The sequence below is a fragment of the Lepisma saccharinum genome, chromosome 1 (genome assembly GCF_977018435.1).
Source record: "Lepisma saccharinum chromosome 1, izLepSacc3.1, whole genome shotgun sequence".
NCBI classification, from domain to species: Eukaryota; Metazoa; Arthropoda; class Insecta; order Zygentoma; family Lepismatidae; genus Lepisma; species Lepisma saccharinum.
In genome coordinates, this window is record NC_139229.1 from 24,621,311 (window position 1) to 25,746,604 (window position 1,125,294).

General features: G+C 39.2%; 3 protein-coding genes across 5 annotated transcripts; 2 read left to right on the plus strand and 1 right to left on the minus strand.

Moving 5' to 3' along the window:
• Positions 1-6,573: 6,573 nt before the first annotated feature.
• Positions 6,574-938,234, plus strand: LOC145993845 (isotocin receptor-like). 3 transcript variants are annotated; one of them, XM_083129715.1, is made up of 6 exons: positions 6,574-6,682; positions 391,039-391,088; positions 756,280-756,342; positions 801,275-801,362; positions 835,710-836,968; positions 934,258-938,234. In XM_083129715.1, exons 5-6 carry the CDS (start codon positions 835,759-835,761, stop codon positions 934,674-934,676), a joined length of 1,629 nt encoding a protein of 542 aa, XP_082985841.1. In that variant the 5' UTR covers positions 6,574-6,682; positions 391,039-391,088; positions 756,280-756,342; positions 801,275-801,362; positions 835,710-835,758; the 3' UTR covers positions 934,677-938,234. The 3 variants fall into 3 exon arrangements, with proteins under 3 accessions (XP_082985841.1, XP_082985833.1, XP_082985825.1); XM_083129707.1 differs by lacking the exons at positions 6,574-6,682; positions 391,039-391,088 and adding exons at positions 500,849-501,036; positions 656,716-656,806; XM_083129699.1 differs by lacking the exons at positions 6,574-6,682; positions 391,039-391,088 and adding an exon at positions 500,849-501,036.
• Positions 21,047-21,409, plus strand: LOC145999896 (uncharacterized). Its single transcript, XM_083137208.1, has one exon. The coding sequence runs from the start codon at positions 21,047-21,049 to the stop codon at positions 21,407-21,409; it is 363 nt and encodes a 120-aa protein (XP_082993334.1).
• An 86,837-nt stretch (positions 938,235-1,025,071) lies between the features above and the next one.
• Positions 1,025,072-1,102,403, minus strand: Culd (CUB and LDLa domain). Its single transcript, XM_083137430.1, has 16 exons — positions 1,102,216-1,102,403; positions 1,099,977-1,100,268; positions 1,097,640-1,097,812; positions 1,094,360-1,094,556; positions 1,085,824-1,085,977; positions 1,083,899-1,083,931; positions 1,071,803-1,071,964; positions 1,069,741-1,069,947; positions 1,067,707-1,067,826; positions 1,055,538-1,055,660; positions 1,039,785-1,039,895; positions 1,039,184-1,039,198; positions 1,037,284-1,037,449; positions 1,033,088-1,033,626; positions 1,026,334-1,027,388; positions 1,025,072-1,025,272 (listed from the first exon to the last, which is right to left on the minus strand). The coding sequence occupies exons 2-15, from the start codon at positions 1,100,264-1,100,266 to the stop codon at positions 1,026,619-1,026,621; spliced, it is 3,060 nt and encodes a 1,019-aa protein (XP_082993556.1). The 5' UTR covers positions 1,100,267-1,100,268; positions 1,102,216-1,102,403; the 3' UTR covers positions 1,025,072-1,025,272; positions 1,026,334-1,026,618.
• Between the last annotated feature and the right edge of the window lie 22,891 nt (positions 1,102,404-1,125,294).

Below are 1,125,294 nucleotides of genomic sequence, written 5' to 3' on the forward strand. Positions count from 1 at the left end.
GTTTCTTTGTCATATTGAGCTGTTTCTTATGCTCAGCTTATGACGCACATACTTCTTTGTTTTCCGTTTAGCCTCTAAGTCCGGTACCACCACCGCTTGATTTAATTTATCCTTCGGTAGGCACGCATCTAGAAATATGTCGGGGGAGGGTGTCTGAGCCAAGTGTTTCAGAAAAAATGATAATAATAACATTAACGACAACAATTAAGCAAATGTTTAAATTAATGCATTAATATAATTCATAGGTCTATTCACTTGAATATGTAAATTAATCAATTCTATTATTGTTATTGCATGACATGTTACAAAGATGGTAGAAGAATAGTAATATAACAGGACAAATATTAGCTAATATCTAGCTTACGTGTAGTTAAGATCGTCAAAATCTGCATAAAAACAGCTGTCCTGGCAAGAAAATTAATGTCAAAAAAGGTGATGAATTGAATATTTGCTGAATAACAAAAAAATATGTTACATCCAGTTGAAAAATAATGTTCCTGATTATTATTTTATGCTCATTATTATAAGTAGTAGCGTACATAAAACTTCATCGATACTGTCAATCTAAGCAGTATGGTCCCAATAGAATCCTTGTTTTCTAGTAAGTTCGGCAGGAATAAGTAACCCTCGATTATGCTAAAGAAATATATTTTTGTTTAGCTAGAGCAAGGCCCCAGGAGGATGCAAGAAGCCTTTCCTGCAAAAGTGTATGTTTTACGAAGCGGAGAAACGTGACAAAACCACCACGTATGGAAGGCAAACCTGCATTAATTTTATATCGCACGTTTACAGAGCCGTGCCTCCTGAAGTTATAAAAATCCCAACTTCAATGATTCTTTTAGACATGCTATAGTTGAAAAAAAATATGTTTAGATGGACCCAAAGTGCATCATTATCAGATTATGCATATAACGTGTTATTGGAATCACCATATTTGTGTAGATTGGGTGCCTCCCCGATGGCGTAGTAATAACGTCGAGGTATTGAAATGAAGGGTCCTCGCGTCGATATTCAATGGAGGCACAAAGTGGATCGGATCGCACTTTAAACTGTAGGTCGGTTCGCGATTTAGCCTGTTTGCGAATGAAGTGGACTTAAAAAAAAAACAATATTAGAATAAACTAATTCACCCGCAGGTAAGTCAAATTTCACATATCCTTCTTCATCCTCGTTCATAGACTTCCTGCAATACTCTTGTGTTGCATCCCACCAGGTGCGAAAAATGTGAAGTTATTATTTCCCCGTACTGCGTTTCTTTTCATAACAGTAAGGCTAAATTCTCGTATGTGCAAAATACGTTTCTATCTTTAAACAACCACCCTTTCCCATGTATGTGTAAAACAACCCCACTCTGTCTCAGAAAACCTCTTCCTAAGATCAAATGAAGGAAACAACTCTCAAGTCTCAACAATTATAAATTTTTGCTTAAATTTCCTATCATTTATACAAACAGTAGCACATATCACGTCCTTTGGTGCAACACTGGCAACAGCTAATGTTACTTAATGTCCTAATAAATTTACTTCCAACCAGTGACGTTTTTTTGGTTTTGAGTTGGTGTTTTAAGTCCACTTTATGCACAGTAAGGCTAATCGGGACTGGGCCTACGGTTTTAAAGTGGGATCCGAACCACTGTGCCATGTGCCTCCACCGGGTATCGAACCCGGGACCCCTTGACTACAAGGCGACGACGCTACCACTGCGCCATCGGGGAGGCCCCAACCAGTGACGGCGCCAGGGAATTTGACTGAGGGGCGGGGAAGGCTGGCAACAAAATATTGTAAGGGGGCAGTCACATTAAAACGCCCGAAAACACTACACATGTATATACCTATATAATAATACTTATAGTAAATAATAATTATTATAATTATAATTATTACTATATTCATGTATGGTGTTTTGTGTTTCTCTTTTATTTAGAGTGGAGACGTTTACTGCCTAAATTTACTTCTTGATTACGAGTTTATCTCGACATGATTCGTTTTAATAAATACATTAATTCTTTTTTATTGGTAAGTTGCGTTGTCTCTAGTGGCCTATTTCAGTATTGGAAGACATTCATAATATTATAATTCATCGTCTTTCTTGAGATGAAACTACTGATATAAATATTTAAGTTATAAGATAATAATATAAATGATGAAAATAATTCTTCTAAGAGTTTAATTTTCTTGCAAAATAAACGTGACGTTGGAAGAAATGAATCTTCTTAAGTATTAGAAACAATGTGAGGCACTTAGTGAAGTGCAATTCTCCTGTAGGAGAATTCTGCTCTAGATGCTTTGCAGAACACATTGCGCACCTTTGGTACGTTCAGGACTTGACATTTCTTCTCAATGGCAAGAACAGCCAAATGAGGCAGTTTGCATCCAGCATCCTGTTTCGAGCAAGCCTTTTCAAAGATTTTAAGGACAACCATCTTCGTAACGCTGAAGAGTTTTGGGCAAAATTTGTGTTTCACCTTTCAGGGAAATGTCATCACAGGATAAAAAATCAGACAAAGGTTACAGTTATCTCAGAATTCAAGAAATGTTCTGACCCTGGCAATACTTACTCTTACTCTACCACTCCATCGTATGTTTATGCTACACAATTACAGGCACGTATGGAGTTCGTGGGAAGAAGTTCTTCGATTTTGATATGTACGAGAAACAGCGAACCTGCATCTAATGATTGAAGAGTGGCAAATCCTAATAAGCGTTCTTTTACCTGCCCGCGATATGTTTTGAATCGAATTTTAAGTGTAATTTGCATTTTAAGGTTCACGTTCAATACATTTCCAAATAATATCCCCTCATTAACTTCAAGAGTATCGAAGAAATTCCCTTTCTTACGGTTTCCTCAGACTCATCATCTCGATATTCAAGTTCCTGAATAGTAAGAAACCGCGATAAATCCACAACAACTGACATGTAGTGTCGGTTTTTCTCCGATCACCTTTGGTCCTGGGTTCGATACCCAGTGGAGGCATTTTAAACTATAAGTCCAGTCCCGATTAGCCTTACTGTGCATAAAGTGGACTTCAAACGCCAAATCAACCAACCAACCAAATCTTGAATCAACTTTGAATGTCTTTTAATACTTAGCGTTGTCACTAACGACCACGATTAGAATAATTTGCCCGTACTACAGATGATGTCTTGTGTGATATTCGTGATGTTTTAAAATCATCCACATTCAACACTTTTTCCCAGTTCTTAAGACTGGCTAAAACTTAGGTAAATCTCGGCTATTACAGGACATAAATGAATGAGAAATCACCTATGCCCAGGTCGGCGCTCGAATCTTGGACTAAGCAAATTAATATTTGTTAATCAAGTTGGTATTATAAGCAGGAAAGTGATATCATGCAGAATACACCACTTTGAAAAGGTGAAAATCGTCATACTCTTATAAATGAACTCTCTTATTATTCGATATTCAATTAACTTCAGTTGGGTGGCCCGGGTGGGGGGGCGAAGTGTCTGACATGGGGTGTCCCCCTGCCCCCTCTGGCGTCGTCACTGCTTCCAACCCTCTAATAACTTCGCTGCTAATAGCCTCACCTTCGAAATGGAAGCTTGTGTGTCGGCGAATAATACAAAGGACTTGTGTTCACTGTCCCTCTTTCATTCAAAGTTTGCCGTTTTCCTTTTCAGCTTTTCCTGCAAAACTTCCTGTCAGCAAGCAAACAAAATTACAGATTCTTTATTGCCCCTCCCTTGCATCAACTTTCATTCCTACTTTAGGCCTGGATTTATGGCACGTACCCGCTACTGCAGGTCAACCTCGCCCTATGTTTGGTGTTTGCCACCTGAAGCAACGGTGTCCATTGTTCAAAGCGAAACCTTTGTCAGTGGGGAACGGCGAAAAATAGTCTCGGAATACACCCTGGTTGTAAACAAGCTCCCGCCACCCTGACATTTCTGTCAGCTTCCCTCTGAAGTTCGATAAAACTACTTTGTGAAATGTGTTTAATAACGAGTGAAAATGTAGACAGTAGCATGTATTTTTCTCATAAACTTGAAGGCTAAATTTACAGAATAAAAAGAACAGCTACAACATTCCTTCATCTGATTTACAGAAAGGCTAATTGGGACTGGACCCACAGTTTAAAATGGGGTTCAAATCACAATGTGCCTTCACCGGGTATCGAACCCGGGACCCCTTGATTACAAGGCGACGATGATACCACTGTACCCGGGGAGTCCCCTCATAGAACAAAGTTTCCTTCTACGACGATTATACAGAACTTAGTGCAATTCCTTCATTTGCAATCTATTCTATATCAACCTCCGTATTTCGTTATTACAATCCAAGGAATAGTATTCTCCTTAAATAAGAAATAAAAAAAAAACATTGAAAATAATCTTCAAACGGACGTAAAAAAATCGAATCCAACCACCTGCAGAACGCCTGAGGGAAACAACAAGAATTTTCTCAACAAAAACATATCCGAATTTTCCATAACATTCTAATAATTTCGTAACCCGTGCAAATAATCATGTGGTAAAACCTTGTCGTGGTTCCCTGTAAACACTAAAATCACCAAATCATTTCTTTCCATATTTCCCGTATTTTCTCCTCCTCTTTAGCTCTCAGCTGTTCGGAGTGGGATAATGCTAGATTATTTGTCCCTAATTATCTCCTTCTCTTAGTCTTGCTTATATCTTGGACTCCTTAATAACTTTCCCAACAACTCCTTATCAATTTGTACTGCCATGTTTCCTACAATGCTTTTCCTATTTCCTAATAACATTCACTTCTGTACACCCTTTGATGTAAAAATTAAATAATAATAATAATAATAATAAACCCTATCCGTCGGTCCATTTATCTGAGACTATTTTTACAAGATAAACCTCGGACGCAGACATTCCACGATCTTTTGGCCCCTCCTTCCACCTTCTCTACCTGCCCTTTTACTTGATGTTATTCAGAATTGTATTAGTATCTGGAGTACTAGCGTAACACAAAGTTATTAACCTGGAATATTTTTTTTTAAAAAAAAATGGGGAGTAACGCTGTGTTTCGAAAGAGTATAGGAAATAAGTTTAGGTATTCATTCATGCCTCTCTCTAGAATAGTCTTCTTATTTTGACTTAATACACGCTTATCAACGTTTCTAATTGAAATATTTTATTCCAAGCAAACAAGTATTTGCAACTGATTAAAAATTTTGCTTTTATTTTTTCGAGACATTCGAGACGAGACGAGACTTTTCAACACCCGTCCCGTCCCGTCTCGTGTCTCGTCTCGAAAACGAGACGAGAAAGACATTCCGTCTCGTCCCGTCTCGAATTTCAAAAGGCTTGTCCCGTCTCGTGTCTCGTCTCGTTTTCGAGACGAGACACGAGACGAGACGGGACATGTCCCGTCCCGTGAGCAACACTACGAATATCCAAGGGATATCCATCCAATGGATATCTTTTGGACATTTGTGTGCTGTATAGGGACTAGACTACCGCGGCCAAAATAGTAATTTGTTATTATATTTTTTTGTTCTGATGATTGTAATTTTTAGTTATGCACTTACTTTCCAAGATGAGTTCAACATTGAAGTAGATAAGGTTTGAGAGGATTCGTCCAATACAAAGCGGAACATTTGTTTATTTGTGACCCACAACTTTCTATCGATTTCTTGCCGTGAAATGTTACTCGCGAGGTGAACCGCGGAGAATAAAGAAAATATGAAGAGAAGAAAGTGTGATTGGATAGCATGTCGACCGGAAATAAAATATATAGCAGTGGCGGCAATTGGATTCCAAAACGAGGGGGGGGGGGGGCAAGGTATAGCTGAAGACTTGAACGCATTGCCAGTTCGGCATCTTTGACACAACCCCAAAGGAAGTCGACCGGATCCGTATCTGGTTTCGAGCCACCACCTGTTCTTCGGCAAAGCGCTGTTGTCACTTTTGGCTGCAGTGTTTACACATCCATTCATCGTTATACTCACAAGATACTGTATAAAAAAATAGCACAACACAATAACACAACCTTGCAAAGATAAAGAACCGCAACCTCGCGTTCAGAAATCTCTAAAGAAACTGAATTGGCAACATCTCATTTACTCCACGTGGAGTTGACAAGAGCTGTCATTCCTTGGACGAACGCTGTCATTCAGGGGACGATTTATTGTACTCCACGTGGACCTGACATGTGGTTGTTAGGGGGAAAACTGATCTTTGGGAACTTTCTTTGATGTAAAGTGGTCATCCAAAGAGGACGACCACAATACCAAAACTGGGGGGGGGATACATTTTACTTTCCCTTGGTAGATAATACGGGGGCGAAATCGCCACCACTGACTGATTTGGATATAATTTTATTTTTAATTTCTCAAAATATCGTCATTTTAAGTGAATTTCTCCCTCCCAGAGACAAATTATGCTACATTTTCCCATTATGCCAATACAGGATGCTAGGTGCCAACGAAGCTCAAATTATGTTAGGTTTAGCATCAGTATGCTAGGGTTGGCATCACTGGCGAGGAGGTATCCCGAAGTATGACGTAACGTCCGAGCGCATGCGCCCAAAGCAGCGGCGCCAAACTCTGGTCTGTTTTCATTCAACCAGTTGCTTCGCGGGACTGGTGTCGACCGGGTCTAAATGTAGTGCGTGCTAATTGTGTGCGTGTGTACGTGTGTTCTGTAAACAAAAAAATACACTGGAACTTCTTCGCCGGCTTTTGCAAACTAAGGTAAGCCGCACGGAAAGCAATGAAATGCGTAATAAATGAACGTCCCCCAATTGGTTGTGTTTCGTGGCCAATATTCTTGTCATCCCGTTCACCCTGTTTGATCTGTTTGATGAAACGAACTAAAGGTGAATGCGCCTTGAATGGAAATTTGTGAAATAAGATTCCGTTGGTGTGTTGACGAGAAATATTGCAATTTTATCGTCAATTGTAGCAAAGACACAGCGCGTGGCTTAGATACAACGTAAATGCCTTTTTCAGTTTCTTAGCAATGAACTTTACTTGCCTTTCCGATCGCGCAATCAAGTGGTTCCGGGTTCGATACACCGGCGCAAGCACATTCTGGTTCCGATCCCCCTTTAAGCTGTAGGTCGGAATGGTAACGGTTCTGATTGTTTTTATGATTTCTCCAGCACAAAGGCTGGAATCGTAGAATTTTGGAAATCGTTGTCACACGAAATTTGAACCTTCCTTGCAGTAATGAGCACTGTTTGGACTCGAAAAAAAGTTATTTATGTTGAAAAAAAAAAAAACTTGAAAATTACCTTACGCACTTCCGTCGACAAGGGACAGTAAATATCGTAGAAGCGTGGGAATGTATGTAGAAGTAAATCGGAACCTAAATAGAATGCATTTAGGGACTTTATTTTAATGCTAAGGAAATCAAACCCAACCTGCCTAACCTAACCACGAAAGCATATATTAAACAAAACCTTCAGTAATCGTTAAAACTCCGCAGTATTTATTAACAGACGTACACCGAAATCGAACCATGTAAAAATTGCATTCGTAGCATGATGAAATTGTAATAAAACAAAAGGAACTTGGGCCGTCAAAATGACATAGCTAGGGGGCCTTGTATTCAAGGTATCCGAGCTCCATTGCCCGCTAAAGGCTCATAGTTGTTATGATCAAATTTTAAACTGTAGGTCGAGTCCCGAATAGACTGTGCATAAAGTGGACTTAGACCCAAATATAGACTAGCTAGGCTGATGTGTTTGGGGGTGGCAAATTTTCATATATATATAAATAACTTAATATGACTTAATAAATTATATTTTGGTTTCTATAGTATATTAATAGCCACCTTCGTGGCGGGATGGTTAGCATTGTACGATATGACGTCAGGGTGTTCTTTGTGAGTGTCCCTTCATCATAGCACTCATCTTCATGGTCGCGAATAGCCAAAAGCGGCAGAGAAGCGACGCTGAGTAACGAAAATTGGGGCCGTTTACCCACTGTACACCCTCGAGAATTACATCGAATTCTTTTTTAATCGACAGATTTCAATGCTTTACGTAATGTAAAAGTAGTTCCAGCGTTAGGAAAGCACAAATGTAGATATTTGATCCCAAAGTATGGCCCACGTAAGTTAAAACCTACAATTTCGGAGTACTTTCGCAGTTTTTTGTTAGTAACAACTGTTTGTATGTACACTAAAATAGCGAAGGAACACGCCGAAAATAACAATCAGTACCAAACCTAACAATCCTAACCTAACTACGTAAAATTATAGCTACTGTTGTGGAAAGTCGTTTTGGGTGCTATATTCACTTGCTTGAAGCCTTCGGGCTGTTCTACTACATGGTAAAGTAACACATTAAGGTAACAGACTTACTTTACTTCACAATAATACTTTTCCGAGAGCTAAAATAAACTGAAAACGTTCATAAACAACAAAATCTTTATAAACCACTTTCTCTAGGGGATACAGAGGGTCAGGGGTACCCGAAAATTAAATTATACATATAAATGATATTCATTTCATAATATGTCACACACACACAACATTTCTGAGTCATATTAAGTTTCATTAATATGCAATTGTAGTTTTTAATGCATATGATATTTATATTTAACTTAGTCTATATCCCGAAAAAGTCCAGTAACAAAAGGGGCCTCCATGATGGCGTAGTGTACAACCGATTTGAGGGGCTTAACGGTCTGTTCCGGGATTCGGCCAGGGAAGTTAGGGGAATTTATAAGCCTAGAGCTCGACGTTACTGCACCTGGTCTTGCTTACCCGTTGCACTTACGAATGATCAGATACTTAATTTCGTATGAGGCCGGTGGCAACCCACCATCGTGAGGAAATTGGGGAGCTCCGAATGAGTGAGCGGTAACCCGGTCGAGAAGACCTACAACGGCTGGGGGTTCGTCGGGCTGACCACCCTTCACCCCAATACTGGTCTAAGATCTCCACGCTATAACAGGTGACGGAGGAACAGTGTGGGAGGGTGACCAGCAGTCGGTAGGTAAGCCAAGGCTCTCAAGGGCTGTCGCTCTGTGGGGGGGTTATATATGAGGGAAACAAATTATAGATTTTCAACATATTTAATTAATGAACAACTAAACCTAGCATACTTTCATAAAAAGGATACACTTGTCACATATGTAAACCACATGCCACACATGCTTCTACAACTCCATGGTACCTAACTGTCCGGGGTTCGAACTGTATCGCACACATTCTACCGTATAAGTTACTGGCGCACTCTCGTGCTCTTAAAGCATGCTGTGTCCAGCAAAAAATCTTGACGCGAACTGTTTATTTAGAGCCTCTTTGCACACTGTCCTGTCTTCAAACTATTTTCCAAAACTGCAGGTTTTGGTGGATCACGTGTCCCCCTGGCCCAATGAAATTGTCCGGCGTTGTTTTGACCAAACCGCGGGAACAGCATCCCCATGTCATTCCCTGGATCCTCCAGTTTCTGCCACATGTTAGCTAAATTAGTTCAGTGGCGATGGACAGAGTCCAGTCGAATGGGCTCATATGTTACTGCTCGCATTCCTTCGTCCTTTTCCCTTCTGGGGAGGGAAGAAACATAGTTCCTATCTTTCCGATGAAAAGTATTTTCGACGTGAAGCAATATAGAATTGCTATAATTGATAACGTCACCTTGTAATCAAGAGCCCCGAGTTCGATACACATAGTAGTTCGGAGCACACTGTATAGTAAACTGTAGGTCAAGTCCCGATCTGTGCATAACGTGGACCCAAAATTTTATTTTCTTAGTTTCTTGTAGAATATTTATATGTGCCAAAATTTGTAGATCAAAAATATACCCTCAAAATACCAGATTTTGTTGTATGTAGATATGAGCCGATAGAGTAGAAGTAACAAATTGTATCGTATAAGGACCACAGAAAATAATTGTATTTGTTTACAATTTGTATTCTGAGTCACTATCGTATGCAAGATGGTTTTTTTTTCCGAAGGGGCTAAGATTATAAAGATGCGTGATAGGTTGGATAAGAGGGATACAAAATTAACTGTTTTCGTAATTCCAATTTTTAACCTTCGTAAAACAACAGAAATGGTTATCGGCGGTCGTTTTAAAGTGTTTTTACAGTTTCCACAGTCATTTGAAAATTTTCATGCAATGGTGCTTTTCCATTTTCTTTGCTTTTCATGAACATCTTGTTGCGGCTATAATTAAATTCAAACAAGGAAAATGACTCATGTGTGCCAGTTTCTAAACAATATTGTTAAATATACTCTTACTATTGATTGATTTGGTTTATTTTACTGCCACTTTGGTTAATCGCGAAGATGAGGATAAGTGGTGATACAGTAAAACCTCGTTAAGCCGGACTTCGCTTAATCCGGACAGGCAAAAGGCCCCAAAAAAGCAGAATGCAAGGTTTTAAATGTGGCTAGAATTCAACAAGAGAACTTCCCAAAGAAAAGGCAGTCAACCACTGATGAAATTCTGTTTCCCGCAGACTTTGTACTGTACTGTATTTTGTATTTAGGCCTAATCTCTTTAAATACACCATAACAAACGTGTTTTTTTGCTATTATTGGAGTTTTAATGCACTTTGTACTGTTCTTTTAGGTTATTTCAGTTAATCCCGAATTTCGTTAAACCGGTCAATTTATCCCCACCATTAATCCGGATTTACTAGGTTTTACTGTATAGTGAAATTGGTGAAGGGACAGTCACAAAGAACACCCATTCCCAGACGCGGTACCATGGCGTTGTATCGCGCTGTGCTAACCACTCCGCAACGGAGATCGGCATAGCTAAAATATTATTTGGTAGTTTGTAAAACAAACGAGGAACTGAAAATGATTTGTACCTCAGATTAGTTTACGAAATATCAACGAATCCAATGTGAAAGAAACTATGATCTAGTGGTAGCCATCGAGACTCCGCGGACAGTGTCCTGTCGGATTTAAGATTTCAAGGGAAAGGACCCGAGAAATTCTTCCCTTTGTCGCTTGTTAAAGCTTTCTCGCCCGATAGACCCTAGCGACACGCCTGGCGAATCACCGCAGTTGGTGTGGTTTCGATTGATTTACTTTATTTTACTTCCCTTTTTGTGCCACTTTTGACTAATTTGCGAAGATGGGAATGAGCGATGATATGATGAAATTGATGAATGGACACTCACAAACACCCATGCCCAGGCCAGGATTCGAACCCGGTGGTGTGGTGTCGAGACGAGACCTTTAGTGTTTTAAACATTTTTGATAAAGTCATACTGCAAAAGTCGATTCCTGTGAGGGCAATTTAACAAGAGCCACATTGAAATCATACGTCTTGTGTTTACTCAATTTATATGGTGCATAATATCATTACTGTAGAAAAAGCAGTCTTCCCGATGGCGTGGCTGTAACATCGTCGCCTTGTAATCAAGGTGTCCCTGGTTTGATATCCGGTGGTTCGGATATCATTTTCACTGTAGGTCCAGTCCCGATTAGCCTATCTGTGCATAATGGGACTCTCCGATGGCGTAGTGCTATCATCGTCGCCTTGTAATGAAGGGGGCCCGTGTTCGATACCCGGTGGAGGCACATGGCACAGTGGTTGATCCCACTTTAAACTGTAGGTCCAGTCCCTATTAGCCTTTCTGTGCATAAAGTGGACTTAAAACAACAATTCAATCAACAAACTGCAGATTCAGTCCAGATTAACTTTACCGTACATAAAGTGGAATTAAATCCCCAACTCAATCAACCTATCTGTGCATAAAGTGTGTCTTGGACCTCCCTGGTTAATACACTAAAAGCCACGAAAAATCTCATGTCTGCGTCACTACAAAACAAGGCTTCCAAATTTCGGTGGTATAATCGTTGAGACTCCCTCGTAGCCAGATTCTCAGCGCTCTCTACTTCGGAGCGCATGAGGACCCATCCACGTTCGTTCATGCTTGTTCCGTGAATTCGCAAAATATCCACTCCTTCACAAATGCTTCAGGATGTATGCATCATTGTTCTCCTCACGTTTGGGCCTGAGCCAGAAGAATTCATGCATGTGAGTTCCCATGCCAGCACTCTGAGCCAGGTTAATTCGAGTGAATTAACACACAACTAACCGCGACCTTCCTCTACAGCTCAGGCGTACAATTTGAGATCACCAGAGCAGATAATCTCTAAAGACTCACTTGGAAATTGATCCTTTGTGATTGACTACCGCGCATGATGAAAAATTGGTACTTCAAGAAACACTCAGTTGGTAAATCCTTTGTAATTGACTAACCCGTAGGATGAAAAATTGTTACTCCAGGAAACACTAAAAATGATCCTTTGTAATTGACTGTCGCGTACGATAAAAAAATGTTACTCCAGGAAACACTAGCTTGGAAACTAACTAACTAAATCTCTAGCCTTCTTAAACGCGAAGGTTTATGGCTGCAGCAACACAGGCCTTCCATCTGTCCCTATCCTGAGCAAGATCTATATACTCTCTTCCATCCTTACCGATTTCCTTTAGGTCCATCTCAACCTTTCTCACAGCTAAATTATCATGTAATATTTTATATATGCTGGTGGAACTAATGCCTATGGTTGCCTAAATCTCACAGTATGTCACATGACGATCTTGCAGTATTAGGTTTTGCACAACATCAATGTTTTCTTGAACAACAACTGATTTTGGACGACCTTCGCGAATCTCGTCGGTGAGCGAATGGCGGCCACGATTAAATTCGTTATACCAGCGTTTCACAGTGGCAAAGGATGTGGCTTCATCGCCAAATGTGGAAGTAAGTTGATCGATGCACTCTTGTCTTGATAATCCACGTCGAAAATCGTAAAAAATCATCGCACGAAAATGTTCACGAGTTAATTCCATTTTATTGTTGTCGCGCAATCTCCAAGGCAACATAAACAACACAAATGAAGCTATTGACAAAACATTTGAAGTACGTTATGGTCAATAATGCCAGACGATTCCGTGCAAACGTCAAATCGTGCCTAACTTCAATCAGTGTTACCAAGGCTCAAAATATAAATAGTGGCCCTCGTAAGGTCCGATGCTGTGGTAGTGACGTCGTCGCTGTGTGATCAAGGATCCCGGATTCGATACCAGGGGGAGGCAAATTGGATCCAACTTTAAACTGTATATTCAGCCCCGATTAGGCTTTCCGTGCATAAAGAAGACTTAAAAAGGAAACCCAAACAATAAAATTGGACGGCGCTGACAGTGACATTCTAGATACAAGAATAACTAACTAACTAACTAACTCTCTAGCCTTCTTAAACCCGAAGGTTCATGGCTGCAGCAACACAGGCCTTCCATCTTTCCCTATCTTGAGCAAGATCTATATACTTTTTTCATCCCTACCGATTTTCCTTAGGTCCATCTCAACGTTGTCCCTCCATCTTCGTCTTGGCCTTCCTACAGGTCTCTTACCATCAGGTTTCCCAACAAGAATCCTGTAAACTCCTCTTTCCTCTCCCATTCGTGCCACATGGCCTGCCCACCTAAGTCTTCTTGATTTAATCATTCTAATAATATCTGGACATGAATATAAATTATGTAGTTCTAAATTATGTAGCCTTCTCCACTCACCTGTCTCCTCATCCCATTTAGGTCCAAAGATTTTCCTAAGGATCTTATTTTCAAATACTCTCAATTTATGTTCCTCTTTCAATGTAAGGGACCAAGTTTCACATCCATATAATACTACAGGCAAAATTACTGTTTTGTATATTTTAACTTTTAGTTTCTTAGATATTAAACGAGAAGACAAAAGTTTATGAAGAGAGAAGTAACATGCATTTCCTGAATTAAGCCTACTTTTTATTTCCTCTTTAATATGATTTTCATTTGTTAATATTACTCCTAAGTATTTGAATTTGGAAACTAGTTCAAACGAGTTGTTATCAATAATTAGATTTTGATTATTACCTAACACTTGGTTTCCGGCTGTAAGCATATATTTAGTTTTCTCTTTGTTAACTTCCAAACCTATCTCTTTAGCAGTTTTGCAAAATATTTTAGCATTATTCTTAATTGTATTCATATCATCCCACAGTAAGTCTACATCATCTGCATATGCTAACAACTGGGTCTCACCATTTAATTTTAGTCCTTCTTTAGTTTCTTTTACCTTCCTAACAGCATATTCTAAGGCAAAATTAAAGAGCAATGGAGATAATGCATCTCCTTGTTTTAACCCGTCATGAATTGTAAATTTGTCAGACATATTAATACCCACACGAATTCTACTTTCTGTTTCACTGGTGCATATTTTTATCATACTAACAAGCTTCTTAGGTATTCCAAACTCTACTAATATATTATATAATTTATCTCTTTTGATAATCATATGCTTGTTTGAAATCAATGAATAGCTGATGGACATTTTTATTATATTCCCACTTTTTTTCAAGTGTCTGTCTGATGTGAAAAATTTGAACTGTAGTTGATCTGTTACGTTTAAATCCACATTGATAATCACCTATAATTTCATTAGCATATGGGGTTAGTCTTGTTAAAATAATGTTAGATAATATTTTGTATGTTGTTGAGAGTAGAGAAATTCCACGGTAATTATTGCAGTTCATTTTATCACCTTTTTTAAACACAGGAACAGTTATATATTCTTTCCACTGTTGAGGGATTTCTTCTTTATTCCATATTAAACAAATTTATGAATTTATGAATTTGACATATTAATGAATTCCCACCATATTTAATTAACTCAGCTGGTATTAAATCAATGCCAGGTGCTTTGTTATTCTTTAGCCTTTTAATAGCATCTTTAACTTCAGTCAAGTTAGATTCTGGAACTAAAGGTTCTGCTGTGTGGACTTCATTTACTTCTGATGTATCTCCTACATGGACATTTAAAAGGTCATTAAAGTAGTTCTTCCATCTATTTAGAATATCGCTTGGGTCAGCTAGAAAATCACCGTCTTTATCTTTTATCAAGTTTACTTTAGGTTGCCACCCCTTTCTAAACTCATTTACACCTTTATATAAATCTCTGATATTTTTATTTTTGCTGTTTGTTTCAAGATACAAGAATTATTTTCAAATTAAAAAATAAATTAATGTTTAATTTTTACTTTCCTCACAAGACAAGCGTTGTCATGTATTTAGTTTACGTCACTTTTACGATACTTGTGGCAAACTGCAACCATATACGTGAACTTTATGATGCGATATTCAGTCTAGGGTTCTAACCCGAAACCTTCGGTGGCGAGATATCGAGCAGACCACTCAATACGTTCTGCCACCGAGGCGGCAGGAGCGTTTTCGTATCGTCTTTATAGATTACCCAGATTCTCTTGCAGGAAATGTAGATCCTTGACTAAGGAGTTCAGTTTCTCGGAAGTGCTTTTCAAAGACAGTTAAAAGTAGAACAAGCGGTATGATGTATGGACGTGTATAAAACTACGTGTCTCTTCAAAACAGTAAAAATAGTTACTTTTGGTACACAGGGCAAGTACCTGGTTGGCGCCATTAATTTATTTCGACCTATCAGTGACTATTCGACACTGACATACTTCCAAGTTCCAATTCGATAAAACGTAATATGTATTGGTGGGTCCTGCAAACATTTAGAAACAAGACGTCATATCTCTATAAACACGGCCTATCCAACATGCATTATTTCTGATTGCTGACATTCCTGCAGATAGGGTACTCTACTAATGTATGAGTGTTCAGGAGTTTCGCTGCCCAGGGCTACCAACATTGCGTGCTTCGTTCTTTATGTCTGTTGGTAACATAATTCTGTGCCGAGTAGAACTTAGTCGTTGACTCACGATTTTATTTTAGTTTTATTTAGCATAGCTTCTCTGCCACTTTTGGCTAATCGCGACACTCACAAAGTACACCCATGTCCAGGCAGGGTTTCGAACCCGGGACCCTGGCATCGTAGCAAGCATTCCGCCACGAAGATCGTCTCGACTCACAAAAGAGAGATTATATTATAATTACTCAAGTTCCAAGAGTAGTAATTTGACAAAAACGAGAAAGAAAAAATATACAATAGACACACATTAGAAAGTACAAAAGAGTTGATTAAATATACGGATCATGTACGTATATCTTACTGTGTACTTTACGCTACTGACGTAAGCTTTTCTATAAGACTTTGCTAAAAATATTCATCTCACTTCTCAGAATCATGCCAAATTCTAAATTGTAAAACAGACGATAGAATTAATTCTTATTTATTGTTATCAACATATCAGGTGGTCAGAATTAAAGTTACCGAAGCTCAGAGCCATCTGTAGTCAGTTTGAGGCATCGTAGAACTCTTGAAATTTGGTTAAGTGATTTGTCTAATTTATTAATTAGAGAGACATTTGTTAGTGGCTGGAAGTTACGAGAAAATAATCTCTCGTTTATTGCAAGGTAAAGGCAAATCCATAACCAATTGGAGCAGTTTACGTCATTATTAAAACCCATCATGGAAGTACAGCGCCACATTTCAACCTGGTGGCGGAAAATTGAACTATTATATTTATCGCCATCCTCTTACCCATGGTCTGCATAGTGGATTCACCAAATTTCAGAGTTCTACGATGCCTCAAACAGGCTACAGAGGGCTCTGAGTTGGGTAACTTTAATTCTGGCCACCCTAACTAACTAACTAACTAACTAACTCTCTAGCCTTCTTAAACCCGAAGGTTCATAGCTGCAGCAACACAGGCCTTCCATCTGTCCCTATCTTGAGCAAGATCAATATACTCTTTTCCATCCCTTCCGATTTCCCTTAGGTCCATCTCGACGTTGTCCCTCCATCTTCGTCTTGGCCTTCCTACTGGTCTCTTACCATCATGTTTCCCAACAAGAATCCTGTAAACTCCTCTTTCCTCTCCCATTCGTGCCACATGGCCTGCCCACCTAAGTCTTCTTGATTTAATTATTCTAATAATGTCTGGACATGAATACAAATTATGTAGTTCTAAATTATGTAACCTTCTCCACTCACCTGTCTCCTCATCCCTTTTAGGTCCAAATATTTTCCTAAGGATCCTATTTTCAAATACTCTCAATTTATGTTCCTCTTTCAATGTAAGGGACCAAGTTTCACATCCATATAATACTACAGGCAAAATTACTGTTTTGTATATTTTAACTTTTAGTTTCTTAGATATTAAACGAGAAGACAAAAGTTTATGAAGAGAGAAGTAACATGTATTTCCTGAATTAAGCCTACTTTTTATTTCCTCTTTAATAGAATTTTCATTTGTTAATATTACTCCTAAGTATTTGAATTTCGAAACTGTTTCAAACGATTTGTTATCAATAATTAGATTTTGATTATTACCTAACACTGGTCACCCTATATTTGTTATATTTTCATTGTTTCGTAAGCCTAGATTCTTAAAAGTAGTCCACAAGGAATATCACACTAACATTTTCCTTAAAGATCTAAAGCAGTGTTTCTCAACCGAAGGTCTCTGAAAGCAATTATACCGGTCTGCGATAGGTTCTCTTGAAGTTTGCGACATGCAGCCCGAGCTGTGAACCACCTGGAAAGTTCCCACTGTGATAACAGAAATGCTTTCGTGACAGTTTGGTGAGCGATCAAATGATCTAATCGGGGGGCGAGTTCCGTCCTGCCTCCAAAATTGGAGGTCGACGATTGGACCTTTCTCGAGTTCGAAACGGAAGGGTAAAGAGACTTGCAGCCCGAGCTGGCATACGCATAGAAAGATTGCCTTTCGTTCGGGTTTTCACTGCTATCGCAACAGTGGCGGTGGGCGCTATCTAACCAGTGGGCGTCTCGCCTCCAAATTTGGAGGTTGATGAACGGGCACCGCGGTCAAGTTAGTTTGCGCTGCAATTTTCACTAGCAAATATATTGAAGTGTAAATATTCTGATTAATCAGAATTTTACGGTGTTCGAAATTGATGTCAATGAAAACCGACACTTAAAAAATTAATTTCATGGTATTAGCCAGAGGAAACTAAAAGATTCCATTAGAACCAGTCGTTGACAACTAATTTAAATCAAATTTTATATTTGTCAACAAACCTAGACATAACCGAACTCTCTATGATTATACCATAATTTATATTTTAACATTAAATTTCAAGGATACATATATTAATTAACGCATAAAGTATTTATGGCCGCGGTGGCTCAGTCGGTAACGCGTCTGACTACCATGCTGAAGGTCCCGGGTTCGATCCCCGGCCGGTTCAAATCCGGGAACTTTTCTAACGGTGGAAGCGGACCCGGCGCCCACCCAGCGTCGAATAACATGGGTACCTGGGGGGTAAAGGCGGTCAGGGGCGTGATGCTGATCACATCACCCCCACTCAGACCGGATCAAGAAAGTGTGGGGCGTTACCCCCACACCCCCTATACGCCTTCATGGCGTGGTGCTATGCACAGGGGAACACTTTACCTTTTTTTTTTATAAAGTATTTAAAAAATAATAGAGCTATTTACGAATAAACGTATTGGGATCGGGTCATTGACTTTTAAAAATATGAATTTACCGGGCCGCGGGCTTACCATTCATCTAAACAGATTCCATGATTTAGAGCAGCTGTTCTCAAACGTTTTTCTGATAGTACCCTTTAATCGTAAGGAAACATCTAATGTACCCCCACCATAGATTTTCTCCGAATAATGGGTTTTGGGGAATTTTTTTTGGCTGCTTGATTTTTGGGGCGTTTTTTATATGTTGGATGCGTGTATCTGCAATAGAGGATAATGGCGTTCGGGCTGTCTGTGGAAAGATGGTAAACATATAAATATTATAATTATATGTTTATTATTTTATTGGGTCTTCAAACGGTTACAATCTTTATGATTAGTTACAAACATAAAAGTGTGAGACACATGTATGTTAAGAAGTACATGACTTTAATTTTCACATATTTTCCCAGAGTTATTGAAAAATAAGTGAAGGACAAAATTAAGTTTTTCAAGCACAATTTCGAAATTTTTATTGCAAATCTTCAGTTTCTTGATGCTTGGTTGTGCACTTGAAGCTTTCAAGCATTCGGCTCCAAATTTATTCTATTATAAATTTCGAACGAGTATTTTGTTTCAAAACATGTGAAACAAAGATAAGAGTGTCGGTGACAAAATCAACCTTATTTTCCTGTTGAGGCTCCTTAAGTGGGTTTTCGATTTTATAAATTGAGTTACAAGTAGGTAACCCTAGCTGTGTTCGGGATTGCAATGTGTAACGTTAAACGGGTTGCCCGAGCTATGTTCGGGCAGGAAAGTTTATTCCAACTTCAGATCGGGTCACGCGAATTGTTCTCGGGAATTGTTTTGTACACTGTGCAGTTCTTTTTGAGAGAGAGAGAGAGAGAGAGAGAGAGAGAGAGAGAGAGAGAGAGAGAGAGAGAGAGAGAGAGAGAGAGAGATTGTGTGTAACTCAAACCTAAATGGGAATTGAAACAAAGGGTGGAAACATTGGAATGGCCCACTATGAGAGAAGATAAACTGGAAGAAATATGGAGTTTATATAAAGAGGCAATCTTAGGAGCAGCGGCCGAAATCTGCGGAAAGTCCAGCGGAAAGCAACAACAGAGAAGAACAGCATGGTGGACGGAAGAGATAAAAGAAATGGTAAAGGAAAAGAAGCAACGGTGGAAAAAATACCTACTCACAAAACATTTAAGTGACTATGAAGCTTATAAACATCAAAGATTAGTAGTGAAGAATATAGTGAAAGATGCAAAACAACAGTCATGGGAAAAATTTGGAGAAGCAATGGAAGGAAACCTACAAAATAACCAAAAGCTGTTCTACAAAGTATTAAAATCGATGCGAACAGAGAAGCAATGTCCTCTTAAGTTCATAAAAGACAAAAGTGGTAACCTCCTCCGAAGTGAAAATGACATTATGGAGCGGTGGAAAGAATATTTCCAAGAACTGCTTGGAGGAAATGTGGAAATTGGAGAAAAGGAGAAAGAACAGACTGAGGAAGAAAAACAGCAACACCAAGAGGAGGGAGAAACTGAAGAAGAAATAACTATGGAGGAGCTAAAAAGAGCACTAAAGAAAATGAAACTAGGCAAAGCGGCAGGACATGACCAGATAGCACCTGAGATGCTTAAATTCATGGGCAAAAGTGGTCAAGACATACTACTCAAGATTATTAATCTAATTTGGAAAGCAAAGAAGATACCAGCTGAATGGGAGTGTAGTGTCATTGTGCCAATATTTAAAAAGGGAGATAATAGAGACTGCAAAAACCATCGTGGGATATCACTATTGAGTGTGCCGGGGAAAGTATATGCGAGGATACTAGAAGATAGAATAAGGAAAGTAGTAGAGCCACAGCTAGACGAGGCACAGTGCGGATTCCGACCAGGAAGAAGCACACAAGACCTCATATTTACCATCAGACAGATCAGTGAAAAACTGATGAGATATGGAAAAGAGGCACATATGGCTTTCATAGATCTAGAGAAAGCCTTCGACACCATTCCGAGGGATGAAATATGGAAAATACTAAAACAAAGAAAGGTTAGCAATCAATTAATTACAGCAACGCAGAGTCTGTATAAGAAATGTAGAAACTATGTCCGCACCTGCAATGCAGAGTCTCAAGAATTTGAGACTATAGTAGGACTTAAACAAGGATGTATCCTTAGCCCACTCCTCTTTATCACCTTAATGGACGATGTTATTAAATCATGCAATGGGAAGGTACAGAAATTCAAGCTGGGGTATAGGTTTTTAAAACCAATATATATAAACCATTGTGCCTTCGCCGATGACATATTAATATTGGGAGATTCCGAAAGTAATTTACAAAAGAACGTGAGAATCTAGGAAGAAGAGTTAAAAAAGAGGGGTATGAAGATAAATGATAAAAAGACTCAGACCATGATGATGGCACGACAGCCAAATATACATCAGATTGCTTTGAATAATGGAACGACATTAGAACAGACTACAGATTTTCAATACCTCGGGGTTATAGTGCAGCAAGATGGTAGAATAGATGGTGAAATTATAGCTCGATCCCAAGCCTCAGGGAGACTCTTTAATGCGCTAAAGAGAAATTTCCTAAATAATCCATCAGTGACCAAAAATACGAAAATCCGTGTGTATAAAGTGATATATTTACCTACATTACTTTATGGTAGTGAAACCTGGACATTGACAAATAAACATAGGAGTAAAATACAGGCTTCAGAAATGAGATTTCTCCGCAAAATAGAAGGGAAAACAAGAAGAGACAAAATTAGGAATCAGACCATTAGAGCTAGCCTGGGCGTATCACCAGTGCTTGAGAGAATCGAACAGAACCAGTTACGATGGTTTGGACACATGCAAAGAATGGACGACTCCAGAATAGCTAAACAAGCCTTGAATGCAAAGATGCAAGGAGCAAGACCACGCGGGAAACCCAGAAGAACATGGGAAGAACATGGGAAGGCAGCTGTAGAGGCTAGAGGAGGAGAGTGGAGGAGAGCAAAGGAGCTGGCCCGAGACAGAATCCGATGGAAGACCCTCTGGGAAACCTCAACACCGCAAGGTAGAAGAGGATCGACTAAGTAAGTAAGTAAGTGTAACTTAAACCTAAATGGGAATTGAAACTACTGTACACTTAATTTAAAGTAAACTTTCTCACAACATTGTCAAGGAGAGAGAGTAAGAGAGAGAGATAGATTGAGATAGAGGGTTAGGGTGTGTGTGTAACTTAGACCTAAAAGGTAATTGAAACTACTGTACACTTAATTTAAAGTAAACTGTCCAACTACATTGTGAAGGGGAGAGAGAGAGAGAGAGAGAGAGAGAGAGAGAGAGAGAGAGAGAGAGAGAGAGTTAGAGTGTGTGTGTAACTTAAACCTAAAAGGGAATTGAAACTACTGTACACTTAATTTAAAGTAAACTGTCCAACTACATTGTGAAGGGGAGAGAGAGAGAGAGAGAGAGAGAGAGAGAGAGAGAGAGATATTGAGAGAGAGGGTTAGGGTGTGTGTGTAACTTAGACCTAAAAGGTAATTGAAACTACTGTACACTTAATTTAAAGTAAACTGTCCAACTACATTGTGAAGGAGAGAGAGAGAAAGAGAGAGAGAGAGAGAGATAGAGAGAAAGATAGAGAGAGAGAGAGAGAGAGAGAGAGAGAGTGTGTGTGTATGTGTGTGTGTAACTTAAACCTAAATGGGAATTGAAACTACTGCACACAGAATTTAAAGTAAACTTTCTCACAACATTGTCAAGGAGAGAGAGTGAGAGAGAGAGAGAGAGAGAGAGAGAGATTGAGAGAAAGTGTGTGTGTGTGTGTGTGTGTAACTTAGACCTAAAAGGGAATTGAAACTACTGCACACATAATTTAAAGTAAACTGTCCAACTACATTGTGATTGAGAGAGAGAATGATAGAGAGAGAGAGAGAGAGAGAGAGAGAGAGAGAGAGAGAGAGAGAATGAGAGAGTGAGAGAGAGAGTGAGAGTGTGTGTGTAACTTAAAAATAAAAGGGAATTGAAACTACTGCACACATAATTTAAAGTAAATCGTATGTTGAATCTTAGACTCCAGTTCAGCGAGCCCCCAGTCCTCCCCTGTTACAGAGGGCACATGACTCTAGACAACATTATAACATTACACGTCTTGTAAATGAGAGAAAGGTGATTGAACACACAAACATTCAAGCAAACTGTACAAAACGAAATGTATCTAAGTATGTACTACTGTATATCCATTTAAAGAAAATAATTCCCCGCTACGGGAACATTGACTGGATCTGAAATGCAGAAAAAGCCGCCAAATTCAGATGCCCGAGCATAACTCGCAATGTCTACTCTACACACCTGCAACAAAAATGTCGCGTGGGTATTTTCGACATTTCTCTTCCGAGCTGATCGCGTACCCCCCCTTCAAGTCGTTCATGTATACCCCTGGTGGTACGCGTACCACAGTTTGAGAACAACTGATTTAGAGTGTAGAATATCAGTATTCCTATTGTTTCCGAATTAAGAGGTATTTTGTGAGGAGGCGTTCCCGAGTTGGTCGAAAACTGAACGATGTTCTTTTTTTTTTGGTTGTGTACATCGCATAGAGAAACAACTGCTTTGTCTTCTACCTGCTTGAATACCTTGACGCAATCTGCATTGGATCCGTCCGTGCCAGAACTGGTTTAGCCTCATCAGGAACGTTGTTATCAGTGTACGTACAGGGTCAACGAAGTTAGTAGTAAGGTGGATTTTATACAGCGTATATTGATTCACGAGTAGATTGAATTGTATCTTCTGAAATATGCTGTATATAGAAACAAACTGCCGGAGTACTTGTTGAGGCCAGTGTACAAAGTAACAGGCCTCCTACTAATGTTATTGAATTTCCATTGTCGCGTTACGTGGATATACGTAAGATGTGTTCCCAACAGCCCAACAATCCTATTCGTCTAGAAAAGCTGGGAACAATTTTAAGGCACCTGTAAAAATTTGCTACACTGGAGACTCGGGTTGAGTGATCGGAGGTTAGATTTTTTTTTGCCGTGTCCCTGTATAAAGAGCCTCCCCGATGGCGTAGTGGTAACGTCGTCGCCTTGTTATTAAGGGGTCCAGGGTTCGATACCCGATGGAGGCACATAGCACAGTGGTTCGGATCTCACTTTAAACTGTAGGTCTTAATTGGACTTGAAGCAACAATTCAATCAAACCTTGTATGAAGAGGCTCTGGGCTCTACTGAGCCTCAAATAAATGTGTACCGTGGGGTTAAAGGCAGTCGTGGTCTGGTGCTGATCTCACACATCACCTGCAAAAAATAAATAAAAATGCCGAGATCGAGAATGTGCGAAGCCCTATCTCTACATCCCCTATATGTGCCTTCATTATATGTTGCAAATTGCACAGGGAACTTTACCTTATCTGTAATAATTAAGACAAAAATCTACTAGATACGAAGGACTGGAGAAGGTTGAAAGCAAAGTTTCTACTCAAAACCACATTTCATAACAAATTCTTTGAAGGAAACAATCACGACAGAAGCGTTAGTTTTTATTGCGCAAGGAATGTTTCTTCTAATCCTTCATAACAACGTTATTAATAGATCTTAAATAGAGATCTATTACCATCTAAATGATTACAGTTAGCATAACTTATTGAACCAACATTGTGAATTTGGCAGGTTGAATGCTTAAGAAGATTGAAGAGGCACCTGGTGGCCATTACCGAAACTCTCCCGTCTACTACCAAGGTTGTGAAATTATTTAACCCCGTTTCATCCCAGTTTGCATTCGGGTTCCACTTTCATTATTTCCTTCCCCCGTCTTTATTTACCACGTTGTCCTCCGCGTGGTGTAAAACTTTTATTACCTTTTCACCGCCCGTTCCTCGCAGTTATTGTCGTTCCTTCTCTCCGTACAATGGGGTAAATGAACAGGGCACCAGTGTGGGTTCCAAGAGAGAGACGCTAGATGGCAGGCTATTTTCCTGATCTTTTCGTGAGCCCAGTTTCTTCCTTTTGCATCCTTTTTTCTTCTTTTTATTTCATTTTTATTGCTTCCTTTTTGTTCTTTCCATTTCTTCCATCCCTTTTTTATTCTTTGGTTCTTATTGTACTGTTTTCTTTGTTTCATTCCTTCATCTCGCTTTCATTTATTTATTGTGTCTGGATGTAGTACGGAGCATCCCAAGATGGGAAAGGGAAAGGTTTATAGTAGAGGTACAGCGCTGCGGTCCGCGCATTTTTGTTTTCCAATAATAAAAATAATAATAATAAAAATAAGAGATAAAATAAATAAGAGATTCTCACAATCACAGCACCGTAAGTTTCCAACAGCCAATCAGAAAGCAAGAAAAGAAACCGTATTCACATGTTGACTGGAAAAGAAAAATTCGCCAGCGGTGCCGCGAAGTCTTCCAATGTATTCAATCAATAATATGATTGTTCCAAATATGTGCTTATTTAGTACTTTTTACACATAAAAATGTTTCTGAGTTTGAAATATGTGTTTCTTTTTTAACTTTAGGCAAGCAACTTAACCACACTAACTGAGCGTTGCAAGTGTTAGATAGGCCCACATTCTGACCTGGGCGCGGCGGAAAAATCTAAAGGCGCCGTGAAAGAAAAAAATTGGGAACATCTGGGTTAGTTCATTGTACTCTCCAGCCTAATTATTGCCTATTTTTGGGGAAGCAGGAAAAGGTATATTAAACTCTTGCCTTGACTCATTCTCACCCAACAGGTCGGTATGTGCCGGGGCTTGACTCGAGGTAATACCGCCCGACCCTGTGGCCGAGTGGTTAGCACATCGCGCTGCGACGCCAAGGGTCCCGGGTTCGAATCCCGGTCGGGCTTGGTTGTTTGTGAATGTCCATTCATCAATTTCATCATTTCATCACTCATCCCCATCTTCGCAAATTAGCCAAGAGGCACAAAACGCGAAGTAAAATAAACTAAATCAATCAATCAATCAATCGAGGTAATACCTTCCTGGAGATGAGGCCTACTCGAAAATAGAAAAGGTTTATTAAACAAAGACACCAAAAATAATCTCTTCTACGGAGTACACCCACATTGCTGCAGTCTATGGCGTCTGGACTCACAGCTAGTATAATGTGGGACTTGTGTTGCGTCCTGTCCATGTGTGTTTCATCTTTGCGATTAGTCAAAAGTGACAGAAAAGGGAAGTAAAATGAAAAACAAATCAATCTTTCTTGTGTCCCATTTCTCAACTGCCTAGAGTTTCTACCACATTATTAACCAATTCCGTTTATAAGGAGGAAAAATAATAATAATAAGAAGAATGATGATTCTCCTGCAGTTTTAGTTCATTCCTTACTTTTCTCCTATCTCTCCATTCTTCTTTTCTTATTTTCTTTAATTAATTTTAGCCAATCATTCTTATTTATTTCCTTCGTTTTTTCTTTGTATTGAAATATATATCTTTCTCTCTCTTCCATTTTCGGTTTCTCTACCTTTCTTTTTTAAAAATTATTCCTACTATTCTTCCTTTCTCCTTTATTCTTTGTCTATTCCTCTATTCCAATCCATCTTTTTTTCATTCATTTGTTTTCTTTAATTTTTTCCTGTTTATTTCATTTGCCTATGCATTGCTATCACTGTCTTTGTTTCTTTTCTTTTATTCAATTTTCCTTTCATTCAATTCTTTTATTTTTATTGTGTTTTTGCATATTCTATATTGATCTGTTTCATTCATTCATTGCCCTTGTAACCGAGGGGTGCTGGGTTGGATACCCAGGGGAGGCACATAGTGGTTCGAATCCAACTTTAAATTGCATGTTCAGTCCAGATGAGCCTTCCTGTGCATAAACTGGACTTGAAAACAAATTCAAAACTCATCCGATCCTTGTTTTTGTGTTTTCTTCTAATTTACAACTCATTTCTTCTTTCTTTTTTACTTACTATGTTCTTGTTTAATACTCGAAAGTGTCTCACATTTCTCATGGCAATGACAAAAAACTGGTAGTTTGATAGGTTGCATGTATTCTTCTTCACGGTTTCCGGCATTCGAATATTGTAAGGTTGTAAAAGGATGGTTGGAAAGAACGAACTTTTGGTGTACATATGAAGCCCTCACTTTATTCAACCACTTTAGACCACTGATGCAAATTGATGTAATTTATCTTCCTCTCGGCGTACAGAGAGAGAGGTTGCACAGGCATTCTAATGTCCTAGGATTTATCGCACCAGGATCAGGAAACAGACATTCTCATCCCGGATTTCCACCACGTGCGGGACAAGTAACAAGTGTCACTGGTTCACCTTTTTTGCTGGACAGATCTTCCAGGGCTTCAAGATATAGTTTCGGATTTTACAAATATATACGAGGTGTGTCAAGGAGTTCCGGAACAGTAGAATGTAAAAGGAAATAATGAAAAATAGTTGTGCTGGTCATTTGATTAATTGATTGATTCATTTGCTTTATTTTGCTTCCCTTTTTGTGCTACTTTTGGCTAATTTGCGAAGATAGGAATGAGTGATGATATGATGAAATTGATGAATGGATACTCACATACATCCATGCCCAGATCGGGATTCGAACCCGGGACCCCTGGCGTAGTAACGCGAAGTTCGAACCACTCCTCCACGGCGGTCGGCAATCAAGACTTTGATAATAATAATTTGATTATTATTTATACTATTCAACTCTACTATTTCTACTATTCAGCGCTTATAATTTGGCGCTAAATTTATAAGTGTTGCTTTCATTGATTGAATTGTTGTTTTAAGTCCACTTTATGCACAGAAAGGCTAATCGAGACTGGACCTACAGTTTAAAGTGGGATCCGAACCACTAATGTGCCTCCAACGGGTATCGAACCCGGCACCCCTTGTGACATGACTACACTTAATTAGGGACATAAAGTGACTTTTGCGCCACCTTGTATCTATTACTACGGACAAGCTGTGGGGGCATGTATATCGATGGTTTTCAACCTCTTATACTCAATTCTGCTTACATTTCTGTACATGCCGAGATCCTATCGTAGTGCTCGCCTTGTAATCTAGGGTCCTTAAGTTCGTGTAATCTAGGTTCGACGGTGGTTCGGATCCTACGTTAAACTGTAGGTCCAGTCCCGATTAGCCTATCTGTGTGTATACTCACTGACATTTAATGGGATTCTTAGCATCAAAAATACAGGGTGTTTGAGCTAGAGGTATACAAAAATATACACATATAACTTATTTTAGCATCTGTAAAGCTTATTAAGTTTCTTGTCCCGTTCTTGTTCAAAGTAACTCAGAAAGTTTTTATGTACGCTGGTACACCTCAATGTGGGCACAATTTGTGTCTCGACAGATATCCAAATAATAATGAAGCTCGTGCCAAGTGTTGACCAGCATGTGAGGCGTTATTAGCGCAACGATACGCTGCCTCAAATCACCCAAATCGTGAACTTGAATGAAGCGCAATGATGAAGAGTGTAATGGTGCCAAATCTGGAGATCTCGGTGGCCCGTCGTGTTGAGAGCCGTTCTCATGCTGTTTATGCGCATGCGTGACTCAACAGCGCGATTGATCGTCCTCTTCGCAACATCTTAATTGTCCGCCCTGAAAAAATTCAAAGTCCTGAATTAGTTAATTTGGCAACATAGCACCTCAGAGCCAACATATACTAGCCAACTTTGCAACAATTCTTCTCTCTAAAAAAGAAATGCTCTTTTGATTTTTTCGAACTCTTTCACATTCTACGAAGTTTAAAACCCTAAACCAGTAATACAATACCTAAGTAAACAAAAATCGCAAGTAGAAATACGAATGTAGAAAAAAAATGGATTTCCCATTTTAAAATTGAAAATAGGAAAATGTATGTGCAGTTTGAAACACTGAACAGGTTCTCCTCCACCTGGAGAGAATTGTCGTCGCATCTGAATGCATAGAAGCAAATTTCTCACGATTTGAAGCGAAATTTCAGTAAAGATACCTTGCACAATACCGGGCGATTCTGTGATTGTTTCCACTGAGATCAGCATGTTTTAAGAAGTTTTACGTTAGTAATCCCATGGAGCAGTTGGTTAGGCTGTCACCCTATTATACTTTTTCGTCAAGAACGAAACATCGCAGGTTCGAATCCCACCCTCTTCTGTTTCTTCTGTAGCGATAATGTATATAAGAATATAATGAATAACTAAGTATTTATGCAATCCTCGAGGAATGCTTCTGCCCAACTAGCTTGATTATTCTTTGGCGCAGTACTCATCACAAGTTCAGCGATGCTCAATGATTGGCAGGATTTTAGGCAACATATTTTATTTCATTCAGATGTCATAAGTTATGTTAACACACATTAAATAATTTATATGTCGTAAATATCTGTTGTAATCAAAGGGTCCCTGGTTCCCGGCGAAGGTACATTGTAAAGTGGTTCGGGTTCCAGTTCAAACTGTAGGTCCTGTCCAGATTATCCTATCTGTGCATAAAGTGGACTTTAAAAACAATACAAATGCATATACAAGCAGTATGTATGCTCTTTTTTATTCGCGACTAATGCACTAATGCGGAACAAAAATGTAAGTCGGATTTTCCATGATGCAACCACAAATTTTATGCTATTCAACGTTTGAAACTTTCCACCTCAGAATTTACTTCGCGTGTTTCTGCGCATTCCATGTTGCATCTCGCTTACTACGATTCTATATGCCTTTCAAAAATACTGGATGTAAATTGCATAAATATCAATCAACGGAAATTTTCCAGAAATGTAGACAGGCATTCTCGTCCAAGTTCATTTCCTGAAAAAGTTTCTGTAAAGAAGGCGTTTTGAACCCATGACCTTCCATTCCGCAAGCGAACACGATCCATCTACGCCACCCTTCTCATGTTACTTTAAGCACTCCGTTCGAGGGATGAAGATAAACACATTTCTGTAGTAGTTTAATGTGAAGTGAAAAGTCTTATGCTCGAGTCTTTAGGATAGCTGGGGACAGCTTGTAGGATTAAACATTATAGCCATTGAAGAATTTGGAGGGATGGCGGCGGCTTACGTAAATTTTCCGTGCTAATATATATAATTATACAGGGTGTCCATAAAGTCTCACCCACCATGGGTATTGTGAAACAGCTGTAAATAAGACGAAATGGCGAAACACGTATTCCATGATGTTCAGGAGGAAACGTTTTGAGGCCAACCATTCCCTACACGTGCTCCTCATAAGGGGGTAGGCTGGGATCGACTCAATTTCTTCAAATAGGAAGGGGGTTCGAAGAATATGTCGTTTGAAAGGTCTTATCATAACAACAATAATGCAGCAAATCCGGAATCTCTACGTAGCTCCAATTGATAATAGTGAAATCAAATGTGGAACATGACCAGCATTGGACAGGACTCCAACTCCTACAGTAGTAATCCGAGAACACAGAGCTGGAAAAATGTTCCTACACTGTAGCATGATTCGGAGATATCCTAGCAGTGTCTACAAATTACGTACACCCCCCCCCAAAAAAAAAGAAATGGCAAGCGTCCGTACACAAAACCGCATAACATCGCGCCCCCTGATATTGCTACCAGGAGGACATGGACCGACATGCACAATCGCAACTCAAGGCAAATTGTGAAGGAGGCACGTAGTTACATGTACAATCTCAAGTGAAGACAAATGGGGGGGGGGGGGGTTACAAGATGTTACAACACGTACACCACTAAAAGTTAAATTGAGCTTACCTACTATTTACAGAAGATGTTCGAAATGAGCCCCATTGACTTCTTGACAGTAGAACAGACGAGTAAGAAATGCACGTCGCACTTTGCTGAACGTGTCTGCTGAAATGTCTCTACATGCTGCTACTGTTCTTTGTTGCAGATCAGCAAGACTACTAGGTTCTGTTTTGTACACAACAGATTTAAGGTGTCCCCAAAGGAAAAAATCGTTCGGAGACAAATCAGGCGATCTCGCAGGCCATTCGATGGTACCACGACGGCCTATCCACCTATTGGGATAATGTTCGTTGAAGTACTCACGTACGTCCCGGTTGTAGTGTGCAAGACATCCATCTTGCTGAAAAACGATATTGTCCGCATCAAATTCAGGCGCACCGTTGACATCGACTGAGTTTTCTACAAGGTCCGTTACCAAGGGATCCACTGTGTCACGTAGAATTTGCAGGTACAGATTACCGTTTAAATTGTCATTAAGAAATAAGGGTCCAATTGTGTGGTTTCCTAAAATACCTATCCAGACATTAACCTTCTCAGGTCTTTGCGTATGGCCTTCCCTCACAACATGGGGATTAACATCTGCCCATACTCGAACATTGTGTTTATTAACACAGCCATTTAGGAAAAAAAGAACTTTCGTCACTGAAACAGATGTTGTGTAAGAAGTTCTCGTAGTTAGCAATCCTGTCGCACATAATTTCGCAAAACTCAATTCGTCTATCAAAATCATCATCTCCTAGTTCTTGCTTTATCTGCATTTTGTAACGATGAAATTTGTGTAATTTTAACACCTTACTGATAGAACTCCGTGGAATGTTACTTGCTTTTTCTATTTGTCTGAGAGACGTTTCAGGGTTTACAGTCACGCGTCCTATAACTTCCAACACTGAGCCGTCCTGGAAGTCGTCTGTCATTGACGCTTTGCTTTCACGGAATTTTTTCACAAGGTCTGAAATATACTCATGGTCAATACTAGGGCGTTTGGGATATAATTCGTTAAATCGTCTAGCAGTGGCACGGTAGTTTCTGCAACATTCACCGAAAATAAAGATAATTTCCACTTTGTCTGCGCCAGAACGCGCCCTTCCGGCACCATTCATTTTTCTCGTCGTTGCAAACACTTTAACCACCAATACACACACACGCACAAACAGCACCACAGTAACGGAAGATACAGGAAACACGTTAGTAGAACACAGTGTGTACGACACTACAGGCCCGTAGCTAGAATTGCTCTCCAGGAGGGGCTCACGGGTTATCGGGGGGGCTTTGTAAATCAAGTCCGTTTTCAAAAGTTTAACAGTGTTAAATGAAGGTAAATTATTTGTGTGTGTGTGTGTGGGGGGGTGTCATTATATTAATATAAAATTTAGAAATATCACACAAATAGTATATTTTTCTATAGGCATCTTCTAAAACATCTCTTGAAGTGTTAATTAATTACATACTACACACTACTTTTGATGATACAGATATTTATATAATACAAAAAAAATGCACAATATTCAATCATAGTGCCTACCGTACATTCCACCCCCAGCTGAAGGATAAAACTTCCCTCCTTTCCCAAATCTTAGGAACTGTTAACCTTTGATGCAGATATGGAAGGAATGTGGATGATGACGTCAAAGTCACAGATTTCTGTCTAAACGGGAGACCGCAACAAGGGCAGCAAAGGTATGGATAAAGAAGCTCCTCTGTGAAATAACATTCTATAGCCAAATCTTCTAAATACTTGCCGCTACTTCGACTTCAGCTCATAAACAAGATAAAGTTTATGTTCTGTGAATTTATCCTTCACCAAGCTGTGAGCAAAATAATATCTGCTGTCTACATTTTCACTCTTCACTGCAAACAAATTATACAAAATAGTTTTACCTAATGTCACGGGGTAGCTCAGCTTGGCTACTGCCGTGCTATGCAAGAACTTTCTAAACTCTATACAACCTACTAAATACAGGTTGTCTACAAATGATTGAAGCAGTTTCACAATGTTACTGTACGTGTATTATTGAACATATTGTGAAGTAACTTTACAGTTTTGTAGAGAAACTCAACAAGTTTTGTGACATAAGTGTTCCATATGGCCCCTCTTCGTGATTCTGCAGACATAAACTTTATAATCAAGTTTTTCTCAAACGCGATGAAGCATTAGATCACTCGGTAATGGAGGCACAAACACTAGATCCTTCACATAACCCCACACACAAAAAAGTCAACATGAGGCAATGGCAGCAGTTGTGGATCATCATTTCCACAACGACCGCCCATCGGTTTGAAAATCTGGTGGTTAAGATTTTGTGGACATCGCTATGGAACTGGGGCGGAGCACCATCCAACTGTGGCATGAGCCAATTTCCTAACATGGCAAGATACCCGTATTCTGTAATGGTTGTTCGCTGAAGAAGAAGGGGCCGTAAACTCTAAATTTTGAGATTAAACAAAAAGCATTTAGTTCCGGAAAGTCACGAATATGCTCAACAGCGACACGGCGAACAGAAAATTCCCATAACTTGTAATGTGTATCGAAACTTGTTGAGTTTGTCTACAAAACTGCAAAGTTACTTCATGATACGTTCAATAATACATGTACAGTAACATCAAGAAACCGCTATTAATCATTTGCAGACAACCTGTACTTTCCGCTACTTTGACTTCAGTTCATAAACAAGATGAAGGAATGTGATAGCTGATCTTCGTTCTGTGAATTTGTTCTTTCATCAAGTTATGACCACATAATATCCGCTGTCTACATTTTCACTTGTCACTACAAACAAATTATACAATAGTTTTACCTAATGACCAGGTGCTAACAACAATGCAAGGGGGGGCTGACAACGATGCCAGGGGTGGCTGAGCCCCCCCTGGCCCCTGCCTGGCTACGGGCCTGCGACACTACAACGTCCAGTATTTCGAAGTCACTTCGAACTTTTGCGGTCTGTTTGCTTACGAGAACACAAGCAGAATGGTCCTGTTGAATCTTCATCGCGGTAGTAACACTGGTTACTTGGTCTGGTTCGATACTCCGTCTGCATTCTCCTTCAAAGAAGTGAATGGGGCTCATTTCGAACATGTTCTGTAAATAGTAGGCAAGCTCAATTTGACTTTTAGTGGTGTACGTGTTGTAACATCTTGTAACCCCCCCATTTGCCTTCAGTTGACATTGTACATGTAACTACGTGCCTCCTTCACAATTTGCCTTGAGTTGCGAGTGTGCATGTCGGTCCTTGTCCTCCTGGTAGCACTTTCGGGGGGGGGGGGGGTGATGATATGCGGTTTTGTGTACGGACGCTTGCCATCTCTTTGGGGGGGGGGTTGTACGTAATTTGTAGACACTGCTAGGATATCTCCGAATCATGCTACAGTGTAGGAACATTTTTCCAGCTCCCTCTGTGTTCTCGGATTACTACTGTAGGAGTTGGAGTCCTGTCCAATGCTGGTCATATTCCAATTTGATTTCACGCCATTGTCAATTGGAGCTGCGTAGAGAACCCGGATTTACTGTATTAATGTTGTTATGATAAGACCTTTCAAACTACTTTTTCTTCGATCCCCCCTGATATTTAAAAAAAATAAAAATGAGTCGACCCCAGCCTACCCCTTTGGGGGGGCCCGGGTAGGGAATGGTTGGCCTCAAAACGTTTCCCCATGAACATCATGAAATACGTGTTTTGCCATTTCTTCCTATTTACAGCCATTCTCACATTACCCAGGGTGGGGTGAGACCCTGTATATAATAATATAATAATAATATATTGCCATATTCCCACTTTATAATACTGGAAAATCAGATTCATATTCGAAAATGACTTTGAGACCAATGACGTTTTCCACCACGAAAGTAGGGTTTCCATCGTTTGAAGTTCGTTAACATGCACTTACAAGATTTTACATTGTTTTATGTTCACTCGTATTTTATATTTCAGAAGTTGAATATCCCCTTTCCTCACTCTCGCTCTCTTTCTACAGTCTTTGGGAAGGTTGAAGTTTCTTGGCAACCGGGTGCTGGTTCAACTGCTTCTTTTTCGCTTTCAAAATTCTACTTTCAACAAACAAGAAAATGCTTTGTAACTAGACGATTGTTTGTTCAAAACACGGCATTTACACACCATTTACAAAATGTGGCAAAACACCAATTGAAATGTTCACCATTCTTCCCTTTCAGCGTTTATCGATTTTTGGTTGAATGCGCTTAGACTTAAACATTGTAATAACATCACGTGTGCATTGGATTCTTCAAACTGGCAGCTAATGCGATCTACTTGGAGAAGAGGTAGTGTGCTTGTTTCTGACGGGGGTGGTCGTGGGTTTCGATTCTCCACCGAGGCAGGATTTTTTGCAGGAGTAAAATATTGGGCATAAAGTTTATCCACCTTGTTGGCAAATTAACGTTGGTCACTGTATTTCACGAGGTGCAAGAAAGATGTTCAGCATTTCCGGAAGCTATTTCCATTGTAGGAAGAATTCATGTGCCACGTGGAATGCGCAGAATCAAGTTACGTAGAGCTAATGTGGTGGTTGTTTTGAATGTTGCGAAATTAATGGAAAGCTTTTTAGATCTAATACTTTCTGTTGAAATAAGACAAGTATTTTGCATACAAAGCAGTGGCGAATTAACAATCATTCTCAGGTTTTGTATCTTTTTTGTCACTCACTATAAATAGTTGTTAGTAGTTTTTTTTATCGCATCGGCTCCGTCACAATAGACATTTACTTACGTTATTTGACGGTTTGCTATTACTTTTCGACGCATCGGAAGATAGAAGTGAGGGATTATGAAGGAACGGACAGAACATAACAAATCTTAGCAATATGAACTCATTAAACTCTCCCCTTCGTTACAGTGTTGCACTGCATTACTGCTTAATATAATTGTGTGTGTGTGTGAGTTAGTATATAGAAATAATACATATTTTAGGTGTCAGTGAAGAGCATAAACAATTCATATCTTAAATAACATTACATGCAGCATCCTGAATACATGTATGTGATATGCGAATTAGTCATAAAGTGTGTGTCAACACAACGTATGAAGAATGGCTAAGAAAGAAAAAAGTTTTAACCTGAAATCCTGGCAATCAACAGCTTCTAAGGCAAAAAATGCGCAGAAGGAACGTCCCTCAACTTGCTCATCGGATAGGCTACATTTTTGAAACATTCTAATACCAACGTTATCTGTTCAGCTCAAAAAAAGGAAGAGAGGAGAGGGTAGGATTTGAACCCGCGACCTTTATTTCTTGACGAAAAATAACGATAGCAGCGTATAACCAACAGCCCTATATTAACTTACTGGCATTATGCCTTTAAAAACACGTCGACGTTTATGAGAACATCCATCTTCCTGTGTTCCAAGCACATTTTCTCGACAAGTCGCGAAAAATATTTTTTGAGAACTGTTCGATATTATGCAGGGTATTGTAAATAAAATGTCGCATAAATTCCTCATAAATTTGCTTCTTTCTGCTCAAACTTGATGGCGATTTCCTCCAGGAGGAGATAAACTATTCTGTGTTTCAATCTTCTCTGATTTCAAGTCCAGCAAGCAGAACCGTAAAAAATCCTTTACTATTTCTGTCTTATTGTGTATTTTAATAACGGTTTATAGTTTCTATGTTCATGGAATGTATGAAATTGAAAACATTTCACCTTAGCCTTTTTTGTCTAGTTGAGGGATCAACTCAAAGTTGGCTACTCTCAGCTGGGTCTGAAGTGCAATGTTGCTAAGTTTAAGAATTCGGAACTTGGAATTATTTCGGGGCGGTCACATAAGATGTTGCGAAGAGTACAAGTGGGCTACTGAAATCTGGAAACGATGGTATATAAACTGAGCTTCACTACGAGACAATATAAGGACCGCATTATAAGCAGTTATTTTTGTATACCTCAAAGTTGGACACCCTGTATACCTGACTGTACAATGAAATCTGGTCCGCGACAAGTTTCTTATAAATATTTAGCTTCCATGTTCTCAACTCCAGTTTTTATTGAGTTTTCTCTGTTGGAGAAAGTTTATCATAATCCTTTTATAGTTCATTAAAAGTTCAAAAGTTTCTTGCGATAGTAAGTCGAGAGGAAATGTTTAGCTTCCAATGCAATTAACAATGCTTTGTTGTTTCATTAAGTTAACTAGTTATTTAATCTTTGTCTTATTGTGTTAGTTAAGCCAGAGTTATAATAGTAAATCTGATTATATTCATGAATATCCAAGATTTAAACCGAATACAAAGCTGAGACTTTTGATTCATAGCGATTATCACACTATCTTAATAAAAGTTGTACAAAATTAAGGAAGATGTAGATGTGTTGCTTTTGCTTGACTTCCCAACAGATGGCAGGATCAATATGCGAATTAAATCCTGCTGTTTTGTGTTAGAATGGAACATGATTACACGTTCTTTGTATACAAAAGTCGGGAATTAATCTTTAATTATTTTCTTAGTGAATATATAAAGGAAAAAGGGCTCGTGAGATTCTGCTTGAGATCTTTTTGATAAGATACTGTTACAATTTCTGAGAAATATTTTTACACATAGCTCCTACAGCATACATCCTCCAAATGAGGTTACATGATTACACGTTCTTTGTATACAAAAGTCGGGAATTAATCTTTAATTATTTTCTTAGAAAGGAAAAAGGGCTCGTGAGATTCTGCTTGAGATCTTTTTGATAAGATACTGTTACAATTTCTGAGAAATATTTTTACACATAGCTCCTACAGCATACATCCCTCCAAATGAGGTTACTTCATATATACCAAGGTGATCCAAAAAGGCCGCCCCTTTTCAATTGGTGAGCATAACTTTATTTAGGCGAATAATTGCAAGCTACAAGGACAGAAGTGTTGCACAGACATGGGAGTTTGATACAAGATATGTCAATCAGGTTGTGAATGTCACATCACATCACGTCTCACTTAAGTTTTGAATATAACATCGCTCAGGTGAGCACCACCGTTGTTGGAGCACTCATGAAGCCGAGCCACGAAGCTACGCCGCAATGTATTCTCCAGCATAGCAACCGGAATAGCAGCGATTTCACGGCGGATGTTCGCCTCCAGTTCCTGGATCGTTCCTGGGCGGGTTTCGTAGACCCGGGATTTCAGGTATCCCCACAAGAAAAAATCAGCTGCCGTTAGATCCGGCGAACGTGCCGGCCAAGCCACGTCGCCATATCGGGAGATGAGGTGGCCGGGAAAAAGGTCGCACAATTTGGCAATGGACACACGGGCTGTGTGTGCCGTTGCACCGTCCTGTTGGAACCATGTGATCAGATGAAGGCGTTGGAGTGCCGGCACGAGAAAGTCTTGGAGCATGGTCACATAACGCTCTGAATTGACAGTACACGTGGCACCAGTGGCATCGCGAAAGAAGTATGGTCCGATGATTCCTGATGTACTGATCCCACACCACACAGTTAACTTGGGACTGTGCAACTCACGCTGATGCAATCGCCGCGGGTTTTCTGCACCCCAGAAACGGCAATTCTGTTGGTTGACCGACCCCGATAGCAAAAAGTGTGCCTCGTCAGACATCAGAAGGTTGTCGACAATGCGTGCATCTTGTGCCCACATGTCGAGAAACGTGTCACAAAACTGAACACGTGCCACTTTGTCGGCTGCGGTCATTGCTTGCACTACTTGCACCTTATACGCTCGTGTATGTAAATCCAAGTGTAAAATGCGATGTAAACTGCCATACGTCATATGCAATGCTTGCGATCTGCGGCGCACTGATCTTCGTGGACTTCTTTGGATGTCATCCCGCACACGGTTGATGTGTTCCTGTGTCCTTACAGCTCGGGGTCGTCCAGGAGACGACCTGTGTCGTACTGAACCCTCCTCGTGCCATTTCGCTACCCAGCGCCGTATGGTGTGTTTGTCCGGTGCGTCTCTACGCTGGCCTAGTCAGCGGAAAGCTCGTTGGGCTGCAACAATGGACTTGCTTTTTATAAACAGCTCTACCGCGCGAACACGGTCTTGCACATTCCACTTCTCCATCGCAACTGATTCTCCCACTATTCGTGAATACGCTTCACTGCCGCCAGCGCGCGCCGGCCAGTGTTGGCTTTGCAGTAGCCAATTGAAAAGGGGCGGCATTTTTGGATCACCTTGTATATATACTCTCAGAAATCTGTTATTCTTATTTGCCTCTTATTTCCTTATTCTCAACGAACGGTTCGCCAGGTGCTCGGGCTGCCTGATATTGGTGTATTGCAGGGAACTGAGTCCTGCTCGAGAAGAAAAAGTTCAAGTTATCTTCCGAGAAATATTTCATTATGCACAGAAATGCTAATCGGGACTGGACCTACAGTTTAAAGTGTGATCCGAACCCGGGAAACTTTCGAGCAGGCAAACCAAATCAAGTGTTTGCTCAAGCAGTGACTCTAAAGGGCCCGACCAATGAACACGTGCGAGGGAGTGGGATTGCGTGGAGGGGGAAAGTGACTGCAGCTATCAGCCTCTGTAGCAGCATGTTCTGCTTCGTTCCGCCCACGCACTTTCTCCCCTTCTCTACCGTTATGCGCGGCCTTCATCCTCGGGACAGAGAATATGTAGCCCCTTCTGGTTCGCTGCACTTTTTGACTCTCTCTGTACTCGCGGCGCGCGTAGTTGGTTATAGTGGAACCGCAAGGAAAGAAACCTGCGCAGAACCTCATCACAGTGGTGGGTGAGGAAAAGGACGGGGGGAAGGAACCTTCAGTGCGGCTCACGTCAGTGTTGCCAGACCTATTGATTTTTCGGGAGAATTCCTTAATAAACCTTATGGAACCTCCAACGGCCTGCTCAAAAACACGTTTCCTGCTCATCTTACTTGAACATGGAGGGGAGAGATAGACTGGAACTCCACTCAGCCATGAAAAGTGCTGTTTGAACTGTGAAATTATGCCAAACGATACTCAATTGTGCTAGGACATTATTATTTTTTATTACTATTACTACATTACTATTTTTAGATGGTTGTATTTTATCCCACCCGAAAATCTATTTCTATTTTAGTTATTTTACTTCGCTTTTGTGCCTCTACGGGTAAGTACGACAATATGGATGAATGCAAAACTGATGAAATGGATGAAGTGACCTGGCAACACTGCCCTGAGCACGGATAACTGAAGGGAAGATGCGCCAACGCTTTTGACCGAAGGTTTTTTTTCCTTGTGGTCGAGGTACGGACGGTGCAACAGCGACTCGTGTACTTCGTTGATTTGGTGTCAGGTAGTGTTTTTGGTGTCTGCACGCTTTGCACTACGTTCTGAATTTGAATTTAAAATTTTTGGGTGCATCAGCACTTGCACTTGCACCCGTCTCATTATACAGGGTCCAGCCCATTACCATAACAAATAGCATAACTGTAACGTCGCATAACTAAAATATTAAAATATTCTGACTTGGGTTAAAAGCTGAGGCTGTAAAGGGACACTCAGCACACACAAGGACAAAACACAGGATAACACGCAAAATTATACTGGACATAGGGCCAATCGCCAGAGCCTCGTTCGTCTGCAAAATGCAGTCCAGGGTACACTACGTTCTGGAACGGTGTAGTGTGTGGTATATGAACGTTTAAAGCAGCAGATAGGCATTCGTTGAATCTTCTGAACTTGAACACCGCTTATAGTCTACTTGGTTGAACGTCATTTCCTTGTACACCCAACGGCGAAAGAAACAGTAGGCGAATTGTCCACCACCATTTTAATTCGGTCTGTATTACACAATGTGATGACAATGAATTGAAATAATGACGTCAATAAGCAGAGAATAATGTCTGCTTCGAACGAACATAGTGTCATTCCTTAAAAAAAAACACAGAGGATGTAGAATGAAAAAGTAATTAAAATAGCGGTGGACAATTTGCTTAGCATTATCTTTGCCGTTGACTGTACCAGCTGACACTGGGATACACCTGCATTACACCTAGTGCAAAAAAGTGCAGCGAAGTAGACGGGGCTTGTGTGCCTACCGGGTATCGAACCCAAGACCTCTTGTTTACAAGGCAATGACTTTACCACTACGCTGTCGGGAAGGCACTGGTTCAAATATACGTGAACATCAAGTAAGAGTAATTATCCTTCATTGTTCCTTGTACTTTAGTTCAAATGTTACACGAGTGGCCTTTGAGACGAGATGATAGCATCTTGGCCAAAGATGTCATCCTTATGGCTAAAACAACCCCGGTGCCCCCATTATGCAGATGAAATGACTGCACTTGAAAACAAAGGCACGCTTGTGTTGTTGATGTTGTCTTGATGCAAATCTCTTTGAACTTCGACGACTTGCTTCATGTAGGTCAGGCATCAGCAAATGGATGCGGGCAAGGCATGCTGCGATGCTGAATGCTATAGTGATTTACATGATGTCAAGGGCCACACTGAGTGCACCTGCAAAACTCTTGGCTTCATGACAACATGAAAGTATGATACTTGGGAAGTTGCAAGGCTAAACGTCAGGCATCTACCCATGGGCGTATATATAGTTCAACTTTTGGTCTGATTAGAGTTGCTAAGTTCATCATTGTTTCTAAGTAGTTTCTATGCTTTGGATTAAATTTCATTCAAGTTCTCAGAACTCCGTTTTTTTTAATATGTCTATTAAGTTATTTTTATGTTAAGAGTACTGAACAGTCTAACTTTGGAGGTGCCCAACATAATCTTGCACTGCATGAAAACAATTTGATTAGAATAAGTGGAGATGATCAAACTCACCACAGATTACACAGTGAAGAAATTGAAGAGGTTGCTGAAATATTTCTCTACATTTCTACAAGTCACGCAACTTAGTATTTACACTTTTCTATTCATCTTTTGTCAAACAACTTGAGAATGTTACGGTGTATCCCTGGTTTTCTTGCACTCCGTTTTTTAAAAACCAAATTTCTTTAAGAATACTCGAGGGGGAAAACATAACTGATTTGACAGTCTCAGTGAAGTTTCTTGTCGCAGAAATTCCTAACCTATCAGAAAATTGCATACATTTGGTCTTCAGTCCCATCTGGTGTGTGGAATTTCGTAATTTCTTCCCATACTTCTCGAATTTAGGAGAAAAAAATAAGTCCGAAGAAATGTTTTATAAACAAGCGGATAGAATAGGTAATCTGGTAATTTTGTTGAACCCTAAGGGGGTTTGGACCCGTTGAACCCCCCCTTAAATACTCCCAAGTATCTACCCCTCTGTGAACTGGTCCCACCCCTCCCTCTAGCCCCCTCAGATTACATGGGAAATTTCTAGTTGTGTAAGTGGAACCACAAGCAAAGAAAACTGCGCAGACCCGCGACTCCTGTGCACCGTACCCCGCGTGGAGGGGAGGGGGAGAGTGGAGCATGCTTCCTAATGGTCCGAGTTGAACGGATGAAGGGGGAAGTGCGAGGAGACTTTTCGTCGAAGGTTTATTTCCTTTGTGGTCACTCAATACTGAATCGTACGTATAATAATAATATTATTAATAATAATAATATTAATAATAATAATAATGTAATTATAACGGAACCACGATTTTACATTTTCCCACATGGTACAGTGGGATCCATAAGTATTACCGTGCAAAAATTGTCCATCACCATGTTCGTGCACTTTATTTGGCCTAATCTAAACTCAAAACAAGCTGTTGACAACTTCTGCACCAGCATACATAAAAATCCATCGCTTAAGAACACACAGGATGTAAGAGAAAAATTAATGAAAATAGTCATGGACAATTTGCACGGTAATACTCATGGATCACACTATACGTACATACAAGTTTCATGGTCCCTTAAAGCAACATGCAATCAAATTTTCCTAGTTTTTAAAATTTTTGTCCATTTCAATTTTTCTTTTATGTTCGATACCCGGTGGAGGCACATAGTGGTTCGGATCCAACTTTAAACTGTAGATCCAGTCCCGATTAGCCTTTCTGTGCATAAAGTGGACTTAAAACACCAACTCAAACAAACTCATTTTTTTTTACCTGATCCCATGAAAAACTTAAATTCCAGGATCTACTATACTATGGCTTTAAACTATTCATTATTATTATTTCTATTGTCAATTTATTATTATTATTATTATTATTATTATTATTATATTCTTTGGGAGAGACTATTTCTCAAACCACTGAAGGAGTGATTAGTCCAGCCAAAGTTTTCTGTATTTTTATATTTCTTAAGTTATATTCTAGCTTGTTATTATTTTTTACACGCCTCGTTCAAGAATAATCTTATACTAATGATATGATGAAATTTTAACCATAAAGATTGTGTTGTGTGACATATCCAATATAAATATAGTTTATTGCATTTTGAGCATTCTTGGAACTAGTTGTACTTTGGATTAAGTTGAATATGAAAATATGAAGTTTGCAGCTGATTCCTTCATTTATCACTAGTTTCCTCTATATTTACTTTGGCTAATTTTAGGATACTAATTAGGTGGTGAAACAAATATGATTTATGATTTTTCACGTAAATGTATGGCCAATATTTAGACACACGTTGCTTGCGTCTGCTGACAAAATTTCGACCTGCCAGTGTTGCCAGCTAAGATGATATGCCCCTAAAATGGCACTATTCACTTAACTCATTTAATCGCCAGTCATAAATTCATGAAATGCTGCAAATGACCAATATTGGTCGCAAATGACAGAATGACATTGCATCAGTCATCAGACGTCTAATTATGACCCTTCGATAGTTTCTTGTATATTTTCCTCACCGAAAAGTGGCATTCTGGAAAAATGTTAAAGCTTCCTTCCGCCAGTCTATATTTTTTTGTATGCAGTAAACTGATAATGTTAGGCATTGGAAAATATCCCTGCTTCATAATGCAGAAAACCTGGTGTAAATATCTTTTCCGGTTTTCATGATATAAAATTACAAAGTTTGGGTTGCGCAACTTTTGAAACACACTGCAGTAGTAGTATTCGTAAATTTTCCTAGGTACTCTCAAATCTGTATAAGCATAATGTAATCCTTACTTCTGCGAAATAAATCAACTTCTCATTAATAAAAAGTATTTTACTCATTTAATTTTGGGACTTGGTCTTTCGGGGGCAGGACCACTTATACCCCCCATTAAATACGTCTTTGAAACGTATGTATTTTAAATATTTTTCCCTGCGTGAATTTTGGTGCGGAAATGGAGAAACTTTCTGTGGGCAAGTACCCACCCATCCGCCCTCCATTGGCGCCGCACTGTAGGTGGTTTGGAGAAATAAAGAAAGATAATGATGATGAAGACGGAATGTGTTGTTGTGGGAGGGAAGGCTTTTCCCAGCAGGTAGGATTGTAGTAAATTGTCTTTCCAAATTGTCTGCGTGAAATTCATGAACCCGTAAAATATATTAACTCCAGAACCACGTGACACCCTGTAGTATTAAAGTGAAGGAACCAAACCGCCAAGCTGCTTAGAATTTACGATGAGGAGGGAACTAAGGCACTCAGTACCTCAAATTCTACACTTATAGGGTTTTCAAGGAGCCCCAGTTCTTGCGAGAACACTTGCGCACAAATCCATGCATTTTTAAAAAGTATACAGAATTTTATTCAACGGAGTAAAGATGCGTGTTGAACGTGGCAACACTGTACGTGCTGTCACTGTGCGAGCGGTGGTCATATTCAACTTTACTCCGTTGAATAAAATTCTGTATAAAATCGGTTTAGCAACGTACAGAGCATTCCCTGACATTCGCTACGAGACTCGGCGGCAAGCTGCCCGGCATCAGCGCTTGTCTTTCCCGGTGAACGGGTCAGCGACAGTCGCTAGAGTCGGCTATTAAAATTAAAGTTTTCATATGGTGTACTAACCTTGACTACAGAAGGTGTTGAAAATGATGTCCCTCTGCTGCAACACATTCCTGGCATCTCCGAAGGAAATTGGCATTTACACGTGCAAGTTCGTCTACTGTAATTCTCCCGATTTTTCGTAAAATACTCTCCTTTAACTCACGGATGGTGTGCGGATTGTCTTTGTATACGTTTTTCTTTCCAGTTTTATTCAGAACTGACCCTGTTACTCTAAACTTTTTTACGAGGTTTAATATAAGCGATTGTCGAGGACCCGTTCAGCGGGAAAGACAAGCACTGATGCCGGGCCGCTTACCGCCGAGTCTCGTAGCGAATGTCAGGGAATGCTCTGTATATTAGCAATGATAATGGGTTTTTAAAACAGCTGCAAAGAGGTTCGAAACAGGGTTGTTAAAGGTTCAGGAACCTAAAAATTCTAATGGGTTCTATTGGGTTCAGCTGCAGGACCGGAACCTTTTTTCTCACACAATTTAAATTCGGTCCAAGTTGCGTATTGTTTCATTGAAAAAAGGTTCCTGGACCGTATTTAAATTGATCTGGAAAAAAGGGTCTTGGACCGAATTAAAATACCTTGCAGATAAAAACGTTCTTTACGGTCCAGAACCTATTTACGCTTGATGATTTTCTCTCCTGGACCGGAATTGGATTTATTTAAAATTCTTGGACCTTAAACAACCCTGCATCAAAACAAGACAAGATCGTATTTGTACGATTACCCAATACTAAGAAAAGATTGTTTCATAAAATTGATAAGAACCCTTTTTCAGGCCGATTTGAAAATCTGAAAATTAAGAATTGTGAATAAAACCTTTCTGTCTACACTGTGTTTAAATTTCATCACGATCGGACCTCAAGTTTTTTATTTATAGAATTTCAGAGAGACTGGTCATTTAAAAAAATGCCACGATGATAGAAAATCAAAGGCATACTCGGAAGAAACTTAGTTACCATAGCTAAACGCAGAATTGAAAAAAGCAAACTAAATTTTGATATAACTCGCTTTTATGTAGGTAATTTTTAATTGGAGTGCAAACTTGAGTACCCACAAGTTTTAATCCGATAGTAGCCTCCATGCCATAATGGATAGTATAGCTTAGCGAGCTTATGAAGCCATAGATGCTATGCTCGAATCCTGGACAAGTAGAGACTATGACTTTTTGGTGCTATTTTTTCCAAAAATGGTGTTATTTTAGCACCCGTTCCTGCCAAATATTCTCTAAAATAACACCTTCATTGTGCTTTTAAACTAGTATTATGATTTGTAAGCTGTCACAGAAACTATTTTTGAGAATGTTGTTTTTCAATATTTCTCGCGCAATAATTGCCGACGTAACGGCTTCCGTGTGACGGCAGGTGCGCGCTCTATCCCCGCCAGGACCTCACCACTTTTCTCGGTGATGCGGTAGAAGGTAAAAATCGTGGTAAACATCCATCTACACATGATTTCATATAGCTGTAGGAATTTTCCCATGGGTAACATGTATCATAGTTTTTTGGGGATTACATTTTGGAAAACTTCCGCGTTATTCTCGCGAAATATGGTGCATTTAATTTTTTAAGCCTAAAAGGCAAGAATGTTTGATTTTCGCGATATTTTTTTTTTTGCAGATAAGGTGTTGAAATTCGCGAGAAATGCCACAATTCGCATTTTATTCCAAATTCCACCTCACTTGGTTTTTCACTGAACAGGTTGCCTGGACACAATTTCAAATGCAGCACCAAGGCTATTCATACTGATTTAAAAAAATATTCTGTATTACTCGTGGAGACATTTTAAAATGTAATTCTCGAAGACAACCTCTTTTCGCCAATATGTATCCGTGAAGTTTATTACAGGTAATCTGAGCTGGTTGCAGTCTTTGACCTGCTGTTCGAATGCTCCAGGTATTGCACCAATAAGATTTTTGCGTGCAGGTTGTTGTTATGGAGAACAGCGAGTGCCCAGAAAGAAATTCGGGACTGAATTTAATCTAATCTTGAATTTAATCTCCACGGAGACATGCTATGAACAAAATAGGAGATTATAGCATGAAATTTCAGAGAGATCAAAGATTAGCACAGTGTGCTAAAAATATATTTTTTCTTATGTAGCATAGAAAGAAGTAATTTGAAGAATGTCACCAAGGACGTCAGCAGATTTTTCTAGGGGGGGAGGGGCAAGCAAACACACTGTTAGATGTTATTATAAAATACTATACCGTTATATGTTTAACTGTCTGTCTGTTAATTTACATTTATATAATATACTTAGCTGCGTTCTAGTGACGGTATACACTATAAAATCTTTCGCAATTGCCATTTTAACTTTCGTTTTAAGAGTTGTTCAAGAACAAAAATGATAACCGTTTTTTTGTTTTTAAGGGACACGTTGCATTCACCACTTGGGTTTTCCCGAGTTCTTACTGCTTTCATTTGAAAATTTTGATTATCTCAGAATTTCGGGAGGAGCTGCAGATCCATCAGCTCCCCCTGCGTACGCCAGTAGTTGCGTACATAATAAATATATTAAAAATTGAATCATTAAAATTACATTAATTAGAGTAATTATGGAATGACCAGTAATACTTAAAAAACGGTCATGTCATTTCTTTTGTGGCCGTTAGATGGCAGAGTCTCCATGTACAAAAAGAGCTCCGCTGAGGAAAAGAGCTTTTCAATATAACCACGCAATGAAAAAAATAGATATTTGGAAACTATAACTAACTTTTGTCTGGCAAAAAAATAGACCTAAAAGTTAAAACTCAACGTGTGTGTACTGAATCTCACGATGATTCTAACAATATGCTTCCTCTCATACATGAGTATAAATTGTCAACTCCACGCAAGGCATTTGTCCACCTTCAAGTCAATATTATCAATTTCCACTGTTTTAGACAATTCAGGTTTTGTACAAAACTAAAGTAGCCATTTCTTATGGTTTTCAAGTTGTTGAATAAAAAGATGGTATCAAATTTTGTTGTCTCTTGTCTCATGCCATACAAATTACTGGAATTAAATGTACAGTCACCAGCAATAAAAATGGGACACCTAGATCCTGAAATAATCGTTTTCCTGCAAGGCGTTATGTGTGTTGCCTATCTCTACGCCGGTTGTAGGAAATGCCATTGAAAATTTGCTATTAAAATTGTCTTAAGAGTTACACAACCCACATTACGCCTTGCAGGTAAGCTAGTATTTCAGGATCTAGGTTTCCTATTCTTATTGCCGGTGACTGTACAGCACGATCTATCTTATGCATAATACGAATTTTCCCTTTAATTTGTTACTGAGGTAATTTCATGAGAACTCTGTCTGTTAGGCATTTGCAGCTTGGGAGCTAATCACAACTCTCGAAGCATCCAATCAGCAAGCGAGCGGCTGACGTCATCTCAATCAGGCAACCAATCGCTAACCGTCTTCCTGACTTCATGTACTGTCGGTAAGCTCGCTAGCTAGGCCCGCGCAGTCAACTCGAGATGTTTCTAAAATAAGATGACTGACTCTACGTAGGTTTAACAGAGTATCACAGACGGTATGCTTCTCACCCACCCTTCTTGGGCAAGCCCTGCTAAATGCTTTCGTTGTTAGGTTAGGCATTTTCGATTTAGGGATCTTAGCATTAATACACTGCAATTTTGTAACGTCACAAGTCAAATGGTGGGACTTGATCAAGAAGGTGGTCCAGAAGGGTGCTGTAAGTGAGACCAGGTGTAACAAGGCCCACGTTAATCCTAGTCGATATGAACTAGATATAACTTATCGCACATCTTATCCAACACAAGCTCCGTCTTTCTGACGTTAGGGTCAAACGCATTCGTTGTTAGGTTAGGCACGTTACTCCCCCACCGACCTTTTCCCGCGATGAGCTAGAGAAAGAGAGGCCTGTGCGTTGGATGGTCGTAGGCAGAGGAGACAACTTCATTACACTTATGGAAGTATTATTTTACTTGCTATTTTTTTTAAATACCGAACTTCTGACGGCGTAGGTAAACATGAACGGAAAGAGAACAGGCTGAAGATTTCATTTGCGGTTGGAAATGTCGAATTGTTCATTCGATTAGACTTCCCTTAAAGTTGAAATTGCTTCTCCATAAGGAATATTTTGGATCTTGTAAATACTTATTCGTCACATTTTTCCACAGCTGGCTCAATAATCAACTTGAAAAACCGCTTCCACTTTCAACATGGGGAGAAATTGACCCTGTTTTTGGACTCTGCCGTTTTTTTTTTTAGTAGCAGTTATTGAAATAAATGCCTACCTGTCCCTCGTAGCTTCAAGATCTCTTGGGATAAACACACTGAAAATTTTGTGACGTCAGAAGTCGAAGGGGGGCGGAGCTCAATAGAGTGTGCTAAAAGTGAGACCCATACGAAAAAAAGGCTTATTTCAGTTCTCGTAAATCGTAGCATTTGTTCTTCCACGCCTTAATTCCTGCTACGAGGGAAAGGTTCGGATGAGAACACGAAAGAAACGGTCACGTGATGAAGCAGCCACTGCTCGCGGGATCACGATTGTGCATGAGTTGAGACTATTTCGAGCGAGGTTAAGTCATGGACTGTATCCAATGGCTGCTGAGATATGCGTTCAGTTTGTAGCATGCTAAAGAAAATGTTGCCTTTTCGATAATTCCTGACAGGACCGCATGCACGTAATCTCTTAATCGATTAGAAAGAGGGCGGGAGGCAGTGAGTGGGTGGGATAATGGATAGAGAAAGAAATATGGAAAGTAACAGAGAAGGAGGGAAGTTGGAATAGAAAGAGGTGTGGAATGAACAAAGAAGAAGTGAAAGAGGGGTCAAGTGGAATGACTTTATGTAGCTGAGACGAAACGTTTAAGTGCATCATCAAAAAAGATGCATTCTGGTGCATCAAAACACATCAGCTGATGCATTAAAGTGGATCTCGACTGAAAGGAATCCTCACTTGAATCAAATGATGCACTTCGGTGTTTATTTCACGAGATATAAAAATGCACCAAAATGCATCAAATGTGAATCTGATTCATTGAAGAAGCTACAAAACACACTTTAGTGCATCAATCGATGCATTCTGGTACATCAATCGATATGATGCATTTAGTTCTCTGAGTGTAAGTTGAGAAGAACACCGGCAAACTCGTGAACTAAACTGGTAATATCTTTACTTTCCGAATGACCCTTTTAGATAGATTGATAGAGAATGAGAGATAAAGAAAGTTGAGTTGAGTTGAGTTGATGCACAGCAAGGCTAATCGGGACTAGACCTACCCTACAGTTTAAAGTGGGATCCGAAGCACTATGTGCCTCCAACGGGAATCGAACCCAGGACCCCTTGATTACAAGCCAAAGACGCTACCACTGCGCCATCGGGAAGACCCGAAAGTAAAAATAAAGAAAGACAAAGCTTAAGAGGAAGAGAGAGAGAGAGAAAGCAAGAGAAAGAGGGAAGGAGGAAAAGGAGAAAGAAAGACTGGTTGATTGATTTGGTTTATTTTACTTCCTTTTTCCGCCACTTTTGGCTAATCGCGACGATGAGGCTGAGTGAAGATATGATGAAATTGATTAAGGGATAATCACAAAGAACACGCATGCCGAGGCCGGAATTCGAACCCGGGACCCGTGGCGGAAAGACAAAGGGAAAATGAAGATGGAGTGGGAGGGAACGGGAGAAGGGGATCTACAGATAAAAAGGAAGAAGACAAAGAAAGGAAAACCACGGTATAGTGAATTTCGTGATGGCCCCTTTTTTTTAGTACCCAGTGCTAGTACATTTTATCGTGGGTAGTGATTGCTGCTGCAACTGCTTTAAGCATTGCCATTGGCTAGTAGCTTTTTGGGGTGGTAGTAATCTGTGGTGGTTAGGTTAGACTTGCTGGGTTTGATTCTCTTATAAGAAGAAGAAGACGAAAAATGGTTGTGACAGTAATCGACCTTGAAGGAAAACTGGAAGGAATGGTGCAAAGGTGAATTTCAAAATGCAGGCAGCTTTTATCAGAGGATGGCAAATTTCAATAGAAATAGGCCTTGTTTACAAAAGTTCAAGGTACAAGGAATGTGACAGTATTACTAAATCGTATTAGGTCAGGACATACAACTGCTAAAAGTCATTTACAAAAGATCCGGATTGTACAAATCCCAAACTGTACATGTGGCAACAAGGAAGATATACACCATATCATATTTGAGTGTAATAGATACACACAAGAAAGAGAGACATTCTATAAAACTCTTATAAACTGTGAAATTCCTTTTCCTTAGTGTTTGAAATCTTTGATTTCTGAACCTAACCTTACAGTTGGATATACAGGTATTGGACATTGAAACTGAAACACCTGCGCAAATAGCCTGAGATGTTTGCGGGACTCACCAGAGCCATCTGGTAGTTGAAATCGTACTTATTTACAATGAGTCACGTTTGCAGGTCCTTGGTAGTCACTCCAGTAGAAGAGGTTCGTCAGTGAACGTCAAATCGTGTGTGTAGAGCGGTATAATGGGGGACATATCCGACTTCAAAAGAGGGCAGATCGTAGGGGCACGTCTAGCAGGTGCATCTGTGTCCAAAACTGCAACACTTTGTGACGTCTCACGAGCTACAGTAACCAGGGTGATGTGTGCATATGAACAGGAAGGACGAACCACATCCAGGAGGAGCAACTGCAGGGGACAACGGAAGTTGTCGGAAAGGGACGTCAGGACATTGGCAAGGATTGTTGCATGAAAACGGAAAACCACCGCATCGGCAATCACCGCAGAAGTGAATACACACCTCACAGAACCTGTGTGCATGAAAACAGTCCGTAGATACCAGCATAAGGCCAACATTCATGGAAGGGTAGCTATCCCGAAGCCTTTCATCAGTAGCACAAATGCCGTAAAGCGGGTTCAGTGGTGCCAGACACATAAAAACTGGACGTTGGATGACCTAAAACGTGTCATATTCCCGGATGAGTCCAGCTACACCGTGTTCCCAACAACAGGGAGAGTGTTCGTCCGGAGAAGTCCCTCTGAAGCATACAACCCAGACTGTTTGGTACCCACAGTCAAACATGGAGGCGGATCCGTGATGGTGTGGGGTGCAATATCGTGGCAGACTTTGGGCCCACTAATTGTTCTCGAGGGTCGTGTCACTGCCAAGGACTATAGGACCATTCTGGAGGACCATTTACACCGTATGGTTAAAACACTCTTCCCGGACGGTGGTGATGTGTTTCAGGATGATAACTTCCCTATTCACACTGCTAAACTTATCACAGAGTGGTTCGATGAGCATGAGAGTGAGGTTGAACATCTACCATGGCCCGCCCAATCGCCGGATCTCAACATTATTGAGCCTCTATGGGGTTTGTTAGAGGATCGAGTGCGGAAACGTTTCCCTCCACAACGTACTCGTGCTGAACTTGTCACTGTGCTTCAGGAGGAATAGCTCCAAATCCCTCTGCACACGATGCAGGACCTCTATCGATCCTTCCCACGTCGTGTTGCTGCTGTACTGGCCGCCAAAGGCACCCCAACACCTTATTAAATAAAATTATGGCTTTCTACCAGGTGTTTCAGTTTCATTGTCCAATACCTGTATATTGGTATCTTTCTTTTAGAAAATTTTGGCTTAACTATTTAGAAGGAAAAATTTACCGATAGTGTCTTTTAATAATAATGTACTAAAAATGTAAGTTTATGTACAGTACATATATAGATATGGGAAAAACTGCTTAGTGGTAATCCCAAGTAAAATGTAAATAAATAAATAAATAAATCGACACCTCTAACTTGTCAGTTTTTCTTAGGAAAGCTGAACCAAAGTGGGTGGGGGGTTTATTTACCCACTACCACGTGGGTACGCCGCTGAATAAAGTGTAGCAAAATTCCAGCATGTTGGTCTAAATTTCACATTGTTGTTAGCTCCCATAAAAAAGTCGCAAGGTTGTGTCGAAGAGCTCATAAATTTGCGTACAGCAAATGTACTCTTGGAGGATGTGCCGTGAGTTGCCTTCAGAGCACGTGGTGATGGAGATGATATGCATGGAATGAAACAGAGGATAGGATACGTTGTTTTATGTTCACGTGTCAAGGACGATGTCCCTGACTAATTTATTGCCACACAAGGTGGAGTGATGGAGAATGGCTGTGTGGAAGGATAGTGCTCATACAATACATGCAAGCAGTAGCACCAACTTTTGCAAAACATTGTGTGGGCTGAGATTTGTTTTATAGTTTTATGGAATAGTATGAGTAGTGGTGTTTATACTATAGTTAGAGCGAGAAAGTATGAGGTGTTTTGACTGAATAGAAATACTTAAAACTAAGGCAAAATGTCTATAAAATTTCATTGCTACTGTGTATAACCTATGATTTTTGTAAAAAAAAGCTTCCGAGAAAGTATGACCCTCTCAAATTGATGTGACAAAACCTGAATTTACTAAAATATCTGTTTATAAATTTGTTAAAAATATGGCTTTTCTCGATATTGTTTTAACTATAGTTAAAACTAGGCCAAGATGCTTATAAGAGTTTTTTGATTATAGTGTGTTATTTTGTCTAATCCAAGATTTTTGTAAAAAAGCCCTCGGGAATTTCCCGTAAAAAGTATAATTCCTCGGGAATTTCCCGTAAAAAGTATAACTCCTCGGGAATTTCCCGTAAAAAGTATAACTCCTCCGAAATTTCCCGTAAAAACAAAATTCTCGGGAATTTCCCGTTTTTTTTTCTCAGACCGAGTTTAGCTACATCTATAAAAAGCTGGATCTAACTATAATAGTTAATATTGTGAGAATAGTTGAAGAGTACAGACGTGTTGTTCCAGTGCTCCTCATATTATAGTTCTGTTTGGTTTGATATAGTGATTTTCTTATTATTTTTATTAAACATATTTCTAGTATATTGAACAAGAATCTTATATTTTGTATAAAAAAGTCTGATATTTGTTACATCTAGTTGTAATTAGTTTATATTTAGAGTTTTGGCTTCCAGCTGTTGGAATCTGTTTCTGTGTGCTTTATAAGATCAATACATAGCACACGCTATTGGGTCACTGCCACTGACGTGCATGTTTGCGCAGGCAATTGAGGAAGGTTAGTGTTTCAGTAGGCCACTGCTTTTCTGTCGATCAATACTTATTCTACCTTCGTGCATGTAAGCTATATTGGCATTACAATTTATCATAGTTTTTTAAATATAAAATTTTGATTTGAAACCCAAGAAATCTGATATAATAAACCGAGGATAAAAAATAATAATATTAACATATTAAATATATACAATAATTATATAAAATACACTGCCGAACCCAATTCATATTATATATTAAATATAGAGATTTAATTTAAACCCCAAGAAATCTTATAACTAATAATAAAAATGCCAAATCAAAAATATTGTAAACAATGCAATAAGAATATTTCTAGCCCTAATTGGGCTAAGCATCAAAGAAATTGTAATCCCGATAAATACAGAACTCCCACAAAAATTTGCCCTAAATGTCATAGAAAATATAGTCTGGAATATTTTACATATAAACATAAAAATACTTGTTCTGCACAGTTTTCTACTTTATCACAACCATCTACATCTTCATCTGGTCTAAAAAGAAAACTTGAAACCCCTATTAATTATAAACCAGCAAAGCAGGCATGCTATGCACCTATTCATAGTAGTTTTAATAGTCAACTAAGTGATTACCGTTTTATATCAGACCCAAAATGTGATATTAAGAATTTTTTGAACAATATAAATCCTGCTGTGCAGGATATTCTAAATAAACAAAATAACTCTTATAAATTATCTTTCAAATTATTTGTACAATATAAGAAACCAAATGGAACAAAATTTACACACCCCCACATAACAGAAACTGTAGTTATATATTCAAATAGAAATTTAGACAAAATAATAGGCAGTTTGATAGAGCAATTGATTATTAAACACTCTGAATTTGCGGCAAAAGAATCAGGATGGAGTTTATGTGGAAGTCCACACAAGTTATATATTAATATTTCTAAATTTAACCCACTACAAGGTTCGACATATGTGCCATTACCTGCTAATATTAAAAACAAAAGAGCCGTGATTAACATAGAAAATAATGATGACAAATGCTTCTTGTGGTGTATTTTAGCTGCTTTGTATCCAGTTTTAAGGGATCCACAAAGAATAACTTATTATAAAAAATATGAACACGATTTTGATGACGCAATGGAGGGCTTAGAATATCCAATGTCTGTTCAAAATATTGATAAATTTGAAAAAAAGGCCAGAGATATCAATGGTAAAAAATTATCTATTAATGTATTTATTTGTTCTACTGGTGCTGGGAATTGCTTGATAGAACCTCTCAGAATTAGTACAGTTGATGATGAATCTGCTATTCCGAATGATTTGCTTTTAATTGAAGGGGATGGCACATACCATTACACTTTGATACATAATCTTGAAACTTTAGTAAGAAAACAAATAAATATATCTAATACAATATTTAAGTTGTGCCGAAGATGTTTAACTGTATTTGATGGTCAAAAAATAGTAAATGGGGTTCGTAAAAATAATGTAGAAATTGCTAAAAACAAGTTAGTTGAACATTTAAAATATTGTGGCAACCATAAACCTGTTCATATGGTGATGCCTAGTCCAAATGAAAATGCAAAATTCAAAAAGTTTGAGGCCTTGTTGGAACACCCAGCATATATAGTCTGTGATTTTGAATCAAACCTCAAACCTCTTGCATTCTGTAGCCCAGATCCTGATGATTCTTCAATTACACCATACCAGTTACATGAACCTTCTAGTTTTTATTATGTTGTTATACAGGATGGTGTGGTTAGTAAAGAATATTTATACATGGGACCAAATGCTATCAAAGAATTTGCACATAGAATAGAAAATGAGTGCCATGACATAGCATCTAATATTTTATTAAAATCAAGACCTATGTTGCCTTTAACAGAAGAACAAATTGAAAATTTCATTAATGCAGAAAAATGCCCGGTATGTGATTTTAAATTTTCAAATACAAATATCAAGGTGAAACACCATTCCCATACAAGTGGTAAATTTTTAATGGCACTGTGTAATAATTGTAATATTAAGATCCAGAGACCAAAATTTGTCCCCATATTTTGCCATGGAGCATCCAATTATGATTTCCATCATTTGATCAGGTACGAGGGGTTTGACAAGCAGAATTTAAATATTTTAGCAGAAAATGATGAGAAATATATATCTATTAGCAAGATAATTAAAGTTAATAGTGTTTCCATTCACTTAAGATTTCTTGATTCATATAGAATTCTGTCGGCTAGCTTGGCTACTCTGGCCAGTCAATTATCAGATGATCAATTTAAAATTACTTGTGACATGTTTCCAAATCAGGACCTGAAATTAATTAGGCGAAAAGGTGTATACCCATATGATTATGTTACTGATTTTTCTAAATTTGATGAGTGTTCTCTGCCACCACAAAAAGCATTTTATAGTAAACTTAGGGCATCCGAAATTACTGATGAAGATTATCACCATGCCAAGTTGATGTGGACCAACTTAAAATGCCAGACATTTGGTGATTATCATAAAGCATATTTAAAACTTGATGTCACTCTTTTAGCCGATATACTTCAGGCATTTAGAAAATCTTCCATGAAAAATTATAAACTAGATCCAATTTATTTTTATAGTGCCCCAGGTCTAGCATGGTCTGCAATGTTTTTTAAAACTAAAATGGAATTAAATTTAATCCAAGATCAAGATATGTATCTATTTATGGAACAGTGTATAAGAGGAGGGATGGTGCAATGCTCTCAGAGATATGCCAGGGCTAATAACAAATATATTTCTAATTATGATCCAGAATTGCCATCAAATTATATACTTTATGTGGATGCCAATAATTTGTATGGTCACGCTATGATGGATAAATTGCCATATGCAGGACTTGAGTGGGTTGAAAATTTTAGTATTGGGGATCTTCAGGATTTTGATGACAGTCACTATGGTCTATTCTTAGAAGTTGATCTGATAATTCCTGAAAATTTACACAATAAGTTTTCTGATCTGCCCCCAATTCCTGAGGTTAAGTGTTCACCTAATTCTAAACAAAAGAAATTGATGATGACTTTGGAATCAAAACAGGATTATGTAATATATTACAAAAACCTTCAGTTTTTGATGCGTCATGGTGTTAAAGTAATTAAGGTTGGGAAAGTTTTGAGGTTCAGGCACTCAAGATGGTTAAAACCATATATTGATACGAACACCGAGCTTCGAGCATCTGCAGTAAGCCAATTTGATAAAACTTTGTTTAAATTAATGGTCAATTCAGTATATGGCAAAACTATAGAAAATGTTAGAAAGCATAGTGATGTTAAATTAGTTACCGACCCCAGCCGGAGCAAAAAATTAGTAGCAAAGCCGAATTTTAATTATAGAAGAATTTATGATGAGAATATGGCACTTTTTAATATGAAGAAAACAAAAATTAAGTTTGATAAACCTATTTATGTAGGGGCAGTGATATTAGAATTGGCAAAATTACATATGTTAAAACTTTATTATGATGTGTTGAAACCTTTTTATGGTGATCGTATAAAATTAATGTATATGGATACAGATAGTTTTATTCTTGATATTCAAACAGAAGATGTTTATAAAGATATATCACATCCTGAATTAATTAAATATTTTGATACCAGTGAACATTCAAAAATTCACCCCCACAACAAAAAGGTGCCTGGCAAGTTAAAAGATGAGACACTTGGCGATGTTATTGTAGGATTTGCTGGGTTAAGGGCCAAGATGTATAGTTTTAAAACATGTAGTGGTGGTGTTACTAAAAAAGCCAAGGGCGTTGGTAGAGTAATTGTAGATAAAGAGCTTGAATTTAAAGATTATGAAGATTGTCTTAAATCAGATAGGTTAATTAGAACATCCGAATGTAGAATCCAGAGTGTGGATCATTTGTTGACCACAAATATTGTAAGAAAAGTGGCTTTGGACCCACATGACGATAAGAGATGTATTTTATCATGTGGTATACATACTCTACCGTGGGGACATTGTGACTTGAGAAGTGGTAATCAATGCCCAATTACAGAGCATGATTTGAAATAAATAAAACATGCCAATGAATTTATTTGGATTTAAAAAAAAAACTATTATGGACCTGCCGACACCAACACCCTCTCCTGATATAATATCTAAACTAACTGGTTTGCTAATTAGTCATCTCAATAGCATACTTACAGATGTTGATGATAAAACAGGTAAAACATTATACATATTTAACAATAATTTAAACCATTACCAATTACCTATAGGTGGTCAATTACAATTTATTACAACTCCCGAGGGTGATGTCAAAATTTCAGTAGGGAGAAATATTTATAGAATTAAGCACTCAAACATGATTTCTGGTACTGTATATACCGTCTCTGCCGGTGATTGTTTATATATTGAGGTCCCGGGATATTATGACAAACTTATACCTTTTTTATAGAATTAAGAATTAGATATTCAATAATAAATAACCCCTAAAATAAAATAAAAATAAAAATGCCTAATGGTATATTTGGCCATACAAGACATGAAGATCACAGTGATGAGATTCTGATGCTTGATGTCAGAGTGAAAAAATTAAGAAGTGATTTACAAGTTTTACAAAGCACACTCAATGCCAGTCTTCAACTAGAAATTACAAATTTACAATCACAATGCATGGACCCTCTTCTTAAAATTGATTCAGAACTTAAATTATTGCTTCAAAAATATACTGATTTGGCAACATTGGATAATTTTCAAAATTTAGAGAAGGCTGTAGCGACTCTTCAAACCAAATTAAAAACTCAGAATACCAACTCTGAACAATTAAAAAAGCAACTAGAAGAGCAAATTGGTAGTGTCCAGGCACAACTCCAAACAATTGTCAAAAGCATAAAATCACAAGAAGATTTTGATCTAGTAATTTCCACTCTAAAAGAACAAATTCAATCACTACAGATACCTAATCTGGACCCCTTCAACAATGCCATAGCCGAGGTTAAAGAAAAAATTGAGACACTTGAAAATTTTATGAACAACTTACCATCTTCTGATGCTCTAAGTGCTATAACTCGCAGTGTTGCCAACATCAAGCTGCAACTTGAAACATATGAAGATTTTGGAAAAATTCAGAGTACCATAACCCACCTTGAAGGTACCATAGCAGCAGTACAAAATGATCTGACAAATGTACAAGAAACTCTAGAATCTCGCTTGCCTGGTATTGTAGACACCCTTGTCAGTGTCCAGCAACAGATTACCAAACTTGAAAACCTCAACACCGAATCTGAGCTATCTCATTTTCATCACTTGATCGATGATATCCAAACAAAACTTGAAATTTTACAACAATCGACACCTACTCAGGCAGATATAACCCTGCTACAAGATGCTATGCGTAATGTGGCTGACGCTAGTGAATTAAATAGTGTGAAATTGTCACTTGAATCTTTGCAGAATACTGTATCTAATTTACCTACATCTCAGGAACTTAAAAATATTAAAAGATCAATAAATCGCATACTAAAATCAGAAGATATCAAGAATATCCAGGCAGAGATCAAACAACTTACTCATACAGTGGCCACTCTTCCAACTAATCAACATATTAATGAACTGCATGCCCTGTTTGAGGATATCAGAAGACAAGTCCATGATCTTACTGCCCAAAATTCTAAATTGGCAATTGATGAAAATTTACAGCAAATTGTAGCAAACATCAAGCAACAACTAGGGACCATGGAATCCAACCAAACAAATACTCTGTCTGTTTTTGCCACCCAGCTTCAAGAAATTGTGCAACAATACAAAAAACTTGCTGTAGACATAAGAATAAAACCAGACCACGATGAAATTGTTAGGACTATCAACGAGCATCTTGAATCTGTAACAAGTAGATTGCTTACAGCAGAAAGAGAAATAACTAGCCTAATCGAGAATCCTAAGCATACAGTAATTCTTGAATTAAACAGTATCCCTAATAATGAATATGATTCACCATTTACACCAGGTGGGAAACTGTATAAACTATCCCCTGCACAATTTTATTACCAGTTTTTTGTTGGAGGCACACTTAGACCAATCAAAATTAAATATTTACTACAACCACAGGCACATCACTACCCTACTTTATCAATAACTAATGCTGAGAACAAACCAAAAATCACTAAAATAGAGTTAGAAGATTTTACAGATACCAATACATTAGAAACATCTTATGTCGAAGATGATGGATCTCTGGAATTTAAAATACAAATAGGAGACAAATTATATTTAGAAAATCCTGTGGTATCTGCTGCTGAACACCCTATAGTTGCAATATTCTTATTTACATACCATGTCTAGACAAATTATTGTTGATGAATTACACAAACCAGCTAGACGTAACTATAAGCGACTGCCAGTGGTTACAAAAGGCATAGATGATTTATGGCAGTGTGACTTGGTGGAAATAGCAAGTGGACAGTTGAAAAACTTAGACAAGGTCAACAAAGGATACAAGTATATACTTACTGTCATAGATACATTTTCAAAATTTGCCTGGGCATTGCCGCTAAAATCTAAAACTGGAAAATGTGTTACAGAAGCCTTCAGGTCAATTATTAATAAGAGTGGAAGATCACCCCGCTATCTACAAACAGATAATGGCAAAGAATTCTATAATTTAGTGTTCCAACAATTTATTAAAAGCCAGTCAATAAAACATTACTCGAGTTACAGTGATCTCAAAGCATCTATTGTAGAAAGATTCAACAGAACTTTAAAAAATCATATGTATAAACAATTTACCCTTCAAGGTAATTATAAATGGCTTAGTATCCTACCAGAACTTCTAGATAGATATAATAATTCAGTTCACACTACAATCAACATGAAACCCTCTGAGGTAACTTCATCTGATGAGCAAAAATTGATCAGCACTGTTTATTATCCTAGATACCAGCCAACAACAAGAAAAGCCAAATACAAGGTGGGTGATCAAGTAAGAATTAGCAAATATAAGTACTTATTTAAAAGAGGTTTTACAAGAAATTGGAGTACCGAATTATTTACAGTGGTTCAAGTTAAACCTGGGGCTCGTAATACATATATAATAAAAGATCATCGAGGAGAAATTCTCAAAGGCAGGTTTTATGAAGAAGAACTTAACAAAACTAGACAGCCGGACACATATCTTATAGAGAAAGTCATTCGCAAAAAAGGCAATAAAATACTGGTCAAATGGCTAGGACTTCCAGAACGCAGTTGGATCGAGGCAGACAAAGTGATAATATAAACACCTGGGATGTTATAAAAAGACTACCAGATCCTGAATAGCAGACTAAGAAAAATGGCAATCTGTTACCTGATAATATTAGATGTCTTATTGTTGGGCCATCGGCCTGTGGTAAAACTACACTAATGATTGATAATTTTTTATTGGCACCCAACTGGTTAGACTGGAAAAACAGGCACTTGTATGTCTTTTCTAAGAGTTTAGAACAATTAAAATACCAGCAGTTGATGAAGATATATGATGGACTGGATATAGCCACTTTTGAATCAGATGTTAAACCACTTCATGAATGTCTCGATAACTCTGTTGTTGTATTTGATGATATTATATTAGAAAACCAAAACAAGGTTAGAAATTTTTTTACACAGGGCCGACACAAAAACATAGATTGCTTCTACCTGGCACAAACTTTTTCTAAAATACCAAAACAATTGATAAGAGACAACAGCAATTTTATATGTGTATTTCATCAAGACCATACCAACCTCAAACACATACATGATGAATATGTAGGTGGCGACTTGAGCTACAATAATTTTTCTAAGTTTTGCAGTAGGTGTTGGAACCAGGACAACTATGGATTTGTCACAATTGATATGACAAGGAAACCTAATAATGGTAAATATAGAAATAAAATAAACAATTTTCTAGACATTGAAACATATAAAAATAACCATGAAACGACCAATTATTGATGATCTTAAATTAAGAGACTATCTTGTAAAAAGATTTAAAGGATGGAAAGTAGAGAACCGAGGTATCTATGAACAACACAAGCGCACAGAACAACCGATTATTGATGCTATTAGTGAATTAGGTAAAAATATTAAAACTGTTACAGAACAAAATCAAAATTTAATCACAGAACTTGTACCTGTAGCTGCTAGGAACATATTAGATTATCCAATCACCCCACTTTCTAGTATTCATACTCCTAGTCCTATTGCTCCTCGAAGAATTGAAGCTACTCAAGATCCTATTGAATTGGGTCTTCTTGCTCAAAAATATTTAACTACACCTAAAGACAACAAAGATGAGGTTTTTGGTTTATATGCCGACACAGAACTTGATGGTAGCATCATACATAGAATTGGCAATTTTAGAGTAACATTTATGGGAGATGATTTGATAGTATATTCAGAATCTCGTCTTGGAGAAAAAGGTGCTTTTGTTAAGTACCCCGGCACACCTGGATTGTGGGAACTGATGACTAGGAAAAGGCCTGGCAACTATACAGATCAAGATTATGAATATTACAAAGAAATATTAATAAAATCAGATGCACTATACCAGAACAATGATCCCACACAAAAAAGAGTCAAATCTAGCAGTGGAGCAAAATACAACAACTTAATCAAGCCCATATGGTCACAGATCAAGACAGGTAGTGGGATCCAACAGTACAACACATTGCCTAAAGAATTTGTCTGGGTTGACGATGTCAGGAAACTTGTAGATAGGTTGCTGGTGATAGCTGGGGAAGAAAATGCCGGCAACCACAATTTTTACAATGAAAAGGTTGGAATTATGGACATGATAAGCACCAAATTGTCTAATTTTATAGTTAATGACACTAAGGGCATTGGATATCTAATAAAAATTATTAATACTCTACCACCTAAATTTTGGAATATCTCCGAGGGTCGGGGGCTAGTTAATGACATCATAAACAAGTTGCCATTTGAACTACACATACCAGGCTATCTATATTGTGGTCCCGGTACCAAATTAGACCATCGACTAAACAAAGGTGACCCTGGTGTTAATCCCCTAGATGCTGCTTGTAGAGACCATGACATAGCATACAACACACATACCGATCTTGACAAGCGACATGTGGCAGACAAAAAATTAGAAGAGGCTGCATTTGGTAGATTTGTAAGCAAAAATGCTTCTTTGGGTGAGAGAATAGCAGCATTGGGGACTACCATAGCTATGAACACTAAACAAAAACTGGGGTGGGGGTTGTAATATATTAAATAAATTAGATACAATTTAATTGAGGTAGTTAATCCCAAAATATGTATATAATAAACCCAAAAAATGAAGGCCAAAGGTGTTATGTATCAGATACCTTATGCAGGTCTTAAAAATCTTGAAACTATTGATAGTCTTCTAACCAAAAAACAGCGCAAAAAGAAAAGTTCTTGTCTTGCCAAGGGACATGGTATGAAATTATTACTTAGTACCCCACAATTAAAAAAATTACAACAATCTAGAAAAAAATCACATATAGGTGGATTCATATTTAGTATCCCAGCTATTTTAGCAGCATTGGGGGCCGTTGGGAGCTTGGCTGGGGGATCGGCTGCCATAGCAAAAACAGTAATAGATGCCAAGAAAAATAAGGCAGAATTAGATGAACAAAAGCGCCATAATCTGGCCATAGAAAAACAAGGCAAAGGTGTTAAAAAAGTTATGAATAAGTTAAAAAAAAACAAGAGCCGCTTACCAACCAAGATATTGAAACTTTAATCAAACCACTGGGCATCAAAAATTTTAGAGGAGTATACATGTCCGATTCTTTACCAGAACAACCACTCAAAAAAGAGTGTGGCATAGTTAATTTGGATAAGTATAAAAATCAGGGCACTCATTGGATTTGTTATCTTAAATATTTAAAAGATGAGGCATTTGTGTTTGATTCATTTGGAGGTGTTCCACCTGAGAATTTAGTAAAATATCTAAAATCAACTAATCTTTATTATAATAATACCCGTATTCAAAATTTCAAAGATATTAATTGTGGACATCTGTGTTTATCTGTTCTTAAATATCTATCTCAAATAAATAAACCATCAATTGAAAATTTTCAAAAAGCCTTGTGGTATCTAAAACATCATGGGGGTATTCCATCTCACCAGCCAAAATTCAATATTGAAACGGAATAACATGAATTAACTGCCTAGTTATAACAACTATTCAAAAAATTGCTCCATCAACATTGCTTAGCTATGTAATTGACAATTTAAACATCAAACTACATGATGATATAGTTTATCCCAAAACAATAGCTCTCAGAGCATTCTATGGCATGTACTTGATACCTAATATTACACACCACAACAACAAAATTGCAGTTGGTGACCAAAAAATTGTCATCACTCCAGGGCAGTATAATTTGTCTACTTTAAATGCTCAGTTACCCAGAGGTATATTGTTAACTCAAAATTCTGTCACTCACAGAGTAGAAATTGTCTCTGCTACAGAAAAAGTAGATCTGGGTACTATAGGAGAACTATTGGGATTCGAGAACAACACAAAACTTGAACCAGCCATCAAACACACTGCTATTAATATACCTAAATTCTTAGCCATAGAAACTCTAAATATTCACTGTAATGTGGCCGAGGGTATGATCACCAAATCAAATGGTATTGGCGCTCACAAACAAACTGGCATTATTGCAACATTTAAACCTAACTCTGAATTTATGGAACCGATCATCTATACTCCATCACCAACATTATATTTTCCTGTGTGCCATAATAGAATAGATTATATTGAGTTGATGGTCACTAATGAAAAAGAAGAATTAGTTGACTTTGCTGGAGCCACAACAACTGCCATCATAGAAATTAATATTTAAATAAAAATACATACAAAAAATAAATAAATAAATAAATAAAATGGAAAATATTGAGAGTTATGAGTTACAATCATTCCCTCCAAACCGGAGGACCTTTGCAAATTTAAATCAAGCCAACACAGAGATTGAGGTTGACCTTGACGTAGGAGATGGGTTTATACACCCCCACAGAGCAGACCTATACATTAAATTTGATGTTGTCAAGCTCGATGGTACAGATTATCCAGCTAACACAAATATAAGACTGGTAGACAATTTTGTGCCACATCTGTTCTCTGAAATTGAGATCAGAAAACATGGTGTTGTTATAAACAGAGTAGACTACCCTGGTATTACATCTACTGCTTTGGCCACACTAAAATTATCTAAAACCGAGGCCTCATACTACAAAATAGGTGGATTTGAAGCTGGTGATAAAATATTATCCAAGAGCCACACAGTGCTATTTCCTATGCGCCTATTGCCAGGATTCTTCTCAGATTACAAAGAAATTATGTGGAAGGGTGGTTTAAGAATTACATTTAAAAGAGCCGCCAATGATAATAATGCTTTGATGGGGTATAGTACATTAAATTCTACTGGGGCAGCTCTGCCTAATACCCTACCTGATGAAGGCAAATGCCTTATTCAGGCTATGGAGTTAAGAATTCCAGTTGTTGAATATGAAGCTAGTTATGCTCTTAAATACAAAGCAGATATACTAAAAAATCCACAGATACCTTTACAATTTTATACATATCAATGTGTGCAGAAGCCTGCCACTGGTAGCTATTATGAATTTGATGCTACAAACTCATTCTCCAGTATAGAATATGACATGCCAGATTTTGTGGTGGTACTGTTTCAGACTGGAAGACACAATAATCAAGAAAAAAATTCAAGTAAATTTGATAACTGCAACATCAAAAACATATATCTTAAAAATGGCAGACATGAGGTATTTCCTAGAGAAAATTATAATTTAGACATGTCCAAGGATGATTTCCTTAAATTATATGAGGCATTTACATCATTCAAAAGGGTTACAATTGGGAATACTGACATGTATTACTCACCAGATGAATTTAAAACACAGAGACCCATGTTTGTCATCAACACCTCAAAAAGAAAACAAGTTGTGGTTAATGACAGGACAAACATTAAAATTATCTGTGAATTCCATGATACACTTCCTGATGACACCATATGTAGTGTTATTCTTATAGGTGAAAAATCATATGTTTATGATGTAAGAAATGAGAGAGTCACAGAGCAATTCTAGAAGACTTCTGCACAATATTGTGTTAGTATTAGATAAACAAATTAAGTCTGGTCTTAAATTAAAATATTTAGAATGTTACAAGTCAACATATTAATTCTCTGAACTTACACCGGAAGTGGACCAGAAGTAGACCGAAAGTGGATTGGAAGTGGACCAGAAGTGGACCAGAAGTGGACCGGAAGTAAATATATGTAGGTAGATATGTGCGGATGGGTATAGGTGGGTGTGTGTGATTGTGTGTGGGTAGGTGTGTATGGATGTATAGGTGAAACTCTTATAAGCATCTTGGCCTAGTTTTAAGTATAGTTAAAACAATATCGAGAAAAGCCATATTTTTAACAAATTTATAAACAGATATTTTAGTAAATTCAGGTTTTGTCACATCAATTTGAGAGGGTCATACTTTCTCGGAAGCTTTTTTTTACAAAAATCATAGGTTATACACAGTAGCAATGAAATTTTATAGACATTTTGCCTTAGTTTTAAGTATTTCTATTCAGTCAAAATACCTCATACTTTCTCGCTCTAACTATAGTATAAACACCACTACTAGTATGTCAAAAGAAGGCGGAGGGTTTGCCCTAAAATGACTATATTTGTTCCTTGGCCAGAAAATATAGGCTTTTAAGTTTAGAAACTGTTTCTGAGAGGAATAATGAATCTTATAGTCGTTTTGCTTTTGCCTGTTTTAGTCATAAGTGTCTATTTTCGAAATAATAATTTTAGCACCAATTTTGTTGCATTTTTCTGTACTTTTTCCTGATCACAAATTTTTAGTGTGTCTCGTTTGTCATCCTGGTTTCATTGATTGGTTGAGTTGATGTTTTAAGTCCACTTTATGCACAGTAAGCCTCATCAGGACTTAACCTACAGTTTAAAGTGGGATCCGAACCACAATGTGATTCCACAAGGGCGCCCGCAGGGGCGGGGGAGGGGGGGCAGGAGGGGCACTTGCCCCCCTGAGATTTGTGGAAAGAGTTAATGTAATTCGAATGGTGATATTGTAGCGATATTTTATTACAAAAATATTATATTCTGTGGCTTACAGGACGTAAGTTACAGCAACTATTATTATTATTATTATTTTTATCATCATTCTCACATGCCTAAACAAGGCCAGAGGTTTAGTAGCTGATCTTGTTGAAAACTACAATTTGAATTTATGATGATGTATAAGATTGCAGGATACACTGTTTCATTTTATAATTATGTATTCAATTTTTTAATTTTGTATAACCAATTTTGACATAGTGATGATATACCTGGTTGTTTAATTGTGATAATCACTTAAATAAATATTATTATTATTATTATTAGAACAATACACAGTTAATTGCATTCTAGAGCTTATGTATGTTATTCGTGTAACTTTGTACTTTTGTATTTGACTTAGTGCTGTATTAGGTTTCATACTGTGCTCAACACTTAAAATAAACGATGATTATTATCATTATTGTTATTATTATTATTTTACAGTATCCTTCTGCACGTAAAAACATGGAGCAGAGGTACAGAAGGACAATAGATGAAGTTGTCTCTGACAGTGATTTCTGTGCATTGAGAAAAAGTACAAAAAAGAAAAAGAGCTGTTCATGAAGAAAGTGATAGGCTAAATGTTTATTGAATGAAAGAAAGGCGAATCCACTTTCTATCTAAATAGTAAGACACGAATCTGAACTTGTATACAACGCCAAAGTATTTTCAATTCAATTTGAGTTGGTTTGGTTTGAGTTGGTGTTTTAAGTCCACTTTATGCACAGTAAGGCTAATCGGGACTGGACCTACAGTTTAAAGTGGGATCCGAACCACTTGTGCCTCCACCGGGTATCCAACCCGGGACCCCTTGATTACAAGGCAATGACGCTACCTACCACTGCGCCATGGGGGAGACCCTCAATTCAATTTGAATTTAATGGTTTGTAAAGTAGTAATAGTAGTAACTAATAATAATAATAATAAATAATAATAATAATTAACGTTTCTATGACTATGTTTCCGAAAGAGAAAATCCTGCGCGCGTCGAAGCCGGGACCCCTTGATTACAATGCGACGGCGGTACCACTACACCATCGGGAAAGCCCCGATCGTCACCCTGTCTATTAGCCCTTATTCTCCCTTACTTTCATAACAACGACGTGACCACGGATAGTGTAGATAATATAGGACACTGAAAAGTATCATGTTGGAGATGTAACAATTTTTTTTGAAATATTTTGATAACACTCAGTCAATAATTAAGTTGTGACAATTCTTTAGGTGTATAATAAAGAAACATTTTGTTTCCTTAATCGCAGAGACTTGATTTCCTATGTCTATTTTGAGGTGTCCCGACAAAACGTATCAATTGGGTTTTCGCGACGAAACGTACCACTCAGATAAACAGCTACCTGTGAAGAATCCACTAATAACTTCAAAATATTTACTCCGCGACAAAACGTACCAGTTCAAGGAAAACGTTTGAACTTGCCCTTGACATGTCAGACATTACAACACGGTGCGCTATCCAGCACCCAGCTGGGTTTTTCGTTTTACCTCATTAGTCATTACGACTTTGATCTCTTAGGTGGAATATTCAGTTGGGAGCATGAACATAGAAATAGAGCTAAGTGTCACTAATATAGCATTCATGCGAATTTCCTGGCTGGTTGTTTTCATATTAGTTTAGTTTAGAGTTTGAAACGCTTTACTAATTTTTTCATGGATGGTAATTATAAGTGCTGTAATAAACAATTTTCTCAGATTTACAGCATCCATGCAGATTTTGGAAGCACGGCTGAAGAAACAAATATCAACCCCGTAGTTTTTGCTCTGTTGCCCAATAAGGATAGAGAGACCTATATTCGCTTGTTTCGATTCATCATTCAGGCTGTTCCGGAGTGGAAACCAGAAAGAGTGAACGTGGATTTTGAATTGGCAGCCATACGTTAGGTACGTTTTGTCGCATCGCAAATATTTTTAGACTCATTAGAAGTCCCCTTCGCAGGTAGCCGCTCAGTGGTAGGGACGTTTTTGTCGCTGGTACGTTTTGTCGCGTATTCCTATTTTGGAATATCCAGACAGCACACGCTCGTCACGAACTAGCAGATATGAATTTTTTGAATAAAATCATAAATGGTAAAATTAAAACCGAATTCCTAGTCAGTGAATTTCATCTACGACTCCCCACACAACAAACCCGCAACGTTAAGCTCTTTCACAATCCAACCACAAGGCTCTTCCTTTTACAACAGTCTCTTTTTACAGGCTTCCTCGCTCATATAATAACCTCCCTCAAAATATCTATATTTTCTTGTCAGAACGGAGTTTCAGACAGGGTCTCCCCGATGGCGCAGCGGTAGTGTCGTCACCTTGTAATCAAGGGGTCCCGGGTTCGATACCCGGTGGAGGCACATTGTGGTTCGGATCCCACTTTAAACTGTGGTTCCAGTCCGATTAGCCTTACTGTGCATAAAGTGTACTTTAAACATAAATTTAAACAAACTCAAGCAGTTTCTTTCTCCTGTGCCATCTTGTATTGTCTTGTTTTGTTTTCTTGTTGCTACAGTTTGGGTATAAAATGGTATTTGAGTACTGTATGTGAAATGTTAAGTAAATAAATAAAATAAGGGTGGGCTCGAGCCCCACAGGCCCATATAAGTTGGCGCCACTGCATGCAAGAGAGGTTCGAGTAGCGTCCCCAGTGCCCCTAGATAACTAACAAGGCACAGAGCCGGAGGTGCCAAGACAGAAGTTATCAAGTACGGCACACATCCTTTAAAATAGTGATAACTGTATAATTACTACGAATACAAAACACATACCGGTTCCAAACCTTTGCAGTGTTTTCTTTGTGGTCAAAGAGTTGTGTAATATCCATTGGAAATAACGTGAGCAGGTAAAGGAGTCCATGCATACGAGGTATTATCAAAAAGTTCCCGGACTCGTTCACAAGACGTATCGCAATGAAGTGTTCCTATTGGAAGTCGGGTCAACCTCGAAGTATCGTCTGCAGCCACACGCTTGCTCTAACGACCCTGCTACCCCTAGAAGAAACCTGGAATAGTCAGTCTCCTGTGTGCTCAGGCTGCGAATTTGTCGCATTAGCTTTGAAATGTGGGCCTCCGTGGCGGAGTGTTTAGCACAGCGCGCTACGACGCCAGGGGTCCCGGGTTCGAATTCAGGCCTGGTAAAGGTAAAAGGCAAAGTTCCCCGTGCATATACCACTGCGCCATGAAGGCACATTTAGGGGATGTGGGTGTAGGGCCACACATATTCTCGATCTCGGCCATTTTAAAGGTGATGTGATCAGCACCAGGCCTCCTTTACCCCACACGTTTCCCTCCCCCCCCCAAGTACCCATTGATTTGAGGCTGGGTGAACCCCATAGCCGCTTTTTGCGGGACATGGGCGGAATAATTCCCGCGTGGACATGGATATTTTTTTGTGAGTGTCCCTTCATCATTTTCAGCATATCATCTCTCATCTACATCGTAGCGATTAGCCAGAAGTGGCAGAAAAGCGAGGTTAAATAACAAAAATCTAATATTTGATTGCTGAGAAAGGTTCACCGCGGAGCGTCATCTTAAGAGTAGGGAGCAGCCAAGAATATGCAGGTGCGAGATCAGGCAAGTAAGGCGACTGTGGCCACAGTGGGAAGTTTTTCTCTCCCACAATCACGGGATATTACTTGATGTGGCAGTCTCTTTCTCACGACTCGCGAAAGATTTCCACGAACACAACAGCACCATTCTTGGTACTTTTTGGTACTACACCGTAAGTACTTTTGCCACTTTAATGATAGTTTCATCGTGACAGGTCTCTACCTCCTGAAGCTCTGTGGGCAAGGGTCTTGGAGCATTACTATCAGCTTAGTTTATACCTTAGGAACTAACCTTTCTAAACATCCAACTCATTCTGAGACTAAGCCTTTAAAAACACGAGGCTTTAAATCGATACACCGTAGCAGACCTTGATAATACAGGGTGTTCCATTTACAACGCAACCCGGAGTTGAACCGGAAATGGTACGCATATAATCGTTATACCGTTATACCAAATTCAAGTCTTGTTCATGCATATATTTTTAAAATGGGGAACAATGATTGGATTTCATTAGTGTCCACGCAGTGTTGCCAGATTTAACGGGAACTGTAAATGAAATTCTTTACAAAGCATGTAAAATGGAACATAACACATATGTACGGACATGCCGTCGGTAATTTTCAGTTTGGTTAGGTGGATTAGATCGGCATCTATGGCGATGTGTTCATTTCTACCGATAGCCAATCGGATGAGGCGTCTTTAAGGGGGAACTAGGAAAATCGTTGTTTTTAGAAATTAAGCCTGTGCATTGGCAACACTGCTGGTGTTTCAGTGCCACAAAAGGTGTGTTTCGAAACTGTATAGATCATGCAATTACTGAAAACAATAAAAAAAGAAACTTGGAAATTTTCATGAAAATAGTGTTACTTACATGCACCTGTAGATTTGCCTTTCAAGTTAAGGTGTTTCTAGCTTCTACGTCAGAGCACTCTCTTGTCGTTTTTTTGCCTAGCGGTCTGCAACCTATTACACGCCACTCGTTTGCTCGTGACGTGGACTCTTATCTCGTGATCTATAGAGCTAGAGGAATCTCTTTTGTCTCTCCTGGATGTAAATTGCAAGAACATCGATGAAGAGCGTTCTGCTCCTTTGTGACTTTAATTGATAACACTGCACCGCTTTGCCTGATTGTTTCCTCAACTTTGTCACTTTGGAAGTGAAGGCGGATTCGTACCTCCCACGTCTTTCAAAACAGCCACTCTCACATCTGAAGCGAGCTGTGGTTTCTGGTTTTAGAACTGCGAGATGAGGTTTACATGAAGTGCACAAAGTTAACACTGTTTGGGAAGATTTTTCTTGAATCTGAAGAAATTGATGAAGTGACATTAGCACTCTATCTCATCTCCATTTAAGGAATGTCAAAACCCAAATGTCAATCCCAGCCTCCCCGATGGCGTAGTGGTAACGTCGTCGCCTTGTAATTAAGGGCTCCCGGGTTCGATACCCGGTGGAGGCACAAGTGGTTCGGATCCCACTTTAAACTGTAGGTCCAGTCCCGATTAGCCTTGACTCAAATGTCAACCTCCCTTCCACATGAAGAGCACACGGAAAGAACGGGTTAAGTCCATTTTATCAATATTTCAGGAGAGCATGGTTTAACTTCAAAACGCTATAACTTCTACATTTATGTATCTAAAAAGTTGAAAGTTGTACACCATATGGAATGCTTATTTATATACAAACGTTACAAGGAAAATTGAAAATATTATAGAATTTAATCTTCAATACATCTATCTGTCTGTCTGTCTGTCCTCTAATTTTCTCTATATAACTGTTATGAATGTCGTTGCAAATCCGGAAATAGTGAGCTAATGCCTGAACGTAGCAGGCATTTTACTACTTATTGGTCAGAAAAGCTTACATTATTTGATTCTTATTTCTTTTTATTGTTATTTTTATTGTGTTATTGTTATGTCATGAAATGTACAATATACAGGTTGAAATAAAGAGTGTTACAAAACTTGCAAAAATTAATTTTTCATGTAAAGATACAATGGCATGTATGAAAACTGCAAAATTTATTGATGAAATGGAATATTTGTGTAGTATTCCTGGGCCTCTGAGTCACAGAACACTTTTAGATCTTGCAGATCATTATACTTTTCCTTAGAGATAGGTGGTAGTCCCTCATAACAGGATGATGGAAACAGAAACTCTCCTTCGGCGAGCTTTGATTCCTCTTCCTGGCGCTTAACAGGACCAGTTCCCACTGATGATGTTCATTCCTCGTTGTAAGTTTCTCGGTGACTGATGTATCGTGGATGATGGCGTTCCACCTTCATCTCCTTGATAACACGAGATGGAAATGGACATTTTGGTTTGTACATTGATTGCAAGTAATTTGTCCAATCTCGTATCAAAGGCGCATCAACTTACACCACTTCAAAAGGAGTATGTTTAGCTCTGGCATCTTCTATAATTTTCATCCAATCCCTGGGAACTTCGGCTCTGAACTTGCTTCTGATAAGACCCATGTATTTGTCACTTTCCAGATAGGAATGTCCCCTAACAGGGAATGTCACGTGAATAGAATCAAAACGCATCAATTGGTGAACAAGCTAGTGAATATATCTGAAGAGCGTGTAATTCTTATTCTGACCCCCACACGAATCACATAAAACTTATAAGTGCTTCTCTTCAGGATCAAGTAGTGTGGTCACATAGTGATGAAGAAAAGCTACTTCGTTAGACCCTTTTTTACCTACCTAGGTATTTTCTCTGGGTAAGCATAAAATACTGCAGCATTATCTGACAGTCTATGTATATTAAATAAAAACAGAAAGTTGCCGTTTGTAGTAAACAATATTGGTGCTGATGTTAGGACTTGGATAGATGTAGTTGAAAATCCATTTATATTGCTTCCGTGTTTCTGTACTTTCTGCTTCTCTGTCTGGCCTGTCTCTTTCGCACGTAAAATGAATCAGGCTTGCATCGGTGGACCTCGTTTTCTATGCTTTCCTTCCGTAAACGATAACACAAGTCCTGTATATGCATACATGTACAGGACTTTGCCCGTTCTTTCCGTGTTGTGAACGGACTTTGCCAATTCTCTCATTTCATACTATATTTTCCTGCGGCAATAGCTCTGTCACTTGCCTCATTTTTATAAATTGAATTTATGCACCTGCAAGAGTGTCTAAGGAACTATAGAACTGCATCAATAACTCATTTTCGGTAAAAATGGACTTAACCCGTTCGTTCCGTGTAATCTTCACATAGTATACAATGGACTGCATTTTGCAGCTTAGCGAGGCTCTGACATTTGAACTCAGCCAGGAAAATCCTCTGAGGACCTCGACTTACGTCAACCCTTCATGATTGTGATTGTCCCATCATCCATCGGAAGTCGAAGTGGTCTAGTCGGTAGTGTGTCTAACTGTCACCCGGGTTCAATTCTCGGGATGGGTCATCTAAGGTCGGAATTTTTCCAACCTTGCTCCTGTATAAGCGGGTGTGGGACTCACCCAGTCTCAAATAAATGAGTACCTAGTGAATAAAGACGACCGTAGCATAGTGCTGATCACGTCACCTCCATAAATGACCGAGATCGAAGAATGTGTAAAGACCTACCCCCCACCCTATGCCCCATGACTGTGCAAAGTGCGCGGGTAACTTTACCTTACCTTCACCCATCTCATCCCCATTTATCCTCATCTTCGCGATTAGCCAGAAATAGCAGAAAAGGGAAGTAAATAAAGTAAATCAATCAATCAGTCAATCGTCTCCATTTATGAACGTTCATATCCATTCGGAAGGGGGGTGGGAGGGCGATCGGCGAGCGGCTAGCGACAGCTATAGCAACTTGGAGATATATTGTCGCTAACATCACTAAACCTAACCTGCCTAAGCTATTCACACGTCTTTATATCTGCCATTAAATGCGTACGGGAGTAGGTTAGGCAGATTAGGTTAGGTGCTGTCAGCATGTATCTCCAAGTTCCTGTAGCTGTCGCTAGTCGCTCGTAGGAAGAAGTAATTTAATTAACAATTTGTATTTTTTTCCTCCTTCAGTTTTCATCTTTTGCTGCACGTTCATGGAAATGCATAGGCTATACCAAGAACTAATATTGCGTGATAAAAGTTGCAGCGAGCTTCAACGGAAATTAATTTGAATGTAATTCTCTCGGAAGCAAAATATGCACGCGACAGACAAAGACAGATGGCGCTGTAGGCAACGTTCTCACTTCGTGTTCCCTTTAGGTACATTGTGGTCATGTAGCACGCGCTTCATGAGAAAATTTAATTGGAATTAATAGAAGTCTGCATTTTTTTATCTGTGCTGAACTTAATGCACGCAGAGAAATAAAGAGATAAGTATAGAACGTAGGAGAAACTAGAAAAAAAGAGTAGCTAAGAGCTTCACTTGCGACAGTAGTGACAAACTGACTCGCCATGACTTACGACAAGACGAAATACGAATGCAGAGACGACAGACTGGAACTTCGAGACAGCAACCGCCAAAACACAGGATGCAGGTCCTTTGCCATTACATTGGCTTTTGGTTACCCAGCTAGTATTTTTGCCGCAAATAAACACGATTGGTTTAGAAATAACTCTAAGCTGACCAAAAAAGCACCGAGCATCTTCCAGGAAATAAACTCAAGATGGGCGACAACATTACAACAAACCACTCGTATAAATATATTTCCCAATCAGGTCGAACATTTTTGGTGTAAATTGTGGCTGAGATGCCTACTACTTATCGTAAGCCAACAACCCAGATTGGTATCTTGAGTGGGGAGGGGAGTTTTCCGTTTAGCATGAAATGTTAATGGACATTGTTCATTGTCTATTTTAACCAAGAAGTATTGATTTAAACATTTCTTGTTCGAATGACGTAACAATGTGAATATCAAAATACATTGTTATGTAATATAAACGTTTAAATCTTTAGCAGCCATACCACAGGCCATACAGACAAATAACAAGATCCCAAAAGAGGTAAAGTTTGTCTCGTGTTCACATCAGAAAATTCTGACTTCTCTTCTTTAAGAACAGATGGCAGCATTTGATGATAATACTAAAACTTAATCTATTTACAAGAAATTCAAATTAGCGTAAGTATATATTAGTCTAGTTTCTGCAATGTTTTCCGAAATTGATTATAATTGTATTTTTTTTGTACATTACACGTTCTGATTTGAATTGTAACTGTTCTGTGTTTATTCGTTTCAGGTATTTACTCTAACTTAATCTAGAAGATGCATTGAGCATAAGCTTTGGGTAAGTTTAAACTTCATCCAGGCTAGTTGATGCTTTGTTGAGTTTTTTTTTAAAAAATGAAACATATACCAAAAAATTCAAAAATGGGCAAGTGGAAATGTAGATAAAAAGGGAAAGAATGAGAGAGGTAAAGACAAAGAGAGACTGACAGAGGGAAGTACAACCCAACTACACTCAGAGAACTAAATGCATCATATCGATTGATGCACCAGAATGCATCGATTGATGCGCTAAATTGTGTTTTGTAGCTTCTTCAAAGAATCAAATTCACATTTGATGCATTTTGGTGCATTTTTGTATCTCGTGTAAGAAACACCAAAGTGCATCATTTGATTCAATTGAGGATTTTTTCAATTGAGATACACTTTAATGCATCAGTTGATGCATTGAGCATAAGCTTTGGGTAAGTTTAAACTTCATCCAGACTAGTTGATGGTTTGTTGAGTTTTTTTAAAAAACATATACCAAAAAATTCAAAAATCAGTGTAATCTAGATGACTCTTTTTATCCTAATATTTAAAAATGAATACATCACTGAAATTGCAAGGAATCATGAAGTAATGAAGAGGTGTGAAATTTAGCATTAACTTGGAGACTTGTACACAAGAGCCGTACTTTATTCACAGTAAGTTGGAAACAGTTATTTCAGGCACAAACATTTTTTAGCACAGAGAAACTAAATTCAGTGGCGTAACAGCTCTTTGAGATCCAGTACCTACCAAGCAGTTGCCCCTATGACGAAATTTTGGAGGTCGCATCAGGAATCGAACTAAAGCCAGCTCCCGTCTAAGGCTAAAACTCGAACCATTTGACCACACCGGAATATTGTCAAAGTAAACATTAGAGAACATCATCTAAATTGAAATTGATGCCAGATTACCCTTTCTAGCAGGACCCAGGGAGGAATAGGACCGCACGTTTACTATAAATTCATAGGTTATTATTATAATTATCATAACTTTACAATTATCTACTGAATTCAATTCTCATTATAGTCACTACGGGTCTCTTTTTCTATTTCGGCTTCTGTTAAACCTGCTCCAAGCAGTGTCATTTGCTGGAATGAGGCAATGTCGGTGCATCAAGGAGTGTCATTTGCTGATATGAGGCAATGCTGGTGCTTCAATCCGAGTCATTTGCTGATATGAGGGAATGCCGCTGCTCCAAGCAGTGCTATTTGCTGGAATGAGGCTATGTCCGTGCATCAATCTGAGGCATTTGCTGAAATGATGGAATGCGTGTACTTCAAGCAGTTTCATTTGCTGAAATGAGGCAATGTCGGTGCATCAAGCAGTGTCATTTGCTGATATGAGGCAATGTCGGTGAATCAAGGAGTGTCATTTGCTGAAATGAGGCAATGCCTGTGCTTCAAGCAGTGCCATTTTCTGAAATGAGGCAATGTCGGTAAATCAAGCAGTTTCATTTGCTGAAATGAGGCAATGCCTGTGCTTCAAGCAGTGTCATTTGCTGATATGAGGCAATGTCGGTGCATGAAGCAGTGTCATTTGCTGAAATGAGGCAATGTCGGTGAATCAAGCAGTTTCATTTGCTGAAATGAGGCAATGCCTGTGCTTTAAGCAGTGGCATTTTCTGAAATGAGAGAATGCCGGAGTTTCAAACAGTGGCAGTTGCTGGAACGAAAAGATGTCCGTGCTTCAAGCAGTGCCATTTGCTGAAATGAGAGAATGCAAGCACATCTTCTGTACTCCTTAGCAACCTCGTGGCTTTTGTTCTTCACTCCTGTGCTGATATTAATTTTGAATCCTTCTGAACTCTGGAGACTTTCACAGAACTTTGCTTTTTAACAAGACGAGTCGCCTCATTATTTCTAAAGAGTGACCGAATCACGAGATTACCCGGGCATCATTGTCCTCTTGAAGTGAAAGTGGGAGGCGAGCAAGAAGACGTTCCACAACCTAATTAACTCGATGGGGTTGGATATTATGCTTAATTGCACCGTCGGTGCGGGATAAGAACTATCCCCGAAAACTCTCAAAAACGAGATCTTCCGGCACAAAAGCCTTGCAGAAGCCTTGCACCTTGTAGCAGTTTTTTCTCGGCCGTGCATGCTGCTTGATAACGCAGCACTTTTTGGTTACCCTTTTGACAGAAAATAACCACGTTGTTCACAAACTTGGCTGTGGGGCTGAAGTTACTATCTAAAGTTTCAAAGCGTTATGAACAAGAGAAAGGCTATTTTCGTAAAAGCACGCTGTTAATAGAGAAAATTATAAGCAGCTACCACGAAGAACTTCGAAGAATTTCTTGCGCCCAGATATAATTCCTCAAAATGCAACTATTTCGTATCTCAGTCACTGAAGAACATTGCTTCTCCTGCATAAAACAGATCAATATTGATTTCTGAAATTGATTAACAGTTTAGCACTTGATTGATTCAGGAACTTACACTTTAGTACACACATTTTTCGATGTCATTTTCTTAGTGAAATTCTGTTGTTCTTGCTTCTTTAGCAATTTTCTATGACTCTCTTCTTCCAACTTCTCGTGTTCTCGTAAATTCTATTCAGAATCAACAAAAACTTTGCTTTCCCGATTGGGAAGAGAGAGAATGGTTGAAAGAATGGAAGATAAAGGCACAAAAATATAAAAAGGGAATACAATACAATACATTAATATTTATCAATATAACGTTTGCTCAGTCGCTCCATTTGTGGATACAAACTTCCTGAATTCTATATTCCGTTGTATGAAGGTTACGTTTAGACGTTTTTAGGCAGCTAGAACCCACTAGCAATACTAAAAACTTGTTAATTAGTATGCAGATTGTTGATAGAATTAACAAAAACAAGTTTTACTAAATTGATTTCTGCATAATGACAGGGAAAACACTTGTCAAACGTGGTGATTTGTTTAAGTCATTAGTGCATTCTTGACACACGATATAAATAATTCAATAGAAAGGAAAAGTAGGAAATGCATGAGGTTGTACTGGGTTTTTACATGTCTCCCGTGGTGAGAGATATATTTTTCTTAGCCTGTTCCTTTGAGGCGAAGGATATTTCTACGGGAAGAAAAGTCTCACCTAACTTGTTTATATTTTACGGATCAACTTGTTCTCCTTACTTTTTTTGCCTGCTGTCCTTGACATTCCCAGGACTAAGCATGCGGTTTCACTTTTTTTTATCTTATTTTTCCCCCGTAAGTGCCAAACATCGCACCTTATGAATACGGAATAACGAACTGATCTATATATGCGCACTTAATGGCCCTTTCGTGTTGAACTGGATTCGCGCGTGCTGAATTTTGTTTATGGATGTATCAGAAAATGAAGGTTTACACAGGTGGTGCTTCTCTTTTGTTTGCAGGCAAATAACGCGTTACTTTTTAACACCGCACTAATGAGCATAAAAACTTTACTAATATGACAAATTGCCAGCAAGAGGTAGTTAACTACCAACCTGAATATTTCAATCTTAACTACGATTTTGATATTCTTGTTGTTTATTTTCTGCTGGGCATAAACAGCCATATGTTAAGCTGTAAGTCCAATAAAACTTTGTTGAGTTGTCTTGTTTTTTTTTAAATGCCTGCCAAGAAAAAGTAAACTGATGGTATTTCGCTAATCAATTATTGTTTAATTTATCATTATTATGATATTAAGACTATTTGTTTCATTGATCATTAAGTGTAATTAATCGATTGATTTGATTTATGAATCATTTCTTCCAACCATTGTCACTTTACCAGTCATAAAAATATTAATAATTTAATCACTCATTCCTATATCCTTCACTCCAAGTGTTCAAAAACAAAAATGAAAATTTTTTTCAGGCTTTCGTTTGGATCTGGTGGCCATTTTTAATTAATCTCAGATTAATAATTTCCATGCAATACCACAATACATTTTTTCATAATTTATCCTCTTCGGGGCACAAAATGGAAGCAAAACACCTTAACCATATGTTTTGTGCTTTTGAAATTATTAAACATATTAAGTACCTGGCTCAATACTCAATCATTTTTAAAGAGCGTTTAACTAATTATCAAACCAACAGATGGCTCTAACTCTTGCTAGTCAACTGAAAAGAGAATCGAACAACATGAAACCAAAAACACTTAAAAATTTGTTTCGATGAAAATGGGTATGAATAGAATATATTGTGTGTAATACGATGTCTCTAAAGTATCATTATAATGCAATTAAGCAGGACACTACATACATTGATCATGTGATCATCATGATACATCTTTCTAGGACCACTTAGTTGTGATTGTTATTATTATTAAATTTAACCAAAACCACAATATTCTGACCAAGGCAGAATTTATTTCATTTTAAAACATAAACTAAACGTTACGTTTCAACCAATAAATGAAAATTTTAATATGTATTTGGTACAGAGTCTGAAGAAGACCTTGCTAGAAGTTTGAAACGTAACGTTTAGTTTATGTTTTAAAACAAAATAAATTCTGACTTGGTCAGCATATTGAGATTTTGATTATCATTGAAACAAGGCTTAATGGTGGTGTTATTAAATTTTTACAATTAATTTTACTGATTTATGTGTATTAAATGATGCTGTGAGTACCCTTGTTGAACTCGAACAATATTTGAGCTTAGAAAGAACACTCTATATTGAGACCAATCTGAAGCTCTTTTTTTATTATTTTTTTATGTGCTTTGTTTTCGGCTTTGTTTACCTTTTCCGTTCTATTCATGCATCGGAAAACCAATTTCTCTCGAAATTGTGCGGAAACTCGAATCGATATTGGACCGCAATGCCCTTTTGTTGACAAACTCTCTTGATTTTCCCCCATGTGCACCACGTAGTATATGATTGATCTAAAGTTGCTCGGGCAGGTATTGAAAAGTCAACCTCTTCCAGAAAAAGGTTTTTTTTCCTCTTTTAAATGCACTCAGTGTAGCCAACCACATGTACATATCACTAAACGCAGGGATTTTTTTCAAACAATTTTTACAAGCTTGCAAGTTCTCTTTCCAACTCTTTCGTGCGATATTGTAGGATGGCTTTGTTTGGATAAGACGTTTGATTCCGAATAGAATAGAAAAGTATTTTTATTTACTACACAGCGAGATTCAGTCTTTCCCTGCTCTACCACCTAACTATCATACACACTGGTAGGAACAAATTGTGATGCAGCAAGGGTAAGAAAACTGCCTTAGCAGACTTCAAAAACACTTGCACTTGTATGCAGTGACAGTTACAAAAAAATATATTTTTTTTCGACGCCAGGGGTACCGGGTTCGAAACCCAGAATTCGAAAATACAAGTGCAGTTATCTCTGGATTATTAAAGCACCATATCTGACAAATGTGTGTAAGTATGTATGTATGTATGTATATCTACATGTATATATAGACCCATGTACACACACACACACACACACACACACACACACACACACACATATATATATATATATATATATATATTTATATCGTAAATTTTCAGTCTGTCTTGATTGATAAACTTACCGCACTGTCAACATTCTCAAAAAATAATTCTAGAAAGCTTTAGAATTAATAAAAAGTACAAAATTTACTAAAAAAACATGATTATTTCAATAACTTTCGTTTCAATAAAAATCATGCAGATGTATAACTTGGGTAATTCGAAATAGTGTACTTATGGGAAGGCGTGCAAGTTACACATTTTAAATCTAAGATGTTCTTTCGAACTGCACCCAGGTAGCATTGTGGAATAGTATAGACAAAAAAAAAAAGAATATTGTAAATATAATTATGTGTTTTGTGGACGTTGCTAGCAACATTAATTTTTCAGAGCACATGAGAAATTACTGAGCGTAGGACAGTTTGTTCTGTTGCACAGGCATTTTTACACTCGTCGATAGGGACATTCCCACAACATGGGTGGCAACATTGAGTACACTCGCATCCGGTACAATTCCGTTCATTATTTCCAATGCATTTGCTACCAACGTATCCGTCTGCTTCATCAAGCTAGAAATCTCGTACATGAAAAGATCTCGCTTGAATGAACTCGTCTGGTAGATTTGCTTCTCATTTGGTGTTGGAAAAAGTTCGAAAATATTGCAAAGGCTACACTGGTGCGTTTCTATTGAATACGCGTGCACCAATGCACTTGCACATTAAAAGTGGCAGCTGAGAAGGTAAGTTTTATATTGAAACAACTAGAGGAATAGTTATTAAAAGAGGGGGGCGTCCCCGATGGCGAAGTTGTAGCGTCGTCGCCTTGTAATCAACGGGTCCCGGGTTCGATACCCAGTGGAGTCACATAGTGGTTCGGATCCAACTATAAACTATAGGTACAGTCTCGATTAGCCTTTCTGTGCATAAATTGGACTTAAAACACCAACTCAATGAATCAAAAGTTATTAAAAAGAACCAGCTTTGGAGGGATCATAGTCACAACTGGGGCAATATGATGGTTTCACTTATCCATATTGGCAGGATGTCACAACACTCTTATTCCTATGGCGTAAGCAGCCTGTTCTTTACCCGGATACCATGCCATGTATTTCAACTTTAATTCCTTTTTTACAGACAAAATAAATATAATATATAGATTTTACATACATAAGAGTACCACAATATTAATTTTGCAACATCCAGTTGTGAAATGGCGTTAATGGATGATATTCAGCCAAGAACTTCTCCCACAATTCATTGCGCTGAAAACGTGCCAGTAAGCATTGGGCCTATGACATTTTTCCGAAGTGATTCAACGTATGATTATCATGATCATATGAGGAACGTGCAATATATAAAATATCGGAAATTCTCCTGTAAGAAGGCTTCTCGTTCGCTTTCCTTAACACGTGTTAATCTTTATGCCTAAATTCATCCTATTTGAATTGTTGTTTTAAGTCCAGTTTATGCACAGAAAGGCTAGTCGGTACTGGACCTACAGTGGAATCCGAACCACTGTGCCTCCACCGGGTATCGAACCCGGGACACCTTGATTACAAGGCGACGACCATCGGGGAGGGCCTCTTCATGCTGTTTCTTCCCAAAGTGCACTGCGTGATGACGTCAAGTTGAATATCATGCATTAGCTTTTCTTCATATCAACAAACCTATAAACAACATCATCAAAGAATTCTATTGGCTTACGGCTGTTTACGCACAACATACATTTTAAAAACCTATAGGCCTAAACAAGTGAAAATACATATAAAGATAAAAACATACAGGTTGGTAGTTAACCAACTTTTTGCTAAAATTGCGTCACAACACAAGACACATTAGCAAGGTATTTAAGCAAACTAACTAAGGTCAAAATTATCGTATTAATCAGGATTACAATACGTCTCCGGACACGTTTATTTTTAGATTATAAAAAAAAGACGTGCTGGGAGATTTTCTTTCCAAAGTAAAAATGGTCGGATTTTTCTAGAAATTCTTAACAAGAAATTTAAAACTTTAAAAATAAGCATAGCAAGTCATAATATGCTCACTAGATGTCAGGTTAGTTCAAATGCAAATATAATCGTCGATAAAATCGATACTCAAACACCGTCGATAGCGATTTATAGAACGTTATCAGAAATCTACGCAATCCATTTCTATTCGTGTAATCTTGGACTGGAACTCTCATCACATAATTTCAACCTGGTATCATGCAGCATCCACTTGATATAGTATGCTTCGATGTCTTTATAATAACAGTAGAAAATCGAGTGTCGAAATGTGAAGCTCTTTAAACTGCTCACCATTAGAGGCAGATTTAGATTTAGAAACTGCGAAGAACAGTGAAAATAGTACCGTCAAATGGGATAACTTCGTACAGATTTTGGCACATTCTAATGTGCCCTGCAAAATCCGTGGCGAGTGACAGCACGAAAATGATACGCGAGGAACACTTTGTCCTTTACAAATGTACTAAAGGAATACCAAAGAAATTCCAAAATATTAGGGGGGCAAATACGTCAGCATTACGTCAGAAAATGGGGTAACTTCGTCATCTCTGCATACGTTCCTAGCAGGTCAAAATTACTCCCATGAAGAGGTAAGAGCGTCACGCAAAATGGTATGAATCGCAGTCTTTAAGTCTTTCTCAACGTTCTTGAAGAAATCTTCGATACTGGATAGTGGAGCTCTTGCATGGGAAATATTTGTAGCAAGCCTGGATGTCAAATTATGACGCTTCACAAACGATTGCAGGAAGTCCACTCCAGGCATGTGGTTTCGAAATTTCTTCACTGTGACACCGTGCTTGTCTAGGTAGGTGGAGAGCAACATCGGCCTGGGTAAAAGGAATGTTCCATGTCGTCAGCTCTTTTAGCGTTTCTACGATTGCTCCTTCTTCTGTATCGTCTAGTGTGCGTGGGCAACCGACCGGCACCCTAGTGACGTTTGCGAACTTTGTCCTACAGCGTTGTTCGGATAACTCTTGTGATGCGCGAAGCTTCCGCGACAGTTTTTCTCTTTCTGATCAGTCGTAAAGCCTCCTGCGCCTGATTGGAGGTATAGTTCTGATGTTTCCGACCACCAACTACCTTCTTATATGTCCTTGGCATCGTGCACGAGAAAATGCTGCAAACAGCGCCAATGCACAATGCAATTGCACACAACACACTTCCTCCCGTGATGTCCGCTCCACAACTGCACGCGTGTGGCTTCACACTCCCTTTGTTTCACCAGCATGTGACTCCTACCGACATCTATCGGTCTCATGACGAAGTTACCCCGTTTGACGGTATCTGTAAAAATTGGTAACTTCTTCGTTCAGCCTGGATCAAGTGATAAGGTTCGTGCAGCTGAACGCACTTGACATTTCGAAGTCGTAATAAAGCATTAACAAACATGTTGATGTGAATACGTCACACACCCATACAGCGCACAATTATCCAGGAGACATCTAATGGATATCTTCTGAATATTCGTGCCGAAATTATGGATATCCCGGAATGTCCAGTAGACATCCATAGGACATCCACTGGATATTCATATATCTGTCCAGAGGGCATCCATAGGATATCCAAGAGGGATATGTTTTGGACATTCTGTGGATCATTTTTGGAGATTCTGGATGTTTTGAACTTCTGTGGATATTTTTTTTAAACATTGTTATGGACATTATGTGGATTATTTTTGGACATGGTTTGGACATTATATGGATCATTTTTGAGATTCTATCAGTAGCGTACGCAGGATTTCCTCAAGGGGGGTGTTATTTCGAAAACTTTCTACAAATTCACATTACCATTGATTTATTACATTTTAATTAATAATAATAAATTAATTATTAATTCTTATAATTAATTAATTAATTAGTTTAATTACTACTAATGCAGCTACTATTTATGAAAGAAATAGAACAAAATTACATTTCTTTTGTTTCTTTGTTACAAAATAATTGTCTAGTCAACGGTTATTTGTATATGATAAGTGAGACATTTTAAGTGTGAAGAAAATCCATAAAAACAAGCAAATATATTAAATTTATTGAAATAGTCGAAATATGAAACTCATGCAAGGAGCCGCACTGGTCTAGTCTGACAACTTCGTGGGATATCCGGGTTCGATTCCCGGAATTGGTTGGAATTTATCCAGCCTTGTCTCCGCACCCAGCCTCATAGCAATGGGTACCTGAGAGCAACCCTGGGGGATGAAGGCTGCCGGAGCATGGTGCTGATCACATCACCTGCAAAATAGTTCAAGATCGAGAATCTTTGGGACACACCACACCACTACGTGTGCCTTCATGGCACGGTGCTATATGCACGGTGAAATTTACATTAACTTTACATATGGAACTCGCCCAGGATGATGATGAAGCGCGAGAATACATGTTGCTAAATTCCACTGAGTCTATTTTTTTTTGTTGAAAAGTAAGTTTATAGACATTCCAACACATTTATCACTTCTAGGTGATTCACAAAGCACTTCTTCAACATTATTTAATGATGTGGATGTAGACTCAGCATCACTTGAGAGTTCACAAGGGTATGTGAAATCAGTACCGGGAAGAACGTTTGCAATAAGGTCGGCACACTGCGACGAAGCAAGGAATTTTCACAATTCTCGCGAGAGTCACTGCGCGACTTTTTGCAAAAAAAATTGCAAAATTGAATTTTGCGGCAGCTTAGATTGTGTTTGGAATGTTGTTTTTCTTCATGCTGCATGGGAATAATAATTCAAATTATTATTAGTATTATTATTACCGTCGCAGATCTTTGACTGTGATAAATTAGCCATTTTAAATTTTTTTCTACAGAATTTTCCATAATATTTCAAAAGCTCAAGGGGGGGTTAAACCCGGTAACCCCCCCTTGCGTACGCCACTGGATTCTATGGATGAGTTTTGCATTTTTTTGCTGAAAATAAGATGTATATTCTTTTTTGACCTCTCGAAATATCCTACTATCAATATTCAGTGAGGTCATTTTCTATATAAATACATTTTCTTTTGCTGCTTCTTAAATACAGAATTTGTAAATTAAAAGATTCTAACCACTCTTCATATTTGCATAACTTTTGAGTTTGCTAAGTAGCCGGACATGGTTTCTGAATTGACTCTGTTTCTGACATGTGGCTTTAATCTACTGAGTTCCACAATTATCAACCATATTTAAGTATTGGGCATATCACTGTAACATATAACAACCTCACAGTTTCCAATTTGTTAAGAAAAAATACAAAACATATGAAACCTAGTATTTTCAAGCTTTTAAAAAAAAACCTTCAAATTAAAGGGATGAATAAGTAATTATTCCTAGATCCTTATAACTAGAACACACTAGAACCTTATGAAGTTTCATAAAATAATTTGAAACGACAATGTGCATTTTTATCGTACATTTCATCATTCATGGCCAGATCAATTAGCAGTCCATTGTTTTCACATCACAGTACCACTCTCTGAGGATCTGAGTCACTTTTTATTTCCCTTAATACTTTTAGATCGTCAGCATATAAAATACAAATTGAGTTATTAATGCTTACATGATATCATTAATAAAAATTGCAAATAAAACTGGTAGAAGATGAGATCCTTTTGACACTTCACAAGTTGTTTTTGGCTTTGTCCAGTTTGAATTCTAAAAGTTCTATTCATTAGGAAACTCTTAGACCATTTAAAAAATGTAGATGATATTTCAACAATATCCAGATTATTTCAGGTATCATTATTAATAATGACATAGCTACATGACAATAGTTTATTTGTTGTTCATTTATGAACAAATTGACGAATGATTTAAAAAATAGCCACACATTTTCAGTAAACACAGTAAGAGGCTGCTAAATAATTTTTTTAAAGTTGTTGTTTTAAGTCCACTTTATGCACAGATAGGCTAATTGGGACTGGAACTACAGTTTAAAGTGTGCCTCCATCAGGTATCGTACCCAGGACCCCTTTATTACAAGGCGACGACGTTACCACTACGCCATCGGGGAGGGACAAGGCTGCTAAATCTACATCTAGTTCTCACAGACTTCAGGATTATCATGTAACCAAGCACGAATTCCTGATCTACGCTAGATATAAAGAACATTAACAATTCATAGACTTAAATTGACAAGCCAGTTATAATATATCATAATTATCCATCATCAGTTGAAAAAAGAACAACATCAGGTGCAATCGAGTTTTGTGCTACTTATGATAAGAGGCCATTAAGTCCTTAATATAGAGCGACAATTGGACCCAGGAGATTGACCTAAAGGGCCAACACGAATGTATCGTTCAGACAGTTCCATGTTCGTCAAAACGTGAAAACAATCCATACGAGAGCTCGAACTGTGAATTATTAATGACCTTTTACTGCAAGGGGATGTTTGTTCGAAGCGTAATTGCTTCGTTGTGTGGTATGGATGAAAGAGTTTGGAAAAGCTAGAATTTATTGTTGTTTAATGATTTGGTTTGTTTTACTTCGCTTTTCTGCCATTTTTGGATAATCGCGAAGATGAAGATGATTGATGATGTGATGAAATTAATGAAGGGACACTCAACAAAGAACACCCATCATGACCAATCCGGGGTTCGAATCTGACACATGGCGTCGTAGCCACCGGGGTCGGCTATATTATTGTTTCTTTACTGAGTTTTTCTTTGTTTCCTCATATCAAAGTTTGTACACCATAAACCATTGCATAAGAGGAAAATATCGAAGGACGCGCACGTCTAGTTCGCTGCACTAGACTAATCTCTCTGCACTTGCGCGCCCAGTTGGTTACACGTTGCAACACTGATTCGTCTACTTCGTTGATTTGGTGTCAAGTAGTGTATGTGGTGTCCGCACCTTTTACACTATGTTATGGAGAAGTGTAAAGCGGCCCAAATACTAACGTGCAAATACGCGACGTAAATCCGCTGCGTGTTTACGCAAGTACGTTACGCCAGATTTCCGAGGCTTAGGCCGTGTCCGGATTGGCAAGCGCTCCGTTCTCTCCCGGTCCTTTCGTCTGCCGTCGAAGTCGTCCGAATCTACATGTCCCCTTGCAGTATAGTTGTCACTTTTCCCGCCAGGTGTCGCCCCTAACGTCACCCACCGCGCTATAGGGCGCAGGCACACAGGATTCAAGCAGAAGGCAAACGCCAACCACACGTTTCAATGATTTCCATCTATTTACTACTAATATTAGAAATGTGACATGTGATTTCTTCATTTTCAATTTTTCTACATTCAGTTTTATCGATAAAATGTCCAAGAATCACTGAGTTTTACATCGTCTATTCAGTAAATGTTGTCTCCGCAAAGCGGAAGTTGCATTATGGCTGCAAGGCGCAGGGCCACAGCGAGTTCGAGCGTGCATCTGTCGCGCCGTTTGTCTCTCCCCTCCACTCCATGTCTGCCGCCAATTCGGACAACGGAGGTAGCATGAGTCCCCGGATGGAACGGTGCTCTAGGCGAAGAGACCGACTTTTCAGCGGTGGTACCTCACGGATTATCGTTGTTGATAATAGATGAGTCTTGGCGGAGGGAAGAGCAGGACAATTATCTTCGCTGGTTTCCTCCAGTTCCAACCTGCCCTTTCATCCCCAGTCGATTTTACGCACATGTATACACAGAAAACTTAAGACCTTCTAAACTTTTGGGCCGTAGGAAAATTACGGGGGTGCGTACGAAAACTACAGTGCGTGCCATCCACAGCTTTCCAAATACTGTCGTATTTCTACGTTGCGTGCAATATGTAATGACTACTACTAATGTTTTTACGTTAATGTATGTCCGTCTTAATGCGTGGTCTATGGTCACGTGGTGCGTGCTAACTGATCGAATTAACGTTTAAAGCAGCGGACAGGCATTGTTGAATCTTATGAACACCGCTTATTGTCTACTTGGTTGAACGTCATTTCCTTGCACCAGCCTGACACCGGGATACACCTGCACTACACCTAGTGTCAAAAGATGCAGCTTCCTTTTTTTAAAAAATATATATATATATATATTTATTTTTTATTTTCTTTTTGTCGGCACTTAACCGTACCAGCATCTTGTTTATTGCAAATACATTGGCTGGCGTCGCTAGTACTACATGTACCTTGTAATACAAAATATATATTTTACGTAGAATCAGTTACATACATAAACCTTCCGCAACTGTCGCGGTAGGTAAAATTGACATTGTTCCCATAGAAAGAGGACAACACAAGACGTCACAACATAAAACATAAATGTCACAGGACTGACTACCCCTTGATATTAAAATTCAATTAATATTAATTATCCTTATATTATGTTGAATGCGCTCCTGTGGGTCGGTTAATGCTTGGAGCCGTGCTAAGTCGTCAACCAATAGCTCTAATGCCCTGAAAGTATCAGGGTGCGATAGTTGTCTCAATAACCGTCTAATGCTCTGTAGAACTTCTGGTGTCTGTCCTGGTACGGCAGACGTCGGTATAATGGCAGGAGACGTAGCGCTCGCTGATGATCAAAGTTGTGTTGGCAGCTGGGCATGTGGTTGGCGCTGCAGCGCTGGAACCTTGGTCCCCTTTGACTGAGTTGGTGAGTTGATAGGGGCAGCAATCGTTGGTCGCTGCGTTACTGGTGCCTCAGGCTCCTTTGACCGAGGCGTAGAGTTAGATGGAGCAGAAGGCGAGGTCTGGTCTTCGGTCCTCTGCCGTCGAAAGTGTGATGGATGCTCGCTATGCTGTTTGGGGCGACTCATCGAAGCAATTCTCCTGTATAAGTGGCAACCCTTGTAATTTGCAGTGTGTGGGCTAGAAAAATTGGCGCAAGACGCTGGTTCGTGCGGGTAACGTCGAGGACATCTGTCGATTCGATGTTCGCCGGCACATTTCACGCAGCGGGGTTTCGCCTCGCAAAAAGTCTGCTCATGGCCAAACCACTGACACTTATGGAATTGCAATATATCTTGTGGTCGGAGTTTCTCAACCCTAATCGTGAAATCGAGTAGGGAGTCCAATTGGAATATTTCTGGGGCAGGACGATCTCTGAACCTACGATGTAGGTTTACAAAGGCGAGCGGGTATAGTCGACTTGTCTCTCCCAATTTCCAGTTAATGCCGAAATCTTCTTAGGCGAAGTGTATGATCTTGAACTAAGACGTCTAACTTCTGTTACAAAAAAGCCAAGTTGCTGAAGAGCTTTGAGATATACCCGTTGTAGTAGTCCGGAGGAATGTATCGAATTATCACCTTTAGTGACTGGTGAGCAGTGGATCCTGAGCCGAACTGTATATGCTGTTCAAAAAGGGCATCCAGTAGCGCTTGCCAAATGGTACTTCTTACGTCCTTAGTCGAACAAGAAACTTTCAAGCAGTTCCCTTAGTAAGAAAAAGTAAAACCTCGTCGAACCAGAAAACATATTTTCTCTGCAATAGCCCCGCCATTGGCGGTGTAGATCAAGATTGGGGCCGGTTTTTCCCAGCGTCGAAGAGAAACCGAAGCCTATTCAGCAAATGTAGAAGCTTTTGTCGAGCGTGTCGAGCCTTGTGACGACGACGTGGTCGTTTCGAACGATTCCCTGCGTCTTTTCTCCTTCGACATGATGTCCGCCGAAAGACAGCCGTTCCTTTCTGAACGTGGCGCAGGGAAGGAAAAGATGCAGCGAGCAAGACGGGGCTAAAATATCGGTGATTGGTAGTGCGGGGGAGAGGGGGGGAGGGGGCAAACCACAAATCTGCCAAGAGTGCCAAATTATCTAAGAGGAATATTCGAAAAGAGCTTTCAGACGTCGGCCAAAGGTCCAGTCGAGTATGTCCCGATATTACAATCTTGTCTCGACATGTGTCTAAGGCCGAAAGCATTTTCCTTAGCATATTTCTTAACATTCATACCATGACCAAAAAGCTACCGTGCAATGTGAAAAATCATATCGCATTTAAGATGCCATGGCATATTTCATGGCACTTCTCAAGGATAGGATCGGTCCTATTTCTGTAGCATTTTTCGTAGCACAACCAATCAGAAGCGACCACTAGGTCACAACCAATCAGAAGCGACCTCTAGGTAACAACCAATCAGAAGCGACCTCTAGGTCACGAGTGCTGTGGTAATGGCTGCCGCGTGAGATGTAAACAATGCATCACTTCACATTTTTAAAAGACGATAACTATTCAGCTGAGGGGAATAACGTTTCGTATTAAATGGTTTTAGGTAGAGAAGAATGGCGCCGATTAAATACACACGTTACAGCGTTTACTGCACACACATGAAAGAGTATTTTAGCTTTTTCAATTGTAAACACTGTTCACTCACCATAGATGGGGTAACTTGATGTGCCTTTCGTGCTGTATGTATTATTCATTGTAATCGCAAAAGCTAACCGAAATGTTCCGTGGAATGTTTCCATGTAAAGTACTATCTGCTGTAAGTTTTTTTGGAAGCTTTTACATAGTATTTATGCTAGCAAACGTGTTAATGGAAATGCTTTTGTCTAAAGCCGGCCTCAGGCAGTGGTACTCAACCTTTTTCAGTCCGGGACCCACCTTGAAGGACATTACACTTCATGGGACCCAGAAGCATGGGCGCTGGCAGAATTACTTGTAGGGGTGTCCACCCAGTTTATAATCATATTATTTGCTAACATAGAGTACTTTAAGAAGCCCTCTTTTACGCTTGCTTAAACAAATAACACATGCTTAATTCTAGAAAAGTAAATATGCAATTTAAAATACTAATTTATTCTAGTCTAACATGTAACACACATGCTGAAATTGAAAACATTTTTTTCTTTACTCACCGAACTAAGATGACTAATGAGCAATGGTAGAAAGCGGATGACAGAAATGTTGAGTTTAAACTACATGCAACACGGGTTGATTGGTTGGTTGGTTGATTTGGTGTTTTAAGTCCACTTTATGCACAGTAAGGCTAATCGGGACTGGACCTACAGTTTAAAGTGGGATCCGAACCACTTGTTCCTCCACCGGGTATCGAACTCCGAACCTCTTGATTACAAAGCGACGACGCTACCACTGCACCATCGGGGAGGCCCTGCAACACGGGTTGAATTTATATTGTTAAAACAATATACGATATCTTAGTACCAGCTCCCGTTGCGGAGTGGTTAGCACAACGCGCAACGACGTCAGGGGTCCCGGGTTCGAATCTCGACCCGGCCATCTGAGTGCCCATTCATCAATTTCATCATGTCATCACACATCAACATCTTCACACATTAGCCAAAATTGGCTCAAAGCGAAGTAAAATAAAGCAAATCAATCAATATATCTTAGTAATTAAATGAAATATATTTTTAAGGCACATTAAATATATTTTCGACCCCGATTTCGCAACCTACCAAACCCTCTCGGGATCGAGCCTCCTAGGTTGAGCTGTAAGGGCTTGGTCTAGTTCTCGTGTCATTTTCTGTTTAAACAGCAGTCCTAGTCTTGTATCTGTACTTTCCCTAAAATATTCCTTAAAACTCCATAAGGTCTTCACGAGACAGCTCAGTCAGTGGTTAACGTTACAGTGATTCAAGGTCTCGGCGAGATAAAACACAGAGGCACTTACTGAGGGTAATGCTTGTTTCGTTGTATAACAGTTTAAAAACGGGGCTCTTTTTTTAGTATAACGAGACTTGATAAATTTACTCTACAACGTTCCTTACCGAACAACTTGTTGAATGTAATTGCGCTTTCAGTTCCCTCTAGCGTGTTCACAATCAGCAGTTTAAAGCTCAAAACCAGATTTAAAGTTTCATAACGAGAAACATGGTAAAGAATAGGAATTGTACTATTCTTTTAAGTTAAGATTTATTAACTTCGAAAAAAAGTTGTAGAAATAATAGCAATTTTAAGATATTTACGCAAGGGCTGTCATCTATGTAAATTATTGGAAAGTTGAAATGTCACGTTTGGAACAGTGTGCCATGATGAACACGCTGTCAAGGACTAAAGTTCAGGAAGTTTGACGTGACGAATGGCTGTGATATCCTGGAAGACGATGGATGATAGATAACGAACAAACGTACCCATAAGGAAGTGCGTCAACTCATGCGCTTACGTAGGAAGCTGAAATTCTACATTTACATTTGACTCCTCCAAGGAAAAACATCCTTTCTTTAGATTTACATATCTGACTCTGAAGATCTGGATTGGAAAGCTTCATTAATTTTGAGTTCGATAATCATGAATTGAGGCTAGTATTGCGAATTCTGTGTTGGGTTTATTCGTATCGAGCTATTATCGAGAGTCCTGAATCTCTGATGCGTTCCTTAATCTGAGATACCTGTATGTTAATCCAGGAACATAAAATGATACATGATTTAGATTCTAGGTAGAGAAATGATTCTCAGATTCTACATTCGGCTGCAATGTCCTCATCAGGGAATTCCGTTTTCGAGGGTTTTGTTTTAGAAGGAGCGGGAGGATATTTTCAGATGAACACTTCGATAACCATAGCTGTATAAATTCATTTTCTTTCCATGTATTTATCTTTCTTCCTCTAATTTTCCTCTCTTTCTTTATTTCTCTCTCTCTCTCTCTCTCTCTCTCTCCATCCCCTTCTCCCCGTTTCTCTATCTCTTTCTTTCAACATTTTTTTATCTTTCTTTCTCCCTGTTCCTCCCCGATAGCGCAGTGGTAGAGTCGTCGCCTTGTAATCAAGGAGTCCCGGGTTCGATACCAGGTGGAGGCACACCCATAGAGAGCAATATTTTGAACAAATTTAATTATTTCAATTTTCAAGTATCTGTAACGGTGAGAGTATGGACATCGGTATCGATATATATATATATTATGTGTGGGTGATTCCACTGTCATTGAAACCATTTTACCATGAGGCTTATTCACATATTTCAAAAGTACGTGGCTATCTGCTTATGGGTCGGTTGCATTAGTTAGTGCACGCAAGCAGAACTCTTCATGGCCAGAGCCTACCCACCGACTGCCGGTCTCACTCTCACCAGAGGTTGAAGATCATCCAACCAGCAACTGAGTGACGTGTGGTCGGCACGACGAACCCCCCAGTCGTCGTTGTAGGGTTTTTATGACCGGGTTACGCTATTCATTCGTAGCTCCCCAATTTCCTCACAGTGGTGTGTGGCCACCGGTCCCATACGCAGGCCGAAATCTCAAGAGAAAAGTCGCTACGCTTACCCCAGGAGACTAGATGAGGTGTATAAATAAGATTTTCTGCGTTAAACCAAGCCAAATTTTCACAATACGCCACTCCGTTCTACTGCCGTTCCGTGACAATCCGTAGGCTTGATATAAGAAAGAAACTTAGTGAAAAAAGAGCATTTGTTACCTTTGGAAAGGCAGTGTAGAGGCGCCACTTGTTCAGGACCATTAATGGAAGGAAGTCTACGCTCCCACACACCTCTAGATGCCATGGGTAGACTCGTTACGAACTGCCCGCTGCTTCTTCTACCAGAACAAGGAATCGCCTTACAAAGCTCGCTCTGAAGCCCCCGCGCCGAATCACTTTATACACATGCGAGAGAAATGCCTCCCCACTGAACTTGTCCGAGGAGGATATAAAGCTCGCGATAAATCTGTCCTCCTGGTTTATTGAGTACGAGACGCTAGGTCATAAAAATACCCAGCTCCTTAACTGCTTCTAATGTACTGCTTGGAATCTCCTACTTGCGACGTTGAGAGAAATGTAGTGATACAACTGTGCTGTCGTCAGGAACAATCTTTCTTGTTTTGGAACACTTGGACCCTTTCTGCTGACGTAATTTTCTTCTTTTTGAAATCACCAATCGTGCTTGAGAGATTTGCATTTGATTTTTAAGTCCACTTTATGCACAAAGAGGCTAATCGGGATTGGACCCATAGTTTAAAGTTGGATCAGAATCACTTATGCCTGCACGGGGCATCGAACTCGGGACCCTTTGATTACGAGGCGACGACGTGATATCACAGGTCTGTCGTAAGTTCGATTTCTACCACTGGCAAAATTAATTTCACCTGAGGACGAGAAAAGAGTTGTTCTCTCGAGACGTAGTGTTATAGTTGGGTAGTTTGAAACACTAGCCAATGGATAATGTCGAATTTACATTGTATGCCAATAGAACCGGGCCTCCTCGATGGCGTAGTGATAGCGTCGTCGCCTTGTAATCAAGGACTCCTGGGTTCGACACCCGGTGGAGGCACATAGTGCTTCGGATTCCACTTTAAACTGTAGGTCCAGTCCCGATTAGCTTTACTGTGCATAAAGTGCACAAAATCAATTAATCAATTCTAATGTAGAACCTTTGTCAGTCACATTTAGAGAACTATATATATATATATATATATATATATATATATATATATATATATATATATATATATATATATATATATATATATATTGAGAATATTCCAGATAAAGAGATAAAGCACGGATGACCATTTTACACTGAAATTGTGAACATTGAAAAAAGCAAAAGAAAATAAAGAAATACAAAATAACACAAAAAAGAACACATATTAACAATGAATAAGTGAAAATGGTGTCACTAATGCGAGGAAAATACATCAATACTTGATGGGAGATCATTACATTGTCTGGGAAGTCTGTGGAAGAGAGATCTTTTCGGAATTTACTCTAGTGTTGTGTTTCGTGTTGTGAGCATCGGTACTCGAAAGTTGAATTCCTCAAGGAGTGTGTTGCAGCGGATTTTGCAATTTTGTTATAAATAACTGAAATCATTCTGCAAACGGCACTGACATGCAGTCTGTAAATTTAGATACGACAATAGATGCGGAAATGAAAAATTGCTCAATGAACGAACCCTGTAAGGAACAATAGCTAGGGAAAACTGGTAGACTGAATCGATTCTAGAGAGCTGGGTGGTACACGCCATGGACCAGACGGGAGAGCAGTATTCTATTATTGGGGAAATGAATGACTTGAAGCAAAAGGTGAGGGCTGAGATGTAACTAATTTCGGTGAAACGATACAGTAAACCTATATATTTTAAATGTTCTATGGCTCGATGGCTGAGCGTATTCCATACCACCGCCGAAGTTTCCCATTGTGTGATAGAAGCATTTCCAAATCCACATTACTATTTTATTACGCTGCAACGTGAGTTATACAGCAAACGAAGCACACAGCTTAATAAGTACATAGTACAAGTTCATGGTCAACTGGCAGTCGATAGTCACTACATGGACGACGAAAAGTTAACGTGTATTTCATTAACTGTTCACCGTTCGTTCAATAACATACGAGTGACGTGCGCAGTTGACTGCCCTGGAACAGCCAAACCGCGTTGCTTTTACTGTTCATTTGTCATTATTTTTAACTGCAACGACATGCAATCAATCAAGAGGCATGTTTTCTGCAGTGACGTTACATGTGACGTAATACTTGTCGATCCAATAAACGTGCCCACTAACGCAACTAAAATATTTGAAATGCAAGGCAATTCATTTTTATAAAGCCACCTGGTCACGAAAAGTTGAACACTTTTGACAACATTCTTGTCTCATTGTTTCTCATCCCATTGTTGAATTCGTTTTGAAAATGATTTTTAGCCTCTTCTAAATTTAATTTTGATTAAAACTGTCGCGATTCCTGAGATTTCTGGAAAGAGTTAATGTAATTCGGATGGTGAAATTGTAGACATTTTACAACAAAAAATATTGTTTTTTGTGACTTACCAAAAAATACTACTACTACTATTACTATTATTGAAGTAGGGTTACATTTAAGCTTTCAGTCTAATATCTAACTACAAAAAACTTTTTGTCCTACATGAATTAATATGTTAAGTATACCGTTATGTAAATGTGTATACATATACAGAATATGAAAATTATAAATGTATGGAATTTTTTAAAAACATATATAATATGTAGTAATAATAATAATAATAGCTGCAATAATAATAATAACATTAATAATAAAAGTTTCTATGACGCTACCCCCATGAGAAAAAATCCTGCCGGCGCCCTTGATTCCACCCCTTGAAAATTGGAACATACTGTGAGAGCATACGGGGGAAGGTGAACGTGGATAATAAAATGTATATATTAATAAATTAACATATTTTAATTAATATTTTTAATTATGACTTATTTATTTTAATTTAAACATTTATGTTATTATTATTATCATCATCATCATCATCATCATCATTGAGACACTTGGTTCGGACACCCTCCACCCTCGAAATATATTTCTAGATACGTGCCTGTACTTGTAATGCCTTGCTTCAGAGGAGAGCCGTCTCTTCTCCTTCACGTTGTTTCTAACCCCTGCGTGGGCTGCGCCAAAGTGGCTAAAATCACTTAGAGGGACTTTCCGGAATGTTAAATCAATTTCGAGTTGCCAAGAAAAGAGGCTTACAGAGGCTTAAATTTCCTGTTGTAGCTTGCCAAACATCCCCCCCCTTTACCCCCCTTAATCCCCCCCCCCCCCCACCCGGCCTTCAGTTGGGAGTGTTGGCATCTTGTTAACTTGCAAGCCTCTATCTGGCTGTTCTTCCGGCTGACTTCACAATCGGAGTTAATGATGTCGAAACGTCTATTGTGGTTGTTCCTTTCGGTTTGTACCGATATGACATGTTACATTCGCCATTGATTCTGATTGATTTTGAGGAAGAACTTTAATAGAACTGACCAAAGTGGATTAAACTGGAAAAGAATTCGGAGTGTACACATCAAAAGGATAAACACATTATCACATAAGAGCTTACCTCAAACGTTGATTGTTTAATTCAATACAGCTATTGAGGGTAAGGCGTACCTACCGACCAATCAACTGCCGGCCTCAATCCCGCAAGCCTCAGTAGAGGTGGGCGATATCCAACCAGATATTGGGGGACGTGTGGTCAGCACGACGAACCCCAAGTCGTCGTCGTAGGTTTCCGTAACCGAGGATTAATTGACGAGTAGTTTATTTTACTTCGCTTTTCTGCCACTTTTGGGCAATTGCGAAGATGAGAATGGGTGATATGATGACATTCACAGAGAACACCTAGTATGTCCAGTTCGGATTTTGAAACCGGGACTACTCCTAGCACTTTGTAGGAGGGGATAGTGTGTAGAATTCGAAATCTTAGAGTGTCAGGAAATTTTTAATATTTCCCGCAGCGAAAATTTCCCGATTCAATAGGGAAATGACCATTTTTTCCCCTCTCCAACGTCGGGATTGTAAAAATATCCCATCCTGATCTGAAACATTATGCATACTAAGATGTATATGATGTAAGCGACTGTCTTGTGTGGACACCAGTACTTTCAATTAAATATGTATAAATTTGGCCACATGCAACAGCGGACAGTAAACGGGTGTCATTCTGGAATAATCCCGTATTTCTTCTTGCGTAGTTGCACATCCAATAGATCTGGACACTTCTTCTCCTCTTCGTCACTAAGTACTTTTATGTTATACATTTCATACAAGCTACAAGTATGCGCTTGAATTACCCACCTACGGTAACATTTAGACCGAACCGGAAGTTGCTGTACTAATGTCTGATTGTGGCGTTCGATTTGCTTTTGTTTACTCGTGGATAGCCTCTATAAGCAACAAAAATAAACGAAACAAGTAGCAAGGAGCTAGTTGGTAGTAGCTCAGTCTAATTTACGCACTTTTTGACACTAGGTGTATTGCAGGTGTATCAAGGTGTCAGGCTTGTGCAAGGAAATGATGTTGAACCAAGTAGACGATAAGCTGCGTTCAAGTTCAGAAGATTCAGCAAATGCCTGTCTGCTGCTTTAAACGTTCATTTGATTAGTTAGCACGCACCACGTGCTATGTGTCTCTTAAGCTTACTGTATCGTTTCACCGAAATTAGTGACATCTCAGCCCTCACCTTGTACTTCAAACCATTCATTTCCCCAATAATAGAATTCTGCTCTCCCGTCTGGTCCATGGCATGTCCCACTCAGGTCTCCAGAATCGATTCTGTTCTTAACTTTTTCCTTGCTATAGTTCGTTACAGGGTTCCCTCATTATGCAATTTTCCAACGCCACATCTCCTGTCCTTTCTAGACCTACAGACTCCCTATCAGCGCCGTTTACTAAATGATTTTAGGGATGTTTACAAAATTGTCAATGGCGAAATCCGTTGCAACGCGCTCCGCCAGGAATTCCACTTTCGAGTGCCTATGCGCTCAACACGCAACACAAATCTATTTTACACAAAAAAGCCTAGACTGGAAATTCAAAAAAGATCGCTCCTCCACAGACTTCCTTTCGGACAACCATCAGAACATATGTTACTAAATAATATTTAATTGTGCTATCTTGACTTATTTATATTAATATTTTGTCTTGTTTTGTTATTTTTATTCTTGTTCTTTTTTGTTCTTTTCATTGTCACTGATTCCAGTGTAAAATGGCTACGTGCTATGTATATGAAATTTCTCAATAGATAAATACACCACACACCGCTCCAGAACGTAATGCAAACGGTGCAGACACCAAATACACTACTTGACACCAAATCAAGGAAGTAGATGAATCGGTGTTGCACCGTGTAACCAATTAGACGCACCAGTGCAGAAAGGTCAAAAAGTGCAGCGAACTAGAAGTTTCTTTTTTAAAAAAAAAACCGAACCGGAAGTTGCTGTGCTAAAGTTTCGTGCGTCAATAAGTGAAAAAATGATAACTCCAGTCGATTATGCCATTCAATTTGTTTTCATTACTCGTGGATAGCCTCTGTACGGAGATGAAACAAGTATACTCTGTCCTGACCATCTCTGGAGCAAGGCCGCGCATAGCAGCAGAGAAGGGTGGATATCGAGAGGGCGCAGCGAAGCGGTACATCCCCTCCACGCAATCCCATCATCTCACACGTGTTCATTGGTGGAGCCGTCTCGCGTCACTACTTGCGCAGAGAGTTGCTTTCGTTCGCTCGCTCCAGAGATAATGAGGGCAGAGTATAACAAGGAGCTAGTTGGTCGTAAGATCATACGCACCAAGCCGAAATGGCAGCTGTTGAACTTCGCAACTCGTCGACAACTCTCGGCCAAGAATAAGATTCAAGCAACTAATTAATCAGGGAGGAATTAGACCGAGACGGAAGGCCGACGTGAAAGATTTATAACATCTCAAATGAAGCGGATAGAAACATGAGCTCGACTGAATATGCGAGGAAGTAATCGACGCGAGACGGATCGGATGAGATGACATAAGACTCCTTTCTTAGCTGGCAGCTTTCAGCGACCGCACAAGCAGGGCCGAATTAAGGCGGGTGCTATTGATGCTGCAGCATTAGGCCCATTCCTGAAATAGGCCAGATGAAATCAGACGAGAATTTTCCGAAAGCTGAACAGTTTTCTTTTGCTATATTAACCTGAAAATAAATCTTAGAATGAAATTTGGAGCCCCAATTTCGGACGCCTAGACACAGCGTTACTTATTATACATTTACTATTATTCTTCGCGCTGTGACGTAACTATAACGTCGTTGTGTTTTTTGTTCACCGAAGATTTCAAGGCAATGCTATCAATTTTACGTTAAACAGTTTACTTAGTAAGTTATAACTTGACAAGTTTAAAAACAAGATGCTGCAATCCATTGTTTCCTCACCTCACATCACATTTCCCCACTCCATTGTCTGCGGCGACGTTCGTTCGCAGTGTTGCAACCTGGAGGGAGCGGAATTGTCTGAGAATTTTCAACGAAATTTGAATGTTAAAGGCATGAATTAGTATCCCGTCACCTACGCTACCTATTGATTACGCTAAATTCTAAATAGATTTTGATATTTTCGCTTTAAACCTTAAATGAATTAAGTTATATTAGGGATATTTCTTACCAGCATAAGAAATATATGAAATAAAACGATAGAAAAACGAAAAATATATAATCGATAGAACTGAGCTCTCCTTCTAAATGTTTTCCAGTTCTCCTTCTTCAGTTTCACTCTCCCACTCATCCGAGTCTGTGTCTACCGATGAATCTGTGTCCGTGTCAGAATCGGCTTCACCAAGTCTAATTATCAGTTCATCTACACGCTCGTCCATAAGTCCATCTCTTTCAAAGTAAGAATCATGCAGCCAAGAGTAAAGAGCATGAACATTTCAATGCTTCAGAAAAGAACACAGACAAGCGTGTTATCAGATTGCCTTCTCGTAGTGATTGTTGTACGATAAACAAACGAACCACCACCTCACTCGGTTAAAAAAAAACAAAAAAAACTGGCCACTGCTCGATGTCGCATTCAGAAAATGAAGTCATTCGCCCTGTAGTTTCTCTTCGTTATAAACCTTAACGCACGTGCGTAATACTACAGTTTACGATCGGCGCACCGCACGCATTTTCAAAGGCCGGATTAAATAAAATGAACCACTGATATAATAGGAGCCTGCATGCACCGTCACGCTAAACAGTGAAAATTGTTTGTCATATTTGTTTTAGCTTAATGTTTCTGAGTTGGCACCACTGGTACTCTCAAGGACAGACCAGTACGTAGGAGAGTGGTGGGGAGGATGACGTAATAGGAAGTGCTCCGCAGCGATCTGCGCATATCGGGACTTAACTTGTCAGGCTATAGCTGCGTTTCTTGCAATATCTTGGCGATTGTTGACGCTTTATGTATTATTGTTCGGTAAGTGCGACGTAGTAAAATTTTCACCTTGAAAGTTAGTTGTACAGAAAAAATCGACGATATTTAATTGTTTCAGCAACAGGCCCAATTTCGTCTTAATCCGGCCCTGCTTGCTACTCCTTAACCACAAGCAAGGTAATTTCTGAATTGAATTGCTGTTTCAAGTCCACCCTTATCCGTAGATTGGCTAATCGGCACTGAATGTGAGATTCGACGCACTGTGAAAAGTGCCTCCACCGTGTATCGAACCCGGGACCCCTGATTACAAGGCAACTTTAACATTATTTATTTGTTTCCATTTACAGCATATCGGCTTTGTATACATGGTGAAGTAAAGACTTTAATTAACCATCTGCTTATATCTGTTTAGAAATAAAGTATATAAGAAAGAAAAAATAATTAAAAAATACTACAACAAAAATTATACCGTTTATTAACGCAAACACAGGCACATGCTCTCCCTTCCACACACGTAAACAAAAAGGCAGGACAGATTATATTACACACACCCGTAGGGGTAATTCAATAAATAACTGCGAGATGGATCCAGGGTGAAAGAAATAACAGTGAAATTGATTCAGGATGAAAGAAATAACCATGGAATGGAATGATCGCGATAGGACAGAAGTTGTGTTTCCGTACCTATAGTGGAACCACGAGCAAAACAACCTGCGCAGACCCGCGACTCCTGTGCACCGTACCCCCGCGAGTAGGGGAGGGGGAGAGTGGACCATGCTTCCTTATGGCCCGAGGTGGAGGGAAGAAGGGAAAGCTGCGCGGGGACTTTTCGTCCCAAGGTTTTTTTCCTTGTGGTCGATCTATACTCTCGGAGAGTTTGTGCTGAGTTATGTTTGTAAATTTTCCCTATATTGGAAATTTAATACGGAATATTTTAGATGAGAATAATGATGCCAGAATGTATTAATAGCCAAAATATTGTTGAGTGTCATCCGATGTTCCGGGGGCAGGAGGTGCTCCTCCGTACCTCCGGCGTCACCATTGGTCGTCATGATTCGAAGAGCAGGGTTTGTTTTATGTTGCTTCAGGGACGTCGCTGTTCATTCGGTTCTCTCTGTTTTTGCCGTACACGCGTGTACGGCAAAAAAAAAAAGAAGTTTTCCAACCGAATTCAATGAAACGAAAGGGCTATTGTTCCTAATTGCCATATGGTTGTTCAGTTAATGCAGGTATGCAAATGCAGGAAGTATTTGCTTCAACTATTTAGTGACACCCCACATAGTAACACTTGTCGCTGGCAGAGTAGAATCAACAGTCTAATTGAGAAATGTCGAACTCAAACGCTTTGTTGCAATGTCTATTGAAACGATGTAATAGAGAGAGTGAATTGAGCGAGAAGCCATTTTCAATCGCGGTCGCAAACATATATAAGCAGAGCAATTCAGTTCTCTACATGACGCATAATAACACATAACAATACGTACATAACAATACGTACATAACAATACGTACATAACAATACGTAACATACGTACCCTAAGAATCCTGTGTGCGTATGTCGAAATTAGCAAAGGTGAGAGAGAGCTTAAAGGGATTTGCAAATACGAGATGATGTAGAGTAGAGAAAATCTTCAAGAAATGTCGGTAGCTCGTCTGACGGGAGACCCGGGTTCGATTCTCAGGGGTGAGGGGGAGTGGATAAAATGCAATGCAAAGGAGATACCTTTAACCTCACACGGGGGCAGATCAGGGGTGCCCACAAGGGGGATTATGGCGCAGGGTGCGCCATCGAAATTTTTTTGGGGGTTTTCTCTTCAAATAATATAAAATTCAACATTTATATCTTTTTCCAAAATATATGAAAAGATTTTACACCTTAAATGCACCATATTTAATCCATTAGATGAAGAGAAGAAAGTTTTTAAGGGTATTATCGAAGGTGGGGAGGAGAGATATACAAATTTTACATACTAGGCATTAATTGACATGTGGGTTCTGGGGGGGGGGAGGTACTGAATTAAATTTTGGGGGGGACAGTGTCAAAGGATTTCTGTAGTAGAGAGGAAGTTCGAACATTAAATTTTGGAGACTGTATTTAGCGAAATGGCATCCACACGTTTTCGACCCCGAACGTGCCAAAGGGGAAGCTGGAAAATACTAAATCTCGGGATCTTAAGAGGGAGGTGGAGTTTGGCGAAGGTCGCCGTGGAAAGCGCTTAAATTTAACATGGGCTTTTTTGCATTTTGTTGAATATAACGTTTTAGGACAAAAATTTGCCGGAAAACACGCAGTAGATGTGAACTTACTTTATGAAACTTTGAGTACATGACACATTTATGCAATTTCAGTTCGATAAATGTGCACAAATTCCATTATTTTTTTTCAATTTCCCATAAGGAAATACGTAAATAAGCACAGAGTGGTTATAGGATTTGTGGGTAGCACCAACGAAAATGGCCATTATGATGCATACTAACGTAATGCTCAATCCTTCTATGACTAAGCTAGGGAGGGCTTTTCTTTCAAAAGTCACTTGCACAGCCCAAAATGATTGTTTAAAAATGTCATGTATTATCGACGGCGAAAGATATGGCCGCATCAGCCGAATTTCATTCATCATAGTTCGCCACTTGGCCACTAGATGTCTCTGTTCGAAAATTGCCCCAGGGTGACGGGAGGGCTAGTTCGCGCGGGTGTTTTAATTCTCTGCACAGCTGGGTTCCGTTCCCTTGTTAGAAGGTCCCGTAGCTGTCACAGCTTGATTTATTGCCTCTTTCCCAGGCAAGAAACCAAGAAAGCAGGAAGGCCATGAGTTTGTGTATGTTTGAGTGTAGAGAAGCAGAGCATATTTACCGCGAATTGCAACCAGTGACACAGTAACTTTATCTCGACCCCTACCGCGAAGGACGTATTTAGGGGGTCCAGGTGTCCCAACCTCCCCCCGAAAGACTTACCAAGTACAAAAATTAAATAATGAAAATAATGAGATTATAAAATAACTTCAATTAAGTAATGAAAATAAGGTTGTTGTTTAATCGCAAATTGTTTATTTCCGCAAGAATATTGGAAAGCAATACGATTTTGAATGACAGTACCAAAGAAGATTTATGCAAGAATTATTACTACTTATAATAATATGCAAACAAAATATTACCAGGAATTTTACTTTCGTCAACTGGATCTAACATCATTTTTTCATACTCAATAAATATTATATTCTTTATCTATTTGACATTAATTTCCTTGCCACGGCAGTTTCTATTTATTTACAAATTTTGCCGACCTTAACTACACGTAAGCTAGATAATGAATGCGTGATGTTATACTGCACTGTTGTTATACCGCCTTCTTACCTATTCATGTAATAAAAATATATTAATTAATTTAATATAATTATACTTATTTTAATTTAACATTATTAATATTATTATTTTGAGACATTACGTTAGGACGCCCCTCCGAAATATATATCTAGATACGTGCCTCGTGTTCGATTTGAATAAAATGTAGAAAAGGCGGGGAGGGTGGTAGCGCTTCCTCTTTTTACATTTCGATAGTTTTACCTCACATGTAGTACTTTGTGCAGATAGGAAATACGTGTACACACACACACACACACACACACACACACACACACAATTGATGATTCGCAAAGGAACTTCGTTAAATTCCCATGCTTGTTCCGCTCACAAATCACATCCTCTCCAAATTACAATAGCCTACTATTGTTGTTGCTTACATATATGTGTGTGTGTGTGTGGTTCCTAGAACTTCACTACTTCCAATCATAAACTTGATGTGACTCTTACAAAATGTTTGTTTTTGGAGTGGAAAGATCATGAAAAGGTGTACTGTTTCTTTGCAAATCTTCAATTAATGTAAAATTTAGTATAAAAACATAATTTTGGCTGACTTTCTAACTTGAGATTTAAAGAAATTATTAATTTGAATTCTTCATTAACAATAACAAAAGCGACATAAAATGTAGAAGGACAAGATTCTTGGCTTGGTTGAGAATTACATTAGAGATGTACAGGTTAGGAAAGGGGAGGGAGAATTCCCTGTCTTCTTCCTCTTCAGCGCGAACCCTGCCTCCTACATTCTACATGTCCATTCAAAATGTCTTCTTAGTTTCGGATATATTTTGCCTCCCCTATAGCGTGATGGTAAAGATGAACCTCATAATGTCAAAAGGTCCCGAGTTTGGTACCTGGGGCTCCAGCTACGGGACGCGCGCAGGTTCGAGTCTCCTGGGAGAAGCGTAACAACTTTTCTCCTGTTATTTCGGCCAGTCAAACTCGCGGCTCGCGGGCCGCATGTAGGCCCCAGCATACGTTAATGCGGCCCGCCTTGGCTCCACTTAACACTTCATGCTTGAAATTATCTATACATTTGTAGTTATCCCGTTTTCTCTTTTCTCGTGATACAAGACCAGACTCATCCAAACTTCAACACATTGACGAATTTTCCCTACACAGGTATACATTCCATTATAGAGTAGGTGTTGTGTCAACTAAGCAAGGTGATTGACAGGTTACTTCTGAAGTACGAAAATATCTTGCCAGCTGGGGGAGGGCAGCGTGCATACTTTCTGTCGCCTATGAGTCTGTTTCTTGATTTTCAAGGATTTACCTGGAAGAAAAGCCAGTTTCTGTAAAAGTTTCAGAGAACCATATCGCTGCCCAAACTTCGTGGGAGTAAGAAAAGGACTATAGAAGAGGAATGTAGATTTTTCAAGTGAAATGCTTACTTTTGTTGTGAAGTGAATACTGAAAAGCGTAGAACTTTTGTACCCTGATAAAATAAATCCATTCAGAAGTATTTCTTTATCACGAAATAAATTTGCCATAATCTGTGGCGGAGTGGTTAGCACAACCCGTTGCGACACCAGAGGTTGCGGGTTCGAATCCTGGCCTGAGCATGGGTTTTCTTTGTATGTGTCCCTTCATCAATTTCATCATATCATTACTCATCCTTATCGTCGCCATTAGGCAAACGTGGCAGAAAAGCAACGCTAATAAAAACATCAGAAATACAGTTGAGGAGAGGATTTATGACTTAGTCAATGAACAGTTGAAAGCGAAATTTGTTCGTGTTGTTGCCTTTTCCCTCACAATATGCGAAATTACGCACGTCTGTGAGCTAACTCGGTTAGCTCCCTTCATTCGTGGATGCGATTCTTATCTCGATATGACAGTAAAACTACTTGAATGATTCCTCCCCGTGACACAAGGGCTGATATTTTGAAGGAAGTGGAGGTCATTTTGCAAAGTTACAGTCTTCCGTTATATTAAAACTTTTTAATAAAGTTATAATTTGTCCTTCCCAACTTCTCAGGAATACTAGGAATGACAGGAATATTTGTCCACAGTAAAAATACTACGTGATGAAGTTGGAAACAGGTTTCAAGACTTCAGAGGGTGCGAAGGGCAATAATCTTGTTCTGCTCTGCTCCCTTTTCTTTTGATGATGCGTGTGCAAGTCCTGACTTCGAATGGAACTTATTTAATTGCTGTGCAACTCGTATAGGTGGGCTATCCTTGATTTTTCTTATATCTCCCATAGCAGTATCCTCGAATAAGCTATTTTGCTGTAGAAATTTTATTAATTTTGGTTGCACTTGCCTTGGTGAAAAGTTGTTTTCCATAATGAAGATTAATGAAACAGCCGAATGATCAAGAATGACTGACAAAACATTTGTTGTCTGCATTAAGAGTTTCATGCTAACAAAAAACTTATTGCACACTTTTGAGAAGCTTGTTTAAAAAAACAGTGAAATCTGTGCGAAACGAAACTATAATTGCAAACAAACAGTTACAATTGTAACCAATTTATACTCGAAAGTAACATGTAAAATACTATAACCATGAAAAAATATGGAGGGAGGTCTATATAATTTACATATCGATGCTGCAATAATAATCACTGGAATCCCCCCTCCCTTCGGCCCCCTTGGGTCGAACCACTAAGTTCTGGATTTTAAGGTGTTGGGGTTCTAGATGTGTGGCCCGGATAGTTTTGACATTATCGTTATGCGGCCCTACTCACGAATTGAGTTTGACATTGCTGGTCTATAGGACCTGTTGAGGAGATATGTGTGTGTGTGTGTGTGTCATAGAACATCACTACTTCCAAACAAACTTGATGTGGCTCTTACAGAAACATCTGTTTTTGGAGTGGAACGATTACGAAAAGGTTTACACTGGCCTCCCCGATGGTGCAGTGGTAGTGTCGCCGCCTTGTAATCAAGGGGTTCAAGGTTCGATGCCCGGTGGAGGCACATAGTGGTTCGGATTCAACTTTAAACTGTAGGTCCAGTCCCTCTTAGCCTTACTGTGCATAAAGTGGACTTAAAACACTAAATCAATCAACCAACAAAAAGGTTTACTGTTTCTTTGCAAATCTTCAATTAATGTAAAATTTAGTATCAAAACATAATTTTTGCTGACTTTCTAACTTGACAAATTATTACTTCGAATTCTTCATAACACGTATAGTGCTGACCTTGAAGATCATACTATCATTAGTTGGACTGAAATTTCACTTGGGAAGCAATCAATTAACATTGGGAAAAATCACAATAGGAGAAAGCAACTAATGTGATGCAGGAACTGGTCATATGTTTCCACAGGGGATTCCCATCACCACTGAGAGTTTGTCCCCACCCTAGGCCGATTAGCCGGCCCCGTGGCGGAGTATTTATCTCATTTCGCTACGACGCCAGTGGTTCCGGGTTCGAATCCGGTCTGGGCATACATGTCCTTCGTGAGCGTCTCTTCATCGATTACATCATATCATCATTAGCCAAGAGTGGCAGAAAGGCGAAGTAAAATAAACAAAATCAATCAATATTGGCCGATTAAAGCTGCTGTGAACTCCAACGATGAGAACTGTGCAAAGGGACTTAATTCAGATCATAACAAAGAAAACTACTTCATCAAAGTGTATGTTCAATATTATACTATTGTTTCCTGTCATCTTTGTTACTACTGTACATTTTGTTACATTGTTTTGTCCGTCTTTCTCCTTTTTAGTTTTTCCATATGTTATTACGCATGTCCACGTTTCCCCTTTTTAAATTCCAGGTAGTTTCGCTCCTGCCCATCTCTAATAGGGACTCGATTCGTTAGTAGTTGAAATAATAATTGTTACTAATTCTTGCCTTATTATTATCATTATTATTATACATCGATTTTGTATAAAAGAACACCCCCTTAAAAAAAATACTTTCTTTCAACTGATATTCTCTACCTCCTTCTTTCCTTCTTTACTCTCAATTGATAATTCTAACCTCAACAAGAAAATTCAACATAATTATAGTAGCCACTGTAATCAACCAAATTTATTCAATCAAAACTTCAGCGATGAAGGTTCTGTCTCGGGAGCCTGCCACTCTTCTCGTTCCATGCAAGAGTCAGCCAGCAAGCAGTGAAATGCGAATTGCTTTGCCAGTGGAGAAATTTTAGCCTCCGAAACCAGAATGAAAAGAAACAGGTGGGTGTCCTTTTCCTGGAAACCTCTCTGCGGGAGTCACGCGGAGGGTAGGGGGTGGTGAAGGGAGGAAGGTTCTCTTCCTAGTCCTCTGATATGTCGCTAGGTGTCTCTGTATCGCATCGGGCCAGGAAACTACTTTCATGCCAACCTCCAGGCCACTCTTAAGAAATTATGGAGCGAATTTGCAATATAGAGAAAGTCTCCAATTTTGTTAATTTTCGGTATACTAACTAATTTTGATTCCTAATCACGAATCTGTTGAAAAAAACCGGGGGTCACGTCTGAAAATTTGAAAAAAAAAAAACGATTGATTTTTTTTATATATAGATAGGTGTATATGCGTAGTTTTACGAACAAAAATGTAATCTCCTGTCATTGTGTCCAACCACGCCGTTGTTTTACAACAAAATGATTTATGATGTTCAATTCTAGTACGATCCCTATTTTTTCGATGAATTTAGGGGTGAAATGAGTGCTAATGGAAGCTAACCTAACAGGCCTAACCTAACCTCGTGTGAATGGTTCGTGGGGCTACCCGTGGATGGTTTTTGGGACTAACGTAAAATGGTTTGTGAGGCTACCCGTGGATGGTTTGTGGGGCTACCCGTGGATGTTTTTTGGCGCTAACAAATAATTGTAAAAATTTCATTAAAGTGTACAATTTCCAGAAGTGACTCCCGGTTTTTTACAACAAATTCGTGATTAGGAGGCCAAAATTAGTTAGTATATAGAAAATTAACGAAATTGGAGACTTTCTCTATATTGTAAATTCTTACCGAAATTATTGACATCCCACTAAATTAATATTCTTGAAAGCCTGCAAAGAAATTAATGTAAAAAATTTTCTTGATCGCTTCGCTCGCAATTCTGTTTTCCTAGGATGTGTGTCTGGCGCTTTAATGAGGTGAATGTGAAGTTTTTATACTATAGCTACATTACAAGACAACCAATATTCTCGATTATGATGAACGATTTTAGGAGTGGTCTTGAGTGATGGCACCCCTGTTTAGGGAGGAGGGGCAGATCAAGTATAGTGTTCAGTAAAGCAAAGACAAAAGTTACTTTCGGTAGACACATTGTCGTAATTAAATTATTTGTGCGGATTACGATATGGCTTAAGGGCGCGAATGATATGCTTTGGGGGGGGGGGGGGCACATGACGATTTTGGGGGACGCATAACATGCTTTTGGGGGATGCGCCATTGGCCTTCGGGGGATGGGCACCCCCGTCCCAGATCATGCCATAAACCACATAAAGTATTTAATTGTAGTGGGACCACAAGGCAAAAGAACCTGCGCAGAACCGCGTATCCTGTGCATCGTACTCGCTCGTGGAGGGGAAGGGCAGGTGAAGCAGGTTTCCTTATGGCCAGACTTGAATAGATGGAGGGGAAGATGCGGGCAGACTTTTGGTCGAAGTGTCTTTTGTTTGTGGTCGCTCCATACGACATGTCTACTATTATCCTATTACAAGAAGTTACGTTTCTAGCATGCTAAACATCTTCACTTGATCTGCCCCGCCCCGATTTTTCCTTTTCTTAAGCTAACTCAGATGAAATATGGCACATCAATAAGCAAAACTCACTTGGACCCAGTTAGAATAAATTAATTACGAAGGCAATATATTTTGATTCTCCCCTACCTTAACGCGTAGTGTCAAGGTGTACTTTATTATTTACCTTTCTATTCTTGAGGCTTTCCAGGCAGCAAATTATGATGAGGTTTCATCGGAATATCAACAACGTGATTTCCGGAAAGGCTTCCGAGCTCATTTTAGCATTTTTTTTAAAACAATATATACAGGGTGTCCCAAAAGTCCGATCTCGTAGGGAATGTCGGAAGTCTTGAGTCATTTTTATCCTCGTCGCCAATTATAATAATCCTCAATTCGGCAAAACGTTAACAGAAAAAACAACATATATTTAACTTATAACTTCATGCTATAAAAACTACATGAAAGACATTCTTACTTTGCTGACTAACTGTTCTATCTGTAGGCTATGTACATGATGTACATTACTAAATACCGTCTTATCTTTTTGATAAAACAACCTCACATCTTGCTCTACCATTTCCATGGTTGATGATAAGGATACTGCTTTCACAAAATCAAGCTCTGGTTCAGCTAATAATTTATTTCGTGTTACTTCACTACGTATGCCAAAAACTAATTGGTCTCTCATCATTTCATTAAGAAATGTACCAAATGAACAATTAGCTGCTTGATGCTTCAAACTTATTACATATTCAGATACTGTTTGCCCTTCCTCCTGTCTCAATAAATGAATCTTACACCTTTCAGCTATAACATTTCTATTAGGCTTAAAATGAATTAGTAACAAAGTACATAATTCTACATATGTCTAGTGTAGCACTTTTGCTGGTGCTACTAAATCACGTAGTATATCGTACGCTTCCAACGTTAGAAAATTTCCCGGATTTGAACCGGTTGGGGATCGAACCCGGGACCTTTAGCATGGTAGTCAGACGCCTTACCGACTTTTTATTTTTTTAAATTTTTTATTTCCTTTATTTTCTTTTTACATTTTCAGAATACAAACACAAACTATTTAGGTGATATTTACATAGTATGCATAACAGTTAAAAAATTTGCATATGTAGTATGCATAGCATATGAAGAAATATGTTGATATTCTTGATGCATATATATTTCAAATTTCTCACGAAAATCCTGTTTCTTATAGGTAGTAATAAACCAAGCATAATTCCCTAATATCCATTGTACACTATTTAACTTTGTTTTCGAGTAATATGTAAAACTTGGACACAAAAGGTGATCAATCGTAATTTGCCTCTGGCTTGTTCTGCATATTATACTAATCATTTTCTTGATATATTCCCACGTTGATTTTGTAATTTTACACTCACTGATTAAGTGTTCTATACTTCCATCTACATTACACCATTTACACAGCGGATTTTGCGCTAATTGGAATCGATGAAGTTGAGTTCCAGTTATCAAGATTTGGTGAACAATACAGAAGGTCGTTCGGGATCTCTGAGGACAATGTTGGAAGGGTGATAAGTTCATGAAAACCCATGTCGCCACCAACGTTCATGCTCAATTGGAAACCCAGCATTCCGCGCTATAGCCCGACAACGTAATTTCCATTGCAACAGACTTTTCCGAAGAGTTATCATGTCCAACTTTTCCCACTCCTCCTGACAGGCTTTCCAGAGGCCATTGAGAGTGTGTGGACGTCTCTTTCCTAAGGCCCGTTTTAGGAGTCCAAATGCACAGAAGTCCATGGGTGACCCATCTGGCGCCTTCGCCGGAATGTCGCTGTAAGGAATTGCACGGATGCCAGTTTCCATCTCCATTCGCTGTAAGAACAGACGAGTCGAACGGGAGGTATGGCTGGATGCTTTATCTTGGTGCACCCAGACCTGGTTATTGGCCCAGTCATACAGTGCCAGGATATCTATGTTATAAATGGGTGTTAAAACCTCATCCTGATAGTACGTGAAGTTCACCTTCACATTATTAGCTACACGGCGAATTGCTAGCTTGCCATTATAGCAGTATCCAGCGATGATCATGAAACCCCGTGGAAAACTTTCCTGGCATTCTCGATATAATGTTTGATAATTGTTTTTGTCGCGAGGGCGGTAGTAAATCGCGCGGGGTTTGTGACAGTCACTAAGGTAGACATATGCTTCGTCTAATGTCACCACATTTTTCCATCTCTCCCCTGCAAGATAGGTCTCATAGAGCTTTCTAGTGTTCGTGCGACATTCCGCAACGTGACGAGGCAACAGCTTGTGAATCGCCGCTTATGCCGCATTTCTAGTTGCAGGTCCTTCTTGATTATGGTGTTCACTGTTGACACAGACATTCCCCACTTACGTGCGATACTCCTTTGGGGGGGCAGGGTTACTACCTGACACAAGGGCCTTCACTTTTCTCACTATGTCCGGTGTACGACTCATAGCTGCTCGTGGATTTGTCTGTTTCTTCCCCTGTAGAATTAGGCCCAGTCGGCCTTTGCCTTTTTTGTTCAATACCGCACCGATTGCGTTCTTCGATATCACAAACCACACTTCTTGCACATTCCTTTGATTGCCGAATAGCTATATTTATCATGGGAAAGGGCTGTTATGTAGCCCTCCCAGTATGGTTCAATTATCTTCGGCATGTTGTAGGTAAATGGCACAACACTCTGCACACGCGTTCTCGGTACTGACGTGACTCAGCATGCACCGTTTGGACGGACTGACGTTGATAACAGCACTGCCAGCGGCTTTCAAAATCGTCACCAGAGATCCCGAACAACCTTCTGTACAATACCATGCAGACCCTATCTTTTTTGAAAAGTGTGTTGCATGTACATTTATCCCAACTCTGTTCCAAAGAACACGAGTGGTTTTCAACATTATTTTACATTTATGGTGCGTAATCTTACGTTTAATTTTGTATATGTTTTTTACAGTGGGTATTTGAAGGTTGTCCGATAATAACAAATTATAGCATATTTCTGCAATAGAATCTACCAAGTATTGATACTGTTTGGGAATAGTGCTTATATCAATTGGATATTCTAACACAATTGTGTTCAAACATTGCTTTAGAATCGTACCTGTCAGATCATCAGAGTGATTTACCATCGCTGCAATGTTAGCCTGAATCATCAGTGCTTGACTTTTAGTTGCCACATGAACCAACTTTAATCCGCCACATTCAACAAGTAGACACATTGTTTCATGACTAACCCGAAGTCCAGACCACATAAACCAATTTACAGCACTCTTCAGTTTCGCAAGGTTTATTTTTCTTGGTGGAAGAACTTTCGCCAGAAACCAAACCTTGGAGAGCGCGACCATATTTACAAAAGCTGCACTTGATATTAAACTTATTAAGTTTATGTTTACATAAAACAGCTTTAATAGCTCCTATTACCAGATTATAATTTAATTCCTGCATCTGTTTAATTGACTTAGTAAATATTATTCCCAGTATTTTAAGTTTTGGAACAACTTGAAAATTTTCTTGAGATCTGTTTTGATTTGTAGAATTTAAATACATCATACGAGTTTTTTCATAATTTATCGTTAAACCTGAAATCAGTTTGTATTTCTCCATTTGTTGATATATAATTTTTGTGTCAGTCTGAGACTGAACTAAAATACTGACATCATCTGCATATGATAATACTTTAATATTTTGATTGCTAATTGTAATACCAGATATAGATATCCTTTAGATATCCTTTTCTAAAGATATTAACAAAGGCATGAGCGAGACACAAAAAATCAACATAGAGAGAGGATCTCCCTGTCGAACCCCTGCACACACTGGGAAGGGGTTCGTTAAGAATCCATTTATTTGAATTTTGGATTCTGCGTGTTTGTACAAACCTTGTAACGCATTTAGAAAATTACCACCTAGGCCAAGTTTACCAAAAACATTGAACATGTGTTCATGATTAACAGAGTCGAAAGCATTTTGGAAATCTACAGTTAAAATTGCGTGATTTACATTAGCAGAGCTGGAGTTTGAACTAGCAATTACTTCACGGAGTGTTTGCAACACGCCATATATATTTTTGTGTTCACCGTAACAATATTGCATCTTGCCAACTAATTATTCAGCATAAGGAGTCAGCCGTTGCATCATACACCGAGAAAATATTTTGTAATCTGCACACAGTAGAGTTATGGGACGATAATGAGACACTTTCTTTGGTTGCGCTATTTTAGGCGCTAATACTATAACACCAGTATTTGATGTTTTACCTGTGATGTGATTCCTAAAAACTGCATTTACCCTTTTGTTATTGTTTTCCCCAACAAATTCCAAAAAGTTTGAAAGAAAGCAGTGGGAAGTCCATCAATTCCAGGGGAGAAGACTGCTTTATGTACTTCTTCCATAGTGAAGATATTGTCTAAACTATCTCTATCAGTATCATGAAACACTGTTGGAATTGCCATAAGTTTTTTTGTTCGAATAAAAATTACTACAATAGTCATAAATTACTTTCTAAATGTCTGAAAGTTTTGTATACTCACGTCCATCGTCCATTTGAACTGTACCAATTTGTTGTCTCTTCGCGTTTTTTCTCTTTTGTATAACATGAGCGAGAGATACAGTTTCATGGCGATCTAAATGGGGGAGTCTGCTCCTAACTTTGACACTATTACGTTTCTGAGAATGAATACGTAATAATGTGGCTTGGATTTGCTTTATCTCTGTTTGCACTGGTTTACCATTCGTTGCGTCTTTAGTAAGCTCCCGCAACACATTGTAATAGAAGTTATATTTGAGATTCCAATCTTTGGATCGTTCTTGGCAAAATTGAATACATTTTTTTAATGCCAGGTTTTAAAAAAAAAATCCCACCAACCTATAATATCTGTCTTTTTCTCTAGATCAATTTCCCATTTTTTCCACTGTTCATGAAACGCATTTTTAAAATTTGGCTCTAGAAGAATAGAAGTATTTCATTTCCAATATCCGTACCCTTTCGGAACCTGAGGGATATCCAAATGTATCCCCATAATTACAGCTAAATGGTCAGAAAATCACGTGGGAGCGAGTTGTATTGATGTCACATTTTGACTTAATTGGGGAGTGACATAGAAATGATCTAAACGTGATGCACAGTTGTCTCGGAAATATGTATACCCTGATTTTCGATTATGCTTAGGAATCCAAACATTCACAAAATTAAAACCGTGAACTATTTTTTGTAAAGTATTAGACGTGGAAAAACCAGGCCGTTGATCCTGTGGATATAAAAAACAATTAAAGTCACCTGCACATATTATATGCTCTTTCCCCCTTGTAATTCTGCTGCTACATCAGTACAAAAAAACTCATTTCGCAATTGACGGTTTGTATTTCCAGACGGAGCATATATGTTGAATAACCAAATGTTTGCTAATTTTGTACCTATAATACGGCCAGATGGATGCTGAATAACGTGTGAAATCGGCAAGCCTTGTTTGACTACTAAAGCCGTTCCTTGTGATTGACACGTGGGGTTTAGATATGACATATACTGGGCTGGTAATTCAAGCTGAGTCGCACACACTTCCTGCAGAAGGGCAACATCCACTGAGGATCGTACTAGAAAATCCCCTAAAGCGCGTTGTTTCGTCGTGGAGCTTAACTTATTTATGTTCACAGTCGCTACTCTAACAGTTGTATTCATAACTATGTTTATCATGAGGGGGAAAAACAGATAGACTACTCTCGTTAACATGTTGTATGTTCACACTGAAAATCGTTTCATAGTCCACACTTTTCCACTTGCTACCCTAGGGGAGAACATCACTTTCTCAGTCACGAGATGGGTCGGGGGTCACCTCCATGTCACTTTGTTCTTCCATTACTGACCCTAATATTGCTGGGTTTTGGGCATCTAAGTTAGAGGTAGGAGTATTTCCAAAATTATTGTCACTTGAGGAATCACTGCTTACAACTGTTGATCTACTTACCATTTCACCCTTTTTCTTCTTTTTTGGCCTCGGTGTCATATGGTCGGATGAGGGGTTGCCTCCTCTCGTTGTTGATCTGGACCGGGATAGTCGTGTGTTGACTGATGGAAATTCACTCTCAGCCTGTCAAATTTGGGGAAACCTCCAAAGGTTGTTCAATAGGGGTTGGGGATGTAGATGGCGCATCTTCATTTTCTATTCCTTCCTTTGTCCCTGTAGAACACTGCAGATCTGCTTGCACAAGGTCATCTTTTTCATTTGACTCATTGGCGGTCTGGGGAGACTTTGTCGAAGGGGTTTCGTTGGTGTCACTATTCTCGCGGTTGCTCTGGTGTCCCTAGGGCGACGCTCATTACAGCTATTGGCGTAGTGCGATGGGGAATCGCAAATGGCGCACGTTTTTTCCTGTCCATTATAGGTAACCCAATAACGTGATCCACTTATCGTAATGTATGACGGGATGGCCTTTGTCAAGGTCACCTTCGCAAGTTTTCTACCCGTCCGGACTTGATATATATGCTGATCGGAATACTTCTCGTCTACCAGTGGTGAGATTATCGTCCCGAATTTTGCTAACACTGGTCGTATTTGGTCGTCACTTAATTCGATTGGCACAACATGTATTCTCACCGTCACATAATCGCGATCTGCCCAAGTCACTTCTATTTCGTAATCATCGTCAACATCAGTATATTTGTAGATACCACCAGACTTGAATAACAATTGCTCACACAGTACTTTCGATAACAGTTTTAAATATACGCACTTATGATACATGTCGATTTCAATACTTAGTACCTGCTCTGGAGTAACTTTTAAAGTCTCGCTGATCCATCGGTGAAGATCCAATGTAGTCTGTTTCCGTGTTACTGTTTGAAAGTTCAATTTCAACATATGCACGCGTTACAGAACCATTTTCTCACTGAATTTTCACCAAGACGAACGCTAGTCGCGTAAGGAAGGCTGACTCACGGAACTCACAGTGGGAGTAGTCACGCACACGTCTGCTCGCTACCGCGTCCCGAACGAGACTGTCTGAGCCACCGCAGACACGAGAATGAAAAGCTCTTTGAACATTGAGTAACATTGCTGGTGTGATAGCGCGGAATGCAGCACGAATGTTTTCTTTGAGATCATCTCTTGAACGTGGACGTGTGTTGTACACAACATATTTAAGGTGCCCCCATAGAAAATAAAATCTATGGGTGTAAGGTCTGGGGACCGTGGGAGCCATTCCACAGGTCCTCTGCTACCGATCCATCGTCCAGGAAGGTTCCCATTAATCCATTCTCGCACAATTTCGGCTTTCTCTTGCATAGTGTACCTTCCATCCCTGGCATCTGTTTCATCCACTTCCTTTACCTGCAAGAAATAACCATTACTTCAATTTTTCCAACTTTCCCTATGAGATCGGACTTTTGGGACACCCGGTATACCCGTTGAACTTTATATAATTTTAAGGAAAAATCCGTCCTATTTTTGATGGCGCAATCCGTTATCCAAGCCCTCATCTTAGTGATAAAATAAAACACTTTCTGAACGCTAATCCGTAAACCGATTGTGTCATTCGTTTTTAGGATGTTGCTACATTGAATAAGCCGCTGGTTGACATAGACGAGCAATTCTTCAGAAGCTTAGTTAGCGTCGAGAGAGAGATTTTTGCCAAGATTTATTGACCGAAAGCTGAGCCAAGCCGCATCTTTCTCCTCCCCACTTTAAATGCACTCCTTCTCGTTCTCAAGAAAGAACCTCTTTAGTACTGAAAGATCGAAAGAGGGTTAAGAAAGATTGGCCTTGTTTGCTAAAAAGTACAACGGAGAAGATTTAAGTGCAACTTTCAGTAAAATTTAACTTAGTCGTCTCTTTTGTCTCCAATTTGTTTTTTCAAGTTATTCTTCGAAACAAGACTGCCATCTACCGTCGATAATTTCTAAGCCTTTTCTTGTACTTATGTCTTCCTCTTTCATCTTGAAATTCATAAGAAAGCATAAAACGTTAAGTATGTGAAAAGAGTGCCACTTCACTGATGCTTGTGACTGGATAAAAATGGATATAAGAGAGCTGGATGAAAGTTAAACTTATTTAATAAATCTAATATGAAAAACAAACATAGGGTGGTTGTAAATTATTGAGCACATTTCAAGGATGAAGAAAAAAAGAAAAAAATTGGATGTACACATATCTAGTTTGTTGTCTTTAATTGACCATGTTGAACAGTTTTATTTACAACACGTGCGACCAGTCGATTTATGTGGGCTTCTCGTAAAAGCGTCTTGAACTCTATTCACACTGTCTTCGGTGGACACGACACTTCATGGATCATTAAATTGCTGATACCAACGTTTTATGGAGTCCTTACTGGGCTTGTACTCGAAAACGTTCTTGAACAGTTATTGCAGATTTGGTAGAATGAAACCAAATATAGCACATTGCTAAGTATTGTACGGTAGCTATCTTGGTAGTAAGGTTCCCTACCTTGCCACCATGGCGCCACGTATGTTCAGTCGATACAAACTCTTACTGTTGCTCTGTCATTTACAACAAAAGAAAGGTTGCTTCAATCATTACCTTCTCTATATGAAAGCCTAATGGCTTGCTCCGGTCACGTGACTAAGCCACAGATTAATAAGATCGCTTACTTCCTATCTCTCCTTTGTAATCTGTGCGTATACCAAACCGGACATGTGGAGCCACCCTACGGCTGTTTTGAAACGTAAAGCGTTGTCATAGCAACCTCTCCGCCAATCATATCTTAATCTTGGCAGTGACAGTTGAATGCGTCTCAGCGCAATGATCCGCTCAGCCCACCCTTCCATTCCTGCTTTTATTTTCTGCTAATAATTCGGTACATATCTCGTAAGGTCGAATTAATTATTTTATTTAAGTGCATAAAAATGTTCTACAAGGACAAATACCATTGTTCAGTTAATGCACGTTACGTTTGAATGATTTCTACATCTAAGTTACGAGATATACAGAATAAGTAGCCCAGAAGCACAACATACGAAAATAATTTCAAGTTCCTGAAATTCCAGCACGTAAATCATTCCGTTGTGCATGAAAAATGGTCCGTGTATTATCTGTGGTAATAAGTATTTTTATATCGTATTCTCCCTATTATGCGTTGCTTTTCTGACATTTTGGGCAAATCGCGATTTTATCTTGTGTAAACTCTACAGCGATTACTTTGTTCGTAGATCAATGCGTTTTACCCCTCCCTCGTCGTTGTTTATTTAGCGTCGCATTTTTCCACTTTTAGGCTAATCGCGACGATGCTATGAAAAATTGATGACACAAAGAAAGCTCTAACAGGGATTCGAACCCAGGACCCCTGCATTAACAGAACAATGGTATTTATCCTTGTAGAACATTTTTATGCACTTATATAAAATAAATACTACGACCTTACGAGAAATGTCCCGAATTATTAGCAGAAAATAAGAGCAGGAATGGAAGGGTGGGGTGAGCGGATCATTTCGCTACCCAAAGTGTTCTAAAGGGCGCTCGAGCCATGTTGCAACATTTCCCAAATTTTCTCTTTCTCTTCATAACAATTGCTGCACAGTTTAACGTGGGTGGCAATCTGCAGGATACAGCATACTTAATACCAGCAACTGTTTCTGGTGCCGTCACTGTAATTTTCTCCCTTGTGTAGGCCTACCATATTCAATCGCAAGATGTAGACACTTCTGATTTACCAACGTAGAAAATTCCATTCATCTGTCTATGGCCTCATAAACCGAAAGACAAATGCATCCACTTTCTCTGCAATTGATATCAGCGGAGTACCCTGAGAGGGGGGGGGGGGGGATTTGATGCTGAAAATGCCAGGGAAACAAAAGACAGGATTCGAAGGTTTTGTCTCAGGAAATAAGAATAAATCATAAAACGTATATTAAAAACTACTGATGGAACATTAACGCTATTCATCTAACGAAACCATTACAAATCGGCTGACGGCTTGTAGGTATGAAATATACTGGAATAAAAGATATATACATATAGTCAGTCAGTACTTGTTTTCCAAACTTAACCACCATCCTAAGAAAATTGGGGACCTACAAGTGAGTAGCGTAACCCAGTCTGGGAAATCTCCTATAACAGCTGAGGGTTCGATGTGCTGACCCTACGTCACCCCATTACTGGTTGAAGATCTCCACACCTCTAGGTAGGGTTGTGGGAGGCAGACTGGTAGTCAGTTGATAGGCCAAGGACCTTCCAGGGCTGTAGAGCAGTGGATCTCAACCTTTTTCAGTTGGGGACCCACCTTGAAGGATATTACACTTCATGGGACCCATAAGATGGGAACAAGCGGAATTACTTTGTAGGGGTGTGCACCTAGTCTATAATCATATATTTGCTCTTTTACAACAACACGGCCTGAATTTAAATTGTTAAAACAATATATCTAAGTAATTTAATGTAATAGGTTTTTAAGACCCAGTTAACAAAGTTTCGAACCCAACTTCCCGACCCACCAAATGTCCCCTCAGGACCCAGGAGTTGGTCGCACCCTATAGGTTGAGAAACTATTCTGTAGAACCATGGGTTAAGTTATGCTGTAGATGAAAGTAAATATTTTACACTACAGTTAATTTCTATCACAACTTACATTCAGTGTTCTGTAGATGAAATAGTATTTTGGACAATACGACATAGAAACTAGTTCAGTGCCATCTGCCATGAGAGAATAGAATAAAATAATAGTTATGAGTGACACAGCTCATTGGGGAAGTTATCAAACAGATTAATTTCTGGAATAAAATTGTAATTGTTTTAATTCTATCAGTCTATTTCTCTTTAAAAACTACTATGATGGTGATAATGAATAGTTATAGGAAAATAGAGTAAGAAAAGGTCACACCTTACACAAGTTAACCTAGAATGCCTATATAGCAACCACCCCATCTCGAAGTTGTACCTATATGGAGACCCATAGTGTTTCGGATCCCACTTTAAACGGTAGTTTCAACCAAATTAGCCTTTCTGTGCATAAAGTAGACCTAAAAGAACAGTTCAAACTCAAGTAAGGATATTAGATAAGAGAATTCTTCCTCACATACATTGAATGGCCCAATATGGTCATTATGCCTACAAGTCCCAAAATTTATTTCAAGCATCTTACTTCCAATTACACATATAAATTATATTGTTAGCATTAAACATATGGAATGTAAAGTAAAAGACTATAAGAAATCCTTAAAACGCTACATCAAATAATTTCCACTGTATTGAATATTATCATAATATTGTTAATGAAATTCCATTAGACAAACCATTGTGTCATACTGATAGGTTTCTTGGTCGGACACTCACTATGGTGACATGTTATACTTCACCAAGAATGAATTTACATGTTGAAATACTCCAGAAGAAGAGAACAGTTTCAGAGTAAGTACATTACTCTTAATGATTTAATACTCATACTGTGGAAATGTAAAACATTATATTATATTGCTAATAACAAATGTAAGGGAAAATAAACAAACACGTTGTTATTCAGGTATATATATATATTTATTGAATTACTAGTAATTAATATATTTTGCATAAGGCATGATAATCTCTTTGAGGTCCTACAGACTTTCACTGGAATAAAAGTTACTGAAATTATTAAAGCATCATTAACACACTCGACAAAATTTCCATAGTAGGTTCACATATATACAGTCTCAAATAGAAAAATATGTGCATTTTATTTCCTTTAATCAAACTTTTCAAATATTTTACAGGACTGTTTAGCTGAAAATCATATCTTTTTCATCCATCCTGCTTGGAATATTTAGTGAAACATTAAATACATTTGTTTCTAACATCCTCAAGCAATGTATCGTGTTGTTAGGTGCTATGTACTTTAAGCAAAATTTATCTCTAAAGCATATATTTTTTTAATGCAGAAAAGGGAAAATACAATTTCTTATGCATGAGCCACGTAACTGATGACAATGTTATTCCATAAGAAATGCAATATACTTACTTGGTTCTACATCTGGGTATGCATCATGCACTAACTTATTTCTATTAGAATTCATAAACATTTTCTCTGAAAAATTGTCTCCACAAACTCTGTAACTTTTGTATGTTTTGTGCCTCAAGTCCTTTCGCCATATTTTCTCCAACTATATCTCAGCTCTACGAGAAAAATAAGAGACGAAAAATTATTTTAGAAACATATAACTATGCAAGACAAAGCATTCTGCATTTTATGTCACTCAAAAAGATAAATTCCGAGATGCAAGAGTTGTTAGTGAGCTAAGGTCAAAGCGTGTCAACACAAAGAAAAGTTACTGAAAATGAATATGCATTAGATCACTATCTGTATCTGTTGAATAAAGTAGTGTCAAATGTACTATAAGGGTCCATTCTATGATAGCTCCTTCAACTAGTGCGGAAAATCTTATGAGCTTGTCACCATTCAATTGATTTATTTTTACTCAATTTTCACATTATTTCTCATCGTAACTACTTCTTATGGCACCATACAGTGTGTGGTAATGCAAATAAAAAAATATTATAGATATTGCACTAAACTTCCTAACATATGAAGCAAAGTTTTACCACATTATATTTTAGAAAGAGTCCCTGAAGCTTACTGCCTAACCTACAAATGGCTAACATTGCAATTTTTGTCATTAAATGGATCATGGAATCTACTCCCGGGAGTGCTTTCAAGAAAAATGTTATGACACAACATATTTCTGAAGAAGATACCAGGACAGGAAATATGTCAACAAATCAAAATCACCCATACCATCTAGTAGATCAAAGCCCATGACCAACAACAAGAGCTATTACAGCAATAATATTAACTACAGGTATAATTAGATGATTCCATCAACAAAATATATTATTATTATTAATAATAGGAGTAACATCCATAATTCTGTAGGGTTGGATTAAAGCACATAGATTAAAATGCGATTTGAAACACAAAATCTTCCTCCCGTGGCACCAGTGAGAAAGGATTTTTCTTTACAGTAACACATGTGTAAATGTTCGTAAAATATTTTGCATATATTGCACATGTAGGTTAGTTACACTCATTTCGTTTCCAAAACTAGTGATTACTTATGATTTGGTTCAATGTATGATTTCGTAGTTAGGTTAGGCAGGCCAGGTTTGGTTCTCCTAGCATTATAAATAAATTACCTAAATTCATTTTACTAAAGTTCCGATTTACTTCTACATTAATTCCCACTAGTCTACGATACTTACAGTCCCTTGTCAATGGAAAATACATTGTCCTTGGGAAGCGTGCAAGCTTGCGTAAGGTAATTTTTAAGTTGTTTTTTCAACATAAATATTTTTTAAAAAAAATCCAAAGAGTGCTAATTACTTTAAGAAAGGTTCAAATTTCGTGTGACAATGATTGCTAAAATTCTACGATAATTAGTCTTCCTGCTAAGAGAATTTTTAAAAAAATCATAGAACGATAGGAACCGTTACCTTAGGTTTCATTGCTTTAATATTTACACGCTTTTTTCATCTCCTGTACATGTTGACAAAGTTTTAATTGCTAGAAGAAGTAAACTTCATGCAGAAGCGAATAGGAGCGCGATAACTTGCAACTTTCTGCATTATAACATGCACAAATGAGCTTTTCCGAACTTCAAACAAACTTCAAGTCATTTCTACTATTCTCGTTGGCTTCCTATCCTCCTGTGTAACTTATAAATAACATTAAGTTACAAAATCGAACCTTTAATCTTTCAGACGTTTTTTTAACACATGTCCTTTTACTTAAATGAAGCAAAATACAGAATACGAAGACATGCTATGAATTATTCTCCGTGGAAACTAACTTTATGGAAATTATTTTTACATAAAGAGCGAACAGAATTCATAAATAACTAACCTTTCAGGATATGACAGAACACGAACACAGCTCTGAATTCCTCTTCTGACAGTTTTTACAATAAAAATCTGCACAATAAGCCATTGTTTTTATTTTTTGTTCTTCTACATCCTTATTAAAATAGTGTACGTCCATGACAGATCATATGGAACGATGTTACGTCATGTAGAACTAGTGACTTTAAAAATACGATTTTTCTTATACATGTTTAAGAAGGGAAAGGCATTTAATAAAATACAAAATCACGTACAAGTGATCATCATTGATTAATAGATACATAAACTAAATTTTTAATGAGAAAATTAGGATTTAGCATCGATGGTGGTGCCGACTGGTAGCTGGTTAATTCATGCACGAACAAATGAATTCCGAAATTAACGTTATTCGGATTTTTGCACCAGTGCGGGAGGCCTGACTAAGCGTCATCAACTGGAGCCGAGATAGCCGCCATGTTTGATTTGCTTCTTCGGAATCAATGTTGGATCTTTTTAGTGAATATGGAATTGTAATGCAAATTTAAGAACTGTAATCGAGTTTACATGACGTGTAAATATGCTTAAATGTGCGAGAGGTCTGGTGTATAAGTGTTGTGTGCTCAATTGCAGAGGCAATTATGATGAAAAAGGTAAGATTAACGTTCACATTTCTTCAAGATGATGTTGAAAATGAGAATTTTTTAGGGTAATTCCATGCGTTTCGGTCCATGCGAAAAGATACAAGTTAAGTAACAAAGGTTTTATACTCATAAATAAATAAGAGTTATAGTTCATGAAGTAAACATTGGATTTGTCCGGAATCTAATATACTCTTAAATGTGGTCATGTTTTATCTCTTGTCAACAATTTTCTTTACAAATAACAAATAATTTACCCTGAATTACAAACGTTGGTTAACTTTAAGATGCGTTGTTGTTTATGATTGCAAATTAATTTGTTTCAAGCTTTAGTCAACGTTTAAAATATTACGTTAGTGTCTACCAGCAGTTTGTTAGTGTAAATTTTATGCAAGTATTCGATAACATATTCATATGACTTCCACAAATTTTTAGTTTCAAAATATGCTTAATGAAAGAAAACTGGACAAAGTTGATAACAGGTGTACATTTACATTTTTATTTTACCCCGCTTTATGCTTCTTTAGGCTAATCGGAGGCTAATGGAAGCCATGTTGTGCATTCAAATACAAGGGTACGATGTGTAGCAAGAACTTCGATGAAAGAAATATTCGTGTGTAAAATTATCCAAGAACATACACAAATGTTTTCACACAGAAAGCATTTTGTTACCTAGCTATGTTAATATGAACTAAAAAATGTATTAAATGTTATTAAACTGTTTCATATGAATTGCTTTTTATTTTTTGTCTTTGTGAAGCTTCGATGTTCGTATCTGATTATTAAATGAGTGATAATGTGTATTGTTTCATAATTTATTAATACTCTTCACGATTTTATTAACAGAGTGTAAAAGCAGTGTAAGGAAATATTCCAAATGTTTATTTCTTAAGTGATCGCTAAAATCAAAATATTAATCTGCTTTTTTCTTTCAATGAATATGTTAGAAACTCTAGTTATTGTCACAGATCTTACTAACGACAATGAAAAGATTCAATTTGTGCATTATCTTTTGTTCAATAAAGTCAATACGGTCGAACTTACAATGTGACAAATGATTTAGGTTTATACCTTATACACAGAAATGTAACATTGCCCTTGTACCAATTTCTTTTGCTGCAAGGATATATAAATTAAGTTATTGTATTGAGATTGTATAGCTACACAGAATATCTGCATTATCTGGTTGATTAATTTTGGGGTAAAGCTAAAGCAATTTAATTGATTAGGTAACTTGGAAAGTTTGCGGTCAACCTAACATGCGGGGCTTTGATTTAATCAATTGATTTTTACATAGATAAGTTCATACAAAAGCGGTTACGAATTTAACTGTAGCTGACAAATATTCGAAATAATATTTTTTAAAGATATATACAATGTCTAAATTTTTCCGCCAGGAAGTTTCTAACGGTTTTCAACCCGTTTTTTGTGCTATGGTAGGATTTTTTATGGTGGCCGTATTGACTTCCTGAATGAAAATTTTCATGTAAATATTCAATATTCTACTTTTTTCTTCTAATTATATTCGTCGGGAGGGTAAACGTCAAAATTTAACTTCATAAAAGAAATAAATATACCTTAATTCTCTGATAAAAATACTACAAGAGGTATACAGCGTTAAGACGATCGCCTCCAGATGATGACGTCTTGACTGAGCTCTGTGGCCTGAACCTCAAGATGGTCTTGCTTCAATAGTGTGTTGCTTTTTAATCAAATGCTCTCAATAATTTATAACCATCCTATAGTATACTCTGTCCCAGAATTCTGTGGAGCAAGCGAACGAAAACAAGGATCGATCAATAGTCGTACACAGCGAAACTAGACAGGTAATATTTAAAGTGGTTGGATTTTTTACAACGAAGCTAGGGAAATCAGTAGAGCAACGCCGCGCATGACGGCAGAGAAGGGGAGAAAGCGAGTGGGCGGAGCAAAGCAGTGCGCGTTGCTGCACTATTCGCACATAAACTTGTTTTCGTTCGCTTGCTCCGGAGAATTCCGGTACAGAGTTATAGTTAGGTTTCATAAAAGAAAATGTAACTGGTACTGAAAGAGATTCTATATTCTTGCGCCCCCTCCTAAGTAAAAAGTTCAATTCGCACGTCGATCCCTTCAGATCCTTCACTTCATAAATATCTGTTGAGCATATGAACCAGTAGCGTATATTCCAGGCCAGCTAGGCTATATGCGAAGCCTGAAACGTATAGAGTAAAAAAAAGAAGAAAAATCAATTACAAAGTGTGAATAAATTCACTCATTTCAATAAGGAAAAAGGTGATTCTGAAGTTGGCAACCTGAATTCTTAGAAGTTGGCAACCAAACTCTTAGAAGTTTGCAAGCTGGTTGCCATTGGCAAGCAAAATGGGCGTTTCTGATCACTTATACCGAGGGTTTATGCAAGCCTATAGTCTTCTCTCTTCCTCTATAGCCTAGGACCACGTGTCATACTGAGCTAGTCCGGCTCTTGGACTCAGCATACGCCACTGATTTATTTATTTATTTATACATACTCCCCATAACAGAGCTATTGCTCCACTTACAACGGGGGCTTACAAGTAAATAAACTATGGTACATAATATCCATATACATAAACATATATTAACATATACATAAACATAAATATTAACATATACAAACACATAAACCAATTGCATATACACAAATAATTAAATGATATTAATGCCTATTTTCAGTTTGTGTTATATTATATTGTATTATAAAATTATATTTAGCATTGATAAAATAACTTGAAATATAGAATTACAATTTTTTAAACAAAATACTAATTAAGAATAAAATTGTTTAATGACAGATAAATATTTCTTGTAGGACATAGCAAAATCAATATTAACATTATTTTGTATTAGTACATTATGAGCTTTACATATTTGAACCATTACTGAATTCTGATGTACAATATTTTTAGAATTAACGAAAGAAAATGGCAAATAAGAACGAAGCGTTCTAGGTTTAATTGTGAATCCTATCAACTGAAGACAATCTTGAGCATCAATTAAGTTATTTATAAATTTATAAAGTAAAATATGTTTGGCTAGTTCTCTTCTTGATTGTAATGAAGAGAACCCAAATTCAGATAAAATAGTATTATAGGATATTCTTTCTAAATATGAAGATCTTTTAAATTTTTTGTAATATAAATATCTTACGAACTTATTCTGAACATTTTCAATTAAATCACGGTAGCATTGAAAATAAGGATCCCAGATGACACTAACATACTCTAACTTACTTCTTAATATCGAATTGTATACTGAAGCAATAGCTTGAATATTATTAATTTCTCTGGTAGTTCTAAATATAAAGCCTAAAATTCTAAATGCATCCGATACTAATGTTTGTACGTGCTCTCTGTAAGTAAGCCTTGAGTCGAGTAAAAGTCCCAAATCCTTTATAAGTTTAACTCTATTTAAAACTATTCCATTCATAGTATAGTTATGAGTATAAGATAAGTTATGTCTGCTAAACGTAATAGTTCTGCATTTACTTATATTAAAATCTAACTTATTGGTGACACTCCACTGAAAGCAGTTGTTTATATCTTTCTGTAATTGCGCTAAATCACTTATATTTGTAATGGATTTAAATATTTTTAGGTCATCAGCATAAAGCAGATAATTAGAATTTTTTATAACAGAGGATAAATCATTAATAAATATTATAAAAAGTAAGGGACCCAAGTTTGAGCCTTGCGGAACACCAGATGTAACACAATATAAAGGGGATGATTCAAAATTGTAGGTGACATAAAATTTCCTATTTTTTAAATACGATGCTATTAATTTTAACAGTGGAAACGAAAAACCGAAATTTGCTAACTTATATATTAATATATCATGATCTAACTTATCAAAAGCTTTAGCAAAATCTGTATAAATAGTATCAACAGAGTAACCATTGTTAAATGAGTCTGCCAAAAATTGGGTAAATGAGATAAGATTAGTTAAGGTTGATCTTTTGGATATAAAACCATGCTGATGGTGAGTTATATACGGTTTAACATGATAACAAATTCTATTATATAAAATGTGTTCAAAAATTTTTGCTGGTGTTGAAATTAAAGATATAGGCCTATAATTGATGATTTCATTGGCGTTACCAGATTTTGGTATAGGAGTTACTTTACTTATTTTCCACCTATCGGGGAAAATTTGGGTGGTTATAATCAAATTAAATATGGTGCATAGAGGAAACAATAAGCAATCAGTACATCCTTTAAATATGTAAACTGGTATACTATCTGGACCACTAGCTTTCTTCGATTTCAGTTTTCTAATAGAAGTTTCACATTCAGATTCAGTAATACTATCTAATACTAATGGTTGATTTACTATCATAGGTACTTCACTAGGAATTGAGTAAGTTGGAATAGAATCATTAAAAACGCTCTTAAAGAATTGCGCAAAACCATTAGCTATATCTTTGTTATTGTCAAGTAATACTCCATTATAGGTTAAACTACACTGATTATTAGTTGATTTCTTTTTACCCTTAATATAACTCCAAAAAGACCTAGGATTATTTTTTATGGATTCTTCAGAATTCTTTATGTAAATCTTGTAAGCTTTAGTTATCATAGATTTTGATTTTCTGCGTAATTCAACAAATTTCTTCTGGTTATATTCTGACAATTTACGTCTATGTCTATAATATTCTTTATATTTAAGTAATCTTATAATATCCAGTGTAAACCAAGGCGGGTAAGATTTTCTCTTATTACGCTTCCTTATGGGTACATTATTACGAATAATTTTATCTAAAATTTCATAAAAGTAGTCCAATGCTACGTTGGGATTCTTAAATAATGTTAAAGGATTCCAATCAGTTTGATTAAGATTTCTATATATATTGAAAAAATCGGCATTACGGTAATCATATGTATAAATAGAACGTGACTTAACATTATGAATAGTTTTGTCATAAAAGCGGTGGACTTGAAGTAATAAGGGAGGATGATGAGCATCAGGGCTTAGAAGAGGGAAGGAGTTATGATTAACCACGACATTGTTAGACAAGTTGGTCAGTACCAAATCCAACGTTTTTCCGTTGTTATTTTTTACATTATTTATGCTTTGTAATTCCAGTAAACTTAAAAATCTAAATAATGTTAAGGAAAGAGGACAACCATTTTCTAAGTCGTAATTAGAATCTACAATTTCTGGAATATTAAAATCTCCTACAATAATCAGACCACAAGAATGTATATTACATAGCTCTTCCATTCTGGCAAAAAACATATTGTAAATTTGTAATTTAGTATTAGGTGGGAAATAAACTGTAACCACTATAATGGAAGAAACACTAGTTATTATCTTAACACAAACAATCTGAATATTTTCTATAGTTATTTCAATGTTCTTGGTCCTCAAAGTACTCTTTACTGCAATTAATGCGCCACCACCTCTTCTATGTAACCGATCTTGCCTAAATACAGCATAGCGAGTATCAATAAATTCACAGTTGTTAATAACATTGGAAAGCCAAGTTTCTGTAAAAACAATTACATCATAGTTTTCATTTAGAATACTTAGATATACATCATTAAGCTTAGTATTAATACCTCTTACATTTTGATAGTATAAATTCAATTCATTATGTGATTCATTATAATCCGTGACTCAACTCACCATGATTACATAATATTTTGTATATCTGTTTCAGTTTTTATTACAAAAACTTGCCTGTCATTTGGGGTCTTTCTTAAACGAATAGAGCCAGAACTATCAATCCAAAGATAGGCATAGTTTTTTTCTCTTTGTAATTTCCTAGCTTGTCCGAAAATGGTTTTCCTATATGGAGTAAGGCTATGATTAATATATATTGGCTGATTATTCGTAAACCCCAGATGATTTGTATTTAAATTTCTTTTTACCTTGCGTTTTTCAATCATTTTATCCTTATCCACTCTTCTTACAAACTTTACAATTATACCCGGAGAATTATGATTGCTAGAATTCTTAAGCCTATGACATACATCTATCATTTCCTCTTTAATTTCCAAATCAAGGGCCCTACAGTAGTATAAAATATGATATTATAAACTCGATAAAGGAAGAGCCCCCCTCAAGCAGAATTGCTTACACTTAAACCTAGCTCAACATGCCCATATGAGCTTTTTGCTCAAGTGTAGCACCCCCCTCTAATCCAAGATTTTTGTAAAAAAGCCCTCATGGATTCCATGAGAAAGGAAGAGCCCCCTCGGATTGATGTGTCTATACTTACAAAAGGCACTTCTGTGAGATTGTTGTCCATAATTCTGTCAAAAATATGCCCCTCTTGATATTTTTTTCGGCCACACTTAAAACTAGGCCACGACACCCACACCCACCCACCCACACACACATACACCCACACACATACATACACCCACACACACATATTTACTTCCGGTCCACTTCCGGTTTACTTCCGGTCCACTTCCGGTCCACTTCCGGTCCACTTCCGGTCCACTTCCGGTCCACTTCCGGTCCACTTCCGGTCCACTTCCGGTTTGCCGCAGAGCTCCTCTAGAATTGCTCCGTGACTCTCTCATTTCTTACATCATAAACATATGATTTTTCTCCTATGAGAATAACACTACATATGGTGTCATCAGGTAAAGCCTCATGGAATTCACAGATAATTTTAATATTTGTCCTGTCATTCACCACAACCTGTTTTCTTTTTGAAGTGTTAATTACAAACATGGGTCTCTGTGCCTTGAATTCATCTGGTGTGTAGTACATGTCAGTATTGCCTGTAGTGACTCTCTTGAAAGCCGAAAAAGCTTCATATAATTTGAGGAAATCATTCTTGGACATGTCTAAATTGTAATTTTCTCTAGGAAATACCTCATTTCTGCCATTTTTAAGATATATGTTCTTGATGTTGCAGTTATCAAATTTACTTGAATTTTTTTCCTGATTATTGTGTCTCCCAGTCTGAAACAATACCACCACAAAATCAGGCATGTCATATTGAATACTGGAGAATGAATTTGTAGCATCAAACTCATAATATGTACCAGATGCGGGCTTCTGTACGCATTGATATGTATAAAATTGCAGAGGAATTTGTGGATTTTTTATTATATCAGCTTTGTATTTAAGACCATAACTGGCTTCATACTCAACAACAGGGATTCTTAGCTCCATAGTCTGAATAACGCATTTGCCTGCATCAGGTAGGGTATTAGGCAGAGCTTCCCCTGTAGGGTTTATTGCACTGTACCTCATCAAAGCATTGTTATCATTTGCAGCTCTTCTAAATGTGATTCTTAACCCACCCTTCCACATAATATCTTTGTAATCTGAGAAGAATCCTGGCAATAGGCGCATGGGGAACAGCACTGTGTGGTTCTTAGATAATATCTTATCACCAGCCTCGAATCCTCCTATTTTGTAGTAAGAAGCCTCGGTTTTGGATAATTTTAGTGTGGCCAAAGCTGTGGAGGTAATGCCCGGATAATCCACTCTGTTTATAACAACACCGTGCTTTCTGATCTCAATTTCAGAGAATAGATGAGGCACAAAATTGTCTACAAGTCTTATATTTGAATTTGCCGGATAATCTGTTCCATCGAGCTTTACAACATCAAATTTGATGTATAGATCTGCTCTGTGGGGGTGTATAAATCCATCCCCTACATCAAGATCAACCTCAATCTCTGTGTTGGGCTGATTTAAATTTGCAAATGTCCTCCTGTTTGGAGGGAATGATTGTAGCTCATAACTCTCAATATTTTCCATTGTATGTATTTTTATTTAAATGTTAATCTCTATGATTGCAGTTGTTGTGGCTCCAGCAAAATCAACTAATTCTTCTTTTTCATTAGTGACCATCAATTCAATGTAATCTATTCTATTATGACACACAGGAAAATATAATGTTGGTGATGGATTGTAGATGATTGGCTCCATAAATTCAGAATTAGGCTTGAATGTTGCAATGATGCCAGTTTGTTTGTGAGAGCCTATGCCATTTGATTTGGTGATCATACCCTCAGCCACATTACAGTGAATATTCAGAGTCTCTATGGCTAAGAATTTGGGTATATTCATAGCAGTGTGTTTGATGCCTGCTTCAAGTTTTGTGTTGTTCTCAAAGCCCAGCAGCTCTCCTATGGTACCCAGATTCACTGTTTCTGCGGCAGATACAATTTCAACTCTGTGAGTGACAGAATTTTGACTTAACACTACACCTCTGGGTAATTGAGCATTTAGAGTGGACAGATTATACTGTCCTGGAGTGATGACAATTTTTTCATCCCCTACTGCAATTGTGTTGTTGTGGTGTGTAATATTGGGGATCAGGTACATGCCATAAAATGCCCTGAGAGCTATTGTTTTGGGATATACAATGTCATCATGTAATTTGAGTTTCAATATTGAATTTTGGCTGGTGAGATGGAATACCCCCATGATGTTTCAGATACCACAAGGCTTTTTGAAAATCTTCAATTGATGGTTTATTTATTTGAGACATGTATCTAAGAACAGATAGACACAAATGTCCGCAATTAACATCTTTGAAATTTTGAACACGGGCATTATTGTAATAAAGATTAGCTGATTTTAGATATTTTATTAAATTTTCAGGTGGAACACCTCCAAATGAATCAAACACAAATGCCTCATCTTTTAAATATTTAAGATAACAGATCCAGTGAGTGCCCTGATTTTTGTACTCATCCAAATTAACAATGCCACACTCTTTGTTGAGTGGTTGCTCTGGCAAAGAATCAGACATGTACACACCTCTAAAATGTTTGATGCCCAATGGCTTGATTAAAGCTTCAATATCTTGGTTTGTAAGCGGCTCTTGTTTTTTTTAAACTTATTCATGGCTCTCTTAACACCCTTGCCTTTTTTCTCCATTGCCAGGTTATGGCGCTTCTGCTCATCTAATTCTGCCCTATTTTTCTTGGCATCTATTACTGTTTTTGCTATGGCGGCTGAACCCCCAGCCAAGCTCCCAACAGCCCCGAGAGCAGCTAAGATGGCAGGGATGGTAAATATAAATCCCCCCACATGTGATTTTTTTCTAGATTGCTGTAATTTTTTTAATTGGGGGGTGCTAAGCAACAATTTCATTCCATGCCCCTTTGCAATACAAGAATTTTTTTTCTTGCGCTGCTTTTTGGTCAAAAGACTGTCAATAGTTTTAAGAGATTTGAGACCTGCATAAGGTACTTGATACATAACACCCTTGGCCTTCATTGTAGGTTTATTATATACATATTCACAACCCCCACCCCAGTTTTTGTTTGGTGCTCATAGCTATGGTGGTTCCCAATGCTGCTATTTTTTCACTTAAAGAAGCATCTTTGCTTACAAATCTGCCAAATGCAGCCTCTTCTAATTTCTTGTCTGCAACATGTCTCTTGTCAAGATCAGAATGTGTGTTGTATGCAATGTCATGGTCTCTACAAGCAGCATCTAGAGGATTAACACCAGGATCACCTCTGTTTAATCTATGATCCAGTTTTGTGCCTGGACCACAATACTGATAGCCTGGAATATGCAGTTCAAATGGCAGCTTGTTTATAATGTCATTAACCAGCCCCCGACCCTCAGAAATATTCCAAAATTTAGGTGGTAGAGTGTTAATAATTTTTATGAGATATCCAATCCCCTTAGTGTCATTCACTATAAAATTAGACAATTTTGTGCTTATCATGTCCATAATTCCAACCTTTTCATTGTAAAAATTGTGGTTGCCAGCATTTTCCTCCCCAGCTATCACCAATAACCTATCTACAAGTTTCCTGACATCATCAACCCACACAAATTCTTTGGGCAGGGTGTTGTATTGTTTGATTCCACTGCCAGTCTTGATTTGTGACCATATGGGCTTGATTAAATTATTGTATTTTGCTCCACTGCTAGACTTGACTCTTTTTTGTGTGGGATCATTGTTCTGGTATAGAGCGTCTGATTTTATTAATATTTCTTTGTAATCCTCATAATCTTGATCTGTATAGCTGCCAGGCCTTTTCCTAGTCATGAGTTCCCACAATCCAGGCGTGCCGGTATACTTAACAAAAGCACCTTTTTCTCCAAGTCGAGATTCTGAATATACAATTATATCATCTCCCATAAATGTTACTCTGAAATTGCCAATTCTATGTATGATGCTGCCATCAAGCTCTGTGTCAGCATATAAGCCAAAAACCTCATCTTTATTGTCTTTAGGTGTGGTTAAATATTTTTGAGCAAGAAGACCCAATTCAATAGGATCCTGACTAGCCTCAATTCTTCGAGGAGGACTAGGTGTATGAATACTGGAAAGTGGGGTGAATGGATAATCTAATATGTTCCTTGCAGCTACAGGTACAAGCTCCGTGAGCAAATTTTGATTTTGCTCTGTAACAGTTTTGATATTCTTACCTAAATTATTAATAGCATCAATTACAGGCTGTTCTGTTTGTTTGTGTTTTTCATAAATTCCACGGTTCTCTGATTTCCATCCCTTAAATCTTTTTACAAGATAATCTCTTAATTTAAGATCATCAATGATTGGCCTTTTCATGTTTATTTATATACGTCTCAACGTCTAGAAAATGTTTCAACGTCTAGAAAATTGTTGATCTTATTTCTGTATTTGCCACTATTGGGTGTTCTTGTCATATCAATTGTGACAAACCCATAACTGTCCTGGCTCCAGCACTTGCTGCAAAACTTGGAAAAATCATTGTAGCTCAAGTCCCCACCTACATATTCATCATGTATGTGTTTGAGGTTGGTATGATCTTGATGAAACACACATATAAAATTGCTGTTGTCCCGGATCAGTTGCTTGGGTATTTTTGAAAAAGTCTGTGCCAGGTAGAAGCAATCAATGTTTTTGTGCCGGCCCTGTGTAAAGAAATTTCTAACCTTGTTTTGATTATCCAATATAACATCATCAAACACAACAACAGAATTATCGAGACATTCATGAAGTGGCTTAACATCTGGTTCAAAAGTGGCTATATCCAGTCCATCATATAGCTTCATCAGCTGCTGATATTTTAATTGTTCCAAGCTCTTAGAGAAGATATACAAGTGCCTGTTTTTCCAGTCTAACCAGTTGGGTGCCAATAAAAAATTATCAACTATTAGTGTAGTTTTACCACAAGCAGATGGCCCAACAATAAGACACCTAATATTATCAGGCAGCAAGTTGCCATTTCTCTTATTCTGTTGTTCAGGTTCTGGGAGCCTTTTTATAACATCCCAGGTGTTCATATTATTATTTTGTTTGCATCGATCCAGCTGTTTTCCGGATGACCCAGCCATTTGACAAGTAACTTTTTGCCTTTTTTGCGGATGATTTTTTCTATGAGATATGTGTCAGGCTGTTTAGTTTTGCTGAGCTCTTGTTCATAAAACCTGCCTTTGAGAATTTCTCCTCGGTGATCCTTTATTATATATGTGTTAAGGGTCCCGGGTTTAACTTGAACCACTGTAAATAATTCTGTGCTCCAGTTTCTTGTAAAGCCTCTCTTGAATAAGTGCTTATATTTACTTATTCTTACTTGATCCCCCACCTTGTATTTGGCTTTTCTTGTTGTTGGCCGATATTTAGGATAATAAACAGTTCTGATCAATTTTTGCTCATCAGATGAGGTTACTTCAGAGGGTTTCATGTTGATTGTGGAATGGACTGAGTTGTTATATTTATGTAGAAGTTCTGGAAGAATATTAATCCATTTATAATTACCTTGAAGTGTAAATTGTTTATACATAAGATTTTTTAAGGTTCTGTTGAATCTCTCTACAATTGAGGCTTTGAGATCACTGTAACTCGAATAATGTTTTATTGCATGGCTTTTAATAAATTGTTGAAACACTGAATTATAAAATTCTTTGCCATTATCTGTTTGCAAATAGCGCGGGGATCTTCCACTCTGATTGATCATTGTTCTAAAAGCCTCTGTAACACATGCCCCAGTCTTGGATTTGAGTGGCACAGCCCAGGCAAATTTTGAACATGTGTCTATTACAGTGAGTAGATACTTGTAGCCCTTGTTGATTTTGTCTAAGTTTTTCAATTGCCCACTTGCCATTTCAATCAAGTCGCTTTGCCATAAATCATCTATGCCCTTTGTGACTACTGGGAGTCTCTTAAAATTATGTCGGGCTTGTCTGTGTAATTCATCAACAATAATTTGTCTAGACATAATATGTAAACAAGAATATTGCAACTATGGGGTGTTCAGCAGCTGATACTGCAGGATTTTCTAAATATAATTTGTCCCCTATCTGTATTTTAAATTCCAGAGTGCCATCATCTTCTACATAGGCTGTTTCTAATGTATTGGGGTCTGTAAAATCCTGTAGCTCTACACTGGTGATTTTCACTTTGTTATCAGCATTTGTTATTGATAAGGTAGGGTAGTGGTGTGCCTGTGGCTGTAGCCAATATTTGATCTTGATTGGTCTCAATGTGCCCCCAACAAAAAACTGATAATAAAATTGTGCAGGGGACAGCATATATATTTTCCCACCTGGTGTAAATGGAGAATCATATTCTTTGTTGGGGATGCTGTACAATTCAAGAATTACTGAATGTTTTGGATTTTCAATTATGCCTGTTATTTCTTTTTCTGCTGTGAGCAATCTGCTTGTTACAGATTCAAGGTGCTCATTGATGGTTCTTACAATCTCATCGTGCCCAGGCTTGATTCTTATGTCCACAGCAAGTTTCTTGTATTGTTGCACAATATCTTGTAGCTGGGTGGCAAAAACAGACAGAGCATTTGCTTGATTGGATTCCATGGTCCCTAGCTGTTGCTTGATATTAGCTACAATTTGTTGCAAATTTTCAACAATTGCCAATTTTGAATTTTGAGCAGTAAGATCATGGACCTGCCTTCTGATATCCTCAAACAGGGCATGCAGTTCATTAATATGTTGATTGGTTGGAAGAGTGGCCACTGTCTGTGTGAGATGTTTGATCTCTGCCTGGATATTCTTGATATCTTCTGATTTCAATATCCTATTCACTGCTCTCTTAATATTTTTAAGTTCCTGTGATGTAGGAAGATTTGATACTGTATTTTGCAAAGATTCAAGTGCCAATTTCACAGTGTTTAATTCAGAAGCATGAGCCACATTTTGCATAGCATTTTGGAGCAGGGCTATATCTGCCTGAGAGGGTGTGGATTGTTGTAAAATTTCAAGCTTTGTTTGGATATCATCTATCAAGTGATGAAAATGAGACAGTTCAGATTCAGTGTTGAGGTTTTCAAGCTTTGTGATTTGTTGCTGGACACTGACAAGGGTATCTACAATCCCAGGCAATCTGGATTCTAGTACATTTGCCAAATCACTTTGCACTGCTGCTATTGTACCTTCAAGATGGGTTATGGAACTTTGAATTTTTCCAAAATCTTCATATGTTTCAAGTTGCAGCTTAATATTTGCTACACTGCGAGTTATTGCATTTAAAGCATCAGAAGATGGCAAGTTGTTCATAAAATTTTCAAGTGTCTCAATTTTTTCTTTAACCTCGGCTATGGCATTGTTCAGAGGGTCCAGATTAGGTATTTGGAGTGACTGAATCTGTTCTTTTAGAGTGGAAATCACTAGATCAAAATCTTCTTGTGATTTTATGCTTTTGACAATTGTTTGGAGCTGTGTCTGGACATTATTTATTTGCTCTTCTAATTGCTGTTTCAATTGCTCAGAGATGGTGGCCTGGGTCTTAAATTTGGCTTGAAGAGCTGCTACAGCCTCTTCCAAACTTTGAAAATTATCTAATGTGGCCAGGTCAGTATATTTCTGAAGCAGCAACTTGAGTTCAGAATCAATTTTAAGAAGAGGGTCCATGCATTGTGATTGCAAATTTGTAATTTCTAATTGAAGACTGGCATTGAGTGTAGTTTGTAAAGCTTGTAAATCACTTCTTAATTTCTTGACTCTGACATCAAGCATCAAAATCTCATCACTGTGATCTTCATGTCTTGTATGGCCAAAAATATCATTAGGCATTTTGTTTAGTAGTTATTTATTATTGAATATCTAATTCTTAATTCTATAAAAAAGGGTATAAGCTTATCATAAGATCCAGGGACCTCAATATATAAGCAGTCACCAGCAGAAATAGTATAAACAGTGCCAGAAACCATGTTTGAGTGCTTAATTCTATAAATATTTCTCCCTACTGAAATCTTGACATCACCCTCAGGGGTTGTAATAAATTGTAATTGCCCACCTACAGGTAATTGGTAATAATTTAAATTATTGTTAAATATGTACAATATTTTGCCTGTTTCATCGTCAATATCTGTAAGTATGCTATTCAGATGAATAATTAAGAAACCACTCAGTTTAGACAGCATATCAGAAGAGGGTTGTGGTGTCGGCAGGTCCATAATAGCCCGTTTTTTGAACCCAAATAAGTTCATAGGCATGTTTATTTATTTCAAATCATGCTCTGTAATTGGGCATTGATTGCCATTTTTCAAATCACAATGACCCCATGGTAAAGTATGTATGCCACATGATAAAATGCATCTCTTATCATCATGTGGGTCCAGAGCCACTTTTCTTACAACATTTGAAGTCAACAAGTGATCCACACTCTGGATTCTGGATTCTGATGTTTTGATTAAATTCTGGGATTTGAGGCAATTTTTATAATCCTCAAATTGGAGCTCTTTGTCAACAGTCACTCTGCCAATGCCCTTGGCCTTTTTGACAACAGCACTACATGTTTTAAAACTATACATCTTGGCACTTAACCCAGCAAATTCCACAATAACATCACCAAGTGTCTCGTCTTTTAACTTGCCAGGCACTTTTTTGTTGTGGTGGTGTTGAATCTTTTTATGTTCACTGGTATCAAAATATTCGAGCAATTCAGGCTGTGACATATCTTGATAAACATCTTCTGTTTGAATATCAAGAATAAAACTATCCGTATCCATGTACATCAGTTTTACATTATCGCCATAAAAAGGTTTCAACACATCATAATACAATGTTAACATATGTAATTTGGACAATTCCAATATTGCAGCCCCTACATAAATAGGTTTATCAAACTTAATCCTTGTTTTTTTCATGTTGAAAAGTGCCATATCTTCATCATAAATTCTTCTGTAATTGAAATTGGGCTTTGCAACCAATTTTTTGCTCAGGCTGGGGTCAGTAATTATTTTAACATCGGTATGTTTTCTGACATTTTCAATTGTTTTGCCATATACAGAATTTACCATCAATTTAAACAAGCCCTTATCAAATTCGCTCTTTGCAGATGTTCGAAGCTCCGTGTTTGTATTAATGTATGGCTTCAACCATTCTGAGTGCCTGAACCTTAAGACTTTGCCAAGTTTGGTCACTTGAACACCATGTTTCATCAGGAACTGGAGGTTTTTGTAATATATGACACAGCCCTGTTTTGACTCCAGTGTCATCATCAATTTCCTCTGTTTAGAGCCAGGTGAGCACTGAACCTCGGGAATTGGGGGCAGATCAGAAAATTTGTTATGTAAATAATCTGGAAATATCAGATCAACCTCTAAGAAGAGGCCACAGTCTCTGTCATCAAAACCCTGAAGATCCTCAATATTGAAATCTTCAACCCATTCAAGCCCTGCATATGGCAGTTTCTGCATCATGGCATGACCATAGAGGCTGTTGGCATCTACATATGCTATATAATTTGATGGCCGTGCTGGATCATAATCATGCATATATTTGTTATTTGCTCTGGCATATTTCTGAGAACATTGCACCATGCCTCCTCTTATACCTTGCTCCATAAACAGATACATATCTGGATCTTGGATCAAATCCAATGGCATTTTGGTGTTTAAAAACATTGCAGCCCACGCTAGGCCCGGGGCACTGTAAAAATACACTGGGTCCAGTCCATAATTTTGCATACAAGATTTTCTGAATGCCTGCAATATATCAGCTAAGAGGGTCACATCAAGTTTCAAATATGCCATGTGATAATCACGAAATGTCTGGCATTTTAAATTGTTCCACATCAATTGGGCATGGTGATAATCATCATCAGTGATTCCAGATCCTCTGATTTTGCTGTAAAACTCTTCTTGTGGTGGCAGAGAACACTCATCAAATTTAGAAAAATCTGTAACATAATCATATGGATATACACCTTTTCGCCTAATTAATTTCAGGTCCAGATTTGGAAACATGGCACATGTGATTTTGAATTCACCATCAGATAATTGAGAGGCCAGTGTAGCCAGGCTATCAGATAAAAATCTGTAAGAATCAAGAAATCTCATGTGAATAGGAGTTCCATTAACTTTAATTGTTTTGCTAATAGATATATATTTTTCATCATTTTCAGCTAAAATATTTAAATTCTGTTTCTCAAACCCCTCGTACCTGATGAGATGATGGAAATCATAATTGGATGCTCCATGGCAAAATATGGGGACAAATCTTGGTCTCTTGATCTTAATATTACAGCTATTACACAGGGCCTGTTTATATCGACCATCTGTATGAGAATGGTGTTTCACCTTGATATTTGTATCTGAAAATTCACAATCACATAGTGGGCATTTTTCTGCATTGTTGAAATCCTCAATCTGTTTCTCTGTTAAAGGCAACATGGGCTTTGATTTTAATAAGACATTAGATGCTATGTCACGGCACTCATTTTCTATTCTATGTGCAAATATTTTGATGGCATCTGGCCCCATGTATGAATATTTTTTGGTAACAACACCATCCTGTACAACCACATAACAAAAGCTGGAAGGTTCATGTAGCTGGTATGGTGTAATTGAAGAATCTTCAGGATCTGGATTGCAGGATGCAAGAGGTTTGAGGATCGATTCAAAATCACAGACAATATATGCTGGGTGTTCCAACAAGGCTTCAAACTTTTTGAATTCGGCATTTTCACTTGGCATTGGCATCACCATATGAACAGGTTTATGATTGCCACAGTATTTCAGATGCTCAATTAACTTGTTTTTGGCAATTTCTGTATTACATTCAGGAACTTTTTTTGTTGTTTTTTGACCATCAAATACACGTAAACATCTTCTGCACAACTTGAATATTCTATTAGATTTGTCTAGTTGTGTTCTCACTAAAGCTTCAAGATTATGTATCAGAGTGTAATGATATTTGCCATCCTCTTCAATTAAGAGCAAATCAATTGGAATAGCAAAATCATCATCAATTGTACTGATTCTGAGAGGTTCTATCGGGCAATTGCCAGTGGAGCAAATAAATACATTAATAGATAATTGTTTGCTATTGATATCCCGGGCTCTTTTTTCAAATTTATCAATATTCTGAAGAGACATTGGATATTCTAAACCCTCCATTGCATCGTCAAAATCATGTTCATGTTGTTTGTAATAACTTATTCTCTGAGGATTCCTTGAAACTGGATACAAAGCAGCTAAAATACACCACAAAAAGCATTTCTGGTCGGTATTTTCTATATTAACCACGGCTCTTCTGTTTTTAATATTGGCAGGTAATGGCAGATATGTAGATCCTTGTAATGGGCTGAATTCAGAAATATTAACATATAACCTGTGTGGAGAGCCACATAGGCTCCATCCAGACTCTTTTGCAGCAAATTCAGAGTGTTTAATGTTTAATTGTTCTATTAAACTGCTTATTATTGTGTCTGAATTTGCATTTGAATATACAGGTACAGTTTCTGTCATGTGGGGCTGTGTAAATTTTGTGCCATTTGACTTCTTATATTGTGTATACAATTTGAGGGACAGCTTATAAGAGCCATTTTGTGCATTTAGAATTGCCTGCAGATCAGGTTTTACACTGTTCAAGAAATTCTGAATGCCACATCTTGGCTCTGATACGAACCGATAATCCCTAAGTTGGGCATTAAAACTGCTATGGATGGGTTCATAGCGTGGCTGCTTTGCTGCTCTGGCATTAAGAGGTACTTCATGCTTTCTTTTCAGACCAGATGTGGATGGTTGTGGGGGCAATGTTGATGACTGTGCGGAACAAGTATCTTTATGTGTATATGTGAAATATTCCATGCTATATTTTCTATTGCATTTGGGGCAAATTTTTGTGGGAGTTCTGCGTTTGTCTGGGTTACAAATCTTTTGGTGTCTGGCCCAATTAGAGCTAAATATATTCTTATTGCATTGGTCACAATATTTTTGATTCGGCATTTTTGTTGTTGTTTATTATATACAATTTCTTGGGATTCAATTCAAAACTCTATACTGGATCAGTTGGGTTCAACACTGTGCTGTGTATACCTAGTGTGTATACCTAGTGCATGTGTGTGTGTATGGCTATGGAATTTCTGTTGTTGTTTATTATATACAATTTCTTGGGATTCAATTCAAAACTCTATACTGGATCAGTTGGGTTCAACACTGTGCTGTGTATACCTAGTGTGTATACCTAGTGCATGTGTGTGTGTATGGCTATGGAATTTCTGTTGTTGTTTATTATATACAATTTCTTGGGATTCAATTCAAAACTCTATACTGGATCAGTTGGGTTCAACACTGTGCTGTGTATACCTAGTGTGTATACCTAGTGCATGTGTGTGTGTATGGCTATGGAATTTCTGTTGTTGTTTATTATATACAATTTCTTGGGATTCAATTCAAAACTCTATACTGGATCAGTTGGGTTCAACACTGTGCTGTGTATACCTAGTGTGTATACCTAGTGCATGTGTGTGTGTATGGCTATGGAATTTCTGTTGTTGTTTATTATATACAATTTCTTGGGATTCAATTCAAAACTCTATACTGGATCAGTTGGGTTCAACACTGTGCTGTGTATACCTAGTGTGTATACCTAGTGCATGTGTGTGTATGTGTATGTGTATGTGTGTGGGTATGTGGGTGGGTATGTGGGTGGGTGTGGGTGTGTATGTGGGTGGGTGTGGTCAAGGTCAAGGTCAAGGTCAAGGTCAAGATCAAGATCAAGGTCAAGGTCAAGGTCGGGGTCAAGGTCAAGGTCAAGGTCAAGGTCAAGGTCAAGGTCAGGGTCAGGGTCAAGGTCAAGGTCGGGGTCAAGGTCAAGGTCAAGGTCAAGGTCAATATGTGTGTGTGTGTGTGTGTGTGTGTGTGTGTGTGTATGTGTGTGTGTGGGTGTATGTATGTGTGTGGGTGTATGTGTGTGTGGGTGGGTGGGTGTGGGTGTCGTGGCCTAGTTTTAAGTGTGGCCGAAAAAAATATCAAGAGGGGCATATTTTTGACAGAATTATGGACAACAATCTCACAGAAGTGCCTTTTGTAAGTATAGACACATCAATCCGAGGGGGCTCTTCCTTTCTCATGGAATCCATGAGGGCTTTTTTACAAAAATCTTGGATTAGAGGGGGGTGCTACACTTGAGCAAAAAGCTCATATGGGCATGTTGAGCTAGGTTTAAGTGTAAGCAATTCTGCTTGAGGGGGGCTCTTCCTTTATCGAGTTTATAATATCATATTTTATACTACTCCCTACCAACATCCATAACAGTTTGATAAACATTTTCGTTAGATTTTCCTGGAATACCAATAATTTCCAATGCATTCCTTCTGCTATATTGCTCCAATTCATCAAGTTGAACTTTAGTGTTTTTTAATTCTTGTTTCAACTCGGTATTCTCCTTTTTCAGTTCTTCGATGTGGGCGAGGCAGGCATTGATTTTGTCCGACTGGGATTTTATTAGATTAGAATTATCATCCATTTTTACATTTGAACATAGAAAAGGGGTTAATTGACACTACAGCTACTGTGTTCTCATTCAAGGCAAAGAGATCTCTGATCTCCGCCTGCAGATGGCACTAGTAGCACTAAATCGAGGTCTAGACTGTCACGTTTTTCTCTACCCACAAGAACAATCTCAGGGACTCCCTGACAAATGTCCCGTCGTATCACGGAGACAATTCCGGCGTCGTCCAACGCTGAAATTATTTGTTGCCGTGCTCCCAAAGTTGCTACGTCGCAAGAAAGCGAGATTCACAACTCTCAAAAGATTATGCTTCCTCCATTAGTGAACTAACCGTACGATAGATGGCGCGAATAGCGTCTCTAGTTGCAGAGTGTTCACTCTTATAAGAACGTTTAAAGTTCCTATTCTTTCTTTCAGGTAATGACTCGATATTCTAATTAAGATTTTTTTTTGACATCTTGAAAGGTAATAGTCCTCGGTTGTACAAGATTTATGCGAATGTAACTGCACTTCGCGATGTAAATTTTATACTTGAAATAATAGATAATATGGTAAAGATTAAGCTACTCACAAGCAGCCTTGCTGTAGGGTTATTAAGTAAGGATTAAGGTGAGGAGAGGATACCCACACACCCCCTTATGACTTCATGGCGTGGTGCTAAGCACAGGGGAGCACTTTACTTTAGAGGATACTATAATTTGTAAGAACAGTGGAAGCGACAATGGGGGCCATGGGAACAGTTGCCACGTTTTGACTCGCACTATGACCTCTTAATGCTAATGCTTGTCTACCAAAGAAATGAACTGTCCTTCCTCCCCCCCCAATTTTATCACCCAATGGCCGCCACTGTGTAAGAACATTACGCTTAAACTGTGTCATCAAATGTGCCGTGAAATTTTGATATGATTATTCAATTAATGCAAAATGTTTTATTATACCAGTGGGAGGGGTTTGAACAGAGGCGCCATTTTTTGGGGGGAAGGGGGGTAAATTTTTGGAGGGGCAAGATTGGCAAAAACAATACTTTTAAATATACATAAAACTGTGTTCTTCTTTTGGGAGAGTAGAAAGTGCTTTCCCCCCAAAGTTTGAACGAGTTAAACCTCTGCCAAAGTTAGACATACGCTTTTTGTTCTACACATCAAGAATATGTAACGTGGCTGCAAGCGACAGGCGAACGAAAAAGCTGATGAACTTGATGGATAATGACATGCCACGCTCCGTCATCGGCGAAAACAAGTCTTCCCCAGCGAGAGAGTTTGCGAGGGAGATGAAATGTTCCTGGGCTAGGCCGAGGCTTCTAATTTTAGAACCAGGAAGATTATTAATGAGAGGCTGAGGGATAAAATTGCTGCCTCGGCCACTTGTCCCTTAGTTTGAGCGCAACGTCACAGTTGCCGATCTTCATTTATTCCACAGCCTCATTTGTCTTTGCATTGTGACTGCCCATTGTATCAGCTCCGGTGGATAATTTATGGAGACGGTGCTCTTTAAAATCGAGACCAACCTCATATACGGTGTCGACGACTGTCGGCCTCGTTCGAGCCTTTGGTATGATATATGATAAATATACACAGTGCTTTTTTTCTATGACGAAAAGGTCCGGTACTCTTGAATTTGGTTTATTATTGTTAATGTGTTCGTCATAAGAGCTACTCAAAATATTGTGGTATGCTCATAAATTATTGTGAATCTATTTAGTTACCCGGTGGCTAATCGGGACTGGACCTACAGTTTAAAGTGGGATCCGAAACACTATGTGCCCTCACCAGGTATCGAACGCGGGACCCTTTGATTACAAGGCGGTGACCCCACCACTGCGCCATCTGGAAGGCCTGCACATAATGGTTCTGATCCCACTTTAAACTGTAGGCCCAGTCCCGATTAGCCTTACTGTGCATAAAGTGGACACACACATACACATTGCTCTCGTCAAAAGAAAATGTTGCAAGTTTCATTCTCACCTATAAAAAGGTGTCGGTACTGCGTACCGTTAGAATACAACTGTATTCAATTTCTTATATATTTTATACATTTAGTGTACTGAAATTTAGTTTTTTTTTTTTGTTATTAACTTCTAGAAATTTAGTTCAAGAAATAGCTTTAAAAGCTATGACAATGGAATTTGTCATAAGGTGTATGTTGTCTGACCTTTGACATAAACTCTAATGTCTGGGATTTTTGAAAACTGTGGAACCACTTATTTATAGAATTCAAGTAATTTATAGCTGATGGTAGTGGACAACATGCGCCCACTTTCGTGCCCAAGATTTTCGAAAGGAGGAATTACGTATACCAACTTTTTCTGTTTTAGGCATTTTTTTTTACCAATATTGGGTCAAAGGGAGGCTTTATGACCCCCACTAACCCGCCCCCTTTTTGGCACGCCACTGCTTGTGATATCTTTAAACTTGACTGCAAGGTCAGGACAGTAACGTTGCCAACGTCTTTCCTTCAGGGTTATTGCAAGAAGGATGGCTTCACATAACAGCATTGAATGACCATATGTGCTCAAAGAAACATTGTGAATGACTTGTGTCACGTGGTTGGGGTTGCGCAAGGCCGAGGAAGAAAGGGACAAGGAAGACTTTCAAAGCAGACCCTTATCTCCCGAACTATGGGGCATTGTCTTCATTGTTGCTGCGAGGGCGGTGTGCCAGAATGCCTAATGCGCGTTGGAGACCGTGATAGCCACGCTTTACGACAATTATCGTGTGAACGGAGCACCGTGTCATAGTCCACGAAGATATTAACAATCTAATGAGAATACCACACTGTGAACAATGGACAATGTCGAGTACTATTAAGTTAGCCTGATACATAGGGTGACCAGACACTTGCATTCAAAAAAGAGGACAGAGCATGGCGAGAAAGGAGACAGTCATAAAAAGAGGACACACCGAATAAAATGCCATTACTCATAATTTCATCAATATGCAAAACTCTTACCAACATTTTGCTCACAGATGCTTTTCAGATGATCTCTTTCAAGAACTTCATCTTACCTTTAAGCAAAGAAAGCAATCTCCTAATCTGTTCTTTTAACAAATTACAAAGAATGTCTATAATTTGAAGCACAGAATTTTACTCCTTTTCTAATTCTTGGATATTAGACAGAAATATCTCCACAAGTGAATGCAAATGTAACAAGTAAGATTCGCTTAACTTATTTCGAAAAGCCAAATTAAATTTTTAGGTAGTTTAGATTGGGTAGAGAAATATGATTTCAATGCCACGAACATTTCTAGCACTCTTTCAACAGCAGAGGAAAGTGACAACCACGTTACACTTTACCTCATATCCGTTTCTTACATCCTTTAAAACTGGATATTTTCTTGCAAGATCATTGTTGAATTTACACTTTCGCTACGTTATTTCATGAAAGTAAATATTACTTAATAATCAAAATTCTCACTACGCATTTCTGTATCGCGTATGTATAACTCGAAAAGGAACTGGCCGACCTCTGTGGTGGAGTGGTTAGCACACCGCGCCACAACACAAGAGGCCTCGGTTTCGAATCCCGGCCTGGGAATGGGTGTCCTTCATCAAAATCATCATATCATCGTTCATACTCATCTTTGCGATTAACCAAAAGTGGCAGAAAAGCGAAGTAAAATAAACCAAATGAATCAACCGAAAAGGAACTGCACAGACTACATGCGTTCCAGCAGTCTCAGCGCTTAATACTAATGACTGGGGTGCGGAAATTTGCCTTTTTTATTCCTTTGTAGTAAACCATAGGATTTCATGTTTAAACTTTAAAGTTCGTTTCATGGAGTTTCTATTCCTAAAACACATTTTTTATAGTGCCTATAAATTTCTATCTTGATGGTTAGTGACTATTTTGCTAAATCATGCCAAAAAATGGATATTCTGTAATTTTTGCATACTTCAGCTTTTTCTTACGTGCATTTGGCTTTCCCTATATTGAAAGATGTAAGGCTTTGTTGATGTTGTACTGATTGAAAAGTGGAATTCGCCAGATTTGATGGTCTGAATTGGAACATTGTTTTAAATATTTTTTTGTTACAATGGTGCAAATCGTTAGCACAAAGCTCTTTTTGTGAGAATTACTTTAACAGACGATTCCCCGCAAATGTGAACTTTTATATAAACTAAAGTTCTAATACAGTATAACTGTAAATTGTAAGAAGAAAATTAAAATAGGCAATAGATGTGAACTTATTTCAATGTCTTTTTTTAATTTTATGGTGCCTTTTAAGTGCCTATTTTCATCATTTTGGTGCCTATTTGACTGCCTATTTCAGAGGTTTTTTAGTGCCTTAAATACGCGCTATACTAGAGACTCAGTCGGGAAAGTGATCGTATTGAGCTCCCAGATGCTAGGTGAGCATTACTCAAATATTTAACGCGCCCCAAATGAAGCATTCTGTATGCAGCACATTTGCTATGGTCAAGGCTATATATACTCTTTCTAAAAAAGGAGGACATTTACCGATTTCTAGAAAATCCGCCCGGACGCCTGACACACACCTAAAAAGGAGGACATGTCCGGATAAAAGAGGACGTCTGGTCACCCTACTGATACAACCAGCCTGAAGACTTCGTGCACGTGAATGTAGCACCCGAAAGACAATCCAAGTAGAAGATTCAAACACATGGTTGTATTTATGCAGAAATAATGGGTGGAGTTCAAGTTCCTGCAACCCAAGCATTGAGGAATTTCAATTCTTGTAATTTAATTGTTACTAATTGTTATTAATAAACAATTTAAAATTATAACCATTTGCACCCTTCAAAGTACGCGAGGAAAAATTTCCATATCTAAATTTCTTACCATAAATCTTAAAAAAGGGGTGTAAAGAGTTCTTTGAGGAAGGTTAGATGTGCAAGGTTGTAAAATAACCTGCGCAGAACGTACAGAACGCACTATAAAAGGTAAGGATGGACTAAAAACTTCTACAGAAACAGTGTAAGAGGCCCGCTCTTGTAAAAAAACTAAAAACATTTGTTAAAACACTGTCATAGATGATAAACAGCTGGGAAGATTAAAAGATTATCTGAGGAAAGTAAAACATTACATGAGAATATGTCGAACACTTATAATAGCATTGGAATGCCCAGCTCTTGTAGCAAATGACCGTTTGTGAGACGTTACTTTAACTATACAAAATATAGTTTTCAAATTTAACATTGTTAGAGTTGGGATAAAAGTAACTTCCCAAAGCTTATCAACCAATGTAGTTATTTGACCAAATTTAATGTTGCTTGTTTGATTAGACAATTAGTGCAAAATGTTTACTGAATCGATGGAATGGGTATTAATCTTATCTACAGCCATTTTCAAACACCAGATGGCAGAAGCGGCGCTAGAAAATATGAAGTCAATGGACTAGTATGCTTGCATCATATTATAGTGTAGTTCCATCTCTCTTTCTCTTAAATTATATCTTATTCATAATCATATTCAGTCATTGTTCATCAGAGGATTGATGCGTCACATATGTTGAACATGTAATAAGTAACCTGTAGAAGAACAAAGTTAGAAGATAGAAATACAGTTTGCAGACCAATAACAGAAAATAGTTCACTCGGCGTGTAGAATAAACCCAAGAGAATTACTATTAATATTTTCCCAACCTCAAAATAATGAAAGTATAAAACACTTCGCGCCTCTGAATCTCCCACAGAATATCTACCGTTGGTCTGCTTCAGCCAAGCTGTCCCAACCAAGCGTCACACACAATGGCGGCGATTAGGGGACAGTTCTCCCCAATTTTTGCCCCCGCATTATGACTTTGCCTACCAAGAAAAAGTAAAATGTCCTTTCCCCCCTCCCCCAGTTTTGGCACCCTATCGCTGCTGGTCACACATGTAATAATAATAATAATAATAACAAAGTTTATAATTGATACAATAATATGTCCATTAATAATAATAATGTTATTAAAATGGGTCAATTAATAATAATAATAATTATTATTATTACATGTTTACATTCTTATCATTAATATTACAATCTTTATCTTGCTCATGTCTATTTACGTTGACCCAAGTGTGGCGTGGACATCCTGGTATCACTGTCTCTGTCGCATTAAACATCAAATTTTTCACTGTTTATTTTCCCATAACTTCCCTCTGTTTACCTTATCTTCTTGGTTGATCTAACCCCTTCTTCTTTCACTTCATGTTTTCTGGTGTTGCTAGTTTTACATAAGTGTTCAACCAAGGTCACCTTAATGACTTTTTTTCGTTTTAGACGAGCAAGAACAACATTTGTATCCCATTGTTGAGAAGATAGTTTTCGAATTTGCCGGGAGATGTAACTTTGATAACCTCGATAGCTGTTTTTGTGTGGTGTTATCTTGTCTTGCCCTTTCACCGATACCTTTGAAACTGCGGAGACGTTTTAGACCATGAGGAAAGATTTCATCTTTAGAAATCATAAGTCTACTGTGTGGATGATTGATTTACATGTTGTTTTCCCAAATTCAGGGAGAATTCTCTTGGGAGGGTGTGGACCGAACAGTTCCACAGACTAACAATGGCTTGTTGCAAGTGTTTTTAGTAGCTGTGGTGGATCAGGCGGTTGGGCTACACCGGAGACCTGGGTTCGATTCCCGGATTAAGTGGCCTCGGGTGGGGATTTTTCAGACCAAGCTCTGACGTTCCAGCAGGGAAAACGTCATACCATGCAGAGGTCATTCAGACTATCAACGGGTGCGTCGCAAAGTTTGGCAACGGTGGTGGCCGGTTCGTCGACGTGGTTGGTTTTGGCTGGCACATCCCCTGCTGTCGACCGCATCTGTGGCTAGAGGGCAAGAGAGATATAGCCTTCTCCCTACGTGAACTATGCACGCAACACTGGTCCCGCTACTCTTCCCACCAGACGCAATGTTGCCAAATAAAGGGAAATTTCCCTTTTTGGATGGAAATTTCCTTTGCTGGGATTTTCGGGTCGAAAATTTCAAGGAAATTTCAAGACACGAGGCTCAATATTAGTACACATATATTACGTTCCAGTTTCATATCCATAATCTTTGCTTCTTACATCTTATTTCCACTTCTTTGAACATAATCTTACTACTTCTTATTTCCACTTCCTTGAGTATAATCTTACTACTTCTTATTTCCACTTCTTTGACTATAATCTTACTACTTCTTATTTCCACTTCTTTGAGTATAATCTTACTACTTCTTATTTCCACTTCTTTGAGTATAATCTTACTACTTCTTATTTCCACTTCTTTCAGCATAATCTTACTACTTCTTATTTCCACTTCCTTGAGTATAATCTTACTACTTCTTATTTCCACTTCTTTGAGTATAATCTTACTACTTCTTATTTCCAATTCTTCGAGTATAATCTTACTACTTCTTACTTCCACTTCTTTGAGCATAATCTTACTACTTCTTATTTCCACTTCTTTGAGTATAATCTTACTACTTCTTACTTCCACTTCTTTGAGCATAATCTTACTACTTCTTATTTCCACTTCTTTGAGTATAATCTTACTACTTCTTATTTCCACTTCTTTGAGTATAATCTTACTACTTCTTATTTCCACTTCTTTCAGCATAATCTTACTACTTCTTATTTCCACTTCTTTGAGTATAATCTTACTACTTCTTATTTCCACTTCTTTGAGTATAATCTTACTACTTTTTACTTCCACTTCTTTGAGCATAATCTTACTACTTCTTATTTCCACTTCTTTGAGTATAATCTTACTACTTCTTATTTCCACTTCTTTCAGCATAATCTTACTACTTCTTATTTCCACTTCTTTCAGCATAATCTTACTACTTCTTATTTCCACTTCTTTGAGCATAATCTTACTACTTCTTACTTCCACTTCTTTGAGCATAATCTTACTACTTCTTATTTCCACTTCTTTGAGTATAATCTTACTACTTCTTACTTCCACTTCTTTGAGCATAATCTTACTACTTCTTATTTCCACTTCTTTGAGTATAATCTTACTACTTCTTATTTCCACTTCTTTGAGTATAATCTTACTACTTCTTATTTCCACTTCTTTCAGCATAATCTTACTACTTCTTATTTCCACTTCTTTGAGTATAATCTTACTACTTCTTATTTCCACTTCTTTGAGTATAATCTTACTACTTCTTATTTCCACTTCTTTGAGTATAATCTTACTACTTCTTACTTCCACTTCTTTGAGCATAATCTTACTACTTCTTATTTCCACTTCTTTGAGTATAATCTTACTACTTCTTATTTCCACTTCTTTGAGTATAATCTTACTACTTCTTATTTCCACTTCTTTCAGCATAATCTTACTACTTCTTATTTCCACTTCTTTGAGTATAATCTTACTACTTCTTACTTCCACTTCTTTGAGCATAATCTTACTACTTCTTATTTCCACTTCTTTGAGTATAATCTTACTACTTCTTACTTCCACTTCTTTCAGCATAATCTTACTACTTCTTATTTCCACTTCTTTGAGTATAATCTTACTACTTCTTATTTCCACTTTTTTGAGTATAATCTTACTACTTCTTATTTCCACTTCTTTCAGCATAATCTTACTACTTCTTATTTCCACTTCCTTGAGTATAATCTTACTACTTCTTATTTCCACTTCTTTGAGTATAATCTTACTACTTCTTATTTCCACTTCTTTGAGTATAATCTTACTACTTCTTACTTCCACTTCCTTGAGCATAATCTTACTACTTCTTATTTCCACTTCTTTGAGTATAATCTTACTACTTCTTACTTCCACTTCTTTGAGCATAATCTTACTACTTCTTATTTCCACTTCTTTGAGTATAATCTTACTACTTCTTATTTCCACTTCTTTGAGTATAATCTTTCTACTTCTTATTTCCACTTCTTTCAGCATAATCTTACTACTTCTTATTTCCACTTCTTTGAGTATAATCTTACTACTTCTTACTTCCACTTCTTTGAGCATAATCTTACTACTTCTTATTTCCACTTGTTTGAGTATAATCTTACTACTTCTTACTTCCACTTCTTTGAGCATAATCTTACTACTTCTTATTTCCACTTCTTTGAGTATAATCTTACTACTTCTTATTTCCACTTCTATGAGTATAATCTTACTACTTCTTATTTTCACTTCTTTCAGCATAATCTTACTACTTCTTATTTCCACTTCTTTGAGTATAATCTTACTACTTCTTATTTCCACTTCTTTGAGTATAATCTTACTACTTCTTACTTCCACTTCTTTGAGCATAATCTTACTACTTCTTATTTCCACTTCTTTGAGTATAATCTTACTACTTCTTACTTCCATTTCTTTGAGCATAATCTTACTACTTCTTATTTCCACTTCTTTGAGTATAATCTTACTACTTCTTATTTCCACTTCTTTGAGTATAATCTTACTACTTCTTATTTCCACTTCTTTCAGCATAATCTTACTACTTCTTATTTCCACTTCTTTGAGTATAATCTTACTACTTCTTATTTCCACTTCTTTGAGTATAATCTTACTACTTCTTACTTCCACTTCTTTGAGCATAATCTTACTACTTCTTATTTCCACTTCTTTGAGTATAATCTTACTACTTCTTATTTCCACTTCTTTGAGCATAATCTTACTACTTATTACTTCCACTTCTTTGAGCATAATCTTACTACTTCTTATTTCCACTTCTTTGAGCATAATCTTACTACTTCTTACTTCCACTTCTTTGAGTATAATCTTACTACTTCTTATTTCCACTTCTTTGAGTATAATACAAGGTTAGTAATCCAGAGGGCCGGATAGAAACAGGGGTTGGGGGGGGGGGGCGAACTTCCACAACAGATATTAAAGAAAGAGAGATACCGAAACAAACCGAATAGAAACGCCGAGAAAAAAGGGACATGGAGAGTTATTGAGACAATCCAAAGAGAGAGAAGAAGTATAGAAATAGTCACACACACCAGATAGAAACACCTGATAAGAGGGAGAGAGAAGAAAAGAGGAAGATATTTGAAGAATTAATTAATTTTACAGAAGTGTACAACTACAACTTGCATTTGTACCTGCATTTAAAATTTCAGTCTGATTTTATGCTGTCCATACTGGCTCAAAATTCTGTAGCCTAAATATCATGCAAAAATAAAGCAACTACTTTCTAAGCTTACCTGATTAGCAACATTTTTGGTAATCCACAACGAATTATATTTTTAAGTACCTGATACTTTATAATATCAGTTTTTCCTTGACAACCTCTACTAGTTACCCCTTAAGATATTTTTTGTCCTTTTTTTCTCTCTAGCGTTCCGCCCCTCCTTCCTCAGAATAGAAGGGAAACGTGAGACTCTGCGCGCTCTCAATATCTTCCTTCCTTCCTTCCTTTTGTTGTCGGATCTCTCTGTCTCTCTTTCATTCCATCTCTTCCTCCGAATTCCTTTCCGGAACATTCTTTAGCTTCTCTACCTTCTGTTACGTGTTCTTTGGTTACATGCTATCCCCTCTCTCTTCTAGACGTCTGCTCTGGTATTTTTGCAACGTAATTTCTGCTGGCATACTGAAATAGCTTTCTCCATCCCCAACTGGGCGAGTTAATTCGATTTTTAAATTCTTTTCTTGGTATTGTTCAGGCTCAATCCTTCTTTCTGTCATATCCTTTGCTCCTTGCTTCTACCTATTATCCTTGTCTGTGTCTCCCTCGTTTAGATTAGATTTATGCTCTTCTGTAGTAACCATGGGCTTTTGTGAGTAAATTTTGTCAGTGTAATATACGGAGTGTCCCAAAAAGTTTAAGGACTTTTATAGGAGCAGTTGTTCGTGACACACAGATGATGACGGTAAGATCATTTTCCTCCCAGGCGTGCCTGATTCTGTAGGTACTAAGGTCAAAAATCCTCTCAGCGTAAACCATGACTTTTAAGTACACCACTAAAATATAAAAGTCAACTGCTGTTAGATCTGGGTTTCGTGGTGGCCACTAAACACTTCCTCGACGACCTACCCAGTGTATTGGAACCCGGTGGTCAGGTACTGGAACAATACTAACAGTAACTGTCACCTGTGACGGTGACTCATTTGCCTAGAAAGAGAAGAGAAATGAAGGAACTCACTTTGATCCCACCTTTTGGAGCACCCTGTATAATACACTAGCATCTCTGTTACACATGCATATGTAAGTAGTTTTTTAGAGTAATAAACTAAGCTAAGAAATGTAATTCTTTCTATTTCATTATTGACAATGGTGTTTTGGGTACGAGTTGTCCCTTACAAAGAAAACTTACTTTTTGAAACGGAAGAAAAAACGATTTGGAGGGAAAGTTTGAATAGTTCATTGTTGTCTTGATCAATTACCCAGCGTGAATTTAAAAAAGAAACAATTGATTGTTTAATTTCCGTACAAATAATAGTATAAATATATTTGAAAGTGCATGCATGAATTTTCTTCTTTCTGCTGCAGTTGAATTTTTGAAATCTTGTGAATGATTTCTCGCTTATTTTTAACACTTGTGTACATCCACATCAAAAGTTGTAGCTACGGAAACGGCTACATAAGTAACAATTTGATGAATTACTCGATATTTGCACCCGTGTTAAGTAAAGACTAGCATCTCTGTTACACATGTAGTGGGAGAAGTGGTGAAAAATAGAGCTTCAAAATACCACATCCTATAAGTGGCATAACGAAGTCAGTAATCGTAGATCTTGGTACCAAATTATGAATCTACCTCGGGCAGTGGTTCTTTTTATTTTAAGAATGCGTACAGGCCATGTATTAGAAAATCAACATTTGGCTCGTTTAAAGATTATGCCATCAACCTCCTGTCAGCGCGGAGAAGCTATCTAAACACTCAACCATGTATTTTTTGAATGTCACTTAAGGCAACAGCACCGAGACTCTATTTATATAAAAACTTACAACACGCACAGGATCCATTTCCGATATCCTTATCTACATTAATATCTGAACCTCGTACTGCAGTTATTTGGATACTTTATAGTTTCGCTCAAAAACATAGATTTACAATCTAAACAGCCATGATGACCCTCACGATAATTTAAATCCAAAAGACCTCGCAAGGTCGTTATATCATAAGAACAGAATGGACACTCAGTAAGTCAATAGTGTTTCGAAGAAAGTGAAAGATATTCAACAACAGTTTGGAATATATACATAATAGTACCTGAACTCATCAACTTTGGCTAGAAATCGCAAAAATACGCGGTGCGAACCAATAAGAAGAAGAAGAAGAAGAAGACGACGACTTACTAGAGAAAATGAGAGCCAATTAGACGTAACGCTTTGATAAAATATAGTAAACAGTAGTCCCCACTTAAATTTTCAATTGTGTTCGTCACGTAAATCATCCAAAATTAATTCTTCTTGTAAACTTGTAATATCCTCCAAAACTATGCAGTAGCATGAAAATGAAGCGCTAAGGCAACTTCTATTGTGCAGAAATGAATACAAAATAATTGGTGCTGCCATCTTCCGCCAGAATTAGTATTTGACAAAATACCAGGGGTAGCACATAGTCTTGCAGGGCTGAAATTTTAAGCTGTATTCACATTTTTATTATTGATTTTACTATCACGACGATGAGGATGACACAAGGAACGGCCATGACCAACCCTGGACTGGACTCGAACACAGGAACTCCGATGGCGAGATCGAAAGTTCACCACTTAACTTTCTAGCCACCTCTATCCTTTGTGTGAAAAGAAAAACCTGACATTCAATTCTCGCATTATATACTAATAGTGTTTAATACGCAATGATTAATTAAAATGTGCAATCGTGTAAAATGTGCGTTAGATCTTTCAACCAAACACCAGATGGCAGTGCTTGCATAATTAATTATATTTTTATTTTCCTTGCAGGTAGGTGCCACACTAGATACGATAACTAACTAACTAACTCTCTAGCCTTCTTAAACCCGAAGGTTCATGGCTGCAGCAACACAGGCCTTCCATGTTTCCCTATTTTGAGCAAGTTCTATATACTCTTTTCCATCCCTACCGATTTCCCTTAGGTCCATCTCAACGTTGTCCCTCCATCTTCGTCTTGGCCTTCCTACAGGTCTCTTACCATCAGGTTTCCCAACAAGAATCCTGTAAACTCCTCGTTCCTCTCCCATTCGTGCCATATGGCCTGCCCACCTAAGTCTTCTTGATTTAATTATTCTAATAATATCTGGACATGAATACAAATTATGTAGTTCTAAATTATGTAACCTTCTCCACTCACCTGTCTCCTCTTCCCTTTTAGGTCCAAATATTTTCCTAAGGATCTTATTTTCAAATACTCTCAATTTATGTTCCTCTTTCAATGTAAGGGACCAAGTTTCACATCCATATAATACTACAGGCAAAATTACTGTTTTGTATATTTTAACTTTTAGTTTCTTAGATATTAAACGAGAAGACAAAAGTTTATGAAGAGAGAAGTAACATGCATTTCCTGAATTAAGCCTACTTTTTATTTCCTCTTTAATATAATTTTCATTTGTTAATATTACTCCTAAGTATTTGAATTTGGAAACTGGTTCAAACGAGTTGTTATCAATAATTAGATTTTGATTATTACCTAACACTTGGTTTCGGCCTGTAAGCATATATTTAGTTTTCTCCTTGTTAACTTCCAAACCTATCTCTTTAGCAGTTTTGAAAAATATTTTAGCATTATTCTTAATTGTATTCACATCATCCCCCAGTAAGTCTACATCATCTGCATATGCTAACAACTGAGTCACACCATTTAATTTTAGTCCTTCTTTAGTTTCTTTTACCTTCCTAACAGCATATTCTAAGGCAAAATTAAAGAGCAATGGAGATAATGCATCTCCTTGTTTTAACCCATCATGAATTGTAAATTTGTCAGACATATTAATACCCACACGAATTTTACTTTCTGTTTCACTGGTGCATACTTTTATCATACTAACAAGCTTCTTAGGTATTCCAAACTCAACTAATATATTATATAGTTTATCTCTTTTGACTGAATCATATGCTTTTTTGAAATCAATGAATAGCTGATGGACATTTTGATTATATTCCCACTTTTTTTCAAGTGTCTGTCTGATGTGAAAAATTTGATCTGTAGTTGATCTGTTACGTTTAAATCCACATTGATAATCACCTATAATTTCATTAGCATATGGGGTTAGTCTTGTTAAAAGAATGTTAGATAATATTTTATATGTTGTTGAGAGTAGAGAAATTCCACGGTAATTATTGCAGTTCATTTTATCACCTTTTTTAAACACAGGAACAATTATGGATTCTTTCCACTGTTGAGGGATTTCTTCTTTATTCCATATTAAACAGATTAATTTATGAATTTGATACATTAATGAATTTCCACCATATTTAATTAACTCAGCTGGTATTAAATCAATGCCAGGTGCTTTGTTATTCTTTAGCCTTTTAATAGAATCTTTAACTTCAGTCAAGTTGGGTTCTGGAACTAAAGGTTCTGCTGTGTGCACTTCATTCACTTCTGATTTATCTCCTACATGGACATTTAAAAGGTCATTAAAGTAGTTCTTCCATCTATTTAGAATATCACTTGGGTCAGCTAGAAAATCACCGTCTTTATCTTTTATCAAGTTTACTTTAGGTTGCCACCCCTTTCTAAATTCATTTACACCTTTATATAAATCTCTGATATTTTTATTTTTGCTGTTTGTTTCAATTTCGTTAATTTTGGTTTTCAAGTAATCTCTTTTTTTACTTCTAAACGTGCGGTTAACTTCTCGCTTTATTCTATTATAATTGTTTAGATTTGTATCATCAGAGTTATTTAACCACCTAAGTCTAGCCTGATTTCTTATTTCTATTAGATTATGACATTCATTATCAAACCATGGCTTACTTTTTCTCGGTTTATGGTATCCTATACTTTCTTTAGCTGCTGATTCTATTGCATTACGTATGTGCTCCCAATTCTTATTTACGTCTGTTTCATTTATATTTTCATCATCATTTAAATCCTGCAAAACATCAAATCTATTTGACAGTTTAATTTGGTAATCTTTCTTAATTCTTTCATCAGTAAACTTTCCTGTATCAAATTTTAGAACTTTTAGATTTTGTTGCTTATGATTTATCACTGAGAGTCTTTCTCTTAATTTAGCAATTACTAAATAATGGTCACTAGCACAGTCAGCACCTCTATGTGTACGAACGTCAATTATACTAGTATGCCTTCTCTTATCAATGAGAATATGATCTATCTGATTGTGAGTTTTACCATCTGGAGAAGACCAGGTATATTTATGGATATCTTTATGTTTAAAAGTGGTACTTTTCACAATTAAATTCTTTGAGGTTGCAAAAGTAATCAATCTTATACCATTATCATTACTTAATTCATGAAGACTTTCTTTACCAATCGTGGGTTTAAATGTCTCTTCTTTGCCAATTTGTGCATTACAGTCACCTAACAGAATTTTCATATCATACTGAGAAAATTTATCAAAGACCTGTTCTAACTCTGCATAAAAATCATCTTTAGTATTATCATCTTTATCTTCCGTTGGTGCATGTATGTTTATTAAAATAATTTTACACCACCTACCCTGTAAAACTGCATATGATATCCTATCATTAAAAAATTCTACTGTTTTAAGAGCCGATATAATTCTATTATTTATGAAAAAGCCTGTTCCAAAATTATGATTTTCAGTACCACCATAGAAAAAAGTATAATTTTTAGTTTTACAATTCCCTTCTCCTGGCCACCTAACTTCCTGGACAGCTACTACATCTAATTTATACTTAACTATCTCATTAACTGTACACTGAAATGCCCCAGGCCGGTAAAGGCTCAGAACATTCCAGGTGCCTAATTTAATATCCTTCTTCCTAACGTAGATCTTATCCTTAGTCCAGAGACCTCCCAAAGTAGTCCCCACCCGGAGATCCGAACGGGGGACTATTTTACCTCCGGAATATTTTACCTTGGGAACATCCATGGCCTTATATTGTTGTTTCTTGACATGTGTTTTTACAGTGCAGAGTTGTCAGCTCTACGCCTAACCCCCAATATGAATAGAGGAACTACTACACAAGACGAACACAAACACATTAGACAGCACAACTACTACACAAGACACACACAAACACATCACAACTATAACAAAATATAAACACAAACACACCACAACTACTACACAAGACAAACACAAACAAATTAGACAGCACAACTACTACGCAAGACAAAACCAACATATTAGACAGCACAACTACTACACATACATACTAGACAGCACAACTACAACACAAGACACATACATACACACCACCGATACTACACAAACACACTAGGCACTACAACTACTACACAAGACAAACCCAAAAACACTACACAGCACAACTACTGCACAAGACATACAAACACACAACAACCACTACACAAGAAAAAACACAAATGCACAACTACTACTACACAAGATTATATATATATATCTTGACTGGGGAGCATCAAGAAAGGTGTAGTATATTTCTGGATTTATATATGATTATGGATAAGAATGTCTTTGAACAAACCTGCACTTCTTCATCCTTAGTACTGGAGGAATCGTCTGATTCATCTTCATCATCACTGTAATATATTTCGTCTCCATCACCTTCCCCAGAAGTACCAGTCACATAATCTGATGGGTAATTGTATGAACTTGAAACACCTCGCGACAAAATTCTGCGTAAGCCAATTATAGTTACAAAAATTGTAATTTCTATTTAGGAACTGTAGGTACAAAATAGGAACAGTTTTCGGTTTTCCTTTCATTGCTCTTTATGGAAGATTAAAAAGAGAAAAAGAGAGAGAGAGAGAGAGAGAGAGAGAAAGTGCCTATTCCCCTTCCTGCCTCTCCCACATAATGATATAGCCAAGATTCAAGACATGAAAGCGCGGCTGTGATTACTATCTTCTATTTCATAAATGTTTTAAGAATCTTTTGTCATCAAATTACGGTTTTACTATCCATGAAAAATTCGTTACGTGTTAAAAGAACGATAATTCATGTTTGTTTTCTTCGCTCGCCTCGCGCCAGATGGTCAACTGCTTCACAACAAACACATTTCGTCCTTCCTCACTTGCAAGCGATTGTGTTTGTTTCCCCTCAGGTACCCCTACACTAGATACGATAATGAACACAATAGATGCATTTGAGAATTTGCAGTAAGTGGTTATTCACTAGTCACATTTTCGTTTAATCTATGCTCTTCTTGTTGGCTTGAGCTTCGATGCTCGTCATACATTTTTTGATATTGTGCACTGTGGTAAGTAAAAAATAGAATAATTTAAGCAGAGTCGTATCAATTAGGGAATGTTGGGATTAGTTCCGTAAAAGCTGCATTTTGATGAGTTGCTAGAGTATCAGTAGGAAGGAGTATAAAATTCCAAAAAGAATCCTCTCAGAATCTAGTCGACTCTTAGTTCCTGACCAGTATATCCGAAACCAGTGGCGGCGATCAGGAGGGGGGGAGCAGTTGTCCAATCGCCGCAACTGTCCGAAACTAATGGTCATAGGCAGAGTTTTTAAAAATGAACCTTATTAGAAGGGCTACGAAAAAGATTCTGTTTGATCTTTCGCTAATGTCGGTGGTTTTGCCATAATTGAAAAATAAATCTTAAAAAAAAAAAAATGAAAATTTTCTAGTACTTTTTAAAGTTTTTTTCCTTGTAAGTTTTGAATAAATTCGGTGGCTAAGCGCCGATTAATTGACTTTTGAAAAAAGCAAGACTTAGTACGATTAATTGTTATACCATAAAAGGTATCCTCAGTCTCGTAACCAACCTCTATCTGCCTACTGACGGCCGCCATCTTCAAAAATCCACCATATTGAATATTTTTCATTCCATATATCTCGGGAACGGTGGCACCTATTAACTTCTGGTTTTCACAGAAACGCTTCAAATAGCGTAAACTTTTATAATCAATAAAGCTATTTTTGAAAAACAAAAGATAGTAATTTTGTATGGAAATTCACTATTTATAACATTTTATGAGACTAAATGCGAGTTGAAAGTCTTAATAATTCTCTGAACCTTTCCAAGATTATGAAATGTTTGTTAGAAGACCTTGTTTAAATTTTAGACGAATTGAATTCTTAAAATACATATTTGAACATTTTTTTTAAAAAAAATTACAATTTACAAACAAGTGAATTGTTTAAAAAAACGGAGTAATTGAAATTTATACAATATTAAATTGTTTCATTATTTAAAAGAACAAAAACGTAATTGATGCAATTGATGATATGAAAATAGTGAAAATTCTTGACATGCCTATTCACGAACGGTGACGTCGTCGCCTTGAAATCAAGGGGTCCCGGGTTCAGTACCTGGTGGAAGCACATAGATGGTTCGGGTCTCACTTTAAACTGCAGGTCCAGTCTTAATTAGCGTATTTGTCCACAAAAGTGGACTTGAAATGAAAGCACAGAGAACTTCACCCATATTTCACCCACTCGCGATAGACGTCACCCAGACATCTTTTTTCTACATCTTCTGACCGAGAGGAATAACAAGGTAGGCGGAGAATTGATGATGACGTCACAAGGATGCATAATGCACAGAAGAATGATCTCGTTTTCCTCCTCGGCGTTTGTGCCGAATGGTTAAGAAAGATTAATACTATCCGCAGATGCTTGGTGAACTGCTAAGTGGAAGAAAAGACTTGCAGAGAAAGGAAACCAGCGATTTACGGCATCTGTAACTCTTCACTGACATCTTTCGTAGATTAATCCCTTAGCTCAAAGGGACTGGGAATAAGTTTCCGCACAAGGACACGAGTAACACCGGGAGAGGATATGCTTTCCCCGGAGTTTCTCCTACTTCCTCCAAGTTACAATTTCTCATCTGCCACCAAGTGTCTTTGGGCTTAACAATCAGATTCTTAGACCAGATCAAGGACTTTCAACAGTCTGAGCTTCTTTCAGTAGGTATGTTTTGTGACCATAGGCTGATCTAGAATTTATTCTTGGGAGGAACATAGACTATACTGCAAGCTTTTAAGACATAACGTTGGAAATATCAAGTGCATATATTTTTTTAGATATTAAAAAAGCCTCATGTGTGTTTCATATACATGTGTGTGTGTGTGCGTGTGGGTGATGATGTGTGTGTGTGCGTATATGAGAGGCACAGTTCGCTGCCAGCACTGGCACGCGGTGCATCGTCTCTACGTGCGGTCCGTGTCGAGCATTTACGTGCAAGCGAGTGAAATTCCGGTTAAGTCTACCTTCTGTGTTCTGAACCATGTCTGTACGGCGAGTGAATACTGTGAAATTGGTCTTCACGAATGTGCGACAAAAACCAACATCGATACAACTGCATCGGTGGATACAGCAGAATTTGTCACTAACAGAAGATCAAGTGCTTAGTATTGAAATCGATCAATATCGAAAGTGTGTGTTTATAAAGTTAATATCGCGAGTGTTAGGCGAGCAGATAATATTACGATCGGGAGGCACATTAGTTTACACTGATGACAATGGGGAGCATGAGGTAAAACTGGAATGGGCGGATCAAAATAGCGTAATTGTGAATGTACATGTAGTTCCTATGGAACTTCCAATGGACGTTCTACAACAGACACTGACAACATATGGTGATGTGAAATATGTTGATGATGAAAAGTACACGGATGAACATATATACCCAACGCGTACCGGTACAAAGCGAATTCGCATGACGCTTAAAAAACCAATTCCATCGTACATCACTATCAAAGGTGATCGATATTGGGTAACGTACTATGGTCAAAAGATTACGTGCAGGATATGTGAATCTACAGAACATCTCTCAAATTGTTGCGATAAGCGTAGAAAACCAGGAAGGAGGACAGCCTCCACATATGCGGAAGCCACCCACCGATCACCAATCAATATTGATGCAGCAGAACAACCACTGCCATACCAGCCTACAAGTTTTCAAGTACCCAAGACAACCCTGGACATAGAAATGAAAGAATCCCCAAAGAACCCAGATGTAAAAGAACCCGAAGGTGCCGCATAGATGCCACTGGATCCTCCGACGAACAAAGTTTCATCAGAGAGAGCAGCAAAGGAAACTTCCCATTTGTTAACAAAAGAAAGTCAAAATTCGACATGGGTAGCAGAAGTTGAACGCGAGGAACTTTCGAGTAACTACCAGGTCTCGCCTGAAGCCTCGATTAGTGATAAGATAGCCCCTCCCCTCCCCGCGAACAGCTGTGTATCGGAAGGTGAAAAGAGCCAGGCAGGTCATGAGCTTTCCCTGCCAGGCGCTTCCTCGCACACAACGACCTTGAAACTAGCAGAAGGAAACGTGAGTGGACAACATGACCAACCTAAAATTGCTCCCCCCCTTCCCTCGTCACAATCGCAAGAAATGGTATCAGGAGATGACTCACAAACCGAAGAGGAATCCACAGATGATAAGCAAGTTATGGACAAAGGTCAACGAAATAGAAAAAACGCACAAGTTCACGACTGAAAGCGGTAACAGAAGGTAAGAAAAAGAAATGTACCAGGATGTTTCTAAGCCAGCAGTCCGTCACACACAGCAGGAAGACCCAACAAAAGTGAAATGTTAAGTAGATGTGGGTTCAGATCGCCTTCCCCCCCCTCCATTAGGTAGTTAGTGTAAGGAGAATGTTTGTTTATGTTTTGAGATGAGAGTGATTTACGAGTGTAGTGCGCGACATAAATTTGTGTACTTTCCTAGTGTATACAGTGTAATGTTATATATTACATGTTAGAGAGTTACAAGATGAATATCGATATAATAACAGGTAGAAAAAATAGTGTAAATTGTGTCATGCACATGAACGATTATCATCATTCTGAAAACACTTCGGACTAATACTTACTTTAGTGTAATTGAGCACCAAAAATGCACATTTACGTGGTATTCTTATATACAGTTTCTTATAATATCTTATTGTGCATGAATTACAGCACTCGTCTTTGTACCCTTAACATCAATGGGATCCTGACACCAGTGAAATGCAAATTGCTTGCGGACTTTGTCCGAATCCACTCGATTGACATTTTATACTTGCAGGAAGTTTGTATTGTAGATTTTAACTTCCTGTATGGGTACGAGGCTATTGTAAACTTGGGGACAAGCGGGAGAGGGACGGCAATTATAATCAAAAGTGGTATAGGAATAAAAAATGTAAAGAAATTAGTCGATGGGAGGGGAATTAGTTTTCAAAGTCAACGTTATACTTTTGTTAATATCTACGCCCCCTCCGGACAGCAAAACAGATGGAAGAGAGAACAATTTTACCAGGCTGAGATCGTATACTTACTTCCAAATAATGATTCGTGTATCATCCTAGGTGGTGATTTTAATCAAGTGCTGCGATCATGTGATTGTATAGGAAAGTTTCAAAATAGTTTAGCTTTAACGACCTTAATCAGCGATTTACAGCTGAAGGACATCTGGACCGAAAAACGAAAGGATATAGTGTTTACCTATTTCAATAACAAAGCAGGTTCTAGACTGGACAGATTCTATACACTTGGTCATACTATAAAATATGTGACGACAATAGATGCTTTGCCGGTACCTTTTTCAGATCATATAGCAATCAGAATGAGTATTAATCTACAAGAATCTAAATTAGTTTGGGGTCCGTCCTATTGGAAAATGAACTCTGCCCTACTTCAACTGCCTAATGTTAATGATATGTTTGAAGAAAAATGGAAGTATTGGTGCCGGCAACAAAAACACTATACTGATTACAATACGTGGTGGGTAAAATACGTAAAACCTCGAATTAAATCCTATTTTCAATGGCTAGGGAAAGAGAGTGCACGTGACCGGAACTTAATGTTGAACTTCTATTACAAATGTTTACATGAGTTATGTATGCGACCTGATGTCACCGAACATTATCCACAGATACAAAAATATAAAGCACAAATCCTTACGTTGCAACGGCATCACTTGGAGGGTATAAAGATAAGAACTACTCATGCGTCATCCTTGCGAGATGAACGAACCTCTTTATTTCACTATGTTCACACACAAAAACAAAAGCGAGCTCTTTTGATAAACAATATTGTCGATTCCGGCGGAGATACACATAGAACTCAACAAGGTATATCACAGGCGTTTTACACGTATTATAATAATTTGTATACTGGTAAAGAAGTAGATCAATTGGCTGTACAACAATTGCTCACATCGGTAAATAATTTTTTGACGGACGAAGACAGAACTTTGTTAGACAGTGACGTCACTGTCGATGAGGTGTATGAAGCACTGCGTACTTGTAACGTTAAGCGCACTCCTGGCAACGATGGCATAGGCTACCAATTTTATATACGTTTTTTTGATGTTATGAAACATGAATTGGTCAAGATAATACAAGATGCATTTCGAAACGAATGCGTGCTTCAAAATGAAGGTATAATTGTACTGATTGCCAAAAAAACGCGTCCGAGTGCAGTGACTGACTTTAGGCCCATTACTTTGTTAAACTGTGATTATAAGATTATGGCCAAAGTTTTGGCTAATAGACTGAAACCTATATTATCTTCCTTACTCAGTTCACGGCAAACATGTGTCAGTAAAACTCAAAATATATTTTCTACGGTGGCGGGTATACGTGATATAATGTATTATTATGAAATGCAACAAACCGCAGCTTGTATACTATCCTTTGATTTCACAAAAGCTTTTGATCTTGTAATTCACCAATATTTGTTTGAAGTACTTCGAGCCTATCGCTTCAGTGAAGCCTTTATATCTGTTTTGCAAAGTTTCTATAGAAAGGCAACCTCCCGTCTTCTTATCAATGGATTCGTGACTCCTGCAATACACGTGACGAGATCCATTCGCCAGGGGTGCCCCTTGAGTATGCTTCTCTTCGCTTTGACCCGCTACTTCGATATATTCAGTGCCGAGCCCCACCCGCAGCGAGTGCTTTCCTTGAAACGCAAGTGTTTACATTCGCAGACGATTTATCAGCTTGTGTAACAACAACGACCCAGCTCCAAAATATACTGAATGCAATGTGTTTGTATTGTTCTGCCAGTGGAGCGGAAGTTAACATGACAAAATCAAAGGGTTTACCTGTTGGCAACTGGAAGCAAGACAATCCGGACATAGGGATAAAATATGTAAACGAACTCAAAATATTGGGCATTACTTTTCATACTAATGAATCCAGAATGCTGGATCTAAACTGGACGAAAATTGTAAGCGAAATCAGGTTACAGTGTTATCAAATGAGAGGAAGACAACTCAATTTAATTCAGCGTGTTTGGTTCCTACACACTTTTATTTTTAGTAAATTAAATTATGTCGCTCAAGTGTTGCCAATCACACAGCAATATCTCCGACAAATAAAGTCTGCTGTGGGATGGTTCATGTGGTACGGACATTTTTTTCGGGTACCATTCCCGATCATGTGCCAAACACAAATGACAGGTGGTCTAGAATTATGGAATATTGAAAATAAATGTAAGTCCCTATTTTTAGCTAGAAATTATAAATTGTACTTAATTGAACGGTCGATTACATCAATGTGGTTGCGTATATTTACCGATACGTTTCCACCGCAAAATCCACCCAACTTGTCTCGACTAACAAAGAGCCCTATGTATGTACGAAATTTTGTACAAGAATGGAGTTATGTGGAGTTTCCCATGGACTTGAAGGAAAATACTCTGTCAAAATATTTGTATGAACATTTTCAACGACAACTTATTTTGCAGCAGAGTCGAATAGAGAAAAAATTTCCTAATGTTATTTGGTCAAATGTATGGCAAAATCTCCACAAGCCTTTCCTTGACACGGACATACGAAGTTTGTGGTATACCCTGGTGCATGATCTAGTTCCAACAAATGTTCGACTAAATGAAATAAAAAGACTACCAACAAATGTAGACAATGCGGAGAGGTGGATACAAATGAACATCGCCTCACTACATGTAAAGGAATTTCAGAAATTTGGGCCTTTCTCCTTATGTGCCTTGCCAAAATATGTCGTATATCGCCACAATGCTTTCAAGCAAAAATTTGTATATTACCAGACTTCAAATATTTCCCTGTGAAGAAACAAAATGCCATTGTGTGGCTAATAGCACATACAGTATATTATATATATAGCAAAAAGTTTGAACCAAATATCACCCTATATACAATGTATCTTAAAAGATCTAGATGGAAACAATCAAATAAACAAAATGTCCGATTGTCACAATATTTTGGTAAATATCTGGATGTAATGTAATTGTATGTATACATGTAGGAGAAAAAATCCATAGATGTAAACAGAATAGTGAAATAAAACTTATATAAAAAAAAAGAGGCCGCGGTGGCTCAGTCGGTAACGCGTCTGACTACCATGCTAAAGGTCCCGGGTTCGATCCCCGGCAGGTTCAAATCCGGGAGCTTTTTTAACGTTAGAAGCGGCCCCGGAGCCCTCTCAGCGTCGAATGACATGGGTACCTGGGGGAAACCCTGGGGGGAAAAGGCGGGCAGAGGCGTGATGCTGATCACATCACCCCCACTCACGACCGCATCAAGAAAGTGTGGGGCCTTACCCCACACCCCCTATACGCCTTCATGGCGTGGTCCTAAGCACAGGGGAGCACTTTACCTTTATATCTATGATATATATCAGTAGTGTATACTGAGTTCAAAATTAGGGCTATCTCATCATATTATAGTATTCCAATGGACAAATATTTGCGGGGTAAGGCGTTTTTCCACCATCATTGGAAAATGACGTTCTTGGCCCTGGGGGGAATTTCCCCTTTCCTCTAATAGTTTCGCTCCAAAATTCCCCATTGCTGGGAAGATGCCACGCTGGCAACAATGAGTTCGCAACACTAACGGCATCACAGAAGGAAAACTGCCAAGCTCAACTCGCGCAGTCCCCTGCGGATTTGAAAGAAAGCGGACAATATTGCCAACTCCTAAGAAATTAGTGTAACAACTTGTAAGAAATAAGTGTGCCAACTCCTGAAAGGCCATCATCTTCTCTTTTGAGCCTGGGCTTCGCAGGTAGCCTAGATAGCATGGAATATACGCCTCTGATATATATATATATATATATATATATATATATATATATAACCAAGTTTGTGGTTAGATAAACTAACCGAGACTGGTCTTCAAAGTGGAATCTGAGTCACTGCACAATGTACCTCCGTCGTCCACCATTACACGAACCCAGGACCCTTTGATCATAATATTATAGCATTAATAGATTTGTTCGAAACGGAAGTAGTTCTATGTTATTTACATTGACAATGATTTACTAAAGAATATATGAGCTTTAGATTTCATTTCCTCAGGAGGATCTGTCTTAAATTTTTTACCTAGAATACTCTTTGTTCCATCAATCAACGGTATTGCCTTGTAATTAACAAATCCCCGTTTTGATTACCGTTTGTCGGTTTACTAGTGCGGGTTTAAGAATTTTGTGCTAAACGTTGTTTTTACCATGTGGAATTGGGTTGCCCAAACATTTATGTTGTGCGTTATAATTAATTCTATCAATACTTTTTATAATAGATAGACATCCTTTTTGTGTGAGCCACATGCCCCCTTGCTCCTCCCGCTAAATCCGCCAATGTATTGTCACGGTCCCGTTGATCCTCAATATGATTATATGCTTATTAAAATTGTTAATTATTGCCGGCTTTCGTGGCGGAGTGGTTATCACTGAGCGCTACGACGGAGTTATTGAAGAACCAATAGAATATATGGATTCTTGAACCTTCAACAACTCTACTTCTCATTAAGGACCTGATGATAAACAATTATCCACTTGTGAGCATGAAAGACGAATCCAGGTGCTGGCTGTCTGGAGAATCTAAGAAACAAGGTCGTACATGACGGTAGAAATTTAACTTTTTTATTTATCAATACAAAAGTTTCCACATGTTTGGCACTCAACCACTTTTTAAACTTTTAATGCACGAAGGTTATTACCTAGTTAACAAGGACGTATTTAGGGGGGTCCGGACCGCCCCCCGAAAGATTTATTAAGTACTAAAATTAAATAATGAAAATATTAGCATTTGTTGCACAATCGATAGTTATTAATTTCCTCTGAATTTTTTAGAAGGCAAGGATTATATTGGGATCATACAGCTTTGAATAACATTACAAAGAAGATTTATGTACACTACTACTCAAAACAATATGCATAAAATATTAATCAGAAACTTACTTTTCTCCAACTACATGTAAAATCATTTTTATTATTCGATAAATATTCAATTATTCATCTATTTGACATTAATTTAATTTGCCAGGGCACTTGTTTTTATGTAAATTATTCAGATCTTAGCTACAGGTAAGCTACGTAATGAATATGCGCTCTGATATCTCTATTCTTATACAGTCTTTTTACCTAATCATGTAATAATAATATAATATTAATTTATGTATTGTAATTAAAATAGTATTAATTTGATTTATAATTATTTTAATATAAACATTATTATTATTATTAATAGTATTATTATTCCTGAGACACTTGGTTCGGATCCCCCACCCAAACATACTTCTAAATACGTGCCTGATAGTCAACAACAGAGAAGTTTCCAAATATTTGTGCTATAGTCTTTTTAAAATGGAGGTAACTCTGGTGACTCCTGTGATTTTCTCCGGCTCTCTCTTTCCACAGAAAGATTTTTTGAAAAAAAAAACACTACACATGGTGACCAAGACATTTTATATTCCAGCAAAAGAAACATTTAACAACGTGACATTTCAACCCTCTATCAGCATCTTCATTATACTTGAAACAGAGTAAAATGAAAGTTCACATAGGAAGACATACATACATACATACATACATACATATATATATATATATATATATATATATATATATATATATATATACAGGGTGATTAGTAATTCGACCTATTCCTGGAATAGGTGGCCGCGGTGGCTCAGTCGGTAACGCGTCTGACTACCATGCTCAAGGTCAAGGTCCCGGGTTCGATCCCCGGCCGGTTCAAATCCGGGAACTTTTCTAACGTTGGAAGCGGCCCCGGCGCCCACCCAGCGTCGAATAACATGGGTACCTGGAGGAAACCCGGGGGGGGGGGGTAAAGGCGGTCAGAGACGTGATGCTGATCACATCACCCCCACTCATGACCGGATCAAGAAAGTGTGGGGCGTTACCCCCACACCCCCTATACGCCTTCATGGCGTGGTGTTAAGCACAGGGGAGCACTTTACCTTTTTACCTGGAAAGGAATACTAGAGCACATTCGCAACAAATTTGACCCTATGCACCGGGGATCGGAAATCAATGGGTTTCTAGTTATTGCAGTTTGTAGATTATCGTGAAATATTCAGACTTGCGACCAAAAAACTACTAATTGTGAAAAACTACTACACCCTGGGCACTTAACCGACATGTTGCTAACAGCTGACGAATGAGTGACTACTAGAAAGAAAATTCATGCCAAAAATTCCGATACCCACAGAAAGAAACAGTCATTGGAGCACACGTCATGAAGAAATTTGGAAATTATCGTTTAAATCGAAGAGGATTACTCAAAAAAATGGTAACACTCTTAGCGTAAAAATTACGGAAAAAAACTTCCTCGTTTCATAAGCTCTCCAAAAATATACAAATGTTGTCAACTGGCACACTCGAAACCCATTGATTTCCGACCACCGGTGCATAGGGTTAAATTTGTTGCGAATGTGCTCTAGTATTACCCCTTTCCAGGAATAGGTCGAATTACCAATCACCCTGTATATATATTATACCGGGTGGTGCAAAATTCCGTTTACAACGCGGAGGAGGTGAATCGCCAAGTGAAATGAAGACGGAAATGTAAATGGAATTTTGTCGAATGACGCATCGTGTCAGAGCTAGATGATGCCGAAATCGTGTGAAAATGGACTTCACACCTCCATATTCCGACAAATAGTACTCATAAAGAAGATGCGACACGGTATCCCCAAAAAAAACACACCTGGGCTAGCGAATGATGCACAAATCACGTGTCGAAAATGAACGCGGCAGGGATTCCTCACAAGAAGTGAGGGATTCCCGGGAATATGTCCGACATGGAACGCAGGTATCGAATGGGGGTACAAAGGGAAATGACGGAGGTCACAGCACATGAAGAACATTTCGCCAGGAAGTGTCAAGTATTCGGGACTTCCTTAGTGACAAAAAATATTATGATGCCAGAGTGGGACGGACGTACAATAGTTAGGTAGTCCCCCTCAAGTTGTATGTACAGGAAATAAACTTTTGCCCCAAATACCCTGCCTTGCAATTGTTTGTTATCGACTTATATATCACTATAGTACCTTGTTGAAATTAAATCAGGATGGTCTGAATCTCTGATAAATAACTGGAAGAAGAATCTGGAAGCATTTTCTCACTTCAACGCAGCGGCACAGCCAAGAATTTCTTTGGAGGAGGGGGAAGTTTCCAGGAGGCAAATATTTTGTTCGTGATCCTTTGTTTATTTTGCTTGAAATATTTTTAATGAGGTTACATATAATACACAGATATTATAAAATACTGTTGGGGGAATTGTAAAAAGATAGTAAACACTCATCTTTTGGACTTTGAGGTGGTTGCGCCTTCAGCCCCTAAGTCATCCCTGGCTGCGCCAGGCCAAGCTTCAAAGTAAGAGTAGCTCATGTTAGCCTTCCAATACTGATAGTGAGTAGGGCCTCCCCGATGACGCAGTGGTAGCGTTCTCGCCTTGTAATAAAGGGATCCCGGGTTCGATATCCAATGGAGGCACATAGTGATTCGGATTCCACTTTAAACTGTAGGTTCAATCCCGATTAGCCTTACTGTGCGTAAATTGGACTTAAAACACCAACTCAAATCAACAACTAATAGTGAGTAATATACTCAAGCAAACTTATCACTTCAGTTATGGGGGTTGAACCTGACATCTAGATTGTCGGTGGTACCTAACATTACAAGTTCAATTGCAATCTGCTATGAAGAAATAGCCACGGACTCCAGTCTTGAAAGATAGATAATAAAGCTGCGATGGGACTATATTCACTGAAAATTTCTCACTCAATGGAATGCAGCTTGGAATTACTGAGTCCTCCCCCATCCCCCCAAAAAGGATGGTTGCCACAGGTTAGTGGACCTCAATATCATTATTCATAATTTTAACGCTGCTATTTCTTTTCGATATACCATTGATCAGATATTTCATGAAACAAGAACCTTTTTATTAATAGATCATCAGTGCTCGAATTTGCATAAGCATCCTACACTACCTACTACATTATCTTCAAGTTCTTCCACACAAGGATCCCCAAACTCGAATAAGGTCATTCGCAGCTAGGAATTTTCACTGCGAACACTGTACGTAGATTCAAGAATCGTAACGCATTGGAAAAGAACTAGTTCGACAGAAATGTTCACAAAATTTCAATATGCAAGAAAAATGAACTTACAAAATCGCACAAAATAATGGTCACATTTAACTCATACGTTATATATCCTGCGTGGCAGAGGAGGAGATAATGGCCCTTAGGGCATAGGGATGATTGCCCCTGGGCTCCACCTTCTACTGAGTTTTTGAGCCCCTTTGAAGTAAAACGTAACAGGTGTAGACATTGTGGGAAATTCATTTCAGCTCATATTTCAATATGAAAAAGCTTGGGTCCCCCTTGAAAATATTTGCTGTGAAGTTACATTTTAAATATCACGTGCAAAACTAATATTAGCGGTAAAAGGTCACGAATTACTAAGTTTGATGTTTATTGTGTAATAATAAGGAATCAACTGGTTCAGCAACTGAATTTTTCTCCTGGATTCATAACTGTAGACAATTGACAGACGACACTACATTTACGACAATCTGCGTAGCTATAAAGGTATGAGATGAGGCTATTTGCGAGCAAGTAAGTTAATTCTGCATTTCGGAGGGGACTACATGGCAAGTTATCTGGGCCCCTCTGGCTAAGAAAATACGCCACTGCTTACTATCGCAGACGTTGTATGTTATGTTACTGGGAACCAGATTTGTTTCGTGAATCGATTTTTTTATAAGCTACATTATCTGTAGGGGAATTTCTGCGATTTAATAAAATTTCAGGAGCACATGGCGGGGGCCCTGCACCTCGGGGCCCCCCGCAATGCGGGGGTTGCGGTGGCGGCAGCTACGCCACTGGTTTAGACACAAGACTGTCTGAAAATTCCAGTCCTTAGCTGCGACATTCTTCTCTGTATGTGACGTCTCCTGCTAGATTTAGATTTAAAGTAGCAGAGCAGTTCCCATGTGATTTGCATCTACTTCAATGCTTATGATAATTTACATGTGACTTCCAAGAAGAAAATCAACGTGAAAAAAGTTACTGAATAATTATCAGTTAATTAAACGATTCGGAACATTGTTATTTTCATCACTCTCAGTGTGTCAGTTACTGAATAGTCAGAAAAACACGAGATAGCGTTGTCTCAAACTGTTAGATTGATGAAAACGAACACAATGGATTTAGACAAGAATACTTTTCTTTCTCTTTCATAAAAGTATATTTTCTTAATATGTATTGATGCCATTTATTTATTTTTCCTTTTGGCTCATTTTAGATCAATATACGTCTGTTTAAATGATTTTCACAGTTATCAAATTAGACCAACCAAAGAAAATCAGTATATCCACGTGTTTTCTGATTATACAATACAAATACATACGACTTTCAATGCTGGTTTGTTCTTGTCTCTCTTATTTCATAATGTAATACGTAGAAACGATTCTATACGAAAGTGTCATACTACCACTGATTACATATTGATTTCATGGTGAGTCGAATTTGTGTACACATAATTATGTAACCGCGGCAATAATGTTTGTTGTCTGGCTAATTGGTCTTTACCTATGAAGGGGAAAAACAAAAACACAATTAACTAGTTCTACGACGCACGGTTTTAGAAGCGATATCGGGCGGAGCCACGCAGAGGGCGTGCGTGGGCGACCAGCCAATGGCAGGAGTGCAACGTTCTACAGTTAGGAAACTGCGGCGCGCCAGTTAAACGCCGTGTTCTGTATTTTTCTTGCGCGCAAGAAGTTTTCATAAAACTCGCCACTTTAAGGTTCATCATAAGATGGGGCACGACATTTTGAACCTGACTGTCCAAGTCCCAGTAATTTCTGTCGCCTACAACCGGAGTTATCGTTTCGCGAAGAAACACGGGACACAACACGTCCCTACACACACACACAATGACCCTTTCGTTTTTCTTCCGTGTTCCGTCTGTTGTTTTTTCGTTGCCACCGTGTTGACCCCGATGAGTTGATGTCTTGGTAAAGCTATGGATGTCAAATTCGGCTTAATATGCACAATGACCTTTCATTGTCTTGTGTGTTCACAAACATTGGGAGTCTGGGTCAGTTTTGGGTTCAGCGTTTTCATAATAAGGGCGGTGTAAGATAATTTTACTCGTAGGGCATGAAGAACAGTTGTGAGAGGATTCAATACAGCCCTTTTTTATTGATTTATTTTACTTCGCTTTTTCTGCCACTTTTGGCTAATTTACGAAGACGGGGATGAATGATATGATGAAATTGATGAATGGACACTCACAAAATCCATTCCCAGGCCGGGATTCGAACACGGGACTCCTGGCGTGGTAGCGCGATGTGCTAACCACTCCGCTACGGGGGCCGGCACAAATTTGCTCTACTAGTAATGTAAGTTTAAATGGTGAATTTCGTATAACAACAAACGTGATAAGAAATTGATACGTTCGTGTTTACTGAATATCATGTTTGTATTACACGTTTTAATTAATAACTATTTAACAGTAATGCGAAGAAGTAAATATCTCACTGGAAAGGTGATATCTGCGTTACCAGATGCTCTAAAGTAAAAACTTCAAACTTACCAGAAATCTTCAGACATTCTTCTAACTGAAATTCATCCTTCTGTCCTTCAACGCGAAATTTGCGAGTGAATTCACGACCTCCTTTTTAGGACACTTGTTCTAGATTCAAAATTCGTACTAGATTTCTTATGTTTATTTTTTCATCCAGATTTTCTGGTAGAAAAACTTCGCACCAACAATTTCTCCACACTGTTCATCACGACAAATCAAGGAATATAGACAAATGCACAACTACAGCAGGTACCGGGCTCTGATTGGTGTATTGTTAGTTATATCTCCTCAATTAATCAGACCTACAAGTGGCTACTATTACAACACACCCAGTTCAGAATAAGCTTTTTAATTCGTCTTTACGTAGTGTGTAATCATGGGTAGCTAGTAGAATACTGCATGGGAACACTTTTGTTCGCTGCTACTCGAAAGAGCTTTCAACCCTCTAGCGTATACAATGGAATATCCTTTAATGTGGCAATAATAGCAGACACAAATATGAAAAATATCCGCCTTGCTAGTTTCAGCCCACAATCGTCTTATGTATCACTGTGTAGATTTGTAAGATATACTAAACTACATTTTAACATGGAGATGACGACTATGCTCTCTCAATTTCACTGTGTCTTTCACTTCACGATCCATAGTTCAGGGCCCACTACCACGTGTACTTCTGTGCTTCGAGTGTATACCGCTCTAAATTCCGTGCGCTATCTAGCGTCGTCCGTGCGAACTATTTGGCGCTCGACCGAAATCCTCTTCTTACCTAGTGTTTGACTACCAAGATACAAGTGGAAATATACAATTTTCTCACTAAAATTATAAATAAATTAAGCCTACTTTGTGCAGAACAAGGGCAATTGGAGAGTGGTCCTACAGTTTAAATCATTGAATGTGCTCTCAACGGATTCGGACCCGGAAGCATTTGGTTTAAGATTACAAATAGATGGTACCCCTCACATCCGCTACAATGTCGGCTGCTCATTTGCAATTTTTGCTTTACTCAAGCTAAATGCTCCTCTTCAATAATAGCCCGTTGTTGTCATCTAATGTGAAGGTGCATCATTAAAATGCCAAGGAAGACGAGGCTAATGAAATATCATGTTCCGTCTAACTTAATGTCAGTAATGAAGACAGAACTGGCTCCATAGTTAGGAACGATCCTTCATAATGCTTTACAATGTAACAAGCTGCTTGCTCTGTGTTTCATTGAAGACTCTTTTTACGAGCTCTTTAAGCCTTGTTACATGTGCCTCGTTACATATATTCTGTGCACGTAGAATTAAACTCCTTTTGTAGATATTGTTGAAAGAGACATTTTGCATGCATGCCTAGTTCATCAACTAACATGGAGGAACATCAAGCCTCGAAATGGAAGATAAAATGCTGCCAGTCTTACAAAGTAGTTAACTTAATCTTCAACTCAGAACCGAGTACCTGTCTTTAAACTTCCAGTAGATATTTTATATCTCTGCTGTATAAAAGAACAAATACATCCTCTTGGTTGGTCGAATAACAACTATCCAGGAATCTTGCGCGTAAGAATATAGTGCGTGTGATAAAGCCATATCACTCAACGTAGCTGCTATATTGAAGATATGGGACCTTATATTATGAGCTGTAGAGATACGACAAATGTATTCGTGGGCAAAATACCACCAGAAATAACACATAAGAAAGGGACTACTTATCAGAGGTCACGTGGTTTGGTTCCTTCTTGGGTGGCGAATAATGTAAATACAATGTATCCAGTGGCGTGCGGTGACATTTAAACTAGGGTACGCAACATGGGCCAGAACCCCCCCCCCCCCCCCTGGCCATCATGTTATTCAGAAAATAACTTTTTTCTACAATTTTATAATGGGAAATTTCTCATCCTTGTATCAATATCCAAATGTAACGAGGTAAAATATATGTATGATATTTTATATTTGCAAATATATTCTGATGTAGGTACGTAGAGCCCAACAATTCAACTTTGATTATTTCCTTCATGCAGTGCGATGAACATTGAACGGGAAGGAAATGGCACAATCATTTTCCGTCCTTTCAAATTTCATGTAATAAATTAGATAAATCTCAGTATCCTTTACTATTACACAACACCTTTCGCAGAGGAAACCAACGAATAAGACCAACAATAAAGTTTCACTGTTTTTCTACTCTGTCAATCACTCTGTAGAGATATTTTTTTCTTCTTGTCAAAAATCAAAATGCCTAATATACTGCTTACCATCCTTCACGACTCCTGCCTGAAACAAGTTTTCCAAATCAGGAACAGACCTTCCATTTCGGATTGTTTACACTTTTTTCGTAAATTCGGAAAATCCCTTCTCCAGTATGTCATCAATAACTCCCGGTCCCCCTATTTTATCACTTCACGGCACCGACAAACAATAGAGATCCTGTAATGTAAATAATATGAACGAAACACTCGCTGCAAATTTCACACAACAGAAGAAAGCAAAAGTCAACCTCGCACGGTACGTTGTGTCCGGTCCCGCTATGCCCGAAAACCACGCGTTCTTGTGGACGAATGAATCGGAGTTGCCAGTCGACAAAGTATTTTGTAGAAGGGAGATAATTAAGGACAAGTAGAAAACACGTCAGCATACATCCCAGAACACTTCAAAAGCTAAGCTACCGTACATCACTTTGCAATGTCTGGCGGGAGGGAGGGGGGGCTCATTCGAATCCCATTGTAAGCATTGTGTTTTATTATGTTTTTCTTTTATCATTCATTCATATCGTCGGGTCAACAATCAACACCCATGCTATGGAACTCAAAGGAAATGTTGATCCCGAAAGGAGATAAACAGATACTTTCATACTCTGAGAATTGTGCGAAACTTGCAAATTGTTCACATGTTTTCCCCTCGACACAGTGGCAGTCCATTCTGGTCTTCACCTCCCTATACGAAAAAAAAAACTTGCTAGCGTAACTTTAACCTCACATAAATATTTTATATGTGATAGTTTACGCTTATATTAAATATGATCTTCCACCACTACATATTCTTGCCCTCCTGTCTGATTCCTGCGTCACTTTTTATAATGTATTTTTATTGCAACCCAACAGTGATCTATCTACGCGTGGCTGCTAAATGCTGGTAAGCTAAGTATTTCAGAAAAAAATATGTTGACTACTGTCAACACTGCATACGCTGTAAAAATCTTGGGTATACCCCAAGTCCTGAATGTATCGCCAGTTCGGCATCTTTGACAGAACCCCAGAGGAAGCCGACCGGACCCGTATCTGGTTTCGAGCCACCACCTGTTTTTCGGCAAAGCGCTGTTGTCACTTTTACCTCCAGTGTTTAGACATCCATTCATTCACTGTGACGTTTTACTCCCAAGGTCTTTATATTGCATGAAAAAATAGCAAAACACAATAACACAACCTAGCAAAGATAGAGAACCGCAACCTCGCGTTTAGAAATCTCTAAAGAAACTGAATTAGCAACATCTCATTTAGTCCACGTGGACTTGATGAGAGCTGTCATTTCTTGGAGGGACGCTATTGGTGGGAAAGGTTTCAGGGGACGATTTATTGCAGTCCACGTGGATCTGACATGTTGTTCTTAGGGGGAAAACTGATCTTTCGGAACTTTCTTTGAAGTAAAGTGAGGTTTCTTTGGGGACCAGCACTATACCCTCGAAGCTTAGAACCGGGAAAGAAGTGGGAGAGAGGGAAGCGCGGGGAGACCCAAACACGTGGCCGGGCCTGATATGAGCCAATGGGGTTACCTTCCGAATTTGTAGGGTACCAAGCAGAAGAAACAGCGTCTTTCTGCGGAAATCGGCAGGGACGCGGATCGGGTGGTTGCCGAAGTCTCAATCGGGATTATTCGGGACGCCTTCAGGAAGGCAGCAGCGTGTTCGTGCGGAAATCGGAATTTCTTGCAGTGGAACTGCTTTCGGAGCGATAATTGTTGAATTTTCATGTTCGGGGAAGACGAAAAAATGTTTATTTTTTCTTACTGTGTTGTGGGTACGCAGTGCGTACCTTGCGTATCCTGAATGCACGCCGCTGAATGTATCGCTTCACAGATTTACATGCAATATACTGTTGAAGAGAGGAGAAAATAATGTTGTCACATACAAACAGGGGTGCCCATCCCCCCCCCAAGGCCTATGACGCACTCCCCCCCAAAAGGTAGAACATCCCCCTCTTTTAAGCCGAAATTTACTCAAATTGTTTTTGCCCGACAGCATTTGCGGGACAATATAATACAGATAAGGTAGCTGAACCAAAGGTGGCCCTAGTTAAGCTTCTACGGCAACTTACAAATCTCTAATGCCCGACCCTGTGGCCGAGTGGTTAGCACATCGCGCTGCGACGCCAAGGGTCCCGGGTTCGAATCCCGGTCGGGCTTGGTTGTTTGTGAATGTCCATTCATCAATTTCATAATTTCATCAATCATCCCCATCTTCGCAAATTAGCCAAGAGGCACAAAACGCGAAGTAAAATAAACTAAATCAAATCAAATCAAACAAATCTCTAATGAGAGATAAATGTTTGACATTAATATAAATAACACCTATGACTAATTACCAACGTGTATCAAATGAATATTTTGTAACATTGCTTGTGACTAAAATAAACAACAAAAAAACTTACATAAGTTCCCAATGTGGCCCTTGGGTCCCTTACAGTTGGCTTAGAAAATTATGCTTGTGCTCAAGAAAATTGTTGGTGTCAAACTTTTGATTGCTGACATACATTATATACTGGTCTGCCCAGTTCCTACGACGCGACGCCAGGGGTTCCACAATAACGTAAATAAAATGTCTGCTGGCAACCCGAGACAGTCAGTTTTCTGCATGGTGCACCCGAGGGAGTCTGGGTATATCAGTGTAGTGCCATTTGTTGGCTGTGTTAAATACTAATATGGTTTTAGTAATGGGAACACCTATCTTATATTTAAGCTATATATGTTTACTTTAGGTAGGTACTGTAGGCTCACTTCCATGTTTGCTAACATAAAACGTACAAAACTGCTCAGGTTCACTGCCATTGTTAGTGTACTCAACCTTATTCTTAACAGTTTGTTTGCTAGACTAAACTTGTATTAATGTGAACAGCACGCCCCCCTCTTCCAAACAGATTCTAAAGGCATAAGAGGTGATGTTTCATTTCGCTCACAGTTAGGTAGAAAAACTGTACATAATAACCATAACTAAAGATCAATAACAAGTCAATCAAAGAAACGAACGCCACCATTTTTGTACTAAGATATATAGAATTGTTATAAAATGTTATCCTTCCCAAAATTCCCATGACGCAGACGCGTCGTCATGAATCCCCTCTGTGGGCACCCCTGCGCATGCGCACTATTGAAAAGTGTAGCATATATGGCTCGTAGTAAGGCATGTACAACACAAATTATTTTATTGATTTGCTTTATTTTACTTCGTTGTTTGTGCCACTTTTGGCTAATTTGCGAAGATGGGGATGAGTGATGATATGATGAACTTGATGAATGGACACTCATAAACATCCATGTCCAGACTGGGATTCGAACCCGGGTCCCCTGGCGCCGTAGTGCGATGTGCTAACCACTCCTCCACGGGGGCCGACTACAGCACAAATTAATATATCAAGATAATTGCCACTATATGACAAACTAATGTGCAATTGTTTTATTGATATTTCGATAGAGGGCACTGTGACAGACTGAAACAAATTCTTCTCATAACGATTAGAAATTATTCCACGATACAAACTACTTAAACATGATTTGCAGCAATATTCAAGAACTAAAAACTGTGCGATGTTTCGATTTTTTTGCCAATTGCATTTACGTTACATTGACTTCTCTATGATCTTGCATTGAATGTACGTGCTACATGACGGATGGTACCATTCCCAGCCAACAGAATGATGTCAATCCGTTCTTCCTTCGTTAGTGGCATCTCTTTTTCATTGGTTCACCTGCCTGAAAAAGAAACATTAGTCACTGTTTTCACCATTTGTAGGGAGACTTATGACTCACCCTGTATATGACTTGCTTTGAACATCATGTATTAGTTATAATTTGAAAAAATATAACACTACAAAGTCAGTCGAAGCCCTAAAATTCAGACAAATGAACTATTCAAGTAAAGCAATTTTGTAACTAGATATTAAATATAATTAAGTTTGTGAACATTATTGACTAGGGCTTGAATAGTTATGCACTAAAAAAATATGCATTTAAATATGCTCTTTAAAAAACCCGTTTAATTTATAAATGCTGTATATTACAAACTATGAAAGGCAATGAATATACATTATTCTGAATGCTTATTCGCTTCTCAGATTTTTTTTTCAATTAATATGGTTCTGCGTTAAATGAAACACAATAGACTACAGATCAAGATCATGATTGCATTTGATAACAACATGTCTCAAATTTTCGAACATGAAACTCTTTCTGTTTTCAGCTAGAATAGTCTTATATTCAGAAAACACACGTTCCACTTCGCAAGATACAAGTGTATTGTATTTTAGGGCAACAAAGTCAGACACATCAAGTTCCAGATCATCCGCACGTTGTCCATTTGTATGCAGAATTTTGCAAACTTTCACCATTGTTGCATACTCACTGTTCTTTTTCAATGCTACATCCAATTTCTGAATATACACAGGATCTTCAACCTGGGCAATGGTCTCTTTGACGTCTTCTATAATTTTGAGGCCACATTTCATACAATTCAGGAAGAAGGAAAGAAGAAAGACAGAGAAAATATAAAGAAAAGAAGAGAAGCGAAGAGAAGAAAGTATATGCTTGGTGTTGGTTGTGGGTACAAAAATATGCACATCACCATATGTTCATACAAATATGCATTTTAGTTAAAAATCCTTAAATATGCATTTGCATATGCAATATGCAAAATGCATAATTATCTGAGCCCTATTAATGACATAGCTATACTCTTGTCACATGTGAACGTGGGTTTAATATGTATTCTGTATGGCGGAAGGAAACTAATGATCGTAGACTGAATCGGGTATTCAAAGGTGTATCTATAGACCTGCGTTCTACTTTGTTGTAGAGGCCCTAGGTCAGTGTTATCCTCTATGATGGGCAGAGCGTTGGCGTTGAAATACATTTGGCAGTAGCCAGGAATATCAGATTGTTGTTTGTTTTTTCTGGCTTTGAACCTTTGAGAGTCGAAAGTAAATTAACTAAGTCGAACGGAACTGTTAACTGGCCGCTTCCCAGACCAGTGCAGATGGGGCGGCCAATCCAATTAAGAGAAAAGTATGCCGTCATTAATTTTTAACGTCGTACTTGTGCGTGATTGGTTTGGCACCGGAATTTTGCAAACTGTCCGCCATGTTGGATTTAACGGACTGTTTAAGCCAGGCAAGGTCAACCTGCCGTATTTGTGCAAGATGCTCTTGTGGACTGCAGAGAGAGAGCAGCAATACTTTAGCGTTTTAGAAGGGCGGAACTGAGGCAGGAGGCTTCGTCGGTCGCGTTCGTGAGGTTGAAAACGTCTTGTCTGTTTCGTGAGTAACAGCGTAGTGTGGCAAAAGGAAAGGAAGGGGAAAATGGAGAAACATCCAAAAGTGTGCAAGAAACAGAGAAATTAGATTGATTGATTTCGTTTATTTTTCTTTTCTGCCACCTTTACGTTGTCCTTGTGTAGCGTTACTTTCTAATAAAGAACCACGAAACTTGGCATAACCGTGGCAAGAATAATTGTTACAAAGAAGTAGATAGCAATACACGTTTAAGCGAGTTGGTCAAGCTTGATATATTTGGATATTTTCTAATCACAAAATCTGCCTTAAGAATCTTTGATGTGAACGGTATGTCCCCAGAAGTACCACCTGGTTACACGACTGAAGCGAAGACTCTGTAAATTGCGTGAGACAGTTCGCAAAAATGTGGGGGAGGGGGCGTCGATGCATAATGAAAATTAATGATGAAAATACGAAAAAAGAAGAATGTTCATCTTTCGCCTGAGAGTTGGAATGTATACATGATGAAATCACTGCACATCGAAAGATTTATAATGAGAGTTTGGTAGGAATTGGCTATTTTCCAAGGACGAGGAAACAAACCTTGAAACTTATGGACGACGGGATCCGATTTTCTCCCAGTGCCTCTGGAGTCAGATGCTTTTAACCGCTTTAGTTTGAAACAATGGAGCAGTCAGCTGTTCCGGATGATTTCTAGATGCGGTGCCATCTACTGGCAAGCTACAAAGGAGTCAATGCAATGCAGCATGCTTTCGCTCTTATATTCAAGTGCCATTCCTAATTGTAGTTGTAGTTTGGTTACGAATTGCCCACAGCGCCATTCCGGAGCCTGTTCATGATTTCTAGAGTATTGTCTGCGATGGAGACCCGACTAGGACCTTGAGTTTATATTTTCATCTTGTTATCGTCTGCTGCGGTGGTCATTAATATTAATTTTATTTTTCTCTATTTCCATCTCTCTCTTTTTCATTCACGTTGCTATCTTCTTTCTGCCTTTTTTTACTTTTCTATCATTCTAACTCTCTCCCTTTCTTTCAACGTTCCTATTTTTCTCACTCTCTTTTTCCACGTTCCTATTTTTCTCTCTCTCTTTCCACGCTTCTATCTTTCTTACTCTTTTTCCACGTTTCTTTCTTGCTCTCTTTCCACGTTTCTATCTTTCTTACTATGTTTCTATCCATGTTTCTATTTTTGTCACCTCATCTTTCCACGTTCCTATTTTTGCCAATCTCTCTTTCCACATTTCCATTTTTGTCACTCTCTCTTTCCACGTTTCTATCTTTCTTACTCTGCTTCTTTCCACGTTTCTCTCATGCTCTCTTTCCAAGTTCCTATTTTTCTCACTCTCTCTTTCCATGTTCCTATTTTTGTCACTCTTTCTTTTCACGTTTCTATTTTTGTCTCTCTCTTTCCAAGTTTCTATCTTTCTTACTCTGCTTCTTTCCACGTTTCTTTCATGTTCTCTTTCCACGTTCCTATTTTTCTCACTCTCTCTTTCCATGTTCCTATTTTCGTCTCTCTCTCTTTCCACGTTCCTATTTTTGTCTCTCTCTTTCCACGTCTCTATCTTTCTTACTTTTTTCCACGTTTCTTTCTTGCTATATTTCCACATTCCTATCTTTCTTATTCTGTTTGTTTCCACGTTCCTATTTTTGTCACTCTCTCTTTCCACGTTACTATTTTCGTCACTCTCTCTTTCCACTTTCCTATTTTTGTCACTATCTCTTTCCACGTTTCTATCATTCTTACTCTGCTTCCTTCCACGTTTCTTTCATGATCTTTTTCCACGTTCCTATTTTTGTCACTCTCTCTTTCCACGTTCCTATTTTCGTCACTCTTTCTTTCCACGTTCCTATTTTTGTCACTCTCTCTTTCCACGTTTTTATCTTTCTTACTCTGTTTTATTTCCACGTTTCTTGCTCTTTTTCCACGTTCCTATTTTTCTCTCTTTCCACGTTCCTATTTTTGTCGCACTCTCTTTCCACGTTTCTATTTTTCTTACGCTTTCTATTGTTCCTTCTTTCTTTCTACGCTTCTATATTCCTTTCTCGCTGTCCTGCACCGTGGCCTTTCGATCTAAGGTGTCATGCTTTGGGCGCACAGGTTCGAATCTCCTGGCGGAAGCGTAACAACTTTTCTTCTGAGATTTCGGCCTATATATGGGACCGGTGACCACCCACCATCGTGAATAATTGGGGAGCTACAAATGAGTAGCGTAGAAACCTACAACGACGACTTGATGTTCGTCTTGCTGACCACACGTCACCCCGCATATGGGAGTGGGGCACGCAGTCGGTAGGTTGGCTGTGACCCTCACAGGTTGTTGCGCCACGGCATATACGTTCTTTTTTGCTTTTACATTCTTCTCACGTTTCTATTTTTCTTACACTTTCTATCGTTCGTTCTTTCTTTCTACACTTCTATATTCTTCTCTTTTTCTTTTCACATTTCTATCTTTCCTACTCTTTATCTCTCCATGTTTCTACCATCAGCTCATATCAATGGAGCGAAATTTAGAGCTATTAAGAGTTAAAGATGTCAAACACTGCTTCATCGTTTCAACAATTGGTCTGGCATGTTTTATAATTAAAACTACTTCGAGAGAGAATAGGAACATGTCCACTAATTTCCATATAAATTGAAGGGCTTGAAGCAATTTTTCTTTTCACGTTGCTATCTTTCTTTCTGCCTTTTTTTACTTTTCTATAATTCTAACTCTCTCCCTTTCTTTCAACGTTCCTATTTTTCTCACTCTCTTTTTCCACGTTCCTATTTTTCTCTCTCTCTTTCCACGCTTCTATCTTTCTTACTCTTTTTCCACGTTTCTTTCTTGCTCTCTTTCCACGTTTCTATCTTTCTTACTATGTTTCTTTCCACGTTCCTATTTTTGCCAATCTCTTTTTCCACGTTCCCATTTTCTTCACTCTCTCTTTCCACGTTCCTATTTTTGTCTCTCTCTTTCCACGTTTCTATCATTCATACTCTGCTTCTTTTCACGTTTCTTTCATGCTCTTTCCACGTTCCTATTTTTCTCACTTTCTCTTTCCATGTTCCTAATTTCTCACTCTCTCTTTCCACGTCTCTATCTTTCTCACTCTTTTTCCACGTTTCTTTCTTGCTCTCTTTCCACGTTTCTATCTTTCTTACTATGTTTCTTTCCATGTTCCTTTTTTTGTCAACCCCTTTTCCACGTTCCTATTTTTGCCAATCTCTCTTTCCACGTTCCCATTTTTGTCACTCTCTCTTTCCACGTTTCTATCTTTCTTACTCTGCTTCTTTCCACGTTTCTCTCATGCTCTCTTTCCAAGTTCCTATTTTTCTCACTCTCTCTTTCCATGTTCCTATTTTCGTCACTCTCTCTTTCCACGTTCCTATTTTTGTCTCTCTCTTTCCACGTTTCTATCATTCATACTCTGCTTCTTTTCACGTTTCTTTAATGCTCTTTCCACGTTCCTATTTTTCTCACTTTCTCTTTCCATGTTCCTATTTTCTCACTCTCTCTTTCCACGTCTCTATCTTTCTCACTCTCTTTCCACGTTTCTTTCTTGCTCTCTTTCCACGTTTCTATCTTTCTTATTATGTTTCTTTCCATGTTCCTATTTTTGTCACCCCCTCTTTCCACGTTCCCATTTTTGTCACTCTCTCTTTCCACGTTTCTATCTTTCTTACTCTGCTTCTTTCCACGTTTCTCTCATGCTCTCTTTCCAAGTTCCTATTTTTCTCACTCTCTCTTTCCATGTTCCTTCTTTCGTCACTCTCTCTTTCCACGTTCCTATTTTTGTCTCTCTATTTCCACGTTTCTATCATTCATACTCTGCTTCTTTTCACGTTTCTTTAATGCTCTTTCCACGTTCCTATTTTTCTCACTTTCTCTTTCCATGTTCCTATTTTCTCACTGTCTCTTTCCACGTCTCTATCTTTCTCACTCTCTTTCCACGTTTCTTTCTTGCTCTCTTTCCACGTTTCTATCTATCTTACTATGTCTCTTTCCATGTTCCTATTTTTGTCACCCCCTCTTTCCACGTTCCTATTTTTGCCAATCTCTCTTTCCACGTTCCCATTTTTGTCACTCTCTCTTTCCACGTTTCTATCTTTCTTACTCTGCTTCTTTCCACGTTTCTCTCATGCTCTCTTTCCAAGTTCCTATTTTTCTCACTCTCTCTTTCCATGTTCCTATTTTCGTCACTCTCTCTTTCCACGTTCCTATTTTTGTCTCTCTCTTTCCACGTTTCTATCATTCATACTCTGCTTCTTTTCACGTTTCTTTAATGCTCTTTCCACGTTCCTATTTTTCTCACTTTCTCTTTCCATGTTCCTATTTTCTCACTCTCTCTTTCCACGTCTCTATCTTTCTCACTCTTTTTCCACGTTTCTTTCTTGCTTTCTTTCCACGTTTGTATCTTTCTTACGATGTTTCTTTCCATGTTCCTATTTTTGTCACCCCCTCTTTCCACGTTCCTATTTTTGCCAATTTCTCTTTCCACGTTCCCATTTTTGTCACTCTCTCTTTCCACGTTTCTATCTTTGTTACTCAGCTTCTTTCCACGTTTCTCTCATGCTCTCTTTCCAAGATCCTATTTTGCTCACTCTCTCTTTCCATGTTCCTATTTTTTTCACTCTTTCTTTTCACGTTCCTATTTTTGTCTCTCTCTTTCCACGTTTCTATCTTTCTTACTCTGCTTCTTTCCACGTTTCTTTCTTGCTCTCTTTCCACGTTCCTATTTTTCTCACTCTCTCTTTCCATGTTCCTATTTTAGTCACTCTCTCTTTCCACGTTCCTATTTTTGTCTCTCTTTTTCCACGTCTCTATCTTTCTTACTCTTTTTCCACGTTTCTTTCTTGCTATATTTCCACGTTTCTATCTTTCTTATTCTGTTTGTTTCCACGTTCCTATTTTTGTCACCCCCTCTTTCCACGTTCCTATTTTTGCCAATCTCTCTTTCCACGTTCCCATTTTTGTCACTCTCCCTTTACACGTTTCTATCTTTCTTACTCTGCTCCTTTCCACGTTTCTCTCATGCTCTCTTTCCAAGTTCCTATTTTTCTCACTCTCTCTTTCCAAGTTCCTATTTTCGTCACTCTCTCTTTCCACGTTCCTATTTTTGTCTCTCTCTTTCCACGTTTCTATCATTCATACTCTGCTTCTTTTCACGTTTCATTAATGCTCTTTCCACGTTCCTATTTTTCTCACTTTCTCTTTCCATGTTCATATTTTCTCACTCTCTCTTTCCACGTCTCTATCTTTCTCACTCTCTTTCCACGTTTCTTTCTTGCTCTCTTTCCACGTTTCTATCTTTCTTACTATGTTTCTTTCCATGTTCCTATTTTTGTCACCCCCTCTTTCCACGTTCCTATTTTTGCCAATCTCTATTTCCACGTTCCCATTTTTGTCACTCTCTCTTTCCACGTTTCTATCTTTCTTACTCTGCTTCTTTCCACGTTTCTCTCATGCTCTATTTCCAAGTTCCTATTTTTCTCACTCTCTCTTTCCATGTTCCGATTTTCGTCACTCTCTCTTTCCACGTTCCTATTTTGTCTCTCTCTTTCCACGTTTCTATCATTCATACTCTGCTTCTTTTCACGTTTCATTAATGCTCTTTCCGCGTTCCTATTTTTCTCACTTTCTCTTTCCATGTTCCTATTTTCTCACTCTCTTTTTCCACGTCTCTATCTTTCTCACTCTTTTTCCACGTTTCTTTTTTGCTCTCTTTCCACGTTTCTATCTTTCTTACTATGTTTCTTTCCATGTTCCTATTTTTGTCACCCCCTCTTTCCGCGTTCCTATTTTTGCAAATCTCTCTTTCCACGTTCCCATTTTTGTCACTCTCTCTTTCCACGTTTCTATCTTTCTTACTCTGCTTCTTTCCACGTTTCTCTCATGCTCTCTTTCCAAGTTCCTATTTTTCTCACTCTCTCTTTCCATGTTCCTATTTTCGCCACTCTCTCTTTCCACGTTCCTATTTTTGTCTCTCTCTTTCCACGTTCCTATTTTTCTCACTTTCGCTTTCCATGTTCCTATTTTCTCACTCTCTCTTTCCACGTCTCTATCTTTCGCACTCTTTTTCCACGTTTCTTTCTTGCTCTCTTTCCACGTTTCTATCTTTCTTACTATGTTTATTTCCATGTTTCTATTTTTGTCACCCCATCTTTCGACGTTCCTATTTTTGCCAATCTCTCTTTCCACATTTCCATTTTTGTCACTCTCTCTTTCCACGTTTCTATCTTTCTTACTCTGCTTCTTTCCACGTTTCTCTCATGCTCTCTTTCCAAGTTCCTATTTTTCTCACTCTCTCTTTCCATGTTCCTATTTTTATCACTCTTTCTTTCCGCGTTTCTATTTTTGTCTCTCTCTCTTTCGACGTTCCTATTTTTGTCTCTCTCTCTTTCCACGTTCCTATTTTTGTCTCTCTCCTTCCACGTCCTTATCTTTCTTACTTCTTTCCACGTTTCTTTCTTGCCCAATTTCCAAGATCCTATTTTTCTCACTCTCTCTTTCCAAGTTCCTATTTTTTCACTCTTTCTTTCCACGTTTTTATCTTTCTTACTCTGTTTTATTTCCACGTTTCTTGCTATATTTCCACATTTCTATCTTTCTTATTCTGTTTGTTTCCACGTTCCTATTTTTGTCACTCTCTCTTTCCACGTTACTATTTTCGTCACTCTCTCTTTCCACTTTCCTATCTTTGTCACTATCTCTTTCCACGTTTCTATCATTCTTACTCTGCTTCTTTCCACGTTTCTTTCATGATCTTTTTCCACGTTTATATTTTTCTCACTCTCTCTTTCCACGTTCCTATTTTCGTCACTCTTTCTTTCCACGTTCCTATTTTTGTCACTCTCTCTTTCCACGTTTTTATCTTTCTTACTCCGTTTTATTTCCACGTTTCTTGCTCTTTTTCCACGTTCCTATTTTTCTATCTTTTCACCTTCCTATTTTTGTCGCACTCTCTTTCCACGTTTCTATTTTTCTTACGCTTTCTATTGTTCCTTCTTTCTTTCTACGCTTCTATATTCCTTTCGCGCTGTCCTGCACCGTGGCCTTTCGATCTAAGGCGTCATGCTTTGGGCGCACAGGTTCGAATCTCCTGGCGGAAGCGTAACAACTTTTCTTCTGAGATTTCGGCCTATATATGGGACCGGTGACCACCCACCATCGTGAGGAATTGGGGAGCTACAAATGAGTAGAGTAGAAACCTACAACGACGAATTGATGTTCGTCGTGCTGACCACACGTCCCCCCGCATGTGGGAGTGGGGCACGCAGTCGGTAGGTAGGCTGTGACCCTATCATTCTATCATTCATACTCTGCTTCTTTTCACGTTTCTTTCATGCTCTTTCCACGTTCCTATTTTTCTCACTTTCTCTTTCCATGTTCCTAGTTTCTCACTTTCTCTTTCCACGTCTCTATCTTTCTCACTCTTTTTCCACGTTTCTTTTTTGCTCTCTTTCCACGTTTCTATCTTTCTTACTATGTTTCTTTCCATGTTCCTTTTTTTGTCAACCCCTTTTCCACGTTCCTATTTTTGCCAATCTCTCTTTCCACGTTCCCATTTTTGTCACTCTCTCTTTCCACGTTTCTATCTTTCTTACTCTGCTTCTTTCCACGTTTCTCTCAAGCTCAATTTCCAAGATCCTATTTTTCTCACTCTCTCTTTCCATGTTCCTATTTTTTTTCACTCTTTCTTTTCACGTTTCTATTTTTGTCTCTCTCTTTCCACGTTTCTATCTATCTTACTCTGCTTCTTTCCACGTTTCTTTCATGCTCTCTTTCCACGTTCCTATTTTTCTCACCCTCTCTTTCCATGTTCCTATTTTCGTCACTCTCTCTTTCCACGTTCCAATTTTTGTCTCTCTTTTTCCGCGTCTCTATCTTTCTTACTCTTTTTCCACGTTTCTTTCTTGCTATATTTCCACGTTTCTATCTTTCTTATTCTGTTTGTTTCCACGTTCCTATTTTTGTCACTCTCTCTTTCCACGTTCCTACTTTCGTCACTCTCTCTTTCCACGTTCCTACTTTCGTCACTCTCTCTTTCCACGTTCCTATTTTTGTCACTCTCTCTTTCCACGTTTCTATCATTCTTATTCTGCTCCTTTCCACGTTTCTTTCATGCTCTTTTTCCACGTTCCTATTTTTCTCACTCTCTCTTTCTACGTTCCTATTTTCGTCACTCTTTCTTTCCACGTTCCTATTTTTGTCACTCTCTCTTTCCACGTTTTTATCTTTCTTACTCTGTTTTATTTCCACGTTTCTTGCTCTTTTTCCACGTTCCTATTTTTCTCTCTTTCCACCTTCCTATTTTTGTCGCACTCTCATTCCACGTTTCTATTTTCATACGCTTTCTATTGTTCCTTCTTTCTTTCTACGCTTCTATATTGCTTTCTCGCTGTCCTGCACCGTGGCCTTTCCATCTAAGGCGTCATGCTTTGGGCGCACAGGTTCGAATCTCCTGGCGGAAGCGTAACAACTTTTCTTCTGAGATTTCGGCCTATATATGGGACCGGTGACCACCCACCATCGTGAGGAATTGGGGAGCTACAAATGAGTAGAGTAGAAACCTACAACGACGAATTGATGTTCGTCGTGCTGACCACACGTCCCCCCGCATGTGGGAGTGGGGCACGCAGTCGGTAGGTAGGCTGTGACCCTATCATTCTATCATTCATACTCTGCTTCTTTTCACGTTTCTTTCATGCTCTTTCCACGTTCCTATTTTTCTCACTTTCTCTTTCCATGTTCCTAGTTTCTCACTTTCTCTTTCCACGTCTCTATCTTTCTCACTCTTTTTCCACGTTTCTTTTTTGCTCTCTTTCCACGTTTCTATCTTTCTTACTATGTTTCTTTCCATGTTCCTTTTTTTGTCAACCCCTTTTCCACGTTCCTATTTTTGCCAATCTCTCTTTCCACGTTCCCATTTTTGTCACTCTCTCTTTCCACGTTTCTATCTTTCTTACTCTGCTTCTTTCCACGTTTCTCTCAAGCTCAATTTCCAAGATCCTATTTTTCTCACTCTCTCTTTCCATGTTCCTATTTTTTTTCACTCTTTCTTTTCACGTTTCTATTTTTGTCTCTCTCTTTCCACGTTTCTATCTATCTTACTCTGCTTCTTTCCACGTTTCTTTCATGCTCTCTTTCCACGTTCCTATTTTTCTCACCCTCTCTTTCCATGTTCCTATTTTCGTCACTCTCTCTTTCCACGTTCCAATTTTTGTCTCTCTTTTTCCGCGTCTCTATCTTTCTTACTCTTTTTCCACGTTTCTTTCTTGCTATATTTCCACGTTTCTATCTTTCTTATTCTGTTTGTTTCCACGTTCCTATTTTTGTCACTCTCTCTTTCCACGTTCCTACTTTCGTCACTCTCTCTTTCCACGTTCCTACTTTCGTCACTCTCTCTTTCCACGTTCCTATTTTTGTCACTCTCTCTTTCCACGTTTCTATCATTCTTATTCTGCTCCTTTCCACGTTTCTTTCATGCTCTTTTTCCACGTTCCTATTTTTCTCACTCTCTCTTTCTACGTTCCTATTTTCGTCACTCTTTCTTTCCACGTTCCTATTTTTGTCACTCTCTCTTTCCACGTTTTTATCTTTCTTACTCTGTTTTATTTCCACGTTTCTTGCTCTTTTTCCACGTTCCTATTTTTCTCTCTTTCCACCTTCCTATTTTTGTCGCACTCTCATTCCACGTTTCTATTTTCATACGCTTTCTATTGTTCCTTCTTTCTTTCTACGCTTCTATATTGCTTTCTCGCTGTCCTGCACCGTGGCCTTTCCATCTAAGGCGTCATGCTTTGGGCGCACAGGTTCGAATCTCCTGGCGGAAGCGTAACAACTTTTCTTCTGAGATTTCGGCCTATATATGGGACCGGTGACCACCCACCATCGTGAGGAATTGGGGAGCTACAAATGAGTAGAGTAGAAACCTACAACGACGAATTGATGTTCGTCGTGCTGACCACACGTCCCCCCGCATGTGGGAGTGGGGCACGCAGTCGGTAGGTAGGCTGTGACCCTCACAGGTTGTTGCGCCACGGCCTATACGTTCTTTTTTGCTTTTACATTCTTTTCACTTTTCTATCTTTCCTGCTCTCTTTCTTCTCATGTTTCTATTTTTCTTACACTTTCTATCGTTCGTTCTTTCTTTCTACACTTCTATATTCTTCTCTTTTTCTTTTCACATTTCTATCTTTCCTACTATTGATCTCTCCATGTTTCTACCATCAGCTTATATCAATGGAGCGAAATTTAAAGCTATTAAGAGTTAAAGATGTCAAACACTGCTTCATCGTTTCAACAATTGGTCTGGCATGTTTTATAATTAAAACCACTTCGAGAGAGAATAGGAACATGTCCACTAATTTCCATATAAATTGAAGGGCTTGAAGCCTTTGAAGTTCAAAGCAGGAATTCAACTGCAAGTGATTAAGGCGTAAAATTAGTCTGCGGTTTCGGTTCCTTTGCAATTCACGAAGCGTGGTGGTTTGTGTGTGTGTGTGTGTGTGAGAGAGAGAGAGAGAGAGAGAGAGAGAGGGGAAAGGGGGGTATCAAATGAGATTAAGTAAAATTGAATTTCTGTGTAGTTTCGTCCTAGGAGAACCAAGTTTTCGCTGCAATCCTTATAAAGCTGCAGAGCTGCCACGGAATGGCTTAAGATTCCGGAAGTTTAAACCGATCCGTCCAGATTAAAGTTTGCAGGAAAGAGTTGAAACACTTCCCGCAAGATCCGGCCAAACTTTACTTTGTTTTTATTCTGGCAGTTTTACGCTGTCTGTAGTGTGTGCTTTTTTATTTTCATTTTTGTTAATCAATGTCACTTTTCTGCCACTTTTGGCTAATCGCGACGATGGCGATGCGTGTTGATTAGATGAAATTGATGAAGGGACACTCGCAAAGAGTGCCCAGGCTGGCACTTGGGTGGCGAGATCATAAGTCTGCCACCGAGAAGCTTTCAGTTACGGAGAGAAGCTTTAGGGAGTGCGCCTTGGTTCGATACCCACTTCCTCCCTTTTTCTATCTTAATGTCTTTATTCCTGTGTTGTTCTTTCAATTTCTTTCTCTTTATTCTCTCATTCCATCTGTTTGTCTCTCTCTCCGACACACCCACACACAAAACACACACACACACACACACACTTTCTTCTTTTTTCATTTTTAAACTTATTTTCTTCATTTTTCTTCCTGTGTCTCCCTTTTATCCTTTTATATTTTTCTCCCTCCTCTTTCTTGCTTCCTATTTTGTGTGTATCTCCTTCTTTTTCCTTTTTCGTGCTTCTTTCTTTCTTCCTTTTCTTGTTTCTATATTTCTTCCTTTCTCGTCTTTCGCTCTCTTTTTATATCTGGTTCTCTATCAGTTTCTATTTCTCTCCTTCCATCTGTTCGTCTGTCTCCACATACACACGCACATTTTCCCCATATTTTAATCTCCTTTTCCTCGTTTTTTCTATCTATCTCTATCTTCTTGTCTTTCTCCTCTCCTTTCTCTTAATCTATTTTTCTGTTTCTTTCTCGCTTTCTTTTCCTCTTTATTTTCCCACCTCTGTATCTTTCTCTCCTTTTTCGTCCTTTCTTCCCCCTCTCTTTCTCTTTATTTTCCCACTTTCTTCTTCCCCGTCTCTTTCTTTTTCTCTCAAGTGCTATCTGCCATTTCTTCTATCTGTTAGTCTCTATCGCTATATTTCTTTATACTATGCGCGTGTATGTGATTCCTAATTTTCTCATCTAGGATTTTTTTACTGTTTCTCTCCGGTGTACCCTTCCGTCTGTGCAGCGCATCTCTGTCTGTAGATGATTTGCCTGGACGTCTGAAGGTTAAACTGGAGTCATATCTTGTTTTCCCTTATTTGTTGAATAACTGAGGAAAATCATCAACGTTTCCGTGGCATTGCCCCCTCGGTTCCGAATACGAAACGGGGAGGGTTTTATGATCCATATCATGAATGGTATATCACGTGGACCTGGCAACCAGAGTTAAATTATTATGCAAGCTGCCTGTTATGTTGTCTATGAAAATTGATCTGGGTTTTCAGAATTGAAATATGATCTTTCGAATGCATTTGGACAGTTTATTATTCTGTTCTCTAGCTACTGGACATTGCTTGTTTCTAAAGGGCTTTCTTTCTTACCCTCTTTAATTTCACGTTTCTTTCTCTTTTTTTACGTTTCTACTTTCTTACTCTGTCTTTTCACGTTTCTATCTTTCTTACTTTCTTTATTCTCACATTTCTATCTTTGTTACTGTATTTTTTTTCACATCTCTATCTTTCCTATTCTGTATCTCTCCATGGTTATATATTTCTATCTTCTCTCATCAGCTCAGTCCAATTGAGCGAAGATGATAATTCTGCTTTCTTTGCAGTGGTGTACGTAGCTTGTCACGAGAACCCGACGATACAAGGATGGTATATTTACGAGATTTGAGCCTCCGAATGGCTTAGTGGTGATGTTCCTGTCCAACTGTGGTGCCAGCACACATTTTGCAAGTGATGTTTTATTTGCTGCGTTGCCCCACCCATTCTTACCTCCCTAGTTACTTTTATATAGCACAGTGGCTGACGTGAAGGTTACACAATATTGTTATCGGGGAATTCTTTGTTTTCGAGCATCGGTGGATTATAGAGATGGTTGATCCGCCAAATCTGCAGTGAAAATCTAAGAATTAATTTTCATCACTTTAAATTTAACGATAATACGAGCCCACCCCTTTGACACGTATATCCTAGGAGGCACTTGTTCCAGCATTCTTAAATCTAGTTCCTTGAAAGTCAGTTTATAGCCCCATTGAGCTCTTTTCTGCGCGTGAGGTTTGGCAACACTGCTTAGGAGAGGAAGTGTGCACTAGAATGACCGTAGGAGGTCATAGAAGTATTTTTTTTATTTGTTCTCTTGGGAGTATCAAACTCCTCATGGCGCAGAAAAGCACATGAACAGAGAGATGACACGTTTAAGATTCTCCTTGTCGAAACTCACCATTTGATTACCCGTAACTTGAAGTTGATTCTCCATTAGGAATGTAAAGGTATTCTGTTCATATTTAGGTATTCATTATATTTTTCAAACATCGTGTCTAGCTTAATAATCAACTTTATTGTTGCATCATGCAACATACTCTCTTGCCCAGCCGTTTTTTTAGTAGCAGTGCCCATTCCGACGATTTTGAAAAAAAAATTGTCACTCTTCGACTTAAGCAACCAAGAAAATGCAACAAAAAAGGAAGAGAACACAAGTTTATCGTCGATAGATCCTTTTCCAAGACGACCTTCGTAACGAACTCCGCGAATTCTTCCACATTCAATGCTTTCCTTGGAGCCATTCGTCATGGACCACGATTAAATCCCATTAGATCTTCCGAAGCCAAGAACTGGCGGTCTCCGATTTATCATTCCGTCAAGTGTTCTAAGGCTTTGATTTCATCATCCTGTTTCAACACGTTTGTTCGGTTGTAAGACGTTGCCACGAACATCATTTTGCTCGTTAGGTGTGACATGTAATGGAGAACTTCGAAATCAGAGATCTCCTCCCTGTCTTTCATCATCTTCCCCTTCTATCTTTTTCTCTCTCCCTTTCTTCCGAGAGAGAGAGAGAGAGAGAGAGAGAGAGAGAGAGAGAGAGAGAGAGAGAGAGAGAGATACTCTGTCTCTTTCTTCCTCTACTAATTTCTCTATTTTCCTTCTCTTTGTCTTCGTTTTTTGTCTCTCTGTCTGTCTACTCTATATCTCCCTTTCTCTCTTTCTTCCTCTTTTCTCTATTTCCCCTCTTTTATATTATTTTCTCTGTCCATTTTCTCTCTTTTTCTCCCTCTCTATTTCTCTATTCTCTCTCTCTTCTCTATCTCTTTCATATTCTCTTCTCCATCAATTTTCTCTTTTTCATTCTCTCTTTCTCTACTCTATCTCCCTCCTTTATGTCTTTCTTCTTCTTATCCTTCTTACCTCCATTTTCACTCTTTCTTCCTATTTACTCTATCCATCTTCTATTTTAAATTATCTTTTTCTTCCTCTTTCTACATCTCTACTCTCTCCTATATCTCTTTCTTCCTCTTTTCTCTATCCATCTTCTCTCTTTTTAACGAATAGGTTAATAGAGACTGGACCTTCAGTTTAAAGTAGGGCCCTATCCACTATGATATCGAGAAGGCTTTCATGAACAATTAACGTCTTTCAAAGAACATCTGTGGATAAAAGAGAGCCGGAAAACAGATGGAATACTCAGACCAAATGTTGGGGTGGTTGCAGCCTTGGTTGACAATCTGCAAGAACAACAAAACGAAATGAATGTTAGACATGTGGTTAGACTGTAAAAATATAGCTAACCATTAGAAAAATTTACCTAAAGGTTAGTAATGATGTTATATATAGGTGGACCTCATGATTCGGTTAGCCAGCCCCAGGCATACAAATACATAAACCAGGAATACAGTTCTTAGGCACTTCAAGTTTACCCAAGAGATGTGCGTTATCGTAATAATTTTGTGAATTCTAACCCTTGCCAATTTTTTTATTTCCATAATTTCCTGGAATCTTTTTCGGCCATTTTTTTAGAATTAGTATAAACAATCTTTTTGGATTTTTGAGTTTTGCCTCTCACTTCAACCATATACAGGGTAGGGTGTTCATAAAGTCCCGGTACCATTACAAATAAACTTAGCTACATGCAATAGAACAATGCTGTTGATTGCAAAATGAGCTACAATTCTCCACGTTTATATTCCATACACCTCAATGTGCGCCCCTCTAGTTGCTGTCAGAACATCAAGGCGGTAATCCACTTCTGTCCATACACGCTCCAACATATCACCAGTAACAGTTAGGATACTCTCCGTTTTTCTTCTTCGAAGAGTAGGAACATCTGGCACATACCCCCAGAAGAGGATGTGATATCAGGAGAGCCAGGGAATAGGTCTATCCGGCCTATCCACCTGCCAAGGAAATGCCTATCCAGAAGACCTCATACTACGTCCCAAATCTCTTGTAGTGTTGTCATTTTGGTCAAAAACACCTGCAACAAACCGTCATTTTGCAATCAACAGCATTGTTCTATTGCATGTAGTTTTCGAGCTATGTTTTAATGTAAATGTTACCGGGACTTTATGAACACCCTGTATTGTAACACCGTGTTAGTGCTCGGGAGTATTTCAAAGTGGTTGGCGAATAACCTGTGTGTTGAACTAAAAAAGAAATGTGGAATATAAGTTAGTTTGATGTTAATTAATTTTACTGTGTTTAAAGTTAATAGCGTTCATTGTGCTTAACATTGTGTATAAATGTGATGAGATTTCAAAAACAGGGAACATTAAAACGTAAATAGTGATCGAAGTACACTATTTGTGAACTGCATATCTGCGTCCATTGAGAATTAAATTGTTCTACTTCCAAATTGTAAACAAATCGAGATATTTTGGCTGCGATTTATTTACAATGAAACTGTTTCATCTCTGCTTTCGTTTGATCCCTACATTCAACAAATATTGATGTATTGAGATTGCGTTTTGTTCATCTATAAAATTTTCCATGAGAATGCAAATTCCAATAGCCAATGAAACCTAAAGGCAATTTCTATCAACCAACCACAAGAGCCATCTGAGTATGATATAAATATCTTGCATTCTAACACCAGTCACTTGTCGGAGCTGCTTGGGAGTAGTGGACGTCGGTTTAATTTTGAATAGTGTAATCCAATATATATAAAGCCCCAATCCCACCACTCACTCACTGACTCACTGACATAAATGTTCTCCATGAAGGAAGCCCCGGAGGCGAAAAACGCCCGATTACGACCACCTATGAAATCGTCCCAAAAGGCCGAGAAAATTAAAAAATCTCTCAATCGGCCCTTCCTTAAGGGTGAAAATGCCCTTTTCTCACGTCCTTAGCAACCGTTGCCACGGGCATTTTTTCCAGCACACATTGTTTCCTTCAATTCTTAATTGTCGAGATACATTATATTTCTCACAGATCTACAACACACAGATGAAACAACTCCTGGTTTTGAAAAGGTGCCTGAAACAAGGGTGACATCTACATAATAAGGAGTTTCAGCCCAGATACAATTACGTATATATTGCTAAACTCAATGCGAAATTATTATCTACATCGTGGTTGTTTTAACTAAATGTTTAGAGGTATAATAACAAACACTTATTCAGAGAGTTTGCCGTGCTTGTTATTCACCATGGAAACGGACGTTTTTAGGGAACTTAAAGAAAGTTTATTTTCACCCCAAAAACTGCTGTAAGTGAATTGTACTAGACATTTCGTATTTCAAAATACGAGCGTCAGAATTTATTACAGACGCAAGGTAGGAATTTGGGGGGAATGGCGGAAAACAGTTATTATCCAATTACGTTCAAAAATGTGGAAATGACAAAAGACGTAAATATTGCATTTTCAATTTAGTGTCGCTATTGAATTCGTTTATGCGAATTAATTATCTTGAAACGGTTATTACTTACTCAGTTTATTATTAAGAAAGTAGACAATACTCTTTTGAATATTGTACCTTATTAGAGCTCATACACACATAAAGTAACTTTCGAAACTTTTCAAATTAGCGAACTTATACACTTATTCCCCTTCATCCAATACAACATGCAGGCATTTTACCCCATCTATAATATGATTACGCCCACAACGTGGCCGAAGGTCACGCATGCGACCGTACAAGACGTGGCCAAAGGCCACGTCGAAAGCACGCGAGTCCAATCCAATATATATATAAAGCCCCAATCCCACCACTCACTCACTGACTCACTGACATAAATGTTCTCCATGAAGGAAGCCCCGGAGGCGAAAAACGCCCGATTACGACCCCCCATGAAATCGTCCCGAAAGGCCGAGAAAATTCAAAAATCTCTCAATCGGCCCTTCCTTAAGGGTGAAAATGCCCTTTTCTCACGTCCTTAGCAACCGTTGCCACGGGCATTTCTTTCGCACACATTGTTTCCTTCAATTCTTAATTGTCCAGCTACATTATATTTCTCACAGATAAGTAACACACAGATGAATCAACTCCTGGTTTCGAATAGGTGCCTGAAACAAGGGTGACATCTACATAATAAGGAGTTTCAGCCCAGATACAATTACGTTATACTCAATGCGTAAATATCTACATCGTGCTTGTTTTAACTAAATGTTTAGGGGGTATAATGACATTCAATTCCTTAGAGCTTGCCGTGCCTGTTGTTGTCCATGGAAACGGACGTTGCTCGGGAACTTAAAGAATGTTTATTTTCACCCCGAAAACTACTGTAAGGGAATTATGCTAGACTCCTCGAATTTCAAAATGCGAGCATCAGAATTTATTACAGAGGTAGGCATTTTAGGGGAATGACGGAAAACAGTTAATATCCAATTACGTTCAAAAATGTGAAAATGACAAAAGAAGTAAATATAACATTTTCAATTTAGTGTCGCAATTTAATTCGTAAATGCAAATTCGTAATTCGTAAATGCAAAACATCCAACTAATTATCTTGAAACGGTTATTACTTACTCAGTTGATTATGAAGAAAATAGACAATAATAGTTTGAATATTTGTACCTTATTAGAGCCCATACACACATAAAGTTACTTTCTAAACTTTTCAAAGTTATACATATGTTCCCCATCATCCAATACAACATGCAGAAATTTTCAAAGTCATTAAGATCATTCAGGAACCCCATCTATAACGTGATTGCATTCACAACGTGGCCGAAGGTCAAGCATGCGAGCGTACAAGACGTGGCCAAAGGCCACGTCGAAAGTACGCGAGTATATACAGGGTGTTTCTAAAGGTCGTTTACAACGCTTGGGAGGTGATTCCTCACACGAAAACAAGCAAAAAGTCTAAGTTCCATTTTTACGACTGAGGCTTCGTTTCCGAGATAGGAGCCTCGCAAAAGGTGACAAAGTAAACGTCACACCTGACTGGGACGAATACTGTAACAGATAGAGAGGCGGTTCCAAGGGAATCATAAAGGAATCGTATGTGCTCAGTCCGGAAGTCACTATGAAAAGTTCACTGCACGCATGCGCAATGGAGTCCTCAAAGGAATTGGGGATTTCCAGCAAGAACAATGCATGGAAAAGGTATGTAACGCAGCAAGAAGGACCGTGACAATGAGAAATGCGTTAAAGACAACACATCCCGACCTCAAACATCAAAACATGAGCACCAAACACAAAATCCGAAAAGTTGAGCACGGTTGCATACCCCAGTTACACGCGAGGAATGAACGAATCATGTCATGTGGCATACGAGAGACACATTACTCCACCAGGAGGAGGGAAAGAAAAACACAATATCAGATGATTGCGACAACGTGTATTTTTACACGCGACAACTACGTAATATCCCCCCCCACACACACACAACAAACAACAAATGCTACAATATCTTACGCACAGACAGTCCGTGTCACTGTACACGAACTGAAGATGTCACTTTCACCACACAAAGGGGGTGGGGAGCAATACCAAGAGTGTTCTCACTGGTATTTGCCGAGGGCAATAATCACAGACGGTTTTCAAAATGTCTGCCGTTTACTTCTACGCAGATATGACAGCGACGAATCAAGGATTGTCGAGTACGAGCAAACAAGCCAGGTGTATCTGCTACCGTCGCGGCGGCGACGTTGATGCGAGCAACGAGGTCCTCAGCTGATGTGACAGGTGTGTCGTATACGAGGGTTTTCATTTCTCCCCAGAAGAAAAAATCGAGAGGGTTGAGATCTGGCGACCTCGGTGGCCAAGGCACAGACTCATCCCTACCAATGAACCTATTGCGAAACACGTCATGCAGGAAATGTCGTACATTACAATCGAAATGAGCTGGTGCACCATCGTGTTGGTACCACATTTCTTGCCAAAGGTACGGTCTCCAACAGTTCAGGCAGAACCTCACTAAGAAATGCATGATACGTGCGACCATTCAGGCGAACAGGGAGAATGTATGGTCCAATTAAATGATCATGTACTATCCCGCACCACACATTCACTGAAAACCTGTGCTGGTGATGGGCCACAAAAAGTGCATGTGGGTTGTCAAAGTCCCATACATGACTGTTTCTACTATTGAAGACATCCATCCTGGTGAAAATGGCTTCATCTGTCCACAATACGTTTGCCCCGAAGTGAGGGTTTGTGTCCAGCTGATGCAACAACCATTGGCAAAACTCCATACGAGGGCGAAAGTCACGAGGTAACAGTTCTTGTACTTTCTGCAGCTTAAAAGGGTGCATTCCTTCCTCTGACAACACTCGCCAAACATACACATGAGACGTGTTTCGTGCCCGAGCGAGCACTCGCGTACTGGTGCCAGGATGTTCTGCGACCGCTGTTAACACATCTTCTGCAAACTGATGTGTACGTACACTTCGGGGTCTTCCAACTTCTTGCCGCGGTGGTAACACTGACCCTGTTTCACGCAGTCGACTGCCCACTACCTGAAAGAAGGTGTGAGACGGTAAACGTCTATGTGGAAAGCGTTCTCCATAAAGACGCCTTGCCTCACGGCTATTACCACGTGCCTCCCCATACATGAGATGCATGTCTGCTAGCTGCTGGGTCGTATACGCAGCCATCTGTGTAATAGGGAGCTGGAACTGCAAAGTATTGTTTTTGTTTAACACTGGCACACTGCACAAATTGGCCGTATCACCGTACGAACACCACAGACCAATTGTGAACCAACCCTTCGAGCTCCTCTCGCGGGAACAGCAGTCATGAAGGTCAAACGTAGACTACGAGAGCCAGACTTGCCTGTGCAGCGCTTCCAAAACTGGTCTCTTTTACGTCACAATGATCGCGTGCGAACACTTTTGGTATTGCTCCCACCCCCTTTGTGTGGTGAAAGTGACATCTTCAGTTGGTGTACAGTGACACACACTGTCTGTGCATAAGACATTGTAGCATTTGTTGTTTGTTGTGTGTGTTTGGGGGGGGATATTACGTAGTTGTCGCGTGTAAAAATACACGTTGTCGCAATCATCTGATATTGTGTTTTTCTTTCCCTCCTCCTGGTGGAGTAATGTGTCTCTCGTATGCCACATGACATGATTCGTTCATTCCTCGCGTGTAACTGGGGTATGCAACCGTGCTCAACTTTTCGGATTTTGTGTTCGGTGCTCATGTTTTGATGTTTGAGGTCGGGATGTGTTGTCTTTAACGCATTTCTCATTGTCACGGTCCTTCTTGCTGCGTTACATACCTTTTCCATGCATTGTTCTTGCTGGAAATCCCCAATTCCTTTGAGGACTCCATTGCGCATGCGTGCAGTGAACTTTTCATAGTGACTTCCGGACTGAGCACATACGATTCCTTTATGATTCCCTTGGAACCGCCTCTCTATCTGTTACAGTATTCGTCCCAGTCAGGTGTGACGTTTACTTTGTCACCTTTTGCGAGGCTCCTATCTCGGAAACGAAGCCTCAGTCGTAAAAATGGAACTTAGACTTTTTGCTTGTTTTCGTGTGAGGAATCACCTCCCAAGCGTTGTAAACGACCTTTGGAAACACCCTGTATATATATAGCCCCAATCCCACTGACTCACTGACATAAATGTTCTCCATGAAGGAAGCCCCGGAGGCGAAAAATGCCCGATTACGACCTCCCATGAAATCGTCCCAAAAGGCCGAGAAAATTCAAAAATCGCTCAATCGGCCCTTCCTTAAGGGTGAAAATGCCCTTTTCTCACGTCCTTAGCAACCGTTGCCACGGGCATTTTTTGCAGCACACATTGTTTCCTTCAATTCTTAATTGTCGAGATACATTATATTTCTCACAGATCTACAACACACAGATGAATGAAAAAGGTGCTTCAAACAAGGGTGACATCTACATAATACGGAGTTTCAGCCCAGATACAATTACGTATATATTGTTATACTCAATGCGTAAATATCTGCATCGTGCTTGTTTTAACTAAATGTTTAGGGGGTATAATGACATGCAATTCCTTAGAGCTTGCCGTGCCTGTTGTTGTCCATGGAAACGGACGTTGCTAGGGAACTTAAAGAAAGTTTATTTTCACTCCGAAAACTACTGTAAGGGAATTATGCTAGACTTTTCGAATTTCAAAAAAAGAGCGTCAGAATTTATTACAGATGCAAGGTAGGAATTTGAGGGGAATGACGGAAAACAGTTAATATCCAATTGCGTTCAAAAGTGTGAAAATGACAAAAAATGACAAAAGACGTAAGGCCTCCCCCATGGCGCAGTGGTAGCGTCATTGCCTTGTAATCAAGGGGTCCCGGGTTCGATACCCGGTGGAGGCACAAGTGGTTCGGATCCCACTTTAAACTGTAGGTCCAGTCCCGATTAGCCTTACTGAGCATAAAGTGGACTTAAAACACCAAATCAAAAATCAACAAAAGACGTAAATATTGCATTTTCAATTTAATCGCTATTCAATTCGTTAATGCAAAACATCCAACTACTTATCTTGAAACGGTTATTACTTACTCAGTTCATTATGAAGAAAATAGACAGTAAAAATTTCAATATTTGTAGCTACCTTATTAGAACCCAGTATAGGGCCGGTGGCAACCCACCATCGTGAGGAAATTGGGGAGCTCCGAGTGAGTGAGCGTAATCCGGTCGAGAAGACCTACAACGGCTGGGGATACGTCGGGCTGACCCCCCGACTATTCCAATCCTGGTTGAAGATCTCCACGCTTAGAGGTGACGAAGGAAAGCGTGGGAGGGAGATCGGCAGTCGGTAGGTATGCCTAGGCCCTTCATGGGCTGTTGCGCAACGGATTATTATTATTATTATTATTAGAGCCCATACACACATAAAGTTACTTTCTAAACTTTTCAATCCTATACAAATGTTTCCCATCATCCAATACAACATGCAGACATTTTCAAAGTCATTAAGATCATTGAGGAACCCCATCTATAACATTATTGTGCCCAGAACGTGGCCGGAGGTCACGCAGGCGAGCGTACAAGACGTGGCCACGTCGAAAGTACGCGAGTCAATGTATATGATTTATTGAATTTATTTATTTCACTTTGCTACCGAATGACATATTTATAATAAATTGTTTCATCTAAATTACATAAGAACTACCTAATCTAATTTCTAAAATGCAGTGTTATGTCTGTGGTACATATTCTGTATATGAATGTATATATTGGAAAATGGATGTAACACACGTACACCCCCATATATAAATATAAAATATAAATATATATATACATATATATTGATCATTTCTTTTATTCTACTTCGCGGTTTGTACCTCTTAGCTAATTTGCGAAGATGGGGATGAGTGATGAAATTATGATATTAATGAATGGACATTTACAAACAACCATCCCCGAGCGGGATTCGAACCCGGGACCCCTGGCGTCGCAGCGTGATGTGCTAACCACTCAGGCACGGGGTCAATATATTGATTACAGCATAAATGCCTAGCCAATTAACTACTTATTTTTAGAGAGCCTTCAATATATGAACCTTTGCAATGATACGAACTTTCAGCGAAATTGTGAAAAAGGACTAATACATACCTAGGTATATCATATGAAACTTTAAAGGTCTCTTTTGAAAAAATGAACAATTGGACATAGATCATTTATATTTTCAGTGGACGAAGTTTTACAATCTATTTTTTTTCTACACGTACAAGAGGTGGTATAAAGTAAGGTGGTGTTACTTCTCACCTCTAAAAACTAAGAAAAAATCCGAGAGACATAAAATACTAACAACCACTGGCATACTCAGGATTTTTTTTCGGGAGGGGCTGGAATTACAAAGGTGGAAATGTACATATCTTCTTTCTGGTGAGACGGCATACACAATAAGATATATCGTATATTTGCAACTTTCCATTCTCAAAAATGGCAATGGGGGGTCATTTCAAGAGAGATTTGCATTTACCACTCTGTTTTCGCCGAGGTTTTTACTGATTTTATTTGAAAATGTTGATTTTCTCAAAATTTTGGAGGATGCTGTAGTCCCATCAGCGCCCCTCTCCGCACGCCAGTGACAACAACTATAAAACTTTATGACACCGACCGATAGTTGAGTGTCAAGATGTGCTCTATTTCTAGGTACTTATAATCAGAGTTGGCAACTTTGAGTGAGCGTTTCGGGAAGTTCACAGTCCTCTTATGTGACGGAAACAGCCTATTTTTATATTGAGCCGATTCGCTTACGAACATATCTTTTTATACATATGTGTATATATCGAGTAATGCGGCACGGATAGATAGTTGAGGTAATATAGACTGTTGACCACTGACGAGCCAGTGAGCAGATTAGCAACAGTATTAGATTAACTGCTCTCACAACGCTATAAGCAGATGTGTATTATACAAGGATAGGGCGAGACGCCAAGATGAGGCCACTGAATGAATGAGGACGGTTTGCGAGCGAGGTTGCTCATTTGTTTCTGTTTTTCGCCCAGGCAGTTCCTTGGAATATCTTACGCCATATTTCAAGAATTTCTGGAACGGGGAGAAACAGGATCTTCTTTCAAACCACACGGACGGGATCCGAAACAGCAGAAGTAAAAATTAATGAAGCAATTAAGAGACTGGGCGTTTTCTTTTCGGTAGCTGAACGTCTTAACGAATATGTGTTTAGAATTCGCAAACAAGCGAGAAATCTGTTCCAAGCAGACGGGTTGCTATTAGTGGAGATAATTGTTTTTGCGAAGTGCCAGTCGTTCGCATATTTTTCTTCCGAAGGAGTAAATTGGATGCTAAATGTTTCCAAGATTGCTCTACGATCGTCTATTCCCAGTGCCCTTGCTGCATATATCAACGCTTGAGAAACATTTGTAAACTTTTCTCCTCTGGCTTGAAGAACACTGTACGACCCCCCCCCCCCTCCCCATGGCGATCTTAAATACCGGGTGGCCAGAATTAAAGTTACCCAACTCAGAGCCTTCTGTAGCCTGTTTGAGACATTGTAGAACTCTGAAATTTAGTGAATCCACTATGCAGACCATGGGGAAGAGGATGGCGATAAAAAGAAATAGTTCAATTTTCCGCCACGAGGTTGAAATGTGGCGCTCTACTTCCATGATGGGTTGTACAAATAATCACGTTAAGTGATTTAGCTAAGTTATTAATTAGAAAGACATTTGTTAGAGGCTGGAAGTTGCGACAAAATTATGTCTAGTTTATTGCAAGATTGCAAGGTAAAGGCAAATCCATAACTAATTGGAGCAGTTTACGTCATTATTACAACCCATCATGGAAGTACAGCGCCACATTTCAACCTGGTGGCGGAAAATTGAACTATTTTTTTATCGCCATCCTCTTCCCCATGGTCTGCATAGGGGATTCACCAAATTTCAGAGTTCTACGATGCATCAAACAGGCTACAGAGGGCTCTGAGTTGGGTAACTTTAATTCTGGCCACCCGGTATATATCTTTGGGAAATATACAGTGTGTACAAAAATAATTTACTCTTTTCAAAATAATTATTCTCAGCCCCTTTAAGTGGTATGAGCCACAAACGGAAGATAATCTTTCCAATTTTCATTGTATGTCACAAGTTTATTTTCATGCGGCCTGTGTGGTTATCAGTGTTGCATCAAGCCATTTTCCTCCGGGGGACATCAAACTTCAGAGGGGATGTCATAGGTGACAAATTATAATACCAATAAGACAATACTGATAATTTTAAACTATCCCTTACATCTGATATGTAATAAAATTAAGTATAATTAAGTCTAATTAACTATCATTTTAAGAATGAGATTATGAGAATCAATAAAATATTACTATATAACTACATTTCAGTAAAATTTTAATCTAATTATTGTTTGAGTTCCCCCGCAAAGTTCAGGAGTGGCATACGCGGTAACTGATAAATTGCTACTAGGCTTCCAATTGCAGTCACATCACCTCTTACGGGATGCAGGGTTTCCATCCTCCGTGAAGGCATTCAGAAGAGGCAATTTGCCACAAGGGGAATAAAAGCGTTTTTGGGTTTTCAAAATCTCCGCCATTGTACCAAAGTGAGATCTCAATGTTCAAAGCAATCCACAACGAGCTACTTGGATTTGCGAGAGGGAATGACTTCACAGCTAGAAACAGGAGGATTCCCATTGGAAGACCCATTACGGATAACGTTCACTTACTCGAGTAGAAAATGGATTATATTCCTTTGTCGCAACTACAAGTATAAAGGCCCATATCTGAAGATAGAATCCGCTGCAGCTGTTACTCGTGTCACGGAAAGATGGCAGCACCAACGCTCGGGATATTACCTCCCGTTTAGTTCTTACTTTCTCGTATGTTTTCCAGCCCCGATTATTGCCTCAAGAGCGTTCGTTTTTCTGGTACAAATTGCTCTGGTGGAACTTCTACTACATACAACAATATGAAGCAGAGATCTGATATGACACAATATCCAGAAAGGGCATTTATGTCTTTCGTTTATCAATATTGTGTTACAAAGAAAAAAACATATTTGGAGTGAAATGTCACGTTACGTTTAGTTTATGTTTTAAAATAAAATAAATTTCTGCCTTGGTCAGCATATTGAGCTTTCCATGAAACGTCATGTATTTTCATGCTTGTGTGTGCTTAAAGAGATCCTCGTAGCCTAATAATTTCTTCTCGCCTCTGTTGAAGGCCGTCCCAGGTTCGATTCCAACTCGAGTCCCAAGGTTTCGTGCTGACCAAACATTATGAGGACAATTGACGAGTTATCCGGTCTCGAAAGCCAGAAAACAGCGGCAATGGGACTCGATCATCACCTGGCGAAAAAGCCTCTTGGTAGGGGTTGCCCTCAAAGGGCAGTTACAGATTACATGTTTTAGATGTTTTTTGTACTTGAATGTAGGAATACACTTCTATTAAAAATATAGATATGCCCAATAACACATTTGAGTGTTATCTTGGATCTGTCGCAATGTATTGTATCGAAGAAGTATTGCTTCTCCTGCAAGTAACTGAGACCGAACCTGGGCATGATTGTTCATTGTTGGTGTCCCTTCTTCAATTTCATTTACTCGTCGTCGCGATTAATCAAAAGTGGCAGAAAATGGACGAGAAGGAACAGAAATACCAATACAAATAATAACCCGTGACGTAACAGCACGTTAGGGCCAAGGCCTACGTACAGACTTCGGCCTCACTCGCACCTGGAAAGGTGGGAGATCATCCAAGCAGTTACGGGGTGACACGTGGTCAGCACGACGAACCTCCAGTCGTTGTAAACTCCGTACCAGCTAACTGTAGACCAGGCGAACGAGAACAAATCTCTGCGCAAGTAGTGACGCGAGACGGCTCCACCAATTAACAGTGAGAGAAACGGGATTGTGTAATGGGCGACGGGATTTACCCGATTTCTCTGTCAGCGTTTCAAACTTTTGAAAAGGATAATACCGAACGCACATGGCAAACGGACCGTATTGTTGTCTCCAGGTCCGTACGATTGGTTTAAAAATTTCTTAGGGAAATATTAGGGATAAATTTGCACGAGCAAATTTTGACAAGGCGTGCATTTAGCGTACGGACTAAGGTCTGGACCGTACATCCGTACATACGGTCAGGACCGTAGGGTTGGCAACGCTGTGCTTTCACCACTCGATTTTCCTCTTCCTCCTCTGCTGATATGCGCGGCCGTGCTCTACAGTTAGCTGGGACAGGGTTTAGTTTTCCATGACTGGGTTACGCTACTCATTCTTAGCTCCCCCAATTTCCTCACGATGGTGGGTGGGCACCGGTTCCATACACTGGCCGATATCTCAGGACAAGAGTTGTTACGCTTCCCTCAGGAGACTCGAACCTTGCACTTGTCCCGTAGCCTGAGCTCAAACCTTGCGCCTTAGACCCAGTGGCGGCTGGTGGTCTGGCCCTATGGGTATGCACTTCAGCCTTGCGTCCAGAAGAAGTGTTATAAGTCACCCCTCTAAAATACTCGCACCAGTTTTTTCGTACATAATGATGCTAAATGTATTGGCAACCCAAGTTATGAGCACCTTTCACTGAAAATGAGGGTATGGGAGAGTTGTGTTTCATGAAAAATCTTATTATTTGTTTGAGTTTATTTTTTAGATCCATTTATGCACAGAAAAGCAGAGACGACCTTAGTTTAAGGTGGGATCCAAACCACTATGTGCGTCCACCGGGCGCGTGGCTATTTGTTTAAAAAAAGAGTTGGATTTTATTGTTTATTAATTGAAGTTACTGCTGAAGAACTTAATAAGCATATTGCAAAACCATGTCGGAATTTAAGCTATTACTAGGGTTAGGATTTTTATGACCTAAAAGTCACCAAAATATGCAAAATAAAATATGCTCTTATGACCTAGAATTGTACAAAATATGCACAATAATTTGAAAAATATGCCCTTATAACTAGACTGTTTCAAACATCAATATTTAACATATGGTGAGATATTTTCACATTCGTACTATTTTTAGTTCACTTTACGGTCCCTCAGTTGCAATCCACAATGAATACTTTCCGTAAATTTTCAAAGGAAAATGAAAAAGATTTTGCTGCAGTCCAAAAAAAAAAAAAAAAAAAAAACGAGTGAATCGGGGAGTAAGAACGAATCCACTTCGAAAATGACTGTATATTTCTTGAAAAAGCGAAAATATGCTGAATATGACCGAAAATCCATCAAAATATGCTCTATCACGCAGAAATGGCTAAATATGCCAAAATATGCCCTTAAGAAGCACCCTAATTTAATTACTTTCTTCATAATATGAATTTCTATATATTTAGGGAACACGTCACTCTTACCAAAATAAATATGCTAAGTCATGATAATCCTGTCCCTAGATATAACAGTCCGGCCAAAGGAGCCAAAACTACCTGGAAAGGACGATTCTAAACGCGAGAGGGGAAGCAGGGACAAGCACTTGCCAAATTACCCTGTGATATTTAGCTTGTTGTGTTCATTACCGCTTGCTGTGTTGTGTTTGCGAACTGTAAGAGCCATCACAAGAAACCGTTTCGGAGTGAAATTAAGTAAATTGGGACGTTTTGGCACCTGTAGCACATTTACAAAACACCCTATTTATACTAGAAAATGTCACAAACGATTCAGTTACTACATTTATATTTATAATACTATGTACAATAATACTATTATTAGTGAATACTATCCTGATTAGTGCTGTGTACATTTGTGCTAATTATAATATTTACTAAGGAGATTAATTTAATTGAATGATCTAAAATGAAGCTACTGGTTTACAAAAAAAAAAAAAAAACATCTGCTAATGTGACGTGATGAATACTTTCCTGGTATGTTCTGTTTGTTGATATTGTATATGGATGTCTTTAATTTCGTTCTGAATCCTTACATAATTCGTAAACAACTCTGTATGTATTTTGGGGGCGTTATTACTACGTTGAAACTTCATTGTTGTTTCCACAGCAGACGATCTTCAAGGATCCCGCTTCCTGCCTTGCCGTCACTCCTATTTAGCCACTGAACACGTCCGGTTGGCGCATGCGCACATCCGTCCATGGTCTCGGCTAAGCCAGTCAGACAGTACGGTTATTTTGATGCCATTATGTAGGTATTGAATAAACACATTCTCATACACCTACAATAAACATGTTCTTTAACAGTAACACTCGAAGTATTTTTGAAATAAAGCTATTTTTTTCGTCATCAAAACCGTAAAAATATATAACATGCCCATAATTTACATTGGAGCAAGGTGGAAAGTAGGAGCACCAGGGTGGGAAAGAAGGAGCAACACCTCGTCCGGATGAAAATTTTATCTCGAGCCGCTCCTGCAAGCAAGGTACCCGATCCAATGACCACATGCAGAAAATCAGTTGTATTCTATCTAGAAGTTGTTTATTTCAAATGACCAACTGACTAAAATAACAAAATCAAGCGAAATCAAGAGAATAATAAATATTAAAGAAAATAACAGTACTAACTCGGTCCACACTGCCCTGCTTTGTACTTCAGAATTTTTATTTCCCTTCCGCCGTATAAGTACTATTACTCAGTTGCTGCGCGCTCTGTAGCTAACTTCCCTCCAAGCATTCAACAACGTGAAATATTACGTATATGCTATCGCTGTGTACAGTTTTCCCTTTCGTTATGAAATCAAACACTTTGCACTGAAACAGGAACGAGCTTTGGACAGTGCAACAATTTTGCAACGCATGAACAGGCACACAATGAAAACAGCTGACTGATCAACGTCCCCGACTACAGCGCCACAAGGACAGTTTATTTTGCCCAAGCTGCATGAAGCAAAGGCAATGCAAGACATTGTTTATAAAACTCGCGTTTCGCTTTCGGTTGCCCCCCTTCCTCCCCTCCTATCTTGCCCCTTCCATGCTCGGAACAGGGTGGGCGAAGATACCATAGAAATGTCCCTTTAAAGAAAAAATCCCTCGATTTACGATTGTATGTGGGCTGCCTCTACTCCGCCACACGATCTCGAATGGAATGGGATTGCAGCACTAGCAGTGTGCGTAAAGCCTATAATACTGCAAACCACAGGCGCCAACCCCTTCTCTCTCCTTGCGTGCTGCAAACAGCGTCAAACGAGCACCCGGCGGCTTGTGTTCCGAGCGAACGTATCTCAGCGGCAGGCGCTGGTAAAGCGAAGCCGATGGGGCGTCGGAACTTTTGATGTTTTGAAGAAGATAGTGGCCGTGTCCGAAAGGTGCAAGACCGTACTTGAAGCGAGCACCCTCCGAGTATGGTCTTAGAGTGCAGTCTTCAAGTCGTCGACTGGAAGTGAAAGTCTTTAGAATTGAGTTCGACTGCAGCGCCAAGTACGATCAGTAGATAAAACTGAGTACTCGTTCTTTCCCCCGCGTTTTAAACTTTTTTTTCACCATAGAAATCACATAGCATTTCCAAATGTTCGTACACTTACATTTCCACACATTCGAAGAACTTTAACCAACAACTTGCTGGCCCATAACGCATATTTAACCTGTGTTGCTGGCTTTCTACCTCCGGGATTTTAAACAAATGAACAACGAGTGCGGAAATTACGTAACTTAGTCCGCAACCATCTCTGCTGCGAGCTGTGCACTAGTGTACTTCTGTACTTGGTGCTTTCGAACTGTACTAGGTGACGTCACTTCCGTCAAGACCATACTTCAAGTCCGTACTTTGTTCTATTCGGACAGAGCCACTGTTCAGTGAATAAGTATAATAAAAATTAATTGCATTATATATTTATTTGGGTGTGCACGTGCGAATAGGCAGAACCCGCTACTGCTACGGTGTGGGACGCCAATACAAGTACAGCAACGGAAATATATAATTAATTAGTTTCTGGGGAACTTCCTAGTGCTTCTGCTGTTAATTTCCTCCCAATTCATGAGTTCCAGTTCATCATGCCGTGAGCATCTTGGAGGCTGACGCATCCGCCTGTGGTCTCTGACGGCCAGCACTTTTTTTTATCGCCTCAGAAGATAGATTTCTAACCCATTGTCGTTCCTACCCGTGGACCACTTTCTTGAGCTTCTCCTTTCTTAATCACCTCCTTGCTGAATCGTGTAGTTATCTTCTTCCCCTTTCAATCGATGCATTTGTCAGTTTTCCGATCGACAAACCCTCGTACACTCACGGGTAATAAAAGTGGGATCCCTATATGCTGAAATACTTGCTTCGCTGCAAGGTGTTATGTATGTTGCCTAACTCTACGGCGGTGATAGAAGTTGCCAAAATTTGCTATTAAAATTCACTTCTCGCCGTATAACTAGGCAGCACACAGGGAAGAGAGTATTTCAGGATATAGGTGTTCCATTGTTATTGCTGGTGACTGTACACTTACAGAGGTACAGAGGTACAGAGGAGTCACCTGAAGGGGTTCACGGGAGCACACGAACCCATAACTAAAAATAGAATATGAGAACTACATTAAATATTGCAGTGAGAATTTAATTTTGGAGAGAAAATACGATACAATACAATAATAGATACAATAATACGTAATACAATACCGTACCGTACCCAAGGCGTTGGGTAAAAGTGACAAGTTTGCTGTTATCCTTAACCTAACAGGAAGCAGACAAGGAATGGTTAATAAGAAATTCCGCGAACGTTAGGGGGGTCAGTCGATGAGTGTTGATGGTGAAAGACGGGAGTCGATGAGTGTGGATGGTGAGGAAAACGTGGGAGCCGAGGGACAATAAGGGGAACCCCCGAATGTATCCTAATTCCCACACGCATACATTCGAGGGTATGCGCATGTCAATGTGCCTCTGTGAAAAACTGGGACGGCAGTTGCTCGTTTTACGGTTCCCCCGTTATTGTTACTCTCCATTACTTTATTTGAAATTTGCATTTTACATAAATCTGGAAATAAAAATTTGACAATTACAATAATATTTAATAACATAATATATAACATAAATATAATTTAGTATAATTACATTGATATCAGTACAGTACAATGTTAATACATCTACAGTGAGTGTAAAATGTGTTTGGACACTGCTATTGTATGTTAATAATGGATCCTCTTGGCGTTGTGGATGATGGTAGGTGAGCGGGATAAAAGTGTAATAGTTCTACCTCAAATTCTTTCTTTCTTGGCACAACAACGAAATAAAAATATCAAAACATAAACAATCCATGGACAATTATAACAAAAATGCCACAAATTATGGGCACAGAAAGTCTTTGGACACTTAGTAAAAAAACATTAAAAAGGACCTCCGTGAAACACGATCAATAAACCTGGACTGCCATACACGTACCACTGACCCATTCAACCTGTGGGCTCACAGCTGTCAGTTCGGAAATCTCAGTACCGGCAGTAGATCCGCCTCATTGAACACGATAGTGCAACATGGGTACCGGAAGGATAGTTCACCGTTTGTGAACGTCTGCAAGTTCAGTGCAGTGCACAACCAGTGCAAATCGTTAAGGGAAATATCACGCTTGTCCGGAATTCCTAAATCAACAGTGCACGTGATCATAGATCGCTTTGGCGAAAGAAAAACAGTAGAAAATAAGCCGAGGTGTGGACGACCAAGAGTGCTTTCGGTGCAAGACGAACGATTTATTTTGCGAACTATCAAAAAAGACCCCAAAACTAGTGCTCCAACGTTGGCTGCAAGCCTTCGAGACCGAGGTAAGCAAGTTTCCTCCAGTACAGTTCGTAATGTATGCTGACGAAATGCCCACCATGGACGCGTGGCAAGAAAGAAATTTTGGGTTAGTGCAATAAACAGAAAGAAGGGCCTCGAATTTGCCCTATACCACCGCAATTACCATGAAGACTTCTGGAACAGGGTCATTTTTTCGGACGAAAGAAAATTCAACTTATTTGGGTCGGATGGTAGGCATATGGTATGGCGGCAAAGAAATGCAGAGTTGGAGCCGCGAAACTTAATCCCAACTGTCAAACACGGTGGCGGTTCACTTAGTATGGGGTTTTATGAGTGCTGCCGGGGTCGGAAAGTTACATTTCATAGAGGGGACGATGGACCAGTACATGTACATTGATATATTGAAGGATAATTTGAGAGCTAGTGCGGCTCAAATGAACTTGGGTAATGATGACTTGTTTCAACAGAACAACGATCCTAAGCATACCGCCCTTAATAGAAAATTATGGCTGGTATATAATACCACAAAACAACTTCACACCCCCCTCAATCCCCAAAACTGAACCCCATAGAAAATGTATGGAGTGTATTAGAGAGACAGATAAGAAAAAGAAACATATCCAACAAATCCGACCTAAAATTAGTATCTCAGGAAGAATGGCACGCCATTTCACATCAGATTACTGCAGATCTGGTCAAATCTGTACCAGACAGGCTCCAGGCAGTGATTCGTGCCAAAGGAAATCCAACAAAATATTAAATGCTTGTGTTTTTTGCAGAAAATATGGACAAGAATGGCAAGTGTCCAAAGACTTTTTGTGTTCAAAGTATGTAATATTTTCGTTATTATTGTTTATAGATGGTTTCTTTTTTATATTTTGTATTTTCCTGTTGTATCAGATAAACAAGTATATGAGGTAGAATAATGTGGTTTTCATTCCACTCGCCTACCTGCACCCACAAGCCTGAGCGGATCCCCTGTTTATGTACCATCAATGGTGTCCAAACACTTTTTACACTCACTGTATACCTTTCATTTTTTACATGAATATGTTTAAAATACGATATAAGTATTGTGTGTATGTATGCATTGTTTAACGTATACCGGATTTCGGGATCCGAAATCTATAGTTTTGAGAGCTCACGCACCCTGCATGTTACAATTTTCTTGTTTAGATCAGCATGTGGTTTAAGACCATTTTTTTGAGTTATATTAATTCAGTTGGATGGGTGTGCTTCACCTCAGAGGCTAGGTGTTCCGCTGTCGGTCTCCAGCTCCCATATTTTGAAGATAGTTTGATGTGATTATGCGGGGTCAGTTCCCATTTGGAATTGTAAAATGTGTGTAGTATTGTGTGTGTGGAAGAAAGTTATCTGCTGCCTTGTATATCTGTTTGCTGAAATGAATACACTTCAGCAGAAAGCAACATAGTAGATATGAATTATTGATGCTGAGCTGAGGGACAGTTTTTGGGTCGCCACAACTACCGCGAAAGGGATTAAGCGCGAAAGTAAAATTTTCGCGGTTATTCCGTTCGCGTTTAATCCGTTTCGCGCTTAATATTTTCGCTCTTATTCCTTCGCTCTTATTGCGTTCGCGCTTAGTCCGTTTCGCTCTTATTCCACCGTCCCCAGTTTTTGGACAGTGAGGAGTGAGCGGAGTGAAATCTGACATTGAGGTCAGATGTATGAGAATTTCCATTATTGAAAGAACAATCTGTGGGAATAATCGTCATCCAAACGGGAGGCAAGATCCTTTTCCTAACAATGTCCATATCGATTCTAGTTCAAGTCAATTATTTTGCCATTCCTTTGAACGTGATCGATCTCCCGCACATCTCACTTTTAGGCCAAGCTAGTAATAACTCTCAGGAGATGACTGATGAATAGCTACGTCACCCAAGACACCACTTAGGGTCTCTGGTTCTATCCCGACGTAGTTTTAAAACTACGTTACGTGGTGGAGGCGCCGGGCACAAATTCAGGCACCTCTCGCAAGCCAAGCGAGAAAGTAGGCCAAGAAAATACGACACAATACAATAATACGTAATACAATACTTAAAAATGACTCACCATTTTCTGAACTTGCCGACTTCCATGTGGTTATCACAGAGCTATGACGCCAGTGGTCGAGGGTTCGAATCCCGGCCTGGGCCTTGACGTGAGTGTCCTTTCATCACATCATCACTCAACCTTATCTTCGCGATTAGCCAAAAGTGGCAGAAAAGCGAAACAAAATAAACCCAATCAATCAATTTAGTTCGGACGTCACAAGCAAATGTCTGAAAAACGTTCATTTTTGCAAACACGGGCCTCTTAGGCTCTAACAAATGAGCAGTTTCGTACAAACGATAATGCTAGTATGAACTCTAAGAGCCGCGGTGGTCTAATCGGTATGGCGGCTGACTGCCACGCTGGAGACCCGCGTTCGGTTCCCGGGGTGGGTGTGATCTAAGTTCGGAATTCTTCCGGCCTTGTCCGCGCATAATGCCCGACACCCACTGAGACGCGGGAATCGCGGCAACGGAACTCAACAGACCAGCGTCGGAGTCTCAGTGGGCTAGAGCACTTAAGATAACCTGCACACTTCTGGCACGGAAATTCCGGCTGTTGTTCCGCGCTTTTTCATGTAGGCTAATGGGCATTACAACATTTGATATTAATAGAAGCAGACAACAGAAGTTCTGTTCCCGGATATTTCCGTGTTTCGCCGCGTCTCAGTGGGCGTCAAGCTCAAAGCGGCCCTGGGACTCAGCCAGCCTCAAATCAATGGACACGTGGGCGCAACTCCGGGGGTAAAGATGGCCGGAGCGTGGTACTGATCACATCTCTTCTAAAATGGCGGAGATCGAGAATGTGTGGGGCCCTACCCTGACATCAAACAAATGTGCCTTCATGGCGTAGTGCCATATGGACGGGACACTTTACATTTTACCTTCATAATGAACTATTGTCTAAACTCTGTCCCAGCTAACTGTGGAGCAGGCAAACAAAAACAAGTCTCTGCGCAAGTAGTGACGCGAGACTGCTCCACCAACACGCAAGAGGAACGGAATTGCGTGGAGTGGGGGAAAGCGATTGCCTTCCCAGCAGCGTGTACTGCTTCGCTCTGGCCAATATATTTCCTTCGCTTCTATGACGCTGTACGCGGCCTTGTTCCACAGTTAGATGGGACAGGATATAGTGACCATAAAAAATAACCGGTTTGGGCTTTATTTGGACCTCCTGATCTGGACTAACTCGCTTCTTGAAGAGCAATGAGTGCCATGTAGGTGTTATACGAGTATGTTTATCCGTTCCTCGGAGTTTATGGCTGGTCATCAATCTTCTGGAACGATTGCTGCAAGAGTGTTTACACAGAGCCTGTCAGTTCGTGCGGTAGGGAAAACTCTTCGCCACACGTCTTCAAGCCTTTCTGCCAACGTTGGAATTGTCGAGTCACTCAAACGTTCATCTCATAGACGATAATGGACACGGACGACAATGTGACATATTAGTTTCCTCAAATAATAGTAAGGACCTCCACGATGGCGCAGTGGGAACTTCGTCGCCTTGAAATCAAGCAGTCCCTGGTTCGATACCGTGGAAGCACATAGTGGTTCGGATCCAACTTTAAGCTGTTGGTCCAGTCCCGGTTTGCCCATCTGTGCATAAAGTGAACTTAAAACAACAAATCAAATTAATTAACAGTGAATGCATTTGGTGAATATGTATAAGTTAGCACCTATACCGACAGCTGTTAGATCTTTCTTGTCAGAAGGTGGATGACACTATCCTTTCCTTGACCAGGTACACTGTCAGAAGTGTCACTAATATTGACAATATTTTACCCTTTAAAATTTAAATATACAGGGTGATTCAGTAAAAGCGTGCAAAAAGGAAGCAGGGAGTAGGTAATGTGTACCACTGAACAGTTGGCGATAAGGTCGGAGAAGCCAGCGAGATACAGAGCACTCGGGTGGTGGTATAACCGCGAAAGAGATTAAGCGCGAACGAAACAAGAGCGAAACGACTGAGCGCGAAACAGATTGAACACGAAAATTTTACTTTCGCGCTTAATCCCAGAATATCCGATATTTGAAATCCCGATAGAAAATTATCCGATATCTGGACAAATTTTATCCGGCTTTTGCCATCCATCCCTAATCTCAGGGTTCCACAGCAAGTTCCCTACCTGCAACTGTTCAATAGTGCATCAAATTCCGGTTTCCCTTTTGCACGCTCTTACTGAATCACCCTGTATATTGTGCAGTCAACTGCAATTGACAATCATTATCTATCTTTATGCATGATAAACTATCCAAATTTAAATTTAAAAAAAACTGTTTTTGTAAATTAACAGACATTATTTTCAGCACACTGCATGGAACAGAAGCTAATAAATGTACCCTTGATGCATTTCTCTATGTATTCTGATGCACTGAAAGTGCATTATTACCAGTTCATGGTTATTTGAGTCAACATATTTGTGTCAATTGACACAGTTCTCTGTGTTACGCTTTGTTCATATGGCATTGCGCGACGCCACAGACAAAAAATATTTTCGTCTCTTTTTTTATTGTTAGGAATGGTACAAAAACCAAAAAGCACTGGTTTTCCGCCACGCTTAATCCAATTAACACCCCAGCCACACCACACGGTTCTGGATCCGCCGGGTAATATAAGGACGTCGGTCACAACTTTTGTTGTGGTCGTATTGAGCGACTTTGACTCTCGCTAGAGGCACTTTTTTTTTGTGGGTATCCAGTCCAGACGTGGTGAGTGGTGGCACTGCACAAAGGGCAAGCGGAGAAAGGACCGCCTCCGACGGTTGATACCAATATCGGATTTATACAGCGTGAAATTACACTGAAATAGTGTGGTCGTCTCCACGTCCGGTGTTCGATCTCGTTCTCAAAGAGAACCTAGTGGTTATCGCTGGAGGATGTTGATTTGCGGGAACAATACAGTCTCTGGCAAAAGCCAATCAGTTAATTGACCGAAGGCCAGTGGTTTTAAGGAAGGGGTTGAAAAAAAGATGGGATTTAAGGTGCAAATGGGAATTCCTGGAGTCCATCATTGGAATTCAAGACGTTCTGCTGTCCCTTTTGCTTCCGTACACCTACAGACCAAGCGGTTGTAGTTTAGCCACAGGCAGTTTGGTTTCAGTATATATAGGGTGTACCAATTTGAACGTCATATTTTTAAAATGAGATAGAATGAAAACCACAAGTGATAATGACATATATATATATTTAAGAGCAAACATCGCAGTATGTTTTTAACAATATGTCGTTCAAATGTCTTCCTCTGCTTCGGTGGGTGGAATGGATTCTGAATGTCCAATTTTCCAGCACGTCTGCACACATATTGAGCGGTATAGCCTCAATGGTTCGTTCGATGTTCCGTTTCAGGTCACGAACTGTGCGTGGCTTAGTCTCATAGACCATACATTTGACATAATCCCATAGAAAATTATCCAGTGGGGGTTACGTCACATGATCTTGGTGGCCAGTTCACATCACCCTTTCTGGACATAACTCGTCCGTGGAACCTTTCCTGCAATAATTCCATTGTTTGGCGAGCTGTGTGTCAAGTTGCACCGTCCTGTTGGAAAAAATACATTGTTGATGTTAAGATTTGCCAGTTTAGGCCACAAAAACTGCACCACCATAATATTCCTGTATTGCTCCCCATTGACAGTCACGTGATTTCCATGTTGGTCCTAAAAAAAAATAAGGCCCGATCACGCCATTGACCCAAAAACCACACCGCACAGTCACTTTCTTAGGATGAAGGGCTACGTCCAGAATCACTTGCGGATTTTCATCTGCCCAAATCCTACAGTTTTGTTTGTTCTGTCGGTTGATTATGTTGACCATAAATTATTCTCAATGAACGAAATGTCTGTCAAACTGAACATGAATTTTCATAATAAATTCGAATAATTTCTATACGTTGTTGCATTGTGTATGTCTCCATGATAACTTGCCACAGACTACTGCACACAGATGTCACAGTTCCATCTAGTCATTCCAGACAGTGTTGGCAGAACATTCTTTCAAAGTTCTGAAGTTCAAATTGGTAGACCTTTTACTTTGCTCTTTTCTCTATTTCATAACTCTTTTTTCTTAACAGACACACACACACACACACACACACACACACACACACACACACACACACACACACACACACACACACAAACATAGCGTATTTATTACTGCCAGAATATATACAGTTTTTCTGATCGCCAATAAAAATGGGACACTCACATCCTGAGATACTGGCTTCTCTACAATGCGTTGTGTGTGTTGCCTACCTCCACGGCAATGAACGAACTTCAACAGCAAGTTCTGTTCTGCTGTAGTCATATAGTTAGGCAACACACAGCACAATGGCCCCGGTGGCTCAGTCGGTAACGCGTCTGACTACCATGCTAAAGGTCCCGGGTTCGATCCATGGCCGGTTTAAATCCGGGAACTTTTCTAACGTTGGAAGCGGCCCCGGCGCTCACCAAGAGTCGAATGACATGGGTACCTGGCAGGGGAACCCTGGGGGGCAAAGGCGGTCAGGGGTGTGATGCTGATCACATCAGCCCCACTCACGACCGGATCAAGAAAGTGAGGGCGTTACCCCCACACCCACTATACTCCTTTATGGCGTGGTGCTAAGCACAGGGGAGCACCTACCTTTTTTACCATACAACACATTGCAATGAAACCAATATTTCAGGATCTAGGTGACCCATTTTTATTGCCGGCGAGTGTACCTGTACCATTTTATAAGTGAGAATAAGACAAATAATATTTATTTTTTAGGAAATTCAACCCTTCAGGTAAAGGTGACCTGAGCGTGGTGCTAATCACATCACCTTCCCACAATATGGCAGAGAATATGAACGTGGTGGGTCGTGTCTTCACATCTTCCATACTGCCTATACCGACTTCCGGGGCGGAGTGGTTATCACAGCGCGCTACGACGCCCCGGGTTCGAATCCCGGCCTGCGTATGGATGTTCTTTGTGACTGTTCCTTCATCAATTTCGTCATATTATCACTCATTCTCGTTTTCGCGAGTAGCCAAAGTGGCATATAAACGTAGTAAAATAAAGTAAATCAAAACAATATTACCTGTGCATATTGGCGGCGATGGGGGGGGGGGCAGTTGCCCCTCCACTTTTGCCCTCGCACTATGGCCTCGTAATACTATGCCTCGTCTACCAAGAAAATGTAAACTGTCCTTGCCCCCTCCCCCCCTCAGTTTTCGCATCCTAACGCCGCTACTGCCTACACACACACACACACTGTGAAAACCTTTATTCTGCGGGATTAAATGGTAGAATATGTAAACAACCTGGTTTCTGTTGTTGCACTGTTTTCATTTAGTAAACTTATTTTTTAAAACTTTGTAATTCTGTTCGAACACTAACGGAACTTTATTTCTGTAATTAACAAAGAAAAAAGCAGGCTTTCTTCCTTTTTGTAACGAAATGAACGATGCCAGGGGTGACTGACTGTTTCGACCTCCTTCCCGAAGCTCATGGATGTAGCCCACCCAAGTTTTTGACACCCACAGAAGAAAGTCTGCTGACGCCGCAGAGGGGCGTGAACTCGAAACATTTGTCAGACAATCAACACATTCGGTCACTGAGACACTGATAAGATTATTAATAATTGCCGTGTGCACGAACGAAGATCAAATTTTAAACTCGGATCGGGAAAGGATCACTGGAAAATTCCATTGCACGAAGACGGTTCAACACTTGATCGCGATCTAGGAACATCAAAACGAGTTTATCTTCTGATCGGCCATTCGCCACCGTTTTGGTGTGTGATCCTGGTTCACGATACTGACGCTTCGACTGCAGGCAGTTGTTTTTTAATATAAAAAGAGCGGAAAGTGATATCGAGGACTTGCAAACGTTAGAGATGTTGGATGTGCAATGCTGATAATTCGAGAACTAGATAAACTAAAACCTGCCAAAATAATAATAATAATTTGTGGTTCTGTGGTGCAAAGTCGTAATGTTTATAAATACTGTACTTTCTATCCCAGAACACAAAACATATATAAATGTCATATATTACGTGCAAGGTAAATTAGAACACAGCAATGTTTACGATATTGCTAAATGGTGTTGGAAATATGAATGAAATACGGGCTGTTTACACGACACGACAATATAAATACATAAGAATTAAGAATTGAAAAATTCAAATACTTACCACAGTACAGTAATAATAGAGATAATAATAATATATATTTATTTGAGCGGGCGAGGTTCAGCATACGCTGTTCTCTCAAAATCGAATTCATTTCGTAAGTAGTGTTGCCCACGAGACGAGACTTTGGCCTGTCTCGTCTCGTGAAAATGCTGTGAAATGCTGTCTCGTCTCGAAAATATTAGTTTGTCAAAGGGAAACATGATCAATCTCGTCTCGTCTCGAATTTTTAAAAGCCTGTCCCGTCTCGTCCCGTGGGCAACACTATTCGTAAGGCATTAAAGTCCCGTAGAAGAAGGTTCCATGCTTTCTCCTTCTCCTTTTGTGTTTTGCCGTCAGTTATTTTTTAACCCTTAGTTCGCCGCCGTAACATATATGTTACAAAAAAAGTATGTCCCTTGTAGCCGCTGTAACACATATGTTACAAACAGCTTTAGATACAATTATCGAGGGCTTGCCACACTTATATTTGTATATTGAGGTTGAAACACTGACAGTTCGTTGGGGAACATGTTTTGCAATCGTGTTTCGAAAATTCCAAATCCCCCCACCTCCTCCTTTCTCGGAATATGTCACGTGTTTGGGCTCACCCAAACACGTGTTCGCTCTTCAGTTGACAGACACAATAAATGCTTGGTATTTACGATGCTGTTTTCCTCCAAGCTTCCAACGCTGTGATTTAGTACTGATAAGGCACACATTCTTCTTTGTGTTTAGACCTGGTGATCGAGCTGAAGTAGTGGCGGGGGTGGGGGGTAGGGCAAGGAGAGAGGGGATTGGATGAGGTTTGGCAGTGTCAGCTTTCTGTCGCCTCTATGTTAGAGATGCAATGAAGCTTGACGATAGCCAGAGGCCAAAAGCATGAGTCTAAAGCGTGCGTCTATCCAGAAGTATAGACAAAAGAAAGGATTGCAAAGGCTCCCTCCCTCCTCTGTTAGGACTAACAAAGGCCTCACCATAAACACTTCGTATCACATAACATCTCATCGATTACCCTAACGCACAAACGTTTTCCTTCCGGACATATTTCCACAAAGAGCCGAGTCAAAAGGGAGAAATAGATTCACAGTAGCTACACAAGATGCAAGTGCGAACGAAAAAAGCAAAAGTTCTGGTTTTCTCCCCAAAGTAGCTGGAGAAGAGGGGGCGAACTCCAAATTTTTATGATTTTTTCATTGAAATTCGGGGGATGCAGCCCCCGCCCGTAACCCCCCGCGGTTGGGGCATCCAAATTTTACATGGTTGCATGCACTGATGTTCTGCCTGCAAAACAAAAGTTATCCGAAGTAGATTGGTCCCATAGTGTCAGTTATAACAATTTTATGAATAATATGCAAATTGGCTAAAATTCGCTAGAGTTTTACGTTTTGCCTTATTATTCAAATTGTATTGCACCCACGAACATGAATCAAGTTTCATTCTGTTGCGGAAGGTCCATTCTTTCAAAAAAAAGCAAAAGTTCCGGTTTTCTCCCCAAAGTAGCTGGAGAAGAGGGGGCAAACTCCACATTTTTATTTTTTTTCATTGAAATTGGGGGGATGCAGTCCCCGCTCGTAACCCCCTCCCCTCCCCCCCCCCGCGGTTGGGGCATCCAAAGTTTACATGGTTGCATGCACTGATGTTCTGCCTGCAAAACAAAAGTTATCCGAAGTAGATTGGTCCCATAGTGCCAGAGTTATTACGATTTTTCTCCATTATGTATACGAATTCAAATTTCCCGCTCAAAGCCTCGGCGACACTGGGCTTACTTTCGTCAGACCGTGCGGCGTACTAAGGGTTAATATTATTTTTTTTACACTCCACTACATCCTTGTACATATTGACAAGGTTGATTAGTACATCTCTGAAATTCATAGAAGTTTGCTAACTAACTAACTCTCTAGCCTTCTTAAACCCGAAGGTTCATGGCTGCAGCAACACAGGCCTTCCATCTGTCCCTATCTTGAGCAAAATCTATATACTCTTTTCCATCCCTACCGATTTCCCTTAGGTCCATCTCGACGTTGTCCCTCCATCTTCGTCTTGGCCTTCCTACAGGTCTCTTACCATCAGGTTTACCAACAAGAATCCTGTAAACTCCTCTTTCCTCTCCCATTCGTGCCACATGGCCTGCCCACCTAAGTCGTCTTGATTTAATTATTCTAATAATATCTGGACATGAATACAAATTATGTAGTTCTAAATTATGTAACCTTCTCCACTCACCTGTCTCCTCATCTCTTTTAGGTCCAAATATTTTCCTAAGGATCCTATTTTCAAATACTCTCAATTTATGTTCCTCTTTCAATGTAAGGGACCAAGTTTCACACCCATATAATACTACAGGCAAAATTACTGTTTTGTATATTTTAACTTTTAGTTTCTTAGATATTAAACGAGAAGACAAAAGTTTATGAAGAGAGAAGTAACATGCATTTCCTGAATTAAGCCTACTTTTTATTTCCTCTTTAATATAATTTTCATTTGTTAATATTACTCCTACGTATTTGAATTTGGAAACTGGTTCAAACGAGTTGTTATCAATAATTAGATTTTGATTATTACCTAACACTTGGTTTCGGCCTGTAAGCATATATTTAGTTTTCTCTTTGTTAACTTCCAAACCTATCTCTTTAGCAGTTTTGAAAAATATTTTAGCATTATTCTTAATTGTATTCACATCATCCCCCAGTAAGTCTACATCATGTGCATATGCTAACAACTGAGTCACACCATTTAATTTTAGTCCTTCTTTAGTTTCTTTTACCTTCCTAACAGCATATTCTAAGGCAAAATTAAAGACTAATGGAGATAATGCATCTCCTTGTTTTAACCCATCATGAATTGTAAATTTGTCAGACATATTAATACCCACACGAATTTTACTTTCTGTTTCACTGGTGCATATTTTTATCATACTAACAAGCTTCTTAGGTATTCCAAACTCGACTAATATATTATATAATTTATCTCTTTTGACCGAATCATATGCTTTTTTGAAATCAATGAATAGCTGATGGACATTTTGATTATATTCCCATTTTTTTTTCAAGTGTCTGTCTGATGTGAAAAATTTGATCTGTAGTTGATCTGTTACGTTTAAATCCACATTGATAATCACCTATAATTTCATTAGCATATGGGGTTAGTCTTGTTAAATGAATGTTAGATAATATTTTATATGTTGTTGAGAGTAGAGAAATTCCACAGTAATTATTGCAGTTCATTTTATCACCTTTATTAAACGCAGTAACAATTATGGATTCTTTCCACTGTTGAGGGATTTCTTCTTTATTCCATATTAAACAAATTAACTTATGAATTTGACATATTAATGAATTTCCACCGTATTTAATTAACTCCACTTGTATTAAATCAATGCCAGGTGCTTTGTTATTCTTTAGCCTTTTAATAGCATATTTAACTTCAGTCAAGTTAAGTTCTGGAACTAAAGGTTCTGCTGTGTGTACTTCATTTACTTCTGATTTATCTCCTACATGGACATCTAAAAGGTCATTAAAGTAGTTCTTCCATCTATTTAGAATATCACTTGGGTCAGCTAGAAAATCACCGTCTTTATCTTTGATCAAGTTTACTTTAGGTTGCCACCCCTTTCTAAATTCATTTACACCTTTATATAAATCTCTGATATTTTTGTTTTTGCTGTTTGTTTCAATTTCGTTAATTTTGCTTTTCAAGTAATCTCTTTTTTTACTTCTAAACGTACGGTTAACTTCTTGCTTTATTCTATTATAATTGTTTAGATTTGTATCATCAGAGTTATTTAACCACCTAAGTCTAGCCTAATTTCTTATTTCTATTAGATTATGACATTCATTATCAAACCATGGCTTACTTTTTCTCGGTTTATGGTATCCTATACTTTCTTTAGCTGCTGATTCTATTGCATTACGTATGTGCTCCCAATTCTTATTTATGTCTGTTTCATTTATATTTTCATCATCATTTAAATCCTGCAAAACATCAAATCTATTTGACAGTTGAATTTGGTAATCTTTCTTAATTCTTTCATCAGCAAATTTTCCTGTATTAAATTTTATAACTTTTAGATTTTGTTGCTTATTATTTATGACTGCGAGTCTTTCTCTTAATTTAGCAATTACTAAATAATGGTCACTGGCACAGTCAGCACCTCTATGTGTACGAACGTCAATTATACTAGTATGCCTTCTCTTATCAATGAGAATATGATCTATCTGATTATGAGTTTTACCATCTGGAGAAGACCAGGTATATTTATGGATATCTTTATGTTTAAAAGTGGTACTTTTCACAATTAAATTCTTTGAGGTTGCAAAAGTAATCAATCTTATACCATTATCATTACTTAATTCATGAAGACTTTCTTTACCAATTGTGGGTTTAAATGTCTCTTCTTTGCCAATCTGTGCATTACAGTCACCTAACAGAATTTTCATATTATACTGAGAAAATTTATCAAAGACCTGTTCTAACTCTGTATAAAAATCATCTTTAGTATTATCATCTTCATCTTCCGTTGGTGCATGTATGTTTATTAAAATAATTTTACACCATCTACCCTGTAAAACTGCATATGATATCCTATCATTAATAAATTCTACTGTTTTAAGAACTGAGATAATTCTATTATTTATGAAAAAGCCTGTTCCAAAATTATGATTTTCAGTACCACCATAGAAAAAAGTATAATTTTTAGTTTTACAATTCCCTTCTCCTGGCCACCTAACTTCCTGGACAGCTACTACTTCTAATTTATACTTAACTATCTCTTTAACTGTACACTGAAATGCCCCAGGCCGGTAAAGGCTCAGAACATTCCAGGTACCTAATTTAATATCCTTATTCCTAACGTAGATCTTATCCTTAGTCCAGGGACCTCCCAAAGTAGTCCCCACCCGGAGATCCGAACGGGGGACTATTTTACCTCCGGAATATTTTACCTTGGGAACATCCATGGCCTTATATTGCTGATTCTTGACATGGTTTTTACAGTGCAGAGTTGTCAGCTCTACGCCTAACCCCCAATATGAATGGAGGAACTACTACAGAAGACAAACACAAACACATTAGACAGCACAACTACTACACAAGACACACACAAACACATCACAACTATAACACAATATAAACACAAAGACACCACAACTACTACACAAGACAAACACAAACAAATTAGACAGCACGACTACTACGCAAAACAAACATACTAGACAGCACAACTACTACACAAACATACTAGACAGCACAACTACAACACAAGACACATACATACACACCACCGATACTACACAAGACAAATAGAAACACATTAGACAGCATAACTACTACACAAGATAAACACAACCACACTAGACAGCACAGCTACTACACAAGACAAACCCACATACAAGCACATCACAACTACTACACAAGATAAACACAAACACACTAGACACCACAACTACTACACAAGACAAACCCAAACACACTACACAGCACAACTACTGCACAATACACCCAAACACATAACAACCAAACTGTATAATTTCAAATCAAATACTTGGGTTTGTGCATTGTAACATGTTACTATAAAAAACACTAGAAACTTGATTGAAACTTGAAACAGGTCTGCATTAAGTTCTCAAATAATACACCGTCTTCGCCTTGTAATCAAGGTGTCCCAGGTTCGATTCCCGGTAGAGGCACATGGCACAGTGGTTTGGATCCCACTTTAAACTGTAGGTCCAGTCCCAATTAGCCTTTCTGTGCATAGTGGACTTAAAACAACAATTCAATCAATCAATCAAATAATACACATGATACTTGTTGCTTTAGTGTGAAGACTCCCTTGCATGAAATTTTAAATACATGTTAATTTTTGTGTTTTACCCATCTCTCTCTCTCTCTCCATGCATTGCAGAACCTGGAGTTCTGCTTAAGATGTTCAAGCAAGTGCAACAAGGACCAAATTTGGCTGAGCAACTGATCATGGCTGTGACTGCAAAATGAACTGTTTAAAGCCATCCATTTCAGAACCACAGCAGTTGTGTGCAGTTAATTACAAGACATTTCTAGGTAGATATTCTACAGTAAAACGAGCAAAGCTGTATGTAATGGCTTGTTTGTAATTTATGTAAATAAATGTGTCTATACATAAAGTGCTTTAGCTTCATTCTGCATGAAAAAATACCAGTTGCGGCAAGGGGAGGGGGGGAGGTAGTTGCCCCACCACTTTTCGTCACTTTTGCCCCCATACTATGCTAAATCTTATTTACAAAGGGAAATATACTGTCTCCCTCCCCCCCCCGATTTTGGAAATAAGTTATTGGTTAATGGGTTACAAAGATGACAGTAGTATGAATTGTATCACATTTTAATTTACTCTAACAATTGACTTTGGTGCATGCAGCGTATGCAGTTCTGTATAACTGATGAAGTTTCTAATCAAATTAACAATTTGATGTGACTGAAATGAAATTATATGTGTGAAAATGGTGGGCATTCATTTTTCAGGAAGTGTCTCCTCCCCTTTTCCCCTTCTGGACATCCATGGTGTCGTTTAAACTCCGAAATTATGCTACATACTATCAAATTCTTCTGGGATTTTTATATTATAAATATTAATTTATAACAAAAACAAATATAAATTCGAATGGTTCAACCAACGGCATGGGTTCGACGTTATGTGAAAAGTTTGAGAAAATTCAACCACAACGAAAAGCGGCCTGTTGTTTTATTTATATCTCCAACTTACAAACGACTTTTTAAACTTGTGCGAGATTTAGCACATAGAAGTTTGCAGCCCGAACTATTTTCTTCTCCTACATGTTGATACCTTAACACATCACATTACTCTATGGGGTTCTTGATTGTCATTTGTTGTAGCCAACCAATCAGGTATAGTCTTACAAATTAATCTCGGATCAGTTGAACGGAATCTCCTGAATGTCGTTTTTCGTTGGTGCAATGCAAATCTTTAAACCAAGTTCATTTAGAGTGGATTAAAATTGATCTCGTTCATCTGAACTTCGAAATAATCGGCGTTGGTGCACGCGGCCATAAGTAATAATTCTCTACATTGAGATCAAAGCTTAATCGACAAACCCCTGGTATGAGATGAGGCATATTTTCCTATCGATGGACATCTGCGAGCAAATAAGTTAATTCTGCATTTCGGAGGGGGATCCGTATGACAAGTTACTGGGGCCCCTCTGGCTGAGATAATACGTCACTGCTTGTTATCGCAGACGTCGTATATGATGTTACTGGGAACCAGATTTCTGTTTCGTAAATCGATTCTTTTATAAGCGACACTATCTGTGGAGTTTCTGCGCTCGTATAAAAATTTCAAGAGCACATTGTTGGGCCCCTACACCTCTACCCCCCGCCGGGGGCGGCTGTTACGCCACTGGAGCCACTACGTGCCTGCACCGAGTATTGAATGCGGGATCCCTTGATTACAAGGCGACGACGTCACCACTACGCCATCGAAGAGGCCCTGAAAACACAAAGTGTGTAGCTTCTTGCACGAGAACAGTAACAACAGAATCCTGATTGCAAAGCGGAGAATTTAAATTTTAGGTATGTTACTACATAATCTATGTTAGTTGGCCATTTTACTGTAACGCAATGAATGTACCGACAGAAACAAAAACAAACATGCAGCTTCACAGTGCATAGGCTGGTGATCTCAAAGGACGATGTGTAAGCTTTCTTTCAACTAAGGGAAGGAAAACAGTTATTCTTCAGGGTTCCGGCACATCTGTCAATGTCCAGTGGGCACGACCATTCCATTCTCGCCCTCCCTGCCAGATCGTAAAAGCAGCGAGGTCGGGTTGCTAAAACTTAGTAATGATGGTAAGAATATGGAAGCGTTTGTGGCTGGGAAAATGGAGAAATTCTTGAAAGCGACGTCAGCGCCTCCCTCGTGTTCCCTTGGTACTGTTGTTAGAACGGAACTAACGACACCCTCGAAATTTGGATGCTATTCCCGAACCTACCATCCTGTTCCTTTGGTGCCAGAAGCATACACGGATCATTACGTGTCTCGGATTTTGTTTGACTCGTACACGACTGTTAGAAAAATAAAAGAGGTCTACGGTCTGCCCTTCCAATTAACACGCTGTAGAATGTAGTCCAATAGGAGGAGGGCGCGAGGAAGATTCCACGTCGCGCAGAAATACACTAATGCGATTTCCGTTGAACGTAACGCACAACTTGTGTGTGTTCTTGTGCTACGCAGCACCGTGGCTATTAATAGCTCAGCTTCTACGAGCCTAGAAACTCGAAGCATAGTAACAGTTTATAATCAGAACTTTATTCTTATTATTTGAGTTTCAGTGTTACTGATGGTAAAACAGCTGACTTCCTTGACGGAGTGGTTATCACAGCACGCTACGACCCCCAAGGGTCCTGTGTTCGAATCTCGGAATGAGTGTTCATTGTGAGTGTCCCTTCATATATTTAATCATCGTCGCGATTAGCCTAAAGTGGCAGTAAAGCGACATAATTTAATTCAATCAATCAAGCAATCAATTACGGAATAACATTATGGGGTGGAAGAAAAAAATGACTTCTAGCTTTCGCCGAGTTTTTTCGAAATCTGAGAAGTTGTTGCTGAGATATTAAACATTTCTTTATTCATTATCCTTGACATTATTGTTCAGCTTGCAATATTATAGTGCAAGAGGAATAACTGTGCCGACTCCCCGCCGAAACAGTAGACGGTAGTAGGGGATTGTGTCAGCGAAAACCAACCACGTCGGCGAACCGGCCACAGAGGTTGCCAAAGCTCTCAGCACGCTCTGCATGTTATGGTTTTTTTCTTCCTTTACTGACGCTGTGTGGCTCCAAATTGAATATGTGTGTGGCACGAGAGGTTCGTCTGTAGCTATTTGTTGTGGTAGTTAGCATGAGCATAACTTGGGGCCTAATTTTGAGGGGGCAGAATGAAACTTTGAGCCTAATTTTGAGGAGGCAGAATCAGATTGGGGCCTATTTTTGAGGGGACAGAATTAGACTTGGGGCCTAATTTTGAGGGGGTAGAATCAGATTTAGGGAAGTCCTTCTGTGATGAAGCAGGCGACACGAGCGTATCGGCAACAACGCCCACGTGATTCAGCACAGAACCCTATAGCTAATTGGACCTTGTTCATTGTCTGCTTTAACCTGTATTTTCAAAAGAACATATATATTTTTGCCGGTGTGTTCACCTGAAGACGAGAGAGAAGAGATGCAGTCTTGAAACGTAGTATTGTATTGGTAAAAGTGTTAGACAATGTGCAATTAACATTGCACCCTAATAAAGAACCATTGTTACTAACATTCAGTGAATTCATTGATTTTGGATTATTAAACTTTCCACCACTCGTTTCTCAGGAGGGGAAGTGCCCCCTTGTCCCCGCTGAAGACGCCCATGATGGCCACCGAAGTAGATTCGTTCTTTACATTTTTCACCTCCCCTTGGGCCCAGCCCGAAATAATTCTTATAGCAACGCCACTAACAGTTCCATCTGTTTCTAATAATAATCCACAGATGGCTCTTAAAAGATGTTATAAATAGGAAACAAATTTAAGTTAGGTTATATTTCTATCTCGTTATGCTAATTCATTCATAAAAACGGGGAAAAAAGAGAGAATAGAAAATGATCAAGAAATAAGTAGAAACAAAATCATATGTTAGTAATGTGCAAGAGATTCGATTTTTTCTCAATGGCAAAACATAAGTACTTTATTTCAAAGTCAAATCTTGAGGATTATTTATCCGGAGTTATTTCATCGCTGGTTGTGTCGTTTACGTTTAATGAAATACTACATATTATTTGCTATTGCAAGTTATATCATACCCATCGTAGTTTCTGGCTTGAAACCTTCTATTTAGCCTTCAACTCTGTTGCGTCACTGGAGGAAGTACGTTTAGTACGCATCACAGCAGGCGCTCTCAACAGCCAATCAGACGAGCACGTTCTTGAGATCTTCCCGCGCTCTTGTGCCATTGGAGGTCAAGAATAACGCTGGCCGTACTTTAGAAGAAGAAAAAAGAGAGCGAATGAAAGAAATCAACTCTTTGTGAGAAGGTTCGTCACTTCTGCTGCAAGGTATTCCATATCCTGTACAAAATGGTGGATGGGGACATGGGAAACAGACGCCAATTTATAATTTAGTTCTCTTCCGCTGGATTAACTCAAAACGAAATCAGATAAATGATGGAGGGGCCAGGTGGCAATTCAATTTAGGAGTGGAATGAAGTTACTATCGATCTGCGAAAGTGGGCGCCCCCCTTCCTCCTCTTTTGTTACGTCCCAGATCAGCAATTGGCTGTGATGCATACTTTCTTCACTTAGGGAACCAACACTTCCTCACGTTTCTTGTTCCATAAACACACATTCTCAAAAATATGTGTGACGCCAAGGGTCCCGGGTTCGAATCCCGGTCGGGCTTGGTTGTTTGTGAATGTCCATTCATCAATTTCATAATTTCATCACTCATCCCCATCTTCACAAATTAGCCAAGAGGCACAAAACGCGAAGTAAAGTAAATCAAATCAAATCAAAATCAAAAATATGTGTAAATGAAGTTGCAAGTACGTTGCATTACAATCTCGCAATGCATTTTGCATTTATTCCCGCTTCCTCCGTACGTTTTACGTAAATTTATGTGGGTTGAAAATGTACAGTTACAAGATTAACTCTCCTTGGTATATTCGTAATTGTGTGAGCAAAATTAGCATGTAGGAGCGGGTTACGCCTTGGGTCTATATATGTATGGTAAGCTTTGTTGTTCGTTGAATCAGGTACTGCTGCCTCGAGTAAGTGTATCATTTCATCATTACGCCCTTGCACTTTTGTATAACATTCTATTCAGTGGTGATGTGCCGTACACGGTACAAGGGCGCCCTCAGTGGGGCTTTGGTCCCCTCCTTCCCATAGATACCTCGATATATTACTCCTACAATTGGTACTACAAATAATATTGTTTCCTGCGATTTACAGGCTGTACGTTACAGCATTTAACTGCCATGTTCAACAAAATAACGAGAGAAGTTTTCACAAGAAACATTAGAATCATGTTCACAGCCTTAACTAGGGGTGTGCGGGACCGAAAATTTTTGGTCGTGACTGGATTGGGAAGAAAATATTAACAATCCTGATTGAAAAATCTGTTTCTGGACCAGTTCGGGAAATTTTCGCGACGGGAAATTTTCAAAATCTCTAATTGTACACACTATTTCTCCTTTAAGCAAGGACGTATTTAAAGGGGGGTGTCCAGGGGGTCCGTACCATCCCCGAATGACTGACTTACCAAGTACTACAATTAAATAATCAAAATATACTAATTTAGCATTTGTTAGATAATCGTCAAACTGGATTTCTTTCTTTATTATTTATTTTTAAAATACTTAAAGATATTTAAATCTGCAGACGTGTTGAAACATATGTGGAGAATGTACGTCTTCCTATCAAACACGACATAATCCTGTTGCAACGAACACATATTGTAAAGTTTGTCCGTACTTTTATTTTTCTAGTGCACAAAACAGCAAGCAGTTTGTAGATATATTTTGTAAAATAGGGTAAAACAAGGACAACATTTACCAAAAGTGTGCTGCCCTCTAACAAACACTATTTGAAATTAAAATTCTGACGATTTCATTTGTTTTTTTATTTAGCGTTGCTTTTCCGCCATTTTTGCATAATCGCGACGATGAGGATGAGTATGATATGATGACGTTGACGAAGGGACAGAACCTTTGGCGCTGTGCTAAGCACTCCCGCACGGAGGTCGTATAATATTCAATATTTGTATTGCCCTTGAAATAAAATTACATTGATGAAAAAAAACATTTTGTCCTACATTCACTTTCCAGGACCTTATATGTTAGTCAAGAATCAAAAGAAACAACAATGCGCTGAATTACACGTAATATCAAATATTTTTGTATTTTTACTACTGTTGTTATGGTTATATGTTGATGGTAATGTGTGCATAAGTTAAGATGATAAATATAAGATGAAAGATTGATTGATTGATTTTTTATACTTGGATTTTCTGCCACTTTTATTATTATTATTATTATTATTATTTATTATTTGAAGTATGGTTACACTTAAGCTTACAGTTTATTTTACACAGGTTTTGTTTGCCCTACATGGATTAATTGTTAAGCTATACAATTCTGCTAAATGTTTATAAATGTATAAAACATGGAAAAATATAAGTGTGCCTATATAATTGAAACACGCAAGGAATAACAACACACAAGAAATAGAAATTAAGTAAGTATATGTGAAGGAGGCAATGAGATAAATGAGGCAAATGAGGCACGGTGTCAGTATTCATAGATTAACATCTTAATTTGTTTAAATTTGGCCAAATTTATCTCCTTTTTCCAGGCTACAGGCAGTTGGTTCCACGCCTTACTTGCCAGCGATGATATGGATTTTGAACCGTATCTTGCCTTGTTACATTTTGGTACTCGGATACTATTGGTGTTATTAGATCGCAGATGGGAACAATGCATGTTACATATAATTACCTTGCCGCTTAGTAAGTTGTTGTGTGTGTAAATTGCCTAATGAATTTTGAGTAGGAACGCATATTTTCGTCTGGATTCAAGCGTGGGTAGTTGCAGTTCTTCTCTGCTCGTTCTTGAAGTTGTGTGTGCTGTATTTCGTATACTACGAATGGCCCAATTTTGTATTCTTTCTAATGTATTGGTGTTATTTCTGTTAATCGCATAAAATATAGAGGAACAATATTCAAGTAACGGCCTAATACATGCTTTATAGAATGCTAATTTGTGAGCAAGGTGTACATATTTGCAGACAAATTGATTCTAGGTGCTGCACATAATATATTCACGTGTTGTGAGAAGGATAAATTCTTATATAGGTAGATGCCGAGATATTTTAGACACTCACTTGGTTTTATATTCGAATTACCTATTTTAATATTGTCAACTAGCGTGATGTTATTGTTTTCCGAGGATAATATTAATACTTGCGTCTTAGACTCGTTCACTTTCAACATGATAGATTGATACCACTCAAGAACGTCGGGCATGCTTTTTTCAATATTTTTCTAATTTGTTAGAAGCGCAGTACAGGAGACAGTCGTCTGCGTATAAATACAATCCAAAGCCACCGAATTTATTGCTTGCGATATCATTTACAAACATGTTTTGGGCTCAGAATAGATCCCTGAGGTACACCGAGAGATACATTCAGACTGTTCGAAACCTAGTTGCTAACTTTTGTATCGATACTCCTATTCAGGCCCGTACCCAAGGAGGGAGATGCCCCTCCCCCCTAGAGCAATGAAAAATTCTAAATTTGAACTTATAAAAACCTACAAAAATTACGTTGATGGTTTTTCAAATTTTGCACGAATTTCGATTTTGTCCTTGCACAAATGAATAGGTTGTTTCCGGACAGAGGCAGGATCTAGAAGTCTGCAGTCTGCAATATTGGGCTATTTTAGTTCTATAACCATTGATGCAAGGCTATCAGACGTTCCGATTTAATCGGGAGAGTCCATTCCTTTTAATCCATGTCCCGACCTTTTCGCCTCGACTCGGACACTACTTGCTATTAGGGAAGAAAGACTCTTGCACCATTACAAACATTATACTGGTTATGTAGGACTTTCTGTAGAATACTGTGTACATTATTAAAATTGTCTAAACTTTTTATGAGTCAAAAATAGTTGTTTGACACTCGACAAATAGAAACCCCTTGATTGTTGAATGGTTTCTTCTATTACAGTGTCACTAATGTTTCACATAATTAGAATAGAGGGGAATTTGCTATACTCTTTACATTGTGGAAGGAAGGTTCCTCAATGACTGCAATGCAAAACCAACCATATAAGGGGCATTTAGCTCTCCATCCGCTCTATCGCCACCACTGAGCTTTTTCTGCAACTGATGTCCATTCTGCCACTCAATGGCTTAGGGTTAATTAATATTATGTAAATAGGAGAATCCGCTTCACAGCAGAATCGTTGCTAGATTTTTGAAGCAAAAAATTGCCTGAAGTACTTTTAACATATAGGTTGTCCAAAACACTCAATAAATTAAGTACATTATTATTTACGAAATATTGTCAATCGGAATTTGTTTTACTGCAACTATTCTTCTTTTCTACTTGTAATTGTCTTGAACATAAATACACGGTGGTGTGACCGTAAAACAGACAACTTTCACAGTGTGCAGAGGACATCAAGGCCAAAAATTTCGATTCTACGAGCCGTTGAAATTGGCATTTTCTATCCCACATATATGCATCCCCATTTAATAGCTTCTTGGTTGCCACTGGCATTTATTTTTACTGTCGAATAAGATTCTAAAAGCGAAAATACGCCATAGAAACAGTATTATGTCAGCAGACAAACTGCCAGGGTTAAGTCACTTAGCCGTTCCCTTCAGATAATTTATTTACAGGGTTCACACTGACTCCAAAATCCTGGACAACTGGAGGAGTCAGGAAAACAAGGCTAGGACTGAGGTCATTGGAAACAAATGATTTTTTAAAAAAGCTTTCAAAACCTGGAAAAGTCAGGTGAATTAAATTATTTTTGCTTGGCAGAATTTGTAACCGGAAACAGATTTCATTTTATCTTCCCAACAATCTTCCTTCTTGGGTAATATTGCTTATAAAAAGGTTCTTTAATTTTATTTTTAATTTATTTTCAAAAATGTTCAACAAACGTGATTCATTTGATTAATTTACAAAGTTGAAGTGTAACTCCTATTTTTTAGCATGTTAAATCATTACACAGTTATGTAAAATACCTGCAAAAGTCAGGGACTTTGCAAAATGTGTCGGAACCCAACAGTCTATCAACCCCACACACATATGTCGCTTTTCGTAGGCTATTTGAATTGTTTGCATTATGCACACATGTAGTCTTATTTCATAAAAAGCTTTCTATCCAGTTGCATGCAGTAGCAGAAAAATTGAATTTCTGATATAATTTCTGTATTAATAACTTTGGTTAAACACAGTCGAATGCTTTATTGATATCTAGTGAAATTATGCCGATGTATTGCTTTCCTTTACGATCTAATACAAGCCGCCAGTTATGTAACAGTTCATGCAGGAGTAATTTTGTTGAGTGGTTTTTCCTAAAAGTGAATTGTCTGTCAGTAAGTAGGTTGTTACAATGTAAATATTGTTCTAATTGTTTATCTATTACCTTGTCAAGAATCCGACTTAATGAGAATGTTATCGATATAGGCCGATAATTATTTAATTGCGTTGGGGACCCCCCCCCTTTAAATATAGGTGTGGCCCCAGCTGTTGGGAAAGATTCCGCTTTATATGGATGAATTAATTATATCGGTGAGAGGTTCGGTAATTCATGGGGCGAGCACATATAATATGCGATTACTTATTCCATCGAGATCTGGACCCTTTCTGATATTACGTTTTTGAAGGATTTTTAGTACGTGATCATGTGAGACGGGTGTAAAATTGAAGCTGGGTTCTCTAGATTGAATTTTGTTTTAAATTTGTTTGCTAGTTTAATTTTTCTTGAGCGTTAAATCGTTTGTGAATGTATTCGATATTGACTTTCCGACATTAGCAAAGTGGTAGGTTCAGGACATTCGACACCCTCGCATTTTCGGTAATTATTTCATTATTGTGTTCAATAGATTGCGAAGATAAAGATGAGTGATGATATGAAATTGGTGAATGAACACCCACAAAGAACACCCATGCCCAGGCCGGGATTCGAACACGGGACCTTCGGCGTCGTAGCCCGCTGTGCTAACCGCGCTACGGAAATCGCTGAAATCACTCTCCAGGAAAATATATATTTAAAATTATAGTAAACGAACGAGATTAATAGGAAAGAAGGAAACTTGGAAAAGGAAAAATAGATGCCAGCACTAATCAGAAGACTGTAAATAAATTGCTGGAGAAGGAATGTTGATTCATTTCGAAAGAATGCGTAACTAGAAGGTATAGAATGAATTAGAGGAGTGTATAAAAAATAGATGACAAAAGAGAAGGGAATGATAAAAAAATACATCAGAAGATAATATTCAACCTATTATAGTGTTCTGGAAATACATCAATGAATAACAGAGTAAGAAGTCGCTCTTCGCAGAAGCCAGGTAAGATTAGGTTACTAAGCCAGTGATGAGATCGTTCCAGTCGTTGCCCCTCCCCCTATTTCCGCCCCAAGTAACATCAAGTTCTTATAATGCCTGGTGAGAGCGTTCCAATCGTCGCCTCAAGTGAAGGAAGCAGCAACTAGGTAACCATGGAAAGAGGTCCTATTAATTGGAGAATTAACGTTCAAGAGAAAATCCCTTTGTGTAATGCCAAAGGTCAGAGGCAAACGTGCAGGATGAAGTATAAGAGAGATCATGAGAAGACGCCGCTAGGAGGGAGTTAAAGAAGTGATATCGCTGCCACGATGGCAGAGAGACCCACTTGGTAAGCTTGGGAAACGTTATGTACCCAAAGGGGTATGACTGCCGTCAAGGCATATAGAGGTGCCATTCTGTGCAGGTGATGTGATCAGCACCACTTATCGGCCGCTTATCCTCTGAGGTTGCACACTGGAACTCGTTCATTAGAGGCTGGGTGAACACCAGAACCACCACTACATTTTATATTTGCCGATTTCAGCTTAAAATGAACATTTGTGCTGTATCTGAAATTTTCCCCAATAAATAATTAAGCACACACCACATACAAAAACACACACACACGTATTGATTGATTGATTGATTGATTGATTTAGTTTATTTTACTTCGCGTTTTGTGCCTCTTGGCTAATTTGCGAAGATGGGGATGAGTGATGAAATGATGAAATTGATGAAAATGGACATTCACAAACAACCATACCCGACCGGGATTCGAACCCTGTACCCTTGGCGTCGCAGTGCGATGTGCTAACCACTCGCCCACAGGTCGGACACACACACATGTATGTATGTATGTATGGATGTATGTAGAGTCACTCACGGGAATATGCCCATCGGGGTTAAATGCCCACTCCCTCGTATCTCGCGCAACGTTAATGTTATGGCAACTCTCCGACTCTTGTTTGAAAGCGCCCTCCGTGGTGAGACGAGGCAGCAGGTTTGGAGCTTGTGAGAAAAATCTGAAGCCATTCAGGGTTAATTTCATGAGGTAAGAAGACAATTTTTGAGGTAATAATTTTTTAGACGTTGCTATATTAACAGTGTGCAATAATATTTCCATGAGAGAAAGAAACTGAATTATATTTGGTGTAAAGATCAAGAGTCAGGGAAACATATCTGCAGAGTGAAACTGCCGCATGGTGCTCAGAGTTGCCAAACCAGTGTTTCAATTTTCTGCTTGTACTGTAGCTGTGGGGTGATATGCCCACAGAAATTAAGCACAATATGCCCATGGGCATTATTATGATAGGAAAGGACCACAATGTGACTCGATCCAGTGTATTCGTTGTAGTATGTGGATGCATGAAATATGTAGCAAATTCACGTCCATGTGCCCAAAGTGCAATGCAATTTCTCACAAATGTAAACAGTAAAAGAGGCTATGGTAAATTCAAAATGTTGTTACAAACGCTATGCTTGTCTGTACAAATGATGTTCTGTTTACGAAACAAACGTTAATAATTTTCCAGTTAATGCTGTGTACTATTTTCCTTTAAATATGTCATGTCAAGTATTACAACAATTGTTTCTTGTATTGGGCATTTTACCCCTAATGGGTGGGCATTTTACCCTGAACACGGGGTGACATTCATCTGTTTATTTTTTATGATTCTTTTGCTATAAGACTTACAGTAATGAAACTTATAGGTAACAATAACAAGACATGTAGCTTTCATTTTACATCCTTTTCATTGCGACACTCCTTCATATCGCGAAGCTATAAACCGCCAAAAAAAAGTTGGGCATATTCCCCCGAGTGACTCTATGTACGAGGTTTGATCAGCATGTTTTGGCCCTGACCTAGAAGGCTTTGTCATAAGGCCATTTAACTACTCTTATTTTTAAACATAGTCCCCTGCAACTTCAATGCACTTTTCCAATCGGTGCTCTAGGACTTCAGTTCCGGCGCGGAGAAAATCTTCCGACTGCTCCTGAAATCATACGTTTACAGCATCCATCACTTCAGAATCGATGCTGAAACTCTTCCCACGCAGGTGTTTCTTGCGATTTGGAAACAGGTACTAGTCATTGGGGGCTACGTCAGGAGAATACGGTGAGTGGTCAACAAATTGTAATGGTTCTTTATGTATAGCGGTCACTGCAATTTGGGATGTGTGAACTGGCGCATTGTCATGCTGATAGAGGATACCCGGGGCAAGCTTTCCACGCCTCTTCGTTTTGATAGCATTTCGTACTTTTTCAATTAGGCTAACATAGTAAGTCCCTGTGACTGTGTGTGCCGTGTTCAAGGTATTCCACCAGCAGTATCTTCTTTGCATCCCAAAATACGGAAGCCATGACCTTGCCTTTAGACTGTCGAACCTTGAACTTCTTTGGTGCTGGGGATCCATGGCATTCCCACTGCATGCTTTGCATTTTTGACTCGCGATCAAAGTGGTGCACCCATGTTTCATCCATTGTTACGAAACTTTGAATAAACTGAAGAAATTATCAGTAAAGTCCATGATATTGTTATTGGTGACCGTCGCTTGACTATCCGATATTTAGCAGCCATCTGTTAAATATCGCATAATCACGCGACGGCCATCCATAACAATGCCATGGACTTTACTGATAATTTCTTCAGTCGCAACTGTCATTGGGGATCCACCAGTATGTTCATCTTCACGCGACTGCCTTGCACACTTGAATTCCCGACACCACCTTTTAACCATGTCATATGAGGGTACAGACTCACCTAGTGTCTTCCTTATATCATTCATTATAAATGTCTGTTGGTGAGAGATTTTAATTTCGGCAAATATTTGATGGCTGCACGAATCTCAGTTTTCCCCATCTTTTTTGGAATGCTTACAGCTCTCACACTTCAGTCACCGGTAAAACAAACAAACAAAAAGCATGAGATCAATGATACTTGGTAGGTGTTCATGACTTATGATAGGCCATGCAGAACACGAGATATTTTTTCCTCCATGAACTGAAATGTCCCAGGAGCAGAGCTTGCTGATGAACTGTCGTATGTATGTATTTATTGGAGACACAAAAATGCCAACCTTACTTCCAAGTAGCAAAACCCTGGAGTGGATTTTTCAGACTGTGCGGTTCGTGCTGTGTCGCCCCTATATGGTTGTGATTTCCATCTCATCACAATTCATCCTCATCGTCGCGATTAGCCAAAATTGGCAGAAAAGTGAAGTAAAATTAAATATATCAATTAATCAATATAATAGCCTATATGACACCTCAACGTCTCGTAAAAACTTGAATTACCTCCTTAAAGGTACTTTTCCAAACTTCATGCCCTCCCCGATGGCGCAGTGGTCGTCGTCGCCTTGTAATTAGGGGGTCCCGGTGGAGGCAGATGGTGGTTCGGATCCCGCTTTAAACTGTAGGTCCAGTCCCGATTAACCTCTCTGTGCATACAGTGGACTTAAAACTCCAACTCAAATAAAAAAATCCAAACTTTTTTCAGTTTGCTAAACCTACCTAATCAATGATCATATTATATTAGCATCCCATGAGCACATACGATTAACGCACTAAACACAGCTCCAACTTGTCCATACTTTTGTCATTTAAACGTCTACCTTCAATTTTATTATTTTCCCCTTTCCTGCGACATCTATTCATTTCACTGTGTTCATCTCCACAGATTTTATATCACGACTCCATACTCACGTAATTGTTGTAAATAATGGGTATCCCACAAGTAACGCAGGATTTTAATTGTGCGCCATTTTCCACCGCAGGGTTGGTAGCGTTCTGAGAGGTCACATGTTGTCGTAAAAACATTGCGGTTAGTCAATATGGAGCGCTACACGATGAAGCAGCGAGTGACGATCGTTAGAATTCGTTACAAGTACGGAAACTATGGGCAAATTACCTGACATTTTCGATAGGAGAAGCGCCCCAAATGAAACAACTGTGCGACCTCGCACCGTGAGATCTTTCTCTTCTGGGGATTCATTAAGTCCAAAGTTTATGCTGCGAAGATAACAACGTTTCCTGAATTGAAAGCAGAAATTCAATGAGCTATCGACGGAACTGAGCCACAGTTATGCGAAAAAGTGATTCAGAATATTGTGAAAAGAATTTGAGTGTCAAATGCGTCGTGGAGGACATTTTGTCAGATATTCTCTTCCACATTTAATGGGAATGTTCACTCTTTCATATAATGTAATAACTTTGCCAACTAATGAATATATGAAATGTCTTTTTTCCTTAAATTAAATCCTGTTACTTTTGGAACGCTCTTTACTTGTTAAGCCAGATTATTGCCGCATGTTATTTTCATTTCTTATGACAACAGCTCTCTTTGATTTGTACACCCAACGGCGAAAGAAACAGTAGACGAATTGTCCACCACCATTTTCATTCGGTCTGTATTACACAATGTGATGACAATGATGTGAAATAATAACGTCAATAAGCAGCGAACAATACCTGCTTGGAACCAATATAGTTTTATTCCTTGAAACAACACAGTGTAGAATAAAAAGGTAATTAAAATAGTGGTGGACAATTTGCCTACCATTATCTTTGCGTTGACTGTACATATATTTTCTTTCTTGTCGCGGAAAGCAAGCAGATTATAAGCCACCTTCCACAACCATAAGTCTTTTTCACAATTGCATTAACTTTGATGTTTCAGACTGGCAAAACTTTGAGAACTTTGCCTTTAATGCTTGTGTGGAGTTGAACTAAACTGGAAACAAAACGTTTAACCTACTCGCTGTGCATGTTTTTGTTTTATTATCAAGTCAATTAGATTGAAAGTTTACACTTCCCAGACTTAGCCATTTGCACAAAGTTGAGAATAGTGGGATATTATTTTGTCTCTGCAGCGTTACATTCAACTCTTTTTTTTCTTTTGTGTCGCATATATTTTTTTTAACTATCTACGTTAATCGGATGAAGGGGACTTCAGAAAGTAGATCCAGCAACAAACACAGTATATGGTACACTCAGGATTCGAACCCGAGGCCTCCGTCTACGTAATGCGCTGAAGCTCCCATACGAGACTTTTCCAACTCTTATAAAGCCTCCTCGGTGGTGCAGTGGTAGCGTCACCGTCTTGTAATCAAGGTGTCCTGCGTTCGATTCCCAGTGGTGTCAGATAGTGGTTCCAATCCCACTTTAAACTGTAGGATTAGCCTTACTGTGCATAAAGTGGACTTAAATCATCAACTCAATCAATCAAATTCAACCCTTATAAAAAGGTGTATCGGTTTAAAAGCTAGACAATGTGGTGGAACTCCTACGTTCTAATTCTTTATAGGTTATCGCCCACTGAGACTCCCAATACGCGCCACCCCGAACCTCCGAGTGGAAAATTCCATGTTCCTTTCCGAGGGTAGTTTGCCCATGTACCGCGCCGCCACGCGCGGAACCGCGGAACATTTTCCATGCTCGGCTACAGCTTGCCGGAGCTAAACGAAGAGACGCGGAATTACACGAGAGGGCATTTGGAGGCAAGGCCAACGGAAAGTTTCCTCCGTAGAAACCTGCAGACATCTGGCACGGAAATTCCACGCTTCGGATCAGCCCGTTTCGCTGTAGTGGCTAGACACCATTTGATTCCAGTAGAAGCAGACAACAGAAGTTAAGTTCCCGCGTTTCTCCGCGTCTCAGTGGACGTTAAGCTTTAAGCTTTATGGTGAATAGATTCGTCGCCTCCCCGATGGCACAGTGATACCCTGTGGAGGCACATAGTGGTTCGGATCCCACTTTAAACTGTAGGTCCAGTCCCGATTAGCCTTACTGTGCACAAGTGAACTTAAAACACCAACCAACCAACCAACGCACTCTACGTATTCAATCTATTTTTAGGTCATTGGTCACCATGAGCTGTCTTGTCAATCATTTGCCTTCCTAAATTAGTAATTTGTTCAACAGGCTGTATGAGCCACTCAAAATCGAACTGGTCAAATGCTGTCAAAAGGGAATATGCAAATTTCGCGATAAAAGTTAAATGAAGTGTAAAAATGTTTTTAACCCAAATTGACCCCAGAGGACAGGAACAGCAAGCTCTGGACTATTTGGACAGCAGATTTCCCATGAAACTACATCAAAATATCTGGGGCTCAGATTAGACGCCAGACTGGCATTGAAAAGCCACGTCACAGAACAACAGCACATAGGAAACCAGAGAATAGGAAGCCTCTACGCACTGTTTAGGAATCTCCAGCTGAAACTAGAACACTCTACAAGACAATGATTTGACCGGCCTTATTATATGCTATGCCCGCATGGCACCATGCAGCCAGGACAACAGTTCAGAAATTGGAAGTAATTCAAAACAAGGCGGCGAGGACATCAGTGGCCATGATCGCTATACATCCAATATCCAGATACAGGAGCACCTAGATTGGGCCTCCCCCATGGCGCAGTGGTAGCGTCATTGCCTTGTAATCAAGGGGTCCCGGGTTCGATACCCGGTGGAGGCACAAGTGGTTCGGATCCCACTTTAAACTGTAGGTCCAGTCCCGATTAGCCTTACTGTGCATAAAGTGGACTTAAAACACCAACTCAAACCAAACCAAGGAGCACCTAAAGTTAGATCCTATCGAAGAAGTCATCAGAAGAGAGACAAGCAAGTTCTGGGTAAGTCTCAGAAGGCACAGCAATACCGCAATGAACACAATAGAAACGGCGGTCATCTCACAGTGATCTCGCAAACCAATCAGAAGACGACAACTATCTCCAGCGACGGTTGCAGAGATCAAAGATAACAAGACAACAACAACGCCAATGAAGAGGGCAACACACAAATAGGAGTCAAGGTAATGTCACTCCATGATCAACCAGACAAGAAAAATCAGGCAGCCAGCCAAATCGAATATGCATAAACTGCAGGTTCTCCAGAGCAGAGCAGCGAGGATTATCAGCAGATATGGACCAAGCGCCAGATTCAGAAAGCCTTGAGGCTAGAACTCATCTCATCTCACGGATAGTCCCGACATTCTGGGACAGTCCTTCTAAGGACCACAAACCTTCGGCCCTTGTAAGGATCACGAAACCAGCTTCCGCTGGACTTCAGGCGACAGGCGCAGAAGTTATAGCAATCCAACCTCAAGAAAAACTATGGCCAGAGCGATGCAATACACGCTGCTCGTGTAACTACAGTCGCTTTCCTCCCCTCCACGCATTTCTGTATCTCTCACGTGTTCATTGGTGAAGCCGTCTCGCGTCACTACTGGCGCAGAGACTTGAATTCGTTCGTCTGCTCCACAGTTAGCTGAGACAGGGGATAGTTACATAGCCGCCATGTTGCAGTTTCATTATCCAAATCGATATATGACGAATTGCAAGCTCAACGCTTCACGATAAGGTGATATATGCAAATAGAGCTTTATGGAAAGTATCTTCAATAAAATCAGCTGCACGTGTGTTTGAAGTGATCTTGGCTTATGTGACGTCATTCGAAAAAAAAATAACTATATTAGTTTCAGTTTGTAGGAGAAAGATTTTGCACGTTCGTAATGTTGCATAATTATTATGTAAACGTTTATGACAAAAGTTATACTTCACAAATGATTTGAAATGCTTTTAAACTTTTATTATTTAACTAAATATGGTTGTTTAATAGAGCAAACCCTGTGAGCACAACCAGAGAGACAGAACTTAAATTCAATAAATTCAGTTCAAGACAAAGTTAATTTAGGTTGAGATGTATCGTTAATGAGGGTAATACAGGGTGGCCTAAAAAAGATAACCGAACACATAGGGCCACCCTGTATATTTTAGGTGAAATTGATCCATTGGTCTGGTCAATACTTTACATTTATAGTTCAATATTCAGTTGAACTTGTTCAACAAATGTATTGTTCCTTGTCCAGCTGTGTTCAATTTTCACAAACATGTTAACCTACTTTACCAACATCGTTGCGGCTTCCCTTATAATTTGGGGTATTTCTGTGCGCGTGTTGGGCATGGACAGGTGCTTGTGTGAGATTAACACAAGGGGGGTGATCAAAAAATAAAGTAACTGTGAGTATAGGGAAGGTGAAATATGTTGTATTTGATTTGAAATGTGGGACTTGTGAAATTTAGTTATTAAATTCTTTTGAATTAATGACAGATAGTGATTATCCGGGGGGTGATAATAAAGTTGTTTTTTTTACTGTTCATAATGGAAATGGAATATGTGCCCTTGGAAACTGCGTAGCTCGTGTTGCTAGACGGTGGTGATTTTTTTTTTTTTACAGATTTGGGGCAACCAAAAGGTTTGTGTCGACTTGTTTAGGACGTTTGTTGTTGATATATTTCTACATAAAAGTGAAACTTTCCCAAGTTATGAAAAACTGTTTTTGAGAGGTTTATGAACAAGCACTGGACAAATAGAATCAATAACTGAAAATGAAAATATTTTTTTGTTATTCTAGAACTAGAATATGAAGAGAGACAAATATAATGAGTATGCAATGACTTACCTAGGATTCGAAATTATGGCTGCTGGCTTCGAAGCAAGATACAGTAACCACTATGCCACTAAGGTAGACTATTTTCTGTAAATATGCAAAGATGGGTAAGATATTAATAACATCACGTTACTTTTCGATTTTAAGAACGAATGTTTTATATCTTTAGCTCATAGGCTAAAGATAAATATTTTGTGCGTTTGTAATTCACAAAAATCCACAACCTATAAATACAATGTGCAGAAATTGTTCGTATTTTCTAAACTGAAGCCATTATAAACATAATTATTCATGTAGAAAGATTGTACTCTTTTTTCTTAATCTAAGAAAGACTAATTGGCATGTTTTTGTTTTATTTTCAGGTAAGCTGTTGTAGTGGTTCTTTAGAAGTGTTTCATCAGTGGAGGTAACTAATTACATAATTCTTAATTAGTTTTGAAACTATAGATTTAAGTATTATATAATGAGTTTAAGGCATACTTGATGATTTCGACTCTCGTAAGAGTAGCATAAGAATGGCCAGAGTAGCAGCTTAGCCAGTTATTTCATAGAGGGTGTAGGATTACTTCTTATTTTCTTTCTGGTAGGTACTTATTATTTTAGTATTGCTCCTTTGTAAAGGGAAGTTGGTGGAATGGACAGTCCCTATAAGCATAAGGGTCTGCAGAGGGTAGAAACAAACCTCCGCCATCTTTGTCACGTGATCATTGACGTAGCCGGACCCCTACCGACTTTTTGCCAAATTACATTGCCTTACAGTGCAATTTTTATAGAAAGAAAAGTAGCCATTTAATTGATTTTTTTGTGCTGATTTTAAAAAAAATGGCGTTAAGTCTATGGTTGTCCTTCTTTTCAAGTAAAATCATGAAATGTGACGGACTCCAGTGCAAATGTTTCATTGTGTGAAGTACAGTGGTGGAAATATCGAAAAACGTAATTGTCCGAAATTAGTTTTAACTTCATAAACACATTTTCCATATATACCAGGCTGTCCCAGAAGTCCTGCACCATATATGGGCGAAAATGAAACACAGAATATCACAGACAGACTTTATTCAGCAAAGTACAGGCCTCCATGTTCAATTACCTTCACCCATCTCTGCTACAACAGTTCAATCTGATGGCGATACCAGGTGGCAGGTTTAGAATTGAAAAACTCACGACAGGCAGAATTTAACTCATCATATGAATTGAAGTGCCGACCACACAGGAAATGGGAGAGAGAGCGAAACAAACCGTAATCCGAAGGTGCAACAACCGGTCTATAGGCAGGATGAGGTAACAACTCAAACCCGTCAAGCTCAGCCAGGGTGTTGGTCACTCTTCGAGACCGGTGACTCGGATAATTGTCATTTTGCAGCAGTAACCTCGTCCTCCTCGTTAATGCCGGGTATTTCCCGTTCAGAATGGCATACACAGAAAAAACTGGTTTGTTTGGAATTACCAAAAAAGTTTGGTTGAGCTGTTTGGTTATGCTTTTTGTTTCCGATAACCAAATGTCGCTTGTAATTACTAAATAATTTTGTTTAAGAATACCCAAAAATTTGGTCAGACAAAATATGGTACTCGTAAACAAAATGATACATATGTAAGTAAAGAGAAACAAAACGTTTGGTTAAATTTATTATATGTGCGTGAGCGTGCTTCCGAATTTGAAATATCGATTGTCCAGTTTCGTGGAGTGTAGAATGAAAATCTTTTGTCGAAAATTGAAACTCATGTGTATATAGATAATTACTCGAAGCGAGTTTTTATGTTGCTGTGCAACCTAATATTCTGAGAAAAGCTCAGAATATACTTACTTGATACTGAGTTTCCTACACCGGCCGGTAGATGGTTCTATCAAAATATGTACAAGAAACATAAGTTTTTGTACAACAAATAATGGTACTTTTGATTGTAATCATAATGAAAAATTGTGCTTTAACATTCTTCGAAAGATATGTGAACATCAAAGCTACAAATTAAAGAAGAAAATGTACTGCAGTGAATAAAAGTGAATCTCCCATGAGCAACCATTTGATTCTGGACTATATAAGTAGAAGGTAAGTGTGCCGCAGAAAAACAAACACACTCCAAAGTCGGTTAGTTCACGCGAACTTTCTATTCTGAATGTGTATTTTGAGATCAGTTAGTTTCTACAAACTATCCACCCTACCTAAAATTAACCACATTACAACATAAATAAATAAATTATTTAACAAATCGTTTGGTAAATTTGACTAAATTATTTGGTTTTCCTAAACAAATGGGCTACATTTTGTTATATTTACCAAAATAATATTTGGTTTTGGTAACCAAAAAATTGATTACGACAAACAAATAGAACTTGACCAAATCTTTTGGTACTGATGAACAATTCTTTGGTTGATGCCTATTTAAACAAACGATTTGTTCACCACTACCATTTTTTTGGTTAATCCAAACAAACATTTTTCTCTGTGTACACTCGGCGTAATTGTTCAGAATACAGTTAACCTGTTACAGCATGACCTTCTGGAACAAACGCATAATGGACAATCCCGTCCATATTCCACCACACACTCGGCATGAGCTTTTTCCCAAATCTGTCCTGTTTCACATGGGCGATGGCCTCCTGTCTTCTTTTCACCCACTGTTTACGTGCATCAGGATTTTCAGAAACACCCACTTCTCGTCTCCTGTCAAAATCCTCCTCCAAAAACGAAGATCACGTGGGTTTTGGAGCCATGTCTGGCAAATTGCAACTCTGCGCTGGGCCTGCACCTCTGTCAGCTCTTGCGGACTTGTCGGGGCTGTTTATTGGTGTAATCCATGTCAAGCAAGCGACGGTTACTGTCGATTTGGATGCCCCAACCACTCTTGCTAACACACGTGTGCTGGATTGTGGTGTAGCATTCACAGCATCCTGCAGAGACTCGTCATTGTCTATAGGAGGTCGTCCCGTGCGAGGCTTGTCCATGAGGCGTAGATCACCTGAAGCGAATTTTATAAACCAACGGGAAGCTGTAGATCGATTCACCACTTCTTTGTTCTCCTCGCGACAAATTTTCTCTGCTGCCGCTTTTGCAGTTAGTAGTTTCTTCCATAAAAAACGTAACACTGCACGAAGTGCAATTTAGTCCTCACTCATCGTGCCCACTTTAACTTCACGGGAACACTAGTTACGCATGATGTGTGTGCCTTCACTTCATCCCACGAACCTGTCCTCTATGCCTGCCAACAGCCTTTCAGAGGTGGCACCAAATACCCTCGCAAACTTTACCTCTTGGAGCTCAGTGTGCTGATGGTGCAGGTCTTCTGGGACAGCCTGGTAGTAAGTCGCGAAATAATGCAAATTTTGTATATTTGCGATTTTTACTGCTTTTTGTCAAGTTCAATGACCCTTTTTCTGCACAAAAACAACACGAAAATCATGAATTGTCTGCTCTTTCGGTTATGGTTACTAGATGTCCCAGTTTTTAATAGATTAAAATTATCTGTCCTGAAAAATGCTTCCGGGGTGATTATTTTTATTTTTCGTTCAAATCATAAATATTTTTCATTCAGTCTTATTTCTATTCGAAATTTGGCAGAATTTCTTCATTGTTGGAAATTAAAACTACAATGACGTTGTAGCTGTCGATCGTATTTTCTTCCAACTCTGTAAGAAAGTGGTCGACGTTAAAGGTCTGCATGGGTGACTGAAATAAGTGCATCGTTAGAGATCGGTTAGTTCATCATCAGCCTAACTATTACCTATTTTTGGGGAGCAGGAAAAGGTTTATAGTATCCTTGCGTTGACTCATCTCCCCCAACAGGTCGCTAGGTGCCGGGGCTTGCCCCGAGTTCATAGCTTCCTGCAGATGAGGCCTGCTCGAAAAAGGCTTATAGGTTTGCATGGATCGACGGAATAAATGTCAAGCATAGATTCTTGGTGGTGATAGGGAAAAGATCGACATTTTTAAATTGCCTTTGTTAATAATGGTAACAATCAATATATTGTCTTGTCGTCCCAGTATGTCTTACCTTCATATGTGTAGAAGTGAACAAAGAAGGCAAAACTGAATCTCTGTCCCACCGATCTATGTAGTTAGCAAACGAAAGCAAGTCTCTTCGCAAGTAGTGACGCGAGACGGCTCCACCAATGAACACGCGAGAGGGAATGGGATTGTGTGGAAATGGGAAAGTGACTGCAGTTACCAACCTTGGCAATAGCGTGTACTACTTCGCTCTGCCCACTCGATCCCCCCCCCCCTTTCTCTGCCGCTACGCGCAACCGTGCTCCAGAGATACCAGGGACAGAGTATAGTTTGAAGAAAAAGCGTGTTAATTGCTACCACGTTAAGATGGTATACTTGCTATACTGTTCGGCCATGGCGTAGTACACGTCTTTACAGCCTTTCCTCTCAGGCAAAATTCACATCGAAGCTACACGTGTCGTTTGAGCATTTCACCAATCCAACGCAGGCTTGATTGATTTGTCTTGGATTATTTCACTTTGCTTTCCTACTTGCGGCATGGGAATTTTTTGGGGGGCACACAATTTTATACCAATTTCTATATATCTTCACACAAAAAATAGAGGGGGTCGTTTCTTTGATTAACTTTATATTGATTTTTAGTTATGGTTATTATATACAGTTTATCTACCTACCTTTGGGTGATCGCGGCAATGGTGTTTAAATGAACCACCACCTCTTGTGCACTTGCAATCGGTTTAAAATAGGGGTGGGGATGATGTTCGTATTTATACAAGGTTAGTGAAGCAGACAAACATTTCAGAATAAGGTTCAGAACACTAACAATGGCAGTGAGCCTGGGCATGTTTGTACGTTTTATGTTAGCAAACATGAAAGTGAGCCTAAGTACCCAAAAGTAAACATATATTGCTTAAATATGTCTGTATTATACCGGCTGTCCCAGAAGTCTTTCCCTGATTACAAACTTTATTCATATCCGGTATATGCAAGGTAGAGATGTGTAAGTGGTGCCAAAATGTTGGAAAACTAACCAAGCTTTTTTGTTGTAGGTTTGAGTAATGTGGCTGTAGTGTAGCAGTGTCAGTGCCCAGAAAACCGGAAATGTTCACAAATCAGGAAAAAGCTCAGCATGTCCTCTGTTATCACGAGACCCGGTCACCAATAACAGTGCAGAGGAACTTTCAAATGTACAGAATTCTTTCGTCTAGAATATCTGTCACCAATAAGTTGGTATTTAAAAAATGGAATTTATCTTCATTCCCAAATCCTGTCAAGTCCAAGAAACATTGTATGGAAAGATGCCACCCGATGTCAAGAGCATTAATTCCGGATTCCTTGGCACCGACACTGCTACACTACAGCCACATTACTGAAACCTGCAACAAATAAACTTGGTTAGTTTTCCAACATTTTGGCACCACTTTCACATCTCTACATTGCATACAGCGGATATGAATAAAGTTTGTAATCAGGGAAAGACTTCTGGGACACTCGGTATTATTCCGCAAATTTTGTCTGACCAAAATAATTTGAGTATATAATTCGGCATGGGGGGGGGGGGTTGATCTACGTTTTGTGAGGGAGTGGTCATAGGCCTTGGGGGTGAATGTATGGGCTCCCCTGTTCCTACCACTTTTGATTAATTGCGAAGATTAGGATGAGTGATGACATGACGAAATCGATGAAGGGACAGTCATAGATCCCCTGGTGTCTTTGTGAGCTGTGCTAACCACTTCGTCACGGAGGTTGGCATAACGCCCGACGCATCCGTTGATGTGAACAATCTGTCAGGATAGAGGAAGGGTGCGTGAGGTGAAGATTTTGTTTCCCCGTGCGTAGTTTGTCATCTGCCGGATTACCTAACTCCTCGAATGTAACAAATGCGTCTGGCACGGCCGAGCTCTTGTCCGGCATTGGCAGTCGTATGCCGGGGGAAGTCCCCGTCGGCGGTTGCCAAGGCGGGGTGGAGGGGTTCAAGCGACTTGATTGCAAGAGTTCCAAACGGTCATCAGCAATCAGTGCTCAGCTAGACAAGCCTTAACTGCTTTTGTCCCTTGTTCCCGCAGCCTGCAACCAATGCACGTGTATAGGTGGTTCAGCTCTGATTCGAAAGGTCAAGACATTTCTCTCTTAGCTGCTCAGTCAGAGCCAAATTTCGGCCTAAGCTCAGTAGACCCGGGGCAAAGGGAGCTCGATTTTGGGAAAGCAAAGTAGGCCGAACTTAACTGATCTAAAGTTTGCTCGTTCTTACTTTATTTTCGTTTCAAGTTTTTTCAAAATAATACCAGCTATTTGGACTAAACACAGACCTCCGTGGCGGAATGGTTAGCACATCACGCTACTACGCCAGGAATCCCGGGTTCGAATCTCTGCCAGGGCATGGGTGTTCTTTGTAAGTGTGTCCTTTCATCAATGTAATCCAATCATAACTCATCCTCATCGCTGCGATTAGCCAGAAGTGGCAGAAAAACGACGCTAAATAAAAAAAAAACCAATCGATTTGAACTAAACGTACGGTCACCGGCAATAAAAATTGGACACCTAGATTCTGAAATACTTGCATTCTTGCAAGGCGTTATGTGTGTTGCCTACATGTAAGGCGGTGGTAGAAAATTTGCTATTAAAATCCACTTATCGCCGAAGATTTAGGCAACACACACAACGCCTTGCAGGAAAGCAAATATTTCAGGATCGACGTGTCCCATTTATATTGCAGGTGACTACAAATGAAATGGCCTTGTAACTTTTCTTTAACCCTGTAATGTTTACTACCGAAATAGAAAATGCAATCCTGAGAATATTGAATAATCCCGGGATTTCGGGACTAGGGGACACTTAATTCTGCAATCTTGAAAACGGCAGTGCATAAATGATGTACAGACGGTCATAAAACATGTGAAGCAAAAAAATAGCAAATTCTTAACAGAAGCCACTCAATATGCAATAATATCCTTAACAAGTCATAACTGGCATGTAGTTATGGAAATACAGCAACTTAAACATTTACGTAAAATGCACACAGGACACAGAGATAATCTTGGTACTGTAATTTAAGTGCAACCGGGATTATGATTTTTGTAATCCCGGGATTGCAGAAAGAAAACGGAATTCTGGGGAGAAATTACTTGGCTGGCTGGCTGGTTGATATTTCTTGAGTTAACAGTTGCGGAAAAGTCGTTTTCCTGACTTTAATCTAATTTGGTGGTTTGGTAGTGGCTTGAGGCAGGTGATTATGGCTGTTGTAGGCTCCCCCATCTGTTGCTCGGAGACTGATCTGAGATGGTGGTTCTAAGTAGAACCAAAGTCCGAAACAAATGGGGGGCAAGGGGGGCAATCACTCCCCTAATCATGGACGTCCGCAGATTTTTTCCAAGCAAGGTATTTTTCCATGGGGTATTACCCCTATAATAGTGTTGCCCCCTCAAAAAAACACGACTTGAATTGAAATTATCGCATTAATGTACATTAATATGACTGAAATGAAATTATACGTGTGAAATATATACTTTTTAGGTTAACATTAGAGGTGTGGCCATCTTTGCTTTCTCTTCCAGACGTTCATTCCTCTATATTATTATACTTTCACTAGAAATTTAGTGTAGAGGAATCTTATCGCGGTTATTAAACGCTACTCTTAAAGAAAATAAAGTATTTTGAAGCCGATTAATGTTCAAAGCAACTATGGGTGAAGGCGATGGAGTGGCGCAACCACAGGGGGGAATTGAGGTAAAAAAAGTAAGATTAGTATAATCTAAGTGTAGCAGGACAAAAGGATACTTAACATGGAACTTGTTTTCACGTCTTTCTTGCATTATTTCTTCCAGAAGGCCAAGAGCACCTGCAGGGAGACACAGAGGGGAACTGCCCCCTCGATTTCACATTTTATACAAATAGAAATACATTTCGTAAAATTTTCTTGTCGCTTTGCTTGCAATATCTGCTATTCTTGCAGGCTTGTCACGTTCAGATCCGTAGTTAGGGGGCGGTGGGAATTGGCCATCGGCACCGAATGGTTTCTATTCTTGCAGGCTTGTCACGTTCAGATCCGTAGTTAGGGGGCGGTGGGAGTTGGCCATCGGCACCGAATGATCTTAATGAAAAGAAATGTAAAAGATAATGCGATGGAGCCCAATGATGTTTTACTTTGCCATATGAAATCAATATTGTTTTCACATTGCAGAAATTTGTATCTAAAAATGTTCTTGCTCGCTTCGGTCGCAATTTTATTCTTTTCTGTAATGCATTGTAAATACCAAAGAGAGAGAGGTTATACCTAATAAGTACTTAAGATTCTTGCTGCTAAACAGTTTTGTATTAGTGAACAAAATTGTTGGAGAAAAATGCCCATCAATGCAATGAAAGTAAAGCAGTGAAATAAAGCGAGATTTTTCTTTCCCGACTGAACTTTCATCAAGGATTTTGACCCCCCCCCCCCCTTCCTGGCAATCAGAGGGTCTGCACACGCCTATGCTTGAGAGTGATGGAATTTGTCATCATGCATTTCGTCCAACCGCTCTTCTCTCTTCTGAGCTGAGGTATAGTTTCGGACTGGGGACTGTAGAGTGTTTATTGTGATGGTGAGATAGATTTTTATGGTCTAGGCATGGCGTAGGTGTATATTCTGACTGGTTGGAAGGCTATGTTATGTACTACCGGGTTTACATGATTGGGAATCGCAGCCCAGAATCTTTGATATTGGAAATTGATTACTTGTGATAATAGGGTGAGTTCTAGGTCTTCGTGAAATTGGGTTATCCTGGTGCTTCGTTCATGTCTGGAGATCATCCTGCAGGTTCTATTTTGGTTACTTGTAAGCGGTGGATATAGCTACGTGCTGCGTGTGCACATGCTGGTGATCGCGGTGCCACTTGGCCGGCGTTTCGGTTCGGTCGTCTGTGCGAGTTTCATTGCTTATACCTTGCATGGCTGATGACTTTATTCTATCACGGGGTAATTTGTTGCGTATGGTCGTGAATTGAGGGCAGGTTTCTTGGATGTCGTTTCTTTGAACCGGTCCTTGTGGTCCTTAGAAGGGCCTTCCTGTTTTTGGTCCTTAGAAGGGCCAGGTTATGTTTGCTGTGACAATTTATTTTAATGTTCGTTGTCTGTAATGTTTGGTTGTCTGTCTGTTCAGAAGACTCCGTCTGCGATGATCGTGAAGATGGTTTCTATGGTGATTCGTAGTTTGTCTGTGCTGTCTTCTGTTTGTGGAGTTGGTCTTTGGCTTCTTTGACGTGTGATTTAAGTCTCTTGTCTTGACGTTTTCTCGTTAGCTACTGGATGGTCCCGTTTGTTTCTTCTTGATCTTTGCTCGAAGCTTGTGGTTTCTGGCTTTATTTTGGTGCTGTCTCTGGAAGCGTTTCTTGGGGTGTTTTGCTGGTTGCTGTTCCCGTTGTTCCTTCTTCTCTTCTATTTTGGGATTGGAGTTTTGTTTCGTCTGTTGGACCGACAGAAACATTCTGCAGCCTCTGTAGTTGGCTGGATGGTCTTCCCCACAGTTGCAGCATTTCACGGGGAGTTGCCGGTCCTGCTTCTGGCATTCTGATGTGAGGTGGCTTTCAGCACACTTCACACATCTTGGTAGGGCTCTACATTGACCCTGGGAGTGTCCGATCCTCTGGGATTTGTGGCATTGTAGTATTACTGGAGACTGATATGGTTCCACTTGGATTCTGTATCGGAGGAGGTACTGATACGTCCTCCGTTGTCTCACTTCTTTTTTAATGCCACTAGGAAGAGCGACATTTGTTTTCTGCCGTGTGTCTTAGGATTTATTTTCTTCATTTGATGAACTTCGAGTACGTTGTAATGTTGTGCAAGCTCAGTCTTAATATATTCAATTGGCGTTCAATTCTGTTGCGTAGCTAAGTGACTGCTCCTTTTAGTAAATGAGTAGCTTGTCGTAGGCCTGTCTGGAGTGTAACTGTAACTTCATGCCATCATGAAGTAGTCGTACTCTTGCTTCTTCACCGCCAATATTTTTCATCACTGATGAAGTGAGTTGATAGCTCTTGTCTGCGCTGCAGATGTAGACTTCTGAAGGCTTCTTTGTCTTGGTATCTCTGCCGCCGTCTTCGTTGTCGGAGAGGTATTTGAAGTATTGATTGGTTGGACGTTTTTGGTTGTTGACTGTGAGCATGGATTCGCTTTTTCTTTTATAGGTGTAAGCATGGGCGTCGCCAGAAAGTTTTGCAGGGGAGTCGGGCAAATGATGAAAGTTGAATAGTAGAAAAATAATAAATATTATTACCAGAGTTATAAATGTTATTATACAATAATAAATATTATAAACTAACAAATACATTTTATTTGAAATAATAATAATAATTATATAAATGGGGAGAGACCTTCCACCAAACTAGTGAATACCAGCACAAGTATTTATCATTATTTCTTTTGTATTGTATGTTAGTATCTGAGTGGATTTTGATATTAACCTTTGCACGTCTCGTTCAAGAAAAGGCTTTAAATGCTAGGGGATTTTTTTTATAAAATGTCTTGTGCGATCTCTCACCTACAACTGTAACTATTAGAATTTTGAAAACTGTGGAACCATTTGTTCTTTGGATGAAATGGTAGAATATAACCTTGTTTCTGTATTTTTCACTCAATGTTTTCGATCCAATGCATTTTTACTTTGATTATTATGTTTGAATACTAACTAAATTAACTTTATTTCTGTTCTTAACAATAAGAGTAACAAACTTTCGGCTTTCTTGTATCTTTAAATGAACAATGTAAATTTCCAGGGGGGTCCACCGACCCGTTCGACCCCCCTCCCGACGCCCATGGGTGTCAAGTTCGTCGTACATATCATCCTCGTTCGAGGTGTTGCAGGGACACACCCCTTTCCTGTAGCTATTCTCCAATGGAGTCTTGATATTGTAAATACATGGAAATACATTTTCGACAATTATATATATATCTCTTTTTTAATGTCTTATGATTAGAGAGTAGGATATTTTCGCTTTTCTGGAAGCTCGTATGAGTTGGAAACGTAAACAGAATTTCTAATATTAAATAAAGAAAATCTGTTTTGAATGAAAGTTTTGATCGGCGACATTTATATACATCCAGTCCTGTGCCTGCCACCTAATGCTAGTACCGACAGATACGCGACGCATGTCGTTTATCCCTTCGGCGTGAAATCTCACTTTGGCATAGTTTTAATTAAGGGAGCTTTCAAACCGAAGCTACAGGTGTTACTTAGGAAACAACCTTCAGATATAAACGGAACCTTTCTTTCATTGGGGCATGGCGTTCCTCGTATCATCTCTCCCGTCGAGAAAGTCACTTTAACTCGGCTTCGAATTGGACACAGCACTTTACAACCTACACTTTTAACCTTTCTCAATGGTCAATTTACACCCCTATTTAACCCTTTAAATAAGATAAAGTAACAAAAATATAAGTACAAATAGGGACTATCGGATCCTCGTCAGTGTCTCTGCAGAGCACTGGCGGATTTACAACCTTTTCTCGTGGGATATGTCTCTCCTTTCCTGCTGCTCCTTTCTGTTTATTGGAGAAAGTAAGAAATATACACCTAATGGGTCGATCCTAGAACGCGACAGAACTAGGTATTTATTTAATAGAATGTCTACTCATTTGGCACAGAAAAAAGGTCCCGTCTTTAAAGTATGGAGTCCAATAGTGTGACGTCACAGCAGACGACGCGCTGGGACTGAGTCTAAACAAATAAAAACGTGCTTTTCTTCCTATCAAATCAATGTTATTTTCGTTCGGAAGGGTTAGCTTTAATTATTGTGACAGCAGTTAAGAAACAAAATTGTGATGTGCATCGTACATCAATGTAAAGATGAGATTTCGGAGAATACGTCTATATATAACATATACCTTACAGATGAGAATGTAAAGAATAAATGGAGTTGGAAAATGAGTAAAGCGAATGTCAGAAAGGAATCCGATCCGGAATCACAGCCAATGGGCGCCGCCGGTTTCATCGCCTGAAGCTGCTGGTTTCCCATCTTTACCTTATCCTCTGTAAGGTGTGTGTGAAATATAGTCGTATTCTCCGAAATCTCATCTTTTCATTGATGTACGATACGCACCATTTTGTTCCATAACTGCTGTCACAATAATTAAAGCTACCGAATCGGAAGGAAAATAGCATTGAATTGGATAGGAAGTAAACGGTTTTCTCATTGTGTAGACTCAAATCCTGGTTTGTCGTCTGCTGTGACGTCACCACTAATGGAGTCCATTGACATAGGCGCCTACTCCATGGGGCTTGGGGGGGCTCGAGCCACCCCAATGTTAACGATGTGGGGGGCAGAGCCCCCCAAATAATTTTGCTTAAGATTATCTAATGTATTATTTTGCTTCTCTTGTAAAGTTTACTCTGAATTGTGCCGCATGAACTTAACTTGAAATACACATTTGAAATGTTCTAGACCATCAACTTTGGGGGCTGAGACCGCTAAACCATCTACTTTGGGGGGGGGGGGCTATGACCAGAGACAGCAAAACACATGACTTATTACTATATACTAACTATGTAATTATGAGTATTGCTAATTTTTTTACTAAAAAGAGTTTCAAAAGACGATGTGCATGAACTAGGCTAGTGGATGGGACGTTCGGGGCTTCGGGCTATAAATGGCTCTCACATGACATTCAGAACGAGATCATTGATATATTAGGGAAATCTGTTTTGCGCTCCGTGGTAGCAGATATTAAAAGTCGGGAATATTTTACTATTATGGTTTACGAAACTTGTGACATATCCATCCGTGGACAATTAATATTCTGCATTCGAACTGTAAATGAAAATTTTAATATTTTTGAGGAATTCATGGGCTTTAATGAGATTCCGAACACTGAGGCCAAAACTTAAAAAAGGGAGAGAGTGCGTCATTCATTAAGTTAATTTATTTCAGTGATGTGGGTTAGGATAACGTTGTTACGAAGCAAGCCATAAGTTCCATTATCTAACCATTGGTAAGACATGGATTTATTGTTGTGTTTACCCATCATCTATTTCATCATCATCGACGCGACTTACCCATCAGGTAGAAAATATATGTAAAATAACCGAAGAAGATGGGACGACACGCACAAAGGATTCGAACCCGCAACCTTTGACGTGCGTACAAGAGATTTATTGATTTGACCCACAACACCCCATTCTTTTTCACGAAGGCCTAATTGTGATTATTATTGGCTCTAAATTTACCGTTACACCCACCTTCTCCTCAAATATGGAGTTGCACTTTCCAAGATGGTGGTAATATCTGAATAAACCCATGTTAGTTTGCAAGAAAGCTGACAAGGGTGTATTACGTGGAAGTGAGTTATATTCTAAAGATGCGTTCTAACTATGCCACTTGGCAAGGCAGGGCGTAAAAGCAGAGCAAGTTGGTACGTGTCGTCGGCCTGTGTCGACAGGCCTGTTGCCAGGCCGAATCCAACCCTACTAATAGCAGTTTTCTTCAAAGGAAATCGTTCCGACGCTCGTACTAGGGGACGCAACGAGAGACCTGCACAAGACCCGGAAAAAACCCGTCTACAAGGAGGCGCGCCTACAATAATATGCAACACGCACGTCAAGCCCAGGTGTTCGAAATCGCGCAAGCGAGCTTCACGTCACAGTTGTGCACAGGCATCGATGCCTGCCAGGCTTTTCTATTACCCGGGTCTTAAGAAGACCCGTGAGACTCGATGTAGTTCTTGCAGGTAGACGGCGAGCACTACTGTCAGTGTTGCCAACGGCCATTATATTTCCCTACGCATGGAAATATTTGAATTTCTGCTAGACGCAGGTGCCTTGAGGTTGTATAACCATTGGCGTAGCAAGGGGTGAGCGAAGTGGGCGACCACCCTGGGCCTCGCGCATATAGGGGCCTCGCGTCCTATGAGGTTGATACGAAAAACGTAATAAATGGAAGTGAGAAAGATAGAAAAGGCTAATTTTTTTGGGCAATAAAATTAAAACATTTTTTTATCTGGCTTTATATTCTAGTTTAACGTTATAATTTGAACGAATACGTCAAATTAGAGGCGGGCAGGAGCTCTAAGCCTAAGGGGTCCCAAAAAAGTCAAAACAATTCTCATTTCTCATGTGAAACATTAACGCAAAAATTGCTTAGACAATTTTATCCAATTATTATTTTCTTGAATAGAAAGCGCTTTGTCTTGGCTTTTCTTCTGTCTCGTGACCTTGCATAGCCTACACGATTTTAATATGTTAATGATAAAGCACCTCAAACTGCCACGGAGCAAAGTATGGGGCATTTAAATGCTCCCGGTGTTTTAAACTGAAGAAGGGTATGGATAATATTTGTAGTTCTTCCTTCCTTCCTACAGATGCAGCTATTGCTCTCTGTAACGGGCACGAAGATGATTTATCTTCAGAATATCCTGATAAAGTTTTACGTTTCAGGAATGTGCTTAAATCTGAAATCAAGTGCTTTGGCAAAGTTTCTTCTCCTTGATAGCTCTACACTAGCTTCCAGTGTTCTCTGTATCCTGTACCGCCTTCTGTTTGTTTCCTACTCTTCAAGTAACAACCACGAAAGAAGAACTATCTTTCTGAAAATTGAAACTTAGGAAAAACTTCTGGAAGGTAGTGTCGAATGGTATGATTCAGCCCAAATTTACCGGACTCAGTAATCTCACTCTTGAACGAGAAAGGGCAAGATCTAATGTAAAAGTGTCATTCGCTGCCCAGAAGCCAGCTTTCTGTTAAGCAAGGTGGTTTGGTTTAAATCAAAATTTAAATTGGGGAATTCTATTTTTAAAGAAAATCACTTATTGAAATAACTTTAAATAAAATTACAGAATAATGTACACAAGAAATTTGTAGATATCAGAATTGACAAAATTACATCACAGACAAAAATCTGTTTGATTGATTGATTCATTTATTTGGTAAATGTATGCACAATAAGGCTAATCGGGACTGGACCTACAGTTTAAAGTGGGATCCGAACCACCATGTGCCTCCACCGGGTATCGAACCCGGCACCCCTTGATTACAAGGCGACGACACTACCACTGCGCTATTGGGGAGCACCCCCCCGCAAAAGTATAATGTAGAACAACCACCAGTAACACAAAGTCCAAAATATTTACGATGGCACTTTTTTTACAAAACTTGGTTAGTACTCCTTTACAGGTGTCAGCAGTGGCGGCAATTAGGGGCGGGCCGAGAGAGTGCAGTTGCCTTCCCCCCCCCGACTTTTTTAAACTTTTGCACCACGCTAACCTCATGTATGAAGGGAAATTAAACTGTCCTTGCCCCCCCACTTTTGCACCTTGGCCCCTTAGTTTTGGAACCCAATCGCCGCCACTGGGTGTGAGTGATACAAATGTTTTCTAGCAAGGAATAAATGTCTGCAATTTCAAATTGATAAAAGTGATGAACATTTTAAGTGCTCCTAGAACGGTTTAGAATCAAAAAATTGGCAACGGTGACTGCGTGAATCATGTATCTGGAGACGGTGCAAAACCGGAATGAGCGTTCGCTGAAGATAAGCGAGCTTCGTCTTGCAAGGCCTTCCAGTTACCCGTGGGCTTTCGTTGCTTGACGGGTCAAAACTGAGGTATATAGTTTTACTCGCCCGCCCGACCAGCCAGGCGGGCCTAGTAAGCGATTCTGACAGTGTTGCAAGGTTTTTTTTATACTTGATTAAAACACATTTTGGTACTTGATATTTGATTCTCTGGTTATTTGCGTGTTTTGTAACTTTATCTTTTCATACAATCCGTGTCATTTTGTTTATTGTGCACAGAAGTCTGTTCAGTAGCTGAAAATATATATTCAGTTAACAAAGAAACATATGCTCTTTTTTTTTTTTGTAAGTGTTTAAAACATTTATAAAATTGAATAGTATATGTATGAAACAGATTTGTCCCGCACTGGACACGCTGCACATAGCTGTTAATCAAGGGCGTACTTAGGGGGCGGTCCAGGGGGTCCAGATCCCCACCTCCCGAAAGACTTACTAAGTACAAAAATTAAATAATGAAAATGTACTTGTTGTTTAATCGAGGCTTATTTATTTCCGCCAAACGTATTGGAAGGCAAGGATTATATTGGGATCATACGACTTTGAATGATAGTACCAAATAATAGTGTTTTTCTATCCCATTGGACGCCTGACGGCGGCACTATGGAAACAGCTATCTTCGAAATGACTTCAAGTTCTCAGAATTACAGTTACAAATACAATCAAAATAAGCACGTACCTTGTCACAGGGGATGCTGGAAATGTCCTCGTGCATCAACACCTTTTCGGCATGTCTCCTAGGAAATTTCGCGTAGCTTTGGTAACAAGACACGCTAAAAGGGCTCTTAAATTTCTTAACAGCTCGCGGCGCAAGAGTGGCAACTGAAATACATGGCTTTGAGCATAACTTGTAGATTTCTTTCTTAACCCCCCTATGACTAAAACAGTCACAAAAGAACACTATACCTGTGAAATTTAAATACCACTCACTCAGGCACATAGTGGTTCGGATCCCACTTTAAACTGTAGGTCCAGTCCCGATTAGCCTTACTGTTCATAAAGTTGACTTAAAACATCAACTCAATCAGTCAATCAATGAATACCACTCAGAAATGTCCCGATACGGTTTTTAAACATAAACGCCTACATTATCTGGCCAAGGAACAAGAAAAGGCATTTTATGGAAATCGTTAGCCTATTATTGCATAAAATGTAAAACAAATCTCCGGGATCAGCCCAAAAATTTCCTAAAACCGTGCCAAAAACGAGTGGATGCACGAGGACAACATTTCCAACATCCCCTTATTTTGAATGTAACTATAATTCTGAGAACTTGAAGTCATTTCGAAGATAGCTGTTTCGATAGCGGAGATATCGCACGCTATTTGACGGGAGTTGGGGTCCGGGCGGCCGCCGAGCGTGCCACCGTCAGGCGCCCACAGGGCGAAAGAGCAAGATTTATTACCACTTATAATAACATACATAAAATATTACCAGGAACTTTACTTTCGTCAACTGGATCTAACATCCATTTTTTATGTTCAATTGTTTATCTATTTGACATTAATTTCTTTCTTTCTTTCAAGGCTTCTTTTTATACATTATAAATTTTTAAGCAAGACAATGAATACATGCCGTTTCACTATTCTTATGCCGTCCTTTTACGTATTCATGTAATAAAAATATAATATTAATTTGAATATTTGAATTAATACTATCTTAAATAATTTAATATAATTATTTAGTTTAAACCTTATTATTATTATTTTGAGACACTTGGTTCGGACACCCTCCCCGAAACATATTTCTAGATACGTGCCTCAAGTGTTAATGTCAGTATTTTGTTCCATTCATGATGAATGTATTTCGGAAAACAGTGTAGCTATAGCTCGACCACAAGGAAAAAAACCTTCCGTCCAAAGCGTTCGCGCAACTTCCCTGCCGTTATCGGTGTTCGGGGCAGTGTTGCCAGGTCAGATTTGAAAAATTCGGGAGATTGTTCCTTGGAAACCAGAAGTTCTGCTACAAAATCCGATGATCTAATAGAAGAGGATGAACGACGTTCTTGGGGGAAAAGGGCGGCATAGTTGTGCGCACTGGGGGGGGGGGGGGGCGGCAAGGCGGAGTGGCGCGCATTGTTTACGGTGTAAACGTCACAGATGCTTTTGTAACAATGGTGCTAAACCCAGCACCCTGTGTTTGGCGAAGATATACCGAAGATCTCCATTTCAGGAGTGGACATGTTTCAAACAAAAGAAAGTAAACCGCCCGAAGGAACCGACCAACATCTTTCATCTCTTCCGCATTTTCCGGTTAGAGGGTGCCTGGAAAGACCCTCAAATTTGCCCTTTCTCAGCATCGACACAAGGGGTTGGGATGCCTCTATTATCGCGAGGAATTTTTATGACAGGAAATGGTAGAAAGTTGTGTTCACAGATGAAGCCTTTCGTTGTCAACGATTTTCCACAATCTTTCAAGTCGAATGCTAACAATAACAAATCAATTTGCCTTCTGCTGGTGTTCGGTGTACAGCTATCGATAGAGGTGGGCACGCGTCCTGCACCGTAATGAAAAAATGCATTACGTATGTGAAATATATTTGGTGAATTAGACAGCATGTCTTCCTCAATAATTCAAGATAGCAACGCTTATGCTAGGGTGCCAACCATCCTCCCCATCTGCTAGAAATGCACACACACACCCACAAACACATACATGTATAACATAATTTGCCCACGCTACGAAGTCAGTGTTTCTACCTCGTAAGGCAAGGACGTTTCACTGTGTTTGTGTCACATCATCCATTTCATCAGTTTTTCATTCATCCATATTGTCGTACTTACCCGTAGAGGCACAAAAGCGACGTAAAATAACTAAAATAGAAATAGAGTTTAGGGTGGGATAAAATACAGCCATCTAAAAATAGTAATGTAGTAAAAGTAATAAAATAATGTCCTAGCACAATTGAGTAGCGTTTGACATAATTTCACAGTTCAAACAGCACTTTTCAGGGCTGAGTGGAGTTCCACTCTACCTCTCCCCTCCATGTTCAAGTAAGATTGAGCAGGAAATGTGTTTTTGAGCTGGCCGTTGGAGGTTCATAGCAATAGTTTATTATGGAATCCTACCGAGAAATCAATAGGTCTGGCAACACTGACTTTGGCCGCTCTGAAGGCTCCTTCCTCCTGTCTTTTTCCCCCACCCGCCAGCGCGATGGGGTCTGCGCAGGTTTCTTTCCTTGTGGTTCCACTATAACGCATGGATAGTGTGGATTATTTTATCATTCTCGAACAGCTTACATGTGTAAATAGGTATTTTAAGAAGTTAATTAAGTGTTTACTTTATACCTAGAGACAGTCATAGATGATTAACATATCCCTTATTGTTAAGAATAATAGTAACACTGCATTCTATGATGTGTATTTGTTTGGTGCTGCCAACTGGTGGCTGAGTGTAGAACTTATTAATTATGAGTTATTGGTGAGTAGTATGTGTGGTAAATCACGCAGTATTCTGTGTTAGCAATCTCGACTGCATGGACGTTGATTTTTCTAGTTCGTTTTTCTTTCTGTCTGTAATATTCTTGTACGCTAAACACTATATAGGCTAGTGCTTGAAATTGATACTTTGACTATTTCTTCAAATAACTTTAACACTTATTAATCATTATTCTTACAAAATAAGTCATTTTAACATTGTTTTAAACGCTTCATTAGTTTAAAACATGTTTTTTTGTGTATGTTTGATTGAAACATGTTTAAAATAAAAAAAACTGTTTCATTTATTTATTTTTAATAAACACAAATTTTGCCACCCGTGTTGCCATGCATTTTCACGGAGTATTCCACGTGAGCTGCCAACAAGCCGATGCGCGTCTCTACACCGCAGTGCTGTGGGGACGTCTATTGAGTTCAGTAAAGCAGAACGACTTTTGGGCGCCTTCACGCCAGGGAGAGTAGAAATGAGAAAGAGAGAGGGAAATATGAGAATGACAGAAATAGAGGAAGAAAGTGAAAAATAAGGAGAAGATAGGGTGGAAGAGAAAGGTGCCAAAAGGGGAAGAGGAAGATGGAAAGTGAAAAAGGTAGAAGAGAAAGTTTGAGAAGGAAAATAGAGAGAAGTTGGAGATAGATGGAATTAGAGAAAGGCATAAGGGTAAAAATTAGAAAGAGGGAGTGAATGGAAGCAGAGAAGCAGAGAAGTAGTACATATTAGAGAGAGGGAGATATTGAGGTGTGGATAACAATGGAAGGACAGGTACACAGGAAGTGTGAAAATGAGAGAGAGGGAGGGGGGCGAGGAAAATTAAAGGAATGAAACAGAAAGAGTAAAATTTAGAGAGAAGCAGAGAGAGAGATAGATAGAGAGAGAGAGAGAGAGAGAGAGAAAGAGATGGAAGGAGAGAGACACAGAGAGAGTAAAAAATTAGAGAGAGAGAGAGGGAATGAATGAATGAATGAATCAATATCACTTGAAGTGCTAATTGGCTGCTACTGAAATCATCCCTTACTACACACTGCATACTACGTTTGCTGATACAGATATTTATCATAGTGCCTACCGTACATTCCACTCCCCGGCCGAAACAACAAAACTCTCCTTCGTTCCCAAAACTTGGGAAGTGCTAACCTTTGACACAGATGTGGAGGGAATTTGCATAATGACATCAAAGTCACAGATTTCTGTATAAATGGGAGGTCGCAACATAGGCAACGAAGGTACAGATAAAGAAGCTCTCCTGTGAAGAAACTTTCTGAAGTCTAGAGAAGAGAATCTCCTAAATACTTGCAGCTACTTAACACTTCTTATAAATAAGATGAACGAAAGTAATAGCTGCTGTTAATGCTCCCTGAATTTATCCTTCACCAAGATTGTAAGCAAAATAATATATTCTGTCTACATTTTCACTTTTCACTGCAAACAAATTACACAAAATAGTTTTACATAATGTCAAGGGGGCTGACTTCAGTGCCAGGGGGGCTGACGGTATTTCCAGGGGGGCTCTTGAGTGTGCTAGCTATGCATCCGTTAGGTCCTTTGCGGGGCTACGAGTACCCAACTATTTCCGAAGAAATCCCGCCCTCTGTAGTACATATTTTCATACCAATATAACAAGAAAAGAAAGCCACAATATTCACCAAGAAATTTGATAAAATATTAACTTGATACTCGTATGGGCGACACGCCCACAAATCATATTTTCTAGTTGCCATATTTCGGCGCAATTCTTCAGAGTCGAGAAATGAAAAATTCAGTGTTTCTCGCCTCTGCGTGCTTTACTGGACGCCTCTAGAACTCAGAAAGGCCAGGCTTAATGTCTTCTAAACTTTCGCAACGCGTATTAAATGTCTGCTTCCCCATCTTCTTTCTTGAGAAATCGCCAGAAAATAACATATTCAGGTGCCCATGTTTTCAGGCCTCCTCCCCGTCCCCCCCTCTTGATTCCTTTACGGCATCTTTGGCCTTGATCCTGACATTTTTATGACCTTTGCTTCCTCGCTAGGAATTAGAAGTGACTTATTTTTCTCTCACTAGATGCCAGCACGTATTCCTTTTTTTCTATTTTAACATGTGAAAACCAGATAGCAATGTCTGAGAAGGAATCTTCCATGTGATTTTTTGGAAACTTTTAATGTAAATATTACATTATTACTTGCTAAGATCACAGTTAAAGGTTTCAAGTTTTTACTATTAATTTTCACAAGTTTCACATTAGAACATCAATCAATAATATTTATGAACGCGTAACTTATTTTTAACAATGGTATGTACTTATTACAGATATTCTATATACGATATTTATTTATTTATTAAACATTACTGGCAAATAAATGCCTAGTTACAGTATTATATGAAAATACAATCCCAGATTAGGCCCATACAAGGATATAAGGAACAGAAAATTAACAAGATTACAGCGTTGTACAAATAAAGATAGCGACCATCAGGCACACGGTTAAGTTCTGAGTTACGTTCACATACATGTTGACAATAAAAAAAGTAATTAAGAATTGGAAAGAGAAAACAAAAACAATGATCAAAGAAACTATATGAAGGAACAGAATAATCGTTACATAACAACAATATATAATACAAGGGTGGTATATCATAAAGTATACAACATATTTGGTTACATCGCTTTTATACAGGGTTTAAATAATATGTTTCCTTTAAGTCTAAATAGATCAATGCCAGGGGCATTATATTACAGACAATATTGTACAACACGCACATCCTCCTCATGGGACCCGTTTCAGCCATCCTGGTTCTACCGCATGGAATTTGGAAGAGGTCATTTCTTGGTCTTAATTTTGAGTATGCAACATAAAAATTTATTTTTGCGAGAAGTGCGGAGGAGTCTGTTTTTCCACTGACAAGTTTGGAAAGGAAGGTTAACTGGCGTATCTGTCTTCTTTTGTCAATGGACGGGACACTCAGCATGTTGCGTAAGATGTCACTCGAAGTGAATTTTGGATAAATGCCATCTAGTTTATACTACGTATACTAAATACCTTAATAATTTATTTTGGAGTTTCTCTATTTATCTTATTTACTTTTTGAATAAAGGATCCCAAACGAGTGAGGCATATTCAAGTTTTGATCTGACAAACGTATAGTAAAGTAGCAAAAGGTTTCATACGACTGGAAGTTTATTGTATGTCTACTACGACCTATCTGCTTAGATAATTTTTTTCTAGCGTCATTCGTCGGAGGCAGCAACGGCTGGTGGCTCTGAAGTTAGGCGAAGGGCTAGTGGGAAGAACATGGGGAGAAAATTAGATCCATATTTACACATACGGGGGGACGTTCAACAAAGATTTCCCTTAAGGGCATGAAGAAGGGTTTCGCCAAGCCTTCCTTACCTTCTGCGGTGGCTGCGAGCACTATTGCCAACTTAGCTCTTTTGGAGCCAGGTGCACTCGTTTGGCTGTAAGCTGGGGCGCCAGCCCCCATTATCCCACTTTGGTGTCATCGCTGGTCCACATAAACCACCTTTTGCCAATGATATACATTTTGCACGTTATGTTGGCTGTGTCGCCCCTCTTACCTCCCCAGCTACTTTTTTATAGCAACATGGCTGCCGAGAAGATGATTTAATATTGTTATGCGGGAATACTTTATTTTCGATTTCATACGACCATCTGGGGATTATTGAGATGGGTGATGCCGCCAGATCTAGACGGAGGAAACTAAAAAGAAATTTCATCACTTTGAACTTAACGGTAATAGCAGCGGTTCGAATCACAAGCTGATCATGGATGTTCATTGTGAGTGTCCCTTCATTAATTTTGTCGTATCATCACTCGTACTCATCGTCGCGATTAGCCAAAAGTGGCAGAAAAGCGTCGTAAAATAACATAATGCAATCAATCACTCAATCCTTGTTTCATTTGACTAGTCCTCTTAAACTGGCAGGAGGGACAAACTCAATGTGTTTTTCCCTAAGCTAATCAGTCAGAAGTGATATCCTTCCAGAGGTTTGCTCTTACGTCATAATCACGCCACTTAGATTTAACACTGCCATCTATTGGTAATACGACATAGCCTTGCTAAAGATAAAGCACATGGTTGTAGTTTCCTCGTCACATATTTTCCTCACGCATGTTATTTTCAGCAGTGTTCAGCTACAGCAAGTAAAATACTGTACTTCAGTAGCACCACACGACTAACAACCCCATTTTTCACACCAATGATCTACAGGAACTAGGTTAAGCTCCGCCCTTCGGCATATGACGTCACACCCAGCTTAACCTACCTAACCTACTTACGCATGCATCGTTCTGAGGTTAGGTTAGGTGTGTTTGTGACGTCACAGGCTGCAGATAGTGAGCCTTCCCAAACCGTTTCCAACACTCTTACTCTTTTGTTCTTTTCTGTAGCCACCATTTCTACTTTGATTGATTTATTGGGTTAGTTTATATAACTTCGTCTTTTCTGCCACTTTTGGCTAATCGCGAAGATGATGATGAATGGTGATGAGACGATATGGACGAAGGGACGACACAACACGAGCCTCACAGGGGATTGTACTAGCTGCGAATCTCGCCAGAGCCTCACTAGTCTGCAAAATGCAGTCCAGAGTGTATTACGTGGAAAAGAGATTGGCATTTGGTTATCTTCAGAAAGGGTCACCCTTACACCCACATTTTTGCTTTGACATCACTATTAAGAGATAGCTGCGAACCTTCATCTTTAGTGGTGAAATTCCTTTAACCCTTGCTTACCCGTACCACACGAGACACTTACTTACTTACCTGAGTCTCACAGGCCCACACTTTCTTTATCATTAAAATCAAGAAACCGTTCTGCTATTGAATCACTGCTTCCTTTGATGATTCTATATGTCCAGTTATTTATTAATTATAATAATCACAAACATTACATTGTTTGTAGAAGTGAATTTACCAATCAATTGTACACTCTCACTGGCGGGAGTGTCTCGAATGACACGCATTCAAAGATGGCGCCTGATAAGCCCACCAAGTACATTTAACCTCCTATTTACATTTCATTTATATTTTTATGAACAAAAGTAATAACAGAAATATTGTGCACACAGTAGGGAACAATGGAATTTATTTTCAATTTTTTATAACAATTTTTTAAAAATTAGAAATTCGAAAAAGTAGAGGGGTGGGCCTGACAGCACCCCCCCTCGGGTAAGCTAGGGTTAATTGTGCAAGAATTTACAACAATTACATGATCAGAATGATGAGATATGTATAAGGCAGGTCTTTAAATTAGGGGGAAGGCATCTGGATGCGAAAGATCTTAGCTGCCAAGATCAAGAACCTACTGGAAACTGTTGTATTTCTTAAATAAACTTTTAATTGTTTTCTGTAAGAAAGTGTAAACATTAGTCCACGAGCCAAGAATTTAATGGAGGGAAAAGAACCAAGGCTTTGTAAAGCGCACAGAAAAATGTGGATAAACATAAGAGGAACGTAGCAGTTCTGAAGAGGTGAAAAACGCTCGAAGCGGTGAAGTGGGACTGATTCGAATTTCACGCTCGGTCGACTTCTGTGCCGTTTGTCGCACCACCTACGCTTTAGTGCCTTCCAGATCTCCTCTGTGCCATACAGGGTGTCTCGAAAGTAACGGTACAAAGCTGAACAGCAGTTATCTTGCAACTGTTACAGAACACGTTATTATTATTTAGAAATAAGTTACTTGGGCGTTCATGCGCAGATGTGCGCCGATCTTTCCCTTTCCTGCCATACAGGGTGCCCATCAAGTAACTTTACAAAGTTGAACAACAGTTAGCACCTACAATGGGAATATAAATTATGACCCCTTTGGTAGCATTTTTAATTTTTCTTAACATTTCAGCTAGTCTAAATATACAAAAAACATAAATTCGATGGTGCAGAACATTCCATGCCATCTTTTACAGCTAGAACCAGACCTGTCTATCTTTACATCTTCCATAGCGAGCTGAGCACATATTCAAAAGCTAATTATTCAAGCAAGAGGGTAAATGTTTCATGGGCAATTCGATTTATGGCTCGTAAATATACAGTATATACCAAATTTAAGATTCGATATGTGTTGGAAAGACTACATTAACATCATAAATTGTTTAGCACTGGTTCATGTACAAATTCACACGAGGTAGATAATTGCAACTTTTCTCGTTACAAGATGGAGCCACAGTGTTAATTTCTTTATTCTCAACTTTGTTTATAATTTAAAATTATTCACAATATCAAGCTATTCACTTAATTTTCAATTAAAAGTAGCTGTTTACAGTAATACATATCTGCTATGTTAAGAAGTATAGGTTAATACATTAGTGAGTTTTCATCAAATTGTCCATGCTTGCTTCGAATATATTCGCTTTAACATCAATACTGTAGTATTTCAATTTTGCTTTTTCTCTGTTTTCGGTGCAGGTATTAATATTGCAAGTGTTTCAGCAATAAGTAATGCATCCCTCTAAAATCGGGCTTTGTGATAAATAGAACGTCGTGAGATACAGGAGTTGTATTCAGAGATAATACACATTCGTATTGGTTCTAATCTCATTTACAGCTGTAGGCCCAGTCCAGATTAGAGTTGCTCGTACTGCGGTCTTACCTTTCTGCGGATTAGGCTTAGTGTTCTGCGCATGCGTGATGTGTCACGTGGGAGGAGCTACTCCTATATAAGCACTATTTTTGGGGGAGCAGGAAAATGTTTTATATGTCCTTTCCTTGACTCATCTAACCCAACAGGTCGGTAGGTGCCAGGGCTTGCCCCGAGTTGATACCTTCCTGGAGACGAGGCCTGCTCGAAAAGATATTTAATAAGTAGCGTCGAAAATTCACATTAGATAGGATCACAAGATTTTTCAGTGAACATTTGAACTACCACGATATATTTTTTTTGCCATTTGCGCTTTGGTAAACACCTCATAATGTGTATTAATGCTAACATGAGATTCATAACAGGATATTACGTGTAAAATTATATAATTTGCATGGGAAACAAACGGACTGCTCTAAACGAAATAAAAATGGAACTTCCATTAGTAACTGATCGTGCAATAATAAATTAACATTTACAAATTTAAAAACTAGCTTTTGTGTGTTCAGCCCGTAATGACGGATAATTGTGTACCAGAAACAAAGCAAAGGGTGGGGAGGAGAGGGGGAGTCAATAATGGATTTGACAGCACCTTCTCCGCTTAATATTCATGGCTTCAATAATTTATCGGAAACTGTAATCGCACACCAAAATGTGCATAGATCCCTAACATGGCTTCATTATTGAACAAGAGAGGAAAGCGTTGGAATATTTTTTGTTGTGAATTTACGCTTACTAGTGTTCAGATCGTTATCCCCAAAACTAAACTACAGAAACAGAAGGAAATTCTCATGACAATATTGAAATTCAGGATGAATTTGAAATAGTATATAAATCTTGTGGAATAGGCTAGTTTTTGCTGAAGGCATTCAAATATCAATCTTCTTGCATGCGGTACACTATGGTATTTGCATACTGGTAGGCTAGCTGGGCTCAGGCATCTTGGGCTTGTGTGTTGTCTTGTGGCTGAGTTCGTTCGGTATTTGATGATTCATGTTAGTTCTTATATATATAGGGGGCTTGTGTCCCCGTGTTCTGATAAGGGTGCAAATCGCCTCTGTGCTAATGTACCCATTACAATTTTAATAATTCCAGTCTGACTAAATTTACCTCATTACTTGTAATGGCACCGCGGCTATAAAAGGGCCTCACAACAAATAAACATAAGGACCTGACTATCAAGAATCAGTATAATACTGAACCTTGGATGTAATTAAAATCACCAGATCCTCGTTAGCCTGGAATAATTCATTTTCCAACAAAGATTGGAATTTCAGAGTCTAGCTGATGTTTCAAATCCAAGTGACAAGAAACCTGTGCGTTTCACACCAAAATCTCTAGAAAAAGCATTGACTGCGAATGCGCGAGCAGCAGGTCAATTCGACACAACACATGCAGTTTGTCGTGTCGCTCCGGTATGAAAGCTTGTATTTACTTTTGAGAGTTCGTTTCCAAGTTATGCGTGTATGTTGGGAGCTCTACCTCCATATCTCACATATGGAATATACTGCAACGTGTGCGTGCGTATGTGTGAGTGTATAATCCTCCTCCACCTCCATTTTCCCTCTTCTGCCCTTTCTATGTATGCAGCCGACACCCGTGGTGTGGTGGTTTGTGCAGCACTCTTTGACGTCAGGTGTACCGGATTCAGATTCCGCCTGGGCATGGTTGATCTGTTGAGTGTCCATTCATCAATTTCATCATATCATCACTCATACTCATCTTCGCGATTAGCCAAAAGTGGAGAAAAGCGACGTAAAATAAACCAAATCAAGTAATCAATGATCTCTGTGTGTATGGATATCTACAGGTGAGTCAAAAGTCCCTTAATACCCTCTATCTATAAAATATATAATTGGTCATGATAGAAATAGTATAGCATATTCTAAATATCCATTTCCCCATGCACATCAGCCTTGTCGCTGTGAAGGACTTTTCATTCCAATGGAAGCCCCAAACTGTAATTGTTCAAGACAACCATTAATAATATTCAACTCTTCTGGTATTTCTGATAAAAATCATGTGCAATGCTACGTGAACTTCTCTCCCTACACTTCAGTATGGCCTCAATGCTTTACTGACATTTTAATGCTTCTTTCTGACACCTCGAAAAGGAGCAAATTGGTACAAGCATTCATTCACAACTTTTTACTGGTGAAAGATACGTCTAAGAAACCGTCACCACTGCATTTCTCGTAAAAGTCTAGCCTGATTTGATACTTCATATCACCTCATTCACATTTATAGTTTTGGAGTTGAATTCAGTATGGCGGATACACACAACTATGGCTCCCCCTGGGCCTAACCTGTTTCTATCCAATTGTACTCAGCACAACTCCTTTACATTTTATAGAGGGCTTAAAGGGACTTTTGACTCACCCTGTATATTAAGAGTGGAACACAAGATCTGCACAAACTTCCCCGTGTAAAATTAGATGAAAACATTTATTTTAGCAAGTTCTGGGTTCAAATCCTAGAACCGTCCACCCTGCCTCCGATTTTATTGTCTGCTTACGCCTGCCGGCCGCGGTTGAACGCGCCGCACAGAAAAAGAGAGCAAAACCACTGCTAGTTAAATAAATTCTATCATCAATTGTAATCAGGTGTCGTTCAATTTAGCAATTTTGCAAATGACATTGGAAGTGCCGCACTACATAAGACCAATTATCCGCATTAACTTCCATGCTCTGCCGGTGCGATTGCACATATTGGATTATGTACAGAGAGAGCTCACTCCAATGATTGACAACAAACAGAGAATTAATTAACCGAATTGCAACCGGAATTGTTTGCCTTGTAAAAGAGCTCCAGCGAGGTTATATTCTGATTGACAACCTATCCGCATTAAACGCCATCTATGAGAGTTTTTTAGTGACGAACCACCCACTTGCTCGAGCGGCTTTCCACAGCTGTAGCAAATTGGAGATAAATACTAAAAGCACTAAACTTGACCTGCCTATGTATTTAAGAACATAAGTAAACACGTGAAAAGGTTAAAAAGGTTATGTATTATTTATTTCTGCTATTAGATGCATATGTGAGTAGGTTAGGCAGGACAGGTTTATATGTTCAAGAAGCTATAGCTGTTGCCAGCCGCTCGTTCCAGTACCGTAGATTAGGGATGGGATGGGATTTTGGGATCCGGATCCGGTACTTTCGGATCCGGATCCGTTTTGCCATTCCACATGCGCTTCTTTGGAAAATAAGAATGTGTTTATAACATATTGTTACCTGCTAATATACATATATATATATATAATATACATACACACACACACACACACACACACACACACACACACACACACACATATATATATATATATATATATATATATATATATATAGTGTGTGTGTGTGTGTATGCGCGCGTACGCGATTTGTAATTAATTAATACACTTACAAGGGAGGTTTAAGTCTCCCCCTCCGATTTCCATGAAACTTGGCAGGTGTATAAAGGCCCCCCCCTCTCAAATGTCAAGATGAGGAGAAATTGAAGTGGGGATCTGACCCCAAAACCACGTAAATATGGCATAGGAAGAAACAGGGGGCATAGGGCCTCTCTCCGGAAATCTCGGATCCGGATCCAGATCAGGAACTTTCGGATCCGGATCCGAGAGTTCCGGTTCCAAAAATTTCGGATCCGGATCCGGGTCCGAAAGTTTTGTATCTGGATCCGGATCCAAGAGTTTCGTATCTCAATCCGATTATAATATTACCACACCTTAAAAGGTATTATGATCTTCGATTGCAAAGAAATTTTTCGTTTGTCCTACAAGAATTGTTTTTCAAGTGTTGTTCCTAAAATACTTTGCTACGCATCGGCTAACACACTCGTGCACAAATGTCAGAGGTGATTTTGTAAATGCCATTGAAACGAATATCTATTCATTCGAATGTATTGGAAATGAAAACACACATATATGTGAGACATTCCATTCCAGGATGAAACCTTTAACACATATAACAAGATAGAAATGTTATACAAAAATTATACAATTGTTCTACAGTTAGTTTTACAAATTAAAATAAAACATTATTATATATGCAGTGTTAAATAATTACAATGTGTAAGACTAACAAGGGAGGTTATCTAAGTGTCCCCCTCCGATTTCCATGAAACTTGGCAGTATAGTTGGGCCCAAAGGAAGAATTACGTGTTTTTGTGATTCAGCTAAAAAACGGTTTTAGGGGGCAAAACCCCCTCAAATGTCAAGATGAGGACAAATTGAAGTGAGGATCTGACCCCTGTGTCCCTCCGATTTCCACAAAACTTGGCAGGTGTATAGTGGGGCCCAATGGAAGAAATTTTCTTTTTCAGCTAAAAAACGGTTTTACGGGGCAAAACCCCCTCAAATGTCAAGATGAGGACAAATTGAAGTGAGGATCGGACCCCTGTGTCCCCCTCCGATTTCCATGATACTTGGCAGGTGTGTGTATAAACGGGCCCAAATGAAGAAATACGTGTTTTTTTTGTTTCGGCTAAAAAACTGTTTTAGGGGGCAACCCCCCCTCAAATGTCAATATGAGGACAAATTTAAGTGGGCATTTGACTTATGTGTCCCCCTCCGATTTCCATGAAACTTGGCAGGTGTATAGTGGGGCCCAAAGGAAGAAATACGTGTTTTTTTTTGTTTCAGCTAAAAAACTGTTATACAGGGCGAAACCCACTCAATTGTCAAGATGAGGACAAATTGAAGTGGGGATCTGACCCCTGTGTCCCCCTCCGATTTCCATGAAACTTGGCAGGTGTGTATATAAACGGGCCGAAATGAAGAAATGCGTGTTATTGTTTCGGCAAAAAATTTGTTCTAGGGGGCAACCTCCTCTCAAATGTCAAGATGAGGACAAATTGAAGTGGGGATCTGACCCCTGTGTCCCCCTCCGATTTTCATGAAACTTGGCAGGTGTATAGAGGGGCCCAAAGGAAGAAATACTGGTTTTTTTTTTTTGTTTCGGCTAAAAAACTGTTTTAGGGGGCAAAACCCGCCTCAAATGTCAAGATGAGGACCAATTGACGTGGGGATCATCTGACCCCTGTGTCCCCCTCCGATTCCCATGAAATTTGACAGGTGTATAGAGAGGCCCTATGCCCCCTGTTTCTTCCTATGCCATATTCACGTGGTTTCGGAGTCAGATCCCCACTTCAATTTCTCCTCATCTTGACATTTGAGGGGGGGCTCTATACACCTGCCAAGTTTCATGGAAATCGGAGGGGGAGACTTAGACCTTCCTTCTAAGTGTATTAATTAATTACAAATCGCACACGCGCGCACACACACTATATATATATGTGTATGTATATTATATATATATGTATATTAGCAGGTAACAATATGTTATAAACACATTCTTACTTTCCAAACAAGCGCATGTGGGATGGCAAAACGGATCCGAATCCGAAAATTCCGGATCCGGATCCGAAAGTTTTGTCTCCGGATCCGAAAATTCTGGATCCGGATCCGAATGTTGTGGATCCGGATCCGGATCTGAAAATTCCAGATCCGCGGATCCGGATCCGAAACTTTCAGACCCGGATCCAGAATTTTCGGATCCGGATACAGATCCGTAACTTTCGGATCCGGATTTTTCGGATCCGGATCCGTTTGGCCATCCCTAGCGTAGATACGGTGATCGTACAAGGCTACAAGGACGAGAGAAAGGCAAAGAGGAAGAAAATGGGAAAATAAAGAGAAGACAAAGAGAGCAAATGATAGAAAAAGGCGAAAAGGAAGGTAGAAATTATTGGGAAAGAAAGAGGAAAATAGCAAGAAATCAAAGAGAGAGAGACATAAGGGCAAAGAGTTAGAGAAATCAGTGGAGGAGAAAGAGGAAAAGGGAAGGCGAGGAAGGTATAGAAAGAGGAAGTGAGAATGTCTAAAAGAGAGATGGAGAAAAATGAGTGGCAGAGAAAGAGGAAAACGGAAGGCGAGAAAGATATAGTAAGAGGAGATGAGAATGTCTAAAAGAGAGAGGGACAGAAATGAGTGGAAGAGATAGAAGAAATAAAGAAAGCAAAAGAGAAGGAGAAACACATATAGAAAGAGAGGAGAGAGGAACATAAGGAATAAAAGAGAGAGAAGAGAATGGATATGGGATATGAAAGAGTAAAGAGAAAGAAAGCAAAAGATAAAAAGAGAAATTTAAAAAGAAATATATAGAGAGAGAGAAAGAGAAAGAGATGGTGAGAGAAGGAAAGCGCTCGAAAGCGTTGAAAGGACTATCGGGCTTGGATCAACCCTAAAATTCCCATACTTCTACAAAGCTAATCACAAATTTAATACTTTATTACTTGTAGAAGAAACGGACTTGGGTTGCTGGAACGTTCTTGACGCCACATATTTTAGCCATCGAGTGTCGAAACTGGGTTACAAAATACCATTTAGTATTTCAATTACTACATCGTGTGTACTTGTGCACAATTTCTTTCGGTGTGTACAATGAACGTACTGCACTGTGAAATTTCTAAACGTCCAAGTGTCTAAACAAGTTCGACAGACACTATCCATTCTGCATGACAAAATTCTCGCCTCTTCTATGTTCTTAGACTCCAAGCCACACCTTAATATTGTGTAATCCATCATAATCCCATTTCCGGATTTTCTCGTCGGCGAGGCACTTTTTGTTGTAGTGCGGAAGGTCTCGGAAGAGTCTATCGATTTATCCATGTAACGATGTGAGGACGGTCGTTGTCGTGTCGGAGAAAAATCGGAAAGTGGATTGAGTGTGGTAGTGCTTGAGCGTGCTTTTTCATAGTTCTTATTCCGTTTTCCCAGTTATTCCTCTACTATGTTATTATACATTAAACTCTCTCCAATAATTTAATGTTAACCTTGTACTTTTGTTCCCCTTTTTGTTACAAAAATTATTATTGCTATAAATAAAAACGTACTGTCGCACGTATATCTGCAGCAGGCGAACGGAAACAAGTCTCTGCGCGAGTAGTGACGCGAGACGGATCCACCAATGAACACGTGCGAGGAACGAGATTGCGTGGAGGGGGAGAAGCGACCGCATGACTTTCCTACGTACTATTTCTAGTATTTCTGGGAGGAATATTAGTTCTGTTTATTTATAAATCTAATTCGTCCAATAACCCTATCAGTACGACTAGCAGCAAATATAATAGAAGCAGCCTTCCTGCTTCGCTCTGTCTACTCGATTTTCTCCACTTCTCTGCCGCTATGCGCGTCCTTGCTTCAGAGATAAATGGGACAGGGTATAGAGGTTGCAAGACGTAAAACGGATGTTTTTGAAAATGACTATTCTTCCCGATACTTGCGTATATAGAACAGAGGGGTCAAATTTAATAAATATGTCGAAAAGTGTGATATCATGTGAAGAAAGTAAATTATCAACAAGTATGAAAACAGTCGTTCGGAATGATGTATTTTTCTTTTCTTTAAACGGAGCAACCTATAACAATAAGCACTTAACTGTGAACATTGCATGTGACGTAAAGTACGTACTATACACATTTTAACGTTCCTTTTTGTATCCCATATCTTTTCTGTTGTTGACAATCATTTGTTATAAATCCTAATTTTACAAAACTAATTTTTCGTCTGTCGTGTTTCGACGTAATTTCTAAGGTTAATAACAAATTAAACTTGCAATTAAATATAATAACAGCACGTCCAGCATTAAAATTTCCACGTGGAAGAACATTTGCCTGTCTGAAGTTCATAAAGTGCTGCCACCTACAATTAGCTTCGCCTGACTAGCCCTATACGTATTGAACCATGTTTCTATGAACTTAGTTGTACATAGAAAGGCTGTATGCCAGTGTGGTTTGTCGCTCAGCTTCTGAAATGAGGACGTCAGATTGCTTCTTACCGTTACCAAAAATTTCTCTTGTATTAGCGAGAAGAAAGCTTTTCCTAGTTCGCGCCGTGGTCGCGGCGGAAAGTAAACTTTACTCCGCTAGGAGGCTAAACAAAATGGGCATCTCTCTTGTTAGTCAAGGGTTGCTTCGGAGTATAAGAAGCTCCGTCAAGAGAGAGATTAATGCAGTGTGATCCATCTCCGTCCATTCCAAGACGGGGCGCATCATGACAAAGTGTAGGGGGCCCATTCCTCAGTTGTGCGCCAACCTTTCAGCAAGATTAGAGCAGCCCTCACACGTATTACCGCCCGCTCTCGGATGAAGGGTAGGCAGGCTGCAACTCAGGCGCTGGGTGAACTGGTAGCTAAGTTAAATCTAGGATATATTTACCAGCTCTGAATTCTAAAAGGCGGAAAATTGATTGATTGATTGATTTAGTTTATTTTACTTCGCGTTTTGTGCCTCTTTGCTAATTTGCGAAGATGGGATTGAGTGATGAAGTGATGAAATTGATGAATGGACATTCACAAACAACCAAGCCCGAGCGGGATTCGAACCCGGGACCCTTGGCGTCGCAACGCGATGTGCTAACCACTTTTTTTTTCTATTGCAAAAGAAATACCCCTATTCGGCAGTAACCTCCGTCATTCACACATTTCCACATTCTTTCACACATGTAAATTTTAACTGTATTCACGATGGTTCTCATTATTCGGACAAACACAAACATCCAAGCCCGAGCGGGATTCGAACCCGGGATCCCTAGCGTTGCAGCGCGATGAGCTAACCACTCGGCCACAGGGTCCGGCACCACTCGGTCACAGGGTCTGGCTAAAATGGGGAGAAGATTGTCACGTTTTGTTTGACACATATGTGCTAGTACCATATATTAGATAACATACCGACAGATACATGCATAATAAATGTTCGGGTACCTACAACACACCTGCATTTCCTATGCGCAACATTTATTATGTTCAAGGTGAAGGAAATGACAACCAACAGTCATGAATTCAAGGGCAGAATCCTTCATTGGATGAAACTGCGGGCCAATCAATAAACGCCTGTCAATCACGTGTCTAAATATAGGCACAAAGTGTCCAAAGCGCGTGAGGAAAGTTTTTTCTATACCTTGGACGTCATGCACAGCAAACATCCCACACGAAGATAGCAGAAATGCGGAAATGACATACGCTTTCAAATGATACATTATGCATTGTACATGAAAGGTAATGTGAGGCATTATCCAATGTTATAAGTTGTCATAAATTTTACAAGAGTCTACTGTTAAAAATTTAACAGTCTCCCTGTTAACGTTCAAAGAGATATCGCAACTGTCTTTTTATTTTTTTGGTGTGATATATGTATATATATTGCGAAGGTGTGGATGAATGAGGACATGGAGGAATGAACATTCTCAAACATTCATGACCAGGCCGGGACCAGGCCCTGGCGTCTTAGCACGATGTGCTAATAGTTCCGTCACGGAAGCTGGTCAGGAAGTTAACCACTTGAAATACTAATATCGTAGCATTTTTAAATGAGTTCAGTGATGTCACCGGAAAGAATTGAGTGAGAAGGGAGAGAGGCCGGCCATATTTTCTGTGTGACAGCCATATTTAATACACTATTAAATACTTAAATACCGCACAAAAATGCAATCATTTGTCGCTGTTTTCTTTTTTATTAAGGGGCAGTAACTGACATATGGAAATATTGCCATCTGTTGGCTGACGAGTTATTGTGCTTTTGTAGAGAAACTAAACTACATCATACCTTCGAAAAACGGCATTTTTTTCTATCCTGTACGGATGCAACCACATTGTACAGTTCACTGTTGTCAATGAAGCTACGTTTCCATTCTGACAAGTTCCAGACTCATGACGCGCAACATGAACTGTTTCCAATTCAAAACTACTTCTGCAAAATACTCCAACAACAACACTGGAGTGCAGGACCGCAGTGTAGAGTTTTGCAGTGCTTTACAGTAGTTCAGTGTTTCTTCTCTTGTATTGTAATAATTGGGTGGTGATTTAACTTGTGTAAAGATGAACAATACAGTTATGGCGGGTTTCGTGGTTATAGCAGGCACGTACCATGAACTTCTAAAAAAGAGGCGAAAACGACCTAGATGGTGGATTAGAAGTTTTCTAGCGGAAAAAACTCGTTGATGACGGACTTTAGTCTTCAAATTAGATACGAAAACTATGTAAGAATGACTGCAAGTGATTGTTATTGAATTGTTCACGAGACGCCTCTGCTTAAAAGGAAACTTTGGACGACGAAACTTAGCAGTGTGTATTGACGAGGGAAAGGGAGGCGTGGCCTTCGTTCATTTGTTTCCAGTATGGCGTCCAAACAGTGATAAGTTGGTGGTGTGTTGTCCGCTAGCGCTTTCGTTTCCTGGCGAGCACCGGTCTATTCAAGACGCGAGGCTCGACGAGGAAAGGTTTCGTGCAAAGCAAAAACCGAATGTAAGCCACTGGCAATGGAGGGTTTGTCATGTACGGGAAACGACCTCCTCACATTGATGCATTCGTTTAAGTTATCAGTCCAAGGCTGATGGAAAAGTTATTCATAAGTACAAGCTGCTGCTATTTTTTAAATGTAGCTCGTGTGTTTGTTTTGGTGAATAATTGCATGGAAAAATTAGATAGAAGCACGAATTGATGAAAACCGGCAAAGTTCTGTATTCTTATTATACTGAAGCCAGAACATACGTATTAAATGCTACCATTTACGTTGTCATTCTAAATTGAACCACGCAGACCTTGCAATCAAGGGGTCCCGGGTTCGATTCCCGGTGGAGGCTCATAGTGGTTCGGATCCCACTTTAAACTGTAGGTCCAGTCCCGATTAGTACTCCTGTGCTAAAGTGGACTTAAAACACCAAATCAAACAATTGAACCACGCAGAAACTGACAATGAACCAGAAAGAAATACTACACATTGAAGATTGAACTTCCTGGTATTTAGTCTTTGATTGCGGATCTAAATTTCTTCCTTCCTTCCACAGTACTATTGATTGATTTGCTTTATTTTACTTCGCTTTGCTTTTTGTGCCACTTTTGGCTAATTTGCGTAGATGGGGATGAGTGTAGATGTGATGAAATTGATGAATGGACACTCACAAACATACATGGCCAGGCCGAGATTCGAACCCGTTATCCCTGGTCCACAGTAATACCGGGTGTCCCAAATGTCGCTTGACCGAGAAATAAATATTTGTATTTGAAAACAATACTTGTGTTATTAAATCACACAAGTATTGTTTTCAAATACACATATTTATTTCTCGGTCAAGCGACTTTTGGGACACTCGGTATATGCATTTATGTGACTTAGTATATCGTACCACCTTAATTAAATTCCGGCGAATTTCGATCCACTATTTAAAGTAATAAAGAATATACTAACATAAAAAAATAATATTTGTTCATAAACATTACATCTAATTATATTTTACGTAACAACATACAAATAAACAAATACGTTGTGGAAAAAAAAACTTTTCACGAAAATGTAAACTGCACACCAGATATACTTTGTTACTTCCTTGCCAATTGACAATTACGCTAACCATCTATTAACATCTTGTCTCCTGGGAAATTGACAATGATATGTTCGCAGTTTTATATGAATTGCACCCGCATATCAAACAGTAATTCATTGAATTTGGTTTTATTCTACGGAAAGACCTTGTTTCTTCATATTTGCTTACGTCAAAATTGGCGCGCAGACAGATCAGCGCATTCTATGAAGATGACAACCCAGAAGCCCATTCATTTCGTGATAATTTCCACTAATTAAGATCTGCAGAGATATCAATTTTCACATCTAATTTACTCTCAGACTATAAAATAGAGCAACGTCCCTTTATACTGATTTTCTTCACTAAAAGGTCACCGTTTCTCCGTAAATGCCCATGCATGTTTACGAACTGTTATCACAGTTTGGCAGCTTGCAATTTCTACCACTTGGCGGCGCCACCGTAGATTTCTTCCGTCAATACAGAAATCGCGAGTAAGTAAAGCACACGACTCTTACACTAATTTAGGCTAATCGCGACGATGATGATAAATGGTGATAAGTTGAAATGGATGGACAATCGCAAGCATATGGTCGATACAACATGAAACTACTCAGAGAATTATACTGGCTGTGGATCAGTGTTGCCACATGAAGGGAAATTTCCCTCTTGCAGGGAATTTCGATCAAAAATACCATAATTTCAGGGAAATTTGAAGACATCAGACTCAACATTAGTACATTTTTTGCTGTTCCTTCTTATTTCTACTACTTTTAGTATAAGCTTATATCTATTAATAATGTGTTTTTGTTTGTTGTACGTCGCTTTTCCGCATCTTCGGATAATAGCAACGATGAGGATGAACGATTAATGGAAACCTGACCAGGGTTCAAACCTGGTACACCTGGACAGGAAGCGATGAGATTAATTTGTTCATTTTCCATTCATACGGACATGAACTAACGAAAATAATACTACTACTGCTACTACCACCTTCACCAATAATTATAGTATTTAGATAAAGGGGAAAAAGGGAAATTTTGCACTTTGAAAAGGGAAATTATGCCCTCATGTAGTGGCAACACTGCTGTGGATCCAGGCGCCAGATCCTTGTTGGAGTGCAACACTGCAGTCGCCGGGGTAAAAATATCACCCTCTTAAATTTTATTTGATGTGTCGACGCTAATTACAACCCCTAATAAATAGAAATTTAATGGTTGAGTTTAAAAAATATATGTATGGTGCACGAAACTGCAATTTATCATTATCTATATTTATGTACGATTGATTTATTGATTTGCTTTATTTTACTTCGCTTTTTGTGCCACTTTTGGCTAATTTGCGAAAATGGGGATGAGGGACGATGTGATGAAATTGATGAATGGACACTCATAAACGTCCATGTCCAGGACCGGATTCGAACCCGGGACCCCTGGCGTCGTAGCGCGAAGTGCTAACCACTCCGCCATGGGGGCCAGCGTTTATGTACGATAATTCCTATTTAAAATTGAATGTACCGTGCGTTCATTTCGATCTGCAGCCGAGAGATCGGGAGAAGCGTGGCGGGCGGCGCTGACGGAGATGCCGACATTTGCGGCCTGTAATGCCCGCTTATTTTTATAGACATATGCAGACATTTATATAAATATTGCAAAACGATCACTAACCTGTGTTATAACACGCAAAAGTTCTTCTGTAATTCATCCAAGTTCTGCTCTTATATACACAAAAAAATACGCTTTAGAAACGATGTTAAGAGCCACAGATAATAAAACATTTTAATCATAGTTTTGACCAGTAACGTCCTGCTTAAGTTTATATCCTTGAAAGAGTTTTGTGCCGATGGGGATCGTTTGGAGGTTTTGAATGTGCAACACTGTATCAAGATTACGCTGTAGAAGAAACCGTTAAAAGTCAATAGTGTTCGTGAGCTTCCTTGCAATCCGAAATCTCCGAGCTCGAGTTTTTTGTTCCTTCGCGACTAGATGAAGACAGAGTTGTAAATATAGTGGCGAGCAATGTAAACCAAGAGCGTGTTAATTTCGTACTGTGCGCAAGAGTGTTATTCTTGGTTACTTGCAGTTACTTGTTTGTGTTATTGTAGTGTGTATGTGTGACGTGTCAGTGAGACGATTGGAATGCCAGCCGCAAGATTCACGTTAGAACAAAGATTTTTTTATGTATGACACGTACCTACGTGAAAACAAACTCGTGTCGAGACGTGTGTAGGTAATTTGTACAGAAATTCCCATGCGTTTCAACTCCACACAGAGATACGGTTAGACATCTTGTCCTTAAATTACGAGAAACTGTATCGTTAAATTTTAAAACACCTAAGCAAAAAGGACGGATTCTAACCGAAGCAAAACTCGATGATATTGGTGCAGCGTTAGAACGTTCTCCAAACAAACCTCTACGCCGTGTTTCACAAGAGGTGGGCGTGTCAAAATCATCGGCACATACAGTCACTAAGCTACTAAAATTAAAACCATACTCTTATAACACAGGTTAGTGCTCGTTTTGCAATATTTATATAAATGTCTGCATATGTCCATAAAAATAAGCGGGCATTTCAGGCCGCAAATGTCGGCATCTCCGTCAGTGCCGCCCGCCACGCTTCTCCCGATCTCTCGGCTGCAGATCGAAATGGACGCACGGTATTTTTCAATTTATAAGGGTGTGTCTGTGTTTAATGTTCCGCATGTACCTTGTTTCGGCTATCTCTAGACCAAGGCCGCGCATAGTGCCAGAGAAGGGGGGAAATCGAGTGGCAGGGCGAAGCAGTACACGTTGCTCGAAGGCTGGTAACGGTAGTCGCTTTCCCCCCTCCACGCAATCCCGTATCCTCTCACGTGTTCATTGGTGGAGCCGTCTCGCGTCACTACTTGCGCAGAGAGTTGCTTTCGTTCGCTCGCTCCAGAGACAGAGAATAGATCGTTTGGAAAGTTTTCCAGACCGCGAAACTCCAGCTGCTGGAACTTTTCCTCGCAGAGGAAGTCGTGTAGCTTACGCAAGAGAGAAACCTCAGTCATTCATCTGGCACTTGTTCTATTCGTCCTTGCGTTCCTGCACTGCTTTTTTTGGGAGGGGGGTGTGGAGGGACGACCGCAACAAGCAAGACGCAGTACAAAAGGTTAATTCAGAAAGCTGTCGACATGATGAGGATGTGGAGTCATGTTGTGCGTCAAGATGGATTCAAATTTAGTGGTTAGTAGAAACAGAGTCATGCCAAGGATGAAATTTCGGGAGAGATTTTGGCAGGATCACATCTGTGATTCACGGTTCTGAGGACCGTACTAGTGAACATTGCGACTTTTTTAATAATATGACTCATTTCTATCAAACGCTGGTTAACTACTAACCTGAATATTGCTATCTTAAGAATGAACTTCATTTCTTTTTTACCAAGGCAACTTAATACATGTTCTTACATGTTGGACGTTATCGAGACATGTAAGGTCATGTTGTTCCTCTATTTAACTATTGCGTAATTAACATTATTATAATAGTATATTCAGTGGTTATACTGACTAACACACTAGCCTTCTTAAACCCGAAGGTTTATGGCTGCAGCAACACAGTCCTTCCATCTGTCCGTATCCTGGGCAAGACCAATTTCCCTCCGTCTTCGTCTTGGCAGGTCTCTTACCATCATGCTTCCCAACAAGAATCCTGTAAACTCTTCTATCCTCTCCCATTCTTGCCACATGGCCTGCCCACCTAAGTCTTCTTGATTTTATTATTCTAATAATATCTGGACATGAATACAAAATGTAACCTTCTCCATTCACCTGTCACCTCATCCCGTTTAGATCCAAATATTTTTCTATGCATTTAACTTTCAAATACTCCTAATTTACGTTCCAAATTTTGTGATTATGTAATAACTATTTGATTTATCCATGTATTCGGAAATGGAATTCATATTTACTGAAAATAACGTATGCTGAATCCAAACAAGATTCACAGCTCTTATTAAACTAAAACTTTCACTACACACGCGCTTGCGTATTCAATGCACACATATGTAATTACGTACAAATATTGAATGTCCCATAAATCACCTTTTCAACATTAAATTAAACTATGGTATTTCCAAAATATTCCATCCTACAATGTCAGTCTTCGTGGTACAAGAGTTTCAAGCACTTCCACTATGTCACTGATACATCCAAACATATAACAATTCCCCCCTCCCCTGCTTGGAACTTTCATCGGTTTGAAAATCTTTCATTTTTTTTTTTTTAAAAAAAGTATAAAATTGCGAAAAGAAATTTCTAAGCGAAAATATTGCGGGGACCTACTGTCCCTCTTGCCGGCTCGAGAGTACGCCTATGAATATTTTTAAGGATATAATTTACTTAGGCGTGCATATTAATGCTTATTGATCAAGTCAAAACATGTTTTCGGGTTACTTTGGCAGTCAGCTGGACGTGATGTTGATATTTACACAGTCAATTGTTTCATTTCGCAGATCGTTGCCTCTTTGTACATAATACGGATGAAATTGCCTGTTACTCCATATGCTCATTTTTCCGCGAAGCGTCGAAAATCACCAGCGCCATATGCTACAGCTTCAATAACTTATCATTCGACGCGCCGAAACATGTTCCCTGATTTTTCTCATTTGAAATCCTTCTTTTTTAATATTGTGACTGACAGTTGCAGGAGAAAAGATAAACAAAAATTCGAGAAATTACTCAAAAATGGAATCGCCTCCAGTTTACTGTTTTGTTGTTCACTGGATGGAACAGGAACGCCCTCTAGTAGGTGTCCTGGTTTAATTCCATTAACTGTGTAGATTTAGTAACAATGCACATTGCAGTGTGTGCATTTTGCAGTTGTGCATGTTGTGCATTAAATTACACAGAGGTTTCAATGCAGAGTAATAAAATGTTAATAGACGAAAGCATGTGTGCCTGCACTGTATGTACCTAGTTAAAGTGATTAAATTTGTACTTATTTCGTATCGCACGCATTCCTTTGAAATTGTTCCACTTCTCGTTTCTCTCTCTGTCATTCACTTTCTAGTCACTTTATTTCTCTATATTTTCCGTTCCCTCTTCTTTCTCTCTGTTTGGTTTATTCATTTTCCTTCTCCCTCTCTCTCTCTCCTTCTCACTTATTTGTTCTACTCTTTCATCTCTGACACCCTTCTTTATCTCTCTTCTCTCTCCTTCTTTCTCACTCATATATGTTTCTTCTTTCACCTCTCCCTCTTTCTTTCATTCTTTCTGACAGCCTTCCTTATTTCTCTTCACTTTCTCTTTGTTATTTATTTATCTTCTTTCACCTCTCTCTCTAACTGCTCTCTTTATTTTCCTTCTTTCTTTTCACTTATTTCTCTTTCTTCACCTCTCTTTCTCTTTCTCTATGTGTCTTCTTAATTTCTCAATTATTTCTGACTGCCTTCTTTATTTCTCATCTCTATTTTTATCCTTTATTTATCTTCTTTCGCCTCTTTGTCTCTGAATACCTTTTTTAAAATTCTTCTCTCTATCTCTCTGCGTGTGACTTATTTAATTATCTTCCTTTCTCTCTCATCCTCTACCACTTCTTTCATATCTTTTCTTAATCTCGTCCTTTGAAAGTATGTATGTTTCTTATGATAACACGCAAAAATAATCCCCTCTTGCTATTGGTGCCCGTTGACACAAAGGTATTTATTTCTTTGTATCGTCCTCCTCCTGCAACTTTTGCCACCGGCTGAAGCGGTAAGCAGACCTGTGAGGTCACCATCGCACTAAATCTTCCGTGTCCTTGCAGAGGAAGGGCTGATAATCACTGTCGTCTGCTCACCAAACGAGAACGATGTTGTTAAGTCCATTAATTGTTTCGGTAGCCGTGTCTGCTGCAAAGTAGCTGCGGTTAGGAAGCAAAACAACCTCGCATCATCTCTTTCGAACGTGAATTCTACTTTCTCATCACACCAACCATGTCTTCACTTTGTATATACAGGATCAGAACTGTGCACACTTTTTTATGTGTGCAAAATGGTGGACGGTTTGCATTCCTGAATAATTAACGACTGGCTAACGTCGTGACTAGTTCAGATTTAAGATGGCGCATCTAACTCCTCGATGCATTAAAACTTGAAATCACAAAAATACTAATTTTTAAAAATAACTTTATAAATTAACTTACTGAAAGGAATAAAAAAATATATATATTTTTTTTAGATTTAAGTTATCCCAAGGAATTATATACACTTGGTATATACTATGTTTAAGTTCGTTTCAAGTCCACTCTATGCACAGCGAGGCTAATCGGTACTGGACCTACAGTATGAAGTGGAATCCGAACCACTATGTGCCTCCACTTGTTATCGAACCTAGACCCCTTGATTACAAGGCTACTATGTTGGCACTACGCCATCTGGGAGGTCCCATATCTACCATGTTGATGGTATTTATAGATGTACAGTAGAATCCAGATAACTCGAGGTGGACTGGGCCGAGGTTAACTCGGAATTTTGAAAACCTGGGATTGTACGAAATAACCTTGGAAATATTCGAAAGAGGCGGAAGAGAAAACAATATGAAGAAAAACTACAGTATGTGAACAAGTGGGATATACAGTACTATTATGAATATTGTACTTACATTGCTCAGTACAGTAGTAACAATCATGTTAGGAGAAAACAAACATCTGTATTGATGTTTGAAGAGATGGTCACTTCTCTCTCTCTCTTTCTCACCCCTCTCTCTTTCTTACTAATCTCTTCTTTCACCTCTCTTTTTTCTCGACTGCCTTCTTCATATCTCTTCTCTCTCTTTCCGACTTATTATATTTCTCTTGTTTCTCATCTCTCTCTCTCTCTCTCAATAGTCAAGTGTCTTCTGCTTCAGGACGTTGCATCGTTTCCGAGGAGCAATGACACGCCATAACAGATTCAGTAGGTGTTGCCTCTGAATGTTGTTCTACTTTGTTTTCTTTGTTTATTTTTTTTGTGCGTCTGTGCCTCACATTTTTCTGAACATCGGATTTGCGAGACTCTACGTTAGTGAGTGAATGTGAATGACTCTATGGGTGAAGACATCCACACTGACGTGAAGCAGTGCTCCGTATCTCGGTAAGCTGGCTTCTCCGACCGTAGGTTTCCTATCGCCAACTGTTCAGTGGCGCATCACCAATTTTCTGTTCCATTTTTGCACGCTTTCACTGAATCACCCTGTATATATATATATATTTGATGTAATAACCATATCCTTCAAGACACTGGAATTACTGGATTTTCTCCAACTGGAAATGTCTCACATACCACACTCTACAAGGCTTTGAAATAAATCAAATTTCATTTTAAGAAATGATTATTTTTCTGATTACATTTCGATTACTTCCATCGGTCGCAAGGGAACAGGTCGAGAAATGGAATGAGCAATCTATTTTGCAATTAAGTCCCGCTTCTTCACCTCGCAAACACTAATGTTTACGAAGTCTCCGTGGGAATATCTACGCCAAAGTAAAGGCAACAGCTGCTTCTTTCACAGAACAATATTAGCACGGTCGATAGGGTTAATGACACAGAGTAGGAAGTCTGAAAGGTGGCTTTCGATTCTTAGGAAGGTTCCAATTTCAGTAAATCCATGGCTTGTTTTTGACCCTATAAAGCACCGTAAATTACAGGTTTGTTTCTCATAAAAGCTGACAATAGCATAAGTTATCTCTCAGAGCAGAGTTGACAGAAATAAGTGCTTGGTTTGAGGTTAATGTGATTGGTCGAAAGTGGCGAACCTCTAATCTGTACAGAGTAAATGAAAGGCACGAAACAAACATTGGAAGCAAACACAATCGCCCGCACACCAAGTTCCAAGCTCTAATCACTGAGTCTATGGCGTCAGAGCTCAATGGCGGAGAGAGAGCATTCTTTCATGCATAGCTTCGGGGTAATTGTGTAGATATGGGTAATTTTGATAGTATACATCAATAGTAATAATAATAAAGTAGTCGCCTTTAATGCTGTAATCAGAGGTTCCCAAGCTCGATACTTGGTAGTGGCACATAGTGGTTCGGATTCGACTTGATACTGTAGGTCCAGTCTCGATTACCCTTACTAAAGTGGCCTTAAAACACAAACTCAAATTCAATAATAATAAGTAAGATCGGGAAAGGAAAAAAGAGGCTATGAAAATGTTTTCAAAAATGTGCAAAAAAGGTGTTGATAAAATGTCTTTATTCAATGCTCTATTTTTCTGCGCCTTCTGTATATAATGCGCGCGGACCGCATAGAGAACTGTGTATATAATGCGCGCGGACCGCAGAGAGAACTGTGTATATAATGCGCGCGGACCGCATAGAGAACTGTGTATATAATGCGCGCGGACCGCATAGAGAACTGTGTATATAATGCGCGCGGACCGCATAGAGAACTGTGTATATAATGCGCGCGGACCGCATAGAGAACTGTGTATATAATGCGCGCGGACCGCAGAGAGAACTGTGTATATAATGCGCGCGGACCGCATAGAGAACTGTGTATATAATGCGCGCGGGCCGCATAGAGAACTGTGTATATAATGCGCGCGGACCGCATAGAGAACTGTGTATATAATGCGCGCGGACCGCATAGAGAACTGTGTATATAATGCGCGCGGACCGCATAGAGAACTGTGTATATAATGCGCGCGGACCGCAGAGAGAACTGTGTATATAATGCGCGCGGACCGCATAGAGAACTGTGTATATAATGCGCGCGGACCGCATAGAGAACTGTGTATATAATGAGCGCGGACCGCATAGAGAACTGTGTATATAATGCGCGCGGACCGCAGAGAGAACTGTGTATATAATGCGCGCGGACCGCGTAGAGAACTGTGTATATAATGCGCGCGGACCGCATAGAGAACTGTGTATATAATGCGCGCGGACCGCATAGAGAACTGTGTATATAATGCGCGCGGACCGCATAGAGAACTGTGTATATAATGAGCGCGGACCGCATAGAGAACTGTGTATATAATGCGCGCGGACCGCAGAGAGAACTGTGTATATAATGCGCGCGGACCGCATAGAGAACTGTGTATATAATGCGCGCGGACCGCATAGAGAACTGTGTATATAATGCGCGCGGACCGCGTAGAGAACTGTGGTTCTGCCGAATAGGTTTTGTTGAAGTTTGTGTTCTCTCTCGCGGGTTTTGCTACATTATCTTGGGAACTATTGGGGCTGCAATTATTATATTAGACCACTTTATAGCTCTCGTTCTGCTCTACAAAGTGAGACTGTAGGATTTTATGTAGCTGCTCAAGAAAAACACAAGAAAAGGAAGGAAAAAAGGTGCTGAAGCATAAAAGAGCGGTTAAAAAGGGTATAAATTTGCTAATCACACGAAAAGGTGCAACAAAGTGTGTTCATTTTACTTGATTGATCGATTGATTGATTGATTGATTTGGTATATTTTACTTCGCTTTTTCTGCCACTTTTGGCTAATTTGCGAAGATGAGGATGAGTTATGATATCACGAAATTGATGAATGGACACTCACAAACACCCATGCCCAGGCCGGTATTCAAACCCGGAACATCGTAGCGCGATGTGCTAACCACTCCGCCACGGGGGCGGCTCATTTTACTTCATTTCATGTACTAAAATAGATATATCTCCAACGAACGGTATGAAAACAGCTATATTTTTGGAACGGTGCTGCACCTTAAAATCCGTTCCTTAATAACAAGCATTATTATTATTATTATTATCGTCTTTATATCCTGAGAATGACCTCCCCGATGGCGTAGTGATAACGCCGTCGTCTTGTATTCAAGGGGTCCCGGATTCGATACCTGGCGGAGGTGCATAGTGGTTCGGATTCCACTTTAAACTGTAGTTGCAGTCCCGATTTGCCTATCTGTGCATAAACTGGACTTAAAACACCAACTCAAACAAACAAATATATCCTGATAGCGGTCTTCTAGCCATTTTATAAGAGGCAATCGATACATATGTTGCATCCCTGTCCAATTCAGCAATGCTGCGTTTAAAATGTTAAATGTAAAAAACAATATTTTTCTCATATTATGGTGTCATTTCAGTCATGGCAATTCTGTAATTCTAACGACTGATTGTTGTCCAACTTGTAAGTTTCTTTCCGGTTGCTATAGCTCTCTTCAGTTCTTACGGCGGGCGCTCTAGAAGATGACAGGCGAAGTGGGGAGCGGGAAGCGACCAATCCAGCACGATAAGAAACGTAGCGGCCAGTAGAACGAGTTTCACGTAGTACTTTTTCCGGCCGCGTTCTGTCTCTCGGCGCCACTGCTGTTGTCTGATTGGTCTGTTGCGTAATCCCCGCTCTCCACTTCCCCTGCCAGCTTCTAGAGCGCCCGCCGTAAGAACTGAAAAGAGCTATAGAAGATGATGTAAATGCTGATGTAAGCTGATTCAAATATATGATTTCTGTAGTGTAATTGAAGAAAAGTTTTCGAGATTCCGGATTCCGTGTTTTCTTTGGAAGCCTAAATTTTATGGAACTAACACCAGTGGAAGTTGTATTTAGTGTTGACTGTCAGGTAATGTGGATGTTTATGATATTTCATCCAATGTATCGAGGTTTATCCCATGTTGGAGGTGGTCTCAGTCAGAATAGGCTGGAAACGTCTTGAGGTTCAATGCGAAAGGATGGTAAGTATTAGTGTGAAAGGACAATGTAACACGTGGTAGTTGGATGTTTTGTTAAATCTTCAAGTCGTCGCAATTGAGGAAAAGGTGCCTTTAGTATATATATAGGGTGTATCATAAGTAGCCTAATAGCGCAAACTTACACAGTTGAAAGTACACGATAATAGAAGCAAAAAAGTCTCAGTAAACATGGATCTGCAAACGAGCCGTTTTTCGAGATAATTGCGAATGTGTGATTGCAAGCCGCCATTGACTTCATTGTTTGTAAACGTCGCCTAGTTGGTAAAATGCTAATAATGTGTGCGAATGTGTATTTAGAAGCCGTCACTGATTGCATTTTGTAAACACCGAGTCCTTTACTCCTTGTGCGTTCCGAGGTTTGCTCTTTGTTTTCAATACTGAACATTTCCGAGAGGTGGCGTTGTAATCAAACAAGATGGATACAATCAGTACAGAGAATTGTACTTGCTTGTGACCAATTCCGAAATGAGCCGGGGGTGTTCGAGAGAATTCGAAACTCTATGTGGAATCGCGTATAGTATTGCATCCAGATGCAAGGACGACACTTTGAACACCTCCTTTAAAGGTACGAGTGTACAGTAATTGTAACATGTAACATACTAACGTTTGCTAAAGTAAGTAGAATGTTCAATAAAAGTAATGAGATCTCCAATGACTTTTCTTACTGTACTATTAGCATTTTACCAACTAGGACGACGTTTACAAACAATGAAGTCAGTGGCAGCCTGTAACCACACATTGACAATTATGTCGAAAACGGCTCGTTTGCTTACCCATGTTTACTGAGACTTTTCTGCTTCTATTATCGTGTACTTTCAACTGTGTCAGTTTGCGCTATTACTTATGATACACCCTGCATATATATATATATATATACACACACACACACACACACTCTCTCTCTCTCTCTCTCTCTCTCTCTCTCTCTCTCTCTCTCCACAATGCTGAGAACCAACGTCGGTGCGCCCTCTCTTGTGGCGTAGTGACAACGCCGTCGCCTTGTAAGGGGTCCCGGGTTCGATACCCGCTGGGGACACAAGTGGTTTGGATCCCACTTTAAAGTGCAGGTCCAGTCCCGATTAAGTGAACTTAAAAGAGAACTCAAAATCAAACAAACGTCGCAATTGGTTACATCAGTTCGATTGTTTAAATTTAGACCAGACTTCGTCAACTCGTTATCGTAGCGCTGAAAGATGGGGCTGGATTAAGAGAATGAGCGAGGCAGGAGGCTTCGTCGGTCGCGTTCGTGAAATGGGAAACCTCTCGTCATCTGATACTTGAGTAAAATCAAGGCAGAAGAAGAGAGGTGGTTCCGTATACAGGAGGGCGTCTTTCTCCACTTCTGCTCCTTTGCTTACTGGCCTTGGTATCACCCCGCATGGAACGTTTTCTACCCTCAAGTGCAAGCGAAATACTCAAGCCTGGCTTACATTGAAGATGACCTTACATTAACACCAAATAGTCCGTTTGTCATTCCTTCCAGGTAAAGTTACAATTCTGTATTTCCCACCTTTATTTCGTTATCATTATTTGTTATTATGCTTTTTTAAATTTCTTTCCCGTTGGCTTGCCGATCCTTCCCCCCCCCCTCTTTAGTTCGACCGTTTCTTGCTTTTTGTCAGACCAGAAGACAAAGGGGGCGTAGGGCTACCCCAGATCCTGCAACCCAGCCAGTATTACCAAACCCCTATATAAATAACCACATTTTCATTTAGATAATTTCACCATAGTAGCAAGAATAGATACAGCTATCATTTGCATATGAGCGAGGGGTGTTTAAACATGTCATAATAGAGTTCAAAAACAACAACAACGACAACAACAAACGAATACAAGAAATAAAGTAGCGTGAAACACGACTACGAGATGGCAGTGGTGTGTGTGATGTGCAAAACATGGCAAGAGGAAGTGGAGAGCGTGTCACGTACACAAACTGCTTTGCTTTTCTTTGAAATAAAGGACCATAGATGGCAGCATGCAAGAGGAACAACGGTTATAAAAGATGCTGCATAAATAAGTTTGGAAAGTGGGTAAGAGATGGCACCACCCAGGAGAACTTATACGATTGTAAATAGAGACAACGGAGAGAGCAGATGTGATGAAATAACGATTGTATATATTAATACTAATTATAAGGAAATAAATAAATAAGTTTAAAATAATAACAGGATATAAATAAGGAGAACAGGGGAATTATCATTCAGTAATGACATAAGCGATTAATATACAAAAGTAAAGAAGTCGAATTGCAATTTCGATTTTGTGTCTATTACAGTTCCCACGAACTGAGAGTTTCGTGCGGCTTTTGGGTTGTTTTCCCCAGGTGTAGCGCCATTTCTCGGCAGCACCCAAGCACATTTGGAGGCGCATACATTGTAGCTCCAAGTTAAGGTTAGCGCCGGCCAGGCGGCGATCTTTAACTAACCCCTTTCTCTCTGTTTGTAAGGGAGATTGATTTTATTAATATTTCCGTCAATTTGTATAAGATCGATAAAGAAAAGAAAGAAGAAAAAGTGCACAATATGTATTAATTGCAAGAAGAAGAAGCCTTATTAATTGGAAGAAGCAGCAGTATTAGCAATTACAAGAAGAAGGCAATTTAATTATTAAATACAAGGAGAAGAAGATTCATTAATCATAAGAAGAAGAGGCTATGAGAAGAAGATGACATATTGATTATAAGAAGAAGAGGCTATAAGAAGAAGAAGAGGCTATAAGAAGAAGACGCCATATTGATTATAAGAAGAAGATGACATACTGATTATAAGAAGAAGAGGCCATAAGAAGAAGATGACATATTGATTATAAGAAGAAGAAGCCCGAAGAAGATTGGTTAGAATTAATAAAAAATAAAAATAGAAGAAAATTACTGTATGAAAAGACTTCAAAAGCTATTTAATATTTGTACATAATTAATCAAGAATATAGTATGAATTGTACCCTCAGTAATGGGTTAAATCTGTTGTTTCTTTCCATATATTTGTAGCGTTAGTAACCCTGATCTGTGCCCAGAGGTATCTCATTGTCTCTCCCCTGTGCTAAGCTGGTAGGTAGTAGTGTGTTTTGTGGTATTATAAACTCGAGAAATGATGAACCCCCGTCAGGCAGATTTGGCTACACTTAAAACTTGCTCAACATGCCCATATGAGCTTTTTGCTCAAGTGTGGAACCCTGTCTAATCCAAGATTTTTGTAAAAATGCCCTCGGGAAGTTCCTGTGAAATGATGAGCCCCCCGAGATTGATTTGTCCACACTTGCAAAAGGCACTTCTGTCAGATTGTTGTCCATAAGCTTGTTAAAATATGCCCTTCTTGATATTTTTTTTGCCCACACCTAAAACTAAGCCCCCCACCCACACCCACCCACATACACACATATTTACTTCCGGTCCACTTCCGGTCCACTTCCGGTTTGCCTACTTCCGGTCCACTTCCGGCCCACTTGTGACCTACTTCTGGTTTATTTCTATTGCATCATGTTGTGCAACAAATTATTAGACATGTGTTGTTTTCTGATTGGTTGGTTATGACATAATGTGATGATGTGTTATATTCTGATTGGCTTATTGTTTCAGATGTTTTCAATGCGGTCTGTGCTTAGGCTATATAAAGAGATTTTGCATTGCATATCAGCCAGTATTGTGAGAGTTGTTGAATAGTAAGGGTGTGTTGTTGCAGTGCTGCTCAAATTTTTTTAAACACAAAAATATTGCAGATTTGTATAAATTGAATTACAAATCTATTTGATTTAATATACAGAATTTTTGACAACCTGTCATAGGTTTATTAAGTATAGAGTTTTGATTTGAACCCCAAGAAATTTTATATAAATACCAAAGCCAAAAATATTAACACACACACACACACACACACACACACACACACACACACACACACACACACACACACACACACAAATCACACTACTGAACCCAACTGATATTTTTTGTTAAGTATAAAGTTTTGATTTGGACCCCAGGAAATCTTATATAATAAACAACAACAAAAATGCCAAATCAAAAATATTGTAATCAATGAAAAAGAATATATCCAGCCCCAATTGGGCTAAGCATCAAAGGAATTGTAATCCAGACAAATGCAGAACTCCCTCAAAAATATGCCCTAAATGCCATAGAAAATATAGCATGGAATACTTCACTTATAAACATAAAGGTACTTGCTCTGCACAGTCATCAACATTGCCCCCACAACCATCTACATCTGGTCTGAAAAGGAAGCATGAATCACCTGTTAATGCTAGAGCAGCAAAGCAGCCACGCTATGCACCACCTATCCATAGCAGTTTTAATGGCCAATTAAGGGATCACCGGTTTGTATCAGAGCCAAAATGTGATATTAAGAATTTTTTGAACAGTATAAATTCTGATGTGCAGGCAATTCTAAATGCACAAAGTGGCTCTTATAAGCTGTCCCTCAAATTGTTTACACAATATAAGAAGCCAAATGGCACAAAATTTACACAGCCCCACATAACAGAAACTGTACCGGTATATTCAAATGCAAATTCAGACAAAATAATAAGCAGTTTGATAGATCAATTGAATATTAAACACTCTGAATTTGCAGCAAAAGAGTCTGGATGGAGCCTAAGCGGATCTCCACACAAGTTATATATTAATATTTCTGAATTCAGCCCATTACAAGGATCTACATATCTGCCATTACCTGCCAATATTAAAAACAAACAAGCCGTGGTTAATATAAAAAATAATGATGAGAAATGCTTTTTGTGGTGTATTTTAGCTGCTTTGTATCCAATTTCAAAGAATCCTCAGCGAATAACTTTTTATAAACAACATGAATATGATTTTGATGAGGCAATGGAGGGTTTGGAATATCCAATGTCTGTTCAGAATATTGATAAATTTGAAAAAAAGGCCAGGGATATTAATGGTAAACATTATCTATTAATATATTTATTTGTTCTACTGGCCGTGGCAATTGCTTGATAGATCCTCTCAGAATCAGTACACTTGATGATGATTCTGCTGTTCCGATTGATCTACTCTTAATTGAAGGGGATGATACACGCCATTATACTCTGATACATAATCTTGAAGCTTTAGTCAGAACACAACTAGACAAAACTCATAGAATATTCAAGTTGTGCAGAAGATGTTTGTCTGTATTTGATGGTAGAAAAATGGTGAATGGTGTTTGTGAAAAGAATGCAGAAATTGCTAAAAACAAGTTAATTGAGCATCTGAAATACTGTGGCAACCATAAACCTGTTCATATGCTTATGCCTAACCCAAATGAAAATGCCAAATTCAAAAAATTTGAAGCCTTGTTGGAACACCCAGCATATATAGTCTGTGATTTTGAATCAAATCTCAAACCTCTTGCATTCTGTAGCCCAGATCCTGATGACCCTTCAATTACATCATACCAGTTACATGAACCTTCTAGTTTTTATTATGTGGTTGTACAGGATGGGGTTGTTAGTAAAGAAGATTTATACATGGGAGCAGATGCCATCAAAGAATTTGCACAAAGAATAGAAAATGAGTGCCATAACATAGCATCTAAAATCTTATTAAAATCAAAACCTATGTTGCCTTTAACAGAGGAACAGATGGAAGATTTCAACAATGCAGAAAAATGCCCGGTATGTGATTCTGAATTTTCAGATGCAAATATCAAGGTTCATCACCATTCCCATACAGATGGTAAATTCTTAATGGCCCTGTGTAATAGCTGTAATATTAAGATCCAGAGACCAAAATTTGTCCCCATATTTTGCCATGTTGCATCCAATTATGATTTTCATTATTTGATCAGGTACGAGGGGTTTGACAAGCAGAATTTAAATATTTTAGCTGAAAATAATGAGAAATATATTGCCATTAGCAAAATAATTAAAGTTAATGGTGTTCCTATTCACTTAAGATTTCTTGATTCATACAGAATTTTATCGGCTAGCCTGGCTACACTGGCCACTCAATTATCTGATGATCAATTCAAAATCACATGTGCTTTGTTTCCAAATCAGGAGCTGAAATTAATTAGGCGGAAGGGTGTATATCCATATGATTATGTTACAGATTTTTCTAAATTTGATGAGTGTTCTCTGCCACCACAACAAGAGTTTTACAGCAAAATCAGAGGATCTGGAATCACTGATGATGATTATCACCATGCCCAGTTGATGTGGAACAATTTAAAATGCCAGACATTTGGTGATTATCACAAGGCTTATTTAAAACTTGATGTGACCCTTTTAGCTGATATACTGCAGGCATTCAGAAAATCTTCCATGCAAAATTATAAGCTGGATCCAATGTATTTTTACAGTGCTCCGGGCCTAGCATGGTCTGCAATGTTTTTAAACACTAAAATGCAATTGGATCTGATCCAGGATCAAGATATGTATCTGTTTATGGAACAATGTATAAGAGGAGGCATGGTGCAATGTTCTCAGAGATATGCCAGAGCAAATAACAAATATATTCCTGATTATGATCCAGCACTGCCATCAAATTATATACTGTATGTAGATGCCAATAGCCTCTATGGTTATGCTATGATGAAAAAACTGCCATATGCAGGGCTTGAGTGGGTTGAAGATTTCAATATTGAAGATCTTAAGGATTATGATGACAGTAACTATGGCCTGTTCTTAGAGGTTGATCTGACAATTCCTGATGATTTACACAACATATTTTCTGATCTGCCCCGAATTCCCGAGGTTAAGTGTTCACCTGGCTCTAAACAGAAGAAATTGATGATGACTCTAGAGCCGAAACAGGATTATGTCATATATTACAAAAACCTCAAGTTCCTGATGAATCATGGTGTTCAAGTGACCAAAGTTGGAAAAGTTTTGAGGTTCAGGCACTCAAGATGGTTGAAACCATATATTGATACAAACACAGAGCTTCGAACATCTGCAATGAGCCAATTTGATAAGACCTTGTTTAAATTGATGGTCAATTCAGTGTATGGCAAAACAATTGAAAATGTCAGAAAACATATTGATGTTAAAATAATTACTGACCCCAGCCGGAGCAAAAAATTGATTGCAAAGCCCAACTTGAATTACAGAAGAATTTATGATGAGAATATGGCACTTTTCAACATGAAAAAACAAAGATTAAGTTTGATAAGCCTATTTATGTAGGGGCTGTGATATTGGAATTGGCCAAATTACACATGTTAAAATTGTATTATGATGTGTTGAAACCTTTTTATAAGGATCGTGTAAAACTGATGTACATGGACACAGATAGTTTTGTTCTTCATATTCAAACAGAAGATGTTTATCAAGATATAACACAGCCTGAATTGTTTAAATATTTTGATACCAGTGAACATACAGAGATTCAACACCACAACAAAAAGGTGCCTGGCAAGTTAAAAGATGGTGATGTTATTGTGGCATTTGCTGGGTTAAGAGCCAAGATGTATAACTTTGAAACATGTAGTGGCGCTGTTGCAAAAAAAGCCAAGGGCGTTGGCAGAGTGACTGTGGACAAAGAGCTTGAATTTGAAGATTACAAAAATTGCCTCAAATCATGTAGCACAATCAGAACATCAGAATCCAGAATTCAGAGTGTGGATCACTTGTTGACTAGCAATATTGTAAGAAAAATGGCTCTGGACCCACATGATGATAAGAGATGCATTTTGTCATGTGGCATACATACTTTACCATGGAGTCATTGTGATTTGAAAAGTGGCAAACAATGCCCAATTACAGAGCATGATTTGAAATAAATAAACATGCGTATGAACTTATTTGGGTTCAAAAAACAGGCTATTATGGACCTGCCAACAGCACAACCCTCTTCTGATATAATATCTAAACTAAGTGCTTTTTTAATTATTCATCTGAACAGCATACTTGCAGATGTTGATGATGAAACAGGTAAAATATTGTACATATTTAACAATAATTTAAATCATTACCAATTACCTGTAGATGGTCAATTGCAATTTATTACAACCCCTGAGGGTAATGTCAAGATTTCAGTGGGGAGAAATATTTATAGAATTAAGCACTCAAACATGATTTCTGGCACTGTATATACTGTTTCTGCTGGTGACTGCTTATATATTGAGGTCCCGGGATCATATGACAAGCTTATACCTTTTTTTATAGAATTAAGAATCAGATATTCAATAATAAATAACCACTAAAACAAAAATGCCTAATGATATATTTGGCCATACAAGGCATGAAGATCACAGTGATGAGATTCTGATGCTTGATGTCAGAGTCAAGAAATTAAGAAGTGATTTACAAGCTTTACAAACCACACTCAATGCCAGTCTTCAACTAGAAATTACAAATTTGCAATCACAATGCATGGACCCTCTTCTTAAAATTGATTCAGAACTCAAAGTGCTGCTTCAGAAATATACTGATTTGGCCACATTAGATAATTTTCAAAGTTTAGAAGAGGCTGTAGCAGCTCTTCAAGCCAAATTTAAGACCCAGGCCACCAACTCTGAGCAATTGAAACAGCAATTGGAAGAGCAGATTAATAATGTCCAGACACAGCTCCAAACAATTGTCAAAGGCATAAAATCACAAGAAGATTTTGATCTAGTGATTTCCACTCTAAAAGAACAGATTCAATCACTCCAAATACCTAATCTGGACCCCTTGAACAAAGCCATAGCCGAGGTTAAAGAAAAAATTGAGACACTTGAAAATTTTATGAACAACTTGCCATCTTCTGATGCTTTGAGTGCAATAACTCGGAGTGTTGCCAACATTAAGCTGCAACTTGAAACATATGAAGATTTTGGAAAAATTAAAAGTACCATTACCCATCTTGAGGGTACAATAGCAGCAGTGCAAAGTGATTTGACAAATGTACAAGAATCTCTAGAATCCCGCCTGCCTGGTATTGTAGACACACTTGTCAGTGTCCAGCAACAGATCACAAAGCTTGAAAACCTCAACACTGAATCTGAACTATCTCATTTTCATCACTTGATCGATGATATCCAAACAAAACTTGAAATTTTACAACAATCAACACCCACTCAGGCAGATATAGCCCTGCTCCAAAATGCTATGCAAAATGTGGCTGATGCTTCTGAATTAAATAATGTGAAATTAGCACTTGAATCTTTGCAAAATACTGTAACAAATCTGCCTACATCACAGGAACTTAAAAATATTAAGAGGGCACTGAATCGCATATTGAAATCAGAAGATATCAAGAATATCCAGACAGAGATCAAACAACTCACTCAGACAGTGGCCACTCTACCAACTAATCAACATATTAATGAACTGCATGCCCTGTTTGAGGATATCAGAAGACAGGTCCATGATCTTACTGCTCAAAATTCAAAATTGGCAGTTATTGAAAATTTACAGCAAATTGTAGCTAATATTAAGCAACAGCTAGGGACCATGGAATTCAATCAAGCAAATGCTCTGTCTGTTTTTGCCACCCAGCTTCAAGAAATTGTGCAGCAATACAAGAAACTTGTTGTGGACATAAAGATCAAGCCTGGGCACGATGAGATTGTTAGGACCATCAATGAGCACCTTGAATCTGTAACAAGCAGATTGCTTACAGCAGAAAAAGAAATAACAGGCATAATCGAGAATCCATACATACATACAGTAATTCTTGAATTGTACAGCATCCCCAACAAACAATATGATTCACCATTTACACCAGGTGGCAAGATATATATGCTGTCCCCTGCACAATTTTATTACCAGTTTTTTGTTGGGGGCACACTGAGACCAATCAGGATCAAATATTGGCTTCAACCACAGGCACACCACTACCCCACCTTATCAATAACAAATGCTGACAACAAACCAAAAATCACCAGTGTAGAGTTAGAGGATTTTACAGATCCCAATACATTAGAAACATCTATTGCTGAAGATGATGGCTCTCTGGAATTTCATATACAAATAGGAGACAAATTATATTTAGAAAATTCTGTAGTATCAGCTGCTGAACACCCCATAGTTGCAATATTCTTGTTTTCATATTATGTCTAGACAAATTATTGTTGATGAATTACACAGACAAGCCAGACATAATTATAAGAGACTGCCAGTAGTCACAAAAGGCATAGATGATTTATGGGAGAGCGAATTGATTGAGATGGCAAGTGGACAGCTGAAAAACTTAGACAAAATCAACAAGGGCTTCAAGTATCTACTCACTGTAATAGACACATTTTCAAAATTTGGCTGGGCTGTGCCACTCAAATCCAAGACTGGAAAATATGTTACAGAAGCCTTCAGGACAATCATCAATCAGAGTGGAAGATCACCGCGCTATTTGCAAACAGATAATGGCAAAGAATTTTATAATTCTGTGTTCCAACAATTTATTAAAATCCAGTCAATACAAAATTATTCGAGTTACAGTGATCTCAAGGCCTCAATTGTAGAGAGATTCAACAAAACTCTAAAAAATCTTATGTATAAACAATTTACACTTCAAGGTAATTATAAATGGCTTAATATTCTTCCAGAACTTCTACATAAATATAACAACTCGGTCCATTCCACAATCAACATGAAACCCTCTGAAGTAACTTCATCTGATCAGCAAAAATTGATCAGGACTGTTTATTATCCTAGATACCAGCCAACAACAAGAAAAGCCAAATACAAGGTGGGTGATCAAGTAAGAATCAGCAAATATAAGCACTTATTCAAAAGAGGCTTTACAAGAAACTGGAGCACTGAATTATTTACAGTAGTTCAAATTAAACCTGGGACCCTTAACACATATATAATAAAAGACCACCGAGGAGAAATTCTCAAAGGCAGATTCTATGAAGAAGAACTCAACAAAACTAAACAGCCTGACACATATCTCATAGAAAAAATCATCCGCAGAAAAGGCAACAAGGACTTCCAGAACACAGCTGGATCGATGCAGACAAAGTGATAATATGAGCACCTGGGATGTTATAAAAAGGCTGCCAGAACCTGAATAGCAGATTAAGAGAAATGGCAAGTTTCTGCCTGATAATATTAGATGTCTTATTGTTGGGCCATCAGCTTGTGGTAAAACTACACTAATGATTGATAATTTTTTATTGGCACCCAACTGGTTAGACTGGAAAAACAGGCACTTGTATGTTTTCTCTAAGAGCTTGGAACAATTAAAATATCAGCAGCTGATGAAGCTATATGATGGATTGGATATAGCCACTTTTGAACCAGATGTTAAGCCACTCCATGAATGTTTCGATAATTCTGTTGTTGCGTTTGATGACATTATACTGGATAATCAAAACAAGGTTAGAAATTTCTTTACACAGGGCCGACACAAAAACATTGATTGCTTCTACCTGGCACAGACTTTTTCTAAAATACCGAAGCAGCTGATCCGAGACAACAGCAATTTTATATGTGTGTTTCATCAAGATCATACCAACCTCAAACACATACATGATGAATATGTAGGTGGGGACTTGAGCTACAATGATTTTTCCAAGTTTTGCAGTAGGTGCTGGAACCAGGACAGTTATGGGTTTGTCACAATTGATATGACAAGAAAACCCAATAGTGGGAAATACAGAAATAAAATCAACAATTTTCTAGACATTGAAACATATATAAATAACCATGAAAAAGCCAATCATTGATGATCTTAAATTAAGAGATTATCTTGTAAAAAGATTTAAGGGATGGAAATCAGAGAACCGAGAAATTTATGAACAACACAAACAAACAGAACAGCCTATTATTGATGCTATTAGTGAATTAGGTAAAAATATCAAAACTGTTACAGACCAAAATCAAAATTTAATCACAGAGCTTGTACCTGTAGCTGCTAGGAACATATTAGATTATCCAATCACCCCACTTTCCAGTATTCATACACCTAGTCCTGTTGCTCCTCGAAGAATTGAAGCTACTCTGGATCCTATTGAATTGGGTCTTCTTGCTCAAAAATATTTAAGCACACCTAAAGACAACAAAGATGAGGTCTTTGGCTTATATGCTGACACAGAGCGTGATGGTAGCATCATACATAGAATTGGCAATTTCTAAGTAACATTTATGGGAGATGATCTAATTGTATATTCAGAATCTCATCTTGGAGAAAAAGGTGGTTTTGTTAAATATCCCGGCACACCTGGATTGTGGGAACTGATGACTCGGAAAAGGCCTGGCAACTATACAGATCAAGACTATGAGCACTACAAAGAAATATTAATAAAATCAGATGCTCTATATCAGAACAATGATCCCACACAAAAAAGAGTCAAGTCTAGCAGTGGAGCAAAATATAACAACTTAATCAAGGCCATATGGTCACAAATTAAGACAGGCAGTGGAATCAAACAATACAACACCCTGCCTAAAGAATTTGTGTGGGTTGATGATGTCAGGAAACTTGTAGATAGGTTATTGGTGATAGCTGGGGAAGAAAATGCTGGCAACCACAATTTTTACAATGAAAAGGTTGGAATTATGGACATGATAAGCACCAAATTGTCTAATTTTATAGTGAATGACACTAAGGGGATTGGATATCTTATAAAAATTATTAATACTCTACCACCTAAATTTTGGAATATTTCTGAGGGTCGGGGGTTGGTTAATGACATTATAAACAAGCTGCCATTTGAACTACACATTCCAGGCTATCAGTATTGTGGTCCCGGTACAAAATTGGACCATAGATTAAACAGAGGTGATCCTGGTGTTAATCCCCTAGATGCTGCTTGTAGAGACCATGACATAGCATACAACACACATTCTGATCTTGACAAGAGACATGTTGCAGACAAGAAATTAGAAGAGGCTGCATTTGGTAGATTTGTAAGCAAAGATGCTTCTTTAAGTGAGAGAATAGCAGCATTGGGGACCACCATAGCTATGAACACCAAGCTAAAACTGGGGTGGGGGCTGTGAATATGTATATAATAAACCTAGAATGAAGGCCAAGGGTGTTATGTATCAAATACCTTATGCAGGTCTTAAATCTCTTAAAACTATTGATAGTCTTTTAACCAAAAAGCAGCGCAAGAAAAAAAGTTCTTGTATTGCCAAGGGCCATGGTATGAAATTGTTGCTTAGTACCCCCCAATTAAAAAAAATACAGCAATCTAGAAAAAAATCACATGTGGGGGGTTTCATATTTACTATCCCAGCCATCTTAGCAGCACTTGGGGCTGTTGGGAGCTTGGCTGGGGGATCAACTGCCATAGCAAAAACAGTAATAGATGCCAAGAAAAATAGGGCAGAATTAGATGAATTGAAGCTCCATAACCTGGACATGGAGAAACAAGGCAAAGGTGTTAAGAGAGCCATGAATAAGTTTAAAAAAAACAAGAGCCGCTTACAAACCAAGATATTGAAGCTTTAATGAAGCCACTGGGCTTCAAACATTTTAGAGGTGTGTACATGTCTGATTCTTTACCAGAACAACCACTCAACAAAGAGTGTGGCATTGTTAATTTGGATAAGTACAAAAATCAGGGCACTCACTGGATTTGTTATCTTAAATATTTAAACAATGAGGCATTTGTGTTTGATTCATTTGGAGGTGTTCCACCTGAAAATTTAGTAAAATATCTAAAATCAGCTAATCTTTATTACAATAATGCCCGTGTTCAAAACTTCGAAGATGTTAATTGTGGATATTTGTGTTTATCTGTTCTTAGATATATGTCTCAAATAAATAAACCATCAATTGAAAATTTTCAAAAAGCCTTGTAGTATTTGAAACATCATGGGGGTATTCCATCTCACCAGCCAAAATTCAATATTGAAACTTAGATTACATGATGATATAGTGTATCCCAAAACAATAGCTCTCAGAGCATTTTATGGCATGTACTTGATCCCTAATATTACACACCACAACAACAAAATTGCAGTAGGGGATCAAAAAATTGTCATCACTCCAGGGCAGTATAATCTGTCCACTCTAAATGCTCAATTACCCAGAGGTATAGTATTAACTCAAAATTCTGTCACTCACAGAGTAGAGATTGTATCTGCTACAGAAACAGTGGATCTGGGTACTATAGGAGAGCTGTTAGGATTTGAGAACAACACAAAACTTGAACCAGCCATCAAACACACTGCTATTAATATACCTAAATTCTTAGCCATAGAGACTCTAAATATTCACTGTAATGTGGCCGAGGGTATGATCACCAAATCAAATGGCATAGGCACTCACAAACAAACTGGCATCATTGCAACATTCAAACCTAATTCTGAATTTATGGAGCCAATCATCTACACTCCATCCCCAACATTATATTTTCCTGTGTGCCATAATAGAATAGATTTCATTGAGTTGATGGTCACTAATGAAAAAGAAGAATTAGTTGATTTTGCTGGAGCCACAACAACTGCCATCATAGAAATTAATATTTAAATAAAAATACATACAAAAAAATGGAAAATATTGAGAGTTATGAGCTACAATCATTCCCCCCAAACAGGAGGACATTTGCAAATTTAAATCAACCCAACACAGAGATTGAGGTTGATCTTGATGTAGGGGATGGCTTTATACACCCCCACAGAGCAGATCTATACATCAAATTTGATGTTGTAAAGCTCGATGGTACAGATTATCCGGCAAATTCAAATATAAGATTGGTAGACAATTTTGTGCCGCATCTATTCTCTGAAATTGAGATCAGAAAGCATGGTGTTGTTATAAACAGAGTGGATTATCCCGGCATTACCTCCACAGCTTTGGCCACACTAAAATTATCCAAAACCGAGGCTTCTTACTACAAAATAGGTGGATTTGAGGCTGGTGATAAAATTATATCTAAGAGCCACACAGTGCTGTTCCCTATGCGCCTGTTGCCAGGATTCTTCTCAGATTACAAAGATATTATGTGGAAGGGTGGTTTAAGAATCACATTTAGAAGAGCTGCCAATGATAATAATGATTTGATGAGGTACAGTACATTAAACTCTACAGGGGAAGCTCTGCCTAATACCCTACCTGATGAAGGCAAATGCATTATTCAGACTATGGAGCTAAGAATCGCGGTTGTTGAATATGAAGCCAGTTATGCTCTTAAATACAAAGCAGATATAATAAAAAATCCACAGATTCCTTTACAATTTTTTACATATCAATGTGTACAGAAGCCTGCCGCTGGTACTTATTATGAGTTTGATGCTACAAATTCATTCTCCAGTATACAATACGACATGCCGGATTTTGTGGTGGTACTGTTTCAGACTGGAAGACACAATAATCAGGAAAAAAATTCAAGTAGATTTGATAACTGCAACATCAAGAACATATATCTTAAAAATGGCAGAAATGAGGTATTTCCCAGAGAAAATTATAATTTAGACATGTCCAAGGATGATTTCCTTAAATTATATGAAGCATTTACAGCATACAAAAGGGTCACTACTGGCAATACTGACATGTATTACACACCAGATGAATTCAAAGCACAGAGACCCATGTTTGTCATCAACACTTCAAAAAGGAAACAAGTTGTGGTTAATGACAGGACAAACATTAAAATTATCTGTGAATTCCACGATACACTCCCCGATGACACCATATGTAGTGTTATTCTCATAGGTGAAAAATCATATGTTTATGATGTAAGAAATGAGAGTCACAGAGCAATTCTAGAAGAATTACATTGTTTTAGTACTAGATATGCAAGTTGAGGCTGGTGCCCAATTGAACTTAAACCGGAAGTAAATATGGGTGGGTGTGGGTTTTATGAGCATCTTGGCTTAGTTTTAGGTGTGGGCAAAAAAAATATCAAGAGGGGCATATTTTTAACAAACTTATGGACAACAATCTCACAGAAGTGCCTTTTGTAAGTGTGGACAAATCAATCTGAGGGGGCTCATCATTTCACAGGAACTTCCCGAGGGCATTTTTACAAAAATCTTGGATTAGACGGAGTACCACACTTGAGCAAAAAGCTCATATGGGCATGTTGAGCAAGTTTTAAGTGTAGACAAATCTGCCTGAGGGGGGTTCATCATTTCTCGTGCCAGTAGTAGCACAAATAACACTACTGTAGGTGTTTACGCGAGGGACGTGGCAAGCGTCCAAAGGCAGTTTGTGAAATGGCTGTGCTTCAAGGTGAACATTGAATATCACAAAAAGAATTATACATCTTTATGCAAGCATTTCGGTCTGGAAACTTTGTTCAACAGAAGAGTCGTCAGTGACGTCATTTTCTTACAGAAATTGATTAATCATGGCTGTGAGTGTTCTGCACTGTTAGAAAGCATAAACTTTAATGTAGGCCGACACAGTGCAAGAAACCGAAAATGATTCTACACGGACAGGTCAAGGGTCAACACGCATAGGTTTTCACCTGCAGTGCGCATGCAGGACACGGTGAATGAACTATTAAAAACTGTAGACTTCGATATGTTCACAGACTCACGTAGTGTGCTGAAAACAAAATATAATCACAAAAATAAGTTCATAAATTGATGTAAATATTGTGTACATAGACGCTCATACTTTCACTTATATATTTTCTCTATCTCTTGTTATTTATTCACAGTGTATTATGTTCAACATATGTGCTGAACAAATAAATTATAATAATAATAATGGGGGTCTTCAAGCCGGTCAAAGGGAACTAAGACCATTGGACCAAATGAGAACGGAGGAGGCGACGGAACAGACGAACAGATTGGTCTTTTTCTTTTTTCTTTCAAACTTTGTTCGAAGAGGCTGCAACACTTTTTTTTTCGTTCTTGACTGTTTTCTGAGATTTCATCGAGAAGGGAAGTGTGTGTGGAAGGAGAAGGACGTACAAGATTGAACTAATTGTTTCCTTTTGTGCGGTGAACAGAACTCGAATTGCGGTCGCTGGGAGGATTTCTCCTTCATTAATTGATGCTGGACGAGACAGGAATATTAGGTCCTACCGCCAACACACGTACGTGTTCTGCTGCGCGATAAGGAACGTAGCAGCCTGTAGAACGAGGTACACGTAGTACTACCTCCCGCCACGTCGTATCTCTCGGCGCCACCGCAGTTGTCTGGTTGCTCTGCGGCGTATTCCCCGCTCCCCACTTTCCCTTGTCAGCATGCAGGGCGCCCACCGTAAAACCAGACAAGACCTATATAGCTTGCAGTCACCATAGGTTCAGCTTGAAGCGCAGATAAAAAAAAAAAGAATCAGACTGCAGTAGTGGATTCAGACCCTCCACTTATCACCTCTCGTCTCCAAGATCCTCAACATCCAGAGGAAATGCCAGTTGCGTGGTTGGTAAGCTGCGTGGGTACTTCGACCTGCGTCTATTTGAAATCCAAACGTGCACGGAATGAACGTAAACTCAATCCAGATATTATTTTTCCTCTTTGGCCAACGGGGTTTTTTCATGTGTGAAAATGGGTGCGGGAATTTGTATCTATTGATTTTGTTCTTCAAGCTCATCCCAAGGAACTTTTTACACCACTTTCTTTAATTTTGAGGTAAGGGTTTTAGGTAAGGGTGTCTTCCCCGCATATACTAAAGGGTGCAAAATGGCCATACGAGCAGACGCACCCAAACATTTTAAATCAATAATATTGTAGAAGACATAGACAAGGGCTATTTATTTTCATTGTTGGCAGCAATCGTATTGGTAAATGTTAGCATCCCTTATTCGAGTGTCTCGTCGGATTGGTAACGGAGAAAGACGGTAGAAAAATCATAAACATTCGTCCTCTTAGTGGCCGCGGTGGCTCAGTCGGTAACGCGTCTGACTACCATGCTCAAGGTCCCGGGTTCGATCCCCGGCCGGTTCAAATCCGGGAACTTTTCTAAGGTCGGAAGCGGCCCCGGCGCCCACCCAGCGTCGAATAACATGGGTACCTGGGGGAAACCCTGGGGGGTAAAGGCGGTCAGGGGCGTGATGCTGATCACATCACCCCCACTCACGACCGGATCAAGAAAGTGTGGGGCGTTACCCCCACACCCCCTATACGCCTTCATGGCGTGGTGCTATGCACAGAGGAGCACTTTACCTTTTTTTTACCTTTTTACCTCTTAGTCTCATATTCCGCAAATTAATCACTGCTTTACTATCAGAAAATAAATTCTCCTCTCGTAAACAAAATAAAACATTATATGCCAGTCAAGGAACTTTCCATTCGTTCCCTTAAATCTATCCAACTGCTGTCAACATGCTGAGAGAAATAAAGTATTGGGAAAGCAAACCGGAAATCATGGTCAAAGAATGTAAATTGATTTCCTGTCTCCTTACTACCCCTTCTTTGTATGGTTTTGGCATCGGGGCTATTTTACTGTCGTCCAATATGTCTCAGCAGGGCGATGTATCGACGATTGGGCTTTTGTTCATGATGTGTTAGTTTTGCTTGCATCATTTCCCTCTGACATGTTTCATATCTCAGCATGCGATTAATAGAATTTGAAGAAACGTCGAGAAAGATAATGTACCCCCTCTCCCGTGGTTTACCTCAGGCGCTCAAGGCAAATACTATAATGATAGAGGTCATTCGAGTTCATGGCATTTGTGGATATTCTCCTCAAGCCAGCCAGTGAATCTGCAATTCATGCGTACACTCACCGGCAATAAAAATGGGACACCTAGATCCTGAAATGTTCGCTTCCCTACAAGTCGTTTTTGTGTGTTGCCTACCTCTTACGGCGTTAAGTGGATTTTAATAGCAAATTTTGCCTTGCAGGGAAACGAGTTTCAGGATCTAGGTATCCCCATGTTTTTTTGCCGGTGACTGTACATCATCTCACTCACTGCATGTAATGTCATGCGCAGTGGTCTACTGCGCATTCTCCAGAGTGACGTTCATTGTGTAACATCACAATTTAGACTCGTTTCGTATGTGCACATAAGATATGGAGAGGAATATTCTGAATGTAGTCGAGCTCAACTTTTGCCGATGGCCAGGTACGGTTCCTCCAACTTTCTTGCTCCTTTTCTTCCATCTCGTCTTTTCTTCGTGGTTAGCCTAATGGTGTATGGAAGCGACGCTAACTAAACTAAACTGATCAACAGACGCATGTGGACAGTAAAAATTGAAGAGCAAAATAATACCAAGAGTGTTCCTAAAAGAATTCAGACTTCGTATAACAGAGCACTTCTTTGTTGTTCTTCAGTACCATATTTGGTGTGTTGTTGCACCATTGGCTGTTGTTGAGCATCATCTTGAGTGTCTTGTTACACCGTTGACTATTGTTCAGTACCATCATTTGTTTTTTGTTACACCATGGACTGCGAAACAACATGAATATCCCCCACACACATGTTCAAATCCAGTTTATGAGTGGACAATGTCTGAACTAATAATATAGTCTTGTACATTCGATTCTAAAATATGATGAGCCACTTTCAACCAAGCCTCCTTCTTTTCCCCTTCTATTTCGACAGAACTTTGGCTAATAAAAACGATTTCCAGCTGTGGAATATAATGTTACCTTCCGAAGTTTCGAAAAGAAATTTCTTGGAAACGTTCAAATATACAGTACTAGCATAATATAGGCACTGAGGATTCTATTTTGGGAACACTGGATAAAGAGTAATAACTCAAGTTTATTTTAAGAAAGTGAGAGAGGGAGAGTGGAACGATAGAGGCAGCGAAGAAGGTAGAGAGAGTTAGACAAAGGAAGAAAGAAAATCAGAAAGGCCGAGACAAGATGAAAGGAAGAGAAGCAGACAGAGGAAGACATAGAGAGAGAGAGAGAGAGAGAGAGAGAAATGGGAGAACAATAGTGATAAAGATAGAGAGAAGATGGGAAAGTAAGAAGCACAGAGGAAGACATAATGAGAGAGACAGAGAAATGGGGAGAACAATAGTGATAAAGATAGAGAGAAGATGGGAAAGAAAGATGCAGACAGAGGAAAAAGAAAGAGAATGAAATAAATACAGAAAATGAAAGAGAAAGATAAAACCAGGAAAGACAGACAGAGAGAGAGAGAGAGAGAGAGAGAGAGAGAGAGAGAGAGAGAGAGAGAGAGAAAGAGTATTAAAGGAATACACAAAATGAAAGGAAAGACGGAGAGGAGGAAAGAGAATTAGAGAAATACAGAAAATGAAAGATAAATATGAACACAGGGAAAGAGAGAGATAGAAGGAAATACAAATAAAAAGCGGGAGAGACCGCTGAAATGGTTCAGAACTGTCAGAAATAATAACATTGGGTAGCGAGGATATCCATCCATAGGCGATCCACCTGTACAAACACGAGATAAATATTTACCAACTTTTAATACTTTTTTCCACACACATTGTTTTTCTCATGCAGCATACTGCCTTGTGGGGCATGATTTATTACCCGGAACACGAGTGAAATAAAGCATACATCCCCACCCACAGTTTACTGAGCTTGTTGTATGCGATTTTTTTTATTTTTTTTGGTTTCCCGTTTATATTACTCCCCCTACTCTTTATCCTTCCCCTTCATCGATCACCGATTTGAATAAAACTAATTTTGCGCGGTCAGCATCGTTGATAACGAGGTTCTGTTGATTCTATATGTACAGCGTGCAATTAGAACAGCAGACGAAGATTACAAGGATGGACTGGCGTACAAGGACAAACAATAAACACGAACCGGCACCAATCAAAAATCAGTCGAAAATTTTCCATTTGGATTGTTGGTGCATGTTACCGGATTACACCCGGTTTCTGTGGTGAGAATAAACAATTACTTATTTACACGAACGGACAAAAACGAATAGATTCCAACCCCGAAACAAGAGTGAACGAAATTCACAACTCAGGAAGAAGAACGAATGAAATCCACAACTCCGGAAGAAGGGCGAATGAAATCCACAACTCCGGAAGAAGGGCGAATGAAATCCACAACTCCGGAAGAAGAGCGAATTAAATCCACAACTCCGGTAGAAGACCGAATTAAATCCACAACTCCGGTAGAAGACCGAATGAAATTCACAACTCTGGAAGAAGGGCGAATGAAATCCACAACTCTGGAAGAAGGGCGAATGAAATCCACAACTCCGGAAGAAGGGCGAATGAAATCCACAACTCCGGAAGAAGGGCGAATGAAATCCACAACTCCGGAAGAAGGGCGAATGAAATCCACAACTCCGGAAGAAGGTCGAATGAAATCCACAACTCCGGAAAAGGGCGAATGAAATCCACAACTCCGGAAGAGGAGCGAATGAAATCCACAACTCCGGAAGAAGATCGAATGAAATCCACAACTCCGGAAGAAGATCGAATGAAATCCACAACTCCGGAAGAAGATCGAATGAAATCCACAACTCCGGAAGAAGATCGAATGAAATCCACAACTCCGGAAGAAGATCGAATGAAATCCACAACTCCGGAAGAAGAGCGAATTAAATCAACAGCTCCGGAAGAAGAGCGAATGAAATCCACAACTCCGGAAGAAGAGCAAATAAAATCCACAACTCCGGAAGGAGCAAATGAAATCCACAACCCCGGAAGAAGAAAATGAAATCCAGAACTCCGGAAGAAGAGCGAATGAAATCCACAACTCCAGAACGAGAGCGAATGATATCACCAACTCCGGAAGAAGACAAAATGAAGAGTTTTTTTTTCTTAAACGAGGCGTGTAAAAGTTGATAATTAACAGAATGTATATTCATTTCAGCGCACTAACTGTATGGGACGTAAAAAATAAATAATGGAAAACAGTTGTGCTGGATATTCATTCATCTGGTGGATCGTCCCCAAGGATATAATAATAATAAAATTGTTAATTTTTATTATCATGTACTAGTTAATATTTTATATTAATAACAAGCATTGTAGTAATAATTATTATTGTTATAATTTATACTATTCAATTTTTCCAATGGCCTAACTCCCCAACCCTGCAAAAATAATTCTTGCGGCGCCCATGTTCTAATCCTGATCAGCCTATCTCGGCAAAAAATGGACGTAAAACAGAAGGATACTCTGTTATTATTATTATTATTAAAATTATTATTATTAATTTTTGTCATGTTGAATTAGTATAAATTATATCAATAATTGATATTTTACTCGCATTATGTTATGCATTGATTTGAATTTCGTAAGATTAAGAGGAAACTTGGAAGAGAAATGAGCATTTTTTACCTGCTAAAGTGAAATTATAGTGCTCATAGATTCTGGCAACACTGAGAGAACCCTTCTTTACAGAACGGATGGTGATGACCACGAATAGCCCCAGTAAAATTCAATTTTCGTTTCCGTGTCGTCATTACATGCGACAACGTGGCTCCAATTCACAGAATTGCCCTCCATGACACGTGCGGTGTAATGTGGCAATTCTGCACACGTGAACATCCGAAGATGACATTTTAATAACACGTGGATGGTCCAGGAGGTTCCCCCAATGACGACGAAACCGCAATAAGCCGGAGCCTCGTGGACGTTTTAATACCATACTCTGGACGGAAGTGGCCTTGAACATCGGAGGTTGTGAATGTCAAAAGTGGTGTTTCTGACCAGATATATGGGTGCGTTGGAGCCAGTTGAAAGGAACAGAAAGATGGGAAGGCCCCTGCTGGATTCGTTCTGGTTGCGATTGCTATAAACTGTCAGTGCTTTTTTCTTCGTGATGAACTGTTGTGTAATATACTCAGCCTCGCCAATGAAACCATAATGATGCCAGAGATGAAGTATATATCATAAATAAAACGCCCTGACGTCGCGTTTTGGTGAGCATTAAATTTCGGAGTTTGCGATATCGCTTTCGGTTTGGTGGAACAACCGTCAAAGTGAATAATAGCTAAATGGGATAGGTTCTAAAGGAATAAAGAAGAAGGAAATGACCAAGCGTAAATGATTACGGTTCAACAGAACGAACGTTAAAGAAAACACGCAAGATTAAGCTTGAAAGTAATATAGAACTCCATATCAAGAGCGGATGGAATCTACATCTCTGGAACAAGAAGGAAAGCAATGCACAACTCGTTGAAGAAGAGGGAAGGAAATACACAACTTCTGAACAAGAGGAAATGCAATCAACAACTCCAGAACAAGAACGAATGAAATCCACAACTTCGAAAGAAGAGCAAATGGAATCCACAATTTCAAAACAAGAACAAATGAAATCCACAACTCCGGACCAAGACCAAATGAAATCCTCAACTCCGGACCAAGAGCGAACGAAATCCACAACTCCGGACCAAGAGCGAACGAAATCCACAACTCCGGAAGAAGAGCGAATGAAATCCACAACTCCGGACCAAGAGCGAAAGTATCTTACAAATTAATTGTCAATTGAATAATCAGGAGAAAGATTCACGTAATGTGAATTCTGTCATATCTCTTTTCACATTGTCAGTCACTTGACGTTTACTTCAATTATTATTTAGTTACTTATGTACAATATGAGACTAGATTTTGAGCCCGTCCCCCCATAATAATGAAGTTATTATTTCAATTTAATAGTCTAATGGACTTTTTGAAGTCAGTTTTCATGCAAAAGGAAGTCCACTGTTCAACTACTATGCACAACATGCCCCTTAGGGAAAAAATATTATTGGAATAAAGTCACAAAAGTGTCATTTCGTGGATTCAAGGAAAATATTCGTTCGTATTCTCTTGAGAACTTGACTTACATTATAACCGAATTCTGGCGCCATTGGAAAAACTATTGGAAACTTAGATGTAGAAAATAATGAGATCAGAACATGAATGTACACTACTCTTCTACTCCCTTAGCAAATTATCCTGTACCTATTTTGCGCCTTCTGTTTGTTCGAACTTTCGTTTTAAGTTGTTCAAGCTTGCTACTATATTATGAATCGTGTCTCCATATTTACACTCGAGTGCAAGTGTGTAGTGTTAGCATGCAACCTGGTTCGCCAACTTAAAAGTTTTTGTAAGATTCACACAAGCTGTGACAGGACTCATGTTACACACTGCAGTTTTATGTTAACGGACTCCCGTTTCTCTCTCTCTATCTATATCTTGAGTGCTTTGTCTGCAAAACTCTGAACAAGGTCTCCAATCTCGTGCGGAAAGAAGAAATATACGAAAGAGCTTCAGCAGTGCATAAGAGTCTGCGAAGAGGAACGCACGAAAGATCCTTGTTTCCAACTTGGCACGAGATGTGTTTGGCGCAAACATCTCTCTTCTGGAATATATGGCATTGTATTGTTCATATCTTGGAGGGCACGTCTGCTCATTCTGCACTGAGGGAGAAGACAGTGTGTCACGTACGGCGAAGCCGTTTCTGGAGACGGGGAGTTTGTTTTTCCAGTTGTCAAGAAGCAATCAGATTTTTCTCAGGAAGCCAGTTTCATTTTCTTAGAAAAAAAGAAAGACAGAAATAAAGTCTGCTTATACTTCATCTGGAAGCTATGGGCTTCAAGACCTCCCCCCCCCAAACAAAAAACCTCAAAGATCTCTTAGTTCTCTAAAACTAAGATGAACAGATCACTACAAGCAAAATGTAATATATAAAGTGACAATAATCATAGTAATCGTACATGTAAAATATCCGCTCTGGTAGTTTCAGCCCAGAATCATCTATTTCATTTACATACATCACTGCGTATTGGTAAGATAGACTAAACTTCATTTTAAACATGGAGATGATGACTATGTCCACTTAAGTTTCAATTTCAATCCGTCTTTCACTTCACGATTCATATTTGAGGACCCACTACAACAGACAAATTATAGTTATGCATGTACTACTGGGCTTCGAATGTATACCGTTCGAGCGAAAAGCTCTCAATTCCGTACGCTATCTAGCGTCGTCCGTGCGAACTATTTCGCGCTCGACCGAAATCCTCTTCCTGCATCACTCTACTAAATAATATATATTCCAAGGAAATATGTTCGCAAATAAAGTAAAGTTGGCATTGTTAGTTTAAACAATGTTTTTATGTGATTACAAAGAATTATAAATCTCATCACAGCACTGGGCCTAATCAATTGAAGAGTGCTCCTGTCAAGTACAGTCAGCACTGACAACTAGGAAGCGTTCTCGATGATCACGTGGCTGCATGCTTTTCACTAATTAATAACTGCGTTTTTCAACACATACACAAATACATCGTCGCTTCGGAACATCAAATTTTCATCTTTGCTGCTTTCAGATTACCAACATACGAAGTGACATGCAATTCAAAAGGGTTTGCAGAAACCTCAGTTTTATAAATAAGATTGGATGAAATTAGACAAATGAAAAGAACTTCCCTTCCGCTGAGCTCGAACTCGGGTTGCGCGCATGCTAGTCCGACACGATAACCAACACTCCAAACGAGACAACACGAAACTCTTTCGCAAGTAGCCGACTAAAACGCAAGTTAATTTTCAGATTGCTAATTCCCAAGGTATAACATGCCTAGGCAGATGTGTCTTGCATTTTCTGTACTTTTGTTATTTCAGTCGGTTTGGTCTCTCCCTAGGTTAATCAAGGCAATAATGAGGAATAGTTTTTAGACAAAGATGATAAACACACACACAGGAATAATCACCCTCGCAAAAAAGCCAGAACTCGAGTCTGGAACCTTCGACGCGAGGTGTGTTTCTTGTTCTAACTATATCTGTGTGTTTTCGTTAGATTCGTGGTATTTCGTGAGTTGATATGAATAAAGTAAATAAGTATGACAAGTGGGTGGAAGGGACTGTAGAATCGTAGCTACGGAACCATTGAGAAGATATCTATCGCCTAGATAGAGAATATCTATATCTCCTTGTGATAGAGAACTTATTAGAAGAATGAAAATACAGATTAAACGAACAAATTTGATGTGTATCCTTTCGTCAAAATGCCTAGGAAACAATATTACATACTTCGTCACTAATAGAAAAGAATAAAAAAAACTGTCCTTGGTGGGGATCGAACCTAGATCTCACTGGTGAAAGCTCTGTACGCTAACCAACACTCGATCAATAACACCATGTTTTCTTTTTTCCAGTCAGTCTCTTTCCTTCCTCAACACCTGAAGACGGAAATGCATCTTAATTTCTCTCATAATTGTTTCATTGTCTATTAATAGAAACCACGTATGTCAAAAATAGACGCATTTTTTCTGTGAAAAGTCCCATGTTTCGCACATCGTGCTTCTCCATTTACTGTTATTTGGACATTCACTTGGAAGTTAGAACTTAGCTTTGTGTGTTTGTTTTCACGTGCATGTGTGTGAGAAGAGTGGTGTGCACGTGTGTTCGATGTTTTTCTGGGCATTATTTTCGTTCAAAGCATTAATATAATTGTAAAATATGGAATTTACTGTAATGCAAGGAGTGAAAATATAAACCCCGTCCGTCAGGTTCGTTCCCAAACAACATTAAATAATGGAACGTAACGTGGACCGAGTATTATTCCATGTCGAGAACACGAGACATTACGATCGACAATCTTCATGTCGTATTTCTCTTTGGCATCACTACTCAATTTACAGATATGTATACCCGTGACTGGTATACAAGCCGCAGAATTGCAATGCTGGTTGGGTTGTCTAGTCACAAGCGCTTGGTGGTCAGACATGGATGGCTTGCTTCAGTGATTCTTCAATAGGGTCGTTACAACCCAGAACTGTCCGTGACTGTACAATTATATCGGTTTGCTGTTGTTGATGGCATTAAACAGCTCCGTCAATGTGTTGTTTTTTTTGTATGGTATGACTGTAGATACGTAGAATTGGGTAAGTCCTGAGAAATGTGGAAATTTGAAAATGGTATACAAGGGGAAAGCAATGAGCCAATTGTTGTCTTTGAAAATAGGAAAATATGAATGATCGTCTCTCCTGAACTCTTCAATTGGGATGAATTTTCCTTATGAAACTATAAACAAATAAGGAACGCACTTTTCAATATATTTGCAAGAAAGTTTTTCCAAGGTTTGTGCGATATGCCTCCATGGCCGTATATATTTAGAGGGGGGGGGGGTTTCTAGGGTTCAACCCCCCGAAACTTCTGACATGTTGGATTAATGGATGTTCAGAAAACAAGATCTGTAAATCATTTTCAAACATTTTTCTCTTAGTTTCACAAGAACACAAGCAGACAATGTTGAAACGATCAAGCTAGAATTTTCATACATTTGGAATTATGAAGCTCGAGTAAAAGATTTATTCCTGGAATCGCAGCCCACCCGCAACTCCTTCGTTTTCATTTCAGCTGTCCTCTTTCCAGTGTTGCTCCTCGGTAAAACTGAAGATTCCCTTACTATTGTCCTAATATTCCCTTTCCATCTTTTAAATTCCCTGTCCGATAAGGTTAAAAGTCCTCCTTGATAGGAGTTCAAACCTAGGATCTCCATTTTCGTAGCGCATTACGTTTCCGATTGAGGTTACAATACATGCACCAGGCTAAGTTTTTAAAAATAATAACTGGTTCCATAGTTAGTTTTCAAAATTCCAAAAATTAAGTTTTAAGGTCAATCAACAAAAACGTTATGTCTATAATGTCCATCTAACTTTTAAAGCTTTTTCTTGAAGGTATCTAAAATTTAAAAACAAGTATAATAATTATGCATATCTGTATGAAACGTAAATAAAAAAAAACTTGTGCTGGATATTCACTCATCTGCTGGATTGAGTAAGCCCCCCTCAAGGATATAACATCAGCAATCATTAATTATTATTATTATTATTATGTTTTATTGTTATCAAATTATAATTATTATTGTATAATTGTTATTTTTTCTATTATTCAAATTTCTCGCGACGTCCTAGAGAAAAATTATGAAGGAAGCTCCCCCCCGAAAATCTTTCCTGCCTATGCCATGTATGTCTCCACCGGGAACCCTTTATTACAAGGCGACGGAGGGGTGATCTGAGAAGGAACCCATATGTCAACCTTTCTTACATGCAGTACACCTCGCCAGCTGTTGCAGGTCAATGGGGATCAGAGGCCTGGGCCCACAGCTGGTATAATCACCCATTTCCAAGAAAACAGTTTCATAACCGAAAAATGCCCACCTCCGTGGCGGAGTTGTTAGGACATGGGTGTTCTTTGCGAATGTCCCTTCACCAATTTCATCATGGGCCTCCACGATGGCGCAGTGGTAGCGTTCTCGCCTTGTAATCAAGGGATCCGGGGTTCGATACCCGGTGGAGTCACATAGTGGTTCGGATCCCACTTTAAACTGTAGGTCCAGTCCCGATTAGCCTTTGTGTGCATAAAGTTGACTCAAAACAAAAACTCAAATCAATCAAAACCAATTTCATCATTTCACTCATCTTCTTCGAGATTAAGCAAAAGTGACAGAAAAGTGAAGTGAAATAAAGCAAATCAATCAATCAATGACAGAAAAATGTTTTTATGAACTGATACAAAAAACTGTTTTTATGAACTGAATCAAAAACTGTTTTTTATGAACTGAAACAAAAACTGTTTTTTATGAACTGAAACAAAAAACTGTTTTTTATGAACTGAAACTGAAACAAAAAACTGTTTTTTATGAACTGAAACTGAAACAAAAAACTGTTTTTTATGAACTGAAACTGAAACAAGAAACTGTTTTTTATGAACTGAACTGAAACAAAAAGAAACTGTTCTTAAAACTGAAATCCATATTTAGAACTGGAATAGGAAAAAGATTTTAAAAAACTGAAACCGAAAACTGGTTTCTTAAAAATCACAATTTGGACAGAACCAGTACAAACTCGTTTTCTTTTCGTTAAATGCGACGTTTAGGTCGATGCTCACGTAAGATGACGTGATGAAAAAGTACAAGCAGAGCATAAATTCACGTGATTGATGTTCTACGAACCTTGCTGACAACAGCTCTGAGCACGAAATTGAACTTGGCATGTCAGGAAGCAGTACTTTCAGCCACAAATCAATATATCGTGTTCTGCTCAACCCACGCACCTGGGCTGCTTAATTGACGGTTGAAATGCAAAGAAATCCGCGGAACTTCTAAAGCGGGAAAGATCACACGAAAGTGGCTTCGCGGTTGGTACGCCTTGTGTACCTTCTGGCCATTATATTTTATTCATAGGTATTAATTGATTGAGTTGGGTTATTGTACTTCGCCTTTCTGCCACTTTTGACTAATCGCAAAGACGAGGATGAGTGATGATATGATGGAATTGATGAAGGGGCACTAACAAGGAACACCCATGCCAAGGCCGGGATTTGAACCTTTCGAAACTAGACCTTTAGATGATAGCAGCGAACCCGTTAAATATATATATATATATATATATAAAGTGCACCTCTGTGCTTTGCACCACGCCATGTAGCTGTATAGGGGTGTGTGGAGTTAGAACCCCACACTTTCTTGATCACGGGCGAAGGTGGGGGTGATGTGATCAGCACCACGCTCCTAGCCGCCTTTACCCTCCAGAGTTTCCTCCAGTACCCACTTTATGCGACGCTGGTTGGACGCCGGAGCCGCTTGAACGGGTGGAAAAAATCCAGGTTCTCCCCCGCCGAGGATCGAACCCGGTTCTCTAGCATCTATATGCTTAGAATTTCTTATTACGGGCTGCGAGAGGTTCTCCTGAAGTCTTTGGCTTGCAGCCCAAGCTGTCAACCACCTGGAAAGATAACCTTTCATTCGGGATTCACCAGCGATCAGCGGAAAATCATTCTAACCACTCCTAAATTTTAATTTTAACGCTCGGATCTTTCTCGAGTTAGAGCCGGAAGGGTGGAGCCACTTGCAGCCCGAGCTGGCAACACACAAAAAAAAAGGGCCGCTCGTTCGGGTTTGAGTTTAACTGCGATAACAGGGAATGGTTTCGCGGCAGTGGCGGTGAGCGATGAAACAATCTTCACGCCTCAAAATTTCGAGCTCCACAGACGGGCACTACTTTTAATTTGCTTTTCGCAACAACGAATTTCATCAACAAATATATTGAAGAGAAACCATTCTGATTTATTGGAATTTTTCGGTGGCCGAAATGTCACATTTCAATCAAAATAACCATTAACAAAATAAATTTAATCATCTAGTCTTTGTCAACTAATTTAAACCAAACTTTATATTTGTCAACAAGCCTAGACTTAATCGAAGTAATATGCCGGCCCCCGTCGCGCTACGAAGCCAGGAGATCCCGGGTTCGAATCCCGGCCTGGGCATAATGTTTGTGAGTGTCTCTTCATCAATTTCATCATATCACTCATCCCCCATCTACACAAATTAGCGAAAAGTGGCACAAAAGCGAAGTAAAATAAAGCAAATCAATCAATTAATCGAAGTAATACTGTCTGATTATGCCATGATTTATTTATCAATATTAAATTTAAAGGATGCGTATTAATTAACGTATAAACATAAAGGAAATGAAAATCAATTTACGTATAAGATTCTTGGAATCCGGTCATCGACTTTTAAAAGACAAATTTACCGGGCCGCGGTTCACGAATGTTCAGAACCACTGGTCTAGATATTCACAATAGTTTCGAGGCTAAGCAAGCCTATTTTCCATCACAGATATCTAGACAATAGCAAAAATAACCCACACGAAGATTAGAGTAAATGTCCCAGAAGGAATTGTAAGCAGGTGTAATATTTCAGTCTTTGGCATTTCGGGAGAGGAATTTTCGAAAAATGCTTCGCTGCCGAAGGTCAAAGGGCCAGGGGAGCTTCAGAACGTCGTGTTTGTGTTTCTCATTATTTAAACGCATGGAAACGTAACAGCCTCATTTTCCGCAACGAAATTCTCTCTCCCTGAATTTAAACAGGTGCGTGGTACGAACTATCATGCCAGCGGGTGGAAGCGTTTTTCGGTTCAGCTGACGTCACATGTGCTCTCTCTCTGTACCCTTCCATACTCTAAGCCAGTGGTTTCCAACTTCAAAAAGTCCGAGGGCCAAAATTATATCCAGCAGTTGATTGGCGGGCCGCATTTTTTTTGGGGGGGATTAAAAATTACAAAAATTGTAAGTACTGAACTGAAAATGTAGTACTTACTTTAGCATGAGCTAAATTTGTAAAATGAGGCATTAAAAACAATGGAATCACAAATCAAAATTGTATAATTACAATTTATTTCACAAAAACCCAATACTTATGGATGAATTGAAAGAAATGAAAAACACCCCATACAAATAAGAATCCTTCATAGTAAGTGTTCAATGTGAAAATTGAGGCCGATTTGCTTCTTTTATTAAAGTTCGAATGTCCACTTCAATTTCTGTATTTGAAAGTCTCAAAAGGTGAAGCAGTGAAGAATCTGCCAGTCGACTTCTGTAGCGGTTCTTGATGAACTTCATTGAAGAAAGAACACTTTCACACGTGTATGTTCAGCCGAACATCGATGTCATTCTTTGCCCAAAACTACGTAGGTTTGGAAAGCGTTCTTTTGAAAGGTATTTGAAAAACTCTGGCCCCTTTTCTTGCCTAGTTTGAAGGAACACATCGCCTTGCAAATCACACAATTGAAGTAGGAGAGAAGCTTCTTGTTCTTCGATGTTAGCGCCAAGAGGATTGCTAAATAACTGGATGCTGCTTTTAAGTTCTTCAAAATCTTTGAATCTGGAGTCAAACATCCATTATTTCTTTAATATTTGCACTGAATTCAGAGAAGTCCAGTGTTTTTTCATCTTCTGCTAGCCGCCGACAGCTTGGAAAATGAACCAGGTTATTCCTCTCCAAAGTAACGTTGAAAATCTTCAGTTTATTACGAAACCCATTCATGTTTCCCATTAAATCTGACACCAGCTGGTTTCTTTCCTGCAGTTTCAAGTTCAGTTCGTTCAGATGACCTGTGATATCTGTTATAAACGCCAGTTGTTTAAGGAAGTCCATACTCTGAAACTGTTCCTTCAGTAAAAATAGACTGTATTTTAATAAAAATACATAAAATTAATGTATTTTGCAAACTGGCCTCGCGTCAGTTGGAAACCCCTGCTCTAAGCAACCAAATCCCCCGTGTCTGTCTCTCTCTCTGTCTCTCTCTCTCTCTCTCTCTCTCTCTCTCTCTCTCTCTCTCTCTTTCTCTCTCTGCTCCAGTCAGCTTCACTCATCTCCAGTAGAGATGGTCATTCGGCCTAGTACCTCGCCAACTGAGTGGTTGTGTGACTCATATCTACTTATTTATTTATTCCAAGTTTCAGATACAGCACTTTTAAGGCAATTTTACACTGAAAACTCTAACAAATAACAAGAACAAGTCAAGATGGTTTTAGGTAAAAACAAGAAAGGTTAAATATAAACATAAGACATAAACAAGGAAACAAACAAAGATTTACATATTCATTTTTAGGGAAGATCGGAAAATACTTTCAGGGGCAAAAAGGTCTATATTTGTGGGTAGTTTATTGTAGAACTGGGACAGCCTGTGGAATAGAGCGTGCTGTATAAGGGAAAGCCTAGCGGTAGAGTTGTGGAACAATTCAGTGTTTCGTGTCGATCGAGAGGGAACTCTGAAATTGAATTCTGTAAGCAGAAATTCAGATCTTAATTTCCCATTGATGATTTTATAGAAAAAAATCATATCGGCCATATCGCGTCGGGTCTACAGTAACTGGATGTTCAAAGTACTCAGGATGTCAGGTTTCTGAAGATTCAGCAGAGAAGGAATTGTATGACGAACAATGACGGTAAAGAAGCTGAGGACGGAATCCATGCTAGAAAGATTTTATTGGAAGCCATGGCCCAGACTGGAGAGCAGTATTCGAGAATCGGAGAAATGAATGACTTGAAAAACAGGAGTATCAATTTCAGTGAATCTCCTTTTGGGTAATGTATACATAATATGCTCAAACAGTAGTACAGTAATGCGAGGTGATCCGTGGCGGAGTGGTTAGCGCAGCGCGCTACAACTCCAGTGGCCCTGAGTTTGAATCCCAGTCTGAGTGTTCTTTGTGAGTTTCCCTTCGCTAATTTCATCACATCATCACCCATCCCCATCGTCGCGATTAGCAAAGAGTGGCCGAAAAGCGAAGTAAAATAAACCAAATAAATCAATTTATGAATCAACAAGGAATTTAACGCTGAAGAAAAACAAATTTGTCTAGTCTGTATGGTGTCTGACTGTCACGTGCGAGACCCCGCATCGATTCCCGGGGTGGATGATCTAAGGTGGGAATTTTTCCGGCTCTGGGGCTCGCCCAGCCTCAAATCTAAGGGTAATTATGGGCAACCCTGGGGGTAAAGGCGGCCGGAGCGTGGTGCTCATCACATCATCTCCAAAAATGACCGAGATCGAGAATGCGTGGGACCCCACCCACACATCCCCTAAATGTGCCTTCGTGGCACGGGCACGGGTAACGTTTCTTCTCTCTCTCATATATATATATATATATATATATATATATATATATATATATATATATATATAGTGTCCCACAAAGGGGTTTACACTATTCGAATGTTAATAACAGAGAAAGTATTACAGACAACCTGATGGAACTTGTTGTATCTCGATCTGTCATGATTAGTGCTTGTTGCCATTCATTTGTTTTTCTTTAATTTCAGTTCAGTTGCCAGTAGTGACAAGTAATTGACAAGACAAAGGGAATCGACTATATTAACTCTAACACCCACCTTAATGTTGTTCAACAGCTGAGTTCGATGAAATCAATTCTCTTAATTCAATCGTAGTGCTGTGGGTAATTTTACCGTAAAGTGTTATTTATAGGTCAGAGGGAGTGGAATTATATATATACAAAAATATATCCCAATCCATAGTATTCCCTGAACCCGATTGGATTGGAACTGGCTGAGGGAGTGAAAATTGTCTTAGTATGATTAGTTTTTCGCAAACATTGACTTACTCAGTATTACCGCACTATTTATCTAAGCTCATCAATGAAATTTAATTCCTTTTTTAGAGCAGGTTTTTGTACTGAAGAGTATTAATCTATTCCTGTGACGTGCAGCGAATGTGTCTACTACGCTTGGATAACATGTCTGCATAAAGATATGTCGTAGGAATTTCAGCAAGCAATGCAGACACGACCAGGACTCTAACCCGCTACCCACTGAGTAAGACCCTCTTTAGACGAAAACATTTTCGTAAGCATTTTTCTTAACATTTATGCCATTACCAAGATGCAAGCGTGTAAAGTGAAAAATCATATCGCATTTCAGATGCCATGGCATATTTCATGGCATTTCTCAACAATATGATCGGTCTATTTCTGTAGCATTTTTCGTAGCACAACCAATCAGAAGCGACCTCTAGGTCACAACCAATCAGAAGCGACCTCTAGGTCACGAGTACTGTTGTAATGGCGGCCGCGTGAGATGTAAACAACGCATCACTTCACATTTCTAAAAGACGATAACTATTCTACCGAGAGGAATATCGCTTCGAATTAAATAGTTTTAGGTACAAAAGAATGGCGCTGCTTAAATATACACTTTATAGCGTTTACAGTATACTTATGGAAGAATATTTTAGTTGTTTCAAATGTAAACACCGGGCACTCACCATAGATGGCGTAACTCGACTTGCCTTTCGTGCTGTATATATTATACATCCTAATGGCAAAAGCGTACCGACATTTTACATGGAATACTTCAGTGTAAAGTACTATCTCCTATATGATTTTTGTAAGAATTTCCGTGGCATTTATGCTAGCAAAAATGTTAAACGAAATACTTTCGTCTAAAGCTGGCCTTACTGAGACAGCCTTGTTTTTCGCCCAATTTTGAGTTGCTGTTGGGTGGAATTGTCAGTGGGATATGTTTCCTTTGAATTAATGTTTTTTTTTTTAAATATGGGTACGTCAGCTCATAGGCTATTTCTGGCCGTAACGTAATGCCGCTTAGCTTCGTTATTGGGTACCATGCACTGATTAAGAAGGTATAGTGAAAAAATAATGTGTTGAGACTTCAAGGATAATGGTGCCACGTTATATTTCGTTCAATGTTTACCTTCGGGTAGCATAACATTCCGGACTTCTGAAGTCAACGAATTCTCGGAGGGCGCTTTCGATAGTATCCTGATTGTTCAAGCATTTCAGTTGTAGGAAGTTGCCGAGATGTTTGAAGAAGTGGTATGTCCAGTGAGTATTGTGAGTGAGGCCCAATTCGTTCAGCTTCTGCAGCGTAAGTTGTGCGACGTGAGGTCGAGCGTTGTCGTGCAGAAGAATTGGGCCTTTCTTGTTGCGCATTTCTTGCTTGGACAGCGTCATTGTAAATAGCCCATAATCGAGATAAATCTAGCCTTAGAAAAAATAATTTAAGGCAGATAGATTAAGCAAATAATAAGCTTTAAAATTACAAGTAACAAGCGATATAATCAATGAGATGTATTAGAAAAAAAAATATTTGCAAAATACACAGCGAAGCAATGGGGCAAAATTTTTGCTTCATGTCTAATAATTAAAATCATCAGCATTTTGAGACCACTGGAGAGCTAAGATTGACTTATGCTACGTTCCAGGAGTCTGCGTAGCAACGCCGCGCATAACGATAGCGAAGTGGAGAAAGCAAATGGACGCAGTATGCGCTGCTGAAAACGGCTGATAGCTGCAGACGTGTGCCCCCTTCCGTCATATGCGTTCATTGGTCGAGCCCTATCGAGTCACTACATGCGCAGAGACTTGTTTTCGTTCGCTTGCTCCACATATTCCTGGGACAAAGTATATGTATTGTGTACTGTTTGAACACCAAATTATTTACAGCACACACACACACGCACGTCGCCTAAGATGCAAGTGTACGGTCGATTGAAATGCCAGGAAGATTTTAACATGTTGAGCGGGTGGTTTATGCTACTAGAAAAGATATTAGGGCACAGAATGTTTTCTTGTATTTGTGTAACGGGGAAAATTCCCACCACTGACAAGCCTCGTGCAAGAAATCCTTATTTCTTCCAATCAGCAACATGATACCACTCTCACATAAACCTAAACATCAAATCTACTTTTTCCGTTCAGACAGTAGACCAGAAACCACCATTAAATGCATCAAGAAGTAAACGAATTCATCATTGGAATTCCAAGAATGACTCATTCGTGCCAGGAACATAAAATAATCCTGGTAAGACGTGCAGAATAATGGAAAACTTAATTCAAAAACCGTCAAAAGAGGACGACGTTATTTCCGACAGATGACATTGCTGACCCTGAAGGGAAATATCTCACGTTGACTCGAAAGTTAAAGCATCGCCGAAGTCAGTTCAGGAACTTACGAAAAGTTTAATTGCGATTGCATGCTCCATACAGTAATAGAAAGTGAAGTTAGATTAGTTGGCAGGTTACAGGCAATTGCAAAATGTCCACGACGGCAATTCATTGTCTTGTCATTATAACACTTATTACATTGCACGGAACAGAAGCAGGTTAATTTCAGAATTTCGTTATTCACTATGCACAAAGAATACCACAGTCAGAGACGATGTCAGGAGTAGGTTAGGGGGAGCTGTGGCCCATCCTATGAAATTGCAATTGTATCTTTATGGTAAAAATTAAACAAGAGTATCTTATAGTTAATGATAATAAATATTACATTATATTTTTATATGCTCCATACAACCTTCATAATCCTTTATTTACGCTTGATCTTGTGGTCAGCAATCTGTCAGTAATTCAAGTTGACACGAAGATTCATGCTATATCCAAAGTGAATGTTTACCACCAACCTCTTTTAATTGTAGTCAGTTTTATTGATAGTAATTGTCATAAAACTGAAAATTTATCATTTGATCAGTCCTCTTTGAGATATAAATTTAGCAAGGGCGACCTTTTACACCATTACTATGAATTAAAGAGTAATCTTGAAACTATTGATTTTTCTAATGATCTGGATACTATTGACGAGTCCTTACACTCTTCTGTAGTAATAGCTGTAAACAGAAAAGTTCCTAAGATGGTGTATCATAAGAAAGAGAGTTGTTCTTCTTGGATAACACGTAGTATAAAACGTATGCTTAACAAGAAAAAAAGAAAAACTAAATATACTGACCAAGGCAGTAATTTATTTTATTAAAAACATAAACTAAACGTAATGTTTCAACCTTCTAGCAAGGTCTTCTTCAGACTCTGTATCAAGTACAAAAGTAACAAGATAGAAAAAACAGGGCATTATATATACACACACAAACATTACTCCCTCCAGACTATTTAGAAAGTTGTTTGGAACTTTCTAGCAGGCGGCTTTCACTTGCCAACTGTACTTTCACGAAAAAGACTAAACACAATTACTTCCATATAGAATGTGGTTGGACTTTTTATCTCACGCTCTTTTTCCTTCATTTTTCTTCCTTCTCCTCTCCTCTTTTTGTCTCTTGTCCTTTCCACTCTTTCTAACACCTTCTTCCATTCTTTGTTTAACTTCAGTCCCCCATTCCAGTTCATTGTGTCTTCTTCACCTTTCTTCTCTATTTCCTTGGCTTCATGCATATTTTCTTGATTCTGTCCTCCATATTCTTTATAAAATTTATTTTTGTCACCTCACTTACATCACTTCTTTTGTGCACACCCCTGCTGCACACTTCTTCTGATGCCAAGCGGTTTCAATTTCTTGTCCTCTCTTCCTTTTCATCAATATATCTAGTTATGTTTTTAATAAAATAAATTACTGCCTTGGTCAGCATATTTAGTTTTTCATAATCATGGAAACAAGGCTCAATGGTGTTATAATAAGAAAAAAGGTTTGATTATAAGTACATTAAAACCAATAAACTTACTTGGTATGCCAAATTTTATTTATTAAAGAAAGACTTGAAGAGAAAGATCAAATATGCTAAGTGTAGATATTATAATTATTTAAATTCCTGTTTCGCAAGTGAAAAACTCGTTTTTGGAGACTAATTAATGGGTCACCTCCTAAGCTGTCTACTCTTGTCACATCTGATAATAAAATATTGCATGATGAGAAGGAAATTGCTGATGCATTTATGAGTCATTTCGAGGGTAATTTTTCTAAACCGCAAGACACTGATCTTCAGGAATCTGATTAGTATTTTAATCCTATATTTCCTCCTGTTATCTGTGAGAAAGATATAATTGACGTCTTCAAGAAAACTAAGGCTAGAAGTAATTCTGGTCTCTACAGTATACCGAATTATATTTTCAAACGATGTAGTGATATACTTGCACCTGTTTTGTGCTTAATTTTTAACAAATCATTAAAAACTGACATCTTCCCCAAATTATGGAAGGAAGTAACTGTGGTGCCAATTCAAAAGATAACTGGGAACAGCAAAATTTGTAATTACAGGCCGATTACCATTGTTAATATTTTTAATAAGATCTTTGAATCTCTTATACACAAATCTTTATATGTTAATACTAGGAGTATAATTAATGAATGTCAACATGGGTTTATACCAGGACAAGCACAAATGTATCAGTTCTGATAACTGATGCTTTTCAATCCTTCTGTAACGGGAGTCAACTAGCTGTTATAGGTAGATATACCTAGATATTGTGCTTGGTTCATGAGTTATCTTTGTAATAGAACTTTCTGTGTAAGTATTAAATCAATATTTTCAACTCCAGGTAAAATACACAAAGGAGTGCTCCAGGGATCTCCATTGGGACCTCTTCCCTTTGCTATCTATTTGAATGATATTTCTAAAGTAATCAAGCATGCTAAATATAGCTAGGATTTCATGCTGATGATATCAAGATATACACTGAAATAGACACTGACGGTAGACATGTTCAGTTGCAATCTGAACATCAGTAACTGGGTGGCTAAGACTCAACTTGTAATGAATGCAGAGAAATCCTTTATTATCATTTTTACAAGGACAATTCAGTGGTGCAGCTATAATTATAAATTAGACTCATGTGTAGTTAAAAGAGTTGAAGTTAATAAAGATTTGGGTGTCGTTTTAGACATGAGGCTTGATTTTAAAGATCATGTGTATGAAATTGCTAGAAAAGCTAGAAAGAAAAGCGGCCACTTATTTAACAAATGGTCGAATGCAAACAATCTTTTATTGTTAATTCAGTTATTCACTTTGTATGTAAGGCCTACTTTGGAATACAGTACAACATGGAATTTTACATGTAACAATAATATGAAAGACATCCTTGAAAATGTACAGAAAAGATTTGTCTCATTTTTATATTTTAAATTCAGACTTTTTAGGTTTTATTATGAATATTATAATTCGTTAAGACAAACTTTATATTTCGTGTCTCTTGGAAAGAAGAAATATTAACGATTACAACTATATTTCCAAATTAATTACTGGAAAACTTGATGTACCATATTCATTATCTAAAATTACATTAAAGACAGGTCATTATGTATTCCGAAACAACTGCTCTACAATTTCTGTCACTTCTTATTTTAGACATAATAGGTTGTAATGACTGACTGCCTACCGGTAGAAATAGGGAGCCACCACATCATAGAGGCAACAGTGCCTCCGGTAGCCAGTTAGGGAACAAAAAACAAAACAAATAAAAAATTAGATCCACGGCTAAATATACATACAACCTTAACTGGCTCCTTGTAACACACATATGTAGGTAAATCGAGATGCAAACACACTGATTATCTTCACAATTTTCATTCATATTAATTTGACTGCTACATGGAACAAATACTTAAAATATATGAGTAAAGCACTATGAACAAAGTATTTATAAACTTACATACACGGTCATGATTAGAATTAGAATTGAAGAATTAAAATATTTGGCCAATTATATAAGTGCATGCAGTACGCGTACTACACTACTCTTTTGCACATTACCTTATCTGCCGATGATCAGCTATATTGTAGCGTGACGTCGGGTAAGGTACGGGATCGAGTCACGCCGGGACGTAGCTCAGATAAATACAATAGGTCTTAAGTTTGACTTGGCTAACCACCTCTACCCTTAAGGAGGCTGATGAAGGATTGTTGGGAGCCTGTGTTGTTGAACGCTACTCACCCCTTGCTGTTGGTCTGGCCCTCAGCTTCTGGCGTCGGCGACGGTGACAGGTGTCCGCTGGAGAGATCGAAGATGACGATAAGAGACGGCAGGCAATTCGGCGACTTGTTTTATTCTTGCAGATTCTTCGGTTGGCTTAATCCGGACTGCTTATGGACTTCTCGCTTGTTGCCGCCTCGTAGTGTCGCGATCTCTCAGCAGGCCGTCGTCCTCTTCTCGTCGATCAGTTTGGTGGTGATATTGGAGCGAAGTGAGAGAGATCGATTTACCGACGCCAGGGGTTTTATACATTTGATTTGAGTCATACTTTGGTGGACTTTGCACCTCCACTGTGCACCTGGGGTATCCCTGGATGCAGATGGAAATTTACAGTGGAGGTGCACTCACCGCTGGCGAGGGCCGTTGCCTTGCTGACTGTGCAGAGCCAAGTGGAAAATTCTTGTTGCTCGGCTCTGCATCCGGTGGAATGTGGGGTGAATGAGCGTTCAACTTGCGAGCTTCAGAGCGATGTTTGAGGCAAATTAATGTTTCGACTTTTATGCTCCCAATTCCTTCATCAATATATACAAGCACAGACTAAGTTCATCGTTGGGGCCCAGTCTTCTGAGATGGTCCTGATGTCACGTCTGAAGAGATATGGAGGGGGGGGGGTACTTGACGGAGTTTCAACACTTGCCCGTTCACGCGCCCGAGCGTCAGCAAATCAGCACTGCACACATATACGCACGAAAAAGGAAAACATATATAACTTTTCATGAGCGACAACTTTGCCTCCTTACTTCGTCACCGTTAAAACTTAGACTGTCTGTCCCAGAACTCTCCACACTCCTTAAAACACTATTTTGCACTATTGTGTTCCCCTGACCAGTCAGTGGCTTGCACTTTCTTCTTCATTATGCACTACTGACACACTATTGACAATGAACATGGATGGTGTCTGACCTCACAAGTTTACAACGTTACATATTTTACCCTTTTATTAAGTGGACAGAAACATGCCTAGGTTCGAAAATTTATGAAGGTAAATTGTTCTCTTAGGAACTCAATTCTGAAGTTTACACGCAAGGGATGTTTTCGAAATGGTGACAGGCTTGTAAATATTCGAGAGAAATATATATGGTCGCACAGATGGACAGAGAAAAGACTGGCGTAAGAATATCTGAAAATATGGTGCGACTCGAATTGGAAGAGACACCCCCCCCCCCCAGAATGGAGGGTGTGGAGCCATCTAAGATGGAAGAAAACCACTAGATTTAGTAACTTGAAAGAGGAAAAGACAAAGTGATACCCTTACGTACTTATGCCGGTGAAATTTTGACATGCCTGGCAACACTGACGCCCAGGCGCAAATTTCGTTGAAGAGACCTACCTAGATATATTTTTACTTCTTTTTCAGCTTTCTAGCCTGGCTGCTGAATTCTGTCCCTCGGCCGTGAAAGTCGAATGGTGGTAAATTCACATAACTGTGACAGCACCAGGCTGTGCGAAGGAGAAAAGAAGGGAAAAGAAGTAACAAAAAAAGAATAAAAACTTGGGGTGGACGATGAGAAAGTCCATCACAAGGTATTATAATTTTCTTATATCCCAATACGGTCATAATCCATTGGAGCCTAGTAACCTTTTATTATGATAATAACATGTGTAATTTTACTTTTAATGTGTTTTTTTAACATATGTGATTACATTGCACTTTTTAAATTTGTATTTTTTTTATTTTAACAAATTGGTATTCTCACTATATTTATCATGTAGTACTCATTTTAATTTTTATTTGTAATATTGTGTATATTTTATATATCATCACAAACTGCTGTTTTAGGCATGTACGCTGTTTTTCAGCAGTTAAATCAAATACTTTAATAAATAAATAAATAAATTTGACAGTCTTCCAGTGGCGTACCCATAGCAGAAAAACTAATTAACATATCAATTTGGTAATGAGTGAAAAATTAATTAATTTGAACTTGTACTTTTACGTTAGATAACAACGAATCTAAGCACACACACATTGAAGCTTAAAATGTTTCCTATCCATTGATGCCTAACAAGTTTTTTCATGAATATTATCCTTAATCTGAATATGGATATTTGTTTCCTTTATTTTTGATCAAATAGTCTTTCCATAATAAATGTAATTTATAGTGTGTAATTGATGAGATCTAGAAACATACAGTTTGCAACAATGCATAACTTAATGACGCTATGTATATAAATTCCTGTACTGTGCTGCTATCTGTGAACCCCATTTGAGTCTCTGCAGTCAGTAGCGTCAAAAATGGCGTCTATGCAAGCGAATGCCCAGTGTGTGTGGCTATAGTTTAATGAAACCGAATCACCACAGTGCAGCCATTTTCTTTTCAGAGAATGGGTATAAGGCGCCTCATGTAAGAGCATTAAAGGTTGGTATGCAAAGTCCACTGCGCTGGACTAAGGTTGTTCGTCACAGCATCTGAAGGGCAAATTTCCAAACCTATGGACTGAGAGGTGTGGTCCGATGTTCAGGGAACCTGATGTAACTCAACTGGACTTCATGTCAGGGTACGTTAAGGACATTGTGTACCAGACACCTGTCGGTGATATTACAAACGCGGTTCAGAGATGGCAGCACTGTACAAAATAAGAACTTTCGTCATTACAGATTAACTAAGACGCCGATGTTGTTGAATTCCAACAGTAAGCAAAAGAAGAAATCAAATGGTAATATATTTTAGTTATGGATTTTCCAGGGCTTTTCTCATCTTGGCTAAGCTGTACGTTGCGTCTTATCTTGCAGTTTACATGCTGTAAATTAACTTTATCAAGGAAACACTAAACATGTCATACTACTGCTATTATTGTATCTCCAAACAGTTTTTCCTCTTTCTTGTTAGCAATAGAGGATCTTCTGACTTTCCTTTTAAACTCCATTTGGTCAGTATTAGACTCGTCGACCTTTACTTGTAATCGTGTATTGCCCCTCGCCTCTGTGCTTCGCCATTCCTCTTTTTTGTACTAAGCAATTCAGGGGACACGTCTGCAAGAACTCAAGGGCATTGTTGTTCATCCTTCTTTTCTTTAAAATATTAAGGCCCTTTCTTCATTGTTGTCTCTACTCCATTGTATTCCTTTATTTCAGGGAGATTACACCAATCTCGTCCACTCTTTGTTTTCTTTCAACAGTTGACATGTGTGTGTTTTGTAACAAATAACTGGGGAGATTAAAAAACAACATAATTGTGTTGTGATGACGTACCAGGAAACAATGGATGATAAGCGGCTTTCAATTGTTGTGTTTTCGTTCCTTGAAATTAAAACAGCAGGTAGAAATTGGAAGAAAGGGTTGAATGATGAGGTATTTTTTTCACTATATTCACGTTCATACGATTTAGTCGCAAATATATGCATTCAACCATAATTTCCCCCAGTGAGAATTGTGGGTGACCATATTTGCCCTTTTACAGTGGGTATGTTTTTCTGTTATCGATATACTAATAGTAGTCTTCGTCTAGTTGCTTACTTTGAGCTATACACTGTTTAAAAGCAGTCTATTTTTCTCAATTTCTCCTGTAGGTAGCAGTGCGTTAGTTGATATGAGAATATCAGGACTGGCAAACGTGGATTGAAACAGGCCCACGAATGGAAAGAAAACACTACATTTGCAGCAATGCAGAAATGAAAAAAAGGCAGTGGCGTAACTAACGACGTCTCAGGGGTCCCGCCCGATATGAAAGGATAAATAAAAAATTAACAATGCCATCAAAATCTTCCAGCATATATTGCATCAATTTTGCGTAGCTCTTTCTATTTTCTTGTGTGTGGGATGAACCAAATATCAACCTTTCTTCCACACAGTAGAACACCCTGAACACTAACAAGACTTGGGCAGCTGGAATCGCAGCAAATATAATCATCTGTAGGGCTCGTGTTCTGACATGTCTACGCGTTCGAACAAGTGTTCTCGGGTTACCAGCCAGGTAGAGTCGAATTACTTTCGGAACATCTCCAGCGGTCTACGCGAGTCTGTCTAGTGAGCCTAGTGGGCGTGTAGAGCCTGAGCAGGGGCTTAGCGATAGGTTCTGGGTTGAGATGACGTCAGTGGCTCGCTTCGTTGATTGGCTGCTAGGAGAGTTGTGACTCGTTTCGAAGCTTCAAATGCATAACAGCCAAAGATGTTATGGAAATAATCTCCCTCTAAAGTTGATGTTGGCTTCCAACGTTTCGAGCGCATACATTGCTCTCATCAGGAAATATAGAAATGGAGACAAGTGTAGGGTTAAATATATAACAACAAAACGTTAGAAGCCAACATCGACTTAACCTGGCTGGTAATCCGAGAACACTTGTTCGAATCACGTCGCCAGGAAAGCTGCAATTCCTACTGTCCATGTGTGTTTGTCCATTGACAAATTTCACCTTATCATCTTTCATCCTCATCGTCGCGATTAGTCAAAACCAAAAGTATCAGAGAAGCAGAGTGAAATAAAACAAATAAATCTGTAAATTATTTGCTTGTGCCACGTTCATGAAATTATATCCTGCAAGAGTAGTGTTGTGTGCAAGAACTTCAGATATGGTGAGTTACGATGTAGTTTTCTAATAAGTGTATATAACTTTTTATGTGTTCATTCACAGCTATATTTATAAAAGAGTCAGAAATATGCAAGGACAAACTAAACCAAATGGAGTTGCTCTTTGACACCCAGTTTGTGCACAGATGGGCTAGCCGGGTCTGGACCTACAGTTTAAAGTAGGATCCGAAGCACTATGTCCCTCCACAGTGTATCGAACCCCTAGGTTAAAAGGCGACGGCTCAACCAAACTGAAGTTTTACAAAGGTGATATGAAGTTAAGGTTCTCTGACAGGAGGGGTTGATTGATTGATTTACTTTATTTTACTTCGCTTTTTGTGCCACGTTTGGCTAATTTGCAAAGATGGGATGAGTGATGATGATATGATGAAATTGATGAAGGATACTCACAAAGAATATCCATACTCAGCCGGGATTCGAACTAGGGATCCCTGGTGCCCTATCGCGCTATGCTAACCACTCCGCTATTTGATACTTTTTTTATTCTACATCCTGTGTTGTTTTAAGGAATGAAGCAGGCATTGTTATCTTCTTATTGACGTCTTTATTTCAATTCATTGTCATCACATTGTGTAATTCAGACCGAATGAAAATGGTGGTGGACAATTCGCCTGCTGTTTCTTTTGCCGTTGTGTGTACAAGGGCATTACAGTAGACACTAGAGCGCTAGACACATATTTGTAAAATATCTGTTCTGGCAGTTTCAGCCCACAATCACCTGTTTCAGTTTCATGCATCACTGTATTGGTAAGATAAACTAAACTACATTTAACATGAAGATAATAACTATATGTTCACTTAAGTTTCAATTTTACTGCGTCTTTCACCTCACGATCCATATTTGAGGGTCCACTACCTCAGACAAATTACGGTAATACGTGTTCTACTAGGCTTCGAGCGTGTACCGCTCGTTTTGCCTGTTCGAGCGTTATTCGCTCAAGCGAAGAAGCTCTCGATTCCGTACACCATCTAGCGTAGCCCATGCGAACTATTTGGCGCTCGAACAAAATCCTCTCTCTGCAGCACTCTAGTAGACACCCTGCATCCGCTGTACACGTGTCGAAATATTGCGTGCGATCAGAAAATATCACGTGTCAGCTTCTTTCGGACGTTATGGACATACGCATCACGACAAGCCGTGTCCTCAAGCTTTACACGGTATTGGACGAAAAAACACGGGGTAGGAATAAGCCTCGATAACATTTTATGCCCTCCACATCGTCTCTGTAATTGGAGTGAGATCGTCAATATTGCAGGCGACCAAAATTGGAACTCTCCTCGAGAAAACCGTAAAATAATGATATAAAAAAGCTGCAAATCTCCAACGAGAAAACTTATTTCCTCCTTGACGAGAATGGACACTTTAAGTGAGTCACCACGGTCATTCACGTCGGCTGGAGGGGGGGGGGGCGGGGATCGAACTGATCCGTCGCCACTGGAAATTGGCACCCTTCATTTCAAGTAAAAAAAAAAACAACAGAATTTGTTATTTTTATTATTGTGTACAGAAATAATTTTCAGTTAGTTAATATTGGAACATAATAACAACATTTCAAATTGCATTAGATGGAAAATAAATTCCAAAAACATAAACCTCATGACTAAAATTTTCCAATAAGTTTTAAAGCTTTTTCTTGAACAAAGCATGTAAAAGTTAACAAGATGATAATATAACTGTGCATTTCATCACTCATGTGGTGAATCTAGTAGAAAGGTCTCCCCAAGTTTATAAATATAATAATAATAATAATAATAATAATAATAATTTGTATTAACATTGGATATTTTATTAGTTTATAATAGTTACTAGCTGATTACCCGGGAATTTATTTATCCCAATCTTCTATCATACAGGAAAATAACTATAGTGTAAAATGTAACTAATTTGATTTCATCGTGAATGTCACCAATTAGCTTAGCAACTCCGGATACTATGGATTCAATACCAATGTAGGTCATTTTTCACCCCCTCTCATCCCACATGCCGATAGGTGATGAACTTGGAGTTGAACGGCATTTACATATCAATTTCGTACCTTCTGGGTAGGCAACCAAATTCGCCGTGCTGTGTTGCGGGAAGCATAACTTGCAGGATCTGACACACGAAAAATGCCACGCAACAGAATACTATTTTATGTCCCCTTCCCACCTCCGCTAGGGGTGCCAGGGGTGTCTTACCCCCACATTATTTATTTCCAGGTTGCAAATGATATGTGTATCAAGTTTGCTTGATATTGTTCCAGGCGTTCCAGAGTTATGCCGGAACAAACACACACATACATCCATTTTTATACATAGAAGATATATTATCGTATAATAGTCATAACCATGATATAATAATAATTATTGTTATTTTTTATACTATCTAAGTTTTATAAATGTTCTGACTCCTCCTCCCCCTACATAAAATTCTGTCGAATTATGGTCGCTGTTGACACCAAAATCTTCCAAGTGAGGTTTTCAGTCGTTTACAGTAAAGCAAGAATCATACACATATAGCGACTACAAGGATAAAGAGAGAAGAAAGAAATCAAGGATAGAAATGAAGAAAGAGGTAGTGGTAAGGAAGAGAAGGAAATGAAGATGGAGAGAAAGAGAGGAAGGAAGAAATGAAGATAGAAAGAGAGAGTCTTGGGGAGCTTTCAGACCAAACTTTACCTTTACCTTTAACGGTAATACTTGAAGTATTTTAAAATAAGGATATAATTTTTCTTATTTAAAACCGTAAATATGTAACATGGGCAAGTTTTTATTGGAATGGAAAATAGGGGGAGCGATAAGAATTCGCATTCTCGCCCGGATGAAAATTTTATCTTGAGGCGCCTCTTCCCCCACCCCCTATTTTGAGCACCCTGTCCGAAATTCACCAGCAACACCACTGCACCAAGACATAATTTCGACGAAGACAGAGTTCAGATCTTAAGTTTAACTCAGAAAGAGTTTGATGAATGGGGATTAATTCATGCAAGAAATGCCGAAATGTGTTCACCCGAGCAACTGCAGCCGTAGCTACGTCGTTGAGGCATAAACATATTGTCAAAGAAAAAAGTTGTCGTCTTTCAGTTCCCGTAGCGTCTCCGTGACGCTCGCTAATGATTTCTCAGATTCCTTCCGTCATGATTCATCGCTCTTCTTTCATCTCTTCTCATTTGCAAACCAAGACCAACTTGCCTTTCAAAAGGGTGTGCATTAAGGTCGAAAGCTTGAGATAAATGGTCTTTGTGATGGCGTTCAGTTGCAACCGCGCTTATTTCAAACACCCCCAAAGCAAATTTGGTTCCTGGACTTCAGACAGTTTCTGGTACTTAATGGTTTATTTGGATTAGAAAACTTTCTGAAACTTCGGTTAAACGACATGAAGGAGTGTGAACAAGTGGAAAGTTTATAAGTAAAATTTGTGGATTCGTTTTCTTCTGAGCGTGCGGTCTTGTAGCTACGAGGGGAAGACAAAAATTATCTGCACTTTCTTCAGGTTGGCCGCACTGTCTGCAGCGTTCACGTGCTAAAAGGTGGTACTCTTGTGGTTACGTGGCCGAGGTTTGATCTTAATCGCTCCATTTTTCTTTTGTTTGTTGCAGAGTAGACATGTACGCTCCACTGGCAGTGTGCACCAAGGAAAAAAAGAGATCAGTGATCCGAATTCTCTAGTCTGAAGGTGTGGCAAGTGCTGAAATTCATCGCAGGTTTTCAGTACAATACGGGGACAGTGTTCTATGCGTAGAAGTGTGCATGAGTGGATCAAGACGTTTAAAATGGCCGGACAAGCACCCATGTCGCATAAACATTAAGGAAGAAAAGCTTGTTGTGGATGATTTCGTATGCAAAATCATGACTAATTTGCAGAGAACATGCCACCTCATCGATGGTCACCCGTCGGTTCGTCACAATCATCTCCCGAACTTGTTTAACCTTCTCGTCGGTGGTGGAGGTTGATGGGCGTCCTGCTCCCGCTTCGTGCTTCCTGCTTGCCCGGTCATTTTTAAATCTCTCGATCCACTCATAAACACTTCTACGCAGTAGAACGCTGGCCCCGTATTGTACTGAAAGCCTGCGATGAATTTCAGCACCTGCCACACCTTCAGACCAGAGAATTCGGATCACTGGTCTCTTTTTTTCCTTGGTGCACACTGCCAGTGGAGCGGCCGTGTTTACTCTGTAACAAAAGAAAGAAAGAGCGATTAAGATCATACCTCGGCAACTTAACCACAAAAGTACCACCTTTTAGCACGCGAGCGCTGGAGGCAGTGCGGCCAGCCTAAAGAACGTTATGGCGAAAGTGCGGATAATTTTTGACTTCCCCTCGTACATAGTCAATGATTGAGTGGGACCAGAGTCATTTGGGTATTTCGTGATCACCTGTGAGGTTCCTGGTATCCTGAATATTCACGAATCAACGTCAACTTATAGGATATGTCTTCTTAAAGCCCTGTTGTCTACCAATCACAAGTGGCACCAGTATCCGGGGTGTAAGAAGTGACTCTTTGTCAAGACACCCAAATGTCTACCTCTCCTTCATGTACAGTCACGGACACTGCCGGCTTGTAATGAATACATTGGCATTCAATGGAATCGTTACAAGCTGGCAGTGGCCGTGACTGTACTACACCCTGAAAGATCCATAGCCCCTCAGTAGCATTGTTTCGTGCAGGGCAGATCCACAACCACGAACTTAGCAGTGATAACACAAAGCATAGCGGACTGTATAAACAATAAAGGACAGTTGGACGTAATCTACACAGACCTCAGCAAAGCATTCGACAGAATAAACCACTCCATCCTTCTCCAGAAACACTTAGTGTTGGAATCTCTGGTAACATGCACAAATTACTAGCAAGCTATCTTTCTGATCGCACACAAGCAGTTGTACTAAACGGGTTCGCCTCGACCGAGAGAAGAGTTTCGTTGGGAGTCCCCCAGGGATCCAATTTAGGTCCATACCTTTTCCTTCTGTTCGTCAACGATATTTTGAGCCACCCGCAAAAAGTCAATATTCTAATGTACGCAGATGATATGAAACTGTATTATCCAATCAAATCATTGAATGACTGTCACACGCTGCAGGAAGACCTAAACTCCTTCGGAAGTGTAAGCAGACGGGAATGATCATAAATGTGAATAAGTGCAACGTAAATGCCACTAACAAAAAAAAAGAACATTACACACGAGTATAAAATTGACAGGTCGATGGTGAGGAGTACGAGAGTTGTCGTTGACCTTGGTGTCCACTTCACATCTAACCTGTCGTTCAACACCTATTATCAAGCCTTGGTGAAAAGGTGTATAAAGCTAGTTGGTTTCATTATAAGATTTTTTTCTGTGCCTACAGTTGTAAAAATATACGTCGCACTCATTCGTCCAGTACTGGAATACTGCAGTCCCATATGGAATCCACAGTACAAAACATGGCAAGAGGAAGTGGAGAGCGTCCAAAGGCAGTTTGTGAAATTGCTGTGCTTCAAGGCGAACATTGAATATCACAAAAAGAATTATACATCTTTATGCAAGCATTTCGGTCTGGAAACTTTGTTCAACAGAAGAGTCGTCAGTGACGTCAGTTTCTTACAGAAATTGATTAATCATGGCTGTGAGTGTTCTGCACTGTTAGAAAACATAAACTTTAATGTAGGCCGACACAGTGCAAGAAACCGAAAATGATTCTACACGGACAGGTCAAGGGTAAACACGCATAGGTTTTCACCTGCAGCGCGCATGCAGGACACGGTGAATGAACTATTAAAAACTGTAGACTTCGACATTTTCACAGACTCACGTAGTGTGCTGAAAAAAAAGATAATCACAAGAACAAGTTCATAAATTGATGTAAATATTGTGTTCATAGACGCTCATACTTTCATGCATTCTTTTTTCTCTTCTCTCTTGTTATTTATTGACAGTGAAACCATTTATTCTTTGAATTAAATGGTAAAATATGAAAACAACCTGATCTCTGTGTTGCAGTAATCTTTTTCGATCTAACGCAATTTTTACTTTGGTTACTCTGTTCGAATAATAACTCAGCTTTATTTCTGATAATAACGACAAAAATAACAAGCTTTCTGCTTTTTTTGCAACTTAAAATAAACCATGCCATTCATCCGACTCCTATGCAACGTAATAAGCTTCCGGCTCTATCGTGAACATTACAATTTCGCTTGCTCAGACGGTTCACACACTCATTATGGTAAATTACTCACAAGATTCCCAGACTGCTCCAGGGTCATAAACTTTGTAAATTACAGCAAAAGGGAGAACATACGACATACATTATTGTCCATAATCATAAAATTAGTGAGAAATTCGCCTTTTTGTTCGTTCTGGTCGTTCCAATAGCCAATTAGTGCTTTCCAAGTACGTCTTACAAAGTGCGAAAAGCTTCTACTTGTTAATTGTGGTACAGTGTATAATTTGCATTAATTAAATTACTTGCACAAATTATACCATCTGCTAACTGAATGTTCGTCGCGAGAGAGATCACTAAAGCTGAGATTGTGAAACAAAATGTTGGATATCCATGTTTTGAGCTAACCAATAGTATACAATGTGAAAACAGAAATAGTGTAGTTTTGAACATAAATGTTTGCATTATTTAACAAACTGTGTCAAAACGTGAAAAAATCGTCCATTGAGAATGTAAATGTCTATCTCAAAGTCGAAAACAAATAGATATATTTTGGCTGTGGTCTACTGAGGATGCAATTCGTAACGAACTCTGAGGTTCGTGGGATCGAACCAAGAATCTTTAACCATTGATGTGGGTTGATGTAGCTCATTTAATCCTCAACGGTGACTACTCGCCCCTGGCAGATAACTTAATGGTAATGGGCGAGAGGTTACTTTTCACACTCAGAAATGGCAAAACACAAGCTATTGGATTTATACCTTCAAGTCTAGATCAACATGGTTGGAAAGGACTATACCTGTCTGTCTCTCATGATGAAGTTCCGCTGATGACTGATCAAATTGAATTGTGATCGACCGCTCAATCTTCTCAGTTGTTACTTGTTCGACGACTGCAGGCAAAAGACCCTACACCGCCTGTTGCTCTCAGTTTTGTTCTCTTAACTGTAACCCTGGTCATTGTCCTGCAAATGCCAATTGCTCAGCACCTTAACTCTAGTAAACAGGGAAGATTTGTTAATACCTGACATGGCATTCTTTGAATGCCTGATAGAGCAACGGTCGATGACTGAGGTTCAGAATCCTGGCTTAATATGATTCTCTATTTAGAGGAGATTGATACGAATTGTTTCATCTCTGCTATCATCTGATGCTTACATACAACCAATATTGATATATTGAGAGTCTTTTTGGTCCGTGTGGAGAATTTGGAAGCAGCCACGAGAATGCAAACTCCAACAGCCAATGAAATCTTAAGACAAGTTCCCTCAAGCGCCATATGAATATGAGATAAACCGCTTGTATTCTAACCTCAGTCATTTGTGGAAGCTGCTTAGCAGTCTTCGGTTCTTACTTCTGTAAGACAAACATTTTGAATAATAGTGGAATCAAAGTAGTTAATTGGTTGGATTGATTTATTATATTTTGCTAACGAATGATAAAGTTATAATTTATATACAGTATCTGGTAGATAGAACACTTGTCACTTTCAAATTGAAGTTAGTGTTGGCGTGAAATTTTTCTAGCTGAAATTTCAATAATTACAGCATAAATACCTAACCAATTTGGGCCTCCCCGATGGCGCAGTGGTATCGTCGTCGCCTTGTAAGCAAGGGGTCCCGCGTTCGATACCCAGTGGAGGCATTTAGTGGTTCGGGTCCCACTTTAAACTGTAGGTCCAGTCCCGATTAGCCTTACCGTGCATAAAGTGGACTTAAACTACCAACTCGATCAAACAACTACGTCTTTTTAGAGAGGCTTCAATATATATCAGCCTTTGCAGTGATACAAACTTTCAGCACAATGGTGACAATAGTTCTAATAATTCAAATTCTAATAAATACATCATGTCAAACTTTTAAAGGTCTCTCCTGAAAATATGAAAAATTGGACATAGAGCATTTGCATTTTCAGTGGACAATGTAAGGAACAACATTTTTATTTGTTTCAAGTATGACGCATGATATTGCATTTTGAGTTCGCCGGAACATTACCACTAGGTAATGTGAAAAATTATATTATTCAATATTTATTTTATTTTTATCATGTGAACTAAATGGTTTAAATGTGTTTCGCTGGATGACGTTCCATTCGAGTCCTTATAGCTTCCAGTCCTCAAAAACATTTACCTGAAAATTTCTTGATATTTTGCTTTCTGATAGATGTAAGCAGCTAGGGAAAAAGTCTACCAAAATATAACTGACCTCCGGTAGTGGGTAAAAATGACGTCATTTTTAATATGGCCTTCCTTAGTCGTTAAAACAGTATGCGTTAACAAACTAAATACAGTGAAAGTATGGACTTTTGACCATTCCATATTTGTTTTCACTAGACTACTGAAGTGCTTGAGCAGGATATGAACACATTAAAAGCTTAAACCAAAATCTGATTTCCATATTTAATTCCCATCTTCCCACATGGGTTCCAGTACCTTCCAATTCATGTACAAACATCCTGCCTTTGTAATATGTCTACCGTTTCGTATCTGCCTTGCATAATTATCAATAAGAAAGATTTGCAAAATATTTTACTCGTAATTCAGAGTGAATTAATTGAATTTCCCTCGTGCCTTATCGGCACGCCCTTGACACTATCATTGATGAAAATTTTTCACTTTCACTACTTTCTGCATTAGTTCTTGGTCCAGTAGAACTAACAAAACATTGAAAAAACACTATTTTTTCTACTATTGCGGAGTTTAAGTATTCTCTTCGTATATTGATTCCATAAATGTGTAGATTCGAAGTAAATGTTTTGATACATTAAGAAATGTATGTATATAATGTAGTGTGTAACGGTGAATTTGGATCACAAATAATAACGTACTTTTATTTAGTATAAAACGTTACCTATTTTAGTGTACTGGGAGTCAAAGGTTTTTTTCAATAACAACTAAATTTACTAAAAAAATACGGGCATACATTTTTAGGTATGAAATAATATTCTTCACATTGATTACAAATACAGAAAATAGCAGTGTTTTTTTTAAAAATAAAAATCTGATAAATTTGACCAATCATGTGTTGCTGTTTGCAAAGAATTGATTTAAATGAGCTTACTTATTGACTTAGAATTGTTATTTTCATTCCTCGACGGTGACGGCGCTACTGAACGGATTTGAAATATCCAGTATTTTATTTGCCCCACAAATTTGACAGTTCTGCAAACAAATGTCTGAAAAGTAGATGTTATGCCTTTCTGGAGCCTTGAAACATAGCTCAAGTCACGCTCTTCGATGCTTCACGTGAAAAATTGGATTTCAAGAACACCTAACCTACTCAGGTAAACAACACTTTTCCACATGTAAAATAACCATGCGAGTAGGTTAGGCGAGACTGAGCGCTAAGACAAACAGTTGAGTTTTCAGACTTCACATGCAGTTCAGTTCAGCCGACAACCTTTCTGCAAATTTGCTTGTCCATAGTAAATGTTAACTTTGCGTTCCATGTCAGTAATTGAACGTGTCTCTTTAAACTTGAACACACTACCACTATTTTGATTTCCGGTGCTATTTAAACAAGTTTAGAAGCTGGAAAATTATACCGAGAGCTATTGATCAAATCGTCCATATAGTGGAATTATTGTCTGATTCCCCGCAGAAGAGGGGATCATATTTTTCTAAGGGAAAGGGAATCCTCCACGAATCGACCATGAATTTTCAATTCCCCCGGGAAATACTATGCATACACGTTAGATTATTTCCCATGGTAACTTTTTGCTTGTTTTTCCTTCCAATATATTGCCATCGTGGCATTGTTTACCGTGGTTTTTATTAACTTCCGCAGGAGAGAGATCTTTCAAAATACTGACCTCAGGCTCCACTGTTTGATTGTAACTCTCGGTCCTTCTAGCAATAACGTACAAGTAGATCGCATATCCTACATTGAAAATAAACAATGATTCAAAGTTTGCGGCAAAAATTCTCAGAGCATGCGAACTTGTGCACTACTTCCTTCTATATTTTCCCATCACTTTGATGTGAGCAACGCACAGCTCTATCTACTTTAATACTTTTAAAGGAAAACGAATGTCACAGAAGTCCTTGAATATGCTCAACTACTGTGTGTAGGATTCCGTAGAAAAAAATTGTTTCGATTTGAAAAAAAAAAAAAGATTGCAGAATTGCACGAAGGGAGATCTCGAAATGTAAATGGCAGGAAACACACTTACGTTTACGGTGGCCACGAGAAAGGTAATCTGAAAGTAAAATGAGATATATTTATCATTTCTTCTTACCGGTGTATTCCTTTTTAATGCGACTTGGTAACTTGTAGACAAGTGGAGGAAGGTGCTCTTTCTTGAGAATAGCCTGAGAGCATTGTGAACCATTGCGGAACGGAACACAAACGAACACATTCTTGTTATCGTCCAGTGATGAAAATGTGAAATATATGTACGAGAAAAAAGTCAGCAACAGCGACATTGGAAAATATAGTCCACGCGTTTATTTCTTTAACGTCCAAGAACTGAAGAAAGCCGCCGCCACGAACAACGGACGAGTTGTTTTCGTCCAATCACACTCAACCTTCAGCCAATGGGCGCAGCTGTCATTCTGCTCGTCTACTCCACGTGGAGTCTCAGTCACGTGACTGCGGGTACGCTGTTGCCGTAGTTTGCAACTTCAATGTGGAAGGTGCTAGTGCGGGGGAGGGACAAGGTGACAACACTGTGCGTTGAATGTGATTGTTGCAGATGCTGGGCGCGCTCCGTGGACTTCAAAGCCAGCCGGTCGTTAACGAAGCTAGCGCGTCGACTAGACCATTGCGAAGGCACATTTCAGCTAAGAAGAGCAGACCAGGGTTGCGTGGGTTGAGCGCGAAAAAAGTTACGTTGATGGTCGCGCATGGTGCTAGAGACCGGGCTCTTAAAATATATCTTAAATTTAGGTCTAAAATGCCAAACCCTGAATTATTACGCTTAGATCTTTTCTTGCAACAATTGAGATTCTATAAAACTATAAAAATTGAATATTTATAAAATTATAAAAATGCACTCTTCGTTAGTCGGACAGAGAACGACAGATCGGTTTTTCAGTAAAAGCCAGCCAGGTACGCCTATAGTCTCGAACGAACTCAGACACCAAAGGGCTTCAACGAACTCCCCGTAACGGCTCGAAGAACTGAGTAACGCTGAAAACAAAATCGTGGTGTAGAAGGGGTAGGTTAGAAACTCAGTTAGACAGAGGGAGGGTGTTTGCAAAACTATAATTGATAAATTATATTGGACCGGAACCTCTTTCTCGCACAATTTTAATTCGGTCCAAGTTGCGTATTGTTTTATTGAAAAAATGGTTCTTGGACCGTATTTAAATTCATCCTAAAAAAAGGTTCCTGGAGCGAATTGACATATTTTAAACATAAAAACCCATTTGCGCTTGCTGATTTTTGCTCCTGGGCCGGAATTCAATGTATTTAACATTCCTGGACCTTTAATAACCATGGAGCAGACGAGAAAAGAAACTTCAAATTGACGACCGAAGAAAGAAAAATCGCTCAGGGGTGGCATCCTATGCTTAATAGTATTATATAAAGTCGGGAATCTGTGGAGCGAGGGCGAGAAGGGGAGAAAGCGAGTGGGAGCCCTCTTGAGTCGCTACTTACGCAGACACTTGTTTTCGTTAGCTTGCTGAAGATATTGCCGGGACAGAGTGTAGGCTAAATGCATGACTGCTTTGAAGAGGAAGAGGTATGGGCAGTGATGTGCCGTAGACTATAAGTTTACGTCTACATGCGTTGTCTACACGTAATCTACGCGTAGATTACATTGGGTTGTAGTTTACATAGACTACGCAAATAATGGAAAGTGCATTAAAATGAATTTTCAAGGGTTTCATGAAAGGAAAGTGACATTTTCAACTATATTGGTTCCTAACAAACTGAAAAGAATCCTATTTACAACATTCTCTTCTCTTCCCTCATCAACTATGGAAGAAGATAAATAGTATGCAAAAAACAACAACAACAGATGGCAGTGGTGAGGCAAGAGTGGTCTTTTCTCCATAAAACACTAGAATATTTCCTTTGTTAGGTTTTTCCTAGGTCAGAAATTGTTCGAATTTGGAAGAAAGAGTATGAAAAGTTTTCCTCACACATCAGCAACTGAAACGCAGTATAATTTTCTTTCAATTCCACGGCGCCCTTTGCTAAGTTATCATCTTTCGCCATGTTGTTTACATAGATTACGTCGTCTACGTGTATAAAATAGTCTACGTGTAGAATGTAGACTATCGTTGTTTACGCGTTGACGCACATCACTGGGTATGGGTGACCGTATTTTTCTAGCCAGTCACTGAGAGGATTGAAACACCTTATTGAACAACACAGAGGAAAGTTGGAAAGGGAATTTGATAGGTTGATTTAGTTTATTTAACGTTGAATCTCTGGCACCTTTGGGTAATCACGACGATGGGGGATGAAGGAAAATCGGAAACACCTATGAACGACACAACTCAATTCATACAGAGGTTGTGAGTTCCGGCACCAGAGCCTCATTAGCCTGAAGAAAGCCTTTACCGGAATGTAGCAGCGAAGGTCACACCTCACTCCTTCCATATTTAGATACGGCCAGAGCAAAGGATATCAAAAAACATCCACGGAATATGTCATTGTTAGTCTTCACCGCCGCAAGCATTGTTGAAAACGTATAAACTTCGTTAGTGTATGTTAGATGAATCCTTGTTTAATTTTTAAACAGACCTGCGGGTACATATATCATAACAGCACAGAATAGTAGAGTCTTTAGAATAAAAAAACTAATATAGAATACTCCCGTGCATAGAGGAAACTATAAAATACCCGGAAATTACGTCATTTCTACCTGAACAGTGTAAGAGACGCACATATACGTCGCGGGCAGTGGAGTATCATGACATATTATCCGCAGCTTCTGTCCAAAGCAAATATAATATTAACAAATGATAATGATATTAAAGAGAGAATCAAAACGGGCCCTGATTCGGGGAATGCGTTTTACGGCTTCGATATCAGTAAACACCATATCGATACCCGATGTTGGCAAAAATTTCAAATCAATTTTATCCCTTTTATTTACTAATAGGTATGTTTCACCTACGTCACAAACTGTTGTATTGTGGCATCGAGCAGCCATGATTGAGGCCAGTTCTCGTAAGCATACGGAATTCAAGCGGGCTGGCGGGAGATACTAACAATGACATTCGGGATTGAAAACACAAAGTGCAGTTGGTGTACAGTATATGTAACGGTGGATATTTCCATCTACGGGACAAATAGAATTTGCCTCAAACATGGCGGCTGTGTGTCACATAAAACCAATCTATTGAATGTTTATATTATTTAGTTTTCTAAAACTGACGTTTCTATTTAATAAATCTGATAAATATTTGAAATATCCTTGTAACTTTTATGATGGGTAGACAGACCTCTGTATTTTAGGCTTCAAAAAAACTAAGTTTTAGCACTTAAAAGTATGAAATTAAGCTCTTAAATTCTTATTCTACATTTTACATAATGCTACAAAAGTTGTTACAATAACAGTCTATATATTAAATTAAATTTTATACACCAATGTTCATGTTTAGAACATTGTTTTTAGTTTTAATTAGCAGCGCAATTAAGTATTATTTTTCCCAAAAACATTTCCACAGAGAAAGTGCGCCTTTTGTCCGTTAGAATTATAAAAGATCGTTCTTCTTCTTCTTCTTCTCTTCCTTTCCCTTATGCCGTTAAGCGTCGGGTACCTCGTTCTGTCCATCTCATCCACTCCGTCCGGTCTCGACTCATTCTTCTCATTTCGTTCTTAGTTTTTCCATATTTTAATCCTATCTTTTCTATTCTATCTTCCCATGTATTTCTTGGCCTGCCTCTTCCTACTCTACCCTCAACCCTCATCTCCATCACTTGCTTGGCTTTCCTATCTTCATTCATTCTATTTACATGTCCATACCACTTCAGCTGGCGTTCCTCTACTGCTTCAGTCATTGTCTTCTTTTGTTTTACCTCTTCTCTTATTCTTTCATTTCTTATTCTGTCTCTTCGAGTTTTCCCCACTGTTCTTCTGAGGTATTTCATACCATGATGGGAACTACAATTGAGTTGTAGAGTTGCATTTTTGTTTTTGTACTGATCTCTCTTTTCCCCACTGAAGTATTACTCATTAGATAGTATGTATGTTGACGCTGCCTTCTTTGTCTTATTCATGATCTCTTGATCAATTTTCTCACTGCTACTTATGATGGTTCCTAAGTATTCATATGTTTCTACTTTCTCTAGTTGTTTCCCTTCACATATTATATTCAGGGCTTCATTTTCCTTGTCCTCTTTAGTCACCCGCATGATCTTACTCTTTTCTATATTAATCTTCATGCCTTTCCTTTTAAGTTCTTCATACCATTCTTCCACTGCTTGCTGAAGTCTCTCAGGTGTATCTGATATCAGTACGATATCATCGGCATATATAGTGCTTGGATATATACTGGCCTTAATCTCCACATACTTATTTTCGTTCTATGTTTTCGTCGTTTGCATATTTTAGCAATTTCGTCTAAAAAGACGTTAAATAGGATTGGACTGAGGCTGTCTCCTTGTTTTGTGCCTTTCTCAATGTCAAATCCACCTGAGTGTTCGCCATCTATTCTAATTGTTCCTACGGGATTATTATATACAGTTTTTATTGCATTCAATAATCTTACTGGTACTTTCTTTGCCTCCAATGCTTCCCATACATATTGCCTAGGGACTGAATCAAAAGCAGCTTTTAGGTTTATAAAAGCTAGATGTGTGTCCTTGTTCTTGGCAATTCTTTTTTCCATAATCGTTCTTATAGTATATATATATGATCTTGTGTTTGCCTTTTAGGGCGGAATTCTGCCTGCTCCTCCTCCATATATTCCTCCACCACTTTCCTGAGATGTCTTTCTAGTGTCCTTGTGTATAATTTATAAGCGACTGATGAGAGGCATATTGCTCTGTAGTTATTACAGTCATAGCTGCTGCCCTTCTTATGTAGTGGGATAATGATATTTTTTCTCCGTTCATTTGGTATTTTGTTTTCCTTCCATATTCTTTAAAAAATCTTGGTTAAAGTCTTACCTACTTCCACACCTCCATATTTTATTAATTCTGGATTTATTCCATCTGATCCTGCTGCTTTTCTTGTCTTCATCAGTTCTATTGCTATTTGTAATTCATCTTCCTTTATTTCCCCTTCTATATCTGGGTCGTGAACCTCCATGCATGGTCCATATATCACCCCTACATGATCTGGGTTATTATTTTCTTTCTGGAATTTTTCACCATAGTGTTTCCACCATACCTCCAACACATCCTTCGTTTCTGTGATCAATTTATCTCCATCTTTAATAGTTCTTATTGTTTATCCATATTTTCCTCTCAAGTTCTTTACAACTTTCCAAAATTGCCTTGTATTATTTTCTCTAGCTATCTCTTCAACCATATTTCCAAATTTTTCCCAGGATGTTATATTAGCTTCTTTCACTATTTTCTTGACTTCATTTCTTTTTTCAATGTATTTCTTTCTATCTTTTTCTGTCTGAGATATAATATATTTTTTCCATGCTTCCTTTTTGTTTTTTTACTTTTTGTTTCACTTCTTCATTCCACCAAGATGTTTTCTTTTTTCTTGTATCTACTATTTTCTTTACATACTTCTTCGGCAGCTTGTAAGATTGCCTTTTTAATTCTCTTCCATACTTCTTCTTGTATTTCGAGTTGTTCTACATTTGGTCCTATCAGTCTGGCTGTTACCTGTTGTTTATACTCTTCCTTCTTCTCTTCTTTCTGTAGCTCATTTATCTTAATTGTTTGGTATTTTTTCATTCTGGGCTTTGGTGGGCTCGTGAAGAGTGTGTCCACTATTAGTAATCTATGGTCTGTACTCAGTTCAGCACCTCTTATAACTTTAACATCCATTATGTTTCTCCTAATACTACTGGGATATATTATGTAGTCTATTATGCTTTTAGCATTTCTTTCTTCAGCCTGAAAGGTTATTTTATGTGCCTCCTTATGTGGGAAGAAGGAGTTTCCAAGAAGCAACTGATTTTCTACACAAAACTCCAGTAATCTTTTGCCATTCTCATGAAGAAGATCGTTCGACAGAGGAAAATGTTAAAGGTGCAAATTTAGTTATCTAAAGAAAACGAAGCGTCCATACACCTTTTACGCAGATCGTAGATACATCAGCGGTTGAATTTATGACTGCTTCACTGCGGGTGGGAATTTTAGACAAAAATGGCTAAAATAGGTGCTTATGCCCATTTGCGGCATTTTAGGCCACTACAACATCCTCCCAATTTGTCTAATGTTGTAGGAATCGTGAACATCCAAGACAATTACCTCCGTGACGTAGTGGTTAGCCTACGCGCGCTAAGGCGGCAGGAGTCCTGTGACACTTCTGGGTTGTAACAACGCAATTGGCCGTCAATGGAATCATTACAACCCAGAAGTGTCCGTGACTGTACATGAAAGTCTATACTCGTCTTATCAATGTTTTACTCTTGTATCAACATTGCCTGTTTGGGTTTCGTGCTTCAATATTGCAATTTGATGGTCGAGATAAGTACGCTGAACTAACAGAGGAAGAAAAATAGGAAAATTCTGGGTTAATTGCAGTCAAACTATGAGGTCACCGAATTCATCTTCATACACGTCAATTTCGAGTTTGAAGCACTGCGACCCATGAATTAATCGCGTGACATCAAGGTGAAATTGACACAGGCGGGACCGTGCTTAATATTCAACGAGCACGATTAAATGACGTCACAAGAAGAGGCTTGATCTTATGGAATTTTATCCAATTAATTTGCCGCGTGTGTCTTATTTTCCGTTGTATTATATTGGGAAGCCTTGATTGAAGGAAAAAGTATTTGTGCTTGGGATTACGGATTACACCTTCAATGGGATCATTACACACAAATTGTCTGACAGGTACACCTATATCTATTTAATCTTGGCTTGAAACAACTTTGTTCTTTCATAACTCACAGTAGCTTTACCACAAGTTCCCTAAAGGAAGATATAACTTTAGTAAAGTTCACTAATAACGTTATATATTTCATAAAAGGAGTATGTACAGCCAATGATAATTCTCGGCTATAACCCTGATTGACTTTCAAAGAGCTCTCTCATTGATAGACGTTGTTAACACTGGTATAGAGTGTGATATTAGAAAATTTTCCAAGTCCGAGGGTGTTGATTCCCCATTCACTACACCAGACTAAACGCACGGCATGAAATTAGGCCGGTGGCAGAAGTTCGCGCTGTTGCCACGTCGGAGCACAATCCCGTGCGTTCGGAGGTTTAAGAGAATGAAAGATCTCGTTGTAGAGTAGGTCCTTGTAATCCATGAGATGCGAACTGACAGTATATGCTCGAAAGGTCAGGGATGACACAAAAGTGCCCTGGAGAGAGGTCGGTCTGTCGCTGGAACTAGGCAACACAGCCCCGGCGACGTTGCCACATAGTGCGCGGGAACCAGCTACTTTTGTCCCGCTCTCACATTGCTTTTCCAATATGTGGCACCTACGGAATTCTGCCCAGTTGCCTATTTTCATGGCCGTGCGCTTAGACTGTTTCAAGTAACTTATTTGGAAGCATCGGGATATTATGCGTGCTCTTAACTTTTCCTCCCTAGGACAAAAGAAAATCACACAAAGGTGGGGGAAGTCTATAATCAGAATGGGGAGGTGAATTCACCCTTATCCCCCTTTGTATAACATCCTGCGTGTGCGCACCTGTATGTATGTACCGAATGTACACAGGGTGAGTCATAAGTCCCTTAACACTCCTTATAAAATGTAAATTAGTTATGCTGGGTAGAATTGTTCGTGATAGAAAAACAGGTGTGTCAAGTCGACATTCACTTATTGAATTCAACTTAAACATTTTAAGTTTGCTAAGGTAATTAGTGTTGAGTGTTATAACTGTTGTTATAATGTTACAACATAAGTTCACTTTAGAATAAAGAATGTTTATGTACGATTCTAATGTGGAAAGAAACTGGCACCGAAATATAAGGAGGCCTCCCCGATGGCGTAGTGGTAGCGTCCTCGCCTTGCAATCAAGGGATCCAGGGTTCGATTCCCGGTGGAGGCACATAGTAGTTCGGATCCCACTTTAAACTGTGGGTTCACTCCCGATTAGCCTTTCTTTGCATGAAGTGGACTTAAAACAAACTCAATCAATCAATCAATTGAAGTGTAAAGAGGTAATATTTAAGTGAACTTTCTCAAAACATGTAATTGATTGATTGATTGATTTATGTGATGTTTTAAGTCCACTTTGTGCAGGTAAGGCTAATCGGGATTGGACCTACAGTTTAAAGTGGGATCTGAACCACTATGTGCCACCACCGGGTATCGAACCCGGGACCCCTTAATTACAAGGCGACGTCGCTACCACAGCGCCATCGGGGAGGCCCTCTCAAAACATGTAAAAATGTGTCGCGGTACAAGGAAAACATTTCCAACATCTTCTGTGATAAAAGTACGTAATTTCTTGTAATTGTGAACTATTCTAATTGAAGTAATTAAAGTATATATATATATATATGCGCTTGAGTTGAGTAGTTAAGCTTATCCGATTTCGCCGGCAAGCAGAGTGGTTTCAAGCGCTACACTAGCACATTAAACAAATGAAGGTGCATAAATCCATCTAGGTACGTTTCAAATGCTCTTCAATTTGTTTTTTCCTCTCAAATTGAGGAACTGAGTTTTCCCACCTGGAAAGTACTATAATTACATACCGAGTTAGCTTCCATGTGTGTATTTTAATATTCAAATCTTCTCACCTCAGTCATATCTTCTCAGACAGCATACATCGCGATACACACTAACAAGAGTCGTTGTGTATGGTAACAAGAATCCCACGGTCATTAGTATATGTACAATCCAGACCATTAATAATGTATATTTTTGTTCACTTCTTTCCTTTGGTGTCCTTGGCATTTTAATGCACAGATATTGCATTACATCTACATTCTCTGCATTCTGCACCGCACAAAATTTCATTTAAAAGCATTGCATTGCGTCTTTTCAATTATTTAGGGTTGCGTTTCTGTATCAAAAGCGCGACAGGGAAGAGTTTGGGACCGCAAATATTTATTTCTGGGCATGCCCCTGCTCTTGTTGCATACTTATTTAAATAACCTGATCTCTTATCTACTTGACGCAGTACCAATATTAGAAAACGTATTTACTTCTTGTGTTTAAACAGAACACATTAATAATAGTAAATTTATCAATACATCTTGTGTCTAAATAACTAGGTCTATGTGTAACGTAACTTAATGTAACATTTTCATATTGGCCATTTGCTTGTCTCGTCTCCCAAGCAACGTGCAATAACAAAATATTGGGGCAATAATATTTATGTGGATATAGATATAGCGGAACCCGGGGCAGAACTAGAAAAAACTCCAGTAGATGCTGCATCCTGTGGAGACTGTGTAATTTTCTTTATTTTGTTCTGTTGCATCATGGGAAGTCGTTCATCACATTGTAGAGTCGTTCGTTTACGAGGATCGTGCTTTTCGCATCCTTTTTGTGAATTTTTATGATTTTGAAGAATATCTCCTTGCAGGTAAACCGAATTGTGTTAATACTATACATGTAACAATTGCAGGAGGTGGATCATAAAATAGTTTTGGCTTTATATTATGATAAACAGTTATTTGTAAACTTAAGTTATTACTGATTTTTAGGCTTGGAAAATGGTTTCGGCGAGGTTGCCGTGGCAACGGGGGCACGGGCACCCCAAAAATTGGCTTTCGGGAGTGGACTTTGGAAACGGGCCGACGAATTTTCGAACAAATGGCGGCGTTCGAAAGGGTAAGTGACCAAAGTGAGAAATATCAATATAACAGAATCGGCCCAGAGGCCCCACCGCAGGGTGCCAAAAAGTCCACCTTGCAATTTCGGAAAGAGGAGGTTTCGGGTTACAATGTGGTATTTTTGGTTTTTCTTAATCGGCCAAGGTAAGGTGCTGCTTCCCTGTGCTTAGCACCATGCCATGAAGTCGTATAAGTGGTATGGGGGTAAATATGGAAAAGAAGTTCTGAATACCCCCTCCTTTAGTATTCTGTTAAATTCTAATATAGCGTACTAGATTAGCAAAAGAAGGACTCCATGTTGAAATTAGTCTTTAAAAGTTATAATGTAATCAAATTTGAATGCACAAAGAGTAGTTCTGTGAAGATTGGTTACGCAGTGTATAAAATTTTATGTCATACATAATAATTACAAAATTAGTCCTAAAGTACATTTGAAATCCGTTTAATTAAACAGTGAAAATGCTTTAATTGTTAATACAATATGGCTCCGAGATTTTGCTTTAGAAGTAAAGAGTTAGTATTGAACCATAAGCTAATAGCCACGTGTAATGTGCAAATGTGCATATCCTGGTTTGTGGTTTAGAGCCGAGGAAAAGTTTTTTTTTTCAGGTACCCTTTTTCCCTCCATTATGGCGTTGAATTCTACGATAACCAGGTCCATTACTTTAAACCAAAAGATTACACCTAAGCAGAGAAGTCCCATTATGCTTTGCTTCCGTGGGCGACTGTGGCTCCGCCGCCGGCAGGATTAAAATCGAGGAAAATCCCTGCTACCTTTCTGCGGTAAAACTACTCGTGGAAATGAACACGGTTTAATGAATGTGGCGTATTAGCTGAAATTACTGGAAATACACTCGAAAATTAATTAATCTGGCAATGGTTGGAAGAAGACAGTCCAACATAGTTATGAACTAGAAGAAGAGGAAATCTGCTACGTGTGGAAAAAAGAGAAGCAAATTTCACAGATTCATGTATTTTAAAATTCATGAGATGTTTCACATGTAGAGTGGCTACAGGCGGCGATTAGGAGTAGCGAGGGAGGGCAGCCACTTTCGACACTTTGGCCCCCGTACTATGCTAAACCTTATATACAGAGGAAAATATACTGTCTTTGCCCCACCCCCCGTTTTGTAACCCAATCGCCGCCACTGAGAGTGGATAATACTTATCTTTATTCTTTTTTCCTGTTGAATAAAAAAATGAAATCAGAATTTGTCACAGTCGTGTTCGAGTTTCAGTTGTCCAAGAATAGTAAAATTTAAATAAATGTAATATTTGATGATAACTATACTGATTATGGATGTTATTCACTAATGGTTAAAAATAGTCTGTTTAAATTTCCCTGAAATTTTGCTATTTTCCATCAAATTTCCTTTTCCTCTTAAAAATCTGTCCAAAGTTCCCTACAATATTGGTATTTTTCATCAAACTTCCCAGTGGCGATGCTACATAAAGGGCAACTAGGGCACTGCCCCACAACAATTTTAACATAAAAGATTCATCTGAAGAGACGGTCGGTATATACACGTAAATATTTTTTTTTATTTGTTTTTTCCCTCAACCCCTACGTTGCTGCAACCAGACTTACAGGGTATGCACCCTGTGCGAGGTTAATATATTTCTCCGTCCTGTTGGAGAGAGTTCAATCTCGGCTCTGCCCCGGGGACGTGACGTCACTGACTGATCCAAACATTTACAGCATCGGCAAGGGACGGTCCCCTCACAATGGAAAAGCGCGAAATTCGTAGCCGTCTCTGGGCAGGGAACGAGGTGCCCTGCCCATTCATGTTTGCCTCATTCACCGTTCAGTGTTTCCAACGCTTCGCAGGCAGCTCATTCGTTCTTCCAGCCTGCAGCAATAAGATAGAAAAAAATCCCTCGAATGCTTTTTTTCTTCGCGCTTGTTCCGGCGACCTGAAAAGTTGACAACACTTTTTATTGCACAAACTAGTCCCTCGTATTTTTAAAAAGATCCTTCTTTCTTCCCATTGTAATACGGATTTGGATTTGAGTTAGTGTGTGAGTTTGCGTTGCGTTTCGTCTGTGCGTATTGGTCGCTTATGAAATAATTAGTTTTTCGCGATTTTATAGTTACTGTACGTGTTTATTTATTTGTGTAATTGTGTCTGTGTTCCAGCAACTTGACATGCAGAATATCTTCGTAAGTATAAACGAACTTTTTGGGGGTACATGGCCATTGTAAAATGTAACTGAACTTAACGCTGCATCATCTTCCTAGTTAGTCATTGATATTAGTGGATATTTGGTGAATATGACATTGAATCATGTAGAAACTTTAATATCTACGCCTTTCAATTCATTGACAATGGAAGAGAAACTGCAGTGTAACATTTTTCTAATGATTCCAGTATCTACCCAAAGTTTAGTTACTGCAAGCGTATAGGGTTCCGACGTCAATATTCGAGTTTTTTTTTTATTCATGTAATTTGTTCCAAACGTTGCTGATTTTTCGTATTCCTACGTAGTGAGTATTTAATGCTCTTTGGAGAGATATCTTGATCAGAATGTTAATTTTATTCCAAATTGTTCGAACAATTTACTTACTCCATATCAAGGAACTCCCCTCAAAAACCTTAAAGAGGAATATAGAGGTAAACTGCCGCCCCCCTCCCCACCCAAAAGAAAAATGTGCCCTGCCTGACTGAAAAGGCACGCGCCGCCCCTGAAACTTCCCATTTCCCTTAAATTCTGTCCAATTTTCGTATACTTCATCTAATTCCATCTTTCCTTAAAATTCTCTCGATATCTCCATGAAAGTTTTCTATTTTTTACACAAATTTATCTTCCTCCTTCAAATTCTGTTAAAATCTTTCTAAAATGTTTGTATTTTTTTAATGAATTCCGTTTCCCTTTAAAATTCTGTCAGAACTTCCCTAAAATATTTGTATCTTTAATTGAATTATCCATCTCCTTTAAAATTCTGTCAGAACTTCCCTAAAATATTTGTATCTTTCATTGAATTTTCAATTTCCTTTAAAAATCTGTCAGAACCTGTCTAAAATATTAGTATTTTTCATTGAATTATACTTTTCCATTAAAATTCGGTCCGAATTACGCTTCATAAATGAAATTTCCCTTCATCTGGCAACACTAGCATGTATAGAGTATCAGTTGAAGCAGAGCACAAGGGTTGTAGGAATTTGCCATCGGCTTCAAGTCTTGTAGAGGTTAGACTGCGCCCTCTGTTCTATTTCCGCTGAGATTTTTCCGTACGGATACATCAGAAGGAGGCTGGCAATTGTGGGTTACATCACACGGTCCTGAGCCTTCATAAGAAGCCGTCGCGTGCTCCTGTCGCATCATCCTGAAGGTCGGGAAGTTTCTTGGAGGTGGCCGAGAGGAAGAAGTTGTTACCGACTCGAACAACCGACGTCCATTTCCCTAATTTGAATCGATTTCTCCAGGTTGCAAATTACCCTTAGGGAGACGGGGGTGGCAGATTTTGCGTGGAGTAATAATCTTTCCCCTGGAAATCGACATGTTTCATTTAAGTCTTGAAATAGAAGCAAGATTGTAATATATAAGAAATTCCTATACTTGGTATTCCTGCAAAATAACCGAAGAAAACAAAACAAGTTCAGGAAATTCGAATGAAGAGTCATTGAAATTCATGATTGAAATTTCAGCCCTACTTTCAAACATTTTTCATTATTGATGTTCGTAGAAGTTACAAGATTACAACAATGGCATATATTTCGATGTATTAATGGTTGATTGATTTGGTGTTTAAGTCCATTTTATGCACAGTAAGGCTAATCGGGACTGGACCTACACACAGAAAACTAAATGCATCATATCGATTGATGCACTAGAATGCATCGATTGATGCACTAAAGTGTGTTTTGTAGCTTCTTCAAAGAATCAGATTCACATTTGATGCATTTGGGTGGGTTTTTGTATGTCGTGAAAGAAGCACCAAAGTGCATCATTTGATTCAAGTGAGGATTTTTTCAGTTGAGGTGCACTTTAATGCATCAGTTGATGCACCTTGATGCACCTTCCTGCATCATCAAGAAAGATGCATTCTGGTGCATCAAAATGGATCAGCTGATGCATTAAAGTGCATCTCGACTGAAAGGAATCCTCACTTGAATCAAGTGATGATGCACTTTGGTGTTTCTTTCACCAGATACAAGAATGCACCAAAATGCATAAAATGTGAATCTGATTCTTTGAAGAAGCTACAAAACACACTTTAGTGCATGAATCGATGCATTCTGGTGCATCAATCGATATGATGCATTTAGTTCTGTGAGTGTACCCGACCAGTATGGGCCTCCACCGGGTATAGAACCCGGCACCCCTTCATTACAAGGCGCCATCGAGCAGACTATCTATGTGTTATAGGTAGGGACGTGACGTTTTCACTTTAACGACAACACCGAAAAGTTGAGGAAAGCAAAATAAAGTGTTTAAAATGTATTTTGTAGGTTAAGGAGGCAAGTTTTCGGTGTTTCGGAATCGCAAAATAATGCGAATTCTGCCATTTTTCAGAATAACACCGAATTATACACTTTAACGTGAAATGTGCAATATAAACTGGGGATAACACTTCTTCGGTTCAAAAAGAACTACATGAAGCACCATTCTGTCATTTGTAGTCTAGCTGGTGATAGTTCGATTCAGAAGTGATTGTCGCGCTTCATTTATTCCAGTTTGGCTCAGGTATGACTGACAGTGTTTAACCTCGTCCTGAAATAGAATTCACTTGGGGGGATCTTCCCAGAAGGAAAATTTCGTAGGAACGGGACAATTTTCAGGGAGAAGCACCTGTTGTGTTTCGGATTTGGGGGGGGGGGGAGGGCGTGTATGTGTGTGTACACAAAACGGTATTTTGAGGTCGCAGAGGGATTTTATTGGCATTGTTAGGGAAATGTGATGTGTATGATTGTGTTCCAAGATTTGGGTGTTGTTATTCATATATTTCATATTTAGTTGCTGATGACTTGAAATAGTTTTCCAAATGGAAGAAATTTTATTTGTCCATTTCTCACGAAAATAAATTTATTCTTTTTGTCATTAGAACTAAAATCTTCCAGAACTAAAACAATGTAAAAATCTTAAGCATACCTAGGTAGAAGGAACAGTAAAAATGCATGTAAAAATAACATAGATTTTGTATTAATAACATGGAATTTTGACCTAAACCGCGAAAAATAACACCGAATTGCACTAAAAGATAACATCGAAATTCAGGGGAAAATAAAACGAAAGCTTGACGTCCCTAATTATAGGTGTCAATACTGAAAAATAAGGAAAGGGATTGTGTCAGATTGATTGATTTCACTTTTCTGCCACTTTTGTCTAATCATGACGATAAAGATGAGTGATGATATGATGATATTAATGAAGAAGTAACACTCACAAAAGAACACCCGTCCCCAGGTCGGGATTCGAACCTGCAACCACTGACGAAGTGAGAACGACTCTACCACGGAGGTTGTTCAAGATATAGTCAACATATTAATATTTTTGGTATTATAATAATAATTGTAAATATTATTAATGTATATAAGCTCTCGCGAAGCCAACTATCGCTCTCAACTGGTGCGAGAGGTCCCGGGTACGATCTCCTGTAGAAACTCTAAATTTCGATGATGACCTGGCATCGTCGTTGAGCAGTTGCGGCGCCATGACTGATCATATAGGGGGTGCTGAGGGGTGTTCGGAATGAACTTTAGAGGAATCCGGTGTTGGTAACCAAGAAATTCTGAAACATGCATGATTGCTGCATCAAAAACCAATCATTTCTTTGAAAATATGCCAATGAAACTTACGACTTGCTTCACTGCTCCCTGCCGGCCCCCGTGGCAGAGTGGTTAGCACATCGTGCTACGACGCTAGGGGTCAAGGGTTCGAATCCTGGCCTGGGCATGGATTTCGTCACATCATCACTCAATCCCATCTTCGCATATTAGCCAAAAGTAGCACAACAGGCGAAGTAAAATAAATCAAATCAGTCAATCAATTCACTGCTCCCTTTGATGAAACCACGTATTATTTCTCCCTCCATGACTACAATGTCACACTGCATTGTATTCACGGATCAGAAAACACGAGCAACGGAGCCTTCTGCCACCTTTCCGCCATTCTTACAACGCTACAGTACCGCTGCTCGCTCAACAGTTGTGTCGCCCCTGTCAACACATGCCTTTTAAGCACTAAACTATACAGTCTATGTTATAAAAATCTATGTTGTTAAGAATTAGTGTTGAATCTTTTCTCTAAAGATTGTTAGATTTGTTTCCATAAAAATGTTATTGTTAATGTTAACTAACTAACTAACTAACTCTCTAGCCTTCTTAAACCCGAAGGTTCATGGCTCCAGCAACACAGGCCTTCCATCTGTCCCTATCCTGAGCAAGATCTATATACTCTTTTCCATCTCTACCGATTTCCTTTAGGTCCATCTCAACGTTGTCCCTCCATCTTCGTCTTGGCCTTCCTACAGGTCTCTTACCATCAGGTTTCCCAACAAGAATCCTGTAAACTCCTCTTTCCTCTCCCATTCGTGCCACATGGCATGGCCACCTAAGTCTTCTTGATTTAATCATTCTAATAATATCTGGACATGAATACAAATTATGTAGTTCTAAATTATGTAACCTTCTCCACTCACCTGTCTCCTCATCCCTTTTAGGTCCAACTATTTTCCTAAGGATCTTATTTTCAAATACTCTCAAATTATGTTCCTCTCTCAATGTAAGGGACCAAGTTTCACACCCATATAATACTACAGGCAAAATTACTGTTTTGTATATTTTAACTTTTAGTTTCTTAGATATTAAACGAGAAGACAAAAGTTTATGAAGAGAGAAGTAACATGCATTTCCTGAATTAAGCCTACTTTTTATTTCCTCTTTAATATAATTTTCATTTGTTAATATTACTCCTAAGTATTTGAATTTGGAAACTAGTTCAAACGAGTTGTTATCAATAATTAGATTTTGATTATTATCTAACACTTGGTTTCGGCCTGTAAGCATATATTTAGTTTTCTCTTTGTTAACTTCCAAACCTATCTCTTTAGCAGTTTTGAAAAATAGTTTAGCATTATTCTTAATTGTATTTATATCATCCCCTAATAAGTCTACATCATCTGCATATGCTAACAACTGAGTCATACCATTTAATTTTAGTCCTTCTTTAGTTTCTTTTACCTTCCTAACAGCATATTCTAAGGCAAAATTAAAGAGCAATGGAGATAATGCATCTCCTTGTTTTTACCCATCATGAATTGTAAATTTGTTAATGTTACAATAGGTAATGAATTGTTTAACTTAAATCAGGAAAAAATGCTAAAACTATGGAAATATAAAACAACTATGTAGTAACCATGGTAAAATGTAAACAAACTTGTGATATAAAAGAGCTAGACTTTTGTAAGCCTACGGGACATTCTCCTGGTTGCCGAAAGGCTGATGGTTCAGGGGACGTTGGGTAATATCTTGCTTCAATCTTAGGATTGGCTGGTGTACTTTAGCTCCATTTGGCAGATATTCCACAAACCCCAACTCTGAATAAGGCGTTCTCCGGCATCATCAAAAAGACCAGGGTTATAAACTTCGGTACAACTAATAGGTTTAGGCCTACAAGTTGTATCGGGTGAATTGTCTGTTTGAAAAGTGTTTGTATATCATCGGAAGTTTAAATAAATCTTCGAGTAAAATATCTTGATGATCTTTCATTTCAAACTTACATACGTGATAATTAAAAGTAAATCCTGCACCACAGACCTCGCAAGGGCTTGGTCCTACTAACCCTTAGAAGCCTTTGAGAAGTCCGATAAAAGGGTTGTAACCGACTAACATAAAGCCCTAAAGGCAGAAGGTGCGTGTCACAGTCCACACGTGCATATGAGAGCGCTCTTCCACACAGGGCTGATTCGGTTAACTGAATGGGTGGGAAAAGGGCATCCGTACTGGATGCACGATTCCATTCGCCTATCTTCACGCAAACAACGTTTACTCGTTCTTTTCACCATTCAGGACGTCCTGCTTCCAATGCATTACAGCAGTCAGGGCAATACCCGTCGGAGAGATAATGCATAATAATAATAATCATAAACTTTATTCATCCGTTGACCCATTTTTCATGGGTATGGATATCGTCAGACACATGAAAATATAAAATAAGCTATAGTGTAAGAGATACTACAGTATAAGAACAGAAAAGATTGTTACATTTATGTGATGCAGAAGTTTACATTCATTGTACATTACATTCACAATATTAAAAACAAGACGAGTCCATTCGCAAGATAGGAAAGACACACGTGCGCATGCGCTGACTGAACGAGTCCATTAGCAAGATAGGGGTGGAGCGGAGAAGAGAAACATGTTGCATTAAACATGTAATAAAATATATAGTGTATGTATGATTATTAAAATTAAAGATAGACGATTCCTTAAATGTATGTGTGATTGTATTTAGAAACATTAAGGTCTATGAGATAGTAGGTTTCTTTGTATTTAACATTTGTATCCAATCTATTTAACAGTTACCTTATACCTTATACACTCTGTATCGGGAATCTGTGAAGTAAGCATGACTGTAGAGAAAGGGAGAAAGCGAGTGAACGGTGCGTGCTGCTTTAAAGGGCTGGTAGTAGCTGCAGCAACGTTTTCCCCTCCATGCACTTACGCAGAGATTCGCTTGCTCCAGAGATTCCCGGGACAGAACGTACTTTTATTCCTAAACGAATAAAATCAGTAATGTATATTCCTAACATTACAAGTAATACACGACAAAGAAAATAACGATGCTGATTTTACCCAAAGAAATGAAAACCTTAAAGGGGGTGAAAGGGGCATGCCCCCCCTTTCCATGTATACTCGCCTCAATTAGTTTTCCGGCTGTTTGCTTCTTTACACAGCAGAAGATTCAATTCAAAACATAAGTGTATCAATATACGCTGTACAATACACAACTGATTACTAACATCGTTGACCTGTACCATGCTTGTTAATGAGGAGGAATGCCACAAATTGCATCAGTTTCACTATTAGCTTTTCACCTATCTGCCTTTTTGCTGTTCTAAATTTTGTTGTTGCAATTCAGTGACAATTTACTTAGCAATAATTTCCTGATGAATTCCACGAAAAACTTATGTTTGTCGAATGTATTCAATTAATGCATTTAACAGCACAAAACTATTCACAGGAGAACAGGTTCCAAAATACACCATCATTAACTAAAGTGTATAACCTGAAGCTAGTGAATTCTTTTCTGTTTGCTTTAACTTCACATGTTTGCCATTGGCATGGCAACTGTAAAAACAAATTTGCTGTCAAGTGGGAAGTACAATTTCTGAGGGAGTAATGAAATATATAAATTTATGTTTAAGTGGAGGATATAGGGTCTATATGTAGACATACACGTCCAACTATTGTTCTTGGAAAGTAATTGAAACGTTATTATTTGGCGGATGGATATTGAGAAAGTTCACGTGAAATATTCACTTGTTGATAAAAAGTTACACCCCTGGTAGCAAATTGTTTTTGTGATGATGTGCAATTACTGCAAGAAAAGATATTGACAGGATGTGTTGAAAGTGCTGTTCTAGGAAGGGAATAATTCTTGCGGCGAATGGAAAAGGTGTGTTTTAGAACTTGCAGATCAAGTTCAAATATTCCCTGGCTTCCTGAAAGCATCTGACCAGTGCTTTTTGTATCCAATTTTATTGTCCCGTGAGAAGCTGGACCATTGGCGTATCTAGTAAGTGCCGTTACAGGACTTAAGAGCCTTAAAACTTTAAGAACCTTTTCAAGCAAGCCTCACTTCCAGGAACGAGGGGCAAGCCCTTGCACTTACTGACCTGTTGGGTGAGAATAACTCAAAGGATTATAAGAACCTTTCCTGCTCCCCCAAAAATAGGCAATAGTTAGGCTGGAGAGTTCGATGAACTAATCGATCTCTAACTCCAGTGTGTCATGTCTTATGACCCTCAAAACGAATATTCACACTTATTTATAGTTCGTCTGCCTTTGTCGTGACCATTGACAAAAGTGCGCATGCGCTGACTGGACGAGTCCATTAGCAAGATAGGAAAGACACAAGTGCGCATGCTCTGACTGGACGAGTCCATTAGCAAGATAGAGGTAGAGCGGAGAAGAGAAGCATGTTCCATTAAAATCGTCTGCTGCTGAAGCAACATCAAAAGTGGCAGAAAGGCGAAGTAAAATAAGCGAAATCAATCAATAAACACTATGGCTGTTCCAAGTGCAACAACCGAACCTGTAGCTTATGAGGAGATGGCAGCGTTGTTTGATAACTGTGGTTCAGTGTCCTCTGATGAAGATTTTCAGCTGTATCTCATTCCCAAGGTTTACCCTCATCCTCACAGCTCGCCCTCGACGCCGCACGCCTTCACCCTCACATGTCTTTCGGAGGGTAAGGATAGGGTGTGCCCTCATGAGAATCGCTCTCCGAATGCTGAACGTCTATGACAACACCCACCGACAATCTCTCGTTAACAACAATGGCGTGACATTGCTGCTCGGAAACGATGCAACGTCCTGAAGCAGAAGACACATGAACATTTACATAAAGTGCAAGTTAAGATTCTTTAGCTATTTATTTCCTGACATCGGCACTGAGCAATGTAAGTACAATATTTATAACAATACTGTATATCCAATTATCCACATAGCGTAGGTTTTTTTTAATTTTCTTTCGCTTCCTTTGATATTCCGTGCAATCAAATAAATATGTATGTACGAGGTGCAACTTAGTTGACACCAAAAGTTGTGTATCACCCTAACTTGGTGTAACGCAACACCTAATCTAGTGTCAAAGGCCTCCATAGTAGAACAGTCCTGAAGGGGTAAACGGTCGGTTCCATGATTCGGCCAGGGAAGTTAGGGGAATTTATAAGCCTAGAGCTCGACCTAACGGCACCTGCTCTTGCTTACCCGTTGCTCTTCCCAATGACCAGATCCTTATTTCTACCTCTTCGACATGAGGGAAACAAATTATAGATTTTCAACATGTTTAATTAATGAACAACTAAACCTAACATACTTAAATCAAAAGGATACACTTGTCACAGATGTACTCCTCTTTACCAGCCCTTCGCACCTTAATCAAACTGGCACTTTTTGCCACACACGTTTGTACAACTTCATGATAACTCACTGTTCGGGGTTCGAACTCTACCGCACACACTCTACCGTATAAGTTCCTGGCGCACTCTCGTATTCTTAATGCATACTCTGTCCGGTAAAAAATCTCGACCCGAACTGTTTATTTCGAGCCTCGTTGTACTGTCCTGTCTTCAAACTATTTTCCAAAAGCTGTAGCTTTTGGTGGATCACGTGTCCCCCTGGCCCAATGAAATTGTCCGGCGTTGTTTTGACCAAACCGTGGGAACAGCATCTCCTGGTCATTCTCTGGATCTTCCAGTTTCCGCCACATGTTAGTTCAGCGGCGATGGACAGTGTCCAGTCGAAGGGATACAGGGCTGATTTGTCACTTCTCGCATTCCTTCGTCCTGGTCCCTCCCTGGCTGGGGAGGGAAGAAACGCAGCCCACACGGAAAGAAACATAGTTCCCATCTTTCCGAAGGAAAGTAATTTCAACATGAAGCAATATAGAATTTCTATAATACTCGGTGTGGTTTGACAGCAAATGTGATAACATGACATCAGTGATAGTGCTAAAAAACTTCAATTGCTCATTGACACCAAAAGGAGGGTCCTATTGCCATGGTGGCAACTCAGTTACAGGTTTTTCAATGTAGTTCCGCGTAGTCCGAGTTTTTATGTAATTCGATCTAGTATGGAGTCTCGTCCACGAATTACAAGGACTCTTCTGCTGTATCTCTGCTCAGTCGTTTTTCCTCAGTGCCATAGCCTCACACCTGCAATCAGATAATTATACCGCAATTGGTTCAAGATATTATAGCCATCCTGTACCTGGAAGAAAATGCTTTCTTACTCTTCCTCTGCTCAATTTTGGAATCTTTTTAGATGCCGCGTTTGTTTTAACCCTTTTATTCCACCGATCGTAAGGTGTAAAGCTCGCACGACAAAATAACCAACTTGGAATTCCATTTTCCAATCAGGTTGGTCCAGTTGGCATAGTGATGGGATATTCTTGTAGTATTCTCCATTGCAAACTTATGTCTCAGAGCAGGAATTGGAGGTTCCAAAGTGCGGTTATGGCCAGCAAAAGCCGCCGGTTAGGAAATGAATGGCTCTCCCATTCTCTATACTCTGTCCCAACTATCTCTGTAGTAAGACCGCGCATAGCGGCAGAGTATTGAGGGGGTTCGAGTGGGTAGAGCGAAGCAGTACACGCTGCTGTGAAGGCTGGTAAATGCAGCCGCTTTCCCCCTCCATACAATCCCATTCCCTCTCACGTGTTCATTGGTGGAGTGATCTCTCGTCACTACTTGCGCAGAGACTTGTTTTCGTTCGCTTGCTCCAGAGATACAGGGACAGAGTATACACCTCTCTTTGAACTGCGAGCGAAGGGTCCACGTTGACAGCAGTGAGTGTCATTTACGACTGACAAGGGAGGTTATCTAAGTGTCCCCCTCCAGTTTCCATGAAAGTTGGCAGGTGTATAGAGGGGCCCAAAGGAAGAAAGTTTTGTGTTTCGGCTAGAAAACGGTTTTAGGGGGCAACCCCCCCCCCCCCTTAAATGTCAAGATGAGGAAAATTGCGCGGACTGTAGGAAGTTAACGGCTACATCGTTTCCGATGGATAGTAATGGTAATTCTCTGACCGACTGATTCATTATACATTTGTCCAGTTGCTGGACAAACGCAACCTGCAGGAAGAGTTTTCCGTCGGGAACGAACCGCAGGGAGAGAATAAGCAATTGGACGGAAACGAGCGCCAAATTCCGTGTGTAATTCATGTAGACGGAGACGTTGATGCCAGGGGCGGAGGGAGGGGGAGACATTTATGTTGGGAGGGGTGATTTAATCACGAGGCAAACAAAACTCTTTCTCTGTGAGGCGGAGGAGATAAGTTTAGTACCGCAGCCAGGCACTTAAATCATGCACCGTGGACGGTTAGTGCCACCGCGAGGTGGCAAAAGATAAAGGTCTGCCTGCGTTTTATTTTTTGTCTCTCTGTCCTTCGCGTGGAATGTGAATTCATGTAGCGTTTTCTTAAGTAATGCCATGCATAAATGTTTTCTCCAAATTTGATCTCTAGAGCGGAATAAATAGTGTAATTCCTTCTGAAGCCCAAAAAAAGAAATGTCTTTTTCCTGCGACTGAACGTTGCATTGTAGTATTTCTGACCTAGCATTCCATTATATGCACATGGTGATCAAAAATTGGATATCCCCCTTGTAATCAAGGAGCCTCGGGTTTGATACCCGGTGGAGGCACAGAGTTGTTCGGAACCCACTGTAGGTACAGTCTCGATATTCATCTGTGCACAGAAGGGACGTAAAACAACTTCGCTTTTCTGCTACTTTTGTGTAATCGTGAATATGAGGATGGAACTGATGAAGGGACACTCATAAATATCACAGAGGCCGGTTATTCGAATCCGGGACCTCTAGCGTTGTAGAGTGCTGTGCTAACCACTCCACCAGGAAGTCGGCTCTCAAAAATGTGATATCGAAACTTGTGTGAGGAAACTTTAGTAATAATAATCTTGAAAGGAATTTCTAATGAAGTTAACTTGAGTCATAGCTGAATTTCTCTTGTGGAAAATCTTGAACAAATGTGATTGCTTCTTGGATATACAGGTAATGGACAAAATAATATGAACACCTTGGTTTGCAAAGGCCTATATACGCCGTCGTTTAAAAGGAACAACACTCAGCAGAGATTTCAACCATCTAGTGGCGATGAAAGCAAACATATCAGTCTATCAGAAGCTGGTGTGAGAGTTGTATGCGAGCAGTCAGCTATCCGTCAAATGCAGGTATGTCCGACCTTTCAGACTTCAAAAGAGGCATGATCATAGGAGCCCGCCTGGCTGGAGCATCTGTGACAAAAACAGCTACACTTGTTGGTGTAGCACGGAGCATAGTGTCAACTGTTCTGACAGCCTACAGACAACATGGAAAGACAACATTTGAAAAGGAGAATAGTGGGCGAAAAACAAAGTTATCCAACAGGGATCGACGTGTTTTGAAGCGAATAGTGACTCGAAAGCACAAGACAACACTGTCCCAGATAACCGCAGAGATGAACAATCACCTCCAGGACCCTGTATCAACGAAAACCATTCAAAGGGAGCTGCATTCTGTGAACATTCATGGCAGAGTTGCCATCCCCAAACCGTTGGTGACTCCACGTGATGCAGTGACACGAAGAAGGTGGTGCCAAGAGCACAAGAATTGGACACAGCAGGAATGGGAACATGTGATATGGTCAGACGAATCGTCTTTCACATTATTTCAGACCACAGGACGTGTTTATGTGTGGAGAACTCCTGCTGAAGCATTTGATATTGACTGCTTAGTGCCTACCGTGAAACATGGTGGGGGGTCTGTGATGGTTTTGGGGGCTATATCTTGGAATGGTGTTGACCCACTTGTCGTCCTGCGTGGGAGAATCAACGCAGAGAAGTACTGCACCATTCTGGGTGACCACCTCCATCCCATGGTTCAGACTTTGTTTCCCGATGCATGCCCCATCTTCCAAGATGATAACGCCCCTATTCACACTGCTAGGTGGGTTGATGCATGGTTTGATGAGCACAGTGATGAGGTAGAACATCTCATCTGGTGTCCACAGTCGCCCGATCTTAACATTATTGAGCCTTTGTGGGGTATTTTGGAGGCCAAAGTGCGTAATCGGTTTCCACCTCCAATGACACTTTCGGAATTTGAGACTGTTTTGTGCGAGGAGTGGCTACGTATTCCAGTTCACACTGTACAGGACCTTTATTTGTCTATCCCACGTAGGATACAAGCTGTCATTCAGGCAAGGGGGGCCCAACCCCCTACTAATACAAGTTTTCTGCAATTGCATTGGTGTTCATATTATTTTGTCCATTACCTGGATATACAGCGTGCTTCAAAATGGTTTGAACGATAAGAAACCGTTCCAGGAGCAATAAAACTTTATCAACAATTAAAGTTCTATGTAAATACTTTCAACCATATCCTCGAGTTTTGTTTGCAATGGTTGTAGTAGTTTCAAATTTCTCCACTAGGTGGCAGGGTGATAAGTTCCAAGATGGCTGCCTGTGGTGCAGAGATATCTTGTTGCGTCCACCAGTTTCACGTTTGTCGGTCTGTTGTTAGTGTTCAGCGTGAGTTTCGTACGAAATTTCGTAAAGAACCACCATCCAAGAACTCCATACGTAAGTGGTATGATAAATTCAAGACAACGGGATGCATTTGCAAAGGAAAAGCGTCCGGTAGACCGTCCACGTCTGAAGCAGATGTCGAGAGAGTTCGAGCTAGTTTTCAACGCAGCCCCCAAAAGTCTACAAGGAAAGTGAGTCAAGAGCTAACAATGCCTCGAGCAACTGTTTGGCACGTAGTGCGTAGGCGTTTAAAGGTGTATGTATCCCTATCGAGTGCAGTTGTTACAACATTTAACACCTAATGATCACACGTCCTGCAAAACGTTTTGTGAGTCATTTCTAGAGTTATGCAGTGGTGATGATGATTTTATTGACAAACTTTGTTTCAGTGATGAGGCTACGTTCCATGTGACAGGAAGAGTGAACAACCAAAATGTTCGCATCTGGGGGACTGAGAATACTCGTCAAATCGTTGAAGTTGTGCGTGATTCACCGAAGACTAATCTGTTTTGCGCCATTTCATCTACCAAAGTGTACGGTCCATACTTCTTTCACGAAGAAACTGTGACTGCTTACTACAAATTACCTTAATAACATACTGCGAGACCGCTGGATTGGGCGATCTACTCAAATGATGAACAGTTACTATGTTGGTCACCAAGATCCACGGATATAACCCCCTGTGATTTTTTTGTGTGGGGACATCTGAAAGATATTGTGTACAAACCTCCTCTACCTGCAGATGTCAATGAACTGAAAAAGCACATTAGTGCTGCAGTGCAAACTGTTGATGCAGACATGTTCAAACGGGTCTGGGCGGAATTGGATTACCAAATTGATGTATGCAGGGTAACAAAGGAGGCTCACATAGAACATTTGTGAGATACTGTGTTCAAAATTTTATCAAAAAAACTTGGACAGTTTTAGGAATTACATATAAAATCTAAAGCAATTTGGACGAAAAATAAAAAAAATATATATAAGGAGTTGAAATCGTTCACATCATTTTGAAGCAGCCTGCATATATTTCGACGTAGTACATGGCGGTAGTGCACCCTTTCAGGCTAACGAGGCTCTGGCGTCTGGGCCTACGGCCACTATAATCCTCTGTAGAGTTGTGTGTTGCCCTGTGTTTTGTTGTTATATGTGCTCAGTGCCCCTCAGCTCTTTTGTAGCGAGCACGCAAAAAGAACCTTCGACCAGATGCCATCGCGCATCTTCCCCTCCATACGTTCCACGGTGAAACCTGCTCCATTCTTCCATAACAATCTATGAAATCATTGGAAATGTTTAAGAACAAAGAACTCCAAATCGCAGACATTTAGCCATCACTTTTCCACACAGGAAATATCTAGAAATATCTGAGGAATACCTTGTCGGACATTGCCGAGCTTCTTTGATCGCCATCGTTATAAACAGGTGTAAAACAATCCTAATCAAGGAAGAGACTACATGTAGCTTAATTCGGAATTGTCAGATCGCGCGCAAGATATCTGCTCTCCATTCCACTCCACAAATCCAACTTTTATTTAAATTCGTTTACTGTTACCTCAGCAGGCCTTTGGAACAAGTTGCCACCTGAAATTCATGTCTCTTCCTCAATTGTGACGTTCAAAAATTTGTTAAAGTTACACATATTATATAACGAATATTAAATGTTTGACTTCCCTAATAAAGTGGCGGGTGCAGAGAATGATAGAAGGTCGTAAGTTACAAAAATGAATTAACGTAATAGTTAATACGAATTATAGTGAAGGTATACCGGTTTGGCCTGTGTAATGTTATGTATCTGCTTGTACGTGTGTATGTTTAAGGGCAAGAATATGTATGTGTGAGTGTGAGTACCCGTATATATAGGTTAGATTACCATTCTTATATGTATTTTTTCTTTGTATTTCTTTTATTCCTCTGAATTTTTTATATTTTTTCTTTTTTCATTTCAATATCGCACATTCAATTTTTTTTGTAAACGTAATTGTATTATTCTTACTTGCTCTGTTTGGTGTATGAACTAACCACACGATTGTTTTTACTTTTTGTTAATATTTTGGAATATTTTGAACTCTTCCTACTTTCCTATACTCCTTCTTTTTTCTGATAAGAGTATCTAACTGATCTCATAAAAATCAATAACATTGCTGCACACCTACGAATTTTGTCTAAATTCCACTAGTCAATCTGACGTCATCTTCCATCAGTAAATACCCTGATCGAACAACCTGTATGTACTTATCTTGATTATGCGCGTAGATCTGGCAACATGGCACTCGGTTGCCATGACAAATGGTGCTGCCATCTGTTATTGAAAAAATACCGCAAAATCACCTTTAGTACGGCCTTAAGTGGAAGAAAAGGCCCCACAGCCTCAACTTCGCCATATAAAAGAACACAAAATAAATAAATAAATTCGATCGGAATAAATGTCTGGGGGCAGAGAGGTTATTGGTCAGTCAGTTACGGCCAGTCTTAGAGCGAACATAGTGAGAGGCAGACGTACGATTCGAGGAAGAACGTGTTGAAGCGAGTCAACTCTTTGTACAGTCACGACCATAACCGTACTCCGCTGCTATACAAAAAAGATATACCGTTTTCCTTTAGCCATTCTGATCCAATTTTTAGGGGTTTAAAAACTCAGGTGTTTTTCCATTCATATGTGTGTAGTTAGTACCTCTCGCACCTTACCGTCAAGCTTACCATGAATAGCGAGTTGCTCCATACTCAAGGATGAATGATCAGTGAGCTACAACAACCCAGTTCGATCCCGAAGGGTATGTTACGCTTCCTTTCTCCTCCACGCGCGAGTGGCATGCACAGAAAACGCGGTTCTGCGCAGGTTCTTTACTTGTGATTTCACTATAACACGAGTAACGACATTGTAGTCCTGAGAGACATGTATTGATTTTTGTTACAGTAAGGGGTTTGGGCCCCGTATAATGAAGCGGGGCAAATAGTCTAATTGCTGACGAAACCTACAACCTTAATGTCGATAAATCCATTTCACTTGGGGGTGTAAACGGTAAACTCTGAAGACATCCTAATGTCATACCCCTCTTCCACGTAGGGCACACTGGACTGCATTTTGCAAGCTAACGAGGTTATGGCGTGAGTCTGTATTCACTGCGAGTGTAATCCGCTGTGGAATTCCTACATGTTCCTAGATCAGAGGGAAATTTTCCTGTCGTATTCCTGAAATTTCCCTTTTCGAACACAAAATTCCCTTTCACAATAAGGTTTTTTTTCCAACGAACGATTTTAGGGGGTGTGGAGGCAAATTTAGTTTTAAATTAGACCTTTGTGAACACTTTTGTAGGTGTGTATCACAAGAAAATACTGGTATGCTAATTGGGGGTGGGAAAATTGTATTTGTACTGTATACTTATTTCTTTTCCTTTTTATTAAACATTAAGTTTCCAAAGTTTGCTTTACCTTGAGTCTTCAATATTTATTAAACTTACAACTTGAAAGTTCTTTCACTGTTCATTACAGTTAATCAGCTGAGTTCAGATTGAAATGAAATACAATATTTCAGACGCTTATACTCCACTAGAAGAGAAAAAATTGGAAAAATCGTGAGTCAGAAATGAACAATTGTGCAGTGCATATGGATGACTTCTAATTTCCTGTTTCTTGCACATTTGCTTTAGTGTTTCACCAATTGTTGACATTTATGTAGTGCCTCCTTACGCTCCGAGAGATAGAATTGCAATGTAAGCAGCTGATTGCATCACCCACGCTCTGTTCAATCACTTAGAATTGATCATGTGACGACAGCACCAGAGGGTTTTTCCATTACTGGTAGAGCAGTACGTCTTCATTTCATTCCAAAAGGTCTGACGTCACGGTTTCATTTCTCAAACCATATTCATGCGGCATGCAATTACAGCGAAACGATTTTTTACAAGCAGGAACTTGCTCCTGGATTTTGTTTTACTGCACATCTTGCTCACTTTACAACTTTTCACTTAACGCAATCGCTTCCACATATTATTACCCTTCAGGGTGCTAATTAAGGAATGGAAACGCGCTGCTGTTGCCTTTTCTTGTCTGCCGAACTTTGCACTTTCTTTAATGGAACTTCCTGTTTGTCAGGTTTATACTATCGTTGACTTCTTTGTTTTATTCACATCTTCCACTACTATGCATTATTCACGGTCTACTTATCGTCCCACATTCTAATAGTGGAAGTCCCCGGATGTCTGCAAGTCTCTATCGATTTGTTAACAAAAGCTGAAATAAAGGACGTGCTCGCAAACATCTTGTTTTAAGCATGTGATATGCTTCGATTTTTAGTATGAATATAGTACATGTCTAAACTCTAGATGTAGCCTTTATGTAATAATTACGAAACGGATTTTAAGATGCAGCACCTTTCCAAAAATATAGTTCTATTCACCATCGTTTGAGATAATATATGTATTTTAGGACATGAAATCAAGTAAAATGAACACACTTTGTTGCACCTTTTCGTGAGATTAGCACATTTATCCATTTTAGCCCCTCTTCGATGAACAGAAAAGTAAACTATTTTCACTTTTCTTCAGCAGCTACATAAAATCCAATAGTCTGATTTCATAGAGCAGAACGAGAGCTATAAAATGGTATAATATAGTAATTACAGCCCCAATAGTTCCCAAGATAATGTAGCAAAACCCGCGAACGAAAACACAAACTTCAACGAAACCTATTCGGCAGAACCACAGTTCTCTATGCGGTCCGCGCGCATTATAAACAGAAGGGAAAGAAGAAGAAGAGAGCATTTTATCAGCACCTTTTTTTCGTACCTTTTTAAAACATTTTCAGAACCTTTTTTTTTCCACTTTCTAGACCATAATTTTGCACCTTAAAATCCTTGTAAAATTCCTTTCTGTTTCCGAGTCAAGATCACAGAAACTTGACCAATCTCCTTGCGCGGTAGAGCTATGAGACTCTCCTTCATAATAGCTACACTCAGGACATGATGGGGAAAAATGAAAACGCACTTCTTACCTTAAAAACAACGTATTTTGAGATCTTATCACTATTAACACACACTCAGTGCATACATGTCACTATTATCATTCAATACAAGAATCCTCTTTAAAATTGTATCTCCATAACACATCGTTTTAGCGTATATACAGTATCATTCCGTCTTATTCTGTGTAATCCCATCTGTTGCACTTGGATACTGTTTCGTTGTTAAATTCTGGACATTTGTAGAAGCTTCTAGCACTATAATTCATGCTGAAAATTTTGTTTGAGTCTACTTTATGCGTAGATAGGCTAATCGGGAGTGTACCTACAGTTTAAGGCGAAGAGTGACAGTTTCGCTCCAGGTATGCATTTATTTCAATATCGTCGTTTTCCTAACACAAGCAAAATCTTCAACCTGTCCTCTTCCTGCTGATGTGTTTTTCTACACCATCGGAAGTTTGATATTCCTAAAGAACAAGTTATGCTAAGTTTTCTATCCCTCCTACGACCATCCAGTTCACAGATCTATTTTCCCAGCTCGCCGCGGGGAAAGGTCGGTGGGGGAGGAGCAGTTTCGGGCTGGACGTGGAAACTGGTCCTCGTTCCCTTAAAGTAGGATCCGAACCACTATGTGCCTCCATCGGGTGTCGAAACCGTAACCCCTTGATTACAAGGCCACTACACCATCGGGGAGGCTGTAGACTTGGTACACTGATTTCAAGTCAGTGACGTCCGTGGTCCCGGGTTCGAATCCGCTCCTGGACATGGGCGTTCTTTTTGAGTGTCCCTTCAACAATTTCATCCCATCATCATTCTCATCGTCGCAATTAGCCATAAATGGCAGAAAAGCGACGCTAAATAACAAAAATAAGATCAAATTAAAGTTAATGAAGAAGCCAATCAGTACACATTTTCCCACCCCCTCGGTAGCCCAACCTAAAAAAATCTTCGGAACGCGAGCATCAAGACAATTGTGCATCTTACTTGAAGGTCTGCAATAGGCGCCGTGTAAACAGCAGGTTATTAACGATCTAATTTCACGGTTACACGGCTTACGTAACGAAGAAAAAACTCACTGCTTTTCTTAGCTTTTTCACAACAATGAAAGCGTTGGCAAGCAATTGTTTCTTTCTGCTAGAATTTTTTTTTTCAATTCGTGGTACGCTCGGCTTGTTCTTTAGTGCTTTTGGAAATTATTGTAATTCCGACGTCCTTTTGGCGAGTTTCTCTGTAAAAGCTTGTGTCGGATCGACCTTATGTCAAGGGCATCCACTTCCTGGAGCCTTTTGGCTGGTGCGAACCTTGAAGGAAACGGAAATTGCTTCACGTTGGAATATTTCGAAAATTGTACGCTGGCTGTTGCCTTAAATGAACGGTTGGCACCTTGGTGTCATCTCTGGTGTGACTGCGTGTGATTGTGGGTAGATTCCTTCCATCCCACTCAAGCAATTAGTTACGTGTATATGCGAAATGGATTAAGCTTGCCCATTGATGTCAGCGCAAGCCGCTTCTTTCTTATTTACCCTGTTCTTCTTTTGGCTATACTATAAACTGTCCCGAGTATCTTTTGGAGCAAGCGAACGGAAACAAGTCTCTGCGCAAGTAGTGACGCGAGACGGCCCCACCAATAAACACATGAGAGGGAATGGGATTGCGTTGAGGGGGAAAAGCGACTGCGGCTACCAGCTTGTACTGCTTCGCTCTGCCCACTGGATTTCCACCCCTTCTCTGACACCTTGCTCCAGACATACCAGGACAGGGGTATAGCTTGCTCAATGATTTTTCAGCCACTCTTTTCTACACTATGTCCCTGGAATTTCTGGAGCAAGCGAAAGAAAATATGTTTCTGCGCAAGTTGTGACTCGAGAGTGCTCGACCAGTGAACGCGCGAGAGTGGAAGTGAGTACATGTAGGCGGAAACGCGGCTGCAGCTACCAGCCGTTTGCAGCAGCGCGCACGGCTTTGCTCTGCCCGATCGCTTTCTCCCCTTCTCTACCGTTATGCGTAGCCTTGCTCCAGAGATTCCCGAGACAGACTGTATATTGCGCAAGTCTTTTCCAATTCATTATCTTCATTGTACTCAGATCTTCAAGCACACCATCTTTCCATTTAATTCTTGCCCTTCCTTTTTTGATATTGGTTTCCACGTGGCTATTTTCTTTGTTACCCTGCTTTGCTGAAAGGGCAAGCCCTAGCTGGGTGCGGAGCTTATAACCAAAAATTTTCAGTGACCTAAAAAAATCAGATATTTTCTTTCCTTCGTCTGAAGTGTAGGCGTCCTATACAATCATAATATAAACATTATTACAATTAAGAAAGAAATAATAATTATACTACATATTTCATATTACTACCTAAAAGCAATTAAGCAAAACATGTTGAAGGTTAAAACTAAGAATTATGGAAGACTAATGTAGGTTTCTAATTTATATTTCTTTCCATTTCCGATGTGGCACTGGAGCATCGTTCATTATACGTATTTACAAAATTGTGTTTGTTCAATATCAAACTAATATTTTACCTATAAATGTGGCATTTTTTAATTACATAACATTCTCCATCATAATTCTGTTTGTTTACTTTTCATTGAATTTTGACTGTATTGAATATATTTTCTTTCATACTAAAATAATATTATTTTCAATTCATGATTTCATTCTATAATTAAACGAAAAGTGCATATTAGCTATTTTTAATTGAAATGAACACTATTTTTATCTAGTACTTTGTTTAGTACTAGATTTCAGTGATTTTAAATATCTTTAAGTATGTCTAAACAATCCATAACGTCAGAAAAGTCAAATTAATTGCTTATTTGGAAGCACCAACGTCCTACAAACTCACAATAAATCTTACTCAAACAATTTTAACTCTCGTGTGGCCCCCTGAAGCGTGGCCTTGATAGAGTGTCCGAGTTTTTGCCGAATTCTTTCTATGTGCTCAGTTTGACTGTCCTTGAAAACTAAATTATTTTGTTCATCGTTTCCAAGCGGAGGTGCTATGGTAGATACATATACAGGGTGTTCCTAAAGTTCGTTTCCAACGCGTAGGAGGTAATTCTACAAGTGAAAATAAACACAGAAGTTCATGTGACGAAATGCTGAAAACGGCACCCATTCAGATTTATTGAAGTGGGAGAAAGTGCGAAAATTATGGTTTCAAGGAAATAGTGGCATAACGGCGAACCATATGACCGCGGCGAAGGGCGTTACACAAAGAAATGCGGCATGTTCTATTCAAAAGCCACATGGCAGATGTGTGAATTTGATGTACAAGGGATTCCCCAAAGGAAGCGAATGCGTCTGTTGAAGTCATGGTGGTAGGGAAGGGTTTTAGGGAGTGATTAGCATGGGCGATGTTTTTGGTCGCGATGTTGTGTTGTCGATATTTGTACGTATCCACATGCAGAAAGGCCGAAGCGTGACCTTGATTTTGGCGTTTCCCGCTAGGGGCGCTAACACAGTAGTGTTATTCCGGCAGGAAAGCACCGGTCACTGTCATTCGTGCTTCAATCTCGCAATAGGCACTGCTAGGTGTTATCGATAGGCACGGCCCATCGTGTAAAGTGCACTAGTGTTCGTCGTCTACGGGTCGGCAGATATCCAGCAATAGGAATGGCTGCATACACCGCAGAGGAGCTGGCAGACATGCATCTCATATATGGTGAGACAGGAAGTAATAGCCATGCAGCACGGCGTTTGTATGGGGAACGTTTTCGCACACCTTCTTTCAAACAGTGCATACTCGACTTCGGGAAACAGGACCAGTGCTACCACACCGTCGAGAAATTGGACGACCACGAAGTGTGCGCACAGGTCAGTTTAAGGATGCGGTGTTAAATGCTGTCAGGGATCGTCCTGACACCAGTACGCGCGCTATAGCCACTCCCCACAACACCTCCCATATTAATGTGTGTCGCGTCCTGTCCGAAGAGGGGATGTACACTCAAACTCCAAAAGGTACAAGACCTTTTACCTCGGAACTTTGGCCCACGTGTGGTGTTTTGCCAATGGTTTTTGCATCACATGGAAACTATCCCGAATTTTGCGAGCAGGGTGTTGTGGACCGATGAAGCAACGTTCACCAAAACGGGCGTGTTCAATAGTAAAAACAGTCACATTTGGGATTTTGAAAATCCACATGCAATTCTCGTGGCACACCATCAGCACAGGTTTGCGGTTAAAGTGTGGTGTGGGATAGTGCATGACCATTTGACAACATTTTCCCACTTCAATAAATCCGAATGGGTGCAGTTGTCGGCATTTCGTCACATGAACTTCTGTGTTTATTTTCACTTGTAGAATTACCTCCTACGCGTTGGAAACCAACTTTAGAAACACCCTGTATATTGTCCCAAACGATCAGGAAAGGTCGTTTAAAACTAAGTATTGTCTTCTAAAAGAAAATTTCTCGATTGTCCACATGAATGAAACTCCACACAAGGTGGACATAACAAATACAATTTATTGAAAAGGTTCTCCAAAATTTCAGACACGTTTTTGTGCTTTCTTTCACAAAAGATTGCAGTGGTGATGGGTTGAGCTCCGAGATTAATGTTAACGAGGGGCTCTTTACCTTGTTGACTTCACATAAGCCTTCGAATGTGTATTGCCAACTACAGCGCAGCGAATTAAAGCGAATATTGTATCAACAGGTGTAAACAGAGAAATAACTTAATTTGGCTCTCTCGGACACCGGTTACTATGGCGACACAAGAGCATCTCGCTTCAAAGTTCATCTGGACTTGAAAGAGTCAGCCAGAAGCAAAGCTAGAACCTTCGTTCCGCTGGGAAGCTAGAGTAAACAGCCTTCCTGTTTGTCTTTCTCTGTCGAGCAAATGCAGCCTGTTTTCTCCTGTTTCCAATGTTTGGCGTATCGCGACGATGTTATAAGTGATGATAAAACGGGGCTGTACTTATGTTTTCCAAAGACGTTCCTCTGCAGAGAGAAGGTCAGTGTTTTATATACGGCCGGCACAGCCTACCACCGCACAGCATCAAAGTGGAAAATGTATCTGAACGGTCGGCACGACTCAGCATAACACACCACCTACCAGCATCAAAGAGGAAAAACTTTTTGAATGCTCAGCACAGCTAGGCACAGCCCACCACCGCCCAAAATCACAGAGGAAAATCATTCTGAACGGTCAGCACGGCTTGGCACAGCACACCAACCGCCCAGCATCAAAGAGGAAAATCATTGTGAACGGTCGGCATGGCTCAGCACAGCCCACCAGTGCCCAGCATCTAAGAGGAAAATCTTTCAGAATGGTCGTCACGGCTCATCACAGCCCACAAGTGCCCAACATGAAAGAGAAAAATCTTTCTGAACGGTCGGCACGGATCAGCACAGGCCACCAGTGCCCAGCATCAAAGATTAAAATCTTTCTGAACGGTCGGCACGGCTCGGTACAGCCCACCAGTGCCCAGCAATCATAAAGGGAAACCTTACTGAACGGTCGGCACGGCTCAGCACAGTGCACAAGTGCCCACCATCTAAGAGGAGAATTTTTCTGAACTGTCGGCACGGCACGGCACATCACAACACCACCCAGCATCAAAGAGGAAAATCTTTCTGAACGGTCGTCATGGTTAGGCACAGCATACCATCTGCCACTATCAAGGAGGAAAAAAATGACGATTGGATGTAATTAATGAAGGAATATAAAGAAGAAAAGCAATAACGCCTAGGACCGAACTTGAACCCGCCATCTTCAGTGACGAGACAGTAATCTGACCACCGACCACTAAGCGTGCCAAGTTGCATAAAGGCAGCCTTCTGACCTCCATGGGGAAGTGGTTAGCACAGCGCGCCACGACGTCATTAGTACCAGGTTCGAAACTTAGTCTGGAAATGCGAGTGTGTCTTCATCAATTTCATCATATCATCATTCATCCTTACCATCGCGATTATCCAAAAATGGCAGAAAATCGACCCTAAATAACAAAAATCAAACTAAATGAATGCAGGTCGACTGGCTCTGGAGATGTTCAACGTGGCTATATACTTTAAGGACAGACCTCGTATATGTTGTTTTGGATGTTTAATGGATGTTACAGTTCTCTTAACAAAATGAAGGGGAGAACAGATTGAAGATTGTCTTCAACCGAAACTTCGACAGAGTTGGTTGCTTCTTTCACTCGTGTATTGGCTGAAGACTTATGCAAGACCAGGAAATGATGAAACTCTATTGTGGAAGCACACGGAACCAGTCATCTTGTGGTTGAATGCCATTCTTACCTTCCTTCTTGATAATGACCCATCGAATGAGAAGTTGTGAATGTTTTTTCCCACCTTGGCAGCAGTGTGTTACTTCATCTCTAGCTATCTAACTTCGATGAATACACACAGACCTGAAAGAGTGTCTCTTGACGCAAATGTGTCGACTCCAATGACACATGCACATAAACTGCTAGTGATGCATCAAAATGCATAGAAGTGCATCAAAGTGTTCTTTTATCAGCTGCCGCTCCGTGTAATGCACTAAAAATACATAATTTGAGAACATGATTTCACAGAAGCCAAAAGTACACGCTTAACTGTGTCAGTCGATGCTCAAAAATGCATATTTTTTTATTTGATGCATTTTGAGTTGTCTGTGCTGCAGCCAACCTCCGTGGCGGAGTGGTTATGACATCGCACTACGACGCCAAGGGTCCCGGGTTCGAATCCTGGCCTGGGTATGGATGTTTGTGAGTGTCCATTCATCAATTTCATCATATCATCACTTACCCCCACCTTCGCAAATTAGCCAAAAGTGGCACAAAAGATGAAGTAAAATAAATCAAATCAGATCAAATGAAATCAAATCTCGGCCTGGGCATGCGCGTTCTTTGTGAGTGTCCATCAATTTCATATCACTCATCTTCAACGTCGTGATTAGCTGAAACTGGCAGAAATGCGACGTAAAATAACATAACCAATCAATTCTGTGTGTAGCTGATAAAGATGAGGGTACGTTCCTCAGCTAAGAACCTCGGACAATCTGAAAATTGTTAAAATGTGCATCAGCGGTCCTGAGATCTTTTCGGGGTCGTCACTTCCCTCTTAGGGGTACACGAAGACTTCAGATTTTCTTTTAAGTCCACTTTATACACAGATAGGATAATCTGGACTGGACGTACAGTGTATATTGTGAGCTGCTGTATCCTTACTTCAGCTGGAGCGTATGATTCTGTAATTATCAGTTCAGTTCGTGCCAAATGCTATTTACATACAATTGATGAGGACTTCGGACATAACTCACTGAAGTTGTGGGTGTGCAGTGTACACGAGGCCAAAATAGTCATTGTTTATATTCGTGACCTCATCTGTGCAACAACAGGTTTGGTAGTCGAACAGGAGTAGAAAGTTAGTTTAGGTATGAACGTGGAAACAATCGCTTCTCTTCTCCTGAAAACGCGTGAGAAGCAAGAGAAAACTAATGAAAACAATCATGGACAATTTGCCAAGCAATACTTGTGAATCCCACTGTACCTACTGTAGAAGTCACCCCTTACACCCAGGAATTATTGAAAAGTAGCAGAGGTAGGATCACAAATATGCAGACAAACACACAAAGAAAGATAGAGAAATACAGGAAATTGGAAGAATACAAAAAGGGAGAGACCATAACAAGAAAGAACGACAGAGAGAATAGGAAGGAAATAGGGAAAGAGACGAAAGATATACATGAAAAGAAACAGAAGAATGCAAGGAGAGAGAATGAGCAAGGAAGAAAATAAAAGAATAACAAAGAAAGAAATACATGAAGAAGAATAGAGAAACGGAAGAAAAGAAAGAAGGAAACGTAACTAAAATAGAGAGAAAGAAAGATTGGAACAAAAACGAAAGAGGCAGACAGAAGAAGAAAGAGAGAGAGAGAGAATGAATGGGAATATAGAAGAAATAGGAGAGACCAATAAAGCAAGAGACACACAGGAAGACCAAAAGAAAAAGCCATTTAGAAATAGTGAGAGACAGAGAATTTTAACAACCACGAATATCGAAGCAAAAACTGAGGTGTTTTTTCTCAGTCGATGACTCCAATTCTGTTGTAACAAGTTGTAAGTATTGAGGTAAAAGAGTTCGCCCAATGATATATGGAAGGTTTTCCCACAAGGTGAAATTCATCCCCTTGGGCGCACTATTGTTCACATTGAACATACTTTGTAGTGAGGCTCAAGTTTAGAATTTCTGCCACCACCTTTGTGTCGATTCAAAGATAGGATATGCACACATATCGTCTTGCAAACCTGTCAATGGAAGATATATTTTTAGAAAAACGTATGGGACAACCTGTCCTTTTCCACTCCAGAATCTTGTTTCGAATATCCAGTTTCCAATAAATTTTCGCCGCGGGGGACGAGAGGTGTAGGTTTCAAACAGAAGAAAATTTCTCGTTGCGAAAGGGATAAGAAATGGGTTTCTTCTTTTAAAAAGTTCGGTTGTATGCGCAAGAAGAAAAGGGAATCAAGACAAACTATTGATGTGTGACAAGAAAGTTGTGTGAATAATGTAAGTCGTAGGAAATCGTACATCATATTGTCAATACTCGTAACGAATTACATCAAATTTATCTTCCCTTTTTTGTTCAAGCCATGCTGGTAGCGGGAACATTGAGGCGTGTAACTTAAGGATTCATCAAAAGTTTGTTTTTATGTTAGGAAGAGGGAAGTAAGTGCGGATTCCATTCGAAGAGAAATTGTTGTAAAATTGACTGACTGACTGACATGGGTGACTGACTGGCTGGCTGACTGAGTATCTGGCTGGCTTGCTGACTGACCGGCTCACTGACTGACTGGCTTGCTGACTGACTGACTGGCTGATGGCTTACTGACTGACTGAGTGACTGGCTTGCTTTCTATCTATTAGGTTATTGTACGCTACTTTCCTGCCACTTTCGTCTAATCGGACGATGAGGATGAGTAATGATTTGGTGAGAGGACACTCACAAGGAACGCTCATGTCCAGGCTGGGATTCGAACCCGGAACTTCAGGCGTTATACCGTGCTGCTACCATGTAGGTCGGCGTAATATAGTTTTGTTTTTGGATATTCTGCTAGAATTTTAATTAACTGAACCTTATCAACATAAGTTTAGAAATACTACGAATAATATCAATTTCCAGTTTGACCTCCCCGTCTCACAATGTCCATGAAACTATTGTTGCAATAGAACTCCGAATTACTTCTAGCTTTCCATACGAGGAGCTGAAAAACCATCAACATACTCTGTTCAATCCAATTATTTTCCCCGCTTGTGGACGAAATGGAACTTCTTTATAGCGAGTTTCTACATTTACAGAGAAGCATTTTTAAAAAACTGGATTTTGATTTCCGGCACAAAGCGGGAACCGCATTGCGCTACTACACGCTGAATTAGATTTTTATCGAATGATTACTTTCAATGGAGTCCCCCCCCCCACCTACTTCTCTCATGTCTCCACAAAAGGGGAGAACCAATCCCAACAAGTTCCATTGTTAGGATTGTTCGAAACTTGTTAATTGTTCTGCTTGATGGCGTTTTCTGCTGAAGCGTATCTCGTCCTCTTATGCGATATGATCCTTGTTGCAGGAACTTGGATTTGGGGAGGAGGGTGTGTATTTTTAGGAAGGTGTAAAAGTAAGTTGGGCACCAAATAGGCTGTTGCGAAAAACTTCGTGATAGCACTTGAAGTGGAAATCGTTATATGTGTGTCTTAGGCCGTGTCCGAATCCGCAAGGGCTCCGTTACGTTCCTTCTGGTACCGCTGATGTCCGAATCGATAAGCTGCCTTGCAGTACAGTTGCCACTTTTCACACCAGGTGTCAGTTCGAGCGTCATCTACCGCGCTGTGGGACACAGGCGCACAGTAGGGAAGCAGAAGGCAGGCTTTAACCAAAAATCGCAATGCTTTCCACCTATTTACCACTGAAACTGCGGCATGCTATTTCTTCTTTTACAGCTTTTACACAGTGTTACCGATAAAATGTCCAAGGAGCACTGAGATTTCGATTGTCTATTCAGTGAACGGAGAAGGTTACACAATTTAGAACTGTACTTGTATTCATGTCCATATATTATTAAAATAATTAAATCAAGACGATTTAGATGGGCAGGCCATGTGGTACGAATGGAAGAGGAAATAATAGTTTACAGGATTCTTGTTGGGAAACCTGATGGTTAGAGGCCTGTAGGAAGGCCTGTATGATGGATATATAACGTTGAGATGGACCTAAAGGAAATCTGTAAGGATGGAAAAGATTGGATTGATCTTGCTCAGAATAGGGACAGATGGAATGGTTGTGTTGCTGCAGCCATAAACCTTCAGGTTTAAGAAGGCTAGAGAGTTAGTTAGTGTTCAGTGAACATTGCCTCTACAAAGAGCAAGTTGCAATATGGCTGTCAAGCGTAGGGCTACAGGGAGTCACACCTTTCATCTCTCCCCTCATCTCCACCTATGTCGCAGATTCGGATAATGACTGTAGGGGAATTTCACGGTTGGAACGTTCCTCTAGGCGAAGCAACCGTCGATTCGGGTGCGGCCTCTAGTCTTGGGGCTATATTTGGTGGATGATCCTATGGTTTAATGAGATAGCCGGGGGATGCCTTGCTTAATTGTTCCTAGTTGGGAGATACCACCCCCCGCATACACTTTTAACTTGCAATTTTTGAAAAAGTAATATTTAAAATGAAGTTAAAATTTTACATATGTGGGTTCTCTTTCCATCACATGATAACTTCGTACATTTTTATTCGTATAACAGATGATATAGAATTCTGGCCGGTTCTTTGAACATGTGCTTTTGATGTCTTCGACATCAAAAAATGTATTTAAGTGCATGTAACAACCTTAAATTATATACTAATAAAATATGCAACTGAGTTGCCAGCAAAAGTAGTGTAAAACCGTAAAGCCCGCTTTACACGAAAGCATATCCTTAGCATATTTCTTCACATTTATGCCATGCTACCGTGTAAAGTGAGAAATGTTATGGCATTTCAGATGCCATGGCATATTTCATGGCATTTCTCAAGGATAGGCTCGGTCTGTAGCATTTTTCGTAGCGTAACCAATCAGAAGCGACCTCTGGGTCACGAGTGCAGTTGTAATGGCGGCCGCGTGAGATGTAAACAACGTATCACTTCACACTTTTAAACGACGATAACTATTCAACCGAGAGGAATATCGCTTCGTATTAAATGGTTTTAGGTACAAAAGAATGGCGCTGCTTAAATACATACTTTACAAAGTTTACTGTACACATATGGAAGAGTCATTTAGCTTTTTCAATTGCAAACACCGTGCACACAGCATTGACGATGTAACTCGTGCTGTATGTATTGTACGTACATTGTAATTGAAACAGCTAACAGAAATGTTCCAGAAATACTTTCGTGTAAAGAACTATCTCTTATAAGATTTTTGGAAGCATTAACGTAGCAGTTATGCTAACAAAAGTGTTAAAGGAAATGCTTTCGTCTAAAGCCGGTTTAATTGTTACAACGAACCTAAGCAAATGTTAAAGGCCTCCATACGTGGTGTGATTTAACAGAAAATGGTACAACAATACACCAAAGATGGTGCTAAGCAACGCCAATTCCGCATTAAGACCAAAACTAGAATTCTGTGCCACCACTTCATGTGGCTACTCAGTTCCATATTTTTTAGTGTAGAAGAATACTAGATGTAATGCAAACAAAGAGTACATACAATAATAATCTGACATAGGTATTTATTCATTTCAGATATCGAGAAATTGGCGCTACTGAAATAACAGAATTGGAGGCACTTAAAGGTAAGTCAACATTATTTTTACATTATTTAATCTTTCATTGTGCTGTGGCTGAACTCAACGTGGCAGGATGCGTGAGATGAGCTGTACTGGCGGCTGACCTGCATGGCTATTTCTGTTTATCGTCTTCGGGGGTGTATAATGGCGAACAAACTTCACGCTATCAAGCCCACCATTGGTGCATTACGTTACCCGTCGAGCTGAAGCTTCGAATTGGACACAGTCGTCTGACACATCGTCATTTGCTGCAATTTGAAGTTTTATAGTGCCTAAAAAAATAATTGGCTTGTGAGAACCTATTTTAGGTTTATGCTCCTAAATCAAGCCTTTCTTTAGGTTTTTATAAATTTTTAAAGGTTTCTACAGAATTTTTGTGACACAGAGGCATTTGCTTTCTTTGGTCACGAAAAAATTCAAAACGAACGTGCTTGAAACGTACTCTTTGTTGATTTCCCTTTCTCCAAGTCCTTGGGGATTTTTTCAAAGCTCTAAACAAAGCAAAATATCTGGTGCCACTGTTACCTGTACAATCCAAAATTGTCTGATGTGATGTTGCTCACTTTCGCGTCACTTCGGTGCTTTGTGGCATTCATGCCTTGCAAACTAACATTTCAGAATTGAAGTTTGCACCACTGACTATGTTAGCATATAAGATGATCCTCACAGAATAAATTGGGGATTTTGATCCTGGATAACATGAATAAAGATGCAACGATACTTCACACTGAATATATATTGTACGTGAAGGATGAGCAGACTAACACAATTTTAGAATTAAATTGCAAGTCCTCAGCGCTCAATTGGTTTTCATAATGTTATTATACTTACATTGCAAGAATTAAGCAACACAACTCAACTTCCAAAATATTATTTCACTTTATAACATTTGATATAAACTTATTTTCGATTCTTAACACAAGACATTTTTAATTCAATCTTCTTACATATATATAACAAAAACGAATCGAAATCAACAACTTAAAACAAATATCGACAATGATACAGCGTTCTTAATCTCAATAGTTCCCTGTTAATTTTATAAACTTGTACGCAATAGAAATAAAGTAAATATTGGTTATTTGTGAATGTAGAAGACAGTCACAAAGATTGTTGCCTAACTACACGGCGAAGAGTGGATTTTAATAGAAAATTTCCAATGCTAAGTTCTGCCATCGCCGTAGGGTTAGGCAACACACATAACGTTGTATTTCAGGATATAGGTGTCCCATTTTAATTGCCGGTGAGTATACCTAATCAGCTTTTTTCAGGAATTTTGAACTAGTTTAAAGTTTTTTTAAACCTATTTCAGGATTTTTCTAGCCTAGCTTAAGATTTTTAGGACCTATTTTAGTGTTTCTCGAACCTATTTTAGGATTTTTAGAGCCTATTTTAGGAACCTAAAAGTACACATTTTAGAACCTAAATATCCGAGGTCTAATTATAACAAATCTCAATTATCTAAAACAAAGAAACACTAGAAGGAACTGAGAGTTAGTTTGGTTTTGTTGTTTTGTCTCGCCTCTTCTTGCAAGGGTAGGAAACAGGTAGAGCAACAACTAAGCGATGTCTCCTGAACAATTCAATTTTCGGTTAACACAGAAGAGCACGTCGCTCCAAGTACATTAACCAAGAGAGCTTGAGTAGTCATGCTAATGAAGCAAATCTAATGAACACACCAACCACGTGCACGATAGGTGGTTGGAGGGAAATTCCCCTTCGGTATTTTCCCCGTTTCGAACACAGTTGGCAGATCTTCTGGGCTATTACAAAAGAGATTCGCGCCTTGTTCTTAGTACGTACCGGTAACGTGTATGTGTGTATAGATTAGATAGATATTTCTAATATAAAATGTAAACCAATTATTTATGTTTCGGTACTATTTCATAGATATTTCAAGCGAGTATTAAACTCCTATAAAAATAAATCTCTCACTACACCATTGTGTGGGCGCAAGGAACATTATACACACAGCGAACCAGTGATGTGCCATAGACTATAAGTTTACGTCTACATGCGTTGTCTACACGTAATCTACGCGTAAATTACATTGGGTTGTAGTTTACATAGACTACGTAGACAATCTAAAGTGCATTGAAATTAATTTTCAAGGGTTTCATGAAAGGAAAGCGAAATTGTCAACTATACTGGTTCCTAACGAAATGAAACGAATCCTAGTTACAACAAAATTTCTCTTTTCTTATCAACTATGGAAGAAGATAAATAGTATGCAAAAAACAACAACAGATGGCAGTCGTGAGGCAAGAGTGGTCTTTTTCCCATAAAACACTAGAAATTTCCTATATTAGGTTTATTTCTAGGTGAGAAATTGTTCGAATTTGGAAGAAAGAGTATGAGAAGTTCTCCTCACACATCAGCAACTGATACGCAGTATAATTTTCCTTTAATTCCACGGCGCCCTTTGCTAAATTATCATCTTTCGCCATGTTCTTTACATAGATTACGTCATCTACGTGCGAACGCACGTTCCGCACAACTTTACTAAATGCAAAGCCTTCTCAATGATGTCGCATCGGTCTCGAACAAATGCCGGCGCTACAGTGTTGCTAATCCTAGATTCAAAATTTCCCGTTTCCCTGCGTCATCTTGTATATTGTAACTACTTGTATTAGACCATTCGGAGCTGGCTCTGTGTCCTTTCATCAATTTCATCCTTCATCCTCATCGTCGCATGTTACCAAAGGTGCCAAAGAGCGAAATAAAATTAGAACTGCAGACTAGTCCTCCCCATGAGTTCATTTTATTTTTCGAGTCAGAGCCATTAGATACATTTCTACGAGGAAGAATCAAATGAAATCCTTAAACGTCCGACAAAAATTATAATAGACTGTATGCAACTCAAATTTATACGAGGTGTGAACTGTTGTTTACCGAAAAAAGCTGCAACTCTCCTCAGTTGTGCTTCGAAACGCCATCTTTGTCATTTTAAATATGGCGCCTCCTCCACACACATGTTTAAGTGAAGAACAGTTGTTTCTTGCCCTCTGGAAGCCTAATACTTATAGCCATTCTACGGCAAATGAAAATACAATATCTCTATGCATGCCTACCACACCATCAAGTTTACTAACGGAGGAGAATGTTCGACAATGGCCTCAGTTCGCAGGCAGATGGCTGTAAAGACCTTCACATTGCTCCAGAAATTTCCTGGACAAATTGTAGATTTGAAAGTATTTGTAGATTAGCAATGAATCTATGCTAAAATGCTGCAAACTTGTACAACCATATGTGCAGAAATCTTACTGTAGACCAAGGTGGACTGATTCAACAGGTTTGATTTAAATCGCGATTTAAATCAGGTGATTTTTTTTAAATTACTGATTTAAATCACGTTAAATAAATAATTTATAGAATAATGTACATCAGGAATTTGTAGAAGGGAATAGAAAATAAACAAAATATATGTACTGATGGTGTGAAGCTCATACTAAAGGAACTGTAATATGTAAACACACTTAAATTTCTCTTGATTTAAAATTCAATAATTATTATGGGCAAAAATATCAAACATTTTGTATAGAATAATATACAAAATACTAATCATGTTAAACCATAAATAGTGTCATTATCATTAAACTGTAAATAAACATGGCAGCTGATGTTTTGCAAACTAGAATTTAAAGTATTGCCAAAATTCAACCACAAAACTATAAAAATATATTAAGTTACAATTCTATAGTACATCCAGAATGTTTTAGTTTCACTGGAAGAAAAGTTACTGAAATTATTATAGTTTCACTAGCTGATTACACGGCGTTGCCCGGGTATTTACTTATTCCAATCGTCTATTAGACAGGAAATGAATTCTAACTATAGTGCAAAATGAACTTTGAGTTGAACGGCATTGGGAGTGTCACTATTAATCTTAGCGACCCCGTAAACTATGTATTCCACACTAATATCGGCCGTTTTACATGTCACCCCCTTCCCACCCCCACCCCTAGGGTGTCTTGGAGTTGACGACATTGGGAATGTCACTATTCATCTTAGCGACCACGTAAACTATGGATACCACACTAATATCAGTCATTTTCGCAACACAAAGTCATAGCCTGAATATCATCCTGAATATCTGCCTGAAAGTTAGACAACCCGAGAAACACTGTCGTTGTGCGGGATTGCATAGAGTCACGGATGTCTGTTTGTGCGGAGTTTAATATCGGTGGTTTTGGGTTATTTTTATATGTCACCCCTTGCCACCCCACCCCTATGGGTGCCAGGGGTGTCTTACCCCAAAAGTATTCTTTCCAGATTGCAAGTGATACGTGTACCAAGTTTGGTTGAAATTGCTCCAGGCGTTCGAGCGTTATGCCGGAACAAACAAATATACACACCCATACACATACATTCATTTTTATAGAAAAAGATAGATTAACACAATCAACAAACATTTCCATAGTAGGTTCATATATGCAGTATCAGAAACAGAAAAACACATATTTACATATACTTTTTATTTGCTTTAATCAAACTGTTCAAATATTTTACAGGGCCGTTTACTAGAAAAAGCTTTCTATAAAAAACATAGATCTCTATGTATGATACCAGAAACCACGCAAGCAATTTTAAGCGTGTTTTTTAAAAAAATCAAAAAAATCGATTTAAATAGAAAATTATCAAAAATGTTTTTGTTTTTTAAAAAAATAAGATTCATGATTTTTATTCACCCTGCTGTAGGTAGACTGATAGCAAAAACAAATTAAGTTTTCAATTTGAATCTCCCTCGTGGAACAACTCGATGCTTATACGAGCATGTAATAGCAACGCTAATCAAGAAATAACATAGAGGCCTTTCTCAAGCGACTTGAACAGCGAGGACAATGGAAATTACTTGATGCTACAGCGTCAACACTTAACAGCCCTGACGCGCCGAAGGTTGCGAAGTGTGAAATTCACTTAAGGGTTAAGGGACGGTCCCTACGAATCCTTGGTTCAAACCAGAAGGAGTGCAGTGGAGTGGAATTTCAATATATTCCAAGCGCTACATAGTCATCCAGAAGGAAGGTTATGGCATGACTGAATATCAGGCGATTAAATCGTGTTATTGCAATCCTACAGATGTCTCTGTAACAGTTTTAATTGCACAGAACCCCTGAAACTCGGGAAAAGCGGTTACTGCCGCATTCGCTCTTCAACGAGGGACTTTCACAGACACCATTATTTGATGCACGATTGTTTTTTACATTATGTGCACGTCAGCACATAGGCTATTTGTGCCAGTCTCACATTACTGGTATAATGGAACATTTGTCCAGGTAGCGAGCAGGCTGGCTATAAGAATGCGATTATTTTGTTTAAAATATATGTATGTATATACGAACATGGACCGAACAAAATACTACAAGTTTATTATTATTACTATTAGCTATGTGAAGTTTTAAGTATCAGATGACTACATTAATAGAAATAATGTGCTAGTGTGCTCTAACTACAAATATTGAATTTTTAATACTCAGAAATTAGCAAATGAACAAAGTTTTCCTCTACATAATAAGATAATCTCTAAAATCACCCTCCAGATCAATGCACTTATGCATTCCGTGCTGCAATTAGTTTACAGTCTTCTGGTCATATGATCTGTCATTACTCTCACACCTCTAAATGACCTCCTTCGTCCGTGTGGAAGTGACGTCCTCGAAGTGAATTCTTCATAGCAGGGAAAAGAGGAAAATCTGACGGGGCCAGGTCGGGGCAATAAGGTGGATGGGGAAGTGCGGTAAAGCCACACTCGACCGAAGCAGCCTGTGCAGCGAGGCCTTCCCGACAGAGCTACCGAATCACGGCCCTGTAGTCCACTCTCTTCTCTGACACTTCATTCATTTCCAACCTGACAAAAGAATAGAAGAAAACATGTGAATTTCATAAAAGTTCGCACAGTGTGTTCCAAAACTCACACCTTACATCCTCCAAAATTTTAACTACCTAGCATCACACCTTCCATGCAAGGCTCAAAACTTTTCACTCTCCCCTCGTATATAAAACAATGGTTCGTCTAATTCTCGAATGTGGTAATGAATTATGGTTCTTGACAGGCAAGAATCATCTTGAAAGAGCTGAATCAATTCGGAAACTTTTTATCATGTTACTATGTACGAAGTTTAAAAAGAATTACTGAGAACAGCATAATTCTGAATGACCAACATAGTTAATATGTCTTACCTTAGAATATAGAAGAAAAATAAAATACATGATTTTGTACAAAATATGTTGTCTTTCGAAGTAGATAGTGAATATTTTTTAGCATTCTATCTTATAAAATTCCCAGGTGGAATATGAGGAATAACTGGATGTTAATGTCTCAATAAGTAGGAGGTTTAGTAGCAGAACTTGTGGAACATTACAGAGTAATAAGACTATAGTATCTACTGTATTATATTATATACATTACATTTAATTCTGTAAACTTCTATCTTATTACTTTCCGTCACGGAGTGGTTAGCACAGCGCGCTACGATGCCATAGGTGCCGGGTTCGAATCGCGGCTTGAGCATGGGTATTCTTTGTGAATGTCCGTTCATCAATTTCATCCTCATTGTCGCTTCTAGCCAAAAGTGGCAGAAAAGCGACTCTAAGTATTACAAATCAAATCAAATCTTTCTTCTTTGTTACACTGGTTTATTTGATTTTTTTATACCGTGCTCACCACTTAATTATTAATAATAATAATAATAATAACAGTATGATTTCTTTAGATGGAAGAAAAACTTGGTAAAATGGAGCATTTTCCTCTTCCCTCAGATTGTGGCAACACTGTCAAATGCACCACAGATTTTGTTTTAACCCGCGACCAGTGAATAACTTACGGCACCGTTTTCCATTCCTGATTAGGACGCATGTAAAGGTTTTAGCCGTCCAGACCACACTTGATATTGGTCTCCACACCAAAGAGAGAGAGAACTTGGTCGAGTTCTGAGACTCGGGTCTCCCAAGTGCTTCTGGGCAACTCAGGGAGATTACGGCGGTCTTTGTTTTACCCAAAGGAGGTAGGCACCGCCTCTGAAAGCGTGCCTCCACACACGCCCACCCTGCATGCGATTAGAGAACTAATCATAGAAAGGTCGGCAAGGTGGGGTTGGGTTCAACTCATCAACTTGCTTGCAGAAACATTAGTTACATTGTGAGATTATGACGATAACACAACGTTTCGGCATATGCGCATCAGGAGCTTCAAAAAAACACTTGCTACTTAATGTTTTATATATAAAAGTCCATAAACACTCACGAAAGCCAAGGCTTACTGCGATAAGGTTAAGTCTTGTTCAAATTAAAATCCCGTCTCGATTTACAAATAAGATTAAAAAATTATCGTGCGCTCGACGTGCTTAGTACTATTATAGTTCGTTTCTTAAGTTGGACGCCTACTGGAGCAGAAGCGGCATTTAAAAGTACGGGCAAGCATGCCCACTGAAGCGGAACCGGCACGTTGCCAAGGAAGATTTCAGACCGAAGCGACAGGAGTGAGGAGACACGTCTCGCTTGGAAACGAATCATCGGAATCAAATGCAACCTTCCGAACCGAAGCTGCACGTGTCGATCGGATTGGACTGTTTTCTCAATACCGTATCGCCTCGGTCTGCTGTTCGCGCATGCGCGGTGAAACTTTTGCTTTAGTGAGACTTCACATTTAGACTCAAGCTACACTGTAGAAAATATAATTCAAAATTTTTGCTCCTGATGCTTGTGGTCGAGAGAATTTCTGTTTCTCTGAAAACTATTTATCTCTCAATGTCGCCGCTGATCTTCCATGTCCCTTGTCGTGCAAAGCCTGATTTACAGATTGAATTATAATTACCGGTATTTCGTTATACTTCTTGTTGCATAACAAAAGAGCTGTGAGCACGTTTACTCACGTGTGAGAAGAACACAATTGACAATGTGTTTAAAGGATGTTTTAAAAAACTTGCAATTGGCTCGTGGCTTACTCACGTTGAATTACGTTTACACACTTGTTCATCTCGAATGATATTGCAACTTCAAGACTTTATGAAGATATCTGTTGTGTTGTGCAAGTACAAAAACGGATTTTTGAATCACCCTCTATTTCAATGAAACGGGAATATAAATATCAACTTCATGTACGTTAATTTAAAAAATATCATGCTGTATTCAGTTTCTGCACGTGTTAGACTTTTATTTTTGAATTTTAAGACTTTATCAATCAAAATATACTATGAAGCATTACCTAACCTACTCTAATCTAAACTAAATTTAACATAACTCCGGATCTCATTGGAATACCATTTTCAAATTTTATACAGTTTTTTAGTAATAGTGTATACTATATGGCATATACGTTCTTGAAAAAGAAATAAAAGACCCGTTTTTGAGAAAATGGCTACCAACATTTTGATTAAGCCATCCTAAAGAAAATTCGCCCTGACATAAGCGTTTAATATCTCGTGTGAGGCCTTCTTGATGGCGAAGTGGTAACGTCGTCGTCTTGTAATCTAGAGGTCCCGGGTTTGATACTCCGGTGGAGGCACATAGTGGTTCGGATACTACTTTAAACTGTAGGTCCAGTCCCGATTAGCCTTACTGTGCATTAAGTGGACTTAAAACACCAACTCAATCAATCAATCAATCAACGAATATCTCGTGTGAAAGAGACATTTACACTTCTATAGATGCCGAAATATTGCAGTTTAAAATTAACAAATTGGTGAAAACCTTTTTCCAAATAACACATTTTGCACCCTTGTGATTTCTGAAATACAAAAGATTTTGGATATGCAACTTTGCACCAGTGATGTGCGTCTACGCGTAAACAACGATTGTCTACATTCTACGTGTAGACAATGTAGACTATGTAAGCTATGTAATCTACGTAATCAACGTAGACAACATGGCGCTGTACATTCTCCGTGCAAGGCACGCGCATCGTTCTAGTAGAAGCAGCAACAAGCATCAGCAGGTGGTCATAGAGAGCGTGAAGTATTCCACTGTCCAGAAACAAGTGTTTTAAGTATTTATTTAATTTCAACCAATTCACTACGTATTAATTGAACTGCAAAATAAACTTGTAGCGAACCAAAAAATGCGATGTCCGTAGAATGACAAGATTTGTTTAACTTCTATTTCTACCATTTCACACGTGGAAAAATCTGCTTTAAAGACAGATGCACTTTCCTATGCAGTAATAAGACAAAATAGTACTTTTAGCCTTCCCTTTTGTCAGTGTAAAAAATAATGCCAGTTACGGCTGTCATTTGTTTTTCTTCCGGTAGTCCCTTTTCCCCTCGTTAGTGAAAATTCGATAACTTTGATTACGTCGGATGGTCTTAAGTTGGTTATAGGCCCAGATTACAGACATGTTTGAAGAGAATAATACTTTCTCTTTCAAAGGGCACTGGGATGTCTTTCTTCCCTGTTGTTTGCATTGTCTACAGTAGACTATGTAAACTACGAAGTGCGTACTATAATGATTTACACTTTATATTTTTTCAGGTCCCATGACCCACCATTCGAGAAGTAAGGACTGGTATATGAAGCTACGAGTCTAGTCTACCGATTGCAGGCAGCAGTGCCCAAAAAGGATTCTCGGTGTTCACACAGCAGCACGTTCTATACATCATTGTCAGCGGACTATTGGACAACATGAATGAAAAGGGACTATAATGGCCAGCGTTGGACAAGTTGGTTTCTATGGAGAGAGGGGGTGACAGCAAATATTTACAGACGATTGGCAGAAGTGTGTGGTGAACCTGCGCCATCACGGAAAACCGTTTACAATTGGGTGGAAGGCTCCAAAACGCACGTCAACAGAAAAAGGGACAAGTTTTGGAAGGAAAGTGACTGTGACAACACTTGTCACAACCAACTTGTCCAATACTGACCATTATAGTCACTTTCCATGTTGTCCAATAGTCTGCTGACAATGCTGTATGGAAAGTGCTGCTGTGTGAACACCGGGAATCCTTTTTGGGCACTGCTTCCTGCAATCGGTAGACTAGACTCGTAGCTTCATATGCCAGTCCTCACTTCTCGAATGGTGGACCACGGGACCTGAAAAAAATAGTGTAAATCATTACAGTACGCCCCTTGTATAAGCCAATGTAATTTTCGTGTAGATTGCACGTAGACAAAGCATGTAGACATCACGTAAACTTATAGTCTACGACACATCACTGCAGTGGGTCTTCCAGTCTGCTAAATTTCGAATGAATCAAAATGTGTGAGGTTGAAAAGTGTATCTTCATTAGTTGATTTAACACGTTAACTGCCATGTGAGTTGTATTTAACTCACTAGTTTTACGCCCGGGGCCACTGATGTGCCGTACACTACGTATAGGTTTACGTCTACATGAGTTGTCTACACGAAATCTACATGAAGATTACATTGGGTTGGAGTTTACATAGACTACGTAGACAATTTAAAGTGCATTAAAATTAATTTTCAAGGCTTTCCTTTCATGAAAGGAAAGTGACATTTTCAACCATATTGGTTCCTAACGAACTGACAAGAATACTATTTACAACCAAATTTATCTTCTCTTCGATCATCAACCATGAAAGATTGTAACGTGCCGTGATCACTCTCCCTTCATTTCCTTTCCTCCAATTCCAAGGGGAGTCCTTTCAGGGCTGCCAATATTCCTATCAGCACATATCAACAGGTGAAGGACTATGAAGAGCGACGCATTGCGTTACGCAAAATTAGGAAGGAAAACATAACAACTGATCAGGGAAAACGCTCAAAATCAAAATCAAACAAATACCATCCTTTTGAAATCATCATTACTTAGCTGCATGGCTGGGGAGAGACCTGCGCTCGATCGCCAGCTCTAAACTTCGAAGGAGACGAAGAAAGTGAGCGGAAACATCCATCGCGACACTTTAGGCTGCTCTCATGCTGAACTAGGCTTCCTGGCGGTTCCTCTCTCGAACCTTTAGGCCACTCTCTGTCGTCAGCGTCCTCGAGCATAAATCGCCTTCCAAAAACTATACAATCGCAGCTATTACATTAAAAAAAATCACGAAGACAAAGCGTCCATCCTCATCTTTACCTTCCTATTTCTTCAATCACCTTTCAATATCCTATGTCATCTGTTTCTTCACCTCGGCTAAAACTCAGTGGGCTAATGGGATACTCTGACCCCTCTCAGGTACGGGTATAGTAGTACAAATACGTGGGATATGAAGCTTCAAGTGTTATGTACTAAATCATTTGATAGGCTATGTAAAAGGGAGATTTTATAAATGAATAACATCTGTTTCCGAAGAAAACTCTGCGTCTTCAGTAGGCTTCTTTATGGGCAATTATTTTCCTGAAGATGGTTTATTTTCAAGATACTTTTATAAATTTACATCTTAGTTACAGATCTCCATAAATAAAGGACAGAACAGATTTCTTTATTATAATTAAATCTACACGACTTTTGCAGTTTATTTACATAATATGGATCAAGCTGTCATATCAGTTATATAAAGGCGACCAGGCGCTTGCTTGGAACTTTATGAACGCTCCTTGACATAATGAAGCATAACTTTGACGTGACTGGCGAAGGTTTTAAGTATTGACTCCGATTGTAATATAAATTGGACATTATGGTCTGGCTTCAAGATATATGCAGAAATACAAACTGCTATAATTCTTAAAATATTACAGACATCGACTTGATATCGGGTATGGCAACATGTTAGCATGTTCACAGGGCGAATCCTAACCATGCCAGATATCAATAATGAATAACTTGACCAATAAATAATAATCATGGAGACGAAATAATCTGAACTTATTCTTCCGTATGATGGTATGTTAGCATGCCCACAAGGCGAACCTACTCATACGGCAGAATAACATTAAGTCCTGTTGCTTTATGCAACAATTGAAAATATATTACGGTTGAGTTTAGTAGTGGTATTGGTGGTAGGGACAGGACAGGAAAAGGAAGAGCTCCTCTCTAGCAGCTTTGCTACACTTAAAACTTGCTCAACATGAGCATATGAGCTTTTTGCTCAAGTGTATTACTCTACATAATCCAAGAATTTTGGAAAAATCCCCCTCGGGAATTTTTCGGAAAGGAAGAGCTGCTCTTATGCAGATTTGCTATACTTAAAACTTGCTCAACATGTTCATATGAGCTTTTTGCTCTAGTGTAATACCTGCTTAACCTAAGATTTTTGTAAAAATGCTCAGATTGATTTGTCTATACTTAAAACTTGCTCAACATGTCTATTTGTTCAAGTGTAATACCTGCCTAACCCAAGAGTTTTGTAATTCGGAAAGTATTAACCCCCCTCAAGCAGATTTTTGTCTATAAACTTGTATCCATACCTACCTATACATATTTACTTCAGGTTTAAGTTTAATTGGATACTATTCAATTTGCTTATCTAATATTAAAACAATGCAATATGCAGAGACCCCCTCTAGAATTGCTCCGTGTTTGCATGTTTCCTCTCTGTGTCAGTGTGTGGAATTCCCGAGACGGTAGTATTGATTTTTGCTTTGCATGTTCTCCTCAGCGCCAGTATTTACAGAAATTCCCGAGTATTGCATCAGCCAGTATTGTGAGACTGACTGAGGAGAACAGATGTATTGATACAGTGCTTCTCATACTTACTGGTTTAAATTCATATTGAACAATATAAAATCTGATATTTGTTGTAAATCACTCATATTTAGAGTCAAGCTGTCCCATGTTTTGCATGTTTGTGCAGGTATTTGCGCTGGGTTAGTGTGAATGAATATTTATTCTCTTTTTCCACTTGTAAGCTATTGGCTTTACAACCTGTCATAAGATTAATATTAATAATATTAATCCATAGAGATTAGATTTAAAACCCAGGAAATTTTATATAAATACCAAAGCCAAAAATATTAAGTGTATACACACATACACACACACACAAATCACACAGCTGAACTTAACTGATATTTTTTATTCAGTATAAAGTTTTGAATTGAAACCCAGGAAATTGTATATAATAAACAACAGCAAAAATGCCGAATCAAAAATATTGCAATCAATGCAATAAAAATATATCTAGCTCTAATTGGGCCAGACACCAAAAAATTTGTAACCCAGATAAATACAGAACTCCCACAAAAAATTGCCCCAAATACAATAGAAAATACAGCATGCAATACTTCACATATACACATAAAGATACTTGCTCTGTACAGTCATCTACATCTGGTCTGAAAAGAAAACATGAAGCACCTGTTAATGCTGGACCGGCAAAGCAGCCACGCTATGAACCTATCCGTAGCAGTTTTAATGGCCAATTAAGGGATTATCGGTTTGTATCAGAGCCAAGATGTGGCATTGAGAATTTCTTGAACAGTGTAAATCCTGATGTGCAGGCAATTCTAAATGCACAAAATGGCTCTTATAAGTTGTCCCTTAAATTGTTTGTACAATATAAGAAGCCAAATGACACAAAATTTACACAGCCCCACATAACAGAAACTGTACCGGTATATTCAAACGCAAATTCAGACAAAATAATAAGCAGATTGATGGATCAATTGAATATGAAACACTCTGAATTTGCAGCAAAAGAGTCAGGATGGAGCCTATGCGGTTCATCACACAAGTTATATGTTAATATTTCTGAATTCAGCCCATTAAAAGGTTCCACTTATGTGCCATTACCTGCCAATATCAAAAACAAAAGAGCCGTGGTCAATATAAAAAATAATGACGCGAAATGCTTTTTGTGGTGTATATTAGCTGCTTTGTTTCCAGTTTCAAGGCATCCTGAGAGAATAAGTTATTACAAACAACATGAGCACGATTTTGACGATGCAATGGAGGGTTTAGAATATCCAATGTCTGTTCAGAATATTGATAAATTTGAAAAAAGGGCCAGGCACATCAATGGCAAACAATTATCTATTAATGTATTTATTTGTTCCACTGGCAATTGCCCGATAGCACCTCTCAGAATCAGTACACTTGATGATGATTCTGCTATTCCGATTGATCTGCTCTTAATTGAAGGGAATGATACATACCATTATACTCTGATACACAGTCTTGAAGCTTTAGTCAGAAAACAACAAGGCAAATCCAATACAATATTCAAGTTGTGCAGAAGATGTTTAACTGAATTTGATGGTAGAAAAATGGTGAATGGTGTTCGGGAAGAGAGTGCAGAAATTGCCAAAAACAAGTTAATTCAGCATCTGAAATACTGTGGCAACCATAAACCTGTACATATGGTGATGCCCAATCCAAGTGAAAATTGCAAATTCAAAAAGTATGAAGCCTCGTTGGAACACCCAGCATATATTGTCTGTGATTTCGAATCGAACGTCAAACCTCTTGAATTCTGCAATCCAGATCCTGAAGAATCTTCAATTACACCATACCAGCTACATGAACCTTCCAGTTTTTGTTATACAGTTATACGGGATGGTGTAGCTAGTGAGCCACACTTATACATGGGACCAGATGCCATCAAAGAATTTGCACTTAGAATAGAAAATGAGTGCCGTGACATAGCATCTAACATCTTATTAAAATCAAAGCCTATGTTGCCTTTAACAGAGGAAGAGATTGAAGATTTCAACAATGCAGAAAAATGCCCGGTATGTGATTCTGAATTTTCAGATACAAATATCAAGGTGAAACACCATTCTCATACAGATGGTCGATATAAACAGGCCCTGTGTAATAGCTGTAATATTAAGATCAAGAGACCAAGATTTGTCCCCATATTTTGCCATGGAGCATCCAATTATGATTTCCATCATCTGATCAGATACGAGGGGTTTGACAAGCAGAATTTAAACATTTTAGCTGAAAATGATGAGAAATATATATCTATTAGCAAGATAATTAAAGTTACTGGTGTTCCTATTCACATAAGATTTCTTGATTCTTACAGAATTTTATCGGCTAGCCTGGCTACACTGGCCACTCAATTACCTGATGATCAATTCAAAATCACACGTGCATTGTTTCCAAATCAGGATCTGAAATTAATTAGGCGGAAGGGTGTATATCCATATGACTATGTTACAGATTTTTCTAAATTTGATGAGTGTTCCCTGCCACCACAAGAAGAGTTTTACAGCAAAATCAGAGGATCTGGAATCACTGATGATGATTATCACCATGCTCAGTTGATGTGGAACAATTTAAAATGCAAGACATTTGCTGATTATCACATGGCATATTTGAAACTTGATGTCACCCTCTTAGCTGATATACTGCAGGCATTCAGAAAATCTTCCATGCAAAATTATAAACTGGACCCAGTGTATTTTTACAGTGCCCCGGGCCTAGCATGGGCCGCAATGTTTTTCAACACCAAAAAGCAATTGGATCTGATCCACGATCAAGATATGTATCTGTTTATGGAGCAATGTATAAGAGGAGGGATGGTGCAATGTTCCCAGAGATATGCCAGAGCAAATAACAAGCATATTATGCTGCCTGATTATGATCCAGCACGGCCATCAAATTATATACTGTATGTAGATGCAAACAGCCTCTATGGTTATGCCATGATGAAAAAACTGCCATATGCAGGGCTTGAGTGGGTTGAAGATTACAATATTGAAGATCTTCAGGACTTTGATGACAGTAACTACGGCCTGTTCTTAGAGGTTGATCTGACAATTCCAGATCATTTGCACAACATATTTTCTGATCTGCCCCCAATTCCCGAGGTTCAGTGCTCACCTGGCTCTAAACAGAAGAAGCTAATGATGACTCTAGAGCCAAAACAGGATTATGTTACATATTACAAAAACCTCCAGTTCCTGATGAATCATGGTGTTCAAGTGACCAAAGTTGGCAAAGTCTTAAGGTTCAGGCACTCAGAATGGTTGAAACCATACATTGATACAAACACGGAGCTTCGAACATCTGCAAAGAGCCAATTTGATAAGGGCTTGTTTAAATTGATGGTGAATTCAGTGTATGGCAAAACAATTGAAAATGTCAGAAAACATACCGATGTTAAAATAATTACTGACCCCAGCCGGAGCAAAAAATTGGTTGCAAAGCCCAACTTCAATTATAGAAGAATTTATGATGAGCACATGGCACTTTTCAACATGAAGAAAACAAAGATTAAGTTTGATAAACCTATTTATGTAGGGGCTGCGATATTGGAATTGTCCAAATTACATATGTTAGCATTGTATTATGATGTGTTGAAACCTTTTTATGGTGATCGTGTAAAACTGATGTACATGGATACGGATAGTTTTGTTCTTGATATTCAAACAGAAGATGTTTATCAAGATATTGCACAGTCTGAATTGTTTCAATACTTTGATACCAGTGAACATACAAAGATTCAACCCCACAACAAAAAGGTGCCTGGCAAGTTAAAAGATGAGACATGTGGTGATGTTATTGTGAAATTTGCTGGGTTAAGTGCCAAGATGTACACTTTTGAGACATGTAGTGGTACTGTTGCCAAAAAGGTCAAGGGTATTGGCAAAGTAACTGTTGACAAAGATCTTCAATTTGAAGATTATGAAAATTGCCTCAAATCCCAGAATTCAATCAAAACATCAGAATCCAGAATCCAGAGTGTGGATCACTTGTTGACTTCAAATATTGTAACAAAAGTGGCTCTGGACCCACATGATGATAAGAGATGCATTTTATCATGTGGCATACATACTCTACCATGGGGGCATTGTGATTTGAAAAATGGCAATCAATGCCCAAACACAGAGCATGATTTGAAATAAATAAACATGCCTATGAACTTATTTGGGTTCAAAAAACAGGCTATTATGGAGCTGCCAACACCACAACCCTCTTCTGATATAATATCTAAACTGAGTGGCTTGTTAATTATTCATCTGAACAGCATACTTACAGATGTTGATGATGAAACAGGCAAAACATTGTACATATTTAACAATAATTTAAATCATTACCAATTACCTGTAGGTGGGCAATTACAATTTATTACAACCCCTGAGGGCAATGTCAAGATTTCAGTAGGGAGAAATATTTATAGAATTAAGCACTCAAACATGGTTTCTGGCACTGTATATACTGTTTCTGCTGGTGACTGCTTATATATTGAGGTCCCTGGATCCTATGACAAGCTTATACCCTTTTTTATAGAATTAAGAATCAGATACTCTATAATAAATAACCATTAAAACAAAAATGCCTAATGATATATTTGGCCATACAAGACATGAAGATCACAGTGATGAGATTCTGATGCTTGATGTCAGAGTCAAGAAATTAAGAAGTGATTTACAAGCTTTACAAACCACACTCAATGCCAGTCTTCAATTAGAAATTACAAATTTGCAATCACAATGCATGGACCCTCTTCTTAAAATTGACTCAGAACTCAAAGTGTTGCTTCAGAAATATACTGATTTGGCAACATTAGATAATTTTCAAAGTTTGGAAGAAGCTGTAGCAGCTCTTCAAGCCAAATTTAAGACCCAGGCCACCAACTCCGAGCAATTGAAACAGCAATTGGAAGAGCAGATAAATAATGTCCAGACACAGCTCCAAACAATTGTCAAAAGCATAAAATCACAAGAAGATTTTGATCTAGTGATTTCCACTCTAAAAGAACAGATTCAATCACTCCAAATACCTAATCTGGACCCTCTGAACAATGCCATAGCCGAGGTTAAAGAAAAAATTGAGACACTTGAAAATTTTATGAACAATTTGCCATCTTCTGATGCTTTGAGTGCAATAACTCGGAGCGTTGCAAACATTAAGCTGCAACTTGAAACATATGAAGATTTTGGAAAAATTCAAAGTACCATAACCCATCTTGAGGGTACAATAGCAGCAGTGCAAAGTGATTTGGCAAATGTACAAGAATCTCGCCTGCCCGGGATTGTAGATACTCTTGTTAGTGTCCAGCACCAAATCACAAAGCTTGAAAACCTCAACACTGAATCTGAACTATCTCATTTTCATCATTTGATTGATGATATTCAAACAAAACTTGAAATTTTACAACAATCAACACCTACTCAGGCAGATATAGCCCTGCTCCAAAATGCTATGCAAAATGTGGCTGATGCATCTGAATTAAATAATGTAAAATTGGCACTTGAATCTTTGCAAAATACAGTATCAAATCTTCCCACATCACAGGAACTTAAAAATATTAAGAGAGCTGTGAATCGCTTATGGAAATCAGAAGATATCAAGAATATCCAGACAGAGATCAAACAACTCACTCAGACAGTGGCCACTCTTCCAACCAATCAACATATTAATGAACTGCATGCCCTGTTTGAGGATATCAGAAGACAGGTCCATGATCTTACTGCTCAAAATTCAAAATTGGCAGTTGTTGAAAATTTGCAGCAAATTGTAGCTAATATCAAGCAACAGCTAGGGACCATGGAATCCAATCAAGCAAATGCTCTGTCTGTTTTTGCCACCCAGCTTCAAGAGATTGTGCAACAATACAAGAAACTTGTTGTGGACATAAAAATCAAGCCAGGCCATGATGATGTTGTTAGGACCATCAATGAGCACCTTGAATCTGTAACAAGCAGATTGCTTACAGCAGAAAAGGAAATAACAGGCATAATCGAGAATCCAAAACATTCAGTAATTCTTGAATTGTACAGCATCCCCAACAAAGAATATGATTCTCCATTTACACCAGGTGGCAAAATATATATGCTGTCCCCTGTACAATTTTATTACCAGTTTTTTGTTGGGGGCGCACTGAGACCAATCAAGATCAAATATTGGCATCAGCCACAGGCACACCACTACCCCACCTTATCAATAACAAATGCTGACAACAAACCAAAAATCACCAGTGTAGAGTTGGAGGATTTTACAGACCCCAATACATTAGAAACAGCCTATGTTGAAGATGATGGATCTCTGGAATTTAAAATACAAATAGGGGACAAATTATATTTAGAAAATCCTGCAGTATCAGCTGCTGAACACCCCATAGTTGCAATATTCTTGTTTTCATACCATGTCTAGACAAATTATTGTTGACGAATTACACAGACAAGCCAGACATAATTTTAAGAGACTCCCAGAAGTCACAAAGGGCATAGATGATTTATGGCAGAGCGACTTGATTGAGTTGTCAAGTGGACAGTTGAAAAACTTAGACAAAATCAACAAGGGCTACAAGTATCTACTCACTGTAATAGATACATTTTCAAAATTTGCCTGGGCTGTGCCACTCAAATCCAAGACTGGGGCATGTGTTACAGAAGCCCTCAGGACAATCATCAATCATTCAGGAAGATCACCGCGCTATTTGCAAACAGATAATGGCAAAGAATTTTATAATTCAGTGTTTCAACAATTTATTAAAAGCCAAGCAATAAAACATTACTCGAGTTACAGTGATCTCAAAGCCTCAATTGTAGAGAGATTCAACAGAACCTTAAAAAATCTTATGTATAAACAATTTACACTTCAAGGTAATTATAAATGGATTAATATTCTTCCAGAACTTCTACATAAATATAACAACTCGGTCCATTCCACAATCAACATGAAACCCTCTGAAGTAACTTCATCTGATGAGCAAAAATTGATCAGGACTGTTTATTATCCTAGATACCAGCCAACAACAAGAAAGGCCAAATACAGGGTGGGTGATCAAGTAAGAATCAGCAAATATAAGCACTTATTCAAGAGAGGCTGTACAAGAAACTGGAGCACAGAATTATTTACAGTGGTTCAAGTTAAACCCGGGACCCTTAACACATATATAATAAAAGATCATCGAGGAGAAATTCTCAAAGGCAGGTTTTATGAACAAGAGCTCAGCAAAACTAAACAGCCTGACACATATCTCATAGAAAAAATCATCCGCAGAAAAGGCAACAAGTTATTTGTCAAATGGCTGGGTCATCCGGAAAACAGCTGGATCGATGCAGACAAAGTGATAATATGAGCACCTGGGATGTTATGAAAAGGCTGCCAGAACCTGAACAACAGAATAAGAGAAATGGCAACTTGCTGCCTGATAATATTAGATGTCTTATTGTTGGGCCATCTGCTTGTGGTAAAACTACACTAATGGTTGATAATTTTTTATTGGCACCCAACTGGTTAGACTGGAAAAACAGGCACTTGTATGTTTTCTCTAAGAGCTTGGAACAATTAAAATATCAGCAGCTGATGAAGCTATATGATGGATTGGATATTGCCACTTTTGAACCAGATGTTAAGCCACTCCATGAATGTCTCGATAATTCTGTTGTTGTGTTTGATGACATTATACTGGATAATCAAAACAAGGTTAGAAATTTCTTTACACAGGGGCGGCACAAAAACATTGATTGTTTCTACCTGGCACAGACTTTTTCTAAAATACCGAAGCAGCTGATCCGAGACAACAGCAATTTTATATGTGTGTTTCATCAAGATCATACCAACCTCAAACACATACATGATGAATATGTAGGTGGGGACTTGAGCTACAATGATTTTTCCAAGTTTTGCAGCAGGTGCTGGAACCAGGACAGTTATGGGTTTGTCACAATTGATATGACAAGAACACCCAATAGTGGCAAATACAGAAATAAAATCAACGATTTTCTAGACGTTGAGACGTATATAAATAACCATGAAAAGGCCAATTATTGATGATCTTAAGTTAAGAGATTATCTTGTAAAAAGATTTAAGGGATGGAAATCACAGAACCGAGGAATTTATGAAAAACACAAACAAACAGAACAGCCTGTAATTGATGCTATTAATAATTTAGGTAAGAATATCAAAACTGTTACAGAGCAAAATCAAGATTTGATCACAGAGCTTGTACCTGTAGCTCCAAGGAACATATTAGATTATCCATTCACCCCACTTTCCAGTATTCATACACCTAGTCCTGTTGCTCCTAGAAGAATTGAAGCTACTCAGGATCCTATTGAATTGGGTCTTCTTGCTCAAAAATATTTAACCACACCTAAAGACAACAAAGATGAGGTTTTTGGCTTATATGCCGATACAGAGCTTGATGGGAGCATCATTCATAGAATTGGCAATTTCAGAGTAACATTTATGGGAGATGATCTGATTGTTTATTCAGAATCTCGTCTCGGAGAAAAAGGTGCTTTTGTTAAGTACACCGGCACACCTGGGTTGTGGGAACTGATGACTAGGAAAAGGCCTGGCAGCTATACAGATCAAGATTATGAACATTACAAAGAAATATTAATAAAATCAGATGCTCTATACCAGAACAATGATCCCACACAAAAAAGAGTCAAGTCGAGCAGTGGGGCAAAATACAATAATTTAATCAAGCCCATATGGTCACAGATCAAGACTGGCAGTGGAATCAAACAATACAACACCCTGCCTAAAGAATTTGTGTGGGTTGATGATGTCAGGAAACTTGTGGATAGGTTATTGGTGATAGCTGGGGAGGAAAATGCTGGGAACCACAATTTTTACAATGAAAAGGTTGGAATTATGGACATGATAAGCACAAAATTGTCAAATTTTATAGTGAATGACCCTAAAGGGATTGGATATCTCATAAAAATTATTAATACTCTACCCCCTAAATTTTGGAATATTTCTGAGGGTCGGGGCTTGGTTAATGACATTATAAACAAGCTGCCATTTGAACTACACATTCCAGGCTATCAGTATTGTGGTCCAGGCACAAAACTGGACCATAGATTAAACAGAGGTGATCCTGGTGTTAATCCCCTAGATGCTGCTTGCAGAGACCATGACATAGCATACAACACACATTCTGATCTAGACAAGAGACATGTTGCAGACAAAAAATTAGAAGAGGCTGCATTTGGTAGATTTGTAAGCAAAGATGCTTCTTTGAGTGAGAGAATAGCAGCATTGGGAACCACCATAGCTATGAACACCAAACAACAACTGGGGTGGGGGTTGTGAATATGTATATAATAAACCTACAATGAAGGCCAAGGGTGTTATGTATCAAATACCTTATGCAGGTCTCAAATCTCTTAAAACTATTGATAGCCTTTTAACCAAAAAGCAGCGCAAGAAAAAAAGCTCTTGTCTTGCAAAGGGACATGGTATGAAATTGTTGCTTAGTACCCCCCAATTAAAAAAATTACAGCAATCAAGAAAAAAATTGCATACAGGGGGATTTATATTTACCATCCCTGCCATCTTAGCAGCTCTCGGGGCTGTGGGGAGCTTGGCTGGGGGATCAGCTGCCATAGCAAAAACAGTAATAGATGCCAAGAAAAATAGGGCAGAATTAGATGAGCAGAGGCGCCATAACCTGGCAATGGAGAAACAAGGCAAAGGTGTTAAGAGAGCCATGAATAAGTTTAAAAAAAACAAGAGCCGCTTACAAACCAAGATATTGAAGCTTTAATCAAGCCACTGGGCATCAAAAATTTTAGGGGTGTGTACATGTCTGATTCTTTACCGGAACAACCACTCAACAAAGAGTGTGGCATTGTTAATTTGGATGAGTACAAAAATCAGGGCACTCACTGGATCTGTTATCTTAAATATTTAAACAATGAGGCATTTGTGTTTGATTCATTTGGAGGTGTTCCACCTGAAAATTTAATAAAATATCTAAAATCAGCTAATCTTTATTACAATAATGCCCGTGTTCAAAACTTCAAAGATGTTAATTGCGGACATTTGTGTTTATCTGTTCTCAGATATATGTCTCAAATAAATAAACCATCAATTGAAAATTTTCAAAAGGCCTTGTGGTATCTGAAACATCATGGGGGTATTCCATCTCACCAGCCAAAATTCAATATTGAAACTCAAATTGCATGATGACATAGTGTATCCCAAAACAATAGCTCTCAGAGCATTTTACGGCATGTACCTGATCCCTAATATTACACACCACAACAACAAAATTGCAGTAGGGGATCAAAAAATTGTCATCACTCCAGGGCAGTATAATCTGTCCACTCTAAATGCTCAGTTACCCAGAGGTGTAGTGTTAAGTCAAAATTCTGTCACTCACAGAGTAGAGATTGTATCTGCTACAGAAACAGTGGATCTGGGTACTATAGGAGAGCTGTTAGGCTTTGAGAACAACACAAAACTCGAAGCGGCCATCAAACACACTGCTATGAATATACCCAAATTCTTAGCCATAGAGACTCTGAATATTCACTGTAATGTGGCGGAGGGTATGATCACCAAATCAAATAGCATAGGCACTCACAAACAAACTGGCATTATTGCAACATTCAAACCTAATTCCGAATTTATGGAGCCCATCATCTACAATCCATCCCCAACATTATATTTTCCTGTATGCCATAATAGAATAGATTACATTGAATTGATGGTCACTAATGAAAAAGAAGAATTAGTTGATTTTGCTGGAGCCACAACAACTGCTATCATAGAGATTAACATTTAAATAAAAATACATACAATGGAAAATATTGAGAGTTATGAGCTACAATCATTCCCCCCAAACAGGAGGACATTTGCAAATTTAAATCAACCCAACACAGAAATTGAGGTTGATCTTGATGTAGGGGATGGATTTATACACCCCCACAGAGCAGATCTATACATCAAATTTGATGTTGTAAAGCTCGATGGAACAGATTATCCGGCAAATTCAAATATAAGATTGGTAGATAATTTTGTGCCGCATCTGTTCTCTGAAATTGAGATCAGAAAACATGGCGTTGTTATAAACAGAGTGGATTATCTCGGCATTACCTCCACAGCTTTGGCCACACTAAAATTATCCAAAACCGAGGCTTCTTACTACAGAATCGGTGGATTTGAAGCTGGTGATAAGATATTAACCAAGAGCCACACTGTGCTGTTCCCCATGCGCCTGTTGCCAGGATTCTTCTCGGATTACAAAGAAATTATGTGGAAAGGCGGGTTAAGAATTACATTTAGAAGAGCTGCCAATGATAATAATGCTTTGATGAGGTACAGCACATTAAACTCTACAGGGGAAGCTCTGCCTAATACCTTACCTGATGCAGGAAAATGCATTATTCAGACTATGGAGTTAAGAATCCCAGTCGTTGAATATGAGGCCAGTTATGCTCTTAAATACAAAGCTGATATAATAAAAAATCCACAGATTCCTCTGCAATTTTACACATATCAATGTGTACAGAAGCCTGCATATGGGTCTTATTATGAGTTTGATGCTACAAATTCATTCTCCAGCATACAATACGACATGCCTGATTTTGTAGTGGTACTGTTTCAGACTGGAAGACACAACAATCAGGAAAAAAATTCAAGTAAATTTGATAGCTGCAACATCAAGAACATATATCTTAAAAATGGCAGAAATGAGGTATTCCCTAGAGAAAATTATAATTTAGACATGTCCAAGGATGATTTCCTTAAATTATATGAGGCTTTTTCGGCTTTCAAGCGTGTCACTACTGGCAGTACTGATATGTATTACTCACCAGATGAATTCAAAACACAGAGACCCATGTTTGTAATCAACACTTCAAAAAGGAAACAAGTTGTGGTTAATGACAGGACAAACATTAAAATTATCTGTGAATTCCACGAGGCTTTACCAGATGACACCATATGTAGCGTCATTCTCATAGGTGAAAAATCATATGTTTATGATGTAAGAAATGAGAGAGTCACGGAGCAATTCTAGAGATCCGATTCAAACACAGAGGCCCTTTGGATATAAAACAATACTTTACCGTCAGAAAATATATTACCTACCCATTTTACTTCTGCTCGTAGCAGAAAAGCTTTTACCTACCCAGCACATTTGCCATTGCAATTATTCTGTTGCGACAAGACCAAATCTTTGCATGACAATATCCGAGAAGGCAATTCCTCAATATGATAGATGGTTCCTGAAAAGAGCATAGTGTAGATAAGAATTTCTCTTTGAGTTCCATGACAAATGACATGTAATTTCCCTCGGAAAAGGCACAGTATAGGTAATATCAACAGATATAATCTCCCAGACATTTACTAATGACGATGAATAACTCTGAAAAGACACAATATAGATTATATCTGTTGACATACAACTTCCAGGCATTTACTAATGGGACTGATCAAAAGATTATAAGAACATGGAAGCATATTTGTTCGCTCTTTCCCATTTACGCACAACTCGGGAAGCAAAAATCAATACATAACAAGGTTATGGCTAGACTAGAGAGGGTCTCTACATATTGCATTGTTTTAATATTAGATAAGCAAATTGAATAGTATCCAATTAAACTTAAACCTGAAGTAAATATGTATAGGTAGGTATGGATACAAGTTTATAGACAAAAATCTGCTTGAGGGGGGTTAATACTTTCCGAATTACAAAACTCTTGGGTTAGGCAGGTATTACACTTGAACAAATAGACATGTTGAGTAAGTTTTAAGTATAGACAAATCAATCTGAGCATTTTTACAAAAATCTTAGGTTAAGCAGGTATTACACTAGAGCAAAAAGCTCATATGAACATGTTGAGCAAGTTTTAAGTATAGCAAATCTGCATAAGAGCAGCTCTTCCTTTCCGAAAAATTCCCGAGGGGGATTTTTCCAAAATTCTTGGATTATGTAGAGTAATACACTTGAGCAAAAAGCTCATATGCTCATGTTGAGCAAGTTTTAAGTGTAGCAAAGCTGCTGGAGAGGAGCTCTTCCTTTTCCTGTCCTGTCCCTACCACCAATACCACTACTAAGTTTCGAAGAAATCAAACTGAATTATCACAAAGGTTGAAAGAAATCGTAAATTTACTTATTCTCACGCATGGTGACATGTTAGCATGTCCACAGGGCGAACCTACCCATACGACAGAATAACTATGTCTCTAAGCTAATTTGGGAACGAAGACTGAGTTTTTGAACCCTCCCATAAAGGGAGCTGAGTATTTAAGATGTTAATCCATCGGAGTCGGTGATGAAAATGCCCCAGAATTAGGTTCCGAAGCTGTATTTATACCCCCGCATGTCAAGCAGAGCGCCTCCCGTGACACAAAAGATAAACATAGCTACAGCTGTGATATGCAGAACTAATTTGTGTATAATGGCAATATTCTAAAGATTAAACAGTATGTTCCATAAGGTTCATTTTTCTATGTCTAAAACAACAGTTATGATCCCTGAACAGTTGTCACATTCTTAAAAACTTCTTTCCAATGTCCATCAGGCTTATATTAGTAATAACTCCAACTGAAATTTAGCTCTTATGGCTTTCATAATAGTTTGATTCTAAAACTGAGAACACATATTTTTGACTAATTGTCAACAATGAAAGATTTTGCTTTCAAGAAGCTTGCAAATAACAAATTCTAAACTTCTCGAATGACAGAATTAGGTCATTAGTTCAACTATTAAATATCTCATTTTTCATAACGTTTTTTATAGCGAATATAAAAAGTAAAATAATTAAGAATAATATTAAATATGACCGAATCCTTGATATGGTTCGGGAGGATCATATCAAGATGATAAATCGTATGCAAAACAACAACAGATGTATTTATTTATTTCGAACACATAGGCACATGCCCAATTACAGTGTTCACAGAGTAAACAAGAAAGTAATACAAAATACAAAAATAATATTACATCATGTGAGAAATATGACATTTCAATCTACAACATACTTATAAACATGACTGATTTCATATATTGCTTTGATTTGATAGAATTTATGTAATATTTGTATACAAGTTATACAGAGGTAATCAGCTTATATACATGTAAATAGTAGTAGTGTAATAGAGATATTGAGTAATAAGTTGCACATATAAGAGACACAATGATAAACATACGACAGTGAAATTGAAACAGTATTTTATATTAAATAAGGTTAAACAAAAATATAGATAATGTCTAATTTAGGGTAAGATTATGAACATAACAATCTTAATTGTGTCCTGTTTGTATAGGCTAGTGTTCAGAAAATACAATGACTTTTAAATCTGAAATGATCGATACTAGGGTTATTACTAGACACCGAGTTGAACAACTTGCACATTCTCCTCAGGGGTTCCATTTCAACCATGTTGGTTTTTCCATGCGAGATTTTAAAGAGATTATTTATGGGTCTTAAAATAGCGTTTGGAACATAAAAGTTTGATTGTGAGAGTAGAGCTCGAGAATCTATTTTTCCGTTAACAAGTTTGGATAAGAAAGTCAGTTAATGCATTTGTATTCTGTTTTCGAGCGACGGAACATTCAACATTTCACGCAACGTGTTACCCGAGGTAAACTTCGGATATTCACCACCGAGTTTAAATAACAGGTACCTCAAAAATTTATTTTGAAGTTTCTCTATTTTGTCAATTTCTTTCTTGACTAGAGGGTCCCAAACAACCGAGGCATATTCCAGTTTCGATCTAACAAACGCATAGTACAGCAACAAGAAAGTTTCCCTCTTTCTGAATTGGCTTCCCATTCGCATTATGAATACTAAATTTCTATGGGCTTCGCTGAGGATACTCGCAATGTGTGATTGAAAGCTTAGTGATCGGTCAAAAGTGACTCCAAGATCGGTAAAGGTATTCACTCTTAGAATTTCCACACCAGAAATGTTATATGAGTATTGTATGGGACACCTGTTACGCGTAAATGAAACTAGCTATGCATTTCTTGAGGTTAAGACTAACTTTATTATTTTCGCACCAATTAAGTAATTTATCAAGTTCTTCTTGCAATTGATTACAGTTATCGTTGTTTTTTATGTTTTTAAATATTTTTACATCGTCGGCAAAAATAAGTTTTTCAGTTTGTAAGGGCATCTGGTAAGTCGTTAATGAAAATTAAATAACATGAGGGGCCAAGGTTCGATCCTTGTGGGATTCCAGAGCTAGCTGTGTAATAAGAGGACCTGTGGCCTTGGTACATGACATATTATCGGCGATTCTGTAGGTACCAAGCGAGCAGTCGTACGAGTGGAGGTGAAAGGCTTATGTTGGCTAGTTTCAGAATTAGGGTGACGTGGTGAACCGTATGAAAGGCTTTTGTAAAGTCGGCGTATAGAACGTCAACTTGTTCTTTGTTATCTATACTAGATGCAATGTAATTCGTTAGTTCAACAAGCTTGGTGACAGTTGAACGCATTTGTACAAATCCATGCTGCTGAGCAGAGAGGATAGGTCCGACGTGAGAATATATATGTTTATATATTATTTGCTCTAGAAGTTTTGCAGGAGCCGATAGCTTCGCAATTGGCCTTAAATTACATATATCTGTCTTATTAGCTGCTTTCGGAACCTGGCATATTTATTTTGTTTTCCATCTTGTAGGAAATTTTGATGTTTCTAAGGCTAGGTTGAAAAGAGTGTGGAGTGGGAACTTAAGCACTTCCGAACATCCTTTAATTACGTAGGGAGGAATTGAGTCGGAGCCGGCTGCCTTCTTCGGTGTCAGTTTCTTGATGGCTTGCTCGATTTCGTCAAGTGAGATTTCCGAAAAATTTAACATACCAAGATGCGTGTTCGAGTTTGTGTTCGCCTGAGGAGTTTTGTAAGAAGACGGTTCTGTGGAATAGACAGATTCGAAATATTTTGCAAATAGATCCTGGATATTTTTGTCGTTGTCTATTGGTTTATCATTATATTTCGTTGGTTGCACCGGTGAGGTCCTTCTTTGAGTTTTGACAAATGACCAAAATTGATTCGTATCTTGACTAAAGCTTGCTTCGCAATTGTCCAGGTACTTTTGGTAAGCTTTTCTAATATCAGATATTACTTTATTTCTTAAGGCTTTGAACTTTATTTGGTGATATCCCGCGTTCCTTACGGTTTGTTTCCATTTTTATGATGATGGGATTTGGTTCTCAAGTCTTTGATAATATCTTTCGTGAACCAACATGGATAGGAATTTTTGGAAGCTGTATTGAAGCGCGGGACGCATTCATTAAATATGTCATCAATAATTTCATAAAATTTGTACACCGCAAGATCAATGTCTGTGTAATTCATTAGTTGGTTCCAGTCCACTAGTTCAAATTTGTGATACATACTAAGAAAGTCTGCTTTATGAAAGTTGTAACGTTTACTGTTTGAGTTTGGAATTTTACGTTTCGTCGTGGTATGCAGTATGTTTATTCCTAAAGTAGGATGGTGAACGTCTTCAGGCACAAGAGCATCTTGGTGGAACACGGTTACTTGTTCGATATTTGTGAGTGTTCGAGTGTTCGTCTGTTGCCGTTCCGAATAGAACTTTTGCTCTTTAAGTCGTTAAAATCTGGAAAGTATTTCAGTTCACGACAATGCAAACCTATTGAAACTAAGTTGCTACTGGAATTAGTTATTTCAGGTATGTTGAAATCGCCAGCAATGAGAAGTGGGCTTCTTAGAGGACAATGTGCAGTTATGTGGAAAAACAGGTTTTGGTATGACACCAAAAGGGATGACGGCTGAATGTACACTACACAAACGTAGCTAACTCTCGAGACCGTGTTCGGATTTAAATTTTATAATTAAAGTATCGATCTTTTCTTCCACTAGTGTAGCATTTACTAATACAGGATTAAACTTTTATTTTACGGCTATGAGAACGCCACCACCTAGAGTTTTCCCCGTTTCAAGCGAATTACGGTCTGACCTAAATACAACATAACGGTCGTCAATTATTTCTGAATTGGAGATGGAGGGATTTAGCCATGTTTCTGTACAGATGGCAGATGGCAGTCGTGAGGTAAAAGTAGTCTTTTTCCCATAAAATACCAGAATATTTCCTATTTTAGGTTTTCCTAGGTGAAAAATTGTTCGAATTTGCAAGGAAGTGTATGAAAGTTTCTTCTAACACATTACGATCTGATACGCAGTACAGTTTTGTTTTAATTCCACAGCACTCTTTGCTAAGTCATCACCTTTCATCATGCTGTTTACATAGATTTCGTCGTCTACGTGTATAAAATAGTCTACATGTACGTAGAATGTAGACTATCGTTGTTTACGCGTAGACGAACATCACTGCCCGTAGCCTCGTGAAGCGTCTTTAACTCACACGTCTCCTTGGGAGCCTCGAGGTGTACAGCCAACTCTCGCTACCATACTACAACATACATGTTACGTCAAGAGTGGCCCTGTGAACAACATTTTGCAGATGCTTCGTTAAAATCTTATTTAGTGATGTTATTGTTACAATTAATACGAACAAATTAAAAAGAATGAATCAAATGTACATTAACTACTTTTCTACTTATTTTTGCCTTTAAATTTCACTTTAATCTGATAAGTAAATTAAAAATAAGACATTTTCACTCGTGAACTGTTTTAAAGTTTTTCGATTGTGCGTTTGCGCTTGAACGTTTTTATTATATGCTCGTAATAAAACATCGTGCAACAAAGGAATTGTTTTTCTACTGTAGCCATCATGGTATGACCTAACTAACTAACTCTCTAGCCTTCATAAACCCGAAGGTTTGTGGCTACACCAACAAGCCTCCCATCTGTCCCTTACCTGCGCAAGATCAATCCAATCTTTTCCATCCTTACCGATTTCCTTTAGGTCCATCTCAACGTTATCCCTCCATCTTCGTCTTGGCCTTTCTACAGGCCTCTTACCATCAGGTCTCCCAACAAAAATCCTGTAAACTCTTCTTTCCTCTCCCATTCGTGCCTCATGGCCTGAATTTTGCGGATGATACGTGAAAATCTTATTTAGTCATGCTATTATTGTTACATTTAATACAAACAATTAAAAAAGCGTGGATCAAATGAATAGATGGCCTAAATGGACCTATGATGTAATGACCTTTATGGGAAAATACAAATGGCTTGTTTTCTGGCGGGCAATGTGCACGATCCTACACGGGGACATCCTGTATATAATAAGCCTTCAGGGTAACTATGACAAAACCGTATCAGGGTTCTTTTCACATCCTTGCAGGCTGTTTATACGAGGAGGAGGGGAGGAGTCCTGAGTGGAAAACCATGTAAAAGAAAGCAGATTTCTTCAGCAGCCTTGAAGAGGAAGCCCAGAATCTACATGAAGAGGAAGTTTGTGTAACTTCTTGTTCAGGTTGTTAAAAATGATTACATGGAACACAGCCAAATCCGTCGAGTAGTGGCAGTCGCATTTCTCTGTTTTTTGTCATTTCAGTTTCCTCTGTCAGGGGAGTTGGGTAATGGGAACTGGAGGACAGAAAGCGCATAAAGTTGGATACTCTTTGACGATTCTTGCCAAATTTAAACATTCATGGCACAGATCGTCCTTATTATGCACTATTCCCAGACGCTTCCCCCTTTTTTTGTAATCCTCTCTCTGAAAGGTCTCCTAGATCTTTCGTGATTTTTCAGTTTTCTGATTCTGTTCCCAAGTGATGAGGCCGAGGCATAGGACACGGGTTCGATTCACGGTGTGCGTGGTCGAAAGCCAGAATTTCCCGAGCGTGTCGCTCCATGTAAATCGGCTCTGAGGTTCACCCAGCTTCTAATAAAGGGATGCTTGGGGAGCAAAGACGGTCGGAGCGTGGTGCTGATCATATCATTTCCACAAAATAGCCGAGATCGTCAATGTGCCCGCATGCAGTGATAGCCCGTAGTTTCCACGGACATTTCTGTAGTGACGTCACATACGACGTTGCTACAATGATAATGGGCAGTGGCGGCGATTGGGTTCCAAAATCGGGGGGGGGGGACAAGGTGCCAAAACTGGGGGGAAATACTACATTGCCCCTTGTAGATTTGGTTTGACATAGTGCGGGGGCAAATGTGGAGAAAAGGTGTGGGGGAGCAAATGCCTCCGTCGACCCTTCCCCTAATCGACGCCACTGATAATGAGTTTTACAAGCATCTGCAAAGATCTTCAAAACAAGACCATGATCGAATTTGTAGAGATCTATCCGATATCAAGAAAACGTTGATCACAAAATTCGGTGTCGCGAAAGTTCCGCTCAACGAAATATCCGCTCACACTTCCAAGAACCATTAATGGCACTCCTCCACCCTAAGAAAAATCAAATATTCATGTATTATATTTATTTAATATTTGACTCCTATCACACTTTATCCAAGGCTGTGGATTGGCTAAATAATTGAAATATCTTTCAACTATATAGGCGTGTTTAAAATCTGTTTATAAAATCTTCGTCATTATTGCTAGAAAGCTTTTCAAAATCTACATTAACTCGTATCTTAGGTCTCCATCCTGGCACAGCTTCTAGCATGTCCTGAAATAGCCAGTCTTACATACGTATCCTTATTTTTGTTTGGCAACAAAGCAAACACGAACGGATGTATGGTCGTCTCTTCGTTGCTGCTCCCAAAATCAGCGTGAATTGTGTAAATTGGGCAGAAATGTTTGCTTAAACCTTTAAACGTTCCGGCCATGAAAAAGTTGTCGTAAATCTGTAAAGCTATCTCTTCCTTTTTCTACCCTCAGAATAGTAATTCTTTTCACCTGAAGTATCGTCTTTTAAAAGAAAACTGCTTCCGTCTGTCATTTTAACAATTCTTCGTCAAACACAATTTCCTCCCGAGTCTTCGGTAGCGAAAGGGGTGCATTGCTCTCAGCGGTGAGCCATGCTCCACTTCTTTCCTCCACGAAGCTGAGCTCAAATTTCGCAACGTTCCATTTGAACGGAATTTTCACTGAGCGCATTTTTCATACAATAACAAAAATTCACACGAACGTTTTTTCGGCCAATTTTAAAAATATGAAAATTAAGAGTTGTATTTCAAAACGTTCCTACCTGGACTGTATTTAAATTTCATCACGATTGGACCACAGGATTTTTATTTATACAATTTAAAAGGGAGCGGTCGTTTGGAAACACCAAAAAAACTGCACCTTTTTTTTCTAACGACCATAAGAAATCGAAGGTACACTCGGAAAAAAATGCGCTTCCCATAGCTTAACGAAGAATAAAATTAACTAAATTTTGATATAACTCGTTTGTTTGTGGATGTACTGGTTAATTCTTAATTGGAGTTCAAACTCGAGTATCCATAATTTTTAATCGTTTGTTTGTGGATGTACTGGTTAATTCTTAATTGGAGTTCAAACTCGAGTATCCATAATTTTTAATCCGACAGTAGTTTCCTTTTTCTTTTTGATTATCCCTGCATAATATTCCTCCTTTTTCTTTATGATTATCCCTGCATAATATTCCTCCTATTTCTTTCTGATTATCCCTGCATAATATTCCTCCTATTTCTTTCTGATTATCCCTGCATAATATTCCTCCTATTTCTTTCTGATTATCCCTGCATAATATTCCTCCTATTTCTTTATGATTATCCCTGCATAATATTCCTCCTTTTTCTTTCTGATTATCCCTGCATAATATTCCTCCTATTTCTTTCTGATTATCCCTGCATAATATTCCTCCTTTTTCTTTATGATTATCCCTGCATAATATTCCTCCTTTTTCTTTATGATTATCCCTGCATAATATTCCTCCTATTTCTTTATGATTATCCCTGCATAATATTCCTCCTTTTTCTTTATGATTATCCCTGCATAATATTCCTCCTTTTTCTTTCTGATTATCCCTGCATAATATTCCTCCTATTTCTTTATGATTATCCCTGCATAATATTCCTCCTATTTCTTTCTGATTATCCCTGCATAATATTCCTCCTTTTTCTTTCTGATTATCCCTGCATAATATTCCTCCTTTTTCTTTATGATTATCCCTGCATAATATTCCTCCTTATTCTTTCTGATTATCCCTGCATAATATTCCTCCTTTTTCTTTATGATTATCCCTGCATAATATTCCTCCTATTTCTTTATGATTATCCCTGCATAATATTCCTCCTTTTTCTTTCTGATTATCCCTGCATAATATTCCTCCTTTTTCTTTCTGATTATCCCTGCATAATATTCCTCCTATTTCTTTCTGATTATCCCTGCATAATATTCCTCCTTTTTCTTTATGATTATCCCTGCATAATATTCCTCCTTTTTCTTTCTGATTATCCCTGCATAATATTCCTCCTATTTCTTTATGATTATCCCTGCATAATATTCCTCCTATTTCTTTCTGATTATCCCTGCATAATATTCCTCCTTTTTCTTTATGATTATCCCTGCATAATATTCCTCCTATTTCTTTATGATTATCCCTGCATAATATTCCTCCTATTTCTTTCTGATTATCCCTGCATAATATTCCTCCTTTTTCTTTATGATTATCCCTGCATAATATTCCTCCTTTTTCTTTCTGATTATCCCTGCATAATATTCCTCCTATTTCTTTCTGATTATCCCTGCATAATATTCCTCCTATTTCTTTCTGATTATCCCTGCATAATATTTCTTTTTTTTTCTGATTATCCTTGCATAATATTCCTCCTTTTTCATTCTGATTATCCCTGCATAATATTCCTCCTTTTTTCTTTCTGATTATCTTTGCATAATATTCCTCCTCTTTTTCTTTCTGATTATCCCTGCATAATATTCCTCCCTTTTCTTTCTGATTGCCCGACCCTGTGGCCGAGTGGTTAGCACATCGCGCTGCGACGCGAAGGGTCCCGGGTTCGAATCCCGGTCGGGCTTGGTTGTTTGTGAATGTCCATTCATAAATTTCATCATTTCATCACTCATCCCCATCTTCGCAAATTAGTCAAGAGGCACAAAACGCGAAGTAAAATAAACTAAATCAATCATTCAATCAATCAATCATTTTCTTTCTGATTATCCCTGCATGATATTCCTCCCTTTTTCTTTCTGATTATCCCTGCATAATATTCCTCATCTTTCTTTCTGATTATCCTTGCATAATATTCCTCCTTTCTCATTCTTATTATCCCTGTATAATATTCCTCCCTTTTTCTTTCTGATTATCCCTGCATAATATTCCTCCTTTTTTCTTTCTGATTATCCCTGCATAATATTCCTCCCTTTTCTTTCTGATTATCCCTGCATGATATTCCTCCCTTTTTCTTTCTGATTATCCCTGCATGATATTCCTCCCTTTTTCTTTCTGATTATCCCTGCATAATATTCCTCCTCTTTCTTTCTGATTATCCCTGCATAATATTCCTCCTTTTTCTTTCTGATTGTCCCTGCATAATATTCTTGCTTCTGCCCCTTGTTACGCAAGAACGAGTGTACTAAGTGCGAAGTGGGTGTAGTTATCGCGAGAGTTACCTAGTATAAAAACATAATTTCCGTTTATGTTTCGCGGTGGCCGATGATTAGCAAACTTCCTCTCTATTGTTGTAATGCTTATGAGGTCGTTAAAAGAAACGCCTTCCCGGATATTTGCGGGATTGGCAAAAATGTATTTCAGAGCAGGAATTTGCACGCAAGCTTTCTTGAATGAATTTCTACTCGTCGGTCGTTCAAATGTAGTTTTTATGCTTAATTTATCTTGGTTGCTGAGCATGGACGTCCACGGGATTTTTTTCCAGGAAGGGGCAAGCGAGGTATTTTTTTCCAGGGGCATAATTTTCCCCATAACAGCGTTGCCCTCCCCAAACCACTGCTTCAGTCTGAAATTATAATGTTCCTTTAACGCCCTTATAATAATTAACATAAATTACTGTGACTGAAATGAAAATATGTGTGAATATACTTTTTAGGTGAGCATTCATTCTGCAGGGGGGGAATGGCCCTCCTTTCCTCCCCTTCCGGACGTCCATGTTGCTGAATCTGCACCAAGTCGAGATGTAATTGAAAACGTGTGTATTTGCAATCAGTAGGCTGGGATTGTTATGGCCTAAAATCACCAAAATGCTCTTTTGACCTAAAATTTAAGAAAATGTGCACTACAATTTGAAAAATATGACCTTACAACTGACCTGTTTCAAGCATCAATATTAAGCATATGCTGAGATATTTTCACATACTATTTCTAGTTCACTTCATGAGCCCTGAGTTGCAATGTACAATGAATACTTTCTGTAAATTTTCAAATAGAAATTATTGCCTATTGTCAGCCAGCAAAGCCTTGTACTGAGAGAAGCTCCTTTCTGCTTTGAATGGCATAAGAGGAGCATATTTAAAGTAAACAATGCCATTTGGTTTAAGTTCTGTAGTATCGAGAGAAAAATTTTCTCCCAATATTTTTTTTTGCAACAGAGCACAATGCATGATACCCTTTGCTTTTTTTTCCAAATATTTCTTCATTTTCATTGACACTCGTTGTCCCACTTCACCAGAAGCATAGTTTTATTCACAACTTCTATCTGATTCACTAGTGATACTCCTGATTGTTCCAATGCAGCTATAGCAGCAGGACGAAATAAAAAAAAAAGTCCACAATTTTTCAGAAAAAAAAAACTGGTACGTATAGTTAATTATAAAAAAATCAACAACTTGAGTGAACATGGTTGTAAGAACAGATCCACTTCGAAAATGGCTGCATATCTCCCATGCAGCTCCAAAAGACATCCATTCCATATCCCTAGGATATTCGTGTCGGAAGTCCTGCATATAGATATCCAGGAATATCCAATACACATCCATTGGATGTCCTCTGGATATCGGTATCCAAATGGATGAGTTTTTGACTTGTTTTAGACATCAAGTGGGACGTTATCTGAATATTATGCTTCGATATAGACATTTTGTTGTGCGTACTTTGGATAATATTGTATGGATACGAAATGTACATTTTTTAGACTACATTTGGATCATATCTGGACATTATTTAGATTGAAAGGAACATTTTTCTTGGACTAGTTTTTAACATCTTCTAGATGTTATTCTAAGAGGAAGGTTTCCAGGATGTTTTATTGAGTAGATTGAAACATATTGAGGACATTTTCTGTCTCTCTCTCTCTCTCACCACGCACGGACGCACACAAAGGCACACTCACACGTCTACATATCCGTCTACATGGCGGCATGATCTGGGGACATGGGGATGAGTGACATCATACCGTCACTCATCCCCATCTTCGCAAATTAGCCAAAAGTGGCTCAAAAGCAAAGTAAAGCAAAGCAAGTCAATCACTCAATCAAACATCGGTCTACACGTCTTATATTCACACGCATATCCATGATAAGCAGAGTATTGAGCTCGTGCTTCACTGCCACGTGCACGCAACTTCCTGAATTCAAAATGGCGACAACGAGCGAGACACAAACGACTTTTATCAGGACTTGCTCGCTTGCGCGACTCTCTGGGACACAGACAATGGCTACACGAATGATCCTCTGAATATCCAGGCAGGGAGCTCCTATGGACGTAAAATGGATATACCTAATAATATACATGAATCTTATATCCTATGAATATCCGGACCCTTGGATATTTGCGAATCTATAAGTGAGTATTGACTCAATTTAATTTCCATTATATTATAGCGTTTCTGATTCTAAAATATAAAAATTTCAATCGCAAATAATAGTAAATAACAAGTAAATAAGTTTATAAACGCTAATGAACGAGTGCAATTATTGTTTCAATTGCACGATAAAGTATGAAAAATATCTGTTCATTTTTTTTTTTTTTAACTTTTAAATTTTGGATGCGTCAGCACTAAGGCTATTTTGCACCCGTCACATTATACGGGGTCCAGCTCCTTATCGTTACACATAGAGTCCAGCGCAGATAATTCTGCCGTGCGATGCGCGAAACAACTAAAGAAGCAGTGTTGCTAATGGAGCAGATAGAAAAATCGCTGCAGTGCGCCGATGCACAGCTGTTACGTACAACAATAAAATTAGAGAATTCAGGTCTATCTAACGTTGAGTTTTAAACGTCATGCATTATACCAGGACTAGGATTAATATGTACTAACAAGTGGCTTTGTATGTAGCTACATACATATGGACTAAAAATGCGCAAAATATGAACTAACACATAAGTAAAATTACCAAAAATGCTGCAAAGAAGACTTCTTCATACGATTCCTTATTTGAGTGATTTCAAACAAAATAAAAAAATATATATATTATTTTTCATTGCATTAATGCACTGGTGGCGTTCTAACTTTTCACTCCCAAAACCCGTATACACTGGTATGGAACTGCAACGGCAGATAATAACATGCCAACGTGTTAAACAGCTACAATTGCACCATAACAGTCCTCCTGAAGCAGTATTATTATTTCCTCTCTGAGATCGGCGACAGTCGGTTGCCTTTGTTGTACATTTACAAAGGATGCCGGCTTCCACAACAATAACAAGTACATATTAGACGATAAGCTGCGCGGCTTTTTCTTTTGTTATGAACCAGGGCCGGCGCTAGTCATTTTGCCTCCCTGGGTGGTGGCGGCAGATGCCGCTCTATTTCGACCCCCCCCCCCCCGGTCATTACGCAGCAACGGAAAATTGAAAATCAATATATTCCTAACTAAAACATCAAAATATAAAATAAATAATGAGACTTCTTATGCTATTTCAATACTATTCAGCGCAAAAGAATATCTCGCTCGATCACAGTTTTCAATAGGCTTATTTTTTTCTTCTCTTCAAATTTTGCCGCTCTGGGCCTTGGGACGGTTCGCCCTCCCCTTCCGCCGGCCCTGCTATGAACTTGGTCACCCATCAAAGCATGGCAATTTTAACACAGAAAACAATATGTATCGCATTAAGCAGCAAAAATGACAGCCTCCTCTATGCAATTTCTACAAGAACACGTGCAGTAGTCAGAGTTGAAATGATGTTGGAGCCACATAATTTATTTATTTTGAATAATTCCAAAATTATGAAATATGAACAATTTGTTGCTGCTGTTCGCTGCTCTCTTGCCAAAATGCTTTATTGGGATGCTAACACCATGACTGGCTTCCTCCTTCATGAACTCGTGCACGTTGCTTAGAATTTCCCGAGCTTGGCTATGCAAGGTTTTTGATTTCAACTTCGACAGAACTGGAGGCATTATGGAATTTAACGTTCATTAGCAAACACACACTTTTACATACACACACGCAATACACGCACACAACGTCAAACCGGTCAAATACTTAGTATAAAATAAAAATATGGTGCTTCCAATCCAACAAAACTCACCGCCACTTTACCTGCCTTTTCCCCTTCCGTGACAGAAATAGTGCTTCATTATTACAGTTGGCAACACTAGTTACTAGCTAGCCAATGAACATGCACTGCATAAAAGAAGCAAGCACTACGCCGTGCTATATTGCCACATTAGCGTCCCTACCGAACGGTGGGAACCGCGAGCTGGAGCGCTATTCAATTGTTTTCAATGATGTTTGCGCGAGTGTGTCCAGGAATGGAATGACAATGTGGCAACAATAGCGAAGGTTTTCGAGCAGGGTAGAACACATGATGCTAAGAGAGAGGGAGACGAAACGAAAATTCGTTTCTACGCAACGGCAAATGTACGTGTGTGGCACTCTAACAACTCTAACGTTGCATAACTAAAATCATAAAATATTAAAATCTTCTGACTTTCGTTAAAAGCTGAGGCCGTACAGGAGCACTCAGAACAAGTAAGAACAAAACACAGGACAACACAAACAAAATTATACTGGCTATGGGACCAGTCGCCAGAGCCTCGTTAGTCTGCAGTCCAGGGTGTACTACGTGGAAGTGAGGTTGACTATTGGGTGCACTACGTGGAAGGAGCACCCCTTACACCCCATCTGTTCATTTTCTAATATCTGAAATACATCTTATATCCATTATTGGATATCCAGCTTTGGACAAGATCTAGCTCTGTATTGGATATCCAGAATTGGATGTCCAGTTTATGATATCCAAAGAACGTCCAATGGACATCCAGAATTGGATATCCCTAACTGGATATCTAATGGATGTCCATGGATATCCTTAATATCCATGGATCTGATTTGGTCATTCTGGATATCGAATGCATATCCCTTGGAGATTTGTGCTGTATGTATTATTCCTTTAAAAAGCAAAAATATGCTGAATATGACCAACAATCTATCAAAATATGCTCTATCACGTAGAAATGGCCAAATATGCCCTTAAAAAGCACCTTAATGTGATTAGATTCTTCATAATATGAATTTCTATATATTTAGGGAACACACCACCCTTACCAAAAAAAAAATGCTTAGTCATGAAAATCCAAGCTCCTAGCAATCAGGCTCTTTTCTACTTTGAGACAAAGAACAGTTCTGAACCGACGTTTTGGGGAACAGCAATTGAAAACTACATCTGAGGTGAATGCATGAAGCGTGTGTATTTGCAATCAGGCTTTTCCCTGCTTTCCGAGGAAATGAACAGCCCTGAACCGACACTTCGGGGAAAAACAATTGAAAGCTGAATGTGAGGGGAAAGAAGGATGCCTACTAACCCGCTGCGTAACGCACACTACACGCGTGGCGAATGGCATTTTGTCATTAGCGCTTCGTTTCTTTTTCAAGATCATGTCCATGCACGCGAGAATCAATGGGATTCCGCCTATATCCCTCCACTAGGTGACGTTTTTTGAAATCGAAAGGGCTCTTCCCTCTACAACATAGTCATGCGATGAAGATCTCATTTGTTGCTTGTCAATGAATCCCGCACGGTTCTCCTATACACTCTTAATGTTGGCAAATGAAACATTTAGAGGAATCTCGAAATAGTGATCATTCAGTGCCATCTCTCGGAGAAATTTTAAAGATTTATGTTTCCCCCTTCTACTCCAGGATTCAGATGACCTTTCCTCTTTCCGTTCACAGGATATCTTTTCCAAATTAAAATTTCATTTCAAACCTGAAGCGTTCTTGAGAAGTTAAGAGCCTGTAGTCTGTTCGTTCCCTATCTTCTCGTGCGTCGTGGAATTTAAATTTCATCTCAGTAATGTACGATATTAACATTTCCTGGAAAACTTACAAAAAGGATGTAAGCCCACATCTTATAGTGTTTTTTAGTGGTGTACCCAAGAGAGGAGGTTTGTGGTCATCAGTGCGTGTGGTGATTGAAAAATTTTCAGTGGACTGAATTTCAGTAATTAGTATAGAAGCATCAAGATATTCTATAAATTACGCATACGGGGTGGTTCAAAAGTATGGTGGCACCCGAATAAAAGTTGAATGACGTACTGTTCCGGAAAACTAACACTGTAGGTTTGTATAATAGGGGTGTGTAATAGGGAAATGTTATAGGGTACATGACGATGACGGCCGCCATCTTGAATTAAACTTCAAAACTTTAAATGGATACCATAGCTTGTGACATCTTGTGTAATTAGGGGCCGCGGTGGTTCCGCCGATGTTGACCTCCGTAGCGAAGAGCTGAGCGCAGCCGCTACGACTGCTGGAGTCCCGGGTTCGAATCCAGGTTAACATGATGTTTGTGTTTGACTGTCCTGATGTCCTGAATGAAAAAGTAGAAGAGATATCGTGTTGAGGTGGGGGGAACTGGTGCTTAGAGTTTTCCTTTTGAAACAAAATGTCGATAAGGTGCTTGGCTGCCACGCGGGAGACCCTGGTTCGATTCTAGGGGTTGATGAATTCGAATGGGGCATTTTCAAGCAATGCCTTCAACACGCAACTGCTCTGGGGTTCGCTCAGTCTCTATTAAATGGTTACCTGGAGGAGTAAAGGCTGTCGGAGCGTGGTGCTGATCACGACACCTCAACAAATGACAAAGATTGTGAATGTGTTGGGGCTCAATAAAATCCACTCCCTCGGCAATGACTTCTTTGTAGCTTGACTAACACGTTCCAAATGAATGCAATAATACACCCATGCGTGGATGTTCTAAATTTATAAAGCAATAAAGCCTTACACGAAAATCCTTTCACCTTAGCATCCAGAGACTACACATGGTTGGAAACAGATTTAACAAATTTACCCCTTTCACTGCGTTACATATTTCCAAGTTAATAATTTGAGTGTCATAACGTAACTGTAAAAGTAACTATTGATAACGTTACTTCCGTTACAAAAGTAACTCTTACAGTTACTACTTGTTACTTTTAAGAACAGCTAGTTACAGTTGGAATTTCAACAAAATTGTAAATATTAATTGAAAATATAACCTGTCTCAGCTATCTCTGGAGCAGACTAACGGAAACAAGTCTCTGCGCAAGTAGTGACGCGAGAAGGCTCCACCAATGAACACGTGAGAGGGAACGGGATTGCGTGGAGGGAGCGAGAAGCGACTGCAGTTACCAGCCTTCATAGCAGGGCGTACTGTTTTGCTCTGCCCACTCGATTTCCTCCCCTTCTATGACGCTATGCGCGGCCTTGCTCCAGAGATAGCTGGAACAGGGTATAGTTCCTTCTAAACACTGGTCTGGTCTCAACTTGGTGCTAACCCCGGTCCAAATTTATCTGGTAGTTACACATCAAAGATATAATTAACAGATTGATTGATTTGGGTCATTTTAATACGCTTTTCGACAACTTTTGGTTAATCGCGACGATGAGGATGAGTGATGATATGATGAAATTGATGAAGGGACACTCACAAGGAAGAACCAAACTCAGGCCGGGATTCGATCCCGGAACACCGCTATGATTATAACTCCACCATGGCGTGGGCATCATAAACAGAAGAAGACTGAAAAACGATGTCCTTGAAACACGCATTCACATCGCCATAAAATGTCCAGTTAGAGCTAAAACTAGGCGTTAATTCCTATAATTTTCATGTTATGTTTCCTGATGGTCCTGGTGCAAAATATACAGAAAATTAATCATCTTGCTAAGCTGGATGACGTAATTTATCTCCAACTTGAAGTAGCTTCAATCTTGAAGCTCCGTGCACGCGCCAAATTGCTAATTATCGGAAAAGAAATTAGCACATTCTATTAATCACACGCTCCATCTTATGGCTCGAGAGAACAGCCATACGCGTATTCTGGACAATGATTTATACGGTTAATGTGGAACAACGTCAAGGCGTGAATTAAAGGGGGGAGACCGGAACTTACTCATCCCACTAATAATACATCATTGGCAGAATCAAAAAAGAAACATTTCTTCATATTTTTCTAGGAGCGATATGCTCTTACAGTGACACAATACTTCATTATAGTAAGTGTACCAAAAAAGATGTAATATACGAGGGCTGTTCGAAATATAAAGATTCATATCACATACGCATATAATTACTGGTAATTAGATGTATTCCCTGAAAGGGGTTAAAGTAGAGACAATTTGCAATAAATTTGACCATACGATACCCCGTCTGAAAATTAGTAGTTTTCGAGATAATCGAATTTCAATTGTTTTTTTTTTTTAAATGACAATTTTCCACATAAAAAGATGAATTGAGAAAAAACTGCTCATTGTATGGAACTTATTTCAGCGTTTTCTGATAGCTAACAAATAAGTGGTTCGTTGAAAAAAAAAGTTTTTCCCAAATAACACTCACATGTAAGTAACGGGTGGGTCTAAACTTACAAGTGATGATAAAAAATTGCACTCTTAGTTTGCTTGGCAACATATTAATAACAAAAATGATATGACACGAAGCGTACAAATTACTTCCTTGAGTCATCAGCTATCCAGCAAGGTACAAATGTTGCTAACATTCACATTTGTTTACAAGAAATAATACTTCATTCATCTTCATGTGAATGGAATCAATGAACAATACAATTAAAGAACATTATAAAGTCCTCCCCTGTGCATAGCACCACGCCATGAAGGCTTATAGGGAGTGTGGGGGTAACGCCCCACACTTTCTTGATCCGGTCGTGAGTGGAGGTGATGTGATCAGCATCACGCCCCTGACCGCTGTGTACGGTTTTCCCCTTCACGGTGATATAGACACTTGGCACTGAATTAGTGTTGAAGAGCGCTTGCATTTTGGCAAAGCAGGGGCAGGATTATACGGGAAGCAGCTGTTCGCATCGTTCGTGCGGCCTTTGCATCTTTGCGGTTTTTCTCTTCTTGGTCCAACTAAAACGCAGGTAAACCTAACCTTTCGGAGAAATTACCCAAGTGTTTTCATATTCAAATTTCCTGCCGAGAAATCTGAATAAGTTAATTCCACGATTATCTTAATAGTCGTTCTCTCCTTACGCTTCAAAGTTTCTGCTGTGGTTCTCAGTAAACATTGTTAATTGAGGAATTATGAATCAGTGGGGATATCCGGTTGCTAGCTGGAAGTGGTTTCAAGGAGTAATTTGGTTGCTCTGTTGATGGGAGATGAAGTTCTCGAAGACTCAGGAAAGAAGGGAGGCATTTGTTGGTTTTACAAGGGTAAGCGGCATCCTGCAGTAAATATCACTTAATTTGAAACCACGATTGTGGGGTAGCGTATAAATGTTATAGGGTAAATTGCTATACAGGGTGTTCATAGTGTCCCGGTACCATTACAAAAAGACATAGCTCGGAAACCACATGCAATAGAACAATACTGTTGATTGCTAAATGAGCTACAACTCTCCACGTTTATATGCCGACCAAAATTTTTCATCAAGATGGGGCACCTCATCATTGGTCCATGATGTTCGAGGTCTTCTGGATAGGCATTTCACTGGCAGGTGGATAGGCCGTGATGGACCTATTCCCTGGCCACCGCGCTCTCCTGATATCACACCCTTGGATTTCCTCTTCTGGGCGTATGTCAAAGATTGTGTTTACCGCACTCCTGTACCAGATGTTGCTACTCTTCGAAGATGAATAACGGAGAGTATCCTAACGGTTACTGGTGATATGCTGGGGCGTGTATTGGCAGAAGTGGATTACCGCCTTGATGTTCTGACAGCAACTAGAGGGGCGCACATTGAGGTGTATGGCATATAAACGTCGAGAGTTGTAGCTCATTCTGCAATCAACAGCATTGTTCTATTGCATGTGGTTTCTGGGCTAGGTTTTTTTATTGATACGGGGACTTTATGAACACCCTGTATAGATCCACTTGGGGACCAGGCTGAGAGAAAAAATAGTTTTTGTTCTGTAAGAAAGGTGGTGTGTGTGTGTGTGTGTGTGTGTGTGTGTGTGTGTGTGTCTGTGTGTATGAGAGGAGGAATAAGCAGGCGCACAACAGGAGAAACTGGTAAGAAAGGAGGAAATGGAGAAAGTTTAAAGAAAATACAGAGAGATAGAGAGAGAGAGAGAGAAGAGAGGAAAAGAAATAAAATAATAGATCAAAGATGAAAATGAGAGGGAAGGGTAGACAGAAAAATATAAGAATGAACAAAAGAGTGAAATAGAGAAGTATACACAAACGCGCATACAGGGAGATAGAGAAGGGATGAGACAAATGGAAAGGGGATAATAGAGCAGATAAAATAGAGACAGATAACAAAGAAATGGAAGTGAGAGAATAGACACAGTGATAGAAATGCCAACACAAGAGCGAAATAGAGAAACATGCACAAATGCGCACATACAGAGAAAGAGTTAGAGAAGAGAGAAGGGAAAGACAGAATGAAAAAAGGAGCTAAAACAACAGACGGAACAGAAACGGAGAAAGAAAGTGTGAGATAGAAACATGAACGACAGAGAAAAAAAACTCGCACACACAAATGGAGAAGAAAATAGAGAGAGTATAAGAATAACTAAGACACAGCGGTAGAGAGCAGTGGCGTAAGAACGTTCCTGACTCCATATATATACAAGGTTTTTCTAAGAATGAATGGTTAGGTTTGGTGAACATCAAAGGCAGGAATAATGGCGAAATGAAGATTGTCTACGAGAAGAAGTACACGTACCCCCCCCCCCCCGTTCTGACTGGTCTGCCTTGAACAAGTTTAGTTTATGTTTAGAGAGTGTGTACATAGGAGAAAAGAAAAAGAGGCTGAAAGACAGGTTGAAACAACATAGAGATGATGTACGACTTAAGAGAGAGAGATATGCGATATTTAAACACACAAGAGAAACAGGACATGACATAGAGTGGGATGAGGCTAAGCAGATAGGAAGGGAGAAGAGAATAGTAGTTAGAAAATGGAAGGAGGCCAAGGAAATAGAGAAGAAAAGTGAACTTAAATGGGTACTGAAGATAAACAAAGAATGGAAGAAGGTGGTAGAAAGAGTGGAAAGGACAAGAGAGAAAGAGGAGAGAAGAAGGAAGAAGAATGAAGGAAAAAGAGCGTGAGATAAAGAGTCCAACCACATTCACTTTCAGGTGAAGGTACAGTTGACAAGGGAAAGCCACCTGCTAGAATGTTCCAGCACAACTTTCTAATAGTCTGGAGGGGAGTTATTTTTGTGTATATATATCGTCCTGTTTTGTACCTTGTTACATTTGTACTTGGTGCAGAGTCTGAAGACCTTGCTAGAAGGTTGAAACGTTACGTTTAGTTTATGTTTTATAATGAAATAAATTTCTGCCTTGGTCAGCATATTGAGTTTTTCAAGTTTAGATCGTTTCAAATTACAAAATATGTAGTACTTACGGTCAAAGGAAGCCATTAGCAGCCTTCAATTTCATTGGTACATATTCATAGAAGCCTACGAACATTGATTGGTATTTCATGTAGTGGCTAAATCATGAATGTATATTTCATGTTGACTTTATTTTCAATATCGCACGTAGTGAAAATAGTTCCTCACCCAACGTAAGGTTCTCAGGCGATCTACAGCATAAATTCAAGGTACGCAGTTCCCACTCGTGCCCTAATTAATTATTGCTTTTGGTAAATTTACAATTTTCATCTACCGCTACTCTCCTCTTCCTACCCAGTGTTTCGTTTTGAAGTTTATCGGTGCAACTTCAACTTCGAAGTAGCGGCGTAGTAATCTGTAAGTTTTCTCGAAATATTCAAACAAGATTTTTACGATCAGACATGCGGTCTTACGTGAAGGGCTGCATGTAGTTAGTGAGATTATTCCAAGGGTGGATGAAGTTTGGATCTGCATCATGTAATTCATTGCAGAATGGAATTCGGTCTCTCTCTCTCTCTCTCTCTCACTCAATTCCTGGATGTGTCTTTATCTTTTATTGTTCTTTCTGTTTTCCTTTCACACACACTCTCTTTCTCTCTCCTTACATTTACACTACCTTCTTGTTCTATGCATTTTCTGTCATTGATTCTGTCTCCTACATTGCCTTTATTTTTCACTTCTCCTTTCTCTTTCTTTCTTTCTCTCTCGCTCTCCTTACATTTACTATAACTTTCACTGATTCTTTATCTTTCTTGTTCTATGCATTGTCTCTGTCTTTTAAGTGTTTCTCTTTTTCTCTCTCCTACATTTTCTCTATCTTTCACTTATCCTCTTTGTTTTTTCTACACGTATGCATTTTATCTTTCATTAAGATATTCTCTCTCTTTCGCTCACGTGATATTTTTCTCTCTCCCTATATATTGCCCTTTCTTGAATGTATTTCCTTACAGTGATTCTCTCTGTTTCTCTTATGCAATTTTCCTCTTTATCTTTCATTGAATGTTTGATGAGTTTTCTCTGCCTTTCTGATTCTCTCCATATCTCTTATTCTTGTATTTCCTTTCTATTCTGTCTATTACATGTCTCTCTTTTTATGTCTCACCTTTGATATTTGCCTCTTTCCTTCTCTTTTTTTTTCTGTACTACTCCATCTCTCTCTATGAATGATTCGTCATCTCCCTGGTTCACTATGTTTCTCTTGTTGGCACTGTTTCTCACCACCTTATTCCGTTTCTCTGCTATTGGCTATTTCGTCTTTCCCTCGTTTTAATCTCTGAAACTGTGCAAATGTTAAAGAATATACGACACAATGTATATTTTAAAACACAAAAACGTCTAATGATGTCTAGCTGCAATGCTGCCAGTTTATTGTAGTTTATGGGTGTTTAACTGTGTTTGAACCGTATGATTTGTGCATGCGAACAGACTTCAGTGCAAGGCTTATAAATATCCATGCTTCAATTTGTAATGTTGCTATCATCGGTAATATCGTACTTGTCATGTTATTTTGCGCATCGAAGTTTAGTCACTGTGGCTGGAGAATTCACTTTGAGTGCTAGTTCAGTTAGTTTCAGGATGCGTTAATCGCGTGCAGTACTTCGCATGTGGAGTGCGTTATCTTCCTCCATTACACAAACAATGCCAAGGCGTTTCCCACGACGCACTACCGCACATATCTCTTCTCCGTAGATTTATAGGGTTGGGGTTTTCTTCCTTTTGTCTCGTTTCCACAACCAGAGGTCTTCAGGTACGTACTTTTAGCCAACATATCTGCAATTGTGACCTTGAAGCGTTGGCGCTAGTGTCGAATGTGTAACTACATGCACCATATGGTTATGAATGACATGTGTCAACCACTGATGATTATTTGATTTAATTTGATTTGGTTTATTTTACTTCGCTTTTTGTGCCACTTTTGGCTAATTTGCAAAGAGGGGATGAGTGATGATATGATGAAATTGATGAATAGACACTCGCAAACATCCATGCCCAGACCAGGATTCGAACCCGGGACCCCTGGCGTTGTAGCGCGATGTGATAACCACTCCGCCACGGGGCCGGCTGATAACTATTTGTTACCTTGGACATGTAACTTTAATTTTTAATATAATCATAGCTAGTACTTAAAGAGTTCCCAGTTTAGTTAATTTTAGAGACCCATAGTTAATATAAAAGTACACATATGGTTAAGCGACACGATAATATTCATTCTTATTTTGTTTCTAAGTGGCCAACTGGGCGGTATTGGACTTAATACAATCTGAATCAACGAAACTTGCGCCTCCCTGAGATTTCTAAAAAGAGTTAATGCAATTCGAAAGGTTAAATTGTAGAGAAATTTTATAAGAAAAAATATTGTTTCCTGTGACTTACAGGCCGTAAGTTACAGCAACTAATTATTATTATTATTTTACAGTATCCTTCGGCATGTAAAAACATGAATCAGATGTATGATGAAAGGCAATAGATTAAGTGGTCTCTGTTTGATATCTGTGCATTGTGTGAAAAGTACAAAATGACAAAGAACTGTTCATGAACAAAGTGATAGATGTTTACTGTATTGAAAGGAATCAAGGCGAATCAAGTTTTTTATCTAACTAGTAGACTTGAAAGGCTTGACGCCAAAGTATTTTCAATTCAATTTGAATGTTATGATTTGTAAAGCATGAATAATAATAATAATAATAATAATAATAATAGCAATGATAATAACTGTAATAAGCCGGCCCCGTGCGGAGTGGTTAGCACATCGTGCTTCGACCCCGGGGTCTCGGGTTCGAATCCCGGCATGGGCATGGATGTTTGTGAGTGACCATTCATCAATTTCATCACTCATCCCCATCTTTGCAAACTAGCCAAAAGTGGCACAAAAAGCGAAGTAAAATAAAGCAAATCAAACAATCCATAACAGTATTTATAGCTAGTAATAATAATAATAATAATAGTTTTTATGATTCTGCCCCCCTGAGAAAAATCCACAAACCATTCTGTTCCGGGACATCCATAAACACAGAACCTGGCAGTGGTATAGACAAACAGAAGCTAAGACCTTACCAATACGTTCTTCGTTTTTCTGCCTCAGCAGACACTTTGTAATTCAGGTCCGGCAGTTGCCAACTTTCCACACCAGGGACCGCCACTGAAGCAAGTTAGATTAATGAGGCCTCTCGTTGCTCTGGCGGAAAATCAGCGTCACAGGGAGAGCGTGATAGCGCGCCAGATTTCTTATGGAACGTGGATGAAATAAAAGCAGCTTGTGAAGATGGCCACGGGAAGAAGAAAACGAAAATTGTTTCCGCGTATGACGTCGAAAGATTTGTCAAAGGATCCTCTCTCTCCTGTGTCCGACAAGTTCCACTTAGCGTTTTGTCCTCGTCGCCTGTGCCCAAATTTTCAATTGAATAAGGAATTAATTCGATAAGAGAACTTATGTTTCCAAAGCATAACAAATTTTCTTTGGCCTGGTTTATTTGGCTCTATCGTGTTTCACAAATATATTTTTTTTTCATTCAAGTTTAAACTTGAAAGATTTTTCCTCACATGTGTCAGTGCAGCCTATTATACAGCATGTAGGAGTGTTTGCTTGTGTTCAATATTCCAAGTTGTTCTCGATTATTTGTTAACAGTCACTGACGAAAGCAGTAAGAACTGATGGGACTACAGCCCCTCTTGAAATGCAAACTCACCTTAAAATGGCCCCCCATTACCATTGTTGTCCTTGAACCATTTCTTAGGAAGGTTACAAATGGTATGGGTCCTCCCCAATGGCGTGGTTGTAATGACGTCACCTTGTAATCAAGGAGTCCCGACTTTGATACCTGGCAGAGGATCCCACTTTTTAACTGTAGGTTTAGTCGAGATTAGCCTTTCTGCGCATAAAGTAAAACTTCTGGAGTGTAGTGCTTTTACAAAAATGCTTTCCGACTAGCTCCGTTGCTCTGTCCCTAAACTATGAAAACTTGCCGCCATGGCAAGTATAGCTGCGCAGTCGCCCGCTGTTAGTGTATCTTACCTTGAGTTACCTGCGGTAAAGATTGGCTCTCCTCCTTGGGTAACATACTCTCAGTACGTAGATCGATATCCTGGGGTGCGCAAGCTCGATCCTATTTACACACTAATTATAAATAATAGTAAGCCTCTATGGCCTCAGCTGCAAGAGGTGAAAACACATCCTTAACCTTTAGTTGAAATTTGGTTTAAATTTAAACAAAAACAAAATAAGTGTCTTGTAATTTGGTTTATTTTTGGCCCATTCAGCTTTAGATAAAATTATCGAGAGTTTGCCACACTTATATTTTTATATTGGGGTGGAAACACTGACAGTCGTTTCCCAAGCAAGTTTCGCCATCATGTCATCCAAACTTATCCGAAGTTGATTGGTCCCATAGTGTCCGAGTTATAACAATTTTATGAGTAATATGCAAATTGGCCATTTTTGGTAAAAAAAAAAAAACAACAACAGAGTTTTACATTTTGGCTCATTAATCAAATTGTATTGCACCCACAAACAAGTTTCATTCTGTTGCGAAAGGTCAATTCGTTGAAAAAAAGGCAAAAGTTCGTGTGATCTTTCCAAAATAGCGAAGAAAGAGGGGGCAAACTCCACATTTTTAAGTTTTTTTCATTGACATTCGAAAGTTGCGGCCCCCGCCCGTAAACCCCCCGCGGTTAGGGGTTTCAAATTGTACACGGTTGCATGCGTTGATGTTTTAGCCACAAAACAAAAGTTATCCGAAGTAGATTGGTCCCATGGTGCCATAGTTATTACGATTTTTCTCCAATAAGTATACAAATTTAAATTTCGCGCTCAAAACCCTCGGCGACACTGGGCTTACTTTCGTCAGACCCGCTCTGCTTAAAGAAACTTTAAAGGACTCGCACACCCAAATGCATTTCACATCGTCATGGTTGGACCCGGCATATATTTGGATATGAAAGGAAGGATTGTTACCCGTCTCAGCGATAGACGTGAATCTCCTCGGAACTGCGGAGATAATCCCCAATTCCTGATTCACTGACTCACGATTGGATTTCCCCTTTCACTCTTTCCCCCCAAACCATTTATTCTCCTCTCTTTCCGCATAACAATTCCCAGTTATTCAGGTGTCATCCTTCATACTCGCACATTACCTGGTTATGCTCCTCAGTAAATCCAACTCGGCAATTACTGACAAAAGCATTCCATTAATATTTCCTGGCTGGGCTGATTGCTGTCTGGGAGTAATGACATCTCTTATATTTCCTCTTCCTGATTTTCAGTGATTATCCATCCTCTCTTTTCACATAATTATCATCTCTTTACGATTGTTTAGTTTACTGACCGATAACATTTGTAAAATTGCACCCACCCAGAAAACCCAGAGACCTTAATGAAATCACAAATACGCCACTGAGTGAGCAACCCTCCCCCCCCACCCCAAGCAAAAAAAAAAAAAATAATTCGCACACTGCCCGTAACTGCAATGTTGTAGGCCAACGAGCCCTTAGCTTTTAACAGGTAAGGATATTTTAGTCCCCAGATACAGTGTAGTTTTAGCTCATGTTATGCAATGAATTAGTTTGAAAAATTGAATAAGGAAATTATTAACAGATTTGTTGTAAGAGGCCTGTCCTCAGTTTTGTTCTTTGACGGACAAACATAGCCTATGTGCCGAAGTACCCTTATCAAAATCAATCAATCAAAACCTAACACAAGCCTTAAATTTATGGCAGTCACTGTGGTCACAAGATCAATGACTTCTCCCCACTTTTACCCCAGCCCTTCTTAAACCAACATTGTATTATAAACATGCTGGCAACATTCTATTATAACTGGGATTTTCTTAAAACCTGCGAACTTTACTACTCATAAAAAGCTCTAAATTTATGACAATTTTCGTGTGATCACACTATTTATAACTTCTTCCCACTTCTACCACAACTCTTCTTAAAATAATATTATTCTCTGCAATATCGCGTTTCTACTCATAAAAAGCTTTAAATTTATGACAATTTTCGTTTGATCACACTATTTATAACTTCTTCCCACTTCTACCACAACTCTCCTTAAAATAATATTACGCCTGCAATAGCGACGACTTTATTTCGTTTTGTAAAAATAGTCGTGTAGGCTGGGTAAAAATATCGGCAGAATTTCTAGACTCTGTGGCGTCAATCATTTGCCCACCAACTAGTAGCGCGTTATTCGATTTATCCTAAATGCAGTACTGGGCGAATCCTATTTAGCTTCTATTTTAATTTTTGGACGAGGATTCTAAATTTACTTGAATTGTCGTAGTCTCAGAAGCACAGATGTTCAACTCGCCTTATGAACAATGCACTGCAGCGTGACTCAAAAGTTACGTATCAAATTATAAAAGAGTTATGGACCATTTACATGGTGTCGGGAAAAATGCGCCCGGGAAAATTGCGCTCTCGCAATAAAAGTGGGAAAAATGCGCCCTCCCAAGAGTAACCACAATGAAAAGTGTGAAAAATGCGCCCAGCACACATGACCTTCACCAATATGATAATAGGTTGATTAAAACAACTTTGACGCAGCTTCCCCTCACACTTAACACAGGTTTGGGACTGTCAGGAAAGAGATTTTTTTAAAAAAAAGTACAGTAAAAATATTCTCTTTTCTGGCGTGTTTAGAAGCTGGAGATGATGTCCTTTGTCATATTTTTTTCCTCTTCGTTCCTTCCAAACCGATGCTAGCCCTGTCATATTTGTATCCGCTGTATTCCGCTTCCTGCTTCAGCGTGTTCAGAAGGGTGTAGAATTTGGGATGAAGTCGAACTTTCTCCTGTAGCTTATTGTTCCACCCTTCGACAGCATTGCTCGTTCGGTGCTTTGCATCTCCACAGTGCCACACATCAACTGGCGTACTATGGATTTGGAGCCACCCATCTTCAACGTCCTCGCGGGGGATCATTGCCAGAGCGCTGCACATGCGGACATGAAGCCTTACTTCTTCGTCATTCTTGTAGTCCGGTTCCAATCCAACGTCTTGAACTTTGCGCCACAGACACTGATTAAAGTGGAAGTAGCATCCCCTGACGGTACAAGTCGGGAAGTTTGAAATGAGGGAAGAAATGCACTCATCTTCGAAGTCAACCATGATTCTTTCTGGATTCCAACCCGGTAAACATTCCTTCATTTTCCCAAAAAGTAGGTCGTAAGTTTATCTTTTTTTGATCAGCAGGAAGGCGAATACTACTGGAGCGATGTTAGTCTCGTTATATGTACTGCCAAGATCTGCGTGGATTGTATAGAGCTGGGTGAACTGCTTGCTACACGATTTGAAAGTCCCGTCCATGAAGAACTGATTGTGATCCTGCAGTATTTCCCTGCCTTTGGAGCTACAAAAAACTAGGATTCTCTGCTCGTCTCCTTCATCTACCAAAAGGAAACTTGAACTGTCGCCCATTTTCAGGTCTTCTTCGGATAAAACGATGTTCTGTCTGGAATTCGGGTCCCGACGATCTCCTTGTGTCTGCCTCCTCACATAGTTCATGCTGCGTTTGAAGCTGGAGTACACAGGAACTTCCGCCACGAGGTCGAATCCTTGATTAAACAAGGGACCCATTTCTTCCTGGTAGAGCTTAGACATAGATTCGTCACCTTCTCTTGCTCGCTTCTTAGCTGCCACTCGCTTAATTGTGTGCTGGGCGCATTTTTCCCACTTTCTAATGTGGTTACTTTTGGGAGGGCGCATTTTTCCCACTTTTATTGCAAGAGCGCATTTTTCCCGGGCGCATTTTTCCCTGATTCATTTACACAAGGCCAATTGTGAAGGCATTCCACTAAGCCAATCCAATGACTACTGACGCCGAAAACTTTGAAACCATTCTAATTTAGTGGAGTGGCTTGAGACAATGGCTGGAGACATTCCATTCACATAGATTGTCTCTATTCACACGATGCCAATGTTGGAATGGCTTTGTGGAATGTCACAATTGGCCTTGTGTAAATGGTCCATTATGCTGCGACAATTGGTCATGGTAGCAACTTAAAATCTTTGGATTTCCAAGTTTATTTAACTTATTGTTCTCCTCTTTACGAATTATAGATATGATACCCGTTTTAGGTGGAATTTTGCACGTCCAGTAGAAAAAGAATTTGATGTGTAAATTCCCAAACATGTCTGCCAGTAAGATGTTAGTAGGAATTTCACAGTGAGCTTCAATAATTCCAGAACAACGGTAAATTCCTCCTGACTGAAGCGACAAGAATTTCTGGATGTTCCAAGAATATGGAATTTGCCCATTTCCAAAGACAAGCTGTCATCATTACAGACCCTAACCACTTCACCGTACCCCTCCAAAAAAGGAGCCAAGTTCGATGCCCAAGATAAAGGATCCGACGATGAAGACCGGTCCTCTGTCTGCATATGCAAATTGACCGAACAGACTGTATCAGAACCGAGGCCTGCCTTACCCTTCAACGTAACATGCTATCATTACTTAGCATTCTGTTCTCCTTTCCAAAAGATCTACACCAAATGCACACCCATGGAAAATCATGTTTGCCTTGCCTTCCCGACGAACCGTGAAGCGTAGTACGAGGCGTGATTGCAATTCCGAGCACGTTCTGCCAACTTAAGATTGTTCCGTTAAACGGCTTCATCCTTCATCTTGACACCTTCTTTATCTTCGCTTATCTTTAAGGTATTTGCGGTTATGCTTTTCCGATGTTCAAGATTCAGCATCATCATTGAGCTCATACATATGGATATGGTGGTGCTTTTTTTTATATGATACTGGCAACATTTCTTGCAAAATCGATTTACGGCACACATGTTATCCGTGCATATAGCACCGTGTCATGAAGACACGTTTAGGGGATGTGGGGGTAGGGCCACACACATTCTCAATCTGGAGATTTTGGAGGTGATGTGATCCGCACCACGCTCCGGCCGCCTTTACCCACAGGGTTGTCCACAGGTACCCATTGATTTCAGGCTGTGTGAGCCCCGGAGACGCTTCATGCGGGACAAGGCCGGAAAAATTTCCCTCGTGAGATCACTACCGCGGGAATCGAACCCGGGTCTCCCGCATGGCAGTCAGACACGATACCGACTAGACCACCGCCCTACATATGGATCTGGTGTTATTTTTCATGGGTCAGTTGGCAACACTTTTTTCGAAATACATTTACTTCACGCATGTACAGTCATCAGCAATAAATATGGAATACCTAGATCGTGAAATACTCGCTTCCCTGCAAGGCGTTATGTGTGTTGCATAACTCTACGGCAAGTGGATTTCAATAGCGACTTCTCAATGGCAACTTATACCATCGCCGTAAAGTTAGGCAACACGTATAACGCCTTACAGGGAAGTGAGTATTTCCGGATCCAGGTGTCCCATTTTTATTGCCGGTGACTGTACATTTTAAAATAATTTCCATAATATGAAAGACCATACACTGGAGTATTTTTTAAACGTGGGGGTTTATGACCCTGAATTTGGTAAGGAATGAAATTGTTAACCCCCACCCTCTCTTTATTGAACAAATATTTCGAGGAAAGGAGAGGGGAAAGAGAGGCGGGGAGAGATTCGGAAAGAGACCTAAAGAGAGGGCGAGAGAGAAAGAGGGAGAAAACTAAGGAAAGAGATCCAAAGAGAAGGAAAGAGAGAAGAAGGAAGGAAATAATGAGACGGAGAGAGATAATGAAAGGGGCCTAAGGAGAAAAAGAGAGGAAGAAAGATGAAAAAGAGAGACGAAGATAGCTAAGGAAGGAGACCTAAATGGAAAGAGAGAAGAAGAAAGATGAGAAGATAGAACCATTGGAGAGCAAAGGAAAGAGACCGGAAGTGAAAGGTAGCAAGAAGACGGAGAGAGCTAAAAAGGAGAGTAAAGACTGAGAAAAGAGAAATGAAGAGAGAGGAAAAGAGAGGGGGAGAGAGCTGAAGAAAGAAAAGAGACGTAAGGATAAAAGGAAAGAAGAAAGGCGGACAGAGGTAAGGGAAGATACCTAAAGAGAAGGAGTGAGAAGGAAAAACAACCTTAGCACAAATAGCTAACGAAGCAGAGTGATCTGAAAATATTGCTCTACTCCACCCTGCCGCCCCCTAAAAAGGCCAGCGCTTAGAGAAGATTACTAGCTGCCGAATGCCTCCCAATTGCTATTCAGTTTCCAGGTCGGTAAACACTGTGCCGCAGAGAGACGACAGACACTAAACTGAGGAATAAGACTTCACAGAGGCAGTTCTACAAGGTAATAAAAAAAACTGTTCGTGTTTTAATTGTAGCGAGGAAGAGTGGCTGAATGGCGTCATTAACATGATGTAAAAGGATTTACGATGCTTTTTACGACCGACCGTGTTATGTTCTTAATGAGTGACTCGTCTTCCCGCCGCAAGCACTTACGAACGTCTTTTGTTTTTCATTAGTTAAAATTGGCGTCGGTTTTCACACGTCACAGGCTAGGCTTTGTAAACAAGATGTTATGGATTCCCGGTGCGGTATCGTACAGAGATTTCCGATTCCATTATAAACTGTAGGTCCAGTCCCGATCAATCTACTAGGTGCATAAAAGTAAATCTTCCTTAAACGGTTTATCTCTTCCTTTCATCATTGGCCACTCTTTCATTCTTTGTTTATCGTTCTCTTTATTTATTAATCTGTTTTGTCTCTTACTCTTTCTCTCTCTCTCTCTCCTACTTTCTTCCTGTGTTCCTCTAATTATTTCTTTTTGCCTTCTCTTCTATTTTTCTTCCTCAATTGTTCTCTCTCCCTTTCTCTTTCTGACACTTAGTCTCTTGAATTCTGACTCTCACACTCTCTCTCTCTCTCTCTCCATCTGTTTGTCTTTTTCTCTTTCCTTCTCATTCTCATTTCCCCATGTTCTACTATTTCTTTCTTTTTAAAACTTGTCTCTGCTTCTTTGTATTTCTTTTCTCTTAATTGCAGACTCTTCCTTCCTTTTTTTCCCCTCAATTGTTCTAATTTTTCTTTTCAAATCTTTATCTTTTTCTAACACTTATTCTCTTTTATTCTGAATTTCAGTCTCTCTCTCTCTCTCTATCTCTCTCTCCTCTTTTGCACTTCTTGTTTTACTGTCAGTGATTCTAAAGAGTTCCCATGTAGGGTATCCGGATGGGCTCTGCTATGTCGCAGTGAGCTTATCCTCGCCAATCTATTAATAAGAAATGAAACTTTCATTACTATACCTAGACGTTCTTGGCACTTGTAATGAATAGGGTAAATACTTTTGCCTACTTACCATTTTCTTTCATAGGCTTTCAAAAACTATAATGCGTTTCTCTTGGAAGCACATTAATTAATTATTTTTTTAGTAAACTATCCAACTTTAGGAAAAATCTACGCAAAAGTAAGAATAGTACAATAGAATACAAAAAAAATCAAGTTAATAAGTGTGGAAATTGATAACAAGTTCATTTCACTGACTATTTTTTAGGCCTTTTTTAATTTTATAGTGCCTATTTTTTTACTAGTTGTTATAGCTCTTTTCAGTTCTTACGGCGGCCGGTCCTAGTTCTGCCAAGGGAAGTGGGGAGCGGGGATTACGCAACAGACCAACCAGACAACAGCAGTGGCGCCGAGAGACATGACGCGGCCGGGAAAAGTACTACGTGAAACTCGTTCTACTGGCCACTACGTTTCTTATCGTGCTGGATTGGTCGCTTCCCCGTTCCCCACTTGCCTGCCAGCTTCTAGAGCGCCCGCCGTAAGAACTGAAAAGAGCTATAGTAGGGTCTTATCTATGAATCCGTAATCTGACAATGAAATACCACAATAACGACAATTATCACTACAAGCTGTGAAACCAGGAGTCAAAGCGTCGTTGCAATTCCCAGACTGATGTTTTGTCAGACAACATTCTGCACTTTCGACATGGCTAAACCTCCCACTTCCAGCTGCCACGTGCTGCCAGTGGAGAATGCCAGGGTAAAAAGCAGGACGTGACTCCCTGGATCGTGTATCATCATCCTCCTTGTTCTAGAAATCCCCGGGGGATATCCAGGGAGGTGCTTCTGCAAGGGGATAATCGAAGGGTAAATTCGGAAGACTCAAACAAACCAAGCTCGTCCGAGCGAGCCACTAGAAGTCGAACGTGACCGGAGAACCAGAGAGTTTCTTCATCTGTTGGGGGTCTTGGGGCTTCCCTTCATACTTAAACCGCTTCCGGAATAGCAAAAGGGTTAAGAGAAAGGACCGGGCCTGCGAAATATGAGCGGTGACCGTAATTGGGCCCCAGGCGCATCGTCGGATTAAGCTCAAGCCGACAGAGTTGGCGAATTCGAGCTCAGAGTCAAGAATAGTTTGTATCTGCTTGCAAACTTATCTAGGGTGCTTCAGGGCCGATTTTGTGCAAGGTATATGAGGTGTATGCATGAACGTCTGCATATCTTATCCCACAGTGTTCTCGAAGTGGAAATTATTAAGTGAAGGGATGCTCGAACGAGACTTGGGAATGGTTAGAGGGATGATTCTATGGCATAACACTCTGCCAATGCAACATAAGGTGGGACGCTTTGCGTACATTTTCTAACTGGAGGTATACAATACCATCCCCAGACACTACGTGCACGGATCTCACGTGATAGTGTTGCAGATGGTCAATTCATAACTCCAGTTCAAATTCAGTCAGATCTCGCATACACACATGCATGCAAATATCCACTTTGTACATCTTTCTCCTTATATCCATTTCCTTCAACTTCCTTTTCCATGTAGATGAAAAGACAGAGAAAAGATTTTACATATATGCGCGCATATCTTGTTCTTTTTCCTAACTTCATTGTACTTATGTTTTTCATCTTTCTTCCACTTCTTTTCTTCACTGTCTGTTTTTCTCTGTCTTTTCGTCTCTCCCCCCTTTCTTATCGCTTCCTCAGTTTGTCTTATTTTCCTCGTCCATACGATATATCGCGATATTGAAAAAATATCGTCCAGGCGATATCAACTAGACGATATATCGTCACTATATTTTGGCGATATATCATCACGATATTTGGCGATACATATCGTGGAGACGATATCAAATTTCCGATATCGTCCATCCCTAGTTCTCTCTCTCTCTCTCTCACACACACACACACACATATATATACATATATATATACACACACACATACATATTTAGAGAAGAGAGAGACAGACATCTCCGAATTCTCTCTTAAGCAATGGTCTTCGCCAATTTGATCAATAAGTATATACAAGTAATTTCTGCAGGAACAATTTTTGCTCACTCAATCTTTTAATCTTTTCTACTGCAACCGCTTACTTTCTTCCGTTCCCTACACCCTGTCTGAGAGGCACGCATGACCACGGAGTCTGCTAGGAGATGTTCTACCCTCATGGAATCGACCGACTGAATACCACTTTCTTCCTGCTGCCTCCCCGATGGCGTAGTGGTAGCGCCATCGCCTTGTAATCGCGGGATCCCGGATTCGATACCCGGTGAAAGCACATAGTAGTTCGGATCCCACTTTAAACTGTAAGTCCAGTCCCGATTAGCCTTACTGTGCATAAAGTGGACTTAAAGCCTCAAATCAAACCACACCAAACCACTTTCGTCCTCTCTTGATGTTCGCTTTGGGAGGAAGAAGGCCTTTCTTCAGTGCAGCAACGAAGCAATTAGATCACAAAGAGAACCGCCATTCATACTCCATCTACATCTATTACGAACCATGTCTTCTCCAAGAACAACTTATTAGGAAACAATATGCACTTGATTGACTTACTTCCTTTAGTTCCTGCTGGAACTTGGGACATTCAAGAAGCGTCCGTGGCCCAGTGGTTAGCACAGCACACTACGACTGTGACCCGACTCATTTCTAGGCACGCAATTTTGAAGAAAGAGGTATCAGTCATTCACATGTATAGGTGAATTTAAGCCTTGTACTGCTTGGGATGTAGTTTCGAGCTTGACCAGAGATGGCAGCACTGTATGTAAGGAGAGAGAACTCGTCACACGCGAGACGAGACGACACTCTGCAAAGTCTCCTTCCGATATCGTTACTGCTCCACCGAGAATTAAACCCAGTACTCCTTGATAAGGCAACGATGCTACCATTGCCATTACGCTATCGTAGACTTCCAATTAGTCTATCAGAGCATGAAGTGAACTTGAAACCTCTTCCGATCTTAGAAATATTGCACTTCCTGAAAATAAGTCTCTGTTATGATTAATTGATGTACGTCTTCTTTTCACATCCCTTTTTTTCTAGAATACTCTTTAATTTGTCTACGACTGGGACACATTGCCCAAACATTGTCCCAGTACTTCTTGGGAATGTATCATCATTCATCATTTTTCTAAGGATTTGCTCTTAAACCTGCAAAACTTTCAATGAATAGGATCGGTTTTACCGCATGACGAAAGGTTTCTGGCGTTGACGCTGGACAAATTTATCAAGGCTCATTTCCTAGTAGTTCACTCAGAAGAGCAATTTCTTTTCGATACGCTACACAAGTTTGATCTTCGCAGGCAGCTTCTTGTAAACATGTTTTTCCGCTACTTCAACCACTCTGGAGACCGCGGTCGAAGTTTGGAGATAAAAGGCGGCGAAGTCACGTGAAAGGCAGGTAGAGAGAGAGAGAAGGAGGGAGAGAAAGATGGAAGGAGTCAGAAAGAGAGAGAGAGAGAGGTGAAAATAACAAGAAAATAACATGCACCCAGAAAGGGGAGGCTAAGAATGAATATGATGGTGAGAGAGTTAACAGCCAAAAAGAGGAAGAGGCAGGCAGACAATAGGGTAAGGGAAACACACACAGAGAGGTGGAGGGAGAGAGAGAGAGAGAGAGGAACGTGGAGAGAGGAGACAGACATAGAACGAGAGAAATATAGAGGCAACAATACATAGAGGATGAAAAATAGTGAAGCATGTAAAAAGGAACAGAAGTCAAGCATGATAAAGAAACAGGGAGAGAGAGAAAATTGAAAGAGGGCATAATAAAGGGAAATAAACAGGGGAAGAGAGAAAATAGAAATAAAACATAATAAAGAGAAAGAAACAGGGGAAGAGAGAAAATAGAAATAAAACATAATTAAGAGAAAGAAACAGGGGAAGAGATGAAATAGAAACAAAACATAATAAAGAGAAAGACACAAGGGAAGAGATAAAATACAAACTAAACAAAATAAAGAGAAAGAAACAGGGGGAGATAAATTAGAAACAAAACATATTAAACAAAGAAACAGAGGAGAGAGAAAGTGGAGAAAGAACAGGGCGAGAGAGAGAATAAAAAAGAAGTATAATAATAAAGATAACAGAGAGAGAAAGAGAGAGAGAGAGAGAGAGAGAGAGTGAAATTGGAAACAATATCATAAAGGGGGAGAGAGAAAAGAAAGAAACAGGGAAAGAGAGAAAACAGTAAGATAGACAAACAGGGAGACAGCAAGAATAGAAAAGAACATAATAAAGAGAAGAAAACAAGAATACAGAGAAAATAGAAAGCGAACAAAATAATGAGAAAGAAATAATGGTAGAGAAAATAGAAAAAGGGCATAATAGAGAGAAATAAGGATACAAAGAGAATAGAAAAAGGACATAATAAGGGGAGAGCAACAGGAAGAGAAAGTAGAAACGAAACATAATAAAGAGAAAGAAACAGGGGAATAGAGAAAATAGAAACGAAACAAAATAAACTGCAAGAAACAGGGGGAAAGAAAATAGAAACAAAACATACTAAACAGAAAGAAACAGGGGGAGAAAGAAAGTGGAGAGAGCGAAATTGGAAACAATATCATAAAGGGGAGAGAGAAAAGAAAGAAACAGGAAAAGAGAGAAAATGGTAAGATAAAGAAACAGGGAGACAGAAGGAATAGAAAAGAACATAATGAAGAGAAGGAAACAGGAAGGCAGAGAAAATAGAAAGCGAACAAAATAATGAGAAAGAAATAATGATGGGCATAATAGAGAGAAGTAAGGAGACAAAGAGAATATAAAAAGGACATAATAACGGGAAAGAAACAGGGAGAGAAAGTAGAAACAGAACATAATAAAGAGAAAGAAACAAGGAAGGAGGTAAAATAGAGAGAGAGCATAACAAAGAGAAGCAAACCGGATAGAGAAAAATATAAGGAAAGAAACGTTACAGGAAGGGGAAATGCAGACAGAGCTACAGAGATTGGAAAATATATATAATATAAGTAAGAAACGTACAGAAAGAGGGAGAAAAAAGTAGAGATAGCGAGCAGAAAGGAAAGTGAATGGAGAAATGGTGTAAAAGAAAGATAGGGAAACGAAAGAGAGGGAGAAGAGAAGAAAGTTTCAAAGGCGTTTCTGCCAAGCACCCTTGAAACCAGTCTATGGAGCGAAGGAAACAAATAAGATACATTCTGCCCCATTTGAAACGCTCCAAGGTGAGATTAAATTCTTCTTTCCACATTACGTCATCATATAATTCAACGTTTCCAAGACTGAGCTATCTTGAAATATTCAGGATACGTCATCTATCTTACAATAGTCTTGAGCCCGTGGCTGCTAATTGCTTTCGAAGATTTGAAAACAAAAACTTCGCTGTATGGAACTAATCTTCGAAACGCAAGACTGTGTAAGTGATGTTTATTTATTTAGTGACAATCTGAATCTTCATTTAATCAACTCGAAAGCCTACAAAATTTGAAAATTCAACCAATGAAAGAAGCATATGTAGGTGTTTTAAATTCTTCACGCAGGTGTTTGAGGCTTGCTTGTTGGTGTAGTGGTTAGAATTAAAGGACTCTTAAGTTAGATTCACAGTGTCTGGATATTTCTGTGATCGTTTACCCATTTAAACTATGGATGGTTACAAAATTCGGATATCGGATATCCGAATTTCAAGTTATCCTATATCCATTTCGGATACAACGGATAATCCGATTATCGGAATAATTCGGATATCCGGATAATCAGAATATTCGGATAATTTTGATATCCTGATAATTCTGATAACCGGATAATCAGAATAACCGGATAATTCGGATATCCTGATAATTAGGATATCCGGATAATTCTGATATCCTGATAATTCGGATATCCGGATAAACAGAATAACCGAATAATTAGGATATCCGGATAATAGGAATATCCTGATAATTCGGATATCCGGATAATCGGAATATCCTGATAATTCGGATATCAGGATAATCAGAATATCCTGATAATTCAGATATCCGGATAATCGGAATATCCATGATATCCGGATAATTAGGATGGAACAGATTTGTGATTGATTTGAGGAAAATACGAGTACATACAAACAGTGAAATACGAAAATTACGCATTAGAATATACGCAGATAGTCCATAAAACGGATGAACTGTCCGGACAATGTATACATTCGGATATCGGGACATTTCGGATATCCGATACCCGGATATTTGAAATCCGGATTAAAAAGTATCTGATATCTAGATAAAAGTTTATCCAAATTTGGCCATCTCTAATTTAAACGGCAGCTTTAGTCCTGTAGTTTAAGTGTTCATTAAGTGAGCTTTCTTAAGACAACTTTGCAAAACTTTTTCCACTAATGAATCAGGAACTTCACATAATTCCAAGTCTTACGGAAGAAATGTGTTATTTTCTGAAGATGAGAGTGGCGTGTGCATAGGGGCGTATCTAGAAATATATTTCCGGGAGGTGGGGTGTTGTATGTTGCATTTTGACAAGACTTATTATAGTAATCCATTTCTGTAAGTCGAGACAAAAACATTACACCATCGGAGATAGAGCGTCACTTGTGTGCAATGCGTGGTCGTATAACTTTCAGGATGAACGAGGATTGATGCCTGTTTTGGTGACAAACTTTCAGTACGCATAAAATTCTAAGGACTTAAACTTTTCTGCGAATTTCTTGCCTTCTCTTTTATGGATGAAATTTAAGTTGTCCAAGTTTAGGAAATTCGCAAAAAACTTCTTTCAAGTGAAATGAAACTTCATTTCTTTTCTCACAAAAGGATACATTATATTTAACAGGTCTATTGGAAACTTTCTATTTTCTTGCTGAGTACTGCTTCACTTCAGAAGATTAACTCCAATATATGAGGAGGGAAGTTTCGGACTTAATCCTTTTAAGCTCTTTAACAGGGTGACCATTATAAATTGTCCAGTTTTGGTTCCAAAGTGCAGAGCAGAAATGCCACGTACGAAAATATCGAAACTATCGATTAGAAATCTGTAAAATCGACGCAAGAACAATACTTGCTGGCCAAGAGTGAATTTGTTATGCATTTAAGCAGAAATATCTCCATCAATTAGGCTCCAATATCAATGCGAAAGATTCCTCTTCAAGCCTTATGGATAGGAAAGTTCATTGATAACAGTTTTCTAAGTTTTTGTTTTTGTAAATAATACGCTTTGATTTTGCTGAATTATTGAACAAAAGTAACTAATTAAAGGCTTTGGTTTTCGTTCTTCTTCCAAACTTCGTTTTATTGTTGTTCCATACACTGAGGTGAACAGTTTATTCCAACAGTGCAACTTTCGTTCGTCGTGTTAAGTAAATAAAATAGCTGCAAAACAATAGCGTGACCATGAATAATTGAAGCATCATGCATACACATTTGTATTCGCATTTTTCTTATTTAGCGTCGCTTTCTTCTAATGTTGACTAATGAGGATGCTAAGTGAAGGGACAATCTGGAGCCGCGGTGGCTCAGTCGGTAACGCGTCTGACTACAATGCTAAAGGTCCCGGGTTCGATCCGGGAACTTTTCTAACGATGGAAGCGGCCCCGGCGCCCACACAGCGTCGAATAACATGGGTACCTGGGGGGTAAAGGCGGTCAGGGGCGTGATGCTGCACAAGAAAGTGTGGGGCGTTACCCCCACACGTCCTGTACGCCTTCATGGCGTGGTGCTATGCACAGGCGAACACTTTAAGTGAATGGACAATCACAAACGTGGCCAAGTCGTATACATGGAAAGATTGAAAAATTTAGAACTGATTACTAAAGTAAATATCACCAATGCGATCACATATCTGTGACTTTTTATTCCATTCTCTTTCACTCTCTCCTTTTGTATCTCTCTCCTCTTTCTCTCTTTCATTTCAGCCTATTTCTTTCTCTATTTTAAACACTCCCTTCCCATAATTCTCTCTCTTTTTACTCTACTCTTCTATTTCTCCAACTCTATCTCTTTTCACTTTCTGCCTCTCTGGTTCTCTTTTGTACTGTCTCCCTTTCTCTCTCTCTCTCTCTCTATTTTTTGCTTCAGCCTTTCTATTGCTTTCTCTATTTCACTCTCTCCCTCCTCTTCCCTCTGTTTCTGTATTTTTCAAATTTGTTCTTTGCCTTTCTATTGTCTCTGATTCATTATTCTATTTCTCTTTCTCACTCTCTACTTTACTTTCCACCCTTCTATTTCTCTCTCTCTCCATCTGCCTTTCTCTCTCTCTCTTTCAATCTCCCCTCTCTCAGTATTCTCTTTCTCTTTACATCTGTCGCGCTTGTATCTCTGTTTCGTCTATTTCTGTCCATCTCTCTATTTCGTTTTTCTTCTACTCTCTCTCTCTCTCTATTTCCTTTCTCTTTTACTCTCTCTATCTTTTCTCTTGTTCATTCTTTCTATCTCTCTACGTCTCTGTTTCTCTCTGCAGAGGTAAGTCAAATGAAGCTATGATATTCAGATTTACCAGAACACGGGAAGAGCTTATGGCAGTTACATGTCATTCTGAGCTTATCGGCTAAACATTTCGATCACGAAGATAATTCCGGTAAAGGATTAAGGCTGATACCTTCAATTCCTCGACATAGGATCGAAGGATTAGCAAGAACTGAACTTGTGTTTCGAATGTCAGGGGACGGTTAATTTTTAAACCCGAATCTGCTGTTAAGATTTCAAACGTTTTAATCGGATCTTGGTTTTCTGTTACATAAACCTTTCAATAGATTTTATCATTGTAGTCTTTGTGGTTGCGGAGATTTAGTTGACAAAGAGTTAACTTCCAGCTGATTCTAACAAAGCGTACACGGCCATATTGGCAGCTAGTAAAATTTTTGATCTGACTGCTGGAACTCAACATAGTCCCTTCAAAACAGACCTATCAGTAATCACAATATATTACTATCAGTGAACTCTTTCGATCATTATTTCATCATTCCGTCATCAGTTCCATGTGCAAAGTGACTTATGTGCCAGCCTATACTTTTACAATTCGGACTTTATACTCTATTATACCTTCATACATTGACATGTAACATATTTCTGCTACTATTTGTACAATACATGAATACTTTATAATCTTTTGATAAAGTTTTGTGGCAAAAAGTATTCTTCATAATATCCATGACAAAGTCTATCTCGCCCCCTTCATTGTACATTACGTATCTGGTTTTGGCATTCTGGCTATAAGTCACCCTGAAGTGGATGAACAACGCTTCAAAAGGTAATTTCTCTATTAATTTCTTCAGGGTCTGCTACTCTACTTAACCTTTTAACAAGCAAGGCCTCATCTCCAGGAAAATAACAACTCTGGGCAAGCACCGCCACCTATTAACCTGTTGGGTGAGATGAGTCAAGGCAATTGGATAATAAACCTTTTCCTGCACCCACAAAAATAGGCAATAGTTAGGTTGGAGAGTTCAATAACCAAACCGATCTCTAACTACGCACGGGTTTTTTCTAAACATATGAATCGTAATATATAATCTTATAATAATGCTATTATTTCGAGAGAGACTGCAATAATCAATGCAGAAACTGTACTGAACTGAACGAGACACATTAAATAATAAAACAGGACAAGGGTACATTTAATACCTCACAATTTGGCTTAACTGCAGCCTTCAGAAGGGCTTCTATCGATAAACCTTACTTCTGACCACAATGTTGATATTGACTGACCTCTATCGGAAAACAGGTCAATCAGTACCACACAACGTATCTGAGGAGGTGATCAGCATTCCTCTCAACCTGTGACAACTTTTTTACGTTAATTTCGTTTGCGAATAAATGGTATCCAATCGTCACTTTTGAATCAAGGTGCGTACTTTGCTCTGTTGTAAATTCATTCACTCTATTGAGGTGATAAATTACAGCCAGAAAAGTAACGAAAGCATTCACTTAATGCATTGTTACCGTGAACCATTATTGACGGGTGATGGTGTGGATTCTCACAACGTGTCCCTGCCAACACTGGTCTTTCAACTCATTTCTAATGCTCCCTTCTTTTGAAAATTTCCTCTGCAACGGCAATGATTTCAAGAAAAATCATAGATGGCGTTTCTAAAGCGTAAGTTAGATTGTTACAAGTAATATAAAATTAACATATATTTGTTTGGTTTTTAGCATGCAGAATATTTATACAGTTTGTGATAAAATTAAGTGTCTACACTTGCCTATCATGTTGCAAGTAAGGGATATTTGCTTGAAATTGTTAATTTACACACACACTTATATCCATGCAACTATTCAGCTTAGATGTATCGATGATCAGTCCAAAATGTTCACAGCGTATTGCAGAAATCCTCTTAAGAGTGCGCACTAAACTTTGCAACCTCACAGCAGCTAAAGAAATAATTATAACGACAAACAGTTTGCACTAAAACAAATATTGATACATTGACTTATGAATACATATGAACAAAGGTCCAAATAATAATAAACTTGTATTATTTTTAAACATTTATGAAAAATGTAATTGCGCACTCTTAGAGAACGCACAATTTTCCTTGGAGACAATGGTTAGTTTTCACGTGTCGTTTCGTTTTTACAAAGTCCCGGAAATTGAAGCCAGAAGTGAGTTTTTGTACGGTGAAGATGTGAGAACTTCTGATTTTCTGACTTCTCCATATGACCTTACATATGTCTGATATTCGACGTTGTGGTGTATACTAACACTTATTACCATACTTGAAGCAAATTATTACCATTACCAGATCATAACCCTTAAAATGTGAGAATTCAATATCTCAGTGAACAGGCAAAAATCAGAAATTTACCGATAACTTCACCACAATATCCACCAGGTTCGACGTGTATATTTTCCTTTGTAGATAAGGTGCGGGGGGAAAAGTGGCGAAAAGTGGCGGGGCAACGGACTCCCTCGCCCCCATTGCTAGACAATATACCTCTGTATACCCTAGACTACAGCCCTGCCGATGTCTGTGATAGGAAAGGTTACCTCCCTTTCTCATTCTCACCCAACGGATTGCCAGGTGTCTGGGCTTACCTATACTCTGTTCCACCTATCTCTGGAGCAAGCGAACAAGTCTCTGCGCAAGTAGTGACGCGAGACGGCCCCACCAATGAACAAGCGAGCGGAACGGGATTGCGTGGAGGGGGAAGCAGTTACCAGCATGCACGGCCTTGCTACAAATATGTCTGGGACAGAGTATAATGTTGTTGGCTTCCTGAAGAATGAGTCTTGATATTCAAGAATAGTAATTTATGTTAAATATTGGTATTTAATACTTTAATAACAACTGAATTTTTGCCGAACATGAGAACTACCTAGACGTTTTTTGTACGACAAAATGTCGAAATATTGTAATGGATTTCTGAGTCGCCCATGGAGAATGTAACAGTACAAAAAATATTACTAAGAGGACATTGTTGCTTATTCATGGGTTATTAGCATTCCCGCTGTCGACCTCCGTGGCGAAGTGGTTAGCACATCGCTCTGCGACACAAACAGTTCCGGGTTCGAATCCCTTTTAAAACATGGAAGTTTGTGTTCGTCTGTCCTGAATGAAAAATATATTAATTTATATGAGTATGATGTGTGGGGAATGTTGCCGCTTAGGGGACTTCCTTTAAGAAAAAATCGGTAGGACGTCTGACTGCCACGCGGGAGATCCGGGTTCGATTTAAGGTCGGAAATTTTCCGGGTTTGACCCTGCATGAAGCGGCTCTGGGGCTCACTCAGCCTGAAATCAATGGGTCCCTGGCGGTTAAAGGCGGCCGGATCGTGGTGCTGATCACATCACCTCCAAAATGGCCGAAATCGAGAATGTGTGGGTCCCTACCCCCTACGTCCCCTATGGCACGGTGCTGTTAGCACGGGGAACTTTGCCTTTTTCCTTTATCTTACTGCTTCAAAAAATCCACCAGGTATGGTGATTTCGAATCTGGAGTTGGCAACGCTGCATTTGCTGTTTGTCGGAAGGTAATTAAACTCGATGAGGGTGTGGAGAGGTGGCGATGTAATTAAGAGCATTCAGTGATCAATATGCAGCAGCTTTTTACGTGGTGCTGTTTCATGAAGGCGACAATTTTAGCTGGTGATTTATTTTTAAATTTAAATTGAATCGGCCTTTGACGCGTTACACTTTGAAGTCCCCGGAGAAGCCAAGATATGCGAATATTGTATCATTTTATGATAAGCGCGCCTACTCTAGCGAGATATTATTAGGCTTAGGAGGTGAAAACTAGCTTGTGCCTTGTAAATGGGAGTTCTTGTCAAGGTCCATCTTCTGCGCAAATGAAGGTTGGTAACAGCCTGTAGCGACAAGGAAGTAGAAGTTCTACAGTGGCTGAAGCCATTGGCGTGGGAGGCACGGGGGCATTTGCCCCTCCAAAAAGGAAAGACTATATGTCTGTCCACCAATCATCTCCGGCGGTGTGTGCCTCGATGGGTGTTAACAACCTCAGTTACGGAGTAAAAGATGTAGGTGCAACATCGCTCTCCCGTTACAACGTTGCCAGGTGTACATCTGCTTTTGTCCGTTGTTTTCATTAGCTTGGTTGTACAGTGTTTGGGTGTTTTGTGTACTAATTTCCCGTGCTTTGTGTATTTTCGTACAACTTATATGCAGTAACGGCGCTGACTAACTCTCTCTCTCTCCCCAGTTTTACAGTATGTTTGGCAACATGCTGTATATCCGATGCTTCGTTGTTTCGTCCCGCCAGCAACGTTCGGGTGCCTCGTAACACGAAAATGCCCGATGTCAGTCGAAGAGAATTCAACTGATCGCTGATTCGTTGTTTCTCAGCCGCCAGCTTCAAATGGGAACGGTACATAGCCTGTAGCTATGTTATAAATATTTGAAGTAATGATATCGTTAAACCTCGTATCTCAACAACAAGCATTGTTCAAGAAACATAGATTCCTTCAATAACCAATCCACAGTAGCGGCTATTGGGTGCCAAAAGTGGGAGGCAAGGAGGGTTTACTTTTTCTTGGTAGACAAGGCTTAGCATTAAGATGCCATAATGTGGGGCAAAATCTGGCAAGAAATCGGGGGTAACTGCCCCCCACGCCCACCTAATCGCCGCCATTGCCCACCTGCTTTTCTGCTTTTCCAGACAACCAGATAAAGTAACGAAACTTAGCACAATTAAGCAAATCGAAACTAGACACTGGAATGTGCGTCACCGGAAATCGAATCTAGGACGTCTTGCCCCTCCTAATCACCGCCACTGATATTGCTGTGAGCAGAACGGATGAGTTTTGACGATTTTCAACCAATAAATAACCTCAACTCGCCCCCACGAGTACCCTCGTGTCATAGAACCCACCAGGCGTAGCCCATATTAGCGAGCTTTTGCAACTTCTTAACTTCAAACTCTCGTCTCCAATATTACTGGAACATCTTCCGGCTTCCAGCCCTCTTTCCAGAGCAGCTGGAACTGGAGCAGTGGGTGTTATTGGCATCGTGATTGCTGGAGGCAGTGTTTACTCTATAACAACTTCCGACTTCGACTTCGCAGTGTTTCCAACCCTGCTTCTGGTTCATCTGCTGCCTTCTCTTCAAATAATGTTACATCACAGAGAATGGATTTACCTTATATGGGGCGTTTTCTTACCGTTCAAATTGTACCGTATTGCATTTATCTTTACGTCTTTGTGTAAATCTCGACAATGAGTTTTTATGAAATATTATTATTTCAATTCGGATGAACCGATTTTGTACTGAAAGTATCTACAAGAGTGCATGCACAATCAGGGTATTCATTTCTCGTCAACTGGTATTAAGAATAATTACGCTATCTCGTAAATCTTGCGCTTTTCTGTTTAGCTTAATTTAGCACTCTTAGAGGAATGTTTTCTTTGTATCATTTTTAGGGAAACTAGATAGAAAGTGCCATCTGTTGTGGCGTAAGGTAATTAAAATAACAGCCTCCCCGATGTTTGATTGGATTGAGTAGGTGTTTTAAGTACACTTAATGCACAGTAAGGTTAATCAGGATTGGACCTACAGTTTAAAGTGGGGACCGAACCTCTATGTGCCTCTACTGGGTATCCCGATTAGCCTTACTGTGCTTAAAGTGAACAAACTCAACTCAATAAAATAAAAACGCGAATAGCTTGCAAGGATTTCGCCATAAATATAATTATTTTGTAGATATGCTTCTGCATAGAGAAGTAGATACAGTCAGATAAAATCTTACCATGAAGAGAAACAGTCCATCCGACTTGCGAACTGCAATAATTTGACTTCTCTCGCAGTTACAGCTTGTGCCCGATTTTCCAGTGTTGCCATGTATACAACATCCATTTCTAGATTCGTTGTCAAAATATTCCACAGGGTTAAATATTACGTATCTGCTTTCGCTGTTATGGTCTTTCACTTCATGATGAAATTGAATAAAAATGATGACTTCGTGTTGAAGAACGCCGCACATTTTGGCAACGCAGGGGCAGGATTACACGGCAAGAAGCTGATTGCATCGCCCACGCTCCCTTCGCTCGCTAATGGTTGAAAATTCGAGGACACCGCCAGATGGCGGTTTCTCATCTTTGTAAAACAGTACGTCTCGATTATCGATTTTTGTAAATTGGTTATACGATCATAGATGTCACTGGTTGTTATCTTATTTATTTTATCGCTTCATCTTGACACATCTTGAAGATTGGCTTGAAATAGTGCAGAAGAATACTCAAAACAGATCGTGTAAATGAGATGCATGCAATTTGGAGTTGTGGATCTGAAATTGCTAACTCCTAAGGTTGCTTTTTAATTAACTCCACTTGCCATACTTATGATTTTGAATAACATTCCAAGTTCGCATTTATTAATTTAATAGTTTGTAATGGTAAAACCAGTACATGATCAATTTATTTGATTGGATGTTGGTATATGTTCATTAATATTATTTTTTGGGGTTGGTGAAGGTAATATTTGTTATTCATTTTCTAATGTAACCGGCTATAGAGTGGCCTACGTGTCTGGAAAGGCCAGTGTTTTTTTTTCAGAAGGCGGAGGGGTGAAAAAGAAGTCGTTTACTGGCTCTTTTCGAATCGCCTATATAATGAATTCTATTGAGTAGCGGGGGTTTTCATTTTTTCGTTGCTTGGGCAAGAGGACAGACGTAGGAAAGTTCTCTCGGTGCTGCTAGTGCCTGCGGCTAGTCTGGCAGGCTAAAGGTCAAGGGTCAACCATTTTCATGGAGATAGTTCTGATGGTCTAGGCCAATGAACGAACCTCTATTCTACATATATAATTTACAGCATTTTAACCAATTTGGATCATGTGGGTGTTGTTGCCTTTAAAATTCATCTGTACATATTTAAACAAGAAATAAATAGTGTTCATATACAGCGTGTCCCGCTTATACGTATAATAAAATAAAAAAATCACAACTTTTTACTTACCAATAATTTTTGCCCAAACGTTGTACAACTCAGAATGTTTTTTACAAATCAAGAAAACTAGCGCACTAATACATGTGAACCGTTAGTGGCACGGCAAATGTCAAACCGGTTGTCAGCCTCAAGCCACACGTTTTCAAGCGTGTGCGGGGTATGTTGCTTACTGGAACCTCAATTCTTTCACGCAAGTCTTGCAACTCTCTAACCGGTGTGCAGTAAACTTTGTCCTAACCATACCGCCACAAAAAAAATCACACGCATTGAGGTCTGGTGACCGTGGGGGCCATTGAATAAAATTCGAACCTCTTCCTATCCATTTTCCATTGAAATGCTCGTCCAGGAAGTCTAACGATATTTGAGAAATGACATGGTGCTCCATCTTGTTGCAGGATGGCCCGGGTGGAAGTTGGGGTACGATGAAATGCTGTAACATGTTCAGGTAATTGTTGGAATTCACTGTTCCCTCGGCGAAGAAGAAGGTGCCGATGATTTTGGTCTTTATCACGCCGCACCACACGTTCAATTTCGGAGAACCTTGTTCTCTCACACAAACCTCGTGAGGATTTTCGGAACCCCATATCCTACAATTGTGTCGGTTAACATGGCCGCTAACATGGAAGGTGGCCTCATCCGAAAAGCAAACACTGTCCAAGAACGAATCGTCCTGATCAATTTTCCTAAGCATTTCGTTAGCAAATTGAACCCTGACAGGCTTGTCACCAGGATTTATGCGTGGATGAAGTTGAATTTTATGCGCATGAAGGCGCAGTCTCTTGTGGAGTTCCGTGCGTATCGTAGATTTCGGAATTTTCAGTTGCCTGCTAGCTTGGCGTATGGATTTCCTCGGACTCTGGTTAAATGAGGCATAAACACGCTCCACATTCTAATTACACACTTTCCTTTTTGAATGCTTACCTCTTATCGGCAACAAAGAACCGGTTACGCGTAACTGTTTTTCCCATTTCTTTATTGAAACGTACGATGGAACTTCTTCTTTAGCACCCAAAACATAACATGCGCGAAATCGTCTCTGCACAAGTGTCACAGACTTCACTTCAGACAACGTTAAAACACAAAACACCTTCTCTTGTGGCGACCACATAACGAATGGCTACTAAGAAACTGATAATATCAGTTTTCAAGACACTCTGGCTACTGCGCATGCGCAACTACCACTGAATGTGTTCCAAAAAATATAATTCTGAGTCATTCTTTAAATTGAAACAACAATCACATCATTCTGACAGTTTGTTTGGAAGTTATGAATTGTTCTTTTATTATGCGTATAAGCGGGACACGCTGTATTCATATATATATATATATATATATATATATATATATATATCTGAACGTCTTGACTCCTGACTATCCTTTATAACGAAAAAAATAGAAAGGAACTGAGTTTTCCCTATATCCATGGTACATAATAATAACAAGAAACTGTATGGTAGTTATTCTAAGATGAGTATTTCGAATGAACCGCATTCTTAGTTTTTTTATGTTTTTGCATCTTATTCGCCTGTGGCAGTATCGGAACAAGTAACTGGTAGAGCCAAGATAGGTTACTGTCGAACAGAAGAGAAAAGGAGTAAAACAAGTTTAATGTTCAATATATGGCTAAGTTCCACTCTCTGGTATCTGTAAAATAATAATAAATTGTAAGCATATAGACAATGGTTAATATCTTGGGGAAACTTTCGAAAATTATAATCAGTGGCGACAATTGGGTTCCAAAATCGGGGTGCCAAGGTGCTAAAACTTGTAGATGAGGTTTAGCATAGTGCAGGGGCAAAAGTGGCGAAAAGTGGGGGAGGGGCATCTGCCCCCCTCGTCCCCCTAATCGCCGCCACTGATTATAATCCATCTGGTTTCGAAGCGCGCAGTATTTTCCATATTTCTCATTAACACATTATACTGCTAATTAGTTTATGATTGTAATATACGTCAATAGCTGTCACTGAATATTTAGGCAAAATAAAGGAAAAATGAACCGAAAAATAGATAAAGGAAATAGAGATGTGTGAATATTTTTAGGATAGCAACACTGACGCTTAACGAAAATTACACATATTTTTTAATAGTTTATATTGTAAACTGTAGTATTTGTATTCATATACAAAATTTTAGGTGTGTATACAGTATATAAAAAAAGGTAAAGTGCTCCCCTGTGCTTAGCAACACGCCATGAAGAGATCGAACCCGGGACCTTTAGCATGGTAGTCAGACGCGTTACCGACTGAACCACCGCGGCCACTATATACTATACAGTATATAGTAACATAAATTAATTTTCAGAAAAAGATAAAAAAAAAGTTGTAGGTGGCTCTGATATTTTAATTTCAGTACAAACGCGACGAAGGTGTTAGTTATTACACGTACTATAATAATAATGTATCTTATTATTAATTAAATTAATATTATATTAACATGTACTAATATTTTAACACAGTTTCAATAAAATGATTGAATTTTTATAGTTTGTTCTAAATCCTATATTTAAACTTATATTATTGGATATTAAATTCTTGTTTGTATCTCGAGAGAGGTGAGAAATTATCGTTGTCCCTCCGAAATATTTGACAGTAATCCAGTGGCACGCACACACCACAATGTCTACCTCCGCCACTACAATAATGAGGAAAGTTCTGTACATCGTCCATTGTTGACACTTCTTACCACTTTCGTGCTTGTTTTGTTTCGTGCCCTTTGAAGCTGCCTCACAGGTTTACGTATTTGTTCAGCGAGCAAAGCATACAAGATCATGTATTGTATCGTCAGAATCGATACCGTTCAAGTACAATAGGCGATCATCTGAGAATATCGTTAAAGCGTTGTGTGGGCGAAGTATCGACTGCTGAAATTATGATATCAAATTTGTCCATGTGGGCGAGACACGCTCTTCCGAACATCGGTGGCTGCGGTGGGGGCGGGTGGGGCATCATTCCCAATAGAATTTTATTTTAAATTGATGCATAGAAGAGTCTCGATAATCCGATTTTCCGTATAAAAATGGCAATTTCCTTCTGATAAGTGGGTTTGTGCAGGGAAACGGTGGATCGTCCTGATGCCACTTGACCATTCAATATTGTTTCACTAGCTTTTTCCTAGCATCGTTGTTACTACTGTGCTGTACAGTAAAAATACTGTATATCCCATTTTTTACACACTCTGTACTTTTTGTTATAGCTATTGTGTTTTTTTCATGTCTACCTTCCGTCCACGTAATACACTCTGAGCGGCATGTTGCAAACTAACGAGGTTGTGGCGTATACACTCACAACCACTATAATCCTCTGTGAGACTAGTATTGTGTTCTGTTCATGTGCATTAATTGATTTTGTTTATTTTACTTCGCTTTTCTGCCACTTTTGGCTAATTACGAAGATGAGGATGAGTGATGATATGATGAAATTGATGTAGGGACACTCATAGAGAACACTCACTCCCAGGCTGGTATTCGAACACCAGCCCCCCTCATTTGTCCATTCATCAATTTCATCTCATCCTCATCTTCGCAATTAGCATAAAGTGGCAGAAGGATGAAGTAGAATAAAGCAAATCAATTAATCAATTTTTCCCCTTTCACCTCTTCCGATTTTTCCTATTTATTTCTTATAGTCAGAGTTTTCTTTTTTAATTGGAAATAGACTCGCTCCTGTCCACTTCGAATTATCAGCACTTTGTTGTGTGTGTGTGTGTGTGTACATGCAGACTGGTATACATATAATTTATCACAAAGAAGACCCTGGTTCGATTCCCAGGGTGTGATATCGTATCTGGGATTTTATCGGAGTCCATAACGAAATATCATTCAAGGGTAACGTCGTCGCCTTGTAATTAAGGGGTCCCGGTTCGATAACCGGCGGATCCCACTTTAAATTTATTAGCCATTCTGTGGCAGGGTCAAGAACTCAGACTGAAAGCACACGTCCGTACGATTGGCATTTAACGGCAGAATCGCCCAGACGTACGCGCATGCCCACGCAAGGACTAGGGAGACTGTGGCACCATCTCCAATGACGCCACCATGCTTCCCCTACACTGACCAAGGTGTGTCCGTAGCTAATGCCATTACATTCTAACCAATATTTTGATTTTTATAAGCGAAAATCAGGGGCCGATAGTGAGTGAAACACCCTGTATTATTTGGATACTGGAGACAAGAATTTCTCTTAGAGATTAAGACGAGAACGAGAAGCGCTTCATTCTCGAGACGAGACGAGAAGCTGCAACCTGCAGCGCGCTACGACGGTACGGTTCTCGGGTTGGAATCCCGGCCTGAATGTGGGTGTTCTTTGTGAGTGTCCGTTCATCAATTTCTTCATATCACCACGCATCCTCGTCGTCGCTATTAGCCAAATGTGGCAGAAAAAAATCAAATTTACTCCTACCTGCTAGAATTCTTAAAGCATTACTTGAGAATCAAATTTTGCTGTTTCCACGTCTTGAACAATTTATGTAATTGATGACAACAAACGAAGTCCCAGAGAGCAGTCAACAATCCACAATTTGGGGAAAGTCACTATTCTGTTTCCCTGGCAACAATGATTCTATTTAAACCGGATTGAGTTTATATCAGTGTGGCCTGTAAATGGTAATTGGTGGAGAATTAACCTCATGGCAGTCGTACCCCTGGGTGAATTTAATTGGAATTTAGGAGAGCTGAGTTGCGTGTGAGTACGGAAAATATTAGTGCAGCTTATGTCGCTTGCTTATTTTTATTTACTAGCTGAAATTGCACCGTTAGTACATTCCAAGTGTAATAATGCTTATCAGTGGTGGCGTCATATCTAGATAACTGTCAGAGATATGGGTGGATCACATCTTCAAAGAAAATTATAATTTGAAACCGCGGTGGTCTTGTCGGCAGGGCGTCTCATGCAGGAGAGCCGGGTTCTATTCCCTGTCACGTGCCTAGTCAGCCGCGCACAATCGTTAATACGGAAGGAATTAGTTAGAGAACGCGACAACAGATGGCAGCGCGAAGAAAAGATGGAAAGAATATTGATTGACGAAATAGGAGGAATGAGAAATAAGCGAATATTGAATATAAAAATGTATATAAAGTATAAGAAACACACCCCCTATACGCCTTCATGGCTTGGTGCTATGCACAGGGGAACACTTTACTTTTTTTTTTTTAGTATAAGAAACACAAATGTAAATAGAAATTACGGTAAATATGCGATATCGCCCGAACACCTCTCACTCGTTTATTTCGTTAATTTTAGCATTGATACTTACCTATTCTGTATTGCGGAAGATTCTTTAAGGTGAAGTTATGTCTTTTTCCATAAAATAGTGTCAACGTTTCATATTACGAGTCATTATTTGTATTCCTTGTTCCGCTTGGGTAACAGACAATATGGCGTGCACTCGTCATGGATCATCACGTGTCGTGCTTGTGTTTTGTCGATTTGGAGTGGGTATGCAGTGTTTCAACCTTCTTCACCGAAAATACCTACTTTCGTGTTCATTATGTCATCACAAACCATTGACGGATAGCCCCAAAAAAACATTCACGATAGCCCCACAAACCATTGACGGATAGCCCCAAAAAACCATTCACGATAGCCTCAAAAACCATTGATGGATAGCCCCAAAAAACATTCACGATAGCCCCACGGACCATTTCCGGCAAGGTTATCTTAGGCTGGGTTGGGTTAGGTAAGCATAGTTATAATAAAAAAAGAAATACATTCTCGTAAGAAAAAGGCACGTTTGGAAACACTGGCGAGACCGCGTGACTTTCGACGCTCGCGCCATCTGCAGGTACATAATGGAAACAACGGCATAATGACAGAAAATGCAAGTTCCTTACATAAAAAGTGATTATTTCTTGTTCTGCAGCATTCTATGGTGAAGTTTTCAGTTTCCGCGAAAGAAAATACATCGAAGAACTTCGACAATGCTACAGAAACTGATTTCAGTAAGTAGTTTCTTCTGTAAATTTGAAGAAATCCGTTCGGGCGATATCGCATATTTACTGAAATTACGATAATTAACGATATACTCATGTGTTAAATGTACAGTAAAGTTAAGAAGTTGAGATGTTAGTTCAAAACTGCGTCTTATTTCGGTCGTTCGATCGAATTTGTTTTTGATTACCTCTGGCGAGGAGTATATCGTCAGTTTTTGGTTGGTTGGTCCTTGGTGGCGCTATAGTCAAGTTAGACGCCCCAAAGATCTACGGTTTGCACTAGTTCCTTTAGACGCATTGGACCACAGGTAGCGCTATTCCTTAGCGATCTTGGGCTGTCCCATTTTGGTTTGGCATAGGAGGTGGCGCTATATCCATATTTGTCGCCCCTGAATCCATTGGAGCTTTGGTTCAATCCTCGATGCTGAAGAAAAGAGGGAAGCGAGCAGGAAAAAGAGTTCGCGAGTATGTGATGGAACTTCGGCGACGAGAGGGAGGATCAACAACCGCCCGTTGTTAGCAACGACCCTCTAGGATTAGAATACGATATTTCTCGAAGAGAGAAAGATTTCAAACCAATTCCAATCGACATACCAGGTCAGAAGAAGGAAAAATATGCTGAGAATCAAGGGAGTAATGAGGACGATCCAAGAGGAAAGGGAAAGAAGTAGTTGATCCATTTCTTTCAAGATAGAAGAAATACGTATATGATAGGTGTAAATAAAAGAAAGATATAATTGATGTAAATAGAAAAAGTATATGATCGATGTAAATAGGAGAGAAGATCCATGTTTGCCCATGTGGGAAAGAAGAAATCGAAATAAGATTTTATATAGAGGAAAGAAGAAGATACGCGTACTTTTCCTTTTCCCACAGAAGAAATTCATATTAGTATAAGAAAGAAGAGTTGGTGTTTATATCCACTCTATGCACAGTAAGGCTAATCGGGATTGGATTGATTGATTGAGTTGGTGATTATATCCACTTTATGCACAGTAAGGCTAATCGGGATTGAATTGATTGATTGATTTGGTGTTTTAAGTCCACTTTATGCACAGTAAGGTTAATCGGGATTGAATTGATTGATTGATTTGGTGTTTATATCCACTTTATGCATACTAAGGCTAATCGGGATTGGATTGATTGATTGAGTTGGTGTTTATATCCACTTTATGCACAGTATGGCTAATCGGGATTGGATTGATTGATTGAGTTGGTGTTTATATCCACTTTATGCACAGTATGGCTAAACGGGATTGGACCTTCAGTTTAAAGTGAGATCCGAACCACTTTGTGCCTCTACCGGGTATCGAACCCGGGACTCCTTGATTACAAGGCGACGACGCTACCACTGAGCCATCGGTGAGGCCACGCACTGAATGAATCACATTGAATTCAGTGGAGCCACGTAACAGTACTACACAAATCAAATTGTAAACTAAGAAAAATCAGTCTTCATAGTAATGGTCAAATAGCCTATGAGTAGAGCTCGGATGTTTATGTAATATCAAATTACGAAATATGTACATAAATATGTAACAGTAATTGACAAAATGTGTACCTATATATGTATTATCAAAAGAATATGTAGCTAAATATGTGGTATCAAAGAATATGTATCTAAGCTATTTCAAAAATTCTGCTAGATATTTATTTTATTAGAACACATTCAACATAATTTTAAGGACATGAGTTGTTCAAATTAAAATTTGTATCAAATTTAAGAACTAAAAAGCACAGCAACGTGTACATATTTAAGAAACCAATTTTGTCAACTATTAATTACTTCTCACATCGCAAATTATTGTATAAGGGTCAATCCATGTCAAGTGGTCCAGGATATGAGAAAATCGTTGCTAAAAAAAAAAAATCTAATTTTTTCTGTGCAGTTACTTTACCATGTTGTTAGTTGAAAACAGTCATTATTTTAATTTTAGTAGCTGTAGGTTTCGAGTGGCAGCCATATTTGTTTTCAAAGATCCGCCATTTCGTGGTGTCGTAAGGGGTTACCGAATCTGAAATATCTCAGCCCCTAATTATCCTATCGATGTGGAACAGAAACCAAAATGATCAGCAAACTGTAAGCTACAAGACTGTGTCTTAGACATTATATATGAATTATGAAATGGTGAAATTTACGTTTGAAAAAGTAGGTCATTGACTCATAAACTCCTGATTTTAGCAGATACTATTTGCAAGAAGGGAAATGGTCAGGAAGTTGAGCTTTACTGGATAAAGAGCTCTGATATAGATGTGCTCATTCACCAAGTTTCAACCCTTAAACATGCCCACCTTTTTTTCTAGAAATGATTAAAAAGTTAGAAAAGTGAAAAAAGTGCACCTTTCACAGGTAGATATCCCTGGTGGGGGACCTGATAAAAATACACAATCCCTCCCCATAACACTTCGGTATGAATATATTATGTACCAAAAATTAGGATTTTCAGATTTCATTATAAGTACCTTTAATATTAACACAAAGTTATACCTACAAATAAGCATATGCAGAAGTACGGATAAATGATAGTTTACTGTATATACATTGGCAATTGTTCACCAGAACAAAATTATTTTAGTAATTGTTCACCAGAACAAAATTATTTTGGTAATTGTTCACCAGAACAAAATTAATTTGGTAATTGTTTATCAGAACCAAATTATTTGGTAATTGTTTACCAGAACCAAATTATTTTGGTAATTGTTTACCGGAACCAAATTCGTTTTAGAAAATGTTAACCAGAACCAAATTGTTTTTAGCAATTGTTCACCATAATCAAATTATTTTAGTAATTGCTCACTAACAAGAATTTTTTTTTATTAATTGCTCGGCAGAACCACGTCAAATTATTTTGATAATTGTTCATCAGAAGCAAATTCTTTTTAGAAAATGTTAACCAGAACCAAATTGTTTTCAGCAATTGTTCAACATAATCAAATTATTTTAGTAATTGCTCAGTAACAACAAATTGTTTCTTTATTGATTGCTCGGCAGAACCACGTCAAATTATGTTGATAATTGTTCACCAGAACCAAATTCCTTTTAGTAACTGTTCACCAGAACCAAATTGTTTTAGCAATTGTTCACCATAATCAAATTCTTTTAGTAATTGCTCACTGTCACCAAATTGTTTTTTTTATATTAATTTCTCGCCAGAACCACGACCTTTTAGCAATTGTTCACCAGAATCAAATTCATCTAGAATAGTGCAAATTTTTTGTAGTTAAGAAAATTTACTAACAGCCCTCAATGTTTTTGTTAATGTGTTTCAAAAGACTTAAACGAACACATTTTGTTAATTGAAAGAAATAAGCATTTCTTCTGCTTACCGTCCTGTATGAACATTTCTGAACGTTCCCTGCTGACAGATGCTATAGAATCAAGAATGTTGACCCCCTCTCTCGCCATAATAGATGAGGGAGGAATGGATCGTGACGTCATTCGCTCAGTGGGTACGAATTCCGAAAGGGTATTTAATTGATTCCTGCCTCCCACGCCCACTCGTCGGTCCCTATTATCCAACTGCCATTAAGAGGCATTGAAAGCAAATTAATTCCTCCAGTGTCCGGCAGATGGCAACCATGAGGATGGAATCAGCCCACAGCGTGTGGCTTCAATGCACTCGGCTGTGGGAAAACTTCTTTGGAAGCTCCCTTGACCTGAGAGATGTCGTGGCCAATCCTTCCCAGATTCAGAGAGACGAACGAAATCTTTATCTTCCCCAGAAGGGCGCAGCCTCAGAACTTGTCGTCCTATAACGTCTCTGTTCTACAAACGAAGGCCAATATTTACTTTTCAACTGACCTGGATGTTAAAGAGGAGCATGGAGTATTTACAAGGGAATTCAAAACGAATGTCAAAAGTTTCTAAATCATTGTGGAAATATTATCATTCTGGGATTTAACCGTTATCTTAGAGTTGGGCTATATTTGTTGAAAAAGCTCAATCATAGCACACAGAGGCAGTGGCAAAATTCCATACACGGACTGGTCCGTTTTCTCAATAGCGTGACGCTTTGATACTAACAAATAATGAAATTCCTAACTTTACACATTATTTATATGCCACGTATATTTCTACTTCGAATTTTTGTTTTAATTTCACCAGGTATCTAACCCGAGATCCCTTCATTACAAGGAAAGAACGTTACCTTCTGTTTCGTTGAATAAGATTCCATTGCAATCTCTGTAGTTCTACACATGATAAATTTGAAAATGGAGAATGCAATGACTAACAAAAATGGTTAAATTATGCAGTGAAGTACTTGGAATATTACAGAAAAGAATGATAGGCCTAATTTGGTAATTTTTTGTTTTTATGTCCTTGGAGAATTTCTTTAAGCGTTGAATTGTTCCATGCGTGTAAATTCGTGAGTTCTTTTCTTCTTTACAGCGTGTTTCAATTAGCTCTTTCGTTGTGTTTTTGACGAGCTATGGGATTTTTTTTTGTCTTCGAGAAAATCTCACCATTCGTAGATGATGTATGAACTGTCTGACATAATTGAACACTCCCTTATCACACGAAAGCAGCCCCTTGGCTTGATTTGTGAAAAACTGCTTTTTTCTCTCCTAGGTAGCACTAGGTAACTATTGCTTGTTAATAATCTTCAAGGACTTTCAATGTGGCCGTTGCCTCTGATTGGTCCGCGTTGTAGTAAGAATCTCATTGGACCCCCGCTTTCTTTTCGATTTGGCGCCAAAATGTAAATTTTGATTTATTTATTTTTCAAAATTTGGGGACAGGGTGTAGCCCCAACAGGTCCCCCCATTTCGTACGCTATTGTCAGTGTGCCGTAACTAGATGTGTGAGGGACGGCAAGACGTCGGCAACAGTTTGTATTAAGCAGCGGACTCGATTCTGCATTTGTTCATGTCAACAACACTAAAGTACTATTTTCGCAGATAAATATATGTATAAATACTTTTATATGTGGTATTTTAAGGTCAATGTCAATTTTATGATTTGTAAAATAATAATAACAGTAATAAAAGAGAAATATAAGTTTCTATGACTGTAGGGCAAGCTATGAAATATTTCTCTCCTGCCGGCGGCGTTGCGCGTAGAAATGCCAAGCCATACATTGCTTTTATGAAACGGGTTCAGTACTTTTTGAACGTGCCTCGTATAAATGCGAGATAACAACTCGGGTTTTAATTTACTGGTAGCAGGCAATAAGAACAGGCTGAGGGCCCATTAATTCCAATACTTGAATCAAAGATCCGGTGATGTTCTTTTCTTTACGTTTCCTAAAACAATTTCCCCTAATTATTCCTCTTTCCGTGAATAACATTCTTGTTTCGTTTGGAGGACACGCGTGATGGTTGGCTGCGAGAAAGGGCACGAACTTGAATCTGCTTCCTGCGCGGAAGGTTATTATAGCATCGGTAAAGCATCCTTGAAACCTTGATACTATCTAACGCGGGGTAATTTTCGACAATAATCACCGTGGAACTCTGGTTTTACGCAACTTTCAAACCGCATAATATTTTCCTCGCGAAAAGAAAGATTGTGGCAACACTGCTCCTTCTGTTTCTTCACCATGACTCATTTGCAGGGACATAATGATAATTTCGTTTCCGGCTCGTGTTTCTCTTGAAGAAACTAAAAAATTACAATTCTTCACGTTTAAGTAATTCTTATGTTTTCCTTTTAATTTCTTTTTAAAGAGAAAATAAACTTTTCGAGCGCCTTGTTTTCTTGACAGTAATCACATCACAGCTCAGATGTAGATGTAGCAAGTTGGAAATGTGTATGCTTACAGCACCAATCCTAACCTACACGTATGCATCTAATAGCAGATATAACCATGTGAATAGGTTAGGCAGATTAGGTCTACTATCGGATTAAAAATTATGGATACTAGAGTTCGGATTCCAATGAAAAATTAACCAGTAGACCGACCTACATCAAAATTAGCTTAACGCCGAATCACACGGAACTGTATTTCAAGTTAGTTGGAGCTGAACTGGCTATCTGCCCGGGTGTGATGGCTGACTGCTTGACTGGTTTGGAGGAATGTTCTAATTGCTACTGGATTCTGTGGAACAGCCAATCAGAGCAAAGTTTGGCCACGTGAAGATTATCTGTGAGTTTGGAAAGATGAGTTTTTTGTCTGTGGTTCCGAGTGTTGGCTGTTTTTGTTAGTTTCTCGATAAAAAAAAAAGAGATGGCGTGGTAGTGCATTCTTGTTCATTTCATTCATATTTAGGTATTTATGCAAAGCGATGAGATGTGTACGCGACAAATATAATTAGCCGCAAATGAGAATCCTTATTATTACAAGTGTATTAAATGAAATGTTCGATATTTTTTTTTATTTACGAATGAATCCTGCGAATCTCATGTATGAATATGCATACCCGAGTTAATTAAAAACCTTGTCCGGTACGCATTGTTACTATATTTTTTCGAGCCAATTTCTAGTCCATACTTTTCCTTTATAATTTTTAATAAAGGCACAAAGCAGTCTCGTACAACATTCTTCAAATTGCTCGTCCATTTTTACAGAGAGCTCTGCGCAATGTCTTACGGGAACAAAATACTATCGACAAGTAAGGTGTAACAAGTATCGCATGAGTCGAAAGCTAGCAAATGGCTAGCCAGTCCAGCGCCAACTCGGGCATTCCTACTGGAAATCCAGTTCCGTGTGATTGAGGCTTGATTCACTTCTTCGTTAATCTATGCTATTGCTAACCAATCTCTTTTCGAGTATCCCGTTTTTAAGTTTTGCAATCGATCGCTCTCTTTGAAGTTATATAAATACACCAAAAGACAGTGATCGCGATGAAATTTTAATATGGTACAGGCAGAAAGGTTTTAAACACAATTCTTAATTTTCAATTTCTTATTTAGGTCTACTGTTCAATTTTTAATTGTAGTCCAAACTCTAATATCCATAATTTTGAATCCGATAGTAGTGCTATTAGCGTATTTTTCACAGCAGACAATAAACACATGATATAACATCACTTCTGACAATATATTTCCCAAGTCATTAAAGCTATCGCTAGCTGCTAGTCTTCAGTTCAAGTGCATTTATGGATTTGCTTCCTAAATGTCACCACCAACTTCTGTAAACATATTATCTGCTTGAAATTGGAACATAAACTTTCCTTACTGTCTTTCAAACTAATTATCTTACAACATACAAATTCGCTAAAATTTGTCCGTTCCGTTAAGTACTGTGTGGTATTTAAATGTTAAAAAAAATATTTCTGGACCTTCCAATGACATTTATTCAAATTACTTCCTTTTATAACATTTTGTTAATGTGTAATGTATGCAAGTATCGTTTCAACCTTTGTAACGATGTACATGTTAGGCACATTTCAGTTATATATTTGAATTTATCTTATTCGTATACTTTCAAGAACTTGAATTAAATTATTTACACTTAATTGTTTTCATAATCCATGTATATATTTACGTTTTATCTTATGTTATTATATTATTCGCGTATTTTTGCAACATTTATTCAGAATTTATAGGCTAATAATTATCCCAAATAATATATGCAACGTTTTCATTGTTTTTCAAATCCAAAATGGCTAGGATTATTTCTATCTTTCACGCAAATTTTGTTGTTTAAGCACAAGTTAAATACATTTCTTCTTAATATCGATATTTGTTCAACAATGTACAAGATTGAAGTAATTTGTCTTCGTTATAAACTAAATCTTTATTTAATCATTTTTATGTGCAAGGGCAAATATGAATTATTTGATAAAATCAGTTTGGTTATTTCTATATACAGTAGAGCGTCGATTATCCGAAGTAATTGGGGGACATGGGTGTTCGGAAAACTGGTTTGTTCGGATAATCGAACTGTACATGTTTATTTGACAAAAAGAAGTACTGTACAGTAAATGTATTCATAAAAACAGGCATCTCTTTAAGTATGCATTACAAAGTAACGTACAAAGGCAACTTTAGTAGGAATATATAGTATGTGGTACAGTTTATTAAACAAAAATATGTACATATTACATACGCATTTTGCATGAACAATACACACAGTACACAAAATTAACGTTTAAAAAAATCCTTTATTTTGGTCTGTCTAAGCAAGCCTACACGCTTACGAGCAGCTAAGTCACGTACTTTTTTCATTACAGATATCTGAAAGTGAGCGAGTACACAGTTCGGTTAAGCGGTCGTTCGGTTGACCGACGTTCGGATAATCGACGCTCTACTGTAGTTTAATATTGTAATATTATAGCAAAGTATTTCTCCCTCGTTTTCAATAAAATAACGTTTTCCTATTGGCTGTTTATGTTAGGAGTGGAGAATGACGCTTCGTGTATTTGGCGACGTCAAAAGTTCCACGTTGGCATTCTTAATTGTTGCTAACCACAATTAAGCTTATTATCGCTATTTAGCATTAATCTAACATATAAATTATCAGTTTTTCTTGTGTTGTATTTACGGTATGAGTTAGTGGCATTGTACGAAAGAACAATCTGTTATACTGCGCCTCGCGCAGTTGAGGTCTTGCTGTTAACGGTAGAGGCGGTGCATGGTTTCTGTCGTGACAAATTTTACTAATCACTTCCTTCGAGCGAGCAGGGCCCATCATATCATTTGTTTGAACTGTGCGAGATAGTATGTAACGCGCGCGATTCGGTATTAAAGTTTTGGACGTTTTCAAATTTAATGATTTAGTTTTATTTACTGTCACATGTGGGTGGTTACCTTCCAGGGGAAGGGTGGGTCGTCTTAATCCCGATCCCTGGGTGAGAACTCGTGTTTCCAACTGACCAGCCGGGACAAGGAGCAGAGTGTTGCCAAACTCGTGACTCCTTACCGATTGTGGTGGCGCGTTGCACCTTTATGCATCTAATATGAATTTCGGGATTCCTAAATGATGATGTGGCTTACGCTGTCGTTTTGTTATCAAAGGGTTCCGGACTCGATTCCGATGGAGGCACATAAGGTTGTTCTGGTGCGGGGCACGCCTATCATGCAACAAATGCCAAAACCATGTAGAACTAAATGCTAAGAGCCCTAATCTGACCACATATGCATTATTTGACCTAAGCAAAATTGTAGATTAGGAATTTGTTAGGTTAGGAGGATCAGGGATAGAGCTGTTAGTATTTAGTTTTGGTGTTTGTTGTAAGCTGGGTGTGCCCCGCATCGGATCCGGCACATTACACACTTCAAATTGTTGGTTCAGAAACAATTAGCCAATGTAAGCAGAAGAAGAAATGTCTTGTAACAAAAATTCAAATATTAATATAAAATAATTTGTCCTCACAGAAAATCTATTCTCGTCCAGACCGCTGAAATCTATAGCTACAGCTCTGATAAGGAAATATCTCCTTTCGAGAGACCATTAACAGATTTACACCATTATAGAAACTTAACACAATAAAAGTATGAAATTGTATTGATCATTATTAAAGAAAGCAATAATCAAATCAAATCTAACACTTATTAAAAACATTTCATCCATCTTCTAATTTCTTGACATTTTGAACCAGATGTTAAAGGAATTAATTTGCTAGTTCATAAATGTAGTAAATTAATTTCAGTATATGAATTAAATATTGAATAATCTCCATATTTCATTGATTGTTTATTTATTGATTTGGTGTTTTAAGTCCACTTTGTGCACAGTAAGGCTAATCGGGACTGGACCTGCAGTTTAAAGTGGGACCCGAACCACTATGTGCCTCCACCGGGTATCGAACCCAGGACCCCTTGATTACAAGGCAACGACGCTACCACTGCGCAATCGGGGAGGCCTTGTCATATTTCATGACAACAATAACATTATATATATACACACACATCCACAGTTTCAGGCTTCCCCCCCACACACAAAAAATCATAGGTACGGTCCTGTCACACACTCAATGACTCGTCAATGCACAGCTCAGACCCATGGACCTAGAAATTAGAATCTAATGTTATCCTTCTCTCATCACAGGTGTAAAGGGGTGACCTCTGGTAAGTCACCCAAAAATCAATCTCTCTTCCTCGTAGTACAGCCCGGTAACTGCTTCTTGTAGGCTAACGAGGCTGTGGCGCCGGGACCCATGGCCAGGAGAAATCTCTGTTGTCCTGTGTTTGTCCTTGTGTGTGCTGAGTGTCCCTTTACAGCCTTAGCTTGTACAGTCACTGACACTTCTGGGTTGTAATGATACCATTGACTTTGAAGGGATAATTGCAACCCGGAAGTGTCCATAGCTGTACTAGGTAAGGAGATTTTATCCTCGGAAACACTAGAGTTTTTGTTCTTGTTAAGTAATGAACGAATGAATTCGTTTTAAAAATTGAGTGAGGAAGTATCTTGTAGAAATATTTTATCTTTCTGTTAGGAGGGATTTAGATAAGGGTCTATCCCAGTATTGTATGATGGACAAAACAAGCCCATATGCTGATATGCCTATAACGTAAGTATCGATCTTTATCTCACATGCAACCACTAAGAAAATGATATTAACTCATTTGTTGAGTTCGCCCTTCTTATCTGCCTCAAATATTTTCCGAAATTGAACTCCTAAGAGGGGGATGGAGATGGTTAAATTTTTCAAAAATTATTTTGGATACGTTTTCAGTCCAAACCCCTAGAATTGGACCCAATCTCTGTGGCGGAGTGGTTAGCACATCGCGCTTCGACTCCCGGGTTCGAAACCCGGCTTGGGTGTTCTTTGTGGGTGTCCTTTCATTAATTTCATCATATCATCACTCTTCCTCATCTTTTCGTTTAACCAAAAGTGGCAGAAAGGCCAATTAGATTAAATTAAATTAATTAATCAACCGTGGAACTAGAAACATCAAAATACTTATAAAAGTTCTCAACAGATGGTGCTGTGTGTATTATAAATCTCTATATTGTTGTTGTTTCGAGGAGATCTACACAAGCGGACTAATGAACATGCCTAAAATAATGTAATACAATACATTTAACAGCATTTAAGATCAAAGGCACAGGTTAAATGTTTGAGTTACGATCGAGCAAACAGCTCGTAAGCTCATTTAGCTCAGTCCTCTAATTATATTACTATTAGCAGTGAAATGCCATGTATAATTATAGAAACGGTAAACTGACGCTTCGATGCTGGTAAATACAAGTGCCCCACCACGAAGTGTTTCTGGGTAATTCCTCTTGGGTTAGGTTGAGATTAAACTGCCTCGTAGCAACGTGGCGTCATTAAATACGTCGTATCTCGAGAAGTAGATTTCTTTTTGATTGGTTGAGAATTTTGAAGCGCGGGCTTTTCAAATATATAGACATTTAAAAATTCGTAGAATGAAAACTATTTATCGTAGTGAGTTGGGGATTGGTTTAACGTATTTCACCTCATAATCGTCGCAGATTTTATTATGTAAAGTTTTTTGGGGGGAAATAAATGTGCCGGTATTACAGGTACACAAAAATAATCTATTACTAAATTATATTTGCTGCAAGATTAAGATGAACGGAATACTCGTGAATATAGCCTACGTTAAAATTGAATGTAGTTCAAATCGATGCACATAATGTCTTCGTGAGATTTTAATAAACATTTTCCTGTATGATAGAAAAACTTTGTATTGATTTGTGCATTACAGCCAAAGTATTACACTTGAGAACATTTAGTACACTGTTGCGAAGTACAGACTTAACAAAATTTAATGTTATGTGTCCGAAGATAATGTACCGCTATCATTAGTTTCGTTCTGATGTGACGATTAAATGATGAATTGTTATAAACAAATTTTTAGATTTAAAAAACAAGGTGCGATAATTATGCGATGAAATACGGTATTTTGGATGGGATGGCTAGGACTTTCCTATGAAGTACAGTGTTGTTATCTCGATACAGGTGCGATTAAAAGAATATGAAATGAAAATTAACTCAAGGAATTGCTTTTCGGGGAACCCCTGCGATCCCCAGATTAATCCGAAGTGAATAGAGAAATTCCAAAATGTAGCACTAGTACGTACTGAAAATCGTTATAAGTATAGTTGAATATTGTTCCATACTTTATCATTCAATAATTTTGCTATTACGTAATAGTATAAAATGTAGTGTTGCCAACTATTCCAACAAGTTGGAAGGATCAGCCATGCGACGTTTCAGCTTGAATCCGCTCTTGAAAACCAGAATAAAACAGCGACGATACGACTTCAAGCATTGACCATCATCCAATCAATAACGGGCCTGCTCCCAAACCGATCTTTAGCCATGACGTTCTAAGTCTTAAACAAAAATAACAAAGAGTTCCAAAGCGTTTAACATTGTTACAAATCGGAAGATCCTTTTATTAATTACACCAGATTTTTTAAAAAAGTTAATTGAACCTTGATGTGCAGCACCATGAGCTAGTGTTGAAATTTAAATGAAAAAAAAATGTACGATACGAGATAAAGTGAGTAGCTTTTTGACTCTCGGCGTGCCTGAAAGGTTTGCAACCCGCTCAACTCACTCGTCGAGGTTGCTGCCTACCAGCAATGGCGATTCCTGCGATGCTATCGGTTTAACGGCCCGCTGCTTCGTACCAAGCGGCAATTAGCCTCGTGAAAACGTCCCTATTGAAGACCAAGTTGGCCTGGCAGTGACTGAACATTCTGCGGCTTGCGGTGAAGTTCGCAGAAAGCTATTTCTTTTTTTCGCTTTTCAACGTTTCCATGCAGACGCAATCTCTGCTTCTGTTTGCACATCGTTCCCTAATTGGTCACAAAGGGTGAGAGGTAGGTCAACGCATTGGAAATCAAATCAGCTACGTAGTTGCCTGGATCAGAAGTTTAAAACGTTCCTCAAAAGATGGCAGAACCTTAACACTAAATGAAAACTGTGAATTAATCCCAGGAACAATAGGAAAATGTAGTTCATTCCAGCAAATAATAAGCTAATAATATTATAAGGAATTATGATAAATGATGATACATTAATGTATTTTGTAAATATACAAATTCTAAACAATATATTTCCAAATCTACGCACTAAAGTTCCGGCGTCACTCAATGTGTACACATTCAGTTCGTACGAGGAGGCCTTAATCCTTGCATGATCATCTCAAGAGATGTTCGATTCTTGTTAAAAGAAAGCCAAATGGATTTGCTCATTAACGTTGAAATTTATTGAGAAAAGTTCGATTCTTCTTAAAGAAGAGCCAATTTGTGTGCTCATGCATGCTGGAATTTATTAAGAGAAGATCTTTTCTTATTACAGCAGAGCCAATGGATGTGCTCATGCATGCTGGAGTTTTAATTTGATTGATTTGATTGATTGATTTAGTTTATTTTACTTCGCGTTTTGTGCCTCTTGGCTAATTTGCGAAGATGGGGATGAGTGATGAAATTATGAAATTGATGAATGGACATTCACAAACAACCAAGCCCGACCGGGATTCGAACCCGGGACCCTTGGCGTCGCAGCGGGATGTGCTAACCACTCGGCCACAGGGTCGGGCACTGGAGTTTTAAGAGAAATTCGATTCTTATTAAAGGAGAGCCAATGGATGTGCTCATGCATGCTGGAATTTTAAGAGAAGTTCGATTCTTATTAAAGGAGATATGACAATTACTTTTGTCACCAGTCTTTTTTTGTAGTTTGTGAGTGTATTTTAGAAATTCGTAAATACTGTAACAACTTTCTGTAGCCAGTTGTGCTTTTCGGCTTTTCTTGGATTTTCGGTTCTAGACGGCGAGGGAAGGAAAACAATACCGAGTTGTGGAATTTTTGACACCAAGGGTGACTTTTACTTGTCCAGCGATAGGAAGAACGTCCTAGTTGCCGACCGAGGGGGAGTTCTTTCGCAACACGTGTGAGGACTGCTCTGTTTTTTTCTTCGCCCCCAACCCCTTAAGTGGACAACGAGGCTGGAAGAAGGACCACCGTCCACCATTTTTTCTAAGCTAACGAACTTCGAGGCGGTTGATTTTTGAAGTTTCAAGATTTCCTTAAATACCCCTGGACTCCAGAGGACCGACACAGTTTAGCGCCATATTCAGACCGAACACCATCTCCGCGTCACTTTGAGCGAGTTACGGAACTTTGCTTTGTTTTAACTTTTCGACCGCGTCGTGTTAATTGTCGTGAGTGTGTGATCACAGTGACAGTGCCAGGAATTGAGGCCGTGTTAATTACGTGTTTCAGGTGCTCAAGTTGTGTTTTTTCCCTTTTTTGTAAGGAGGGACAGTGAATTAACATGGGCGGCTGAAAACTACGAGAGGGAAGGAACCCTCGGGTTTCCGATTACTGATGCCATGAAGCCAAGAGAAGAAGCCACGACCCTTGCCTAACTATGCGACGCCTTAAGTCAAGAGAACAGCACCACGACGCTTGCATAACGGCGTCTGAGATGAAAGCCACGCCTCAGCGACAACTCGCATTGCCAACCCAGGTGAGAGACGACAGTACGACAACAGTGAGACGGATGCTACGCCGAGAAAAGGAGAAGAGATAGAGAGAAAGAGAGAGATGAAACGACGTCAGCCCTTAGACGACCCGACGCCCTGCGTATCGCCGAACAGCCAATGAAGCCACGATCGGATGCAACGCCCCGAGCAGACAGATGGAAGCGAGGTGCTTTTTCCGCCCATCTTCGTCGCTGCGATGGAAAAAGGGAAGAAAAATGAATGTTACGTCGAAGTACGCCGAAGAGACTGTTTTCGCCCGCCAGGAGGGCAGACTGGCATAGCCACGTGTGTCGCCGGGACGCCGCAACGAGGACCGTTGACATCAGCAAGGACCACGCCGCCATTGAGTCGGTATAGTATTCGCCAGTTATCTCTTTATGTGTGAGAGTGAACATTTGTCCACCTACGTCGCCACTGGTTCGTCATAAGACAAAGCGAGATGAAATCGAATAATGTTGCCTGCAATTACTAATTATTTTGGCCAATCAAATCAAAAGTACTATAAATCTTCAAAATTAAGAACCTATTTTGCTTACCCTTCGAAATTCTATAATGTAAAAGACCTACGATTTGTTATTGTTTTTCCTATTCTCGCGCCGAGTATTTATATGATTAATTATAGGTTTGTTTTTAACTTTGACCGTGCTCTTTGATATATATCGGTATCAGAAAAGCTAGGTACTAATTAGTATAGCCGACTTAATCATTTTTAATATATCCTAGTTTATACGAGGGTGGTTCAATAATTATTGTCCCTGACATATAAGCAGTATTATTTTTTCACAAAGTCCCCCTTCACAGTAATGCACTTCTTCCACCTATGCTGTAAAGCCACTATGCCAGCTTCAAAGAATGTCTGTGGCTGAGCCGTGAGCCATTCTTCCGCAGCGTCCGTAACAGCAGCATTTGAGGGAAAATGCGTCCCCTTGAGGTGCTCCTTCAACTTCGGGAACAAATGAAAGTCACTAGGGGCGAGGTCCGGTGAGTAGGGAGGGTGTTCCAACACATGGAAACCAGCAGCATGGATTGCGGCACCAGTAACATGGCTTCTGTGTGCTGGAGCATTATCGTGGTAAAACAGCACTTTTCGCCGCAACATCCCACGCCGTTTCTCCTTGATTGCTTCGCGTAACTTAGGGATTAGGGCTGCATAATAGTCCCCAGTAACAGTGTGTCCCACCAGGTAGTCAATAAGGAGCACACCCTTCGCATCCCAAAAAATTGTGGCCATAACCTTGCGTGCTGATGCTTGCACCCTGAATTTGCGGGGGGGAAGTGAATTGCTGTGCCGCCACTCCATACTCTGTCGTTTGGACTCGGGATCATAGTGGTGGAGCCATGTCTCATCCAGTGTCACAAATCTATCACAGAACTGCTTCAGGTCTGCCCCCATCAGCTCCAAACCAGCCCTTGAACATTGAACTCTATCTTTCTGTTGTTCACGGGATAACATTTCGGGGACCCATCGCGCTGACACCTTTCTGAATCCCAAGTGTTCATGCACAATGATTTCCACTGAGCCTACAGAGATGTGCATGATGTCTGCTAACTGTTGCACCGTGATTCTTCTGTCAGCCATAATCATGTCATGCACAGCATCAATGTTTTCTGGGGTGGATGCTGTTGTTGGAGGACCAGCACCAGGGGCCTGTTGACAGCTTTCCCTGCCGCAACGGAAATCGCGGCACCAGTTTTTTACCACCTGGTAAGTAGGAGCCCCATCACCCAACACACTGACCATGTCCTCATGAATCTCCTTTGGGCTTAGCCCCTTTTTCTGGAGGTACTTGATGACAGCTCGTTGTTCGGTTTTCTCTATTTTTCAAACTAAGTGCCACCTCTCACACCTAAAACGAGGAAAACAAATTTACTATAGCACCTACGGTTCTGAGATTTTGCATATAGGCATCTAAGACATTAGGCTACAATATCCCCATTATTCATTCATATTCATATACTTTAAGTATGCCGGGGACAATAATTATTGAATCACCCTCGTATTACAGTCGTTTGTATAATCAGCACTCGTGTACTTGTAATCAAGTTAATTTCCTCTTGTCACTCATTTAGTGTATGCTTATTCTTTTTGCATAATAGTGCCTCAGCAAGTGTAATGTCAATTATTATTTACTTTTGGAAACTATGACGCCTATGTAATCGCGTCTCGTATGTGACAGAGTGCTGGCCGCGCGTATTTACATTGAAAGCAAGCCTAAGGGGCTAATAGAAATCTCAAATGTTCCAAGGTACACGGGAGATAAACCAAAGAGGCGGTTAGATATTTTATCATGTAATGGTATCTTGTGTTCACCCCTGCAGCGTGAGTGTGTGAGAGCATGATTGAATGAGAGTGAGGGGATATGTAATGTGTCATATTATCATTGTTGTGTTTATTTTTACCGAATACACGTATATATTCGTTATCCTACAGGTGTTCTTGATTCATTTATATATAGGTATAGATGTATATCCTCGTATGGTCGATATTTTTGGTTTTTGTCCTGAGTTTGAAGCTGTATAGCTTGTTTCCATTGACCAGAAGAGTTATAGTTTTCTATTATTACAACAATTATTATTATTATTATTGCTATAAATGAATAACAGCACCACTTTATGCACGACGTGGCTTACCGCCGGAGCACAGTGTGGTATTTTCGTAATCTAGCTGGACAAAAGTCAATTTTCGCATATGGCTACATGGGTTAAATACTTGTTAATTTGCAAAGGAGTTGAACCATATTACATGAAACTAGGCTCTGTATTCCAAGAAATCACACTGAACAATAGAAAAAAGAGTCTCACTAGCCGACCACCTGAGTTCCGCCTGCCAAGTGCTGCAAGCGATCGCGTCATTCGTCTGAGTTTGCTCGATGAATATGGTCTGTTTCTGTGTGCTAGTGGTGATTGTGTGGTGTTCTTATTTTCTTTCGTGTTTCAACGTAAGGTTACACTTGTTGGTGTATTATTATATGTTTTAGTTTAAGCATGAGCACCATCAGAAAAAGTCACGTTTATTTCTGTATGAGATAGTCAGTTTGGACTAGAGTTTTAGTACATTATATCGCATTATACAGATCTGTTATCCTAGTTTTCTGAAAGAGTTACTTGTTACCTACACAAATTATGTTAATTTGTTTGCGAATGTTTGCGACACTCATACACTTGTTTTAAAATTACAGAATGACTACGCAAATTTCACGACGGAATGTTTTCGACGCGTGGTATACCAACTCCAAAGAATCAAGAACGGATGCTTTGTTAAATTATATAATGGAAGAATGTGGTGCCTCGTCCTTTTCGGAAGACATTATAAAACGTTTAAAACTAACAATCAGAAGTATTAGTAAAAAAATAGAACAAAAGTGGTTGAAGTCCGGAAGACATGGAGAACGCTTTTTAAAAACGAATTCTTTGTGGTTAGAACAATATATATCACTTCCTGATATTATTACTGAAAGTGTCGAAAGTGTTTCACTACCTGGACCAAGTAGAAGGGTCGGAAGACCGCAAAAAGATTTGAGAGTGCTAGTGATAAAACAGAAGAAAGGCGAATTCAACACATCCTAGAAACATCGAATCAGGAAGATATATATCATTAGCAGCCTAATTACAGCTTCGGAAGGAAGGCAAAAGAAATTCAGCAGCAATTGTAAAAGAGCTTTGTCAATTTTCGCCTAGAAGAGGGACAAAGATAAAAATAGCGCGGAAGTGTTTGGTAAGCCCAAAACGAAGTGGACTGTCGGAAGACCAAGCCCTGGCATTAATGGTCGATGCGAATCTCTCGACACATCAATATAACGCAATACGCCATACAACTAACCAATTAAAGAAAAATATTTATCCTAGTTATAAGAAAGTCCAAGCGGCAAAACAGTTGTGCTAACCTAGTGACATTACTGTAACAGAAACGTTCGCAGAAATAAAACTGCAATCTCTTCTGGATTACACTATTACGCGATTGTGCAAAGTACAAGAAGATGTCTTGAATTGTATTACAGACTTGAAGACTTTAGAACTAATTGTGAAGTGGGGTTGCGATGGCGCCGAACAAAATAGATATAAGCAAAAATTTTCTCATAAAAATTCCACTGACGAAAGTTTGTTTCGCCTATCAGTGGTGACTATTCAATTGTATTCAGTGAATAGCCAAAACCTCAAACACGTCATATGGCAAAACCCTTCCCCATCTTCTACTAGATATTGTCGTCCCATCAAGTTTGTGTTTGCCAAGGAAACAGTGGATGTAATTAACGCCAATCATCGTAATATATTTTATTATTAGTATGAGATATTTTCTTGAAATATATGTCTCAACCCTTGGCAGTGCTTTTGTATTTCATCTACAACACTTTACAGCATATATAACTTACATATTGAAGGCTAAATAATTTTGTCCAGCTAGATTACGAAAATATCACACTGTGCGGTGGTGTAAATAACCGACCCGGTGACACGAACCTGGAAATAAACCGTTAGCTGGTGGTAGGAATCGTGTTTCCTTAACCGGAGACGCGAACCAAGGACCGACGACCGTCCAATTGGGCGGCCGCGGAACCCTGAACCTAGGGACCAGCGGTAGAGTTGTTTGGCACCTCGAACTGGGGACTTCGGTCTCACGGACGAAGCGTCAAACCCTTTACAGAGAGCCAATGGATGTGCTCATGCATGCTGGAATTTTAAGAGAAGTTCGATTCTTATTAAAGGAGAGCCAATGGATGTGTTAATGCATGCTGGAATTTATTAAGACAAGTTCTATTCTTATTACTGCAGAGCCAATCGATGTGCTCATGCATGCTGGAATTTTAAGAGAAGTTTGATTCTTATTAAAGGAGAGCCAATGGATGTGTTAATGCATGCTGGAATTTATTAAGACAAGTTCTATTCTTATTACTGCAGAGCCAATCGATGTGCTCATGCATGCTGGAATTTTAAGAGAAGTTTGATTCTTATTAAAGGAGAGGCAATGGATGTGTTAATGCATGCTGGAATTTATTAAGACAAGTTCTATTCTTATTACAGCAGAGCCATTCGATGTGCTCATGCATGCTGGAATTTTAAGAGAAGTTTGATTCTTATTAAAGGAGAGCCAATGGATGTGTTCATGCATGCTGGAATTTATTAAGACAAGTTCTATTCTTATTACAGCAGAGCCATTCGATGTGCTCATGCATGCTGGAATTTTAAGAGAAGTTTGATTCTTATTAAAGGAGAGCCAATGGATGTGTTCATGCATGCTGGAATTTATTAAGACAAGTTGTATTTTTATTACAGCAGAGCCAATCGATGTGCTCATGCATGCTGGAATTTTAAGAGAAGTTCGATTCTTATTAAAGGAGAGCCAATGGATGTGCTCATGCATGCTGGAATTTTAAGAGAATTTCGATTCTTATTAATGGAGAGCCAATGGATGGGTTCATGCATGCTTGAATTTTAAGAGACGTTCGATACTTATTTAAGGAGAGCCAATGGATGTGTTCATGCATGTTGAAATTTATTAAGAGAAGTTCGATTCTTATACAAGAAGAGCCAATGGATGTGCCCATGCATCCAGGAGCTTATAAGGAGAAGTTCGATTCTTATTAAAGGAGAGCCAATGCACGTGATTTGAATCATCTTGTTCTGCTGTTAACGCTACAGACCCATCATGTGCCCATTCAAAGCGAAGCGTAAGCAAGAAGGAAAGGGGGGAGGCGTGGATAAAATGACATGATAAACAGATGCGTGTCAAGCTATGCGGCGACCTTGTGAATATAACGTTTTCGACAGCAATGACCCAGTTTAGGAGGCGTTGGAAGAGAACTGATTTGCATGATGTGATTTTCTGACAGGGTCCTGAGCAGCTTCGGAAAGAATCTGCGTGTTTTATACGAGGCCTAAATGGAATTGATTTTCCAGATCACCAAAGGCAACGTTTCTTGTCAGACGTCGCTCTTGAAAACCCGTCACAATTGAGAAAGGTCGGTTGGCACGGCTACGCATACTTTTCGACGTTGGGAATAAAGCGATCAACGTGCAATGTCAGATGTATTGACTACTTTCATAACAATATTAACTTGGTTGTGGCGCTGCTCTGTGATATTATATATGGCATAATCAGGGTGCAAAATCATTGAAGACTGGTGGGAAGGGGAGGAATCTTAATCTACAAACTCATCCCCCACACATATTTATAAATTATACGATATACCGGGTGGCCAGAATTAAAGTTACCCAACTCAGAGCCCTTTGTAGCCTGCTTGAGGCATCGTAGAACTCTGAAATTTGTTGAATCCACTATGCAGACAGACCATGGCGATAAAAAATAGTTCAATTTTTCGCCACCAGGTTGAAATGTGGCGTCGTACTTCCATGATGGGTTGTAATAATGACGTAAACTGCTCCAATTGGTTATGGATTTGCCTTTACCTTGCAATCTTGCAATAAACGAGAGATTATATTCTCGCAACTTCCAGCCACTAACAAATGTCTTTCTAATTAATAACTCAGCTAAATCACTTAACGTGATTATTTGTACAAACCATCATGGCATTTCAACCTGGTGGCGGAAAATTGAACTATTTTTTTTATCGCCATCCTCTTTCCCATGGTCTACATAGTGGATTCACCAAATTTCAGTTCTTACGATGCATCAAACAGGCTACAGAGGGTTCTGAGTTGGATAACTTTAATTCTGACCACCCGGTACATATAGGCTATATTTTATTAAATGTAAGAATAAATTACTAAATAATTAAAAATACATTCATTTTTATTATTATTAAATGCATATAAAGAAATTAATTTGTTACTTTTATACATAGCAGATATTTATAAAGTACCAAACCAATTCCTTCATTAACTGTTTAAATTACAAAATAGTTGAAGTTTTTGTTTTGTTTTTGCTTTATGTTAATATGAATCAATTAGATTTCATAGTTATTATTGTTTTTTTTCTTGTATTACTTTTACTGTGCATATTGATATAAATCTGGTAATGATCTCTTGAGAGAGAGAGAGAGAGAGAGAGAGAGAGCATACAAAACTCACAACCACACTACTTAGTGTGTGTTTTCGATATTATGCTTAATAAAGTAAATTTGAAGTCAAAATTATTTGCTTGTCTTTTGTTTGTTATAACAAAAACTCTCCCCCATGAAATTTTTGGTGGTGGGGATTTTTGAGACAAAGATTCTTGGTGGGGGGGAATCCCCCTGTCCCCCCAGGATTTCGCACCCTGGGCATAATCTTAGACATCAATAAAGCTCAATCCCGCCTTACGGCTCGGTTGGACCATTGGGTTGGCTGATGCCAGCGAAGCAGTTTTCGAACTTCCTTTCCAAAAACTGCTATGGTATTCCAAATCCTGACAAATTACATCATTTCAGAATGCCTTCTATAGCATTCACGTGAATTGTGCTTTGCATTCGCTGTTGTATAGCTTAATAGGCTTACGTACCAACAGAAAACTAAATGCATAATATGGATTGATGAACCAGAATGCATCGATTGATGCACTGAAGTGTGTTTTATGGCTTCTTAAAAGAATCAGATTCACATTTGATGCATTTGGGTGCATTTTCGTATGTCGTGAAAGAAACACCAAAGTGCATCATTTGATTCACGTGAGAATTTCTTTCAGTCGAGATACACTTCAATGCATCAGTTGATGCGTTTTGATGCACCTTGATGCGTTTTGATGCACCAGAAAAACTCTGTAGCTCAGACCAAACGTTTAAGTGCATCATCGAAAAAGATGCAGGAAGTTGCATCAAAACGCATCAACTGATGCATTGCATCTCGACTGAAAGAAATCCTCACTTGAATCAAATGAAGCACTTTGGTGTTTCTTTCACGACATACAAAAATGCACCCAAATGCATCAAATGTGAATCTGATTCTTTGAAGAAGCCATAAGCCCGACCCTGTGGCCGCTGCGACGCCAAGGGTCCCGGGTTCGAATCCCGGTCGGTCTTGGTTGTTTGTGAATGTCCATTCATCAATTTCATCATTTCATCACTCATCCCCATCTTCGCAAATTAGCCAAGAGGCACAACACGCGAAGTAAAATAAACTCAATCAATCAATCAATCAACGAAGAAGCCATAAAACACACTTTAGTGCATCAATCGATGCATTCTGGTGCTTCAATCCATATGATGCATTTAGTTCTCTGAGTGTAGACACGAAACTTCAGACCGGTGTTTGACAGGTATTCAAGAGTTTGACAGATAAACTGTTTCCAAACTCGTCCAAAAACCATTCTCAAACGAGGTTTTATCGTGCATATGGTAATGAAACAACGTATAATTCCAGGAAAAAAATTAAGGTTCGACAAGGACTCTATCCCAGGTCTCTGGCATACCGTGCCATTTCTTTACCAACTGAGCTATGGAGCCAGTCCTGGTTTCGCCGGATTTTTTGTTCTCGCTCTGGACCCGGGTTCGAGTCGTGGTGAAGCCTGCATTTTCGCTCGAATTTCTTCACAGTTCATCTCCTATGTGTGGCAAATCGAAGGTAATGAGAAAAACGTTGTCAAAGGGACTGTAGTGTCCATGCTCAGTGTCAAATGAAGATCTGACTCTCTTAAACGGTACAAGTTACTTACCATGTTTTATCATTATTTTTGTGACTGCAGACAACTGCTCGGTATATATGTGTGTATCTGGGGTCAGATGCATAGAATATTCTGTCTAACAGATCACGGTTTGTACATGTATGGTCAACTTGTTTTAACTAACATATGGCAAAAAATCGACCATCCTATTGGTTGATTGGGTTGGTCTTTTAAGTCCACTTTATGCACAGTAAGGCTAATCGGGACTGTACCTGCAGTTTAAAGTGGAAACCGAACCACTACGTGCCTCCGCCGAGTATCGAACCCGGGACCCCTTGATTACAAGGCGACGACGCTACCACTGCGCCATCGGGGAGGCCCTCGACCATCCTATGTCGGCACAGTAACACCGGAAATGCCAAGTATCGCATGCAGATTTTTTGTAGCCTGCCTTTATGGGTGCATTGGGTAGTCTGCACTCCAATGCACTTTTGTTCGTGACTGTACACCCACCTGCCCATGATAATTTACATTATTAACATCGTGAACTATTCAGTGATGTGCCGTATACTATAAGTTTACGTCTACATGCGTTGTCTACACGTAACCTACGCGTAGATTACATTGGGTTGTAGTTTACATAGACTATGTAGACAATCTAAAGTGCATTAAAATTAATTTTCAAGGCTTTCATGAAAGGAAAGTGACATTTTCATCCATATTGGTTCCTAACGAACTGCAAAGAATCCTATTTACAACAAAATTTATCTTCTCTTCTATCCAACTATGGAAGAAGATAAAATAGTATGCAATAAAGAAAACAGATGGCAGTCGTGGAGCAAAATTAGTATTTTTCCCATAAAACACTAAAATATTTCCTATGTAAATTTTTTTACTAGGTGAGAAATTGTTCGAATTTGGAAGAAAGAGTATGAAAAGTTCTCCTCACACATCAGCAACTGATACGCAGTTTAATTTTGTTTTACTTCCACGGCGCCCTTTGCTAAGTTATCACCTTTCGCCATGTTGTTTGCATAGATTACGTCACCTACATGTATAACATAGTCTACGTGTAGAATGTAGACTATCGTTGTTTACGTGTAAACGCACATTACTGGAACTATTGAATTGAACTCTAAAAACGAGATACATACATACATACATACATACTAGTGCTTACGAGATACATATTCAACATTCCCACTTACATTTATTTTTCTACTGCATAACGTACTAATAGATAATACAAGTTAAGCAATACACATAATGCAACGCAGGAAGTAAGACTTTTAGGATACAAATGTCTAATTTTTATTGCCGGTGATTGTACATACGAGGATTATTGTATTTTGCCCTTTGGCATTAACATAGGATGTGCCAAAGATTTTGTGTTGTTGCGACAGAGAAAATCAACGGCAGTGGCAACCTTGATTTTGTGATACGTGGTGCATACATACAGGATAAAAATGTGGAGGTTTTCGAGGGCTCTTAGCGTCGAAACTACATCTCAACCAGCAAAACATCATTAAGAAAGTTGTTAATTAAGTACCTCTACACGCTATATAATCGACAAGGGTAATTTATTACACTAGTATTAAAAAAATATCGATTCCTGTTGGAAACCTTTCAAAGCGAAAAATATGAACAACTATCGATAAGGATATCTTCTCAAGTGTCATAGATGAGCGATTACACATTTACGCTGAGAGTCTTTTTTCCTGCCGACCGTGCGGCCACATCTTGTGTCGATTATGTGTTTTCTTGTTGCCTCGTCCTGTCTCTTGAAGTGCTTCCCGTGATTGACGATCATATCGAAACTGTCGACCTCAAAATCTCGGAAGAGCTGACTCGATCGATCTCTCGCTCTGATAGGAGCATCTTCTTTTGAACAAGAAGAGAGGTAGCCTCTCTTAGAACGTGTCAGTGGAGTTCGATTAAATAATGCTAAAAGATGCATACTGTAATGTATACAGGGAAGTTCGATTCTTATTAAATAAAGCTAAAAGATGCATACTGAAATTTATAAAGGGAAATTCGATTCTTATTAAATACAGGGTAAGTCAAAATGATGGACTGGATTACATAAATTTATTCTGTGAAATCTAATAAACATATGTTATTGTGAGACATGCGCTTCGAACGGTTAACTTTCAAAGTTTAGTTTCCACGCAATGTTTCCACTTTCTACCGCTAGGAGTCAGGAGCGAGCAGGAAAATGGCGTTGACTGGAGAACAGAGATCTTTCTGTGTGTTTGATTATCATGTGAACCAGTCTATGATTAATGTGCAACGGCATTTCCGTACCAAATATCGGAGAGAACCACCGACGGGGAAGGCGATTCGTAAGTGGTATGAACATTTCAGAGATTCGGGCTGCATCTGCAAACGAAAATCGACTGGGCGTTCGTCATCTGGGGAAGAGACAGTGGAACGAGTGCGCACATGTTTCGTGCGGAGTCCACAGAAGTCCACCTACCGGGCAGAGAGAGAACTTCAACTTCCACAGAAAACTATCTGGCGGGTTCTGCGGAAACGTTTACAAATGAAACCCTACCGCTTGCAACTAGTTCAAGCTTTAAAAGTCACTGATTATGCTTTATGCGCGTCCTTCTGTGCTGATTTCCTCGCATTAATGGAAAGGGATGGGTTCTCTGAGGTTAATTTACAGTGATGAAGCAACTTTTCGCCTTTCAGGGAAAGTGAATAGACACAACGTAAGGATTTGAGGAACTGCTAACCCCCATGAATTTGTGGAACACGAACGCGATTCCCCCAAAGTGAATGCCTTTTGTGCCATTTCCCATGAAAAGATTTATGGGCCCTTTTTCTTCCATGAACGTACTGTGACAGGACTTGTTTTCCTTGAAATGCTGCAACTATGGCTCCTTCCACAGCTTGCAGAGGATAGCCCAGATTTCATTCTCCAATTGGAGGTGCCCTCCGCATTACCATGGCAGCGTTCGGGGCCATCTCAGTGGGGCATTGGAACAACGTTGGATAGGCCGTGCATCTCCAGAGGATCGACCTTTCCTTCATTGGCCACCTCGTTCTCCCGACTTGACCCAATGTGATTTCTTCATGTGGGGTTTTGTCAAGGATCATATTTACGTACCACCACTTCCAACAACATTGGATGACCTTCGTGCCCGCATCACAGCAGCCATTGCTGATATTGACCGCAACATGCTACACAAGGTTTGGCAGGAGATAGACTATCGGCTTGATGTGTGCCGTGTTACGCGAGGTGCTCACATAGAACACTTGTGATTTGTTTGAAAGAAACTTTGACAGTTTACCTTTCTTAGCACATGTCTTACAATAACATTTGTTTATTATATTTCACAGAATAAATGTCTGAAATCGGGTCCATCATTTTGATTTAACTAAAAGATGCATACTGTAATTTATGAAGAGAAATTCGATTCTTATTAAATAATGATAAAAGATACATACTGGAATTTGTAAAGAGAAGTTGGATTCTTATTAAGATTCAAAATTCATCTTCCGCAATGATATTCCAAGTTCTGGAATACTTCATCTGATTGGAATCCCTCCCACCCTCTGTCCGAGAATCTATAGAGCAAGTAGTGACTCGAGAAGGCCTGAGATAAAGTGAGTGCGTGCGCCCACTCGCTTTCTCCCTTTCTCTACCGTTATGCGCAGCCTTGCTCCACAGATTCCCGAAAGAGAGAGTACAGGTTTCACGTGAATCTTAGTGTGGTTTGCTCTTGCTTTTGTCTAGATATTGAGAATAATATCGTGGCTAAATAATATACTACTTTCCATAACTCATATCTATATTTTTATGGTCTCGAGAGGATGTGTGTGTAAACGCGTGTGAAGGAACAGGACTGCGTGGAGAGGGAAGCGCGACCTTGCTCCAGAGATTACTGAGATAGAGTATAGTATCACCAAACGAAAACCTTCCCATCTTTTACCATTGCTTTGTCTTTGCTAATTTCTGCCGCATTTCCCTCCAACTTCTCCTTGTCCTTGAACACCTCTCTACTGTTCTCTTGAAGGTCACTGCAACACTGATTGTAAGGGCTCACACGACTGATTTTGGGATCCTACGGGCACAAGGGGCGATACATATCTGCCACGCGACTCACGTTTCTATCGTCGGCATCACTGACTACGATGATTGGATGCTAAGCTTCCAATTAAGATCGTGAATATGTTCAAGGACGTCGGAACTCTTGCGATAGGTGATATAACGAGTGCAACATTCGGGAAATATTTCTTTCGGGCATTTGGCTGTTTGACCAACTTCCCGTCCATCGTCCAAGAAGGTTCTGTGTTCGATTCCGTGGTGTTCATCTACTTCTTTATTCAATCTCGTCGTACAGATGAACCTAGGGATGTACTGAAGTTTGTTTCAAGTACACTTTATGGACAGTCCCGATTAGCCTTTCTGTGCACAAAGTGGACTTAACAATTCAAACGTTAATGAGTAAATTTACAGTCAATCCTTGGAAGCAACAATGCTAGATTTCTACAGAGTAGTAAAAATCTTTAATAAGGCTAATAGAATAGGGCAAGAAATAGAGGATATATTAGAGGAGACAGAGTGGATTCAAACCAGGAAGAGGTGTCCAAGATGACATACTTACAATAAAGCAAATAATAGAGAAAGTTATAGAATACAATAGAGAATTATGCCTATCCTTTATAGACTTGCAAAAGGCTTTCGATAGGGTGCCATGGCAAGAGCTATGGAATACACTAAAGAGAAACAACATATACAAAGAGTTAATATAAGCAATATAAAGTTTCTAGAAAACAAACAGATGCTATGTCAGAACTATCAATAACAGATCAGAGAAATTCATAACAACAACAGGAGTAAGACAAGGTGATATTTTATCACCATACTTGTTTATCGTTCTGATAGATGACGTTCTGAGAGAAACAAAACCAAGTATGAGAAAATTCAAGGTACGAAATTGGAAACTGAAAACTGTAACTGTATCTGAACTTTTATATGCAGATGATATTGTATTGTTTGCAATTTCACAAGCAAACCTACAGAGAAATTTAGAAATAATAAATGGAAGTCTGTCAAAGGAATCTATGAAAATATACAAAGATAGAACAACTGTATTAACGATAGGGAGAATAAGAAAACCCTGCATAATTAGCCTTGAAGATTCAGAGCTAAAACAAGTACAACGTTTCTAGTATCTAGGGGTTACAATCAATAGTAATGGAAAATTAGATGATTAAATTAAACACTAGAATAAAGAATACAAACAGATTATATTATGCCATAAACAAAGGATTTTTAGGGACAAAGGATATAAGCCAAATAACAAAAATGATTGTTTTCAAATCAACTTATGTGCCAACACTGATATATGGAAGTAAATCCTGGATAATTTATGAAAAATATAAACAAAACTTACAAACAGTAGAAATGAAATATTTGAGGAGAACAGTGGGAAAGACCAGAAGGGACAAAATCAGAAATCAAAGAATCAGAATAACATTAAACACAAAACCAATATATCAGGATGTTGATCAAGCACAACTCGGATGGTTTGGACACCTCAGCAGAATGCCTGAACATCGAATACTTAACAGGTATGGGAAGCAAGAATGGGAGGATTGGATGTGAATAGACCGAAAGGAAGACCACGTAGGACATGGAATGAGGAAATGAAGGATATCCTGAGCAGGAAGAACATCTCGTGGAGTGAAGGAAGGAAGTTGGCAGAAGATCGTGACAGATGGCGAGCTCTCTGTAAAACCTCGACACCAATTGGTAGAAGAGGATCGGAATAAGTAAGTAAGTAAGTAAGTAAATATGTTAACTTCAAGCTTGCTATTCCCATGATCTACCCCATCGGACTTCACAGGTGGCAAAATTCTGAAGCACGACATGAGGTTGCATTCTAACAGGCGTGCATTTTCTACATGTTTCCGCTGACAAATTCCTGAAGGTGTTCAGATTTTGTGAAATGCTCGTAATTGCAAATTCCTTGTTTAATTGCATTTCTTCTCGCAAATATATTTGCGCGCAGGGGGAGGGTGACATAACAAAGCTTTGTTCCGTAGATTAACCATAGATTTTTCAAACCTAGACATTTACAGAGATTTGCTGTCGCCCTCCTTTACTGTAGTGGAAGATTAATAACTGTTCTTTGTTGATAGGTACATTTCTTCGAAACGTAAATGTTACTGTATGTACAACTGTTTCATCAACATACAAATCTCAACGCACCTAGGAATGTTGTAAAAATTAAAATGGGGTCAGTTGAGCAACTACAAAATATTTTAAATGCATATTTGAGTAGGGGGAGTAAATTTCCTATGTCCTCCCGTTTGCTTTAGGAACATCCAACCACCTTCTCCCAACAGGAGCGCAATCAGGTTCCAGTATCGGGGGTGGGGGGTGTTTCCGTTGATGGAGTTTGAGGTGTGGGATTTTTTTTCTTTTTACAAAAGGATCATTGATTACCAAAGTTGATCATATTTTGAAAATAAAGCAAGAAATAAAGTATTATATTTTAAATAAAACAAGTAAAGTGCCAGTTAAAGGTAAAGTTTCAGGCCTGAGGTGAAAAGGGTAACTCTTTGGGAAGACGTCCAAGTATCAGTCTCCCTTCCACGTAGTACATCCTGGACTGAATTTTGCAAACTACCGAGGCTCTGGCGTATGGATCCACATCCAGTATAATCCTCTGTCGAACTGGTGTTGTGTCGTCTCATAATCTATCCCAGGAATATCTGGAGCAAGTTCGCACATAACGGTAGAGAAGGGTTGAGAGCGAGTGGGCGGAGCAAAGCATAGATCCACCAACTTATCTGAAACCCTGGCGCGGTATCAGTGGCGCTAGTATCGCTAGTTAAAGTTACGGAGAAGCCTGTAGTTCGCATATTTTCCGACGTTTAAGAAAACTTGGTGGATCTATAGTACACGTCGCTGCAAACGGCTTTTCTTCCCTCCGTGTAATCCCATTCCCTCTCTCGTGTTTATTGGTCGAGCCCACTCGAGTTACCACTTGCGCGAAAGACTGGTTTTCGTCAGGCGCGTCGCCTGATAATGTTCGCATGAGCACATGAACACTCATGTATATGTCTTAAATTACGTACATATTAAATGCACACACACATACGTATATTTATTGGAAAATAATACTATGTTTGATGTACGAGTATATACACACAATTTACTCTGACACGACTTCTTTCACGTCTGATAACTTCTCTAGATAGTTGGTAACACTGACTCCCACGGCGTTCCACGGGTGACGTTGAACACAATTGCTGTGCGTGTTGCGTAGAGCTGGCAGCTAAGGGACTGTTGGATACTATACCCCGAACATGTTCACTTCACTGTGCGAACACTTATGCAAGCAGAAATACTTCTTACATTCGGCACCAGAGTGCAGCATATACAAGGCATGTCTAGGGGTACTCGAAAATGTCTGTGCTACATAGTTGCAAACTTTAGCGAGAATTCGCTAAACCTGGAGGATTTTAAGGGGGAAGAGGGACAATTTCCTCATGGTCCTTCTTGTATTACTTCAAATATAGCGTGATTTTGGAACTTGTTGAAAGTAAACAGAACTGTTATTCTCACTTTTTCAATTGAAGATGAAGTTACAACGGAGAGGAGTAAATCTGCATTCAGTACAAAAACATTATTGTGAACACTCGTATGCGAACCGCACGCGACGCCACTGGTTTTCGTTCGCTTCCTCCAAACATTCCAGGGACAGAGTGTAGGCTGTATATTGGTCCGACACGTCTTGTGAAGATACGAATCAGTGGCGTGCCCAGGAGTTTGGAAAAGGGGGAGTTGTGTGTACTTGTTTTTAGTAGTCTTCCCTCCTTTTACCACCTTTTTCTGCCTTTGACGTTCTTATTTCTTTTTTTAAATACTGGGCCAGAGGGGGGTTATGACCCCCACCAACCACCCTCTTGGGCAAGCCACTGATACGAATGTACTTTCTCCCGGTTTCGATACCTGGCGGAGACACATAGTGGTTCGGATTCCACTTTAAACTGTAGATCCAGTCCCGATTAGCCTTACTGTGCACAAAGTGGGCTTTAAACACGAACTCAAACAAACAAACAAAATGTACTTCCTTTGTTTTGCAATCATGTAGCTTTCAGCGAAGATGGTTCTTTCACAATCCGCAATTTTTATCAGCTGCAGAAATCAATGATAGACTTTGCATTTTATTTGCTGTTTGTTTTTTCTCCAGCATTAGCTTACTGGAAGGGTCAGTCTTGTTTTTTTCCCTCCAGCTGGATATCATTACACAGCGCCGGAAGGAGCGACCTGCAGAGCCGCGAAAAGGAGGAAAAAAACAAGTATTTTTTTTCTGCGTATAACACGTGGTTTGGATTCCAAGGTCCCTTACTTTGACCGAACCTCCCCCTCCTGGAGTTTCCCAATGGAAATTCCTCGCCTGGGAATGTTGGGAATTGACCGATGTGAGGAGAGAAAAAGCTTAGCGTTTAGCAGAACCGGTTTAGTTGTGTTGTGTGTGTGCTGTGCGGTGACTTGATGTGTCTCGAGTGCGTCGGGTGTGTGTGTTTACGTGCGTGAAGTGCGGGGAATCAGGTGAAGTTATTTGTTGGATAGCAAGCTCTGGCATTGAACTGGCAACAGTCGATTTTTGTCTTCTGTAAATGGTAAGTACAAGTAGATATATGTGTGTTCTAATAGAGCGAGGTGCGATATTTATGGTGGGATCTGAAGTACATTGAAATACTTGTTGAAAATTGAGGTCGTGTGTACTCCAGACACGTTCTGTGTGAAGTTGAACAAGCATGGTGTTGTGGAGGTCACGAGGATTCGCGGGCAATTGTTCGAAATTGGACTGTTTGATTTTGCATCGCCTTTGTGACAGCAATTGTATGGTTGATACATTTTACGTCACTTTTCCGCCACTAATCGCGAAGATCAGGATGTGTATTTGATTGATTTCGTTTATTTTACTGTACTTCGCCGGGCTGTTTACCCACCGTACCCCCTCGAGAATTACGTTGAAATTTATATTGATCAACAGATTTTGATGTTTTGCGTAATATAAAATTAGTTCCAGCGCGCGGAAAACACAAATAACGGAGATATTCGATCACAAAGTACGTATGACCAGCCTAAGCAAAAACCTGCCATTTAGAAGTGCTTTCGCAGCTTTGTATTATTAAAAACCATTTGTATTCACACTCAAATAGCGAAAGAACACGTCGATAATAACTATTGGTACAAAACCTAACAATCCAACTACGTAAAATTATAGTTGCTGTTGTGGAATGTTGTTTTGGGTGCTAGATTCACTTGCGCGAAGCCTTCGGTCTGCTGTTCTTCACGGTAAAGTAACAGACGTACTATATTTCACAATAACACATTCCCGAGAGTTAAAATCAACTGAAAACGTTCATGAACAACAAAATATTAATATGCCATGCAAAATATTGCACTTTCTCTAGGCGGTACTGAGGCTCGAGGGTACCTACTTCGCTTTGTTTCCACTTTTCACGAATGGCTAAGATGATGATGAGTGATGATGTAATGATGGCTTCCTGGATGGCGTAGTGGTAACGTCGTTGCCTTGCAATCTAAGCGTCGCGGGTTTGACACCCAGTACATTGCACAGTAGTTCGGATCTCACTTGAAACTGTAGGTCCAGTCCAGATTAGCCTATCTGTGCATAAAGTGGACATAAAACAACGATTCAAACAAAAGAAACAACACCAATGCCCAGGTCAGAGGTTGGAAGATGTCGAATTTTGAATGTTCTTACAATGCCACTCTTGCACCTCCAATGACTGTGTGAACCGAGAAAGCTGCAACCACAAAGGGTTCAGACTGGGACCCAAACTCAATGTTAAGTTTTAAAGTCCACTTTATGCACATGCCGGCTAATCGGGACTGCGCCTACAGTTTTAAGTGTGATCCGCCGGGTATCGAACCCAAGATCCCTTGATTATAAGGTGATGATTTTTACCACTATGTCATCCAGGCGTCAATAACGAGCGTGTCATTACATGTAGAAAACTGTTTGTTTAAAATATGTAAATGAGTGACATTATTTTTGGAAAATATACCGGATAATGGTTTCTTGACTGTAAACGCTTCTCTAACTAAGAAACTGCAAGATGAATTCGAGTTTGAATCATGTCAAAATAACGCAATTCCTCATTACCACCAAGATACATTCAAAACTCCGCGGTCATATTTAGTTGTCGGCTTGAACAGCTTATTTCTAGACACTAAGCTGACTCTGGCAATTCTAAACCCGAAGTTGTATTGCCTTACATGTAATGTGCTTATTTAGCGTAGGGCTACTGAAATCTATAGTTATTGTAGTTCGTTATTAACTTTTACATACCTCAATTAAGGAAAAAGCTTTAAAAGTTTCTATAAAATGACAATCATAAAGTTTATGTTATTATCTTACGTCGCCTTTCTGTTCTGTCTCTTTTGGTTAATGGCGACGATGAGGATGAGTGATGATATGACGAAATTGATGAAGGGTCACTAGCAAGGAAGATCCATGCGCAGGCCGGGATTCGAAATAGTGAATCCTGATGTCGTAACACACCGTGCTCACAACTCAATCATCGAAATTTTGAATACTAAACTTCCCGATTGTCCTCACGAGAATCTCGCCCCAAACGAGAAAGCTGCTCTCACCATATGCCTGAGTCTGAGCCCAAATAACAATAATACCATTTCCCTAAAAATAATCCAACACATCGAAGATTGAGGGCTCCACCCCTTTAAAAAAAATTGCAGGCTACGCCCCTGACATTGCCTCGTTATCCTAGCGAGCACGTAAGGCTATTTAGGCTGTGGCAAGCTTCACTAGATATTTCTTTGCCCCGGAACTTTCGGATATCGAGTGAAAAGGTAAATCGTCCATCCTATGAGGAAAGTAAGCCCACCACGAGATGTGGCCCTAGAGACTCATAAATTTTCGGCATTTGACGTTATAATGATCCCCTTTGCAGAGCTCCCAGCCGCTCCCAAGGAATAAGGGTGGGTGTGGGTGACCTTACAAGGGGCCCAGGATCCAAGGAACCAAAATTAATCTTTACCGCAATAACTACCTCGCTCTGTAGATATACTGCTTATTAATTGGCCCTCGTGTATCGAAAATGTATCCTTTTAAATTTCATTTAGGATCGTCTACTTTCCAATAAGCAGTGCAGTTGAAGCAAAACGTTCAAGAAGTACAACAGAAAATAATGATTGGGACGATATCGCAAAGGTCATTTACATACAAGTACGCAAAAACAGGTTTTTCTGTACTTATTGCTTGCACCCCCGATGGCGTAGTACGTAGTAACGAATTCCTCCGGTAGAAGCTCTGAAGTGCAGTATTCGGTTTTAAACAGATTTAGAATTAAAGTTACACAAAAATTAAGCATTTCATCGTTTTTCTCTTTAAATTCTAGCCGATTTTCATATGTCACATGCCTACCTTTCTAATAAAAAAAAAAGTGAAGTTGCATCCAAAATGGCGGAGTTTCCATGTTGGGCGCCATGTTGGTCACATACTCTATCTTCCTCCCTCCTTTCTGTTCTATCTGTATGGTTCTTCCATATTTGTATTAAATGTATCTTTCCATATTTATGGACGAGACGAGACCGAGAACGAGAACGAGACAAGCACTTTCGAGACGAGACCAAGGCAGTGCCAAGTCTCGTCTTGTCCCGATACCATCCCTACAATACGTGAATTCCTGTCGACGCTCAACCAATGTTTAAGAGCAGAATATGCAACCAGGAGATTGAACCCGAAGATTCTTTATTCCAAAGAACTGCTATGCAATCTTCAGTATGTCACCTCCATGAAGTGCACTTGGGGAAACCCCACTCCCCTCTCCCACTTTCAGAGTAAAAAGGTTATACCATAGCATCAGCTCCGGACCCACCCATTACCCAACAGTCTTGGAAACTTGGGACATTCATAAGAATCGTGTTCAAGCCAGACAAGAACGAGCTACATGATAAAACGTAACGATTAGGGAGTACCAAAAATCGTAAACGACCAATTACAATTAAGATACTGTTTGTGGGAAAACCTTTGTGGAACCTGTTCTTTCTTGGGATTTCCATAAGCTCGTTTACCGGCTTGTTCATTTGCTTTTCTTGTATGTCGGTGGTAATGTTGTCCAGATGGCGCTGGTGGTCGTGTTTCCGTCATTTGTTTTCTTTTTGTCGTCAAGTTCACAAACGTAACAAAAGAGAGCGCTACTGCAAGCTCATTATCTTAATGTCTATTTGTTCGAGAAAAGCCACCCATTGGGTACGTTAAGTGGAAGTGAATTGTAAGGAAAAAGTGCTAAATGTTGTAAAAGATTCCCGAATGTGCTGATTCCAGTAATTACTAATGCTAGAGGATCAAGCTCTCGTTCACACGAACTGGATTCATAATAAATGTGTTACATTGATCAGTTCTGTGGCCCACATAGTAGTAGACATTTCTAGAAAGAGACTGACTAGTGACTACTTGTAATTCATATGATTAGCCCCAGTGTGGAGTGAGTTGAGCTGTTGACTAAAAGTCTTACTAGGGAAGGTTCTAAACTACATTTCTACAGGGTGCGCCAAAAGTCACTTTCCCTCCTGAGATTTCTGGAAAGAGTTAATGTAATTCGAATGATGAAATTGTATATATATTTTATAACAAAAAGTATTGTTTTCTTACAGGCGTAAGTAACAGCAACTATTATTATTATTAATAATAATTTAAGTAGGGTTACATTTAAGCTTAGGGTCTATTTTACACTGAATATCTAACTATAAAAAGCAGCTTTTTGTTCTACATGTTAAGTATACAGTTATACAAATTGTATATAGATATACAGAATATGGAAATTACAAATGTATGTAATTTTTTAAAAAAACATTAGTAGTAGTAGTAATAGTAATGTAATAATAATAATAATAGCAACAAAAATAAAAACAATAATAATATCATATAATAATAATTATAATATAATAATATTAAAAGTTTCTATGACTCTGAACCTCCTGAGAAAGAATCCTGCGGGCGCCATTGTAATTGGCAATCACAAGACCCAGACGCCAGAGCCTTGTTAGTCTGCTAAATTCAGTCCTACGTGGAAGAGAGGTTGACATTTAGTCGTTTTTGACAGGCTTGCTTCTGGGACAGATTATAGTCACTGCAGAGATATGATCTGAAGAGGAATGTTTTTCTTCACATGATCCCGAACATCTGCGAAGTAGCGGGTAAAGAAACCCTTCCACCCACACACACTCCCCCTGGGCACGAGACTACCAACTAATCATCTAATCCTTTCACCATATAACCTGGTTCAAGTCTTTGTTTGCCCTTTGGGCCGAGTAGAACGATCTTCTTGTTAAGAACAAAAAAGAGAAAAAAAGATGTGCTTCAATCCGGGCGCACCCATCCTCTGGAGACTTTAACCCCATCCATTCACGACAAATGAAGTGAATTGTGCTTCCAGCAGAGACGGGGAAGCAAGTTTATTCATGCAAACAAAACACGGTTCACCCGAGGGCACGAACACTGGCAACGTCAATGTTTGACACACAGAATGAAAAGAAACCGTAGTGCTCAGTGCCATAGTATGGAGCAATTCGATCTGTACACATTATTGTGTGTAAACTGATATGTTGCAGGTGTGTGCCATCGACTAATACAGGGTGTCGACAAATGAATGGACTTTCAAGTCGCTTGCAAAATGAAGCAACGATATAGAACAGAGAACTTTTTATGCCTCGTATACCACAAATAAAAGGTTTGTGCAACACTGTCAGTACGAGGGTAGGCTGATAAGTATTGAGCCTTACCCAGAACAAATTAAGCTAGGAAGCTGTAACTGCCACACTATTCTACATATTTCTCCAGGAAGGTAATGCACTTACGACATCTGTCCTGCAGCTTCTTAAGTCCCTGGAAATAAAATTCTTCCGACTGCTGGTGTAACCAGGCACGTATCCAGAGGGGGGGCTTAGGGGGCTCGAGCCCCCCCCGAAAGTTTTAGGTTTACACTAGATAAAATGAGTTTTTTTTTGTTTCTTGTGGTGTGAAATAAAATAATGTGACAATAATTTAAGGAAAGAAATAATTATCGAGGCAAGACTGAGAATGTTCCGTAACCCTGTTATTGATAATAGCACGTATCCAAGATGGGTCACAGGGGCTCGACCCTCTCCCAAGGAAATTTTTCACTTTACGTTAGATAAAATTAGGTTTTTCGCTTCTTAAATAATGTGAAAATAATGTAAGGAGAGAGATAATTATCGAGGCAAGACGGAGCATGTTTTATACCCCTGTTATTATTAATAGCTCGAGCCCCCCCCCTCAGGAAATTTTTAAATTTACACTAGATAAAATTAGATTTTTGGCGTCTTTAATAATGTGAAGATAATAAATTTATAAATCTGAGAGAAATAATTATCGAGACAAGACGGAGAGTGTTCTATAACCCTATTATTGTCAATAGCACGTATCCAAGGTGGGAATCAGGAGGCTTGAGCCCCCCTTCAGGATTTTTTTTCTGTTTACACTAGATAAAATTAGGATTTTGGCTTCTTGAATAATGTCATGATAATTTGGGAGAAATAATTATCGAGACAAGATGGAGAATGTGCTATAACCCTGTTATTGTTAATAGCACGTATCCAAGGTGGGGTTGATGTGGCTCGAGCCCCCCCCCCCCCAGGATTTTTTTTATTTTACACTAGATAAAATTAGGTTTTTGGCTTTTTGAATAATGTGACGATGATTTAAGGAGATAGACAAGTATCGAGGCAAGACGGAGAATGTTCTATAACCCTGTTGTTGGTAATATTGCACGTACACTTTCCTTGCGCTTTCGGTGTTGTTTCAGCGCACTTGAGGACTATGTAGAGACTTGTCAGCATTTGGAAGCTGCACAACAAAGGTAGAGCCACACGTAGGGCGATTCGTTGTAATTTCTAATCTCTCGAAGGCGGGAGAGGGTTCGTTCTTGAATGAGAGAAGGAGTCAATTACTGGCGATATTAACGAATCGTTGTATCTGCGGAACGTTCTACAAGATAATGAGGATATAAATACGCCGATTCAATTTTTCGATTGATCTGTACAAAGAATCGGTTAATGAGATTTCAGAGGTAAGTGTGACAATTCATACAGTCGATTGGTGATCAGATCAGTCAGCGTCCTCTGGTTGCTTTATAAGATATAGTGATTCGAAAATGAAGACATTGACGACAGCAGAACTTCCGGGGCCTCAGAGTAGTGCTAGCTCGGTTCGAGGGCCGAAGAGATCAAGGCCTCTCTCTCTTTCTCTCTCTCTCTCTCTCTCTCTCTCTCTAAAGTGAATATTTCATCAGTACCGGATATTAAAACAGAAATAAACTGCATAGATCAACTGAAAATCAAAGTTTTGAGTGATGATTTAGTTTTGCTAGAACTAAATTTCGTATATGCAGTCTGAGAATTTCATGATTTAAAAAAATACTTTTGTTTAAGCCTACTGGGTTCGAAACACATTCAAACACTTAACTACCATAAAGAGACAGCCGAAAATTTTATGAATGTCGAGAAGAGAAAGCAAGAAGATGTTGCATATGTAGACATTTTAGGCGGAAATTGCAGGCTCTACCAGGACCCAAATCAGGGCTCTGCCAACTGAGCCACCTAGTCATCCCTGACTTCAACCGATTTTTCGTTAAAATGTCTACATAGTACATGTCCTGTGTATATCAAATCGTAAGGTGTTGCCTGTATAGTGAACAAGCACAGAAAATATAGGAGAGAGAAGAAAACTGAGGAGCATTATCACCGGTTGAGGATAATTTTTTTCTGTGGTCAACAAGAGCTACTACTTCAAGGTGACAATGACAGTGGCCTAATAAGGGAGATTTCACACCGTGTCGCCTGAAGATTAGGTTTGTGCGGCCTTTTGTGTCGCTACGGTGTGAAACGTTGCTGTTGATTGGCCCATTCCAATCGACATGTATCGCGTGTCCCTTCGGTCTGAAACCTTCCTAAGTCTTGAAAATCCAAGTCACAAGGATGAAAAATTAGGGCCTTGTTAAGGTTAGGTGTGAAGGCAGGCAGACGACAGCACCCTAAAGGATCATATTCAAACCTGTAGGGTCAAATGGGGTTATTACCTCACCAACCCTCCCTTGGGCACGTCACTGGAGATAAATGAGTAAGCATTTGATCATACTGGGAGACGAAACATTAGATGTGTTGGGAACGGAAGGGTTTTCATTATGAATTAATTGTTTCGTGATCCACCTGTATTCGACAAGACTTCCTTTGTTTCGGCCGATATATAACAAGACAGCGGAAGATGTGACAGGCATTTTTGAACACTTGTGAGTGCTAAGCCCTGAATCTGAACAATTTGGTGGGTTTCGGCTTTTATAAGAGCTGAAAAAATGGGAGGACAAGACACGTTAGTGGTGTTCAGGCTCGAATCAGAGAGAAATATTCGAGAGCTGTCTGCGTCCAGTTCGCAACCCACAATTTGAATCTCGCATTGTCGAGTGGATTGTCCATCTCGTGCATGTGTAACAGCTTCGTAAAAACACTCAAAGATACCATAGATGTTTTTATACCTGATGAGAAGAAATGGACAAACACACATACTGAGATGGTTCCGGCACACATTATTAATGCATGGAAACAGAGGAGTCGAGTGGTAAAAAATGTTCCGATTTCACGTTCTGATTAAAATGATAGCCTTACAGTGGAAACGATTTAAGGGATAGTTGCTCCCCATTTTTTATTTTTCTGCTTCAAAATTATGGCCTCTTAATGTTAAGCCTTGGCTACCAAGAGAAAGTAAACTTTCCTTGCAACGCCTTCCGCACCCCCCCCCCCCCGTTTTGGAACCCTATTGCCACCACTGGTCTTTAACATACAATTGTGAGGTTCTTACTATACCCCTTAAAAAATGGTGTTGAGCCCCCCCCGAAAGGAATTCCTGGATACGTGCCTGGGTGTAACCACTCATTTGCAGCATTATTTGCGTCCTGAACACTCCCAAATCGTTGTCCCTTTCAGATGGGAGAAATATGATAGTCAGATGGAGCCAGGTCAGGCGAATAGGGTGGATGGGGCAACACTACTTGAAAGCCGAAGGAGGTCAGTGTCGCCATTGTTTCACCTGCAGTGTGTGGCGAGGCATTGTCATGCAATAGGATGACAGCCTTGGAGAGCCTCCCCGACGGTGCTGCCATTTTCACTTTGGACTTGAAAAACAAAGGGGAGTTGAAATCATAGAAACTCAATTCTTGCACTATTACATATAGAAGAATTTACCAGTACACCCTGCAAATTTCAGCCTCCTAGCTCAATTTGTTCTGGGTAAGGCTCAATACTTATCAGAGCCTCCCCGCTCGTATGCCTCCACATGACACCGTTTGTTGCTCGTAAGATTTCCAGACGATAGTCCATGCACGCTGCAAAATGTTCGGTGTTACACGACCGAAGGCTGCGTTGGATCAGTGTTGGAAGTGCTCGGTGATACCTACACTTGCGTTACAGATTTTAACTATGCAAACCACAAGACACACACAACTTTTTCCTGCGCAGATGCCATTTCTGCTTATTGAGCCCACTAGCGCCATCAATCGATGGAGTTCCGAACTGGCACAGCGTTGCCACACTTTCACAGTTCTCAGTTACTTTTCCTGTCATAGAGAAGATATATGTAATTTAGTTTTCATTCTTCATGGAAAGGAAGTTGTATACATCATTTATAGACACCCGGTATATACAACAACAACTGCTTAAGAGAACTTTGTGTAATTATAATCCCGTAATCAACACGGGAGGGGACCCAAGTGTTGTCGCGCATGCAACAACATCTTCCGCTTCTATGGAAAATATACCTAGGAGAAGGGTTCTTGAAGGTCCAAGAATTTTAAATATATTCAATTCCGGTCCGGGAGAGATAATTCAGCAAGTGTAAATGGCTCAAGTCACTGTAGCCTGTATAGTTCCATGGTCCTAAATTTATATTGAACAAAACTCATGGCCAACAAAATAATATACTTAAGATCATTGGTGCCACATAACCACATAATATTGTTGTACCGAGTTGTTTTAAACTGCCTAATGAAAAGTTTCCCATCTTTCTTGGTTGGTTTGATTATGCACAGATCAGGACACGGTCGCTCATGGTTCACAATCACAAGCTCCAACTTTACACCATATGTTCTCGAACTGAATGGTTTTGAAAGAATGTCCCTAATCAAGTCCTTACCTGCAGCACTGCAAATCGATGGCTCGTCTGGTATGTCAACCATGGTGGAAATTTTCAATGTAGAATCGTACTTTTACACCAGGTACAAAAACACGACACAAAGAAGAGAAGAAAACAACGCAATATCACAGTAAAAAACAACAAGCATCCGCAGCAACCACGCTTCTAAATTAACCTTTTTTTTCACCCTACTTGCAGTGTTACATACCCTCCATATTTCCGAGTAACTGACCACATGACGAATATGTTTAGGTACGGGCTGTGATCTCATTTCTTATAAATAGCATACGAGTGGTGATCACTGGCTAACTTCATAATGTAATTTGTTGATTACTATAGAGTTTCAAACGTGAAAATCGTACCGCGTTAGGTGGTGCTACGGATGCACAGAAAATTCTGGAAGTTAGCAACACTTGTAGCCAGTGTGGACGAATTCTTTCCAACACCCTTGCCAAACACAGATGCGGTCTTGGTGTTGCTTGCCCTCGGTCTTTTTTCTTCGTGAACGGGGATGGACAGTGTCCATGCAAGAACTGCATAAGTCACTCGAAAAGCGGGGAGAAAGGCGAGCAGTCCTCTTCCTCTAACGCGGTCAGTCGTGCCGCATCGCCCAGCGACGTCAAGGGTGCAGCCGGTTTATGTTTCAAGCCGAAAGAACAGAAAATAGGGGAAATGAAAATAAAATTACTATTTATTTATAGTAAATAAATTCCATTCTAATTTGTATAAATACATTGAAAAACACGAACTTAAGATATCAAAAGTGTTTTAAAAAACAACGCAAGCGGCTCTTGCCCCGCCTTTCCTTACTGCACGCTTCTGGTATATGGGTTCTAGACAGTAAAGAACCTTATTATGTTTAAGCTATTTCAATTCGACCCAGGAACCTTTTTTCCGGATGAATTTAAATAAGGTCCATGAACCTTTTTCAGTTTAAACAGGGTCCAAGTTCCATATTGAAATGAAACAATATGCAACTTGGACCGAATTTGCGAGAAAGAAAGTTCCGGTCCTGTTACGAACCCATTAGAATTTATGGCCTCCTGGATCTTCAACAACCCTTGAGCATTCGGCGAAACGGGAGTACATCAAATTACTGCTTTCATGTTATTGTGTATAATGCACATAACAGCTCGCACTGGCGTCTAAACCTTGGCTCCCACTGAATGCGGAGAAGAGAGGCGACAGACCGGTTTCCGGCATAGGCGTAACTTGGCGGGGTCAAGAGATGGCACTTGTCCCCCCCCCCCCCAAATTTTAAGGTTACTAAAATTAAAAATTTAGGATACTTTTCTTAACTTGTAGCAAAGTATTGAAGAATATATTTTATGATTACACAATGTAAGTTACTTAGCAAAAAAGTTCTGAACTCCCAAAGTATTAAATTTGATTCTGCACCCGAAAGTTAAGTCGCAAGTTTGATTCTGCCTCAGAAAGTGCAGACCCAAGTTTGATTCTGCCCCATAAAGTTCAGTCCCAAGTTTGATTCTGCCCCAGAAAGTTCATTCCCAAGTTTGGTTCTGCCCCAGAAAGTTCAGTCCCAAGTTTGGTTCTGTCCCAGAAAGTTCAGTCCCAAGTTTGGTTCTGCCCCAGAAAGTTCAGTCTCAAGTTTGATTCTGCCCCAGAAAGTGCAGACGCAAGTTTGATTCTGCCCCATAAAGTTCAGTCCCAAGTTTGATTCTGCCCCATAAAGTTCAGTCCCAAGTTTGATTCTGCCCCAGAAAGTTCAGTCCCAAGTTTGGTTCTGTCCCAGAAAGTTCAGTCCCAAGTTTGGTTCTGCCCCAGAAAGTGCAGACGCAAGTTTGATTCTGCCCCATAAAGTGCAGACCCAAGTTTGATTCTGCCCCATAAAGTTCAGTCCCAAGTTTGATTCTGCCCCAGAAAGTTCATTCCCAAGTTTGGTTCTGCCCCAGAAAGTTCAGTCCCAAGTTTGGTTCTGTCCCAGAAAGTTCAGTCCCAAGTTTGGTTCTGCCCCAGAAAGTTCAGTCTCAAGTTTGATTCTGCCCCAGAAAGTTAAGTTCCAATTTTGATTCTGCCATCGAAAGTTAAGTCCCAAGTTTGATTGTGCCCCCAAAAATTAAGTCCCAAGTTTGATCCCCCAGGTTAAGTCCCAAGTTCAATTTTGCCCCTCCTAATTTATGGTCCAAGTTATGCCCATGGTTTCCGGCATCTCAGTGGGCGATAACCTTTAAGATAACCTGCAGACTTCTGGCATGGAAATTCCCGCTTCGGTTCCGTGCGTTTCCCTGTAGTGGGCGTTACACCATTTGATTTCAATAGAAGCAGACAACAGAAGGTCTGTTGCCGCGTTTCTCCATGTCTCCAGTAACTAACAGAAAAGGTTCCGTATTTCGTCCTCTCTTCCCCCGGATATCCGTGCTCTTCCCACGTGCACGCAACACGTAAAATTGGACCAAGCGTCTATTCCTGTGCTCTACATTTCTACAACACAACGATGCGCCATCGGGGAGAGTTCAAGCACTGAGAATGGCTCGAATATCGAGTAACAATCTCGTAGAAGGCGAGACGAAGGTCGAACCACAGACGCTCATTGCCAATGAACTCGCCAAGCCCTTTGGCACAAAGTTCCGTGTCCATGTTCCTTCAAACACTTCCTTCCTGATGGAAAGGGCAAAACTAAATTTCCTTGGGAGAGGAAGGAGAAGGGGGCGTCTGCGTCACGTACCAAAGAGGAACGTAGAGTCACGTGATGCGTGAGGAGGTCTTTCCGATGTAGTTCACCTTGACCTACCATACTGCGAGTGCAACATTACTCGAATGTACAACTCGAAACCATCACGAGTAACATGATTTAGTTGCAATGTTTGCCGTCTAAATGTGCATCCGTGCGTGTAGTTTGTGTAACAGAAACGGCACGGTATCTGTAATATATTTTCTTAGGAATGTTAATTCATTATACTTTCACCGCAGTTAAAGTCAAGCCGCATGAAGGATGTTGTTCGTGAACCAGATACTGATATTGGATCGTATAGAATATGCTATTTGTTCATTCAGACCTTTTTCTAAGTCATATAGGTATTTGTATTTGTCTTTCAGGGTCTCTTTTCTACCACTTTAGGCTAATCACGACGATGAGAATGGACGGTTATTGCATGTAACTGGTTTATACTTCGCTCTTCTGCGAATATGAAGATGAGAGATGACAAGATGAAATTGATGGAAGGACATAAACATGCGGATTGATGAATCTTTCTGGAAACACCCAAATATCAACCTATCTTCCATGTTGTCCGCCTTGGACTGCATTGTTGCAGACTAGAGAGGCTCTGGCGCCTCGACTCTCAACCATTATAATCCTCTATTGCGCTTGTGTTGTGTCCTTTCACCAATTTCATCCTGTCACCTTCATCTTCGCGATTAGCCAGAAGTGACAGCGGCGTAAAAGTGAACTAAATCAACACAAACCTTAAATATGTTAAATTACTGAAAATTCCAGCAAGAGCACAAGTACGCTCTCCTGCATCCTGTTGCAGACTACAGACTTTGTTTATAACAACAAGGAATGTGCCCCAAGACTTTCTCAAATTTCGAAAAATCAAGCGAATGCTACATATGGCAATATCACGTAATCCTCCATAACCCTTCAAGGGCGATGCTTACCTCCAAACCAGTGTTTCCACAATATGAGCGCACAATTTCCCTTTCGAAGGGACAAAATTTCCCTTTTTGGACCAATTTTTCCCTTCACCTAAGCAAATTATGTAATAATAATAATAATTAGTAGTAGTATTAGCAGCATTATTAGTTGTGGTGGTGGAAGCAGTAGTAGTACGTAGTTAAGTATTCCGTTGAATTCGTTATTCGTTTGAATAAAAAATATTTTTAAGAAATTTCACATTTCAGTTTAATCACTTTGATGCGTTTGCTGCCCGATAGGACCCTGATTGTCTCTCTGGAATGGATGGTATCACCATAGAGCTGAGTTCACGGCGATCTTTTTAAGGTGTAAAGAAAATGAAGGCACTTACTACAACTAATAACGTTATATTAATAATAAATATGTACACATAACACGTAATTACACTGTCCTGCACTCCTGCCTCAGTAAACTGTTTATATGAAATTGGAAGCCGGTTTTACAATAACACGTCACTAGTTCTTCACTGAATGATATCAGCACTGTAATGTTCCTGTGAAACTGAACTACATATCACTGCACTTCACTGATATGCTGAATGAAACGTAGCCACGTTAGGCTTACGTATTTGATGAATATCCGCAACGCGGTGACTCGGCTCTTGCCGGAGTGACTTCTGCACGAACACTGGCGTAAGTAAGCTTCCGCGCAAAGATGGCGGCAACTAGGCACCGCACCCGATATGAACTGACCAATGGGAGTGCAGGTTTCTTAAAGCACTGGATATACACAAAATAAGCAATTGTTTATATAGAAACAAATGCAAAGCAAAATGAACAAGAGAAAAGTTCTGTTATTTGCGAATACAAGAATATATAAAAAGATATATCGTGGTTAGTTTCTAGAGATAATTCTCCAACACACTTCCTGACCAGATGTCCCAGGTTTGAATCCTGGTCAGGATTCCATTTCATCCTTAATCCTCATCGTTACTATTTATTCAAAGATGCATAAAAGCAACGTACAATAAACTTAAAGGAGCAGAAACAAGTAGGAAGAGCAAAATAAGTAAATAACATAAAAATGTGGATATGAAATTCGAAATTGACATAAAATGTAATAATGTAGTCAGATGAACTTAAAATTTCCCTGCAATTGTGGTATTTTTCATCGAAATTCCCTTTTCCCTTTTGGCTAAAATTTCGGTCCGAATTTCCCTTCATGTGGCAACACTGCTCCAGACATCGCAACCTTTATATTTTCTGATTAGGGAGGCAATGACCTTCCATGGCTACACCTCCTAGAAGGACAAACACGCACCAACTTCCTCAAGTTCACCAGTGACCTTGGTGGTGTTTCAGCCTTTTTTAATTTACATCAAATGTGCTTGCTCTGAGATCTTCCAAACTTACATATTAGTAAATTGCAACCCTAACGTCAATTTGGACTAAACAATCATCAAAGTTGATATAAGCTTGATTCACATCTACGCTCAAGTAACGCTCAGATCACCTTCCCCTCACGGTGCGGTCAAATATTGTTCAATGATATTTAAATAGAAGCATTCACACCTAGTGGTCCGGTCAAGGTTCGCTTCGATCACGCTCAGCTCGCACTTCGGTCACGATCAGCTGGAAAGAATATTTGACTGCAGCGTGAGGGGGCGGAGCTTCACTTTGCCGAAGCTTGATCGTTCATGTGAACGTGTGTAACGCTCAACCCACGGTTCCGTAGCAGTCTTCAGCCCGTTGCAGAGGATACGTAGCCCAGTTTTGTGAGCGGGCTGAAGTGAAAGACCCATTGAAACACAGAGAAAATCCCAAAATATTTGTTCCTCAATTCTCTTTGTAAAAGATCGGTCATAATATGCGATTTCATGAACCCGAGTAAAAGAAATTTAAGAAATGAAACTGACCGAAATAACCAGATTACAATTATAGCCAATGACAGAAACTCAAGAGGGGACTAACCACAAATATGCTCCATGAGCACTAGTTGTAATTACGTTTTTTGCATGAATTATAATACTTAAATCAAAAAGCTAACTGTTGACGGTCATATTTTTTTCGGACAACAAAATTGTCATTTATGTGTGTGTGCAAAGGGAAGGGAGGTATTGGTCAACCCTCTGCCAAGGCAAAAAATCATTCGTGATATCTACACGAACTTGTTCTTCGTTTACGGAATACTAAACAAAATTATTCCTTTTTTTTTAGTCGAGGAAGACGAATTTTCACACGATATGCGTAACAATCGCGTCCTTGAAGCTAGGCTTAGAACCTGATGTTTATCTGTCACGTGTTGTGTCGGAAACTTACTGATAAAAGAAATGGTCGAAATTGTCGATATGAAACAAAGAGGCCGAAAATGTTCATGCCAAACCTAGACCGACAAAGTAGTGTTTACCACTGTTGACATTCACAGCTTTGCACATGTTTGCCGATTTCAAACCGAAGGTATATCAATAAACAATAGCCGACCTCCGTGGCTGAGTGAATCCCGGGTTCGAATCCCGGCCTGGGCATGAGTGTTTGTGAGTGTCTATTCATCAATTTCATGATATCATCCTCATCTTCGCAAATTATCCAAAAAGCAAAGTAAGAAAAACGAAATCAATCAATCCGTGGCCGAGTGGTTAGCACAACGCGCTACGACGCCAGGTGCTCCGAATTCGAATCCCGGCTTGGGCATGGATGTTCTTTGCGATGTCCCTTCATCCATTTCGTCATATCGCAAATCATCCTCATCCTCGCGATTAGTCAAAACTGGCAGAAAATGGAAGTAAATCAACCAAATCAATCAATCCCCGTTTTCGCACTTTTTTATTTTCTTCTAATTAATTCCAGTGCTGTAACAGACAAGCCCGTCGTTGAAGATATCTTTAACATTGTTCTTATCACAATCGACAGGCTTTTTATACAGAGAAATTCGGTGCACTCTGTGAAGAAACCAACACCAGAGTCACGTTGATCGTAGCTTGACGGGAGCGAGGCTTGATCGCTAATGTGGATACCCCCTGACCGTGAGTGGAGCGTTAGGGGACAGTGACCTGTGCGTTTTTTGAGCGTAGATTTGAATCAAGCCTTAGTCTTCTGGTGAGCTACTCCTGACCTGGACACCAGCGTTTTTTATTTCTCAGGCATATTTAATTCATCACTCATCCTCATAGCCAAACGTACCAGAAAAGTGACGCTAAATAAGAAAATTAGAATTTACATCGGACTGTTGCATACTTAGGTCCTTGCGCTCTCGACTAGTCAGCCATCTGGATTCAATCCCTATTGATGGAATATTGCACAAGTCCAGTCCCGATTAGTCTATCTGTTGAAATAAACAAATTAAATGTAGTTTAAAGAATAACAAATATTCCAGGCATTTCGACAACCCCCGATGCTACTTTTTGACTGATTGATTTCTTTTATTTTCCTTCGCTTTCCTGCCACTTTTGATTAATCGCGAAGATGAGGATGAGTGATGATATGATGAAATTGATGAATAGACACCCATACCCAGGATGGGATTCGAAATGGAGCCCCCTGGCGTCGTAACACGCTGTGCTAACATACTCCACCACCGTGGTCAGCACATAATGTTTCTAATTTTGTAAATTCGATTAACTCCCCTAATCTAACAGTCCCTCTGTTCGAATCCTGACCAAGGAACAGTTGCTATCTATTTCGTACTTTATACGTATCAACATTATCATTAATGAAAGTAATTATTAATGTAATTAATCAAGGAGAGTTACCCCCACACCCCCTATGGCGTTGTGCTAAGCACAGGGGAGCACTTTACCTTTTTTTGAAGAGTATACATATATCAGTGGCGTATACTGAGTCCAAAATCTGGGCTACTTCACTATGTCACGTGGTCCTAGGCTATGAATAGAAATACATTTACCAACTCCTAAGATATCAGGTTGCCAACTCATAATAAATCAGGTTGCCAACTCATAGGAAATCAGGTTGCCAACTCCATCATCATCATTTCACTGATATGAATAATTTTATTTACAATTTCTGATCGATTTTTCTCCTGTATTTTATTCTCTAGACTAAAGTTTATATCAAAAATTTTAACTCTTTAATAAATTCCTTATCTAATCAATTAATTACTGATTTTGAAAATAACTGCTTAGATTCAGCTTTTCAAAAACTAGAAATGATCTAGTCTAGCTAGCCTAGAATATACGCTCCTCGTGTGTGTGTGTGTGTGTGTGTGTGTAGTACGGCTTGATTTCGATAACATTAATAAGGACTATGTTTCACAAAAAGTATAATTTCGATAAAGGAATACTGATTGCCTGTCTCAGCATGTTATATGAATTATAATTATTTAATAGACAAACTAATAACTAATAGTTCTTATTTCTTTCTTTTTAGGTAAGTACGAGTGATGCAATGTTTTCCTGATATTATCCGTAGGAGTTGGTAAGAATTCACGAGTGGTGAGCTAACTGTGGCTTTATTCTTTTCATAGGAATTTGAATGCTTGACATTCAGCTCGGTTATACGACCTGAGCTTCTATTAGGAGCAGTGGCAGTTGCCCCCTACTTTTTGTCACTTTTGGCCCCGCCCTATGCTAAACCTTATCTACAAAGGGAAATATACTGTCTTTGTCCCCCGGTTTTGGAACCCAATCTCCCCCACTGAATAGGAGTTCTGATTTCAAAAGAAGTTCATTTATTAGTTGGAAAGTAATAGCCAGAAATAAAACACGGTGTAGTATCTACTTTGTCCTGAATTGTGTTTTATTTTTCGAGATCTTTTTTCAACAACGATTCAGCATTTTTATTTTGAATAATTGCGATATGTGTTCTGAGAGCATCTATTTCGAACATATTACAAAGTTGCAACAAAAGGCTATAATTTATTGCTTAAACGTGTGTACAGAGAGGTGTATGGCTGTGGTGTTTACTAGCATAAATACACAGATGACCTCCAGCAGACATTCCACAGGGTCGTTCTACCGGAAGTTCGATGAGGCAATCTATGTAACTACTTTTTTTTTAGCCAGCTGGATCAAGAGCTCGAGACGAAAACCTGTTCTCAGAAACGTACGCCAAGTTCTTTTCACTGTCATCCTTGCAACGTGTGTCTCCTATATATATACGCAATAAAGAACAATTTAAGTGTTGCAAAATTTGAATCGAGGCAATTATTGCAAGTTGTCAGACGATACAATGGAAGCAAGCGATCGACGAGACACCTGGTGGCCGGGGCGAACTTATCACACGGAAAAATCATCGCGTTATACAGCTAATGACTGATCCTTTGGCAATGTCTGTTCTTGTAACATTCTTAGCAGAAGATGTCTGCTTTGATACTAACTTGAGAAGTAAAAATGTAGTAAGAATAACTGTATTAATGCTCCTTGTTCAAATTCTGAAAAAATACATCTGCTTAGAATTCGTTCTAGAGCATTCACGCGAATCTACGTGTGGTTTGTTATCGCTGTTGCCCAGATATTTGCAATAGTTTCGTGGCTACATATGCCCTATTAAACTATTGCGCATATCAAGACAACAGCGAAAACAAAACCACTATAATTAATGGATATCAACAGATTCTTTTTTATCTTTTCTCCGTATTCGGAACTCAAGAAGCAGTTATCGTCGAACTAGGTACTTAAATAGGCAATAATAGACAACAAAAATCTGGCGTATTCTCTTCAAAAATGGCCTGAAACGGATTTAAATCTCAATGCACTATATTTTGTGGATGGAGAATCAAAAAATGTCATTTTAGGGTGCACAGTAGGTTCTCTTCACTAAATACCCCCGCAGACAGACAACACATGTTGCATACAATTTCATTGACCCCTTCTAGATCCTTCTAGTTCCATGAACTATGCAGCCTAGTAATTGCTTATTTGGGGGATCGCCAGGTACCTGGGCTTGCCTAGCGTTGATGGCTTGCTGGAGAAAAAATCCTGCTTGAAGGATTTAGAAGATAATATCGTATCGTTCCCTTAGGAACACCGGGATCTTAACCTGGGACCTTTATATGTCCCTTGAGTTGCGATAGCACTTTTCATCATTCATACTCTCTTGACGATTAATCCTCAAGCGAGAGGTTTTGCCTGAATAGCATAGAATGGCAAATGAACACACAATACACTCCAAATTGCATTTTAGGTCTCCCTAAGATTGTTTCGGTGTGATGTTGGAAAATACCTGTTTCAACTAGAAGCTGAAGTTCTCTGAAGTCTCGCAGAATGGCATAAGAACGTAGGCTTGTTCTTACTAGCGACGAAGTATAGGTAGAGAGAATCAACACCACTTCCTTGGTGTCAGACCTGCAACAGGCCTTCAGACTGACGTGCGAAGAATCACTTTTCTCTCTCTCTCTCTCTCTCTCGCTCGCTCGCTCTGTAGGAGTGTCTCTACTGATCTGATCCGAACTGATCCATGTCTATCAGAATACACACTATTTATCCTCCAAGGATTGCTGTCGTAAATACCAGGTCGATGGACTTCTTTATTTCCTCGAAGTTGTTTGTTACCTGGTGTTCTACTAAGCTTGATGTAACACCTTTACTCAGCAATACTTGGAGTTCCTAACGACTGCTTCCTGGCTGTGATTCTGATAGTTGAGAATCGAGAGTAATTACCTTTTGTGAACTTAATAAAATGTATGATATTGTATAGAAATTATACGATATTATTTATGATAATGTGTGTTGGAAGCTTGCTCAACTCTATACACTCATGATTGGCAGTCAGTGCTTTTGCCTTTGCACGGGCAACCATTCTCCAGGAATTACATATACGAACGCTTAATGGAGTTCTTATCAGGTGGATCAGACCCAAACTGACGCCAAAAACTGCATCGAAATGTGATTGCAGCCATTTTAGCATATTCAACACCACAAAACCTTTGTTGTTTAGTCAGGGTCATTTTGCACTAACAGTGGGTATTTCAAGCGACACTTATACGGTGTATTGATGAAAATATTATCTCGGGCTATACAGTGCTGCTTATAAAGTGTAGTTGCAATCAGTGCTTCTTCATGACTCTTACACGGCTTATCGCGCACTGGTTACCTAGAACGAAGGTAGAGAAATATGAGAAATTTTTTTCGGACACCCTGTACTTTTGCCAAAACATGGGTGAATTTGGTACAGGCAGCGCCACAACCGTAGAAATCTCTGATATTCCTCCTCTTCAAGCCGTAGAATCCTTCCCTTAATGATACCCACCTTGGAGACATGAAGATGACATAAACTGCTTGTTAGTGTCCAAGACTTAGATGGGAGAAAACCTCAATCAGCAGATAAACTCCAAAACTTGTCCTTTTCCTTAGGAAAGAGTGGTTCATTATCGCACCTTCATTTCTCGACCGTCTCTCGTAAGAATAATTGTTAAATTATGTCAGCGGTATCCTTGGAAATGAAATGATTTTCCCAAAACTCTCTCCCTCAATACATATCATCTCGTTATTGTAATTTCTGAGAACGTCATTTTGGGCGAAGTTTGCATTTCGAAATTAATAGACGCACAAGGGAAATGAAGGCGAATTAATTGAATGATGACGTAGTGGAAGGGAGAAGTAGGCGGTTGCTGAATCGTCTTTGCCTTCCTCTCTTCGGCTGAAAGATGATGTAATTATAATTCGCGAATGGCTAGAATTACAGATCGAATGACAATCAGAAATAAAGCCCTTGTTACAGTAAGGTCTCGTTTTCCAGTGGCTCGTTAGTGAGACTATTTATAGAAGCTAAAATCATTGGCGGAACGTGATTTGGTACCTGCAAAGGTGTTGTCCCCAGTATACAAAATATGGCGCCCTACAACAGGGATAGACTTTCGCAGTTCGTAGAGAACATTCAGACGAGCAACTTTTCTTGGTAATGTTTTGCTCGTGAAGGCCTCGTTTCGACGCTACGAGCTCTCGACAAACTGCATGTATGCAGCCACGTGGCACCGATTCAAGATTGCTACTGGCATTGCTACTGTTTACTGTGTGAACAAACAGGGAAAGCACCGATCTTAGCAGTGTGAAACCCTGTAGACAAGACATGTAAACCCCCTGTACAATGTAAATGCATAAAATTGCATATGCAACATAATGCGTGAATGGTGATACATGATTGCGATTTAAGGAGGAGGGGTTTTGAGTTAGAGCCCACTTTAGGCACAGACAGGCTAATCGGAACTGGGTCTCCAATGGGATTCGAACCACTGCGTGCCTCTACCGAGTATCGAACTCAGGACCTCTTGATTAAAGGTGACGTAATAAGGAGGCGGTACACCCAGCGACATCACGTTCCTAGTGTGTTTGCTGGCATGACACTGCTTCTGTAGCACATTAGTATATTATCTGATATAAACTAAATGCCAGTGACAACCATATTTCCGGTTACATATGCAATCACGCCCCCCAATATTGCTGAATGACTTCTACTTATCAGTTTTTGTTTATGCATAATTACAGATGAAATTTCTATTGTACAGAATTGTTTACACACATTCCTTAAGTCACAGTTCAATGGTCCTTTCTAATCCAATTTGTTTACACATATTGCTAAAGTTGCAGATTAAATATATGTTGTAATTAAATTAGTTTATACACATTGCTTAAGTTACAGATTACAAATATTCTGTATTCCAATTTGTTTATAGACATTGATTAGTTACAGATCACAAGGCCTTCCCTCCAATTGCTGAAGTAACATCAAATGTCTATTGTATTCCAATTTGTTTACACACATTGCTTAAATTACAGATCCATTATATGTGTCTTTCAGTAAGAGTAATACTTTTTAAAATTTGGAAAAAAAAAATAAACCTCTCAATGTATCAAAGTAAATTGTGCTTTATTTTGAAGCTTAGATATTGCAGTTATGTTTTGAACAAAATATCGTTCAAATGTTTACCACGGCTTTGAACACACTGACGCACACGATGGCTCCAATTGTTAATCACTCTGTCCAATATTAGTGGCGTTATGTCTGCGATAGCCTGACGAATGTTCGCCTCCAAATGTTCCAAAGTTCGTGGCTTGTCAGCATAGACCTGGGCTTTGATGTAGCCCCCCCAAAAAATCCATGGGTGTTAAATCACACGACCGTGGCGGCCAATTCACACATCCACGTCTTGAGATGATCCGGTCGCCAAACTTCTCCCTCAGCAAATCGAGCGTAGCATCAGCTGTGTGGCACGTAGCGTCATCCTGCTGGAACCACATGTTTTTAATATCTACGGTCTCAAGTTCTGGCCACAGAAATTCGCGTAACATGGATCTGTGGCGGTTGCCATTGACGGTAACGGTTCTTCTCTCATCATCTCGAAAGAAATAAGGTCCAATGACGCCGCCACGCCATAAACCGCACCACACAGTGAGTTTTTCGGAATGCAATGGCCACTTGTGAGTTCTTCTCGCTCCAATAACGACAATTTTGCGTATTGAAGCCACTAAGACAAAAAAGCGCCTCGTCTGAGAAGATGATTTTTCCATTGAAATCAGGATCAGCTTCCAACTGCTGTACGGCCCAATCAGCGAACTCACGACGCAATCTGTGATCGTTTGGCTTCAACTCTTGAGCCAATACAACTTTGTATGGATGCAGGCCGAGATCCTTTAGCAAGATTCGCCAAGTTGATGTCGCAGATAGCCGCAACCGTTGAGATCGTTTTGAAACTGACACATTCGGCTCTTCCTCAATACTGGCCGATACTGCTGCGATATTGTCCTCACTTCGTGCTTCACGTTGTCTTCTTGGTGGCTTCTGGTCGTGTAGGGTGAAATCCCGCTCAAACTTGGCAACAGTGCGGCGTATAGCCTGAATAGAGAAACGGTGATGGCGACCCAATTCTCTGGTGAACAATCGATGAGCACCCACAACTGAGCTGCCACTTTGGTAAAATTTTTTAATGATTTCTAAACGTTCAGGAAGCATGAGTCGCTGCATAATGAAACTGCAAATTGTGTTGGATATTTTCACACCTGGAAGTACACAAACAATATATTAGAAACTGGAAATTACAATTTTAAAAAGTATCACTCTTAATGAAAGACCTTTATTTTGCGTCAAAAGGCCATTCTAGTCTGATTATACACATTGATGAAGTTACTGATAAAAAGGCCTATGTAGTCCCATTTGTTTTTTAGATAAGCGGCTCATAAATATTCCAATTTGTTTATACGTGTTGTTGAATGACAAATCACAGGGCTACGACAAATGCTAGTTTCCTACTTTTGTTGCTGTGCGTCAATTGTCTAATCCATTGGTTAATTGAGACTATTCGGAGAAATGATGGACAGATGAAACAGTTGAAATAGAAGATTAGGGAGGATGTTTCGTCAAGTGCGTTCGTACAATGGAAAACCTCTCTTCATATATTCTGCTTGCTTCCTGGCCTTGATGTCCAATGTGCAGGCGCTCGCTATTAGTATGTGTTTTTTTATCATGTTTTCAATAGCTTTCGTGAGCCAAGTGTAGGATGTGCTACTGTGCAGGAAAATGTTTTTATTTTGTCATGATGTTGATTGACATCATGCCTTTTCGTGACTATATTTCAGGTGGGAGAATATTTTGTGGGTATCGTCAAGCACGTATTTACTGTTACAATCGCCAAGGGTCCAGGATGATCGGCTGGATGATCAATCAAAGAAAAAATGTCCCGCCGATCGCCTAATTACTTCACGTGCGTACTTAGTGTACTGCGTGGGACGCGTGACATGAAAGCAGACTGTATGTCATGTTATCTCCAGGAGGAATCGCTAGATAATTATTCCTTGTCCCTATGGGATGCTGTCTTCCTCCAGTGTTGACACCTGAAGGGAAATTTTCCTTTCAAGGAAATTTTCTCTTTCTCAACTGAAATTTCACTGTCTGAACGTAAATTTCCTTTTCCGAACGGAAATTTACCTTTTTGGAGAGACATTCCTTATCTGAAAGTAAATTATCCATTTTGAACAGAAATTTCCCTTTTGGAAATTTTTAACATTCCCTTTTTCAAAGGAAATTTCCCCTTTCGAAGAGAAATTGAGACTGAATTTTAAGCGCAAAGAGAAATTTGATGATATTAGGATCAATATTAGAACAGATTATATGTTCTAGAAATTATGAGGTTCCAGTGTCATATCTTTAATTTCTGGTGTTACTTCTTATTTTCACTCATTTCTGTATAAACCTGTCTATTTATCCTTTATCTTTTCCGTATCTTCGGTTAATAGCGGCGATGAGGATGAACGATGAATTTGTGAAATGGGTGATGAAGAAAACAATTGTACATTCATACCTGACCAGCGTTCGAACCCGAAACGTCTGGCGCGGTATTTATTTATTTTATTTAAGCAATTGAACGCGACAGATATATTACCTATTTATGGCGTTCATTGTACAATAGTTGAATGGCAACTCAAATTAATGCAATATATATATACATACATAAATATACACATAGAAACAGACACACACACACACACATTTAATAAACATGCAATTCTCATATTCTATTGTTTTCATATGTTTTAAAATTGTCCTTTCAGTTTCGAGGTCGAAGAAAATAGATCCACATTGTTTTCACATTTAACAAGCTCGTTAAATGCCACTCGCATACTCCAAATTGGCGATATTTCAAGTGCACTGGTTCTACTTCGTTGGAAGCTAAACAGTTGCTTTCTTGGTCGTAACTTACTTGAGAGGACGTAGAAATCCAGCTGTGACAGGGCGAATAGAGCTTCAGTGTGATTATTTAATATTTTATGAAGGAAAATGAGCTGGTGCATGATTCGTCTGCTGCTAAGTGTTGTTAAGTTAAAATATCTGAGTATTGAGGGGACTTACTGCAAGCATTTATACGATTTATTTGTTTAACATTTTTCATGTAATCTATATGAACGAAAATACTTCTACTGCTACTAGTTACGATGCTATTGTTATTATATGATATCTTCAGATGAAGGGAAAAATTGGGAATTTTTCCCCTTGTAAGGGTAATTTTGCCCTCAGATTTTGGCAACACTGTCTCCCACTTGCTAGGAACATTTGCACATATCCACTCAGGCTAGAGAACAGTTTAATCAGATGTCTCCTGGGGGTTTTATCGTCCCTTGTAGGGGTGCAGTAACAATCAGACAAGATATTTACCAATAAGCGAATTTTGTTTAATTGTTAAATACACATCGCAGTACCTAACCAATTCACTACGATCTTCCTTGTAAGTCCGCCTTACCGTGGCGAAGGGGCTTTGTAGCACGAATGGCGTAGATTATAGTGCGAATGAGAGGCAAGGTATTGGCTTAAAATTGGTGCCATCGCGCGAAAACAGTAGACCACAGTTTCATGATTTGCCAGCGAAAGCAAACCACGTCGCACAGAGCGTTATGACAGCAGGGGTTTCCCGGTCGGTTTTTTTTTTTCTTAGTGTCCCTTCATCAATTGCACCATATCATCACTCATGCCATCTTCGCGGTTAGCCAAAATTGGCACGAAAGCGAAGTCAAATAAACCAAATCAAATCATAAACCAAGACACTGAGAACTAATTTTACTTGTCTCTCTCTGTCTAATCTCATTGGTTGGCATCAAGTCTTTTTCGATACCACTGTCTTTATATTCTATGCGATCCAACCACTTGTGCATCACTTACTCTATTATTCCCAGATTAGCTCCACAGCTGTAGACTCTCTCACCCTGTTCTGTACATGTGTAGTTTGTGGCCGAATCCGCAAAGCGGTGACGTCTCTAAAAGGGGGGTGGGGATGTCTGCGGTCACACGACCCGATCCCATTTACCACCTCTTTTCTACAGGCGAGGGCACACGATTTTTTAAAATTTGTTTTTAATAAACTAATATTATTTTTTCAGCAATTCCAACAAATTGGAATACAATGGACATTTGAGTGTAATTTAAGCAATGTGTATAAACAAATTGGAATTTAATAGACATTTCATCTGTAATTTAAGCAATGTGTATAAAAAATTGGAATACAATAGACAATTGATCTGTAATTTAAGCAATGTGTACAAACAAATTGGAATACAGTAGACATTTGATCTGTAATTTAAGCAATGTGTACAAACAAATTGGAATTCAATAGACATTTAATTTGTAATTTAAGCAATGTGTATGAACAAATTGGAATACAATAGACATTTGATCTGTAATTTAAGCAATGTGTACAAACAAATTGGAATTCAATAGACATTTAATTTGTAATTTAAGCAATGTGTATGAACAAATTGGAATACAATAGACATTTGATCTGTAATTTAAGCAATGTGTACAAACAAATTGGAATACAATAGACATTTGATCTGTTACTTCATCAATTCTTCTTTTCTAATCATATGCAATCGGGGATGAAGCAAGCTAAACTCATATAACAACGATAATGATCACAGCGATCATCATCATCTTCCCCTACCCCCCCCCCCACGTAATTTCATGGTGTTAATGTGATTACAGGGGTGGTTGCTTCGTTTTACAGTGCTAATGTTTTTAAAAAAAGCTCGCCAAAACGCCCCCTATTCTTTCCTTGTTAGCACATCGCGCTGCGACGCCAAGGGTCCCGGGTTCGAATCCCGGTCGGGCTTGGTTGTTTGTGAATGTCCATTCATTAATTTCATCATTTCATCACTCATCCCCATCTTCGCAAATTAGCCAAGAGGCACAAAACGCGAAGTAAAATAAACTCAATCAATCAATCTTTCCTCGTGTATTTCGGTGCTTATGGCGTTGTTTTCGGGTTTGGCTACGATAAAGAAATTTCTTGACAAATAGGTATAATCTTTCGTATGTCAAATTACACTACCCTGCAAATTTCCGGTATTATTTCAGGGGTACAAGTGATACAATTCAGACGAAGGCTGTAGTAGGAGGTGCTGTATCTCCTTCCAACATTTTGGGGGTACACTGTACCCCCTCACCTACCTGCGTGTCTGATTACAATGCAGATATAGACATATCAAGCGCCCTCACCTCTAAACACATTTATGATTTTATTTATTGATTAATTGATTTGTTGTTTTTAAGTCTACTTTGTGCACAGTAAGGCTAATGGGGACTCGACCTACAGTTTAAAGTGGGATCCGAATCACTATGTGCCTCCACCGGGAATCGAACCCAGGACCCCTTGATTACAAGACATTTGTGATTTTAGATTGACATAAATAGTTAATAAGCTAATGAAATTTAGCTAATGGTAGTTTCGTCTTTTGATTTTCTTGCCATTCTGATGAGAATTGCATCGAAGCAAATTCTTTCAAATGAAATATCATGTCCATGAAAGCATAATAAAGTTTCTTCAGTAAGCCAAGTAGGCCAGGGTGCGAAATCCTGGTGGGGACGGGGGGATTTTCCCCCACCAACAATCTTTGCCTCAAAAATCCCCCACCAAAAAATGTCCGGGGGTTAGTTTTTGTTATAACAAACAAAAGATACGCAATTACTTTTAATTTCAAATATACTTTACTAAGAATAATATCCAAAAGACACACAAATTAGTGTAGTTGTGAGTATTGAATGCATTCTCTCTCAAGAGATAATCAACAAATCTACACCAATACGCACAATAAAAGTAAAACAAGAATGCAAAACAATAATAACGATGAAATCTAATTGATTTATTATAAATCGCAAACTAAACAAAAACTTACACATAATAAAACCACTTCAACTATTTCATAATTTATTAACATCTTTAACCAGTTAGTAAAGGAATTAATTAGCTGCTTTGCAATATCTGATATGTATAAAAGTAACAAATTAATTTCCTTTATGTAATTAATAATAATAATAATAATATATTTTTAATTGAGTAATTTATTTTTACTTTTAATAACATTACAAATATGTATTGTATAATTTACACATGTTTGTGGGGAAGGGTCTTTGTAGACGAAGAACTTTCTCCCCACACCAGTTTTCAATGATTTCGCACCCTGAAGTAGGCCCCCGAGTAATGAAGTGCCACCACGCCACTGACGTTCCCAGTCCGGCCTTGTTCAACAGTTACTACGCAGACTAAGGTCCGTTTTAGACGATAGTATTTATCGTAGTATTTTCTTAACATTTATGCCATGACCGAAATGCTACCGTGTAAAGTGAAAAATCTTATGGCATTTCATATCCCATGGCATATTTCATGGAATTTCTCAAGGATATGATCGGTCCTATTTCTGTAGCATTTTTCGCACAACCAATCAGAAGTGACCTCTACGTCACACCCAATCAAAAGCGACCTCTAGGTCACAACCAATCAGAAGCGACCTCTAGGTCACGAGTGCTGTTGTAATGGCGGCCGCGTGAGATGTAAACAACGTATCACTTCACACTTTTAAACGACTATAACTATTCAACCGAGAGAGAATATCGCTTCATATTAAATTGTTTTAGGTAGAGAAGATTGGCGCTGCTAAAATACATACTCTACAGCGTTTACTGTACACATATGGAAGAGCATTTTAGTTGTTTCAATTATAAACACCGTGAACTTATCCCCAATTGTGAAACTCGACGTGCCTTTCGTGCTGTATGTAATAGCAAGAGGTAACCGAAATAGGATTACCAGACGTCCTCTTTTACCCAGATATGTGCTGTTTTTCGGGTCCTAAATATTGTCCGAGCGAGTTTTTAGGAAAATGGGGATATGTCCTCTTTTTTGAGAGTATAGACAACTGTTTAAACTTCAAGATTCGTAAGAAATTTTATGTGTAAATAATTGTTAATATTGTTTCCGTGTTCAATTTCAAAGTAAGAAAATACAACACTCTCAGTTGCAAGCGCAAAGACAAGAAACTTTCCTTCCAACAAAGAATTAATATAGTTTATGCTGTTCATTATTATGTAATATTGTCCATTCCTATGTTTCTTCATTTAGTTTAGGTCCAAATATTCTAATTAGTTCTACATTTTCAAAAACTCTCAATTCATGTTCTTCTTTTAAAGTTAGAGACAAAGTTTCACGGCCGTATAATACTACCGGCATAGTGAATAAATATTTGAATATTCATACATTTGCCTGTAATGAGGCCTATTATTAGTTATACTGAAACTGTGTAAAATTATTTTACAGGTGTGTGATCTACAAGCTCACCAAAACATTATGCTTCCGTGCACTCTCTGCTATAGTTCTAGAAGCATTTATATAGCATTGCTTCCATCTAAAGCGGGTCTATAACGTTTTGTCCAAATGCTTCTACAAGCCTACCATGAAACTATGCCACACACAGCCTCTTCTGGTTAAACGCTATAGCAGTCATGCATCCACCGAGCTAATGGAAGAAGCAATGCTGCGAGTTTAATGAGGGATCTGCCAAGACAGGCGTCGAAACTGGTGCAGTCAATTTGGAAGATATTTATTTTTTGCCTCCCTAGTTAGCAATGCGATTTCCATCAGAGGGGCCGGACTTCTCGTTGAAACTGTCCTTCCTAATTACGCAGTGCGAATGAGTGGTTGACGTTTCCCGTTACGCAACGACGCTATCTTTTATAATGTTTTATGTTGCACCTCAGTGATGGTGTGCGATGTTATCTTGTAATGACCGGAGTTGAATCGCTTCCCAGCAGGGTGACTTAGTAAGTATAGGTTTTGGTCCCTAAATATAAACATACGATGACTTGCATAATTTCAACTCCTCTTCCATGTGAAGAAACATATGCATGGCTGTGAATAAAGCGAAAAGGAAGTTTAGATTACAACCGCTAGATGGGTCTGTTCCGTGAAACCTGTCAAAAGGCTGCAATAGTCTTCATTGCTTGACTGTGGATGAAGGTTCTCTTTCACCAAATGCACACAATACTCAGTAAATTATTGCTCAATAATTTAATTTGTATAGGAAACGCTCTGTCATCCATTCGTCTATATTTCTCAACACGTTTGGAGAGATTATTTTCCCTCCCCCTTATCTTACTGTGAACATGATTCTTAAGTACTTAAGTAACGTGTGTGACACAAAATATACAATATTTAACGAAACGGTCAACTGACATGAGCAAGAAGCATTAGGCACACGTCACTGGATAGTAAAACTTTCTGGAAAAGGTTTATTATCCAAAAAGTTTATTATCCAGTGACGTGTGTCTAATTCTCCTTGCTCATGTAAGTTGACCATCTCGTTAAATCTTGTATGTTTTGTGTCACAGACAACGTTACTTAAGAATACATTAGGTTAGCTCAGGATTTAGAACTGCATCATAATTAGGGTTCGGAACGTAATGACCTTAAAATTTTTAAATCTAAAATAATTTTCGCTCTTACAATGAACCTTTCACCAATAAATACAAGAGAGTATGAATAATTCCATGAAACCTGTTGCGAGGTGGTTTAAATTACCGAAGAAAATGGAAAAAAGCAAATAAGTGCTAATGTATTACTGTTGTCTTTATTTTTACTTCAAGGTTGCATAAAATACAGAGCAAAATGATTCTAAAACATTAAAATGGTGACCAGGGCAAACTTTTATAGTATAAAAAAATATACATGAAAACGTAACGTTTCCACCCTCTAACAGGATCTTCTTCAGGCGAATATTCACAATAAATTGGTGAAAGATACAACCATCATTTTCATTATTATCAACGTGGCGCCTGCCTCTGATCACTGTGGAATTTGCTCGAAATGAATTTATGGAAAGCAACAGGTATTGGTTGGCATGCTGTCTGTGTAATACAAGGTTTCACGTTAAACCATGTTTGAAACTTTCTAAAAATGAAGTTGATTTTTTTTATGGTGAACGACATATCTACTTATAAATGTACGAAATGTTTACAACAGTGACGCCACGACCTGTAGCTGAATCTTGTAGCTACTCCCAATGGTGCCAATGAAAATATGGAAATAAATAGCGAAAATAATGAAGTGGAAATACATAGTGATAATAGTGATGGAAGATGATATTGATCAAGAATATCAACATGGAGGACAAAAGCCAGGTAATGTATACTGTTTCAGTTGCTGCCATGTTAAAGACATTATGTCAACATTGATCTCGACAGTGCAGAATTTAAGTGATCAGATTCAATCTCTTAAAGCCGAAGTGATTGTATTGAAAGAACAGAATGAAGAACTAATGAAAACCGAAGAAAAAAGGATTCTACAAAACACTTATGCACACGTAATTCAAACGAATCTTCCGAAATAAAAACAAAACACAATCGGAATGCCCTGCAGTACTCCTTGTTTACCTTTACCTACAGTAGCTCACAAAACTCGCACAGATAAGGGATCTGATACGTTTCTAGGTCAATCAATGCAGTCGATAGCTGGATCCAAAACCACTCGTCAAGCTTCGACTTTGCAAAATGTAAACAAACAGGTGAACGTGAAAAAATCAGTGCAAGATCAGAATCCATCTACTAGGTTAGCAGTGCAACGAAATGCTTTTCCTCAATACTGACCTTCAGCAATACATTGCTGAAACTTCTTCCGTAAAGAAAATGGTATGTACAAGGCTGATAACTAAATACTACTCTTACTCTTCTTTACATGTAGCTGTTTCCCAGGATGACTATGATGTACTATTCGATGAAAATATCTGGCCTAAAGGGGTATTAGCAACAAGGTTTTATGGTGAATTGAAAAATGACAATTTAGTTGCCAACAAAAACAAAAGTGTATCTGATACAAATAGTAACAGTAAGTCTGGAGAAAACTAAGTGGTTCTTCAGTTAGTAATAATATGATTAAATCTTTTTATCAGAATGTTAGAGGAAATGACACCAAATTTGAAACATTAGTAAACAATAAAAATATTGAAAATTATGATATTTTTTTCCTCCAGAAAGTTGGTGTAAACAAAATAGAGATTAGTTTATTGATTTAGGGTGCTAAGAAAAGATAGAAATCTGGATTTAAACAAACAGAAATGTGGTGGTGGTGGTTGTCTTATATTTATTAAAAATAATTTTATAATCACCTTTTACAGAATTAGATGTGATTTGTGTAAAATTACTGTCTAATAATTCTGATCCAACCATAATAGGATTGCATTACTTGCCACCTGATTTAAACTGTTACTTGTTTGCAAACTACTTTGATTGGGTAGTTCAAGAGATGTTAATGAAACACAATAAAATAATTTTAGTTGGAGATTTTAATGCTGATGGAATTGACTGGGCTACTGGAAATTTGTATTGCTCTAATTATTATGTCAAAAGAAAGGCTGAAACAATTGTTGAAATCGCAACACTTTCAAATCTAATTCAGCACAATGTATCGTATGACCCTTCACTGCCTTTTAATGTTTTAGATCTTCTACTCACTAACATTTCCACTTGTAACATTAGTTTTAATGAACATCCTTTATCTAAAATTGATAAGTTTCATCCACCGTTCTCATTTTATTTTGAATTGGATAGGTCTAAAAAAGACAATATAGATACAAGGGAAAATAATATTTATAGATGTCTTAATTTCGCCAGAGGTGATTATGTGAATGTTTATAATGAATTGTTGCATTTACCATATATGGTTGAAATATATAATGATGCACAACAATCTGTTATGGATCTGACTAGAAATGTGTATGCAATATTCCTTCAAAAGTTAAAATAACAAACAATCAACTGCCTTGGATGACAAGGAAACTAAAGAGAATGATCAATAAAAAGAGAAGGTATATATATGAGAGCATATAGGCCTTCTTTTCTTTCTAGTCCCATTACAGCCTGCCATCGGTAGTCATTAGTGTACACAAAATGGCAGAGGTGAGCAATTTTTCTTTCGAGAAACGTAACAAGAGTCGAATATCCATCCAGATCTCCTGATTTAACAGTTAAATTACTACCTGTTGGGAACCGTGATGATTGCTGTGTACGTCACAAAGCCAGAGACACTGCGTGACGTCGGACATGCAATTGAGACAGTTTAAGCTTCCCTTCCCGCAGAAACAGTATCTGCAGTGTATCGATCTGTTCAGATTGCACATAATATATTTCTGCCAATGGTGGTCATTTTGAGCATATATAACGTTACGGTAGGGGGCTAGCAATAGTTCGTGCTTACTGTAATTAGTGCTCCTGTTAGTGACGTTCAAATACAGTAAACACTATTTTGGAACACTCTGTATTTTGAATTTTTTAAGGATCTGCTCATGATCATAATTTATGTAATAATTACAATTTGGATCAATTTCGTTACATAATTATATTATCTTTATAGTATTCGTAACTTCCTAAAGATCCAAATAGAGGTATCGAATGTTCTCTAAAATTATATATTTTTCCAACAAGATGCAAATTGATCGCCACAGATTTTCGATCCCACTGACAAACAGATCAATCGAAATTTTAAGTATCTGATTACACAAGCGCCTGCTATTTTAAATTCCACAACATTTTTGTCTTTATAGGTCTGGCGGGTTCCGAGGTAACGAACAGATAGGCATATATACTCTTTTCACCTCCTACTGATTAATATCTTCAAAAATCGATGCGGAAAGAAAGTTCTTTAAGTTTGGAGCATTGCGTGTTGCATTTCTACAGGATATTCCTCTTTATTGACCAGGCGTTTTTGCACGGAAAACTGCAGTCAACATGCAAATTGCACGCTCACGATGAGCATGGAATGCGAAATGGTACCTAATTTTAGCGGAATTCAGGAAGAATTCTGATGAATATTACACGATTTGACGTATTTGCGAGTGTAATTCATAAGCACACGCTAACAAACGGATATGTAGCGAAGAGTACGGAATGATTAGCTTCATCATCATTACCACTGTGCTTTCAATCTATGGATGATACTTGTTGCGCGAAGCTGGATCAGCTTACTATTCTCCGTCCGCTGTAAAAGTGAAGTCGATGTAAATACTGCACTTGGCTTGTGAGAAATCCTATTGGTTGTTCGAATGACAGCTACTACCAATGTATTCATGGGCAAAATAACACCAGAACTAACACTTAGGAAAGGAGCTATTTCTTCTGGGAAAATGGCAGCTGTGGAGGAACCTTGTAGGAATATACAGGGTGGTTCAAAAGTTCCTTAACACCCCTATAAAATGTAAAGGAGTTAGGTAGGTCTTGAAATTTTCAGATATGATCAAAACTTTTTATTGGTTAAATATACGTCGAAAAAACCTTTACCATTGCATTTCTCGTGAAATTGTAGCCTGATTTGATATATCACATTCCCATTTAAAAATTTTGATTTGAATTCAATATGGCGGACGTCTGATTGGAACACACCAATATGGTTCCCCGCTAGTCCTAACCTGTTTCTATCGTGAGTATTTGTACCCAACCTAACTCATTTACATTTTAGTGACTTTTGAGTCACCCTGTAGTGCATGTGATAAAGCCGTATCACTAAACCTATCTGCTACATTTAGTGACATAGCCCTATGGCTTTGTGTATTGAAGTTACCAGACCTTACATCGACACAAATCTTAAAATTGAGATGAAGAGTTACGGCAACAGATGGAGGAACGGAGAGATGTTAACACGGAATTTAAAAAGCGAAGACTCGAAGACACGAGGAAGGAAGAGAGAGAGATACAATGATGAATGAGAGAAAAAGAAATAAGACAGAAGAGAAACAGGAAATAAGAAGAGTGGTGTGTCAAAGGGGACAGAGAGAAAAGACCCTGAAGAAGGAGGAACAAAGAGAGAAATACAGTGAAGACACAGAGAGAAAAAGAAGATGAAGGAGAGAGAGAGAGAGAAAGTGACATGCAAGAAAGAAAGACAGAGGGAGAAAGAAGAAAAAGTTAAGAATGAAAATCAAGGAAGAAATTGAGAAAGGGACATAGAAGGAAGAAAGGCAGAGGGAGAAAGAAGAAGACAATTAAGAAAGAAAAACAAGGAAGAAATAGCAGAAATAAACAGGGAAGAAGACAGAAATAGAAAGAGACGTGGGAAAAAGAGGCAGAGAGAAAGAAATAAAGAAACGGAGATAAAATAGAGAAAGAGGGAAGGATAAAGAGATAAGAAAAGAGGGAGTAAAGAGAGAGAAGGAAATATGAAATGAAGAAAGAAAGAGATAAACAGAAAAGAGAGGGAAAGAAATAGGGGAAAAAATAAATTAAAGACATGGGAAGAAACTGGGAATGAGAGAGAGAAGAAAGAGAAAGATTGATGCAGAAGGAAGGGAAGATAAAGATACACGCTGACATTGAATTTTTCCCTGAAAGAGGCGTCTAGTTAACTTTTCTTCCATTATCGAAGGTCAAGGCTAAAAGCACGGACCAGGAATTTCGCTTAAGATCCCCCCCAGGGAAGGCTTTGTTTTACAAGTTGAGATTCCGGATACGCTTTTTTCTTGCTTTAATGGTACCTTTGCATTTTCACGTGTTGCCATTCCGTGATCATTGTTTCAGTGTGCCTATACGCCTTGAAGCCTCGCACCCATAAACGTCATGCAATCTATTACACTCCATTCTTTCGTGCTCACGTTGTTTTCTTTCCTTCTAAACTAGAGAGTCGATTTATGGTCGAGAAATGCCTTTTCCGGCCAGTATCCATTAACAGCTTACCAGTTTCCTTTTCACTCTGAACATGTGAGTCGGCAGAAATTTTTGTAGGAGAGGGGTGGGGGCTGAGGCCACCGATAAAACATGAAAAGTAGAAACAATAACAATAATTATAATATCATCATGGTTGTGATTATTATTATGCAATAACTTCTAGAAACTAATATAAATAAACGTCATTCATTATTACTCGGTGAGATTATTCCAGCAAAAACTGTTTTTCATTACGTTTTTACATTTCATACAGTTAGTGTACTGAAATGTATAATTACTATATTTTGTTATTAACTTTTACATACATTGTTCAATACACTAACTGCATGAAATGTAAAAAAGTAATGAAAAACAGTTTTGCTATATATTCACCCATCTGGTGGGACCATTCTAAACTTTTGGAATTTTGAAAACTTTGGGACCATTTATTCTTTCGTTTAAATGATAATATATGAATAGATAACCTGGTTCCTGTATTTTAAACTCAAGTTTTTCGATTTAACACATTTTGTACATCGTTATTCCGTTCGAATTGTAACTAATCTAACTTTATTTCCGTTATTATCAATAAAAATAACAAGCTTTCTGTTGTTTTGTTTTTTTGTTTTTTTCTTGTAACTTGAAATGAACTACGCTAAATTCCATGGTGGGGGTCGCTAACCCGTTCGACCCCAACCCACTCGATGACCATGAGACTGAAGTATCTTACTATTGCTTCCCCAGTGTCCACCCACACATGGGAGTGTATAAAATCTTTTAACTATTATGCGTCAACACTAGTATAAAATCTTTTGACTATTATGCGTCAACACTAGTATAATGTCTTTTGACTATTATGCGTCAACACTAGTATAAAATCTTTTGACTATTATGCGTCAACACTAGTATAAAATCTTTTGACTATTATGCGTCAACACTAGTATAAAATCTTTTGACTATTATGCGTCAACACTATTATAAAATCTTTTGACTATTATGCGTCAACACTAGTATAAAATATTTTGACTATTATGCGTCAACACTAGTATAAAATCTTTTGACTATTATGCGTCAACACTAGTATAAAATCTGTTGACAATTATGCGTGAACACTGCCTCTAAAAGCTCTGAAGAACTGATCGCATATTATTGGAAAAAAAAGAAGATGCTCTACATGCAAATATGGACCGTCTTCTTTTGCTCATGTAACGGTCACTATTCCTGAAATGATATTTAAGAAAATATTATATTATTATTAGTATAGGCGCACCCAGGATTTTTTTTTCTATGGGAGGGGTTTTCGACCAAATGAAAAATGTGGCAAGTATAAAAAAATGGTGTGTTTCTTATTCTCAAGCAACAACTTTGGTACGGGATGAATTTGAAAGTCCTACAAAAGGATTCAACAAGTGATGCTCCTGAGACGTTCCAAACAGTGATCCTGTTATTTGAAAATGGCAGACGAATGAGAAATTTCCCATTACAAAATTGTGAGAAAAAGTAATTTTCTGTGTAACATGATCGGCCAAAAAGGGGAGGGGGTTCTGACACCCATAAGCACCTACTTCGGTGCGCCCAATTGAACCGGAAATGCACAACCTATAGGAAACATTAACTGTAGTTGTGTACACACTCTTTTTACGTTCCCTCTAATTATCGTCATCATTTCTTAATTTTCCCTTTTTAAGGATGAAACATGAGGCAACAAGGCAATTTCTGTTCTCATTGAGGCTCAGGGGTGGCGCCAGAAATTTTCGACAGAGTGGGCAGAAGCTCCATATTGATAGATTAGGGTGGGCAGTATAAATGTAAGACCATATATAGTATATATGTGTATGTACGACGTATTTATCCCTCTCTCTCTTACACTCTCGATTTTCCTCTTACTTCTTTTCCCTTCCCCATTCTTGTTTTCCTCTTTATTATTTTCTAATCTATTCTCGCATCTTGTTCCATTTCCTTTTGCTTTATCTCTGATGGACACAAACATTTCAAGGAAGTGTTTACCCATGCACACCATACATTCTAACCACATTATTTCATGCATGTTAATACAGTGAAATAAATGTGAATTAGATTTAAGCTTGTGTTGCAAATACAAGGCACATACTTGATTTATGTATTCGGCGACAATGATAGAAAGTGCGATGGTAGACAATCGTGAAGTAATTTAAATGCATGTTCCTGAGCATAGTATTTTCATCGTATGAGTTTTTGACTGAAAGAGTTTTCTTACTCCTTGGAGGTCACTTTTCTTAGCTTACAAGATTTGTACAACTGACAAATATATCTGAATGTTTGTAGTAGCGGCGATTGGGTGCCAACATTTAAGGGGCAAGGACAATATACGTTTTCTTGGTAGAAAAGGCTTAGCATAAAGAGGCCATCGTGCGGGGACAAAATGTGGCGGAGAGTAGGCATCCGCCACTTCCCTCTCCTCCTAATCGCCGCCACTGAATGTTTGGATTAAAATGAATGTCTTATTAGGAATAATTTAAAACACACACGGAAAACCAATTCTTTGTTCATGAAGTATTCCTGGGCTAATGAAAGGCTATTTTGACAAAATATCACCCATAAGCAGCGGCGGCTCAAGGGGTATGGCATGGCACTACCCTCAGAAAAAACACATACGTCACCAAGTAAAGTTAAATGAATAAATTGATAGTTTACAGACAAGGAGATTCGAATCTTGCAATATGTCAAGCTGACGTGACGACCGCCCCAACCTCCTCACTGCATCGCCAGCTGTTTCGTTCGTACCCTCGCGAGGCAACAGTCCGTGCCGCCCAAGAGCTGGCATAACCCATGGACCTAACCAAGTTGTGGGTTGAAGAAGTCTCCGCGAGGAACATTTCCACCATGAGCCGATAACAAAGTGGCAGGGGGCGGGGTTAGCCCATAAGAAACCGTGCCCGTCTTCACCTGGCCTGGCGAGGGAACTTTCGCAGTGTTGACACGACACAGTTGCCACCTTCAGAAAAAAGTCGCTAAATACGACTGGTTTGTAAGACCCGTTGGGGAAGTAATTTCTGCCTACTTTTGGAGAAACGAACCTAATATTTTTCCAAAGTTAAATCAACATTTTTGATAATAGATAGATGCACCATCCAGACATTTTTAAAAATATAAAAGTAAAAAATCCTATGATGATGCGAGTTTCCTTTGGCATTTCGACAATTTCTTTCCATAACAAAGATATTTTCGACATCAAGTTAGAATACGTGTGCATGGAGGAGGAGAAGATCCTGTAGTGTATAAAGATAGGTTAGTGAGTGAAGATGAATCGGAATAGTACGTTATTACTTAAACACACGTTGTATTCCACGTTACCAAACGAGGATAAACATCTTGGTCAGTGGCGCAACCTCAAGGAGGGGGCGTGGGGGGGGGGGGCATTGCGGAGTTTTTTTTTCTCTTTACTTGTTCACGTTGGCACTACCCATCATACTTACCGCCGGCCGCCACTGCTCATAAGTAATAAACAAGTAAGATTGAAAAATCTGTTCAGAATTGAAGAGATTATTAGCTAATTTGTTTTCGGAACTGTCATGTTACTAATGCGGGAGAAGCAATACACGTATGGTTACATGAACGTATTTTCTGAGGTAACAAAATGATTTAGGACACAAGGAATTCATCGAAGTTGATCACCGTACCAATAATAATTCATCTATTTTCATAAATGTCTTGGGTTGTATGGCGTGACCATTTCGAACACAGTAGAATGTCAACCTCTATCCTGTGCAGCATACACTGCAAACTTTATTCTTTCAGGGCAACGAGTCCCTGGCGCCTGGAACCACTGTCAAATTAATAATTTATTAGGGTTTGTATTTTGACTGTCAGCATGTGTTTGTTTTCGATCCTTGGTTACTTTCATCTAATCACCATTGAACCTTGTCGTCGTCATTATCAAAATTAGCAGAAAAATGACTTAAAATAAAACAAATCATCCACAACTTACTCTTCCAAAAATGGAGTTTCATTAGTTCATACCTCTTAGAAAGTAGAGGTGGTAATTTCAATCGCACAGCGTTTCATTAGTGGATCAAGGCAGCTAATTCCGTGAACAATGACGTTGTTTTCCGAAAGTCTCAAATATTTGTCTCAGGGCAATTACTCTCTTAAAATGGACGCATCTTCTGTGGTGGAAAAAGACACGTTTAGTGCGAGTTCTTTCTGTATATTTTTTCCCCCAAATGGCATAACGCTGTCGTTTTAATAGAGAGGTCCTGTATTCGACTCCCCCTCCTCTGGTGGAAGCACAATGCACACGGGTTCGGACTACACGTTAAACTGTAGGTTCAGTCCCGATTAGCCTATCTGATCATAAAAGTGGGCTTAAAAACAAACTAACAAAATCGTCTTCTATATACTTCGTGACATAACTTTCTTTACTTCATCTGCATCTACAGATTCTGTTGACATTTTTGGCTGATTCATGTGGCAAAATTTATGTGTGGAACGAGGATTTCTAAATAGAATAAGCCAACTCATTAGCAATTGAATAATTACAGTTCTTCCCATACTTAAAATTTATTCACTTTGGTATTGTAGTGATTATTGTGATTCCTTCTTATAGGTACATGTGTAGAACGAATATAAAGTTGATACTTCGCATACCATATTGATATTTAAGATGACAGGTATATAAAAATTGTAATGAAATAAAAAAGGGACACTTCTGGAATTTCAATGCAGAGCTAATCTAAACTATATTATACTCTGTACTGTAGCATACTTAAACCCCAAAGTTTATGAATGCAGCAACACAAGCCTTCCATCTGTCCCTATTAGGGGCAAGATTAATCCAATCTGTCTCATCCTTACCGATTTCTTTTAGGTCCATCTCAACGTTATCCCTCCATCTTCGTCTTAGCCTTCCTACAGGTCTCTTACCAGCAGGTTTCCCAACAAGAATCCTGTAAACCATTATTTTCTCTGCCATTCGTGTGACATGGCCTGCCCATCTAAGTCTTCTTGATTAGATTATTCTAATAATAATTAAACATTCGAAATTAATTATTGTGTTGCTGGAGGAAGTAATGCTAAGATGATGTTTTGATTTGCTTATTTGGAGATTATTTTAACCATACCCAGGCCGGGACTTATATACGTATGTGGAGGCCTAGAACTTACAGCACCAAGACCTCACTCCAATCCCCTCTACACAGTTTCAGTTATAACTTCTCGCCAAGTTACATGGTGTGATTTGTTATTATATTTTTACCACATCCGAAGTACCTAATTTTTTAATTATGTGGTACTTTTCAAAGCAGTCTTTCCCAGTGAAGGCCTGGAGCTGCAGTCCTGATGTTCACCCTAAATTCTGATCTAATCTTGATGATACCCTGCATAATTTTGAGCCTCCTAAACCTACTAGCTGCTTTTATTCATAGAAGTATTAATTTGATCACAGTTTTTTTTGTGTCAATAGCTCTAGTAATTACTTTCACCTTCTAATGACAAAATTAGCTTTTTATGGGTTGATAATATGTGAACATTTCTAGCATAGATAATATTAACAAGTAAAATATACATGTTATTAACACCAGAATACACTTATGTATTGAATCATTTATATATCCCCAAGTAAATATATGTACTTATTGAATTTGATTGGGTGGGCAATCGGGTGGGCACAGGAATTTTTGGGTGGGCACGTGCCCAACCCTGTCGCCGTCCCTGTGGCTCGTACCAGTGTACAACATGAACGGTGCATCTTACATTGAAAATTGAAGATTGAGAACTGCATATATCCAACAACTTTCCCCTCTTTCCATTTTACGCTATCTGCACTAATAAGCGAGTTGCCTTATAGTGCCGGACTTTTGAATCACCCTGTCAAAAATACAACTATTATAATTTCATGAACTTAGTGTGATACTATTTTGGCGCCACCGTTGAATTCTGTAACCTCTAAAGTTGAAATGCTTATTTTTATACTTTTGACGGCCACATTGGTCGCCATATTTAATGCTATATGTTGGTGATCTTTTTCAAATCTCTTATTCATAATAGAGTTTTACTTACGTGAAAATAAAATGCCATAAAAAGTAAATAAATTAACTGTAATGAACGGGGTTCAGGAATAGAATTTTCATGCCCGCCATTTTGATGACGTCATTACAGATGAACGATAACTTGATCGCTTGAAGAATCTGACGTTATATATCAATGTGGATTGATTTAAATCAAGATTAAAATCAGGTGATTTTTTTTGGAAAAATCACTCATTTAAACCACTTTAAATAACTTATAGAATAATGTGCATAAGAATTTTGTAGACATCAGAATCACTTCTGGTGAAAGTACATTAATCTCGTCATTTAATAGTGTTTATTAGGCTCTAAGAAAGGAAACAAAATATATGTACTATTGGGTGAAGCTCATACGAAAGGAAATGTAATATTTAAACTGTAAACACACTTAAATTTCTCTTGATTTAAAATTCAATAATTATTATGGGCAAAAATATCAAACATTTTGTGTAGAATAATATACAAAATACTAATCATGTTAAACCATAAATAGTGTCATTATCATTAAACTGTAAATAAACATGGTAGCTAATATTTTTCAAACTATCATTTAAAAGGTAGCCAAAATTCAGCTACAAAGACTTTTAAAAAAATATTTTAAGTTACAATTATAGAGTACATTATTTTCACTGGAAGAAAAGTTACTGAAATTATTATACTTTCAATAACACACTCAACAAACATTTCCATAGTACGTTCATGTATACAGTATGAGAAACAGGAAAATGTACGTATATTTACACATAATTTTTTATTTGCTTTAATCAAACTATTCAAATATTTTACAGGGCCATTTACTAGAAAAGGCCTTTCAATAAAACAAACACACACACACACACACACACACACACACACACACACACACACACACACACACACACACACACACACACACACACACACACACACACACACACACACATATATAATATATATATATATATGACGTGAATCTGTGCTCCTCTTTCTTCTCAACTGAAACTGCAAATTATTTATTTTCGTGTGGTAAGTGTTTACTGTCTCCATCTTCATTTGTGTGATAAACCATACAAGCAATTTCAAGCACTTTTATTTTTTTTAAAAAAAAATTAAAAATCACCAAATCAACCCTGTTTTATATTGACTGAAGTATCCGAATTCAGAAAGCATGTTCTCCTCCGCCATAATTGAAATTGTTTTCAGAACTTCGTCGAATATAAATATAATGCACATCTTTACTACCATGCTGTAGTTTTGTACATAAGCTTTACTCACGACTAAATAACCTTTAGAAAACGCTATTTATGTGGTTGTTTAAACCCTTCATTTCACAGAAGTTCAATGTATGCACTTAAATTTTAATTCGTTGTGATTGATCAATGCAGAGAAACCTTTGCATTAAAATCTCTTTGAAAATGTTTTTCTTTCATGCAATCAGCATCGGAGTTTATCAGCGCCACCTGTTATTGCTCTAGGCACAATCCAAATATGGTAGTGCACATACCGGATGTAGTTCAAGAGTTAACTTCTTGAAGTGGAAACTTGCAATAACCCCTGGCTGGAGATCAAATGCTTGAATCTGGTAACAGCTCTCTGCGTTATATTCACTTATAAGCTTAGTATCTCTCGCATTTCCATGGGAAAAGTCTTCTCTGCGTTCTTAATGTCAAGGTGTGCTGTTCCTTGACGCATGCGCTACACGTGTCTTCATGAAAGTTTTCCCACGGCATAGATTAAGTACCATAATACGCAGTACAATATGCTTACAGTGATTTTATTTATTCTGGAAAGGAAGGTAATGCTTGTAAACGAAACAAACGTTTTGTCTTTAACTATTGGGAATTATATTCTTTGAACAGCAGCACATTGGTTCTGTAAAATTGTTTGAGGGAAGGGTACAACTTGAATCTACAGATTTTAAGGCTACAGTATCCCATTTAAAAATGTAGTTGGTACATTGTACTCCTGTGCACTGCGCCACTGCTGTAACTTATTGCATTTCTATAGTAGATACAGTCACGGACATTTCTAGGTTGTGATAGCCTAATTTACTTTCAATGGAATTGCTACAACGCAGAAGTGTCCGTGACTACAAAGAAACGAAAAAAGGAAATAATGTATTCTGCCTATAGATCTCTCTTTACCCAACCAGAGACCCCTTGATTACAAGCTGATATCAATAACATTTAACCAGGAGAAGTTTGCCTGTACAAAAAAGCAGAATATATGCCTACAGGCGGAGTAAAACTGCTTTATCTCAAGAAATAAAAATACGAGGCACGTTCATAAAGTAGCATCCGTTTGGTAAGTCACCCATGACATTCAGACGCTAATCGTACGGGGAGATACGTTCTTGTACAGCTACCCTCGCCATGCACTTCTGTTGCCAGTCCATTGAGAAATGCAGTCACTGTTCATCACTTCTTCACCATAAACCTCCGTGATTTGAAGATGAATTTCGGAAGGTCGAGTTTTTGCAGCGTGTATAAACCGAATGATAGCTCTCACTTCACACTAGGCAGGATTCTCGATTTCCCGGTTCAACTTGACTGCCCAACAGAAACTCGTACACAACCATTACCATGATGTAAAATGCACAAAAGCTAACGTACAAGTGAATCAAACCTGTCGATTTTGGATTCCGCCTGCGTATCCTTCCGCCAATGGACTGGCAGTACAAGAGTATGATGAGGGTGGTACTATAAGTGCCTTGGGTGTCTATGTAGATAAATAGCTCCATGTACTTACAGAGTAAAAAAGTTTTGTTCGACTCAATTATTTCGTTCTTTTTTCGTATTACTAAAAGGACACTAATTTCTGGACATGCCTCGTATAAAATGCAGTTTGCCTTTAAATTATCTGATATCTTCGGATGTAACGGATAATCGGAATATTCATCCTGAGAATTCGGATATTCGGATAATATGGATAGAATATATTTAATGAAGGATTTGCGAAAAATATATACAAACAGTGAAATACGAAAATGACAAATAAATAATATGTGGATAGCCCTTAAAACGGATAAGCGATGAAACTCTCCGGATAATGCACGCATTCGGATATTTCGGATAATCCTAATGTACGGATAATTCATATAATCCGGATAATTCGGATAGAAGAATATCAGATATCCAACTATTTTAAATCTGGATAGAAAATTATCCGTGTTTGTCCATCCCAGGTATCAACCAGTACCGTTACATACAGGCAGCAGCATAAATTACGCTGACATATACTTGGTTGCATACCGTTTCAGGATATAAGTAGAATACGAAGCAAGTGAGTATCTATTGGTGTAAGATTGGGCTAAATTGAGAAAGTCCTTGTAAATAGCCAACATTGAGGATAGACCGAGGTTTAGTAAGGGAGGAGGAAGATATGTCCATTCGTGCAGGAATGTTGGAATTGCAATTTCGCTGTAGGGGCGGTACTTCACTTTCCGGACATCCGGTCCAGGGTTGTTGCAGTACAGGCCATTTTCCAGTCGTGACGTCACATCCACTTCCGTTCTTTCATCTAATCCTCTTCTCGAAACAGCCGTTGTCGTTTGTGAAAGGTTGAGGAATGTAAACCTTTCCTTCCTAAAATCTTGTTCCACTTTTCCAATGATGCCCATTGTCTCTGCGAAGAAAGGGTAAAACAAACATCAGAATAAACTAGATAACAGGGGGAAATAATAAAAAGAGCGAGACTGCAAGAGCAGAAAAGCTTCTGGTAGATTTAAAAGGAAGGAACGATGCTCCTATGGAAGCACCTTGAGGTATCAACAAGCCACGAAATAGGACAATCTGATTCAGCTGAGGGAAGAGGAAAATCTGACAGTCAAATTCTTTTTCGGAATTTCAACTTTTCTTCTCTCCTCCCCCTCCTGTCATTTAGATAAACTTGGAGACATTTGTAACAAGCTCATGGTACGTTGAGTCTTCCGTTTTCTGCATGTTTGTTGTGAAACGAACAGTTTTCTTGAGAATGGATCTGTGTGGAGGAGTTACGTGTGGGGAATGAACTTGTTGCTGAAGGGTAGGTAGACTCGTGGGGGTTGAATCTCTTTAACACAGCATTATAATGTCAATAAATGAGCCTGAATGGAGTGAAGTGGGCGCTGAGAAAAATGCTCTGAAAGAAGTGAAATGGGTTCCGAAAGAAGTGAAAAGAGGGTACTGAAAGATGTGAAGTGGGTGCTGAGCGAAATTAAATTGGGCTCTGAAAGAAGTTAAATGTACACAGAAAGAAGTGAAAAGGGATACTGAAATGCTTGAAGTGGTTGCTGAGAGAAGTGAAAAGGGGCGCTCAAAGGTGTGAAGTGGGCGCTGAGAGAAATGTAATGGGGACCTGAAAGAAGTGAAATGGACTTCGAAAGAAGTGAAAGCGGCCCCGGCGCCCACCCAGCGTCGAATAACATGGGTACCTGGGGGAAACCCAGGTCCGGGGGGTGATGCTGATCACATCACCCCCACTCACGACCGGATCAAGAAAGTGTGGGGCGTTACCTCCACACCCCCTATACGCCTTCATGGCGTGGTGCTATGCACAGGGGAGCACTTTACCTTTACCTTTTTAAGAAGTGAAAAGGGATACTGAAATATGTGAAGTGGGCGCTGAGGACGATGAAATGGGGGCCCCGAATGAAGTAAAATGGGCCCCGTACGAAGTGAAAGAGGGGTACTGAAAGATGTTATGTGGTCGCTGAGAGAAGTAAAATGAGCCATGGGAAGAAGTTAAATAGACACAAAGAAGTGGGAATTTTATATTCTTACACTTATTTCAGAAAAACGTTATATCTCTGAGACTATTTGAGGAATCTACTTCGGATAACTTTTGTTTGAAAGCAAAAACATCCGAGCACGCGACCGTGTACAATTCAAAAAGTTCAAGTGATAAAAACTTGGTTGGGAGGGGCCAAGTCCCCAAATTTCAATGAAAACAAAATCTGGCGTTCGCCCCCTCTTCTCCCGTTATTTTGGAAAAATGGCGCAAACTTTTGCATTGTTTTAAAAGAGTAGACCTTTTGTTGTAATAGGCACCATGGGTCATATATGACCATTGGTTGTTTTCGCCTATACTTTCTATGGGTCATATATGACCCATTGGCTGTTTAAAGGTTAAGCCTTTCTTAATTATTACCACCTAACTTGTAATTGTTACAATTATTCCTGCTAGGATCTTTATTGAAAGTCGGTTCGTTTTGGAAGTAAGCCAAGACTTGCATATTTTTAATAGCGTGTAGAAGGAAACGAATTTTTTAAGAACATGGACTAAATAGCATGTTCTTACAAATAAGCAGCAGAGGTAGTAGAACTAAGTAATTCTCAGAATAGTGGTAATTTCCATGGTATAAGGGTGAGGAAAAGGGTAAACACAAAAGGTAAAGCTATCCCGTGTGCTAAATGGGTGCCAAAACTTGGGAGGGGGGGGGGGGCAAGTACAGTTAACTTTCTCTTGGTAGACAAAGCTTAGCATTAAGAGGCCATAATTCGGGGCTAAAGTAGCAAAAAGTGGGGGAAACTGCCCACCACGCCCCTCCTAATCGTTGCCACTGTCCTGCACATTTGAACATACCGCGAAGGCATAATTATGTGGGGGGATTGTGGAAGTAGGACTACACACTTTCACAATCGCAGTCTTTGTGGAGGTGATGTGATCAGCACCATTCTCCGCAACCATTTTTGAACCCTAGAGCCGCTTCACTCAGTGACGTTGCTCGAAAAATACCTTGAAATCACCAACCACGGGAATCGAATCAGGGTTTCCTGCCTACCAGGCAGACGCCTTAAAAATACCTCAACAATTGTATAATAAATAGTATAACGCATTCTATTTTTCAAGAGACCTACATAGTGAAATCTGACCCAAGGTTCATATTTTATGAATCAAAATAAATGTTTCATTAACGATATGTACAATATATTTCCAGGTTTTTTGTCTGTTCTTGAGGTTTCCACACATGTTGCTGTTTCTAGTATTCACTAAAATTTGTGTTACTAAAATAACCCAATTTACTGAACAGGATCTTTTTGTCTTTCCCTTTTCAGAATAATAACCTATATCATCCATATTCAGTTTTCTGTTAGCAGTGTATTTATCGAAATGTCAAAATTTGAACAGTTTTAACAACCCCATTATGTGGACAATACCTGATACATGTTTTTTTTTCTGACGGTTACATAGCAACACACATCCTGTAACGATTTCTGTTTCTTTATTGGGTACACAACTTTTTTGTATCTATGCACACTTGTAGGGTACCTTGAAACGCTCATTAATTAACACCCACTCACACGGTGTAATTAGACAAAAATAGCAATTAGTGCACGCAGGCATTCATGTGGAAATTGTTGGAGTGTAATTCTTCACATACGCGAGATATGCGCAGTGTGTAATTTTGCATCGTTATGGTTTTTCTGCCAGGTACGTGTAGCTCTTGTTTGTGTTTTTTCAAAGATACAATGCAGAAAATAATTATGATTTGTTACTATTTTAGTTCAGATGTTTCAGTGCTTTTCGTTAAGGTAAAATAGTGCTGAAGCATTATCCATTCTTGTATAACAGTCTTTGTTGACAAATTGGTCATTTCGGGGAGCAACGAAATCGTATGTGGGGATCTTTTCTTGCGTCTCCGGGGGGGGGGGGGGGGCGACATACAAAATCCAGCAGAAAGTTATGAAATAATGCCCTGCTATAATTTCTTTAGTTAATTCTGGAAGGTTCCACAAATGGTGGACAATTTTCATAAGCAGTGTATGAAAATTGTGTGAATTAGTTCCGATCAAGCATTCCAGGTGGCAGCACAAATGCAAGTGTGTATAAGTGTGTATAAGACATACCAATATTTTGTAAGCCGGCTCAAATCTTCCAGCGTATGTGATGCAATGCAAAGATGGCCAGATCGCAAAAGATGAGAGGGTTTTGGAAAAAGAGTACCCTGTCACATTCCCATATTTTAAAATCTCGCAAACAATGATATGATACGTGTGTACGTTATGAAATCTAGCATAGTGTTAGAGCTGATTGGAAGTCCTTTATATGGGCAAGCAAATTTAGTGGGCACACGAGTTTGCCAAAATAAGGTTTCTGATTCGAGTCGCGAGGGGGGGTAACATGTTCCAAGAATAAAGGAGAGGTTTGTTGTATGGTACCTTTGAGAATATATCTAATCACGAGTGATGAGTTGTGACGAGTTGCTCATCACAAACTTCAGAAGAAACCCTATTTTATAATTTAACGCGAAAGTCCTTGAGGATGGTTTACCGTCCTTGTGAATAAGCGATAATGAACTTAATACTTTCTTAATTAACATCCTTAATAGGACGCTACTGGGCTTTTGTGGCTTTGATTTCTGAAAAGAAAAAGAAAAAGCACTAGCGTCGGTGTTGTGCGAACTGTGCTCAAATGAGCAACTTTAATTAAAGGTTTCGTCTCGCAAACATTTGATGCAATTATTTATTTATTTCCCGGCTAGTGGATTCTTGTTAAGTGAGTCTTTCTTCGAATTTGTCAGCTGGTCGTGCGATGCGAGTCTTGGATTACGTACCTTCAACAAAGCTTAACTGTAATTTTCTTTGCTATCAAGTTGGGTTTTCCCAGTACACGATGTGGTACTTTTAGCACCAGTGGTATGGCAACACTGTGATAAATTGTCTTTAAGAAGTTTATGGCCTCCCCCATGGCGCGGTGGTAGCGTCGTTGCCTTGTAATCAACAGGTCCCAGGTTCGATACCCGGTGGAGGCACATAGTGGTTCGGATCCCACTTTAAACTGTAGGTCCAGTCCCGATTAGCCTTACTGTGCATAAAGTGGCCTTAAAACAGCAACTCAATCAATCAATATTTAAGAAGTTTATATTTTTAGATAACAATATTCGTTTTCAAGCTGTAGGTGGAAGCAGACACAATAATTCTCGGCCTTATTTAAAGATAGAAAATGCTTATTGATTAAATATACCGCGTGTCCCACAAGTCTTTCCCTGATTACAAACTTTATTCATATCCGCTATATGCAATGTAGAGATGTGAAAGTGGTGCCAAATAAACTAACCAAGTTTATTTGTTGCAGGTTTCAGTAATGTGGCTGTAGTGTAGCAGTGTCGGTGCCAAGGAATCCGGAATTAATGTTCTTGACATCGGGTGGCATCTTTCCATACAATGTTTCTTGGACTTGACAGGATTAGGGAATGAAGATAAATTCCTTTTTTTAAATACCAAGTTATTGATGGCAGATATTCTAGACGAAAGAATTCTTGTACATTTGAAAGTTCCTGTGCATTGTTATTGGTGACCGGGTCTCGTGATACCAGAGGACATGCTGAGCTTTTTCCTGATTTGTGAACATTTCCGGTTTTCTGGGCACTGACACTGCTACACTACAGCCACGTTACTCAAACCTGCAACAAAAAAACTTGGTTAGTTTTCCAACATTTTGGCACCACTTTCACATCTCTACCTTGCATATAGCGGATATGAATAAAGTTTGTAATCAGGGTAAGACTTCTGGGACACCTGTATATAGTCTTCCATTTTGACCGGCGAAATAATCTTCATTGGAATTTATACACTACTGCCATCTTTCGGACGGCTGGCGAAACCCCTCGTGAGAACTACAGCTAAAGTGTGAGAACAATGCCAGAGCTCTGAAGTTGGAAACCACTAGATGGTGCTGCAGGGGCCGGAACAAGTGGTAGTCTGAAGGGGCCAGGTCAAGGAAATAAGCCGCATGAACTTCCCAACGCAATGAATAGAGTGCCCCCTTAGTTCATTTTGGCGTGTGCGGCCTCACGTTATCATGCAGCAGCCTAGTCCCACCTCAAGTAAATGGTCTTTAATTCTCAATTTCGGTATTCAAACAAATCAGTTGACGTTGATTTTTGGATTTTTCTTCGACAGTTACTCCAATTCTTTATCCTACACTTTCTTTGGCTGTCCAGGACGCTATTCATTCTCCCTGAATCGCTGAAACCAGTTCTTGCAAGTGGCAAATGATACGAATCCTCACCCAATTATTTCCTTTACCTCAGCGGCATCTGCTTAATTTGATATGCAAAAGGCATGCAGGGCTTGACGTGCTGCTTATCGAGTGACAACGTACTCATTACGGCTTCTTTATGTCACATCGTCTGCTGGTCTGGTATTTTACCTTTTTAAATTGACATTGTAGTGCACAAATATGGTTTGAAAAGTTCCAATTACTGTAGAACAATCACAAAAGTAAAGTTTAATAGATGAATTAATTTAGGGACCAAGAATTAATTTGTAATACTTGTGATAGTTAAGACATAAAATAAAATTCTTCTGAGATTTGGCAACAGTACATCAATCATAAAATTGCAGGATACGAAAATGGCGTCTTCGATGATGAACGTTTGCAGTTAAAGTGTTACGAAAATAAGATTTTTTATCGGTTCATAATCACAATTACCGCAAAACCATTCAGGAATATCCCCACTGACCATTCTCGGTAAGGTTAGGTTAAGTTAGGTTAAGCAAGGCAAACATAGTTAAAATGTGGGCTCGAAAAAAACATGCACGGGTAGCCCCACAAACCATTGACGGATAGCCCCACGAACCATTCAGGTACGGTTAGGTTAGACTAGGATAGGCAAACATAGTTAAAATTTGGGGTCGTAGTAATATCAGGAATGTATATTTCGTTTTTTAAGTATTGGAAACACAAAATCTTCCGGTAGTGAGGTATTGATTAAAGCTTCAATGACAGGTTTATGTGTTAATGTTAAGGGAGGGTGATGATTGTGGTGGTTGGATCATTGGTAATTATTTTCGTGCAGCGTTTGTCGTATGTAATTTAACATCCCTTATTATGTTTTTTTTATTCTTAGCTAGGAGTCACAGAGAAGAGTATTACACGAGCCTAAATTATTATTCATTTAAACATTCACAACTAAATTTATTCTTCAATTCACACTTCACCAAGGATACACAAACCCCGTCCCACAGCACAAAAGGCACCCTTCAAAAACAATTAGCACGCTAGAAAATGTTAAAGGAATATAAATAATTAAAAGAAAAGAACTTTGTTACGAGTAATGTTCTCTGTAGCACGCAAAACACTTTCTTGTTAAATAAGTTCCTGAACTAGAAATATATTATCTTCGCAATAAAGATTGTACAGTACACCGTTATTATCTTGAATTGTACACTGCGATGAATACTAAACTTAAGTGCTTCCACTCGGGCACGTATCTATAATATATTTCGGGATGGGGGCGAACCAAGTATCTCAGTAATAATAATAATAACAACAATAACATGTGTTGTAACAATCTCTTAAGGTTCCAACCTCTACATGTTGCATTTTCTTCGTTGTTGAATTTTACTTGTACTCATGTGTTTGTCTTGTGTAGTAGTTGTGGTGTGTAGTTTGTTTATATTGTGTTATAGTTGTGATAGGTTTGTGTGTGTCTTGTGTAGTAGTTGTGCTGTCTAATGTGTTTGTATTCGTCTTGTGTAGTAGTTCCTCCATTCATATTGGGGGTTAGGCGTAGAGCTGACAACTCTGCACTGTAAAAAAAAATGTCAAGAAACAGCAATATAAGGCCATGGATGTTCCCAAGGTAAAATATTCCGGAGGTAAAATAGTCCCCCGTTCGGAACTCCGGGTGGGGACTACTTTGGGAGGTCCCTGGACTAAGGATAAGATCTACGTTAGGAATAAGGATATTAAATTAGGCACCTGGAATGTTCTGAGCCTTTACCGGCCTGGGGCATTTCAGTGTACAGTTAATGAGATAGTTAAGTATAAATTAGATGTAGTAGCTGTCCAGGAAGTTAGGTGGCCAGGAGAAGGGAATTGTAAAACTAAAAATTATACTTTTTTCTATGGTGGTACTGAAAATCATAATTTTGGAACAGGCTTTTTCATAAATAATAGAATTATCTCGGCTCTTAAAACAGTAGAATTTATTAATGATAGGATATCATATGCAGTTTTACAGGGTAGGTGGTGTAAAATTATTTTAATAAACATACATGCACCAACGGAAGATAAAGATGATAATACTAAAGATGATATTTATACAGAGTTAGAACAGGTCTTTGATAAATTTTCTCAGTATGATATGATAGTAGTGTATATTAGTTGTTTCAACGCAATACTTTGTAGGTATCCTCTTTTTTTATCAATTGAATATCACTTTTTGACATATTTTGACAATTTTTTGTCGATGTTTTAGCGTTTAGCGATGTTTTAGTACAAATTTTCACTATACTCATTTTTTTTCCACTCATACTTGGTAGGTATATTATGATCTTACGTGATACAACTTAACCTATTTTTTTTTACGATTATTTAATTTTTTTACGATCCTAAGTGATATAACTTAACCTATCATTTTTTTCATTTATGCACTGTTTGAACGTCATCATTTGAGGATCATATTTTGTAGGTATTTTTTTTTTATCAATCGAATATAAGTTTTTGACATATTTTGACAATTTTTTGTCGATGTTATAGCGTTTAGCGATGTTTTAGTACAAATTTTCACTGCACTCATTTTTTCCATTTATACTTGGTAGGTATATCACGATCTTACGTGATACAACTTAACCTATCCTTTTTTTTTACGATTTTTTAATTTTTTTTACGATCCTAAGTGATATAATTTAACCTATCATTTTTTTATTTACGCACCGAACTAACCTACAAGGGACTCTGTTTGTTTTAATATTTCAGTATTATAAGGTTTTCACAAATTTTATATAACCTAAAATGTGTTGGATGTTGATTTTTAGTATGTGGCAATTTTTTATGAATTTTAAAACTGCTCTGTGACCCTCTCGTTCTTCACGTCGTAGGCGAAGGACTTCTCCGCAATCAGGATGGCACTGCATAGGGTATCCTCGGGCAAGGCATCGTGGAACTCGCAAACACCCACTCTACAAAAATTCTACTATATGATCTTTCACTGGCTAAGCTAACCTACAAATAGGAATTGGCAGCACTGACTTATAAACCCACTGGGTCTTCTTGGCATGTTTTTTCATGATGTGTTGCCAGGCTATTGGGCATCTTGGCGTATACAATGTATATATTTTGAGAGGGGGGTTATAGCTTTTTATGCTGTACGAATACTAAAAACTTGACAGTGACAACCAACAGAGTAAATAAACCTACATGCAGAAACTAACAACACTAGTTTCTGACAGTGAATTTGAAATAAAATATTAAACAAAATACATGAGTAAGCACTGTGATTACAAATAATACCAGTGTTATGCCCCCCCCAACTCCAACTGGGCAACTGGGGAAAATAATTGTACAACAATTTGTACCTAATTGTACAATACTTGTACCTAATTGTACAACATATACACAGACATAAAAGAGAGAGCCTTCCCGTAACTTACTTCATGCACAATTTATATGATTTTACAACTGTGAAAAGAAAGCATATGTGTTCTGTATGCACACATTCATTCTTATTTTTCGAAGTTGAATGGAAGCACATGTTTTTACGCTCTCGTAATACTGACCTTGCTCCACTGATTTTAAATTGCTTCCATCCGCTTTTTTTTTCTGTGTTATTTCCGCATGCACGCAACATTCGCTTTCAATAGACAGAAGGAGTGTTAGTATAGCAGGTTTTGAGTTTACAATTTATTAAATTAAACAATAATTTATGTAAGAATATACTTGTACTTACCGAACACAAAATAATAAAAGCACATGTGAATGTTTGCGTGTGTTCATGTTATATGACGACTGAGTAAAAAAATAATGTTGACTCCCCGAAAGATAAAAGTTCCCGGTTCGACATCAGATGCATGCAAATTTTATGTTTTGCTCTCCAAAATCTTGATTTTTATGTTTGTGCTATTTGTCATACAGCAGAGGAGAAGAGGGGAGAGGGGAGGGGAGGGGGTACTATTAGCGCCATCTATTAGCAAACAATAGAAATAAAAAGTAGGGTCAAACTTTTTCAACACCCAAAAATTTTAAACGTCCTCGCGTAGTAATACGATCTAGCTGAAGATGTTTGAAGGAGTACTCTTAGTCGACGAAGCTAATTGCTAGGGCCCATATATTGCTAAAATGTTCTTTAATTTACATATTTCTCATACCGCCATATGTTGTTCTAGTTGACTTCTTCCAAAAAAATGCTAATTAGCGAGAGTTAATTAAGCCAGGCAAGTAAAAGAAGCAAATAGGACAATATGTGGCGGCGTGGAAATATGTAAAAATTCGACTCGATTCGAATTAAAATTGGGGGATATTTTGCATTTTTTCCTATAATGTACAAAACATTTACCGTATATAATCTTTTCCATTTACAACAGTATAAAATAAGAGGAATGTGTGACAATATCCATATTAATTAGGAAGGTATGTCGTATGCTAGGTTAGCTAATTGTGTCTTCTACAGCTTCACTGTTTAGAGGAAAGATGGAAAAAGAGAGCTCTACGGAAACTAACGCTCTTAACAATATTGTACGCCCCGTGAAAATTATATATAAATAAGGCATAAGCGTATTATCTGTTTTCATGTCAGATTTTGCCGACCTGTGAGCTGTAGTGTTTAGGTGACAAGCGACGCGCTCAAATATAATACCGTTGACAATATTGTACGCCCCGTGAAAATTACATATAAATAAGGCATAAGCGTATTATCTGCTTTCATGTCAGATTTTGCCGACCTGTGAGCTGTAGTGTTTAGGTGACAAGCGACCCGCTCAAATATAATACCGTTGACAATATTGAACGCCCTGTGAAAATTACATATAAATAAGGCATAAGCGTATTATCTGCTTTCATGTCAGATTTTGCCGACCTGTGAGCTGTAGTGTTTAGGTGACAAGCGACGCGCTCAAATATAATACCGTTGACAATATTGTACGCCCCGTGAAAATTATATATAAATAAGGCATAAGCGTATTATCTGTTTTCATGTCAGATTTTGCCGACCTGTGAGCTGTAGTGTTTAGGTGACAAGCGACGCGCTCAAATATAATACCGTTGACAATATTGTACGCCCCGTGAAAATTATATATAAATAAGGCATAAGCGTATTATCTGCTTTCATGTCAGATTTTCCCGACCTGTGAGCTGTAGTGTTTAGGCGACAAGCGGCCCACTCAAATATAATACCGTTGACAATATTGTACGCCCCGTGAAAATTATATATAAATAAGGCATAAGCGTATTATCTGCTTTCATGTCAGATTTTCCCGACCTGTGAGCTGTAGTGTTTAGGCGACAAGCGACCCACTCAAATATAATACCGTTGACAATATTGTACGCCCCGTGAAAATTATATATAAATAAGGCATAAGCGTATTATCTGCTTTCATGTCAGATTTTCCCGACCTGTGAGCTGTAGTGTTTAGGCGACAAGCGACCTGCTGAAATATAATACTGTTGACAATATTGTACGTATATTGTATTGTATAGGAGACTAGAAGCATATAATTTGGCGAAAAAAAAAAACCCAAATAAGGTCATAGAAAATAGTTAAAAAAAAAGTGAGCAATTATATTTTGCATTGCACAGCATTTGGTATTAAATAACATACCCCCAAAAAATCTCTGCATTATGCGTTCTGAAAAAAATTGCCCTACGTGCCAAATTACTGTGTCAAGTAAACATTTTCAAAGGCACTGTCGTACTTGTGTGCCGGGAAAGCGAATATGTGCAACCAAACTGTGCTCTAAGTGTGGAAAAAATTTTTCTATTGACTACTTCAAGCGACACCAGCTTACTTGCAAGAGCACTGGAACATCTCTACCGCAACCTTCCAAGCGAAAGGTAGAAGTAACCTCCCTCGATGCATCGCCACCTACCAAATGCGTCAAGCTGACGAAGAAAGCAGACCGAATTGCGTTTGAGCATTTATTAGAAGACTTTAACATAACATCAGACAGCTTCTGCGATGTGCGTAGTTTTCTGGAGAGCGAGCGAGCTAAGATAATATCCATCCTCAACGATGCATTGGCTACATACTCCACTAAATTCTATGCCGTGCTATGCTGCAAGTATAAGAAACCGTCTGATGAAATACCGGTCTTTTTTCACAATGGCTCGGGATATGATTTCCATCACTTGGTTACACATCTAGGGTACGACAATGCGAGAATCAATGTCCTGACGCAGAACGAAAAACGTTATATTAGCATCAGCAAGTGGGTGCCGATCCCCAACTCAAGCAACAGCATCGAGCTTCGGTTCCTCGACTCTCTGAGGTTCCTCCAGGCAAGCATCGATGCTCTTGCTGGGAAGCTCAGAGACGACCAACTAGCCATTACTACATCAAGTTTCCCGAACTTAGATGTCGCACTCATCAGACGTAAAGGGGTCTACCCCTACGAATACGTCACAGACCCTTCCAAGTTCGAAGAAGAGTTGCTGCCTCCCCAGGATAAGTTCTACAGCCAGTTGAGAGGTTCAGGTATTACCGACGAGGAGTACAAGCATGCTCAGTCTATGTGGGTCGAGTTGGGTTGCCGAACTTTCGGTGATTACCACGATGCATACCTGAAGCTTGATGTGACGCTTCTAGCATGTGCGGCGTTTGTTGTGGTGGGATCATTGGGGGAAATGTGATTCTCCCAATATGTCATCTGACTTACTAGCATATGCGATACGAAGAACAGGTGTGTATGTGACTTACTAGGATTAGGCTCATGGTAATGAGGTCCTAGTAGCTGAAACGTTGTCGGGGTATTTTGCAATTTTTTTTCAAATATGAACACGTTAAACTGGACTGTCTCGGATTTTGAGTTTTGTATTCGCCCCCGAGAAAATTCTATATAAAATAACATACCTGAAAATTATATTCACAGTAGATTCATTTTTTGAGTTTTGTATTTACCCCAAGAAATTCTATATAAAATAACATACCTGAAAATTGTATTTACAGTAGATTGAATTCTTGAGTTTTTGTATTCGCACACAAGAAATTCTATATAAATAACATACCTGAAATTCTATTTACAGTAGATTGAATTTTTGAGTTTTGTAATCGCTCCAAGAAATTCTATATAAAATAACATACCTGAAAATTGTGTCGCTATATACTAGACTTTTTGATTTCTGTGATTTTGGAGAAAGCAATGGCATCCACCACCAGTTTCAATCGTAAAAATGATAAAACTGAATGTGTTACTTGTGGGAAGCTAATCTCAAGGAACAATTTATCGGTACACAGGGCAAGATGTAGCAAAACAGGTTCGAGAATTAATCGTTCGTTACCTTCTAAGCCCTGTGTTCGATGCGGAAAAATAATCAGCATTGCAAATTTAAGTAAACATCTCAAAATTTGCAAACCATCGATCGAACAAGGAACATCGAAAAGGAAAATCAATAATTCAGAAACGGAAGCTTCCACTTCCAAGCAAATTAAATTATCTAATGAACGCAAACCAATTAGATCTGCATTTAACGACCAACTCCAGGATTTTTCAATTAAGTCAGAATCAGGTCGTGACATTCTTAGTTTCTTGGATGAAACTAAAACATCTGTACTAAATATTTTAAAAGATAAACTTGAAAACAACTCTATAAAAGTATACGTTGTTCTGTTTTCTGAATACGAGAAAGTTGATGGCACAACGAGTATTTTTTATCATCGTACAAAAAACCAGACTCTTTATTTGGCGGACGTCGAAAATTTGGACAACTTCTATTATAAAGTTTCCAACGAGCTGGTTAAGAAACATGACGATTTCGAGGCTAAAGGGTCGGGATGGTCTCTATGTGGAAGTCCTCACACGTTAACTGTTTACGTGAACCAATTCTCGCCTCTTTGCGCTTCCAGCTACGTTCCTCTTCCACCGAACATTCAACACAAGAGGGCTGTGTTAAATATACAGAACAGCGATAAAAAGTGTTTCCTTTGGTGTATATTGGCTGCACTGCATCCTGTTCATTGGTCAAATCATCCAGAACAAGTTTCTAACTACAAACAATACGAGACCGACTTTCAAAGTGTAATGTCTGACATTGAATACCCGGTGACATTGTCGGATATAACAAAATTCGAAAATCGTGCAGGAAAACGCATCGCTATTAATGTGTATTCCTTCACGTCAGATAAATATCTTGTACATCCCGTCAGGATAAGCGATATCGACGATGATGATGCTCGTGTGATTAATCTCCTTCTCATTTCAAACGAGGATGTTCATCACTACACGCTAATTCGTTCACTATCACGTTTGGTCAGAAGTCAATCAACCAAGCATGCAAACAACATCGAAATTTGTCCGAGATGCCTAACCACGTTCGACGATCAAAAACAACTCGATTATCGAAAATACACCGGACGTCAAATTGCTATCGAGAAACTTGCCGAACATAAAATTTACTGCGGCGACAACAGACCGGCTAGAATGTTGATGCCCGAAACGAACGAAGTCGAAGAATTCAAAATGCACAAGGCATTGTTGGAACATCCTGCAATCATCGTCGCAGATTTCGAGGCGTTCCTCAAACCACTCTCCTACTGCGAACCGGATCCCGAACTTTCCTCCACAACGCCGTACCAGCTTCATCAACCTAATAGTTTCGGCTATGTTGTTGTGCGACGTGATAAAATAAATGAAGCATATATATACCGCGGGCCAAATGTAATCGAACACTTCCTGGAAAAAATGGTGGAGGAGGTTGAGGTAATTGGTAGCGTACTGCTTACATCAAAACCGATGGCACCTTTAACTGAAAATGAACTTCAAAATTACAATTCCACTGAGGTGTGTCCGGTATGTGATCAAAGTTTTACTGATGAGAACAAAAAAATATTCCACCACGATCATTTCAGCGGAAACTATATAGGTGGAATTTGCAACACGTGCAATCTTAAAATCCAGAAACCTAAATTCATCCCCATATTCTTTCACAACGGAAGCGGATATGATTTTCACCACCTTGTGAGACATCTTGGCTACGATCCGAAACGTATAGGTGTCTTGGCCGAGAATGAAGAACGCTACATTAGTCTCAGCAAGCAAGTGTCGATTCCGGGAACGAAAAATACAATCGAGATGCGCTTCCTGGATTCGTATAGATTTCTCTCTGCAAGTCTGGATGCTTTAGCGAACAAACTCACCGACGATCAATTTAAAATAACTAGAGCTAGTTTTCCCAACGTAGACGTAGAACTCGTTAGACGTAAAGGGATTTATCCTTACGAATATGTCAGTGATGGTTCTAAATTTAACGACGACGCTCTTCCACTTCCAAGAGAATTTTACAGCAGACTCAGAGAGAAAAAAATCACGGACGAAGAATACCAACACGCGCAACTCATGTGGGAGAAATTAGAATGTAGGACACTCGGAGACTACCACGATGCCTACTTAAAATTAGACGTGACGATACTCGCGGATGTTTTTCAAGCGTTCAGGAAAACGGCAACGAATATTTATAAATTAGATCCAGCGTATTTCTACAGTCTACCGGGATTAGCGTGGTCGGCAATGTTATTCCAGACAAAGGTCAAGCTGGAACTGATATCGGACGTTGACATGTTGCTATTTATCGAAAGAGGGATACGAGGTGGAATGGTGCAATGCGTACAGAGACATGCAAAAGCTAATAACGTACACATGAAAGAAGATTACGATTCAAATCGAGCATCGAATTACATCTTCTACGCCGACGTTAATAATCTCTACGGACATGCCATGGTTCAGAAACTTCCTTACGGGGGATTCGAATGGTTAGATCCCACTTCGATAGACATTATTCATTTCGACGATAGCGAGTGTGGTTTCTTCGCAGAGGTAGATCTCCAATTCTCCGACCACCTGCACGACACGTTTTCGGATTTGCCTCCGACTCCCGAAATCAAATGTCCACCCGACTCGGTTCAAGACAAGCTTTTGTTAACATTGGACCCTAAACAGAGATACGTCGTCCACTACAAGAATCTCCGGTTTTTGATTGGGAAGGGTGTTCAGATAGTAAATGTTAGAAGAATACTAAAGTTTAAACATTCCACGTGGTTAAGACCTTACATAGAAACTAACACACAACATAGAACAGCTGCCACTTCCGATTTAGACAAGGATTTTTTTAAATTAATGAACAATGCGGTGTACGGAAAGACCATGGAGAATGTTAGAAAGCACGTAGACGTGAAATTAATTTCCGATAAGAATAAATGTCGGAAGTGGATAGCCGATCCTAGATTCAAGTCGAGAAAAATTTACAACGAGAATTTAGCACTTTTCAATCTACATATAAAATTGATGAAATTCAGAAAACCAATTTACGTTGGCGCAACGGTTCTCGACTTGTCGAAACTTTACATGTTCGAATTTCATTATGACGTGATGAAACCCTTCTACAATGATAAAATCTCACTTTTGTACACGGACACCGACAGCTTCATTTACAGCATACAAACACCTAACCTATACGAAGACATAAAAAATCCTTCCATGCTTGAGTATTTCGATACTTCTGCGTACCCTCAACCCAACAGATTTGGAATTCCATCCCTCAACAAAAAAGTCCTAGGTAAACTGAAAGATGAATGTAACGGTGATATTATTGTCGAGTTCGCGGGTTTGCGTTCGAAGATGTATGCCATGAGAACAGAGAGTAGCGTCACGAAGAAAGCAAAAGGTGTGGGCAAAAATACGGTGGAGAACAAACTCACCTTCCACGATTACATCGATTGCCTTTACTCACAATCGACGATACTAAGCATAGAACAAAGAATCCAAAGTGTAGACCACGTGATTACAACAAACAAAGTTAGGAAAGTAGCATTAGATCCGCATGACGATAAAAGATGTATTTTGTCTTGTGGAATCCACACGTTGCCTTGGGGACACTATCGTTTAGAAATTAGTAAAAATTGTAGGCAATGCAAATGAAAAAAAAATGAACTTAAATAACTATAACTAAAATAAAAAAACTTTAACTATCTCACATACACAATAAATAACTAGCAAGGACAATGAATCACTTTGGTTTCCGAAAGCAAACAATGGAGACTGTACACCGCACGGCAGATCATGAATTTCTACCTTCCATGTTATCTAAACTCAACGGTCTGTTGATCAATCAATTTTCGGAACGCTGACGATTTCGGATTCGCGACGATCGACGTGACGAGGAAACCCAACGACGGAAAATACAGAAACAAAATCAACGACTTTCTAAACGTTGCAACGTTGTGAGAATAAATAACCAGCATGCCTATGAATTTGTTCGGTTTCAAAAAACAGATCATTATGGAAACCATACCAGATCATGAAGTCTTACCTTCCGTGTTACCTAAACTCAACGGTCTGTTGATCATTCACCTCAACAGCATTTGGACGAAACTGAATGACGATGTGGGCAAGATGTTTTATGTTTTTAATAACAATTTACATTTCTACGAAATTCCGATCGACGGGAAACTTCAAATCACCGTGAATCCGGAAAACGCAGGCGAAATCAAAATTTCTACCGGCAAGAACATTTTTCGAATCAAGCACGACAAGATGCTTTCTAACATTACGTACGATGTGTCTGCAGGAGATTATTTTTACATAGAACTCCTCGGAGATTACGACAAACTTATTCCTCTTTTTGTAGAATTACGAATCGTCTATCCTATTATAAATAACCGTTAACCAAAAATGCCTAACGACATTTTCGGCAACACCAAGCGTGTAGACCACGCAGAAGAGATTCTCATGTTGGACATTCGAGTTAAGAAGTTGAGGACCGATTTGATCGCTTTGCAGGAAACCTTAAACAAAAGTTTAGAGTCGGAAATCGCTACGCTCCAAACGCAATGTCTCGACCCCATTCTGAAAATCGATTCCGAACTGAAAACGCTCATAAAAAATTATGTCGACGTACCTTCTTACGACAACGTTCAAAATATACAGTTGAGCGTGGATTCGCTTCAAAATGATTTGGCCAAATTACAGCAATTTCAATCGAAAAATGAAGATTTGGAAAAATTGAAACTCGAAATCGAAGAACGAACTTCCGCAATAGAAAAGAATTTCTCTGAACTTCAAACCGTCGTGAACGATATTGATGTAGAACGCTTGCATGTCGTCGTTTCCAAATTACAAGAAGAATTCACCAGCACGTTGGAAGAAATTAAATCCAAGTTGCAGACTTTGGAAGATACAATGACGAACCTACCATCGTCGGACGAACTGCAGGTCATCGGTAAAAGCGTCACGAACATAAAAATTCAATTGGAGGCCTATCGAGATTTCGAACACATTCAAACCACCATCGCTACGCTTCAGGCGTCCTTGGAATTGATCAACGAAGAAATTAAAAATATTCACGCTGAAGCGAGAGCGTTGACAAGCATTCAAGACACGTTGAGCACGGTTCAGCAGAAGATCGAATATTTAGAAAATTTGAACGTCGAAACGAATCTCGCTCATTTTCATCACGTACTCGACAACATACAGGGTGACTTGGAATCGTTACGGACGAGCGTGCCTTCGAGCGAAGATTTGGAAAAATTGAAAACGGCGGTGACGGCACTATCCGATTCGAGCGACATCAAAAGTTCATTGAGCGATCTCGAGAGTAAAGTGGCCAATCTCCCCACCTCCAAAGAATTGCACGCTTTGAAAAGAAACATATCTCGAATGCTGAAACGACTAGAAACGGAAACGGCGAACGTGGAACAGATTCGAGACGAAATTAGTTCGCTGGTGTCGACGCTGCCCACTTCGCAGAGCGTCGCCGACCTTCACACGCAGTTTACAGAGATGCGAAGCATCGTGAACGATCTTACCGAGAAGAGCTCAAAATTGAATCAAGTCGAGAACCTTCAGAACATTGTCGTCAACATCAGAGATCAAGTTGGAGTGCTGGAATCCACGCAGGAATCGACGCTGGCCTCTTTCGGTGCCAAGTTGCAAGAACTCAACGAAAACTACAAGCAGTTGAACGTGGAAGTGAAAATCAAACCGTCGTTTTCTGTCGTAACGGATACCATAATCGAGCATTTGCTGCCTATCGAAAATAAACTCGGACACGTTCACAGTAATCTCGTCACCTTCGACACTAAATTCGCTAAACTGCATTCTCTGCAAGCCATCGAAATCAACAGCGTACCCAATCAACAGAGAATCTCCACGTTCGTCGAAGGTAACAAACTGTACATGTTGCATCCTTATCATCCGTACTACAAGTTTCTCCTCGATGGCACGATTCAGATAAACGAATTTTCGTACTGGTCTCACGGTAGAAAAGCTAGCGTTCCTACCATGACTTTAATATCGAATCGTGGTGTCCAGAAAGCAGGAAACATTCCTCTGGCACGTTGGAACGAAACGCGCAACATATATGAAATACACGAAGACGAAGATCTTACCGTTTTCGACGTGAGTGCCGGCGATAAGCTGATCATTCAAAACACGAGCGAAGTGCCACCCTCTTTGAATCCCATCACGCTTGTGCTTCTCTTGAAACGTAATCTCTAAAAAAATGTCTAGGCAACCCATCGTCGAAGAATTGCATAAACCTGCACGCCGTAACTACGAACGTTTGGCTGTGGTAACCAAGGGCATCGACGACCTCTGGCAAAGTGACCTCGTGGAGATGAGTAGCGGCAATTTGAAAAACATACATAAATTGAACAAGGGCAACAAGTACCTCCTCACCGTCATAGACACGTTTTCGAAATTCGCATGGGCTCTACCTTTGAAGGCGAAAACGGGAACATGCGTCACGGAAGCATTCAAATTAATTTTTCGCGAAAGCGGTGGCAGACAACCACGGTTTCTGCAAACGGACAACGGTAAAGAATTTTACAACGCCGTATTCCAAAAGTTTATTCAAAAACACAAGATTCGACATTATTCGAGCTTCAGTCACATCAAAGCCAGCATCGTGGAAAGATTCAATCGAACCTTGAAAACACACATGTGGAAACGATTCACGCTTCGGGGAAATTACAAATGGGTCGACATCCTGCCGGAACTCGTCGACACCTATAATGATACGGTACACAGAACGATAGGCATGAAGCCAGTTGACGTTACCAAGTCTGACGAGCAGCGTTTAATTTCTACAGTTTACTGTCCAAAGTACACACCCACGACAAAAAAAGCTAAATACAAAATTGGAGACCAGGTGAGGATCAGCAAATTCAAACGCACCTTCGAGAAGGGATTCACAAAAAATTGGAGCACGGAACTCTTTACGGTGGTTCGAGTTCTACCCGGAAACCGACACACGTATATAATAAAAGATAGTAGCGGCGAGATTTTGAAAGGAAGATTTTACGAAGAGGAACTCTCTAAAACGAAACACCCCGACACGTACCTCATCGAGAAAGTATTGCGTAGGAAAGGTGACAAACTGTTTGTCAAATGGCTGGGACTTCCAGAAAAGAGTTGGATCGACGCGAACGAAGTGATCTTGTGAGTACGTGGAACGTGGTGAAGCGTCTACCGGATCCGGAAAGTCAAACGAAGAAAAAGAACGGCAAGTTGCTTCCCGACAGCATCCGCTGTCTGATCGTAGGTCCTTCGGGGTGTGGGAAAACGACACTGCTCGTGGACAATTTTCTCCTCGCACCGAATTGGTTAGATTGGAAGAACAGGCACCTGTACGTGTTCTCGAAAAGTTTGGAGCAATCCAAATACCAGCAACTGATGAAACTGTACGATGGTCTGGACATTGCAACGTTCGCCTCGGAAATAAAACCACTCGACGATTGTCGTGAAAATTCAGTTGTTGTGTTCGACGACGCCATCCTGGAAAATCAAAATGAAATTCGCAACTTTTTCACGCAAGGTCGTCACAAAGGAATGGATTGTTTTTACCTAGCTCAAACGTTTTCCAAAATTCCAAAACAGTTAATACGCGACAACGCTAATTTCATATGTTTGTTTCGTCAAGATCACACCAACCTCAAGCACGCGTACGATGACTACGTAGGCGGAGACATGAACTACAATCAATTTTCGGAAGGCTGCTCTACTTGCTGGAATGGTGACGATTTCGGATTCGCGACGATCGACATGACGAGAAAACCCAACGACGGAAAATACAGAAACAAAATCAACGATTTTCTAAACGTTGCAACGTTGTGAGAAACGACGTATATAAATAACGTCATGACGAAACGAAAAATCGAAGACGAAAATCTCAAGCTTCGCGATTACCTCGCGAAACGCTTCAAAGGTTGGAAATCCGAGAATCGCGGATTCTACGAAGAGAAGAAACGTCAGGATCAACCCGTGATCGATGCCATCAGCAGTCTAGGTAAAGAAATTAAAAGTGTCACGGAACAAAATAAAAATTTGATTAATGAACTCGTACCGCTCGCAGCTAAAAGTTACGCCGTACCCACACCCATTTCGAGCATTCCTTCGACACCGTTCGAACTGAAGGATGCACCGGCACGACGTCGAGCCATAGGTAGCACGTCTTCGGATAAAATCGAGTTGGGACCTTTGGCACGAGACTACCTGAGCACGGGGAAATTCGACAAGGATGAAGTGTTCGGATTGTATCCCAGCATGGAAACCAGCGAAGGCGGCGGTGTGGTGTGGAAGATTGGGAAATCGAAGGTGACCTTCGAAGGCAACGACATTAAAGTCAATTTAGGCGACAAGGATAGTTGGAACAGGTATCCGGGTACGGTGGGACTGTGGGAACTCGTCGCCAAAAAGCAGCCGAAAGATTACACCGACGAAGATTACCAAAGTTACAAGGAAATTCTGATCATGACGGATGCCTTGTACCAGAACAACGACGCCTCGCAGAATAGGGTGAAATCGAGCAGCGGCGAGAAGTACAGGAATCTCATCAAACCGATTTGGAACCAGGTCAAAACAGGCAGCGGCGTCAAACGCTACAACACGTTACCCAAAGAATTCGTTTGGGTGGACGACGTTAGGAAACTCGTGGACCGATTGTTGGTGATAACCGGCGAAGAGAATGCAGGCAACCGTAATTTCTACAACGAGAAGGTTGGCATCGTGGACATGATCAGCACGAAACTTTCCAACTTCATCGTGAACGACGACAAGGGCATAGGTTACCTGATCAAAATCATCAACACGCTGCCTCCGAAATTTTGGAACGTGGCCGAAGGAAAGGGACTCGTGAACGACATCATCAACAAGTTACCTTTCGAGATGCATCTACCTGGCTACCAGTACTGCGGGCCGGGTACCAAACTCGAGAAAAGATTGGAGAGAGGAGACAAGGGTGTGAATCCGTTGGACGCCGCATGCAAAGATCACGACATCGCTTACAACACTACGCAGACGGATCTGGATGCACGTCACGAAGCAGACAGAAAATTAGAGCACGCAGCTTTCGAAAGGTTCGTGAGCAGAGACGCATCGCTGGGTGAACGGGTCGCCGCACTGGGTACCACCATCGCCATGAACACGAAACAAAAATTGGGGTGGGGTATATAAATAACATACCGTAAAAAAAAAACTTGATATATAAATAACACACATCGTAAAAAAATAATCTTCGGTATATATAAATAACACACATCGTGAAAAAAAAGCAATTAAATTTCTCTCTAACACTCTGACAACTGAAAAAATGAGCGATCTCCAAGCATTAAAACAAATGCTAAATTTGTCAGTCGAGTATGTAAAAATTCAGGAATTGGAAGTCGACAAACCTTACACGATAACTTCCGGTTCAATCGTTTCTACCCAGTATGGTCCCAAGGTACGCCTGTTGCTCAACGCACAATACAGTCTATTTTTACCAGATCGATACGCTAACATGTTATCCGACGAGAAGCTATCTATTTTAATCGAGAACAAAACTCGAATCGTGTACAAGGGGACAAAGGAACTTCTTGGCAAGAAAACGAAGCACGTAATAGAATTTGTGTAACGACTGCGAGGCCTTGAAAATATATAAATAACATACCGTAAAAAAACTACACAAAAAAAAATCTCAGAATATATATATAAATAACATACCGTGAAAATAACACATAGAGCATCAACATGAAGCCCAAGGGTGTCGTGTACCAGATACCATACTCCAATCTTAAAAATCTAGGTGCCCTCGATGGGTTACTCACCAAGAAACAACGCGAGAAGAAACGTTCTTGCTTGTCGAAAGGACATGGAATGAAATTGCTGCTCAGCACACCTCAATTGAAAAGATTGCAGCGTTCGCGGAAACAGCAAAAAATCGGAGGTTTCATATTCAGCATCCCGGCCATCCTGGCAGCATTGGGGGCCGTTGGAAGTTTGGCCGGCGGAAGTGCTGCCATCGCGAAAACCGTCATCGACTCGAAGAAGAACAAGGCGGAATTGGAAGAACAGAAACGTCACAACCTGGCCATGGAGAAGAAAAAGGGGAAGGGCGTGATGAGAAAGTTTAAAAAAAAGAAACAGAAGCACTCACCAACCGAGACATTGAATCTCTGATCGAACCGTTACAAATCAAACACTTCAGAGGAGTTTTCATGTCCGACTCGTTACCTTCAACCGTCAAAAGAAGAGAATGCGGAGTAGTCAACTTGGACGGTCAAGAAAATCCAGGCACGCATTGGATATGTTACCACAAAAATGATGATAAAGCATTCGTTTTCGATTCTTTCGGAGGTGTTCCACCTACAAATTTAGTCTATTATCTGAAAACGAACAAAACCTCCATATACTACAACGACGAACGCATTCAAGATTTCGGAGACGTGAACTGCGGTCATCTCTGCCTCTCCGTGCTCGCGTTTCTCTCTAAAATAAATAACCCTACGATCGAGGATTTCCAGAAAGCATTGTGGAACCTCAAACAGCATCACTAGGATGGGCGTGTTCCATCTCACGAGCGAATCTTCAATCTTGAAACTCACGCTGCACGACGACATCGTCTATCCTAAATCCGTGGCTCTGCGTGCATTCTACAGCATGTACCTCATACCTAACGTCACCCAGCACAACAACAAAATTAGCGTCGGAAGCGAACACATCGTCGTCACGCCAGGCCAATACAATCTTTCCACTTTGCAAGCTCAATTACCCAAAGGCACATACCTTTCTCAAAATTCGGTCACGCACAGAGTGGAAATCCTATCCGCGACGGAGACCGTGGACCTGGGCACCATGGGAGAACTTTTAGGTTTCGAGAACAACACCAAACTCGAAGCTGGCATCAAGCACGTAGCAACCAACATTCCTAAATTCTTGGCCATAGAGACTCTGAACGTACACTGTAACGTGGCAGAAGGTATGATCACGAAATCTTCGGACGGATTGTTAGGAAGTCATAAGCAGACGGGAATCATAGCCACTTTCAAACCAAGTTCCGAGTTCATGGAACCGATCATCTACACGCCCTCTTCGCCGATCTATTTTCCGGTATGTCGCAACCGCATAGACGACATAGAGTTGGTGGTGACGAACGAGAAAGGAGAGGTGGTGGATTTTGCAGGTGCCACTACGACGGCCATCGTGGAGATCAACGTATAATAAATAACCATACATGTAAAATGGAGCAAATCGAAAGTTACGAATTGCAATCTTTCCCTCCCAACCGTCGCACGTTCGCCAATCTCAACGAGGCGAACAGGGAGATCGAATACGATGTGGACGTAGGCGATGGGTTCATTCATCCTCACAGAGCGGACCTCTACCTTCAATTCGACGTGGTGAAGAAGGAAAGCGGAGACGCGTTTCCCGCAGCAGCAACCTTGATACTCGTGGACAACTTCGTGCCTTACCTGTTCTCGCAGGTGGAGGTGAGGAAACACAACACCGTCATCGACAGAATAGATTATCCAGGCATCACGTCGACGGCAGTGGGAACGTTGAAATTATCCAAAACGGACGCAGCGTACTACCAGGCCGGGGGATTCGAAGCCGGGACCAAAATATCGACGAAAAGTCACACGGTGCTCTTTCCCATGCGTCTGCTGCCTGGTTTCTTCTCGGACTACAAGGAGATCATGTGGAAGGGAGGACTGAGGGTCACGTTTCGAAGAGCGGCCAACGACAACGACGCACTGATGCGATACGCTACTTTGGGTCCGGACGGCACCACGCCGATAGCCAACACTTTACCCGAAGCGGCGAAATGCGTCATCCGGAGCATGGAATTGAGAATGCCGGTGGTGGAATACGAAACGAACTACGCCCTCAAGTACAAAGCGGAGATCTTGAAAAGTCCGCAGGTGTTGATTCACTTTCACGGTTACCAGTGCGTGCAGAAGATGGCGTCGGGAAGTCACATGGAATTCGACGTGACGACGCAGTTCAACAACATACAGTTCGACATGCCAGATTTCGTCGTAGTGCTTTTTCAGACCGGGCGCGATAACAATCAGGAGAAAGATTCCAGCAAGTTCGACGACTGCAAGATCAAGAACGTTTATCTGAAGAATGGACGCAACGAAGTGTTCCCGCGCGAGAATTACAACCTCGACGTGACCAAAGACGATTACCTCAAACTTTACGAAGCGTTTTCGGCTTACAAACGCGTGACCGAGGGAAGCGTGGACATGTACTACACGCCCAGCGAATTCAAAGCCCGGAGACCCATGACCGTCATCAACACATCTAAGAGGAAGAAGGTTGTGGTCAACGATCGAACCAACATCAAGGTCGTCTGCGAGTTCCACGATGCCTTGCCCGAGGATACCCTATGCAGTGTCATCCTGATTGCGGAGAAGTCCTTCGCCTACGACGTGAAGAACGAGAGGGTCACAGAGCAGTTTTAAAATTCATAAAAAATTGCCACATACTAAAAATCAACATCCAACACATTTTAGATCGTGATATACCTACCAAGTATAAATGGAAAAAATGAGTGCAGTGAAAATTTGTACTAAAACATCGCTAAACGCTATAACGTCGACAAAAAATTGTCAAAATATGTCAAAAACTTATATTCGATTGATAAAAAAAAAATACCTACAAAATATGATCCTCAAATGATGACGTTCAAACAGTGCATAAATAAAAAAAATGATAGGTTAAGTTATATCACTTAGGATCGTAAAAAAATTAAATAATCGTAAAAAAAGGATAGGTTAAGTTGTATCACGTAAGATCATAATATACCTACCAAGTATGAGTGGAAAAAAAATGAGTATAGTGAAAATTTGTACTAAAACATCGCTAAACGCCAAAACATCGACAAAAAATTGTCAAAATATGTCAAAAAGTGATATTCAATTGATAAAAAAAGAGGATACCTACAAAGTATTGCGTTGAAACAACTAATATACACTACTTATGATAATTCTGTTAGGTGACTGTAATGCACAGATTGGCAAAGAAGAGACATTTAAACCCACGATTGGTAAAGAAAGTCTTCATGAATTAAGTAATGATAATGGTATAAGATTGATTACTTTTGCAACTTCAAAGAATTTAATTGTGAAAAGTACCACTTTTAAACATAAAGATATTCATAAATATACCTGGTCTTCTCCAGATGGTAAAACTCATAATCAGATAGATCATATTCTCATTGATAAGAGAAGGCATACTAGTATAATTGACGTTCGTACACATAGAGGTGCTGACTGTGTCAGTGACCATTATTTAGTAATTGCTAAATTAAGAGAAAGACTCTCACTGATAAATCATAAGCAACAAAATTTAAAAGTTATAAAATTTGATACAGGAAAGTTTACTGATGAAAGAATTAAGAAAGATTACCAAATTGAACTGTCAAATAGATTTGATGTTTTGCAGGATTTAAATGATGATGAAAATATAAATGAAACAGACGTAAATAAGAATTGGGAGCACATACGTAATGCAATAGAATCAGCAGCTAAAGAAAGTATAGGATACCATAAACCGAGAAAAAGTAAGCCATGGTTTGATAATGAATGTCATAATTAGGGAAAGGAACTTTAGGTAAATCAATGTTTTTTCTGCGATAAGATAGAGACCCTCATTTTTGCCAAAATTCTGATCATAGCCTTATGTCAACACAGCAAATTTTATTTTACATAAAAACACATATTTTCCAGTTTTCCGTATGTAAATACATATTTTGCGAATTTTCATTTTAAATACATAAAATCGCTCATTGACTTCATCTACCTCGAAATCCTCGAAGGAAAAATGTTTATTCTCCGCACCTCTTTCATATCGAGAGTGCTAGGTTTGTTTTGTCTTTGAACACCCTCGCTGGCAGACTTCTGGCACCTTGCCTACGATCCTATTGGGAGAAAATAGCTGTAAGTAGCTGGGGCTGGCTACATGTAACGATAGCAAGGCTTTTTAATGAAGCAATGCAGCTATTGTGGCCAGAAGGCATAAAATTTGACAATGTTCTTCTCTTGACAGATGCTGCAGCTTACATGCAGTGGTCTTGCCGCTAGCTACCCCAAAATGGTGCACGCGTTGCATAGAATATGTGAAAAGATAAGAGCTCTTTATTCCAATGTCGATAAACTGGTTTCAAATGGGAAGAAAGTTTTTATCAAGTTGCCTAGAAGAATAGACATTTTTAAACAAAAATGTCCTGAGGTTCCCCTTCCCCCTACACCTGTAGTTATGCGATGCAGATGTTACGCCCAGAACTTTGAAAAAAATTGTATCTGTTGTAAATGATCTCGACAAAGAAGAATTCTGCAAGAACTGTTGATGGAGCCCTCCTTAAAAGTCGAATTGGCATACATCTCAACAAACCTGTCCATTCTCTCTAATTCCATATGAAAGCTTGAATCGTCCGCGAAAACTTTGGCAGCTTCCATTGGTGAAGTCCGTACAGTAGAAACGAAACTGAAAGAAGTCACTGGATCTAAATGTCTAAATGTACAGAATTTTTGGGGAAAAACCAAGGTTTTCAAACATTGTGCCAAATTGCATGTGTTTTGGAAGGAGGTGAAGTAGAGGAAGATGAAGCTTTGGAAAACTTCAGCGTTAGTGACATTTCGTGCTTCAAATATGCAAGAGTTGTTTCTTGTGACGTGGAGCGATCTTTCTCACAATATAAGATGCTTTTTAGAGATAATCGTCACAGATTTACAATGGAGAATTTGAAAAAAAAACTATGGTGATCCACTGCAACTCTTCCAAAAAATAGCTCGCTAAGAGGTAATCATTTAGAAACTAATTTCAGGTGTTTAAAATGCATGTTATAGTTTGTTTTTGTTACGAAATGTTTTTATTTTTGTCACATATTTTCCTGTTTTTATCACATATTTTCAACATTTATGACACATAAAAAATAAATATTTCTGAGTTTTTTAGCACATAAAGTTCCGTTCCCTAGTCATAATCTAATAGAAATAAGAAATCAGGCTAGACTTAGGTGGTTAAATAACTCTGATGATACAAATCTAAACAATTATAATAGAATAAAGCGCGAGAAGTTAACCGCACGTTTAGAAGTAAAAAAAGAGATTACTTGAAAAGCAAAATTAACGAAATTGAAACAAACAGCAAAAATAAAAATATCAGAGATTTATATAAAGGTGTAAATGAGTTTAGTGGGAATATAATCAAAATGTCCATCAGCTATTCATTTATTTCAAAAAAGCATATGATTCGGATGAATTATATAATATATTACTAGAGTTCGGAATACCTAAGAAGCTTGTTAGTATGATAAAAATATGCACCAGTGAAACAGAAAGTAAAATTCGTGTGGGTATTAATATGTCTGACAAATTTACAATTCATGATGGGTTAAAACAAGGAGATGCATTATCTCCATTACTCTTTAATTTTGCCTTAGAATATGCTGTAAGGAAGGTAAAAGAAACTAAAGAAGGACTAAAATTAAATGGCGTGACTCAGTTGTTAGCATATGCAGATGATGTAGACTTACTGGGGGATGATGTGAATACAATTAAGAATAATGCTAAAATATTTTTCAAAACTGCTGAAGAGATAGATTTGGAAGTTAACAAAGAGAAAACTAAATATATGCTTACAGGCCGAAACCAAGTGTTAGGTAATATTCAAAATCTAATTATTGATAACAACTCGTTTGAACCAGTTTCCAAATTCAAATACTTAGGAGTAATATTAAAAAATGAAAATTATATTAAAGAGGAAATAAAAAGTAGGCTTAATTCAGGAAATGCATGTTACTTCTCTTTTCATAAACTTTTGTCTTCTCGTTTAATATCTAAGAAACTAAAAGTTAAAATATACAAAACAGTAATTTTGCCTGTAGTATTATATGGGTGTGAAACTTGGTCGCTTACATTGAAAGAGGAACATAAATTGAGAGTATTTGAAAATAAGATCCTTAGGAAAATCTTTGGACCTAAATGGGATGAGCAGACAGGTGAGTGGAGAAGGTTACATAATTTAGAACTACATAATTTGTATTCATGTCCAGATATTATTATAATAATTAAATCAAGAAGACTTAGGTGGGCAGGCCATGTGTCACGAATGGGAGAGGAAAGAGGAGTTTACAGGATTCTTGTTGGGAAACCTGATGGTAAGAGACCTGTAGGAAGGCCAAGATGAAGATGGAGGAACAACGTTAAGATGGACCTAAGGGAAATCGGTAGGTATGGAAAAGAGTATATAGATCTTGCTCAGGATAGGGACAGATGGAAGGCCTGTGTTGCTGCAGCCATAAACCTTCGGGTTTAAGAAGGCTAGGGGGTAGTAGTAGTAGTAGTGCACAATTTAGTGTAAATACAGTGGTAATGTTTTTTCTTCGTTCATAAAGCATACAGTCACCGTCACAATTGCATATGCACATACGTTTCGGAAGGATTTCGGAAAGTTACCCTTTAAAAGTAACAGAGTTACTTGGTTCAAAATGTAACTGAGTTAAGTTACTCATTGTAAAAAGTAACTCAGTTCAGTTACTATTACTTGTTAAGTAAACATACTCTAAATATCTTAGTGGTTCTTAATGTTACTTCTTAAAAGTAACCTAATTATATTTGCTTGGTTCAAAATGTAACTGAGTTAAGTTTCTACTACTTTTAAGCATATTCTAAATGAGTAGTTAATGGAATCTTACATACTGCAGTTCTTATCCTAATTCTTCAATATAAATTTCCATTCCTCAGCCAGTTGTCCACGAGATATTTTGTTTTTGGTCCACTGAGGAAGTAACAACGTTCAAATTAAATCTCGATCGAACCAGCTTCTGCAGTGGTTTCACGTAATTGACCGAAATGCAACTCTCGACCCGGAACGAGATAGCATTTCGTTGGAATGCGAGCCATCAATTACACACGGTAACGCAGCGACATCTCTACGTGAACTGTGGAATTACTACGAACGCAGCATTGGGTTCAAATGTGCCACAGGTAATATCGGAATGCAACAATTAAGTTTACTGTCACGAGATCTATCGGTTCGCGCATTGTACACTACTTTAACATGCACCACTTACGTCCCTTCTTAATATTTCACTACATAAGAACACTGAAATACACGTTTGATCAGAACGTAATCTCGAAATGTAACTAAAAGTATTGCCTACAGATGGCAGTGTTGTTTATATACTTTTAGGATTTATATTTGACCCAATATTTAATCACATTGTTCAAGTTAGAGAAAATGGAATTAGAGAATATTCCATCATTGTATATTAATACCATATTCTACTGATATGTTATCTTAAAAATATGTACATGGACAGGCATTGCGAGATTACACAACTGATTATATGATACGACATTCTATTGGTATTCATATTTTTAGGATGCTATTGTGTCTTCCCTGGAGAGCTCTATAGTGTAAATCACCAACCCTGAGACCTTTTGTAAACAAACGGTCTCACCGATTCGATGTATCACTCCGCGTCAGCTGATTCATGACCGAAATCATCTGCTGTTACACTCATAGTTCGCCGCACCTATTCATTTTATACCGTGCGTCCATTTCGATCTGCAGCCGAGAGATCGGGAGAAACGTGGCGGGCGGCGCTGACGGAGGTGCCGACATTTGCGGCCTGTAATGCCCGCATATTTTTATGGACATATGCAGACATTTATATAAATATTGCAAAACTAGCACTAACCTGTGTTATAAGAGTTGTTCAAAGTGATGTCCACCTACATTCACACATTCATGGCATCGTTTGATGAAATTTTGATTCACACGCAAAAGTTCTTCTTCCGTAATTCTTCCTAGTTCTGCCCTTATATTGTCTTTTAGTTCGTCGATGCTATGAGGGTTATTTCGGTAGACTCTATTTTTCAAGGTTCCCCACAAATAATAGTCACATACGGTAAGATCTGGCGAACGTGAAGGCCATAAACCTCTTGAAATTATTCTGTCATCAAACACCTCCCTTATAGCGTCCAAAGAATCAGCGGCGGTATGGGCTGTGGCCGAATCTTGTTGAAAATACCCATATTGTCTCTCATTATCTGATAACAACTGAAAAAACGGCGCGAGTATTTGTGTGCGGTACCTCTCTGAATTTATTGTGTCTTCAAAAAATATAGGCCCTATTATTCTTTTGGCACTTACAGCACACCACACACCAATTTTTGCATCGTGTAACGGAACTTCGTGTATTATTCGGGGATTTTCAGTGCTCCAGTATCTATTGTTCTGTGAACAAACATGACCACGCAAGTGAAACCATGCCTCATCTGAAAAAATTATTAACTGTGGATCAACAATACCATCTACAATATTCTGCAAAACCCAATTACAGAAATTTACTCTACTTACGTTGTCAGGGGGCCGTAATTCTTGCACTATAGAAACTCTGTACGGTTTTAATTTTAGTAGCTTAGTGGCTGTATGTGCTGATGATTTTGACACGCCCATCTCCTGTGAAACACGGCGTAGAGGTTTGTTTGGAGAACGTTCTAACGCTGCACCAATTTCATCGAGTTTTGCTTCGGTTAGAATCCGTCGTTTTTGCTTAGATGTTTTAAAATTTAACGATCCAGTTTCTCGTAATTTAAGGACAAGACGTCTAACCGTATCTCTATGTGGAGGTGAAACGCCTGGGAATTTCTGTACAAATTGCCTACACACGTCTCGACACGAGTCTGTTTTCACGTAAGTGTCATACATAAAAATTCTTTGTTCTAACGTGAACCTTGCGGCTGGCATTCCAATCGTCTGACTGACACAACACACACACACACTGCAATAACACAAAAAAGTAACGGCAAGTAACCAAGAATAACATTCTTACGCACAGTACGAAATTAACACGCTCTTGGTTTACATCTGCCTGCCACTATATTCACAGCTCTGTAGTCGCGAAGGAACAAAAAACTTGAGCTAGGAGATTTCGGATTGCAAGGAAGCTCACGAACACCATTAGCTTTTAACGGTTCGTCTGCAGCGTAATCTTGATACAGTGTTGCACATTCGAAACCTCCAAACGATCACCATCGACACAAAACTCTTTCAAGGATATAAACTTAAGCAGGACGTTACTGGTCAAAACTATGATTAAAATGTTTTACAGAGTATTATCTGTGGCTCTTAATATAATTTCTAAAGCGTATTTATTTGTGTATATAAGGGTGGAACTTGGAAGAATTACAGAAGAACTTTTGCGTGTTATAACACAGGTTAGTGCTCGTTTTGCAAGATGTCCACAAAAATAAGCGGGCATTACAGGCCTCAAATGTCGGCATCTCCCTCAGCGCCGCCCGCCACGTTTCTCCCGATCTCTCGGCTGCGGATCGAAATGGACGCACTGTATAACAGCCTCTGAATGTGAGAACCCGATCTCAAAACATCAGACGAATATGCAGCCGCATACATTGTTACTCTCACGGTCATTCTCTCTTTCATAACCCTTAAAACTACAGACACTGGCACACCACTGCACTGGGGTACCAACTTAACCACTTCATTTACCGGTTTCTCAGGATACCACTGACAGAACGTTACATAAATATTGAGTAGAATATGTTTCTCACCCCCTTTTCAAAGGCTGTCCTTGCTGGTGTTTTGAAAACAAGCTCGGAGAACACGAAGACTTTCCCGCACGCATAGAACACGGCATGTTATTTTTCTAAGGATAAGTCAGGCAATATTACTAATTTGCACTACTTTCTTGCTGTTCACATGATTATTTTTAGAAAATAACTAATGTTATAAAATATCATTATGTACACAAATCTCTAAGCTCATTGAAAGTTACAATGCATATTACTACAAAATGTTCATACTTATCTTGCCTTGCCATGACACCAAGTTATTTTACGAAGTGCACTATATTTGGCGGAACAAAAATCGTTATTAGGATGCTTGTCAAAGTTTCCAACCGCAATAAATTTACGAACTTTTGTCTTGTTTTGATCATCATCATCAATATATTTATTGGACTTACAGCAATGCATATGGCTGTTTATGCCCATTATATATTTTATTTACATAAGATACAATTTACATAAAATCTACAAACAAATTTCAAATACACTCCTATCTATATCATCCTTAGAAATATACATTACCATGTTATATAATTTTCTAAAAAAATGCAAGTAAAATATATTCAATTCACTTGCAAGAAAGAAGCCAAATTTATGGGAAATGATTACTGGTGCAAAGAGTTAACCATAAAGGTGAAGCAATAAGTAAAAAAAGAAAAAAGCATTGGGTTTAAAGTGAGACGTCATTTGCGGCAGCGTATCCCATACTACAAATTGGCCATTGTTTTACCTTAGGTAATGAATCCTGTAACAACGCTGGATTTTCGTGTGGATTATTTTACTTCTATGAGTCTGCAATGCTTTCTGCATGCAGGTGGTTTTGTTTACAGAAGGTCCCAGGGTTTGTGATTTGAACTTGTCTCTTTTATCGCATAACACTTCTGCAACTTTGCGTTCTGACATCACTAGAGACTCATTGAATTTTTAGGTTACATGCCCAAGTCAGGGAGCATACGGAGAACTTGGCGGGGAGAATTTATGTTCCCAGGCAGGCGGAGCTTACTCTGGCATCGTTGCCTCTGCGCCTGACTCATATGTTTGCCGCGGTCGAAAGAAAACCATGAAAATCGATTCCAGTGTTGTTTCAACACTTCACGGGAGGTATAACAAATCGGATTTTAGTTTAAATCTGTAAATTAACTATTAAGTTCACAAACAATGTGGTTTAATGTTGGATATTACTTCAATTACAAGCAGCTAAGTTAAAGATATAAGAGAGGAACGCCTGGCAACCCTAGATCCGCAGCGGCCGCCATCTTCCTGGCAAGGATCTTCCTCTTCGCCGCAATGTTATAGCATACGCGTAATACTTTGTCTTGTGATTTACAGAATTTTTTTTTTACCTTTTCCTTCCACTAAATTCCTTGATATGCTTTTCAAAATGTGCGCAAATTTCGTGGCCATGATAATGGGTAATATTTTCGAATGCAATTGCATTTGCAAATGATCCATTAGTGAAATAAAAAATAAGAAGAAAAGAGAAACATTTGGCGGACTAAAATCTACAGCTTATTGAAAAGTATGATTCAATGCAGTGGCGCAACCACAGTGGAGTCAGGGTGCAATGTCCCCTTAACCTTAGACGGAAATAAATTACAGGCGAAAGAGGCAAGAGGGGTTCAGACTTTGAAGTAAGAAGTAGGACTAACAAAATCTAGAATATCCTGACGAAACGGAATATTCAAGATGGAATTAGTTTTGGGGGGAACTGACCCCGAATATCGACAGTCGTCTTGGGAATCATACGACTGTGTCTTTCATAGGTCTATATGCTACGCGATTTGCACCAGTCGCTGAACGAAGACAAGCTCATACAGGAACAAGTTTCGAATTTCATACAATAATTTTTATCTGTCTCTTCATCGTTTTAAATATAAATGATATCTCCTATGTCACAAATAATTTCTACGTGTGTGGTAGTACAGTCACGTACAATTTTGGGTTTTAATGGGCTCATTTACTTTCAATGGAATCGCTACAACGCAGAAGTGTCCGTGATGTGCCCCCTTGCAGGTGCTCTTGGCCGAAATAATGCAAGAACGACGTGAGAACAAATTCCATCTTGAGTATGTATTTGTCCTGCTACTCTGAGATTATACTAGCCTTGCTTTCTTTTATCTCAATGTTTGCCCCACTACACTACATTTCTAGATGAAAGTATAATAATGTAGGGACATAGACGTCTGGAAGGGGGGGGGGGGTCAAGAATGGCCACACCGCCTCCTTACAAATCGAATGTCAACCTAACATTATATATTTCACACGTATCATTTGATTTCAGTGATAGTAATTTACATTAATGCGATAATTTCAAATCAAGTGGTGTTTTTTTAGGGGGCAACATTATTGTCGGGGTAACATGCTTGTCCCTCCATGGATAAAATCTGCGGATGTCCATGATTAGGGAGGGCAATTGCCCCCCTTGACCCCCCTACGTGCGCACGCCTATGGTCCGTGACTGTACATGATTGCACTTATATACAAAGACATATAATTGCGTATTTCGTTTTGTGGTAGGCAATTCTTGATTATTCTTTATAATTTTTGCCTTACAAATTTAATTGAGTATGGGGACGTGGGGCTAGTGGCCCACATATTCTCGATCTGGGCCATTTTGTAGGTAATGTGATCAGCACCACGCTCTGGCAGCCTTTAACGGCTAGGTACCCATTGATTTGAGGCTGGGCGAGCCCAAGAGCCGCTGTGTGCGGAACAACGCTGGAGTAATTCCGACCTTGGATCACTCAGCCCGGGAATGGAACCCGTGTCACCCCGCGTAGCAGTCAGACGCCTTACGACTAGGCCACCGCGGATAACCAAAAATAATAATGCACAGTAACTAGAGGCACGAATATTTCGATTTTGACGAAATGTGAAATACCACATTATGATGTTAATTTTTTTATGTTTCTTAATGATGTGAGGTGCCTTTCCCTACCCTGTTTTGGCACGAAATAATGCGAAATAAGCTGCATAATGCGAAATAGACTCTTAAACACGTAATTTATAGTTTATTTACCGACACGACACTTTCTGAAGTCTGAAGTATCCTGTGAGTTATGCAATTCACGGAAAATTGATTAATTCTACTGTAAATATTTGAGACAAAAACATGGACAGGAATAAACTTAATATTCTGGTAACGACATACTTGTGTTATTAGAAATTATGTGTTTATTATGTGTAATAAGTGCAGTTTTTTAATCAAATTTAGGATAATATTAAAATTTTTAAAACCAAAATGTCATTTTATATTCCGCTTTTTCACCGCTATAGCAGCGAAATTTTATTTTATTTACTGATTTTGAACCCGAAATGGACTTGTATCGAAATGTTGCTTTGTTATTTACCAAAAATATGTGCCTCTCATAATAACTTAAATTAGTAATGACAAGCTATTATTGCCACAAATTTATCATTGGAAAAAAGTCATGAGAAATTTTCACGTAAATAAAAAATTTATAACACAGCTCTATCTTGGTTGTCAAATATGAGGTCTGTAAATACTGAAATAACATTGTTACAAAGTTACAAATTCTTTATATGGAAGCGGAAGGAACTTATATGTTTTACTTGTTCATCTTTTCTTAACCCATTGTTCTTCCAATTAATTGCAGAACACCAAGTCGACCACTTTTTTCGACATTGTGCAGCTTCAAGCAGCGCTTTTACGGGAGTAGCTTTCAACAGCCTCCTTGCCGAAGATATTGCGCAACCGGTTTCTGCTACGCGCGCTCTTACGCAAAACCCGGCCACCAATCACGTTGCCCGCCGCGCGAGGGACACGAACATCAAAGGAACCGACACTTCCTAATCCCTCTCTCCTTCTCTCTGCCCAAGTTGTTAGGTTAAATAATAAATTTACAGTGTGGTCGTAACCTAACCTAAGAGATCTGACCTAACAACGTAGGCATTTCTCGTCTGACGTCAGAACACAAGGTTGCAGAAATGTTGTGCGATAAGGGACACTCGTTCACTGCTATTCACTTGTTTGAAATCATGAAAGTCGAAAGTCAACTACTGTATGTGTTGGTTGTACTTCTATCGTGTGGAAATTTAAGTAAAGTGACTTTTTTTTTTAAAAATGCAATTCGAACGATGTTCGCTTGCTTTCAGTCCAAATCTTCAAAACTGAACTGTGAGATTATTCTCGATTGATGTTTGCTTCAAGTACGATCTTGCACCCTTTGAAAATGCCCATAATATATTTAATTAGATTTACCCGTTCCAAGAATTGTCCGTATTTGATCCAAAATGTCTGTTAGTGAACTACACCTGACGTCTCATACATGATGATATAATCGTTACCATTACACTTATAAATTTCGAACCAATGGCAATCGAAAAATAAATATTCATAACAAAATACATTTAACTAAAAACAATTCAATTTTAGACATCTCTAACGTATTTTTCAAACAAGTACGAGGGTTACAGCAAAAGTTATGGCAACTACTTTTTTCCACGATAATACGGGTCAGGCAAGAAATTGTAAAATATGCAATTGGAATGTCACGATATATACTAATGTTTAATGTATGAATTTTGAACAACATAGATATCTGTATCAGGATAGAGTAAAATACAAAATACGCTCAGTCATTGGTCGTCCTGAACGTTACATATCGTTAGCTGCTTCTCTTCCACGCCCGAATGCTGCTGCCCACCTCGCAACAGTTCGGTATGGTAGAGCATCATTTCCTAAAGCTTCCACAAGCTTAGTGTGACATTCTCTCGCATTCCTTCCGCGGAGAACTGCTATTTTCACATACGAACGCTGTTCACGCCGGGTCACATTCATCCTGCACGACTGTTAAACACGAACTGACTTCCCACTTCCCTTAGTTCAATGTCTTGGCAGCCACTGCCATCTAGTGGCGTCACAATGCATTGTATGTGACGGGGACTCCACTGTATATTTTAAAATGTCTTGCCTGGCTCGCATTATCCTGGGGGGGAAATGGTTGCCATAACTTTTGTTGTAACCCTCGTATGTAACTATTGGATCTATCAAAACAAAGGTTATTACATAAAAAAGGAAAGCACGTTCAGTTCGTTTTTGATTTATTTTATTTTACTTCGCGTTTTGTGCCTCTTGGCTAATTTGCGAAGATGGGGATGAGTATGAAATGATGGAATTGATGAATGGACATTCACAAACAACCATGCCCGAGCGGGATTCGAACCCGAGACCCTTGGCGTCGCAGCGCGATGTGCTCACTAGTCAGCAACAGGGTCCGGCCCGTTCAGTTGGACTCGGGGCCGAGATAGATCGTGACTGCAGACGGTGGGGCATGACATAGATGCCGGCATTTTCGATCCATACCGTCCCGCTTATTTTTACGCACACATCTTAAGCATGCATAAAATTATATTTGTATAGTAGCATAACGAGTACCAACCTGTGTTATAACTTATAAGAGTAGTTCAAAGTGGTGGCCAATTGCATTCACACATTCCCGGCATCTTTTGATGCCATGAATATTATTATGGTTATGTAATGAAATACGAACATATATAGAAAATCACAATTCCTTCTGCACACAAAAATTACCAAAATTGTGTTGACATGAGTGTTAGTTAACCGGTAACTGACGATGTCCGAGGGGATCAAGGGTGGCCTCAGCCCCCAGTCAAACTTCTGCTCATCCAACGTGCATCGGCTACATGTGTTTGAAAGCAGCTATGTACGCCAGAGCACATTGGAAATTAATTCGAGGAAGGGGAATTCTATTACCCCCACTCCTACGTGGTGCAAACCTATACAGTAACCCCCCAAGTTACGTAAGTAATGCGTTCCGTAAACCTTTACGTAACTTGAATTTTGCCTAAGTCGAATTTGTAAATTGCTTAAGTGTACCTTCGTAAGAAACTGCAATATTTATTTTTATTATATATATATATATATATATATATATATATATATATATATATACAAACACACAGTGGGGGGGCAAGGTGCCAAAACTAGGAGGGCAAAGACAGTATATTTCCCTTTGTAGATAAGATTTGGCATAGTACGGGGGCAACTGCCCACTAGTCGGTCGCTACTATATATATATATATATTATTTACACAGTATTATTTTATAAACGAAACATCATGCAGTAGTATTTACTCGGATATAAACTATAAAAGTATGAAAAATATATAAAATAATATAAAAATAAACTGAAATCACACTTTTCAAATAAGAGAAATGTCCTGTGACAGCTACGTACAGTTATTACGTAACTGCGAATTTACGTAAGTCCCGTATGACGTAAGTCGGGGGTGTTACCGTAATTGAAAGCCAATGTTCACCTGCACGTTCAATTTTGATTTTTCCAATCAGCCACGTGTCAGTAGCCTGGCTCGACAAAAGACGACGCTCCTTTTTGCATTTCAATCTAACCTGTTGCAAGAAAACTATTCCGACTCGTCTCTGTTCTGGATGGAAATTTCCTCATCCCTTAAATGTATAGGGCTGCGAGTAGAGGCACTAACTTATGCCGAAGGATCTAATGAAAGAGAAACACGGTTGCGACTGAAGCGCCTCTTGCGGGAGATATTTCACTTCCAATTTCACTCCCAGTGACGGCACCTATCGCCAATATTTTCCTTGCAGAGTCTAGTTCAGTGGATCTTAATTCAAAACTAACACTTGCGCTCTATTTTGTATGATGATGGTCTTTGCAAGTATGTGATAGGAAGTATCCATGCGCCATCCTTCACTGGGACCGCAACTACACTATGTCTCAGGAGCTATCGCGAACGAAAAGAAGTCTCTGCGAAAGTAGTGAGTCCAGAGGGCTCGACAAATGAAGGAGGGAATGGGATTGCGTGCAGGGAGAAAAGCGGCTTCTGGAATAGCCTTCATCTGATCGCTAGTTCGGTATCTTTGACACAGCTCGAGAGGTAGCCGACCGGACGCGTATATATATATATATATATATATATATATATATATATATATATATATATATATATATCTGTACAACAGATGTTCCGAAAGGGAACCAAAATTAGACATATTTCACATGCCTATTGGGACATTCAAAAATGTTATTCAAGGAATTGAAGAATAAATGTCAACAATGTAAACATGAACGCAATATTTGTAAATATATATTTCTTTCGTAGTTTATACTCAATTACATATATGTACGTACTTTCTAGTGTGTCAATTATTTACAGGTCATTTATTACACACATAATTAATATATTTCTTTAATGTAAATATCTTCTATCCTTGATTTATCCTTGTTTATTTTATTTCCATATTTTATGTAATTTATAATATATTATATCAGTATCTTATATATATTGTACATAGTGGTAAAGATCTGAAATACTGAGTGTAAAGATAAATAAGAAATGTAGAGCACTGTAATTGGGCATTCGCCTGTTGTGTTCAGTAATAAATAAATAAATAAATAAATAAATATATATATATATATATATATATATATATATATATTGTAGAGATATGGAGATTATTAAACCGAGAAAACCTCGTCATGTTAATATTCACACTTGCTTATTTCCTGGACTTGTCCGACCAGCGAGCGATCCCAAGAATGCGCTAACTTGTAACTTTCGTAAAACAATGAACTGGAAAGGCAAACGCGTGGATCTAAACAGGATCTACCACGTTTGAAAGGTTTAACAACCTTTCGACGCCTAGAATGATAAAAGCAAGCTCCTACCCGGAGCTCGCTCTCTTTTGATTCTGACACTCATCGACGCTACATGGATAACTAGTCCGACTACAACACGTTACACTGCTAACTACGACGATGGAACACGGAGTTACCGCTGCCTAGCATGCTACAAGGCGCAAGGGATCGCTTGGCTTGGTGAACTGAGGGTCGCTGGATAGAACCTTGGAACTGTCACGATTCGGTCTGCGAGAAGCATTAGGACAAGACAACACACACATCTACCAGGTATGAACAAGCGTGAATAACCTTACACCAACTTTCCATATCTCTACCCTCCTACGGAGCAGGTTCAGCCATCAAACATTATTAAGCTCTACCTAAATGTTTAAATGAAACTTCCCTGTACCTCTCTAACCCCAGGAAAACGGGGTTACAACATGGTGGAGGTGCTTCAGGCCCTTTTTGCAATTAAGTACCCTCCTGTACGAATTGCTTTACATTAAATTATTCTCTCCCCCCCCTCCCTCCCACTTTGGAAGCATTTTTAAAGTAAATTTTTAGTAATTCCAACTCATACTCCCACAGTACGCTTAAGATGCGTCAGACCCAGTGACAATTATGTGTATTACCCTATGGACAACAACCCCTCTTTTTCTTTTATGCCGAGCCCCCCCCCTTTTTCAACAAAATCTAGTTCTTCTGCATAACATGTATTCAAGCATCATTCACACAGGAATGAGAACACTTGCTTATACTTATTTGACCAGCGATATATTCATGACGTAAATAACTGTATGCCCATACTTTCATTTGTTCTTTGGTCAGCACGACGAACCTTCGTTTATGAATACGTCACAGATAGCGTTGCACGAACACCTAGATTCCTCCCTCGACCAAATCATAGAGTTAGCAACTGCAATCACGGCAAATCCAATAAATCCACGACCTTTATCCCCAATTCCCTCCCCTCCACTAACACGGTTAAGGTCTGCTAATAGAAATTACCCTCAATTTGTCCTTGGACTACAAACACCCGACAAAAACCAACCCCAGCCCTTAGCAAGTACCCCAGGTGAAGTTCCTACTCCCTCTAAAGGTACTAATAACTCTGATCACTTAACTGTAGAAATTCCCACGACTAACATGGCCACCCAAATTCCAACTGCATTATACCCGGCACCATTTAGCGGAAATGACCCCAAGCACATTGACTCATTTTTCCTCAAGCTCCAAAATGTAGCACACGCCGCAGGATGGTCGGAAGCTAAGCGTAAAGAGATGTTACCTTTATTTTTGACGGACACCGCTTTAACTTATTTTCATGACATACAGAGACGACCCAATTTTGTAGACTTGACATACACCCATATCAAAGACGAGCTAAGTACGCTATTTAAGGGATCATACCTTTCAGCGGATCCTGTACAGATAATTCTCCAGAGAAAACAGGTGGTAACCGAGCCCATTCACACCTACGTTATTGCTAAAAAGGCGTTAGTCCAGCAATACTTCCCGAACGCCACTGAAGAACAAACTCTCTCTTATATCATCACGGGACTGCGAGCCAAATACATTGGCTGTTTAACCAACAAGCATTTCGCTAGAACAGAAGAATTAATTGCCCACCTACAGAATTTCGAACGCCAGCAGTCATTAATTAATTCACGTATGTTGGAAGAGAAATTGGAAATAGATCAGGCAATTGCACAGGCAAGCTTACCCCAGACATTCACCCCGTCACCACTTCACAGCTGTTCGCATGCACAGGTCTATTCCCCCCTCCCCAGTAATTCTCACACCTTGACTCAGCACTTTGTACCATACAACCAATGTCCATCTCCCTTTTTCCCACCATCGACTCATCAAGTCCAAAGTCTACAATCACAGCCCGCTCCTGTAATTCCTTCCCAGACCTATCAAGCACCCAGTTTCTCAGCGTTACAATCTGGCATGTTTGCTGTACCGAGTTCTGATAGTGCCCGCTGCGCGGCGATACCAGCCGTACCCAGAGTAGAACACGCTCAAAATGCTACCTCTGGTGATGAAATAAACAAACTTTCGTCACAAATGTCGACCTTAGCTTTGCATTCAACCGAAGAGATGAACGCCAGTTCTCTTTTCAATCTTTGCTCAAATGTGCTGGAATTTGCGAAGACGGCTAATCAAAACGCACATAACAGAGGTTTCAACAAGGGGAATAATAAGTCCTCTTCCTACAGAAATAATAATAATTCTAGAGCTAATCACAGAGGTAACTTTCGATCGAACTCAAGAGGCCAGTTCAGAAGTAATGGTAACAAGAGGTTTCAACGTCGAGATCAGGCTAATCGCGACGATGCAAATACCTCAGCCTGCAAGTTTTGTGGTCGTTATAATCACGAGAGCGACAACTGCTTTTACAAGCCACAACGAGACAGTGCTTTAAACTAAAATCGTCTTCGACTTGCAGGGACGAAATCGAAGATAATAGCAGATTAGATAAAGTTCCTATAATTGAGAGAAATGGCCTATACTTTATTAATAGTAGCATACAAGGAAAACAGGTAGATTTACTTATTGACGTGGGTTCCCAAATCTCAATTTATCCTTCCCATCTTCTCCCTACTGAAAGAAAAACATACAAAGTACAATCCACAATCCAAGGTGTGTCCGGATCGAAACTGAGTGTGTCTGAAATTGTAGTTCTTCCTATCATAATTGGAAAGCGTAAATATTCGCACCCATTTAGAATAGTAGATTCAACTAACGTCCCTCCCCTTTTAGGAAATGACTTTTTACGAACGCAAAGGTGCGAAATGTCGCTAAAAGACAATACAATAACTCTTTGTCATTTAGGACGTACTCCTAATTATAGTATTTTAAGATCAAAGTACAAGACTCACCAGCTGTCGCATGACATATTTACCCAAATTGAGAATGTAAATGTGTATGAGGGAAAAGCTACTCTTTCAGACACAGTTCAGTTAAGTCCACGATCCAAGACTTATATCAATTTGAACATTACCACTACGACACCTAACACCCCTAAGCCTGTACTTTTTACCCCATCTGCTTCCCTTATGAGCCAGCATCCAGTAGTTCTTCCCAATGCTGCAGTAAACCCGCAGTCACCTGTCATTCACATACACAACCCTACGGAAACCACAATCACTTTGGAAAGTGACACAATAGTAGGCGAAATATCGACATGTGAAATTTTAACTGACGTTACTTCCGTTTGGGAAAAAAGTGAAGATGTTGCATTTTCATACTCTTGTAATGAAAATACTACAGTAAAGCAACAACTTAGTGACAGTCAAAAGAAATTTGACCCCTCCCTCCTCACAGTTAACCCTGATATTCCCCGAGAAGAAAGAGAAAAAATCCTAAAGCTCGCATACACGTATGCAGATATTTTTCTCTGGCCAGGGGATAAATTGACTAAAACTAATATTTTGGAGTATGATATCAAACTGACAGATGACACCCCAGTGTATGCCAAAACCTACCCTATTCCTTTTCATTACCGAGAACCCATGAAACAGGAAGTTCAGAAATTACTAGACCAAGGTGTTATAGAACGCTGTGAAGGGAGTCCCTATCGACACCCAGTCCTATTAGTTAAGAAACCCAATGGGACTTACCGTTTTATCTCTGACCTCCGCGACCTAAACCGGATAATAGCTCCGATTTCCTTACAATCCCCAGACATAAAAACCATCATGACAGAGATGGCTGGAAAGAAATATTACTCAATTCTAGATCTGTCCAGTGCATTCTTTCAGGTATCATTAACAGAGCGTTCTAGGGACATTACCGCCTTTTCTATTAACAATCTGGGTAGTTTTAGGTATGCTAGGTTATGCCAGGGATTGAAAACATCCCCCGGTGTAATGAATCGCGTAAGTGAACTTGCCCTTAGCGGAATAGACAGTTCAGAACTTTCTGTTTACACTGATGATATTATTATTTACAGTTCAAATCTCCCACACATGCTTAACATACTGGACAGAGTGTTTCAAAAGTTACGAACAGCATCCCTTAAATTATCACCCTCTAAGTGTAGGCTAGCTTTTACCGAAGTTAAAGTCCTTGGTAATTTGGTATCTCAAAAGGGAGTTAAGATTTCAGAACACATTCTTAAAGCTATTTTGGAATATCCCACCCCTACCACCAAACGCAAGCTTCGTAGTTTTCTAGGACTTGTCAATTTCATTCGACGATTTGTGCAAGGTTTTGCAGGACCAACAGAATGTTTATTCAAGCTTCTTAAAAAGAATGTTAAGTTTCAATGGACTGATGAACACCACAAAAGCTTCGAAACACTGAAAGAAATGATCACGTCCGCCCCTATCCTCCGCCCTTATGACCCTAAACGCCCCTCATATGTATACATTGACGCGAGCGGAATTGGCATCGGAGGATCGCTGTTACAGCCTGATGACGAAGGAAATTTACATCCATGTGCCTATTGTTCACGAGCCTTAACAGACACAGAGAAAAGAGCTGACACATTTTCACTCGAAATTGCAGGTGCGTATTATGTTTTGAAAACTTTCAAATTTTTTCTTATGAATCAACATTTTGTGGTTCTCACAGACAACAAAGCCTTATCTTATCTTCGTTCAACTAAACACCATAGTTCTATTTTAGGAAGAAGAGCCCTTTATTTTCAGAATTTTGATTTCGAAATAAGGCATGTCAGCGCTAGTAAAAATGAACTTGCGGATGCACTCTCCCGTGCAAGTTTACCGCTTGACAAGACTAATCTTGACAAGAAAGATGATGATGATGATGATGACTTATTCTTTCATCAAGTATTTCATGCACAAGCAGCAGATTTTGATGTTAGTTCAGAACAACGTAAAGACCCCTATTTCAGAGACATTATTGACGTATTAGAAAACAAAGATAAAGCTAGTGACCCTAAACTAGAAAAGCTTTCGTATTCTTATGTACTCAAAAATGGAGTCTTATACAGGACTAATAAAATCAAAACTGGTAATAGGGATAGACTTTGTATCCCCCATGCATTAAGAAATCAAGTTTTCGACCTTATTCATGCACACAAAATGAACGGAAGTCACCAAGGTGCTCAAAAGACATATAATTTAATGCTTATGCGCTACTTCTTCCCTAATATGAAGAAATTTGTGTACGATAAGGTTAGACATTGCATCCCTTGTCAGATTTCAAAGAAACCACAAGGTTCTAAACCGCATACGCTGCAAACATTTCAACCAGCCCAAATTCCTTTCCAACGAATTCATATTGACGTATGTGGTCCTTTAGTCTCTTCAAAAACGCACAAATACAAATATTTCCTATCAGTAGTCGATAGTTGTACAAGGTATGTAATTACAGCTCCTTTGGCTCATCACGATGCACAAAACATAGCAACAGCTTTAGTTGAGAAAGTCTTTTTAGTCCATGGCATCCCGGAAACGATCTATTTAGATCGTTCAACGCCCAATTCAAGTTTACTCTTACGAGAGTTAGCTAATCTTACAGGTGTACAACTAAAATATGTAGATACTTGTGCCCATTTCACGAATGGATTAGTTGAAAGTTCATTTAGTTACTTAAAGAAAGTTATGAGAGTCTTTGTGTTAGAAAAGAAAGCTTCATGGTGTGACTATTTAGCTAGCGCAGCGTTCAGCCACAACGTTACAATCCATTCTGGATCCCTCCAGAGCCCGTATTTTACTTTATTTGGCTACAACCCAAGGATCTTAGCTGACGCTGTCCTTCCTTCGAACCCCGACAATGTTTCCCAGACGAACGCACAGAGACTTGAACTCCTGACCTCCATACGAAAGACCGCACATGACAACTTGAACAAGCGTTACGAACAGCAGAAAAAGTACGCAGACAGCACTTCTAGGCAAATACAGTACTCACCAGGACAACATGTATGGATTCTAGATGCCACTCCAACTCCAGGCGTGTCAAAAGCTTTTGCGTCCTCTTATAAGTACAAAGGAACTATTCTTCGCAAAGTTAATGAGAATTCCTACGAAGTAACTTTCATCGACGGCAGGAGTAAACAAAAGACTGACACTATTACTATTTCTAGACTCAAAGCCCGCTACGACTAGTGCCATAAAAACCCCACTAACATTCATTAACACGCCACTCCGTTAACCTCTCTTTAGCCTCATCGCTCCGTACATTGCACATGCTAGCGTCCCATGATCCAGCATTTTCTCACGCTCATCGACTCCCCTCCTCCCTCTTTCCACTTCCAGTGCTCGCACTGCATTTCTGCGTTGGAACGAACTCATTTTTATTTTTAATACAACATGGTTATTTTTATTTTTTAACAAGACCAGGATTATAGAATGCTATTTCAATCGTCGGAACATTTATAATACATCTCTTGCCTAATAATTATTTTTTTTTTACAGATATTTTCATGTTATTTTATAATATGCGATTAAACGCATGGTAATAGTCAGAACATATCACTTAGCTGATTTGACTAATAAGTACTTAGTGTGTTTATGATTCTAACTAGCAAATATTTTTTTTCCCCATTTGCTGGTACATATACGCTCAAATGAAGAAAAAAGTACAAAGAAATAAAGAACGAATGAACTAAGATAGAACAAGATCAATGATTTAAAGAACAAATGAACTGCGTAGAACTTGCTTGAACTTTTGGCTTTTTGGCCACAGCATTTTTTTTATTTACGCTCAGGTGTAACGCGAACTGCTTCTTTGAAAGCTGCAATGCACTAAATATGTTAATAAAGCATATAATAAAATAGGCAAATGTTCCCACTCTCTCCTTTAATATTATAATAGTGATAGCATACAACATGGTATAGCTCATATCCCATGAAATTACAATCTACTGTATTTTTCAATGAACTATTACACAAATATATTACTTACTCTTTTTCACTTCTTTTTCATTTTTTTTATTAGCAGCGAATCGAAGGCGCTTAAACCTTTGTCCACAATACACGTAAAATTCTTGCAATTGCTTTTATAAACGACATTTACACATATTACAGAAGGAAATGTCTCGTAATCACTTAGTTCGTTCTATTATCGCTGAATTCCCCTTTTCTTTTCTCATTTCAGACCCCTACAACAAGATGTCTCCTGCTCATTATGCTATTATCGCATCCATCATAATAGCTCTTCTCGGCATACTTATTTTATTGGCATTATTAATTATATCTTGCTGTTGTTCCCACAAATCACGTGTCACAACACCCCAACAACAATTAAAGAAACTTTCCATCAGTGCCCCGATTGCTTTACAATCACTTGCGCATGCCCCGGAGACACCAGTCATTCCCACACCACCCCCTCTTCCCCCGGCCCCTTTCACTACTGGTACGAAACAAATTAATACTCCAACTCAATGTACCACCATTCTTTCGAAAGGACGCCGACTTCCGGCACCTCAAGTCACGCCACCGCCGCCCCCGGCCCCTATCCCGGCTAAGCCGACTATTCCACCTATTCCCCCCCCATTCCCCCCCGGCGAACTTCCCTCATGTAAACCTGTTAATCATAAACAGGTCCCCTTAAAAACTCTACGTCACATAAGCAACAACGCCCCTTCGCCGTCATTCAAATTAGATATTACCTCCCATCCCCCCCAAAATAATTCACCAGTTTTAACTGAAAGTCCTTTTTCAATTGATTTTATAACCCGTCATCACTTATTGTAAATCTGCTCCACTACCTTTTGCTTTTTCCTAATTTTTCCCTTTACGCTTGTTTCATTATCTCATCGCCACGGATGTTCCTGGACCCATGACGACCACCGGCTTGTACCATCGAGCGACAGACCTAGGCTCATCGCAGAGACCAACAACGATCTTGTGGACTTCCAGCACCAACAAGGACCCGTTCCCGTCTGGACCCATGGCTGATTTTTCCATCTCCTACGCCGCGACCCAGACGTGGAGCGCTTTACCCAGGACGTCTCTAGACCCAAAGCGCCATCGCAAATTTGACTTCCAGACTCAACTTCGCTGACGTCACGGCGATCTTCATCGACAGGCCACGCCCACTCCGTGCAACTTCCTGCACTTGTTTACTGACGACACATGATACTTATTGTTATCTTACATCGGCTACAAGTGTTCCGGTGCTCAGCTACTTCAAGTACCGTCAGGCACACGCAATTAATACAAACATATGTCATTTACAGTGCCAAAGTTAGTGCCCATGGGTGCTACCCATATTGGATTAGAGATACGTCTCTTTCTTTTGTGTTTTTTTTATTATCGTCAGCTGCACAGCACGTCCAGCCTATGGCGGCATGCAGTTTACAGAGTTGCCATAGGTAACATACCTCAAGGCTCCGCCCAGCATCGTGTATGTTCCGCCGAGTGTACTTTGAACTCAGCAAACAGTAACTACAACCGCTTGCGGTTCCCGGCGTTTCTTCACACTGTGCTGACATGTGTTTTTTTTTTATTATTGTGGTGTCATCACTCAATCAAAACTAGTTCAGTGTCACACTTATGTAATTATTTTTATCCATGCCTCAAGACTTAGTTAATTGTGCTCGTACTTTTTGAGTTTATATGAGGCTATAACCTACAGTTTTCATTTTTTTTATTATTCTACGTGTTTTTATATTTTTTTTCTCCACGGTGTTTGGAGCTGCAATATTTTTGATGATATGACTATTCTGGTGATTACAATTTTTTTTTATGGTGATGCGACTCTTCTAGTGATTTCCTGTAATGGTTTTCTACGAGTTTGATTTGTTAATAAATCCTAATTTTTAAATATAACCTACTCCGGCCGAGGTAGTCGACCATCACAGAGTGGTTCGATTATTTCAACAAGGGGAATGTAGAGATATGGAGATTATTAAACCGAGAAAACCTCGTCATGTTAATATTCACACTTGCTTATTTCCTGGACTTGTCCGACCAGCGAGCGATCCCAAGAATGCGCTAACTTGTAACTTTCGTAAAACAATGAACTGGAAAGGCAAACGCGTGGATCTAAACAGGATCTACCACGTTTGAAAGGTTTAACAACCTTTCGACGCCTAGAATGATAAAAGCAAGCTCCTACCCGGAGCTCGCTCTCTTTTGATTCTGACACTCATCGACGCTACATGGATAACTAGTCCGACTACAACACGTTACACTGCTAACTACGACGATGGAACACGGAGTTACCGCTGCCTAGCATGCTACAAGGCGCAAGGGATCGCTTGGCTTGGTGAACTGAGGGTCGCTGGATAGAACCTTGGAACTGTCACGATTCGGTCTGCGAGAAGCATTAGGACAAGACAACACACACATCTACCAGGTATGAACAAGCGTGAATAACCTTACACCAACTTTCCATATCTCTACCCTCCTACGGAGCAGGTTCAGCCATCAAACATTATTAAGCTCTACCTAAATGTTTAAATGAAACTTCCCTGTACCTCTCTAACCCCAGGAAAACGGGGTTACAACAATATATACACACACACACACACACATATGCATACATACATACAAGGTGTCTCATAAGTAATAGCGCAAACTGACACAGGTGAAAGCACACGAGAAGAGAAGTCTCAGTAAACATGGGTCAGCAAACGAGCCGTTTTCGAGATAATCGCGAATGTGTGATTACAAGCCGCCACTGACTTCATTGTTTGTAAACGTCGTCCTAGTTGGTAAAATGCTAATAGTACAGTAAGCGAAGTGACTCCCACAGTACGATGAGACTGTGCACTGATTGTATCCATCCTGTTTGATTACAACGCCACCTTTCGGAAATGTTCTGTTTTGTAAACAAAGAGCAAACCTCTGACCGCGCAAGGAGTAAAGCACTCGGTGTTTACAAAATGCAATCAGTGACGACTTCTACCCACACATTCGCACACATTATTAGCATTTTACCAACTAGGACGACGTTTACAAACAATGAAGTCAGTGGCGGCTTTTTTTTGCGTCATTTTACTTCGCTTTTTGTGCCACTTTTGGTAGATGGGAATGAGTGCTGATATGATGAAATTGATGAATAAACGCTCAGACCGAGATTCCAACCCGGGACCGCTGGCGTCGTAGCGCGATGTGCTAACCACTCAACCAAGGGGGTGGCACACAGCACGCAACCTAGCAAATACAACCTCATATGTTCAGAAATCTCTAAAGAAACTGAATTGGCAACATCTCATTTGCTCCACGTGGACTTGACAAGTACTGTCAGTTCCTAGAACGGACGCTATTGGTGGAAAAGGTTTGAGGGGAGGATATACTGGGCTCCACGTGGATTTGGCATAGTTGTCGGAGAGAAACTGATCTTTCTGGGCTTTCTTAGAAGTAAAGCGGTGTTCTGGTGAAGACTGCAACTATACCCAGCCATTGCAACAGCGTGTGCTGCTTCGCTCCGCCCACTCGCCTGCTCCCTTTCCTTACCATTACGTGTGACTTCGCTCCAGATATTTCCGGGATAGAGTATAGACTTTTTGAGCAAGGGCGTACACAGGGTACTGCGGCCCCGGCTCCGAAATTTATTAACGCTAAGTGAAAAAGAATAAAGGGGTTGGAGTTTTCCTTTAAGCCCCTTTTTTTTCATATGGTCTGATCTGGACTGGACCTGCAGATTAGTGGGATCCGAACCACCATATGCCTCCACCGGGTTTCCAACCTGGGGACCCCTTGTTTACAAGGCGACGAGCTATATGGGAAAGACCGAAATGATTGTGGAATTTAATATGTATATGCACATACATGGAATAGGGCTTACCCGGTTGGATCTTATTTACCGATATTTACCGCTTTGATCGTTCGTTGAGTCCGCAAGAATGCCGCGCGACACATTTTCCTGGAACTTATGCAATATTCCAAGTTTCCATTGATTTTGTACCAAAATATGCCAACTGTACAACTAAACGGTGTGTGTGTGTGATCATAGATACAAATCTGACCTGGTCTCAACACATTAATAATATAATATGTAAGAAAGCCTATGCCTCCTTACATCTATTATACAAATAAAAAAAAATATTCCGCCTGTTATAAAAGAACGACTTGTAAGTACAAGCTTTGGTCCTCTCACACCTTGACTACTGCGCTAGTGTATATACTGAGTGTAATGAAATGCTGGCAATGAGAATTTAAAAAAATCAGAACTCATGTATAAGATATATATTTAACCTGAAGAGGTATGGCCATTTAACTGAATATTACAATAAATTAGGCTGGATTAAAATGAAAGAAAGACGCAGGTACAGAAAAGTAGTATTGCTACGTAAGTTACTTCATACAGAAAATCCTTTGTATCTCACCGACAGATTGCTCTCTTTAAGAAACCCAGAGTTACCATACACAAGATCACAAAGTTCCAATCTTCTAACAATTAAAACTCACAAAACTGAATTTTTTAGTAACTCGTTTACTGTATCAGTGGTTAGGGACTGGTATACACTCATCCATGAAATGAGAAAATCAAATTCAATAGGTATCGTCAAGCGAAGATTAAGATAAAGTTTTATGCAGTGATGCTATATACTATTATTTCCTGGTTCGATTTTTTGTTTTTGTAAAGTAATTAATACATGCTTAATAAATATTTGTTGTGATCTGTTACGTATGAGTGTGTGTACATGTATATATATATATATATATATATATATATATAATGAACTTTATGTATGTGGTTGAGCGTAAGAAAAGGGATGAGCCTTAACCTCCGCCACAGAAAATAAGAGGCAAATAGATAAATAAGTAAATATTACATGAAAAAACTCTATTTGTGATTTCATGACAGGTATTTTTATATTCTGATTTAATTTTCAATATTTTAAAACAAAAGTGATAAATTGATACTTGATATTGAGTGGAATATATACCCACTGATATTAATGAAGATTTTGAACAATTTGTAATTGTTACGATTTTCAAGAATCTGTATCTGTGAGAATCGGTTAGTATCGTTATTGTTTCAGCCCTAGTACAATAAATATGCAGTATATGTGTGTGTGTGTGCCATTTTTCACAATTCTTGTCATTACTTCAGAACCTAGTTATTATTTAAACAAAAGAAGCATTTGCGGATCCTATACTGACCTTCGACCCCGAGTTAAAATGAAACTCAATTCTCAATGGGAAGCTTTGGCGCTTAATCAAATTGCAAATACGACCACTTATACACAGGAAAAATATTCAAACCGACCTTGGTTTCATAAATTTAAACTTATTCGTGAAGTGATAACCTTCACATTTGCCTTCGAACGGGGCACGTTTGCACGAACGAACACCTAGCGAGGATACATCAAAATCCGTCTCCAGCTTGTGATTGTGGAGTAAACAAACAAACACCAAATCATCTCTTCTTCCATTGGCCGTTAAGGAACAAGCACAGACACGCTCTTTTTAACAGATTATGCAGAGCCAAGATACCATTTCCTGTATCACTACCCTCCCTTTTATCGTCTCCTTCACCTCGTACAATGCGGATGTTATATAGTTTTGCCCGGCAGAGTGATATTCAATTTTGAAATTTGTGTGTATATGCAAGTTTGTGAACAGCGCGTTACAGTACAGTGAAAACAAGTATAGTATAGTATTAACCACAACTGCTGCTACGACTTCGATTTTATTGTGCTTCCCAATCCCTAGTGTTCTACACCCACAGATCCTTGACCAAGCCTAACGCATACCCGGCGGTGAGGGCCACGAAGAAGAAGAAGAAGAAGAAGCGGATCTTTAAATACATTAAAGCCGATATGTAATCAGTTGGAATAATGTTATGTAACGTAACTAAAGCTTGATCAGACTGTTATGAGATGTGCTACTTAGTTTTTGATCGGAGTCGTAAAATAATTCTCTTCATACGTGACTTACACCATAAGCAAGATAATTTTCTACATATACATATATGGCTCTTTCATTCTAAATTTTCAGAAAACTCAGTGGAAAAACATTGTATATTCCCATCTAATATTTAGAGCCATCTGACATGAGACGAATTATATCAACAACTGATATAAAAGATCTAGTTGCATAATATTACGGAAAAATGTCAAAGCCGGGAAACGGATTTCTTCAAATTTACAGGAGAAAGTACTTACGGAATTGAGTTTCTGTGGAATTTCGGAAGGTCGTAGAAGTGTTTTCTCGCATTTTTCAATGTATTTGGCCACTAATTCATGTATTTTTTTATAATAATGTCCGTCCGATGCACGAAAGCTGTTGCTTGCATTTCCATCCATGTACTTGAACCGGATGTTGCGAGCATCTGATGATGTAATCCCCAGTAAATGTTTCCAAAGACACAGTTTTTTCACTATATTGCCCAACCTAAAGCAACCTAACCTAACCTTACCGTGATGGTGCGTGGGGCTATCATGAATGGTTTTTGGGGCTATTCGTGGATGGTTATACGATCCAGAATGGTTTTTTGGGCTATGCGTAATTGGCTTTTGAGGCTATGCGGGAATGGTTTTTGGGGTAGTTTTTTACTATATTGCCCAATCTAAAGCAACCTAACCTAACCTTACCGTGATGGTGCGTGGGGCTATCGTGAATGGTTTTCGGGGCTATGCGTGAATGGCTTTTGGGGCTATGCGTGAATGGTGTTTGGGGCTAATCGTGGATGTTCATACGATCCCGAATGGTTTTTGGGGCCATGCGGGAATGGTTTTCGGGGCTATGCGGGAATTTTTCTGTTAAGAAGGTTGAAACACTGCTTTGCCGTTTGAAACACAGCATATCGACAACGCTAGTCAAGATTTGCCCGCCATTTTGCGTGTTCAGGAAGCGATAAAAGAACGAATAATAATTACTCGTTATGTCGACAATACGAGGACCGACAATTAAGTAATGAGAATGATTTTATATTGTCCCACATGTGCATTCTATCTCTGAAGTAACGGTTTCTGATGTTGTGTGGTCCATAATCCACAACCTGGAATCATGAACTTGCGATAGGCATGCTGGGAATTATGCCGCCATGTCGTGAAGGAGGTGCAAGGGTGTTGTCACGTAATAGCTATGGAGCAGCGAGTGAACATCAAGTTTCATGAAAAACATTCTGAAAACTGTTTGCTGGAATAAACATTTCTTGAATTCTATTGTTGTGGAGGACAAAACAGAGCATTTTTACTACGATCCTTTAACGAACTAACAAATCGCTGAATGGAAGTCACTAAATTTACCAAGAGGCAAGAAAATGCAGCTCTCAAAGCCAAGGGTGAAGACAATATTGTGTTTTTTAATGATAGCAAAGACATTATTCATCATGAAATTGTTCCAGAGGGTGAAAGTGTAATTGGTTGTTACTATCGTAGTGCTCGGAATGATTATGGAAGAGAACTGACAGTATCAGACCTCAGTATCCAGAACCGTGCAGTTGGTTCCTGCTCCACGACAATGCACGGTCCGACAGAGCAGTGGTTGTCTATACATTCCTAGTCCAAAAACAAGTGAATGTGTTGAATCATCGTCTTTACTCCTCAGATTTATCCCCCTGTGATTATTTCCCGTTCCCGAAAGTGAAGCTGCTGCTGAAATTACGCACTTTTGATGAACACAGGACCAGCCAACAGGTTGTGACGTCCAATCTTCAAGTCATACCACATGAAGACTTGCAGATGTCGTATTGGCCAACCGTGCCAATTGCTGTATTGATGCAGGAGGGATGTACGTTTAGTAATAAACAAGCAATGTTCAATTATTTTGTTTCCTTTTCACAATATAAAATCTTTCTCATTACTTTATTGTCTGACTTCGATAAAAAAAAAAAGCGAAATCCCTTGTTAAACAATCTTTCGCAATGCAGAATAGGTAAGTACGAATGTGAACAATTACAGAATAAACGAGTTAGACGTTTCCCGGCTTTGATAGTTTTACCAAATTTACAATAGATATTGACTATTACTATTGGAAGTATTGAGTATAAACACACACAAGCATATGGGAGTTTAAAATTAATATTTGTTTTGTGGAATTATTGCTAACAGTTCCTATAAGATACACTCGAGTCGAATTCAGTCCATCACAAGATAATAATCCTGTGTCGGCTAGTGCTTGCGAGACTGAGACGAGACCGAGAAAATATCGTCACGATAATATTCCACATCTCGTTTGGATCTATCGGGTTCTTCCCAATGCAACTCTTCTCAATAATATTGGTTATTACTTTATGTAAGATGTTGCAACGTTTTTATTCAAATGTTTCATTACTTACCAACAGTGTGCGAACACTTTTTCCTTTGGGACAGGCGGCATTCATTGCTGATTCAGATGTAACCATGAAACGCATACATTTCATGAAACTCTTTATTATTATTAACAACTATGACAAGACATATTAATAATGAAACTTCATTTTCTCACAGAGATATTTCTCAATCGTTCAATATTTCACTGTTGATCCACATTGATTCTTTCAACAAATTGTTATTCCATTTTCCAATAGCCAATTTCGTGTTCTGCAACACATTTAGATTTTATTATGTAACCAATATTTAAATTAAATATAGCTTTTGCGGATCTTTATGTACATTAAGAATAATGTTCATGGGTAGGGAATAATTTAATGCAAAACAACTTGAGTTAGACGAGACTATACTGAAATGTTCTTTCTAGTTTTTCATAGGAGTCTTAAAATACATTTTTAACAACATGATGTAGACTCTGAAAAATTGCATTCCTATAAATATGTATGGCTCTTTTATTCTGTCCTCTTAAAGTAATTATTACAACTTAAAATTTTTCAGTGAATTCAATGCAAAGCATTTCATATTCTCGGAATATTTATCGCCATCTAACGTGAGAATTGAAATAGAAAAAATATTTGATTTTTTTTCTTAATTGTATAATTTTACAACAATTGTTTGTAAAAATATTGTTATTTATAATAACATTTGGCAGTCTTTAGTATGCACAGACACACATACATAAAGGCCACTTAAAGGCATGGCTATATGGTATATGGTGGTACATGCCCTAAATCCTCCGGATAACCATATTTGTCGTGTTCGCATATACATACCATCCACTACAATGCTTGTACATTGTACCCAATAACCCAATGTTTACGTGTTTACCGGGAATTCAAAATGTTGCAAACAGAAAATACCCAATTGTTGTGCAACATTTCAATACTCGATGCTGTTAACATTAGTAAAGAAAACAAGCGTCATGTTAAAACTTATGCAATTCAAGCGTTAAGATGCTTACAACCTTTTGAGACATTCCAGTAAAGTTGTTGCCAGTGTTTTGAATAATTTCCACATTGCTATGCTCCACTGCGTAATGTAAGCGTGGCACCGCTGCTTGTTAAAGGACATTATAACATATTTGTGTACATTATTGAACATTAGGACTACAAAAAAGTGGTATTAACCAAGGGTGCCCGCAGAGAGGGGCCAGGGGGCACTTGCCCCCCCTGAGATTTCTGGAAATAGTTAATGAAATTCGAATGGTGAATCCTAGCGATATTTTACAACAAAACATATTGTTTTCTGTGACTTACAGGCCACAAGTAACAGCAATTATTATTATTATTATTATTATTTGAAGTAGGGTTACATTTAAGCTTACAGTTTATTTTACACTGATTTAAACTATAAAAAAACATAGTTTTGTCCTGCAAGATTAATGTTAAGTGTACAGTTATGCAAATTATATGCAGATTTACAGAATATCGCATTTCAAATGTATATAATTAAAAAAACATAACTAGTAGTAGTAGTAATAATAGTAATAAGAACAAAAGTAAAAGCAGTAATAATAATAATAATAATAACGAAAATAGCAGTTATAATAATAATAATAACAAAAGCAATAGCAGTAATAAGCTTCTATGACTGCCCCTCCCGAGAAGAAATCCTGCGTTCGCCCTTGGTATTAACAAATAAAAATTAAGTGCATACTCTTGCCTCTCTTTACTATGTGTATGTACTCAATACTTCCAGAAGTAATTATCAATACCAATACTGTTACAAGCAATTGTAATATTATACAACCAATTCAAAACTTTTAAATCAGATATTGATTCTTTTCGATTGAAGTTAGATGGCGTGAAATATCACATGAGAATAATGAATGCTCTTCCAAAGTTTTCTGAAAATTTGACAAGCGATAATAGGATTTTTCTAACGTTAGAATGAATGAACCACGCACATATATAGCAAATTATTCTTTTATTGTCTTTGTCAAGTTTAAAAGAAATACCTTAAGACTTCCATGAAAAGCTATTGAGAACTTCCTTTAATATCCTCCTTTGGATTTACTTATGTTGGGCCACCAGAGTTGTATACGAGCTGAAAATGTTAATTTCATTAAATTATTGCTTCTATAATAACAAGAATTGTGGAAAGTGACATATACCCCGATGGTCTAGCGTTAATGTCGTCGCATTGTAATCAGTGGACCAAGGGTTTCGATACTCGGTACAGGTACAGTGAGATCCACTAGTATTGCTAGGCAAATTGTCCATAACTATTTTATGTATGCTGGTGCAGAAGTTGTCAACAGCTTGATTTGAGTTTTCTTTTAATTCTTGAAGCTTATTGGGTCTAATAAAGTGCACGAACATGGTGATGGACAATTTGCACGGTAATACTCATGGATCCCACTGTACATAGTGGTTTAAATGCAGGTCCAATCCAGATTAGTCTACCTGTGCAAAAACTGGACTTAATGCAAAAAAAACTCCACAAATCATTCTAATTTTGTGTATTGCACCCCCCCCCCATACGTTGTAACATGTGAACACATATAGTGGGCTGTGGAGGTTGGGCCCCACTCACGATCTCGGTCATTCTGTGGAGGTGGTGTGATCAGCAACACGCTCCGATCGCCTTTCAACCTATTTATTAGAGGCTGGGTTAACACAGTCACTCAATAGGGGTACATTGCTCGCAATATGTACTTCATATCGCCCACACATCGAACACAGATCTCCCGCATGGTATTCAGACGCCCAGACGACTGCACCACCGCTGCTACACAAGGGAGTTAAGAATTCACATTCGTTTATTGAAATTTTGCTAATCGTTCCTGTACGATATACTAGTATAGGGTTCAAGTTCAGCCCATCATAAAATGAAATCCTTGGTGGGCTACTGCCAGCGAGGTTAATCGAAACGAGACCGAGAAACGAGAGAAATATTCTCAGTAACGAGAATGTGCCACATCTCGTTTTCGTACCATTCCTGCCCTTCGGTTACTTCCCAATACAACCTCAGTCAATAATCTTTGTTATTACTTTATGTAAGAAGTTATATCGTGTTTACTTGGGCCTCCCCGATGGAGCAGTGGTAGCGTTGTCGCCTTGTAATCAAGGGGTCGCGGGTTCGATACCCGGTGGAGGCACAAGTGGTTCGGATCCCACTTTAAACTGTAGGTCCAGTCCCGATTAGCCTTACTGTGCATAAAGTGGACTTAAAACAACAAATCAATACAATTCAATACAATATCGTGTTTACTTGAATGTTGCATTACTTCCCATCCCAACAGTGTGCAAACTCTTTTTCTTTTGGGGCGGGGGTATTCATTGCTGATTCAGGTGTAATTGCATACATTTGTAGCAAATACTCATTGTAATAATAATTAATTATTATTATTACCAATAAGTATGACAAATCATTGTAATAATCAAAACATTTTTCTTACAGAGATGTCTTTCCCAAGCGTTCAATATTCCCCCGTTGATGTAAATTGATTTCTTCAACGAATTCTTTTCTCCAATTTCGTATTTAGCAACAAATTTAGTTGTTATTATGAAACCAATATTTAAATTAAATAGGATGTCCGAATCTTTATATGTAGCTACTGTATTAGCAACGACATTTAAGCCATGGGAATAATTTAACCCAACATAGCTCTGAAGGTAAACGGAATATTTATGAGATGTTCCCCATAGATTTCTTCGGAGAAGTAAAATATTTATTTTAAAAAATATCCAAGGCTCTGAAAATTTTATTCACTTAATACGATTATGACTTTGTCATTCTATCCTATAAAATTTTCTATTAATGCGTGTTGAATTTTCATAAATCACATTGAAAAAGGTGTTCTATACTTTCAAGCGATATTCAGCGCCATCTAATGTGAGATGAAGGACATCAATAACTGTTCTACAATTTTTGTGTTAATTGTATAATTTTACAATACAACGGATACAACTTTATCCTACTGTACCCCCTCCAAAAAAATTGAGGGTACAATTTACCCCTTTAGGTCAACTCCCTGCGCCACTGCACATAAAGGTAATGCTGCCACCTATACATTGAAACATTCCCCGAAGAAATAGAACCACACACGTTTACCATATATGCCATTTGTGTAGGTGGTGTGATCAGCACCATTCTCCGGTCGTATTTACCCCATAAGGTTGTCCCCAGACATACATTTATTAGAGGGTGGGTGGATTCCAGAGCCTCTCCATGTGGGCAGTCAACACGCCCTTCATCAGCGTTGATCACGGTCTTCGCCAAAAATTGTACCGGGACGATCATAAACAATCGAGAGGAGACCTTTCAGGCGATGGCGTACTAAAATGGAACCCCAGCTTCGAAATCCCTGTACAGTCACTGGCAATATAAATGGGACACCTAGATCCTGAAGTGCATGCTTCCCTGCAAGGCGTTGTGTGTGTTGCCTACCTCTACGGCGATAAGTGGATTGTAATAGTTTCCATGGGAACTTCTTCCAACGCCGTAGAGTTAGGCAACACACTTAACGCCTTGCAGAGAAGCGAGTAATTCAGGATCTAGGAATCCAATTGTTATTGACGGTGACTGTACAAAAAAAGTAGAATGATTTGTGGAGTTTTGCATTACCTGTTTGATATCGGGAAAACACATTTCACCCGTTCATTTCGTCATTTTTACATTCGTACTTACGTATTATGCATTGCGAAACATTCTTTAAGATGCGAGTTTGCTTTTTTCACTGAAATAGTTTTAATTTTTCACATTACGGGTATTTATTGTTCATCCTTTTTTCGCTTCCGTAAGACACAATATGGCGGGCATAGCTTGACGCGTCGTGGATCATGTGGGTATGCAGTGTTTCCAACCTTCGTAACCGAAAAATAACTGAATAGCCCCACAAACAATTGACGGATAGCCCCACAAACCATTGACAGATGGCCCCACAAAACATTGACGGATAGCCCCAAAAATAAATCACATAAATAAAATAAATAAATAAAATGCAGTTTAGTGTATCTTACCGAGGTATGTGAAAATGAAATAGATGATTATGGGCTGAAACTACCTAGTCCTAGATTGACATTTTATGTTTGTACGATTATTTTCACATTGAAGTGATGTTCGATTGAATGTTATAACCAAGGTTATTAGAATTATATAAGATTGGGGAGTAAGCTTGTTAAAATGTATGCGATCTGATGCAAGACCATCTTAGAGACTCAGGCCGCAGCGCTCAGTCCTGACGTCATCATCTGGAGGCGATCATCTTAACGCTGTGTAAGGAAGACAATATTTTATCGTAGAGAATTCAAGTTCGTTTGTTTCTTTTAGGAAGGACTGGAAGCTCAGAGGAAGTTAGTTTTTTAACATTTACCCTCAGAAAATATAGTTAGGAGAGATAGAAGAAAATATTGAATATTTACACCAACATTTTTTGTTCAATAAGCCACTATGGCCACCACAAAAAGATCCCTAATATCACACAAATTCATGTTGAAAATCTTTACGAACTTTCTGGTGGAATTTTATTTTAAAGAAATGCGTGTATTTGTGAAATATTATCCGTAATACTTTTAAGTTTTACATAAAACTCGTTACAGTTTTTGCAAAAAAAAAGTAAGAACAAATAGAATAAGTTTAACCTCGCGTGTTACGTTCAGAGGAAATTCGTCAAGTTGCCTAACCAAATAATAAACTCACAGAAGCATCGCTAGCACTTTCATTATTATTGTTTTATTGTCTTTCCGTTCATGAAAGACGACGACAGATAGCACTTTTAGTACCAACACTCAATTATTTTTTCAACAATTAAATAAGGCAAACAGCAAAAAAGTTTAAAGTGTGGAGAATTAAAAATGCCAGGAATTGGCAGTAAAAAGACCATAGGCGAGTATGACATTCATTTTCACCAGCATAGAATGAACAAACTGGGAAAGCTCTACAATTTATTAACAATACACATCTACAGTATTTAGTTAATTATCCTGTCCTCAAGCAGACATGTAATACTTTTGTTGAAAGGAAAATAATATTTTCTCCTGGAGGTCACCTGACATCAGAGCCGACCTCGGTGGCTGAAAGGTTAGCACAGCGCGCTACAACGCCAGGCGGTCCGGGGTTTGAATTCGGCCGGGGCACGGATGTTCTTTGTGAGTGCTACATCAATTTTATCATATCGTTATTCGTTCTCATCGTCGCCATTAACCAGAAATGGTAGAAAAGCGGCGCTAAATAACAAAAATCAAATATGACATCAGCAAGTCTCAATACTAGTAGCTATACTATATATTTTTTTAAATTTTGAACCAATACTTTTTACAAAACGGTATAAGGATTGAGGTTACGATTGGTACAGAGAAAACGTATTTGCTTAGACTAACGAAAAAGGTTAGGTTGAGAGTTTGGCGTTAAGCAGTTTGGCGATTTATTTGTTTCCAATAACTAAACATCAGTAAAAATGTCTAAATCATTTTGTTTAGGAATACCAAAAAAAAAAAAATCTGTCACATAAACGTTTGTAGAGCCAAAATAATTGATACACATGTAAGTACAGAATTTGATTAAATATACTCAACAAAAAAACAATTTAAACAAAATGACTATGTTCGCTTATTCACATAACTCGGTAAAAATGTAAGATTTTTGTGTGTAAACGTTTATTTGAAACATAAACAATATATTCTTGTATAATTATACAAGGAAACATTCCATCAAAGTGCATGTTGTTACACAATGTACTTTGTACCTCAATGCATAACCTAAATTCCAACTTGCCTTCCATTATCTCCAATTAACCTAAAGAGGCACTAAACTGAGCTAAAAATAAGAATATAAATGTTCATATTTTTCAATCTTGCTCACTTCTATAGTTTTCTTCCCTCAAGCATGCTTTGAAACTGAACATTTGTATAAATTATATAGAAGTTTCGATGAAGAACATGTTATCGAAACAGTAGACTGCTTTGGCAGATATGACAATATTTTATAACGTTGAACAATTCATTTGGAACGATAAACAACTATGTAACGTTAACCAAATATGGTAATCCAAGTTAAATTATTTATTTCTAAAGAAATTAACTTGATTACACCAATTCGATACTGGTGATCAAAAATGATTTTCAAGAAACAAGTAAAACTTGACCAAATCTAAAAGTATGTTAAATGCCTATTTCGTGCACATTAAATATTTACATTATGAACTAAACTATTTCTCTCGTTTATTTAGGCTATAAGTATAAAGTCTGTGTTACTTACCCTGGAGTTGATTTTAGGGACAAAATTACGCGGAATTGCTCTAATCCATCTCTCTTTTTTAGTAACGTCTTGAGGAAATCTAAATACATTTGTCTTAATGTTTTCATCATAATTTCCTCTACGATTGGGAACACAACACTTATAGACCATATTATACGCTCCCACTACACTTATACTTTGTTGCAGTTCTTAAAATTGCATTGCAATTCCACATTCGCTAATAAAGATCCAACATTACTTCCACCAAATAAATCAAACATGGCGGCTGTCTCGCCTACAGATGATGACGTCGCTCACGTGACTAGAACAAGCCATTCGGCTTTCTCCAGTTTGAGAAGGTGATGTCTGATGACGAATCGTGGGGTCCAGTGAATCTAACATCCGAAATACACGTAGAAGGGTTGCATTATCCACATATCAAAAAAGAGTACAATGTGAAAACTTGAAATGGAGCACAGAAATGCTTATATTTTGATGTGACAGTTCATTTATGGTTCGTAATTACTAAAAATCTTTAGAGGTTTTCATTTAAGTGGGTTGAAATTGCTTATTTTCAGATATATATGCAAGCTGTCTAATGTGCAATCCGAAGCCACGCTTCAGCATTATAGATGTTCTGAATTAATGTATTGAGCAATAGTTTTACACAATTAGAATAACACATTAAACAAAATAACGTGCAAAGGCAGTTTCGTAATTGAAATCAAATGTAAGTTGTTAAATCAGTGTATTTCGATTCCTAGTTCAAACCTAAAAGCAATAGAAAATATATGTATCATTCATAACAGTAGTGGTGATAAGATTCCTTCAAACTCATACTTGGTACGAGGCCTAGTATTTTTATTAATTTAAGCACAGTGGTAAATCTATTTTAACGAAGTTTTTGTCGATTTTATAGTATTGCAACTCTGTGATTTTTCATCTCGTACTTCGTACGAGTGTCATAATTTCTTTCGAGTTAAATTACGTAACACTCACACCCACCCACACCTACACCCACACCCACACACATTTACTTCCGGTCTACTTCCGGTCCACTTGACAGACACCTGTGGGTTTTTCCAGTTTTTTATTAAGTATATAGTTTTTGATTTGAGTCCCAAAAAAATATATATAAATACCAAAACAAAAAATAGTAACAGACTAAGTATACACACTAATCGATCAGATTGAGTTTTGATGTGATCAGATGTTACTTGTTGTCTCCGGAAATTCTGTATAAATAACATAGCTGAAAATTTTATCGTAATAGCTACAATTATTTTATTTTGAAGGTGGTTCAAGTCGTTTTTCACAAAGATTGAATTTTGACTTGATTGTGCGTTTCGTATTTTCCCCCGAGAAAATTTACAGCCATCTACATCTTCTTCTGGTCTCAAAAGAAAGCTTGTTACATCTGATAATACGAGACCAGCAAAGCAGCCATGCAAAGCACCCATTGATAGTAGTTTTAATGGTCAACTAAGGGATTACCGTTTCGTATCAGAACCAAAATGTGATATTAAGAATTTTTTGAATAGTGTAAATTCTGATGTGCAGGCTATTCTAAACGCACAAAACGGCTCTTATAAGTTATCCCTCAAATTGTATACTCAATATAAGAAACCAAACAGTACAAAATTTACACAGCCCCACATAACAAAAACTACCTGTATACTCAAATACAAACTCAGACGAAATACTAAGCAGGTTGATAGACCAATTGCTTATCAAACATTCTGAGTTTGCTGCTAAAGAATCAGGATGGAGTCTTCGTGGATCTCCACACAGGCTCTATGTTAATATTTCTAAATTCAGACCTCTACAAGGTTCTACATATCTGCCTTTACCTGACAATATCAAAAACAAAAAAGCCGTGGTTAACGTAGAAAATACTGACCAGAAATGCTTTTTGTGGTGTATTTTGGCTTCTTTGTTTCCAGTTTAAAATCATCCACAGCGAATAAGTTAATATAAACAGCACGAACATGATTTTGATGATGCTATGGATGGCTTAGAATATCCAATGTTTGTCCAGAATATCGATACATTTTAAAAAGAGGCCAGAGATAGCAATGGCCGACCATTATCTATTAATGTGTTTTCTGCTGCTCGTGGCGATTGCTTGATAGAACCTCTTAGAATCAGCAAACTTGATGATGACTCTGCTGTCCCGATCGATCTGCTCTTAATTGATACAGACGGTACATACCATTACACTCTGATACGCAATCATCAGGCTTTAGTCAGAAAACAACTAGGCAAATCCGATACAATATACAAGATGTGTCGAAGATGTTTGACTGTGTTTGATAGTCGAAAAATAGTAAATGGTGTTTATGAAGAGAATACCAAAATTGCTAAAAACAAGTTGGCTGAACATTTAAAATACTGTGGCAACCACAAACCTGTTCATATGGCTATGCCTAAACCAAACGAAAATGCCAAATTCAAAAAATTCGAAGCCTTGTTGCGGCACCCAGCATATATAATCTGTGATTTTGAATCAAATCTCAAACCGCTTGCATTCTGCAGCCCAGATGCCGAAGAGTCTTCAAGTACACCGTATCAGATACATGAACCTTCTAGTTTTTGTTATGTGATTGTACAGGATGGTGTTATTAGTAAACCACACTTATACATGGGGCAAGATGCTATCAAAAAATTTGCACGTAAAATAGAAAATGAGTGCCGTCGCATAGCCTATGATATATTATTAAAATCCACCTATGCTGCATTTAACAGGGTATCAGAACGAAGATTTCAACAGTGCACAAAGATGCTCGGTATGCAATTCTGAATTTTCGGACACAAATAACAAGGTGCATCGCCATTGTCATACAAACGGCAAATATGAAAAGGCTCTGTGTAGTAGCTGTAATATTAAGATCCGGAGACCAAAATTTGTCCCGATATTTTGACACGGGGGATCCAATTATGATTTTCATCATCTGATCAGATACGAGGGGTTTGACAAGCAGAATTTAGATATTTTAGCATAAAATGACGAAAAATATATTGCTATTAGCAAGATAATCAATGTTAATGGCAGGCCTATACAATTAAGATTTCTAGATTCATACAGATTTCTGTCGGCTAGCTTCGCTACTCTGGCTGGCCAATTATCTGATGACCAATTCAAAATCACATGTGCTATGTTTCCAAATTTGGACCTGAAATTAATTAGGCGTAAGGGTGTATACCCATACGACTATGTTACCGATTTTTCCAAATTTGACGAGTGTGCTCTGCCACCGCATCAAGAGTTCTACAGCAAACTCAGAGCATCAGGAATTAGTGATGATGATTATTGCTATGCCCAGTTGATGTGGACCAACTTAAAATGCCAGACGCTTGGTGATTATCATAAGAGATACTTGATACTTGATGTGACGCTCTTAGCCGATGTACTTGAAGCATTTAGAACATCATCGATGCAAAATTATGAGCTGGACCCGGTCCATTTTTACAGTGCTCCAGGCCTAGCATGGTCTGCCATGTTTCTGAAAACTAAAATAAAATTGGATCTGATCCAGGACCAGGACATGTATCTTTTCATCGAACAATGTATCCGAGGGGGCATGGTACAATGTTCTCAAAGATATGCCAGAGGCAACAACAAGTATGTTCCCGATTATGATTCTGCGCGACCATCGAACTATATACTTTATGTGGATGCCAACAGCCTGTATGGTTATGCCATGATGAAAAACTGCCATATGCAGGGCTTGAGTGGGTCGAAGATTTCAACATTGAGGATCTTCAAGACTTTGATGACAGTGACTATGGCCTGTCCTTAGAGGTCGATCTGGCAATTCATGATAATTTGCACAGCCAGTTTTCTGATCTGCCGCCAATTGCTGAGGTCGAGTGTTCGCCTGGCTCTAAACAGAAGAAGCTGATGATGACTCTAGAGCCAAAACAGGGTTATGGCATATACTACAAGAACCTCCAGTTCCTGATGCGTAGTGTTGCCCACGAGACGAGACTTTGGCCTGTCTCGTCTCGTGGAAATGCTGTGAAATGCTGTCTCGTCTCGAAAATATTCGTTTGTCTCGGGACACATGATCAATCTCGTCTCGTCTCGAATTTTTAAAAGCCTGTCCCGTCTCGTCCCGTGGGCAACACTACTGATGCGTCATGGTGTTCAAGTCACCAAGGTTGGCAAAGTCTTGAGGTTCAAGCACTCAAGGTGGTTGAAGCAATACATTGATACAAACACCGAGCTTCGAACACGTGCGGTAATCCAATTTGATAAGACCTTGTTCAAATTGATGGTCAATTCGGTGTATGGTAAGACCATAGAAAATGTCAGAAAACATACTGATGTCAAATTGGCTGCTGACCCCAGCCAGAGCAAAAAAATTGGTAGCAAAGCCCAACTTCAATTACGGAAGAATATATGACAATAATCTGGCGCTTTTTAACATGAATAAAACAAAGATCAAGTTTGATAAGCCTATTTATTTAGGGGCTGTAATATTAGAATTGGCCAAATTACACATGCTGGAGTTTTATTACGATGTGCTGAAGCCTTTTTATGGTGATCGTATAAGACTGATGTATATGGACACGGATATTTTTATCCTTGATATTCAGACAGAAGATGTCTATCAAGATATAGAAGACCCTGCATTGCTTGACTATTTCGATACTAGCGAATTGCCTGGCCATCTGAATATTCAACCCCACAACAAAAAGGTGCCTGGTAACTTAAAAGACGAGACACTTGGCGATGTTATTGTAGTATTTGCTGGGTTAAGAGCCAAGATGTACAGCTTTGAAACATCCAGTGGTGCTGTCACCAGAAAAGCCAAGGGCATTGGTAGAGTAACTGTAGACAAAGAGCTCAACTTTGAAGATTACGAAGATTGTCTCAAATCACGTAGTACAATCAGAACATCAGAATGTAGAATCGAGAGTGTGGATCACTTGTTGACTACAAATATTGTAAGAAAAGTGGCTCTGGACCCACATGACGATGAGACCTTGGTTCTCTGATTTCCATCCCTTGAATCGTTTTACAAAATAGTCTCTTAATTTAAGATCGTCAACGATTGGTCGTTTTATGGTTGTTTATATACGTCTCTACGTCTAGAAAATCAACGAACTGATGGGTTTCCGTGTGATCTGAAGTTAAGTATAACTTTTTCCGCCATCTCCTCAATACCGTATTCCACAACCAGTGCATTGGCAGAGGAGGGCCTGTGCCATGGCCACCTCGATCGCCTGATATTACGCCCCTGGATTTCTTCCTCTGGGGAGAGATGGAACGCCTCGTTTACGAAACACCTGTCGTGTCAGCCGAGGACCTCTTTGCTCGTATCAATGTAGCTGCAGCATCGATAGCAGAAACGCCGGGGTTGTTGGATCGCACTAGACAATCCTTGATTCGCCGTTGTCGCCTCTGCTTGAAAATACATGGTGGACACTTTGAAAACTGTCTGTGATGAAGTTCCCTTCACATCTCCATTAAGCATACTGTGTGCCCTTCAGGGTATGCAACCTATGACAGTTCATTTTTTTCTTTTTTACGTCATGGTGCCCTTCGCTCAGGAAATTTTCTTTGTTTTTTGGTGCCATTCAACACATGCCAATTTTCGTCGATACCAGCTGACGCAGAACGCACACCCACCCCACTCCCGTCAACATCTTCGTTCGCGTCCTTTGGGGAATCCCTTGCTCCGACATTGCACAACATTGCCGCGTGATTTTTTGACAAGAGCGTACCCAATTTTTTAGTGGACCGCCCAACACCGACGACTTCTCTCCACCCGTTTTGCCATTATTCACTTCGGAAAATCATTTTCCCACGTTTTCAAACGTCAATAGCTCGGCAACAAAGCCGTTTCCGGAATTTCGTTACATGAACTTTCCACCTTATTTTCACTCGTACAATCACCTGCCAAGCGTTGTAAACGAACTTACGAAACACCCTGTATATGTGTTATTGGAAAAGTTCAATATGGAGCCATGGAAACTTGTTGTTGATTTTATGTGTTACGAAGTTATATATAGTAATGTACGAACCCAGGTGTCTAATATGTATTATACAAATTGTGTTAGTAATACACAAAGTAAAAATGAACATATTTCGAACACCCCATTTCGTGTTCTGCAACAAATTTGATTGTTGTCGTTTTATTATAGAACCTGTGTTTAAATTGACATTTGCGAATCTTAACATATATTAAAAACGATATATATGCCTTTGGAGTGATGCAACATAACTAATGCCAACCGAGACTACATATAAATTATGAAATATTCATTTAGTTTCTCACAGGAGTCTTAAAATGCTTCTTTTAAAACGTTACGTAGACTTCGAAGAAAAAATTTGCTATATACATTTATAGATATTTCATTCTGTTCTATAAAACTGCCTTCGAAAACTTGTAAAATTTTCAGGGAACTCTGTGGAAAAGCATTCTATATATTCACATATCAAGCGCCATCTAACGTGAACATGATTTCAATAATAAAATGCTTGCTGAGAGAGAGAAGCAGAATCAAAGAGGTGGATCTCGCTGCAGCAGGCTTGGGCAACTCGTATGCACTTGTGTAACATAGGCGGAGTTCTGGAGGAGCCAGGTTATGCCTGCCCCCAACTTAAAAAAGACTAAAACATAACACATGATTAAGTTCAGTTACTAAATGTTTATGGTATGTGCGGTGATTGCGCCGCAATATCGGGTAGTTCTTACAAGTGGGATTGGAAACACTGGCTCTGACGCAACACTAAACCCACTAGCTTTCTCCCCTATTTCTCCTTACTTAGACTCGCCCGAATTCCTAGCCACGCTGTCAATGCAGTCTGCAGTTACTACTGTAGGCTACTGTGTGTTCTCCATTCGTGGCATTATAAGAGTGATTTTTTGTGTTCTGCTGTATAGTTCTTTAGCAGAACTGTTTTGTTGTTAATGTATTTTTGGTTTATCGTCTATAAGTGGTAGACCTACTGTCTACAATCCAGGTAACAATGAGTAAAAAGCAGAACACTAAGACTGACATTCGTTCTTTGTTTCTGAAACAAAGTGACAGAGAAGAAAAAGCTAAAGCTATTGGAGGTAATTTAGATTAAGAAAGGCCTGCTTTCAGCTAGAAAATAGTTGGATTTCATTGTATGTTTATCAGTATTTTCTGAATATCCCCCCCTCATAAATGTTTTATCCAAGTCCGTTCAGAAAGCTGATACCTCAATAGCTCAAAGTTCCAGTGTAGCCAACGGAGGGATTAAGGAGCAATAGTCCCAGCGAAACGAACACTTGGGACAGAAAATGGAATGGAATAAAGGGTGTTGACAAAGAATTAGGTCTAAACATTTTTTAAGATGGAGGTGAGATGAAAGAAGGTACAAATCCAAAACGGCATAGACTGATATTAAACAAATTAGATGCTTATCTGGTTTGTTCTTCAGTTGGCCAGAGAACCAGAGAAGATACATCTGCTGAAACACTTTCTACATTTCAAAGTGAAGAAAACTGGAAGAAAAAATACAAGTGTGATTTTTTTTTTATCCATTGCTGGATATTTTGATTGGCAAACTGAAAAGAAGATTTAGTGGTGAAACTTAGGAAGTTGCTGAAGCCAGTGAAAGATTTATTCGTCTGGATGAAGAAGGAGCTGCACGTTTCATTGAGATTTACTCCATTGACACAACAATGTTGAAGACAGAAATGACCATTTTAAGAAGTGTAATTGAAAGTTCAGGTTTGAGTTTGATAAATGCGCCTTTGAAGAATGGTGTTCCAAAGATAGTGGACACAGTTTTGAGCAAACATACAGAAACATACAAAATTTTTAGCATTCTTCTGAAAATTGCTCTTACCCTGCCATCAAATAGTGCCACTTGTTAGAGGACATTATCTGCTATAAGGCGAATCCACAACTGGTTGCGTTGCACAATGGGTCAAGTGAGATTGAAAAATTTAATGATCTTATACTCTGAATCAGATGATGTTGAAAAAATTAACTTAGACGACTTGATTGATGTGTACAGTTTGAAGAAAGATAAACGTAAAATGACTTTGTGTTGAGTCAACAGTTACTGTTGAGGCATAAAAAGAACTCTTCAATTTATTTTTTCTAAAATTTCTGAAGCTTACTCTTGTACCGTAACTTTTTTTAAGTAATACGAGTATTGTATCAATAAAAAGTTAATGAAATGCAAAATGCAATAATCGTACTGTTTTGCTTGTTTTAAAACTCACAACCAATATACTAATTAATATTTGTTTACTTAAGCGAGGATATTTAACATTTTCAAAACTAAAAGGCCTAAAACTCAGGTTTTATAACGGTTTTTTTAAATTTCCGGGGCAAGGCCTCCAGACCCTTATAAACTAGAGGATATTCAATAAACCTCAGGTACATCGTATGCTTCTTCCAGAGTCGCCCCCCCCAAAGCAAAAGCTCAAATTCCGCCCATGTTGTGTAGACTAGGGATGGCCAAACGGATCCGGATCCGAAAATTACGGATCCGGGTTCGAAAGTTTTGTATCTGGATGATCCGGAACTCTCGGATCCGGATCCGGATCCGAGAGTTTCGTATCTCAATCCCATTATAATATTACCACACCTTAAAAGGTATTATGATCTTCGATTACAAAGAAATTTTTCATTAGTTAGTCCTACAAGAATTTTTTTCAAGTGTTGTTCCTAAAATACTTTGCTACGCATCGGCTAACACACTCGTGCACAAAAATAATCTTACTTGTTTAACATAAAATGTCAGAGGTGATTTTGTAAATGCCATTGAAACGAATATGTATTCATTCTAATGTATTGGAAATGAAAACACACATAAATGTGAGACATTCCATTCCAGGATGAAACCTTTAACACATATAACAAGATAGAAATGTTATACAAAAATTATACAATTGTTCTACAGTTACAGTTTTAAAAATTAAAATAAAACATTATAATATATGCAGTGTTATATAATTACAAAGTGTAAGACTAACAAGGGAGGTTATCTAAGTGTCCCCCTCCGATTTCCATGAAACTTGGCAGGTGTATAGTAGGGGGCCAATGGAAAAAATACGTGTTTTTTTTGTTTCAGCTGAAAAACGGTTTTACGGGGCAAAACCCACTCAATTGTCAAGATGAGGACAAATTGAAGTGGGGATCTGACCCCTGTGTCCCCCTTCGATTTCCATGAAACTTGGCAGGTGTGTGTATAAAGGGGCCCAAAGGAAGAAATACGTGTTTTTTTTTTGTTTCGTCTAAAAAACTGTTTTAGGGGGCAAAACCCGCCTCAAATGTCAAGATGAGGACAAATTGACGTGGGGATCATCTGACCCCTGTGTCCCCCTCCGATTCCCATGAAATTTGACAGGTGTATATAGAGGCCCTATGCCCCCTGTTTCTTCCTATGACATATTTACGTGGTTTCGGGGTCAGATCCCCACTTCAATTTCTCCTCATCTTGACATTTGAGGGGGGGGAGCAAAATCCAGAACTTTCGGATCCGGATCCAAAAGTACGGGGATCCGGATCCGAAAAAATTTAGGATCCGGATCCGGATTTCGGATCCGCCAGGATCCGGATCTGGCCATCCCTAGTGTAGACCAGGAAACGCTCCGTGCGTTGCAAGCATAACGCTTGAACACTGTAAAAGAAAAAAGTTCACACCTTAGCACTTATCTGCGATGAGACGGGGGAGGGAGAATCGGAATATGATTATTATTATTATTATTATTAAAGTAGGGTTACAATTAAGCTTACAATTTTCTTTACATTGATTCTGAACTACGGAAACAGCTTTTTATTATTTATTATTTCTGTAGTAATTCATTTACTTTAGCTTGTTCCACCATATTTAATGCGTTAGATTAATAAAATGAACAATTTAGTTGGGGGGGGGGGCAGATCAAGTAATGATATCTGTATTGTCCATATTATACACTGTATTAAATACCTACGTGCATATTTTTATTTCATAACCATATACATTTACTAGAAGCTCGCCGTCTTTCGGTTGCCATTTGAAGTTGGTAGATACAATATGCGCTACCCTGTGTACACGCTGTCGTAATTAAATTTATGGAGATAAGGACATGATCTGGAGAGGAGCGTCATTGGCCTCGAGGGGGGGGGGGTGCCCTCCTGATGCCAAACTGCACTGTTACACTAAACAGCTAAGCAAAGGTTTCCCCCTGCACAAACACGACCGTCGAAGCCTTTTGCCTCCTTTCCGCCCCCTTGTCAATAAAGGTAGCCGAAGTTTGTCGGTATAGACGCTCTTAAGTGCAATGGTCGGTTTTAAACTGATTTAAGGTTGAAGTTACATTAATCATTGAGTTCGTGTTTTAAGTCCACTTTATGCACCTATAGTTTAAAGTGGTATCAGAACCACTATGAACCCCGAACACGGGACCCCTTGATTACAGGGCGACGACGTTACCGCTACGCCATCTGGAGGCCCTAATGAGAATGAAGAATACCAACGTATGTGTCTTGAAATTCTATTACGTTTTCATGGAACTCGTAAACCTAAGCTTCAAAATACTATAAACCTTTTCGAGCAGGCCTCGTCTCCAGGAAGCTATCAACTCGGGGCAAGCCCTGGCACCTAACGACCTCTTGGGTGAGATGAGTCAAGGCAAGGATACTATAAATCTTTTCCTGCTTCCCCAAAAATAAGCAATAGTTAGGCTGGATAGTTCGATGAACTAACCGATCTCTAACTATGCACTTTTTGGAATCTACTACCTAAGCTTCTGAACTAAATTCATCACTTTAGTTTGTCGATTCTAATCATGTTACATTGAGAAGGTGCAATGAAAAAACGACAATTTACAAAAGGAGTGACTCTTTCTAAAATAAGGTGTTACAGTTTTAAGTACCTCAAATGTTCTTATTTTTTTCTCAAAAGTATAGATAGAATGTAAATAATCTTTGCTGTGCAGAAAAATGTATTTTAAAAGTAGCACATGGCACCATCTGTTATATTTTTTTGAAGCTATTCACGTCTCCAGTCTTGTCATTTACGAAACATGCTGAAGCACGCTCCGCGATAGAAGTTTACTCTTGCTATTCCGTTGAAGTAGATCGTTCCACGAGCGTGTAATATACCCGAGACAAGAACAACATAATAGTGCCATAAATAGCGGCGGCGTTGTTGAATCCTTATGCTATCTTTCCCGGCCAGGAGGCCTTCGATTTGCACAGGAGTAAGTTACACAGGAACGGGCTACGAAAGTACGCCCGTGTTTGAACTGCGACAAACATGGCTGGATTGGCAATTTCTAACGTGTGAATGATGAGCCACTTGCATTTGTTGCCTCAATTAACCTGGGAAGGAAGAACCGAAAGAAGGAAATTTCTTTTGTTGGTCCACCATCTTGAAATTCGACCAGGTTCGCCTAAATGCAATAAATCTGCCCAGTGGCGGCGATTAGGGGGGCGAGAGGGGCATATACTGTCTTTGCCTCCCAGTTTTGGCACCTTGCCCCCCCCCCAGGTTTTTGGACCCAATCGCCGCCACTGAATCTGCCCCGTGCCTAGATATTTTTGCGCGCTAGGCAGGATTGTGGCTTGGTGCCTTCCCCCGCACTACCAAGTACCGACATTTTAAATGTGTATTTAAAAAATATTATCATATTTAAGAATATTTCGGTTGTCTGAGTGTCTGAAGAACGTCTTTATAATTTCACTATTGCTACTACTTTTGGACACAGAAAATTCCAGCGCTGTGTTACCAGAATTTAAGCCTACAAGTAAAATAAGAGGAAGAAAATGTTAAGAATAATAATTAAAAATAAATAATACAGTGTGCAGTATGTTCTCAGTAGAAAAAATGTAATTTAAAATTATAACACTGTTAGTAAGACTTATTTCCATATTAATAAAATATAGAAAAGCTGACCAAGGCAAAATTTATTGTTTAAAAAATATATTTAAGAAATTTATTGTGAGTCTTCGTCTGATGAAGACCCTGTTAGGGGGTGGAAACGTTACGTTTTTAGTGTATATTTTTTTAGACAATAAATTTTGCCATGGTCAGCATTTTTATGTTTAATTTAAAATTATTCAGCTGTGCTTGAAAAATAACATCGTTGTATTACACATTATTCTAACTAAAATTTCAAAATATTTAGTACCAGACTAAGAAAATAATTAGAATTTAACTTTTCTTGCTTTTAATGAAGCAAAATCGTGCAGAATTCTCGTGTTGTGCCATTCCTATATGTTTGCAATTGCCTCTTCATCTATACCATCATCCTTCATCCTCACCTTGGCCATCAGCCTAAAGTGACACAAGAGCGAAGTAAAATAAAACAAAAAACAATCAACAACACAAATGCCAAATCACTTTGGGAAGCGGAATGATCTAGCCAGTGGATTTAAAACTGGAGGGGCCAAGGTACTGAGGGAGGGGCAATGACAGTTTACTTTCCCTTGGTAGATATGGTTTAGCATAGTACGGGAACAAAAGGGGCCACTGGATCTAATGGTAGCTAACTTGTCTCCGCTTAAACCCTTGCAGTTGGCTAACCTAGAAAAGAAGGGCTGGGATTAAGTGGAGCACTTCTCACAGCATCAAGGCCTATTGTCTAGTCTCCTCGAGCAAGTAATTTAGAACTAATCCGAAAGCTTCAAACTTCTCCAAGGAACTTGTGAAGATGTTTATCTTTGTTGGAATTGCGTGTGGGGAACCTGTTTGTGTGCTCTCAACCATCGGGAAGTTTCTTTGCGTCGAGAAGCCCCGGCGCTTTGATACATGTTTGTTGACTATTTCTGACGAATATTCGTTGTCCTATACATGGCATTCCACAAGTTTCAATGAAATGCCTACCTTGAACACTTGTGAACTGTCGCAGTTACTCTAACATCCTGTGGCTGTCCAATTTAACATTCGCAGTTATTATAAACTTATTTAGTGAAAACACTTATAAAGCGTTTGCAACATTGATACGTAATTGTTTTGTTCAAACAGGTGTTGATAAAAATTGAATATCCAAGAATGGTTGTTAGATGAATGCTATTATTGTGATTGTACAAGTGTGTTAATATAGATATATATTCGGAGTTATGATGTGTGTACATTTTTATTTGTGCAATCTGTGAACTTAACAAAAACGTAATTTGGGATTTGGAAAAGACAGGGTCTCAATTCCTGTCGATATTATAGACAGCAAAGATTCTTACCAGGAGTTCTTCTTCAATATACACACATGTCTGGTACACAACACTTTTTCACGGGATCCCACAAAAAAAATCAAGTGGAATCAGATGAACGTGGTGACATACCCTTCTCGTCCCTATGGTTTTGGCTTACAACTTCAGAGATTTTTCCGAATAGAGGTTCCATAACTCATGTTGATGCTTTTGTCTCCCTTCACCATCCCTGAAAGTGTGTAACGTGGCCACTGAAACACCCTATGTCCATGTTGTCCGAATTGAAATGCGCTAATGGAGACTGTCTGTAACTCCACATGTATTTGATGTATCCAAATGAATCATACATCAATGAATACACATAACCATAAAGTTTCTGTGAGAAAAGTAGTAATTAATAAATTTTTAGTACATTTCTACATGATCCCCACGAGTCACACGGAGGATATCCAGCTGATACTCAATCACCCGCCAGGTTGCCTGAAGCATTGGATACATCAAATACGTGTGGAGTGACAGACAGTTGCCACTAGAGCGTTTCAATTGGGACACTGCGCGTGCGCACGGAGTTTCCCAATTTAAACGCTCTAGTGGCAACTGTCTGTCACTCCACATCGCACGCGCGTGTGTGTAGTAGCCAATTAGCAGCGAACATCATCTTAGCATATCTCCCTTCGGCGAAGCTGCAGTATCTCTCCAACGATCTTGCACGAAATATAAATATTATAGTTATTGTTTCAAGATGACAGAAGAGTGTTCTGAAATACGTATCCTGGAGTTCAGGTGCTATCTTCCAGATCACTCATTCTGAACCGGATCCTACTGTAAACTCCACCAAGAAAGGCAGAAATACGTGTGAATAAGATCCAGTAGGTCCCGTCCCGGAAGAAGGCATATCAGGTCTCGTGGAAATCCCAAGCAGTGAAAGAAATGTGAAGTGATACACATTTTCGAGCTTAGGAATATCTTGCCTGGGAAACACCGTATCTAATTAACATATTTTGTTCCGACTTCTCGATCCGGTTTCTCACTAATTGGCACAAATGAATATGCTTAACATGTACATCTTTGCTATCTACGCAACTATCCGCTCCCCCAAACGCACTTGTGAACGAATACTAAAAAGGTTGCTGAAATTCTTTGGGTATCTTGTCTATTTTGGGGGGATGATTAATCAGTGTCTTTCTCTTTCTGCCTTTCTTGCTTTCTCTCTATCTTTCACTGTGTGTGTGGTTGTTTCGCATTGCTTCATGATTTTGTTTGTCCTTTTTCGCTTCCGTTCATTCGTTATTTCTATTTTTCTCTCCTCGTATTTATCTGTCTTCCTATCTATCTCTCTGGTGCGGTTCTCCACCTCAAGTAATCAATCTATCTTTCTCTCGTTTCTTGATTGATATCTCTCTATGCTTCCTTCTTTGTAGTTAAACATCTCTCCTTCCCCGTTGTTCTCTCGCCCCTCAGTTATTGTTTAGCTATATCTGCCTCTTTCTTTGTTATTTCTCTTTCCCATTCCTCAGTCGGTCTCGTCATTTCAATCCTTCTCCATCTCTCTCTGGCGCGGTTCATCTGTACATCTCTGTTTCTCTCTCTATCTCTCTATTTTACTTTCATACCTTGCTTCATTTGCTTCTAAACTTCTTTATGGTTATGTATTCTTCTTTGTGTGTGTGTGTGTGTGTGCTTCACATAGTTTCCTCTCCTTTTGTTTGTCATTTTCTTTCGTTCGCTTTTTATTTTATAACTCCCTCTTTCTATCTTGCCATTTTTCCTTTCTTCTTCTATCCATCCCCGTCTCTCTTTCTTTCTTCCCTCTCCTAGCTTTGTATCTGTAAGTTTCTTTCCTTGTGGTTATATATCTTTCTTGCGCGTTCTCTCTGTCTCGCCCCTTATCATTCTCCTATCGTTCTGATATGGATATATCTTTCTTTGTTTCTCATTCTCTGTTTCTGTTTCCTATAATTTCCTCTCTCTTTGTGTCCACTTCTTTCTCTTTCTGTTTCTTACTGTCTCCTCTCGCTTTCTGTCTCTGTCTCTATTGTCATTTGAATCTTTCTCCACCTTCATCTTACGCCATTCTCGATCTTTGTTCTCTCTATCTCTCTCTCCTTCCATGCTTTATATATATCTTACCTTCCCTCTTTGTGATGATACAGGCTTCTTATGCTCTCACTCACCCCATCTCTTTCCCCCATATCTCTCAGTTCATCTCTCTGTGTGGGTGGGTATTCCTTTCTTTCTCTGTATCTCTGTCTTATCCTTGCTCTCATTCTATCTGTCTGTCTCTTATTTTCACTCTGTCCCTTTTTAGCTTGACTGTCAAGTAATCTTTGCTTACATGAATCCCCTTCAGAGGAAGATTATGTCTCTTCATTTACAGTCAATCCTTCACACATTTTGGTCTCCCCGATGCCGCAGTGGTAGCGTCGTCTCCTTGGTTCGGATCCCACTTTAAACTGTAGGTCCAGTTCCGATTAGCCTTACTGTGCATAAAGTGTACTCGAAGCACCAAATCGACCAAACCAACCGACCATCACATATTTAATCTACTCGCTTTAGCTTACAGTTTCACCAACTCCTCCACCGAAACGGATCTTTATCACTCCTAATAACACACGCAGCAAGCTTTGTTTTAAAATTAACGGGGTTGTTTAGCGTACCCCTGGGTACCTATGCATCACCAGAGGGCAGATCTAGCACGAGGGGATTAGTTGATGTGTCCTATTCATTACGCATGCGGAGATTGAAAACTGTAGATATCATCGGTTGCAAATTGGAAACCCGCGTCACTGTTCAAATGATTTCCCGCAAGGGTACCTCCGGATTATGTTTCAAACTTTCGATGTAATTGTTTATTGATCCTCAAGGCTTTGTGTTTCGCACCTGTTGCGTCGGATATGTTGTCGGCTGGGGACCCGGTAGTTTAACCGTTTCCGGTCAGCTGGAGACACAAGCTTTAGGTGGGCTGAGAAAAAGTGATATGATCCATATTTTTATGTGACGTCACGAGTAGAAAATATGTCACTAATGTATTTATTTTTGTGAAAGAAAGCGTAATTTATTTGTTATTATATGTAATAATGAACCTTGTTTGTAATGTATATCTTTTGTTTATTGTTTATTGTATTTTATTCTACATTATGGGTAATTTAATGTATCTTTGTTTGAGAGAGTGCACTATACGAATTTGTATTTCTAAACATGCATAGATGTCAGTTTTGCTGGTAGCATATTTTTGTAAATAGTGAGTGATTCATCTGTACTTGAATCTGTGTTCTCGAAATAGTATAAAAGCGAGGATATCGCGTAAGAAATAATACACCTTCACCACGGATCGACGAAGATTTTAAACTTAAAAAGAACTCCTGGTGTTGCGTATACATCTTGGTATGGTAGTTCGGGGCGCAAGCTAGGCCTATGTGATCATAGGTACGCCGATAGCCATGCATTGCTGCTATGCACAATACTGCAACCATTCTACGTTAAATAATAAAGCTAGCCTAAGGATTAATTTGGAAATAAAAGGCTAAAGAGCAAATATTGGCTCAGTAATTATTGCATATCTTTTGGTGTGGTAGTTCGGGGCGCAAGCTAGGTCTATGTGATCAAGGCATGCCGATAGCCACGCATTGAGTTTATGCGTTTTTAGTTGAGTCAATTCTTCGAAAAAGCGAAATCCTCGCCTTCGTCTCAAGTATATTCGCATTATAATTGCCATAAATAAAGAATAAAACCTTTTAGTTTATCTACTGCAGCAATGTGGTTTTATTTCTCTGTGCTGTGAATATTTTCTTTGCCTAACACTATCCCTGTACCTGAGAGGAGTCTGTGTACTTCGCCGAGTCTCATCGTTCACCGCTGAATATTATTAAGTTATTATTAATAAATATAATAATACGTTTACTAGTATAATAATACAGGCTTGAACGTATCAAAAGTACAGAGTTGAAAATCCTGTATTGCTAGTGTTGCTAACTACGATTATATTCCACTAAAATATCACCTTTTTTTCACTGCGCCCACATAATAGTCATTGGCAAACCCTTAATGTACTGCGCATGACCCGTATTAGTCTCAAGTCTAATCCCCAGTCCCGATTAGCCTATCTGTGCATAAAGTAAACTTAAACAACGTTTGCCAAACTTTAATCCGTAACAATAGTGTTTACGCACGAATACGCATGTCTAGATCTCTGTTATTATTATTAACAGTCATTTCGTATCCTACCTACATGCTGCTCTGTTCCGGTGATCTCTGGAGCAAGCGAACGAAACAAGTCTCTGCGCAAGTAGTGACTCGAGACTGCTCCACCAATGAACACATGCGAGGGAACGGGATTGCGTGAAGGTGAAAGAGACTGCTGTAACCAGCGGTTTCTGCTTCGCTCCGCCCATTCGCTTTCTGCCCTTTATCTACCGATATGCGCGGCCTTGCTCCGGAGACCTCCAGGAGAGAGTATAGTAACAGTTTTGTTGTAAGCAGTGGCGGCGATTAGGGGACATACCCCCCCCCCCCCACTTTTTGCTATTTATTGTCCCCACAGTATGGCTCTTGTCTACCAAGATAAACTAAACCGTTCTTGCCCCTCCTAGTTTTGATACCCAATCGCCGCCACTGGTCGTAAGACGTGAATAAACTTGATGGACAGGTGAATAGAGTGGGCTTGAACCTTCCAACCATCGAGTTACTCTCGTCAACACCCACTTTTAATTCAATTCAAAGGAAGTTCCCAGCGAGGGGTGTTTTTCCTGCAGCGGGACGTTTCATGTTTTTAATAAGTTAGTAAGTTGCATCAATTGTAGGTTACAGTTCTTTTCTCGGTGTGTAACCCAGATCTACACAGTTTGTCCAATAGGTAATGAGAATGCAGTCAGTATGTGTAAACAAACAAACATGTATGGCAGTGCCACCTATATTTATTCAAAGTAGTATCCCTTTAGCTCCAGAACGCTTACATCTGCCATTCAGCTGATTTGAGTTGATGTTGTAAGTCCAATTTATGCACAGTAAGGCTAATCGGGACTGGACCTACAGTTTAAAGTGGAATCCGAATTACTATGTGCTATTCAGCTGTTCGAAGGCATGATGGATGTCTTGTACTGGAATCCGTCAAAGAGGAAATATGACAGAGGTGAGAAATAAAGAAGGGGGAGGGAGAGAGATGAACATAAAAGTGAGACACACAAATAGAGAGACAAGGGGAAGAAAATTACCAAAAATTGACACACACATATAACGAAAAGGAGAGAGAGAGAGAAAGAAGAAAATGAGATAAAACTGGAGGGAAAATAATCAAGTAGAGAGGAAGCAAGCAACAACAAATACTATCAAATGAGAAAAGAAGATCAAAGAGAGAATGGTTAAAAGAGAGAGAGAAAGAATAGGTTGGCCACTTTTTCCTATTTAAACAAGGGCTAAATGCCCTCTTCCCCCTCAATGACTCTCTCAGCATTCAGCCTTGAGGGTAAGTACTATAAATACTCATACTTATAAGCCATCCCAACTTAAGACTTCAGCATGGAGTCTTATGAGCTTTTACTTTTGAAATCCCCACCCGCAAACAAAGAAGATTTTTGTCAGAAGGGAAGTCGTTAATATTCGAAGAGAAAATACTGAATATGCGCCAAATACAGGGACTGTAATGTTATCATTTTCTACTCTATCTCCATCCAGATCATTTTACAAAAACACATTCGTTTCTTCTATTTTCTGCGATTTGGGGGGCTGAATAGAACAGCCTGCTGGCTGTTGCCACTTGCCGCCACGTGAGGCGCAGATAGAATGGATGTGAAATCCCCATCCAAAAGTTCATCAATGGCTTTGCGGAGTTCTTGAAGCTGTGACGAGGTAATGGACGGTTGTGCTCCTTTGGGAAGAGTAGTTAGTAATGTACGCATATCTTTACGGTTATATTACTTGTTCTCCTTGATTACTTTGAAAATTAGTGTTTCTTAACGCCGTTGCTTTGTCGTGGAATTTTCGCTCTAACAGTGGCTCGCTAACTTTTGTGTCGGTGTGTACTACAACAAACGTTCAATGCGGCAACACTGTCGCCATAAGCTCCGTGCCGTACTCCTAACGGGGATCACTATAATATCTATAGTGAGGTCGCCGTAACTGCCGGCGCGGGGACAGCATTTATGGCGGTGACCCTCTGTTGCCGCGTTTAGCTGCGAAGGAACTTGCGGTCAAGCAGCCAATTATACCTACCGGTGCCTCTCTCTTTTGGCAAGAAGCGACAAACTTAAAATCCCTCCTCCCCGAAGTATCCAGCAGGGAAACAAGATTGAGATCGGTTCTTATGACGGCACTACTATAGATGACACTTCTCGCGTCCACAGGTGGTATTGGGTCGGAGGGGCTGATCCCGTTGGCTGGTCAAAGGTGCCTTTCTTTGAGGGTGGAATCCTTGTTGCTCTTATATCCCGACCATCCTATCTCATGACCCCTTTAACTTACATGATACTTAGTATTTTGCAATTTTAACATTTAGTCTTATTTAGTTAATATTTAGTCTAATTTAGGTAATATTTAGTCTAATATTTCTAATCATTATTACTATTATTATTTATTTTATATTTCTAATAAGCATAGTACATTGCACAAATTACTAAGGATTGTATTAAAATTGTTTAACACTTCGCACTTGAAATGAACGAAACCTAATATCAAATCAAGCTTTCAACGCATGCAAACTTTGATAACGTAAATCTTTCCATGTGGCTGCGAATTCACCTGAGATCTCGCAACCGTGCCTGTCTGCACGGACATTGAACCTAGCACGGACATTGTGGCTCAGCGAAGATCGCTGTTTCACCTGGCGCGTGCTTACTATCCTATATGCCGAATGCTGATGCAATTATCTTTTGGACGCGCGACCTCATGAAACCTAATCTGGAAACCAGACTGGGTAAAGTCCACGAGTATACTTCGTTAACGTCGAAGAACTAAAGAAAGCCGCAGCCACAAACGTTGATAGGGATAAATTTCGGGCCAGTTGTTTTCGTCCAATCACACTCAACCTTCAGCCAATGGGCGCAGCTGTCATTCTGCTCGTCTACTCCACGTGGAGTCTCAGTCACATGACTGCGGATACGCTGTTGCCGTACTTTGCAACTTCAATGTGGAGACCGTGGGAAGGTGCTTGTGCGCGGAGGGACAAGATGGCGTAGAGTAGATGTGTGACAACATTGTGCGTTGAATGTGATTGTTGCAGCTGGTGGGCGCGCTCCGTGGACTTCAAAGCCAGCCGGTTGTTAACGTAGAAAGCGCGTCGACTATACTAGCGTCCGTACAGGATAATCAAATCCAACTCCTCAAAGAACTTTCTATAAAATCACCCACATCTAACCCCTCACCCCCACAACCCTATCATCTTAACCACTCAAACCATTAACTGTTCTGGATTTCAGAATAGTTGGCATACCTATATATATCATACCCAAAGTAACAACAGTTATATAACTAAAACTAACCACAAACTAATAAAAAGAAGCCAATTTTAAACTACATTACGAATACCAGGACATTAAGAGCATACCCTCGAAAGTATGCGGGTGGAGGAGGGCTTACTTCGAGTACAGCGCCTTGAATAACGTAGTGTGGAAAACAGCACAGTTCTGCGCGCTCTGGCTGGTTCCACTCGAAAATGATCCGCTAGAGGCGCTGGTGTTGAACCCGGTGCTTGGTATTCGTCTGCTTATAATGGAAGTAAATGGAGTTTTCGCTGCAACGTCTGATTCTTTTACATGAAGCATTTCTATGAATGTAATAATTGCTATGATATTTGGTACAGTGGTCGCGAAGATATTAACGAACAATCTAGACAGTCGACCACGTCCTGTTATCGTCATACTTTCGTTAATAATACGGGAGAAAAAATACGCCTGGAATACTCTTGGCAACTAAATTTTTGTGTATAAATTAGGTTCATTATTATCATTATCATCATCATCATCATTTTTTTTAAAGATATAGCCTACACACTGAAGCATTTGTATTTTGGATATTTACTGTCTCTTTTCTTCCGCTTTAAACTAATCGCGGCGATGATGATAATGATGATTCCATGAAACGACAAGGGGAACCCCACAAAACTTTCTTAGTGCCATCGACATGAGTGTAAGGAAACTTTCAAACTAATGGGACAAGCGACAGGGGATGTTCACACTGTCACACTAGTGACACACACTTCCAGACTGTAAAATAGCATTCATTGCACATGAGGGTCCAAACAGCAAACGACACGTTCATATGGCGTATTCGCGTGCTACTTGTTACTTCGGTCGGAAAGCTCCTTAAAGGAAGGGTGCTGAGACCGAAGCGACGCGCTACAGGGGGAGTTCCCAACTAAGTGACAAGCGACATGGTGCCTTCAGTCTATTGGCAAGCGTTCGCTGCTAATTGTGCGAACAACAGATAGGCGACACGAAAAACCGCACATTACAACAACAGATCTAGGCGACACGATAAGTCACACGTGTCCCTTTGTTGCTTGTGCGTCGGTCAAACTGGGCCATTTCCTCAATAGCTTGCAACATGTTGCCGTGGTTTGTTGTTCGCGCATGAGCGATGCAATGAGTGTCTTGCTTTAGGGAGATTGTGCACCAAAGCGACAAGGGGCACGTGACACTTGTCGCTTGAGAATTTCACCAACCCAACGCTGCCCTGTGCTTCCCGCCATGCAGCTACGATGTGAAATGTTGCTCTGGATTGGCTGGTTTCCAAGCAACATGTGTCGCTTCGGTGTGAAAGTTGCCTTGGACCGAAGGACCCGTGTCGCTTTGGTGTGAAATCCTCGTATCGTTTGTCGCGTGTCGCTTTGGTGTAAAATCTCCTTGAGGAAACGGTGCAGTCAGAACTTGTGTCCCTACGGTTCGAAAGGCTGCATTGATTACGGACTGCTCGCTTCCAAGCGACACTTGTGGTTTGTCGCCTCGGTATGAAATATCTCTCAGGATACTATTCATATTCTAATAACATAGAAAAATAAAACTCTAGTACACAATCCAACACCTGACGTCCGGAATCACTTTGCGATGTTTCTTCTTGTGTTACGCACGCTATTTATTTATTAATTTTATTTTACTTTTCTTTCCAAATTAATGTCATTTCGTGACTGCAAATCACTCCACAAATATAACTGTTTCCATCAATTCACGTACCGCCTTTCAAGACAAACAAATCTACATAATATATTCCAAAAACTAACAAAACCGCATTACTTTCATAAGAAAATTAGCACCGACATTGATCGCACTGCCATCTGTGTTTCTCATCCGTCTGGGGAACCGTCGTTTTCCACTCTACGTTATTCAAGGCGCTATACTTCGGGGCTTCCACCTTTATATATGTATATGTGTCTCAAAAAGTAATATTTTATATTCACTCAATATTTTCTGTACTACTGTATTTCTCATGTTCTAATTAAGTATTGCATTATGATTCATTCCATGAACTACTGTATCTTGTACATCAAATAAATTCATAAGGAAAAGTTTTTCTAATGATATGTAGTGAAAATGTGATCCAATGAAATGTATGATAATGTTATGAATGTATACATTGTAAAGGTCAATAAATCAATAATTATATATATATATATAATGACCCCATTCACAGCGCAGAACGGTTATTTTTGACAAGATCCTGTTTTCCTGTAGGTCGTTTTAGGGAGGAGGGATTCTAAGGTTGTCGCTTTTTGCTAAACAAGGGGCAGCGGTATGCCTAATTGGCTGTTTGACCGGAACTTTCTTCTTAGGTAAACGCGGCAACAGAGGGTCACTGCTAGACAGGAGGTCCCCAATTTGCCACTTACAATCGAAAAGTTCTGTACCTCCAAATATAATATATATTAAAATATTATTACCGATAATTATTGTAAAATTACAGCATTAATACAAGATTTTAAATCCTCTGTGTCTGGAATCTGTGGATCAAGGTCGCGCGTAACCGAAGAGAAGGGGAGAAAGCGAGTTGGCAGAGCAAAGGAGTGCGCTCTACTACAAAACTACTGAAAGCTGCACTAATATCACAAGTTTATTGGACGAACCCTCTCGAGTCACTACTACTTGTACATAAGGATTGATTTCGTTCGCTCGCTCGCTCCAGAGATTCCCGAGACACTCACCAGATGACTCTCAACGTTATAGCCTGGTGCAAATTCTCAGAAATGTGGCTGTAAAAAGTGTAGGAAGCATTTTTGAGGAAAAGCGGGCAAACAACATTTTCTGAATGTAATTGATGTGCTGATTCCGAATATTTGGTTTGCCACTCTCGATTTTGATGTTATGTGCTTCAAATCGCTAAAAAACAAAATGGCGGCCATATGAAATGATCTCCAAATAACTTTTGAAGGAACAGAAACAAAATAGTGATCCTGGTGTCAAACAATATGTTTTTGGGTATGCTGAATCCAAATATTATGTTTCCTAATCTGAAATTTGAAGCTATTTGCTCCAAATCGCTAAAAAGCAAAATGGCTGCAATACGAAATGAGGTCCTAATAACTTTTGAAGGAGCAGAATCAAAATAGTGATCTTGGTGTCAAACATTATGTTTTTGGGCATGCTGAATCCAAATATTATGTTTTCCAATCTGAAATTTTAAGCTATGTGCTCCAAATCGCTAAAAAACAAAATGGCGGCCATACAAAATGAGCTCCAAATAACTTTTGAAGGAGCAGAAAGAAAATAGTGATCTTGGTGTCAAACATTATGTTTTTTGGTATGCTGAATCCGAATATTATGTTTTCTAATCTGAAATTTTAAGCTATGTGCTCCAAATCGCTAAAAAACAAAATGGCGGCAATACGAAATGAGGTCCTAATAACTTTTGAAGGAGCAGAATCAAAATAGTGATCTTGGTGTCAAACATTATGTTTTGGGAATGCTGAATCCAAATATTATGTTTTCCAATCTGAAATTTTAAGCTATGTGCTCCAAATCGCTAAAAAACAAAATGGCGGCTATACGAAATGAGCTCCAAATAACTTTTGAAGGAGCAGAAAGAAAATAGTGATCTTGGTGTCAAACATTATGTTTTGGTTATGCTGAATCCGAATATTATGTTTTCTAATCTGACATTTTTGAAAATTGTTGTAGTTTTTCCCCTCTTTTTTAAACAAAAGAACCACAAAAATGACTAAACCTATGATATATATTTTTCTTTTTTTACTTTATTTCAAAATGATAGAAACGTAGAACCATGGATCCACTTATAAATTTGAAAAGACCTGCACCTGTGAGCCATCATCTTAAGATGTTTCTTATCAGTTCCTCCAGAACATTGCCACAAACAAAGGATTTGGCTACTTCAGATATTCAAGATACTCTCCTCAAAGCTGAAACACTGGGCCAGGTGAAGCTAGACACCTTCGTGAAGGAAAGGATGATGGCCCCTGGTAAAAGTCACACACAGGTCAAGTTAAGTGATCCTCTACATAAGTCAAATGCAAAGACCTTCAAGTCCCTCTATGAAGTTAAATTGGTAGTAAGTGGCAAGGAAACCATTTTGAAAACTGACAGGAATATTCTCCAGCGCTTCGTAACTGCCTATGAGGCAGCTCGTAATGTGGATCTAAATCGCATTTTGTGTCATGAACTAATGCCAATTCCAATCTCCCTTGCCAACACAAACGGAAGTCTGAGAACAGGAAACAAAGACATTCTAGCCGATGTGATGACCAAGGATGTAATTTGTCCACCTGATATATCAATTCCGTCTACGTCATGCCTTATAATAGATGGTCAAGCATTAGTTGTTGCACTTGGAAAGCCTGCAGGAGTTTCAAACTTTGGTCAACTGGCAGATGCATTTCTTAACCTTGTTGTTTCTATGGGAAGAAGCTTTAAGAGGATTGATGTCAAGTTTGATCGGTATTGAAACATGCTTATTTAGTAAGGAGAGTAATAGAAAATGGATCCATGCCAATCCCCAACAAATTCAGTGACTTTCTTGCTAACTCGGAGAATAAAAAAGATTTGGCCTGTTTTCTCTCTAATCATTTGATCAACAATGCTCCTGAAGACAAAATATTTGTGGTTTCCGGTGGATTTCACAAGGAGGATGACGTACGAACAAACAATCGTGATTTGTCTATTGAAGGATTGCAGGCAAACCACGAAGTGTATAGTGCAGGAGGCCTTAGAAAGATCACTTCGCGGGCTTACAGCAGACGACAATATGGGTGTGTGTGTGCGAGAACCAATCAGGTCTGCGAATGAGCGAGCCCGCTTGCCACAGCTAGCTCGCTGCACCCTTCTGGAAGGGTGAGTGACCTCTGCCTCTTGCTACCTCGGCCTGTTTGTTCGGCTGAGGAGCAGACGACACGAGAGTATCGGCAATAGTGTGCGAGCGACGTCTGCTGTTAGCCCGCGAAACGCTCTTTCTAAGGCCTCCTGCACTATAGTTCACTGTCTTAATTCTGGTGCTGATAACATTGTTGTTTCAGCACATGATGCAGATGTATTAGTGCAATTGGTAGCATTATTTCACAAGATTAGATGTACGAAATTGTGGTTGCGAGCAGGAACATAAGAAAAAAAAATACATTCCAGTACATGAAGCAGAAGCTTTCATTTACGGATCCTGTCTTCGAACCTCTCATCCGATTCCACGCCATAACAGGATGCGACACAGTATCCTACATTGCTGGGATCAGTAAGAAGACAGCATGGAAAATATTTAACACTAATAATAATGATCTACTAAATCTTGGTGTTGACGAATTGAAACAAGAAACAACACACAAGGCAGAGAAGTTCATATGCAAGTTGTATGGTGTACCGAATGCAAGCAGCTGTGATGAAGCCAGAGTAAATCTGTTCAGCAAAGGAAAAACACTACAAGCACTGCCCCCCCCCCCCCACTACCGATGCTCTACGGTTACATGTACAACGGGTCCACTATCAAGCCATGGTGTGGTAGCAGTCGGTCATACCAAAACCTGTGTTACCCCCACCTACTATCTTGGGATGAAAAATGGTTGATGGACAGCTCGTTCCAAAACTTCAATCGCTGCCACCAATTCCACAACCCTGCTACGACATTGTCACCTGTGGATGTTTGGGTGGTTGTATATCCGCTACATCTTCCTGCAAGAAAGGCCAGCTTGTATGTACTGCAGCTTGCAAATGTGCAGATACTGGCACTAAGGAGTGAATGAATATACGTGAATAGAAAAATGTTATTCTATTTTTGTAGGCAAAATAAGGTTGAATAAGGTTGATTGATTTGATTGATTGATTTAGTTTATTTTACTTCGCGTTTTGTGCCTCTTGGCTAATTTGCGAAGATGGGGATGAGTGATGAAATGATGAAATAGATGAATGGACATTCACAAGCAACCAAGCCCGACCGGGATTCGAACCCGGGACCCTTGGCGTCGCAGCGCGATGCGCTAACCACTCGGCCACAGGGTCGGGCGGTTGAATAAGGATAACGTGCGGATTTATCATACACTGGTACTGTTAATATTTCAATATGGTCTTATGTTTTGAATAATATTATTATTTTGCATCTTTACTTCAAAAATGTTCTATACTTTTTTTCTGTATTAAAAACTTACTGTTACACTGTTTAATTCCTAGTTCAAAAGTATGGATACGAAACATTGCATGGATGCACGTATCCGCCATTTTGTTTTTTAGCGATTTGGAGCACATAGCTTAAAATTTCAGATTGGAAAACATAATATTTGGATTCAGCATGCCCAAAAACATAATGTTTGACACCAAGATCACTATTTTGATTCTGCTCCTTCAAAAGTTAATAGGAACTCATTTCGTATAGCCGCCATTTTGTTTTTTAGCGATTTGGAGTACATAGCTTAAAATTTCAGATTGGAAAACATAATACTTGAATTCAGCATGCCCAAAAACATAATGTTTGACACCAAAATCACTATTTTGATTCTGCTCCTTCAAAAGTTAATAGGAACTCATATCGTATTGCCGTCATTTTGTTTTTTAGCGATTTGGAGCACATAGCTTAAAATTTCAGATTGGAAAACATAATATTTGGATTCAGCATGCCCAAAAACATAATGTTTGACACCAAGATCACTATTTTGATTCTGCTCCTTCAAAAGTTAATAGGAACTCATTTCGTATGGCAGCCATTTTGTTTTTTAGCGATTTGGAGCACATAGCCTAAAATTTCAGATTGGAAAACATAATATTTGGATTCAGCATGCCCAAAAATATAATGTTTGACACCAAGATCACTATTTTGATTCTGCTCCTTCAAAAGTTAATAGGAACTCATATCGTATGGCCGCCATTTTGTCTTTTAGCGATTTGAAGCATATAACACCAAAATCGAGAGTGGCAAACAAAATATTCGTAATCAGCACATCAAATACATTCAGAAAATGTTGTTTGCCCGCTTTTCCTCAAAAATGCTTCCTACAGTCCGAATTTTCGAAAATTGTCCCAGTCTATTATGTAAGAACATTGCAAACTTTTGCACTGTGTTTTTTTTAAATATAGGTCGCCGTGTAGGTAATTTAATACGACAGTATAAATTTGCCTTGTACTCTAGTACGAAATGTGACTTTTCATTGATTAAGTTAGGTTTTGAAATAAATATTTTATTACTCCTACGGAAAACTAAATTCATCCTTTAGATTATTCCTGCTGCGTGTTGAGTTCAATTTTAAATAAAGACACTGCTAAAGATTTTCGCCATAATTCTACGTAATGTAGCTAAAAATTATGAAAATAAGTTTAGGGACTTTACATTTCGTGTACATGGAATTACAATAATGCAATGAGGGTCGACCCTAGGTCGGTGCGGGGCCTATAACCAAAATTGTTCAGAGATTTGAAAAAAAAAAATTATTTTATGAAGTACAGATGTCCAAAAAATCTGAATACACACATTATTACAATTATTTCGTATTATTACCTAAGAGCAATCATTTCCAAGGTTTCTTGCGAGGTTTGTTATATTTAATTTCAAAACTGGGTTTGTAGTGTCAAACTATCATTTTATGTATCAAAGTAACATTTTTAATAATATCTAATAACATTTTCTATCATAATTCTCTTTTGTTTACTTATCTTCAGTTTTGATGCTGTGGTGAATTTACATTGTTTCATATTTTCGCTTCCGAATAATGTATATTTACTATTTTTAATTGAAATATTTGAATATGTAGTGTTTTGTTTATAACATGATTTCAGTAATTTTTGATATTTCAAAGCCGGTTAAGATGTGTTAAATCAGTAAAAATCAGAATAGTTGCTTAATTAGAAGTGCCAGCGTCCTATAAAATTCTAATAAACTGTACATAAACAATTATTTTATCTGGCGAGGGGCCTCGGTTGAGTGCCCCAGTTGCCCCTCTCTAAGGCCGGCTCAGAGTGCAATAATTTCTTCAAAATACCCCCTTAGGTGGGACGTACACGTTAATAATATTGGCGTTACATGAGATGTGAGATCATCAATATGTCCGCCTGGTCACTCCGCTCAGGCTGGCCTATTTCTTGTATATATTCATGATAAAGTGGAAAGTACTTTTCGTATTTATATCTGTCGATAGTAATACGATTAACTTTAGGCATCATTATCCGTTCACATTTCAGATATTTTCTTTTATCTGGAATAGGATTTTCATAAAGAACCTAACAAAAATTCATCCCCGAATAACAAATTTGATTCTTATCAAAATCTGTAACATAATTACTACACCATACACATGCGATTATATTTGTGAAACGCCAATGCAAATGTACGAATGCATATACAAACTCATGTAAATAATCAGACGGTTTATTGTTAATTACTAAAGTTGTAATCACGGAATGAGGCTGTGGATTATAAGAGACACCGAAGTATTTCTCCCTTATTAACATATCTACGAAAGTAGTGCCATCTGTATTTCATTTGAGGTACCCTAATAATGAGGGGGGCGGATTCACTTTACAATTGTGAAGTTGTTGAGAGGCGCTTTTTCTTCCAAGGTAGATTCTAAAACAGACCTGTATCAAGAAGGGGAAAAGGAAGCCATGTCCCTCTTCGAAGTAAGAAATATTTGAATGTGAACCTATAAAAAAAAACCTGCGAAAGTAACTGACAATTTTTCAGAATTGCAAAATTTTTCATTTTGTCCTTGCATAAATAAATGGGTTGTTTGTGGAGAGAGAGGCAGGTTCCAGAAGTATGCAGTCTGCAATATTTGATAATTTTAGTTTCACAACAATTTATACAAGGCTAGCAGACGTCCCGATTAATTCGGGATAGTACATTCTTTATAATCCCCTCTCCTGACTTTTTTCGAACTGCAGTCGTGATGCGAAACTTGTTCACAATTCCATGTGTACGGCAAGTGCAGTACAATGTAGGATTTGAATCTGAATGAAATGAAAGCAGAACGTGTCAATAAATTTTGTGAAAGTACGTAGCTACTTTTATCATGAAAACACCTGTACATCATTGCGATAGATTGATAACATCATTACAAGCTCGTTCGCTACGTTGAGCAAACCTGAAGACGGTCTGTGAGGTCAGTAACAAAACGAACACCTAGACTTTTATCCTGTTTCAAACAACTCCCGGCTTCCTGTCGGCTTTCAACAAAGGGCCATGTATCGATATTTGCCAATTAATAATACGGAAGGAAGTGGGGATAGGGTAATGAAAGGTTAAATTAATTCTTCCCTCACATGCGATGGGAAAACTTCGTTTACTTACAAGTCTTTCTAGCAAAAACAGAATGAGTACGGAAGCAACCAGAAGACCGCGTGGCGACCTGTTAGCATAACGCGCTACAACGCTAGTGGTCTTGGGTTCGAATCCCAGTCCCTGAATTCGGCTCCGGGAAATTCTTGACCGCCTAAACATACCTTAACCAACTCACGAATATTTTGACTAAGGTTAATTCCAACACGGGTCACTTCAGGATCTCCCTGATGGCGTAGTTGTAACGTCGTAGGCTTGCAATCAAGAGATCTTGGGTTCGATACACGGTGGAGGCACATAGTGTTTCAGGGCACAATTTGAACTGCATGTCCAGTCCCGAATAGCGGATCCCACTTTCAACTGTAGGTCCAGTCTCCATTAACCTACCTGTGCATAAAAAGGACTTAGAAACAAACGAAAGAGAATTTGCTTTTTGTGTGTTGGGTGGGACATCCTTTGGTGATTCAGTTGTAATCATGAAGTGCATATATTTGAAGGCTCTCACTCTGCTTTCTAGGTAAGAATATCCTCATTATTATTAGTAGTAGTAGTAGTAGTATAATTATTATTAACTATAACTTTGACAAAACATTGTAATAATCAAAACTTCATTTTTCTCAGAGATATCTTTCCCAAGCTTTCAAAATGTCCATCGATTTTTCAACAAATTGCTTTAAACTGTAGATCCAGTCCCGATTAGCCTTTCTGTGCATAAAGTCCACTTTAAAACAAGTCTTCCCTCCTTCATTTCATCATCATTCATCCCCATCATGATGGTTAATCTGTCAAGGCAGAAGACCGACATAAGTTAAGCAAAACGCAGAAGCACTGGTCCATAACATGATTATCCAAACAACAAGGTTGACCCGTTGGCCAGATAGAAATCCATCACGAGCCCCATTTCAGTGACATCGTCACCTACCGTGATTCCCCCATGGCTGCCAATCATCGGTAGACGCTACCTGGTCACGCGTTAATTCTCCGCCAATGACTGACGTGCGTCTCTTGGGACTCGTGACAAGCTATGCAGCGTGATATTAAATTATCGCTGCTATCACACGCACATCAAAGGATATTAGCGCCAGTCGTGTGGATTTATTTAGTAATTTTAGAACATGTTTCCATCGAACACAACATTTCGTTTCCAGATAATTAAATCTTTTCCCACTTTAAGCCTTTGGATTAATAATAACTGTTAAATAATGCACACCCTAATTCTAAGCTGACCACCCAAGAGATTATTTTCGAAGAATGGTAAATGGGCCGCCTCGATGGCGCAATGGTAGCGTCGTTGCCTTGTAATCAAGGGGTCCCGGGTTCAATGCCCGGTGGAGGCACATAGTGATTCGGATCTCACTTTAACCCTGGAATGGTACCTATGCGTCTAAGAGACGTAGTTCAGTGGAAGAACAGCGGCCATCTTGTTTCGGGGGGGAACCTTACTCCCGCCTCCCAGGTATGCTTCAACGGAAACTCTCTTGGCAAGTCAGTGTTCCTCAGATTGCCGAGCAGTTCACGTCAAGATCAGTGTTTTATTTTTTCCAAAGCCTAGTACGCCTGTGAGACGTATTGATACCATTTAACGTAAATTTTCCTACGCCTGTCAGGCGTATTGGTACCATTCATGTGGTAGTGTTCCTACGTTTGCCAGACGTATTAGTGCCATTCACGAGGTAGTGTTTCTACGTTTGCCAGAAGTGTTGGTACCATTCATGAGGTAGTGTTCCTACGTTTGCCAGGCGTGTTGGTACCGTTGATGAGTTTATGATTACATAGGTACCTACCTACCTTATTGTTCCAGATGTCTGGCACAAACACAAACAAAACATTCACTACTGAAGATGAGATTTTACAAGAACTGCAACTTCAGTTAGATGAATCCGATTGCAGCGAGGTTGAAGACGAAATTGAAGTGGATCAAGATGCCTTTCCTGAGGATCCTGACGATACCGACTTGGACCCAGACTATGAACCTTCGTCAGAAGAAGAAGATATCGAGGAGGCCATCATTCAATCAGCAGCACAATCATCTCGGCCTTCAGCTGTTTCTAAATCAAGTTCGTCAAGAGCTGAAGGCAAGCAAAAGTCAGGACCTGCAAAACAACCTCCAAAGTCAGGTGAAAAGAGGAAGAGGTCAGCCGAAGGAAATGATGACCATTCAACAAACAAAAGATTAAAACCTGAACGTGACGATATGTTCGGGCGTAACGGGTTTGCTTGGAAAACTGTTCCCATTTCTAACACATCTGGAAAAGCCGCAGCTAAAAACATTGTACATGTCAAACGAAAAACAAAAAACGAAGCTGTAGATGTTTCTGACCCTGTTGAATGTTTTAACGTCTTCTTTACCTCAACAATGTTGGACATGATCCTGCACAACACAAATGAGAAAATTGCAAGACAAAGGGAGTCTTATAAAAACAAGAATGCTTCTGCTTTGAAGGACGTTTCATTGGCTGAACTGAGAGCACTCCTCGGTGTGACAATTCTCGCAGGGGCCAAGAAAGACAACCATATGAAGTTACAAACATTACATGACACAAAGGAATGCGGCGAAAAATATCATGCATCATTTTCTGTGCAGAGACATCACTTCTTGCTCCACACTCTTCGCTTTGATTCTCGAGAAACTCGTGAGGAAAGGAAGATAACTGATAAGTTTGCACCCGTACGGGATATATGGAACATGCTGATTGAGCAATGCATATCAAATTATCAACCAAGTGCCTACATGACAATTGATGAGCAACTAGTGCCATTCCGAGGACGAGTCGGGTTCAAAATGTACATCCCAAACAAACCAGCAAAGTATGGGATAAAAATTGTGATGCTTTGCGACCAAGGAACGAATTACATGGTAAATGCGATCCCGTACCTTGGTAAAGAAACTACACCTTCAGGCACGCCTGCAGCAGATTACTTTGTTGAAAAGCTAACAGACATCATCCAAAATTCAAGTCGTAATGTTACAATGGATAATTGATTTTCCAGCATCCAGTTAGCTAAGAAAATGGCAGAAAGAGGCCTTACAATGATTGGGACGACGAAGAAAAATAAACTTGAATTTCCTAAGGAGTTTGTGGACCCCAGTTATCTTTCACGACCTCCTCAGTCATCGCTCTTTCTTTTTCATGAGGATCTGACAGCAGTTTCATTTACTCCACGTGTTAACAAACTGGTCACTCTTATTTCCACAATGCATGACGACGATGCAATAAATGAAAACAGTATGAAGCCTGAGGTAATTCTGTGTTATAATCAAACAAAGGGAGCAGTTACTTCTTGCATACGAAAAACAAGAAGGTGGCCAATGAACCAGTTCTACAACATGCTCAATATTGCATGCTACAACTCTTACATAATATATGTGCTCAACTTTTACAAGAAAAAGAAAAAAGATGACGACGCAAAGCCTTTGTCGAGATTTCAGTTCCTCATCAAATTGGCAAATCAACTAACGTTTCCATGGATGAAGGAACGAATGAAACAGCCACATATGCCTCACACTCTAAGAAGCAGCATACAAAATTGCCTTGGCGTTGTGGATCCACCTGTTGTGGTTCAACCTGCAGCGAAATCTGGAAAGAGGCAGTACTGTACTTACTGCTCGTATAAAAAGAGAAGGATGAGTAAAATGATCTGCTGTAACTGCAAAAAGCCTATCTGTGGCGAGCATTCTTTCATCGTTTGCCACATTTGTAAAAAATGATAATTTAAAGACTGATTTGCTTGTAACTATTTACTGTTCTGGATGTGGAAGGAGGAGTGAACATTTTTATTCATGAAGTTTTTTCTAGTTATTGTGGCTAGTCTAAATGACTGTTTGTTAGTGATAGAGAGTAAATTTTAGTTCATGTATTCTTCATTAATACTTTTACATCCATTTCCTAGTTAAAGGGGTTGTCTTATACCTAAGTATAATCTTTATTTGTTTATTATTTTCTTGCTGTTCGAGTTACCTACTCGTATTTGCATATAACAGTTGGGCTGAAAAGTTCGTAGGCTGACTCATAGATGGCGTTACTATAATTAAATCCATGTGATTTTTACTTAGTACTAACCTTCAAAAGATACGTGTATAAATTTCACAGCTGCCGGATAATTAGTTCGTGAGATATAGCATTGTGAGTGAAACAGCTTTTGTTATTGTGAAAAAATGGATAAAAAAGAATTTCGTGTGTTAATAAAGCATTGCTTTTTGGTAAAAGAAAATACTGTTGAAGCCAGGCTTGACTTGATAAACATTATTCGGATTCTGCACCAGGAAAATCAACCGTTGAGAAGTGGTTTGCTAAATTTAAACAAGGCGAAATGAGCATCGAAGACGATGCACGCAGTGGACGCCCCAAAGAGGCTGTTACCGACGAAAACATCAAAAAAGTCCACAAAATAATTTTAAATGATCGTAAAGTGAAGTTGATCGAGATAGCTGAGACTTTAAAAATATCAAAGGAACGTGTTGGACATATTGTGCATGAATATTTGAACATGCGAAAGCTGTGTGCAAAATGGGTGCCGCGCGTGCTCACAATCGATCAAAAGCAACAACGTTTTGATGATTCGGAGCAATGTTTAGCCATATTCAACCGTAATAAACACGAATTTTTCCGTCGATATATTACAATGGATGAAACATGGCTCCATAATTACACTCCAGAGTCCAATCGACAGTCAGCCGAGTGGACTGCACGTGATGAACCGAATCCAAAGCGTGGAAAGACGCAACAGTCGGCTGGCAAGGTTATGGCATCAGTATTCTGGGATGCGCATGGTATTATATTCATCGATTACCTCAAAAAGGGCCAGACCATCAACAGCGATTATTACATAGCGTTGTTGGAGCGTTTAAAGGATGAAATCACGAAAAAACGGCCCCATTTGAAGAAGAAAAAAGTGCTGTTTCATCAAGACAATGCACCGTGTCACAAATCTAGAAAACGATGGCAAAATTATATAAATTAGACTACGAATTGCTTCCCCATCCACCATATTCTCCAGATCTGGCCCCCAGTGACTTTTTCCTGTTTGCAGACCTTAAAAGAATGCTCACTGGAAAGAAATTTAGCACTGATGAAGAGGTAATCACCGAAACTGAGGCCTATTTTGAGGCTAAAGAGAAATCGTACTATAAAAATGGCATCGAAAAATTGTATGACCGCTATAATCGTTGTATCGCCCTCGAAGGCAACTATATTGAATAATAAAATCGAATTTTGTCAATAAAATATTTTTTACTATGTTAGCCTACGAACTTTTCAGCCCAACTGTTATATTATGACTCTTTCTATGCAACCTAGTTTATAAATGTTTAAAATGTATGAGTTTACGGAAAAATGTTATTTTAATTATATTCATTAACAATAAAAAGTATCTAAAATGCAGCGAGAAGAGTATGGAAAAAAATTAAATCATTTATAGAGGGTATAGTAACTTTTTTTTTTATGCGTACGTCTATGGGACGTATAGGTACCATTAAACATAGATTTTTTTAGGTATTATTCCAGGGTTAAACTGAAGTTCCAGTTCCGATTAGCATTATTGTGCATAAAGTGGACTTATTAAAAAAAAATCGAGGAATGGTAAATCAAAGCTTTTGCACACAGAATTAACCAATGACAGTACATTGTTTAAATATACATTTGCACTAATTTCTAACAGTTCTATACATACGTGATGCTTGGCAAGAAGTTACCTATATCAATCCCCGCCCTCTCTCTTTGTCTTTAGGGAGAGAGGGGGTAGAAAGGGGGATTGGATGAATAGAGGAGAAAAGGCAAAGGGTGAGAGAGAGAGAGAGAGAGAATGAAAAAGGGAGGTAAATAGAAAAGGAGAGGAAGAAAGTAAAGAATTATCATTTTCGAATTCCACACTGGTAAGAAAATAATGTACAAATATGTAACATGAATATCATGTAGTGGAATGTGGAACAAGACGCGATGATTTTTTTTTTAATTACATCACGTGAAAATATTCATCTGATTTTTTGTAACTTTTGCCCCTCACTATGCTAAACCTTATCTACCAATGGAAAGTAAACTGTCATTTTCACTTCAAAATCAGCAAGTGCAAATGGGTTATAGATCGTAAAGAACCTTTTTATGTTTAAAGTATTTCAATTCGGCCCAGGAACTTAAATACGGTCCAGGAACTTTTTTCCGGATCAATTTAAATACCCAGGATTTTTTCCGGTTGAACTTAAATACAGTCCAGGAGCTTTTTTCCGGATGAACTTAAATACGGTCAGGAACTATTTTCCGGATGATCTTAAATACGGTCCGGGAACTATTTTCCGGATGAAATTAAATACGGTCCAGGAACTTTTTTTTCGGATGAACTTAAATACGGTCCGGGAACTTTTTTCCGGATGAACTTAAATACGGTCCGGGAACTTTTTTCCGGATGAAATTAAATACGGTCCAGGAACTTTTTTCCGGATGAACTTAAATACGGTCAGGAACTATTTTCCGGATGATCTTAAATACGGTCCGGGAACTATTTTCCGGATGAAATTAAATACGGTCCAGGAACTTTTTTTTCGGATGAACTTAAATACGGTCCAGGAACTTTTTTTTTCGGATGAACTTAAATACGGTCCAGGAACTTTTTTCCGGATGAAATTAAATACGGTCCAGGAACTTTTTTTTCGGATGAACTTAAATACGGTCCAGGAACTATTTTCCGGATGAAATTAAATACGGTCCAGGAACTTTTTTTTCGGATGAACTAAAATACGGTCCAGGAACTTTTTTCCGGATGAAATTAAATACGGTCCAGGAACTTTTTCGGATGAACTTAAATACGGTCCAGGAACTTTTTTCGGATGAACTTAAATACGGTCCAGGAACTTTTTTCCGGATGAAATTAAATACGGTCCGGGAACTTTTTTCCGGATGAAATTAAATACGGTCTGGGAACTTTTTTTCGTATGAACTTAAATACGGTCCGGGAACTTTTTTCCGGATGAAATTAAATACGGTCCGGGAACTTTTTTTCCGGATGAAATTAAATACGGTCCGGGAACTTTTTTTCGTATGAACTTAAATACGGTCCGGGAACTTTTTTCCGGATGAAATTAAATACGGTCCAGGAACTTTTTTCCGGATGAACTTAAATACGGTCAGGAACTATTTTCCGGATGATCTTAAATACGGTCCGGGAACTATTTTCCGGATGAAATTAAATACGGTCCAGGAACTTTTTTTCGGATGAACTTAAATACGGTCCAGGAACTTTTTTTTCGGATGAACTTAAATACGGTCCAGGAACTTTTTTCCGGATGAAATTAAATATGGTCCAGGAACTTTTTTTTCGGATGAACTTAAATACGGTCCAGGAACTATTTTCCGGATGAAATTAAATACGGTCCAGGAACTTTTTTTTCGGATGAACTAAAATACGGTCCAGGAACATTTTTCCGGATGAAATTAAATACGGTCCAGGAACTTTTTCGGATGAACTTAAATACGGTCCAGGAACTTTTTTCGGATGAACTTAAATACGGTCCAGGAACTTTTTTCCGGATGAAATTAAATACGGTCCGGGAACTTTTTTCCGGATGAAATTAAATACGGTCTGGGAACTTTTTTTCGGATGAACTTAAATACGGTCCGGGAACTTTTTTCCGGATGAAATTAAATACGGTCCGGGAACTTTTTTCCGGATGAAATTAAATACGGTCCGGGAACTTTTTTTCGTATGAACTTAAATACGGTCCGGGAACTTTTTTCCGGATGAAATTAAATACGGTCCAGGAACTTTTTTCCGGATGAAATTAACGGTCCAGGAACTTTTTCCGGATGAGTTTAAATACGGTCCAGGAACCTTCTAAATTTACCGAATATAAATTGTGAGGGGGAAAAAAGATTCCGGTCCTGTTACACAAAAATACATGACACACGTGCCATGACGTGGAGCTATACCGCGCATGCAGCTGCCACTAAGTCAAGGTCATATTGCTCAACCTTTCGGTGTTCGTTATTCCACTTCTGACTGTTCATGGAAATGTTCGTTCGTGAAGTCTTCCCGTGTGTTCTCTGGAGGAGCGAGGGATGTAATCAGTGAAACCACTCAAAGGCTCCCTTTGATCAACAAAAGCCTCTGTTTTTTTTCTTTCCTTTGACGAAATAAGTCTGCGGCGATTACACAGGACCAGTTAGCACTGACAGCGAAGTTCCATTTTCCTCATTTCCTATTTCTCCCTGTCAACAAGTCACCATTAGCGAGAGGCATTGGCATTTCAAGGACTCTTGATCTGTATCTTCGTCCTTGCCTTTTCTAACCTATGACTGATAACAGAGCTGCGTTTGCGGAACCGGACGCGTAATCTTGAAATCACCTGATTTTAAGGGACAGTCTCATATTTTTACTCTATCCAGGTCGGGAGTCTATGGAGCAAGGTCGTGCATAAGAGTAGAGAAGGGAAGGAAGCTAGTGGACGGAGCGAAACAGTACACACTGTTGCCAACAGTTACTATGTACAGTCCCCTCCTCCCCCCTTGATGCAATCCTGTTCTCTCTCACGTTTTCATTGGTCGAATCCTCTCGAGTAACTTCTTGCGCAAACTTGCTTTCATTCACTCGCTCCAGATATCCCCGGACAGGGTATAAATGATATTTCTCGCGTCCCGTGACAATATATCTGCCAATATACAGGGTGGTCCCAAAAAAGGTAACCGAATGCATAATACAACCGTTCTACATTTCGGTTACCTTTTTTTGGGCCACCCTGTATATGACAGCTCTGATTGACTGTTCTACAGAATATAGCAGAGAAAGCCAGTTGCAATTAGAACACGGTCTAATCGCCAAAACCAGTCTAGCAGCCATCATTTCCAGCCACGTAGCCAGTCCAGCTCCAATTAGGGCATTCCTACTGGATATCCAGTTCCGTGTGATTACGCCTAGAGTCTTGAGAAAAAATAGTTACAAGAATCATGTCAAGGAACAGATATGAATTTCTACAATACTCCACGTATACAGCATTTTCTTTTTTCATATTTTACGTATCTATTATACCACGTTTGACCAGTGGCGGATCCAAAGTGGGTACACAGGGCCCCCCCAAAATGCTCGAGCAAAATATACTCGTAATATGTAATTTACAAAATTAATAAAAAAATCTTATTAATTATGTGTACACTTTTGAAAAGTGGTGCACTCCATATATCGTTTAAAATTACTGAGTACCGAACATCATTTGAAGTTGGTGCTCCGTGTGCATTGTTGAAAGTTGGTGCCCCACATACACCATTGGAAGTTGGTGTCCCCGAACATCGTTGAAAGTTGGTGCACACGTGCATCGTTGAAAGTAAGTTGGTGCCCCCGTATGCCGTAAAGTTGGTGCCTCTGGAACATCGACTATGTTTCTTTCATAAATCGTTTGTAAAGTTTCTCCCTGTTCTTTGTTCCGTCATTAAAGAATCAAATTTCGAGTTTCTGATCAGTTTGTATGTATTAGCAAAATTCCTGTCCATTACTCTTCCTTTGTCAATCCAACAACAGAGCAAGAAAATGGATTTAACGCAATCATCAAACTTGGTTCAGCTTGTTTACTCATCTCTATTGGATATAAGAAAGAACGGTGCTCAAGAGTTTGATAAAGTCTTTCAGGAAAGTAAAGCACTTGCTGAAGAGCTGAATGTTGATGTAAAAATCCCAAGAATTACACAGAATCAAAGACATAGGTCAAATATTCCCTCAAAGAATGTCATCGATTATTTCAGATGTGTTGTGTTCCTCCCTTTTCTAGATGATTTAATATCTGAATTTGATTATAGATTTCAAAGAAACCAGATTGAAGTCTAAAGCATTCTACATAAAGTAATTCCGAAGTTCATTGTTGAAGAAGATGATCCAGGTAAAGATATAATTGAGGCAGCTAAATTTTATGAAGATGATGTGCAGTCTATTTTAGCATTAGAAGGGAAACTCAAGGTATGGAGACAATTCAAGTTATTGGAAAAATCTACCCCAGATAATCCAGCAGAGGTGTACAAATTTTCTTCTTTGTATCCCAACATTAGAAGTTTGCTTCACCTGTTGTGTGTGATTCCAGTCCTACGAAAAATCAAGACCTACCTTAGATCTACAATGGGTAATGAACGATTGAATGGTTTGGCTCTCCTGAACATCCATAAAGACAAATACCAAGTGAAACCAGAGGAGGTTATTGACATATTTGCAAGGAAACATTCACGAAAACTACAGCTACAGTATTTGTAAGGTAAGGCAAATGTCTTTAGTAAGTTCCAATTATTTGACGATTGAAAAGTTAAACTGGTGTCCAAATTACTAGCAGCATGACTGGAATTGGTACTTAAAGAAATATTAAAGTATAAAAGACTTGTTTCACCATGGTAAACTTTAATTTAAAGTAGGACTGTAATCTTCATTATTATTTATGTGTACACTTTTCGAAATTGGTGACCCCCAAAATTGAATCCTGGATCCGCCCCTGCGTTTGACTAACCACTACATAATGATCTTGAGTGCACTGCAGAAAGTCTTAAGGTATACGTTTTCCAGGCTTGTATTCAACAAAATTCTTGTAAACCTAGCAAGATATTTATCTTTGGCACATCTCCCGCCATATACACAGCTTCAACTCGTATCCCCCTAACAAACGCCAATCAAACTTTGGCTTACTTAGCAAATCATTGTTTTTATTTACTGACGACACGAATGTAATCTAGCTGAACGTGGTACATCAAATTTGCCTAAAGTCTGTCTCACCAAGGTCCAGTCAACACGATACCTTGCTCTTAGGCCAAGCATTTCGTGCCTTGTGAGATAATTGTATTTCCTGTCTTTGTCCTGGTCGAAACAAAAAAAAAGTTTATGATAATTTAGACACGCTACCTTCACATGTAGCAAAACATAGCATAGGACCTTCAAGGATCCACCTGCAAGCAAGAAAATGCACTTTTCTACTTTTCCTGGAACTAAATGCATGTGTGGCTGTCAAATAGATTGCTGAAGCTCAACAGTGCCTTAAAAATAATAATTAGGAAACCATTCATTCATTGCTCTCCGCACAATGGAGAGGTTGTTAGCAACAAATTCCGGGTTTTCTTGCGTCGTACACTTCAGAATTGAATGCCATGTACTATTTGATGCATTTTTTCCAGGCACTCTCGTTGTTAACCATTCCTTCCAGTTCATCTTGTGCCGGCCCCTGTGGCGGAGTGGTTAGAACATCGCGCTACGACGCCGGGGGTCCCGGGTTCGAATCCAGGCCTTGGCATGGATGTTTGTAAGTGTCCATTCATCAACTTCATCATATTATCACATATTCCCATCTTCGCAAATTAGCCAAAAGTAGCACAAACGCAAAGTAAAATAAAGCAAATCAATCAATCAACCAGTGCATCTTGTACCAGGGAGTTTCTTCTTAGCCGGGGTGTCCCATCTGTTTTCTTATATTCTCTTCATCACTTCCAGCATTGATCTTCTTTCACTTGTCTGTCCATTTCACACACTGTACAATTCGTAAGGGTACCAGAAGAAAAACTTTAAAAAGAGGTCATTTTTAGATTTCATAAGATTTTACAGAAGTGTTATACTGTCTGTATGTATAGTATGTGTGTAGGTGTGTGAGAGAGAGGGGAGGGTGAGTGTGTATGTATATTGTACATGTGAGTATGAATGTATGTGAGTGTAAATTCTTCCAACCATTTTTCTTTGTTGGAAGAAATGTTTCTTGTCTTGGAACTGAGAGAGTTGTATTTCCTTACTTTGAAATTGAACACGTAAACAATATCAACAATTATTTACAAATATAAAATTTTGTTACGAATCTTGAAGTTGAAGCTGTTGTCTGTACCCCCAGAAAAGAGGACATTTCCCCATTTTCCTAAAAACCCGCTCGGACAATTTTTAGTACCCGAGAAAGAGGACATGTTCGGGTAAAAGAGGACGTCTGGTAATTCTAACTATTCGCCATAGGCACGTTTTTAAAGCTTCTGGCTTCTTTATCTCACCTTTTCGTAGCTTAATGAACTTTGGTTTCATTGAATTATATCACCATCCAGGCATTCCCTAAATCAGAGAAACTGTTCTTCTTTGCAACACTAGATTATGTTACCATGATATTTGTCATAATTGTGTGCCAGCACCCAATATTTAACTTTAACCACCAGATAAGGGCGCAGTAGGAAACATACCTTTGTGTAAGATGGCGCCGAGTGGTCAGTCGTCAGTCAGTCGTCAGTATGCTCCACGCCATTTTATGGTAGGCAGAATTCCTTGCAATGTTGTGCGTGTTCTAAGCGATTTCACGTGAGAGACTGTTTAAACTTTGGTAAGATTGAGTATGAAGAATTTATGAAAACTGGCGTGTCAACTTATAAATGTGAGAACTGTCTGAGGAGTCGTAACGAAAACACTCCTCTAACACCGTCAAGCTCAAATGATGGTCAATTCTCGAAGTTTTTTGATGATGATGTTGAAGTGTTTGATGATCACTCCCATAACTGTGACTCTGACAAAAGGAGTGGAAAACGTAAGCATCGTGAGAAGGTGGTTAAGTGTACGAGCTGTTGTTCTTCTCAACATTTGTTGGTGAAAGTGGTTGATATCATGGACGACCTGATGAGTGAAGTTCGTTCTTTGAAGGCTGAAGTGATTGTGCTAAAAGATGAATGTGGCACATTAAATCAGATTGTGAAGCTTAATTCTAATTCTTACGCTAGTAAAGTTAAGCACGATATTCCTCCACAGGAGTTAGTAAATAGCAAGGTGATTCCATCTTAAAGTGTTGCCCCAGTTTCTTCTATGCACCTGGCAACAAACAGCCGACAACTTCCAGTGTTGACGTAAGGCGAATTTATACCGAGAACAAGAAGATTACAATTATTAATGCTACTAAATCACCTCACCAAGACACACAGAGAGTTAGTTATAATAATCAAAGGAAATTAACACTAGGGACTAAGAAAAATTCAAACCTGAAGGTAAATAAAAGGACTCCTAAGTGCAAGGCGCTTTTCGTCACCAGATTCCATGAAGATGTTACGACGGATGAATTAAAAACCTTTATAAGCAAACAAACCAAAGTGAATGTAGTGCTCTGTGAAAAACTAAAACCTAAGCACAATAGTTACTTCTCTTTCTATATATCTGTATTGGAGAGTTAGTTTGATAAGATCAACAATCCGAACGTATGGCCTGACGGGGTTTATTTCACCATGTTTTACGGAAGTTTAACCGAGGACAGAATTTTTGGAGGTGGTGAAACAGATCAACCTGTAAAAGATTCTTTATCATCATCTTCAAGAGATTAAATAACAAGCTGAAGACAGTTTTTAAACTATTCTTCTTCTTTTTTTCTTGCTATCTGTATTCTTAGGGTGATCAACATGTTATCTATTTATTACCAAAACGTACGTGGTCTTAACACGAAAGAGTTTACGTGTGAAGAGAATATTGTCATTAACAACTTTGACATTTATGCCTTAACAGAAACTTGGATGAAAACTGATAGGGATTATTTTGTCAACTTGGAGGGACATTATAATCTATTAAGGAAAGACCGCTCCTCAGAAACCTCAACCAAGTCCTCTGCTGGTGGTTGTTGTCTTATTTGTAAGTCTTTTATACCATATGAGGTAATATATATTAACTATTATGGAGTTGAATGTTTATGGGTGAGGATATTCACAGATAATAAGACCTCAATAATTTAAGGCATTCATTACTTCCCTCCTGATATGAAAAATGATATTTTTGTTGAATATTTGAATGTGGTTATTAATAGATTTTGTAATTCTGATGACAAGATTGTGATTTTGGGAGATTTTAATATGGTGAAATTGATTGGTCACTTTACAACAAAAGAAATTTGTCAAACCAGATATAGTTCTAAAAGTTCCAAAGTTATTAAAATCTGTGATCTCCTTAATTTTAATCAATAGAATATTCCTTACAATGCATCTAACCAATTGTCCACACTTGATCTGGCTTTAAGCAATTTTGATGAAATTATTTTTAATACTGGTGTTGTACCTGTAAGTAAGGTTGATGTATTCCATCCACCTTTTGTTTTAGATATCAGCTTTTCTCATATATCATGTGAGACTAATGCAGATCTGCCCTTTAATGCGTCATGTGATTTTAAAAGATGTAACTTTCTTCAACTTTATAATGATATAAAGGATGGCATTGACTCCATTAATCTGTCATCTGAATTAAATGAAATTAGAATCTCTTCATAGTGTGGTACTACAATCTGTGGGGAATAATACACCTAAGAGGAAATGTTTTCCTCAGCAGTCACCATGGATAACTCGTAAAATTAAACGTTTGCTCATTAAGAAGAGAAAATGCTATAATAAGTTCAAGTCTACCAATATGTTTTCCTGGTATCTGAGATATGTGTCCCTAAGAAAGGAGGTTAATTTCGAAATTAGGCAAGCTAAGAAATATTACTTTAATTATCTAAACTGTTGTTATTACTCTGACAGAAAGATGTATTGGAAAAATATTAGTACTAAGAGAAATGAGGTTCCTCGGGCCTCAATGATGAAAAGCTTGAAGAAAATGTAATTGCTGATGCATTCTGCCAATATATTAGTACTAATTTTCGAAAACCTGCCAATGCTTCTGTAGAACCATGTGAATGGCATCATTTACCATTAGTGCCACCTAACATTAGTGACAATGATATTATGAAAGTTTTCAAGAAACTTAAACCTAATGTCAACTCTGGTATACACCAAATTCCCAATTATAGCTATACGGTATATTCAAAGATTGTATCTCTATCTTGGCACCACTATCAAGTCACATATATAATAAATCGCTAAAGACAGGGACTTTTCCCAAACTGTGGAAAGAGAGTACGATTGTACCTATTCTAAAGAGCACGGGTGATTACAGTATTTGTAATTTTAGACCAATCTCAATCTGTAATATTTTAGCAAGATATTTGAACAGTTAATTTTTAATACTTTGACTTTTAACATGAAATGCATTTTAAGTTTATCTCAGCATGGTTTTGTTTCTGGAAGATCTACGAATACTAATTTATCAATACTGCTCTCAGACCTTAGTCAGTCTTATGCCAATAGTAAGCAAACAGATGTAATCTACTTAGACCTCTCCAAAGCTTTTGACTGTGTCAATTCTGTTAACTAAACTGGCAAACTATGGGTGTGCTCCTTTCTACTGTTACTGGTTTAAGAGTTTCTTGTCTCAGCAAACTTTCAGAGTAAAATTTAAGTGTAGTTTCTCCATCCCTGGTAATGTGTCAAGAGGGTCGCCCTTAGGGCCTTTACTGTTCAATATATTTTTGAATGATATTGAATATGTTATAAAACATGCACAATATCTTGCATACGCCGACGAAATTAAATTACATTTACAAATTGATAATAATATTTCTCATGAGAAACTTCAGGATGATATCAACTCAGTTTATGATTGGGTTAATGCAAACCAATTGACCATAAATTCATTAACATTCTCTAGGAAAGAAAACTTCAAAATATTTAATTATTTTATCAGTAATGATATCATCAAACATGTGAAATCCATGAAAGATCTGGGCATTATTTTGGACAGACACTTAAAATTTGAAGACTATATTAATAACATCATAAATAAATCAAGATAGCAATGTACCTTTATTATAAAAAAATTGAGTTGTTCAAATAACTTACAATTTCTAATATTAATGTTTACAACTTTTGTCAGACCTATAGTGCAATACAATATTCCGATTTGGTATTTCGCATGTAGTGCTAAGATGAAACAATCAATAGTAAAAATACAAAACAGATTTATCACATTTATATATTACAAATTCAAGCTATTCAAATACTATTATGAGTATGATAACCTGCTGAATCACTTATAAATAGACAGATTCGATGTCAGAGCTGATAAGCGAATTGTACCTTATATGGAAGGAATCTTGGGGGAAAAATATATGGTACCAAAACTCCTTAGTATGATATGGCTTAAGGTGAAATCATACAATTTGAGAGGAAATAGCGAATTATTATGTCTTGATAAGAACTACAAAAATAACAAGTATATTCTGTATCTCATAAACAGTTATAATTCGAATACCGTGTGATAGATATTCATAATGTTGTTAAAACAATTTCAACTTCATATATAAGGATAATTATTTAAGAACTCTTTTATAGTTCTATAGTTGAAATGTAACAATTGTATATTTTAATGCATTTTTTAAATTCTTGTAGTTTTAGGTTATGTTTGCTAAATATTTTGGAATGCTGTCTATTTCAATACTGTGGTTTTGAATACCTTGTGACATGTAACCTTGTAAACATGTAACATGTAATACTGCTGTATTAAGGCTGAAAAGCTGTTCTCGGCAGTTTAAAACACTTTTAAAGAAAGAAATAAAAATAAATATGAGAAACATTCAACAACTACTGTTGTTTATCACTTTCTTGCAGACCAGGTCGTTAATTCCGAGAAGCGTCAACTTCAACTTGCATAATTTTAAAATTACCCAAGGTCCAAAAAGTACCAGGAACTTTGGGTCAACGAGAAGAGGGAGATACCCGAGCATTTACCTATAATTATTTTCTGTTTGGTTATGTAAACGTTAGGAACTGCACATTAAATATTACTCGCTCAAGGTTGTGAAAAACAAGTAAGGATTGCACAGTAGGATTCATGAGTATTACCGGGCAAATTGTCCATCACCATGTTTGTACACTTTATTTGACCCAATAATAGCTTCAAGAAATAAGAGAAAACTAAAAACAAGTTGCAGACAACTTCTGCACCAACATACATAAAAATGCATCGCTTAAAAACACACAGGATGCAAGAGAAAAATTAATGAAAATAGGCATGGACAATTTGCACGGTAATACTCACTGTACAAGCACCTACAAAAATATGCGCGTGTAATTGCAATTTGTTGTCTGGTTCTCAGCCATTTTGTACATTCGTGGAAGTGTACTATAAATCAAATCAAATCATAACTTATAAACAGAGAGGCTTGTATTTAAAAACGACACAAGTAATAAATGCTAATACACCATAACTAGTCTCATTATAAATTCATATCTGATCGGTCAATGGAAACTGGGAGCAAAGGAAATAAATCCGTGATACCTTATTGGCCAAATACCAATTCAACAACTTGCTTGTTCCTAATATGTCTGAACATTTCTATATTTAAAGCAGGGTTGTTAAACGTCCAGGAATTTGAAATAAATTCAATTCCGGTCCCGGAAAGAAAATCATTAAGCGTAAATGGGTTCTGGACCCTAAAGAACCTTTTTATCTGTTAACTATTTCAATTCGGTCCAGGAACCTTTTTTCCGGATGAATTTAAATACGGTTCAGGAACATTTTTTCAGGATCAATTTAAATACGGGCCAGGAACCTTTATTCAATGAAGCAATACGCAACTTGGACCGAATTTAAATTGTACGAGAAAATAGGTTCCGGTCCTGCAGCAGAACTCATTAGAATGTATGGGTTCCTGTATAGTGGGATCCATGAGTATTACCCTGCAAATTGTCCATGACTATTTTCATTAATTTTTCTCTTACATCCTATGTGTTTTTAAGTGATGGATTTTTATGTATGCTGGTGCAGAAGTTGTCAACAGCTTGTTTTGAGTTTTCCTTTAATTCTTGAAGCTCTTATTGGGTCAAATAAAATGCACGAACATGGTGATGGACAATTTGCACGATAATACTCATGGATCCCACTGTACTTTTAACAACCCTGATTTAAAGTAGGCTATATGTTAATTAGTTGAACCATTCTTACATTGCAGTGGTTCTTAATATATAAGAAATTGTAAACTGTGCAATGTCAATATCAAGAATTTTGGGGAATGTACAAGCAGCAACAGCATGCAACCTGATTTTTCAAATATTATCTGTGGAAAAAAAGAAAACAGATTAACGAACAAAGCACTAGTATCTTAACTATCCCGCTAAATCAGTGGTCTCAATTTCTGAGAAGACATTATGGCCAACTATGAATACTGCACATTCCTCGGCTTTTCTCGTCAAATACGAAGATTCATTTCTCTTAATGGTACAACACTTGTGCTACGTATTCGTTATGTACAATTAGGGAAAACATACTAGCGCCAAACCCTGGCGAACATCTGGCAACAGTGCAAGTCACCCCAGATGAAGACATTCAGAGTCAACGAAGTTAGTAGTTAATTTTCTATAATTCCATGTTGCACTGTGCAATGATTATACATTTGCGTATTGTTTTGGTAAGATAAATGTTAACATGCTCTTTACTGAAGCCTAATGAACAGGTTTTCTGCGATAGGACGAGTTAGTATGGAACTACGTTCGAATACGTTCCTTTATAACATGTCATTAAGCTAATACAATTCAAATTACTGTGCGTTACATTTCTTTTCGTGTGAAGCTATAATTTAATTTGTATTAAATTGGTAGCTACTTTTCTTTTATATGTTTATATTATATTATGAAATCATAGTTGTAATTTGGTCGCAATATTCACGAGCTCTGTTTCCTCCTTGTTATTATAGGTGAGCGGAAAGAGGATATTTCCTTAACGTCTTACACTGCTGGGTTGCCCTTGTACAGTATAATCTTTGTGAGAAGTTTTAAGCTGGAGAGGTAAGTACTTTGCACGATGTTGTTCTTTTGTTCAAGTTGAAAGTTTTGAAAAGCCCTTTTCAATTCTTGGCCTTATCTCTACGTTGCATTATAACTTCTTAGACTTTAAATTCGCTTATTTTGTGCAGCAATAACTTCTTATCTGTAAGGTACGGCTTGTTGAAGGATTTGCTTGGAATGTTCTGAGTGGATAAATATGGTTTGAGTTTACACTTGTAAATCAAATATAAGTATTCTTTTGTTACTAAAACATACTAGTAGGCAATCGTAACTAATTATATCGGCGCCATCTTGCATATGTGTGAAACTTGAAAGAATAAATAAAATGGTAGAAAATGTTCTTTCCAACCTTACTCCCAGTGTTCAAATTGAGGGAAATTAATACATATTATTTAGTAGTATTATTATAAATAACTAGAAGAAAAATCATAATGTAATATAAACCTAAACGTTAACTTCCTCACTCAAATATCTTTCCTGAGTAATCGCATGAATTGTTATATCATTTGCAATCTGGTCTATGAGCCTCTTCGATGCCGCAGTGGTAGCGTCGTCGCCTTCTAATCAAGCGGTCCCGTGTTCGATACCCGGTGCAGGCACATAGTGGTTGAGATCCCACTTAAAACTGTAGGTCCAGTCCCGATTAGCCTTACTGTGCATAAAGTGGACAAACACCAAATCAATCAATCAATCAAAGCAGTGTGGTCTACAGAATATTTATCTTATTTTTTTTATAAAAGCAGTATTAAAATTAACATTTGTAGGAGTTGTATATAGTATACGACTAGCCTGATCGAGTCTTCTTGCTCACTACCATAATGACGTAATATGTAAAAATACTGAGTGCGAATTTACACTATTCAGATAATACACTGATCGCGGGCCCAACTGGCAGATGACCACCTATCGTCTTCCGGGGTGTAAACAACCTCAGTTGCGAATTAAAAGCTGTAGGGGTAACATCGCTCTCCCGTTACAAAATTGCCAAGCCTACTCTGTTTTTGTAAGTTCTTTTTATGGGCTTGTTTATAGAGTGGTTGGGTGTTTTGTGTACTAATTTTCCGTGCCTTGTGTACTATTGTCCAACTTTTATCCAGTAACGGCGTTGATCGACTCTCTCTTTCTCGTTTTACAGTTCGTTTGGCAACATGATGTATATCCGACGCTCATTTGTTTCGTCCCGCCAGCAACGTTCGGGTGCCTTGTGACACGAAAATACCCGATGACAGTCGAAGACAATTCAACTGATCGCTGATTCGTTGTTTCTCAGCCGCCATGTGGAAATGCGAGCAGTATAGTAATCTGATGTTTATGCATCTCTCTCAGTGCCAACCTGCGTGGAAATTGTTAACGTTATTATTATTACATAAGGTACCGTGACTGCACAAGTGTTGTTTCCAGTTGCGAAGGACAAAATGCTTGTTATGTTTCCGAGGGAGGAGCTAATCACTGGAGTGTAGCCACCTTAGAAGTAAGAAAATATTTCTGAGGAAACAGTGATTGAGCAAGAACCGTGCAATAATGGGACTTGTGCTTCGTCCGCTTCCTAAATTGACGGCCTCGGTGTGGCACAAAGTGGAAAATGATTGCACTAATTAGTAATGCTAGAGCGATGTCGGATTTTGTTTCCCTCGGGTGTTATGTAAACCGCTGTGTGGGCCGAGCAATGTTAGAAAGAGATCGTTTTGTAACTTTTCGCGTAGAAATTATGTTTTGGGAATGTTTTCTCCGTCAGTAGCATCTATTGTCAAAGAAAGAAATGTTTCTGTGAGTTGCTATACTCTGTCTTGGGAATTTGTGGAGCCATATCGCGCAATAACGGTAGAGAAGAGGAGAAAGCGCGCTGCTGCAAACGTCTGGTAGCTGCAGCTGCAGCTGCGTTTTCCCTCCACCTCTCACGCGTTCGTTGGTCGTTCCTTCTCGAGGCGCAGAGGACTCGTTCTAGCTCGATTGCTCCACAGATTCCCGAGACAGTGTGTAGAATAAGAAGTAACAAGGATGTATTTAGAGGGATGGGGTCCGATCACTCAAGGGTGTAGAATTCGAGATTTTCAACCCGTTCGGAAATTTCGAAAGTTTCCCGCCCCGGAACTGGTCCCGAAAATGTTAATATTTTTTCAGTGCCGAACGATGGAATTATACAAATTTCCATTTCCAATCCCGTCCAGACGAATACTTTTCGTCCTACACATCTGTAGTTACGGTAGTCAAGATGATTCTTATGCTCGTGCTGAAAACGTTCTTTCATTATAAGCTCGACATGGCAGTATTTGTCAAAAACTTGCAGTCAGCAAGTCACAAACGGCAGCATTATTTAAAATCAACTATCACCACTCGAATTGCATTGTATTTTCTCAGATATCTCGGGGGGGGGGGTGCAAAGGTTACGTTAGGACGTTCTTTGCACCGGGTGTCTCTAAAGTATCGTTACCATTACAATCAAACATAACTCTTAAACCACATGACACAGAGCAGGACGGTTTTTGCAAAATGTTCTACAGCTCAAAAAGTTTTTTTGTTGTCATTTTTGTGTTCATTTGTTTTCATTAGTTCATTGGTGTTCATTTTTTCTATGGAGGACAGCATTGTTGGGATAGTTTACTTGGACATGCTTGAACAGTACCTACTTCCCCAACTGGATGAGTTACAGCCATTCATTATGTTCTAACAAGACTGATCACAATAGGCGATCATTTTTATTTGAAAATTTACGAAAAGTAGCTATTAATTGTACATAACTCAGGGCTCATAAAGTGAACTAAAAGTAGAATGTGATATCATCTCAACATATGTTAAATATTGATGTTTGGGCATGAGTTTACAATACCGGACCACTCTCCAATTTCTATAAAATTTCGCCTACTTACTAATTTCGGTGTCCTGATGATGTATATGTAGTTCATATTTGGCGGTTAGGTTAGGCCTGTTAGGTTAGGTTTCATTAGCATAAAATGAAACAAGAATTACCTTTTAGCTAAGAAAACTATATCTTGTCTTGCCTGTTGATTTGTTCATGTTGGGAAAATGGCGTCTTCCGTGGAGCTATTGTTCTTATGGTAGGGTTACGTTATGTTAAGAAAACATAGTTTATTTCGTTTCTTTCTCGATTTCCATATTTGACCGCCAATTATTACATGCAGATTCGTGATTAGGAGGTCACAATTAGTCAGTAGGCGAAATTTCATAGAAATTGGAGAGTGGTCCGGTATTGTAAACTCGTTCCGTGGGCATGAGTTTACAATACCGGACCACTCTCCAATTTCTATAAAATTTCGCCTACTTACTAATTTCGGTGTCCTGATGATGTATATGTAGTTCATATTTGGCGGTCACTTGTTAAAATTGTACGTTTACGTGTAGAACTTGTAAAATAACCTTGCAATTTACCACGGTGATTGTCCATACAAAGCAATTCGGAACCATCTTTCTTTCGTAAATTGTTAATGGTCTTCCTTTACGCACAACAATCTCGCTGACGTCAGACGAGGAATGCCTACGAGGTTAGGTTAGGCCTGTTAGGTTAGGTTTCATTAGCATAAAATGAAACAAGAATTACCTTTTAGCTAAGAAAACTATATCTTGTCTTGCCTGTTGATTTGTTCATGTTGGGAAAATGGCGTCTTCCGTGGAGCTATTGTTCTTATGGTAGGGTTACGTTATGTTAAGAAAACAGTTTATTTCGTTTCTTTCTCGATTTCCATATTTGACCGCCAATTATTACATGCAGATTCGTGATTAGGAGGTCATAATTATACCTGCCGCAAAATTAGTTTGGTATTGACACTTGAGAACCACGTGTTGAAATCGGGTCTACGTCACTGCGGGATGGTGGGTTGCTGGCATGCGAGCCAATCAAAATCTTCCCAGTGCTTCACCCAGGCCCTGGTTACCTAGCAACAGAAAACGTTTTTCTCGGTGTTGCCGCTTATCGGGCGATTCTTCCTGCGATCAGATTTCATGTTGTTGGAAGAGGACGTGTTGTTTGTTTGTTGCGTTGCGTTACTGTGATATTTTAACCAGTCCGTTTGTTTAGTGTTTATTGAATTTAGAGCATTCTTTGTTGTATATAGCGTGTTGTTTTAGTGTGTTATTTTTTGTACATAATTTTCTGTGTTCTGCTTGAGTGTGTCGTGTGCTTGTGTGAAGAATGTCAAGCACGGGAGGCAATACTCAAGATGATAATGTACCAAAGAGGCCATGCACTAAAAGAAAAAGGAATTCTTCTCAAAGGACAAACGCGGGAGATGGTTTGTTCTGAGCGCAAATAATTTGAGCAAGAGTAAAACAATGGGGGTCGAATCATTTCTGTAAACAAAATTCTGGACAGGACTGCTGCTGCTTTCGGCGTGTCTAAGAACACTATTGTTACCATAGGGAAAGAAAAATATAATGTGGTAGAAATAAATAAATAAATAAATGCGAGGCTTCACAATTGGAAACCCCAGGAAAGAATAGGAATATCAGTAAACGCGTGACAAATTTAGATACTTTTCAGCAAGATGCTATTCTCGCCATATTTACTCTTATTATAGGAGGAAAGATCATCCCACTGTTGGGAAACTGCGCGCTTCGTTGAAAGATTCGGCATTTTTACAAGGTGGGGAAACATCTTTAAGGACATTCATAAAATATCTGGGATTCTCATGCAGAAAAAAAATAATGGACCCAAAATAAAGTATGGAGGCATATGGAGATGTGGAGGTAGAGCTCCACACATTCTCGACCTCGACCTAGGCCATATTATGGCGGTGATGTGGTTTACCAACCGCCTTTACCACAGGTTTGCCCCAGGTACTCACTTGGGCTGAGTCGACCCCGGAGCCGCTCGGGATATTTGAAAAAGTTCCACAAACCACCGCGGGTCTCACGCGTGAAAGTCAGACGCCCCACCAACTGGACTTTGTGCACTTCAGTTGCGGTATAATTGAAAGACGGGCAGACTTTAACGGCGACTTCGGAAAGAAGTTTTTATTGAAAGTGTATATACACAGAATCGATTGAAAAGGTAACCTGTAAACAATGCTCGTTTCATTAATTCGTTCATGTTGTAAGGGAGATGGAAATGAATAGAAAAAACAATAATACATTCATCATTGTTGTCATCATTGTTATTCCATTTTCCTCGAAAAACAATAACACATTTCATCATTGTTGTTCCTTTTCATAACACGTTTTCCTCGACACAGCGTCAGACGGCTGCAGTGCGTACTGTACCGCATGATATGGCAACACCGTGACGCGTGTTCCTTCAGCTCTCAATACCAAACTAATTTTGCGGCAGGTATAGTCAGTAGGCGAAATTTCATAGAAATTGGAGAGTGGTCCGGTATTGTAAACTCGTTCCGATGTTTGAAACAGTTCAGTTGTGAGGGCATATTTTTTTCAAATTATAGTGCATATTTTTTAAGACTTTAATGAACCTTTGTTAGCCGTTGGTAGGTACCGGCATAGAATAGATACGGTTTCAAATTCGTGTCAATTTCGAAAAACTACTTATTTTCAGGTTCCATGGGTTTTAAATTTTCAATTTCTACTCAATTTTCTAATGCAGTTATAAATAAATAAGGCACGATAACTCAACCAAACGCTACACGATATCACTTTTAAATTATTGTTTGTGCAAGCTCAAGTTTTAGATTACTCCATGCAAGGGAACGAATTGTGAATATTTCTAATTTCAGCCTAACCACTATCAACGGTGTTGTGAGTATACGTAGATTTTATAATGATCGTATTTGCATTCAAGCTAGCCTGACATCTAGCGAGCAGAATGTGACTTGCTATGCATGTTTTTAACGTTTCCCGAACATTTTTATCCTGAAGAGAAAACCCATCAGGAAACTTTTTTTTAGTATCTAAGAAGAGGACATGTCCGGGAAAAATAGGGCGTCTGGCACCCCTTCTCATTACTGCTGTATTCCACCCGCAAATAATCCTTGTTGGAAATAGTAGTTCAGGAAAGAGCCTTGACGGGATTTCCGAGAAATCAACTTGAACCTAAATACATGTAATAGTACAGGAACGAATAAAATCTCCGAAAACTAAGGAAAACATGAACAAATTTTTCCTGCATACTTATGTACAGTCACCGGCAATAAAAGTGGGAACCCTATATCCTGTAATACTCCCTTCTCTGCAAGGCGTTATGTGTGTTGCCTAACTCGACGGCGGTGGTGAAAGTTGTCCTTGAGAATTTGCTATTAAGATCCACTTATCGCCGTACATAATACCTTCCGGGAAGCAAACATTTCAGGATGATGATGTCCCACTTTTTTTGCCGGTGGCTGTACATAGTTCAAATATCTTTCCTACATAAAAATCCGCGTTTTAGTGTTGATATGACGAAATCGATGAAGCGACGTTGTTAAAGAATATCCATGCATAGACCGGGACCCGAATTCCAGCACTTTTGTCTATTATTGGCCTACTTGGCTCCATTTCCACGTCTGATATTGTATCTGTCTATGTCAGCAGACCTCATTATGCTAATTGATATAGTTCCTTACGTTTTTCTTCCCTTACCATAATTCCTCTTATTGAAACCCATTACTGCTGCATTCCCATTTTTAGTATGTTCTTGTTTGTCTTCTGTTAACATGGTTTCAGAGTCCCCTCTGTGATCCTTGTCCAATGCCCTGCAATAATTTCGTTAACCTATTTTGGGAAGCCGTAGTTTCAGGGAATGCTTCTTTGAAATGCTGCTATGTCTGACTTATAATTTGTTCCCTTTTGAGCTCCCCGATTCTGCTTTGAGGGGCCATGTTGCTTCCACGGACCAAAAGCTTTAATTCTTTTTTGAAAAGGTCCTCCTGAAAAGTCTGATCTCGTACTGCTTCTGAATGGTCTTTGATTCCTCCCGTGAGTTCGTCGTCTTCATGATCCTTAGGCATTAAACTGCTATGGTACTGTTCCATTATTCATGTAAAAGTAAATTTTCATTCTCGTATTGAGTTGAACTGTAGTTGCGTTCCAATTTCTTTACTTTATCATTCTGTGTCTTCGTTTCTAGAGCTTCTCTCTCTCACACTTTCTCCATCTCTCTCACTTTCTCCCTCTGTATCTCACTTTCTCCCTCTGTGTCTCAGTTTCTCCCCTCTCTCACTTTCTCCCTCTGTCTGTCACTTTCTCCCTCTGTCTTTCACTTTCTCCCTCTGTCACTTTCTCCCCCTCTCTCTCTCCATCTCTCTCACTTTCTCCCTCTGTCTCTCACTTTCTCCCTCTCTCACACTTTCTCCCTTTCGCTCTCTTTCTCACTTTCTCCCTCCGTCTCACACTTTCTCCATCTCTGTAACTTTCTCCACCTCTCTAACTTTCTCCATCTCTCTCTTTATCCCCCTCTCTCACTCTCTCCCTCTCTTTTCACTTTCTTCCTTTCTCTCACTTTCTCCCTCTGTCTCACACTTTCTCCCTCTCTCTAACTTTCTCCCTCTCCTTAACTATCTCCATCTCTCTTTCTTCCTCTCTCTCACTTTCTCCCTCTGTCTGTCACTTTCTCCCTCTATCTTTCACTTTCTCCCCCTTTCTCTCTCCATCTCTCTCACTTTCTCCCTCTCTCACACTTTCTCCCTCACTTTCTCCATCTCTCTAACTTTCTCCACCTCTCTAACTTTCTTCATCTCTCACTTTATCCCTCTGTCTCTCACTCTCTCCCTCTCTTTTCACTTTCTCCATCTCTCTCACTTTCTCCCTCTCTCTTTAACTATCTCCATCTCTCTCTTTCTTCCTCTCTCTCACTTTCTCCCTCTCTCTCACTTTCTCCCCTTCTCTCACTTTCTCCCTCTGTCTGTCACTTTCTCCCTCTGTCTCATACTTTCTCCCTCTCTCACACTTTCTCCATCTCTCACACTTTCTCCATCTCCCACTTTCTCCCTCTCTCTCTCCCTCTCTGGCGTATGTGTGGGCGGTGAGAGGTTACTTCTAGGTCTGAGCCGATAACGATGCCGATGTATCTGTATCAGCCGATATCGGAAAATATCGGTTGGAATTCATCTACCGATACCAGCCCATACTTTTCAGACATATTGGTCTTTCACGAGGTCCGAACAAATGCTGCGCGACACTTTCGCGGATTCTAATTATCCTGGAATTTAAGAAAAATAACAAGTTTATTTTTCATTTGCACCAATTTTGCAAGAAAAACTGTATTCTCTGATTTCATAACATCTATTTTAATATTCTGATGTAATTCTTGAATATTGTAAAACAAATTTCTTGATAAATGGATGCATATAATTGGAGATGAATAATTAGACACCAATATTTTGAACAAATTTTAATTATTGTAATTTTCAAGTATCAGCATCGGTGTTGGTGGGATAGCACAGCGCTCTGCGACGCCAGGGATCCCGTTGTGGAATCCAGACCTGAACATGGGTGTTCTTTGTGAGTATCCTCTCATCAATTTCATAATGTCATCACTCAATATTCATCGTCGCGATTAGACAAAAGTGGCAGGAAAGCGACGCTAAATAACAAAAAATACAAACAAAATTATCAAAGATCTTCATAATTACAATGAAATTGTGTGTGTTACAGTAAACCCTCGTTAACACAAACTCGCTTAAGACGAACACTCGGTTAACATGAACAAAATGTTGTTCCCCGCAGGGATGTATTATATATTATAGAAAGTTGTATCTGTTAACGCGAATTTCGGTTACCACGAATTACGCACCGTTTTTTAGTCCGTTGCGTCATTAGATCTCATTTAACACAAACTTTCAAAGTTTTTCATAATTTTCTTCTATTGTTCCTTTCTCTTTCCTCTTCTAGGTATGTAAGAAATCGCTCAACAATCTCTATCAACTTGTCAACAATCAATTTATACAGTATTGTAACCAACAAATTCAGATCAACAATGTGTTCAAATGTGTTTTTCTATTCTTTAAAACATAGCCAGTACAAGTATAACATCAAGATCAAGCGGGCGCGCCTGCGCAAAATTTGCGCCAAAAGTAATTTTCTTTAATTTTCTTGTGTTTCCTTTGAATTCGTCGACCTATGCTTTTTATGTATTCCTCAAAGAGGCATTTTGTGTTGCATATTCGCAGTCATTGTTACTAATCCATATGTTATACTCTGTCAATTGTTGTTTATTTCAGATCAGAATACCGTGTCGTAAAGTTTGCGCTGCGCGCCTGCTTCTGTTCTGAAATTATTTCGTCAGGTCATTGTTGAAAATGAGTCGACAAAACGTAGACGTTAGCGAAATTCAGCGTATCCTTCAAGTTTCTCGAATAGAATAGATTGATTGATTTTGATTTTGTTTTTGAGTCCGCTTTATGCACAGAAAGGCTCATCGCGACTTGACCTACTTTGGTAGCTAGGCTCGTTCCCAGGAAGGTTTGGGAGGACGGACATATCCGAAAATGTGCAAGTAATTTCTTATTATTTGGTTCAGTTTAGTAAGTTTATACGAGATATAGTGTGTGTGTTGGTGTGTGTGTGTGTGTATGCGGTGAGGGAAGGGGGAGGCGGGAGTGTGTACACAGGATATTGCCATAGACTGCCCAGTATTTTTCATATGACGTAGAGGATTTTTACTCGACTCTGTCCCTCTTGAACTTGGAATGTAAAGTGTTTGTACATAGACTTGTAACATTTAGGTTTTCAGCAGGAATATCTGTCGTAAAAAGTACTGCTGATGAAAAGCGTGGTGCGCTATAAATATGAAATAAGTTGCGTACTGTTTTTTTTTGTTTTTTTAGCATTCTAACTTGTATTTCAATGTTTCATTTATATTAACCTCAGATATGATATAAATAAATGTAGACCCAAAAACATTTAGGTTTATATTATAAAAATTCTTGCTCATAATGAATGATACTAAATGACGTAAAAAATGCGTCATGCGCCCGCTGGTGACACGATTATGAACGCGCCCGCTAGAAGGTTAAAACTTCGGTGCAATTGCTCGACAATCGCGATCCTCGCGCCAAGAATGAGCGTATACCTTGCGACGAGCTACATGACATTCGTTCAATTTATTAATTTAGACCAGACAACAACGACTCAATAACTGAGTCTCAACGATCCTGAAACGTTCAATATGTCATTAGTTCGAATTATTTGTATTGATAAACTTTGCCTGGTAACGCTGGTGACGCATGCAGATCGCTGGAGATTGAAATTTTATACCTTCAGATTTCAAATAGGATTTCAAATCATTTACAACTAACAATAACCACTTTCCATAGCAACGGCATTAACCCAATTTACACATGCGAAATTCCCCCCTTCTGTAAGAGAAGAATTATTCATTTAAACATTTACATTAACAACCAAATACAAATGGAAGAAAATGCTGTAGTACGTAAAAATGAACACAAGAAACAGTAAACTTGTTTATTGAATTGAATTTAGCACATATTTCCTGCGTATGAAAGCATCAACAATCTGTCCTCATTAAGTTAAGAGACGTGAAAAAAAACTGTCGATATGTGATCGAAAAATTACCATGCATTTAGCATGCACCTTTAATGCTATATAAGGAATTACAAAAGTCCTAATTACTTCCTAATTTGACTTAGAACCAATCTTGGACCATGCTTCTCGTTTATTTTGGCAAGTGCTATGCGTTTCTTGCACGAAAATAGATCGTTTTACATGTGCACAGAGCCCTTTTCAGACATGGCGTCGATGGCCATTTTGTAAATAACGCATGGTCTGTGGCGTGTACTAGTACCGTTTCCCGTAAGATCCAACACACGCAAGATAGCTATCTTTTAAACACACTTTGCTTAAACGTAGTAAACACGATTTTTGAGAATTTTCTTCCTCTCAAAGTCACTTAAGATAATTTAATTTCCTCACCTGGTGTGTCGGGAACGAAGAATCCAGCACGCACGAGTCCACACTTTAACTCTCTTGTAACCGAGAGCTCGATTCATTTTCAACGCTTTTTTCTGCGTTGTGCTTTTCACTTCATGCTATTATCTGCCGTTTTATCCTAACTGCAGATGTCAGATTCCTCCCGAAAGCACTGAAACCATTCTCCTTTCCTGCACTGTCGTGACATAACTCTGTTCACTCCATTTTTTTTTTCTCCCGGAAGTCAGTTTCGATCACCAGACACCCCTATCGATATCTACCATTCTTTTTCGCAGAGCACGATTGTCTTTACCAAACAACAATTTACATGATTTAGAACTTACACGTTATCAAATATGTGCATGCGTTAAAGAACCCATTGTAATGCTTATTAAGATAAACTTTTTGCTGTTAATTAACCAATGGCACCTAGACCAAGACGCTGTATATTTTATTATTTTGCGCCATAACTGCGAATTGCCCATGCGTGCAGTGACCGACACATCAAAATGTCCTTGTGCATAAGGAAACCGCGAGAAAATCGGATCTCAAACAAAGGAATTTACAATTCAAATGCGCACAACGGTCAGAGCCATCTAGCGATTCTTCGCGTAAGTATTAAAGCAACAAAGTTTTCATATTGCATAGGCATTCCACCTATCGTGAATTCTCTGCACTAGACGAGTTCATCGTCTTAGGACCTGAGTTGGGCTACTTTACCCCAGCAACACACACACGAAACTCAAGTTTCCAGAATACCTTATGACAGTTCGTCATAAATGGCGCCCAACATAGGGCTGAACCCTCACACAATACTTTTGAAACAATACTAAAGTTAGACTTACATCAAATAAACATTCATATTCTACATATTCACTAATATACATATTTTATATATACAGACATATTACTTTATTGTTTACAATATGAAACATCCCGGATCACCAACTCTGGTGACTCCATCATTCTCCAGAAAGAAGGAACCCCGCATGTGTTTTGGCGTCTTGCAGAACATAGTGGCTTGTATATTTTTGGTTGGAGCAGGAAACAAATAAATGCTTAGGCCCACCGCAACATTATACTTACTTGACTATTAGCCCGCCGCAAGCATAACCTAACTTGACCTTTACCCCATCATACCTGCCCTCACCCGTAAACTAAACATAGCCCCCATGGAACTACCTAAACAACTTTTTATTTTGCTTCTGGATTCATACTATCTGAGCTAATAACTATTGTAAATGTTTCACCTTATTTTGGAGCAATCAGGAAGATTTCAGGCTCATCTCGCATGCTAGTACGCCGCAGAAATTTCACCTACTTGGTCAACTCGCCCGCCGCAGGCTCAATCTCACTTTACCCATACGAGAAATTTTAACCTTGCTCTTCCCCTACCCCCTCTTTATTTACACTGTCCTTAACTAAAACGTCTGATTTACAGCTAAACTCCATCGTCTGTAACATTTCATCCACACCTTCCAAATTCAAATCTAGTAATCTTTTCACCCAAATTTTTACCTTGTCCTCTGAACAATTCCAAACTTTACAATTTTCTATCGACTGGTGATCCATTTTTTCTCCTGTCACACAGTCTATTAATGACAGCGTAGAATCTTTACTGTTCTTTACACAAAGGTAAGGGCCGACAAAGAGGTCACAATATTTTCTTATCACTTTATCTCCGGTACCACTTAAGGTCTGATTCTTAACGAAGACTAGCTTACCCTCTCCCACTACAGGTTTAGCATCCATCTTAGCATTATGTTGCTTCAATTTATTTTGCCTTTTACTAAGACTAGACAGATTCGCCATGACTAGCTTGTCATTCCACGTGACATTGTTAGCATCGATTCCCAGCGTCGGTAAATCGGTCAAACTCTTTGTCATGTTTAATCTCAACTCCATTGGAGAATATCCTGTTTGTGACGAAATGGAACCATTCAGAAGGCGCAGAGCTTCAGGTACTCTTTCCGGCCATTTGTTATGATTGGAATTACAGAGTATTCTCATCAAACGGTTCAATTCCGAATGATAGCGCTCTACCCAATTTGAGCTCGGATGGTACACCGGAGTGTAAACAAGTTGTACCCCCCATGTTTTCATTGCATTCTGAAAAATTTTCGACTTAAATTGTGGCCCATTATCAGAAACTATCCTCTGAGGAATCCCCAAATGAACCAAGTACACTTTTGACAATTTATTCACAATGGTATTAGCATTGCTATTAACCACCGGGTATGCCACCATGGCATAATTGGGAATAAACTTCGCTAACCAGTTGAAACATCCCAGAACCCTTTAACATGTTAAATTTACTAATACACAATATCTATATTCAAAATAGATCCCATAAATCTCAAAATTTGGCGTGTCAGATAGCCAGAAATATGTTTCTCTTACAAACACAATTCGATGTGTGGACTACTCAGCAACCTTAATTGCGACTGTGCAAGGAGAATTCACTAAAACCAGAAGCCAAATCAAACAGATGGCGACAACAGCTCCGTAAATACATGGCGCGCAATCACTGCCACCAAATGTACCACTACCATTTTTGTTATTAATCTTGGAACCGAACCAGGATACTCGCCTTAAGTAAACCAAAGATACGTTTTATATGTCTTATAATTTCACGCTGCTATGCAAGATTAATTTAAATTAATTTGTTCCCTCTTGAATACTGGTTACCATCGGGTGGCATATCTCAGATACCCCCTACCATCACCATGTCATGTATACAGAGAAATCAAACCTGTTGAATGTCGTTACTTAAACTCTCCAAAATACAGACTCCAGACGAACTTGTGTCAGGACTAAGCCGACACTAATGGCAAATGTCCCCTCGACACCCTATCGTTCTCACATTTTCTATGTGTGGAGACGTATTTTCCCAAGGACGAACAAATACAACATCCAGTGTCCCTGATGTTCCCTTGTGTTTCTTTAGAACGCCAATCAACACGATTCTACCCGAGAAGTTCGCACAAAATTTTACAATGAAACTTGCATGCACATGTAACAACAAATTCAAAATGATACTGCCCACTTAAAAGCTGTTGGTTCCAAAATGATAGTGAAGCTGCTTGACTTGTTAAATGCTCCCATTTCAAATTTCCCGCAACAGACCGTCCATCAGATATCTTTCCTGAGCTATCAACTTGACACTAGACCCCAACTGAACTGACGTTTCAAAATAAACACAAGTTAGTATTCAAATGACAATTATATTCAAAAATTTATTTTAAACTACCCAAAGACACATTCGTTATTAAATCCGTCAAACTAAATATATTATCCTTAATATTTACATTTTGTACAAAGCGAAGTTACTATCAATGATTAAAGAGTGATGATCGCGCCCATGATCTCAACAGGCTTCATCTTTGAGCAATCATACTCAACCATATGCATCCCATGCCATTTTCTTCTGACATGAGTGCGATGCCAGATCATACTAACCCTGTACCAAAGAGACAAAGCCAAGAGAAGACAAATACTCAGAATTTCCCCCAAAACTTTTGTGCTGGTACTTTTCCGAGGAGACCTTTTTGTTCTTCTCTTCCTAATATGGCTTGGATGGAGGGACACTCTTCCTCCAGCAACAGTTCGACTTACTACCAAAGTTTTCTTGGGAAGTGAGTCAGTAGGTGACTTCATTTTAACTCTGATGCGCCTCCCATATCTGACTGAATAACCAGTGCCTAATTTCATGAAAGAAACGACACATGCCATACTGGCAATTCTTTTGGGCATAAGAACACGCATAGGACCACACCTAATGCAACTTCTGGGTTCGATTACTGAATTCCTCACACCAGTCTGCAATGGATAACCAACTACTGGTATGACTACGTTGTGTACCGAATGATCTTGAACTATCGACACTAAAGGTAAGTCAATACTATTTTCCCCAACAGACACAACAGACAGGATAGATTTGTTCTGAGATGATACTGAATTTGAGTGTGGACACTGAGAATCCACCTTACTTTCCGGACACCCTGTATCAACTTGCACCGTGTGGACACGCTTACTCAACGAAGATGAACTTAGAGAACCACTTTGTTTACAACCAACACCCAGCAAAGGAATTTGCAAGCTCGGTTTTTGGAAAGATGCATCTTTTGTGCAAAAGCCGACAGGGAAAGACTCGTCTCTGTTACCCGACACCCCAAAAGACCACTCCTCGCTTATCAAATATTTTCCTTTATTATCCTTGTGGTGTTTTTGCTCTAACGTTCTGTTTCGGTTCATTTCGCTGGTACTCTGTGCATCACTTTCTGACCAGGAAGTCAGAGTGCCTGTGCAGTGGTCATGTTCGACCGAATGTGAAGTACACATGCAATTGGTGACCGCAGAAGAAGTTACAACACCATTCATCAGTTCAACTTTACTCCCTGACAAATCAAACTCCTTCGTCAAAGACTCGTGCCTTTTTTCTACCAACTCAGCCCTGTATTGAGAGACCGACAACGTGAGATCATTTAGACCTTCACTTGTCTTTATAACATCTTGCTGCAGCTCTAATATGCATTTACTGGTGCCCTCCAGATCAGACTGCAGTTTCCCCACTACCTTACTTGTATGAGCTGCAAGTTCTGTTTTGAGCAACTGATTGCTTTCATTGAGTTCTGATTTGAGCAACTGATTGCTGTCTCTGAGTTCTGATTTGAGTGACTGATTGCTTTCATTGAATTCTGATTTGAGTTCTGATTTGAGTGACTCAGTGCATTCCTTGTACCTTTCCTGACTTTGTTTAATAAAGGCGAACAAGGAATCTAATGTGACCGGTTCCTGCTCCGTTGCCATTATTAATATTAGCTTTAACAAAAGCAATTAACCAACTAAATATTAACCTACTTGAAACCCAACAAAAAATTCAATAACGCAGCCCCTCTGCACCTGAGTCCTCGTAATCTTGCGACGAGCTACATGACATTCGTTCAATTTATTAATTTAGACCAGACAACAACGACTCAATAACTGAGTCTCAACGATCCTGAAACGTTCAATATGTCATTAGTTCGAATTATTTGTATTGATAAACTTTGCCTGGTAACGCTGGTGACGCATGCAGATCGCTGGAGATTGAAATTTTATACCTTCAGATTTCAAATAGGATTTCAAATCATTTACAACTAACAATAACCACTTTCCATAGCAACGGCATTAACCCAATTTACACATGCGAAATTCCCCCCTTCTGTAAGAGAAGAATTATTCATTTAAACATTTACATTAACAACCAAATACAAATGGAAGAAAATGCTGTAGTACGTAAAAATGAACACAAGAAACAGTAAACTTGTTTATTGAATTGAATTTAGCACATATTTCCTGCGTATGAAAGCATCAACAATCTGTCCTCATTAAGTTAAGAGACGTGAAAAAAAACTGTCGATATGTGATCGAAAAATTACCATGCATTTAGCATGCACCTTTAATGCTATATAAGGAATTACAAAAGTCCTAATTACTTCCTAATTTGACTTAGAACCAATCTTGGACCATGCTTCTCGTTTATTTTGGCAAGTGCTATGCGTTTCTTGCACGAAAATAGATCGTTTTACATGTGCACAGAGCCCTTTTCAGACATGGCGTCGATGGCCATTTTGTAAATAACGCATGGTCTGTGGCGTGTACTAGTACCGTTTCCCGTAAGATCCAACACACGCAAGATAGCTATCTTTTAAACACACTTTGCTTAAACGTAGTAAACACGATTTTTGAGAATTTTCTTCCTCTCAAAGTCACTTAAGATAATTTAATTTCCTCACCTGGTGTGTCGGGAACGAAGAATCCAGCACGCACGAGTCCACACTTTAACTCTCTTGTAACCGAGAGCTCGATTCATTTTCAACGCTTTTTTCTGCGTTGTGCTTTTCACTTCATGCTATTATCTGCCGTTTTATCCTAACTGCAGATGTCAGATTCCTCCCGAAAGCACTGAAACCATTCTCCTTTCCTGCACTGTCGTGACATAACTCTGTTCACTCCATTTTTTTTTCTCCCGGAAGTCAGTTTCGATCACCAGACACCCCTATCGATATCTACCATTCTTTTTCGCAGAGCACGATTGTCTTTACCAAACAACAATTTACATGATTTAGAACTTACACGTTATCAAATATGTGCATGCGTTAAAGAACCCATTGTAATGCTTATTAAGATAAACTTTTTGCTGTTAATTAACCAATGGCACCTAGACCAAGACGCTGTATATTTTATTATTTTGCGCCATAACTGCGAATTGCCCATGCGTGCAGTGACCGACACATCAAAATGTCCTTGTGCATAAGAAAACCGCGAGAAAATCGGATCTCAAACAAAGGAATTTACAATTCAAATGCGCACAACGGTCAGAGCCATCTAGCGATTCTTCGCGTAAGTATTAAAGCAACAAAGTTTTCATATTGCATAGGCATTCCACCTATCGTGAATTCTCTGCACTAGACGAGTTCATCGTCTTAGGACCTGAGTTGGGCTACTTTACCCCAGCAACACACACACGAAACTCAAGTTTCCAGAATACCTTATGACAGTTCGTCATAACCTATTTAACCAACAAATTCACTTCTGTGTTCATATGCGTTTTTCTGTTCTTTAAATCGTACGAGAAAGATCAACTTGCACTCAGTAAGACGGGAGTCATGGCCAAGAGGAAGAAGACAGGCATAGACCTGCAAACAAGACTGAAAATCTTAAAGGAAGTAGAAATAAAATTTGAGTCCCCGGTTAGCACAAATGTTTTTAACACGAACTCTTGATTTTTCGGTCCCTTGGGATTCGTGTTAATGAGGGTTTACTGTATTTAAAGAATGGTAGTCACACACACAAACACGCAGAGAGAGAGAGAGAGAGAAAGAGAGAGAGAGAGAGAGAGACTGAAATAGCCTATCTCTCTCTCTCTCTCTCTCTCTCTCTCTCTCTCAAGAAGCTGCTTCCCTATTTTCCCTTCCTGTCTCCCTCTTTTCTTCTTTCTCTAGGACGAGCTTTAACAGACGAAATCTCCATTTATAGCAGACAATAAACATAGAAATGAGAGTTACAGGGATTTACCACAATCTTAAATCCTTTCTTTGACGTCAGAACACACAGAGAGAGCTTATGGCTATGATTCACGTGTTGGAACATTTATGTAAACAGCAACCAATAACCATAGCAGGAAAGCACTGTGATTGTTTATTCTTGCGTGTCTTGTGTGTGTGTCAAAAACCAAAACTTTTGTCCTTTATTCATAGACTTGGTGCAGTCGAGTTATATATGCTTGATTTCAGTGGCGTGCGATGGCATTTATCCTTGGGGAAGCAGACCCAGAAAAATTAAGAAACTCAAGAATATTCAAGGTCTTTCTACCTTCAAACCGATGTCTAATAAGTGGATAATTGAAGGTGTCTTTGTAATCTCATGTCATTTCGTGATAAAAATGTCCTTACGCTCGTGGATAATATGTTATTCTTCAGTCCAACATATCTTTGTATCTCTACTGTGCTCGAAAGGTTTTAATTATAATTTTGAAAAAATGCTTCGCTGATCTGCCTCAACGCTGGCAATGGAATTGGTACAAAACATCCCTCTGTACGTAGATATTTTACCGTAAAGTGTGCAACATTACTGTAGCTACAGCATCAGACCTTACTTATAGTACTGCGATTGCATTTCAATCCCTGCTGATTGGGGGTAAAAGTATCGTGCATAGAGACTGGTCTACTTGTTGGATGGTTCAAGGTCATAAAAGTTTTCATTTCTTCCTTCCTGGGTTCGGAGTGTTGAGCAAAATACACAGATGTTTTGTCCACCAAAAGATGGTGCTGAAAGTTGCCACCTCGAGAACGAACTCACTGGAAGATTTGAGACTTTTGCATTCTTAACGCACAATATTAGGAGTAATATTCAATATCCAACTGATGAAAATATTCAGACTTATAATCAACACTTAACTCGGTAACGTAAACAACTAATTAAAGAAAATAATTCTTCTAGAAACTCCAAAATATTTTTTAAACTTCATAGTTACACATCAATACAATATTACACGCAGTGAATTTCACTTTTTCAATGCGGATTATGAAGGAATAAAACACGAAGAAAATATACATAATGATGAATTGACAATTTCAGCCCATAATTGTGCTTCTTATTACAACACAGCTTTTTCAGTTGGAAAACAAGATAGATATAAACTGAAATATGAAATTATTTGATAGGATTGAGCTCGTCTTAGACTACAAGATCATTCCTTTCAGATGATAGAAAATAATAGATAAAAATAAGTAAAAGTAGAAAATTTTGCAACTGAAATACTGTGGATCATCACTGCTGGCTGTCCTGTACTGGAATGTACGCGCATACTTGAAGTAAGGGTACTTAAAGAAGGTTTGGGCAACTCCCCGTATCTCTGCAAGAGCGAAGGGGGTACACAATGAACATTTATGAACTTTATTGCCAGTATAATCAAATGCAATTTGAAACTTTTTGATCCTCCTCTTTCAAATGCTATGTAAATCATTCACATACGGTGTATAGTTCAGGAAATATAGTCGTACAAAATTGAGTTAATCTTTTTTTAATCGCCCTGTACATAAACTCCGGTTCCTAGCGTTGATCAACGTCTTTGCCGGCGTAAATATTCTCACCAAACAAAATTAAGAAGTCTAACAGGCAGATTTTCTTCCAGCCTTGTTTGTCTCTTACAGCCTGCTGCCTTTACTTATGGCGCTTAAGTGAAGATGACAGGTGAAGAAGATTTGATGGTGTTTAATCAGAACAGCGGCGCTCTGTTCACTCAACCGCCATACGGACGCTGTCTGGCATCAGCAAGATGAACAGCGTGGCTGTTGAAATAATGATGAAAGACTTTTCAGCTCCAACGTCCACAAGAAGAGTTGGCGGTTTGATAATGATGGTACGAAATAATCAATCACGCCCAAGATTTCTTTTAGCAGGTTTTAACTTGTTTCGCGGGGGATATAAATGAACGGTAGATTCAGCCAGCAACGTAGTGTTAAGTGTTAGGTATTACCTTTAAAGATACCGACGGATCCACCACGGTTCAGTTGGTAAAATGTATTGTAGATGGTAGGGCAAGAGTGACGTATACAACTTCGTTGCTCAGCGTAATGTGCGTGTGTTCCAATTTGGCAGGAACATTACGTCAACTCGGGATAAGGGGTCCCGGTTTCGATACCCGGTGGAGGCACAAGTTGTTCGGATCCCACTTTGAACTCTAGGCCCAGTCCCGATTAGTCTTACTGTGCATAAAGTGGCCTTAAAACAACAAATGAATCAATCAACTCGTGGTGATCATGCAAGACTCAACGAAGTAACCACTTGGCTTAGCTGCCCGAGTTGTAATGTTCCTGCCAAGTTGGAGCACACGTACATTACGTGTGCTCCAACTTGGCAGGAGCATTTCGTGGGGTGGCCCCCCGTTAATTCGCCCACTGCAATGTACCCCGTTCCTGTGCCACCATGGCGCACAATTGTAAATTGTCCTTAGTTCGTGTCCAGTCCCGGGCATTGCCCTACCAACCACTCTCCGGGAAACAAAAAGTCACTTTCAGGAGATGGTATGACGTTATGCAACTCAAAGTAGCAATTTAGGTATGGATTCTTTTATCCAAAAGTCTCAACGATTTCGCTGAAGGCTTCGACCAATGGGAAACCTGATGGAAGGCCAAGACGAAGATGGAGGGACAACGTTGAGATGGACGTAAAGCAAATCGGTAGGGATGGAAAAGAGTATATAGATCTTGCTCAAGATAGGGACAGATGGAAGGCCTGTGTTGCTGCAGCCATGAACCTTTAAGAAGGCTAGAGAATTAGTTAGTTAGTTAGTCTTCGACCAATTAAGGCAACAAATGGTGATGGAATGGGAAAGAGCTTCACCGACTTCCTCTCACACAAAGCCGGATTTCTCGTCTCTGTGAGAAGTTTCATTAATTAAATAGAGCAAAAAACATGACAGGCTTCATATTTTTACGTATCGGAAGGTCTAGGTTACAGATTCGAGTTTCATAGTGTTTCGGTTTGAGAGAAAGTAAATGTTCGACTCATTGTGCAAGGTAGAAAACACCTTGAAAATCCGTCAAAGACGGATTCTGCTTTAGCTACTAAATTATACCTAGACACGGAAGACGAAAAGCCGTGAGATAGAAACAGCTGATAATTTGTCATATTGAGTGTAACGAGATCATTCATGGAAAGATGACGTCATGTAGAAATGCTTTGATAAAGTACATTTTTTTATTTCTTTGTTGGAATTAACCTTTTAATGGTTCACGAAATATCCCATGGCATAAAGAACTTTTTCCTCATATAGCTATTTTGATGGGTGCAAATTTTACATATGTGCTGGTGCATCCGAACACTTTTAACTCATACATTCTTAATGACGTAGGCAATAGTGGCGAGTGGGTGCCAAAACTGGAGGGGCAAGGACAGTCTCTTGGTAGTGCGGGAACAAATGTGTGGGAGGGAGCAAATGCTCCCACGCCCCTATAATCGCCGCCTCTGGACGTAGGTAGAACAATGTTGCCTTGTAATCAAGAAGTCCGGGGTTCGAGTGGTTCGGATGCTATACTTTAAACTGTAGGTCCAGTCCCCATCACCCAATCTGAGCATGTAATGTACAGTCACGAACATTTCTGGGTTGTAGCAACACTATTGACTTTCAATGGGATCGGTACAACCCACAAGTGTCCGTGACTGTACCGGCATTCACTCAAGATGAACGAAAGATTTGATTTGTTATTTAGCGCCGATTTTCTGTCAGTCATGGCTAATCGCGACGATAAGAATGAGTGATGATATGATGAAATTGATGAAGGGATACAAAGAACAACAATGCCCAGACCGGAATTCAAACCAGGCACTCCTGGCGTTGTGGCAGTTAACGGGTTATGAACCTGCGGTCTCCCAAATGTGATGCTCGTTCCGAACTTGATTGATTACCTGTATTTTTAAAGTGGTAGACACTACATCAATCGTCCTCGGTCTCGGTGTTTTACATTGTTAATACGTTCCGCTAGACGGTGTAAATCGGGTGTAAGTTTCATGTGGGACTCCTGTAACACCTGCGACTTTGCCGCCGGCGTGATATATCGTTCCCTTATCAACGAAGAAGGCGTTTCCCAGAATTCATCACTCGAGAGCCCGGGCCAAATCCTTCTTGAATTATGTTCACGTCACGCCACTGTGTTTTCTTGCCTCCTGCGTTCCCGTCCAGAAATTGCAAGACGTAAAATAGCGATGAAACTCTCTCCCCTCGTTCCCTGGAGACAATGTGGTAGCCTGCACTGTTTTTGTATCCAAACTGTTCGGGGGGAGTCCAACGCAACGTTTCCTGCAGACGTTTTTGTTTAGTTATACGAGGGCAGTTCAATAAGTAAGGTAACTTTGTGTTCCCCTACACATATACACTGGGTGGGCCAGAAGTGTGGAACCCTCTATGAAGGACAAACGTGCCAATCTAATGTCCGTAAACATGATATGGTTGACGAGGGAAATCACCTATACTCTGTTCCGGGAATCTCTGGAGCAAGCGAACGAAAGCAAGTCTCTGCGCAAGTAGTGACTTCATAGGGATCGACCAATGAACACGTGCGAGGGAACGGGAAGCGAATGCAACCACCAGCTGTTTGCAACAGCATGTACAGTTTCGGTTCACCCGTTCTCTTTCTCCCCTTCTCTACCATTATGCATGGCCTTGCTACAGAGATTCCCAGGATAGAGTATAGAACATGCTACCAAGATGGTCCACATCTTGAAAGCCGCAATCTTTGAGTCAACGGCATTTTCTTGAGAGAGTTCGGCCAATGAACGTGTCAGAGGAATTACCTGGGGGGCCAACACGGCTGCAGCTACCAACCGTTTGCAGCAGCGCGCACTGCTTTGCTCCGTCCACTCGCTCTCTTCACTTCTCTGCCGTTACGTGCGGTCTTGCTCCTGGGACAAGCTTTAGATAATATATACGTGCTCTTAAATCTCCATTCTGTTACCATCTGTTCATCTAAACAGTTGGTTCTGACCCTCTCGAAATACAGTTCTATATCTTGTCTCAGCTATCTCTGTAGTAAGCAAATGAAAACAAGTCTCTGCCCTGACGCGAGACGGCTCCACCAATGAACACGCAAGAGGGAACGGTGTTGCGTGAAGGCTGTAGTGTTTTGCTCTGACCACTCGATATCCTCCCCTTCTCTGATTCTCTGACGCTATGCGCAGCTTTGCTCCAGGGATAGTTGGGACAGGGTATATATATGTGCCTGATAGTAGCATTTCGAAGGCATTTCGTGGTAGTTGAACCCCCAAATCTCTCCACCTTGCCACAACCGTGAAAACAACCAACTTTGAATAAGTGTCCAGTATGACTTCCAACTCTTTTGACTGCTTTCAGAAGCTCTATTTCGTTCCTTTTTTAAACGCTTCAGACTTCTTCGAAAGAGTCCTCAGCTTGTCAACAACGTTTGTCCTGCTGTAACGTCTTGTTTCTGTTGCTTGTTATTGTCCTTTCGCGAAAGTTTGGGTACAAACGAAGCCCCAATAATGATTTGCCTAAAGTGTGTTGTTCTTTGACCCTCTTCGACATTCTCCTTTGTGTCCGCGATTCCTTACAATGAAAGATAGCTTTTGTCAAACTTTCCTCTGGTACAAATTGAATAGGCATTTAGTTTTCACGTCAACACACTACAGGGTATCTTGTATCAGCAAAGTGAGACATTTGTATGACGTAAAAGCCATGTTTTCGTTTTCTAGCTCCTTGTCCGTCGCACGTGGTAAAATGAAACTTGATAAAGAAGTGAAGGCAACAGTAGGAATTATTCGAAATAACAATTTCTATTGTGCTACAAGCAATGGGTTCAGATAGTTTTAAATGTGTGTAAAGTGCGCGTCAAATCTCTTGCATATGGCGATAGCCAATAGCAGCGTTTTGCAGCGGTGCCATGTCGAAATCTCACACGGAAAAGAGACAGCGTGGTTGAACGAAACGTCTTGTCACGGAACTAGGCAACGCCGCACGTCTGTGATTCGCTGGTGCCGTTCAAGGCCATATGCAGGAGATTTGGCGCGCACTGTAGGAAGCTAGAGATGGATGAGGATCTAGGAACATTGCCTTTTAAAGGCTCACATACCCCTCCCTGTCCCGGATGTCTCTGCAACAAGGTCGCACATAGCACGCATGCCCGTTCCCTCTCACGTGTTCATTGGTGGAGCCATCTCCCGTCAGTACTTGCGCAGAGAATTGTTTTCGTTCGCTTGCTCCAGAGGTAAAGTTATTTTGGTGGATCCTGTAACGACCGCCATGTTAGCTAAATTGCACTCGTATATTGGAATCTCGTATCTTATTTGAATGCAAGTACTTCCAAGTTAATAACTTGCAATAAATTATTTATACTTAATTGTTTTCATAATCCATGTACACTGGCTGACAAAAAAAGTGAAGCACCCAGAAGGAGTGGTCGAAGATTACCCCGTTTCGGTATACATGTATACCATTGATGTGTGAGTAAATGATTAGATGTACAAGGATCTGTAATGTGTAGAACGCCCACCAGAGGGCATTTGTGACGTCACCTCCTGTTGCTGATAACGTGGGACCAGTCACCTGCTGTCAGTCAGACAGTGCAGCACGAAGTTCAGAGAGGAAAACGAAGCACCGGCGATGCCTCGCAGACGTGTTAGACAGCCAATCCAGCAATTGACAGCATTTGACAGAGGCCGCATTGTGGGACTGCATGAGGCGGGTTGGTCGTATCGGGCAATTGCCAGGCATGTGGGCCATTCAGATGTCACAGTGGCCCGATGTTGGTATCAATGGGTACATGAGGGCACCCATGCACGTCGTGCAGGTTCAGGTCGACCAAGAAACACCACCCCGAGGGAGGACAGTCGTATGGCGCTCCAAGCAGTGCGGGATCCCACAACTTCGGCACCCGTCATCCGAGAACATGTACTGAACACTCTACAACATCCTGTGAGTTCCCGCACAGTGTCTCGACGACTCGCATCCGCCGGGTTCAGGTCCTACCGCCCCATGCGCCGGTTGCCGTTGACGCCACAACACCGACGCCTGCGGTTGCTGTGGTGCCGTGATAGGGAGGCATGGACAGAGGGCGAATGGCGTCGCATCATGTTCAGTGATGAGTCTCGCTTCTCCATGACCTCCGATAACCATCGTGTGCGGGTGTGGCGGCGTCGAGGGCAGAGGGCACATCCTGCCTACATTGTGGAGAGACGCACAGGTGCGACCCCTGGCATCATGGTGTGGGGAGCCATTGGATATGCGTTCAGGTCACCTTTAATAGTGCTTCGGCAGACTTTGACGGCACAGCGATACGTCACAGACATTCTGCGTCCACACGTCCTACCCCTTATGACACAGCACCCTGGGACAGTGTTCCAACAAAATAATGCATGCCCACACACAGCCCATGTGTCTATGGACTGCCTAGAGCATGTTGAGGTCCTCCCGTGGCCAGCACGATCTCCGGACCTCTCCATCATTGAACATGTGTGGGATGACATTGAACGGGGACTCCGTCCTAGTGCCAACCTGCGGGATCTGGAGGGACAGCTGCAACACCTGTGGACGAACGTGCCTCAGGAGAGGATCCAAAGGCTGTTTGACACTATTCGGAACCGCATAAGGGCATGCATTGCGGCCAGAGGGGGTGAGACACCCTACTGACCTGGCGCCACCATTCCACCTGTAACTGCTAACGGCCTTGACTCTTGCATCCTATATTGTAATCAGTTCAATAAAGCAACATGGACTTTCAGCATATGTAGTTTCATTCACGTCCAACCATTCCTTCTGGGTGCTTAACTTTTTTTGTCAGCCAGTGTATATATATGTGTTAAATCTTATGTTGTTATATTATTCGCGTATTTTTGCAACATTAATTTAGAATTTATGGGCTAATTATTGGACCATTATTGTAAATAGTATATGCAACGTTTTCATTATTTCTCAAATTCAAGATTATTTCTATCTTTCACGCAAATGTTGTTTAAGCACCTGTTAGATGCATTTCTTCCTAATACCGATATTTCACAACAATAGTCAAGAATGAAGTAATTTAGTCTTCATTATAAATCCGTGAACTAAATCTTAATTTAATCATTTTATGTGCAAGGGCAAATATGAATTATTATATAAAATCATTTTCGTTATTTCTCCATGGTTTAATATTATAATATTATAGCAAAGCAATTCTCCCTCGCTTTCAATAATATAGCGTTATCTTTGTAATGGTCGGATTTTCCATTAGTGGTTTTGGTATATTGTATTAATTAATTGCTGGCCAGCTACAAGGTGTAGGGTTAAGTAATATGTTTCCATGAGTGTACTTTTATGTTATTATTGCATGTAAGTGTCTGTGCTTATTGGATTGTGCTTTACTGGATATTAGATTCCCCTGTTTTTCATCTCCTCGGTTGGGGGAGCTAGCTGTCTTACAAAAGACCGTTGGCAGTGGAATTTTTCATGCTACGGGGTCCACGTCCACGGACGTTTACCCCGACTATAAAAAAGGCCAGTGGGCTTTAGAAAAAAACTGTTTTCCCATTGATCGACGAAAGAGGAACGTCTCCTCAAGTTTATTCCACTTTTGGTGTCTAGACTTAATATAATAATGTAGCATTTGGTGTAAGCCAACCCCTGTTACTGTCCCAAGTCCCCTTTTAGAAAAAGCTTTGAATATGTGGATATTTCCGTATTGAATAATTGATGCCCAGAAGAAAGAGAGAGGGCGTAAGTAAACGCATTTGTAATGAACGGAATATCGTTTAAGCTGAGGGTAGGCCCGCAGAGATAGTATGCTAACTCTGCGGTAAAGGAAGTGCTGATGGTGTAAGCCATAGGTGCGCAATTATGCTAAATTAAGGAAATTGGTTGATTATGTAAATTCACACATGGAAACGCTATGTAAATATGTATATATATATATATATAACAACGTAAAATAAACCAATATATTCTACTAGAAATGATATGATTCCAAGAACTACGGTACTGTCCATTTAAAGCCAGTTGTTTATTCACTTGCTGTACATGTGTAAACGAACCAGGGACTAAAAAATATAACTTCTTATGTGAAACCCCCCTTTTGTAATTCCGGCGCAAAAAACAAGGGACAAGGGGGCCGAACTTTCACATCTTATATGCTTTTTATTTTCGGAGTGGGGAATGATGCTACGTGTAAATGGTGACGTCAAAAGTTCCACGTTGGCATTCTTAATTGCTGCCAACCTTAACCAAAGTTTACTATCACTAATTAGCATTGAACTGTCATATAAATTATCAGCTTTTCTTGTGGTGTTTTTATGTTATGAGTTGCTAGCATTGTATAAAACTCTGCCTCGCGCCTGGGTAAGCATGTTGAGGTCTTGCTATCAACGGTGAAAGCGGTGCGCGGATTCTCTCGTGATAAATAAGTTACTTATCACTGCCTACGAGCGAGCAGGATTTTTAACTTGTGCGAGAAAGTATGTTACGCGCGCGATTCCTAATTAAAGTTTTTCGACATTTTAATTATAAAGGATTTTATTTTATTTGCTGTCACATGTCAAAATTCGGTGGCTACCTGCCTAGAAGATTGGGGATCGCCTTAATCCCGATCCTTGGGTGAACACTCGTGGTTCCAACTGTCGAACCGGCGCAAGGAGCTAACTAACTAACTAACTAACTAACTCCCTAGCCTTCTTAAACCCGAAGGTTCATGGCTGCAGCAAGTTCTATATACTCTTTTCCATCCCTACCGATTTCCCTTAGATCCATCTCAACGTTGTCCCTCCATTTTCGTCTTGGCCTTCCTACAGGTCTCTTACCATCAGGTTTCCCAACAAGAATCCTGTCAACTCCTCTTTCCTCTCCCATTCGTGCCACATGCCCTGCTCACCTAAGTCTTCTTGATTTAATTATTCTAATAATATCTGGACATGAATACAAATTATGTAACCTTCTCCACTCACCTGTCTCCTCATCCCTTTTAGGTCCAAAGATTTTCCTAAGGATCTTATTTTCAAATACTCTCAATTTATGTTCCTCTTTCAATGTAAGGGACCAACTTTCACATCCATATAATACTACAGGCAAAATTACTGTTTTGTATATTTTAACTTTTAGTTTCTTAGATATTAAACGAGAAGACAAAAGTTTATGAAGAGAGAAGTAACATGCATTTCCTGAATTAAGCCTACTTTTTATTTACTCTTTAATATAATTTTCATTTGTTCATATTACTCCTAAGTATTTGAATTTGGAAACTGGTTGAAACAAGTTGTTATCAATAATTAGATTTTGATTATTACCTAACACTTGGTTTCGGCCTGTAAGCATATATTTAGTTTTCTCTTTGTTAACTTCCAAACCTATCTCTTTAGCAGTTTTGAAAAGTATATTAGCATTATTCTTAATTGTATTCACATCATCCCCCAGTAAGTCTACATCATCTGCATATGCTAACAACTGAGTCACACCATTTAATTTTAGTCCTTCTTTAGTTTCTTTTACCTTCCTAACAGCATATTCTAAGGCAAGGAGCAGTGTTGCCAATTCGTGGCTCCATACTCCGGAGTTACATACTCCTTACGGATTTGTTTGAAAGTTGCAAATTGAAGCATGTCAATTAGAATATACGTATAGAGAATCTGATATAAATGAAGTAGTCGTGGGGATATATACAACTTAATGATAAGAATAGCCGGACTCACAATTCTTAACTGAAAATAGCTTCATTAATTAATAATATAATTAGATACTTTTCTTGGTCAAATTTCAAAACCTATGACACTGTTCTCAAATATTGAGGAACGTCACCACCACTCTTCTCATACTTGTTAGTCCGAGCGCCATCTTCTTGTTCAATGAAAACACATTTCGTCCGCGTTACACCTTCCAAGTTAATTTTTATCCCACGAATCATGTCATTACACTTTTCTGTCTCGTCATTAAAGCTTTTTACGAGATCTGCCGCTCTTTCATGTGGCCTACCTGTAGCTCATTGTTGATTTTATGGTTCCAGCCTTCCACTGCATTGTTAGTCCTGTGTCTCCTGTTGAAATAGTTCCAAGTCTCTTTTGGCAGTAAAGAGTTTTCGAAGAAAGCACAAGACTTTCCTTTCTCTGTCTTAATTATTACCATATTAGCTGATTGTTGGCGTTTCCCGGGTATTTTTTTTATCCCAATCTTCTATTAGACAGGAAAATAATGAATTCTAATGTCATCGTGAATGTCACCAATTAGCTTAGCGACTCCGAAAACTATGGATTCGACACTAATGTAGGTCATTTTTTAAATTTTATTTTTCGCCCTCTCTCACGCCCTCACCGATAGGTGATGAACTTGGAGTTGAAGGGCATTCGCAGTGTCACTATTCATCTTAGCGACCCCGAAAACTATGGGTTCCACACTAGTATCGGTTGTTTTCGATTATTTTTACATTTCACCCCTTCCCAACCCCGCCCCTAGCAGTGCCAGGGGTGTCTTACCCCCACAGTATTTCTTTCCAGATTGTAAGTCATATGTGTACCAAGTTTGGTTGAAATTGCTCCAGGCGTTCGAGAGTTATGCGGTAACAAACATATACACACACATACATCCATTTATATATAGATAGATAGATTTAAAACAACTGCACTTTCAAGACATTAACACACGCATTAAAGATTACGTGGACAGATGAAAAAGGTAAAATGACCTTGGAGGGTTTTAAAAACTAGAGACCATTATTGGTCAATTACGTTGGCTACGGTTGTTGCTAGGCTAACTACACTCTCTCCTAGGATTGATTGAATCAATTGGTTTGTTTTACTAAGTTTTCTTCTGCCACTTTTCGCTAATCGCGATGATGAGGGTGAGTGATGATGTGATGAAATTGATGAACGAACACTCACAAAGGACACCCATGCCCAGGTCGGGATTCGAACCCGGGGCCCCTGGTGTAGTAGCACGCTGAGGTACATCGCAGAGCTCGGCACTCTCAACTGGGAATCCATGGAGGAAGCGAACAAAAACAAGTCCTCTTCGCAAGCAGTGACTCGAGAGGGCTTGACCAATGAACACGTGAGGGCGAATAGAGTTACGGTGCGAAACGTGGCCTGGCCCAGCTACCACTGCTTTGCTCACTCGCTTTCTCCCCTTCTCTGCTGTTACGCGTGGCTTTGCTCCATAGACTCCTGGAACAGACTGTACCTGTCTCTCTCGGTCACTACCTTTATTTGCTTTTGAAAGCAGCTGTTTTAGTTACATATTATTTTATGTGTTCTCAATTGTGACCACTGTTAGCAATTAGGACTGTTCACAATTAGAACCAGTGATGTGCCGTAGACTATACGTTTACGTCTACATGCGTTGTCTACACGTAATCTACGCGTAGATTACATTGGGTTGTAGTTTACATAGACTATGTAGACAATCTAAAATGCATTAAAATTAATTTTCAAGGCTTTCATGAAAGGAAAGTGACATTTTCAACTATATTGGTTCCTAACGAAATGAAAAGAATCATATTTACAACAAAATTTCTTTTTTCTTCTATTATCAACTATTGATAGAAGATAAATAGTATGCAAAAAACAACAGATGGCAGTCGTGAGGCAAGAGTGGTCTTTTTCCCATAAAACACTAGAATATTTCCTATATTAGGTTTCTTCCAGGGTGAGAAATTGTTCGAATATGGAAGAAAGAGTATGAAAAGTTCTCCTCACACATCAGCAACTGATATGCAATATAATTTTATTTTAATTTTACGACGCCCTTTGCTAAGTTATCACCTTTCGCCATGTTGTTTACATAGATTACGTAATCTACGTGTAGGTATAAAATAGTCTACGTGTAGAATGTAGACTAACGTTGTTTACGCGTAGACGCACGTCACTGGTTAGAACACAGCCGAGGATTAACCGCAGGTGCTGGGTTGATATGACGTCAGTGGCTCGACGAGACCGTATCGGTCTCGGAGACATGAATTATTAACCTTCTATCTGGCCTATGCCAGTTGGCAGACCACGGAGTATGCCACGACCTTTCCAAGGAGAAAAATTCCTTTGTAGTCGGAGACCAAGCTGTGCCGGACACAACCGCCCGGAAGTGGTACTTGTGGATATTGCCTCTGATGAGACGCAACACGATCAGACGCTCGCGTTGCTATGACAACTAATTAGTGTTGTTTACGAGACGTCGCCAAGTGGCATCGTTGCTTGTTTCGGGAGGATATTGAGAGGACTTCAAGGGAACATGCTTCCGGGACTTTTAAATCCATAAACCTCCGATTGGAAGCTCTGAATTACTACGAACTAACCGGGTACTTTGTTGCCGGGATGCAAATTAATCATGTAGTACAAGGTGAAGCTGGACAAGTCCATTGTGGTAAATGTGACATTCAGACAAATTTAAAACTTACATTCATTTTTTAAATATTTTCTTAGCACCTTCAAATATGTAATTCTATCAATTCTTGTAATTTAATTTTCCATGATGAAAGTTATTTGATTTCAGAGTATTCATTCCTCATCTTAATTGTCAGCTACAGAAAATATATATTTTATTGCATATATTGTATATTGACGGGTGTGACACTTCTGAGACATGACTATCACCTTCCTCAGTCTTTTACAAAAACTGAAACAATTTTAATTTATTTTCACAAAGCAAACTTTAACCGAAATTTAGATGCTTTTAGATCCAAAAAATATTACTACATACTTTCTTCATTAAACATTTTTTGTCTGTGATGGGTGTGACAAATTTTGTGATGGGTGTGACATCATGCATCAAAATTATCATAATTTTCTTCAAGCTAAGATTTGTTTCAGAAATGAAGTAGGATAATTCAGAGCTTAAGATATAGAAACAAAAAGTGAGACAATTAAAACGAAATTAGAATTAGTTTTCTTATGGCATAATACTATATCATAATGAAACTAAATTAAGTGGAAACACCACACATAAAACCCCGTTTCTACCATAAAAATTAATTGATTTGAAACATTTAAACTAATATTTGTATTAATAATTCCAAATTCTGCATAGTTTTCCCTTTAAATTCATACACAGGGTGTATCATAAGTGATGGTCATAAATGAAACCAGAGATACAACGCGTCAAACCCAGACGAAAGTTCCTCTTCCACTTTTCCGAGAGATGCTCAGTGTCGGAGCTAGACACCACCGAAAGTGTGGGAAAGTACAGTCCACACCTCTGTAGGGCGAGTACTATGGCAGTTAGAAAGGCGGTTCCAAAGAAATCATAAAGGAATCTTATGCGCTCTACCAGAAACTCACCATGGGAGATCTGTGGGACCTATGCGGAATGGACTTCCCATAGGAAATGGGGTTCCCCGTAGAAAGAATACGTGAAAGAGCTATCTGAGGAAGCAGCTGGACGTCAATTACATGATATCCAGATACCATTCACAATTACGGCAACACGATAGACGAAACCGGGATAATTTTAGCATGGTTGCGTTGCCGGAGGGGCAATGGAGCAACACCCCGACAGTAAATGCAAGCAAAATGCTCATTGGCGAACGAATGTCATGGGAAAACATTGTGCTTAAATGTGACCTCACATGAGAAACAGTTTCAAGGAAGGTATTTAAAAAAATGCCCTGAACACGTAGGATACACTTTACTTCACAGGTAGAACACTGTACAAGAAGTTACAGCAAGTGCTCAAAATGACTTCCGTTCATTTCCACACAACAGCGCAACCGTCGGTGTAGTGAATTCCGCACTATTTCCAATATCCCCGGTGTATTTCGTATTTATGCACATGCATCAATCACATGTTCCTCTAACTCGGCAACATTATCGACAGGAGAGCTGTACCCCATGCTCTTCATGTTACCCTAAATAAAAAAAATCCAATGGATTTAAATCCGGTGACCGTGGTGGCCACAATACAGGCAACGCACGACCTATCCGGTGCCGACCATAGCATCGCGTAGGGTGCCGTCGCACAGGTAAAGCAAAATGTGCTAGTGCCCCATCGTGCATGAACCACATACACAACCGCTGGTGAAGGGGAACATCTTCCAGGAGGCGTGGAACATGATTACGTAGGAACTGAAGGTACCACGACCATTGAGTTTGGGTGGCAGGTTGTGAGGTCCCAATATGAAATCACCTACCACACCCATCCACATATTCAAGGTGAAACGTTGCTGATATCATGACTCAAACATTTCATGGGGATTTTCGTCACACCACACGTGAGTATTATGAAAGTTCACAATTCCGTCACTAGTGAATCCAGCTTCGTCTGTGAACAAAATGTCATCAAAAAAGCGGGGGGTGGGGGGAATGCAAGTTTTTGCAGCATCCACTCACAAAACCTAACCCTGGCCTCGCAATCCGTTGCTTGGAGACCTTGTACACATTTGAGATGGTACGGGTAGAGCAACTGGCGGTGTAAAATGCGCCACACACTGCTGTGAGAAACACCTCGCTCCTGTGCAGCGATCCTCCTAGTTAACGTCCCTGGTGCTTCTTCAACGTGCTGTAAAATGCTTTCCTCTTCTTCCACTGTGATACGTGTTGGCTTACCGCTTCTTTCTCCATATTCAAAACTCCCGTGCTCTCGGAGGCGTTGGTGTAATCTTATGAACACGCGACGATCAGGGTGCCGTCGGCGAGGAAAAGCTTCCTGGTACAGGCGTGCAGCCTCCACTGCATTGCCGCCTGCTTTTCCGTAGAAAAAATGCATGTCCGCATATTCCTCGTTAGTACACACGTTCCATTTGAACCGCGAAGTGCAGGCACTTCACTGACATACACTGTTGTACGTATTCCGTCTCGAACAGACACACTTACTGAACTACGTCTCGGTGTGCCTTCTAGCCTTGACGCAAGTCACGCTGCCCCCTGACGGTAAAGATAGGAACTACGCAAATTACGTATTACGTAATACCAGTAGAACACGACGTACCTTTTACGTGATTCAAAAGCACCTACAGTACAGTGATTTCCAATAACGTCATATACGTTTTGATTAGGGATGGTATCGAGACGAGACGAGACGAGACTTTCCTTGGTCTCGGTCTCGTCTCGAGTTCCAAAGGGTGATCTCGTTCTCGTCTCGTCTGCAGAGAGGTCTCGGGCTCGGTACCATCCCTAGTTTCGATTAACAATACATAGGTATGTACGTATGTATCGTGCCTACATCATGCATTCACACCACAACACTACTGTGTCACAGTGCCGAAGTGGTAAAGTGTTCGTCTAACATTCAGTAGGTTGAGGGTTCAACTCCCGTAACCATAGGAAAACAAAATTCATTTTACCACTGTAGGTATTGGTATTGTTTCTTCCATCTTACGTATTCTCTTTTTTGTACGGTTGTTTCTTGCGTCACAAAGGTGGGATGGAGGTTTTTCCATGGGCCCTCGTCGACTCCCTTCACACATCATACTCTGTCCATCTTTTACAAACTACCAATCACAGCTAAACACTGTTTTCCCATAACAATCGTCAGCCAACGAGCATTTTGCTTGCATTTACTGTCAGTGTTGCTATGCCCATTGCCCCTCCGGCAACGCAACCAAATTATCTCGGTTTCGTCTATCGTGTTTCCGTAATTGTGAATGGTATCTGGATATCATGTGATTAACGTCCAGCTGCTTCCTCATATACCCTTTTCACGTATTCTTTCTACGGGAAACCCCATTTCCTATGGGGAGTCCTTTCCGCATAGGTCCCACAGATCTCCCATGGTGAGTTTCTGGTAGAGCGCATAAGATTCCTTTATGATTTCTTTGGAACCGCCTTTCTAACTGCCATAGTACTCGCCCTACAGAGGTGTGAACTGTACTTTCCCACACTTTCGGTGGCGTCTAGCTCCGACACTGAGCATCTCTGGGAAAAGTGGAAGAGGAACTTTCGTCTGGGACACAATGTGATGACAATGAATTGAAATAATGACGTCAATAAGCAGAGAAGAATGCCTTCTTCGAACAAACATAGATTCTTTCCTTTACACAGCAGAATTATGTAGAATAAGAAGTAATTAAAATAGCGGTGGATAATTTGCGCACAATTATCTTTGCCGTTGACTGTACAGTGTCTCTCAAAAGTTTTAGGACAACGACATTTTAAACTAGGCAACCCAATTTACACAAGGCGTTGTTGGGTTGCGTGTACAGTTAGGCTCAATTTCAGGGTTGCCACATGCACAAAAGATATTTATAAAATACGCGAGAGAAATAAAAACAAGTACTATTGTATAAAATTATTAAAAATATCACTATTATATCGCAAGTGACAAAATTCTTTCTCAAAGAAAAAAAAATAGGTTTTCTAGTATTTCATTGCTGATGAGTCTACAGAAAGGAAAGGAGGTGATAGAAAACGAAAGGTGACAAAGGAGAGGAGAAAGAGAAAGCGAAACGAGAAGAGGAAATGTAGAGGAGAGAAGAAAGAATGGATAGACGAGGAGAGGAGATGTCGTGAGGAGAATGGAAAAAGGTTCTACGAGAGATGAGGAAAATGGAGCGAAGAAGAGAGAAGAGAAGAAAAACGAGATGAGAGAAGAGGGGAGTGGAGAGTAGAGTAAAGGAGAGAAAAAGAGAAGAAGGAAAAGACGAGTGCAGTGGAGTCGGAAATCTAAGACAGGAAAGGAGATACGAGGAGTGGAGATGAGTGGGATGGAGATAAGATGCGAGTAAAGTAGGGAAATCGATATGAGATAAAAGCAGAGCAGAAGGAGAGGAGAAGAAGGAGAAGGAGAAGAGAAGAACAGAAGGGACTGAAGACATGAGGTAGTTGCAGAAATTATCGTCTCAGCGTAAAGAATTGATACATTGGTCAAATTATCGTCATGAAACATTCAATAACATTTTGAAATGTATTGGAGAATGTATTAGATCGGTGCGAAATGCCTTTTGGCTTAGTTCAGAGCAAGATAAAATCTTCCATGTAAGATCTTTGATTTTACTTGCGATTATACCACTAAAAACATGAATGTAATTTTAATATTTATAAGAATTAACCAACTTTTGTCCACTTCTCGGTTTGTTGAAATGGAGATTTTGTAATTTAATATTTCCCCTCCCCCATCGTTAATTCCAAACTGAATAATTCCGTTTCACATGGCGTGGACAATGAACACAATGAATGGGATAGGTCTAAAACTTACGAAAATTTTCTGCCATCGGAAGGGTTTGAACCTACGACCATCAAATTGACAGTCCTGAACGGTAAACACTACCCTACAAGCTTTCGCTCCTGAAAGTAAGTAGAAGGAGCCAACCAATGTGAAATGTAGATGCAACTCTCCTCCTACATGTAATGTGCAAACAATATTTGTTTGCAACAAAGAAAACGAAGGTAGTACGACTCGGCGAAATTATTTAATGTAGAATTGCACATGATGAAAGCTTTTCATTCTATATTTGTGGAGGTTTCCTTGCATTGAACTCGAGTGGGAAAAGAGGTAAACTTAGTATGTCCTGAATTGCCACAAATGTAAATAGTTATTTCATTAATATTTGTCAATGTCTTTGAAGCAGTACACAATTATCGTTAGAGTATCATAATTCACGATCGTATACATGAAAATATCCCTTGGAACGTGTGTCAATTCATTTATTTGTTTATCTTTTTTATAAATTCCATATGCAGAACAATGTAGCCACTATACACTGCTATTACAAATAATGTTACCATACTCTTGTTTAATAGAAGGGGATTTAAAAATAGAAAAAAAAGAAAACCTAGTATGGAGGATCGAACCTGGGACCGCAATCAATGCTTTCAAGAACTCTAACTAATATAGTACGTCCTTTTTTTTCCCTTGGAGCAACAGTTCTTAATTATTCTGTCGCGTCAATATTGTAAACGTTATCCTGCAAAAATATGTTCTATACTCTGATATAGCTCTGTACTTCTAGAATTACTCTATACACATGCATTTGAAATTTAACTCTTAATTTATTTCTTCGTTGTTAGTATATCTAACCTTGTGAATATATTTTATTTGTAATTTTATAACGGTTACATGAACATCTACGAAATAGTTCCTTATAATAACCTCCGGTTGACCAAGTTGCCAATATAAACAAATGGAATACAGATTGTCTTGGAGCTTACATTGTTAAAAAGAAGCGGATACATGTATTACTATCCCAATAGTTATCCCAATACTCTTTCAATAAGTTTTCTTGCTTGTCGGAAATTATCACTTAAACTATTGCATGTTGAGCTAGTTAGTGCCCACCTAGCCGCCTCTGATGAAATCTATCATTCTTCAGATTTTCTTTAAAATTCCACTCTGGTCACTTGTAACTTGCTGGGTGCAGACAAGTGTTTTGCGATAAGAAGCGGCCTTGAATAGCGTGAGTGAGTCACTTTGAACGCCAACAAGCTGCGCTACCAAGCTTGTCTGCCTTTGAAAACTCTTTTTTTTTTCACCGTTTCCGAACGCGATAGCTATTGCAGAAGTGTATATTCTCTCAAAAAAGCAAGAAAGGAAATTAGACCAATGTTCTCCCGTCGTTTAAAACCAAATATTATCTATTAAACGAAAAGTTCACGATTGTCAATAAACCTATCTGAGCATAAGGTGGATGTAAATAATAAATTTAATAGAAAGATTCTCCAAAATTTCTGTCCCACTGTCTACATCAGGCCAGTACCCAGGGGTGGGGGGAGGGGGCATGGGGACCATGCACCCTCGAACCCTGAAATATTTTAATGTGAACCTATCGATAACTACGAAAATAACATCGTCGATTTTAGAAATGTGTAAACATTTCAATTTCCAGTATCGCAGGAAAAGAATATCGTCCTGCAATGTTCAAGCCTCTAGGTATTTTCCATTAATAATGTCTAATCACAATAATAAGTTAGAAGAAATAACTCGCATTTTCACAACTACCAATATTCTCGTTTTTCTTCATCACTTCGAAAATTATATGTCGAAGATATCTGCTATACTACAAGAAAGCAATTCAAAATTAAAGTAAAAGTTAAACTACATGTATACCCAACGACATTTACAATATTGGAGGGACAGAATACTTAAAAATTATTGCTTCAATCGAAGATAAGGGCGTGGTGTAGTGGTTAGAGTATTCGGTTAGGCTGCTAGCGGTCCCAGGTTCGATCCTCCATTCTAGGTTTTCTTTTTTTTCTATTTTTAAATCCCCTTCTATTAAACAAGAGTATGGTAACATTATTTGTAATAGCAGTGTATAGTGGCTACATTGTTCTGCATATGGAATTTATAAAAAAGATAAACAAATAAATGAATTGACACACGTTCCAAGGGATATTTTCATGTATACGATCGTGAATTATGATACTCTAATGATAATTGTGTACTGCTTCAAAGACATTGACAAATATTAATGAAATAACTATTTACATTTGTGGCAATTCAGGACATACTAAGTTTACTCCTTTTCCCACTCGAGTTCAATGCAAGGAAACCTCCACAAATATAGAATGAAAAGTTTTCATCATGTGCAATTCTACATTAAATAATTTCGCCGAGTCGTACTACCTTCGTTTTCTTTGTTGCAAACAAATATTGTTTGCACATTACATGTAGGAGGAGAGTTGCATCTACATTTCACATTAGTTGGCTCCTTCTACTTACTTTCAGGAGCGAAAGCTTGTAGGGTAGTGTTTACCGTTCAGGACTGTCAATTTGATGGTCGTAGGTTCAAACCCTTCCGATGGCAGAAAATTTTCGTAAGTTTTAGACCTATCCCATTCATTGTGTTCATTGTCCACGCCATGTGAAACGGAATTATTCAGTTTGGAATTAACGATGGGGGAAGGGAAATATTAAATTACAAAATCTCCATTTCAACAAACCGAGAAGTGGACAAAAGTTGGTTAATTCTTATAAATATTAAAATTACATTCATGTTTTTAGTGGTATAATCGCAGGTAAAATCAAAGATCTTACATGGAAGATTTTATCTTGCTCTGAACTAAGCCAAAAGGCATTTCGCACCGATCTAATACATTCTCCAATACATTTCAAAATGTTATTGAATGTTTCATGACGATAATTTGACCAATGTATCAATTCTTTACGCTGAGACGATAATTTCTGCAACTACCTCATGTCTTCAGTCCCTTCTGTTCTTCTCTTCTCCTTCTCCTTCTTCTCCTCTCCTTCTGCTCTGCTTTTATCTCATATCGATTTCCCTACTTTACTCGCATCTTATCTCCATCCCACTCATCTCCACTCCTCGTATCTCCTTTCCTGTCTTAGATTTCCGACTCCACTGCACTCGTCTTTTCCTTCTTCTCTTTTTCTATCCTTTACTCTACTCTCCACTCCCCTCTTCTCTCATCTCGTTTTTCTTCTCTTCTCTCTTCTTTGCTCCATTTTCCTCATCTCTCGTAGAACCTTCTTCCATTCTCCTCACGACATCTCCTCCCCTCGTCTATCCATTCTTTCTTCTCTCCTCTACTTTTCCTCTTCTCGTTTCGCTTTCTCTTTCTCCTTTCCTTTGTCACCTTTCGTTTTCTATCACCTCCTTTCCTTTCTGTAGACTCATCAGCAATGAAATACTAGAAAACCTATTTTTTTTTCTTTGAGAAAAAATGTTGTCACTTGCGATATAATAGTGATATTTTTAATAATTTTATACAATAGTACTTGTTTTTATTTCTCTCGCGTATTTTATAAATATCTTTTGTGCATGTGGCAACCCTGGAATTGAGCCTAACTGTACACGCAACCCACCAACGCCTTGTGTAAATTGGGTTGTCTAGTTTAAAATGTCGTTGTCCTAAAACTTTTGAGAGACACTGTACATGCAGCTAGATTTCCATCTGGAACCGCATCTTGCGGTGAAGTGAGAACCAGCCAACACGTTCATGTGTGTGACGTAAACACACCCCCATTTCCGGTTTAAAGAATCATGTTTATTCGCAGAATTTAACATACCCACAATTAACACAGAACCTTAGACTGTGTCCGAAAGGTACGAAGAGCAGGCTTGAAGTATGGCCTTATCGGAAGTGACGTCACCTGGTGCAGTTCGAAAGCGCAAAGTACAAGAGCAATCGAGCCCGCGGCACGCAGTAAACTTCAATGCACACTTGCTGGCTTGTTTTTCTCTTGTTTGAAATCATGGAATTTGAAAAACAGCTAGATATTGGTTGTTGTTCTTCTGTTGTGTGGAAATGCAAATAGGTAAAACTGTCAAAGCCGGGAATCGGTTGTAACTCGTTTATTCTGTAATTGTTGACATTCGTACTTACTTATTCTGCATTGCGAAAGATTATTTAACAAGGGATTTCACTTTTTTTTTATAACGAAATCAGTATCTATTGTCGACATATCGAGTAATTATTGTTCGTTCTTTTTTTGCTTCCTGAACACGCAAAATGGCTGGCAAATCTTGACTAGCGTTGTGTTTCAAGCGGCAAAGCAGTGTTTCAATCTTCTTAACAGAAAAATTCCCGCATAGCCCGAAAAACATTCACGCATAGCCCCAAAAACCATTCGGGATAGTATGACCATCCACGAATTGCCCGCAAAACCATTCACGATAGCCCCACGCACCATCACAGTAAGGTTAGGTTGCTTTAGGTTGCGCAATATAGTGAAAAAACTGTGTGTTTGGAAACACTTACCGGGGATTACGTCATCAGATGCTTGCAACATCCGGTTCAAGTACATGGATGGAAATGCAAGCAACAGGTTTCGTGCATCGGATGGACATTATTATAGAGAAATACATGAATTAGCGGTCAAATACATCGAAAAATGCGAGAAAACACTTCTACGACCTTACGAAATTCCATAGAAACTCAATTCCATAAGTACTTTTTCCTGTAAATTTGAAGAAATCCAATTCCCGGCTTTGACAGTTTTACCATGCAAATATAAGAACAAATATAGTAGAATGTATGAATAGACCGTAAGATGGATAAAAGATAAAACTGTCCGGATAATATACACATTCGAATATCCGGACTTTAGGATAATCTGAATATACAGATAATCTGGATAATCCGAATATGAGATATCCAGACAATTCGGATATCAGAATATCCGATATTCGGATAAAGTTTTATGCGGATTTGGCCATACCTACTTTAACCCCCCTCCCCTCTTATTGAGCACATCGGTGACGTCATGGCTCCAAATTCCTTTTCAGTAAACAAGGAGAGATCCGGGAGTAGACATTAATGCTTCCATATTTTCTATTGTCGACGACGTTCAGTAGACCAAATTGTTGGCTTTCGGCGGAAGCATCAGAGAAAATGCCCGCCTTCAGCAGCAATCAGTTCTGGAATGAAGGGAGTACCTAATTAAACAACTCCTAATTGCATCCGTCATCTTAACGCCGTTGCGTTTCCGTGGTTTTTACTCTTTCGTGCTCAGAACCGTGTCTTTTGTTGCAGTTTGGTGACTTGCAGATAGCAACAGTAAGATTGAATAGTTTTTTGGTGGGAGGGTACAAGTGAGTTTACAAAAGATCATGAAACCCCTTTTTTTCTTTATAGCTCTATTTCTCAATCTGTCTTTCCATTTCTTCTCTCATTCATTACATCCCCCGATATTTCTTTCTGTCTGCATCTTCATTTTCTTATCCATTTTCTTTCTTTTTCTCTTCATCTCCCTCGTTCATTCTTCCTCCTTCTATCTTTATTTCGTTTTCTCTCTCCCTTTCTCATTTCTAACTTCCTAACTGTTCATATTTATTTCTCTCTACATTTCCCTCCTTTATTCTCTGTCGCGTCATTTCTATCTTTGTTTCGCTTTTTCTCTCTTCACTCTCCTCTTCCTTTCTTTTTCTTTTGATTTCTCCATATTTCTTTCTCTAAACGTTCATCTTTCATTCTTTAGTTCTCAATCTTTATTTTTCTCTGTCGCTCTTCTCTCTTTCTTTCTGTCTCTCCATATTTATTCTCCCCACATCTCCCTCTTTCATTCTCTTTCGCGTTTTCTGTCTTTATTTCGTTCTCTCTCTCTCTTTTCCTTCCCTTTGCCTCTTCATTCTTTTTTTTGTCTACGTATCTCTCTTTCTCTCTAATTGTTTCGTTTTTCTCTCTTGTTTCTCCATTTCCTTTCTCTTTCTTTCTATCTCTCCACATATGCTTATCTATATCTCCCTCTTTCATTGTCTTTATTTCTTTATTTATCGCTCTTCTCTCTTTCTCTTACTATTTCTCAGTCTCTTATCATCTCTCTCTTTCTCTGTCTTCATATTTCTCTTATACTATAGTGTGTGTCAACCTTAAAAGTCAGTATGAAAGTAAATGGAGTACTTCCCTCTCTCTCTAATACATGAGTTTTGCCAACAGCTCTGTCCTTCTCTACCACCGCTACGTTACAAAATTTACAAAATGTAAAAGTCATAAATTTCAAACAGTGAAATCATTATCCTCTAGAGTTTTTATGCTCTATTTAATGACGGCATTATATAACCTGTCATAAATTCATGTGAAATTTCCATAATTATGCAATTTTGCAAGCGATTAATTTTTTTCTAGTAAATACTTCAAAAGCCATAAATATGAAACCGCTTGAACAACTTCGCCAGTTTTTTTTCCTATGGGATCTATGGTGTTTGTAGATATGATATTCTTCGCCAGAGTAAATTAATTTGCTTACGAGCTTCCCTACATTCTCACGTTAATTCGCATCTTGTCCGCAACTAGCCCATAGATCAAAGGAATACACGCGCCAACAGGAATCGACTAATCATTGAACAGGACCAAAAATTATGGATGAAACTCCCCTTCTTTACATTCTATCCGCTAACGTTGTTGTGAAACTTGTGTACCTGCCCTTGAAACTCACACTTGAAACTGACTGCCTGTTAAATCACCAAGCCACCGTCAAGGCTGTAACTCTCTCTAAGTGTGAAAGAAGTTGTCTGCGGAAACGCAAAGTCACGGACACAATTAAAGTTTTGTTAATTGGAGATCGTTACCATCTTCTTTCCAGAACTGATTACAAACAAAAGGCTGGCATTTGTTTTTACGATTGCTCGGTCCATGTGCTGCTGATTGAGATACGTTCGCAATAAACGTCGCGGCGATGAAAATATGGACGTGGTAATTACTGGAATTTTGACTCTCTCTCGGTATTAAGAAAGCGGAAGTCCGGAATCCTGAGACTCGTCTCAAGACCAAGCGTTGTCAAGACTGGAAGGGGGAGGTTATGTAATGTTAGTAAGTACAAGGTTGCCGACACGCTGAGATTCAGTGAGTCGATTGAGTTGGTGTTTTAAGTCCATATCCACAGTAAGGCTAATTAGGACTGGACCTACAGTTTAATGTGCGATCCGAACCACTATGTGCCTCCGCCTGGTATCGAACCCTGGATCCACTTGATTACAAGGCGGCGACGCTTCCACTGCGGCATCAGGGAGGCCCGAGTTGGTCGAGAAAAAGATTGCAAAAGGTCGCGAATGTCTTGCATTTGACTCTCATTATGACAGCCTGAGCCTTCCGTCTCATGTTACGATTGGGTGGCTTGTATTGACTCTTTGGTAGTTCATTTATCAGTGTTTCCATTTTCTTCAATGTTCTTGCACAACTTTTAAAACGTTAGCGTTTTTCTCTTACATTTAGCTTGCACGTTCATTCTATGGCACATATTCATGGCTCAAAGCTCAAAGTTTTACCCAAAAGAGCAGGAGGGTACAATAAACTTTATTTTTGTCCAGTACTTTCGTATTAAGTCTAGACACATCTGTTTGGTATGTTTTGATTGATTTTGTTTATTTTATTTTGCTCTTCTGCCACTTTTGGCTAATCGCGAAGATGACAATGAATGATAATAAGACAAAACAGATAAGATGATACTCACAAAGAACATCCATGCCCAGGCCGGGATTCGAACTCAGAACCCCTGCCGTGGTGGTGATAGGAACTTTGGGTTGACACCACGTAAGAGAGGTTATAAATGATTGAAATTTCACTTGTTTGAGTTTTAAGTCAACTTTTATGCACAGATAGGCTAATCGGGATACGACCTGCAGTTTAAATTGGGACCCGTACCAGTATGTGCCTCCACCGTGTATCGAATCCTGGATCCCTTGGTTACAAAGCGACGACGTTACCACTACGCCACTGGGTAGACGAGAGGGAAATGAAAATTGAAAGAAAAAGAGAGAAGAGGAAGATAGAAATAGAGAACAGCACATAGAGAAGTGGAAAAGAGGAGTGGAACAAAGGAGAGAATAGAAAAGGAAGAGTGTAATAAAGGAGAGAAAAGTTAAGGAGTGTCAGAAAAGAGAGAGAAAAAGAAGGGAGGAATGTAGTAGAGGAGAGAAATGGAAAGGAGTGTCAGAAAGGAGAGAAAAGGAAACGACGAAAGTAAGAAAGGAGGAATGCAATAAAGGAGAGAAAAGGAAAGGAGGAGTGTCAGAAAGGAGAAAAGAAAGCAAAGGAGGAATGTAGTAACGGAGATAAAGGGAAAAGAGGAGTGAAAGAAAGGAGATAAATGGAAAGAGGAATGTAATGAGAGAGAGAAGTGGAAAGGGGGAATGTAAGAAAGAGAGAAAAGGATAGTTAGAGATTCAGGGAAGAATGAAAGGAAAGAGAGAGAGATTTAAAAAAGTTAGAACTGCATTCGGTGGTTGGTGAAACACTGCAGTACACGCCAGACTACTTTGGGATCAGTGTGGCCGCTGACATTTATTTTAAATGGTGACGTTCGCTCTGCCGTTTACCGTCGTGTAGGCCAGTGTTAAAGTTCGAAAGTTCTGTGTAATTTATTTTCAGTGGGTGGAGTAGGGTTTGCCAGGTGCCCTGGATTTTAAGGGGAATCCCTTATCTAAGAAGATTAAATTTTCACCCGGGCAAGGTGGCTCCCCCATATATTTCACCTCCAATAAAAATCTTGACCATGTTACATATTGACGGTTTTAAATAAAAATAATAGCCATATTTTTTAATACTTTAAGTATTACTGTTAAATAATACGTTTATTGTAGGTATGCATTTATTTAATACCTACATAATGATATGAAAATAACAGCTTAAATTGCTACATCATTTTGCCAGGCATGTTCACTAAGTCAGTAAATTCTAAAATTTCCTGCATGGGGAGAGAATGACGATGTATATAATAATATGTCTTATGATTCTTCATTACTTGAATACTTCTTTATGCGTAACTAACAATTGACTATGGGCTTGAACTTGTTAGATGATGGAAACCACTTCTATTTTCCTTTCCATCTAATATCTTGTTTTTATAACTTGCTTCCATCGTTTTATACATCTTTTCATTACATCTTTACTTTTACTAAATCTGAAACTTATCCTACAACAATTTATTAATCCTGTTTCAATCTTGTGCTGCCATCTATTTTTCATTTATAAAACTTATTTATTTCCAACTTGTGTTATCGTTTCCATTATGAAGTATCTTTCTAAAACAAATAGCCACGCTTATACTGGGTGTCCCACTTAAAAGTGGTACGCCTAACATTCATTCTGGCGTTCACAAATAAATGGGTGGAATCAGATTAATGTAGTTGCCTACACTGAAATATCGCATTACTTGAAGTCACACGTAATTGTTGAGTTGCGTTCGACAGTTTAAAAGTGATTGTTTGCGGAGATTGTTGTGCAAAAGTTTGCGGAGAAATGGTGCAGTTTGCAATTGAACACCGGATAGATATTGTTGAATTTTACATAAAGACAGGCTCCATTAAAGAGACTAAAGAAATGTTTGTGGCGAAATACGTCGGTATGAAGCCTCCCACAACCAATGCAATTCAAAAGATGTATAACAAATGGAGGACTACAGGATCCGTTAGTAATGTTTTGAAGAAGAAGCGTCCCACAGTGAAGACCCCGGTGGTAATGGACAGAATTCGCAGTAACATATTGAGAAGCCCCAAGAAATCGATACGAGGATTATCTCAACAAGTTGGTGTATCCCACACAACATGCCATCGTGTACTAAAAGAACTCCATTTCCGACCATTTCGTGTGACCGTAGTGCATGAATTGAAAGAACCAGACAAAGCTAAACGAGTTACTTATTGCAACTGGATGTTATCTTCGATTGCTGATGGTTACTTGGATCCTATGCTCTTCTTCATGACAGATGAAGCTTGGTTTCATCTTTCTGGTTACATCAACTCACAGAATTGTAGATTTTGGTCACAGGATAACCCACACGTGGTGCATGAGGAACCTCTTCACCCAGAGAAGATAGGCGTTTGGTGTGCAGTGTCGGGAAGACGCATTATCGGACCAATTTTCTTTGAAGAGAGTATCAACAGCGAAAGATATCTGCAGATATTTGAGTCGTTCTATGCACAGTTAACAGAAAATGAAAAAAGGCACGGCGTCTTTCAACAAGATGGTGCCACTGCCCACACCTCCAACCAGAGTATGATCCGTACAAGTGAAGTGTTTCCCGAAAACAGGCTTGTCAGCAAAAACCTTTGGCCTCCGCGATCGCCGGACTTAACATCTTGTGATTTTTATTTATGGGGAGCTCTGAAAGGAAAAGTGTACGCTAATAACCCTCATACGATAGACCAACTGAAAGAGAACATCACAAACGAGATAAATAACATCTCCCCTGAAGAATTACGACGTGTTTCTCAGAACATTGTACTGCGAGCGCAGCGATGCCTGGATGCTGGTGGATGGCACTTTCAGCATTTGTTATAAACCAGACAGTTTTACAGTTTTACACAGTAAGTGTTCCTAACCTAACATAAGATGTGAAAATGTAATTATATGACGACACATGTCTTGAAACTCTGCAGTATTTACATATGAAAAAACAATTCAACTAGTATGAAAAGCAGTCAGTGAGTCGTACCACTTTTAAGTGGGACACCCGTTACAATAAAAAAAATAAGGTATTGGCGTTGCTAATGGAGTATACCCCGGTTTGGCGCCCCCGGTAGTCGTCCGGCCCTTAAGCCACCCCTGTTTCTAAGTCCCGTATTTGCAAATGTTTTCGAACTCCCATATCATCAACTTTTCTCTCATTGGTGACGGTGCATTGTGGGATCTCTTTCTGACGTCTACGTCCTCAGGACTGTTTCTACTTTCTTCCCAGTAAGCGTGTTTCGTGGATCTTGTTGTAAGTTCTGTTCAACGCGTTATAAGCTGAGTGGTAAACATAGAATCTTCTGATACAAAGAAGACGAAACAACTGCGTATATTTCGCAAGTCATGTTTGGAGGAAGCAGATTTTCACCTATGGTTGAAGGATAGTATGAAGTGAAGGACTTGTGCTGTGTCGTCCATGTGTGTTTGTGATTGTCCCTTCGTCAGTCTCATCGTATCACCATTTATCTCATCGTCGTGATTATCCAATGGTGGCAGATAAGCGACATAAAATAACATAATTCAATCAATAAATTGCAAGATCCACAGTGTCTGAAAAACGATGTAAACTTTCAGAAAAATCGAAAAAAATGAACGACACACGGAATCAAATATACATAAATACCATTATTTCCGTGATTTCTTGCCTTTATAATGATGATCGACAAAGCTGATGATTTTCGCAAATTGCGAAGATTGTGATGAATGATGATAAGGCGAGATAGATGAAAGAACAATCACAAAAATAAATTGAAACGCCACAGCACAAATTCATGCGCTTGGCCTATTACATTGCAGTTACCACGGTGTAGTAGTACGTGGAAGCGAGGTTGACTTTAGGTCACTCCTTACACTACATAGGACGCCTTGTAAACAATGGGTCCCTGGTTCAATACTCGGTGAAGGCATGTAGCGTTTCGGATTACACTGTAGACTGTAGGTCCACTCCATAATGTGGACGTAAAACTAAGCTCAAACCCACACATGTATGGTATCGGTCCTTGTGGAGGTCTTGCAGGCTAAGTAGGCTATGGCGTCCGGACCCACGGCCAGGCTTGTGTGTTGTCCTGTGTTTTGCTTGTCGTTGTGTGTGCTGAGTACCCGTTTACAGCCTCAGCTTTTAACATGGGCAAGGAGAGAGTTTAGTCCTCAGAGACAAGTCTTGATTTTAGTTACGGTCACTGTACGCCAATAATGTCACGGGTGGAAATAGCCTAAGTGCTGAAGCACCCACACTTTTAATTTCAATCAATCAATAACTCGTTGTGGAAGAGATGTGATAAGCATCACACTCTGACCGCCTTTAACCACAAGGTTCCCTTAGGTACTCATTTATTAGAGGCTGGTTAAACCCCAGAGCCGTTTTATGGAGATCCCGTCCGAGATCCCAGGTATACACGATTGATTGCGAGATGTCAAGAGCGAGTCTGTGACAATTTTTCCTATAAGCTGGAGCAACATTAGATCCAGATCGTTTGAGTTCTACGTGTCTGGTTCAACGGATCCAGACGCAGTTAACGTGCGACTGAATGCAATGATTTGTTGGGTCATTTACCTTCCTTTTTCCCCCTATATAACGTTTTTTTTCAGTGCAAGCGTGTAAGTGACACGGTACGTAGGAACAGAAATCTCTATTAACAAGCCAATATATCATGGCTATCGGCGATGAACATAGCTGATCCGACTATAAACGTCATCACTGAAAGCAAGTTTGTGCCATTTTTTCACTATTTTCTCTACACTTTCACGAGTTCAATGTTCCGAGCATTCAGTCCTGGAAGGTTTGCGTTCGTAAATTTCTAAATATTGAAGCCATTGTCTTTGTCATTTAGTTATGGGTGGCCCGTTATTTCGATACTGGCAATTCCACAGTAAACAGGACACTAGGCTTAGTGCATTGTGCATGTCATCCAGAAAGATTACGTCAGTAACGAAGACATGCTACGTCAGCAACAACTGAGAAAAGGATAATGGGGCTTCCCCGATTGCGTAGAGATAACGTCGTTGTCTTATAATGAAGGGGTCCCGGATTCGATTCCCGGTGGAGGCACATAATGATTCGGATCCCACTTTAAACTGTAGATCCAGTCCCGATTAGCCTTACTGTGCATAAAGTGTACCTAAAATACTAACTCATTCACTCAAAAGACAATGCGCCTAAAGTTATAACGATAAAAGTTGTTTTTTGACTTTTTATGTCGCAGTTTTGTTTATGCTAGAACATATTTTTTGGTTTTACATTTGTAATTTACACTTTAAAACTGCTTAAGAAAACCCAAGGATTCTTTACTGTTTTTTATTACAAGCTTCTAAAATAAACTAGCGGTTAATAAATTTTTAATTTACCCTGGAAAGCTGGAGGGCTTTGTTTTACATAGTTAAAACTAATACAAAAATTACCTCCAGTTGCCTTAGATTAATCTTAGGTTAGTAACATGGATTAATAAACAGAAAATAAACACTTTAACCTCAATTAAAAGAATATGGTCGACCTACTTACGAAATTTACTCAGCGCTGCGTTTTCACTTTTACTGTAATCAACACTTCCGATATAAAAGTACACATCTCGAGAGCTCTCGACACTAGGGGGGGAACACTATTGGCAGAAGCTCCTTAATGTCTTCTCTCCGCCGCTTCTTCTTTCCCTCGAAGATCTTCGACGTCTATCCCTCGAAGTAATTCACCGCCGCATTCATAGTTCAAAGGTCGAACATGGTATCAACGTCGTCACCTCGATTAGCAATTTTCAGTTCACAACTACACACTTGCAGTGTTCTTTTCACTTCTCGCGCTATAAAAGTTGCCACGAGAAAACAGTCTGTATTTAAATAAAATTTCGCGCGCTCTTTTCCCAATCACGCGAACGTTCAAATGTCCGTAACACAGGTCACTGTTAACTGTCCACTAGGCAAACGACATCTACCAAAACAGTCCACGAATATCTAACTGCAACTTGCTGCCGATAGCACAATCAAATTCGCGAATTTTCCATACCCAGAGATCTCGACGCCAACTGCTGCATGTCAACTTCTGGAGCCAACGCGCGAAGCAACGCGGCCTTTCACTCAAAGGCTCTACAAACACTGCTCGAAAAACTTCACCGCGTTTTTCTTTGTCCCTTTACACAATGCATATTAAGGACAGTTCATTTTGCCCGAGGGGTGTTAATCTCTCTATCCTCCTTCTTCTCTGAAGAAATAATCAGTCCTCAAAATAATGTTATAAAGTAAACAACTTATATGTGTCTCACAGGATTTGTGCAACTTGCATGGGATTGTAAAAACTATGTCCATTTTGTGTTTCGTCAGCGATGGTGCATTTCATATTCTGTTGTTGGAATTAAAATAACAGACAACCAAATTTAGTGGCTATTATTATTTGCACATAAACAATGTTTGTGTAGTATTAATATTGAATGAAGTTATGTATGTGCGGTGAAAAATACAAAACTGTTTCTCAAGAACGCTTCTGAATTTAACGTCAGTCACCATGGAACGAGTTATACACTTGCAGTGCACATCATTCCAACAGAGTTGATTGACACAAATGTACGCAATTCTTTGACTCTAGCACACTTTTGGCCTCCCCGATGGCGGAGTGGTAACGTCGTTCAAGGGGTTCCGGCACCCGGTGGTCCGGATCCCACTTTAAACTGTAGGTCCAGTCCCGATTAGCCTTTCGGTGCATAAAGAGGACTTTAAAACAAGAAACTGCAATAAAACTCCAGCAACACATTCAAATGCAGAAATGGTGAAACCTTTAATGCATCAAAATACAGAGAAAATTCATCAATTGACATGATCATTACAAGAAACAATTACACCGATTACACTTTTTATCTGTGTCAATTAATGCAACAAATATTAAATTGATGATGTTTGAGTTCTATTAATAACTAATCACGCTTTATAATCTAAAATGCATAAAAATATGACAAACAAATGCATGTATAACCTTAAACATTGAGAAAAGATTGTTTTAAATGCACTATATACCAGACTTTATACAAATTTATTTCCATTTTCTGAAGAAAAATATCCCTCGAACAGATCATAAATTCCCTTTTATAACCCATATTATTTGTTTTCCTTTTTACAAAAATCCCTCCGCAAGCGATATTTGTTTACCTTTTTCGATATGTACCTGCAATGAAATTCAATAATCCATTGTGAAATGGAAGTTCGCTTTTCGAGAAATTCCAGGGGGAAAGAAACGAAAAAAAAAAAATCCCTCTCGAAGTTAAATTATCCAATTTTTTTTTAAAAAAAATCCCCCTATGAAGTGAAAATACGTTTTTTAAGGGGGGAAAAGCTGTGGATCCGTTTATACCTCGTCTTTTGATCGTATCCGTTTTCATTTCGCCCATTATACGGAAACGATATTTTCTTTGATATCCTTCCACTCGTAAAGTCTTTTCTGGCCTTGGAATCACCCGTGAAATTGCGCCTGCCTTTACGAAACTTCGTATCATTGGCTGGATTAACATTTTGTGCCGAATATAGCGGGAAAGACGATAACAGGACAAAAAAATGAAAATTAGTCACTTTCAGTTACGATGATGGATATGAGGCGTGGAAATGTTAGTAGTGTGTGTAGAAACAACATTAAAAAGAATTACATTTTTTTCCCACATGGTGCACAAGCATTCTGATCCCTGTCCTACTAGCTTTATGTTCGCTTCGAAACTGGGATGTAATCAGTTTCAAAGGAAGCTTGCTTATACTTATTTTCATTATTATTACATCGGGGCTGTTGCGTCACGGAATTTTTGTTTTAACTACAGTAAAACTTCTCAATAACGGACAGGCCTGGGGGAAAAATAAATGTCCGTTATTAAGAAGTGTCCGCTATTCAGAAAAAAGTGTGGGATGTTACACAATAGGATAAGAATATTACAGAACGTACTTTACGAACATAATGTTTTTTCCTACATTCAAGGAACAAAATACTGTACTACATACGGTGAATTTAAATTTACTAAAGTATCCCTACATACATTACAAATTTCAAAAAAGAAAATACAGTACACGTAGTGTAATCCTTTGTTAAATTGCTGCATTCAAAATGCTCTTTCATTTTCAATAGGCTCTAACTATTTCCAGGACCGGATTAAGGTGTGTGCTATTGATGCAACAGCATTAGGCCCATTCCTGAAATAGGCCCAGATGAAAACAGACGAGAATATTCCGAAAGCTGAACAGTTTTCTTTTGCTATATTAACATGGGCGTCCGAATGGGGTGCAATGGGTGGCCGTGCCCCCCCCCCCCCATGGAAAATGAAAGTCAACCAAAAATTATATGTTTCACACATAAAATTTCATTTCAGTCACAATAATATGTGTTAATTAATGCACGAACATGATACATTCAAATTTAGCAATGTTTTTTTGAGGGAACAACACTATTATTGGGGAAAATGTGGTTTCTTTGCCCCCCTGGAAAAAATCCTACGAACGTCCTTGTATATTAACCTGAAAATAAATCTTAGAATTAAATTTGGGGGCCCAATTTCGGACGCCTAGACACAGCGTTACTTATTATACAGTTAATATTATTCTCTGCGCTGTGACGTAACTATAACGTCATTGTGTTTATTGTTCACCGAAGATTTCAAGCATCAGGTCCAATTTCGTCTTAATCCGGCCCTGACTATTTCAGGCCAGACCCAGATTTTCCAAAATAATCATCTTAAAATGTCAGGATCTGTGTTTCTCCAACAGCAAACCGCACGGTCATGTCTCGAACGCTGATGCCCGTTTGCACCAACATTGAACTAACTCGCGAGTAGAAAGATCCGTGGGTCAGGGTAATCCTTGAGCAACGATCATCTTCTGTTGCACCAATATGGCAAGTGCGAAGAACATAGCGAGTCACAAAACCCTTCGAGGGTAGCTAGCCTCTAAGCAAGTGCCTAAACGTCATACAGATGGAAGTACGTGATTGGTTACCTCTTTCGAGAAGGCGCGGTCACAGCCGTGGTTCTACATGGGGTGTGGTAGGAAACTAGTAAAGAAAGTAATGGTACATTGGTATACTAAACAGTGACAAGCAACGGGCACGAGAAAATTTCAAGCACGGAATAAAGATTTACGTGAATAAATTTTGATATACTAGTGCAGCTTGCAATCGTTGTAAGTAGTGTTACAGTTATATTTCTAGTAGCTTTCAATATATAGTATATACAGGGTGTATCAGAAGTCCCTTACCACCCCTTGTAAAATCCGCAGTGATGTATTTTCATGGACTTTGATATGGGCGATACAAAATAGGCCTAGGAGGACACCTTTTGGAGTATGTCACGGGGACGGCCGCCATCTTGGTTCAGCCATCTTGAACGACGAAATTCTAGCCTATGGCCATGTATCACATAACCCAATATCATTTAAAATATAAAAATTCCATGAAAATACATCACTGCGGATTTTACAAGGAGTGGTAAGGGACTTCTGATACACCCTGTACGTTTATCTCCACTTGACATTCACAATCGTTTCATAGCTAATGACTACATCGCTCCGGGTTTGTGGGTGTGTGTTTACGTTTGTATTGCACGTTCAGTTTTACAAACTCTCACCAGTGGCGACAGGAATAATCGTCTAGGGGTGCTGAGAGGGTGCGGAAAGAAATTTAGGGGGTGCGATGCTGAAAATAAAGAAAACATGAGTCGCGCATGCAACCTTTCAAAACTGGGGGAGCAAGGTTCCAAAACTGGGGAGGGGAAAGGCTGTGCACCCTTGCCCTCCCCCTGGACGTCCCTGATGACATGTTTTAAGTCTCCAAGAAAGTGATCGTACAGTGTAAACCCGCAGATTTTTTCCAAAAAGGGGCAAGCAAGGGTTTTCTTTTTTCGGAGAGGTAAACGAGGCATATTACCCCGATAATAGCGATGCTCTCCAATAAAACACCACTTGAATTGTAATTATTGTGCTCCTGCATTCCCATTATAATAATTATTGTAATTTATTGTGACTGAAATCAAATTGCACGTGAGATATATGTACTTTTATGTTGACATTCGTTTTCTAAAGGAAAGGTGTGACCGTCCTGATCCCCCCTACAGCCCCTACATTATTATGCTTTCTCCTAGAAATTCAGTGTAGAGAAATCTTATCATCGTTATTAAACAAAATTTTGCTCTTAAAGACAGTGAAGCATTATCAATCTGATAAAACTTCAAAAGAAACTACCAAAGTATATATTTAATGGCATACTATATAAAAGTAAAGTAAAGTGTTCCCCTGTGCTTAGCACCACGCCATGAAGGCGTATAGGGGGTGTGGGGGTAACGCCCCACACTTTCTTGATCCGGTCGTGAGTGGGGGTGATGTGATCAGCACCACGCCCCTGACCGCCTTTACCCCCCAGGTTTCCCCAGGTACCCATGTTATTCGACGCTGGGTGGGCGCCGGGGCCGCTTCCATCGTTAGAAAAGTTCCCGGATTTGAACCGGCCGGGGATCGAACCCGGGACCTTTAGCATGGTAGTCAGACGTGTTACCGACTGAGCATATTTCTCGTTTTTTATATACCTAGTTTGAGTCCATTACTTCCCATTTCATGTTTATTTAGTTTTGAAACTCTGAAGTGATACATTGGCGGTTGCGGATGGCAGCCATTACTCCGCTGAATGTGGGTTGACGTTGACTCTGCTTTTACCCGACGATCTCGGAGAGTAAAGTTTACCCTCCTTTTACTCCCAGCTTACCCGGCGTTTCTGTTGCTGCATCAGATAATCAGACGATTCTTGGGTTAACTCTGAGTTCCCTCTTACTCGCGAGTAAATCGACGTTGGTGCAAACGGGCATAAGTTTATCTTTCTCGTAGACGTTGACGACTTCAATTTTTTCCTTTAAAGTCAGTCGTTTCCGTTTTTGCGACATCATAGCAGAAGTGACACACACTTCTCAAGATAACCACAAAGAATACTGTCTACTGTCTGCACTTTTATAATTAAATACGTTCGGTGTAACATGAAACAAAATACTGACCATTGTTGTATCGAAGTAATATTACCATTAAACCCCGTGTATTTCTGCCGGGGAATTTTAAAATGTCCGTAATTTAGAAGTGTCCGTTAGGAGAAAGTTTACTGTACTAATAGCTGCCCGAAATTTTAATAGCAAACATTATTTCCTTACTGATTAGTTCTTAGACGAGCCGCGGTAGCTTAGTTGTCGACCTCCGGGGCGGCGTGGTTATCACAACACGCTACAACGCAGGGGGCCCGGGTTCAAATCCCGGTTAAAACATGGATGTTTATGTTTGTCTATTCTGAATGAAGAAGTAGGGAATTGAGATTAATTGATATGGCGTTTATGGTGTTATGGTGGTAAAGCTGCCGCTTAGGGGCTTTCATTAAAAGAAATGTTGGTATAGCATCTGGCTACCATGCGAAAGACCCGCGTTCGAATCCCGGGACAGATCTGGACCTTGAATTTTTCCAGTTGGAACTCGGGAGCTCTGGCGTCAGAGCTCGATACACTAATCACTTCGACAAGGGGCTCGGCTGAAGCGTTGGAAGTAACTTGTTACAAGCATATTACACCGGCGACCTTCAGTGGGTCTTTAAACTCCGCTGACACGGGAATCGACAGGAAATCAGTTAAAATAACGTAACGTCAGCCTTATGCAAAAAGCACGGTTAACGACAGGATGGAACTGCCTCAACGGCTTTAACGATCAGAAATTTGAATTATTTTTAAATAGATCGCGATAACATATCTAAATCCGCAGTTGTAGTCCGAAAGTTATGTAGTAAATAGTTGTTGTCTCCAAGTTATAGATTGAATATCGGTGTTACGCTAGAGTTATAAGCGGAGAGTTGCGCTCCCTAAAGACGTCTCATTTCAGGGCCGTGCATTATCTGCCAAATCAGCGGAGACGAGCATCTCTACAGGAATCTGCAGATAAACGAACATTCTTTCTATTGTTATCATGACCCTGTCATGTCCAGTCAATAGAAGTGTTAAATATTGAATGTCGTCCGTGTTCTCCTTATTTCACAGAGGTGAGTTCTCTTACATATAAAAGGTAGTCTATATATATATAAATAGCCTCGTATAAATGAGTATCTGATGGCAACCCTGAGGGTAAAGGCGGTCGTCTGTGATGCTGATCAAATCATCCGAACTATGGCTGAGATCAAGAAAATGTGTTGCTCTGTACCTCCACACCACGCCGTATGGCTTCATGGCAAGTGTGCCGACACCAACACGAGTTACCTAATAGTTTATAGACAGCAATTCTATAAGAAATACATTTTGCAGGATTTAATTGACATTTCATACCAAATATGGTAGGTCCTAACATTGCAGGGAGCACCCCCGCGAAAAATTACCTTGAGAGATACTTCTACTCGAATTACTACAAGAAAGAAAACCCAACAAAACTGCTTTTCTTATTTTTTAAAAAATATATTTCTAACATTTAACATACTAAAATCTACAAGCATTTTATTATGTTTATTAACATTTACACCCCTGGTACATGAAAGACCTTTGAAAGTAAGGAGGATATTTTAGTCGTAATGTTTATGTGCTGTAACCTCACATCAAAATCTTGTTTTTGGAATTTTGAAAACTCACGAATCCGTTTAGTACTTGGATTAAGTGGTATAATATGAAAGTATGAAGTTTTGATCTCGCTCATGCATTTTATAATCATTTTTTCCGTTTAATGCATTTCTTGCTTTCATTATACTAGTTGAATATAAATAAATTCATCTCTTTTTCAGTTATCGACTTTGCTATCTATTCATTATTCTGTCTTGAAGGATGTCAAATTTCAGGGGGGAGTTACGGAGCGGTTTGACCCTGCTCGAGAGATGGCAGCAGAGTTGCCATGTCAAGGAATGTGAAAAAATACGATATTTCAAGAGTAAGATTAATTAATTAATTTTGAAAACATTATTGGAGTAAATGAAAATACCAAAAAATGGTTCCCTAGGAACATTTTTTCTCGGTACTCAGTTAAAATTTGAAATATTTTTGTCGCCTCGTTCTCGAGATAATCATGACTAAAGTTACCCCATAAGCTTACACAGACAAGGAAAATGCTCCAATCTTCGCCGGATCACCTAAAGTTCCTGAGAACTCGGAAAGCATCCTGTTTCATCAATGGGGGTTATCGACCTCTGGAGATTATATCCATTGCCCAATCCCCACCGGCATTCCAGGAATTCGCAGAACCTTTGGTTAAACCCACACACATACCCATACCTTAAGGAATTCCCACCGCTTTCTTCCATATCTCACTGAATTTGATGTCGGTCGAAGAGAACTTTAGACCATGAAGGAAGCTGGACCAATGACAAATTGTGCCATTCATAAGAACGTCATCGCCTTGTTCTTGGAAACCTAGAGAATTGTAGAGGTTCACACGGGATCTGGAATGAACTCATGATAAATTAGGTTTAACAGCTGCTTGGCATCTTCCAATAAGATCAGCTTCTGACGTTTCCGCTAGGTGGTTCCAATTTGCATCCAGGGACATAAGTGTGTGGGAGCTACAATACAAGGCAGTAAGGATAGGTGAACGCTTTCAGTACAAATTTGCTGCCTAACCTTTGAGTTAAACAAGGTTAAGCATTTCTTGTAGAAATGTAGAATTCTGCCAGTGTATGGAAGTAACAGTTACTTTTGAGGAATTCTAACTGTAACTAACTACTTTGAAAAGTATATATCTGTAACTGTAACATAATTACTTTTTTTGCAAGTTACATTTGTAATGTGGCGGAAGAGCTAACTTTGTCAACTCTGTTTCCAAATATGTGTATTATCTGGATGCTAAGGAGAAAGTATTTTCCTGTAGATTCTCTCCAAGAACGCCATCTCTCTCTAACAGCAGATTCTCTCCAACTGATTAATGGGATAAGCTCTCGTACAGCGCAATTTCTCCAACACCGCAACGTCACTACTGTGTACTCTCTCCTTTTGTGAAATGTCCCGAACTGCACAAACTCCAAAAATGCTCAATCTGCAAAAACGTAATCCCTACAACAATGCGCTCTGAACAGTCAGCTCAAAACTCTTCTCCTGAGTATTGTTCCCCGGCTTCTTGCTATTTTGGGATCACTCCACGACAATATTCATTAGCCGTTGCCCCTCCTCTATATAGCCAATCTCGCTTTGGGAACGCTTCCACGCTTAAGCAATTTTAGACTAGCTTCTCTACATTCTTTCAAATATGCAAAGGTGGAACGCTGCGAGTGCTATAGTCAGCATCTCTAATAAATACATTCCAGTGGAAGTTAGTCGAAATCCTTTGAAGCCGCAAGCCACCGCAAAGCTATGCTTTGTAATTTGCTTGTCGGCCTGACATCCGCCACGGACGAGATTAAAATGTTGCAATGTGAGATCTTGGCTTACTCGTGGCACGTGGTACTATAAAGCGTAAATAAAGGAGTCGAAAGAAAAAATCTTCATTTAACCAATGTGCGAATTAACGGGGGGTGCTGGGGATGTCTCCCCCCAATATAATCCTCTATATGGCTGAATATTGTGCATTGTCCTTGTATGTACTAAACGCCCCTTTACAGCCTCAGCTTTTAATCTAGGTTGTACTCTATCTCGGAAATCTATTGTTTTGATTGATGCTTTTCTGCCACTTCTGGCTAATCGCGAAGATGAGGATGAAATTTTGATGAAATTCAATTCAATTTTCCTTTATTAAAGGGCGAGGTTCAGCCTGCGGCTGTTCTACCACCTAACCCCGATGGATACATATACATACTAAATACATTCTACCTACTAAATGTTTGTACAATAACAAACAAAGAAGAAAGAGAGAAACATAAAGAAGACACAAAAAGAACAAATACAAAATTGAGAACAAAGGCTCGTCTACACACTAATAATAATAAAAAAAAGATTGAAAACAAATACACAAGGATACATAAATTGATTGACACAATGTGCTTGGTGTGATATGGTTAAGAATAATACAAATTAATATTAATGTTATGTGTAAAGAACATATAAATGTTCTTAATATGCGAGAAAGGACAAAATATTGTTAAGGGTTGGCAACATGTAAGAGGAAAAGTAAACAAGCAAAATGAAGATGAAAATACTTGTTATTAGGAAGTTGGTTCAGATATGCGAACTATTATTCGTGAGTGCTGGAACGCAGATATTGTTCATTTAACAATAGAGTTTTTAGATTGTCTTTGAATTTGTTGCGATTAGTGAGTGACGTCATGGAAGGAGGAAGTTCATTCCACGCTCTTGCAGCTGAATACGTAAATGATGATTCGAAAAGCACTAGTGTGTGCTTTGGAAGTTCAAGTTTCGATTTTCCCCTTGTTTTGTAATCATGTATTTCCCTTCTGAATTTTAATTTCTGGAATAGGTTGATGGACACTCACAAAGAACACCCATACAAAGGCCGGGATTCGAACCCGGGACCCCTTGCGTCTTGGCGCGCTGTGCAAACCGCTCGGTTACGGATGTCGTCACAAGACCGTTTTGATGAATGGAATTCGGTTCGTGCTTGCTTCTGTTATTTTGTCCGCGCCTCTCTCCTGTCCATACAAACCATATGTCCCCTAAAAGAGACAATAATTTGCAGGTGTCACCAACATACTGCGAGGTGACTGTCACCCTCCTGTTGAAATATGACGCTGTATGTCCTAGAATGAAACGCTTCACTTTTTCGAGCTTCAAAAAACGCTTTGACACCTAGAATGCACGGAATGATTCAAAATTCTCGCCGGCTTGGTCAGAGGCGCAACCACGAATTTTTGTCTGGGGGGGGAGCAAGTACCAGAATAAACGTACCAATAATAATAATAAATGCTAATAATAATAATAATGTTATTATTGATTTGCTATATTTTACTTCGCTTTTGTGTCACTTTTGGCTAATTTGCGAAGATGGTGATGAGTGATTATATGTCATGCAACCATTATCAAGCGAAATAGCCGGGGTGATGCAATCAGTTTCTTGCCATGTAATTTATTCAGTGCCAAGTATTTGTATCATCATGTGGGGAAAAAATCGTGCACAGCTAAAGCACAGATGTAATATTTATTGTTGTTTGATTGATTGATTGATTGATTGATTGTTATACTATGGATACATCAGCAACATAGGCTTCCTTTAACTAAAACAAAATTGAAGACAGATCCCTAACAAGAAAATAAAAGATGCCTGTAGGGAGTTGCGTTGATTCTCTGAAGAAAACACAATCACAAATGCACACGCTGATTCTTTTAAGATATCTATATTCTACCTGTAAGCACTACATTGAAGAATAACTGAAAAGCAATACTGATCACATCAGACGACGATTGTTCTTGGTAATGTCCAGCTGCATGTCACCGCGATTCGCGCCATGTTGCTTCTCACTCACTAACTGTTCTCTTTGTTTGGCGCCCACGCAAACAGCTGATACTTGGACTGCATACGCCATCTCTTGACAACAAAAATAATTTAACTCACATCATCAAAACCAAATAATGAAAACAAGAATAAACGAAACACATTCCTATACATATTCTCCCCTCTTGATTGGATAAATTCCAATCAACAGATTTGCTAATTCAATTGTCATTAGGTAAGGGAATCAATTTGTTCACTGGTCTTTAAGTAAAACCAGTTTTTGATCTAATTTTTGCACCGTCTTTACCAGGAAACGTCTCTTCCACTACTGCTATCTTACATGTAAGTGGAGGTGCGTTGTCTTCTTTGACCAGAACCACCATGCCTGGTTGAAGATTTTCTGTTGAAGCTGTCCATTTACGACGCTGTTGTAGTTCGTGGAGATAATCCTTCGACCATCTCTTCCAAAAATGTTGTTGTAATTGCTGAATGTGTTGCCATCTAGAAAGACTGTTTTGGGGCAAGTTAGTTAAATCAGGCTCAGGTATGGACATGAGAGGTGACCCTATAAGAAAGTGACCAGGTGTTAAGTAAAAGGTGTCACTGGGATTATCAGATATTGAGGTCAGGGGTCGGGAATTGAGGCATGCTTCAATTTGCGTTAACAATGTTGGAAGCTCTTCGTATGTCAAAGTAGGATTTACCACTATCTTCTTAAAGTGATATTTCATAGACTTTACAGCGGCTTCGCACAATCCTGCAAAGTGGGGCGCGTTAGCTGGAATGAAGTGCCAGTTGATTCCATCTTTTATTGCAAAATCTTCAAGTCCACCTTTTAGTTGTTCTGCTTTGAAGAGTTGACTGAGCTCTCTCAGTTCTCTATTAGCTCCAACAAAATTAGTCCCGTTGTCACTGTATATGTTTTGACATTTTCCTCTTCTAGAAACAAATCTGCGTAGAGCAGCGATAAATGCCTCTGACGTTAAGGAAATAACTGCTTCAATATGCACTGCTTTAGTAGCCATGCACACAAATATAGCTACATATCCCTTGGTAGTGATTCTGCTTCTTCTGTTTGTTCTTATGATGCAAGGACCAGCATAATCTACTGCTGTATTTAAAAATGGACGTGATGGTGTGACTCTTGGGCTTGGCAATTGTCCCATGAGTTGATGTGACGCCTTGGCTTGCAACTTAAAACATATTAAGCATTTATGCAAGACAGATCTTACTGTTTGTCTGATATGTGGAATCCAGTATTCCTGTCTTAAAGAGCTTATCAGCAATTGAGGCCCTGCATGTAATAAACGACGATGTTCTGATTCAATTATGAGTTGCGTCAGATGATGTTTGGTAGGCAAAATTAATTGATATTTGCTCTCATATGGCAATTCTGAATTTTCGAGTCTTCCACCAACTCGTAACAGCTGTCTGTCATCAATAAATGGATGAAGATCCTTGATAGGACTATTTTTTGATACTTGTTTTCCTTCTTCTCAGTCATGAATTTCTTGTGGAAATGAAATGCATTGCACAATTAAGATACATTTCATTAGTACTGCACGTAATTCAACATAAGAAAATCTTCCTGTTCTCTTCGAAGCAGGATTCTTAACATTCTAAATGAATCTGTAGCATGTTGCTACTACACGAAGCAATCTCTGTAATGTGGAAAATCTCAGCATGAAATCTGCTTCTGTTCCATGTATCTTGCTAAACATTGATGTAACAATCTTCCTTTGTTCTGTTATGCATTCTTCAAGTTCGCTATTTTCCATAACATGTAATGGTCAAGTATCTTCTTTTAACCACGTAGGTCCATTCCACCAAATTTCCGAATCCTTGAGGGCTCTTGGTTCTACTCCCCTTGTTATCAAATCTGCTGGATTGCACTTAGATGTGACATGATGCCATTGGTTAATCACAGAAAGTTCCTGGATCTGTGCAACACGATTACCTACAAAGGTTTTCCATCGAGTGGGGGACGCTGCTAGCCACCCAAGTACTATTTTAGAATCTGTCCAGAAATATGTACTGTCAATTGGAATTCTCAAAATTGGTGTTGTTTTCTTAACTAGTTTAGCTAATAGAAGAGCACCGCACAATTCTAGTCGCAAAGTAACTTTTTTGATTGGCGCTACTCTTGACTTTGCGCACAGTAATTTAACATTGATTCTTCCTGACTCATCACTTGATCTGATATAAATGCAACGACCATAAGCTCCTCCTGCTGCGTCGCAGAATCCATGTATCTGAATGTCATTTGTCTTTTCTGTTGTCAGTACAAATCTCTCTATTTGGATGTGAATTATATCTGGTAGTTGTTGATACAAATTTGTCCATTGGTTTCTTAAATCTGAATCTAATTGTTCATCCCACTCCAATTTACAACTCCAGAGTTTCTGAAAAAACATCTTGTATAAAATGACAGTTGGACTGATAAGTCCCAGTGGATCAAATATGGAGCTAACAATTGACACAACTTGTCGCTTGGTTATGTTCGTTAATGGTGAACAATTCCTCACAATTGGAGCACCATTTGCGTAAAATGAATCCACCTCGTTTCAAGAGTTCATTCAGTTCAGACTGTAAGTTGAGCATAGTTTCAATGTTATCACCTCCTGATGCTACATTGTCACAATAAAAATCCCTTAATAATATGCTGGATGCATTGGGAAAGTTTTCGTTTTCCTGTCTTGCAAGCATTCGTAATGCTGCAACAGCTTGGTACGGCGATGAGGTTAAGCCACAAGTTACAGTTAATAATTCATAAGTTTGTATTTCTTCGTTTGGTGATTTTCTCCACAATATTCTTTGATATTTAGTGTCATCAGGATGGACTCTAATGTTGCGAAACATCTGGGCTATATCTACTGTAAAAACTATCTTGTGCGTTCTGAACCTCAGTACAATAGAGTATAGATCTTCTTGGACTGTAGGCCCTGTCATTAGAACATCATTAATGGATAGTCCACTGTCTGTTTTCGATGACGCATCAAATACAACTCTCACAGGTGTTGTAGTACTTTCTCTAATAATATCATGATGAAGTAGGTAATATGACTCCTTGTTCTCTTCATCGGTAGTTTTAATTTGCTTCATGTGGCCTAATGATTCATAATTGTCCATGAATTCACAATAGTTCTGCCTGAGTGTTGGCTGTGCTGTTAATCTTCTTTCCAACTGATGAAATCTTTTGTCTGCTTGTTGAAACGAATTCCCTAATTCAATATGATTTGATTTTAATGGTAGCCTAACCATAAATCTACCATCCTTCTGCCTGATGGTTGTTTCTTGAAAATGTCTATCACAATCCATTTCTTCTATGCTCTTGGTGGTTGTGAATACTTCTTCTAACTCAAAAAAACCTCTGTAATTGTAATTGAAGGCTATCTTCAGTACGAACAAAACATGAAGTAACTGTGTAGGCTCTTCACATTGTTGAGGCATAGCTCCTGCTAAAATGTATCCTAACTCTGTATCTTGAAGTACAGGATAATTTCCTATTCTTGTTCTTCTATCTGAACGTAGTAGCAAGAAAAATTGTTCAGATCCAATCAACAAATCTATGCTGCCTGTCTGATTAAATGAAGGATCAGCAAGCTGAATATCCCTTGGAAGATTCCAAATGCTGCAATCGATTGCCTGTGTGGACAAGTCGCCTGTGATTTTTGGTAACACAAGACACTTCACTGTTGTATAATTAGATGTTCTAGACTGGATTACAACATCTACACAATGTTTAGTTTCAAGACACGAATTGTTTATTCCCTGAACTGGAACAACATAGTTTTCTTTCTTCAGTCGCAGTTTTTGCACTAATGATGTAGTTACAAAATTTGACTGACTCCCACTGTCTAAGAGAACTCTGCAATAATGAAATTGTCCATTGTTGCCTTTTACCTTCACTAAGGCAGTTGACAATAAAACTTGTGAAGTGTGTCTTTCTTTGACTGTACAATATGAAGATTGAGGTGCTTCATCTCTTGCCACATTGTTGATTTCTTGAGGAGACACCCTGGAATTCAATTGTCGTCCATTGCTTGTATTGTTAGTGACACTCGCCGATTTTGGTCTTTCAAGTGTATCCCTGTGCAAGAGAGTATTATGTTTCAAATTACAAATTTTGCAATTTCCAGATTTACAAAATTTCACTGAATGTTTTGAAGATAAACAATTAAAACAAAGACCTGTCTTCTTCACAAATTCTTGCTTCTGTTTATAACTTGCCTGTAAGAAAGTCTCACATTGGTACAAAGTATGATTTGCGGAACAGTACATGCACTGAATGTTAGTGGATGTTGCTAAATACGTGTTGCTTTGTTTCATGAATTTACCTTGTTTATCATGTGATTTAGACTGCTTAGCATTGGTGTCACTATGTGTCGGTTTCATGTTTTCTAAAGCTTGACACCTGCGCTCTACAAATGCAAATAATTCTGACAAGGTAGGAAAGTAATCATGCTCTTGTGATAATTCAAATTCCTTACGAGTATTGTGATCGAAATGAGATACAAAATGTTGTGATAAAATGACTTCATCCAAAGGCACCTCAAGTTTAAGAGCCTTTAAAGCATTCAGATTTGAGGTTGCTGTATTTACAAACTGTCTCAATTCATTAGCATCTTGTTTACGCACCGACTTTATGTATAATAGTTCACTAACGTAATGTGATGCAATAAGCCTGCTATTATCATATATTTCAGTGAGCAAGTTCCATGCTACTGTATAATTTGCCTCACTGACTTGCAAGTTTGAAATGAGCTTACTGGCTTGTCCCTTTAAAGAGGATGAAATTTTTGTATTGCTGGTAATGTATTGTTATCATGGACCAACACTTTAAAATTGTCTTGAATGGAAGCCAGTTTTCATAATTTCCATCAAAAGAGGGTATGGAAATCTTTGGAAGTCTAAGTTGAGACTGAACTGACGTAACAGCATTAGTACTAACATTGGGCTGATTCATTTGATCATGCCGCATCATTATTGTCTCCATTTGAGACCTAATGCTGTAGTACTTTTCTTCAAATTCTATTCTGTGAACTTCCTCTTCGGTTGCTTCCGATTGAAGTTCCAAACTGGTTTGAACGTCATTGAATTTGACCCACATCTCAGTCAAGTGACTTAATCTCAGTTTAGTTTCTGAACACTCTGTATATTAATGTCAAATGCATCAACGAATGCTCTCATACGGGTCAATTGCCCTTTGTAGCTTCCTCGCACAACTTTTAAACGTTTAATCTCTGCCTCAGACATGGTGAAAGGATAACTGATAAGGTTTCACAACAATGCAATTAATGAACGTAATGTAATGTAAAGAAAGGAAAAGGAAATGGTACTAAATGAGCCTGACTACCTGCAAACTTCAGCGCTGCCGATGTTGGACAAACAATCGTCTCGCCGGTTGGAAATACTGCTGCACTGCTCGCACGAAGAATCAGCTGATTTCCTTCCCCGCCTTCTGCATATGATTGCTGCGCAATAAATTTAGTATCGAGATTCCGGAATGTCCTTTCTGCTACCCGTACGAAATGTTCAGTTTGTCACGTTATATGTACGCTAAGCATTATTGTACATATACACACTTGACGACACTATCCTTGAAGCAACACAAAACTAATGCTATAGCTTACTGTTGTCCCACCGACAATCAAAATGAGCGTTATACTTCTCGCGTTTGTTGGCACGCACGAATCACTGCCATATTTTGTCTGCTGCAAAATATCACGAGCTGTCCGTTACTCCAAAGTTGGTTTCCAGATACGAATCTACACAACTGGACCACGTAATGTCAATGTAAAACGAGAACACACCGTTGCACGTGTTCTTCACCACACAGTTCATTGTTCACAACGACAAGTAGAGATAAGACATCCTAGGCTTGGAGGACCATAAAAATGTAGGGAGTTGCGTTGATTCTCTGAAGAAAACACAATCACAAATGCACACGCTGATTCTTTTAAGATATCTATATTCTACCTGTAAGCACTACATTGAAGAATAACTGAAAAGCAATAATGATCACATCAGACGACGATTGTTCTTGGTAATGTCCAGCTGCATGTCACCGCGATTCGCGCCATGTAGCTTCTCACTCACTGACTGTTCTCTTTGTTTGGCGCCCACGCAAACAGCTGATACTTGGACTGCATACGCCATCTCTTGACAACAAAAAGAATTTAACTCACATCATCAAAACCAAATAATGAAAACAAGAATAAATGAAACACATTCCTATACAATGCCCATTAAAATTTCCTGACTGAATTTTTAAAACCAATCCGTTCATTACTTAACCAGAACTATAATGTTTCCGAGGATAAAATCGCCTTACCTATTAAAATCTGAGGCTGTAAAGGGGAACTTAGCACACACAAGGACAACACGACACCACAAGGCATTATCCTGGCCGTGTGTTATCAGACGCCAGAGCATGTTGACCAGCAAGAAGCAGTTGTACTACGGAGAACTGAGGTTGAGTTTTCGTTGCCTTATCAGAAGGTCACCCCCCTACACCCCAATATTTATTTTTGTTCAAGGGACCTCCCCATTGGCATAGTAGTAACGTCCTCGCCTTGTAATCAAGGTGTCCCGGGTTCGATACCTGGTGGAGGCACGTTTATTTATTTATTTATTTAAACGTTTATACTGCTGTGAACAGCATGGTTACCTTAAATACAGCAGCTTTACATGTGGAGATATAATACACAAAATATTTGTACAGACATACAGTAAATATGTTAAATATTTTACAATTATATCCTAAAACTACACGAATTTACAAAATACAATTCAAAATAAACATTGAAACATTTGAAAGCGGCCCCGGCGCCCACCCAGCGTCGAATAACATGGGTACCTGGGGGGGTAAAAGCGGTCAGGGGCGTGATGCTGATCACATCACCCCCACTCACGACCGGATCAAGAAAGTGTGGGGCGTTACCCCCACACCCCCTATACGCCTTCATGGCGTGGTGCTATGCACAGGGGAGCACTTTACCTTTACCTTTTTTATGGAAGAGTTTTTGTTTGGTTCCCATTTTGTGTGAAGTTAAAAATTTTATTTAAACACTTATTGAATATTTAACTCTATTTGAATGAGAGGTGTTTGAAAGAAAAACGATACTTGTTGCTTTTATGCTCCGTATCCAGTAATAATAATCCGCTATGTTCCCTCAGATTGTAGGAATTCACCTTAAATTGAAATTATAATATAGAAATGTGATAAAATCGCACAGTGGTTCGGATCCCACTTTAAACTATAGATCCAGTCCCGATTAGCCTTACTGTGCATAAAGTGGACTTGAAACATAATTCAGTTGTTCAATTTTTCGACAAGAAGCAAGGGAGGGAAGTTACATATATGGCAACACTGAGCTACTCTGACACAAGCGAAGAGAAAGCGAAAGTGTCCACTTTATCGCGAGTTTGCCTTGGTTCTTCTCATCTTGGTTGAGCCGTATACAACGTTACATTTTAAAAGAACCCTTCCCTTAAAAATCTTCTCTTCGCCTTATTTCTAAGTAACAATTTTCAGTCTTTAACCACGAGAACAAAGGCCAAGGTATAATAGCTAATATGGCCAGTTCATGATAATTATTGCGAAAATATATTCATCAGAGTCAAAACACAATTACCAGCAGTCTACTAGCAGAAAAAAACGGAAAGCAGCTTGCTAAAGGAAGGAGGATTAGCACTCTCCCTTAACGAGGCCTTAATTTGTTTGTTCCCCTGTCTTGGCGATACGTAGGGGTAATTCATCATGCTGAAAACTGCTTCATTAATTCTCGCCAACACAAAAGAAGCGAAAGGCTTATCTTGCAGAAAATCGATTTCACTTTTTTATTCGACGTCATTCCCACACAATGAAGTCTTTTGTTAAAGGATTAGCTTCTAATTTATTGGTCAAATGTTGTTCTGTGGTAAACTAAGTGTGCATTGAACACTATTCACCATCCACAGAAAGATCGGAGTTAATATAAACAGAACCATGTGAGTTCTTAGAAGTAGTTCCTTCCCTGTGTGCTAGTGCTGGTGTTATTTTGTCCATCAATACATTGAAGTAGCTGTACATCTTACAATATTAGTTCCTACAGCTTCAATAAAGCTGCCAAGGTGATTGGTATGGTTTTATCACATGAACTGTATTCTTACGCGTAAGATTCCTGCACAGCTGGCATTCCAACAACCAATTGAATTTCTCACTTAAAAAATAGTTCCTTTCCTATGTCATAGTTCTGATGTTATTTTGCCAATGAATATATTGCTTGTAGTTGTACCATTATTTAAGGTCCAACAATGTAGCAGCTACTTTGATGGGAATATCTGTATCACACGCACTATTTTCCTACGCGCACGATCCCTGCACAACGCCAATCCAACAACCATTAGGCAAGTGTTTCAGATTGTAATTGTGCGTATGTCTGTAGTATCACTTGGTCCCTTTGCATGGTACCCTCTATCTTTTTCTTCGATTAAGCAGACATCGATTGTTGAGCGTGCTAGACTTTTCTAATGGTCTGGTGTGGAAGTTGTCACTTGTTGACAGTTTTTTTTACTTTGCTGTCATTATCGTCATCGATGCTAAATTTACCCAGTACAGTACGGTATTGAGATGACGTTCGATATTCCAGACAAACCACGTGGCAGCATGGTGTTTTCAGCTACCATTGAAAATCGTACCAGTGTAGAGCTTAAACGGTGCATGATATGTTGAAAATTCAAGCATTTTAGATTAAAACTCACATGTTTCCAACAATTTTCCCCTCTTTCCATTTTTCACTCCGTGCACTAATAATAACGGAGTTGTCCTGTGGGACCACCTTCCCGATGACGAACAGGTAACTTCACCTTGTAATCAAGGGGTCCCAGGTTCGATACCCGGTGGAGGCACATAGTGGTTCGGATTCCACTTTGAACTGTAGGTCCAGTCCCGATTAGCCATTCTGTTCATAAATTGGACTTAAGACCAAATTCAAATCATATCAAATCAACTACTATGGTACAGGACTTTTGAACCTGCTTGTATGTATCGATAATCGAAACAAAAAAATGGCTTGATTTTTGTTTATTTTACTTTGCTTTTCTGCTACTTTTGACTAATGAGGATGAGCAATGATGTGATTAAATACATGAAGGGGCATTCCCAAAGAACACTCATGCCTAGGGCAATATTCGGACCCTGTGATTCCTGGTGTCGTAGCGCGGTGTGCTAACCACTCCGCCACGGAGGTCCGAGAGAGACGAGAAAAAGGACAAGATGGACCACTCGCGAAATGGGACTCTGCCAATTATCGTCTCTTTTCGATATCATTCCTTGCTGTGGCTCCCTTTGTGTCAGACCAAGCACTGACACACCTCTACCATATACTCTGTCCCAGCTAACTGTGGAGCAGGCAAACGAAAGCAAGTCTCTGCGCAAGTAGTGACGCGAGACGCCTCCACCAATGAACACGTAAGAGGAACGGAATTGCGTGGATTGGGGGAAAGCGACAGCATATATGGACAGGGTATAGAAGTCAGCATAATGCAAAAAGCACAAAGTTCTGTGTTTAAATTGATTCGCGGCTGACGTCACTGCGTCATAGTACCAGACTGATAACACGTGAGAAAAAAACAAACTGAATTTGCTTCCTCCAAAAACGAAACATTAAAGTCAAGATAATGGTTATAAGAGAATACGAAGTTTCGCTCTTCATTTTATTTCGACGCATTTCTACCGCATCTTTTTTTTTATATACAGTTCCGCTCGAGCGAGATATGAAAGGAGTTTGTACTGTCCAAAAAGACCTTACGCAGGGTTTTTCTATACACGTCGTGAAATACGGCCGATGAACGCACAGATAACTGCCTCACGGCTTTTGTCTTCCTTTCTGAAAACGAGGATTCGGCTTCGTCGTTCTCAACGGTTTTTGGCCAGCTTTCAACACGAGCGCCGTCAGCGGAAGGAACTAGAATTAATATCTCCCAAACAAAAGATATCGACGCGTGAAATCCAAATTTTAAAACAGAGAGAAATTGATTTCCATAATTTATTTCGGAAATACAGCTAGGTAAGTACGTAAAGTAGTATAAACGTTTTCTTACAAACAAGGCCATTGTCCTTTACTATTTTCATTAATTTTTCTCTTACATCCTATGTGCTTTTAAGCGATGGATTTATGTATGCTGGTGCAGAAGTTGTCAACAGCTTGTTTTGAGTTTTCTTTTCATTCTTGAAGCTCTTATTGAGTCAAATAAAGTGCACGAACATGGTGATGGACAATTTGCACGGTAATACTCATGGATCCGAGTCCGTGTCGTTTGCGTCGAGTCATTTGCGCCGAGGCTTCTTATCGGTTCATTTCCGTCGCGACATATGTCAAGACCTTCCTTGGTAGTTTTCCCACAATCCGGAGTGTCATTACCGTCGCGCGAACCTGCGTTTATGACGTTGCACAGCTGCAGCAGTGTTTATCTTGGATTGGGAAGGAAGGTGATTGTAAGATGAAAGTATATATGAGGGATCTACATTGGGAAATTAGTATTTATGTAAAACTGAGACAAGATGGCTGAGAATATGAAAATATCAATGTATCGAAATGGACAAATGTGTTGAGTGTGTTCTTTTGAAGTACAAAAGCTCAGGCGATCTTCGAGGATGCCTTCGAGCATTTGCATATCTACAAGAATTCAAATAATGTTTGTACTGTTCTTGTGCAAGTGTATCGAAATATTGTGTTTATATATACGTAGCTATTACTTATATAATGTTTGCAAAAAATAACATTGTATTTAAAATGTTTTTTTTACGATTAACGATAAATGATTAATAGTTAATAGCCTGATGATAATTTATGTATTTTGTGTTGTGGAATAAAATTGATACAAGTAATCTTGTGTAACGTCTTTTGAAATAACTAAAGAAAAGAAATATTTGACTCTGTGGATAGGTTTAACATTTCAGTGTAAATACAGTTGTGCAACGTCATAAACATACGTTTGATTTTAGGTTTTAAGTCCACTTTATGCACTATGCATCATGTGCCCATAAACACACATGCCGCGGCGGTGATGACACTCTGGATTGTGGGAAAACCAGCTAAGGATGGTCTTGACATACGTCACGGCGGAAATTAACCGATAAGAAGCCTCGGCGCAAACGACACGACACCCATGTATCCCACTGCACTCGAATGTCAACACGTTTTTCACCCTGGACTCTTAATTTTTGCAGGCTGACAAGTCTCTGGCGCCCTGGTCTATAGATGAGTTGTAGATGCCCTAAAAGCGACGCAAAATAACCTGATCCAATCAACAGTAATGGGAGTCTTTACACATGTTTATCCTGATTTTAGTTACTGACCGTCACTGGGTTGCCGTTTAATGAATTGATAAATAAGCCCCCCTGAAGAAAGACTTACCAAGTACTAACATTAGCTAAACAATTACAATATATTTATAATCGATGGTTATTTATTTTCGGTCAACTTGCAATGACAGTACCAAATATATTAATTCGAAACTTTCATTTTCGTCAACTGTATTTTACTTTATTTCTTGTTACTTAATAAATATCCAATTCTTTATCTATTTTGCACTGATTTCCTTGCCAGAGCAGTTGCTCTCATTCAAATTTTAGTGATCTTAATTATACGCTAGATAATGAATGCATGCTTTTGTATCTATCTCTATTCTTACACCGTTTATTACCTATTAATGTAATAATAACAATACAATAATATTTTAATATTTATTGTTATTTAAATTTAATATAATTATAATGTAATTATTTTCTTATTTCTGAGAGACTTGGATCGGACGTCCCCCCCACCCCGAAGTCCTACAAGGATGAAAATATTTTATTTCAAGACATCTACACGGTGGCTAAGCACTAAGAAGAAGAATTCACCACCAAAGGTACCAGGTTCGAGTCCTGATACTGTTATGAGCGTTCGTTTATGAGTGTCCCTTCAACAATTTAATCTTTAATATGTTGAAGGGACATTCAATTGTTCGGTTTCCACGAAACAGAATGATGTTTCCATAGCTTCCCATTTGCGAAGTCAAATAGTGGAAACTAAATTGACAAAGAATTATATTTTTTTATTAACATTACAAGAACTTTCTGGTTGCGTGACACGAGATGCCCTTAGTTAGAGGGGATGACAACAGCGGTCCACTAAGTCTTGAAGACTCCAGTCACTATGACGCAAATGACATGGTGTGATTTCGTGCGAAGTCACTATGACGTAAATGACATGGGGTGATTTCGTGCGAAGTCACTATGACGTAAATGACATGGGGTGATTTCGTGCGAAGTCGCTTCGACGTAAATGACATGGAGTGATTTCGTGCGAAGTCACTATGACGTAAATGACATGGGGTGATTTCGTACGAAGTCACTGCACAACAACGCTATGAAGGTTCACATCCAGAATTCCGGTAAGAATGTGTTTACTTCACTCCTGACTCCAGTTATCCAAAAGTAAGGGATGAAAATGTGTGGCAACCTGATTAAAAAAACAAGGTTGTACCTAAGGGAATGAATATTGTTTTAAAATTTCCAACAACACAAAGGGCCTCCCCGGTGGCGCAGTGGTAGCGTTGTTGCCTTGTAATCAAGAGGTCCCGGTGGAGGCACGTAGTGGTTCGGATTCCACTCAAAACTGTAGGTCCAGTGCCGATTAGCCTTCCTGTGCATAATGTGGACTTAAAACAACAATTCAATTCAATTTCCAGCAACACGGATCATCCCGGGTTCGAATCCCGGCCTGAGCATGGGTGTTCTTTGTAAGTGTCCATCAATTTCATCACTCACCCTTGGCCGCGATTAGCCAAAAGCGGCAGAAATACGAAGCAAAATAAACTACGGAAAACTGTGTTTTTATGCTTGTAATAACCGTAGACTACAAGAGAAATAAGGGGCCTCCCCGATGGCGCAGTGGTAGCGTCGTTGTCTTGTAATCTGCAATTTTGTTGTAAAGGGTGTCTATAAAAGGAACTCCGGGGATTTAAACAATGATAGCGCGCAAACGGTATTAGGTAACTCAGGTTAGTTAATTACTTTGAAATCAGTAGCTCATCAAGTTTTATTCACGCCGTTTGAAGTTTATTCCAACAAAGGTTGGCAACGCTGCGCAGCGTTGACCTAGTAGAAGTGGCCAAGCCGAGCCGAACACAGTCAGTGCAGTTCAGTGCAACGGCGACGCCGCAACAGAAGGCGCAGTGTGTGATATGGCTTATAGAAACTGGATCTGTTATTACTGTACGGCAGAACTTTCGACGCGAGTATGGTGGTGTTAGCCTTCGGACAAAACTATTCGTCAATGGCTTAAAGCGTTTAAAGCAACTGGAAGTGTGGATTGGAAGGATAGGGCTATGGCCTCCAAGAAGTCCGGACCTTACTCCCTTAGACTTTTTCCTATGGGGACATGTGAAGAACGTGGTTTATGCGAAGAAAATTCAACATGTCAACCATCACCCACAAACATGCTGGCTAGGACGTGGCATGAAGTTGATTATCGTTTGGATGTGTGCCGTGCTACAAACAGGGCACACATTGGAATTTACTAAATTGTAAACAAAACTTGATAACATTACCTTCAAAAATATGTATTTACTTTTTCCTGAGTTTCAGTTTTTAATAAAAATTTTAGCTTCCAAGATTTTTTTGAAGCCAATTCGGATGGAGAGCAATTAAATACGCGACACACAGCATTTTTTCCTGCAATTATTTATTTTATAAAAGACAGGCACGGGATTACATTTTGGTAGCCCGGAGCAAGAGGATTGATTATATTAATTGTCAAACAAGATGAAACTCCTTTTAATGCAAAATTTTGCACTTTCCTGTTAAAAATGAAACTGTGCTTTAGGCTAAATGTAGTTGCATCTGCGTCGCATTCGCTGGATTTTTTTAAAAAGTTATTTTCCAACAATGCTTGTTCGCACGATGAACAAATTGTTAGTTTTGCTGAAACGAAGCCAGTGTTGGTACTCGTAAAATTTAGCAACAAGTTTGTTACGTTGCTGGTACGTGACTAGTTCCATACCTGCTGCTCCTGTTGCTAGGAGAATGGTGACTCCGGATGATCTGCTCTGAAGTCTTCTCAGGATAGAGCTGGAGAAAACTCCAACACGGGAAAAATCAGTTTGAAACGGCTTGTTTCTTTTATTACTTAGTAACAGCGGCGTAACTGGAATACGAGATATGCGAAAAAGCAAAATATTGCAATAATTGAGCCCGTTGGGACGTCTAGTTCTGTATATGAAGCTTCTCAACCCGGTGGAGTTATGGAGAGAGCAATTTCTTCTTTGAGTACAGAGGCGCAACCACGAATTTTTTGGAGACTGAAATTAATACAGATTTAATAGGGCGCAAATAATTTAACGTGGTGCCATATCATTCTCTCTTTTCCAACTTTTTTCATTACATCGTTCCGCGCCCAGGGAGACTCCCGCCGCCCCCTAGCTATGGCTCTGAACTTGATATGACGAAGAAAAGCAGGTAATGCGAGCGAAGCGACAAGAAAGTTTTACGAAAGGTATTTTTATTTTGCATAAAATTTGAAATTGGGTGCGGTAAGTTCCCCTTGCAGGTACCCTTGACCCAGAGGCGTGGCGTGCATGTAGCCGCTGTTACCGCAGGTAACACCAAAATATAAAGAATTGAAGAACCTGTCTTGTAATATTGTCATAAAGTAAACATTGCAGACTGGCATTTTTTCTGACACCGGCAAAAGCGAAGAGGAGGACTGATCCGGTACCCTTCACAGGCAACATGAGGAAAGGGCCCTGAGCACGCCCTGAGCCCACCCAAGGAAGACTTTCCGTCGCAGCAAAGCCTGTTTCGGCGGGAGGAGGAGGCGGGTTAATGGCATGACTCTTTAGCCGCCGCAGTTGCCGGTGATACTTACCGGAAACATACCAGTGTTGCCATATTCAATTGACAGAAAAGAGCTAAGTCGCCTAATCGGGTCTATCTTACTCTGAAGGTGTCCAGTCACACTGGGGAACGATGGCGCAGTGGTAGCGTCGCCGCCTTATAATCAAGGGATTCTGGGTTCGATACCCGGTGGAGGCACAAGTGGTTCGGATCCAACTTTAAACTGTCCCGATTAGCATTACTGTTCATGAAGTGGACTTAAATCGCCAAATCAAAATTTAAAAAAATCAAATCACACTGGGGCAAAAGCAAACTACCAAGTGATATTTTGTATTTACACTAAATATCAGCGATTATGAAAGTCCTCTTTGTCCTTCTTCGACATCATGGGCGAGAAGGAGAAGAGAGGGATGGGCATGATCAAGTGGTCTGCTGTCCTTCTAAAATGTCAACCTAAAATTCTCTATTTCACACATATAATGTTATTTCGGTTACAGGAATTTGTAATAATTGTTGAAAGGGCCGCTTGAGATTGACATACGTTGTCGCAGTAATGCGATAATTTGGGATTGAAGCAATGTTTTTTTAAATGGTAGAACTGTTTTTGGATGAAAACATTACTTACAAGCATAATTTCCCGGTTGTTACCTTAGCACGCTCTGAAGTGTCAGGTGTCGCAGGTTCGAATCCTCAGCAAGAAATGGTTATTTCAATGTTCGTTGTTATTATATTACTTACATAATTATAAAAATTAATAATTACATACACAAAGAAATAATAATTTTATTTCAATAATTCACCATGCATCCTCATCGTCACTATTATCCTATAAAGCGAAAGCCTTAAAGGTAGCAAAGGACGTAAAATATACGAAATAGTAGTGGTGTCAGAAATGAGATTTCAGTGGATTTAGCGAAACATGGGAGTAGTTAGGAAACAGATGAAGACTACATCTACTCTACATACGTCTTATTTGAAACGAAAAGTTTCGCGATTTGGGCAAATATGGTTTCAAAAGAACTAAGATGGCAACATTAGTACAACTGGATTTCTTGCAGGTTCCGAAGGAAATATTGGGGAAGGGCCGATGCTGAGAGGGGAGGGGGCAAGGAGGGTGCTTCACGTGTTACAAAAGTAAACAACGGTTTGTGGGAGGGACTGTGCAGTGCGAGTTTTGTGAGTGGTGTCTTTCGTCTTTATGTTGTTTTCGGGCATTGTCAATTAATTAACAAGCGGAATGGAGCTTGCTCCGAGTTCCGAGGTGGCGGGTTCATCCTATCTGAACAGTGTGTGTAATTGTGCGATAGAAGATATTTTGAAGCAATCTTTTGGTTCGTTCTTTTGCGAAAAAAAGCGAAATTGTGGCGAAAGGGAGGCCAAAGCCTATTTTGAACGATTTAAAAACCAAGTCGTCTGCTGGATATGACCGACATTTCAATGTTTCGTGGTATAACGACTATCCGTGGTTATGTGGATGTGTGCAGTTGTCGAAACTCTTTTGTTAGCCATGTACTCTATTTTCGGGTGAAAAAAAAAAAAGTGTCGAATTCAGATGTGGATAACATGGACCATGACCATGACGCACCCAAAAATTCAAATTCAAATGAAAAACTTCTCTTTATGGCAGCATCATAGAAGTTTTTTGATTTGATTTGATTGATTTTGCTTCGCTTGTGCCACTTTTGGCTAATTTGCGAAGATGGGGATGAGTGATGATATGATTAAATTGATGAATAGACATCACAAACGCCCATGCCCAAGCTAGGTTTCGAACCCGGGATCCCAGCATCATGTAACTATTTTCAAAGTCTGATTGATCTGCTCTATAAGTAGCCTTCCATGTTTCTGTAAGTATCAAATTACGTATTATTGTGTCAACAACCAATGTTTGCGATTTCACTTTAGTCCTTATGTCAACATTTTTTTTCCTGATTAATAACTTTACCAAAATCTAGTATTGAATTGCGTACGTACCAGATTAATATTATATGAACTACTTGGAAGACATTGGGGGGGAGCATGGGGGGGGGCATGAGGTTGGGAGGCGCCCAAGTCTCCCTTAAATGTCCTACTGATAACCGGTAACACTTTTAAAAATCCACGCCACGCCACTGCCTTGACCGTCAGTTTGCCCCCAGAACTCATTTTCGTCCAAGGTGGGGGGGCAATGCATCCCTTGCCCCCCTGTGGTTGCGCCACTGTTTGGGTACCTATATGGACTTGGCGCCGCTCAGGAACCACCTTGAGCCAAGCCCTTAAACAGCCGAACGGCACTTATTCGTAGTTTCAGCTGATCACCCCCAGACAGAGAAACGGGAAAACCCTCGGCATAGGCTATCAGGTTCTAATGTAAAATCTTCAATAATAAAATCATTTAATATTCCATGACAAATATTACCTGAATCTTCATCCCAATTAATATTGTATTTCTTTAAACTTTGTAGGAAGTTCAGTGATAACCATAATATGTTTTTGTGTTTATATACCCTGTTATGTAATAGTACATAACGTAATATCAATACATAATAAACATTATATATAATATATATTGTATTATATATTGCGTCGTTAATCACTCGCAGTTACAAATTTTATAAATATTACATTGTTATATGGATATGCATAACATAATACATATAATACCTAAACAAATACATATTTGTATACATAAACGAAGTACATAGTAGTACATTCTTGTCCATTCTCTAATTCTTTGTTGTTTCTTGAACTTTGTGAAATGTTCAGTGATAACGATAATATGATTTTTAGTATTTATTTTTTTATATTGATATACTGCGTTATATAATAGTACGTAATGTAATAATAATATGTAATAAAAATATATTTAATACATAAAAGAAATACATTGTATTACATATTGTGTCTTTATTCACTTCTACAAATTTTGTAAATTTTACATTGTTATATTGATAACATAATAAATATAATACATAAAACAAGTACATACTAATACTACAGGTCCAAATGGAAACTTTCTACGTCTTCTTGTCCTTATGGTACTTAGCAAAGTATTCCGGAGAGCATAAACCAGGTACATCACTGCAGGTTACACAGCACTTCAGTCATCTTTCGCTTGCCAAGTAATGATCTGCACACTCTGCATTCTTTCTGTTGCCTGCGCGAAGTGCCACGCTTCGGAAGATCAGTCATCATGTGTAATGCTGTTTTTGTTGGTCTATTGAACAATGCATTTGTCATTACTGCATAGCCTGGATAATATTTTTTCCAGAAGTTGCTTGCACAATTCTTTACTAAAATGGAGGAAACTTACATTCTGGCCTGCAGACTTCATGTAGAAAACCCTGGCATTCAGGATCATGCGTTGGATAAAATGAAAGCCAAGTTTTTTGAACCACGAATAATTCTTCCTAGTACAGCAATATGATTCAATCAGCTGATCTATGATGTCCACCGCACCCATGTTTCTATTGTAGTGTTCTATGACGTGGGGTTTCTTGAATGGGTACATGACCCCACTAGAAACATACTTTCCACGTTCTGACAAATTTGCTTTGTGTTTTGTTGACAAAATATAAACATCACGTTTGTCTTTGTAGCAGAAGATCAATAAATTTCCTTTTCTCACAAAGCAAGAATCATAGCGATTCAGAGGCAAGTCACATAGTTACCGTGGAACTCCTCGTTTGGTCCTAATTGTTCCTGTTACATATGTATTCTTTGATTCCAGAAATTCTGCTAGTCTAGAGGACGAATACCAATTATCAACTACTATTTCCCGACCTTGTCCAAGAATAGTTTCTGCGAGAAAAACAACAACCCTCTCTGAAATCGAGAGAGTCTGTGTCCCTGAAATATGATTCAGTTCATATAAGTCTTTACCAATGTAAATTGAAAAATTATACGTGTATCCAGATAATTCTGCATTGCTGGGGCAAACACTGAACATTTTTATGCCAAATGGAACCCTCTTTGTCTTAATGTATTGCCGAAAATGAAGCGTCCTTTATGTAAAAGCAATGATTCATCAATTGCTACTGTTTCACCTGGATCTACCAGTAGCATGCACTTTCCTTTCAGTGAAGCTGTAAACATTGCGAGTCTTGTCATTGGGGAGTCCTTTCTGTAACACTGTAGCTGGCTTGGAGAAATGAATGAATTTCAGTATTTGAAGAAATCTGTTCCTGCTCATAACTTCTGCTGCAAAAATTCCTGGACCACCAAAACACGTGTCTTTGGACCAGTAGTCTTTTATCTCAGGAATGCGGTTTATTCCCATCACCAATAGCAAAGAAATAAAAACATACATTTCACCATTCTGTACCTCTTTCCACTTCAGACCATGCACGGCAAAGTTTGTACACAAATTTTCATTGAAGTACATACCTGCACGCTTCTTCGTCCACTCACATAAACTTGATATCAATTTCTTGTCTACAAATGCCTCAAAGCATTGTAGAGGAGATTGAAACTCATTCAAGTCAATAGCAGGGTGAAAATTATACTCAGTTTTAAAAATCTTCATGGTACACTGATGTGTGTCTTCGGTTGGATCTGGTAAAACTTTCCACCCATCAAATGATAACGGTGTGTCTTCTTCATCTTCCGAAATGGATTCCGAAGATATGTCAGAAGTTGTAGAGGCTACAGAATTCTCCGGAATATAGTCTAAATCACTAGAATCACTAAAAGAATCCATTTTCGGAATGAAAGAAATCAAGCGTCCTTCTTTATGGTCATAAGGGGCGCCACTGTTTCACACACCGGCTGGTTATTACGGAAGGCAATAATAGATCCTTCACGGTAGAGCGTCCCAGAAAGAATTTCCCATTTCCCTGCCTCAAACCAGATACCCACGTTTACAAAGAAAGCAATACACTACGAACACACCATACGTGATGTGCCTCGGGGTGAAAGGGTTAACGTGTTGTAGAACCTTATGTCTTATCATTCGGAACTCGACCAGTTGGAGGGGTGTAGGGGTGACCTTCTGGTAAGGCACCCAAAAGTCAACCTTACTTCCCTACCCCACACCCACTCCGGTAACTAATTCTTCCAGGGCAACGAGGCTCTGGCGCCTGTATCCATGGCCAGTATAATCTTCTGTAAAGTCTTATTGTCCTGTGCTTGCCCTTGTGAATGCTGAGTGTCCCTTGACAGCCTACGCTTTTAATAGATAAGGGCGATTTTATCCTCGGAAACAGGATCGTTGTAGTTCTTGTGAATGAATGGATTAGTTTTAGAAATTGAATGAGAAAGTTCTTAACAGACATAGTTTTCCTTGTTTGGGGCCTGTTCTTAATTTTGTTTTGAATATGGGGCTTATCCCCGGGCAACAAAGCGTATGTACCAACATGCCCCTAATACATATATAAAATCAAACAATCTACCAGGTGGAGGTAGAAAATTTCCACAAAAGTACAAATTCTTTGAAAATGGTTATCAGCTAAGCGATAACCAGAGGCCTGCACAAGACCTGGAGCAGACCCGTTCGTGAGACATCGCTCCTGAAATGCCATGCAACCTGCGCAACATCCTCGCTTGAGCAGCTTGTATGCCCACCTGCCCAGATCGTTCCTGGCAGGCATTGTAGACCGGCCGGGTACCCGCAGTCTTACGATACCTAGTAGGTCTAAGTTCGTTCTTTCCATCAACTGCAGACCCCTCCCTCTGCATGACGTAGTTGCTTCGAGTAGAAACTGCACCGGGCCCACACCGTTCTGCAGTGTTGCCAACTGCAATAGATTTTCACTACTTAAAAAAGGGAACTCAAAGCTTCGTAAGCCACATCACCAATGAAATGAGATTTACGAATGTTGCTCCCCCCCCACACACACACATTGAAATAGGTTTTCCGTGGCACAGGATCCATAAGTATATGTCGTAAACAACCAATATACGTATATATAGTGGTATAGGGCAGGACTGAAACATGTCACGTTCGACGCTGAGGTCGCGAGTCAAACAACACACTGTTCTACTGCGAACACCAGGGCCGTAGCCAGCCAGGGGCATTGCCGTTACCCTCGTTTGGGGGGGGGGGGCAAGTACTTGGATAAACGTGCCAACAACAACAATCGCAATAATAGTAATAAAGTAGCATGAAAGGCATTATTATCCTCATAAATCACGCAAAAAGCGGGTAGAAGTCGGTTCTCAAGCATTTGTGTTGAAACAGAGGATTAGAAATATTTTTTTTCAACACGTCAATTTCACATTAGCTAATAATGGAAAACAAGCACACAAACTGTTTTTGAAAGAAAGAAAGTGCATGATAAATGCATTCCGAATGTACATACATATGGCATGTAAAATTTCCATCTACAATATTTTCTTTTCACATGGAGCGACGTATTACATAATTAATTCATCCAACTCGTAACAAACCAACATTAATAGCAAATAATATCACGGGCCGCCATAGCATTCTCTGTTTTAAAACTTTTCTCACTTAGATCGTTCGGCGCTCAAGGCCGACTCCCGCTACCCCTTTGCTACGGCATTGAACTTGATGAGACTTGTACTTTAATGTTTGACCCCCACCCTGACCCCTCCGCTAGACAATTTCCGTCCAAGGTGGTGAGCAATGCACCCTGCCCCCTCTGGTTGCGCCACTGCGTGCCTGGTTAAGGCACCATGCAATGAAAAACAATTAGCTTTCGGTGAGGAGATTTTTGTTTGCTCGATCATTCATTTAGACAGGGACGTCGTTAGGGAGGGGCACGGGGGGCACTGGCCCCCCGAAACGTTCACGTGGCCCCGGCAAACTGTTCTACATTTGCTGAAAATTTTACATTCATGATAAATATTGCGACTTTTTGTGATTTTTCTTCATTTAGATTCCACCAGGGTTGTCAAAGTTTCAGGAACCCATAAATTCTAATGGGTTTTATTGGGTTCCGTTGAAGGACCGGAACCTTTTTTCTCGCACAATTTAAATTCGGTTCAAGTAGTGTATTGTTACATTAAAAAATGTTCCTGGACCGTATTAAAATTCAACCGGAAAAAGTGTTCCTGCACAGGATTTAAATTCAGCGGCAAACAATCTTCCTGCACAGTATTTAAAATCAACCGGAAAAAGAATTCCTGCACAGGATTTAAATTCATACGGAAAAAAAAAGTTCCTGGACCGAATTGAGACCTAGAACCCATTTAGCCTACACTAGTTGATTTTCTCTCCCGGATGGGAAATGAATTTATTTACAATTCCTGGACCATTAACAACCCTAATTTGTTCTATAGGGTTGGTTGGGTGATTTGGGGGTTTTAAATCCACTTTATGCACAGTAAGGCTAATCGGGACTGTATTTAAATTCATCAGGAAGTAAGGGTCCTGGACCGAATTTAAATTCATCTGGAAAAAATAGTCCTGGACCGAATTGAAAACTTTACAGATGAAAATGTTCGTTACGGTCCAGAACCCATTTACGCTTGGTGATTTTTCTCTCCTGAACGCGAATTGAATTTATTTACAATTCCTGAATCTTTAACAGCCCTGGCCCAACAAATGCAGACGCTGTGGCTGCTGCTTAGGGGGGAAAGTTGACTACGCATACAAATAGAAGTAATCCGAAGTTACAAGGGTCGTTCAAGGTTGACCAAGACTTTTATTTATAGACAGGAAATATACATACAAATGCATAGAAGCACCAAACTATGTCAGTTTTTCAAAGTATTCCCCCTGAACATCCAGACACCGTTGCCGTCGTTGTGGAAGTTCCTTGATGCCTTTGGCGTAGAAAGAAGTAGGTTGGTGTCATAACCACTACAGAACAGCGTTCTTGAGTTCCTCATCTGTCTGGAAGTGCGTCCTGCCCAAATGCTTTTTAAGAGCCCCAAACAAGTGGAAATCACTGGGGGCTACATTTAGGCTGTAAGGACTGTGGGGTAAAACCTCTCAGTACAACTTGGTCAGTGTTGTTTGAGTCAAATGGGCCGTGTGTGCCCTGGCATTGTCATGGAGAAGAATGACATGTTTCGACAACATTCCAGGTCTTTTCTTCCGAAAGGCCCCACGTACAGCACCGTGAAGCAGTGTTGAGTAATACTGGGCATTAATTGTGACACCCTTCTCCAAAAAATCCACATGGATAACTTGCTCAACACCGATATTCACCGGAGTGACTGCAGTTGGGCTAACGCTCCCGTCCTTCACTGAACTGTTGACACCATTCGTACACTCTTGCCCGTGACAGTGTTTGTTCACCGTACTGTGCTTGCAGTCTACGCCAAATTTCAGCAGGTTTCACCTTCTAATTCACGAGAAATTTCATTATACACCGCCATTCCACAGCAACAGATACACTATTCCGCCATCTTTGTTTACACTACTGCGCATGCGCCAAATGCGTCCCAAGGGATCATGGTTACTCGTACGGAATCATGGTCTGTTCTGCCGAAGTAATGCAGCGCTACATTGATTAATTAATATTTTACGCACGAAAATCTTGGCCAACATTGAACGACCCTTGTATATAACGAATAATAGTTACTTACATAATAATATCATGAAATATGTAGAGCCAAATTACTTATCAAGCATATTCTGTTATTTGCCTATCCTAGTGGGAGCGAAAATCTTTTGCCCTTGGAGGTGAACTCTGTACCTGCAAATTCAAGACGGCATTTTCTAATTTTCATTTCTATTTGGGCTAACAACTCCGTGGTGGAGTGGTTAGCAGGTTACGCTACGAAGCAGTGTGTCCGGGGTTCGAATCCCGACCTGAGCATGTGTCTTCTTTGTAATGGTCCTTTCATCAATTTAATCTTAACTTATTCTCATCTTCACGATTAGCCAAAAAGTTTCAGAAAAGGGATGCAAAATGAACCAAGTCAATCAATTATTTCTATTTCGTTTTTTACGCTGTTTTTCTACCTCTTGGATTGATTTGGTGTTTTAAGTCCACTTTATGCACAGTAAGGCTAATCGCGACTGGACCTATAGTTTAAAGTGGAATTCAAACCACTACGTGCCTCCTCAGGGTATCGAACCTGGGACCCCTTGATTACAAGGCAACGACGCTACCACTGCGCCATCGGGGAGGCCCTTCTACCTATTGGGTCAAATGCAACGATGAGATTGAATGATGAACTGAAGGAAAAGCGATGCGAGAGACATGATGCAACCACACCTGTTAGAGGTCCGAACCTGGGACCTCTGGTTTCGTAGCGCGTTATGCTTATGCTTCGGGAGTGGAATCCTTTGAATGTATAACTATAAAAGTAGTGTGAAAGAAAGCAACATTGTACTGTGCAAAAAAGCAATGTTTAGTTCATCTAAAGAAAACTACAATTATTCAATAAAATTAATTTTGAAGAACAGAGCCTGCGAAGTGTTTTTCCACTCGGTGACGCGGTCATCACATCGAGTCCTATCTAGTTTTGAGAGTGGCATTTGCTTACATATTGATTTCAAGTAGCTTCCAAATTGTCCTCACGATGTTGGGCCATCACAGAAATTTTGCAGTTCCTTCCAGGAATCAAACCTTGAACCTGTCGTACCAAAGACGAGAGCGCATTAGTTTTAGCGCGCGGGAATTTTGTTATTTCTATTGCCATCATATAATCAGTTTCTCACGCACAAAGAAGATTACTTTTAAGAAATTAGATGTGTGCATAAAATTTCATATATCGTCATCATTCTCCAATGTGTACAGTACGACGCCACAAAAGACTCGTGCATGTCCCATAGAATAGTGTTTAAGGGTGTCGCCTTGCACTAAAGGCCGCCGGATTCGATTCTGGTATAAACAATATACATGGGATGCCTATCTTGAACTCATTACACAAACATTTCATTTTCGCAGCGTTGTCATACTTGTACACCAGATTCAACACCCTTTTATATCTAAACCCTCGGAAGAGGGTTTTCTTTACTTTTCAATTTTCTTCGAGCAAATTTACAAATCTAAGGAGTAACGACTAATGACGTTGTTCTTGGTATATCAAATCTGACATAAGAGAAAATACGTATAGATGCCATTAAGTTAATGCGTACATTGTGCATTTAGATTCCCGAATAATGGCTGTGGATTTCGCAAGTCTATATTCGCAAATTTTAGGGGGCTACAGGAGAATATAATGTTCTTTTCCAACACACATACTGTACATATATGTAGGCCTATATGGTATATTAATAGTTTGTTAGTTTTTAATGGTTTGATAGAAAAAAAATCTTAAGTTTTGGGCCCCCACCCAAACTGATCAACCTAGCTACGTCCCTGCATTTAGATAAATGAAACTGTAATATTGCGTGCATTTCCTGGCAATAAGATAAATACTGCTTACGCTGAACTGAAATCGCTAAGTATATAAATTCTCCTTGGAGAAGAAGCTCCTCCTCCCATACAGCACAACATGGTTTCAGATATGTTACGGATACGTAACTCGTGAAACATTGTAACATTGCAGCAACATTTCGAAACATTACTGTGATGTTTCAGGTATGTTTCAGCAATGTAAAAATGTCCGCGAATCTAACATAACATTCGTAATGTTACAGAAACATATCAGTGCAACATTACAGAAACGTGTCAATGTAACATTGCAGAAACATGTCAGTGTAACATTACAAATACATTTCCGTAAGGTTTTGTGATATTTCAGTGATATAATTGTACATTACGGTTATATTGAATGGAATCAGTACTGTATTCACGAGTGAAATATTTAAGGGGGCCTATTGGGGTTAAGCCCCTTTACTTCAATATTTATTTGTAAATCATTTCCTGAAAATAAAATTCACAATGTTTGATACCTAATTAGGAATGATATTTAATTATATTTATTTTACCTATCCTCAAATGACCACGTATCTCAATTGCTACAATTATTCTCGAAGGGGGGGGGAAGTGCATAAAAGTACGAAATACACATTCATGCACACCAGACAACAGTTACAACTAAAAAAAGAAAAATACTCGTATACGCCACCAAATCCTAAACTACCTTCAAATGTGTGTAAAGTTTTACATGCAATAATAAGCTCTCCGTGGTTTTTTGCACCCTGTCACAAAGAAGGTGGGATTTGAGTGACGTGATCAGCATAATGCTCCCGTCCCCTCTACTAATAGATGAGAGGCTGGAAGCATTTTAGTGTTGTATGAAATTCATTCATGATTCTATGAGTCACGGTCATCTGAAAATTCTACTCTAATGTCTCTGTATGAATGAAAACATTTTTCCTGGACAGAATACATGTTCCACATGTATGGTTTTCAACCTATATGGTGTTCGAACTTTAAGAATTACACAGCAATATTCCAAATTAATTTCGAACATCACAAATTGAGCACATGTCTTCAAATATAACTTTCGGATACTAAAATTTACTATCTGACATTCTCACCTTTTACGTATCTCAAATAAAAATTCAAAATGAATGTAATAATATCCTATATACTTACATAATTGGAGAAATGTAGATACACTTTGACCACAAAACAAATTCAGTAAATGAACCAGTAACCACAACTGGGAAATAAATATCAATTCACAAGTGCAAAGTGGAGACAAGCTAAACTTTAGCAATTTTTAGGCAGTAACAATACGAATAATATAATTGAATAATAACTAAAAATTTATAAATCAATGAAAAGTTTTGACATTCTCTATAATATTAAATGTGCAGTGTGTATCAGAGGTTGTGGTTACTAGTTAATTCTCTGAATGTTACTTGTGAGCAATTTCCATTGAATTATTACTTCAAAGGTATAATTATATTTTCTCATTTCTATTATTTTTTAATCATTTATATTTCACCCATGTTTGACTTTCAACCTTGTTATGGTGGTTAGGATGGGTTGGTCAGTTTCAGAATACACTGAGAAATTGAATTAAGTTCCTTGTAATGAAGGGATTTTTGGTTCGAAACTCTGGTAGAGGCACATTCCAGTGATAAGAATCCTATTTTGATTTGTAGGTCCAGTCCCGATTAGCCTATTTGTGCATAAAGTGGACTTAAAACATCAATTCAAAGAACCAAATAAATATAAATAAGCATACTTTGATACATTTTTTTACAACAGCGAGTGATCAGACAGTATCCATGTCACCATTGAACTCTAAAAATTGGACATGCATCACTTCAAAGAAAAATTATTATACGTAAAAATAATATTTTTTCATAAAATATATTCTTTATTTGTCTAAATTTGTCAAAATACAATTGCTTCTGTTCTGTTAAGAAGTATTTCATTGCAGGTTCTCCGCTATAACCTCTTGTTGCAGTGCAGTAACATTCATTTTTTCCTGAAAGGAAAAAATGTCATAATATCAATTCTGGTCAGAATTTCCATTTCAAAAAACAATATTTTGCACAGGTAAAATAAACATCTTAGCCTTGAAGAAAATTGCAAAGCAACATCAAGAATTTACATTCTTGATGTCAGCACCATTCAGTTTTTTTTTTATAAAATTAACCTTCGAGAATGCCATAAAACCGATTGAATTTTGGCAAAAAAAATTGCTTTTACTTCATATTATTTGCTCAGAACTAGCAAAAAGTTTTTTAGTGAATGCTCAATATGTTATGTAACATCCAAATCTTTAATATTAGTGAAAATCAATGTTTCCATCTGCTTTTTTAGAAAGTTTCTCAGCATTCCGCAGAAAAAATGACATATTTCATCTTTCTTTTAACATGCCAAATTAAATACAACATCTGCAACTTGTGGAATCGTGCAGTATCATAATTAGATTTTAACCATTTATTTTATTTTTGTCAATAATCCATATTTCTACCTACCTAATTACGAAGAAATGATGATTGTATGGATTTTTAGCATAAAAACAACTAAATATTACCAATCTTTTACCTCTTGAAACTTAATAATAACAATTGAACCACAAATGACCTAAATGTAGTATATTAAACTTGTATTGTTTCATAGTTTTGAATTGTTGTAACTTGAAATCCAAATTGTGTCCAAAAATGATCATTCTTGCGAAAGAAACTAATCTTAAATCAGCCATAGAATACTTAATTACTGCTAAATCTGCATAAAAACTAACTGTTGGAGTCATAAACATCTTAGCATTGAAGAAAATTGCAAAGCAACATCAAGAATTTACATTCTTCATGTCAGCACAATTCAGTTTTTTTATAAAGGTAACCTCGGAGATCCCCGTAAAACCAATTCAATTTTGACAAGAAAAATTGCTTTTACTTCATATTATTTGCTCAGAACTAGCATAAAGATTTTTAGTGAATGCTCAATATGTTATGTAACATCCAAATCGTTAATATTAGTGAAAATCAGTGTTTCCATCTACTTTTTTAGAAAATTCCTCGGCATTCCGCAGAAAAAATTACATGTTTCATCTTTCTTTTAGCATGTCAAGTTAAATACAACATCTGCAACTTGTGCAATCATGCAGCATCATAATTACATTTTAACCTTTTATTTCATTTTTGTCAATAATCTATAATTCTACCTACCTAATTACGAAAAAAATATGAATATAGTATATGGAGGGCATCACAAGCCTCATTAGAAACAAAACTAAACAAGACTACATGAGAGAGAAAGAGAGAGATGATTAACATAAGTGAGTAACCTAACAAGTGATTAAGAGAGAAATATAATTAGGAATTTAGTTTTGTTACACAAAAAAATATGACCGTGGCTGTGGTGCTGCCGTAGATTTACATTACGTAACGATGTCACAGACCAAATTAGTTGATTCGTAATTTGTATTAGATAGAGGCTCTGAACGTAACAAGTTACGTGGTATTCTACGCCTCTTCACTACGCACAGGGAAGTGAGAAACATTTTTTAAAAAGAAGAGGACAAATTTTGTGCAAAATTTAGGGGGAGGGGTCATATACCGTAAACGAAAACTATACAGCTATTTTTAACAGTAAAAACATGCAGGGAAATACTTTGCGTCTCGACCATTCACTTTTTCACTACACACAACGCAGGCAACTTATTTCTCGCGATTATAGTTTCATGAGGTGGAGAAGTTCAGTGCTTCTTTACGTCCACATATTTTAATTAAACAAACAAAACAAAATACTTCTTTAAACACTGGCTTGAACTGCCTTGTTTCCACTCACTTTTTCACACACTTTGGCATTAATAATATTCAACTTACCACTCAATAAACAACATTATTCTCCATAAGATGTGCACGACTCCCGGTCAGCGTTGAAAGTAACAACATGGCCGCCGCAGAAAATGTCCTGGATGGCCGCCACGCATGCATGATGACTGAATCCAACGTTGCGGAAATGTCTCTGAAACATTTCTCAGAGATGTAAGAAAAATGAGACGTTGCAGAAACTAGACAATGAAACTATAACATTGCAATGTTTCAGAAACAAAACTGGGACTTCATGTGATGCTTTCTGTAACGTCAACGCGAAACCAGAATGTTAGAAACATAAATGAGAGATTGTAATATTTCTGAAATATGTCTGAAACTTGGTGTGCTGTATGGGCTAGGACTTCGTAGGATTTAGTAGCTACGTAAGTAGGCAACACTGGCTGCAGCCGTCCACGTGGTGATGGAACACCTGGAGCGACACGCTGCCGGAGGGCTGTTTCCTTCCATCAGGTTTTGCAGGCGCCCGGGTCTTGTTGAATGCCCAGTTACCTTGTAAGCGCAGAGCGCCTTGAAGACCAAGAACCCGGGTAAAGACGCAAGTCGACTCGTTGCCGTGGGCAGGCGAGCAGGTAAACCTGTTATCGCGTGCAAGCGGGCAGTGGGTAGGTAAAAGGCAGACTATGCTGGCCTCTAGCGATAACAGCTATCGAAACAATGATAAAAACATTTTCTATTAAAAAAATGTCATTCTCTTAAGTTTTGTTCGAAACTTTTTTTTAGAAAATTAACCATTTAAAAGATAGAGCAACAAAACAATTTTTAGCCATCATTTTTCATAATGGCGGCCATGATATGACGACAATTTGCATTTCGTTCTTCCTGCCATGACTAAGAACGTACCACAAGAAGATCAAAAGTGAACATGAAATATTTTTCAAATTACAATTCCCCCTGGACTGTATGTACACTCCTGTTCACATGAAGTGGCACACACTTAAACTGTTTACCCCTGCAAATTTCCAACCGTGTAATGTTTCACAAGAATAAAGAACTCGCTTGGAAACTTGTATTTTTTCCCCATATCAAATATCTTTCTACGGACGTATTTCAGTCCAAAATGACGCCTGCAGAAATTTCCACGGAAGATTAAAAGAAGTGAGAAAGCAAACAGAGGTTTCAAAGAAACACTATTTTTCCTTCACCCCTAAAGTAAATCAACAATTTTAAAATATACAGAAATTCGAGGACGTGACAGGACAGGGAGGGAGGGTTCCAGCTGTCCAAATAAATGCAAAACCTTTTTACTGTTTCACAGTCACGTTCTCGAAGTTAGGTTTTTGCAATTTTCGTCCAGTGAGCTGCGACATGGAGAGAAGAAATGCTGCCACATCCCTTCGCAAAAAAGACAGGAACTATTGCGAATTTTTAATTGAAGACTCAGAACGGAGTTTGTGTCATTTTCCCAACGGCATTGTCACCTCTCAAAAGAAGAGTAGGTAGGAAGTTGGGGAGGGTAAAGCTGCAAATGTCAGTGAAATATCCACAGCGTGGCTGAATGCTGTTCTGTTGCTCCGCAATAACACTGTTTTTTATTTTGCAGTGTTGCTTACTCTGCCCCATTTGAGCAATGGAGATGACGAGGATAAGTACACCAGATGGCTATGCTCTCGGCTTGTAGTCAAAGGGTCCCGAGTTTGATGCTCAGTGAAGGCATATAGTGGATCGGATCGCACTTTAAACTGTAGATCCAGTCCCGGTTAGTTTATCTGTGCTTAAAGTAACTTAATAACATACACCGTGTTCATAAATATACCATCATACTTTAAAGTGGTATTACGTCGCTTTGGATAATCGTATTTAAATGAAATAACTTGGTGACATGGCAAGGCAAGATAAGTGTGAACATTTTGTAGGAATATGCATTGCAACTTTCAATGAGCTTATAGATTTGTGTACAGAATGATATTTTGTAACATTAGTTATTTTCTAAAAATAATCATGTGAACAGCAAGGAAGTAGTGCCACTTTCAACATGGCGAGTTCTATGCGTGCGGGAAGGTCTCCGTGTTCAGTGATACATCGAATCGGTGAGACGGTTTGTTTACAGAAGGTCTCAGGGTTGGTGATTTACACTTTAGGGGTTGTAGAGGAACCCATATCCGGAAACGTACCGTTTTGGTACTTCACAGCACAGATGACAAGATCACATAATTTCACATCTCCCGCTTTACCTGCGTCACTACAAGAGCTGCTCGATGTGGCGACCCTGAAGTTCGTTGCAAAGAGTACCTCCGAAGGATGTTTGCATACACACGCTCAAAAATACCTGGTGTGTGCTGAATCATGTCTTGCTGCAGTCAGAACTGGTGCAACCAGGTCTTCCTCCGACACTACAGGAGTCTCATAAACAAGACTCTTCATGTGGCCTCATACGAAAAAGTCAAGAGTAGTTAGATCCGACGATCGTGGTGGTCAAGGAATTGGTAGTACGTTTTCGAACATGGGTTCCTTCTCAAAACTTGATCTACTAAGTCCCCTCTGTAATAGGAATTCTGAATCACCCTGTATATCACTCATTTTCTTTCTATTTCTCTCTCCCTCTCTGTGTGGGTCTGTATCTATAGCTTGTCCTAGCTCTGTTCCATAGGTTTATCTCTTTTCATCTCACTCTTTCTCCCTTTGTGTAATTACCTTTACCTATCTATTTCCTATGTACATATTTTACTCTTCCTGTTTCTTTCCTTATTTCGATCTCAACTTCAAATCTTTCTATTACCACTCTCACTCTCTATCCCCATGTCCCTATTTTTCTTGTCTATTTTACTAGAAAGGTCAAAGGCTGGTTGAACCACGAGTTGGGAACTTGAAACGTTTTGCTCAGACAGCTCTTGACATGGAAAACAACAGGGCATGAGTCCTTCCTGAATGAAAGATCTTCATTATTATCGAGGAGCTCAGTTTCAGGAACAGTCTAAACTTTAGACCGGGAGCATGTGAGGTTGATTAATGGGTTTGTCGTCTTATGAATTTGTATGGAAAGTTTCAAACTTCAGACGTTTATCTGAAATGCTTAATGGTAACGCTGATATCTGCCAACTTGGAGTGTGTCCAGATCTCATTGAGTTATGTGGCTGCTGCTACTACTGTATGTCTGGAATATCATAAGGTTAAAGTAGCTTATACTTAGTAAGACTTTCTTGAAATACTCCATGTAGAAGATTTTGTTATTAATTTGTAGAAAGGGAGGATGCTAATTTGAAGTGTAGTTCTCGTGTTGAACAGGTGCAAGAACTTTGACATTAATTTGAGTTCTCAAACGTCTTGGTTACCCCAAGTTCGACTCTGAAGTTGGTTCAGTTTCCTTCCTTGCTAAAACTAACTCTTATTCAATAATTTTCATTCTCTTCTTCCAAGTTTCCTTCCCTGCGCTTCTGTTTTCTTTTGTACTAATCTCATGTGCTCTTCTGTAATCTGTGTCCTGCTTTTCTTCTATTTTGTATTCTATTATCGTCTACACTCTCTTATCTCTCCCTCTATTCGGTTCTCTTATCATCTATTTTCTTCTGCTCCATTCTCATCTGCTCTTCTTTTGTCTATTCTTCTCCCCTCTTTTCTTCTATTTTCCTTTGTTCTATTATCAGTCTTTCTCTTATCTGTTATTCTATTTTCTTTTCTTCTATATTTATCGACTCTTCTCTCATCTGTTCTCTTCTTTCTTTATTTTTTGTTATATTCTCATCAGTCCTTCTCTTATCTGTTTTCCTATCTGTTCGTTTATTCTCTTCTCTTCTTTTCCTATCCTCAGTGGCTCCTCTTTCATCTTTAATCTATTCAGTTTTCTTATTTTCTATTCTCATTGGTTTCACTCTTATTTGTTCTTGTATTCTGTTCTATTTTCATCAGCTTGCAACGTCCTCCGGCTGAAACCGTAGGCAACGTAGACACGCACCTTAGCTCGGCGAGCACGTTGCGGAGGACAACATTTCGTAATGTGCATAAATCTACCCATAATGCTAACTGTCTCTTCAGCGGAGAGATGAGACTGCATAGTTCACAGGGATCGGGTGTTAAAGAGCTTCCCCACAGATTTAAGATGAAATGGGACCAATAACCTTTACCTCAACAGAACAACAGGTGATGAAAGTTTATATGCCAGTTTATTTTCTTAACAAAATAATATATATATATACACACACACACAAACACGTTTTAAAAAAAACTTCCCAGGGTTAACAATAATAATAAGTACCTTGTGAAGCTTACTAAAATTATACATATACACAAGTAGGGAAAACAGATTTTTTACTTCAAGGCGGTTTCTTACTATTGGGAGGGAGTAAGCCGAAACTAAATATTAAAATGGCCTTTCATCTCTTTCACCAGAAGGTGGAGTTTAACTTCTCTATGGTGCTTGGACTCTCGCTTTAGCGGAGAGCACCTTCTCTCGCCCGAAAGCCAAGTGGGGGTTCCTCTATGGTGCTGGGACTCTCGCATAAGCGGAGGGCACCTTCTCTTGCCCGAAAGCGGAGTTGATCTTCTCCTTGGTGCTCGGTCTCTCGCATAAGCGGAGGGCACCTTCTCTCATCCGAAGATGGAGCGGAACTTCCTTCTTGGTGTTCGGTCTCTCGCCGTAGCGGAGCACACCTTCTCTCGCCCGCAGGCGGAGTCAAACTAACTTGCCAGCCAGGCCTACGCCTTTATATAAGGTTGGCGATGCTAGCGTAAGCGAGCGGAAAATTATTCAACTACATATATTAACATTAAATAGTTACAACAGTTGATTATACATAGAGGTGGATCCGTCTTTACTTGTGACGATCCGAGTTCGTTACAATCTTGAACTAACAATATTTACAATAAACAGTTACAAAAGTTGATCTTAGAAGCTAACAAACTTAGAGGTGGATCTGTCTTTACTTGTGACGATCCGGGGTCGTTACAATAACCCCTCCTCTGGGGAAAAAGAAAAAAAAAATCTTTTGAGATTAAATAGGTTACATGTTTTGCTAAAAGATTTCTTTTTTTTCTTTAAAGAACTCTGATACTAAAACTAATTACTCATACATGAGAACATACTCTTCAAAGAATACAAATAATATTATTAACCCTTCTTAAATTAAAAGTCCATTTCGTTTGAGAAATCTCACAAACGGAAACCTCCTGGGCACTCGGATATGAAGTCTTCGAAGCGTAGCTATATACCAAGGATAAGGCCTAGGTGAGTCACCCAAAATAGCTCTAAATTGAAGAACCAATAAAGAATCCTTACTGTTCCAGTCCAAAATTCTACTACTGTTCCTACAGCCAGCTTCCAGACGAACCACTGGGTTATGTAGGGGAGAAGAAACTATCACGTTTGTTGAACTCTTGGAGCCACTGATGGAAGTTTGGTCTTCGCCGGATACAGTTTTCACTGGCAAGGTTTCCATTACATCCCAGGCATTGGCCTCATTGTTCATATCCTGGATGGTAGTCTCTAGCTTGCGGTTTTCAGCTTCCAGCCTCCTCACGCGGTCAATCCAAAGATGTATCTGGGACGATTCAGGTACTTCTGGTTTGCTTGAAGGGACAACACTTTGCGGTTCTTCACAAGAGCACACATTTATTGGGTTCCTTGAGACTAAAGCGATAGGTTTCACCATTGGGAGAGGTAGCGTAGCATCAGGCTTCACAAACACCGGGACAGAAGTAGTAGATGCTAACTGGTTCTTGTCCACACTAGATTTTATCGACACACTTTTCCTTGAGGACACCTTGCACAAATCCAAAATTCCTGGATGACTTGGGGAATATGATAAGGAGCTGTATCCCCGCTGCAGATCATCGGCCGCCATGCACTTTAACAAAGCACTTTTCCATTGACGAGCTGGTCTCTTCCTCCTTCTGAGTTCTTCGGGATCCCGCAGAGGTGGTGGTATTAGTTTAATGCGCCTTTGCATCCTTGGCACAGGCTCACATAGAATTTTCAACTTCGGGTTGGCTAAGGTCAACCTCTCCTTCAGTCTCTTTTCATCCGGGAACACTTTATGACTGCAATCCATTGTGATGAAATCTCAGAAATACTTTTAACGCGTGGTTGACACGTTCAGCTCTTTTCCTCGACTGAGCTTTCATACATTGAAATAATTCTTAAATAAAGACAGAAGCACAGCTGTGTGACCCTAACGCCACCAAGTTCAACAATTGACAATCTCTTAAGATTCGAAAAGAACACATTCATATAAACCTCAACATGTATTAATCCTTCACAATTTGTCACCCTTACACATCTCAAGTTAAAGCCTTTAACATTTATAAAACTCTCTTTTTCCATTGTTGCAAACCTATATAAAAGAACGTAATTACTTCGGCAGATTGAGCATAAGTTACTCATTACACATAAATGGGTTCCTGCAAGCTACTTAAGTCTTCATCTTCGGAGACACTCGCTCTGGCACGCCTCTCTGGCCTTACTGCACTCGAAGGAATTGGTACTCTGACCTCTATATACAAACTTAAGCCTTACCAAAAGACATTCATTTTTGCAATCTCACTGCCCACGAGCCTTTTATCGGGATCTTCAACATTTCTATCATATGCCACAACATTACCTCCATGGAGTCTTCTGTTCCTCATTTTCATAATAGGGTCAAAATAGATTTCTCAATACATATTGCTGATCAAATCATAGTCCTTTGGGAATTACACATATTCTTCAGATCTTCCATTTTATCACCACTGTCTTATGCTTCAGTCTATATATATATATTTTCTTCTGGATCCCGCTTTACAAGTGCCAATATTTATGCATCTGGCTAACATTCAGGTGCCAAAATTTAAGCAAAAGTACTCACTTGCTGAAGCCTGTTCAACTATTGGTCCCCACTTTATTATTTATGCAGTAGTCTCAACGTTTTATGTACTAAATTCACAACAAATCAGTCCCATTCACCTGTCGGGCGCCAATAATCTATGGATTGGTGCTCACACTACTTTCACTTTCACTGGACACGGTTCTGTCGGCTTGAATAAATTTCACAGTTCTGTCGGGCTCCAATTAATTTCACAGTTCTGTCGGGCTCCAATTAATTTCACTGTCGGATTCAATTAATTTCACAGTTCTGTCGGGCTCCAATTAATTTCACACTCGGGTTCAATTAATTTCACAGTCGGGCTCAATTAATTTCACAGTCGGGTTCAATTAATTTCACAGTCGGGCCCCACGTTGGGCGCCATTTATTTATGCAACGTCCTCCGGCTGAAACCGTAGGCAACGAAGACACGCACCTTACCTCGGCGAGCACGTTGCGGAGGACGACAACATTTCCTAATGTGCATAAATCTACCCATAATGCTAACTGTCTCTTCAGCGGAGAGATGAGACTGCATAGTTCACAGGGATCGGGTGTTAAAGAGCTTCCCCACAGATTTAAGATGAAATGGGACCAATAACATTTACCTCAACAGAACAACAGGTGATGAAAGTTTATATGCCAGTTTATTTTCTTAACAAAATAATATATATATATACACACACACAAACACGTTTTAAAAAAAACTTCCCAGGGTTAACAATAATAATAAGTACCTTGTGAAGCTTACTAAAATTATACATATACACAAGTAGGGAAAACAGATTTTTTACTTCAAGGCGGTTTCTTACTATTGGGAGGGAGTAAGCCGAAACTAAATATTAAAATGGCCTTTCATCTCTTTCACCAGAAGGTGGAGTTTAACTTCTCTATGGTGCTCGGACTCTCGCTTTAGCGAAGAGCACCTTCTCTCGCCCGAAAGCGGAGTGGGGGTTCCTCTATGGTGCTGGGACTCTCGCATAAGCGGAGGGCACCTTCTCTCGCCCGAAAGCGGAGTTGATCTTCTCCTTGGTGCTCGGTCTCTCGCATAAGCGGAGGGCACCTTCTCTCATCCGAAGATGGAGCGGAACTTCCTTCTTGGTGTTTGGTCTCTCGCCGTAGCGGAGCACACCTTCTCTCGCCCGCAGGCGGAGTCAAACTAACTTGCCAGCCAGGCCTACGCCTTTATATAAGGTTGGCGATGCTAGCGTAAGCGAGCGGAAAATTATTCAACTACATATATTAACATTAAATAGTTACAACAGTTGATTATACATAGAGGTGGATCCGTCTTTACTTGTGACGATCCGAGTTCGTTACAATCTTGAACTAACAATATTTACAATAAACAGTTACAAAAGTTGATCTTAGAAGCTAACAAACTTAGAGGTGGATCTGTCTTTACTTGTGACGATCCGGGGTCGTTACAAGCTCGTCTCTTATCTTCTCTATTCTGTTCTCCTCTCTCCTAATATCTTCTCATCTGCTCTTCTCTTATCCTTTCTTTTCTGTTCTCTTTCCATCTCTTTTGTTCTGCTTTGTTCTCGTTTCGTAATCCTGATTACTTCTCTTCTATTACCTTATGTTCTCTTAGAATGCTTCTTTCATACTCTTTCCTTCAGAAAGAGCAATAGAGAAGTATAATCAAAGAAACGCGCGTCTGTGGATATCAATTGTTTTGAGCATGGAACTTCACTGTAAATTTCCGTTCTCTGGGTAAAGATCATAAACCAAGACCTTTCAGAGGGGCCATTTCTTTCAGAAACACTTTAAGAGGGGAATGCTGTGTGAAGAGTTTTCTAAAGTTTTTGGATAATAAACCTTTTCGAGGAAGACTTCATCTCCAGGAAAGTATCAACTCCAGACAAGCCCTAGCATCTACTAACCTGTTGGGTGAGATGAGTCAAGGCAAATGGATAATAAACCTTTTCCTGTCACTTGAAAATAGGGAATAGTTAGGTTGAAGAGTTCAATGAACAAACCGATCTCCAACTCAATCTTATGCATTGTGATATTTGTTTAGTGTAAAATGTGGGTCAAAGGAGTTCAGTATGTTGTCTCATGTTCATGTATGTAATTTAAAGACTTGCCCTAACTATTTCCTATTTTTAAAAGCAAATAATATACTTCCATAAAAGTTATTGTTCGTCAATTTGTGTTTAAGATGACTTTGATCTATGGAAGTTAAAAAAGTATAGTTCATCTACTGCCATCTATTGAGTGTATTGGAAAAACATGATCACCACAGCAGGAAATATGTTGCACGTGCTAGATTTTAATACACCCCGTATGGTGTCTGGCTGTCACGCGAGAGATCTGGGTTCGATTCCCTATGTGGATGATTTCCAGCATAGTTCCACTGTGGAGCGTCTCTGGTGTTCGCCCAACCTCTAATGAATGCTGGAGCGTGGTGCTGTTCACATCACCTCCACAAAAATTGTCGAGATCGGGAATGTGCGGGGTCCTACCTCCACGTTCCCTCATATACGTTCACGGCACGTGGCAATGTGCAGGGGGAAATGAAACGTGTATCCCTAAACTGTAAGATCAGCAAGCCCATCAAAATCTCTGAAAAGGACATTTACGGAAACGTGAAACCTAAACGTTGTCCACTCTTCAAATTGCCTTGCCGCAACTGAAACCACCATTTCACACATGGGTGTTTATTTTGTTTGTTTATTTGTTTTGAAACAAGACACGACGATTTTTCAGGAAGTAAAAATGAAAAAACAAACTGAAATGACACTTCACATCCATTTCTCGCGAAATATAACACCTGCAAAGTTAACGCTTTGATGCTTGATCGTACGCACTTAGAGAATGCCACAGAACGCACTTTACAGTAGAGTCAAGCAACAAAAAAGTGTGCGGATAATATAGCAACGCAAATGGTCTTGCCAGATTATGGGAAATGGAATTGTAAATAACATCTGAAAAATCGTCCGTCCAATTTTTTTTGGCAAAATCCGCCATCTTGGAAAATAGAGTGTAACTGTAGCATAAAGATTTTCTCCAAAAGTAACCAAAATATGACAGAATATTTAATATAAGTTATTTATATATATTTAATTCTATTAAAATACAACTGTCAGTGGTGTGTGATGGTGCTGGGGGGTGAATACCACCCCAATTTTTCATCAACACAACCAACAGAAACGGAAAAATCCTACTTTTTCGAATATAAAACTCCGAATAAAAACAATCACGCGTATAGTCACCGCTAAAGTTTAGCACTTTATGGTCGGGTAGGCTTATAGGCATCGGGCCTACAGTTTAAACAGGGATCCGAACCACTCTGCCATGTACCTCCACCGGGGATCGAACCTGGGACCCTTTTATTACAAGTCTATGGCGCTACCACTCTTCATCTGGGAGGCCCGTCACACACACACACACAAGCATTGTATTTGTGTGTGTTGTCATTTGGCAAGGAAATGGATCTAATAGTTTCTTAACCGCTTTGCTCGTAATGTAACCATTTCTCAAGATTCATATCTGTGTACTTACTGCTTAAACAAATGATAACTATATAGTATATGCAATGCCATTTCGAAAAATTAAAAACTATAAAAATAAAGAAATATAAGTTTGGCGCTTCGATAAACTGATTATGAATAATATACTATAGCATACGAAAATAAAACATTATTAATATCATCATGCGAAAAGAATGTTTCATTATGTTGTTCCCTTGAGTATGATTGGCCTTATATAATTCAAGTTAGTCAGTAATGTAACAATGACTAGAAGTTCTAGTATCCTTGGAAATGCTATTTTCTTTAACAAAATGTATTTTAAATATTAACGCAATATAGATTTTCCCTTTTCTTTCTTATAGGGGCAGTTAATAAGTGAAGCTTCCACGAAGTTCAAATGAGTGTCATCTCGTGTCATCTGCTGGGTAAGTGTCGACGTTTGAATTTTTAATTATTGTAACTTCGTTAAGCTTTGAAATTGAACTAGCCGAAAATTTGTAGTCACATCAAGGGAAGTAAAGGGTTTTCCAATAAGAATGATATGATTTTGAAATGAACTGGCAACTATGCTTCAAATGTTATAACTGTCACTAGTTGTCATTTGTGTTTAGTATACTGTGAGAATTCATCATGGCTAAATACACGTTCCAAGATCGTTTGGTTATTATCCAAAAAAAAATATGAAAATAGACGTTCTATTGAACTTGAAACTGATCATAATTTTGGGCAAAAAAATATCTTCTCAGATGAAGCTCATTTCTGGTTAAGTGGATATGTTAACAAACAAAATTGTCGTTTTTGGTGTGAAAACAATCCACAAGAGATTCACAAGAAGTCCTTGGATCCGCAAAAGGTCACTGTATGGTGTGGCTTATGACATGGTGGCATCATCGGCCAATTTTTTTTCCAAAATGAGGAAGGAGATGAAGTTACAATGACTGGTGAGCGGTACCAATTGATGTTAACAGATTTTTTGTGGCCAAATTTAGAAGAAATTGATTTGGAGGACATGTGGTTCCAACAAGACGGTGTCACATGTTACACTGCTAATGCCACTATCGACGTATTGCAAGAACAGTTTGGTGAAAGGATAATTTCAAGAAATGCAACTGTTAGTTGGCCTCCAAGAAGTTGTGATTTAACTCTTTTAGATTGCTTTTTGTGGGGTTATTTGAAATCCATAGTCTATGCAAACAGACCACGAACCCTTGATGCATTAAGATTGAACATTGAACGCTGCATTCGTGACATTAGGCCCGACTTATTGCACAAAGTCATCGAAAATTGGGTTCATCGAATTCACTCGTGTGCACGAAGTCGAGGTGGACACTTAAATGCTGTGTTATTCAAAACATAATGTAATAAACTATGCTTCAAAATAATATAAAATGTTTGGTTGTATCTGAAATAATTCTTATTTTATTTCATTGTAAAATCATATCGTTCTTATTGGAAAATCTTATATTATAGTGTCTGGAAATACTGTTCCGTCCCGTCCCCTCCCCTCTCGTCCCGCACGCGCCTATTCAACGCCAAGTTTTGTCACCAACGTCAAGTGTCGAAAAAATACAGTCGTGCTACGGCGCCAGGGGTCCCGGGTTCGAATCCTGGCCTGGCCATGGATGTTTGTGAGTGTCCATTCATCAATTTCATCATATCATCACTCATCCTCATCTTCGCAAATTAGCCAAAAAGTGGCACAAGAGGCGAAGTAAAATAAAGCAATTCAATCAATCAATCCAGTGAATACACGGGACGTAAACAGTACAAAGAAGAACAGAAGAAGGGATCTGGCAACATTGATCACATTACACGGCAAAAGATCCTTAAATATTTTTTTAAAAAAAAAAACATAGTTCCAGATCCATATCAAAGATTTAATTTGCTTTTTGGTATTTAGCGTCGCTTTTCTGCCACATTTGGCTAATCGTGACGATGATAATGAGTGATGATATGATTAAATTGATGAAAGACACTCGCAAAGGACACTCATGGCCGGGCCGGGATTCGGACCCGGGATCTCTGGCGTCGTAACACGCTTCGCTAGCCACTCTACCATGGAGGTCGATTATGAAGTATGTTTTGTACTCTTTTTTTTAAAAAAAAAATGCGACCTCGCGATATCTGAGTAACACTCTCCCCTTACCCCATCCGCGTGCCAGTCGAATTCTCTCTTCTTCACAACCCCCGAACGAGGGCACATTCCATTATGATTCCGCCAACAATCCTATTACGAATGGTTCACTGACCTCGTAACCTATGATTGATGTCGTATATGGAATTTCTCTAATTGCGTGTAAGCGGAGAACAGATATGCATCATGTGGGTTTTAATTAATATTCATCATTGATATCAAATTTGCCTGTATATTATTTTTTTCCTGTGTTTCCTGCTCTTTGCATAATCATTAATCGCATTGTTTTACTGATATAATTTCACGAGTTACAAAACGAATCAGAGAGCAAGTGAAATCGCATGGTCTATAATATGATTCCAGAACCCTTGGTTCCTCAGCGTGGTACACTAACCAGTTATATCGTCACTAGGTATTATACCCTGTGAACTTGTATTTTGGTTACAGCACGCTGTTTTCCCATCTTTTCTAGATGAATCGTAAGGAAAAGGATCAAAGGTAACTTTAAAGAAAAGAGGGAAAGAACCCATTCGTGTCTTAGTCAGGACTCTAGCTTAGAATCCTTGGACCTCGTGATACAGTCAAGCCATCACGCCACCATGATGACCTTATTTGGATATTATCGAATTATTATATAATTCCCGAGTCTGATATTTTCACTCACGACGAACACTATTGCGTGGAATGGAAAAAATAAACGCTGTGTGTTGCAGATTGATTATGCTCACTGTTTATTTGCTACCAGCTACCTTCTACTCAACGGCAGTTGCCATCTGTGATTTGCAATTCAATTTTGTGACTATCAAAGTTGTGTCTTGTCGCGCTCTTGGTTAAGATTGTAACGCATTCTTGGAAGAGAATGTCACACACTTGGCTGATACTATCACACTTGCCTGATACTATCACACTTGCCTGATACTATCACACTTGCCTGATACTATCACACTTGCCTGATACTATCACACTCTTGGCTGAGACTATCCCACAGTTGGCTGATACTTAATGCATTCTTAGAAGAGACTATAGCATACTTAGCTGATACTATCACATCCTTGGCTGAGACTATCACACTCTTGGCTGAGACTATCACACTCTTGGCTGAGACTATAACACTCGTGGCTGACACTATTGCATTCTCAGAAGAGACTATCACATACTTGGCTGATACTATCATACACATGGCTGATACTAACACACTCTTGGCTGAGACTATCCCACAGTTGGCTGAGACAGTCACGCATTTGACTGATACTATCACACTTTAGATGAGACTATCACACTCTTGGCTGAGACTATCACACTCTTGGCTGAGACTATCCCACAGTTGGCTGAGATAGTCACGCATTTGGCTGAGACTATTGCATTCTTAGAAGAGACTATCACACTCTTGGCTGAGACTATCACATACTTCGCTGATACTCACACTCTTGGCTGAGACTATCCCACAGTTGGATGAGACAGTCACGCATTTGACTGATGCTATTGCATTCTTAGAAGAGACTATCACACTCTTGGCTGAGACTATCCCATAGTTGGCTGAGACAGTCACGCATTTGGCTGAGACTATTGCAATCTTAGAAGAGACTATCACATACTTCGTTGATACTATCATACACTTGGCTGATACTATCACACTCTTGGCTGATACTATCACACTCTTGGCTAAGATTATTCCACAGTTGGCTGAGACAGTCACGCATTTGGCTGAGACTATTGCAATCTTAGAAGAGACTATCACATACTTCGTTGATACTATCATTCACTTGGCTGATATTATCACACTCTTGGCTGAAACTATCACACTCTTGGCTGATACTATCACACCCTTGGCTAAGATTATCCCACAATTGGCTGAGACAGTCACGCATTTGACTGAGACTATTGCATTCTTAGAAGAGAGTATCACATACTTGGCTGATACTATCACACTTTAGATGAGACTATCACACTCTTGGCTGAGACTATCCCACAGTTGGCTGAGACAGTCATGCATTTGACTAAGAGTATTGCATTCTTAGAAGGGACTATCACATACTTCGCTGATACTATCATACACTTGGGTGATACTATCACACTCTTAGCTGAAGCTATCACACTCTTGGCTGAGACTATCACACTCTTGGCTAAGATTATCCCACAGTTGGCTGAGACAGGCACGCATTTGACTGAGACTATTGCATTCTTAGAAGAGACTATCACATACTTGGCTGATACTATCGTACACATGGCTGATACTATCACATACTTGGCTGATACTATCATACACATGGCTGATACTAACACACTCTTGGCTGAGACTATCCCACAGTTGGCTGAGACAGTCACGCATTTGACTGATACTATCACACTTTAGATGAGACTATCACACTCTTGGCTGAGACTATCACACTCTTGGCTGAGACTATCCCACAGTTGGCTGAGATAGTCACGCATTTGGCTGAGACTATTGCATTCTTAGAAGAGACTATCACACTCTTGGCTGAGACTATCACATACTTCGCTGATACTCACACTCTTGGCTGAGACTATCCCACAGTTGGATGAGACAGTCACGCATTTGACTGATGCTATTGCATTCTTAGAAGAGACTATCACACTCTTGGCTGAGACTATCCCACAGTTGGCTGAGACAGTCACGCATTTGGCTGAGACTATTGCAATCTTAGAAGAGACTATCACATACTTCGTTGATACTATCATACACTTGGCTGATACTATCACACTCTTGGCTGATACTATCACACTCTTGGCTAAGATTATTCCACAGTTGGCTGAGACAGTCACGCATTTGGCTGAGACTATTGCAATCTTAGAAGAGACTATCACATACTTCGTTGATACTATCATTCACTTGGCTGATATTATCACACTCTTGGCTGAAACTATCACACTCTTGGCTGATACTATCACACCCTTGGCTAAGATTATCCCACAATTGGCTGAGACAGTCACGCATTTGACTGAGACTATTGCATTCTTAGAAGAGAGTATCACATACTTGGCTGATACTATCACACTTTAGATGAGACTATCACACTCTTGGCTGAGACTATCCCACAGTTGGCTGAGACAGTCATGCATTTGACTAAGAGTATTGCATTCTTAGAAGGGACTATCACATACTTCGCTGATACTATCATACACTTGGGTGATACTATCACACTCTTAGCTGAAGCTATCACACTCTTGGCTGAGACTATCACACTCTTGGCTAAGATTATCCCACAGTTGGCTGAGACAGGCACGCATTTGACTGAGACTATTGCATTCTTAGAAGAGACTATCACATACTTGGCTGATACTATCGTACACATGGCTGATACTATCACACTCTTGGCTGATACTATCACACTCTTGGCTGAGATTATCGCACTCTTGGCTGAAACTATCACACTCTTAGAAGAGACTATCACACTTTGGGTGAGACTATCCCACAGTTGGCTGGGACAGTCACGCATTTGGCTGAGACTATTGCATTCTTAGAAGAGACTATCACACTCTTGGCTGAGACTATCCCACAGTTGGCTGAGACAGTCACGCATTTGGCTGAGACTATTGCAATCTTAGAAGAGACTATCACATACTTCGTTGATACTATCATACACTTGGCTGATACTATCACACTCTTGGCTGAAACTATCACACTCTTGGCTGATACTCTCACACTCTTGGCTAAGATTATCCCACAGTTGGCTGAGACAGTCACGCATTTGACTGAGACTATTGCATTCTTAGAAGAGACTATCACATACTTGGCTGATACTATCACACTTTAGATGAGACTATAACACTCTTGGCTGAGACTATCCCACAGTTGGCTGAGACAGTCATGAATTTGACTGAAACTATTGCATTCTTAGAAGGGACTATCACATACTTCGCTGATACTATCATACACTTGGCTGATACTATCACACTCTTAGCTGAAGCTAGCACACTCTTGGCTGAGACTATCACACTCTTGGCTAAGATTATCCCACAGTTGGCTGAGACAGGCACGCATTTGACTGAGACTATTGCATTCTTAGAAGAGACTATCACATACTTGGCTGATACTATCGTACACATGGCTGATACTATCACACTCTTGGCTGATACTATCACACTCTTGGCTGAGATTATCACACTCTTGGCTGAGACTATCACACTCTTAGAAGAGACTATCACACTCTTGGCTGAGACTATCCCACAGTTGGCTGAACAGACACGCATTTGGCTGAGACTATTGCAATCTTAGAAGAGACTATCAAATACTTCGCTGATACTATCATACACTTGGCTGATACTATCATACACTTGGCTGATACTATCACACTCTTGGCTGATACTATCACATTCTTGGCTGAGACTATCACACTCTTGGCTGAGACTATCACATACTTCGCTGATACTCACACTCTTGGCTGAGACTATCCCACAGTTGGATGAGACAGTCACGCATTTGACTGAGACTATTGCATTCTTAGAAGAGACTATCACACTCTTGGCTGAGACTATCCCACAGTTGGCTGAGACAGTCACGCATTTGGCTGAGACTATTGCAATCTTAGAAGAGACTATCACATACTTCGTTGATACTATCATACACTTGGCTGATACTATCACACTCTTGGCTGATGCTATCACACTCTTGGCTAAGATTATCCCACAGTTGGCTGAGACAGTCACGCATTTGGCTGAGACTATTGCAATCTTAGAAGAGACTATCACATACCTCGTTGATACTATCATACACTGGGCTGATACTATCACACTCTTGGCTGATACTATCACACTCTTGGCTGAAACTATCACACTCTTGGCTGATACTATCACACTCTTGGCTAAGATTATCCAACAGTTGGTTGAGACAGTCACGCATTTGACTGAGACTATTGCATTCTTAGAAGAGACTATCACATACTTGGCTGATACTATCACACTTTAGATGAGACTATCACACTCTTGGATGAGACTATCCCACAGTTGGCTGAGACAGTCATGCATTTGACTGAGACTATTGCATTCTTAGAAGGGACTATCACATACTTCGCTGATACTATCATACACTTGGCTGATACTATCACACTCTTAGCTGAAGCTATCACACTCTTGGCTGAGACTATCACACTCTTGGCTAAGATTATCCCACAGTTGGCTGAGACAGGCACGCATTTGACTGAGACTATTGCATTCTTAGAAGAGACTATCACATACATGGCTGATACTATCGTACACATGGCTGATACTATCGTACACATGGCTGATACTATCACACTCTTGGCTGATACTATCACACTCTTGGCTGAGATTATCACACTCTTGGCTGAGACTATCACACTCTTTGAAGAGACTATCACACTCTTGGCTGAGACTATCCCACAGTTGGCTGGGACAGTCACGCATTTGGCTGAGACTATTGCATTCTTAGAAGAGACTATCACACTCTTGGCTGAGACTATCCCACAGTTGGCTGAGGCAGTCACGCATTTGGCTGAGACTATTGCATTCTTAGAAGAGACTATCACACTCTTGGCTGAGATTATCCCACAGTTGGCTGAGACAGTCACGCATTTGGCTGAGACTATCACACTCTTAGAAGAGACTATCACACTCTTGGCTGAGACTATCCCACAGTTGACTGGGACAGTCACGCATTTGGCTGAGACTATCACACTCTTACAAGAGACTATCACACTCTTGGCTGAGACTATCCCACAGTTGGCTGAGACAGTCACGCATTTGACTGAGACTATTGCATTCTTAGAAGAGACTATCACATACTTCGCTGATACTATCATACACTTGGCTGATACTATCATACATTTGGCTGATACTATCACACTCTTGGCTGATACTATCACATTCTTGGCTGAGACTATCACATTCTTGAAAGAGACTGTCACACATTTGTCTGAGACTGTCACGCACTTGACTGAGACTATTGCACTCATAGATGAGACTCTCCACACTTGGCTGAGACTATCACCCTCTTTTTTGAAACTATCACGCACTTAGTACTAACTAGCGACCTATGGCTATCGACTATCATGCATTTTCAAAATACTCCGTTATGTATGGTAATGTTGCACCTTTGGGTCAACTTGGAGTGCAACATTTTTTAGGTTTGAATTTATCTTGAGACGAAGATTTACAAAACTTTTTACGGCATGTACACTACTGTACAGATATGTACAAAATTTTGATATTATGAAATTTAATTTTCTGTCCCAAGTTGAAGGAGCTATATAAAAAATACTGAACTGTATAAATGGAGTATCGTGGAATGACACGGTATGAGCGCCACATCGGCCATACGGGGAGCAGCGGAAGTGAGAAGGCGTAAATTATAGGAAAAGGCGACGACTGTATCCACACTCCTGTTGCTAGTCTCAAAGGTCATGGTCGTCGGAGGGTGCACTTAACCCACTTAGACACAATGCTGTAAGACAAGCCCTTCGGCAATTAAAGGTTAGTTTCTTCAGCGCCTCTCTTGGGAATCCTGTCACCAGAATACACGCAGTTGGTGGCAATTTTGCAAATAATCTTGAAGCCCGTAGCTGGAAATCTTGTCCGCGTAGAGGAACATCTTCTTCTCGGCGCCATTCGTCACTTTCAACATCTCAGAGATCTCCCTTCGGTTTTTTTCTCCTCCAGCGCCACTTGCGGTTTCTCCAGAAGGTTCCCAGAAGAGGGAAGGGCCAGATAGTTGCTTCCAGCCATGAATCAGGGAGTAATCCCGTTCATACTGTCAGCAAACTTAGTTCAAGGTCTCCTGGAGTGAGGTTCTTCGTTGGGATTTCTTTCTCGGCCCTAAAGGCTTGATGCGGGCTGAATAAAAGAACCGACCCCCCCCCCCCCAAGGATTCTCCCCCATTTGCCATGAAATATGGTAATTTATTATACGAGCCGTAAATCTGTTTCTCACGCATATGGATTAATCTGGAATAGCTTGTTTTTTTGCTACCCATGTGTAAAGAAGTAGGTCAGGAACTTCCATGGAACTTTCCAGTAGAGACTATGGCTAAGAAGTCCACTTAGTTAATTCCTCGGTATTAATATTTATTGTTAGAGCACTATATTCTCTAGTTTCCCAGTTTAATTAAAATGTTAAAGGACAAACTAAATTAATTAATGACTGTACTTCAATGTCAACAATTTATTAACAGTTCTGTGTAATTAATTCAATAGTTAATACAAAATTTTTGTAACTACGCTTTTGAACTATCATGAAAAATTTGTAAAACTACCCAAAGAACTATTTCATATACGAGGGAGAATCAAATGAAAACCGCAATTATTTTTTTTCCACTATTTTAATGCGGGGATAATGTTTGATTGTACATTATTTCTCTATATAATTCCCTCCCAGTTCAATGCACTTACGCCATCGGATACGTAGTGCTTCGACACCGCGTGAAAAAAATTCTTTCGGTTGACTGTGTAGCCACTCGTGTACCGCCGATTGGACGTCTTCATCAGACTTGAACCTCTGCCCTCCAAGGTGCTCCTTTAATGGACCAAAGACGTGGAAATCAGATGGTGCCAAATCTGGTGAGTATGGCGGATGTGGTAGGCAGTTGAAGCGTAGGTCATCAATGGTTTTCATGGTTGCACGAGCAGAATGAGGACGGGCGTTATCATATTGAAGCAAAGCACCTGCACTCAGCAATCCCCTTCGCTTTGTGCGTATCGCTGGCCTCAAATGGTTCTTGAGAAGGTCGGTGTAGGTGGCACTAGTCACTCGTATAATATTCGCGCGTATATAGTAGGGGAAATGAGGGCGAACCTAATTCCTTTAAACTGTATCCCGGGAATTTCTGGAGTAAGGTTGCGCATAACGACAGAGAAGAGGAGAAAATTAGTGGGCGGAGCAAAACAGAACAAGTTCCTAACAACAGCTGTTAGGTACAATCCCTTTCCCCCTCTACTCAATCCTGTTCTCTCGCATACGTTCATTAGTCAAGCCCTGTCGAGTCGCTACGTGCACGGAGACCTGTTTTCGTTTGCTCCCTCCAAAGATTCACGGGACAGAGTATAGGCCATTGTAAACCCATTCCCCAGGTTGTTCACCTGGGTGTGGAGTTGAGAACAAAATTTCAGCCTTGGCCCAGCTTCCTTGGAAGCAGTGGTAGCAAATCCCGGTCTCGAAATCCAGAAAACAGCTGCGATGGGACTAGCTGAACGGAAAACCCGCTAGGCAAAATTTGGTCCTCAGTGCGCTGATACGCAAGCTGGTTTTGGTTTCTACGGCGTTAATGGTTTGGTATGTAAGTATATATATCCCGAAATGCAAGCTTTGAGGCAGAGGGAGTGGCAACACACGCACTCGCCCGACGGTCCACACTTCAGAAACCCCCGAGCCAGATAAAAGTAATTGTTTGTATGTGTTTAATATGAGTTTTGTGCTTCCAATTAAACAACTAATCTTATATTTCCTGACTTCATGAACTGTTTTGAAATATTTAAAAATATCCAAAATTACTGAAATCAGGAACAAAATTTGATTTGCTTCTTATTATTTAGAAACAAAATCCCATATTAACACTTCATTTTGAATACGTTTTTGTATCCTACCATTTTTCGTATCGTTGGTTCACTTCCCGTTGGTCTACTGATCGCGTTTTCTTGCTTTGTTTTACGGTACATAATATGGCTGGTTGTAGCTATGTCATTTTTTCAGAGAATGTGAGTGTTCCTGGCAACCTTGGCACGCACCGCTTCACGAAAGGAAATGACGTCACAGATGCGATCAAATTATGTGTTGGGTTGCCAGCGGTCATGCGGCAAAACGAACTCTTTTTGAACGACTGTGGCGCCGAAACGACTCACCAAAGGGAAAGAATATTACTGAGAAAAGTTGTTTGTTTTGATGTCCTCTATACGTTTCTGTGTTCCGTGGGCGCCATTAAAATGACACCCTGTATATACATAGGCCTATAAATTGTTCAACAATCGTAATAATGTTTATATTGCCAAGGACACCTGTGCTTCAGACTATGGAACAGTAATCTCTGATTTATTCAGACCACTGGAAAACTTTGTATTATAGCCTCAGCGTAGATTGTATGCCCCAGGCCTTGCACCCACGGAGAGAGGCCGTGTTCTGAGGATAGGAACTATCCCATTTCTCAGCGTTGTAAGTAGAGTAACTCGATCCTTACAATCCATAACGAACGATAATTGAATTGAGGGTGGTTCTTTTTTATGGTTTTGAAAAGATACTCAGAAAAAAAACTATCTCGTATTACGGATATATACCCAGAGTAAATTGAAATTCACGTGCAGTAATCATCTTCCTGGTCTCAAATTTCATGTGGAATTCTTGAAGTAGTGTTGCGAATGTTATTTTCCTTTCTCCGTAGCAAACGTAAACGGATCAGCTCCATGCGGGCATACTCATCTTCTTCTCAATTGTTTGGTTTCTTGAAAATAGGACATCACAGCGAAAAACAATAATGGCGTGCTGCCACAATTTCATTAGCCACTGTTGGAATCGAAAAATAATGTGGTGGGGAGGAGGAAATTAAACACCGGGCTCTTGTCTTTCCACGAACTCTCCCGTATACACGTGTGGACTGCGAGGCGAGCAGCGCAACTGTAGCACTGCAAGAAGGACGGAAAGCAGGGAGTGAATGCGGCAGGAGGCTTCGACGGTCCCGTTCGTGCACTGGAGAACCTATCGTAACAATCGTAACAATTTTTGGGAAATTGACGCATTTTTCATTAAAATCAGGATATAGTCAAACGAAATTTCGATAAAATCAGGGAAATTTTTACTAAAGGGCAATTTTTAGTACTTTATGCACATAGAGTAATCAAATTTGTCAGCAACATGCCCAGACTAAACCTCGGTGATTGGCACAGGCATGTGCAGCAACAGTCGCCAAGGCATCGTTAGCCTTTCCAAATTTAAACAGTGTGGTTTACCACAATGTTATCATTTGAGAAATTATTATTATTATTATTATTTATTATTAGGAAATTTAGCTCACTTACCCAATTTGCACCTTATTCGACGATGCAGAAATGAACTTCATTACTTCTTACTGATTAACTTCATGTTAATTTTAGTACACTAGGTAATATTAGTAATTTGTATTTAGCTTCTAATATATTGCATAACTATTCTCTATCTAATTTTTTTTGGACATACCTAAGGAATTAACACACCATTCTTATATGAGTCAAGTATACCTTTCCGCGGCGGGTCTGTTTACACGACCAAGTGATTTGAAGTATACAGCGGACTTAAGAAGTTTTGAGTTGTTAAATTTCTTTTGTTCAAAGAAAATTTTAAATTGAGCAAGTTTTTATTATTTTTATTGTGTTTAAAATTTGAATTTCACCTTTTTAATTCCTTGATGCTTTATTTGTTATCACCTGGAGTTTCAACGAAACTCAGAAGTAGCATTTACTGAAATTTTGTCTTACATTGCATATTAATGAACCTCGGCAAATTGCACCAGCCTATTGTTTATTAGAAAGCCATTAGAGGCTTGCCAAAGCAACCTTTTAGCACTCTAATAGCTTGCTTTGCGCAACTCAAAGTTTATATATTTATTTTAAGGGTTCACAACATAATTTATTTTATAATTTTCAACAGAATTTAGAACATGCTTGCAACACTTACTTTTGTTTATTAATTCTACATTTTGTAATTTTGAAGTGAACTCTATTACTGACAATAAATTATTTCAGTTTATCAGAACACATAATGGTATTTTAATATCAGGTTCAGGTCAATTTATTGTTATTCAGAATTTAAATAATAATTTGAACACCCACAGATCAATTCAGATTAACGAAGGGCAATCTATATTTTTTTTAATTATCAGGATTTTTCGCAGATTATTGTGGATCAACAAATTTTACATACAAGAATTTTAGCTTTCGAACAAGTAAAGATGAAGGAAATTGAATTATTACTCAAAATCCCCAAGAATTTATCTGATTTCACTATTCCCCAATGGACTCCGCTTGAACTTGCTTTAAAGCAACTTAATCAATCGATTAGTAAGGGCATCTCATTTCAGGAATTAGTTTTAAATCCTTTGCCCATGTGTATATTAGTATTTGTTATTTGGAATGTTTTACTAACCGCAACCCTAGGATATTATTTATATAAGCATCATCAGCTTGCGAGACAGGTTCACTCAGAGCAGCACAGTAATAATTAATAGTTTAAGGCAACACATTAATCATGGACATTAATATTTTAATTACGGTTGGGTATTTTATTTAAATTTTCCTTATTTATTTTCAAAGAGTTATGGCAATTATTTAATCGATTTATTTTAATTTATTTTATTTTGATGAGGCAATTTAATTTAATTTTAAGAAAAGGCAATGGAAATAAGTTTGGTTTTGTGCATAAACGTGAATTATATGTACCCATCCTTTGCAATTTCCTTTCTTTATTATAATTTTCCCTTTTAACCTAACCTGTCTATACGGAACGACGTGGACAAGCAATGCCTACACCATCCATGGGCATTTTGATGACGGACATTCGCAGACAGGCTATTACTACATAGAAAGATTCATCACCATTCTACGAGGGAGACATGCAGACATTTTAACTCATACTACAAGTACTACATTTTACAGGAAGGATGTAATTAACCAGGAATTTCCCAGTATAGCGGACTATACACTATCAACGACACCTAGTGAAGGAAGCAGATAATAATTTCCCTCCACTCTGTTTGCAGTTCGAACAACAATTTTTCCCCATCTCCCAAGTTTTACGGGTAATTTACCACATCCTTTACATTGCCCCAATGCAGTCAAGACGACAAGCAATCCAAAAAGAAGAAGAAGCAGAGAAAACATATATTCTACAAGCAGCAGTTTCGGTCACAAACAATAATTACAGAATTGTGATTCGTATTGTGCTACAGTGTTTTTCCACACATACACATGCGAGCTCCTATCATGTGTATTTATTTGGTCATTTAACATGCGTTATGGGAAACAATACTTTTCCATAGCCCTTATATACATCTTCAGTTTCGTGCCATGCATGATAACCAGTTTTATATGCATTCAAGTTTACATTATACTACAAGGAAGCGACAAGCGCCAGTGGTGTCAATTGACCAGTGCTAGCATCAACTAGTGCATAATTTTTTTTAAGAAAAAGCTTTTACAATGGATATCCAATTGAACATGCAAGCAATAACAAGCATAACTACAGCACTTTCAAACATTTCAGAAAGCATGCTTTAGTTTTATGCAAATGTTTCTTCCAAACAGTTAATTGTGTTTCACCAACATGGTACATAGTAAAAAATACAATTGTACCTGGACATTTTCTGATATTTTCAATCAGAGTAGACAGTTGGTAAGATACTTGCAAGATTATTATTTTTTTTGTGTGTGCAGTCATACAAAGGTATTCACCAAGTCATATATATGTATACAATGTACAGATTAACGTAGAAAAGAAAATTGAACGCTACATTTATGTTTTTACCAGCGACAGTTTTCAGTGTAACTAATTATATGCATCGAATATTGTATAATAATACATCGGAATGTGCAACATAGCCAGTGCAAGTTCATATATTTGACGACGTCAGGAGTGAAGTGGCTACGCGTTTAGCAAAACGTATTACACTTTGGTATAATCAGGCTTTCACACAGGAAAAACAGTGAGATGTGACAATGTTTTACATGCCTACTTACGTTTCTACTTACTTGTGCACCTTTTTAAGGTTTTGTAGTTTCTTTGAAGGGTCTACATCGAGTGGCAATATAAACAAACATTGTGAACTCCGTTCAACCTTGATAAGACGCTTCAGCCGTTTGCCTCGCTTGGCGACACAGAGTAGAAATCGCGTGGCTAGGCATCACAGACTATTGACCACGCGCTTGTGATTTGTAAAAAACGAGCAATTCTACATAATAAGCATTACGTACACACAAATGTGGTACATTGAGAGTTATATTGCTTAACTACATGAACTCTTGTGATTCCTAGTCATACAATAGTACATATTATTGTTTTTTTTATATCATCTGAACATATGAATTTGTTATTTTTAATTGTCATGTTTAGGGAATAAAATATTTTTTTTTCTTTCGGGATGCGGCAAACAAGAGAAAGTTATGTTTTGGTGGATTTCTTTTGTATATTTGGTTTTTTAAGAAAATATATGGAATTGGCGAACCTAGGTCATGTCAAGCTTTGCGATTTAACTTTTAAATTTTCAAAATGGAAAATTTTTCTCCGCGCGGGTGAACGTAACAATCCCTAAGACTGTATGTTTATTTTATTAAGTCTCTCTGAACGCTTCATGTTGACCAGGGCATTCACTTGTTTTTCTCAGCTGTCTCAAGCCTCTTAGGCATGTTTACAATGCATTGTGTTGTGCCATGCAAACCTCCTGAGCATTCAGGAAACAGGTAATACTTCTGCTTACAGAGTCGGCGGTTTGCATGGTAGCAATTATAATAAACACGATTCGGCATTGAGGAAGAGCTCGATGGCCTGGGAATATAGAGGTGAGACAAGCTGAGGGTTGACTGACTTTTGGAATTGAGTTGAGAGAGAGAAGGTGGTCAGCAAGGCAGTAGGTGAGAAGTGGAAGGACGCTTTGGTCAGCATAGGAGAGAAGCTTACAGAGGACTTCGCTATTTTGATTCAGCTAAAGACTTCAGATAGACAGGTAATTATCCTACACCCAGCCATGATTCAGGTTCAACGGTTCGCAAAACCCAACGAGTGACCATTGTCTTTTCTGTAGTCTAGTTCCTAGTGTAATAGTGTACCTTTCGCATTGCCAAGCGATAACTCGCCATGCTAATGACGAGTGGTCTCATCAAGGATGAATGATGACCAATTTACAACACCCCAGCAATTAATTGCATAAACAACTGGTTCAGATCCCCTCATTCTTTAGAATGACACGCTATGTAATCATGGTGGTAGAAGTAGGAAAGGGTTCCGTGAAAAGTAGGGCGCCTTCTCCCCCAGTATATTTTACCTTTCAACATACGCTGTTTCCCCACTGCTCTGATCCTTGACATGCAGGGTACAAGCAGTAAGCTCGCACCGCACGGATCTATCATGTTTATATTTCCAGTGACAGAACGGGAAATGCCCAAGGTTATAAAAAAAGAGTTCTTGAAAATAAGAATGTATGCCGAATGTGACCTGAAAATGGATATGATATGCTCTCTTAAGGGAAAGAGTGACAATTTCCCATCAGGTATGCGTTTATTTCAGTATCGTCGGAATGAGCAATGTCACTTAAAAAAAGCATAGCACAAGAGAGTATGAATTTCCATGTTGCAAGTTCTTTAAAGTCGATTATTAAGCTATAGCCTATACGATCTGTAAAAAATATGATGAATAAGTATTTACAAAATCCTAATCAAATACAAGATTCGACTTTACGTAAGACAAACAAAATCTTCAACCTGTCCTCTTTCCGTTCATCCAGCGCACAGACATATTTTTCCAGTTCGGCGCGGGGAACGGTGTGTGGCGAAGGAGAAGTTTCGGGTCCTTGCGTCTGGCTGTACCTAGGCCTCCCCGATGGCGCAGTGGTAGCGTCGTCGCCTTGTAATCAAGGTGTCCCGGGTTTGATACCCGGGGGAGGTACATAGTGGTTCGAGTCCCGATTAGCCTTACTGTGCATAAAGTGGACTTAAAACACCAATCAAGTCTGACTATACTTGGAAACTGTTTGCCGTGCCCTTAACTAAATTTGTGTTTTAAGTCCACTTATGGAAAGGTAGGGTAATCGGGATCGGATCTGCAGTTTATAGTGGTGTTCCAACCACCATGTGTCTCGAACCAGAGACCCTTTGACTACGATACGACATTGTTACCACGGCGCCATCGTGAAGCCCGTGTTAAGTAGACTTGATTTGATTCTTGTTATTTGGCGACGTTTACTTTTCTTTCACTTTTGGATAATCGCGACGATGAGGATGAGTGTGTGGAATGAAATTGAAGAAGACACACTCATAAAGGATACCCATGTCCAGGCCTGGATTCGAACCCAGGACCCCTGGTATCGTTGTATCCTTCGCTAACGGCTCCGCGTTCATATCCTGCAATGAAACTCTAAGAAATAATTAGCGTTTTCTCTATATGCATATGTCTATGTTTCAAGACCATATTGTCCTTACAAAAAGAAAAAAAGTTTGCTAAGTCTAATAATTCTAGAGTTGACGAGCTGTATCTTTGCGGGTGGCCTTGGCTACTCCGCGCAGAGTGCGAGAGAGAGAAGTGTATGTAGTTGCCACCTAATCGCCCTTTGGGTGGTCGACATCAAGGACAGAACGCAAGGATAATGACGCGCAGCCGGTAGCTCCTCCCCCTTGCTACTGCGCAGCCGGGCTTGGGCAGGGTTCACCCGCAAAGATACAGCTCGTCAACTTCTAATAATAGAAACAATGCAACACAACAAAGACCGAAGGGAAATCACGTGGCTACTGAAGCCTGTTCTTCCTTCGGATAAATTTCGCCGAGACGCTATGCTTTGCCTACTCGTACGACGTCCTCGAGATCAAAGAATCACGTCGACCTCCTGCTGCAGGTTTTGAGATTGTGGAGGGAAGGCACACACGTCCTGATGCTTCTCTTAAGCCGATTACTTTTGCACGAATCCTCCCTGGTGAAGTCGAGAAAATTTCTCTTCCGAAAGAGAAGAAGACCTTCCAACAGCTTAGCTCAACTAGACACACGATCTCTAGGTCATGCAACAAAGCGTGTTCTGGAAAATTCAATCTGGAGACGCTTAACTGCTCTAGGTCTATGGCTGTTTGAACGGTAAGCAGTGTAGAGAGGGTGCAACAGAGATGGAGCTACTGAGAAGGTCTTACTTGAATGACAATACGAAGAATGTATCTAAAGGATACTTAGCTACGATTGTATTTCTGTGAATGGAAGAAAATCTACAGTGAGGAATTACTTCGAAAAATATTATGTAGAGTTTGAAATTTTACATTCTCAATCCCTGTTCTAACAGTCCCGGATCCAAGAACTCCAGATACTTATGTATTACTCTTTTAGAAGGACGTGAGATGAGTCAAGGCAAGAGCTCAATAAACCAATGTCTGTTCTCCAAAAAATAATTGCCTATTTTTGAGGGGAGCAGGAAATGGTTTACGAAGTCCTTGTCTGGAATCATTCTCCACCAACAGGTCGGTAGGTGCCAGGGATTGCTCAGAGTTGAAACCTTCCTGGAGATGGGGCCTGCTCGAAAAAGGTTTATTAAGCTGTATAATTAGAGGTTATTTGTGACACCTGTACAGAACGAATTTGTTTGAATTCATAAAACATGTCTGCTTAAGTTGTTTTTGGCAAATTTGAACCAAATTGTTTTTAAACCCTAAACGAATATGCACGACTACTAAGGGATTTGGTTCGGGTGAACAATACGCCTATTCAATCAAATATTTTGTTGCTACAAACTATTTTTTGGTTATTCCGCGCTTTTTTATCTGTGTGAATAGTTTTAGAGAAACATGAAATTCTCATAATGCCATAACTCTGAAATTATTTTCCGGAAAAAAAATGCAGTGTCATGGGAATTGAGTGAACAAATGCTGCGAACAAAGACAGAGATAGACGAAAACAGATGTGTGTATATATGTGTGTGTGTGTATATATATATATATATCGTCCCTACCGAGACAAAGGGGCGTATCTCAAAAAAGGGTAAATTGAGGTAAATCCACCGGGGATTTCCTCCTGGTGACATCTACAAAATACCGTAGTGGCGTATCGCAAAACTCAACGGATGCGACGATACGATCTCCATGAGTGACGATGCATCTGAAAAAGTAAGCATTTGTCGCAAAACAGAAGGGCGTAACTCGAGTTACGACTCTTTGTCACGTTACAAAATAGTCAACGTCAAAACGTGATTGAGTTGTAAGTAGTTAAGTAGTAGTAAAATATTTTTGACTTACGTCTCTCCAGATACAATTTCGAAATATTTCCGTTGCTGTTTCTCTAACTTGTGTACTGTTCATTGCATTACAATGAAATGGGTATATCTTATAACTCTCTGATATACTCTTTCCTTTCAGAGTGAATGGTGAATAATAGTAGGAGAATGATGGATGCCTTAATGCAATAGAATGGGAAGATCATACTAGAAACGTTGTTTCTACAGATGAACTTGAATTTGTAGATGGACAAGGATTTCACAAAGGACGCAAAGTGACAATATTATGGAGGAGAAAAATAGTATGGAACCATTGTAGACATTGAAGATTCAGACATGAAGGACGGTAATGATGGCGAAGAGGACTTAGGAGTGAGTGACAACAACTGTGATGGAAATGTTTCTAGTGAAAAAAGTTATTCAGTCATCTATGACAGTGATGCAGATCCTCCTTACGTGCAAACCTGTAAAGTATCAAACTGCCTAAGAAAAGTTTTTAGTTCGTGCTAGATTTGCCTTGCTTTATTGTGCCACAACCATTTTACAAATATGGGACCATTGGCAAGATTCCCCAAAGTGAACCCGTGTGCGAGAAAGGAAAAACCTAAGCTACAGACTGAAAACCCTTCGAGTACTTTAGTACCTGAAGATTATCTTGTGGAAGGATCAGAAAGGGAGAAATTAGCGCTGCTTCGTAACGTAAACAAAAGAGAGAATAAGAAGAAGAAGGCCCATGAGGACAGACTTCACGGTAATGAATATGTAAGTCCTACAACTGGAAAAACTATTTCTGCAAGAAATACGACTCAGATGCAATGGAATAGCATGCAGTAAATTAGGTAAAAAATATTCTTCACTATCAGAAGAAGAAAGAGGACATCCTTCAAAGTTATTATGGGACCAAGAGTGTGCAGTTACAAAGAGAATACTTAGTTCGTTTTGTGGCAGTAGCTGCAATAAAACAAAAAACTGTGAAAGATCACGACTCAAGGAGATCTGTGTCGTACTACTACTCGCTGTCCAAAAACGGACAGCCAATTCCTGTGTGTAAAAATTTGTTCCTTAACACTCTTGGTATATCAGAAAAAAGTCTGCGAACAGCCATAGCTAATAAGAAGCCCACAGGAATTGTTGATAGAGATAACAGAGGAGGTAGGCCAGAAAATCTTCAGTCACAGGATAAGGAAAGAAGAGATGCAATCGTGGAACACATTGGTCGATTTCCAATAATGGAATCACACTATTGTCGAGAAAAGTTAAAAAGAGACTAGAATATGCACCAAAAGGAATTACAGGAGCTACACAACCTTCTGTGGCGTCCTGAAAGCTCAGAATAGTTCGTTTCTAAATCCTAAGAAAGACCGGTGTAAATTGTGTGAAAAATACAGACAAGGGAATGCTGAGAAAATGAAACAACTGGAAGATCAGTTTCAACAACATACTTTGTAAGGAAAAAAGATGGAAGCAAAAAACAATACCAATCCTAAGAAAGCAGTGGGAACATTTGACATGCAGCAGGTTATTCTCTTGCCAAAGACAAATGATAGCCAGTTGTTCTACAAGCGGAGATTATCGAACTACAACTTTACTATTTACGACCTGAAAACTAAGATGTGTCACTGTTTTACGTGGCATGAAGGACAGGGAAAAAGAGGATCATGTGAAATCACCACTTACTTGAGAATGTACCTCGAAAATGTCAATGCCGCACATAATATCAAAGAAGTAACTTTATTTGCGGATGGATGCCCTGGATAAAATAAGAATTCCATTGTAGTAAACATTCTCTTGCACACAGTATCGAGCTTGGAAAACATTGAGGAGATTGGGCGTAACTCACTTATTCCCCACTTCATGGCATCCTTTGTGTGATCTCCAGTTACGAGACAAAAAGGCGTATCTGTGGCGTAACTCAAAATATCTCCACAGGAACATGTTTTTCTCACAAGAAAAATGGGCATCTCTGTTTCCAACGGCCAACAAAGCCATTATTACTGATTTGGAAAAATGCAAACACACTCACCAAAAAAGCACGGCACTGTAGCTATCTTTATGCTTCGACACATTTTAAAATCCCTGAAAACAAAAGTACAATCAATGATAATGTATGATCACAAACTTTACAATGCTCTCCTATAAAATCAAGAAAACTGAGATACGCCTCTTTGTCTCGGTAGGGACGATATGTATGCATTAGGTACATACAGGGTGTCATTTTAATGGCGCCCACGGACCACAGATTCGTATAGAGGACATCAAAACTAACAACTTTTCTCTGTAACATTTTTCTCGTTGGTGCGTCGATTCGACGTTACAGTCCTAAAAAAAAAAGACCGTTTTGCCGCCTGGATGCTGGCAACCCAACACAACATTTGATCGTATCTGTGACGTCATTTCCTGCGGCGAAACAGCACACGGCAGGGTTGCAAGTAACAAGCAAATTTTGTGAAAAATGACAAACTACTAACGGCATTATTAGCTGTAAAACGAAGCGAGAAACGCGTCCAGAAGACCGAACATCATAGCCTACCAGCCAGAAGATCAGCAGTCATCTCCGGGGAAGGGGGAAGTGAACCAACGATATGAGAATGGTAAAAAAACGTATTCAAAATGAAGTGTCAATATCGGATTGTGTTTCAGCCTACATATCAAATATCAACAACAATAAATTTTATTGGACTTACAGCTTACATGTGGCTGTTTACGCCCAGCTACATGTCAAATATTTGCAAATCTCGTTGCAAGGTTGATATCTACAGGTTTGTGTGTCCAGATGCCTTGTGGTACTTTTGTGCTGATAAGGGAAGTATCCGAGGTTCAGGTTGTTACATTACGGCTAAAACACGTACAACTACACTAACAATGTAATGATGAATCAGTAGCGAATATACTGTCCTGTTCACAGTTGCAAAGTATTACATGTGTATCCGGTGCATAGATAAACACAGTCGTCGGAGAGTTTGTTTTACTACTACTTATATCCCTGTATTTTCAACCATTTTTGCCACTTGCCTCAATATTATGTCTTACTTACCTTTGGAATTTTGAGTGCTTTCATTTCTATTTTGTTATCTGTTCAGTGTGTCACAAACAACTAACAGGTGCGGCAGTGAAACGGGCGATTTTGAAACCTCCACCAGAGATATAAATTTATTCATAGCGATATCAAACAAATACAACATGAATTTACAATGCTTGCAATTTGTGATGAATGTTTCTGAACAACGTGCACATCTTGCACAGACATGTCACGGCACAAGATGTCCATCACTTGAAAATGACATGACGCAGGTGGCCCCCATTTTCCGTCACACACATGCACTTCCACCCCTCTTTCTCACCATATCACCCGTTTCCTCAAAGTTCTGTACCCACAATTTGATAGCATGCGACGACGGGACTGGGGCATGACGTGCGAGATGGAAATGGGCACGAAATACACGCTGCGCGGCCACGTAGCTGTCGTTGTTTTTGAAAAACGCCTTCACGGCAAAAGCGCGTTGTTCACCGGTCCACGACGCCATTTCGACTGAACACCGATATCAGTGTCAATGGCAAAGATTTGTTGTCCAGATGGCACCACTCCCGTTTTCTGCTTGCTTACGTAACTTGCTATGTCCAGGGTTGCCAAATCGCCCGTTTCACTGCCGCACCTGTTAGTATCAGAAGGACGAATTGAATACACTAAATTGTAGATGCCAACTTAAAACTAGATTTGCAAATATTTGACATCTAAGCCGAGACAAAATTCGATATGGCCATTTCCATTTGAATTCTATTTTCTTTCTACCATTTTTCGTATCGTTTGTTTACTTCCTGTTAGGTTACAGAACGTGTTTTCTCGTTTAATTTTACGGTACATAATGTGGCTGATTGTAGCTATGTCATTTTTTACAGAATATGTGTGTTCCTGGCAACTCTGGAACGCATCGCTTCACGACGGGATATGACGTCACAAATGCAATCAAATGTTGTGTGTGGTTGTCAGCATTCAGGCGGCAAAACGGTATTTTTTTAACGACTGTAGCGCTGAAACGATGCACCAACGAGAAAAATGTTACCGAGAAAAGTTGTTTGTTTTGATGTTCTCTGTACGTTTCCGTGGTCCGTGGGCGCCATTAAAATGACACCCTGTATATATAGCACAGTAAGAAATATTGATTGATTTGTTTGTCTTATTTTACTTCACTTTTCTGCCACTTTTGGATAATCGCAAAGATGAGGATGAAAGGCGATAAGATGAAATTGATGAAAGGACAATAACAAACACACATGGAGAGGTCATAACACAAGTCCCACTGAGGATTAGACTAGCTGTGAGTCCAGGCGTTAAAGCCTCGTTAGTTTGAAAAATGCAGTCCAGGGCACCGGGCAGTGGATTGGCTTTACGCTCCACGTCAACAATGACCACCTCTCCTACTCTTCCTTCAGTCGACAATCGACGCTTGGTTGCATTGTTACAGAGCTAGAATAAAACATGTCCTTGTAGTTTCAATTCCAACATTGGAGCGAGAAGAAAATACATTGGTTGGAAAATATAGGGTGTCTATAAAGTGAGTCCCATTTTTCAACAATTTATTAGGCAAATACCATTATACAGTAGCTGATGCACACCCATAGACCCAGACCACCAGCCTCCACTGACTAGGGCCCTGAATTTTATGTCACATTACATATTTTTTTCCTTTGTATGTACCGAAGAAAAAAATACAAATGTCGGAGAATTACGATGTTACGAACGATATATGTGAATTTCATGTTACATATTTTCACATATCTTCCGTTTATATTACATATTTTTACATAAAATGCGGTATTTGGGCAATCTATCTGGTTTTACATTGAGTAAAGAGCTATAACTGTGGAACAAACATTCAAACACAGCCCATCAGATGTGTCGGGCAATGGAGAGCCAATGGCCGTGTGCAGAAACAGAGGTCTCAAGATTGGAGAAGCATCGAGTCACTAGGGAATACGGAGCGATTCCGCGCTGCGCCTCCTGAAAGGAACCCGTTTGGATGAACGGTTCCATCTGATCCTCTCCCCTCCAGTTCCATGATAGACTGTTCGCGAGACTTGCAGCTTCCTAAGTAAGAAGATTCCTGCGCATGCGTGCTTGCATACGGACAGTGTTACCAACTGGAATCAGTAGATACATATGCGCCATACTGCAGGTAATTGAAAACTAAAATTGGTAAACGCTGTAAGTGCCACAATAATTCAAACACCGTTTTCCACGTTAAACTGTGAAATGTGCCATGCTTTATAATGTGGTAAACGTGAAATGTGGCTGGTAGCCCTCTAAGTAGTTCAAAGGGCGTGTAAAGAGGTCACTAGTGTGCACGTTCTTATGGGCTGATGTGCGGAACGTTGCGATTTCCCAACACTTTCGCTTTTGGCACTTACAACGTTTACCACTTTTAGTCCTCAATTATCAATTGTATAGTATTAACTACCGAACAAAATAATAATCTTACTAATTTTCTGGTAACGCCGCTGCACATACGAACTGTACTTCTATAGAAGAAATGTCCTTATTGGACAAACCTCATACCGTATTATCAGCCTAAAAAAGACCCCCACAACCCTAGTAGCGTACGCATTGTTTGAGATTGCTAGTTCGGCAGAAACAAACGTGCCCTTACACCCTATTACACTGGTCAACAGCCAAAATGCGACATGAGTGATATATACAATTTCTAGTCGATATTGGTCTCCTAAATACGAAACTGTAGATAAAAATCGCAATTGACTAATTATAATTGAGTTACACGGCATTGTTGATTTGGAGAAGTTCCCTATATACGTATATGGTATTGCATAGCTGTAAGAAGTAAATGTTGAGTCTTTCTTTTCTTTTTTTTTTTTATTTGTTGTAAGGAAAGGGGGAAATGTTCAAGATCAGCCACAAAACCTCTCTATTCATTGTTTTGTTAGGTGTTAATTTGTGCAGACGTGATTGTGGCTTTATAAAACTAGGTAGAGTGTGTGCATTTATCAAAGATCGTGTTTGCGTATTACGTGGTCCGTTTCTGGTAAGGTTGACATTTAATTAAATTGGTGAGTGATGCTAAAAAATGCCACGTAAATGCATTATCAATGCTAATAATGTCAGTTATGTTTGTGGTCAAATTGTGTTTTCTGGACAGCGGAGAAATATTACCCCTGCTGTAAGAACAGCCTACAATCTATATTTCGGTAAATACTGCAAATTCGGAGATGAAGATAAGACTTGCGCTCCACATTTCCGTTGTAACACCTGCTACACGAGTCTGCTGGACTGGATGGATCACAGAAGACCATTGATGTCATTTGCTATTCCCATGATTCGGCTGGAGCCCACTAATCATACAGATGATTGTTTTTTTTTTTTTTTTTTGTATGGTCCCATCAATACAAAGTATGTCCAATACTAAAAAGAAGACAATTGTATTTCCAAATATTCGTTCTGCTTCTCGTCCTGTGGCGCATAGTAATGAACTACCTGTTCCAACACCCCCTGAATCTTATTCCGTAGACTCACAAGACGAAGCATACGATCCACAACCTTCCACATCTACAGATCCGGACTTTGGAGGTGATGTTAAACTTGCAGAACAGCACAAGGTTAGCCAAGGCTCCAGAGTTCAACAATGGAATTTTCTGGCTAGTAATGTGAAGGTGTCATTTTATCGTGACGGTCAAAAAATGTTGGAAGAATACTTTTCTACCGCCGAAGAAGATCTGATATACTGCAGTGATGTTAATGGTTTATTGGGGGCTCTGGGCATTACGCACATCTGCGAAGAGTGGCGGTTGTTCATAGATGCATCGGTATAAAGTCTAAAAGCTGTACTGCTTCATAATAGCACTCAATTGACGTCAATCCTTATTGGTTATTCTGTGTAAAATAAAGAATCGTATGATAGCCTAAAATTCCTCCTTCAATCAATTAAATAGAACAAGTAGGTACAAACCTATGGAAAATATGTGCAGATTTGAAAGTCATTGCTATTTTAACTGAACTCCAACAAGGCTATACCAAATATTGCTGTTTCCTCTGCGAATGGAATAGCAGAGACAGAGCTTCTCATTTTATTAAAAAGGATTGGCCATTACGTCAAAGTATGGAAACTGGAAATATGAATGTACATAATGAACCTCTCGTTGAATCTGAAAATATTATACTTCTTGCACTTCATATATAGCTTGGACTGATCAAAAACTTTGTCAAAAAGTTGGATCGATACTCTTTGGTATTCAAATATTTACTTAACAAATTTCCAAAAATCAGTGAACAGAAGATCAAGGAAGGAATTTTTGTGGGCCCTCAAATTCGTCAACTTCACCAGGACGAGATCTTCGAACACCTGCTAAGTGATGTTGAGGAACTTACATGGAGTTCTTTCGGAGAAGTCTCCAACAATTTTTTGGGAAACAAACGTGCTGAAGACTATGAAAAACTTGTAAATAATTTGGTTTCATCGCATCAAAAAATAGGTTGCAATATGTTCCTTAAATTGCATTTTCTACTCTCATCTCAATTTCTTCCCGAAAAGTTGTGGGGAGGTAAGTGATGAACACGGTGAGCATTTCTACCAACAAATATCTGTAATGGAGAAAGATACCAAGGGGAATGGAGTAGAGGAATGCTTGCCGACTATTGCTGTGGACAGTTACCAGGGATGATCCTGAACTTCACTACAAGAGGGAAGCAAAGAGGAAGCGGATTTAATCCCACGTCCGTAGTAAAGAACACACCATACAGTAGTATAGTAGAAAATATTTATTTTGTGATTAATGTAAAACCTATGATTCATGAATTTACTTGGAAAGGCAGGTGGAAATGTACCCACGTTTTGTACTGTTCGCATAATACAGTTCAAGCGTAAAAGTCACATGCACACCAAGCATACGTCATTCCACTACGTTAGAACATTGGGAAACCCGACTTTTCGACAATACCTCGTATAATTCTTAAACCGGAAGTCGAGTGGCATTTTCATTGTCAGTTTCGTGTTCAGCATCATAGATTGATAAAGAAAGGTGAATTTTCATCCATGTCGCAAAAAAAAAAAAAATTTGTTGACCAGTGTTATTACAAATAATCTTGTTTATCTTCTTTTGTTAAAAAGGAACTTAAAACAAAAATTTTAGGGTTTGTTTTAATGATTCCTGGTCGTGTCGCTATCGATTTACACAATCCTCATACCATATTCACTGCTGGAATGCCTCACCCGCCCCCCCCCCCCGAACCGCCCTCCCTCCGAAATCCTAAACGTCCGGTCCGAGCGTCATTCCCTTCAGAATTGGAGAGGACTCTCTTCCAACAACGACGCTGCATAAATAATAATAAGGCCAGCGCCGTACGTCATAAATAAGAAATTTGTCTCATCTCTCTGTCAAATTATATGCTCGGAGAACGTCCTTGGAACGGGTGCATCGGGAGATGATATAGAGTGCCTCGTTCATCACTGGCACATCGGGGAACAGGGTGCAGCATATCGCTTCAAGCTGGTGATTTATTTCGTGCGGCCAATATATAGTGCTTATTTACTGACAGTAGTATTAATGAATCAAGCTGAATCAAAAATCGTTTTTCCTCTCCCGACGTGCTTAACCGAATTTTTTATGTCATTTTAGGGTCGAATGGGTACTGAAAAGTGAATCCTTGTTCTCGTATTGATAAAAGATTACGAACAACCATTGCACAATTTAACTTTCTTTGTTTATATTGACTGTTAGCGATTGCTGTGAGGTTTCGTTTTCCTGACTTCCATTGGTGTTGGCTCTTTCAACTGCTATTTTTCTTCCAGTATGGATTTTACAATCCCTGTGCCTGTCGCTTGGAATTCAACTTGTGTTGAATTCATGATCCTTTTAAGGGCCGAATGGCTATTCGTAAGGGAGCAGTACGTACGAAGTGCAGGGCATTTAATACTCAGTACTTAATTAATGTTACTATGAAAAACCTGAATGTTATTTTCTTTCTCATTATGTTTTATTACAAAATTAATTATTTCCAACTTCTTAATATACTCTCATTTTTTTATTTTTTTTTGTAATACAACAGCAGATTCTACAGTACTTGTGTAACGCCATGATCAACGAATATACCAGTATGTCTTCAGCCTGCCATCTGTTGAGCAATATTGCAAACTTATCCATACTTTCTTCTCGGTAAATACTGGGCGTCTCAATGAAGTAATAATGTCAGGACGGATCTTCTTTTTAAATATAATATTCTGTTTTCCTGTACATCAGTAACATTCAATCATGTGGTATTGTTGTGAAGTCTTAGAAATTGTAGAGGGAATTATTCTTGAATTAATTTCACCTTTATCCCATCTCTCTCCCTCTTGTTCTAGAAAGCTCGTTATCATCATATTTTATTTCAATATTTGTTCTTTGAAATTCCGTCCAGTTTCCGTAATCTCTTACAAAATCCTCGCACAAAAGGACAGGCATTATACCTCACGCTTGGATTCATCAGGTTAAAAGGAGCCTAATTTTCCGGAAGACACGTTAAGGTCTTTTCCTTCCATTTGATCCGTAAAATTAGGTCACCTTGAATTTTACGTCTCTCCTTTTCCAGATAGGAGAATTTCGTCCCGAAAGGGAATGTGTCAATCGAACTGAGCGTGTAGCTTGGTTAAACAATTTCGTAGTCAAGGTTCCAAAGGGAATTTGAATTCGAGTTATTTTCATGGAGAATGATTCTGTGCACATGGAAGGTAAAATATAGAACGCAGAATGCCGTTTGTATAGGCCGCACTTTTCCTTAACCCTAAAACGGCGTGCGTCTTATATTCGAGATAAATAAAAGCTATATTTAATATTAAACCAGTTTATTCTTAATTTGTACAGATCGTGTGAAAATACGAGTGTAGTTAATGTTTTTATTTGTTTACTAACTACAACTACTCTTTCTCCTTTCTATTTACTCTTCACTTTCCTTCTCTCTCTCTCTCTTTTCTTTTTTTCCCGCTTCTTTCTCTCTCTCTCTTCTTTTTCTCTATTTTTCCGTTCCTTCTGGCCTCTCTATCTCTAAGCCCCCACGAACTAAGATAACAGTATCTGGCGAACAAAAGGGTTGAGGCAGCATATTGCATAACCTTTTACCAATACGATTGACTGGTCAGTGAAAACACGAGAGAGAGCGAAAACAGAAAGTGGCAAAAAAAATAGAGAAAACAAAAGAGAGAAGAGAAGACAGAAAAGGAAAGACAAAAGGCAGAAAGAATGGAGAGACGGAAGAGCTGAAAGAAGCAATCGAAGAATTGGAGAAAAGGGAGAGGGGAGAATTTGTTGTCTGTACACAAATGAAAACATGATAGCTTATTACTATTTCTAAGTTGTTTTAAAATTAAATAACATGTTCCTTCATTCTAATTTTATAGTCCAGTTTGAGTTTTAAACAAGTGCGGCTTATACGCGTAAATACGATGTGTTTAATAAGTTGTGCTTCTTAGCTATGTATCTAACACTGAAAATCATATAAACATGAGTACACATACTTTTGTCTTGCAGCTAGAAAAATGGGAAAATGCATAAAATTTTACTTTCAAAATCATAGAGTAAAACAATCTCGTTAAATTTGCACTTCATCTACTATTCATGAAACTCTCTTTATGCAAATCATATATGTAGCCAGAAATAAAATAGACAGAATATAAAAGATAAATTTGCCATGAAAATAAATGTTATTGTTACAATAAGGACCAAGGAAGATGAAGATTTGATATTCTAAATACTTTTTCAGTGAAACATTGAAACTCGCTCCATACTAATGTAAAAGAGATGTTAAAATCTCTATTTTATTAGTGCTAGCTCTGATACTTTATAGGTATTAAAGATTTATCACTAAGATGTTTTTTCTTAATAACTGATTCTGGGTTCCCTCTAACGTTATTAAGTAATAGCTTAAATGGGATATTAATTTTGGTTTTCAGTGTCATAAACGTAAATGTTCCAATAATTATGGAAATGTTATAAAAATAGGAGCAAATAGGAGCCGCGATGGTCTAGGCGGTCGTCGACCTCCGTGGGGGAGTGGTTAGCGCAGCGCGCTACGACGCCAGCGGTCCCGGGTTAGAATCCTGTTCGGAATTTTTCCGGCCTTGTCCCTGCATAAAGCTGCTCCGGGGCTCGCCAAGCCTGAAATCAATGAGTACCTGAGGGTAAAGGCGGTTGGAGCGTGGTACTGATCACATCACTTCCAAAATGGCCGAGGAGAATGTATGGGGACCTAAATGTGCCTTCATGGGACGGTGCTATATGCACGGGGAACATTACCTTTTTTTTAATGTAAAAATGGTACTGCTTACTTTAGCTTCAATTACTTACGTCACTTTTTCTAGCTCTTGGGTTAATCGCGACAATGGGGATGAATGATGTGTGTGTGTGTATCGTACACACACACGAGCAAACACAGGACAACACGACTCCACAAAGCCTCATTGGCCTGCAAGAACAGTCAAGCATATCACCACTGAGACGCGGGAAAACTCGGCAACATAACTTCTGTTGTCTGCTTCTATTGAAATCAAATTGTGTAACGCCCAGTACATGGAAACATGCGGAACCGAAGCGGGAATTTCCATGCCAGAAGTCTGCAGGTTGTCTTAAAGGTTATCGCCCACTGAGACGCCGGAAATGCGTCTGTTGCGTTCTGTTGCCGCGTGTCAGTGGGCGTTCTGTTGCCGCGTCTCAGTGGGCGTTCTGTTGCCGCGTCTCAGTGGGCGTTCTGTTGCCGCGTCTCAGTGGGCGTTCTGTTGCCTCGTCTCAGTGGGCGATCTGTTGCCGCGTCTCAGTGGGCGTTCTGTTGCCGCGTCTCAGTGGGCGTTCTGTTGCCGCGTCTCAGTGAGCGTCAAGCTTTACATGGGTGTTCTACGGAGATATAAAGTTGACTTACCATAAGATCTCCCGTTACACCCCAAGAGTTCTTGTAAGGGCATCCACATGGTCATCTGGTGACCACATGACTCGTTAACAATTTTAGGAAGCTGAGGTCGAAGTTTCTTTAACTTTGTCCTGAATTGTATATACACAGTCCGTCCAGTAGGAAAGGTGACCAATTTTTTTGCCACGGAACCACCAGTGCCATCTATGGAGAAGTATATGTACTACGTAGCGACACATTTCGAATTTCTTCCGGCAAAGTTACAAAGCACTAGCGTCGACGGTCGACGCATACGAATATTGTGACTGACAGTACCTGCTGAACGTCGGTCGGAAACGGAGCAATATGCCAACATTAAATTCTGTTTCACATTGGGTAAAAGTGCAACAGAGACGTCTCAAATGATTCAAACTGTTTACGGTATTGAGTCATTGAGCCGTAAGAACGTGTTTAAGTGGTATGCAAGATTTCGTGATGGTCCAGGGTCTCCAAAACCGAAGAAAGTGCGCATGCAGAAGAGCCGAATCAAAACTCTGCTCACTGTTTTCTTCGATTCCAAAGGCATCATCCACAAGGAATTCACTCCAGAGGGTCACACTTTGAACGCTGAGTATTACGTGGGTGTTTGGCATCCTCTATTGGCCAGGATTCGTAGAGTTCGGCCTGAATATCAGGAATATGGTGTATGTTGCACGACAATTCACCCGTGCAGGTTGGTACGCCAGTTTTTGGCCAAAATAGGGATAGTGGAGCTCAATCACTCCCCATATTCTCCAGATTTAGCTCCATGCGACTTCTGGCTATTTCCAAAATTGAAATTGGCGTTGAAAGGCAATTCCGAAACAGGAGTACCAAGACTGCTTCACAAAGTTCTACAACCGCTTCAGTGCATGTATTGACTCACGAGGTATAAACGTTATTTCAAACTACCAGTCCACAATGTCTTGTCTTTCATTTCTCATTAGTCACCTTTCCCACTGGACGGACTGTGTACTTCTTTAGCTGCTATAATTACTGAGATGTAAGTACATTAACCGCTTTCCTTGTCGCCCATTAAGTGGCTACGCGGGTGTTCTGCATCAAAAAAGATGTGAACGCGCGTTGGCGTGCTGAAGGCGTTTTATAAACTTGTTCGTTATCCCTTGATTTTTCCTCCCATAGTTACCTCTGGGACCTTGGTTCGGTTGAAATGGGAATTGGGGATTGCACGTTTATATGACCTTTTTCCTCTTCTGGGTAGATGCTATTTTCTTTCTCTTTTCCTCATTCACCCGGTCGGCAAACAACCCTCTGGGACGCAGGTGCTGTAACAGCAATGAAATTCAGTTTCCCTCCTAACATTCGTTACATCAACTGCTAGAATTGTAGGCGAAACAAGGATAATTCGTCGACCTCTACATTTCTAAATTGTTTCAATCAAAGGAGAGAAGTTTCTTTCTTTAAGGATATTGTTTTTATACGAGGGTCATTTCTTTTTTAAGTGGCAACATATCTCATACACGCAAGTGACTAATCTGGAAGTGATTATAATAGCTCTATCTACATTCATTTGTGGAGGAAGCGAACAAAAACAAGTCCTCTGCGCAATTAGTGGCTCGTGAGTGCTCGACCAATAAACGCGTGAGAGGGAAAGTGAGTGCATGGAGGGGAAAACACGGCTGCAGCTACTACCGCCAGCGTTGTTCCTCCAATTCCCTTTCTCCCCTTCTCTACCGTCATACGCGGCCTTTCTCCACAGTTTCCCGAGACAGAACGTTGTTCCATACATCGGACAGGTGGTGCGTACCATTGGGTACATATTTTGTGATAGCATGCAAGGAGAGCTTCAAAAGGCAGAAATGGTGCTGTTTGGTGTTTCCCTTCTAGTCGCCTACGTGTAATCCGAATTTTTATGAATACTCGCTGTTCCTGGCGCGTAAATATTATTAGGGTGATCAAACATACACCACACTTCAATCGCTTCTAATTCACTAACACTGAGTGCAACCAACACGTAAACACGTTCACATAACTCTCCAGAATACAACTTCTTCGTCATTTCTTACACGACCACTAATAGAGCGTATTCCAACAGTGTTGCCAGATCAAGAACAACGGTCCTCGTATAAAGCATAGAGCCGCTATCGTCCACTCAATATCATATAGCCGCTGGCGTCTGACTTCCACGCTGGGGTCCCAGGTTCGATTCCCAGAGAAGGTGCTTCCATGCGATTACTTGTATGGTACTGTCCCTACATTAAGCGGCTCTGAAGTTCACCCAGCTTTTCAATAAAAAAAATTGGTACCTGGGCAATCCAAGGGGGTAAAGGCGGCCTCAGTGGGGTGCTAATCACACCACTTTAACATTCTAACTTCCCCTTCTGTGCTCCAAGGAACTAAGAAAAAGTTTCAAGTTTTACTGGCAATGTTCTCTCGAAAATGTTTGTCTCGTTCTCGTCTCTCTCTCGAGGAACATGACTCAGTCTCGTTCTCGATTTCGTCTCGGCATTGCTATTGCTTTCCTTATCAATTCTTACATGGAAGCAGAAGTTTCTAACCTATGTATGCTTTAGAAAAGCGTAAACAGCTGAAAATAAATATTTGGTATTGTACAAATAATTACTCGTAATTACTTAGCTCTAAAAAAAACTCTAGCACATGAAGATTGACTTTCATTGCCAGGATACAATATAAGGTAAATTAAATTATTACTTTAGCAATATTACTCTAATTATTTCAACTTCTGCAACGATAAGAACAACAACAATGTTAAGAAGAGTACATTGTTAACTACTATCAAGTTAAAAATTATAGGTACTCGAGTTTGGAATCCAATTAAAAAGTAACTACAGTAGTAGACCTACATTAAAACGAGTTACATCAAAATTTAGCTTACTCAATTTAGCTTAATCTGTACTAAAAATTTTTTTTGGAGTATGCCTTATATTTTTAATAGTCCTGAGAAGAAAAAAAAATACCGCTTCTTTCGAGTATTGCAAACGATCTCTCTCTTTGAGATTGTAGGATTCCCCAATACTAAAAAAAAAGTTGTTTCGCCAAATTAATAAAAACGGCTCTTTGACAAATTTTAATACTCTGAAAATTACGAATTGTGTTTAAAACCTTTCTGCTAACACTGTACTAAAATTTAATCACGCTCGGACAACCCGTTTGTATTTATAAAATCTCAAAGAAAGCGATTCTTTGCAAAACTCGAAAGAACCGATATTTTTTTCTTCTCAGGACTATTAAAAATATAAGGCATACTCCGAAAAAAAATGTTTAGTATATATTAAGCTAAATTGAGTAAGCTAAATTTTGATGGAACTCGTTTTAATGTAGGTCTACTGGTTAATTTTTAATTGGAGTCGCAACTCAAGTACCTATAATTATTAATCCAGCAGTAGTGCGTAGTTGGAGATCGGTTAGTTTATTGAACTTTCCAGCCTGACAATTGCCTATTTTGGAGGAGTAGGGAAGTATTTATTAAGCTGCCTTGACTGACTCTCACCTAACAAGTCTGTAGATGCCAGGGCTTCCTGGAGATGAGGCCTGCTCGAAGAAAGGTTTATTAAGAACAACAAAAGGTTTTGACACATCTTTTTCTGTTAATAAAAACTTGTACATCGATAAATATAAAATTTAAAACTTCCGCCATTAATTTCTTACATAAAGGTTAGTACATCAACATCTTCTGAATTTTGATAGGCGTTCATTAGATTACGTCATAATATTACGTTGATCGGAGCAATCAACTTTACTCTTTTTTGTCATAACATATCCTTTAATTTACAACCTTTCACCTTATACATTTTCTATTTCTTTCTTTATAAATGTCATAACAAATTTATCAAATTAAGCAAGGCGCAACATCCTCGTCTTCACAATTTGCCAAAAAGGGGCAGAAAAAGAGAAGTAAAAAAAATGATACCAAATCGAAGCATCAATTATATTTGATGCACTTAGTTTTCTGTGTACGAAGAACTGTACCCATGCATAAAATGTTTCATTGTACGTCGGGAACCTCCCTTTCTTTTAGCTTCAGGGAGTTAAAAACATTCAATTGTCAAGTTTTTCACGAAGCGAATTTCCCTGAAATTACATGCGTATGAGTAAATGAGCCTATTTCCAAGAAAAGCTGTGCTTCTTCATTGCCAATCTATTCTCGTCTTTAATAAGCTTTCTTCCTCAACAGTTATCTTCTCTCTATGGTATGGGGATTTGTTATTTCTTCTTACGTGCGAGCTCAAGATACCAAGAAAAGTTCAGTAATAAGAGGAGCAATTATTGGTGAAATTCACCAAGAACAGAAAACCAAGACGGCAAGGTCATGTTAATATCACAAATTTTATATATATACATATCGTTTCTTAATCTTTCAGCCTGCTGTTGCTATTGTCTTCTTTTCTTCCGTACATTATTCTGTATGGTTATTGTTCTGTGATGTTCTATGCCAGTGCATATTCTAGGAAATTAAGCAAAGCCATACTGTGGTATCAGTCCCCAGTACTGATTACCTGTAACATCGTCACAACAATGGTATCGTTGATACTTTTGTTGTATAGGCCAAGAAGCTTTATTTTTCTAGATCTGGGTCACATCGTGAACCTCATTATATATTTCACTCTAAATATGTACGAGGAGAGATCGGTATGTAAGCGTGCAAATGTGGAAAATGTGTTGAAGTTTTGCCTCAGCAACGTACAGATGAGTTATCGAGGGTGAGGTGGAAGGCTTCTTAGGAATGTTACGAATAAGGAAAAAATCAACAGTATTGAAAAAGCATGCCGTGTTTGTGGATCTTTTTCTCTTCTCTTATTCTCCTCTCCTTGTCTATCTCTCTCGCTCTCTCTCTGTGATATGTGTATGTCTATCTCACCTTCCCTCTTTCTGTACCTACCTCTATCACTCTTGTTCCTTATTCCCTTCCCCTCTCTGTGTTATCTTTTCTCTCCCTCCCTCACTTATTCTCTCTCTATCTACCTACACTTATCTCTGTGTATCTTCTATCCTTTCTCCGTTCCCCCTTCCCTCCCCTCTCTCTCTCCCCCTCTCTGCTATCTTTTTTCACTATCCCTCCCTTCTTCTCCCCTACTATCTCACTTTTCCTCTATATTTTTTTTTCATTTCCTTCATCCCTATCTCCTCTCTCTCTCTCTCTCTCTCTCTGTCTCTCTCTCTCTCTCTCTCTCTCTGTTATCTCTCCTCTTTCTCCTTACCATCCTCTCTAACTGCCTCACCCTTCTCTCTTTGTTCCTCCTTCCTTCCACCCTCCCCCTGTGTTATATTTTCCCTAACTCCTTCCCTTTCTCTCCTCTAACTGTCTCTCTCTCTCTCTCCTCTGTTTGTCTCTTCTATCCTTTCTCCTTCCTCTCCCTTTAAGTTACGTTTACTCTCCCTCCCTCCATTCCATTCTATCTATCTATCTATCTATCTATCTACACATATATATATATATATATATATATATCACTTCTCTCTCTATGTTTGTTCTATCTCTTCTCCCTTTCCTTCTTTCATGTCCCTCTCTCTGTTACGTTTCTCTCTGTGTTTGTCCTATCTCTTCTCCTGTTCTTTCTTCCATGTCCCTCTCTCTGTTACGTTTATCTCAATATTTGTTCTATCTCTTCTCCCGTTCTTTTTTCCATCTTCCTCTCTCTGTTACGTTTCTCTCTATGTTTCTTCTATCTTTTATCCCGTTCCTTCTTCCATGTCCCTTTCTCTGTTACGTTTATCTCTATGTTTGTTCTATGTTTCCTCTCGCCCCTCCTGCCCTCCTCATTTCTCTATGCTACATTTTCTTTCCTCCTTCCCTTATTCTCTCTCTAATATTCTCTCTCACTCTTGTCTCAGTGTTTCTTCTCGCCCTTTCTCTCTCTCTCTCTCTACTTGTCTCGTATGCCTGCTTCAAGTTCCCCTCCTCACTCTTTCCTTCTATATCCTTGTCTTTCTCTTCCATCTACTTTTCTCTTCGTCCGTCTTGCTCTCCCACACCATTCTCCTTGTACCTCACCCACGCACACAACAAGGCTAGTTACGAGTGAGTACCGAAAGAGCACACACTAACACAAATCGAAAATGCGTCATTTAGTTACACTAAGAAACTTACTTCCATGTTGTATTATTAGACGATGACGGTGCAAGAACATTTACCACCTGTCACTGGTGAAAAACATGTCAAGAAATTATCTTCCAGTAACTTCACCCCGTCCCTTCAGAAAATTCACGATGCGTGACTTTGACAAGATCGTCCGTCGATAGCAACTTTTCTCGCTGTAGCCAGGGGCGAGTTCCTCGAATAAAAGTTCAGCTATTAATTTCGAATCTGTCGTCCAATCATGCCCTCCGCCGCACAACTCCTCACCAGTCACCCCCCTGCTTTCCAGAGGTGAGGGTTGTAATAACATTTCCCTCCCCTCGAGTTTACCGAAACTTCCACTTTTTTCTGATTGAATTTATGTTAAGAAAGAAACGACCGGACTACAAATTTCCTCTCTCGTCGCTCTTCCCGTGTCACCGACTGACAAGTTTGATAACGATTCTTTCTTCTCAAGTTTGATATGAGGCGCTATATTAATTTCGCTAGACCTGAGGGTGTTTCTAGATGCAGGCTGGGAACTTGCGATGAACTACGATCTGTTTGCGTACCGTTGTCATGGTGAATGATATGTTTGTTTCTTGTTTTCGGTTGTAAAGCAGGGAGGGAAACTTATACATTGTTGACGTTTCGTCACTTCCGCTACTGCGGACGTAATTGTTCTGTATTCGAATATCCTAGAACTTAGATAACCTCTTATGCACTGCGTAACTTGTGCTGCCTATAACAATTGGTATCGTGATCAGCGGCGGCGCCAGAGTTATTCATTTAGGTGTGCTGAGGGAGTGCGATTCTGAAAATAAGGAAAACATGAAACACGCATTCAACCTTTCAAAACTGGAACGAGGGGACAAGGACAGTTTACTTTCCCTTGGTAGATAAGTTTTAGCATAGTGCGGGGGCTAAAATAGCAAAAAGCGTGGGGCAACTGCATCCCTAATCGCCGCCACTGATTAACATAAATTACTGACTGAAATTAAAATACGAGGGGCGATCAGGTTGCTCTGACCCTAACATAGAAAGAGCGGCAATAGGGTTTCAATTTTATTTTTATTTTTCAACATACTCCCCTGTAACTCCAATGCACTTCTCCCATCGGTGCTCCAACGCGTGGATACCTTGCAAAAAAAATCTTCCGACTGGTCCTCCAACCATGAGTCCACAGCCCTTATCACCTCAGAATCATCAGAAAATTTTTGCCCACGAATGTCATTCTTCAAATGTTTGAACAAATGGAAATCACTGGGGCCCAAATCTGGGGAATAGAGTGGGTGGGGCAGCAATTCGAACGATGCATCTGCGATAGCGGCCCTCGCAATGCGTGAGGTGTGGACAGGTGCATTGTCCTGGTGAAGGAGCACACCACGGGTCAACATCCCACGCCTCTTTTTCTTGATGGAATCACGTAATTTCTTGATTAGGTCACTGTAGTATGTGCCAGTGATGGTTTGGCCTCTTTGTAGATAGTCCACAAGAACCCTTGCAGTCCTAGAAAATTGAGGCCATCACCTTCTTGGCTGACGTTTGCACCTTGAACTTCTTCGTTGGTGGAGAATGTGGGTGTTTCCACTCCATGCTTTGTGATTTTGTTTCTGGGTCGAAGTGATGGACCCATGTTTCATCCATAGTTACAAATCGGGCAAGAAAATCGTCTATATCAGCACGAAACTTGTCAAGAAGTTCTTGACTGATGAGCACTCGGGTGCGCTTCTGATCTGGGGTGAGGTTTCGAGGGACCCATCTTGCAGGAATTTTTTTCATTTGCAATTCCTGGGTAATTATGTTTTGCACAGTGCCATATGACAGGCCACACATATCAGCAACATGACGGATAGTGACTCGACGATCCTTCAGCACGATATGTGGACTTTGTTAATGTTTTCGGTCGTCATGACAGTTTTTTGTGCTCCACCTTCATGTTCATCCTCACACGACTCTCTCCCACAATTAAACTCACGACACCATATCTTCACCATATTGTATGAAGGAGCACTGTCCCCTAATGTATCCACCAAGTCCTCATGAATTTTGGATACCGTCCACTTCTTCTTCACAAAATATTTAATCACAGCTCTCACCTCAGTTTTCTCCATTCTGGCACATTGACACAACTTCACTCAGTTAAACCCCTGTAAAAAGAAAACTGTACGTTACTTAGACTTGCAATTCAGATTGAAAGCATATAAAGGATCACTAAACAATAACAAAATAAAAAATCAATCGTGACGTCATTCCTTCTATGTTAGGGTCGGAGCAACCTGATCGCCCCTCGTATATGTGTCAAATATATAACTTTAGATCATTTCCAAGGGATTCTGTGCTCCCCTTGCCCTCCCCCTGGACGTTCATGATGATATGTATTAAGTCTTCTACTCCAAGAAAGTGGCCATACAGTGTGAACATTCAGATACACGTTGCAGTCTTATTGAACTATGTAGTGAAATACAAAATAAAATCATCCTGCCCTCAAAAATACAATTTTTGAAGCTTTTCAATTTAACCAATGGAGGTACAAAATACATAGTACACCCTGTCTGCCACAAGACAAAACGCGAAGAGCTCAGCAACTTTGTCATCTTGAAAATCCCTTCTGCCGCACTATCCCCAACAACGAACTGTAAAATTTCTTCGTGAACATTGGGCCTCTTCCCAACAGTTTTTGAAAAAGCTTGAAATGGTACGTTTACTAGGAATGTTCCGTGGAACAAATACCGGGTGTTTCAACAGAAACGCCGTGATTTCAAATGGCATTTTAAAATATTTATTAGATCTACACACACAAAAAAATACATAATCTGATAGAGAAAACCCAAGAGTTTAATGGAAAACATTTTCGAAATGTCCACCTTAACGATTTATCACTTCTCTCACTTGGTTTCACATCTTGTCAAATACCTGACAAAGGGTTGCAAGACTAACTTGTGCAGTACAGTGCTCGATGTTTGCTTTCAAATCATCTAGTGATCGCTGTCCTCGTTTGAAAACTTCTTCCTGCTTTATGAAACCCCCACAAGAAATAGTCACATGGGTTAGGTCTAGTTGGAGGCCTCTCTAAACCATTTTGAAAGAAATGTGTGTAGCGATTTGAAATTACACGATGGTTGAATTTTAAGTGGAGGAAGGTCAGGACAGGTTCAGTTGCATACGGCCTAGCTCCATCTAGCTGGAACCATTGCTGACGAATTGGACAATGTTTCCGACGAAGACCAGGTCACGTATTCTCCAGCCGTAACCATTGTTGGGCAGAAACAAGAGAGCGTGACTCAATAAACCAGGTCACGAACTGAATCTTCTGCTGCAGTGAAAGTCTCCTGTCCTCCATTACTGTACTACAAACACAGATAAAAATTAAATTAAATTACATTTTAGACTTTTGCCAATCATAACATATACAAATGATTACTGTGAATATACTAAATATTTTTTTAGGGTCATTTGAAATCGCGGCATTTCTTTGAAACACCCGATACATAGAACGTAGTAAGAAGAAAACTACCCTTCATGTTACAACTCGCATTAAATAATTTCCCGAGTACAACCTGGTGATACCTTGAAAGCAGCTGAAATTCTTGCTCCAGTGCGAGGAAGAACAAGCAGACGAAAAATAAACCTTTTATCAACAATGAAAGAAAGAAGAAACGTAACTCACATTAAGCTGTAGGCAATTATCAAAAACCACGGACAGACCACTTGAAGAAACAAGAGAAGAAAAAAATCATAAGAACAATGCTGAGGAAAGAAAAAAAACTGTCGCTGATCTTTATAGAGGTTGCCGCCAGTGCAGAAAAGTATGTATATCGGCACCTCTTTCAGTGCTTGCCTGTTGCATACAAAAATAACGGTCTTACTTCAGTACATATTCGGCGCTCAATATGACGACATGACATAATATTATACATTAATGCTATTGTTTTCAGTTGAACGTAGGGGGTGCTGAAAGGGGTGCGGAAGAAATTAAGGGGCGCGCAAGCACACCCTCGCGCCCCTCTGGCGCCGCCCCTGATCGTGATGAACCACCTTCGTAGTGTACCTCACATTTCCTGAGCTACCTTGGCCTTCGTAGAAGGTAGGATACACAAAGAATGCGTTTACAACAGCAATGTACATTTCAAGTAACTTATCATGAGTTGTATATAGGAAGTAGGGGTGAAAAGAGGGGGGAGAGAGCGAGGGTAGGAAATCGGAGGTGAGAGGAGTGACATTCTGTGTTTGGCTTGTAAAGGAAGAGGAACATTGAGAGGACGGGGCTGTCCATATTTTAGGACGAGAGCTTAAGGGGAGGAGGTACATTACGCACAAATTGTGCATTTATTTCAATATCGCCCGAATGGGCACTGCTCCGAAAAAAAACCTGGGTGTATCCAAGAGTATGAATTTCTCTCCATGTTGCAAGTGGAAGCGTTTTTTTTCTGTTGAGGACACGATATTTGAAAAATATGAAGAATAAGAATTTTCGGAATCCCATGTATTCCTTATGGGGAATCAACTTCAACATCAAGTTACGGCTAATCAAATGGAAGTTTCGACTTTTCCGCTTGTCCAACACATCTTCAAACCGCCCTCTTTCCGTTGATATAATTTCCTATTCCATCGGAAGTTTGATATTCCCTGGAGAACAAATCAAATAATACTCCCCATAAGCCCAATGCATTTCTCCTTGCCTCCTACGGCCATCCTGTCAGTGTTGCCAAATCTGATGCGCATATAAGAGCTATATTTCACCTTAAATGGAGTTAAAACTGACTTTCATTTACGAAGTGCTTCCTAGAGTAATGTTAGTTGTGAAATGGGTGGGGCGCTGCTGTTAGCGTTAACTCTAAATTGATGACTTATTATTATTAGTTTTCACCATCTAGATCCGGCAGCATCACCCTCTCATCGAAAATAAAGGATTTGCCTGATAACAATATTATGTCAATTTCACGTCAACACGGCGCTATATAAAAAAAATAGGTGGGGATATAAGAGGGGGTGGCGCGACGGAGCCAATATAACAATATCACGTCACGTGCAAAATGTATAATCATGGCTAAAGTTGGTCTATGTGGGCCAGTGATGGCAGGCGCCCCAGTTCACAGCCAAACGAGTGCACGAAAGAGCCAGACCTGGCTCCAAGAGAGCTAAGTTGGCAACACTGCCGCGGAGGAAGAGCTTGGGAAGATCCCCGTGGAGACTGTCCCGCATGCCCTTAAGGCCAAGCGAGTAGCGATGAGCTAACGCCACCCAGGTTCGATCCCCGCACCAAGAGGTGGTGCATTACGGTATGGTTCAAGTCCTGATTCGAACGCCAGTTCGGTATCTTTGACATACCTGTTTAGACATCCAATACGAATAGCGACGACGCTACACTCCCAAGTTCTCCAAATGGTATAATAAAATAGCACAACACAACCTAGAAAAGATAACCGCAACCTCACGTTATGAAATCTCTAACTAAAGAAACTGAATTGGCAACATTTCATTTACTCCACGTGGACTTGACAAGTTCTGTCAGTTCCTAAAACGGACGCTATTGGTGGGAAAGGTTTGGGGGGGAGAATATATTGGGGCTCCATGTGAACTGGACACATGGTTGTCAGAGAGAAATTGATCCTTCGGAACGTTCTTTGGAGGAAAGAGGCGTTCGAATCAGGACTCCAACTTTACCTTTTTGCACTGTTTGGAAGTATATTATGAAATGGATGAAGGAACGCTCACAAAGAAGACACATGTCTGGGCTGGGATTCGAATCCTGGACTCTTGGTGACGTAGCGCGATGTGCTAGACACTCCACCACAGGGATTGACGATTACACATATCAGCTGGAAATGAAACCAATAACTTGACTGGCATTTCAACTCAAGATGAATCCGAGAACGGGACAGACACTTCAACCAGAGATGACTCTTGCGTCCAATCTATCCCCATTTCAACTAGTCACCCTAGAATTTACTGGGATCACTTTGCAGTCATTACGTATCTGCTACCCATATACAGTGGCTGCTGTTTCGGTAACGAGTATTGATCTTGTTTTAGCTTCTGCTTCACCTTTGGAGAAGAAGAAGAAGAGGGTTGCGCGGTTTCTCAGAGAAGGTCGTTCGTTACAGTGACTGATGATTGTGGTGGCTTATCGAAGCGCAATAAAGTGTTCCAGGAACACGTTATTAGTAACTTCTCTGTGAATAAATCCGACAAGAATAGATCTCCTACGTTGAAATACTGTCCTCGCATCCTGATCAAACCTATCTTAATTGATCGAATGAGTTGTCAATTTTATTATATCAGGAATCGTGTGGTTTTGTTTACATTAACCTCCCTGTTACAGTGGATGGAGTGTTGAAACCATTGTGACTTTTAGCCAACCAGTCTCTAGACGTGACCACATCTCTCGAATTTCATAAGATACTCCATGTTATTTGAAGCCGCGGTAGCTCAGTCGTTAGGGCGTCTGGCTACCATGCGAGAGACCCGGGTGCGTTCCCTGGCGGGGTAGAAGCGGGACTTTTTCAACATGTTCAAGCGGCTCCGGCGCCCACCCAGCGTCGTATAAAGTGGATACCTGGAGGAAACTCTGGGGGGAAGGGGTAATGGCGGCCAGGGGCGTGGTGCTGATCACATCACCCCCACCTTCGGCCGAGATCAAGAAAGTGTGGGCCCTAACTCCACACTCCCTATACGCCTTCATGGTTTAGTGCAAAGCACAGGGAGCACTTTACTTTAACTTTTTTTTTTACTCCATGTTACTTTCAACATCACTGCGAAACGATATAAACTAGCCGACAGGTGTCCTCTGGTGCAGTGGTAACTTCCTTGCCTGGTAATCAAGGGGTCCCGGGTTCGATACCCGCTTGAGACACACATAGTGGTCCGGTTCCACTTTAAACTGTAGGCCCAGTCCCCAGTCTGTGCATATAAGTAATCTTAACATGTCAACACACTCACTGATAGCTCCACTGTACCAACCTCCCACTTTGATAATGTCTTTGCATTTGTTAGCCCCAAATTTATCATTCTTTTAGATGTCCACACAAGCACCTACGATACACGCAAATGAACCACCCGCTTGTTTATGTAGTACGCATCAGTTAACTTCCTGTCGTTCAGATACCATGCATATTCCAATGACGTTCCCGGTCTATAATCATTGATGCACTCTTTAGGGACGATTGGTAGAGGAAGATTATTTGCATAACATCTATGGCTGTTATGCATTTGAAGCATCGGGACGAGTCACAACTCTCGAAGCAGGCAATTAACCAAGCGAGCCGCTGACGTCATCTCAACCCATAGCCTATCGCTAAGCCACTTGCTCAGGTTCTACACGCCCACTAGGTTTGCTAGACAGATTCGCGCCGTCCGCTGGAGATGTTCCCAAAGTAATTCGACTCTACCAAAATGGAACATTCTTGTCAAGTGTGGATCGCATCGAAGATGTATTCGCTGCTATGGTGCATGCTCACAGGAGAAATTGACGCAGTTATATCCTAACGTTTTAGCATCGAGTTTCCTTGGTTCAAATGCCGGCCTGGGCATGTGCGTCCGTTGTGAGTGTCCCTTCATCAATTTCATCATATCATCACTCATCTTCATCATCGCAATTAGTGACGCTAATTAACAAAAATAAAAATATTGTGCAATATTTATTTTGTTCATGATTGGTTACACTCTTAGATATGCGATTTACAATTACTTTGTCGTAGGACTTGAAAACAAGCCAACAGTGTCTCGTTTGTTTACGAAATTTAGTAATTCAGAAACAATGATTTCGATGTAAGAATATTTCTAGTAATACAGGGCAGGGCGTCAATAAGAATTGTTCACCATTTCACAGCAATAACAAGAATTGTAGTTGAAAAGCAAAAGCATACTACGCTTCATGTGACGTACTCAAAACATATTTTGGGTTCAGTCCATTTCGACACCTCTTGTTCAACTCCGTCCATACTCCTCATCAACAGTGGCAATTGCAGTTAATATTTATTGGTCTTTAAATCATCAAGCTCAATCACAGGAATTTGCTAATTTTGCCATTGACATAACCCCACAAAAAGAAAGTCCAGGGTTGTAATATCAGGAGACCTAGAAGGCCAGGTAATTGGACTATCTCTAACAATCCAACTCGCTGGGAAAGATGTGTTCCTGACATTTCTCACAATCCCGGCGCAATGTGGTGGTGCACCATCTTGTTGATAAAAACTACTTCAAAAACCTTTAAGAGTTCTATCATCTTATGAAGCGCAGTATGCTTTTGTGTCTCAAGCAAGTTTATAGGCACCCTATAGTTCTTACACGAACTATTCTACGCATGCATTTCCAACATTTCTTTCCGGAATTTTCATCGATTTAAATAATGTATGGCGAAGGTATGAAAAACTGAATTGTATTTTCTTCGTTCTAGGTTATATTGAATGCTGAACAGTGACCCTCACACTCCTCGATGAGGAAAATAAGGACTTGAAGAAAATGATGGGAAAACATCAACTGAGGTAAGAATTTTCTAATAGTATGCTGCTTGTTAATCCCAGTACTAATTTCACTACCATCTATTTCCCCAATATCCGTCCTACATTGTACAGTCATCGGCAATAAAAATGGGACACCTAGATCCTGAAATGCTCGCTTCCTTGCAAGGCGTTGTGTGTGTTGCCTAACTCTACGGAGGTGGTAGCAGTTTCCACTGAAAATTCGGTATTAAAATGCACTTATCGCCGTAAAGTTAGGCAAAAGTGTCCCACTTTTATTGCCGGTGACTGTACATACTGATCGTTGCGTAACTATGCTACTGCTCGCTAAAACTATCTAACTACTCCACTCTAAGATATACCTGACTCTCATTGGTAGGTTTCTGTGCTTATGCACTATTTTACGACACGCTTGTGCATAAAGTTCTTTCGAAAGTATTTTCATCGAGTGATTGTTTTATTGTTACGGTACGTATCCTTCACAAGGACGGTATTGCAAAATAAAAATCGTGTTTATAAAATTTTGCTCTCGTAATATGAATACAGTAAAACCTCGTTAATCCGGACTTCGCTTAATCCGGACAGGCAAAAGGAAAAAGAAAGCAGAATGCAAGGTTTTTAAATGTGGCTATAACCGGAGTTTTAATGCACTTTCTACTGTTCTTTTCGGTTAATTCAGTCAATCCGGTCTTTCGTTAAACCGGTCAACGTATCCCCCCATTAGTCCGGATTAGCGAGGTTTTACTGTATTGACATCATTGTGCAGTTTCGAAACCATATTTGGCCTCTGTCACTCGCGCTGGAGTGTATGGTGGGTATGGTGTGCGGGGGGGAGAGGGTAACGATCCAGCCGTGAATACATTCGAAACAAAGTCGCATCGTTTACGGTCGTATAGTTTCGTCGTAAAGGTAGTCGTCAATTCCCCTTTGAAACTAACCATTCCCCGAAAGAATTTATGACTCGTCGCCCTTATCTAATATGCATATCGCCCCTTGTACGTCTGCTGAATTCCTAATGCACTTAGAGAGAACAGCTCAAATAGGGCTTGTGGGTTACCTTACACTTTGTGCACAGTTAAGCTAACCGGGACTGGTCCTGCAGTTAAAAATTGGCTACGCACAACTATTTTGCCTCCACTGGGTATCGAATCCGAGACCCCTTGATTACAATGCCAGGACGTTGCCACTACGACAAGGCCTTCAACTCATTATGAAGGCCATCTTCTATATTAAGGTATTATTTCTCTTTTCTTCTTCTCTGAATAATTGCAATTACAACGATGATGAAGAAACGAACACAGTAATATGTATAATAATTAACCAAGGATTCGAACCTAGGTACAGCCAATCTCCGTGGCGTAGTGGTTACCACAGCACGCCGTCAGGTGTCCCAGGTTCGAATCCCGGCCTTGAAATGCGTCTTCTGTATGAGTGTCCATCAATTTCATCATATCATCACCCATCCTCATCTTCGCAATTAGAAAAAGTAGCGTAGAAGGAAATAAAATAAATCAATCAATAGGTGTAAATCAATCCTGGTAGGGATGAGAATTTACCTGTGTTGCAAGGTCTGTTTGTTGCACCCCCTGAGTGAAACTGAAATTCAGACCAAAATTAAAATTTATCCAAGTGTTTTCGGTTGGGCATGGTTTCCTCTTGCTCTCTCGCAAGTAGAAACGTGTCATTTATTAATAATTAACAGCCTTAATGTACGTGTGGTAAGAAAATCTTGTGGCTGTAAGCTAGGCTCTTGTTGTGTTGGGACCATAATGCAGCGTTTTCGGGGCTGGTTTTGTCGTAAGCAAACTTCTTAATCCTGCCACGAGTTTAGCCACAATTTTGTTACAAGCAAAGTCACAAGTTCAACCACAATTCTGTTTCAAACTGGCAGATGTGGTTTTAGAAGGCGGAGTCGGTTCTTTCCTTTTGAGACTGATCTCCAGTTTCATTTCCAGGAGGCTCTCTTGTCATACCTAATCTGCTCCTCGTATTGTGTGTGTGTGTGTGTGTGTGTGTGTGTGTGTGTGTGTGTGTGTGTGTGTGTGTGTGTGTGTGTGTGTGTGTGAGAGAGAGAGAGAGAGAGAGAGAGAGAGATATTCCCTACTGGGTTTCTCTTGAATTCACTCAACACGATGACATGCATAAAACGTTGTGGCATAGCACGTACTATGCCTGGTGAGAAAGCTTCTTGAAGATAACGTGAATTGGCTCGCTTTCGGTAACGCAAGACTCTGAACTGAAATGGCACTATTTCACTCTCTCTCTCATTTTTTATTTCGCTTGCGCACATTCTCTTCCTCTCTCTCTCCCTTATTTCATCCCTCAGTCTCTCTCTATCTCACATTCTTTCTTCTCTATCGCTTCTGTCTCACTCGATTTTTCTTACTTGCCTTTCTTTTATTTTGTATTCCTACCTGCCCTTTCTCTCCCTTTTCTCTCACAGTCGACTTCTGTGGCGTAGTGGTTACCACAGCGCGCTACGACACCAGGGAGCCTGGGTTCGAATCCATGCCTGGGCATGGGTGTCCTTGTGTCCCTTAATCAATCTCATCATATCATCACTCATCCTCATCGTCGCGATTAGCTAAAAGTGGCATAAAAGCGAAATAAAATAACCTAATTCAATCAATGAAATCTGTCACTCACAGACTACTGTTCTATCTCTCTCACTCTCTCTCATTCTGATTGCCTCCTTTTTCCTCTCTTTTTATCGTTCTTCTCTGTCAATTTCTTGTCTCACTTGACTTTCTTTTCCCTTGTCCCTCTTTCATCCCTTCGATTCATATTTATATCTCCTCTTTCTCTCTCTCTCTCTTCCACATTCTCCTTCTTTCCCTCTCGCTATATATCTATGTATAACTCTCTTGTATTCTCTCCTTCATTCACTTTTACTGTTTTTCTCCTTTATTTTCTGTCTTTCTGTCCCTCCATCTGCTTCCTTCTCTCGCTCTCTCCTTTTTTCGCTTCATTATCTCACTTGATTTCCTTTTTTCTTTGTCTCTTTCTTCCTTTAAGGTTATATTTCTATCTTCCTTTTCTTTCTCTCTCTCTCTCTCTCTCTGTCTCGTACATAATTTCTTTCTTACTCTACCTTATTTTCTCTCTCTTTCACATTCTGCTTCTTTCTTTCACTCTTCTTTGTCGATCTCTTGCCTCACTTGATTTTCCTTTCCTTTCCTCCGCCTCTCGTCTTTTTACTTTACACTCTTCCTTTTATCTCTCTCTTCCCCTCCGTGTCGTTTAGCTGATCTAAAACGAAAACAACTTCCTCCGAGAACGTCAAAGTGTTAAAGTTGTCTGCTTCAAAACAAGGATCTGTATTATCTTCTGTTCAGTTTAAATAATAGAATAAAAAGCACAGCAAAAATCAGGTTGTCAGAAAATCGCTCTGGACTTCCAGAACAGGCTGACAGTATTGGAGTTGACGTAGTACTCCTGTTAAAAAGGAATACAAAGTGGCATTAATGAAGGCCCGTCTGGAAACTAACTCTTCCTGCTTCCGCAACACGAATCGTGGTGTATCTATCATCCTAACACCCATTATCAATGCTCGCGGCGCTTTTTGTCCTGTGGTGCGAGAGCTGTGCAATAAGATTTTATCACTTGCTGCTCATGCCTTTCAGCGAATACAAACTACGGATTACATCGTTAGGTACCAGAAATCTATTTTTTTTCGATTTCTCTTTCTCCCTCTTCCATTTGAGACCGCATTTCGAATGCAGTGAAAGATAAAATGTGCCGGGCGCTTGAGTTTTAATTTCCTGTTGGATCGAAGCGGTAAGGTGTCTGATTTGTGGTCACTTTTCAGTTCGACTCCAGAGATTTGTTTTACCTATAAATGTTGATCGTAGACGATCCTGGACTTTCCTATCATTCTTATCGGATGGTACTCTCTATCTCGTTATTCCTCTTATTACACCTCTCCCTTAAAAGCGCCGGTGGCTCAATCGGTAACGCGTCTGACTACCATGCTAAAGGTCCCGGGTTCGATCCCCCGGCCGGTTGAAATCCGGGAACTTTTCTAACGTTGGAAGCGGCCCCTGCGCCCACCCAGCGTCGAATAACATGGGTACCTGGGAGAAACCCTGGAGGGTAAAGGCGGTCAGGGGCGTGATGCTGATCACATCACCCCCACTCACGACCGGATCAAGAAGGTGTGGGGCGTTACCCCACACCCCCTATACGCCTTCATGGCGTGGTGCTAAGCACAGGGGAGCACTTTACCTTTTTTACCTTAAAAGCGCCTCCCTCTCTCTCTCTCTCTCTCTCTCTCTCTCGTGTTGTTCCTGTCTCTAACACTTTCTGTCGTTTTCTCTCTTTCTGTCTTTCTTGTTATTCCTTTGTTTCCCTGGTTCTCTATTTCTTTCTGTTTCCCACTATCTAATCTTCTCTTCCTCTCGTTATCCCTGTCTCTCATTTTTCTCTTACCCTCTCCTGTCTCTCACCCACCCTTTCTTATATTCTCTCTCTCTCTCTCGTTATTTCTGTTTTCCTCCCCCTAACTTTCTCCTTCTTTCGTTGCAATGTCTCTCATTATTTCGGTTTCCCTTTCTCTTCCTCTATTTATTTCTGTCTCCCACTCATTCCTTAATTCTGTCTCCCACTCATTCCTTAATTCTCTCTATATATCTCTCTCTTTTGTTATTTCTGTTTCCTTTCCCTATTCTTCTCTCTCTCTCTTTTTATTCCTGTCTCTCATTCTTTCTTTGGTGCTCTCTCGTAATTCCTCTCTCTCTCTTATTATTTGGTTCTCTCTCTCCCATTATTCCCGTCCCTCCGTCTTTCTCTTTCTGTCTCTCTGAAATCCTTTCTCTCTCTCTCCCTCTTCTCTGTCGTTATTCTTGTCTCTTCTTTCTCTGTTTCCCTCTACGTAGCTTCTGTGTGGCTGTCTGATTCTTGCTCAACTATAAATGATTCTTAAACTTTTTCATGTAGGCTATTTCGGTGGTAGCATCGCCCCTCCCCCCAACCGCCAAGGTTGAGACTTCACCTTCGATGCAAGATGAGAACAAGACTGGGTTTGACTAGACGAGACCGAAGGCGTCCTACACGAGAAGAGCCGAGACTGTACCAAGTCTCATCTCGTCTTCATCCCACACCTAATTTCGACTCCAGGAAAAGTTTATCAATTTGTCCACCCACCTTTCCCTTCAACTCTTTAGAGATGCCTCCCTGTTTGTCTTTCTTCTAGGAAAACGTTGACATCTGGAAAACAAACATAACGAGACACGAGTTAATCCAAAATTCTTCTCGCACTCGGTTCCTTTGAGAATAATGATATGAGAGCGTGAGTGGAATCGACCATGGCTGGAAGATACGTTAAAAGTTGCGCAAACTATGAAGGAAATTTTTCAGCGGGCCTGATACATATTTTGTACTTGTCAGTCTTGTATTGGGCAGCGTCTCGGGGGCGTTGCGAGCAAGGGGGCGGCGGTGGGTTGTACCCATCCGTGAAAAAGTCTGGTACGTGAGAAAATTCCAGAATCATTAAAAGTAGAATGACACACAGAGAGGTTACACAGAGAAAAAGAATGACGTAAAAAGATAAGATGATCGAAAGAGACAGAGAAGCAGGGCAAGAGAGAAACAGGAAGATGGAGAGAGATGGGGAAATAAGGAGAAGGCATCAGAGAGAGACAGGTGAGTAGAGGAAGAAAGAAACAGATGAGGATGGAAAGAGAAACAAAGGGGGAAATAAGAAGGCAACAGAAAGAGATAGATAGAGAAGAAGTAGATAAAGAGATAAATATAGGAAGAAAGGAGTATATGAAGATGGAGAGAGAGAAAGAGTGAGAGAAGAAAGGAAGTAATATAGAGAGAAAGGGAGTAGGTAAGAGAAGAATGGAGCAGAGAAAGACTGAGAGGTTTAGAGAAATAGAAAGGAGAACGTGATAGGAGAGGTAGAAGGAAATAAACATATGAAGACGTATAGAGAGAGGAGAGAAAAACAGTGAGAAATGAGAAGGTGATAGATAGAGACGGAGAACTAGAGAAAGACAGAGAGAGAGACGGGTAGGAGGAAACGAAAAATATATAAAGAGTTTGAAATAAAGAAACACTGGAGAACACCTATTAAAAGCATACTTTTTCTGGGCGTATGGCATATGCTTGGGTATCACAGCAAAAGCATACGTAACTTAAGTTTTCCGGAATTTACTTTGATAATTTTATTGTCAGGGAAGTTGTAAGCTGAGAATCGAGAGAACAATAGAGAAGAATCCATAACTCACATTATGGAATAATTTTAAAAACTATATACATAGGTTGTATGTTATTTTGTATTTAGAAGATTATATGTCCGATCAATCGCTACATCATTATTTAGACATATTTTCAATTTATTAATATTAGTGTGTCTTTTAATATGTTTTATAATTGTTTTTTTATTAATAGTTTGTAACATTGATATTTATTATATGAATTATTGTAACACACATACAGGGTGGCTCAATAAGTCCCTTAACACTCCCGGTACAGGGCTACTGCAGCGCGCAACGTGGAAATGGTGACAACCAATCGTTGTCAGACCAAGAGGGAACCACATTGACGCCACCCGCGAGATCGGCGGCCATCTTGATGTCCGCCATCTTGAAACCAACGTGATAATTTTAAATGGGAAGGGGGTCGTGTGACACAACAACGTGGGTTAGAATTTCACCAGGAAACCAACTGTGACATTTGTTTGTAAGTAACTTTAATTGTTGCAGAGATAACGGTACCACAAAAGTTATAACACATGCTCAATATGGCGTCCCTGTTGCGCAACACACACGTGTAAACGTCTCTCCCATGACCTTACCACATTCTGCAGAACCTCAGGAGAGATCCATTATGCGTGTGCGCAAATGGGCCACTTCCCTGATTTTCGTATCATACGCCATGGTTTTCAGATGTCCCCAGAGATAAAAGTCAAATGGTGTCAGGCCAGGTGAGCGTGCTGGCCATTCCACAGCACCTCGGCGACCAATCCAGTGGTGAGGGAATTGTTGATCTAGGTACTGACGAACCATCATCCCATAGTGCGGTGGGGCACCATCTTGCTGGAACCATTCAGGATAGCTCCCATTCTCGGACAGCAAAGATTGTAAGATCTCCTCCCATTTAAAATTATCACGTTAGTTACAAGATGGTGGACATGAAGGTGAGCGCGGGTGACGTCAGTGTGGTTCCTCCTTGGCCTGGCAACGATTGGTCGTCACCATTTCCCCGTTGCGAGCTGCAATGGCCTTGTACCGGGGGTGTTGAGGGACTTATTGAGCCACCCTGTAGTTTAAGTGCGCTATATTTAAAGAAATTTTGAATTTGAATTTAAAATTTTGGGTTTGTCAGCACTGAGGCTATTTTGCACCCGACACATTATACGGGGTCCAGCCCCTTACCATAACTAAAATAGCATAATTGCAGCGTCGTGTTACTAAAATATTCTGAATTTCGTTAAAAGTTGGGACTGTAAATGGGCACTCAGCACACATAAGGACAAAAGCAGGACAACACACAGAATTATACTGGCCATAGAGCCAGTCGCCAGAGCCTCGTTAGTCTGCAAAATGCAGTCCAGGGTGTACTACGTGGAAGTGAGGTTGACAATTGGGGGTACTACGTGGAAGTGAGGTTGACAATTGGGGTACTACGTGGAAGTGAGGTTGACGATTGGGGGTACTACGTGGAAGTGAGGTTGACAATTGGGGGTACTACGTGGAAGTGAGGTTGACAATTGGGGGTACTACGTGGAAGTGAGGTTGACAATTGGGGTACTACGTGGAAGTGAGGTTGACAATTGGGGGTACTACGTGGAAGTGAGGTTGACAATTGGGGGTACTACGTGGAAGTGAGGTTGACAATTGGGGTACTACGTGGAAGTGAGGTTGACAATTGGGGGTACTACGTGGAAGTGAGGTTGACAATTGGGGGTACTACGTGGAAGTGAGGTTGACAATTGGGGTACTACGTGGAAGTGAGGTTGACAATTGGGGGTACTACGTGGAAGGCCACCTCTTACACCCCATTTAATGGAATGCAAATGGAGATGTCTCCTACAATATGCGCTTAAGGAAGCACTTAGTCAGAAGATTCAAGCCAATTAAAAAGCCATCACTACAGCCTTGGAATAATACTCAAGATCTGCGAATACTTGGCCTGGACTGTTATATAGATGCCTGCCTTAGAAAGGTCTGGGTGAGAGATTGAAGGTTGAGTGGCGAGAGGCGGATGGAGCTTTGTTAGGGAAGTTGCATTATCCCCGTAATGAATTCTGGAGCAGGCGAGTATCGAATGCAGTCGAATGGCCTCTAATTCGCACGCGCTTGTTCCGTCTTCCTCGTTAAATCTCATTACTCCTCGTAACGTTGTTTCCTATATATAGTCGTTGTGCGTAATTTTCACGAAAGGACGCTGGAGACTGGTGGGTGTACAAAGGAGAACAATGGACGTAAATTATCGGCTTGTCCTAAATACGGAGATTGGGCGATGAACTTTAACAAAGCCTTAATTAAATCGGTGATTAATTGCAAGCGGTGGGATAATTATGCTTTGCATAAGAAGCCCGTACGTGAATGTTACGGGGAAGCCCCTAATTAACCTTGCATTGAGAACTGACGAGGTGAAACAATAATATGTATACAGTGTATGAAGCACGCAGTATCACTTCATCTGCAAGCCCTTTGCCCTATGCTCTATAAAGCCGTGACGTGATTGGTCAAATTAGCTCTCAGCGTACTTTTTTTAACGAATAGGATCTCTATTGTGTGATTAATCAGCCAGATTAAGTTTGTTTTGCGTGTGTGTGATAAGTCAATACCTATTTTCAAATTGGTAATACGTAATGTAGAAACCATTGTACGTATAACCTATCACAGGGAATGTAAACTAATTCTGTACCATTTATGTTACATGTAACTAAGCATGCCACCAAAGCTTAGTACAGAAGAACGAGCAAGAATTGCTGCAAGATACGAGGCATGGAAATCGGTAGTTCAAGTCCAGCGTTGAGAATTGTCGAAATGCAAAGCTGACTCCCAAAATCATCACAGAATGGCACAGTAAATTGATCAGAACAGCAGGTTCTGTGTTGGATGCGCGACGTACTGGTCGACCGTCAACGTCACGATCGGAAGAGAACATGTTTGAAAGGAGACATAAAACTTCCATCCGTCAGGCCAGCAGAGAGGGCGGACTAACATGCTATAAAATTGAGACTGTCTTGAAAAAGAATTAAATTTTCGTTCCTGGAAGCCTCATTAGGTCCAGCAAATCTTTCATGAGGACTATGACCACAGCATGGAATTTGCAGATCATTTATTTGTTATTTATTTATAATATTATGTATAGATAATCTTCTACCGATTCCCATACCTCGTAGCTTGCAGCAAGTCTTGCTTGCTCTTCTGTGCTAAGCTTTGGTGGCATGTTTAGTTACTACATTATGTATTCCAAACTCAAAAATAGGCATTGACTTATCAGACACCCTGTATATATATATATATATATATATATATATATATATGTGTGTGTGTGTGTGTGTGTGTGTGTGTGTGTGTGTGCCTAGAGCTATACATAGAGAGAGAGAGAGAGAGACACGGGGTGGTGGTCTGTTTTTTTCTCTCCTTACACACCCGTATAACTGAGGCATAAAGGAAAATTAGACAGAACGCGAGAGAGACATACAGAGACAGGGCAGAAAGAGGGAGAAACAAAGAGAGACAGCGCGAAATAGGTTAAGTAACAGAGGGAGAGAGAGACAGACAGACAGACAAAAACGGAGAGAAGAAGAGAATTCCACAAGCACAGACAGAGACAAAGATAAAGAGACACGGAGAGACATATAGAAAGAGACAGCGAGAGAGAGAGAGAGACAAAGGGAACGAGACAGAGACAGACAGCGCGAGAGAGACAAAGAAAGGAAGAGACAGACGGAGGAAAGGACAAAGAGAAAGAGACAAATAGAAAAAAGACCGCAAAAGAGACGAAGAAAGGAAGAACAGACAGAGACAGAGAGAGACGGGTAGAGGCAGAGAGATAGAAACAGACAGGAATAGAGGGACAAGAGAGACAGAAAGCAGAGAGAGAGAGACCCTTCCCCTCTACAAAAGTTACTATCGCCGCCGATGGGGAGAAACATTCAATTTCTAGACTCCTGACCGCACGACCTTTTAAAGCAGAGAACTTAATTCACTTTGTCCATAGCAGACATTTCTATGGCAGCTCAGGGTGTGAGTGGGAAAGGGAGAGAGTCCCACGATCACTTTCTTGTCTCTGCTTTTCCTCGGGGATTCAGCATAGTGTCAGAAAAAATGTAACATCTGGCCTCCGCAGAATGTTTTCTGTCTCGTTTCTCTATCTCCTTGCTTCTGTTTTTCCTTCTCCAGGGACCCACTGACCCTGATAGCTGTTGAAGAGAAGAAACTCCAGTCTCTTTCTGCTTGTGCCGTTGCGACGTGCTTCTGTTGCAGGAGGGAGGAACACACACAGAGAGAGGGAGAGAGAATTATATTTTGAAACGTACTTTCTGGGTATGTTTTATGTGTCGCAAGCTAGGCAAGATTTCTGTTGAAGGCAGTGCGTGCTCAGCAAGAAATCGGTAGTGGTTCTCAGAAGGTCATAATTATCATAAACATGTGTGTGCGTGCGCGCCCGAGAGAGAGAAGAAAGCAGAAGAAAAAAGAGAAAAAAGAGAAGATGGAGAAACAGGGAAGGAAAAAAAGATGTGGAGAAAAAGAAACAAGAAGAGAATTGTGAAGATTGAGAAGTAGAGAACACGTGCTAGAAAGAGATACAGGAGCAGAAAGATAAAGTGCAGGATGGGGAAAATAGAGAGGAGAAATGGGGGGAAACAAAATGTGAGAAAACGGATGAGGAAAGGAAGAGCTGGATAGATAGACACACACAGAAAATTAGATAGAAAGAAGTATGGAGAAGATGCTAGAAAAAGATGGAGAAACGGAGAGAGAGAGAATGATGGTTGGAATGGAATAGAGATGAACAGAGGAAGAAGGAAAATATGAGATAACACAAGAGGAAAGGATGAGAAAGAGACACAGAGAAAATGAGATAGAAAGCAGTATGGAAATAATGCAGGAAAGAAGTAGAGAAACAGAAAGAGAGAATGATTGTTGGGAACGAATAGAGTGGAACACGGGAAGAAAGGAAAAATTAAAAGATGAGATAACAGAGGAGCCGGACCCTGTGGTTGAGTGGTTAGAACATCGCGCTGCGACGCGAAGGGTCCCGGGTTCGAATCCCGCTCGGGCATGGTTGTTTGTGAATGTCCATTCATCAATTTCATCATTTCATCACTCATCTCCAGCTTCGCAAATTAGTCAAGTGGCACAAAACGCGAAGTAAAATAAAATAATCAAATCAAATCAAATCAAAACAGAGGAGGAAAGGAAGATCTGGAGAGAAAGAGACACGAAGAAGATTAGATAGAAGGAAGTATGGAGAATATGCTAGAAAGAGGTAGAGAAACGGAGAGAGAGAATGATGGTTGGAAAGAAATAGAGGGGAACACAGGAAGCAAGGAAAATGGAAAAAATGAGATAACAGAGGAGGAAAGTAAGAGCTGGAGAGAAAGAAAGAGAGAGAGATCTTGAGCTGACCCTGACGATACTATCTGTCGACATCTCGGCTGGGGTGACAAGGCTGGAGTCCTAGAAATCCTGGCAAGACCAACGACAAGACAGAACGACGCTGTCTTCATTTCGTATCGCACCCAAGGTATTGGGTAAGAAGTGTCAAGTCTTAACATAGCAGAGAAAGGAATGCTGAATAAGTAATCAGGCAAAGGTTAGGTTATTGACTTGGGAGGCGTATGTGGCATGAGATTTGTATTATCAGTATTTCCTTTCCTTTCTCTATCTTTCTTCTTTCATGTGTTTATCCATTTCTATCACTTTCTGCTTACATCTTCTTACGGACGTGAAAGATGTGCCCTCTGCTTCGCTATGATTCTCTCTTTTCTTCTCTCTTTCTCATTCTTCTCTTTCTATCTTTCATCCTTCCTCTTGTTATCTATCCCTTTCTTTATCATTCTTTCCTTCCCACTTTCTCTGTTCCTGTATTTCGTTTCCTTATTTATACCTTTCTACAATTTTCTATCGGTTTCTGCCTGCTGTTTATATCTTTCTATCCCTCTTGGTACCTTTTTGTTCCTCTGTGTATGTATGTGTGTGAATCTTGCTTCACTGCGTATGATTCTTCCGTAAATATCTCTTGTAGGCTTCTTCGATGGACATAGCGATGGGATATAGCCCGACTCACAACTAAACAGTGGCGACGCCAATGGCCTTATTAAAAGACAGAGTGCAAGTAGCCACGCATTTTAATATCAACCAATCAAACGATCTGGTTCCATGTATGTCTTAAACCCGTTTGAAGATAAAGGTTCTTCCAATAGCCATATACTATGCCGTTGACCTCTGTTACTTAAATTTGTCTCCTACGTACAAACTTTTTGTTTCTCGCGGATGGTTTTGATGGCAATTTTGGAGGAAGCAAGAAGATTGTGGTCTTCTTGTGTGTGTAGAGGGGTGGGGGGGACACGTGTTCCCCCTTCTTTTTCAACTCCAACTTCTCTCCTTTCAACTTAGCGTGACCTAATTCTTGTTGCTGGAACCGGCATCTTTGGAACCCGATGCCGATAAGGGATGCTGGGCAGCGTCTACGTTATTGTCGTTTTTCTTTCGCTTCCTTCAGAGGAAAAAGTGTTTTTTACTTTCTATTTTCCCCTGTCTTGCTCGACCATGTATCCTTCCTGATGGCGCCTAATGTAACGCCCTTTTCTTACTGTTCATATTTCACTGCACAGAAACTGTAAGAAAAAGGTTGCTTAACTATCAGTAGAATAGTTACTCTAATATCAAAAATGTAGTCAGCGTGTCCCACCCGTGAAAGTGGAATGTCCCCTATATATATACACACACATACAAACATACATACCGGGTGGCCAGAATTAAAGTTACCCAACTCAGAACCCTCTGTAGCCTGTTTGAGGCATCGTAGAACTCTGAAATTTGGTGAATCCACTATGCAGACCATGGGGAAGAGTATGGCGATAAAAAGAGTTCAATTTTCCGCCACCAGGTTGAAATGTGTCGTTGCTGTACTTCCATGATGGGTTTAATAATGACGTAAATTGCTCCAATTGGTTATGGATTTGCCTTTACCTTGCAATCTTGCAATAAACGAGATATTATTTTCTCGCAACTTCCAGCCACTAATAAATGTCTTTGTAATTAATAACTTAGCTAAATCACTTTACGTGATTATTTGTACAACCCATCATGGAAGTACAGCGCCACATTTTAACCTGGTGGCGGAAAACTGAACTTTTTATCGCCATCCCCTTTCCCATGGTCTGCATAGTGGATTCACCAAATTTCAGAGTTCTACGATGCCTCAAACAGGCTACAGAGGGCTCTGAGTTGGGTAACTTTAATTCTGGCCACCCGGTGTAATACCTATATACTGTATATAGTATATTACATGTAAATATGTGTGTGTGTGTGTGTGTGTGTGTGTGTGTGTGTTTCGGTTATTCAGCGTCGCTTCTGTGCCATTTTTTGTTTGGTTTGGTTTGAGTTTGTTGTTTTAAGTCCACTTTCTGCACAGTAAAGCTAATCGGGACTGGACCTACAGTTTAAAGTGGAATCCGAACCACTATGTGCCTCCATCGGGTATCGAAAACGGAACCCCTTGATTGCAAGGCGACGACGCTACCACTGCGCCCCATTTTTTGTTAATAGCGACAATGGGAATAAGGCCAGGATTGGAACCCGGGATCCACGCTGTGCTAAACACTCCGCCACGTGGGTTGACTTATATACGATGTGCGTGTCAGAGATAGAGAGAAACAGAGGCGCCTCGTTTTTACTTATTTCGTCTGGTGAAATTAAAGATATTGAGTCTCTTCAAGTACTCAGCCTACTGCACGTCTCATAAATTGAAATTAAAATAAATGTAAGAGCCCCAAAACGTAATTATTTTCTAACAGGACAGTGATAATATAAAATAAGGTGACGAGAGAAATTTTACGTAGATTTTTTAAGAAGACTTCAAAGCACAATCCGATCATTTCTCCCACGTCCGTAGAACCTTCATAACCACTCTTTCTACTTTAGGGATCCCAGAGCTAACCAACTTGGTTCAGGACCTCGAACCCAAATTCCCTAAGTGGCGACGTGACCCAGCGCTTAAGCTCTAGAGTTAAACCGAGCTGCTTCAAATCCATCTTCGAAAGAAAAAGAGAAAAAATCAGCTTCAGGAAGTGAAAAATGGGCGAAGTGTTTTCGTCCGGAAAATCCGCAGGGTAAACGATACCGAGTCCCCCCAAAAGCACCTCTCGTCCTTCGATAAATGTCGCGCCTGCTTGCAATGTCAAGTATGGCAGGTCGTTGTTTGGGATTCTCCCAGAAGGTCGCCTGGATTTGGGCGTCGCATCCCGGGAAGTCCCTGTTGCGCGTCCGAAGGCGCCATGGAGAAATCCCGCGGGATGCTCTCTCGTTCCTCATCCATGTCTCGGATCAATGGAGAATGACGTGGGCAGATGTCTTTAAGAGGATGTGACTGGATCCGTGCTTCGAGACGCCTCATTTGCTTTCACAGATGAACCAAGACGAGAATTTGGGCTGCAGTGGCACCTCACCACATGTTAATGTGCAAAGTGTTTTCATTAAATTACCCTTATCACTCATACAAAGTCTGTCAACTAAAGGTGACTGTTTTTAATTGCAAATAGAAACAAAACTCTTTCGTGTAACGACAATTTAATAGCTCTACATGTTGTACCAAAGATGTTGTACTACATCTCAAAGCATTTTAGGAGAGTAACATGAGTGGCAGTTTCATGCAGTTTCTGGACAAGGACAGTTAATTTTTTGAAGGCACACCTCTGAGGCGCGGCAACTGAATCTGACGGTTTTTAAATCAACTTTTTTAAAAAAGTGATTACTTGTTCATAACTGTCTAGTTATACAATTGTGGAGGACGAGGTCGCTGAATTCCTTAGTAATAGTATTCGGTCGAGTTTAGCACATGCTGCCAAATTTCTGACAATTTTCTCGAACCGTCATCGGAATCGTTTTTCCGTACTTCACTGATGGACCGCCGTAAGGCCTGCACTATATCATCGATGATCTTGAAGCGACGTCCTCGTAGAGGATCTTGTAGCTTCTGAAAGAAGTCATACTCGCAAGAACTCATGCCCATATTATGGAGGGGTGGCTTTAGCACTCCCCGACCTCACTAATCAAGCAGTTACCCCCGCTGAGTTTGCAGTATGGCACCTTTTGTTGTGCAGCACAATCGGATGTCTCGCCAGAAGCGAATAGTTAGACGTAGGTGATTCTCCAGAAGTTACTGTAATACTCACTGTTCACGTTAACTCTCTTATATACTGTGTGACAAAGGAAAACGACTACGTAATCGTAGGGATCAAGAGTCATCAGTTTAATGTTGCTGGGTGCTTGTTGGAAATTTCGCGATCTTGACAAAACAGTGTGGTGTACCACTGAATCACTGTTGGATATGGAAGTGTCTCATCACCACAAGCTTACACAAGTTCTATGTGACACTTGGAAACATTTCTTCCACATGCAACTTGAATTTTGACGAATGTATTGATTTGTACTTTTTGTGAGAACATTGTTTTAGAGCGCACTACCCAGTAATGCAGTGCAGTGCAGCCGCCACTCGTCAATCTGCGGAACTACGACATGTTACGTGTAGAAGCGGGAATAAAGCTATTATATGAATACACGATTAATTGTTGCTACAAGTGACAAACACTGGACATATTGTTGAGTAGTCACTTTTCTTTTTAAATGATCCTCGTATTAAAGGATCCATCTGGAAGTGCAGAGCTCTAGCTGGGAAAGCGATATTCATGCATACAAAGGTAGCTGTGTTGCTTTGGTTGCCACGACAACCGTGACGTCACTGCTTGGGCTGCGAGCTTCGCCATTCCGCAACTGCAGAGCTACGGGCAGACAAAGAAACCTACTGCACTTGCCTTCGAGGAGTTGAACTGAGTGTGGATTATTATGTGTCCTTTCCTAAATGCAGTTTTAAGAGATATGCGAGTATAAACTCTGTTTATGGTTTAGTGTGTGTTTTGTTAGAAATCCCATTTTGTCATTGGAAAGACAAAAATTAGAAGGGTGTTTTATATTGCTCCACATATTCCTACTAGTCCTTCACCTAACTCCAGAGCCACCAGCAGCCGCTTGCAGTCCAACGAGGCTCTGGCGTCTGGACCTACGGCCACACTGTGGGATAAAATTCGAAAAAGGTGGTCATCATCAAATAACTCAAGACAGAATTGAAAAATCGTGACAATAATCGTTACCCGGGGGTTTTTGGGGTCGCTGATTACGAATCTGACAATATTTTTATCAAAAACAAAATGGCGGATCCAATATGGCGGCCAAAAATTCACAAATATTGATAAATATTAACGAAAATCGTTACCCGGGGGTTTTCGGGACCGCTGATTACGAATCTGACAATATTTTTCCCAAAAACAAAATGGCGGATCCAATATGGCGGCCAAAAATTCACAAATGTTGATAAATATTAATGAAAATCGTTACCCGGGGGTTTTTGGGACCGCTGATTACGAATCTGACAATATTTTTCCCAAAAACAAAATGGCGGATCCAATATGGCGGTCGAAAATTCATAAATATTGATAAATATTAACGAAAATCGTTACTCGTGGGTTTTAAAAGTGTATAATTTTTTTTTTAAAAAAAAAAACAATTTTTATTGCAGTATACAGTTTCTACCGTGAAAATTTATTTAAGCGAAAGGTTTTATTACATATATATATAATTTTAAAATGACAAAGGAATGTTTTTAATTTTTATTACTAAATGATTTAAAGTAAAGAAATTATTAATACATTTAATCGCTTTCAATTTCGTAATTGCTGCCATCTCCAACATCTGATGACTCTACTTCACTTTCGGTGTCGGTATCGGTATCATTAATTATCATTTGACGTGCTTCTAGTGACAGTGATCTTTTATTTTTGGGAGGATTTTCCGAATACTTGAAACATATGGATCGGAGCTAAGTAATAATCGATGAAATAAATCGCTCATTGTCGCTTCTCGGCTATGTTTTCTGGAGAAATCTTGTCTATATTTTTTTATTAGCTTGTTACTCGCTTCTTGCGCTTCCTCAGACATCTGACCAATTGTCACCAATTAACTTAACAAAATTGTATTTAAGTTATTCACTTAATTTAATCGTCATAAACGATATCAGCATTAATATTTATTTTTAAATAATGTAATTAGTCCAAACGTTCCCTTCAGTAAATTTGAATATAATTATTTCAATTTATTATTTGATTATAAATAATTATAATCAAAATTAATATTTATCAATATTTGTGAATTTTTGGCCGCCATATTGGATCCGCCATTTTGTTTTTGGGAAAAATATTGTCAGATTCGTAATCAGCGGTCCCGAAAACCCCCGGGTAACAATTTTCGTTAATATTTATCAACATTTGTGAATTTTTGGCCGCCATATTGGATCCGCCATTTTGTTTTTGGGAAAAATATTGTCAGATTCGTAATCAGCGGTCCCGAAAACCCCCGGGTAACAATTTTCGTTAATATTTATCAACATTTGTGAATTTTTGGCCGCCATATTGGATCCGCCATTTTGTGTTTGGGAAAAATATTGTCAGATTCGTAATCAGCGACCTCAAAAACCCCCGAGTATCCATTTTCAACAACATTCATTAATATCTAACCGATTTTCCACCCACGTACGTTCTCTTTATATTTTGTTTATGACTGCACATTGTTTAAACAATTAGTCTTAATACTAGGGTAGCAGGTTGTAGCAGCCAATTCTTTGAAATATCGAAAGTTAAGGGTTCAACAAACATTTTCCAGTGAGAATCATCGATCGAGTGAAGTCGAGTGGTTAACTTTTTGCTCAATGTATATAAAAATGTTCTCAACAAAATGAAAAAAACATGAGTGTCTTTAATTATTAATAACAAATTTACAGTTAATTATGAATAAACTTGGATTTAATTATCGTATTACACATACCTTGCAGAAAAGAATCCGAAACAATTTATACTAATATCATATATTATGCCGATAATAGCGCACTATTTCTCCGGCACTTTATATACACGCTGTATTTTTGTTAGACGCGTCCGCTTGCACGTTGAACTTTGAAATGACCTGACTCACTGCTGAGTGGCATCAAACACTTGAAAACCGGTTTTCCTTGTGTTTTGGGGTTCCAACTAACGGTCGATACACAAGGCAACGTTAAACTGGGACTTTCGATTTTTCCCCAATGGCCAGCTTTTTTCGATTCTATCCCACTGTGGGCCAGTATAAATCCTCTGTAGGGCTGTGTGTTTTACTGTGATTGTCGTCTGTGTGCCGCTTTAAAGCCTCTACTTTTAACCTATGTGAGGAGATCCTTAGTCTTCAGGGACATGTGTTGTCATTAGTTATGATAAGGGGCTGAGCCCGGTATAATGTGAGAGTTTCAAGTAGCCTAAGTGTTGACGCACTCAGAATATTTATTTCAATCGATCGAAGACGATAATGGCCGTCTCAAATTCGCAAACTGAAGTGCGCAGTCATTTGTTTTTTTCCTCTCGCTTCCCCCTTCTCTCGTGCCTTGAGATATGGTTTGGCAACGCAGGAACACCGGAGCAATGCAAGGACCTAATTGCATCGCCCACTCTCGCTCCACTCGCCAAGGTCGAAAATTCGACTACAGGAGCATTATTATTTTAGTCAAGCGTCGTGACTCAGGCCTTTGTCAATAATTATATAAAAAGTTTAATCTCTACCTGGGTTTTGTTATCCTGCCAAAAATCTTCAGGCGAACCAAAAATAAATCAAAGGAAATCAGATTGTTACGCGGTAACATGACGTCCTAGTTGCTGGTAAAATTGCAGTCATATTTAGACAGCTTAACGCTGACATTTCTAAAGATGAAATGGCTGTTAAAAAGCAGCTGTACTAGATATGAAAACCTTTTATTTTGCAAAGCATCCGAATCAACAGAAGGAAAAGTAATTTAAGAAACAATTTCCCGGAATATGGTTTTTCTGAAAATTTCCTCTGTAAGACTATTGTTTATTATTTTTTTATATATTTCCCCAGAAATTCTGTTCCAATAGTTGCTGGACAAAACGGATTGCATATAAAGGTCAGTTGATGAAAGGAAGCATGCAGATTGTAAAGTAATATGACGTTTCATTTCATTCTGGAAATTCAATAGGACGGAAGTATTAAAAACGACCTTTATGGAGAACGGTCAAAACGCCCTGGTTTTAATACAAAATGAACGAAATGAATGTTTGCTTTATTTATTTCTATCAATGGGTGTCTGTGTTGAATACACAAGGTATCAGAGATTCAATATTTCGTATAGTAGAATAATTCACTTGAAGCCTGGAGATTTTTCTGAATCTATTGTAGATAAAATCCACTGTAGATTAGGGTATTACGGATCACAAGGTTATATGGACCAGTGAAGGCTTTGATGACGTAATCTGCGCAGTGCGCAAGCGTGACTAACAACACTGCCATCTATTAATTCGTACATGAATTACGATCGTACTGTATCTCTTGTTTGCAAGAAATGTTATAACTCGTGTTACAGAGCACTAGGATGTGGTGAATTACCCAACGTTCGATTATCAAGGTAGCAATGATGGGGGAATATAAATAGAAAGTACTTTTTATTTTTATCATAAAAACTACATAATCTCACATGCATATACGTCTAGACAATGTTCTGCGCATAGCTGTACTTAATTTTTATTTTACACATTTTTTAAATACATCTACATAATTAAATTAGTTATTTTCTAGTCACGGGGTATTTAAATGTTTGTTATTATAAAACAGTTCATCAGGTCTGCCCTCACAGGTTATCAGGACGGGCACTGTAAACTAAGTCCACTTTTTAAAAGTTTAACAGTATTAAATGAATGTAAATTATTTGTGTGGAGGGGGCATTAACTTAATATAAAATATAAAATTTAGAATCGTACAAATACTACAGTTTTTTCTGTCTTTTAAAACATCTCTTGAAGTGTTAATTGACTGCTACTGGCTTCAGCTAAGGCTTTGATGACGTAATCTGCACAGTGCACAAGAGTAACTGACGGCACTGCCATCTATTAATTCGTACATGAATTACGGTCGTACTGGGGGGGGTGGGGTCGGTTATATCTTATTTGCATGAAGTGAAGTTATTTCACACTCCATACCACTTTTTGATGATACAGATATTTATATCATACAAGAAAATGCACAATATTCATTCATAGAGCTTACCATACATTCCACCATCGGCCGAAGCTATAAAACTCCCCTTTGTATGATGGATAATTATTTTGTCGTTGGGTGTATAGTAACCGACACTTCTGGGTTGTAAAGACCCATTGTAAGTCAATGGGATCGTTACAAGCCAGAAGTACCCGCGACTGTACATACACTACATAGCCAAAAGTCACCGGCCATTCACTGCTGTTCATTCCAAAAACACCAGGCAGGTAGCTAATAAGATGTCTGACCTCCCAGTGCTATTATTACAGCAATTACTCTTCGGGGCAGGCTTACCAATAAGTTCTGGTATACGTATTGCTGGAGGATTTGTTTTTGCAATTCGTCCTGTAGCCTCGTGAATAGTTCATGGGTGATTTTCGGTCGAATGTTGGGTCTTACACGCAACCGACGCTCCAGTTCATCCCAAAGATGTTCTATGGGGTTCAAGTCGGGGTTTTGAGCGGGCCAGCTTGTGACGTTCCTTTCTGGTGTTCGCCACTGGATCACGGATTACTACGTCACGGTAGCTACCCAATCTCCCTGTGCGGCGGAGTTATGAGACTCACCTTCATGTATACTACACTTGGTTCTCAGGACGAAACGATTTGAACAAAAAATTAGCTTCTTACTATTTTATAAATTTAATAAAACATTTTACCTTTAAACAATCACTGCAAATTAATAACAATATTCACCAACACAATCACTTTTGAATTAAGTTGCTGCTTTTCCTTTAAAACAGCGTTTTTCACAAAATAGACGTCATCTTCCGCAACTCAACTTATTTCTTTTTTTCTCTTTTTTGCACTGTTGTCCTCGCAACCGAATCAATAAAAAAATGGACAGTTCTACACATCTTCACAAACCGGAAATGACTTCCGCTTCCGATATTGCTTGTAACAAATGTACAGCAAAAATTACAAATTTAAGCCAATATCAAAATATCAAACAACAGTATTGAAACTAACAAATAAATCAAACAGATTTCTGTGAAATTAACAGAAAACAAATAACATATTACATATCGCCAAAGTAGACAAGGCGTATCAAGCTAAGCACATTCACCTGATCGTCCTCACCACGATTCAATGGACTCTACTTTATGAACAGGGGCATTATCGTGCAGATAGAGAAAAGGGCAGCATGCTATTGTCTAAAATGTCCTCATAAACACCGCTGTTTATGTTACCATTGACCAAAACTAATGGCTCGAGTCCAAACCAATAAAAACAGCCCCAACCATGACACTACCGCCATGATAACTTGGGTGTACAGTGACTTTTGGCTATATAGTGTACATCTTTAAAGGAGAGGAAATATAAAGCCTTGGAAATAGATTCCAAAAGGGGGGACGGTGAAAGACCCTACCCCCCCCCCCCCAAAAAATGAACAGTAGACGTACCTTCAGGCCACCTTCTGGAATGTAGCATCGATTTGCAATTCACTTCACGTGGAAATTCCAATGAGATTAATAGAGAGACAGAGGGAGAGAGCGTGCTATTATCTGGCCCACTTCTGCGGATATTGATGTTCTTGCGGGCATCGGATATTTGAGGTAACCGTATCCACAGGCTTTAATTTCCTAATCCGCGCCGTTCTTGCATCCACTATTCACCCTTTGTCTCCTGCCTCGGCGTCTTCCAATCGTAAAATCTAAGATGGGATCTTCCCATTTCCATCATGAACTCTTACAGGGCGCAAAATAAGGTTGTGTGATGTCCATTAATCCGTTTTTATAAGCCTCCGTTCGAAGCATGTTGTGAATATCAATCTACTGTTTGGTTCGTGCTTATGAGGTTTGTGGAGGCATCAAGTAAGCCCCTGGTATGTACGGTAAGACGAAAAATGACAAATTATGCATTACCATTTCTTTGACATGGAGAGAATAGCAGACCCGTATACAAGAAGGGGCCTTGGGAATCACGTCCCACTTCTAGCTATGAAATATTTTAATGTGTACGTGTAAAAACCTATGAAAATAACATTGACGATGTTACGAAGAAACAAGAACTTCGATTTTGTACTTGCATAAATGAATGGGGTGTTTGTGGAGAGAGGAAGGCTTCAGAATTTTCCAGTCTGCAATATTTGTAATTTCAGTTTTACGAGGGTCACTATTTATATTTTGAGCCTAACAATGAAAAAAACAGGAATTTGGCATTGAAAACTGCTTTATTGTTTTTCGAAGTATTCTCCTTTATGGTCAATACACTTTTGCATTCGTTCGAACCATTTGTCAAAGCAGTTTTTCCAATCGTCTTGAGACACCTCCATAATATGGTTTTTGAACGCATCAACGGCGTCTTCCGCCGACGAAAATCGTTGTCCACGCAATTTATTCTTGACATTCGTGAACAAGAAGAAGTCATTGGGTGCCAAATCAGGACTGTACGGCGGATGACCCATCAATTAGATTTTTTGACTGTTCATAACATAAAGTCGGTTGTTAGACGAGATGTGTGACAGCTGGCATTGTCTTGATGAAGAATGATCCGACGGCGTTTGTTTGTTTTCCGTATTTGACCGAAGACCTCTGGCAAACAAATTGTTGTGTACCATTCAAAGTTGACAGTTCTACGTTCCTCTAAAGGCACAGTCGCCACATGACCAGTTTTCCCGAAAAAACAGGCGACCATTTGTTTCGATGTGCTTCGAGCGCGAACAACTTTTGTTGGATTGGGTTCATCTTGAAACACCCATACAGTCGACTGCTGTTTACGTTCCGGCTCATATGCATATATCCATGATTCGTCACCTGTTACAATCTTATATACGTCTTTTGAAGCAAAACGATTGTATTTATTGAGCATTTGTTTGCACCAATTGACGCGAGCGTCTTTTTGAGTTTTTGTCAAATTGTGTGGGATCCAACGAGAACATACCTTTCTCACAGCTAAATGATCATGTAATATTTTATATATGCTGGTGGAACTAATGCCTATGGTTGCCTCAATCTCACAGTATGTCACATGACGATCTTGCAGTATTAGGTTTTGCACAGCATCAATGTTTTCTTGAACAACAACTGATTTTGGACGACCTTTGCGAATCTCGTCGGTGAGCGAATGGCGGCCACGATTAAATTCGTTATAGAGTGCCACACACGTAAATTTGCCGTTGCGTAGAAACGAATTTTCGTTTCGTCTCCCTCTCTCTTAGCATCATGTGTTCTACCCTGCTCGAAAACCTTCGCTATTGTTGCCACATTGTCATTCCATTCCTGGACACACTCGCGCAAACATCATTGAAAACAATTGAATAGCGCTCCAGCTCGCGGTTCCCACCGTTCGGTAGGGACGCTGATGTGGCAATATAGCACGGCGTAGTGCTTGCTTCTTTTATGCAGTGCATGTTCATTGGCTAGCTAGTAACTAGTGTTGCCAACTGTAATAATGAAGCACTATTTCTGTCACGGAAGGGGAAAAGGCAGGTAAAGTGGCGGTGAGTTTTGTTGGATTGGAAGCACCATATTTTTATTTTATACTAAGTATTTGACCGGTTTGACGTTGTGTGCGTGTATTGCGTGTGTGTATGTAAAAGTGTGTGTTTGCTAATGAACGTTAAATTCCATAATGCCTCCAGTTCTGTCGAAGTTGAAATCAAAAACCTTGCATAGCCGAGCTCGGGAAATTCTAAGCAACGTGCACGAGTTCATGAAGGAGGAAGCCAGTCATGGTGTTAGCATCCCAATAAAGCATTTTGGCAAGAGAGCAGCGAACAGCAGCAACAAATTGTTCATATTTCATGATTTTGGAATTATTCAAAATAAATAAATTATGTGGCTCCAACATCATTTCAACTCTGGCTCCGGCACGTGTTCTTGTAGAAATTGCATAGAGGAGGCTGTCATTTTTGCTGCTTAATGCGATACATATTGTTTTCTGTGTTAAAATTGCCATGCTTTGATGGGTGACCAAGTTCATAGCAGGGCCGGCGGAAGGGGAGGGCGAACCGTCCCATCGCCCAGAGCGGCAAAATTTGAAGAGAAGAAAAAAATAAGCCTATTGAAAACTGTGATCGAGCGAGATATTCTTTTGCGCTGAATAGTATTGAAATAGCATAAGAAGTCTCATTATTTATTTTATATTTTGATGTTTTAGTTAGGAATATATTGATTTTCAATTTTCCGTTGCTGCGTAATGACCGGGGGGGGGGGGGTCGAAATAGAGCGGCATCTGCCGCCACCTCTCAGGGAGGCAAAATGACTAGCGCCGGCCCTGGTTCATAACAAAAGAAAAAGCCGCGCAGCTTATCGTCTAGTGGCAGTATATGTACTTGTTATTGTTGTGGAAGCCGGCATCCTTTGTAAATGTACAACAAAGGCAACCGACTGTCGCCGATCTCAGAGAGGAAATAATAATACTGCTTCAGGAGGAGTGTTATGGTGCAATTGTAGCGGTTTAACACGTTGGCATGTTATTATCTGCCGTTGCAGTTCCATACCAGTGTATACGGGTTTTGGGAGTGAAAAGTTAGAACGCCACCAGTGCATTAATGCAATGAAAAATAATATATATATTTTTTTATTTTGTTTGAAATCACTCAAATAAGAAATCGTATGAAGAAGTCTTCTTTGCAGCATTTTTGGTAATTTTACTTATGTGTTAGTTCATATTTTGCGAATTTTTAGTAGCTACATACAAAGCCACTTGTTAGTACATATTAATCCTAGTCCTGGTATAATGCATGACGTTTAAAACTCAACGTTAGATAGACCTGAATTCTCTAATTTTATTGTTGTACATAACAGCTGTGCATCGGCGCACTGCAGCGATTTTTCTATCTGCTCCATTAGCAACACTGCTTCTTTAGTTGTTTCGCGCATAGCACGGCAGAATTATCTGCGCTGGACTCTACCAGCGTTTCACAGTGGCAAAGGATGGGGCTTCATCGCCAAATGTGGAAGTAAGTTGATCGATGCACTCTTGTCTTGATAATCCACGTCGAAAATCGTAAAAAATCATCGCACGAAAATGTTCACGAGTTAATTTCATTTTATTGTTGTCGCGCAATCTCCAAGGCAACATAAACACCACAAATGAAGCTATTGACAAAACATTTGAAGTACGTTATGGTCAATAATGCCAGACGATTTCGTGCAAACGTCAAATCGTGCCTAACTTCAATCAGTGTTGCCAAGGCTCAAAATATAAATAGTGACCCTCGTACCACTGGCGTGATTTAGTCGAGACAGTGCCTTTAATTGTTGTCCTGACTTTTTCCCAACTGCAGTCGTGACGCAAAAATGACCTTTTTTTTTAGCTAACTCGCATTTAGACATGTTTTTCATTATGAAAATCATTGCTAATACCAATAATTTATGTTAAAATATAGTATTTATATTATTTTCTAAACATGGGTGTTCAATGGTGCTGGTCCAAGGAAAATTAAAAGAAGTTTCAGATCATTGTTAATTATTTGCGTATCACAGTAGTAATCCAATCCTAAGAATAACCACCAAGCTGTACGCTATGTGAAAGCGTTTGTCTGTACGCGACTGTGCGGGCCAGTTCGGAATTGAATTGTTACGTTACTTTGGATCATAAAGTTGCAACTCTATAATTGTACGTCTAGCTGAAATACTACTGTAACGTTGGTGGTGACGTCTAATTCTCCAGCAGCTTTTCCGACTTTCTCTTTTTTCCATATTTCCGGATTTATCCCCCCACCCCTATCAAATCTTAGGAACGGGCCTGGAGAATTGTATTGATGCTGGAGAAGACGTTGTACTGTTCTTCGGCGATTTCTCTCAAGTCGCCCGCTCACCATCGGTATTCTAATGCTATATCTCCTATATTCTAAATTTCAAATGTAAATTGATTAATTTTTCGGGAATGTGATGCGGTAAAAGAAAATATCAAAAATGGTTCTCTAGAAACGTCTTTTCTGAGTGCTCAGGCAAAATTTGGGACTTTTCTGTCCGTTGGTTCTAGAGATAATCGTGACCAAAGTTATCCCCATAATCTTACACAGGCTTGAGGAAAATCTTCACAAGGGTATAAGATCACCTTACGCCATAACTTCGCCATTGGGAAGGCATCTATTTGACGTACGTTTTTGGACAGAATAGCGGTTGTTGTGGTAAGATAAAGTGTGGTTGTACAAAGCTAACTTTACGGGATCTTTTACAACATTAGTGACAATGAAGTTCGACCAGTCACAAATATAGGAGTGCGTTGTGAAAGAAGGAGAACACATGCATATGCTGAACATATTTTATTCAGCAGGCTACATGGAACAAAGGAAAACATAAATTTCCGCTGCAACGCAGCAATGTATGGTGTCCACACAAAATAAAACATTTTCGTCCATCTACACGTGACATTGAAGTTCGACCACTGTTAGAGGGGATCCTGTTTACCATGGTGTGACGCCGCCCCGTCGGGGAATAACTGTGGCAATGCGTCGGGGCATGCTGCGGACGAGTCGTTCAGGGTATTCCACATCGATGCGGTGACATTCCTCCTGCAGGCAGGCGATAAGAGCAGCCACTGTCGTAGGTCCCCTCTGTTACACACGTCGCTTAAGAACAAGCCACACATTCTCAATGGGCGAGAGGTCGGGACTCGATGGTGGCAATGGCAGAGTTTGCACGTGATGGCGAGTCAACCATTCTCTTGTCAGCCGCGCTGTATGAGGTCTGGCATTGTCGTGTTGAAAGATGAGACGCCGCCTGTGGAACAGGTGCCTTCGCACTGTGGGAAGATGCCGCTCCAGTATGCGTGTATATGTATACAGACGTGTAGTGGGCCAACCCCAGATGCCGTCATGCATCCCCATACCATCACTGACGAAGGTTTCTGTACCCGACGTGCATAACATTTTGCTTCATTCTGTTCCTCCTTCCGACAAATGACTGTTTTCCGTATTTTCCCGTACACAACATCGAAAATGGATTCGTCCGTCCACAAAACCCTGTTCCACTGCCGAAATGTCCATCCCCGGTACATTCGTGCCCACCGTAGTCGATTGCCTTTGTTCAACATGGAAAGGAAGGGTTTACGTTTCGCTTTATACACTCGGTAACCGCATCGCTGTAGGTAACGGCGAATGGTTCTGGTTTACACTTCAATGTGAAAGCGTTCTCGAGTCGACAGTCGTAATTCGGCCACAGAAATATCATTGTTGGTCTGGATATAGCGCCTAAATATCCGTAGGTCACGCACGCTCAGCAGGCATTTTCGACCGGGGGCCTTACCTGGCTCTGTAGTATCCGTATTTTGGTGGTGTATGATGATGCAGTGGACGGTTGACTTGGGTAAGTTCAGTTGGCGCCCTATTTCCCGTTCACTGAGTCCATCCCGTTGCAACTCCACCACTCTTCTCCTCACGGTGTTGTCAATAAGTTTGCCCCTGGCCACGGTGATAATGCACTGCGGTTCCTCGGTGCACAGCACGCGCTTATATACGGCGGACTCCCTTATCGTGTCCGTGGCGTCATGCTTCCGTCGAATGCGCCACTATCTGGAATTTTGCCGTATGGGTCTGGTGCCTGGTCGAAGTTCAATGTCACGCGTATTGTTCTCCGTTTTCGTTCATTACGTGACCTTGGGTGCAACATGCTGGGATCACGATTCTTGCCTGCTCACACGCCTCCTCTTACACACATGCGTCACTTCTGCGGGTCACCCATTCCACCGCCTATACCTCTGTGCATTTAATCACGTATTCCTTTCTGGTCGAACTTCATTGTCACCAAGGTTGTAGACCGAGGCGACAAGCAACATGGCCGCTTCCAGTCTGTAAAAAAGGATTTACTGCGCATGCGCGACCAACAAGGCGACAGTACTGGTAAAGGAGCCAATCCAATAAGTGGCATCTGCAGCGTGTCGTGTTTCGTCGGTGTGAAAGGTTGCATTTAGTTCTGTATGTTCGTTTTAACACTTGTCGCTTCGGGCTGAATTGTACGATTGTTCGCGATACGCTTAGCTGAGCATAAAGTGGACACGGACAAAAACAAATTTGTTTTAATGGAGATGTGTTCTGAATAAGGAGAATGTTCAATGTAAAGCCCTTTCATCACAACTGAAATTTGAAAGTTAAAGCAGAAATGTCTTGAACCAAGACGACTCTGACACCGTCTCATAATCCCAATTCAGGACTTCAGAACAACTTTTGTGTGTTTGTGCGCGCGACTCGGACAAAGTTTCAATTCCGAAAGAACGACTCGTAACCGCGGACACAATTTCTGTTCAGTGTCTGAAACCTCGTTTCGTCCCTTGCAGGACTCTGCTCTCAAAATAGCTTCCTTCTTCCCTGACGAAACTTTGTCGCAAAAGCTGGAGTTTGTAAAGTCTGTAAAGTCACAGAGTGGTCGTTTTTCAAGCGGCATCGCGACACGTGCAGGTCATAATCTGGGTTCAAGTGTTGATGAAAAGCCATCTCTTCGTTCATGAACATTGATGACGATGCAAAACATAGTATTTTCCATTATTTTAGCATTCATATTTTTTCTTGGTCTTATTAAGCCTATTGTCCCTTTTTTTAGAATTTTGTACTGTATTTTTACCATTTTCTCGGCTTTCTTAACTGCATTTCAATCCTTCATGTCATTATTTTAGAATATGCTTCTCCCAAGATTTTACAACTAAAATCTATCTCGTATTTAGGCCCAGTGACAAAGGGAGAGACAGAACAGACATTTTTTTCTCATAGTCACACGTAAATATAATAGAATTGAAGACTTAACGTTAGACAACTGCACTTTATCTTTCTGTTTCTCTAGCTTTTTGTTTCGCTCATCTTCCTCTCTGTTTCTCCTTCTGCTTCCCTATCTTCTTTCTTTCTTTGTTTTCTCTCATCTTTTGCTTCTCTTTCTATTTTGCCTCGTCTTTCCTTTCTCTTACCTCTCTTTTTCAGTTCTTCTATATTTCATCTTTCTGTCTTTTCTCTTCATCTCCCCGCTAGGGACCTGGAGAATGTTCTTAGCTGCTTCCTTCTTGACACGTGACACGAGGAGAGGGATTTGGCAACGGAGAACAAACTTCACGCTATAAAACACGCCACCTGGTCCCGTTCCTCCCGTCGAGAAGAAGTTCTTCTCACTCGACTGCGCATTGGACACAGCCGTCTCACCCTTGGTCACTTGCTGCAAGGGCTGGACCCTCCAATGTGTCGTGTTTCCAATATCGGTTTAAGTGTTCGGCATATTCTTCTTGAACGTGCCAATTTTGCCTTCCTCGCGGAGACTTTTAATCTTTCCAAATGTTTGTCATCCCTGTTGGAAGATGGCGATACTATTCTAGCAAATGTTTTTAGCTTTCTACGAAGAGCTTCTCTTTTCCAGTGTGCGAGAAGAAGTTCTCAGTTTATTCTTACTTCTTAATATGTTATGTTTGTCTTGTACAGGATCCTTTAAAACCTTGCACTTTTACCCTTTCTTAAGGAGCTTCTTATATCCCATGTTTCAACATTTTAAGTAGGAATTTAAGGTACGTGAGTATTTCCTCTCAATTGAAGGGTGCAAAATCTTTACTGTTTATCTTTGTATTTTACTGTCCTTTCTTCTTGTCATCTCTACTTTCTTTCTATCTCTGTAACTCTATCTCCTTCTACCTCTTTTTATTTTTTCCTCCACTCGTCGCTGCTGTGGACATGGTAGAGGGAGTTTATTTAGTTCTATCTTTCAATCGAGTGGAAACTTTAAGAAAGATCAGTCATATTTACGATAATTTTATCTCATTATTTATACTATCGAACACCCATTAGTTGTAGATTCTTTGCTTCTAAAATATTCTTCCAAATATTTGTTCAGTTAAGAACACTTTGATTTAATTTAACGATGAGGATGAGTGATGATTCGAACTCGGAACCCCTGACGTCGTAGCGCGCTGTGCAAACCACTCCGTCACGGAGGTCGATAGACATAAGTGAAATGGCACTTAATGAAGTACCACTGGCGTAAGCAGAGGGAGTGCTGAACGGGCTACACCCACTACGAAATTTTGAGAAACAACTTTTTTAAGAAGAGCAGTGAAGAACTAGGGGAAAACCGGGGGTGGGTAAATACAAACTCGCCTTAAAATGACCCTCTATTGCCATTTTTGAGAGTGGAAAGTTCTAAAAATACGAAAGAAGCTATGCACTATCCCCTTTACTATTCCAGCCCCTCCCGAAAAAAATTCCAGCGTACACCAGCTATTATTTATTTAGACATTCTTTTTTTCACTTTGATTACAAAATTTCTATAAACCGTTACCTTATTCCCAACATCCCGAAATTCTTAAAGAAAGTGTCAAGGTCTCAGACCAGAGCATCCGCGGTATGTACCGTGGAATGCACAAGTATTGCTCGGCATATGGACCATGAATATTTTGCATTAGTTTTTCTCTTGCATCATACGTGTTTTTAAGGACTGAATTTTTACATATGCTATTGCAGAGATTGTCATCAGCTTTGTTTCCATTCCTGAAGCTCTAGTTGAGTGAAGCAAAGAGAATAAAGATAGTGATTAAAAATGTGCTTGGTAATACTTATACATCCCACTCTAATACATCGTAGGACGCTGACGGTGCACTTTATCTAGAAAACCCCAATTTCCAGTTACGCTTAATCTCTTTAAGTACAGCTTCTCGAGCCAAGAACGAATCTGATCTTATAGAGAACAGAGAGGAAGTCTACATTCCTGTCTACGAACGGGGAAAATGCAGAGATAGGGTAGACATTCCCTTCTCTCGTTCCAATCGGCTCTGCGTTTAATCTTATTGTACTGTAATCTCACAAGCGCCAAATTACACTCTTGGATCCCGTCCACACCTGCGTCTCCGAAAGGCGGTTGACAACACAGGAACTTCTCAAATTGTTGTTCAGGAAAGCTGCACCCTTGAAGGTTCAGGGGAAGGTATACTATGGGCTGTTCCCTGATATGTAGAAATTTGGGTGACGTCATATTTATAAACCATCCTGTGCGCTTTGATTCACGGATATATTTGGTTAATTATTTACAACTATGATACAACTAATCGAATGATCGAAAATACGCTAGCGTACTTTATTATTATATTTTTTTTTCAAAAACTATTCAACCGGCTTCCGTGTCAGAATGGTGAGCACAGCGTGCTACGATACCGAGTCCCAGGTTCGAATCCCGGTCTTCATCAATTTAATCACATCATCGTCTTTCCTTATCTCGATTAGTCAAAGGAACAGAAAAGCGAAGTAAGGTAAATCACATCAATCAAGAAATCATATGGCAACACGGGACAATCTGGCACAAGCGGAAAACAAGCGGAGAGAACAAATGACTGTCCACTTTAGTTCGCGACTTTGCTGTTGTTCTCATCTTGATCAAGCTGTTCACTATACCGTATTGACTTCCTTTTCTCTCAAGTTGAATTAAAGTTGTAATTTGAAGCATTTCCGCCAAAAGAATGTGAATCTTCTAAGCAGTGTATACGTACTTGTATGGTAAATGGTAAATTCATACAAGTCTATGAATCTTATGAGTAGTGTGTAGGTGACTGTAGCGTAAATGGTAAATTCATACAAGTCTATGAATCTTATGAGAAGTGTGTATGTGGCTGTAGCGTAAATGGTAAATTCATACAAGTCTATGAATCTTATGAGAAGTGTGTATGTGGCTGTAGCGTAAATGGTAAATTCATACAAGTCTATGAATCTTATGAGAAGTGTGTATGTGGCTGTAGCGTAAATGGTAAATTCATACATCTATGAATCTTATGAGAAGTGTGTATGTGGCTGTAGGGTAAATGGTAAATTCATACAAGTCTATGAATCTTATGAGAAGTGTGTATGTGGCTGTAGCGTAAATGGTAAATTCATACAAGTCTATGAATCTTATGAGAAGTGTGTACGTGGCTGTAGGGTAAATGGGTAATTAATACAAGTCTATAAATCTTTTGACTATTGTGTTTGTAGCTACATGGTAAGTGAAAAATTAATACAAGTACAAGGGTCATCCAGAAAGTAAGTTCCGTTGGACAATTAAAAAAGACACAAAATGTAATGGAACAAACTACTTTATTGTACACTGAAGTACAAGCCTTGGACTATGTTTCAACATAATTGCCATCCCTGTTGAGACACTTATCATAACGAGACACAATATATTGTATCCCCACATCGAAGAACTATGCCACCTTTGTTGATAGCCAAGTGGTAACAGCTTGTTTAACCGCATTGTCATTCTCGAAGCTCTGGCTTGCAGGTGCAAAAAGAGATTAAAATCAGACGAAGCGAGATCTAGGATATACGGGGGATGAGGAAATGTTTTCCAGCCGAAGTCTGTAAGAAGTCGTTGCGTTGCAGCTGTGAATGAAAACAACACCACGGCTCAACATGCCACGTCGCTTGTTTTGGTTTGCGCGCTGCAATTTTCGTAGAGTCTTGCAATAGGTGTTGGTGTTCATGGTTTCGCCGCGCTCCATAAAGTCCTGTCACGTGCCAGTTTCGATGACACAATGAAAGTTGCAAGGAGGAATGGTTTCTCGGAAGCGACGATAGATGGCAGCACGCCATATAAAGAAGAGCAGAGCTCATTGTACAAACTAGGAGCGGAGAAGAGGGATTATATATATTATAGTAAATTGAGAAATATGTAAAGGAAGAGTATAAAAATTATAGAAGGAGTGAATAAAATGTTGTATATAGTAATTTGAAAGAATTAAGAATATAGCCGCATATGAAACGTTTAGGAAATTTATTAAGCGAGCAAATGAATTCAGAAATGTATCTCAATCTCTTTTAATTTCTCTGACGAGGAGAACATCGTCAGTGTTTTGGTTGTTTGTCCCCGGTGGCGCTGTGGTAAATTAGACGCCCCGAAGCACTTTACGGTTGCGCTTCTTTTTAGTCGCACTGGGCCATTGGCAGCGCTTGTTATTAGCGATCCTGGTTATTCCCCTTCGGTCGTTACATAGGAGGTGGCGCTAGTGTCAGTTTAGTCGACCCTACTCCTTTATATTAGTATAGCTTGTATCGTTTGCCAAAGAAACGGGGAAAGGGAAAGAAGACATATATAAGGCATAAAGAAAAGGAAGCGAGACGACGCAACTAGATTTCTTATATATAGAAGAAATAATAAAAGAGGTCTTTTCCATAATCAAAGAAGAAGAAGCCTATTCCATAATCAAAAGGAAAAGAAGAAGAAGCCTTTTCCATAATCAAAGAAGAGAAGAAGAAGAAGCCTTTTTCCATAATTAAAGAAGAAGAAGCTTATTCCTATAATCAAAAGAAGAAGAAGCCTTTTCCATAATCAAAGAAGAAGAAGCCTATTCTATAATCAAGAGAGAGAAGAAGAAGAAGCCTTTCCATAATTACGAAGAGAAAGAAGAAGATTTCCTTTCAAGAAGAATGTAACCGACGTAAATTTTCGATATATTTCAATGTCGCTATATATATTTTTTCTCTGTATTTTGTATAGTTCTCAGAATATAGATCCGCATTTAACTATATCCTCTTGGCTATAAAATGCTTTCTTATTTGGAATTCTCAAACAAAGAACCTATCCCCTGAGATTAAGATATCTGTAGCCGTGGTAAATAACATTTAAGTACGTACCCACAAGGGGCGTAGCAGTCCACAAGCAATACACACTGTCTGTTCCAAAAACACCGTGCACAGGATCTTCCGAGTGGTATTTTGTGGCGAGGACGTGTGCTCTAGTCCATGGACTATCGTTTTGTTTCCGGAGTATCATGCAACACCTATGTCTCGTCCCAAGTCACGATAAGATTCGAGAAGATGCACACTCTTGCGATTGCAGTGCAGCTGTGGCATAATTTACAAACGGAACTTACTTTCTTCACGTGGTTGTAAGTGAATCGCTGCAACAGTGTACATGTAGCTGTATGGTAAAAGGCAAATTAATACAAGTTTATGAGTGTTTTGAGCATTGTGTAAAATAAACAAAATCAATCAATCCATCATTTAGGGAAGTGTTTAACTAGCTGTATGGTAAATGGTAAATTAATGCAAGTCTATATCTTTTGAGCGGTGTGTATGTAGCTGTATGTTAAGTGTATTACATCTAAGGGTTTTTAAAGCTAAATTCGCACCTGTCCTGTGACTAATGTTGCGACTTTTGTTTTTTCAGATTCAGCCCAGTTCGAAGTCACTGATGATGGCATAATTCCTCCAGTTCCATGCTTCACTTCCCTTCGGAGGTATTGGGAACCAAGTGCGATGAATTCTCAGATTGCATCGCCGCGTTAGCAGTCATGGAGGAGGACAGGCTGCTGCCGGGATTCGAGTTCCCAGTCTTCAACTTCACCGACTGGAACTCTACCAACAACTCCTTCGCCCAGTCACCCCCTGAACACCCGAGGGACGAGGAACTGGCCAAGTTCGAGATAGCCACCCTGGCTCTCATCTTCGTTCTGACGGTCCTCGGCAACAGCGCCGTGCTTCTGGCCCTCTACGCTCGCCGTGGGAAGCTGACGAGGATGTACTACTTCATCCTTCATCTCAGCATCGCCGACCTGATCACGGCGTTCTTCAATGTCCTCCCGCAGCTCGGCTGGGAGGTCACGTACAGGTTTGTCGGCGGGAACTTCTTGTGTAAGGTCATCAAGTACATGCAGATCTTCGGACCGTACCTCAGCTCCTACGTGCTGGTGATGACGGCGATAGACAGGTACCAAGCCATCTGCTTCCCTCTCACGTACTGTACCTGGACTGCTAGGCGTTCTAGGATCATGATCACAGTGTCGTGGTGCCTCTCTCTAAGCTTCTGCCTTCCTCAACTCTTCATCTTCTCTTACCAGGAGGTGATGCCTGGGGTTTATGACTGTTGGGGGACCTTCGTGCAGCCTTGGGGTCCGAAGGCGTACGTGACATGGTACAGCATGTCCTTCTTCATCATCCCACTGGTGATTGTGGTGTTCACGTACTCTTGCATATGTCGCGCTATCTGGGTGAACTTCAATCTGAAGCTAGGTGACGGCCGGCGCTTCAGTCTGAAGAAGAACAGGTTGGTGAAGTTGTGCGATAAGTTCAGGAAATCCCGTCCTACGTCCACAGACTTTTACTGGGAGTCCAGTTCCGAGAGGAACTGCATCACTGGAGGCTCGGTGTTCTCCGGTGTACAGAACGGGGATAAGTTCTCCAGAAGCTCCCCCGCGACCCCCAGGGTCACCGGTCTCCAAAGAGGGTCGCCACCCAATGGGGAGGAGTCGAGGGGACCCGTAAACCCCCGTACTCACTCCATCAAAGGAATCTCCAGAGCCAAGATCAAGACTGTGAAGTTGACAGTTGTTGTCATCGCCTGCTACATCTTCTGCTCATCTCCCTTCATCTCGGCGCAACTGTGGGCGACGTGGGACCCCAACGCCATCAAGTCACCCTTCTGGACAGGTAAGTTCCTCCACTTTGTGCTTGGCTATTGATATATAATGAGCTGGGTAGATTTGTCCATTTCTAACAGTCCCACTGAAGTGAAACGAAAATTATCCCATCTCAAAAGAAATATCCTTTCGAAAAGTATTTATTTGTATTTATATTAAGGTTGAGCCGATACCCACACTGATACCGATATTCTTACCGATCCCCCCTGATACCGATACTTGGTACACTGTGATAATTCAAAGTTTTTCAAAGTATTGGTTAATATTATTGGGTGAGTATTTCACTCAAATCATAGGCATAGATTTACCACAATTTTGCTTTAAAATATTCAAAAATTACATCATAATATTAAGATACCTGTTATGTAATCACGAAATACAGTAAATGGTAACTAGCTTCCATGATTATTAGCCTCCGTTAAAGTGTCGTGCAAAACTTTAGAACGATCAAAACAGAAAAGTATCGACCGATATCTTCTTCTTCTATCTTCATATATATTTATATATATAATAATGAATGTATGTGTGTGTTTGTTCCGGCATAACTCTCGAACGCCTGGAGCGATTTCAACCAAACTTGGTACACATATCACTTACAATCTGAAAATAAATACTGTGGGGGTAAGACACCCCTAGGGGTGAAGGTGGGAAGGGGTGATATGTAAAAATAATCGAAAACGACCGATATTAGAGTGGAATCCATAGTTTTCGGGGTCGCTATGATGAATAGTGACACTCCCAATGCCGCTCAACTCCAAGTTCATCACCTATCTGGATGGAGGGTGAGAGGGGGTGAAAAATAAAATGTAAAAAATGACCTAGATTAGTGTCAAATCCATAGTTTTCGGAATCTCTAAGCTAATTGGTGACATTCACAATGCCCAAACTTGGTACACATATGACTTACAATCTGGAAAGAAATACTGTGGGGGTAAGACACCCATGGAATCCCTAGGGGGGGAAGGGGGTGACATGTAAAAATAATCGAAAACGACCGATATTATTGTGGAATCCATAGTTTTCGGGGTCGCTAAGATGAATAGTGACACTCCCAATGCCGTTCAACTCCAAGACACCCCTGGCACCCCTAGGGGTGGGGTGGAAAAAGGTTGACATGTAAAACGATTGATATTAGTGTGGAATCCATAGTTTTCGGGGCCGATGAGATGAATAGTGACACTCCCAATGCCCTTCAACTCCAAGTTCATTTCACACTATAGTTAGAATTCATTGTATTCCTGTCTAATAGAAGATCAGGATAAATAAATACCCGGGCAAAGGCGGGCAATCAGCTAGTTGGTAAATAGAATCCAACCGATACCATCAAATACATATATCGGTATCGCCTCAGCCCTAACTTAATAATGGCCGTACTGCATACAACAGTGTAGAAAGATAAGTTCATCTTGCTACACGGCAAGATGATCGTGCCCGAAATCCTTTTACATCCATCATTTTGTCTCGTGGCTTTCTGAGCAGAAATTTTACATTACCGTACACAGGTTCATCAATCGAGGGGCGCCTGCGCAGTACGGCAATATGACGGGACAAAACCCTATTATATGCATCATCTTTCTGAGCAGATCGGGAAGACTATGATTACCGACTTTGATTTTTCACAAACGCCATAACACCGAAAATTTTCACCCATTCGAAATCTCGAAATAACGCGAATTGTGGCCTTAAAAACTAAAAATCCCGGAAAGTGCAACATTTCTTGCGTTTTAGGTTAAAAATGCCATATTTATGCGTGAATAACGTGCACATTTCCCAAAATGTTATCCCAGAAGAACTACGGCCCATGTTACATATGGAATAATTCCGACAGCAATATGAAATTCCCACGATTTTCGCCTATCGGAAAATTTTGCATCACCGAGCAAAGTGGCTAGCTTCTGGCGGAGACCGAGAGCGCATCTACCGTCACACGGAAGCCGTAACATCCGTATTTGTCGCGCAAGAAGTAATGAAAAATAACTTCCTCAAAAATCGCTTCCAATGCATGAAACTGTCACGAACAGCCATAGTCCAGGTAACCTACAAATTATACTAGTTTAAAAGCGCAGTGAAGGCATCATATTAGGTATATTTTGCAGAAATTGGTGCTAAAATTAAAATGTGCCTTTTAGTGGAAATAACACAGAGAAGTTTTAAAAAAATAACACCGGATTTGGGAAAAAATAGCACCGAACGATCACGCTTCCTAACTATGATGTATGGAATTAGTAAGCACTTGTTTTGATGAGTACTTTTCCTTTATGTTCATACTGGTGCGCATGCGCAGTACGAAGTAGTTTAATGAGCCCAATACACAGAAAGGTACACATAATATTTGGCCGGTTAATTCGAGCTCTATGGTATCAACTCTCATAAATTTGCATATACAGGGTAATTCAAAATGAATGGTGCAACTTTACACAGTTATTATGACGTTACAATTTATGATAGATAATCAGACAAGGCATCAATATAAAGAGAAACTCTGTAAGTTTTACTCACATGACTTACATTATAAAGATTCAACATGGGAACCACATGTAACGGAGAAAAGATCCAAACGATAATCAAGAACCAGTCAACGGTTTCGAAGGCACCGACAATTCGCAGTTGTAACTTTGGCAAATCCTTCGGAAGGGTGAGACATATGCATTACTACCGAAAAGCATGCGAAAATGTCTTTGTACCATTGTGATTCAATCAGTTCTCGATAGCTCCAACACACAATACGCCTTCTACTGGTCATTAGCCATTTTGCGACACTGGCGATCCTAGTGGAGCATCGGCTAAGCATAATAAGCCCGCCAAGTGGGAATAAAACTTCCAGAGTTCTTCTTTATATTGATTCCTTGACTGATTTCCTATCATAAATAGTAACGTCATAATAACTGCGTAAAGTTGCACCATTCATTTTGAATTATCTTGAACTATTTTGAGAAGAGAACTCTAAGACTCAGTACAAAAGTCGTGTTGATGGATGCAATTCATTGCGTAACCTTCCAGAATTGATTTCTTCCCTTTCCACTTCAGCATCCCTCTCCCTTTTCCCGGTAGTTCTGGGATGAGGGGTGCCCACTAATTATCCCTTGGAGAGTACAGGAATCAATTAAGTCAAAGGGACTTCATTACATGAGTCGACATTTAACTTCAAATTATGGTTGTATTCGCAGGCCACAGTTTGACTTTGATACTTTTTTTCTAGAGGTTTCGGCATCCATTCCATTTTGCTGGAAATGATTATTCCATACAGACCTAGAAGGATGAAAATGCGTCTCTATTTCTGTCCTTAGGAGCGTGCGCTTGAGGACCATGCTAAAGATGAGAGGTTGTGAGAACTTTGTTTTTTGATAGAGTATCCATCGTCTGATCCCAGACGGCAAATTAAAGTTTTTCGGACGTTAAGCTGTATTCCCAATCCATGCTATATTTTGCTTGCAGCGTAGACACAAAAGCACTCTCCTTTATTCCTGCAGCCTCACATGTACACGATTTAGTCACACACATAATGCAGCTCTATAGTTACTGTTATGTGTAAATCTTCTTGACATACAAAAATACACATGTTAAGAGTTGAAATTCATAAAATATATATTTTAAATTATAACAAGGTGAACTGTTGTTGTTGTTATTTTCTTGGCTCACGCATATTTTTGCGATTTCTAGCCAAAGTTTCTGAGTTCAGGTTGCTCCAACATGTTGATTAAAATATTTCACTTTCTTCAAAACACTATTGACTTCTTATTGAATGCTGTTGTCCACCGTTCGTAGATAACTGTTCTTGGTAAGTTATATAAATACCATCAAGGTTTTATTTGTGTATGGTCTGCAAGCAATTTATGTGTGTTACAACTCGTAAATCAAGTGCTGTTTTTATCAGACTAGTACATACAGGTTTAGCTCCCTTTCGCACAAAGTACATTGATTGGTTGAATAGGGAAATTCCAATGGGACATCAATTACGGGATAGGTTTCTGAATAAAATAACGCATCTGCAAATACTTTGAGTTGCAAGTTCATAACTGATACTACTCAAGCCAAATATGCAACAATAATAATAATAATAGGATTTCCATTCACAGTTAATAATGAACAAATAAATTATAAATTTAAAAATTTTACCCTATAAACCACAATATAAATTATTATGCTTCAGTATGATAACCAAATAATTTCACTCAATTCCCTTCTCTAACCGCCGTATCGAGCCTTCACGATGGCACATTTGTAGCGTCGTCGCCTTGTAATCAGAGGGTCCTGAGTTCGATAGCCGGTAGAGAAACATAGTGGTTCGGGTCCATCTTTAAACTGTGGATCCAGTCCCGATTAGGCTTTCTGTACATAAAGTGGACTTGGAAACAATGACTCTAACTGCTGTGGCTTGCATGACTGTAGCCGGACTGGTTTACAACTGAATTTTTGTTTAACAATAGAATAATACAATACATTAACAAATAAGAGTTTTGCACAATCAGGAACGATAACAGCGTTCTATAAAGGCAATAACATATTTGGAAATTAATAAACATATAACGTAATTCTTACGTAAGTATTGCTAACGTTTTTTCAACTTTAAATGCAAGGTATCCAGTAGTTGCTGGGTCTTTGATGTCAGTCTCTGGATGAGGCACACTATTGGTTTCCATGAATCCTCGAAGCAGGAGTGCCTTGCGGGTTCCCAGATCAAATTACAGAACCAGACACTTCTCGGAAGTCGAATTACTTAGCGACTGAGAGCGACGGGGGCATAGACCCCTCCTTTGCTATTCTGGGGAGGGCGTAATCTTCCAGAAGCGCGACGGGAAAGGCGCTAAATCAAAGACAGCGTTTTCGACTCCGGGCCGCTACACCCCCTTCCTTCCCCGACTCCATGGGAGGGTGACAGTGAAGCACAGATAGCGAAGGGCGAATCAATTGACTCTTTCGGAAGATTCGGTCGGTTCCAATACACGCGACCGATCGATCTTGTTCTTCTTCTCTCTTTTTGGAGAAATCGAAGAGATGTATCTCCCGAGAACGATAAATCACGCCACGTTTTCTGACTTCGACTCAGAATAACCTTTGATAGGTTATGTCTTCTTCCTATTGTCTATCACAGAGGCGTATCTCCTACAGTAGATTTAGGGGTTCTGCAGAATACATACAGTGCCTTTATCAGTCGAGTAGCCTGGGAACGGCGGTTAGCGCGGCGGAAAGTAAGATCGCGTCTGCCGGCAAACAGGATGCAATATCCGCGTAACTGAAGCCGCTAGCTATGTAATGAAAGAAGCTCGTACAATTACATTGACAGTTACAATTAAAATGAGCACGTACCTTGTTACACGATGTGTTTTCCTTCTTTCTTTCTTTCCTTCTTTCTTTCCTTCCTTCTTTCTTTCTTTCCTTCTTTCCTTCTTCTTTTCTTTCTTTTCTTTTTCTTTTCTTTCTTTCCTTCTTTCTTTCCTTCCTTCTTTCTTTCTTTCCTCCTTTCTTTCTTTCCTTCTTTCTTTCCTTCTTCTTTTCTTTCTTTTCTTCTTCTTTTCTTTCTTTCCTCCTTTCTTTCTTTCCTTCTTTCTTTCCTTTCTTTCCTTCTTTTCTTTCTTCCCTTCTTTCTTTCTTTCTTTCTTCCCTTCTTTCTTTCCTTCTTTCTTTCCTTCTTCTTTTCTTTCTTCCCTTCTTTTTTCTTTCTTTCTTCCCTTCTTTCTTTCCTTCTTTCCTTCTTTCTTTCCTTCTTTCATTCTTTCTTTTCTTTCTTTCCTTCTTTCTTTCTTTCCTTCTTCTTTTCTTTCTTTTCTTCTTCTTTTCTTTCTTTCCTTCTTTCTTTCCTTTCTTCTTTCTTTCCTTTCTTCTTTCTTTCTTTCCTCCTTTCTTTCTTTCCTTCTTTCCGGAAATGATGCCGTCCTGCATCCCCACATTTACGGCATCTTTTTAGTAAATTCTTCAGTTTCTTTTCCAAAACTGCTTCAATTTTCCTCCTCATATTTTCTTTCAATTCTTCTAATGTATGGCTTCAGGTTTGAATGCTTGGTAGCTTGCCACGCAGACATCATGAAAATGTCTCCTTCTTGTGCAAGGCGCCGGAGAGATTTTTGATCGTACTTCAACGTTTATCCCCATTAAGCACACGTCGTTTTACCCTTTGCTTCTTATCAGAACAGACCCTGATTTCCTAAATTTCTTCACAAGTATCCGAACACTGTCTCTGTGTGGAACAGGAACATCTGCGAATTCTGCTGCAAAACGCCTTCTAACTTCCCTACAATAATTCGTAATGACGTAAAAGTCGTACATAAAAATTCGTTGTTTTAAATTGTACATATAGCGGGACATTATTACACAGCAGAAAAGCAGCACCAATACGTAAACTAAAACAGAACAATCTAAAACACTTGTTAACAACTTAACACGTCACAAACACGTGTAACCTGGACACCAGTTATATGGATAATGAAGCACTGACTGGCCAGTGGCAAGTCAGCGTACAGCTGCGGGTCTAAATGCCGGCAGACGCGATCTTACTTCTTGCCGATCCAGCCGCCGTTCCGCGGCGACTCGTCCGAAAAAGGCACTCTATTTTATATCCTTTAGTCTGCTTTACGCCGCATTTATACATCTTGGATTAATCACAACGATGAATAATGAACTGAAGGAATCCATGATAGGATCAACACAATTCCTTGCCTAGGATTTGAACCTAAGACCTAAAGAAGAAAAGTGGGAGTACCCGGGGGAAGAGAGAGAGAGAGAGAGAGATCTATCTATCTCTATCACTATCTCTATATCTGGTGAAAGGGGAAGGACCCAAAGAAAGGAAAAATGTCCGCCCCTCTCTCTCTCTCAGGGAGAGAGAGGAAGGGGGAAGGACAGGAGGAGACCTGAGAAAAGCGAAAAGAGTGCTCTCTCTCTTTCCCTGAAAAGAGAGAACAGATAGAGATAGAGATAGATAGAGGAGAAAAAGAGAAAGAGAGAGAGAGAGGAAAAAGAGGAGTACAAGGCGAAAGGGGGAAAGTAAAAAGGTAGAGAATGAAGGAGAAGGGGGAAATAGACAAAGAAAGAAAAATAAAGCTTTCTTTCTTCCTCTTTAGTCCGAGAAGAAGGAGAAAGAAGAGAGAGTGAGAGAGAGAGAGAGAGAGAGAGAAGGTGAAATCTTTTTTTCTCCCTTTTCTTTCGAAATAAGGGAGATAATCCTCTCTCTCTCTCTCTCTCTTTCTCTCTCTCTCTACCTCTCCTCTCTTTTTCTCTCTCCTGGCCTCCCTCTCTCTCTCTCTCTCTCTCTCTCTCTCGTCTCTCTGTACTCTCTCTCTCTCTCTCTCTCTCTCTCTCTCATCTCTATCTATCTCTATCCATTTCTATCTCTATCTCTATCTATCTTGTCCTTCTCCTCCCAGATAAAGATAGAGAGAGAGAGCACTGCCTCTTGTTTTCTTTTAGCTATTCAATGTTCGATTCAAGACATTAGTCATTAAAATGATTGGCAGATCTGGGGGTCGTTGAACTCTCTTGACCAAGACCATCTTGAGGTTCAGGCCACAGCGCTCAGTCAAGCTGGAGGCGATCGTCTTAACGATGTAAACCCCTTGTCGTAATTTTACCGTAGATAATTAAGGTATATTTATTTCTTTTATGAAGTTAAATTTTGACATTTACCTTCCCAACGAATATAGAAGAAAAATGTATAATATTGAATATTTACACCAAAATTTTCATTCAGGCCACCACAAAAATTCCTACCATAGCACAAAGAGAGAGTTGAAAACCGTTAGAAACTTCCTGGCGGAAGAATTAAAACATTGTATATCGTTGAAAAATATTATCGGGAATATTTGTCAGCTACAGTAAAACTCGTAACCGCTTTTGTATGAACTTTTGTATGTAAAATCAATTGATTAAATAAAAAAAACATGTTAGGTTGACTGTAAACTTTCCAAGTTACCTAATCAATTAAATTGTCTTTTACCCAAAAACAATATAAACTTAAACTTTACCCAAAATTAATCAACCAGATAATGCACATATTCTGCTTAGCTATACAATCTCAATACAAAAGCTTAATTTCTATATCCTTGCAGCAAAAGCGAAACAAATTGGTACAAGGGTAATGTTACATTTCTGTGAATAAAGACTAAACCTAAATCATTTGTCATATTGTAATTTCGATGCTATTGACTTTATTGAACGAAAGATAATAAACAAATTAAATCTTTTCATTGTCGTTAGTAAGATCTGTGACAATATCTTAAGAGTTTCATTGAAAAAAAGCAGACTAATATTTCGATCTTAGCCTTCACTTGGGATATAAACATTTGGAATATTTCCTTACACTGTTTTACATTCTGTTAATAACATCGTGAAGAATGTTAATAAATTATGAAACAATAAACATTATCACTGATTTAATAATCAAAGTTACAAACATTGAAGCTTCACAAAGACAAAAAATAAAAAGCAGTTCATATGAAACAATTTTATAAAATTTAACACATTTGTACTTCATATTAACATAGCTAGGTAACAAAATGCTTTCTGTGTGAAAACATTTGTATTTGAAACATAAGTAATATATTCGTGGATAGTATTACACACGAATATTTCATCAAAGTTCTTGTTACACATCGCACCCTTGTATTTGAATGTACAACATATCTTCCGATTAGCATAAAGAAGTATAAAGCGGGATAAAATGAGAATGTAAATGTACACGTGTATCAACTTTGCTCCGTTGTATACCTTTCTTTCATTAAGAACATTTTGAAACTGAAAATTTGTGTAAATAATATGAAAATTGTATCGAATGCTTGCATAAAATTTACGCTAACAAATTGCTTTAGTAGACACGAACGTAATATTTTAAACGTTGGCTAAATCTTGAAACAAATTAATTTGCAATCATAAACAATAATCTTAACGTTTACCAACGTTTGTAATAATTCAGGGTAAATTATTTATTATTTCTAAAAAAAAATGTTGACAAGAGATAAAACATGACCACATTTAAGATTATATTAGATGCCTATTCTGTACACATGAAATGTTTACATCATGAACTATTACTCTTATTTATTTCTGAGTATAAAACCTTTGTTACTTGTATCTTTTCATAGGGCTGAATCACATGGAATTGCCCTAAACATTTCTCATTTTCAGCAACATGTTGAAGAAATGTGAACGTTACTCTTACCTTTTTCATCATAATTGCCTCTGCAATTGAGCACACAACACTTATACAACATACCTCTTGCACATTTAAGCATAATTACACGTCATGAAAACTCGATTACAGTTCCTAAATTTGCATTACAATTCCATATTCACTAAAAAGGTCCAACATTGATTCCGAAGAAGCAAATCAAACATGGCGGCTATCTCGCCTCCAGTTGATGACGCTTAGTCACGTGACCGGAGCAAGCCATGAGGCTTTCAGATTGAGAAGGTAATGCCTTGACTCGGTTACATTGTTGTATACGCAAGTATTAATCCACGTTTTATATCAGTATAATTCATCTGTTTTAGAGAATAAGCTTCTTCAGTGAACTACGTTGGGGAAAAAACACTATGGTTCCAGAGTTAAGTATTTGAACCCCCAGGGTAAAAACCCACCCTGATTGCACGGCGTAAATTCCCGATTAGTTCTCAGGTTGCCGTGGCAACCAGGATTACATTGCACCACTGAGCGGATCACGCTACGTTAATGTAATATTATAAAACAGTCATCTGTTCGATACTACATTTGATGTCATTTTCTTGCGGTGGGAGGATTGAAATGCATTGTGACAGACAAATAGAGACTAGGAGGTTAAAGGGAATCTTGCAGTTTCATTGTCGAATGCGTTGTACACTTCGGGTTCTTCGTGAGATCCCGAAATCCCGGAATTGCAAGATTCATAGTCCCGGATATTAGAGATCATTTCGCATATCTTCCGTAAAGATTCTCAACAAATCCGTTCGTTTATCCGTTTTCGGATTCTCAGCATATTCTTGAGATGTTTACATTTTCCTCTAAAACAGATCTCTACATTACTAAGTAATTGTGCAACGATTATCTTGAACTTTTATTTGTTAATTATTTCCTTAATTTCAAAAACCATTCTTGCCAGAATAACTTGAAAAAGTAAATAGCGATCTGAATACACAGATTATTCGTAAGATCCGGATGTCGCTCGCTCGTACTCGTTCGAACCTCCCATGCTGATGCGTATACAATGGAATATCTTTTAATGTGACAATAATAGTAGACGCATGTATGTGAAATATCTATCCTGGCAGTTTCAGTCCACAGTCATGTTTCCTGGCGACGTGATCCGAACAAGTGTTCTCGGGTTACCAGCAATGATGTGCGTCTACGCGTAAACAACGATACTCTACATTCTACACGTAGACTATTTTATACACGTAGAAGACGTAATCTATGCAAACAACATGACAGACTGTAGTAGTGTGATTTGTGGTACTATAAACTCGAGAAATGATGAGCCCCTCTCAGGCAGATTTGGCTACACTTAAAACAAGCTCAACATGCCCATATGAGCTTTTTGCTCAAGTGTGGAACCCCGTCTAATCCAAGATTTTTGTAAAAATGCCCTCGGGAAGTTCCTGTGAAATGATGAGCCCCCTCAGATTGATTTGTCCACACTTACAAAAGGCACTTCTGTCAGATTGTTGTCCATAATCCTGTCAAAAATATGCCCCTCTTGATATTTTTTTTGCCCACACCTAAAACTAAGCTCTTGCATCATGTTATGCATCAAATTATGATGCAAGAGCTTAGTTTTATGCAACAAATTATGATGCAAGAGCTTTTGCATTGTGCAACAAATTATGATGCAAGAGCTTTTGAATTATGTTGTGCAACAAATTATGATGCAAGAGCTTTTGCATTACACATCAGTTAGTATTGTGAGAGTGGCTGAGGAGTACAGATGTGTTGTTGCATTGCTCCTCTTATTTTTTTTTAAATATCGCAGATTTGTATAAATTAAATTATAGGTTTGTTTGATTCAATATATTAGAAAATTCTATATATTGAACAAAGGGTTTATATTTGCCCTAGTTTGTTATACAAGATCAATACATGACACATGGCATTAGGTCAATGCCTTTCCATGCACATCACGACATGCCTGTGCAGACATGCAATTGAGAAAGGTCAGTGCTTCAGTGGATCTATACTTATTCTATCTTTGTGCATGTAGGCTATCCTGTACAACCTGTCATAGGTTTATTAAGTATAGAGTTTTGATTTGAACCCCAAGAAATTTTATATAAATACCAAAGCCAAAAATATTAACACACATACACACACACACTAGGTATACAAAACACACTGCTGAACCCAACTGATATTTTTTATTAAGCATAGAATTTTGATTTGGACCCCAGGAAATCTTATATAATAAACAACAACAAAAATGCCAAATCAAAAATATTGTAATCAATGCAATAAGAATATAACCAGCCCCAATTGGGCCAGGCATCAAAGGAATTGTAATCCAGACAAATGCAGGACTCCCACAAAAATATGCCCTAAATGAAATAGAAAATATAATCTGGAATATTTCACATATAAACATAAAGGTACTTGCTCTGCACAGTCATCAACATTGCCCCCACAACCATCTACATCTGGTCTGAAAAGGAAGCATGAAGCACCTGTTAATGCTAGAGCAGCAAAGCAGCCACGCTTTGAACCCATCCATAGCAGTTTTAACGGCCAATTAAGGGATCACCGTTTTGTATCAGAGCCAAGATGTGACATTAAGAATTTTTTGAACAGTATAAATTCTGATGTGCAGGCAATTCTAAATGCACAAATGGCTCTTATAAGCTGTCCCTCAAATTTTTTACACAATATAAGAAGCCAAATGGCACAAAATTTACACAGCCCCACATAACAGAAACTGTACCGGTATATTCAAATGCAAATTCAGACAAAATAATAAGCAGTTTAATAGATCAATTGAATATTAAACACTCTGAATTTGCAGCAAAAGAGTCTGGATGGAGCCTATGCGGTTCTCCACACAAGTTATATGTTAATATTTCTGAATTCAGCCCATTACAAGGATCTACATATCTGCCATTACCTGCCAATATTAAAAACAAAAGAGCCGTGGTTAACATAGAAAATACCGACCAGAAATGCTTTTTGTGGTGTATTTTATCTGCTTTGTTTCCAGTTTTAAGGAATCCTGAGAGAATAAGTTATTATAAACAGCATGAACATATTTTTAATGAAGCAATGAAGGGCTTAGAATATCCAATGTCTGTTCAGAATATTGATAAATTTGAAAAAAAAGCCAGGAATATCAATGGTAAACAACTATCTATTAATGTATTTACTTGTTCTACTGGCCGTGGCAATTGCTTGATAGATCCTCTCAGAATCAGTACACTTGATGATGATTCTGCTGTTCCGATTGATCTGCTCTTAATTGAAGAGGATGGCACATATCATTACACTCTGATACATAATCTTGAAGCTTTAGTCAGAACACAACTAGACAAAACTCATACAATATTCAAGTTGTGCAGAAGATGTTTAATTGTATTTGATGGTAGAAAAATGGTGAATGGTGTTTGTGAAGATAATGCAGAAATTGCTAAAAACAAGTTAATTGAGCATCTGAAATACTGTGGCAACCATAAACCTGTTCATATGGTGATGCCTAATCCAAGTGAAAATGCCAAATTCAAAAAATTTGAAGCCTTGTTGGAACACCCAGCATATATAGTCTGTGATTTTGAATCAAATCTCAAACCTCTTGCATTCTGTAGCCCAGATCCTGATGAACCTTCAATTACATCATACCAGTTACATGAACCTTCTAGTTTTTGTTATGTGATTGTACAGGATGGTGTTGTTAGTAAAGAAGATGTATACATGGAAGCAGATGCCATCAAAAAATTTGCACTTACAATAGAAAATGAGTGCCATGACATAGCATCTAATGTATTATTAAAATCAAAACCTATGTTGCCTTTAACAGAGGAACAGATTGAAGATTTCAACAATGCAGAAAAATGCCCGGTATGTGATTCTGAATTTTCAGATACAAATATCAAGGTTCATCACCATTCTCATACAGATGGTAAATTCTTAATGGCCCTGTGTAATAGCTGTAATATTAAGATCCAGAGACCAAAATTTATCCCTATATTTTGCCATGGTGCATCCAATTATGATTTTCATCATTTGATCAGGTACAAGGGGTTTGACAAGCAGAATTTAAATATTTTAGCTGAAAATAATGAGAAATATATTGCTATTAGCAAAATAATTAAAGTTAATGGTGTTCCTATTCACTTAAGATTTCTTGACTCATACAGAATTCTGTCTGCTAGCCTGGCTACACTGGCCACTCAATTATCTGATGATCAATTCAAAATCACATGTGCTTTGTTTCCAAATCAGGAAGGTGGAAGGGTGTATATCCATATGATTATGTTACAGATTTTTCTAAATTTGATGAGTGTTCTCTGCCACCACAACAAGAGTTTTACAGCAAAATCAGAGGATCTGGAATCACTGATGAAGATTATCACCATGCCCAATTGATGTGGAACAATTTAAAATGCCAGACATTTGGTGATTACCACAAGGCATATTTAAAACTTGATGTGACCCTCTTAGCTGATATACTGCAGGCATTCAGAAAATCTTCCATGCAAAATTATAAGCTGGATCCAATGTATTTTTACAGTGCTCCGGGCCTAGCATGGTCTGCAATGTTTTTAAACACTAAAATGCAATTGGATCTGATCCAGGATCAAGATATGTATCTGTTTATGGAACAATGTATAAGAGGAGGCATGGTGCAATGTTCTCAGAGATATGCCAGAGCAAATAACAAATATATTCCTGATTATGATCCAGCACTGCCATCAAATTATATACTGTATGTGGATGCAAACAGCCTGTATGGTTATGCTATGATGGATAAATTGCCATATGCAGGGCTTGAGTGGGTTGAAGATTTCAATATTGAAGATCTTCATGATTTTGATGACAGTAACTATGGCCTGTTCTTAGAGGTTGATCTGACAATTCCTGATGATTTACACAACACATTTTCTGATCTGTCCCCAATTCCTGAGGTTAAGTGATCACCTGGCTCTAAACAGAAGAAATTGATGATGACTCTAGAGCCGAAACAGGATTATGTCATATATTACAAAAAACTCCAGTTCCTGATGAAACATGGTGTTCAAGTGACCAAAGTTGGAAACGTTTTGAGGTTCAGGCACTCAAGATGGTTGAAGCCATATATTGATACAAACACAGAGCTTCGAACATCTGCATTGAGCCAATTTGATAAAACTTTGTTTAAATTGATGGTCAATTCTGTGTATGGCAAAACAATTGAAAATGTCAGAAAACATATTGATGTTAAAATAATTACTGACCCCAGCCGGAGCAAAAAATTGATTGCAAAGCCCAACTTCAATTACAGAAGAATTTATGATGAGAATATGGCACTTTTCAACATGAAAAAAACAAAGATCAAGTTTGATAAGCCTATTTATGTAGGGGCTGTGATATTGGAATTGGCCAAATTACACATGTTAAAATTGTTTTATGATGTGTTGAATCCTTTTTATAAGGATCATGTAAAACTGATGTACATGGACACAGATAGTTTTGTTCTTGATATTCAAACAGAAGATGTTTATCAAGATATAGCACAGCCTGAATTGTTTAAATATTTTGATACCACTGAACATTCAAAAATTAAACACCACAACAAAAAAGTGCCTGGCAAGTTAAAAGATGAGACACTTGGTGATGTTATTGTGGCATTTGCTGGGTTAAGGGCCAAGATGTACAGTTTTGAAACATGTAGTGGCGCTGTTGCCAAAAAGGCCAAGGGCATTGGCAGAGTAACTGTAGACAAAGAGCTTGAATTTGAAGATTACAAAAATTGCCTCAAATCATGTAGCACAATCAGAACATCAGAATCCAGAATTCAGAGTGTGGATCACTTGTTGACTACAAATATTGTAAGAAAAGTGGCTCTGGATCCACATGATGATAAGAGATGCATTTTATCATGTGGCATACATACTTTACCATGGGGTCATTGTGATTGAAAAGTGGCAAACAATGCCCAATTACAGAGCATGATTTGAAATACCAGTAAATAAACATGCCTATGAACTTATTTGGGTTCAAAAAACAGGCTATTATGGACCTGCCAACAGCACAACCCTCTTCTGATATAATATCTAAACTAAGTGCTTTGTTAATTATTCATCTGAACAGCATACTTACAGATGTTGATGATGAAACAGGTAAAAGATTGTACATATTTAACAATAATTTAAATCATTACCAATTACCTGTAGGTGGTCAATTGCAATTTATTACAACCCCTGAGGGTAATGTCAAGATTTCAGTAGGGAGAAATATTTATAGAATTAAGCACTCAAACATGATTTCTGGCACTGTATATACTGTTTCTGCTGGTGACTGCTTATATATTGAGGTCCCGGGGTCATATGACAAGCTTATACCTTTTTTTATAGAATTAAGAATCAGATATTCAATAATAAATAACCACTAAAACAAAATGCCTAATGATATATTTGGCTATACAAGACATGAAGATCACAGTGATGAGATTCTGATGCTTGATGTCAGAGTCAAGAAATTAAGAAGTGATTTACAAGCTTTACAAACCACACTCAATGCCAGTCTTCAACTAGAAATTACAAATTTACAATCACAATGCATGGACCCTCTTCTTAAAATTGATTCTGAACTCAAAGTGCTGCGTCAGAAATATACTGACCTGGCAACATTGGATAATTTTCAAAGTTTAGAAGAAGCTGTAGCAGCTCTTCAAGCCAAATTTAAGACCCAGGCCACCAACTCTGAGCAATTGAAACAGCAATTGGAAGAGCAGATTAATAATGTCCAGACACAGCTCCAAACAATTGTCAAAAGCATAAAATCACAAGAAGATTTTGATCTAGTGATTTCCACTCTAAAAGAACAGATTCAATCACTCCAAATACCTAATCTGGACCCCTTGAACAATGCCATAGCCGAGGTTAAAGAAAATATTGAGACACTTGAAAATTTTATGAACAACTTGCCATCTTCTGATGCTTTGAGTGCAATAACTCGGAGTGTTGCCAATATTAAGCTGAAACTTGAAACATATGAAGATTTTGGAAAAATTCAAAGTACCATAACCCATCTTGAGGGTACAATAGCAGCAGTGCAAAGTGATTTGACAAATGTACAAGAATCTCTAGAATCCCGCCTGCCTGGTATTGTAGACACACTTGTCAGTGTCCAGCAACAGATCACAAAGCTTGAGAACCTCAACACTGAATCTGAGCTATCTCATTTTCATCACTTGATCGATGATATCCAAACAAAACTTGAAATTTTACAACAATCAACACCCACTCAGGCAGATATAGCCCTGCTCCAAAATGCTATGCAAAATGTGGCTGATGCATCTGAATTAAATAATGTGAAATTGGCACTTGAATCTTTGCAAAATACTGTATCAAATCTGCCTACATCACAGGAACTTAAAAATATAAAGAGGGCAGTGAATCGCATATTGAAATCAGAAGATATCAAGAATATCCAGACAGAGATCAAACATCTCACTCAAACAGTGGCCACTCTACCAACTAATCAACATATTAATGAACTGCATGCCCTGTTTGAGGATATCAGAAGACAGGTCCATGATCTTACTGCTCAAAATTCAAAATTGGCAGTTATTGAAAATTTGCAACAAATTGTAGCTAATATCAAGCAACAACTAGGGACCATGGAATCCAATCAAGCAAATGCCCTGTCTGTTTTTGCCACCCAGCTTCAAGAGATTGTGCAACAATACAAGAAACTTGTTGTGGACATAAAAATCAAGCCAGGCCATGATGATGTTATTAGGACCATCAATGAGCACCTTGAATCTGTAACAAGCAGATTGCTTACAGCAGAAAAAGAAATAACCGGCATAATTGAGAATCCAAAACATACAGTAATTCTTGAATTGTACAGCATCCCCAACAAAGAATATGATTCTCCATTTACACCAGGTGGCAAAATATATATGCTGTTCCCTGCTCAATTTTATTACCAGTTTTTTGTTGGGGGCACACTGAGACCAATCAAGATCAAATATTGGCTTCAACCACAGGCACACCACTACCCCACCTTATCAATAACAAATGCTGACAACAAACCAAAAATCACCAGTGTAGAGTTAGAGGATTTTACAGATCCCAATACATTAGAAACATCTTTTGCTGAAGATGATGGCTCTCTGGAATTTCATATACAAATAGGAGACAAATTATATTTAGAAAATCCTGTAGTATCAGCTGCTGAACACCCCATAGTTGCAATATTCTTGTTTTCATATTATGTCTAGACAAATTATTGTTGATGAATTACACAGACAAGCCAGACATAATTATAAGAGACTGCCAGTAGTCACAAAAGGCATAGATGATTTATGGCAGAGCGACTTGATTGAGATGGCAAGTGGACAGCTGAAAAACTTAGACAAAATCAACAAGGGCTACAAGTATCTACTTACTGTAATAGACACATTTTCAAAATTTGCCTGGGCTGTGCCACTCAAATCCAAGACTGGAAAATGTGTTACAGAAGCCTTCAGGACAATCATCAATCAGAGTGGAAGATCACCGCGCTATTTGCAAACAGATAATGGCAAAGAATTTTATAATTCTGTGTTCCAACAATTTATTAAAAGCCAGTCAATACAACATTATTCGAGTTACAGTGATCTCAAAGCCTCAATTGTAGAGAGATTCAACAAAACCCTAAAAAATCTTATGTATAAACAATTTACACTTCAAGGTAATTATAAATGGCTTAATATTCTTCCAGAACTTCTACATAAATATAACAACTCGGTCCATTCCACAATCAACATGAAACCCTCTGAAGTAACTTCATCTGATGAGCAAAAATTGATCAGGACTGTTTATTATCCTAGATACCAGCCAACAACAAGAAAGGCCAAATACAAGGTGGGTGATCAAGTAAGAATCAGCAAATATAAGCACTTATTCAAAAGAGGCTTTACAAGAAACTGGAGCACTGAATTATTTACAGTGGTTCAAGTTAAACCTGGGACCCTTAACACATATATAATAAAAGATCACCGAGGAGAAATTCTCAAAGGCAGATTCTATGAAGAAGAACTCAACAAAACTAAACAGCCTGACACATATCTCAGAAAAAATCATCCGCAGAAAAGGCAACAAGTTATTTGTCAAATGGCTAGGACTTCCAGAACACAGCTGGATCGATGCAGACAAAGTGATAATATGAGCACCTGGGATCTTATAAAAAGGCTGCCAGAACCTGAACAGCAGATTAAGAGAAATGGCAAGTTGCTGCCTGAAAATATTAGATGTCTTATTGTTGGGCCATCAGCTTGTGGTAAAACTACACTAATGATTGATAATTTTTTATTGGCACCCAACTGGTTAGACTCGAAAAACAGGCACTTGTATGTCTTCTCTAAGAGCTTGGAACAATTAAAATATCAGCAGCTGATGAAGCTATATGATGAATTGGATATTGCCACTTTTGAATCAGATGTTAAGCCACTTCATGAATGTCTCGATAATTCTGTTGTTGTGTTTGATGACATTATACTGGATAATCAAAACAAGGTTAGAAATTTCTTTACACAGGGCAGACACAAAAACATTGATTGCTTTTACCTGGCACAGACATTTTCTAAAATACCGAAGCAGCTGATCCGAGACAACAGCAATTTTATATGTGTGTTTCATCAAGATCATACCAACCTCAAACACATACATGATGAATATGTAGGTGGGGACTTGAGCTACAATGATTTTTCCAAGTTTTGCAGTAGGTGCTGGAACCAGGACAGTTATGGGTTTGTCACAATTGATATGACAAGAAAACCCAATAGTGGCAAATACAGAAATAAAATCAACAATTTTCTAGACATTGAAACATATATAAATAACCATGAAAAGGCCAATCATTGATGATCTTAAATTAAGAGATTATCTTGTAAAAAGATTTAAGGGATGGAAATCACAGAACCGAGGAATTTATGAACAACACAAACAAACAGAACAGCCTATCATTGATGCTATTAGTGAATTAGGTAAAAATATCAAAACTGTTACAGAGCAAAATCAAAATTTGATCACAGAGCTTGTACCTGTAGCTGCAAAGAACATATTAGATTATCCAATCACCCCACTTTCTAGTATTCATACACCTAGTCCTCTTGCTCCTCGAAGAATTGAAGCTACTCTGCATCCTATTGATTGGGTCTTCTTGCTCCAAAAATATTTAAGCACACCTAAAGACAACAAAGATGAGGTCTTTGGCTTATATGCTGACACAGAGCGTGATGGTAGCATCATACATAGAATTGGCAATTTCAGAGTAACATTTATGGGGGATGATCTAATTGTATATTCAGAATCTCATCTTGGAGAAAAAGGTGGTTTTGTTATATATCCTGGCACACCTGGATTGTGGGAACTGATGACTAGGAAAAGGCCTGGCAACTATACAGATCAAGATTATGAGCACTACAAAGAAATATTAATAAAATCAGATGCTCTATACCAGAACAATGATCCCACACAAAAAAGAGTCAAGTCTAGCAGTGGAGCAAAATATAACAATTTAATCAAGCCCATATGGTCACAAATTAAGACAGGCAGTGGAATCAAACAATACAACACCCTGCCTAAAGAATTTGTCTGGGTTGATGATGTCAGGAAACTTGTAGATAGGTTATTGGTGATAGCTGGGGAGGAAAATGCTGGCAACCACAATTTTTACAATGAAAAGGTTGGAATAATTATGGACATGATAAGCACCAAATTGTCTAATTTTATAGTGAATGACACTAAGGGGATTGGATATCTTATAAAAATTATTAATACTCTACCACCTAAATTTTGGAATATTTCTGAGGGCCGGGGGTTGGTTAATGACATTATAAACAAGCTGCCATTTGAACTACATATTCCAGGCTATCAGTATTGTGGTCCAGGCACAAAATTGGACCATAGATTAAACAGAGGTGATCCTGGTGTTAATCCCCTAGATGCTGCTTGTAGAGACCATGACATAGCATACAACACACATTCTGATCTTGACAAGAGACATGTTGCAGACAAAAAATTAGAAGAGGCTGCATTTGGTAGATTTGTAAGCAAAGATGCTTCTTTAAGTGAAAAAATAGCAGCATTGGGAACCACCATAGCTATGAACACCAAGCAAAAACTGGGGTGGGGGCTGTGAATATGTATATAATAAACCTACAATGAAGGCCAAGGGTGTTATGTATCAAATACCTTATGTAGGTCTTAAATCTCTTAAAACTATTGATAGTCTTTTAACCAAAAAGCAGCGCAAGAAAAAAAGCTCTTCTATTGCCAAGGGCCATGGTATGAAATTATTACTTAGTACCCCCCAATTAAAAAAATTACAACAATCTAGAAAAAAATCACATGTGGGTGGATTCATATTTACTATCCCGGCCATCTTAGCAGCACTTGGGGCTGTGGGGAGCTTGGCTGGGGGATCAGCTGCCATAGCAAAAACAGTAATAGATGCCAAGAAGAATAGGGCAGAATTAGATGAATTGAAGCGCCATAACCTGGCCATGGAGAAACAAGGCAAAGGTGTTAAGAGAGCCATAAATAAGTTTAAAAAAAACAAGAGCCGCTTACAAACCAAGATATTGAAGCTTTAATCAAGCCACTGGGCATCAAAAATTTTTAGAGGTGTGTACATGTCTGATTCTTTACCAGAACAACCACTCAACAAAGAGTGTGGCATTGTTAATTTGGATAAGTACAAAAATCAGGGCACTCACTGGATCTGTTATCTTAAATATTTAAACAATGAGGCATTTGTGTTTGATTCATTTGGAGGTGTTCCACCTGAAAATTTAGTAAAATATCTAAAATCAGCTAATCTTTATTACAATAATGCCCGTGTTCAAAACTTCAAAGATGTTAATTGTGGACATTTGTGTTTATCTGTTCTTAGATATATGTCTCAAATAAATAAACCATCAATTGAAAATTTTCAAAAAGCCTTGTGGTATTTAAAACATCATGGGGGTATTCCATCTCACCAGCCAAAATTAAATATTGAAACTCACATTACATGATGATATAGTGTATCCCAAAACAATAGCTCTCGGAGCATTTTATGGCATGTACTTGATCCATAATATTACACACCACAACAACAAAATTCCAGTAGGGGATCAAAAAATTGTCATCACTCCAGGGCAATATAATCTGTCCACTTTAAATGCTCAATTACCCAGAGGTATAGTATTAACTCAAAATTCTGTCACTCACAGAGTAGAGATTGTATCTGCTACAGAAACAGTGAATCTGGGTACTATAGGAGAGCTGTTAGGATTTGAGAACAACACAAAACTTGAACCAGCCATCAAACACACTGCTATTAATATACCTAAATTCTTAGCCATAGAGACTCTGAATATTCACTGTAATGTGGCCGAGGGTATGATCACCAAATCAAATGGCATAGGCACTCACAAACAAACTGGCATCATTGCAACATTCAAACCTAATTCTGAATTTATGGAGCCAATCATCTACACTCCATCCCCAACATTATATTTTCCTGTGTGCCATAATAGAATAGATAACATTGAGTTGATGGTCACTAATGAAAAAGAAGAATTAGTTGATTTTGCTGGAGCCACAACAACTGCAATCATAGAGATTAATATTTAAATAAAAATACATACCAAAAAAAATGGAAAATATTGAGAGTTATGAGCTACAATCATTCCCCCCAAACAGGAGGACATTTGCAAATTTAAATCAACCCAACACAGAGATTGAGGTTGATCTTGATGTAGGGGATGGCTTTATACACCCCCACAGAGCAGATCTATACATCAAATTTGATGTTGTAAAGCTCGATGGAACAGATTATCCGGCAAATTCAAATATAAGATTGGTAGATAATTTTGTGCCGCATCTGTTCTCTGAAATTGAGATCAGAAAGCATGGTGTTGTTATAAACAGAGTGGATTATCCCGGCATTACCTCCACAGCTTTGGCCACACTAAAATTATCCAAAACCGAGGCTTCTTACTACAAAATAGGTGGATTTGAGGCTGGTGATAAAATTTTATCCAAGAGCCACACAGTGCTGTTCCCTATGCGCCTGTTGCCAGGATTCTTCTCAGATTACAAAGACATTATGTGGAAGGGTGGTTTAAGAATCACATTTAGAAGAGCTGCCAATGACAATAATGCTTTGATGAGGTACAGCACATTAAACTCTACAGGGGAAGCTCTGCCCAATACCCTACCTGATGAAGGCAAATGCATTATTCAGACTATGGAGCTAAGAATCCCAGTTGTTGAATATGAAGCCAGTTATGCTCTTAAATACAAAGCAGATATAATAAAAAATCCACAGATTCCTTTACAATTTTATACATATCAATGTGTACAGAAGCCTGCCGCTGGTACTTATTATGAGTTTGATGCTACAAATTCATTCTCCAGTATACAATACGAGTTGCCGGATTTTGTGGTGGTACTGTTTCAGACTGGAAGACACAATAATCAGGAAAAAAATCAAGTAGATTTGATAACTGCAACATCAAGAACATATTTCTTAAAAATGGCAGAAATGAGGTATTTCCCAGAGAAAATTATAATTTAGACATGTCCAAGGATGATTTCCTTAAATTATATGAAGCATTTACAGCATACAAAAGGGTCACTACTGGCAATACTGACATGTATTACACACCAGATGAATTCAAAGCACAGAGACCCATGTTTGTAATCAACACTTCAAAAAGGAAACAAGTTGTGGTTAATGACAGGACAAACATTAAAATTATCTGTGAATTCCACGATACACTCCCTGATGACACCATATGTAGTGTTATTCTTATAGGTGAAAAATCATATGTTTATGATGTAAGAAATGAGAGAGTCACAGAGCAATTCTAGAAGATTTACATTATCTTAATACTAGATATACAAGTTGAGCCTGGTGCCCAATTAAACTTAAACCGGAAGTAAATGTGTGTGTGTGTGTGTGTGTGTGTGTGTGTGTGTGTGTGTTAATACGTTTGGCCTAGTTTTAAGTGTAGCCAAAAAAAATATCAAGAAGGGCATATTTTTAACAAATTTATGGACAACAATCTCACAGAAGTGCCTTTTATAAGTGTAGGCAAATCAATCTGAGGGGGGTCATACTTTCACGGGAAATTCCCGAGGGCATTTTTACAAAAATCTTGGATTAGACAGGGTTCCACACTTGAGCCAAAAGCTCATATGGGCATGTTGAGCTTGTTTTAAGTGTAGCCAAATCTGCCTGAGGGGGGTTCATACTTTCTCGCGCCAGTAGTACCACAAATCACACTACTAACTGTGATAAATTGACAAAGAGCGCTGTGGAATTAGAAGAAAATTATACTGCGTATCAGTTGGCAATGTGTGAGAAGAACCTTTCGTACTCTTCCTTGCAAATTTGAACAATTTCTCACTAGGAAAAACCTAATATAGGAAATATTCTAGTGTTTTATAGAAAGAAGAGCACTTTTGCCTCACGACTACCATCTGTTCTCTTTTTTTGCATACGATATACCTTCTTCCATAGTTGATGATAGAAGAGAAGATAAATTTTGTTCTAAATAGGATTCTTGTCAGTTCGTTAGGAACCAATATAATTGAAAATGTCACTTCTCTTTAATGAAAGCCTTGAAAATTAATTTGAATGTACTTTAGATTGCCTACGTAGTCTATGTAAACTACAACCCAATGTAATCTACGCGTAGATTACGTGTAGACAACACATGTAGACGTAAACTTATACTGTACGGCACATCACTGGTTACCAGCCAAGTTAAATCGGCGTTAGCTTCAAACATTTCGATAGCATACATTGCTCACATCATCAGGGGAATGTAAAAAATGAGTCAAGAGTCTTAGCTTGCTTTGTGCAATATGACGTGGAGTACCAGCCTCTGTGGACACCTTACCTCCTCTTTGAAGTGATTTTGATATGGAGTGCGATGTTGTCGGTGTTGGATTCCACTCCTGCAGCTGTCGCTTGGGGTGGGAAAGTGAGAGTGGCATTGGCGGTCAGACTGTGATCACTTTTCAATTGTCCTGCCAGGTCGGCTCATGGTCTTGGTAGACGATGAGTGTGCCTGTGCGGGTTGGCGGTACCAATGGTTAGTGTCGTTGGATTTGAATGTTCCTGAAGTTTGGCCCAGAACCTGGCGGTTGTCCGCTTGATCATCTAGAGGTCTTCGTGGAGTTGGACGTTTGACAAGTGTAGAGTTAAATACACTACTATTATGGAGAGAAGATTGGACTCTGTCTTCCTATTGGCTCGCTCAGGATCCCTGGTGTTCTTATGGGCTGGTGTCGTGTGTTTACGGAGGAGTGGTTTGCAATAGGAAGACAGCTTCCAATCTCCTCTCCATCATAGTCATATATATAACCCTACACTCGTCTCCATTTTTTACATTCCCTGATGATGAGAGCAATGTATGCCCTCGAAACGTTGGAAGGTGACGCTGATTTTACCTGACTGGTAATCCGAGAACACTTGTTCGAACAATGGAAAGAAGTATAACTATGAAGCTATTTCGACTTTCTTCATGAAGTAACGAGCGTGCTCGCCTGACAAGAACTTTTCTCTCCGTCGAACACCAGAAGTCAGTTTCTACCTGCGACTGGCAAAGGAACAGACATTCTTGAAATTAATCTTGCACTTCTGGCATTTCTGTGCGTTTACTTCGCCTTTGAAGTTGTGAATATTAGTGGTCACGTTTCCTCGCCGGTAAATTTCCGCACATACTTGGTGTAAGCACAGATAAACGTATTATAAGCAGATATGGAACTCGGACAGCAAACCTTCTGCGCTTTAAATTATTCTTTGCAAGAAGTACTAGTATCCACCGCTGAGAGGCGCCACTCGCATTTTTTGCTCAGGCTGGACATTTATCTGTGGTGTAAGTGTCCACTTGAGAAGCCGCCAGTCATGCGCTTGTCTCGCCAGGTAGATTTATATTATACACTCTAATTGCTGAAGCATACCCAACCAACTTCCATTCTCGCAAATAATGAAAGAAAGAAAAGACCGAGACGGAACTAGTTGTGCCTTGTTCATTATGTGGCTATTATGTTCTTATTTATTGTTCTTGTTTGATTTATTATTACAATCATAGTTATTAAATTTATGTTGAAGAATGTTCATTGTACACAATAGCATTAGCTCTTGAATTTTGCATCAGTAAAGACATTTTAGTAACAATATTTTTCATTTGATCTGAATCTGAACCTAGTTCATCTTCGTAAAAAGCCTTTGTCGTGCCGATGGTGTATAGCTATGTACGTTAACAAACGACCAAAAAATTAAACATTAGTTAATATGGCAAAGAGTTGAAAGTATCTGTAGCATCAGTAGTTAGAATTAAATTGTTGTTGATTGAATTTACGTCTCTTGTCTGCCACTCTTGGATAATCTCAACAAGTTATTAAATACTGTATATTCCAATGAAGTCATCCAATGTAACAATATCAGTTATTTTGCGCATTAAGTCGATCCCTCCACCAAAGTTTCTGGGTTCGAGTCGAGGCTTGGTCATGGGTATCCATTGTTAATGCCGTTGCATCATTTAGTCTAATCATCGCTCATCCTCATCGTTACGATTAGCCAAAAAGTGGCAGAAATATAGAAAGACACCTATTTCCCAATAAGAGCTAGAGGGATTTTTTCTGTACTACTGGCAACACTTCAACTAGTAGGGGGAAAGGGAGAGAAGCAGCCTAGGGGTGTGGAGCCGAAGTATGGCCTTGAACCTCCGATTGCGGCGTAGCAGACAGTAGTTTTTCTACAGCTGAACAAAATATTAAGTGGCTCTCAAATGCAGAGAGACCACACGTAAAAAAATATATATAAATGTTTTAATTTTTTTTTGCAATTACATGTAACCCTTTGGGTCTTAACACAGACGTTCAAATGAAACTGATATTTTCACAGAAATGCTCTTAGGCTCAGGAAAGCAGTTTTTGTTCAATTTCGTGATTTAAATTCCGACGCTTCCGATCTATTTAAGGAAACAACGCGTGCGTTCGACCCAGAGCTTGGTTAATGGGTTCCGACGAAATTTGTTACGCAAACGGCAATTTGCTAGATGTGCAGTTCGCTCAGTGGCCAGGCCAATCAATCACCGCGAGACAAAGACGGTGACGAAAGTTTTTTTTTTTCTCGAGATGAAAGAGGCCGCCTGGAATATCGGTTTCCTCAGAGTTGAGCCGATTTATCCCACACCGAAGAGTTGCTGAAAGGGGTCTCTGTGTGACTTTCTGGTGATTTATGACGTAGAGGAAGTCCACTTGGTTCATTTTGGAACAGCAAGAATGAAGTAGAAACAATTGAAATCAAATCTTGAACTCTTGTGATTGCAAGTAGAAACAAATTTGCTTCTGTAAGACATTGTACAGTCAGCGGCAATGAAAATGGGACGCCTATATCCTGAGATACTGGCTTCCCGTTATGTGGTTTGCCTAACTCTCCGGCGATAACACAACTTCCTATTGAAAAGTTACCATTCGACTTGGCTCATCGTCCTAGATTTAGGCAACACACATAACACATTGCGGGAAGCAGAAATTTCAGGATATAGGTGTCCCATTTTTATTCACGGTGACTGTATATCCTTAAATATATAGAAATTAAAATAATTGCAGTTTCCCCAGGATGTTTGTTAATGTAATTTCCAAAGAGAGAATCCACCAGTGGTCGGAACGTTACTTCTTAAAAGTAACTGAGCTAGTTACTTGCTTCAAAAAGTAGCTAATTACAGTCACTAACTTTAACGTAACTCGGTTACAGTTACTGATACTTGGAAAATAACTGTAACTTACTTTTACAGCTACTTTCTGCTGGAAATGTTCTTGCAAACAAATTACACTCAATCAAGATCGTTAATTTAATATTGAATGAAACAATGAAGTCTTCGTATACAGTCACAGGCAATAAAAATGTGACACCTACATCCTGAAATATCTACTTCCCGCCATGTGTTATGTGTATTGCCCAACTCTTCAGCGATACGTGGATGACGTGGATCTTCTAAATGTAATATGAAACGAAACTAGCTCCCGTGCCTTAAGCGAGTCCACGCATATCCTTTCACATTAGCATCTAAAGAAGACACATAGAAACAGAGTTGCTAAATTTACTTATTACCCAATTTTTCAAATTTTCATGTTAACGATTTAAGTTCAGAATAGTAACTAAAAGTATTGATAACGTTACTTCTATTGTAAAAAGTAACTCAGTTACAGTCAAGTAACTTACTTTTAACTTACTTTAACAAAACAGTACTGTTACTTCTAAACACTCGAATACACTATGCAGCTAAAGGCATAACTCTGCTGCTTTCCTGCTAGTCCGTGCTGAGTCACGTGGACGCTGTTCCCCCATACACCCGTGTCGTTTGTTTCACCACAAAAGCGCTCTCCACATTGCAAGAATTCTTCTCAGGGTGCTCCTCCTATTACCATTTGAACGTTCACTACCATCGCATCCGAAAGTTAAGCTCTTTCATGCCGAAAAACTCCTAGATTCACAAACACTAACTAGACAAACACAGTAACGAACAAACTTTCCATGACGCACATGCGTTTTAAGTCACAGCGCCAGTAAGGTGAGAAAGCCATACAGTGCAGAGGCCATTGACTTTTTCAACAGCGGTGTTGCGAGGTTTGGCAACAGCGGTGGCCGGTTCGTCGATGTGGTTGGTTATATCGGGCACGGCCCGCGCTGTCGTCTGTTTTGGCGGGAAGCTAGAGGAGTTATGCCTTTTGCCCCATAAATACAAACCAAACGTAAAAATAGATTTCGCCTAGCCACATGGTTACCGGCGCTCTTGCCTTTGGCACAATCGGTCCTCGGTTCGTTTCCCCGTGGAAGCTGTACAAATGTGGACACTGATCCAACATCGTGAGAATAACTGGGGAGGCAGTGAGAAAAAAGAACCTCTTTCGATAGCCAGAAAACAGCGACTATGGGATTCGAGTCTATCACCAAGCGTCACCAAACGGAAAAAAAGCTGCTTGGCAGGTCCTGGCACTTACAAATCCGTTGCACCACAGAGTACTAAACATTAAATACACTGAATGCTGGATGAAAACCGATTTCTTTCTCTCACCAGGGATAAGAACCCATCTTCGCTCTCACAAAAGGCTACAGTTACGTATTTATGCTATGCCGAGGACCGTGCACTGACAAGATTGATTGATTGGATTGGATTGATTTAGTGTTTGTCCACTTTATGCACAGTAAGGCTAATCCGAACTGGACCTACATTTTAAAGTGGGATCCGAACCACTATGTGCCTACACCGGGAATCGAACCCGGGACCCCTTGATTACAAGGCGACGACGCTAACCACTGACAAGAAGTTATACAATTATCAATATTATAATAACTAAGTTGCCTCGTTTTGCCGTATAGTAGTGGAACTCTTATCAAGTTAATGGTTGTTTAATAACAAACACGCAAAGGCAGAATCACGCTTGGCAACGTTGCTACAAGACAGCCGTTGTTACTTTTCCAAAGTTCAGTTCGCCACTGAGATTACAGCTCCAACAAGGAACGCACTAGAGTACTGCATGGGGCCACTTTCGCTCGCTTGTACTCGTTCGAGTCTCTCACGCTCGAGCGTATAAACCGTTTTAAAAATGTAAAGCTAGACATTGGAACTTCTGGTTTAAGTCAGTCCTCGTTGTTTGCAGTAGAGTTCACAAGTATACGAAGTAAGAAATGAGCACTTGTTTTCATCAGTTGTGCGACGAAAGCGCCACAGGCTGACGATAGTCAAGAAAAGTATTTGCTCAAGTTTTACCATGAAGGAGTGAACTTGTTGAATCTTTTGGATGAGCAATTGCAGTTTAGATGATTAAAAAACAACGCTTCTTCTTTAAAAATAACAAAAGTGCTGTGATACGTTTAAAGTGTTCAACGATAGTTCGTCTTGCAATGTACATTTTCAAACCCGAGCGTAGATGGCAGCACTAATTATAATCTAATTACACGTCTATCTTTTCTACAAAATTACATAATCTCATACACTTGATCATTGGGAAGTAGGCTACATAATTCGTTGTTCTGATTGCTTCACAATAAAATAGTGATTTAATTAAGACTAAACCACATATATTTGTTTTGTGGCGAGAAGGTGTTCATACGTAGATTTCAAGTGCTCATGTATTTATTCTCTCTATGTCCTTCGGAAACCTATACAGTGATACTTGACAATAAATTTGTTCCTTATCGAACTGTGCAACCATATGCTGCACAGCTTGCACCCTTTTTCCTTGCAAAAGAATCTCCACTTTGCCGTTTCATATATTAACATCCATAGAACTGTCAGCGTAATCGGATGTTCGAGGGAAACGAGATGAGTGCGCATACTCAGCAGTAGCTCCACCTCTAACACCGTCTATACAATGGAATATAATTTCAATGTGACAATAATCTTAGGCATACGCACACAGTTTCAGCACACAATCATCTGTTTCATTTTCATGTAACACTGTGTATTGGTAAGATAGAGTAAATTACATTTTAACATGGAGATATAGACTATGTTCATTTAAGTTTCAATTTCACTTCGTCTTTCACTTCACTTCACTTCACTTTCGCTCAAGCGAAGAAGCTCTCAATTCAGTACGCTAACTAGCGTCGTCCTTGCGAACTATTTGGGCCTAGAGCGAAATCCTCTTGATTGCAGCACTCTAGCACACACACTCGAACGAAGATGATTGGCTTAAATAAATTGCTATCAAGGTCATTCGCCATATGGAGTGGCGGTCCGTGTAGGCGGAAATATGTGTTCCCTTGGCTCAATGAAAAGTGATTGAGCTCTGTTCGGCGCAGTGTTACCATGTCATATATGAAATATGGACCAACGAAAATACTACTAATAATAATTATTATTATTATTACACCAAAAGGGAAAAATTGAGTGGAGAGGGAATTTTTGCCTTCTTGCAAAGGGAAATTATATCCTCAGTTGTGGCAACACTGGTACGGAACTCCCTGCGTTCTATTTGTTTCGGAATGTTTGTTTGTGCGTTTCGAATCGAGAATTATCTGTCCTGCAAATTACACTCCATCAGCAGCTCGTCTGGTCCCGCAGTCGACCGAGTTTGGAGGGAAATGTTTTTCTTTCTTCCCATTCAGAGAACGAACTAGATGTTGCATGTGCGCCAACGGGTCCTAACGACCCAATAGCCGCCGAATGTACACAAGGCCACAGTCCGATTGCAGGAGGCGGTGGAACCAACCTATTTACTCTCGAAGAAGAATGGATGCTCATTTGTTTCTCGTCCCACATGCTGCCTCTCTATTTCCCACATACTGTTAAGCAACAAAACCTTTGTCTGTTCAGCTTTTGTAGACATTCGCCACAGTACGTGCTTTAATTATTTATTTATTTAATTTATATTCTTTACAATGCTCAAAAGAGCCTCAAGATAACATTATAATGGCGTTTGTTTTAACACGTCAGTGTTGCCATAACCTCAGCGCGTAATATCCCTTTTCCAGTTACAAGATTTTTCCTCTAAATTGTCCCTTCTTCTCAGGGAGGCCAATCGAACTGGACCTGTAGTTTAAAGTAGGGTGAGAACCACAAGCAACGGGAATCGAACATGGCACTCACTGATTACAAGGCGACAATGTTAACAATTATATCTTCGGGGAGGCAAGAAAATAACGTAAGAAGAAAATACTTAGCAGCAGCATGTTTTGCCTATCCGGACACATACACTCGGTTCAATGGCGCAGACAGGGGAGGAACTGACGGGCTATAGCCCCTCCTCCAGAAAATTTGAGAAAATCGAAATTTTCAAATGAAGGCAGTAAAGAACTCGGGGGGGGGTCAAAGTGGTAAATCCCCTCAAAATGACCCCCGATTCCCATCGTTGATTTTAATAACATAAAACTTAGGTTAAAATTATAATTATTATATATTTTATTTTATGTCCTCCCCTCGCCTAGAACGCGGCTATGTAGTATACAGCTTTATAATATATCTGTCTTCACTTTGGGTGTTGGCAACGAAGCTGAAATCTATCCCTTCACGAAGCAGGCGACAAAAGTGGGGGGAGGGATGTTGAATCTAATTTCGAAACTAACAGTTCCTTTGTTGAACGTCTTCCGTGGTTTACATGACAAACGCGGACAAAAAGAGCCTTCAATGAATTCCCAAACTAAGCCGGGCAACGTGTCGTTCACCCCCCTCTCACCACCGACCGGTTCCAATCGACAAAACCGCTGTCAACTCAGGAAGAAAACTTGAAAATTCCAAACAGGCTTACATGGCGATATCAAATCACTTCGCAATTTGGTGGCATTCTGGTGTTGTCGACGCAAATCTCGGTTTGGGCTTAAGTTCGAAAGATTAAATGTACCCATTCTGCATGTTAATTGCAGAATTCGCGAAATTCTGCGAGTTCTGAATAAATTTTCGCCACATGGAGTCGTTGATGGTTCTTGAATCTGCTGAACGAAATGAACTTATAAACACAGAGCTTAATAAATTTAATACTTTTTCGAGCAGGCCTCGTCTCCAGGTAGGTATCAACTCTGGGCAAGCCCAGGCAGCTATACCGATCTATTGGGTGAGAATGAGTCAAGGCAAGGGCTGAATAAATCTTTTCCTTCTCCTCCAAAAATAGGCAATAGTTGAGCTGGAGAGTTCACATGAACTAACCAATCTCTAAACAATAATTCTTATGCATAAACCTGAACTTACACCTAACCATTACCTTAGATTTATATGTCCAATGTCATATATAATTGTTGTAAGATATTGAATATAGCTATATTTCCTAATTATCTTAGATTCATATGTCCAATGTCATACATAATTGTTGTGAGATATTGAATATAGCTGGCTTTCCTGAATAATCTCGTATGTAATCTAATGAGCATAGAATATACTAGAATAATGCAAATGAAAAAGAACTATTGTTACCATATCGGTTCATAAGATAGTATGACACTTGTACGACAAATGCATTGTTTGAGTGTGTGCAGAAGATAACGACATCTGTGAACGTGGAGAAGCAACAATAATCTGTGTCAGCGAAGCGTAGTTGAGTTTCAGAGATTTCATTACAAGAATCTGAACTGAGAATATACGTGTATTACAGTACGTGGACATAATAGAATGATTTTTCCCTATGATTATTGAAATTTCACTCGATAAATGAACTCACTAGAGAAATATCAATAAGCAGCATGTGTTAGAAATATCCATCCACTTCGAAAGTGAGTAGACTAACCATATTTGCTGTATTGGTTCTTGATTCTTGTCCCCAGAGCAGCAATGCAGTATGACCAGAATAGCCATATTTTCTGCAGCAATTCAGTTGATTGTAGTCCCCTGAACTAAAATATGTGAGTAGAATACTCATATTTGCTGCAGCGCTTCAATTGATTCTAATCCCCAGAGCTGCAATAGAGAGGGAGAGGAAGAGGAAGAAAGAGAGGAGAAATTCTCTCCTCTTTCTTTTTCTTTCTTTCTCACTCTCTCTCTCTCCTTCCCCTCTCTTCTCGCTCTCTTCTACTTTCTCTTTCACTTCTCCTCTCCTTTCTCATCCGTTCTCTTACTATCGTATCCCCTTCTCTTCCTCTCTCTTTCTCGTTCCTTCTCTCTCTTCTCTTGTTTCTAGTTCCCAGATCTGAATTATTCTAATTTGGTAAACTCCTTTCAACATATGAAACAAAATGTACTTTTGAAAAAATCGTGCACTTGCCTATGTTCCTGTGAACGATATGTTTGGTACCAACAAATAATCGATTTGAATACCCAAGATCGCAAATTTTGTGTCTTGCTTAATCACAGCAACCTCCTTGCTATTCAAGACACTCATTATCGACAGGTTATTCCTCCTTCATTTCTCGTAGTGCGCGATGCATGAGAAGCAACAGCAAGCTTCCAACATTTCTAAGACTCAATACGTGTGTCTCGAGTTGTTCAATATCCATCTTAAATCACCTGGGTGTAAAAGGTATCGTTTCGGGTGAGAATAGCGCGACGGAAGGTAGAACCAATGAAATGGAACGTCAGGAGTTCGCCTTATTTGCTTCGTCTCGATTGGAATCGGCAGTTCGTTTGCAGGAGAGACTTTTTTTCTCAGACCAGAAATGTTCATCTCTCTCTCTGAGAACTACTTTCAATCACGGCTGAAGTACTTTTCCTTTGTGGATAAAGGCTGCTGCGAGACGGGTTCAAAACTCATAACCTTACGCAACAATAAAGTTAGGCCTATCTATCTTCCTGCGCGCCTATCCATGTATCTATTTATCGGAAAATATCTCATCTCCCCTTATCTCCTTATTTCCACCTCTCTCAATGTACATGCGTGTGTTAGACGGTTTCTGTCTCTTCATATTTACCCCTTCCTTCTCCTCTTTACCTCTTTCTCTCTCTCTCTCTCTCTCTCTCTCTCTCTCTCTCTCTCTCTCTCTCTCTCTCTCTCGCTCTTAGTTAGTCTGTTCATCCATTCTATTTCCCCTCTTATGTGTTCATCCCTTCTATCTCCTTACCTCTCTCTCTCCCCCTCTCTCTCTCTTAGTTTGCCTCTTCATCCTTTCTACTTCCCCTCTATCTGTTCATCCCTTCTATCCTCCATTCTATCAGTTTATCTGTCTCTCGTTGCCTTTGTCTCTGTCTGCTTGTCTCGTCCCCCCTTTCTTTCTTTCTCTCTCTCACTTGTATTTTTCTCTTTCTGTTCATCCCATCATCTTACCATACATTTATTGGTGTGTTTATCCTTACTACTATCTTACCCTCTATCTACTTTTCTGTCTTTTTCTGCCTTTGTCCCTGTTCGTCTTCTGCTCTATCTGTTTATCTATCTCTTTCTGCCATTGTTTCTGTCTATTAATGTTTATATTTTCCCCTATATCAGTTTATCTGTTCATCCCCCATTCTATCTGTTTATCTATATTTCCCTGCCTCCGTCTGATCGTCTCTTTATGTTTGTCTCTTTTAGTTTATCTCTCTGTGTCACTCTCCCCGTGCCTCTGTCTGTTCATTCATTTGTATTCCCCTCTATGTATTTGACTCCTCCCTTCCATCTTCCCCTCTATCTTTTTCTCCTTATATTCCTGATTTTGTCTCTCTTCATCACCTAATCTTCCCCCTATCTGTTTACCTATCTCTCTTCTGCTTTTGTCCCTGTTCGTGACTCTATCTTTCCCTCTCTCTGTTTAGCTGTTCATCTATCTCGACCTGCCTTTTTCTCTGTCTGTTCACTCTTTCAATCTTCTCCTCTATCTGTTTCTCTTTCTCTCTTTGTTTCTGTTCATCTCTTTATTTCCTTCTGTCTGTTTATCCGTCTCTAGTTGCCTGTTCATCTCTCTATCTGGTCTCAGTTTCTTGTGTCTTCAACCCCGTCACGATACGAAAGTAAAATAAAATTGAAATCGTAAAAGCAAACAAACAAGAAAACAAACCTTTCTGTCTGCAGTACAAAAGTCAGTAGCACGTGGCACATCACCGGAATTAAGAAAGAGGTTCCTTCCAGGAAATAAAGACAAAAGTCACATTTTCATTCCATCATTTTTCATCTGCACAGAGCGTAAAGGGAGAAAAAGAAAACTGCCGAGTTGTGAAGGGGGCTTGCAGATTCTAAACGCCGTGCCACAATTTTCATAATGGACGTCATTAAACAATAGCCGTTGGGCACTATATCCGTATGAAGCATCGGTCACAGTTGCCAGGTTAATAGCCCTACCAAACCACAATGCAAGCAGGAAAGGTGTTTCATTTTTTAAATGAATGCATAAAGCTTAGAAACATTTTAAAATGTTTTAGAAACTAGAATAGAGAATTTGAAATTAAAAATTTTATAACGACAAATCCGATGAAAGGTGGCGGACTTGAAAACAGACTTCGAGCAGGAAGTAAAATGGCCTAAAGGCTACTGTAATATATTTCATTCATCAATTTTAAATTTACTGTGCGATTTTCTATTGTGAACAATCTGCGAACAGTTTAGCAATGAAGTTTTGAACTGGGATTCTGCATGAGGTGATACTTTCTCTTGAATATAGCCTTTCAAATGGTCTAAAAAGTTCTCTCTAGTAGAAGTTGAATTATTTCATGTTAGTGATTTTTACTCCGCAACATAAGGAAATAACATAGCAATTACTCAAATTAAATTGAAATCTAAATGCATTACCTTAAAACTGTCAAACCTTCATATGCACAAATGATTAGAAAGAATAATTTTGATAATTAGAACTCAACCACTTATTATGTAAGCAATATGTTAAATGTTTATATCTGTGTAACAACATGTTGTTCAACATGAATGGTGTTTCCTGTACTCCTTACTTAGATTTTTTTATTGTCATCAGATGTCCCGGGTTCGATCCCCGACCGGTTCAAATCCGGGAACTTTTCTAACGGTGGAAGCGGCCCCGGCGCCCACCCAGCGTCGAATAACATGGGTACCTGGGGGAAACCCTGGGGGGTAAAGGCGGTCAGGGGCGTGATGCTGATCACATCACCCCCACTCACGACCGGATCCCACACCCCCTATACGCCTTCATGGCGTGGTGCTATGCACAGGGGAGCACTTTACTTTTTTTTTTTTATCAGATGTCTCTTTCTTTTTTATAATTTAATCAGAGAGATTACTGCTGAAATCGCTGTTTTTGAGCAGTAGGAAGAAACATTTCAAATTAATATTTCAGATACTACTTATTACGTTTTTGAAACAATGTATCTCCTTTTGCAAAATACTACACAGAAGCATCATAAAATATCAGTTTTTTTGTGAAAGTTAATGTTGTTAGAAAATAAAATTTTAAAACATGGGTATGATTACACTTTACTGTCGTGAAAAAATTATTTGACATGTTATGCATTTCCTTAGATCTTTCGGTTATTAATTCACACATAGTAGATTATTAGTGTATTTTGGTAATACGTGACTTCTGCATGTAATACCAAATGAGTTTCGGTCTGCCATTAATAAATTAAATTGTTGTAATACGATATTTCTTTGGTCAAGCTTCTTTGATTGATATAGAGGCCGCTCATCTCGTATTTCAGGACCGATCTGTAAAGCCATGTTATTATTCTTGACATCATCTAGCAGCATATATACCAGTTACCGTTGTTTCATATATTAGCTATTGTCTAGTTACAAGGTGAGTAACTACGTTGAACGTTGTTGCTTATTTCGGCCTGTGTATGGGATCGATGGCCATCCACCATCGTGAGGAAATTGGGGAGCTACGAATGAGTGTCACAACCCGGTCATGAAAATCTACAACAACGACCGGGGGTTCCTCGAGCTGACCACACGTCACCCATAACTGGTTGTATCGTAACGAAGCTGTAAGCCTGTACATTTTCAAGGAGCTTCAACCTGACCAAGGGTCATTCACTTGTTCTACCAGCCGCTTGCTCAGGTATTTCTAATGTGCTAAGTGGAAGCAGACTTCCTGAAGTATTGGTGTAACAAACAAGCTAACAGGTAAACAGTGAGTAATTTGCTAATAATTATATTAGGAAGCGATAAACTTGACGAATCGGCAGGGAGTAACTTTCCACTACGAGAGGGATAGAGGAGAAGGGAGATTCTTTCGATTGACTTGGAATAGTCAAGGGCACTATTTGGTTCTTTCTTCGAACAGGCTGAGTCCGCCTGACTTAGGCTGACAAGCAACGAGAAGCCTGAAGAAAGTTAGTACAGGCTTGCGCTTCATTCTTTGATTTGGAAATCAGTCTTCAAGTACACCCTACTGATTAATAAAGCAATTATTAAATGTGGAACTAGTTACTTGAAAAAGTAGCAGTTAAAGTTACATTCATCGCTTAAAAAAGCAATTGCTCGTATTAGACAGGTAATTATCCTAATTTCACCATGTATGATTCAGGTCCGAAGGTTCTAAAATCCAAGTATTGACTGCTTGTCATTTCCAGTTCTTTTCTAATGTAGCTTGTTACACATGTCCAGTTCTGCCATCTCTGGTCAAGGGCGAAACTACTTCCAAGCAGTACACGTGAGGTACTTCTGATTGGCTCTAACATTTTAAACGTGATTGGCTGATATATTTTGCTTCAAAATGTCCCCTACGGGAGAGCCGGTTCACGATCGCCACTACAGCGGAAGAACAGCTGCACTTAAGTCGTATATTAACATTAACGGCAGATTGACAGTACATTTCCTGTATTAAAACATGTTTCCGAGCCGTTCGAAATAAATGCCTTACAATAACAGAACTTCCGCCGGCCCCTGTGGCGGAGTGATTATCACATCGCGCTATGACGCTAGGGGCATCCCTCATTCCCATCTTCGCAAATTAGCCAAAAGTGGCACAAAATGCGAAGTAAAATAAAGCAGATCAAATCAAAATCAAATAACAGAACTTCCGGCGAAGCGCGTTCATTCATCCATTCTTCCCAAAGACTACTAGAGCAACGTATTTGAACGACGAAAGAACAAATTGTAAGACAGAGACATCTGTTGGGCTGCTGCTAAACTACAAGACAGTTACATAGAATGCTTCTGGAGGTCGGTTGAGGAGTCTTGTTCTCCACCGTCTTTGATCTACATAGACTAAGCCAATGTAATATACGCGTAGAATACGCATAGACAACGCAAGCAGACGTGGACTAAGCGTCTATGGTACGTCACTGCTGTTTACCGACAATAGATCATGGCAAGGGTTTTAATGTTAACGTCTTATTCTTGTAGAGGGTATTCTGATTAACAAAACAACTCCACTCTTGTGGATTCATGAGGGGAGGGGGCTACTTTTAAAACTTATCCACCCACTCTTCTCTACGACAACACCAGCTGGCACTGACAGCCCTCTGCTAGGGAGTCATTAGTAATTCTGATTTATGCGAACGAATGCATATAATCTCTCGCGAGACAAAAGAGAAATGGGGTATTTAATGCCGTCAAGCGAGAGAGGATTTACTCTATAAATGACTTTTGAGTAATTCCCTTATTGTCGCTTGCCGGAGATCAATGAGCAGTGGCGGTGGCGAAGTCAACAGATTTGCAGCGGCGCCGGTCATTCACAGTCTCTAAAAAGCAAGCCTTGATGACTTAGTGTCTCGTCCATTGACTGCAAGCACATTGCTTCATATTTGCTATTGCACTTTCACGTTATTCGAGGTGGCGAGTGGGTTGTCCGAATTAAGCTTCTTGTTTTGCAAAAGGGGGATGATTTCCTTTCTGGGTATGCGAATTTGTATATAATAGTATATGTTACCAGTCAGTAAACTAAACTATTCCCTTGAGGTTCTAAGTAGCTTAGACCATTGGTTCTAACCTAGGCCATTAAATCTTCTGATAAACTTTACATGTAAGTTAGAAACATTTATTACATATATTTAGTCGGTTGAGGGTCTGGCTGCCACGCGGGAGAGACGGGTTCGATTCTCGGGGTGGTTGATCTAAGTTCGGAACTTTTCCAGCCTTGTCTCCTCATAAAGCGGTTCTGGGACTCACCCAGCTCAAATCAGTGGCTACCTGGGGGAAACACTGGGGGGCGGGGGTAAAGGCGGCCGGTGTTCTTTACATAACCTCCAAAATGGCCGTGATCGAGAATGCGTGGGGCGCTACCCCCACATCCCCTAAATATGCCTTCGTTGGATTGGATTGGATTGTTGTTTTAAGTCCACTTTATGCAGAGTAAGGCTAATCGGGACTGGACCTACAGTTTAAAGTGCCACTATGTGCCTCCACCGAGAATCGAACCCGGGATCCCTTGCTTACAAGGCGACGACGTTACCACTGCGCCATCGGGGAGGCCATAAATATGCCTTCGTGGCACGGTGCTATATGCACGGGAACATTACTTACCTTACATATATTTAAATTAGAAGAAACCCCAAAGTCATAAACAAAACAAGATACATCGAACTATACCCTGTCCCAGCTAACTGTGGAGCAGGGCCGCTCACAGCGTCAGACAAGCGAAGGAAATCTATTGGCCAGAGAGAAACCGTAGACGTTGATGGGAAGGCTGGTAACTACAGCAGCTTCCCGCCGTTCCGCGCAATCCCGTTCCCTCTCACGTGTTCATTGGTGGAGCTGTCTCGCGGCACTACTTGCGCAGAGACTTACTTTCGTTTTCCTGCTCCAGAGTTAGCTGGGACTGAGTATAATAAAACCTAGAACGTGAACAAATGTCTACCTAACCTACCTACAGGTTTCTTGTGAACACTTTAATAGAGGAGAAGGTCTAAATATGGGCGAAGGTTTAAATATGGGTTTTGGCGTTATCAGCGCTCCCGGGTGCTGCAGCCTGGAAGAGGCTATTGGAACTCGTTTTCTGTCAAGGACAAAGGTTGCGACGCCAATTCTCAAGAGAAAGTTGTGGTTAGTTTCTGCCTTTGACGCTGTTATAGAATTGCGGCCTCCGAAAGCATTTTGCAGGTATGTTTTAACTCAGCGTTTTCTGAATTCTCATCTGCTTTGTATAGGTTATGATATTAGCGGTACATATAAGAAATTTGGGCTTTTATAATGCCATGATTTGTTTGTGAAATATGTACCTCAGAGAGCGAAAATAAATTGAAGAAGATAGTCTAAATATGGGCTATGATATAAGGTCTAATGTTGAGATCACATTTTGAACAAATATTTGGATGTTTTTCTTAATTTCGATTTTTCCCATTCCGCGTGATTTTCAAAACAACAGATTATTCATAAATATGAATTGTATAATGTTTCAGCGACAAATGACTGTTCTTTTAAATTTTAATTGCTTTTTGTGATATTGCCACTAGTAGCCCATATTTAGACCACAATTTTGAAATACATCATTTTACCATTTTTTTGGAAATTGCTTTCTTTAAAAAAAATTAAGACCTTCTATACTTCTATACTTCTATACATTTAAGTACATATTTCATAGATATGCATTTTAAAGGCAGGTGCTTGATATATTATTTTTTTCCTCCGAAAATAACAAAAAAAGGGGGCCCATATTTAGACCTTTTCCTCTACGTGTAAAATATAAGCACTATGCCATGAAAACTTAAGTGGAAAAACAGCCTGCTGTTCTCTCGGTTGCAGAATGGTGTCCTCCTATAATCCACAAGGCTGGGTACTTTTCGGCAGGGAAATGTGTGATGACTGGACCATTAATGGACACGAATGATTTTTCAATTCTGCTTATTACACAGTTAAGAAATCGTTACTATATGATGTCAATTGAATTTTTTGTTGGGAAAAACATCTCTGGCAGGGATAAAGATAATTTTCTTTTGCCGGGGATATTGTGGGGTGTAGACCATTCCAAAAAAAAAATTTTTCGAAAGTTTCTTGTGCACCCCTGCCATATTGTTACTATTATTGAAACATAATCGCCTGCAAATTTTCAGGTCTGTAGGCCATGTTTTGACCCCCGCCCACCTCAAAAATAGTTGTCTGATCTGTTGTTTGTAATTTTATATTCTTTGTTCATTTTACGGACATTGACAGCATGGCAACAAGTTGTAACCTATTATATTTTTCTTTTATAGGTTGTAACCAAGGCATAAATGAGTGTAAATATGGGAAAAGAACCACCTCATGAAGCAGTTCCTTCAATTTCATCCACACCAAACTGCCCGGTACTTAGAAAAGATGATAGAGAAGTGTCTGAAGCGTGGCTCTTAAGTAATTTACTGCAAGATTTGATCCCGAAAAAAGGATCTCAACTGCCCACCAATGGGGATGTGCTTCGCTACTTTGTTTTTCTCAATCGTGGACCCATGCAGAAAGATAAAAGGGATGATGTTATAAAATTCGTTATCCTGAAGGCAGAAAAGTTCTGGGAGCTTTCTGGCATTCCAGTGACGCCTGTCAGAGCGGGACATTCCAAAGCAAAACTCAATACATTAATTGTGCAATACGAAAATCTTCGGAAACATAAAACAAGGAAGAACTTCACAGCTGAGAGTGAAAGCTTTCTCAAATCTCTTCTTCTACTCTTTGACATAGCACATGACAATGCTATTTCTATTATAGAACATGACAGATGTAGGACTAGAAAAATGATTCTGGAAGATGTGCAATTCTTAGAAAATCAAAGATCATGTCGAAAAATGGAGTTAGTTGTTTTTGATAAGACATACTTTGCAGAAGTTATGAGGAAATTATCTCATAATAAAAAAGAAATTGAGCGTGCTGCGAGGGAGAAGCGTCGCCAAGAAGAAGCTTCAACCAAGACAAACATAAACACAAGTACTAGCCTAGAATTTGATAAAGTTGGTAGCCTTGATTAAAGTGATTCGGATGGCTTTGATGCTGAACCTGATGCAATTGAAGATCCTGAGTTTGTATTCCCTTCAACTAGCAGTGGTGCAACGGGTACAGGTACAACACTTCGTACAAAAAGTTCGTCAATTGCTTTAAATCTATCAAGAAATCCATTTACAAGCAAAATCATATCAACCATGGGAGACAGGCTTAATCTATCAGCTGGTCAACGAACAGCATTCATGGGAGCAATTCTTACAGAAGGTGGAGTTCCACTGTAAAAAGCAACTCTTTCAATTAAAAGCACATGGACAGCAGGTAAAGAAGTTAGGAAATCATCAGCGCAAGCAATTAAGGTTACATTCACAGCACCGAAGCACTCAACACTACATTGGGATGGTAAGCTGGTTCCAGACTTCCAAAAAGAAAACAAAGAAAGACTAGCGATTTTGGTATCTGGTATGCCAGTCTGTGAAGAAGGCAATGTTCTTGGTATCCCTTACAAACACAACAGGTGAAGAACAAACAAGCGCTACGTTTGCCCTAGCAAACGAGTGGGAGATTTCAGATAACGTGAGATCCCTTGTTTTTGACACTACAGCTTCAAACTCAGGATGGAAAATTGGAGCTTGTGTTAGGGTGAAAAACCCCTTTGACAAAAAGTTGTTTATGCTGGCTTGTCGGCATTACATATTTGAAAGAATTCTGAGTTCAGTTCACAAAGAATTGTTTGGTGCAACATCAGGTCCTAAAAACACCAATTTCATTCAATTCAGAGACTCTGTTTGGTCAAGTATTAACACAGAAGCTGATTTTAACATCCTACAAATCAAAGACAGGAGATTGAAACTCACTATGGAAAATTCTATACAATCACTGAAGAGAATACTTTCTACTTCAAATAGAAAGAACTTGCTACCTCGCGCTGACTTTCGGGAGTGTGCTGAATTGATGTTGATACTTCTGGGTGAGACACCTGAAAGAGGATTACACTGGCTGAAACCAGGAGCAGCGCATCAAGCTCGATGGATGCCATCCATTTTGTATCCTGCAAAGATGTTTGCTTTCAGCGCTCAAGCAGGATATGACAGGGACATGATTAGTAAACTGGAAGCACTATGCAAATTTAATGCACTATTCTACGTTGAAAACTGGCTCTCTTCATCCATTGGTGCCGATGCAGTGTATAATGATCTCAAGCTATGGCATGACTTGAACAAGTATTGCAAGCATGATCCTCAAGTTGCAAATGCAGCCATAAAAGCCATGGAAAGGCACTTCTGGTATTTAACAGAAGAATGTGCTGTGTTCTCTCTATTTTCAAACAGACTTTCCTCTTCAGAACGGCAGCAGATTGCTTGAACATTGCTCCGAATTCCTCGACCAAAAGAGTTTGAAAGGGGCCATCCAACTTTTCCTATTCTTAGCCACAGTACAAAACTATCATCCCTTATTGGGCCTAAATCCTGGTTCTTGTTTCACAGTATGGGAATTGGCGGCGACAGGCTAAGAAAACCTGTTAGTGAATGGCATAATGATCCCAATTACCAAGAAGCTGAGACATATGTGCGGCATGTCAAAGTGGTGAATGATCTGTCGAACAGGCTGTGAAACTAATCCAAGACTTCTCAACTAGTGTTACCAATGATGAAACACAAAAACAGTTCTTATTGCAAGTGGTCGAATATCACCACAAAAAAATTCCCAACTTTCAAAAAGAGACATTAAAGAACTTAACAGCACTCTCCTCCACAAAACCATAAATTCAGTAAAGTGATTTCATATGATTGTGTGTACACTATTACCATACTTGTTAGTTACTATATATGGAGTTTGTCTTCTCTGTATAATAAACTGTCTTATATTGCAAATATTTTTGTCATGATTTTAGTGTAGGAAAACGATGATTAATAAACTAAATCAGTTAATCGTGTTGGGCGGGGGTCAAAACATCACCAAATGACCTAAAATTTGGTATGCATTCATATTTTGCCAGTAGAAACAACATAGGAGGGGTGCACCATATAATTTTTAAAAATATTTTTTTTCCATACCTACATGCAATGCCCTAGTGGGGTGGAATCCCCGGCGTCCCGCCATTAATTCTTGCGAGTGGGGGAGGGAAGGCTGCAAGCATTTCCAACATTCACCAACATCGGATTTATTACTGGTGGTCAAATTTGTTGACGAGTTTTACCCACAAAACTTGCAATCATTGCATGAAGTTGTTGTCAAGTTAGTGTTTTAAGTCCACGTTATGCACAGTCAGGCTAATCGGGACTGGACCTACAGTTTAAAGTGGGATCCGAACCACTTGTGCCTCCACCGGGTATCGAACCCAGGACCCCTTGATTACAAGGCGACGACGCTACCACTGCGCCATCGGGGAGGCCCCATTGCATTAAGGTTTGTACATATGTATAGAATTGAAAACGATCATAAAATTCGCGCGGCAGAAACTGGTAGTCGTACAGCAACAACTGGCCTTAAAGCTGAATCAGATGAGGCTAGATTTTCTGCTAGATTTGCTACTTGGACTTGGACTAGTGCTGTGGTACTTCTTCACCTGCTAGTATTCACCTTACACGATATTCCTGACCGTACTTGTTGGTAGACTTTTGTCCTCACAAGGCACTACGCTGAGCAACTTCAAAATGAACTCTGATATGTATTCATACATTACATTCGCAGGATTAATTCATAGAAAGAAAGAACAAATGTTGTTCAATTCAATATGTTAACAATGTAATAAAGTTGTAACAAAGATTTTCATTATCTATCGTATACAAATCTCTGTGCTTTGGATAAAGTCATAAATATAGGATTTTAGGGAAAAAATTCCTCTAAAAATGACAAAAGTGAAAATTATTTTCAAAAGAAGGGGGCAAGGGCTATACTTTTCTTACACTCCACTAAAAATACTATTTTAAATGAAAGCGCAATATATACCGTTCATACATAAAAAGGGATACATTAAATTTTGTATTAATGTATCTCTTTTTATACCGGGTGGTCCAAAAGTCCCGGAACGGTCAAATATCGTGAGAAATACACATCGAATCGGGAAACGAAAACATACGTGTTTAATAAGTGAAAGGTGGAGCGGGAGGCAACTGTGAAATTTGAAATGGAAACCTTCATTTTGTATTGTAGAATAGGATTTACGTAAGAAAATAACCTGGTTTCTGTACTACATTTCGCGTAACCCAGGAACAACGACGTTGACGCAGTAGTATTTTGTTCCCATCGGGGTGCTTCTTGTAGGTGAGTCCCTTCGCCTCTCACCATTTGGTGTTCTCGCCAACCTCAATTTATTTTCTGCTCAAATTGGTATCCGCCCCTTTTTTGGCACAGTCCCAACCGAAGATACATACCATTGGAAACATTCCGTAACATCTCCAGACTAATTGCATTTGACACTGTACGAATTCTGTCTTTCAATTCCTCGATATCGTTGGGTTTGGTTTCAAAAACTTTGCTTTTCAAGTATCCCCAGTAGAAAAAATGAAGAGGTGTCAAATCGGGTGACCTCGGTGGCCACTCTATGGTGCCCCTTCTACCAATCCACCTGTCAGGGAAAACGTTGTTCAGCACATTGCGAACAATTAAAGCATTATGAATTTGAGCTCCATCTTGTTGATACCAAACATTCGCGAATGCATCCCCAACGATAGTTTGTATTTTAGATATTATCTCATTGGTCAACAAATTTACGTACTTTTCAGATGTCAAATTGCCATCGATGAAATATGGCCCGATAATACAATTACACAATATTCCAGCCCAAACGTTAACTTTTTGCGGGTACTGTGTACGATGCTCCCTCATCCAGTGGGTATTCTCTGGGGCCCAATATTTCATGTTATGCCGGTTGACAGATCCGCTCAACTCAAAGGTAGCTTCATCGGAGAAACAAGTCCACCACAGAAATCGATTATTTCTGTAGAATCGTAGCATCATTTCCTCGCAGTGTTCAAGTCTACGATCATAGTCGTCTCCGATGAGTTCTTGCGCTAGTTTTATTTTGTCCGGATGATACCGATGCGACTTCACAATTCTAAGGATAGATGTTTTACTTACTTCGGTTTGTTGAGCTACTTTTCGACTCGAATTATGGGCGTTTTCTTGGAAATGCATTAGAACGTCCAAAGATTTTTCGTCGTTTGTAGCAGTTTTAGATCTTCCACATCGTGGTTCATCCCTGACTGCTCCAGTTCTTTCGAAGCGATCAACGGTTGGATAAACAGTAGATTTTGAAATAGGTGCACGATTCGGTAACGTACCTATTGTTGAATAAATGCGTAACGTCTCCGTATGATCGTTCCCTATCACCAAACCCCCGCATCATGAGAACTGTTATCCTTTCCCTCTCTGACAATGCCATCGTTGACAGAATACGAACAGTAATGGATTTTCTATTCTTTCGGAGACCTATTAATACTCCAGTACGATTCCCCCTCTCCCTTCGTGAGTTGCAAAGAATGCACACAGGGTTACTGAAACTAAATTTGACCGCCCACTTTCACATTCTGTAAGATCTCACCTCTTACACAACAATCGCCTTAAGCACGCGACCTTCACCGTGTTAGATTACAGGCAGCTCCTCACGCCGAACCGACCTGGTGGCATGATGAGTAAGCCCACTGTGTGTGTATCGTTGTTGGTTGGGAACTGCTCACGCAGGGAACTGCCGACGCACGTCAAGGTAATCGCAAGACCGCATAGAGTCGCCAGATGGCAGACCAGTAACCTTCGAGAGGCCCTATGGGAGCGCGGAAGAAAAACAAATCGGGCCGTGACGTAAACAATGAACAATTCAGTACAGCGAATAATCTTACCAACCGTTTCGATGAAATCTTCCTTGAAACAACTTACCCATTCCATCGCTTCCTGTCACTTGTACCTGGCTTCGCGATTTCACTGACACTCAATACTGTCGTCCCTGTCACACAGTTAAGTTAAGACTATTCTAAAAAAACTTCACAGTAAAAGTTTAAATCTAGCACATGAGTACACTTTCAACCCAACAGGCATGCCGCTTACTATGCTTTTTGTTGCTGCTTAAACCCAGATCGCATTGTTTCAACAATCGCTCCAAACACTCATGAGGGAAGGTAAGGTAGATGGCGCTTGTTCCTTCTTTCCTCTAAACTGCACCAAATAGACAATTGTTGAATGTTTTGTTGAGGGAAAAAAATGTTCGATATCTTGTAAATAAAGGAACCAAGGAATATGTTTTTTTAAAAAAGGGGGAGGGAATGTAGGGTGAAAAACTAGTCAATAAAGGGGCCAGAAAGAAAAACGTTTTTAAAAAGTGAATAATAAGGAAATGTGAGCTGAAAAACGGGGAAAAAAGGGAAGTCAAAACCATGTAATCTTGTTGGTGGAAGATAATTATCAACACTGTTGTTATTTATTCCATGATCCGTGCTGAAAATAAAAAAGGAGTTTCCTTTAAAATCCGGTATCTAGTCACAAAAACCGATTTTGCTTGCGTAACTCACATGACCAAATATTCGCTCTAATTGCACAACATCAAGCAAAGAAGAAGACGAAGCGGGTTGCAATTAGAAAACGGTCTAGTCATCAAAACCAGTCAGGCAAGCATAATTTCTAGCCTGGTAGCCAGTCCAGCGCCAACAAGATCATTCCAGTAGGAAAACCAGCTCCGTGTGATTCGACCTTTAATCCGGTGTCCAAAAAGCAAACGTCACTTCCGGTGATCTGTGCGGTATTTTCACATTAACCCCCTAGAATTCTCGGCCGCTCTCTACCTTAAGCCCACTTCCAATTCCTAGCTTCACGCTTCGTGTCCGCACTGTGTCCCCTCCCCTAGTACCATTCTTTCCTTTTTCCCCGTAGAAGAAAAGCTGTCACAGCTTAGAGCGGGAATACGTGGAGTTTTCCATTCCTCCACGTTTATTCTCCGCACACAAATCTTTGGAGAAGGATGCTAAGCCGTGGAGACTAGAGAAGAGCCTGGTCACTTCAAGACAGTGTTGCCAAGTCCCTTTCTACAGAAAAAATCCCTCAAAGGGGAAAAAGGGAAATTTTATGATAACCAAATATCAGGCTTAATATTAGTATAGGTTATGTGATGGGTTCCAGTTACGTATTCACCATTTTTCCCTGTTCCTTGTTATTTCCACATCTTTGAGTGTACGTACGTCTATTTATATTTCTATGCGTTTTGTTTACTTTACGGCGTTTTTCTACTACTTCGGTTAATAGCAACGATGAGGATGAATGATGAACTCATGGAGTGGGTACATTCATACCTGACTTGGGTTCGATCCTGGGACCTATGGCCAGGTAACGGTAAGGCTGGCTGGCTATTAGCATATATATAATTATTTTTTTAAAGATTTTCTTACATTTGAGCATAACAAAACTACTATTACTACAACTACTAATAATAATAATAACAATTATAATATTATTTATTTGCTCCTCGTAAATGGGTACCTAGGGGGTTAAAGGCGGCCGGCTGTAATGCTGATCACATCTTTCCAACTGTGGCCGAAATCAAGAATATGTGGAGCTCTTAACTCCACATCACCCCTTATGCCGACCCCGTGACGGAGTGGTTAGCACATCGCGCTAAGACGCCAGGGGTCCCGGGTTCGAATCCCGGCCTGGGCATGGCTGTTTGTGAGTGACCATTTATCAATTTCATCATGTCATCACTCATCCCCATCTTCGCAAATTCGCCAAAAGTGGTCGTCGTCGCCTTGTAATCAAGGGGTCCCGGGTTAGATACCTGGTGGAGGCACAAGTGTTTTGGATCCCACTTTATACTGTAGGTCCAGTCCCGATTAGCCTTACTGTGCATAAAGTGAACTTAAAACACCAACTCAACTCAACTCGACAAAAGTGGAACAAAAAGCGAAGTCAAATAAAGCAAGTCAATCAATCAACATCATCCCTTATACCCTCATATCGTGTGTGCACACTTGCATGGGTACCTCTGCATTTTACCTTATTATTTAATAATCATTATTATTATTATTACTGAAATTATGATTTTTTTAAATAAAGGGAAAAATTGGGATGAAAAGGGAAATTTAACCCCTTTGAAATCGAAATTTTGGCAACACTGCTCGAAGCGCGAAGTGATCCACTGGATAGGATGGGCTTCAACCACAGCTGCGGATCTTCTTTTGGTAGAAAATAGCTCTTGACGTGCTGATCGTAACAGAAAGGCCGTTTTCAGATTAAGCACTTTTCGCGCTTTTTGCATGCTTCAGCGGCTTTGGACGCGACAGTTTCAGTTAGAGATTTCGGTACGGGACAATTGGATGTGCCACTCTGGCGAATAGCATGGCGGGCGTTTCTATTTTCGTTGCACAAGACATGTTTTGTCGTTCATCAATGTCATTTGCCTCGTTAGTGCGTCTTGATGTATGACATTCTCTATAATACACAGAAGAAAGAAGTGTTTGCTCGTCGTCCAACAGATGGCAGTAGATGCGTATTGGGAACTCAACTTAGATTCACTGTTCCTTACCAAGATGTTGGCATTTTATTGACATGCAAAAGTCTGTCAATTTTATGTTTGATCAAACACACACACACATTCCTAACTTAGCCTAAATCTAAGATAACTCCTGATCCCATTGGCATTTCTTTTATATTTGTTGAATAATAGCGACGTATGTATGACAATTTTTTAAAAAACAATTTTGAAACCCCTTGTTGATCAAAAGTTTGATTACACCATCCTCAATTGTTTATTACTCTGCTATTGGTACGTAAAATGTTGTGTGGAACAGCTTTTCAATGCCGCCTGAATCACTTCTGTAGGGGCTCTGATTGCCGAAATATTGCAATTTCAAGTTAAGAAGATGTTGGAGAAAATTGCCAAAATAGCACAATTTGCATTTTTGTAATTTCGGAAATACAAATGATATGGATCTGCAACTTTGCATAGGTTCCTCCCTCAGGAGGTCCTTCCAATCTGCTAAATTTCGAATGATTCAAAAAATGTAAGGTTGAGTAAGGACCTTGTTGATCTGATGTGGAATAAATCCATTTTTACTTGTCAATCCTATGTAAGCTTATGAGGTCACGTATTTGGTCTCGTTTTCTCGAGAACTGGTCAACAAAAAATTTACAAATTTTACCTGAGAACTAAAAATGGACGTTTCTAGAGAACCACTTTTATTTTTTTCATTTAATGAATCAATATCCCGACAATTGATTAATTAATTTTACTCTTAATATATGGATTTTTTTTCAATTTCCTGGTACGGCAAACCTGCTGCCAGCCGGCGGACTTACCACTGGACTTTGAGAGAGGGTTGGAAACATTATCTTGTATTGAATATTTGTCCCAGGTTAGAACATGCTTAATGAGATTCGTGCCCTCTTTTAAACGGTAGTTTCAGTCCCGATTGACTACGATCGCTCTTAACGCCATCTTTAAAACTCGCCAACTAAGTCACTAGAGTAACAGGAACAGAACGTGAGGAGATTCTCATCCAATGAGCAGCGAGTACGTAGGGAAGGTAAATGTTGTCATAGACTGATGACGAGGTGTCTCTTGATGTTTTATTGCCTGGAGTTATGACTTTGCACCACAGAGAAAGCATCAGAACAGAATTTGCAAAGTGATGACTAGCACTCGGATAGTTATGGACTAAAAACACTCAAAATATGCATGCAAATATGCATTAAAAAGTGTAAAATATGCACTTTAAAAACCTGTTTAATTTATAAATGTTGTATATTACAAACTATGAAAGATTACATGCCAGGCAATGAATATGCATTATTCTGAATGCTCATTCGCTTCACAGATTATTTTTTTTAATTAATATGGTTCTGCGTTAAATGAAACACAATACATTACAGATAAAGGTCATGATTGCATTTGATAACAACATGTCTCAAATTTTCGAACTTGAAACTCCTTCTGTTTTCAGCTGGAATAGTCTTATATTCAGAAACGCACGTTCCACTACGCAAGATAGGGGCCTCCCCCATGGCGCAGTGGTAGCGTCATTGCCTTGTAATCGAGGGGTCCCGGGTTCGATACCCGGTAGAGGCACAAGTGGTTCGGATCCCACTTTAAACTGTAGGTCCAGTCCCGATTAGCCTTACTGTGCATAAAGTGGACTTAAAACAGCAACTCAAACAAACAAACACTACGCAAGATACAAGTGGACTGTATTTTAGGGCAACAAAGTCAGACACTCGAGTTCCAGATCATCCACACGTTGTCCATCTGCGATAAGACACTTACACGCGACGTTGCCAGCTTAGTCGATTGTTGAGGTGAGAATGACGTACTTGCCACATTTCATACAATGCAGGAAAAAGGAAAGACAGAAGAGATAAAGAAAAGAGAAGAGAAGCGAGGAGATGAAAAATAAATACAATATGCTCGGTGTTGGTTATGGGTACAAAAATATGCACATCAACTTATTTTCATACAAATATGCACCTGCATATGAAATATGTATTTTTAGTTAAAAATCCTTAAATATGCATTTGCATATGCAATATGAAAAATGCATAATTATCTGAGCCCTAGTGATGACATACTAAAGGAGGTTAGGCATAATACTGCCACCAAGTCATACTTGTTTAGCAGTAATGCAGTCTAACTTGTGATTATGGCTTTGGGCCATTAGACCTGTTCATATGCAGTGCGTGAAAACTAATATATTGCTGTTAGCTAAGTATAAAATTCACTGTGATGATGTCTAACGCATTATTTGTTTAAAATGAGGAGAAGGGAAGCGCGTCGAGAAATTTCGTAACGGATATAGGTGGACATATCTCACTTTTTTAGCCAGGCATTGTCATATTATTTTTCCATACCTGATGTAACTGAAAATATATCAGGTAATGGAGTGGGGGGAGAGACCTCTAGTCCAAGGTGAAATAGTATTAGTACAATCTTCCTCCGCAAACATCGTACATGCCTAAGGCTCTTGTTGAGGCCCCAGGAAGTGGTTCTATAATTTTAGAAGAGGTATTATTAAACCTTGACAAGACAAATAAATAGAGAGAGAAAGAAGGAAATGATGAACACAGAAGATAAAATGAGGGAGAAATATGGGAACAGAGAGATCAGAAAGAAGAACTACACGTGGAGAGAAAAACGGGGAAACGGGATAAGGATGAACACAAAGAAAAATAAATCGGAGAAAAAAGAGAAAGAGAATGGAAGAGAGAGATAAAGAAGAATAAATAGAAATGTGAACACAGAAGGAGAAGATAAATGAAGAAAATTATGGAGAGGTAAGGGAAGAGAGAGACGCGGAGAGAAACAAGAAAAAGAAGAAATAGGTACGAAGAGAGAGATAACGAAGAAGAAATGGAGAGATGTATAGAGAAAGAGTTGAAGCAGGAGGAAAAGATGAACACAAGCAAAAAAAATGAGGAAGATGAAGAAGAAATGGAGAGAGACGAGGAGAGAGAGAGTGAAATAAGAAAAATATGGCCACAGAAGAAGAAAGATAAGGGATGGGAGGTAAAGAATAATAATAGAATGGAGCAGAGAAAAAAGATGCACACAGACGATAAAGATAATGAAAGATAAAAGAGGGAAAGGAAAGGAAGAGGTAAAATCTTAAGTAGCATTGAAAAGATCAGAGTTTACATGAAAACCTTTAGTTCGCTATTAGGATTAGGCCAACCTTAATTAATTCTCTTGTGACATCACTGGATATACACCTTTAATTCTCCTGGACATAAGGGCTTATTAAAACTCAATAGACACACCGACATCAATGATAATCATAGTTGTTATCGATAGATTCTAGATTAAGATAACAATTTCAGAGTTTCAGATATCACATTCTGGTTAGTGTTTGTGCATAAGGTGGACTTTAAAATGTGCTACCACTTTTCTTATGCTGAAGTCCCATGTGATCTACTGCCTAGCTTAACGTAACTCGCGTTGGGTGAAGAATATGAAAGGCCTACTAATGAACTGAAAAAAGTATCCAGTCCAGTCTTGTAAAAAATCGTAGGTTTACCGTTTCTTTAAATAATGTTATTTTCTACTTCTGCAAAGAAGTTCCAAAACGTTTCAACAGATGACTCTGTTTTCGTATTTAAATAAATTATTCTTCACGATCTTTCTTTTACTAAATATTTATTGAATAAATTGTGTTAGTTTTATCATTTCAAATACATGTAAACACGTATTTTGTGAAAGTTTTCCAAGCCTTTGTTCATTACCTTTCACAGAATTATAACTTTTCTGAAAGCACATTTAATCGGAAAAATACAAATAAAGTATCGCTGCTTATACTTCAGTTGTTCACATTTACTCTAAAAGAGGAGAGAGCTCTCTCTCTCTCTCTCTCTCTCTCTCTCTCTCTCTCTCTCTGTGTGTGTGTGTGTGTGTGTGTGTCATAAAATCTTAGTGTTTTGCAACGTATTTACAATCACGTTGAAAATAGTTTGAAATTAAATATCCAACCAAAACACACTTATCAGAAAGATTGATGATTTCTCAATGCGTGTATTTTTTCCGTATCGTAATATCGACGATATATCGTCTCCACGATATACAGGGTGGCGCAAAACTCAGTTTACCCAAAAAGCACATTGATTATTACGATATACTTGAATTTTGTGTATAAACTTGAATTTGTGTATGGGTAAACTGACTTTTGCGCCACCCTGTATATCGCCAAAATATCGTTGCGATGTATCGCCGACACGATATATAGAGCTAAATATCGTGACGATATCTCGTCTGAACGAGAACGCCCAACACTACTAGTAAACAATCTAATTCAGGTTCTGCAAGCGAAGAATATGGTTACAAAAAATAAAAATATATGAAGACATACCAGAAAGATAAATAAAATACACATAAGCCTTTGTATATTTATTGTATTACAATTAATGATTCTTGTGTAATTTGTTTACAAAAAATGTCCAGAAAGGATGTAACTGTATAAGTAATTCACAGTTACTTCTCAAGTATAACTATAGCTCAGTTAGTTTCGAACAGTAACGTTTCCAACACTAAATACTATATTTGAGATGTACAATTTGATTTGGGATAGTGGGTAGTAGTCAATATTAATATTTAACGCACTACAATTTCCACAAGATTTAACATGTCAGTCCGCTGTTGTTCCCTTGCCAACTGAGGGGCTATTCAAAGCTATCGCCACTAATGACTCCTTTTATGAATTACACACATGACCTCTTGGCCAGCTTTTGCTTTCGGCTAGCCTTCAGTTAATGCATCTGTGGCGAACAAGAACACTCGTGGCATCTGGTGGCTGGAACTGACAGCATCCTTTTTCTAGCCCGTTGACATGGAGTTTAAGCTTCTTGTGCTAGCTTCTTGTGCTCTCCGGTAAATCATGCAGTGCGCATGCGCCAATGCAAAACCGTGGACTCTGTTAAGTATGTGCGTCCACATGGATCTATTTGGTGATCCATTTTCCGAAGAAAGCTTCAAGAGTTCACAGATTATGTCGTCAAGTAAGATGAACGATTCTACAAACCGTTCTAAAGAACAAAAGCACTGATAGACGTTCTGACAGTTTGGTCTTACTTATTCCAAAACTTGATTCTTGTCTTAATGACTACTTCATGTAGGCATTAAGCTGATCGGCGATCGTATAACACAAGCAGTAGCCTTCTGCACCTGCGCAGAATAGCGAGAACTGCATGTGGGCGGAAACTTCTGCGCAGTGGCATGCACAGAAGAATGAAAGGCGGCTGGTGGAAGGAGCTTTATCTATGACGTCAAAGTTTAGACTCCGTCAATTTAGACTCCCATTAAATGTTAGGAAAGGATTGATGAAAAAGGAACCGAACAATGTTAATCAACAAAGTTGAACATTAATTAACGGTCTCAGTATTGCCAACTCAACGTCTCAGGAACTGATACCACCAGAAAGGTAAAAAGAAAAATATGTACGTGCAAGAAGACGTTGCTATGGTAATGTCACAGGGTTTGTTACGCAAAGGAGATAGAATGCTATGTCGTTGTGGTTGATTGGTTGATTTTTGTTATTTACCGTCGCCTTTCTTCAACTTTTGGCTATTCGCTACGATTAGGATGAGTGATATGGGGAAGCTGGTGAAGGAACACTCACAAAGAACCCCGGGACCACTGGCGTCCTATCACGCTGTGCTCACCACACCACCACGTTATGTAGTCTTTGGACCTCGTGGATGGCGTAGTGGTCACGCCATCGTCGCCTGTAATCAATGGGTTCTCGTCTTCAATACCCGTTAAATTCCATACTGTTTCGGATCCCACAGTAGATCCAGTCCAGTTTATCGTATCCGGGATAGACTTAAAACTCAACTAAACAAGTATGTCGGTTTGAAATGTCCTCAAGATACTGATTGATTAATTTATTCATTGACTTGCTTTATTTTACTTCGCTTTTTGTGTCACTTTTGGCAAATTTGCGAAGATGGGGATGAGTGATGATATGATGAAATTGATGAATGGACACTCACAAACATCCATGCCCAGGCCAGGATTCGAACCCGGGACCCCTGGCGTCGTAGTGCTGCTCAAGATACAGTGACCATGTTGTATCCTTGACTCCAGCTGTTTCGAAGATGTCAAGATCGACCAGGTGCTGGGTACGTGTGTAACTAGGGGCTACAGGAGGCTGAGAGGGGAGGGGAGAGACAAAGGGTCAGAAGTTTTTTTTTTATAATCAGCTCGGTCAAGTTTCACCCTTCATAATAGCTGCATTTCTCGATCTCGTTTTCTACTTCCTTTTGTTTCCTAACGGGCGTCAGAAACTTCGTGATTCTTCTGTGGAGACTTTCCCACTTTGACCTGTAGGCGGCATTCAGTGAATTTGTTTACAGTGATCAATTACTGATGGGAAATTTTATGTGAAGAGTACGATTGTCGCCCGCTGCGTCGAGGTCCATTACTGTGACAAATGGGACCATTTGCTGGGTGCCGATCCATAGGGCGCAACTTGGCAGGGACGTGTGGGGCAATTGCCCCACAAAATTTTCAGGTTTATCAAAATTTACAAGTTAAGGCTTATTTTTATTAACCTCATTGGACCTGAAGAACAAACAAATAAAGAGTATTTTTTTTATTTCGCAAATGTAACCGTTGTTGAGCAAAATTGTGCTCGACGCTATTCATATGGGATGGAAAATTATTCGATTCTGCCCTTCACTCCTCCCCTTTCCCCAAAAAAAGGTGGGCCCCAAGTTACATCTCGTCCATGAAGTGTTTCACACCGACACAGTAGCTTCAGACCGAGTTCATAAGTCCAGTTTATGCCCAGATAGGCTAATCGGGACTGGGCCTACAATTGAAAGTGGGATCCGAACCACTATGTGCCTCCACCGGGTATCGAACCCGAGACACTTTGATTACAAGACCATGACGTTACCACTACGCCACCGACAGGCCCTGGGGACAGCCATTATAATTGCATTAATTATGGTTTACTTTGTGTACCCGTTGATACTTTAAAACGATTGTGGTATTTTTAACGATAGTTTGATGGCAACGGAAATTGACCCGTAATTTCTCTTGATAGATTTCTAGTGTTTCGTTAGTTCTCTTTTATCTCTCTCTCTCTCTCCCTCTCTCCCTCTCTCTCCCTCTCTCCCTCTCTCTCCCTCTCTCTCTCCCTCTCTCTCCCTCTCTCTCTCTCTCTCTCTCTCTCTCTCTCTCCCTCTCTCTGTTTTCTTTCGCATTCATCTCTCTTTCTCTCTCTGTTACTCTCCGTCCTTCTGTCTCACTCTCTCTCTCTCATATGTGTGTGTGTGTATCGCTCTGTCCTGTCTGTGCTTCTCTCTCTCTCATTATCTATCTACCTCTCTTTCTGTGCGCCTCTCTCTCTCTCTTTCTCATTATCTATCTACCTCTCTCTCTCTCTCTGTGCACCTCTCTCTCTCTCTCTCGCTTTATCTGTCTCTCTATGTCTCTCTCTTCCTGTCTCTTTCTCTTACCTCTTTTTTCCTGTGTGCCTCTCACTCACTGTCTTCCTTTCTATTTCTCTCTCTATCTATCTATGTAAGTAAATACATACCGCAATAGCACAAAAGTGGGAACATGTCTTATTTTTGTAAAATCATTTCCGACTGTGGGCACAAGATCAAGACGTGTCTGTTCGATATGGAAATCAAGGCAAGACATATTCCACTTCTTGATGATCACAGTTCCAGTGTGAAATGAATAAATAAAACTTTGCAGGGATGAGTACAAGGTAATATGTAGTATAATCCATACGAGAAGTGGTTTCTATGGAGTCTTTTAGACATAAATCTGAGAAAGAATTTGTCTTCGGTTTCCGCCGCAGGTAGAGAACTCGTTGGGAACTTCATCTTTAAACGGAGAGGCCCGCTAAGACCAAGTGGGAAGTGGGAGGAAGTTACGTAAATCGACATCCAGTGGATGCCCTGAAGGGAAAGTCCCTCGGGACTTAAAGAAAAGGGCTATAAGGGCCGTAGCTAATGCGGGAAAGGATGGACTCAATGGTTCTGGAGGAGTATTTTATTGGAGTTCCCTGGTCGACTCTCTGCTCTCTCTAGGGCACGGTTATCGATCCTTCCTTGTAAAAAAAGAGCATAAATTGGACCTTCTTTGCTGCTAACTCAATCTTACGTGTTTTAGCTGCGGAATTATGTTCCTTTACAAACAATTAGATTTATCAGTACAGTCCGGATGTTTAGTTCCGGCGTTTCGACACTCACACTCCATTGCTATTAGTGATGCCCAGTTAAGCTTACAGTGTGGAGCACATACGGTGGAGGAAAAGACTCCTCAACTTGACTCGAGGAGCATTTGTAACTGTGTAGTAGTTTATCAGCAGGCCAACAGATGTCTCTTACCTTAGGCGTTATTCTTTCGTCGTTCAAATATATTGATATAGTAGGATCTATCACAACCGCTGTTCTATTGAAGGACAAAACTCCCGCAATGAATCGAGGCTGATATGACCGCGCAGTAGAACCAACCTAGAGCTAGTGTCTTATGATCATTGAAGACCTCATCATAAATTAAGATATTAGTTTTAACAACCAGCAATGCCTTTCAATTTCATTATTAACTACTAACAAAGTCTCAATTATTTTAAGTTCACAAGATATATCACGTGTTACAAGATTGAATTTAGTGAAATGTACAATGCACAATTACAATCCTTCACCTTGATAACATACAAATATACCTTGAACGTAAATACATATTATAAGTGTAACAATCATAAAGTTAGACAAGGAATGTGTGTATACAGTGCAGTAAATGCATTGTGTAATCTATGTGTTAGTAACGAATAATTTTGCCCTTACTTTCGAATTGACAATCCATATTGAAATACCTGTTGTGTGCGTGTGCTAGTAGTCTGTACGGCGTGCTACCCAAAACTCAAGTGGCTGAGTACGCCAGGTTGTTCGTGAACACTAATGCTCCTTTTCTCTGCAACAATCAGAGAATAGCACAACTAACGTCACTTATGTGCTTTCACTATTAAGCAGTAGAGTTCGCAACCGACCGATACACAATAAAATAAGACCATATTATATGTTAGACCACAGCTGGAGGGGTAGGGAGTGGTCCGAGCTGAATGGATGGAGGGGGGTATGCGCGAAGGCTTCTTGCCGAAGAACGGGTCAGTGAACTCGCTCCCGCCTGGACGTTCTGTTGTTACAAGACATTTGTTTCGAACTGTTTTCAAACAGGCACAAAAAACGTAAAACTTAAATTGTCAGTCTACCGTGCCTGTCAATATACGACGTAAGGGCACCCATACTTTCGCAGTAGCGGCGATGGTGATGCCATTTTGAAGAAAAACATATCAGCCAATCACATTTAAAATCTTCGAGCCAATCAGAAGCGGCCTCCCTTGTATCGTTTGAAAATAGTTCCGCCCTTGACTAAAAGTGGCAGCACTGTGCATGTGACACGCTTCGATATGTGGAGTATTTTATAATCGAGATGTCTTGTTTTCTCCATTGCCTCTGGTGTGGGCTTAGGGTGACAGTGTTGCCATATGATGTGCAACAGAACAAGGTTTCACCGCACATTGAACGTCTGCTGTAATTAAGCTTTAAGTCACTAATACGTATTGATTGATTGATTTGATTTATTTTACTTCGTTTTTCTGCTACTTTTGGCTAATCGCGAAGATGGTGATGAGTTATGACATGATGACAGTGATGAATGGACACTCAGAAACGCCCATGTCCAGGCCGAGATTCGAACCCAGGACCCCTTGCGTCGTAGCCACTAATAGGGTTTCATACAAGAGCGACAATTCCACGACAAATACATGGTGCTAAGAGACACTATTTTAAAAATCAATTAAGAGAAACTAGTAAAATAATCATAAAGATTTTCGTTCTTGGAATACTTTTAACTTCTCATTCCAAAGGTGTGCAGAGAACTCAGTTCTAGCATCGACTCATAACTTTGAGTTGTCCTCCCCAACTAACCATCCCCACCCCCTTCCCATCTTAATTGCATATTGAGTTATTGTCACAATCCACGATAAATGTTGTTACACTCCATGTAACAACCGTAGCTTTGTGGTAATTTTCCTGCCTTTTCAACCATAATTTCCTTTTATAGGAAATATTCATCCCTCTGTCAGTACGTCAAAGCGTAATGTGAGATATGCAAACGTTATTATGGTTCCAGGAACTGGAACTGTAGCTTGCGCTATGAGAAATTGATACGCCATAATATGTTCACTGTTATTAAAAACTGAACATAATTGAGTTTTCTCCAGACCGAACATTGTAGGGAGGCTGAACCTCTATTGATGAATTGAATTACTAAATTACCTGGAATTTATAATGGAGAAAGAAAACGCAGCGAACCAAACGTTCAATTTACCAGACAAAATGGGAAATGTTATTGTTGTTACCATAGCAACTTCAATCTTGCCAATACAAAAGTGCTATATACCTCATTGTACATGAACTACGAACTAGACATGGACACATTATTTGGGCACAAAAAAACTGATTTCTTTGAATGAAAAAAATTCATCTCGTTAGGTTTATCATAAAAATATTGATAAACTTTAATAATTTTGTAATTTTGACCAAATTGTTTTGGTAATTCTGAGGAAACGTACACGATTTAGTGGTAAAGAATTACTGAAAGAACGTGATCCTGGTGAACAGTTACTAAAAATAATTTGGTGCCGATGAACAATTGCTAATACAAATTGGTTCTGTTGAACAATGTTAACACCATTAAGCTTTTTTTCCGTGATATGAAAAACTCAATATGCTGACCAAGGCAGAATTTATTTTATTTTAAAACATAAACTAAACGTAACGTTTCAACCTTCTAGCAAGGTACCAAGTACAAAATTGTGTCTGATGAAGACCTTGATAGAATGTTGAAACGTTACGTTTAGTTTATGTTTTAAAATTAAATAAATTCTGCCTTGGTCAGCATATTGAGCTTTTCTGTTGAACAATTACTGAAAAGGCTTGGTTCTGGTGACAACCATTTGTTTTTCATCGATTTGGTTGCCAGAAAATACTTTTTTTATTATTATTGTTCCAAACACACTTTTTCCTCTGTGGAAGATTGTTTATGGGTGATGCGTATTAAGTTTGCAACAGAATGACTAAGAAAAAAAATCGTTTGTGCCGTTGCAGAGGACAGTCATAGTATTATTTCCATCAGCTTATATTCTAAGAGAGGGAGTGAGGAAATATGTTTCCTTAGATCTCCGAACGCAATTGTATGACCGTTCCAAAGTGAAGGAAATAGTATTTCCGTTGCCGAATTTGAGCGGGCGGATATATACTCGGTGAAATGTCTAAAGAATTTGTGTATATGCCGCTTAGCATTGAAGCCTGGCTCTGACTTGCTGTGGAACCTTGAGGAACTCTTTAGCCTGTTCGTGCTAGAGTAACACGGATTCTTAATGGAGAAAATTAGTCTCGAATGATTCAGTACTCGTACGCAGTGGTGTCTGTGGATACCTTTTAATCTAGAAGACTGAGGTGTGGACGAAATATTTACACCTGGACTCTTCTTCTTAATTTGTGTATCTCTATCTTTCTCCATCTCTTAATGTATTCCTTCTTTGTCTTTTCTAACACTTCCTCTTTCTTTTCAAGTATGTATTCCTATTTTTTAAAAAATGATTTATTTTGCTTCGGGTGTCTGCCACTTTTGGCCAATTGCAAAGATGAGTGATGACTTGATCAGGGAACACTCGCAAACACCCATGCTCAGGCCGTGATTCGAACTCAGGACCTCTGGCGTATCTGTGCCTCACAGGCCGGCAATTGCGAGAATGAAGATGAATGGTGAAAAGATGAAATAGATGAAGAGAAACACATGGACAGGACAACACACAAGCCCCATAGAGCATTATACTGGCCATGGTTCCAGTCGCCAGAGCCTCGCTAATCTGCAAATTGCAGTCCAGCGTGTACTACGTGGAAGGGAGGTTGACATTTAGGTGTCTCGAGAAAGAGTCACCCCAATTCGTCTTTCTGTACGTTCCCTATGGCGCAGTGGTCACGTCGTCGCCTTGTCATCAAGCGATCTCGAGTGCGATACTTGCCGATGGTTGTAAACAGTGGTTCGGATTCTACTTTAAGCTGTAGATCCAGTCCCGAGTAGCCTATATGTGCATAAAATGAACTTACACATCAACTTTCTGTACCTCTGTCCTAAATTCCTTCTTTCTTTCTACCTATCTTAATCTTCTCTCTCTTATTCTTTCTTGGTTTATTTCTCTATCTCTTTGTTTCTCCCTTCTCCTAATTCTCTTCTATCACTTCCCCTATCTGTACTTCTTACCTCATTTTTTCCCATCTTCATTTCCCGTCCTCTATTTTCCATCCTCTCTCTCTCTCCCGTCCTTTTTCTGTTTCACTTCTATCACTTCCTATTTTTGTATCTCTGACCTTCATTCCTAACTCCTTTTCTCGTCTTCCATGTGTGTTTTCTTTTTCATTTTTTTTCCTTTCTCTATATTCCTTCTCTGCTTCTTTGTTTATTTGTTAAAGAAAAGGTAAAGTGCTCCCCTGTGCTTATAGGGGGTGTGGGGGATAACTCCCCACACTTTCTTGATCTGGTCGTGAGTGAGGGTGATGTGATCAGCATCACGCCCCTGACCGCCTTTACCCCCCAGGATTTCCCTCCAGGTACCCATGTTATTCGACGCTGGGTGGGCGCCGGGGCCGCTTCCACCGTTAGAAAAGTTCCCGGATTTGATCCGGCAGGGGATCGAACCCGGGACCTTTAGCATGGTAGTCAGACGCGTAACGTTAACGCCTCTTTTTAATTTCTTCCATCTTCTGTTTTTCTCCTATCACTTCCTCTTTCTTTCATTTCTGTCCTTCATTCTTTCTATCTCTCTCTCTCACAATTTGTGTGTGTCTGTTACTCTATTATAAATTATTCTAAGTGAGGGATAGTAATCCTTTCGCGAATTCCGCCGTTCTATTTTCTGTAGAAGAGATAAGCTAGTCAGTAGAAACTGCTGAGAACAAGAATATCTTGCTTCTCTTATCGTTCTGTGAAACAATAGCAGAATGTAATTTCCGTCACAACGAAGCGAGATACAACACTTCATCAACAAGAGGTGTTTTCCAGAATTACTTTCAACTTGCTATCTACCGAATTTCGAACAATCACGTCTGCTTCTCAGGAAATCTTGACGGAGCAGCGATCTTGGGTCCCTTAGGATGCCAGAAATTTTGACAAGCCTTCCAGGCTTTGTACGGCGAGAAAGTTGTCTAGCAAGATTTGTTAAGTGCTCAAAATCAGTCTCTGTTAAATATTATACTTGTAAATCTTCCTTAATCTTACAGTTGGTTTTTGGTACATTCCTTGCCTTCTCCTCGAATATTTCATATTTAGCGTCTTTTACAGCCATTCGAACTTGGTACTCTTGCGTACCTCCTTTATTATTGTATGCATCCTATAAGTTCGTATAGTAACTTATACAGTAAGTTTGCAACACTGTTCCCCGCATAGTAATTTGTAGAGTAAGGTTGCAAATCTTTTTTATATAGTAACTTATACACTAAGTTTGCAACACTGTTTTTGTATAGTAATTTATACAGTAAATTTGCAACACTGTTTCAGAATGCACCCACAAATCATATCCATAATGATCCAAACAAACCATTGGCAATATCAAAGCAGCCGAAAGAAGTGCAAACAAATGGGATAACAGGCGCGGGAAATAATTCTATCCGTTCTTGACATTGATTGCACATTGCCAGGAATATGCTAGTAACAGTGCCAAGCGGTCTTCCAAGTTGGCGATGATGAGGTTAGCGGCATCGTCTTGCAACGTCACGCTGCTATCTGCATCGTTGTTTGTTCATCCAGCGACTGCCGGAAAATGGACCATAAAGCCCCTTCGCTCTCTGCTATCTGGCCGCTTGAGTGAAAGCCTTGCTCATAGGCAACCCTATCAACAGCGTTGCAAAAGGGGTTGAGGACCTTTCAGGATACTCGAACACTCCGATGCCCGTTGCTCATGATGGAAAGCTGTTCTATTCTTGGTTCGTTATCTTCTCTCTCTCTCTCTCTCTCTCTCTCTCTCTCTCTCTCTCTCTCTCTCTCTCTCTCTCTCTCTCTCTCTCTCTCTCCTGTCTTTCTATGTATCTCTATATTTCTCCCGTTTTTCTCTTTTCCTCTCTTTTCTGTACTTTTATTCTCTCTCTTTTCTGTTCTTTCCTTCTTTCTTTCTCTCACCCTTTATTTTTCCCTTTCTCTCTCTCTCTCTCTCTCTCTCTTTCTTCTGTCTGTCTTTCCCTCTCTCTTTCTCTCTCTTTCCTTCCTCCTCTCTCTCATTCTTTCCCTCTTTCACTATCTCTCCTTTCTCTTTCTCTCACTCTTTCTCTTTTTTACTTTGTTGCTTTCCTCCACATTGTTTATTTTACGCGTTTCGATTAGATTTGGTTTGTTTTACTTCGCTATTCTGCTACTTTTGACTAATCGAGGCAATGAGGATGAGTGATGAAACTAATGAAGGGGCTCTCACAAAGAACACTTATGGCCAGACGGGGATTCGAACCCAGGACTCTTGGCGCCGTAGCGCCCTGTGCTATAACAACTCTGAAACAAAGGTTGTTTTGGTTTACGCTTTTCAACTCTAGTTTTCCTTTCTTTTTCCCCTCTCGTCTTCCACGTTATCTACTCTTTTGCTCTTTCTACTTTTTTATTTTTTGTTATTTAGCGTTGCTTTTGTGCCACTCTTGGGTAATCGCGACGATGACGGTGCGTGATGATTAATGAAGGGTCACTTACAAAGAACACCCATGCCCAGGCCGAGACTCTAACCCGGGACCCCTGGCGCCCAGCTAACCACTCCGCCACGGAGATCACCGTCCTTCGTTATCTTTCCCACCTTGCTGCCGAGTGTTTTAAAGGATTAAGACACTAACATTGGAGTCGTGGACAGGGTGTGGATGATCCTTTGTAAATGTCCCTTCATAAATTTCATCCAATCATCATCATCGACGCGATTAACATAAAAGAGGCAGAAAAGGGCGTAAAAATTATCACTTTTATCTTGTATATATATATATATATCATTCTCTTTGTTTCTCCTTTTTTGCTTTTCTCCCTCTTTTCCTCAATCCCCCCCCCCCCAACTAGTTCTGTAAATTTATTGACTTATCTTGTTCTTACATATCTTTCCAATACGCTTGTATAGTACATATTCCTTTCCCTGACGCTACAGTGAGCTTGCTGATTGACCTTCAAAGATTTTCCTTCTGCATACGCCCATACGGGAATCTAAACTTTTGGTAGCATGTTTATGAGTATGATGAGAAGGATTTTGAAAAGATGAATGTAAACGAAAATGGATGATAATAGGACGATCAAAATACCTTGATTTTAATTTTTTAGTCTCTTTTTTCTGTTTTACAATGACGATAACACAAAAACCTACATGATAAATAATTACAATCTGAATTAATTTCGTCTAAATTAATTAATGATATCCATATAGTTTTTTGAAGTAATAGTAAAATATTTCCTCCAACACGCGACCTAACCAGCAAGAGATTTATCTTGTAATTTCAGATATATTCTCTAAATAATATCACATAAAATTGTCCATCAGAAAGCTGTGCATTTTCAGATAAACATCGAAAATAGTGGTTTAGTGCTTAATTAACTTTTATCGCCATCTGTCGTGAAGACATTAAAATTGTTTTGCTGTTCTAGATCAAACGTGTGGCTGAAAATGCTAACATGTTCAGACATTTATATCAACTCATGGCCTGTAAGTGCTACGGTACACAAACAAACGTACATGTACATAAACAAAACAGCATTTGAAGAGCTGTCACTCTACGGTTGTTGCAACTTTATAAAAAACTGCAATAATTTCTACTTATTGTTCATTTTTTTATCCGCTTGCCATTTCCAAACTACAGGCTGGAAAATATAATATCTGGTATGGTCAGTTGGCAACCCTGTTCTTATGCTGGCGCGCGTGCGCAGAAGTCTCGCCTGCTTAGTAAGTTGCAAGACTCGCACTGACAAGTAAAGGGTCAGTTACAGTGAAACAAGTTACCCGGTAATGTATATATTTTTGGAAAGTACTCGTCTTAACTAAAGTTGCAACGTGCCACCACAATCGCAAATCCAGGGTATGGAGTCACTGATTGGTAACACACCGCTCCTTGCTCCGGCTAGACACTTGGAAGCATCAGTTCTTACCCAGGGATCGGGATTAAGGCGATCTCCAATCTACCAGGAAGGTAACCACCGAGCAGAACATCACGTCAAATAAAATCAAAATGTTATAATAAAAATGTCCAAAAACTTTAATCAACGAACGCGCGCGTACATACTTATTCGCACAGATTAAAAATATTATATGTTGGATCCTGTTCGTTCGTAGGCAGTGATAAGCAACTTACTTATCATGACAGAATCCGCGCACCGCCTTCACCGTTAATAGCAAGACCTCAACTGCTACCTCAGGTGCGAGGCACAGCTTAACAGATTCTTTCTTACAATCCTACAAACTCATACCATAAAAATAACACAAGCAAAGCTGATAATGTATATGTCAGATTAATGCTAAATAGCGATAGTAAGCTTTGATTATGGTTGGCAACAATTAAGAATCCCAACGTGGAACTTATGACGTCGCCATATACACGTACCGTCATTCTCCGATAAGCGAGAGAGAATTGCGGTGCTATAATATTATAATATTGAAACAGATAGAATTAACGAAATTTTATAAAATAATTCATATTGCCCTTGCACATAAAATTATTAAATAAAGATTTGGTTTACGGATTTATAAAGAAGACTTAAATTACTTCATTCTTGTACATTGTTGAACAAAAATCGATATTAAGAAGAAATGTACTTAACTTGTGCTTAAACAATAACATTTATGTGAAAGATATGCGTAGAAATAATCCAAGCCATCTTGGATTTCACATAGTAATGAAAACGTTGCATATATTATTTGGGATAATTATAAAATCTGAATTAATGTTGCAAAAATAAGCGAATTATATAGTAACGTAAGAAAACATAAATATATACATGGAGTATGAAAACAATTAATTATATATAATTTAATGGAAGTTATTAACTTGAAAGCATACGAATAAGATAAATTCCAATATATGACTTAATTGAACTAACAAGGCGGTCGTTACTGTCGTGTATACACACAGGCTAATACGCACGCGTTTTATACATACTTGAACTTGAGATATAAACAGACCACTAATTAACATTTAACAATAGATTTACTGACAGACAGCTTAACATACAACTCCTACAATGGACACCTCCATATTTCAACAAAACATAAACAGAAGCCTAACGATATTTCACACCTAACATTCCCCTATCTTCCTTTAAAATTTTCAGTCCTTAACATATTGAAGTCTATCAGGAGGTCTTCTCTCCCTGATTGATCTCCAAACGGTGTCTTCTTTGCTTCCCTGATGTTGCTCTGGTCTCTCCGAGGATGACGCTGCCCCATTATCCAAAATCGGGGTCTCATTTACATCAACTGGATCTGGGAAATCCATCAAAAGTTCATCGTCATAAAATCTTGGAAACGTTGATCCAGTAGAAGTTCCAGGAAATACTTGCCGCTTCTCAATTTCTTTTTCCTCAATACCTTTTCTTCTATTCGGCCACTTCAGCTGGTTTTCGTGCACCATTCGTCTCTTCCCGTCCACTTCTACCATCCAAGTGATATCGATGTTTCTTCTCTGTATTCTGCCCTGAACATATCTCATTGCTTTCTTTTTGTCTTTGAACGGTAATTTCACCCACACTACATTACTTCCTAAATTATCATTGTCCTTCTTCTGAGGTTCCTTCATCTGTTCATAATCCTCTTTAGATATCTTCTCCATATTCACGTCAAATGTGTTCACCGGCGTATACGAAAATATAACTTGCTGCGGAAATTTACCCGTCGTTGTACTACATTCACTCCGCACGGCCAGCAAGACCTTTTGCAGCAAATGAATGATGTCAAAATGCATGTTTTCATTTAGGCACTCTCGTACTGCACAATCCAATTTAGTTTTAATTGTCTGGACACACCTCTCCACTTGACCGTTGCTCTCTGGGTGGTAGGCCGGCGAGTGATATAATGTAATGCTGTGCTTTTTACAGAAACCTCCAAATTCTTTAGATGAAAATGGTGGTCCATTGTCACAAACTATGAGTTTTGGAAAACCAAATATAGCAAAACTTTTTACTAAATAATCTTTCACTTCCTTGAAAGATGTGGAAGAGACCCTCTGACAATCTATCCATTTACTGTACGCATCTACTATTATGATGTAAGTACTATTTCTGTATGAGAAAAAGTCAATGTGCATTCTTTCCCATGGATATTGACAGTTATCTATCCCAAGAGCTGTATTCTCTCGATGAATTATCTGGTTTTACTACTTCGCATATTCCACAATCTTTAACATATGCCTCGACAGCCGCGTCTATTCCTGACCACCAATACTTTTGCCTCAACAACATCTTCATTTTGACAATGCCACTATGATCATCGTGTGCTTTCTTAAGTATTATGTTCCGAACTATTTTGGGTACCACCAATTTATAACCCCAAAATAACAATCCTTCAAGCATGCTCAATTCTGCTTGCCTCCTTTTTAAAGGCAATCAGTTCCTTTAAATCATCTCCAAGATAACCCTTTATCTCATTAGGCAAACCATGCTTAACGAAGTTCATAATTGCGCTCAGTATTCTGTCTTCACTTGTACATTTTCTCATAACTTCTTGCACTTTAGGCGTCAGCGTCACCTGATAAACGAATTCCCCTTGAAGAGCATCTTCATGACATACATCTGCTAACGGCAATCTAGACAACATGTCGGCCAACTCCACTTTCTTGGTAGCTATACTATATCAGCTTGTATGAAAAAGACGCTAGGAACAAACACCATCTTTGAATACGTGATGACGCAAGAATGGGTATTGGTTTATCTAACGTAAGTAACTGTTTCGCAGGTTGAGAATCTGTCCAAAATTCGAAAAACCTTCCTTGGACATACTTTTGAAACCTTTCACCGCGAATACAATGCACAATGCTTCCTTTTCGTGCATAGGATATTGCAATTCATGTTTGGTTAACGTACATGATATGCTTTCTATTGTATGAAGCTGCCCATTTATCTTGTGACAATACTGTGCTCTTAGACCATTTTGTGCAGCATCGCATTGCGCTACCAAATCTTGATTCTGATCAACCGTCTTACGAAATCTTCAATCTGTTCGTCATCTCTTGTTTACAGTTCCGTAGTTTCAGCCTTTGCACAATGTAATTACTAGCAGGACTATAGTAAGAAATTAATCTTTGTGAAATATCTTCATATGTTTTAACTTCCGGCAGTGCTGGAGCAAACAGTTCTCGAAAAACTTCATACGGTTGCGATCCAATTACAGCAAACAATGTAGGAACTTTATCCTCTGGTGCAACGTGCTGAATGCGACAATAATAGCAAATCTTTCCAAATATGCAGAAACAGATCCATTTAGAGGATCGTATTTATCGAAAGTTACTACAGAAGCCATTTTACTGGACTTGCAACAAACTTGTAATTACTCAAATTTACCTTCTCGTCGCCACATTGTAAGCTGTCGTGTATACACACAGGCTAATACGCGCGCGTTTTATACATACTTAAACTTGAGATATAAACAGACCACTAATTAACATTTAACAATAGATTTATACTGACAGACAGCTTAACATACAACTCCCACAATGAGCACCTCCATATTTCAACAAAACATAAACAGAAGCCTAACGATATTTCACACCTAACAGTTACAAGGTTACATGGGAGTCACTCTATGTTTGAAGAATATAAAGCAGTCCAAAAAAATTCGGTTTGTCTAATCAAGGAGTTCTGTCCCACTTGAAGCACATAGTTGTTCGGATTTCAGTTTAAACTGTAGGTCCAGTCCCGAATAGGCTATCTGTGCATAAAGTGAAATTAAAAACTAAAGCAAGGAAGAATCATCTGACTTTTTCAAGTTTCCAGAACATAAAGTCATTATTTTTATTTATCCTACTTGTATCATGTAAAACGATATATTCGCTGTGGAAGTATCTTTTTAACTAAAAGTCGAACATTAAGAATACAGGAATATGATTTTTTCATCGAATTTTCTCCATATCATAAGAATGAACTTTCCTTAAAACGTAATAAAAACTATAACTGATTTGAATTACAACGGATTTTAATATAATGAAAGTTTATCTTGTAAAATTATTTGCTGTGAAATTAAACGTTTTTTAAGAAATCTGTCAAAATTGAATTTCTTCTTAAGTTACTTCTACCGCCATCTATCGGGAATTCGGACAAAGATATTTATAAATGTTTCAATAGAAGTCTAGAAGTCTCATAATAAATATTTACTGAAGAACTAGTTGAATCATTGTTAAATTTATATTTACACCACTTCATGCCGGCAGACAAAGCCGTCCGTAGGTGGGTGCGGTGGGGTATATAACCAAAAATAATTCAGTGATCAGACATGTTTGGTCTTTGGTCTGAAGTGTATGTGCCCTATATGATCATAATTGAAATATTATTACAATTAATTTATGGGTACTATTATAGTATAAGGGAAACACCTATAAATCATATTTCTGACATTGCTAACGTACTATTTTGGAATGCGGAACATTTCCTAAGGTGAAATAATGCATTTCTAACTAAGATAATGTCTATTTCTTACATTTACGAGTACTTACTGTTACTTGTTATTTCGATTCTGTAACACATTATGGCGGGCGATAGCGTACTGGTTCAGGGCGCGTTGTGCGAGTGTTTTGTCGATTTATGCAATGTTGCAACCTCGTTCACCGGAAAATACCTACTTTCGTGCCCGGATTTGAAATTATGCTAATACGTCGCAAACCATTGACGTTAGCCCCAAAAACCATTCACGTTAGCCCCAAAAATCATTTTCCGTAAAGTTAGGTTAAGTTAGGTTAGGCAAGCATAGTTAAAAAAAAAAAAAAAATTAAAAATACTCGACACGTCATGTTCTAGTGAAAACACGGCGAGTCTGAAACACTGACTATGGGGGTGCGTCATCTTAACACACGGAACATTGTGCTCTCGTGAAGAAAGCAAATGGCGGCAGCAGAAACAGCGTGTCGGACAGAGATTTTCGCAAAAAAAGACATGTTTTCGCATTAAAGCGGATCAAAACTACATTCACGAACTTCCACAACGCTACAGAAAATGATTTCCGTAAGTACTTTCTCCTGTAAATTTGAAGAAATCCGTTTCCCTTATACTATAATGTTACCAATTTATGTCTTTAGTATTATTAACTAAAGACAACAAGCATGAAGTTGTACTTAGATAATAAGGCTATTAAAGGTCGAAGGTTAAAACCCAGAATTTTGCCCTGTGGAGGCACATAGTGGTTTGTATCCCATTTTCATATATAGGTCCAGTTCCTATTAGCTTATCTGTAGATAAAAACTGGCCTTAAAGCGAAACGCAATTAAACCAAGAGTTATGAGAGGCTTATAAACGTTTTTAAATTGGTGTTTCTTTGCAGTTCCGATGTACCACTGGTGCGATGCGTTTATTACATTTAATCACATGCACAGACATGTCTTTTGATACAATCCATCTTTTTTTGTGATTTCTTAAATAATATATCGGTTCTCATTCCTGCCTCCCCGGTGGTGCAGTGGTAGGGCTACCCGATGGCGCAGTGGTAGCGTCGTGGCTTTCTAATCAAGGGGTCCCGGGTTCGATACCTGGTGGAGGCACATAGTGGTCCGGATCCCACCTTAATCCAGTCCCGATTAGCATTTCTGTGCACAAAGTGGACTTAAAACAACAAAAAGAGCGCCACAAATTGCGCTCTTTTTTTTTTATTTGTGACACGCATGAAAAGCAATAACTAATAGACATTAAACCACTCACTACCGCAGAAGTTCCTAAGACCACAAGAATCAGTCAAAAAATTAATATGCATGATCACTGCGGTTTATCCTGTCAACTTATACATTGTTTAATTTATTTGCAAGTTATATTATGTGGTAAATCTGTAAAAGACTATCCTTTCTTACCAACATTATATGCAATTCTAAACACGTTACTGGTTGATTCTGTGTATTTTGATTGAGTATGTTAAGTTAGTTACTCCTCTATTTGGTTCAATTTAGAAATTTTTAGCACATTCTCTGCGCTATTGTTGCGTTTCTCATGACTTTTGAGGCAGGGTTGTTGAAGGTCCAGGAATTTTAAATAAATTCAATTCCGGTCCAGGAGAGAAAATCAGAAAGCGTAGATGGGTTATGGACCGTAAAGAATCTTTTTATATGTAAAGTATTTCAATCCGGTCCAGGAACCTTTTTTCCCGGAAGAATTTAAAAGCATACCTTCCAGGAACCATTTTTAAGGCTCAATTTAAATCACCTATTTTCAATTAAACAATACGTAACTTGGACCGAATTTAAATTATGCGAGAAAATAGGTTCCGGTCCTGCAACGGAACCCAATAGAACCCATTAGAATTTATGGGTTACTGGACCTTCAATAACCCTGGTTTGAGGTATGATCGACAAGGGGCGCTCGGCCATGGACGGCGGGGTGGGGCAAAGAGTGCAGAGTGCTGTACGGTACAACTCAAACGTGCAAGAGAGAGAGAGAGAGAAATGAGGGAGTACATTGTTGGCCATTCCGTAACTATTTGTACGATCAGCTCCGGCTCCAATAAATAAGTGCCAATTTTTAAAAAAATACTGCCGTTATGCTTTTCGTCATCTTAATTTACCACCGGTACGCCATATCGGTCCAATTCGATCACTGGTTCTCTATCATAATTATTTTTCGTTTATTTCTATTTGAGTTTCGACACTAGTGAATTTACATTGTTTCATATAAAATGATATTTTCACTTTGTGATTTCGTTATGTAATTAAACGAAGAGTTCATATTAACTATTTTTGAAAAAAAAATACTTGAACACAAATTTCTCTCAGTACTTTGTGTAGGTTATGATTTCAGTAACTCTGAATATTTTTATTTTTTAATCTCAGACTCAGTTTAGTTGCTTAATTAGAAGCACCAACGCCATATCGTAATAATCCATAATAACGGAATACATTAATATAAAAAAAACTTCCAAATCCAAAACAGTAGCTATCATTTTCAAGACAGGAACTTAACAATCAGGAATGCAGTACACATGTAAACAGATGAAACCCAGTAAGAGGAGACAGGTGTCTGACTCCGCATTGCTTAGTAAAATCCATCACAATAAATATCTGGAACGATAGAGGTCATTAGTCAGTATTGAACTATCAGTCTGAATGCTCAGATTTCACTCTCTTTCTCCTAACTAACTAACTCTCTAGCCTTCTTAAACCCGAAGGTTCATGGCTGCTGCAACACAGGCCTTCCATCTGTCCCTATCTTGAGCAAGATCTATATACTCTTTTCCATACCTGCCGATTTCCCTTAGGTCCATCTCAACGTTGTCCCTCCATCTTCGTCTTGACCTTCCTACAGGTCTCTTACCATCAGGTTTCCCAACAAGAATCCTGTAAACTCCTCTTTCCTCTCCCATTCGTGCCACATGGCCTGCCCACCTAAGTCTTCTTGATTTAATTATTCTAATAATATCTGGACATGAATACAAATTATGTACTTCTAAATTATGTAACCTTCTCCACTCACCTGTCTCCTCATCCCTTTTAGGTCCAAAGATTTTCCTAAGGATCTTATTTTCAAATACTCTCAATTTATGTTTCTCTTTCAATGTAAGGGACCAAGTTTCACATCCATATAATACTACAGGCAAAATTACTGTTTTGTATATTTTAACTTTTAGTTTCTTAGATATTAAACGAGAAGACAAAAGTTTATGAAGAGAGAAGTAACATGCATTTCCTGAATTAAGCCTACTTTTTATTTCCTCTTTAATATAATTTTCATTTGTTAATATTACTCCTAAGTATTTGAATTTGGAAACTGGTTCAAACGAGTTGTCATCAATTATTAGATTTTGATTATTACCTAACACTTGGTTTCGGCCTGTAAGCAGATATTTAGTTTTCTCTTTGTTAACTTCCAAACCTATCTCTTTAGCAGTTTTGAAAAATATTTTAGCATTATTCTTAATTGTATTTACATCATCCCCCAGTAAGTCTACATCATCTGCATATTCTAACAACTGAGTCACACCATTTAATTTAAGTCCTTCATTTAGTTTCTTCTCTTTCTCCTAGTCTTATTGATAGTTTATCTAGAATAGATTGTTGATAAGAGCGGCAATATTTGAGTGAAACTTTGGTAGAAAGATCTGCTTTTGCAGATAGATGAACTTCCTGACAACTCGTTCCAACATATGTGACATCCTATTCACCCAAACTTGCAAATATTGTGTATGAAAATTGAAAATGAGTCTCACCCGCTCATTAATATGGTAAGAAGCAAGATGATAATGATAAGGGGCAAGTTTTAAAATTTTAATGTGTTTGTAAGAAAAGTATTTATATATTTTGAACTCTCTTTAATGAATTGCAGCCACTATATGTCACAGAGAAATTTAATGTAATTTGATTTGATTAAATATTTGTTATTTAGCGTCGCTTTTCTGCAACATTTGGTTAACGGCAACGATGAGGTTGAAATTGATGAATGGACACTAACACTTGTTCATGATGGGATTCGAACCCGGAGTCCCTAGCGTCTAAAGGCTGTAAAAATGATTATACATCTTGGTCATTATAAACCAACAAAGGATCGTAAAATATTCAATCCACAGTTGGTATCTCATGTTGTATTTTCAAATGCGGGAAGTATCTCAATGGTTCGGTGAGTTTGGGGACCTTTGCCCTAGGGCTCTGAGGACGGAAGATAGAATTTTGCAAGCAAATCTAGGGATATATTAGTACTCATTATTTATATAAACGCTGGTAAAGCTGATTGTACTGCTCCGAATAAGGTTCGTAGCTAAAACGGAACCATGCTACACTTGTTTGCACAAAGCCTACGTCCAAATATGTCTGTTCACGGTGGTATATATTTTCAAAGCACGGTTTAGCCAACGCGTGGGAGGAAAAATATGTATCCTCGCCCTTGGCACTTCGCTGCATCGCTCTGTGTACACGCGCGTCGTTCTTTTGTTCTTCGACATGGTAAAAAATTGCACCATGCTCGTGTCGGTGGTTTTGAACCCAAATTCTCTGTCGCAGAGCCATTGCAAACTCCATAATGGATTTCCACTATCCTGGATTTACGTGAAACTCGCTCCGTACACGTGCTGAAGTTTGTTTTTGTCACATAACCCCCCCCCCTCCCATTGCGATGACCTATTCCATGACACGTGTTCCACCATGCGCGATGACGTTGTTTCTGACGTTACGTATGCTACCAAAGAGCATATTGTAGTTGGCAACACTTTTTTTTACTTCACATCATCTTTAGTTTTAAACGATCAACTAAATTGGCATTGCTTGGTAAAGAGTTTGGGGTAATTTTCATGGGCAACGTTCAGGTTACTTCTCAGTGATTGAGGAACGCCCCGATTGGCCTATGTGTATAAAATTCAGTCAATTCGGCTACATTGAACCTGTACCACTAGTCCAGACCAAAATACATTGGTTTGTAGTGAATTCTCAAATTCGTTTTAGTGAACCTCAAAAATAAAATCTCTTATGAAAAATTATAATTTATTATATGATATTCAAAAATGATGATAATTATCATAAATATATTCGCGTCACTCACTTTCCGGACGGGACTTAGTATATTGAGTTTTCCCCAGGAGACCTTTTTTCTTGGTTTTCAAAAAATCACAGAAAATAGTGTGTCCTTAAACAATTTTTTTTTCTAAAATCTACAACACTTACTCTTTTCACATATATACGTGTGTATAATATGTTATATTGCATATAAACTTTGTCACATTTATCATTTATGGATTGTTTTCTGTAACAATCTTTAAAAAGTAAAGAAAACATAAGATTTCATAAAAAAAAGTTACTGGAAACAGATTTTGAATAGATAATAAAAAAAATTGATTCATGAAAATAACATGAAAGCTTCCTATTAGGATCATCACTAACTGCGAAATTCGAAGCGAAATCATCGTAAGCAATTTCCACAATGTAGACATAAATTATTAAATAATATTCTTAAGAGTATAGAGAAAAGCACAACGTAATCCGACACGAGCATAAGTAAAATTTAGAAACTGAGAAAACGCGACATCTAGCGGTTGAAATTTAAAAGAGGTGGTTACAATACACGTGCATAAGGAACGCGGTGCCATTATAGTCCGTCTGACAGTTACAGTGGAATTTTACAGTGAACGTATTGATTAATGTCATTCGAACTGTACCTTGGACAAAAGTGCTGTATAAAGAAGCCAATTGCGGCACTACTAAACTGATCGATCGCAGACCCAACTGTCAGCTGACGTACATAGCTCGATCTGTCTTCGGGGGTTACAACGTTGCCAAGCGTACGTCTGTTTTTGTCAGTTGTGTTCATTAGCTTAGTTGTACAGTGTTTGCGTATTTTGTGCACTAATTTTTCGTGCTTTGTGTACTATTGTACAACTTTTATCCAGTGACGGCGCTGATAAACTCTCTCTGTCTCTCCGACGCTCATTTGTTTCGTCCCGTCGGCAACTTTCGGTGCTTCGTCACACGAAAATGCCCGATGTCAGTCGAGGAGAATTCAACTGATCGCTGATTCGTTGTTTCCCAGCCGCCAGCTTGAAATACGACCAGTATAACTTAGTAGTGCGTGCTACATGCGAGTATTTTCTTCATCATCGTCAACAAAAATCATATTTGTTCATATTGACGGTTTGTATTGTTTCATGATCATCTATGTAACTAACTATGCAAGCGCATGCTGATCTGTATAATAGAATTAGTGGCCATATTACGATATGTTTTATGCAACCATTAATCCATTGTTTGACGAGTAATTCTGAAGATTGCGCACTGATAGCCGACAATTAAGAGCACAATTCATGCATTAAATCCTGAAAGCACAATATCAACTTTCCAATTAATGTATTCAACGAGTCCATATCGTGATTTAATATTGCAGCAACTATGGGATATTTATAAGCATTTCAAACCCGTGTTATTGGTATGTGGTAACTGTTGTTGTGTTATCGGGCTATTGGTGATAAGTGGTAGTTTATCGTTATGGCGGATTCGCATTTGTTTTGGTTGGCTTTGTGAACAGTATGGAAACATAGCCTGAAAGAAGTTAATTCATATTCCTGTTAGTGTTTACCTTTTTTTCGTCTTTACACGTGCGATTGTTTCTCCCTTACGATTTGTTCGGATAGTGTTTCCAACCCACGTATCTTTCTTGCTGATCCAGAGAGTGGGTCCTCTTGTTTTCCAATTTTTTTGATCGGTAATCCAAATATCCTAAGAGTGAACTTCCATCATGGCGTGGTAATAACATCGTCGCCTCGTAATCGAGCGATCCCGGTTTCGAACCCCGTTGGTGAATCTCAATCGAAACTGTAGATCCAGTCCGCATTAGCCTATCTGTGCATAAAGTGGACTTAAAACAGAACCTCAAACCAAATCTCCCAGGAGAAATAAGCCTATTTCAAGACGAGAGAAATAGAGTGCGATCATTTCCGTAACATCTCTTACTGCATGCATATGCAGCTTTGAAGCGAGTCGTGACTCCAGAAACCACAAATCACCAAGCGAACCGTTGACGTCATCTCAATCCAGCACCAATTGATAACCTTCTTACTCGCCGTCTAGGTTCGCTAGCTAGGCTGGGGATGTTCAGAAAGTAATCAGACTACGTTCAGAAGGAAAACCAACCGAACGCCGTAATAGGAAAAGGGAAGGTTTATATGTCCCGCAATCTTGTCAATGTGCTCTATAAAAAGTTGTATACTTGCAAAATTCGATTTAAGCATTTGTATTTTTCTTGTTATTTTAGTAGCTTTTCTACCATTTTTACTGATCGCGACGACGAGGATGAATGATGATTGGACTAAATTAATGAATATTCAGTCCAGGGCTGGAAAGCGCAAGTTTGTAGAACGACCAACTAAAGTGCTTGGACATCGATGTAGCAATAGTGTTAGATAAATTAATACATTTTGGTCATACTAATATGTAGTAGTTTTACTAAACTATACAACTACTTATTTTCTAGACACATAGCACACATACATGGTTCTAAGTGTTACAGTCCTTCGATGTAGTCCCCAGTGTTGCGTACAATGTTGCCAGCGATATGGAAGCCGTTGGCACTGCCTAATCTGTCAATAGTGTGCAGAGAGTGTGATCTACTGCAATTTTACCCATTCTCAGGCGGTCCTTCAGGATGTGAAACGCAGTCCTGTTTCTTGGGCTACTCACGAATCGTGAAGTTCGAATCCGTCTCCACTAACGCGGACACAGTTTGCACGTCCTCGTCACTGGGGGATGACCAGACCGAGGCATGACGGACACATTTTTGCGTCCTTCTTTGAAAACTCTTACCCACCTTGCTACTCTTCGGTACGGTAATGCAGATGCACCGCAAGCCTGTTGCAGTCCTGTCGTGCTGTGCCACCTCTAGCACATTCAATTTTTTACCAGCCCAGCTGCTTCTGCTTCGTAAACATTGTGACTGCATTCCGTGACCGCTCGCTCACAACTGCTGCTCAGTGTTGCCACAATATGAGGGCACAATTTCCCTTTCCAAGGTGCACAATTTCCCCTTTTGGACCAATTTTTCCCTTCACCTAAGCAAATCATACAATAATAATAATAAGTATTATTAGTGGTAGTAGCAGTGGCATAAATTATTATTATTATTATTATTAATGGTGGTGGAAGCAGTAGTAGTAGTATTTCCGTTGGTCCATGTCCGTGTGAATAAAAAAATGTTAAATTAATCTCATACATGTTACTTCCATCGCTTCCTGATCAGATGGATCAGGTTTGGATCCTGGTCAGTAATCCATTTAATCGTTAAAATAATAAATATAAATAGATACAGGCTATATTCAAGGGAGCAGAAAAAATGAAAATGTGAATATGAAAGTGGAACTTAACATTAACTGTAATAATGTGGTCAGATGTCTTAAAATTTCCCTGAAATTGTGGCATTTTTAATCGAAATTCCCTTTTCCCTTTTGGCTAAAATTTCGGTCCGAATTTCCCTGCAAAAGGGAAATTTCCCTTCATGTGGCAACACTGTTCACTTTGTTCTTGTTGTCACTGCACATGGGCATGGAGTGGGAAGAACGAGTTCATTTGCTCTGAGGGAGGGTACGCATATAACTAACCTTTGGTATCAACGACATTGCCTGGCTACGTTGCACGGCGTCGCTATAGCATAGTTGCCATTACTTAAATATCAGTTTATTGCAGTTTATTGATGTTATGAAACGAAAATCTGTTTTGGTGTTTGCTGTTGTAGAAAGATAAAATGAGCTTCTATACTTTCAATTAGAGCACTGCATGCGACCACTTTCACTCGTTCGAATCTCCCAACCTCGAGCGTATACATCATTTTAATGTGACATTAATTGTAGACACATTTTTAAAACTATCCGTCCTGGCAGTTTCAGCCCACAATCATATGTTTTATTTTCATATATCACTGTGTATTTGTAAGATAGACTGATCTACATTTTAGCATAGAGATGACGACTATGTTCACTTAAGTTGCAATTTCACGATCCATATAACAGGGCCCACCACCGCAGACAAGTTACGGTTATACGTGCACTACTGGGCTTCGAGCGTATAACGCTCGTTTTGCTTGTTCGAGCGTTACTCGCTCGAGCAAAGAAGCTCTCGATTCCGTACGCTATCTAGCGTCGTCCGTGCGAACTATTTAGCGCTCGAGAGAAATCATCTCATTGCAGCAATCTACTTCCAATAGTAATCTCACACGCGTCTTTTTGCAGCATTTTGTTCATCGGTCTAACTGAAGCTTGGAACCTACGTGAGGCAATTGTACACTTCGCAACATCTTATTTGACCGCCCCGAAAGAATTCTAAGTCCCGAAATCGTAAACTTAGCAACATTGCACTTTAGCTACAGGTGAGAGTAGCCAACTTTGAGAAGGTCCTTCCACTAGACGAAAAACGTTGCGGTGATAGGTTTTCAATTTAACACTTTCCATGAACTTAGAAACTATAAACCGCTATTATAATACACAATCAAACAGAAATAATAAATTGGAAAAAGAACCTTGAAGGATATTTACGATTCTGCTTGCTCGACTTGAAATTTGAGGGGTTTAAAACACTGAATAGAGTTTTTCTCCACCTGGAGGAAATTGCCATCAAATTTGTGCATAAAGAAGCAAATTTGTGAGTAGTTTATGCGACATTTTATTTACAATACCTTGCATAATATCGAACAGTTCTCAAAAACATATATTTTACACGACTTGTCGAGAAAATGTGCTTGAAACACAGGAAAGTGGGAGTCTTCATAAACGTCAACATGTTTTTAAGGGTATAATGTCATTAAGTTAACGTAGAGCTGTTGGTTAGGAGCTGCTATCCTTATTTTTCATCAAGCGTGAAAGGTCGCGGGTTCAAATCCCACCTTCTCCTCTTTCTTTTTTTTTTTGTTTGCTGAACAGATACCGTTGATATTAGAATATTTAAAAAATGAATCCGATGCACACTTGAGGGACGTCCCTTCTGCGCATATTTCCCCTTAGAAGTTGGAGATTTCCAGGATTTAAAGTTAAATATTTTCTTTTTAGTTATTGTTCATATGTTGTGTTAACACACACATCATGATTAATTCACAAATCACATATATGTATTCAGAATGCAAAATGTAATGTTATTTAAGATATGTATTGTTTGTTCTTCACTGACACCTAAAATATTGATTATTTGATTTCGATATACTAAAAAGAGATATACAGTTATGTTAAGTAGTGATGTAGTGCAGTACTGTAACGAAGGAGAGCGTTTAATGAGTTCAAATTCCTAACATTGGTTATTTTATGTCCGTTCCTTCGTAATGACTGTTGTCAATCCCCTCACCACCATCTTACCATGCGTCTAAAACTAATAGTAAATCGCTAATTAACATAAATAAATTGTTAGTGCGACGAAGGACGATTCGATAAGAAACTACTAATAAGTATTTATATAGTGAGTGACAAACAAAAAATCAAAAACCTCATAATGATCGTTAATTCCTCACTGCTTTGTATCTAAAACGTTTGTCTTCTTTGAACAGAAAGTTCGAGTATCAGATATAACAAACTTTCCGCACTAACTTTGCAATATTCGAAACCACCATTACAGACTTAGCTCTTAACTTGATTCTGCGCATTCCACATGGCATGTGACTTCCTCCTATCATCGAAATAACTTTCTCTTACTATTTCCTTTCCTCTCGTGAAATACAGAGACCAATGTTAACTTCTTAGCACGGTGGATAAACTTTACACCCAACGATATACTCCTGAAAAAAATCCTGCCTAGGTGGAGAATCGAACCTACGACCTCCCTCGTAAGAATCAAGCACGCTACCTCTTCTCCAGGTGGCTCATGTTAAAATTTGCTACCAGTTTGAAGAAACCAATTCACACATAATGTCATAGCTATCTATAATTTCCTCATGGCAATTTTCATGAGGAAACGAATTCAGATAAAATCGAGAAACGCTGAAGGGTAAAAATGATGAACATGTCTATTGGCGTTTTGTCATATTTTGTAAATTATGTAAAAATTCCGTGTTTTGAACAAGCAATCGTTTAGTTACGAAGTATTTTGTTGTTTATTTAAAGTAGGAGCAGGAGAACGAAAAGGAGTCATTTGAACCAGACCCCGTGTGACAAGAAACTTCAGCTTTTTTCGAAAGACTGTATGAAAAGAGAGAGGAACGTATGAAATATAAAATATGTGTGAAATTAAAAGAATGGAAACCTTGAAAGATAATACTAACGAACTTCAAACTATGAAAAACTCAAGTCATTTTCGAAATATGAACTTGATGTTTTTCTTTATTATGAAGTGGAGATATGGGACGATACGATCCCTCAGCAAGAAAATTTTAAGTAAGCTACCTCCAATTTTTTCAATGGTCATAATTACTAATTAGGGTCCGGAAGTTGATGAAAAATCAACTTTTTTTCTGACCCTTAAAAACAATGCTAAACCTGATATCATGTCTTTTTCCCTTCAGTTAGAGCCGGAAAACACTTTCTATTTTACATTTTTTTTGCATTTTTCGGCCTTTTTTGGCTTTTAGTTTATTTGTCAGTATCTATTTTTAAAAGTTTTTGTTGCATTTTTACTTATTTTTTAGGTTTATTTTTCTCCTCCCATGTTGTTTCGTGCATTTTAAATGCATTTACTAGTAAAACCTACACATTTAAATTTCTTGACATGGTCCTTTTAGCAAATTCACCATGAATCGAAAATACGGTCAATGGAAAAGCATTATATTATTCTTAACTAAAATGTTTGGCAATGGATTAAAATACTTTGTGTGAAGATCTACTTTGACGTTCTTTTTCTGGACACTATTATCGCTTTAATCTGTAGTTTTAAAGTAAAATTAGTCACAATATTAAATGCAATTACACTCTGGTATACGCGAAGCAGAACTGTATTTTCGGATGCTGGCCGACTACAGTATCATAGAAGGCCCACTCTGAAAGGAGATGAATTGGTTGATTTGGTGTTTTAAGTCAACTTTATGCATAGTAAGGCTAATCGGGACTGGGCCTACAGTTTAAAGTGGGATCCGAACCGAGTGCATAAAATAACGTGAACCGTGTGGTGTAGGGGTATCGTTTGTTTATGGAATGGAAGGTCATAGGTTGAAACCAACTTCTTTGCAAAATCTTTTTCGGGAAGTAAACGGCTTTGGACGAGAATGCTTATCTACGTTTCTTGGATATTTCCGTTGATATTTGTGCGATATATGTCCAGCATTTCCGGATGCAGAAAGTTGACATGTAAGTTCTTAATATGTGTTAACTTATAACAGCTGAATGAAAGGAAAAGTATTTACTAAAATCCTGCCAATCACTGAAAGATTAAAAACATTAGTAGAAGCATTACTTGAGGCATGCACAGTGGCGATGATTATGGAGTGTGGAGGGGCAGATGACCCAGCACTATGCTAAACATTATCTACCAAAGAAAAGAAACTGTCCTTGCCCTCCCCCTTCCCCCCACCTTGCCCCATCAGTTTTGAAACCCAATCGCCGCCACCGAGCATGCATCGCATAAATATTTACAGTAATATCATAATATTATATTATGTTATTAGAACACTTCGTACTCGGTAAATAAAAAGGAAAAAATAATAAGGAAAGGGTGGGATTTGAACCTACGATGTTTCGATCTTGACGAAAACAGTAAAAAAACGAAAGTGCTGTCATCTAACCAACTACTCCAGGAGAATGCTAACAGAAAGCTCAGTAAAACACGTTAATCTCAGTTGAAGCAACATTGTGCCTGAGTTTCGAGCCATTTTTCGCCAAGAACCAAGGAAAAGACACACTTTGCAGAATCGTTTGGTGTTGTGCAAGGTATCTTTACTAAACATTTCGCATAACATCATCATAAATTTGCCTTCTTGCATTCAAATGTGACCGCAATTCTTTCCAGGTGGATGAGAACCTGTTCAGTGTTTCACAATGCACATACATTTTCCTATTTTCAAATTCAGAACGAAGAATCTTGAAATATTTTCAACATTCGTATTTCTACTTAACAATTTTTTGTCTACTCATATATTTTATTACTGCTTTAGGGTATCTTTACTTTATGGAATGTGAAAGAATGAAAAAAAATCACGAGCGTTTTCATTCAGGAAGATGAAATGTTGCAAAGTTGGCTACTCTTAGTTGGCTCTGAAGCGCTATGCTGCCAAATTTACGAATTCCGGACTTTGAAATTTTTCAGGGCGGTCAAATAAGATGTTGCGAAGTGTACAATGAAAGTGAACTTGAAGCCAGTTGTCAAGGAGAATATGTTCAGTATTAAGGCTCAGCTGGATCTTTTCCGACGCCAAAGCTGTTATCAAGTTTTCCTCTTCTTTTCAAATTCTGAAAAAAAATGCATTAGAATTGCTTCTACGGCATTCACTTGAATCTTCGTGTGGTTTGCTTTCGGTGTTGTCTAGATATTCTCAATAGTTTCGTAGCTAGGCCTATTAAACTATTGATACTATCCAAACAACAGCGGATGCAAGTCACACGAAGATTTATGTGAATGTTCTAGAAGGAACCTTAACCGAGCCTTAACTTTTAAGATTTACTGTATCCTACAGTTAGCTTTCTGAAACAAACTTGAGGAGTTTCTTGATTTTTATAAAGTGTAACTGGCAACGCTGACATATCTTCCCACAAGGTTGACTGAACAATGTTTTCCAGCATGAAATCTATATGAAGGAGGATAGGAAACACTCGTTTCTCTCCCCCTTGAGGGTGTACTAAAGGGTGGACTTCCATAGACCATCTCACACAAGGGGGTATTTCTGTAACAGACTTCGCTGCCAAAACGCTTGAGTAAAGACTCAATAAATTTCCAACATGGTTTTAGCGGGATGCACACGAAGAAAGAGGACAACTTATTATGGTTCCTAAAGTTTAGCATTTTCCACTACAGAGTCCATAAATGTAAGAAATACATCTTTAAAATACAATGCTTCCCCTGGCAATGTGAATAACTGATTACTTCTTACAAAATGTTAGGGATGTGCTTGTAAATCATCTGTGTGTCAGGTTGCTACTTTCTCTAATGTCTACCTTGGGAGAAGCATCATCTGAAGGCATTAACGAAGATTGATTTTTTCAAATTACGGCAATCCAAGAAGTGTGTATATTCTTCAGGTCACAAGACACACTGGTTAAATAGTCCTTTGTTTCAAGAGTATGTGGCATTAGCTTCGTTACTTTCCTAATTAAATAAACATGACATCAATAGATGGTGCTGGTAGTTGTTAATTAATTAAATGTCAAATGTGAGAACAATTAAACATCTAAGATTTAAAACCCCAACGAAGAATTTGGTAAGATTTTAGGGAACAATGGCTTTAACGTAAAGCACAGACTAGCACTTTGGTGAAATATATGAGCACAATCAATTGACAATAACCACATAGTTCATTCGTTGTTTGAAAATGAAATCATAGTCGCTAGAGAGAGGAGCATAACTAGTTGAACTAATTTAACTGAATCCTTAATTGTTTATTAATCTTACACAAATTTCAGCTTTTAAAGTGGAAATTGAGGTAACACTTTACTATAGGGGTGACGGATTTCTTACTTTTTACAGGAGAAAATCATTTTCTGTAGCGTTGTGGAAGTTCGTGAATGTAGTTTTGATCCATTTTAATGCTAATGCATGTTGTTTTCTGCGAAAATCTCTGTCCGACACGCTGTTTCTGCTGACGCCATTTGCTTTCTGCACGAGAACACAATGTTCCGTGTGTTAGATGACATAAACTCCGTAGTCAGTGTTTTAAACCTCGCCGTGTTTTCACTATAACATGACGTGTCGAGAATTTTTTTTAACTATTCTTGCCTAACCTAACCTAACCTTACGGAAAATGGGGCTAACGTCAATGGTTTGTGAGGCTAACGTCAATGGTTTGCGAGGTATTAGCATAATTTCAAATCCGGTCACAAAAGTAGGTATTTTTCGGTGAACAAGGTTGCAACACTGCATAAATCGTCAAAACACTCGCACAACGCGTGATGAACCAGTACGCTATCGCCATAATGTGGGTTACAGAATCGAAATAACGAGTAGCAGAAATTTATTATTTCACCTAAAGAAATGTTCCGCAATGCCGAATAGTACGTTAGCAATGTAAAAAAGTGCGAAATAAATGATTTATAGGTGTCACCCCTATAGTAAAGTAGTACCGAAATTGTTATCTGGGATGATATATTAGATCGAGACCTGAGGCTAGCTCTTAGAGGGGGAGGGGTGCTCCTGTGGTTTAACATGCGACAATGAGACAGCTGTGGGAATACCCCCCCTTTCACTTCGAGCACTGAATTTAATCCTCTGTTAACTTATCCTTGCATGTATTCCACATGTTATACAGAACTAAATCTTTGATATAATTTTACAACTATGTTAAAATTTCTTGAACTGGTAAATAATTCAGACTCGATAAAATAGTACAAGCCAGTGGCGGCGACTGGGTTCTAAAACTGGGGGGACAAGGTGCCAAAAAACTAGGGCTGCAAGGGCAGTTTACTTTCCCTTCGTACATAAGGTTTAGCATAGTGTGGGGGCAAAAGTGGCAAAAAGTGGGGGTGGGGGCAAGTGACCCTCCTACGCCCCCCTAATCACCGCCACTGGTACAAACTTATGTGCTCATTATAGAAAATTTTAACATTTTCAGTGTTTTTATAATTATCCCAAAACTTTAAGTATAGACTGTAATATTTGTTAGAGTAAGTTGTGTTTCTTGACGATATCCACACCCATTTAATAATGTAATCGAATCATGCGACCTGTCAATATTTCAGAAGTTGTGGAATATTAATGATGCACTGTAGGCTAATAGCGGCTCTTACTTACTTACAGTGATACGTATTTGAAAAATATTACTTGTCTGAAAGAGGACACAGTGGACATCTTGTGGATGCATATTAATATCGAAAAAATCTGTACACCGATAACCGGATGGTTCCGGATTCTGTTCGGATTCATTTCGTGCTTATACTGTTCCAAGGGTGGATTTACATTACCCTAGCGGTAGGTTTATCAGCGCAACGCTGACACGTCGAGGTACTCATGCAAAGACCAACATTTTCCACAGAGATTTTTTCGTTCATTGCAATTCTCATGTTTCATCTTCTGCTCTAGCAGAGCGTGCAGGACGGAATAATTCGATTGGCTGACGTCACATAGGCATTCGTTTCAGCACTCTTCCGATTCGTTGACTGTGTTTCAACCGTGTTGTAGATTAGATTGCTTACATCGGTAATCACTTGTCAACTGTCGAATGCTGATTTCATTTTTCCTCTAGATCAACTCGAGATACGCTCAGAGCGGTTTTCTGTGCGAAATATCATTAGAGTATTCCAGTCATATTAATTTAAAATGGATCTTGCACCTCTTTGATTCTATAAGCATATTGTTATTGGACCCATGTGTGTTGTTGTCGCCATGTTATTGTAGTTAAATATTGTTCTTATTTCAACAATAAAGTTCAGATTGTTGATGCGTAAAAATAAAACCAGGAAGACTTACCTGATATACTGACTCAATATTATTCCAACTTCACAAAAAATACATCAATGGTGCATAACAACGAGACAGGAAAATATGCTGCAATAATTAACGTTTTCTGTGAGAGAAAAAAAGGGATGAGGAGACAGGTGAGTGGAGAAGGTTACATAATTTAGAACTGCACAATTTGTATTCCTGTCCAGCTATTATTAGAATAAATAAATCAAGACGACTTAGGTGGGCAGGACATGTAGAACGAATGGGAGAGCAAAGAAGATTTTACAGTATTCTTGGTGGTAAGACCCTTTGGAAACCCAAGTCGAAGATGGAGGGATAACGTTGAGATGGACCTAAAGATAATCCGTAAGGATGGAAAAGGTTGGGTTGATCTTGCCCAGGATAGGAACAGATGGAGGGCTTGTGTTGCTGCAGCCATAAACCTTTGGGTTTTAGGAGGCTAGAGAGTTAGTTAGTTTTCTTCATCGTCCGTAAGGTTTAAATATCAAACAACAAGAGGCAAAAACGTACCAAATGTTCTAGCAGGATTGCAGGAAGTTTTCATGAAAATAAGCCACAAAAACTGATTGAATTACCAAATGTTCTGGTGTCAATATTGTTCTTATCAACAAAGCTTAGCTCAATCATTCATAACAATGAGACACGAGGAAAGATCAAATAACCATTTTTTTCTGTCTTCATGTTCTGATGGTCTGTCTTATCCCCGTTGTAGTTATAAAAATTACCATAGGAGGCAGTTTATCCAGCCTTCCACTAAGGTGAAATTTAGCTCTTTTATGAGTATCAGATTTGTCAACACTGCCAGTATGGCCGTAAGAGGCAAGGAGAAATGCATTACCCTCAAGGGTAATATCAAACATCCAATGGCGTAGAAAAGTACGTGTATGAAAAAATGACACGTTGAACAATTTCTTGGCGTATAAGAAAAGTCAAAACTCACATTTGTTTAGCATTAACTTGAAGTTGATTTCCTATAAGCAATACATGGGATTCTATAATTACTTATTCATCATATTTTTCAAGCATTGTCCTTAGCTTAATAATGAAATAAATAAAATCGCTTCCATTTGCAACATGGGAGAATTCATACTCTCTTGTCCAATCAGGGATTTTTTTGCAGCAGAGCCCATTCCGACGACATTGAAATAAATGCACTAAGCGAAACTGTCACTCTTCTCTTTAAAATATTCAAACACAACAGCCTCTTCAGTGAGCCGTGACGAAGTAAACCCGAGCCAATTTCACCCAATCAAAGGAAACTTGAACAAGTAGCAGTTCCCCACGTCCCACTCCTTAATCCTCCAATCACGGACAGCGATTGGATTACCAAGCGAGAGGTGGGCAAAGGTTGCTTCAGACAGTTGAAGCGTGCGGAACATAAATAATTTGTAATTGGCCTCTTAGGTTTGCCTTTTGACCAAGAAACAGGCGGAAATATTGGGTTCCTAACTACATTTCCACGAATTAGCAAGACGAATGAGCCATGGAACTTTGGCGAACTTTAACTTTCCAAGAAGAGCAGCCAGGAACATGATACAGGGCATTTCAGTCCGTAGGAATATTAGCATAAATGACGTTCAATTACTTCAGGAAAAGATGTCTTGTTGTAACTTGATAATATTACAAAAAGAACTTGCCTTGAGCATTATGGTTATATTCAGAGATTTTTAACTGTGAGGCAAGATCTTGTATACTCTAAATCTTACCCACAATTACATATGCATTTCTGGAATGTGAGGGAAGATCTTTTCTGAAAACCTTCCAATGTCAACCTCTTTTCCATGTTCTAGGAAGTGTCAAATTAATACCTTAATGGTTTTTTGCTTTTTATCTAGTAGATTTCTGCATGTAGTGTTGCACAAGTTTGCTGCAAGTTAGCATACACCTATTACTGCTCTACATATGCTTTCAAGTCTACGTTTGTGCTTGTATAACTTAAAAAGTATAATCTTTGGGATGCACTCATGAGCCACTGCGAAGGTCTTTTCACCATCTGCCTCCGAACTGAAGCCATCATCGAAGTTCCTCTCCCCGTTTGTAAACTAGCTGCTGCGGTAAGCATTCGTAGCGATATTGAATTTTCATTTGCCGGAGAACTTCTGTAAGTTTTAGGCTTCCAGAGGGCGAGAAACCACTGCTCTTCACTGGTGCTGTGTGGAAAAGGCGCCATCTTTAAAAATGACGTTTTGAAGCTCACTTGAGCAGTGTTGCAGTCTTGATGTAGTTTTGTAAATACCAGTTGACATCTCGTGTTGACGTAATATAGGTAATTGTTTGTCTCAACTACAATTTAAGATCAACACAAATGTATTATATTTTATTTGTTAAATAATTGCGATTAAATAAATACGCACAGCAATGTTCCACTGTTCCTTTCTCGCAAGTTAACCACGTTTCTAAACTTTCCGCGTCAGTATCCGTTCAGAAAGAGCACCTTGTACCTGGATGCATTTCTTCTAGTACAATCGATTTCAATAACATGTGCTCTGATTGGTCGATATATTTTATTTAGAACCATTCATAATTAGAAATTCTTGGACCGTTCCACAAATGCAAGAAGCAACATGACGTGTGTTCTGACGTCACTTCCTTTAAGCGTGGAATTCAATGTGTTGTTCGTGGCACATTTGATCCTGTACGGACAGATTGCTTTTATAATAGCTGCGTGTAGAAGAGTTTCAAAACTGTTGGCGATCACGTTTCAGAAGTAAACGCCCCACCTTGAATACAGTAAGGTTTAATACCCAGTGTAGACCTGTAAAATAATATCCATGTGACTTAACTTCTTATATATGCACCACCGGAGAGAATTATCTCTTGTTTGTGTCTTCGTGTGTGGTCAGAGGAGTAGATTGCCATGACCATCACCGACTATTCACTGTGTAGGCATTTGTTACGGGGTGGTGATTATGCAACAGGGCGTCCGCGTATTTTCATTGAAGTTGGGAACACATGTTAATGACAGTTACATACATGCATCACGTTTTGATATCTTATATCTGTTTTGCAGCATCGCGACGATGAGAATGAATAGTCAATTCAGGAAAGAGATGTACAAAGTGTTTAATATTTTTACGAATCTTGTACAATACCAGTGGTGGAGTGGTTAGTAGCACAGCGCGCTACGACGTCAGGTGTCTCGGGTTCGAATCCCGTCCTGAACATGGGTGTTCTTTGTGAGTGTCCCTTCATCAGTTCCATCATATCATCACTCATCCTCATCTTCTCGATTAGCCAAAAGTGGCAAAAAGCGAACTAAAATAAAAAATCAATAAACCAACTAAAAAATATAGATCTAATACTAAACTTGATTGATTTGGTATATTTTACGTTATCTTTTCTGCCACTTTTGGCTAATCGAGAAGACGAGGATGTGATTAAATTGTAGGGCGCTCACAAAGAACACCCATGGCCAGAACGGGATTCGAACCAAGTACCGCTGGCGTAGTAACATGCTGTGCTAACCACTTGTGTACTAAAATTGTACAACAAGGAGGAGTAAATAATTATATACGAGGGTTGGTCGATAAGTAAGATCAGACATTCTCGGGTGCTTACTAGTATTCTTATTTGTTGAACACCCCTCGCACATCTACCATGACAAAGCATGTCGAGTCAGATAGCTAGTATCCTTAGGCTCTATGTAACCCCCACTCAGGTCTTAATTCTGCCTTCAGCAGGAAAATGATTAACGAAAGCCCAGGGAATAAAGGGATCTGCACCTCTGCATGGACATAATTTAATGCTCCTGAGTCAAGTGTAATTAGTGTAGTTGTAATATGTTGCGAAAAACGGGTCGGTTTTTAAAGTCGGTCATCTAGGATGTTCGCTCCATTTCTAGCGTTATTATTTGCACCTAGAGACGATGGTAGTAGGAATAATTTTTACATCCAAATATACAGGCTTATTCAAAAAGAAAGCAGATTTCAAATGTTTATTTCTCACGAACTATAAAAGATAGAAACACGTGCCATACATCAATGGATAGAGGAAGGTTCAAAGTTTTATAATCCTGCCTATTTGTTCCATTCAATACACATCGAATTGTTGTAGCTATCAATTAAATAACTAGGGACCAGTTAATTCGTGAGTGGCAAGAAATGGGGTACCGTTTTGATGTTTGTCGGGCAACACATGGTGTTCATTTTGAGTGTATACATTAAAGCTTTCAATAATAAAACTTTGAACCTTCCTCTATCCATTGATGTATGGCACGTGTTTCTATCTTTTATAGTTCGTTAGAAATAAACATTTGAAACCTGATCTTTCTTTTTTAATAACCCTGTACTATACTGTACTATGTTAGGAATTTCCCTGTTATGATCGCACGCTCTTTGTAGCTATGATACATTGTGAAAAGCTTGACTGCAAATATGAGGATTAAAGGTGGCTAAATATTCCAGGAGGCGAGGCCAGATTTGAACTAAGAGGTTTATATTCTGTGACTTTATATGATTTTTTGAAGCAATGGTGTACACGTTATATATTTGTAACAAAGGGCTATTTAAAAAATCAAAATGTAAATTTTTTGTGTTGATTTTGGTTATTCAGCGTCGCTATTGTATCACTTTTGGTTTTTGATTGATTGATTTGTTGTTTTAAGTCCACTTTATGCACAGTAAGTCTAATCGGGACTGGACCTACAGTCTAAAGTGGGATCCGAACCACTTGTGCCTCCACCGGGTATCGAATCCGGGACACCTTGATTACAAGGCAACAACGCTACAACTGCGCCATCGGGGAGGCCCTCTATCACTTTTGGCATGATGACATGATGAAGGGACACTCACAAAGAACACCCGGGATTCGAACCCGAGACACCTGGCGTCGTAGCGCGCTGTGTTAACCACTCCGCCACGATGAAAAGCAGAAATGAAGTGTCAAAAACATCAATTAGGATAATATAGCCTATATAATAATAATAATAAATCGTCTTTATTAGAGCGTGCGTGTTTCGGCCTCTAGGGCCATTCTTACAACATACCATTCATTGTCTGGGAGATTAATACAACACAATCGAATAAAGAGTATACATTGAAGGAAAAATAAAAACATGAAAAGGATTACAAATAAATACAAACAAGAACAATTATATATATAAGCGCGTATATGTATGTGTATATATATAGGAGAGGGTGGAGCAAGTGAGACAGGTCGGGCAAGTGCATCGACCCTAGCTAAATTGTAGACCAAGAGAGGAAATGACTCCGCGCGAAGCTAGTTGGTGTCATGAAAGCTGGCGAGGCTGGGTTGTGAAGCAGTTGTACGCTCCCTTGAAAATTGACGATTTTATAGGTATATATTCATTAACGGTGTTATCTTTATAAGGATTTTGGTGTATACAGAAGCCTGCATTCCACTTCGTCAATACGTTTTAACACTTGTAATATATTTATTGCACAATATATATCTTTATGAACCTGATACTGACATACGGAGAATGTAGCATTACAGAAGGTTGTTTCACGTTGATGGTAACGATTTCGATCACCAAGGAGCAGCATGTAGGCATAGCACAGAGCAGCCAGAGCCAGTAGGACGAAAGTACTGTGTGTTGACTTTCAAAGACGATGGTTGGTGTGTGAGTGAGTGTTTATATGGCACCAAAAATTCCAGTCTTTTGGGAGGGGTACATCTGTGCCCTTTCCGACGTTGGTTATAGTTATAGCCAGATAATTAAACAGTGCCACATGAAAGCATTCCATGTGTCAAAGAAGGGCATCAATGCAGTATTGAATCGCCATAAAGCTTGCACTGTACCTGTTGCTCGAACCAGTCAAAGTGGGCCTCGGACATATCATAAGCCCAAGCGTTCCTCCGATGTTGTGCGGAAAGTGAGATCCTTGGTGCGATGTGAAAACCATGCAACGCAAAGAGTGATTGCACAGGCAGTGCAATGTTTCCCTGCAACTGTAAATCGCACGATAGCCCAAGATTTACAACTTGTGCGGAAGCACAAGGCTCAAGTTCATAAGTTGCGTGCATCACATGTCCAGGATAGGAAGACCAACAGTCGGAAGCACTACGAACGACATCTGGCAGGGGACCGCTGGAAGTATGTGGTGTCCCGGGATGGAGCATGGGTGTATCTCTCGGGATGTGATAAAAAAGGGCCATCTACTATCGTCCACGTGATGCAAGAGGTCGATCTGAGTGGGTACGTGAATGTGCTGAAAGTTTTCCACGCGGGTTCATGGTTGTTGGTGGTTACTGCCATAACGGCAAACTTACACCGCGCAGAGTGGTAAAAAAGGTTAAAATAAATGCAGCCTATTACCAGACGAATATTTTGGAGCCACTTTACAGACATGATATTCCTTCTCTCTATGGCAGCGACACATCTCGTGTTGTCATCCACCAGGACAAGGCTTCCAGTCATACGGCAAAGTCCACGCAGGCATACATGGATCGGATGGCACGTGAAACGGGCATTCATGCAATCCCCTTTACAGACATCCCTGTGAAATCCCCCGATGCCTCTTCCATGGATTTTTGTGGGTTTCCGTTGTTGAAACGAGCCTTGGGAAGCAGACGGCCCCGCACAATTGAGGGTCTTTGGAAAGTTTGTCAGGAGGAATATGATCGTTTGGACCAATGTGTTCTTCGAAGCAGTCTCCTCCAATGGAAACTCCGCTGCAGGGCCATTGCTGCAAGACAGGGGTATCACGTGGAGCACCACCGCTCGTGGCGTCATGGTTTTTCTTAAGGTCAGGTGGGTTCTAACTTTGTTACCATGGACATGAAACGACCTTCTGTATTAGACTCGCATACAGGGGCCGAGTAAATGAAACATATTGGGTGGGATAAGAGTGTCCACCTAGAATCTTAGACTTGATTGATTCACTGGTAGGATTATTTTTCGTTGCTTTACTACCGTTAGTTTAATTTTAACGACAATGCTCCCGTGTGTATTGAGCAGTATTCCTTTTGCCAGTTAATTTTGCTGCCTGAAGGACTCTCCAGCACATTCCATTAATCTGGACACGTGATTTAGTGATTTAGAACGTTTGTCTGGTGAAAGTTATTTGCCAAGTTTTATTGTTCAATTTCTGTATCTGGCTGGTCTCATTGGCCCCACCCGGTGGGGCAAGCATCCACATGCAGCCTTGATTTATTTCAATTTTTTAACAGAGACTATAATTCTTTTTTTGTATTTGAACTAGATAAAAATGTTCATAACTGTTCTACTTGTAGCCTGGTTAAAGTTTGTTTCTTCTCAAATAAATAATGTGTCCCACTATATATATATATATATATATATATATATATATATATATATATATACATACGCGTATATATAATAAAGAAAAGAAAGTTTACATATAAATTATTGAACATAGGTATTTTATGTTTGTTGCTTTTGTCTTTAGTACATATATATATACATTCAGTCATCTGGAACAATGAATAATATTATAAGTGAAATAAAATAATGAAATTATAAGATTTATATGCTCACAGTTGCTGAATGTTACAGTGAGAATTTTAAGGAATGAAAAGTTACCCGTGATTAAGTATTTATCTGCCTTGCCAGTAGATACTGTTTGAGATTCTTTAAAATAGCTTATGGCTGTTGATAGATGCTAGGGAGGTTGGGAGGGAATTCCATTCTTTAGTGGCAGTTACGGTATACGATATATACAATCGTATGGCGTTGTGTGATTTATACAAGGAAATGTAGTTTCATTTTACAATAACTATGTCCGTTTTCAAACTATTAGCGGTCATTACATAGTTTATCTAATTATTGTAATTTTAATTATTCAGTTTTAACAATGCATTGGTGGTGCACACAACTGTTGCGCACCGATTTTTGTAAATTATCACGGTAGAATATGTTAAATGTTACGGTAACGTAGGGCAATTCTGAGCAGTATCCTTGTTCAGCAGGCTCTCTTTTATCGGGGATTGGGACGCCAAGGGTCCCGGGTTCGAATCCCGGTCGGGCTTGGTTGTTTGTGAATGTCCATTCATCAATTTCATCATTTCATCACTCATCCCCATCTTCGCAAATTAGCCAAGAGGCACAAAACGCGAAGTAAAATAAACTAAATCAAATAAAAAAAAAATTATCGGGGATTGGGGGCTATGGCCCCCAGCGTCTATCTGCAAAGGGACATTCAATAGGGGAAAGAGGTGCCACAAAATGGATGAAGAATGAAAACTTTGAAATGTAACTTAATCATCGTTATAATTGAAATGTTGTACAGGGGGTTCTCATCTGCACATGCATAAATTCATGAATGGTGTTTGGGGATGATTGAATATTGCTGTACACACTACAAATAAAGCGATCCATTCCAATGACTCAAAGCAATATTGCGTATGCGTTTAATATGAATTTGAGTTTGATTGATTTGCTTTATTTTACTTCGCCTTTTGTGCAACTTTTGGCTAATTTGCGAAGATGGGGATGAGTGATGATGTGATGAAATTGATGAATGGACATTCACAAACATCCATGCCCAGGCCAGGATTCGAACCCGGGGCCCCTTACGTCGTAGCGCGATGTACTAACCACTCTGCCACGGGGGCCGGCGAGTTTGAGTTTGAGGTCCGCTTTATGCACAGATAGGTTAATCGGGATTGGACTTGCAGTTTAAAGTGTAATCCGGACCACTATCGAACTCGGACCCCATTTAGTACAACGAGATGTCCGCAAAACAATATTGGAGGTCACGTTAACTCGGAGAGCGAGCGGTGTGCACCTTGGAATCTGCACGACCTTTATTACCGTCACTGTTCATCCATTTTGTACGTCACGTTCAAAGATTTCTGTTTCGATTATGAATAAACAAACTACTGGGTGCCCAGATAAAAATAGGCCGGCTCATAGACATTTCCCCATGATGCAGATGACGGCTATATTGCACCAGTAAAATGGAGTAGTCCATTGTTGCGTGAACCGTGGTAGGTACTCAAGGTCATCAGTACACACACTTCATCATAACTGTTAATCGGAGTCGGGCTGTTTTAACTGGGACACCCTGTATAAATATGTGATAGTTCCGGCTTCAGACTGTTGCGCAACCTTCTCCACTGATATTGTTATTAAATAAACATATGCATAATAATACGACATAGATTTATTGAGCGTAAACATGATTTTTGTTACGTTAACAAAAACTCAACAGAGGGCACCAATTGAATTCCTCACGCAATTAAGCATTCAGGCATGACAGAACATTGCTAATCTCTTCGTATTATTAATAAAATGAACTTCAATCTTTTTATCATAAAAGTCAGTTAATGGTTAATTTTTCGAGTAGCTTTTGTTACTATATTCCTACAAATGTATGTCTCTTGCAGTGCATTTACTGGTTCTAGTGTGTATGGTACTACATACTTGGCAAATTTTTAGTGGCTAAAACTACACAACCAAAACCCTCATATTATCATTAGTATTAGAAGTATATTTCACTATCCTTTAAGCATATGAATATTATGACCATCTGTGTAAGCACACGACACTCTGTAGATACGGTAGCAATGAGCAATGTAAGTACAATATTGATAATAATCCATTTTTTACATACTCTAAATTCTGTTCTATTGTTGTTGGTTTTTTTTTTGGTTTTTTTACCTCTTCAAATTTTCCGTAGGTTATTCCGTATACTTCCAGTTATTTGTAATTCGTGGTATTCTCTGTCCCATCCTTGTCGAATTACCAAGGCTATACTGTACATCGTTAGGTTTTATTATCTCCCCGTGCATTCATCGTCATCCGACGCTTTTAGCGGCTTTAGGACATGCCGGATCATGAACGGCTATTATTTCATCCTATGCAGATGCCAGATCAACAGACGCGCTTGTAACCTCCCCATTCACGGTTGTCAATAGCGTGGAAAAGTTGGCTTCAAATCCTGTCTGCGTCATTTTGGTTCTTTCATTTCTTGCTCGCTGTTAATTCCGTGTGCATTTATGGGTGCAAGAGTGTCGTTTGACAGGCAGACCATACTGAAACGTAATCCTGGCTGTGTTTGAAAAATATGAAACAATATGGTAACTTCGACATTATGCTCCTCCATGAACGTTTTGCATTTACTGTGGGAGATCCCAACATACATTCAATGTACGCCTTAATATACTGTAATGTAGATTTTTAGTGAAGGAGCCAGTGCTCGAAGAAGTTAAGAAAATGTGTTGACATTTTCATTGCAAACTTTTATTTATTATTTATTTATTAGGAACACAACAGGCGCATGCGCAATTACAGTGTTCAATATTGATTGATTTGATTTATTTATTTTATTTTGCTTCGCGTTTTTTGCATCTTGGCTAATTTGCGAAGATGGGGATGAGTGATGAAATGATGAAATTGATGAATAGACATTCACAAACAACCATGCCCGAGCGGAATTCGAACCCGGGACCCCTGGCGTCGCAGCGCGATGTGCTAACCACTCAGCCACAAGGTCCGGCTGTTCAATATTGAATTACATGAATACATAAATAAGAACGATTAAGATAACTGACATGAAACATGAAATATGTAATTTACACTGAAAGTTTGACATTTCAATCTATGATTTATATTTAATAACAATTGTGGAAAGGGAATTTAATTATACACAGAGCTAATGCAGTCAGAAGGAAACTCAAATGCCGAGCGCCATATATTAAGTTAATGTAAGAACAAAGCTACAGTTGCATCCAAGCAGATCTATGCTAGGGTTGTTTTTAGAAACTGCGTCAAATAGCTTGCTCTCCCTCACTTCTCTATTTCTTTATTTTTCTCTGTCTCTTCTATATTCCTTTCTCTCCTCTCTTTCTCACACTCTCTCTAGTATATTTCTTTTCCTTGCGTCTCTATTCTTTCTTTCTCTCGCGTTCCTACTTCTCTCTCCCTCTCTCTTTTTCTCTCCTACCCTCTGTGTGTGTGGATCGTTTCTGTATTTCACTTCTGTTCTCCCTTCTTCTCTACCAATTATTTTATCTCTATCGCTCTTTCTCCCTCCCTCCATTTATCTCTATTTCCTCATCTCTCGCTCCACCTTCCTCTGTGCGTTCCCTTCTTTATTTCTCTTTATCTGTCTCTCACTTATGTTTCTCATCACGTTCCTTTTCTCGCTTTCTGGCTCTTTAATTCTCTTCCTTTCTTCAGTCTCTACTGCTACTTTCATCTCTATTTTCCATCTTCCTTAAAACACTTCTTTCTTAAAAATTTTTGAATCTGAATTCCCTTGGAAAATTTTCTACGGGCGCCGAACCCTTTCTCATGGGCGCGCCACTGTGTAAGTTGTAAAGAAATAAAAGCTATTGTTAAATTGTCTAAATTATATTTCAAGAAAGAATTTGTTAAAGTTTCTCTTGCAGAGTCTAACTACCTTCTCTTGCTTCTTCCAGGAGCAACGTTCACCATCCTCACCCTTCTGGCGAGCCTCAACAGCTGCGTCAACCCTTGGATCTACCTGACCTTCAACCGCGACCTGCTGAAGCTCCTGGTTCAAGTCCTGTGCTGCCAAGGTGAGGACAAGGGCAGCGGGGGGTTCGATCGAGGGACAGTCCTGAGGAGCAGCTCCATGTCCGACAGCCGTTGCCCGAAGACCGCAGTGACTGTAATGACGTCGACGAAGAGCAACGGACGCGGCAGGTCCACCTGGGTGGAGATCACTCCATCTCCTAAGAATCGAAGAGAGAGGCATCCGTCCAACTCGTCGAAGGCTCTTTTGGATCTAGAGAACGGGAAGGAAGAGGTTGAGCTGAAAGACTGGGACATTGCCGAGGGCAGGAAGAGAAGATCGAGAAGTAACAGTGACAAGTGATGCGAAATATGCTCTCTTCGCGATGACGTGATGAATCGTTCTATCCTGAAGAAGTCCAGATGTTCCGGGCAGAGACGGAAGAGCGTGAAGTTTGACCTCAAGTTGAGCGAGACGATTCCGGTATCTGCTCTCCTCGCGCCTTAGGAATCAACGACTCTAGCTCTTGTGACAACACTGAGATCTTCAACAGTGTGAGTGAAATACTCTCGAGCGATATGCGTTACGAAACTATTTATTCCTCCTTTTTGGTACCAAGCAACAGCTACTGTATTATTTTAAACATCAGCTGTGACAATAGATCCACATAGTGGTGCCAGTCCACAGAAACCTAGAACACTCTGAAACTGGTTCAGATGTGGTTCCGAGAAAGCTAAATAATAAATTATATTCCACATTTCATTTGTCCAACTGTGCATACTTCACCTAGTATATATTGGCTTAACAACCACTTCATCATCATCAAACTAGCAAGTTGACTCCAGCACCAGACAAACTCTCGCCCTAGACAATTTAAATCCTTGCACATTGCCTACACATCCCGCAAGCACCAACTGTTAAAGGTGTGTAAGCGATATGCAGGGTGCTTTAGGAGGAATCTACAGTATCCAATCAGCTGATACTATTCATGATTCCAAGCAAACAATGTTATATGAAGATGGGTCCGATACATAACGATTACCAAGGCAATGAATGTAAAACATACATCACCATGTGTAAGGTAGGATACAAATTACAGAAAAAATTGTAGACACCTATTAATGTCCCCTGGGACAAATTGTACACCCGTGTTGCCATCTTACGTCTGAACAGGAAACTACTACCAACTATAGATCGGCAGATTCTTTCTGAAACACCCTGTAGAAGCGAAAAAAGAATGAACAGTCTTATGAGTTCACTTTACATGTAGATAACTCAATCAAAACCAGGCCTGGGATTAAAGTGGATTTTGAGCCACTGAATGTACCCTCGCCGGGAATCGAACTCGAGAGTGCTTATTGATGAGGCCTCGCGAATACAAATACAAGGCGATATTTAATCCGCTTGCTATTTTGAAGAAATAAAATAATTAAATTCTGATTTACCACTTACTTTGATTGTTTGTTCTACGAATCTATTTCAGTACTTTTGTAATCCTTAGCCTTGTACTGAGATGACAACTTGAAGAAATAGAATTTGATTGCATTTCTGTATGTTTTTAATGTAGTCACTATTCAGACACCATTTAAACTTGGTTTTTGAAAGGAAATATAAAATATTAGAAAATAAAAAAATTCTGCCGTAATCTTCCCGCCCCTAAAGTGCTGTATTGCTGCTGCAACTATTTTTCGTCGTCTTCTTCTAAGAGAACCAAACCCAACTAGCCTAACCTAACCACCACAGATTATTTACTACCCTAAAAAGCTACCAGCCAATGGCAATGCTTAAAACAGTTGTAGCAGCAATCACTACGAAAATTTAATGATATCAATAATAATCGTGTAACGTTATGTTACTTATGATAACGCACCTGCAATCATAACCTGTGGATGCAAATTTGCAAATACATAATTTCCGCTGAATTGTTAGGTATCTTTTAATGCTTTCTCTAGAATTCATAACAATACCTGCCTCTAGGTCAACAATATTTTGGTATTTTCAATTCTTATATTCTGTGTTAACAGAAGTTAATAAATACATATAAATATTATCCGAAAGGGTCACATTTTCTACACTGTTAAACAATGGCCGTAAGGTGAAATACACAGAGGTTGATTTGTCGAAAATAGATTTTGCGTTTCAAAATTATCGTGTGATGAAGGTGGAGGTTCTTGAAAATAGCACTGAATGAAGCTTATTGGGTGTTTTTTTCTTTATTTCCTTTTGCCATTAAGACTAAATATACGTAATTTAACATGGTAAATTAGTTGCAAAATACTACTTAAATTTTAATCAGAAAATCAAGTATTACATGTGACGTCATCCGTGTTCGTTGACTTACGATGGGTCCCTCTGTAAATTTCATCTTGGAACCAACTACAGGGTGATTAAAAAAAATGGTAACACCATGTGGGAAATAAGAAATTTGCTTAAAGGAAGAGACTTTGCTGCAATGGCACGAATGTATTCGTGTTTATTGTGTTATACAGTACGTTTAGTGTGTGACAGTCTAGAGAAACATGGGTGTTTATACATTAAAGAAGTAAACGTATACGGTGAGTAGTACATTTTCTACTTTGCATATTGTGTTAACATTTTTTTGAATCACTCTGTATACAAACAAAAATATTATAATGTTTATAAACCTGTAATATCCTAAGTACTTTGGGTGTTTGCATAATAAAACACACAAGGTGCTTCATGAAAAGTGTTTTCAGTGCGTTTGCATTAGGTACGTCTACATAACATTGTTCGGTTTCAACTAATACAAGAATTTGTTGTTATTGTTGCATATAAAGGTATTTCTCGACGAATATGTTGAACAGTGTTTCGCTAAATTCTCAGGGATTGTAAAGAAATGTAGTATATCAACTCTTTCCCAATGAGTATACCAAGAATTTCATTCACAGATTGGATTTAATTGTTGGGAAGCATTTGTGACAGACACATATTTACAAAATTGTATCTACTTTTGTGCGTTTTAATTGTTAAACTCCGCAACATATATAATAGTATTTTTGTATGATTGGCTCAAAACGGTGTTGTTATGGCAAATTAATACTTTTGCTATATTCTATTTGAAAGTAATACGCAATTACAAGGATTTTATTCATTGACATATTTCTTGCATGGACTGAAGTAGTAGCATTATTGTATTATAATCATTATTAATAATATATCGATAATTCAGGTTTCTCAATTTCGTCTTTCATGGACACAATTTTCATACAATCTCTCTCGCTCTTTGATATTTTACAATTTTGTTCTGTAAAACCAAAATTGTGTAGATATTAAGGTTTAAACCTCTGCTTTCCGATTTCTTGGACTTTAATATCCTGTAAAAATGTATATAATGTGCGTGTATTTACATGGTATGTCTACTTTTCCACTATCTCCGGATATATTTCAAATATATTCTTGTGTGAAGATGTAGTTATTTTTTCAAAGTTTGTTTTAAAACTATTTTTAAAAAGTATCCTTGCCAAATAATGTATCGAATTCAAAGTTGGTGCGAAATTATTAACGCATATTGCTATTTTTATTCTCGCCTATGACATTATATTTTTCATATGACTTGAAAATGTTATAGAATAGACTGAGAAATTGCTAGAGCAAATCATGTACACCGAAAGTAAATACAATAAACAACAGTATATTTACTTCGAAAGCGTTCTGTAGAACAATGAACGAACAACAGTATACAAGCAAATGTATCATTGCTTGAAAGGGCATTTTTGTATTATGTGTAATTTATATATCTTGTATGTTATTGAGATATGATATGTTTCTCATGTACAACCGACAGAACAACCTTAATATATTATATGTACAAATAATTTTATATTGTTTCAAATAATAATAATATTAGACTATGTTATATTTGTACATGCTATCTTGAACATCCTTGTATTATGAAGACAATAAAACATAAGTCGAAACCACTGTAAACTTTAGGATATCATCGGTTACTTATTGGTTAATTTAATGCTGGGAGTGTCTATTTTTTGCTACATTAGGGAAGGCTCGCAAGAACTGAGTAAGGAACGATGAGACTCGACAGACAGTGTAGATAGTGAAGCCAATAGGCCAGTCACGGTTGAGAATGTATGAACAGAATAAAAACCAAAGACTCAATGAGAATATAATTAGTTCCCTCCAAAAGGAGGGAACATTATTGTGATTGGTATGGCTATATATGTGCAAGTAACTTCTTTCAAGCATGGGGATTGATATCCTCTAAAGGGCCAAAATTCCAACCAGAGGGGACATTTCGCTGACCTCCTTCAAATACCACCTCTGTATGAATATATTTCCATAAAACTTCTGTGCAATAGAGGGAAACATTCAAATATGTATTTTTAAAAAGTTAATCGTTTGACTGCCGACGTCCGTTGTAGAGTGGTTAGCACAGATGTCCCTGGGTTCGAATCCAAGCGTGTTCTTTGTACGTGTCCATTCATCAATTTCATCATATTATCACGCATCTTCATATTCGCTATTAGCCAAAAGTGACAGAAAAGCGAAGTAAAATAAGCCAAATCAATCAATCAATATTCGTTTGATTGATCGATTTGGTTTCCTGTCAATTGTCACTAATCGCGAAGATGAAGATGAGTTATGATATGAGATTCATGAAGGGATAGTCAAAATCACACCCATGCCGAGGACGGGATTCGAACCCGGAACCTATGGCAGCCTAACCACTCCGCCGCGGAAGTCGGCCAAAAAAAAAATATTCACCCCACCTCTCTATCCCCCTCGCCGTTATGAAGTGGTTAGCACAGCGGCCTTAAGCCGCCCCTGGGCATGTGCAGCTTGTCGTGTCACTCCGGTTACGAAAGGTTGCATTTGATTGTGTGCCGAAACAAAAGCGTTTGTAGCAAAGGAGTGTGAACATTTGAGCCAAAAATTAAATCACTATAAACTAAGAGAATGACATTCATCTTTAAATATCTCTTTACAGCTGTTTCTGAAACAGATATCGTGTGTTCGGTGGTGGCACACTTGATATCTGCACTGTACAACTCCGTCGCAAAGATTTCCTTATCAATTCTCGTACAAAAGCTCAAATCTGGTTCAGCTACTGCCAGGCTATGTATTGAAAACAAAACACGCTAGTTTGCCACTGCCTGTGCTGCCCTCTGCGTGGTTCATCATTGTAATTGGCAAGGTTATTAGAAGTAATTGGGTCATCGGCTGATTGCAGTGGTGTGTTCTGCCTTGGTTCTTTTTCAGTAGATTGTTTCAAGGTTATTAGAATTTGTTTCCTTGTCAGTTAAAAAAGCACAGGATCATAGAGTGCACGTTATTTTTATTGACTGTGCCTTTGATGTGAGTGAAAACTATTGCAGAAGTTAAAATAACCAGTCTGCAGCCCTTCGTCCCAAGTGATAGTTCGTAGAACTATTCGTTGTAACTACGTCGTGTTTCTTGACCACATGTAACAGGTTGGATGAAGACTACGTTGGACCAGATGTTTTAAGGTAAGTTACAGTACAGTTATGTTTAAAAATTGTACTTGCATGTAAAACAATAGTTGTGATTTGCGAGAGTTAAGTTGGTTATGTTAATCGTGTGTAGGCCTTTCAGAAATTAGCATGATTTGCTGTATTTCGAAGATTTCGTTGTTCAGTCAATAGTAAGCTGTGTACAAGCTAGGGAAACATTAATTATACCGATATATTATATTCCAAAGTTTATCGAAGTAGCAAAACATTGTGTGAATGTTTGGCGTGGGGGTTAGATAGAAAATTAGCCGAAATAAACACACCAATTTTAGGTGGCAAGCAAGCACTTTCTACACCAAGTTTCTCAAGAAAGTCAGACGTTACGTACATACAATTTGTAGTATGTATATAAAATATCGTTCGTCACTCTTTCCCGTCTAAAACGTATTTCAAGTTGGCGCTACTAATCCTAAATATCATTTATCGGCAAAATACATATTGGGGGTAAGAATGTCAGTTGGTGGACAGTAATAGAATTCGTCGTTGTCCTTTTCGGGGGTACCCACTTAACTCTCTGCACGAAAAATTTTGCATGGTTTGTAAAGATTATGTTGATTAGGAACGTTTTCCGTTCTTTTTAGGGTACATGTTTACTATCCTTCGGACAGATTTCGTACATAGCCCCACGATCCATTTCCGGTAAGGTTAGGTTAGGTAGGGTCACGTATGGGTTACAATAGTTAAAAATTGGTTTCGAAAAAAATATTCGTAGCCCCACGAACCATTGACGCATAGCCCCACAGGTGTCCGAAGGATAGTAAACATTTACCCCATAACCCCCCTCGAACTATGAAATATTTAGTGAGCCCATAAAAAGCCAGAAAAATAACCGGCGATTTTTCAAATTTGTAAAAAAATTCGATTTTGTCCTTGCATACGTGAATAGGTTTGTTGTGTAGAGAGGCAGGTTCCAGAAGTCTGCAGTCCGCAATAATCATGGATGCAAGGCTACGAGATATCCCAATTTAGTTGGAACAGTCCATTCATTCTATTTCCTTTTGTGGCTTTTTCGAAGCAGTTGTCATGAGAAAATACATATATACATACATTTTTTTCGTTAACTCACATTTAGACACTTTCTTTATTATAAAAATAATAATTGGTAATACGTACAATTTTTATATATATTATTTTCTAAAGAAAGAATTATCATGGCTGTTCAATGATAGTGGTATAAAAATTTTAAGGAAATTCAAAAACCATTGTTAGTTTGTGGAACACAGTACTATTTGAAAACTTCTGAGAATTGAATGTAAACAATAAATACCAACCTGTACGCCGTGTGACAGCATTTGTCAGTAAGCGACTATTGATTGATTTAGTTTATTTTACTTCGCGTTTTTTGCTAATTTGCGAAAATGGGGATGAGTGATGAAATCGATGAATGGACATTCACAAACAACCAAGCCCGACCGGGATTCGAACCCGGGACCCTTGGCGTCGCAGCGCGATGTGCTAACCACTCGGCCACAGGGTCGGGCAGTAAGCGACTATATATTGATGATTGTTGGGTTGGGGGGGCTCGATTTTTCAGATTTTTTTGGACCATAATACTGCAACTCTAAAGTTATCGAACCTACTCCAACAGCAATTTGCCGATCGCTGTGGCAGAGAAGTTAACAAAGTATGCTTCAACGCCCAGGTTCGAATTCCGGTATGGGTGTTGTTTGTATTGATTGAGTTGGTGTTTTAAGTCCACTTTATGCACACTGAAGTTAATCGGGATTGGACCTACAGTTTAAAGTGGGATCCGAACCTCCATGTGCCTCTACCAGGAATCGAAGGTCGTGCTTGTGAGTATGTTTCTTCATCAATTTCATCATATCGTCACGATTAGACTTGGCAGAAAAATGATGTAAAATAACCTAACTCAATGAACCCTACATACTTTTGGATCGTCTCTTTGTTCCACATTTTCGGATCTTTTCCCTCCCCCAAGGACGTATTTCGGACCCATGGACCCCCACCAACCCCCGAAAGACTTACCAAAATAATGAAAATATATTTGTTTAGCATTTATTGTATAATTGAGGGTTATTTACTTCCGTTTAAATTTATTGGAAGGCAAGGATTATATTGAGATCATACAGCTTTGAAGGACAGTGTCAGATTTGCGCACGGTAATATTTATGCCTAAAATATTAATCAGAAACTTTGTTTTTCATCAACTAGATCTAACATCCTTCTTTGTTATTCAATAAATTTTCAATTCTATGTCTTTTTCACATTACATTTCTTAACTGTACTGTTTTTTCATACAAATTTTGGTGGTCTTAACTACATAATAATAATAATAATACAATATTAATTAATGCATTATGACTAGACCAATAAATGTATAACATTCAATAAAAAATTGGCCATTTTCCAACAACAGTACATGCATTTCTAAGTAACTTGACTCTAAATCTCCCTTGTAGTAGCATATTGATTTTAAATATTAAATGGAGTGTATATGCATGTAGTAGTTCAGCATACGTATTGTGGATTGTAAAGTTTTTAATTGTCGTGAAACATCTAATAGTTTAATATTAAGATTTGCTTCATATTATGACATCACAGGAATACAACCTGAGTATAACCAAATCATTTTCAGTTTTTAAACGATCCATGATATGATGACAATGGTACAAACACGTAAAAGTTTGTATTAAGTTCATTTTATGCTCAGATAGCTTAATAGGGACTGGGCCTACAGTTTTAAAATGGAATCCGAATCACTATGCAATATGTCTACACTGAGGATAAAATTTGGTACTCCCTGGTTATAAGACAGTGTTACCAGTATGTCATTGGGTAGGTAATACACAAACTTGCATACGGTAAAAACAAATTAGTAACTAGCAGAAATGGCCAATGTGTGTCTCTTGGATGTAAAATTATTTAGGTAGTTCCAAAATATAACATTAGGAACCTCTAAGACTCTTAACTGACATTGCAAGTGAAATAGGTTAGCCGTAATTAGTAAAAAGCCAAAAGATCCTGGTTTATTTTTTAAAAAATCCGGCATTTTATCGGAAACAACGTCCATTAAAGAAAAACTGGTTAGCACAGCGTACTACGACAGGAGAACCAGGTTGGGCATAGGTGTTCTATGTGAGTGTTCCTTCCTCAATTTCGTCCTATCATCCTCATCGACGCGATTAGCCAAAATTTGGAGAAAAGCGACGCTAACAAAAATGAAATCATTTTTTGCAAAGGTAGGTGTGTGTGTGTGTGTGTGTGTGTGTGTGTGTGTGTGTGTGTGTGTGTGTGTGTGTGTGTGTGTGTGTGTGTGTGTGTGTGTGTGTACACGCACGCACACATACATTGAAGGAACTTACAACAGCAAAAGCTTTGGCATGTCCTTTCACAAGTACGTGTATTTTATATATAAGGTGTGGGGATTAGAATTTGTAGATCCAGCACTGCCCTACTCGGATACTTCAGGATTCAGATGGGGCCATCCCTACAAAGGTAGCTGAATGCTTTTTTGAAGAAAGTCGAGGTTTGCCTCCCCTTTGATAAAAAACAAAGAACTGCAAAAAAATGCAAAGGGTACTTTGTGCGTCCTTTTTCTTGCACGTTTTTTCCTGCTTTTGTTCCGAAGATACCTCCTTTCCTTGCTTTCCTTTTATAGTTAACATTGGACGAGATGTTTTCCCAAAGAATGGGAAGCAATAATTGGCTTCGGAAGTTTTCGAAATCCAATCCAAGTCCCTTCTCGAGAAAAAAAAGCCAATCGCACTTCGAAGGGTTTTTTCCCCCTCTCTGTCCTGTTGCTACCTCGCTCACGTTGATTGATGAGATCTCCGACGTGAGGCGAGAATGTCAGTTTGGCTGTGGTAGGTCGAGAGAAATTCGCCTTAGTGCAGCAAAAACAGTTGAATGTGGGAAAAGAAATTTCCCTCTACGTAGAAAAAATTCCCTCGTTCCAGGAAATATTTCCCACTGCGTAGGGAAAAGTTCCCTCTATTACAGTGAGAAAAAAAACCTGCGCGTAGAAAAATTTTCTCGGCGCGCGGAAATTAAACGAAAGTATATTTGTGAAATAGAATAACGTTTTTAAAGGCTCAGAATATCCACCACCACTCTTCCACAATATTTCATTTCTTTGTGAACGAAGAGTTGTTCTTTTTTCAAGGTACCGAAATGTCACCCTTTTCCACATAGTATGGACAACGTAGATTTATACATTTGTAGGTTTAATTGTATCGTCTGCATATATGCTGTATAAAGAAACAAAGTGCCGGAGTTCTAAGTGAGGTGAGTGTACGGTCGTGTAAAGAATACTTCCACTGTAAGACTACTGGTATTAAGACACTGTGGGGGAAGTACTTTTGATATGACCGTACACCCTGGGCTGTGCTTTGCGGATTGGTGAAGCTCTGACCCCTTTACCTGCAGCCACAATAATCCTCTGTAGGAATTATGTTGTGGCATCCATGTGTGTTTGTGATTGTCCCTTCATCGTATCCGCATCATCCTGATTAGCCAAAATTGAAGAAAAGCGACGTAAAACAACCAAATCAAAGCAAGAGTGAACGATATACTGTTTTCTGGAGATCTCTACTGTGGTCGTTAGTAGTAGAGGAATACGCCAAGGCCGGTCGCTATTTAATATTCGCAATTCATTTGCACGGGTGTTAATTAATTTGCACGTACTTAGAACTAATTTGCATGTACTTAGAATTTATTTGCAAGTACTTAGAATACTTTACATTTATGTATTTGCATGTTTATAACTTTTTATGAATATATAATTATTTATTTTATGAAAAATATGTATATAGAAGGTAATTAGAGGTACTAAACGCTATGCATATGGTTTTATATTCATTACTGCAAAGTATGTAATGTATAAAATGTTAATATTAATGTTTATAGTATTGAAAATAAGTTTTCTATGGTTTATGAACCGCTATGAACGGTGGTAATGGGTGTAGGTACAGGTTCAATTACGATTGGAGACGGTCCCGGTACTCGAACCCTCGATATGTAATATTATTAATTAGTACTATGTAATAATGTATGTTATTGTAATACTGTATGGTATGAAACACGATGGTCTCAGACGCTAGACAGAATACTGTCTCAGAATCTCGACTCCGCTCTGATCCCAGACAGAGAGAAAGAATTAATATTCCGCGCAGGTAGAGGAGAAAGGAATTTAGGGAGTGTGCGTTCAAGGTCAAATGACGTCACAACGTCAGAACAAAGGAAGAACCTGATTGACCAATCAGAGAACGCGTCGGTAGGTTTTCAGAACCGGTTTTTTCAAGGTTAACCAGTACGCAAGAACAGGGGAAAGCTATGCAATACTGTAGGGCAGGGGAGGGATTCAATCAGACAACAAAGGATGTCTGAGAATGCGCAGCAAGGGTCAAATTTCTGAAGCTATGCGGTTTCCGCCGCCAATTAATATTCCGCTCAGGTTTGCCTCCAAGGCACAGGACGCTTTAGCGCAGGGTTTTTTTATCTGTACTATGAAGAAGGGAGAGCTATTAGGGACGGGGCCTACAGTTTTCACCATTTGCTTTTATCACGGGGTAACGAACCTAGGACCCTTTGATTATTGATTTAGGTAGTAAATGTATGTTACTGTGTGCTATTTAACTTAATTTTGAGTTTATTTTTTACCAAACTTTGACTTTATGTCAAACATTTTCACAGCTTATCCTTATTTTTACCAAAATAACACTATTTGTACTATTCAGGCAACACTTTTATTAAATTTTGGACTCACAAAGACATTTTTTTCAACGTTTAACTTATTATTTTACAACTTTATATTAATTTTTTACCAAAATAACATTATTTGTACTAATCAGCAAAATTTTTTATTAAATTTTGGACTCACAAAGACATTTTTTCAACGTTTAACTTATTATTTTACAACTTTATATTAATTTTTTACCAAAATAACACTATTTGTACTAATCAGCAACATTTTTTATTAAATTTTGGACTCACAAAGACATTTTTTTCTACGTTTAACTTATTATTTTACAACTTTATATTAATTTTTTACCAAAATAACACTATTTGTACTAATCAGCAACATTTTTTATTAAATTTTCGACTCACAAAGACATTTTTTTCTACGTTTAACTTATTATTTTACAACTTTATATTAATTTTTTACCAAAATAACACTATTTGTACTAATCAGGCAACATTTTTTATTAAATTTTGGACTCACAAAGATATTTTTGCAACTTTTAACTTATTATTTTACAATTTTATACCTATTTTTAACCTAAATAACACTATTTGTACTATTCAGGCAACATTTTTTATTAAATTTTGTATTTACAAAGAGATTTTTTCAACTTTTAATTTATTATTTTACAACTTGATATTAATTTTTTACTCAAATAACACAATTCTATCTGTTCAGGAAAGACTTTTAGTTACATTTTCGACACACAAAGTGTGTGTTCTCAACTTCTATCTGTTTATTTCACAAGTTTAGGCTTATTATTACCAAAATAACACAATTCAATCTGTTCAGGAAAGACTTTTAGTTATATTTTCGACACACAGAGTGTGTGATCTCAATTTCTATCTGTTTATTTCACAAGTTTAGGCTTATTATTACCAAAATAACACAATTCAATCTGTTCAGGAAAGACTTTTAGTCGCATTTTCGACACACAAAGTGTGTGTTCTCAACTTCTATCTGTTTATTTCACAAGTTTAGGCTTATTATTACTCAAATAACACAATTCTATCTGTTCAGGAAAGATTTTTAGTTACATTTTCGACACACAAAGTGTGTGTTCTCAACTTTTATTTGTTTATTTTACAAGTTTAGCCTAATATTTACTCAAATGACACTATTTATATTATTCAGGCACCATTTTTATTACATTTTGGACTCTCAAAGACACACACACACACACACACACACACACAGAGAGAGAGAGAGAGAGAGAGATTTTCCAAGTTTACAGGATTATTCTCTAGTTTACTCAAATAACACAATTTAGATGTGTTTTGAATTATATTTTGGATGCAAAAGTATGTTTTGGCAAGTTCTACCCTTTTATTTTACAAGTTTAGGCTTATTTTTACTGAAATAACACAATTTCATCTATTTAGGCAACATTTTGTTTCTTATATTTTACTCACAAAGACATTTTTTCAATTTTTAATGTATTATTTCACAAGTTTATGTAATTTTTTATTCTAATAACACAATTTTAACTATTCAGGCAACATTTTTTATTGCGATTTGGATTTACAAAGAGATTTTTTAAATTTTTGTATTAAATTTTCTATTTGTTACGTTTTGTATTTCACATTCACTAATTTTTAAAGTTTTACTTTTTATTTTTATCTAAAAACTAAAGAAAAAAGTATTTTTAACTAAAAGTTATTTTATAGTTTTCGGTTTTCAGATTTCCACAATGCTATTTTTGGTTCTGTATTTCTATATTAGGATATTACAGTTCTAAGGTGTGTATAATATTTCAAAGTATTTTCAGGGTGTATTTGTTAATGCATTTGGATGATAACTATTAGGTTTTTGGACCAACTAATGTTAAGAATATTTCAACCAATCAGAAAACGCGTTGATTTTATTTCAACCAATCAGAGAAGGCGTCATTTTTGCTTATGAGGTATAAAAACTGCGTAAAAGCAAGCAGAAGCTATTTTGAGAAGTATTTGTGAAGCATTGTGTCAGAGAAGACATCAAGTTGTGATTATTGGCCGTGAGTTTCAGACAAAGAACTCAAGAGAACCTATAATTAAGGTAAATGATTTTTATTATGTAGCGTGTTTTTAAATAATATGTAAATGCTAATATTGAAACGAAGAAAACGTCAATACAAACCAAAAAGAATATGCGTAATGTGAACAAGTACTACAACTATATTTCTATTTTTTAGATGCTTCTAATTTTGTATGTGTGACTGAAAGGGACCATTAGTGAAAGATGGCGTCTTCAACCTCCACAAACAAGGCTAACCACACTACGGTGAGTACCTCGCAAGAGATTTTACCATTGGAATGTATATTTCTCCACTAGTTTTTTGAAATAATATATAAATCCAGAAAACAAAGAAACGAAAAAGTAAATACAGAAATGAATATGCGTAATATAAACAAGTACTACAACTGTGTTTCTATTTTTCAGGTGTTCTTATTTGTGTACCTGTGAGTGGAAGGATCTATTACTGGAAATAACGTCAACGAAGTAACCGACAAGGGCATGAGTAACATGATTTCAGATGTTATCCATAAGGATTCTGTGTTGGAGATTTTGAAGAGGTATACACCTAGCAAGTATATTATATGCAGGGGTTGTTATCTAAATGTAGGCAACCATTTTTATGAGTGCGAGTGCGTATGCTGTAAAGATGAATTTCTGATTTCCGAATGTTTTTCTATTTGCCAAGGGGAAAGCCGTTTGTATGAATGCCAGCATTGTGTTGAGTGGATGTGAGAGAGAATCCAGTGTTATTTGCAGGATCAGGACAATACAAAACATATTTTTGATTTTTATATTACTAACCATGAGGATGTTGCGGATGCTTTGACGGCACACGAGGTACAGACAGAATACAAAGCTTTTTATAGTGTGTTATGTGAAATTTCAAACAATATCGAACTAGTGAAAACTCTTATAGATTCTATACGCTCAGCAGAGCTTACTTATGGTAGCACAGGATTTTTGTGAGAGTTGAATAAAGAGAGACTGACTAATAAAAGCGAAAATGGTGCAATACATTATTGATGTACAAGGATTTATTTATAACAGAAAATTTATATTGCGTGAGATTTGTGTGAGTTCTACAAATTTGGACACTGTGTATTATGCGCTTGTGAGTGTTCCCGATTATTTCAAAGAGAACAAAGAATCGCGCTGGGTTAAAGACAATCTCCATGCATTAATGTATGATATTCCTTGTGGATGTGAAATATACTATGTCCGGAGGGCAGTTAGGAACTTGAACTGTCAAGGTGGTACATTTTTCTGCAAAGGAAAATCCCAAATTATCAAAGATTTGTTTAATATTGATAACATTGTTGATTTACAAACTGTAAACTGTCCATCCCTTAAGAATTTGTATATGTTTCAAGGAGGATTGTGCAAGTATCATTCTGATACTTCTCCCCCAGCTGAACAAGGTTGCGCATTCAGAAATGTTCAAAGACTTGTATGTTGGTACAATAATAAAAATATTAAGGTGTAATGTATTTTAGTGCAAATAATAAAGATTTGTGAAAAAGAAATGTTTTCTATGTTGTTATTTAGTTTTAAAGCCTGCATTCAAGGTATTTTCAAGTATTACCGTTTTTTTTTTTTTGAGTGATTGACTTAATACCAGGAGTTATACGAGCCGTATTTTAACTACAATCACTATATGTCTATGAGGACTAAAATCCACTGATTGAACCTTAAAGCTTAGGCTTACTATGTATATTGATTACTCACAGGACAACACGAATCTTACAGAGGATTGTAGGAGGCATAGGCCCACACGCCAGAGCCTTATTAGCCTGCAAGAACAACTTATATGTTGAATTGTGACTGTTTAGAAATAATATTTATAAAGTTTAAATCATTTTCATTAGATTACATATATATTTTGGATTCAAATAAAACATTCAAGTTAAGTTTTTTAAGTTTATTTTTATTTAATATACAAATATAGAATATATCAAATTTACATATATGAAAAATACTCTACCAAAGAGCAAAAGTCACATAGGGATTACGATTTAGCCGATGCTGAAATTCTTCCATGAGGGATTTGTAGTAAGAGAGAAATTTTTGCCATTGGTTAAAGTTGAGGGTGACTCCACCAGAGATGTTGGTGATTTCCACTTTTATGTTTTCTCCACTGCCCTCGAAGGTGAAGTAAAGTTCTTCTATAATGTTTATAGATCTGAACCTGTCTTCTTGTGTGGGGAATTTGTTTTTGTAAGTGTCGAAGATCGCATCTGATTTGTACACGCATGATAGTAGAGACAAATAGAGAGTTCTAAGCCATCATTTGAGGCTCGAATCATCATGTGAGGCTCGTCGTAGCCTTTTATGATGTATATTTTGAGGGCACAGAGTTGGCAACACTGTGGGCTCTTACTCGAAAAAATCCCCAAGGTTTTTGGGGTAACCTAACCTAAAGCAAGGAGCTGGCAATTTTTTTCTCGCAGTGTTGCCAACACTGCGCCCGAAAATAAAGCTCGGTGGGGCTTGCCTTAATGGTTTGCTCTTGTAAGGCATAAACCCCCCCCTATTTTCGGGGGCAGTGTTGCCAACATCTTACTCGAAAAAATCACTAAGGTTTTTTTTGTCTAACCTAACCTAAAGCAAGGAGCTGGCAATCTTGCTTGAGGCTTGTCTTACAGTGCATAAAGCAAGGTTGCCAACCTACTGGTATTTTTGCCATAGCCTTTTACAAAAAAAAAAGAGAGGGGGGAGAGAGAGAGAGGGAAGAGTTAAACAACCGACAGCCTACCTACAGCTTTTTTTCCTTGGTCTAACCTAACCTAAAGCAAGGAGCTGGCAACTTTGCTTGAGGCTTGCTTTACAGTGCATAAAGCAATTTTTGCCAACCTACATATACTGGGCAAGGAGAGCCGGCACTGCCGTAAAAGAGAGAGAGATGGATGGATGGCAACACTGCACGGGTTCAACGCCAGAAAGTAAAAATCGCCTTAATGGTTTTCTCTTGTAAGGCATGAGCTCACCACTGTTGCCAGCTATAGGTTTTTCTCGCAGTGTTACCAACTCCTACCTACACTTTTTTTTTTTACTTGGCAAGGGCTAGAGAGAGAGAAAAACTTATAGCTGGCAACAGTAATGAGCGAATGCGCCATATCGTAATTTTTTAACTCTGGCAATGTTTGTATATCGTGGCCTTTGTAAACCTCTCTCGGGGGAACGATGTGCCACACACACACACACACACACACACACACACACGCGCGCGTGCGCGTGTATTGTGACGCAAGCAAACAGACAAAATAATAATAATTGTTAGTAGACCTAGTGTCCGGGTACTGAACCCTCAATTGGCGCTCGAATCATCATTTGGCGCTCGATCGCCTTAATGGATTTCTCTCGTAAGGCATGATCTCCACTTGATGGCGCAGTGTTGCCAACTTCTTACCCGAAAAAAATCACCAAGGTTGTGGCGCTTGTTGTAGCCTTTTATGATGTACATTTTGAGGGCAGAGTTGGCAACACTGTGGGCTCACTGTAGCCTTTTATGAGGGGGGGGGTCTATCCCTCTGTTTACATCTGGCAACACTACCGTAGATTGACAGTGTTGTTAACCTACTGGGTTTTTTCACTGTAAATTTTTATCAAAGGACCTGAGGGGTCCATGTATTTTTTATGTCTGCCAATACTGTTGGGGGCCTAGTGTTGGCAACACTGTGGGTTTTTACTGTAGCCTTTTATGAGGGGGGTCTATTGCCCTCTGTTTACATCTGGCAACACTACCGTAGATTGACAGTGTTGTTAACCTACTGGGTTTTTCACTGTAAATTTTCATCAAAGGGTCTGAAGGGTCCATGTATTTTTTATGTCTGGCAATACTGTTGGGGGCCTAGTGTTGGCGACACTGTGGGTTTTTACTGTAGCCTTTTATGAGGGGGGTCTATTGCCCTCTGTTTATATCTGGCAACACTACCACTATTCATACTTTTTCTCACATATAGGTGTACGTGATGAATCACCAAACAGATTTTTCCTAAGTCATGAATTGGAGGGTTCTATGACAACCAATATTAATTCTCGTAAGAGAACAGAAAACACACACACACAAAAAAAAACAATACTGTGGTCACTACAACAAATAGTCTTCTTCAACCCCAATCCAACAACCCAAAAATCATCATCCTAACTAGAACCATGTAACTATCTGCCATCTGTTAGAGGTTATGTGAACTAAGTGGTGCTTTGTTTGTGTGTGCAATGCTTTTTGCACTTGGTTATCATCACCTAACATGTTATTAATTGTTTTTTAAAATTAATTACAACTGAAAACTAATAATTAATATTATCTAAAGTTACTAATCATTAGTATACAAGTAATTGATATATTTTTTTTGTTCTTGTTGCTAGTGTTGGGTAATTATAGTTGTTGCAAAATATTAGCTCTCGCGTATGACAGTTTTTGAGTTTTGTTGGGTATATATAGACGAATCGAAATTTTATTTGTTATGTTAAATTGTATGTTAGGGTACATGGTAGGAGAAATCATTGTATATTATAGCGCTCTTTTAATGATTTGCCTATAACTGCATACAGGCAGCCGTAAATTTAGCATAAAATATCCTGATCCTGTTTCTTCTAGCATGTGCGACGTTTGTTGTGGTGGGATCATTGGGGGAAATGTGATTCTCCCATGATGTCATCTGACTTACTAGTATATGCGATACGAAGAACAGGTGTGTATGTGGCTTACTAGGATTAGGCTCATGGTAATGAGGTCCTAGTAGCTGAAACGTTGTCGGGGTATTTTGCAAAAAAATTTCTTAAACAGTTAACAAATATAATATATATTTTTTTTAATTCAGACATTAGATGGATTTTACAAATATATTTAAAAAAAATAGGTTAGGTAATTGTGGCTTCTACAGCTCGCCAAGCAGGGTGCTCTTGCATAAGCTCTTATCAGTCTGTAAGTCAGCAACAAGCAACCTGCGCTAGAGGTAGATGCTCTTGACATTATTAAAAATGAAAGCTTTTTCACTGTAAATTTTCATAAAAGGACCTGAGGGGTCCATGTATTTTTATGTCTGGCAATACTGTTGGGGGCCTAGTGTTGGCGACACTGTGGGTTTTTACTGTAGCTTTTTATGAGGGGGGGGGGTTTATTGCCCCCTTTTTATATTTGGCAACTCTATTGGATGTTCCTTTTTTTGAGACTCGAAATTATTATTTGAGGCTTGAAATCATTATTTGATGCTCGTCGGTGTTGCCAACCCACTCTACAAAAATTCTACTATATGATCTTTCACTGGCTAAGCTAACCTACAAATAGGAGTTGGCAGCACTGACTTATAAACCCACTGGGTTCTCTTGGCATGTTTTTTCATGATGTGTTGCTAGGCTATTGAGCATCTTGGCGTATACAATGTATATATTTTGAGAGGGGGGTTATAGCTTTTTTATGCTGTACGAATACTGGAAGCTTGACAGTGACAACCAACAGAGTAGGTAAACCTACATCCAGGAACTGGCAACACTAGTTTCTGACAGTGAATTTGAAATAAAATATTAAACAAAATACATGAGTAAGCACTGTGATTACAAATAGTACCAGTGTTGTGCCCCCAACTCCAACTGGGCAACTGGGGGAAATAATTGTACAACAATTTGTACCTAATTGTACAATAGTTGTACCTAATTGTACAACATATACACAGACATAAAAGAGAGAGCCTTCCCGCAACTTACTTCATGTACAATTTATATGATTTTACAACTGTGAAAAGAAAGCATATGTGTTCTGTATGCACACATTTATTCTTATTTTTCGAAGTTGAATGAAAGCACATGTTTTTACGCTCTCGTAATACTAACCTTGCTCCACTGATTTTAAATTGCTTCCATCCGCTTTTCTTTCTGTGTAATTCCGCATGTATGCAACATTTGCTTTCAATAGACAGAAGGAGTGTTAGTATAGCAGGCTCCGAGTTTACAATTTATTAAATTAAACAATAATTTATGTAAGAATATACTTGTACTTACCGAACACAAAATAATAAAAAGCACATGTGAATGTTTGCGTGTACAAAATGCTAATTAGCGAGAGTTAATTAAGCAAGGCAAGTAAAAGAAGCAAAATAGAACAACATATGTGCCGGCGTGAGAATATGTAAAAAATCGATTCAGAGGTGGATCGAATTAAAGTTGGGGGATATTTTGCATTTTTTCCCTATAATGTACAAAACATTTACCGTACATAATCTTTTCCCTTTACAACAGTATAAAATAAGAGGAATGTGTGACAATATCCATATTAATTAGGAAAGTATGTTGTATGCTAGGTTAGCTAATTGTGTCTTCTACAGCTTCACTGTATAGAGGGAAGATGGAAAAAGAGAGCTCTACGGAAACTGACGCTCTTAACAATATTGTACGCCCGTGAAAATTATATATAAATAAGACTTAAGCGTATTATCTGCTTTCATGTCAGATTTTACCAACCTGTGAGCTGTAGTGTTTAGGTGACAAGCGACCTGCTCAAATATGATACTGTTGACAATATTGTACGCCCGTGAAAATTATATATAAATAAGACTTAAGCGTATTATCTGCTTTCATGTCAGATTTTACCAACCTGTGAGCTGTAGTGTTTAGGTGACAAGCGACCTGCTCAAATATGATACTGTTGACAATATTGTACGCCCGTGAAAATTATATATAAATAAGGCATAAGCGTATTATCTGCTTTCATGTCAGATTTTACCAACCTGTGAGCTGTAGTGTTTAGGTGACAAACGACCTGCTCAAATATGATACTGTTGACAATATTGTACGCCCGTGAAAATTACATATAAATAAGGCATAAGCGTATTATCTGCTTTCATGTCAGATTTTACCAACCTGTGAGCTGTAGTGTTTAGGTGACAAGCGACCTGCTCAAATATGATACTGTTGACAATATTGTACGTATATTGTATTGTATAGGAGACTAGAAGCATATAATTTGGCGAAAAAAAAAAAACCAAGTAAGGTCATAGAAAATAGTTAAAAAAAAAGTGAACAATTATATTTTGCATTGCACAGCATTCGGTATTAAATAACATACCCCCAAAAAATCTCTGCATTATGCGTTCTGAAAAAAATTGCCCTACGTGCCAAATTGCTATGTCAAGTGAACATTTTCAAAGGCACTGTCGTACTTGTGTGCCGGGAAAGCGAATATGTGCAACCAAACTGTGCTCTAAGTGTGGAAAAAAAATTTCTATTGCCAACTTCAAGCGACACCAGCTTACTTGCAAGAGCACTGGAACATCTCTACCGCAACCTTCCAAGCGAAAGGTAGAAGTAACCTCCCTCGATGCATCGCCACCTGCCAAACGCGTCAAGCTGGCGAAGAAAGCAGACCGATTTGCGTTTGAGCATTTATTAGAAGACTTTAACATAACATCAGACAGCTTCTGCGATGTGCGTAGTTTTCTGGAGAGCGAGCGAGCTAAGATAATATCCATCCTCAACGATGCATTGGCTACATACTCCACTAAATTCTATGCTGTGCTATGCTGCAAGTATAAGAAACCGTCTGATGAAATATATAAATTCTTCCATGCCACAAAAGCAAAAACACTGCATCAGGCAGATGTCACTGACCTCGACAGCATCTACGACAAGTTTGTCGAGGAGTTTGTGGCAAAGCACGAGGAGCATCAGGCTAAAGGCTCGGGCGGTTCGCTGTGTGGCGACCCCCACGAACTTCGTCTGAAACTTAGCAAGTCCCTGCCACTGGCAGGGTCTAGCTATATTGCCCTGCCACCCGAGGTTGAAGCAAGGAAAGCTGTTCTCAATATTCAGAACAAAGACACCAAATGCTTCCTCTGGTCGGTGCTGGCAGCATTGCACCCTATACCTAGGGAAAACAATCCACGCCGTGTTAACCACTACACGCAGTATGAGTCGGAACTGGAGGATGCAATGGCCGGGATTGCCTACCCTGTAGAAGTCTCGCATATTCGCAAGTTTGAGGTTCGTGCTCGTGACTTGTTGGGCCTGCAATTAGCCATCAATGTTTACGGTCTCACCGAGAACGAAAATGAGGTCCACCCCATCCGGGTGAGCAACGTGAGCAACAACAACGAGGTACGAGAAATCAACCTCCTGCTCATCAAGGACGAAACCCATCACCATTACACCCTTATCCGTTCCCTCTCTCGGCTTGTTTCGAGCCAACGGAGCAAAGACAAAACCCACGTCGAGGTGTGTCGCAGGTGCTTGGCTACATTTAATAATCGAGAACAGCAGGATTACCGGCGCATCAGAGGTCCCAACATTGCTGCTGAGAAGCTAGCTCGCCACATGTTCTACTGTGGTACCAACAAGCCTGCACGAATTATCCTGCCCGAACCTGGTGCAGTAGAGTGCTTTCGCATGCACAGTGCTATGGTGAAGCATCCTGCCTATATTGTAGCAGACTTCGAGGCCTTTCTTCAACCTCTGTCTAACTGCGAGCCCAACCCCGAAACATCCTCTACCATTCCTTTCCAAATCCACGAGGCCTCGAGTTACTCCTATATTGTGGTGTGGCGAGACCAACATATTGCCTCCGAGCCCTATGTGTATCGCGGTCCCGACCCGGTCAAACACTTCCTGGAGAGAATGCAACAGGAAGCCATCAAGATAGGGAAGGTGCTGTTGGCCCCCAAGCCCATGCTGCCTCTGTCTCCGGAAGACAAGCATCAGCACGAAATGGCTCTAAATTGTCCTGTTTGCAACTCGGTCTTCACTGACGATAACAAAAAGGTCCACCACCATGACCATTATGGGACCGGAAGCTACATTGGCCCGTGGTGCAACAGATGTAACTTGAGAGCCAGGGACCCGCGCTTCATACCGGTCTTTTTTCACAATGGCTCGGGATATGATTTCCATCACTTGGTCACACATCTAGGGTACGACAATGCGAGAATCAATGTCCTGGCACAGAACGAGGAGCGTTATATTAGCATCAGCAAGTGGGTGCCGATCCCCGACTCAAGCAGCAGCATCGAGCTTCGGTTCCTCGACTCTCTGAGGTTCCTCCAGGCAAGCCTCGATGCTCTTGCTGGGAAGCTCAGAGACGACCAACTAGCCATTACCACATCAAGTTTCCCGAACTTAGATGTCGCACTCATCAGACGTAAAGGGGTCTACCCCTACGAATACGTCACAGACCCTTCCAAGTTCGAAGAAGCGTTGCTGCCTCCCCAGGATAAGTTCTACAGCCAGCTGAGAGGTTCTGGTATTACCGACGAGGAGTACAAGCATGCTCAGTCTATGTGGGTCGAGTTGGGTTGCCGAACTTTCGGTGATTACCACGATGCATACCTGAAGCTTGATGTGACGCTTCTTGCCGATGTGTTCCAGGCGTTTCGGGCGACTGCGATAAACATTTACAACCTGGACCCTGTATATTTTTACAGCCTTCCTGGACTGGCATGGTCGGCCATGCTCCTGCTGACTAAAGTTAAACTTTCACTTATCTCCGATAATGATATCATGCTTTTCATCGAGAGAGCTATCCGGGGCGGCATGGTCCAAGTGTCGCAACGCTTCGCACACGCCAACAATCACCACATGGCCACTGGTTACGACCCCTCCCAACCATCAAGCTACATCATGTACACTGACGTGAATAATCTTTACGGGCACTCCATGATGCAGCCACTCCCAACAGGACAGTTTGAGTGGGTTGATCCTTTATACCATGACATCGAAAAAGAGTGCGACGAGTTTGGGTTTTTTGCCGAGGTGGACCTTGACTTCCCCGAGAAGCTGCAGGATACATTCTGTGACCTTTCGCCTGCTCCGGAAGTCAAGTGTCCACCTGGCTCGGATCAACCGAAGCTCGTCATGGACTTGGAGCCCAAAAAGCATTATGTGCTACACTACCGGAACCTCCAGTGGTTAATGCAGCAAGGGGTCTCGGTCAAAGCAGTTTACGACGTGCTCTTGTTCAGGCAGTCTCCATGGTTGAAGCCGTACATCGAACTGAACACCAACCATCGCACTGCTGCCACTTCGGAACTTGATCGCGATTTTTTCAAATTAATGAACAATGCGGTATTTGGGAAGACCATGGAGAATGTGCGAAATCGCGTTGATGTGAGGTTGGTGACGAAGAAAACACAGTGTCGTCGACTTGTTGCAAGCCCGCTGTTCGGGTCTCGAACAATTTACAACGAACAGATGTCTCTGATTCACATGAACCGGGGCAAGGTGCTACTCAACAAGCCCATCTATGTGGGAGCTGCAGTTTTGGATCTGAGCAAGTTGTGCATGTTCGAGACATATTACGGCATACTACGTGCACACTACAACCACAATATCTCGCTCCTCTACACAGACACAGACAGCTTGGTGTACCATGTTCGCACGGCCGATGCGTATGGTGATATAGCCAAAGTTCCAGCTCTTGTCAAGCTCTTCGACACATCGGGCTATCCCCAGCTAAACCGGTATGGAATTCTGCCCCGGAACAAAAAAATACCCGGCAAACTCAAGGACGAGAAAGACGGGGATGTGATTGTGGAGTTTGCTGGACTTCGTGCCAAAGCCTATGCGATCCGGGCTGAGGGTTCTGTAACAAAAAAGGCAAAGGGTGTAAGCAGGCAAGTGGTTCGGGAGCACCTCAAGTTTGAGGATTACCTCGAGTGCCTCAGAACAAAATCGCCCATTCTACAAAAAGAGCATCGTATCCAAAGCGTCGATCATGTGCTTACAACTAATATTGTCAGGAAAGTTGCTCTGGATGCACACGACGACAAGAGGTGTATTCTTGAATGTGGGGTCCATACACTTCCGTGGGGCCACTATCGCCTCCAAACTAGTAAGGCCTGCCCAGAGTGCAACAAAAAGTAATAGGCAATGCGAAAAAAAAAATTTTTAATTTACTTCCACTTCCTCGATTACATGCATGCATGGCACAGCAAAATTAAACTTCTGGAAACTGCTAATTGCAATTTGTACTTATATATATAAAATTCCACATTTCTTATTGTGTGCTATTTTTTTTTATTTATTTAAAACTGTTCAGTCACTCTTTCATTCTTGACGTCATACACAAATGTTTTCTCTGCAATAAGAATGACACTGCACAGAGTATCTGCAGGCAAGGCATCGTGGAACTCGCATACAATCTTGATGTTGGTACGATCGTTGACCACCACTTGCTTTCTTTTCGTGGTGTTGATGACGGTCATGGGTCTCCGTGCTTTGAATTCGCTGGGCACGTAGTACATGTCCACGCTTCCTTCGGTCACGCGTTTGTAAGCCGTGTAAGCTTCGTAAAGTTTGAGGTAATCATCTTTGGTCATGTCGAGGTTGTAATTCTCGCGCGGGAACACTTCGTTCCTACCGTTCTTCAGATAAACGTTCTTGATCTTGCAGTCGTCGAACTTGCTGGAATCTTTTTCCTGATCGTTATCGCGTCCGGTCTGAAAAAGCACTACGACGAAATCTGGCATGTCGAACTGTATGTTGTTGAACTGTGTCGTCACGTCGAATTCCATGTGACTTCCCGACGCCATCTTCTGCACGCACTGGTAACCGTGAAAGTGAATCGGCACCGTGACACTTTTAATTTCTTTACCTAGACTGCTGATGGCATCGATCACGGGTTGATCCTGACGTTTCTTCTCTTCGTAGAATCCGCGATTCTCGGATTTCCAACCTTTGAATCGCTTCACGAGGTATTTTCGCAACTCGAGATTTTCGTCTTCGATTTTTCGTTTCGTCATGACGTTATTTATACACGTCGTTTCTCACAACGTTGCAACGTTTAGAAAGTCGTTGATTTTGTTTCTGTATTTTCCGTCGTTGGGTTTCCTCGTCATGTCGATCGTCGCGAATCCGAAATCGTCACCGTTCCAGCAAGTAGAGCAGCAGCGTTCCGAAAATTGATTGTAGTTCATGTCTCCGCCTACGTAGTCATCGTACGCGTGCTTGAGGTTGGTGTGATCTTGACGAAACAAACATATGAAATTAGCGTTGTCGCGTACTAACTGTTTTGGAATTTTGGAAAACGTTTGAGCTAGGTAAAAACAATCCATTCCTTTGTGACGACCTTGCGTGAAAAAGTTGCGAATTTCATTTTGATTTTCCAGGATGGCGTCGTCGAACACGACGACTGAATTTTCACGACAATCGTCGAGTGGTTTTATTTCCGAGGCGAACGTTGCAATGTCCAGACCATCGTACACTTTCATCAGTTGCTGGTATTTGGATTGCTCCAAACTTTTCGAGAACACGTACAGGTGCCTGTTCTTCCAATCTAACCAATTCGGTGCGAGGAGAAAATTGTCCACGAGCAGTGTCGTTTTCCCACACCCCGAAGGACCTACGATCAGACAGCGGATGCTGTCGGGAAGCAACTTGCCGTTCTTTTTTTTTCTCGTTTGACTTTCCGGATCCGGTAGACGCTTCACCACGTTCCACGTACTCACAAGATCACTTCGTCCGCGTCGATCCAACTCTTTTCTGGAAGTCCCAGCCATTTGACAAACAGTTTGTCACCTTTCCTACGCAATACTTTCTCGATGAGGTACGTGTCGGGGTGTTTCGTTTTAGAGATTTCCTCTTCGTAAAATCTTCCTTTCAAAATCTCGCCGCTACTATCTTTTATTATATACTTGTGTCGGTTTCCGGGTAGAACTCGAACCACCGTAAAGAGTTCCGTGCTCCAATTTTTTGTGAATCCCTTCTCGAAGGTGCGTTTGAATTTGCTGATCCTCACCTGGTCTCCAATTTTGTATTTAGCTTTTTTTGTCGTGGGAGTGTACTTTGGACAGTAAACTGTGGAAATTAAACGCTGCTCGTCGGACTTGGTAACGTCGGCTGGCTTCATGCCTATCGTTCTGTGTACCGTATCATTATAGGTGTCGACGAGTTCCGGCAGGATGTCGACCCATTTGTAATTTCCCCGAAGCGTGAATCGTTTCCACATGTGTGTTTTCAAGGTTCGATTGAATCTTTCCACGATGCTGGCTTTGATGTGACTGAAGCTCGAATAATGTCGAATCTTGTGTTTTTGAATAAATTTTTGGAATACGGCGTTGTAAAATTCTTTACCGTTGTCCGTTTGCAGAAACCGTGGTCGTCTGCCACCGCTTTCGCGAAAAATTGTCTTGAATGCTTCCGTGACGCACGTTCCCGTTTTCGCCTTCAAAGGTAGAGCCCATGCGAATTTCGAAAACGTGTCTATGACGGTGAGAAGGTACTTGTTGCCCTTGTTCAATTTATGCACGTTTTTCAAATTACCGCTACTCATCTCCACGAGGTCACTTTGCCAGAGGTCGTCGATGCCCTTGGTTACCACAGCCAAACGTTCGTAGTTGCGGCGTGCAGGTTTATGCAATTCTTCGACGATGGCTTGCCTAGACATTTTTTTTAGAGATTACGTTTCAAGAGAAGCACAAGCGTGATGGGATTCAAAGAGGGTGGCACTTCGCTCGTGTTTTGAATGATCAGCTTATCGCCGGCACTCACGTCGAAAACGGTAAGATCTTCGTCTTCGTGTATTTCATATATGTTGCGCGTTTCGTTCCAAAGTGCCAGAGGAATGTTTCCTGCTTTCTGGACACCACGATTCGATATCAAAGTCATGGTGGGAACGCTAGCTTTTCTACCGTGAGACCAGTACGAAAATTCGTTTATCTGAATCGTGCCATCGAGGAGAAACTTGTAGTACGGATGATAAGGATGCAACATGTACAGTTTGTTACCTTCGACGAACGTGGAGATTCTCTGTTGATTGGGTACGCTGTTGATTTCGATGGCTTGCAGAGAATGCAGTTTAGCGAATTTAGTGTCGACGGTGACGAGATTACTGTGAACTTGTCCGAGTTTATTTTCGATGGGCAGCAAATGCTCGATTATGGTATCCGTTACGGCAGAAAACGACGGTTTGATTTTCACTTCCACGTTCAACTGCTTGTAGTTTTCGTTGAGTTCTTGCAACTTGGCACCGAAAGAGGCCAGCGTCGATTCCTGCGTGGATTCCAGCACTCCAACTTGATCTCTGATGTTGACGACAATATTCTGAAGGTTCTCGACTTGATTCAATTTCGAGCTCTTCTCGGTAAGATCGTTCACGATGCCTCGCATCTCTGTAAACTGCGTGTGAAGGTCGACGACGCTCTGCGAAGTGGGCAGCGTCGACACCAGCGAACTAATTTCGTCTCGAATCTGTTCCACGTTCGCCGTTTCCGTTTCCAGTCGTTTCAGCATTCGAGATATGTTTCTTTTCAAAGCGTGCAATTCTTTGGAGGTGGGGAGATTGGCCACCCTACTCTCGAGATCGCTCAATGAACTTTTGATGTCGCTCGATTCGGATAGTGCCGTCACCGCCGTTTTCAATTTTTCCAAATCTTCGCTCGAAGGCACGCTCGTCCGTAACGATTCCAAGTATGTTGTCGAGTACGTGATGAAAATGAGCGAGATTCGTTTCGACGTTCAAATTTTCTAAATATTCGATCTTCTGCTGAACCGTGCTTAACGTGTCTTGAATGCTCGTCAACGCTCTCGCTTCAGCGTGAATATTTTTAATTTCTTCGTTGATCAATTCCAAGGACGCCTGAAGCGTGGCAATGGTGGTTTGAATGTGTTCGAAATCTCGATAGGCCTCCAATTGAATTTTTATGTTCGCGACGCTTTTACCGATGACCTGCAGTTCGTCCGACGATGGTAGGTTCGTCATTGTATCTTCCAAAGTCTGCAACTTGGATTTAATTTCTTCCAACGTGCCGGTGAATTCTTCTTGTAATTTGGAAACGACGACATGTAAGCGTTCTGCATCTATATCGTTCACGACGGTTTGAAGTTCAGAGAAATTCTTTTCTATTGCGGAAGTTCGTTCTTCGATTTCGAGTTTCAGTTTTTCCAAATCTTCATTTTTCGATTGAAATTGCTGTAATTTGGCCAAATCATTTTGAAGCGAATCCACGCTCAACTGTATATTTTGAACGCTGTCGTAAGAAGGTACGTCGACATAATTTTTTATGAGCGTTTTCAGTTCGGAATCGATTTTCAGAATGGGGTCGAGACATTGCGTTTGGAGCGTAGCGATTTCCGACTCTAAACTTTTGTTTAAGGTCTCCTGCAAAGCAATCAAATCGGTCCTCAACTTCTTAACTCGAATATCCAACATGAGAATCTCTTCTGCGTGGTCTACACGCTTGGTGTTGCCGAAAATGTCGTTAGGCATTTTTGGTTAACGGTTATTTATAATAGGATAAACGATTCGTAATTCTACAAAGAGAGGAATGAGTTTGTCGTAATCTCCGAGAAGTTCCATGTAAAGATAATCTCCTGCAGAAACATCGTACGTAATGTTAGAAAGCATCTTGTCGTGCTTGATTCGAAAAATATTCTTGCCGGTAGAAATTTTGATTTCGCCTGCGTTTTCCGGATTCACGGTGATTTGAAGTTTCCCGTCGATCGGAATTTCGTAGAAATGTAAATTGTTATTAAAAACATAAAACATCTTGCCCACATCGTCATTCAGTTTCGTCCAAATGCTGTTGAGATGAACAATCAGTAAACCAATGAGTTTAGATAATACGGAAGGTAAGAGGTTATTGAAATTTGGCGGTGCAGTCTCCATGTTGATCTGTTTGCGGAATCCAAAAAGATTCATTGTCCTTGTTAGTTATTTAAGAATACGGTCAAAGTTTTTTTTTGTAATGACAGGCAAAGTTTTTTTTGTTTGCTTGCGTCACAATACAGGCACGCGCGCGCGCGTGTGTGTGTGCGACACATTGTTCCCGAAAAAGGTTTACAAAGGTCACGATATATAAACATTTGGTCCCACAGTTGGAAAATTACGATAAGATGCATTCATCCTTCAAGGATGAGAGAGTACATTCGTCACAATACACGCGCGCGCGTGTAAAAATTATACACCGTAAAAAGCTACGACGAGTTGGAAACACTGCTGGTAGGGTTAACATACACCATAAAAGACTACGCCTCGCCCCGAGTTGGCAACACTGATTGTGAGGTTAACATACACCGTGAAAAGCTTCAAAATATTATATAGTGGAATTTTTGTAGAGTGGGTTGGCAACACCGACGAGCATTAAATGATGATTTCGAGCCTCAAATAATAATTCGAGCCTCGTCAGTGTTGCCAATTTCTATTTGTAGGTTAGCATAGCCAGTAAAAGATCATATAGTGGAATTTTCTTCGGATGGGTTGGTAAAACCCAAGCCTCAAAAAAAAGAACATCCAATAGAGTTGCCAAATATAAAAAGGGGACAATAGACCCCCCTCATAAAAGGCTACAGTAAAAACCCACAGTGTCGCCAACACTAGGCCCCCAACAGTATTGCCAGACATAAAAAATACATGGACCCCTCAGACCCTTTGATGAAAATTTACAGTGAAAAACCCAGTAGGTTAACAACACTGTCAATCTACGGTAGTGTTGCCAGATGTAAACAGAGGGCAATAGACCCCCCCCTCATAAAAGGCTACAGTAAAAACCCACAGTGTTGCCAACACTAGGCCCCCAACAGTATTGGCAGACATAAAAAATACATGGACCCCTCAGGTCCCTTGATAAAAATTTACAGTGAAAAAACCCAGTAGGCTAACAACACTGTCAATCTACGGTAGTGTTGCCAGATGTAAACAGAGGGATAGACCCCCCCCCCTCATAAAAGGCTACAGTGAGCCCACAGTGTTGCCAACTCTGCCCTCAAAATGTACATCATAAAAGGCTACAACAAGCGCCACAACCTTGGTGATTTTTTTCGGGTAAGAAGTTGGCAACACTGCGCCATCAAGTGGAGATCATGCCTTACGAGAGAAATCCATTAAGGCGATCGAGCGCCAAATGATGATTCGAGCGCCAATTGAGGGTTCAGTACCCGGACACTAGGTCTACTATTGTTGTTTTTTTAGGATTCCTGGCCCCCATAACCCCGCCAGGGTGCGTGGTGCCCAACCAAAAAAGTAAAAGGTTTTCCCGTACGGCCTTCGAACGTAAAATTGATTGACGTGGGGGGGGCGAATCTCTTCGGGGATGTTTTTCAATTTGTATATTTACCCGTGCATACTATTTATTATTAATTTAGCCGTGTTCTGTTTGGCGTCTATTTCGAACAGTTTGCCCGGTGGTAAAATTTTATCGTTTTTTAATTTTTTTGATTTTTTACACAAGGCTATGATCTTACGGATGCACGTGGCATTGAGCGTGTCTCGTGAGAAATACACGTGAAGATCAGCTTCCGTGCAACCGGTTAAATTTATAACGCCGCGATAAACATCAACTTCCGTGCCGGGGGGAACGTCCGTTCCGGCGTGGAATTCGCGCCACTCCCCAAGTTCACGTTGAAAGGGGAGAGGCCGGCTGCGACCATGACGCTCGGGTAGAGTGACGTGAAGTCCAATACCAAAATAATCTTGTCCTCTGTCCTGTTCTTGAGCGCTACGTTTATGTGAGGGTTACGGTGCACGTAACCCCCGACCAGCTTGTGGTGGTACTCGAGATGCTGTCGTGGGAAACACAAATATTGCTTGTTCTGCAACGCTTCGCTGAAATAGTAATGCGAGAGATGCAAGTTGAGTTGATGCCCTCGAACCTGGTCCGCTCGCAACACACTCTGGCAGCACGTGGAGACGATCGTTTGCACGAGTCTGTTTTTCAAAAACACACGTCCCTCACAAGCATCGAATCCTGTACGTTGTACTGCAACAGATCGTCTATCTTGTTTTTCTCGTAGAGCGTCTGCACGGTTTTGCCCTCGGGCATCATCTTCTCCCCCCCAGGTTGAAATACAACGAAACGTACTTCAGCGTGTACGAGGAGAGGTTCCTGAAAAGGTAACGCACCACTTCTATGCCGTCTAGTTCGAGTTGATGGTGGGCGGCGACGGTGTTCGGCTGCACCCCAACCCTCGCACAAGTCGGGTCGCCCTAAACTCAGAGGCCTAGCGAGTTGGCAATACTGACACGACCTAGTTTTGCTTATATTGTTTTTTCTCTTGCATGTGTGTGTAATAATTGCGAGTTGCGTTAGTGAACAGGAAGTGGTGTTTTGATTAAACATCGAAATTTACGCTAAACAAAAAAAAATATGAGCATACATAACGTGCGCTTGAAAAAACTATTCTTCATTGCGAATAACATAAAAGCGAGGTAACAATTGGAGGGAGGGGAGGGATGATGATCATGATCATGTTAGTTTACTCATGGTGGATGGTATTGACGCGTGTACTCTGGGTTGGATTTGTTGTTTTAAGTCTACTTTATGCACAGTAATGTTAATCGAAACTGGACCTACAGTGGGATCCGCCGGGTATCGAACTTGGTGTTTTAAATTATACAAGTACACAGGGGGAAACTTTATTTTTTTTAATTTGTTGATACTCTGGTTTGGATTTGTTTTTTATGTCTATTTTATGCACAGTAAGGCTAATCGAAACTGGACCTACAGTCACCAAAAAAATCGACAAGGGGGGAGATTTTTCGATAACTCTCTCACTGTTTCCAACGTACTTAGGTTTTTTTGATAGACGACAACGACGGAGTCATCAATGAGTAAACATCTATGAACTCGGTGAACAAGTCAACTTTTTTTTTCAGTACGTCAATATTTTTTTTCTTATTTCTTAGTGAATGGGTTATGGATGACTTGCAACGACGAAGGCCTTCTAGCAACACGTACTTAGCTTATGCCTCTTCCACCGAACATTCAACACAAGAGGGCTGTGTTAAATATACAGAACAGCGATAACAAGTGTTTTTTTTGGTGTATATTGGCTGCACTGCATCCTGTTTATTGCAAAAATAATCCACAGTGGGTTGGATATTACAAACAATACGAGTCCGAGTTTTGAAAGTGTAATGTCTGGCATCGAATACCCGGTGACTATTTCTGATACATCAAAATTCGAAACACGAGCACGAGATGCAGAAGGAAAACGCTTAATCATCAACGTGTATTCCTATACGTTGGATAAACATGTTGTGCATCCCCGTCAGGATAAGCGATGTCGACGATGATGATGCTCGTGTGATTAATCTTCTTCTAATTTCAAACGACAGTGTTCACCATTACTGTCTCAGGAATATTATGCTTTTTTTTTCTCTATAAAAAAGAGAGATTTGTGTTGATTGTTTGGTTAAAAAGAATTTCCTAATTATTTGTTTTTTGTCACAAGAATTGTTTGAATTTCAAACATTCCTAAGTGTTTGCTTAAAGATTGATGCATTAACCTGTTAAGAATGTCATATTAATAATACCGGCTCGGAAATGTTATGTCCTTTTCCTCTATAGAAGGTCATATAAATGTGCTAATTGGTTGGTTAGGGGGGATTTTTTGATTAGTAAATTGAGGTTATAAATACGTACGTATAAAGGTTTTGCTAATATGGAATGCTAAAGCTTAGTACTTGGCTTTCTCAGAGATTCGAATTCTATTAGGTTAAACAGAATAGAAATTTCACAGCAACAATTCTCATATTTACTGACGATATTCTTAACAACCTGTGTTTTGATTCCACTACAAAAACTGTATACAAAATATGCAGTCCCTAGAATGAGATGGATGAGGCTTATGAACCTCGACCTATACAGTTGTACAATCTGGCAATGAATAGATGTTGTTTTTTATTAAGCATAGTAGAGTGTTTTCGCTTATTTTAATATCAGGCAACAATGTTAGAAAGTGGTCCCAAGAATAAAATTTAAAATCACTAATGTGATATGAACTTTTTTACTTGTGTGTATTTGAATATGAAAGTGAGGTATTTTGAATAATTGAGGAGGACAATCACAAGTAAGCTTGCAATGGTATTGGGAGGTGTCACGAGTTCAAATTTTAGACGATTTCTGTTAATCTGCTAAGGCGATATCAGTACGAAAAAATTTGTAAAAAAAAAGAAGAGGCTAATGGCAACGATGAGGATGAATAATGATAATTATGATGAAATTGATGTGTAACACTTAGAAAACAAAAACTTCAAAGTGTATTGCACCAACAGCTACAATTGTCCCCCTCTCCTTAAAATACAAGGTAGTTAACAGAGGTGTGTATATTTGTTGGTTTACGAGTCTGAGGGCTTAAGTTAGTATATTCACTATAGCTATACATATTATAAAAATAAAATGACCTGAGCAATAAAATATAACAATACCGATTCTGGCTTTTTGTCGGATGACGTAGTGGTAACGTTTGTTGCAATCACACCTCTGATGGTGTATAAAACTTAAATGTTTTGCGTAACATGAAATATTGTTAATGGGAATGTGTTGTTTCTAATGTTAAATATAGAAAGCAGATAACAAGAAAAAAGAAGAAAAGAAATAATGTTGCAGGTAGATACGGAGCCTCAGCCCAAACACATATATGATCAGACAGGATGTCAACGATGCATTCATAACTAACATGTGATTATTCAAAAATTGAAATAGTACAGTGGGAAACAACTAACTAACTAACTTTTTATGTTTTTTTTTTAAACCGGCACGAATGAGAAAGGAATAAAGGAGATTTTTACAGGAATCTTGTTGGGAAACCTGATGGTAAAGGACCAAAACGAACATGGAGATGAATCTAAAAGAAATCTGTAAAGATTGGAATAGAATATATATAAATTTTGCTCAGGATAAGTACAAATTGAACTGTAACTACGAATTTTCAGAATCAAGAGTGCTAGAGAATTAATTAATTAATTAATATTTAATATAATGAAGGTAGTAATATAGTATTCTTATTGAGAAGAGAATTTCTACAAAACTTATTTTTCCTCGTACGTTTACTAATAGCAGTTACATTTGACATGTTTGACTAATCGCGAATCAACGTACGGAAGCCGTTGGAAGCAGTTTGAAGACTGAAATGGCTATGGAAGGACACTTATTATAATGTTAATATCTTAGTATAATGTTTTGAGAATTGCTTCTCAATAATGTTTGGTATATAATTGAATCTGTTGTTAGATAAAATACATAATTATCAGAATTTAAGGATGGAAAATATGAAGAGCGAATGAATGATACGTTTGACTAATCGTGAAGATAAGTATCACAGTACGTTTTATCGTTTCTTATATAAACGTTGAAACGTTTAAGAACGTATAAGAACGTTTACTGAAACGTTTCAACAACGTTGTTGATAAATAAATCTGGCTTGTTTAACGGAGCGCACGACTCACTAGCTCAAATACAGAATGCGGTTTCAGGCTTTTAAAAAAACAACAACTATAAATGCTTTCACCGTAAATGGTCCCCTCTCTTATAGTCAAAAGCAACTAGTGGTCAAAGATTCGACATGGTAACATACAGACAAGACATTAATAATAAAAGATAAGGAGTGGGGCGCTACGGCTCCATAGATCCACGATCACGACCATTTGAGGAGGAGATGTGATCAGCACAACGCTCTGGCCACCTCTATACTGTTTATGTCAATCCTGTACTTCACCCAGACAAAAAAAAAGTATTAGAAGTTGGTGCTACTGATTACCAGGAACCTCTATTCAGTTACTCACAAGAAAAATTGATTGATTGAGTTGGTGTTTTAAGTCCACTTTATGCACAGTACGGCTAATCGGGAATGGGCCTACAGTTTAAAGTGGGATCCGAACCACTTGTGCCTCCGCCGGGTATCGAACCCAAAACCCCTTGATTACAAGACGTCGACGACTCACAAGAAAAAGTTCTTCTCCGTGTACAATCGCTTCGGACTTGAACTGCGAGACTACAGGTTAACCAATCGGAGCGGTTAGCACAGTGTGCTACGACGACTGGGATCGCAGGATCGAATCTCGGCATGTTCTCTGTGAGTGTCCCTTCATCATAGCATCACTCATTCTCATTTTCGTGATTAGACAAAAATGGGAGAATAGCGAAGTAAAATCAACAAAAATCAACGAATCGAAGTTAACCAAGAACAGACCCTCAGTTTCACGTGGGACTCGAACCTATGAACGACGTCAAGCCAAAGTTAACAATACTCTAGTTGCTAAGAGGTGAAAATAATGCAATAATGCATGCAAATTGGTTACGACAGTTAAGTTTGTGAAAATAATGCATGCAAATTGATTACGCTGGTTACATTTGTGAAAATAATGCATGCAAATTGGTAACGACGATTAAGTTTGTGAAAATAATGCATGCAAATTGGTTACGACGGTTAAGTTTGTAAAAAAAATGCATCCAAATTAATTACGCTACTTACGTTTGTGAAAATAATGCATGCAAATTGGTTACGCTGGTTAAGTTTGTGAAATAATTCACGCAAATTGATTACGCTGGTTACATTTGTGAAAATAATGCATGCAGATTGGTAACGACGGTTAAGTTTGTGAAAATAATGCATGCAAATTGGTTACGACGGTTAAGTTTGTTAAAATAATGCATGCAAATTGGTTACATGGTTAAGTTTGGTGCTATCAGTTTCTTTGAGAAACTCATTTCGCTAAGTGTTAGCAGCTGGATGTGGCCAGCGCTAAACCCACCTGCTGTAAGGGGTTCTCGTTACTGCTGCGTTGTAAGATGTGTAGATGTTGTGAGCAAGGCTGGAGGATTCGTCGATCGCGCTCGTGCAACGCTCGCTAGCCTCCACAAGCGCGAACGAGTTGCCCAAGACTGCCGCAGACAAACAAAAGAACTGGATCACCCTTCTGTTGAAACAATAACAATGACCATCTCATACAAGCAATCAAACAAGATTGTGCTCATGCTTTAAATACGCTGAGATCAAACAGGTTATTTCAAGAAGTTATAAACACAAGAGAAATATTATATATAATAATACCGTACATAATTTCTTGAATTAGGTTATCAAAACAGAAAGGTATGTTGCTAAGACGCTCGATTATGTTCAGTCCTTGACTGTTTTGACCACTTTACCGTCTATGCTGCTTTATTGGGCCTTCTATTCAGTGTTGCCATCTCCAGACAGCGAAATTTCGCCTAGTACTCAAGAAATTCCGGAATGATCCCCGGTGGATGAAAATTGCACTTTAAACTGTTGTTGCCCTAATCCTGATTAACTTATCTGAATATAGACTCCTCACAAAAAGTTTGGATTATTATTATTATTATTAGGCGATAGCTTTTGATTGATTGATTGATTTGGTGCTTTAAAGTCCACTTTATGCACAATAAGGCTAATCGGGATGAACCTGAAGTTTAAAATGGGATCTCTACGTGCCTCCACCGGGAATCGAACCCGGGACCCCTTGAGTACAAGGGAACGACGATTCGAGAACGTGCAGATACCATGTGTTGTTGAATTACAAGATCTTGCCTAATGTAACAATATTCCAAGCTTTTTGTGAGGAGTGTAAAATAGACAAAAAAATTATATGTTTTTTAAAAAACTAAGCATATTTTGTAACAATAAGCACAGGAAGTCGAACTTCAGTATTCCACAGTGTTGAGTATTCTTTCTTGAAAGAATTGCATTTTTTCACTATTGTAGTTCACAGTGACTACTGGTGTGGCAATAACTTTGGTGTATTGTTCAGTCGCTTGTTTATGAAAACGGCTACAATTGGTTGTGGCCCTTCTAAGCTCCTACAATGGTTGTACTCTCCCTTCACGTGACTGTGTGGTCATTCACTCGCCTGATTTCATTGAATGGTTTCACAAGAATCGAACCTCGTATTTCTATTGTATTGTTCGCATTTGCCATCGCTTTGTGCCACTCTTGCTTGCTTGCTATGACGACGGTGAATGAAGAATGGATGGTCTTGATGAAACAACATCGTCAATCCTGAATCGAACACTCAACCTGCTCTGTTAGCCACCGTTAAGCAAGCTTACCCAAAGCTGGATTGTTTGATTTGGATCATTTTACTTCGCTTTTCTGCCACTGGCGGACACTGGCGTACGCAGAGCGAGGGTGATGGGGCTACAGCGCCCCCTCCAAAATTTTGAGAAAAATTAACATTTTCAAATAAAAGCAGTGAAGAACTCGGTGGGAGGGGGAACAGAGTGGTACATGTAAACCCCCTTTAAAATAAGCCCCGATCGCCATTCTAAGAGAAAAAAAATGTAAATGTACGTAATATCTCACTGTGCATTATTACATTACATTATTACATTATTTCGTCAATTCCCCATTCATTATCGTCGCAACTTAACCTGTATATTAGTAGAAAGCGACATAAAATTACGAATACAAGAATCGAAGCTTCAACTTTTGGTCTCAAGTTCAATTTATACACAGACAGGTTAATCGGAACTCGAATACTGGATCCGAATCCACTTCACAGGGTATCGAAACCTGAACCTGCTTGATTACAAGGCGACGATTTTACCATTACGCCATCTGGAGGCGACTAGCTTTATTTACCGTTCCATTAAACACCAATTTGACATCTGTTGTGTTTACGAGGTTTACACAATACCTAAGTATAACATCCCCAATCAACATATGGCGATGAATCATACTTAACTAGGAACGAAAAGGAATGGCAAATATTTTCCTCTTTCCTGCATCATCTCAACAACATGGCGTTAAAAGAAAATTCTATTAAGATTACCCAGAATCCTCTCTCAATGTCACCAAATGTGCAATACCATCATCCCACCTTAAGCATAAACTAGCGCCATCTTTCAGTAACTTGCGAAGGCTGACTCCCAAGGTTGCTGTTGACTGGTTTCGCGACAAGTTAACAAGGCATCTGTGGATTTCGTAGCTTTCTGAGAATTACTTCACCTCTGACGTTCTCTTGAACAGCCAAACGATGTTTCACTTTGGGTTGACCTCGATTCTGCTTCGAGTTTTATCAGCCATGATTTCACCTACCACGATCGCAATTTTGGCGCGATTCACCTTGCTTGATCCTCGCTTAAAGTTACGTGTCCTCCCCTTCGTACATTTCCCTCCATTTATGTGCTTTGGTAATTTAGCCCTTACGGAATGCTCGCTGTTGGCTTAATAATTCAGAAGTAGGTTAAAATAACAAAAAAAGGCTTGCTTTATGAGGAAAAAAAAGCTATTATTACCGCCTTAACAACTTCTTTCATGTGATAGCTTCTGAAGGACGAGTGAGTACAAGAATGTTTTCACAGCATGGTCCAAAAAAAAACGTGCTTATTTTTTCGCTCTTTCGTGAACAAGGTGCCGCCATGGCATTGGAAACTTCCTTAAAGTTGTCAACATCATCTATGGGCTTTTATATACATTAAGCTACAGAATTCAGAGTTTAAGATGGCATACAATCATTTAAAAACAATGTTCATAGTGAAACGAAACCTTTACCATGAATTTCAGTGGCGTGCTAGGTTTCTGGAAAAAGGGCGTTACGTATACCTGTTTTTTTATAATTAGTCCTCATTTTGCCATTTCTTCCGGTCTTTGAAGTTATTTCTTTTTTTTAGGAACACTGGCCAAATGGGAAGGAGTATGACCCCCAACATCCCCCCTTTGACACGCCACTGAGTGGCGAGTCCAGTAATTTGGAAAGGGGTTGAATGTGAGCGTTTACAGACGTAGATGCTACATTTTACTGTGTTTTTATGGATCTGGTGTTCCGTTTTAGAAATATTGACGAAAACACTGCAACGTTGAAACGTTTCAGTAAACGTTCTTATACGTTCTTAAACGTTTCAACGTTTATATAAGAAACGATAAAACGTACTGTGATACTTATCTTCACGATTAGTCAAACGTATCATTCATTCGCTCTTCATATTTTCCATCCTTAAATTCTGATAATTATGTATTTTATCTAACAACAGATTCAATTATATACCAAACATTATTGAGAAGCAATTCTCAAAACATTATACTAAGATATTAACATTATAATAAGTGTCCTTCCATAGCCATTTCAGTCTTCAAACTGCTTCCAACGGCTTCCGTACGTTGATTCGCGATTAGTCAAACATGTCAAATGTAACTGCTATTAGTAAACGTACGAGGAAAAATAAGTTTTGTAGAAATTCTCTTCTCAATAAGAATACTATATTACTACCTTCATTATATTAAATATTAATTAATTAATTAATTCTCTAGCACTCTTGATTCTGAAAATTCGTAGTTACAGTTCAATTTGTACTTATCCTGAGCAAAATTTATATATATTCTATTCCAATCTTTACAGATTTCTTTTAGATTCATCTCCATGTTCGTTTTGGTCCTTTACCATCAGGTTTCCCAACAAGATTCCTGTAAAAATCTCCTTTATTCCTTTCTCATTCGTGCCGGTTTAAAAAAAACAACATAAAAAGTTAGTTAGTTAGTTGTTTCCCACTGTACTATTTCAATTTTTGAATAATCACATGTTAGTTATGAATGCATCGTTGACATCCTGTCTGATCATATATGTGTTTGGGCTGAGGCTCCGTATCTACCTGCAACATTATTTCTTTTCTTCTTTTTTCTTGTTATCTGCTTTCTATATTTAACATTAGAAACAACACATTCCCATTAACAATATTTCATGTTACGCAAAACATTTAAGTTTTATACACCATCAGAGGTGTGATTGCAACAAACGTTACCACTACGTCATCCGACAAAAAGCCAGAATCGGTATTGTTATATTTTATTGCTCAGGTCATTTCATTTTTTTAATATGTATAGCTATAGTGAATATACTAACTTAAGCCCTCAGACTCGTAAACCAACAAATATACACACCTCTGTTAACTACCTTGTATTTTAAGGAGAGGGGGACAATTGTAGCTGTTGGTGCAATACACTTTGAAGTTTTTGTTTTCTAAGTGTTACACATCAATTTCATCATAATTATCATTATTCATCCTCATCGTTGCCATTAGCCTCTTCTTTTTTTTACAAATTTTTTCGTACTGATATCGCCTTAGCAGATTAACAGAAATCGTCTAAAATTTGAACTCGTGACACCTCCCAATACCATTGCAAGCTTACTTGTGATTGTCCTCCTCAATTATTCAAAATACCTCACTTTCATATTCAAATACACACAAGTAAAAAAGTTCATATCACATTAGTGATTTTAAATTTTATTCTTGGGGCCACTTTCTAACATTGTTGCCTGATATTAAAATAAGCGAAAACACTCTGCTATGCTTAATAAAAAACAACATCTATTCATTGCCAGATTGTACAACTGTATAGGTCGAGGTTCATAAGCCTCATCCATCTCATTCTAGGGACTGCATATTTTGTATACAGTTTTTGTAGTGGAATCAAAACACAGGTTGTTAAGAATATCGTCAGTAAATATGAGAATTCTTGCTGTGAAATTTCTATGCTGTTTAACCTAATAGAATTCGAATCTCTGAGAGAGCCAAGTACTAAGCTTTAGCATTCCATATTAGCAAAACCTTTATACGTACGTATTTATAACCTCAATTTACTAATCAAAAAATCCCCCCTAACCAACCAATTAGCATATTTATATGACCTTCTATAGAGGAAGAGGACATAACATTTCCGAGCCGGTATTATTAATATGACATTCTTAACAGGTTAATGCATCAATCTTTAAGCAAACACTTAGGAATGTTTGAAATTCAAACAATTCTTGTGACAAAAAACAAATAATTAGGAAATTCTTTTTAACCAAACAATCAACACAAATCTCTCTTTTTTATAGAGAAAAAAAAAGCATCATATTCCTGAGACAGTAATGGTGAACACTGTCGTTTGAAATTAGAAGAAGATTAATCACACGAGCATCATCATCGTCGACATCGCTTATCCTGACGGGGATGCACAACATGTTTATCCAACGTATAGGAATACACGTTGATGATTAAGCGTTTTCCTTCTGCATCTCGTGCTCGTGTTTCGAATTTTGATGTATCAGAAATAGTCACCGGGTATTCGATGCCAGACATTACACTTTCAAAACTCGGACTCGTATTGTTTGTAATATCCAACCCACTGTGGATTATTTTTGCAATAAACAGGATGCAGTGCAGCCAATATACACCAAAAAAAACACTTGTTATCGCTGTTCTGTATATTTAACACAGCCCTCTTGTGTTGAATGTTCGGTGGAAGAGGCATAAGCTAAGTACGTGTTGCTAGAAGGCCTTCGTCGTTGCAAGTCATCCATAACCCATTCACTAAGAAATAAGAAAAAAAATATTGACGTACTGAAAAAAAAAAGTTGACTTGTTCACCGAGTTCATAGATGTTTACTCATTGATGACTCCGTCGTTGTCGTCTATCAAAAAAACCTAAGTACGTTGGAAACAGTGAGAGAGTTATCGAAAAATCTCCCCCCTTGTCGATTTTTTTGGTGACTGTAGGTCCAGTTTCGATTAGCCTTACTGTGCATAAAATAGACATAAAAAAACAAATCCAAACCAGAGTATCAACAAATTAAAAAAAATAAAGTTTCCCCCTGTGTACTTGTATAATTTAAAACACCAAGTTCGATATCCGGCGGATCCCACTGTAGGTCCAGTTTCGATTAACATTACTGTGCATAAAGTAGACTTAAAACAACAAATCCAACCCAGAGTACACGCGTCAATACCATCCACCATGAGTAAACTAACATGATCATGATCATCATCCCTCCCCTCCCTCCAATTGTTACCTCGCTTTTATGTTATTCGCAATGAAGAATAGTTTTTTCAAGCGCACGTTATGTATGCTCATATTTTTTTTTGTTTAGCGTAAATTTCGATGTTTAATCAAAACACCACTTCCTGTTCACTAACGCAACTCGCAATTATTACACACACATGCAAGAGAAATAACAATATAAGCAAAACTAGGTCGTGTCAGTATTGCCAACTCGCTAGGCCTCTGAGTTTAGGGCGACCCGACTTGTGCGAGGGTTGGGGTGCAGCCGAACACCGTCGCCGCCCACCATCAACTCGAACTAGACGGCATAGAAGTGGTGCGTTACCTTTTCAGGAACCTCTCCTCGTACACGCTGAAGTACGTTTCGTTGTATTTCAACCTGGGGGGGAGAAGATGATGCCCGAGGGCAAAACCGTGCAGACGCTCTACGAGAAAAACAAGATAGACGATCTGTTGCAGTACAACGTACAGGATTCGATGCTTGTGAGGGACGTGTGTTTTTGAAAAACAGACTCGTGCAAACGATCGTCTCCACGTGCTGCCAGAGTGTGTTGCGAGCGGACCAGGTTCGAGGGCATCAACTCAACTTGCATCTCTCGCATTACTATTTCAGCGAAGCGTTGCAGAACAAGCAATATTTGTGTTTCCCACGACAGCATCTCGAGTACCACCACAAGCTGGTCGGGGGTTACGTGCACCGTAACCCTCACATAAACGTAGCGCTCAAGAACAGGACAGAGGACAAGATTATTTTGGTATTGGACTTCACGTCACTCTACCCGAGCGTCATGGTCGCAGCCGGCCTCTCCCCTTTCAACGTGAACTTGGGGAGTGGCGCGAATTCCACGCCGGAACGGACGTTCCCCCCGGCACGGAAGTTGATGTTTATCGCGGCGTTATAAATTTAACCGGTTGCACGGAAGCTGATCTTCACGTGTATTTCTCACGAGACACGCTCAATGCCACGTGCATCCGTAAGATCATAGCCTTGTGTAAAAAATCAAAAAATTTAAAAAACGATAAAATTTTACCACCGGGCAAACTGTTCGAAATAGACGCCAAACAGAACACGGCTAAATTAATAATAAATAGTATGCACGGGTAAATATACAAATTGAAAAACATCCCAGAAGAGATTCGCCCCCCCCCCCCACGTCAATCAATTTTACGTTCGAAGGCCGTACGGGAAAACCTTTTACTTTTTTGGTTGGGCACCACGCACCCTGGCGGGGTTATGGGGGCCAGGAATCCTAAAAAAACAACAATTATTATTATTTTGTCTGTTTGCTTGCGTCACAATACACGCGCACGCGCGTGTGTGTGTGTGTGTGTGTGTGTGTGTGTGGCACATCGTTCCCCCGAGAGAGGTTTACAAAGGCCACGATATACAAACATTGCCAGAGTTAAAAAATTACGATATGGCGCATTCGCTCATTACTGTTGCCAGCTATAAGTTTTTCTCCCTCTCTAGCCCTTGCCAAGTAAAAAAAAAAGTGTAGGTAGGAATTGGTAACACTGCGAGAAAAACCTATAGCTTGCAACAGTGGTGAGCTCATGCCTTACAAGAGAAAACCATTAAGGCGATTTTTACTTTCTGGCGTTGAACCCGTGCAGTGTTGCCATCCATCCATCTCTCTCTCTTTTACGGCAGTGCCGGCTCTCCTTGCCCAGTATATGTAGGTTGGCAAAAATTGCTTTATGCACTGTAAAGCAAGCCTCAAGCAAAGTTGCCAGCTCCTTGCTTTAGGTTAGGTTAGACCAAGGAAAAAAGCTGTAGGTAGGCTGTCGGTTGTTTAACTCTTCCCTCTCTCTCTCTCCCCCCTCTCTTTTTTTTTGTAAAAGGCTATGGCAAAAATACCAGTAGGTTGGCAACCTTGCTTTATGCACTGTAAGACAAGCCTCAAGCAAGATTGCCAGCTCCTTGCTTTAGGTTAGGTTAGACAAAAAAAACCTTAGTGATTTTTTCGAGTAAGATGTTGGCAACACTGCCCCCGAAAATAGGGGGGGGGTTTATGCCTTACAAGAGCAAACCATTAAGGCAAGCCCCACCGAGCTTTATTTTCGGGCGCAGTGTTGGCAACACTGCGAGAAAAAAATTGCCAGCTCCTTGCTTTAGGTTAGGTTACCCCAAAAACCTTGGTGATTTTTTCGAGTAAGAGCCCACAGTGTTGCCAACTCTGTGCCCTCAAAATATACATCATAAAAGGCTACGACGAGCCTCACATGATGATTCGAGCCTCAAATGATGGCTTAGAACTCTCTATTTGTCTCTACTCATGATGGGTACTCTTCTCTATTTAGGACAATGTAATTTTTTCATGTTTCAAAATCAATTCAGTGTTTGTGAAAGTACCTCGAATAATGATATCCATGTTGGCAACGATGATGAATCTGGTTTCTGGTTTTATGTTGTTCATTTGGTGGGTACCTCGGATAGACTGCATTTTGGTTTGCTATCAATAAAAAGTTTTAAAAATATGCAACTAGTGCTACAAAAGGAACGGAAATTATCGACAATTTCTGGATTATAACTAAAATTCAGTTTGCCTTTTACATATCCAATATTTACAGACCAACACTAACTAGACTTCGATTTATATAAATGTAGCGGGAACTATATTTCTGAGAATCAAACTATATTAGGATTATATGTTAAACTTATACAAAACCAGATTATTCTATGTAAGTATATTTATATTGACTGGATTATTTAACAGATCAAACAGAAAGAAGGCAAAATTCACTAAACGTAGGTGATTGCATGAAAATAACTAGGTCAAGGAGTGACCAACAGTGAGCTGAGGTTATATTTAGAGGGTCGCTCTTCATAATTCTTACCTTCGCTGGATCGGCGAAGGAACGCACTTGTGGGCGGTAGAACCTGAATGGGCTCCACCAAGACATCGGAGACTCGAAGCAGATGTCTTGGTGGATGAACCCAAGTAGGGTCAATTTGGTCATTTCTTCTTGTATGAGGAACCAATTTGGCCAACTCCCAAATTAACTTACATTGCTTATAACTAATTAAATTTGAAGAAAAATTATAATCTCTTAGACTGTAAACATATTTTATATTTAGGCTGCACAAGATCCAATGATAAAATTAAAAAATGGTAACCGCCCAGACAGGGACTCGAACCCTGGACAGATAGGTTAAAACCCTAATGCTATACCAACTAAGCTATCTGAGCACAAGGTATTCTTTTTTTTGAAAAGTTAGTTATGTTAAGAAATATCGTTTCAGAACACTTTTGGTCTGGGTCGACAGAGAAGGAGACAGCATTTCCAAAATTTTACAGACTGGATGTATTTTACCACCACTATAGAGGTCTTTACTATATGTAATTCGAAACGCTAGAGTTCAGTTAGCTTTCAAAATTGAGGTTACATAGTACAATATGTTGAAGATTTTGTGTTTGTCACGCATAACAAGTTACGCTTATATCCATTTCAGGACAAATGATGCTAAAACTCTCAAATTTACTGTCATCTCATCAACTACTAGCAAAGTTTTAGTATTATATGTCCGTAATTAGATATAGTGTAACTTGTTATGCGTGACAAACACAAAATCTTCAACATATTGTACTATGTAACCTCAATTTTGAAAGCTAACTGAACTCTAGCGTTTCGAATTACATATAGTAAAGACCTCTATAGTGGTGGTAAAATACATCCAGTCTGTAAAATTTTGGAAATGCTGTCTCCTTCTCTGTCGACCCAGACCAAAAGTGTTCTCAAACGATATTTCTTAACATAACTAACTTTTCAAAAAAAAGAATACCTTGTGCTCAGATAGCTTAGTTGGTATAGCATTAGGGTTTTAACCTATCTGTCCAGGGTTCGAGTCCCTGTCTGGGCGGTTACCATTTTTTTAATTTTATCATTGGATCTTGTGCAGCCTAAATATAAAATATGTTTACAGTCTAAGAGATTATAATTTTTCTTCAAATTTAATTAGTTATAAGCAATGTAAGTTAATTTGGGAGTTGGCCAAATTGGTTCCTCATACAAGAAGAAATGACCAAATTGACCCTACTTGGGTTCATCCACCAAGACATCTGCTTCGAGTCTCCGATGTCTTGGTGGAGCCCATTCAGGTTCTACCGCCCACAAGTGCGTTCCTTCGCCGATCCAGCGAAGGTAAGAATTATGAAGAGCGACCCTCTATATATAACCTCAGCTCACTGTTGGTCACTCCTTGACCTAGTTATTTTCATGCAATCACCTACGTTTAGTGAATTTTGCCTTCTTTCTGTTTGATCTGTTAAATAATCCAGTCAATATAAATATACTTACATAGAATAATCTGGTTTTGTATAAGTTTAACATATAATCCTAATATAGTTTGATTCTCAGAAATATAGTTCCCGCTACATTTATATAAATCGAAGTCTAGTTAGTGTTGGTCTGTAAATATTGGATATGTAAAAGGCAAACTGAATTTTAGTTATAATCCAGAAATTGTCGATAATTTCCGTTCCTTTTGTAGCACTAGTTGCATATTTTTAAAACTTTTTATTGATAGCAAACCAAAATGCAGTCTATCCGAGGTACCCACCAAATGAACAACATAAAACCAGAAACCAGATTCATCATCGTTGCCAACATGGATATCATTATTCGAGGTACTTTCACAAACACTGAATTGATTTTGAAACATGAAAAAATTACATTGTCCTAAATAGAGAAGAGTACCCATCATGCGTGTACAAATCAGATGCGATCTTCGACACTTACAAAAACAAATTCCCCACACAAGAAGACAGGTTCAGATCTATAAACATTATAGAAGAACTTTACTTCACCTTCGAGGGCAGTGGAGAAAACATAAAAGTGGAAATCACCAACATCTCTGGTGGAGTCACCCTCAACTTTAACCAATGGCAAAAATTTCTCTCTTACTACAAATCCCTCATGGAAGAATTTCAGCATCGGCTAAATCGTAATCCCTATGTGACTTTTGCTCTTTGGTAGAGTATTTTTCATATATGTAAATTTGATATATTCTATATTTGTATATTAAATAAAAATAAACTTAAAAAATTAACTTGAATGTTTTATTTGAATCCAAAATATATATGTAATCTAATGAAAATGATTTAAACTTTATAAATATTATTTCTAAACAGTCACAATTCAACATATAAGTTGTTCTTGCAGGCTAATAAGGCTCTGGCGTGTGGGCCTATGCCTCCTACAATCCTCTGTAAGATTCGTGTTGTCCTGTGAGTAATCAATATACATAGTAAGCCTAAGCTTTAAGGTTCAATCAGTGGATTTTAGTCCTCATAGACATATAGTGATTGTAGTTAAAATACGGCTCGTATAACTCCTGGTATTAAGTCAATCACTCAAAAAAAAAAAACGGTAATACTTGAAAATACCTTGAATGCAGGCTTTAAAACTAAATAACAACATAGAAAACATTTCTTTTTCACAAATCTTTATTATTTGCACTAAAATACATTACACCTTAATATTTTTATTATTGTACCAACATACAAGTCTTTGAACATTTCTGAATGCGCAACCTTGTTCAGCTGGGGGAGAAGTATCAGAATGATACTTGCACAATCCTCCTTGAAACATATACAAATTCTTAAGGGATGGACAGTTTACAGTTTGTAAATCAACAATGTTATCAATATTAAACAAATCTTTGATAATTTGGGATTTTCCTTTGCAGAAAAATGTACCACCTTGACAGTTCAAGTTCCTAACTGCCCTCCGGACATAGTATATTTCACATCCACAAGGAATATCATACATTAATGCATGGAGATTGTCTTTAACCCAGCGCGATTCTTTGTTCTCTTTGAAATAATCGGGAACACTCACAAGCGCATAATACACAGTGTCCAAATTTGTAGAACTCACACAAATCTCACGCAATATAAATTTTCTGTTATAAATAAATCCTTGTACATCAATAATGTATTGCACCATTTTCGCTTTTATTAGTCAGTCTCTCTTTATTCAACTCTCACAAAAATCCTGTGCTACCATAAGTAAGCTCTGCTGAGCGTATAGAATCTATAAGAGTTTTCACTAGTTCGATATTGTTTGAAATTTCACATAACACACTATAAAAAGCTTTGTATTCTGTCTGTACCTCGTGTGCCGTCAAAGCATCCGCAACATCCTCATGGTTAGTAATATAAAAATCAAAAATATGTTTTGTATTGTCCTGATCCTGCAAATAACACTGGATTCTCTCTCACATCCACTCAACACAATGCTGGCATTCATACAAACGGCTTTCCCCTTGGCAAATAGAAAAACATTCGGAAATCAGAAATTCATCTTTACAGCATACGCACTCGCACTCATAAAAATGGTTGCCTACATTTAGATAACAACCCCTGCATATAATATACTTGCTAGGTGTATACCTCTTCAAAATCTCCAACACAGAATCCTTATGGATAACATCTGAAATCATGTTACTCATGCCCTTGTCGGTTACTTCGTTGACGTTATTTCCAGTAATAGATCCTTCCACTCACAGGTACACAAATAAGAACACCTGAAAAATAGAAACACAGTTGTAGTACTTGTTTATATTACGCATATTCATTTCTGTATTTACTTTTTCGTTTCTTTGTTTTCTGGATTTATATATTATTTCAAAAAACTAGTGGAGAAATATACATTCCAATGGTAAAATCTCTTGCGAGGTACTCACCGTAGTGTGGTTAGCCTTGTTTGTGGAGGTTGAAGACGCCATCTTTCACTAATGGTCCCTTTCAGTCACACATACAAAATTAGAAGCATCTAAAAAATAGAAATATAGTTGTAGTACTTGTTCACATTACGCATATTCTTTTTGGTTTGTATTGACGTTTTCTTCGTTTCAATATTAGCATTTACATATTATTTAAAAACACGCTACATAATAAAAATCATTTACCTTAATTATAGGTTCTCTTGAGTTCTTTGTCTGAAACTCACGGCCAATAATCACAACTTGATGTCTTCTCTGACACAATGCTTCACAAATACTTCTCAAAATAGCTTCTGCTTGCTTTTACGCAGTTTTTATACCTCATAAGCAAAAATGACGCCTTCTCTGATTGGTTGAAATAAAATCAACGCGTTTTCTGATTGGTTGAAATATTCTTAACATTAGTTGGTCCAAAAACCTAATAGTTATCATCCAAATGCATTAACAAATACACCCTGAAAATACTTTGAAATATTATACACACCTTAGAACTGTAATATCCTAATATAGAAATACAGAACCAAAAATAGCATTGTGGAAATCTGAAAACCGAAAACTATAAAATAACTTTTAGTTAAAAATACTTTTTTCTTTAGTTTTTAGATAAAAATAAAAAGTAAAACTTTAAAAATTAGTGAATGTGAAATACAAAACGTAACAAATAGAAAATTTAATACAAAAATTTAAAAAATCTCTTTGTAAATCCAAATCGCAATAAAAAATGTTGCCTGAATAGTTAAAATTGTGTTATTAGAATAAAAAATTACATAAACTTGTGAAATAATACATTAAAAATTGAAAAAATGTCTTTGTGAGTAAAATATAAGAAACAAAATGTTGCCTAAATAGATGAAATTGTGTTATTTCAGTAAAAATAAGCCTAAACTTGTAAAATAAAAGGGTAGAACTTGCCAAAACATACTTTTGCATCCAAAATATAATTCAAAACACATCTAAATTGTGTTATTTGAGTAAACTAGAGAATAATCCTGTAAACTTGGAAAATCTCTCTCTCTCTCTCTCTCTCTCTCTCTCTCTCTCTCTCTGTGTGTGTGTGTGTGTGTGTGTGTGTGTGTGTGTGTGTGTGTCTTTGAGAGTCCAAAATGTAATAAAAATGGTGCCTGAATAATATAAATAGTGTCATTTGAGTAAATATTAGGCTAAACTTGTAAAATAAACAAATAAAAGTTGAGAACACACACTTTGTGTGTCGAAAATGTAACTAAAAATCTTTCCTGAACAGATAGAATTGTGTTATTTGAGTAATAATAAGCCTAAACTTGTGAAATAAACAGATAGAAGTTGAGAACACACACTTTGTGTGTCGAAAATGCGACTAAAAGTCTTTCCTGAACAGATTGAATTGTGTTATTTTGGTAATAATAAGCCTAAACTTGTGAAATAAACAGATAGAAATTGAGATCACACACTCTGTGTGTCGAAAATATAACTAAAAGTCTTTCCTGAACAGATTGAATTGTGTTATTTTGGTAATAATAAGCCTAAACTTGTGAAATAAACAGATAGAAGTTGAGAACACACACTTTGTGTGTCGAAAATGTAACTAAAAGTCTTTCCTGAACAGATAGAATTGTGTTATTTGAGTAAAAAATTAATATCAAGTTGTAAAATAATAAATTAAAAGTTGAAAAAATCTCTTTGTAAATACAAAATTTAATAAAAAATGTTGCCTGAATAGTACAAATAGTGTTATTTAGGTTAAAAATAGGTATAAAATTGTAAAATAATAAGTTAAAAGTTGCAAAAATATCTTTGTGAGTCCAAAATTTAATAAAAAATGTTGCCTGATTAGTACAAATAGTGTTATTTTGGTAAAAAATTAATATAAAGTTGTAAAATAATAAGTTAAACGTAGAAAAAAATGTCTTTGTGAGTCCAAAATTTAATAAAAAATGTTGCTGATTAGTACAAATAGTGTTATTCTGGTAAAAAATTAATATAAAGTTGTAAAATAATAAGTTAAACGTAGAAAAAAATGTCTTTGTGAGTCCAAAATTTAATAGAAAATGTTGCTGATTAGTACAAATAGTGTTATTTTGGTAAAAAATTAATATAAAGTTGTAAAATAATAAGTTAAACGTAGAAAAAAATGTCTTTGTGAGTCGAAAATTTAATAAAAAATGTTGCTGATTAGTACAAATAGTGTTATTTTGGTAAAAAATTAATATAAAGTTGTAAAATAATAAGTTAAACGTAGAAAAAAATGTCTTTGTGAGTCCAAAATTTAATAAAAAATGTTGCTGATTAGTACAAATAGTGTTATTTTGGTAAAAAATTAATATAAAGTTGTAAAATAATAAGTTAAACGTTGAAAAAATGTCTTTGTGAGTCCAAAATTTAATAAAAAATGTTGCTGATTAGTACAAATAGTGTTATTTTGGTAAAAAATTAATATAAAGTTGTAAAATAATAAGTTAAACGTTGAAAAAAATGTCTTTGTGAGTCCAAAATTTAATAAAAGTGTTGCCTGAATAGTACAAATAGTGTTATTTTGGTAAAAATAAGGATAAGCTGTGAAAATGTTTGACATAAAGTCAAAGTTTGGTAAAAAATAAACTCAAAATTAAGTTAAATAGCACACAGTAACATACATTTACTACCTAAATCAATAATCAAAGGGTCCTAGGTTCGTTACCCCGTGATAAAAGCAAATGGTGAAAACTGTAGGCCCCGTCCCTAATAGCTCTCCCTTCTTCATAGTACAGATAAAAAAATCCTGCGCTAAAGCGTCCTGTGCCTTGGAGGCAAACCTGAGCGGAATATTAATTGGCGGCGGAAACCGCATAGCTTCAGAAATTTGACCCTTGCTGCGCATTCTCAGACATCCTTTGTTGTCTGATTGAATCCCTCCCCTGCCCTACAGTATTGCATAGCTTTCCCCTGTTCTTGCGTACTGGTTAACCTTGAAAAAACCGGTTCTGAAAACCTACCGACGCGTTCTCTGATTGGTCAATCAGGTTCTTCCTTTGTTCTGACGTTGTGACGTCATTTGACCTTGAACGCACACTCCCTAAATTCCTTTCTCCTCTACCTGCGCGGAATATTAATTCTTTCTCTCTGTCTGGGATCAGAGCGGAGTCGAGATTCTGAGACAGTATTCTGTCTAGCGTCTGAGACCATCGTGTTTCATACCATACAGTATTACAATAACATACATTATTACATAGTACTAATTAATAATATTACATATCGAGGGTTCGAGTACCGGGACCGTCCCCAATCGTAATTGAACCTGTACCTACACCCATTACCACCGTTCATAGCGGTTCATAAACCATAGAAAACTTATTTTCAATACTATAAACATTAATATTAACATTTTATACATTACATACTTTGCAGTAATGAATATAAAACCATATGCATAGCGTTTAGTACCTCTAATTACCTTCTATATACATATTTTTCATAAAATAAATAATTATATATTCATAAAAAGTTATAAACATGCAAATACATAAATGTAAAGTATTCTAAGTACTTGCAAATAAATTCTAAGTACATGCAAATTAGTTCTAAGTACGTGCAAATTAATTAACACCCGTGCAAATGAATTGCGAATATTAAATAGCGACCGGCCTTGGCGTATTCCTCTACTACTGTCGTTGTGGCTGCTGAGTACATTCTAAGTGGGTTGTTGTGTGAAAATGTATCATGAGGTTTAATTCGATGGTTAGCATATCGACAATTCCGTTAAAAATACATACATTCACAGAAACGTATAGAGGACATCAAAACAAACAACTTTTCTCGGTAACATTTGTATCGTTGGTGCGCCGTTTCGACGCTACAGACGTTCAAAAAAAAAAAGTTTCGCAGCCTGCATGCTGGCAACCCAACACAGCATTTGATTGCATCTGTGACGTAACTTCCTGCGGTGAAACAGGACTTGTACTGCGAATAAATGGTTTTAACTGGTTTTAATATCGCGTACAAAGCAGAAACAAATACGGTCTAGGCTTACTTCCAATATTTTAAAAAGTTACTGCCTGCGTATAAAGTTTTCTAAGTGCATACATCAAGGGAGGTATTCAATATCGCAATGCGGAGGCGCATTTAAAAAAATAAGGGCCAGTTGATTATATCAACGAAGGAAAGAAGTGTAGCAACACTGTATTGGTGGTTAAAGACACGTACATGTCTACTTCATTTCTCAACATAGTCACCATAATTTTCCAAGGGATTTTGGTGCGTTGAATAAGTTTTTTTACACGCTCTGCATAGAAGTTCGCCGCCTGGGGTTTCAGCAAATCCAACAGTTTTTGCAAATCATTGGCATGCAAGTCGCTTTTTGAGTTGCAGGAAGACACGATAGTCGCTAAGTGTAAGATCCGGATTGCACGGGGAGTGATCAAAAAGTTCCCATTCGAACCTCTCAATCGTCTGGAGAGCGAGGGCAACAGTGTGTGGTCTAGAGTTGTCGTGTATAAGAATAGTTTCTGAGCGCAGAATTCCACATCGTTGGTTTTGTATGGTACGTTTGAATTTTGATACCGTTTCACAGTATGCTTGCAATGCGCTCCACGAAATCCACCAGAAACACATTTTGTTCGTCCCAGAACAAAGTTGCCATGACTTTTCGTGCAGATGGAGTTTGCTTGAACTTTTTCGGCTTTGGTAGGTGTGAATGTATTGCCCTACTCTTCCTTCACTCATTACATTCGGACCATACACTTCACACAATTCTCCGTGAACTTCGGCAGCCTACGAGACCTTTGGCGCTAAGAAATCGAATCACAGACCATACTTCTCAACAGGCGGGTTGTGTATTCGCACAGCCATTCAACACTCTCTCTCACGATATCCAACAGGTGACTAGCAAAAATATGATTGTTAGGTCGCCAATGGACCATTTGATGTTACTGCGCAGGCGCGACCCGATCACTGTTGCCAGTCACTTTTTATAAATAATCGACCCTTTATTTTGGAATGCGCCTCGTAGTACAATAGGTTAATGGCGGTGCTGATTCTTTTGGATAGGAAAAATAATGTAAACAAATAACCTTTTTTGCGTTTAGCTTCTAAAAACGACATTTTTTTAACGGCATCATCTTTCGTCTGTCAAGTTATTTAAGGGTGTACAAGGGGTGAAAGAATTTTAGGGGTATTGTATTCGCTCTCAACAAATATTTAGGAGTGGATTGTACCCCTGTACTCCTGCACCACTGAATAGAGGCTTTATGGCATGTTTTTATCTTTAAGTTGCTTCCATATTGAATTAAAAATAACCTCCTACTGTGATTGATAGAGAGAGCCGGAACCCAAGGGACTTACCGTCAAATCCTGGTCCTCTACTTCCGTGTTCCGTGTGGAGCTTCGCAGATTGCTTCCTGGAGGCGCACCTGGGTGGGGAGAGGGCTTTAGCCCCCTCTGCTTTGTTGTCCTTTGGCTGGAAAAGAAAGATTTATATCTTTTAATTCCGCGCTCTCTGTCTCCGCGGCCGAAGAGAATTTGCAGCGGTGAATCCTGGAGATTTTCCCCCGCGCGAAATCCTCTGAATGTGACCCGAATAAAAGGGAGCACCTGGTACGCAAAATGCGAGAAGGTAGGTGACCTTTAGGGTGGGAGGAAGTGGTGGAGGGTGCATTAACTTCCAGATGACTCGTAAAGCGTTAATTCTGGGTGTGGTACAGAATTAAGTCTCGTTCTCGTCTCCAAATACGAGAGGAGACCTACACCGTGACCACGTTTCAAATATCGAATCTAAAGGTTCGCCATTTTCAAATCAGATTCCATGGTCTATTCTCGAATGAAAGTTTTCGTGCTCGATTCTCGAATCAAAGCTTACGTTCTCCATTGTCATACCATATATTCCATCCTACATTTCCAAAACAGATTCCGTGCTCCATTCTCAAATCAAAGATTCATTGCTCGATCCCAGAATCAAAGATCGATGCTTCCTTGCTCTTGTAAAAACCCAGGGGAGGGGACTGAATTATTTTTAGTTAAGTTACATATGTATGTTGTTTAATGCGCAAAAACTTCTTTTTTTGTAGCTTATATCAGGAAATGTTTTGTCTGTGCTTTAGTTTACTTTTCTATTTTGCTACTTTTGGCTAATCGCGACTACGACGATGAATGTTGAGTAGATGAAATGAGGACTAAAAGTGGTAAACGTTGTAAGTGCCAAAAGCGAAAGTGTTGGGAAATCGCATCGTTCCGCACATCAGCCCGCAATAACGTACACGCCCTTTGAACTACTTAGAGGGCTACCAGCCACATTTCACGTTTACCACATTATAAAGCATGGCACATTTCACCGTTTAACGTGGAGAACGGTTTTTGAATTATTGTGGCACTTGCAGCGTTTACCAATTTTAATCTTCAAATGTATGGACACTCGATCGAGGACACCGTAGGTCGGCCTCTTAACACGCTTGACCTCCGAGGCAATGATTATTTTAATCAGTTTTTCGTTTATATTGAAAGACTCTAGACAGTGCGAGACGAGATTATAGACACGCGTAAGCAATCCCGTACGCCTAGAGACTGTTGATGCTATGTGCCTGCCTTATGTAACCCATTCACTTGTAATCAATGAGTCTCTGGTTCATTCATTGCGGTGGTCTTACCGTTGGCTTGAATTTATATCCTATTTATGTAGGAAATAGGAATCAGAGTCTTAAACTCTTCTCCAACGTTCTTAAAGGTCCACGAACCTATAAATTCTATTGGGTTCCGCTGGAGGATCGGAACCTTTTCTTCCCCACAATTTAAATTCGGTCCAAGTTGCGTATTGTTTCATTGACAAAAGACTCCTGGACCGAATTTAAATAGCCGGGGAAAAGGTTCCTGGGCCGTATTTAAATTCACGCGGTAGAAAGTTTCCTGGACTGTATTGAAATTGATCTGCTTAAAAGGTTCCTGGACCGAATTGAAATACTTTACAGATAAGAAGGTTCTTTACGGTCCAGGACCCATTTACGCTTGCTGATTTTCTCTCCTGGACCGGAATTGAATTTATTTAAAATTCCTGGACCTTTAACAATCCTTCTCTTCTCCCTCGTTTCATTTTCCTTGACCGTATGTCAACTTGCACAGTTTACTTTTCAACTTTGTGAGTTTTTATATCTACAACTTCTTTTCAATCTTTCACAGTCTTTTTTATATTACTAATCTTTAGTCCATTCCAGCCTGTTGTTACTCTTAGGTGATATTAAACTAATTTTGGTTTTTTACAGCCTACTTTCATAATTTTGGAGCCTAATTTTCATAAAGCATATTTTTGCCCCTTTTAGAGGCTTGTCTCGTATTTTGCCTGCTAGTTGGTTCAGCGCGTTAAGTGATAGACTTTCGATCTCGCCAACGGAGTTCCCGGGTTCGAATCCCGGCGTGGACATGGCTGTTCTCTGTGTGTATGTCACTTCATCTCATCGTCGTCGCGATTAGTCAAAATGACAGAAAAAGGAGCACTAAGTGATCGAAATACAAATGTCTCATCTTTTGTGTGCCCCTATTACACATACGTACAGTGAAGGAATAGGCAAGACCAGACAACTGTTTTGATTGGTCGGAATACATCGTTTATTTGTGACGGGAGAACAAGGTGGTCATAAAGACAAAGAAGTGGAAGAAAGCGTACATGCCCGTCGCTGAAAGTATCACCCCAGAATTTAAATGAAGTGGCAGATAAAACAAATACCCTAGCGAGGGTGGTCGAGCAATTATATAATGGCGACATGGTCTTGAAAACAAATTTTTGTACAATGACTAAAAACCCTTTAAAACTGTGCCGCGTGAACGTTATTCATACGCCCAGCGCTGTAAGTTGCAGTTAATTATTGGTGGAGCTGTGGAGCTCGTAGAAATTATGTAACACGCCGCGTTGTGAGTTTGCAAAGCCTGTGGCGATTTAATTCGCCTCGCTCCTGCATATAAATCCCTAGTTTTCGAAATGCATTGCAAAGCTGCGCATGATGAATGGGACACGACGTGACGAAGCAAACAGATATTTCCAGATGACACGAGAGACACGGGAGTTTATTCGTGGCGACTTACATAAGTGGTTCCTCGCACAATTTGCACAATTTAAATTCGGTCCAAGTTGCGTATTGTTTCATTGACCCGGAAAAAAAAGGTTCCTGGATCTCATTTAAATTGATCCGGAAGAAAGGATCCTGGACCGAATTGAAATACAGATAATACAGATAAAAAGATTCTCTACGGTCCTGACCCCATTAATCTTGCTGATTTTCTCATCCGGATCGGAATTTAATTTATTTACAATTCCTGGACCTTTAGCAAACCTGTTTACAAGAATTAGAAATTATGAGGCGCATCCAGAAAGTAAGTTTCCCTGGGGTCGTGCACAAAAAGGAAACATTATTTCATTCAATGATTTATTGCCACACACACAGCACTTGTCCAGTTACTTGTCAACATAAATCCCGCCGGGATTCAGGCACTTCTCATAGCACTTGTGTATACCTGCGTCGTAGAAGTCCGCCGCCTGGGCGCCGAACCACTGTGTGACAGCCGTCTGAAGCTCTTCGTCGCTGTGAAAATGTTGACCGGACAGGAAGTTTTTCAGGTGCAAGAATAGGTGGTAATTACTGGGAGCGAGATCCGGGCTGTACGATAGATGATCGAACACCTCCCAACCGAACCTGTCCAGAAGAGCTGCAGTGCGCCTAGCCATATGCGGCTTCGCATTGTCGTGCAGCAAGGTCATCCCGGTACTGAGCTTAATGCGTCGCTTATTCTGAATGGCTCGTCGCAATGTCCCCAGTATTTCACAGTAACGGTTAGCGTTCACAGTCTAACCTCTGGGCAGAAACTCGATGAGCAGAATGCCTTGTCTGTCCCAGAACACCGTGCACATTACTTTTCGCGCAGACACAGTCTGTTTGAACTTCGTCCTGCACGGAGATCCACTGTGACGCCAATGCATGGACTGCTGCTTGTTTTTTGGGGTGCTGTATGCAACCCACGTTTCATCCCCTGTAATGATCCGGTTGAGAAATTCGTCTCATCATGCTAACGCTGCAGAAATATCAGAGCCGTGCCCATGCGTTTTCCTGTGTGTTCGGGCGTCAGTTGTTTCGGCACCCACCGGGAACACAATTTGCCGAACAAGAGGCGTTTGGTAACACTGTCGTGCAACAACGACTGAGGAATCTGCGGGAAATGGCTGCTGAGTTCCGTGATCGTGACGCGACGATCCTCCCAATATGCGCACCTGCTCCACAAGCTCGCCCATAACGCCCGATGGCCGCCCACTGCGCTTGTCGTCATGCACATTTTACCGGCCTTCAGTAAATGTCCTGCACCAACGACGCACCATCTTCTTGCTCATGACGTCTGCCTCATACACCTGGCACAGATGACGATGAATTTCGATCGGCTGCATGTTTTGTGCGTTCAAGAACTTGATCACCGAACGAACCTCGCACGCGTCGGGAGATGGAATAAGAGCCGCCATATTTTATCACTGCCGCGACGCTACTGAGGACTTTCGGGAGGCGTCTTCTAGGACATTCACTAGCCAGGACATGTGCCTCTCACGCATGCGCAAAACCAGTTTCAATAAGCATGGCCTGCCACCTGTGGGCGAGTGGGAAACTCACTTTCTGGATGCGCCTAATTTTAAAATCCCGTATGTTACTCTGTTCTTGAATACAAGACTCCTAAGAGTCAAAGATTACTTATGGGTATCTAGAATGAGAGACTAGTTGGCATAATCTAAAATACATTTTTTTTTTACATAATCAAGAGCCAGACTTGTTTCCAGAATCTACAACTAGACTCGTTTCGAAAGTATAGAACCCAAGACTCGTTTCAAGAATTTAGAACCAAAGACTCGAATCTAGAACCCAAGACTCGATTCCAGAATCTAGAAGCAAAGCCTAGTTTTAAAAAAAAACTTGAATTAAATAGTCCTAATCCGATTCCCGATACAAAAATCCAGTGATCGTTTCACGAATCAATCCTTCATTGCCCGATTTCTAAATCAAATATTCACTGCTCGTTTCCCGAATCAAGGATCCAATGCTCGCCTGGAATCAAATATTCATTGCCGGGTTCCCGAATCAAGGATCTCATTCTCGTTTCTCGTGCCCACATTTGGGATGTAAGGGGGTGACCATTTCCAAAGACATCCAAATGTCAACCTCTCTTCCACGTACAGTGGAACCACAGGCAAAAGAGCCTGAGCAGACCCGCGACTCCTGCGCATCGTACTCCCGCGTGGAGGGGAGGAGCAGAGTGGAGCATGCTTCTTTATGGCCAGAGTTGAACTGCTGGAGGGGAAGATGCGCGAAGGATTTTGACCGAAGGTCATTTTGTTTGTGGTCGCTCAACTGGACTACATTTTGCAGACTAGCTAGGCTCTGGCGTCTGGAATCTCTGCCAGTATAATCCTCTGTGGAGCCTGTGTTGTATCTTGTCCATTTATGTTTGTCCTTTCATCAATTTCATCTCATCAACGTTCATCCACATCAGTGGTTAAAAAGCCAAGTAACATCGAGCAAAGCAATCCAGGATTCAGCAGAGGAATCCATAAATACTCAAAAGATTTGGATCTACCAATCCGAACCAGTCTTGGTGTGGTCTGGATTTTATACACGTCTGTCTCGTTCTCGGGACGAGATCGAGAATGTATCGGTCCTCACTTCTCAGCAGCTTTGCTCATACCCATAATTGAGCTCTTAAAGGATTATAAACCCACCACTAATTTACATCGCGTCTGCAATCTGGGGTCGGTGGAACTTTCGCCTAATGAGTATATCGTTTCCTCCCACACAGAAGGTGAGTGGAGCCGCGTCAATTCTGGTGTGGGAATTACGGCGACCCTACAAGCTGCCGCTCTTCCGCACGTCCCTGTGAATAAATCCCTGGGAACTCTGACATCTTCTCGGCTATCGATTGCGGTCCCTCTGATTTGCTCAACTCCTAAGCCTTGCTCTTCTGGGCGGTAGGTTAGCGATTTCCCTACGGACGAGGGAAGACAGAAATGGTTATGCGGGAGAGAAGAGGATTAACAATGACTTGGGATTGCAGTTTGCATAGTGAGTATGCCATTTTTAAAACAAGCTTGGCACTCTCTATTAGGTTAGTTACGTAACAATGAGTATATTCATTATAAGGGACAGAGATGTGAAATGAAACGCAAAGGAACTCCGATAGTCTTGCAGGAACTCGTATTCAGGACCTTCATACAGGAATCTTCGGGATGGTTCGAGAATCCAGAATCTAGAGCCAGATAGTCGATCCCAGAATCTGAAACCGAAGATTCGTTTGCGAAATATGGAACCAGACACTCGTTTCCGAAATATGGAACTACATATTCGTTTGCTAAATACTGAACCAGAGGCTTGTTTGCAGAATCTCGAACCAGGGACTCGTTACTATAATCTCGAACCAGAGACCCGTTACTGGAATCTCGAACCAGAGACCCGTTACTGGAATCTCGAACCAGAGACCCGTTACTGGAATCTCGAACCAGAGACCCGTTACTGGAATCTCGAACCAGAGACCCGTTACTGGAATCTCGAACCAGAGACCCGTTACTGGAATCTCCAATATATATTATACACTGAAACTGCCATGGAGTTGCAAAGAAATGATTTTCAAGGACTCGGAGGAATACTAAAACACTGCTTTCTAGCCTAATTTTAGAAGACACGGTTTTGCAACGTAAGTCACAAAAATGCATGACTTGAAAATAGTTTTCAGAAATGACTTTTTACCTTACATAATAGATTCGTGTCTACGAATGTAATTAATAAAAGTATAACTTTAATCATTTCTGCTTTTCCATCCGATTCCGAGGGCTTCCCCGATGGTGTAGTGGTAACGTCATCGCCTTGTAATCAAGCGGTCCCGGATTCGATACCCGGTGCAGACACATGGCACAGTAGTTCGGATCCCATTTGAAACTGTAGGTCCAGTCCCGATTAGCCTTTCTGTTCATAAAGTGGACTTAACAAATCAATCAATCAAAAACCATTCGATTCCGGGGAAATCCGGGACATATAGCAACCCTAACATAGCCTGTTCACCTGGGAGGTTCAAGCCTGGATTCGTTCACTTACGCGAAGTCTTTAAATCTGTCTCGTCTCAATTTCTCAGACTTCTGCTTCGTCTGGAAAGGTGTAGTCTCCTCGTCCGGATTTTTACAAGACAGCCTCGATCACGGTCTCGTCTCTAAATTCGAGGCGATACCGAGAGAAGACCGAGCCTTGTCCCTTCTCAGTACCACCACCCCTAGCCTAGAAAGGCAGAAACCAACGTAAGAAAATAAGAAAGATAACCGCCCTCAAAACTAATTTTTGCAAATCTCTTTTCCATTAACGAACACTTTGGCTACCCATTCTCGAACACTGTACGATGGTATCCTTCACATTCTGGCGCCTTCCGTGTCACGGGTTCGGACACGCCCAAACAAATCCTCAGACTGATCGATCTTGCCTTCTGTGTCATTGAGTCCCTTCTCCCAATTGGAAACCCATTGATGATCGTCTCATTATGTAGATTTGATTCCCTTTCAAAGAGAAACGTACATTGAAATCTTCTTCCTTGGCTACCTGATCTCCTCCCAAATCCGGAAAAGATGCTGACTCCAATTTTCTCTCGCAGGAACATCAAGCGACATTGAATTTCCTCGGGTTTCCTTTCTCGTGTCACGTGACAGGTAAAGCTGTGGGAAAATAGAAAGTAAGGCTACGATTAAGCAAGGGTACATACACGCCGGCTCGGTGGCTAATTGCGAAGATGAGGGTGAGATGATGTGATGGGATTTACGAAGACACACAAAGAACACCCATTCCCAGGCCGGGATTCGATCCCGGAACCCTTGGCTTTGCAGCACGCTGTGATAACCACACCGCCACGAGGCCAGCCCCGAGTTCGAATCCCGTGCTCAGCATGGGTGTTCTTTCATCTTATCACTAGAGACCGAATTTTACAGGGAACAATTTTACTCTAAAAAGGACAATAAAAAGGGAAAACTGTTGCCAAAAAAGGACGAAAGAGGACTATAGTTTATTTTTGGACTCAACTAGGAATATTATTTTAAATGAAAACATAATACGAGATACAATTCATATATTGTGCTTTCATTTAAAATAATATTTTTAGTGCAGTGCAAATACACTAGAGTCCTTTTTCATTTCCCTTGTTTTGAAGGTAAAGTAGCCTACAGCGAATAATCTTACCATCTGTTTTGATGAAATCTTCCTTGAAACAACTTACCCATTCCATAGCTTGCTACCACTTGTACCTGGCTTCGCCATTTCACTGACACTCAATACTGTCGTCACTGTCACACAGTAAATTTAGAACTACAGTAAAACCTCTCTAATCCGGAATAATGAGGGGATAAGTCAACCGATTTAACGAAAGTCCGGATTAACTTAAATAACCTGAAAGAACAGTAGAAAGTGCATTAAAACTCCATTGATAGCAACAAAACACGTTTATTATGGTGTATTTTAGGGGCATAGGCCTAAATAACACAGTGCGTCTACTAAGTTTCAAGACAGTTGGCGCTGTGCAACTGTCAGGCGAGCCATCTACCGGCCAAGTACGAAAGCAGTTAGCAATAGGTGTCGAGGTATTGCAGGCAGTGTTTGGTGTACGCGAGTGTGGTAGTGTCTGTGCTGTGTGCGATTGAACAGAGTTGTGTCAAAGTTACCCGTCATGAATGCGGGTGAGGAGCAACGAATAGCGATTAAGTTCTGTTTCAAAGCCGGTAAAACGGCGACAGAAACCCTTGAGACGGACGAAACGACATTGCAGACGATCCCAGGAGTGGCCGTCCAGTTGAGCGTCGAAATGAACAGAACATCGATACAGTTCGACAATTGCTTCTTGAGAACCGCCAGCTGTCGCTCAGAATGATAGCCGACGAATTAAGTATCAGCAAGGACACGGCGAGGAAGTTTGTTGTGAAAGATTTGCGAAAAGGAAGATTTATTCGCGGTTCGTTCCACATTCCCTGACTGACGAGCAGAAAGGCCGAAGAGTTGCGGCCTGTCAAGACATGATTTCCACAGCTGACAGTGACACCACCCCCCTTAGTCGCCGGACCTAGCACCTACGGACTATTTTCTGTCCCAGAAATTAAAATCCCCATTGAAATGTCATGTTTTCGACTCCGTTTGTGATATTCAGAAGAGCGTGACGCGTGTTTTACACTCAATTCCCGAAGGTGACTTCTACCACAGCATCCAGAGACTGTACGACCGTGCAAACACGTGTGTCCACTTGGGAGAGATGTATACTTAAGAATAAACAATAAAAGTTTTGATTGCTTTCCTGTAAGTATGTTTTTCATTCCAGTCCTAAAACTTAGTAGACGGACTGTGTACACTATACAGTACAGTACAAAGTCTGCGGGAAACAGAATTGCATCAGTGGTTGACTTCCTTTTCTTGGGGAAGTTCTCTTCTTGACTTCTAGCCATAAACTTAAAACTTTGCATTCTGCTTTTTTTTTTTTTTGAGGGGGCTTTTGCCTGTCCGGATTAAGCGAAGTCCGGCTTATCGGGGTCCGGATTAACGAGGTTTTACTGTATTTTAAAAGCTTCACAATTAAAGTCTAAATCTAGCAGATAACACTCAACTCAACAGGAATATGGTGCTACTTACAATGCGTTTGTTACTGCTTAAGTCCAGATCGCATTGTTGCAACAATCGCTGCAACGTGCTTCCAACACACATGGAGAGAAGGTACGGTAGAAGGCGCTTGTTCTTTCTTTCCTCTAAACTACACCAAATAGACAATTGTTGAATGTTTAATTCACGGAAAAAACAGTCGTGCAAAATATTTGATATCTTGTCCATAAAGGCACCAAGAAAGATGTTCCTTTTTAAAAAAAAAAATTGTGTAATGAATGGGCATGTAGGCAGAAAAACTAGTCAATAAAGGAACCAGAATGGGGAAAAAAATTAAAAAAGGAGGGGAAAATGAGTCTAAACTATGTAATAATGTTGATGGAAGATAATTATTAACACCGTTGTTATTTATTCCATGATATGTGTAGAAAAATAAAAGATGGAATTCGCTTTAACCCTTAGCTGGTTGCAACGTTCCGGCCAGCGTGCTACACTCTGCACGCTAAACACTACACCAGTAGGCGATGAAAAGTGTACCTATATACGCTAGCTTGTAACCAGCGGTGTAACATGTACTCAAAGTATCTCAGGGCTTGCGGGGTTTAGCAAAGAAAGGTAAAAGGTAAACCAGTAAAACTTTATTAATCTTTACTCACACCTGTCCATGAAGTCTCTTTACCATTACAAATTGTTGTTACGAATCATAGCTTATAAGAAGCTGTGTTTTTGTAAAATATTTCACACGACTCGTGTGTAGTATTTCTTGTGTAACACCACACTTCAACGTCTCCCCCTCTGTTAATACGTATTTTTAAAAGTTGGGGTGGAATTGCAGTAACTTCTTCCGATCCATGGATATGTTACGTATATCAATTATATATCATCCCCTTCAACCAGCTGGGGGTGTGATAGAAAATATCCTCATTCCTTCTACAAATACCACTCAGTTTGCCGATTGTACTTTACACGGTGCAAGTTATATGTCCATATACAACCTTTGTGACAATGAAGTTCGACCAGAAAGGAATACGTGATTAAATGCACAGAGGCATAGGCGGTGGAATGGGTGACCCGCAGAAGTGACGCATGTGTGTAAGAGGAGGCGTGTGAGCAGGCAAGAATCGTGATCCCAGCATGTTGCACCCAATGTCACGTAAAGAACGAAAACGGGGAACTATACGCGTGACATTGAACTTCGACCAGGCACCAGACCCATACGGCAAAATTCCAGATAGTCGCGCATTCGACGGAAGCATGACGTCACGGACACAACAAGGGAGTCCGCCGTATATAAGCGCGTGCTGTGCACCGAGGAACCGCAGTGCATCATCACAGTGGCCAGGGGCAAACCTATTGACAACACCGTGAGGAGAAGAGTGGTGGAGTTGCAACGGGATGGACTCAGTGAACGGGAAATAGGGCGCCAACTGAACTTACCCAAGTCAACCGTCCTCTGCATCATCAAACACCACCAAAATACGGGTACTACAGAGCCAGGTAAGGCCCCCGGTCGAAAAAGCCTGCTGAGCGTGCGTGACCTACGGATATTTAGGCGCTATATCCAGACCAACAATCATGTTTCTGTGGCCGAATTACGACTGTGGAACGCTTTCACATTGAAGTGTCAACCAGAACCATTCGCCGTTACCTACAGCGATGCGGTTACCGAGTGTACAAGGCGAAACGTAAACCCTTCCTTTCCATGTTGAACAAAGGCAATCGACTACGGTGGGCACGAATGTACCGGGGATGGACATTTCGGCAGTGGAACAGGGTTTTGTGGACGGACGAATCCATTTTCAATGTTGTGTACGGGAAAATACGGAAAACAGTCATTTGTCGGAAGGAGGAACAGAAACCTGCGTCAGTGATGGTATGGGGATGAATGACGGCATCTGGGGTTGGCCCACTACACGTCTGTGAGGGCATTGTGAATGCACACGCCTATACACGCATACTGGAGCGGCATTTTCCCACAGTGCGAAGGCACCTGTTCCACAGGCGGCGTCTCATCTTTCAACACGACAATGCCAGGGCTCATACAGCGCGGCTGACAAGAGAATGGTTGACTCGCCATCACGTGCGAACTCTGCCATGGCCACCATCGAGTCCCGACCTCTCGCCCATTGAGAATGTGTGGCGTGTTCTTAAGCGACGTGTGCAACAGAGGGGACCCACGACAGTAGCTACTCTTATCGCCTGCCTGCAGGAGGAATGGCACCGCATCGATGTGGAATACCTTGAACGACTCGTCCGCAGCATGCCCCGACGCATTGCCACAGTTATTCGCCGACGGGGCGGCGTCACACCATGGTAAACAGGATCCCCTCTAACAGTGGTCGAACTTCAATGTCACGTGTAGATGGACGAAAATGTTTTATTTTGTGTGGACACCATACATTGCTGCGTTGCAGCGGAAATTTATGTTTTCCTTTGTTCCATGTAGCCTGCTGAATAAAATATGTTCAGCATATGCATGTGTTCTCCTTCTTTCACAACGCACTCCTATATTTGTGACTGGTCGAACTTCATTGTCACTAAGGTTGTATGTCCCCTCATTGCACGGCAACTATACTGCGTATCTGGATCAGCAATTTTCTGGTGATTAGATTGAGCGAAAGAGGTCAGTTGAATGGCCACCTCGCTCACCAGACTTAAGAGGGAGGTGGAGTTTGGCGAAGGTCGCCGTGGAAAGCGCCAAAATTTAACATGGGCTTTTTTGCATTTTGTTGAATATAACGTTTTAGGACAAAAATTTGCCGGAAAACACTCAGTGGATGTGAACTTAGTTTATGAAACTTTGAGTACATGACACATTCATGCAATTTCAGTTCGTTAAATGTGCACAAATTCCATTATTTTTTTTCAATTTCCCATAAGGAAATACGTAAATAAGCACAGAATGGTTATAGGATTTGTGGGTAGCACCAATGAAAATGGCCATTATGATGCATACTAACGTAATGGTCAATCCTTTTATGACTAAGCTAGGGAGGGCTTTTCTTTCAAAAGTCACTTGCACAGCCCAAAATGATTGTTTAAAAATGTCATGTATTATCGACAGCGAAAGATACGGCCGCTTCAGCCGAATTTCATTCGTAATAGTTCGCCACTTGGCCACTAGATGTCTCTGTTTGAAAATTGCCCCAGGGTGACGGGGAGGGCTAGACGCGCGGGTGTTTGAATCCTCTGCACAGCTGGGTTCCGTCCCCTCGTCAGAAGGTCCCGTAGCTGTCACAGCTTGATTTATTGCCTCTTTCCCAGGCAAGAAACCAAGAAAGCAGGAAGGTCACGAGTTTGTGTATGTTTGAGTGTAGAGAAGCAGAGCATATTTACCGTGAATTGGAACCAGTGACACAGTAACTTTATCTCGATCCCTACCGCGAAGGACGTATTCAGGGGGGTCCAGGAGTCCCAACCTCCCCCCGAAAGACTTACCAAGTACAAAAATTAAATAATGAGATCATAAAATAACTTCAATTAAGTAATGAAAATAAGGTTGTTGTCTAATCGCAATTTGTTTATTTCCGCAAAAATATTGGAAAGCAATACGACTTTGAATGACAGTACCAAAGAAGATTTATGCAAGAATTATTACTACTTATAATAACATGCAAAATATTACCAGGAATTTTACTTTCGTCAACTGGATCTAACATCATTTTTTCATACTCAATAAATATTATATTCTTTATCTATTTGGCATTAATTTCCTTGCCAGGGCAGTTTCTATTTATTTACAAATTTTGCCGACCTTAACTACACGTAAGCTAGATAATGAATACGTGATGTTATACTGTATCACTGTTGTTATATCGCCTTCTTATCTATTAATGTAATAAAAATATATTAATTAATTTAATATAATTATACTTATTTTAATTTAACATTATTAATATTATTATTTTGAGACATTACGTTAGGACGCCCCTCCGAAATATATATCTCGATACCTGCCTGGTGTTCGATTTGAATAAAATGTAGAAAAGGCGGGGAGGATGGTAGCGCTTCCTCTTTTTACATTTCGATAGTTTTACCTCACATGTAGTACTTTGTGAGTCAACGGTGCAGATAGGAAATACGTGTACACACACACACATAATTGATGATTAATTCGCAAAGGAACTTCGTTAAATTCCCATGCTTGTTCCGCTCACAAATCACATCCTCTCCAAATTACAATAGCCTACTATCGTTGTTGCTTACATATATGTGTGTGTGGTTCCTAGAACTTCAATATTTCCAAGCATAAACTTGATGTGACTCTTACAAAACATTTGTTTTTGGAGTGGAAGGATCATGAAAAGGTCTACTGTTTCTTTGCAAATCTTCAATTAATCTAAAATTTAGTATAAAAACATAATTTTGGCTGACTTGCTAACTTGAGATTTAAAGACAAATTATTAATTTGAATTCTCCATAACAATAACAAAAGTGACATAAAATGTAGAAGGACAAGACTAGTGTTGCCCACGGGACGAGACGGGACAGGCTTTTAAAAATTCGAGACGAGACGAGATTGATCATGTGTCCCGAGACAAACGAATATTTTCGAGACGAGACAGCATTTCACAGCATTTCCACGAGACGAGACAGGCCAAAGTCTCGTCTCGTGGGCAACACTAGACAAGACTCTTGGCTTGGTTGAGAATTACGTTAGACATGTACAGGTTAGGAAAGGGGAGGGAGAATTCCGTCTTCTTCCTCTTCAGCGCGAACCCTGCCTCCTACATTCTACATGTCCATTCAAAATGTCTTCTTAGTTTCAGATATTTTTGCCTCCCCTATAGCGTAATGGTAAAGATGACCCTCGTAATGTCAAAAGGTCCCGAGTTTGGTACCTGGTGGACGCCCAATAGTTCAATCCCACTACAAATGTAGGTCCAGTCCCGATTAGCCTATCTATACATAAATAAGACTTACAGAAACTCAAACTCAAGATACTCAAACGACCGGCATAGGGTTGACGGCGCTTGGTGCAGTGAGAGAGCTCCCCTTTGCCAAATGAAAATTAGGAAACAAAAACTCATCTTCAGGGGTTCCCTCACTTTTTCGCCCTTAGATGGCAGCTGCTGATAAGGGATGAGCATCCCCCCCCCCAAAAAAAATTCTGCCTACGAGCCTGCTGTCCTGCATCGTGACCGTCCGGTCTAAGGCGTTATGCTTTGGGCTCTCCAGCTACGGGACGCGCGCAGGTTCGAGTCTCCTGGAAGAAGCGTAACAACTTTTCTCCTGATATTTCGGCCAGTCAAACTCGCGGCCCGCGGGCCGCATGTAGGCCCCAGCATCCGTTAATGCCTTGGCCCCACTTAACACTTCATGCTTGAAATTATCTATACATTTGTAGTTATCCCGTTTTCTCTTTTCTCGTGATACAAGACCAGACTCATCCAAACTTCAACACATTGACCAATTTTCCCTACACAGGTATACATTCCATTATAGAGTAGGTGTTGTGTCAACTAAGCAAGCTGATGGACATGTTACTTCTGAAGTACGAAAATATCTTGCCAGCTGGGGGAGGGCAGCGTGCATACTTTCTGTCGCCTATGAGTTTGTTTCTTGATTTTCAAGGATTTACCTGGAAGAAAATTCAGTTTCTGTAAAAGTTTCAAAGAACCATATGGCTGCCCAAACTTCGTGGGAGTAAGAAAAGGACTATAGAAGAGGAATGCAGATTTTTCAAGTGAAATGCTTACTTTTGTTGTGAAGTGAATACTGAAAAGCGTAGAAATTTTGTACCCTGATAAAGTAAATTCATTCAGAAATATTTCTTTATCACGAAATAAATTTGCCATAATCTGTGGCGGAGTGGTTAGCACAACCTGGCCTGAGCATGGCCTGAGCATGGGTTTTCTTTGTATGTGTCCCTTCATCAATTTCATCATATCATTACTCATCCTCATCGTCGCCATTAGCCAAACGTTGCAGAAAAGGAACGCTAATAAAAAAATCAGAGGAGAGGATTTATTACTTAGTCAACGAACAATTGAAAGCGAAAATTGTTCGTGTTGTTGCCTTTTCGCTCACAATATGCGAAATTACGGACGTCTGTGAGCTAGCTCGGTTTGCTCCCTTCACTCGTGGATGCGATTCTTATCTCGATATGACAGTAAAACTACTTGAATGATTCCTCCCCGTGACACAAGAGCTGATATTTTGAAGGAAGTGGAGGCCATTTTGCAAAGTTACAGTCTTCCGTTATACTAAAACTTTTTAATAAAGTTATAATTTGTCCAAAGTAAAAATACTACGTGATGAAGTTGGAAACAGGTTTCAAGACTTCATAGGGTGCGAAAGGCAATAATCTTGTTCTGCTCTGCTCCCTTTTCTTTAAGATGGTGCGTGTGAAAGTTCTGACTTCGAATGGAACTTATTTAATTGCAGTGCAACTCGTATTGAAAAATAAATATCGCGAGGTGGGCTATCCTTGATTTTTCTTATATCTCCAATAGCAGTACCCTCGAATAAGCTATTTTGCTGTAGAAATTTTATTAATTTTGGTTGCACTTGCCTTGGTGAAAAGTTGTTTTCCATAATGAAGATTAATGAAACAGCCGAATGATCAAGAATGACTGACAAAACATTTGTTGTCTGCATTAAGAGTTTCATGCTAACAAAAAACTTATTGCAGACTTATGAGAAGCTTGTTAAAAAAAAAAAAAACAGTGAAATCTGTGCGAAACGAAACTATAATTGCACACAAACAGTTACAATTGTAACCAATTTATACTCGAAAGTAACATGTAAAATACTATAACCATGAAAAAATATGGGGGGAGGTCTATATAATTTACATATCGATGCTGCAATAATAATCACTGGAATCCCCCCCTCCCCGACCCCATTGGGTCGAACCACTTAGTTCTGGATTTTAAGGTGTTGGGGTTCTAGATATGTGGCCCGGATAGTTTTGACATTATCGTTATGCGGCCCTACTCACGAATTGAGTTTGACATTGCTGGTCTATAGTACCTGTTGAGGAGATATATGCGTGTGTGTGTGTGTGTCATAGAACATCACTACTTCCAAACAAACTTGATGTGGCTCTTACAGAAACATCTGTTTTGGAGTGGAACGATGACGAAAAGTTTACACTGGCCTCCCCGATGGTGCAGTGGTAGCGTCGTAGCCTTGTTATCAAGGGGTTCCAGGTTCGATACCCGGTGGAGGCACGTAGTGGTTCGGATTCAACTTTAAACTGTAGGTCCAGTCCCGCTTAGCCTTACTGTGCATAAAGTGGGCTTAAAACACTAAATCAATCAACCAACAAAACGGTTTACCGTTTCTTTGCAAATCTTCAATTAATGTAAAATTTAGTATAAAAACATAATTTTTGCTGACTTTCTAACTTGAGATTTAAAGACAAATTATTACTTCGAATTCTTCATTAAAAATAACAAAAGTGATATAAAATATTGGATAAAATTCTTGCCTTCGCTGAGAATCAAATTAGAGATGTACAGGTTAGGAAAGTGGAGGGAGGATTTCCTGGCGTCTTCCCCTTCAATGTGAACGGTGCCTCCTTCGTTCTACATTGCATTCAAAATTTCTTCTTAGTTTCAGATATATTTTGCATCCCCTATAGCATAATGGTAAAGGTGACCCTTGTAATTTAAAATATCCTGAGTTTGGTATCCGGTGGACGCCTAATAGTTAGTTCAATCCCACTATAAATATAGATCCAGTCCCGATTAGTCTATCTGTATATAAAGTAGACTTAAAACAGAAACTCAAGATACTCAAACGATTATCATAGGGTTGGCGGCGATTGGTGCATTTAGAGAGCCCCCTCTGCTCAATCAAAATTATGAAACATAAACTTTTCAGTCAGTAAAACCATCGTGGTACGAACATTAAAATTTTTGTTTCAATTACATATTCGACGTTGATCTTGTCCAGCAGATTACCAATTGTGATAACTTTTCTCTTCTTTAAAAACTACACAAGGAAACAAGTTGAAAACGTAAATTGGACAAGGTTTCTTCTCTAGAACTGATTTTTAAAAGACCATGTCTTAGAGAAGCTCTGAAGGATATTCTATTCTTAAAACGCCAATCAGAATAAGGGATCAGCACTTATGTATATTTTCTCCCGCAGGCACGTGACCGGGGGGGGGGTGAAGCTGAAGACCGTTCCGAAATCCTACAAATATGTAATTAAAATAGGGTATAGCGGTGATTAATTTTACTTACATTAAACATCCTGTACAATAACTTGTAATATACTGAGAAATTCATTTTCAGGGGTTCTATTCCCCACTTTTTCGCCCTTAGATGGCAGCTGCTGATAAGGGATGAGCCTTCCCCCCGAAATAAAATTCTGGCTACGGCCCTGCTGTTCTGCATCGTGACTGTATGGTCCGATGCATCATGGTTTGAGCTCCGTCTACGGGACGCGCGCAGGTTCGAGTCTCTTAGGGGAAACGTATCAACTTTTCTCCTGAGATTTCGGCCTGTGTATAGGGCCGGTTGCCACCCACCATCGTGAGGAGATTGGGAAGCTATGAATGAGTCACGGAAACCTACAACAAAGATTAGGGGTTCGTCGTGCTGACCGCACATAACAGTTGGACTGGAAGTGACGCCTACAGTCGGTAGGTGGGCTCTGGCCCTCAGGGGCTGTAGCACCACGGGTTTACTTACGTATATTGGCGTAACCAAGTGTGGGTCCACAGAGGCTCGGCCTCTCCTCGAAATTCTGTCACTTTATTTTGGCCAATTCACTGGGATTTTTTTAAGAGTACTTTGTAACACGTATAGTGCTGATCTTGAAGATCATACTATAATTAGTTGGACTAAATTTCACTTGGCAAGCAATCAATTAACATTGGGAAAAATCACAATAGGAGAGAGCAACTAATGTGATGCAGGAACTGGTCATATGTTTCCACAGGGGATTCCCATCATCACTGAGAGTTTGTCCCCACCCTTGGCCGATTAGCCGGCCCCGTGGCGGAGTATTTATCTCATTTCGCTACGACGCCAGTGGTCCCGGGTTCGAATCCGGTCTGGGCATACGTGTCCTTCGTGAGCGTCTCTTCATCGATTACATCATATCATCATTAGCCAAGAGTGGCAGAAAGGCGAAGTAAAATAAACAAAATCAATCAATCTTGGCCGGTTAAAGCTGCTGTGAACTCCAACGATGAGAACTGTGCAAAGGGACTTAATTCAGATCATAACAAAGAAAACTACTTCATCAAAGTGTATGTTCAATATTATACTATTGTTTCCTGACATCTTTGTTACTACTGTACATTTTGTTACATTGTTTTGTCCGTCTTTCTCCTTTTCAGTGTTTCCATATGTTATTACGCATGTCCACGTTTCCCCTTTTTAAATTCCAGGTAGTTTCGCTCCTGCCCATCTCTAATAGGGACTCGATTCGTTAATAGTTGAAATAATAATTGTTACTAATTCTTGCCTTATTATTATTATTATTATTATATTGATTTTGTATAAAAAAACACCCCCTTCAAAGGAAAATACTTTCTTTCAACAGATATTCTCTACCTCCTTCTTTACTCTCAATTGATAAAATTCCAACCTCAACAAGAAAATTCAACATAATTATAGTAGCCACTGTAATCAACCAAATTTATTCAATCAAAACTTTAGTCATGAATGTTCTGTCTCTGGAGCCTGCCACTCGTCTCGCTCCATGCAAGAATCAGCCAGCAAGCAGAGAAATGCGAATTGCTTTGCCAGTGGAGAAATTTTAGCCTCCGAAACCAGAATTAAAAGAAACAGGTGGGTGTCCTTTTCCTGGAAACCTCCCGGCGGGAGTCACGCGGAGGGGAGGGAGTGGTGAAGGAAGGAAGGTTCTCTGGCCTCAGGCTTAGGACAGCCGAAAATAATTCCTAGTCCTCTGATATGTCGCTAGGTGTCTCTGTATCGCATCGGGCCAGGAAACTACTTTCATGCCAACCTCCAGCCCACTCTTAACTCCGTTAGGCATCCTTCTAGGGGGGACTATGTAAATACCCATGTCTATGCAAATCCAGTAAGATATGTACAACAGGTGCAAGAAAGCCTCATTCATGCGTGTGACAACATTACACCAGACATCCGCAACCGGGTTAATGCAATGGGAAGTGGTTTGCAGATGTGTTTAACAGAACAAGGATATCACATTATCTGAAGTACCGTTAGTGGCCTCCTCGATGGCGCAGTGGTACATCGCCTTGTAATCAAGGGGTCCCTTGTTCGATATCCGGTGGAGGTACATAGTAGTTCGGATCCCACTTTAAACTGTAGGTCCAGTCTCGAGTAGCCTTACTGTTCATAAAGTGAACTTAAAACACCAAAGCAATCAATCAATCTGAAGTGCTGTTAGTACCTAATATAACATGTCCCACGCAATAACTTGAAAAAGATAAGAATGGATTTCACCATTCAATTTTTCAGAAAATTTCACATGAGTTTGACATGTCACTTGCCCCTATTCCCATTTGACAAAAATTCGTTGAACCCAAGATGTCGGATAGGATGCAGAGCTTAGTCTCCTAGATACCCCATATACCCTTCATGTCACACACTTTTGAATCACCCTGCTGGTAAAACTACGCATGAACATACTCTTTCGTCATAGTACGTACTCGTATAAACAACATGGATATTAGCATAGAAACCTTATTTGTTTATAAATTTCCGCGGAATATGGAACCATTGTTGTGAAACTTAACAATTGTGCACATATTATCTGGAAGAAGCCATAGTAATGGTGTTCAACAATGGCACATTGTTGACAGAACGGAATGAAGTCTTTTATTTGAAATTGTGGGTGTAACTTAAGTTGTTCATCCATTGTTTCCCTGCTGCTAAATGCAATTACGCACTTGTTATACTTCATTGTTTAAATCCTTTTTTTGTACGGAGGAATTAAATTAAATTTCCTGAAAGAGTCTAGAAAAGTCAATTGATGGTCAAGCTAAATGAATTAGTCGTTGCACACTTGAAGGAACTTTCCTTCAACATGTGGAACAACCGTTGAACAGTTAGCTACTCTGTTGTAGGCGTGAGTGGTACCAGCATCTGTGACCTGGGGGGGGGGGGGTGCGTACTTTAATACGAGGCTGTCATGGATATTTCATCGAAAAAAATAGTTATATATGTATTTAGTCTTAAACATAGAAGCTCACGGATTATTGTTCTTATTATTATGTAGTGGTTTTGGCGCCTTAAAATCATCATTATTAATTTGAGTTAATTTAATGATTGTACATCAGAATACGAGGCCAAAGTATTGGACAAGCTGACAGCTTCAGATACCTGGGATGTATCATAAAAAGTGACATGAGCTGCAGTCAGGAAGTCAAAGAAAGAATAGCAATGGTTAAAGAAGCCTGTAATAGAGGAGGAAATGTGCTTTGTGAACCTTTGAACAGACTGAACAAGAGACTAATGAATTGTTTCGTGAGGAATGTAGCGTTGTATGGTGCAGAAATCTGGATGCTACGAAGAGGAGGAAAAGCGACTAAGCTGTGCGTCAAGTTAACTTTGAAGCAGGTTTTCGCATATGTAGATCCAAACGTGCGCGCAAGAATGTAGTTCCGCTGAGAAGGGTTTATTCCAACACAACTGCATACTTGCAACAAAACAGTTATTTAATTTGTAAAATACAGACAAAATAATGCATCCATTAGCAGGTATGGACTTGATCGGTTGCAATCACTGTGCAGACGAACTTGGATCCGCAGATTCGCCAACTGGAGTTTGTATTGCGCTGATGAATCGCTGAAGATCAAGAGCAAGTCGAGCGAGACTGGATACGTTGCAGAGCGCGTGGAATCCGTGATACCAGTGTTGCGCATCCCACTATTTTAACCCTATGTTTATCGTGATTCATAATCGTGCTATACAGCGGCGAGAATGGCTGAATCGAGGTCTCCTGTTCAGCGCGTGGTTTTACCCGAGTGACGGCAACAAGATAAAAATAAAACAGTCCGTCAATATGCCCACGAACAGTGTCACGGGTATTGAATGCTTTGCGGTTTGAGTTTAGGAAGAGGAAACAATTGTTGGTTGTTTGACGACAAAAGAATCTCATCGGTATTAAAAGATATCGCCGTGAGAAGAAACATGTTTATTATTTGTACGAGAGATGCGTCAATTCAAAGGGGAGGGGGGGGGTTACATTGAATCAAGCGTGAAAGGATACCACCGTGCAAAACCACCGCCAGGGCTGAAGCAACCGACGAGAAAGAGGGAGGGGAGGCTTATTGTTTCACCCACTGGCGGTAATGAAGGCTTTGTTGAAGGCGCATCCTTACTGTTCCGTTCAAAGAAAGGGAAGGGTGATTATCAGCAAGAAATGGACAGACCAAGATTTGAATCCTGGTTTAATGAAGTGATTCATAATTTGAAACCAAACAGAGTAATAGTAGCAGACAATGCATCCCATTGTATATATCACCAATAACAAATCATGCTTTTCTTGGTGGTATACTTTGAAGTATGTATGTCTTATAGTAACAGATGTATTGCGAACGAAGCAATCAAGTTTTTCATAAATTTATTTATTTCTAAACCAAAAACAATAATTTGTCTATCGTTGTTTACTTCTTTGTTTTTTCTTGCTCTAAATATACACGCATGCTCTCATGTTTCGAAGATCTTTCGCGATTTATATTAAGTATGACACATTTATTACATAATCTATGCACAGAAAGAACTTTAATCAGGAGACAAAAAGAAGCAAAAATGCATTCCGCTTGACATGCATGAGGGTTTTGATGTATTGTGCGGTTGGCAACACTGTGGATTTTCGCAGTGTCTGCGATGTAAGCAGTTCGGCGCGGCGGTTGAAGCGAGGACTGGCACGCAAGATTCTGAGCTCAGTTCTCCCGCGGATTAATACATAAAACCTGCTGCAAAGTTAGATTGGCGCGAGGCTTAGAAGGTTTGGAAATGTGGCTATGGCGAGGAATAGAGATTGTGAAATGGACAGACAAAGTAAGAATGAAACTGTGTTGGAAAGAGTTGGTGAAAGAAGAGCAATGCTGGAAGTGATCAAGAAAGGAAAAGGAAATTAGGTGGGTCATTGACTAAGAAGGAACTGCCTGCTAGAAGACTCACTGAAAGGAATGTTAACAGCGAAGGGATTAGGGAAAGAAGAAGATATCAGATGATACAAAATGACGTGGATCCTACGCTGAGATGAAGCGTAAGACTTAAGGTCGGAAAGCCTGGAGGTTCCGTGAAAAGGCTGCCTATTAAGGCACAGAACGATAAATGAAATTGAAGATGTATATAGCATTTTATGGGCTAATACATCCACAATACAAAAATGACCAGAATGCAAGCGAGTTAAGAAAAATGATATTTAAAAAACCCGTAGCTAATGTATATAGGACCTTATTAAAAACAAAAAAAATCGTTTGTGACCGTTATAAAACAAACTGGTTTTGAATGGTAGTCAAATAACAGATCGGGACATGTCAATTCCACCAAAAAGCTAAACGCATTACTTAATCACAATATGACTATAAACCTTCCTTTAGTGGTATTATTATTGTTACTACTGAAGAAATTTGGGGCTGCGGGACTTATAAAAGAGGGGAGCTAGCACATCCTCCTGGTGCCGCCTATAATTGAATGGAAACAATATAGAAAGCTCGAGATGGTCCGGAGAATTTAAAGAAAAGACGTTAACAGGTTTACAAGCATAGCCATGATATCCATAATTTTCTATACAATATAACCGATTTTTAAATTATTCGTAAACACCTTCCTGGTGGTATAGCGGTAACGTCTTCACCTAGTAATCAAGGGACCTTTGGTTTGATACCTGGTGGAGGAACATTGCACGGTGTTTGGATCTCACTTTAAACTGTCAGTCTAGTCCCGATTAGCCTATCTATCCATTAAGTGGACGTAAAAGAACAATTCCAACAAATTCTTCGTACGTCCTCCAGCCTCTGTGGCGAAGTGATTACCACAGCGCGCTACGACACCAGGGGTTCCGGGTTCGAATCCCGTCCTGGGCTTTGGTGTTTTTTGTGAGTGTGTCTTATTTTCATCATATCATCACTCAGCCTCATCTTCGCGATCAGCCAAAAGTAGCAGGAAAGCGAAGTAAAATAAACTAAATCAATCAATCCGTCTTCGAATATCCGTTAAGCACTATCCGATACAATTCCAAGTATTCGTCTGTTAATACCTTGACTGATGGGTGCCTTCACCGGGGATCGAACCCGGTAGTCTTGATTACAGAGTGGAAGCGTTATCCGAATAGCAGTTGAGTCCAAATTGAACTTTTGGAGGAGAAATTGATCCAGTAGACACAAAAATAATTATGGATGAAGCTACACAATGCTCAAGCAGAGACATTGCAAAAACTAGACAGAATATGAAATACGTGTCTGGTTGGAAGGATACGTAGAGTTCAAAATATGATGTAACGCAAACCTAGATGGAGAAAAAAAAAGACTTGCGAAAATCCAAGGGTAGGTTTGCGGACAATGTCGAAATGGTTTTGAAGATAAATTGGTAAGAATAATAAAAGCCAACGTTGCCAGCTAGGAATAGAAGCATATGGAAGATGTATGTTGCTCTCGGATTCAGTCTCGTCAACTTTACGTTGGAATCGCGCCAACTTCATCACGACCAGGAAAAGAAAATGGTCGAAGGAGGAAGAACGTTACGTCCGCACACGTGGAGGACCTGACACGCACTGAGGATGAGAAAGCATGAACAAGAATATGTAACGAGACACGTCATTGTAGTGTTGCCAGTTAGTCTCATTCTGCTGCAAATTATGTGTTTGCTAACTTCTTGTCAATGTTGTTAAGTACGACAAGTTTGTTAAGCCTTGTTTATTTTCTGGCTATTGTGTTTTATTGCTTACTGTTGTTGTTTGTGTTATTATTGTATTCACGTTCAAGAAAATTCATTATAGGCAATAGAAAGAACTAAATTTTATCATTTATATGAAGCAAGTTTCAGCAAAATTGGGCAGTGAGATATGGTCATTCAATTTAATTTCAATAAGGACATTTTATATTTTAATAATTTGTTTATAACTATACTTTCTCATTTGGCAAAAATCTATAAAAAATATCATTCTGAACGAATTTCATCTTTGTGAAAGCCTTTGTTTGCCGACAATGGAGTTACCTAGGATCACAGAGTATCTGCGCCGGAAACTGAACCTATTTCCGATTTACAGAAAAACCTAAAAAATGCCCAGTCTGGCAACGAAACAACCTATTCTTGAGACAGTATCCAAGACAACGCGTGGTGATCATACAAAACAAAGATTGTAAGATGGGAGAAGATACTGAGTCTATGAAAGACACTATGAAAAAAGATCGTTCTATTTAGATTGTGCTAATGTTGTAGTGTCGATAGGGACACTGTATTGCTGTGAGAGTTCGTAGTGATAAGGCTTCAATAAACATTGAACATGAGACATTACGATTACGTTTTTGTGACGACCCGAGAAGATTTAATGTAGCCATTAATTCAAGGAGAGTCTCATAACCCTATCGCGCAAGGGGATTGGTCAGATTACCGTGACATAGTAATCAGGACTCAGAAAGGAAGAACACAAGTTCAAGATTCCACAACGTGGCTGTTGGCGGCTACTCTGGAATCTGGTATCGCTGTTTCAATGCTGGAAGAACCTGGATGAAACCTTGGGAATGACAATTCGAACTATACAGGGTGACACATCAAAATGGGCTAGAATATCACGAGAGACATGGTGATGTGGTAACACGATTAAGCCTTGTTTCCATGAAAGATAAAACACTACATATGCTGACCAAGGCAGCCTACATTTCAGTAAAAAAAAAGCACTTAACAACGTGACGCTTCAACGTCCTATCAAGGTCTTAATAAGACTTGAAACCAAGTTTGATTTCAAGTCTGAGGAAGTTGAAATGTCACGTTAAGTGGGTTTTTTTATTGTTTGTGTAAGTGTTTTTATTGACTGCCTTGGTCATCATATGTAATGATGATGCTGTTAATTCGAACATTAAGGATTGTGCAAATGTATATAAAATGTAATGGCTCGAAACTATGTTTAGTAGAGGAGACCGGGATTGGTTGTGACGGGGGCTGGTTGTGATAAGCACTGTTCCGTGGAAACTATTGGTGATGTTCGTTTGTTGTTGACAGTGGTGGTTCATTAGCACGCGCATTTCTTATCTATTGTTTGCCAGTTGTGTGCCTCTCACCAGGGAAGAGTTAGGTGGGTGTTTTGTTTTTGTGGGTTTTTTTACCTAATTTCTGTGGTAAATATTATTACTTCTCTACAGATTTCAATATAGCCTGAAGCAGCAGTAATATATCCTGGGAATTATATTATTTATAGTCAGTATGTGAGAGGTTTTGATGCAAGTAAATTTAAACTTGAAGTTGAGATTGAAGGGTTAGAAGTGAAAAATTTCATAAGGGGCTAGTTGTGACAAAAGTAAGGGGTAGGTTGTGACAGCTGTTAAATTACAAATATTTATGGGAAAACGGAAAAGTACTGAAAATTAGAAAAGTTCAGATAACAATGATTGTTTTTGACTTGTATGTACGGAACCATTTTCAAATTCTAAGTCTCGAGTGAAAACCTGTTTATATCCGTCAAGATTGTGACTCTGATGATGATACATGAAGCATGTTGAATTTCACAATTCATTATATCATTGTATTATTATGTTGTTAACGATTATTATATTATTTTTGTATTATTGTATTATTATTATATTAGACACCATAATTTTCCTGACATGGTGTTAGAGATATCACTTGATTAATATTTAGAAAATCAGAGTGCGAGGCAACTTTTTCATCCTAACGGTATAATTAATGATGCATCTAACCATTGAAATTATTTTTACTGCACAGTGATGATAGACAATTTGTCTATACTATATAATTCAGAAGTGGTAGATACTGTCACAACTTGCCTCCGGCACACCGGACAAAACACTTCTCCTTTTTTCGCCAATAACTTGAACAAATATAAAAAATCATGGTAATAGCTAAATGTAGGCTATACAATTGCATTTAAGACGAAAAAATTGTGAAAATAAAGAAAATGTTAAGCAAAAGAAAAAATCTAAATTTTGTCACAACGAACCCCGGTATCCTCTACTGTTCAGACATTCCACAGAAAGTGAGCCTAGATGTCACAACCGTAACAGTGCTTTTAAGATGTCTTCATTGGTTAACACTTCAAAGGGTAATCAAAGGAATCATGTAGTACTAACGGCCAGCAGTCTGGAATGTTTTTTTACCAATTTCTCTTAGAAGTGGTAACCAATAGAAACGCCTTGGAAGCACTGTTACGAGGCTCCTTTGGCTCACTGTGGAATGGTCCTGTTATTTAAAAAAGACTCCAAACTATTATGAACCCAGAAATGCTCATTGGACCCCGATTCCTCACACATTAGGTTATAAATCACATTTTGTCTCAATAGTACTCCTGCCAAAAGCAAATATGTACATTGTTCAGAATTATGGTGAGAAAGGCAACTGATATGAACATTATTGTGCAAAGGAACCTACCAAGTATCTCGAATACCACATGCTCTGTATTCGAAAATATGATCGAACATGTGGCATCCACGTCGTTTCCTTGTAATCAATGGGTACCAGGTTTGAAACCCGGTGGAGGCACATTGCACAGTGGTTCGGAACCCACTTTAAACTGAGGGTCCAGTTCCAATTAGCCTATCTGAGCATAAAGTGAACTTGAAACAACAAGTCATTCATTCTATATGATCGAACTGTATCAAATTTTATATGATACCAAGGGTAGTAAGAATTAAGGAGTTGGAAATGATTCGCAAAAAATGGATTTACAATGTTTTATTTTAGAATTTGTTTGTTGGCAGTACCATGATATGATCCACATTTTTATGTGACGTCACCAGTAGAAGATATGTCACTAATGTATTTATTTTTGTAAAAGAAAGCGTAACTTCTTTGTTATTATATGTAATATTGCACCCTGTTTGTAATATATATCTTTTGTTTGATGTTTATTGTATTTTATGCTCTGTTATGAGTAGTTTAATGTATCTTCATGTTTGCAAGAGTGCACTATACGAATTTGTATTTCTAAAGATGTATAGATGTCAGTTTTGTTGATAGTATCCTTTTGTAGATAGTGAATGATTCATCTGTACTTTAATCTGTGTTCTCGAAAATAGTATAAAAGCGAGGATATCGCGTAAGAATCATCACACTTTTTCGCCACGGATCGACGAAGCTTTTAAACTTAAAAAGAACTCCTCGGTGTTGTGCATAGATCTTGGTATGGTAGTTCGGGGCGCAAGCTAGGCCTATGTGAACATAGGTACGCCGATAGCCATGCATTGATGATATGCACAATACTGCAACCATTCTACGTCAAATAATAAAGTTAGCCTAAAGATTAATTTGGAAATAAAAGGCTAAAGAGCAAATATTGGCTCAGTTATCATTGCATATCTCTTGGTGTGGTAGTTCGGGGCGCAAGCTAGGTCTATGTGATCATAGGCTTGCCGATAGCCACGCATTGAGTTTTATGCGTTTTAATTGAGTCAATTCATCGACAAAGCGAAATCCTCGCCTTCGTCTCAAGTATAGTTGCATTATAATTGCAATAAATAAAGAATCAAACTTTTCAGTTTATACATACGGCAGTAATGTGGTTTTATTTCTCTGTGCTGTGAATATTGTCTTTGCCTAACACTATCCCTGTACCTGAGAGGAGTCTGTGTACTTCACCGAGTCTCATCGTTCACCGCTGAGTATTATTAAGTTAATATTAATAGTATAATAATACGACGCGTCTAAATAATTGTGCATTTGGAACGTATCAAGTGGCGCCCAACGTGGGGCTCGATTTTGTAGTGTAGAAGGGCAAGACAATTGTTTAAAGTTGAGATTCATTTTGCAAGAGCACTAAACTTTTATATTTGTAGAAAAGCACAGAACTACTTCGTTCGAAATGGAAAGAAAACATTTGCGTAGCGCAAATAAAAATCTTGCTTCAAATTCAGAGCTTAATGTTCCCGATTGTTGTCGGAACATTGATAAAGATAAAACCACATTTGTGTGCAAGAAATGTACAAAGCTTCTACATTATGAATGTTGTGGCTTAGATGTCCGATCTGAAAGCCACGAAGCTACCGATTTCGTTTGTAAAGAATGTGAATCATTGTCTACAACTATTACATCTGATCCATTAAATATGTTTGAAGCTTTAAAAACCATGATTGAAGGAATTAGCAAGTAGCAAGTTGAAAGTATGGAAACATTACAGGCTGATATTAGCAAACAGTCTGAAGCACTGAAAGCTGATATCTGCAAACAGTCTGAAACATTGCAGGCTGATATGTGTGAACAGTCTGAAGCACTGAAGGCTGATATCTGTAGACAATCTGACATATTGAAGGAAGATATCCTCAGAGAATGTGCGTTGCTAAAGGATGATATCGGTAAGCAGCACGATGAATCTATGAAAGCTTTAAGAGCTGAAATAGGCGAGATGGCCTGTGAAATACAACAACTAAAGTCTGAGAACGAGAATACTAGGGCCCGATTCTCTGAAGAAATTCGGCAGGCTAGAGAGATGGACTTTGATGAGTTCCGGCGTAGCTTGGCAGCCGATGTTAATAAAGCCACGGAAAGTGTTCGCATCGATGTAGAGGATATTAATTCGAGATTCACTGAGGAGTGCAATAAGATTATTGAAAAACAGCTGACGATGGAACAGATATTGGCCGAGGCCGAGACTGACAAAATACAGTTCCGGGCTGAGGTCCAAGAAAATATTAGTCAGATTTCAGTAATTGTGTCTCAAAGAAGCAAGGACGTTGAGGAAATAAAAACTCAAGTAGAACAACTTACGAATCAGTTAGAGACCATGAACGTTACCCGCCAAACGGAAACAGAAACTGGATCTCGAACAGCTGGTCATCCGTCTGCAGTTGTTGAGAGTGCAGCGTTGCCAACCATGAACATTGAACTAAATGAAGCGATGGACAGGGCCGGTGGAGAGAGAACTAGAGAAGACAAACAAGTCTGTCGCCCACGAGTTACTGCTGATTCAAGAGCTAATGAAGTGGCGTCTGCTGTTCCACCTACCTTTAGTCTTTCGGGCGATGACAGAGGTTACAGAGAGCGTGAATCTCGCAGGGCCCGGCACAGTCTTTATGAAGAAAGGACAAAGAGGAAACGTCTAGAAAGGAAGAAAGATCGCAGTTCCTCCTCTTCCAGCACCAGCTCTGACTCTCAGTATCAAGCAAAAATCAGGAAGCGAACACGAAGGCATGGAAATTCAAGGAGCGGGCCAGATGAGTCGCCGCCAACAACTCAGCGATCAGCAATGACTGGAACTCCAAGGATGGCAGACCTTAATTCCTTGTCGAAGTTCAAGGGAGACCTGGAAGCCCAGAATGCTGAGCAATACTTAAAAGAACTTAATATCAATTTTGATTTAATGCAGATTCCATACGAATACCGATTGGAAATTATTCCTCGGCTTTTCAAGGGCCAGGCTGAGCATTGGTTTCGAGCAAACCAGTTAGAGTTCAAGTCCTATTCTGATTTCTGCCGTCGTTTTCGCAAACAATATGCTTCAGAAGAGGCCAAAGAGAGGCAGCTGACAGCAGTGAGATCTCGCCGATACTTAAAGCAGTCCGGTATGAGCATGGAGGAATATGCCTGGTCTATTTACTCAGCCCACCGCAATCTGTCTGCCCATTACATAGAACCTGAGATTGTGAATTTAATCATCTCCCAGCTTCCATATAGAGCTCGCAGTCTGAGTCTAGCTAATTCTCCTCAAACTGTACGGCAGCTAGCCGACTTTCTGAAAAGGTTCGAGGTGCTTGAAGAGCAGGACAGTTGGAAGCCTGTGTGGAATAGGGAAGGTGCAGGCCAGGGAAATGCTCCCAGACAAAATAGAATTGGAAACCAACAACCCAGAGTCAGACAAGTTATGCAGAACCAGAGGAATGGATATTCCAATTACAACAGACGACGTAATCCTCCTAGAAGGGATGGCAGGAACAACTACGCACGTGGGCCGCGTCGTTCCAGATCTGATCCAGAAGACCATTCCCGTGACTCTTCACGTAACGCCTCTGAACCCAGTTATTTCAGAGCGACGGCGCCTCCGTTTGAACCTTCTGCTTCACGTTTGACGAACGAGCAACGTCAAAGCGTCGACATAACCAGAGACTTTTGTTGGGCACCATCGACTAGTGCTAATCCGAGTGGTATGCAGTCGGATTTAGCCAGTCGCCCAACGTGAATTCTTCGTTCCCGATCACGGTTGGGCTAAAATCATCTGGGATTTCTCTGGGAACCGATGACAGCGTTATAAATAGTGAAGATAATCATCTTTTTGTTGTGCTGACTCTCAATGAAGGAGAACAAAGTTTAGATAGAGCACTACAACAGGCAGTTAGAAAGGAAAATTTACCCAGGGCTCCGTTAATTAAAGCAACTGTAACAGGCGTCGAATTTCTTTGTTTTCTGGACACTGGCAGCGAATGTAATCTCATGAGCTACGCCATTTGGAAGAAGATTAAAGAGAAGCTGCCGTCATTGCAGTTACAAACATGTCCAGATGTTAGGCTGACTGATTTCACTGGGAGAAACAAAACTAGAGTTGTAGGATGTAGACAAGTACATCTGGAGATTGCTGGAAGAAATTTATTGGAGGACATGTTTGTCTTGAAGGGTCTCGAAGCTGACTTTATTTTGGGCTACCCATTCCTCAGGAAATATGAAGCAGGAATTGACCTACAGCGCGAGAAGTTATCCCTCACCGTAGACGGAGTTCCGGTAGAGCAGGACCTCGTGAATAATGGATCTTCGAAAGGGACGTATGTAAGAAATGTCCGTGAAGATTCCTATGTCGATCAGTGGACGGCTAGTCCTGACGACATTCTGCAGAAGGTCAATGCGAATGAGATTTTATGCGAAAGGGGTAGAAGCCAATTGAAAGAAGTCTTATTGAAGCATAGAGACGTATTTTCCGAAAGACCAGGTACTATTAAAAACTTCCAGTGTGAGATTGAACTCACCACCACAGAACCTGTGTATCGATCTCCATATCCCATACCTATAGCAAAAAGGAAACTCCTGGAGGAAGAATTAGAAAAGTGGAGACAATGGGGTGTTATAATGCCTTGTAATTCCCCTTACTTGAACCCTTTAATTGTAGTCGACAAGCCTGACGGTACAGTACGCCCATGCATTGACTTCAGAAATTTGAATAAAATTGTACGTGTTCCACGAAATTCAGTTGAGCCCATTTCGGATGCCTTACAAAAATTTAAAGGTGCTCGTTATTTTACAAATCTGGATCTGGCTTCTGGATATTTACAGATCCCTGTAAAAACTGACTGCCAACCATGTACTGCCTTCTCCTATAAAGGACGTCAGTGGATGTTTGCTCGAATGCCTTTTGGTATCTCTAGTGCTGTGTCAATTTTCATAGCTGCCATGCATGCTGTATTTGGTCCCGAAACCGAAGAGTATCTAACTCAATATATGGATGACTTGCTGATTTTCGACAAAGAACTCTCCAAGCATCTCGAACATCTGGACGAAGTGTTGCAGCGACTCCAAGAAGTGGGGATGACTGTAAAGCTGCGAAAATGTGAATTTGTCAAAAAGGAAATTACCTACTTGGGTCACATTGTTTCTGGAGATGCGATTATAATCCAACCAGACAAAAATTCAGCCGTTAAGTTATTTCCTAAACCTAAAACTAGAAAGGATGTTCGGAAATTTCTTGGACTCGCCAACTGGAGGCGGAAGTTCATTGAAAATTTTGCAGCTAAATCTGAACCGCTCACCAAGCTGTTAGGTAAAAATCAAAGTTGGATTTGGGGAGACGAGGAAGAACAAAGTTTCCAGTTACTGAAGAATGAACTTGTAAGAGATGCTGAATTAGCACAGGCTGATTTTGAACAGGAATTCTGTATCCAATGCGATGCTTCTGGGAAAGGATTGAGTAGTATTCTTTTCCAAATGGATGGTGAAGAGAGGAAGGTCATTCAGTATGCAAGCCGAAAACTGAAGGAGAACGAACGCCATTACTCCATCCATGAGTTAGAATGTTTGGCCATAATCTTTGGAGTTGAGAAGTATGCTGTTTATTTGAAAGGTAGGCCTTTCACTATCTACAGTGATCATAAAGGGTTGGTATGGTTACAAGACGCCCGTAACTGGAACAGTCGTTTGACTCGCTGGTCTCTAAAACTCCAACAGTACCAGTATAAAATAGTATACGTCTCTGGTCGCCAAAACGATCTGGCAGATATTTTATCTAGGTATCCTGCTGATGATATACCCCAGATTCATCCTGAAAATAGCCATCAGACATTCAGAATAAACTACCTGTGGGCCGAAAGAGGAGAAATAGATGACGTCGACAAGTGGAGAGAGGCACAATCTGAAGATGAATTCTGCAAAAATTTACTCCAATCTCTAAATTCTAAGGAACCTAACCTCAGATTGCATCGTTCCTATCGCATTCAAGAAGGAATTTTATTTAAGAGAGGATCAAACAATCAGTCCCTTTGGAAATTGTGTGTTCCGGTGGTAATGAAGCAACCTCTCTTGAAAGTAATTCATGATGAAGCTGGACATTTTGGAGTATCCAAGACATTGAAGCGACTTGCAGTACGATACTTCTGGAAAGGCATGAAGGATGACGTGATACAGTACATCCGAGATTGTGAAATTTGTGCCCAGAGTAAACCAGACAAATTAGGGATACTCAAGGAGACCCTTCATATCAGTCCCAAGCAACCTCATGAGATGCTTTCTCTGGACTTGATTGGGAAGCTTCCTCGGTCTAATGGATACCAGTACATCTTGAGCCTTATTGATGTGGGTACACGTTTTGTCTCCGCATATGCTTTACGGACTGCCAGCACCACAGAAATTATAAACACGCTTCAGAGAGGATATTTTGCTCACTATCCAAACGTTACGTTTACCCTAAGCGACAGAGGAGCTCAGTTTACCTCTAAGCAGTGGAAGGAATTTACCAAAAGCCGTGGTATCCATCATGTTTGCACAACAGCTTACAATCCAAAGGGGAACATGGTAGAACGAGCAAATCAAGAGATAGTCAGATTACTTCGTTTATTTTGTTATCGAGAACATCAGACTTGGTCGCGATACATATCAAAAGTTGTTTGGTTAATTAATTATTCTATTTCTGAAACAACTGGATATTCACCTGCTGAACTATTCTTCAATCATCCTATACCCAGAGAGATCCTAACACATTTCAATTGGCCCGAACGGGAAGAAGCCCAACCGGATTGGAAGTCCAAATTATTCTTAGCCCAAGTCAGGGAGAAGAAGAAGCTGTCGACGGATTTAAAACAGAAGGGAAACGCCAAGGCAGTGACAGTTGGAGACTTCGTGATGGTTAAAAACCATTCCTTAAGCTCGTCACTAGATAGGACCATTCAAAAGTTATTTATGTTGTGGATAGGACCTTTTCTAGTGGACAAAGTGGAAAATAATGTTGTGACATTGCTAATTCCAAGGACTAAAGAATTATATAATAAGGTTAACTTGGATAACATAAAACTGGTGCGTTTTTCGGAGGATAAAAAGAAAGAATTTGTACTTTAAAACTAAGTTTCCTCCAGGTAGATAACTTCCTTCCTGAAACTTAGTTTCCGAAAGGAAGGGGCAGATGATATGATCCACATTTTTATGTGACGTCACCAGTAGAAGATATGTCACTAATGTATTTATTTTTGTAAAAGAAAGCGTAACTTCTTTGTTATTATATGTAATATTGCACCCTGTTTGTAATATATATCTTTTGTTTGATGTTTATTGTATTTTATGCTCTGTTATGAGTAGTTTAATGTATCTTCATGTTTGCAAGAGTGCACTATACGAATTTGTATTTCTAAAGATGTATAGATGTCAGTTTTGTTGATAGTATCCTTTTGTAGATAGTGAATGATTCATCTGTACTTTAATCTGTGTTCTCGAAAATAGTATAAAAGCGAGGATATCGCGTAAGAATCATCACACTTTTTCGCCACGGATCGACGAAGCTTTTAAACTTAAAAAGAACTCCTCGGTGTTGTGCATAGATCTTGGTATGGTAGTTCGGGGCGCAAGCTAGGCCTATGTGAACATAGGTACGCCGATAGCCATGCATTGATGATATGCACAATACTGCAACCATTCTACGTCAAATAATAAAGTTAGCCTAAAGATTAATTTGGAAATAAAAGGCTAAAGAGCAAATATTGGCTCAGTTATCATTGCATATCTCTTGGTGTGGTAGTTCGGGGCGCAAGCTAGGTCTATGTGATCATAGGCTTGCCGATAGCCACGCATTGAGTTTTATGCGTTTTAATTGAGTCAATTCATCGACAAAGCGAAATCCTCGCCTTCGTCTCAAGTATAGTTGCATTATAATTGCAATAAATAAAGAATCAAACTTTTCAGTTTATACATACGGCAGTAATGTGGTTTTATTTCTCTGTGCTGTGAATATTGTCTTTGCCTAACACTATCCCTGTACCTGAGAGGAGTCTGTGTACTTCACCGAGTCTCATCGTTCACCGCTGAGTATTATTAAGTTAATATTAATAGTATAATAATACGACGCGTCTAAATAATTGTGCATTTGGAACGTATCAACCAAATTGTATTATTTTTGTTTCTTTTATTCCTAGTTAACACAACTAACCATGCAGTTCTTAAATCGAATACCAACATTTGTTAAAAGTCTCACAGTGCTGTTCGGTCGTCAGCAGAGACTAATTTTTGCTAGCCAGTCGGATCAAAATTGTCCTGGTATTGATTTTTGCTGTTTGCAATAACTAGCCTTTGCATGTTTGGGCAAAAAATTATTTGTACCCAGTGTGAGTTCCAAAGCACACAAATGCCAAAATCCTTTTTAACCATTTACATTACACAGCCACATTTGGCACATACATCTTCCATGTCCTCCTCAATATTCTCTCCTCCTTTCATCTCACACTTCAGCGCTCGAATACTCATTCGACAATGGATGTGTGATTGACCCTCAGGAGAATAGAACCCCTTTGAGTGCATATACGTCAAGACTTGGATCCTTTTCAGATCGGTGAAATATATTCTTTCCGTATCGTTGCCATGGCAATTTGCTCTCTTGCTGACTTCATCGAAAATTTTAATTCCGTGAATGGAAATGTATATTTACTTAGTTTTAGGCCAGAGGGGGTCTCATTACAAATTCAAGGTCGCAAAGGATAGAAGCAGGAAAGGTTTCTCTTAACGAGTAGCTTGTTGGCGATACAATAAGAACTTGCAAGATAGCAGAACTGTTGCATTGTACCCCAAGACCAGTGGAGTGCATTATTCAGTCATATTTTCAGCTTGGTTTCTGTTTTCTTTCATAAACTGGAGATGTCTGGGTTACAAGAGCTCTTGTCTTGTAATCAAGGAGGACTTTGTTTCGACCCCTCCTCTGTACTATAAGTCCTATCCTGCTAAGGGTGCCTGAGCATAAAGTGACTTTAAGGCTGCGCTGGGTTGGACCTTTGACCAAAACCAGCAAAGCAGTTTTCGAAATTTTCTCTCCTTTTAAAAGAAATCCACTATGGTATTCCAAAATATGAAACATTACATCTGCTTAGAATACCTTCTTGGGCAAAAGCCCTTTTATAGTACATCTTGTTCTATATTACTAGATAATACCTGGTACCTTCACACACTTTCATATACATTCGGCAAACCAAACCCGTAAGCTGAGAAAAACCGAAAACAATACGAGTTGAAACACTCCGATACACTCTCTGTCTCTATATAGAGTAAATTAACTCGCTGTCCGATGCTAGCTTCGTTTGCAGCAGAAATACACGCACACGGCCCGTGACCTTGAGGTGCGCGGACAACTATCTGCCACCGCTGAACTGATGCGAGAGAGAGAGAGATCGCTTCGGCTCAACCTCAGGGCAGGCCTGCAGGGGCTGGTATTTGTAGCGAAGAAATGGAACGGTTTTGTCTAGATATTATTAAATAATCGTGAGATTATAATGACATAATATATTGTTACGTTATTGCATTGTAGCTTACATTGTATGCACACCACTGCACGAAACTATTGCGAATATCTAGACCGAAAGCAAACCACACGAATATTGGCATGAATGGTCTAGAATTTCTCAGATTTTGGAATACCATAGTGGATTTTTCGAAAGCAGAGGACATTTCGAAAAACTGTGCTTCGAGTCTTAACAGGATTTTCTTTTGGGGGGGGCTCTTTTTCGAATATATCCAATAATAGCGGAACGTCAGTCTGTACAGTACTAATGAAAAGTTTGTTGAATCTCCTAACTTAACTTAATCCATTTGATTTTCTTCTCTCAATTTACGCATAGAAATCATCCTCACTAGCACATATGGTCAAAAGTAGAAATAGGATAACTCCGGAAGTTACAATTATATTTCTAGTACGTTACAATGACAGATATCCACAACTTAAACTTCTTTATTTGCAATTTTACAGATTGATACGTATTTGTCACACTTTGTGGCTTTACATTATTGTTTTTTTTTCCTTCAGGCATCTTAGAAGAAGAAGGAATACAAAACACCAACCAACAAATTTTGGGAGTACCATTGACTACTGTCCAGTCTTAATGCAAACAGATACCTTCAAGAATACGAGAAGGTAAGATTCTTGAACGATTTTCCTTTGGTGATGGGATATTTCTCCAATCTGTACTTCTGGCCCGAAGTGATGGGGAAGTTCCCTCGTGGAAAGTTCCATCAATCTTCTCCCTCCTTCTCACGCGTCCTTCGTGGTGTTACTTAACCAATAAGGTGAATTCGAGTGTGAAGTAATTTGATTGATGGCTACTTGTTGCATGGTAGTAGCGATTTAGAGAAAATCATGGCTGAAGCTAACATTAGCTGGTAGGAGAATGGACGGCTTCATTTTCTCACACTCCCGCATGTCAATCTCTCAGTTGGAAGAATGTGTGTTAAGCTGTTGAGATTCTGCATAATAAATACAGTGATACAAAGCATTAGAACAAATAATTTATAAACTGTTTCGCTAAACGCTTGAAAATGGTTGCTATGGTTATTCGAAATCCATGGCAATGGCTAACAAGATGATAAGGAATGTAATGGTTACTGCACAATGAGAAATCTTTCAGCGATTGTCCGGTACTTGCAAATCTATGACAACCGTTACCGGGACAATAGGAAATCTGTGACAACGGTTACCTTGACAATGACAACTCTGTGGCAAAGGGTACCTGAACTGTTGAAAATCTATGACAACGATTACCGAGAAATTGCAACTCTGGCCACGGTTAACGGGCGTTATGAACTCTGTCAACAATTACCGGGATGATAGAAAATCTGTGACAAGGGTTACCAGGACGATATGAACTCACTGGCAATGGTTACCCAAACGATAAAAAAATCTTGATAAGGGTTACCCGAACGATAAAAAATCTGTGCCAGCGGTTACCGGGACAATATAAACTCTGTGGGAACGGTTACCGGGAGGATAGCAACTCCATGGCAACGGTTACCGGGAGAATGACAAGTCTATTCCAACGGTTACCGAGGGGGATATCAAGTCTATGGCAAAGGTTATAGGAATAATAGCAAATCTATGGCAATTGTTAAAAGAACGACAGCGAGAATATGGCAACTTTTGCCGGGACGATATCAAATCTATGGCAACGATTACCGGGACGATAGAAAAACTATGGCAACTGTTTGAGGAACTACAGCAAAACTATTGGCAACAGTTACCAGGCCAATGTGAAATTTATAGAAACTGTTGTGAAACGATATAAATTCTATTGAAAATCTATATGAACTATTAGCAGCACGATATGAAATTATGTTAATACGTATTGGGATGATATATAAGAGGCTATGCGAAATCCATGTTAACGGTTTCCATGGTTATACGGTAACCATGTCAGTGGTTGCTGGGAGAGGAGGACAGTCTTCCTTTACAGTGGTTGCCTGGTGAGACGCTCAATGTAGACAAGTTATACTCCTAAGTAGCATTGAGCTATGCATAATGTTGATCATACTTGATATTCAACCTGCTGATGTCCTAGACACTCTGTAGTTTGGCTGAAATTCATTCATGTCTCTTGAGAACTCTTGCTGCTCTGCCCGCTATACGATAAATTTCTTTTACATCTACACTCAGGTTAGTTTTTCTCATCTTTCATAGCGCGTAAGTTATTTGCAATAGTCGTTCCGTGTGGTGACGTTTAATATCAATCTCAGACTTGTATGCATGGTAGCGAATCGGGATGGAAAACTGCATTCATGCATTGCACATGAACCGCTGATCCCCATCCGCAGAGCTACTAAACTATCGGGGATCTTCGCTTAACAGTTTCCGATTTGGTCCGGCGTAGCTCGCGAGCTAATGATATTATCCGGCCGGTTGCAGAACATAGTACTGACTCCTCGAGCGAATACCAGACTATGAAAGATTTATCTGAATCTCCAGGAGGTTTGCAGTATCTTTCTGGTGGCTGTATCAAGGGTGCGAAATCTCGATAGTTGTCCTCCTCGTTGTGGGAGAAGCAGATGTCGAGGGATCTTGAATGTGCCGAGCTTGAAACTGGCATGGATACGCTTCTGGTCAGCTGAACTTTCTGGTAACCGGATGGACCAGGAGACTTGTTGGGTTGGTCGTCTGCTGAAGAAACCAGGCTGATTAAAGGTTCTTCTTCTGTATCCTTGGTGATGGCTAACTCAGATTTAACATCTTGACTGTTGTTGGCTGTGTGATCTACAGAACAATCTTCTTCGCATGAAGAAGAGGGTTTGGGTTCCTCAACTTCTACAGTTCTTGTGTCCGCATCTTCGTCCAGGTAGTTCTTCGCATTTTCCTGCTCCCCTGCAGGAAGGTTGGGCAGCAGACCACTAAACACTGTTTGGTCGAAGTGAAGCAGGTTTTCTTGAAGTGGCCAGAGTAGAGTGGTCCCCGCGGTCGAACCGAACGATTCGACTTTGAAGTCTTCCGCCCAGGGTTCCAAACCCATGGAGCTGGTCGCACCATCATTGACTCCTATGTGATCTTGTCGTAGTAACGGAGGTCTCTTCTGATCTTTGCATTCTCCAGGTGAACCTAAAGAATAAACACGAAGGTTTAGTGTTCTGAAATCATGTTAATGAACGCATACACAGTTGCTACTTCTCAAAGTTAAAGAGTCAAGTTTCCGAGTCTACCTGACACGCCGTCACCCATCACTTGATTACAATGTAATAATGAGTGCTTCATCCATTTCATCTTATCATTGCTCATTCTCGTAGTCGCGATTAGCAAAAAGTGGCAGAAAAGCGATGCTACAAAACTACAATTGAAGTAATTCTTTAACTGTTTCTTTGATCAGATGCGCACGCAATAGTGTATATTTCCTCTACGCTATCGAAGACTTTAATCTGTCCAAATCATTATGCTATTAACTGCACATGTAATTTCAGGTCTTCTGGATTGTGGAAATATATTCCCTCGAAGCGCTACAGTTAACAAGTATCGATTGATTAATTGATTGATTGAGTTGGTGTTTTAAGTCCACTTTATGCACAGTAAGGCTAATCAGGACTGAGCCTACGGTTTAAAGTGGGATCCACTATGTGCCTCCACCGGGTATCGAACCCGGAACCCCTTGATTGCACCGCACCATACTTAACAAGTACGGAATTGGTACGACAGGGACTAATAGTAAGAAGCATAATGTAATTGCTCGCGCCAATGGGATGTCGCATATTGTATCTAAATATCAGTTGGTAGCCCTGTGCGAACACAAGCACGAATGCGCATGAATCTTCCGTGCTAAGACAGTTGCAAGGATCGTAGTCAGCCCAAAGACTGTGAAGAACAGGCATCGTAGTAGCTTAGCAGCAGCCCAACAGATGTCTCTCGTACGCTTTGTTCTTTCATTGTACAAATACTTTACTAATGGTCTTTGGGAGGAACGGATGAACCAACAGGTTTTAAACATAAAAAAAATGTAAAACGTAATTTGTCACTCTGCCGGGCCTGTTAATACGGTATACGACACAAGTGTAGCGGCCGACTCTACCGTATGTGCAATTGTGAAGGAAAGGGTAACAGCCAATCATATTTAAAAAACTAGAGCCAATCAGAAACAGCCTCCCACCTACTGTTTGGAAGTTGTTTCGCGCTTGACCAGAGATGGTAGCACTGCGCATGTGATACGCTTCAATACAGGGATTATTCGATCTGTTTTGTTCCTTCCATCATCCTCGAGTCCTCCTGACATGGCACGTTGGCCTGTTAAATCACGAATCGCGGCATTGAGGCGTTCCATTCAGGAGAACCAGCAGCCACTGCTATGATCCAATGGGAGGTCGCAATCGATCCGAGCTAAAGCGGAACAGTATAATGAGGTGGGTCAGACAATAGAATACCAAGTACCAATTTTGAATCATGAGATGGATGGAAGGGTTTGTCCCCAATCTCTTCAAATTCCTCGTTTTCGTTTTTCTAGATGCTTACTTTCATTAGTTCGAAATTCTTTAACAGGTATTTCTGCTCCACGTACTATGCAATATACTCCAAAGATGCTGTTTCCTATTTTTATCAACTTAACAATGCATTCTCTTTGATTGCTTTTTGCTCTTTGAAACTCTTTAGAAACGACTCCAGAATGTAACAGGAGAAAAAGCACCGAGAATACAATAAACAAGAGAGGAATTGGAAAAAACAAATTTGTACATTTTACTGAGAAGTACTTCAATGTATAATGGAAGAATTGAATATTTGTGGCATACTAGAAACAAATGCATCACCTGAGGTATTTGTGGTGACCTTATTTTCCTATTTATTTCAAAATGGAGCATTCTGTCATTGTGTGGAGTTTTTATATTAGAGACTGCAAACGTTTGTTCTGTTCAAAATGACGTCAAACATGCCTTCGTCGTTTTCCTGAACTAAGTAAGAAAATTTCAGTAAATAGAGATGTAAGAAACTGATCAACAATGATATGAACGCACAAAGGATATGTGCTGGTTCGATAGAAACCCTTTATGATCTTGTTCGTGAATGGACGCCGAAACATCGTTATCATTTCAAATTACCCTTATAATTATGGAAGGTGAAATTATATTATTCTATTTTACCTCCAGACCCTAGAAAATTATTCATTATTAAAACGCCAGCGAAAATTGTAGTAAGATTCATTCAAGACACTCCTACCAAATTGGAGTATGAGCTGCTTCAAAGCTAGTTCTGAATCACGACTTGAACGACTATTCAGAACAAGTATTAAGAGACTAAATGTAATTTTTTTGCAAGTTTGCAGGTATTAAACATTAACTATTGCTAATTTGAAAATACTAAATTAAAAATGAAGCTCCCAGAAGTTTGCAAGTGCAGTCTAATCTAATCCAATTACAAGTCTAACATTACCATACGAAAACCTAGACATCCTTCTATTCTGTGCTTACTATCGATAAACTTAAAGCTCTAACCAGTCTGTGATTTCCAACCCAAAAATTAAAGTTCTTACGAGGCTGTGATTACCATCACTAAGCATAAACATCCTGCCATTTTGTGATTAACATCTCTAAACCTAAAGCTTTTGCTAGTCTGTGAATACTATCATTAAACATAACGCTCCATCCAGTTTGAGAGTACCATACCTAAACCTAAAGCTCTTTCCACTCTGGGAGTACCATCACTAAACATGAAACTTTGGTAGTCTGTGATTAATATCCTTAAACCTAAAGCTCAACTTCGAGTCAGACAGCCTCCCGCTAAACCTAAAACTCTTTCTAGTTTTGGAGTACCATCAATAAACCTAAAGCTCCTTTTAGTCTTGGATTGCCACTAACCCTAAACCTCTTGTTAGTTTGTGACTACTATACCTAAACCTAAAGCTCCTTCTTCTCTGGGAGTACCATAACTAAACGTTAAGCTCTTTCTTATCTGAGATTACTATCCCTGAACCTAGAGCTCTTTCTAGACTGAGATTACTATCCCTAAACATAAAGCTTCCATTAAATGGGAGTACAATCATTAAACCTAAAGCTCTTGATACTCTGTGATTACTATCCCTAAGCCTAACGCTCATGCTAGTCTGGGATTACTCTCCCTAAGCCTAAAGCTCATCTTCGAGTCTGGAAGTACTATTCCAATATCTAATCTCTTGCCAGGCTGGCGTTACTATCCTTAAACCTAAAGATCCTTCTACCATAACTAAAAGTTATTTCTTATCTGAGATTGCTATCCCTAAACCTAGAGCTCCTCTTAGCCTGGGATTACTATCCTTATACCTAATGTTCATTCCAGCTGGGGAGTACCATTACTAAAACTAAAGTTCTTACATCCCTTAACCTAAATATCCTTCCAATCTGCGAGAACCATACCTAAACCTAAGGCTCTTGTGGTACGTGATTTCTGTCCCTAAACCTAACGCTATTACTAGTCTGTGATTATTATCCCTAAATCAAAAGTACCATCACTAAAACTAAACCTGCGTACAGTCTGATATTACTATCATTAAACGTAAAGCTCCTTCTACTCTTATAGAGTACCATCACTAAACCTAAAGCTCTTGCTAGTATGTGATTACTATCCCTACCATCACTAAAACTAAACCTCCTTCCAGTCTGATATTACTATCCTTAAACGTAAAGCTCCTTCTGCTCTTGGAGTACCATCATTAAATCTAAAGCTCTTGATAGTATGTGATTACTATCCCTACACCTACATCTCTTGCCAGTTTGGGGTTACTATCGCTAAACCTATAGCTCTTGCTCGTCTGGAATTACTAACCCTAAACCTACAGCTCTTGCAAGGCTGTGATTACTATCCTAAACTTAAAGTTCTTTCATTTCTGAGATTATTAACACAACCTAAAGCTCTTGCTAGTATGTGGCTATTATCACTTAACCTAACGTCTTTGCTAATCTGGGATTACTATCCCTGAACCTAAATTTCTTCCTCTTTATAGATTAATATCACTAAACCTAAAGCTCTTGTTACTCTGGGAGTATTATCCCTAAACCTATCGCTCTTGCTCGTCTGGTTTCTCTGGGATTACTATCCCTAAACCTAAAGTTCTTTCTAGACTGGGATTACTATATCTGGACCTAAATCACCACCTACTTTGGGAGTTCCATCAACAGACCTAAAGCTCTTGCTATTCTGGGATTACTATCCCTAAACGTATAGCTCCTTCTAGCCTAGAATTACTATTCCTGGACCTAAACCACCTTCTACTCTGGGAGTACCATCAAAAAACTTAAAGCTCTTGCGATCCTGGGATTACTATCCCTAAACGTATAGCTCCTTCTAGCCTAGGATTACTCTTCCTGGACTTAAACCACCTTCTACTTTGGGAGTACCATCACAAGACCTTAAGGTCTTCTTATTCTGGGATTACTATCCCTAAACGTATAGCTTCTTCTAGCCTGGGATTACTATCCCTGGACCTAAAACACCTTCTACTTTGGGATTACCATCACTAAACCTAAAGCGCTTGCTATTCTAGGATTACTATCCCTAAACGGATATCTCCTTCTAGCCTGGGATTACTTTTCCTGGACCTAAACCACCTTCTGCTTTTGAAGTACCATCACCAGACGTAAAGCTCCTGCTATTCTGGGATTACTATCCCTAAACGTATAGCACCTGCTATTCTGGGATCACTAACCCTAAACGTATAGCTCCTTCTAGACTGGGATTACTATTCCTCGACCTAAACCACCTTCTACTTTGGGAGTACCATCAGCACACCTTAAGGTCTGGTTTTCTGGGATTACTATCCCTAAACCTAAAGTTCTTTCTAGACTGGGATTGCTATACCTGGACCTAAATCACCACCTACTTTGGGAGTTCCATCAACAAACCTAAAGCTCTTGCTATTCTGGGATTACTATCCCTAAACGTATAGCTCCTTCTAGCCTTGGGTTACTATACCTGGACCCAAACCACCTTCTAAAGCTCTTACTATTCTGGTGGTACTATCCCTAAACGTATAGCTCCTTCTAGCCTGGGATTACTATCCCTGGACCTAAAACACCTTCTACTTTGGGATTACCATCACCAGACCTAAAGCTCTTGCTATTCTGGGATTACTATCCCTAAACGGATAGTTCCTTGTAGCCTGGGATTACTATTCCTGGACCTAAACCACCTTGTGCTTTTGGAGTACCATCGCCAGACCTAAATTTCTTGCTATTCTGGGATTACTATCCCAAAAGGTATAGCTCCTTCTAGCCTTGGATTACTATACCTGGACCTAAACCACCTTCTAAAGCTCTTGCTATTCTAGGAGTACTATCCCTAAACGTATAGCTCCTTCTAGCCTGGGATTGCTATTCCTGGACCTAAACCACCACCTATTTTGGGAGTACCATCACCAGACCTAACTAATAGTTCTGGGAGTATTATCCCTAAGCGTATAGCTCCTTCTAGTCTGGGATTACTATCCGTGGATCTAAACCACCACCTACTTTGGGAGTACCATCAACAGACCTAAAGCTCTGGCTAGTCTGGAATTACTATCCCTAAATTAGTATAGAGCTAATATCTCTCTAGATGTATTACTAACACTGACCCTAATCCATGCTGCTTTGGAAGTCGGAACCCTAAACCTAAAGCCATTTAGAATACTAACCAAAGGAAACCAGCGAACTTCAAATCTAAACTTAGTGCCAATTTAGCATTTTAGGAAAATTGACCTTAAGTCATAAATGCTCTCAGCGATAACCTAATACCTTTGTCATTGTGTGAATACGAACCCTATACATAAAACAACTTCCAACAATCATCAAGACACCAAAAACTTCACTTACCTTTGATTGATCTAAGATTCTGAAAAGTTGGCGAGACTTGAGTACATTCCACGTCAACTTCACTTGTAGACGAAGTCGGTGACACGTAGCTGAGGTCACTATCTCCTGGGAGTTGATTGGTAGTGGATTTTGCACCCAGAATCCTCTTGTGACCTCTAGGAGGCCTGATGGGAGACGCGCTACCATTAACTGGATCAGCTGCGGCAAGTGATTGGTCAGGAACCAAGAGACCAGCTCCTGTTTCAGGTGCTGAGGGAACGATGTTGATATTTAGCTGAAGATCTTCAGTGGGAATTGTGGTTGTGATCAACTCCTGCACCTGGGTTTGAGATGATGTCAGGCTTTCCCGTCGTCTTGCTCTCTCCTCAATCACTACGTCATAGGTGGGCGGTGGGGAATCAGGGATGGGAGTCGTTTGGCAGCTTCTGCTCGTAGCAAGGCACCGGGAAGATGAAAGACGCCTGTGTCTTGGAGTGTCTTCTGGTGGTAGATCCTCGGACGTGACGGCTGGTTCTAACTCAGACGACTCGGACATCGTGCTGGAAAACAATCAAATCAAACATTAAGAAGGCTAATGATGGTGAAGTAAGCATCCGCAAAGTATTATCGTCAAGAAATTGAAGGAGTGGAATGATAATAGATTGAATGGCAGACATTTTTTCCGGATGTACATGGTTTCCACATTAAACCTCCCCGATTTCAAATTACAATTGTGAGGAAACTATTCGCCATAGAGCCTTGCGGTTTACATCATGTAAAGCATCTCAAAAAGTTTTTTGTGTGTGGAAGGTTGCTTCGTCACTGAAAACACATTACTCAGGTAGTTGGGCTTTGACTAGATTCGGTTCAGCATCTCAATAGGAAACTGTACACGTTGTGGTTTGTTCTGTGGCTGCAGCATCTGAACAATTTGAACTTTGCATGCATACAGAAGAAGACCTTTATACAGCAACTTGTGAGCTGGTGAGCATGGGATGTTCAGCTCTCGTGACGCTCTGAGAACTGAGTGACGGGCTTCTCTCGAAGGTCTCTCTGATCACCATCACCCTTCGTATAATCTACCTGGTAGACCGAGAAATATTGCTATCGCTCGTATAATCTACCAGAGTAGGCCACACTGTAAAAAGCCCTCTTGTGATCTTAAGCACCCGTGTTCTAGCAATGCTGGACTATTTGCGGAAGCAGAGCTCGACCAAGAATCTTTGAAGAGTCAACACAGAACTAACTGGCCGGGGCGCGTCGCTGCTTATATACAATTCTGAGCGCAGCGCCAGCGCCTCTAGTGGATACTCGTGAACTACGAGAGCGCTGCTTAACATTGAGGGCCATCTACACAGGTTAACAATGAACTATTAAACCAATAACGCTCCCTAGTGAGATATGGTAGAACTTCGTTCTCTACCAAGCATAGCAGTGAAATCCTATGCAGAAGCGATAACAAGACAGATAAGATTAGACAATGCTATTCAACAATAAAAAGAACAAATGCGTAACTTTGTAACGATCTAGCGGGATCTTTGCAACCTCTACCGTTTTATCAGATGTTCGTTCTCTACCAGAACCTGACCGTAGGTTAACACTACTTCCAGTAGCTAGGAACTTGTCATACAAAGCCTTAATTGTCTCTACGTCTGGTGGCTCCCGTTCAAACGCACGTCTGAAATGTCTTTGGACTGAAATTTGGCGATTTCGTTTCCGCATACCACACCACACACTGCGCGCTCTCTTGTGCTGCCATCATTGACTAATTACTCAGCACCTAAAAAAATAGTAATAATAAACAAGAATCCTTTTTGAGTTGCTTTACATGATGCCGCAAACCGCAAGGCTCCATGTGGAATATCATCCTCACAATTGTAATTTGAAATCAGTGAGGTATAATGTGGACACCCTGTATAAAAGGCCTTAAAAGGTATGACTTTGAAGGGCGAAAAGATCAAAACCGACAGATTATGAACAAGTAGGACAGTGCAAAGAAAAATTGTAAAAAGAGATAGCAAAAAAAAACCTGTAATACATAGAAAGTGCGCATAAAACAGCAAATTAAGAGAAACCAAGGCAATATAAGGAAGAAACTGAAGTTCATATAAACTGTAGGGGAAAAGTAGAACGCTAATAACGACCGAAGTAGAAGACATGTGCCTCCTCAGTGGCATAGAGGTGACGTCGTTGCCTTGTAATCAAGGTATCCTCGGTTCCATATCCGATGGACGTACATGATGGTTTGGATCACACTTTAAACTGTAAGTCCAGTCCCAATTAGCCTATCTGTGCATAATCTGGACTTAAAACTAAAGACAACTAAAATAACTAATGACTTACCTGAATTCAAGTCCTGTAACTGAAGTATCACTATTATTATGCGACGTTATGCAGGAAATGAAGTTAAAGAAAAGTGAGAACAGAAATATATATATTTAGAATAGATATCCACCAGGTAGAAGTAAGAATGCCGAAGTTCGTTGCCCAACCTGAAGAAAAAAGGGCAACTATTGAAATGCGACTTCAGAAATGAAACTTACTTTTCAAAGTGTATAATTGATTGATTCAGTTGGCGTTTTTAGTCCACTTTATGCACAGTTAGGTTAATTGGGATTGGACCTACAGTTTAAAGTGGGATCCGAACCACGATGTGCCTCCACCGGGTATCGAACCTGGGACCCCTTGATTACAAGGCGACGACGCTACCTTCAAAGTGTGTAAAAACACATGTGTAAAAATATAAAACGTCAGTAAGTTACAGGGAAGTGGAAATAAATAATTGCCAAATTAAATTTAAGCCCCTATCACACGGAACTGGATTTCTAGTAGGAATGCCCTAGTTGGCGCTAAACTGACTTTCTAGGTAGAAATCATGGCCGCCGGGCCGACTGCTTGACTGGTTTGGAGGAATAGGACATGTTCTAATTGCTACTTGCTTTCCTCGACTGGAGTCTCTGTGGAACAGCCAATCGCAGCAAAGTTGGCCATGTGAAGATAATCTGTGAGTTTGCAAAGGAGCGTTTTTTGTCTGTGGTTTCCGAGTGCTGGCTGTTTATGCTATATAGTTTCTCCGTTTCTCGATAAAGAAAAGGAAATTGATGACGTGCAGTGCATTCGTGTTAAGTTCATTAATATTTAGGTATTTATGCAAAGCGATGAGATGTGTACGTGACAAATATGATTAGCTGAAAATGAAAATCCTTATTATTACAAGTGTATTAATAAATGTTTGATTTTTTTTGTGTGAATGAATCCTGCGAATCTCATGTATGAATAATGCAAACCCGAGTTAAAAAGCTTTTTCGGTACGCATTGATTACCATTTTTTTTCGAGCCAATCTCTAGTTCATTCTTTTCCTTTTTTAATAAAAGCACAAAGCAGTAATTCTCCTACAACATTCTTCAAATTGCTCGTCCACCTTTTAAGCCGGCTTTAGACGAAAGGATTTCCATTAACATTTTTGCTATCATAAATGCTACGTAAATGCTTCCAAAAATCTTATAAGAGATAGTACTTTACAGTTTTACACCAAAGCATTTCATGGATCATTTCGGTTAGGTGTTCCAATTACAATGTATAATACATACAGCACGAAAGGCCTGTCGAGTTACACCGTTTATGGTGAGTGCACGGTGTTTACAATTGAAAAATCTAAAATATTCTTCCATACGTGTGCAGTAAACGTTGTAATTTATGTATTTTATCAGCGCCATTCTTCTCTACCTAAAACCATTTAATACGAAGCGATATTCCTCTCGGTTGAATAGTTATCGTCGTTTAAAAGTGTGAAGTGATACGTTGTTTACATCTCACGCGGCCGCCATTATGGGAACAAAAGACTGTCGACAAGTACGGTGTAACAAGTATCGTGTGAAGCGAAAACTAGCCAGTCCAACTTCAACTAGGGCATTCCTACTAGAAATCCAGTTCCGTGCGATAGGGGCTTTATTTACATTCATCCATTTATAACTATGAAAACTACATTCTCGGAATCTGTGGAGCAAGGCCGCGCCTAACGGTAGAGAAGAAGAGGAAGCGAATGGGCGGAGCTAAGCAGTGCGCACTGCTGCAGCCACGTTTTCCCCTCCATGCACTCACTCATGCGTTCATTGGTCGAGCCCTCTCAAGTCCTACTTGCGCAGGGGACTTGTTTTCGTTCGCTTGCTCCAGACATTCCCGGGACAGAGTGTAATTAGAAATTTCAGTAACTTACTAATTGCGTCTTATTCTCCTTCTTTCCTGCTCTTGTCGTCTGTTTCTCTTCCTGTTGCTTCGTCTTGTTTTCGAATGCAGAAGCACCTTGATGACGTCCTCATAATCTGGAGGAGCTTCGTAAACTGGCGGATTATCGGGTGCCTCTTCGTTTATTCCCGCTTCCTCTGGAAAAGATAAAGTGCGCGTTAATTTTGTGACACGTCATAGAAAGACGCAATTTTTGAACAACCCTCGTACATAGGCAGTTTTCTAAGTACACTACTCAGGATAAATTCGGATCGCACTTTCAACTGTCTTCCTTTCTTTCTAATTCGGTTATTTTTTGTGGTTTTCTACCTCTTGGGTTAATCGCGACGATGAGGAAGAATGATGAGCTGGTGAAATGGACAATTGTACACACTACAGAGAAACATCCACGCCTTAAGCACGGTTCGAACCGGAGACCTTCGCTTCCATAGCATTCTCTAATGATTCCTAGATGTAGTTCCAGCTAGACCCTTGAAACCCACAGATAATGATGTTGTTGTTAAACCCAATTGACTTAAAGTGGAAATTGCTATAATCCTTTAGATACCACCCCTGCTATAAATATCGCTAAACAAGAAATCAATAAAAAATGTCCTACGCAAACTAATAAATATAATTATATCTCTAAAAAGAATTAATAACCAAACACCAGCAGTAACTAACGTTGACGAATGTACTAAGGCCGAAACTGGCGGTAGGAGCAGCTATGGCTGAAATAATTTGAATTCGGGGGCCTCCCCGATGGCGCAGTGGTAGCGTCGTCGCCTTGTAATCAAGGGGTCCCGGGTTCGATACCCGGTGGAGGCACAAGTGGTTCGGATCCCACTTTAAACTGTAGGTCCAGTCCCGATTAGCCTTACTGTGCATAAAGTGGACTTAAAACAATAAATCAATCAATCAATTTGAATTCATTTTTTTGTTTTTTGTTTGTTTATGCACAGATAGGCTAATCGTGACTGGATATACAGTTTCAAACTGGGGTCCAAACAAATAAGTGCCTACAGAGGGTATCGAACCCGGGACCCCTTGAAGGCGACGAAGTTACCAACGCAGTTCTTATGGCTGCAAGAAGAAATTAAATTTGTGCACCCTTAGCTATGTAAGAAAGCAATAATTTTAGTAATTAGCTGATTCGAGCATAACGTGAACTTTCCCTAGAAAGACTTAAGTTCAAAAACTATTAGGTGTTTTAAACAAAATGTTTACATATGTATGATAATCATGTGTTTATTGTAACTTTGAAATGTCACCAAGAACACAGCGCTTTGCGCGCGTACCAACATGCATTTGTTTCTTTATACGCACGCCAGTAAGAATGTTGCGCCAGTCAGGCGAGAGCTCGCGAACAGTGTGACTGCTGGGACGTTTATGCAAAAGCAGCTCCGGTGTGCATTGCGATATATACCAGAATATTTGTTATGTGTAGTACTCATGATAGCAATAAAACATCAAAAATACAAACAACATATATATATATATATTAACGTCTCCCCTCATTCTATTTACTACAAAGCAACTCAAGTCGCTTTCGCCTAGCCTGTTTGTTTTCTAATGCCTGCTTAACTATATATTTACATCCTCCAATTTATTTTAGCAAAATTCCAGTACATGTTTCACGCACTTTCTTCGTGCCAATTTCCTATATTTTTATTATATTTCGCCCAGTGGCGTTCCGATTGGGCGGTTTGAATGAGGGGGGGCCTAAATAGGGATGGGCGTTCGAACCTGAATCAGAATTATGCAAATTACTAAGCCTGTATCCGAATCATCAATGTTTTTTTTTTTTTAAAAAAAAGGTACAGTTAGGGTAGGGGATTCCAGTAACTACTGTTGAAGCCACAGACGAAACTTGGAGAGGGACAGGGAGGCACCCCCCACAAAAAATACTTTCAGATTTATTAAAATTTACAAGTTAAGGTTATTTTGCTAACCTGAGACCTGACAGCCACGACATGAAAATTAGAAATTTAAGTTAATGTGAAAATGTCAAACATCATTGGCAAACTAATAAGGTACCGTACTGCATGAGAATATAGTATCAGTCTTGTCAAATTGCTAAAAATAACCTAAATTCATTTAGAAGGACAATTCATTTAGAAGGTATATACAGATGAATTATAAACAAATATTGATCAAAATTCTGTGTTTCTGCTTCAAATTTCATGCCCCATTAATTACTTTTTATTTTTCTAAATTAACTCCGACGTCACACAGAATTTGATTTCGTTTTAGTTACCATTGAATGAAATATGCTTTTTCATACCCTGAGTGACATCTAGTGAATGCTATCAAGTATATACATTCTTGTGTTATACACGAAATAAGTGTTCTATTGTTGAAGAATATAACGTGTAAAGCTTGTCGTGTCGCTCCGGTACGAAAGATTAAATTTATTCCTGAAAAATTGTTTCCAAGTTAACATGTGTCGCTTGTAACTTCGGCCGTAAAGGTGTCGGACAAAGAAACACTCACCTAAGAATTCGCTGATGGTCCTTATGTGGCTCTGGATATCCCTCTGCCTCCTTGCTCTAGCCCCCATCCGGTACAGGAGAAAAACCAAGGTGCCGATCAGCATTATTAAACCTGGAAACGCAGAAACAATCATCACTCGACAATGCTCCATATGTGTCATTCCATGCCAAACCAACACAGCCTCCAACCTGACCATCTCCGATTTTCATGAAATTTTGGGAATTGAAACTATGCATGGAACATAGTAACTATAACAATTTTTAGTTTCGTTTGTCTTGTAATTGTTAAATTATTCAAGGTCAAAGTTAACAGAAATTGCCCTTTTTGAGCTCGCATAGCTATACTTAATGTGCTGTAACTCCGCCCCTATTTCGCCTAGGAAGCTCAAATAAAGCGTATTGTACAGGGAATTGAACAAGCTTTCCAGTGATATATAACAATCCTACCTTCCGATAAAAATATAATTTTGTCAATTGACCTTGACTTTTGACCTTGAATATCTCAAAACACGTCATCACCAAAAATCGTGAAAAAATATATTTGGTCCCTCATGCCATACTATAAAACATATCAAAAAATCATTCTGGGACTGCAATGGGATCAGAAGATACAAAATAATATGTGTAACTATGTGACTGGAAAAAGCCTCATTACATGAACTATGACGAGTCAAAAGTCTTCTAACACCCACTACAAAATGTAAAGGAGTTATCCTGGTCATGAAAGAAATAGGTTAGGCACAGGGAGATCTCTAGCTGTGTGTGTCAAGCGCAGGTCCGGTATAGTGTTGACCGCCATATTGAATTCAACGCAAAAATTTCAAAGCAAAGGGTGATGTGATATATCAAATCAGGCTAGAATTTCACGAGGAATTTCAGTCACATAGTTACTTATTATTTTGTATCTTCTGATCCCATTGCACTCCCAGAATGATTTTTTGTTATCCAAGGGTAGGTTTGTTATATACCAATGGAAAGCTTGTTTAACTCCCTGTACAATAAGATTGATTTGAGATTCCTAGGCGAAATAGGAGCGGAGTTACAGCACATTTAGTATAGCTAAGCGGGCTCAAAAAAGGCAATTTCTGTTAACATTGACCTTGAATAATTTAACAATTACAAGACAAGCGAAACTAAAAATTGTTACAGTTACTAAGTTCCATGCATAGTTTCAACTCCCCAAATTTCATGAAAATCGGAAATGGCCAAGTTGGAAATTGCACATACCCGTGTTGATTTGGCATGGAATGACTCATATGCAACAATCAAATAACCTGAATGTTGTCAAGAAAGTAAACTTTATGCACACCATCCAGTCTGGTGTATTAGCATGTATATATTTTTGTTCTTTAGCGCCGATTTTTCTGCCATTTTTGGTCAATCGCAACGATGAGGATGAGATGATCGAAAGTCGGCCACTTTAACGCTCTTGGCAAGCGAGCCTATTTCCAATTGGGTATAGACTTCAACGACCGATTTATACGCAATCTTAACGGCTCAGGACGTTGCCGATGTGTGCACACAAAAGAGTCCTTATATGCAGGGATTAGATCAGTGTGCTCCAGAGACTGGACACGCTGCCTTCCTGGCATCTTGTAGTGCAGTGCATCCGTCGATGGATTGTGTCCTTATCTGCCAGTCCTGAAGTCCGCTTCTGCTGTGTCCCTAGCCAAGTAGGCAAAAAGTTTCAACGAAGTAGCTGCTGACAAGTCTGTTAATGAAGAAGGCTACTTTCTCGTCCACCTTCTGGCAACCAGGGACCTGCAGAATGTGTTTCGTTACTTCCTTCTTGACACTTGGCACGACGAGTAGGGTGAGGTAACGACGAACAAGCTTCGCGCTGTCAAGCCCACCATAGGTGGAAGGCGTTCTTCGTAGGTTACTCCTTCGTATTATACAAGGCAGTCTCACACATGATCACTTGCTGCAAGGGCTGGACCCTTCAATATGTCGTGTCCGTAATGTCTTTTAAATGTTCTGCACATTCTCATTACTTTCCTCAGACAAACTTTTAATATGTCCAACTGTTTATCATCCATGTTGGGAGATGATAACAGACTGTGTCCTAGCAAATGAAGACCACATGGAAAGAACGTGCTTTGTCCATTTTATTGATTTTACAGCGTTTTAACAAGTGAAGGCCACATGGAAAGAAAATGCCTTGTCCATTTTATTGACTTTCCAGTTTTTAACAAATGAAGGTCACATGGAAAGAAGGTGCTTTGTCCATTTTATTGACTTTACAGTGTTTTAACAGATGAAGACCACAATCAAAGAACATGCTTTGTCCATTTTATTGATTTTACAGTGTTTTAACAGATGAAGACCACAATCAAAGAACATGCTTTGTCCATTTTATTGATTTTACAGTGTTTTAACAAATAAAGACCACATAGAAAGAACATGCTTTGTCCATTTTATTGACTTTCCAGTGTTTTAACAAATGAAGGCCACATGGAAAGAAAATGCTTTGTCCATTTTATTGACTTTACAGTGTTATAACAAATGAAGGTCACATGGAAAGAAGGTGCTTTGTCCATTTTATTGACTTTACAGTGTTTTAACAGATGAAGACCACAATCAAAGAGCATGCTTTGTCCATTTTATTGATTTTACAGTGTTTTAACAGATGAAGACCACAATCAAAGAACATGCTTTGTCCATTTTATTGATTTTACAGTGTTTTAACAAATAAAGACCACATAGAAAGAACATGCTTTGTCCATTTTATTGACTTTACAGTGTTTTAACAAATGAAGGCCACATGGAAAGAAAATGCTTTGTCCATTTTATTGACTTTACAGTGTTTTAACAGATGAAGACCAGAATCAAAGAACATGCTTTGTCCATTTTATTGATTTTACAGTGTTTTAACAGATGAAGACCACAATCAAAGAACATGCTTTGTCCATTTTATTGATTTTACAGTGTTTTAACCAATAAAGACCACATAGAAAGAACATGCTTTGTCCATTTTATTGACTTTCCAGTGTTTTAACAAATGAAGGCCACATGGAAAGAAAATGCTTTGTCCATTTTATTGACTTTACAGTGTTTTAACAGATGAAGACCACAATCAAAGAACATGCTTTGTCCATTTTATTGACTTTACAGTGTTTTAACAAATGAAGGCCACATGGAAAGAAAATGCTTTGCCCATTTTATTGACTTTACAGTGTTTTAACAGATGAAGACCACAATCAAAGAACATGCTTTGTCCATTTTATTGATTTTACAGTGTTTTAACAAATAAAGACCACATAGAAAGAACATGCTTTGTCCATTTTATTGACCTTACAGTGTTTTAACAAATGAAGGCCTGGAAAGAAAATGCTTTGTCCATTTTATTGAATTTAGAGTGTTTTAACAAATGAAGGCCACATGGAAGGAAAATGCTTTGTCCATTTTATTGACTTTACAATGTTTTAACAAATGAAGGCCACATGCAAGGAAAATGCTTTGTGCATTTTATTGACTTTACAGTGTTTTAACAGATGAAGGCCACATGGAAAGAAAATGCTTTGTCCATTTTATTGACTTTACAGTATTTTAACAGATGAAGACCACACGAAAAGAAAATGCTTTGTCCATTTTATTGATTTTACAGTGTTTTAACAAATGAAGGCCACATGGAAAGAAAATGCTTTGTCCATTTTATTGAATTTAGAGTGTTTTAACAAATGAAGGCCACATGGAAAGAAAATGCTTTGTCCATTTTATTGACTTTACAGTGTTTTAACAAATGAAGGCCACATGCAAGGAAAATACTTTGTGCATTTTATTGACTTTACAGTGTTTTAACAGATGAAGGCCACATGGAAAGAAAATGCGTTGTCCATTTTATTGACTTTACAGTGTTTTAACAGATGAAGACCACATGGAAAGATCGTGCTTTGTCCATTTTATTGATTTTACAGTGTTTTAACAAATGAAGGCCACATGGAAAGAAAATGCTTTGTCCATTTTTTTGACTTTACAGTGTTTTAACAAATGAAGGCCACATCGAAAGAAAATGCTTTGTTCATTTTATTGACTTTACAGTGTTTTAACAAATGAAGGCCACATGGAAAGAAAATGCTTTGTCCATTTTATTGATTTTACAGTGTTTTAACAAATGAAGGCCACATGGAAAGAAAATGCTTTGTCCATTTTATTGAATTTAGAGTGTTTTAACAAATGAAGGCCACATGCAAGGAAAATACTTTGTGCATTTTATTGACTTTACAGTGTTTTAACAGATGAAGGCCACATGGAAAGAAAATGCTTTGTCCATTTTATTGACTTTCCAGTGTTTTAACAAATGAAGACCACATGGAAAGATCGTGCTTTGTCCATTTTATTGACTTTCCAGTGTTTTAACAAATGAAGGCCACGTGGAAAGAAAATGCTTTGTACATTTTATGGACTTTACAGTGTTTTAACAAATGAAGGCCACATCGAAAGAAAATGCTTTGTCCATTTTATTGACTTTACAGTGTCTTAACAAATGAAGGCCACATGGAAAGAAAATGCTTTGTCCATTTTATTGATTTTACAGTGTTTTAACAAATGAAGGCCACATGGAAAGAAAATGCTTTGTCCATTTTATTGACTTTACAGTGTTTTAACAAATGAAGGCCACATCGAAAGAAAATGCTTTGTCCATTTTATTGACTTTACAGTGTCTTAACAAATGAAGGCCACATGGAAAGAAAATGCTTTGTCCATTTTATTGATTTTACAGTGTTTTAACAAATGAAGGCCACATCGAAAGAAAATGCTTTGTCCATTTTATTGATTTTACAGTGTTTTAACAGATGAAGACCACAATGAAAGAACGTGCTTTGCAGGGACGTCGTTTGGGGGGGCTGGGGGGTCTCTGGCCTCGGCAGTTGTAACTCTGGCCCCCACAAACAAAATTTCGATCTCTTAAAAATTATCCTAAATTAATACTACGTATTATTTTCTGGTAAATTTGTAGCAGAGTTTGGAAACACTGAGCGGGAACAAACCTGCTATTCCGAAGAAAATCTTCGGAAGCAAATGTAGAACAGCAAAATTCCACCCTTTCCTTGCTTAGCAGTTTATAACCAAAGGCATAAAATCTGCCTGCTTTGAGGTTATTACTCTTGCCCTACCCTAAGTTTGTGAAAACCTTTTGCCTTTTGTTGCAAATTACCCTTCCGTTACAGATGGAATCAAAGACACCACCGAGGCCGAGCGGTCAACAGTAGGGTGTCGAGCTACATATGGAGAGAGTTCTCCAGTACTGACATTGTTCTGAGATTTAAAATTGCTCCTTGCTTCACTTCAGAGCAACAAATTAGCTTTGTGTTTTTGCTTGCGAGCAAGGTCTGCTATCGGGTTGCTACGGTCACTGTGTTTTTATTCGTGTGTGGGAAGAGTTCTAGCGTTGTTGTGCATTTCCATTTTGAATGGATAAATTTATCAAAACTGGATATTTTAAAACTATCTCAAAACATGTGGAACATGACGACAATGAAGATGATGTTGATCCAAGTTCTGACGTTCCAAAGTTAGGCAAAACAAGTGAATGTACTAATGTGAAAATAATTACTGATCTTGGGGTAGATAATCCTAGGCAACCACTTTTGCAAAACTATCCAAATACTACGTTCGGAAAGTGAAAGCGATTATTTCAAAAATACTGGTTTCCATCTGCGCCGTGGCTAGAATAGTGGAACTTGACGCATGCTTTTGTTTTCCATGCCGTAAATTTGGCACAGATTCAGGATATGCAGAATCAAGTTTCAGGAAAATAGAGATTCGCAACTGGAAGAAACCATGTGAAAAAATTAAGGAAAACGGAGGAACGTCCTATCATCTAAAATGCATGGAACTGTGGGCGAATTACAAAGTGAGTACCAATCAGTTTTGTAAAACAATTATATGTGTGTGTGTGTGTGTGTGTGTGTGTTCGTAGTTTAACTTAAATAATGAAATATGTATATGTCTGTATATCGAGTGTTCAAATTGAAAAAATGCTGAGGAGAAAAGTCATATCAGCTTCCCTTTTCAAATTTTGAGATTTGTACCTAAAACATACGGACTGATGGTTCAAAGTAAATAACACAAATTTTCCAATTAATGTACAAGAGTTCAGTAATCACTGATCTCGTCTCAGTGGACTTTTATTTCATATCAGAATTATTTTTCTTAGAGGAAGGCAAATTAATCAGGAAATATTTTCTCATCAAATACATATTGTAATTTGCAAACCAACAACAGTATTAATTTTAATGTAAAATTCAGTACAGAAACTGACAATTTATATGCTGATATTAATGTAATATTTACTTGAAGTTGAAAGAAATGATTACGTCAAATTCTTAGCAATAGCAAAATATGATCGAGAATATTTAAGAGGAAAATTATTTACCTGGTCATGAGTTAAATTAAAAATTTCAATTTGAACACTGGATGTACTTTGATTTTCGTTTCCTGATTTTACATTACTTTACTGACACTTCTGGCTAATGTCAAAGATATGCAACTGTGATACAAGAAATTAATGCATGGACAGTAACAAAAAAAGCGCCTGCCTCTCCAGGCGAGGACATCGCGTAGTGGTAATGTCGTCACCATATCGATATCTAGATCTAGTGGACGCACATAGTGGTTTGGATCCAACTTTAAACTGTACGTCCAGTCCCGATTGGCCTATCTGTGCATGAAGAGGACTTAATACAAAAACTCACGGACTCGAACTTAGATCAATTTGGGACAAAATCGTAATTCTGTAGCTAACGTGCTCAGCCACTGAGGCGGCTAGAATTCAATAGGTTTTCATTTTGGCTATTGTACCTTTTTTCCTACCTCGTAGGTTAATTTTTACAAGTCGATGTGGATGGATGAATGATGGACGGATGGAAAGGTGATGGAAGCATAGACAAACAGAATGAGTCACCAATGGCTGGTGGAGGTTTGAACATGGGATCTCTGATTCCGTAGCCCTTTACGCTTACCACTCCGCCACGAACACTGGAATAAATTAAATAAGTAATGCCATTGTTTAGAATGGATGTCGGGGAGAGTGGAAGCCTAGCTAATAACAATGTACACTAATGCATTGTTGGCATTGCTAGCAGATGTTAACAGTCTATCGATACCTCACACAACGGAGAAATAATCTTCACCTATATTTGCATTGTTTTAAAAAATATATATAGCACTGACGAACGAAGGAACAAAGCTAATCTTTATGGTCTAGAGCAGGAATTTCCAAATTTCGCAGCGCCCTTAGTGTTTCAAGATTTTTTCACGGCGTCCAAATCAGAATGTAGGCCTATCTAATACTTGCTTTGATTGATTGATTTTTGAATTGATGTTTTAAGTCCATTTCATGCACAATAAGGCTAATCGGAACTGGACCTACAGTTTAAAGTGGGATCCGAACCACTATGTGCCTGCACCGGGTAACGAACCCGTGACCCCTTTATTACAAGGTGGCGACTCTAACACTACGCCACCGGGGAGACCCTATCTAACACTTGTAACGCTCTGTTAGTGTGCATAGCTTGCTTTCCTTAAGTTAAAAAATAAACATATATTTCAAATTCAGACACATTTTTTATGTAAAATGTTCTAAATAAGAACATGTATTTGGAACAATCATATCAATAACTGAATTTCAGTGAAAATATTGGAACATCTCGCGGCGGCCCCGTACGCCTACCAGGGCGCCCCAGGGCGCCGCGACGCACACTTTGGGAACCACTGGTCTAGAGATTACAATTTCTGTAAAACTGAGTCCGAGGTTTGAATCCTGAAAGAGATATTATTTTCTGTCATTATTACAATAACTGATCCCATTGTCGTCGTAATCAAAAATAGTTTAAAGTCCATTTTATGCTCAAATACATTAATTGGAACTGGATTTATAATTTAAATTTGACTCCGACCCATTGTGCAATGTGTCTCCATCGGGACTTGAACCTGGCACTCTTTGGTTACAAGGCAACGTGGTAAACCACATCGAGGAGGTCCGCCGTGGTAAACGTCACGTTATAATAAATATGCAAAGCAAAAACAAAAGCAAAGCAAAAACATGAATTTATTCTTGAGAATGTTAAAAAACAACAACAACAAGAAACAGAACATTTGAGTCGCCAATAATATTCTGCATATTACATATCATAATTGTGATGGCGATTTGTGAGTTTACCTTCATTAATTGCCATTCATGATCGTCAACATTGCGATTAACTAAAAGTAACAGAAAAGCGGCACAACATTTAAAAAAATATAATATACGTATAATAAAAAAATAGGTGTGAAACTGAAAAAGAAAGGTAATAACAAGTTGATATTTACTACCTATTTTTTGTGCTTTTTGAAGTTGTCAAATTTTGTCATTTTTGGCGCCAATTTACCTGTCCATTTAGCATGCTTTGTGGCTATTATAAACCCGCTCCCTACTGATAACACGAACTCAAGACAGAAATAAACAAAGTGTGAAAACACCTACTTCAGTGTCTTTGTGCATGATACTTGCACAAACCATCAACGTTGTTTTGGGAGAATGCAGGGTGCAAGTTAAGAGGTGCACAATTTTCGAAATTGCCGCAAAAAAAGTGGCACGCATCTATTTTTCCTACTACATCTCGAGGCACTGGTGTACACATGGGGGAGCTGATGCGGCTATAACTCTCCCGAAATTTCTGCCTTTGAACAACTTTCAAAAGGAAGCTTAAAAGTGGTTAATTATGAAATATGTTATACTGTCTCTCCCCCTCCCCTCTGAAAAAAAACCTGCACACGTTAGTGTCTAGAGGAGAGTTACAAATCACTCTCATAATTTAAAGTGCTGTTTGCGCTGGAATACTACTAAATGTGCTAGAATTTAAATTTGACAATAATTTCAATGTTAAAAGCGTCATTATTATTATTATTATTATTAATGTTTTTATAAAGTCCTATTATTGTTATAATTACGTCCCTGCCTAAATTCACAGCCAGAAATAAGATTGATTGATTGATTGAGTTGTTTTAAGTCCACTTTGTGCACAGTAAGGTTAATCGGGACTGGACCTACAGTTTCAAGTGGGATCCGAACCACTATGTGCCTCCACCGGGTATCGAACCCGGGACCCCTTAATTACAAGGGAACGACGGTACCACTGCGCCATCGGGAAGGCCCAGAAATTAGAATAAAACGCGATCTTCTTTCTTCAGGAAAGCAACATCTTGACAGGCGGCCCTAAGACCAGCACAAAGCTTGAATGGAGACAATACTACAAGCTTGTTCAACAAATGTTGGCGAGATGGTTGCGGACAACCAAGGGCGGCACTGCGTCCCAAATACTCTCTGAACTGCCCGTCATAAAATGTTCCTGCGAGACCTATTTCTAATCTGTGGTAGTCACTGTATGACTAGACCCCTTTGTGTCGAACCTGACAATGCAGGGAGCGGTCTTTCTTGCTTTAAGGGATTAAGGGAAGGGAATGGCATTCAAATGGCAGGGAAGACTTATCCCTGGGTTGAGTTATTGTACCCCTGCTGTTTCAGTGCACCGTTTCTGTAAGGCAATACGCAAATACGGTTAAATTTTCCCTTCCCCAGTAAACCTTTGTTTTCGATTCATTCTGCTAGATTTTGCTTCTATCCAGGGTGCCAAGTACCAGAACAGTCCAATGACCTCGCTGCCTTCGAGCAAGCAATAACTTTAGTGAGGAGGTAGGAGGGCTTGGGGAGGGAGGAGGGGCAGATGCAAGAGGACGAAGAAAATGTAGCAGTTTACTTACATGATGACTCGTGAAAGTATTTGTTATTGCCTGTTTGAAAGAATGAAAGGTATGAAATTAGTAATATTTTTTTTGTTCGCTTCGCTTTCAATATAAGCGTTTCTAGTAAGTAACAAGTTATAATTGTTACCCCAAAAAACTGTGTATATGTGTGCGTGTGTGTAATATGATTTGTTAATGATGACGTACTGGATACCAAATAATGAAAAAAGTAAAGTAATGTGCTCCCCTGTGCTTTTCGCTATGCCATGAAAGCGTATAGGGATGTGTAGTTAGGGCTCCACACTTTCTTGATCACGGGCGAAGGTGGAGGTGATGTGATCAATCAGCACCACGTCCCTGGCCTCGTTTACCTGCCAGAGTTTCCTCCATGTACCCACTTTATACGTACGACGCTGGGTGGGCACCGGAGCCGCTCGAACAGGTGAAAAAAAAATCCCGGTATCCTCCAGAATGAATAGGAAAGATCCTACACAGAATAATTTATCAGTTTAGCACTTCCACAGGGGATATAGTTTCGATAAAAAAGAAGACGTTGTCATTGAGACAAGCAGAAAGTAAAATACATTAAGGAAAACTGTAAAGTAATAGTTTAATAGTAATTACATAAATTGATTTGCTTCCTGAAAATTGTTGAACTCTAATTTTTATTTGACCTCCAGTATTCACATATACGTATATTATATACACTTCTCAGTAGTTTAATATACCAATGCACTATATATGTAGAAATATTATAATGTAATATAATATTTATAATATATATATCTGTGTGTGTATGTGTGTGTGTGTGTGTACATTACACACACAGAGTTATTTACCTTTACTGTCTGGAAATATTTACATAGGAACAAATTTCAGATTTGGCCCCCCGAACTGATCAACCTAGCTACGTCCCTGGTGCTTTGTCCATTTTATTGACTTTACAGTGTTTTAACAAATGAAGACCACATGGAAAGATCGTGCTTTGTCAATTTTATTGACTTTACAGTGTTTTAACAAATGAAGGTCACATGGAAAGAAAATGCTTTGTCCATTTTATTGACTCTACAGTGTTTTAACAGATGAAGACCACAATGAAAGAACGTGCTTTGTCCATTTTATTGATTTTACAGTGTTTTAACAAATGAAGACCACATGACAAGATCGTGCTTTGTCAATTTTATTGACTTCACAGTGTTTTAACAAATGAAGACCACATGGAAAGAACGTGCTTTGTCCATTTTATTGATTTTACAGTGTTTTAACAAATGAAGACCACATGACAAGATCGTGCTTTGTCAATTTTATTGACTTCACAGTGTTTTAACAAATGAAGACCACATGGAAAGAAAATGCTTTGTCCATTTTATTGACTTTACAGTGTTTTAACAAATGAAGACCACATGACAAGATCGTGCTTTGTCAATTTTATTGACTTCACAGTGTTTTAACAAATGAAGACCACATGGAAAGAAAATGCTTTGTCCATTTTATTGATTTCACAGTGTTTTAACAAATGAAGACCACATGGAAAGAAAATGCTTTGTCCATTTTATTGACTTCACAGTGTTTTAACAAATGAAGACCACATGGAAAGAAAATGCTTTGTCCATTTTATTGACTTTACAGTGTATTAACAAATGAAGACCACATGACAAGATCGTGCTTTGTCAATTTTATTGACTTCACAGTGTTTTAACAGATGAAAACCACAATGAAAGAACGTGCTTTGTCCATTTTATCGATTTTACAGTGTTTTAACAAATGAAGACCACATAGAAAGAACATGCTTTGTCCATTTTATTGACTTTACAGTGTTTTAACAAATGAAGACCACATGGAAAGATCGTGCTTTGTCAATTTTATTGACTTTACAGTGTTTTAACAAATGAAGGTCACATGGAAAGAAAATGCTTTGTCCATTTTATTGACTCTACAGTGTTTTAACAGATGAAGACCACAATGAAAGAACGTGCTTTGTCCATTTTATTGATTTTACAGTGTTTTAACAAATGAAGACCACATGACAAGATCGTGCTTTGTCAATTTTATTGACTTCACAGTGTTTTAACAAATGAAGACCACATGGAAAGAACGTGCTTTGTCCATTTTATTGATTTTACAGTGCTTTAACAAATGAAGACCACATGACATATCGTGCTTTGTCAATTTTATTGACTTCACAGTGTTTTAACAAATGAAGACCACATGGAAAGAAAATGCTTTCTCCATTTTATTGACTTTACAGTGTTTTAACAAATGAAGACCACATGGAAAGAAAATGCTTTGTCCATTTTATTGACTTTACAGTGTTTTAACAAATGAAGACCACATGACAAGATCGTGCTTTGTCAATTTTATTGACTTCACAGTGTTTTAACAAATGAAGACCACATGGAAAGAAAATGCTTTGTCCATTTTATTGACTTTACAGTGTTTTAACAAATGAAGACCACATGACAAGATCGTGCTTTGTCAATTTTATTGACTTCACAGTGTTTTAACAAATGAAGACCACATGGAAAGAAAATGCTTTGTCCATTTTATTGACTTTACAGTGTTTTAACAAATGAAGACCACATGACAAGATCGTGCTTTGTCAATTTTATTGACTTCACAGTGTTTTAACAAATGAAGACCACATGGAAAGAAAATGCTTTGTCCATTTTATTGACTTTACAGTGTTTTAACAAATGAAGACCACATGACAAGATCGTGCTTTGTCAATTTTATTGACTTCACATTGTTTTAACAAATGAAGACCACATGGAAAGAAAATGCTTTGTCCATTTTTTTGACTTTACAGTGTTTTAACAAATGAAGACCACATGACAAGATCGTGCTTTGTCAATTTTATTGACTTCACAGTGTTTTAACAAATGAAGACCACATGGAAAGAACGTGCTTTGTCAATTTTATTGATTTTACAGTGTTTTAACAAATGAAGACCACATGACAAGATCGTGCTTTGTCAATTTTATTGACTTCACAGTGTTTTAACAAATGAAGACCACATGGAAAGAAAATGCTTTGTCCATTTTATTGATTTTACAGTGTTTTAACAAATGAAGGCCAGATTGAAAGAACGTGCTTTGTCCATTTTATTGATTTTACAGTGTTTTAACAAATGAAGACCACATGACAAGATCGTGCTTTGTCAATTTTATTGACTTCACAGTGTTTTAACAAATGAAGACCACATGGAAAGAAAATGCTTTGTCCATTTTATTGACTTTACAGTGTTTTAACAAATGAAGTCCACATGGAAAGATCGTGCTTTGTCCATTTTATTAACTTTCCGGTGTTTTAACAAATGAAGGCCACGTGGAAAGAAAATGATTTGTCCATTTTATTGTCTTTACAGTGTTTTAACAAATGAAGGCCAAATCGAAAGAAAATGCTTTGTCCATTTTATCGATTTTACAGTGTTTTAACAAATGAAGGCCACATGGAAAGAAAATGCATTGTCCATTTTATTGACTTTACAGTGTTTTAACAAATGAAGGCCACGTGGAAAGAACATGCTTTGTCCATTTTATTGACTTTACAGTGTTTTAACAAATGAAGACCACATAGAAAGAACATGCTTTGTCCATTTCATTGACTTTACAGTGTTTTAGCAGATGAAGACCAAATGGAAAGAAAATGCTTTGTCCATTTTATTGACTTTACAGTTTTTTAACAAATGAAGACCACATAGAAAGAACATGCTTTGTCCATTTTATTGACTTTACAGTGTTTTAACAAATGAAGGCCACATCGAAAGAAAATGCTTTGTCCATTTTATTGACTTTACAGTGTTTTAACAAATGAAGACCACATGGAAAGATCGTGCTTTGTCCATTTTATTGACTTTACAGTGTTTTAACAAATGAAGACCACATAGAAAGAACATGCTTTGTCCATTTTATTGACTTTACAGTGTTTTAACAAATGAAGGCCACATCGAAAGAAAATGCTTTGTCCATTTCATTGACTTTACAGTGTTTTAGCAGATGAAGACCAAATGGAAAGAAAATGCTTTGTCCATTTTATTGACTTTACAGTGTTTTAACAAATGAAGACCACATAGAAAGAACATGCTTTGTCCATTTCATTGACTTTACAGTGTTTTAGCAGATGAAGACCAAATAGAAAGAAAATGCTTTGTCCATTTTATTGACTTTACAGTGTTTTAACAAATGAAGACCACATGGAAAGAAAATGCTTTGTCCATTTTATTGACTTTACAGTGTTTTAACAAATGAAGACCACATGGAAAGAAAATGCTTTGTCCATTTTATTGACTTTACAGTGTTTTAACAAATGAAGACCACATAGAAAGAACATGCTTTGTCCATTTTATTGACTTTACAGTGTTTTAACAAATGAAGGCCACATCGAAAGAAAATGCTTTGTCCATTTTATTAACTTTACAGTGTTTTAACAAATGAAGACCACATGGAAAGATCGTGCTTTGTCCATTTTATTGACTTTACAGTGTTTTAACAAATGAAGGCCACATGAAAAAAATGCTTTGTTCATTTTATTGACTTTACAGTGTTTTAACAAATGAAGGCCACGTGGAAAGAAAATTCTTTGTCCATGTTATTGACTTTACAGTGTTTTAACAAATTAAGGCCACATGGAAAGAAAATGCTTTGTCCATTTTATTGACTTTACAGTGTTTTAACAAATGAAGGCCACATGGAAAGAAAATGCTTTGTCCATTTTATTGACTTTACAGCGTTTTAACAAATGAAGGCCACATGGAAAGCAAATGCTTTGTCCATTTTATTGACTTTACAGGAGAACACATTATTTCCCTGTATTCACAACCAAAGCCTCTTTGTAATGTAAGGAGAAAGCACGATCTTTTCTTGTACAATTTATAGTGGTAAAGACCCTTCACGGACCTATTTGATACCATCTTTACCTCAATTTGGCTAAAAATGGACAAAGCGCATTATTTCCCTGTGGTCTTCAAATGTTTTTTAAACTTTGAGAAGAGTGGGCCTCTTACACTGTTTATCAGGAAGTTGTAAATTTCTCCTTACCTTTTTAATGTGTTATGTTTGTCTTGTGCAGGTCCCTTTACAACATTGCACTCTTTACCTTCTCAAGGGGCATTTTTAACTTTAAGGTAAGGATTTTAGATAGGGGATATTTAAAACTCAATATGCTGACCAAGGCAGACTTTATTTTATTTTAGAACATAAACTAAATGTTACGTTTCAACCTTCTAGCAAGGTCTTCTTCAGACTCTGTACCAAATGCAAATGAAATAAGGTACAAAACAGGAAGATAAATATACACAAAAATCACTCCCCTCCAGACACAAGATTATTGTGCCTTTTTTAATTTACGATTTGGTACAGAGTCTGAAGAAGACCTTGCTAGAAGGTTGAAACGTAACATTTAGTTTATGTTCTAAAATAAAATAAAGTCTGCCTTGGTCAGCATATTGAGTTTTTGATTATCGTGGAAACAAGGCTTAATGGTGTTATAAGGGCATATTTCCCCGTATACACTGAAGGGTACAAAAGGACCATTCCTGCCCCCAAACATTTTAACTCGTTCATTCATGCATTCAACTACGTAATGTGTGTGTGTGTAAAGTGGCAGAAAAACGTCACTAAACAATAATAGTGTATGTATGTGTTGTGCATGCATATTTGTGTGTGTGTGTGCGTGCAATTCGAATAGTCTGCAGATTCGACTTCTGAAATTTGATCCTGGGTAGACTACTGGTTGAAGATCATTTGCTGCAGTGAAGATGTAAGAAAATAAGTTTGGAAATAACTGACACGTGTGATGATGAGCCATGGATTTTCCTACGTTGGTTTAGCTTGGTGTTCTTGGCGTCTGTTTTTGTCACACAGTGCATACAGGGACGGGGCTAGAGTTCAACGTCTGTCTCGTCTCGATACCCCAGATAAGGCATGAGTTTAAATTTCCGGACGTTGCTTACCGTCGACATCATTAAAATTATTTCAATTTTCATATTGTTATTCACATACCCTTGGAAGATATATAAAGTCTTGCTTACCCACGCAGCTGGCCACAAACACCATTGTGACTGTCCTGAAATCCGGGTATTGCTCTATCTTTGGGAAGAAATAGTTGGGAGTGTTTGAATACCAACGTCGATTTATTGGCTTGTCGTCAACATCTGGAATGGGGAGATGAGGCATCAACACATCTATATCAACAATAATTTTTGGCACAACCCCTAGCACATGAAGTTATTTGCTTTGGAAATTCAATGCTACTATTCACCATTAATCACTAATTGACCAGTTTTAACAACAGATCCAAGTATATGTTAGCTAGTCTCTATAATAGTTTCTGTAACTATGCAATAGAAACAACAATCAACTTTGTGAGAATTTGATTGTTGTGTCTGGTAAAAATGGGTTCTAGTAATGTACGAGATGTATCTCGTAAAAGGAGATACTGAGTACAGTGTGGTGCATAGCAAGGACGTATTTATGGGAGTCCAAGGGGTCCGGACCCCCCCCCCTCCAGAAAGACTTACTATCTATATATACAGGGTGTCATTTTAATGGCGCCCACGGACCACGGAAACGTATAGAGGACATCAAAACAAACAACATTTCTCAGTAACATTTTTCTCGTTGGTGCATCATTTCGGAGCTACAGTCGTTCAAAAGAGTCCGTTTTGCCGCCTGAATGCTGGCAACCACACACATTTGATTGCATTTGTGACGTCATATCCCATCGTCAAGCTATGCGTTCCAGGGTTGCCAGGAACACTCATATGTTGTGAAAAATGACATAACTACAATCAGCTACATTATGTACGTAAAAGAAAACGAGAAAACACGTTCTTTAACCTAACAGGAAGTAAACAAACGACACGAAAACTGGTAGATAGAAAATGGAATTCAAGTGGAAGTGGTCATATCGAATTTTGTCTCAGCTTACATATCAAATATTTGCAAAATCTAGTTACCAAGTTGGCATCTACAATTTAGTCTATCCACTTCTTCCTTCTGATACTAGTTGTCTGTGACACACTGAACAGACGACAAAATAGAAATGAAATAACTCAAAATTCCAAAGGGAAGCAACACATAATAATATAATGTATATTCAGGGCATTATGAGGCAAGTGACAAAAATGGTTGGAAATACTGGGATATAAGTAGTAGTAATACAAGTTCCCCGACGACTGTGTTTATCTATGCACAGGATACACATGTAATAGTTTGCAACTGTGATCGGGGCAGTATATTCGCTACTGATTCATAATTAGATTGTTACTGTGGTTGTACGTGTTTTAGCCGTAATGTAACAACGTGAACCTCGGATACTTCCGTTATCAGCACAAAGTACCACAAGGCATCTGGACACAAACCTGTAGATATCAACCTTGCAACGAGATTTGAAAATGTAGCTGGGCGCAAACAGCCACATGTAAGCTGTAAGTCCAATAAAATGTATTCTTGTTGATATTTGACATGTAGGCTGAGACAAAATCCGATATTAACACTTCATTTTGAATACGTTTTTACCATTTCTCATATCGTTGGTTCTCTTTCCCCTTCCCCTGAGATGACTGCTGACCTTCTGGCTGGTAGACTATGATGTTCGGTCTACTGGACGCGTTTCTCGCTTCGTTTTACACCTAATCATGTGGTTGGTAGTTTGTTAATTTTCACAAAATTTGTGTATTCCTTGCAACCCTGCCGTGCGCTGTTTCGCCGCAGGAAATGACATCACAGATACGATCAAATGTTGTGTTGCGTTGCCAGCATTCAGGCGGCAAACGGTCTTTTTTTAACGGCTGTAGCGCCGAAATGATGTACCAACGAGAAAAATGTTACAGAGAAAAGTTGTTTGTTTTTATGTCCTCTATACGAATCTGTGGTCCGTGGGCGCCATTAAAATGACACCCTGTATAATGAATGTGTGTGTGTGTTTGTTTGTTCCGGCATAACTCTCGAACGCCTGGAGCAATTTCAACCTAACTTGGTACACGTATCACTTGAATCTGGAAATAATTTTTTTTGGGGTAAGACACTCCTAGGAGTGGGATGGGAAGGGGTGGCATGTAAAAATAATAGCGAACGACCGATATTAAAATCCGCACAAACAGACATCCGTGACTCTATGCAATCCCGCACAACTATAGTGTTTCTCGGGTTGTCTAACATTCCGGCTGTGTTGCGAATGAAATCCTAGTTTTCGTGACTCCCAATGCGGTTCAACTCCAAGTTCATCACCTATCGACATGGGAGGGTGAGAGGGGGTGAAAAATTAAATGCCACAAATGACCTAGATTAGTGTCGAATCCATAGTTTTCGGAGTCGCTAAGCTAATTGGTGATATTCACGGTCACATTTAAAATTAGTTACATTTTACACTATAGTTAGAATTCATGTCTAATACAAGATTGTGATAAATAAATACCCGTTATTATATCTATTTATTTTTATTATTATTATTTGGATCACACTGCTTTAATAAGGAGCTTTACTTTTGGTCAACTGGATCTAACGTTGAACTTTTTTATATTATTCGATAATTATTCAATTCTTCATCTATTTGACATTAATTTACCTTGTTTTTCTTTACAAAATTTCCGGATCTTAAGTACAAGCAAGTTAGATAATAAATATATGATGTTATATTTATACCATCTTTTTAAGTACTCATGTAATAATAAAAATATAGTATTAATAAATTTACATACTTTAATTAATATTTAATATAATTATAACCTAATTATTTTAATTTAAACAATATTATTTATTATTATTATTGTGACACTTCGTGCGGATGTGCCTGGTGCATAGTTATTGCACAGCAAATTTTCACTACTTTCTCTGCCTTTTCTCTTGCATCCAACACGCTTTTAATGATTTGCCTGGTAATACTTATGGATCGCACTCTGCAGGAAGCCCATATTGTCAAGATAGAGATACTCCGGAAGAAATGAAAATCTTAGCGCTCAAAAAAAAAATTTCGATAATATTGTAATGCTATACATCACTAATTTACCAGTTTTAAAATCGGATCCAGAGTACAGTCTGAGAAAAAAATACCTGGGCCACGGGACGTAGAATTTCGTAACGTCTTAAAGCCTGTTGTTTATGCAACCCAAATAACAAAATATTCGCTTAAGTTTGCCTGGTGATTCTGACTTCTCGGGAAGGATTGAGCTTTGATAGCATGAGTCACATGACTCGTGCCCCAGCCACTACAAACAGCTGGGTGCTACGATGCCTCCAGAAGAAAATTTCAGGAACTGGTTTCTTGACAAGAGCTACTCGTAAGGAAATACTATTCTATCAAGTGATATTAGAGTCATTGTCAAGAAGGTTCGCTGAAATGATGGTTCTCATCACAGACCACATGCCACACGTTAATTGTTTAAGTCTAGTTCATGCACTGGACCTACAGATTAAAATGGGATTCGAACCAAAGCCTCTCTACTTGGTATTGAATTCGGAAGCCTTTCATTACATGGCGAAGACGTTACTACTACGACATCAGAGAGGCAATGGAACCCCTTGAGAAAGAGATAAGCGAAAATTGCTACCTGACAAACCATATTTGCCCGTAAATTTTAAATATAAGACAATATTTTGTACTGACAGTTTCGAACCGTGGGAGAGGCATATATTTTTTTGTACCATCGTCCATTTCACGAGTTTATAATTCTTCCTCACCGACACGAGTAACGCGAGTGGTAGAAGAAAAGCGAAGTAAAATAACTGAAACAGAAATAAAAGGAAAAAGCGAAATAAATTTTATTCATAATATTCTGCAGTCACTTGAGTTGTATTCACGGGATGCTATCTTTAAAGAAAGCCGTGGTCTCTTCCTTGTCTCTTTCGCTTTCTTTGTGCTCTTGCTTCCCCCGTCACGATTGGTCTAAAACTAATTAATGCGACGTTAATTAAACAATCCAAACAACGAAACAATGCACAATCAACTGCACAAGACAACATTCCAAATGTTTTCGAATCGGAAAACAATTGAGATGCTGTAAAATGACTTAAGATGCAGTAATAAAGTGGGAATTCGGTACCGTATAGAATTAAATCGGTAGAGATGTTCGATTTGATTGGATGTTTGTTATTTAGATTTGCTATTCTTTCACTTTTGGCAAATAGCGACGATGAAGATGAGTGATGCTATGATGAAATTGATGAAGGGACACTTACCAAGGACACCCACGCCCAAGTCGAGATTCTAACCAGGGACCCATGGCATCGTAGCGCGCTGTGCTAACCACTCCTCCATGGAGTGGACATTATAGCATATTTTGTGTGCTCAATTGGGATCAATCAATGAAATGAATAGGCATATTATATGATTAATAAATTCATATCATAATACCACGTCATATTATTCGGCACGAAGTAACATCAGAGACATTCAATCTTGCATTTTTGCCTTTCAACTAATTCTTTGAATTCAGGTTAATCACAACAATAAGATAAATTATGAAGAAAATGATAGTGAATGTGGGATATTGACAGTTATTACGAATTTCCTGAGAGAAACAACATTAAGCAGGCTCGGTGGTCAAGCTCATTAAGTGATTGACATTCGATATCGTCGCCAAAGTTCCCGGTTTTGAGTACCGTCCTTGTCGGGGGTGTTTGACTATTTCGTCATCAATTTCGTGTAATGGTCACTCGTCCTTATCGTCGCGATCATCGAACAGGGAATAAAAATTATAAAAATAAATACGATGGAAGAGTACTTATTTCATCTCTCACGAAATCTCCTACAAAACCGGAATATATAAAATACATGTATATTCATTCACATACATTTTCGATTTCTATATTTAACTAGTCGAGACCGAGAACGGGACAGCAATTTTCAATTCGACAAACCGAGAGGCGGAGAAACTGTCAAGTCTCGTTTCTTCTTGGCACCTCCGTAATCGAGTTGTTCTGTTTGTCATTGGCTTTGTATTGGCAATTATTGTCATTATTCTTCCCCTGCAGGTAAACCATAACGATGAATTATGATGAAATGAAGCAGATAAAAGGGCAAGAACAAGAAAGTCATGCCTGTTCGGGACTCCAACCCAGAACCTTATGTAACGAGATTTGAAATTCTGGAGAAGGCGTCCGTGTTTCGCTTGGTTTTCTCTTTCCTCTACTTCTCTTATATTATCATACATGTATAATAAAAATGGATCTCATACGATATGTTGCGATTCATAATTGTGCTGGTTAGATGCTACAGATGTGAACTCCAACCTGCAATATATTATTCCCTTTTGTTTCGTATCTGGTTGAACATGAAATTTTCTTACACTGTGACAATTTCTTTCTTAGTTTTGGTTTGGTGCACAGATATGCTAATCTGGACTCGACCTTCAGTTTAAAGTGGGATACTAACCACTATGTGCATCCATCGTGTATCAAACCCGGGATCCACTGATTACAAGGCGACGACGTTATCACTACTCCATCGAGGAGGCCCCATGACAAAATGTTATTCACTCGATCTCTACCATAATTTATTTCAGCATTTACATTTTCGTTTTCTTCTTCTTTTTTCCTTTTGTTAACTACTCTTATACAACTCTTTTTGCGTCTTCGAATTTCTTCTTGTTTCAGGAAAAAATAATACATGCAGGCTCTATAAAAATCCCCCGTTCAAATAGATAAAACGTTCACTCTCGAGAACTAATTTACATGTTTATCACTAACGTAACCATTAGGAAACTATTGAAATGTTAACTGATATAACTGCAGATGAAACAATACTTACAGCCACTAACGAAATATCTATTCTTGTGTAGCCTCACAGACAACAAGTATCTGGTGAGTCATTCACTCTTGCTGACTACGGGCGAAGGTCACTGAACTAAAGGGTGGTGGCAAGCAAGCAGGCTTGTGCTCTACCAAAGACGAGGTCACGTGTTCCAGTTATCAATGGCGTACGAAATAAGGAGGAACACAGCTATCTGACGTATGTTTTGGTCCCGTCATTGCACGTAGACAGTGGCGTATGCTGGTTCTAACGAGTGGGTAATCTCCGACCTTTTGATCCTCAAACTCCAAATGTTTCCGTGCAATTTATGTCACGCTCCATATTGGATTTAGGAATATTGTGTCGGAATGTTTGTCTTATTGCTACGATAACAATCAATTAATTCTCGTTATTGCAGTTTACTATACGCGTAGAATTTCAAATAATAAAACAAGACAGTATTATAAAGCTATAAAAAAACAGCCTGTGAAATATAAAAATGAAAGACGTGCACTAGTGAAATAAAAACCCGCAATATTAATTTAAGTGCAAAATTCAACTTACTCCAGGACCCGATTACTTGTGCTGTACTACATCCAAAGCACGCTGTTTGTCCAGTTGCACGTCAATACGTGTCTGGGCGAAAGATTGCAGCTTAACAAAGGAAGTTATGTGACTTTTGGATTTTTCATGTTTGGCACAAGTGTTGCAAAGATTACAGTCACGCGTCCATACATTCTTTTCAGCCCCGAAAAGTAAGCACGGCGAACAAAAATGCAAAGCTTATTAACACTTATACTTCCTGTCAACCATGGTGTTTTGTCATAATTTGCTTGCGAAAATGCCTCACATATTCCCGATTTTGTCTTTGTGTGTAGAAATAAGTTCAAGCGATGACACTGGCCTACCTGTATTAACAATTTGCAACTTCTCCTGAAAAGATCTTGTTCCAAAAGGTTTCACCAGCAAATCTTGTATCACATCCATTACCCTTTAACACAGCACTATCACGACAAACACTAACACCTAAATAAATAATAAACACGAAGCACAGCACGAAGCCAACGACTACACGCATTCAGTTTCACGCGCCAAACTTCTGTTGTTGTGTTCCTGGCTCAGAATGAAATTCCCTATGAATAATAAAAAAAATCCCTTTCCGAGCTCGAATTGACAGGTTTTTAAAAGTTCGAATCATTGCAGGTCAGAGTCAGAATTTTAATTCGGGATGAGGATCATCCCTTATTATCAGCCGCCACATAAATTTGAAACAGTGGGGTTAGAAGTCCTGAAGATGAATCTCAGATTATTAGAACGTATTAAGCAAAGTGTTTAATCCTGCTAATGAAGTAAAATGAATTACCACTATACACTTTTTAAATTAGATATTTGTAGGATTTCGGGGAGGGGGGTTTCCCTTTAAAAAAATATTCAGTTCCGTGAGATAAGTATTCTCGCTGCTTTTGAAGATTAGAGAGGAGAAACAATCACTATTTTTGTAAATACAAGGATGGGGGGAGTCAGCAAATAGGTGCTTTAATTGCTTAAGCCTTGAATTTTAATTCAGTTTGCTTCATCTTCAATATTTAAGCTTTTCCCTTTTGATAAATTTATGTTCAAGTAACAGAAATCAGCAAGACAGAAGCAAATGTAAAGTGAAAATTAGCGTAGAATTGGTTTGCCCATGTTATTCAGTTTTCCTGTTCTTCGCACTCTACCGGGTATGTTTTCCCTAGTTGAGCGGAGGGAACGGAAAAGGCTCTCAAGGTTGAGAGTGCGACCGGTGGACTCTCACAAGAAGGAGCTTACCCTGGGCACGGAATCACCGCGCCTGAAAAGCAGTGTTTCCTCCCCCTCTTTCCTTTCTCCTCCCTCCTCGCCAAGGGTTGTAAGGAAAGCGGGAGGAATGACGTCAGGGTGAGATTCCCTGAAGTCATTCCACCGGCTGGAGAAAGGTTCCCGGACATTCGGTGGCAAACGATTGGAAGTATTCGCGCGCTGGAAGCAAGGAAATGTATGCATCGAAATTGGTTTGGAAGAATATTGCGAGGAAATGTATATATATATATATATATATATATATATATATATATATATATATATATATATATATATATATATTAAAAAAAAGAAATACAGCCGGGTCATCTGCGATTACCTAGATGACCCAGAGTATACGCCGCTGCACGTAGAACACTTTATCGTAGTGGCCTTGAAGTTCCCTCAGGGCACTCCTACGTAAAGGCTTCTGAGCTAGAAGGATATCTTCCCCATTGAGTGGAGGAAAAGTGGGTGCGTATAGAGGTCCCTCAACTTTCGTATTCTGTTTCATTTCAGAACCCGTGCTGTATCGTCGACTTAATCCAATCTATCCGATGTAGGTTTTAGGTTCTGTTTCTGTTCGGTTATTTCATGTTGTCTTCCTGCTTATGTTATTCGCGACGAAGGCTCTGGATTCGATAATCTGGACAATAACGGGATTGTGTTGGTTGCTTGATTTGGTGTCTTAAGTTCACGTTATGTCCTGTTAGGCTAATCGTGAATGGACCTACAGTTTAAAGGGGGATCCGAACCACTATGTTCCTCCACCGAGTATCGAACCCGGGATCCCTTAATTACAAGGCGCCCACGATCCCACTCCGCCATCGGGGATTGTGTTCGCAACGAATGAATCAAATTTGAGTGATATGATATGCAACCATTGGAAGACTATTGAAAGAAAAGCTACGGGAACCTGCCAGTTTTTCTACTGCAGACAGGAAACCATAAACATGCAAGAGAAGCTTATATTCTATGAAACCTGACGCTATGTGCTCGAATACTGGCTATATATAATCCATAGAGGCATAGCAACGTTAAACAACCTCTTATATGATACATATAGGTTTAAAAAGGTCGAAATACAAAGATTGTGTGCGCCTCACTGATCGCGTAGTGGTAAGGCCTTGTAATCAAGGGGTCTCGGGTACGATACCAGGTGATCGCACATAGTGGTTCGGATCCCACTTTAAACTGTATGCATTTCAGATTAGTCTATCTGTGCCGGTGACTCAGTCGGTAACGCGTCTGACTACCATGCTATAGGCCCCGGGTTCGATCCCCGGCCGGTTCAAGCCCGGGAACTTTTCTAACGTTGGAAGCGGCCCCGGCGCCCACCCAGCGTCGAATGACATGGATACCTGGGGGAAACCCTGGGGGTAAAGGCGGTCAGGGGCGTGATGCTGATCACATCACCCCCCACTCACGAACGAATCAAGAAAGTATGGGGCGGCGTGATGCTGATCACATCACCCCCACTCACGAACGAATCAAGAAAGTGTGGGGCGTTACCCCCACACCCCCTATACGCCTTCATGGCGTAGCGCTAAGCACAGGTGAGAACTTTACCTTTTTTTTTTTTGCATAAAGTGGACTTACAACAAAATTTAAAATTGCGATAAAGATTATGATAAGGTATTAAAGAATTGGGTCTAACACATTTTTTTATTGTTTACCAATGACCTTGTTAACGGTGGAAGCGGTCCCGGCGTCTACCCAGCGTCGAATAACATGGGTACCTGGGGGAAACCCTGGGGGGTAAAGGCGGCAGGGGCGTGATGCTGATCACATCACCCCCACTCACGACCGGATCAAGAAAGTGTGGGGCGTTACCCCCACACCCCCTATACGCCTTCATGGCGTGGTGCTATGCACAGGGGAACACTTTACCTTTTTACCTTGTTAACTAATATTCTTAATTTCAGTTTCAAGATGAAATCGGCTACGAAATAAAAGGAGTGGGTTCATATTTCTGTTACGAAATTCCACTTTTGTAGTAGACCTGTGCCACACTAAGATGTGACATAATAAACAAATCTGAGACACTTTCAAAGTATTAAATTGCTATCTACGTATTTGGGAACAATCTTTCAATATAATACTTTTTTTGGACGCGTCAAATCATAGTATTTAATTCCTGTTTTAGCAGCTTTAAGAAACCTGATTTTTTGGGGGGGTTACAAATGCCCTTTCTGCTCCCGTCAAGTTACGCCTATGAAAAAACAGGAATTCAAAGTAAAAGACTGTCCCGACTAAATCGGGAGACACGTCTGATAGATTTACAATTGGGAAAATCATAATTAAGCGTGTAGTTGAAAACAACCTATTTTCATATATTGCATGCAGCTCTACTTTTTCTGCAATGTGGATCAAGAACTGGGGACGTGGAGAAGCACAACACTCCACGTAACCAATAGTCACGTGACCCTCTTTGCTTTCCTGTCATGTTGACCTTCGCGTGGAACACATTTCTCGGTGTTAAGACAGGCAAAATCACCCGATCATCGAAGGGTGCAATATGTGTTGCCTACCCTCCTGCATTACTTGCTCCTATTAAAGCCTTATGGGGAAGAACTTTTTTCCATGACTGTACACGCTTTGTGGTGGCTATAATACTCCTGCAACTAAACATCAGACACAAGAACTTAACTGTGTGGGTTTTCGATTATTCTATCTGGTTAAAATGAGTTGTAGTGATATGAAAATGATTTGTTTGATTTTTGTGAAATAATTATTTTAATAAAAATATGTTTATATATAAACATAATCAGTGCCACCGTGTATTAGTTGTAAGCATTAATTTGGGTACTATCCTAATTGCAATTCTCAGATATAAAATTTGAATTGATTGTCTGATTTATTTGAGAACCCTTCGATGGCTCTCTTCATATAGTACCAATCGCAAGAAGACAGTGACGTCAGAGTCATCTTAGTCGTGAATTTCCTCCTTTTAAGGGAACCGTTTGATCTTCCAGGATCTCCTAGGGAAACGCGCTCTTTATTCCCGGAGATCAATAAGGAATGGGGGAAACGCCATGAAAGAAGTTAACGAAATCATCTTCGGATCGAAGGAAGAGCCGCTCTTTTTATGGGAATTATGGGAAGGGCGGGGTTTCCCCCTTTTTCACATGATGCTCCGGATTCTCGCCAGATGGTGTTGCCTCTGCCTGATATCGAATGTTCCTTTAACAAAGCCACGTGTTCCTTAATTTTTTTTTTCCTCCACGAATGTCACGCCGTAAGTGGAACCTTCGGCTATTCTTTTTGTAACCTGTCTTTCGCAAATATAGTTAGTCTATGTTACCGAGAAGATGGGATATGAAAATTGTGCTAGATCAAGAGATAAAACACGGTTGAAAGCAGACTTGGCCACAGCAAAGGAAGGGAGAGGTACAGAACTTCGTTGGAACACGTCCAAGAAGATGTTGTAGAACATTTCCTAAGTTGGAAAGGGAAGCCGTGTGCAGATATTCAAGACTTTCCTCAGAAATTTCTCATATTCATAATACAGCACGTATCTAGATATATATTTCGGGAGGGGTGCAAACTAAGAGTCTCACAAATAATAATACTTGTACATTAATATAATTAATAATTCTATTCATAATAATGATTTAAATAGATATTTACGTAGGTATTATTTTTAAATGAATACGTAAAAGATTGTCGAATAATACAGATATATCAGAATGTGTTCCTTATTGAGCTATCGGTAAAATTTGTATAAAAACAACTCTTCCGGCAAGGAAATTAATACCAATATACCAATAAATATTATTACAAGTAATAGTGTACATAGATCTCCTTGGGTACTGTCAATTCGAAGACATATGATTCAAAGCTAATCCTTGCCTTCCAATAAGTTCTGCGGAAGTAAATAATCCTCGATTATAAGAACTGGTAAACTATTATATTTTGATTATTTAATTTTCGTACTTGTCTTTCGATGCCTCCTCTCTCTAAATAGCAAGTGTCTACGATATAGAGTCCGAACATTCTCGGTTCGAGTCCAGGTCATATCATTGTAGTTAGTTCTCTGACCAATTTAATTAAAACACGTGACTGTCTTCTACATTCAAAAACAACATGTATTTACTTCCTTTCTATTGAACATATGTTTACAAATTATAACAGGGGACTATTGAGATTAATGACGCTGTATGAATGTCAATATTTTTAAAGTTGTTGATTTTGATTCGTTTTTGTTTTGTAGAAAATATGAATTTTAATGTCTTGTGTTGAAAAGTTGCAAGCGAGTTTGTATCGAATTATTTAGAGTGAAATAATACTAATTGTGTCCTTTTAATTCTTGCAACGTAAGTTCCTTTAGCATTATGGAAACCCAGTTGAGCGCTGAGGACTTGAAATTCAATTTTAAAATTGTGTAAAAGTTTACAGTATGGACTATATATTCAGTGTAAAATACAGTTTCAAACATCATCCATTCTCGGCGTTGCGATTAACTTGAGGAGGAGGAAAAGCACCGTAAAGTAACCGTAATACAAACATTAACAAGTTGTGACATTAGATTTCACTCTTTAGGAAAATATCAAAGCTGCAGTACTATGGATTGTAACTTTGTGTTTTACTAACCACAGTACATCCTAAATAACGTTAATAATGTCAGAAGCAAAGAATTCCCGTTCTCTTACCTTTAAAACATGACGCCGGTTCGTCGCTGTTGTCTCCACAGTGGTCCAGACCGTCGCATCTCAAGTTGCTGGGGATGCATCTGTGGTTTTCGCATAAGAAGTCGCTCCCGGAGAAACAATCTGGAAAAGTTACGAAACTATATATCTTTTATTAGCATAGTTTACTGCTAACCCCCTCCATCCCCACTTTCTGCATTTAATCATTTCCATATCAAACATCAGGGGGAAAAAGTTGTTTGATTAAACTCTAGATGCAAGATAAAATTATGGTAAGCAATAGCTATTTGGTTGTCCCCATTGCGGTGAAAAGTCCTCACCTTCTATGTTCCCCATTCATCTCTTTCTATCTCCCGTTATGTCTCTCGCTCCTTCTACTCTTCTCTCATTCTTTACCTCGTTTCTTTCTTATCCTCTTCTCTTTATTTTCCCCTTCTTTCCTTCTCTTTCTTTTCTTTTGCCTTTATTATCTTTCCCTCTTCCTCTTTTTCTGTTTCTTTCCCCCTCTTCTCACAATCCTTCTCTTTTCCTCTTCTCTTTATGTCCCTCTTCTCTTTCTCTTTATTTCTCCTTTGCTCTTCTCTTCCCCTCTTCTCTTCCTGTCTCTCCTCTCCTCCCCTCCTTTTTCTTTATTATCTTCTTTTCCCTTCTCATATACCTTCTCTTTCCCTCTTCTCCTTCTCTTCTCCTTTCCTTCTCTTACTCTTCTCTTTCTCTTAGTCTCCCTTTTCCTTTTCTCTATTTTCATCTCTATTTTATTCTTTCACTTTCTCTTCTTCTTCCCTTTCCTCTTCTCTCTCTCTCTCTCTCTCTCTCTCTCTCTCTCTCTCTCTCTCTCTCTCTCTCTCTCATACACACACACACAGTCCTTAGGAGACATAAACGCACAATAAGAAACTATACAGGTTGCTCTATTTGGACGGCCGCATTGTGGAACCACTCGACTCTCTGGTTCAAGGATTCCTTTACTTAATACATCCGTGTCATCCATTTCAACGTGTCTGCTCGCAGATTCAGAGTAATTTGCCCTTATCCTCTTGTTGCCGTTCACTTTCCAACTTAGATGGCTGCCATTTGTGCTGTCCGCCGCCAAATAGTGCATGAATTTGGATAAGACTACGAGATGAAGTAACTCATGGAGCCTCCATGATTATCCCTTTACATTCCAGCAGTCGTGTCCCTTCTGATTGCCGCTTCGGTTAATAGGCTTGGAAGATTATCATTGCTAGCAGCATCCAAACTGCTCGTGTGATCTCAAAACAATTCAGCTTGTGCTGGCAAAGCTTCGCGCTAAGCTTGTTTTCAGTAGCACTTTCAGCTAAATGGCAACTGAGTTGTGCAATAAACCAAATATAGAGATTGCCGATGTTATTAGGAATGGTGCAGAAATTTGACAAGACCAGAAAAGACGTCTGTAATATTCAAACGAAACAGACACTTGCTGTCCAAGAGTCTTCCTTTGTTAATAAATTTAACTGTGAGTTATAAAGGGTGGTCCATAAAGACCACCTGATTTCTATTGGCTATTGAAATTGAGTGGTAAGCAGGCACGCGCTGGTGGTCGGTAACATACTTGCACCAGTGTTGGGAGATTCGATGTGTCCCGTCGATTAATACCGAATACATCGAAGCGTATCACATATGCAGTGCTGCCACCTCTGATCAAGCGCGAAACTACTTTCAAATGGTGCTTCTGATTGGCTTTAACCTTTTAAAATGTGCTTGGCTCATACTTTTTTCTTCAAAATGGGGCCTACGGGACATTCGGGTCACGATCGCCACTATTGCGACAAAGCTGCGGGCGGGCACGCGCGTGTGTATGAGCTTAAAACCTTAAAAAGAACAACGCCTAAGATAAGAGACATCTGTTGGACTGATGCTAAACTACTAGGCATTTACATACAATGCTTTTAAAGGCCGGTTGAGGCGTCTTGTTCTCCACTAGCTTTGATCAGCAAATGCTTACCTCAAAGATGCATGACACTGCACTGCGCAAATAATAATTGCCGAGGCAATGTCATAACTGTAGATGCTTACCTAAATAGCTGAATGCAGTGTAGACAATAGCCAGACGTGAAGTTTTCCCGAATGTTCCCTTAAGGTTGATATAGAATCCATCGTCCACGGGTATGACGTGCTCCAAGTGCTTTGTGGGATGCAAGGACGCCGCTGGATGTCGAAGTGTTTCCAACAAGGGCCCAGTAGAAGTCATGCCTTGATGGATCTCCAGCAAAGTGTTGCCAGCTGTCAAGAAAGAATACCAATGAAATGTTGATTTTCAGGTGACAATTGAGGACTAAAAGTGGTAAACGTTGTGCCAAAAGCGAGTGTTAGGAAATCGTATCGTTCAGCACATCAGCCCATACGAACGTTCACATTAGTGCCTTTTTACACGCCCCTTGAACTACTTAGATATCTACCAGCCACTTTTCAGGTTTACCACATTATAAAGCATCTTACATTTCACAGTTTAACGGGAATTCTTATGGCACTTACAGCGTTTACCAATTTTAGTCTGCAATTCTATCTTAATTTGAGCTAGTTCCTAGACTTTGGGGTAGATGAAGGTATTTACGAGAGTTCCATTGAAATATGCATGGTAGCAGTTTGGGCGTAATACGAGGTGGATTCAAACAATAAGTTAGTTATTAAATTACTGAAGGTCAGCAGATGTTTATTGATGTATGGAGGATTCTACAATAGAACGCACATACGAGGGTAGTTTGAAAAGTAAGGTAAATGAAGCATAGATGGCAGCACCATAATCGGACGATAAGTTTGATCCTTCAAACGATCCCTTGCATAGTTTCAGCTCAGTGCGTTGTGAGGTTACTGTTTGATCACGTGAAGTAGGTGAAACCCATGAACTTAAGTTCCAATTGTTGGATCATCCGCCCTATTAGCCCGATCTAGCTCCCTCTGACTTCCATTTGTTCCCTAACCTCAAAGATGGCTAGGAGGACAACGATTTTCCGATAACGAACGGCTATTTTACATCCAGGAGATATCATTTTATGAACAAAAATCTCACAACCTACTGGGCTGAAACTCTGCAAAGCCTCGTTTGAAGGATCAAACCTATCGACCGTGCATCGATTTCGATTATGATGCTGCCATGTCTGCTTCGTTTACCTTACTTTTCAAACTACCCTCGTATTCTGCACTATTTCTCCATGTAGTCACCTATTATAGTTGCTGTAAACATTTGTCGGTATTCACAACTCCGATTCCTTGACGATAGATACCTGCTTTCAGGTCGTTAACTCCTATTTTAACCTGATCTTCATTGGCAAATTGTTTTCCGTCCAGATGTTCTTTCAGCTTGCAATGGGCAAGATCAGGACTATAAGGCGGATGCCACCATACCTCGCATTCAAAACTTGAGAACATGTGTTGTGCGCACTGTTTTACACAGAATTCCCAATTCTCAGTGACCCCTATCACATCTTCCGCGAAAGCCTTTATTCACGTCTTCACGAACAAAGAATTGCTCAGTTAGATATTCATGTGTTTCATGAAGGAGCTAAACAAAGAATCTTTGATTTGTATTTTTTGTCCATTTTGCAGAATACTGAATTTTTAGCAGGTTTCGTGTCATTTTACTGCATTATAACAATTTTCATACATTATGTTAATTTTTGTTTGTTTTTTACTGGAGAAGGGACACTTTTTAATGTTTTTGTATTTTTCTTCTAATCGGATATCCATGCTTGTTAAAGTTATAAAATGGTATTCGTCTTATTTCTAGTTATTAAGGAATTATATTCAATGTTGGGCATGTAATAAGCTAATAACTGGGGCTAGGATTTTAATGCACAATAAAATTCCAGAACATTTCTATAAAAATGCAGAAAATGTCCTAAAACCACAAAAATACTGTATACAGTTTTCAAAATGCTCATTTTCAACAAACTTACGTACTCATTTCACCAGTCCTCATTGCAATGCACTCCTAACAATACACGTAGGTTGTCAAAGCAAAGTGACTGCCTATTGTTCCTTAAAAAAGACTTTAACATTGAAAAGCTCCTTTCCCAAAAAGTACACGACAGAAATACCCGATTTGACCATACATTGTCGATCCCAACCATCTACTCACCCATGTCTGAGAACTGCTCGACCTTCACGTACAGCCTTGTCTTCACGTGGACGTTGCTTCTAGGTTTGATGAGCCAAACGCAGTCAAAGGCCTTCAAGCCACTGGCAGCCATTTTCATCATCGTTATGGCGCCACCGAAATTGTCCACGTTGCCGCCGCAGTCTGAAATGTAATTCATCAGAAATATATGACAAGCAGAAATGTCCTGAAATTATCGAGGAAGAAGATTCCCATTCCATCCAAAATCATCAACCCGAAATCCATATTCAATTTCCTAATTGAAGTAATCTTCCTTATTTTTTTATGTAGAAATTGTATTATTACTACCAGTAGTGGCGATTGGGTGCCAAAACTGGGGATGGGAGGGGAGGATATTTTACTTTTCTTGGTAGACAAGGCTTAGCATTTACTCCCGTCTAATTCTTTGCACTCTCGCGTCTAAACTCCGTACCAGCTAACTGTAGACCAGGCGAACGAGAACAAGTCTCTGCGCAAGTAGTGACGCAATACGGCTCCACCAATGAAAAGTGAGAGAAACGGGATTGTGTGATGGGCGACGGGAGTTACCCGATTTCCTCCTTCGCTATGCAGCGTTGCAAACTTTTGAAAATGATAATACCGAACTCGCATGGCAAACGGATCGTATTTTTGTCTCCAGGTTCATACGATTGATTTTAGAATGTCTTAGTTAAATATTATGGATAAAACTGCAAGAGCAAATTGTGACAAGCCGTGCATATAGCGTACGGACTAAGGTCTGGACGCTGCGCTTTCACCACTCGAATTTCTTCCTCCTCCTCTGCCGATATGCGCCGCCCTGCTCTACAGTTAGCTGGGACAGGGTGTAGTTGGTTGCAAAGTACAACACCGATTCGTGTACCACGTCCGTAGCCAGGAGGAGGGCTCGGAAGTTTAAGCCCCTCCGAAATACTACAAGCATTTAATTTAAATAGTGGCAATTAATTTTACTTCCTTAGCAGAATTAAGCATATTGTGTAATAAGTTGAAATATACTGAGAAATTCTTCTTCAGGGCTTCTACTCCATACTTTTTCGCCTTTAGATGGCGGCTGCTGATAAGGAATGAGCCCCTCCCGATATAAAATTCTGGCTACGCGCCTGTCGTCTACTTGGCGGATTTGGCTTCATGTAGTGTATTCGGTGCCTGCATCGTTTGCACAGCTTTTTGGAGCGGTGTACGGTGTGGTGCATGGTACGTACTACTCAATGAAATGAACGATAAAAGCGATAGACAGGTATTTGTTGGATCTTTTGGACTTGAACTCCGCTATTTGTCTACTTGGTTGAATGCAATTTCTTTGCACCAGCCTGACACAGCGATGTCCGTTGAACCGTGGAAACTGCGGGCTGGCGCTGCGAGTCTGTGCTTGCCGCGTTGCCACGTTCCGCCTACAGCTTTACTCAGTTGAATAAAAATCTGTATCAAATCGGTTTCGCCGTGTGAATTGAAATGGGTTTTAAAAACAAGTGCAAAGAGCTTCAAAACGAGACCAATATTGTATTTGTAGGACTAACCAATATTAAGAAGGGCACAAGGGACGAGGTCCTCCAACCACCTCTCACCTCGTACTCAAATACACCTTCTCTTCCAGCGTAGTTCCCGTAGCCTGCAGTTCTTGTTTGCAGTTTTAGCTGGGAGCGGTCATGCCCTTCGAGAGGATAAGGATGTGCTGAAGATTGACGAGAGGTTCAGTAACCTTGGTTCCTAATATTAAACCCAAGGTGTGTTTCTATTCGGACATGAGAGAGAACTCGAGGAGATATCCTCGATAATAATACAAGGGTTGGATAAAAAGTAATGGCAACACTGCTGTCCCGTGAAAGGGGTGAGTCACAGCGCCACAAGCGTTTCGTGGCTGATGAGGGAATGTCAGACGAGAAAGTATAGTGCGTGGGAGCGATTGTATGTTATTCAGTCAAAAACAGCAGTGCTCTGAAGCAGAGGACTAGAGTGCAAGCGCCCTAACAATATGTTTAGCCAAGAAGAACAACGTCTCTCAGGCAGACGGTCAACGCAGCCTACTTCTGCACCTTCTTGCAACACCACCTTCGTCTCGCATTAAGAAGGAAGCGACGGCACGGTGTCCCATCAACCTGCTTGACAATGCAAGGTGTCACACTGCGAACAATGTGACGGCGCTCCTGCATAACTGGTAGTGGGAGGTACTGGAACATCCGCCGTATTCACCGGTATGAGACCGTGTGATTACGGCCGTTTTGTCAAAATGAAGGAACCAATGGGCGGGAAGCACTACGACACGCGCGAAGCCATCATACGTGCTATAGGGCGGTCACTGCGGGACATCGACAGAGATGGACGCGCTGACGGTGTACGACGCCTTCCATACGTGTGACAGAAGGTCGTAGAGATGAGGGGCGATTACTTTGAAGGAATGTAACACGGGCTCCTCTGCCAATACAGTCAAGTACCAATTATACCAGTGTTGCCATTACTTTTTATCCAACTCTTGTAAATGATATACATGACATAGAATTTAAAATTATAAAATACAAGAATAACATAAAAAATTATAAAAATAAGAATAATATAATAGAATAGAATAAAAGATGAAAGAATAATATACCATAGACCACGAATTTTCTGAAACCAGCAGGTTAACTTGTGTACCATACAATTATTGATGTAGATATGAATTTCACAATGTACATTGAGTAAGAAGTATTTATGTGAGAATCGCTTTTAGATGAAGCGAGATTATTTTGGCGAGACAGTCCTTAGAACGAGTTGTTCCCAAAATAAAAGGGGAGTCTTTTTAAGAGCAGGACATCCGAAAAATTGATGTTCCTTGGTTTCTTCTTCTTACCGGAGAATTGGAACTGGAGCTGGGACCTTCTTTGTCTTGTATCAGAGATGAGATGATCCCAGTTACTTTCTTCTCATCTTGGGTAAGATCCTTGGTCACTCTCCACATTCAATGGGTATTCAGTCCTACTCAATATCTTCTTATGGCTTCTTCTTCTTTCACTAAATGTACTCACTCAACACTGTATCCTTTGTGTGACGTATCCTTATAAGTTCAGATAGGATTACATCTCATTTTGCACTATCACAGGTTTTACTTGTCCTCCAAAGCCAGGGAGATTAGGATCATGAAGGTCTCCCACGATCCCTTAGAGATGTAATATAACACCGTCGTCTGTTTATGGACGTTGGACCTTCTTTATAAATCTTCAGTTCCTCTTCTTTCTCTTTTACATCACTCACACCACCAATCACTTCACTACATCTTGTTGGTTTTGGTCTCGAGCTTCGCCTAACACAGGTATCCTCCAAGTCTGGTGTTGAGGCCTCAGGTGGAGTAGGAGTCCTCGGGTTGGAAGCCAATACTAAGAAAAAGTTGTTTCGCAAAATTGAAAGAACTTTTTCTTGACGAATTTTTAAAATCTGAATATTAAGAATTGTGTTTAAAACCTTTCTGCCTGCACCGTACTAAAATTTCATCATAATCGGACCACCCGTTTTTGATTTGTAGAATTTCACAGAGCGCGATCGTTTGCAAACCTCAAAATAACCGGCCCTTTTTTTTGTTCTCACCACGATAAAAAATATAAGGTATACTCGAAAAAAATTTGGTTAGCATAGATTAACGCAGAATTAAATAAGCTATAATTTTGATGTAAGTAGTTTTTATTTAGGTCTACTGGTTAATTTTTAATTGCTGTGTAAACTCGAGTATCTATAATTTTTAATCCGATAGTAGATGGACCTATTAAGTGGCCATAGTGCGGAGACAAAACGTGACAAAAAGCGTTGGGGCAACCGCCCCCTAATCGCTGCCACTGATTACTACCAAAAACAATAATCAACTTAAATTCCAAAATAATGTGTATGAAATTACAGGATGTCCGAGAAAGAGCTAGTGAGAAAGAAAACATGATATCCCTGAAACTATTGCATTTATTTACTTGAAGTGTCTCAACTGTTTTGCACTTGAGTTTAGTGATGCCAACCCCAGCATAATTGTGCTAAATCTAGCACAATTTTAACTTCAATTGCACGTAGGATCTTGTGTTTGACATAACGGTAAAATCTAGTATAATCTGCAAACGTACGTTCCTGGAAGAGAGAAATTGAATTCAAATGAAGATATTTTGAGGAAATAAGATCTGGACTTAATTTTATTTTCATTTCTAAGGTAAGTTTCAAACAAGAGGGAGTATGCCGACCCAGGCACAAACTTTGTACAACCACGCCTCGGTCCATCTTCATATTTTAATATTTTCTCTGTCCTTACCAATTTAGCCCGCCGGGAACATTTATGACAGAAAATCGGAAGAAAGTTTGGGAACAAAGAAAACCAACTGGTCGTTGTTTGTACTCATCGAATTTCCTCAAACTTTTTTGAAGTGTAATATTGAACCCATTTCGTTCATTGAACCATTGCAATTATTTTTATGGGAGAAATTCCAAATACTACTTAACAGTAGTAAATAATCAATAACGCAAATCTAAAACTCCAGAAGTAGAGACATGAAGTGTACTTAAAATTACAGTCGTCAGAAGTAAATTGTTATTGTAAATTAATAATATTAGTTCCTAGTACATTTTACCATCATTTAGAGGAATTTCAGTTTAAGCAAAACTATTTTTCTTCTCAGGAGGTGGCAATACTGCTTGAGTCCTGACCGGCGCACAGTGTGGTATTTTCGTAATCTAGCTGGACAAAATTATTTAGCCTTCAATATGTAAGTTATATATGCTGTAAAGTGTTGTAGATAAAATACAAAAGCACTGCCAAGGGTTGAGACATATTTCAAGAAAATATCTCATACTAATAATAAAATATATGACGATGATTGGCGTTAATTACATCCACTGTTTCCTTGGCAAACACAAACTTGATGGGACGACAATGTCTAGTAGAAGATGGGGAAAGGTTTTGCCATATGACGTGTTTGAGGTTTTGGCTATTCACTGAATACAATTGAATAGTCACCATTGAAAGGCTAAACAAACTTTCGTCAGTGGAATTTTTATCAGAAAATGTTTGCTTAGATATATTTTGTTCGGCCCCATCGCAACACCACTTCACAATTAGTTCTAAAGTATTCAAGTCTGTAATACAATCAAGACATCTTCTTGTACTTTGCACAATCGCGTAATAGTGTAATCAAGAAGAGATTGCAGTTTTATTTCTGCGAACGTTTCTGTTACAGTAATGTCACTAGGATAGTACAACTGTTTTGCCGCTTGGACTTTCTTATAACTAGGATAATTATTTTTCTTTAATTGGTTAGTTGTATGGCGTATTGCGTTACATTGATGTGTCGAGAGATTCGCATCGACCATTAATGCCAGGGCTAGGTCTTCCGACAGTCAACTTTGTTTTGGGCTTACCAAACACTTCCGTGCTATTTTTATCTTTGTCCCTCTTCTAGGCGAAAATTGACAAAGCTCTTTTACAATTGCTGCTGGATTTCTTTTGCCTTCCTTCCGAAGCTGTAATTCGGCTGCTAATGATATATGTCTCTTCCTGATTCGATGTTTCGAGGATGTGTTGAATTCGCCTATCTTCTGTTTTATCACTAGCACTCTCAAAGTCTTTTTGCGGTGTTCCGACCCTTCTACTTGGTCCAGGTAGTGAAACACTTTCGCCACTTTCAGTAATAATATCAGGAAGTGATATATATTGTTCTAACCACAAAGAATTCGTTTTTAAAAAGCGTTCTCTATGTCTTGCGGACTTCAACCACTTTTGTTCTATTTTTTGGCTAACACTTCTGATTGTTACTTTTAAACGTTTTATAATGTCTTCCGAAAAGGACGAGGCGCCACATTCTTCCATTATATAATCTAACAAAGCATCCGTTCTTGATTCTTTGGCGTTGGTATACCACACGTCGAAAACATTCCGCCGTGAAATTTGCGTAGTCATTCTGTAATTTTTTAAAAAAATATATGAGTGTCGCAAACATTCGCAAACAAATTAACATCATCTGTGTAGGAAACAAGTAACTTTTTCAGAAAACTAGGATAATAGATCTGTATAATGCGATATAATGTACTAAAACTCTAGTCCAAACTGACTTATACGTTTTTTCATACAGAAATAAACGTGACTTTTTCTGATGCTGCTCATGCTTAAACTAAAACATATAATAATACACCAACAAGTGTAACCTTACGTTGAAACACGAAAGAAAATAAGACACCACACAATCACCACTAGCACAGAGAAACAGACCGTATTAATCGAGCAAACTCAGACGAATGACGCGATCGCTTTCAGCACTTGGCAGGCGGAACTCAGGTAGTCGGCTAGTGAGACCCTTTTTTCTATTGTTCAGTGTGATTTCTTGGAATACAGAGCTTAGTTTCATGTAATATGGTTCAACTCCTTTGCAAATTAACAAGTATTTAACCCATGTAGCCAAATGCGAAAATTGACTTTTGTCCAGTTAGATTACGAAAATACCACACTGTGCGGCGGAAGGAGAGCGAACGTCGACTTCGCAGCAGATGGTATGGTACGTCGCAGTACGTACATCAATCGCATGTAGTGTGGATCTCAAAAGGAACAAGCAGAACTACCTCACATGGGTCAGTAATTTTGGAAGTCGGAGGTAAGTTTCCTTTGAGTAAATTGTTCCGATAGTGTAAAATCTCGAGACAGTAGCCTCACATTAGCCCCGTCTAGTTCGCTGCACTATTTGACATCAGGTGTAGTGCAGGTATATCCAGTGTCAGCGCGCTTGCACACACACCGTTCTTTGGCAGGGTAGTTTTCCGCGGCAGCGCCGATACCGACAGCGCGTTTTTCACACGCATCGTCACAATCGGGGTTCTCGCCATGATCTTGAAGGGAACGCACGAAAGCCTGATGGCTTCTGCCCTGCGTTGCCAACCTCCTGATAAGAAAAAGCTGTTTAATCTGTGAAATTATGGTCAATGTTGATGAATTGTGCTAGGATCTAAATAATAATAATCACAATGAATTGTTATTATTATTGATAATTAGTAACAGTTAATTTTTATTATTATTATTATTATTATTATTATAATGATTGTAATTTTGTGTGTTATATTCAGGACGTTAAGACTTGTGTATGAGGTGTATGAGTATAATATATATGTGTGTGTGGACATATGTGAAATGATTTAATGTACTTTGTGTTTAATATAATAATGTAGTTTATAATTTAATGTGTATGGTTGAGTAGATAAAAAAAGGTAAAGTGTTTCCCTGTGCTTAGCATCACGTCATGAAGATGTATAGGGGGTGCGGGGGTAACGCCTTACACTTTCTTGATCCGATCGTGAGTAGGGGGTGATGTGATCAGCGCCACGCCCCTAACCGCCTTTACCCACCAGGGTTTCCCCCAGTTACCCATGTTATTCAACGCTGGGTGGGCGGCGGTGCCGCTTCCAACATTAGAAAAGTTCCCGGATTGGAACCGGCCGGGGATCGAACCCGGACCTTTAGCATGGTAGTCAGACGCGTTACCGACTTTTTTATATATATATATATATAAAGGAAAGCCCCTATGCGGAAGCTTCCCCCATGAGACTTCATTCACTCATATCATATTATTCAAATTTCAATTTCAGGACTTTTCAGGATAGACAATCACAAACATCCATGTCCGTTCCGGGATTCGATGTGCTAACCACTCCGCCACAGGGGCCGACTGAGCCACCGCGGCCTTTGTAGATGGTTGAGTAGAAGAAAAAGCTTTTAAAACAAGGCGTTAATAAATAAATAAATAATTTTAAGTTATGCATCTATTTTTCGAGATGAGTTCAACCTTGAAGCTAGAGAAGGTTTGAGATTAAGTTTTAGGTGTGTGGGTTTGTTATTGTTGAATATTTTTTGTCTAAGGTGAAATAAGTTTTTTTTTATGGTATATTGTTGATAATATGGTATTTTTTGTTGTAGAATTAAGAGTCTAGGTTTGATTGGTAATTAGAGAATTTAGGTTTTGGTTTTTGGTGGGGATATGTAGTATTATAATTTGGAATATATCTTGAGGGTTTGATTTTGGGGGATAATTGGTTATTGGGTTTTTAGAAAATTGTATTTGAATGTGAGTAGATAGTTTAGATGTATGGGTGATTTTTGGGAAATTTGTGTTATGGATGTTGATTGTATGGGCGGCAAGCTGTTGTTTGGTTGGTGTAAATAAAGGTAATTAGGGTAAGGAAAGCTATTATTTATTGGGTGTTAAATATGATTGAAGCTATGTTGGTGTAGAGAAGGTTTGAGATGATTCGTCGACTACAAAGCGGAACATTTGTTTTATTTGTGACCCACAACTTTCTACCGATTCCTTGCCATGAAATGTTCCTCGCGAGGTGAACGGGAGAATAAGAAGAAGATGAAGAGGAGAGGGTGTGATTGGAAAGGCATGCACCTATACCAGAAATGAGATCTGGATGTCATTTTATTTTTAATTTCTTAAAATATCATTCTTTGAAGCGAATTTCTCCCTCCCAGTGGAGCAAGTTTGCAAATTATGTTAGATTTTCCCATTTTGTAAATACACACTGCTAGGTGTCAACGAAATTCATATTGTGCTAGGTTTAGCATCATTAATGGTAGGGTTGGCATGGCTGCCCTGCTTCAAAACAACTTCCAGCTAAATTTATGGCTTGGGTCGGTGTCCTCTTTTTCAGTGCCCGAGGCGAAGGGGGCTGTGTCCGACTCTCCATGTGTCGAGGGGGAGCTCCGGACGCAGACCCACCATCGGAAGGTCCTTCCAGGAAATTTGTCGTATGGGTCTACATGTGCGCCTGTCCCATTTGCCCCCGTTGTTTCTTGCTGCACACGATACCGAGGTAGGAATCGCAGCCGATGTTATCGTTGTGTGTGCAAACGCGCTCAGGCTTGTGCAAGGAAATTGTATTCAACCAAGCATACGCTGTATGTATGTACGTAAGAAGAGCGGTGTTTCAGAAGATTAAACAAATGCCTGTCTGCTGCTTTAAATGTTAGTTTGATTGGTTAGCACAATGACGACTCGTGGCTTTTTTTTTTTTTTGGTGGTGTAGAAAAAGTTATGGTAAACCGAGGAAGGTTTGAAAAATTGTGTACGATGGCTCAACAAACGAAAAGGGTTCAGCAAGAAACTTGAAACGGTTCTAGAGAATTTTGTTTACCACACCCCACCGCCAACCTTCTACCGATTTCCTGCCATAAAATTTCCTCACGAACAAAATCTGGCAGAAAAAAGAAAATATAGAGGATGGATCGTGGCATGGATGTAAAAAATTGTCTCTGTGTACACCTACTCCCATTTATTTGAAACATTTCCGCTGTTGAAGTAAAAATAACATTTGAACCTTTTATTTCCTGAAAACATATTCCCTTGAATTAGATTTCCCTCTCCCAGAGACTCACGTTTGAAAATTATGCTAGATTTTACCATTATGCCAAAAGCAGGATGCTAGGTCCCAACAAACAACAAAGATCTAACTGTACTAGGTTTAGTACCATTTTGCTGGGGTTGGCATCACTGATTGAGGAAACCCTCGATGCTTCCTCGCTGGATGCTTTGAACCGCAACCTTCCCCCTGCTCCTTTTCCACCCCTCACCCATCTGTTTGTAGTGCTCCCAGCGAGGTTCCTCAAGCGGGGCAGCAAAGCCTGTGTGCCCATCGTATTTATGCTGCAGCTGGAGCGAGCGACAGCAGTCAACTCTTGACAGTAGCTAACTTAGTCAATTGTACGTACAGTGACCTCATAATTTCATAACGTGCATTATTATTAAACTCTAAAAAGTAGAGAACTGGAAGATAGTATAAATGAACTGTAGGAAGTTCCTCACTTCCTACATGGAGGAATCGCCCCTGGGTTAGCACGAGCCACGTGATCATACACCACACTGTAGAGCGCTCCAGAACGGAGACCAGACACCATAGTCACTACATGACACCAACTCCACCAAGTAAGCGACTAGGTGCTGCACTTTGTAAGCAACTAGATGCGAGTGCAGAGAGTCAAAAAGTGCAGCGAACTAGACGAGGCCATTATTTTCTTTTCCACTACTTTCCCGGACACCCTGTTTATATTTAATGCCTAGCCTCTTTGCTTGTTGTACAGTGGGAGGTACAAGTATTGCTCGGCAAATTCCATGACTATTTTCATTAATGTTTCTCTTCCATCGTACGTGTTTTTAAGAAATTGCATTTTACGTGTGCTGGTGTAGAGGTTGTCAGCAGCTTGTTTTACGTATTGTTCCAATTCTTGAAGCTCTCATGATGATGGACAATTTGCTTGGTAATACTTTTACATGCCACTCTAATCAATTTAGAAGACAGCCGGAAGCAAATTGTCCTTCACTATATTCATTCGCTTTTATTTTGCACTCAGTGGGGTGGTTTTGTACTGGTTGTATTAGGGGAGGGTTTCTCTGTTTAATTGACTGTTTTTGTGTCGAATCTTGACCCTCACACTACCCTCAGCTAACTGAATGAATATGATTTATTGTTGTCTGCAATAATATTTGGATGCACGTATGTTTTCAAACTCACTATCATCATTTCAAAACCGCTCGTGGTCGACTTGGACAATAGGAAGGCTCTGAAATAACGCGAATTTTGATATTTAATGATGCAATGATGGCGTTTGTTCTCTTTTTAATGATGAAATGATAGTGTTTGTTCTTTTTTAATTAAGGCTTTCCAAGTTTTCTTTCGATGTAAGAGCATACTAGACGGAGAAAACATTGCATTAACAGTTAATCTTATTGTAGCAGAAAGTGAAGCACTTCCACGTGACATCATAAATCGTTTTACTGTATTTTACGGACAGACCCACCTGTAGAAATTTTGCCTTTATTCGTACAAATTTTGTGAGCGACTTAATATATTTTTTAAGGAAACTCAATCTTCACTCTGAAACAGGAAAGTTGGTGTGGTTTATTTTTACTTCGCTCTTCAGCTACTTTTGGCTATTCACAAAGATGACGATAAGTGATGATATGATGAAATTGATGAAGGGACACTAGCTAATCCTGACGTCGTGGCGTTCTGTGCTAACCTTTCCACCACAGAGGTCCGTGAAACAAAGAAAAACTTTCCTCGCTAAGTTTTAACTGGTATGCTGCTTGCTACTGTTCGTTATACTAGTTTCTGTAGGCCTGCAGTAAACAAGGTACTCAACATTATCATCATCAATGAACTATGGATCTCTTGACAAGAAAGGTTTCAACTCTCTTTATTGTTTACTTCGTCGTTAAACTAAGCCTTTGTGATAAGAACACCTACGGTAATTAATCCTCGTTTCGAGTTTGTTGCGTAGATAAAGTTGCTTAACTCATTTAAAATTTAACTGAGAGTCTAGCGTAAACAACAAGGTAATTACTAATGTTCCACATTGAGTTGGCAACAACTTTAAGATGTTTGGAGTGGACATCACAAGGTCACTCGGTTAAAATCGCGACACCGCTTAACGTCATTTCTCATTGATGAAATTCCCTGAGTAGCCATTGTTTCTGATATAACAAACCCAGTACTTGATGAGTTTCATAATGAAATCGTAATTCTATAGTAATTTATAAAATTCATGATATTGTTTCCATAATACAAATTGCATATACATTTTATAAAATTCATGATATTGTTTCACTAATACTAATTGCATATACATCCATGTAATCATCTAAAATTATGTGCCATTTAAAGCTCTGGAGCTAATTCCAAGATGGCGCCTTTTAAGATGGCCGCCATGATGCATACTAGCCCCATCTGGTGTACCCTCACGCCCATTACCCCCATTCGAAGTTTCATCGTCCTCTGTCAGGCCGTTTTCAAATTAAAAGGATGGTGCTGGACTTTTGCCTCGCCCTGTGTATCAAGCTAATAATGAACTATTGTTGTTTAAGTCCACTTTATGCACAGATAGGCTAATTGGGACTGAACCTGCAGTTTAAAGTGGGATCCGAACCACTGTCCAATGTGCCTGCACCGGGTATCGAACCCGGGACTCCTTATCACAAGGCGACGACGTTACCACTACACGATCGGAGAGGCCCCATCAAGCTAATAACATCATCAATTGTGCAGGTGGAATAGAAATTTTGTTAGTAAAAATGTATTAAATAGATTTTCACTCACCTGAAATGGGTATCGTGTTGTTCTCGTAAGGACCTGAAAGACAAAAGTTTTGAAAACTTTTTTTTTTAATAGTTGTAACAAACGCACTGATAGTCTTGTGTGCAATGGCTATGCAGAATAACTACTATATTTTAATTTTTATTATTATTTATTTTTGTTGTAACTTTTTGCCAGAAATATGTAATATGAAGCACCTTAAAAGTGTGAATATTTTTGTAAACATTTTATTGTGAAATTTCCATACTTGCTTTGAAAGTTATGCTCTGAACACGTCGAATTCTTTCAGTATTAATTGAATTAGCATTGACAAAAATCAATTAAAGGGGAGAACCCCCGAAAAATGCCCTCCTCCAGCCGCATACATTCGGAGGTATGTGCTACTGTCCCGGTGCCTTAAATTATACCGGAACGTGAGTTTCGCGAAATATTTACAGGATTCTCCCGTTTATCTTTGTTATTTAGATTTTATTTGTAATTTCCTTCTTTTTTTTATTACGTGATGGTATGATTTAATACCATACCAGAACAAGGACCAATGATTATTCGGTGTCCAGAATAATCATTGGTTTACTTAGAAAGGTGTTAGTAGGGTTAAAATGTTACTGTGTTAGGACTACAATTATTAATCTTGAGATCTTAAAGTTAGAGAGAACAAGTTAGTAAAAGAAAGGTTAATATGTACCAGTGTAGAGTGTATAAAATGGGATAAAAGAATTATTAGGTTAGTGATTTAAAGTTGACAGAGTTACTAATTGGGAGTGGTAAGAAGTTTATAAGCTTCTACTAGTTGTTAATTTTTAACTGTTAAAAGTTCTTCATCACGATGATTTTATAAAGCATTGACAGTAACATAATCACTGACAATAACGAATCACTGATGTATTATGTTACCGCTATTACTCATCTGATGGGTGAAACTTGAGAATAATGCCGGCCTGTCTCCAAGGTGAGACTAAGTTTGTTGTCCGCAATGAAGTACTGGCGGCAAGGTTTAATGTATCAATATAACGTGAAACGACAGTGTCGCAGTATGCAGATAGTAAACGCCTAAACAAGAACAATCTCTGGGTGAGAATGTTTACCATAGTCTGTGCAAAAGCGAACTGTGAAAGTCACTAGCGCCATCAAATGGTTGGACGTCAACTTTGAGTTACAAAACATGGACGAAAGTTCATCAAATTACATTATAGACTATGTTTTTATTACATTACATATTTTGTAGGGCTGGGCCGATGCCGATGTATCTTTATCGGTAAGTATGGGTTAGAATTCATCCACCGATACCATCCGACACTTTTCCCGCATAATTGTCTTGCACGGGGTCTGCAAAAATACCGCGCGACATACTTGCGGAAATTACCATGGAAACTATGCGAAATTCAAACTTTCCTTTTATTTTGCACCAATTTTGAACGAAAAACTATATTTTGTGATTCCATAATATGTATTTTAATATTCTGATGTAATTCTTGAATATTCTAAAACAAATTTCTTGGTAAATGGATGCATATAATTGGAGAATAAAATTTACACACTAATCTTGATCAGTATTTTCAACAAATTTTAATTATTGCAATTTTCAAGTATCGGTATCAATGGGAATCGGTATAGGTTCAATGTGGTATCGGCTCCGACCTAATATTTTGTTTATAATGTAAAATATTGAAACAAAGAATATCCTTTTCATTTAAAACATCGGGCAATAGTTTTTATTTCGTGCTATATGCAATAAGTACCCGTCAGTATATTCAATTTATCTGAAACCAGAAAGTGTAAATGGACTTGGCTTATTTGCTTATGAAGAAAAAAGAATCTGACATCAGGAAATGCGCATTTGTGTAGTTGATTATTCTAATAGTCTTGTGTAATACGTTCAACTTACTGCCGAATATCTGATTCGTTTATGGGGAACGTTTAGAACTTACCAGCAAGGAAGGAGTAGGTGAACCTATAGCCCATCCCAGTGCCGCCATTTGCATTAAACCGGACGAGGAGAGAGTTTCCCGATGACAAGATTAGAGGTGGTCTGAAACGAGTCCCGCTGGCCACATCAAGGATCGTCCCATCTGTGTCGTAAAACTGCAACAAAAATTGTACAAGGGCAATAAATGCACCATGGCACGGTAAGTTTAAATCATAAATTACATGCAATATTGCAAGGAGTAGTTGGTCCCGATTGTTGGTGTCTAATTTATTGAACTGTTGAAATAAGGGTGGTTATAAGGTCTCCAAATTCGTAAAGCAAATTCTTCGGTTGTACGTAGTTTGGAGTTTACACACTTTATTAGTAGGAGTCATAACAATAATTATTATTACCACGGTTATACATATAATTATACAATAATGACTATTTTAAACTAATAAAAGTAAACCAATTATATTTCAAATATATTATTATTATTATACCTTTCTTACAGAAAGTTGGTGTAAACAAGATAGAGATTATTTTATAGATTTAGATCCAATGTACAGGGTGATCAGAAAAGATAGAAATCTGGATTTAAACAAACAGAAATCTGGTGGTGGTGGTTGTCTTTTATTTATTAAAAACAAGGTTCAGTTTGTGATCTTGGAATCACCTTTTACAGAATTGGATGTAATTTGGGTAAAATTAATGTCAAATAATTCTGATCCAACCATAATAGGATTGCATTACTTGCCACCTGATTTAAACTGTGACTTGTTTGCAAGCTACTTGGATTGGGTAGTTCAAGAAATGTTAATGAAACACAATAAAATAATTTTAGTTGGAGATTTTAATGCTGGTGGAATTGACTGGGCTACTGGAAATTTGTATTGTTCTAATTATTATGTTAAAAGAAAGGCTGAAAAAATTGTTGAAATCGCAACACTTTCAAATCTAATTCAGCACAATGTATCGTATGACCCTTCACTGCCTTTTAATGTTTTAGATCTTCTACTTACTAACATTTCCACTTGTAACATTAGTTTTAATGAACATCCTTTATCTAAAATTGATAAGTTTCATCCACCATTTTCATTTTATTTTGAATTGCATAGGTCTAAAAAAGACAATATAGATACAAGGGAAAATAATATTTATAAATGTCTTAATCTCGCCAGAGGTGATTATGTGAATGTTTATAATGAATTGTTGCATTTACCATATATGGTTGAAATATCTAATGATGTACAACAATCTGTTATGGAACTGACTAGAAATGTGTATGCAATATTAAAAAACAATATTCCTTCAAAAGTTAAAAGAACAAACAATCAACTGCCTTGGATGACAAGGAAACTAAAGAGAATGATCAATAAAAAGAGAAGGTATCATGATAAATTTAAACTTACAAATAAGTGTGTATATTACAGTACTTATTCCCAATTAAGGAAAGATGTTAAAAAGGAATATTCTAATGTAAAGGAGCATTACTACTCCTCCTTAGAAAACAATGTTAATGGTGACAAGAATGCTTTTTGGTTTCACTTTAATAGAAAGAAGAGAGAAAATACTATCACTGAAATTATTTATGATAATGATGTACTATTCAATGAATATGATATTGCTAATGCTTTTAGTGAGCTTTTTCACAAATCTTTCTCAAAAAGAAGTCATGTAAATTTTAAAAATATTAATCTTCATTCATACACCAACCTAATTGATGTACCTGTTATCTTGGAAAAGGATGTAAGTGATACAATTAACAAACTAAAAGGCAGGTCTTCTATAGGTCCTGATGGCATACCTAATTTTATTTTGAAAGCAAACAAAGATGTTTTTGTACCATTGTTAACTAAAATTTACATGTCACTTACTTCTGGAATATTTCCAGATATCTGGAAAAATGTGTTTATTGTACCTGTAACTAAAAACAAAGATGGAAAAGCCAATGATCTTAACAATTATAGACCAATTACTATATTAAATTCCATGGGAAAGGTTTTTGAACACATAATTGCTGACTATTTGTCTTTTTCTTTTAAACAATATATTGATGGAAATCAGCATGGATTTTTTAGAAAAAGGTCTACTATCACAAATTTATTGGTTTTAATAGACTCTCTTAAATCTAACATTAGGAAGCAATCCCAGACCGATATTTTATTTATTGACTTGGCTAAAGCTTTTGATAGTGTCAGCCATCAGCTATTAATTTACAAACTCGACCAAATGGGATTATCACCACGATTTCTGAAATGGTTTTCCAATTTTTTAGTAAATAGAAGTTTCTCTGTTAAGATTGGTGAAACAACTTCTTCTAAAAAAGAAATACTTTGTGGAGTACCTCAAGGGTCGCCACTTGGCCCAATTCTGTTCGCTGTTTTTATCAATGATGTTACATTATGTTTTAAATCTAGCACATGTTTACTATATGCAGATGATATAAAAATTTTTAAGAGTATTTTAACAAATAATGATGTCGCTCAACTTCAGGCTGATCTCGATAGAATGACATATTGGTGCAAGATTAATGAAATGGAAATTAACTTGAAAAGTGTAAAGTTTTAAGATGTACTAAGAAAGTTCATTATATAGTCTCAAACTATTTTATTTATGAAAATAAAATCCAAGTGTGCGACAGTCATAAAGACTTAGGAATAGTAATAGACTCCTCTCTCATATTTGATGAGCACATTTCAGAAATTTGCAAAAGAGCAAAGAGAATGCTTGGTTATATATTTTTCTCATGGAAAGTTTTTAAAAAGAAAGATACCTTAATATTCCTGTATAAAACGATAGTTCGTCCTATTCTTGAATATGCAAATGAATTATGGTTTTCGACTGCAACCAGTCACCTTCAAAAAGTTGAATCAGTTCAAAAACTTTTTATCAGGTTATTATGCACAAAGTTTAAAAAAAATTACTATGACCAACATTACTCTGAATGGTTATCACAGTTGAATATGTTTTCCTTAGAAGAAAGAAGAAAAATGAGAAGGTTAAATTTTGTAGAGAAGATATTAAATTTCCAAGTTGACAGTGAATACTTTTTGAATAATATAGCTTATAAAATTCCCAGATATTCCCATAGGTATATCTCAATTCTCACATGCCTAAACAAGGCAAGAGGTTTAGTAGCTGATCTTGTTGAAACCTACAATTTGAATTTATGTTGATGTATAAAATTGTAGGATCCACTGTTTTATTTTATAATTATGTATTCAATTTTTTAATTTTGTATAACATAGTGGTTGTTTAATCGTTATCATCACTTCAATAAATATGATCATTATTATTATTAGAACAATACACAGTTAATTGCACAATATTATATAACAATAAACAATTATTAGTATCAGAGATATAATGGATCTCATTGAAAACTGTAACTTGAGGTGTGGATATGCTAACTTGTTATGTTATGTTATTCTGCAGTTTATGTATTTTATTCGTGTAACTTTGTGCTTTTGTATTTGTATTTGACTTAGTGCTGTATAAGGTTTCATACTGTGCTCAACACTTAAAATAAACGATTATTATTATTAAATTTGGATACTCGGTCCACCAAGTAAGTGAATATCCAGCATAACTGATTTTCATTACTTTTGTTAGGGTGACCATACATCCCGTGTTTACCGGGACAGTCCCGTTTCAGAGAACTTATTAAAAATGCATTATTTTTCCCGTTTTATAAAAGTCTAGGAGTTATCTTGAAAACCAAACCTAAATTTGAGATACATTTCATGCTAAGAAACATATATGGTTTTGTGTGTTTGGTTATTACAGTTTATTTACGGAATTGCAACTAGAATTTAAAGTTCCTGTGTCTTGACACAGATTGTATAGTTGTTTGTCTGATATGTAAGGTAAGCTTTTCTGGGAGATTCATGAACGGTTGATGAAGAATAAAGCTGCTCACAAGAAGATTGAATTACTCAACTTCAACGTAGGACTAACAAAGGTTGATCAGAAAAGTCGAGAAACTCTATATTAGTAATGCAGAGATTATAATAATTAATACGTTTTGACAACGGGATATTATATTTCATGTATTGTTTATGATGATCATTTATGTGATCCATACTTTAATATATAATAATAAAACGTTAATAATAACAATAATTTTATAATTAGACCTAACCGACTTTTTTTAAGAGGGGGGTGAACTGATTTCCTTGGAATGTCCCGTTTTTAGGTCAAAATATTATGGTCACCTTACTTTTTTTTTACATTTCATACATTTAGTGTACTGAAATCTATAGTTATTGTATTTTGTTATTACATGCCTCGTTCAAGAAAAGGCTTTAGAAGCTAGGGAGAAATTTTAATCATAAACTTTATTGTGTGTGACCTCTCACGAAAAGATATAATATTTGGAATTTTGGAGACTGGGAAATCTTTTATTCTTCGGACTGAATGAGAGAAAATTAAAATATAACTCCGTTCCTGCATTTTACACTATTTTCTTTCGATCCAGTGCAGTTTTAGGTTCGGTTATTCTGTTGACTAAAAACAACAAGCTTTCTGTTTTTTGTAACTTGAAATGGACGACAGCAATTTCCAGGGAAGTCAGCCGACCCCCCCCCCCCCCCCCCCACACACACACACACACGACACCCATGACCTCTTGGTGATTACAAGGTGATTACAAGGCGACAGCGTTGCTACTAGGTGGAGCAATTATTTTGGAGTTTATGTTCACACATAAATTCGTTACGAAAGGCCTCACAGCATATAATAAGGCTGACAATTAAACGATTGACCAAAATATATGAGATAAGCATTGAGTATTAGAATTTTGGTCTAGCGCCCACGTGTCTTGGACTTAGTTGTTTCTTGATTAATGTCCCTTCTTCAATTTCATCTAATCTATCTCCATTCTCATCGTCGGAACGGTCTAGAATGCCTATCTTGAAATATTATTTTATTAATTGTTGCCACGTTATATAATATTACTGGTTTTCTGTAAATTGCTGATAAGTTTCTGTAAAGCTGATTCATATTTCTTTGTTATTGTTTTAGATGTTATCCATTAATTTTTTACACACACACACACACACACACACACACACAAACGATGGAAAATCAAATGAAAATCTAAAAAAGTCCGGCAAAGATTATAGAGCTCATATTTATATTAGGTATCAACTGCTATTTACGAAACGACCCCAAGGCTGCAACACTGATCAAGAGAACTTCAAAACGCCATCTTGTCACTTTGAAGATTGGATGGCGCCTCCTCCACACACTTGCAACAGTGTATAGCAGTCGTTTATTACCTTTGGAAGCTTAAAATTTACATAAATTCTCCGGCAAATAAAAATTCAATATATCTATGCAGAGGAGAAATTTCAACAATGGCCTCAGTTCGCAAGCAGATTGGTGGAAAGACCTTCACAGTGACTGCACATGGATCCCAAAGATTATTTTTGAGTACGCAGGTAGGTACTAACCTAGATTTGAAAATATACAGGGTGATCCGTTCGAGATGTCAGAAAAGTAAACGATACACAAGAGGTTAATGTACGTATTTCCGAGCAGCTTGTTGTAATATTAGCAGAGATGATGTAAGTTTCGAGTGAGTGGAGGTTTACAGACTTCAGCCCCATGGCTGCGCTAATGTGCATGGTAACAAAGGTGGTGGTCACGTCACAACAGCGCACACAGTAAGTCGTATGGTTTGCGAAATTTTCGAATATTACATGCATGCTACTGCCGCCACGCAACTGAAGAGTGTAAACCTCCACTCACTCGAAACTTACATCTTTTTTGCTTATATTACAACAAACTGCTCACAGATACGTACATTAACCTCTTGTGTATAAAGGTTTACTTTTGTCACATCTCAAACGGAACACCCTGTATATAAATGAGCAATGGGTCTATGCTAAAATATACAAACGTGTGCAACCCTACATGCAGAAATCTACTCGATAAAAAAATAAAAACGAATTAATGTTCCATTTGACTTGCCTTCGTGTAAGTAATGTTTATAAGAGAATTGGGATTGGGAATTGTAACTGATCTAGCGAACACGTAAAGAGTGGACAGTATAAACAGGGCGCGAAATCGGGCATAGGACATAATTCCGGCCCATGTGGCCATAGCCTCGAACCCCATCCCCACCCCAGCCCCGAAGCTTTCTGTCCCTGTTAATTTCCGGTGTCACAGAAGCAATGGCAAAGATCTATGTGCTTTAGAAACCACTCTGAAGACATATTCCTGTGAAATCCTAAACTGATAGTTCCCATCAGTAATTTGATACCTTGAGAGAAAGAAAATAAAGGGTTAACTGTACTGCTGCTTCTAATTTCCTGAACGCACAAGGTAAAGGGATATACAGGGTGTCATTTTAATGGCGCCCACGGACCACAGATTCGTATAGAGGACATCAAAACAAACAACTTATCTCAGTAACATTTTTCTCGTTGGTGCGTCGATTCGACGCTACAGCCGTTCAAAAAAGACCGTTTTGCCGCCTGGATGCTGGCAACCCACCATAACATTTGATCGTACCTCTGACGTCATATCCTAGGGCGAAACAGCGCATGGCAGGGTTGCAAGGAACAAACAAATTTTGGGAAAAATGACAAACTACCAACCACATTATTTGCTGTAAAACGAAGCGAGAAATGCGTCCAGCAGACCGAACATCATAGCCTACCAGCTAGAAGATCAGCAGTCATCTCAGGGGCAGGGGGAAGTGAACTAACGATATGAAAAATGGTAAAAAAGTATTCAAAATGAAATGTCAATGTCGGATTTTGTCTCAGCCTACATCTAAAATATCAACAACAATAAGTTTTGTTGCACTTACAGCTTACACGTGGCTGTTTACGCCCAACTACATGTCAAATATTTGCAAATCTCGTTGCAAGGTTGATATCTACAGGTTTGTGTCCAGATGCCATACGGTACTTTTGTGCCGATAACGGAAGTATCCGAGGTTCACGTTGTTACATTACGGCTAAAACAAGTACAACCACAGTAACAATCTAATGATGAATACACTGCCCTCTTCACATTTGCAAACTACTTACATGTGTATCCGGTGCATAGGTAAAAACACATAGCCGTCTTAGAGCTTGTATTACTACTACTTATATCATTTTTGTCACTAGCCTCATAATGCCCTGAATATACATTATATTATGTGTTGCTTACCTTTGAAATTTTGAGTTCTTTCATTTCTATTTTGTCATCTGTTCGGTGTGTCACAGACAACTAGTATCAGAAGGACGAAGTGGATAGACTAAATTGTAGATGCCAACTTGGTAACTAGATTTGCAAATATTTGACAAGTAATCTGAGACAAAATTCGATATGACCACTTCCACTTGAATTCTATTTTCTTTCTACCATTTTTTGTATCGTTTGTTTACTTCCTGTTAGGTTACAGAACGTGTTTCTCTCGTTTTGTGTTACGGTACATAATGTGGCTGATTGTAGCTATGTCATTTTTCACAGAGTATGTATGTTCCTGGCAACCCTGGAACGCATCGCTTCACGACGGGATATGACGTCACAAATGAAATCAAATGTTGTGTGTGGTTGCCAGCATTCAGGCGGCAAAACGGGCTTTTTTGAACGGCTGTAGCGCCGAAACGATGCACCAACGAGAAAAATGTTACTGAGAAAAGTTGTTTGTTTTGATGTCCTCTATACGTTTCCGTGGTCCGTGGGCGCCATTAAAATGACACCCTGTATAATAGCTTCAGCTTCGAGCCTTTCAAACATTGAGAAACCAGATTCTAGTGAAGCTAGTTAAAATCACCAAGGTCTCGGATGAACCTCGCCCCCACATATTTGAACGAAACGGCACTACAGGAGTCTTTTTTTTTAAATTTGAGACTTTCCAAGGATAATTCAACATTAAGTTAGGTGAACAATGCCATCTTATAACAAGGCCCGAGCAGACTCTCGTCTGTTTATATTAACGTCATCAGTGGTAGGTCAGGATCACAACAGTCTATCTGTAACACAGCTACGTGATTTCACTAAATTGCAATTATTACACTTTTATCTACACGCACTAGGTATACCATGTAAACCCAACGGTGAAAGAAACAGGCGAATTGTCCACCACCATTTTCATTCGGTCTGTATTACACAATGTGATGACAATGAATTAAAATAATGACGTCAATAAGCAGAGAATAATGCCTGCTTCGAACCAACATAGTTTCATTCCCTAAAACAACACAGGATGTAGAATAAAAAAGTAATGAAAATTTCGGTGAACAATTTGCTTACCATTATCTTTGCCGTTGACTGTAAAATAATGCCAGTTTTCCGCCCATTGAACGCAAATTTGCGACTGTAATGCTCATAGTGTTGTGACCCATGATCTACTAACAATGACGCTTCATGTAAACTAGGATTCCCTGTTCAGGCCTTTCTATGAGAGGGCAATGGAGAGACCCACCTGTCAAAATTTAATCTTTCACAAATTTTCTGACACAATCTTCATTTACTAATGTACAGCGGACTGTAAAGAATTAATAAAACTTCTGTTGTTCACTTTACAACCAGAACTCAGTACTAAAAATACTTACTTCTATTGCTGAGTAAGGTGATATCTGGAAGTCAGAAAACAGAAGGTAGATTTTGGAAGCCGAGCTGTTTGTGGAAATGATGTATTCTGTTCTGTAGTCCCTGGGATACAAGGCCGGGAAAAATGGCGAAGTGAAAACCCCGCCATCTTTTCCTGCGTCCACAGTCGTTGGAGCTGCCTGCACGATTTGAAGATTCTCTGTAAATAAACAATGGATTTCATTTAACAATCGCAATGGTCAGTGTTGGTCTCTACAGTTTGTGTAAAACAAAATATCCCATTTCGGTGTATTTTGAAAATTGGCAAGGATTACTTATGTGTAGTTTTTCAGTCCCACTTGATACAGTCGAATTCACCACTATTTCAGTGGGGCTGCTCATTACTAAACTTTCCGGGGGCGGCGACACCATAATTGTATCCTTAGAGAATTTCGTTCGTCATTTGGTTGTCCTAAGTTTTACATTGGAGCGCGATGGAGTGGCTACTAAAATCTTATTTTCACCGAAGTGAAGATGTTCTCGCCCAAATCGATAATAATGTGTTTCGTAAATTTTTGAGATGTTTCCTAAAAGTTTCCGTAAATGACATTCTTGTGAAGTTAAGAGATAATAATTAAAACGCAACGGGCTAAATAGCGTATGTTTATGCACAACAGCACTAAACTTTGTGCCTTTCCCAGCTGCCGTGCATTGACAATACAAAAAATTACGCTTGTTTTTATTTTCTGATTGCAAGTAGCTATGTGTAATTCAATGGCGAGTGTCTTAATTGGGGAAAAAAATCCCCAAATAATCCCTAAAAAAATAATAGTGTTGTATGCGCATATTTATTATCCTCTTCAAAAATGTAATGTTAACGTATGGTTTCTTGCATAAAGCAGACATTTTCCTTGTACTTGTGCATCTTTTTTGGTTACAACACATTCAAAAATATAATTCCTGTCAATATCAACGCCTGGAGGTTGCGAAACGTGAAACAGAATATAAGATGTTTTAATAACTATTTTTTCGATGAATTTATACATAATACAGGGTATCATTTTTATCAGTCATGTCGAAGAATTTAATATGTAAAAGAGTCGGTTATTAACAACTGCTATGAAAATAAAAGTACAGCCGTATGGAATTATTATGTATTATTCTCTACCGCACTAACTCTCAATAATAAAGCACTTAAATTGTGAGAATTGCAAGTGACTTATGCAAATAATGTGCACGTTTCAACGTTTTATGAGTTCTGATATATTTTCTGTTGTCGAGGATCATCTTCTAAGTCCTGGCTTTTACAGCACTTTTTATTCATCTATCATTGCTCGTGCCTATATAATTTCTCAGGTTACTTTAAGTTTAAGTTTAATATAATAGCAGAACGCCCAGCATCGAGTTTCCCCATGTGTTTAAATGGGAGAAGAATTGCCTGTCTGAAGAGCAAGAATAACTATCGTGCTGCCACCTACAATTAGCTTTGCGTGACCAGCCCCATTCAGGACATTACCAGAGAGAGATAGATATTGCTATCGCGTCGGGTGCAACGAATGACCGGAGAGAGTTTGTCCACGTCGAAGCGATTAAAGTTCGACAGCAATTTCAAGTCGCCGACACTACACTAAGGTGTCGCAGTAGGAGGAGTTAGCCCTGCTGAAAGAGGGTACAGAGCATGAACGTGCACTTCATCTGGCAGCTGGGAACGGCACAAATGGCTCACAGCATAACAGTTACAAAAGTATTTCTTTAACTTTTGGCTTTTCATTATTTCTTCCCTGTTACCGCAAAAGAATCAACCTTGCGCAAGCCTCCAAGGTTCCAATATGAGGCCATCCACACCCTCTTGTGGCGTGTTGACAAAACATCTGCGGCACCCACCCTGGCCAGCCTGTAGCCTACAACGCCAGCAACGATCAGGAAAATCACCACGCGGCCTTGAGGATCCAATGGAAGGGTACGTTATGTGACGGGGGACTTTGGGTTTCTTTTTTCAGCTCTTTATTGGAAAACAGAGTGCCACCGGTATAGCCTTCTGATGTCCTCAGTGTTGCGAACTGCACGATTAAGTATCCACGTGCACTGTATACTGCCAGCGTTCAAAGCACATGAGAATCGCAAAAATATGATTGCTGACATACGTATGACATGTTCTGTGAAGATAAACGTTTCAGAGCGTTCTCTCTCTTTCTCTTTCTCTCTCTCTCTCTCTCTCTCTCTCTCTCTCTCTCTCTCTCTCTCTCTCTCTCTCTCTCTCCAGATATTCCTGAAATGTGCCAGCAAAGAAGGGCTTCAAATCTAACCAACTTTCAAACTACGGGAATTTCGAGGGGTTGTGTGGAAACCAAATGCTTCAAAAACTTAAGTGTGGCATTGTTTTACTATTTTCTACGGAAAGAAATACGTGGCGATGTGGATTTGTGAATATTGCAACATGTGAAAATCGTTTCAACCATCCGCGATCGTCTGTTGCATTAAATACGTTTGACAACAGACGAAATGAAGTTCAAATAAATTAACAACTGCTCCAAGACAATCATCTTTCCTCTTAGAGACGTTAAGGAAACAGTATCAGGTAGTGCTCATTTCTTTCAGTATAACGTACCATGTAGAAGCAATGAATTCTTGGTTTTCTTAATTTTTCTGGATCTGCTGCCCCAACGGAAAACGTCACCGCACTCCACTGGTACAGAGTGATATGACACCTGGCGAGAGATTTTGTAGCTACTCTTTCCGGAGATACTTGTGCTTATGAGAGATGTTTTCTATGTATAAAGGCTTAGAATCTACAAAAATCACCCAAAGCATCCTCCGTCACATTTTGATATCATTCATATGTTGTCTTCATAGGATATTTAAAAAAATTGCAAGACAAAAATACATCTCAAAATATGACATTCAGCTATAAACTTCCCAATAAACGTTTCCCGATTTCACTCCACTGAAGTATTCTTTTTTCATTGCAATGTTTCAAGCAACTCCACAAAAGGCACCGTTGTCAAGCCGAAAATTATTTCTAAAGTTACTTCTCGGGTACGAATTCCGGTCTGGTTATGGTTGTTCTTTGTGAGTGCCCTTACATCATATCAGCATTCATTCTTCATCGTCACGTTTAGCCAAAAGTGGCAGAAATGCGACGCTAAATACCAAACATACAGACACAAGTTACTCGCGTTTTTTCATGATGTTGCGAAAAATTGTCTTGCAGCTTTTGTTGTAATCTAAAACGTCCATAAAAATAGATAAAATCGAAATGTGGCTATACTCGTCCTCAATACAACTGCCTGCATCAACACTTACGTTCAACGTTGTACTCCAAGGCAAAGGCCTGTTCGTGTGGCCCACTGTAGAAGAAGGCAAGCGAGACAGCCCTGGTTTGGGAGCGGTAGACTGCGTCCGAGGCAGCCTTTGTGCCACAGAATGGTTGTCCCGAAGTCTCATATGGCGGCTCCGTAACCCACACATAGTCGCACCTGTTACAAGAAAAATGACATGTAAAGCAAGATATTGGTGTGTAAATTTTTCCAATAATAGATATTGTGCTGGAATAATAAAATCGAGCAATACTGTCAAAATTTAACTGTAGAAATGAAGGGCAAATAAAATATTTCTTAACCATCGAGTCCAGCAGTCACCTATTATATCGATTCGCGAGAGGTTCTACTGAAATTTCTCATTTTAGTTTGTGCAGCAATTTTCATTAAGAAATATTTTGCAATGGAAATACAGTAAACCCTCGTTAAAACCAATTCCAAGGGACCGAAAATTCAAGAGTTCGTGTTAGAAAAATTCGTGCTAACCGGGACTCAAATTTTATTGTTGCAATACAGTTCTTTCTACACATTAACCATTTTACAATACGTATTATGTATTTAAGTATTGTAGATAATGTAGATTTAGCAATTCCATACTGTCCAGCAATTGTAGTTTTCTTCAATACACCACGGTCTACTTCTTCTAGGATTTTCAGTTTTGTTTGCAGATCTATGGCTGTCTGCTTCCTCTTGGCCATGACTCCCTCCTTACTGCTTGCAACTTGATGTTACTCGTACTGGCTACGTTTTAAAGAATAGAAAAACACATCTGAACACATTGTTGATCTGAATCTGTTGGTTACAATACTGTATAAGTTGATTGTTGACAAGATGATAGAGATTGTTGAGTTATTTCTTACATGCATAGCAGAGGAACAACAGAAAAAATATGAAAAACTTTGGAAGTTCGTGTTAAATGAGTTCTAATGTCGCAACGGACAAAAACACAATTCGTAATTCGTGGTAACCGAAATTCGCGTTAACCGATAAAACTAAGATATAATACATCCCTGCCGGGACCAATATTTTGTTCATGTTAACCGAGTGTTCGTCTTAAGCGAGTTTGTGTTAACGAGGGTTTACTGTATTCTGAGAATGGAATTTCCTTGCGTTCAAAATGAAACATGCCAATCAAATGAGCAGGTATCAAATTATTTAAATGATGTTGGCCCGAGGAAACTACAAGATTTTATTAGATCTACTGGTTGATAGCAAATTTAAGCCTAATTTTATATATGTCAACAGGCCTACCAATAATCTTCATGATTATGCAATAATGTATTAATTAATATTTAATTTCGGCTTCCCCGATGGCGTAGCGGTAACTTCGTCGCCTCGTAATCAAAGGGTCTCGGGTTCGATACCCATTGCTGGACCGTAGGGGTTTGAAATACACTTTAAACTTCGGGTACAGTCCCGATTATCCTTTCTGTGCGTAAAGTGGACTTACAAAGAAAATATTTAATTTAAAGTTTAAAAATGGGATCGGTTCGTCGAATTTTGAAGAAAAATATTCCGGGCCTCAGCCTTAAGAAGGCTGTTTCCATCCATGTCCCTGTATTGTGTGACGGTTGCAGTTTGATCTTGTTTACTGAATTCATTGTCAGGAGTATGTTACCGTTGATATTCATAAAGCACAAATCGCGAAATTCATTGGATGTTAATCATAAAATGCTGATCAGATCCATGGATATTATGAATATCTGTTGGATGTCCATTAGATATCCAGTTTTGGATATTCAATTCTGGATGTCCATCATATACCTATTTTTGGATATTCAATTCTGGATGTCCAGGGGATGTATTTTGGATATTCAATTCTCGGTATACACGGGATATAAATTTTAAAGAAACATACATATGACGTCCCGTTCACGTGATCCCAATGCTTGAAGTGTGGGGGAACGCAGGGTTGCTATCCCTCAGTCTGTGTAAAGCACTTTACTGTCTCGATATTGAACCATACAAACATCCCCAAATTTGGCAAGCTAGGAATTCCCACCTCAATCACTGCGTGAACCACATAGCACCGATGCCCAAAACATTTCCAAAAATGATCCATAGAATATCTACGAAACGTACGAAGTCTACTGGATATTTCTTTGACATCCAGAACTTCGGTACTGATATCCAAGAGACATACATTAGACATGTCCTGGATACTTGTGTAATGTATGGCTGGGGACGTGTTGACCCTATCTTGAAAACAACATTGACTTTGGTTGTTGCCTCTGGATTTTTTCAAAGGCATGTCTTGTTTATGGGAATGTTAGGGTGTTCTAATGGTTATAAGTAACAGTAATTCTCACTACAACGTAATTACCTGCAGTGGTGGTCTTGATCGCACGTGGGTAGGTTGATGTGTAGGAATCTCAGAACGATGACGCAGGAAGAACAGGTCTCGAAATCCAGAAGGCACCGTTCGTGGGAAGACCCTGGCATTATCCGCTGTTCCTTGTGGGAAGAAACGTTCCTTGCCGAAATAGACCCGTGGCTGCCGAACCTCAGGTAGATCTTCTGTCCGTTGTAGTCCCTGCAGATGTCCTCCTTGAAGATGGCGAAAGCGCTGGCGGCCACCACGACGCCAAGCACTAGTGGTGCTGTGAAGGGCATCGCTGCGAAACAAAGTATCATGTGAACAAACAGATCACCTCGTGCCAGGTCGAGGGGTGGAGGACTGGGACAGTGAAGTACCCAGAAAGGGCTATGACCCCTCCGTTCTGTATGTTCATAATTCCTGGATCCTACCGTTATATTTCAGGCTCCCCGAAAACTGTATCCTTACAATCAAACGGTTAAAGCTACGATTCCCCATCGCCGCCTTGTTCGATACCCAGTGGACTTAAAACATCCTCAAACCTCAGCTACGATTCCCGAAGGAGGTATGTTGGTGGTATGATTTCAGTTCAAACTGGTCTCTATTAATCTATCTGTACAATAAGTGGATTTAAGAACAACTTTTTCCGTTAAGTTAATTTTTGGGTCGAGGTTAGGCTTGTGAAAGATGAAGCTTGTTCTTGGTCTCGTCTAGTTTCAACGGCACTCTCTCGCTCTGTGTGTGTGTATGGGGGGGGGGGGTCTATATTTCTATCGCTGCTTGTTTGTATATTTCTCCCTCCCCTTCTCTCTCTCTCTCTCTCTTTCTCTCTCTCTCTCGCTACCTCAGCTTTCTCCCTTCTTTCTTGTATTTCACAAATGAATCGTCACGATTAATCCAAAGAGATGGAAGACGACGTGACATGATCAAAAATACAAAACTACGTGGTCCACAAATGAAAATACACTACAAATGTTATATCTGGAAAAGTTTGTATTTCTATTCTAGTTATTGGGCATCACCTTGCTGCCACTTTTGGCCTAATCGCAACGATGAGTAATGATTAGATGAAATTGATGAAATGACACTCGGTAAGAATAGTCATGCCCGGGCCGGAATTCGAACACGGGAGATTGGGTGGCGAGATCGAAAGTTGACCGCATAACGCCAAAGCGTAGTGGAAAATCCCCCCTGAACCTAACAATGAAGGCATTCTGCGATGACGTCAGTAGACGAGGGTGTTCAATACGATGTGCGATAAGTGACGCCAAATGTTTTTTTGCCCCTCAAGACACACCATTCCTGCTCTGTTGCTTGAGGTGCAGCATACGAAATGCAGTCTAGCCTCCACAAGTGCAAGCGAGTTACCCAAACCGCGATTAGTAGATCACAAATTGCAGAATGCAAAAATTTAGCAAATTTTAGGGAAGTTAGGGTTGTTAAAGATCCAGGAACTCATAAATTCAAATGCGTTCTGCTAAGTCCCGCTGTATTTAAATTGATCCATAGGAAAGGGTTTCCAGGACCGTATTAAAATTTAACCGAAAAAAATGGTACTGGACCGTATTTAAGTCCATCCGGAAAAAAAGGTTCCTGGACTGTATTTAAATTGGTCCGGTATAAAGGTTCCTGGACCTAATTGATATACTTTAAATATAGAAAGTTTCTTTACGGTCCAGAACCCAGTTACGCTTGCTGATTTTCTCTCCTGGACCGGAACTGAATTTATTTAAAATTCCTGGACCTTTAACAACTCGGAGGGAAGGGGCTTTAATACACCTATGATCCCTGCAAGTTTTAACACAGAATATACAAGCGAGAAGAACTTACATTTGAATACAGAATCGACAGCGTGATCCTGAGCTCCTAAAAACGTCCACGTGTCGAGATGAACTTGCCTAGTGATTCACCGCACCCGATTTGAGCAGAAGCCAAACAACTGGGATCTGCTAACGAGATATGGTCATGCTCTATAAGCTGTAAAACGTGACCAACGGATTGAAAAGAAAGAGATTTAAACAGAGGTGGGGAGAGAGAGGGTTCTTTCTTTCTCATTGCTTTCCAGGCTTATTATTTTTCTTTCGGTCTCTTATTTTTTCGTTCAACTTCTTGTCTTCACTTCTCCTTGCTTTACACTATTTCTTCTTCTCTTTCTGTCTCTCACCCTTTCTTTTCTTTCGTACTTTCTTTCGTCACGTAAAAATTTTGCTAAGCAAGTTTCTGCCTTATTTATATCTTTCATTACCTTAAAGCAAAGTGTTGAAAGAAGCTTCTTTCGAATGGGATTATCAGAGGTGCTTGCAGCTGCACGACTAAGAATTTCCAGCCTCGCCTTGACCGAGAGGATATCTCTGAAGAGTTGCGACACAAGATCCTTGGCGTTTTCCATTGGCTTTGGCACTTTTCTATTCTCAGTGTTTTTTACACGTCTATCCTGAAAACTTGTGTACGCAGCTCTAATTACCTGGCGACGTTTTAACATTTATATTCACTGCCAACAATGCGCTTGATTGTTTCTTTAATTTTGCTAATCCGATAACTTATTGTGTTGTTTTCACTGAATGTATAACCTCGCCTACCCGATCACTTGCTGCCGAATTCAACCCCTTTTGCTGCTTCGTTAGCGAATCACACGGAACTGTATTTCCAGTTAGTTGGCGCTGAACTGACCGGAAGCGATGGCTGCCTGACTATACATAAGATTCTACGTCGTTAGGATCAATTGTAGAACTGGCTCTTCAAGAAGAGATACAAATGTTGTCGCAGAGAGCGAACACGATGAACCTGGGTGCGAGACCCAAGGATAAAATGACAATTAATCACCTAAAAGACAAAAGTAATGTAGTGTGCTACAATTGTAATTTAAAAGGACATATCAGCAGGGATTGCCGACTGAAGAAACGAAAAGATAACGTGACCGGAGGTCAAGTAAACAGGAGGGTCCATTGTTGCACGTGTGAGGATGAAAAACGTCACAGTGAACATTTTCATCAGAGAGGTTCGACTTCTAAAGACGAAAATCCCTCGTCGGGAAACGGGAAACGAACGGCGTGAATAAGCAGCCATTTCACGTTCGGGAGAAACAGGGTTGCCAAAACCACATTGAAAACATTTGTGAGGTGCAAACTGACAGTACAATCCAGATCGGTATAAGAGAAATAGGTTCAACGAAATTTCAATGTCTCTTGGACTCTGGAGCCGACTTATCTCTCCTTTCAATCGACGTATTGGATAATGAATTGCAACAAAGCATAAGGTTTGAAGACGCTATTACATTAAGGGGTGTCGGTGAAGAAAAGACCAAAACCATTGGTACAATTGTTGTAACTGTAAATATACAAGGATCGGAATTTCCGCATTTGTTTCATGTGATTAATAAGGGATGTTTGTCAAAGCATAGAATCCTATTAGGAAGAGATTTTCTATCTCAGAACCACTGTACACTCACCTTTAATTCTGCAGGAACGGATTCTAAGGATCAAAGGCATGGTACTCGAAGCCATGGTACCCTAGTTGTTCCAAGGAAGGTTACCATACATCCTAGATGTGAACAAATATCATTGGTTCCTAGTAAAACGAACGGAACAGGCATGCTCGAAAAGAAACTTTTGAAAGAAGGTGTTTATCTAGGGGAATGCATAACCAAAGCAGAAAATAACATGTGTTATTGTTTAATATTGAATACTAACGAAAAGGAGGAAACAGTGATGTTAGATCCAGTAGAATTAGTTCAAATAGACCATACTACATTTGAAGGAAATATATTCATGGTGGATGAAAGACAAAAAGACAAAAGATCAACAGGGATATTGAACAGAGTGAAGAAATTGAAAAAGCTTCTTAGATTAGACCATCTGTCTTCAGAAGAAAGAAGAAGTATCCTGGAAATCTGTAAGGAATTCCATGATGTATTTTTTCTACCAGGTGATCAGCTAACACCTACACCTACAATTGAACATCACATTAGAATTCAACCACAGCACCAAGGTACAGTTGTGACCAGGAAACCATACCGACTTCCTGAAATGCAGAAGGAAGAAATTGAAAAGCAAATTCAGGAAATGTTGGCACAAGATATAATAGAACCCTCAATTAGCCCATGGAACAGTCCAATCTTCTTGGTTCCTAAGAAAATTGATGCATCAGGAAAACAGAAGTATAGGTTAGTAATTGACCTTTCACATGTCAACAGATTAACATCTCATGACAGATTTCCTTTACCAAATATCGATGACATCATAAGTCAGTTGGGAAAAGCACGATACTTCTCTATCTTGGACCTAGCGCAAGGATACCTACAGACGAACATTAGAGAAGAAGATAGGCCCATCACAGCATTCAGTACTCCTTATAACCATTACCAATTTAAGAGGATGTGTTTTGGATTAAGAACAGCGCCATCAACATTCCAAAGGTTGATGAACTCAGTTCTTGCTGGAATACAGGGACACGGGTGCTTTATTTATTTAGACGACTGTGTGATCTTTGGTTCAACGCTAGAAGAGCACAACAACAGATTAAAGGAAGTGTTGCAAAGGTTTCGAGAACATAATTTACAACTTGGACCAGACAAATGTGAATTCCTCCAAACAGAATTGACATACTTAGGACACGTAGTCACCAGTGAGGGAGTGAAGCCTGATCCGAGGTTAGTGGAAAAGGTTCAGAATTTTCCAGAACCACGGAACAAAAAGCAAGTTAAAGGATTTTTAGGATTAGCAGGATATTACAGGAAATTCATCCACTCATTCAGCCAGATTGCATTGCCCTTGACAAATCTATTGAAGGAAAATGTGGAATTTCTATGGGGAACGAAGGAAGAATTAGCATTTGAAACATTAAAGGAAAAACTAACAAATCCTCCAATATTGCAATATCCAGATTTCAGCAAGCCATTCATCATAACAACTGATGCCAGTGGCATGGCTTGTGGTGCCATTTTATCTCAAGGGAAAATAGGAAACGACCTACCCATCCACTATGCTAGTCGAAAGTTCAACCAAGCAGAACAGCGTTACAGTGCAACAGAACGAGAACTTGTAGCAATCGTCTGGGCATCGAAGCTTTTTCATCCTTACATATACGGGAGACCAGTAACATTTGTTACTGATTGTAAACCACTCACTTGGGTTTTTCGCGTAAAGGACCCCAGTTCGAGGCTGTTGAAGTGGAAAATCTTGTTGGAAGAGTACGACTACGAAATTGTTTATAAGAAAGGAAAAAGAAATACAAACGCAGATTGTCTGAGCAGAATGTATGTAGTAGAAGATAATGATGACTCTCCTTTAGAATTTGAAACCAAACAGAAAATATTGGAAGAGTTTCATAGTAAGCCCTTAGGAGGACATGTAGGAATGACGAGATGTTACGAGAAAATCAAAACATATCTCAAACTTAACAACATAAGCCTACAGAAATGGCCCAGACTAAAGGAAGATCTGGAACACTTTATAAAAACTTGTGACTCTTGCCAACGGAATAAAATCACCCAGTGTAAAACTAAGATGCCAATGAGGATAACTGATACCCCTGAAACTGTCTTCGAACGTATAAATTTAGATATTATGGGTCCGCTGACGTTGACACAAAATGGGAACAAGTATTTGTTAACCATGCAGGACGACTTGTCAAAATTCATCATAGCCAGTCCAATAATGACCCAAGATGCTGACACTGTTGGTAAAATCATAGTTAATAATCTGATTTTGAAGTATTGCATACCTCAAAAAATTCTGACCGACTGTGGAAGCAATTTTATGAGTGAAGTTCTGGTACGTATTTGTAAACTGTTACAAATTCAAAAACTTCACACTACTCCGTATTGCCCACAATCAAACGGATCTATTGAACGCAGCCACAGAACTCTTACGGAATTTCACAGACATTTTGTATCAGCTAATCAGGATGACTGGGATACATGGATTCATTTTGCTACATTTACGTATAATACTACCCCTCATTCTTCTACAGGGTTCACCCCATTTTATCTTCTTTTTGGAAGACATGCTAACATACCAGGCATATTACAAAAACGACCCACAGAAGTAAACTATAATTACGAAGACTATGTGAAGAACTTACGGCAAAAACTTCAGGAAATGCATGCTTTAGCCAAATCAAAATTAAACAAAGCAAAGGAGAAAAGTAAAGAATCATATGACAAAAACAAGATTGAATATCTCTTTCAGAAAGGAGACAATGTCTTGTTATATGATGAAGCCGTTCGACGAGGAAGGTCGAAGAAATTAGACTCTCAGTGGAGAGGCCCTTTTAAAATCGTAGCAGTGAAAGGTGTTAATTGTACGTTGCAGAAAGGTAAAACGGTTACCACAGTACATGCAAATCGATTAAAGTTATACTATTAACAAGTAGCACGTTAGATAATTAGTGTATTTTCTTTCTATTACAGGAAGATGTGGTTGCTCATATTGTTAATAGTTTATTTGGCAAGAGCAGTTATTTGTGTAGGAGTTCGAATAGAACACTTCAAGGACACTTCAGGACTATACTACGACCATATAGGAGAAGTCCAATTATATTCCTCAGAATGGAAATTGCTAACCTTTGTAAATCTTACGGAGTTAGATAATAGTTTCTTAAAGGTACAAAATATTGTAGAACGGACAAAACACTTATGCATGAATCCAATTGTCCGTAATAATAAAACTCCCTGTTCAACAGTATTTGCAAACCAAGTATTAATCAGAATCGATGAAATCAAAGAAACTAAACAATTAATTTTAGAAGTAACTCATATGTCGAACCATGAAAGAAGGAAAAGAGGTGTTTTCAATTTTGTAGGAGAAATCTCGAAAGTACTATTTGGTACTCTAGACGAGAAAGATGCAGACTTCTATTCCGAACAGATTCACAAGTTAGAAAATGAACAATTAGATTTTCTTAGATTAAGTAAAGAGGAACTAACTGTAGTGAAATCTGCATTAAAAGGTGTAAACGACACTAATTGCAATTGACGCAAATGAAAAAAAGACCACCTCTGGTTTAGAGAATTTAACAAAAGAAAGATGATTCTGACATACAAATGAGTGAATTAACAGAAGCGTTAACTGTAGAATCAAACCCAAGTTCAGTTGTAAGAAAAGAAAGATAAAGGTGCATTACTGTTGAATTTTCATTACAAGAAAAAGGAAAATTCATCAAAAAGGAGGGAGGTGTTGTAGGTGACAACCTTTTCCGTTTATATTTTGATTTAACCATCCTTTTTGAGATACAATTATTCTTAGTTAAAAAAGAAGAGAAGTGCAACTGTCAATTTATGTGTCAATGTTTGTGTTAGATTTAAGGTAAAAGGGAAGCGAAAGTGATTTAATGTAATTATAGTTCAGAGGCCTCTTCCTCTTGCTTAACGGGACCTGGAACTGTCAAGTTCAAAACATGTTTTGGTAACCTTGACCAGGTAACCCTCAGGTGTCGGTAAACTATTTCAAATGTCAAAACATGGTATGGCGCTCCGCACGTAGACGCGTCGAAATAGAAAAACAGAAAGAACTTAATGACTTGTAATAGATCACGTAAATAACCTAAGTTTTGTATAAAAGACCCAAAATTCTGTGTTAGGATACAGTTGTACATCCATACACCATTCAAGTCTACTGTGGAGCTGCCGGGTAAATATCTTTGGAAATTATTCCTTGTGCTCTGTCTGAAGGACTGTCTGTAAAAACTAAGTGTCTACAGTGTTTTGTGAATACCTACGTGGGAGTGACGGTAACTGTAACCAAACTGTAATTGTGGTGTCTCCAGTGACTTTGTTCAATATACATATATATTTAAAACCGCAAGTACGAACTTTATTTATTTGAAGTTAGCTACCAAGCTTTCACCGGACCAACGGACACGTATCTTCGAAGCATTGTATATCCCCCCCCTTCTCCTTCCGGAGGATACAACAAGACGTTGGCTGTTAAAGTACCTCAGGCACAACCTAATTTTTTGACAAATAATTATGTAAACTCTTCTGCTATGGAGTGGACTCTCCTAATTTTATTCATGTATCTTAAGCCATTCTGTGACTGGCAGAAATCGGTATCAGCATAAAAAAACCCTGATATTTGGGGTTTGTACGCTTCTGCTCAAAAAGTGATGGCAATAAGCAGCCCAGAGACCTTGTGCCGCGGAAATGGGGTAAGGCGAAGGAGGCCCCTTATATCGTTCGGTTTCGTACCATAGTCATTAAGGAAGGTTTTTTTCATAATGTAAAGAGGCTACATTTCCTTCTATAAAACTTGATATAAAATATTAATGACGACACTGTGTAATCCAAGAAGTCATTGATCAATGAAGGGATTCATATGTGTTTGTCGGGTGTGAAACACTACAATATTTTGCAAAATGATTAACGTATCCAGTATCAAACATTGTCTGTAATGATGCAAGAGTCTTTCATTTGAAGCAAATAAAATCCGTGTTTTAATGTTTTATCAAGTAGGCCTACAAAAAAACGTATTACAAATTTTTACACAATTCATCAAAGTGTAGATAATATGTAACCATTATTATTTAATTAATTTGATTTTTCTTGCATAACACAACACAATGGTGGTGTTGGATTCTCGTTAGATTCCTTTGTGCGTAAAAATCTTTGATACTGGAAACTAGAGGGAAACATTATGAAGCATGATTTATAAAGGTCTCCCTTAATCAGTTCTGCAGAGAGGCTCAAAGCTGTCGGTACATATTAATCGTCTATTAACATTATCGACCTGTAAGTATCAAGTAGATACAGTCCCTGTTAGCCTATTTCGTTTCGGGACGGCGTAGGTTCGAATCCGCCTCTGGTCGGAATTTATTCGGCCTTACGTATAGGGCCGGTGGCAACCCACCATCGTGAGGAAATTGGGGAGCTCCGATTGAGTGAGCGTAATCCGGTCACGGAGACCTACTATAACGGCTGGGGATACGTCAGGCAGACCCCCCCCCCCCCTGACTATTCCAATACTGGTTGAAGATCTCCACGCTTAGAGGTGACGAAGGAAAGCGTGGGAGGGAGACCGGCAGTCGGTAGGTACGCCTAGGCCCTTCATGGGCTGTTGCGCAAAGGAGGGGATTATATTCTTTGGCAATCTGGAAAGGTCATTATCGAAATATTGCTTTTTGATGTTGCTCGAAGTTTTTTTGTTCGTTGGAGTTTCAAGATATCATTCCTTTTCTGTTACTTATCTCTTTTGGGGGAGGGGCAAGTGCCTCTGTGTAACCTGCTATATCTGCCAATGCGACACAATATATTAAAAATTTGCCCCCTCTAGGAATGACTTCGCCCCACCTACAAAGAATTCCTGGCTACGGGCCTGGTTGTCGGGGTGATGAATAGTCACTCTCCCAATGCCTTTCAACACCAAGACACCCCTGGCACTCCTAGGGGTGGGGGTGGGAAGGGGATGACATGTAAAACTACCGATATTAGTTTGGAATCCATAGGTTTCGGGGTCGCTAAGATGAATAGTGACACTCCCAATGCCTTTCAACTCCAAGACACCCCTGGCACTCCTAGGGGTGGGGTGGGAATGGGATGACATGTAAAACTACCGATATTAGTTTGGAATCCATAGGTTTCGGGGTCGCTAAGATGAATAGTGACACTCCCAATGCCTTTCAACTCCAAGACACCCCTGGCACTCCTAGGGTTGGGGGTGGGAAGGGTATGACATGTAAAACTACCGATATTAGTTTGGAATCCATAGGTTTCGGGGTCGCTAAGATGAATAGTGACACTCCCAATGCCTTTCAACTCCAAGACACCCCTGGCACTCCTAGGGGTGGTGGTGGGAATGGGATGACATGTAAAACTACCGATATTAGTTTGGAATCCTTTCGGGGTCGCTAAGATGAATAGTGACACTCCCAATGCCGTTCAACTCCAATACACCCCTGGCACTCCTAGGGGTGGGGGTGGGAATGGGATGACATGTAAAACTGCCGATATTAGTTTGGAAACCATAGGTTTCGGGGTCGCTAAGATGAATAGCGACACTCCCAATGCCTTTCAACTCCAAGACACCTCTGGTACACCTAGGGAAGGGAGTGGCATGTAAAGCGACCGATATTAGTGTGGAATTCATAGTTTTCGGGGTCGCTAAGATGAATACGGCCGATATTACAGCGCAGAAGGAATAACTTGGCAGTGACATCATCTCCCACCTTCACCTCTCCTTCCAGAAACGAAGGCTCATTCGCTAGAGCGGACGACAAGGTGACGTGCAAACCAATTGAAATAATTCCGAGAGGGGTGATGCAGGCATGCAAACCCCCATACTGTTACATTAGTCTAACAAACCGCAGCTACGAGCAAGGGATTGCAGGCTATTCTGTTTCTTTGTTAGCGCTTTTTTTTTCTTCTTTTTTGCTGTCATTGTTGTACAATGAACAGTGGCGTAAAGAAAGGTAAGCCCTTGCACAGTGATGCAAGAGAAATAGTTTTCAATGTGTATAAGTACTTTGATTGCGATGAAAACAAAACCACAGCTGTTCACAGAACGTCCGTGGCGACAGGTGTCAGTGAAAGATCTGTGTGGAGAATTTTGAAGGAGAAAGACAAAAGTGTTGCGAGTGCGAGCGGGAAACCTTTTTTAACGGCGGGCAAAAACCAACCGAACGCCCAGCAACGTGTCACAAATCTGGATTCTTTTGATGAAGCAGTCGTGCGCCGAACAAATCCGTGATTTATACACGAAAGGCATTGTTGTCATGGTACATAAACTGATGAACTGCAAGAAAATATTTATTTTAAGGGTTCGCGTTGGTTGTTGCGTATTATCATAAGAAAAATAGGATTCAGATTTAAGAAGCGTAGCATAAGCAGCAGGAAGGTACTCCTTGAACGAAACAGCATCGTTGTGTTGCGGGCGGCAATCATTTTTGCTTGAAGTTAAGAACTGCGCAGAGAGGAAACCGCCAGTCTTTCATTTACATGGATGAAAGTTTCGTGAACACACACCACACTGTCCCCAAAGTTTGGCCGGATTCCAAAGATTTGGGGGGGGGGGGGGTAAAAGTGCCAACAGGAAAGGGTCCCAGGTTTATTATTGTGCATGCCGGTGGTGAAAGTGGATTTGTGGAGGGGCGAAGTTAGTGTTCCTTTCAAAAACAACTTGTGGGGACTATCATGGCGAGATGAACACTAACAATTTTATGTTGTGGTTCGAAGAACAGCTTCTTCCTAATCTGCCCACAAACTCTGTTATTGTGTGTGACAATGCTCCGTACCACAACAAGTTAGTGGAAAAAATCCAAACATCAAACAGCAGGAAGGATGAAATGAAGTCGTGGCTGTCATCTCTCAATATTCCGCATGCAGAAGGTTTGTTGAAAGCCGAATTATATGAAATAATTAAAATAAACAAACATAAAGTAAACATCTAGCAATGCTAACATTAAATTGAAAATTGGTAGTTTGCACCGCTATCCTTACTGCTCGTACTCTTACTCGTGCCATGGTTCCTTTCATAGTAGTTGGCAACGCTGACTTAGCAGGGAGTGACGTCACTGCCAGGTTATTCCTTCCCGGCTGTAGTGTAAAATCCATAGTTTACAGGGTCGCTAAGATGACACTCCCAATGCCGTTCAACTCCATGTTCATTTTACACTATAGTTAGAATTCATAATTTTCCTGTCGAATAGAAGATTGGTATAAATGAATACCTGGGCAATGGTGGGCAATCAGCTAGTATTATATATTTCACACATATAATTTTATTTTAGCCACAATAATATATGTTAATTGTTACATGAACATGATAAATTAAAATTCAAGCAATGTTTTTTGAGGGAACAACACTATTATGGGGGAAAATGTGCCTTAGGTTTGACATTTAGGATTTATGGGTTGTGGCTCCAATAACAATTGGTATAAATCTGTGATTTGTCCCACAGATTTCAGAACACTGTGTAAAGAAGAGTGGCTAATATTTACTCCTGCTTGGTTAAGTCATCCTGAGGTAGCATCTATTTTAATTCCAATTGATGGTATGGCGGTCAGGGGCGTGATGCTGATCACATCACCCCCACTCACGACCGGATCAAGAAAGTGTGGGGCGTTACCCCCACACCCCCTATACGCCTTCATGGCGTGGTGCTATGCACTTTACCTTTTTTTTCTTTACCTTCATTGATGGTATGGCTCATGAATGTAATATGTCTGCAGAAGTAGATAAAATTTGAATATCTGTATTGATATGGTAGGACTGTTCGGTTCTCAACATCTAGAAGTCGGAATGAATTTATAGATATTTCATTTGTTGGGGTTATATATGAGTCATTCACAGCGGGCCTCAGCTACTGGGCAGGTCGCAGGTGGCGGATAGTGAATGGCAATCAGATATGATGGTTAGCTGCGAATAAGGCATAGCCAAATAAGCAGTCCCGGACCGAGGCGGCAGTGCTATCAGGGTCTGGAGAGATTGATCTGTGGCAGGATCACACCCATTAAAAACCCAGAAATGCCCAAAGACAGCACTGTGACATGGCGAAGAAGTGCCGCCATTAAAATAAGCACAGCCCCTGCTGCCTTGCAGGGAGGGGAGGGATCCCCAAAGGCTAAGGGAAGGATACCCTGACAGAAAACCAAGGGGTAGGAAGGGCTCCGAAGGCAAAGCAACACCAACCTACCTAGGGGAGAAAACCTTAAATAAATCCTGGTCCTCCAGGTTGGGGGTTGGGCATAGGGTTAACTCCCCTACCCCGTCAAAAGAACTTGTTACGGATACCACAAGATTGCCTCGGAGGAGATCGGATAATTTGTTGACGACCCGGCGAAAGAAAAGGCTAATGAGAAGGAAAACCAATATAATGCTCGCAACCTTGAATGTAAGAACATTGAAAAGACCAGGAAAGCTGAGAGAAATAAGAGAAGAAATAGAAAGGTATGGAGTGAAAGTGTTAACATTACAAGAAACACGCTGGAAAGGACAAGGAATGATAACGTCTGGAAAACATATACTGATGTATAGTGGAGGAGAAACTGGTAATAATGGTACAGGTTTCCTAATCCAAAGTCTATCGAACCAAGTATTATTAACTTTACAGCAATTAATGATAGGATGTGCTCAGTCCGAGTTAGAGCAAAATTCTTCAATATCACAATGTTTGTGTGTATGCCCCCACAGAAGAAGCAGAGGAGGAGGAGAAAGATGCTTTTTACTCAAAATTAGAAGAAATAAATCATGTACAAAGACACGATGTAAAAATCATACTAGGGGATTTAAACACCAAAATAGGAAGAAAAGACATGTACAGAAGCATAATTGGCAAAGAAAGCCTGCATGAAGTAAGCAATGATAATGGAATGAGATTGATAGACTTAGCAAGCAGTAAGGAAACGGTAATTAAAAGTACTTGGCTTCCACGAAAAGATATAAAAAAGGAGACCTGGGTGTCTCCAGACGGCCGCACGAAAAACCAAATAGATCATGTTATAATAGACAGAAGACATGCCACAGATATTACGGAGATGAGTAGTTGTAGAGGTGCTGATGGTGACACAGACCACCATCTAGTGAGAATCAAGTATAGACTGAAAATTGATGTGAAAAGATCAAAAAAGGAAAGTAAGAACATGAAACATAATGTAGAGGAACTCAGGAATCCCAGAGTAAGAGAGGAATACCAAGAAAAACTCATGGAGGCACTAGAAACAAAAAAGGATATATGGGAGAAAGGAGAACTAGAATGTAAGTGGGAAATACTAAAAACAGTAATAGGTAATGTAGAAGAGGATACATTGGGAAAGAAACAAAACAAGAAGAGAGAACAGTGGTTTGATGAAGAATGCTCAATACTAATACAGGAGAGAAACTATGCCAGAAAAAGGATGCTTCAATGTAGAACAAGACAAGTAGTGGAAGAATATAGAGAAAAGAGGAGAGAAGCAGATAAGACATGTACAGCCAAGAAAAGACAGTTTGAAAGAAAGAGAATAGAAGAGTTAGATGAAATGAAAGATAGAAATGAGATACGAAAGTTTTATGAGAGAACAAGAGATCTGAAGAAAGGATACCAACCCAGAGCAGTTTTCTACAAGGATAAAGAAGGAGACCTCATTGGAGACAAAATAAAGATGATGGAAAGATGGCAGGAGTATTTCTGTGAATTACTTAACGGAACCAATGAGGAGGATAAAGAAGAGGGAAAAAGTGACGAAGAAGAGAAAGAAATAAGTGAGGAAGAGGAGGAAGAATAATACCAACTTTAGAAGAAGTAAAAAATGCAACAAAGTCTCCAAAGAAAAATAAAGCACCCGGAGAAGATGGCATAGAATCGGAGCTGTTGAAATATAGTGGAGAGGGAGTGAAGAAGGCCATATATGAAGTGATAGAAGAAGTTTGGATAAAAGAAGAAATGCCCAGAGACTGGACAATAGGAATAATATGCCCGATACATAACAAAGGGGATAAAGCTAAGTGTGAAAACTACCGCTGAATAACACTACTGGATGGAACATATAAATTATTTGGTAAAATTTTAGCAACACGATTGGAAGATTGGATGGAAAGAATCATGGGAGATTACCAAGCAGGATTTAGAAAATATCGCTCCACGATGGACCAGATATTTTTACTGCACCAAGTGCTGGAGAAGTTCTATGAGTATAACAAAGAACTTCACCAACTATTGTAACGGTATATTTTGCGCTTTTAAGCTGATTCTCAGCAACATACACAATATACACAACCATACATTTTTGAATCCTTGTCCCGAGGTTCAAAACTTGCAGTACCTGAAGTTCTGTGGATGCTAGTTTAGGCAATAGACACGTACCTCTTCAAATTACAACTTAACGCCCATTTCCTTTTAGATATATATAGGTTTATTCATATTATATTTACAGAAGTTAATTCTTGGCCGTTATTCACAACATTACATTCCGGTGTACCCTGTCCCCCCTTCCCGAAGAGAGTGTGTAGACTCGCGTAGCCACTGGCTCCACGAGTAAAAAAAAATATAACCCTCAGTACCAAAAAAGGTGGCTGAAGGTATGTGTGTTGTGTACCCGGTTTCCCACATGAAATAAACTATTGAAATAATGTGAAAAGAGCAAGTGTGTGTATTAAAAGAAAGAAAGAAAGTTAAAATATCCGCCTATTCATATTATCAAGAGAAGTCTTCGTTTCGCCCCATAGAGAAGAGACACCTCTTTACCTCGCCGTATCGCACCAAAACATCTGAGGCCGACTGCTGCCTTCCCTTCCTTTTATAGGCCCCGCTAATGACCTAAACCGTTACTGGAAACTTACCGCTCCCCAACGGCCAAGAACTCAAACGTACAGGACATAGACATAGGCATACACAATTTATAACATAAAAAAGGATCCAGTAATGATCGCATCATTACATAGTCCCCCCTTCCTGAAGAGTTCTTTGAGTTCGTGTTTTAAGTCCACTTTATGCACAGTAAGGCTAATCGGGACTGGACCTACAGTTTAAAGTGGGATCCGAACCACTTGTGCCTCCACCGGGTATCGAACCCGGGACCCCTTGATTACAAGGCAATGACGCTACCACTGCGCCATGGGGGAGACCCCCTTCCTGAAGAGAAAGATATCAAAGTTCTGTAACCTACAAAAAAAAAATAATAATAATGTACACAAAACACTTGTTCGCAGTTTCTGTTCACTTAACAGTTCACCCGAAATTCACAGTCAATGTTCACACGAAGCTTTCGGAAGTCCCACAGTTAATATATATCACTTGGTCCGACGCACAGCACATCACTTCACATACCTGGATGTCGTTCCTTCGTTGCTGAAGATCAGAACAGCTTCCTGCGGGCACTCACTGCAGTCTCTCCGTACTTCTGAAGCACTCCTATTTCTGTCCAAGGGATAGATTTTCCTGGAAATCCATCCAAGTCACCAAGGCTGCTGGTTCGACTCCCGGCAACGCCACTGCTCTGCGCTCCTGCCGAGGTCGGAAGACACCGCTTCGACCGGCTTCCACATGAATGGGTCTAAATGGCTCTACATCCAGAGATGTCACTGCTATTCACTGGATTTTCTCACCACCGAACTGCGGCTTCTCGACGAAAATACGTGGTAAAAAGATACGCACTAACTTTGCGTTACTTTTGTTGACTGCGGAACGAAACGTTTGCAGGAGTAGTGTGTGAGGTATCAGAGAGAGAAAATAAATGAAAGATAAAAAATAAAGAAAAGATAGATAAATCCCTATATACAATATTTACAAAAATCCCCTTTTGAAATTAGATCAGAATCTGTTTCTCAGCTTGTAACGCATCTGGGGTACATCTTCATTCTCGTCTTCTGGAGAAGATACGTGCGCTCCCTTCGCTGAATTTTGCCCGGCTACTTTCTTCGCGAACTCAGGCGGCGAAGAATAAGGTTTTAACTGATCGCTGTTGGCTCTCAATATTCTTCCGTCCTCGCTGTGTTTTAGTTTGAAAGTATTTGCCGAAGTTTGCTCAACAATTGCGTGCGGTCCAGAGAACTTCCCCGAGAGTTTACTAGTTACTCCACGGGCCTTATCAGAGAGAGGATGTTCCTTAAGCCAAGCTTTTTCCCCCACCTTAAACGTGCACTTGCGGCGTTTCTTATCATATACTTTCTTCTGTGCATTATGCATGCGCTCTTGATTGTTGCAAGCTATCTTCTTGGCCTCTTTTATCCTGAATTTCGTTTCCTCCACGAATTCCAAGATGTCCTCCTGTCTGATTTCAGGTCCTTGAGGCAAAGCGTCCCTGGCCTTCTCGAAAGGACCCCTCACAGAACGTCCAAAATGCAAATATGCTGGACTGAATGTGGTCGTGTTGCAAACTTGGGAATTCAATGCAAACTGCACGTACGGTAACGATGACGCCCACTCGTTGTGCGACGAAATTAGTGTGGAAAGATTGATTGATTGATTGATTTAGTTTATTTTACTTCGCGTTTTGTGCCTCTTGGCTAATTTGCGAAGATGAGGATGAGTGATGAAAGGATGAAATTGATGAATGGACATTCACAAACAACCAAGCCCGACCAGGATTCGAACCCGGGACCCTTGGCGTCGCAGCGCGATGTGCTAACCGCTCGGCCACAGGGTCGGGCTAGTGTGGAAAGAGCACGTTTAGTTGCCTTTACGTAGCATTCTGCGAGATTGCCCTGCGGGCGATATGGAGAAATTCTGATCTGCTTGGAATCAAACATCTTCATCATCTGTTTCCACATTCTGGAATTGAAAATGCTTTGATTATCAGTGGAGATTCTCGGGTAGAATCCATGGATCGAGAATATATCCAGTAATTGTTCTAGCACAGATTTCGCAGTCACAACGCGAAGAGGGCGCAAGATAGTAAATCTGCTAAAACTATCAACGCATACTAGAACGTATTGGAAATTTCCCTTTTTCGAACGAACGACTGGTCCCAGAATGTCACAGTATAAGTTCTTGCCAACTTCTGTTTCCTTATTACTTGCCATGAAGCCTTGCTTCTTAGTAGTGTCCCCTTTAAATACACAGCATGGTTGGCACGACTTACAGTATTGAATAACGTCTTTTGTTAGGCCTAACCACGTGTATTGTTCTCTGACCTTTGCTAAAGTTTTTAATCTTCCAGGATGAGAAGCGAATGCACTATCATGCAAGGACATAAGAATTTGCGCACGTAGAGAAAGAGGTGCCCATATTTTGCCAGTTCCTTTCTCTTTGTACTTTTCTGCAGGCAAATTTCTCCTAAGGATTCCATCATCGTCGAAATACGAAGATTTGGCCAGTGTCTTCAACTTTTCCTTGTACATCTTCGTCCCTTCCACCTCCTCGTTCCTAACAGTCTTCGCTAAGTCTGCAAGAAAATTATCTTTCATTTGCTCTGAAATGATTGAAGTGGTGTCCAGAAGCCTGCTCGGATCCAGCGGTTCGTGTTCTTCATTCCCCTCGGCCACGGAGAAAGGCAACAATGAAAAGCCCTGCATCTTTTCACTTTTAGAGAGACGAACCTTGGGTAGTTTGATCCCTCGAAGCAAATTTTCTCGTCGTTTCTTCTTTATTTGCTTCGCGCTTTGTATAGTGCACAAAGCACTGAGGTCAGCAACTGGTTTCTGTGCAATATCTGACGAATCGATCACAACTCCGTCTTCCATCTCGAATTTTACGTAACCTTCATCATTTTCATCTTCCAGGGGGAATGTTTCCTGCGCTGCGGGTAACCCGTCGTACTCAGACGGATGGGTGTTGCATACTTCATTTCTCGATAGAAAGTCTACCAGATTTAGCTCTCCTTTCACGTATTTGATGAGCAGAGGGTAGCGCGAGAGACGAGCTGTCCACCTTGACATCTTTGCGCTCTTGTTTTCAGTACTGAATATCGTGGTCAGAGCACTGTGGTCAGTGAAAACTTCCACTGCCGGAGCGTGGCAGATGTACTTGTCGAAAGTTTCGACTGCAAGGAGCAAAGCGAGGAATTCTTTGTGCGTTGTGCTGTAGTTCTTCTGGGCTTGTGAGAACTTTTTACTTCCAAAGGATACAACATGCAGTTTCCCCCCTTGGTCCCTCTGTCCTAGTAAGAAACCGGCGCAGTTATCGCTCGCGTCGCTGTAGATGACGAACGGCTCATTCAGTACGGGAATGTACAAAGAAACGTTATTCTTTACAGCTTCCTTCAGTTTGGTCAGGCACTCTTCGTGAACATCCGTCCACCGAAAGCGAATTCCCTTACGTAACATGTCAGTGAGAGGACTCGTCAACTCTGACATGTGGCTAATGTGACCTTTCAGAAATCCGAAGAATCCTAAAATGCTCTGGAGTTGCTTCACATTCTTCGGAGCCCTTATCTGGTCCAAATACTCAATCTTGGATGGGTGGCACATCACTTGCTTGTGAGAAATTCTGAAACCCAGGTAATCCACTTCCGAAGTAAAAAGTTGGGACTTCGATGGTGAAAGTGTTAAGTTCGCCTTGTGTATTCTCTCCAAAACTTCTTTCAGCGCGAGCAACAATTCTCCCTCCGTTTCTCCATAAACCAAAATGTCATCGTAAAATGCAATGCATGAGACACCCTGCAGCTCTCCAAGGACAATATTCATCAGTTTCGCCAGTGTGTTAGGAATCATGCTCAATCCATAGGGACATCTCAAATAGCGAAAGATTCCTCGTGAAGTGTTGAATGCCGTGTATTGGCGTGAGTTTTCTTCCAATAAAAGCTGGCCAAAAGCGTTTACCAAATCTAATTTACAGAAATATCTAGCCTTGCCTAATTTACTCAAAGATTCAAACATATCCGGGACTTCATTCCTAGATTTCTTTGTTACTGCGTTTGTCTTTCGAGGATCCAGGATCACCTTGTATTTATCCCCTTTCCTGATTAACAACGGTGAATTAATGTAATTAGATTTGCAGGGCTCAATGAAACCCCCAGCTAACAGCTCATCGATACAGTTATCCATTATTTCTTGCTTTTCTGGAGTCAAAATACGAAGCTTAGAATAGAATGGTGTCCTATCGGTTAGTTCTATTTTGTGCTGTAAGATGTGTGTAACGCCAGGTTTTTCAGAAAAGACGTTACTGTAGATGTTTAAAATATCTGCTAATTTCTTCTTTACTTCTGGTGAACATTCTGCACGCTCAATCAATTCTGCTATTTCGGGACGTCTTTGGCAATATCCCATCGTCGCGGTTGTTGCATCAGATGTTTCACTTTTTCCCATCGTCGCGGTTACCGTCGCGGTTGCCCCAGCTCCAGCCTCCACAGTCGACGTTATCCCCTGCAGAATCGGAAGACTCATCCCCGCTTCCCTCTTCTCCGCAGAAAACAAATAGATGACGTCACTGTCTGCAAAGCTGTAGCCTCCCTCTTTCAAGTGCAGAGATAATCCGGCTTGCCTTATGAACCCACGACCTGCGATGAATCCCTTGAAACAGTCGCGCAAAACGACGAATTTATGCCTAAGTTTCACCCCATTCAAATGTACCGTAAGATACATTTCCCCACATGATTGTACAGAGCCTACTGCCAAAGAAATATTGATACGTTTATTGTTAATCTTATTTCCTTGTTTTTCCAGTCGTTTTGCAATCTCTAAATTTACAGTGCTCACAGAGGCCCCTGTGTCTACGAATAAGGAGAAGTCCTTTCCATTGATTTTACAGGGGACTAACGGCTCTTTGTCGCCAGAAGTGAAATTCCTGCAGTTGCGTATCTTCCTACTCCCCCCTTTGTTTTTCTTCCACGCAGCGCCTGCTACGATGGCGGTGTCGCTCTGTTCGGGCCTAACGAGTTTTTTGGAGCAGTACACATGGCGGCTTTGTGGTCAAGGCCGTCACACCGAAAACAACGGATCCCCCTTCTCTTCGTCGGTTCTTCTGCTCTCGACGGGGTCCCAACATTCCCGGAAAATCTTAGCCGGTTGACCAGTCCAGGATTTATGGCGCTCATTGATACTTCTGTTCCCACGCGGCCGAAAGTGTTCATTGTCCCCGCGGCTGCTAATTGCCTTGTGCCACTCGCTGAAGTCGGCATGGCAGACAGATGCGGCGAACTGTTGTCCCTCAGTTCTGGACAATAGTACAGGGCTTCTGAATACAATCTCTTTTGAATGTCCATAGAATGGGTTTCCAAATCTTTGATTGTTGCGAATGTTCTGTTGTACAAGTGTGTTCTGAATTTAGGATGACCTCGTCTTCTGTCCCCCGTTTCTCCCTCATTGCGAATAGCTTCCTGGTGTGTCGAATAAATGCAAGAAGAGACTGGTCTGGTGACTGGTAATTGTTCTGAATGATCCTTGCTATTTCCGAGTCGTAATCGACACTAAAGAATTCTTCCAAGAACGCCTTCTCAAATTCCCTAAAAGTGCCGAATGGTCTCGAAAATCTGAACCAATCTGCAGCGATTTCCTTCAACGAAAGCGGCAAGATTCTATCTAAGAGAAAAGTATCCCCAATTTCCATGATTTCCTGATAATTGCGTAATTCATACAAATAATCGTGTGGACTTAAATCGCCGACGTTTCCCTTAAAGATCGGAATGTTAATGTTGCTTTTTTCCAAGATTTTGCTCATTTTCTCCTCGCCCGTCCTTGCCGAAGTTCCTTGCGTACGGTTTAGAGAAAGTCTCTCAAGTTCCCCAACAATATCTTCCTCAGGCCTTCCTTCCAAGTTCGCATTGCCTAGCAACTTGCTAATGAGCTCCCTGTCTATTTGAATTGCCATTTTGTCTTCTATTATTTTCTTTCCACTTCGCAATAACATATGCCTTCAGTACTTCTCACAAAAAATATCCCGACTATGAGCCCCCAGTATGTAACGGTATATTTTGCGCTTTTAAGCTGATTCTCAGCAACATACACAATATACACAACCATACATTTTTGAATCCTTGTCCCGAGGTTCAAAACTTGCAGTACCTGAAGTTCTGTGGATGCTAGTTTAGGCAATAGACACGTACCTCTTCAAATTACAACTTAACGCCCATTTCCTTTTAGATATATATAGGTTTATTCATATTATATTTACAGAAGTTAATTCTTGGCCGTTATTCACAACATTACATTCCGGTGTACCCTGTCCCCCCTTCCCGAAGAGAGTGTGTAGACTCGCGTAGCCACTGGCTCCACGAGTAAAAAAAAATATAACCCTCAGTACCAAAAAAGGTGGCTGAAGGTATGTGTGTTGTGTACCCGGTTTCCCACATGAAATAAACTATTGAAATAATGTGAAAAGAGCAAGTGTGTGTATTAAAAGAAAGAAAGAAAGTTAAAATATCCGCCTATTCATATTATCAAGAGAAGTCTTCGTTTCGCCCCATAGAGAAGAGACACCTCTTTACCTCGCCGTATCGCACCAAAACATCTGAGGCCGACTGCTGCCTTCCCTTCCTTTTATAGGCCCCGCTAATGACCTAAACCGTTACTGGAAACTTACCGCTCCCCAACGGCCAAGAACTCAAACGTACAGGACATAGACATAGGCATACACAATTTATAACATAAAAAAGGATCCAGTAATGATCGCATCATTACACTATATGTCGATTTTAAACAAGCATACGATAGCCTGGAAAGAAATAAGATCTACAATATAATGGAAGAGTTTGGAATCCCAAGGAAATTGCTAAGACTGACAAAAATGACAATGAAAACAACGGAATGTAAAGTCAGAGTTGGACAGGAAATGACAAACATGTTTAAAGTAGAGAAAGGACTGAGACAGGGAGATTTACTTTCTACAATACTATTTAATTTAGCATTGGAAAAAGTAATCCGACAAGTGTTAGAAGAGAAAGCTCAAGAACTAGGGCTGGAAGTGAACATAAATAAAACCAAATATATGAAGATGGGAGATCCAGAAAGAGGCAGAAGAGAACCTTACATAAGAATAAATAGAAAAGAATATGAAAGAGTGGAAACCTTTATAAATATTTGGGCTCAATAATAACAGAGATAACAAGACAGCTACAGAAATACAGGAAAGTATAACAAGTGGAAATCGATGCTATTTTTCTTTGCAAAATGTGTTTAAATCTAAGAATGTTAGTAGGAACACAAAAATTAAAACATGTACAACAATATTAAGACCCATAGTAATGTATGGTTCAGAAAGTTGGGTGATGTCGGTAAGAGAGGAATATTGGTTATTAAGGTGGGAAAGGAAAATACTGAGAAGGATATATGGAACGGTAAGAGATAAAGAGGGATGGAGAATAAGAACAAATATGGAAATACAGGAATTGTTTAACCAGCCAGATATTGTAGTGAAGATCAAACAGGGAAGAATACGATGGGCTGGGCATGTTCAGAGGATGGAAGAAGCACGGGTTGTCAAGAAAATATTCAATGGAAAACCGGAAGGGAGAAGAGGTAGGCCCAGGTAAAGATGGATAGAGGACGTGGAAGAGGACCTAAGAAGATTAGGAGTTAAAGGGAGAAGAAAAGCAGAGGATCAAGATGAATGGAGAGAGGTAGTCAGGAAGGCCAAAGACCTACATGGACTGTAGCACCGACCAGTAAGTAAGTAAGTATATATGAGTCAAATTCTGCTCTTATGAAATCTGAACATTCATAACTTCAGTATCATTTGTGTCCAATAGTTTTTATTCTTAATTTGGACTGATTTATTTCATCTATCAAGTATAATGGGTGTAGTGAGGGTAATGCGATAAAGAAAACTAAAGTGACTGCTGTTATAATTGTTCCTGATGTTTCTAGGGCTTGTCCCTCTAATAGTATTTGATTCGTAAATGTATTATTAAATAAGGATGTGAATAGGTATCACACTAATGTTGTAATTTTTGGCTCCGACTGCGGGACAGCATGGGTTCCAGTCTCTGGGTTTTCGGACTGTGTATAGTACCGATGGCAACCCACCATCGTGAGGAAATTGGGGAGCTACGAGTGAGTAGCGTAACCTAGTCTCAGCACACTGCTATAATGGCTGAGGATTTGATGTGCTGAGCCCACATCACCCATTTACTGGTTGAAGATCTCCACACCTCTAGGTAGGATTGCGAGAGGGAGACTTGCAGTTGCGAGATAGGCCAAGGCCCTTACAGGCTGTAGAGCCACAGGTTGTATAAATGTTGTAATTATAATTAAAATTAGTATTGTGTGGTCATGAAAGATTGATTGATTGATTTAGTTTATTTTACTTCGTGTTTTGTGCCTCTTGGCTAATTTGCGAAGATGGGGATGAGTGATGAAATGATGAATGGACATTCACAAACAACCAAGCCCGACCGGGATTCGATGCTCCTTGGCGTCGCAGCGCGATGTGCTAACCACTCAGCCACAGGGTCGGGTGGTCATGAAAGAATATTACTTGTTCTATTAATGTGGATGATCTATCCTGGTTTCTTGTTGCCATTTTTAAGGAAGGATGTCCTTATATTTGAAGCTTAAATTCAATGCGCTTTTCTGCCACCTTAAAACTCTGAATAAGTGTATTCTGATGGTGGGCCTGCTTCATATAATTCAATTGATTTTGTTTGTTGTGTATTAAATAATGTAGGGTGGGCGCTTGCTGTGGCCTCTCAACTAATAAATACTATTATAAAAACTGTGGTGAATGATAGAATTGATCCTAATCTTGATACAATATTTCATGTTGTGTAAGCATCTGGATAATCTGAATATCATCATAGTATTCCTCTTACTCCTAGGAAGTGTCGTGAGAAGAAAGTTAGATTGACTTCAATAAATATTGAAATGAATTGTATTTTGAATCAAGTGGGGTTTATCAGTGGTGACTCGAGATTTCTTTGAAGTGTAGGAAGAAATTTTGGTAAACTGAGGAAGGATTGAAAAATTGTGTAAAATGGCTCAACAAACGAAATGGGTTAATTTCTGCTGGTGAAGTAAAAATAAGATTTGGACCTAATTTTACTTTTATTTCCTGAAAATATATTCCTTTGAATTAGATTTCCCTCTCCCAGAGACTCACGTTTCCAGATTATGCTATATTTTACCATTATGCCAAATGCAGGGTGCTAGGTGCCAATAAATATCAAACTGTGCTAGGTTTAATACCATTTTGCTGGGGTTTGACCACTGATTGAGGAAAACCTCGATGCTTCTTCACTGGATGCTATAAAACCGCAACGCAACCTTCCCCCTGCCCCTTTTCCACTTCTCACCCATTTGTTTGTAGTGATACCAGAGAGGTTCCTCAGACGGGGCAGCAAAGCCTGTGTGTCTATCGTCTTTGGGCTGCAACTGGAGCGGGCGACAGCAGTCAACTCTTGACAGTAGATAACTTAGTCAATTGTACGTACATTGAGCTCGTAATTTTGTAATGTGCATTATTATTAAAATCCTAAAAAGTAGAGAACTGGAAGCAAGTATAAATGAACTGTAGGAAGTTCCTCACTTCATACATGGAGGAATCGCCCCTGGGTTAGCATGCACCATATGATCGATCATACAGCACACTTCTTGCGAAAGAAACTAATCTTAAATCAGCCATAAAATACTTAATTACTGCTAATTCTGCATGAAAACTAATTGTTGGAGTCATAAACATCTTAGCCTTGAAGAAAATTGCAAAGCAATATCACCAATTTACATTCTTCATGTCAGCACCATTCAGTTTTTTTTATAAAAGTAGCCTCGGAGAGAGAATGCCGTAAACCAGATTGAATTTTGGCAAAAAAAAAAAATTGTTTTACTTCATATTATTTGCTCAGAACTAGCAAAAAGATATTAAGTGAATGCTCAATATGTTATGAAACATCCAAATCGTTAATATTAGTGAAAATCAGTGTTGCCATATACTTTTTTTTAGAAAATTCCTCGGCATTCCACAGAAAAAAAATTTCATGTTTCATCTTTCTTTTAACATGTCAAGTTAAATACAACTTCTGCAACTTGTGCAATCGTGCAGTATCATA

What these genes read in the sequence shown, in the direction of transcription:
- Culd (XM_083137430.1), bottom strand. Translation starts at nt 1,100,266, where the DNA reads ATGCCCTTCACAGCACCACTAGTGCTTGGCGTCGTGGTGGCCGCCAGC. An exon ending in CAACACGATACCCATTTCAG is followed by an intron (nt 1,071,965 to 1,083,898) that starts GTGAGTGAAAAT and finishes ATTACATTTCAG; the next exon opens with ACTGCGGCGGCAACGTGGAC. An exon ending in CGAGCAGTTCTCAGACATGG is followed by an intron (nt 1,069,948 to 1,071,802) that starts GTGAGTAGATGG and finishes CTTTCTTGACAG; the next exon opens with CTGGCAACACTTTGCTGGAG.
- LOC145999896 (XM_083137208.1), top strand. Translation starts at nt 21,047, where the DNA reads ATGAGATTTCTCCGCAAAATAGAAGGGAAAACAAGAAGAGACAAAATT.
- LOC145993845 (XM_083129715.1), top strand. Translation starts at nt 835,759, where the DNA reads ATGCTTCACTTCCCTTCGGAGGTATTGGGAACCAAGTGCGATGAATTC. An exon ending in CAAGTCACCCTTCTGGACAG is followed by an intron (nt 836,969 to 934,257) that starts GTAAGTTCCTCC and finishes TGCTTCTTCCAG; the next exon opens with GAGCAACGTTCACCATCCTC.